Source organism: Lingula anatina, chromosome 2 (assembly GCF_051362555.1).
Source record: "Lingula anatina isolate TDL-2025a chromosome 2, LinAna3.0, whole genome shotgun sequence".
Classification (NCBI taxonomy): Eukaryota; Metazoa; Brachiopoda; class Lingulata; order Lingulida; family Lingulidae; genus Lingula; species Lingula anatina.
The window spans coordinates 13,226,369-14,313,630 of record NC_141768.1 but is presented as its reverse complement, the minus strand read 5'-3'; the positions used below and the strand labels follow the sequence as shown (position 1 = coordinate 14,313,630).

Genomic DNA, 1,087,262 nt, shown 5'->3' with positions numbered 1-1,087,262 from the left:
ACATGAATATGTAAAGATTTTTCGATTCAATTCCTACTTCAAACCTATACTCATGTGTTAAGTAGGATGAACTGACATTAGTCATCAACCTGTTTTTCATTTCAAAGTCAAGCGATGGTCTCCTTTTACAAATACACTTTATTGAAAAAGTTTTGAGACGAAACTTCCTTCCAATTGCTTAGATTTTTGCCATGCTCCTGTAATCAGAGCAAAAAAAGTAAATAAATAAAATAAAATAAATTAAAATAGATAAATAAAATAAATAAATAAATAAAATAAATAAAAAATGGCTGGATACATTGGATTGCATTTAATCAAACTTGACATTTGAAATGGCTAAAACCAAAAAGTATTTTCGTAAAAACTGTTTTATAGTAAAAGTTAAATTTGAAGCATTTAAACAAATCGGTATACTTTCTTTTGGTGGGAAGAGACGGTAGTGTTCGATAATTGGAGAGTATTAACCAATAACAAAAGTAAAAAAAGTGAAGGAGAAAGATCGATAGAGCGAGCTGGAAAAAATTCTCACCTACTGCAATACATATCAAATCATTCCAACACTGCATTTCATCTGGCGCACTGTGTGGTATGTGTTTGTGTGAAATCAAAAATTGAGGATATTTGCTCAACCTATGACAATTTGAAAGCTCTCTCTCTCTTTCTCTCTCTTTCTCTCTCTCTCTCTCTCTCTCTCTCAATACGTACACGGTGTGTTGGAACGCCCCCCTCGAAAAAATAAATGAATAAATAAATAAAAAATAAAAAGAATTGCAAAACTTCCTAGATTTCCATAGTGCATATAAGTGGGAATTTTGTATAAAAATAAAAATAAACAAATAAATAATAAAGATCACACACAAATTTTCTTAAAAAGGCATGCAAAAATGACTCAAGTAAGGTGTCCCTTGAAGGGATTGCGTCATTTTAACATTACATTTGCACAAACAATTTTAAGGAATTTTTTTCTCAACTTCTTAACATAGAATGAATAACACATTAAAAGTTCAGTCTGGAACTTTTAGAATATATTTATAAAACCTACACATATATTCGCCAAGTAAATCAGTTGTGAAGAGCGGGTGTGGGCTCATGCGCAAGTTCGCATTACATGACATGCTCTGTTTTTTATCACCAAGCCATGCTGAAAATTCCATTTTACCACCGCTTGCATTGATGTGTAATTATGTAGATCGAAGGATGTCCCGTGTAAACCAATTTTCTACTTTTATTATGCATCCAAATTAAATCTTATTGGAGGACAAGTGGCATAAAATCAAATAACTACTAATTGAATTGGTTGAACTTTGATATTATGGATATTTTATGGAGGTCCGCCAGGGAACGAGAGTGAATCGCAGTCAAGCCTCAGACACGACAACACCACGGTTAAGATCGAGTGCAGTTTGAACGTGTGTTGGAATCTTGAGATCGACGTTTTTCGACGCACTACGTAAAAGCAAGGTAAATGAGACCATTTGATAACTATTTTATTTTGTGTAGACATTGTTTCTTTTAACGTATATTGTTGATATATTTAAGCTATCGGTATTTTGCCCTTCCTTGATTGTGAGCAAATGACAGAAAAAGAGGTGGGTTACTGCTACTTTGTCATTTTTTAATCTCACTTTTGTCATCGGTACAACTGTGCAACGTTCTACAGAAACTTTTAATATGTGAACTTGGAAATCAATTGCTTAAGTTTTATTGGCAGTGATGAAGGCTGTCAACATTTTTAATGAATATGCATGAAATTATCTGCAAAATTGATTCTTTTTTTATTTTTTATTAAAGAATGGTTACATGGACTGTTCTTAACCAAGGCATAGATACAAAATGTTTTTTATTTCATTCCATTTAGCGGACACTGAGATAATTATTTTTCGATAAAATATCGGATTTGGAATAATATAATGCGTGCTTTAAAGGGAATGCCATAACAAATATTCATGAAGTCGCTGTTACCAGGCGTAAATGAGTGAAAATGAGTATGAACACTTCAAAGATACATAATGTGCCGCGATTCTTCAGATTTCAGTTTCAGAGATTTCCAGACATACAGAGCACCTATCAATGCCATATATGTTGCATTGTGTAGTTGAGTTATTAAAAAGGACAACAACCGACTTAATCGTAAAAAAATACGTGAAATTAGCCCTTTATAAAATGGATTCCAACGCTTCAAACCAACTGTTAGCCAAGCTTATATGGGGAGAAATTGCATAAAGTTGTTAACTGCCTTCCTCTATCTTTCGCAAAGGTGAAACTACAATTTCACATAAATACAACTATTTGTCACAGACTTTATACTTTGACGTGAATAAATGATTGGTTTATTCATGTTATTAAGCATGCCAGATGAGATGTATATTTTAGAAGATAAAACCACAAAAGCAAGGTGTTTCGCTAACTTAAATAATTATAAAACAACAAAGAACATTTCTTGTTTACGTCATATTAAAGTGCCCCAGGATTATTTGAAGGGGGGGGGGGGGGGGGGGGTCCGGAACGCCAGGGTTCGAATGCGAAGCCAACCATCGCCCCTTTGGTGTGGGGTTCGGGGTCTGCTCAAGTAGCAGGCCCCAAAAAATTTTTGGTATTTTGGAGAGCAAACAAAAATTCTAGTTTCAAGAGGGGAATATTGGTGTGATATATTTTTCAGAAACCGAAGGGGGGGGGGGGGGGGGGGGCAGGACCCCCTGAACCCCCCTCTTAATCCGCCACTGTTATCATTAATTTCACTTTGACACATTGTTATAAGAACAATTGATTCCAATACGTGGAAATGCTAAAAACCATTCAGCTAGAATAACTAGTTGTCAATCGTAAAAGGGAAATAAGGTGTTCAGTGCATTTAAGAGTATCTTTTAAGACCCATTGAAAGCAGTTCATATTCTGATTGCGATGTAGCTAGTTTCCAGGTTTTTCCTCAACCTTATGCTTGCTAAAATCCGTGCCAAATGCTTTTTCTCTTCTGTGCCTCCAAAAACATTAGAATCGTTTCCGAACAAGTTTAAACAAAATGACAATACTACGAAATAATTACGTAAACATTCTTACTGTCACTGTTCATGAACTTCTAAGAACGTAAGTTTGGGGTCTGACACTGGTGCCTTTAACCTTATATTTGCATTCAGTAACAGATATAAGTCGCACCGATAGCATATACACATAGATGTATAGAGTCTATGCATACATGAATTGGAAACCTGAAATTAGACCTGTCTACGACTGTCGTGCTAAACACCACACAGGTAGAAACTGACTTGATTACTTCCCGTTTTCCCTTTTTCTTAAGAGCAAAAACGAAAAAAAAAAACTTAACGGTCTTTCTATTTGAGTTGAAAATTGAGTCGATCAATAAATAAAAATTCAACAAACTTTAGCCCATGTTGCTGCATACGTCATGTTAAGTAGCTTGCCTCATCCCGTATGATAGAGAATACCAGTTACGTGGCAAACAACACTATTACCAACCGCATTATTAGCCGTGCTACGTACATCACGTACATCGCAAACCGACTTTATATTCATTAAACCTAATCCCTTATCGTTGCTCGATGCGCGTATTCTTTTAGAAAGATTAAGCCAATACTAATTTAATTTGCGCCCTAATTGAGTTACAAATGCTTTTAATGCACATTAAATGCACATCCTTGTGATTCATAAATAGGTAACGATGTCAGACTGGCAAATGTTAGGAAGTGTGATCAATTCAGGAACCTGTAACCTCTGCAAATGAAGTCTTGCGATTTTATTAGAGAAACACACTAGTTTCTAACATTACTCATGAAAATATCGCGAAACAGTGAGGAAGTTTTCGGAATTAATATGTTGAAACAAACCTAAGAAGTGACCCGTCTGAACTGGTTTACCCTAGGGAAAAGCTTGTGGTCTTGTTACATTTATTTTCTTTCGTATAGTAGAGAAACAGAAAGAAGAGTTTGATATTACATCAACGACAACAATCACAAAAATTATACTTCTACTACTAATAAGAATAATAATAATAATGCTTACAATAAATCTAGATGGACGGAAAGAGCAAAAAGCTTGCACAGCGTATAGGCCCAAACGCAAATCAATTAGCCATACGTTCTAAAGATTTGATAATTAGCACAGTAGTATCTTACAAGTGCACAGACAGGCTTAACACAATGGAAACGAACGAGAAGTTATGCGCAAACGCACACACTTGCGCACACGAACATAAAACGCATGTACACAGTGTTTTGACCAACTCTCTCTCTCTATATATATTCTTACCTGTAATGGCGCTAAATTACAGATGATAATATGTATTGTGAATGACTATGTATGATGTTTAAATATGGTTACCACAGGACAGTATTCGGATGTGGTGCCGCGGCAAAAAAGAACTTTAACTGAACTGTAAATTGTCTCCACCAGCGGATGGCTTGCCTCGTTTTCCACTTAAGTTCAAATCTCCCGAGAGAAATTGTTTGGCTGCAAAAGCCTTTGTCACAGTATCACGGTGGACACAGTGAGAAAAAACTTCATGTTCCATTTTCGATACATTCACATCAGAATTCGATTAGTTCTTGATTCAATTTACACGACATCATTAGTTTCTCTAATCTATTCAGCGCTGTATAATGCAATTACTCCATGTTCCTCTTTGACAAATTAAACCCTTAGCGAATTCAAACCGAAAAAAATACGCCCCAGGCGCAATAATACAGTCTTATGCGTTTTTCATTTATGCTCTTAATCTACGGAAAATTACATTTTAAAACACTACTATCTTTATTATGGCGCGATAAAAATTATGTTTCCAAGTCCACAAGGGAATCCAGTCCCATTAGAAGCACTTTTGTGCAGATAGCATGATTACTTAGACTTAGTGTTTTGTGATGAGATTGTCTGTCTGGCTGTCTGTCCGTCTGTCTGTCTTTACTTCGATGGAGAAAATCGATTAAGCAGGCTTTGTCTCTGTACGCGATTTTTCCGTTCAGCAGATAAAAATCAAACAGAAAGGTTCGTTTTTGCCATCTGTTTTGTCTCAGTCCGGTTAGACCATTTCAGCACAAGATTGCACAGATAAAAATTCAGCAGAATCATGTTTCCAATCAATGCGTCCAACAAATATTAGTATTATTGCAATTATGAAAATTATTTCAATTCTTTGTTATTATTGTTATTATTTTTACACTTTTCACTTTCAGTTGCCCAGCAGAATGTACTGCTTTCATTACCCCCCGAGCAGTCTACCGCCTATACACCCTGCGGCGCGTCCCCTGGGACTGGACTATACGCATTGCCCTCCAAATCCATGTAAGTATCTTAATACTCGCTTGGTAGGATGATAAACTTCTTTTCTACAAGATGTCATCAGTTTTGAATTTTTATACATAAGTACAAGGTTAGATATGATGTTAGGCTTCAAAAGAGGTAAGATAATAGTAATTCGTATGCTTATTGGAGAGCCAAACAAATGATTCAATGGGTCTTTTTTCTAAAAAAATCTCTAAACCAGCAGAATACGTGGGAAGAACTAAACCAAAAGAGAGTAATGGAGTAAAGATCGTCTCTTACTGGCACAGCAAAAACGAAAACTGCCAATACAGAAATTTCCCAAAGAGAGAAGAAAAAATATGAACAAAACGTTACGTGAAAGAGTACACAGAAAATACATTTTCGAACACAGCTTTTTTTTGAGCATCCAGAATATAACAAAACAAGTTACAAATGTTCAAATTTCGCCAATTTTCAGACGGCACATTCGGGATTCACCCAGATCTACATGACGACACTTTTGCCAGACGGAAGCAGCGACGAAATAGAACTACGTTTACTCTCCAACAGGTAGGCGAGAGAGAGAGAGAGAGAGAGAGAGATGGGTCTCATTGATATCACTGTTTGATAGAATTTCAAACGCTATCACATCTGCTAGAAAACCAGAAACTTGGATCAGATAAATGACTTAAAGCGACAAATGTGTTTTTTTTTTACAAAACAAAAATGAAAAAGATGGACCAACTTGAAATTGTATTTATCATTTTCAGCTAGAAGAACTAGAAAAGGCGTTTGCGCAGACTCACTATCCTGATGTTTTCACGCGGGAGGATTTGGCCATGAGAATAAACCTAACTGAAGCTCGAGTACAGGTACCTCTTCTTTGTACTTTGGGGTCATTTTTTATCTAAAGATACTTGAAACGAGATATAGAAATAAACATAATTTCTTACTGAAGCACAAAAAATATCCTCAGTCAGTTTACCTTTCAGTTCAGGTATACTCTCTATAATATTGTCTAAATATTTTGCATAGCCTTAGAGTTTTTCGCGTAAATTTCAAAGGGCGGTTTATTCTTTTGTAAAAAATATAACTTTTGCATAAAAAAGTTAAAATGGTGTTTGTTGCATAGTCGAATGTAATTATAAGTGCCACCCCAACTAGTTCAAACAGTTCATTTTCCCTATGTAACCGGTAGCAATTTCATGCCTCTACAGGACAAATTGAAAAGTAATAAGTTCAATATTTGAAGGAACCACCTTGTCATTTGCTCACAGACGGGTCGCTTCACTTCCCGAACAAATTAATCACCGTTGTGTAACACGTTGATGCGCATAAACGGATTATTCCGCTGATCGTTGTTAAATTATACGGTTGCGTTGTCATTTTAAATCTTACGATTGTTCTTAGCTGAAAAACAATAGCAGAGTCTTCCTTGCTCTCTGTCCGCACTTAGTTGAACAGTGTTGACTTTATCTACATTACACCAACTGATTGCGCCCGAAAAGCTTTTTACGACACCGTGCGTTGGAGGGAGTTACGGCAGGGTGCCGTAGGTGGTAGACCTTGGTGACCGTGATCGCGTGTTTTTCGTCGCCGTCAGAACTGTGATTAATATTGACAAAGCGGGTGTTTAATGGAATTTTTTGTCGGATCACTTTTAATGCAAACTTTGCTCTATGTTGAAATTTAGAAGAAATGACGTTGTGTTACATATGTCCGCTTTTAAAACTGAAAATGAAAGTCAATTCGACATTTGCACGGAAATATACATTTTTCATTTTACAACAGTGTGGATGTTAATTTTAATTTCTATTAAAATAGAAGTTGTTAGAGATAGTACCTACAGGACGGTGGAAGGTTTTTCTGAATCCTTGTATTCATTGTGTCGTCGAACCTTGCCATGCAGAAAAAATACAATAAAATTTCGAAATTGCTCATCCCACCGTTTGAATTTTTAGGCATCTTTTTACAGGTGTGGTTTCAAAATCGAAGAGCAAAATGGCGGAAGACGGAGCGATATCAGCAACAAAACAGTGCCGCGCCGACACAAGGGTCCGGTGAGGGCGATTCTCATCAAGGACAAGCGAGACCACAGAACACTTCATCTACTGAGAACGATATTCCTCATAAACAAACAGATTCAACGACCAAACCTTTGTCTGTGGCCGAAGAAGAAGACGTGATTGAAGAGGCTCTTTCGCCAGACGCCGGTGACTACCAGAAAATATCGCCCAAGGATCCGGGCAACGCTGAATCGAAAGAACAGCGTCTTATCGAATCTGAGAGCGACAACAATAGCGAACTCAGCCAGACAGATAACGAATGCAAGCCTGAAATATTCAACAAGGGAAAGAACAATCATTCTAAGCATCTTGAACACAATATGATGCCATTGCCAGATGGATTAAAGAGAGAAATGCCGCCACAGCCATACATGATGAACCCTTTGTTGCAATTATCACCCCCTGGTTTACATAACGGAGCAACACTGGCGGCGCGCCTGGAGCAGCTTGCAGCAGCCAGCAGACCCCGCCCCTACCACTTCCCTCCTCCTTTCCACGTGTAAGTTGAAAACCGCCCCGGATGTTTTCTGACAGAATCCAAAATAGGTGTAAAATAGTGTCGTGTAGTAATGCTCAAGCTTAATAGGATCCGGGTCCTAAAAAAAGTGGTATAATGTAGAACTTGCATTGATTGATTATATTTACATTATTGATGAAGAAATCGTCTGTTTTTTAAGGAACCCGTTCCAGTCTTGCTTCAACCCCACCCTTGTGGGCAGGCCGCTATTCCAGCTTCCTCCCCCTGTAACGCCTGCAGCACAGGCTGCGCCCCCAGCACACCAGGGAGTGAAAGGTAAGAGTCGACAGATAGTAGAAGTATTAATATTTAATGACAATAAAACGCATAGCAAAAACTTTTCGTCTGAAATGATTGCAGAGAACCCAAAATACATGCTTCCGAAACACCACACGCCATTTCAGCAAAGCATATTTAAGAAGGTATTTTCAATATTCGTAATTTGAGTCCATTCACGAACATTCACGCAATTATGATTTTATAGATACAAAGTTATTCACATAATATCTGATGCTTTTTCATCAAATAAAATCTCGTCAGGAATACTTGTCAAAGGCGTTGACATAAACGCAAATCTTTAGACACATAGATGCTCCAGTAACGAAACCGTAATATAAGGGAAGGATGAAAATAACTTTTCAGAACATTTCCTTACATCTCTATTTAATTTGGGGAAGTCTCGAGCTCAATCCCTCCTTGGCCCGCCACTGTGGCATCGTTTAAAATAGTATACTAGAGCAACGGTACGTGCAAATTTGAACGTTGATATCTTGCCTTGCCTTCTGCTGTAGGCGTACATGGTTTCTGCACCTGCTGTCCACCCCGTGCTTCTTCTTGTAGTAACATCCTGGTCAACCACGAACACAGGAGCTCCAGCGTGGCAGAACTACGGCGCAAGGCTCGCGAGCATTCCCACGCTCTGGCCTTGGAGGCAGTGAACGGTGGTGGCGGTGGAGCAGGAGGAAGCAGTGGCGGAACCGCTGGAGAGACTGCAGTTGGAGGAGCCGATAGGGCAGAGCTTTTCCTGCGGCTCAAATAAGCAGCCAAAAGGTGTAGAAAGTTGATACTTCATGTGAACCTTATTGGGCAAGCAATGGGCACTCAATTTTTTGGGCAAGCTATCGGCACTCCTAATTGGTGAAAATTAGATAAAAAAGTGTAGCGTTTGGCTGCTTTTATCAAATTACTTTCTCTGTGACATCCCCAGTATTATTCATCTGGAGACAAACATCGTTCTCGAACAACCAAATGTTTGAAGGTTTACATCAAAATTATTTTCTTTAAAATCATCGCTTGTATTTACAAGTTTTTATACATCTGTAACTTGAAGGACAATCTTCTGTAAGACCCGTATTACAAGGCATTTATCTACCCTTACGTGAATGCAATGCTTCCAATGTTTTCTGGCAAATGCTCGTACTTTAATCATTTTGGTTGTACATATATACCATTCAGTATTCGTTCAATAAAGAACTGTATCTGGCAGCCAGAGAGTGGCATAAGTGCTTTCATCTATTTCGTAAAAAGTGTATTCTAATATTTCCCCGATATGTTCTTATTTTACTGATTGTATAAAATTACTATTGTGCAACTATAATGATGAAGAAGGTTTGGCCAGGTTTTATATTTTCGCGTGTTTCAAGAAATTTGTCATCGGATTTTCTAGGTTTATAAAGTGAGGAATAAGAGCTTTTAGAAGTAATTTTCATTTTGTCCGTAATGCACAGAACAAAAATCCCCTAAGGTCCACGAAATTTCATGAATTGCAAAAAAGAAAGAAATGACTGTACAATATCAAATAGGAGGTAATCAAATTATTATTCAATGATGAATGAATTATTCTTAATAATTATCCGTTAAGGCCGATAATAATCGAGATAAGGCAATTACAAGGAGCGATGTGCGAGATATGATAATTGAATTATAAGCAGGGTAAATGGAACGTACGAGTTTCAAAACTCAAGGAGGCATGCAGATCTTCATATTTATAATCTTAACGTGTTCTATTTAATAACAAATAATAACCCATATATCTATTTCACGAACTGTTGCCATTAGTGTTCTAGTTTGTACTTCCAAAAAGGAAAGAAATTAAATAAAGTTCAGTACATGATTGATTCCGTGATGACAGCAGAGTGCATATGACTTCTGAAACCTTTCTTGAAATTCAAAGGTTCAATCACCTGTCTCCAAAAAAAAAAAAAAAAAAAAAAAAAAAAAAAAAAGAATAGTAATACTAATATTTTGGATATCACATAATTCACATGCCAAGTAAATTAAGAACCGTTCCAACAAACTATTTCAAAACAATGAAAGATAAAGAACCCAAATTAGAAAACTAACCGAGCTGGTCAAATAACATGTCGGCCATGTATTCTCCTCAAATGCAGATGTAGGTATATCTCGGATTAAACCTAGAATATAAGCTTACTCTTCCCTTCTATATATAAAACCGACCGCTTATTTTTATGCATCTGAAACTTCCATCGGTGCCAGTCAGTGCCAGCCTTCTGCAGCTTTACCATAATCTTTCCCATTATGCCATTGTGTCGTGATCCAAGGACAATTATTGATACAATGAACCGATAATGTTCATTTTGACTTGTGCAAATTCTCCTTACTCCATTAGGGGTCCGTTGACGAGATTACGTGGACCCTTGATCGAATTTGCTATGATTGATATTACGATATAATATTATTCCGTCCTACTCACACTTTTTTCACGCACCGGTACATTACGGGAAAGTAATCTCTTTAGGTCTTCGTCTGATCCGATTGAAAATTTATCTAAGCTGTTGATCAGGGGGAGGGATGTCCAATATTGCAATTTTTCATTGTACATGGGGTATAAGTAATTTGAAAATCGTTGTAAATCTTATTTGCCCTTCATCCTAAATCTAACCACGGCAGACCCAAGACATCAAAAATCAATTTTTATTCAATTCCACCAAGTTATGTACATTTTGACTTCTTAAATTTAACTTACACAGGCACTCCTAATCGAATCGAGTGGAATATATCTTTTGGATTAGACATTAATAGACTCAGAGGCTTGCTAAATTGTATTTTTATGCATTTGACCCACGTAATTGTGTCAATTTACCGAGCGATATTTTCAATTTCTCAATCATTAGCATGACCCTGTATACGCCAACCCAAACACAATTGAACAGGAAATATGGGAAATTACAATGGAATGGCAGTGAAATAGAAATTTATAACATTTTCATCACAACTGCTTGGCCAGAATTCGGACTGATCGCATCCAATCACGGTCATAAACCAATCAAAGATCGTCAACGATTTTCAAGCCTTGAATCACCGAGAAATTTGCGATATTGTGGTACTACTCATCGCTATCATTTGTTAATTTTATGTCCGATATTCTTTGACTAAACATGACTAATTCATAGGAGTATTATTAAATGTAAATAATTATGGATCTTCTGGTTGGAAAAAAATTGTGCAGTAAATAGGAAATCCGTGCACATTTTTCCTCAAATTTATAGAGAGCTCAGCATTTTGGGACGAAGATATCAATCTCTACAAGAAAAATAATTCAAAACAAAACTAAGTGAATATTCCTCGGTCCTGTTGATAGCAATAAAACTATAAAAGAATTGCGGCTTCATCGCAGCCAGCATTATTTATCATTATTTAGACTTCTGTATCTTTATAATACATGACATTATAAGATTTTGTAGTCGATTAGACGATTTGAACATAAATTACTTGAGTACGTTCAACGGTATCTCTTTTGCGGCCTGCGACGGCATTTTAGATGGACATGGAAAGGGATCTAAGGTCTTTCGAACATGCAGTTTTCATCACTTTTCCCATGAGAAAACAATAGAAAATAAATTTCGAGATATTTAACAAAATATAGTTCAAACCATACGAGTACAAAGGGAACACGTCGCCACTTGACCGTTACCTAATATATACAGTGTCGACATCGAGATGCACCATCGTCTTTGCTCTTCTCATATGCCGTACTTTAATACATAGTTCAACATATCACAAAACTGAATATCACCAATTTATTATGTAATTAATCATCTGGCTAGAGCGGAAGATATATTTCTGGTTCAGTTTGATTAAATTATTTACAACTGCCTTCAATCTCAGTTATCTAATTAAATAGAATAAAGTAGAAATAATTAAGATAATAAGACAAATGACTTCTTGACAATGATCCCCATGCCAAGCTTCAGAGAACATACATAATCTCATTCCAAGGTAATCTTATTGGCTTCTTAGCTTAACCTTAGGACTGAGAACTATATATATATATATATATATATATATATATATATATATATATATATATATATATATATATAAGTTCCGGCTGCAGAGCAGGGATTCCCAAGGTCTCTAAAAATCGAGCCCCCCCCCCCCAATAACTCCCTGTCAACTTCTGTGTAGTTCTTGACCTACCATTGGTTAGTTAACTAAAACTGGCGTTTTAGATCTGTCAAAGTTACAGGTATTTTGAGAATCTTTGAAATAACCAAGCACCTTTTGTATCAATTGTATTCAGGCTTGCTATCTGTAAAATCATTTTCAATCTCTCGGATATACTGGACTGTCGGAAGCCCAATAGAGTTCTCAGGAACATACTAAATGATGTTGTTAAAATGATTATCATAATACAAGTGGAACCGACCGTAATTTGCTTAATAAGCCTAAGTAAAATTGATTCATCCTAAAGTTCGATTTGATACGCTACAATTTAATTCTACTGGGGGACTCTTCCTTAGAAGGCTGAGATATTAATACTACATGCTGGCATGAAATTATATTTCTTCTTCAAGTTGCTGTCACTGTGGAGTGCATACCATTACTTCTATTAAGTACATCTCTTTCCAAAAAATAAGGATAAAATAGAATTAGCAAGAAAAAATTTTGACTATAGTAATGCAAGCGATTATCCCATCTAAATTAAGAACTAAAGAGCATTGACAAGTTTTAGTCACTTTTAATCGTTTAAACTGCTTATTCACCAGACCTAGGGGTGGGGATAAAAAATAATAAATGGGGATAAAAAAGTAATATCAAGACTTAAAAAACTCTTCTTCAATCTCTAGACTAACTGGGGTAAAAATAAAACAAATACTGGCAATGTTCCATTTAGTTTTACTGTCTATTTGTGTTGACATTAACTCTTCGATAATCATACTTCCATCAGAAAGTGAAAATGACTTTACAAACATTTCCATTTTAACAGGTATGCGCTTATGGACACTGTTGCAATATTATTTTATATTGTATTCATTTAATCTAGAAAAAAATATGAACACATAATGGTTGGTCTCCAATTGTATGCATGGCTAAATTTTGTTACAAAATATTCCATTTTTCCAGATATAAAAAGTAGGAAAGGTTGAGTAAAAATAATAACAAGTTTGCCATATCAATCATATAATAAGTCTCCATATCAATCAAAGTAGCAGAACGGCATAACTGCCTAGAAATTGATCAGGTTTACATTTAGCCATCATAAATACGTTGTAGTTTAGAATTCGGCCTCCGAGTGTGGTTCAGGCGGGATTTGTACCCCATGTATTCAAAGAAAGTCTTGCACTCGGACAGTTCTCCGCACAGCATTTGAATAACCTTCTTTAAAGTGAAACCAAACATCCCCATCCAAGATGTTCTTCTTTTTGGCATTTTCTGGTGATGCTGAAATGTAAATACATAAAAGTGAAAGACATGTAATCACAGTAAGAATCTTCAAAGACATACAATATATTGAGAAAAGTATGATGTAGAAAGCAGTTTTAGGGTTTTCAATTTCTTTTTATTGGCACTGAAAGTGAAATTTGTTAGTGTCTATCTCCATTATGAAAGTGCCTCAAAAATTGAAACTCAGAACTCAAATACGGATTCAAGGATAACATTTCTGTGAATGATTTAAGATATGGTACACCATGGTGATGAAAGCAATCCTTAGTAAGGAAAGGAAAATTATTGAAATTAACAAGATTTTTTTGCCATAGTGTGCCTTTAATTGTGTATGACAGCATTTGAAAATACCACTGATAATGCAGTTCAAATCTACCAGATTTAATTCTATAGAGAACGGTATGTTAAAACAGAAGGGAAGTCTCAATGCTCCTTAAGCCGAATATCCTGAAGTCATTAATCTAAATAAAAACTCACATGACAAGATATCTACTCCATAAGTTATGCAAGATTAATTCAGCAACCATGTTGTAAGTAAAACCGTATTACTGTCATTTTTGTTGATAAATAGTAAAATAACATCTTACCGTTCTCTTTTTTTCTTTTTGTTTGGATTACTCTTCCAAAAAAGTCCACAGCAGGCTGAAATGAGACAACGACTTTAATGACCTTCTGTCCAGATCTTTATTTGTTACATATAAATTTTACATATGTACTTTTTAATCTAGACTGTGCTGTCTTGTCTTTTTTTTTTTTTTTTTAAACAAGAAGATTTCCAGCTTAAAGGGCTATATTAACATTCATGTGAAACCCATGGGGGCTTTCTGAAACTTTGGCATACCGTATAATAACTGCTCATTAAATCTTTAAAAATAAATAATATTAAATAACATTTATTTAACTTTCACACACACCTAATGCATGCCAGCACATCTTCAACTTTTGACTTCATTCAAGTATGTGTGAATAGAATACTTCCACAGTCCCTCAGCTTTACACCCAAATAAACCTTATCATAATATTTCCCAAAGTACTGTTGGGTGTGGGCCATGAAAGCATTGGTATCTTTATGAGTAACTAATTTTTTCAATCTTCAATAAAATGAATTTCTGTAGTGGGTAAGGTATGTGATATAAGAAATTTATAACTGTAATTTTTAACTCATTAAAAATGGGCATGTTCATAGAAACATGCACCATAAATAAATGAATAAATATATTAAAACTAACAATAATAATAATAAAGTCAATGTAGACCTACAACCTTAGCAGAATTAAGAGAAGTTACTTTTTAATTATTTTCTGCCCATTCTGACAAAAACTTTTCTGAGCACCAAAGCTTCCCAACTCTACTTTCCGGCTCCTACAAGGTAACTTCCTTAAAGTCACAGAGAATTGTACTCTGTATCAGTCTTAACTTGGGAGATGTGACTGGGTTTGACACCTAATTATAGACAGAAACTAATTAAGTTGGAGAAGATTTCAGTGAAAATTCATTTACACCTAACCAATTCTGGGACTTTCTAATGGTCCATTTGTGATGCATTGAGATGCTTCTATGTCGGGAGCATGCCGAAGATTCAAAAGGTCAAATGACAATGGGAATAAAGGCAAATCAATTTAATCTCCAACGTCACATTATCGAAAGGGCAGTCTGAATAATGCATGGGGATGCTCAGCTGAGAGAGAGCAATGCCAACCCCCCAGTTCAGCTAGGTCTGGTTTGCCGGCTATTTTTATTTTATGTAGTAGGCCCCACTGAAGATAGCCGCTCCTACACCTGCTTCACATTCCTCAACATACTAACCACCTGCCTTCACTTCTTTGTAAATTGTTCATAATACCCAGTTTCCATCATATGTCAGGTCTTCAAAAGATAACATTAAAATATAATTTTTCCTACAAAACATCTAAGGTACTTTCTCCACTGTTGCTAATTCAAAAGTCTAGGATTGAAAAAAGTAGAGCGAGAGAACAACTTCACTTACATGTTACACAGTATATGCCACAAACAATCTTTTCTATTGTTCTCTGGTTACTTTAAGATTGAAATAATTCACTTATTTTATGAGGGTATCAGTACTTTAAAATTGAAGAAAAGCTTCACTGAGATCTTCAGGGTGTATTTGAGTGCCATGAGGCTAACACAGCTTCAACTTCCTAAATTATGCATTCTAATTGAATTACTAAATGGTATCATATATATTATGCACTCAAATTAAGACCAAACCATTTACTTTGAACAGAAAACCAAATTACTTCCCGTGTTTTGGGATCATGGGACCTCATCATGTACTCAGCATCCCTCCTCTGCCTACGAGATAATGCCATTTTAGCTAACTCCAAATGGATTCTAAGTGAAAAAATTACGACTCTGATCTGATTATGCAGATTGTTATAATGACAATAACATAATTACAAAGGCCAAAGTGACAAAACATGTTCCCCCGAGAGAAGGGAAAGTTGTGCAGACTGTTGTAAGGAGCTGGAGTTAAGCAATTCTGTTTAAAATCAAGTGGAATTAAGCTGTTAACCACTAGGAGCGTGAGGCTCCCATAGAACAGCACTTAGACTAATAATCTCTGAGCCGTGCCTGCCATATTAATGATCCTGGACTGTTCACCACACTTCTAGCTGTCACAGCCATCCACAGTGCCTGTTCTCTGCTAACTAGAAGGTTTCTTTTAAGAATCATACATACTACCACACACATATGCCAAAGGCAACCCCTAAATAGATATCTCATGAAATAAAAAGCAATAGGGGCAGAGAATGCTGAAAATAAAAATGAAAGACTACTCTACCCTGTTTCTTTCTTTTTTTTTTTCTTTTTAAACTTTATTCTGGCTTTACAAATAAATAAACAAAAAATAACTACATAATACAAAAAATACAGAGGCACTTAACTGAAATACTCCTTACTTACACACACACACTCTCTTGCTTGTAAGTGTAAGATACAAAAATACAATATAATATGGGGATACATTAGCTCATTACTTACAGATGTTATGGCCTTGCATTTCATACCCACATTTACAGACAAATCTGATGACAATTCAATACATAAGCACTTAACATATAGATGTAGTAGAGCTTTTTTTTTCACTGTTAGGCCACACTTTTTTATTTTTATGGATGACATCCTCTGGGTACCCCAAAATCGGTGCGAGAGGGCGAAAAAAAAAAAAAAAAAAAAAAAAAAAAAAAAAAAAAAACAAACAGTCCAAAAAAAAAAAAAAAAAAATAATACTGCTTAAGTAAAGGAATGCTGTCAGTACACAGCTGGAAACACATTTTACCACAGAAACACGTATCAAACTAACAATATGTCTTTATCCATGCTCTCAAAATATTAAAGCATTGTGAATACTTCGTAGAAATGTAAAAAAAAGTCATGAATAGATATACTTCTTATTACAAAATCTTTTAAGGTTATTCCATGCATTTTGTTGGTATAGCAATCAATAAAACAAATATCAAACAAACAGTGTGTCTTTATTTGTATTCTCAGAATATTAAAGCATTTTGAACACTTTACAGAAATGTTTAAAAAATGATGCAAAGATATGCTTATTACTACCAAATCTATTAAAGGTCATTTCGAACGATGCCTTTTTGTCTACTTCGACTCACACGGCCAAACTGTCAGGTGGCCTGTCCGACCTTCAGCCCACCAAATACCTCGACGCCCTTGTCGACCCTTTTTTCGCTACAGAAAACCTGGTAGCCTATGTGCTGCTTAGTACAGAATGTCACTGAAATTTTTCGGGCGATAATCGCTGGCAGCCGCCAGCCTTTCGCACAATTGTAAAATGGTGATATCTCCATGCCCAATATCAATGGCATACCAATCCAAAATGATGGCACCCGTTCTCTTTATGACTTTAATTGTCGTGTAATTTGAAAGTAATCCTAGAGATGAATTTGACGGCAAAGCGGCCACATTTCCACATGGCGATAATACGCATGCGCAGAAAGCTCATTTCCTGGCAAATTCAATAACAACGTTTACAACAACCGACTTCCTTAGGGGCTGGGGGGGGGGGGGGGATTTTTTTCTTTTTTCGGAGAACGGGCGAAAATCGGTGCGAGCGCAGGATGTCATCCATAAAAATAAAAAAGTGTGGCCTTATGTTACTTTCATATCTAGGAAAGCTCCTTTCCCAGTTCCTTTACATTTCAAATAAGGACTAACAAGTTTCTACAGATTGTTCCATAAAAAACAGGGAAATCCTTCCAATGTAGGTAAATTCCCATCCTTGTTGAAGCCCAATGTTTAAGTACCCATGTAATACCACTGGCACCCTTATCATAATATTGCATATATTTTATTAGGTTATTTCCAAGTATTATGCCTTACCAATAGCAGCTCCCAGACATTCTGTCAAAATGATAATAATCTATACTATATTTAGTTGAAATGCCATCAAATAATATGATTCTGTGTGTAAGTAAAAACATTGCCATTTAGTACCCATTATTACCAAAAAGAGATAAATAAACATGCACCCATTTACACTTCAACCATATGTCCACAATATCCCATTAAAATGCTACACAAATACACACTTTAATCCATCTACTACCTCCATATCACACTTTACTAACCCCATTATGAAACTGCCTACATACCCAGTACAAAAGTATTTTAAAACTACTAACACAATCATAGTAAAATTCTGACACAGGGTCTACCATAGTGCCTTCACATGCAAATGTACTCACACACCAATTTTTAAAAGCCCTCATCAATATTTCAATACATTTTTCATGCTATGCCAACCACCCTTCATATTTCAAGCCAAGCTATATGCAGACTACAAATGAGTTCCCACGTTATCTTACCTTATTCCTTTGTGCATTCTAGAAAGGTACAAATTTTTTGACGAAAGAAAATAGAAGCATGTATCAAATGTAAAGCTATATCAAAATAAAACGTTGGGTATGTCTTATTTGAAGCTTATTCATGAAAAGTGTAATGTGTGAAAATCACAGTTGCGTCAAATGAAACTGACAAAAAATTTTGTCTCTGGGCTTGTACTGAAAATTCAGTGTTATATCTTTTGTTGCATTATGTGGGTTAACACCCACTAGCTAGTTATAAACAATCATCCAAATACCATACATCACAACCTAGTAGTAAATTTTCAGCATCTTCCTTTGAAGCGTGCATTTTTTTTCAATGCATCCACCTAAAAGTTTGAACATGTGTGTTTCCTTACCAGTAAACCTAAAGCTTTCTTGTCTATACTCCATTGGTATCAAGTGACCAATTTTACCAAATTTGATAGTGGTAAATTTTCAGCATTATCCATATTTATGCAGTTCATCATTGGTTCTCTTTTCCCTACAGAGATATCATAACAATATCAACAATCTTCAGGATCAAGTAGAAATACAATTTGGACAAAAATTAGGAGCGTTTAATGGGTTCAGCTATTGATACTCTGGTGAAAATCGCCCAAATGGATATTTTCAGAAAATCCACTTATTGCAGCAGCATAAGTGCGAAAGTCAATTTGTGAACACTTCATCTCATTACGATTTCATTACATCAAGTCCGCATTCAACCACCTCATCACCACTCACATGTACTTGTAAACAGGAAACAGAATAAAATGTACACGAAAAAAATATAGCCATAAATTCAAAATGATGATGATGAAGGAATGATTGGATTTATTGCTCTGAAAATGATTGGACTCAGTCTAGCTAGAAGTTGCATAACAGGTTAGGTCAAATTTAAGCTTTGTAAACAGTGCTTGAGCCATAAAATAAATGGACAAATTTAGAATTCCCATTTTAAAAATATGGAATTTAAGGGCTTTACATATGCATTCAACCCAAAATAGGTGACATCAAACTTGTGATACTAAAAAGGACAAAAATGCCATTCAGCTGTCCATGAGATGCTTAGTTTTATCCCACTTTGTGTGAAGTATTATAATCTTTCCAGTCAATATTAGACCTATGGATTCGAATTGAATTTCTATCCATAACTGCAATTACAGATTCCACACATTTTCAAAGTAATTACATATGGATGGACATATAAACATATTTTAAAACACTTTATAACTTATTATACTTAAAAGATCTCTATTGCCATGTTCACTCCTCCTTTACCATCACCACGCACAACATTCACAAGCAAATAAATTTTACATTGATGGGGAGTCTGAAATTGTCTAAATATTATCATAAAAATTAAAACAGCAAAGTAAGTTAAGATGGTACCCAGATCATAGTTCATGTTACACAGTTTATCATTTGTAAAAAAAATTTTCTGCATTTTACGTAATATCGACAGCCCTTTTAGAGGATGACAATTGGACATGAACAAAAAAAGAGAAAATAAATAAATGTGGAACTGACAAATAAATATCTCCCTGTGTAACATTTTTTGTTACTTCCAAATTAATGATAGCACATTCACAAACAAAATACAAATATAGCACTAATGCTATAACAATTCTTAAGCCCTGTTGTGAATGAAAACAGTTGAAGAACAAAATATTGCATGGAGGCCTGAAGGGGTAAAGAACAAAAGCTTTTAAGTCCAAGAGAACATAAATTGTGATCCTATGTAGATTATCAATTACAACGAATACCATTGTAAAAGAATTGACATTGCAAAAAAAGAGAGACTTTGCAAAAATGGTCTTAGAAACAAGAAAGTCTCTCTCTAGAAATAAATAAATAAATAAATAAATAAATAAATAAATAAATAAATAAAAGGGCAGCAGAGGTCTATGAGCTTAGACTAAACTGCAGCAATCGAGAGCCTAAACAGTGCATCAAGTTGACCAATCAACAAACTCATCTGAAAAACCCACGAGCATTTTGTGCTCTATCCAAATTTTATATTTTAGTAATCCTAAATAACCTAAGAATAATACTACTGGATGAATAACATAAAAATTCACTTTGATACTAAATCACCTTGTTTTCGAATAATTCTGATTACAAGGTTCTGACAAACTGAAGAGCAGGGAAATATTCACAGGATTAACAAGAAAAAATACAATGAAAATCCCCCTAGTCCACATATTCTATGGAAATGTAGAATATTCCAGCAGGAAATGTGGTACGAAAAGATTGCCCTCACCCAAACTGACCAGTCTATCAATAAAAGTAGCCCCTGAAGACAAACTGCGTGAATGCCTCTTTACTGCTCCACTAGTAAATTCTTTGAACCACATGCTAAGTCAAGGAATATCACCCAGAAAATCTCATCAAAGTGATTAGTTTTACTGATGAAACTCAACAGCATCTCTATCTAAATGCACAAGAAAATTTGCCTCATGAATTTGTCAAAGAGCAAAAGGTCCAAGAAATGTCACCAATTATTTACTTAATCACCACAACTGAAGTGACAAAACTGAACACCAATCTTGACACTCATCACACTCTTAGACTAGAAATGTTTAAAAGATCGAGTTACGACTTTCTATTATTTCCGGTCCTCCAGTGACAGTTGTATAGCAATATCCCGCACTGAGAGCCTGATTATCAACAGACTTCCACAGACTTCATACAAAATATGACTGACACCCAGCGTAATTTCTTTCACTCTTCTCTGTGGGGATGTGTTACAAAATCAGCAGTGCTGCTGTCAGTCTCTTGCATGGACAAAACATCATAATAGAATTGCTATTCTAATGAAGGCATCAAATTTACAAGCATTGTCAAGAAAAATGCAATTACCGTCAATTAATACACTATACCAAGCTTCAATAAATGAAAAATTGCATACAATCCAATTTTGTCCTTCTCTTGATTTCAATTAATGTTGAGATTTTAAATGAAGTTAAAGGCTAACTTAATATTGGACTGACATGTGAGGAATAGTGCATTTGAAGTCAGCTCTACGTGCTGAACCCTGAATGCAAACAAGTTGGGATGCAATCTTAAGGTCCATCCACATTACACTTGTTTAAAAATGTCTTATTTCGAATTTAATTTGCTCATACTCCTGTCAGGCATTTGTCATATCATATTCCAGAGATTCCACAGCTTGGTTTCACAGTCAATTTTCATAAATTGCAATCAACTTCTCCACCACTAAGGTCGACCACCTGTAGTAGACTTCAAATGGTAAATCGTCACCACTAAGTGTGAACTTGACTGCAGTGTGAACAGGGCTACAGAATAAAGCCTTTTTGCCTAGCACTACCAGCGAGTAAAAGGTGAGAATTATGGATATTACTATACTTTGTGGCTTTAATAATTCACTTAATGTTCACTCCAGATATTGGCACAGACAACATAAAAGCTGCTCGGCTATCAAATATTGATGGAAAGGTCTGCAGGTTACTGGCAATATCATATAATTCTACTGATCACAAGCCACCTGGTTTATTATACCACCAAAAAAAAAAAAAATAATAAAAAAAAAGGAACTACTGGCAAAGCAGAGAATGTACTTGAGGTGACAAGGCTGAAACAGACAGTGCATTAAGACAATATAAATGCGCACATTAAAATATTTTGAACTAGAAAGATATCAAAATGTTGAAAAATAAAAAAATAGATTAAAAGGACACACGCACACACACGTGTATAACAATTTTAAACAGTACATAAGAAAGCTGATCATCATTATTTCAGACAATGGCAGTGAGCCCACCTTTTCCTCCACCTCCCTGATTGGCTTGGCCTCCAGCTTCTGCAGGTGGTTAGGTACAGCAGGGTTGGCTGACTTCTTTGTTACTGGAACTACAGGCTGCCTCTCAGCTCTACAGTGATGACAAAATCATGTATGCACGTGCATGTTTGCATGCACATGTTATAGCAGATGAAAAAGAGTGCATTTGCTTCTTACATGTAGTAGTATTATTGGGCAAGAGCTTTCAATTTTTTTTTTTTTTTGAGACTCAAAATGCTGAAAGAACTATTATTTCATGTTTGTCAAATTGTGAAATTGTTAAATTATGATTTATTATAATTCATCTACAATATATAAATTATATAAATACATAAAATAGTTATAAAAATGAGTTAAGATGGAGAAAATATGTGTAAATAATGAAATTTAAATATGTGGGGGTGGGAGCAGTGAACCCAGACTAAAGTGCCTGCCTACACACCTTTCAAGTACTGCCTCACTTCTTCTCATCTTCTCCAACTCAATCTGAAAGAAAAAGGTCCCCACACATATTTTAATGTGGACAGAGAATAGTACCACTAAAATAATTTTAATTTTTTTTTTCAATCACACATCACATATAAAGTTATTTTTCTCTTCTATACTTAAAATCATAGTTACCACTTTGGAAAGATTGAAGGTCATGTGTTAATTACAGCCCAAACAGTATTTTTTTTCTTATTATTTCTTAATATCAAAAGGAACTGCACTTCCTGGATAAATGTTTAAATCAAGTTAAGACTCAATTCATTTACCCCTTATAAATTTAATATCTGACCAGAATTACAACTTGCATGATGAAGTGGGTCAGTCTGATTAGCTTTCACACATTAAAAACTTCACAGCTCACCTCCCTGGCTATCAGCTGTTTAGCTGCATAGGTTAACTGTCTTTCAGGCTTCAACCCTGTGAAGTGAACCACTTCATCTAAACTCCTTGAAGATGAACAAATAAATCAAAGATAAAATATTAAATGCTATCATGCTCTGCTCATCTTATGCTCAATCAAGTGAGTCACTGTCTTGTACAGAACAAAATGTGTCGAATTTTCAATTCCAAGGATGTAGACACTTACTGGTAATTGACAAAAGTGACAACAAATGATGTTATGATCACACATGCACATACACCCACACATACCCAGAAAATCACATTCCTTATATAATTAACTCACTGGCTGCTATCCTAAGTACAATAATTTTAAAGTTCAGTTAGCAGTCTAAGTACAATAATTTTAAAGTTCAGTTAGCAGTCTTTTAACTCAGTTTTATTCATGCAAATTTTCATTTTATTATCATTATAATTTTTTTTTTTTTAACATTCTATGTACAACTTCAACCCACTGGGTTGCAATCTTAATAAATTATTATAAATATATTATTATTATTATTATAAAAGTACACAAATACATTACAAACTAGTGAAAGCTCTGAGAGGTGCTTGATAAGTGTGCAATCTGGCCATGAAAGACTTGAACTGGGGTTTATCCTTTTATGTGAACATTCATACACTTCACAAGGCCACACACTATCGTCCCTTGTCACTTGGTGTACTTGCTTGCAATGCCAAGAAATTAAGTCTTGGGTTAGTTTCACAACATGAACTCAGTAATTTGGTAAACCCCATTATGTCTAAAGGGGACCAGCTAGAGCAATTTTCTTATGTTTGGGAATAGATGAGAAAGCAAACATAAATTATTAAGGCGCTTAAAGGGATAATAACTCTTCTTTCAGCCAAAAAAATGAATTTTCCTGGAGTAAACAACAATTTTCCCATACTTACCAATGGTTAATAAATCCATTTTTACATTCAAAGTTAGTCCCTGGTTTTTTTCTAAAAAGTTTGGCTTTTTGTTAAAATCTCTTAAGAGATTTTAACAGAGTATAGCCATCAATGGAGGTCAGGTGGTTTAAAGACTAGCTCAAATATAAGAATTTATAGCAATAACTGCTGTTTTTATGGTAAAACAGAATATATTATATTTCTATGAGTTATTCACAATGTTTTTATTGTGAAATATAGATCTCATACGAAGAGTTATTATCCCTTTTATTTAAACAGCTTTTTTGTCACAGCTCTAATGCTACTGTGTCCATTTCGCAAAATTTGACCAATCTTTGCTTTTTTTTTGACAAATTACACAAATACAGAGAAATGTTCATTATTACTAAATGACAGAGTGCTGGAAATGTTACATACACAGCATAAGTAAAAACCACACCCTTGCATAATTGCTATGGACTTATCGACTACCCCATACAAAACCATTAAAATTGAAAAAGTATGGGATTTTCAAATGCTGTTTGAAAACTGTTCATAATATCTTTATGTTACTTACGGATCAAGAACGTATGTGTATTGTCCTTCTGGTGTCCTTTCCTGGCGATACGTCATGTTATAAGCAATCATGATCTGAATCAGGTGGTTCATATCCGCCTTCTCCCTGGCACTGTAAAGCTGTGTGTTCACCTGAAACCATCGCGTACAGAACAACAGTTCCAGATCATTCTGTTTCCACAGAATAACTTCAATATACATACAAGTTAGAACAACTGTGAAAATACAAATCCAAAATTATAATATGGTAATATTGCATTGTAAGATTTATTCAAATTTTAATACTGAAAATTCAGATAGTGTTCTCAAGGTCCAGCAACTCAGCAGGAGTCGTATTCTCTTACTCTTTTGAAGTATTCCAAAAGATATTTCACCACAATTATATCCCAGTCCAACCTTTTCGAATTTTCTAAATCTTGTTTTTTCAGTTAGAATGAAACTTACTAGGATTTTTTTTCTATACACAATGGATGTCTGATGTGTGAATCTTACAAATACAAGCCTTAATTACATTTTAAGAGATAAAATTTTATAAAAATAACAATAATTTAAAAACCTGCCAAAATATGATAAAACCTACAGGTCTCAGTGTGGGTGTAATGATGCCCAGCAGAGATGGCAGAACCTCCAGCACAATTATGGGGATGTTCAAATTTTTCCTCACAGAGGGCGCCATCTCATTCATCATGGCATTCACCAGGTTTTCTGACTTGGCCAACTTAGTGGTGCACTGAAAATACATAGTTCATAGGTATAAGCTAGAAGTGTTTTCAGTTTCAGGCAAATAATAATTATCCAAATGCTGCAAGACTTTTTAATTTTCCAATTTGGCATTCCACAATTATTTCTGACAAGAATACAAAGAGACGTCCCCCTTTTCAAATGCAGCATTTAAGAACCTAATGGTATATATTTTTGAAGTATATACTTTGTTTTAGCCAAATAATGTAATATTCAACAAATCAATAAACAAGGCAGCAAAGCTGTCAAATGTACAGACAAAAAGCAGGAAATAACAAAATAGGCTACTGTCAATTCTGATGTAAAAGTACATTATGTTAAACTGCAAATTCAACATCAAATTTTAATTATGCTCAACAGGTAATACCAATGTAAGTAAAATGTGTAACAAGCATAAGGCTTCAGGCCCATGGGAGTTCAAGTTCACACTTTGAAAATGTAAAACTTTCAGAAAAAGAAGTCAATTAGACTGCTTTTCCAACTCGAGCTGCATTTTAGTCCTGTGTTTCTTTTTTAAAAGTTTGACAATCATAAGTAATATGGTTTTCCCATGATGGTCATCATGGCAGCAATACCCAAAATTGTGTTTTCTTCTATTTTGATGCAATATTTCATAATGCTTAACAGCATAAAGAATAACAATTTTAATAATAAAATATATGTATCGTGGATTTTCAGAAAATGTGACTAGCATGGGTCTTCAAGCCCAAGGCGGTTCTAAGTCACACCTTGAAATTGCCAATATGTGAAAAATTAAATTTTCACAAAAAACTGATTAACTGCCAGAAAAATTTACCAAATAGACTGCACTGCCTAATGAAACTGTATTTTAGTCCCATGTTTCTTTCCTGTAAGTTTGAGAACAGTAAGTGACATGGTTTTCCTTAAATGGTCATCAAGGGAGCAGTGTCCAAAATAGGGGTTTCTTCAAATTTTGATGCAATATTACATAATGTTTAACAGGATAATAACCATCAATTTTTAATAATTAAATATTAGTTTCATGGATATTCAGAAAATGTGACTAGCAAAGGTCTTCAGGCCCATGGAACTTCAAAGTCACAGCTTGAAAATGCCAAAATGTAGACAAGACAGCACTGTCCTGAAATGCATTTTTTTCCATTTTTAACAATTTTTTAACATATAACAAAATTAACACTTTATTGCCATTTTTATATGATCAACTAAGAAAATTGATGAGATGGGAAAAATATCAATAGAACAGTGTTTAATGTCCAATTTCCTCCATTCTGAGTTTCTGAACATTGTGAATGAATGAATGAATCTGACAAACTGCAATGATAAGAGTTTATTTCCATTTTTGAAACTCTATTATACAATACATGATAACAAGCTTACCATCATTTTTACATAATCAACTAACAATGTTGTAAAGATGCAGGAAATGTTAAACAAAGACTTTTACGTATCTTATTAGTTAAATAATGAGACTGTAAACATGCCTAAGAATTGAATCTGAGGAAATGTGAAACAAGACAGTACTGTTATGAAATGGGTTTATTAACATTTTTAAGGCCACACTTTTTTATTTTTATGGATGACATCCTCTGGGGACCCCAAAATCGGTGCGAGCGGGCGAAAAAAAAAAAAAAAAACAGTCCAAAAAAAATAAAACTGCTTAAGAAAAGTTATGTTTTCAGTACACAGCTGGAAACACTAATTTACCACAGAAACACGTATCAAACTAACAACATGTCTTTATCCATGCTCTCAAAATATTAAAGCATTGTGAATAGGGCCTACTTCGTAGAAAGGAAAAAAGTCATGAATATATATATGCTGCATATAACCAAATCTATTTAAGGTTATTTCATGCATTCTGTTGGTATAGCAATCAATAAAACAAATATAAAATAAACAGCGTGTCTTTATTTGTACTCTCAGAAAATTTAAGCATTGTGAACACTTCACAGAATTGTTAAAAAATGAAGCAAAGATAGGCCTATGCTTCCTACTACCAAATCTAAAAAAGGTAATTTCGGTCGATGCCATTTTGTCTACTTCGACTCACACGTAGCAGCCAACTATTGGGTGGCCTGTCCGACCTTCAGTCCACCAAATACCATGACGCTCTTGTCGACCCTTTTTTCGCTACAAAAAAAATCCCTGGTAAGCCTATGTGCTGCTTTGGACAGAATGTCACTGAATTTTTCCGGGCGATGATCGCTGGCCGCGGCCAGCCTTTCGTATAATTGTAAAAAGGTGATATCTCCATGTCCAATATCAATGGCAAACCAATCCAAAACGACGGCCCCCGTTCTCTTTATTACTTTAATTGTCGTGTATTTTGAAATTAATGCTAGAGATGAATTTGACGGCAAAGCGGCCACATTTCCACGTGGTGATAATACGCATGCGCAGAAAGCTCATTTTCCGCACTCGGAACTACTCAGATGTCTCTGCAGTCGACAATGACAGCATGGAGCTTGCGGAATTAGCCGAGGATTGCCGATTGCATTTTCCGGCAAATTCAATAACGATGTTTGCGACAACCGACTTCCTTGGGGGGGGTGGGGGGGGGGGATTTTTTTTTTTTTTTTGGAGAACGGACGAAAATCGGTGCGCGCGCAGGATGTCATCCATAAAATTAAAAAAGTGTGGCCTAACATAAAACAAAATTAAGTTTACTGCCATTTTTATATGATCAACTAAGAAAGTTGATGAGATGTGAAAAATATCAATATAACAGTGTCAAATGTCCAATTTCCTCCATTCTGAGTTTCTGAACATAATGAATGATTGAATCTTACAAACTGCAATGATATGAGTTTATTTCCATTTTTGACACTTTATTACACAATACACGATAACAAGTTTACCATCATTTTTACATAATCAACTAACAATGTTGTAAAGATGCAGGAAATGTCAAACAAACACTTTTACGTATCTTATTAATTAAATAATGAGACTGTTAACATGCCTAAGAATGGAATCTGAAGAAATGTGAAAAAACAGCATAACTTATAAAATAATGGCCCGATTATGCTGATTTTCGAACTTGACCTGCGTTTCAGTAAGATTGATTACTCCTGTGAGTTTCATGACAACAGGCCTATCGGTTTTCTTTGAAATGTGTTAACAGTGTTGCATATATGCTGAAAAGTGAAAAAACAGCATAAATTCTACAATAATGGCCCTATCATGCTGATTTTCAAACTTGACCTGCGTTTTATGAATATTCATCAGCTCTGTAAATATAAAGCCAAAAAGTAAAACTGTCTTCCACTTATGGTGTTAACGCTGAAAGTGCACGGCGACGGCGACATCGACGGCGATGACAGATGCAGGTGATGGCAATATGTACAGACACATCTGTGTCTGTACATAAAAATGATGAAGAAAAATAACAAAACTTTTTATACTTCCTTTTGCCCAATCTTCCACAGTATTTCATTAAATTAAACGTGTGTACGAGCCTAGAAATGTCCCTAAACCTTCCCTCAGACTGACTATGTGAGGGATATCCCCAAACTTAACCTCATACTGACAGTATGAGGGATATCCCCAAACTTTATTTCATACTGACCATGTGGGGGATATTCCTAAACCTTACCTCATATTGACTGTGTGGATAAGACAACTTGGGGTATGATGTGGAAGCAAACAGCAGGTGGAAGACCACAGGAAGGTATGGCAGGTAGCGCATCATTATATAGAGCTGAGAGTGAGCTATCTGCTGGTTCACCAGGTCTGTATAGCACAGCCATTCACTGGCCAGGGTCAACTATAATATGTGAGTTAACATGTACTTAGTACATATAGACAACAACAGATCATTTTTACAAATTTGCTGGCTATGATTCATTAAAATGCAGGTAATTATAATATATAAAATAACAATCAAATACATACGTAATTTTTTTTGTAAAATGGTCACTGACAACTGTCATTGGTCACTTTAAACACAGGCCTGACAAAAATATAATTCATGAAATACACTTATCAAAAATTCTTACCAATATATAAAAAGGCACCCCGATTAATCTTTTATAGATAAAATCCTACAATATCACATGCCTTACCCCATCAAATCTTGGGTCCTTAATTTTCATCTCTAAATAATTTTCAAAGATTCCCTGGGTTACTTTTTCATGGTCTCCTGCTGCTATGGCAACCTCATAGATGTGTTGAAACCTGTACGAACAAGACGAATTGAAGATTTTCTCAGGAATTAATGGAGGATAAAATTACCTTTGTTGAAGTGCTTGGTACAATTCCACAACAAATGAAATTAAGTTTATATGTCAAATGTGCTTTTTTTTCTTACTTTTTCCACAAAACTCACTGCATGTTAAATTTCCCAAAGTTATTGTTTTCTAAATGTACTTTCAATATCCTGGCTTACCTTCCTGATGTGGATGTATTGTTCTGTGCTAAGAGATCTTGCATTTCTTGAACACTTCCACGCTCATGGGGATTGACAAATCTTTTCCTAAAAATGAATTAATACCACCAGTTTTATACTGGATGAAAGGTATTCTAATGAATGTTTTTTGTTTGTTTGTTTCAACCTGAAATGTTTCAATTGCAGATGCAAAGTATACAAAAAAATGATCAACCTATGCAACGTACATTTAGTTTTGGCTGTATCAAACTGTTTGTTATTGAATTAATAAGTGAAATAATAAGTGATATCAAATGTTCCACCTTTTAGGTTTAGGCATTTGAAATATATCCTGCCAAACAGAGAAGAGACTTTTGTGAGCATCCTTCTGTCCTACACTCAATGACTGGACACTGGACATGGTCAGTTCCTTCTTCTGCCTCTGGACGAACTGAACACATGGAAAGACATGAGTTGAATTGCAGTTCCTTATTTTTTGATATACAAAGTAAATAAATGTGAGGGAAAAAAATGAAGTCATGTAATCAGGATTAGAATCAAGTCAAAAACATCAATATGTTTTTCTTGAGAGAGAGAGAGAGAGAGAGAGAGAGAGAAAGGGAGGGGAGAAAGAGAGACGTAATTATGCAATTTAATCAAGGTGAAACATGACCTGGCAACATTACACATCAACAGTAAGATACCTTGTGGACATTACTTAATTCTTCATACATCAAACATGATGTCATGTCACCTGTGCTGTGTTCTCATGATTATGTCAGATTGCCGGATGACTGGGTCACTTAAACACTTTACACATACCTGTGTCATGTTAGGAGCTATAAGATATCACATTACCTGTACAATGCTCCGACAAGAAATTTTACAAAACCTCAGAGAATGCATTTAAGGCCAATATCAGCTAATCAATAACATTTGCTTGTAATGTTATCTTGGTGAAAAGATTTGACACCTTTTACATGACAATTTGACCTTTTTCAACGCCACACCATGGCATACTTTGACAGGGAGACATCCAGCATTCAAAGGTGTTATATAAGTGTACATGTAAGTATGGGTTTAGCATTAGATGTGAAAAAAAGGTCTCTGTTCACTCTAATACCACCTGCAGGGTGTTATGATGAAAGAATGACTAACCTGGGTGGAAATGATATTGTACAAAATGTGCTGTGAATGGTTGTGTCCAAAACAGAACTAACTCAGACAGCGAGTTGACCAACTTACATCACCATGTGACCGGATTACCTGGGTAACCTCATCTTGTCTAAAAAGTTCAGATCCCCACCTTAAATCAAACTGGTCATCTGTTCATGTCAGTTAAGATGTTTTTGATTTTGGGTTTAACTTAGTCTAGTTGTGTACTCAGCCAATTTGACAGCCATATACCTGCAGCGTGTTCAGACAAGATCTGATGTCATTATTTGACAGCCACATACCTGCAGCGTGTTCAGACAGGATCTGATGTCATTATTGGTCTTCTCACACAGCTGGAGCAAGGCAGACATGTCTGTACGGATTTTATTCATTCTACTAATCTGAAAGAGAACACACTGCAAATGTAGTTATTTCATTTGTTTGTTCTACACCAAGCTAAGATATGCTTAAATTGGACAAAGACTAAATAAATATCATGTTTATAAATGTCTGTAACCATAATCATTGTAGTTTATTGGTGACAGTGCAGAAAAAGCCAATTAAAAACTTCTCAGAGCTTCTTTAAATAAAAATTACAAAATCACTAGTTACCTTTTTTATAATCCACCTAATATAATTCTAATTTATTTTCAATTCCATAACAATGAACAGATATCAAACACTAATCAGTGTGGTCAAAAATCATCAATTTTTTTAAAAACACATGTGTAAAAGGGGGGGGGGGGGGGGGGGGGGGGATCAATACATTACCAGCAAGCAGACTCAGACTCAACATACCTCTAGTAATCTAGAAGCCAGCTGGGCAGAGGCAGTGGGAGGGAAGTGTAAAACCAGGGCATTTTGTCGTAATGTCCTCAGAGCAGGCACATACCTGAAACAAACATATTGTTACTCTTAAACGATGCATCAGACAGGTAGAAAAGAAAGGTGTATTGATATTTCAGTGGCACTACTGTTATAGGTTAAGAAAAATTGGAATTCTAGGTAATACATATTTTTCAAGACAAAATGCCATTTATTATACCAAAATCAAACAAAGCACAAGTATCTAGATTCAATCCACATTTCTTCATAAGAATTGTGTCATGAAGAATAATAGAAAGACTTACAAATCATTACAAACACAGATAACAGGTCTTAACAGAATCCGTTCACTCTTCTTTTTCTTCTTGGTGACCTTTTCTTCACCTTTGATGAATGACATCAAAATATTGATAGATTGCTAAAATAAAAAATAATAATAATAACAAAATTAAATATATATTAAGGGGAAAATGAATAAATAAAAATAAATAATAAAATTAAAGGTGTTTGAAAGTCACTAATACTAACAACTGATTACAAAGCATAATTTCCAGCCAATATCACATTAGCATTTGTAAATATTTAACACTGTTAAAAACTACTCTGGATGACCAAGGACAGAACTAAAATTGTTGTTTAGAAGTGAAGTCCTGGCTAGCATGTGATTTTTTTTAAAAGTAAGATGAATCCATACACCTGTTCCACAAAAGATCTATAAAAAATTCTAAACTTTTAGACTAAATTTTAGTCTACTAAAGAAATATAAGCAGTAGGCGAATTAAATGAAATATTGTGCCTGTTTAATCAGGAGAAAGACGGCTAATTTATGTTTTTCTTACAGAAGGAGCACCATCAATCTCATCAATGACCAGACAGTTCGGCCTTGGGTCTGCTCCCATTACTGCTTTCATTTGGGTGGCAGATTCTATCTTATTCTTAAATAATTCCGGAGATCGGTCATCACTGCAATATACAAGAAATACAAGATGCTAAGATGATCATAACTTATTATTAGAGCAAACTTGCACACTTAAGCATTCAAAAACTTTTTTCTGTTCTCCATTTTGCTTATGACTGAAAATTAAATCTCAACCAAACCAGAGTGAAGTGATCCATGCTTCCGTCATTAGTTTTAAGCTAACAGTTTTTTCCTCATATTCAAAAGGATCACACCTGTCTGATAGTCAAAAATTAATCTCTGATACTGAAGAAAAGTCAGTTCACTAAACTGTCCATTGGCCAAAGAGATTTAGACCTCATTCTCATAAAGACACCACTGGTCTATGTGGATCGACCCAACTCTGTGTGGACATTGCTAAGTTCAATCAGCTTAACTGAATGGAATGCCTCCTTTTGTTTTCAATGTACTCGTATAATCACCAGCTTTTCTGTTTTCTACTTAATGCCAGAAGGTGCGTTAATCTGTTAAGCTGATCGCTCTCAGTGAGAATTCCCACAGAGTTCATCGACACAGACCCATAATGTTTAAGGTAATGAGCCCTTAGTCAGAAATATGGGGTCAACCCGTCTTACCTGGCATTCATCTCAACTACATTATACCCAGCATGGCTTGCAATTACATGGGCCAAAGTGGTCTTACCGAGACCTGGGGGACCACACAGCAAAGCTATCTGAAATTTAACAAATTATTCACCATTATAAAAATTCAACACATATAATAGAGTTATTCTTAAAATCACATACTGATCATTTTAAAAAACACCCATGACTTATGACTTTGGCATCTGCCAATAATATTGCAAGGCCAACAATCACATTAGAGACAGTTTTTACCAGTGACTTAAATAGTTTAAAAAAAAAAAAAAAAAAATGAAAATATTTCATATTTCTTCCAATTTAAATTCTCTTATCTGAAAATACCTTCTGTATTGGCCTTCCTAGTTTGTCCAAATCCTCTGTCACTTCCTCGTGCTTTTTAAAGTTCTTTTTCTTGACATCTTTTTTGCTCTTTTCTTCTTGCTTTGCTTTAGGAACTTTCTTCTCCTTTCCAAACACAACATGGTCCCACAACTTCAGCCAGTGCAGCAATGTTCTGTTAGTGCTCTGCAAAATGGAAATAAAATAAAAGATTCTGAATTAAGGATAAAAAGTGTATATGCATACTGCAATTTGCTTGCTTGCATGTGTGTGTGTGAGGAAAAAAAAATGCAACAACTCGGAAGTGCTAGTAATTTTTCAACTCCACCCTGAAAGTATTTCTGGAGTCTATATAAAGATTTAGAGGGGTTTCTCAGGCACCAGCAGTTACTGAAATATATCATTTTTAATCCCATTCCCTGTCTACCAAGGTTCAACCAAAATTCATCAAATAACAATGTCAATGAGAAAAAGCACACGAGAAAAAATATACACAGATTGAAATTAAAATGATAATTACCAGCTTTAAAGAAAATCTTATACGTATACATCTATAAACACCAACAGGTGTTCCCATTAAAGTTGAAATAAGTGCACATCGTTTCTCAAAAGAGTGGGTACCTCATCACTCAAGAGCTGTGTATATTGACGGGGTCTGTATTGTTCTACCCACAGCTCATGCTTCATATCTCCATCACTTTCCACTTCTTTATCAAGCATGTCATGGCTTTCAGGCAAATCACTTGTTAACTCATCATCCAAACCAAGATCTGTGTCAAATGCCCTGTAAAAAATAATATGATAATACTGCACACATTTTTAAAGTGAAGATGGCCACTAAATTAAACCTGTATCTAGATATAAAACAGATATATACAAATATCTGTTCATCATTCTAACCAAAAAACATCCAAAGTTTTAAAACAATTACCAACCTGTTAAGCTGATTAGTCAGTCTTATTGATTCTTCAATTACTCTGTTTCTCCTCTGAAATGATAATTTCCATAAAAATCATTAAAAAACATCTGGAAGTTTAAAGTCTGACAATAAAATAATTCATAATTAATACATGTAATCAACAAAAATTCAATCTCATGTTTAAAAATAAAGATTAAGCAATAAAAAAATATACATTGAATAAAAAAAGTTAATGGTGTCCTGTTCTACCTCTTGTTCCACTTGATCCTTCAGTGCTTCAAAGGACATTCCCAGCAAGTGTGAACTGGTCGCAGAAAAAGCTGCATCCTCCTGATACAAAATAAAATTGTGTGGACCTTAAATTTGGAAAATGCAACCAACCACTGACCACATAAATATCTGGATTTCCCAACCACACAAACTCTAATCTACATCATTTTTGCATCTTTAATCTCAATGTTATGAAAATGTATAACAACCATAACCAAATATTGCCTGATAGACCTCACTGGCATTCAGCTTAATAAACTTTATACTTTACTATTCCATCAGAATATATACCTCTTTTGTCAATATACTATCTTCTTTCACTTTCATGTAGGCTCTTGTTCCATCAACCCCTGTTACAGATATAAAATTCCCAGCAGGAATTCTTCTGAACACTCTGGGACGGTCGTAATCATAACCTAAAACAATATGATGTGTGCATTTTTTAATCTACTTAATCCTCCGGCATCCAATAACCAAATACCAGAAAAAAAATCCTATTATTTCAAATGTTTTATTTTTCCATCTTCTTTATTTTATACACTTTGCTTTACCACCATACACCCTAATATGCATGGGCAAAAGTTGTAAAAACTGCAAATCCTGAAAATGTAGCTTACAATTTTGCATTGCATTAAGACCCCATTTCCAGAGATTAGATCGATCTACTTTAGATCGACCTAACTCCCTGGGGGTTCATGCTAAATAGCTGTCAGCTGAGCGGACACGAAAGTTAATTACCCCCTTACAGCTTGTAGTAGGCGGGACGGACATTTAAGCCGGATTATCTGACAGTAATCTAGTGAGACTCCCCGCGGGGATAGATCGATCTAAAAGCTCTGGGAATACAGCCTAAGACTATATGAAAATAAATCAAAATGTTAAGTTCTACAGAGAACGGTTCAATTAAATGCCTGTTGGTTTACTTACTATTAAGCACTCGGGTTTGGTAAGCATCCCTGCTGTTTGTTGGCTCTGCCAAGATACTGGTTGTAGTTTTGTTTCTTTGGGCTAAGATGCGTTTCTCCAAAACAAGGGTTGGAGATGGAGGGGGCGTGATTTCAAAATCATCTAAACCTGGTTCGGGTCGATTTTTGGGTATGGAAAGCGATTTTTGAGGGGATAATTTGACTCTCTTTCTTTGTGGAGCTGTAATCAAAAGGTTATAATACAGCATGATAATTATTGATGCAGTTGCAATTTTTTTTATTTTGCACTAACAAAAATTGACAAAACAAACTCGAATCTATCTCAGTTTATCCAATGATGATTTCATAGTTAATGTACTTTCAGTAACAAAATTTCATTCCAGTGGCATATAAAACTTTTTACCTTTTATATTCCAATTTTTCAGTCCTTTGAGAATCGTATTCTTATTTTGTTACTACTTCCACAGAGAATAGATAAGACAATAATCACAGAAATGAAAAGATTTTTTGTAAGAGAAAATTACTACCAAAGATCTCTTGGCTAAATGAAACTCAATCTCTTATAAAGCCTCAGACTAACCTATCTTGGGCAAAGCCTCCTCAACATCACCATCAGAATCTGACAAATCACCAAAGACATCCTTTTCTCTCTTTTTCCTTTTGTTGGACAGATCTGAAACAAAAAGTTATGATTGTGATTTTTACATTACTTTTAGCCTTTTTCTTTTTCCAGTTATAGTGATTTTAACCAGATCGATGAAGAATTTGCAGGTATAAAAAAACGTACTTTCCAAGTTTGCTGAATTAATAATTTAGCAAGAGTTTTTTTAAAGCATTTGACTTATATTTTATATACAAGTATAAGCATGGAAATTTTTCATGAACTTGCAAATGCACTATAGGTTGATATGTACTGGGTATATGTAACAGGCAGGGCAAAATCATTGCAGGCTTAGGGGTCTTCTAAAATATGGATATTGCAAAGCCCTGCCTAGATTGTGCAGGCCCAAAATATTGTAAGAAAAGCTCAAAAAGTCAGCTGACAACTTAAAATTATGAACATATCAGAGTGGTGTGTTAGAAGTTATCCCTTGTCAATAAATGCACAAATTTGGAAATAGCCTGTAAAACTGCTCACTACTGGGTACAGATACTGTAGGGTGTTAGGCCAGAATTAGCTGTCAAGTTTGGCCATGACTGGACATAACACATGCCTGTATTTTCACTTGGACTGTCCAAAGGTGTCAGTATGCTGTCATTGAGGTCCACTGGGTCTTTGCCAGTTCCTTTAGATGGAGTGAAAGCCAGACTTCTTTTTGACTTAGGATATGGTTCATAATCTGTAAATGATATGATGCATTTTTCTCGATCACACAGTGTTGCTTAATATACTAAAATATATTTCTTCATAATATTTCAGTCATATCACCTACCAGAAATTCCAAACTTAAAAATGTATGAAGTCGCCACATGCAAGTATCAAAGTAAACGTACGTTAGTACTACTACTAGTAGTAACACTAGAAGGAAGCTAACAGTTAAACTACGTGAATTAACATTGAAATGAATACTTTATTACTTACAAACAATGCTGCACTTTATTCCCTACATTTGGCGACATTCTAACATGGGAAACTATGTGTTAGCATTGTTACATATGGCAGTTGAGGTAATTACATGTACGCACCGTCCATCTCATTCATCATTTCCAGTTCGTCAGCAAACATGGCTTCAAAATCCTCCTCCATGTTTTTGTTTTTGCGTCTGAAATGCGTTATTGCAGATTTATGTTGAAAAAGAGCACAGAATCATTACTAATCACCACATCAGGAAAACGTACTTGTATGTTTTCAGGTTAGTGTTTGGTAGTCGCCATCACGGAATTTCCCGCGTATTTCCCCATGACGAGCTTATTGGTTTCGATCTCATAAAGGCTCAGATAAGTAATTGTATCACTTGTGAATCTGTGAGTACATTATTTTTATAAATCTCAAAGAAAAACAGATAAATATTAGATATGTCTTTACAAACTTAAGTTTATTTTTGTGATGGGCTTTTCCTGTCTTCAAAGAGCACAAAACCGGCTAGTGGCGACGCCAATCTGTCAGTCAACCTGAATGCAAGACGGACACGTAAAATCAAGTCTCAACAAAAGCATCTTGTTCCGTGTTAATGAGCAAAAACAAAGTTGATACATATTCATCACTTATCTGAGATAGTCTAGGCTCATAAAAAGTGTTGTTTTTCAAAGAAAAAAATTTAAATTTGCATTATTTTGCTGCTTATTAAAAGAAACATAATGTTATTAAAAATAATGAGAATTTTAAAGAATTAGACTTAAATACATATATAGGTGTTTGAGTCAAGCTTCAAGAAACCTCCAGAACTTTTTCAAGCTTAACATGTGCGCACATTTTTCACCAAAAGACGGAAGGGTGGGCTTATACTGTAGGTCTTACTCATTAAATATGATGAATAGAAAAAACAAATGTTTTTTCTACGTTGTTTTGGAAACTTGATATAAACAAAATAAGTCAACAATCCATTTTTCAGCTCAAATTACTATTATTGCATGATAGATTATTTTTATTCCATTGTTGATTCCAGCATTCACACATGTAGGTCTTGTAATTTGCACTGAAGCACAAAATTTATGGTGAAATATGTTTTTGCCTTCACAAACAAGATATTAACTGAAATCAAATTTAAATCTTAAGTGGACAAAAGGAGTGAAACCCATTCATGTCTATATTTGCATATTGCTAGGCAAATATTTCCAGATTTCTGAAACACTAGACTTTTATTTTGATATAAAAACTATAAAATATGTTAGCTCCCCCAACTGGACATCCAGATGTTTATTTCTAGGCCTAGCTGGCATTTTCAAAGGGGGTATGGGGGGGGGGGGGGGTGTGTGTGTGACTATTTCAGAAAAAGTGGATCTTTTAAAATGAAACCTTCATTTACCTTGATCAATTGTTACTCAGAGCAGACCTTTTCCCAGCAAAAAGGGTGGTTTTTCCAACTCCCGACCCCCAGCTATGGCCTTAATCTTGTTCTACTGAACACCTTGAGAAGGATAACTTTCTTTTGCTTAGTTCTGCTTGAAACACATATTTCTGTACCATCCTATTCATGCGACTTTTGTTTAACAAAAACTTCATCCAAAATTTTTCACTGCAGCTGCACTGTATGTCAAATATGGTAACAGTCACTGGGCTACTGAAGTAATAAAACTGACTGATGCAATGAAGTAGTATATAAGAATATTGATTAATACCTGCTGCAGACAGATGTAAAGAATTTCAAGAACTGTTTCTGCATGTATAATGACCAGATCTTTCATGCAGATATATTTGGCTGAAATGTAGTGAGAGGAAAGTTTACAGAACAAAGATAATTTTGAGTAATGATTAAGATAATCAGGGTTTCACTTATTAATGCTAATTGTGAAATATTCATTATTTTAATTCATTTGTTGTTGATATCATTATTTATTTTGAGCATTTAAAGGAGGGGAGGGGTGCATTAATTTTACTGGTTGATGCTAACCTCTTCAACTTCTTCAACTTGTGTTCATCACACTTTGATATCTACACAAAGGATTTACCTGTACATCATACCACCATTGCTATACATTAATATATTTATAGCAATGATTAAGTTTAACCTAAGGCATGATGAACCTGGGCGAATTCCCTAGGGCACTCGCCTGGACACCTCTTTAACTTATCATCAGTGGCTGGTATGCTATACTTCTCACCTAGCTGCCTTGTAATTATTGGGCACCTGCCTACAACTGTTAATCTGCCAGCAGTGTGGGTGCACACCTCTTTCCAGGGTCTTCTAAAGGATTTTTTTTATTACCTGTGTGAATTTTTTTTTGGTTTGGGGAAAGGGGTAGTTAGGTCTCTTTTACATTTTTAAGCACCTAAAGACATCACTTATTCAAGACACTCATTTTACTTTATGCTGTAAATACTCATTTGGACAGGAATGTCTCAAGTTTTGTCAGCGTGTAGAAACATTACTGTTCAATGAAAGTTAGTATTTTTAAAACCTGTGAACTAATTTCAAGAATGTGTCATACAGTTTTGCAGCCCCTTATTGCTTAAAGATGAAGTACTGAAGTTCTTTTGAATCCTTTAATCCCCAATATAATTTATCAGTGACAAGGTTCTCTCATTTTAACAACAGTTCAGCAGCAGGTGGGCTTCAAGAGCTGTTTTAAGGCCCTACCTGTGTGAGCCCTCTTTCATGATATGTCCTAACATAATCTTTAAATCATTTTAATAATATGAACTACATGTATTTATCAGTAGTTTATCCATGGAGGGCTCTTTCCTGGGGTGATGTAATTCTATTTTTACCTGCATATAAATGTTTTTTAACTTGATTCCTGGCGTGCCCTGCAGTCCCTAAATGTTTCGAAGGCACAGGATTTAAAAACCTGTTATCAAACTTTCAATTCTCACTATCGTTCCGTAATTATGACACATCATTCATCTGAATTTGCTTTGGGGCAGGGTTTTGTATCATTTTTATTTATATCTGGCTTTTGGTTTGGAGGTTTTAGAAGTTATGCTTTCAGTAGTTACATTACCAGCAATGATGATGTAAAGCTTTAGTTTATGATACAAAATAATAATGGGCTTTACAATAAACTTAAACGAGTCTGTGGTCAATACAATTCATTACATGAGAGCTCTGTGAAGTTCAAGTAACCAGAATGATATTCAAAAATCCTTTTAGCACTGTAATCCCATCCTCAATATATATCATTACATTCAAGTCCATTCATGTGAAAACCAAATAAAAGACAAAAAAGTGGTTTTAATTTACTCAATCATTTATTTTTCCCGTTTAAAACATAGTGCAAAACGACATGCTGTGAGAAGTGGCCCCTATCTGTAAAAATCAAGAACCGTCAAAAAAGATTGGGGTTGACTTCCCTGTTCTTATTTCCAGTACAAGGAAAAACGAAACATGGACACATTCAAGAAAGAGAGACAGCAACAAAAAATGTTTACAGAAAAATCCTTGACCTTAATTATTTCATTAACCAGTAATGTTTTTGAAGTAGTAAATGTCTTCTTTATTTCCCCCCCACTCTGGCTCACAGTCATGTTGAATTGCATTTCTATACAAAAATAGATCTAAAAATATCTCTGAATTTTATATTATTTTGATAAAACAGCCTAGCATACAGAATTACAATTAATTAACCAGTGCATAGTATCTCCTGGTGAAATCTAGTAGAGCATAGCCATATTTCTCTTAGTTATCCATGTTGATGTTGTCATTACAATAAGATGATGCTGCAAACTAGTATAGTGATTTGATTAAAAAGAAGGAAATGTGAAGGGTGTTAAAGTTAGACTGATCTTAAACGAGATGGGTAATGACCTGTAGTTCTTTTCTACATTTGGAAATGCTATCTTAAAGGGACGCTATGCTCCAGTTCAGACTCCACCTGTGTGGGAACAACGCCTTCATTTAATCCTTAATCGATACATCAGTAACTGTAACCAAATCACAGCCTGCACTACTAAGTGTCTCTATCAGCAACACAGGATCATAAAATGCATGCCTGGCTACCTCAAATGAATGTCCTACTACTAAGCACATCTTGGGTGGAGTCTCATATTTTTACACGCTTCCCAAAACAGAGGATAACTAAACATATCACTGTAAGGGAGGAACTAGAGGATCAGAGAGGCGATACCGCCTCTGGATATTGTACCACCAGCTGGAGTAAGCACATTCGTAAGGACACCCCCCCAAAAAAAATAATAAAAAAAAATTGGACACCACCACCAGTCTTGTGCTTGACAAGCTCTATAAAATGCAATAAACAAGAGTTCTCAAAATATGCACAAAAAAAAAAAAAAAAAAAAAAAAAAAATCAAAAAAACATAACAGTTAAAATGGTCCAATCAAGGAGATGTTCAAATTGACCTATATTTTCCTAACACTGATCACTCCTGTGATTTTCTAGACAATAGGCCTATTGGTTTTCCTTGAAATGCATTATCAGTATTGCATATACCGGTATGCTGACAAAAGAGAAAACCTAGGGACAACACTGAGCAGATCTCTGCTAGTTTTGAAGATATGAAGGGCACGAAAATATGCAGAGTTCAGTTTGTGGTAAAAAGGTAGGTCAAAGGTCAATTTCAAGGCCACAGTATATGACTTCCTATAAAGGTTCAATAGTAGCTATGGGCATTTCTTTACCAATGTTGGAGATATGAAGGCCAGGAAACATGCAAAGTGCAGTTCAACATAAATAGTAGGTCAAAGGTCAATTTCAAGGTCACAGTAAGATTGCCAGTTTATGACTTTTTATTCAAGTTCAATAGTAACTTTGGACCTATCTCTGCCAGTTTTCGAGATATAAGGGATAGAAAATTTGCAAAGTTCAGTTCATGTTGAAAAGTAGGTCAAAGGTCAATTTCAAGGTCACAATAAGAATGCCAGTATATGACTTCCTATTCATGTTTAACAGTAACTATGGGTGTATCTCTGCCAGTTTTGGAGATATAAGGGCTGGAAAATTTGCAAAGTTCAGTTCATGGTGAAAAGTAGGTCAAATGTCAATTTAAAGGTCACAGTTAGATTAACAGTATATAACTTCCTATTCAAGTTCAATAGTAACTATGGGCGTATCTTTGCCAGTTTTGGAGATATAAAGATCAGAAAACTTCAAAGTGCAGTTCATCATGAAATGTAGGTCAAAGGTCAATTTCAAGGTCACAGTTAGATTACCAGTATATGACTTCTTACTCAAGTTCAATAGTAACTATGGGCATATCTCTGCTAATTTTGGAATATTTATCATTTTCCCCACTGAATATTGCAATGTTGTAATTTTTGATATAGCGCAATGCCTAAACCATATCGAAAACAAAAAAATGGACACCACCTCCAGTATTGCACTTGACAAGTTCTACAAAATGCGATGAACAAAAGGTTTCTGGCATTTACCATTCCAGAATAAAAACAAGTTTTCAGTTTCGGGATCTAATGGCTGCTTCTCCCGTGAAAATGCACCGATTGACCCCAAACTCCCAAAGATGAAAGGAGTCCCCAATTGTAACCCCTCACTGTAACAGGAGAGCTTAGATCTGTGTAGTTTCCAAAAAATAGCACAAACAAATATTTTTTTGCAGAAAATTCCCATTTTTTAGAAAATTTTGGCTTGTTTGACCTTGAAAAAAAGGTCAAAAGTCAAATCCAAGGGCATATTTGAAATCTCCACATATGAGTTTCGGTCAGACTTCTGTAGTAATTTTTCCCATAATTCCTTTGGTTTGGGAGATATTTAGCCTTGAATTTTCAAAAATTTTGACAAGGGTGCGTTTCAACAAGTGTCACGCCCAGGCCAATGCACCGACAGAGATAAAAAAAACAGGGTGTTCAAGTTGAGATTATATGTGACCTAAATCCAAGAGATGGGGACACAGGTCCTGGCGGTCTAGGAGGAGAAGCGGTAACGGACTTGTTTCCGTAAAGGAAAGGACTTGTTGTAAAGGACTTGTTTCCGGCGCCCGACTGCGGAGCCGCAGGAGCCGGCGGAGCTGTACGAGACGGGTCGGGACTAAAACCATGAGTACCGCCAGCGTATACGCTGGTGGTACTAATTATGCAAGTGTCTACGACTTGCTGGGCAATTTTCTCTACTTATCACACAATCGCGTCAAGTGCATTATAAGCACTTGGGGATAATAGCTAATAAATTAAGTACAATGCTTGTGCTAATAAATTAAGTGTACAAAAATTACTCTTGACTCCAGTCAACACTGCTACATAAAGCTAAATATACTTGAGGAAAAAATGTTCAATTGCAGATTGATTTTAAATTCTTTCTACTAGGACCAGATATCCACACAATCTTGATTTGTGCTACAAAACTGGCAAAAGGAGCTCTTATTTTCCTTAAAACAATTCCTATATTCAAATGTATGTCTACTGAACCAAAAATCTGGTTTTCCAATATTCAGATCAAACCATAAAGCTATTTATCAACCACATAATATGAAATGCATTTCATGAATTCAGTGGTAATTTAGATCAATGTTTTATCATGGACTTAATCTTAGTTCTTTTAGGAGTCTTCTTACATGGGAGTCTACTACATATTGGCAATAAGTAATATATATATGCTGGCTGCAATGAAATCTGTACAAATACTGCAGACAGTTCTACATACACCACATCATGGAAAGTTTAGAGACGTCCCAATATCACAGAATGCTTACTTCCATAATGCCTTTTCTGACACTCAACGCACCCTATGAGGGTGTAGTGCTAGCATCATTGTAACAAGATGGATTTGTCAGGTGAAAAGAATTTCACCTCTAAGGTGTTCAATGTCAAACCATTTTTTCTTTTGAAATTGAAATAAAAATTCACCAACAAACAAAACTCCTATAAACTTAACAAGAAATCTGAATGAAATTCTTGACTACAAACAAAACAAATCTCCAATAAACTTATCAAGAAAACTGAAAAAAATTCTTGACAAAGCTAGCAAAACAAAAATATCCCTTAAAAGGAACAAACTCTTGTCCTATCAGTTATCACTGTTCTCTACAATTGGACACAATATTGTTCTTCTTTCTTTAAACTGTTTAAGAAAAAAAAGGAAAAAAATTAGAAAAAAAAAAGAAAACAAGGCAGCAAAGCTGTCAAATGTACAGACAAAGAACAGAAAATAAAGATGCAAATAAGTGAAAAATTAAATTTTCACAAAAAACTGTTAAATTGCCAGAAAAATTTACCAAACAGACTGCGTTGCCTATTGAAGCTGTATGTTAGACCCATGTTTCTTTCCTGTAAGTTTGAGAACAGTAAGTGACATGATTTCCCTTAAATGGTCAGCATAGGAGCAGTGCCCAAAATAGGGGTTTCTTCAAATTTTGATGCAACTTTACATAATGTTTAACAGCATAATGACAATCAAATGTTATTAATAAAATATTAGTAACATGGACATTCAGAAAATGTGACAAGCAAAAGTCTTCAAGATCATGGAACTTTAAAGTCTTTTAAGTTGAAAATGCCAATATGTGAAAAATTAAATTTTCACAAAAAACTGTTTAACTGCCAAAAAAAAAAAAAATAAAAAAAAAAAAATAAATAAATAAATAAATAAAAATACCAAACAGACTGCATTGCCTACTGAAGCTGTATTTTAGTCCCATGTTTCTTTCCTGTAAGTTTGAGAACAGTAAGTGACATGATTTTCCTTAAATGGTCATCATGGAAGCAGTGCCCAAAATAGGGGTTTCTTCAAATTTTGATGCAATATTACATAATGTTTAACAGCTTATCACAGATATTCAGAAAATGTGACTAGCAAAGGTCTTTAGGCCCATGGAACTTCAAAGTCACACCTTGAAAATGCCAAAATGTAAACAAGACAGCACTGTTCTGAAATGGGTTTATTTCCATTTTTAACACTTTTTTAACATAAAACAAAATAAACATTTTACTGCCATTTTTATATGACCAACTAAGAAAATTGATGAGATGGGAAAAGTATCAATAGAACAGTGTTAGATGTCCAACTTCCTCCATTCTGAGATTCTGAACATAGTGGATGAATGCATCTGACAAACTGCAATGATATGAGTTTATTTCCATTTTTGACACTTTATTACACAATACATGATAACAAGTTTACCATGTTTTTTACATAATCAACTAACAATGTTGTAAAAATGCAGGAAATATCAAACAAACACTTTTAGGCATCTTATTAGTTAAATAATGAGACTGTTAACATGCCTAATAATTGAATCTGAGGAAATGTGAAAAAAAAACAGTATAACTTCTAAAATAATGGCCCGATTATGCTGATTTTCGAACTCAACCTGCGTTTTAGTAAGATTGACCACTCCTGTGAGTATAATGACAATTGGCCAATCCGTTTTTCTTATATTGTGTTATCAGTGTTGCATTTATATTGAAAAAAGTGAAAAAACAGCATAAATTCCCTAAAAGTGACCCGATCATGCTGATTTTCGAACTTGACCTGCGTATTATGAATATTCATCAGTTCTGTAAGTTTCAAGTCAAAAGGTAAAATGGTTTTCCACTTATCGTGTTATCGGTGCTGCATATATGCTGAAAAAAGTGAAAAAACAGCATAAATTCCCTAAAAGTGACCCGATCATGCTGATTTTCGAACTTGACCTGCGTATTATGAATATTCATCAGTTCTGTAAGTTTCAAGTCAAAAGGTAAAATGGTTTTCCACTTATCGTGTTATCGGTGCTGCATATATGCTGAAAAAAGTGAAAAAACAGCATAAATTCCCTAAAAGTGACCCGATCATGCTGATTTTCGAACTTGACCTGCGTATTATGAATATTCATCAGTTCTGCAAGTTTCAAGTCAAAAGGTAAAATGGTTTTCCACTTATCGTGTTATCGGTAAAAGTGCACGGCGACGGCGACGGCGACGACGGCAACGACGGCGACGGCGACGACAGACGCAGATGATGGCTATATGTACAGACACATCTGTGTCTGTACATAAAAAAGAAGAAAACAGACGTCTTAAATAAGTATATATGATATATTAAGTCAACATTGTAGTGTCTAACAGTTAAAATCATTATTTTTACAATATAATTATTATATGAATGGAAATCACAAGAATAATACAGGTTACATGGTGACATTTGAATCAATTGCTGCAATTCATCAACCCTGTATATGTAATAAGGTTACAGATATGTAGATCCATAAACATCTCTTTAATATAGCGGTGCATTTGTGTGTAACACACATGCAATAAATAGTGCAGACATATGCAACATTAATATACAAATGTTAATATATACATCACTTAATTTACATACATGTCAGATAATATAAATCTATATACAATATAGGAAGTTAAAATGTCTGACAACCTTTTCAATAGGTCAGATATACTTTAACATGGCAGTGTCCTTATAAAAAAGGCAGTTCGCAGCGTTTGGTCTTAGGCATGATACTTTTGTTCAGGTGGTCTGCTATATTGATTACTATATTCACCTGTTCTGGGACCCGGCTGGAAAGTGGTGAACTTGGGATTGGGATAATGATAATGCACCCGTGGATCCTCCACTTCCTCTTCATTATCATCATCATCATCATCACTATCGTAAGCATAGGCCTTAGCAGTTTCATCTGTCTTTGGTGACTTGGGAACTCTAATCTGGGAAGGGCTGCTGGCAGAACCTAAGTTGTTCAGGTAGCCGTTGAGAAGCTGCTCATGAAAATCGTGATCTCCCTCCTCGAAACTTTCATCATTGGCATCGATTTCTGATTCCATTTGGTCATGGCTGCCATAGCGACGGTGATGTCGACCTGGATGGTGAACATCCTGGCTTCCCATATTCAGGTCAACTTCACTGTCTGCAGGATTGACCTCCATGTCGCTGTCAATCATAGGGCTGCCTCGCTGTTCAATGTAGTCGTCAATCTCAAGAGGAAGGCCTGTTCCAGTTTTGTTACCATGGAGACGACCTGTGGGGTCAGGAGATTCAGCATCATCCTCACTACCGCTACTGTGGTGCATACGTTGTTGCAGTGACTCAGTCTTGGAGTTTTGCGAAGGAGAGTTGCTCTTCAGTTCTTGGTGTTCTGGCGGTTTTGCGTGAACAGTTGCAGTCACTAAAGGGTGAATAGGCATATTCTGGTGGACAGTATATTTGCGCATACTGTTGGGAGTTTCTGACACGGCAGGCAGCCGACCTCGCTGTTGTCTCTCCAAGCTGTCCTGCGGCTCGGCAACAGTTGCTGGAGGTTTGCGGCCATCGGGTTCATCTCCGAGCGGGTTCGTGCAGCCATGGGCTATCAAAGGAGAACTCTCTTGGTTGTTAGGGTCGAGAGCTCCAGGCTGGTTTGTCTGTAAATTGATATAAGGAAGACTTTAATCTGAGATCAATAAGGAGTTGTAAATATTTGAGAAAGTTAAATACCAAACATTGTTTCACGCATGGAATTTATACATTTATTCCCAAATTTGTTGGAACATTCAGTGACCTCAACCTAGGTTGATTTGCTAAAAACACCCAAGAAAATACTGAGTCTCTCCAAATGTTAGGAGTCAAAATAAACCATAGGTCTTTGAGTGGGCTAGCATATACAATCTGAATATCACTGTAAACACACCCTGGTCAACAGTAAGAAAACCTGGTCTGTACTGGGATTGTGCTAAGAATTAATCAGCAAGCCACAGGTTTTAAAACATTTAATTCCTTTCTTCCCAGACATAAATGATTACATTCATGTCTGTAAGGGTGCCAACTACTTGTCTTTTCTTCATCTACACTCCATGGAAAAAGGATGGCTTTGGAGCTTTAGGTCTCTCTGCTGTTACTCCTTTTAATAAACATACCCAGTTTTTGGGAGTAAACATGCCATTCTCACCCTGTTAATTTTAACAAAATAGTCTAGTGGTGAGGAGAAATGAGCAGCAGTCCTATGAATGGGTACAAATAAAAACCAATCCTTCAGGAAATTGATAAGATCTAAACTGGAACTGCCTGTACAACTGACAAGATAACATAAAATCTTATTAAATTGACATGGGGAGTGGCAACTGAAGAATTTTAACAAAAGATGGTGAACCAAGTGCAGCAAAGGTCCTGACCGATTCTTGTCCAATTTCCAAGCTGTTTCTAGAGTCTGTGAAGAATTTTCTTCCAAATTTTAGTTTCTGCCATGTTAATTTTGTGCACCTGAACTTGGTGTCTGGGACTCTTAACGGGGATGTCAATCAGTACATACTGGTGCCTGGTGGCAACTGTGTGTGAAGGTGCACAGCTCGCAGAGATTTCTACAGTATAAACATACCCCCTAGGTAGCAACGCCAGATAGCCTAGGATAATTTTATCGATTAAAGTATTAAAGGAAAAGCCAGCAATAGTTACATGAAACAAAATGTCTGCATATATCACTTTCTAATCAGTGTATTTTTTAACAAAGACGCATCAGCGCATTTAGCAAAATGTCAATCAGATGAAATGTCCCTCTGTCTGAATTCCAGCTGTGAAAACAGATATCTACCAGAGAAAACACCACACACAACTTATTTTGGGTCTTCAATCATCACTATTACAGTAAGAGACTTCAACAGTTAGAAGGTTACAACACCAGCTTCAAAAGGCCACATTGGATCCAAAAACAGTGCTTGCAGCGTTTGATACAAAATTAAATTTTCCAAAGGGAAAAATTTTTTGGCAATTTTTTTGGAAGTACTGGCTGAGACATTATACAAACAGTAGCAATGAAGGGGGGTAAAAGCTTTGAAATATCATCTCCAGATTTCAGAAATTAAACTTGTTTTTGCACGCCTTGAAAAATTGTTTGAAGCAAATTTTTACTCTTTTATCAAATTATTTACCATAATTTCTTAAGGATTTAGGAAGACCTTTACATAACATCACTGTTGGCACAGTTGGTTACCTACTGAGAAAAATCTCAGGCAGTGAGATCCTTACAAGCAGTAGCATAAAAAGAACATGAAAGAATCTAAAGAAGCGTAAAAAAAACTTCAGATAATCTCTTTGGAAGAGAGAAAAACGCCATGAATAACAGAAGGCAATTTCCAGTCAGAAGATTTTTGAATAATTTCCCAAGACAAGTTGCACAATAGTCATGGTAATACACTGAGGGGTAAATGAAGTCCTCACACATGAAAAACTAAGGTTACATCTTTGTGTCAACATTCATTGCAAGGTTATACAGAAATCTCCTCTGGAAATGATCTACCAAATTTCTCCATTTCTATCAATTCGTTACCACATGCAAGGTTGACAAACAACAGATTAATGGGAAGGCATCAGACAAAAGAATTCAGCAAAGTGCAGTTTAAAATTCAGAAAGTACATTTTCCAAACAAGTTTCTTTATTCAGTCACAGCAATTGAACAAGGAAGACATGACAAAACTGTACCATCTTTGCAGAAAGAAACACCTTGATACAATTTCAGCCATCTGACTCATCCTAAAACCACATCAAGGGTATTAGAGCTAGGGAACTGCACTCGGCTCCAAAACAAATCAATTACCAATCATTTAACAGCTCATTAGCTGGCTTAGAAAACCACCCTGGGTCTTCTATATTGGATTGGATATTTATCAACTGCAAAAGTACTGAAAATTCAGCCAGATTGTCTAAATAAATTAACTTTAACTGTCAGTCTGTAATCTGTCCATTTTGGATGGTCCAGTACCTTAAACAATTTACCCAGATCCAAGCACCAATGGAAAGTTCTCTAAACGAGGCAAGAGTTTGAAGCAATTTGGTGATGTTATACTGTACTACTATAAACACATTAACTGTTCGTTTATCTTCTTATGTTGTGTGTTCATTTGTGATCTGATTACTGGTAACTTTCATTTGGTACATTTAACATGGAGCCAATGGGTCATCTTTGATCAGTAGACCTTTAGGTGCACTCCGCTAACATAGCTTGACATTTGCACAGTGCTCTGAAAGCTCCATCTTGTATACTTGTTGCAGACCATGGAGGGTAGAAAAAAAACTAGAATGTGCTGCAATGTTCGGTGAGAACAAAAAAGTCAAGAACTTGTGGGTAATAATGATCCTAACTTGCTGCAATGAAGTGAGGGGAAACCTGTAATTTAGAAAGCAAAAAACCTAAAACTAGTAATAATGAGGAAACTTAGAGCTTGCTGCAAAGAAAGGGGGAGAGATGCCAAACTACAAATTTCTGTCGTGGTTTTTCACTCAATTAACTTTTTACTTGTTTTATGTAAGGGGGGAAGAGGAAATGAGCTTAACTATTGCACTCAACCATATGCCCCTGTCCTTCTATGCTGAGTATGCAGTTATTTCCTGCTTTAGCACTTCTAATCACCCCACAAGGGTAGGTAAACCAACAGACAGGTGTCTGATGAACATGTTAACAGCCACTACCTGACAAGCAGAGGCACCACTCAACTGGTCTTCCTCATAACATGTATCCCAGGGGTTCTCATGTTATGTAAAATGGAGTAGGGTTGAATATACAAACAAGCAATGGCAGCAGGCGGAGGCAACGCTCAACTGACATTCATCAAGATTGTCTCAAATATGACATGAAAACTCCCACTTTATTATGTAAAAATTCTGTAGGTTGAAGATAAGAACAGGCAATCTCAGCAGACCAAGGCACTGTTCAACAGTACTTTTCCAATGATACATATCAAAGAAACAGAAGGCACTTAGATCTTCATTTAAATTAGATGTCTGTGGCAGTTCCATTGTTCAAGAGTGTATATACATCTACATGAATAGTGATAATAACTAAAAAAATTAGTTAATATTATTTTTTTTCTGCTGTTGTAAATTTTACTTTGTAGGGATAAGCATATTCATGAAGTAACATATATACTTACATTGGTCATTCTGGTCAGCCAGATGTCCTGCCCATGGTCATCCTGCCCTGCGGCCCCACCTTTAAAATACATTGCTGCAAACTGGGACTTCTTACGGCGGTGGTGCCTGCAGAAGAATGGCAAAAAAAAAAAAAAAAAAAAAACAATTAAATAAACAGAAAGTATGATTATCCTGAATAAAGTAACCAAACACAATAAGATCTCCCACAAGACTTCAAGGTGCTGAAGTAATTTTCAAAATAGATCAATATTCGAGAGACTTTTTCACCTTTTACATCAGAAACTGCTTTTCTATGATTCGTGTAATTATTTTTTCATAGAACAGAGGGTATTTACTCTTACCTTCTCTGGAGTATGATCACAACCACGGCTGCTACTGCTATCAGTACAACAAGAGTTCCGCATGCAACAACTATGGAAGTTTCTGTGGCCCAAGCACCTACAATTATAATAAAAAAAATACATAATTCAAATTAATTAAATTTTTGTGTGAATAAATACAAAATTCCTTTATTTTTTTATCTTATACACAAAACATTTGCAAATTTTGAAAAAAATTCTCAAAACTAAAAGATGCAGTCTTTAAAACGCCTGCTTTTAAGTTCATTGAAAACCACAGATTCTCTCTCAACCACCAAAGAACCAAGTTTCAAGGTCAATACCCTTGCAATGTGGTGTTGCCTGGATCAACTGCATCAGGTTTGGAGAGACATTTTGTAAAACTTCCCCTGTGAAACGGAAAACATTAAGCCCAAATAGCTGCAATTAGGTCTGTGCACTTCTGGTGCCCTGCCGCTTTCAGGTCAAAAAAATAATACATTCTAATTTGAAGCCACAGAAACATGAAATGGGCTACAACTAGTTGTAAAATGACCTAGAAGTACCCTTTGCTCTGTGTTGTATATCTGGCATAATTACTTTGTGTACAGACTATAAACACACCACATTACATGAGTGAAACATTTCAAATGGGATCTTTGATGTTTCAAAGACAATGAAACCAATCTTGAAAAGTACAATGAGAGCAATATATTGAGTACACTTATCATATTTTGCATAGCATCATGCAGCAAAGTATACAGTATAGGTGTGCATTTAGCACCCATTTCATGATGTACATATGGCAAAAGTATCTAATGGAGACAGTGGTGGCTTATCTGTTTTTTTTTTACAAATTTGGTAACTCAAATTGTAACCTTTCAGTTTCATCCTTGCAACAGAAAAATATTTCCTTCGTGCAAATAATTCCCTATTCAAAAGTGTAAGTGTCAAGTATACGTTAAGTATTCTGGTCTTTTTGGAATGCAAAAAAAGTTGTTTTTCTGAAGAGATCCTTCCAAAAGAAAAAAAAAGTCCAAAGTCAACAGCAACAAAGTGCCATACAGAAAAAAAATTTTCTCAAACTATTCCTCTTCCCCATTCAATTTGTGAAAAATTTCTTTTTGGACTTTTTCATGCAAAATCCCATCAAGAAATCTAGACTGTTTATAGAGTCAAACGTTCTGGATCACAACATGACTGACAGAAATGTTTCCATAAACCCTGGGCCACCTCTGTTACCATCTATACTTGAGCATACACACTGGAACAGTGGCTCCCCTGCAGTGTGAGTGAGGCAGGAGCCTACACATTTGCACATGGATAATATTGTAAAACAACCCATCTCCATTCCTTGAAACATACACTGCAGTATACTGGGCCTTTAAACTGTGTAACATACTGCTTTTAGACCACAGGGACGGCTGCAGGAGGACTTTGTATTTGATATCACTGGGACAGTTGGTGTAAATAAACTACAGGCTGCCTTTTCAAATGATGTACATTTAAGAAGCTCTGGTGCCAAATACAGTGCAAGATTTAGTCTATGCGCTGTAAACAAACAACAGCTGAGAGTTTTCTTTTGCCACAGTCCACTTTTACCTATCTGTTTTATAGGTATTTAAAACTCAATAAGGCTATTCACACTAGCAAGTAAACCGCAGTTGACTCAACTCCAATTGAATCACGCTTGAATAAGCATGCACATAACTGATCTCATTAGAAACAGAATAATATTTTGTTTTTGGCACTCTCCTCCAACATTTTTGTATTTCGCTCACAGACCATATGCAGAGCAGGACTTGATAGCCTCCACAGGCCAAAATACTCCTTTACTGCAGCCCATTATTAAATGCTAGATATATATGTATAAGTACAATCAGTGTCAGCACCATCAGAATTTCCCGCGAAATTAATTGCCTGCTTGTGTGCATGGGTTTCAAATTTGACAGCGAATCAAAGTTAACTCCGATTTAACCCTAGTCCTTATCTGGGGTTATTTGGAATGCGGTGAGGGGTATGTTGTGTGTTCACATTAGAAAAGTAAAACCCCAATAGGACCTCGATTAGGCCTTAACTGCGGTCGAAACTGCCAGTGTGAATAGGGTAAATAGCCTTTTTTTTTTTTTTTGGTAAAATGCATCAAATTAAAAAGCAGCCGAAAATACCATTTAAACTGTGTATATGACTAAGTGCAATATCCACTTTCAATGAAAGAAACAACTCAAAATAGAAGAAAAAATTGCATTCCAAGAGTGATGGGGATTCCCTGGTACAGGAAGCATGCAATGTATCTGTAATAATAAATTCATTGTAAATAAAAAGAAGACCAGTAAAATAAACCATGCAAAAAATAAAATTAAATAAAGAAAATTATAATAATAAAATAAATAAAAGTTATACACTACTAAAATGGCTTATCTATATAAAGAAAGAAAACAGAGAATGGGACTAAAATATGGGGGGAGGGTTGGCAAGACAAGTAAAAGATTGGAGTTGAATCCCTTCTTAAAATAATATTGTTATGATGTATGTCATAGATAGATAGTCCAATATTCCAATGGAGTTCAAATTTCTTTTGACAAATGTTTCAAAAATTTTGCACTGAAAGATCCTTTGGAATACTGACACTTTGTTTTGGTGGGGAGAAAGAAAGTATTCTATACTGCATGAACTAAGCAAATAAATATTAAAATTGAAAAGAAAATCATAGTACAGAGCATAATTTGATCATATGGTGGTTGTGTTGGGAAAGCATGCAAGTGGTGCCATCTACAAATATGTCATGCTGTATGGATACATACTCTTGGTCACGACTGACCCTGTCCCTGGAACTGATAGTTCGCACCGCTTTCCAGCGAAAACTTGTGGGCACCTATTGAAATTTAACAAAATAAATGGAAAGTTTAGCAACTACTCAATACTGTTCAACACACACAAACAGAAGAAGCATAAGGTCGTATTAGCAGCAGCAGCAGTTGGTTAGCTGGTTGGTCTGGGGAAAAAACATCATAAAAGACTATCATTATCACTATGCGAAAACAATGATCTTAAAGCAAGACATGTACTGGCATTAAGCCTTAATCATAATATCTATGACCTCACATATTGCAGGTATTCATTACAGTTTTATTCCTTTTTATGTCTCTTTATAAAATTTAAAGGCAAATAATCATTCTAATTGAGGATATGAAAATGAGTTGACATATGCACTTAGCACATGCATGTTAGTTTTTTTCTACTACATATATATCAGGGGACAGGGATAACAAGGAAAGTGCACTGGACAATACTAATAATTCTCAAACTACTCCATAATTATCATTAATAAAGAAACTTCAAAAGAAAAGGGTGCACTGGGGTAACAAAATAGGGGTCTTAATCTTAAAAAGTACCTCAAACTGACGTTAAAAAAAATAATAATAAAAAGGATTGCACGAAAATTCCTTATGAACCAAAATAAAATAATTCCCAAAATAAAAAACAGAAATAAAGTTGACTCTCCATGCAAACTGAGCAAGCTGATGTCTTCTGGCTTATGAGTGCATGAGGGGGAAGGAATAACTTGAAAACTACATGCAATAATGATTAGTCACCAATAATTTTCAAAATCATACAATAAACCAAAAGATAAACAAATAATAACAAAATAAACATTAATACCACAAAACCATGCCATGCTTTAAGATCTTTGGTAATGCTAGTGAAAATGAATGTGCACAGATGACAACGACTATGTTTGTTTTTATACATACTCGATGGCTGAGAATAAACTGGTTTTCCAGCTGTGTGATGGTAAGTTTCGCATCGTTTGCCCTTCCAATTGATAGGGCACCTATAACAACAGACACCAAGTAGAAAATCTTAGTGCAGTCCAACTATTATTATAAACCCAATACCAATGTTATAATCATTGTTAAGATTAGTCGAAATTGTACATGAAACTTGCAGTGTTATCTGCACAACAGTAGTAAGTTAGTTACATGCACAATATATATGAATATTTGTGTACTAAGTTAAATTTAATCTGTACTATTATGTACTAATATGCATTTTAATTTTAAATACAACACCACTCCACCTAGTAGCAATCGTTCACATCAGATGAATTATCTTCTTAGCTAGTCCATTTCTAGAGACAAGGTTATTCCTCATCATTACCAATATAAATTAATTCACATTGTCAGTAAGCTATAAATCACTACAGCTACATGCTATAACTGTTTGCATCATTATTATAGGCTGGTGGAGCAATGTAAGCAATCAAGAACCCCCCTCCCACCCCACTTTTTTCCTGTTCTTATGCTATGGACATCTAGGCCTGAGATGTAGACTGAATATGCCAGACGTATAGTTGCAAAGCACACAAGCAAGGGAACTTTTGAAATGCTTTTCACATTACAAACCTATCAGCTCATCGGACTGTTGATTGATTTGATTCTAACGCTGACAAACAGTCATCAGAATATGCTTAGGTTATTGCTATCTGAACACCAAAGCAACAAACTTCCTTATTTTTCACCACTAATTTCAGTTAAGTTTTTTTATCCTTCATGCCCCATTAACAACCCTGGGTGTCAGAGTACCTGTGGTGACTTGAAACTTTTAACAGCACAGGCTTCCCTTCACCAGAGAGCACTCAGATTCATGTTGCCACTGGTTCTCTGACATGCAGGGTGCATCCAACATGCACTCCTCAACTATCTCTGTCATTCACACCACCTGCTCAGCTCAGCATGCTGCCAAGCTCACAGGGTTAGTGCCTAATTAAGATAAATCTTCATCCACTCTATGCTCTATGATATCAATCTTATAATTTGGCCACATATTCAAAGAAAAGTTTGAGTGCTTGTGTGTGTGTGTGTATGCATGCAAGCAGCCTACACTTTATAAACAGAAATTTTATGAAAAAATATCGGTCCATCTCTAAATCTTCAAATATTTAATTTGTCAGTATTCAGCAGTTTCTACATTACTCTTTTTTTTTTACATCAAAAATAGTGAATTGGTATTCATGTGCAATTTACAAAAGTTACGGACTACATGTAAATTTAACACATAGGGTTGATAACTGTAATCCAATGTTATTTACTATTTTCACAAGTGTGTATTTTGTGAAGGAGATACTTACATACAATGCCACTCATTGGGTTGTATAGGGAGAATAAAGCATGTTCCTCCATTAAAACAATATTTTTGTGCTTCCACTGATGGACAATTTCTAATATGTTGAGATGGCGTTGTAGTGCCTGTAAAAAGAGAGAAGAAATTCTGTCAAAATAAATGAAAAAGAGTTAAATAAAATGCTGCTTCGTCTAGTTGGAACCCTTGATAAAAAGAAAAAATAAAATGAGCAAGACATTGTAAACATGCTAAGAGGTAACAACTTCTAGCATTCTTTTCTTTCTCTCTCTCTCTCTCTTTTTTTTTTTTTGCTATGGGGACTACAACTATTCCTTTGACTTTCTACTCTTTTTGTTCTGTACAAAAGTATCTAGTTTTGGCTTTTGACGTCAAACAGTCATGTTTCATATTATCTGTTATCTGTACACTGGAGCATCAAAGACCAGACTAGCTTCAAGTTAAAACAGACAGGCTATACATTACTCAGCCACCAGTCTGTTAGATTAATCCAACCTCAAAGAAGACATTCTTTAAATTACATCCTTCAAAAGTAAAAATTTTTTTAGTAAATTCTAAACTTCTAAGGCATTTACTTTTATCCCCAAAACACCCCTTCTCCATACACATGCCTATTGTTTGTAACATGATATAAAATGAAGAATGGAAAACAGAAAACATTGCAGGAGAAATAGATTCGGAGTGTGCCACCAACAAATTCGCCTCTAAAGTCATTCAGTCCCCACAGAACTTCCTGTCAAACGTGTGATCAGCAGTTAGTGAACAGGAACTCTCCATTTGTTACTCGAAGCAGGAGTTCCCTGGTTCAAAAGGTGGCAGGAAAAATTGACTGGGAACTTCTTCCTACTACCTAACAAGCACCAGTTGCTTTCACAACCGATTAAAACTATCGTTCATTTGACTTTAACTTTTCTGGATCTCAATCTGCTTGTCCTCACAGCAGCAACTGTTGACTGACCCCATCTAGGCAAGATGCTAACAAGCACACAGGCACTGAAAGAGTCTTTCAAACTTGGAAGTTTTTTTATATTCACCCATTTGGAAGCTTTAACACAGATTTCTCCTGATGACCCCCACTCTGTGCCAAAAAAGAGTGGAGACATTTTGAAATGAAAACAATTCCCTTTTTTTCTCTTCCCCACCAAAAAACCTTATAGTGATACCAATTTAATCTTAATCTTAAGGAGATTTTTTGCAATTTTATAGAAAAATACTATCAATGGTACAAATCTCTTAAGGTATATAATTCTCATTTAAACAATGGCTGTACACTCTTTGAAATTTGCCTGCCCATTCACAAAATAGTGGACTTTGGGGAGATTTGGGAGCCACTGGAATACACTTTAAGAGGATACCACCAGTAAAGCCTCTATCCTACTTGCTCTTGTCTGCAATTTCCTGTTCTATGTTTCCCAGGTTTAGGTAAAAGAAGGAAGTGTCTTCCATAGGGTATTTGCTGAATTAGGTAGTGAAATGTCAACTGTTGCATACACACAACAACCAGTGCCTGGGGAGTTCCGTCAAAAAAAAAAAAAAAAAAAAAAAAAACTTACTGAAACCCAAAGACACTGAAATTATAATGGATTACCATCAGTAGCCATTACATTATGATCAAGGCTAAATCAGATTCATAATTTGGTTCTACTTGGATACACATTTTCTACCAAATACAGAAATGCAATTTATAAATATTTTCCCAGGTCTTATTTGCATATAAAGTCATTAACAATCTAGCACTGCATCATGAAATAAAGAAAAACTGAAAAGCATTTTCTTCTTAACAGCCAACTTTAGTGAGATGCACTGAAGTCATCAACTGAAAATCACTGTAGTAAAAAATCATGCACTTCAGGTATGTATGTACTCCTCCTAGGAGGAGACCCTGCTATGGTGTTAATCTGGAGATTTTGATTTTATCTAACAAGAAAACAAGAGAAAGGACACATTTTTAAAATCTTTATAAGACACAAACAAAATGTGAAGACAACATGACACCAACACCCCAATTATCAACATCAAAGTGGCAAATAATAACAACAAGAAAGAAAGAAAAGTATGCCCCTTTAATCAACTCCTTTCTGCTGTATTCTCCCCAGTTTATTCAAGCAGCATAATCATCACTCCGATAGCCATGTTCCTACATCATCATGTTGCAGGCTAGGTGACATCAAAGACAAGATCAAGGCGGAGGTGTTATTATCATGTCAGTGTAGAGACAGGTCAGGGCTCTGCCCACTGGCTATGTCTAAACCAGTCTGCTGCTGTGGTCCAGGTCACTGGACATGTAACACGACACCTTACACATTATACACAACTTTCTTTCAACTTAAAAATTATGATCATGATACATTCTTCAGAAATCACGACTGCCAAAAATAAAATTTATTTTCATGAAAATGAATCAATAATAACAATAGTAAGTTTTTAAAATAATATTAACAATATTTCAATAAATTAATTTTTTGGGCAAAAAATCCTTCATTTTGTCAATGAAAAAATTGGATTAAACCTTTGTAAGAGATGTCAAGTGCAAAAATAACATGTACCTGGTGACCCTTCAGAAACCACACAGGTCACCAGCGAGCTGCTCAAAGGCTGGGAGGATGAGAATATGTCAAACATAGTCAACATCACCAGTTACAACTAGACTGAAGATTTTACTACGAGCTGCCTGTAGTCTGTGCAGTTATTTTCTTACTTTTGGACTTATTTCAAAGACAGAATTTAGAAATAACCTCCTAGTCAAGTCTCCCTCTTATCACAAATTGTATTCGTCTTGGTTTCATAAAAATCTTTAATTCATCTGTAAATCTTTTCCAAGGCCCACTTACCCACAGGAAATTGGGTATTCAAAATGTGAGTATATTTTTAAATGTAAAAATGATTCCATTTCTTTGCGTGTTCACTGCTGATTATCACCTAATTATAAAGCATTTAACATTTAAGAAAGAGAAACTTTATCTGGCAATCTATCTCTGTCAAGACATGAGGAACAGCAGGGCAAGCAAGCTGCAACGCTCTGGTTGACTTAGCATCATCTTTCAATAGCATACCTATCCTGCAACCCTTCAAGAACACGATACTCTGCCTAAAGGGTCCAGCCTTCTTTAATGAGCTATGAAATTGCCTGACAGTCTGCTTTCTATTCTGGTCTATTCTTTCACTATAAAATATCGCATGTTCTAAGGGAATCAAGTGATAATTCGCAACCCCCTGAGGAAATTGAGTTCTTCCGACCACTGTTTTACAGTCAGCATCCTGTTCAACAGTACAGTCCTGTTCACACTGAATATGCTGATTTCAGTCGGCCAGTCATGCACTGCTGGGTTGCCCAGGGCAGAGCCAAGGTTGTCTAGGACAAACCTGCAAAGTCCCGCTGCAGCAAAAAGGAATCGAACCAATTGGTCACATTCCTACAAACGCAACATGCTGGAAAATTACTTGTAATTACTGCTGCATGAGCAGACTGTTTTTTTATTTGTTATGCCCCAACAATTGTATTTGTTTTATAAAACTTTTTTTTTTGTTTCCACTGGAGGCATCTTTTACGGGTGTGACGGCTGCTCTTGTCGTAATCTTATCCACAATGCTGACTGATATTATTTTAATTGGTTATTCTTATGGTTGGAATGCCAATTACTGAAATGCCAGCAGTGATTTTTGTTTTTCACCATGAAAAAATTGCATTCCATGGAAGATGTGAAAACAAGTATGCTATCTAATAAAGAACTAGTAGAATTATGATATGTTTCTTATAAAATTCTCATAAATTTAGACACAAAGCCTTACTTATAATAACCAATCAAAATCATCACCCACACCGATGAGAACTTAAAAAAAAATAAATAAAATAAACATGCTTCACCCTAAGGAAATTGTAACATAATCATAAGGAGGAGTTTCTTATTTCACTCTTCTTCCAGGACATGCTACAATGAAGTACATGATCATTGAGCAACAACTGTAAAGGTATAATGGGTGGTCAGTGGAGGAGGATTTCATGCAAGACCAGTTTGACCAATATGGACCTAAGCGTCAGCATAAGATACCTGAAAAACAGGTGGCCAGTGGGCAAAATATGCCTCCTGGCATATTAAGGATCAATCTTGGACTCACTTCAGAAGAATTCTGGAGAAACTTAAACCCCAAATCTGTATCAGCAATGATGTTTACTGGAAATTCAGGAATGGAAAGCATCTACTGAATTATAATAACTGTACTTATGTGTTTGTGCTCTCACCTGGAAGCAGTGCTGAAGGGGAGCCTGATGGATTACCCCGGATTGAGGAAGGTTCTGCTGATATGTTGAAACTCCTCGTCCTTGTCCCCACTATGCTCTTGGCTTCACAAGTATAGACTCCAGAATAAGCGCCTTTAAAGCTTCGTATCCTCAGTATCTGAGTGAATTTTACTTTTGTTTTGCTGTGAAGATAACATAAAAAAGGAATTTAAAAAGACAGATATAATTGGTAAAAGTAAAATGTTACAAAACAAGAAACCAAAGCCCAGCAAGTAGTCTTTTTGCTTTCCCTTGGGTTACCTGAAAAGCCTGCTAAAACACATTGCAAATCCCTCTCCTTTTCTGTATTGTGATAGTTAGTTGTAAGGTATTACTCATGCCATGGGTATAATTTATTGTACAAGGTAAAATATCAACTAAAAAGACGAGAAATGAAAAATAATAACAGAAAGTAAAAATGCATGCATGTAATACAAAGAAAAGTGTCTGTGAAAGAGAAAATCAAATATACCATTCTGTGCCAAATAAATGGTGAATATTATAAGTAAAATGCATGCCAAAAAGAATAACAGTGAAGACAAGACAGACATGTGGACTTACTCTATGGCAGCAGCACCACCATTATCAATGCTATCAACTTTTTCATCATCCTCAAATTCAAACTCATAACTAGAGTCTGAAGTTTCCGAGTTCTTGGATGTATCATTCGATTTCAAAACCAAGGTCAAATTCCTACAAAGGAAAGGGGATTGGAAGATAGGAACAAAAACTACATGATCAACTAAATGATAGATAGAGGAAGTGCTAGTTGTTACACAAACTTAGGCAATATAAATAATTCTAGTTGGGTGTGAAAAGTGGGACAACTAAAAGCTAATGAGTAGTAAAAGAACAGAAAATCTTCTGTTTCTATCTATACATGAGATTTCATGCTTAAGCATCAAAATTCTACTAGAGATGCTAATAATGCCAAATATTAAACCAATATTTCAGTATCATTTCTCATACAATTCTATAGATCTGACATGTACACTTATTTGTATGGAAGCTTTTAAGGGAACCAGGCCATGGGAACGGACAGCTCCTTTATCCCTATTTTTCCAATTTGGACAATGGTGCTCCATGCTCTGCCTTTACTGTCAAACAGGGACATTAGATCATGAAATATGTAGCATTCTTTGAAATAACAAAGCCTTCCACGTCAGCCTTTCTCTTCCTTTTTGACCTTTTTCCTTTGGAGTAGGGAGAGAATGGGTGGGATGGAGGCCCGGAAATTGAAAGAGAACATACATAAGGGATGGGTTCACTGGTTTATGATAGTAATAAGGTGTAGGAAATGTGACAAGGCCATCACTGGAAAGTTTGAAAACAGGGCAATAAAGCAAAAAACCATGCATACATTTAAGCAAACATTGGGAAAGGCATGTTAGTAAGGTGAAGTCCAGCAATCAATCAATCAATCTGCTTTGGGGGAACAAGCAACACTGAAGCCTCAAGCATCAATCAACAGTAAATTGAACAAGCACTATCACAAATGAAATTCAAAGAAGTAAAAAAGCTATGGATTTCAGAGAATGCTCTCTACATCCCCAATCAATTTTTTCCTCAAATTTCCTTGCACACCCTTTGCCTGGTGGGTCTGAATGGGACCGCAATGTCACATTTTCTCCGGATAGCCCCCTATTAACTATATGCCTGACTTCTCAAAGTTTTAATAAAACAAAAATAAATGACCGCCAGGGTCATTTTCTTTGAACAACTACGCACTAGTAACTTATGATGCATGTACCTAGATAACTTGCACTGGTCAATGGATAATTTTTAAAAAGTTGTTATTTGAACTGTTTCATTCAAATGATGCCTGTTTCCAATAAACTATGAGGTAAAAGTCTGATGAGCTTAACTGAACTAAAATAAAAGGTGGCAGGCATGACTCATTTTCATGACTCTCAATTCTGAGTTACCTGTGGATTTCTCTAAAAATAAAAAAAAGATACTGAGGGAAAGTTCCCACAATTTCAAAAGGGCACATAAAATTTGTTCTCGAAAGTGCATATCAGATGCTATATCTCCTTGAATTACTTATACCGTAGATCACTTACAGGCCAATCTCAAAGAAGGGGATAAGCAGGAATCAAAATTCATGCCTATAAAGCACACCACTGTGTATCTACGTAAAGAAACTCATGGGATTTCAGGATAAAACCTAGCCAAAAAAGATATGATTTTTAATTAAGTTGGTGCAAGCTCCACACGTAGCTGCTACCATGCCGAGCTAACTACATCGCTCTGTAATGCCTGACAGTGCAAGATTTCCTGAAGGCAGAAGTCGAGGCACTTTTAACCATTACAGTCAATTTTAGCATAAGCAACTGATTGAAGATTTGTTATTTCTTGTTTAGCTTACTACATTTAAAGTGTTTTCAATGTAGTTAAGGAGTGAGATGGGGGTGCGCGTTAGAAGCAGCTGTATGGATGTGTGTGTGCAATGTGTGTGTCATTCTGTGGCCAAGGAAAGACTTGGAAAAATGTGGAAGACAAGTGTTGAGGTGTTGTTGGTCAACCAAACATTTTTTTCCTCGAAGCACTTTATCAAAATGCACAGCTACAATTCCTCTACTTGATTTGAGTGCATTTAAAGTTTTATACCATTTCTTTACTGATATAACTTACCGTTTATTCTGTACTTTTAGTCCTTTTTTATTACGTATGACCTCTCCATCCTTGTACCATGTTATTTCAGGCAATGGTCTGCCTCTCACTTGGCAACGAATTTGAACACGGTCTCCCTCTGCTGCTCTTACATCCCTTATCTTTTTTATCACAGGCATTTTGGCTAAAAGATAAAAATAAAAAAATTGAATATATATCTATTTGTAAAAAGTTAAAAACATTTATTCTTGAATTATCACAGTAATCTGCTTTTTTTATCATGAATATATCATAGTCATTTGCTTCTACAGACAACATTTCAAAATAATTCATTCAGACATTGCTTTTACAAAACTTCAAATTAAGAAGGTATACAAGTTCCAAATTAGTTTTTCAGTCTCTTGACCCTGTTTATCAGTTCAGGGTGAATGAAAAACGTTTGGTTGAATTTACTTAACATATCAGATAACTCTGCATTATTTGTATTATAAACTGTACAAACACTATTGTTATGGCAAATGGCTGTTTGAGTGCAAAAATGCAAGAGGCAGCGCATGAATGAATGCCCCACATTTGTCACCTCTAAGGGGTCTGACAGGAAAACAGACAAAATTTTGAAATAAAACAGTTAAAAAAACTCTGTATTATGCTAAGCTAATCACCTAATATTGACTTAATATCCATATTTTTATATGCCATATGTTAATTAAACTTGTCCTCAAGCTATAAACCCCAAGAGCAAGCAAATTCCATACATGCTTTGAGATGGTGCTGGGTGTGGTAAAAGCCCCATTCCACACTTCTTTCTTTGCTTTAATATTAAATCCACAAAGTCAGCAAACACAAAAAGAGTACATGTTCATTGCATGGGTCAGTAATATGGCACAGTCACATGGGCTCAACCTTGTTCGCAGTTTTCCAAGATACACTTCCTTTTCTAATTGAAAAACTTTCACCCAGCAATATATACAAATAGCTCTATGAATTCTCTGTGTTCATAATTTTTTCTTTTTTTTGTGATACAATGCATCTTACTTAAACAAATCCATTAAGATCAACTATTAACACATTTTATTTAAGTTAAAGTGCAACATAAGGGCCATCTCCCCTCCCACACCCACCTCATCATTTCCTCAATTAGTAACAGCAGAGATTAATCTCCCCTGAGATATATTTAGATTCAAAATCAACATGTATCAAATTCATCTCTCCACTAGACTTAACACAGACGGCCTTAATGTGTTTGCCCATATTTCTATGAAATCTTTGTTTTCGGGGTAAATCACCCACCCTGAGAATAATGAAAGAAGGTAATTAGGACCTTTCCTGGTCCAGTCAGGTCAGAATACACACATTTTACTGGCCAGTGTTTTGTTTCACAACAGACTGTTTTCTTTATAAATACCCTACACCCTAGCCAGCCTGAGCCTAGCTAAGAATCGGCCTTGCCAGGCAAATAAAAGATCTATAACCTACTGCCCGCCTGCCCTGGCCAAGCATACCCTACAGGAAAATAGTGGAGTAAAATGATTTACTAGAATACACAGAAAGACCTAACTCACTGCATGGAATCTGGTAAGAATCTACCACTTAATTACCAATAAGATGCCCCAGGAAGATTCATTATTCAGTTTGAATTATGCCACACTTCGCTCTTAATGGGTAGTTTGTCACTTGGGATAATGGGTGAAAAAATAATTCTTCTCAGACAACTCAAGAATCTCCTTTACCCATCTCTCACTCTCCATTACAGTTAAGCTGTGGGTTCATGTGTGGGTCTTCTCATAAGGGACAGTTACAGCACTATAATCAACATTCTTGCCTGTCATTACTCTTCCACTCAAGTCAGCAGGTATGAAGCTGATGTAACTATGTCAAACTGATCACCAAGTTGAGATCTCTTACAGCATGTGAGATAGGGGGGAGGCATCTCACTCAATTTAGCTATTCCATCATCACCTGCATGCTGTGTACTGTGTCTAATCCAGGCAGGTGCCTAATCAGAGGGCAGGAACTGGAGTGGTAATACTACATCTCTCTCACCTGAGCCCTGTTTTACGATGCCATGACCACGGCGGAAAATTGGCAAAACCGATGAAAAATAGAGGGAAGCGAAGGATTAAAAAAAAAAAAAAAAGGTTGATGAGTTATGTAAATATTTACTGACAAAAGTGATCAGGAGTACTGGATTCAATTTTGGGCAACTTATCGATACTGGCAACACACTTCCAACTCATGACTGCTTCATAATGAAACTATGCAACCTCCTTTGCTCTTCTCCTGTATCATACCAGTTACCAGAGGCAAAGATTTCATCATGAAAAAACCAATTATTTCAGCATTCAACAAAAAAACATTAGACATGATCAAATATTTCAAAGAAAATCATGCAAGTTATTGTTCCGCTCAAACATCAAAAAGTTCAATGAATTTAGCATCCAGCAAAAAGCAGTTAACATGATCAATGATTGAAAATTTCAAAGAAAAATCATACAAGTAATTGTTGAACCCGCCAGCCAATGACTGGCTGCATGCGTACAGTTGACTCACACTACACCCATACTAGGAAACGAACAACCGTGATTTCTTTTCCATTTGTAAAACAAACATCACCTGGGGTGTTTGCACTGATGTTACAATCCCACTCCTTCACAGCTCCGATTAAAACATACCGCATGCACAGAAAAAACATATGGCCTTTATAGTTTTCCACTAAATTAATTAATAAAACAAAGGGCTTAAATAAACAAACCCAGAACTAATTAAGGTCATCACACAAGAGCAGAGCCCTTCACTTCACTTATGTCTGTGATAATATTTTCTCACATTCAGTAACAACCGGGCTCTGTTCCCGGGGCTCAGGTTTTTCCATCGAAAAAATTAGCAACATGCTTTCCTATAATCAGTTACTGATGGTAAGCCAAATGTGTGAGAACAGTGCCAAAACAAATGGCTTGTTTGAAGAAGTATATGTTATGTTCCAATGACATAGGCTTTGTCGATCAATAAATCAGTCTGAACTGAGAGAACAATATGAAAGAGAGATGACAAACAGCTTCCAACATTATTCACATTCATTCATTTGGGGGAAAGAATTAGTTACATTTGCCACACACACAATTTTATTCTTCACAAAACTTTGCCATCTTGGGTTTGACCTGTGTGCAGTGCTATTTTTTTTTCTACAGGTGTTAAAATATATCTTTCTGGAGTTTACCACACACACTCACAACTTGTTTCATGTCTTCTGAAGTGCTTTTTGCTTTGCCTCTAAACTGCGTACACTACTCTTACTTATTGCAAAATATCCTTATCTCTAGTTTTTCAATAAAAGGGGATACCTACATATCCGGAACAGTGCCCTAACCTACATTGCTTTGATAAAAGGCAACTGGACAGACTGCTTATCTGAGCGTGGGATGACACACAATATGAAATTGTGGGCCCCATTCACCTTTTATTGTTGTAACATCACGTATGTTAAAGAGGTTTTGAATAAAAAGTAGGGTGTTGCCCCTAGCCACAATCACTCCTCTCTGCCATAACTACTATCTCCAATCCAAGATAGAGGTGCTAACCTGGTTCCTTCAAGGTATCACGAAAAATCACAAAACAACATCGGAAGTCATTAATTCATCCACATGTCAATTTGTCATTTGTATAAACATCACCTTTTCAAGAATCAAATTCCAGCGTATATGTCATAACTGATTAAGTATGTAAAGGTGGGAGGGGTTATCAAGCTGCGACTACTATCTCAAGGTGAGAAATGTACACTATCTCAAGAACTGGGGGTTTATCTTTAAGCCTTATCAAACCGCTTAATAGGAAGCAGTCTGTGGCAGGGAAAAGATGGGAAAATATACAGTTCCCATTATAAATTCCAATTTTTTTTGGTACCTGGTGCTGCAGTAAAACCTTTCCCTTTTATCTTCTATGTAGTATTGATGGAGCCCACCTTCAAGCAAACAGCAATATCAGCCTGAGATTAAACTGTAAGCGTAGGTGTAATGTTTTCTCAATAAATCTGATACACAAGCAAAGGGGGAGCAAGACAATTCCTGTGGCTAAAACACTTTCTAATACAGGGAACAAGGTGTCTGTGCTTAATCCTAAATAGTCTGAGGCTTATCGAACCATTTGAGAGGCTTCAGGTTAAATAACATGATTCATTAAACCAAAGTGCTCAGGACATTAAATCTGAAGGCCCCAGATGAACTTAACTGCTCTGTTTTGGTGGCGGTACTCTAATGGAAATAACTACACTTGACTGACAATTTTTATCTGCAATATATGTGCTGTGTGGGCCAGTTTATTATTTTTTCTCTCTACTGAGTAGATTTTCTCAGTGTTTTTGTGTCTAGTCCAGGCTATGGTCTCCCCGCTTGCATGATGATTATCTACTCTGTGTGATCGTCTAATGCACGTCCTGAGACCACACTAGGAAAATTCCCAGTGGGATTCAAACTGCATTAAAAGCCAGACATCTTTTTTTATCTCTCACCACCATCTCATTTCTCCATAGAAATGGGAAATTTCAAAAGCTCAAACTGAGCCTGAAGAGCATCAAAACTAAAACCCTTTCCTCAAAAATCCAATTGAAGAAAAATAATTGCTTCTCCGTGCAAAGATGGATATTTCTAAAGGACATAATGTGTCTGCATGGGAAAAATCAATGCATCACCATCAGCCTGCCTAGTGGTCCAGAGCACACAGCATACAGATGGAGAAGCTGCTGCTTCTTCGCTTAGAACCCACCGACAAACTGCACTTTCTATTAACCATTTTACCCAGGCTAAAATAAACAAATCTGTCAGAGAAGTAAGAGCAAAGATCACCTTTGAGTGAAATTGATCATGGACAATAAACTCTTCTCACGTCATCAACTCATCACCAAATCCAGTCCCACTTAAGAGAACATATTCAAATTACAGTAGTCAAAACATACACAGAGGCAGCAGTAGCAGTGCCTGGATTGCTTCCAAAGTATAAGTAAACCTCAAGGTATACTTTGAATACTGACTTTTATAAACCTTTTAATCTGGTAAAAGCATACACTGTTTTTCAATTTGGGAACTAAGTCCTTAGAAGCATTTTGGTCATATGATATTGTGATATAAGCAATAGTAATGTATGTGTAATGTAGGTTTCTGGTGTACTTTTATAATGATGTAAATTGTCCTTCAATGTCAATTATTTTGCTTGGGATTGATATATAAGCTTAAGCAATGCTTGGATGTTTCTTTCTTTCTCTTTTTGTGGATTCCCAACTTAAGTTAATAAATATATATTTTTAATGATATCCAAATGTAAGGAATTCATCTAATAAATTTCATATTCCCAATAGCACACCTGAGACATAGGTCATTACATTGTAAATTGATTCTGTACTATTGCACAATAATTAAATAAGACACTGAACTTGAAATTAAAGCAGAAAATTAGTTGCTTAATGTTGTAATGAATGCATAACTATTCTAAAATTTTTTCCATGATGTTGTGAAGATAATACAGGTACATTCTGTCCATTTTCTCCAGTACTTTGGTGTACTAAAACTAGTCAGACCTTTAACCTACCCACTATCAAAAGTCATGTGGCATTTCAGCAGTGGGCATGATAACCTTTCTCTTATTGGGTATGCAAGAGTTTCTGATCACTGCACTGCAACCAGAAACTGAGTAACCAACAGTGATAAACTCTATGTCTTATCTTTAACATTTTCTCACTCACACTGCCATCTTATCCAAACTTGGTTTCCTATGTAGAAACGCAGAAAGCAGTCATTATCTAACACAGGGAAGCTTTGAATAGAATTGATTATACCTCAGCTTAGCAAGACAACACATATGCAATTATTGTAAAATATTTGCAAAAAACATCTGCTTCTTTCATAAAATATGCAAATTCCTTCATAAATAATTTAAAATTTCATTTTTGTATATAAATAGAGGCCAATAAATCATAGTGTTTGAAAATGTCATTCAAATTGCTCATCATAAAAAACGAAGAAAAAGAATTCCTCCCTAAAGCATGTTGGTATGCTTGTGGAATTTTAATTCTGAAAGTTCTGCCATGCATATCACTTACACAGGTGAAATAATGAATCACTGAATGACAAAATTTACTCTCCCAATTATTTTGGAACTTAAGTACTTTTTAAAAAATGCGCAGTCGGAAGTATTGTATTGTCTCTAGCCTTAGATATCTTTTGTTTACCTGGAGACATCACATGCCTGTGGTGACATACTACCTGAAATATTTAGAACACCCCCTTTACACAGGTGAGTCGACATTTTTGTCTCCCGTTCTCCGTCAAGACCCAATTCAGGAAGGAATTAATTCCTTTGCTGAAATAGGCTCTAAGGACAAACACACTCCACCCTGAAAAAAGCCACAGGATTACATATCAAGTACTTACCACATCTTTTACATAAAATTCCTTTGGCTTCTTTAATAGTTCTATTGCTAGCTCTTTCCGCTAGTCCAGAGACTTCTAATGTGGAATTTAAAAATACAATATATTTCTCCCCTTGCCTCACATCACCAATGCATAGCAAAGGGTTCTTGGGCCCAAACGGCCCCACTGTCACTGACTGTATTCTCTTTTGGTTATGTATCCTCCCCTTGAGCTGTTCTGTCACTGAGAATGTTGCATTGTACAAGGAGTCCTCTCCAACTGGAGAAAGTGTCTCTACCCTCCCCACGAATACATATTTCGCGAAAAACGCTCGTGAAGCTACATCAGTATAATCTGTCCTACAAGCCTTGCTCAATAATATCTGTGTGCAGAATATTAGTCCAAGTGCAATGTATTGTAATAGCGGCGTCCACGCCATCTCTGTACGCTTCCAGCTCTGTTCACTTACTCGACTGCCAGCATCGACCCGGCTCACATGGTTTTCTATGTCTGGAGTTGAGACGGTGGGAAATCCTCAAGCATGGGATGGTACTCCGTGACGTCATGCGCATCACAATCTGCGCATATTCGGAAATGCCGGTCTTAATAAACTGATGCATTAATAAAAGACCTATGCTTTCACGCCTCCTGGTTGTCTATCCAACGGCAATTTTAGAATAAGAAATACATATTTAAGCATGAATAGAATACGGATAAAGCCTGTGTATTATTTTAATTTTAATTTTCAATAAATTTATGGTATAATAACTTATTCTTAGATTTCATAAGTAACGAATCTTTTTGTAAATTTTATATTCCTAAAATAACCATTACTAGACTAATATTCACCTGTTATTTTGGACCTTTTTTTAAGCGGTAACTTGTTTTAAGAAATTAGTCACTGTTTTTTCAACTGGTGACGGTCAGCGTTCAACCCTTCTAATTTTGTATATCCTCAGCATCAATCATTTTCTTCCTACAAGGAAGTATTGTAACATTATAAAACCATAGTGCTTGGAAGAAGTGGGCTATTATTAAACAAAGATGCAAGAAGGCGAAAATGAAAACAACTAGTTTAAAATTCGGAAATTTTCATTTGTAGTCTGTTGCTGTTTTTAGCGGGATATCCTGATTTTGGCAGTGGCACTCTAGATCTGGAAAACGCCTTGCTTCAGACGTGAATCGTCATCAGTAGAATATACGAAAAGAAACCACAACACTTTTACCCCGTTAATTAATCGATTTTGGGACTAGGGGCAGGATAGACAAGAAACTCAGAAAATGATGATAACAATACCAACATTATTAATAATAATTATATATTAAAAATAAAAGAAATTGCATGGATAATTTAGGGTAAAAATAATAGAATAAGTCACTATATATAAAAATGCTGATTGAAAATGCCAATGAAAAAAATCACATCAATGACATCACAGCTAATTTAATCTTCAAGAACATCATTAAAAATCAAGTCAGGACCTACACGTTTGCGGAAATCAAATAACAAGCAAGTCATTGCTTCATAGCCATGAGAAAATGCAGATAGTGAGATCATCCGTTAAATAAATAGGGTGGATCCTTACTCTGAATTATAATAAAGAAAAAAAAAAAAGACATCCCTTTTGAGTATCGATACAAAAGCCTTTAATCGTCAGCCGGTGCGCAGCGCACATCTGTCGCAAATAAATAGATTTGTACTGGGGTGTTGTGACTTGTTGCTATGAGTAATTGTTGTAGCGTTTCACTTGCCACGTGCGTTTCAGACTACAGGTCTGTGTCCAATAAACCACCGGCCACACGAGCCTTGAAAAATCAAAAGCAATTCTACACGTAGCTGTGGTAAAATCAAACGCAATTTCTGCGCGGCCCTGGATCTTGGGAGAAGGTTTTCGTTAATGCTACAATAGTTCGAACGTAGGCAGGGGGCTCTCTTTCAATTGTTTTGTTTTCGCTTATACAATGTTCTTCATATGTGCACCTATCCGAGAAGTCACACCGTTCTGTCCAGGGAAAGAAAACTGAGCACCGGTGGTATTTCAAAGAAAAGTGAAATGAGTGCCATACTCTTTAGTGTACAGAAGCAGACTATCTCACGTTACCAATTCATTTGTTGTAGCAATAGGCAAGGGCAATGAGTTAACTTTAATTTTTTAGGAAAATATTCCAAATCTAAATAAAGGTGTATATATAGAGTAGTAAAAGTAGAAACAGTCATTGTTTTTTCTCTCAGAAAGTTAATACGGCGCACAATACAGAAGGCTTGTGTAGTAGGAAAGAGAGTCAAACTCCATTAAAACACTGGTTGTAAGGAACACGATTTTCCACGCATTTATTCTAATATGATAGAATTTCTTTAAAACTAGTTCTCCCTTAGCCGCAGAACTGTGGCGAATATGACTTAATTTTGACGTCATTTATAGTATTCAACTTGTTTATAGGAGTCGCGATGCAAAGTGACAAGGTAACTCCTATTTAGTGAAGTTCTACATCCAACAGCTAGTTCTCCCGGACCTCAATTAATTCCGAAGAGAACTATGTACTTTGCAGGTTTTCGTTCGATTCAGTACAACCTCACCCTTTCCTGTCCAATGACTCCCCCTTTTTCTCTTTCTGTGAGTCTTTTTTCGCACCCCCCCCCCCCCACTCCCGTCAGCAAAAAGCAACAGCATCACCCTCTTATCGAACTGTGTTCGACGATTTCCGTTCTCTGAGAAGATTTGGTTTTTGGTTAATGCACCCCTCCAATAAGGCTTCTTAGTCAATTTCTCTTAGAAATGTGCTCTTTGTGAATAAGCTAATTGCGTTTTTATATCTGCCTAACATATAACTGAACTTATTAATTGATTTGGAAGGTCAGATTATGCTAAGGCTTTTTAGTTCCCACTCCTTGCCAATAATTTCTACAACATTGAACAAAATTTCCAATTGAAACCTGTTGCAAAGAAGCCTTATTTGGCTCTTAATTTGTTATCCAATTTGAAACGCAAACAGTGTTAAGAATGGAGGAAGTACATCAAAACCGAATGAAAAGCTGAACTGTAAAATGTTGGGAAGGGGGAGTTACATAATAATGATAGCGTTTTATAAACCACCTTTGTTAACTGAGTTTATCTCAACTATTTAAGACATTACATTCGAAAGATGCTGGGTCTGAGGTGTTGTTTTCAAGTGCTTCTCCCTTCAACCAGTGTTTTCAATTTTTTTTCCATTATCGATTTAACCTTCTGTGGATAACTTATCCATTGTTCCCAATTGCGGTTGCTTTCTTGTTGTTTTGGTCAGCGGTTGGTAACGCGCAAAAGGCGGACAAGTTACAATTTTCCCAGACGCACACATCTATGGACTAGTAAAAGCGAAAAGGTTACGTCAAAATGAATCATCTTTTTGTAACATGGTGCGAAATTTATGGAAGATGAGCCGCCACCCTGAGAATAAACCACAACTACGTAACCGCTCTTGCAAAAATGAACCCGAGAAATCGAGTAGAAATTATTTTGAGAATTTAAACGATAAATCCAGATCAAGTTAAAAAAACCATGCCGAGATCCCAGACTACGTTTCTTTGAGAAATTTTCTGATAAATGCTTCTCAGTTTTATCAGGTCGTGCCCGGAATAACGTCAATGGATTATAATTCAACGGCTGCAAGAAAATTATGTTGCAAAATATCATAGGCGTTATCAAAAAAACTGCATGTCATACGGTGAGTAAATATGATAGCCTCGTATCTTTTAAGACCCGAGGAAATGTCGAGTTATAAAATCTGATGTAAATGGATTGATATCGCTGATCTGTAGACGGTTTTATTTTTCCTCTGACATACAGATGCTGAGCTGAAACGACCGGCAACCGTTTTATCTTAATAGTTGACATATTTCTCAGTCGACATTCGTATGTTGCAATTTCAGCAAACTAAAATACTATTGCAGGACCCTTATTAACGACAGACGAGCCTGCTGGATATTAGCAAAACTCAGACAAAACCGAACCATCCCCTTACCATAGTATAGAAACTACAAACACGAAATTCAATTCAAAACCGTGCCTGTTGCAATTAAAGTGTAAATTGAAGCTACCATTATTTTTTGTATAATTCAATGCTAAACATGCTCACTGGGGTGAGTGATGGTTAAATTATAGTCATCAGACTGTTTCTTTCGGCCGTGCGCCACAAACATTAGCCATTACAAGTAAAACCCTGGGGTTAAAACGATATTATTCGGTGTGGGAATGTGCATTGGTAGACGAAAGCTTCCCGGTGCATTGCAACTTTTGAGTAGTTACTAGTTTATCAGAATATCTTAGAAAGTGCAATAAAATTTCTGTGGTTATTCCAGGACTGGGAATTATTTTGCCCTTATTGACATAAATATTTACATGTTACAAAATGCTGATACACACTTAGATGCTTTTCGCGTTTTATGCAGTAACGACGTGGTGCTTTTTCTAACAAATAAAAAGCAACAAAGTTGTGTGTGTGGTCGCATGCACGTGCGTGTGTACATGTCTAATGTACATGTAGCATGCGCACGTGCGTCGCATGAGAGAGAGAGAGTGAGAGAGAAGGGAAGGGAAGGGTACACCCAAAAAACGCCCTGAAATGCGTACAGAAAATGGTTAATTGTGGTCTTAGGATTGAAACTGACAATTTCATTTGTACAGCAAACGTGGACGCCGGAGCTTTAAGGACGCCGTTTAAGGATACAATTTACTCTCTTAACCATGAAAGCAGAAGAGCTCAGTAAATCGATACAAACGAAGAACTTGAAAAGTTAACGTTACTAATTCGATTTTGTAAAGCGACGTGAATAATTGCATAAAAACTGGGTTCTCCTTACAACTGTCAATGCAAACCAAATATTCTATTTCACAGAGAAATTATGTTCACTGTGCCCTGAATCGTGAGAAATAATGAAACAGCAGATGAAATGACTGGTGTGTGTGTGTGTGTGTATGTCTGTGTGTGTGTGTGTCTGTGTGTGTGTGTGTGTGTGTGTGTGAGAGAGAGAGAGAGAGAGAGAGAGAGAGAGGTAGAGTGGCATTATCACTGATAGAATTGATGAGTTACACTATCATAAGTAAAACACAGATGTGAAAATCGACGCAAACCCACAAAGCGATATATACCTAATATACAGAGAAGACATATTGATGAGATAAAGCAGATGCAAACAGAAAAAACAAGAAAATCGGCCAAGTCATCAGCGAGAATCGACCGTCTCTCACACTACATCACCCCTTCTTTTCAATACAAATGTACATGGCGTGACAATTTTGACAGCACACAATAGACAAGTGTGCTATTAACTGTTTATGTCTGTCTATGAGGTGCCAGTTAACAAAAAAACTTTAACTCTACATATTTACTCGGTAATTACCAATTGCACAACAGACCCCGAGCCGACACTTGTCAAATCACGCGATACATGCGTTTTACACACGCGACCGCTTTTAGTTGACCGTTGCAAAACGACCACACGTATATATATCATATGGCCTACAACAAGGGATACAGGGAGAGGAAGACATGAAAGCAGTCAGGCAGAGGAAAGGCAAAGAGGCAGCAGACAGACAACTGTTATGGTGAAACAGGGGTGCGGGGAGAGGGGGGTGTTTGGTAGTCCTGTTCATAGATGTAGAAAAACCACGCAAACACCTGACGCGTTTCCGCAATAGAAGTTATCTCTCGGGAAAAACATTATTTTGGTTTGCCACCTGTACGACGATGTAGACCACTACTACACGACTGTCTGGTTTATTTCAGTATTATTTTTATATCGCAAATCAATCTTTCATGATTATATCACTTGCCATGATTTAACTTTTTCCGTCTTAAAAGATAGCGGTGATCTTGGAAACTAAACCGCGATCCTCTGATTTATTTCTTTTTCATCTTTTATATCTCACTTTGCAAAAATATTTTTGTCACACATGGTTAAACCAAAGGTGTCTCAATGAATTCTTAACTGTAAACTCATTCAAAATAATTGAGTGGTTAGACATTATCCAACCAGAAACTGATTTTCTTCTAAAGATATATGTAGCAACAGACGACATTGATCACACGATTAATTCATAGGATGATGTTCTCGGACTAATCCGAAAAACATGGCTCTAAGATCAGCCCAAAGTCATGGCAACCATAACTACATTCCTTTATGACAGCGTAGATGAAAAATTATAATCGGATTATATTTACGTGCCCTTTCCTTGTGCCCTGCCCTTGTTCTACCCTAATAGATTCACCAGTTGTGAAAATGTCACTCTTATTTTTATTAGCGAAAGCCTTGGTAACTTGTTGTGTAGTCCCTTCTAGTTTGCTAGTGCTATCGCATCGTGACAAAAAGCAATAAAGAACCTAATGGACTTGCGGTTACTCCGGTTACAGCAAGTTAAAGCAGGTACGAATTCATTGACAAAATATATCATCAACCCAGCTATGGATGACTTGACTGAAATCAAGCAAGGAAATCAAATAACGTTCTCTTTTTCCTGTTGCATGTTCTTGTTTCTTTTTGTGGTCTGCAAGTTGACAGCAAGAGCAAACAGTGCATAACTTCACATCCCAACTTAATCTTGGACAGGAATTTTCTTGAAATACGGATGCCAGTAAAATACGATCTGTGTTAAACCATTACTTCTGCCGGCGTTCAATGTTGTTGATATTCATAGATTCGCACTTCTTCGACCCTTTACTGTAAGACGGCATATCAAAAAAAATTCTATTGCCAAGTTGCGCTACATCCATTTCAAAGGTCTTGAACTTGTTTTTAAATGTAGCAAAATAAAACCAAACCGTTCGCAATTGCTGCAAAAAGATACCTTTTACGAAATCCGATGAACTTCGAAAAAAGTCTTCAATTGCTAGATAGAATGAAAAAAATTTTGAAAGGCTGCGAAACCTTTTTTTTTGCGTGAAGGCCAGTTTTTCTTTCGCACTTTTTTGTAATGAAATTTAAGTTTTTAAAACAAGCGTTTAAAATGAACCGGTAATTCATTTGTGAAATAACATTTAGCCAAAGGGCAAAATAATTATACCATTATACCTTCCAAACTCTTTAAATTCACAACAATCAAGTTTAGGGCGATGAGTGCCCGCCCTCGGCTACCACAAGGAACTAATTTCACGAGACAACGTGGTCAATATTTTAAGGCTGATTCACAACCGTCGAAGAACAGCCAACTTAATTAAACTTTTTTTGTTATGTATGCTTGAAATATACACCTACTATAAAATTGGGTGTTTATAATGGGACGTAAAAAGTTCGAGTATACGCCTACCGTAAAAAATCTTGGCATTTATTATTGGAACAAACAGATGTCGCAAGGCATTATTAATAAGCTTATGCGACAATCGTGATAATAATATTTATAAGAAGCTAAATTTACCATTTATATCTATTTTATGCTCTGTATTCTAGAAGCATAAATTGGTAGCTGGGCGATCTGCATTAAATCACTTATAGTTGAAAAGGTCAATGTTATCTACGACAGACTTGCAAAAAAAGTTCTTTTTTCCTTACGAGGTGTTACTACACGCGGCCGCGCACGTACTGTGGTAAGACTAGAAACAATCTGTGTATTTTAGAAACGAATATAATCTGGGGTAAAAGAATCGCACGTTTAACTGAAGTTTTAGTGCATCTAGGGAGGCGCACCTTTGTTGATGTTACCTGTCAGGATAAAGTGCAAAACACCGAGATCGGTACAGCTGACACCCCGAATACGTCGTAAATAAGGTAGTCATTTACATCAAATCAAGGGAGCAGAGAAGACAAAAGACGAAATCTTTTTTACAATTCCTATTGAGAATATTGCGTGCCTATCAAGTATTTGTGAGCATTAACGCGTTTATAATGATAACGATATTAGGAAAAACACATTTTGGCATTCTTACTTACGTATTTCATTGATAAAAAGTAATAACCTTAAGTTAAATAATTTATACTGTCTTTACGACATACGGACATTTGCTCCGAAAAACAAAATCAGCAGAGGGTTTTATATAACATTCGTTTTCTGTCCGAACAACCTCCCACCTTTCCAGAAGCATCTCAGAAAAAAAGTAACAGGCACGTTAACATTTAAATCTACAGTAAATATCTATCCTCTCTGACTCATTGGTACGCGCAAGTGGTCACTATTTTTCAGGTCAAGTTGCTCTCACAAAAACAACATCATATTACTGAAGTGCAAATAAAGTCGGACAAATCACTCTGATACCAGATAAAATTTATTTCCCCTATTTTACAGTCATCAAAAAAGCAATCTGATCTTGGATAATAAACAATTCTTACACTACTTAACGGACCCCACTACCATCGATTAAAAAATTAAGATTGCTAATGAAAGGCAATTTCAAAAAAAGTTTGTTATAAGAATAATTTCTTTGTGTTTCACAATGAGAAACATACACATCATTATCATCTTATTCTTTGGAAAATGCTTTAAAGATATTTTCTTCATTTAAAGAAAAGACATTTACAAATAGTTGGGATAAATAATGTTACCCAGACGTTCTCCTGAGCTTCAATTGCGAGTTAAAGACGGAAAAATTAAAACTTACACGAGTAAACAGATCTCCACACGGGAACAACTCCTCTTAAGTCATAACTTATGTTTGCTTATCTTAAGAGGGTCTGGTTTTTACTTAAGTGTAAGACACCAGGAAAAATTTACATGAAAACTGACGATAAAAAAAGTCCATTGCATAATATACCTTGGTGTTAATTCCACTTCCCTGTTGATAGGGCTCAAGGGAAATTTGTAACAGATATCAGTTTGACCGGTGGAACCCACAGCAACCTTTACATAGGTGCATAATACAAGGTGCAGGACGTACTTAGACTGTAGTAAATAACAATAGGCAGTTTACGTCCAATTTTATAAAATGTATCCACCATTTACAATGTGCACACCTACAGTATGAGTTAATCATATCACTTACTTTTTATTACAATATTCATTTATAATTCTATTATTCTACATAAATATATTTTGAGAACAGATACTACTTAAATACAATAAAATTCCTTAAGCCTTCAAGACAGGGTCTATCAATGCCTGTAATGACTTAAATAAACATTCAATGGCTAATCAAATAAATGAAAACAATAAATCAACATGCAATATTCATTTGAAATAGCATTTTTCTATTTAAAAAAAAACTGAAGCCAAACAAGAAAGTCTAAAATAAAACTCCACAAAGGAGAAAATGAAATACACATTGACAGAATTTTCAAGTGCATTTATAGGAATTAATGGTACAGAACCTGCTATACAATAAGGAAAAATAATAAAACACAACTATCATCAGTCTTGTTCATCAGCTTCCATCACCTCCTCTTTTGCTCCGTTTTCCTCCCCATTTTCCTGAGTTTCCTGGGTCTCCTCTGGAGGGGGAGTCTCAGGTAACTCAACAGCATTATCTTCCTGGTTCTGTGTGGGGGATGTTGAATTGATGTTGCTGGTTTTAGGATATTTGTCATGGCTAGGGGAACCAGATTTCGACCTTCCTCTCTTCTTCACTGGGCTCCTAGACCTACTGAAAGTACAAAACCCCAATGTTTGTATGAAATATTTTCAATCACTTAAATAAAAACGCTTAATTCAGAAAAGTGTAGACAGTTTTCAAAATGTTCAAAGCACAGTCTTTAGCATGAATTGCTGCTGTTCTTGGAAATCATTGTTTTCAATGTGTGTAAATAATAGTGAAATCCTGTTTATGTTACAAAGAAAGACTCTTTTAGAAATGAAACCATCTAAATCTTAGAAATAAGCACGGATTCATAAGTAGAGTCTACTTTTTCTTTCTTATTATCAAATTATGTTTGGAAGCCTTGTGCCGGAAGCTCAGTTATCAAGCTACATTCAAGAAATACAAGCCAAGCATGAGATGTGATAAAAACAAAAACTGAAGCTTTGAAATGTTGATTCTGTTTCAATCATTTCTACCACTACACAAAACTTACACTGAATGAACTGAAAATGGTAACACATTTACTCAAAATCTTATACCTTTAGATCTTCACAAAAATGTGAAAAAAAAAAAAAAAAAAAAAAAAAAAAAAAAAACCTGGTGAACCTATCATCAGTAAATATATAATAAAAATACACACTTCCTCCAATTTTAGATGATCAATCACACACACATATATATATATATATATATATATATATATATATATATATATATATATATATATATATATATATATATATATATATATATATATATACAAAAAAGATGCAGATCACAAGAAAACATGACATTCTTAGTACACTTTAGTGCACCAGAGGATATCGAAGGGATTAGCGCAAAGAGGAAGCAAGCTTAGTATCATCCCACAGATAAACAAGATGAAGTAAACAACAGGAGCTCTAGTCAATTACTATATAATCTGACTGATCTGGGAGAATGAGTCAATGAGGCCTTGTTGGTGTTGTCAGTACAAGTCCTGCATCATAATGTGTTTTATTTACAAATATGATTACAGGTAAATGCTGAGACAGTTAATGCAATAATGTTCTAGGTATGGAATGGATTAATGTTGTTTATTCAAAGTGATATGTTTTTACTTATTGCAAATAAGTGTCCTTAATTTAACAGTATGTCAGCATAGATGATTTATTAAGGTTTGACTTGAAGAAAAATAAAGTGGCCAAAATGATTAATAAAACAAATCTGATCCTTACACCTCACAAGATTAATAGATTTTGTGCAATTTGCAGATGAGTAATTTTACAAACATTATTTAACAGAAAAGTGAATCACCTTTGAACTAGATCCATGCTTTAAGCTGTCTATAATTAGTTCAAATTTTGGGATCATTATGAGTAGTAATACTGACTATCCTTACTAGTTCTATTACAATGTTAAACATTTTTATCAACCTGTAAATTAACAATTTTACTCGTTTGTTTGACTGTACCAAAATTGATGATAAGGGCTGATGGAGTAGAGGGAGAAAGAAAAATATTAGCAGTAGCTGTAATGTCTTTCAATCCCAACCAACATTGTTAAGAAAACAATGTCAGTCACAATATGATCACTGCTGTAATAACATGGAAATTTTTGCTCCATAGCCAAATATCACAGGAGTCTAAACATGACATGTATATTATTCTTTGACTCAAAAAGGTCTTCAGTCAGTCAGACAGAGAAAACTACCAAATAGTATCTTATTTTGGATGCTTCTCCTTATATAGGGAAATAAAAAGATGTTATTGGCTGAGGACAGAGATTTCCACCATTCCATATGAAACAGAGGTCTTAAATTTTGGTGATGAGTATCACATATTTATCCTGCTGTGAAAATGCAGTACAATGGACAATCAAATGTCAAGACAGGCAAAATTATTGCCATATCTGTTTTGGAAAACCACACAGTAACATTAATGCAGGATTTGGATTTGCAATCAATGCAGGATTTGGTGACAGTACTCATAAAGGAATTAAATAGCTTAAGAAGTGACCAATAAATGATTTAACAAACAAACAAAGGAATAAATGATTGAACATTTCTGCATTAAAGTTCCACTATCATTTTCAAGATTTCACCAACCATTCTATAAGGTCAACATTTTTTTATCATTCTCATGATCACAATGAATAAGCCAAACTCTACCATCTTTTTAAAAAATCACATGCATCTATTCTTTAACAACCAGTCTCTGCTCGACCCCCTTGTCACATCTCTCATTAAACTGTAATAACTGTCAAAGAGAATTACCATGGTGCATTACATAAATTCATGCTTGCTACTTGTTTCAAGCATTAATGACTTCCATGTGTCAAGTCTTATGTACTGGGATTGGTTGCAACAGGACTTCTCTCAATCAACTTTTGACTTCATTATTTTTTTGTGCACTTTCACGCATTATTCATGTAAAATAAACTGGAGAGTATAAAATGGTTAAGAGAAAAAAAATCAACTGTCTGACATTGAAAAAAAAATTACAAATTTTTTTTGTTGGATGAACTTCTTAGGTTAAATAAGAAAAAAAAATTATGGCTTGCAGTATGGAGGAAATGTCCAGATAAATACACCTCTGCCGTTATGTAAATTGCCTCAATATTCAAAACATTATAAAAACAGTTAAAGAAGAATATACTTAAGTAAAGAAGCCTCTTAAACTGACAACAAAATAGATTTAAAAAAGAAAATAAAATCAGATAAAAATATATTACTGAAAAACTGTAACAGGGAAAGATAATACAACTAAAACTTCATTGTGAAGTAATGGCTACCAAATCATACCATTATGGGCATCTTTCCTTTACTTTCGAACCCAAAAACACTATTTTTCTTGTCTTTTCTAAGGCTATAGCAATAATGGCTGTGCTAGCTGTGACTACCCTCCCAACAGCAGCAAACTTTCCCAAAGGATGCAGTTATATCAATGTGCTTGGTATAACCACTACATGGCATCAACAAAGACTGAAGCAACATCCACTGTGCTAGCTGTTCTAATTACATTGTGTTCACTTCAACCACAAGTGCATTCAATCATATTGCTAATTTTCCTAAAATTTTTTATCAATTTAAATTTACCCTAACTACCTAGATGAATGTCTTAAGAATTTAGATGATAAAAAGTGGACTTAGAACACTATCATATACTTTGTGCTTCTAAAGCCATGCACAAAAATGAATGAGACATTCAATTGTTCAGCACATATAAACGTTAACACATGACATAAAGAATCAACTACCAGTAACAACAGCAATATAAGTGGTTCTTTTCAAACTTACTTTACTGGGTGCTGAAGGAGGAAACATTAAAACAACTTGAATTAAATTAAAAACTGATTATACCAAGAATGGCATGTAAGAATTATACCATGGGAAAGGCACTGATAATATGAGTAGATATACAAATCTATGTACAGTGAGCTGCATGTGAAGTTATAAAATAAGATAGAAAGCTGCATGCAGTGCACATGCTGGGACAGGTACCTTCTACTCGCCTTGTCTGACTTCTCACTGCCATGGGAGTGACTCCTGAAGACAAGCAAATGTTATGAAGACAATCATAAAATGACTTATTGTAAACAAAAACAAATAATTAAAGAGCAACTCTGTCTGTCTTCACTGATGTCTAAATTTGATTTCACTGATGTCTAAATTTGATACACCAGTAAGATCTTACTTAAGGTAATCAATTTTACCACAATGCTACCCACATTTTTTAAAACTTAATTGTTTATAATTTCCATTGGTATTTTATGTGCTCCTGATGCAATCTGTTATAATAATTCTGCCAAAGCTATAAATCAAATTTTTGCTTTAATGACACCCAATGTTTTAAAAGAAAAACACAAATCAGCTTAAAACTAATTTCTCTACCAACCTTGACTTCCTGTCCCTGGAATCCTTCACATTATCCTTGTCCCTTGACTTGCTTTTTTCTTTTGAACCATCCCTCTCTTTGGATCTCTCCTTTTCTCGAGACCTTTCCTTAGAGCTACGTTCCTTGGAGCCCTTGGAGCTGTCTTTGGACTTGGCTTTTGGGGACCGGTCTTTTGAGCGGGAGCGATTTTTATGGTCTTTTTCCTTGGATGCAGATCTTGAACGGCTCCTCTTTTCATTAGACTTACTGCGTGACCTTTAAAAAAAAATTAAGCAGTAATACAGAAAAACCATAAATCATACGACAGCAACTTTTAAGCTATCAATTTGAAAAAAAGAATTGTTTAATTTTACCTTGACCTGCTCCTTCTTCTGTCACGGGATCTGCTCCTCCTAGACCTATCTCTAGAACGAGACCTTGATCTGGATCTAGAAAAATAAAACAAAAACAAAAAGAGTTAATCCCTTGCAACATAGCACCTCCAACTTCATATCTACTTTCTTCTTGTTGTAAGACACAGCAATGCAATTCCATGCTTGAAATTGCCTTGCCTCTCACAAAAAATGTAATGGAGGCTCTGACAAGGGAGATGTGTTCAATGGAAAAGAGTCGACTAAATTTTGGTGCAACCTCAACACCTTTCTACTTTAAAATGTCATCATCAACACATCTCACTTGCATGTTCCTCTACTAATGGTGCTCATATGTTCCTGGGGCTATTGTGCAGTTTTTACCTTTCATTGAGAAGGGTAACTAAGCATCAGGTCATCCTAAAAGAAATCAACACTGGGTTAGTTTGGAGATTGAAAAAAAAAAGACTTCATGGCTTCATTTTAAACAACATTAGACCAACTGATTTTTGAATTTAATGACTACAGCAATACACCATGCATTTTAGTCAGATCTGTATTTGATCCAAGTCAAACAAGTGTTAGCTGAAAGCTACTTGTTAAAAGGAAGAACAACATCTATGTGATAGTTTTTCTTAAATCTTTTGGTAAAAGACTTTGAAAAATCTGACTATAATCCATGTCTGTTGCAAGCTACCACACAATATCCAATTAAAGTTATGTGGAACATAAAATACCAATTACCTACTCCCTCTCTTATGCCCCTGATTCTACATTGCTGCAGAGTAAGACCTCACATTAAGTAGATGGAGAAGTAGTAGTAGCAGTGTGCAAGAGAAGCAGCTTGCAGCAGATTTGCTCGGTACATTGACAAGTTGACAACCTGCAATTTTCAACTTTGTGGGCTGGGCACGCTGGCTTGGTATTTAAGCCAATCTGGGATTGGTTCTAATTGAAGCCTGTGAGTGACTGAGGTTTGCAGTAGGAGCTAGGATGGATGTTGCCGCAGAGGGGTCGGGGGCCTATGACTGAGTAGTACACGAATGAAGTAGTAGTAGTAGTGCCCGCTGATCGCAATTGGTGATTCACAATGCGTCACCCAACATGTAGTTCCCTTAACCGAGTAGACCCCGCCAACACTCAAAGTGTGGCTTAGGCTGATGGAGGCAGTAGTAGCTATGATTAAGTAGCTCAAATGCATCGCTCCCTGAACAAATGACAGGTTATACAATCTATTAATAATACAAACAGAGACAATTATGGTAAATTTCTTTCAAAAAGTTTTCAGTAAACAACGTATTCAAAAAGTTTTTAGTAAACATTGTATTCAAAAAGATTTCATGTAGTATATGGAATTTTTGTCCTTCTTTCTAACTTTTTTAATCTTGGCTACTTAGTAATAAAAGTTACTCAAAATCACTGGTGAAATAAAACTGAAAATATCTGGAATAGAAACAGCTATAAATTTAATAGCTAAATAATGTCCTACAAATAACCAAAACAGTATACTATTGGACATGACCAGACCTTCCTTGATGGAATAATAGATAGTGCTTAACTTTGTTAGTCAGCTAAAGAAAGAATACTTTTAAATTTACTCTGTCTTACATAATCAATTTTACCAAAAATAGAGAACACGAGATGGGATAATTTGCTTTTGGCACAATATCTTTGCTTGCTTTAATTCTAGAAAATCAAAATGTAGTCACAATTATCTGGAATATTCTAAAAGGTATTCTAGATATATAAACACTACTTGAGAAGTACCCAAGGTTTGAAAGCTATTAACAGTATTTTTCAATACTGTACAAAGCTAGACTAAATAAATGAATACAATGTTGTTACCATTTTCTCAAAAATGATGTTGTTCATCACTGTCAATTTGGCATGCAAACTGTATTGTCTCAGCAAGTGGTTATTGACAATGAATTCATTGAAACTGATAATTTGCTGTTGACCATAATCCCTTGGAACATAAAATCAATAAGACCAGCAAGTCTCCTCTTTATATCACCCATAGAAATGTGCAGATATTAACCTAATGACTGACAGGCTAAAATTACTATCAACTAGTGTAACACTTGTCTGGAATCGACACTGTGGTAGATTTAACTGCAAGCAATTGTAGCACAACATAATCAATAAGTCTGCTCTCTCTCAAATGGTTTTTCTTGCCTTATATTTCAATAAGTGTAAAAAGGCTACATGGGGGCTATGTTTACAATGATTTTACCTTTAAATGTAACAGTTATCTTTAAATGTAACAGTAAACTTACATCCCCACTGTATTATTAATTCATACCCTGACCATTAGTAACCTATCAAATAACCTATTAAAAACAGCTGCATATTGGTTACTATATAAACACAGCCACCTGCAGACCACCATAATATATCATTCAGTGTCAAGATGTACAGGGCTGCTGTGTGCAAATGAAATTTTGTTGCTCATTGCATACTACTAGATAATATAGTGAAATGACCCTTTGTTCTGTTAAATACTGTACTAGCCATGTAACATTCTTTTCAAGTTCAGAAGATAAAACCACAAACTACATTCATAAATAAAAAAATATTAACAACACCATGAATAAGTTATACAATATTATAGATTTATAGTATGTATGTTATACAACATTTTAATACAGTAGCTATTACAGATCATATGCTTCAAATAAAAAATTCTTTAAATTTCTATTACAAATTCACTTTAGTTTTCTGAGCAAATTCCCCTTAACATTATTTTTTATACCGCCCAGCAGTCTCTTACTGAACCTACTTTATCTCAATGCTTACCTACTACTGCTGGCTCTTCTCCTGTCAAATTTACATTCACGTGCAAAATGACCAGGTTCTCCACATGCATAACATCTGGAGTTCCCAGAGCTGCCACGTCCTGGTGGAGGGGGGCCTCTGCGACCACGTCGAGATGCTGTACGTGCATGTTCTACACGTACACGTCTTCCACAGACAGTACTGAAAAGATAAAGCTCACACTCTAATGGTTCATTATAGAATTTACATAATCATAAGACTCATTATGAGTGATTTTATATATGAAATTTGGCCTTTATTTTTTACCTGCGTGGATAAATAAAAAGCCACGGTGAGTCCAGTACTTATTTATGAGTCTTACCGTCCATCTAACTCTTTCACTGCTCTTTCAGCATCTTCAGGGTATTTGTAGACCATGAAAGCAAAGCCAGGAGGATTTCTGTAACACAGAGGGTCATTATACAGTATATTTCTTACATATGACATCTTTTAACCTAAACAAAATAAGCCATTGAATAAAAAGGGTAAATATGTTTGGTTCAGTATTTAGAATAAATGATTGAGGTGCACATGACATTAAGGACAGATAATGGAAGTCAAGTGGCTTCAAAAATATTGTAAAGAAAAATTTTCAATACAAAATGTTTGTATAAATTGCATACTGATGTTACTATATGGTCCATTTGCTTTTGTCTTCTTTATAAAAATTAATTGTTCGAAAACTTTTTTTTTCATAGTATTGTGGTCTAGAGTGACCAAATGTCTATTTAATGTTTTAAACGGACCTAGTTAACAAACATGCCTTGTCTAGATGGTTTCTCAAACATCAAAGTCGACCAGAAAATGAATTCTTGAGGACCCAAATATACATAACCAAAACTTAATGAAGTATAAAATGCCCTAAAATACTTTTTTTTTTATTCTCCCACCCACCAAATACGACTCAGAAGACTACTCCCCCCCCACTTTACACAGAATGGAACACAAAGCAAATGTATAACATTAAATTGATAAATATATAAATATATAAACTGGTTATGAAATAAATGGTTTTAATATTTAACAAGGCAGCAAAGCTGTCAAATGTACAGACAAAATAACAGAAAAAAGGATGCAAAAGAGGTCATTTTGCCAATTTTGATGCAATAATAAACAAGCCCGTGGAACTTCAAAGTCACACTTTGAAAATGCCAATATGTGAAACCGTTTAACTGGCAGTAAGAATTACCAAACAGACTGCATTGCCTACTGAAGCTGTATTTTAGTCCCATGTTTCTTTCCTGTAAGTTTGAGAACAGTAAGTGACATGGTTTTTCTTAAATGGTCATCATGGGAGCAGTGCCCAAAATAGTTTTTTTTTAATTTTGATGCAATATTACATAATGTTTAACAGCATAATGACCATCAATTTTAATAATAAAATATTAGTATCATGGATATTCAGAAAATGTGACTAGCAAAGGTCTTCAGGCCCATGGAACTTCAAAGAACAACTTGAAAATGCCAAAATGTAAACAAAGACAGCACTGTTCTGAAATGTTTTTTTTTTTTTTTCATTTTTAACAATTTTTTAACATAAAACAAAATAAACAGTTTACTGCAATTTTTATATGATCAACTAAGAAAATTGATGAGATGGGAAAAATATCAATAGAATAGTGTTAAATGTCCAATTTCCTCCATTCTGAGATTCTGAACATAGTGAATGATTGAATCTCACAAACTGCAATGATATGAGTTTATTTCCATTTTTGACACTTTATTACACAATACACGATAACAAGTTTATCATCATTTTTACAAAATCAACTTACAATGTTGTAAAGATGCAGGAAATGTCAAACAAACACTTTTATGTATCTTATTAGTAAAACAATAAGACTGTTAACATGCCTAAGAATTTAATCTGAGGAAATGTGAAAAAACAGCATAACTTCTAAAATAATGGCCCGATTATGCTGATTTTCGAACTCAACCTGCATTTTAGTAAGATTGACCACTCCTGTGAGTTTAATGACAATTGGCCTATCTGTTTTTCTTATATTGTGTTTACAGTGTTGCATATATGCTGAAAAATGAAAAAACAGCATAACTACTAAAATAGTGGCCCGATCATGCCGATTTTCGAACTTGACCTGCGTTTTAGTAAGATAGATTACTCCTGTGAATTTCATGACAACAGGCCTATCGGTTTTCCTTGAATTGTGTTTACAGTGTTGCATATATGCTGAAAAGTGAAAAAAAAGCATAACTTCTACAATAATGGCCCGATCATGCTGATTTTCGAACTTGACCTGCGTTTTATGAATATTCATCAGCTCTGTAAATATAAAGCCCAAAAGTAAAACTGCCTTCCACTTATCGTGTTTACAATGAAAGTGCACGGCATCGGCGACGGCAATGACGGCGACGACAGACGCAGGTGATGGCAATATGTACAGACGCATCTATATATATATTTACTGGACTGTTTGAGAACAGTAAGTGACATGGTTTTTCTTAAATGGTCATCATGGGAGCAGTGCCCAAAATAGGTTTTTTCAAATTTTGATGCAATATTACATAATGTTTAACAGCATAATGACCATCAATTTTTAATAATAAAATATTAGTATCATGGATATTCAGAAAATGTGACTAGCAAAGGTCTTCAGGCCCATGGAACTTCAGAGTCACAACTTGAAAATGCCAAAATGTAAACAAGACAGCACTGTTCTGAAATGTTTTTTTTTTCCATTTTTAACAATTTTTAACATAAAACAAAATTAACAGTTTACTGCCATTTTTATATGATCAAATAAGAAAATTGATGAGATGGGAAAAATATCAATAAAGCAGTGTTAAATGTCCAATTTCTTCCATTCTGAGATTCTGAACATAGTGAATGATTGAATCTGACAAACTGCAATGATATGAGTTTATTTCCATTTTTGACACTTTATTACACAATACACGATAACAAGTTTACCATCATTTTTACAAAATCAACTAACAATGTTGTAAAGATGCAGGAAATGTCAAACAAAAACTTTTACGTATCTTATTAGTTTAATAATGAGACTGTTAACATGCCTAAGAATTGAATCTGAGGAAATGTGAAAAATATGCTGAAAAGTGAAAAAACAGCATAACTTCTACAATAATGGCCCGATCATGCTGATTTTCGAACTTGACCTGCGTTTTATGAATATTCATCAGCTCTGTAAATATAAAGCCAAAAAGTAAAACTGCCTTCCACTTATCGTGTTTACAAGGAAAGTGCACGGCGACGGCATCGGCATCGGCATCGCCATCGGCATCGGCATCGGCGACGACAGACGCAGGTGATGGCAATATGTACAGACACATCTGTGTCTGTACATAAAAATGTAAAGAACAGCATGAGCTGTGGTTTGGTGAGAGAATGTTCTGTATGAACTGAACAATATTCTTTTAGGTTCAAGATCGATGCCGCCAAGGTCAGTTTTAGCTTCATCATGGTAAGACGCCGGTCGATGGAGTTTTTATTTTGCAATTAACAGTTCATAATCAAGTCTTACCGTGCAACCCAAACATCTAAAAGTGGTCCATAGTATTCAAAGTCTTTTTCTAGCTCATACTTTCCTACCCTGCTGCCCAGATCACCTACAAATATCCTGTAGCCGCCGTATGTTCTATCGTATAAAGCCATTGCAAGCAAATGGCTACCTCAAGTTAACGCGAGATGTGTACAGCTGGTGCGAGATTTCCTGGTTGAGATCGAAGTGGTGCTTTTTATCAGTCTGCGCTTATTATTACTTCAGATGTGCTTGGTCAGAGCGCTTTCCTTATGTCACTCAATAAAAAAAAGAGCATGGAAATACTTTTCAAATTATTATCATTAGTTTTAAGTCTTTGCACCTCCTAAATAGCCCCACAGGAATTATTGACCTAGTTTTAAAGACCTTTCTCATGTCATGACCTATCTTCAGACAGAGAGAACATGGCAAGTTACAGATGGGTTTTCCGGACATTTCTTCTTTCGTTTCTGGTCATTCTGTTGGTAATCATCGTTGTGGGATTTCAGGTAAATGATTCTTGCACGTGTGTAGATTTAAGTACTTTACAGCCATTTGTTTGATATTTTATTGGTTATAACATAGTAGAAATTTTCAGTAAAATTAGTGACTGTCGGGTTGATGGTCGGTAGAAGCACGTTACACGTACAGGTTAAAACTGAATCCAAATTGGTGTGTCGCTGGGCCTGCACTTAAGTAAAACGTGACGGGTGGGGAAGTGGAATAAGAAATCTAGTCTATCACTAAACAAATTTAGTAGTGCCTCCCTGAACGAGTTGACAGAGACCGACTGCCCCAATACTTAATTTTTGGGATAAATGAGTAAAAAAAAAAAAAAAAAAAAAAAAAAAAAAGCTACATCGTACTGCTATCGTATAGCTACATCCGAACGGTTCTGATTTATAGCGTGCATAATTTTCAAACAGGTTTTCGAAAATTTTATTGGCTTTTTCTGACAAATCTCAGTACTAGTAGATATGATTCAAACAAAATACTGGGGTACAATTTACATGATGTTCGTTGGCAAAATAGTCAAAATAGGTGCATCTCAGATATGTATTCTACTGATAACTGCCAAGTAAAATGAAAATAAGTTCAAAATCTTTTCTTAAAGAATACCAAAATAAGCCCTTGAAGTCCAAAACACAATTTGAAAGAAAGGATGAGATATAATTTTGATGACATTTTTTTCTGTGTGAAACTGGCTATTATACACTTGCTTATTTGGCGTGCATAACATGAAAAGAATTTTCATGCTGCCACCTAGTTTTTTACTTCTCCATTATTTTAAGATTCATTTATATTTATTGAAATATATTTTGAAAACTTTGCTGCACAAAATCAAAATTTGTTGCATTTCATGATTAAAATTGTATTTGCTGCTTTTCATTCTTGTTAGTTATAATGCATCTTTTGGCTTGATACATGCATGTAGTCATGGTGAGACAGTGCTGACAGTAAACCTTTAGCCATTTTGTGAAAGATGCAAGTTTGTTGGTTGCTCGGCGAGTGCTCTATGCACCTTATGGATGATTTGTTAAGGAAAGTCATATTGTAATGTTATGATAATGATATTTTTCCTTTGGATTATTTCAGATGTTTAAATCTGCAGAAGACGATTTGTATTCAGATATGTATGATAGAGCTTTACAAGGTATGGTGATATACAACAGAAATTAGTAACATAAAAGGAATCTACCTGCATGGATGATAAGTTTCAAAGGCTGGTGTAATTTTTTATCTACTTGTTGAAGTAATAAAAAGAGTCATTTTTGGCTCTGATATTGTGTTTGCGATAATTTACCATTTTTTTCTGTTTCAGATGATGAAATGCAGCAGGTAGTATTAAAATCTGATAAAAATGGGGATCCCCATGTGAAACCTGTCTTTCAAGACAATATTAATGTTCCTGTGTTAGTGTGGTGGACACCTTTCACTGGGGAGAAAGGAAGGGTAAAGTCATGTGGGGATGTCAAGTGTTTCTTTACGGTGAACAGAACATACAAAGATCACCCAAGAGCAAAAGTAAGTATTTGTTTGTTGCATTTAGATTACGGATTGATTAATTAATTTTTATTCATTTTTTCTATGTTAGCTGGCCAATATATATTATATTTTTTTGACACATTTTCTTTTTTCATTTAAGATTATTGACTATTTGTTCATTCGTGGAAATGTAGTTGGAATTTTCAAAGATCAATGTTTTATTATATATAGTTAATTTGATCTCATACATTTCAAAGACAATTTAATAACTCAATTCTGTAGACTCCCCCCCCCCCCAAAAAAAAAATAAATAAATAAATAAAATAAATAAATAAAGTAGTCGCTGATAGAAAGAAAGCAAATTTTCATTGGTTTACACTGCACTTTCAAAGATATCCTATCTTCGCAACAAAAGCTATTTTTCCTCTGGGAGCAATTTTCTCCTACTCATTGATCATTGCCCGCCCCATCCCCACCCCTCCATGTTGTTGAGGCTGGAATTGGGAAAGTTTTGTGGCTTTGCAGGATATATATCATTATATGTAGACATGGAAAATATGATTATAGGCCATCTTCAAACCCATATAGTATGCCTTTGATAGATTGATATGTATTATAAAATATTTTATTTTTTAGGTTTTCATGTTCTATGGCACAGATATATCACCTCCAGATCTTCCCATACCTAGACAACCACACCATGAGTGGGCATTGCTACATGAGGAATCTCCCAAAAATGAATATCTTTTCTCACATGCTGACATTATGACCCTGTTTAACCATACATGCACATTTAAAAGAGAGTCTGACTATCCTACCACTACTTTGTATCTAAAAGGAATTGAAGAGTTAGAGTCCACTGAATATTTAGTCCCCATAAAGGAGAAAAACAATCTCCTTAGTCAACAGGCACCTGTGGCTTTTGTACATAGTGACTGTGGCACTCCGTCAGATAGAGAGAAATTCACAGAAAGACTTATGAAGTTTATTCCCGTGGATTCCATGGGCAAGTGCTTGCACAACAAAGATTTACCAAAAGAGTAAGTTTTTTTTTTCTGCAAATCTTTTTTGTTGAAAGAATGTTTAATCTGACATCTTTGTCACAAATATACAAAGTATACTTGTTTATTCATTCTATTACAGATGACAATAATATGAATTGATCTTATCAAATGTGGTTGGATTCTGCATAAGGATGGAAGTACTGCTATCTCAAGCATACCATAATGGCATGAAATATTTATATTATTCCCATGTATATCGGCTTCTTTGGTAATAATAACAACTATATCCTAAATGATGTTCAGAATTGCATGCATTCTTTCTTAATCATGCAAAAAAGTCTATCCATTCAGTGAAATTGGGTTCACTTGGTGATATTGAAAGGGGTAATGTAGATGTGTCATGCAAGGACCTCATCACTTCAAATAATTGCCTTTCCTTCTTATCACGAAGATTTGGATTGTGATAAGGTGTGAAAATTGAATGAATAAAGTATGTGTTGTGTAGAAATGTTTGTTAGAGCTTCATATTTGAAATATTTTATAGCTTTTTATATGTTGATTAAATCTAGAATATTTTGTCTTTATTTCAACAAGTGATGCCAGCAGTACTGTATTTTTGGTCAATTGTTACATTTGTACTTGGGGTTTTTAAGAATTTTAACCCCAAACGCTAATTGTTGTGTCTTGTTTTAGACTTTCAGATCCATTGAAAGGAATGTCTCATAAAGACTTCTACAAGATAATGGCTGGTTACAAATTTACTATGGCATTTGAAAATGGAGTATGTGATGATTATGTCACTGAAAAATTTTGGAGACCATTGCAACTAGGATCTGTACCCATTGTGTTTGGGTCACCAAAAATTAAGGTAGATTATGTGATGATAAGTGTTGCATTGCTTAGTGCAGAAGTAAAAAGACATTTTTGCAGTACATCTTTTTTTGTATCTTAATTCTTAGACACCTGATATCCATATTTTATAACTGATAATTATACTCTGCAGATTGACGCTGGTAAATGTTTGAAGCTTGTAAAGGGAAAATGCTTTATGATGCTTATTAAAATGGAAATTTGAAACTTTGATACCCCCCCCCCCCAAAAAAAAAAAAAAAAAGATGATGTCACTATCATTTGCATGCATGTGATTTTTTGATTTTTCAGAAAGTAATTTTTATAAACATTTTCTTTCATCATTATAAATCAAAAACCCATCTGCAATGGAGAAAACTTTTGAACTTTAAGTGTCCAGAGATTGAACGTTGATATCTATATTTCAAACCTTTGATGTCTTTACTTTAAAGCTTTGAATGATATTTTTGTTGACAATCACAGGTATAATTTTTTCAGGTGTAACCAACAAGTGTATTTTTCATGAACAGTTTTCCATTACTGAACATTTATACTTGTGATTTTATAAATGTAGTGAAGGTATATTATATTTCCAGGACTTGATGCCATCAAACCATTCAATTATCGATATCAGGAACTACAAAACCATCAAAGAACTTGCAGATCACTTGAATTTTCTCAACAATAATGATGATGAGTACCAAAAGTATTTACAATTTAAAAAACCAGGTGGGGTTACAAATACCTATTTGAAGGAAATAATGGAAAGGAGAGAATGGGGCATTGATAATGACTGGCAAAGAGGTAATTTTATAGATGGTTTTGAATGTCATGTGTGCAGACGTCTCCATGAAAATGAGCGATTAATAAGGGATGGTAAGAAGCCCCGAACTCACATAGCCACTGTAGATCATTATGGTTGCCCTAAACCAAAGCGTTTCAAAGCTGATGGAAGCACAGAAAGAGTTGAGGATGATTGGTGGGCACAGGAGTGGATCTCAACCAAATATCAGGCTAAAGCAATCAGATATTATATTGACAGAGGACTAAATTTCACTCAGGATGAATTCTTAAAAATGGCTGCTGATTTAAGTGACTTAGAACATAGATGAGACAGTTTGAAGGAAAGTATTACAATTGTAATATAAACATGTTTAAAAGTTCTCTTGACAGCTTGGCCTTACAAATTTTATTCAGTTGGTATTTGATTGAAGAGTTCCAAGTGTTCAGTTCATTTTTTCATGTGTTTAGGATCTCAGAACTTCTTGTGAACATTCTACAAGGAAAAAATAATTTAAAATGCGATCTACACTTGTTTTCTAGTCACATTTATATTAGTGGTAACAAAGGTAACCACGTTAAGTTAAATTAATTTTTTAAGTCAAAAATTCTCTTACCAAAACAGAATTCTATTGCCTAATACTTTATCTGGTTATTTCTATAGGGTGTGTCAAGGTCAAACCAATTCTGAAACATAAAAATTGATGTCGCTTTTAATTGTAGTAATTAAGCAGTTGCCAGCCCACCTCCACACTATTTATTGAGGAAGAGCCACTGATTATTGGAGAGTGAATTCTTGCTGACCTGCTTCTGCTTCTGCAACTAGTGTCAATCAAAATGTTACATAGTTGGTTTAACCTTGTGCATTAACTGCCAGGGACAGATATGCTTCCAAAGGTGGTCCCAGAAGTCCATTTTCTCTTTTCTGACATGGAATAGTGTATCCATAGTCTGCCCCATACACCTTTAAAGCCCACATAACTGTTTTCTGTACATAAAATAGTATTGAAAGGAGGGTGAGGCAAACTGTTAGATATCCTGGGACCACAAAGTTGTCTTAAACATACATAAACTATCTGAATTATATTCAACTGTAGTTGGACAAAAAAGTTTAACTTACAGTTACATTGGAAACAAAACTGTGGCAGATCATTCACATATAAATATATAATTTCAAAGTTGTTATGCCTTACATTTCAGGCCTTCCCAACTACCAGACTCGGCACCTACGGGTCCAGAATAAACCAGTATATCTGACCACACTACCCGTTTTCAAGGTGTGTGTCAGATCGCATAAAAGAGTATCATACCCTATCACAAATTCTGTAAGCCTACCTGTCATCCGGGTATCGCGCCTCGTTTTCGTCAAGTAGGAGTCGTATGAATACAACAGACGACTCCCTCAATCAGGGGGTGGAAACGCGCGACTTATATGATTAAGACGAGCCTAGCCGTCAGTACCGGTTATTGTTTTGTGACCTTGAGGAGCAATTAGGTTTGGTCGTTGCGGCACGCATGAACAGTAGTTGAACTACCACACCTGGGTCTTTTGTTTTTGACAACTGTTCACTCGTCATCGAGGCGCTTGTTCAAGACAACAGGCTGATATCTACTAGTACTACCACAATACTTAAGTTTTCTGTCCGTGCGTACAAACCCCGAAAAAGGACAGCCTCGCTGACAAGAACAATGAACGTTTCTCACCCCTCTCTAGGATTACCCCTGCCCTCAATCTTGTCTATCCCGGTAGTCATGAAAATATTTAACCCCCGACAGAATATGCTTCTGCTATCAAAATTAGGTCTACTTTTCTAAATTAATATATAAGTTTGCAAATTCTTATTTACAAAACATCATTGGCTATGTCCGAACCTAAATTTTATGTGAAAAATTGCGGTACTGTCAGATTTTAGCATAAACAGAGAAAATTGCAGCAGTGCATGAATCTAGAAGAGATGCACTACTTTCCAACCCCGCTTAGGATCATTGCTATCACATCGCGCACCAGGCAAAATCGGTGTGGTGGCTGATACTCTGTAATGCGATCTGACACACACCTTGAAAACGGGTAGTGTGGTCTGATAAACCGGTTTATACTGGACCCGTAGGTGCCGAGTCTGGTAGTTGGGAAGGCCTGCATTTGTTGAATATAGAATTAAGTTCCATGACCAACCACTGTGTAATTAGTTCATTTGTTTAAAATTATTACTCAAAGATACAAAATTATAAGACATTCACATATTTCATACATGACATTTCATGTGTTTAAGTGATTATTTACAGACTCCAGATATAAATAATATACATCAATACAAATGGTAACAATCTTACAGATTTAACCAAAGATAAATCTATCATTATGACAAACTGGCATGTTTTTTAGAGAGTTCCTCATCAAGGTAGTTCACTTGCAGAGATCAACTGAAGTATGTGTTTAAGTGATGTTTAATTTGACGGCATTTCCATCAATAGCTGCACATACAATGGATGGCTCCAAAGGGTGCATGCAAAAAAAGCCAACGAAGTATCTGAAACCAATCATACTTCATACATTACATAATATTTTACTTCTTAATGACATTAAAAAAGAAGGCACAATCATGCATTTCTCTATTAGAAACTTATTATTCTTGCAGTGATGTGGTGATGACTAGATCTTTAAATTTTCAATTGACAAAAATTATCAAACTGTCAGAAATTACTGCAAATCACTGCAAGTCATATTTATATTCTTCTTTACATTCCTGATGTATTCCATCATTACTTTATTTTTATATTAGGCACAGATTCATAAATGTTAGAAGTAAAACCGTGTATACAGAAGTGGTTGACATTTTCATGATATAATACTTTACATATTAAGCAGACCAAGTTCATTCACTGTGTTTTTTAAAGTCATTTAGCTACTGATCAGTGAAAACTATGATATATTAGGGTTTAATTTTCTGTTTTTGAATTTAAATTAGATTTTTAGTCAATTTTTTTTTAAACTTGCCTGATACAAAATGGCATTACATTCTAGTCATATTCCCACTATGGTGTAAGTTGTTACAATTCTCAGAATTTGAGATCTGAACTTATACCAGCATTTTATTACACATATAGCAGCAATTTTCTCTTTATCAGAAATGTATTCGTAAATCCAAAGTTCCTCTCTTGAGGAAATTGATGCTGTTTTGTGCTTTATATTCAGGTGCTATGCAATTTTTAAAAAATCTATTTTCATTATTGATAGATGTATTACAATAAAGTTTCATAAATGTTATTAAAATTTGTTCATTTTTCATTACTCAAGTTGTTTAAAACTGAAAAATACTTGGGAAAAATTTATGTGGTTGTATCCAGATGGTATAATATCGCCTGCATTCCAAATGATCTACACAAAACTAAATATCACATTTATACTAAGTAAATAATATATGATTACATCGGATGCAAAAAGTGATACAGAAATAAAGGATTGCACGTACAGCAACTGATGATGAAGAAAAATGTGGAATTAGAAATTTGGTAATATAAAATATACATTCCTGCAGAAGAATAATGGTCTTGTTCAGCCACGATTATCCATTAAAGCAAAGTGCAAAACTTTGACTTTTTAGATTCCTTGTCCTTTTCTTTTATCAAAAGGCCACTGAAATTTGTTATGGAAGTCTCACTTGCTTGGGTACGGTTTGGCATTTTTCTTGTTTTTTGATCCTGAAGACCAGCTGGCACTGGAGCTCGAATGGGAGACATCTAAAATGCGTAAAAATCTGAACTGAAGTTGCAAGCTCTCTGCTGATATAATAAACATCTAAGCTGTTGTGATTTTCCAAATAATATAAAATATGATTTTACGCTCAAATCTGTTCTCATTTGTTCAACCTTTGAATAACATTAGAGCATTACTAATATTACCCTCTTACCCTTATTATTTCTGGCAGGGTAGATAGTGACACCCTTTTAATAGTGTTTTTTCTTCTTTCAGTGGGATAAATATGGGTCAGTCTGCCCCGTGTTGGGGGTAATGGTTTGGGGTGGATTGGTAAAATACTATTGGCTGAAAAAAAAATTAATCAAAAATGATACTTAAAATAAACATACATTTATTTTATTGTCATCTATGTAGTATTATGTATGAGATTGCAAAATATTGTGTTGTTACACTAGAAATGGTTGCCAAAGAATACCGATTACTGATATCAGATATCTACAAAGTCAGGGATACTCTAAGATATTTATTTTGGAATTTCTAAATGAAGAGTTCAATTTTGAAATGTTATTAAATTATAACCTCAATCAAAATGCAGTTAACATTTTGAGTGGAAGCCTATGTTAGTATCCACAGGCCACTTGATTGTGGCTCGACAGGCTCCCAAAAAGCCATAAAGCAACCAACTCCCTGCATCTTTTGCATAAGAAGAGGGGTAGGTTTTACCATGCTTTGACAGCCTTTTAGTGAGTGCACTCTCTAGCTTAGATAAATACATAAATAGGTATCAATGGTGGGGAGGGTGGGGGAAGAAAATTCTTGGAATGGTGGTTTCTAAGGTTAAAACTGAAATACAGGTGTCCACCCAAGTGCTTAATTAGCTTTGTAAAGCAGAGCATTAGGATGAGGTTATATTGTTGCAGCACATCAAATTTATAAGGTTCTATCAAAATCCCTTTAAAATTATTGTAGCTACAACAAGGATTTGTTTGCAATGTATTAACTTAAAATTCATTTCTGATGTTATTTGAATTCAAGTTTTCACCACATCCAATCCAACATGTTATGAGACAGATCAGGTCAAGTAGGCATTTTTCTACAAATACAACATGTAGAAGTAAAAAAATACTAAAATGTGGAGTACGGTTGCAAAGTTGGAAAAATGTATTTATTTAATGGCAATAAATGTATATACCAGTATTTCTAATAGTTGAGTTCATATCTATAAGGAAGAACAAAAAAAAAAAAAAAAAGTCATTTAACAAATGTGTTGGACATATATATTGATGTGGACAGCACCTGGTAATTAAAATATACACACACTTTCAATACATCAAAATTACTCACCCATGTGAAGGCTTATTTGACTCTGACATTTGACATCACTAACTGGGCTGTTATGAAGACACAAGACTGGCAAAAATCTTTCGTTATCCAGGCGAACAATGATGCGCCTGGCAACACTATTTATCATTAAGTCCACCACAAGGTGATGCATGTCGAACAAAGTGATTAAGCAGCCATGGATGATGCTCCATAAACGTAATGTGCAGTCAAGCGAACCTTGATAGTAAAAAAAAAAAAATGCTATATAATACTTTGAAAAATACACAATCAAATATATTTTAAAATAGACAAGTGCTTGAAACACTTTCATTTGAGTATAATATTGGTATACATAATGAAAAAAATCTGTAAGACTATCCTACAAAATAACTTTCAAAAGAATAAAACTGAAGAATATTAAAAGGTCAACAGATCTACCTGACAAAGCTGATCCTCCATCTTCAGTCACCTTGACTGCTGTCACTGCCTGAGTATGGCCCTCCAGTTTGTACTCCACCTCTCCAGTTGGCATACCCCACACCAAGACACTCCTATCCTCAGACCCCGACACTATGTGAATACTGCCAGTTGTCATGGCCACACACAACACAGCACTTGTATGCTCCACAAGGACCTGTACATAAATACACATGCCCCAGTCCAATCACTCATACAATGAAATGGCATAAGATGTGACAGTTTACTTATCTTTAAAAATACACCATAAATGCTGATAATAATCTCTACTTTTGCAAAATTACTATCTGTTTTCCATAAAACCAACTCTAAAACATTTTTTCTCCTTCCCCCCTCCCAAGTTCCTGTGTAACTTACTTTAAGTGACTTCTTTACAAGATATGATAATGACTTGATCTTTTAAATGGGGAAAATTGTCAATACAGGTATTTCAGACACATGATTTTGTAATCTCTCTCTCTCTATTGCATTTGTGGTGCTTTTACTGTTTAGAATAGAACTTTTCAGTTTTGTAGTTACCACTCTAAGAATGCTCTAATTTTACCAATCCATGACTTGGAAAAATAAATTATCTGTAAAATTCACAATTCCCCCACTTAAAATATTGAGACATTACAGTGCTACCCATCTCATGTAAATTTCAGATACCCAAATAATCTTAGGCTGAGGGGTCTGCATGGTTATTTTATGGGCATTGCTAGCTCTCAAGGAAAATTGCAAGTACAGCACCTGTGTTCTGCACTTGGCCTTGGGAATGGTACAATGATCTTTTTTTACTTCAATTTACATTAAAAGATTTTTCTTAAATAATAAGCTAAAATGGCTTTGTCTGTTTTTATTTACACAGGCAAGTATGTGCACACTCACCACTCCCACATGCCATCATTGGCATATAAATTGTATCTTATATGCTCCCACCCCCAAAACACATCTGAAAACATACTGGGTCAAATCTGCATGTAAAGTGCATGTATTATAATCACTGAATGTAATTGATACCTCCTAGAACAACTTTGTTAGAGGAAAATTAAAGGTCACCATTTAGACACTTGTTTTTATTTTCAGTTACCTGAGTAAGTTTCCCACTTTTAGCCTCCCATATTTTTAAGGAATGATCTGTGGACCCTGTGACCATGTGCTCAGAATCAGCAGAAAATGTGACACAAGTTATTTTGTCATTGTGATGAAGAGTTTGGATATGTTTCCCATCTTCAACAGACCATAAACGAAGACTAAATTGAAATGAAGAATGTTAAGTTAAAAAAGGCAACCAAAGATTTACAGAGTAGAAGAATAAGCACCCAAGGTAGACTTTTAGAAATAGTTAACTTAAAAGAATATAATCTTGTAAACATAAACTTCTTCAATTAAAAAAAAACATTGATAGTAGTTACAATAAAATAATTTTAAATAATTTAGAAATCAAATAATTGGGATATCAAATAACTTCAAACACCAAAAAATATGCACATTTACATGCATTTGGCACACACGTAATTCCATGACCTATCATTCTGAATGCATGCCTTAATTATAACCATGTATACAATAACCTGTTTTTCAATTATGATACTGCTTGTTACAATGAACAAAGCAATTGACATGAAACAACTTTGATACTTCCATCCTTTAAATAAAAGGCCAACCAGGTAATATGATTTGCAGTAACTGTATTTTTTTAATATCCACTCCAATTTATCTCTTGCGGGCACAAAAGAGACAGAAATGGACATAATATTCTACTGACCTATGGCTTCCATTCCCAGATATGGCCAGTTTACCACTGGGTGACACAATCAGCAGTAAGTTGGGGGCTCTATACACAAACAGTGTCTCCCCTGTATCTGCCTTCCAGATGTGGATAGTATCATTGGCAGCTGTAGTCAGTACCCTAATGTTGTCTGGTAGTATGGTTGCATTGACTGCTGGTGATTGGTGCTCCTATAAAGATCAAAATATAGAATTCTTATATTTGCCTTTTCAATAAACAAAATATCATTTTGGGAAATATGGCCATTTTTTAATTGAAATTTTGTACAAATTTGTTGAGTTATTAACACACTTGTACCTTGTATATCACAACTGGGATTGCCAGGGTTTTGTTCCACACTCTGAAGGTCCCATCTTTTGAACCAGACAAAGCAAAGGCATCATTCACAGAGAGGGCTACACATGACACACTAGCCTCATGTCCCTTTAGTGTCTCCATGTATTCACTCAGTTCCAAATTCCATAATATACAGGTACAATCCCTGGAACCTATATCATAATTATAAAGCTATAAATTGACTTTATTTCTAAACATGATGATAAAAATTTCATATACAAATTAGTGCCAGAAACGATTTTTGAAAACAGAATAGGGCATGTTGACTTACCAATAAATTGCTGCTATAATATCAAAGGGAACAAGTATGCATAAATTGTAAAAATATTCTATTAGAATTTTTTGCAGAGAACATGTAAATTCCACGCTTTACAAAAACAATATCAAACTTTATATAATCTTAGTTTTAGTACTCTTGAACATGGCCTACCCTATAAACAAGATTTGCTGTTATGTCATATCATCTTTGTATAAAGAAAATATTAGAAGAGATGTCACTATAGCTATCACAAGAAAAAATAAAAAAAGATATCATGTGATAGCTCTGGTGTGACTGTTTTTGATAATCCAAAGCTTTTGGTAGAGAATTCTGCCAACTGGACAAAATACTACGTTTTCTGACCTTAAAAAATGAAACCCATCAAAGATGTATCATTACCATTAGGCACACAGATACATGTTTTATTAGTTTGTTAACGTTGGATAATTCCATGAACTATCCAAATTGCAAACACAATCATTCAATTTAATAACTGTCTACCTGTAATAGCTGTCTTTCCATCAGGTGACATTGCCATACAAGTTATGGCTGCACTGTGGTTTTTGTTGCCCCCAGGGCTGCTGTCACTCTTTAAAAAATTCCATACACTAATGGTATTCTGTAAAAGAATCAATAATTTCTGCTGCTTGCCTGTTAATTTATTTTATAATAAAGTCAGAAAAAGTACTGGAAGTCAATTTAATGATATGACATTATTATTATCAATGAATGATTATATATAAAGAAAAACAGCAAAAACAACCTACGTTTGATGCTTACATGACATTAATCAAAATATTTTGGCAATGATGATACTAATTAACAACCTATAGTTCTAAGTGTTGAAGAAAATCTACCAGGCTCTAGATCATAAAGATTGCTTCTTGGCAATGTGTAGTTGATAAATCAATTTCTAAATCAAACTAGAGGATCAGAGAGGCGATACCGCCTCCGAATATTGTACCACCAGCTGGAGCAAGCGCATTCGTATAGACCCCCACATACACAAAATAAGGGACACAGCCACCAGTCTTTTGCTTGACAAGCTGTAAAAATGCAATCAACAAGAATTTTCAAAATATGCAAAAAATATATATATAACTTAAAATGGTACAATCAAAGTTAAGTTCATCAAAAGGTAGGTCAAAGGTCAATTTCACAGTAAGATTGCCAGTATATGACTTCCTATTCAAGTTCAATAGTAACTATGGACCTATCTCTGCCAGGTTAGGAGTTAAAAGAGAAAGAAATTAGCAGAGTTCAGTTCATGGTGAAAAGTTGGTCAAAGGTCAATTTTAAGGTCACATTAAGATTGCCAGTATATGACTTCCTATTCAACTTCAATAGTAACTATAGACCTATCTCATCCAGTTTTGGAGATAAAAGGGAAGCAAAATTTGTAAAGTTCAGTTCATGGTGAAAAGTAGGTCAAAGGTCAATTTTAAGGTCACATTAAGATTGCCAGTATATGGCTTCCTATTCAACTTCAATAGTAACTGTGGACCTATCTCTGCCAGTTTTGGAGATAAAAGGGAAGCAAAATTTGCAAAGTTCAGTTCATGATGAAAATTGGGTCAAAGGTCAATTTCAAGGTCACATATAGATTGCCAGTGTATGACTTCCTATTCTAGTTCAATAGTAACTATGGACCTATCTCTGCCAGTTTTGGATATGCAAGGGGATGCAAAATTTGCAAAGTTCAGTTCATGGTGAAAAGTAGGTCAAAGGTCAATTTCAAGGTCACATTTAGATTGCCAGTGTATGACTTCCTATTCAAGTTCAATAGTAACTATGGACCTATCTCTGCCAGATTTGGAGATAAAAGGGCAGCAAAATTTGCAAAGTTCAGTTCATGGTGAAAAGTAGGTCAAAGGTCAATTTCAAGGTCACATTTAGATTGCCAGTGTATGACTTCCTATTCAAGTTCAATAGTAACTATGGACCTATCTCTTCCAGATTTGGAGATAAAAGGGCAGCAAAATTTGCAAAGTTCAGTTCATGGTGAAAAGTAGGTCAAAGGTCAATTTCAAGGTCACATTTAGATTGCCAGTGTATAACTTCCTATTCAACTTCAATAGTAACTATGGACCTATCTCTGCCAGTTTTGTCCAAATTTTATCCAGAATTGTGCAAAAGATGATAAAAGCATGAAATTTTCCACGATGAATGACCATTGGGTGTTTGCCAACCCCCCGAATCCAAAATAGATGAACACCCAATGGTCACTCATCGCGGAAAGTGTCATGCTTTTATCATCTATTGCACAATTCTGGATAAAATTTGGACTTAGCCACCTGACTATACCGAACTGCACATTTTGCTTTCAACACCAATATGTACTTTTTGATAGCGTAACTCGAAAACCGTTTGGAATACAAAAAAACGGAGACCACTTCCAGTGTTGGGCTTTACATGCTCTACAAAATGCAAAAAAGAATGGGTCTCTAGCATTAACGGTTCCCGAATTAGAGACAGTTTTCAGTTTCGGCATCTTATGGCCGCTACTCTCGTGAAAATGCACCGATTGACCCCAAATTCACGGAGATGAAAGATGACCCCAAGGGTAACACTTTCCAATAATATTATTGGTTAAGTCTGTCTGGTTTCTGAATAACAGCACAAATTTTTTTTTTTCGTAAAAAAATTCATTTTTTTGAAAATTTTAGCCTGTTTGACCTTGAAAGAAAGGTCAAAGGTCAAATCCAAGGGCATATTTGAAATCTACACATATGACTTTTGGAAAGCCATCTGTAGAAAATTTTTCCATAATTCCTTCCGTAGGGTAGATAATTAGCATTTAATTTTGCCATTTTTGGACAAGGGTGTATTTCAATGAGTGCCATACCTAGACCCCAGCACCGACAAAGCCCAAATTTTACGTGGAACGAGTTGAGATTATAGGTGACTTAAATCCAAGAGATGGGTATGGCAGGCCTTACCGTCTAGGAGGAGAAGCGGTAACGGTGAGATGGCGGCGGAGCCAGAGGAGCCGGCGGAACATGCGGGTCGGGACTAAAACCATGTGTACCGCCAGCGCCTACGCTGGTGGTACAATTAGTGTTTTAACTAATTGAAATTAGTTGGAGTACAGCTGTTTTACAAGGGGTAGGTTAACAAAAACAAGCTGCTGAGCTTTAGATAATTGTGTTAATATTCCAGTATGATGGCAAGCTTAAAAGTCAAGAGTTACCCTAAGCATCAGATCTGATGAGCTGCCTCGCTTCAGATCTGAAACTGGTCATGATCAACTTTAAAGTGGAAGTTCAATACCTTATCAATTTCAAAATCGAAATCCTACCTTAGAAGCTGTGACAATAAAGAACTCATCTTGTGTCACTTTCACACAGGAGACTGGTCCCGTGGTGAGGTAATGCTCATGTAGCAGCTCTCTGGTCCTCAGGTTGTACACTAGCAGGTGACAGTTCTTACATCCCACCACCACATGTTGACTGTCCTTTGACACGCACAGACTTGACACCTTTATACATGCATAAATTTGAACAGATCTTACCATGTATACAATGTAACCTCAGCATGATGTAACTATACATTTATAGTCTTTGGCTGTATCAGCCTCATATTGACCTCAGCCAAAGTCTAAAATGAGAATGATGTTACAACAGTTGATGTTATCTTGGAGGACGCTGACATATTTTTATAAATATCAAATAATAAAACAATTTCAGACTGGTGTCAATAATTGCAAAATATATCCTCTGTTAATTGAAGGTTAAAAACAGTATACCGATTTTATTGCTATATTTAAATGTAGATATAAAAAAATAATTTCCCGAGGTCTACAAAACAACATATCAACCTAACCCAATTATATAATATCTAACTGGAAAACACATATTTGGAACATATAATGGCCATTTCATTCTGTGTTCAGATTCTTAAGTTTTATGAAAGAGAACATGATTCTGTACCAGAGGTAGTTTGGGAAAAGGGGTGTGGGGGCGGTGGTGGGAGTGGCAAGGATATACTAGTATCCTTCTAAAGCCTGGACAAATCTTTTCCGAAATAAAATGGCAGCTAGGTTTAATTTTTAAAGAATCCTGGAACTGCTTCCATGTAATATGACAGAAAAAACATATTAGCAGAAGTCTGACAAAAACAAATATAGTACATTGTAACTAAAATATATTCATTTTATGTAAAATAACTATTAAATGCAACTGAGTGAGTGTAGAAAATTAAATAACAGCATACTTCCACTCTGTGAAGATCCAGATTATGGACAATTGTTCCTGTTGTGAATGATCTCACTTCAATGATTCCATCCTCCAAACCTGAATAGAGTATCTATGAGTTAGTCATTTGGAGTGTATTAATTACAAAATCCCCCCAAACCAAACCAATACCAGGGCCATTATATTTCTCCAGCTACTCACTTGCTGTGCACATTTCTTGACTTGTGAGCTGAGATAATATTGGTTTCTTTTACATTTTACTATGACTCCAGTGAGAACTTTTGAACAACTACAAAATCACCCTGCCTGTTTTTGGCAGACATGCATTACCCCAAGGCTCAAACCAACATTTAGAGAAAATGTAGGTAAGAAAATGCAAAAATTAAATAATATCAAGGCTATAGGGCTAGTAGGCATAAAAATACATAATCATGCATAAGATATATCTGAACCATGTGAGAGTGAAAAGAAAGATAATGTGTAATTAAAATATAAATATTCTCACCCATAAGAAGGAAAATACTGTCCACTGATATATCCATAGTTATGACTGGGGAATCCAAGTCAACCACAGAGTTCAGTAGAGTCATGTCATCCATACTCCACATCTTTACTGTTTTGTCCAATGAAGCTGTAAAATACATGTAAATGTATATATCTAAATTTAATAAGGCTTATTGATTTTTCATAATAAAACTCGTGTTTCAGAACTGCTGTGGGCCTGCTTCATCTTTTTCAAAATTTCTTGCATGCCCACTTGCCACTTCGTTTACATATCAACTCACCTGTCACTAGTATAGTATCATTGGCATTCAGACATACACAGCTGACAGGACCAGCATGGTGACACTTGGCAAAGAGCATGGTGCCATCTATCAGTGAAATTACATGCACTGCAAAGTCCCTGCCACCAGTTACCAGGATGTCATCCCTGGTGTTCAAAGCCAGGCACAGCACTGTATCGTCATGAGGTCTGCAGTAGACACATGGAAAAAGTTTTACAAAACCAATGATTCAATGAAAGAGTAACACATATTGGTTTTTATTTATTCACAATTTGTTACTTGCACTTGAATCCAAGGGTATAGGTACTGCATGGTGCGTGTAGTACTGGCAATGAACAGCCAATGGTTTAATTTTACATCAATTCTACATCATACCTAAGCTCATACATTGTAACTGTGAAAGATGTAATGGAATATCATGCAACTCAAAGTTACAAATCACATCAAGATAAAATGAGCTACACAATAAAATGTTTTAGGTTACAAACCTGTAAGTATCTGTACAGTCTCCAGTGGCTATATCCCAAATATGTACATTGCAATCTTGACTGCCACTAACCAGAAACTTGTTGTCATGTGATAAACACAGACAAGTGACCAACTTGGAATGTCCTGGAAATATATACAACTATGACGACTGTAAACAATGTACAAAATTAAGTCTTCAAGAGATTTTTCCCTTACTTTGAACATCATATAGATGCATTAAAATCAAAAATGAATTAAAATATTTACATCATCAAAACTTGCCTTCAAAACTCATAATCTTCTTTTTTGAAGCCAAATGCCTCATTTGAATACTGTACGTAGTTGTAGTATAGAAGACATGCTGTCCACTATTGACGATGGCAACCAGCTCTGCTCCCTCTGGACAGTCCACCTCAGTGACCAGAGGTGACCTTGGGTCAACTAGCCAAGGGGTCAATGGGACCAAAATAGGCAGGTCAAAGTTGTCACACCACTGCATACATTGCATTATAAGGTTGGAAGTATGGCATGTGTACACATCTGAAAATCAAATGGCATATTTTATCTAGACAGCAAAGCTGGCAAATTTACACACACATACAGCAAATAACACTGCAGCAATATTTATAAAAAGTAATAATAATAATAATACTTAAAGTAAATGAAAAAAATATGTCAGTTATAGGGACTGATGTTTTGGATAGCAAGAGCAACAGTGACGGTGACAGCAATGCCACAGACAGACACATGCAGTAATCAAAATAAATACAGACACAAAACCTGAAAGTTTGAAAGATGTGAAAGAGTACCTGTCATGTGTGAAAAAAGGGTGAAAACAAATGGCGGGTTAAATCATCACCTACAGTACCTTTGATTTTTCTCAGTCTTCCTATCAGTTCACTAGGCATCTGTAAGAAATCTTTGCTGAGTGTTTCAGAAGCCTTTGTGAAGCTTCTCCACACCAGGTAGAGTTCAGGGTCCAAGACATGACACTGTGAGTACTGCAGTTCATTGATGAGGCAGTGGACCCCCATTAGGTGTAGCTTTGCCATCAAGTATTCAAAGTTGCAAAATGTGTGCTCCTTAAATTGATCAACATCTCCTAAAATACAATAAAATATAAATCCTGAAATTAAATTACAGGTTGCAAGATGGAGTACACACAGACCCTTATAAGGTGTTTAATTACATTTTGCAAGATGCAATAAAATGGGATTATTTTCATAATAGCCATGTTTTCAAATACAAAACAAAAAAATTTGAAAAAAAGAAGTGTTTTTATTTGACAACCATTAATTGCTCTATCTCCATTTCAACATATCATAACACATTAAATGAAAATTCTTTTTACACTTGATAAGAAATTTATTTTTGGAATTTTATCAACATACCTGAGAAAAGGAGGTGGATCCATAATCCATTTAGTTTCCTGGTGTTATACTGGGACTCATTAAACACCAAAGGTTGGTGGGAGGTCATTCTGTTCCCCCTGTCCTCAAAGTGGACACCTCTGGCAGTGGACAACAGTGGTCTCTCTTGATCACTGGTGTCCATAAATGACATTGCCAGATTGCAATGAGTCTGCCTGATTACCTCCATTTTCTTGAGATATCTCTCCTTGATGATATCTGCATACACAGAATGCTTCCAGATGAACAAGCTCTTGTTTTCCATCTGGTGTCTGGATAAGTAGGGCTCTAAGAATTTGAAAAAAATGTCTTGTTAAGATTGAAGTTAAAACAAACTTTAAGCCCATTGACAAAATGACAGAGTATAAAGCATAATTTCATTAAAGACATAATGTTTTGGGAAGATTCAAATTGCAGACATATATCCTATTGTATTGGGTTATAAAAATTATAACAATATTTAAGCTTTTTCACACACTTTATTACTAAACTTACACCCTATAAGTTTTAATCAGGTATTTATCTGGAATATGTTAATTGATTTAAAGATACTTGACTTACCAAGCTGAAATCTGATGGCTGTCCATAACAAGTGAGGAAACCTAAGAATTGTTGGAGTATCCTGAGGAAAACACCAGAAAAGCACCTCATCGTTACAAGACAAAATGTCCAACAACTGTACCTCTGTTAGCCCATTAACAGACAGTGTGATATGTGTCACGATGCTCTGTATCACAGAAAGACTATATACTTCTTCCAGCCTATCAAGTGTTGAAGTGAAGTTGGTATGCAGGGTGCTTGCCTTTCCCACACTATTTACAAAATAAATGGATGATGTTTTGTGCTTTTCTGCTTCACAAAGAGTCCATGCGTGGAGAGGGTTTCCAGACTGGAAAAGGACCTTCTGCAAACTTTTCTTTCTTTCAGGAGACAAACACATTGAACAATTTGAGAACTGGTCCTTTATCAAACATGACATGTCCTGTTCAAGTAGCATAGGAACAGTAAGCAATGGCACCTTCACACAAAACTTCCTTTCAAGTTGGCTGATATGGGAGGGTTTGGGGCTGTTGCTTTCAGAGGTGTATGACATTATGACATGCACTCTGTGAGGAAGAAGGAAAAGAAGCCAGTCAATACTGATACTGGACAAAGGATTATCAGGTGTGAGCAAATCAATCCCATCTAATAATATGAGCCACTGTTTATGTCCCTGTGATAATGTCTGAAGCAAATAATGATAGCATTCCAAGAGACCCTGGAAATCATATCCTTCTAGCTTAAGATTCTTTTGGACCAGGTGCTGCAACTGAAGACATATACTGAGTAACAAAGCCTTTGGGGTAGAAGAGCAAAGAGTGAGTCCAACGGACCTCATCACACACAAGACATCAGTGCTGCAAATATCTTGTAAAATGCTTGGTATTCTGGCTAGAATTGAGCTTTTCCCACAACCCACAGGCCCTCTGATAAAAATTGGGTAATGCTCCTCCCTTGCCCCTTTTGAAAGTGACTCCTGTATCTGACTCAACACATCCTGACAGCCATAGAGTTTACCTCCACTTTTCTTCAAGAAAAACTGTGTGTGGACAAGGACTTTTTGATACAGTTTCATTTTCTTTGAGCAAAATGGATTTCCAGTGATCAAGAATGACCTGGTTGGCAAATGCTCAAATATGGCATTTTCCACCATATCAGTAACCGCTGTACCAAAGTTCAAGAGATAGTCAGAATGTTCTGGATTGGCAGAATTCAATCCTATTTTGTTCCATGGGAGATTAACCCTGTATCGATTTTTCTTACTGAGTGTGTTTTCTATGACTGTCCACAAGCTGCTGAGTCTCTTTTGAAAGTCTTGATCAGTTTCACTGTTCAGCAGACCTATATCAGAAAACTGAGAGGCAGCTTCATCATCTCCATTAATATCTGAAAAATAATTTCTCAAATGCTTTAGGTTTGAACATTCTTTTTTTTTTGCTTTAAATATGCAACTGAAGTTTTATGTGTTTTAATAATAAAAGAAGTACTTTTTAAAATTGTATCTGCAAAATATACTTTGGGGAAATTATTATTATATCGATATCATTTTAACAGAGAAACCTAGCTGACAGCACAATTAACCAACCTTCCATGAGCCTCACTACAGACATGCATCTTTTGGGAGACAGTTCAAATGCTCTTCTAACAAGCTGATCTACACCTACAATGGTATTTGGCCAGTCATTTAGAACAATATAGCCTTTGCACCTTTCTCATTCATTACCTAATTTTCACACAAGTATATGGTGTCTTTTTTTGTATTGCAGCCCTGTACCATGTAAAACACTTATAGCTATTTATATATATATTTCATGTAAAACATTGAAAGCTACTATATGAAGGCTGAGAAGATAATAAGGACACTATGTATGTTTAAGATAAACATATCTTTAATATTTTATTGTCTTTAAGGTCTGCATTTGGGAACACAAAAGCCTTCGCATAATATAAAATATGTCTATGGGAGATTTTCATACACGTGATGAGTCACTTTAAGTATAGTTATTTGCCTTATGTTACAATTTATCATTGGACAAATGCACAATTTGTAATGTGTAAATTAGAGTCTTGGTTCAGGCTGACTACTTGCCTCCTGTGTAGTATTCACTCAGATCTTTACTCTGAGGACCCTCAGCAGATGCAACCTCTAGTGATGTCTGTAGGATTTCCTGGAGTTCCTTGAATGTCTCCAACCAGTCTAACTGATCACGCTCTCTCAAGCCCTGCATTTCTGGATTTCTAAAAGGGGTGAATTAGGTGCACATTATAAATTTTCAATCTCTCAATTTGCTTTACTTTAAAAAGTTAGAAAATGTTAAGAAAAGTTAGACATCCATGCTGCTATAAAAATAAATTGAATACTATGTGTGTGTCATATAGATTTCCAATGTTAAAATAATTGCTTGTTAGACAATTTCTTTTCACTTGGATGTTCCCTAATATTTTTGAATTCCATCAACCTGGTGTCTGTGATTTTTGTTGTAACCACTAATTCAAATTAAAATAATATATAAAGAAAAGTGTTGCATTACCTGCAATCATAATACTTGAGCTTCTCCCTTGGATCTTTCAATCTGTACACTGTAGGCCTTAGTACATCATCCTTTATATACCATGAATTGAGCAAGCACATATCTATGAAAAGTAATGCATTATTAATATAATCACTGACTGGGCCTTGGTCAATATCACTTTTCTAAGATCTGAAAAAACAAATGACCAAAAGCAAATAACATGCTTTATCAGACCTCACATCCCAGAATATAAGATTGCATACTAAGCTTATTATATAATAATTTGACATGTTGCTTTAAAAGTAAAGAAGCCAAAATTTAAATTCATATTAGAATATCAATATCAATAAATGTAGATTTTTATATCAATATAGATGCCATTTTGGGCCTGAAAATAACCTTTGAATTAAATTAATACATATTGAAGATAAAATCACATACTCATACAAATAGAAACAAAACCACTAGTCAAAGGTGAACATTTTGCCGCAAAAGTTAACAATTCACTTTTGAGTTGTGTCAAAGGTAAAAATAAATTTGAGAGACTTGAGAGATTTTTAATCATGCACAAAGTTATGGTTTTGTAACTTTTAGATGACTGTAGTACAATTATGAATTACAATTATATATAAAAACCAAACTTGCAAACAAGATTAACTTCCTTATATGTACACTGAAAAGACCTTTTAACGACATTTTGGACTTGAGTGTGACAAATTAAAATTTACAAAATAATAATAATAATAATAACATAACAATCATAATACCTTTTCCAGCTTCACATGCTTTGGCAGAGATAATATCAAAATCTTCTGCTTTAATATATGCAGGTAGTGGCGTTGGACCATATTTGTTTCCAGTTAAACACTGAAAGCATAATTGTAAAAACTACATTTAAGATGAAATGCAGAGTGAACCACATTTTGCATTCTTGAACTAATTTTGTATAAATATAAAAAATGTGAAAAAAATAATGTCATTTCAATAACTATATACAATTAACATAGAAATACATAATCAAAATAATTTTATTGCTGACTTCAATTCAGAACATTTGTGATTTCATTGTAAGTATGTTTCTTTAAACTTTAAATTCAGATAAAAAATACCAAAAAGAAAGGTCCTTGTGATATTCTATGACAGTCTTCTAGCTCCAACATGCAGAGATCAAACAGAGATCTGTCATAGCTGGGGTCCACATAAGTGCCATGCAGGGGGTCAACCAGTTCTACATCCAAGCCATGCTGGGAACAGTACTGCTGCAGCTCTGGTAAAACTATTTCCCACAAAATGCACCTTTCCAACTGAAAGTCTGAAGTAAAAAAAAAAAAAAAAAAAAAAAAAAAAAAAAAAAAAAAAAAACAAGCATGAATATTTGCAGTAAATTGTAAATGAGTGAAGCACAGCAAAATCAATACAAAATTGATACAAATAGTGTTTCAAACCAAAACTGATACTTGCTTTAAAATTTTAGCAAATTGGCAGCCAAATAATTTGTCTGGTTATAAATCATTCATGCCCCTTAAAACGTGCCATGCAGTACATAACCAAAGATTTTTTAAACCTCAGATAAAATTTCAAAATGCTCCATCTTTTATAATTTTTGTATATATACCTGTAATCTGTATGAAAGAACAAAGTTAGGCTGAGAGAAAATAAAGTTTGTTTTGTTGTCAAAACATCGGTACATGTTTTGAATGTAGTAAAGGGGCATTGCTAAATCAGAATGTTGGAATTGCTACATATATAGTCTCTCCTGCATGCTACTATTTTGTGAAATACATAATCTTTCTTTAGATTATGTACATTGTACCTTGCTACCAAGATGACGTGCTCATTTACTACAGTTTTCTGTTTTAACAATACCATGATGTAAATGCCAAAAGTCAATGGAAATAAATTTAGCATGAATACACTCACACAACTGTATTCTTGGAACAAAACCAAATGTGCTACAGAGATTATAATAAAGCCATCTGATCTTCACACTTCAAACAAGAATCTCAAAAGAGATGTTCTTGCATAATCTAACAAACGTTTCTATCATGACATAAACCTAGATTGACAAACCACATGGCATATGGCATCTCTTATCTCTAAGTCACTCTATCTACATTGTCTAAGTGCTGATCATTTTTAAAGTCCTCAGGTAGAGGCCACAGTAATATCTGTAACTTCATTCCTTGAAGAAGGTGACATTCCCTGAAGAAGAGTTATTTGAACTCTAATATTTTCTCAAGTCACCCTGAGAAATCATCATTTGAAAAAACTATTATTATTACTGTAACTGGGAGTATGGCATCTGGTGATATTCTTTACTGGATTTGCTTAATTGTAATTCTGGCATGCAAAATGTGAACCTGCTTACTTGAACATTAAAGCATATAATGACATACCTGTTATTTATAGGCCTATTAATAAAGGACAAACCTTTCTAATAAAAAACATTTAAATCAATAAAAATAAGACCTACATATTTTCTTGTCTATAATTAACAAGCAAGAAAATGACATGCTGAATTAAGAATGAATGAAATTTTTAATATTCACTAAACATACAGTGATCGGTTACATACCAGATTGGGTGCAGCAAATAAATATTTTGACTGCTCCAGAAGACTGAGAAGGTAAATCCACCAGCTGACCTTCCAGTGTCTTTGTAATAACATCTTCTTCGTGATCTGTCAACATTTCCTTTGTTTGATCAGTTCAATTTTGGTGTTTTCACTTTTTTAAACAATTTGATCTGTGATCTGCAAATGCATTTAATGAGAGTCTACTCAATAGGTTTAACCTTAAACCCATGTGTGCTTTGGTTGAATATCAATTGTAGAATATTAATTCTATTTATTTTTTCTGCTATTCTTCATCCCAGAACTTTTGAATACAAATTTAACAAAGAATAAGGAAATTCTACAAGTTTTGGTTATTCTGTCCAATTTTCTCTGACTGACATCTCCTATGTCCACAAAAAAGCAATTTACTTATAGCACCCTCCTGTTGATTGTCAAGCTTTGGTCTGCTGTACTTCATTTCTACTTACATTGCAAAATCTGTCTGCGCAACACAGTGAGCTTCATCATCTCTTATTCAACCTTTATATTAACACCTTTTCCCACACTAGTGTACTACAACTAGAGTCCCCTTTATACCTGGAATCTTCTATCCAATGTATTTCACCATGGCAACAGAGCAATACCAGTTTTAACTCAATAATATATAGATCCAATAAGAGAGACAGCTTGAAATAAATGAGGAACATTAAATCAACTGCCATTGGAAAGGTTTATACAGTGTATGGTCTAGAGAGAGTCTGTGACTGTGTAAGTCATTTTTCAAAAGGATTTCTGATACCACCAGCTGTTATGCTGCATGACACCTTTTAAACAATGATATTTCCTAAATGACAATATGCCAAAGCACTGCTTAATGAATTGCTGACGACTTGGATTCATGTACTAGCTAAACATTTCTCTAAAAACAATAATTTATTGGTTTTATATGCATGCCACATATACTGGTACTCTGTGATCTGGCATTTCTACCTAATTAATGAGAAAAACGGAATAAAGCTTTTTACATCAATTACTGCAACCATGGCAACAGCAATGACATGGACAGACATAGAGATCGGATTATGTACAGACACATACAGTGTCTGTATATAAAATTATATTATTTAAAAGGAAATCATATATGAATCATTTGATTAATATATTAAAAAAAAAAAAAAACAACCAATTACGGTATTAGAACTGGATCAAAGCTCTTCCTAACATTGAATTTTATAAAAACTGCAAATTTCTGGTGACCTTTGAGCAATTATGAGAGTTGTCAATTTTTATTTTCTTTTTAAAAATAGGTCTCAAGGGCATGGGCTATTGTGATGGTCAGGTGAAATTGATAATGATACAATATTAGGCTTTTCAAGAAGAATGTGCATTTTAACTGAAATATGCAAATTAAACCTATAAAAAAGAATCTTATTAACTTACGTGATTAATCAAGACCACACATTTAGAAAAAGGTAAAGAGCTTGTTTTTAGTTTTTTTTTTCTTCATTTTCATTACTTTTATTTAATTTGCATTCAGGTTTCTAATACTGGCAATTAATAAATGCCATTAAAACAAGATTTCAATCATGACATGTATGAAATTGTACTACATTACTGTCACTTGAACTGTGTTCATGTGAAAGCTCCCCGGCCAACACTGGTTGGGATGATACAGCACATTCTATTCTAGCAACACCAGAATGTTCAATAATAGTTGGAAAAACTGGTGAGCCAAATGTCTTTGTGCATAAAAAAATTGATATGTACAAAATCAATATTCCCCAATATGCCAAGAAACTTATTCATTAGAACCTATGGTCTAATTAACCTATATAGGTATGTAGTGGTTTCATCCATTTCTGATATCACCCAGTAATAAATCTTGTCAATGATAGCAAATATTGTATCACATTTCCTGATTTTCCTTGTACCTGTAGTAATTTTCTATGGCCATATATGTGCAGGTCAATATATAAAATGCAAAAGTAAAAGGCTTTATATTGCACATGAATGTGGATGCTGAAATCATAAAAAAAAATCTATTCATACTCTTACAAATAATATGAAATACATAAATAGAGATTCTGTTCACATGAATAAGTTTCTTTCATTTACATATACTCACCTGTGTTCATGCATTGTATGCATTTGTCATTTTTTGTTCTAAGACTTCCTTAACCAAGTTATATTGTATGAAAAATTTTTTCAACTCTGCTATTAAAAAATCTATAATTGGAAAACTAATTAATCAATAAATAAAGCAAAATAACACGTAACTTTGGTTTTGAAAATGTTCACTTGTGTTGTATTCAAAACTAGACTTGTTCAAACTTACCAGTGCTATAGAAAGAGGCCTTAACTGTCAAGTTTTTTCAGATACATGACATGCATTGTAGGTATTTTCTCCCAAATATAAGTCAGAAGCATCAAATCATATCTCTTTTGAAACTTGAGCAAAAATCCTCATCCCGTGAGCAGTCTGTAACTGTAATAAAAAAAAGTCGCTAGCTAGCCGTGTTCAAATCTGAAAAGCAAAACATTCTGATATATATAAATATCCCGTGATTACAAAGGGCAACAACAGATGTTAATAATAATAATAATAATAATAATAATAATAATAATAATAATAATAATAAAAAGTAAAGATGCGGAGGAAGGATATGAAACGTACAGGGAATTGTTGCAAATGGCTAAATATGGCATTTGTAAATTGCAAAACGAAACCAGCGGTTAAAGATTGGGTGCATGATCACGTGAGTAAACAAAAGCATGTGACACTTCGTCAGGCTGTTATCACCGGGATTCCGTTTCGTTAGATCTGCCAGTACAGCGCCGTTCAAAACAGAAGAAGGTAAGCGTTTCTATACATAGTTATTTATATTTTAATTTTATTCGCGATGAAATAGTTACTGCTATTTTCATACCGATTGTCACGCTCAGCTTTTTTTTTTTTGTCTCTAAGGGGTCTATGGCGATTTTATGAAATTTTACTTTTTTTGTTTTTTTGTTTATTTAGACTAGTATGGCACTCTGGAGTTGTTTGTGTGGTTTTAAGTTAGATTTACCCGGTTTATTAACCAATCAAGGTAACAGTCCAGCGTGGTCATTATCTGTATTAGTATGAAGCTATAGTATGGGATGTATGTCACAAAGATCGTGAAATTCAATGCCTTCACGTATACTTCCGGGTTTAGTTTTTTGTCCTTGTTCCTTATATATTATAAACTTAAATGTTCCTGCTTTTGGTAAATGCGTGGTAGATGATTTGTGAATTAAGGTACTTCTCTGTTAGTCCACAAGAACAAAACCATATGTTACATTTGAATATTTTACTGAACATTTGACTTCGACTCGAGTTTGAGGCTGTTGCGTAATTTTCTCACATTGCCAGGTATATAGTAATGGGTATATCAGCAAAGAGCGTCCCTGTGTACATCAAATATATAATCAATAAGGAGTCAATCGTTTTACCGTTTTACAATGAAAAATATCAATCTTTGTCATGCAATGAAATTACAGGAAGTTTGCAATAACCAATAAAGCAAGGTTAACCTTACAGCTGTTATAGCTACTTTTTTCATAGAATTTTGATGTGTGGTAACAATCTTATATTGTTTTATAGTATTGTAATACTTGAAATTTATATCAGCAGTATAATATACACTAGCTTTTCAAAGAGTCATTTTAGGAAAGTGATAATAAGTTTGATATGGATTGCTTTATATGTAAAATTGAAAATTTCATATGACATAACATTCGTTATTTACAGTAAAAGTAATTTGTCAAAATGGCAAATTATGGTGCCCCAGGTGGTGCCTATCCACCATATCAACAGCAACCACCTGCTGGCTACCCACCTGGTCCATACCCACAGCAGCCTGGAGGTGGGTACCCTCCTGGTCCATACCCACCACAACAACCACCACCACCACCAGGTGCTTACCAGCCAGGGCCCTACCAGCCACCACCTGCTGGGTGGAACCAAGGTCCACCACCTGGTGCTTACCCGCAAGGATACCAACAACAACCAACTAGTGTGTAAGCATTTACCTTGTTATGGCTTAAAGAACTTCATGAAAGTTTTATATATATAATTATTTTGACTTGTGGGTGAGGGGAGGATTGACATTTTGAATTGGGTGCATCTGGATTATCTAAGGCCCCTCAGTCTATAAGGTGTCCCTCAATATTGTTTCAAACCATTTCCAAAATTTTAAGTGTAATTAATGTTTTTAGATTTTGTTTAAATAAGTCTAAATTAATAAACGTTGAAGACCACTAACCACACTAAATGTGGCAGAGTCATCAGTAAAAACTCTATGACCTTTAAGAACAATTTAAACCTTCTAACCAACCGAAAGGCCTACATAGCTAGTAATAAGGCTAATTTGACCTTGACGTTTTTGAAGAAATGGCTTAACGTCTGAGAAGTACTCACTAGGACTCTCCTAGCTTTCCTAAGATAGTAACAGCCAAGGTCTCAAGAGAGAAGTCGTCAATTTGACTGCTCCTATTGGCTGGCCAACTCAGGCAAAAAAAAAAAGACCTACCATAAAAACTTGAAAATTTCGTCACTTAAAAATGAATTGATATTTTAAAATGCATTAATCTGACATGACAATATTAGGTGAAAAACTTTTTGAAATTATCAAGAGGCCCATTTTCAAGTTTGACAAAATTTTCCAAGTAAAAAAATTATGTTGGCAGAGAATCATCCTCCAACAAAATTTTCAAGACCCATTAAGTTTTTACTGTAGTCTAAGTGTTGAAATCGTTGCATAGTGGCAAGGAATATGATGTTCGCTGACCCAAAAGCAATTTATTTTGGGACATTTGGGGTTTATACCACTCCAAATATTTAACACTCGCAAATTACTTATGAAATAAAACTTGCTGAACTCATGTGCCATGTTGAAAAATAGGACAAGTAACTGATTACCAGAGAGTCCACTTCCATTTGGTTATGCTGCTCTATTGTTCTTGCTTTTACTGCATATTACTTGGTTAAGAGGCTCACATATATGTTATATTTAAAGAAATACTCATGGAATCAGTTTTCAGTTTTCAAAAATCCTAGTTATAAAAAATGTATTTGCATTTGTATTCCACTTCATCTAGAAAAATGTTCTCAGCAACATTATAAAGCAAAATTTGCCAGTCAATCGCTGAAGCCATTGAACTCCATCATAAGTAGTGAGAAGCAATAATAGCAAATTAAACAATGCCAGTTTGAAGGAAGTCTTACCAGTGACATCTGGTAGTTTACCACCTGTTGGGGACTGATTGTTCCTCATATTTTTCCAGGGTGTACGTGGATGATCACCACCATAAGCGGCGGGATGATGCAGAGGACTGTTGCCTGTGTGCCTGCTTAGCCTGTCTCTGGACTTGTCTCTGTTGTTGTTGTCTGGAGGCAATGAACTAGTGGGATCAGAAACAAATGAAAAATATTCATGTTACAAAGGGATGGATTATGTGGAATATGTAAATGAATGATTATGGAATATATAAATGAATGATATTCAAACTTCACAGTAGCCTGTTCTAGTTTGTCCATTCCAGAATACAAACAATGCAGGTTTATTTGTAAGTAACTCACATATAAATATAACAATTATCTACATTTAGCAAGTGCCTTAAAATCTGCATATTTAAAGATGTTGAGTGCAATATTAGAAAAGCAATCACTTTCATGTAACAGACTATGAAAAGGAAAAGATATTTATCATTATGTATTTTAAAAAGGCATTTCTACAATTTTTGTGCATTTTCACAACTAAAGTAGACAGCCCCTACTGTTCATAATTACCTTTGGTATATTTTGCATCACCCATGGTTATATTAGTGCACTTTAGGTAGCAGTGTTGGCTCCTTTCACTAAATATATACTCATTCCTATACCTGCAGATGCAGATTGTGCGTATTTTGGTGCTTGCGTTTTTTCACTAAAAATCATGACAACCGGACTAGTTGAAGCAAGGACTGATAATATGAAAATGTAAATAGCGCTGTCTACAATTACTATTTTTAGGCTAGAAAATTATTCAGGATAGCTACTTCATTAAAAAGTGTTTATTATTATTATATATGTTTTTTATATATTTTTATTCATGGTATTGTTACAATTATGTTGATGTAAACAGATGTATATTTTCTTTAATGGTTGAGAAAATGAAAACAAAATGCACTTAATTCTTATTGTCCACTTCTTTATTTAAATGAAAAAGAAAGTAGAAAAGGCCTGTATGTTTACATTTTTTTAATAAAATGAGATTCGACATGAAATGACCCCTCTGGAAAAGGAAAAGAAAAACCTTGTATTGAGGGAAAGTTGTCCATGTTTCACAATAAAATTGCATACAATAGTTGGGTCTATAAAGACTATTCAATATATAGGTTATTCATCTTATCTGATACCTGCTGATAGAAGAAGTTAGAATGTGCACAGGTGCACATACTCTCATAAGACATGCTTCACACTAACATAATATCATTTGCAGTCTTATAAGTCAAATGCAAATAGCAATATATGACATGACACTAGTATCAAAGACTTCTTGTGGGGAAAACGTGAAAGAAATGTTATTGGGCAATTGATAAACTGAGATGCCTTTGGGAATCACTACATTTTCCTCAGTGGTATTAATTCCACAAGCAACACAGTTTTTGACCTCAAACTAGATAGCAGAACTGAGAAATCTCTTCTCACTTATAAAGAAAATGTAAAAGTGTACGAGTATTCTATATCAAGACACTAAAATGTATGATGTCTGTTAAGCAGACAAGTTTTTTTCCATATACTCTGCTGACAATTATAAAATATACCACCCATTTGGGCAAATTCAAAAACAGCAGCTTTTAATGAAGAAGTTCAACATTTCAGATAAATTAATAAGCACTTAGTAAAAATGTGGATCAAAAGTTGTAAATTAAATAATCTTTATAGATCAAGTTGCAAAAGAAACCCTATTCTTTAAGGCGTATATCCAAGATCTGTACTTCACATAAAGCAATACCACCTCGAAAGCAAGTAAAACCATTATTTGCACTTTCTCTCCCCCCCCCCCCCCCCCCCACCAAATATAAATAAATGAAAAAAAAATAGTAACTGTTAAGGGGTTTAGTTATTCAACAATTTCTATTATCATCATCAAAGAAAAAGATACAAGAATCTCTTTTACAGCTGACAAAAGACCCTATATTTAAATACTGAATGTAAACATGTCATTCAGAGCAATGAATAATTTAAAATGAATTTCAGATATTACGTCCATAATGAAAACAAACAGTCAAAATTTCGGATATTTAAAAACAATTCTTAGCACCATGTTGGTTTAGAACTTCAGGTAGAGTGGTGGTTATTTTTGCTGTATCTTCATACACATAAAAATATGAAAAGTCACTTATTACCCAACACTATAATGTTTTTTAATTAAAAGCATTCAACAAATCATGAAATTAAAGTTTTGGGGATGAACTAATTTGCTACGCAGTATTTTTCAATCTTTGGAAGTTATTATTGATCATAAACTGGAAATTTATGCAGTTATTCATACTGTTTGAATTCAGAAAGTTATTATGGTAGACCCTACTTCATATTCTGTACATTGTCAACATGAATATCTGACCCCAAGTTCAAGTTCCTTTCACTGCAAATCCATTCTGAAATTGCACTCTTCTGTGGCAGTTGGTTTCACTTCCTTCTACAATTCGTTTATGGTGTTTTGATCTGCTGTCCTGCACTTCATTTCCATTGTCATTGAGATTGCCTTTGTTGCCATGGTGCCTTGCCTGGTTGCCATGGTGCCTTAGACTACTGTCCTTAAATATGCCTACTGATGGTGAAACCTTCCCTTCATTTTTGCCACTACAAACAGACCACTGCTGTTGTCCTTGTGTTTTGCTACATGTAACAATTTTGCGTTGGACACCATTTTGAAGTTGTGCAGCGTTACTACTTTCTTTTTTACTTTGTGGAGAAGAGTGTGACATTGGAGAGCTGAATCCACTATCCCCCTGTGTGGAATTTGGACTACAATTCAAATGTCCAGTATTTTTATGGTTTCTGAGAGCCATATCTACGTCATGGTTTCTGTTTCTCAGATTCCCATTGCCCATAAATTTCTGAGAGGTCCTGTGGTCACCATGTGCATTTTCTCTCCCCAATTGTAAATTAACTAATTCCTGTCTAATGTGACAATCCTTGGATTCTTCATTTTTTCTATTTGATTGATGTTGAGAATTTGTGATGCTTTTTCTCAATTGTTGATCTTTATCTGCTTCACTAGGTGGAATAACTTGCAGTCCAATACAATTCACACCATTGTCCTTTGAGGTTGTATGGCCAGTACGTTTATGCGGCAGATAACCCAAATATTTAGCTTTCATTTCGTGATTATGAAATTGTGGAGCACTCTCAGTAACATATTGTCCAACTTGGTCCACCTCTTCATCAGAAGACCACATAACTTGATCATCTTCTTCCAATGTGTCTCCTGTCAAAGCTCGTGGGGTGTACCGTACAGGGAACCTTCCAGGCAAATCTGCAAGATTCCTATCATAATTCTTCATGTGTGGCCCTGAATTTTCTCCCCTATATTTTACACTAGGTGGTACTGCCCTGGTGGGGCACTCCTTCACTGTGCTACATTTTTCAAGATCACTGCCACTTTCAGATTCAGTTTCACTTTGTTTGAGGCCCATGCCCCAAGACTGCTGATACATCAGATGAGGATTTCTGAACTTGTAGGCATTGGAAGTATCTGGGTTTTCTTCATCTGTGCTGGAATATCTACCCAGTTCTTCTTTCCTCATATGTGGTGATGCTTTGTGGTCATATGATTTCTCTCTATGATTTCTATGCTTAGATTTGCTCAATGTTTGTCTCTTTCTGACTAAAGACTCGCGTGATTTATTCAACATATGTGAAGTCTTACTGCATTTTTTATGTCTTCTTTGGTGTTTTGATCTTGTAACATGTCTCTGATTGCCTTCTAGATTGGAAGGATTTTCATTAAGGGCTTCTTGTTTTGTTGGTAAACCATTTTCATTATTCCTGAGATTTCTATGATCTAAGGACATACTTCTATCACACTGGGGTCGACTGTTTGGGGGTTGCCCCTTGTGATGATGTTGATCCAGGTCTTTAATTGCACTCTGAAAGTGGTGCCAGGTGTGGGCTTTGGGTATCAGAGAAGACTGGTGCACATTCTTAGAGTTCTCTGTAACTTGACTTTTAATGCCATGATGCCATGTTTTGTTCCTCATATCATATTGCTCTCTTGGGTGTTTTCCCACATACTGGTGCTCTGTCTTATAGCTGTCATTATGCTCTTTCCTATGGTTTTCCATGTAATGTTGTCGAGCCTTATGGTTGTCTTGGTTGTAGTGCTCTCTGTTGTTGCTCCCATTTTTATGCTGTTGGTACCATTGCCACTCAGGTGGAGGAAATTGGGCAGAAAATGTGGCATGTTCAACCTCTTTGGAGGACTCTGGTTTCTTCTGCTTGCATTTATTCCACAACTTTGTGAGAAAGGATGGTTTATCTGCTAAAGAAGACAAAAACAAAAACAATTTGTCAATTCAAAATTCAACAGATCATTGCAGACTAAAATGTGATGCATGGATCTCAAAATTTTAAGATGCTACAGCAAAATGTGCAATCACCTACTATCTTCTTTCTAAGCTTCAAATTACTTCTTTTTAAAATTTTATTCAACAAATTAAAAAATTAAAATCAGGATAAATTGATAGATTATCAAACACTTTACAAGACCACGTTTTTAAATACAAAAATGATTCTGAAAATTACATTTTGTATGAATTATTCATGCAGATATTTTTTACAATAAAACAGCAAGACACTGATACCACTAATGTAATTTTCCAAAATAAATTACCTTGTTTTTCTTTGTCCTTCTCATTATTTAAGAAGTTCACATTTTCATTCATTTCCTTAAACAAAGTCTGTGCTTTATCCTCTTTGTATCTTAGAGAGAGAGTTCGACTAAAATTTTCTTTATCAGCCGCAGTGTTCAATCTACTTTGTTTCTCTCTCATAGACTGGCTTCTCTCTAATTTCCTCAGGTGTCGTACCTCCTTCTCAAAATTGGTCTGACATGACTTAGTTTTCACTTGAACTTTACTTGGAGTGGTGACTATAGGGAGAATCATGGTTTGCATGGGAGACATGGAACAAAGAAGTGGAGATAACTTGGCCAGCTCGTTTTCTGTTACTCCTGTTCCAATGTGTGCCATTGGTTCTTGTACAGTGATATTGAGAGGAACATCATACATGTCGGGAGTTACAACAAAGTAGCCAGTGCCTGGAAATATAATAATTTCAGTTTTTTAGTTCACTGCATTCAAATTTAATAACATTTCAATATTTTCACAAGTAAAGATGAAATGAGAATATTGGAATGTAAATTAGACATTGTCATTTTTTGAAGCAAGCAGATATATGATGAAAAAGAAGACTTTTTACAGAAACATAGTGGTTTTTCATCTGTGATGCATATTCACAAGATATTTTTGCACTAATGGAATCTTGCCTCAGGCTACAATTCAGGGGGTAATTAATGAAAAAAAAAATTAAAATTTTGATTTTATTTACCATCTAGATGGACCTTAATTAAAAGCCTAAATAAAGATGATCTAGTACTCAAAGTTGAAGTGAAATATCTTTTTTTTTTATCTTACACAAATGTTGTTTTAAAAGCATTTATCAAAACATTCCCCAAAGCATCTTCTCTCAAATATCACCTATTCATAGAGGTGTTATTTCACACAGTCATGATTTCTTGGAAACAGAACAAAAAAAAATCCATTCAAATTGGGAGCATTGTTTGCATTTTGTCATGCTATGGCTGATCTGCTGTGGCAGACAAATGGACCATTCAGAATGAGAAGAGCCAAGTGATAGCTAGGCCACGACCTAAATTAGGCGGACCTCCATGAAAGGAAAACTGCTTAATCCTGTAATGGTCTCTCTGCCTCTTAAACGCCTCTCCACGTGTCCTGCAGGGGCACAGTAATTAAATCTCGGGTCAATTCAACCGGTCTAGGGACGACACGTGGGGAGCCGTATGAGAGGCGGAGAGATCATTACGGGATTAAGCAGCCTTCCTTTCATGTAGGTCCATCATATTTAGGTCATGGCCTAGCTTGCACTCGGCTCTTCTCATTCTGAATGGGGCCAAAGGCAGCACTAGTTGGTGGGACACAGCAAACTGAATGTGTTAGTTGAGACAAAAATGAAGGCCTTAACACAATCTCCTCCACTGACTGCATGTCAACTTGTCAAGAGCATCGCATTACATTCAAAGCTGGGACAGCAGCTGATTTATGTCCTCCTCTCACTAAGCCACAGCTGCTTCTCAAATCTTAACCATTTATGGGACAAAGTCAACCGCTGAGGCCAAGAAGACTAATTTCATGCCAAACAACTTTCCTTTTGTTTTTTAATCAGTGTGATTTTCAGCAAAAATATGTCCTACTGTTTCTACAACATTCCACACAATGACATAATAAGTATCAAGACCTAAAATGCACATTTGTCTTGGAGTAATGAAAAGAATTGAGTGTGAAAGTTTATTGTGTCAATGGAGATTCATAATCCAATTATCACCTACTTCACCAGTTGATAATCCTGATGTAAAAATATGGTGTAAAAATCAATATTTTTATCAGCACTAAAAAACTAAGTTCATATGTCTCCATTACACAACTAACTTTGTATCAAAACCAAAAATTGAAACAACTTCCATTTACCCCCCAAATTCAACTTGTTAAATATTTCAAAATCACCGCCAAGACAAATAATCAAACAATATCAATATATACCATAGATGAAAAGGAAAAGTCCACAAGATGTACTCTGTCCTCTACCCTGTGGTAAAAAAAAAGTTTTTTTTAACAGCACCTGTGCTTTGACCTATACTTATAAATATTACCTGCAGTGTGAACTCCCTTTGCATTACAGACTGTCCTCCATGACACCTGCCAGGACCATATAAAAGTTAAACCCAATGGAACTTGGTCACACCAGGGAGTTGTCAGTGTAGTTTTACATCGCAGAGAGGGAATTACAGACTTACAGAGCTAGCTCCAATTAAGCCAACCACAACCAAAAAGGCTCTAGATAATTAAGGCAATTATGGAACAAAATACTTTTATAAGCTGTCTAATATTACGCCTGTGATTAATCAGATACTAGATAATCTGGTCAATAACTGAACAAAACATGTCATAGTCCTAGTATGACTACTATCTAGTGTCAACATGAGAATATTTGCCCACTCCAAATTTGTCCATACCATGTAATTATACAACAGATGCTTGTATGGGATATACTTTGTCTGTGACAGATCTCCTAAACTGTTGTTACATGATGATTAATGAGTATTATCTTAGGGAAAATACACTATACCTGTTACAGGTATGTTTAATTAACAATATAATCAACTATGCCACAAAATAAGATTGTTAGCAGAGTCACCCTAAAGAAATATATGACCAGAGCAATAGCATTTCTTTAGAAGGCAAACAGAGAAATCAATATGATATTTCAGTCAATTTTCAACAAAAACACAGAAAGTAACCAAAATGGCATCTCAGTCATATTTCAAGTATTACAATATTAGGCAGCAGGTGATGTCCAAATGCTCATTTTAACTTTACTTTAAATGAAATGCTCTTAGGACAATCTCTCTCTCTTTCTCTCTCTCTCTGATAATGCACAGAAAACAATGTGCGTGACAATTCATTAATTTAAGCAAGTAAATCAGCAGACTACATTCCAACATATTTTAGGTTAAAATACCACTCAAGCAATTTTGCTTCAGTATGCATATACACAAGCAACCTACGTGCCATTTCAGTAATTCTGCTGCAAATATCAGCTGGCAATGTTCCAACATATATATTTCACTTTAAAGGAAGCACATCTTTCTATCACTGCCACATCACTGAGTCACAAATGAACATCTGCCATGAACTAATCTGCAAAATTAACCTTCAAATCCCAGGCTATGTTTTCTTTATTAAACTCAAACTGATAGCCCCCACTAGAGAGTATTTTCCGAGCTAAATTGGGAGACGTCATGTAAATTATCCAAACTAGCTCCATATGAGGCCACTATTTTCTGAATAAATCAGTACTGACCTAACCAAATCATTCTTGCAGTTGACAGAATAAAAATTGCCAAAAATAATGAAGAAAGGAAATAGTAAGTTATCAGAAATTAAATCTAAAATGCATGCAACCATTGAGTATAAACTTGAGGCACCTTTCATTTCTTAGTGATTTTTTTCTTCTTTTTAATTTTTTAGGGGAGGGGGGGGGGTTCTAATAAAATTAAAAATATATAAAAAAATATCAAAGTAGTGAACTGTGCCTGTAAAATTTATCTAATTAGCAACCACGAAGTAAGAAGTAATAGAAACAAAAAGAAATATAGGTACAGACAAAATTTTCTCAGTCCCTGTCTCAAATTAACTAAAACCCTAAGGTGTGCACATGCTCAACAACATGAAATTTCGAAAAAAATAACCAGACAACAGGCTTTAACCTCAGGCACACAAACTGTTTGATAACTAAAAACAACCATTTCGATAATGAAAAACTGTTTAAATGCATAACACAGTCTCCAGAACAAGCAAAAAGCTGATGATGTTAATGTAGTGTTGTGTGCAAGTGATAATAGACAAATGAACATATGTGTTCACTTTTCTCCCTTTATTCTGGACAAGTCTCATTAGTGGTGAACACAAGTTGTGGAGTGTACAAATTAAGTTTGTTTCAATAAGAGAAGGTGAAAGAGTCAACTGGACGTCAACGAGGTGTAGGTTCAGATGTAGATCTTAGTCTCAAGAATGAAATTATGGAGGAGCCACAAGTTCAAAAGGCACAAGAAATATCAGCACACACTAATGTCCCTCTGAGAACAGTCAACAGATCTTAACTCATCTAAACTACCAATTTTCACAGTATTTCTAGATGCAGCGCAGCTTTTTTTTTTTTCATACAGCAACACAGACAAGAGACATAAAGCACCAGATTTCAATTTCAACCACTATACTACGTACCTGTGTGGAGCAGTTTCTTTTCCTTGATCAAGACACCCAGAGTGTCATATATGATGCCATTGGAGGGAAGCTCAACCCCGCTGTATGTGTCCTGCAGCTTACCCAAGATATTGCTCATGTCTGCTAACTCCTGAAATCAGAAATTACTCTCAGGTTTATCAGTCATTAAAGGGATAATAACTCTTCGTGTGAGATCTATATTTCACAATAAAAACATTGTGAACAACTCATAGAAATATAATATATTCTGTTGTACCACAAAAATGGCAGTTATAGCTATTATTCAATTTCTGATATCTGAGCTTGTCATAAGACCACGTGACCTCCATTGATGGCTATACTGTTATAATCTCTTAAGAGAAAAACAAACTTTTTAGAAAAAAAAACAGGGACTAACTTTGAATGGATTCATTAACCATTGGTAAGTATGGGAATATTGTTGTTTACTACAGGAAAATTCTTTGTTTTTTTGGCCAAAACGAAGAGTTATTATCCCTTTAATTCCTCTGTTCAAATAAAAACAAAGTTATCCTACTTTTAGTTTAATTGCCAGAATTAAAAAAATGTTATTTTACATGGAAGCTAAACTTAGTTCTTTCATTTGTAAATACATAACATAAAAATACCATAATAAAAGAGATATTATGGTCAATTTTAACTATCCTTCTATGCAAGTGCGATTTAAAGTCCATGGTATTATTTTAACCTTCAGTTTAACAAGCTTTATATGCCATCCCTCCAGTCTCATGTTTGCTTTAAATAAGATTTTTACCAAGTTTACATATATAACATCAATGTCAAACAAATCAAACTGAGTGTCATGCATGTTGAAAATCTCTTAGTGATGATACATTTAGGTCAAAATCAGTTTGGAATTTAAGAAGAGTGAATTCAGTGCAAAATGCATTCATACTTGTTATGTGGTACATTTACATCAGAAAGGGATTAAGGTAACACCTGTTACAAACCATACTACCCTAAATTCTTTGTTCCATAGCCCAATTCTTGAAAACTTTTTTTAATGGGCAGTTCTGACAAAGATAAAACAGACTTGGTTTCTGAATCTACTTAAGATGACTAGCAGACAATGCAGTACACTTTCCATACTAGTATATATATATTGTCACATATAAAATGTATTAACTAACAAAGTTTGCATTCTTAAAATCTACTCTTATCAATTAGATTGATTGCAGTTAGTCAAGAGGCAGTGGCAACACCTTGTGGTTGATTTGCATGAAGTAATACAATCAACTTCTCTTGGCTTTGTTTATAGGGTCTTAGTGATGTAAGTCTTACCTTGTTAGCATTCAAGTCTGCCACAGCAGCACAGAGGGCCTCAGGTAGAGGTGTGAAGTGGGTCTGGGAGATGGTCTGCATCTCTATACCTGGGATCTCACCTGAGATAAAGGGAGAATAACTGATGATTAAGAGCAAATACAGTTTATGTATGCTGGTTGGCATTATTAAAAACAAACTTTGAAGGTTTAATTTCAACATACTGTGCAACAGCCACATAATATAAAATATCAGAAAAATTATTTCAGTATTTCAGTTTGACGAATAAGTTCTTTCAAATGATATGAAATATGCTCATTTTGACAAGATTATTAAATATTAGAAGAAAAGCAAATTAAAAAGATTGAGAAAAAAGGGATTAAAATAACTCCACCTGAATGGTCAGATAGCCAACAAAATACACTGACCTATGTGGTATATAAAGACTGCTTTAATGTAATATGACCACTGCTCTCATGTTACACATGAAACCAGTAGATTGCACTCTTTAAACTCAAACATGATGTTAAAGAAATTTTAGAATCTGTAGGTGGACTTGTTAATAAAAAGTGTTTGTAGCATCTACCTACTAACTCGGTAATCTTTTAACATGCATTGGGCAACAAGAACATTTTAAGATTTTAAATGTCCATGACATGTTGCATAATGGATATGTACTACTTTCCCAATTTGCTTTTCTGTGAAACAAATAATAATGATAATCATATTTTACATATAAAAAAAAATAACAAAATGATCTCACGGTCTGTTTGTAGTGGAATGGGTCAAATCAAATTAGTATCTTTAATCTCAATGATTTCCAACAACAGAAAGCCAAAGTATTCCCTTTGTTGTCCCACTCATCATTAACTAAGATATACCTGTCTTTAGATTGGGTTCTAGCCTGCTGAGATAGACAGGCTGACCTATCTCCACTGGAAACAGGCTCTCAATGTTCATAAAACTCAAGTATATGTGAGAGTTTCTTTCACGCCCATTAACACATCAAAGGATCTCATGTTTGCCATGCATGGTTTATTCTAATTTGGTATTACAAGCAATTATGTCTCAACATCCCTGTACATTACTGGTGTCTATCCTGAGGACATTTTGAAAAGATATGCACTATGTTCCACACCTTTTTCCACACTATTGTAACCATCTGGAGGCATTTTCCTAATTACCACAGGGCAGCATGATAAGCCTGTTAAAACCACATGCATACAGACATTTTGTGAAATAAAAAAACTCTAACATTTTCTTTACATAATCAATGTCTGCCTTCATAAACTCTGTGGTACCAGTGTTATCAAGATTTAATTGTGGTAATTTTATAGATCACCTGTAAGATAAGTTGTATGACAAGTCATCTGACAAGAGGGATGTGCTGCTACTAAATAGATGATAACAGGTAAGGGGCATGTATTACAAGTATTCTCTCATATTTGGGTAGAGATGACAAGATACTTGGTCAACTGTGTATATTATACCAGAAAAGTACTATTTTAAGCAAAATCGCAAGTAGCCACAATGCACTCTATTACACCATTAATTTGTGCATAAAACTCAACTGCTTTCATCAATCTTCTACTGCTAATCAGATGTCCACTCTGTGGTCTTAAAATATTCAGGTGAAGTCCTTAGTGCCCAATCAATTTCTTCTCAAGTTTGTTTAATCACAACGAAAAGGCAACTTCAAGCTTTACTGGCATAGCCAGTGCAATATTCAATTTACATTCCTCTTTATGAAGAAGCTAAAGACTTCGTTTTCTTTTAATTCCAAGCAGCTATAAAAACTGCACTGAGCTATGTGCATTGAAAGAAAGAGATTCAGAGCATGGAAGGCATGATCCATAAAATTGAATGCTTCAAGTTTAGAATGGATAATATACTGCTAGGACCATAAATGAACATCACTAGCACCCCTCCACCCAGATAAAGTCAGCAGTGGATTTCACTCTGATAAGAAATTGTGAGATTTTCACTATACAAGACCACCAATTCTGTCTATATATGTAAGAGTATCAGATTTATGTTTACACTGCATACTACCCATACATCATCTATTGGCTGTAATACTACTCTTTATAAACAACATTAAATAGCAGGATTTCTAGTTTGGTAATCAATACTGAAACTATGATGAAAACTTAATAATTCATACCAGTTTAAAGGTGCTGAAACACGCATAGATACTCCCTCTTTTCAAGTGGTTGGGGGGACACTTCTAACTGACCCTGGTAATCGATGAATAAGCAGGAAATACGAGTTTATTTCTTTTTAAATAAAGCTGTGGTGGTAATCAAAGACTTGATTAGATTTGTACAGGTTCACCTCGGCATTGTATTGCTGAGCCAAAATTTATATTGCAAACATAATGAGAAAGGCTTAAATGCAAGGTGACAATCTATTGTGTGCTTGTGGCTGCAGGGACTCGTGGCAGCTTAGAAACTGCATAACAATTTGGCCAAGCTGTTTTCTCACCTAGTTTCTATAAACTTATATGACATCACTTGTCTTATCCACACATCTACTTGTGCATACTTCTCACAGTCTTAAAATAATAGAAAACATAAACCTGGTTCATTATTAAAGAGACCATAAGCAGTGAACAGCTGTTATGAATAGTGCGATAATTATAACATAGGTCTCCTGGATGCTGGGCTAAATCAGCAAAAACTGTCCGTAAATTTGTAAGGTAAATTAAGTATAGGTTTCATTTTAAGTTAGAAGTGATAAAGAATCCATATACAAAATATCAACTGATAAAAGAAAACTGAAACTAAGCAGATGCACTCTGCATTTTTTATATTCCCAATACCAATTCAACTCTTCTTTTCTACAGGAATTGAAAAGGCATCCATTACCAGACTTGTGTTGTATGCTTTACATTTCAGCAACTAAAAGGAAGAAAGGTCAAATGCAAGGGAATTCATTCTCCAAGAACACTTACAGTCACAGCATATAAGCTGAGATTCAAAATGCTCTTCACTGAAAGTGTATGGGTGGGGTAGACAGAGAGTGATAAAGATCTATTACATAACTGGCCAAACCACTCTTCATCAACCTCCAGACATCCTTATTATGCAAACATATGATTTAACAATATGGTCTACCTGTATGAGAAAGTTCTATCACTGACCAGATTTCTGTGAATAGTTTCTTTGGTAAAACAGACCATACATTTAAATGAAATTGAGTAAATAAAAAAAAAGAATTATTGGTAAATGAAATAACGCAATTTTATATTGCAAATGTAATATCAAGCTTCCTGCAAACATGACATTGTGTGACCCAGTTACCAGCATAGAGAACCTTTGAAAGGATTTTTTTATCAGAAGTTTAGACAGGTATGTATGCAGAGTAGTGTTTCGTATAGGATCAACAACTCTTTTCAACTTACAGTACAGAGTGATAACAATTTGGGCATCAGTGGGCTATTCACAGTGCATTCAATTGAACAACTTTATATGTCAAGCAGGACAAACAATCCTTATTTCAGTTATTTTAAACCTAACTAATTTGATAAGTGTAAGACAGTGCAAATATATTATCTAAAGGATTATAATTCTTATGGAGGAAGGCAGTAATGGTATTCAGTAAGTAATTAGTGATCAGTTACCTACAGCCTAAAATGTGCTTTTAATGTTTCAACGAGTTATTACAGTCAAGGTCTAGTAGTTATGCAAAAGCATTTCTCAAATAAAAAACATAGGTTGCATCTGGGTACATCTACATTGACAGTGGTATGTCTTCCAGTAGTGTGTGTGTGCGTTTGTGTGTGTGTTTGTGTGATGGGGGGTACGTATAATAAATTCTGGAAACATTGTGCAATGTAAAGATGATTGCACCCCTCATAAGGACACAATCTAACAAAGCATCAAGAAATATATATACATACCTAGTCCAACAAGAGCAAATCCCTGGGGTGGCTTCAACAACCTTCGAGACCAAGCTACACTGAGACCTTCCAGATCAACATCTTTTCCACCCACAAGCAGAACGTGTGGCTGAAGTATGCCTATATAACGTAAGCTTCCAACAACCTCTCCAAGTTGAGGATTCCAGTAACAACTGCTGTTTTTGTGTTGAAAATCTTCAAATATCCCAATACCGCTTTCTTTGCGCCTGGTTTTCTCCTCCGACCCTAGGTCGCTGATCGTGATGCTGGTAGAGCCCGCAGCCGAAGCAGAAGTCTGCGAAGAAGTTGACGAACTCGTTTCGTTTAGTGACGAGACTGATACTTCTTTTAAAATAAGAGCAAAACACTTGGAAGTAATCCTGACATTCTTGGAACTCTTTTTCTCCTCTCTGTGAGGCTTCGACGACATTTTGACTGGCGATTTCAGGCTACATTTCAGAACAGCACCACAGCATTGCACCCGCTCTGAACTCAAACTCACTCCTGCTGTCTCTCGCCGATTCTCGTCATGTGCAGCTTGACGTACCTGTTATAATGAAGGTGATTGCGCGAAGCCAACAAGCGTCACAACTAACACAATGAGATCTCTATCGCGGACCCCAAAGTACTCAAAGTACATGCATGTTTTTCTGAATTAACGCATTTTATGATAGATGTTTGTGTATATGCAAATCTTTAAAAAAATCTCACCAATGAAATTCTAAAATTTTGCTAATTCGAACTAAATATACTTTATTTCATCTCAATAAATGAGTAAATAAAAAGAATGAAAGAGAAGGAAAAATGCCGTTTGCGGGGGCCATAAAATAGCGTAGCCTATGTAACATGTAGCAAACCACAGATTGATATAAATGCTGAATTGTTGGGTACAACTACCATAAACGGATCAAAGTATTTTAAAACCCCATTAATCGTCCCCTGCATTTAGCATAATTACTGTAATTGCTGTAAAGCTTTTCGTGTTATTTTTCAGCAAGTAATCTATAGCTTCTTTTGAAATTGTTATTGTCCATTTACTGATTATGCATCCACCTTCCAACATTATATCATCCCTTACAATTTTGTAATCCATACGTTATCATCTTCAATTTCTAAATTAAACATAGCGAAAACAGCCAGTGGAGCAGATAGTATGAGAAATTGTCAAAAGATGGCGACTGTGCATACAAAATTGCGGAAGAACATTTATGCGATACTAAGCGACGACGACTGAAGGAGGGAAATTAAAATGGAATCGAAGCAAGCAGAAAACATCGAGAAGACTGCAGTTATAACCACTGGTTCATTTTATAGCAAGAAGTCAATTTCACAAGGAGTAAAATCCAGGTACCTGATAACATGTAGTGAGTCAGAATCGTAAGCACGTAACGCTATGATACCCCGTAGTCAAACATATGAATGCCTCAGACACAGTTTTCGGCCTTACCTTACCTTAGGGTACTTTCCCTTAAGTAGCTCGTAAGACCGACACATCGGCCCTACTCTAGTCCTAGGTCAATTAAACTAGTCTCAGAGAAGATGCACAGCAAGCCTGGGTCTCACACAAGTTTAACTAACTTTATTGAAATTATAAATTATAATTCATAAGTCTGTCGTTACTTCTGTCTGTCAGAATTCAGCTCTTTCTCTCTCTCTGTATATATATCAAAATCGTCAATAGGAGCATGGGATTCATGCACACACTCTCCAATTCTATCCATTCTAAATCAGTTATTTGCAGAGTGTAGGATTGGGAATGGTTAAAATCATGGTCTTTTACCTTTGTTGATCCATCCTCCATATTTGACCCTTTTGTGACAGAAAAAATTAGATGACCATCAGTGAAAACTTAAAAATTTTGACTGTCTGTCGGAAGACCCAGAAGACCGCTCCTGTCTGCCCTGATCTGACAGGCATTTATTTCTATTTTAGACAGAAATGGGCACAGAAACTTGAGAAACACGAAGAAGAAATTCGGAAGTTGACAATACCAAGTCCTTATAAAATAAGGTAATATATATTGAAGCACAGTGATATAAACAGAAAGGTTACCATTTCTTGATGATGATTATTATCATCATAGTATTCTATAGAAATTATCCACGATAGTCTAAAGGTAGTCTAAAACAAGACTGTCTGTATTGCATGTGATCATTCAAGACTGAAAAACAGACAAGAATCCATGTGTGGTGGTGATAACCTTTTAGCAACAAGGATGAAGACTATGTGCTGGAAATGTCATCTTAGAGATCAGTGGTAACACGCAAAACATGGTGAAAATATACTATTGTGCAAAAGACTATAAGTTGATAAAGGAAAGAACCAGAAAAAACCCATGGATTAATTTTGTCAGCTTACTAGTATAGTAATACATGTGTATGTTGTCACACAGCACTTTCTAGTCTTGTCATTATTTCTCACCCCTCTCTCCTCTAAATTCCACGAAATCTTGTTCGATATTATGCTGAGCCTTGAGACTTTGGGCTATTTTAATAACCATATTTTTAATTAGCCTTTCTCTATGGGGACAGAATAAACTTGAACCATGGTAGCAAATCTCATCTCATATTCAACAGCATTTTTTCTACTTATTACACCATGCAGTTGATAAATGGGGTCATGGCATCATGATTTGCCATATACAGTAAGAGTTTTGTTTGCTGCTACACATTACCCAGTGCTGTTTTATTAGTGTGTGAAGATAATGATTTTTATAACTGTTAACTGACAACTTCCAGTTTAAAGGGACCACCTTCACAATGGACTGTGTTCTTCTCACAGAAAGATGCCTTTCAGTTTGCTAAGAGGGATCCACAGGTAAGTATTGGTTAACAAACCAAGTTGAACAAATGAGGAATTCTATAAATGAAGTTAATTTACTGTTGTTAGTGCTGATCAAGATTCATCTGTCTCAGTAACTGTCACATACAATACAAGGTACTGGTATTGCTGAACAAAGAATTTTTACTTTCATGCTGTAATGGTACACATGTTCATTTTACCCAATATCTTAAAAAAGAATTTAAAAAATGTGTTGAGAATTGTTGTATCAGATATTACATGATATAATTATGCATCATCGTATTTGTTTGGGTATGCTTAATTTATTAATTGCAGGATCTTCATGTTTTTGCCTATGAAAGTGAGCTTTTAAATCATGGAGCACAAGGAAAAAGAATGTATTTGACAGCAAGCTATCACCATTTCTGGCACTATTACAGGTGAATATATTGATAAAACTTTATTATGATTGAACTTGCTTCCTTTTTTTTTTTCTCAAGCTGAAAGAATAGGAATAGTTTGCTCTTTTTACTTTAAAAGATAAGTGGTAATTGTTAACACCTGGGTTTATTTATTTATTTATTATTATTATTATTATTATTATTATTATTATTATTATTATTATTGTTAAATAAGACTATTCAATTTTGTAGGCAGCTGCCAGAATCAAAGAGGCTGCACTACGAGATCATACCTGAAGGTTTGTCTATTTTTATGCAGGCTTGTAGCCAGCAGTTTTAAAGGGGGATTCTTATTGGGGAATAATGGACCTTTTTCCTTTTTAGTTGACCCAAATTGAGAAATGGCACAGAATGTATCAGTAGAACATTTTTTATTCAGAGTAGACATTTTCCTGCTCTAAGGGTGGTTCTTTAGAACCCTTTATGCTAAGAATGGGCCTATAATGGATTGCTTGATTGATTGCCTATTCTCATGATGTCTCACTTTGTACACTTCATTTTTCAGTGTGACTTTAAGGGAGTATTGCATGTAATTGGACTTTTTTTTTGTTTTCCTATGTTATAAATATGAGCACCGCTTACCTCAGATCAGTCTTATTTGTAATATTTTAGGAGCAGTGTGTAAGCTGTACTTTGATTTGGAATTCAACAAAAGGTTGAATCCTTCAAAGGATGGAGATGTAATGGTGGACAGCTTTATCAAGGTAGAATGAGAATTTTAAAGTACCATTTTAGGACACTGACTCAATTTGTAAAAGATACTTAAAACATCACCACATTCTTTGCATACAGACTTTTAAATCTGTTCCCGAAGAAAGTATTTATTTTTGTAAAAAAATCAGATATTGACAGATACTAGGGCCAGGGGTACATGTAGATTTAGAACATTAACTTATACTATCTCAACTGATTGTCTCATTATCTTTATAGTAATTAATAGGAGGAATGATGGAAATACAAGAGTTCCTTCTTAAAAAAGTTCATTAGTCCGGTAGTTATACATGGATTGTGGAATTAATCATTCCACAGTTTTTAGTTTTCAGCTAAATATTTTCTTACCATCTAATTTACGGTTCTACTCATGAGCCTTCCCTAGGACTAACTGGTCGTGCACTGATGTTGTAACGCTGAGTTGTAATCATTGACCAATTAACCTATCAGTGTCCCTCTTGGCCCTCCAGACCACTTACTGGTATATTTAGATATTCTGTATGTATAATATTAACTATCAAGGATAGTATACTTTTATATCTTTCATATAATTTCGTTTACTTGTGTTTCCTTTCAGTTTGTGTGCTTTCATTTGGACACTATGTTTGGTGTATACTGTGACAGAAGTATGGTGCTTGATCTAGATGCCAGGTGATACCATGTTGAATGTATTGTATATGAAGAACTTTAGACTTTTGCCTGGGATAAACTTGAATTTTGAGTAACATATACATAAAGTACATATAAATATATATACAGCAGCCATGTTTGACTTACCATTATAATGCAAAGAAATTATTTTTAAAGAACATATGATTTTATTTAATATTATAAAATGTTTTTTTAAAGAAACATATTGTAAAATAAAAGTTTTATCAGATTTGCTTTTAAATCTGTGAAGTACTGGTATATTCTTATATTGTAGCTTATTGTAACATAAATCTTTTCTTTTTTCAGCACCACAGAAAAGTTCAGCTCCCATTTGATTTTCCAACTCCCAGGTGCTGTCTTCAGAAATAATGTCCATGCAGGTGCTAATTCTTTCTTTATTTCTGTCTTCTTCTTTTTTTTTTACAAAGTTTTATGTACATATTCAATGTTTTGTATGATTTCACATGTCCTTTCTTGATATTGAATTCTTAAATTATTTAAGGTTAAATAATTAAACACCAAGAAGTAATTAAAGAAGCATATATTCAAAATATATGTATCTGATGTATTTGTTGTTGCTTTATTATACAGATCTTAAAAGGTAGAAATTGTTGAATGTTATCAAATTTTTATCAAAACATTATATAAAGTTAAAAATTTTGTTGTGGATTGATTTTTCTGTAACCATGGGCTGAATATTGAGCTGCAAATGTTTACTGAAAACTGTGCATTAAGAGATTTTACTTTATAAGGTGTTTTTTTTTTTATTATTCAAGGGCATTTTGTGCGTAAAATTTGTAAGAAGTTAATAGACATGTGTGCAGAAAGCAATGAAAAACAGTCATATATGATCAGTGATGCTCCTAAGACAACAACTGACTTATACCAAAATACGCAAGACGGTGATCAAACTAATGCTGGTCATTCAGAGATAAAAGAAGTTTACAAAAAGCAAAAAATGGATCCACTGGTTTCATGTGATGGTCATACAATAAGTTCATATATTGCTGTTGGGGGGAGTGAATATTCTGTAAAGTATCCTGGAAAGGTGTCACACCGGGCTCCAAGTGACAGCTCAATACCTGGGAAGTCTACAGATCTTACAGTTGATGACATTAACTTACCTGGAAAACCAGCAGATGTCATCTGTGATAACAGGTTATTACCAAGAAAATCTCCTCAGAAAGGGTTAGAGAGAACCAAAGAAAGCAGTCTCTCAACAATTTTTAATGATGATGAAAGATGTGTTGAAGCTGCTTCAAGTCATTTGCACAGTGAATGTTCTGTACAGGACTCTAAAAAACTTGGCATATGTAAAGAGGAATTGTTCAATTTACTGGTGCTGGATAAACATGAAAACAGAGTTTTGTTTTGTGATTTGGGTAAGTATTTTATCTATAAATGACAAACTGCATTTTTTGCAGTTCAGACTAGTATAAAAAAATAAAAAGAAAATTTGAATCTTCGGTTAAGAGCAATATTTTTCTCTATCTTGAGTGTAACTCCAGTATTTATGTAGCAATTTTCTTTAAAAATTGTAAATCATAGTTGGCTAAAATTAAATTTTCCCAGTTAACATATTTCATATCTTTGCCATGAGATGAAATGTGCCAGTGTACATTTTATTTGAAAATGCTTTGTATCCATACTTTGCAAGTTTTAAACATTCCATTATAGCAAAATGATATAATTTAAAACCAGTCATGGCAAAATGACTAGGTTGTTTAGGTTGTTTTTATTAAGTCACCATCTTTTACCACAAGTATCAGACACAAGTATCAGATTTTTTTCTGAATTTTTAAACTTATTCCTTGTATTTGTTATTTTAGCTGTTTACACTAAGAACAGGAACTTCAGGCTGTATCTTTCCAGTAAATATATGAAGAACAACCCTCTGAAGATTTCTAAAAGAAATCAGTACAAGCCTCATCTTGCAAACAGTGATGTGCCATCATATGAATTGTTCTTGGATTCACTGATAAACAATGTTGGGTAACCAATGTTCCTCTGCTTTGTGCTTCAGTTATGAATGAAGCTTTTTGTTAACTTTTTAAAGTTAAAATATAAACATTGCAACAGTACCAGTAAATAGTGATGTGATCGTTTGAATTACTGTGATGTAAAGGAGTTAGTAAAGACTCACAAATATCTCAGTCCACCAGAAATAATGAGTTTTTTTAATTATTATTTTATTTCTGTGTTACTGTATATGTGTTACAGTTTTGTTGGAAAAATGTTTTTTTTTTTCTCTTTTTTTAAGGTTTTCCAACCAGGTAAAAATCCTCAACTGTGAGGATACTGCTTGCCCAGTATCACGATCCAGGCAAAGAGAGCCAAGTGCAGATTACAAAGGTTTGTAAACAAGGTTAAAAAATCTTAGTTGTCACAATAATTACAGATTCTGTCATTATTTCAAAATTATATTTATCCAAGATTTACTATTTTCTGTTATCCATATAAACATGCTTTCTTACTTTAACCAAACTGGCATTTTGGAATTGTCAAATTGCTTGACTTCTATCACTTTTAATTGTTTTGGGAAATGTAAGTAGATTTGTTTTAGATCTTATGAATTATGGCTATATGTTGTTGTAAATGTAGCATGATTTTTGTTTAAAACACAAGACAGGCCCGTAGCCAGGGGGGGTTCGGGGGGTTCGAAAGAACTGCCCCCTTTGCTGGGAAAAGGTCCACTCTGGGCAAAATTTGATCTAGGCAATGAAGTTTTTATGGAAACAGGTCCACTTTTTCAGAAAAAGAACCCCCCTTTTGAAATTGCTGGCTACGGGCCTGCAAGGCCTTACTAACTCCTTTACATCAAGTAATTCTTAAGTAGAAAAGTTTTTTTAATCACCAATAGGTAAAAATTAAATTAAATGCATTTTTTAGTCCAAAATTATGTGCAAGAGTGTAATTTTGGGGATCTACTTATTCCAACCGTCTTATTATATTTTCCTAATATTGATGTGCAAATAATAAAACTTGTTGTGTGCATAACTGAATTACAACTGCAGTAGTCTTTACTTTTGAGAGAAAAGCTTAAGTGACAAAGGCACTGTTGCACTCTTTTTTCTTTTTATTTGTTTGCTACAAAGTAAGGACATGAATATGCCACAAAACTGTATTTTGCAGTCCCTCTGTGAACATACGTCATATCAAGAAATTTTTCATTTGCATCACAGTTACAGACAGCAGTAACTAAACAGAGCCAAAAAAAAAAGAAAATAGCTTCTGCGTTCTGACTTCAACATCCTTTATGTCTCAAAGTCATAATATTTGATTTGTAACCAATGTATTCAGTTTGAAAAACAGGATAAAGCCTTGTTCAGCCATCAGTTCTCAGAATATGTAGGAAGTTAGATTATCTCAGTGGGTGTCAATATCCAGTGCAATCACACTCAATGCCTTTAGTGACATAGTAACTAGATCAATAGGGAATAGATGTGTGCGTCATTGCACCAAAGAGAGAAATCCTATGGGGCTTGTATTCTTACCTCAAACAATACCTGCTTCAGGTATTGACATAGAAAGAACACGTACAAATTGACAAGGTGGGACTGTTTGAATTTTTTAGTTAATTTTTCATTTGACTGCTCATGAACTGGTTTGTATACACTTAATGGATACATGTTCAAACATGGTATAAGAGGGCTGTTAATGCAAGAAAAGATATGACTAAAAGACCAAGTAACATGCACTGATTCTGTACCTTCACCAGGGCTTTAATACCCAGGGACATTCATAGTTCATTCAGTTCACAAAAGGTATAAACCATGAATATTTTTATCTGAAAAAAGTTATTTTTAGTAATTATTCAGTTAACTGTACCATAAACTGATATGAATAAAAATATTATAAACTGTGACTAAATCTGTGGAGCACCTTTTCACATTGAGCAGGGCCACCTATACTGGAACACCGTGGTCTCTTGTAGCAGCTTTAATCCTTTTGGCAAAAAGAGAACTGGTTATACACAGTTGTGAAATGTTCAGAAATGTACTTCATAACTATCAGATCAATATTTTTGTTTCAGGTCTGGAATCTGTGGAAGGTTACAGTCATTCACCTTATCCAGAAGTTGATAATTTCATAAGCAATAATGTGATAAAGAGAGATGGGCTGCAAGGCTACATCAGGCGCTGGGCCTACTTCTCTCAAGGAGAAACATTGACTTATGATATAGGGAAGTATAGATGGTGTGATAATGTACAGAGACAACATAGGAGCAATAACATCATGTAAGTCTGTCTGGTAGATCCAAGGGTGATTGGGGGGGGGGCAGCTGCAGAAAATTTTGACAAGCTGAGAAAAATGTAGCAAAGAGCAGTTATCAGTGTACCTTTATAAACAAGACCATTTATTATCAGATTAAAAGATGTTTTTAAAAATATGTGGCAATGTGATGTTCTTCCCGCCATTGTCAATAACTGCATGGTTTTGGTGACTTTACCTGCAGTGGTAACTGAGTTACCCTTCAAACCCATTGCTGTCTACACCTATGAGGCTAATTGGTAAAAAAAAAACCTTCTAGGCATTTCAACAGGTAAAAAACACCTTAGCACAATAACAGCCATACCTTATAATGATTAGTTAATCAGCATTAAAAAATATATTGGACATTTGGTACCACTAAATTCACACATTCTGGAAAAATCTGGTCCACATGAAATTTTACTGGCCACAAGCATCGGACTAGTGGCTAACATCACAGACTGGTAAAATTGTCCCATTTTCAAATTTTTTTTTGCTGGTGATAAAAAATGTATGCACTCAGAAGGCAGTCCTTGTTTCTGAACTTTTACATTAAGTATTGTGTTTGTGTATCAAATAAATGATTATTTTACATTTTATTATTGGTACATGTATACTTAATTTTTTCAGGATCATTGCTGATCTTAAAAAGGGAGTTTATTATCAGAAATGTCATGATCCAGAGTGCAGGGCACTAAACTATAGATCTCAAAGTAAGTTGGTAAATAGATTCAGAATGTCTGCCTATGTAATGGATTGATATCTCTTCATCCTAATATAATCAAATATTTGAAAAAAAAAGCACCCTTTGATTTATCATATTGCCTCTTTTGGCATTATTTGAAATATTAAACAATATATTGCAACAGACAGTCTGATCAAAATTAAAGGCTTACATTGCTTTGAATTTACCCTTCTATGTTAGAGTATAAAAATATAGTGAAAAATTGCATATTAAAGAACCAAATTATAGCAATTCTAGCTGATTGCAATTGATAGGGGGACATTTAGAATTTGTACTAACATAATGAAGTGGTCAATTACACTTGGCTTACTACTTTTCTGTAGTGCATGGGCAATTTGATAGAAAAATTGGGGGACCAGGCCACTGGTACCATTGTTATCAAATTTTAAGTGGGCTATGCAAGAAGATAGGGACCATGGCACCAACAAAGCTACCTCCTGTCCAACTCCCCAGTACATCTTCCTCTCATCCACCTCATATGCTTTAAAATATGCTTTATTTCTTGTCAAAGAAAAACCTTTTTGTAGATATTTATGAAGGCAGCAGCTACTATATTATCTTCATTCAAAATGTGTTTATTTATTTATTTATTTATTCTCAAAGTGGTTGTTTATCAGAACTAGCTTTAATATCTGAAATATGTTGAAAATTTTTCCCACAGGTGTTATCTTCAACTGAAATTGCACCTCATTATGCCAGAACTGTCATTTATGATTTTTTTGCCCCTTTGTTAGCATATATTTACTTTTCAGTGTTTTCTTTACCTTGGTGAGTGACAAGTTCAGTCCCCTACCTTTCTTTCGATAATAAACCCATTTTGCTTTAGGCATTGGAATATCTTTAAGATATCCTTTATGACAGAAAATTGCTTCTCTTTTGTTTGTAGATTTTTCCTTACCACACGAGGTCCTCCCAGCAGCACTTTTTCAAGACACACTAGATGGGGATGAGGTTGATGACATAGAACTTTTTAAAGCTGGAATTGAGGCAGAGGAGTCATATTATGCAAATCCAAATGCATGTGACGTGGTGGCTAAGCAAAAGAAAAATGAACTGGCACCTTATTTTGAAAATATACATTTTGGTAATACCCTTGCAAATTCATTTGATCCTCAGTGTTATGAGTTATCAGATGCTGAACTTATGCTGGCAGAAATGTCTCATTCAAGGCTGAATAAAGAAAATACTGGTAGTATAAACACACTTACAGATAATAGGCAATTACTAGATTTTGGTGAGGAAGTTAGTGATTCTGATATGTTGAGTGCTCTTGACTCTTAATGATCATAAATCACTCAAATGCTATTTAATTTTTTACTGGTAAATATGGCAGAGTAATTACGAAATTATTACAATAAACTTTATATTTATACATTTTTTTATGAAAAAGTTCTTGAAATTTTATCAGGAAATTTTATCATACCCTGTAAATTAGTATTATCAGTGGGGCGGGGTACTTACAAAAGAAAAGAACTGGAGGTTCAAGTACCTGTCTAGTGTACAAAGGATAAAGAAATAATTAGATTCCACATGCAAGATATTCAGAAAACGGTGAACTCGGAACATACCTACTAGTAGGAAGATGTCAAATACCAAGTGATCAACAAAGTGCTAGTGGTATCATTAACTTTAAGGACTGATGTGTGTGGGCTCAATGTTAACAAAAGGGTATAAAAGGCAACATGGGACTTTTTCTGGAAACTGGCTTGGTGAAACAGAAAGAGGTTAAGTAAATGTGTTGATTTTTTTTCACTTTGATAGTTTATTTTTGAAATTGTTTTTAGCCCGGCTCAATAGCCTTACCCCATTTATTTAATAAATCTAGCAATTTTTTCTTCTTTCGGATGTAGTATAAGCAAGGTGTGATACGTAAAGGATCTTATCACCTGCATTCTTTTTTAATTAACTGCCCTTACATGTCTGAAATAATCTCTTGATTGGAGGAATTATCACCTATCAAATATTCATTTTTTTTGTCATAATTGTTATTATTATTTATTTATTTTGTCAGAAATATTAAATGGTTTGAACCCTATTCCAAAGCTATCAATCTATTCAACTGAAAATGAATTATAAGCTTCAGGAGACTGGTCCAGTTGTGTCAGTGTTTACCTAAGAGTAATTGACAGGAAATGGCCAAGGTAGGAAGTTGCAGTAAATTGTAATACCACACTGGGGTTACAGTTTAATCACCTTTTGCAGAGGAGAGCCTATTGTTTGCCTTAGGTCTGCTTAAATTTACTTGATGTTATAAGATCTGGCAGCAACAATAAGAGTTATATGCAGTTTGTTGTCGGAAGATTATACTTTTTTGCATCAGCGTATCTTGACGGCATGTTTAATCTGAAATAAAAACTGTACTCGAATAACAAGTCTTGTGTGTCTGGCGTCATAATACAATATCTTGACTTTTGTTGTTATTAAATGTACCTTGAAACAACATTGAACTTATTTACTGATTTTGGGGAAAAAATCCAATAGTGATCTCATCAGGTCACTTTTTCAACATAAAAAAACATTACACAATAGCAGAACAGGGAATTATATCGGATATATATATATCCGATATAATTCCCTGAGCAGAACAAGACTGATCTTTAATAACATTTTCACAATTACAGCATACTTAAAATACACCGAAAAGTTGCTGGCCTTACTTTAAAAAAGTTCTAAAAAATGAGCGGTGATTGTGGGTGGGGTCTTGTTGTTTTCGTTTGTGCTTTTGCACTTTTTTTAATGGACAACAGTCTACATTTTGAGATCATCGCATAAGTGGTCAAGATCTCGTGTTTCAAGTTGAACACGATATCACAGTTCGTGTTCCCTGTCCGCTATCCAATGTCAATAATGAAAAGGAAACGGAGGATCGCGTGTAATATTTACCAGCGCTGGCCGTCATCGCACTCTGGTCACCGAGTTGCGGTTTCGCAGACTACTTGCAGCAGTTTAGCACATCAAGGAGTGGACACAGAAGTAAGAGCAATACAATAGAAATCGCATGTCGAGGAGCTACCATTATGTGCTGCAATTTCACCTCTCGAGCTACCGCTCTCTTTGTACGTCTTGCTGGGCTCAGAATTGTCGTGATTGTCCTGTGAAAGAAAAGCGAACGTTTATATAATACAGCTCCATGCTGGTTAATGTCGATTTATAGAAAAGAATAGGAAGTGTTATCTAAAATCCTATGGTGGCAAAGACTCTTATAAATGATTTTCTATGATTTTCAGATTTAATCATTAAAGATTTATTTGCGTATTGTCACGTCATGTGATCACAAATTTCACAAATATTAAAACGCTTTTCACTGATCACGCCACCATTGTACATCGAGAAAGAAGTTATGGCTTATTCAAATCAAATTTCAAATTGCTATTTCTTTATGGTAGGCACAGTACGTCTCTTTCTTGAAAGCTGCATGTGGTATACAAAATCTTAACATATTTTCAGACGTTTAGGCCTTCACTTCTAGACGCTGGGAATCAATCCGTTGAATAAACGTAATTTCATTTTCAAAACTGTTTTTGTGTGAGAAAAAATTGAAAAAAAAAAGCATCAAATTACTTAAACAAACAACAGTTCTCAAACTGGAATCTTTACGTGTCCAAGTTGCATTATTGCATATGCATTTTTGGGCGATAACGTCCGCTTTTATGCACTTAAAATACTGGTGCCAATCAGCAGTAACACGCACGGGGTTATTTTAGTGTCTTCTTTCAGAGGTATTTCGGTCGAAATGCAGTGGTTTTATGGTCTCAGAGTATCGGACAGTAGCATCGGGTGACATCATTGTAAACGTGTTAACACGTTGTGCATCGTGAAATACGGACAGTCGACACGCACTTTGTGATGTTTGCAATCATGCTGTCAATGGAAATTTTCCTAACCGCGCGCATCACGCATGTGACAAAAAAAGTAGGCCTACCGAGTTTCTGCAAGCGAATGCTCCAAAGATTGTCGAGGCCAAACGCTGTATTTCTCTGGTTGAAATTTTACTTGCTAGTAATATATTTCACTTTTCATTTTTGTGATTTTATGACCTTAATAATGAAACCATCGTTATGAAAGTTTGAAATAGGCCTATGCTTTAGTGACGGGGTGACCACACTAATTTTTCACTATTGATTGGTGAGTTTGCACATATTCCTCTAAAATGAGTTTTCATAATTACGTGTTTTAATTGTCAAAAACTTCAATGCTGTGGGGCGTATTTCAGTGGCGGATTTAGGGGGCGTTGGGGGGGCGCTGCCCCCCTCAATTTCTGAAAAAATAAGTCACACCAATGGTCCCCTCTTGAAATTAAAATTTTGACTAGCTGGATCATAGTTCTAAACTGTACCAAATGGCACCGTTCGCCCTCTAAAATACCAAAATTATTCAGGGCCCCGAACCCCACGCCAAGGGGGTGGGGGTGGGGTGAATTATAAAGTCCAAATTATTTGAAGGGGGGGGGGTCGACCCCCCCTTCAAATAATTTGGACTTTATAATTGCATGGGGAGACTTAATTTTTTATTCCTTTGACAAAAAATACATATAAAACAAATATGATGTATACAATAGGTAATTAATGTCAAAATAAGCCGTCCCTACTAATTTTTCTATTACGTAAGGACATGCCGCTTATGTACATTATGGTGCACCAGTCCGCTCGTAGCAGACAGTTTTCAGAAATATGTCATCGATTCATGCGCGACCTTCGGGCACCTGTGAGGATCTATTTCCGGTAAAAAGTTCTTTGACTAAATTACTTCATTTAATACTTATCTGAACTGGTTAATGTAATTATTAACTGCTCACAACATTAAGAGGTTATATGTTGATTAAATACAAGGAAACTTAATGCAGTAATTTTCTGATTTATTATTGCATTGTTTGTGTACAGACGACAAGAACCGCGTAGGAACGCTGCATACTGGACTGTACTAAGGTCTAGTAACAACACGACAGAATGCCATGGCGGAGGCAGTTTCCGAGCTCGTCGGAAGAATGAAAGAGTCACAGCCGTCCTCATACGAGCCGGATGCGGAGAGCTGCGGCTCACCATCTCAGGGAGACCTAGACGAAGCGTTGGACCGAGACTCGGATGTCTACGAAGAGCGGTTTCGCGTTGATCGGCGCAAGTTGGAGTACATGCTCCAAAGTAAGTTTCCAACTTCTGAGTAAACTTGGTTTGATTGCACTAAGTGCAAGTTTGAACGTGATACTCATGTCACAGTTACCCCTGCATGGATAAAACACAGAAGTTTATTGAAGGTTTTGATTGCTTTACTGTGGTCTAGATACACTGTAAAAGAGTAACCGAATGATTATGACAACCGCTGGTACACTGAACGAGGGCAATGAGCCGATGCCCGCTGTGATTGAGAGAGCATGACAAAATTCAGGATGTGTCAATACATTTGCAACTTACTCAACATAGACACTCCACTTAATTTTGTATTGGGCACTTGGCCTGACCTGGCTTTTGAGGGCTTCATATATCATTTTGGTCTATCTGTAAAGTTTTAAACAGTTGTATTGCCCAAAGCTATAAATTTAGTTTAGTGCTTTTTTGTTTAAAAAATAACCCATTACAACAAAAAATTAATTTTGCAATTATTTATTATTTATTAATATCATTAGGCATACTGGTTTGCTTATACTGAAATCAGAAAGATAAATTCAAGATATTGTTATGAGTATTTTGATTGGTTTTCACTTCAGGTAACTTAATTGTTATGTCTAATGCAATTTAAAAAGTGCTCCCTGCACTACTCCCTATTCTTCTCAGCTCAACGTCACCCCAGACTGACTTAAATTGGCATAGGAAAACTTACATTGGACACTGGTCTTATTAGACAAGCTTTTTTTTATTTTCATTGTTTGTTATGTAGCATGTCTCAGAAGAAACAGTGGTAAATATTTCCACAATATATTGAGACTAATTTAAATGAACTTTTATGAATTTGGTATATCACTTCATTTTTTCCACAAGGAAAATGAGTTTTAGTGATAAGAAGGTAGATAACATTTATAGTATGAGGCTCGGGTTTCTAAGGTATATTTTCTTCATGTGATTGATCTACTTTTTGCTGGTCACTTAAGACGTTTAACTTGTATGTTATTACTGTTTATCAGTGATAGTCATCATTTATCATGATGTATACTGCAATTAGAGGGTAAAAATACTTGTCTAAATGAAATAGGATTGAGTTGACTGTGGTGAGAATATTTCTTAAAATTATTGAAATATGGTCATTGTAAAGAATGTTTTAGTAATTTATTTAGAGAAAAGTGACATGTTTTTCCATGTATATTCATTGAATAGGACGTGAGTACATGAGCTCACATTGAATTGGGCACGATTACCTGTGTAATGAAGAAATGAAGAAATAAAGTGTAAAAGACTTATTTTACAGTTACTCTTGGAATTGTTAAGTCATTAAGTCACCATAACTCACCATGTAATTCCCACCAACCTTTGCATTCTCTACCTTTACTATGCAGCGGTCATGCAGAAATCAGGTAGCCAGCTATAATTGAAAATCCCTGCCCATGTTTGACAGGCAGTACAATAGGCAGAAAGGGTCAGGTCTGTTGACACATGGTGAAAAAGCATGGGGCAGAAAATTGTTATTGTAGGGTCCCAACAGAACTCATAGAATATATCAAGCAGACTATCTTTAAAAAAATAGTTCCAGAGTTTTATACTAAGGTGGTAATTAAGCTAAATGGCACCAGCTCAGTTTCAATTTTAGGAATTGCTCCTGACATTCAATAAGTTAACTATTCTTTGAATAAACATATTTGATTTCCTTCAGTTTGCTTGTTACAGGTGGCTGGGTTTTGTGCAAAATGAATACAGTATTTTTTGTAATGATTACCAAAGATTTCAGACACACTAGTACCTAGAACTTGACTTTCTCTTTTTATTCCCATATTTCCATTAAAGCTAGACATGTCAGTTTTGGGAATTTTTATTTTCTTAGGTTTGAGGGAGTAATGGTATCCATATTCCACTGTCCTGTGGCACAGAGAACACTCATGGATGCTTACGTTAGACCACTTGTTTGCAAAGTTGTATAAGACTGTGTGTGGTATGAGGTGGCCCAGAGTAGGAGGCATGTTTTCACAGTGGATTGAATTATCTCACCTGTAAACTTCTAGATTTGTAAGATTCCATTGTTTCAGGTAGTATTTGCATGAACCAGAAAGACTACCTAATGCTAAGAAGGAAGTTTTACCAGATAAGTTATTGCAGTTTTAAGGCCTTATTTTACAATCTGTATGGATGCAAATTTAAAAAGTTTTTTTTCATTGTTAAATTTGTTATGCACTTCAATGTGGTTTTCATTGTCCCAAGAAAAGTATTGTTTTAGGAAAAGCAAATTAAACACCCATGTATCATTTAATAGCTCAGAAGCCAGACAGAGCGTGCCGTTTTAGCCCATAGTATATAGCTATCCTATATAAATAATGTAAACAATCAAGAGCTTTGAAAATGTGTGCAAGTTTGACTTATATTAGAATTGAGAACTAATTCATGTGATTGGCAATTGGACATAGTCAGGAACATTTGAAGTACCTAGTGGGTTTCCATTTTGAAACTGACACAAGGATTTTGAGCCTAATACGGCTGCTGCTCTCACATTCAGGAGACTCACATCAAACAACTAAGATTTAGAACTGAATGAGATAATCAATGGCACCAATTGATTCAAATATATTGACCCATGTGGGTGAAAATGGTTCCAACAGCCAGTTTGTCAGATATTTTATATACCTATATGTAAATATTGTTCATTATGACTGTAGACTATGTCCCTAGATTGTGATTTTTTAGACCCAATTCAGATTCACACGTAGTACTAGCTAGGTCGGTATAACTCTGCGAGGATTCTTTTTTAAGTGCAATAAGTTGAATAAACTTAATTGTCTGACATGCCTCTTGAGCAGCTAGGGGGTAATTGACTATCGTGTGCTGATTAAGCTGATGCACCCTTACAGTGGGGTGGGGTGGTGTCTCCATTTCAAATAAAATCATAAGGAACAAAAGTAGGGGATCAAAACTGATTCATGCCAGTTTACAATTCATGTCTGTGTATCAAACCCAAATCATAGATTAAAGCTGGTCTGCAGATCTAGTGAATAGATCTTTTCTAGTAAACAATTTTTAGGTCAATTGAGCGAGTGGTTGAATCTTATTTAAAGCTGTATGAAAGATTAATATCTAGTGGTTGATTCAGTTATTGGTAAAAAATGGCTATTATATACCATGTATATTGATGCTTTCACAACGACATGGGAATGTGTAAACAGCATGATTGATATTTATTACAATCCTTAACTGCTAAGTTAAGGTATTGTACGAAAATTGTGTCTGGAAAAGTGTGTTTTCTCCCCTTTATAAAGCTTGTGAATGGAAATCTATTCTTTTTTCTTGATAAATGTACAACTGCTGTCCCGAGGAATTTGCCATGAAAAACAAGAAAACATGCCATTTTGTTAACTTAAAAAGATAAAAAAATTGTCAAGGTTTAATTGTAACATTAATAGTGTTTGTGAAAGACTAAGACACATATATCATGCCAAAGATTTTGACCACATTTAGTTTTGTAAATTGTGTATATAATTTGATAATGTAACATTATTGAAGCAGGGTTGGCCTAGAAGAAGTACATCACAGCAGGGTTTGGATATAAACCTTCTAGTAATGTGCCAATAGTTCTTGAGAAATTTGATGGTTAAACTGAAAGAAGGATTAGTTTAAAGGGCACCGAGCTGTGAGAATGAGAAGCCTCACTGGGGTGTGGGGAGGCATTGAGTGTAAGAAAACCATGCCTGTTAACTTGGATCATATTCTTCAACCTTTTAAAACTACAGCTCTTGATTTGAGATGTTATTTTTTGGCTCAAACACTCATTAAGTGTGTCAAAGTCTTGACACCAAACCCTAGCCTAGTCGGTTGCAAGTAATTTGTGGATTTCTCCTCGGGACATTCTACATCTGATTTCAATTTAGACTAGGAATATTGGGTATAAATTTGTGGAGCTTGCATGTCTGGTGATGAATATTTAGGTAGCACCTATGTCACCTAAGATAAATAGTTAAGCAAGTATTTTCATTGTAAATATAGAAAGGTGGGGCTGCTGTTGAGCTTTAAATATCTTAAGGTTATTTGTTAAACAAGAGGTGAACTTTTTATTTCCAAATGGATTTTGATACTTAAGGATACTTTAGGTTTGAAAACTCCTCGGTATTTCTGTAAAAATGTGACAGTATAATGTCTGATAGGATTTATGTTGAAAAGTTTTGTAGAAGTGGACATACTTGTGCATAGAAATAAATACAACACTCATCTCCATTTCCCCCTGCTGGGCTAAGAATGGTCAAGAATGCCATTAAGAAAGTATCATGTGGCCTTAACCAACAAACACTGTCACTGCAAGGTCCTTCTGGCCATGTTAGAAACTAAACAAATACATCAAGGGTCTGCTTCTGTCTGGGTATCAGGGCAAACAGATTCTACATTTATCTGACAGAAAAGGAATAGAATTTTGTCTGGTTGCAATAATTTTTCTAATGATTCACTGTGAGATGCTGATGCCTTAATACAGTCAGTGGTTTGGTGCTTTTGTATCAGTATTTGAAATATTATGTCATAACAATTCAATGCAAAAGTATCACTGCCTTCAGATAAATGTCCGTAAAATGTTTTAAGTGCTTTTCTCCAATAAGAACTGCTGCTCAAGCTGTTTTAACTGCATTATTTCCTTTTGGAAAAAAAGCTAAGGATTAAAAAATATACTTGGCCTATCCTAAGATTTTTACTCTCCAGGAGACCCCATGAGAACATACCAGGTGCAATATATTTAACCAAGATACTTGGTATGGAGCAAATATCGAAGCAATTTAAAAAATATCTCCAATTTTATCAAAACTGCACGCTGGTCTTATCTGAGCATGCAGATCCATTCTCCCTTTTAAATAAAATCTTATGCTTACTCATATTGAATGGTCTTTTTAAAATAACCACGTCTGAGTTATAAAAATATAGTCAATCATGCAACTGAATAATACATGTGTATACATTGTTGAAACACTTGTTTGACAATAGAATTGGAATAGATTCAGATCATTCTAAACAGTTGTTGGATTGATCTGAATGATCAATTTTAGAGGTCAAGCAAAACACAGGTGTGCAGAAAGCATACTGTTAAGCCTTCAAAAATAATGTTTAATCAAATGTTAGATGATGCATCGTATATACATAAGCACAATAAAATGTAGCTAGTTGACGTCACCTATCAGGACACAAGGCAAAGGCAGCACACAGGACAGGGATAAGAAGCTGGGGCACCTGGTACAAATACATATTGTGCTTTATGTTAACATTCAATGCACAGTGAACCTCTTCAAACAAAACAGATAGCTGGCCCTCGCTGTGGACATGTTTACTTTTCCAACCTTTGCCCATGTCTTTATTGGTCTCCATTCAGCTATGTGTGGTTTTGGAATTAAAGTACACCTTAGCCTTTGTCACTTTTGTTTGTGGGATTGTCCTTTCAATTGGTTGGAAACAAGTCTTTCCCAGTTTTATCAGACTAGGTCATATTTTAATATTCACATTGAAGTCTAGTATGATGTTAAAGTGAAGGTGTGTCAAAGAATTACAGAAAAAGGTTATAACTTTACAATAATTACATGCGTTCACTTAAATATTGTTACACAGGGCCTTCTATTGTAAGTTGAAATTACAGATTGCTAAAAACGTGAGTTCTTATGATTGAGCGAGCTTCACTTGCAGATTAATCTCTGCTGAAATATGAGCTCAACATAACTGGAGAACACTTACATAGTTTCAGACAGTATATAACCACTTATGACTCCAAGGTGGGCAAAACACTGTTAAATAACTTAGCCATGATTTTAAATGCAGGGCTATTTGTTCATCTGATGTCCAGAATTGGAATATTTACACTCCTTTGTGCCAGACTGGCTGCCACTGTATATGGAAAACATGGCCTTTCTCATGCCATGAGCCCCCTTATCACCTCCACATTTTCACTGACCTTTGATATTTTAGAAACTTTTTGGTAGATTTATTTCTGACATAAAAACAATATGTAATAAGTATGAAATATGGTTTAATCAAAGGAGAAGGCGAGACTGCCCAAATCAGGAACAGAGTCAGGGATGGCATATGTACCACACCCTTGTTAAGATGTACTCATTATTCTGGAGGTATATATCTGAAGACAAGTTCAAGTGTCATATTGGCTGCTTCAGGGCGTTCTTGCTCAGTATTTCCTTTTCTAATTTCCTTCTCACTTGCTTGATCCTGCATGGTATGATGGCTTGTGCTCCAATCCTCACACCTTCATACTGTGATACTAAGGTATGAAAACATTTTCACCAAGGGCTATCTGCTACATCTAGAATATGCATTTCTCTTCTTGTCATGAATGATTTTAAAACAACTGAATGATTTAAAGCCACAAAATGTACCCCTTATCTCTATCAGCTGGTGGTGATTATTCCCCCTGTTGTTTGTCCTTGGTCTCTAAGGTCAAGTCAAAAATAATATAAAATTCTGTTCATCTTATTGATAGAGATTGTGAAAATTTCTCTTCCAAACCGTGACTTTCTGTAATTATTTTTATGTAGTATAGTTTGGGGGACAATTCACTAACATGTTCATTGACTGGGCTTAAGCACTGTCAATAGGTCACATAAAAAATGACACCTTCCATCCCATTGATAAGTCTTTACAACATATGGGATCAATAGAAAAAAAGAACAGAATTGCAGTGTTCAGTTCGAATTATTTTGATCTTTGTTTAACTTCATGTGTTTTGTTTTGTTTAAGCTGCTGCTGATGGAATGGGGGAAGGAGCAGAACAGTTTTTCCAACGGGTAAGTAACTATTGCCTGCAAGTTTTAAGTGATGCTCATAACATTGGTTAAACTGTTATCAATGGCAGAGCAGATTGCACATAACAGAACACTTCCCAGATCAGAGAAAAAGAAAACGAACATAATTTTTAGCAAAAAAACAGATGTAAATTTTCTTGTGTATATATGTGAAAATAGACTGTTGACAGACCCTAAAATACAAACGAATGCTTAACTGAAGAGTGATGCACATACAGGTTGAATGCAGAGTGAAATGCTTAGGGCCTAACATACAATATTTTGTTAGAAATAATGTCAAGAATTTTGCATGTTCAAGTTATTTTATAAGCATAACTGTAAGTGTTATTTCTTTTAGAGAAGTGTTTAATTGGTAGAACTTTGCCCCCAACAAAAAATATTGATTGGCTATAAGTGCTTGTAAAGTTGTCAATAATGCAATAGATTTTGGAGCAAAAAATCAATACAACCGAAGAATTTGTTTATGTGGTAGGGGTGCCGTTGTGTATATTCTATGACAATTAATAACTTTAGCAAGTATCATTACAGAAGGATTTGCCTGTTTTTACACTGAATTAGGCTAAGGAGTTACGTGTTAACTTAACCAATGATTATGAAGTCAGAATAAAGTTGAATGTATCTCTTTTATAACCTTAGATTATCAACATATGAACTTATTTAGCATCATTATTTGGTAAGCTGCGCTGAAATTGTTTATTACATTTGCCTATTTCAATGTACATAGAAAGAATTTTAGATTGTCAAAATGCCCCAAAAGGGCATACAAAGTTGATAAGTTGTTTAGTAAACAGGGCCAGCAGATAAAATTTGTTTTTGCTTTTGGTTGTTTAACATTTGATGCATATGATGCATAACATAATAGCAAATGTTTAATTTGGGAAGTAATGTCAAATCCATAGTGTAGAAGATTTTAGAATATAAACAGGGCTGATTGCAAATTTCCACACTTACCAAACTAATGCCCAATGCATTTTTTCATTTGATAAAAATCGGGTGCGAAGAAAATTGGTTTAGGTGTGCTGGTTAACCAACTTCTCAAATTTGTCTGGCCTTATACTAACTTTTGACATCCTTTCAGTTTACTCGTATACACGCAGTGCTTTGTGTCTTATACGTATTGTCCGTTGGACATCAGATGCTGTAATAGAGTCCTCTGTTTGGTGTTCTTTATGTCTGTTATTTTAAAAGTAGACCCATTTTCAGTGAACAAGTGTGCTCATTTGATTTTAGAATAGTCATTTGATATGTCAAGACTTTTGTACTTATTTGAAAAATTGAAAATGGAGGTTCAGGGGTTTTGTTCTTTGCACCAAGATGTGTAAGGTACTAGCACAGATAAGAAAGAAAATGTCAAACTCTTTGATGGATAGGGATACAGAATAGTTTCTTTTATTCTCTCTGATGCCTTTTAAAGCAACAGGTATAGGATATACAATTCAATATCATAGTTGGATTTTATTATCAGTAAATTTGGAATTTTTTGGTTATGAAAAAATGAAGTTACATGACATAAGCATTATTCATGATTATCAAATAAGTGAAATGCCTTCTAATTAATGACAATATGTTTTTATTCAGGTTATGGAGGAAACAAATACAGAAATTACATGGCCATCAAAACTGAAAATTGGAGCAAAATCAAAGAAAGGTAACTTTTTTGTATATCTCCAGTAAATTTAACAGTTTATTATCTCCTTTAAAAAAATCCTAAATATCTCTGCTACTTTAGTTAAAAGGAAAAAGTAGTTTTGTGGTGTTCATTCTTTTGGCTAATTAATTGCAGACTTTCAGATTTGCCACTTACACAGTGAAGGAGTTGCCTCCCTTAGAAGTGGGTCACAGAGGTCATCCTGATTTTTAAAAAAAATTTTTGCGCAGAGAAAAGTGTGCAGCTGCAGCAGCTTATTAGCAAAATGCAGTTATTATATTGGCCAAACAAGATAGCCACATGTCCTTTTACAAACATGCCCATGTGCAAGTATTTTAAAAGGGGAAAAGAGTTTAAAATAACTTATATCTTAATGATCACATGTGGTCAGTTTACAAGTTTAATGCTACAATTAATTTTAGAACTATTCACAGTCATCGGATAACATTTAACATGTCTCAAGACACAAAATATTTGAACTAGCACTGTTGGCTTCAGTTTGTAAGGGATATTATTCTGGTTCATCTGATATTTTTATCAAGTATAAACAAAGCATCATGCAGACTACCCTCTTAACAAGTTCTATCAAGTCTAGGCAGACAACATGCTCAACATAGGTACTAAAAAGAGAACCTAAAGCATGATGCAAAACATTCCATTAACAAGTTATATCAAGTATAAGTAGACAATATGATCAACAAATGTTACAACCAGTATAGCAATATTCTTGGTGAAAGCTAGATTATTCATCTGTGACAGTGTTTGTGATAAAAGGTCATGAATAACTGATTTGGAAATAGATATTGACTCATCAATTGCCATATTACCAATCCGGAAATGATAAATTATTGAAAAGGGTCAAAAAAGAAAAACAAACACATATACTTGGGCCTGAATTAAGTTGGGAGAGAGTCAATATTTGATGAATATCTCACTTCCTTCCCAACAATTGTTTTCAGCTTTACATAAAAAGTATTGAGCATGCACTGGGAGGCTTGGAGACCTTTAAAAAAGGAAGAAAGAATAAGTAAGATGATGAAGTATATAAGCAAACATTTTTAACTTGGTGATAAAATGAGTACATAACTGTATGTGTGTGTGTGTGTGTCTGTGTTTTAAAGGGTGGTCAGCTTGGGCCTTCTGTTTAAATCCTACTTCTCGAAGACTGCATTCCCACAGATTTAGATTGATCCATCTGGATCAACCTAACTCCCTGGGGATTCACGCTAAATTGCTGTCAGCCAAGCATACACGAAAGTTGATTACCCCCTTACAGCTTTAAGTAGGCGGGACAGACATTTAAGCTGGCTAACCTGACAGCAATCTAGTGAGACTCCCCACAGGGATAGATTGATCTAAAAATCTGTGGGAATGCAGTCTAAATACACATTTCAGGACTGCACCTTTGAAGTACTTGTATTTTGACAGCGCCCCTATCTCAAAACCTTGAGATGTGAAAACAAAATTAGAAATATTTTAAAACAAACAACCTGGTTTACAGTTTACAAAAGGTCTGCTGTTATATGTTCTCTCATATCAAGAAATGAAATATTACCATTGCAATTTGTCTGCAAAAGTTGTTATTGCAATTTCACTGCAAGATGCATACAGACTGGTTAAAAGGTCATGTAAAATCAAAACAAATGATATATTACATATATGACAAACTTGAGGACCTAATTAAATATTTAGTAAGGATATTGTATATAATTTATATGCCTACAAACTGCCCTCGTTGTTGGCTATCAAAACTCTCTCTGGATTTTGGGAATTATCTCACTCTGTCCATTATTGCAGTCTACCCAACTTCCTCACTTAATAATACTTTCAAAGGCCCAAATCACTGGAGCATTATCATAGTTTTAGAAGAAAAAATAATATTACAGTATATAACAATTAAAACAATAATTAGCCTGGCTTTTGTAAACAGCCAGAATGTCCTAGAAAGGGCCACTGACAAAGAGGAGGGGGGAGTTTTCACTTGGGATTAGCCCAGCCTTTATTAAGATGCAATGCAGTGAGTTAATTGGGGTCCCATGACAAAGCATCTGAATTGACTGCTGGTTTGGTGACAATGGACTGGATCTACTCACTCAGATGTTCCTGTGATTGGATGTTATGGAGGATTGTGCATTGTTATGATAATAGCCGAGTGGAAATGTTTGGGATAGTTCACTCATAGCTCAGAGCTGACCTCTACACAGACACTGCAGCACAGAGGATGAGACCAGTTCACCATTCTGCTGCCAAGAAGAACAAGGAGGGGCCACTCTGATGCTGTATATGTTTTAGCTGATTTTACAAAGTTTTTACCTGACTGACAAGACGAGGAGGAGGAGAAATCTGTATAAATTTAGTGAGTGAAGTGACTAGCAAAGTGACTGAGGTGCAAGGAAGGTGGTGAACATGATGGACACAATGACTCCATGGCCTCAAGGGCCAGCAACTTTACCATACCAAATGTTTTCCAGCCAGCCACCTCCACTACAGTCTAATGTACCAGACAATTTTGTCACAAACCACCCAGAGATGCAACAGACTGACCACATTGCAAACAACTTTTTTGGACATGGGGTACCAAGCTTTCTTCAAATGAGACACAATACTCCCAAGAGTGACCACCCCAATTACAGACCTATAAGGTCCCGCTCTCCTAAGCCAAGTATGTGACAAAATGAGAATCAAGAAAAAGATTGATATAACTTAATATTTAGTTAATGCCTGAATCTGAGAAAAAGAGAATACTTCTTGAATAAGAGAGAGGTTGTTTGACAGTGTGAAAATTCACACCTAGTTTTAGCAATATTTGCATCTACATTTAAGTTGAAATAATCTTGGTGCTATCACATTTGGATTCACTCAAGACTCACATTAAACAGAAAAAAAGAGCAGGAACAGACATATGCACAAATAAAACTCAGTATTGATGCACAAAACAAAGCAGATGTAGCTCTGCTATAAACAGATGATAGCAAACTTGTGTTAGGTAGGGATGGGTATATTCACACCGCTGAGGTATTTATGTGAATTTTCTATTGTACATAGATATACAAATCAAATTACTTTGTTGCTTACTTCATAAGAATTGTGTAGGTCTATGTCATCTGTGATTCCAGAACTAAAATGTTTGATTTTTTTATTTGCAACAATACATAACAGCAGTTTTTACTTGTTACAAATCATTTAAGAGAAGTTTGTAGTTATAAAGTGTTTTATTGCATAATATTGCTTCCAAACAGCACTAAAGAACCAGCAGTATTGTATCATTATTTTACTGATAAGAGGCTATTGCTTTTTTATCAGTATTTTCAGAACACGGAGAAAGGAGGTAGTTTTATTGAGTACATTCCCATGTTGTCATATGATAAGAGACTACCTGTTTGAATGATACAAGATGTCATTAATTTCTGTATTTTTCGGTTAGATCTGTTTGGGTGATATTAGGTATAATTAATTACTATATTTTTCTCTTCAGATCCTCACATCAAAGTGGCAGGTGAACCAGATGATGTAAGGAATGCCAAGGACAGGATTATGTGTGTGCTGGACACAAAGGTGAGATGAGGAAAAAAATTAATAGAACTATATTGATCCTCAGTATAGTGTTCATGTGTGCATGTGCATGCATGCTTCTTTCAGTTCAAGTAGACAGATACTGAGATTTTTAAAATGTCCAGAAAGTCTGAATATTGGCTTATGATTCCCTCTTTTTCACCTAAGCTTGTGTTTTCAACCAAAGGATCAGAAAGATCCAAAAACTGAATTTTGATTTTGTAAGAAAAGATGTCTGAAAAAGTTTTTTATAGAAATATTCCAACTGAGGTTGCTATGAGGCATAGATGCGATATATGTAGGTTGAAAACCCATTTTTTTTAAATTCCCGGAAGCCCCACCTAGCCAACAAAATATCACAGAACAATGGCATGAGTTGTAGATAATCTGTCATGTACATTCTTAACTTTGAAGCTTGTCAGTGAAGCATAGAAAGATTAATATGTTCATGCTGTGATCATTATTGCTATTTCTGGATATGGATTGAATAATTTCCTTACTGTAATGATTGATAGAATGTTGGTTTTCTAGAAAGGCATGTTACAAGTTCGAAGTCCCTTTAATTGAAACCTCTTTGTATCAGTTCTGATTTTATCATCAAATCTTTCAGTCCTTTTGTACATTTTTTTTTTTGCAATTTTTATCTTGAATAGTAGGTGCAACATACTTAGTCACATTTTGATTGCTCTCTCAATATTTTCCCTTTATTCCCCATGTTTACTTCACTTATATTTAAGTGTCAAATCTACATGACGGATACATGTTGGATTTCAATGAGTATCATATTGTGTAATGGGGGTAGTTAAAAATATTTGGTATTTCAATTTTAGAGTAATCGTGTAACCTTGAAAATGGATGTGTCACACACAGACCATTCCCATGTGATAGGTAAGGGAGGTAATAACATCAAGAGGGTAATGCAACAGACAGGATGCCACATACATTTCCCAGACTCTAACAGAGGGAGCACAACAGAGAAGAGCAACCAGGTAGGAAAACAATGCCATGTGGTAGCAATCATACAAAACACAGAAGCAAGTACAAGCCATTTCTATTATTTACATCCCCTTTCTTTACAATATATCAACATACTGGTTTATGAACTTTAAACTAACATGAACAAAAGTGATTATGAAAATTTAACAAGCATGTCAATAAATGCAATGGCCATCATCTCTCTAGAGAATTGCAACAAGGAAGTGTAATATCTGCTGTAGAAATTGATTTATATTTTCCTCACTTTGCGAAAATACCCCCCCCCCCCCCCCCCCCTTATCATCCTCGGCATTAGAACCACCCTAGTTGTATTTGGTATATTGCCAGTGTATTCTCATCCTAACCTTTTGTTATCTCATGTTTATGCCATGATTATGACTATTGTGGTCAGCTCCAAATTCTTCAGCTATTGATAAAAAGTGTTAAACCAGTAAGTGGTGAGGGCCAGAACCTTGGATCAAAGAATAAACCTTTTACAACATGGGTCACAGTCAAGGTCCTGGGTTTGAAGAAAGTAAGAGGATCAAGTGTCCCAGCTTGCAAATTTGCTAACCATGAAGAATTTAATCTTTCCATCACCATATCACATATGTGATATTTAATTACTCCAAAAAGGGTTAAGGTCTGGAAGTGGAGTGTATGGGAGTGTTAATAATATTGATTCATTGGTATATGATCAGGCATACCCTGATTTTTTGATAAGAACAGTATGTTGTATATTGCACTAATAGTTTTGTAGGCTTTAAAAATGATTTGTTGTCAGGCGCCATTTGCTTATCCCACTTGTTGGACAAACCACAAAGATTCAAGTCCTTTGAGTGAGGTGGAAGTGGTTTTAATTTATTTGGTAAAAAGTACCTTTTTACAAAAAAAAAAGGTCTACATCTTTGCTATTTAACAAATAGTTTTATAATTCCTTTATACCTGTTACACATTGTTTATAATCACATCCTCTTGAAAATGGAGTGTGGAAAATTCTTTATGTAAAAAAAAATGTCAGAGGAATGTCACTTAAAATAAAGTTCTTGTTGTTTGAATCCAACTCCCCTCTTGACTGGAGATAGTCTTACATCAATGTGGTGCATGCCTCATGAGGAATATGACGCAAAAACTCCCATAACTTCTTCTACAAATGTCACACATTTTTTATTGGGCTTCGAAAATATTCTTTTTAAAGATTGAAGTGCATCAGACCCTTGTACACAAGGAATGTGCAAGAGTGATTCTTAGATGATTCATTTTTTTTTTTTTGCTCATTGCAAATTTTGTTTCAGTGAACTGTAAAACTAGTATTTTAAATAATTTACTGCCGAAACCTTTTGCGTTTTGTTTTGTGTGAAACGGCCTGTCATTAACCATGTATAATATTTGATAAAGCACACATTCTGAAAACTATTCTCAACAATTGGCACTATTTATACCTGTTATATCAAGTGCATTTTAGTTGGTATGAGATGTGATGCAAGAGGGGTTCTGTTTATTCATGACTTCCAATACTGCCTGTCAGATTTTATTATTTACAATTTTCATCTGTATTTCAAAGTCTTAATTTATATATTTTAGGTGTCTATAGCTGGCCAGCCTACTGGTGTGGAGAGTGCTAGAGCACACATTAGAGTAGGTCTTATCTAAACCTCTCTGCCTCAGAATACATTATTTACACTTAAATGTTAATATATCATCAAATAAGTAAGTGTAATAAGTAAATCATATGAGAGACTGAACCACTATTTGGATAAGGGGTTTTAGTTGGAATTGTCCAAATTGCTTTTTTGATGTAGTGATTGTTCTGATAAATGGTCATTGATTGATTTATTTTATGTTTGCAATGAAACCGTTTCAGGAACTACTGCCATTAGCATTTTCCTTTGAACTGCCAATAACAGGGGTCCTCCAGCCAGTGCCAGATACATCTTCACCACCAATACAAAACATAATGCAGCAACACAATGTCACAGTGACATTTAAACAGAGGCCCAGGATGTATGTGACCACAGTCATAGTACGAGGAACAGTTAGTAATGCAAAAGCTGTCACCATGGCAACCAAAGCTGTCATGGAGCATTTGGCTGGAAATTCAGGGGTAATTGAAAGTTTTCTGCAACAAAGTGAGTTTGATTAAAGCAAGCCATTTATAAAATGGTAAAACATATATGTCATACTTGGATATGTTTCGAGGAAGAAAATTGGTACAAAGATTTGCATCATTCGCTGCTAGAATGTAGCTTTAACAATAATAATTTTCATCTTTAAGACCAACATCCCTATCAGTACACAACTGGAGATTGCTCCCCAGCACCACCTGTTCATGATTGGAAGAGGTGGCATGAATGTAAAACATATCATGCAGAGGACTGGAGCAAGCATCCATTTCCCAGATCCCAACAATGTGACACCACAGCGTAAAGGCACAGTGTATATAACAGGGGGAATTGAGAGTGTATTCTTAGCCAGGCAACAGTTAATAGTAAGCAAAATTTTATTTTGATTTTGTTCGTGTAACAGAATCACCAATAGCTCTAAATTTAGGTTTCTCAATCATTGTTTGCAAGAAAATACAATATAGTGGAAATAATGTTTCAGTATATCATGATTGAACAAGAATTTATTTTACAATATTGGAATCTGCCCATTTCAGCAATGCTTACCACTGGTGCTTATGTTTGATATGAAAGCTGACGTGGAAGTCGGTCAAGGTAAGAAAACTGTTTTAATTTTTGCTTGATAAATCTTGAATGACAAAGTGAGTGTAAAAAGTTCTATTTACTGGAAAAAAAAAAAAAAATATATATATATATATATATATATATATATATATTATTTGCAATGGTATATTCCTTTTGAAGTTAGTTTCTTCCATTTTTTTGCAGCCAAAATAGCATATCTTATGGAGCAGCTGGATGTTTTTATCAGTATCAAGCCAAAACCAAAACAACCATCTAAGGTAAATTTTTTCTTATCATTCTAAAAGTGACACTATACTTTGACCTTATATCTGTGAATTTTCACTCTGACAAAACAAGATTTTGATCAATGACATCACCACCAAATTTAGTATTGACCAATAGCATCATTGAAGGTTTTTTGACCAATCGGAGAAAAGGAAGCATTTTATCAATTAAATGACAAGAAAGAAGGATGACGACCAAGTTGCTACTTATGATGTTCTCTTGGAGGATATTGATATATAGGTATTAACTTATAAAATTTTGCTTTTAATGACTGTTTTATATTCCTCAACCCAGGTCTGTTATTGTATATTAAATATCATGTCATTTTTGTACAAATAAATTTGATACCTGTTTTTCCATTGTAAAAAAGAAGCAACCACAGAATTACTTTTGTTACCCATTTATTATAATGCTATATTCAAGTAAATGTGTGCCTTCTTACTTTTAGAATCAAGGATCAGATATTCAGACTAGCCCATTTGTCCTAATGTCTTTTTTTTTTTTACTTTTTGCATGACCTTTTTGCCTTTTTTGTTGCAAAATCACTTTTTATTTCCTGCAGTAGGAAATTTCAGGTAGTCTTCCATTTCCCTTCTCAGCTTCTTTGCATGAAAGAAACAGCTGCCGGATTTGTTGCTCCATACTCAGTCTCTCTCATTATCTTGTTTTTCAAACCACTCTGCATTTGTTACATAAGAAGGCTGCAACAGGGTTGTTCCCTTGGGGTGATTGCTGCTGATGACACAACATTAAGAAACATAAGTTACAGTTGATCTTGCACCTGCCTCGAAAGGTCAAACTGTTTTTTGGCATAGATTTTGTTATTTGAGTAAACAATAAGGTCTTGAATTTTATCTCCCTCATGCTGAAAAAAGCATTGTACTCAGCAGTACCTTAACCTTTGTGGTCATATTCTGACTGTTTTGCTCAAACTTCATTGCCCTTACCTCAAATGCCAGCTTTAAATAACATGTTCACTGCCAGCTAGCACATTAAGTGCATAGATCAGAGAGGGAATGTGCTTTTGTTTCAAATGCAGTGTCTGATGATATTTTAACCACGTTCAAAGCCGGGCTCACACATGAAGCAAGTTCATAATTTAAATTTCAAATATCATGTTAGATAAGACAACTTCAAATCAGAAGTAGGTCTTACTTGTCTGATCAGTTGCTTAGTTAATGGAAAGACCTTGTCTTCATTTTTCCGTAACCTGGAATTTAATATCTGTATCTTGATCAAAATTGTCTTAGTTCTAAAATGGCTATATAATATCAGAGAGGAAAAAGTTTTGAACTCTGGTAAGGTTTTTTAATTCAACAAGGCTCATAAAATTGATATTAAATTCATTTTAGATTATTTTTCCGGAAAAGCCTCACACATGCTATACAATATAAATTGATACTGCTATGTTCCCTGAAAATTTAGAAAAAGGAAAAAATCTGCTTCATTTAAAATTAAATGGATATTTTCTTTCATTGTAGTCTGTGATTGTGAAGAGTATTGAGCGCAATGCACTGAACATGTATGAGGCACGCCGTGTGTTGCTTGGGTTGGACAGAGATGATCAGTCTCTACCTCCATCCATACATGAAGCCACCCATGACATTTCTCCCACCACCAATAGCTTGGGCCTAGCTGGATTAGGTGAGGTTAATTTTATGTGGTTTTGAAATTGCTAATCCACCAGAAAGTTCATGTAACATTATGAAATATTAATGAAGAAATATGAAGGTGATGATTTTTTTTTTTTTTTTTTTTTTTTTTTTTTTTACTCAAAATAGTACTTACATTATGTTGTTGAAGCAGTTCTTCTTTGTTGCTTATCTCAAGGATCTCTTGACTTCTTCGTTAAATTTAAATGTAGGAAAACTGGAGCTTTGGCTTGTCAAAATTTAATCTTTCTTAATGTTCATACTAGATTTCCCATCTTAATTTCTTTTTTAATGTTTATGCTAGAGTTCCTATTTACACTATCTAATATTTCAGGCATGCTTGGTCAGAACACGCTGAGTATTAATACTTTGCCCAACCCTGTGTATGTTATCAATGGCCAGAACTGCCAGAGACACCAATCAACTAGTAGTGAAACCAGTGGAAGTCCTGGATCAACAAGCCCAAATAACTGGCTTACATCGCATAGTAAGAAACATTTTACAATGCCAATATGTGAAGTTAATATTAAGTTATTTTAGTCCTTTTTTCCTTTTCTGCTTTTACCTTTTTTTGCAATTTAGTCAGATATTGTATTAATATTCTGATTGGGGGTTTTAAATATCACCATTTTATTCTACAGGTATGCAAGGCCCTCCAATGCTGCTGCAGGTGAACAATGTTGGAAACTTCCCACCTATCACAGCCACTTACAATCTGCTTACCCAGTGCAATGGGCTCAAAGACCTAAACCAAAACAGTGCATTTATTAGGGTACCAACACCTGAGAAAGGTGTGTACTAACCATCAACACTGCAAAAATTCATAATTTTGCAAACACCATTAACGCATTCAAACATTGTGTTAATCGTTTACTTGGCCAGCATAATAAGGTGTTATAAATTACATACAAGATCAGTGGATGGTAGGAATAAAAATCAATTGTTTTCATTTTATGATGGTGTATTTAACATATAATGACAATTAATGGAATATTTGGTATATGCCTAAATATTGTAGCCATTTCGACAGCCAGCAGTAACCCCAGCAGTGCCACCAGTCCATCTGACAGCCCTAGGGACAGCCCTATTGATCTCATTAATAAAAATCCAGGATCACCCCAAGGGAGTGAAAGTAAGTTTTGAGCAGATTTTAAGTTTAGAGGTTAAACATTGAATTTGTCAAAAGAAATCATTTGGCTGAATTTATAACATGTATAAAGCAATGTTTTGGGTAATTTGAATTTGTAAGATGAACAAAGCATGAGATGATAGCTTTAAGTAAAGGAAGTTTTTTTCTGTAGTTCAAAAACAAAAAATACTTTTCCAGAGAAGTGAACATATTACCTGTTTGTAATTTATCCATTCTTTTTTTTTTTCAGGCCATGAAGTAGTGACAGTTAAATCAGGCAATGGGTATATGAATGTGGTTGTGCCAAAGCAAGCTTCTCCCAGTAACAGTGGGTCAGGTTCTGACCTTCTGGGTCTTAACCAGCCTCCTGGATCTACAGTTAATACACTGTCACCTGCTCAGCAGCAGATACTTCTGCTGGAAGGCAACATGAGGAGTATGGCATTTCAGTAAGTGGTGTTTTTGTGGAATATATATTATACTTGAGAGGAAAGTACAGCAAATTTCATCAAGTAGATTGTTTATAAAAATTCAATGAGAAAATGTCCTGGTATTTTTCAAATTTATTATTATTTATATATGTATTTCTCCTTCAGAAATGGAGACAGATCCTCGGAGTCTGGTACAGAGTCTGATGGTTCTGACCCACTGGCTCCAGGAAGTAATCGACCTTCCCCTGGCAACAGCATGAACAGCAACACAAACTCCTTATTTTCAAACAATGCATATCCATTTGATTATGAGAGGAAGAAACTTCTGGCAACCAAAGGTATGTTTTCTAACTTAAAATTGAAATTAAATTTTGAGGCTGTTGTATTATCCATACCTCCATTCCCAGAATCCAGTCATCCACACAAACATTTATATTTCCTCATTCAGTGAACATTTTTATACTCCCCTACTATCCCCTACATGTACGTAGAGGAGCTGGGAATAGGTATACCAGATTTTTTTTATTTATTTATCTGTGAATGCAATCTTGTCTAGTTAACTATGCATTTTTTATTCACTTCAAAAGGGATTTTGCTTACAGAAATACAAAAAGAGACAACCAGTATTCTTTGTTGCTTTCTTTCTTGTTGTGAATGGAACTATGAAAGTTTGTGGCACACTGTGATGGAGGAGACATAAATGAATTAGTTCCTTTTTTCATTTATTTACATTTTTTAAAATTAATTTGTTCCTTTTTTCATTTATTTACATTTTTTAAAATGAATTTGATTATTAGTGGACATTTTCTGCCCCTCCAATTCTCCCTGCAGTATTTAAAAATGTTATATTAATGTTGTTCTGTTAATCATTTTGTAACGTGCAGATGAAGTTGATACTAAGTAAGTTATAAGTTTACTATTTTCTCACTCACTCTAGCTATGCAAAAGAAACCAGAAGGTGAATCCAGAATCCCAACAGACTATTGGGCAGGTCTTGGCTTCTCAAAATCTATGCCAGATTCTGCTATTAGGGATAAGATGAACTTCAGTAACAACACTTACAAAGGACCAACTATGCCCACTACTTATGAGGTAATTATTATTTTTAAGTTTCAATGCTATTCTTCCCAATCAAATGACTACTGTAATGTAATTCTATAGCAAAGGGACATGTATATTATTATATAACACAAAATTAATGAAAAATTGGTTTCAGTTGGTTCCTTATGCTTTTCAACATTAAACTGTTCAAATTGAAATTCATTGTGTAAAGAAGAGAATTTGTAAAGATGGAGCAGTATTTTGATATGTTACGACTCTTTGTGTTTAGTCTGCTAATGATGAGGATGAGGATGAAAATGTGAGTAATCGGATGTTGTGCTTTTTGATAATAATAATTTTTTTTAAATTTTCAAATTTTTGTCAGATGTGTTATTTTATGTGTTCATGTTTTTACATAATAAATGTATATAGTTGCATTATGCTTGCATATTTTTTTCTTTTATTTATAGTAGTAGCAGTTGTAGCTGCAGCAGAACAAAAAAAAAATGAATAAGCATATTCCACTCAGATAACATATTTGATTAAACGAGTCTTTATTTTAGTCCACACTTGGTGAGGAAGATGATGGAATTGATAGAGATCCATGGAGAGACTCGACCAAGAACAAACCCCTGTGTCCAGCCCCTGGGGATTTTCCGAGTCCAAGGAAGAAGCAACGTAAGTTAAAATTGGCTTGGTGTCTAAATGTACTGTAATCATAAAAAGAATTTTTACTACAGACCGAAAATGGTGCTGTGCAAAAGTTTCAGGTTATAAGTAGTTATAGTTATGTTAAAGTAATTGATTAGATTTTGCGGCTCACTTCCTTGGTTATAAAACAAAAACCTAATTTAGGTTCACCTGATCACCATGTGGCAATGACAAGATAATTTTAAAACAGTATTCATATAAGGATTTTGCTATTTAACTATTTATAGCAGAGTTCAAGTTGGATCTTGGCAATCATGTAGACAGTTCAGCCCACTTGAGAAACAGTAGCTCCTCTTGGCCACCAAAGACGGACTTGGCAGAGCTATTCAGCAGACTAGGGCTTGGGAAATATACAGACTTGTTTCAACAACAAGAGGTCAGTATGAACCAGTGGTTAAATATTTATTGAATACAATGTGCATATACTATGTGCATATCACAATGCTAGAAAAACCTGTGATTTGGATCAGTTCTTTGAAAGTTCCTGTACATCTTTCCTTTGTAGTAGCAGTGACATTAGTTTTTTAGTGATAATTTTTATAGTACAATAGTTTTCTGTATAAAACATCCGATCTGGAAATGCTTAAAGAATCCTTACAACATATATATATATATAAAACCTGTACTTTAAATTGAATTTCACAAGCAGCTGGTTAGTCATGTTGAGTTTGATTTCTTCCAGATTGACTTTGCTACATTCCTGACCCTGACTGACCAGGACTTAAAAGAACTGGGAATTACCACCTTTGGTGCAAGAAGAAAGATGCTTTTGGCTATAGCAGGTAGGTGCAACAGTTAGTTGAGATCAGTCCTTAGTAGTCCACTTAGATAAAATAGGTTATGTTTTGAAACATAATACTGTTTTTTTCTCATTATAAAAAGGATGCAATATTTTATTTAATGGAACTTCTTCCCATTTACCTTGGGTCAAAGTAGTTAAATTTCTGATCCCATTTTCACAAAATAATAATAATAATTTGTCAGTCCCAGTGGCTACCATGGTCAGGTGCACACATCTTACCCTATAGGAACAATGGTACAGCACTCACTTGGAAACATGTATACATCCTTAGCAAGGGAACTAAGTTTTGTTTTTCTGTGAAACCAGGACCTGGTCTAAAAAGCAATTTTCAGGCTATAGTTCTATCGTGGACCTAACAGGGTCAGTCCATCTCCATGGGGTTTCTCGCTAAATTGCTTTCGGCTTAAGTGGCTTTGATGTCTGGGATGCCTACTAAAGCTGCTGAATGATAGTTAATTACTGCCTATCAGCTTTAGTAGGCGTGACAGACATCTAAGGTGCTTAAGTTAATTGCAATTAAGTGAGAATCCCTTTGGAGATAGTTTGATACAAAGTTAGACTATGATAGGGTATGGGAATGGTCTCCAAGATGTGAATAGTACTTCTGTTCTTTCATTTCTTCGATATGAGTATTTTGAATTGAATGTTTTGAATCTTATGAAATTCAGTTCAGTTTTGTTGATAAAACAATTTTCACAAGGCAGCTTTTATTGAATTTTCTTATTCCTGTATTTGTATGCATGCTTTTAAAATCTACAGTAGTAACAACCCGTAAAAATTCATGAAATGTAAGAATGTTTGGTGTCAATTTCATTATCCAGATCTCAACAAAAGAAAAAGTTTCTCTGCCACTCCTGGTTCCAACAACCCATTCCGAGATACTGGGTCTTTTATTCGGCGACATGACTTGGCCACACAGAGCGGCCGCTGGTAGCTTGGTCAGCTGACCTTAGTGGAGGACGCTGGTGGAGGGGAGCTAACACACCAAAGATTGCACCTCGACAAAAATCATGGAGAAAAAGTGGACCTTAAAAAAAAAAAAAGATTAAGACATCAAATTTTCTAGTCAGATGACATTTTGTCAGATTTCACATTGCAATATCTTGGAATTAAAGTATGTTTTAACAGGAAGTGTGGTCCGGGCTTTTTGGCTTGGTAGGTAAGTCTCACAAAATACAAGTGAGGGCATCACATAGCAATGTAAGTTCGTAATATGCATATATTTTAGATTCCAGCCATAGTCATTAACATATTGATCATAGTAGAATCAGAACATATGATAGTATTTCTAATGTAAACATGGTGTGATCAAGTTGTGGCGACTGTTTTATAATGGACTATGTCATAAATTGTTGCCTTTGTGTTTGAAGTGACCGAATTCATGTTTAAATTGTGTTTTAAATCTGTTGCTTAATTGGTAGCATGTGAAAACAATCGATTAGACAGTGGAACTGTTTTAATCTTAGTTTCTTTAATAGTTGCAGAATGCTTTTATTCAAGTGTTTTTGGTTAGTAGATGTGAAGGAAAATTTAATGTTCAGTAATTTGAGTTGATTATACTAATGCTGTGCTCTTGAAATGATACAACAATTAAAAGAAGAATCTGCTTTCTAGAAAGGTATATATTTCTTTTTTAAGATTTCTTACTTGTTGTTCGACTATTTTCTTTATATTTTCCGTCCAACATAAAGACCAATAGTTTAAGGGACTTTAGATTAATCTCTGTTTTAATAATCAAGGGCTCATACTTAAAATTCACTAAAATGAAGCAGATTGTAATCACCAAAGAATATTTATGAATGTATACACTACATAGTATTAACATAAAAAGCACTTATTTTTTAAATGACTATTATAACTCACTTTGTATAAAATACTTTATAGAAGTGTTGTAATTGTATTTGAGTTGTATGTGTTCACCTGAAAGGTCCACTTTGTGTGTAACCATGGAAAAGATAAGACAATCATGTAGCCAATAATTGTGGAGAGGGGTTTGAAACCTTTGGAATCCAAAGATAATGTATCCATGGTTTGGTCACACACTCCTCAGATTGGCTTAAATGTTTTTATTGTTTTATTGAGTGGAGCAATGGGAACAAGGGATCTTTTTTTCACTGTCCATGCAGGCTAATACATATGATCATTGAATCTGTGATTTTAGTCTTGGGTAGTGAAAATGTAGATTCTACCTCAGCTTCAAATTGCAAAACCATGCAAATGTACAGTTTAGACTTACCAATCTTAAGAGATTTAATTGACATATTTGTTATCATATCTATTTTTGCAAAGATAATTATGGTCTCATATAATAAGAAACTTAAAAAATATGAGCAAGTTTTATTTAATGAATTTTAGTTACAGCTTTTATATTTTGTAGTTCAAGCTGCATAGCTGCTTGTTTTTTATACTGTATGTAGTAGGTTTAGATATAGGTCTTCATGCACAGGCATATGTCCAAGTAAAGATTACTGGATTTTTGTCTTGCTATATTTGCTTTTATTCTGCAGATAATTATGAGTAATCAAACTTGCTTCAGTAGAAGTATTTTTTCAGTTAAATCTAGTCAAAATATTGTCTCAGAAGAACCAATCTTTAAGTACAACTATCAAAACCACTCGTTTCAAGTAGAATGGAATCCAGATTTGTAATATTTTGGAGCATTGTGGACTTTATTAATATTGTAGAAGTTCACTGATTGATCTTTTCTAATCAAAAACTGTGTGGTGCATTTCAAACTGTCTCTGTTATGTGCAATTAAGGAATTGTTGAAAAAATTGATTTGCATTATGATTTGACAGCTCTTTTCTACACCTAACTTATGGAATCTAAAGAAACCAACCATTTCAGACAATATTATATAGAGGTCCACTATTATGCATTAAAAGTCTGCAAAAATATTGTTTGTATCAGCCTATTCACTCTTGATGATGTTATTCAAATTTCTTGGAATATATAGATGTTTCCTTCAAAAGGGTGGTTTGTGTTTCCCAAAAAAGGTGAAATTTGCACCCAGAAATTTGAAGAGTGATGATCAGAAAATATACAGTCTCATAGTGTATGTTTTAAAAAAATTTAAAAACAATGCTGACCACTCCAATAAGCTGTTATACAGCATTCTATGCCTCAAACTATGTCTGCCATGCCATATACATTATAAAGGGTTTGGTTAGTACATATAAAGGCCTTCATTTAGTAAAATAGCTTTTTACCAGTTTCATTTAACTGAAATACTTAAATTCACCACCCCACAAGCTTCCGCACTAGGGTTTGAACTACAATCTGGTGCCATGAGACCGTAATTATGATGTTCCATTAAAAGAAGGAAATATTTTGCCTCTTTACTGTAAGCCTTCCAAGAAAAATTTCCTGGCACCACTCACTATGGTGATTAAATTGGCATTAAAGTGATGTTGATAGCTGTTCAGGTGAGGGACATCCGTTAGAAAATGATATTAGTTTTCACCTTAAATTAGTGCTGTTAGGCCATCAGGTCAAATGAGCCAATTTGCCCCAATTTTTTTCTTTTATGTGTCAGAATTACCCGTTTCTTCCTGCTTAATCTAAGCAGATAAAGAAAAAATCCCAAAGTAATGAACCTGGTTGAGAGGAAGATACTTGAATATTACATGCAAGATCTTGCAATCAACAGAATTCCAAGTTTATCACCAAATCCACCAATACTTTCTTTTTACACTGGATTTCACTCTTAAACACATTTTTTGCAAGTACAAACTGAAATGACAAAACAAATGAAGTTGTTATACTTGAGAAACAAGTTTATTTTTAAGTACTTCCTTCATGCTTAATTCATACATTAAAATATACTTAACCACACACTTCATGGGTATTTTCTTCTTTGCTCAATTCATTATGGTTGAAAAAATCTAGCGAAGGTTTATAAGCAGATTAATGTGCTTATAAAAAGTTTAAGAACTAGTAAATGTGATGACACGAATGGAAAATGAACGACATTGCTGACAGAAATCTGTACTAAAATGCTGAAATCAACTTCCTAATACTAGAAATGGAATGATGCAGCCACTAGTGACAATGCTACAATGACAATGATGTGATGATGGCTATCTGACATGGGTGTTTTAATGAATGAATGAATGCACTATGGCTAATCTAAAATAAACAAGTAATGGCCCCACATTGTGAAGTGGGATGGATAAAATCATTTCACTCTGAGACAAACCATGCAGTCTTCCTGCTATCTTATCACACCCCTCTCTTTCGTTAACCATAGTAATAATATAATACTTTATCTTTTAAAGTAAATTTCTGATCCCCTGGATGAAATCAAGCAGATGAATGAAATAATAACAATGAAATGTGACACAGTTCTACATATGTACAAATTCCACAAAATTTTGCCTGTTTGCAACAGCAGGAGATCCTAATCAGGTTGATGGACTGTACATGTACACTTGTTCTTGCAACTCCCACGTAGAATACTCAAGCTATATTCACAATGAAAAAATCTCATCTATTTTCAGTTATACTTATTAATAAACCAGTAATAATCCCAGAATAGACCTCATGGGAACAAATGCACTCTTTAAAGTAACACTTGTTAATTAATTGATGGTCAAGGGGTCCACTGCTGGGAGGGCACCCAACTTATCACAAGGGAGAAATGAGATCTTAGCTGGTATAACTTTTTCAAAGTGAATATAACTTAATTACTATAACACAAACCTGTGTCTGGCTGTGTATGTTCAACATACAAACAAAATACTTAAAATAATAACAATACTTCTGCTGTGTATTGGCTTCTCAGATTCATCAGTCAGAACAAAAGAACAAATTGACCACAGAATGCCCATACCACTGATACATGGTAATGTATATTCCTAGAACAACAGGATTGCTTCAACTAGAACAATCCTTCAGGGAAGGAGTCAGATTTACCTCCCAGGCACAAAAAATAGGAATTCCATCCTTATACCTCTAATGTCAGCCTTTACTTGCTCTCTACACTGTAATTCAGTGTCATTTTATTCACTTTGTATCTCTGGCCATCACACTATCCCATTTCCTTGGCACATAACATCTTACATGATCCCCCAGTTTCAAGGTCAAAACATATCTGCCGATGCCCTTATGAATCCGTTGTTTTTTTTTCTTAAAAAAAATATGAGGGTGTCCAATCCTTACAAACATATCTACTACCAACATCATACATGAGTCACTTCACATCCTTCCCATTCGTTGTCTGTGTCAGTATCTGAGAGGTTCTCATCTAAAACTTCATTGTCACTGCTACTATGAAAAGCTACAGATTCCATGGCTGCTTCTGCCATCCTGTTCTCTCCCAGTGGATCATCTATTTGGTCAGCATCTTCCGGTGATGTAAAATACAGTTTTAACTGTAAAAGAAAATGTACAGTAAAATGATCTAATATCTAAAAAGAAAATCAAAGAAACAAAAAAGTATTTCTTATTCTATTTGTAACTTTTTTTTTTAATTTACCAATACCATTCTACAATGCTAACAATTTTATGGACTTAACAGTTCTTAGGACACCATTTTGTGTTCAAGAAATTGTCTGCAGGATAATCTACTAGTCAGGATAATTGGATAAAAGTTTATCTTTAATGAACTGATTGAAGTTCAAGACTTATCTCAATTCCAGGAACAAACTAATGCATAGTGGTCCTGCTCACCTTGAAACAATGTCACACATACCGACATCTTAACCAAAGAAATTCAATAGAAAGATATTTAAGCAATCTTCACTTTAAAAACAGATGCCCGTTAAAAATTAAAAAAAATAAAATCAATAAATATATTTACTTTTGACAGGGATTAAACCAATTAAACTGCCAATGTTCTCTCAAATAACATGACCATAACTTGCCTTAAAGTTTGGACTGAAGATTTTGTGTGACTTGTCCTTATTGGCTTTGTCTATTTCATCTTTAGCAAACTCTGCAGTAAGATAAGATGCTGGTCCTGGTGCTGTGACTGTGGTATTAGGCCCACACCACTGCTGTGAACTTGTACTGGACCCCTGCTGCGACCCTGACCCAATGGAACCTTGGGAACCATAGTTACACCCAAACTGACCATTGCCATTACTTTGGACCACTTCCTCACGATCCTCCACAAAGAATGTGTTGAACCATAAATGGAACATTTTTTCCTAAAGAGAGAATAATAAGAAAGATGTAGCATCTGGCATCTGCTATTACAAATATATAGCAAAAAACATTCTGAACAAACATCCACACCTTTTTGAATATATAAGGGACCAAATAGATATTACTGCCCAATTCAACTTCTACACAGTTTGTAGTGCAATGAATTTTTTAAAACCCAAAAGGTGCTTTCTTAATGGCTTAAACATATCTGTCTAATGCACTTCAAAAAATTCTGACTAATAATTTTACTGGTATTTTACACACTGAATACAGTCTGAATTTAACACATTTTACCTTCTTTATCATTTTTGGTTTATTAAAATATTCTATTTTGACATCTCCGCACACAGGAATTGGTGGAAAGATTTCCATTTCAAAATACTGCTGGCCCTTTTTGATTGTATCATACACTCTTGATGTATATATCTTCACCTTTAACTGACTAACAACAAAGAATGGAGCTGAAAATAAAATGTGCAAATGCAAATATATCCAATACTTCCTTAGCCATAATCTAACAGAGAACACTTTTCTTTCCTTTTTAAAGAAATCAATTCTAGGTAATTTTTTTCAGTGAAGTTGTATTATAACCTGTAATCAAATTCAGCCAATCTTTAGATAATTGAATTCAAACTGCACGAGAATGCTCATCAAAGTGAATGGCAGTCATTATCCAAATAATAATTCTAATGAAGTCAATGTTGACTATACATTAAATCTCAAATAAATTAAGTCTCAACATTGCTCTTAGGGAATTGATTTTCACTGCACCAGTCTAGGTTTCCTCTTTATTTCACATTTAGCTAATCACTGATATAGCAAGTTCAGTGCTGGTTTTATCAAGCAGTTCAACAGGTTTCGATTTCCGTCTCAAAAGAAAAGAACAAATAAATACTTTTTTTTCAAAAATAATATAAAAATAAATGAAAAAGGGGAATTGAAATGTCAGGTGAAATGATCATTCCTACTATTAAAAAGGGTTTTATCAAAAAAACTTTTGAGTAATTTCATCTTTCACTTAAATGCCTTAAATGCACATCTATATTGAAGATGAGGAAACCCACACTGACAGCATGGTGCAATTTGATGATGAACTTAATCAGTCTAGATAGCATATTCCAAAAGGTCTATGCAAATAATCATGAATGACAATTTCCTTTTCTTCTATATCAACAAATTAGTTTTTAGTTGAAATTTCATATACAAAACTTAAATGCATTCATCACTTGGAATCACTGACTAAATACCCACAAGATCTATTTCATACTTACTACAAGTGCCTCCATTAAAATTGGGAATTGTTTCAAATCTAATTTTCCGTAATAATAGAGTGACTGGTTTGTAGTGGAGACCCCTTCGCACCAAATTTCCGTAATACTCTACATATCTCCGTTGGCTTGGAATCGTTACCCCCTAAAAAATCAACAATAGAGAGACATTGAAGAATATTTAGGTACATCAATAATAAAAACCAGTCAATTATATCTGGAAATAAAACATCAAAATTGCAAAACCTTCATTGTAAGTAAAGCAAGCCATTTCATAAAAGCTAAATGTGCATGAGTCTTATCATAATTGTAACTTGACCTTATAACCACACATCAATATAGTGCCCCTTCCATTCAATCTGATTTCCCAATACCTGCAAATGGTGAAATGCTAAGTATCTCAAGTTGAGCTAAAATTGCATGACAGCCAAGCAGAATTGCAATATGACTGATCAATACATTCTTCCACAGAGCAGCAGAGCTCAGGAAAGACAAATGAATAGAAAGGGAGTAGATACAAAGGCTACCTTGTACATATAAACTACGTACTAAATAATAAAGACTGACTGAGAAAAAAGTAGCCAAGTCAGGTTAAGGACAGGCTTTTCTCTTCCATGTTTTACAATAGATAGTTATCAAAAGACATCATCATATCCCTAAAAATTCCACTTAATGTATCTTAGACACCTGTCTTTCTTTTGTTTTTTTTTCTCAAATCAACTAAAGGAGCTGACTTGAAAAAAAAATTCAATTAACGAACTGTACAGACCTCTTCAACAATCTTCTAGCACTTATCAACCATCAGACTTTTGATAACTTTTAGATATATGTATTATATCCTATAAATTAATTTTTTTTATGTCCACTATTTTTCTTTCTGTGGTTTTGCATATTGTGTTAGGAAAATATGAACACAACACCCTGATAAGAAGTAATTGTTGGCACAAAACAACCCAGACTCACAATACTTGCCTCTTGGTCTGCCTTATTGATAAATCAAGAACACTGTACCCAAATGCAGTTTTTAATTCTATTGAAAAGACAAATTAAATTGTTATTCCTTTCCCATGTAAGTCCACAAATATTATATTTGATTTTGATGGTTTTTGTTCAATCAGTGCCTCTATTGTTGTAAACATGCTTTATTTCTGTCATTCAATGGTTATAATTTTTTTTAAATTACTGTTTAACCTTTAAACCTTTTTTAAATACTTGGTTATTTACCATCCTCTCCCAAGATATGTAGTCTTTTGGAACAGAAACAATCCCAAATCAACATTCATAATGCACTGTCCTACCTTACTATAATATGCTGTAAAGTTAAAAACAAAATATACCCATAATAAACAGGTCAATATCAATATCAATATCTACCTTTTCATCCCTGGTCCTTGCCTGTCCATAAAATTTCAAGGCATCACCTACACTGTCAAACTTCCCTCTGTGTAATAGGTAAGCACAGATCATAACACCCGTTCTACCCTGCAATTGAAATACCCAGTACTTCCTCTTAAAACATTTCAATTTGGTAGACATTTTAGAAGTCTTTGCAACTGAACAGACTTGATCTTGGTCAAAATTCATGGGCCCTAATTTAAGACGTAGCAAAATACACTTTCATTACACATTCTCTATTTTTTACATAGTTTTAACAAAGTGCTTTGTATGAGTTGCAATAAAGAAGACAACTATGTTATTTGCCCCACTTTTACTGTTCAACAATGATCTATTTTAAAATGTCTATAAACCCAAATCAAAATACTTTGTGCAGTAATGAATAACAAAAAGATAAAAAAAATTCAATTTTCACCTTCAACCAAGCTGAACAATAAACTACTGTAACATTCCACAATAACCCTGATAATATTAAATTTCCACTATAAATTCTCTGAAGTCTCACCTTCCCAGCTTTACAATGAATTGCTGTAACATTTCTGTCATCCTGTGATAACCAAGCATCCACATCTTCACAAAAGGGTCTTATCAGCTCTAGATTGGGTGGGTTGTGGTCTTCAAATGGAAATGTAGCCACCCGCTGGTGGAACTTGGAGGGGTCATAATTTCTTTCAGAACAACTTAAAGAATAAAAAGTAATTATGAAATACATTTTAGAATGTTATATATGCTACTGAGTATACAGCTGAACTAGCAAGGCTTGGCCATGATCACCTCTCAGAATCATCAAATGCATATCAACATATCCATAATACTGATGCCACATGACAATAACAAATATGAAGAACTAAAATGAAGACTTATGAAGTTATTAATTCAAGCATTACAGTTTTCAATACCACTGCAAAATGAGAGCCTAACAACTGAATAGCCTGGCTATCACATAACAGTATCACAGTATAACAGAATCCTATTCACTCAACATAGCCAGTTAAGGGAGTAAAATCCAACTTAGAAATTACATGCAAGGATCAGTCAAACTGGCACGATACAGAAAACTGTACCACTCAACGTAAATAGGGCCTTGGGCTCTGCCTCTCCTCCAAACAACAAATATTTTGCTTGATAATAATAAGTCTAAAGAGCTTCACAAAGAGAAGCACTTCACTACTTCTCTAATTTTTAAAGCTATGTATAGGGTTCAGGGTAAGTAAGATAAGTAAAATAAAAAAATAAGCTTACAGGTTGTATACTTTATAGTGTCCTTTGTGCTTCTGTTCAAGAAATCTGAAATGATAGAACTAAGATATGTTATCAAGAAAATACACAGAAAGTAACCTGTTATTAGAAGCCAAAACCTCAATTAATTACTTAAAGGAATTAAAAGTTTCACCATACTGCAATCTAGTCGCTCACTAAACGGTAAGCGTTCATTCTTATACATCTAAATAAAATGCACATGTATAAGGGCTCGACAACAGTGGTAGCCAGTCCTACCAGGTGCCAAAATTAAATGTCCAGCCCTATTTATTTAAATCAATTCTTTACTTCACATACAGTACTTCAATTTGTTGGTTTCTTACCTGACAACATCATCAATGTTATTTCTGTACACTCCTTCTAACCTTTCTGCAGGAAATCCCATGGCAATTATATTTGGACAGATATCTGAAGTCCACTATTAAGGACAACTTGGAAGTGATAATGAATAAATAAAATAATAATAATAAAACAAAAGCAAATTAACAGTTTTGAATTTATTCCAAGGTGACTTCTCAATACTACTGCTGCTCTAAAGGGGAAAGCACAGTATTTACATAAAACAAACCAAAGAACAGAAAGCAAGTCATTACTAGAAAGTTCCAATTAAGAAATTCTTTGCATTCAAATAATATGTATCTTTAATATGAAGTTTTTAATAGAAAATGAGAGAAAATCAAAAAGCATTTCAAATTCTTCTGTCTGATTAAATGCAAAGTGGACTTGTATGCTACTTGCTCAGATATTTGAACAGCAGCTAATAAATTTCCGTCTGGGTTTGATGGAGGAAGGCAGCACCAAACACTCAACTGAACTAATCAGGGTAGTCAACCTAGTCTCAAACACTGTCACATATAATTTGTGAAGTCTGCTTGCAACTTGCAATCTACAGGTCAGTATCTATTTGATTGCATGTTTAAAGGGTCCACTTAGTGCAACACAGTTAAGCTGCCCTCAGCTCACCTTTTAGGTTTGCCAGTAAATGCATGCTTAAGAAGTGTTAATAATCATATTCTGCTCACTAAGAGAGCCTTTGAGATGTCTCCTCAGGAAACTGAGATTGTCCATATAGTAAATGCTTATACCCAGAGTATTAATGTCTTCACAAACCTAAAATGCAAAGCTGGAATGAAACACTTTCACCAGTAATCTCTTAGAAATTATTGGTGAAAGTGTTTAATTCCAGCTTTGCATTTTTAGGTTTGGCATTTTTAGAAAAGCTGATTAATTGATCTTTTCTGCAAGTTGCTCTCTACTTTTTTCATATCAGGATAAATGTCTCAACTACTACCAGAAATATATTATCCCAAATTTTCAAAACACTGTGAATTTTATCTACCTATATTGATACTCCAACAACAACCTCTCAGACAGATGCCCCCACTGCTTTGAATTTTGATTGCAAACTGTATATAATAAATCTGCTCAAGATTGCTTATAAATTCAGACACAACTTGTTCAAAAAGTTGTTAAAATGATCTGGAAGAAATTGAATATTGCCACACTTTCATTAAAGTGCAATTACTCAAGAGCATTTGTACGAGTTAGAAAGAAGCCCAAATTCAAGAAACTGCAAAATGCTTATATTTACAGCAATTGCCTATTTGCCATTTTGGGCTATTTATTTTGTACTGAATGCCATGTGTCTCTTACAGAAGAAGGCAATACTATGTGGTACAACAAAGGATAATTTTGTTGAATCACATAATTGGTAATTCTTACGAAAATAAAACTGTACTAAGGACCATTTAGTTGAATCATATAACTGATACTTCTTAAATATTAAATCTGAGGATTGATGCAATTTTTCTATCCACCCATCATATGTCATGTTAGAAACTGGGATATGGTAGAGCCGATGTTTCAACAAATAAAAATACTGACAGTACCTGCCAGTAAAACGCTCATGAATTAGGTTCTAAGACCGCGTTCACAACGAGTTGAGCCATGGCTCTACAAATCCATGAACTAAATATGGCGGACGTACATGAAAGAAAAACTGTCTAATCTTTTAATAGTCTCTCCGCCTCTCACATGCCTCCCCACTTGTCGTCCCTGCGGGGGTACAGCCATTAAATCTTGGCTCCATTGGGACGACACATGGGGAGGCGTATGAGAGGCGGAGAGACTATTAAAAGATTAGGCGGTTTTCCTTTCATGTACATCCGCCATATTTAATTCATGGCTTTGTAGAGCCATGGCTCAACTCGATGTGAATGCGGTCTAACACTACAACACTGTCTTAATTGAAAAAATGGCCTTCATATTTAGGTTATTGCAATGACAAAGAAGTCCCTTTATATGACTAAGAAACCTTATTAATAAACATAACCATTTTCTAGGTAGTGAAATTCTGAAATTCTCTGGGTTTTACAAATAATCAATTAAAAGTAAAATGCAGATTAAGACAATAGGATACAAAAGCTCTTATAGATAAAAGGATTAAGTATGTGAACTGAGACTTTGCTAGACACATTCATAACTATTAATCACAAATAAAGACACATCCATACATTTCAAATTCATAAAAATGACAAAATGTGATAGTCCTGCCTTTTCTTTGTCATGATACTTGGGTCATGTGTACAATAACTAATTGGTTATCTATCTAGTTATCATCCTGATAATCATGATAATCAGCATATGCAAGGCTTATGAAATGATACTAAAACCGAGTTCAAAGGGGTCAAATGTCCCATGACCTGAGGTTCTAAATTCCTTATGCACTATAGATTTCAGTTAATCATTTTCATTATTTGAACTGATCAATAGGCAATAAAAAAGCAACCTGAAAGTACAAAAGAATAAAATAAGGAATGACAACAAAAAACAACTAAAACCTATGGCCACAGGGCATTTTCAATTGCAGCACCCATTTTATGGAATGAACTACCCCTCACACATTCGGACTACTGATAGTGTTGAGGGTTAAAAAAAAAGACTTGAAAACCTCCTTATTTGCACAGTACTTCAATTAAAATTTAATACTTGAAATTTTATATTTTCTCATTTTATCAGAAAATGTTTTATTGTTTAGACTATAACTATTATAACCAGTATTAATCATTTTAATTGTTTTAATCACCTCAGCTTTTATTATTTATATTATTACTTATAATTCTGATAATTTTATTAGTAAACAGCACAGAGATGGAAGTGTAGTGCATTTTTTAAGAAATAAATATTATTATCATTATTAATATATCTACTTAAAACCATACAATACGGTTAATACTATATTTATAAACATTGCAACCTCTCCTGTTGTCAATGAGTTATTAGAAGCATATAAACTGTAAAACAACTGCAGCTCTTCAACTTTCACCAAATACAAAGGCTAACCCCATTAAAAACACAACTACTTAATCTTTTCTTCTTTAGCTGTATCATACCCTACTCATTCACAATTTCAAATTACACTACATTTTTTGTCATAAATGAAAGGCTATGCATTCATGTAACATATCTTTTTCCTAAAATTATGCAATACAAAATTTGTTCTTGTGTACATAATTCGCAACACTACTCAGCTCAATCCTAGAACTTGATTTTTTTATCTATTTTTACCATGAGCATCATTTTGGCCTAATATTTTCTGTCCTTCACACTCCTGCCAACTTTTTCTGATATTAACTTAGTGTTCTAGAACTGGGTTTTTTTGGTATTTAATAAGTATGCTAGTTCAATCAGATTTTCTTTTATTTACCAAAGACACACTCAGTTTCAAATGTCATACAAGCTGGGTCAGCTCAACTCTGCTGCAAATTTTTGGTAAAATGCAATCAGTAGTATCTGCTTAATCTGCATCTAATAGTTAATTACCCTTTAGTTGCCTGAGCAGGCATATCAGAATTAGCTGTTTCCAAAATTTAGCTGATTCCACTGATTGCACTTTAGCAACAATCCACTCGCAGAGTTAGACCAACTTAGCTAGTGCAATGTGTGAATCTGAATGTGGTTCTGTGCTAAAACCATAGTGGAAATCTACACTGCAAGTTGAAAACTGTCCAAAATTGAAACTGTCATCCATAACCTGATTGATGTATATGGGGATTTGATAGTACCAATTAATCAAATGATACTGTGATAATAAGAGAACAGATTTAAATATCTATCACAATCAACAGCAACATTTGTTGGCTTTTCAGTAATATGCAAAGCTACAGATAAGGAGAAAAATGAGAACTTCAGAAATGCAACCTTTTCAGGAACTTAAATTATTTTCAACTAAATTTACCTATATCTTTCACACTTGAGCACAATTGTGATTATAAAAATAATCATTTCAAAGTGCTTGGGGCTTATAATATTCTAGGGAACAATGCAATGGACTTTTCATCAAAGGTGCAAATGCCTATTTGCTTCATATAATGTTATGACAATTATTTGAGGATGTTGGTGTAACGACATATCCTAATCATCATGCCAAGTACAACTGATCAAGAGACAAGATCCTGCAAAACCACCGTTCATACAATTTGGATTTCCTATTGTGATTATGATTTTATAGCATTTGACTATTGTTACTGTCCTGATGGGACTTTAATATTACTGTGGATTGTCACTATTGGCTTTGGCTCTTCTCTGGCATACGAGAAAAACCACAATTAGGTCAGCATGACAACAAATGAAACGGTGTAAATACAGCGACTAACAACAGTTAGTTTACCGTGTTTACATGAAAGAGCAAAGGATACACGTTAAGTCTAGGTCGAAACCATCGTCCTGATATCTTCTCTTCTTCTTACTCACTAATCCCTTGATGCGATTTGCCATGTTGGTGCTCATATCTGCAGATTTGTTGGTGAAGTTTTCAGTTCGCCGACGATCCTGTCGGCTTTCAACTGGGTTGCTAGTTAGCGATTCGGCCTCTTCTTCTACGGTTTCTTGTTGGCAGTAGCATTGGCCCATAAAGCATTCTCCTAAAGTTAAATGTGGATTATTTCTTATTTGTAAGTGAAGAACTGGTCTTTTTGGCGTCCTTGCTCAAGGTACGAAACCCACAGGATCCATGATGGCGTCTTCCTGGTGGATGGATACACAAAGCACGTGCTAGGAAATAGTTCCTTGAAAATTTATCTTAAAACGAGCTAATGAAGAAATGTATTTCGAAATTGAAGAATGAAATATCCCCATCACGTTAAAATGTTTAAGTGGATATATTTTGATTGTTTGATGTTTTTCTTTTCAAATAAAGCCGATTAACTCTTAGTTGACCCAGTTTTTAGAGGCCTAGTTTATCGAAGGTCAATCTTGGAAATATATATTCAGTGCTACCTTTGATCAAGGTGGACTACAGCTTTAGTGAGCATTACTTAATGCAATAAAGTAGTATGATGAAGTGGCTAAATAAAAGTTAATAAATTATGTTGCTAAGAGAGAATGAAACTTAATAACTTTCCATTATAACCTACAGGATATTGAAATTTACGTCATCAACATGGCGTCTTCCAGTGCTATCGCATCCGATGGTGGACTGCTCTCAAAACTGTTATCATTCATAGAACATTTTAAACCACGAGGGTTATTAATAAGCAAGGCCGGGGAACCAGGATATGCGCTGGCACATCCCGAAGAAGTGAAAATCATCCAAGGACTACAGAGACACGAACTTATTGCCAAATTAATACACAGTCTAATTGGCGTTTCTGTGACACTGATCGCCACATATTTTACTGTAAAATGGTTGAAAAACGTATTAGATCCAACAAGTTCGGATAAGGAAAAGGCTCTCCAGAAAGTAAGATTTAATAAGTCATTACAAGGATGATGAAACAGAAAAGTTCAGATTGCAATGGTGGTCATGATCGATAAACTATATACATGAGTATACATACTATAGCAAGTTAATTGTAAAGCCACGCAGCGGGGTCATCTCTTTATTTCCTTCCATATCGTTACTTACCCGCATTATCAGGAGCGGATCCAGGATTATTTGAACTGGGGGTCCCGTTTTCTTTTTAGAATAACAGGCTTCGGATGTGAAGCCATGCACCCATGTTGTGGGGTTCGGTGTTTTGGAGGGCAAACAATGCCATTTGGTGGAGTTTAAGACTGCATTCCCACAGATTTAGATAGATCCATCTGGATCGACCTAACTCCCTTGGGGGTCATGCTAAATTGCTGTCAGCAGAGCACACACAGGAGTTAATTACTCCTTTACAGCTTTTAGTAGGCGGGACAGACATTTAAACAGGCTAAGCTGACAGTAATCTAGTGAGACTCCCCACGGGGATAGATCAATCTAAAATCTGGGAATGCAGTCTTAAGCTGTCATTCAGCTTTTTAAAATTCTGATATCAGAAGGGGGAGTAGAGATGTGGGGAGGTATAAGGATGTAACCCACAGGGTGCCATAGCAATAGTTTGAAGGTTCATTGGTCCGAATGTTCACTTTAGAACCTTTGAACCAATTAAAGAACTGATGAAAATGTTACCATTTTTCGGACCAATGAACCTTTGGACTATCAAGATGCCCCCACCCACACAGCCTTGGTTGTCTTAATTGGAACAATGTAATTTTCTTCTTAGTTTTCATCAATGATTCTTATGAAAGTTATTCTGTGTCTGTCTGTGACCGTGCAATTATTGAAATGGTTAAAAATTGAAGCTGCATTCACATGAAAAATCAATTTTCTAAAAATCTAAAAATCTATTTGCGGTATCTTGTGATCAGGGTCTTTGCCCTGAATACCCCACGGCGTAATTACTGGCAGCACGAGTGAGTTACTTCCAAAGCAGTAATTAATTCTCAGTTGCGCTCGGAGGAGATTCTCATACCTTCTCATATATTTTTTCCACCGGGCACCCTTATACATATCAAAAGAATATCTTTTCATGTTTTGCTTTAAAAACTTGCAGGACTGATTCATAGGACTAATATACAGATCAATTACAAAAATTAGCTCGATTGGTTTAGTTTTGGCCTTGTTTTCAATAGTCTTTGATGGCCCACTTTTCAAGCCAACTAAGGGTGCATTCCCAGAGATTAAGATCGATCCAGAGATTTAGATTTAGATTGACCTAACTCCCTGCAGGTTCACGCTAAATTGCAGTCAGCCGAGCGTGCACGACAGTTAATTAACCCCTTACAGCTTTTAGTAGGCGGGACAGACGCTTAAGTCGGCTAAGCTGACAGTAATCTAGTGAGACTCCCCACAGGGAAAGATCGATCTAAAATCTGTGGGAATGGGGTCTAAGACCTTGGTTAATGCTTTAATTTTGATGTTCAGACTGCCAGTCCTAAATTTGGATACTAACAAATATCTTTCTATAACTTGTGAAGGTGTGATTTGTTATTTTAAATACATGTTCATGCCATTGTACTTAAAAGTAAAATGTGTTGTAATGGTCACTTGGAAAAAAAGAGGTCAAGGGAACTTGCATAAAAATCTTTACAATTGTAACTGTCATTTACAGTTATTGTCATTGATCATTGAATTGTCACATAATTAAATTTGTTACCAGGCAAAAGATCTTATGAAGAAAATTGGAGTGAAGGAAACAGTGGTAAGTTGGCTTTGTGCCTTTGAATTAGTTAGTGTCCATAGAATAACTAAGTTAATGTGCACTTTTAGTGGTCACAAGTGCTTTGCATCAGTTGGGTCAATTTTAGAACTGTGCTATGCATGAAAAAAAAAAACAGAATTGATTTTAAAATGATAATTTAATTTAACAAAAACCATTTTGGTGCAAAGTAAAAGAGTTTTCTAAATTTGCACTTCTGAAGGGAAATTTGAAATTTAAGATTTTATGACATAAAAAGTATCATGCTCATTTTATCCATCCAGTTTGTGCATGTTCAAAAGGTATATATATTATTTTATGTTTAAATGACAAAAACCCCTCCTGTGACAGTTAAGGGTTTTGTGTAGATAATTATTGATATTTAAGATGGAACTTTGAATTGAATTTTCGGTTGTAAAATCCTCAAGGCATACGCCTTAAAAGCTTATGGGGGGTGGGGGGGATTTATTTAAGTGAACTACTGAGTCATAAATCCTACATGAAGCTGAAAAGAACTGGCATCTCATAATTTATCAACTTAAACGTGCATGGTTTATGGTTACAAAAAGTAACGTACACAGAGCAGAATCTTTAAAACTTTAAGAGTAAAATCTTTAAATCATTTCATGAATTGTGCACATCTTTTATTTTTATTTCATACTGATTCACTGTTTAATTACATTTTCAGAAGTTAACAGATTATGAATTATGTGTGGCTGCCAACCTTGTGGATTTGTGCAGCATTGAGATGGACTGGACAGATATTGGTGGTCTTCAAGAAGTAAAAGAAGATATTAGAGAAACAGTGATTTTCCCTTTCAAGAGACATGATTTGGTGATGGGGTCTAGTTTACTGAGAGCTCCAAAGGGTGAGCTTTGTATTGTTTTTTTTTTCTCTACTTTAAACTTGTATATCTTTTGAAAAAAGTATTTGAAATTAATTAATTATTTGCCTTTAAATTAATAATTGTAATGTATGACCAGTCTAGATGGGTTGGTACTACTCCTGTCAGGTCACTGGAAATGTAGGATATACAAGTTTAATAAGATCTTGAAACAAGTTGGAATTCTTTGTTCAGTCATCAGCTATGATAAGCTGGAAAAGAATCAGTAACCCCTTAATGTGATGCGTGTCATCACATTAATGTTCTGTTGTGTCAATATCTGGAATCAATTAAATATCCCTCTTGTTCATTTGCCACAACTGGTATATTTATACCGTAGGTTTAAAATCCATACTTTTCTTTGTTTCTGCTGATGTTGCACCAAATGACCCAAAAGTATAGCAGGAGTTTTACAGTTTAATTAAGTGTGGGTATTAAGTTGAAAATGAATTTGTAGAATATCTTAAGACTTTCCTTCAACTGGTCACTGACAAGTTCTTTTTCTTCTGGGGCTTGAGCTGAAATTTACTTAAAATTTCTCTTGAATACATTAGTCGGTGTTAACTGGGAGAGGAAGAAGGCATATTAACTGCGGAAATGTCTCTTTGTCCTATGCTTGGGACCAGCAGATGATAATTGATGTTGGACATGCTAAACAGCTTTGTGTACACTGAAAATAAAAACAGCACCAGTATATTATATCTAAAATAAGAACACAAAAGAATTTTCAGTCACATTTAAGATACAAAGGAATAATGGCAATTAGTCATATCATAATTTTTTGTAATGGTCTTCTCTAAATACTAATTGTAAACTAGAAAAAAATGTATGACACAAGAATATCATGTACATGTAGTATAGAAAATATGAATTATTTAAGCATATGTCCAGTTTTGTGATGCAGCATTCTACAGGCATATTTTAATATGTTAAAACATTGATGATAAGTCAATCCTTCTCCACGCAGCCCTTCTTTCTAACACATGTTCTGTGAATGTACATTTTTGTTTATTTTTTTTTTGATAATATGAAGCCATCTGACTCCTACTGTATAACATATAACCTTTTTTTAATTATAATAATAGTAAGGCTGTAACCATGCTTTTTTTCACTCGAGGTATGAGGAGGGGGACGACTAAAGGGCCTTGCAACCCTTCTTGTATATAGAACCTTGTTGGTCATGAACATGGAGTAATAATAAATGTAAATGTTTTTCCTTTTTTCATTGGTGTAATTTAGGTGTGCTGCTGTACGGGCCTCCAGGATGTGGGAAGACTATGGTTGCCAAAGCAATGGCTAAAGAAGCAGGTAGAATCAACAATACTAGTATTAGTACTAATTTATCTTGAACAGTGACTGACTTGTAAATGTAGAGCATGTCTACTTGTAGGTAAGAGGTACATGTATACTATAATCTCAGGCCTTAGAGCGCATTCTCAACGAATTAAGCCAGGCTTTACAAAGCCGGTGACCTAAAAATGGTGGACGTACATGAAAGAAAAACCGCCTAATCTTTTAATAGTCTCTCCGCCTCCCCACACGTCGTCCCTGCGGGGTACATTAATTAAATCGCGTCTCCGTTCGCCATGCGGAAGCTACCTGAGAAATATTAAGTGCGCATGCTCATCAGTTAAGCTCGTGGTGAAGAAAGCATGGCGGCTGAAGGCGATCGAAGAAAAAAAGCTCTTCTGTTCTATTATCTTTGAAAACAGAGACGAAAAAGGAATAATTTGGCCCGTAGAGCAGCAATGAATCCACTATCTACGGAGATAATATCACCAGAGATATTCACGGAAATATTAATGTTCGGAGCCGAGATTTAATTACTGTACCCCGCAGGGACGACGTGTGGGGAGGCGTGTGAGAGGCGGAGAGACTATTAAAAGATTAGGCGGTTTTTCTTTCATGTACGTCCGCCATTTTTAGGTCACCGGCTTTGTAAAGCCTGGCTTAATTCGTTGAGAATGCGCTCTTAGAAACATAATTGCTCATTGTGATTTCGAGCCGTGGGTTAGTGATCGCCAACACCAAATAAAGACATGAACCGCAATTTCATGGTGCAAAGGTTTTAATATTTGTCGCAAGCATTGGATTCAGATTCAAGCATCGTACTAGCTGGGTCGGTTCAACTCTGCAAGGGATTCTTGCTAAAGTGCAATTATTGGGATCAGCTTAATTGTCTGACACCCCTCCTGAAGCATCTTGGAGGGAGGGTAATTAACTATTGGGTGCTGATTAAGATGGTTCCACTGATTGCACTTAAGCAGGAATGGAGAGTTGGACCATACCCAGCAAGTACGATGTGCGAATCTGAATGCGCCTTTTATCACAGTTCAATAAACTTACATATATAGGGATTTGAAAACAGTGGTGTTGGCATGCATAAGCACTGAAAGGTAACTTTTCTCTCTATTTTTTTTTCTTCATTGAATTATTTGGATGAATTATTTTTAGAATTCAGCTGGTTATATACGGACACAGATGTGTCTGTACAAATAACAAGAAAACCTTTTTACCTTTTGTATTCGAACTTATAGAACTGATGAATATTAAAAAAATACAATTCAAGTTCAAAAATCAGCCTGATCAGACGATTTTTCAAAAAGTAATGCTGTTTTTTTTTTCACTATTTTCTGCATATTTTATCTATCATTATACAAATAAAATGAAAACCCTTACAAGAATGATTGACATACAGCTCATTGATTGGATTATTTTTCTTTCTTGTCGGCTGTACATTTAACAGCTTTGCTGCCTTTTTTTTTTTTTTTGTACCATTTTCAACACATTTCACGAAAAGTTTACATACATGAAGACCTTAGCCTTTCATTCATTGTATAACGCACATATTGAACTGATGAACAACTTCTATTTGGGACCTGGTAAGTTTTTCCAAAAAGTAGTATACTTACAGCTTACTGTTTTAAAATCCTGTGTGATGTTAATAAAAATGTTTTAGCTAAACTGGTTTTTATCTGTCAACAAACTTTTAAGAAGATGTTTTCTTAGTCGGGGGTTTTGTCTAGTGAAAACAGTCTTCTTAGTAGTTGCTTCTAGGTATTTTTTTATGAAGAGAACCCATTGACCCAGTTCATCTGCTTATTTACACTGCACCTAGAAATTGATATTTCTAAGAAAAGCAATATGTCTCCAAGCATGGACCTATAATGATATACAGAATTATTCAATTAAAAAACAAGATCAGAGCACAGGACTTCCATAGCTTCTCCAATAAATGTCACCATGTCATCAAACTATAAAAAATCTCAAGCTGCATTGATTCTTGAGGTCAGCTATGCATGCAAACTCAATACTTCTTTTTCAGTGATGCAGGCCTTGGTTCTAATAATAGTCTGTGATCCCAAGGAGGTTTAGTTTATTCAAGAGATTATTGATTTTGAACAAAAAATCCTGACCATGAAAGTGTGATGGAAATTGTATGTTTCTGACTGTTGTAATTATTCAGCTTATTATCCAAATGAAAATTTAGCCCTTATTAGAAATATTCAAACATACTTTTTCATGATGATTAATTTAAACTAAGAAAAGTATGTACTATTTAAAATATTGGAATAAGCCATGCACAGTGTGTGTGTGTGTGTGTGTGTGTGTGTGTGTGTGTGTGTGTGTGTGTGTACCTGTAATGATATACAGAATTAATTATATATATCATGTAAGTGTGTTTCATTTAGGGATTACTCTTTAAATTTCCCAGGTGCAAGATTCATAAACCTCCAGATCACATCTCTGCTTGATAAATGGTATGGAGAATCACAGAAGCGTGCAGAAGCAGTGTTTTCTCTGGTAATTTGAGCATTGTCTGAATGTACATAACAAAGATTTGTGTGAGCATTGATTCTTTTTAATTCCCCAAATTTTCAACTATAAAGGAAACTTTTGTTGGTTTGTTAATCATTTGAAATCTAAGAATTTATGCATTTTACAGAAATATTGTGAAAATATTACAAGTCTGAAATATTCAATATTTAAATTTATTCATGTTTTTGTGTTTATCATTTGTTTTTCAGGCAGTCAAGATTCAACCAACCATCATTTTCATTGATGAAATAGGTATGCTTGTCTAGTATCTAAAAAAGCAGAAATATGTGATTTTATGTATAATACTGTAACAGTGCTCTAGTAGTTTTAAGTATATCAAATTACTTTCTGGTAGTTTTCTAGGCCATCTTCAGGTCATTCCAATGAACCAACCCACCGTTTCCCAAAAATTGTGTCATCTAGTAGTCTGGAAAGCATAGGCCTTCTTTTGATGCCAATTTTAATCTGTTAATCCTTGCAAATGACAGCTTGTTAATGAACCATTGTTAATAAGGTAAAATATCAATTTTGAACCATTGTAAGCCCATTTTAAAATTTCAGATGCATTTCTGAGGTCAAGAAACTCGAGTGATCATGAAGCTACAGCTCTAATGAAAACCCAGTTTATGACATTATGGGATGGCTTGGTGACAGACCCTAACTGTAGGGTGATGATTATTGGTGCCACAAACAGAGCCTCAGACGTAGATCCTGCAATATTGAGGAGAATGCCCAGCATGTTTCATATTGCAAAACCTGTATGTAATATATTATCAATATGCATGATAAAATGTTATATCTATTTTCTACACTCAGAATGACAGTATGAGCTTTAATAATTGAAATGAATGTTTTATTTGAAGTCCCACTTTAATGAAAATGTTATTAGGTGTATGTTTTGTTTAAGGGTCAAAACCAGAGGAAGCATATTCTGGAAATCATATTGGCAGATGAAGAGGTAGGTGTATAAAACATTACCTGTGGATTCCCTTGTTTTTAAGGCCTCTGGTATTTCTGCTAGCATATGCATGTACATTTTTATGCCTGTACTTTGGTGACAAAAGTCGGGGATCATGTTATCCTGCCTGCCTGTCTGTCAGTTCATCCATTTATTTGTACATTTGTATCATCACTAAATGCAGGCGTTGAGTAGATTGCAAAAGAGCTGGTGATAATACAAGTACATTGGAAACAAGAGAAGGCATTTTAATCTGACTTCATTCATCTCGAGTCCAGTGGAGTTGGTGAACACTAGCTGATATGATAGATTCATTTACCCACCCTAAATGATAATAAAATGGAGAGAGATTTTTTTTTATTTCAAGAATGTTGTATATGTTTACTTCTTGTTTCAGTTGGACCCTAGTGTAGACCTTACTGAAGTTGCCAAGCTTACCAATGGCTTCTCTGGAAGTGACCTACGAGAACTCTGCAGGAATGCTGCTCTATACAGGATTAAAGAATACATACAGGAAGAAATTAGAAGAGACGGAATGGACAGTACCAGGTATGCTTTCCAGGATAAAGGATGCTGCATATGTTGGTAATTTTATGATAGGCTCGTAGCTCGACAGCAGCATCATTTTTCTGTGGATTGAATTTGGATTGTTTTATACTTTGACTTATCAAGATACTTGTGCTTGTCTTACTTTTGAAATATTTAGGTCTGTACGTTGTCAGACTTGAGTGTTTGTAGTTGGCCTCCTTAGATCCTAGATTATAAATATAACATAATATTTCAAAATATATAAAAGAGAAAAACTTTGAAAAACTTACTTGTGTAACTGTAACCAGAAAGTTAGAATTTTTTTATTTTAGCACCTTCCCAGATGAAAACGGTTCACCTAGTCTTCGTAGGATCAGTATGGCAGATATAGAAAAATCACTGGAAAAGATGACAAACTGCACTCATATTCATGGATTCCAACAGACAAACTTTCACTTAGATTAAGATCAACTGGTAAATGTCTTTTTCTTACATGATGCTGTAATAGGCATTGTTCCCAAAAAATTGTCTTCCTGAGTTTCTGTCATATTTATGTATGCTGAAAGCTAAATTATAATTGTAAATGTAAATACCACAAAATCTCTAATATCCAACCATGTTGATCTGCTGCGTTGTCAACTACACAAAATTGACAAAATTGAAAAAGAAAACTGAATGTTGTTTACGTGTTTAAGTAAAAGCTGCGAGAACTCTGCAGAAATGCTGCTCTATATAGGATTAAAGACTACATACAGGAAAAAATTGGAAGAGATGGAATGGATAGTACCAGGTATGCTTTCCAGGATGTATACATGTTGCCATCACCTGAGTCTGTCTGTGTTTCCAGAGCAGATGTCAAAGCCATATTCATTTCTTGTTTTTTCCCAAATGTTGCTGTTTTTGTTTCAAGCTCACTAGGATTATTCACTTGCCAAAAAAAAAATATTTCATCATTTTTGAAAATGGACATGCTCTTCTTGTTTTTTAGACTTTTTCCCTGATAAAATTTTTAACTTGATGGTTCAAAGTGCAAATAAATTTACATATCTGTTTTTACTGCACCAGCATATACTGAGAAAAATGTACAGTTTGACAGATATATGTGAACATATACAATAAACCGAAATGAGTGTACACAACGCCTCTAGACTAGTCACTATTGATATGTTAATATGTCTAGGGGAGTATGCTCATGGATGTTAAAATGTTTACTCCCCTATGCTGATTTTGTTTCCATTGTTCATGATAGAAATTTCTTTAATATGAGAAATGTTTGAGACCTATTTTTTAAAATTTAATTCCTTGAGGTTTGTAAAGAATTGAGGGAAGTCAACATTTTGGTCCCTGGCATAGCAACAGTAATATTTTTGTTTTGACCAAATTTCAGTTTTGTTCTAGCCAAATCAATTTTTTTAGCCAAACAAGTTTTTTAGTCAAATCATAAAATATACTTTCAGGCTTAAAACTCGAAATTATTTTCATCTAAACTATATTTTTGTTATAATATTGATGCAAACAATATCAATTTGTAAAAAAACTTGTTATATAACAACCTCAAGAAATGTTTGCATGCTGTAATTCAGGAAATTTGGTACACCAGTTAGTTCTTTTAATGGTGATATCTGCTTTTTGATTAAAGTTGAAAGTTGCTAATTCATTAAAAAAACATCAAAATCCAAAGTCTTCAAACAAATTTGAACCCAACTTATGCATAGATGACAGACTGCGTGGGATAATTGATTTTCAGTAGATGTGGTTTATTTTTATATTTTGAAAGTTATGAGAATTTTCTGCATTAAAAGAATTACGAATAAGCCAGGTTCTTGAAAGTCACGATAAAGACCATGTTTCAACTAATACCATTTGTTTCATATCTGTATATTAATTTTCAGATAAGTTAAAAAAAAAAAAAGACGCGATCCATGCACTGGGAAAGCGTTCTAAATCCTACCATGTGTGTCCTTAATAATTGTAATGATATTGCATTACATTTGTGAAAAAAGAAAGAATTCATAAAAAATGTACATTAAGATTAAGTAATGATGATGAAAGTATTCACATTTTTTATTTAAAAAAAATAGAATACCGGTAGTTACTGTTAGAAAATACAAAATGCACATCTAAACTGGTCTCGATTTTCATTTTAGTAAGATATTAAAATCATATCTTAAATGGAGAAAAATGCTGCTTTGGCATTGGACGTACATTACTTCGGTACTTCATGCATATCAAGTTAGAGAGTAGTAGTTATGTATTTATCCTGAAACGTTCATTGTCAGAAAATCTAACATTCACTGTGTGAAAAAAAACTAGTTAGAAGAGATACAGTTAAAGGACAATGTTCATGTAAAAATCCATTTCTCGAATTTTGAAGATACAGCACTCAATCTATACACTAGAGGTATGTTTTAATCGATCCCCGCCATTCAAAAATTTTAAAAACAATCTATTAGTAGAAAAAAAAGCGTTTTAGTAAACCTCACCTCAATATGCAAAAATGAAGCAACAGATCTGGGTCACGTGGTACTGTGACGACAATCACGATAAAGGTCTATGAGACTCAACTGAGCTGCATGGTGCATAAAGACGGAGAAGTTAAGGAAAGTTGTGTTGAACGGAGTTGAGGAATTTTCGTTATGCCTCGGTGTGTTGCCGTGGGATTCACCAAAATTGCAGCTCTCGTTGACAATCTTTCTTTGTCTGTGACGGTCTTCCGTGACTTACTAACTTCGGTGACAATAGTTGCGATGCTCTAGATCATGGTCACCTCAAGTGGTTTAGATCATATCAAGAGCTGGTAGTCTTTCAGATTAACTGTCATCAGTTGGCAAACTTACTGATTGCTGATGCAATTTAAATGCATTGTAGTTGACCAAAAGCTCGTTTACAACAAACCTGTTAATTATGCACCGCTGCTATTCCCAAGCCAGGTAATAACAGGTATGAAACTCGTCTTGGTGGGCTTTCATATTTTTCAATATATCTCATTTATTTCATGGGGTTATTTTATTGGTATTTGTAAATGACGTTAAATATCAATACTTAAACAATTAAGTTCAAACACTGTCGCGAACATTAATAAAAGAAATTGCTCTCAGGGTATCTTGAAGCTTCCGTGGAAGAAAAAGTGTTGAGGAAAAACAGGAAAAAGAGCGTTATATTAAAGAAAAAATGGGAACTGCTATAATAAAATGGTGCGTTATCCTAATTCGTTTATGCTTTGAGGATTTGTTTCTGAAGATTATTTCATCTGAAATATTAAATAATTTAAAAGATTGATTATTTTATAACTTGAAACGCAAATTCTGCGTCAGTACGCAATTTTTTTTTTTTTTTTTTTTTTGCAAATTTGTAAGCTTATAACACCGTGCTATAAAGATCTACTCAAGAAAAAAATTTGCTTGGGTAAAATTGAGTACGGAATGAACTGGAGACACTTGGCTTGTCATTAAGTTTACACGAAAATATGTCAGGTAACTTTATACTGTCTTTGAAAGAGTAAAGATTGAAAGATAATTTTAGACAAACTTTGACGGGGGAAATACCTACAAAGAGTAATGGGCTATTTCGCCAACATCTTGTTGAAAATTTAACACTGCAATTCTATTCAAATAAGCTAAGGAACTAATTGCCAAATTAATACTCTCATCACATAACAGGGGGGTAACCAGACCTCCAAAAATTGTACGCACATATTTAAAAAGATTACAAGCACATACAACAAAATGTAGACTTACGCAAAACATGAAGGACAGCGTAATCACAGCAAATGTACCTCATATAGTAGCTTAATTTCCATTAATAATAAAATCATCATTTAAGTCAAAAATATTCTTGCGATTTAATAACTATTTTAATTTACCCAGAACGGTATATTTATTTTAAAGGCGGTTAACTGAAATATAGTTTTATGATTTGTTTGTGAAAATTGCCCATGTCACCCTGTTAGTTTGGAGGTCTAAGCTGGATCAAGTCCGTGTTAAAATTCCTATGAAGTTGTGCAGGAAAAATTCTTCCTTTCTTTCTCTAGCTCCTCGATAAACCTGGTGTTCAGATTTTATCTAGTACCCCCAGGTCTACGGGAGCTGCGCTTTGTAACTAACGCACAGGTAGATTTTTACCTGAGATAACTGGAGTAAAGCTTAGATAGAGAGTGCGTTCGATACAAGCAAGACAAATTGAATGCCATTTAACCCTCTAATTAAGAGGTAAAGGAAGTTCCAGTTAGATGGATGATTAAGATAGGACTTGTAAAGGTAACGGGCATTGTTTACCTCAGTTTAATAAAAGTATGCAAGACGGAGTGTCAGCGGTTTAATAAAATAAATTGAATTTCACAAATAACATGGACCTCATATGCAATAATCAACATTTCCCTTAACTCATTCAAATGCAGTGTTTTATACAACTTGGGATAACCATAATGAAATGCTTGTTAAAGAAATGACTAGACGGGAAATGGTTTTACACAGCTTCACGAGGATTTAGACCCCTCGGGTAAGAGATTTGAATGAGTATAAACTTTTATCAGAAGCCAGAGAAGTCATCTTACAGGTAGACAATGCAGCTCAGTTTGACAGCTAAGCACGCTCTGTTCTCCAGTGGCTCGATTGTCGTCATTGGACCACGTGACCACGTAGCTCATTAACTCCCAGGCCGAGCAAATAGGACGTTTTTTAAAGCCAAAAATTTACAAAATGAGCTTTTAATTTGTGTATTTGGATAAAGATATCGTTAGTTGGGCATGTTTTCTGAAGAATATGTTCCGTTCAGGCCATTCTGACGGCATGAAGCAAACCCTTTAAAATTACTATTGAACTTGATGGGAAATCGTATACTTTTCTGCTCACATTTATCGGCAATCAGATACCTAAATTGATTTTTTGACTAGTGAAAAAAATGTATGTGAAGTCTTCTTCTCTACAATATTTTAATCCGTTCAATTAATTGGAAAAAATATATAAGTATTAATTGAAACATGCAATTTTATTTACAATTTCCTATTTATATCAATTTTTATGTCAGAGAAAGAAAGTCATTAGGACATATGTTCCTAGTATAAATCGGATCAGAAAAACAGGCCCAATCCGGAGTTACATTCTCAGCCGTGGGCATTCTTTGGTATCTGTTGTCACATGGACGTTAAATCCTAGTAACGTATATTCCTAGGACATCCATCCCTAAAAACGCGAGACCTAGGACTTGCATTAAATACCGTTCGTAGATATCCATATTTCACAATAAATACAGTGTAAACAACTGATATCGGGCAGATGAGGCTCGTCAGCTTGGGAGAGCAGCTCATCTAGGGGAGGCAAACCCTGATTTCAAACCCGGGAAGGTGGTGTTCGATAGCCTTTGATAGACAATCCACCAAGGACCGTCATGGCAGCAGGTGACGGATGCAGGGCAGCCGGAAGGACTTCAGAACTGGTCGACTTTCTCGCGGTGTCAGGCAGAGGATAGCACCAAGGGTACAATGGCTGAGACCTCCGCCCGTGTGACGGGCACTGCGCTTGTGGAAAGTAATGGCAACCTACCGTAAGTATTTCTGCTTTGCATATCATGACTAAACACACAAATCCGAAACGAATGAACGACGTGAAGGGGTGCTCTGCACCTAGTAGGGCACCGTCGTCCGGTAGGGAGTCCCATGCCTTGGATGGGACTGGAGACGATGAAACAACTGATACAAATATAATAAATTCTATTTTACCACCCAAATGGCAGCTAACGCAATTATTATGGATTTTGTTCTTGCCGTCGTTCACGTGACCTCCATAGTTGGCTACACTCTGTAAAAATCTCTTAAGAGAATATTAAAAAAAAAAAACTTTTTAGAAAAAAAAACGGGGACTAACTTTGAATGTGGGAATGGATTCATTCACCTCTGGTTAGTATGGAAAGATTGTCCTTTACCCCAGGAAAATCCATTTTTGGCCAAAATGAACAGTTGTTATCCTTTTAATATTACCAGTCCAGTCGGACTTGTGTAAAAGGACTACCATTCCGTTCATATAGGAGTACTGCCACGAAAGAAAAGCATTTATAAAGATTGAAATGAAATTGTCTGAAATGTAATCGATATTTCACTTGAATGTGCGCTTCAGAGAGAGAGAGAGGGAGAGCGAGAGCTTGATAAAGTATGTATGCTATTTTGGGGGGAGGGGGGCGAGCATATTCATATTGTGAAAATTATATTGTATTAGAAAATGAAAAAGGCAGATGTGCAATATACCATCGAGCTATATAGTCTTTCTTTCATGATATTTAGCATCCATGTACATCGTTTTGTTGAGGCCTACAAGTAGGGCCTATTCACCTTTGGCTCAGAAAATTGAATAGATAGGCCTCTCTTGTCAAATTTGGAATGCGTTGTCTAAATAGTTCGACTCGCACTTCTTTGCTAAAAGCCGTTTTGTGAACGCTTTAAGTCGGTGTGTTTGTTGAGACAGTTTATTTCCGTTACATCAGTTGTGTTAAATGAAATACCTCAAGTATGCAGCATGACAGTATTTGCGGCAGATATGATAGTTACAGAAGTTTTCCATTATTTCGTTATTTTCATTATTAGCCTGAAGTATATAAATAGATGTTTTAACATAATATTAAAATATGAAAATGTTTTAATGCGGTCGTATAAGTTGTCATATTGCACGTTGGCTGTTTAATGATGGACCTATAGGCTAGTAGCTGAAATAAGCAACATCAATTTTTGTGGTTTGAATTTGTTTTTTAATATCCTTTAGCTTTACAAAATACAAATTCCCGCCTTTATTTTGGAGTGTAAGTGAACATCTATGATGACCTTATGGTTTATAATTGTTCCCTATACGCCCTTAACTACATTTCCAAAATATTGCAAAATATAAAACAAAGAAAACGGCTTGTTTGAAAAACTCAAATATGTAACGGTAAGAATTTATCATTTTTTTACTTTAGCACCTAAACAGATGAGAATAGTACACCTGACCCTGTATGATCATTATGGAAGATGTAGAAAAAGATGACAGACTGTACTCATATTCCTGGAATTCAGCAGACTGTCTTTCATTTAGATTAAGGAAATATTCTCGAAAACTAATAAAATGTCTCTTCGATAGATACCCCTGTAATTGATATGGTTTCAAATATAACGGCATTCTAGAGTTTCTGGCATATTATTTGGGCTGTGAAATATAATAGAATTGTAAATGCTTGAAAGGACCAATAGTTTTATGAGAAAAGTGTGACGTTGTTTTCAAGCTGAAGTTTTCTGTCAAACAGGTGATACTTTTGATAGACGGCCATCAACGTATTGCACAAATACTTTTAACAAATTTGTACGATTATTTTCCTCTCTTATGCATCGTCTTTAAACTTAAGTTAACTCGCTAATGTTCCAAAGCCACATTTGCACATAAATAGACAGGCGTAGAAGCTAGAGCGTGAAATTGTAACTCCTTGAGCATGACGCAAAAGCAGAAAGCCGTCGTTCTCACCTTTGAGTCTAGTGTATCAAGAATAGAAATGTAGCTTAATGAATTAGCATATCCTGAATATAAGGTAAATTATGCATTCTTGTACAATTGTTTATTGTATAAAGTATTGTGAAAAGTTTAAATAAATAATTATACCACACACTTTCGGTTTCACCAGTTAGCTTTTACCATTTCAATATGGCAAATAATTTTCCTTGCAAATACAATTGCTAAGACTTGTATAGACACGAGTCCTATAGTAACACCAATAACAATCCAGGAATTTTCGTTTATCAATTCGTCAATCTTAACCATGCACCCCTCCGTCAAAATCATGGTAAGATTGCGAACCAGTTTGTTCTTGGTCATCACGCCACATAAATAGTTTGGCAGCTCTGTGGTCTGGGCACGGCAGCAACTATGCGGGACACTGCATGCAAATATGCCAGGAGAAGTGCAATTGAAGTACCTGTGAAAAGATAACTGGATTAGCACTATGAAGTATTTTTATTAGTGAGTCTCAACGTTATAAATGCAGATTATGTTTGCGACTCGAAGGCTGACTTTGTACTTATATCGTTTGGTTTACATACCCGTTTGTGATATGAAAACATAAAGCAGAATCTAGCTGTAATTTGTAAGTATACCCCCCTGGTAAAAAAAAAAGTGTCACCCCTACCACATTTGGGTACATTGCTACAGGGGTACCCATAGATTTAGGCTTCGTTCACATGCAATGTCTATTTTCTAAATTCTATTTTCTATTTGCGGCATGTCTTATGATCACGGTCTGTGCACTGAATATCCCGCCGCGTAATTACTGGCAGCGCGAGCCAGTTACTATAAGTTACTATAAGTAACTGGCTCGCGCTGCCAGTAATTAGAAAATAGACATTGCATGTGAACGAAGCCCAAATTTTAGATCATCGTACACATTGGAGATGTGAGTAATAAAATATTAACCTACATGTACCTAGCATGGCCACTGAAAAGCCCCCACACCAATTTTATTTTTAATGTGCGGTTCCTAAATGAGAGGGAAACACAGAAGGTTGTTTTTGTTTTGTTCCATGAGAGCCACACACAGGGTTAGTCAACGTCATTACCAAACAGGCACACGGGTAAGATTGCCTGGGAAAGACCAATCGAAGGAACACCCAGAGAAGAGAGAATGATAACACGCCTTCCTTGCAGAAAACGTTTCATGACATTTAGGAACTTGACTGCAATCTTTACCAAGAATAGGACAAACCATATTTTAAAGTTGTCGTCAGAAGACGTCTGCACAGTCGGCGTTATTTTGGCAGGGTTGCCGAATCCCTAGATCAGAACCTCAGTGAGAACGAGTGGGATATCCCCGAAATGGATAACTGAGGGATAGCCCTACAAACAATAATTATCTCATACTTTCTTTGCACCGTATGTGGAACGCCATCACTCCGCAAACGTAACAAAACTTTTTTACTTCACTCACAGACGCGGCGGGTGCATGCTCCAATTATGAAGATACTGTACAAAACACTTTGATTAGCTTTTTTATTGGTTGTACAATCAGTAAAATTCTGTTTAAAAATCCTTTCAGAAGTTGAATAGAAAACATTTTATAACATGATTTTCTGCATCACTTTACGCATTACATTAGGGGTGGCAATAATTTTGCTAGGGAGAAAAATATCAATACATGTGACCATGAAACCGAAACCTTCGTTCCCAGAATTTAATGAAAGGAGATTTGGTAAATATGTATCTATAAAATATGCATAACCATATCCTTTAGGCATTTTTGCCTCGTAAGAATGGTTTTGTATATTCCTGTCAAGGCACTACCCTCCCCGTTTAGTGTGTAAAATTGTATCAAACAGCAGCGCTACTCTTCAGCTGAAAGGAACCCGCTGCGACAAACTCGGGGCTTATTATATTAAAATGAACAGATTTTGATTTAAGATTTCCCCCACCCCGTGCAAGTAAAATCCCTTGCCTAGAGCATGATTCGATTAGTTTTCGATAAATAGTGATGACATAATTTCTGAAACACAGACAACATTTAAAGGAAATATTTCGTTATTAATTTTGTTTATAGACATCTACGCATTAACGGAAACAAAATCTCAGACATAAAAGGTAGTGGTGACATTATTATACACCCAAATTCCTGTACATGCATGTTTTTTTAAGTGGAACGCACAAATTCTTAATTAAAAATGTACTAACTCATTGATTTCCCAGTCAGCGAACCCATTAACTCCACAGCATTGAAGGTCTTTCTGCACCGAATCCAGTATCAAGGACCAGTCTGGGTCGTCCATATACTGCTTCACCCCGATGCAGAGACTTTTTTCTACATGCTCTGATATAGCGTCTTTATAAAATACGAGAACAAACGACAGAACTGCTTCCAAGACAAGAATGATTGCCAAAGAATATGCAAACATCTTCAGCATGCATTCGTTTTCCCTTAAAGAACCCACACATCCGAAGAAGGAGATGGTAAACATAAATGCTCCCACAATAAGTGGAACCAGGAAAGGGTCCATGTTTAATTCAGTGGCTATGGCAACCTTTTCGGCGACTTTAAAACTTATTGCCCACAGGGATGTTCCGCTTAGAGTACCTCCTACAAGCCAAAATAACACGTTGAAAAAAAACATGGAATATTTTACGAAACCGTTGACTCTGTTTTCGCGGTAAGGTTGGTTATGTCTTCGATTAAACGTTCTGTCAAGATGCTGAACTCTCGTTCTTTTCCATGACTTCATGATGACAAAATTCCTGGTCTGCGTTATTCATAAGCCGGTGACAACTTGAAGGACGCAGTTAATGTAATTTGTGCTCTTTCGATACTGCCTTCAGCGCCGAAATATGTTGCGATTTCCTACAGCTTAACTACATACGATTTTTTCTCCGAAAAAGTTTCCGCAACAGCTCCCTTATTCAAACTGCGTTGTTATTCATATTTCAATGATATCACTAAGTTATCTACAGTTTGTCCTACATAGTCCAGCGCGAAATAATGTTCATTAATCGTCTAATTTGTACAACTCGACAAGTGCATACTTTAAAGTTTAATCCGTCTGTTTACATTTCTAGCACGACTTCACTTTCAGCTAAGCACTGTAAAATACTGTTGCAGTCGAGGTAAATGCCAATCTAGTCTTGAAAATGCGTCAGTATTTAACGTAACTTGTAAGAACATAAACATGTTCTATATGCTTGCATATCCAATCATCCAATGTGGGTTTGCATATCCAATCATCCAATGTGGGTTTGTGATCTATATGAAGTAATCGACATTGACAATATCCCTTTACAAAAATTTCAATGAAAAAAATAATTTAGCTGAGTCAGCTCCTCTATTTTCTAATGTTAGAGACAAATCTGTCAAGTGAAATTTCATTGAATCATAAAAGACAAAAGTGAATATTTCGATGCGTTTTTTCCCCACAAGACACATACGATTTTTGTTGGGTTTTTCTAGATGGGTAACACGTAAGTGTGTAATAGATTTAAATAAAGCATTGCCAGCGTACATTTATACGTACATACATACATGTTTCCAATTATAACCTTCCAATGTCATGAAAACCCTGAAACGTCTGAACCAGGTAAAAGAATTAGAAGTAAAGACGATTTTGGCGTCTTTGACGCTATAATTTCTACAAAATAGCATTTTAACGTAATTAATTAATAGACAAAAAAACGCTTTCTTTATAATACGTTTATTATTATCATTGAAGAATTTCAAAATAAATTTGTTGAAACATATGTGTGAGATAATACACTGTCACCCCAGCGATATATAAAAATAGGGTGCTCCCGTTTCTTCACTCGCTTTCGAGTTTCGAGAACAGTCGGTCAAAATCACCCTGAGCTTCAGAGAGAACTTGATACAAAACGCAAGAATAGCAATTAATGCATTCACATCAAAAGTGATATGTGAAGTTATTGAAAAAACATTTCCAAATCCTGTAATAACTTAGACTGAATTAATGATTGCATATATAGTTATAGTACAGTCGCGGTTCGGTGTAAGAAATCGGCTCACTGATGTTCCATTTCTTTTGAAAAATTGCACTATACTTATGTAGCGCCACTTTCCTGTAACCCAAGTCGTATTTTATAGATTTAATTCGTTTATGCTGTAATTCTATATCAGTGCACACCGCAATCTTATAACCAGCTTTTCTTAGACGAAACATGAAATCTCTGTGTTCATTTACCAATAGGTTATTATTCCAACCTCCAATCTCACGAATGTTTTTAGTCCTGGCAAGGAAAAGGTTTAAAACATAGTCTACTGCATAACAGGATGGAAAGGAAGGCACTTCTTCATATGCCATATTCATATACTCACATGGTTGTAAACTAGATCCAGTACTACTGGGATGTATTCTTAAAACACAAATGAAAGGCCCGTTATTTGCCAAAGTGCCTGCTACGAGTGTCAGATCAGTTCTATCCAAAATATCTACCATCTTTGTGATGTTTGTTTGATTAGTTATGATAAAATCGTCATCAAGAAGAAGAAAGTATTCAGATTTCACATCTTTAAGGCCTGTGTTCCTGCCTTTGGCAAGTCCAGCATTTCCAGGTAGTTTGATATACTTCACTAAACCATGAGAATTGTCCATAAATTCCCGCCAAAGTCGGTGCATGCTTTTTACTTGTTCAGGAGAAGGAAGAGTGATGTTAAAGTGGTCGTCAACAACAATGACTTTCACCCCTGGGTAAAAACTGTGTAATGATTCTATAAGCCGCATAACACTTGTTAACCTCTGGATTGTTTTCACAACTACCGTCACCTTTTCAGCCACTCTTTTGTCCGCTGCAGTATCACATGATAGGATCTTGACAGGAGACCTCTTGTCATTTAGTTCACATCCTCGAGCTAAGCAGTCTTTCACATGAGTATAGTTATACCCAACAATTTGAAACCCATGTCCATGTTTCGTGTAGTTTGAAGCTGATCCACATTCCTTACTATTCTTACCTGATCCTATTTGCTTTAGACTCATGGAATCTCCCCCATGCTCACTGTGCTTATTGCTTTCCGTTTTGCTATGATGATCACTTTCGTTTTCGCCGTAAAAAATTATCTCCTGTATATGTTCAGTACGTGCAGTTACATTACGTAATTGCCAGCTGTTATCTTAAAAATAAAACAAAGGCTATTATATTGAAAGACACTGCTCCTAATTTTTTTTTTTTTTTTTTTTTTTTTTTTTTTTTTTTTTTTTTTTTGCACTTTTAAAAATTTCTGTTGCATTCACAACACTGAGAGCCAAGCCTTTGAGAGTGACGTAATAAAGTATTATCAGAGGTTGTTTGGTATTTTGGACAGAAATCACACAAAAAAAAAAAAAAAAAAAAAAAATAGCAAGCATGATTCTAAACGATAAGTTAGAGAAAATGTGATATGGGTAGTACATAATGATGTGTAATATAACGAATAGCATCATCTTAATATAATATGTGTTTGTGTCCTGCTGACTCTGTATAAGATCAATAGTCACACTAAGGTTTGGCTTTCAGTGTTATTTTCAGGTGCAGCTATAATGCGTGCTACATGTATTCATCTTAAGTAGGCCCTAAGTTTATGTAATGAAGTACAGATGGCAACTTACAGTAAACCCAAGCCATAAGTTAAGTGAGTGGATACCCTTACGAAACTTAGACCCTAGCCGTAATTTAAGTGAATGCATGCCATTACGAAAGTTATTTTTGTCATTCTATTTCAATACATTTGAGTGAAGAGGGATGTTTTCTCTCATGGTGATAAAAGCAATATAAATCTAAAACAAGTTCAAAGGTGTCTTCATTACATAATTTAGGTGAATTGTTGCTTGAACTAATTTTAAGATAGCAATATTCTTCAGTAACAATAAAAAACAGAAAAACAGAATGAAATCTAATGCCATTTCCTACAGCACTCTTTAATATTCCCGATAGAAAACTGGGTCGATTTTCTATAGGACTAAACATAGAGACGGAAGTTTAGCATATCAAAAGTTAATGCTAAATTTTTGCTTGAGCTCTTGCATTTAAAAATGACCAGACGTATCTCATGAAATACAAGTTAATCAGCTTAAATTAAGTAGGTCATAAAGATATTGAATGAAATACTGAGCAATCAGGTTGATAAAATACTGAGCAATCAGATTGTTGGGTTATTTATAATTAAAATATATCCCAAACAAACACACGCAAAACCCTGGTCTCTATGTAATAAGGTTCCCCAAAGGAAATTCTGTGTGAGCTTATACGAAATCATACAGGAGATTGACAATCTAGAGAAGTCGATTTTGTCAGCCAGGGACTTGCAAAGTGTGTAAATGGTGGCGGTGTTACGTAACTTAATGAAGCGGCGTTATGCAAAAAATGCAATTAAGAATTTATATCTGAGACCAGATTTAGCCACCTGTCTTCTAAATCCGGGTACACCAGAACGAAGTGTATACTGATGGCGTGTCCAACATTTGTTTGAGGAAATTTGCCACTTTAATAGACCGAAATGTCGAGCCCTGGAATGGGCCTTCCTGTAGACCTTTTTTTTACAAAAATGAATTCCTTATGACCAGAGAACAAAATTAGCTTAGTTGCTACTTCCTAGACATTAAGCATTTTTCATTATGACTTCCAATTTATGAGGGAAATAGAAAAGCACAAATAACTCGACAGGTATACGTTTTTGTAAAATAGTTTCATCATGAATAACAACCTTCAAACTATATCGTTGCAGCTTTTATGGAACACTATGATCAGAAAAAACTGACCCCAATTATAGAAGATTCGTATGATCTTCCCATATATACATACCGAAGACTTTACTGTCATCTCCTTTAGTTCGTATGTAAGTAGGTTTATACCGATACTTGAGTGAAAAGTCAAGTAAAAGAAGACTTCCCGCCATCACGAAGAAAGCCAAACCAAGACGGCAAATCGTACACTTCTTCGACATGATGTCCTTTTTAGTTGTATAAATAGAACACCCGAATTACAAATTCATGCAGCGTATACTAAATTGCAGTGATGCTGGTCTAGCACGAATTAAATGTTTAAATAATGTAAACGAGTTGTAAATGGGCACCATCCGAGCGAGCCCAAAACCTCGCGATTTAGCGTTAACTCAGTGGGGGATTTGGTTGATAGAGGGGTCAACATCATGACAGGCCAGACATTTATCAGTGGGGAATGCCGGTCTTGATACAATTTCCGAAAAAAAAAGTTTAGAGGTGGTTGGTTCATATCCGACATGTACATATCCTGGTAGTTATTTTTTTTAATCAAAATAACACGATTCATGGCTTGACCGTTGATTTATATGTTAAACATTAGCTCTTTAATACTTATTGAAGACAAATGGACATAATAAAAGTTGAAAACCACTAAAAGTAACCTGAGGACACAAGAGCAACGTAATCTTAGCCGTCATTTCCCCTATAAAGATGTCTTCAATTAATACTTTAGACAATCAGGGAACTCCGGGGTTATGTCTACATGTACCCTCACCCCCAGTACTCACATCGATGTGACCTCACACCGATAGATCCCCGCATCGTTGCATCCCATCTTAAATAACGTACCGTGTACGCACACCTTCTCTTCCCCACCTCAATACTCCCCTCAATCAGGTTTCAATAATTAATATTTGAAATATTAATTTGTTTTAAAATAAATTGAGAAACCTGAATGAATACGTGATGGGAATAAAATTATTTTCCTTAATCACCAAGGTATATGCTGTCCAAAACTGTTGCAAAAATAATGATATATATCCTTGCTTTTATAATTGCAAGTGAAATTCACAAGCCTCTCTCTCCATTACTCAAAATTGAGAAGCTAAGGTAAAGAATAGGTAAAATGAGTTCATAGATCGTTATTTCGTCGCCTGAACGAACTTTACAGATAAAATGTATAACATACATGTAGGTGTATCTTGTATTGCACACAAACACAAGGTATTAAGATCCCAACTTATCACCTCGACCAGCAGATGTCTTTCTTCACAATACCATATCCTTTTTCTGCGTAAAGCTATATTGTGATAGCGCCTGTAAAATGTTATCTCGAAACAAACCAGATGAAATTAGAGTATGGGATATTTTGATTAGATTAATAAACAATATATAAAAATTGTGAAAAAAAAGTAAAACGCCATGACTCCACTGATTATTTTCCTTTACCGTGGTAGGTGACATTTCTCACGAGTGCAAAATCACCGAGCTGTGAGCAATTTACCTTAATTCATCTTTAACTGAAATCTAAAAGTACAACGTTGTCATGTCATGTAGCCTTGCTTGAATCTACTGAGTTATCAATGCATGTATGATTGAAATAAAATTTGGGTTCATATATGCGGATAGGTTCACTGATGTTCCATTTCATTTGAAAGAGTGCCTTGAATTTTTCACCCTGTATTTGTCTATATGTGTGGTAATCTGGTGTAGAAAATGGCTTATGTTTAAAATATATATCTGTACAAACTGCAAGTTTATAACCAGCTTTTCTCAGACGAAACATGAAATCCCTGTGTTCTGCAACCAGCAAGTCTTCATCCCAACCTCCAATACTACGAATGGCTTCAGTCCTGGCAAGGAAAAGGTTTAAAACATAGTCTACTGCATAACAATATGGGAAGGAAGGAATTTCTTCGTACGCCATGTTCAGATATTCGCATGGCTGTAAATGTGATGTTAAGTTTCCTGGATGTATTCTTAATACAGAAACGAAAGGCGGGTGGTTTTTTAGAGTACCTGCTACAAGTGTCAGATCAGTGCTATCTAAGATGCCCACCATCTTTGAAATTGTTGTTTGATTGGTTATGATAAAATCATCATCAAGAAGAAGAAAATATTCAGATTTCACCTCTTTAAGACCTGTGTTTCTACCTTTGGATATCCCTGCATTTCCATTCAGAGTCATATAAGTGACCAAGCCATTGCATTTCTTCAAAAACCTATTCCAAAGTTCTTCCGTGTTTTCAGTGGTATTATTCATAAAATGATCATCTATTACAATTACTTTAACTCCAGGGAAAAAATAATGTAGGGATTCTATAAGTCGTTTTACCAGGGTTAACCTCCTTATCGTTTTCACGACGACTGTCACTTTTTCACTGATTTTTTTGTCAGATGTTGCTTTACATCCAATGATATTTACAGGAGATCGTTTGTTGTTAAGTTCACAAGCGGGTGCAATACAATTATCTACTTGAGTGTGGTTATATCCAGCAATCTGCAATCGCCTTCCCGGTGGAGTGTATCGGTAGGCTGCCGTGCACAATTCTAAATTCAGGTCTTTATTTTTGATCGGCGCATCTACTCGGTTGGCTTTGCTGTCGTTTTGATAATTGCTTTCGTTTAAGTTGTAAGTAAACGAAGTCTCTCCTCTCTCTTTGTTTTCGGCTTTATAAGGTGTCTGCTGGTTGTAGTCATAAGATAGCAACGCAGTGCTCTTTCTACCAATGTTTTTCAGACCTGAAACAAAGCTACAATATTAACATACTTTTTTTGTTATTCTTTTAATGCATATGTGATAAAAACAGAAACAATGCATTTCTCATAAACCATTTCTGTTGTATATTCAGATTTTGTGGACATGGCCAGTAATATACATGCAATGTTATTGTTTGCTCTGTGTCTGTTTTAAAAAGATTCTTTCATCTAATTTTCATTTCTTTGTCCCCTTTTCAAATTACGGCACCACCCATCGTCGACATAAACAACAACACATTATGAAGGCTGCGAGCTAATGGTATGCTGTATTTCTTATTATTTGGCACTAGTTTTTTAAGGTAACATAAAGTAAGATACACCGCAAACATTTAAATGATGCGAGACTTCAATGATGCGAGGATCTCCGAGTAGATAAACCGCTGCTTTTTTCTTATCAAAGATGGACTTACCTGACACTGTCCTTTGCCAGCTGTTGAATTGTTTATACGAATCACCCATGTTTGTTATCACTAAAAGACATACGATCAAAGCGAAGAAAAAGCCAACTAAGCGAAGGTGGCAGTTTTTAAATTTTCTCAACATTTTTCTAGTTTCCCCTTATAGGTTTCATGCGGAGACGAGACTGGGCTATATAGCTTAAGGACACGTTGAAGATACATTACACCACCGGACCTCGAATTGGACAATTTTACACTCGACAAATATGTTGAAATAATGATGACTAATTTTCATTAATAGAACTATTTAACACATTTTATTCGTTTGGGCCTAGGATCCAAGATGTCTCGTATCATAGATTGGGCGAATAAAACGCGTCATGTGGCATGATATTTGCAAAACAGTGACATTGCATCCGTAGCCAAGTCCTCGCCGCTCGTTCTAAAACCGGTTTGGGTGCTCTGACTTATTCTGATTTGGTTCCACGAGGCCAAAAGTGTCGTACTGAGCCAACTACTCCCGGTGTAACGTGATAAAGAGTCCCCCATGAGTCCGCTTCCCATTCATTGGTAAGCCTATATACAGCATTGGTCAAAAAGGTTGTCCCACCCCCATTTCCATGTACTTTTATTTACAAATGATCACCTCATAGCTGTGAACTGTTAGAAATAGTGCTTTTTATCACGGATACCTTGTCTAACATGATTAATGGTTAAAAAAATACAAAATAGTGGTGAAAATATACATATTTTATACTATTTAGTAAAATTTATAAGAGGTACCCCCTCAAATCGACTGTTTCACTGTGACTTCTAAAGATGTAAATAAATGACTATAAATTTGAAAAGACGCCATCAAATGTCACAAAATTCACACACAATTAGCATTAGGGTGTGCTCGTTAAAGATCACGTGCCTAACAGCGTGTGCGTCTACCGCGTACTGCAATTATCTCCTGTAGACGGCGCGACAAGCCTTCAACATGGGTAACAATTCTGTTATGTGGGATATTGTCCCATTCATCCTAAAGAGCGTGGCGGAATTGGTCAAGATTATTTAGGAATTGGTTCTCCTCTGCAATGCACATTCCAATTTATGCCACAGGTGCTCAGTATTTATGCCACAGGTGCTCAAAGACGGTTGTCCCATCCTCAGAGCCCTGTGTTTCTGCAACAAATCATTTGCCAGACGAGAGCTGTGAGCAAGTGCGTCGTCACAATGAAGCCAGTAGTATCCCTGAAGTCACCTCTTGCAAATGGAGTGAGATTTCTGTTGAGAATGTTACATCAAAATGCCCCTGTTACGTTTTGTTCCAAAAGGAACAATGTACTAATACCATGGGCTTGGAATGTTCTCCAAATGCGGATTGATCTAACACCTTAGGCGATATTATCCTGCACACACCCTTCCAAGAGGCATTTTTTAACATGTCTATGGACCCTCTTTGACCATCGATGGGATACAAGAAATAATTTGATTCTGCATCAAAATCAACTTCCTTCCAGTGATGGATGGCCAGGTTCAGGTGCCTGTGGGATCACTGAACGTAGCATTCTCAGCTGATATCTCATTCCATCTTCAAGAACTGACTTTGGGGTTAACTTCAGGCTTTATCATGATTGCACACTTGCTCACACCTCTCGCCTGGCAACTGTTTGATGAAGAAACATAGTGGTCTAAGGATGGAACCACATTCTTTGAGCCCTGATATCAAACTTACTAATCAACTGTGACATGTATTGGAGTGTGCAATGCAAAGGAGAACCAACCCCATAAAAACGTGGACCAACTCCCCCAACTTGTATAAGAAGAATGGGACAATATCCCACAAAACAGAATTGTAACCCGTGTTGAAGGCTTGTCGCGCCGTCTACAGGAAAAAATTGCAGTACGCGGTAGACGCACACGCTGTTAGGCACGTGATCTTTAATGAGCACACCCTAATGCTAATTGTGTGTGAATTTGGTGACATTCGATGGCGTCTTTTTAATTTTATAGTCATTTATTTACATCTTTAGAAGTCACAGTGAAACAGTCGATTTGAGGGGGTACCTCTTATAAATTTTACTAAATGGTATAAAATATGTATATTTTCACCACTATTTTGTATTTTTTAAACCATTAATGATGTTAGACACGGTATACGTAATAAAAAACACTATTTCTAACAATTAACAGCTGTTAGGTGATCATTTGTAAATAAAAGTACATGGAAATGGGGGTGGGACAACCTTTTTGACCAATGCTGTGTATATATATATATATATATATATATATATATATATATATATATATATATATATATATATATATATATATTCTGTTACATAAACGTATTCATTTGTTTTATCTTATTTAATTTTGTGGAGAGTATCTAATGCTTTTAGCGCTTTGCCTCCATTTCTTTCGAATAAACATTGTTAAGAAAATTGGTAAGCCACGCCCTATATTTTGATCCACTAAAGTAACCATTGCAATTAAATGGAGGGCAGACTTTCTTGTAACACGGACCCTCAGTTTCGTTACACCGGTCCTCTAACCTCAGCTAGGTAAAAAAATCCAACTTAAGGTGCTTATACTTGTCCCGGCACTGACTACTCTATCAACAGAAAAAAAGGTAACAGACAAAAGTGAGGACCCTTTTTTTAAGAGATAACAGAAAAAAGATATTGAAAAGAAAAAATTCCACGTGCTGACTCAAGCTAAAGCAACTGCACGATGGCGACCACGAGTAAAACAATAATAAGTTTCTGTGGCACAGCGGGCGAGACCTAGACAGGGTTCCCATACTTAGATCGATCCATCTGGATCGACCTAACTCCCTTGGGGTTCATGCTAAATTGCTATCAGCTCAAGAGGCTTAAATGTCTGTCACGCCTACCGAATCAGCTAGGGGTAAAGATAATTACCCCCTATCAGTTTTATTAGGCGTGACAGATGTTTAAGCCGGTCAGTCTGACAGCAATTTAGTGAGACTCCCCAGGCAGATAGATCGATCCAAATATCTGTGGGAATGGTCCCCTAGATAACAATCAGTTCGGGCTCCCGGAAACAATCCAAACAGCTAATCTGAGACAATGGGAGATGGTTTACCCAAACACTGTTGTCTTAAAAAGATGATTCCAGTTCTTTCCTTTTCTTTGTCCCAAGTTTGTTCAGAGCAAATGGGAAAAGAATAATTTTCTCCTTGGTGATCCTTGGTGAGACATAGTAAATTGTGCTTATTGCGCTCTTTGTTGGCATTATGGATAAAAAGAGGGTGGTGTAAATGTGCCTTCTTTAATTTGGGGAAAGTTCACACATCATGACCAAATATGTACGGAAAAAAACAGAACCCATCAAATTTTTATTAAATCCTATTATGTCCATCAAATTTCAATAAACTTGCAGGACTTCAACTTCATGTGCATGAACATTTCCCAAGTTTATACTGCATATAGTAAGGTACACCGCAAACACATTTAAATTAAAATGGGACTTCAATGATGCGAGGATCTCCGAGTAGATTAAGTTAACCACTTCTTTTTTTCTTATCAACAGCACATGCTGAAGTTTATGTCCAGCTAATTTGTTGAAATTCGATGGACCTTTGTAGGATTTCATAAAAAATTATGGGTTTCGATTTTTTGGGTGACCCTGTATTAGAGCACACATCACCGGGTAACATAACGTTTAAAATGAAAATTATGAATTAGAAAACCCCTATTCTATATACCGATTACTCTGTAACCCCGTGCACTGTATAGGTGTACCAAATGATCGTCTTTGCATTAAACTTGTGAAGCCATGCTTTATTTTTATTATTTTTATTTTTATTATAACTGATTAAATAAACGATATAAGTTTTCCTTGCATTTTGAATATTCTACTTTTTTATTGATTGCAACGAGCAATTACTGAATCCATTGTCTTCCGGATGCATTTTAGTATTTTTATGTGAATTATGGTGACAGGTCTAGTGGCAATTAGTTTCTGTTATCCCTAATAAGTCCGAATAATGCAAAAACATACCAGTAAATTACTGATTTCAAGTTTTTTTTTTTTTGTACAAGATTGGAATGATACACTTGAAATTTTGCCTTTTAAATTTGATGTTTTAAACATTACAAAGGATGGGCCAAGCTTTACTCAAATTGCAATTATAACAAATTCTACATTTACATTATAGATTTTTCAGTGGTTTAAAAATCACGTCTAGATTATAAATTTGATATATACTGTAAGCCATAAAAAGCTTAGAAGTAAAATTACACAATCTAATGAAATCGTCAAATATCCTTCTTAAGAAGTTATAGAAAAAAATTGATTATCATTGAAATATACTTTTATGATTTAAACTACAGTTAAAGCACTACAGGTATGATTAAAGTAAAACATTGGTTCATAAAGGGCGATGCCCTCACTGATATTCCATTTCATTTGAAAGAGTGCCTTGAATTTTTCACCCTGTGTATATCTATATGTGGGGTAACCCGGTGTGGAAATAGGCTTATGTTCTAAATATATATCCGTACAAACTGCAAGTTTATAACCAGCTTTTCTCAGACGAAACATGAAATCCCTGTGTTCTGCAACCAGCAAGTCTTCATCCCAACCTCCAATACTACGAATGGCTTCAGTCCTGGCAAGGAAAAGGTTTAAAACATAGTCTACTGCATAACAATATGGGAAGGAAGGAATTTCTTCATATGCCATATTCATATACTCGCACGGTTGTAAAATCGATGCGTTACTCCCCGGATGTATTCTTAAAACACAAACAAAAGGCGGATTATGTGCCAAAGTACCTGCTACGAGTGTCAGATCAGTTCTATCCAAAATATCTACCATCTTCGAGATGTTTGTTTGGCTAGTTACCACGAAATCATCATCAAGAAGAAGAAAGTATTCAGATGTCACCTCTTTAAGGCCTGTGTTTCTTCCTTTGGCAAGGCCAGCATTTCCAGGTAGTTTGATATACTTCACTAAACCATGAGACTTGTTCATAAATACCCGCCAAAGTCGGTGCATGCTTTTTACTTGTTCAGGAGAAGGAAGAGTGATGTTAAAGTGGTCGTCAACAACAATGACTTTCACCCCTGGGTAAAAACTGTGTAATGATTCTATAAGCCGCATAACACTTGTTAACCTCTGGATTGTTTTCACAACTACCGTCACCTTTTCAGCCACTCTTTTGTCCGCTGCAGTATCACACGATAGAATCATGACAGGAGACCTCTTGTCATTTAGTTCACATCCTCGAGCTAAGCAGTCTTTCACATGAGTATAGTTATACCCAACAATTTGCAACCGACGTCCTTGGTTTTTGTTTCTTGAATCTGATCCATATTCCTTACTTTTCAAACATGTTCCAATTTGCTTTTGACTCAAGGAATCACTCCCATGCTCACTTTGTTTATCGCTTTCGGTTTTGTTATGAAGGTTGCTTTTGTTTTTGTCGCGAAAAAACTTTGCTTGTATGTATTCATCCTGGTCAGTTATATTATGTATGTACTGCTCGCTGTATTCTGAAAGGAAAGAAAAACACAATGTACCTTTAGACATTAGAGAATATTACGTAACCATTTCATGTTTACCGTAGGACAATGATCATCTTTGCACCTTACCTTCTGGTGAATTAATTGTACCACCAGCATTAGCGCTGGCGGTACACATGGTTTTAGTCCCGTCCGGATCGTTCCGCCGGCTCCGCCGGCTCCTGCGGCTCCGCCGGACGGCTACCGTTACCGCTTCTCCTCCTAGACGGTAAGGGCCCCCGTACCCATCTCTTGGATTTAGGTCACCTATAATCTCAACTCGTTCCACGTAAAATTTGGGCTTTGTCGGTATTAGGGTCTAGGTGTGGCACTCATTGCAATGCACCCTTGTCTAAAAATGGCAAAATTAAATGCTAATTATCTACCCTACGGATGGAATTATGGGAAAAATTTCTACAGACGGCTTTCCAAAAGTCATATGTGTAGATTTCAAATATGCCCTTGGATTTGACCTTTGACCTTTATTTCAAGGTCAAACGGGCCAAAATTTTCAAAAAAATTAATTTTTTTACAAAAAAAAATTATTTGCCCTGTTATTCAGACACCACACAGACTTAAACAATAATATTATTGGAAGTTGTTACCCTTCAGGTCAGCTTTCATCTCTGTGAATTTGGGGTCAATCGGTGCATTTTCACAGGAGTAGCGGCCATAAGATACCGAAACTGAAACCTGTCTCTAATTCGGGAACCGTTAACGCTAGAGACCCATTCTTTTTTGCATTTTGTAGAGCATGTAAAGCCCAATACCGGAGGTGGTCTCCGTTTTTTGTATTCCATACGGTTTTCGAGTTACGCTGTTTCAAAAAGTACATATTGGTGGTGAAAGCAAAATGTGCAGTACGGTAATGGATAATAAATTTTGAACTCCAGAAAAAAAATAAATAAGGCTTGGCAAAGCAGACAACTTGTGGTCAAAAATGACATTATTTCATCAAATTTGAACTTCTGGAACTTCAGAGCACCTCCCATTTCAAGAATTTTGACCAAAATGACCTTTTTTTTTATTTTAATTAATTTTTTTTCTGTAGGAAATTTATGGCACATTATGGTAACTCCAAAATTATAACATTTAGTCCCTTATATCTCCAAAACTGGCAGAGATAGGTCCATAGTTACTATTGCAGTTGAAAAGGAAGTCATATACTGGCAATCTTACTGTGACCTTGAAATTGACCTTTGACCTACTTTTCACCATGAACTGAACTTTGCAAATTTTGCTTCCCTTTTATCTCCAAAACTGGCAGAGATGGCAATTTACTGTGACCTTGAAATTGACCTTTGACCTACCTTACGATGAATTCACTTTGATTGTACCATTGTAAGTTATATATATTTTTTGCATATTTTGAAAATTCTTGTTGATTGCATTTTTACAGCTTGTCAAGCACAAGACTGGTGGCTGTGTCCCTTACTTTGTGTATGTGGGGGTCTATAGAAATGCGCTTGCTCAAGCTGGTGGTACAATATTCGGAGGCGGTATCGCCTCTCTGATCCTCTAGTTACAATGATATTCAAACCTTGGGTTGACGATGTCAGCTACAAAAGCTCGTTTAAAAAATCATTATGTTACACAGACGATAAGAATTAATTCGTCACACTTGTCATTGGTCGATTGTTATTAGTGCGAGTCTTATCTGCAGACCGTTTGATTTAGCTTTGTTCGCTATGGGCAGCAAACTTCTTCCGCTCACTTTTTTGCCTATTATTGTAATGCAATCCGGGCTTTCAGAAGACCTCCAGCCAGATAACATTGGACTACAATTTGGTCAATTTCAGAATTGCCAAAATTAATCAACAGCTGTCCACTTATATGTAAATATTTTTCTAAATCAGACCAATGTTCGGACAAAAGCGTTTTTTTTTTTTTGTGAAAAAGGCCCCATACAAACGATTTTCCACAGAGAGTTTAAATGGCTACCATTTAAATCCCATTCAAATCCCATGTACGACCCATGACTTCTACAACTTTTCACGACGATGTACATTTTTAACATCTTCTTAAATTGATTGCGAAATAAAACCCGTAGCATATAAATGATTTCTAATGTTGTTTTAACAAAAAAGTGCTTATGAGACCATTTGACTAATAATATCAACAATGTGAATGAGTCAATACGGCAGGTCAGTTATCAATCATCAAAAACCTGCGAAGTGAATTAATGAGGCCCGCATCTCATAAATTAGTTATACAAAAATACTGTACTTCATATCTGCGACCAGTTTTAGCCATCTTCATTCAGGCGTTATTCTGTTAATAGGCATCGACCGAAATGACCTTTAATAGATTTGGTAGTATTAAGCATATCTTTGCATGATTTTTTAACATTTCCGTGAAGAGTTCATAATGCTTTTATATTCTGAGAGCACAAATAAAGACACACTATTTGTTAATATTTTTTTTGATTGGTATACCAACAAAATGCATAAAATAACCTTAAATAGATTTGGTAATATGCAGCATATCTATTCATGACTTCTTTTTACCTTTCTACGAAGTATTCACAATGCTCTAATATTTTGAGAGCATGGATAAAGACATATTGTTAGTTTGATAAGTGTTTCTGTGGTAAATTTGCGTTTCCAGCTGTGTACTGACAGCATTCCTTTACTTAAGCATTCTTTTTTTTTTTTTGGGACTGTTTTTTTTTCGCCCTCTCGCACCGATTTCGACTTGGATTATGTGATAATTGGCGTTTATTGGGCCTGGTATATAAAGCTCACGTATAGTCAATAAAAAACTACCCCTGTGTCCTCGGATGTAACATCATGCCACGCATGATGGATGAAGGCCGAGGGCATGCTCCAGACTAGACTTGGATACAGGGTAGTGGCGCATTTAATGTGGTATTCCACCCACTGCCAGATGTTTGCTTGGACTGTCACTGGAACAGTAGATGATAGAGCTTGTCCAGGTGGAGAGAGAGGATAACTACACCAAGATATGCACGTCGGCATCGCTTACGAAGGGCTCGGGGAACGAACAGCTCAGCAGTACATTGATGAGTTCTTAGGGGCTCATGCCATATCGTTCCTGCAATAGTACCGAAATGTTACCATATTCCAATTGTTGGAAGTTTCAGTGCGTGCCACCGGTATCTCTCCAGGCTAAGGCTTTGAATCAGGCGGATGTCTTTTAGTGGCCAGCATATTCCTTGGAGCTGTGTCCAATTGAATTATGTTTTCTGGGAACATAATGTCAGGCAGGTCGTCCAGAGGAATCTTACCGCAAACAGACACCAGCCCGAGCAAATATACATGTACCAGGAGGCGTGGATCCATATTCCATAAGAGTAATCAGAATATTAGTCCACATTATGCGAGAGATGCACACCCATTGTGTACTATTTGTACAATTCTGACTTTTTCTATTATTTTCCCTGCTTTATACTATAGTGTCAGCGTAGTGTTTCCCAAAAATGACAATACGGAAAGAAACCAATAAGAATTAAATAAGGTAAGTGGAGACTGAATAGATAAAAGGAAATAAATAAACGAGGGGTCATAAGCCTCGGTCACAAACGGAATTTCAGGATCGTACGTCCCCTGCGATTTTTGGGTGTTGCGGGGCCGCTTTCCTGCTTTCTGTGTACGTGGCACGCACTCACCACTAACGAAGGGAATGCAACGCACGGCGAAAGCAGTGCCCTTTGCGTCAGTTTTGCTTCACTCTTGCCTCACACGTTTGTGGTGACGTATTGACGGCGTACGTCAGTTTTGCTTCCTGTTCTCCTCTCCTTTCTTCTTTCTCGTCCTTTTTTTCTTGCCATTTGGAGGCATATTAGAAACTAAATTGAGCAAAAATTTGAAAATTTTGAAAATTGTTGTACACGTTACACAGTCGACGTTCATTGTAAAGACACGAGCGAACACCAGGCGTGGGGGTGACGCACGTGCGACGCACTCCCAAAGCGCTCTCGACTTTGTTCGTGAGGGCGTGCGCCTTACTCAACACGCAAAGGGCACTTCCTCCTTCATTGCTTGCGACGTGCGTCTTGCACAACGCGCGTCTCTCTTGCTAACTCCGGGCGAAAGCAGCAAGTTACGCTCGCTGTTGGCAGGCTATTCGTAGAATATTTTGGACATGTCCAACATCCTCCGTGCGTGTTTACGGGCTGTCTGCGAACTCGAAGTTGCGTAAAGCCTAGATCCCAACTACGTTTTGGACGCACGGTTTTTTAAGTTCCTTGCGTCCGGCTAGGACGTAGCGGCTGTTGATCATGTCGAAAAGTTTCTACGTGCTGTTTGCGTCCTCCAAAAGTCGCACGATGGACGTGCTCCTCACGCGCGAACTCCCACGTTTTCCCCATTTTTTTGGCCGTAGACCACACTCAGCAGCCCGTACGTTCGGTTGGGACCTAGGCTTAAGAAGGACCTGCGTGGGACGTGAGATTCTGCACAAAATTTGGACGCAAACAGCCCCAGGGGCGGATTTAGGCCGTCTTCTGGGTCTTCTGGAAGACGGTCAGATTTTAAAGTTTACATTGACGGGTATGTAATATTTTCTGTCGGAAGACGGTCAAAAATTGAGGACGAATTAACAAAGATAAATTGGAAGACTGTCAGAAAATATCTCTGGATCCGCCCCTGAGCCCGTAAGAGTCCGTGCGGCCGGTTTTGACCGAGGCTTTAGGTCAGGACGTTTCCTTAACTCTGATATGTGTTATAGTTTATAATAAATGTATAAATGATTTTATGCACGTTTTAAAAGACAAATTAGAATATACAGTTTGAATTATCATCTTATGATTTTTTGTTGTTAGTTTATGTGTGTGTGTGTGTGTGTGTGTGTGTGTGTGTGTTTTTGTAATATCCTTGTACATGCATTTCACGAACATATAGGCCTAATGCTTTCATGCGCTTTGCCTCTGTTTCTTGTAAATAAACTTTGTTTAAAGTAAAAAAATCATCCGATCACGTTACCTATTGGCTACGTCGGTAGAGCATACTTGCCCTGATGTGGACTATTTGCATGTACCAAGTATTTATGTGATGTCCGTACATACCCGTTAGCATTTTACTCACTCCCATACCGACAGCCTGCATACCGAGGACTTTTGAATCCATCCCCATAGTTTCTTTGTAAGTAGGTTTATATCGGTTTTTCCATGAAAAGTTAAGCAAGAGGACAATTTCGATCATCACGAAGAATGTCATACCAAGACGACAAATAGCAGTTTTCCTCGATACCATGATCTCTGTTATTGCTTATGTGGGCCTACCCGACGTGTAGAATTTCCGTGCTGCTGGTTTTTAATAATACATAGAATTTTTTAGTTTAGAATGTATGTCTCGATTAAAAAAAACTTTCTCATTTGTCAAATACGAAAAGAGGAATGTATAGTCAGGTGTGTCACTACCGATTAACCAACTACCGTATCCGTAGCATTGTTGAATTACGTAGTTTGTGCTAATTTTATTGGATAGTTTCTTTCAGATTCTCCTAGTATGACTATGACAGAGCTTGGCTCTGCAGAAAATGTCTCCATATTTTGGTAACGCCTGGACAGATTTTGAAATTTTGGTATACAACTGGCACCAACCTTGCTATACGGGCCCCTTCTATTCCTATCTTATTTGAATTGCCGCCCTTTTTATCATTAATTTACTCAGAGAATAGCACATTTTTCACTATAAGTTTTAGGCTTCGTTCACATGCAATGTCTATTTTCTAAATTCTATTTTCTATTTGCGGTATGTCTTATGATCACGGTCTGTGGCCTGAATATCCCGCCGCGTAATTACTGGCAGCGCGAGCCAGTTACTATAAGTTACTATAAGTAACTGGCTCGCGCTGCCAGTAATTACGCGGCGGGATATTCAGGGCACAGACCGTGATCATAAGATAGCGCAAATAGAAAATAGAAATTAGAAAATAGACATTGCATGTGAACGAAGCCTTAAACTGTGTCTTCGATCGCCATGATCTAAATAATTCTATTCGTTTGACCTGGGCGAATGAGTTAACATTAATTACCTTTTGTTGAAACGTACACCGATAGGCCTACTACAGTTTTAATGAAGCACATAGAAAACTGGTTACCAGTACGTATTTTCTTTGTTTGTTATGCTCAAGGATAATCAACACACAGCAAACACATTTAACGCTAAAAAGGATTTCAGTTATCGAATATGAAGAAAGCACCGTTTAGGTAATAGGGGGATAGGTCTTACCGAATGGTTCCCTTTGGTGTGGCCGCAGAAAGCAATACCTGTTACTAAAAAGTTACCATGTGCCCACATTTTCACTTTTACCTCAAAACGCAATTTAGCTTAAAAGTGCTTCAATGTTTTGCCCCCAGTGAGTTTTTTTTCTTCGCAACACTATCTGTTGCAATGTTTTACCTCCAATGAGTTAAGAGTCACTAATATTCAATATGCCTATTCCGTAAAGTCACCGAACATTGTTCACCAAACTAAGGGATTTCCATTGGAATAGGCCTAAAGTATTCAACTTGAAACCATACGCGCGTTTGTGCAACGAGTAGGGGAGACCGGGGCTTTGTTAAATAATTACCAGTTAAAGATTGAATTTGTAGGGCCTAAGTCTTTTTGGGAAAAAAATTATTATTCGTTTTTCATTCATTAAAAACCTGCTTTATACCATATTTTGTTTCACTAATAGATATTTTGTTTTCTTACAACTAAACACATAGGCCTACCTGTAGGCCTACAACGTAACGTAAAAAAACCTCAATAGGCCTATCTGCCTCATTTGAACTACTTATTCATCAATGACTCTCAAATATCAATTTAATAAAATACAAATTCGTAAAAAAGAATTTTACGGCGTTTACATGGGATACAGTACTTACCGCATTTTCGTAAGGGGGCCAACTAGCCCCAACCCTGGGGCCAACCGTGAAAAAAAGGCCTAGCCTAAAGGCTTTTTTGGCAGTGTTGGTTAGGCCTATATATAGCGACTTAACTTTGCACTTGATTAAAGAAAATTAGCCTTTTTTCTTTAGATCTACCGTTCTCCCGTTCTTGCAACCACACAAGAAGACCCCCCTGTTTATTTTTGTGGCCGCTGAAGCAAAGCCCATATGTTTGATAAATGCATTGAATCTTTTTTGTGACTTTGAACAGCGTCACTTCGGGGGCACTTCGCTCAAGGTTGTACCAGTTTACAGGCCATTGGTGACTGTCTGGAGTTACTGGAGTTACTTCTTAGGACTTCATGACACAGGGACTCTTTGAAAGGGCTGTTTCACTTGGAGTTTAAAATCAAATTAATATTGTATCGCTCATACTTTTTAGAAACCCCTGATAGAGCCTATCATTTAGGCCTAAATGTATCACGCAAATTACATTTAACCTTAGAGCTCAATAAACTATCATCAAAGGCACTCCAAAAGCTAATATACCTATCGAGAATTTTTTTAAATATTGTCAAGCTGGTCTTTTACAGAGTATTGCCCTCGTAATACGTTCCAGTTTGAGTTAAACGTTCTTTAGTTTTAGGAGGCTAGTTATAAACACTTCCGGCGAGACAACGTGCTAGGTGTTCTAAACAGACCAAGGTTGTGGTACAATAATTTCTTTTATCTGTCATCTTGGGCGTTCAGAATTTAAAAAAAAAAACATGGCAGAATTCGTTCAGCAAAGTATAGAAGAGATGCTCCCGGAGTTAGAGCAAATGGAAAGGGTTAAGTTATTCTCTAAAGCCGAAGCGAAGTAAGTAAAAGTGCCCTAAGGCTTAGCTTAGTCGATGCTGTTGTACGGTACCCCCCCCCCCCCCCCCCCCACACACACACACACACACACTTTGATCAAAATCATTTGATTTAGAAAAACAGTGAAGATCAAAAAGTTATGTGGTGGGTTGGGATGCTGCAAAAGTGCAATCTAAGTCATTGTAAACTGGTATGGCTTACACTGTTCCACACTTGCAGGTGGGGCATCAAATCGGTGTTTGTAAGAAGATTAAAATGTTTTTATGGTGGGGAGGTATGCTGCAGAGGTACATTTTAAGTCAGTTAACTGTTATGGCTAACTCTGCAATATACTTTCTGCTAGCAAGTCTACTCATATGTAAGGGACCATTCCCATAGATATTTGGGTCATCTATCTCCCTGGGGAGACTCACTAAATTGCTATCAACTTAACGGACTTAAATGTCTGTGACGCCTAGTAAAACTGTTAGGGGGTAATTATCTTTACCCCCTAACTGTTTCGGTAGACGTGACAAGTTGATAGCAATTTAGTGAGATTCCCCAGGGAGGTAGACGATCCAGGTGGATCAATGTAGGCATGGGAACCCAGTCTAAGAAACGTTTGTAGTTAAGGATTTGCATGTATTCCTATTTGGAATTTTCCTGCCAAATTAAATTTTCCTTGAAAAAAAGTAATTTTCTCCAATTCGCAAATCATTGCTTGCCCATCCTGTACTTGAATTTTAATGTTTTATGCCATTTAAATTACATGATTTGGTTCTAAATTTTTAATGTTTAGACAGCCATGTCTTCCTGCACATTTGAGAAAAATTATTGACAATAGGTGCTTTTATTTTTGAAGGTATTATCATTTCAAAGGTCTAACTTCACTCACCTACAGGCGGAGTTAGCATTTTCTTTATCATCAGAAATGCCATTCTTTGTTTTCACTAATAAAGACTGCAACCTGAACTTTAGTTTTGCTTGTAGCAATGCTGTTTCTTTAAAATTCAGTTTCTATCACTGACAATATACTGTATATAACCTACATACTTATGGAACTTTTTTTATTCTGCTGCAGATTAATTTTAAAGAAAAGAACTGCATATGAATACAAACTCAGAAGAAGAACTAAAAGAAAGGAAGATTATTTGCAATATATTCAGGTATGAAAACTGTAGACAGCAGAATGAAATAGTTGTAAAATGATATTTTATGCATGCTAAGTTTTATGAACATTTGAATGTGAAAAGTGAAACAGAAGAGTAAATTAACTAATGCCAGTACTTGTAGCAAACTGTGTTATAAGAATCTGTGTTATATAAATCCATACATTCCCAATGAAACTATTGTTCTAGGTAGAGCGATCCAATTCTGCAGATACTCGGATTAATAGATTAACACACTTTCTCTTGTTTCCAATGTACATGTGTAATCACCAGCTTTTCTGTATTCTACTAAATCCCAGGATGAGGCATGTTAAATTGTTCATCTGATTGCATTCAGCAAGAGTCCCCATGGAGTTAGATCGATCTACCTTGCACAATAATTTTATTGAAAATGAGCCCTAAAGAAAGAGGCATGAGCCAAGTATGGGATTATAAAAATGAGGCAAGGTCCAAATATGAACTAATATTATAGAGATTCATAAAAAATTTTTTTTCTTTGTTTCAGTATGAGATCCATCTGCTGTCACTTGTTAGGAAGAGAAGAGAAGTAATTTTTTTTTGTCGTTTTTTTTTTTTTTTTGCTTGTACAGTTAAACAGCTGTTTGCATGTGGTAGATTTTGCAAAAGCATGGCATGGCGAAATGTTACATGGCTTTGCTTAAAGGGATAAAAACTCTTCGTTTCGGCCAAAAAATGAATTTTCCTGGAGTAAACAACAATTTTCTTATACTTACCAATGGTTAATGAATCCATTTTTACATTCAAAGTTAGTCCCTGGTTTTTTTCTAAAAAGTTTGGTTTTTTGTTAAAATCTCTTAAGAGATTTCAACAGAGTATACCCAGCAATGGAGGTCACATGGTCTAAAGTCAAGCTCAGATATCAGAATAATAGCTATAACTGCCGTTTTTGTGGTAAAACAGAATATATTATATTTCTATGAGTTGTTTACAATGTTTTTATAGTGAAATATATATTTCATACGAAGAGTTATTATTCCTTTAAACCATTGAGTACCTGAAGAAGGCAAACAAGTTGAAAGCTCAGACATTGTACCAAACACAGTAGATTTTTATAGATACATTTAAATGTTACTGAATATGTATTTCTTATGGTTTGTCAGAAAGATTGTGATTCTTATTTGCTATGTAAGTGCAAGAAATGTGTAAATTCAATTTATATGTATAAAATTGTTATAATAGTGTTTATATATTTGTTCCCAGAGAACTGGTTACATGTTTAAAAGAGAAGAGATTGATGTGTCCATAATACAAAGAATACATCGATTATTTAGGGTATGTTGACAAGACTCCTGGTATAAGAGCTACACTGCTTGCAAATACATTCTTTATCTTAGTCTACACTTCTAAAATAAAATGCCTAAGGGTGGATAAATGCACGAGTACATTTTAATTGAAGCAGTACTGGCACTTAAAAGAATATTGTGTCTATAGTCCCATATTTCATGTTGTAAACTGACTATGCAACATACATAACATGTAGTTATATTACTTTATTTGTCTTCCAGTTGGCTATTTATAGGTTTCAGGTAAGCTTTTTTTGCATTAATTCAAAGTTTACAGAAGTTACACACTACTAACATTCTTGGTACATACGTATGACAGTTGCCATTTATCCAGACCAGAGAGTCATGGTAAACCTTCAGTAATACATAAGGTGTTATAGAAAATTCTAGATATTTATTTTAGCAAAATATCTTGCAGTTTTTGTGTAAGTTTAACTCTTTTGGTGCATTTTGGTAGTAAATAGCCATATTCACAGTAGTCCACGGGTCAAATATGGTGGACCCACTTGAATACTTTCCCACAGGGAATCTTTTCAGTGTCTATCAGCGGATTAGACAGCAAACTTTTTAATCGGTCTCCATATTTGTCCCGTGGACTAGTTAGTCTGCTGTTCTGAATGGAGCCAATGATCTACAAACTTACATTTAAAAGTACAGCTTTTTATACTGATTTATTATTTGGTGGTGGAAAGCTTCATACTAGACCAGAATATGTGCAAAAATCTGTGACGAGCAGGATTAACTTTTCATCGATAAGGTTGAAACTCAAAGCACAGGTTATATCAGCAACACAAAGTGGTTCACAAAACACTGTTTTGCACTACACTAATTTGACAGAATTTGAGAGAAATCAACTAAAAATATCTGTGAATATATTTTATCAAATTGTATTTGTTACTGCACTGCACTTGCTAGTTTGGTGTTATTTCTGATCTCACTCCTCCAAATCCCACACAATCTCATTCAATTTTATATATTTTATGTATTATTTTAGGTTAATTCATATGATTCACATTTTTGTTTTGTTGTTGAACCTACAGTTGTTAAATGGTTCATATTTTTTTACTACCTATTCTAGGATGATTTAAAGTTATGGTTATCGCACATTGCCTTTAGCAAGAAAAGGGTAAGTTGAATTGGATGGGTTTTAGAAATGCATTTTGTAGTCTGTAATATCAGTGTGTGAAACAGGAAAAATGATAAAGATCAGTTCATTGGTCCACAACAGTTTGTAATCATACTTTGATAAAACATAAATTATTATATTATAGTTTAAAGACAATGTGGGTTATATATTTTATATCAATTTATAAAGACTGTTTTTCTTGATAATTGTTAGATGAATTGAAAACCTTGCTGAAATCTTTAAATTACATTTGTAGTGAAAAATGCAGAAATTTGAAATCGTGTGAGCAGGCTTATAATGTGTTAGATGATTACAAATATAAACTATTATAATTTTATCTGGAAAACGCAATTAGATATTTTGATTTTTAAAATAATGACTTAATTGATGATGACATGAGACATGAAGGAAAATGTATCAAAACTTTCACATCAGACTCAGTAATTATAAATTGTCTGTTGACAAAACTCTTTTGTGTACTCTTTTTTTAGCATGAGAAGTCTTCTGTTAGCAAGATTTTCACCAGAATGCTCCAAGTCCATAACAAGAACCCAGGTACTATTGATATATTTATTTCATTCAGCATAATTTGACAACCAGCACAGTTAAAGCTTATCATCACAATTTTACTTTGACTTTTTGAATTGGGAATATTCAACAACAAATATTTAAGAGCATTTTAGTAAACAAAAAAGTCCAAATGGTTTCTGTTGATTTGGTCATGATCTTTCATACATGTTTTAGAGATATTTCAAAATTGATGCTGTATGTCTGAGAGCCCTATTATAAAACTAAATTTTAACCTATGGTTTGTAATAGAGCTTTGGGTTATGGCAGCCAAGTGGGAGTTTGAAGACAATAAATCAACAGATAATGCCAGGAATCTACTCCAGAGAGGACTGAGATTTAACCCAACTTCACAAGTATTGTGGCTAGAGGTACATGTTTTTTCACTTAACCATTAAAAAATTATTATCTAATCCAAATAGCATAAAACGTTAAAAGAATATGACAGCTGGCATGAGCTTCTTGTTGATAAAGACTTACTAGGTTATGAGAGACATTTTATTGATAGTATTGAATTGTACTGGGTGTTTCCTTGATATTAAACAGTTTACATTTCACTGTCCACATATATATTGCTAGTTCTGTGATTGGTGTATTGAAAAGTTTATGTTAAATGGAGTTACAAATAAAATTATTTTTATTTCAGTACTATAGGATGGAGCTGCTGTACGCTGATAAAGTGAGTATACTTCTTTGTATGTGATTTTATTAGAGAATATAATTGGTAAATGTTGGTTTAAAAAAACAGTTGAAGTAGGCTATCGTATTGAGCAAATTATTTTTATAAAATATATAAATTGCTTAATGTTTTTTTTTTTTAATTTTTTTTATATAACAAGTTTTAAAAAATTTTTTGTGAAACTTTTGTTTTTCAGGTTAAGAAAAGGTTAAAGATTCTTGGAACCAGTCTTGATGAGGTACACACAACTTGCATAAAAAATGCAAGACCCAATTTGGTTAAAAACTGTAAATTGGTTTGCTTCCACCACCAGGGCAAAGGATATTTGAAAAGTTTTAATTGTCTGCGAAACTAACTTGATTCACATATCAAGTATGTAGTATGTAGCTCATTGTTGTTAGGTCTTTGAGAAAGACTATAATTTATCTGTGTAACAGAAGTGTGAATGTGATTACAAGGGGAAGGGATGGGCAGAACCACCTTATTTTTAACACATATCTCTCCAGGAGTTTTTTGGTGAGTTTACTGATTACTGATTATGATTTACTTATGAAGGTGAAAGTGGTTATTTTTGTACATTTTGAACAAAAAGTGATAAGTAGTTCAACCAGAAAATTCAAGAATGCAGATCGCTTTTTGCAAGTGCCAATCAAAGTTAGGCATAGAAACTTGACATATTTGTTTTTTAAATTGCCTTCAACAAAGGCGTAAGGGTGCAGATGAGGGTGGGGGATTATTCACAAATAGTGATAAATTCAGTTTAACTTATATCTCTAGTATGTTACATTTTTCTGTTAAGTCTGGCAAAAAGTACTAGTCTTTATGGGCACTAATGCTGTCATACAGAAGTGTTGCACCATCAGTTATGTCATTAAATAATTCTTATCTGACAGGGAAATGAGACATCAGATGCAGTATTGCAAAACAAAATATCTCCTGTGGTATACAAGAATGCTTTGGAAATATGTTCAGGTAAGAGTAAATGCCTTGAAGGGTATAAAGAAGGGTATAAAGATTGGTTACATAGCTCAAAGTTGAGTTCACAATCTATCTTACAAAAGGCTTTTTTATGCAAAAAAAGATCAGGTCAGCTGTTCAACATAGATTGTCTCAATTTTGTAAATGTCCCCATTTCTACCTCTGGGTTAAAAACAGTTGTCTCAGATGATTGAAAATTGGTGCTACTGTTAATCATTTTCAACTTTGTAGTCAGTTTAAATAGTTATTATTATATCTTGTGATTATTTGGCTCTGTTTGCATGAATATGTGTGGATTTACAGATAAAACTTGACTGTTTTCTTTCTTTTTTTTTGTTTTTAAGATGTGAAGTTCCATTTGTCATTCCTAGAAATAAGCAAGTTGTTCAGTTTCACAGAGGACCATCAAAAGGAAATACTGCATGAGTAAGTTTGCCATATTCCTAATGCTCCACATGATTTACGATCAAATTTTACCATAATTATTTACAATAAAATAAATTTATGTAAGAAAATTTGACTCAAGCTGGTGTCCTTTTTTAGTTTAATTGAGCTTCATGGAGACAAAGAGCTGACATGGGATGCATTGGCAAGACAGAATATCAAGCCATTAGTTGACGGCAGCTCAAAAAAGGAACAAACAGGTATGGAAGAATAGCATTATACCAAGCTTTTGCTATATTGATGCAAGAAATTAAGGTATTAATATTGATGATCAGTAAGGTGAGAGCTATTTGTCAAGAATGATTATCCCGCATACAAACAACTAATAGTTAGTTATACAAGGGGTGAAATAATTCATCTAAGACACAGTTTAACACATTCAATCGTTACTCTGTCATCAAGCATATAAAAAGACAGATAGACTATTACCTCCCCTGTATACTGTTTAGATTCCAGATCAGCAGGTCCTATTACTTCTACCAAAAATACCAATTTTTTGTTATGCAGCCAGTGTACTTTTAGATGTCTTTTTTTTTGAGAAAATTCTTTTCAAAAACACTGGCCCTTGGTTTATTTGCACAGCCACACACTTAGCTGAGAGACATGACTTAAGAATGTACAAGCTTCAAGTGACCTTGCCATTTTCTCATTTGGTCACACAATCTTGCACTACAAAATTAGAAAAGATGGTGTCCCCAATGAATGTTTTCCTGATGTGTAATATCAAGTTTCAGTTTTATGTTATAATAATGGGTATGACGGTTTTTCTTAAAATCATCTGAAATCTATAGTGTATGCATTACTAAGAATTAGGAAGGCACTTCATGAATTTTAGAAAGAGGTATAATGTAAAAATGGTGCTTAGTATGTTTTCATTCAACATGATGAGTCCATTTTTAGTTCCATGGATTTAAACTCAGATCAGGTAATACTTTTTGAAAAAATGTCATTGAAAAAAAGTTTATTTACTATGTATCATTAAAATGTTAATTTTTTCTTTTTTGATAAAGAAATTGTCACTACAATATTTTTTTTGAAATAGAATAAATTTTATTTTAGTTTTTAGAAAAATTCATTGTAGCCATTGATAAGTATTGTGGAAAATGATCTCTTTTCTACATTTTTCGACAATTTTAAAATCTCTTTGTTACTTCAATATTTTTAAATAAAATACCGGTCCCAGTGAATATGTGATTTCATTGATTAAATTCTTAATATTTATATATCTTTCATTGTGTAGGAATACATTGCTTATACTTAAAAACAATAATATTTGAAATAAAAGCTTATTTTCTTGGTCAAATTTTAGCTGCAATGGAAAGGATGGAAGCAGATTGTTTTGCAGTTTATGAAGAAGCAACACAGAGGCTAACCACAAGTGAGTTCTTTTGCATTGTGATTGCTGTGACTATTTTGGTTGTGCAGGACTTTTCACAGTGTTGCTTTAGTTGTGTTTAGTTTGTTTCCTTATTATTATTATCAGGTATCTTCTTTGCTCATTGTACTTCAGATATTCTGGACTATAATTTTACCCTGTGTAGACTTTTACTGCCAAATTGAATTTCTTCCTCAAAGAAAAAACCTACTCACAAATCATCGCTTGACTCATTCCTACACTTGGATTCAATGTTCTGTACCATTTCAAATTCAATAATTTAGTTCTAAATGACTGTCCAGTCATTAAGAGCACCATGTGTTCTGTATATTGCAGAAGAAAAAAGCAGCATCAGTTACTTTTATTTCAAGGGGCCTGATTTGGGAAAGATGAGGAGCTGTTCAGAAAATGTAGACATTGAAAATATGACTTTTCAAATGCAGATAGGATACATCTATAGTTTCTGTTGACATTATGTACTACACCAGTGATAGGGGCTAAACAAAGATCAATAAATTAAGTAAAATATCTTAATTTAATTTTTCTTGGCAACCATTTGTTAGTAATTTGGCAGAAAAACAGATTCTTCGCTGTAATGTTGATTTAAGGTCGTCATCACTTGGCAGCGTTAGCAACACGTAAGTGGCATTTAGGAATAGAAAGCTAGGAAGTAGAAAGCTAAGCACTTAGTCATCTACAACTGTTTGTAGGGTTAGTCCAGGGCAAATGGCAGAGTGTCATTGCACCAATCTCACTAAGAGTAGGGTAGGTGGGAAGTGGGGTGGGGGTGGGGGGGGTGTGTGACTCAGGCTGCCTAGAGTGACTAATATGCTTATTGCAATCAGGCTGTGTACTTTCTAGAGTTAGTCTGAAAACCGCTTTGTCTTGTGCTGGATGTGTCTTAAGAATTTTTTTTTCATTTATTTTAATCTAACTTTTGATATTTATCCTTTATTTTCGAAAAAAAAAAAAAACTTCTTGAAACCAAAATTATATTGTACAGAGTTGTTTTTTACTTTTTGAAATTATTAATGAAGCTTAAACAATGAAAATTTAAAAAAAAGATGATGTCTATAGATCAAATAAATTTTATTTTAATTTTTAGAAAAATTCATTGTAGCCGTTGATCAGTATTGTAGAAAAGATCCCTTTTCTACATTTTTCGACTATTTTAAAATCCCTTGTGTGTTTCTGTTGTTGTTGCTTTGTGTATTTTAAAAACATATTTTGTCGAAAACTGTGTTTGAGCAGCAGCATATGAAGTTTCTATCTTTACCCATGTCACGGTTGTTTACTGTAATTTGATAGCCAGCATATCTGTCTCTCAGCTTACGCCCAATTAGCAGGGAAGAAAATGTCAGGTATTTTCTCCTGATTCATGTAAGCTAAGAACCATGGGAAAGAAGTTGGCACTCCCTCATACAGAGTCCATATATTTGTGAGATCAGAATTGTGATTTAAAAGTGATGTATTTAATATCTAACCTTAATTCAAAAATCTAAAATTTACTAAAAAACAAAATACAAGTAAAATATATTTTAAATGGATGGAGTAATAATAATTTGTTTATTAAAGAAGTGTGTTTTTAAAATAATTTTTTCCAATGATCATAAGGACACAATTGGTATAGGTCTAGATAAACAAAATGCTTTTTTAAGTTTTTTTATTAATAATAATTTATCATAGAAAGTCAGTTTAACTGTATTACAATATGATCTGCCTACTATGACAGAGTTACAATTCTTCACCAACATTACAACTAAGACTAGAATTTGTAACATGGCACATGCTTGGGTCCACATTTTGTAATAACATAAATAATATGATTGATTTGCAATAAAAAGTGTTTATATACAACTAATTTAAGTGAATTCAAATGAGCATATTTATCATAGTGGTCTCTTTCTGTCATGGGTTTGCTACTGAAAAAGCAATTGACTGTGAAGGAAATATAGACACATGTCACACACAGCATCCTTATTGATGACTTCTATTAACATAAATCCAGCAAATCCAGCAGATTTTTTATACATCTTGGCTTACTTTCTAGTGTACATTCTGACAAGTTTATTTTGTACCTAATTATATTAAGCTTTAGAGGAAAATGACAAATCTACTGTCATTGTAATTGAGGCAAATTCATGTCATTTATCATCCTCTGATGTGGATAGCAGACACTTGGCTGGCTGTGTGCAATTACCATCAGAAAATGGGTCTTTCTGACATATCTGAGCACTTACTGTGCATTACTTTTTCTTTTATAAAAATGTATATCCCATCAAGATTAGAACTTTTAAGCCAATTGACTAAACATTGACTTACTGGTGTGCACCTGGTATACAATCTTAACTAAATTATCATTAATTTAGCTAGTACAAGGGTATTTTTACCAATATGTAGCAGTGTCCATTCAACCTTTTTACTTCTCTTTTTGTCAATAATAAAACAATGTGTTAAGCACAATATCTTCATGTTGCAGCACATTATCAATACATCGCTTATTGTGTGTGATATTGAAAAATGACTGAAAGCAGCCTTTTTGTCAGACTCTTTATGAAATACACTTTTAGTTTTATTACTAATATGGGCATTTTATGCCTCATTCAAATTTGACCCATTTGCCTCATTCAAAGAAAGTATTTTTTGTTCAGCCAGTCTTGTTCCTAATTGATTAAACCCTAAATTTCTGTATGGATTTTTAAAACTTTGGACTTGACAAAATTCAAGTTGACCCAGTTCATGGTATTGAGGCTGTATTAGCCTCTAGCTCCTTGATAATCAGAAATTACTCCAAACTTTTCTGCCTCCCAGTTTTTGCTGTTCTCCTGTGAATTCAGTATTGCTGTTCAATTAACCCCCCTCCTGTGAATCCAGTCATACTATCTATCAGCTTTCTTCAATCCCGTGTGATTCATGAATTGCTGCTTGAGGAGACTTCTTTTGATGAAACAATAAATCGAAACTGTCAGAATTCTCTGAAGCATATAAATTGATAGCTTGATTGTATTTAATTTCCTCATCTATTGCTACAACTGCTGCATTGGCTTGATTGTCTGCCCTTTCAGCATCCATACTGTCCCTATCATCTAGAGGAGAGATGGGCCTGTCCACAGGGACACCTTTGCGTATAGTATCCAGTGCTGCTTGGTAGAGCACATGGTTTTCCTCACTATTATCATCTGTCTCTATGGGTTCATCCACTGGGATGGAGTGTTCCCTGCTGGTCACAGTGTTAATAAAATAAGTTTGATTCACATAGCTGGGACTTGTCGCTGTCGTTACACTTGAAGATGCTGTGTTGTGACTCATCGATTTATCATTAATTCCCTGCTGCTGCTGCTTCTGCTGTCTCTTGGTTGATTCTGTGATGAGGGTTATGTAGGCATCCCGTGAGGAGCAGGAGATACAGTCTGTGTGGTCAACTGCTTTAAAATCATATCTTGGTCCCAGGTTTGAAGACCTTGGTAGAGATTGAACAGACAGACTGCTTATAGTGGCAGTGTTCTCTGCACTCCATGTTTGGATGCCTACTTTGTGACATGCTTGTGGTAGTTTTTCTTTCAGTTTGTCTCCAAATTTGCACTTAAACCAACAGATGAGAAAGCCTATGAAGAGAAGCACTGTCAGGATGGCAGGAGCCAAAACTCCAACATAAAAGAGTTGCAGGTTGATGTATGTCATGGTTATCCGCTCTCAGTTCAGATTATCCACTATAATCTTGGTCTTGGCATGTCTCGTTGCAAAATCTGAAAGAAAGATAGGAAGACCATAAATTCTGTTTGCATAGATATCAGAAATAACCTGACTATTCAAGTTTGTATTGAAGAGAAGTATATGTTTCCATGCTTTTGTATGTGTTTGTATGCAAGTTTGGGTGCATCAATGTATTTGTAACTGTATGTGTTTATGTGTGTACCTCTGGGACGTGACAGTATTTGCCCAAAACTGCTTCCATTGCTACTTGGTCCTATATTATATTAGCAGTTGAATGAGAAATACCCCAGGCAGACATGTAGCCAACTGCCCTTTAAGCTACTGCTGCCCCTTGCTACATCTGAAAAACATTTACAAGGAAAACATTGGTCCTTGTATGCCCTGGCTAGCTGTGATGAGATTAAACAAAAAATATAAATGGCAGGGCTTTAGTATCATGCTCAGTACGAGAGTTGTGAGAATGAGAAAATAAGTGGTGGCTATGATATAAATAAGCAGTGATTGAGACCAAGTTATATTTGTGGTATCTAGAAAACCACATAAAAGAAGAGAGGTGTATTTTTCTTTTCCTGTTTTTTAGCTAGAAAGGACATTCCCACCTAGAAATGTACATAATTCATGTTAAAGCACAGTTGACCTGAAATATAAAAAAAGGAATGCTACATGAAGAAAACCAAATAGCAAGTGGATTTTTTATTTGTTGAACATTTCTGTTTTAAATACCACCTGTCATTTGGTTCTATAGGTACATGTGATGGCCATTTGAAAGAAATTGTGGGATTGTCTTCTATACTAGAAACTGACAGCATAGTGTTGTTTTTTCTTTTGTGATAATTTTTTTCAAACATGCAGTCCTAAAAGATGTCCAGTTTACTGTTTTGACTTTACTGCCCTTATAAACTGGGCTTTCTTTGGTAATACTACTTTATATCCTTTCATTTAGGCAAGCTTCTGTTGGCATAAATTGTAGGATAAATAAGTACCATATGAAGACTTCAGTTGGAGATAACATTGAAACAGCATTGAATCTTCTACTATTATACCCAACTAATAATACCAAACACACCTACAGGCCACAAATGTGGGGTTTTAAAGCTGAATAATTGGATATAGTATGGCCACCACTAACAGGGAAACATTTGAAAATGAAAGTCTCCAAGCCATTTGCACTAAATTAAAATACTGTTCATTGGCTTTTGTTAGCAATGCTAAATTGTTTTCTGTTGGACATAAATAAGCCCATTCCCTTATTAAGTCGACTGGTTTGATATTATCTGTTCTAGATTGGCATCTTCACTAGTATATGGGCAATAAGTCCTGTACTGTACCAACTATGGGCTGGCATTGAGGCAGACCTTTGTTTTGTTGTCTTGAAACGATTTCTTGCCTTCTTGCTTTTTAAACCAACATCATTACTGTCATTATGATTTTCATCTCCAGTTTGTGAATAAGTAATATAAGGTTTTGTGTTGCATTTATTTTCAGTTCAAGACCTGTATTTTTACAGTCATTATATATTCTTTTACTATTATTTAACAAAATTAGCATTGTTTGTTGGTGTTTCCTTTCCAGTTTCTTTCTGTTAAAACATTTGAAAGAAATCTTACGTCGCAGAAGAAAATAAAGGTATATGTTCTATATTTATTCATCACAAAGCTTTGCCATGGGCATATTTTGTATTTTGCCTATGGAATAAATCCCAGACCTTAAAAATTTTTTTTATTTCAAAGCAAATAATTCACATGCATCCTATGTGATATTGATTAGGTTAGCAAGTGATTTGTATTTTTTCCAACCAGCTCTCACCTGCAATGTGTTGTCTCGCTTCTATCTGTCTTTATTGTATAACTGAATTGTGGTAATGACTGAATTAAGGATAGCAGTAGATGGGTTGTTTATCTAGTTTATTCAGATATCTAGAGAGTGCACCTGAATGTACAGAGAACAATACCTAATACAGCTCTGACCATGGAATAAAGGCAAATTTTCAGATTAGAGGGAATCATTAAAGAGCAGTAATGTTTGCAATATTTTCCACTTGAAAACCCATAACTGTCATTTCAGTTCCATAGAAATTTCATATCTTTGCACTGGCAAAATCTTTTGTGTGCTGGTTCGTTAATATGCTTTGAAGTAATGCACTATGGGGATTAAGTTTCCTCATAATCTCTTCATATTCTTAACTCAGACTGAAAAATGTTTATTAATATCTAACTATTGATTACAATGCTTAATAGGGTCTTCTTAATATTCCCTAATTAATATGCATGACCCTATGACCCAATTTCAAAGCGAGGCTAGGTGGGCAAATAAAGCGATGGAAGCCACATGCTCTACACGGGATTTATCTATTATGCCAGAAATAAGCTTTGGATTTGTAGAGTCATATGTTCGTCGACATGTTGCTAGCTTGGGAGAGAAGAATTTGAACAAAGGGTTCAAATATTTCAGCGAACAGTACGTGCACAACATCAAACGTGAGTAATCTTTTTCAGCTTGCTTGTAAAAGTTTATCAGTTCACTGAATTCGAACTTGTCTGTAGTTAAACACTAGATCGATCTGCTGAAAATTCTTCGGTATATTGTCTCGTTTTTTTTACTGCCCTCTTTGTACCCCTTTTTTACTCATTGGATAGTACATTGTTCGGGTATTTTTCATTCTTTTTTCCCGATCGTGTGACTTTTGTTGCACATTCGGATTGATAGTGCTACTTATGCACGCCATGGCGGACGTTTGATACTGACTTATAAATGGTAATGTAAGCGTTATTTTAGAGCATTTTCCAACCAAGTTAAAATGTTTTTTAATCGAGAGAAGACAGGAATGAGTTCCTATTTTCATTTAACTGTTATATTTGTGTATCATATACATCTTCACACACGTAAACCTACTAGTAAGCGTATTTTCCCCGAAGTTTGGTACACTTATAAGTAATACCTCAGCATATTATCTGCCAACTACATACTGCCACGATATTTAAGATTAGTTTTTGAACCATTACAATGTCAGTTTTTTCCCCACTTTCAGTCTTTTCCACCACCGAAGGATGCAGAGTAACTGCAGGGTGTCACAGGTCAATGAAAAAGAGTGAATCCCCCCATACTATGGAAATTTATCTACAGAATTTACCCCTTGATGTCACTTTTGCCAAGTGCACATGTCCAATTGGTCTGAGCAAGTCTTGTGGACATGTAACAGCAACTCTTTATCAATTGGCTCATTATTCATCTTTAAAATTATCAGCAGTGCCAACTGATATAGTAAAAACATCAATGAGACAGACCTGGCATGAACCAAGGGGTCAGAAAATCAGAGGGGCTGAAGTCAGTTGTTTAGAGTTCAGAGGATACAACAGACTTGATCCCAAGAAGGAAACGTCTACCATAAAGTCAACCCTCAGTAATCCAGTTAGGACAAAGTTGCCAAGTATAGTTGATATCAAAGACAAACTGAGAGATGAACATGCAGATTTTCTTTTACTGTCTGTAATTCCCGATATTACTCTTCCCTCTGTCCCCACTAAATATGGTAGCAAGATTAAAGGAAGTGTGATCAGTTACCAGCAAAAACAACATTCTGACTATATTTTGAATTTATATGATACTGAAGATTTTCCTTCCTTGCCCTGCAATGATCACATGGTAAATGTATATGCAGCAGTGATGGACAAAGAAAAATCAGCCAAGTTGGGGACCCTTGCAGTGTCTAAGGAGGAAGCTTCTGTCATTGAGGAGGAAACACGGTTACAGTCAACTGACCCTAAATGGCACAATGTGCGACGTGAACGTATTACTGCATCCAAGGCTGGAGAAGTAATTACTAGAAGAAAAGACTTTGAAAAATTGGCAGAGAGGTGGAAGTCTGGTCGGACTGTAGTAACTTCAGCCATGAAACATGGGATTGCATCTGAGTGCCTTGCTGCCCAGGCTTATGTGGACAAACTGGACCAAAATGTGAATTTATATCCATGTGGGATAGTTGTTAGTCCCACTGCTTCATGGTTGGCAGCATCCCCAGACAGAAAAGTGTACCGCCCCAACAGAACACCTCCCTTTGGGCTTCTGGAAATCAAGTGCCCAGTAACTGGATCAGTTTTAGAGTTGGATTATCTAAAGAAAAATGAGGCAGGTATTTTGCTCCTAAAAAAGCGTCACAATTACTACAGGCAGGTAGTTATGCAATTGGCCTGCACAGGACTTGAATGGTGTGATTTTTTTGTATGGACAGAAAATGACAGTCACCTAGAGACCATTTATTTTGATCAAGTTGAATGGCAGGAGATGAAAGACAAACTAGACATGTTTTTCTTTAATTATTTACTTTGAAAAATACAGTGGACTTTCATTTTTTGAGCTTTCAAACAGACAGATATATACATAGCTGAGCAATTGATTATATATGTAAATTAAAGTTAAAATTGAGCAATACTGATTGTTATGATACATAATAAAGAAAGGTATCCATTGAGCAAAACTCTATAAATTATACATATGAAAACATTTGTGATGAATTGCATATAACATAAATATTTTTGTATGACTGTAACTAGACATGTTTTTCTTTAATTATTTACTTTGAAAAATACAGTGGACTTTCATTTTTTGAGTTTTTAAACGGACAGAGATATACATAGCTGAGCAATTGATAATATATGTAAATTAAAGTTAAAATTGAGCAATACTGATTGTCATGATACATAATAAAGAAAAGTATCCATTGAGCAAAACTCTATAAATTATACATATGAAAACATTTGTGATGAATTGCATATAACATAAATATTTTTGTATGACTGTAAGTACTGTGTGAATATCAAATAAAATTTAGAAAATTTTCACCTGAAGAGAAATTTACATTACATTTCATTAACTTTAATTAACGGTCCTCTCCACAAAGTAAGCAAACATGCTACCGTCCATAACTGATTGATACTGCCGGCTGTAGATATAGGAATCACACTATCAAACAAGTGGTGTTCTTTTGTCCTTCTAATTGCCCTCTCAACATGAATTCTTAAACTTGCAATTTCCTGTGTGTGTGCTATTTGGTCAAGGGTAAATTGGGAGTTGAATCGAAATGGTGGAATGTTCAGAGACACCTTTTTTTCTTTAAGCTGGCTGCCAATTGTGAAACCTTTATCAGCCATTACACTGTCTCCTTCTTCTAAAAGATCTATTATCCCACTTAATCTAGTGATCTCTGTGTCAGAGGTGCAACCAGTGAACAAAGAGGAAATGAAGGTTATAGCACCATTTGGGGCAATGCCAATGAGACCTTTAAATGTACTATGACTCTTGTAACTTGAGTAAGTTTTACTACTTAACACAAGAGATGAAGGTGTTTGTATTTTAATTTCTGTGCAATCTAATATAACCCTTGTTTTGGGATATTTATCTTTGAATACCTGGGGCATACTGTTATCAACTTGCCCCCTAGATGGCCAAATAGGGATGCTTCCCAAAACAAAATACAACAAGTTGGCCCATGTAATAATTTTTCGGCTAACAGTGCTTATATGGCACTTGAATCTGATGGCCAAATCCTGCTCATAGAGCCCAGCTTTTAGTCGACACAAGAACATGAAGAGTTCATCAATCAAAAGCATATTTCGTGGACGACCCCTCAAACTGGTTCTTTCTGAGGCTGCATAATATGCACTCTGCATGTTGTCTGCTGCTGGTTTAACAAATTCAAACAACAATCTAAACGTAGAACAAATAAAACCTGTGTAAAATAACATAATAGTATCATCCGAACCAAATCGTTCAACCCCAAATGTCTCCAAAGATAGCTGCTGTTTCAGTTTATTATTTTCCTCTTTTAAGCTTGCCTTTTCTTGATTTTGCTCAGAAATTTTCTCTTCCAGCTCTCTGATTCGCTTGACTAGCTCATCATCTTGTTCTTCAGATGGTGTGGTATCATCATCAGCAGAATGATCCTCTACTGGTGCATCATATTCTATCCTGCATAAAACAAAAATTGGGTAAAAATAAATGAATATATACCATCCAGCAACCTCAGGAAAATAGATTTTATTTAAAAATTAAAGGCAAAATTATAATAATATTTTTAAATATAACATTTTAACATTTTTAGCTTAGCTACTTCTATCACTATTATGCTAACATCAAAAATATAAATAAAGGAATGAATAAAAGAAAATGCTAACACCAATATAAATGCAATTTTTCTAATTTTTTTGTGATGAAATCATTCATGTTTGTCTATACTATACATGATACATATACGTTTTTGTGGCTCTGTTTATAAACAAACCAGATACTAAATAAGATGCTAATAATCTGCAAAATTAAAGAAGGAAAACAAACAATACTACATAAATGGATAAAAGGGCTTACCCTTCTGTGTCCCCATCCTGTTTGCGTCTTTTGGAAGGAAGTGAAGCGACAGGGGGTCTCTCCTTAGGTGGTGCTCTGCCCGCTTGCTTTGACCAAGCAAAAATTGAGGGAATGGCAGTTGAATTCAACACTTTTCTGACTGGAGACCACTTAAAATCCTCAGGTAAGAAGTGGCTTGAGCAAACTTTTGTACTTGGGGTGATCTGATGATAAATAAAATTATTTCCATTAATAAATAAGCCAAACACGGTGGAAATCTAACGACGACAGAGAACACATACGGCCGCACAAAATATTTACGCAGACTTCTAATTATGTCATAAGTAGTTATTTATCGAGTATATATACCCCTAGACATATCTAAGAACGAAATTCGTACTTAGTTAAACAGACTCGTTACTACCCTTGCAGTCGTTTGACCGCTTATAATGTCCTAGCCATCGGAGGAATTATGTCAATATTTGCATTTGAAAACATTGTAAACACTAACCTGAAACAGCGTACCCTCGTCTCTCCTTATTCTCACTATCCAAATTTTCCTTCGCTCTGGGTCTTCTGGAAACTTGTGAAATGATAACTCTGGATGATAACGTTTGTCATTTGTGCACAACGGCACACAACAGTGGTCTTTACCTCCCGGCATTCTACAGGACTGCCTTCTAGCTTCGTTGCTAAGAATTCGTTTGCCTTTTTAGCCTCGTTTTCGTAAATTGGGTCAAATCATGCATAATTTTTGAGAAGCGCGTATACGTTGAATAATGGTAATTGGTTTTGTAATTCACTATAGAAGACGTAATATGACAACCATAGCAGAGGGTTTTACTACTCTCTTTTTGAAGTACATTGTAATTTTTAACTTAAATGAATCGGTTTTGCGAAACCCCAAATTGCTGTGATTTAGTAGCGAGCTGCTCTTAGTTGCAAGGAAATAAATATAAGATGTGGCTCTATGTTATTCTCACCCGTTAATCAAAAGCAGAATTGCTACATAAGCTTTCATACATGCATTTAAATTATGTTCAGCCAGATTATATCAGGAAACGGTTAGAAATAGGTGATAAGAGCCATACCATATGTTATTTTAGGAAAAATCCAGTAGGCTTACCTGGCATCAACTTTCGGTGAACTACTTCTAATGAGATTTGATTGTGTTGGCATGTTGTTTGAAATAATAGGAAGAGAGCAGATTGGAAGTGGTTAGAAAAATTCAGAACTCTTGGAGAAAAAGCAAAGAAAAGGAAGGGGCAGTTCCTTAAAGAGGAGGAGGGTGTATATATTCTTATTTCTTAAGTCCGGGTAGCCTCATTTTCCCAAGAAATGATTACGTAAAATGATGTTGGTCCACTAAGTAACAGATACTGTGACAGTCAGACACAAACAGTGATAATAATACAGTTAACTGTGTCTTGGTAGAACACTTACTAGTTTACAAAGATACCGACCATGTGCCGACATGCTCAAAGACTTGGGGATTAAAGGACCCATGCAAACAATCATTGAGTAAGTTGAGGTAAAAGTATGTATTATTTATTGTGTCTGGCTCAGGGAGCACTAAAGCAGAGTATTACAATGCCAGCATGTTCACTATTGTGGAATGCCTTATGTCAGCAACTGTAATTAATTCACAACACCTTGTAGGTTTTTGGACTTCCGGCTCAGGTATCTCCATTCTTGGGGTTGGCTCTTTATCAGAGTACAATTTGCTAACATAAACTTTCTCTTAAAAAAACACTCACTTTTTGACATACCTCAGCATTGGATTGAATGGCTTTGATTATGGAGATTCTCAGCTTTTCTAGTGAAGTGAATAAGAATGAGTGTTTGTGGTAAACTGAAAGATATACTCTTTGGTCATTTTGTCCTGGAAGTGATGACCTGTCTATATTACATGATTTTATATCTCACTGACTGTTTTGTTGGCGTAGTGAACCATAACTTTGAAGCAGAGAAAAGGTGATAAGAAGGAATTTTCCCACCCATATAGTTGTTGACACCATAGTTTTGTGGTCAAGGATGACCGGACAGAAAGTTGTTTTTTTTTTATAAACTTATCCCACCCCACACAAACAGATCTTTAAATTGATATATTTTTAACATTAGCTTTTTTTGCAGTGAAGTCATCATTATCTACCCATGAAAAAAATTTCCTCAATACTTAAAAACATTTTGACGATTGTAGAAGTCTTTTTTTTTTCTTTGAGAGGGCATTCTTTTGATCGTTCCACTGTGTTTTAAGATATGATGCTTTTGGTATTTTCAAGATGAAATTCAAGTCTGTCAGTAAAAAGAATGTTAATGAAAATTCAAACCTAAACTCTAAAGTCAGTTATTGCGAAAGCTATAAAAATGTCGAACTGAAGGAATTACACATGGAAAGTCTTTGTTTTGCCAACCAGAATATTTTGAGACTATAAAAAACTATATTTGACCCAGCATGCCCCAGGTTGACCATAAATTATCAAAACATTGAAAACATCCATCAACAGACTTCACTTGGGAGAAAGTATAGGGGAAAATATCTATCACTAGTGTCTGGACATGTGGCTCAACAGCATTCTTTGATTGACACTTTTCTGAATTACATTAAATAAATCTATAATAGCACCAAATGCACCAAATTCCAAACATTCTAATGAAGGCTGACAGCTTCCTGTGGCAGAACAAGTAAATTAGCAGTAGTTGTATTATAACTAATGGGATTTCAGGCAGTTTGAGAATTTAGCCAACTATCGATGAAAACACAAAAACTTGATTGTGGTTATTTAGAGAAAGGAATAACAGGATTAGATCATAATTCACTATGCTTTGAATTATAAATGTCTGTATTTTAAACAAATATCCAAAGTATCTGCTTGGAAAAAAAAAAGATAAAAATAATTTTCAACTACCCTAACCTTAAAGTACATTACCTTTCTTGTCTGGGCGTCAGTCAAACATATTGGTCTTTCCCTTAGTATAAGAGTGCCTATCCTTCATAGGTCTTTATACAGTAAAACTTTATGCTATACACATATCTATATGCATAGGAAGAAAGGTGTGCTCATTCCGTCTTGTCCCACAAATACATTGTATGGTACTAAAGCCCATTGGTTGAGAGCCATCCCACTGTTTCCGCATGGTAACAATACTTGGCCATACACTCGCCACATATCTTGTCTTATCATTTTAGCTGGATGAGTGAACCAACATGTAGAAGGGGCCTGGTTGGAGAATGCTTGGACGATTATGAACAAATTGGTTGAATTGAGTGCGATTATAGTTAAACAAGTATTGTAGTGACTTTCACAGGCATTGTAGCATATATTTTGTGGGTATTTTGTCGGAAGTTGAATGAAAGAGATTGGAAGAAATACAACTGAGTGAAAGCTGAATCATTATAATGTAAACATTATAGAAAAATGGATAGCACTTTTTTGCCTGTGTTTGTGGTAAATAGCCATCTGTGTGTTCTGACCATAAGATTCCAACCCCTGTTCCCTTCATAAAAGATTTTAAGACCAATAGATTCCTCACTGAAATAGCCTAAAATTGAACTGCATGATTATCATGTTAACTGGATTTACACGCGTTTTTCTTCTTATCCAAGAAGACATAAAGGCGTTGATATTAACTCTTATGTAAGGTAATGATACATGTAACCTAAAAGGTTTTTTGATTACCATTTTTTAGATTATCAGTAATATTTCTAAGTGGGACTCAATCCTATCTGTGCTTAAATCAATGTTAGACCAGACTTCTTGATGTATAGCTGCTACACTATAGTGTGTATCTAACGCACCACACTTTCTATAAGAAATACCCTTTTACTTGTGTTTTAAGCTCACTCAGAACATTTCACTTGTGGTCATGGTTAGAAAAATTGAGATTATCAGTAAAACCAGTCAATCATTAAGGAACCAACTTGATGTCTGCTTGTGAAATGAGCAATGAACTGAGGTATAGCAAAGATCACAGCTGAATATGAGAGAAATACATACAGCCTAATAGTTCTGTTATACATGTTATTTGCATAAGTAGTCATTGTTAGATATATATATTGCCCAACTGGTAAGGAATCCAATATTCTTGGCAACCTATACATGGAACAGCAGATATACATATTATGTGACATATATAGAAAAAACATACCTGTAAACGTCCGTTTCAAAGAAACCTCATATAAATCGTTCCCCTATATGAAATCAGACTGAACGTGAGAACTCTCCATTTGTGACGGCACCAATCATAAAATGAGGCATAAAACAGAGTGGTGGCATGTAGAAGTTACCTCTGGCGACCACCTGTATGGTATGTGACATAGTGAGTGGGCTCCATCAAGTGATGTGATAATTACAACATGTTAATAACTGACTTCCCCCGCTCCCACTACTTAACCTTTTATGAGGTAGAAAATTGCCCAAATTTATGTAGGTGATCAGTCCATTGTGGAATTTTTATGACGTTTCTGGTAAATTGTTCAATGATGCTCATTACACATAAATTACAAGGTCAGTTTCTGTAATTTGAGACTATTTGTGTGGTTAGTATAATTTATATTTTGTGATATGTTAGAATTTGACAAAGCACAATGGTTATTCATCTTCAAAAGTTGTTTTAGCCTGTGCTAGAGCATTGCTCAGTTTTTTAAGCACATTGGCGAAAATTATAAAAAAAATAATGAACAGTCAAAATGCCATACCTGTGCACAAATCTCTGTCCAGCATTTACAGTTCCAAAAGTTCAGCTCATTTCAGTTCATGTTGATCTCTCTGACAGCCTGGCTAAATGGATTAACTATTACCTACATGGTGAAGAATTCTTGTCGGTGATGAAGTTTCAAACTCCTTTGTTTTCCAAACGTTCCAAAGAAAATACCAATGATTGCTGAATTGGACTCTCCCAAGAGAGGGGAGTTGGGTTAATCATCTAATATTAATTACTCAAAGACTATTGACTCAGGTGGGGATTCACTTGTCCATTCAAATTAATGCCATTGACTGTCTGTAATCCATTCATGTGAGTGTTTTCTTAACCTACCAACATGATTAAGATCAACTTCCCTGTTTGACAGATTCACATCTTGATTTCCCCAAACTCATCAGAGTGCTGGGGACTAACTGGAGTGGAAGGAAATTCAATATTGACATATTGGAACCAATCCACATGGCTTTACCAGGCTTATTGTCTTAATGCTGGGCTCTGACCTCCCAGTGAAAAGGGTCCTCTGATTGTGTGTGCCGCCAGAGAGGGGCTACTCCCAGCGGGGAAACAAGGGGGTATTAAAATGGTGTGAAAATTGCATATTGATTAATCCATGATTCAAAAAAAAAAATTGTCTGCCCCAGTGAGCTTGGCATTATAATCCTGTGTTTTCCTTTGGAGATTAGGAATGAACAGAGATGGAATTTGAGAACATAATTAAGGTTTGATCTCCTGCTAAAGATAACATAAACTAATCAATCATTCATAAGATGTAAATACCTATCCTTCAGCCCTCCAGATTGACTTAAATATGTACAGAGCTAACTGGTTTTAACAGGATAACTTACCTCTACTTGTTTCACAATATTTCCTCAAAGTCTTAAAATGATTAATAGGATAAATATCTATCATATATGGTATAGGATTGAGCAAAAAATGTTCCACAGCTAGTTTGCCTGAAGTGATCACTCAATAAACTCTCTGTCACTTCCTTTCACACACTGTCTCCCAAGTGGCTATCATGATCTGAATGGGTGTCAGAATTCCATCCATGTGACAAATTGGGCAATTTTGGATAGTGGACAGTTTGTTGGTCTGTAGGTATGAAGGGAATGAGTCCAAAGTGCTACATAAAACAGGTGCTACACTGGCCACTGTCCACCAGACTACTTGAGAACAGAGGTTTTTTTGTCTGGTCACATATCAACAACGTGTACACTACAAAACGGGTTGCTTGACTGCACCCTTGATATGGATATGGTTTTGAAAGATGGTCACTCTGCTGTCTTATGCTGAATTTTAGATATTTCTGCTATGTGTATGGAATTTATGTTGATTTTAGAGGAAAATGAGACTGCCAGCTCTGTGTAACATCATATGAGACTAGAAAACCTACAATAATTGGATTACTTTTCATTAATAAGGGTGAAATTCCGTGTGCCTGTAAAACCATCTTCATAAACAATACATAAGTGACAAGGAAAGCATGGTGAATTTGTTCTGTTGTGTAAAAGACTGAAATTCTATAGAACTTAAAAGAAAACAACCAGAAAAATATCTATGGAGAAATTATGTCAGTTTTTATTTGTTCCTGTCCTGCACTTGCTAGTCTGCCACTATTTCTAATTCTACTCTCCTACATGTCCTGCAAGATCTAACATGATTTTAAGCTACCATAAGGGCTTATCCCATTGAAACTATAGGTCCATGTAGATTGATCTATTAAACTGATTGCATTCAGCGAGAGTCTCTGCAGAGTTGGATCGATTTACGTAGACCAATATTTTCAGTGGGAATGAGCCCTTAGTGAGGAGACTTTGGGCTATCTTGGATGATTCCCATTTTATATCACCAAAACATTCTTGAACTTTTTAGCAGACCAGTATTTCATGTATTGAAAATCGGGCTTAAACTGAAAAAAAGCCAAGTTTTAACAAGCACTGTAGACTGAAAGGGTGGCAAAGTTGGCTCTGTTTCAGCAATATGTTCAAGTTCATCTTTATGGCAAGTTTATAATGGGTGTGTACATGCACTTTGGATCCCTGAAACTCTGGGTAAAAAGTGCCAAAGCAAGAGGCTAAGGCTGAGAGTTTCCAGGTCACTCAGGTATTTGGTAATGACATGTAGTTTTGTGTGGATACATGATCATTTGAGAATAGGTAAATGGATTGAAATGACAGTGTATATACTTGTTTGGAGTGTTCGGTGTAACTTTTGTCAGAAGTAATCTGATAAGTCAACCAGTTCAAAATTCCAGACTGTTGGTTTTGTTTGCTCTGGATTTATATAAGGTGTAATTTTGTAGCCCAGAGAATACATGCACTGGACAGTGACACTGGGACCAAATATCCCCTGGCTATTGTGTGGGACATGATAAGTTGGCAGTATTCTGGAAAGGGTAGCTACAGTCCTCTATAAATAATGGAATGTATATATATGTGTCCATATAAATAGAATAATAAACATGTTTTTTTTTTTGAAAAATAAAAAGGGAGAAAGTAAATATACCTGTTTTGATGGTCATTATTTGAATTTTTGGCAGAGGGCATTATAGAGACAATAAAAGGGCTTACTAGTATAAGCTTTACATGATTTGAGGAGCACTCTGCATTTCAAAGATAATAAAAACTGTCTTTTATAGAAGCATAGTTGTAATTCCCATTCTGACAAACTGGGAGAACTATAAACCATAAACAGAAGCAATGACAATCATCCACTTACCAGTATTGCAGTATTGTAACATTGGCACAGTGATAGATAACACTAACAAGAATACAGTGAGACTGATATCTGTAATTAGTGGAGAGCTGTTACCTCATTAGGTGGGATTTCAATGATATCTTAAGGGTGCTGCCAACACTGGAGGATTGATTCAAGGAATGTTATCTTGCCATTACATGATTTAATTTACTTGGGTGAATTGAATCAATAGACAGTGGTGCTTTGTACACATGGTAGTTAATCAGAAGATTCTGTTTTACAAAAGGTCATTATATTCCTGCCATTTAAATTATCTTTCATCTGTAGTTTTGCTTCTCTGATCACTAGATTTTGCATAGTTTTTGCATATATCTTACTTCATAGTGCTTTTGTTCTAATGTGCTTTATACAATACACCCTTGAGTGTCTTTGGAAATACCCATATTTCCCAAAGATTTCAAAGCTGAACTCGATTCCTGTCCCAGTCTGTGTTCAAAAATATGTGAGGTTTAAATATTGTCATCTTCAGTAGAGCAAATCAAACAGTAAGCAAACAACCTATAGAATGGTATTTGATGGATGCTCCCTTTTTACCTTTAAGATTTGACAGGTTTGAAGGTAATGTTGCATGAAGGATGAATTTCCCTAGTGTGGAAGGAGCAGCCGTGTCAAAGTTTTCATCAATCTTCTTCTTAAGTTACATTTTGTCACAGCACACAGGACACATTCTTGACATATCTGTCCTCTACAGACAGGCAGATATATTGTGCATGTGATTCAAATATTGTTTATTAAAGATGAAAGCTGTCGCTGGAACTGTGTTTTGAACTCAACATAAAGAATTCTTTTCAACCTACTTCTGGGGTTTTGTTATGAGTAACTGTGTGATCAGATTGAAATAATTTTTCTTTGGTCATTTATCAACACTTGTCAATCCATTATCACATGATTCCTACTGGAGGCAATAGATGTAATTTTTTTCAAACAGTGGTGGTTCAGCTTCATTTGAAAGCAGTGTACATATGTAAGGATAACTCAAATAATATTGGAAATAAAGCCCAAGATAGGACTCTCAAGGTTTGATTCCATAGCTAGGTTTCTCAAGAATTAAAACTTTTTGGACAATAATTTTATGGTGATTGGTTAAAGAGAGACTTTAATCCCTATCCTTTCTCAAGAAGTGGCAATGCTTTTATGTTTAGGACTAGAATGAAAGATGCTTGATTGTTCAGTACATCCTCTCTCTCCTTCGTATGTTGAATCTGTGTTATGATGCTATAACAGTATCTCTTATAATCCTTTTTTTCCTAAATTTTGTCTTACCCTGTAGGATCTGTCACTCTACAAGTTAGGTTACCTAGTACATGTACATGTGGAATTCTAAGTGAGAACAGCATCTACAGTGTATGAGCCTTAAATTAATGATTACGTACACTGCTTATCATTCAGATAAACCATTTCATGGATCTTCAGTATTTCCAATTAGTTTCATGAAGTATCGAGAATTCTTGTTAGTATCTTACCTTATGTCAGTCTGGTTTGATGTTGATCTCTCCTCTGCTATTTTGCCTGTGTGCAGTGTGCTCCTTTATGTACAGTGCAGTGTGCACCTATAATTATTCCTCAAGCTAAATCACTGTGCTACTGTTGCCTGTGTTTTAAAGTTTACGTGGTTGGAAGAGAACCTAATAGTAAGCAGCCTGTTATCATGATTCGGCATCACATTCCAGGACTGCATTTACCCATTTATCACTCCCTATCATACCTTGCCATGTGATGTAGTATACTGCCCTATTATTGGCACTCTGGACATACTATCTGTAGAGCCATCAAAGAGGAGATTGTTTAGGGAGGACAGGTTGGTGGACAATGGTCAGCTGGGTTGAGGAGATGTTTTGTGTTGACCCTAAGGGGTGTGGTTTTCATTAGGAGACTTTCTTATATTCTTTCCTGTCATTTGATGGAGATGTTTAGACTTCAGACAACTGGACACTTTTGGGGATTTTTTTTTTTTTTTTTTTGGGGGGGGGGGGGGGGGGTAGATAAAGACATCTTATTGAAACCATGAAGATCATAATTTTTGTTGATACTTGAATGAAAACTGATTACAGACTAACAATTACTTATTGTTACTTTTTTCTTGTTTCATGAAGACTTGATTTTTGTGAATGAAATTCAAAAGATGCAATTAGATCCAACGCTAGTCCTGTTTGATTAATAAATGTCAACGTTATTTAATTTGGATTTGTTTATTGCAGAAACAATGTGGAACCTATATATTACAGCATGTTTAGAAAGATTGAGGATGAAGGGATCTGAAAAATTAACCCAGATGGTAAGTTATGTTCCACCAGTTAGCATACCTTTTAATATATTGTCATTTTCTTCTCATTTCCCATTATTTCACCTTAGAGTCCATAACATTTTTCAGCATTTAAAAACACTACACTTTTTTGCTACAAGTGTCAAAGAAAATAAAGATAATAAGGTGAAATTTGAAGTATTTTTCCTTTTCATGATATATGAGTAAAATGATCTAGTTTCATGGAGCAAAAATGGTGTGGAAAGACTTTTTTGAGTGACAATTTTGATTTTTTTTCCCCCTCATTATACTCTATAAAGGAATTTTAGTATTTAATAGCGTGTTAATGTAACTCCTTGTCACATTTGGGTGCCAGATAAATGTTAAAGTTATCATTGGTTCTGATGGTCAGGTTACAGACTGCAAAATATGGAACTTCGTGATTTGATCAAATGTGCTTTCGTGTTAAAAAATGTCTCTCGTCGTCTCAGTGTATGTCCACAGAACTGTGTTAGTAATGAGAAAACACTGATGGGGCAGATTGAGATTTAAAGTAAAGTTGTGGTCATGTAGACTTACCTGTGGATAAAACCATCAAAGCCAAACCTTTTTTTGCTGCAGAGAGAAGCACTCTTCAAGTCCACACTTAAGTCTGCAAGGGTCCACGCAGAGTGACAGTTAGCATTCCACAAATGGGAGTGTTTGTACAACACACAACAAAACCTAATCATTTCTTGCTTTGACTTCTTTATTTCCAACTGCTTGCCGATGTTTACAATTTAATCAATGGTAACACGACTAAAGTGAAGTCACCATTATAACTGGTTGCCCTCTACATTGTGGCTCCTAAAAAGGGTTTATATGGAAGTATGTTTATTTTATGTGCATATATTTGTTTGCTTATGTTTACAGCGGCTGGCCAGGTGTTGTGGTGCATTTCAATGTGCACAGAAGGTGGGCCTACTGTCAGAGAACATGTTTGAAGAATGGGTAGGTCCTGATTTAGAAGTTCACCGAACCAGAAAGGCAGTGTGCCAAGCTAGAAAATTGATCTTTTTCATCATACCTTTTAAGTAAATACAATCAGTGCATAAAGCATTCCATTGGCAATCATGCTTTCTTAATATTTCCTATTGTTATCAATTTAATTTCTGATTGAGAATATTTTCCTTACTAAGTAAGACTGCGCCATATGTGATAGCTAATAAGGCCTTATTTATTGGTCCATGTACCAAGAAAAAAATTACATTGTTTTTCACATTGATCATATAGCAATAGGTGAAAATGCTTCGGAATCAAAATTGTATGGACAATTAATTCATGTGGGAATATATGCTTGTTTTATGGGTGTCAAGAGCTACATTTTCTCATTGCATTTAGCAGTTTATGTATGACAGATTGCAACACACTTTCATCAAAACAGACTTTTGCTCAGAAACATTGCATATATACATACTCTTACAGTAGCTGGCAACTCTCTTGGGGCAGAAATTTTAACAGCAGTTGATTTTTCTCCCTGTAGTGATGTTTAGTCTCTCCTCTTTTACATGGCCTTGTTTATAATTACTCCTGTTTGAAACTCCTTGTCCACATGCATGTTTGACCTCTCTCCCTGAGGGGCACACTTCTGAAGTTTCTGCCCCACTGGGTTACACTTGAATGGAAGTAATTGAATGCCTTAGAACATGTTACCAGTACATGTGAAAATTGCTGTTGCAAAAGTGGAATGTCTTAATGTTCAGTTTTTTTTTTTTTTACTGTTTATTTTTCAGTAATCTAGGTCATTTGGCTGTTGTACAAAGAGATTTCTTAATGAATAAAGCTTTTGGTAAATCAAAGATGACTCATTGTAGATTGATACCATTATTTTGTAAACAGTGGAATTGATATACCTAAAAATGACCAAAAATTTGAGGGTAATGATTTAGGTTCTAAGGGATCAGGTTAATGATTATTTTTTAAGTGGAAAATGTCTCTGCTACTAAAATGCAAATTGACAATTGCCTGGCAAACAGTGGCACACTTTCAAACTTAATTTAAGCCTAAAACAGAGAGTAATATAATGACAATATATAGTGGAACATTTACATAGTACTTTCCTAAATATTTTTTTTTACCTTTCACTGACAATTTTTTTTTATAATTTGTTTTCCACAATTCACTCATTAGAATTCTCTTTATCTGCCTTTTATAATTTTGAATTTTTATGCCCAGGTTGAGTTATTAACCAGTACTGCCCAGATCAGCCAGGCTTTGGAGGTGATTTCTCAGGCCACCAGCTTGTATCCCAGGTGTGTCAAACTGTGGATGTGCCACCTAAACCTTGCCATCACTACAACTGAGGACAATCATCAACTCCATAACTTATTTCAGAAGGCACTTAGTTCTGTTGATGATCAGGTAAAGAGATAATTATTGTGAGGAGTAACCAAGAATAAATTTTTAGAATATAGTAACTGGTATGTCCTGATGTTGGTTTAGGAGAAAATTTGAAGATAAAAAAAGATTAAAATTGCTCACTAAAACTAAGATAAAATGTATTTAACTTAGTCTGGAAATGGTTCTCCTTATTGATCTATTTGAAAAGATTTACTTTGAACATAACACTCTGAAATAATAATTTTTTGGGTTTCCTCTCTGACATTGTCCAAATTCTAAGTGCATGTGCTTTTATTTGTATTATATTAAGTTGCATTTCTGTGTTTTTATTTGTCAAATTGAATCTTATTTTAAAATGTATCTTGCAGGATGCCTTACCAATTTGGAATATGTTCTTCCAGTGGGGAGTTGCAGTGAAAATGGACAAAATGGATGATGTTTTGCAGGTATTTTAAAACCTTATTTTCTTGTTTCTTTTTTACCTATATCATCAGTTGCAGAATAACTAATTATTAAAAGAAATATTTTTTGTCTTGTTGTGTGGGAATGGTAACTGCATCCTCTCTTATATGTAGTTTTAATGTTACTGTAACTGTAAACATATCACAAAGGCAGACTTAATTTTTATTAGGCTATACCTGTAAATTTTGGAACTCGGATATTACTTTAATATATAACAGGTGCCATATTGAAGATATTGTTTTTTAAAATTATTTAATTTAATTTCATTATTCATATTGATTGTTTCTAGAATGGTATAAATATGTGCAAGTCCAGAGATGTAGTGGTATCACTAAAGGTGCTGTACTTAGAGTGGGCAGCACTTCATGACGGCGTACACAAGGCAAAAGCAGTGTATAAGAGGTAGGTTACATTATGCATAACTTCAATATCAGAACACCCTTCAATATCTGACCATGTATGGAAAATTATGAAAACGTTAAATTTCCCTGTTGAAAAGCAGTTTTTTTATAGTTAAAACAATAATTAAGTTGGTAAAATATCATTTTTCTTTGCACAGCATATTAGTTTTGTTGAGAGGTTGAGGTAATTGTGGTAGAGGTGACATAAATGCAGTGGATCAACGTAAATTCCCAGTCATGCAATTTTGGCCTGTGTATATTCTCACATTTTTTTTCAAGATTTTCTCACAGTATTTTAATATTTCAGTTTATCCAAAGCTCAACCAGTTTCATTAAGCTTCTACAGAAAGTATATAGAAGTAATTAGCTCTCAGGTATGTTCTTTTTTTTTTTTTTTTTTCAATTTCAGTCATTTTCTCCTATTACTCTATTGGCATATTGCTCCGTCTTATGTTGCCTATTTGAAGTAATTACTATTACAAAATAAATGTAATATCTATACCAGTGCAGGATGAACTTTATAATTGAAAGCTCAGTGTTTCCTTTTTTTAATTTCAGTCAGCCTTCAAGATGAAAACTTTACGCAGTGTTTATGAAGATGCACTACGAGAATATGGCACACATAACACAGGCAAGTTGACGTTTCAGTATTTGTTAAATATTTAAAACTTTAATCAGAATGTTTAAACAAGAAAATTATTGTAGTTTTTCTCATGTCTTATTTACTGTAGTTTTGGAGTTTTTTTAATTTCAAAGTGTAAATTTAGTAAAAGTAGATATAACGGGGAATACTTCAATTTGGCATCATTTTGATAAGGGCTAAATGCACTGTTGCTTCAATGTGCAAAACTTGTTAAACAACTGGAAATTATATGAAATTTTCCAGATCTGTGGTTAGATTACATAAGTCTAGAACTGAACCACTGCAAGGGAGAGCCTGAGAATGCTAGCAAGTTGCACTGGAGAGCTATGAAGACACTTGATGGGCAGTTGACAGAAAAATTCATTGCTCAATACACGTTACTGCAGACTGGACATGCATAAGGAATTTTATATTGGATATCACTGAAAACTATCAGATTTATACTACAGATAAAATCAATACACAAATGAAAGATTTAGTATTTATACAGCAGCTAACAAAACGTTATGAATAATATAACTGAACTACTACGTAGTGCATGAGAGTATTTTTAGGTCCATATACAAGTTGCAGTGGTAAGACTAGTATGAAGGTGTTGTTGCCAGTATGAGGTTTTTAGAAAACTGTGTTTTGAAATTGGTGAAAATAATTGCAAAATTTGAATTCACTTTGAAAAATTAATAGTCAGAGAAGGAAGGAGACGCGGATCAGATAAGAATAAAGAGTGAGAAGCTATAGGAATCAGAAGTTCACTTCTTTACATTATTTTAAATGAAAACTTTATTCGTCACTATTTCAAATGACAGTAGATTCTTACTGACTAATGGAAACAAACTTCTCAGTCTATAACATGTCTGGTTGTTAATGATCATGTTTTTGCCTTTCCTCTCTTCAGGTAAAGGAAGGTACAGGCCTCCTGTGTCTGTCTTCTGTGAACTTTTTATTTTAAATCCAAATCATTTATCTCAAAGTATTAGCAAGATTTTCCAAATTACCTTCCTATTGCACATTTCTTGAAATCCCTAAGTAACCAAATACTATCTAATAAAAAATTTACTGATAAATAACTTACACTTCTATTAAATAATAAAACCTTTGCAGGCAAGTCCACAAACTTTTTCAAAAATTTGGAAAATCTCTTCAGGTAATTCTTGGCTTTTTAATACAGCAACAGTTCAGTAGAATCTATCATACTTCACAGCAATCATGTCTGCATGAAAAGTGGGAGCTTGCTCTGGAATCCACCTTTTCCTTGCACAACATTTTAACAACTTTCTGGCTCAAATGACACAAGATTCCACTTTTTCCTTGAACATCAGATCTCTCCGTATCATCATGGCGACACAACTGAGCCAGCTACGACTTGTGGGCATCTCTCCAACAATTTCCCACTCATCTTTATCCACGTTGTAACACTCAATGGTATCATGGTATCTGAAATATGAAGTAAATCAAGTTAACAAAAAGGCAATAAAATTATCATAAACCATGCTGAGTGTTGGTATTTGTAGGAATCAGTAGGGTGTCAATTGTATTGGTATTTTTATCTACTTGTCTAATGTAGGGTTGTCTTTGCATGTGCCTTGAAAATGAAGGAAAAGTATAAGTCGCCTTTGCTTTGCAACCAAATCTTATCCAGAAATCTTCTTTTCTTACTGTACTGTAAATCCCCTTGTCTTTCAGCATTCTACTTAATGGACCGAACTTTCAGATCAATATTTAGTCTTTTACAGTACATTTGTTCTCACCTGTCCCAACCCTCCTCTCCTCCACACACGTAAATCTTGCCGTCCACCACAGCGACACCTGGACGATAGCGTCTTTCATGCATGGAGGCTCTCAGGGTCCACTGGTTGGTGCTGGGGTTGTAACATTCCACTTTGTTTGTATTCTCTGTAGATGCATGCCACCCACCTAAGAAATATCAATACAAACAAAAACTTATAGCAGGGAAACATGCAAATCTATTTATAAGCACTAGTTATTTCAGTGCATGCATGTATATAAATCTGTAAAACCTATATTAAAACACAGGATAACACAGCTTTTTATACATCAAACTTTTTTTTTTTACTTTTCATGATTGGGTTACAAATTTCCTGATGTGTGTGTTTTAATGTTACATGTATGTTTGAATACTTATCCCACTCAAACTCAAATTACATTTTCAAAATAGCAGCAGTATTAAACACGAGAAGCAGTGTATAGATTAGAATTACTAGTACTTCAAAAATAGAAATTATCAAAATGATTTACATTTACCTATAACATACATGGATCCTCCCAGCACACAGGCAGCTGAGCCTGACCTTGCTATTAGCATTGGTGCTAACTCTGTCCACTGGTTAGTTCTAGGGTTATAGCACTGTACTAGATCTATACCATCCCCATCTTCCAATACTGCTCCACCTAGAAACAGGCAGAGTAAGTTTTAAGTAAATCATCTCTTCTTGTGGTCTATGTTGAAAAAGTGAACTTTATACATAGTAAATTCCAAAAAAATTCAGAAATTACCAAAACTAACATATTTTGGTATAAAAGACATATGTCAAGCTGATTTTAGAAAATTTTGGTTGAAGATTCTTGGTAATATTTTTCTTTGTTATTAAACAGATTGATACACGTATTTCTATATCACAAATACACACCATGCAGATAATCAGAATATAGACACAGTGTATGTATAATATAATGAGACTCAAATGTTTATTCCGTAGTAGGATTTCATGCATAAATTTCACTCTATAAAGAATACTGCTGAGTTATAATAATATCTGAGGGATATCAATGGTGACAGGCTTAAATGTGAAATAAATTCTCTTCACAGTCAAAAAGACCTCCATCATACTTACCAGTCACAAACAGTAGGCTGTCATGTGCCACAACTGCAGGACTCGTGACTGAGATTTTCATGGGAGCCACAAAAGACCAACTATTGGAGAAAGGATTGTACCTCTCGACCGTATCAAGTCGTGCTGTTCCTTCCCAGCCACCCACAGCATATATGAATCCATCCAACATGGCAAGACCTGGCAACATTGATTATTCAATTTTGAAAAGTGAAGATACTGACTTGCCCTAGGTTTATTTCACCCAACCAAATCACATTTAGGTTGTGAGTCTCTTTAATACAAGATTTTTTCAGCTTAGTTAATCCTGGCTTTTTTTCTCTGAAACAGATTTCGCTGATTATTAAAAAATGTTTTCTATATTGTGCCTAATACCTAATTCTGAGCGTGGCATATTCATAGGTGTCATCTCTAGCCAGTTATCAAAGCAGGCATCATATCTCCACATACTTCTGCTAGCCGAGCCATCAGGGAACTCGCCTCCTGCCATATAAAGTTGGTTGCTCCCTAGAAAATCATTGCAATAAATCAATAAATCATCCAAATAATCAACAAGTTAGTAAAAGGGTGTAAGTGCATGCTTTCTTTTTTAGGATTGTGGAGGACTTTTGTGTATTTAACCTACTTAGTCATCCCTTCGTAGCATACAATTTAATTAAAAGTTGATTTCAACAGTGCTTTTTTTTTTAAATATAATTAAACCTACCTGAAACCACCAGGCCATGTTTACTGACAGCAAATGGCAAACATGCCAATGTTTTCCATGCATGTGTCTCTGGATCAAAACTTTCCACACTTCTCAGGACAACCTTGTCATCTTCCCCTCCCACAGCTATGATTACCTCAATATAGCCTGGAACATTTTATATCATGTCTTATAACTGTTCATGATGTCATGAGTGATTACCATTATCAACAGCCTTACTAAATATTTGTCACTGATAACATGAGAACTCCAAATATGCTTTTAAATAAATGGCATGAGCAAACATTCTGTTATACTTTAAAGAGAATGTAGTGTAAAGCATATTGAGTAAATATACAAACAACTCTTTACTACTGCCACTGCACTTACCAGATGCCTTCCTGTGTCTTGTTCTTGGACTTCTGAGTTCAGGTCTTCTGTCCTCCAACAGCTGATATGTTTTAGCTTCTTCCACTAACTTGAGGCACTTCTCAGACCCACGCACCACTGGGTGTTTCTCTACGCAGTCATGAAGAAAATATGGACTAACTAAGGGCAAACGAACATGTTCCAATACAGAAGGAAAGTCTGACTGACGTCCATTAATATCATACTCCAACCATCTAATCACAGCATTGAATACAATTTCTTCATTGTCTACATTTAATGTGTCATCAGATATAAACTCTGTTAGCTTGGTTTTAGTTAGATTGAGTATTTCTTCATGTTGACATACTTCTGGGAAGTGTTTCAGTGTGTACTGTTTAGCTTTTTCTTGCAGGCTCTCACAAGCATGTGTCTCAGCAAAACAATTGATGCCTATGCAATTTGATTCATCCATGTGTTGTTCCATGAACATGCAGCAAGCATCACGCACAGGGAGAACTTGTAACAAGTTGGCTGCTGACAGCAAAGACTGCACATTGTCTTTTGTGATGAGGATTTCAGCAGTGTAGGCATAGTTTATCAGAAGTTCAATCATGCCACAGTCCACCCCATTTATACATACTTTCTCTTGTCTGCTTTCTGCCATTTCAGTTGAAAACATAGCCTTGAAGTATGGACTAAAAGAAGCCAGAACAATCTTATGGCTAGCAAATTCCTCTCCATCAACACATATATGAACATCACAAAAATCTCCTGATAATCTCAGATTGTTCAGTCCTGTCAACAACTGTAATGGGTAAGAAGACTCCACAAAGAGGAATTCATCAACATCAGTGAGATCAGTACTTAGATCTAGAACTGTCAGTGCTGCCCCCTCTGAGCTGGCCACAGACTCTGTGCTACTGTTCCGTTGGTGAGGCCTCACTGGCAAGGAGCAGAGTCTCTGTCGCTGTAGATTGGCTGAACGTGGCATGTCGTTAGCTTATTTTTTTGCTGCATCTGACACTCTTACAGTAAAAAGGTTATTTTAGAATTAACATATTATGTATGATATCAAACAGAAATTTATGTACCTCAATGAGAATTAAATTACTTTTTAGCTATTATAATAGTTTTAACATTTATGCAGTGTAGTGATGGACAATGGCAACACGTTAATGCAACAGTTTTTGTTCAACCTGAATTATAAAAAACTTATTACATCCATTAAAAGAAAGAGAGCAACGGTAGTATGCACGCTATTGAGTAGCACGAAATTAATGCGTTTAGCACTCCCATTGACGTTTCTTATTTGAACTGTCAATTTTAGAGTTGCTAAACGCATGGATTTTGAGCTAGTTGTAAAATAGGGGAGGGAGGGGGAGGGAAGGGGGAGAGAGAGACCACACAAAACCTATATGCATACCTCTTCATACTGTGGACCGTGGAAACGCCTACAGACAACACACTGAGAGCTGTTTATTTCTTCAATAAGCTTGCTGTGCGTTTCCGTACTCCATACATTGGAGATCTAGATTGCTACAAAATCCTCAACTACCGCAACATAAGAGAATTAAAACTAACCAGCAGTGTACTGTACGCGGATATCAGGTTGGGTACATGTAGGGATGAGAGGAATTATATCTTCTTACTTTCATTAACATTTTCTACGTGTCACTGACGCTCAGTTTGCTGTATTCACTATGCTTTTAAACCATCACCTTGCTTCCCTTTGTAAAACCATTTACAGCAGTACTGTAATAAGTCCCTAGATATATCAACATTATTTCCAATTCACAATTCCATAAAAATGTCAGTGCATCTGAAACTGCTGCGGGCATAAGTGTTATTAAAAAAATCATACTTGGTAAAATTCTCAAAAAGTTGCACAATCAGTTTAAGAATCTGATTTTTCTTCACTGAAATTAAAAAGACAAAAGGTACATTTATATATTCTTAAAGGTGCCTATCATGATATTTTTCCTTGGGGGAGGGGGGGGGACCATACTTCAAATAATCTTCCTGGGTAAACAGTAATTTTCTCCAACTAACCTTTCATCCTTGGGACTTGACATTTGCCATAACTCTAGGAAAATTTAAAAGTCCTTCACCAACGTTTCTTTTTCAAAGTCCACCATCACTGTGAACACCCACTTCTGGATTGTGCACAATTCCAAATGGGGTAAAAATAGTTGAGAAATGGTGAGATTTGCCAAATGATAAATTATTTTGGAAGCAGTAATTCATGACACACATCTGTTCAAAATGACCAAAAAGTACTATTTGTCCTAAATAAAGTTCAACAATAAGTGGTTTTAGGAAAAAATGTGTGTTAAAAAAAATCTTTGTTCCTAGTAAGATTTTTCGTTGACTAATATCTATCTTTAAAGTACAAAATATAGTATTACTCAAAATCAAGTCAATTTTATTGATTACACTAAGACTGGAAGAAAATGTTATTTAAATCACTTCAATATTAATCAAAACATTTCTTCAAGTTCTGCTCTGATACTGTTTTATCCATTTCATATAAGCTTTTGCCAACTGTTGCTGCCATGAGTTATCTGGCTCGCTATCTATTATCAGTTCAATTTTTGTAATCTCACTTTTGAGAATACCAGAATCATCAATCTTCAATTTTTTTGCACATTTTGATGACTGTGGTACCAAACAGTGATCCATCACATTCACTGTTTGATAATCATATGGTATGAGTAAGTCTTCTCCTTCAGTTGAACTGGAAGTGTCAATAACTGCATCGGATTTGCTTATGTTCTGTAAATTATACATTGCATGGATGATAAATCTCCTATGGTACCATAGGGCTTCATGGCCAGGGTAGACAGATATCAATTCTGATATAAAATCTAGTTCTTGTTGCAAAATGCTGGATGTCTGTTCTGCGTTACTCAATAGAAACTGTCTATAGTGGAATCCACTGTGATCTGATACATGCATAGAGACATAACTTCTGGTGTTTTCATATTCAGCCATTATGAATTGCTTGTTACAGTTAAAGAGGTTGATTATGACCCATATTCTGTGACTCCATGCATTGTAGTTATTTGCATATTTTTCAGCTGCCATGGTACACACCCTCATCTCTTCATTAATCAAAGCTTTCAGCTCCTCTGTGGATAATTTCATAACCCTAGGTATGATGTGGCTAACACGTAAAGACGGATTTCCAGACTGATTTGGTTCAATTTGACTATTATCAACAATGTCAGCACCAAAACAGGAAAGACTTAGTATCCATTTTCTGTGTGCAAATGTCTCAGGACTTTTAGGGTGTTTGCTTAGTACAAGTGCACTCAGTTTTAGTTCTTCATAGACAGAAACATGTTTCTCCTGCAATAATTCTTTTCTTATGTTCCAGATACTGTAACATTCTGGGTTGATGAGAATAACAGCCCTGCTAAGTCTTAACAACTCTGGGGGCTCAAGAATGTTTCTGGCTGCATCAACTGACCTAAAAAACAAGATATGATAATAAACAAGTATATCTTAAACAGAATCTGCAAAAATAAGCATATATGGGGATTAACAAGAATAAAGATCAGCACGTTTCCAGGATGTGCACAATTCAAACTACAGTGTGTCATGATAGTCTTTTATAGTTAAGCTTGCTTAAGAAAAAATGATTTTCTTCAACCAAAATTGAAATAACTGAATCAAATGCATTGGAGACTGCACAATCATATGTAATTAAAAGTGCTTTTAAAAGTGATAGGGGAAGCATACCCATTATTAATTAAAAAGCAAAAATTTGTTAACTGTTTCTTTTCAAATATGGTTGACAGGTAGGTGGCAAGGTTGGTCAGGAAGTGATTAAGTTTACTTCAAATAATTGCATTTAGGTCCCTTTAAAAACCAATTTTTAGCTAAGTTTCATTAACTAAAAGCTGTTACCGTACATATTTTGAAATAAAATACTGGTATGTCGGAGTGACACAAGCATGCACTACGTGGGGAGAGTGAACAGGGCAAGCAGAGTTCAATTTGTCTTATATGGCAGATGACACTCTCAGACATGTTCCAATGTGAGTGACACCACTGGCAAACAACATATACTTGTACCTTGTACTGTGCAAGAGGTGACATCCACTGGCATGGGACCTCCATTTCATCAGTTTTCCATAGCAATAAATGTACACCAACCTAGCACTCCACAGCTCCATTCCCAGTGCTAATTCTGCTACGATAATTGGACTTCGGTTGGATTCTGGTTCTTTGACGGGCAAAATATCAAACTCTGAAATATCTGGATGGCGACGAAATGCTGCATCTAAATCCGACAAAACTCGGATAGCCCTGTTCTCTGTTTCCGAGTTTTCCATAGTTTTTTAATCGTTAAAATCCCTTCATATTGTATAGATATGACCATGTGGCATAGTAAGCTATTAACGTTTACCTTTAAAAACCTTTTGTTCAAGCGAAAATTACTTTCCTCGTCCGGTATAGAAATAATTGGGTCAAATCGCTGGGCTACAGAAGCATTACCGGAAGTGTTGCTAAACTCGAAAATATTTTACTAAATAGGGAAACACAGTTACTTATGAATAAAAAAACAAAGTTTCGTTATATTATTTCTTTGAAAATATCAAACTGATTAAAAACTAAAAAAATTGTATATTACTTTGACACCATGCAAACACAAATGTATCTGTATGTAAAAAACGCCTAAGTTGTTGTAATCAGCAGAGTGGCGCAGTGGAAGCGTGCGGGGCCCATAACCCCGAGGTCCTAGGATCGAAACCTAGCTCTGCTAGACGAATCATTTTTTCTCCACTCTTAAAATTTCTTTTCGTTTGTTTCAATAATCAGTGTTCTACTTCACTTTTGTTATTGAACTAAATTGTTGTTTTAATTTTTACAAAATTAAGATGATTAATCCATTTTATTACATTACAACACTTACGTATGTTAATTAATACGTAATAGCACTTTAACGTATGTTTTTTTTTTTTTTTTTTATCAAAACGAATAGAAAAAAAACTGCATCTTTCTCGAAAGTCGCCTTTAACCCTGACAGGAAAAAGCAAAAGAAAAGAACGTAAAAGTGAATCGTCATGAACAGGATTCGAACCTGTGCGGGCAGAGCCCATTTGATTTCGAGTCAAACGCCTTAACCACTCGGCCATCATGACTGTTCCCGCCAAAAATGGGTCAAAACGATGTATAAGAAACGTGGATCATATTTGTCATCCATATCCTTACCTGACAAATCAAATTGTTACTCATTTTGAGTGTAGACTGAAGAAAATTATCTATGTTATAAATATCAAATAGTCGTGTTTTTGTATGTACATATGTCCTGCAAAACTATTTTCTCGTCTCTGACTTGAAAAACCTTATATTTCTTGATGACAATTGTAGGCCTACACGAAATTACAGGCACAGACCTTGGGGTCTATTCCCACAACTTTAGATCGATCTATCACCGCGGGGAGTCTCACTAGATTACTGCCAGATAATCCCCCTTAAGTGTCCGTCCCCGCCTACTACAAGCTGTAAGGGGTAATTAACTTTCGTGTCCGCCCGGCTGACAGCTATTTAGCGTGAACCCCCAGGGAGTTAGGTCGATCTAAAGTAGGTCGATCTAATCTATGGAAATGGGGTGTTGGACATAATAACGAATCATAATTTTGTCCATGTATAGACAAGGGTGCATTCCCATAGATTTTAGATCGATCTATCCCCGTGGGGAGTCTCACTAGATTACTGTCAGATAATCCGGCTTAGGCCTATATGTCCGTCCCGCCTACTACAAGCTGTAATTAGGGGGGTAATTAACTTTCGTGCCCGCTCAGCTGACAGGTATTTAGCGTGAACCCCCAGGGAGTTAGGTCGATCTAGTTGAATCGATCTAATCTCTGGGAATGGGGTGAATCGTGACTGGTCAGTCATTTAGAACTAAATTATTTTCTTAAAACGTAACGTGACAGTCCCTTTCCCATTCATTTGTACAGGTAGCTCACCATAGAATTTGACCCGCTTAAAGTCAGGCTAATCCTTACTACCTTCTACCACTGTAGCCTACCAGGGTGGCAGATTATGTAGGGAAAAATGGGAAAATCCGAAAATCAGATAGTAAAATGACCGTCTATATTTATCTAAAGACATTTCTGTGAATATCCTGTGAAAAATCAATCTGTAGCCCTGGTAGAGGGTAAACCCTTACCATTATAATTAAAAGGAGGGTGGAATATTTGTTACACGGGCCTTCTTTTTCGTTTCACCTGACCGAAGAGAACCTGTGGCGGAAATTGTTCATTTGAAAAAAAAAGTCAGCAGAAGATTATGCTATTTGGACGTCAATCAAAACTGTTTAGGAAAGTAAGCAAAATGTTCAGTAAATTGCCATTTTTTATACATGTTATAGACACCGGCCACAGTATTGACTGGAATTCAACCAAGATCCTTAAATCTGGAATCCGAGTCATCTGACTTCCCACTTACGAAGAGGCTATCAACATCAGCCGTCACCAGCCACAATGAATAGGGCCGGGGGGGGGGGGGGGGGGGGGGGGGGGGGGGTCGATCTACCTGACATTTATAAGAGAGTCCCGGCCGCTATAACAACATTTACTCACATCAGTCTAATGAAGGCCTACGTCCAGGTCGGCCGTAAGCTTACGGTATGAAAGTTTTTCGGCTTGTGTTTGATAGTTTAAACTTCATTTATGTTTAGGAAAGCTGCTACGATACTTGGCCACAGGATAGCTAGGTCTACGTCTGCATGGCATGCACAGCAAAATCCCAAATGATAATCTAGAATACGAGCCTGTCCGTCGCCATCTAACTTCAGATGTCTCAGTTTCCAGACAGATGTAAAAGATAATATACAGAATAACCCTCATGAAAACCTTTTTGAAAAGGCCTACCTTTAGATCCAAGTAAGAAATTATGTAAGAAAAGCCCATTCAGCTAAATTTTTCACTTGAACAGTTTACCCTAAAAATTATTTTAATAGCATTTATATATAAAATTCGACGAAGGAGTTTTTAATACAGCTAAAAAAAAGTTAAAAAGGAATTAAAAAGGAATTAAAAGATTGTCAAGACTAACCCGCTGCTTATCTTGTTGTTCACGTTTCAACAACAGTGTAATAAAACTTGAAAACAATGTAAACCGAAAGTTTTTTCAATAAGTAGAATATTCATCATTTAAAATTAAAAATTACAGCCTTGTGTTTGATTTTTAAACCTGTCCTGTACGAAAATTATCCGAATGGTTGCTACATTAAGGCGTATAGGCCTGTAAAGACAACTCTTCAGGCTTATTATAAACGCATTTCTATTTTTTCCTGGTCGCAGCTTCACCAGTAGTAGATTTTGATAAATACAAAAGGTAAGACAAAGTTCCTCTCGATATTAAAAAGAAAACAACTGTTTGCTATGGCTATGGATTTTCCCATATACCAATGCCAATGGTTAAAGGGATAATAACTCTTCGTTTCGGCCAAAAAATGAATTTTCCTGGAGTGAACGACAATTTTCCCATACTTACCAATGGTTAATGAATCCATTTTTACATTCAAAGTTAGTCCCTGGGTTTTTTCTAAAAAGTTTGGTTTTTTGTTAAAATCTCTTAAGAGATTTTAACATAGTATAGCCATCAATGGAGGTCACGTGGTCTAAAGACAAGCTCAGATATCAGAATAATAGCTATAACTGCCGTTTTTGTGGTAAAACAGAATATATTATATTTCTATGAGTTATTCACAATGTTTTTATTGTGAAATATAGATCTCATACGAAGAGTTATTATCCCTTTAATGAATCCATTCCGACATTAAAAGTTAGCCCGTTTTTTTTCTAAGATTTTTTTTTTTTTTTAATTACGATTTTTAAAAAATGATCTCCTGAGAGGTTATTACAGATGTATAACCATTTATGAAGGTCCTTGAGGTCTGATGGCAAACACAGATTCCAGAATGAGTGTTTTGGTGGTAAAATGGAATTTATTATATTTCCATGAGACGTTTACAATGTTTTCATTGTAAAATATTAATATTATACGAACAGTTTTTATCCCTTTAAGTAAATGTATGTCATATCAATTATGTATGCATTTTTCTTCAATCAGTGTCAGTAATCGGAATTTATCTTATTTTAGAATGTTACGCCTACGAGTGCAGAACAGTAGCCTGTAAAAATGCCTTCTAGCGGTCACAACCACACCGTAACTAATGGTAATCTGCAAATGAAACTTAACACCTCCTCCCACCTAAGAAATTAAAGAAACAACAAACTCCTCAAAAATGCAGGTTACATTGATGGCATCAGTACAGCTTAGTGCCCCAAGCTTCAAAACTAGCTTAAAGAAATTTGTTACACAATGAAGGTTGTGCAGTTGAACAAGAGTACGTATCTTGGGCGTGCCATAGAAATAGGTTAAAACTTTTGATAACAAACTATGTATCGGAATTCTAAATAAACATTCTTTTGGTGCACGCTCACTAAGCGTGGAACTTGTGCCTATTGCTGACGAGTTATTTAACTGTGAAAATAAATATACCTAGCATAAAAGCTTGATTGACGCTGGGAAGCGGGGTCACAAAGAAGGCGGAGCAGGGAGGAGATTTCACAGTTTGCTTAAGTAAAACCCTTTGAAGATGGCCGCCTAGTGTTGGGTGGCTCGGACCCAAGGCGGCGTACTTACAAATAAGATAAATTTTATCGTGTTAATGTAACGACTGTCCGCGCAGTGATACCTCGGCGCGTCTCGCTGAGGCTCTTTAACAGGCGCGTTGATCGGAGGGTCGATTCGAAGGAATGTGCAAGGCTGAAGGAGGGTATTATTCACCTGATTAACTCAACTCGTTTGAACTTCTCCGCCTTCAAGTGTTCTAATCCGTATAATCCAATATCAGTATGCCTCTTGTGCGTCCCTCCTGCAGGGACCTCCCTGGATGGCCGAGGTTTAAGATTGCATTTTAATCACTGGCCCTTATTTAATCAATAAGTCTTCCCTCGGCTTCAAAGTCTCGATGGTGATTGATGTCCTGGCCTACCTGACACACTTGGCATGCTGAAATGCATAAGTTTGTTGAACAGCCCGCTCACTAAGCTGGTTGCACACCTGACGGAGCACACTCGGCTCTGTTTACATGCGAAAACATCTATGCATGACAAATAACATTCTCTACTATTTGTACTCATGGTAGCCTGAAGAACGGTGGAATGGTCAGCACCCTGACGAATCCACTGTAACATTCCTGTCCGAAAGCTAAATGCTATTTTGAAATATTTGAAATTTGACCCCCAAAATTTTAAAGGAAAGATTATCAATGGAGCGGGAAGTTCTTCCATGAATGGCCGTAATTCCATTGCACTAGATTTTAGTGGTTCGAGTACCTTCACTCAAAGCGCTCACTACCTTTGATCAAGCATATTGATTTCAGCTAAAAGCTGCAGTAAATAATTATCGATAGGGGACCGTAAACAAATTGGAGTCCAACTGCAAATAGCGGTCTTTAAAAAACGACATGGCCACTAAAGTTGTTGAGTAGAGATATGGTGTGCTTTCCGCCTTTCTTCCTTCTTTTTTAACGCCTCATGCTGGGGCGGCGCGACTTATCTCAACTCAATTGGAGTTACCTAACAAGTAAATGAACGTAAGGCCCGATACCGTCCACAAAGCAGACTCTTTTAACACAAAGCCTTAATTTAGCACCCTCCTGATCATGTGATCTGATCCTCCAATCCCAGCTTTAAAGGGTCGGCGTCGGTCCTTTGATCTCGTAAATCCAATTATTTGTGTATATAAATTCCCTACGAGGTGATTAGTTGCCCACCCTTGCCAGCCCCTCTAATAACATTGGCATAATCAGCTCTATTATAAACGGCAACAACCCCTCGCCAGGAAGCATATGGACATAAAGGATTTAATTCTCCTTTAGTGCACCCGACAGCGTGAGACTATTGGTTGGCGGTATACATCAAAATAACTCCTAGAGCTCCGATTGGCTGGCGGCATCTTCAGATCTCCGTGATAACGCTTGAAGTGTTACTGCTTATTGAAAGAACTCTTGCAGATATTAGCCATTCTGCCGAAGAAGTTTGTGTGCTTGGTAGTGTAAGACCCAAGAGAAGATCTAGACCTAGTACTCAGACTGGATAGAGAAATGGCGCAGCCCGCGGTGTTACACCAAGTCCATGCTCCGTCGCCGTATATCCACCGTCCTTTACAGGTACGTACATACAACCATGTAATATTAAGTCTAAGTGACCTCCGTTGAGCCAAGCAGTGCAACTGTTGATATCAACCAATTTCAGCCATGAAATAGTACTGTTTCAATTGGGATAACAACAATGTAAATGCGTGATTTTATTTTTCCTGCCAGTACGACGCACAGAACAATATCATGTGTACTAAAGAACCTAGTATACAACCTCTCTAATGTGTTAGGGTTTACTAAGCATGACAACTGTAAAATGCAAAATCTGACCAAAATAATGGCCACGGAACGTCTGAGACACGCCACAACGCCTAAACCTTAAAATGTGGACCCATTGCATGACTTCCTTATGCCATTACATAATCCAGAAGTTGCAAGGTGTTTGTTTGCGTTTAATCTACGAGGTATGCACCAGCAGAGTTCTCTGTATTCGCTCGTCCTAACCACACGTGCTCTGGCGGTCTTTGATCTTTTTGCTTTGATGTGATCCCAACAAACCCACGGTTTTCGTTTGAAGAAAACTGTAGGGCAAACTCGGAACTGAAATATTCTGCATGAACGTGAATGATAATTTTTATAAATTTTGTATAACACATATTGGTTAGATTATTTGTTTTGATAATTTTTTTATCCACATTAGGGTTTTTATTTTTGGGTGCGTGATAAACGCAACAGACTGGATGGTAAAGAATATTTGAAGGGAGGGGGCTTTTGAACATCAAGCAGTTTTAGATGGCTTAAAAAAGTATATACGTATTTTACATCATATTCCTACTGTTAATTTTCCAACCGTAAACCTGTGGACAGGGAATGAAAAGGTCTGATATACCATGATGCATTTGTAAATGAAAAACTATGTAGAAAATTAATTTGAAATGCATATGCGATATTGTTAGATTTTTACCTTCTTTTTTGTGGCATTCGGTCATTGCTTTTTTGTAATGATGAAATGCAGTCGTTTAAGTTTCTGTATTTTCAATATTTGCTGGATGAACATTAAACATTACAATAGAAAATGGATTTTTTTATTGAGTTGACTGTAAAAACAAGTGAATTTTTATCTTCAGCAAATTTGAAATGTCTTAGAGTTATATAGATGTTCTTGTTTTAAAATTTTTATTTGCATTTAATTAAATATTGTTTGATGTATGTATTTAAACTTGAGTTATCTATTAAATTATTGCAAAAATAAATATATAACCTTTAAGAGCTTCAGTTATTTTGAATTAATTTCATCTTTTCAGGACCACCCGTTTGGGCAGATAGGTTTGACAGTGGAACCTCACAAATCGACAGCTCCTCTAGCCATGTTAGCGGCCCAGTGTGGGCGCATAGGCCACGATATCCCCCGCCCACAGAACCCTCACATGTACACGTTGAATGTTCACCCAGGCTGGTCTTCTCAACAAGGGCGTGGTCATAGCAGTGGCCAGCAGCAAACGGGACTGTCAGATATCGCAGGTTTTAACCATGGATTCGATGCGGTGTCTACGTATAACGCTATGGCTTCTTACAATAGAGACTTGGCGTGTGCCACAAGAGGCACGGATCAGAGGCTGTCGCATTTGACGTTAGATTTTCTACACCACTCAACGGGCCATTCCCCGCCGAATCGGCACCATATGTCCCCGCATCCTCACCCCCATCATCCTCACCACCATCACCATCACCATCAAATGCAAGTGCAACACAGTGTATCTGCCAGCTTGATGTCTGCCGGTGCTTTACCTGTACCAGCCTCGGTTAATTACTCCTCGAATATCACCCCACCTTTGACGACGTCCGTGCCGATCATGTTGGACACAGCCTCTCAGCTGCCCAAACAGCTCTCTCCGCCGCCGGCAACCGAGGCCGAGGCTCACTGGTGGAGCATTCAACAAAACCAGCCTGCACGTACAAAAGTGACTGTTCCACATGGTCCTCTGTCGCCAAGCTATGGTATCCCACCTCACATTATCTTTGGCCAGGCATCACCCACTGAATTGGCGTATCAGTCTTCCTTTCCAGGCCTTCTTGGCATACAGAAACCCACAACTAGGCGTTGTCGACGATGCCGTTGCCCAAATTGTCAAAATGCAAGCAGCTCTTCTGATCCCCAGAAACGCAAGATGCACGTGTGTCACATTCAGGGATGTGGGAAGGAGTACGGGAAAACGTCCCACTTAAAAGCACACTTACGGTGGCACGCCGGTGAACGCCCGTTTGTCTGTAACTGGTTATTTTGCGGGAAAAGTTTCACTCGTTCAGACGAGTTACAGCGTCACTTACGCACGCACACGGGAGAAAAACGATTTGCGTGTCACGAGTGCGGGAAACGATTCATGCGCAGTGACCATTTAAGTAAACACGTGAAAACGCACGAAAGCAAGAAACTGAAACAGAATGATGACTCTGTCACTGATCTGGACAGTAATAGTGGAGACAGTGTGAACGTTGAACAAGAATCGGACGATGAATTAGAACATGTAGAAGTAGAAAACTGAAAATTGAAACTATTTAAATTAGTATTTTTGGAAGTCAATTGACGCCAGCCGAACGCATCCCACCGACTTCAAAGAAATGCTCAAATCAATAAATGCCAAATACCATTGCTCAAATGTTGCTATACTTTTTTCAAAGAATTCTACGAGAACGTTGTCATATTCAAGTTTGTGATCTTTCAGGAAGTATTTTTTTATTTGTTTCGACTGACGCACCACTTCAAACAAAGTTATTTAAGTACAAAAATGTTGCTGTGTTTCTACATGCCAAGTGTAATTTGAATATCACTAACTACTTTTGTTTTATTTTAATTTACTGTACAGATGCTGTCAGCACATTAATCTTCTATTAAAATTGCTTATACTCACTGAATTGTTGTTTATTTTATTTTCGAAGATAATCATGCATTCGAAAGTGTTTTATTTATTTGAGAAACCAAAAATTTGTGGAAAATAATACGTGTCTCCGTGAAACTTGAATCTTTTTTCGTAGGTTTGTTCCCGATGGTTAAGTTCATATATAAACCAGCATTGCTCGGTGTGTTTCAACCACATAGACGACAATCATGGTTTCTTTGATGTTTTGATGAACACAATAAGTTAGCGTGCCTATATATTGGAGAGTGGTAGAATAAGATAAACACACGTTTTTTTAACCTGCCTTTAGCTTAACAAGCGTGTGCATATTGCCAAACACATGTAACAAATCTAAACAGAAATAACAATGGTGAATTGAAAATCCTTGTTCATAACAAACGCTGGAGAAAAAGTATTTTTACAGCCTTTTTGCATTGCCTTTGAACCCGAACGAGTGATCTATAGCTATGCTTTGATACTCGATCCAGCTCTAAAGAGCTCCCACATAGCTGCTTCGTTTGAAGATAGGAGAGTTGATAGTTGTGCCAGGCTCTGGCGGATGACTTTCAGAGCTGCAACCTTTTGTAGTGCAAAAACGTATAAATTATGGTATTTTTCTATGATTACAAATCGGAGCTTTTGAGTAAACATTGAACTTGACATGAATTGGTGCCGCCTCTAAGGAGTGAGCTCTTCTGAGCCTGTTCACACCTTTTCTCTTCATTTTGATGGCAAAGGCTGAGGAGTAATTATTGGGGATGTGTTATTTTCATTAAAACTTTTCACCGTTCAAGTATTTCTAATATCATCGGCCAAACAAATGCTTTAAGATAAAAATTTGCCTTCTTCTGGGTTTATGATTCCACGTGTTTTCAAAGGAAGTGGGTAGTAATCAGCAAAAGGATGACCGTGCTTGTAAAGTAAACCCCATCCACTAACGCCGATAACCTTTTTAGCAAGATAACAACAAGAAGAAAACGCTTTATATCGTAGAAAGTTATCTCCGACAAGTTGGTAGTATGAATAATTTCATTATTTCTCTTCAAAAATGCACTGGCCTTTGATAGCAATCCATCTTTACATTGGATTTAATTATTTCTTCTCAGATGCGAGATGCCAAGGATACCCGATGCTGATTAAACGGTCGGGGATAGTCCCACGTACTGGCAAGTGTCGGCACCTTTGATGAGGAATCGACCGAACAGCAGGGAAGTCGAAGGAGATCTCGGTTTTTCTTCTCACCTGGCGTTTGATAGAAAAAAATTGCACCGGTGCAGAGCTAAGCTATTCAACTTTTATCAACAGGATTTAATAAGTTTTTATGCTTAAGGATATCATGTCGTATACTTCATATCATTGATTTTAGAAGCTTTTGGGGATTTAATGTAATTTGCGTTCTGCCTTAGTCAAAGAGTTTTGGGTGAATAAAGAAATGTGTGAAAAGATTACTGCGGGCTTTGGTGTAGATAAACGTATTAGCCTAGTTGTACTTTTTTCTCAAGTAGAGCAAAATGAAAACTCCGTTTGCATATTGCCGTCGGTTTGATAAAAAGCTTATTTTTGATCAAATGATTTAATAAGACCTTCATACGCGTTGCAATTAACCAGTAGATATGGAATTATGTTGTGAGTTATAATCATTACAGGACAAGTCGATATTAAAACGGTCCGTTGGTCTTATGCTTATGTACCACAAAATTCACACCAATACCACAAACGTTTATGGAAGCAACTCGTTAGGTGACAAAAGATGTATTTTCATTTCAATTACATTTAAGCGTTTGGAAACTATCAAAACGAGTTGTTTTATTGGGATGAAGGTACCTTAATAGTATACTTTTGGAACGTTTAATGTTTTTGATAAAAGGGATATGGCAGATACCTTACAAAGTGAAGTAAACAAGCATTGCTGAATTTTTGGAATGTTTGCGATTAATATAATGAGGTGGCATAATTTGGGAAGTGCATCAATATATTTGCATTTCCATTTATTACAAATATTTCAACGATGAAAAAAAACTCTGGTATACTAACTTAGCACTGTATTAAAGGGTACCAGCCTTATGGCCTTGTAAAAATTTGCGATGATTTTAGCATAACAGGGGGCATAATTTGGTATGTGTATATATGTGTACTTCCACTTATTTCTAATTTTTCGAAGATGAAAAATATTTGAGCAGATGTGTCCAGAAGCTACTAAAAACTTGACATTTTATTAAATAGCGCCAAACTTATTGTTATTATAATAATTATTAAGAAAATTAATCATTATTATTTTTATTGAGATTAAACCCGAAGATATACGAAATCGATAATTGAAACTGAGAAGCTTATTCATAAATGACCCGAGTTGACAACTCTGAAACTGTTAAGTAATAACCGTCGAGTTTTTCGCTTTTACCGTGCCTTTGTTTTTACAATTCTAAGTGAAAAGTTTTGTGGTAACGTGTTATAATTTTTTAAAAAATAAGAATTAGCAAAAATCGGCAAAAGCGACCGAGGTTTGGGAAGTGCTTGCTTTTGTACTCAGTAGGAAGTTAGAAAATAATACTGAAGATATTTCTAATACGTTTTTTCATAACATAATGAAATAACAGGTCGTGTTGTCAAGTTTATATGCTTAATAAGACACCGTTCCTCAAATACCAAATGACTAAATGTGACCCTAGTGTAAGTCTGTTTGACCATTTCTGGAATGTTATACTGCTGGAAAAAACTGAAAACAATATCTTGCCAGAATGGAGTAAAATTATATTGACAAAATCATAAAATGAAAATCAACAGAAACCAAGTCAATTTTTGATGGATAGTACTGACTAGGACCTGAGATAGAAATAGCGAGACTTGAAATTTTTAGTTCAAACCGTGGTACAATGTGATATCCACCCTATTTCTCTTGATATTCCAAATACAGTGTAGGTATATTTCTAGTTTTTTTAACGCGATAACTTATTAATGATACTGCAGTCAATGACGCCAATGTACATGTGTTTAAGGGTTTTTAGTTGAGGAGGAGAAGAGATTTCTTTACCTGATTTGTACGGTGGTATCTCTTAATAAATGACAGAGCAAGATTTTAGGTTAAGATCCCTGGTGCAAGAATGCTATAGATAAAAACAGCGACTTTTGATCCTTTTGATTAATGTATGGATGAGGCCTTTTTCTGTTTGTACAGGTATACATTTTTTTTTCAGTTTTTAAATCATAAATGGGATATTGAGATAAACTCTATTTATAGTCGACGAATATAAATAGAGTAATCATAACGTGATAAAATTCGGACGCAAAATTAGCAAGGGGCGAGAAACTAATCCCGAGTTACCCCATGAATATTATTAAACAGCCTTCCCTTTATTTTAAACAAAACACAAGAAAAGTTAGTTGAATCAAAGCAATTTAGATTAAATTCTAATGCCAAAGACCGTAATTTTATACTTTTATTATTGCTCGCACTTTTGTGCAAATGGCAAAACACACAAAATCAACAGTCGAATAGGTTACTTAAGCGATTGCTGTGGCGGAGATGTGCTGACAAGCACCGTCATCTCTGGCACATTTGAATGAGCATTTTTCTGTCAAAACTGAAGTCTGCATGCCGAGAACGCCTGCGAGAGGCCAACGACGATGATAAGAAAAAAAATTCGGTCGAAGTATGCATTTCTGTGAGATACAGAGTGAAATATGTAATACTATCTTTTCCTTACATTGTTATTTAAAATTTTAGTTGATCGGGCCATATGGCCAATCTATTTCAGGTTGGTGATAGTAATAAGAAAAAAGCACCAAGGATCCACAAATTCATTTACATAATGAGATCGTTTGGTTTGGTTGATTTTATCATTTTCCTAGAATTGTAAGTGATTTCAAGAATGACGACTGAAAATTTACTCCATACTGTGTACAAATAGAGTAAGGAGAGAACGGGAGCCAAAACAACTTCAACTGACGAGACATGATGTACAATAGAATGTGTTAAAATAGTAAGCCATTTTCAATTTCCCAAGGCACATTTGACAATGATATATTTCAAGGAAATCTCAATACAAGAACAGATTTCCTCTTATTTTTCAACTCTTAAAATCCTGCATTTTCCCAGTGCAATTTCAACAATTTTGCTGCCGGTATGTTGAAACATGGCTGTCTTTTCTTACTTTTTCTCTTGTAATTCTACCTGCATTAAATACATCACAGAGAAAATGAATCTTTCATATATGCTTTTTGATTTGAAGGGACTACATATAATTATAAATATCATGAAAATTTTATATTCTAAATCAATGTTATTATGGTATACGATACACCAAAGATGTAATTTAGAATACTTTAAGTATGAAATAATGAGCGATGTCACTTTCATTGAGTTTAGCCGCAACATGTTTTGTATCAAAATTTTATTCTTTTTGTTAATCTTCTTGTGATCCGCGGTTGTGCTATGCTGACTATGGTGCGTTTAACTTTACGCTTACAAAGCTCAAAGCTCCTTCCAGGGCCGTTATAACCGAAAAATAGTATCGCACTTTCTTAAGAAGCACGTTTTCCTTGCGGCATATTGTAGGTACTTATTTCTTTTTTATAGCATTCAATTATTTTGCAAAATTGTAACGCATGATATTAAACCACGGGGTACCTGTAAAGATTTTCAAATATTCATCGCCTCTTTTTTCTTTAAAGAGTATTTGTTTTTCCTGCAGCATATTGCTTATTTCGTTTTTATAACGTTCAATTATTCTGTCGATTAAAACCACATGGAATAAAGCCAAAAGCAGAACTTGTGTTTTGGGACTATTTCTCCCTCTCTCGTGGGCATTTTTGTTTTGACGTGCGGACCTACATGACCGGTGGGAAACAAAGTGGAAGATTTTATGTTATTCGTCATATAACGTATGGCGTCGGTAGGGGTGTGTCTCTTACCTCTAGGGGTTTATTTGCCGTTTCACCTGATCTTTAAAAATTCCATGGTAGAGGTAAGACCAAAATAGAGACACGCTGACCGTAACAGTCAGTGACGTTCATGACACAAAAGAAACTTTTTTCGTAGATGAATGAAAGATGTGAGTTAAAGACGGAACAGTGAATAAAAAAATGCGGTGAATTCTTTCCAATAACTTCTCATTATATATAAAATTGATGAAGCAAAAGGGGAAATTAAGACTGAATGAATGTGCGTGAGAGAAAGCCACGCCGATGAATAAGTTCTCTCAACGTAAAATTAAACACATTAACAGATCTTGGGCTTGTGGTAATGTTATGTAACAATTCTATACATTTCCCATTTATATTCATAGTGGCCTGGATTTCGTTGCAGTGCGAACACGCGTGAACGGAAGGGTAAAAAAATTACAAAACTGGACCAAAACGAGTAACAAGCGTGCGAAAATTTAAACCTATTATGTAGCGTTTAGGCGTAATGCCTGTGCTATTACGCAAACCAAATCGCTTGATGCTGCCGCCACCTTTTGTTACAGGTTCAACCCATACACGAAGGGGCTTTATCTGTTGGAACGTCCCCAAATTAACTGCTCTGAGTTTCGACAATAACAACACAATTTAAAGGAAACCGAATCTACCTGCCCTTGCGCCTTGTGAAAGATTGGCTTAATGACTTGGGCTATAGTTATGCAGACAAAGTACAGTGGGGATGGATTGTCAATATCCACCTTGATTGGTCTTTACCGAGGACATCTGAGCCGGCAAAATCGCGTCGTTTCGGTGATTTTCTTTCTCTTAGAAAAAAAAATGTAGAGAGGGAGGGGAGGGGTGTGGAGTGGGTCTGGGTGAATTTTGTGGTACATGTGCGTATGTGGGCAAACTTAAAACTTTCCATAAATATTTTATTTAAAGTCATTAAGTTATTTCTTTGCTTATTTTGCCTGAGAACATCTTCCCCGACAAATCACCTTAGCTATCCTGGCCACACAGCGAGCATATTACGTCCTCCAAACATACCATTTTCCATCATTATCTGAACAAAACAGCGGCGTCATCATTATTTCATGTTTAACTTTCAAGCAAAAGCATTATTCACTACTAAAGTAACGAGTCAATAAATATTGGATTAAGGACTTGCACTGTATCTATCCAACTGAAAACTGTGCAGTTTGTTGAAAAATCAAGTGGCCTTAATGTCAGGAAATAATGGCAGTGCGCCATATGTAACCTAGGACTCAATAAGCGTTTGCCGGTCCAAATCAAAACCGACCAAGTCCTGTACAGTACACATTCATCTTAATCGCCGTTGTTCGTTGGAAAATGTTTTTCAACTGCTTACCAAGCTAGACAGGGTGTCGAAATAATCTTGCTCAAAAATTCCGATCTCAAATAAAATTTGATTTAATATAACATGCCTGGCCTGTCTGACATCTAGGTTACTTAATTTCAGCGGGTCTGACTAATTCTGTAACGTCATTTACCTATTTGGAAAATTCCGTTTATTTCAGATTTTAATAATGCTTTGAAATAAATAGTAATATTGGACCACTGTAAAAGCAGGACGGCTTTTCTCTGAGGAGCCGTTTGTTTATCATTTTGTTCAAAGTAATTTTTGGGGAAAAATACCTGCAGCTTGGTATCAATTCCTCAAATAAGCGCAGAAATAGCATTATTCCAATAACGAAGTTCACTGAAATACCAGTACGTCATCGAATAAAATGAAAGACAATATTTATACTTTGCATTCAGTATGCTGAAAATCAGCTCTTGAAACAAGTCTCACGGGTTTCCTCTGTGGGATTGCTTGTAGATTTTCATAATTTTGTAAAAGAGAGAAATTTGAGACACAAGACACCTAAAATTAAGAATGAAATAACAAAAAGTAATATGATATCCTAAGTTGGCACCCATTTATCTTTTAAATCAGACTACAGGCTTCTCATTATAGATGAGTATGTATTTTTCACAATCTCTTAAGAAAACAAATAAGATTGACAAAATCATCCGCAAATGAGGTACCATAAAGAAAAAAAGGGTATGCAAAACAAAAAATGTAAGATATTCAATCGTGGTGGTTTGGATAAATACTTCAGTCAAGCCTTGTCCAGAAAGTGAAATTAACACAAAATATATACGTGTGTAACAGGCATAACTCAGCATGGCACCGGTTGCGTGAAAATCGACACTTACGCAGCTTTCAAGACGTTCTCACGTCACATTTGCCACGGGGAAAGTGGTTAAATAAGCCAGTCAACTTATATTCTCAGCCTCCGAACAAAGACATTACATAGGTGATGATCTTTCCTCACATTCATCATTAGTCATGAATGTGCAACAGCAGCGTCAAGCTTGTATCTGCGTCTTTCCTTTCGTGGTGTTGTCATTACTGTTACGAGAGCGAAAATACGGGGAGATGACACATTCCCCTATGGGCATTGCGCCTTCTCATCAATCATAGCGGTGACACACTTGTGCGAAGTCCTGTTGTAGTATTCTGGCGCTGTGTAGACCCCAGGCAAGGGAAAGGAGACCACTAATTACCTTAATTGGTATTGATCTAAACAAGATAACATGTTTTATCAGAAGAAAAACTGTTCATTTGATCCCCTTATTAACACTTGCTTAATCACAGCCACAGATCATACTTATATCTGTGTCAGTTCTGCAAGGTAGCTAGCTGAATTATCCAGTTCACCATCTTTTAGAAGAGTTTACGCGTAACTAATTCTTCGAACAAAACCCTGCATGACTTCAAGAACATAACTGAACACAAAGCCTAAAAAGAACTTCTCTTTTTTTAATTAATTAGTATTGAAGGCAACATTTGGTCTTCATCACTTCGCAGTCGCGTGTCAGTGCACGAATTACACCTTTTCCTACACTTGAAATAAAGAATGTCTGACAAAATGACACGTTCGCTTGTGGCTGATATATATCCCACTAAACCTTTAGCAAAATTAGACCAGATTAACTGAAATAAACTTCGTTTGTAACAAAAGGATAAAATCAACTGGAAATAAAAATTCGCAGAAGGCATGTTTGGCAAAAGTAAATTGAAAAAAATGTTGGTTCTTGAATTGACATAGTTTAGCCGCAAGGAGTGGCGGTTTAGAAATTTCGAAGGAAAATGCGGTCTAGCTTCAAGCATAGAGATAATTTTAGTGAGAAGAATGCGCCATGTTAGTTTGTAAGAGACCTCCCTCTAGGACATACAAGTGGTATAAAATTGAACCATAATGACAGTTGCGCTAATTTTTACCTGGCGATGTTACCGGTTTCCTCGTCGCTTTATCTTACGTAATTGTGGAAGAGACTTTTGTTAAGACAGATACTATCTCAAAGGGGATCGCTTTACAAATGATGGACGTAAGAAATCGACAAGAAACCTACCCCGAGGATGCAAGCTAGTAAGGGGGTTCAAATTAAGTCCGGACAATTGAACATCCGCATAAGCATAGTCAGCAGCCGAGAAAGGGTCAAGCTTGAGCGAAGGTGCTGCTATAAATCTTTGGACAGAACCTAAACAACATTTTACTGCCAGTGGCTGACTGAGGCGCCATGTTGATCGGAATAGGGCACATTTGCGATGTTGTTTAAAAACTGTCGACTGTCATAACATACAACGTCCCTCCAGTTGACCTAAAATAGCCTTAATTACCCCTCCTCCTCAACAAGTCACGGACGGAAGGAAACGAACAACAAGGAGAGATATATCATCCCACGGCCAGCAAAGCGTAAAAGAAGATAGCACCCAGATAGAAAAAGTGCTGGTTTATCAGTATGCAAACTGCTGTCATGAGCCAGGTAAGAAAACGTTTATTTTAACATATTCCTGATCCAAGTGATACATTTTAATTTGTCAAGTGATTTCTCACTAACTTATAGAGCTCGCACACGAGAGGAGGGGGGGCTCCGCGTCAGTATCACCACCTGTATCTTTATCTCCAAGTCTATTTCCTCTGCCAAGACGAGATCGGTACTAGGGTTTTTAGGTGCCCCAGCGAAGCAATTTTAGATTTATACCACAGCGACATACCGCTATCCACCCAGCCAAGTAGAGTCAACAACAACTCCATCTAGACACAGGCAACGCTTCTGACACCTCCTGAAAGGTTATCATTGAATATCGTAGCACGCTCGGGCGTCGGCAAGGTGCGTAACTAAATCTTAAAACATTCTCATTTTATTCACATTTATCACAGAGTTGGCGGTATCCACAGCTCGTTTTTTTCAAAGTTCAGGTAAAGGACAATAGTTGTCTGAGGTCCCCTGGTTCTCATGGACACGTACTTTGGAGGCGTCCTGCTAGGCTACCAGTGATGGTCTCACCTGTCTTCACGTAGACACCTCTGCTGCTCGTATTCACTTTGCGATTAACGCTGTTCACTTGTCGTCGCTTTTCATTGTCTCTCCTCTCTTCAGAGGTAACTCGATAACGGTATATTTAGAAATGTGAAAGCGATCTTAATTAATCTACTATATGGACAATACTGATGACAAACGACGAGTGATAGGTTTATATCAGTGTTGTAGCCTTTTTATGATAAATTAACGGTAAGGTAGGTAAATTAGGAAAGTTACCTTCTAAGAAAAATATTTCACGATGCACACATGGCCTATTTTCGTTTTTGGTTAGAATTATGTACTAAAAACTTCTTTTAAAATTAAATAGTTTAATTTGTATTTCAAAAAGCACGGTCCATGATGAGATAGTAACCCCAAGTTGTCAACTTGGCTGACTAGACGGTCTCCAGAAAGTCCAGAGTAATTGGTCGTAAATGTCAACTACGACGTGTGGCTGACAAACAATCCGCGAGGTGTACAGTGCATAACACATGCCCCCAAGTTCCGTGTTACTTTCATCCCGTCACCTTTGTCTCGCTAATGTGCAAAAAGTACGTGTGTCATTTGTCATTTCTTTGCTGTAAATGGGTATAAATATAGAGTATCGGAAAAAATAAACTGAATCGGTGCACCGAAAGAAAACCGCCGTAACCCGGATTTTGTCATTCAGTGAGTTTATTATCGTGTTCTTCCCACCCCTTAATAACACATTGTTTAAACGGTGGGACGAACCACCACAGTTCGGAGAACATCAATTGTTCCATAAAAAATCGATTATAATCATGGTTAGAAAGTAAATGACAACTATTTTGTTCAAATATATTTTGGAGTTCTATTCTGTCAGTACGTGCGTTTTAAAAATTTGGACTTGACAAAAAGGGTGAAAAAAGAAGGAATTCAAATTAAATAATTACATTTTCACGTAGATTTTGAGGTAAGATAGAGGCAATTCCGTCTGCTGCAAAGATGTGAGAAGAATTCAAAAGAAGATGCAGCAAAAGATAATGACCACAGCGAAAAGTTAAAATTTTCGAGAGACCTAAATTGTCCTTATCGCCTTAAGATGGCGCCAGCTGATAAAGAGACGTAATTATATGGTGATGAAGAGACCCATTTGTTCCTGCAATTAGCCAAATTGGACCAGAGTGCCTGAGATACTGACAATTTTAAGATTGAACTATCTCCTTTAAGCAAATGTATTTGAACTGATGAGCGAGTCATCCTTTAGTTGATTTTAATACAGCAATTTGAAAACTGAGCTATCTTCAACTGGTAAAATGCTTTGAATTAATGAATCTGTTTTGGGCATTGACATCTTATGCGGCTCTTTTAAGATTGAGTCATCTCATTTTAGTGGAATAATTGAACTATGTTCAAGAGCAATCTGCGTCGAAAAAAGTTGATAACTGGTGTTATTTTGTAAACATGTACATTTTTTCCAACACTCGTCTCAGAAAGTTTTATGAGGGTGTAAACCGTTAACGTACTCATAATGCCTTTCGCAATTCAGTTTAAACAATATGTCAACAAATAACGTGCGGTTGAATGTACATTTAATTTAGCATGATATTGCCATTTCAATAGATTAATGCCCATTATGATTTAAGTAAATTCATATACGAATGACATATTTTTGTCATGAAATATTTGCACATGACGGTAATAATTCAGCGTATTATTGTAATAATTTTATTCTGTGTATCAATATACAGAAACAAAAAAAGAGTACATTGCCACTTAATTTTTCCTCTTCAAATTTATTTTTATTAGACACGTTATAAAAACGTGAATGAAAATTAGTGAGAAAAAAATCATAAAATTTGTATTTGTTCCAGATTTGTTCCAGAGAATCTAATACTTTGTTAACCCGAGTTGCTTCATATATAAAATCTAGTCCACAGTTCAACTCCCGGCTTCCCAATGTAAACTCCATGGGTCAAAATAATAGTGCGTTAATTTTCAAGAAGCACACTGAGGTTAACTTTGATGTGGCACTCTTCACGACAGTTATTTTGACCGGGCCAGTTCTTTTTATTTTCACCCCTTAATATATAGCTCGTCTGTCAGGTCCATTTTGCCAAATCACGCTTTAATTTACCCGGCATTTCCTCAAAGTTTGAACACATCCATGATCCGCTTAATCAAACTTTTATTTCCCAGACGTGTCATTTGCAGGTCTCTTTCGAGTAATGTTTTTTCGAAAATTTCCATTATATTCTCTTTAGGGTATCATAAATCATCATTCGATATAATAGAATTATCACGGAAAATAAACGTTAACATCGAATGCCGCTTTATACGTTTAATTATCGGAATAATCGTCTCGAGACTTTTAATAAAGTGGGATTAGGGTTGATGTCTTCATATAAGAATAGGATCAATGTTTGTCTATCAGTCTGTCATGATTTTTTTTTTTTTTTTTTGGGGGGGGGGGCATAGATGACCATTCGATTGTGAAATGTGATCCACTGTGAGGCTGTGTATTTGAGGAATTTTTTAAACTGACACGTTCTCCGTTTTATTATATCAAAATATTAAAAAATGTAATTCAGACAAAAATCAAAAGACAAAACCCTTTGCTTTGCCAACCAGTACATGAGGATAAAATTGTATTGCTTTGGAAGCAATTGGATAAAGAAGGCAGCCTAATGAGCAATATACATTTAGATAAATTTGCAGTTAATGAACCAGATTGTGTGGCTCTCATTAACGTATCCACACCCCCTCGGTAACATTGTTCATCCGGACAGCAGTGGGCCAATTATATTACGTCATTTCTTTCTCGCGGGCAAGCACTCGTTATGATGAAGAGGGTTTAGAAAATGACACTTGTCTGTGTTGAAGTGGGTGTCACTTTCAGTGTCATCATTTTATGAAAGAGTTTTTTTTACGACAGAGAAAGTAGTATTAAGGTGATCAATTTTTTATATGAAAATATAGGTAGAATCAAGTATGTTAAATAAAAGAATAAGGCTTCAGGTAAAATTGGGCTTGACTGTCAAGGAATGATTTATACTTTCGGTGGTAGATAAAAACATGCTGATCTCTGGGTAAGATAATGTAATTTCAAATCTCTTTGTCAGGTAATGTTTAAATCAAGAAATGTGTTCTTGCATTTTTTCGCAGCTGCAAGATTTATTTTAATAGTTTCTAATGAAAGTCGTCCGGGAGATACATGTTTGTGATGCACCGTGAGTGTAGTATGACATGTTGCAAAAACGCTATACACAGTGATAATGAAGTTAATCCTTTTGTCATTGTAGTATCGGATTAACGGATCGGCAAGTCACAATATTTCTCGCTCGTAGGTATTTTCCAATCAATTAGCTAACTAATGACCATTTAATGTGCCTGTTTGATGAAGAGAGCCGTTGATTAATGATGAGATTAAGAACACAGGCATCTGCGGGCTTGCAGTCTGAAGAAGAACTAGTAGTATATTTTATTATGGCAAAATTTATAGAATTAGAGTAAGCAATTTTTTGGAAAATTAGAACAAATACGCAGTATACTGAAATATTTTTAATCTAGATGAAATCCTATATGAGAGTAGGTGACAAATCTCGGATTGACTCTATCGCTATTAGATAAATTCTATTTGAAAATAATATACACCAAATTATGCACTTGCTTGTCATGTTGGGTGAATAAAAGACAACCCAAATTAAAAAATTAATTGTTCTGAAATTTTCTATTTTGATACAACGAAATTTCAAGTAATATTATTTCTTGAAATAGCATCTGGTTCATTAAGGTTTTTGACTCAATTGTATAAATAACAGCCACGTGGCACTAGATAAAAATGTCAGTCTAAATACGCAATGCTGATATTAAATGCTTTTTTCTTTCTCTTGGGTGACGGCTTTCTTCTGGATTTCTGTAGCTTTTAACAAATTGCTTCTAACATTTTAATTTAATATGTTACAGCATTCCATACCATTTTAAATCGCATTTGGACATTTTGATTAGGTTGTGTGAAATCAAAAAGAATCTTGACCGGATTTACAATACTCTGTTTGCACCCCAAAGTCACACCATCATTGGGTACTGTCTCTGCAGAGGAAGTGCATCGTGGCCAGAGCGTCACAGAAGGCGAATGTAATGACCATGTTTCACAAGTATGGGGAGATGCATTTTCGGTACGTGTCGGGACGTGTATCATGGTCGAAACAGAGACTGAGGGAAGAAGAAATGTGTGCAGAAGTTAAACAGATCGATTGGTTGTTCAAAGAGGTTACAGGTGAAACGCTTTATCTCGGCAGTGCGTTTTTACAAAAAAATTCAAAAAAGATTCCAAAAAAGTTCTTGAATCAAAGGCAATACCACGAATTAGTATAAAGTTCAATATGATTGAATAACATTGAATAATTTCCGAGTTTTCAAAATCAAATTTTCGGTGCGTTTTTCACATTTCATCCACCATTCGATAAACCGCGAGGATGATTCCTATAATTTTTCTCTCCTCACTCTCTCTGAAATGTTCCTTTTGAATGAAGGTTAAAATGTCTAACCTAAATTCTAGAGATACAAATAACTGCAACAAATGCTGCACTCGATGTATGGTTCTTTAGAAAAGTCTTTTATATTTGTTAACTAAACAAACACGACCCGTCAACCGCGCTTTTTTAACCAAAGCTGTGAAAACCATACACCATGTAGTCTGTTCCTAATTGATCAGGGTTCGAATTTCGTGGCCCTGGCCATTTTCAGTAAACCAGTAAGGGGATTAACTTGTCGCGTTAGATCGGGTCTAATCACATTTCGAATCATCTTGCCTTGTCAATTCATGTTTAACACAATATTAAGTTTTGAACAATTGTCCACCAATCTTCCCGTTTATATTCGCATTCAAGCACATTCTCGGTCATTCTTCCAGCTGCTTTGTTGTATTCAACACAACACTCGGTAATTTTTGTCGAAGAAAAAACCCATATCTAGAATCCTCCTTAGGGCGAGGAATTACATTACAAACTAATGAAAATTACAGAAGATTGCCCCTAACTAGCGACCATTAAAATGAAATTGAAAACAGTAGTGATTATGCATCGATCGAGCAATACAGCGAGGGCACAAAAGGAGCCAGCATGTGAGAGGGAAGACTGTGGAGTTTCGCCAGGTGATCGGAAGAGGCATTGTGCACACTGATATACAATAAGGAAAGCGCGCTTCATTTTCTTCATCCCTTTGATCCTTCATCTGATGTTCAGAATAGGTGTCCGGTAAACAATCTCAACCAAGTGGCCGACTGATTCTCTCCTATTTGGTTTCAATCAACGATTTCATCAACTGAAAATTATTTTCTGGGTGCGTTTAAATTGCGTGGTGCACATTTTAATCTGTTGATTGATTCATGTTCAATCAAAGCTGTATCTAAATAATTAACTACTACATTCTTGTTTGCGGGATGACGCTGATGGCAGAGTGGCAACAAAGTCACGCGTGTCATAAGCCATAAAATACTTGATAATTTAATGTCTTCATTAAACCAACTGCATGCTGTAACAGACGTTGTGAACATTAACGGTTATCAGAGACTCTAACTTGGTCATTTAAAAACGGTGTTGTAGCATTAATTACTTTTCTCCATAATTTATTGTATTTTAGACTTTTGTAAAGAATGTATTTATAGCAATAACATGATAGCAAAAAACTTGAAGCAAGTGTAGTGAAACAGTGCATTTTTTGCTGATGGCTTACTTAACAAACGATCTGCTGGTTGGGCAATTATTAATTTACATTATCTATAAATCTATTTTTGCAGTACTCAAATGATGATAATATGGGACCCACGTAAAAGTATGTTGTTACCTTGATTTATTGTGGGTTTTGCTAGAACGATTCATAACTAGCATGTATGAAGCGTTCAGTCATTATTTATATATATCGGGAAAAGGAAAATATAAGGCACAAACTAGTCTTTATCATAAACTAAAGGAACAGTATTTATTATTCAACATTTAGCCGCTTGTTAATGGGTTCCTTACCGCCTTGGCACTTGTTACCTTTTATCTTGCAGTGTTTCGTCCTAAATAATTTACCTTTTTATTTATGTCTTTGTCATTTCAAAGCCGCCCATTTTATTAACGAAATGCTAGTTTGCTACTTCTATCTTTTCATTGTCTCATTCGTTTTTGTTGAAAAAATACGCCGATAACCACTCCCAATATTATCTCCTATATCGCGCGAAAATGTATTGTGCTGAAAACTAAATGCTTTAACTGGCACGAAAACAACTCTTATGAAATTAAAGAGATGAAATAAGAAATAGAGGTTGATTCTGGGTCCATCGCCTGACGTTTGTACACATTATTACGACCGCGTGCACACATATTAGTGTTTTCGTGCTGAGAACGTCTTTTCTTTATGTTTTTATGAATTTGGTCAACCAGCTGCATGATTAAAGAACGAAACGCATTACCTAAATTTACAGACCAAGAGGGAAAATACTGATAACTAGAACAAAACGGAAGATGTAACATTTTAATGAAATTTTCAAAGCCCTGGACGATCAGGTGTTTTTAACCGCACGCATATTTTCTCTTTTTTCTGTCTTGACATGGCTAGTGCGGCTTATCTCAACAACAAATCCTCTCAGATTTACAATGTAATTTGGCGAAGATTAAAGTGCCGCTAGCCATTGAGAATCTACTGCGAACACCTGAAGAGTGCTCGGGTTGACGGGGAAGCCGTCTTTGACGGTGGTGCGTTCTTTGTGGCCTCGCAGTCAGTGGAAGTGCACGGCTTTGTTGAGCTCCCAGCAGGCCGCTTCTCATACATAGACAATGCTTTTCAGCAAATTCACAAATTCCCTGCGCTAGTGGTTCATTACGAGCATTATTTGTGCAGCCAATCGTGGTCTACCCAAAACTTTTTTCTCTAATATTGAGCGAATTTTCTTCCAACTTCATGACAACCAGTCGAGCGACAATGAGCTTCTGTTATTTAAGGTTTTGCAGGAAGTCGGTGATTCGCTGCACAGCGCGTTTGTCTCGACTGAAATCCTGTAAGGTAGCGGCAATTCATCATTAAAAGACTATTTATAATTTCAAAAAAAAAAGTTTCATTTCTGTTATCAATTTTGAAAGTAGCTTGCGAAGAGGATAGGTTTATTACTGGCATTTTTTAACTTTAAAGATGATTTTGAAAAATTGTTTGCTTGAGTTGCGGGGACATCGATTTTTCGAGTGCATTTTCCAAATTGGAGGCGCTGAAGTCACGACCCTGTTGTGGGTTTTTGCCTGATGAGTTATGAGTCTTTATTATTGCAAAGATGAGCTCTCGTGACGCGCTTTTTACTTAATGAGTTTATTGGCAATGCTTGCGGCATAATCACGGGTAATTGCACCAAAACTTTTGCTGCAGCAACCGAGTCAAGTGGCAATCAGTGATGGCTGACTGCAACTGGCGAAAACCATCAGTTAAGTGCAATAAACAGAGGTTTGATTTTTAACAATCTATCCTCACTCTGTGCATTCTTTTTTCACCGAGGTTAGTCTATTATTGTCTAGAGATGTGCAGCTTAATCTGTATAGCATTTTTTGTGTTTCTTGAAAACGACTATTATTGAGTCTGTACACTGCAGTCGCGTAGTTTTTCTTCCATTCCTTTTGTTATTATTGATAATCATAGACTAAATGTATAATTATTAGAATTGAGGCAGGTGCTTCTTAAATGTTTTATTCCTATGATAGAACTTAAACTCGTGGGCGAATTACACGCTTGGGTCCCACGTTCCCACCCTCTCCCTCCTTGGGGCCGGCTAGCAACGCCCTTGCTGCGTCATTAGGCCGGACGGGGCGGGGGAGTGGTGTAACATAGGGGTTCCCCCCAAGGTCACATACTTGTTAGTGGAGGAAATGGTGGCAAAATTATCCATAGCCTTGAAGTAAATTAAAGTTAAGTGATCCGGTTGTATGTTGCATCATTCGATTATGATAAACTTACCCTTGACGACTCCCTCTATTGACTGCCGGAGAAAATTAGAGGGTAGTCAATGTCCAACAGTTGTAAGAAGCTGATTAACTTCGACTAAGGGAGTTTGATAGTTCCCGTGGTTAAGTGCCCAGCTGTCACGCTGGACGTTGTGATTTACGGTCGCTGGAGGGGACCCCCGAAGACTGGGTATTATTCAAGTGATCAGGTACTTTCTTAGTGCAAAAATTATGGCGTGATAAATGGTTTGGTCATTATTTAGACCATAGTGTTGAAAGTTTTCAACTGGGAAATTATTGCAGGGCGACGTAAGATATGTATCAGCGTGTTGCATGTAGGAACATATTGTGGTGGAATAATAATAATAATAATAATAATAATAATAATAATAATAATAATAATGTTTTTTTTTCATTACTCACTGTAACACAAAAAAAGACTATGAGCTAACAATAGTACATTATACAAGTTTTGTTTATTTGCAGAAGTGATGACAAGACATCGCTAAAGCTAAGCAGTTCCATAACATAAAATGATGTTTTTGTAATATAGTGGAGATAGTAAACAGTTGTTTAAAAATAGTGTAAATATCAATAAGTATAGATCTAGACTGTTCCATATTTGTCCACTTTACTTTGAAATTTAACTTAAACAGAATCTTAAGAAAACTGCAGCTTTTTTTTTTAAATTTTTTAACTGCAAAAGAAAAAGAACGGAAAAGAAGAAAAAGGCAAATGGAATAAAAAATATATTTAAGTTTCAAAATAGTTAATTTGTTAATAATCCAGTAATTATTCTAAGTTGTTTGCGGTTCAGATAATTGCACTACGGAATTCGTGGTTTTATAGCAGTTTTTATTTAGATGGGTAACGCAAAAATAATTGCGTTCACTTTCTGTGGTTTTTTAATTTCTCTGTTCTATGTTAAATTATTTTCGAAGCAGCGACAGTGTGGTTATAGCCATCATGCCAAGCGAAAAGTACAAAGAAGTTATCTGAACTTTTCGGACTTTCAGGTAATCGTTCTGCGATGTCAATGGGTGAAGAAAAACTTATATTTACTGATGCATTCGAAAAGAATCCTTTAACAAAAACTCACATTATCTTACAAAGATTTACGAATATTACCACTATCATGATAACATGTTGACAACACCCCTCCAAAAATTCCAACCAATCATTGTCGAGTTTTTTGCAGATGAGTTGAACTCCTTCGAAGCGAGAGGTTGTTTTGTATATCAACAAATGGGTCAGGGGTGTCATGTGAGCAATCAATCATCGGTGGATGTGTCAGTGGCCCAACCTCATTAAGTAACGGCGGCAGATCAAAATAAAGGTCTCGACATACAATGGCCCCGGCAGTGGGCGTGTCTAAGCGTTTACGATCTACACCTTGTTGTATAGAGTAACATCAACGATTGAGTTGCAGAGCAACCGACGTGAAAATCGGCCAGCCTTCATAACTATCCCGGATCATGGCGGCAGGCATTCTAGGGGTAGGTAGTACCGAGAGAAGTTAGTTTATAGTTAGCCGGTCAGGGCCAACCTCCTCTCCGCCTCTGTGCACTTCAAGCTTTAGAAGGAGATAACCTTTGGGACGGCCAGCTATTCTTATTGAGTCAGATAGGGCTAACCACAGGACAGAATTATTCAACATCTTGGTTTTGTGATTTTTTTTCTGCTGCTGCGAGATCAACAAAAACGCCTATTTGGTTTCTCAATGTGACGGGCATTTCAGTAGAATGATGCTCCCAGTTTATAACTACGCAGTAAGTACCAATATGTTAAGGGTGAATATTTCATTACATATATCGGTTGAATGCATAAGGCAGCCTAAAACTTTTCTCCCTAATGAAACTGAATCAGTTTTTTTTAATCGCGGAAAATGACTTTTAATGACTATTCTATAAAAACGTCTCTGTTAACATTTGACAATATTTTCACTCCAAACCAATTGCCTTTCATCGTGCTCACCTCTGTTGCGTAATTAAGAGCTCTTAGTGCATAATTGTTTATCTACTGATTTACTTGTTCTGTGACTATACCAGTCCTGTTTTACCTGTTTGCTGAGCAATTACTTACTTAAACAGACACACACTATCACTATCGTCTCTTCAAGTTATTCGCTAATATTTTCGCATTTCTTTGACTTTGCTGGAATAGGAGACAATGTCTCGTGCATGACTTAACGTGTAAAACATGGATTAAATGTGTGCGTCGATTAAAATCCCACGGTAACTAAACCCAAGGTTTTGATTTTTTTTCAATATGCAGGCATTCTTGCAATTACATGTGACTTTTGGAGGTATTTCAGTGCTATATTATACATGAAAGGACGTAATGATATATATTTATTAATATTTTTATCATTTAGTGAAGGTGGCATCCTAATGTTATGTACGCTGAACGCGTGCACCGAAATTTGATGTTTTTTTATTTCTCGGTGACGCTTTTGTTTTAATTATTTGAGACTCTGATCTTGTGGTAGCTTAATGGGGTATGCCATATAATTTTTCCAGCCCCCTCATTTGACGGCCAATTAAGAGGCATAAAAACGGGGTCTGCCAGTGATGTCTGTCATCGATGATATCCCAGCAAATTACGGGAGATAGCGTTATCAACAATAATTTATATTCTGATGACACCATGTTTATGCATGATTCCATTTTTATCGTGTATTATCATACAGCACTGAAAAAAATTTAAAATTAAATCCGTCTAATATACTCGTTGAACAAGAGGTATAAACAAAGGGGGGGAATGAAAAAGTGATTTTTAACTCCTTAAAAGAAATACTGCTTTTATATATGAAAATCGTATTATCACTAGGAAAAAAGAAAATAGCACTTGAGAATCTGAAATATCTGTAGAATATTTATGAGGTAAATTTCATGTAGTAATATAAGGAATATTTAAACAGAATGGAACAATTGCTTGGGCTGCATTGAGATAAAATATTACATTTAATTTATTAGTGCAATGAATCATATTCTGGACGGGGCATTTATCAAATTCAGGTTACTTAAGAAAAGAAATATCGTTTTTTTTTAGGAGGTTAAATACTAATTTTTTTTCAGTCACTGTTGTAGAGATCAAAATGCATTTTCAACGAAACATTTTGGTTCAGAATTGCGCCATTTTAACGTACTAACACAGTATTTTATTAACATCATCACTACCTAAACATGCTAAAATCTCGTGGTAACAATTGGCATGCCCTTTATTTCACCTTTAGATAAAGATCGCTGTAATGAGTTAAAATTCTTGCCCTCATTTGGTTTGCAGAACATTCTCTTTGTTACAGTCGGGGAAAAATAATTGCATACAACAAGCAAAAATCAAAGCACGGTGAACTATTTGTATCATTATTTTTTTTGCCTCAGTCGAGTAATTCCTATTTTGCTTTTGCCACTGCTTTTGTGCTAGTCACACCCCGACTTAATGACCGAAAAGTATTGGTGAATGATTGGGAAAGACTTTCGTATTGGATTTGATTTATACTCACGGGGAAGAAAGGTTTAATTTACCCGTGCAGGTTCTCTCAGCGAAGGGCGGTTGTGTCTATTTGTTGTTCATTTACTGCTTTATCACACGCAGAGGGCTTTTTACCCTGAAGCTTCATCAAATCTAAAATTAGCAGCTGTACTCTTAACTGACTAATAATATGAAGAATTGCCAAGAGTAGAACCTTTCTTAATATCCCCCTATTCTTCTCAATTTTGTAAATATTCCTCTTAGTGGTAAGCTCTGTTTCTCCTTATTATTCCATCGACCTACTTGAGATTGACTTATGTTGAAAGGGTTTTGTGATGTTCATTAGTGAACAGCAGGTTACATGTTAGAGTGACGTTAAACGCGGTTGGAGGCTGCTTTGGTCTTGATTTACGTGCTGTCCTAGTCCGCGGTTTGGTCATTGGTCAGTTATCGTTCTTCTTTGAAAATGAACGGCCATTTGAATAAACTGGTAAGGGTGACGCAGTACGTTGCTTCATGGTATAATTATTCATCTTTTGCGTAACTTTTGCTACATCTGTGAATATGTATATTTGAGTGAACACCTATCTTGCATAAATTAAAAGTAAGAAAATTATCTTTCCTAAGTTTTGAGTTCCATTACCTGTGACCATGGTGCTATATCAAATAACCGAAGAGATTTCGTGAGCTTTCCGATAAAATTTCCCCAAAGAATTAACTCCAACTTGAATGTACAAGGGCTATGTCTTGAATATTTATCTTTGTCTACTTGGAAAGTATTCGCCAGTACTTTTGCTACGGGATGTAGGTTAAATTAAAACTTGGATATATATTTGCTTTTAAACAGCTTTAAAATATAAAAGCAAGGGCATTTACTCAACGGCCAAAAATCATCCAAATATAAGCTCTCATGTCAAAAATTAATTTATTTTCAGCTGATGCAATTGGCATGCCAAAAGTCTATTTTTTAATATACGGATTTAAATTATGATAGCTGGATTGTTTGAGTGTATTATGAATGGTGAAATTGACATTGTAAAATACTCATTTATTTTATTGAAAGCTATCATGCCCACATAATGCTGAAGGAAGGGGATTGTCAACAAGGTAATTCCCGCTAACTTGATTGTGGCATGTTATCAGCTATAAAGTTACGTCCTGTGAGTTAACCAAAGATAATAAAGACATCATCATCATGTTTCCAGACATAGATAGATAATAACAACACTATTTTTGATTCACTTCAATCGTTCTCCGGAGACAAAAGACAGATAAGAAGTTATAACAATGGTACAAGAGAACAAGGGGGTTTGGGAATCGATTTTCACGGAATGTCGATTTCAAGATGGGAGATTTGCGTGGAACTTCATCGTTTAGTGATGATTCAAGGCATAGAGTGGGTGACGTGCTTGATGCGGAAGTGGACAAAATAAAGTTGTCTTAGGAAAATTGCAGGACGACACGGAAAATTATCGGAACTTGACGAGTATATAGTGTGAGCAAATACGACGTCTGTCAACATGACACATGAACGGGCGGATGCCTTAGCAGAAACAGAAAAAAAGAAGAGTGAAAATATGGGTAGTCCTGTAATAAATAATACCGAGAGCTGCAATAGATATAAAAATATTATTCAAATCTTCCCCCTATCAATGGGCATCGGTTAATTTTTCATGCATTTTGTAAAGATGATATGACATGAGTGAAAGTGAATTATGCATACATAATGCGGTTCTCACACTCCAACATTCCTCTTCTTTTCACCAGCTGACAAGCATTTCTTTATGACCATGTAGAATTCTATTATTTTGGATTCAGACGCAGAGGATGGCGTCTGACTGTCGGAGCGCAATATTCTCGAGAGATGCCGGAGGATATGTCAATTCTTAATCTATGCATTTTTTTCTCAAACGCAATCTGGTGATATTTTAATTAACATGCTCTATTTCGTTTTTATATGCTATTAATTAGAATCTGTATTTATGCCATCGTCGTCTCTGATAAAGTTGCATCTGTCCGCATAACATAAACCCCCGCAATAAACTTTTTTAATATCTAAGCCGGTTTTGTGTAGTAGAGTGCAGCTGAATACTGATTCCATGAGTAAGACAGGGGCACAATCCATCCACCTGGATTGAACATTGGAAGTCATTTACTCAAGTCAAGTTAATGAAGTGGAAGGGGTATGGGATTAGGACAGTTTGAACTCAGTGTGGCTCTTGTAGAAATATTGAAAAACCCGCAGTTTCAAACATGGGAACGCCGCGACTGATGGGACTGGGTCCTTTGTCACCGTACAAGCTTTGCGGAGCCGAGCAAAACTGCTAAGCGTTCTCGGCACATGCGAAATGACCGAGGGAGAATCTGCGAGCGACCCACCGAGAGGGAATACTTAAATTCTCTCAGGCGACTGCACTTAAAGCCCTTTCTCTTCCCTATTCATCTTAGTGCTCACCTGACGATAGCCCGTTTTTAACGCGGATTTGCATTACTATCCTCATCTGTCTGTCATCAAACCTTAAGTGGATGAAAACACAAAACATTAACATAATTATCAATATTAATTTGCATTCGACGTGTCGCAATGCATTCTGCCTCTTAAGGGATCTTCTATCAGAACCGTATTCAAATTCGTCGAAGGAACAACTAACGACACTGGAACTGGGGAGTGGGATTAACAAAAGTTAAAGTTTGTTTTGCAAAATGTTTGACTTGTTCGACGGTGGATTAACAATAGCGATTCCGCAGATAAGTGTAGATGATAGTAGCACGAAATCGGTAAGTTCACGGAGGGTTAAGTACTTTAATAAACACGTATTTTTTGAATGAGTCTTTTTGATTACAGTAATCATGAACTCTTCTCAATGACATAGGGCGACATTCGGTGCGATTAAAGAGCGATCTTAGACTGTGCTTTTCTTCTGATTTATACCAACGGCAGTGGGTACCTACAGGTTTTGTGCAGTACAATATAAAATTCCCCATACTTTTCAGCGTCGGGAAACCGCCACGTTCTCTTCACAAAGTTCAGTGTGAAAGAGGCAGGCTCTTTGGGTTCTGGAGCGTAAAGTATTTGTTTAGAGAGGTGGAAAGTGGGCCGGGTGGGGAGGGGCCGGGATGTTAAAAGAAGTAAAGCCTGAGACGGACTCGAGTGTATCAAGAGACGCAAGACACGTGACATTAATTACTTATGTACTGTAGACAACGTTAGTGAGTGAGGGACTTTTTAAAAAGTAGAAGATACGGTGGCCGCCTCTGCAATTAAGTCTGCACAGGATACAAGTCTATGCGGGCCGCCAGGCGCCAGACTGGCTCGGTCTTCTGTGTTCTTTACAGGTTGATTAGAAAGAGAGAGAAAAAAAAGCATGTTTCCTTGACAACTCTGCGAATGGATTTTTTTCAATGACTTGTATCACACAGAACGCTCATGGTTTTAAACCGAACAAAAAAAAAGACCAGAGAAACACCTTAACAAAGGCTCAATGTTTAGAACTGCAGAAAAAAAAATTAAGCTGCTCCTTTGAAAAATAAGTACCACCTCGAGTTCTTGAGGCTGGTTTGTTGTGAGTAATCACAGCGAACATCAGAACATGTACACGCGTCATGGTATTATTAACTGTAGCAGTCCGGGCAAAGGTGATAGCTTACTACCACATTTTACAAATCTAATTGGGTGTAATTAGTGCTTGTTTTCTGTGGGGGCTACTTATAAAGAAGCACGATTATTATTTTAACTGTCAAAAGCGTCGATGAACATCGTTGTATGGCGGTAAACTGAAGAGGTAGAAGACATTGACATACTGGGTTTGTGTCGTGTGTTTACTATTGTGTTAAATCGCGTTTTTTTTTCTTTTGTATGTTTTTTATGCAGAGCATCGAAAACGGGATCCTCATCTTCACAGTTACAGCTACAGCTACAGCTATCTCTCTCTCTCTTTTTCTCTCTCTCTCTCTCTCTCTCTCTCTCTCTGTTACTTTTACATGACAAAGGGCACGTGCGGAATTATGCTATTTGAGGCATACTTTCTGATCTGCAGACTTCCCTACTGAGCATCAAGAAACTTTCTCAAAATTGAAAGTGATCATTAAAGAAATTTTCAAAGCAACCCAAACAGCTTAAATTGAACCGAAATATCGAGTGAAATTTTGATAGGAATGCACAACGGGGAACATTATATTGGTAGGCGTAATTAAGCAGAAAATGTAACAGAGAAATTGTTGGTATTAAAAAAAGGGGGGAAAACGATTGCTGGAGATATAGAATCATAGCAGTGATTGTGATTTTAATATTATTTAATTGTTTCTGGTGGTGAAGTAGGCTACTATCCTCAGATCACGTTGAGTCTGCGGTGGGTAAAAGTTGAATGCTATACACCAGTGTTTAAACTGCTGCACCACTGTGCAGAACTTCGTAAAAGTGAGTTATAGCTGTGCGCGACGCGCCAATAGTTCTGGCCAAGTCGGTCCGAGTTTTTTGAGGTCCGGAAGCAATTAAATTATCTACCTCTTCAATCTGAAGAGCTTCCTTATTGGGCTGGAGTGGATGTCAATTGATGTTTAGTTAGTATTTGATTTGTACTGTTATAAATAGAGACAAAAAAGAGCGTAACGTTATATTTGAGTTTTCTTGATGTGGTGAGAAAAGTATGGAACTGTTTCTTTTTTTTTTGAATCTGAAAGACCCGTTTTGATTTCCTGCTTAATGCACACCTAGAACCATTTGTGCATATTCATTTTTGGTTTATTCATTATTGTTTTTTTTTTTTTGTATTATAAGGTGTTAATTAAATATAATCTTTTTTCTAATTTTTGCTGTTTTTTATCTTTACAGGATCATCACCCTTTTGGCGGTACACCGCTAGCAATGCTGGCCGCACAGTGTAACAAGATAAGCAACAAAAGCCCGCCACCGCTAGCGGACGCTGCAGTAGGGAAAGGCTTCCATCCCTGGAAAAAGACTTCACCTCCGACCTCCCCCACGTCAGCCGGCCAATCACTCTCACTGGGCTCTCCACAGCGCGTGACTGCCCTCAGCGCTTCGATGACAACCAGTAGTTTGAATTACCCGCGGACCTCGGTCACGACGGCCGGTCCCACGTCTTACTCTAGTGAATTGTTGTACCCTAGCATGACAACTTCAACGGGGCAGACAGACTCTAATTCGGCAATCATACAAAAAGTCCACGCAGATAACGCCGCCATGAGCAATTCAGGGTTTTCAGGTATGTACTCTCGCATGCCTGTCTCTAGTCATCCCTACGAGTCGTGGCCGTTCAACACTTCACATCCGTCTATCCCAAAGCACCCTGACGTCGGCAGCGGCGTCGCTTCTACGTCTCCGTGGTGGGACGTTCACTCTACCCCGACCAGCTGGTTCTCAGAGGCCCCCGGGGCCACGGGTGCTCTTCACACAGCGATCTCAAACACTAACTATCCCTCCTCGGATTACGCTTTAGGTCCCTTCAGCTCAAATCCTGCCCCGTTCTTGTCGTCTGGACAACACCTTTTACAGGACACTTACAAGTCGATGTTGCCGTCACAGAATGACCTGTCCAGCTCCACCATGGCCAGTTCGTTTCTCCCGCGTCCTAGCTTGAGCGGGATGCCTAGTCCGCGCTCTCAGCGCAGGTACTCAGGGCGAGCGACATGTGATTGTCCGAACTGCCAAGAGGCAGAGCGCCTGGGTCCTGCGGGGGCTCACTTGAAGAAAAACATCCACAGTTGCCATATTCCTGGATGCGGAAAGGTGTACGGTAAAACCTCACATTTGAAGGCGCATCTGAGATGGCACACGGGAGAGCGGCCATTTGTATGTAACTGGCTGTTCTGTGGTAAGCGATTTACTCGCTCAGACGAACTTCAACGCCATCTGAGGACTCACACAGGCGAGAAACGTTTTGCTTGTCCCGTATGTAACAAGCGGTTTATGCGTAGTGATCATCTTGCGAAACACGTTAAGACGCACAGTGAAAAGAAAGAGGGGGAAGATAGTGAAAATAGCCAAGACGTCAGTTCACCCGGGGGACAGAATAACGCTAACCCGAGCGTCTCCCCACAACAACCAACGTCCAACTCCAGCAGTCAAGGAGCGACAACATCCGAAGTAAAAGTTGAAATGAAAAACTCATTATAATTTATGAACAATTTAATGACATTTAAAAGACTGTCAGTATAAAAAGACACGACTCTTATAATTATTATTGTTCATAATCGCAGCATTATTAAACGACAAGCTTTAGTAAGTTCGTACTGTGGCTTTATAAATATTATTAGACAAAAGATTTGTGCAATTTTGACTAAACAGTACTTTTTCAAAATGCCAATAATCTGTTTGAATATGATATCTACACCCGACAAACAACAATTACACATGACAAACAAAATGTTCCTTTTATCGTGATAGAGATACAATTAAATGCACTAAGTGCATTAATTACAGACTTAGCAAAATGATTTACTCATTATAGACATAATCGTATTGTGCACTTGTCATAGAGACTTGTTAGATGTATTAGAGTTTCGTTTTGGAAACCGTTTTGTTTAATTTTATTATCTACATTTTGAAGTTTTGATATTCATCTTGTGTATTTTTATTATACATTTTGATATTTTGGTGCAATTGGAGTAACTTTAGTTTTAAAAAAATCGCACGACTGATGTACCGCTCAAATTTCCGATTTGTTTATTTCAAAACGCATACTTAAATCAGATATTGAAAACCGATGTTTTGGTGTTGTTTCTGGATTAGAAGATTTCAATAAATCGCATTAATAAATTCTTACGTATTTGATGGCATAAATTAATTTTTCTTTAATTTTAGTTTTTCTCAATGTGAGGATTTATCCGAAAATTTTGAACTACATTAATTGAAGATCCAAGGATTCTCGGCTATGCAGAAAATCCCTTGTGCAGAATGTGGTTAGATTATTATATATGTTATGATTTGTTCATTTTTATTTGCCTTTAATTTTTTTCCGCTTATTTGAAACCGAACAGATTGAATATTTTATTTATTATGACTGAAAAAGATGTACGAGCTTTTTAATGTAAAGAATAAGAAAGTATAAAAACGACAGGGCAATTATTTTTCATGATTTAACCGTGTTTAGATGTGCTTTTGTGAACCTCACTGAAAATTATATCTTGGAATATATTTAGGTGTTTTGTGTGTATATATATATTGTATTTAGCAAGTGCTTTAATAGGACTTAATATGTACACGAGGAGGAAAAAACTGATATTTTAGGTTCATGAACACGTTTAAAGCGTGTTGAATCTCTGGAGTTTTTCTGAATGGAGGTAATGCTGTCATATGTTGGGCAATATTAGTGTAGCTTTAGTTCTTTGGAGAAAAGAGGCATTAAAATGTTAATAAACATCTTTTCACGGAAAATTTAACTGCGTCGCATTGGCTGATTACACGTCTTTATCACATATTGAAAACCATGTCGTGTTAGTGATAATGCAAGAGCATATATTATGATCAAGATTAAATATGGATTATCGTCCCAACAAACAGGCGTGCATCCAAGAGTGAGTGTGCACGTATTATCCTGTCATTTCCCAAGAATAATGTCCCGTCTTTGACAACAATAACATCCAGCCGCCCCTATGTATCGATTCTAGGACAACTTGACGACCCAAGAGCACTTCAACGCAAATGCGGATGGCACCCCCATGCTCGGGAAAGGTACCAGCATTTATATAAAATGAGATCTGATGACTGTGCACAGACCACACAAGAAATTTAGGATATATTATTGAAGCTTACTGGTGTTTTATACAACGCAGGGAAAGCAAGCAAAAACCTCTTGTTTGTTTGTGTAGGATTCAAAAATGTTTATCAGAAACGCAAGATGTAGAAAATATTAAATGAAAATTTGCCAAACGATTTCGTGTTGAATATAACGTTACATGGGATAAGTAATGCTTGTGATCTTGGGTTTGCAAATAATAATTCTGTTTACTTCGGTATTTAAATGACATGGAAAGCTAAAGGTCGATTTTTTTTTTTTTTGGGGGGGGGGGGTATATTAATAATATAATGTGTATGAGCAATGGGAAACAAGCTATTTTGTTTTGCTTGGTTAGGAAAACAGCTTTGTCGACAGATATATTCCATATAGTGGAAACTCCAGGCTGTTGGATTTCAAAAATAAAATGCAAAAGCTATGCATAATGCTGAAATCTATGGCGTGCATCCCAGCTTTATTTTAATATAACTTAACAGTAAGATCATGCCAAGTTGTCTAGGGTCTAGGTTGTCCCCGACTGGGAGACAAGTTAAGTAGTTTAATATCTGATAACATTATTTCACACCGTGAGAAAACGGCAATTTTACGGATGCCACCGTAGTTGCTACGCATATCATTTCCAGTGAGCGATACTAAGTGGTGGCAGTTTTATTGGTAACTACGAAAACAAAAGTATGCAGCAGGACTCCTCTTGTTGTACAGGGACATGCATTAACATCATATTTCACTGATGCTTACTTTGGTCGTCTGCCTCGACTTTAGTTGATTTCTTTGAAGTCACAGAACTTGGCTGAGATAACGTTTTAAATATAGCGGATATGTTATATGAATATAAACAAATGCTTTGAGCAGAGAAGCTGCCACGACTACCTCTTTTGCTCTGCCTTTTCCCTTTGAAATAATTTCGCTTTCACATTCTTTAAATCTCTGGGTTTGTGATTGAGCGTTAAATTACCGATAGTAATTAAATCAGTCTATACGCATCCTCAGCCGTCTAGCACTTAAGTTACACATCGGTACAAGGTGTAATGATTATGGAGCGGATACCAAGGCACACAGAAGTGAAGGGTTTTCTTTCCTGTTGATGTAACTGAAATTTGAGAAAATATTTGTTATTTGGCATAAAAAGTCCGAGATGACGGTTTACATGGTGCGCGGCCGACTCTTTGGCACCTCTCTCCTCTTTTTTTCACCACGAACATGGTGGTAAGGGATGATAAGTGGCCCGATAAATCATCGGAGACTCTAGCCCGGGCAAAAGAGATCTAAGATCGAAGGCATTGCTTAGTCTCAGGCAGAATTTCCTTATAGATGTAAGCAATTCCGTTCCTACATCTTGTAGATGATTTTGATGAGACCATAAAAGACTAAATATTTTGCCGACAAATTTGCGAGGGCTGCCATCCAATAAAGTTGGAGCAATGACAGGTCGAATCGAGAAATATGCAAAGACGGGATTGCGGAGTCTACAGTGGAATTTTGGGTTGTTATTTCCGTGAAAAGAACTGTTATTGATCTAAAAAACGAGTCAGCCGTATGCGTGACATTGATTTAAATTGTCCAGTAAAATTATTCAGTAACCGTACTTTAAGCAGGCTAATATAAGAAGCTTTGGATTCTTCATTCCAACATCAAACGCTTGCCTCTGTGCCAAAGCACAGTGAATGCTATCACCACTGTAAAATAGAAACAGACAGCCTCTCCAGTGAAGTTTAACTCAATAAAAACAAAATACGACTTGTATCTAATCCTTTTCTCTCTCCTGTCTAAAAATAAGACAATCTCCCCTTGATTTTTAGTCATCACGTCGTTCTGAAGGCTGCTTGACTTTGTCCCCAGGCAAGTCGTGTTATCTTCAGTCCTCATCTTGCAGCAACCTGTCGCACGAGGACACCGGCTCCAGAGTCGCCATTTTGGTCCAAAAATCTGTCGACATCTTTGGGAAGAGTAGAAAATTTATATCTCTAAGGTTAAAGGTGCAGTGATCATTCCTCTGTTACATTTTTTAAAAAAGCAAACCGTCTCAGTCACGGTGTCTTTTTTGCAACAAAGCAGCCTGGCCCCCATTGTAGAGAATAATTTATTGCTAAAGATCACAATTACCCAATTATAAGAACCATTAGAAGGAGAGCAAAGCGCGATCTAAGAGAAAAAACTGGTAAGACAGAATTGAAATATAGATTTTGAGTAAATACATTTGCCCAAGCTATTTAAAAAAAATAGGACTAAATTTTAAAATATTTATGCTGAAATAGATCAATCATAAAATGTTTTAACGTGAAACTCTCCTGAAGTACGTTTTAAGTTTCTCGTCATTGATATATATATATATATATATATATATATATATATATATATATATATATATATATATATATACGTAATCGTCACTCTGACAACTGTCTGTCGTGATGATAGCAGGTTACTCTCAAATTACGCGTGACACGCCCAAGCCACTTACGTGACCGCGTCTTGACAGCCCACTTCGACTTCCATTTTTCAAATCCCTTCAGCACAGTAATGTTATTTGTTTGAAATCTGAGATACTTATGCTCATATCGTTGTCGGCATTTCAGTATACCTCGTTTTGCTGAATTTCATTGAAATCCATTTTTCTTTACATCTGCAACCTTCTTTTTTTATCCTAACTATGAACAAAGTGTTTTCATTCGTTGTATATAAGATATACATAATAGCCTCTGTGAGAGGATCTGAATGCGTGAAATAATTGATTTAAATTTGAATCAAGAACGTGAAACTATTTGGAATCTTTAAGAAGATATTCAATAGTAAACTGTAGCATAAATAATCTTAAATAAAATTGCAAGGAAAATAATCTCGGTTCCAGGAAAGTCAAATAATTCAAAAATTGAACAGTGGTCGAGCAGGTTAATTTTGAATCAGGTTTTTGTTTACCTTGAACGATTGGCAGCATTACTTTCAACAAGATATTCATTTTCATTTTATTTTCTGTCCGTTCATGCTCATTTTTGTGTTTACTAAACTGGAGCACTCAAGATATCTACGAGAGGGGGATATTTGATTAAAACATTTTCTGAAACCTTGCAAATTATTCAATTCTTACATCTGAGGATATTTTTTCGAAAATGTTCTTACTTCAGATTTGGGTTACTCAGTGGCCCATGAATGACCGTGTTGCTCAAATTATGCCTATCACCACTAAATACTCGACACTAGATGAAGATGAAGTCTTATCAAAGTTATTCGTTGGTGTGTACCTCTCCTCCTCAGACTTTTTTCTTCAAATTAAAAATAGGAGCAAGTAGATTATAAAAATCATCGCAATTGCTCCTTTAAAGTCCCATGACAGCAAAATGCTTAATTTATGACTTGCAGTCTTGATTTTATCAGCATTTCATCAAATACAAGGATCCCTATCGTCTCCTGATCCCTCAAGTCTGCTTGGTCGGCAGGTGACGTGAAAGACAGAGAGAAAGACCCATCGTGTAAAGCACAGACACAAACGCTTTCTGTACCGAATCAAATAAGCGCAGTGGTATAATAGGGCGCAAATGAAACCCCAAAACGTTGCTGCCACAGACTTCACGGCTCAGGTTAAGGTGTTGTTGTGATAGATAATGATTTCAAAAATAGCTACCTTTAGCGTTAATTTGAATAAGCGGTGCCACAACAAAAGTTCTGCAAAAAGAAACCCCGTTAAATTGTTATTGGGTATACCCAGATTAATTCTGTTTAAGTAAGGAAGACCAAACGTATCGTATCCAGAAAACGATTTATCTTAATTTATGGTAGAGAGGTTGACACGAAAGAAACCCCTATTGACAGAGGTATGGAAGAGGCAAGGATCCGCAGGATCAGATAGTTCAAACGCACCGCGATAACTGAGCAGGCATTGTTCGCTGGCCAGATTTAATCAGCACATGGATAGCCCGGCTGATCAGCAAACAGTTCGTATTTTTGCTGAGATTTTTTTCCAGTTGACACCCTTAAATCCAGCATCTGCTCAACCCTTTTTTTCAAGATTTTTATATGTTTCGCATACCTTCTTTATCTTTTATATACTATACACGCTAATTTTGAACCCTTCTCTTCATTTGCAGTACACAAAACCGTGATTCACTCACAACGCGATACATTAAAATAAAACCCTCTAGCATCTCAAAATGAGAGTTTCGCGTCAATTTAGTTTTCTTTCATTTAAATTTGATTTCTTCTGATGAATACTTGCCCCCAACAAAGATCAAAAGGTCCGCCTGGCTCGTTACTTTCCTGTGGAGGCCAAATTAAAGTGGTTTGGGAGGGGTAGAACGCCTTCTCCCAACTCAATCACAAATAATTAGACAAACAATAGCTGCTTACACAAAGTTAGCCTTTCACACTTGCCCCGCGTTTGATAAGTAGGCGATAAACGAATCATTACACACCAACCAAAAAGCAGCACCAACGAAGCATAATAATTGGACCGGTAACGTTGTTTTCTAATTAGTGCAGAAATATCTGCACGCTTCTATTTTGCTTTTTATTTGCGTTAAATATGCCATTAAAAGAAAACAGGAGTTTCCATAAAGGTTCGCGCAATTTGGACATTCTAAGCGCATCGACATTAACAGTAATAAATACTTTCTTCTTCGGCATTCTTATTTTTCTCTTTGGCCGAAAAGTCTCTATATAGCTGTAGATTTTAGAGTTACACCAATTCGTTTAGAAAAACGACTAACTTTTTTCTTTAGAATGAACAGTAAACTTTAACAACATACTGTGTACATGCCATTTAACTGATTAGCTACATTAAGTTAAGACCGGCAATTTTACATACCTGCATGATCAAAATATATACTAGGAAGAAAAAGAACGGAGGTGAAATTAAAAACATTATTTGAAAGACATCTCTGATTATGAATAATTCGATATTTTCGTAGTTATAATATTCTATTCAATATAATTGAAGTATTTCTGATTTTTTATGGTACCACAAAACGTATATCTATATCCTTTTTAATAAAATATTCTTATATTAAATCTTAAATAGATTTCCAGTAAATCATCTCCTTAGACCGCAACCAGATTTCTGTTGATCATGCAGGTAATTTACAGTTACACTTAATTACACGGTCCGTGTCTGCTCTCCAAGCCTATCGTTGAGGTGTCGGGAAAATTCCAACGATGAGATACGACTCTGATTAAAACTCCAAGACTCGTGCTAGAAGTAATGACAACACCACCCGATCAATACAACGCAAGGTAGGCGCCAAAAGTATCAAATTTGAATTTCATCACCGTCGTTTATCACTCATTGTAATACGCGCTTGGCACGAAACTGAACCATTTAATATGTACGATGACTTTCCGACTACCACTTTCCCACGAAGTGACAGCTCGGTAATTGATGCGGAGGAATTTTTGACAACTCAATCATATTCAGAAATGAATTTCGGATTTAACTCCTTAGGTAGATATCTCGTATCACGCATTGCAGGTGAAATGAATATATTTATCTTTTAAATATTATCATTATCCAATGGTACATTTTGTACTTCATTGAAAATCAACAAAATTTACAAATTCTACAACAGTTAAATTATCTCATAGGCCTTAATTAAAAAACTAGAATGATCTGTTTGACTGGCCAAAAGCTGATTATGAAGTATTTTTTTACAATGTTCAGATATTTATGGACCGAGTTAGTGGTTAAGATTTACCTCAAACAAGCAAATAAGGAGAGTTTTATGGTTATCAAAGTAAAAAAAAATTATATATATACCCGTCCCTGTCCGCAAGTAGTTAAGTACAACCAATCTCAAAATACATGGTAAATGGCAGAGTGCGTATACAATTTTACTTTGGCTCTTATAACTTTAAGTTTAACCTAATCACAGTAGACCCGATTCTTGTTAATTACCTACTAACAGATGATAACACCAAGACAGATTTGTTGAAATCATTAACTGGGTCTCTTTATTACGTCTCAATTTTTGAACCTATTTTATATACGGCTTGCATTATCAATTTTAAACTCATGGTCCACATTAAAATATATATGTAAAACCAACACTTTTTTGTGCAACAGGCCTTGCAACATATGTATATGCCTCAACCTCAAACAATTTTAGTTTGTGACCTCTGAATCTTGTATCAAAAGAGGTAAAAAGACAGGCATAGAAGAGCAACAGGAAGTCTATCATACGGCTAGTTTAACACCATTAACAATTTTTGTATAAGTTTCTTAATTTGAATCTTCCTTTTAAATATACCTTATAGGTGCGTTTTCGTTTTTTATACTAACGATATAAAAATTTGTCTAAATAGATGTCAGAAATTAATAGTTTTACAAGCCGCATAACAGTAAAATGAGCAACTTGCAAAAAATCGCTCTCCAAGTAAGAAACAAATACAATAGACATAGAGAAAAATGAGTCTAATATTGTATGCAACGATTGGAATAAAAATAAAAGGCATTTATATTTATGCAGTTATCTGAGCAGTATGGTGGCTATGAAGGTTGGAAAGAGAGAGGTAACGTGCTTTGTGTTTCGTAACTACTGGTACCACCATGAGCTATAACGCGTCTTTATAAAGACATTCAATGTCATTTGATACAAAAACATTCACACTGGCGAATAATTTCACAGCTGTGATTTTAATATTTTATTCAATCTTTTTGATGAATACTTGTTTGATCATTATTCACGGTGTATTTTATGCTTGAATGTATGCAGCTGGTTGTAACAATGGTGCACACACAGCCGCAATACTTCCAAGGGAACAGGACGTAAATGATTCAATGACGACCGATCATAAAGGATATTTTATCTTTTTAATGTCATATTAAGTACGTGAAATCTGAAGAACGAAAAAATTACCTAAGATACATAAATTATTCAGTAAATCCTTATGTGGCGGTAAATAAACTAATGCATGACTTAAACAGCCCCTAGGTAAAAACCGTATACAGGAAACTTTATAGAGGGAATATACCAGTATTTTCTTCTACTTGCAATGTCATGATTTCGGAGATAAATGCCACCCGTTAAAATTCTATCTATAATAAACGTGTAAATGAATATCTGTTGCTCAACATGCCACGCCACAAGCAGGCCATATATGAAGTACACTTTTCTTTTTGTAAATATCCGTTTAATAACTACAAAGTCCAATATTGGTGCGGTATGAGTTAATGCGCCCTCCGAAAACCAGAACGTGTCTTTCCGTTGGTTACAATGACCAAAAACGTTTCAAATTGCGAATGACAAGAAACATTATGTAGTATTAAAAATACTACGTGCTACTGGTGTTCTCTATCAGTGCCCCACCTTTATCTTTGACAGCCTTATTTCTACATGGAAACATAGACTTCAGTTACTGTAACAGGTGAGAGGTGCAATTTATCTGGATGGAAAGAGGGGCGATTGTCAATCGCGTTATTGAATTATTCAATGTTTAACTGAATTATATAAAGGATGGGTGGGAGATTTCTGGCCACAGAAATAATAAATATCACATCCAAATTATAGTAATAGATCTGCAGTAAAAAATCCATATCTGTTTATGGGAAATGGGAGGAATGGATATAGACTAAAATGATTTATTCTTCTTTATTTCAGCCAAATAAAAAACGAGAAATTACAGAAATAAAACTGCTCCAAAACAAATCAACACTGTAGTGTTCCCCCGAACTACTGATATGAAGGACTTTGAAAAACGGTAGATTGTTAATAGCACAAATAGTATTGTTCAAGTTGTTCACAGTTTCAGCAGGAATTAAATTGCAATCGACAGGAAACCCTTATTTGTCTTCATTAGCAATGTTTTTTACCCAAATGGTGCATTTGTCTTCATATAAAGCTGATTGTGCCTCTTAGCACCGGACCAAAGTCATATTAAAGATGAATGATGATGTAGTTTAAATTAAATTGATAGAACTGTTCCCTTTGTAAAGAATTTTATGAACTTTCTGTAAATTCTTTTCAAAGAAATCAGATACTAGACTGGATAAGTGCGCTGAAATGTGAAATGCCAGTGATGGCCGGGTTATCATTTTAGGTAAAATGTATTTCAAGTGAAAAATAGTTTATCTGAACTTGGAAAAAAAGAAGCATAACACTTTGGCTAATATAAATAATAATAATAATATAATAATAGCACTTTCGGTGTTCTTTATTCACTTTTGAATAACAGAAAGCTAGTTCTGTTTCTGAAACTGGTGACAAAGGTATGGAAGAGTTCTTAATGAGAAAAAGAGAACGAATGAATGGTATTTTGTTGTCTGTGAAAGAAAAATTAAAGAAAAATAAAGAAAGAAAACAATACCACAACAAATACCTCATAAGAGAATTACCTTGAAATGACGTGACTTTATATGTCCCGAGTCGACATACTGGGATCTGTTTATCCTAATTTTTCTGGTCAAGGATAACAGTCGTAATCATCCGCCAGTGTGTTTTGTAGTTTGGCTTTGTTTCTATTTGCCCGTCGATGCATATAAAATTGTGTGGGATTGACTTTACGTCGTCACATTGTTTATAATAATCGAAAAGTTTAATTCATTTTATTGCAACGAACCTCAGCAAGCTGTAAACTGGTTGCTGTTCCTCTTTTCGACTAGTGCTTCCCACAGAAGACTACCCTCTAGCAGTGCCACAGATTGATTTTTCACTAGATATTCATAGATAATTTTTCTGGCTAAATATGGTCAATCTTCTAACTGGCTGGTGGAAAATGTGCCTATAATATCTGCCGCTCTGGAAGAGGGTAACAGAAGACTGTTTTGACTTCGAGTAAGGCTTGTCTTTGTTTGTTGCGTCACTCTCTTAGCGCAGGTTACTATTTCATCTATTCCTTGTTCATTTTTTTAAAATGATTAACATAATTTAAACAATTCCTTTTTTTAGTACACGTTAGCAGTAAAAGAAATTTTCACCACAAAATTTATGGATTATTTATCGAAATAAGAACACAAAATTGTCTGACAGACTTTTTTTCGTGTTTTAATTTAGTTCAATAAACTTAACAAGCGCCAAACAGCGTTATAGAAGGGGAAAATGTCCGCACAAGTAAGACGTGTGACTTATCTGAAGTTGAAAAAAAGAGAACCATATGCTTTATGAAGAAAATTATAGTAATTTTCGCCCGCATATACCTGCGGAGTAAAAGTCATCTTTACAGAAAATTGAGGTAATTTAACATAATTCTTTTATAACTTAAAAATCATAACTTTCCTGTTTGCTTCGATTGAAAGTGGAATCTCAGCAAAACATGTCGTTTGGAAAAGATGCTATTTTTATGTGTCCGTATACTTAAGTGAGCAATTTACAATCCTCTTCAATTTAATATAGCGGTAACAAACCGATTTAGATTACAATCTGTGAGTTTGCATTAGGCTTATATTTATCCAACAGAAATTATCCATTATGAACTAATATCAAGGCAATAGGAATTCTTAATTTAACCACAAATACTACAGACCTTTCAATGTTTCATTTACCTCTTTAACCAGCAAAAAGCGAACTGTGAACCGTAACGACGGATCATGTATTTGTTTCATAAAAGCCCGCTAGAGGTCAGCGCGGATCGGTGCGTCTCTGTATGTCAGCCATAAGAGGTCCCCGAAGTTCAAAAGAAGGCGTCAGACACGGCCAGAGAAAAGAGAGCCGCGGAGCTGTTTTTTAGATGAAAAAAGAAGCCTTTGGGCGTAGCATAGTTGTCATATATGTCATTCGGCCCGCCTTATTTTCTAAGCCTCAGTTACTTTTATGGGGATACTTAAAGTGAGAAATTAATACATTTGAAAATAGACATGTTTTACCAACTAATCAACCCGCGATCTTTCTTCTCGTACATAAGTTTACTCACCCAAATAAGGTCTTAGTTGAAGTGAAATATGACTTAATAACATCTCATTTGCTGCTTTGCGTAATATGTTATTAGAGGTTAGGGGCAGGGATCTTATTTCGCAGTATTATCTATATATTACTAAAAGAGATGGGAATTTGTTGTTACATTGATAGTATTAGGGGTCTATTTTGGTTTTTCCTTTCCTTTTTTTTTTTCCTTTTTATTTATATAATATTACGATAGCCAAATTGGACATGACAGAAGGCCTATATTATCAACCTTAAAGAAATAATAAAATCATTGCAATAAAAGTGACACGTACTCCTGCTGCGAGAAAAGACAAAAGACAAAATACCGTGTGTTGCTGTCCATTGGAAGGCACCAGGTTATTAGCATTATGTTATTCACAGAGAGATAGAATTACATTGCCCCGCAGTGAAATCACTTCTAAAGGTGTGTTCTACAACGATGCCGCGGTCTGCACTGATTGTGTTAGATGTACTCTGAACAGCTGTCACAACGTTGCACCACTTACAGGTTCAACAGGCATTTCCTCGTGTTTGAGGATCTGTGATGCACTTCTAAAGTCTCGATTTTCAGTTTAGTAGATCAGAATTCTAAAGTTGTCTTTACCAGCAGCGTTTAAATACTTTTCCGATCTTAAACTTTGCACACGGATTTGCTGTTTTATCATTTCCAATTATTTTTTCAAACATCTGTCTGAATACTGTTGTTTGAAAAATGAAAACAAAAACAACACCCGTTTGCAAAGGGTATTCTTGCCTCTGCAGGGGGATAATATTAGACAGTCAGGACCTTGTAACGATTTCTGATGTAAAAAGCGTTCGCATAACTTCTGCATAAGTACAGTCCTTTCAAATATATTCATAACACTGCTAATACGGACAGAGGGTTGTTAAATATGTATGCAAGCATCTCAAGTTACGGCTTTAGGTACGCTGCAAATAGCCAGTATCGCTTAACTCCCTATACTGTCAGACAAAAAAGGACTGCTTTGAAACAACAGTGAATGAAGTAGAGCCTTTTAAACCACGGATATCTCAGTGACCATTAATAAAAAATCAATACAATCGAAACAGAAGATGCCTTAGAAAGACTAGATTACATAACTGGAGTCGATATGTTGGCTTGTCCAACATTTTTAAAAATCGTTAACGTTTTGTTTTCAGTGGCTATCATGGGTGGAGATAAAGTTGAAACTGGTTTTGAAAATGGTTTCTGATTTGGTTTCATTAAACCATTTATTGTTAAATATTTTTCCTATCTCAGCTTTTCAATTAGCACTTTCAAGGGACGAATTTGTCGCGACTTGTCGGATTGTAAACGAGATTCGATTTCCGATTACTGCCACGCATCGATTTAGAAAAGCTCAAACCAGGGGGTATTACATAACCGGTAAAAAAAATCGATCAAGTTCCTTCTTTTTATGCAGTCAGTTTTTAATAAGATGAATAAAATGGGCTAAACTTTGTAACCGTCTTCATATGGAATAATACAATTCACTTGGATGAAACCTACCGATATTTTAAAGGCTGAATTTTTTCATTTCATTAAATTGAAATGTAGGCTGTATCGTTTACCTGGAAATGTGAGATTTCAATCAGTATGTCAAATTATAGTACAGTATCGCGTTCCATAGTACCTAAGTTGTTTCACGCAGCCACTTGGGAGTTCGCAGACAAATAAGCTTAGTCGTATGAAACCCTTCGTCTTAGATAACTAATTAAAAGTGCCTCTCATCAATACTGGTTACCGGTGATGTATCGGAATCAGAGCTTAATGGGTAGCTACCAACGTGATACCGAATCAATAAACAGTTAGATAGTCTTAATACCTGCCTGAAGCTGATATCACCCTGTTTAAAAATGCATGCCGTACAAATAGAAGAATGGTCTATGGATTCATGTCTGTCCAATAACAGCGCATTGTAGTAAAGGCTTACATTTCTCCAAAAATCAATCGTTTAGGCGGTTATGCAATATCTGCCATTATCTCACGTCAATAACCTGTTCTTTCACCTATCTGTTATTCATGACAATGGATTATTGATAAAACCCTCAGGCTGAGAGGCATTGGTTGTCGTCCCAGACTTTAGGATCAGATCGTGAGACACAGAGCAAAACGAAGGCTGGTTCTCGGCCTGAGCACCGCAAAATAAAATGTGCGCCAAAACTGGCGGACTTCAGGCATCCAAGATGGGATCTCCATTTTGTGCCATTGTTGCCATCCTGCTACTGGTGAGTTTTTAATATTTACATAGATAATGAACATATAGTAAAATTGGAGCAACATTTTGTATTTATCATACGTCGAGAACGGCTGTTTGAAAGGATTATCAACCTCCATCATTAGAAATCTTCATGAATTGTTTTGCAAAAATCTTTCTATCACAAAAGTTTGGATGCCATATACCCTTAGAGTTTTAAATGAATAATTTTTTATTTTGCATTCTAGGTGTGCGTAAGGCAGAGTGAAGGCTTTGTCACCAGAGCAGGTAATTCAAGTTCTTCGGTTTTTATTTTAATATTCGAAAAATGACATTAAATTAAATAATCCATTCATTTCGTCGTTATATGTGATTATAATTTGGCATAAGGCCTGTTAACACTTTTTAAGACCATGACTGAGAACGAATATTCGTATGTAAGGATTGTTGCTCTACTACGTCTGTCACGACTATTTGAACGACGTACGATGCGATTTTCATTCAAACCCCTGCATCCTTAAAATCAATATTATTCTTAATGTTATCAAAATGCATTTAAATAATGGTCATTATTGTATGAATCACATTTCTTGACTACCTGTTGCAATTCCATCTATCCAGAAAATATAACATTTGATTTAAAACAGATATTTGGTTTTCAGCTGTCTGGTAGATGACTTTTTATACAGTGTATCAATTGTCGCTTTTTTTTTTTAACGCGCTTTGATATGGTTCCCATTTGAGTGCACTAAGTTATATAGACTTCTTTGAAACTATATTGTGCATATAGTTTTTTTTTTACTGGCAATCGTGAGGTACTTTGTATTTAACGCGTTTCTTACCAGAAGCGATTTTTGACTCAAAACAAGTAAAAAACACGAAAAATAAAAAATAGAAATTAAAAAAGCCTTACTCTGATACATGGCATATCAGTTTTCTTACTCTTGCAAATATTCTTAAATGCACATTTGAAAAAAGTTTGCATAAACACGCAAAGGCAGGTGTCGTTTTTATACAGACATGCTAAAAGAATACTTTGAGACTGTCCCGATATCATATTTTTTATGTCTACATATCCTGCATAGCTTGTTATCTTTCTCAATGCAGACTTTCAAAAACGATAAAAGCCCCCAAATACTTCGAATAAAAGTACCAGACATTGATAGTTCCTTCTGGAATGTACAGGAGGACATTGCGGTCTAAACATTATGGGAAACATTTAAACGAAATTATTAACTTTTAAACGGCATAAAATATCGATTCCAAGCAATGAATTGTGAGTAAGGGCAAATAACTTTTTTTGGCAGGGAAATCCCGGATAAGATACTTTTAAACAAACAGCATCTATTTTGTGACCGACTGTCGGTGTTATTTTCTAAAAAGTTTTATGCTCATTGCTTCACAGGCGTTATCCAAGTAAAAAGATTAGAAAGGAATGAATTAATTATTATATTTCGAATGCTTTAAAGACCTACTTAACACAACATATTTTTAAGAGATAGAATTATAGTTTTTGTCGCGTATTTCGCAGAAATAAGTCGATCTGGAGCTTTCGAACGTTTATTCACCCCCTCTCTTTTTCATACAATTTCACAAGTATTTATACTCCATTTCTCCGTACAGATCATGCGTTTACTTGTTTTCTTTCCATTGTCTTTGCGTGATTACAAGGATTTTTCCATTTTCATGTTGCAAACTACCATTAAACATTTCCTTATTAGGTAATGTTTAAGGAACTTGTTTTCAATTTAAAATATTTTTGAATTCCTCATGCTTGGACCATATCCATCCTTAGATTGCATGTGTTTCACAAGTGTCAGAATCTTGCAAATCTATTAAGAAATTAACCAATCAAAGCGAACTATATGTGACTTTGACATGATCCATCTTTTCCTACTACATAAATTCTACACTTGTTGACTCTTAAACGCCCAATAACTCCCTATGTTTTTTTTACTCATTGATTCCGTTTTAATTATTATTTGCAATTAGTGAAAGTGTAAGCCTTTTACTTTACGACATTAAGTCAAATTCAATGGATTTTGGATGTAATGATTAACATTACTCTCTCTGACATATTGGCTGTTATATTGTAACGCGTTGTATGAGAAACTTTCATATTTGTTGGCAGAAACGTTAATAGTTTTGAAAGTATTAGATAATTATTTTTTAAAGTTTATGTTATTTTATGTTTTAAATCAAGACATATCGTAGAAATCGTAGTTGAGGTCTCAGCTATTCACCTAATAGCAAGTGGCATTTCATGACTGCTTTCTAAAATGTAATTGCCAAGTGGAATTTGCAATCTTATTAAGAGACGACATATAATATTTTATCACTGATTTCATAATCAACAGGCAATATGAAGGAATGAAAAATGAAGGAGTAAGGTTTAAGACCGCAAATCCAATATCGATTATGGTTCAATACTTTTGATTATGAAATAATAGATATTGATGTTTTCGTCCGCTACAGCGTGACGAATTCCAAATATCAAAGATCTACTTCACGGACAAGTTAACACAGGAAACAATGCGCTGTTGTTAACACAACAAAACAAAATGTTATTACATAAGAAATAACCAATACTGAATTACAATGAAATTCGTTGAACTTCTCAACCGTTCTTACCCTTGCGAATATTTCACCGCAGCAATGACAGGTTAATCCCTGGCGGCATTATGACAATTTGCAAAACTGGACATGTCAGCCGATTATATATTCTTTGTTCCTTTGCATATATGTATCGGCTGATGTTTTGGCCACACCTAAATGATTGATTTTTCTGGTTTTCATGCATTTTAGTGGGGTAGATATGCGTACGTTGAAAGATATATTTCCAATACTGATAGTTTGAGTTGTATTAACATGTATTTCCCTTTGTGCAGTACATGTAGTCTAAGACTGCATTCCCACAAATTTTAGATCGATCTATCCCCGCGGGGAGTCTCACTAGATTGCTGTCAGATTAGCCGGCTTAAATGTCTGTCCCGCCTACTAAAAGCTGTAAGGGGGTAATTAACTTTCGTGCGCGCTTAGCGTGAACCCCCAGGGAGTTAGGTCGCTCCAGATGGATCGATCTAAAATTGTGGGAATGCAGTCTAAGGGGTGAAGTGAGGCTTTCCACGGGCTTCAAATTATACATTTGTTTAACAGGGATGGCCATGGCAATTAACAATCGATTAGGATATCAGTGCACATTAATGGTGTTTAAATAGCACTTTTCTTCCTCTTATAGATTTTTCTCCTTTTACACAAGTTATAAACAAAATGTGATAAATTCTTTAGGGTTGTATGTAAGATATCATGAAATGTAAAATACTATAAAAGTCACAGGTAGATTATATTTTATGATATAACTAACATATCCGGCTTTTGTAAACATTTACCTATGCTACAAATACAGTACATTTAAGAATACTGTACATGTATGGAAAGATCTCAGTATTCCTCATACACTGAAGCACGTTATTTAACTTTATTTATTTAACTTTAAAGTGAAGTGGACGTCGGGCACATTGCCGCTTTTCTGTTGTGATAGTGTATGATACCAAGCGTTTTACTCAGTTCTTCTACATTTTAGACTATGTTGGCTGCTTTCCTGAGGTACTTCATGATAGAGAATTCCGTGTCCATGCAGGAACTTACGACCCGTCCGCCATGATCGTCGATATCTGTAAATACAGGTGTGAAGAGGACCATTATGGGTAGGTTATGCGAATGTCTCACGGAATATCAAACATTATAAGAAGATAATTTCTGATATCAAAATTCAGTGTTCTGTTTAGACTACATCCTTCCAGTTTCTTGTCTGAACATAAATATTAGCAATGTAATAATGTTATTGTTTGTATAAAAAATGGCGATTTTGAGTGTATGATGATTTCTTGGAAATATTTATCAATCTTTAATACTATAAAATAGCTTGACACACTGTTGTGTTTCATATTTCTTCTTTCCCTTTCTTTTTTATCTTCCATTTTTCAGATAAGATCATTTAGCCAATAGTTGGATATATTTCAACCCCTCAGCACACCTCATGCTATACGAAACTTAATTCCATGACGATATAATTTTATTCTAGTTATGCCGGATTGCTCAGGGGAAAATACTGCTACTGCTCTGACTCGTACGGGCGCCATGGCCCTGCTGACGAGAACAGCTGTGTCAACGCGTGTTCGGGTAACAATACGGAGAACTGTGGCGGCCAGCTCCATCACGCCGTGTACAGGCTGGATAACCCTCTGGGGTATCTCTCCTTATCAGCGCCCGGTAAGTACGGCCGTGAACAGCCTTTTAAACATCATATATACAATTGATTCATTCATTAACTGGAGCAGGTGGCAATAAGATTTTTATACAACGCACAGTTAATATTCTGTTGCGGCGCATACTAACTTGGCCTTCCAGTTCAAACGGGATATTGTTGCATATTTTTATGCAGCAGAATATGCAGAAAAACATACTGCTACATTTCTTCCTGCATGTTACGTAATTTTGTGGCTTTGTAATCTTTTTTTAAATGCCATATCAATGAAAATGTTAACCCTACATTAGCGTTTGCATTACAATTTATCACATTTTTCTGTGTCAATAGCTGTTTTGGAATGTAAGTGCCATGTCCTAATTTTGATGTTGTGTATTGTGTTGTCGTATTTCTAGAGTTAATACGTAAATGCATTTTTAGTCTGTAAGATTGTTGTTTCGGGACTGGAATAGTAGGCCCCCTACCTGACGGGTGTACCCTTAAAAAATGGGCCGGGTTCTTCTTTTTTTATCAAACATCTGTCAACGGTCTCTCACAGTTGTCAAATTTGTAGACGAAGATTAAACAGACAGGCATCCAGTCGACATATTGTTGAGTTTGTCAATTTGCAGTATGTTTCATGAAACAAAACAGACTAAGACGTAGTCGTAGGCCTTTCAAATTTTAAAGAAAAAGTATAATAATAATATCTGACTATCATTCTAATATTATCGATATTTTCCTATTTACTGCCTATCCACAGTATATGTAGATTAACAGTAACTATTTTCCGTTTTCATTAGTATTGGGGCATGCCCAGGAAACGTACAACATAAGTGTCACGAACCAGTATAATGCCAGTGTTGACTATACCTTAAGTGTATTAGCTGATGCATCGTCCACGAGATATATTCACTCCAACGTTCGGGAAATTCACCAAAGTGAATTGTACTTTGACGCTGGTGACATCGTCAGTTCTGTGAAAAGCACCCACTTCTTCACAGGAGAGGAGGTTTTGACATCCGCTGTGACCAAGGTAAGGCGTTATCACTGTCATCATTATTGTTTTTTATTATTATTCTTTTTATCATTCAACATTAGAGTATTTGTGTATGTTATGTGAAGTTTGATGTTGTTTGGGTGCGGGTTGAAAAAAAAGGCATCTGCATCTCTCTGCATGGATTCTCCAGTACAACGTTTCACGTACGTTATTGTTCCGACGTCTCTTCCTCGTTTACGTTTTATTGTAGCTTAAACTGTTCAACTTCCGTGCATTAGATGGTACCTCTACCTCGGAGAAGTGGTATCGATTGAAACGCTCTAATGTTTTTTGCACTCAAATTGAGCAAAACATAAACAGTATATGTCACGGGCGACTGAGCAAACGATGCATGCAATTCAGTAATGAGCCTACATGTCTTGTTTTCATTTCAAGCCATTAGATGTAAGTAGTAATAAAAAAAACCCATGACAATTAACAAAAAGGATTTGCCCTGATAGGACCCTCTAACTATGTATGTTATTTTTTGTAATATGCGTTATAATATTTATTTTACTACATTAAAAAGAAAAAAATGTTTATTTTGGTTGGCATAACAAGTATATACACAAGATTCAAAAGGTACATGTAAAAGTTTATTTGAATACACTGAACAGCGTTTTTATTGAATTAAGGAGAACAAAAAAAGACTCAATGATGAGCATTTTTATTGATCCAAAAAGAGAGATGACATTGTTCATTGATGATATGAACTGGGTAGTATTACGGTAAAACTATATCGTTTGCACGTGAATCGACTGTTGTAGTGGCTTATTTATAAATACTTAAACGTTGTATGGGATACTTATTTATTTCTCTAAAGCCCCAGTCCTTTATTCTTAAACGGTTGCCTTGGTTTACACAAGCAAATCAGTAATGCAGTCGGCCGTAAACAATTTGTTTATAGCGGGCCTTTAATAGCAACAACCATAACTTCACAATATTTTTTCCGATACAAAACTAAACATTGGAATACTATTCTCCTCGAGTACTTTTCATTTTCAAGTGAAAATTGAACATCTTTTTGATTCAAAACTATTTTTCTGTTCATCTTTGAAAATCAGAAAATTTACCGATGAAAATGCGTCATAAGATATTTTTCTACAAAAGATCGCATTTAACAAGGCAGTTTTCTTCTGCTTAGTTATGTTATAGAATAAAAGTATCATGTATATTTACTTAAACACAGGTAAGACACAGGTAAGATAAAACGTGTTTATATTTGTGCTAAATATGCAATAATGTCTATGCATTCGGTGTTAAATAAGAAACCTTGTCTATTACTGTTATATAAACATCACAATTTATGCTTTTACTGTTTTATATGTATAACATTTCTCTTCATTTGGCTAGAGCCGAATAAATTTCTTGAAAAAATTTTAATACGCCCTTTGCAAATTGGACTCACATAAAAGCACCATCATTTCCAGTGGAAATATGAAAAATATGACTGCATTGTTGACGGAGAATGTTGAACAAAAACTTTCGAATGTTAAAGTAAATTTGGCATGTAGTGTTTTTTTAGACAGTTGCAAAAAGTGTCTTTAATTCTTTAACAATGGCTTTCCAGCTGCGAGCGCTTACCTATGTATTTGCAATTAAAGAGAATCCCTGATTTATGACTGGAAGTTAAAATACCTTTAAAAATTGATCTGTCTCAGCGAATAAGAGTTTGAAAAAAATAATATTTCTTAAGATTGTTTTAACGATCTTGTTTTAACAATTAAAAAAATATTTTAAGGATAAATATATTTTGCTATTTCCAGGTATATATGCCCGTCCAAAAGTTGAATCTAACGTGTCCTTCCGTGGCAACACAGAACAAACCCTTTTTCTGCAAGATGACCGTGCAAGAGGGAACCAACATGGCTGCAGATGTTAGCGTCATCGGTTCAGGCAACCGAGTTACGTTTCAGATGCCAGGTAATCATGAAATGTGTTGTTTATTTTGATTACAACCGAAAAACAATATCAATCTGGCTGTCAAATTATTAATCAGTTGAGAACTCTTTACACAACATCGCCCATTGTATAATTCTGTTGCATTTTTTAAACTATAGATACCTCCATCTACACCGTTGGGCACATGGGTGGGACTGCAGGATCTCAAACCACGCATCATAGCAAGATTTACATCTTGCAGAACCAGATATTCAAACATGAAGGTTTATTGAAGACCGTGCAATACGATGCTATAGCAACAGGGACAATTATCTTTCAGGTATTGAATTATAGATGTTGTTATCGATAAAGATAATAAACACCATTCAGTGCTCTTGCGGTTTTCAATGTTGCTTTGGTATAACATACAGCGTATAAATCGAAATAGCTAAGTTATCCCACACACCATAAAGTCGGATTATCAAAAATCGTTCTTAAACAAAACTGTATTCATTATTAACGTTTTGATCATTTGTCATTTTCATTAGTTAGTTGTCACCACAAAAAAGGCGCAACTTAATGCGTGTGACACGCACAAGCACTTTTCGCCGGCAATTTTGCTAATATTGAACACTAGAAAGGTGTTGAATTGACGCTTGCCTTTGCTTATACATTGCAACGAAAAAATATAAACGCTGATATTATATTATTTTATATTTTCGAGGGCTTTTTCATTGTTTTAAATCAGCACAAAGATAGATGCATTTGAATAATTAGATGCAGGAAAAAACTCATTTTTGGTATTTGGATAATTATAAATGGTTACAATAACCCTAAGCCTCTTTAAATTAATTAAATGAGATCGCTGAAATGAGATAAAGGAAATCCTACTGATATTCTTCCAGGTATATCGTCCTGTGTGCTCGTCTGGCAGCACTTTCTGCATGAAGTCATACAATTGTATCGGATCGACGGCGGTCTGCCAGGATCAGACTGACCGATGGGCAATAACTTGTGCAAGTGACCAGTACTTCAGTTTTCCTGGCCGCACTTGCCGTGATAGGGCTACTAATGCCCGGATAGACTGGTACTTCGCCAGCGACTGGAATGCTATGCCTGTGCAGACATTGGAACTTGTAGGGGAATACACACACGTTATAAGCTCCACTGGTTTGGGTTTCGCTGTGCTTGACTCCAGCGCCATTGAAGTCCAGCCGGGAGATGTATTTGCTTTCTATATGGAAAATACCATTACCATCAAGCATGCAGATTCTACCGTTGCTGAAGAAACCTACTCCGATGTCGGCAATAACTGGGGCAATCGCGTGCCCGGCGAGTACCAGATCCCCGGTTCTTTTTCAGGATCAAACACCAAGCACATGGTCAAGGCGTTCGTCGTGCGCACGGTGACAACCTCGTTTGAGTACACATTTTATAACGCAGGCAACGTTACCTTGGAAGCGATCGTGAGTAACCAAAATATGCTGCCTGGGGATCAAAACTACAGAGCAATCAATGATTCCGTCGGAATAGAAGTTCAAGCTGTGATAGCGAATCTTACTTTCAACTTTGTTTCACATGGTAAGGCTAGCCATAGATACTTTTGTAGAATCAAAAAGACAGTAGAAATCGAATGAGAAATGAAGCTTATTAAGGAATGTAACAAGATTGATGCAGCTTGGAATCCAATGCACGGTCATCCGTCTAAATTCTGAATTATAAATTAAGCATAATGAGAGTATCGCGTTCATTATCAATTATGGCTCGTCTGAATACAATCTAAAGATGTCTAAATAAAGTTTACAACGAAGTCGTACAAATGTTCAATCAGGATATGTTATTAAAAAAAAAAAGAAACATCATATTTATTAATTCTCCGATCAACCGGTAAGTTTTATGAAATATCCCTAGTATTTAAACAATATATCCAACCAACAAACATACTTTTCAATTTCAGTTGCTACTAATGCATCGGTCAGTTTTGATATTCCGGCCCATCCGGGCAGTAAGGTGACGTACAGCTGGCAGTTTGGAGATGGACACACCGAAGAAGTATATCAAACACGCACCATGAGTCACACTTACGTCAGCGATGGCGTCTATGGGATCACTCTCTTTGCCTGGAATGACGTCAGCAACATGACTACCTATGTAAGAAATAATAATTCCGTTCAACATTCTTCTTTTATCGAAAGGCTGTAAATATGTAAATTCAAAGTTAACTGTTTATCACAGACAACAGGATGTGATAAAATAATTTCGAAAGTATTGAATTTGAGGACATTGCTAATTTTCTCTTGTATTGAATTCGCATCCATGTTTATCTATTATATGTCGACTTAATGCTACGTGTTTATCCCATGCTAGGGATGGATTTCCATTCAAGACACAATTTTAGATCTGGTATTTGAAGCTGGCCAAGTCGTCACAGTCCAGTCCTATCCAACTTTGGTAACATGGACCATAGCATACGGTATGTCAAATAAGTTATTCATCTTGGCCTCCAAATTCTGTCTAAGGATGGATTTGTATAAGAAAACTGCACATTTTGCTATTAAGAACTTAATAATCGTTTCTGGTATTTTCCCTCCGTTACGTCATTTCTTTTCTTTGTACCTCCTGAAAATCAAAGGTGACCCATTTTAACTACCTCTTTCACTTGGTAGAAATAGAAATGACAAAAATGCATATAAAAAGAGGCTACTATTATAAAGGTAAAAATACAGTGGCATGAGTCTGTTGACTGCATTAACGAATATACCCCAATTTTTCCAAGATTCATTTTAGTATATTTTACATTATTTACTTATATTTTTGTTCTGAGCTCGTAAATGTCAAAGTGCTCATTTCACCTATTACGGCAACATTCGACCCATTTACAAAGATTTAACTCAACGCAGTATAACATAGCATTGAGTTCAATTCTTGTTCCGCATTTTCCAGGTACCAATGTGACCTATGACATTGTGTTCAGCGATGGTAATACATACCAGCTATTGCATGATGCACCCCCAGACATAGGCGTGGACGGACTCCATTTAGGTACTATATTATATTGTATATATTTTCAAGTATGGTTATTGGGGCCAAAAGCAGGTATTGCATAAATCATTGTTCTTAACAGAGGCTGATAACAAGAAATATGTAATTACAATCTTTTGCTTTATGCTTTACTGTTTGTTGTTTTATTAAAATATAGAACAGAAAATTATACCCGTCACGTTTTTTGGGAGGTGACTTGCTTCTCCTTGGTCTGAGGACAAGGCAAATATTACACGGTTGTTTGTTTGCATGTAGGTTTGTCAGGGGCGCTAAACCACACATTTGGTGATATCGGCAATTACTCCGTGCACCTCACGGCCAGCAACGCCATCAGCAGTCAGTCAGCCATGCTGTACCTCCCAATACAAATCCCCATACTAGACCTTTACATCGAACCCCCAAACCCCATCCCGTACGATACAGAAGTCACAATTGTTGTCACCACAACCAATGGAACCAATGCCGTATACGAATCAACGTTCGACGGGTATCCTACCAGAAATTTATCTATGACTCTCCGAACAAAGACCATGACCGGAGTGAGACAGGTTCCCTGCACGTTTACAACCGCTGACCCCTACTCCGTTACTGTCTACCAGAATGGATCATACCCTGACGTAAATGAAACTGCAGCAGGTGGTTACTATGGCGGAATTATGAATGAAACTGCAGCAGGTGGTTACGGATATACAAATGTGAATGGATCTGATGATGGTTATTTTTACCATAATGGAACTGATGGCAGTTATGGGTACCATAATGGAACTGATGGCAATTATGGATACCATAACGATTCTTCGGCTGAGGGTGCTGCCGGCGGTGATTATCCAGGCACAACAAGTATTCCTATGTGTGATGAGTTATACGAGTACGAGGTCCCTGATGGCCACGCCATTGATGGTTTTGTACATATCATACCAGATGATTACTATCGAACCATCGGTAACTACACCCTCGTCGTGTCTGGTAGCAATCTTGTTAACTTTGCAAACGCAAGTGCCGTCTTATGGGTAGATTACCTGATAGAGAACTATACGGTTGAGGTGGAAGAGTTCTACATAACCCCCGGGAGGGAAATCAACTTCACCCACGCTGTTTACCGTGCCTCTCGATTCAACCTTACCGCGGACTACGCTGACGGTTTCCAACATAATTTGTATCGTGGCGTCATGTTAGAGCCCGAGAACATAGTTTTACGACACGCCTGGGCTACTGCAGATAACTATACGGTCAACTTGACCATGGTTAACCCAGTGGACAATCAGACCATCCAGTATGAAATTATCGTCCAGAATGCAGTAGAAGGACTGACCTTAGTAACAAATTCTCCGGTGGCTCTCTATCCCAACTCTGTGTCTGTTGGACTATTTGAAATCCATTATGACGGTGTACCTCTGCTGGGAACAGATATGTTTGCATCGTACACATTCGGCGACAGAAGCAATATTACACGATATGTCATCGTCAACGAAACTACGCCGCATCCCACCACCCACAACTACTCTGTATACGGCACGTACCCCATCACACTGAATGTCTCCAACTATGTCAGTTTTATGGAATTTAGCACCAATTTGGTTGTGGATCAGGCAATTCTGAATATGACCATTGAACCCGACCCTCAGTTCGTACAGATAAACACACTGTGTATGGTTACCGTAACGGTTGCCTGGGGAACTCGATTAAACCTGACATGGGACTTTGGAGACGGCACCCCAACATACACCACGGACTACAAAACCAACGAAACGAACACCGAATTTCATAATTACACTACAGCCGGCAATTTCTACATTACCATCACTGCTATGAACTCTGTCGGTACACTTATAAAAACAATTACAGACCCCATTATTATTCAGTTTCCAGTTACAGGGTTCATGTTAACTGGACGTAAACAGTCTCTAATAGAACCGCCAGAGTGGCTGGTAGTGGTACCTTTCAAATTCTACCATGAACGAGCGATCCCATTACCATCTAACGCGTCTTATTACATAGACTACGGGGATGGTACTCAGAGTGTGACCCGACCTCTACCCGACCACGGAGACCCCGCCCTGGACGACGGTGACTATGAACACATGTTTTCATTTGATCATGGATACAGCACCGGCAATGTGTATACGGTCACAGTAGTGGTGTTCAACCTTGCTGACAATGTAACGTTCACATACGATGTCGATGTCTTCGAAAGTATTACCAACTTGAGCAAAGCGGTATTTGCCATTGAGGAAGACAACAACGGTACCATTATCTTAAAGGCTAAGGGCGTTGGACCGGGTTCCATTTATTATCCTTTAGAAAAATTAGTCTATTTAGACGTCTCGATGAATAGAGGATCTCACGTCACCTACCACTGGGAGTTTGGAGATGGTTTTGTTCAAACTGTCTACAATGAGCCATATATCAAATACCTTTATAATGAACCCGGCACCTACACCATCAAGCTTAACGCTTCCAACCCCCTGAATAACGTTGTCATTGAAAAGACTATAATAGTTCAGAGGAGTTGCATCGATACTGAAATATGGGTGGAAGAGCCAGCTCCTAGGAATACCACCTTCAACTTCCAGATCTACCCAGGTACCATAGGCTCCGATGCTTGCTACTTCATTAACTTTAAGGACCCCATGTCAGACGAAAACTATTTGGCGTTTTTGGGAAACCAAGCTGAATGCGAGCAGACTTATCCAAACAGCTGGGCCTTACAGCCACGTCGGTTCGTTCCTTACGCCGCTTCAGATCTTGAGGCCATGCGCGCCCCGGGTCAAAGGTTGTCTTTGACGTTTCCGCACGTGTTCCAAACCCCAGGCGTCTGGAACGTCACCATGATTGCCCACAATAAAGTCTCCCGCAGCGAGTCATACTGGGTGTCCGGGGTGACTCGTGGGTTCTGTAAATGGCCATCGGTCAGTCTCGCACCCATGACCTGCGTCCCGCCAAACTGTGATACAAAATTTCCAACTGTCCGCACGCACAAAAGATCCGAAGATCTCTATATGGAAGCCGATGTCGCCATAAATTGCTCGTCTACAAAGATTTATCATTTCACTTGGAACGTTTACACAGTGGATGAAGAAACCATGCAGGAAACCTCCTTCGACGACCTAGGCGACACCGTGTTGTATTCGCCAACTGAGCTAAGTACGTTGGTACTTAGGAAACGTCTGTTGCCTTACGGCCTATACAAATTTAGGCTCAATGTATCCATGGATGGCGAGATTGGAATAGAGAATGTCACCACCATCATGGTGCGAATTGTGAAGTCTGATTTAGTGGCAAAGATTGCAGGCGGTAAGTGATTTTTTTTCAATATTTCGTTGATATTTCACCGAGCATTGTCTCTAATAGAACCGCCAGAGTGGGAGGCATTGAGTCCTTTTGTTCAAATTGAAATTATTTTGCATGTAAATTGTACATCTTTTAAATGATATCTCGACTCTGTTCTTGTCGCAAGATGCCCTCATTTGTGGTTACAGCGTTGATATATTTACCGCCTTTACCTTAAAACTACTATCAACTTACGTTTGAAATGTTTCGTTTTCTATATCTAAGTAGCTTGAACTTCATTGTTTTATTATAGGATCATTCGTACGCAGAAAATGGGGTATTAACATCACCATTGACGCAATTGACGGTACCTATGACCCGGATGTTGGGGAGTCGGACAAATCGAATTTCACGTTCCGTTGGTTCTGTCGACGTCTCTGTGAAACGTGGCCCGAGTACAACGACAACTTCTCAATGATTTTGGCTCCGTTTACGTCGAACTGTACCTACGACACGTTGAATGGTGCCGACGAAGGGGGTTGTTTCAAGTATGATGGCGTTGAGTCTGCTGGTAAGGAACGCTTACCGTTTCGGTGGAATATGTTTTTCATAAGAACAATTTGATATGCATCACCAAAAACGAAAATTTTCGCAAAAACAGAAGGTGAATGTTCACCATTATATGTGATCGAAAAAGGTGGCAGATTGTTGCTTAATCCAAGCGGCGTTGATAATTCTACCTTCGCCAGTTTCACATGTTTTTGCTATTTTACATGCTTTACAATTTACGTTTGAGCTTACGTTTCACCTCTTGATAATAAACAATTACATCAGAAAAAAATCGAAAGTTAAATTTTGTTTCAAAAATACATAAATATGGTTCCCAGGTGAATTAAACGCAACAACTGGTGTTGAGATATTTGACACGACGAACTGGTACGAGTTGGACGTGGTGGAAATGATGGTGGTAGTGACCAAAGATGACCGTATGCAAGTTATGAGACAGGCCATCAACGTGACACTCGGAGATCCCCCAGAGATTGAACTTAGGTGTGTATATAACATTTATAACATTTTGTATTGGACTGAATATACAATGGTGACACGGGAGTCTTGGCCATGCCATGAGTTATCGATCAGCCAACTTGACAACAGCCTCTTTGCCTTGCTATTAGTCAGTCAAATGCGTTATTTTGTCTTTGACCCCATTCCCATAGATATTTAGATCGACCTATCTCCCTGGGGAGTCTCACTAGATTGGTGTCATCTTAACCGGCTTAAATGTCTGTGCCGCCTACTAAAAGCTGAATGGGGGTAATTAACTGTCGTGCGCGCTCGGCTGACAGCAATTTAGCGTGAACCCCCAGGGAGTTAGGTCGATCCAGATGGAAATGCAGTCTTTGTCTTGAATCCCACTACCCTCCTCCGGAAAATTGTCGACTGGAATTAAAAGGAAGAAGGAACTTGTAAACTGAATAGCTCGAGAACTGTATGTAGTGCTGTGAATCTACTTCACTACAATTTTCCACGACTTGTGGAAAAAACGTGTCCAATTATCTGTATCTTTATTTCAGCTGTGTGTCAAACTGCAAAGCCAAGGTGAACCCTCTGTATCCGTTCACTGTCAAGTCCAAAATCTTGAAAGCTGGTCTTGCGCAGTATTCTTATATGTAAGTACCACAATGTGCACCTAGCGTCGTTACCAAAAACATCTTTGAAATACATCTACATCTTACTTTATTAAAGACACATTGGGCCTTTCATAGTCATAGGTTAAAAAAGATTTTCCTGGTGGTATTATTGTTTTAATAGTCATAAAGCCATCCTTACGAGATTAAAAGAGTGACGTGATAGATAAGTGTGTGCACTTAACTCTCTAAATAAACAGTATTATTATTATTGTTATTATTGTTATACGTCATGCATTTAAAATTGTTCATTATTTCACACCTTTTTATTACAGCTGGGACATCGTGAAGGCTTCTCCTGGAGTCGATCCATATACTGTTCCTCCATGGGACCCCAATGTATGGCAGAGGTATGCCAAGGGAACAGGACGGGAAACGGCAGACATTTTCCTGGACACTGGAATCTTCACTGCGGCGGATGTCGGCATGCGGCTGTTCATGCGTTGTCGGGCCTGGAGAACTGGCAGAGCGGACAATTATGGTAATGGAAGTTTTCCATGATGTTAATAGCTGCAAGACCAACAGTGAACTGTTCAAATATGTTAAAATAATATGATAATAAATTAAATGATAATAAATATTTCATAATAATATGATAAAAATATAATATTTTAAGATATTTAGTTTTAGGTGATGTAAACTAGCGCTCAAAGCGATTGCCGAATATAGACATTTTGAAATGACAAAACAATAACGGTTTCATTTGATTGATATTTCTTTTATCTATTCAGGTGAATCTTCCCTTGAGTTCATCATTAACGAGCCCCCTGTCCCTGGTAACTGTTCAGTTTCTCCCTTCAATGGCACGGCCCTGGAAACCACCTTCAACACCTTCTGCGCGGACGAGTTTCAGGACGATGATAAGCCTTTCGGATACAAAGTGGGATATCGCATTTTCCCAGACGATGACTGGAGCTGGATCTATGAAGGTGAATGACATAAATATCGATGTTTCAAGGTAAAGAATGAGCAGATGTTCAAAGTCATTGGTATATTATAGTTTGACTAAATGGTTTGTAAAGCTTAGGGGAGACCGGCGCTAGTTGAACCCCGGGGTAAGTTGGTCCCCCATCAATTTATGAAAAAGTAAAATGGTAAAAGAATTGATCACATCATTTTGTAAAGTGACCGTATCCAATAGTGCTAAGAAAGCGTCGGTAGTGAGTCTTAATGAAACTAGAAAAGCACTCAGAGAGCGCAGACCTTTGCCAAGGCAGCAAAGTCTCCATCCAATGCTGTTTCACCCCTAAATTTTCGATATTTTTGATTATTGATTATTGATCCGGATTACCACCAAAAATTAATCATATGTTCCTTGGCTCACTTCTGACAGTTTCTGCAAATTTCATCAAAATCGGTCCATAACTTTTTGAGTTATGTTGATGACAGACAGAGAGAAAGACAGACAAACAGGGGTGAAAACATAACCTCCTTGGCGGAGGTAATAATTTAGCATCTTAAGGTAACTTTATTAAAGAGACTTGATGGGGGGCCAACTTACCCCGGGGTCCAACTAGCCCCGGTCTCCCCTACACTTCAACAGTTCTGCTATTGAAATGGGGATTGACACACATTTTATAATTATGGTAAAAATGTTTTCAATCTTATCAGTTATTCGTTGATGACCTATAACCTAAAGCGTTGTCAGGATTATAGTTAGAGAAAGAAGCAATGTCTTATTCTGATCTGATAGTTTAAAGTTTTTTACACTATTTTGATATACAATTACAGGCAGCACTTACACCATGCGAAAGGCCGCCTATCTGCCGCAAGGAAATTCGGATAAGAACTACGAAATTGAAGTCAAGGTTCAAGCCATCGATGCCATCGGTTCGGCCGCTGAAGTGATCTCTACTGCAGTCGTAAGTTAAAATGCATAAGAACTCTTCTTTAATTCATTATCGTATTTCAATGACGATAATGCTTCGTATTTACTCTTATAACAAACTTTGCTATTATTACTGTAAGAAAAGGCAACCAGAATGTATTTGATTTAAAGCTAATGGTGGAACATGTCATACATTTTATTATAGTAACATTTTGAAGAATTATAATTGATTTCAAAAGGCAATATCATGGTATATGAAGCAAGATGTAAACAGCATCATGCACAGAAAAAAGCAATATAGAAAAACATGTTCCTATATTCCCAGGTGTACCCTCCCTCTGCTGAGACCATGGCAGCTATGATGGGTAATATGACGGGGCCGGATGGATACATTCAGCAACTGGCCAGGATGGGAGACGCGCGTGAAATGATGCAGACACTTGGCGTACTTGTGGCCTATATGAACATAAATAATATGTATTCTGTTGATGCTGCTTTAGCTGAACGTAAGTTTTAATGCATTCAATAAAAGTGAAAACAGCAAAGCGACTCTTAGATGTAAAATAAAATAGTTCAGAAGGAAATAGTGTTCAAATAATGTAATACCAGTTAACTGAAAAGAGGATTCAAAATTAGAAAAAATGTCTCGAAAAGAAGTTGTTTCGTGTAATATCTTGCCTTGTCCCTTTCCTCTTTTCTATCACTGCCAAATCATAAACAAATATTTAACGCTTTTATCAAAAATTTTATACAGAATTCAACGAAACTGAAATCGCCCTGGCGCTGCTTAACGCTATTGCCGACGCCGACCTGACCGACAGCGAACGCACCCAGAAGGATACTCTGACGGCCAGGATGGATGCTCTGAGATCAGAAAACGCTTCTGCGTACCAGACATGGTTTGACCAGAGAGTACAGGTTAGTGATATCACGTAGTTGTCAAATTTTAAGTAAATACTACACCACAACACAAACCATATGTTGGACGGATTGAAAGCCAGACAGACAAACTCAGTCGCATGGCATCGAGCCCTTTGCGAAGCCACTATTATAATTATTTCATAATTTCATCATAATGATTTTTGAACAGGTTGACTTTATTTTTATAAATTAACAAAACATAAAAAGTGTTTGATGCTAAATTCAGTGATTATTTATGAACCGTTACTATTTTCAGATCCGTCAAGAAATCTGTCAAGCGTTGTCACTTATGAACTTTGTAAGCTTGTCAACAGGCCGTCTCATTGTGTCTGGATTGAGAGACATGGTCAAATTGCCCAATGAAGTTAATGCCTTGGCCGTGGTAAGGTTTATATTTCATAAGAGTGAATACGCGTGTCTGTTAAGGGTCAGTAATGAGAGGGATTTCCGCTACAATGTGCAGGCCCATCTCACGCAAGCACATTCATGATTTCAAGATGCTGCAAAATAAGATTATAAAAGTCACAGAAGTCAAGTCTCTTTAAGGCTGCTCGATTGCTCTTATATCAGTTGTAGGCCTACATGTACATGTATATTATAAATGTGAGGAAATTACAATCCTTCGTTTTACTTTCAAAATTTAGGAAGCCATTGGTACAGTGGCACAAAAAGTGTGGGATTTGCTGGACGCCAATAAAGATGCTATGGAAGGGCCAGATCTAACTGCGAACGCCAAACTTCTGATAGAAATTATTGGTAAGCCACTAAAATACGAAAATATAAAACACGTGCGCTGTGTACCTCACAGACAGAAATGGGTACTTTATAATTAATTCAAAGCTACAAGAACGGCAATCCCAGTAATTAAAATTGTAGAATAAAACACATCGTTAATTTCCCTACAGGTCGAACTCTAGATGCCATTAATGCTATTAATGAAGCTGGAAACCTAGAGGCGGTAAGTTTCCATATTCATCAGATTTTTCTATTTTTTCCTATTTTGTCTTTTTTTTATAGTCAAAGGTAGAAAGAAATCTATCATCTTAGAGGCAATACAACACTATTATTAAGTCAATATACGTCACTTGACTAGGAGTTCTTTCAAAAGTTGAAAATAAAAGGAAAACATGAGTCTGTCACAAATGCAAGTGTATATCTTGCAATATATATCTAAGAATTACCGTATCTTTTTTCTTCACATTTTCTTCAGGATCTGGAAGAGATTTTGAGGGCAACAAGGGTAAGTTGTACTTGTCTATCAACCTCCTATTAAGAAATTATGACTTATTCTCATGGTTTTTCCCATTGACTCGTCACGTCACTGTCGAAAACGAATATTTTTTTAGTGTCGTCTTACACTATTCAATAATGACAAGAATACGCCTGTATCATGGTGGATCACCAATCCTGAAATACTTTACAGTAATCAGCCTTTCATAAGATATCCCTTGGGTCATTCAAGGGATATCTATATAAAGGCATAGTATACCTTAGTTGGGTATAGTTAAATTAATAGAAGGGACAATGACTCCGATCTATTTTGTTGAAGGCTGTTTATTCAGTTCTCGTAATGTCCAGGATCAGATACAAATTCTCGTGTCTAGAGCTAAGACCCAACTGAAAGCCAATGTATGTGGGTACTCGGTTCGTATATCATTTTCAGTTTTCTTGTTTGAAAAAGACAAAATGTCAGGGTTATCAGTGAACTCCGGGTACCTTCGTCTTGGGACTTCAACACCCTTAATAGATAATAAATTGGACTCGCACTGCGTGTTAATCCATGTATATTACAGCCTGTCTATTCTGTTCAGTATATGCTTGTCAATAGGCATACTTGAATGCGTATAAAGGCATGGCAAAAGCAGTAAGAAACAATGAAAAGTTTATGTAAACAAACGAAGCAGAATTAACATTTCTGTTACCAACAGCTGTGCCTTTTCTGTCATCGTCTGGAGACGTATTGTTTAGATATCTACTGAGACTGTTTGGAAAGTCAGTAAACATTCCGTCGACACCGAGATTTACAAAAGTATCGAACTCCACATACGGGTCTTGTTCATAGTCCCATGCCAGATACTGGTCTTCGTTTCTAAATGTCCAGGCGTGAACTTTCATGCCTAATTCATGACTCCTGTTAATCAGATTTGTGGCGTTTCCGAGAAAGTTTTTGTAACCATTATCTGCATTCCAAGACGGAATGATCAAATCTTTCCAGGGACCAACTCAGTAACAAAATTTTGACCATTCCTCTAGCTGCTTGTCTGTTGGCATTGAGGTCCAGAATAACATAACCAGAGGGCAGTTTGTTTTATTGACAAGCAAACGCAAACTTTCTTCCTCGAATGACTGTATAAAACAAGGGTCTGTCTTCCGATAGTAGTTATTTCTTTTCAATTCCTGAGCTAGCAGATCCTCAAACGTTGTTCCGTTCATTATATCCAGAGAATTCACCCACCTTGAGTGCTTTATTTCAATATGCAATCCAACTGGTCGGTTGGCAGATTTAGCAACTTGTATAAAATCCTCCATCGAGGCTATTGAATAAATTCCATCACTAGAGTGACTCCTGAAATGTAAAGTCTGGACTTGCTTAATCGTTTTAAGTTCATCCAACGTGAAATCAACGCTAAACCAGTCGGTGATATACTTTTCCTCTCCTTGGACATAATATGTTCGAACGCGGTCGGCAAATTGCGGCAATAACATCACATTTGTAGACTTATTAAACCAACTTTCATGTAAGCACACAATCTGAAGATCTTTGGTAATACAGGCGTCGCATTCGATGACATCGGCGCCTTGGGTGACAGCAAGTTCATACGCGGCCAGTGTATGCTCGGGCAACATGCCAGAACTACCCCGATGGGCGATGTTTAACGGCCGTTTTGTAGGAAGGCTAACTCCATGATCAATTTTGCTGAAAAGTGCAAACCGTAGGTACACAAGGAAAATTGCACACACACGCGTAAACATCTTCACGCTGTTGGAGGTAGCTTATGGTAGATCTTTTTAAACCGAGGTGCGCATGACTTTAGGGCGGTGACGAGACTGAAGCAATGGAGGTTCACGAAACCGGCTGACAAGACATTACTGAGTCACATCATTCTTCGCCATTCGTCAGTCAGTCGTCACCCCAGCAAGTATGTGCAACAAGTATGTGCAACAGTGAGAATGAAGAAGCTGGTGATTAAATAAACAGTATAGCCTATGTGTCACTCTATACTCGGCTACCATTGGTCGACAGCTTTTTTCAGGCTATGCTATTGTGTTACCTAAATTCCGTTTGGATGTGATTATTTCTGCGCTGTTTCACATGACCGTTATTTGACCCATTGCTTGTGCTTCTGTGTGTAACAAAGTTTTTTTGTAAAATCATTTCCCTATAATTATTATTTGTGTTATACTCATGGTGTGGATATAGATATGGTGTGGATAAAGATGGACATCGTCTAGTGCTGTGGGAGATGTTGCTTATTGTCTAGTGATGTGCTGGAATATCGTCAGTTACAGCTGTTTTAATGGTTTTATTCTAAGAAGAGAAGAAAATATCACGTTTTTTTTTCACAAATTGCCGTACTTAATCGCGTTTCATTAGGATGAATTAAGGTTGCATGTACGCGGCTGTGAATGTGAACAGAGAATGCTCACGGGTGTGAATTTATAATGTAACATAATTCTTTTAATATTTTTAATATTTCTGTAAATATTTCTTTTAATTTTTGTGTACATACTTTATAATGGGAATGTCGGGACGCCATCCTTATTTTTGGGGTGCATATGTAACCGGTGGACAAGTTGTCACATATCGAGTTCCGCTTATCTTGGCACGTGGGTCGTGGGAAATATATATTCCCTGTGACGTGTCTTTCTTGTCATTCATCAGTCAGTCGTAACTCATCAACTGTATAACATACGTGCAAATGTACTTCAACAGTAAGAATAAAGAAGCTGGTAATTGAATTACAGTATAACCTATGTGTCGTTCTGTGCTCGGCTACATTTAGTTCTAGCACAAGTATTGTCATAACCACAGCAGCGTATCTATTTGCAAAAGATACTAAAACTACAGGCAAAACTTCTGACAAATAACAATGTTTAACTAATAAGTTTTATAAGTACATGTTATGCTGCCACATATTAACTGCATCTACGTAAAGACTCATTTTGCCCTCTGGTCTTTTTTTTTTACCGTGAGATTATTTTCTGGTCCTGCACCTGTGAATGTCCAGTGAATGTCCAGATAACAACTCTTGGCTGGATTTGTTATCATCTGACAATATTGCTCGGTGAATAAAATCTGCGAATCACAGGTTTTCATTGAAGTCTTGTGCCAGTTATTATTCGATTTTCACACATACACACACACACACACACACATTCATGTAGTCAAGAATACGATCAAAGGCCATTTTTAAATTTTCGAAAAATATGACAAAATTAGAAAAACCAAAGGTGAGCTTAGATTAAATAAACCTTATGTGGACAGATAAATAAAGTATGAATGAAAAAATGGAAAGAGAAATCCGATAATAATAATACCCTTATTATATTAGTTCTTGGTCATTTAGCTACAATAAAATTTCAGTATGATACTCAGCGTAGAGAGAAAAACTCTCAGTTTGAAAGAGTTATTGATGGTGGCACTGTTAACTAAAGAAAATTCGCTTCCACAGTTTAAATATCTTTTCAATGTAGCGGGGAAATCGGTAAAAAGTCCGTCTACACCGAGTTCTATAAACTTTTCGTACTCTGCGTAGGGATCTTGACCATAATTCCACGGAAGGAACTCATCTTCGTTGCGGAATGTGAAAGGATGGACTTTTAACCCAAATGAATGCGCCTTTTCAATGAAATCCGTGCTGTTCTTGATGTAATTCTTATCCCCATTTCTGGAGGTCCAAGACGGCACAATTAGCGTCTTCCATGGTCCCACGCCGTAGCATATCCTAGAAAACCTTTCGAATTCTTCGTTATTAGGTGAATATTTGACCAGCATAACAAGAGGCAATTTAGTTTTTGTAGCAAAAATTTCCAAACTTTTTTCGCTAAAAGATTGCAGAAAGCATGGGTCTGTTGCCTCCGTATAGCCATACTTTTGTACTTCTTTTACAACCAAATCCTCAAATGTCGTATTGTTCATGATTGGAAGAGTTGCAGTCCACGTTGGTGCCTTGGTTTCGACATAAATACCCACAATTCTTTCCGCAGTCTTTGCAACTTGCAAGAAGTCGTCGAACGATGCAATTTGAAAACGCCCATTGTAATTCTGATCTCTGTATTTGCGGTACTGTCTTTTTCTCAATTTTTTCAGTTCATCCAGAGTAAAATCCACCGAAAAATAATCAGTTTTGACAATGGTGACATTATTGGCCTCATCAAAAATTGAATATGTTTTGACTCTCTCGGCAAATTGTGTAAAATTTGCAACATCGGTTGAGGCGTTAAGCCACGGCTCGTGTAGACAGACAAGCTGTAAGTCTTTGGTGACACACAGGTCACATTCAATGACGTCTGCGCCTTGTCTGACGGCCAGTTCGTACGCTTCCACAGTGTGTTCGGGACGCATACCTGAGCTTCCCCTGTGTGCAATCACTAGAGGCCGGTCTGTTGGTAGACTGACCCCATGGTTCAACTTTGGTTCCCTCGCCATTACCAAATAAAAACACAGGGGGAAATACAGGAACTGCCTAAGTGAACCCATGTCGATACCACTTGTAGATTAGTAGGCCTATAAGTGAGGCTGTATACATATGTACTCTTAGTATGTGTGCATAGAATCCGTTAGGCCATAAGGACAAGAAGTACACTTATTCCAGAGCACCAATCTGTGATAAGAATTTAGAAGTGTTTGATTAGGAGCAACCGAGGGTCGTCCTCTTAGCGATTAAGGTATCTGGATGGCTGACGATTAACTGTTTCAACTTGGTATCACAGAACAAGTCAAATCTGTTTCGTGAAGTTTTGATGTTGATTTTTTGATAAATATGGTTTGCACTTCATGCTTACGAAGTTTGAGTTTTCAAATATACAGGAGAATTCTTCAGTAATTCAATGTTTTTGTAAAGCATTAAGCAGGTTAGGGGATAATCGCTGAAAGTAAAATAATAATCTACATTCATTCTGAAAAATATAGTCCTTCCATAAATCATGAATTGCAAACCATATTACTTAAAATAATTCTAGCAAATCATCCATGTAATCTTCTTTTCAATAACCTGTCTTGGCTATCATACACTTTATTATACTTCAGACCAATCTCGTCACTATGACGAAATACATCGGTCAAGGCGTGATGGACAAAAAAGTGGTGGGCGAACCCACAACAACCATCTCCACGACTAAAATGCAGGTCAGCACTCAGTTGGAATACCCTGATAAGCTCGATAAAGGTGAGTGTGTCGATAGCCCCTTTTTTTCCTCGCCGCCAACGTAAAAAGATTGTGTTGATATGACCCTTTATCCAAAATCCTCTTCACTAACAGTGCTGTACATTCCTGTTCGTCAGTGTGACCGTCATCCTCAACTTTGATTTATTACTGTTATTTCAAGTGTAAAGTTTCGGATCACTCTTGCCTAGCTCACCGCTATCTTTCCCCTTGCGATGACCCTTAATTTGGAAATAAGTTTGTTTCTTTTTTTCCTAATACATTTTAGTAAAATTGCATTATACAGAGATATGTGAGAACTTTAAATGGTGAAAAGAGGCGGGCAATTAGTTTTGGTAATTTTGTATTTGCAATTCGTGAAATATTTGCTAAGTATTTCTGCATCTCTCTTACACAGCAACTCTTGGTGCCGGCAGCAGTGGTGATATCAACATGCCGGGTATGGACAGCCTCATAGGAACCGGAAACGATACTACGTCCTCACTTAAATACATGGTAATTACTGGATACACTTTTTTCACGCAAAGTGTTCAAATACATGTCCATTTCAATTTTAAGAATCACAAAAATTGCTGTTTTTCATTTCCCACAGTGTCATTGGACAGATGTTTGATTGCGGCTGCTTAGAATGATGGAAAACACAATCGCTCAGAAGATAATTGAAATTTTCTTTTTCACTGCGATAGGTAGCGGCGATGAAGAGCAACCCGTATGCTGGGGCCAATGCCACCAACACGAGCGGTAGCGCCGACGACGTGGTTGAAGACCTCACACCGAACTCACCGGTTATATCTCTGGATTTCAAAAATGAAACGGGCAAGTCAATTTAAGTTAAATAATATATTTCTGTCATCCCAACCTATGTGGAATTAATAACTCTCTGAAAGTGTTGGTTGGAAATATCGGCGTTTTATAAGATATGTAAAGGGCGCTCGTGCACACCCACGAACGGACACACATAATGGCTTCATTCGATATCAATACAAAGAAAACAATGTACACTTTTTTGCTTATATTCGAATAGACACAACCAGATCACTATTGAATTACGCAGTATTTATAACGCTAGGCACATTTTGTATTTTAAAACTTAGGAGGTGAAATGAAAGTTCAAGACTTGGACGATCCCTTTAATATCTACATCAACCGAGATGCCAGCAAAGTCCAACTGACAGAGGTTCACAACTTCACCACAGCCTGGGATGAAAAGATGGTGATACATAAGATCATCCTTCCTGGAAACATCGGTCTTAGCATCAAGGTTTGGGACTGGTCACCGGTGCCACCACAGAACGTCAGCAACTCAACTGACGACTTGACCACCACCGAGTTCCCAGAGACCACGACTTTCGACATGGAAACCACAACGTTTGACTTCAATGCGACGAACTCAACGGAGGAGCTTGCCGGTTTCGATAATACCACTTTCATGGTATTTGTAGGCATTGGGCGGTTGCCAACTGTTGAAGTCCATGATTTTAATTGCACCCTGCCCATGGATTTCAGCGATCTTGATGTTAATGACACCACTCATCCGAGGAATAAGTATGGTCTCCCGGACCCTAGTGTCTGCTTCATGTCGAACGCGTTTCTAAACAGGTAATATGATCATTTACAAATGCAACACTACGTTACTTTTATCATTAGCTAAGACTTTATATTCATATATCAAATTTTTGTTCATTTTATGATCTAATGGTTGATAATGGATAAAGTAATGGGGCAATGGAGTCACTTCCTACGTAATGGATCGCGGTTCGCGAGCTGCCAATTACATAATATTATGTTGGATTACGCAAAGCTTAAAGCTTAACTCTGTAGATCATAAAAGGTGGGGATTACTTCCCGCCAATAAATTGAGTATCATAAATTTTGATACTAGGTAAGTGTTGAGAAATGAAAACAGAAGCATGTGAGTTGAATGTAAACGGGGGACAGGGTTGGGTGGGAAAGTGAATAAACGAAGGTAGTAACTTACCCTTGATCGGTATTGATGTTATTTGGTGTTGACTTCTACTTACGCGCTTGTCTTATTTGTCCGTGTGGCTGAGCTGTAAGCCAAAGAGTGTCTTCAGGAATGTGCACAAGATGCGTGGTCTCTGTCTTCCTCCGCACGTGATTCAAACCCGCGGCGCGATTGGCTAATAGTGCCATAAGGTTAAGTGGATGACGTAATGTTATTTACAGAGGCAGCTGTAGGAAGCGACTCGGGTAAAATCTTAGCTTGATAAATTAGATTATGGGCATGCAATAATCTTTATTTATCATTAGCTAAGACTTTATATTCATATATCAAATTTTTGTTCATTTTATGATCTAATGGTTGATAATGGATAAAGTAATGGGGCAATGGAGTCACTTCCTACGTAATGGATCGCGGTTCGCGAGCTGCCAATTACATAATATTATGTTGGATTACGCAAAGCTTAAAGCTTAACTCTGTAGATCATAAAAGGTGGGGATTACTTCCCGCCATAGAAAACTTATCGTAAAACCGAATGGTGAAGCTCGGTAAGTTTTCTGCCCCACCCAAAAATTTGTATAATGTGTAAAACTTGTAAGAAACAGGCTGAGAGTATCTTGTAAAATACAAATATGATTTAATGTCTATCAAAATGGAATACAGAATTACTATATAAATTATACAATTCAAAGATCTCCACTGTCTAAGACCTCTGGACCGAGGACCATGGAGGCATTTGGAAGCTGACCCATCAAGGTGATGGGAATATATCTATCAAATATGAATACTGAATCTCTATCCTAACTATGTAATTTTCTAGAACTTAAAAATCCCCACGAACCAAGACCCCTGGACCGAGGATCATGGAGGATTTTTTGGCATTTACACATCTAATTAGTAAGCAATCTGCATGACAGTGATTGTTCATGCTCAGTTTGTCTACGCTCCCGGACTAGTGAATCCAAGGCAAGAACGGTTAAGTGACAATTAATCCTTAATACTGACATTCTATAATATACATTATTCTATTGTTGAATACAATGGTCATGTGCATAAAATATTGGTGCCCAGATTTTGTGTATGGTCTCTGCTTAGTATATTGAATGAAAACATGATCTGGTTAAGTGGCACTTCCAGCCGCTATTGGTCTTAGCATATTGCAAGAAGACGTGACCTGATTAATTGACACTTCCAGTCGCTAGTGCCATAGCATATTGGAAGAAAATATGAACTGATTAATAGACACTTCTAGTCGCTAGTGCTAAGAATCTTAAATAATATAAAATTCATAAAATAGTTAAAACCGGAGGTATTTCATATATGTATCGGATCTCCATCTGCTTAGGAGTTTGATTCGAGTTTCCGACATGCTGCTACTTGCTGCAAGCGTAGCACCGCCAATGCGAAAGCTATGGCTTTTAATATTCAGGTGGGAGAGGTTAGCTGTCTTCACACCGTTGTCCAAGCATTTAATGAAATCCTGGGAGCGAACTGGGGATCCTTCAGCGTGAACGAAGAATTTATTGTCTATTGCTTGTGCTAGGGCGTAGGGATACATATTCAGAGACCCATCTCACAGGACATACCTTAGGCATCCTCTTGCGAATTATCACCGTGTGATTTGAGTTCTGACCTGCATGTTTATAAGAAGGGAGATATAAGGTGATGGCACCTTCAGACTGATTCATCTTAACATTGCCCAGTTGAAGATGGTGGTCAGTTTCACTAGATACAACTTCACTTATCCCTAAGAGTCCAAAGAATGCAAGCGTAAACATGGCAGCCATTAAGTGTACTTTGTAGGCTGACTGCATACCGACGGTGAGGATCTGTATCAACATAAGTAGGATTGACAAAGTAACTGGGGACCTTGTGTCGCATGAGGGGTTTTTCTTCTCCGGGCCCCGAATTGTTTGTTTCACTATGAAAGCAGATGTTGAGTCCGAGATGCTTGCCATCTTGTATTTATAGCTTAACGCAGGGAGGTGTGTCCTGGTAAATGATGGCTTGTATCATTCACTTAGATAATGTACAAATAGGGTCGTCGCTGTTGGATCTGAAGGGAATGTTCTCAGGCCATTTTTTTTTTTTTTTTTTTTTTTTTTAATATATATAATAGATATAAATTCAATAAAAAGGTTCAATTTTGTTGTAAGTTCTCCTGGTGTTTGGACGTAGGGTGAGGATCTGCCAGTGGTTGCAGTCTTCTGAAGGCCTGTAAATTAGGCCGAGATAGGGCATTAGCAGCACAATTGTCCACGCCGGGTATGTGGGTGGCTCAAAAAATTTTTTGTTCTTTAAACAATGTAGAATAAGTTTTTTCAGTAGTAACATAATGGAATGATCCTTCGAGGTGCAATTGTTTAGAATGTAAATCAAGGCTTCATTGTTTGAAAAAATGGTTACTTTTTTGTTTTTCAAGTAATCTTCCCAAACAAAAAAGGGGGCAGACCTCCGGATGAGTCTGTGAAAATGAAAGCTACTGGGAACAAAGACCAATGATCATTATAGAGAAAGCTACGCCCATTTAAAGTTAGGAGGAATATATGCCACGTAGAAAGGTCCGCACGGGCTTCATTGTTGAGACGGATTTTGTAGTGGGGTTGGGTTGTCCCAACATTGAGATTGATAAGCCGCCTTAAAAAGGGGCCCTCCCGACCGGGATAATAAAGCAGCAAAAATCTTTAAGGCCGATGGTCGATAGGAGATCATGCAGTGCTATTTTCCTTTTGGATATGGACTAGTTCTAGGTAGTTTTTGATTTTTCCCAGGGGGCAAGCGTGCCTCCTGCAGTGAGGTGTCCAGTTCTATACCGGCAAAGGATATTACAATAGCTGGGGAATTATTATTATTATTATTATTATTTTTTTTTTTTTTTTTTTTTTTTGTCTGATTGTGCTCCTATCAGCTGACAAAGATCTATGAAATGGTCAAGACGTTTTAGACATTCTTGTTTGGTTGGGGACAGGATGAGGAAATCATCCAGCAAGTATAGGATATCAGGTATCCGACACTTGTTTTTAGCTATCCATTCTATGGCCGAACTAAAGGTTTTCGAATTTTTAACAACAAGAGCGTAAGCCCATGGGTAATTTTTTGTCAAAATAGTACTGTGATTTTAAGGAGAAACCCATTAGAAACAAAAGTCTTTGTAATGTGAGAATTCTAAATGGTTCTGGATGTTTGCTTTAGCCAGGTAGGCATCTTTTCCTATGGATTTAGCCAGTTGAATAGCATCAGAGGCATTGGCATACGAAACGTTGCCGATTTGTCCTTAATGCCATCGTTGACGGAGTAGTGTTTCGGGGAGGAAAGATTATGTATGAAACAGAGCTTTCCTGGGGTCTTTTTGGGGACAACATAAATTGGGGACGTGACGAAGAATGGGGGGTGGGGGTGTGGAGAATTAGCTCACAATACGTGCTGCTTCAATTTCTGTGCCAAATTTATTTTTTTTTTTTTTTTTTTTTTAAACCCTTCCACCAGATAATAAGAAATGTGGGGGTTATAGCCTGCAAGTAAGTTTTCTAAGATTTGATACTTAACAGGTGTCGTAATATTGTCGACAATGGGAAAGGAGGATTCGTTGATTGTTATTATGACTTGCATAGGATTATGTTAGCCTTTTGTTAAATTTGGGTCTGAGAATGGGGGTTTTGGAGCTTGTAAATTGGAAGTTGTTTCTCCTTTGGTAGGGTGAGGGGTTTCTGGGAGCTGAGCGGCAGGGGGTGGTCTGCCACAAAGTAGGCATTTGTGTTTGAATCTGCACCTGTAGTAGGAACAATATTGCCTCTGTTAAAATTTTTGAACGTTTCTTGTGACTGGGGACGAAAGACTCTATTTTTATGGAGCCCAAAGAATGGCCATAAGTTACTGGGTCCTCCTCTTCCCATTTTATCATCTCACTGGTCTTTTGAGTCTGAACTTTTCATTATGCGCTTTCCAGCTCACCACTTTGCTGGGGAAGAGGGATATGACTCTGTGAGTGTATATGGAAAGGGGGGGGTATGGCCTGTGAAGGAAAAAAATTTTGTAGATAATTTGCAGTGAAAGTTTTGCCATGCCTGGCATCATTATAGCGGTGATAAGTCATTTGACTCGGGGCGGGGGAGAAAGTCATAGTAAATTGACCTCCCTAATAACTTCCGGCTAGGGGAAGGTAAGCATCTGGTTTATCATTATTGCTCGGGATTGCATCAGGGGGAAGGAGATCTTTTTAATTGATATAATCATCATCTCAAATTTTGTCTCAATTTTGAGTTGACGTGGTAATCTATATTAGTTCTTGGAATTTGCTTCTCTAAAATGAAGAAAGGAAGTATAGACTCCATATGGCAGAGGTGAGAGGGATAGAAGAGCCCTGCCAGCTCAAAAGAGGAAAGCATAAGGAAGTGTATTAACAGAAATAAATGATTAATTGATAATCTGGTTCAATGAGATGTACGGAACAGCGTATGCGAATGCTAGCCATTCAGTTTTACAAATTGCAGAATCTATTTTTAGGCCAATTGCTAGTTAAAGGTACCCGTAGCAATGTATAGTGCTTGTTATCGTAATATTAATTCATTATTGAAAAAGTTGCAAATAATGTATAATATGTTGGCAAGTTAACTTGCTGTAGGTGCACAAGTATGTGATAGAGGCGGACAAGTATATGTCCAGGTATAAAAAATTAAGGCATAAGCAATTGTAAGCAAACAAGATAATAACTATTGTCTACATATGTCATGTAGCTGTGCCATCCTTTAAGCTGGTTGAATGCGGCCACGCATTGCGGCCCAAGACTATGTTGGTGCAACATAGGTAAGAGTAAAGCGACTACGTGCTGCAGTCTTTTGTACAGCCATTTTTTGCACTTGGCTTAGGTAAGAGTAAAGCGGCTACGTGCTGCAGCCTTTTGTACAGCCTTTTTTGCATTTGGCTTAATGCAGCCACGCATTGTGGCCCCAAAATACAGTAAATAAGAGTAAAGCGGCTACGTGCTACAGCCTTTTGTACAAATAAGAGAAAGCGGCCTTGTGATGGGCCCATTGGCAGAAATCAATGGCGAAGTAAATGTATGTGAATGTAACTATAAAACAAGTATCAATCAAGCTATAGCGTGTTTGCATTTGGTGTAATGCGGCCACGCGTTGTGGCCCCAAAATACAGTAAATTAGAGTAAAGCGGCTACGTGCTACAGCCTTTTGTACAAATAAGAGAAAGCGGCCTTGTGATGGGCCCATTGGCAGAAATCAATGGCGAAGTAAATGTATGTGAATGTAACTATAAAACAAGTATCAATCAAGCTATAGCGTGTTTGCGATTTGGTGTAATGCGGCCACGCGTTGTGGCCCCAAAATACAGTAAATTAGAGTAAAGCGGCTACGTGCTACATCCATTTGTACAAATAAGAGAAAGCGGCCTTATGATGGGCCCATTGGCAGAAATCAATGGCGAAGTAAATGTATATGAATGTAACTATAAATGAAGTAAACGTATGTGAATGTAACTATAAATCAAGTATAAATCAAGCTATAGCATGTTTGCATTTGGCTTAAAGCGGCCATGCGTTTTGGCCCGATCTGTATTTATGCAGTTTAAGTAATAGAAAAGCGGCAACATGCTGTAGCCTCGGAAAGATCATCATAGCATACGAGTGCCTAACTCATTCATGTGTACCCCTTCTTGACGGATTGTTCTCCCATTGTTCGGTGGCACCCACATGCCGAAGAAAGTGGACCTTAGCCTGTCCCTGTAAGGTCTTATTCAGTTGCCTGACACATTCGTAATAACTGTCCTGGTCAGCTTTCGTTGGGAGATATCCGCAGCTGGGCGCAGATCGAAATAGGAGCTGTCCCAGAAAATCACAGCATCTGGATTTAAGTCCTGAATGCATAGGTTGAGTGATACTATCTTGCTTGTAATTTGTTGCGCATCGAAGGGGGGGCGGGGGGCTCGCACATAATTTCCACCCAATTGAAGGAGGTTCTAGGAGGTCATTCTGGGAAGTCATCACTGGACAGAAAATGGCCCAATCGGGCTCCACTTTTTCCATAGCCATTGAACACTAAACCCTCCTGGATGGGGGTTGAGATTTGGAGGGGCTTCCTGTTCTAATCCTCTAATAAGACTGCGACCAGTTATCATAATTTCCATATTAAGGAAACTTAAAGGCATGCAACTATCTGAAACATAATAAATTAGGGTAAAGGCAAGGCATTACCAGCCCCTAATAAAGCTTATGGTATTAAGAATCTAGCAATATAGAGATAAAAAAAAGGGGGGGGGGGTGAGCAGATGTGATCCCTCAACGTTAGTTAACATTAGTTAATAGTGAACTTTTTACAATTGTTATAATTATACACTGTAATAAATATTCTTAAAACACTGTATAAGTAGTAATCCATAGTGCTGTATAACTATTTATTTATCCATCTATTTGTAGTATAGAGGGCTAACAAATGTAACTGTCATATTTAATGCTCGAATAAATTATTATTATTATTAATAATCCTAGATCTGGATGTATAAAATTTTTGCTTCTCCCAGGGTGTCGAGGCATCAAAGCATATATCTGACCACCCGGCATGTGCAAGCAATTAATGATTACGTAAGCGTATCCGGAGGCGCCATGTTGTCCGGTACAGGATGCAGCCGAACAAAAGTGGATGTTTTCCCACGACTCACGGTGGTAGGAGAAGATAGGGAATTGCATATACTACCATTAAACGCATAATTCATTCGTAACTGTCTGTACGAGTAACACCTAACCATAAGAATCTTATTGTGTCAATTAGTCGATATCAACTAACAATTTAGGAGTCCGCCATTTTGACTCGCTTCGATGCGTAGAACGTACAGAAACTGGCCATTTTATCGGAAGTTATAACTAATCGGGTCGTTTTCTTTGTTTCCTAAGCAAAGTTTACCGTTAAAGAAATAGAAAAGTACTTAGCTGTACCTATTACCAAGGGTGTGTAACAGGAAACAAATACATATGAACCAGCGAAACTCGTGCTACTCATGTTATTCGTGTTGTAGCTAATAAGCGCCGTGTGACGACGTAAAGCTCGTGAAAGAGCGTAAAGTGAATAAACGAAGGTAGTAACTTACCCTTGATCGGTATTGATGTTATTTGGTGTTGACTTCTACTTACGCGCTTGTCTTATTTGTCCGTGTGGCTGAGCTGTAAGCCAAAGAGTGTCTTCAGGAATGTGCACAAGATGCGTGGTCTCTGTCTTCCTCCGCACGTGATTCAAACCCGCGGCGCGATTGGCTAATAGTGCCATAAGGTTAAGTGGATGACGTAATGTTATTTACAGAGGCAGCTGTAGGAAGCGACTCGGGTAAAATCTTAGCTTGATAAATTAGATTATGGGCATGCAATAATCTTTATATATCATTGGTGTCTGGACAGTAATAGTTTTTGTGTGTGACAGGTTTGCTCACAAAATATTTCATTTGATTTCAAACATAAGATACTGTTTTCGAAGATGTTTTAAAGTAAGCATGGGAGATTGAAAGTTATTGTATATACATTTAATTTATTGAAAAAAATGGATTTTCACATTTACCCTTTTCCTACTGTTCAGTCTAGTTCTATGTGAAGTAATTTATTCTTAACTACATTGCAGAACCACCAAAACAACGTTCTACATTGGGATTAAGGCAATGGGTGCAAACGGGACAAATGCTACCACAGTAACTGTGGCTCCAGGTAAAATTCTCAGGAGGCCTATTCGTTTCACGCCAACTTCCTGTACAATGTTTATTTGAACACTATTGCCATTTTAAGAACCGTAGACAATTCAGAAAAATATTTTTACTTCGTTTGTTTGAATATTTACACTATCATTCATGCATTTTGCTTTTTTTTTTCATTGTTGTAGCTGCGGACGCTACAGGTGGTTCCACCGACACTGCAGTAGATACGTACACACCTGTTGGCTATGCTCTGCAGACCTACGCCTCGTCGTGTAGTTTCTGGGATGAAGAGAATGAAGTCTGGTCTTACGATGGTTGTGAGGTAGGAATATAGATGTTTATCGCCTACGCTCATCTTAACTGCTGCAATTGTACGACTGTTGAGCTTTATCGAAACAACATCGTATACCTGATTTTGGTTTTTGTACAGTGGTGAGCCAGCATTTTTCTGATTATTTTAAAAGCATATATTTTCTTTTTACCGTTGTGGAGGCCCATTCTGGACAAACATTTCCATAAAACATAAGGTATCATAAGGGAGATAAAGTATGAGAACATAAACCAGCCTAACAAGGAGACAGGGGAGAACAACATGTACATTGAATCTAAACGCAAAGTTATTAATGGTTACTGAGACAAAATTGTCTCATTAAAAAAGGCCTGTGCTAGGGTAAAACTAGAGCTAGGCGCATCAGAAAGACTGTATCCTGAAATAGACGTCTTTGCACCTTATATCCCGGTATTAATACAGTTCTATGTCTCCAACAGGTGGGCGAGCTAACCACGCCCTACAGTACCCAGTGTCTGTGCAATCACTTGACAGCGTTCGGTGGAGGAATGGTCGTGCCCATGAATACGATCAATTTTGCCGATTCCGCTTTTAATAAACTTGATGAAAACCCAGCTGTATTCTCTACCATGGTGGCCATTACGTGCCTCTACTTCATTCTATGTATCTGGGCAAGGAAAGCGGATAAAATTGACGAGATGAAGGTAAGTTTGTATTTCATTGTGTAACAGGTTAGCTTATTCGTATTTACAAAATATTATATTTTAACTTAAAATTTCCCAAAAACTGCCTGGATAAAAAAACACACCTCACACAAAATCTAAACTGTGCGCCTGTCTGTTTCATCGTGTTGGTTGGTCGGTTGTCCGAGCATTCGTTTCTTCCTTCTTTGTTTAGCCTTGTGCATTACTTCATCAAATCAGTTCATGTACATGCATTTATCCATGCCTATAGGCTGGCACCACCCCACTGCCAGACAACGATCCTCGCCATAAGTACCTGTACGAGATCCTAGTGTATACTGGCAGTCGGAAAGGGGGCGGCACCACGGCTCAGGTCAGCATGGTCTTCACGGGAGACGAGGATGAGACTGAACCACGGCTGTTCTGGGATCCTAAGCGACCTGTGTTTGAGCGCGGTGGTGTGGATTCCTTCTTGATGGCATGTCCGCGCCCTCTAGGATCCCTGTCACTGGCTAGGTGAGACTTTTATCACAGAGAGGGGACTGGGGAGAGGGATCTTATTTTTTTATATAGAATCTTTTGCGTGCACGGAGTCGAGCACGGATTACCTAATGCTTCCTTTATTTTATTGTGCATTAATTATAGCACTGTAACATCTGTGTTTAGTTTGGTAGATATACATATATGTATTTTGTCTATTCTTTACATTTTTCTAAGATGTTTTTTTTTATTATTATTTTTTATAGAGTGTGGCATGATAACTCCGGTAAAAGCCCAGGCTGGGCGTTCAGCAGGATACAGGTGACAGACATACAGACTGGAGCCAAGTACTTCTTCATTTGTGACAGATGGCTAGCAGTGGAGGAAGACGACGGCCTGGTAAGACTACAGAAATAATTTTCATTGAAATTACTCATTGTGCATAAAATTAAGTAACCTGACCCATTACTTGACCTTTCCGTTCCAAATAAACAAAATTTATGTGACTGCACTTGAGACGCTTTTTTTTTGTAAATATGTTTTAAATATTTTGCGGTGTAAAAAGAATTTAAGTTACTGTATTTGCATAAAAACTGCTTCAAAATCCACTTCTGATTTATGGTAAAAATAATGAATTTTGGATTTGTTTAAACAATTATATGTGACTACAGTTGTTTGCGCGTTATTTTTCAGATCGACCGCGTTGTTCCACTTGCCGGTAAGGAGGAACTGACCCAATTCAATCATTTGTTCTGGTCGCAAACCAAGAAGAATCTGTATGATGGCCACATCTGGTTTTCCATCTTCACACGCCCACGCAGGAGTCACTTTACAAGAGTCCAGCGTCTCACCTGCGTGCTTTCGCTCCTTTTCTGCACCATGTTGTCCAACATAATGTTCTACAAAGCAGACAGTCAGTCCACACCACAGGTCTACAAACTCGGGCCTCTTCAATTCACGCTGGAAGGCATTATAACAGGAGTCATAGCCAGTTTGATAGTTTTCCCCATTAACTTATTGATCGTCCAGCTGTTCAGATTGTCCAGACCAAAGCCAAAGAAGCCTATTACGTCAACGTACGGAAATGATACCAAAACGGGCGACGAAACCTTGAGTGACGAATTAGAAAAGCAGAAACAGTTCCTGGAAACGGGTGACCATTCTAAACGCCTGCTCATGACCCCGACACCAAAATCATCAGTGGGCGTCAGTTACATCGGTTCGGACAAAGGCACACCGGCTGTCAAAAATGCGACCAAAGAGGAGGACAAGTCCAAGAAGAAGAAGAAAAAGAAGGGAATACGCTTCCCCTGGTGGTCTATCTACATTGCGTACTCTGTCAGTTTCTGCAGCGTTGTTCTGTCAGTGTACTTCTGTACAGAGTTTGCTGGGGCCATGGGGGCAACGAAAGCTGAGCAGTGGCTAGGGTCTTTTATGATCTCTTGCATGGAATCCGTGTTCCTAACACAGCCAATAAAGGTAATGGTGTTTTAGGAATAACTTACAGCATATATTCAAGTAACAGTCGTGCCATTCAGTCTTATTCAAACGTTAATTAAATACCGGTATTTATTATGTCAGTGACATTACCTACGCCACGTTTCGTAGTTATGTTCAGAGGCTTACTTAGCCGTCGCACATAATATCATGATATTCTATGCTAGAGGCCAGCTGAGTAATGTTGTACATGCTCTACATAAATTTTCACAGTCCAGAAAAGCGAATAGAAATAGCAAGAGGCATATCTGTGATTATCTATTGAAATATAATACTGTGACTCTGGTAAACGGCAATAACATGATTAAATTAATGGTAAAAGTTTATAGGGATAAATTGGATCAAAATCTTTCATTCACATGTTACACCTTCCACGCGATTTGACAACCTGACTGAACTGCATCTTAACTTATTATGTATATATTTGTTACGCTAGATCTTTGGGTTGGCTGTATTCTATGCTCTGGTCATCAAGTCCCCGGATGTAGACGAAGAGGGCGACGAAGACCGAGACAATAACCTAAAACCCGATGAAGAATATCTGCACGAAGACCAAATGACCGGCGCCGCCAAACCCATGAAGCCTTCGTTGGCACCAGAACCCCCAGATGAAGAGTATATACGAGCAGCCAGAGAAAAGAGGTGAGGCATCGTCAAGTAATAAGTTTTTTTAAAATAATTTTATTTATACAGTGTGTAACGCGTCTTTCTGTGCAATTTTGGAAATTACTTTTTTGTGATGAGGTTTTTTTTTCGTTTTGGGTGTTTGAACATAATGTACTTGGATAGAAATATTCATGCGGTATATTACTTATTTTGCCTGTAGGATCTCTAATGACTTTGACATTTACTCTTTTTCATGAAAAAAAAACAAGTTATAATTTTCATAAAGTTTTTTACATTGATTAATGAAACTTTTATTTTGTATTTCAGATTTAAAGAAATCAAGACACAAGCAGTAATCCGAGAAATTCTCATCTACTTTGTCTTCACGTACTTACTATTCATGGTTGGGTATGGTAACAGAGATCCATGGTCGTTCCATTTTTATGAAAACGTTGAAAACATGATCTCCAAAGGATCTTTCCTAGATACAGATAGTCCACCACAGTTTGATTCGGTAACTATTTTTGTCTGATTCATGGTAGTCAAACATTGTGCAATTGTATTTTCATCGTTATTCAAATTGTATTTGAAACGTTTGACTGCCTTTTTTATCACAATGCGATCTTATATATTTATTTCTTAATTAATTTCAGTAATAATCGTTGATTCCTAGCATTTTTCATCATTTTTATGAGACTACTGCTAGACTAGATTTTCTTGATCATGACAGCAGGGCAGTAATACTGTATTCATTCCTTACACATTCACAGATCCTGAAGAGCGAGGACTTTTGGTCCTGGGCTGAACAAACTCTAGTCCCGGCCATATATGGTATACCTTTCTACGACGGTCAGGATTACACTTGGCAGAACGGATTCCTAGCGGACCAGCAGACGTACCGTGTAGGCGCTCCGAGATTACGTCTTCTGAAAACTAAGCCAAGTAAGTACAATATTTTATTTTCCCCCTCTATCCTGCGTTATACATTTTTCTAATTCAGCCCAGCACCCTATTTTCGATTAAAGTTACATCGTACCGTATTTTTCCAGCAATACACAGTTGAATATGTAAGTCAAATGTTGATTGGTGTTTGTGATATCATTACATTTAGATACGAAAATAATGTTGATGTATTATAATATGGGAGCTTTCTATTAATCGCACCCTTTCGTTTGCCGAAACAGTATTTCCATATAACAGACCACCGTTCGGTGTCACTTTTAAGTGGAATACTGTATATCATCATTTAGCTGCTGGGAGTGCATATACTTTTTCACAATCCAATATTTTCGGATTCGTTTATAGAAATGTGTATGCCGCCTATCTACAAGTACGTCCGCGAGTGTCGTCCCGATTACAGTATGTTTGGAGAAGACGAAGAGAGCTATGGCATTGGATGGCAAGTTATTAATACGTCAGGTAAATTGTAATATTTAATTGTATTTGCTATCAAGAAAGAAAAATATTTTGATGAGTATTGGGCCCAACAGTGACCCTTTAAGAAGAGCAACATTATTACCGGACGCCAGCAGGAATGATTGAAAGGTTAACCTCACATCAAGTTAACACTAAGTAATATTTCAAAAAATTTCACATTAACTTTGGATATCCAACCAACGAATACCATTGTTTTGAAAGAGCATTCCTATCAACTGTAGTCATTATTTTAAATCTGCAGACCCCAACTCCCAGCCGGATGCACACTGGACTTACCGTACAAGTTCCGAAACCGACGGCTACCCAATAATTGGTCGTATATCCACCTATGGGGGCGGAGGTTACGTGGCTGAGCTAGGAACGGATAGTGCAACCGCTCTGTCTGTGATACAAGAACTCAAGGATAATCTGTGGATAGACCGGTACACCCGCGGCGTGATTGTGGAATTTGTGATGTGGAATCCTAACATTAACTTGTTTGCCATATCGTACTCCGTCGTTGAGTTTCCTCAGTCTGGAGGTAAGTGGCATTAATGATACGTTTTGGCACTTAAGTAAATCTGAAGTCATGGAGTACATGAATATATTTTATTAAACATACTGCATTAAGCATTTTTTAAGTAAAATAAAACATAAAATCATTTTATCGATTGAACTTGTTAGTTTTAATGTTGTTTTAGTCTAAATGAGAAAATAAACGTATTACATTTAGGCAGGACTAGGTTTGGGTGTGACTGATCAACTTATAAATCGCCCTAAACTTCCCTCACAGGTATCTAATGTTCACAGTGATATTAAAAGTGGACCTTTGCCACGGAGAACCTAAATTTACCATTCTCCATTGGTCGATACAATTTATCATTTTTAGTGGATGAGAAAAAATGACGAAAAGCAAAGATTGGTTTGGAATGAAAATGATTTAAAAAATTGAGCTGGCGGAGACTAAAAACTGAGTTCTTTAACCTTCCTTACACTCAGGTGCCTGGCCGTCTTACAAGGTGAACGTGATGCGGCTGGACCGCTACGTGGGAACCTATATGTTCATGGTCTTGGGTGCGGAGATCTTGGTCGCTGCATTTATTATTTTCTTTTTGGTCAAGATGATAAGAGATATAAGGAGAGAGGGATTCAAAATTTATATCAAGGTTAGTAGCGGGGTTTAATTCTGTGTGGATTTTTCTTATTTTATATGTGTACTTATAGAGAAAGGTTTTACTATAGCTGGAACGCATCGTGTTGTAAATGGCAGTAGGTTGAAAAAGTGGGTGTGTATTAGCTCATCTACATGTAGGAAACAAAATAATTTAAGTTTAAGAAAAAGCAAAACATGTATTTTATAAAAGTGCTTGAGGTTGTCATATGGTCAACATCATATACATGAAGAATTACCCCGAAAATACATTAATTTGACGATTTTTGCCTTTTGCAGGAGTTCTGGAACGCCGTTGAATTCTTCATTCTCATTGTGTCAATTGGAGCAATTGTGATGTACTTTTACCGTCTACTTATTTCCAAAATGGTTTCCTCAGAATTCAGTGAGGACCCCCATCAATTTGTCAATTTTCAATACGCTGCCTATTGGGATGAGGTGAGGAAGAATTTTGCCCCACCCCCATTTTCTATTATAAAATATCTTTGTGATATATTTTGTCATATAGCCTCAGTCATCTTTTGCGATTCTAAATGCTATTGCGATATTAAGATTTCACCTAACAGACAGACAGCCGTGCGTTATGAAAAAAAAGTAATTTTATTCCATTTTCTTATTTTAAGTACAGTCTTATTATTCTATTATGAATCCATTTCTTAAATGCCCATTTAAAACACTAAATACTTGACTATTTTTCAGTGTTACACAATCCTCATGGGTATCATGGTTTTTGTCTACACCGTCAAGTTTTTGAAGTTAATGAGATTTAACCGTCGAATGTCTGTGATTGGCAGAACCCTAAAAGAGGCAGGCAAACCCATGTTTGTGTACCTTATGGCCTTCTTCATCATTTTCCTTGCTTACGGCCAATTTGCTTACATCCTGTTTGGAAGAGTACTACTCAACTACAGCACATTTATTACAACGTTGGAGACTCTGTTTTCCATGATGTTGAGTAAGTATTTGTGTTCTTTTATATTTGTCTTTTGTCGCGTATACGTTATGGTTTGTTGTTGTCTTTTTTTTTCTTTCAAGATTACCTCTTTTTAGACGAGCAGGTATTTTATGTAACGTTTGAAGAATGGACATTTTTTGCATAAAGACTTGAATCATCTTACTCTCAAATCAACGTGAGATTGGTTAACTCAATCAACCTTTTAACTCTTGCAGACAAGTTTGATTTCTACGAAATCGACGCAGTGAGTCCCTTCTTTGCGCGAATCATGTTTATCACCTTCATGGTTCTCGTGTCGTTCATCGTCGTAAACTTGTTCCTAACCTTGATCATGGATGCCTTTGCCTACGTCAGCTACATGACCTCCAAGGAGAAAAATGAGCTTGAAGTTGTGGAATACATGGTGAACGCGGTCAAAGGAATGTTTGGCATTAGCACAGGGAAGAAACCGGAGCCTTATGTGCCCAGCAAGTTCCAATATCAAGGTGTGTAATGCACTTGTTCTGTACTTTATATATGTATCGCTGGTTGTTGTGATTCAGAGCAATGCGATAGATGTCTATGTAAATTGTGTTAGTTTAACTTGGTTGTGCCAATTGTTGGAATCCTGTAAGCGCGGCAACGGTCTTTTCTCTTTATTCCCCTCTTGTTGAAATTTATTTTATTTCGCCATATGTCTACATTTAAATTCTGGTTATTTCCTCCCTCTCAACAATCTACACATTTGAAGTCATAAAGAATTCGAAGTGTGTACATACTTGTATTCAACTTCAAAACACAGATCACCTTCGTGTATTCTTGCGCAGAAATGCCCCTTGGGTACGAAAATGCCAAAAGAAAAGCAATAGATGGAAATTATGCCTAGAGTCTACAGTCTACTTTTATTTCTCTGTTGTTGAATCAAGACTTCATTTGTTTTCCAGACGGCGGAGAAGGCACGGTTGAGGATCTAGATCAAAAGATAGAAAGCATGATCGGAAAGCTGGAAAATTATTTGGACATCCAGGCCACAGACAAGAGGGTTATGAAAGAGATGGAAGCGATGAAACCTGCCAAACGGAAAATTCTTATGGCTTAAACCTACGTCTGTGAAATGATATTTACCTGAAATGCCTTGAACCATGTAGATTATATTGGACTCTCTGAAGAAATGTGTGTGATTTTAACTTATTAAAATTTTTAAGTGGAAACTGTTCTATAAACTCAAGGTTAAATGTGTTAAAATTTATAGTTGTGTCATACTCAAATTTAAAAACATCCATTGCTATGATACGAGGCCACACAGGCCACTCCTTTCTTGAACCTCATTTAAGCGATCTCATTAATCAATATCTCAGAGACTTTGATATTGGAATCAATTAAGTGTTTGATTAATTATTCAAAAATAATCTATTTTTCTCATCGATTGATGTAGTGAAATACAATGCATACCGATATGCGACAAACAATTAATTATCAAAAAGCCGTTGGAGGAGGTTACCAAATACTAATCATACAAAAAAAACTCTTGTCTTATCGATTTTATGAAACTTCTATGTGACAAATGCTGCTCAGTTATTGGTAATTGCGTGTGAAGTTGACATTTGGTTTATTTGAATTTTCTCTAAATCGAAATGCTACCTTCAAATACAATAGATTTAAGTTTATAGAGCATGCTTTTACATATTCTTGAAACTTTTCGCTTTGATCCATTATCCAGTGACAGTCTTTGTCAAAAAACATACTATGGCCTCAGGGTTTATTAAAGGTTATGTGACAGGTATTCTAAATTACTTTGCAATTTTTTTAAATCTAAAAACATTAATGACGAAGGAATTACACTGCATTGGTGGATTATTTCCTGAAAAAACCAAGTATAAGGATGAAGGGGGAGAGAGGGCGCGACAATAGATACGAAAAGAGAGGTTGGCTTATATTGTGCGCAATTACAATAAGTCAAGTACGGATGTTAGCCATCATTAAAGGGACAATCATCTCTCCTTATTTTTATAATTGTCTTTCTTCGTTTATGAACACTGTTGAACTGGTTGATATTTTGATCGCTTCTGGACATAGCTTGCACTGTCAGTTGTCTTCTTTTCATCATGTGAGTTTTAACATTAACCGGCACCTAACTTCTTAAGTGTGAAATCTATCATGCAATAAAGTGTTTCGCAAAGCAATCATGTTTTAGTCATCTTTTCAAGACTGTGTGTATCTGTGTGTGACCGAGTTCATGCGGGTTTGCACGCGCGCTTGTATGTGTATGCGTACGTGTGTATGCGTGAATGCGTGCGTGCTTCTGAGAAAAATAAGGGCAGCAAAAAAAGGAAGAGATAGCTAGAGAGAAAAAGACGGCGATGCTTTGTTCAAACATGTTCAAATCAATGACCGATTCCACAGAATATAGTAATGAAGTTATTTTAGTAATGGGCGGATGTTCTGGGTTATAAACACACCGATGCAAGTTCGAATGTGATTCAACTTAGCTTTATGTGGAAAGCTTAAGATGCGCTTTGCCATTTGAAAAATCAATCCTTTAATTTTGAGCATCTATATACATCGTACAAGAAGTACAATTATTAAAAAAAGGTCTTGAGGGTCAGCCTTGACAACCGATGGCAGAGTTCTCCTCAGAGAAGGTTTTATTTTTTTATCACTATCAGATGTGTTGTCCATTTGTTCCATCGAAGATGTCTTCCTGGAAATTATAAAGAAAAAGGGCCTATATATATACATTTAAGGAAACAATTCACACTTTAAATAAATTTCAAATTTATCATTAAGGGTTCTTGCTAGTAGAGAATTTATTGCGGGCAACTCCCCTTAGCTGGTAATGAGTATGTATTCCAACACACGTATTAAACATGTTTAGTCTCCCAGAAGATGAGACACGCAAAAAGACAATTGTAGTGATTTTATACTGAAACTTGTTCAAAAAATAAAAATAATCGATCACTGCTATGCCAGGTCAGTGAAAGACAAAGAAAGTGATCAGCATTCACATGCATTGTTCAAAAATAATAAGACCATTAAACGTGAAGTATTACTAATGATTATCAATAATAAATGGCATTTTCTTATCATACGGAAGCAAAAAAAAAAAAAATAATAATAATAACGCTAACTCGGCAGATAATGCTTTCTTTTTTACCCACGTCAATATTTTGCATCGACTACTTTTCACTTCCCTGGCGTCCACGCTAATAATTTTTATCATTTTGATTGAAATTGCGGATAACTGACATTGATTACCTTTCCTTACGCAACTGGAAATCAATTGTTGTCATTTCACTTCGACAAAACATGTTTTGGTTGATCGATTTAGACGTTTAACCAATAATAGGAACGCTGCGTGTGAGGATATTTTTTTCATAGCGGCTTTGGATGAGAGCCCATTTACAGCCTACGAAATACATTTGACATGATATGTCCATGGACATGAACAAAAACCTGAAGTGATTATATCTAACCAATCAGAAAAAAATAGCTATTCGTTTTAGACTTTAAACAAAAAGAGTTTGTTCCTGTTTGTACATAAAAATTACATGAGCTCCACTTCATAAACAGACGAATAATCAATAAAATTGATTAAACTTTCACTGCCCTGGCGAGGTGAGGTAAAAAGTGAAACGGTATCCAGAAATATTGATTTTTGTTTTATTCCATAGAATTATTTTGTATTGACGACGTTACGGTGCAATCCTTCGTACAAAGAGGTGGAAACTCAAAAATCAATATAATTTTTTGCCCTAATGCAAATGAACGGCATCGCCCTTTTTAGATTTTCTACCTTCAGTTGGCTAACCTTGGCGAATACAGACTCCCAGTTGACAACTTCGTCGACGCCACACCGCCGGCAGAATGGGAAGGCCAGAGGGAGCGTGGATTTTTGGGTTCCTTCTAATAGTGGTAAGTGCTTATTTATCAAAAAAGAAAAAAGAAAACAAAAAAATTCGAACATGTCTTATGTAGAGAATTTAGAGCAAGAAAATTCATTATCGGTCTTGAACCGCATAGCGTTTCATATTGGGGTAGGTGAACCCAAACTTCATTTCCACGAAAATTCTGCTATCCAGTGTTCTTTTTTTATCTTATACAAGTATAATACTTCAGGACTATAAAATTTCAATTTTAGAATACAACTACGTTTACTTTAAGTTGTTTTTATTATCTATTTACACTCAATTCAAAAAGAAAGAGGCGTGATCTTTTTCTCACCGCTAAACAGCCAATACGTTACACGACCCTAGGACCCATTAAAATAACTGCTAGTTTGATGGGTTCAAGCATGAACCAATGCAAGTAACGAAGAGTCGTGAAACAAATTTGTCAAAGCAAAACGTTTTTCTCCTAGAAAATTAAATTATTTTTGGTTCCTACAAGTAAAAAATCTTTTTATTACCTTTTATTACTTATATTCCTTTTTTATTTTGCCTCTGTCATCAACCGAACAAATATGAATTAAAAATGTTTAATAAGTAGTTAGATATTCCGACAGGTTATCGGTCTTACGTTTACTTGGCTAATTAAGACTTCATTATGATTTCTGTCACGATAAATAGTTCAACTGCATCTACTTGGTATGTCGCCAGTTACTTAATATCGACAAAGTAATACCTCACAAAGATTTCAATATTTATCAAACAAAGATTAATTGAATAACTTAAATAGATAGGTTTAAAGATAAGCAAATATGTTGATTATTACCAAAAACAAATGTCCTGGTATTTTTAGTCAAAATTGATTAATTTGTTATTTTGATTCAGTTAAAAGTCATGTGTTGTCTAAGGAAAGAGCGATGCTGCAACGTTATGATATAATTTTTCTTGGTTTGTTTTGAAATATGGCATCATACACTGTAAGGTTGCTGGTTTAGCTCAAACGCAAACAGACGAGACGGCGTACGTAAAAAGTGACTAAAAAATTAAAAATCCCTCCATAGAAATAAAAAAATGAAGTGCCTCTTTGTTCTATAAATACAAAGAATATGTTTTTGGCACATTCTTTTTTTTTATCATTTTTATTTTCACTTGTATTCAATTTATTTCATTTATCTTAATTCGTCTGTCTATTTATTCATTTTTCTTGATTGTTACATTTCATTTACCCTTTTTAGTTTGAATGTCTTTCATTTTACTTCGTTTTTCTTATCTATTCATTACTATGATTATAAACGACAATTTTGTTATGCGGTGCATGTCCACTGAGAAATCCTTGTTTTCACTTCTGTTGTAAATTCAATTTTTCGAATGCATCTATGTCCTCCGTTTGCACCTTGTAGTCCTTATTCATGCCTTCGCATGGAGTTGAATGTTCTTATTTCCAAGATTTGGACTTGACCGCTGTTTATTCCTGTTTACCGATTTAAGCCTAGGGTTCATTTGCCACGGGTGCCGTACGATGAAAACGCACATGATTTTCTGTGCGATTTTTTTTTTTTTTTTTTTTTGACATGTAAGTGTTTCAGCGTGCTACAGAAAGCTGTAAAATTTCGAACGATTCCTTGCGGCCACCAACTGCCCCCGCTCGAAAAAGGACAAACGGGCACTTTACAAAATATATCGGATACTAGCGCTCGGCAAACGTAACTTAAGCCTCGGTCACAACCGGCCGTACGGGCTCTTACGGCCTGTTTGCGTCCAAATTTTTCGCAGAATCTCACGTGCCGCGCAAGTTCTTCTTGCGAAATTTGGAATTTGCAGACAGTCCGTAAGCACGTACGGAGGATGTTGGACATGTCCAAATGATTCTACGAATAATCTGCGAACAGCGAGGCCGCAAACTTAACTTGCTCCACTCGCAAGGAGTTCGCGAGAAGTATGCAAGTGAGTCGTGCGAGGTCCAAGACGCACGTCGTAAACAATGAAAGAGCAAGTGTCCTTTGCGTGTTGAGTACGACGCACGCCCTCACAGCTAACGAACAAAGTCGAAAGGACGGCGGAAGTGCGTCGCCCCCGCACCAACAGTATAAAAAGGCGTTCTCACCATGCACGCTCGTGTCTCGACAAATAACGTCGCTTGTGCCTCGTGTACAACGTTTCAAAAATATCGAAAATTACGAAAAACTCGTGCGTCCGGTTGTGACCGAGACTTAAGGCTTCACACGGGCATTCGCTATTTTATGGCACGTAAAAGGCGGCTCCGTTGGGGCGGGGCGACACAGTGGGTCACATGCTTACCCCTCAGTTTCGGAGGTACTCCTTTCTCCAATTTTTTTTTTTTTTTTTTTTTTTTTTTTTGCATCGCTGTGCTTTATTTACATCAATAAAATGGCGAAGAGAGGCAAAATATTCGCATCATTCCCTCTCCCTCCCCCCGTATTAAAATTCTAGGCCCGCTAGTGTACAGACGGACTTACGTCGTCAGTCGGGACACCCTGCATCAAAACTCAAACCAAGTATATTTACATCATAGCCTAGCAGTAAACATGACATAATGGATCTATGTTTGATGTGTGGTGTTTTCTTCCACTTGTAAAATGTGTTGCGTTGTGTGTCCCAGGCAATCCTCGTGGGAATATCGATGATCAACGGTTGCTTTGTTGTTAAAGTAGATGTTCTTATTTCGCACGGTTTTTGTCACTGTTTCTCTTGAGATATCTCATAATATAAGCGATAAAAGAACCATTCATCCGGCAAACTGATGAAAATTCAAAAGTTCACTTCGCACTGTGAGGGCTTTGTTTTCCTTTTTAAAATATAAAAAATAATACAATAGCGTAAACAGTCGGCCAGACCGTGTTGCCGGCTGACAATTATACTCATGGAAGGGAAGGGAAGGAAAGATTTGTTTAAAACATTTTTATGATTTGACACAAAGCCTTCTGTTGTTTGGCGAAGAAAAATACACAGCCTGGATCCGTGACAATACTATTCTACCTACATGTAAACATACACACACTGGACAATACAAGTGTCACCCCCTGAATCAGAGTAATCAAAGTTATAATGCCTGGTCTACTTATAATGTGACTAATGAGTATAAAACCGCAGTACCATGGAATTGTATTGTTGGTCTTTTTGTGAAATTGATGTAAATAAAATGATACCAGGAGCATATCATTCCACAGTCATTTGTCTCCCCCAAAGTATTGGTTCAGTAGGGGTGACACTTCTATTGTCCAGTGTGTGTGTGTATGTAAACAAAAATCCAGCTTGCCCTATACTATCTTTTTCATATAACACTGTATTGTTATCAGATTTATCCACAACTCTACATCTGATTCAATGATGAAAGGATTTAAACACAAACCAAATCTCCTCAAACTCACAAATTTCAATAACAAATAACCTTCAGGTTAAAGTTTGGCAAGAAATGCTGATACAAGAATGGTGGATATATTTCGGTCTCATCTAATGCAATTTGGGTCTTGATTCTCCCACCCAACACATTCACCCCGCCACGGCGACATTTTATGTTGTAACTTGTATACAGTTTCATATCGCACTCTATATTTTCAGGTACTGTGGGATGCCGCCAGTTCAACAAGTAAGTGATTTCAAAATATTTTACAATCTTTCCAGGAGTGATTAAACGGAATTGGTTTAATAACTAAGGATCTAAACAAGTCTTGATAACAGGCGTTTGTTTTCCTTTCGCCTGTTTTAAAAAGCTTACGGTCACGTTCTTGTCAAAAAGCGGTTTGGATTCGATAAAAAAAAAAGGAACGGGAAAAATATAGGATAAAGGAAACATTCTTATTTTTTTCACTTACTTTTCTTAAATCAATTCAAACAGCTATTTGACAAGAATGCACATACAATTAAGAGGACGTGTTACATGAATTTTTCTGTCAATAGGAGCATACAGTCAGTCTCTCTCTCTCTCTCTCTCTCTCTCTCTCTCTCGCTGCCAGGTACATATTTTTATGAATGATTCCAGCTTTGCTTGGTTGCTACCCCCGAGATGTCAAATCAAGCGAATTTAAGGTTGTCATAGGACACTCGCCCTCCAAAAACGCAATGACGACGAAACTTTGCCAAGTGCAATGTGAAGAAGCTGGATTTCTGTAAGTATAGGCCTCCTTATGTTCTGGTTAACGGTAAATGTCTACACAAAAAAAGTGCAAGAAGATAAACAGCATTTCTAAACCTGTGAGGTATTTCTATCATAAGTACCTCCAAAAACTTGAAAAACTTTTTAAAAAAGCAACAGACAAATGGCATTTGATATATAAATCCGTTTTCACTGAGACATATAATACCGAATTACAAACGCTGCATTTTCAGAATTATCCATGCGCGCAAGTTATACCAAAACAAATAAATAAAAGAAAAAAATAAATAATTGACAAAAATCAAAAATAAAAACAAAAATAAAAAAAAGAAACTATGGATATTCAGCTGAGATTTCGAGTGGATGAATTGGGAGGAGGGTAACTTCCTCTGTCTCAGCCGATAGCCTAGAAGGGGAAGCCGCGTACCATCGTAAGAAGGTTTTCTCAAACCGACTGGAAAAAAAAAGCTCGTGAAAATCGTAAGCAGCACACTCGAAAAAGCTTTCTTTCTCCAAACACGACTGCGCCTCGAAAAGCGAAAATCATTCGTTAATTCTACCGCACACGAGTTTTCTACGCCTATTTTATACAGTGGCAGCTTTAGGGGGGTGTTGGGGAGGTCCTGATCCCCCCTCCTTCGATTTCTGAAAAAAAAAATCACACCTATGGTCCCCTTTTGAAATTAGAATTTTGCCTAGCTGAATCATAGTTCTAATCAGTATCAAATGGCACCGTTCACCCTCTAAAATACCAATAATTTTCGGGGCCCACTGACCCCACGCCAAGAAGGGGGGGGGGGCAGAGTCGGCTTCGCATCCGCGGCCTGTCATTCGTTAAAACCTGTCCCTGGATCTGCCCCTGTTATATCTGTCCTAGCACAGCCTACTTGAGTCCGAATAATTTAACAGCCTCGGGCATACTGTGCTAAAAACCAGTAGGCCTACATATCAGAATCGTCAATAGGAGTGCTAACGCATGGATTTTCGTGTTACTCCACTCCCTCACTACCACCCACCGCGGCCCTTCCATAAAAACCAATCCGCCCCGTCGAATGCATTGGTTGAAGATTTGGTAGGCCTACTTTTGCTCTCAATATCTCATGTTATCTGTTCATATGTTGAATGTGTTTGCAATATCAGAGCCGTTCATTTGTAGAAATGCAAAAAAGGCAACTTTGCAACCCTTGTCATCCTACCTAACCCCCTGCCACCCAGGGTCCGTCTTTTTGAAGGTGCAATTTGATTGGTCAAACCGGGGGCGTCTCGATAAACCAAGGCATTTTACCGCCATATATCAATAGCTGCTAGAAGCTTAGTCTGCTTGATAACTCATATAATATTATACTTTGACACTTGATCTTTAGCTATGCAGGACTATGGAACGGCAAGATGTGCTCCTGTTCCAACAGCTATGGCGGATCAGGACCAGCAGTTTCAGCGTCGTGTGATGTGCCCTGCGTCGGAGACAGCAGCGAAATGTGCGGAGGGTCGGTCGGAACACCGACGTACTTGTCCGTGTACAACAGTTCCGTATCTGTTAAGCTTGTTACTATCGCTAACTTGCCTGGTAAGTATTTTTTTCTTGTGTTTTATACTGGTTATACATTCGTTATTGATATTTTGGAACCCGCCTATATCTCCATCCCCAGAAATGCACTGCATGACGTCACGCCTAACCCACTGCGCATGCGTGCATTTTTAATGAGTTGCTAGATTGCCATAGGAAAATGAATGGGTTCGCGATTCGTCGGTAATTCGTGAGAATTGACAAACTAACGGCCTGATGCCGATAGACAGAAACGCTGTGCTATGCTTCAAGCAACTCCTGACCAAAAATCGCTAGGGTTTTTAAAAAAATTCTGTTGTACACACGTACTAAGAAGTTTGCCGTATATTGCCTAGCCTGCCCTCAGCAAAACGCAAATATTTTCAGTAATACAGTAGGACACATACTGTCAGGATTTAGGTGTGATTTGAAACGTCATGGATTTTTTGGCACGTCCGCGTCACGAAATAGCGCCAAAAAAGCGGCGCGATGAAAAATGCGTACGTCTGAAATAAATAAACTGTGCGAAAAAACTACAGTGAATTGACTTTCCATATTTTAGAGACTAAACGAAGAGTTATCCGTCTATTGAAAAACTGTAAGCTTTTGTCAATGCACTGTACAGAGTTACAATTATTTCTCTCCGAATCAAGAAAACTGAAAATTTTACGTGTCCGAAAATGCTTTTGTATAGCGAGGGACTATATTGCGAGGAAATTGTTTCCAAATACGAAATTGGCTTAAAATTAATAAAATGGTCGAATATATATCCAGGTTTTCGATTTTGAAGGGAATTTCCCGCACACTCTCTGGTTAAGAAGTCTCGACAGAAAATCCGAAAAGTTGTGAAAAAACAGAGCAAAATTTCTCCCCTGAGGCACCTCCGATAAGAGTGCACATCTCATTCATTTCCCGAACTTAAAATTACGTTTATTCATCCAAAAAAGTTAGTGACTAACCTCAATTTTCACGCAAAGCAATGATGTTCCATAACTTGCTACGACAGTATTTTTTTGACCTTGAACTGTGGAAGTTCAAAAAAGTCATGTGATACAAATCATGTGACGCGCAGATTTGGGTGCTAAAATGCACCTTTATAGACCCATATTAAGTCAAATATAAGTTTAAGAAACAGAATAAACATTTCTTTAATCAAAGACCAAAAACTTAATACAAATTTAGTAAATTTACCGAAATCCCGCCCACTAAACGAGAGGTGAACTGAGGTGCTTTCCAACGAAACCCCGCAATTTACCACGAGGCAGGGACAGGTGAAGTAGGTTGTGCGGCAAGTTATGATTTTTATCCTTGCTGAAATATGGAACCCACATATTTATAGCATGTCAGAGACTCATTATCAGGTACGTATGCAAATTATTTAGATTTTAAAATATATATAAATGTTTTTTATTACGAGAAATGTGCTAGTTTCGCTCCACTACATACTGTACATAATCAAACACATTTGTTATACATTGTATCTTGTAGATTTGTTGTTAAAATGTGCACCGTGTGACCGACGCAGGCTCATTCAGAGTAATCTAACTCCGACTACAGTTCAGTTTAATAATAACTTTTGATCTAGTGTTATTTAGAATACTAATATTACATAACGACATATGTGCCTTAATTAGTACGTACGTGTACTGTAGCTGTATAACGTAGCATTGCGAGCACCTGTCATGTGAAGCATAGATAATGTGCTTGAGAGTTGTATATATTGATTGAATTATGAATACATCACCTTTTATTTGTAATAATTAGCAATAGATCAGGGGAGTATTTGGCAAGATTTAACATTTCCCTTGTCTTTTTTTCAGGCTGATAAAAATCTAAAAACTTTCTAACATTGATGTAAGGAAAAGGATGTTTGGATATACATGTAGAATGGTAAAAGTATTTATGTACTATGAGCTTTTTTCATGATCAGTTAACACTCATTTTTAGTATAAAGGTCCATTTGAAAGTGTAGGGTTTATTTTATAAATCATTGAAAATTTCAAAATCAATGACTTGCTAGCACAGGTATAAAAATGAAAGTTGAGACATTTATACACCATACTCGCTTACTGTTGAAGTTGTAGATTTTTTACTTAAGTTAAAATGAAGTAGATCTATTGGAGAATGTCATATGGTTCTAAGAGCAACAGTAATAAAGGTTTAAAATATAATCCATTTTCTGTTTTCTGTATGAAAAAAGATAAAGCCAGTGTCTATTATTTTATTATGTGAGTTCCTAGACTTGTGTTAGTTAAGTACCACTTGGACATATCTTCCGACCCTCACTCATTGTTAGTCAATTTTTTTTTTATGTTAAATTGACCTATATATTGAAAAGGGGTGTAAACAGATTGTTTTTACTTTTAGTTGCATGGAATTGTAAATTCTGAATTTATTCTGATTTTCTTTTCCAGATAAAAGAAGAACAGTTTTTTCAGATATTACAGAATCTCTGCCAGGCTTTGAAGTGCCCTGAAAAGTGATCACGATGATATGCCGCAGCATTATCATGCATTCCTATTAGTCATATTAAAAAAACTGTCACCAAGCCCTTAGTGAAAATTGGTTATCAAAGTATTCTTTGGCAGCACTTACATTTTTTGAAACATAAAAAATTGAATTTTTAAAAAGAAATATGACTTTGGTGGTATTTCTTTAAGATAATTGGATGGCAGTGTTGCAAACAAGTGTTATTATGGACACATTTTTTCTAATTGGACTCCCAGGAGCCAGGCTGCTTTTCACATTCAAACAAGAATTTAAAAAGAAAAAAAATGTCAGAATAGTAAAAGAGGTATTTTGAATATATTTACAGTCCACATCCATTTATATCCAGTATATAATGCCTGGTGTTCACAAATACAGGTAGAGCCCTTTTAGGAAGCAAGTTACATACAGTGTATTCCCATATTTTAATATTAGATATCAAATACGAGCATATGAAACTGTTTTGAATAAAGACATAAATTGTCCTTGGTGATCAGCATATTTTTCTCTTATTTTAAGTCTTAAAAGGATAGCTAATGTATTTTGAGATAATGCATTTGAAGATGGAACATGTATGAAAATTTCTTCAGCAAAAAAAAAAAAAAAAAAAAAAAAAAAAAATATAGGAAAGTCATTAAGTTCAACCTAGTGCAATGAAAGTGGAAATTTTATATTAATTTTGGAAATTTTTATTTATGTATTTTTTACATTTTTACACACTTTGTGAATTCTTACTAGCGCCCATGCATATGGACTTCCTGTGCATGTATACTTGTACCATTGTTTTGAAAATAAAATTATATCCTGTTGTTTTTTTACCCTCTATTTTTTATTGAATATAAAAGAGGTAACTGTTCATATCAGCCCAAAATGGATTCTCCTGGAGTAAATGACAATTTCCCCCTTCTTACCAATAGTTACTGGGGTACTGAATCAGTTTTGACATTCAAAATTAGTCTGTACTGTAATTTTTTAATTTATTTTAATATTTCAAAAGATTATTACAGAGTACAGCCACCATGTGATTAGATGGCAAGAACAGTTTCCAAAATAATTGCGAAAACTACCATTTTGGTGGTAAAATGGAATATATATTGTATTAATTCCTATGGGTTCTTTACACTATTTATTCTTAAATGTGAATCTCATAAAAACAGTTGTTAACCCTTTATAATATTCATTTAAGAAACGATGAATTTGTCTGTGCAAAATAAAGAAAAACAACTTTGTTTTATTTTAAACTTAAGTTTTGGACTCAGAAATGTTCAATTACCCACATAATTTCATAAGTAACATTGAAACATATGCAAGGTACATGTACCGGTAGTAGGGCATAGAAAAAGAAGGTGCAACAATATTAAATTTACAAGTTAGATATAAAACTGACACGCATTGTTTGACTATCGATTGAAAACTGTAATAATATCCAAAATAACCGGTGATAATCGCCAAAATAAAGTACATCTGCAAATGTAAACAAACGCCGAGTTGGGCCCGTCTTGGGTCATGGATGACGCAAAAACCTGGATTTTGCACGATTTTTGGTACAAAAAATTCTGCAACAATTTTTTCCAAAGATGGATTTTAATGATTTTGTATACATACAATATTGATTAAAAGATACGTTATCTCTTATCCGGAATTTCCCGCACACTCTCTAGTTGAGGAATAGTGGCCAAAGTTACGGTGTTGCCAAGGTCAAAATTTACCGCTCAGTGCGACTTTGACGAACGCAAGCTCGCTCTAAACTACATAATTTCAATAGAAGTGTACATGAATATGAAGTCTATATACCCAACAATCATAATATCGTATTAGACTTGCTAAGTGTGCATTTATTTAGAGTATATAGCTATTCTTCGACCAAGTTAAAATTTTTACAAAATTTGAGCCCGACGTTACGTCCTGGCGCGAGAAAACGACGTTATATCACTCCGCATCGACAGTATGTGTCCTACTGATAGTGATTTTAGACGGTAAATTCACTCAGAAACAAAGGCAAATTAATTCGTTGCCGATAGCACCAGCAGATAGCAGCACCATACAGAGTCTGATGAAAAACTTTCATGGCAATTGAAGATTTTTTACCACTGTACAATGGAGTCCAAAAAGAGCACTTGCCACAAATGTACAACTGCCCAGTGCAAGGCCAAGAATTCAATCAGTATTTTCAATCATATTATCAGATTCTACATAAATTGACTGACCATATCACTACTCAGTATTTAAATAATCTCTTAATCCAAAATTCCTATCGTCATTTAATAATTATGGAAAATTCTTCTTTCAGATTGCTATTTATTTAAATTTTTAATGCTGCAACTGTTCCAAAATAATCTTGTAGTAAAGGAAAAATGCAAATAAGAAGTGGAAGACCAATTTTACCCACATTATTCAATTATTTGAATATAAAAAGAATAAGATCACGATTTAACAAATTAAAATAATCTTTCATGAACTCTTTCACGAATAACATATTAAACAAAAATAAAAGTTATAAATCAGTGGTAATGGCTTATACTGGAATATATGACATCTGCACATCATCAGCACCTGACTTGGCACAGTATAGTTACTACTTGGATACAGAGTTTGATTTAATAATGTAACAATAAGAACAATATTATAATATTATAATATTATAATAATAAACTTCTCTGCACATATCAGACGCTTGTTACCATGAACTAACACTACTTGACAATGGGCTGAGCACTTATCACAGAGTCTGTGTGCGATGACATTCTTGTGCTGTGATTGGTTAGTTGAGTCACGTGAAGCCCTACTGTTGCGCCCTCGCGTATCGCGTGAACGCTGCACATTTCTGGCCATGCGGAACAACCACATCGCAGTAGGCCTACTACACATACAGATAATAGTATAGCACGAAAATTCATACGTTAGCACTCCTATTGACGATTGTGATATTCTCACATCTGATATCAGAATCGTCAATAGGAGTGCTAACGCATGAATTTTCGTGCTAATAATAGTAGAGCAACCATTTGCCAAGTGGTTCATCTCAGTGATAGCATCTACTGGTGTAAAACGTTTTACAGTTAATCAATATCATTGATGAAAAGAAACTGTCATGAGTATATTAAATCTAGGAAATGCCTTTCAGTCCTTTATTATTTTAGATTCCACTACTACCAGAACATGTAAAAGCTATTATATAAAAAGGCCAAGAGAATCCAAATACCAGTACATGTAGTATTTCAATTTATATTAGGACCTCTCAGCCTGGGACAGGAGCTCAAACCAGGGGAATGGGGTCAGTACCATCATTTTATTGAAAAATTACAGATAATATTATAAGACAAGCTTTCACATTTTTTCTTCAAGCCATGGTGGAGAGAGGGGTCTCAGTGGCCATTGAACTGAACAACACAGCTGGTGCTGTAGTAGATTATGTAGTGGAAGTTAGTGATGACTGCAACTCCTCGCCCCACTTTCTCAATGACACTGTAGGGGGAATTGTCAACCATGTGTTCTGCAGGCAAGGATCTTCTAAGGTCCTGGTACAAGCATATGATGATTATGGCAAGACTGCCGTGGCCACCAAAAAAGTGACGGTAAGAATTAATTTATTCAGTATATTTGTAATTTTTATTTTTTATTTGTTTTATATATATTCATATCCATTTTCAAATGGTTTTACTTTTAGTAACATTAATTGAGTCAGGTTTACAAAAAACTGAATGGTTTATCAGATTAAGCAATTAAGATATTAAACTTTTTTCTTCCTATGATGCATTTTGTTACAAACCTTCATCAAAGGACCTTGATCACGTAACTGCCACATCACTATGAGCTCATAGGTAGAAAAAAAAAAACATTAAGTAATTTAAAAAGAAAGTTACTTTTTATCATAATTACACTCGAACAACAATGAAAACAAAGTACAAATCCTCTTAAATGTATAAATTTACCTTCTAGCTAAATTGCCCATAGCCATTTAGGCTTTAAAATGCCTTTGAAAAATAATTGGTGTCACTTCAAATAGAGCCATTTTGGTGTAATGTAATGTAATGCTCCACTTTTTAAGCAATTAAATTATCTGAGATGGTATAGGCTGCAAAATATATGTCTTGTCAAAAGTTTGTTTGCCATAATTGGATTTCATATGACTTTGATTGTATTGATTCAGAAGCCAATTACTTGGAGATCATTCTGCTTCTTCCCTAGGTTCACACCCCTGTGTCAGGCACAAATATCAGCTGCCCTCTTCATGTGGCCCAGGGAGAAGAGTTCAATGTGACATTTGACGTGCCATTTGGTACCAACATGGATGTGGCCCTGAATATGGATGATGGCAATGCCCCTCTAGAGTTCCACATTCAAGGTATGGTGCCTTTGAAAGCTAACATTCTCAAATGCATTTTTATCTCTTTAATGTGCAACCATAGGTCATAGGCTTTCTAGCTTTACCATAAGATTTACCCTTCATTAAGTTGATAATGCACATGACTACAGCAGAGCTACATGTATATCTTGTAAAAGTTTAAGCAGGTTTTAACAAGGAACTTTGCACTGTGCATCTTTCGTTAAGTTTCATAATAAGATTAGGAAAGAAAATAATTTCTTTGGAGGCAAAAAAAGGATGGAAGAAGACACTTTTATATATGGTTTCCAGATGCTGCAGAAGTAAAGGTTGGCTTAGTTGACATACCAGCTGCTGCTACAAGTCAGTCAGCAGCTAAAATTTACTTTCAAAAGAACTACATCTTTAAGACCCATGGCTACATAACCAGATGGAAATATAACAGCATCGCAAATGGAGATGTGTACTTCCAGGTAAGTCTTTAATGTAAATGGGAAAATGACAGGCATTTGTGTGGATATTTATGATGAATCAAATTAATTTTGGCTCTGGTTTTGATAGTTCAAATGCCATTTGGTAACCAGTGAGAACATGTTGAGCTAAATTGTCATCAAAACGGTTTTCATAGCAGACTTAAAAATGTCCATTTTTTACAGGTCTTCAGGCCCACATGCACTTCTGGAAACAAATTTTGCTTACGGTCATACACGTGTATCAGTGAAACTGCCAACTGCAATGCAGAGACCAGTATTTGGCGCAGACAGTGCACAGCCAAGTTTGACCTTCACAAGAGAGCCTGTCCCTCTGACGCAGAGCCTCTAGTGCCCGTCAGACCTGCAGCTTGGAGCGGACTCACGACATTTGATTTTGTTGCCGAAACGCAGATCACTGTTTCTCAGCAAGGAGTGCAGACATTCAGCCTACCCAAGGACGAATACATCGCCGTCCAACCTGGAGATGTCATTGCAGTTTACCAGCCCAGCGCAGTCACCATTGCTATCTCAGATTCCTCAGTGGGTGTCATTCAGAGATTCCATAATAGTGGGACTGGGTTCGGCACGCGTACAACAGGCGGTTACACTCTGTCAGGGTCAGAGGCTTCAGAAACATTTTACCACCATGTCCAAGCTGTTGTGACAAGGAATGTTACAGGGAGGCGTTCTCATTCTTATTCCGATGCCAATCTTTCCAAGAATGTCTCCCTCACTGTGAGAAACCGTCACACTGGGGCTAATGCAACTCAGGAGACAGTATCTTGTCTAATTGATGTGCAGGCTAAAGTGGCCAATGTCTGTATGGTGTTCAACGAATCAGGTAATTAGATATGTTAAATATTTTGTTTTCTTTTATCATTATTGATTTCAATATTTAGAATGTTATTGTATGTTTTAAAAGTCATTTTGTATTTGGGGAACATTGCACAACTTGCGCTTGGCCAAGAACAGAAAAAGTCTTAGATTTCAGTTAGTTGTAATCTTTTAATATACCCAGTAAACAAAAATTCAGATGTCTAATATTGGTAAATTAACACTGTGTATTTAATAAAATAAAGTGTTGATGACATTTGGCTGCTGTAATTTCAGAACCTACTAATGGGGTGGTGAGATTGTCCATTCCACCTCATCCAGGCAACAAGGTGTATTATGAATGGCACTTTGGTGATGATTCGTACAATGTCACCTATAATGTGCGCGAGATGACCCATGTTTGGACCACAGCAGGAGTGTACAATGTCACCATGTATGCTTACAATGACATTAGCTCTGCATCATGTCAGGTAAGATAAATCTGAAGTTGTTGAATAATTTTCAGGTATATACAATATCAAAGTTTATGTTCAATTTGGCATTGCTTGTGCACATTGCAATGCTAGAAAATAAACAGTGATAACTTATTTTATCCATCATTGTTTTCAGCAAGAAATCATCATTCAAGACACCATTGAAAATTTAACACTTACATCACAACAAGTAGCTTCAGTTCTGACACAGCCATCAAAGGTGACATTTGAGATTGCTCAGGGTATGTCCTTTTCACTGCATGTTATAAATCCAAGAGAGATCGTGGTCTATTAAAACCTTCTTTGTTATAATTCATTCATGTACAGAATGATAGTAAATCAATATCATTGCATTGTCATTGCACTGGTCTTCTGAAAGCACAGCTTTAAAATACATCCATTTTTCAGGCTTTCAGTATATGCATTTCAGCTCTTTTAACCAAATAACCGTACTATCTGTTTTGATGATTTAATTGATTTCATTGCTCGTTTTATGATTTTATTTCAATGATTTTGTATAGGCACCAATGTGACTTGGGACTTTGTGATGAGTGATGGCGCCACAGTCCAGTTGCTTCATGATGAGACCAACAATGCTGTTGTGGCAGAAAACCTGGGTAGTGTTATATCATGTGTCACATACTCTTTCTCACTGAACAAATTTTTGCATCAGCTATCCTTTTGTTCTGTTTTAATCACCCCAGTATAATTATTTTGTTGTTTTTTTATTTGTTTTACATGCTGTAAATCAAAAATGTGACTCTGCTTTTGTTAATCACTGGATTATTTTGTATCATTGTCGTTGTGTAACAATGTAAACTGTCATTTGAGTCTTGCTATACTGTACACTTATTTAGCTTATTTAAGGAGAATATCTAAAATTTCTTACTTTCAAAATATGCCCACATTGGTTAATTGTTTTGTCTTTTATGTACAGGATTGAGTGGTTTTTTGAACCACACCTTCCAAGAGATTGGCAACTACTCAGTCACTGTGACAGCCAGCAATCTCATCAACTCAGCTGAGGCAACTGTCTTCATCCCGATACAGTGTGTCATAGCTGGCATGGCCATTACCCCGCCCCTACCCGTTCTGTACATGAGTGAAACAATCATCCAGATCCACACGGCAAATGGCAGCAACGCAGAGTTTAATTCTACATTCAATGGAAACAGCAGCAGGAATTTCTCAATGGCAGATGCATGTACGGGAGGGGTCATTCTTGAAGAGATTCCATGCTCGACAACAACTCCTTTGCCAACCACTCCGATGCCAGCAAACACTGTAGGTGATATGAATTCCACAACAGGTTTTTTCAGTACAACAACTGATGATTTGACTTTGAATTACACAATGGATGCAAACTTCACAACAACGACAACAACAATGGGAACAACCACTGCCCAAGTTTGCACCCGTGAAGTCATTGTCCCCAACTGCTGCCCCATGGTTGGCTATGTCCACATCATCCCAGAGGACTACGAGGAACAAATTGGCTGCTATGATGTCACTGTCACAGCAACCAACCTGGTGACACCAGCATACACTGTTAACGCAACCGTTTGCATTGACTATGGGATTGAGGACTTGAATGTAGTATCCAGTGAGTTCTGCGTCACCCCCAACACACAGGTGTGCTTCAACTACACTGTGACCCGTGCCTCCACAGTCAGCAATACCATCGACTATCAAGATGGGACAATTTTTGAAGATTTCCATCCTGTCATCTCCAACGACACCGTGCTGACCTACTGCCATTCATGGTCCAATATTGGTACATATGTGGTCAACTTCACAGCAGTTAACCCAGTCGACAGACAAGAGAGACTGGTGACGGTGAAAATTGAACATGCTGTTGAGGACTTCTCCTTGGATTCCAACGCCCCAGTTGCAGTCTGGCCAAATGGTACCTGTGATGCTTTCTTCACCATTGCCTTTGGTGGAAATGTACCAGTTGCTACAGATGCCTATTATGAGTATGAAATCCCATACCATGTGATGGAGACCAGTGGCAATGGAACTGTCACTAGTGTTGCAATTAGTGCCGTGAGTAGCAGTGGTAATGACAGCAGCAGTGGAAACACCACCTCTGCACCAGCCACCATAGAACCCACATTCCTACATAGGCATAAAACATACTTGAATATCAGTACCTCCTCTCCAGTCACTGACCATGATACTTGCCTCAGTTTTGGCACATATAATGTCACCCTGAACATCTCCAACTGTGTCAGCTATGATATCCTAGCCACAACTTTGGTAGTAGATGAACCCATCCTTGGTCTGGCCATTACAGCAGATCCTTATTTTGTTGTCATAAACACCAATTCCTACATCTGTGTTGAAGTCACTTGGGGAAGTAGACTCAATGTCACACTGGACTATGGCGACGGAACACCTTTGGAGATTTTTGAATACAATAGAACAGCTCCCAACTGCTTCCTGCACAAATACACCAGTGGTGGTAACTTCACCCTAAATGCCACAGCAGTGAACTCTTTAAGTAGTGCCCGTGTTTCGGCCCCTTCACCAATCATCGTCCAGGTTCCTGTGGACGGGTTCAAGCTGACTGGTCCTTCAATGGGCATGGTGCTGGAACCAGAGTGGATGATTGAGATTGAATATCATTTGCTCCATGAAAACGGTGTGCTCTTGCCCTCAGATGCATTCTATAACATTTCCTTTGGTGACGGCAACAGCACCGAAGTCAGACCTCTGGAAGTTTCAACTAATATGACTGGAAACCTCACTGATTATTCATTCTTCATTTCCTTTTCCCACAAATATTATCGTGGTGACAGGTACACAGTGTCAGTTGAGATTTTTAACTTGGCCAGCAAGGGGATCTACCCCTTTGTGATTGATATCTATGAGAAGATTACCAATCTCCAGTGGGAGGTGTACTCATTTGAGACAGTCAATAGTATAGATGTATACTCCATTGGATTTGGTCCACAACAAGACTACTTTCCTCTGGAGAAGTACGTGTACATGAATGCCAGCACTACAAAAGGGGGCGGCTCAGTGAACTATACATGGAACCTGGGGGACGGTAGCGGTACGCAGACAAAATTTGGCGATCCAACCTTTGCCTACCTGTTCCTCAACCCTGGCACCTACAATGTTACCCTGAATGCATCTAATCCCCTCAGTTGGGCAGCTGTGTCTAAGGTGATAACTCTTCAGAAGAGTGCTAAAGCCAACCCTGGTATTGTCTTAGAAGGTGTAAGCTCTGCAGCAAGGAACACTACTTTCCTGTATCAAGTGGTTTTCGGGGGTGCATCTATTCCTACAGATGCTTGCTACTTCTTTGACTTCAAGGATTCACTTAGTGACGGAGGACGTTACGCTTTCCTTGGGGACCAGAGTCAGTGTCAGTCTAGCCACAGTGCACTATGGGCCTCTTATTCATCACGCTTCACAGATGCCTCGTCCACACAACTGGAAGACCTGAAGAATGCAAATCCTACTGTGGCCTTTTCCATCTCAGTGGAGAACATCTTTCAGACCACTGGAGTATTCAACCTTTCCCTTCAGATCGACAATATTGTGTCTAGGGTGGATTTATTTAAAGTGACTGGAGTGACCAGAGGACCTTGCCAGTGGCCACAGGTCAGCTTTGATCTCATGAAATGTCAAGTGGACTGTGATAACTTCATGCCTAATACCAAAAGGCATTACAAGTCTGAAAAACTAGACGTAGAAGCCTCAGTGAAAATCAACTGCAGCTCTACCAAGATAAGTCACTACACATGGACTGTGCATAAACTGGACTGTGAAACACTAGTAGAGGAGCTGTACCCTCTGCCAGACTTGACCCTGTACTCTAGTGAGCAACCCCTCCCGACTCTTACTATTCCACCCAATACCCTGCCATATGGCTGCTATAAATTTACACTTAATGTGTCTATGGATGGAGAGATTGGCATTGAGAATGTGACCTCTACTTATGTTCGGATTGTGAAGTCACCATTGCATTGTGGCTTTGCTGCAGGTTAGTTTAATATTAAAGAGGTGTCTGAAAAAGATTATGTTGAATTATCATTTGTGTTAATGATTAAATATGAAAGTGTCACTTACAAACAAGTCAAAGGAAAACTACCACCTTTATAATATCTCCTTGCCCAGAACTAACTATAAAAACATTATTCATTTAATTTTTTACTTTGCATAGGCCAATTTTCTAGAAGAAAATGGGGAACCAACTTCACAATTGATGCGCTTACCAATTCATATGACCCCGATGTTGGCCAAGGGAATCAGACTGGTATAACCTACAAATGGCTCTGCCGCCGTGCCTGTGAGGAGCTACCTAAGTATAATGCAAATTATACACAACAAACAGAACCAAGTTCCTCCACCTGTGATGATATTGAAACGGGTGCTGATCCAGGAGGCTGCTTCAAGTTCGACATGATTGACACACCAGGTACAGTTCACAATCCCCCTTTTCATGTGTGAAAATATGAATGGGATACATTTTTAATCAAGTAAAATTCTGCATTTCATTTCAGAATGTAGTTCAGGCATCATATTTGCTTGTGGAGCTGTGAATTTCTTTTTTTGGCATCATGCAGTTTATATTTACCATATGGCCTGTTGTATAGGGACAAAGCTCTTTGTCAGTTGTTAAGTTTTAAATTCATTATCTGATGATTTACTGCTCTGCAATGTATCATTCTACAATATGCTGTTTAACAAGTGTAACTATTTTTGTCTAAGGTATTATGGACAATTGGACCACTGGAGAAATCATCTTCAGCTCAGACCAAACGTATGAGTTGAAAGTTATAGAACTCACAGTGGTTGTTCAGAAAGATGACAGGGTTTGTGTGGTAACTCATGGGATTAACGTCACCATGGGAGATCCTCCAGATATTGATATCGTGTAAGTTTTTTCCCTCTTCTTTATATTTAATAAACATAAATTTTTATTTTCTGAGGTTATTTAATTCCATATGATACATTTGGAAATGTTTTCTGGTGCTGCTAAGCTGTCTATCATATTGCAACCTAGATCTCCTTAATTATAATGAACCCCTTGTCATCACCTTGTGACTTGGTTACCTTAACCTACTTCTAACAAGTCAGATTCTTTTAGCATGAACATCTGTGAACATTTTTTCTCAACCGTTTTAAGGTGTAAGGCCAATTGTGCTGAAAAACTGAACCCCAAGGAAGCTTTCACCACTGAAGTTTCCATTAAAGCAAGGAGGAGAGGCCAGGCATATGAATATCAGTAAGTCATTAATTTTCAAGTATTGTTATTTAAGTTTGAAGTGATACTTTTAATATGGTACTTTATCAAAAAAGCCAAGATATTGGCCTTCATTGGCAAATGAATTAGGCACTAAGGTTTTTTTCCAGTAGGCAAAATGAAAAGGCAAAGTATGCTGTAGCAAGTTTGCAGGAGTTTGCAAGGAAAAATTTATCTGTGCAAATTTACAGCCATTTTGCAGCAAATTTGCTGCAATTTTTCAAGAAGGAATTACAATTTGCAGCAATATTGCAGCAACTGGTGTTGATAGAAATTAAATTAAGCTCAGAAATCAATCATTTTTGACCAAGGTGTCATTTGACATGAAATTTTGCCTTAAAAAATATTTGGGATAAACAAAATATATACAGGTGAATCAAGAGTTTCCTGATGCCATTGTTTTCATGGCTTTATAGATGGGAGTTGATGCAGATTTGTACAATAGGCCAAAATCCCTACACAACCCCCTACTTGGCCCATGATCAGTGGACAGGAGCAGTTCAGGGAACTGGAATCACCACATCTGGACTATATCTGGACAACACCCTCTTCCAGGAGACTGACCGCTGCATATATCATCTGATTGCTAAAGCATGGCGTCCAGGCCAGTCTGATAACTATGGTAGGTATCAGGTTAAAAGCCATGATTAGAACTTTAGCATATTTACTGTTACATCCATCTAACAGAATTTTCTCTCGTGAAGTATTATTTTATCCTTGTGCATTGCAACAAAGCAATGACCAATGACAAAAGTGGATCATTTGGCTTTGAAAGCAGCTGTGGTTGACTTTGAAGAGGTGCGTGTACATTTTTGGTCCAACTAGCACTTATTAAAATATATTTATCACTATTTCCTGCTGATAATTTACAATGTCTCTATTATTTTTAGGTGAAAATCGGAGAACTTTTACCATTAACGAACCTCCAAGAGCAGGTAACTGCACAGTTGCGCCGTCCAATGGCTCAGCACTGGAAACCAAGTACAATGTGGAGTGCTTCGAGGACTTCTTGGATGATGACTTGCCATTGGGCTACAAGCTGTTCTACAGAATCACGTCAGCTGATGAATGGTCCATGGTTGATGAAGGTTGGTTAGGCAAAAGGCATGCAGTGACTTGTGAACTTAGAAGCAGGCAAAGGAACACAAATTGCTATAGTTACTGAGACTGCTTTTTAACGTAGGTCTAGAAGGCATAGTCCTTTTTCTTAATTTCTGACAGGTGTCATTTAGACACACGTGGATGGGAATTGAATTATGTTAATCCTTTTTGTCAATTATTATATATTTTTATATGAATAACGAAATATTTTTCAGGACCCAATCCTTTTCTGAGAGAAGATGCATATTTGCCACAAGGGAACTCGGAGAACTCTTTCATTCTTCAGCTGAAGCTTGAAGCCACTGATGCCATAAAGGGTGTAGTTTCCATAGAGATGACGACAACAGTGAGTCTAAGACCCCATTCCCATAGATTTTACTTCAATCTATCCCTGTGGGGAGTCTCACTAGATTACTGTCAGCTTAGCTGGCTTAAGCGTCTGTCCCACCTACAAAAAGCTGTAAGGGGATAATTAACTATTGTGCGCGCTCGGCTGACTGCAATTTAGCGTGAACCCCCAGGGAGTTAGGTTGATCTAAATCTAAATCTCTGGATCGATCTAAATCTCTGGGAATGCACCCTAAGAATTTCTTTTATAATGACTGAAAATAAATTTAATTTAATGAAATACTGTTGAAATAGAAATGATGGAAATATCAAATATGAATGATTTTGAGATGAGACAAACAGATAATTTGGGACTGGTGATACAATGTATCAGTGCTGATTAATAATTGTACCACCAGCGTTAGCGCTGGCGGTACACATGGTTTCGATCCGGTCTGGATCAGTCCGCCGGCTCCGCCGGACGGCTACCGTTACCGCTTCTCCTCCTAGACGGTAAGGGCCCCCCGTACCCATCTCTTGGATTTAGGTCACCTATAATCTCAACTCGTTCCACGTAAAATTTGGGCTTTGTCCGTATTGGGGTCTGGGTGTGGCACTCATTGCAATGCACCCTTGTCCAAAAATGGCAAAATTAAATGCTAATTATCTACCCTACGGAAGGGGTTATGGGAAATATTTCTACAGACGGCTTTCCAAAAGTCATATGTGTAGATTTCAAATATGCCCTTGGATTTGACCTTTGACCTTTACTTCAAGGTCAAACGGGCCAAAATTTTCAAAAAAATAAAATTTTTTACGAAAATTTTTTTTTGCCCTGTTATTCAGACACCACACAGACTTAACCAATAATATTATTGTACCACCAGCGTTAGCGCTGGCGGTACACATGGTTTCGGTCCCGTCCGGATCGTTCCGCCGGCTCCGCCGGACGGCTACCGTTACCGCTTCTTCTCCTCCTAGACGGTAAGGGCCCCCGTACCCATCTCATGGATTTAGGTCACCTATAATCTCAACTCGTTCCACGTAAAATTTGGGCTTTGTCGGTATTGGGGTCTGGGTGTGGCACTCATTGCAATGCACCCTTGTCTAAAAATGGCAAAATTAAATGCTAATTATCTACCCTACGGAAGGAGTTATGGGAAAAATTTCTATAGACGGCTTTCCAAAAGTCATATGTGTAGATTTCAAATATACCCTTGGATTTGACCTTTGACCTTTACTTCAAGGTCAAATGGGCCAAAATTTTCAAAAAAATTAAATTTTTTACGAAAAAAATTTTTTTTGCCCTGTTATTCAGACACCACACAGACTTAACCAATAATATTATTGGAAGGTGTTACCCTTCAGGTCATCTTTCATCTCCATGAATTTGGGGTCAATCGGTGCATTTTCACGGGAGTAGCGGCCATAAGATACCGAAACTGAAAACTGTCTCTAATTCGGGAACCGTTAATGCTAGAGACCCATTCTTTTTTGCATTTTGTAGAGCATGTAAAGCCCAACACTGGAGGTGGTCTCGGTTTTTTTGTATTCCATACGGTTTTCGAGTTACGCTGTATCAAAAAGTACATATTGGTGGTAAAAGCAAAATGTGCAGTACGGTAATGGATAATAAATTTTGAACTCTGGAAAAATAAAACATAAGGCTTGGCAAAGCAGACAACTTGTGTTCAAAAATGACATTATTTCATCAAATTTGAACTTCTGAAACTTCAGAGCACCTCCTATTTCAAGAATTTTGACCTAAATGACATTTTCTTTATTTTAATTAATTTTTTCTGTACGAAATTTAAGGCACATTATGGTAACTCCAAAATTATAACATTTAGTCCCTTATATCTCCAAAACTGGCAGAGATAGGTCCATAGTTACTATTGAAGTTGAATAGGAAGTCATATACTGGCAATCTTACTATGACCTTGAAAGTGACCTTTGACCTACTTTTCACCATGAACTGAACTTTGCAAATTTTTCTTCCCTTTTATCTCCAAAACTGGCAGAGATAGGTCCATAGTTACTATTGAACTTGAATAGGAAGTCATATACTGGCAATCTAAATGTGACCTTAAAATTGACCTTTGACCTACTTTTCACCATAAACTGAACTTTGCAAAATTTGCTTCCCTTTTATCTCCAAAACTGGCAGAGATAGGTCCATAGTTACTATTGAACTTGAATAGGAAGTCATATACTGGCAATCTAAATGTGACCTTGAAATTGACCTTTGACCTACTTTACACCATGAACTGAATTTTGCAAATTTTGCTTTCCTTTTATCTCCAAAACTGGCTGAGATAGGTCCGTAGTTACTATTGAACTTGAATAGGAAGTCATATACTGGCAATCTAAATGTGACCTCAAAATTGACCTTTGACCTACTTTTCACCATAAACTGAACTTTGCAAATTTTGCTTCCCTTTTATCTCCAAAACTGTCAGAGATAGGTCCATAGTTACTATTGAACTTGAATAGGAAGTCATATACTGGCAATCTAAATGTGACCTTGAAATTGACCTTTGACCTACTTTTCACCATGAACTGAATTTTGCAAATTTTGCTTCCCTTTTATCTCCAAAACTGGCTGAGATAGGTCCATAGTTACTATTGAACTTGAATAGGAAGTCATATACTGGCAATCTAAATGTGACCTTGAAATTGACCTTTGACCTACTTTTCACCATGAACTGAACTTTGCAAATTTTTCTTCTCTTTTATCTCCAAAACTGGCAGAGATAGGTCCATAGTTACTATTGAACTTGAATAGGAAGTCATATACTGGCAATCTAAATGTGACCTTAAAATTGACCTTTGACCTACTTTTCACCATAAACTGAACTTTGCAAAATTTGCTTCCCTTTTATCTCCAAAACTGGCAGAGATAGGTCCATAGTTACTATTGAACTTGAATAGGAAGTCATATACTGGCAATCTAAATGTGACCTTAAAATTGACCTTTGACCTACTTTACACCATGAACTGAATTTTGCAAATTTTGCTTTCCTTTTATCTCCAAAACTGGCTGAGATAGGTCCGTAGTTACTATTGAACTTGAATAGGAAGTCATATACTGGCAATCTAAATGTGACCTCAAAATTGACCTTTGACCTACTTTTCACCATAAACTGAACTTTGCAAATTTTGCTTCCCTTTTATCTCCAAAACTGGCAGAGATAGGTCCATAGTTACTATTGAACTTGAATAGGAAGTCATATACTGGCAATCTAAATGTGACCTTGAAATTGACCTTTGACCTACTTTTCACCATGAACTGAATTTTGCAAATTTTGCTTCCCTTTTATCTCCAAAACTGGCTGAGATAGGTCCATAGTTACTATTGAACTTGAATAGGAAGTCATATACTGGCAATCTAAATGTGACCTTGAAATTGACCTTTGAACTACTTTTCACCATGAACTGAACTTTGCAAATTTTGCTTTCCTTTTATCTCCAAAACTGGCAGAGATAGGTCCATAGTTACTATTGAACTTGAAAAGGAAGTCATATACTGGCAATCTAAATGTGACCTTAAAATTGACCTTTGACCTACTTTACACCATAAACTGAATTTTGCAAATTTTGCTTTCCTTTTATCTCCAAAACTGGCTGAGATAGGTCCGTAGTTACTATTGAACTTGAATAGGAAGTCATATACTGGCATTATAAATGTGACATTAAAATTGACCTTTGTCCTACTTTTCACCATAAACTGAACTTTGCAAATTTTGCTTCCCTTTTATCTCCAAAACTGGCAGAGATAGGTCCATAGTTACTATTGAACTTGAATAGAAAGTCATATACTGGCAATCTAAATGTGACCTTGAAATTGACCTTTGACCTACTTTTTATCATGAACTGAACTCTGCTAATTTCTTTCTCTTTTAACTTCAAACTTGACAGAGATAGGTCCATAGTTACTCTTGAACTTGAATAGGAAGTCATATACTGGCAATTTACTGTGACCTTGAAATTGACCCTTGACCTACCTTACGAAGAACTTAAATTTGATTGTACCATATATATTTTTTGCAAAAGTTTAAAAATTCTTGTTGATTGCATTTTTACAGCTTGTCAAGCACAAAACTGGTGGCTATGTCCCTTATTTTGTGTATGTGGGGGTCTATACGAATGCGCTTGCTCCAGCTGGTGGTACAATATTCGGAGGCGGTATCGCCTCTCTGATCCTCTAGTTGGAAAGTGTTACCCTTCAGGTCATCTTTCATCTCCGTGAATTTGGGGTCAATCGGTGCATTTTCACGGGAGTAGCGGCCATAAGATGCCGAAACTGAAAACTGTCTCTAATTCGGGGACCGTTAATGCTAGAGACCCATTCTTTTTTGCATTTTGTAGAGCATGTAAAGCCCAACACTGGAGGTGGTCTCTTTTTTTTTTGTATTCCAAACGGTTTTCGAGTTACGCTATCAAAAAGTACATATTGGTGGTGAAAGCAAAATGTGCAGTACGGTATAGTGAGGCGGCTAAGCCAAAAAATTGTGCAATAGATGATAAAAGCATGAAACTTTCCATGATGAATGACCATTGGGTGTTTGTCTCTTTTGGATCGGGGGCAACTCCAAAATTCATTAGTACTCGGATGAGCGGCTTTCTTAAATATTCATCGTGGAAAGTTTCATGCTTTTATCATCTTTTGCACAATTCTGGATATAATTTGGACTTAACCGCCTGACTAGTAATGGATAATAAATTTTGAACTATGGAAAAATAAAACATAAGGCTTGGCAAAGCAGACAACTTGTGGTCATAATTGACATTATTTCATCAAATTTGAACTTTTGGAACTTCAGAGTACCTCCCATTTCAAGAATTTTGACCAAAATGACCTTTTCTTTATTTTAATTAATTTTTTCTGTAGGAAATTTATGGCACATTATGGGAACTCCAAAATTATAAAATTTAGTCCCTTATATCTCCAAAACTGGCAGAGATAGGTCCATAGTTACTATTGAACTTGAATAGGAAGTCATACACTGGCAATCTAAATGTGACCTTGAAATTGACCTTTGACCTACTTTTCACCATGAACTGAACTTTGCAAATTTTGCTTCCCTTTCATATCCAAAACTGGCAGAGATAGGTCCATAGTTACTATTGAACTTGGATAGGAAGTCATATTCTGGCAATCTTAATGTGACCTTGAAATTGACCTTTGACCTACTTTTCACCATGAACTGAACTTTGCAAAATTTGCTGCCCTTTTATCTCCAAAACTGGCAGAGATAGGTCCATAGTTACTATTGAACTTGAATAGGAAGTCATATACTGGCAATCTTAATGTGACCTTGAAATTGACCTTTGACCTATTTTTCACCATGGACTGAACTTTGCAAAATTTGCTTCCCTTTCATATCCAAAACTGGCAGAGATAGGTCCAATGTTACTATTGAACTTGAATAGGAAGTCATATACTGGCAATCCAAATGTGACCTTGAAATTGACCTTTGACCTACTTTTCACCATGAACTGAACTTTGCAAAATTTGCTTCCCTTTCATATCCAAAACTGGCAGAGATAGGTCCAAAGTTACTATTGAACTTGAATAGGAAGTCATACACTGGCAATCTTAAAGTGACCTTGAAATTGACCTTTGACCTACTTTTCACCATGAACTGAACTTTGCAAATTTTTTTTCCATTTTATCTCTAAAACTGGCAGACAAAAAAGACAACTTTCAAATTGCTAGCGAAAGTTCATTCCCAATGTGAAAGAGATGAGGACGCGATTTTCATATTTGAGTCTTCGTTGGCCAAAGAGCAAGGAAGAACAGTGGGGGATCGTTGCAATCGTATATTCATTCAATGGCTTTTGTTTGCGAAAGATCGTCAGCTAGTGAGACAGCCCCTCCCCCTTCTTTTTCCTTCCCATACGAATGCTCTTACTCCAGCTGGTGGTACAATACCAGGCGGTATCGCCTCTCTGATCCTCTAGTTATATAACTGCACTTATGTAAGATGATATAATGCTAATAAAAAGATGCAATTTTACTGAATAGTCAAATTGGCAACTTAATAGTTGAATAGTTGGGTAAAACTAAAATTGTGATGGAGTGAGACCATCATAAGAAAATGGATTAATACCACTTAATGTTGTTTATTTCAAGGTGAACCCTCCAGCAGCAGAAGTCATGGCATCCATGATGGGGAACATGACTGGTCCGGAGGGGTATATCTCAACTCTCAGCAACAGTGGGGATATACGTGGCATGATGCAAACACTGGTGGTCCTGATCATGTACATGAATGTCAATAACCAGTATGAAGGGCGGACTGAATTAATGGATTGTAAGTATTATTATTATTATTATTATTATTATTATTATTATTATTATTATTATTTGGTTTGGGAGCTTTCATTTTTGAATTGGAAATGATATTTTTCATTCATATGACTATGTAGACTGAAAAGATTTTTTTTTATTTTTAACTGGTAAATTCTGGAAAATAAGCTTTAAAAAGTTATAGCATTTGTACCAGTTTCTTTATGAATTCTGTCAGTGATTTCCAAAGCAATTCAAGTGTCAAGTGGAAAATATTACCAGTTTTATAGAGTTTGTATAATTTTTCCTGTTGAAAGAATTTTAATTTTAAAGCGTGTGTGCAGGGTAAAATGAATTTGAAGTACATTTACACTTTGGGCAATTTTTTAGGGCAGTTAAGTTACAAAGAGCACTTTCCCAATTTACAAGTGCCTCAAAACCTTATTTTCAACTCCTGGAGATTTTTCTTTTTTTTTTCACAGCAATCCAGGCCACCAATGCTACCCTCAGTGAGCTGCTGCTGGTGCCTGAGGCAGACCGCACAGATGCACAAAATGGAGAAATCACCACCCACCAAAATAGCCTTTCCAGTCTTCAACTCGAATATAACACTGGATACAATGCTTGGCTAGTACTAAGGACACAGGTATAAGCAGCTGCTAACTTAATTTCTTTCATCCCATATGCCATTCTTTTAATCAAGAAAAGACTTGAAACACACACCATCTATGTACATCTATAAGGAGCATGGGATTGACTGCTATTTAATAAGCATTGCAGGTTACAGATTAGGTCAAATAAAGATTTCAACTTGATTATTGCTCTGGAGAAAGATATGTCAGATACACGCACGCACGCGCGCGCGCGCGCGCACACACACACACACACACACACACACACACACACACACACACACACTTTTTGCTTTAATTTTATATTTCCAGTGGAGAAAAGAAAGGTAAAAGAAAAACTGAAAAAAATACAGTCATGCAATTCTCATAAAATATTCTTATTCAGATATTGATAAGTCAGAAACTCCCAATCACAATTTAGATCAGTTTTTAATGAGATTTTTCCCAGGCAAACTGATTGTTTTTATCTCAAAGCTATCACTAGATATTTTTTGTTTAACATATTTTGGCAATCTCAACATAAATTTGCATTGTACATCTCTCTTTAACTCCTGAGCAATCCATGAAATAATGATATATATTGATTTTTGTTCCAGATCCGTACTGAAATTTGTCAAGTTATAGGGGATCTGACTGTGACCAGTTTATCTATCACTCGTCTTGTTATATCTGGAGTGGCAAGCATAGTTCAGATTACTAATGAGATTACCTATGATGCTGTGGTAAGTAATTTCCATACACCTAAGATACCCCAGTCCATGTCTGACCTATGAGATCCTAGTATAACCAAATGCTGTTGAAGCACCTTGAAACTTTACTGCTACACATGCAATAGAATTTTATGATACAAAATTTGTTTTAAAGACTCATTTATGTAATCAAGGATGGTTACTTTGAATTTTATTTTCATTACTTTCTAGGCCAGTATTACAACATTCACTGAATCTGCATATCAAGTACTGTATGATAACAAAGATGACATGGAGCCCTCTGTATTGATGCCCAATTGCCAGATGATCCAAGAGATTATTGGTTTGTTGATTTTATTTTATTTGATCTTATGAAAGACTGGTGTAATTTCTAATGTTACAGTCACTGTAATGGTTTGCTTACTTTTTTGAATTATTGTTCAGGATATGTCAAATGTTTAAAGATTAACCTTGGCTATTAGGCAGAAATCTTTTGTTTATACATATGTAGTTTGACATAATTTTTTTTCATTTCCACATAATATATACCTATGTTCTTAATGGAACTGTACAGCTTGCCAAAGACAATCTTACAAATACAAATATGTGCAAAATGGTAATTTTGTTTTCATTATTTAAGGATCCTTGACAGTGGTACTAAAAACTCTTGGGAAGGTAAGAAGTAAAGCTTTTTTTGCGAAGTTTCAATGCCTGTAATACGCTGATTTTATATTTTAATTACTATCTGTCAATTAAAATTGTAAGTCATGTAACAAATTTAATTTAGCATATGTATTATACATGATCATAAAAATGATCAGGGTTAATTTAATTGGATTAATGAGTCATATATTTAGATGCATGTGTATTTGGCAGGGTTGTACAGGCTTAAATTTAGTTCAGTACCTTGGAGTTCAGTTGTGGTCTTGAAAAGTACTTAAAATTGCTATAAGGGAATTTTATTTTGTCATTTTTGTCCTTGAAAAGTACTTGAATTTGATCACTATAAGCAGTTGTCAAAAATTATTTCAAATCTTTTTTAATTTTCAACTTGAATATGGACAATTTGCAAAAGGTAAAGACATTTTCTACCTTTGACACCCCTTTCCCATTGTTGCGCAATGGCACAACCAGATGTTGATGCAAAGTTGAGTTGTAGCTGTCAATAAAATATGAAAATTGGTTTCCCATTTGCTTCACATATATTTATGGAATAATTACACTGTATTAAATTAGATAATAAAAAATTATCAGCTTCAGCTGTGCCTCAGTCAACATTACTTTTCAGAGGTCAGTAAAGCAACAAATTGTCCTCAGCCAAAGTCAGTGATTATATAACATATTTTGACATTTTTTCAATCTACTGAAAAGAAATTTTTGTTTTTCTAGAGTGGTGATGTTCTGCAAAGTGATATCAATGCCCTGAATACCGTAAGTTGAAGATTTTGTTTTTATTATTGCAAATATGTACTTACATTTATAAACATACTGGTCAATAGATCTTAGAAGATTTTCCTGATATCACCTTATTGAAGTGATACCTGGGATGACAGCACATGGGTGGAGTATGCCTGTGCCTTGTATCTATATCTTTTTGTAGGCTCGTTCTGGTGTGGAATATTGAAATATTGAACTAATTTAAGCAAACTTTTTACTGAGTCGGGTTGCTTCTTTGCATTAAAACGGAGAAAATGATGTTTGCACAACCCTTGATGACATGTAACTGATGGTTTCAGTGATATTTATAATTAAGTAATTTATGATGAGTAAAAATAAAATATTTTCTCTACCTGTGTGCAGACACATGCACACAAGTATGTCAGTGTATAAAAGATATGATCATCTTTTGTAATTATGTTATCTGCAGAGACTGTTTGCTGTAATGGACGATGTGACTGATCTGCTGGCCAGTGTCATGGTTACCAGTCAGCCTCCAATCACAGTGAACTCGTCCAGCATGAATACCAATATCACCAGGATATATCCAGAAGACATGAGTGAGTTTACATTTTAGTAAACACTTGAATTTTAGATTGTCTCTTGAGAAAACAAGGAGTACTTAGTTTACATGTATGCTATATTTTGTCATGTTTGTTTATGAATTGATTTGAATAAGTAGACAATCATTTTTATTCTTTCATTTATTATCAGATTCACAGTCTGCTGGTAACACAAAAATCAACTTTCCACCTGCCTCAAACTTCCTTGGAACTGGCAATGAGACTTCCTCCACTCTCTCCATTAAGGTAATTTTGAGTAAAACTGCAACACAGAGCTTTGAAAATGATTTAAGAAAGAATTGCCCCCACCACCATGTAAAATGTATTTCTTATATAGATCACATTATCTTATGCTGCTCCGCATTTGCACTCACATTGTGCAACATAAAATCTCTGCATTTGTGTCTGTATATTCTACCAGTTTGAATCAAATGATTGTGTTTGTTTTTATGATGCTCAGCAGTCAGGACCAACAATAAGATATCTTGAAATATATGTGACTTTTTGGACTTGTCTTATGCTTTTGTCAAATTACCTGGAAGATTTCCTGATAATTGATGCATAGGTATATGAGGGTAGGGAATACCCCCCCCCTCCCCCCCCCCCCTTAATCACCAATCACCAAGAATTAAAACAGCTCAATCACCAATAACGAAGATATATTCGGGTCAATCACCAAGAATTCCTGAATCACGTTTCACGCAGAATATTGGGCTCAAATAAAGCATCATGCTAAAAAATAAGGCCAATCATGTGGAACGCAGAAGGTATTCCCTACCCATATATTTCCAGTTGCTACTCTGGCCATACCAAGCACATGCGCAATACCATGTTGATGTTACACAATGATCACATTAAGTCTGTGTATTTTCAGATGACAAGCATGACATCCAATCCATTTAGTAGCAATAGCAGCAACTCCTCAAGTGCCCCAACAGCTCCTACCACTGGACTGGTTGCTTTGTCCATGACTGATGATGCTGGAAGCACAATTAATGCTACAAAATTGGATGTACCAGTCGTCCTAGTGATCATAGTGGAAAATCCACAAATGCCAGAGGTTTCCACAAATTATACAACCCCAACTAGCAAGAAGTTTGTCGTTCACAAAGTGTCATCTCCGGCTTATGCAGCTGCCATTATTTTATGCACCTACTGGGACCCTCCACCTCCCCCAAGTAATGAAACTGACGATACTTCAATTTCCAACACTACCGCCACCAACTCCTCATCCTCATCCACAAACTCTTCATCCTCAGCAACCCTTCGTAGACTCCTCTCCGTATCAAATTCCTCCTTGGACTCTAATAGTACCACATTGAATGAAACTTTGGAGACCCCTGCCAATTATTCCTACATGGTCTATGTTGGAGTGAACAGACGTCCCACAGAAGAGGACCATGATTTCAACTGCTCTGTGCCCAGGACTGAAGATGATATTGGGGACCTGAATGACACCAGTAACAGATACTACTACGGGATCCCTCCAGATCCATGGACGTGTTATATTCCTGGCAGCTGGATTAACCAGTAAGATTTTGAATAAAACTACTACATTGAGCTTCAGAAATACTATACCATATAAATGTGATTTAATGGTTGTGTTTATTTTTAAAATTATCCTGAAATATGAATGTTACAGTTGATGGTCTTAGTTTTGCTGAAGCTTTTCTGGATTCCAAAGTTAAATTGTATTTCAAATATGCCATAAGACATACGTGAAGCTTTATTTTTTTGTCAGACACATAAGGATATTTTTTACTACAAAGTATGTTTAAACTGTAAATATTTTTGTTTTATTAGGTCTGAACCATATACTCTGTACTGGGGAGTTCGGTTGAATATTGACAACACCAGTGAATTATGGAATGGTAAGTGATATCAGAATTAAATGTGATACCTCTTTGGCAATTTTTTTTTTATCAAACTTTTTTTCCGTTCAAATAATTAGCTGTATAAATTTCAGTTATTTTTTAGGTTTTATACACTTAGTCTGTAGTAAGTACATCATCGCGTCTATTGTGTTGTTTTTTACAATCTGAAATACATTATGTAACCTATAAATTTGAAAATGCTAATAGCTGCATCACGTATTCAGTTAGATGTCTTTGAATCATGGTCCATGTTTATCAAATCTCAAATATGATTTCAGAAAATTTGACAGAAACGGGTGTTGGATATCAAACGTCTACTTTTTTTGCCACTTGCGTTTATTGGAGTGATGTGAAGGAAGCTTTTGTGTCTGATGGCTGTGAAGTAAGTCTTATGAATTAAAAACCAAATGATATTAAGTAGATTGTAATATTAGTATTCAATTCTGTCACACTATATTTGTATGGAACTGTCTTTAATTATGTTATATTTAGGCGTACTTTATATAAATAAGCCAGTTGACAATGACCAAAAAATGTATGATATATTTATCTGTAATGTGCTGCTATATGTATCTGTTACAGTTATCTAATAGCTAGTCTGAAGGTTTGAACAAGATTTTGAACAACTGAATGAAAAACAAAGGAAATCATTTTTAGTTTGACTATGAGGCAGTTTGTTAGAAAGTGGGTTTCTTGCTTAAGTTTAAGTTTATTGATTACCACCATGATATTTGATATATGAAAACCTTGTTCTAATTTTGTTCTTCTTTTTAATAAAGGTTGGTCCATTAACCACAGTGGACTCTATTCAGTGTATCTGTTACCATCTAAGTGACCCAGCTGAAGATGAAAGTGCCACATCAGATACCACATCGTCAGGTGGCACCTCGTCAGGTGGCACCTCTGTGGCAGCAACACCTAAGAAGGCAGCCTCAAAGGTGTGGTTCAACTTTCATGTGGCAGTGATATATACCTTGTCTTCACTGCTACTTGCTGCGCTAGTGACAGCTGCACAATTAAATTTTATCAAGTATTGCTAAAATTAATACTATTCTGCTGTCGCAAAATACTTTCTAGATTTATTGTAAGATTATGCAACAAATAAACTTTAAATAATTTTATAAAAGTGACTCAAAGTGGGCTTTATTGTGAAAAATTCAGCATGATTTTAGTTAAATAGTATGCAGAATCAATCTGTATAATTATATAATTTGTTTCAGCTGTGGTTTCATGTATTTCTAACCACCATTATTTTCTTTCAGAGTTGGTTTGGTGGAGGTTTCTCCATCCCTATGAACACTATTGACTTCACAGACTCTGCCTTCAATAAGTTGGACGAGAACCCCATTATCTTTGCCACCATGATTGGCATTGTGTGCTTCTATATGGTGATGTGCATTTGGGCAAGAAAACAAGATAAGATTGATGAACTTAAGGTATGAGTGTCATAGTTAAAATTAGATTTATATTTTTCTGAGTACCAAGTTGATCTTTGGATTTTGGATTTTGCTCATCCATATTTAAAAGAGTATTACACCAAATTAAGTAATATACCTGCCTGAAATAATTCATGTAAAATCCAAAAAATGAAATAATCCCTGGACATGCTATGTACACAAAAATAGTGTATTAACTTGCAGTTTGAGAGAAGCAGTAATAATTGTCAAGTGGCATAGACGTCACAGCGTGTTTAAAGTATGCGTTATCTTCTGGGAATAATATCAACTTTCGGATAGATAGAAAAGAAAAAAAAACAAGATGCTACTGTACTCCACCTCTCAATCGGTGTTACTCATATTTTTTATAGGCAGGGACGTCACCTCTGCCAGATAATGATCCACGTCACAAGTACCTGTATGAACTGCTGGTGTACACAGGAGGAAGGAGTGGAGGCGGCACCACCGCTAAAGTCAGCATGGTCTTTACAGGAGATGAGGATGAGACTGAGCCACGCCTGATTGATGATGACAGGAGAAGAGTGTTTGAACGTGGAGGTGTGGATTGTTTCCTGATGGCATGTCCACGCCCACTTGGGCAACTGGCACATATCAGGTATGACTTAAAACAGTACTAGAGTCATACAGTCCATTTTAAATTGCCAGTAGAGTGCTGGACATTTTTAAAATGTGTCTTTAATTCAGCATTGCTTTTATTATGTTCTTATGTTCCACAGGAAACTGGTAAGAGTGAAAATGTTTTTTATCTGACTGAACTTGCAACTTTGATAACAGTTTGACTTGGGTGTGGCAACTTTTATAACAGTTTGACTTGATATAAAACAGGGTGTGGCAACTTTGATAACAGTTTGACTTGATATAATACAGGGTGTGGCAACTTTTATAACAGTTTGACTTGATATAATACAGGGTGTGGCATGACAACTCTGGCAAGAGTCCATCGTGGTTCTTCAGCAGGCTTCAGGTGACAGATCTTCAGACCAAACAAAAGTTCTTCTTCATTTGTGATCGCTGGTTTGCTGTTGAAGAAGATGATGGCCTGGTGAGTACATAAATTACATTTTTTCTTACTGTATTGTAACAATGGTTTTGGATACATGAGTGGTATTTTGTTAAAAGGTAGTGCAAGAAAATTGTTTTAATGTCTATGAAAATATGAGTACACATCAAGTGAATAAAGATACAGAAAACAGAATGAATGACAATATGCCATGATATATCTCCATGAATATTGTGGAACATTTATTTTAAAAGATTGGATTTCATTATTTGGCTTGAAAAGTTACATAGCATTAATTGTTATTTTCCAGATTGATCGTGTTATTCCACTTGCTGGCAAAGAAGAACTGACCCAATTCAATCATTTGTTCTGGACACAAACCAAGAAGAATCTGTATGATGGCCACATCTGGTTTTCCATCTTCACACGCCCACGCAGGAGCAAATTCACTCGTGTTCAGCGCTTGTCCTGTGTGTTGTCACTCTTGTTTACCACCATGTTGTCCAACATCATGTTCTACAAGGCTGACAGTAATACAACACCACAGACCTACAAAGTGGGACCCTTCAGTTTTACACTAGAAGGTATCATCACAGGAATCATTGCCAGTTTAATTGTGTTCCCCATCAACTTACTGATTGTCCAACTTTTCCGACTCTCCAAGGAGAAGCCGAAGAAGAGCATCACTGAATCCGAATGGCGCCCACCAACGGCAAACATCAACTCGGCATTAGATCGAGAACTAGAACATCAGAAGGAGTTTTTGGAAACTGGTGATCATCAGCATCGACTTCTAATGACAGGAACTCCAGAGCCAACACTCCTCAGCTACAACAGAATGCCAGACGCTGCACCACAGAGACCAGTTACACCAAAAGAGGATGAAAAATCAGACAAGAAAAAAGACAAGAAAAAGAAGAAAACTGCTTTCCGCTTCCCATGGTGGGGCATCTACATTGGTTATGTTGTTTGCTTCATTAGTGTGGTTGTCTCTATTTATTTCACTACAGAGTTTGGTGGTCCCTTTGGGGCAGAGAAGTCTGCGGAATGGATGGCATCTTTCTTCATCTCACTCCTAGAGTCTGTGTGCTTCACCCAGCCAATTAAGGTATGTAGATTTTGAGATTTGTTTGTTCTGCCTAATTACTAATTTAGGGCGTATTCCCAGACATTTAAATCGATCTATCCCCATGGGGAGTCTCACTAGATAACTGTCAGATAATCCGGCTTAAATGTCCGTCCCGCCTACTACAAGCTGTAAGGTGGTAATTAACTTTTGTGCCCACTTGGCTGACAGCTATTTAGCGTGAACCCCCAGGGAGTTAAGTCAATCTAGTTTGGACCGATCTAATCTCTGGGAACGGGGTCTTATTTGTAGGCTTAATGTCATGAAATAGAACAACATGGACATTTTGGATCTTTTCTTTATGTTGTCAGTATCTTTTCTTTAAAGGTATAATTTTCATTTTTTTTACCCAAAATGTTTACAAGATGAACAGCATTTTCATCATTAGTAGGATATTTGAACCATTTATGTTATCACTTTTTTTTTTGCTATCATTTGTCATTCAATTCCTAGGTGTTCATTCTGGCAGTATTCTATGCCTTGATCATTAAAAACCCTGATACTGAGGATGATGCTGGTCCTGAAGAGGGTCTGAAGAGCAACGAGGAATATCTGCACAAGAACTTCACTGATAAGGATGTTGCCAAGGGACTGGCTCCTGCCAAGGCCAAGTATGCACCAGAACCGCCAGATGAAGAGTATTTAAAGTCGGCAAGAGAACAGCGCTTCAAGGAGATGGCCATGATGCAAATTATCCGGGAGATTTTGGTGTACTTGTTTTTCCTGTACATGTTGTTTACTGTGAGCTATGGCAACAGGGATCCTTGGTCGTACTTCTATTACTCAAATGTGGAGGAGGTCTTCTCCAAGGGATCTCATCAGCCTGATGGATTTGCCCTCGGCTCGGTAAACCTTAATTCAGTGTCTTAATTATTAACAAGTGTAGTGATTTTTACAATTTATAAAAAAAACAGTGGAAGTTATTTCTCAAAGAAAAAGTTTTTTCATAATTGCACATTTTGTAGTCACTTTTATAAAGTTGTTTTGAAGCGAAAAATGATTTTTGACGAATTCATATTACTGTTTTATTTTAATTAATAACTATTTTTGCATGCATTTATTTCTTTACTTTCAGGTACGCACTCAAGGTGATGTATGGAAGTACATCAACCAGACTGTCATACCAGGAATCTTCTCTGAGAAGTTTTATGATGGACAAGACCAGAGTTTCCTCACTGGCTTTTTGGCAGACTACCAGTCTTATCGTGTTGGTGCACCTCGCTTGCGTCTGGTCCGAACCAAACCTGGTAAGTGCTTGTGTTACTTAAAAACATATTGTTGATTTGTTGTCCAAATGGAATGGTGGTCAAATTGGCTTATAAATTGTTGAGCACAAATTAATGTTTTGTCTCAGCCTAGTATCCTCTGTATAGAAGTGATAAGAAATCATTATTTTATGCATCCTGTGGGTTTTTACATGTTTTGCTGGAAACAAATATGCATGACAATTGGTTAACATTGTTGTGGTGTACTTTGTTTGATATCATAGAATTGTTTTATGATATATGGTGATGCTCTAATGTGGTCTGTTATGGACATGATTTTTTTTTCAGGAAAATGTGCTTATCCCATTAGTAAAATGTTGAAGGAGTGTCGTGAAAGTTACAGCATGTTTGGTGAAGATGAGGACAGCTACCAGAAGGGTTGGAAACCACTCAATACCTCTGGTACACCCATATTTATCACTCTTTTTATTTTGCAAGTTTTACGTAAGAGCCAAATTCAAAGAGAATATCTAATATCTTCTAGCCTTTTAATTGTCAAATTTATTATAAAATTTCTGAATATTTGTATATTTAACCAACTAGATATATTTGCATTCCCAGATCCAACTATGCAAGCAGATAACTATTGGCGTTTCCGGGATAGTGGTGAGACAGATGGCTACCCAGTGTTTGGGCTCCTCACCATGTATGGTGGAGGAGGGTATGTGGCAGAGCTAGGAACCTCTATGGAGTCTGCCAGAACAGCCATCAAAGAACTGTATGATAACCGCTGGGTAGACAGATATGCCAGAGCTCTGTTTGTGGAGTTTGTTGTGTGGAATCCCAATGTCAACCTTTTTGCTATTTCCTCAATTGCCATCGAGTTCCCAGAGAGTGGAGGTGAGCATATTTATTGTGAACTTTCTGTTTTAAATGTTTTTTTTTTCCATTTAGTTGGCATGTACTTTTTTCAGCAACAAGAAAATGAAAATTAAAGTCAAATAATTCAGTCTTTGTAACAATTTTAAAGAGCTTTGAAGTGATAGTTATTAATTCACAAATATTTTAATAACAGTTGAATCCACAGCTGTAGAGATGTTACCCCTAGATTTAGTGAAGTGTCTTTATATTTGAAAGCTTCACTAATTAAGCATTTTTTCAATTCAGCTGGATAGGCACTTCATGATTCCTTCATGATTCCTAAAGTCTTGAGTTTGATGTACACTCACACATACGCACACGTCAAATATATATGTAAGACCATATGGTGCTTATTTTGCCATTTATTCTTTTATGTCTTTTTGAATTCAGGTGCCTGGCCTTTCTACAAGGTGCAGATTCTCCGTCTTGACCGTTACTATGGCACGTACATGTTTGTAGTGATGGCTTGTGAGCTGATCACTATAATTTTTATCATCTATTTCCTGGTCAGGGAGATCAGACTTATCAAGCAAGAAAGGAGAGAATATTTCAAGGTGAGTACTGGACTTAAATGTTGCTAAAAGGAGGTAGATATGCTGATGTTATCCTAGCATTCATTTGCTTCAGTGATGTGTATACATATATGTTGAACAGTGGAAACCAGCTGACTTTTTTTTTTGCATAAAATAACTGATTTGGTTTTGAATATTACTCGGTTGAGTGAAGCAGAGAGAGAGTCTGGAATCAATTTTCAGAAGAGCATATCTCCGTATCTATTAGTACTATCGACCTCTGCCAGAGATGTTTCTGCTTTTGTTGGTTTGTTAGCTAACAGGCTAATTGAAAAAGTTATGGACAGAATTTGATAACTTTCTCAGAAAAGGTCAGAAATGGACTTAAGTTTTGGTGATTAAATTGATAAATAAAATGAAGTGAGGTTTTCATGATATATTATGTATATAGGGTTTCATTTTAATACAGTATATTATGTAAGAAGGTGTGCGTGTGTGTGTTAAAAAACCATAGTACATATATGTACGCTCTTAGTATAGAAATATTTAAAGAAATACTATATTTTTTGTATATGTATGTATGCTATATGATGTTTATATATATATATATATATATATATATATAAGGTGAAATTTTATAAATTAATAAATTTTTCAGAAAAAATGATGAGAATTGAGCTGCCTCGGCAGAAATCTGCACTCTACTCAAGTGCTTTTGTAAATATTGTTATAATGTAAACAGTGGGTATCACTCTAAAGTTATAAATCTCCTTTCATGTGTAATCATGATTTTTTTTTTCAGAAATTCTGGAATGTTGTTGAGTTCACAGTGGTTGTATGTCTGGTGTTGGCTATAGTGATGTGCATGTACCGCCTGCTCATTGGAAACTTCACATCTTCAGAGTTCAAGAAGAATAAACACAAATTTGTCAACTTCCAGTATGTTGGCTACTGGGATGAGGTAAGGGATAAAAAATACTTTACTAAGACTTAATGCATTAGCTTCATACATTAGCTTATCTATTACCCACACTTAAATATTGTGACCTTGTTCCCTTTTTTTCAGGCAAATCATGGCTTGATTTAAAATTGATGTGCATTTTTGAAAAATAGTCATTCTATATTAAGACGTCTTTTTCTTTCAGATGTATGGCTACTTCCTGGCCATCCTGGTGTTCCTAGCAGTTCTGAAGTCTATGCGTCTGCTGCGGTTCAACAAACGAATGTCCATCATCGGTGTCACTTTGAAAGAGGCTGGCAAACCCATGATTACATTTGGCATTGTGTTTTTTGTACTTTTCTTTGCCTATGCCCAGCTCATGTACAACATATTTGGTCACATGCTTTTGGACTACAGCACTTTCATCACGTGCTGTGAAACCATGTTCTCCATGATGTTGAGTAAGTATGGCCACAAAGTGGCAGCACTGGCATACCAGGTTTAATATATATATATATATATATATATATATATATATATATATATATATATATATATATATATATATATATATATATATATATATATATATTAGCACTTCTGTAGATGAAGAAAAGTTCTGAAAAAAGACAATATGCAAAATAGGCTTTTTTTATTATATGACTGTGTGTTTCTGCAATACTTGAATATGTTCACTCCTCTTGGCTAACTTTACTTTTATTAAACTATAGACCCACAAAATGAAAGTTTTGATCCAACAGTCTTGACCAATTGAAGAACAGACCTCATTTCTTGAAATATGGCTATTGTTCTATATTCATTACTGGGTAGCAATACTGATTTGTCGGAATGTTTAGGTGGCAGAAAAACTCTATACTTTTTTCAAGCAACCTGATGACTGAAGATACTTGTAATTATCATTTTTAACAATTGAAATCTTATTTTTCAGACAAATTTGACTTCTACCAGATTGACGAAATCAACCCCTTCTTTGCTCGGATAGTGTTCGTCTCTTTCATGGTGATAGTGTCATTCATCATGGTGAACCTGTTCTTGACGCTGATCATGGAGGCGTTTGCCTGGGCCAAGTTTGACCTCAGCAAACAGAAGAATGATTATGAGATTGTCGACTTCATGGTGTCCAGATTTAAAGGACTATTTGGCATGTCAACCCAGAAGAAACCAGAGCCTTACGTGCCATCCCAGTTCCAGTATGTTGGAGGTAAGAGTTGTGTCATAAATAGTTCTATTTGTGTTATTAAGGTTTTGTATAGAGTTTGGGTGTAGAATGGTAAGTATGCTGTTAGTATATTTGTAAAGTTGCATGTCTCGTCTTTGCACATTGGTGCAATGTTTGTTACCGTAATGGAATATTTCTTATGCATTCCTTTAGTTATTTATTTAGTTCTTTAAATATTTATTTCATTTTTTATTTTATGTTTATCTGTCTTTTTAGTTAATCATTTTTGCAGGGAGGGTGCAAATTTTCTTTTTATTTGAAAAAAAAAACGTAAAAAGTTGATTTAGTGTAAATTATTGAAAAACAGGAATTACAGAAGAGATCACACCTTGTTTCTTTTGAAAAATTTCAATCATCAAAGGTTTCATAAGTTAGAGTCGATTTTCTATATTTAAATCATGACCATTAAGCTGTTTCAACCATGTCATTGTAAAGTGAAAACAATGAGAAATTCATAAAACATGGACAGTGAAAAACTGGTCTAGAGAACTTCACAGTTTAGAATATAATAAGATTTTCACTTCCTGACAAGATGTGTCCACACTTTACAATCATTAGGTGATGAAGGCAATTGTGAAGACCTTGGCAACAAGATTGACTCCATGATTGGTCGTCTGGAAACATACCTCAATTTGAAAGCAGATGACAAAGAAATGATGAAGGAAATGAAGAACACAACTGCGAAGAACAAGAAGAGAATCCTGATGTCATAAGATCTCACCTTCAAAGATTTTAGGCACAAAACCTTATTTCATGCCATTTTACATACATAACAGGCTTTACAAAATTGATATGGAAACTCACGTGTGACCCAGCCTTGTTTAGAATCGTTATTAAGATTACCATATTTTTGGGAATACATATTTGGAAAACATCACCCAATGCTGAACTATGCAACGTTGAAGGACAATGGAATATAAGAAACAAAGTTTATTTCTAATTTCATATTTTCATGATGTGGTTTCTGTCATTTTAAGTAGATTTACTTAAACTTTGAAAATGGTATAATTATAATTACTCTTTCAGTGACTAAAAAAATAATTTAATGTTTTTAAGCATACTTTTTCAAAGATGCAAGACTTCAAGGTAAAGACAAAAGTGACTTAAGAGCAAAGGATTCTTTATTTATTAATTGCAATGCGACAAAGGCTTTCACAAAGCCTGACAGAGTCAATTGAAAAACTCACTACTTGATTTGACTTCTCCCTTTGAAGTGTGCCTTTTAGAATTTTAAGTTTTGAACCAACTGAAATGCCAAGGCAAAGTTGCTAATTTTTATTCAGTGCTGATACAGGTATGTGTGAAGATTTGGAAATCGGAGGAACATCCCTGAATAAGTGTAGCATATTTCCATGTAGGTACACTTGAATAAATCTGTTTCTTGAGCATTCAGTTTACTTATTTCAGTGTCAATATCAGATTGTCAGTTGTTATATTATCCTATAAAGTGTTCACAATTTCACGTTCAGTTTGAAACATTTCTAATAAGTAAACTATGTGATACATATTGAGATAGAAAAATCTCAATGTGTATCACATGGTTTATGTATTAGATATCAATTATCCTATCAAAACGTACAAAATATGCTTGTTCATCTTGCAAGTGGTATTTGTGATAACTTTTCTGATAACCAATACATCTGCTGACCAGATAAACTATTTCCATGTTTCTTTCATCCAGTAAAAGTAACCGGCCTCCGTTAATTCATTCTTGATTTTTTCCGTGGTTTCTTTGCTGTATGATTTCAGTGGGAGTCGTGGAGGTCCCATGTCCAGACCGCTGCTCACGTTCATCACTGCCTTACTGGCTGCAAACCCGCCGCCTGGAACAACGCAATATCAGCTCGAAGAGAGCATATTAAATTTGACTTTGACGAAAGAGTGGTTAAATAAAAAACCTTTTTGGCAAAAATGATACAGGTTTTGATTAAATCAAAGATGTAAAATATGCATTTTTTCAAAGGCGGATTTGACATTACAATAAAATAGGGAGAGACTGGATGGATTCGTCCGATACCATTACGCGTTGTCCAGTGTTCATGTCAAAAACGGTTATCGTAAGCACAGTAAGGAGTGGTCAAAAGCGTTTTAGGCCGAGATTGCTCTGTACATTTAGACGAAAAGCTTGACCCACTTCAGTTTAAGATAAATCTACAATAGTCCAATTGAATAAAGCGAGAATTGTTGGTACACTTCAAGTCTTGGTCTAAAAGATTAAGTCAATTTTTGGCTTAAGTTCTTTAAGGAAACAGGACCCAACTGGAACTTTGGGGTGCCTAGCCGTGGCTGTATGTAAGGAGATCGCTAGTAGGCCTACATGTAATTCATAACGCTTTATACAACTTTACAACTTTTTAATAAAACTGAACAACTTCATACCGGTATTTCATCAAAAATTACCACAAAATTAATTACCCTTTGGCAAAAACATTTTGGTATGAATAAATTATGTGATTGTAATCCTAATAAAATGTTTATTTGTCGAGTACCTGTACTTACCATATTTTGCTTTGATCTTGGAAACTTGCAAGCAACGGTACTGGAATTTGAATACATATTGGCTTATATTCCTTCATAACCTTGGTATATGTTAATAAATGCATCTGGATAATTAACAAAAAACTTACAATGGTCAAACTTACAACTTAAAGTTTTGATCCAATTTGACGGTAAGAAACTATTTATATTACAATAAAACTTTACGCGGAACTTCATGTAAGATTGTCAAGTGCATTTTCAAAACTTCTATATAACTTTCATAATTTTGGCTCTTTTAACTATTCCAAATTCATTACAATATACTGGAGTCAGTCCTGCCACGTTAAGATATATTGAGTATGAGTAACAATAGTGAAAAATGCATTAATTTATTACCCTCTACCAAGGCCACAGGTTGATTTTTCACTAGATATTCACAGTTGCGTCTCTGGCTAATTCACAATACAAAAAATCTGCGGCCCTGGTAGAGGGTATTATTATACTATGTGATTAACTAACAAGGGTGGCAATGGAAGTACAAATTCTAAATAATATTTGATAAGACTGGTTGGGGTGATACCTGTTCCTTTTTAGCAGCATCCATATCTCCTTTCTTGAATGCCTTGATCATACGGTGGAACATAGGAGCCACAAAGGAATTCATGATTGGAATATCCACACCAAAGGCTAACCCAGCCAAAAATTGCTACAGAAAGTATAAATGGTGTTCAAGCGTGTATGGTGGATAAGAGAATAATTAACGGGATATAAAACAGGCCCGGGGGGGGGGGGGGGGGGGGGGGGGGGTCGGGGGTTCAAAAGAATCACCCTTTTTGCTAAGAAAAGGACCACTCTGGGTTAATTTCATCTAGGTAAACTAAGGTTTCATGACAAAAGGTCCACATTTTCAGAAAAAAAACCTTTTGCAATTGCTAGCTACGGGCCTGTCAACATACTTCTGTGTTCAGCTTAATGGATACATATCTACCATATTTTTTTAATTTTGTCATAAAATTGAAAAGAAGAGCAATGTGGGTTGATTAGAGATGACGCTGATGAGGTAAATCGAGAGAGTAAACGGAAAAGACTCAGATGTATTTCAGTTGTATTTATCTATAATTATATGTTATTAATGCAAAAAAGAAGGAACCTGCAATGGCCCCATTAATTCGTGTGTGAGATATGAAAGTAATAATTTGCCTTCACCTCATCACTTCCCATCATAATTTGCATCTTGGTCCCTTGAATCTCTGTCAAACAGTCCGCAATGCCCTGTAAACTTCTCGAGGAAACCTTTGCTCCTTTAAGAGTCGGGATGGCTGGGGCGGCTAGGCGCAAAAACTTCGCATTGTTCACTGAAAACAGGGCATATAATGTAAATTTTTAACGTAGACCGAGCAAAAAGGACCTGGTTTGGTCATTCACGCCTGGTAATTTCCTTTTTCCACTGAACTAGTCATTAGTGTTAATGAAAACGCAAACTACAACTTTCGAAAAAAAGTGGTACAAAAAATCATAAATTATTTTTGAGTAACTTACGGTTGACTCCTGTCATGAAGTCAATGTCATAGTAGTAGAAAGGTAACTTAGGTGCAGCAGCCGCCACCTCCTTCATATACGCCACAAGATCCTCTGAATCAAGAATAAAAGGATATTTTTTTAAATAAAAGATCAAAGCCAATATCTGCCCCAAAATGGAACTCCAGAATATATTTAAGGCAAAGTGTCAGCCAAACAACATTAAGGTAAATTTAACAACAACACTTCAATTCTCGCATACATCTCTGATGTATATTCTAACCAGTAGCTTGTCAGTTTTGCACGAAATTAAGTTTAACAGAAAATTACCTTCTGTGGCTGGCTTATAATAGAGCGAGGCCATACTAGCAATTGCATCAGCACCTGCTGCTTGGGCGTGTTGAGACTAAAAGTATGACATTACTTCTCTCAGTCTCATCTTTTTTATCTATTCAATAATACATGTACAAATACTAGCCAGAACTTAAAAACAGGCTTAGAAGTGGTTGTTTTATTTTATTCTTATCAAACAATTCTAGAGGATAATGCCAAAAAAATTTCCTCACCAGTGCTTGACAGTCTTTTATATTGAGAGCGCCAACGTGTGCTATGATCGTCATTCTACAAAAGTTAAATGCAAATATTTCATAATGATGGAGTTGATGATAGTTAATGTAATACTGCCAAGAGATAAGTTGAATCTTTCATTAGAATAAAATTATCAATCGTTTTGCTTTGCTTAATATATAAAAGTATTTTTTTGTCATTAAGTGTCACCGAAAAACAATTAAACTATGTAACGCCAGCACAGGTTCTCAATCACTTGCCTGTTTTTGACGGCTTTTACCCAAGCTTCAAGTGTTTGTTTTCTCTCCTCAACAGTAAGAGAGAGTCCCTCTCCTGTGGATCCATTCACTGCAAACAGTATATGTATATATTTTCAAACATGCTTAAATGTTAAAGGGCAATAGAATAGTTAGCTCTACAAGAGACAGACATGAGTAATAACATCGTCAGTATAAAAACCACGTATACAAGATTCAAATATTGATTTCCGACTCTTTTTGTTCCTGAAAGACTTTGGTGGCAAATCCATCAAATCAGCACTCGTGGCCACGTATAATCACACTTTTGACACTTCCTTGATCCTGTCTCCCCAGAGAGAAAAATGCGTTTTGATGGATTTGGGATCAAAGACACATTGGACAAAAGTGGGGGAACATCGATTTTCTTAGCTTTGCCTAAGTACCTCTGATTCCAACACGCTTTCCCTCTTTACTGCTATTTAAAATTTCCTAAATAAACTTTATAGATGAAATAGGTGTTTTCACACACACACACACACACACACACACACACACACACACCATATCTGATATTATCATCTAAGTTTTCAACCCACACAAATACTTACCAAAAACTGCAGAAATTTCCATGCTCACTAGATAATCGGCATAGGACTGAAACATTTCAAAGTTTATGTCCCTGAAATTATTAACATATCATTTTACCTATTCGTTTTCTTTTCTGTTATTATTATTATTATTATTATTATTATTATTATTATTATTATTATTATTATTATTATTATTATTTCGATCAACGCAAAAACATATCAGTGCAGAATGTTAGGCTACATCTCCATCATATGTCACGCGATTCCATGGTTGCGTTTAAAAAAACAGCGGGTAAGGTTTTTACAGTAGTATTTCAAGTATTCATCACATTTACATGTAGCAACATGGTTCGTTTCTCACAGAAGCTGAAACAGCAGTAGCAGCTGAAACTGTATACATACCCGTTGCCTTTGAATGGTGTAAAGGGAGCGGTCACAAGCCCTTCAACCTTAAAACTGTCCATACTTCACTTGGTAGTTAATTCACCTGCAAGTTTTCATGAAATGAAGTGAAGAAGTGCCGTGGTCAAGAGTATAGAATGGAGGCCACTTTTGCACACAGTAAACTCATTCCAATTTTCTTCAAAAACGAGACAAAAATGTATAGGCGTTACTCAAAATATTGAATATCGTGGCTTAAACTGAATTGAATGCATATCTGAAAATGTATGAGTGGCTACACACATCATTTGATCACAAAACCCTGCATTACCCTCTTATCTAGATATACGGAATCTTAGATAAATATTAAACTTTAAAAAGACGTAGTGTCCATTTTAATCAAATATTAAGGGTTCATAAGGCGATAATACACCATCTGGATTGATATTCATGTAGATCGAGTTCAGCAAGGGCGAAGTAATTTTTAAAATCCTTTTCAACTTTTTCACGTTTTAAACATTTTTCTGCTGGTAATTATGCTAACAAAGATAAGAAACAAAAATAATTTTCTATATAAAGTTCCATACATTCCAACTCGAAAAATAACAAACATCCATCTTAATTATATGCCTCTCTCTCTCTCTCTCTCTCTCTCTCTCTCTCTCTCTCCTAGAAAAATAGATTGACATTCAACACGTTAGGGCAATGTTCTATAATTGAATAACACAGGTCTACACTTCTTATCGCTTGTCTAAAAAGCTAAAACATAGAATTGTTCTCTTGGTATTTGAATTATTGCTCCTTCCCTGTATAAATAGATCAGATAAACTCCCAAGAGACGTACGACCCACTAGGCATGATATATTCACGGTAATTTAAACATTATTACTCATTAGATGCGCAAGGCAATGTAAATCACAAGGGTTCCCTGTCTCTCTCTCTCTCTCTCTATCTCTCTCTCTCTCTCTCTTTGAGCGCAATCAGAACAGATGGTGCGCGGACTAACTGATCCAGGACCTAAATATGGCAGATCCCAATTAAAAGTAAGCCACCTAATCTTCTGATGGTCTCTCCGTCTCTACACGCACCATTAAACGGATGGGGCATTCAGAACAAGTTGATCCGCGAACTAAATATGGCCAACTTACTTAAAAGCAGCGCCGACTAATTCTCTGAATGCTTCCCCGTCTCCACAAGCGCCGTCGTTGCACTGGCTTTGCAATTAAACCTCGGAGCCGCGATTCAATCAGTTTAATGGCGCGTGTGGAGACGGGGTGACCATCAGAGGATTAAGCGGCACAGTTGGGATCGGCCATATTTAGTCGGCGGATCAGTTACTCCGTGGATCATCTGTTCTAAATGCACGCTCTCTCTCTCCTTGCCTCTTTTGCTGTTGATGGGATGGAGGGGCACAGGTCTTTTCATTTGCCTCGCAGTTTTGCACATTAAAATGTCTCTTACAAGGTGCAGGAAACCAACCCCTATTCCCTCAATCCTGGGACAAGTGAAAAATACTGTAGACCTCGAGTGCCTTGCTGCAGAGCAAATGCAAATGCTATATAAAAAGGCAGTTAGACTTACTCGGATATTTTATAGAAATTATGTTGCTGAGATGAGAAGGAAAGACACAAAAAGATGGGACAAATCTCAAAATACCAATGTGCCTCTGCATCAAAATTGTATCTTTGCTCTTTAAATGAGCTATTGGAGATCCACATATTCCAATCGAATCCCCGATGCTATCTCTGTCACGACTCATGATTTACTGGAAAATCAACTAGCGTAAAGATCCATGACAGCATGCATTAGGTGAATTGGACACCAGTTATAACAGATAAAATGGGCTTAAATGTACAGTGATTTTGTGCCGTGAATCAGAGAGAAAAAAAGAGGCGAAAAGATAAGAAGATGGGTATGCGAGCGGTTCGCAGACTGCTCAAATCTTCCATAGCTTTTCAATTAGGTCTTCTGTGTTTTGTTGTGGCGTTAACTGTGGTGGTGACATGCTGGCTCATGCAGACCCCGGGGTTTAGGATGACCACGCCCGAGGTAAAGGTGGTCGTGTTCGAGGAACATCATGAAGGTGAGAGAAATCTATCTACGGAGCATTGCATGCTTTTTACTATCTTACTGCCGTTTTTAGAAAATATGGTTTAGGTTTTGTAATAAAGGCATCTCATTGATAAAGGAAATATTGATTTTTGTACAGGTTTTAAGTGAATATACTTATTGATAAGCGGACGTAGAGGGGTGCGAGGGGGAGCGAGTGAGAGCGTGCACCTCCCCCTTACTTAGTGCAGAATTGTTCGCCTACCATCATCTACTGAAATCTACTGAAATCCACAGAACCATATTTTAAAATTGAATTAAAAAAAAGAACACAAGACATATAATTGTGGGAAGAGGATGATTCCCGGATATCCTGGATTTACTTGTGCATACAATAAATAAATAAATAAATAAATAAATAAATAAATAAATAAATAAAAGACATAGCATGAATATGTATGTTTAATTCTATTAAACGAGCAATAAAGAGAGAAAGAATGATGGAAATCATAAAGACTGTAACAATTTGGCGTTTTCACGTAATAAGCATATTTATGAATCACAGGACTACAGCTATTGGTTTCCATGTTCCTGTAGACAATACAACACTGAATCATATTTCTTCTGGCATTTCTCTTAATTTCCGTTTCAGTAAAAAGCTCGTATGGTCCGTCAGAGTGTGACATCCGGCCACGTATACTAAATTAATTATATGAAAAGACTTAAAAGAAAGTATCTTATCAATTATTGGTTTTTCGAGTTATCAGGAAACTGTATTTTACCAATCATTAGTGCGATTATTTGGATCTCGCTGTGTGGCTTTTTTTTCTCTCTCCACGATTTATTAGGTAGATGAATAAGGTCACTGCCCTGTTGAACGCATGTAAACCAATTTTACAGTAACGATAGGGAAATCAGAAAAATATCTAATAGTCTGATCTGCAATAAATGAAATTTTGAAGTGTGTTTAAAGGTATCTGTCCAAACGGTGGTTCTGGCAACTGGGCTTAACTAAACGATAAATGCTGTAGAAATTGACAGTAAAGGCAGCGGGGGTGGCTTTGAACACCATCTCATGAATTTCTTCATCGATTTCCTCGAGCTCGTAAGTACTAATCCACAGCGCATAACATACACGTTACCGAGGTATATGACGGTTCAATCTGGCTACTGATTCAAAACGAAGGTTACACAAGGGTATTTAAACAACCATCGAGGCTGATATATGTCCTTCAGATGAGGTACTCAGTGAACCGTGGGCATACTTAGGACTGGGGTTCTATATTAAAATTAACCGACTTATGAATTAAAGCGCCCCGGTGCCATATTTAACATTTCAATCTTACTTAAAGATATAGCGGGGTAACTGTGGTTTTTGTAAATACAAATATATCTTATTCGTTATCCGAGTTCCAGTTTTAGTGGCTTTTATTGCATCCGTTCTTTTTTCCATAATCAAAATGAAATATAGGTCTCCCTGGATTAATGAAAAACTCTTAAACACAATTGATCCCATGACAATCAATGTCTAAAATTAGTATGATGTGTGACTATAAATAATCTAAAACGAGGAACGCAAACAGGTGAAAAATAGTGTTAAAGATGTACATGTATTTCCAAATAGTGTATTGTAATGTCCAGTTTGATATGAACAGCAATCCTACTGTTCTTAAGGTGCACCTGCACATGCGCGTATACAGTAGAAAAAAGTCAAATTAGTTGTCTTCATACAAAATCGTTTAAAATAAGGATTAATAGCCTTTTTGAGAAAAAGGAGGGCTTTTCTTAACATGGAAAATACGCTGGAAAACCAATAGTTGATAAGATAATTTCTTTTAAGTTTAGTCCTGTTTCATTTTATCAATAAAGAAGTGTTGAACTGCGGTGAGGAACAAGTTAACCGATCCTTTAAAATGCAAGGTGAAAGAACATGATAATACAAAACTCAGATATACGGTGGCTGTTTTTCAGTATTGCGTTACTGGTTTGCCGAAGCTGAAGCGGGTAGCTTTCCGCAGTCTGGAAATACATTGGTGAGTGTTGAAAGGTTATTTTAAGCTGTATAGATGTATATCTTATAATTATATGCACACTTCTTCAAGTTTTGTAAAACTGCCCATTGTACGTCCGTTCAATTTGTATAAAAAAATTTGTGTGAGGTACCTAAATCCATTCTGTAAATTACTAGAAGGACATGCATTTAGATTGTATATACAGGTATTATAACATGTGTGCTTGCCACGTTTTCATATTCTAAGTCTACTAAAATAGATTGAGCGCACATAAAGTTTCAGGTATATTAATCTGTCTGTGTGTGTGTGTGTGTGTGTGTGTGTGTGTGTGTGTGTGTGTGCGTGGGAGTGGTAGCTTAATCTGCCTAACTAACACGAATAAGCCTACCAAAATGCTTCCGATGTTACATGTATCAAGAATGACAACGATAGATATCCTTACTTAATAGACGCAGCTTGGCAGGAAGAGAACGAAGACGATATGTTTCCACTCTGTCACTGTCATTATACCGTGGCACTTTGTAATATGAAAATGTAATGGTTTCGAATTATATCTCTTATCTACCTGATTCATACTTGGAAATGACCTGATACATTTATCACAAATTTCTTTCAAGGAAACAATAGATCGACTCCTTGATAGTCACGTTCTGTTTTAATTCACGAACATACTTCACTTAACTTTATACAGTGACACGGAAAATATAAGGTGTGGCTGCAGTGTTAAAGATTACAGAATTTCGAAGAATATTGGACAAAAAAACATCTATGCAGTGTGCACTTCATTGAACTTCAGAACCATTTGCATTTATCTTGTTCATGAACTGAAAGGTGAACTAAATCAAATGGACAAAAACGGGGGAGGACGGCACACTATTTTTTTTATTTATTTATTTATGTATTCTTTGTCACAAGGAAGAGCGATTTTTTGTCGTCGTCGTAATTTTAAATGTATTTTGCCTGGTTAGTTAAATATAAAAATATTTCAACATCATTTAGACTCTCTTGCATGTTCTTTGACCTGTGTGATCATTTCCCCTCCAGATTCACATAGACGGTCACAGCGATGAGGCTCCGCCCGACTATTACGACGAGTACCCATTCTTTCGGTGGCCTAAAACCCCCAAAGAACTCGTTTATATGCTGCAGAAAAATGATGTGTTTGTCGTAGTAAGTGCTAGTCAACTTTTTTCCTTAAAAAGTATTAATGATTGTATATTAAAAGCCTTATTTTTCTTTAAGTTAACTAGCTGTTGGTTGATCGGTGTGCAGTCGGCCTGTAAGTTTGTTAGTCGTTCACTGAACTGTTTATTTCTCAGACAGGTGATTAGCATTATAGCTTTATTAAACATGTGTGATATTACTGTTATTATATGATGTTGTTCTCAAACAAACACTGTAGCCTATATTGAAAACGTGGTGGTCATTTTGGATATAACCGGACATACCTCTACCTTCCAGGAGGCTGTGATGTCGGGTCTTTTCAACCGGTTTGTGTGGGTATGGCCATCATGGGATCGTCAGAACCACTCTGGCCTCTACAGAAGAACCGTTACCGAGATCGGCTGGTTCGTTCCTAATACAGACGAAGCTAGTACTGCAAAAGTTTTCTGTCAATGCCAGGTAAATTTTTTCTTTCAAAAAAGTCAAACAGCGCGTAGTTCCGAAGAGGAGTGTTGGTCCCCGTAATGGCGCGTGCTCTTATATGTTTCACCCTCTGTGCATGTATATACTGTTGGTCTACTCGTTTGAAAATGTCTCAAAATCATACCTGATGTCTAAATCCCCTGAGAAGCTACTTATCTTTAATAATTCAGACAATGAAATGTTTAACCCCCTCAAATAAAGGTACCTGATGTCAACATTTTCCTGCGATACCTGTATGTCAGGAAGAATATTAAGTGAATTATGATTTGTTTTGAACTAAGTTTACTGAAATTCATATATGCAATATCTGTCTTTAAACTTTTCAGCCGGACGATACAAACAGAAGAGTTTGTTTTTACTTCAACGAGGAAGTCGCCTATCTGAGTGGAGGAACTGATGTCGTGGAGTTGGACCCAGGCCGGTGCAAAGTGGAGACGTCCTATATCTCTGAGGATGTCATGGACCAAGTGTTTATTGAAAAGTTTACAAAAGAAAACTGGATAGATAAATCGGAGACGATCATTTTGGATATTGACGAGGATTATTTTGGATGTGAGAGCGGAGCCGATCCTCTGTTGCAAACAAAGATAAATTGGAAATTGGTGGAACTTCTTGACACGCTTCTTTCTATGACGTTTTGCCCAATGAATACAGACGATGAGCGCGTCTCTGACTTATTTTTAACAAAAATCATTGAAACAATAATGAGAAACTGCGAAGACAGTGATAGTCAAAATAGCTTTTGCAATTCAAAGCTAAAACTGAATGCGACCTTCTCTCAAGTGGGGAAGTACTTTAATTCATTCTTCCGGGAGCGAAGTGCTATTTTTTGTTCGCAGTTAAAATCGTCATCACGAACGCGGGTGAAGAAGATAGTAAAACTGTTGTTAGTTATGACCTACGATCAGCTCAAAACATTAACCGATATTGGGTTTTGTATGACCACCACTCCGAAATCTTTAAGTGGCGAACTGTACAAAAACGTCCCTTTTCAGGTTTGCCACGGGTTTAACACACCCAATGAATCCATCGTAACTTTCCATTCTCCCACCGAAGATGAAATAGAAACAAGAAGCGAACTAATGCAGAGTATCATCTCTCGTTTGAGCACTCCACGACTTATTTCTATTTGTAGATCGTTCCGTGATGGCTACGTTCCAAAGAAACATTTTCGTCACATTGAAAACAATGTTTTAAACGCTGTGAAAAACGCTTTTCAAGAGGCAAAATTGACTTTTCATTATGACCCTGGGTTACTTGGTGGACAGAGGGGGTGGGAGGCAAGACACGAGTACAGAAAGGCGCGCTCGACTTTTCAAAGTTGACCACTCAGCCTATTCAGGAAATTATTTTAGAAAATTATAATATATCGCTGATAGATAATAGAAAAACAATCGTCGAATTATGAATAATAAGCGTCTTCACAGAATATTTTGTATTCGTCCTTTTGTTTTAAAATTTAATTTAATTTCGCTATCAACATTAATTTAAGGGCTTCGGCTGAATATTCCTGTGGGCCTTCTGCATGGATAATAAATAGTCTCCTTGTAACCAGAACATGCGTGTGAATATTAATACAACTCACTGATGTGCTTTTGCCATGTGCCGTAAACATATAGTGGATATGATTACATGGCAACAATTTTTTGTTTGTTTTTTATGTAGGCACGGCTTAGCACTTACAAATCTTCGGATATGTTTTGAAAGAAGATAAGACTAAGGATTAAGAACCCTTTTGATAGTTCCTTTTCTTTGTCTTGTCCGAATTATCCTTTAACACTTGCTGGATCAGACATTCAGTTAGAAAATAAATTGTCAAATCAATAAGATAAACTTTGCTATAGACACTCATGTGCCGTGTAGAAAAGACACGATTCATACGAATCGGTTGAGAAAATGAAGATCGAATGATAGGCTTTTATGTTATTTTTTCGGGAAAATAAATGTTGCGTCTTTTTTTAGGTTCTGCTATTTGAAGTTTTAAGTGGGGATATGGAATACACCATTTTGCCCTTTTTTCATGTTAATGGGCCTGGTTTGCTTTAGATCATAAAGTGAATACATATACAATACAGTTCCTATGTGTTTTATTTTAATTTGGCTCCTATCACCAAGACACCGTTGTGTGTCAGTCTATATAAACTTAATTTACTAAAATTTTTGTTTGTTCAAAGAAACTTAAAGAGCGCCGACCGAGTCTCGAATCTGGATGTGCATGTGCAAAACGCAAATGAATTTGACAACCAGATCAGTCATCCAGTCATGTTTTACACAAATAATTTTTAATCTATTACTGTACTTACAAACTAAGATCTAATAAACGGAATATTAGATCTTAGTTACAAATTTGGCAACGTTTCCTTATAGGTTTCAGCTGGTCTTCTAGAAATACATTCCAACTTTATCTATAAGTCGTTATTCTATGTCGCCTGGCTTTCAGATTACAAGTTACACTGAAGCAAAGTCTCACTGTGTGTTTGATATATTTTTTCGCTCAGGCAGCATCATGATGCATATTGCATGATATTATTTAAACCCCCTTTACACAGGACGGCGTTCTTTCTGTGTCCTTTGTGCGACCATGAAACTGGCATCGCTGTGGTCGTAGAAAGGAGCCACAAGCATCGCTTTGGTTCAAAATGAATGCTCAGTGATCGGCCAGTTGTCGGCACGTAAAATTATTTATTATTATTTTTTTTTTACTCTCAAACAGGGCCGTACTGCGGGGCGCAAAAAGGACGCCGTCCAGTGTAAAGGGGGCTTAATAACAAGATGGGTCTACAATGCCCTTGTATTCTATTATCTTATGTACATAGGCCTTATGACCTACATGAACAAAATGTAGGTCTGTTTGGATTAAACATGTGTTCAAAGTGCGTTACAGTTCTGAAACAAGTTCTACGACATGTCTGTTTTATATGCGGGAGGACATGCTGGCTTTACATACATGTAGGCTGGCACATTTAGATCCCATGACTGTCAACGTTTGTGTCAGGAATCATCATCATTTTGTTTCTCCAGTTGGAATATCCACTGAAGAAACAATGCTCACACTCCTTTAAAAGCACATAACAAGTGGGGCGACCCATGAGAAACCATCTATGCCCTAGCTACTCATTTTAATTTAAGTGAGAATTTAAAACTAAGAGCTTACCTGACAGCAATCGCAAATGCCCTCTGTCTGGGAGAATGGAGACCTGAGCTGTGCTCTTCAGCCTTGACATACAGGGGAGGTGCTTTGATAAGAATTCTGGAAGTAACGCATTTAGTCTACGGACTAGATGGGACGTGCACCAAAATAAATATGTTGCGCTGTGTGTGTTTTTGCGTGTGTGCATGTTCAGTTCAGTGCATCGGATGTATATGCTAAATACAATACAAAACATGATTTCACATTCTCTATTTTAGGCGTATTAAAAAAAATAACCTCGTTGTTGTAGCTATATTTACAGCAGGCTTGTAAAGGTCAAAAGTATTTTTTCGGGTTCTCTCTCCTACAAGCATATTGAATAGATAGAATTTATTACTCAACTTCACTGTTTGAATTTCTTCTTTTAAAAATATAGGCCCCCCTATACTTTTGAAATACAAAAAAAAAAAAAAAAAAAAAAAAAAAAAAAAAACTTCTATTTTTGAAATATGCATCTTCTTCTCTTTTAAATTATTTACCCCTTTTTAATCAAGTAGGTGAAAAACGATAAAAGATTAGAGACCCATTTCCATCTATTTAAATGAACCAATAGAGGGTCCTATAGTGGCGAATTAAGGGTTTTGCCGAAGATTTTGAATCATTATGTCTATATTACAAAACAGGCCTACATAAAAGAACACTCGGCCTTCCTGGATTAACAAACACTTCGCGTGCTACATATAATCGTTCGTGTTTCATAATAGTCAGCATATATTCTCCTAGCTAAAAAAAAAAGTGTCACCTCTAATGCAATGATTCTGTAGTAAATCATGTCAAGAACCAATGTTCTTTATTCAACTTCTAAGAGTTTTTTCACAAAAATTTAGTGATTTTACAACCAATGCATAAGCTAGCCATATTAAAAATCAAAGCCACGTTGTTTGTATTTTGTACAGTATCCTCTGGATTGACGGACGCACCTGACTCGATTGAAAACACCTGATGGGTGTATGTACAGAAGGTGGTTAGTTTGATTCTCTACCAATAGATGGCGCGTAGAATGTTGCTCGCACCTGCGCACTACATTTGTTACATTACTACTTCCGTTACCGGCGAAAGTCAACACATGCAACGTGGTTGGCCAATCCTGTGGCGCGTTGGGCGTATAGGTTGTCCGAAGTCGCCTTTTCTGAAATCCCTGAGGTCCAGACAACGTCTTCTCTGCACGCAGATAATTAGAATGTCTTCTTTTACAACAGTAGAATGTGGGGCCCCGAACTCCCTTGAGTACAGGATGTTCTTCAGTGAGTAAATTTGAGATTTAAATCGGGTCACTCTTGCTCTGTTGTTCAGTGACAGTGCCACTGATGTCAGTGATGATTCTCTTTGAAGATCATTCTTGGTATCAATCTGTCAATTTCATTTCTGATTGACATCATCTACTTGTTTATTGATATTTTGTTGTTGTTAAAATGAATGTTGACAATAAAACAAGTGTTTAGCACTGAGTTCAGTATTCAAACGTTTTTGAAACAGGGTCCCCGATCCCCGATACAGTGCTAGCGCTGTGTTGCTGTTGTGTTAGATTTATGACTCTATATCCGTATTGGTTAGATGTACATGTAACAAGCAGTCCATTGTCATCGATAAGTACTAGTTCACAAGTTCCTGACTTTTGAACATTAAATCAGCTAGAATTTTCAACTTGTATACATTGTTTAAAGCATCATCAGCAGAAATTAATGGTAAGAACAGCAAGTGCATCCGCCATGGATTTATTCCAGTTAGTGATGGACACTGTCACTTCAATGACTGATTTTTGTTTTGTATTTACTTTTTTTTAAATGCCTCAGTGTTAAATGAATATGACTGCATTTTTTTTTCAAATAGACTGTTTACATGTATATATTATTAGGAGATAGCTGAGGCGATTCTAGTTCCAGTTAGTATGATGTAAATGCACAGGGATAGATTGTTTGCCCTAAGTATGCATCCAGAGTTATGAAAGGACTATCCACTTTCTTCTGTGATAAAACACTCAATTTTTTAAGGGGCAGGGACAGTTTAACAGTCATTCTGGTCATTTATAACCAGGCTAAAATATCTTATGTCCACCTAGCTAATGTGCATTAACTCCATGGAGACTCTCACTTAATGCAGGCTGACATAACTCATGCAGAATGGTCTCAAAGACTTAAAAATCAACTCCAACACTGGAATCTTATTATGGCTAGGAAAACGATATAAACTTTGCAAAATATCTTCCTTCATTTTGATATTGTCCTCTTTATTATATTTTGGTAGAATATCACAATATATTTTCTGTTTCACTTGTAGACATTGCATCTTTTTTCAACTGGTCTTTTCTTTGTCTCCATGTGCCATCAGACATGACATGCTAGTTGCTAGTACAGGGCTGTGGTTTTTATAAGTTATAAGGGTGACAGTTAAACAATTATCAATTGTTGTCTTTAAATTATAATCAGATATCTTCTAATTCCTGATGCCAAAGTTCAGTATCTACAGTTTTATAGTGAGGACAGGTACAGTAGCTGGGACAGTTGCTGTATGATAAGCATATCTCCTGCTATTTTTAAGTGCGATTGTCACAGAATGTTTTTTGATGATTAACTTTCATATTAAGCCAATTCTCAGTAAAAAGATTAATATTAAATTAGCGACTGGCATTACATTGTATTTTTCTAGCTCATATCAAATTCCCATGAAGTGCACCTGATATTATCTGGTTAAATAGATTAAAAAGTTATCAGACAAGTACACAATTGCATAACGTCAGGTCTGTGAAAATATTTACTGGCACGCTGTCCCATTTCTTTAATCCTGTAACAATATAATTTTCATTTCAACATTGTAATTTTAAGGTTTCAACCTGGTTAGTTTGTTGCCATATTAATAATGGATAGTCAAATAAAAGATTAGAGATAAAAGGAAAAAGTAAGCAAATAAGTAGAAATAAAGACAGGATGTTAAGGGTTTATTTTTAGTCATGTTTAAGGCCGGTGATAGTAAAAGGACCAAAGTCATAGAAACAAAGCCCTGGGCTTATAAGTTTTTATAAAAAATTAAAACAAACTTCCCAAAAGGCCAATTAAAGACGGGGATTAAGTACAGTGTCCAACGGATGACGCTCTGGCGCCAATTTGAGGGGAAAAATGCCGTTTTCGGTATTGGGATTTTCTCTATAACCAAGACAGCTATTCAAGTGATTCAAAAGGCCTCATAAAGCTGGGTGAAAGCACTTCAGCGCGGTACCAGGGAATTGTCTTAAACTATTTACTTTTGATTTTATCATCTTTTACGTTAAATTACCCCATATTTCAATGGCTTATTCACTTCAAAAGGCGATATCTTTCAAACAAACAATTTTCTCTTAAACCCCTGATATCATGCTGTAGTCCACATTCCTAACAACAATAGGTGCAACTTTTGTAACGATCGGTTGCTCAGATAGTGAGATATACTTGGCAGCGATTCACTTATCTCGTCAATATAGAAAGCTGTTAAAACAGCCAAAAACGTTCACAGGTTGGTTAACAGGGCTTATTAGTCAAATGCTTAGCTGGCAAATTTACCTGTTATCGGTTATACGATCAGCTGGAACCATTGCTTATTGTCATCTAAAAATATTTTGTTTGGGTGCTTTGAAGGGGCAGAAAATCGTGCTTTTGTTACATTTTCCGACCACTCGTTAGGCATGTAAGCGTGCCGCCATTTTGATTGACAGCTCTGGAGAGGGCCCTAGCCTTGTGATGCCCAGTAGGGTGTCAAGGATATGTAGAAGGAAGCGCTAACAAAGGCGATTACGTTTAACCGCAATTAAGAGGTGTGAAGTTGCATTTGAACGTTTCAATGGCTCTTCCTCGGCAATCGAGTAATTTTACCTGAGAGATTCCTTCTTTGTTATCGGCAAAGTGATCAGATAAAACTGTGTCGAGAGCAAGTGTCCGTCACTTGTGTTGATACGAGTTTTTTGACGGGTAACGCTGCAGGATTATTTTGCACGGCACTTGGTAGTCGTCAGATCAACGGAAAAATCCAGTGATTACTTCAGAGCGGTCTCGCTCAAAATGCCAGCTAAGATAAAGGGGAGACGCTCAGCTGCACAAGATTCAGCGGTAAAAGTGGCTGAGAGAAGGCTTTTGAATAAATATTTTATTTTTACACACATGACACTTAGACCCTATTTGCTTTTTACCTGCTAGCCTTGACTATTCTCGGGGTCTTTTTGTGATTTTCATTTTTGGACACTTGAACTCTTTCTTCCCGCTTGATCAGTGATTTTGAAATTGTTTTTCTCCAAATATCGCAAAATGCAAAGCCGCTAACATGCGTTTTTATTTTTATTGTTTTAATCATGCTGTCAACCTTTGCTTGGATTTCTCTTGTTTGGCCATTCAAATCACAATTTTTCGCGTGTCTCTCAAGCTCCATGATATCATATCTTGGAGAATAAAATTTTATTTTGTCAACATTAGATTTACCTTTTGCAAACGGCGACCAACAATCATTTCCGGTTTCGTAACGTGTCGCAGATACGCTCGACGATATATATCGCAAAAATTAAAGGCTAGGCTAAAAGTATCCTTTTTTAGCTTTTTTTTTATTTATGTTTTTATCGATTTTTCTTTCATTTGTCAATTAATTTAGACGTTTCGATTAACTCTTTCACCCATTTATTAGGTATACAGAAATCAGTCATCCGACTGAACAAATAGGGCCGGTTTTCCCCAACCGCCACGCATAGGCCTTACTCTCAAAATTTTCCTTCTTTCCTCTGGAAAGGGACTTTTAACACGAACTTTTCTCTTCCCCATAGTGTACTAGCTAGACTTCTTCGCTGCTAAGCTGATGTAAGACTTATGACCTATTACCGCACACGTAATCGGCTTATAACTCATTAACTGTGCTCTGACCCCCTCATGGCAACGGCCCTTAGTAACAGAGGCGTGGCTTAGTTGTCAGCCTGACTGGGGCGCGTGCCGGTTGAAAAACTCATCAAAAGACGCATTTTGCGATGCAAATTCATAAAAATTATTACATCCAACGTTAGATACTTTTTTGATTAATATAAACACACAAAAAACTCAAAAACACGATTTTAAGCGTATTTAACCCTATCACCGACCTTAAATCTTCCATGCGGCCAGTATCTTAGGACACATCAGTTATTGTTGCCTAGTTTGCAGGTTGACAGAATCAGTAATTTAATGATGATACAATTAGAATGTTTGTTATTTTATAGTCTGCCATAGAAGTCTAAATATTGCCTCATTGAATAGGTAAAGAAAATGGCAATTCAGGGCTATGAAGGAAGCTCATTGTTCTTTTCCTTTTAACTTCAAGTGTACCTAATTTTTGGGATTAGACTTTCTTAGATTTCCATATGAATAAAAATAATATTTGGAAGTTAGGATCAAATGACCAAAAAACCTCAATAATATATGGGGGGCAAAAGTGACAAACTGTACTTGGATGTGAACAATAATATTTTGTTGTCATTTCTGCTTATATTACCACAATACTCCAAAACTTTTACATTTGCAACTCTTATAATCGATTTATTTATTAATAAACCTTTTTATATCTTTGCCAGTAGACCGTTTGTTGCAGAAGTGTAGAAAGTATCAGTACTAAGTAATGATTTTTTTCAATGATGTAACAGTTTGTTCCTCCATCAGCCCACCAATTATGTAATAGATAGACCCCAAGTCAGCGGAGATTATGTGGCAAGGTGTATTTAGACCATGGTCCATTAGTGGGTTATAATGCATTCATGCGAGACGTGCGGTTATGTGAGTTACACCACATCTGAGTCTTTTGTTTTTCACTTCCACCGTGGTCTAAAGTACATCACATATCAGTGACAGCATTCTGTATTGTATATCAATGATAGTGTTCTCTGAATTGATATGACAAAACACATGTTGTCCTTTAATTCAGTTAATGTTTAATAAGCTGTCACGCCCACCTAAGTTCATGTCTTACTTTCATTGTGTCTGTCACCTGTTTTCTATGCATCAGCTTGACCAGGTATATAATGTATGCAGATTACAGGCATGTTCACAGCTGTGCTAACTTAAAAACAGTTATAGACTAAGTGACCTCATCGGAAGACCACATAAGCTAAGGGCACCTGTAGCAGTAGCTACTTGGAATATTTAATGATAAGAAAATAATAATGCACACATAATAATAGTTTCATATATTTGTGCAGAATGGCATCAGAGTGATTATAGAGTGATTAAAATGTTTTTTTGTAAAATATTTTTTAAATCTTGGCAATTATTTGTTTGGAACTGATTTCTGAACTGATATCCCAAGTGTATCAGTAGCCCAGAATGCCAGGAGTTACCTTCTACATGTATGAGTGCCTTCTTAAAAGTACCCCAAACATGTTCTTTAATATGGAAGTAAATCATTCTATAGTGGTTGTATAAGTGACCACATCTAGATCATTGTGAACAGCAACTAATACTGAACAGTGGGCACTATGACGTAGTTAATAGACATTGATTAACAAAAGGCCAGTGATTTGCCTGCTGTGGGCAAACAACATTGGGCAGAAATACAGTGCAGTTTTATATGTGAATAAACAGCAATGTGTACCAAGGTGTTGTGATAGAGCATGCAGCACTTACTTCTCCACATTGTTGGCAGAGTATTTATTTCTATTAGGGCTGGTTGTTTGATGTTCATTGAAAAAGTTCTAATCCAATTTCTAGTAATAAAACATGCCCCATTTTTGTGGAATCCACCAAAGACAGCCTGAAGGAAGTCCAGCATTATAGCAAAATATTGATCTCTTTAATAATACATGGTTATTCATATTATATTATAATAGGTGTTAAAAGGCAACATAGTTGTCAATGGAAATCCCACCAGAAGACAGGAGCCTGCCAGAGACTTGAGGTGCATAAGCACCAGAAAAATTGTCTTGCCTAGTGTTCTAACATGACTTGAGGATATTGTCACCCTTTGCCCAAAACTCCTTATTTACTGCCTTACATACATTCTTTTGGGTAATAGATAAATCTTCAGTGTTCAGTGACTAAATAAATAATCATTTACCAGGCCCGTAGCCAAGGGGGGGGGGGGGGGGGGGGGGGTTCGAAAGAACTGCTCTTTTTGCTGGGAAAAGGTACACTCTGGGTAAAATTTGATCTAGGTACATGAATTTTTTATAGAAAAGGGTCCACTTTTTCAGAAAAAGAACCCCCCCTTTTGAAATTGCTGGCTACAGGCCTGATTTACACGTCATACGAAGGGTGATGTCATAATTGCGATTTTGGGGTAAAAACTGAAAAATTGGTTTCTCAAATTTCTCCCTTACCTGAGCACCCACAATCACCATTTCTACGTCGATTTAATGGCACATTTAGTACTACAGAATCCTGCCAGCAATTTTTCTTAAAATGTTTAGTTCAGATTTTATTGTTAAAAAAGCAAAATAATGCCTTTGTTTACTGAAAATCTGTAATTACGGTCTCACAACTCCATAACTAAAACATTTGAACCAAAATGACTCTATGGGATTGTAGCCCATACACTCATGGTCAACTCTGCCACTTTTCGTGATGAAATCTTGTTTAAGGATGAAGTTATGCCCCATACCAATTGCTATCTCTCCTCAAAATGGGTGTTAAATTGACAATTAAAGCTTTGAGTTGCCTATGCTTATGCATTGTAACAATAAATATAAACGCCAATATTTTATATTTTCGAGGGGTTTTTTTATTGTCTTAAATCAGCACAAAGACAGATGCATTATTGCATAATTAGATGCAGGGAAAACCTCATTTTCCGTATCTGGATGATAATAAAGGGTTACAACATCCTTAATGATATGCTTGGATGTCTATCATAGTTTCAGTATTATTTTCAGCCTTGAATATCACTCTCAAAATAGTGGTATTAAGTGGTGAGTGTAAGAAATATATTCATGTATTGAGTCAGTAAGGATACAGAGGAAAAAATTAATTGCTGTTATTGTAATTGGAAGTGAAACAAGTAAGCTATTCAAATCTGTTCTATTCTGATTCAGAGGGCCCCCAGGGTTTGATCTCCCCATTCCATGATATTCCGCTGTACGGTAATGCAGAGAAGACAGTGTTTAACATGGTGGTGGAGGTTCCAAGATGGACGAATGCCAAGATGGAGGTACGTGTGTGTGTGTGTGTGCATGTGAATGTGCACGTATGCATGGTTAATCTGTGTGCGTGCTTTATATATTGGTCTATTCATCCATTGGATTTGTGCTGTATTCATGATGTTCTGTTTTCAGGCATGTCTGTGAGTGTGCGTGTGTGAGAAGTGAGGACAAAGGGGTCACAGGAGACTTGAGTAAAGATGGAAGTATGTTTTGTGTGTCAACAATTATAGATCAAGGTCAACTTTGCCTAAGATAAGCTTGTTCATTGGATATGGTATGAAGGCTACGCTGTGACTAGTTACCATTTGCTACTGCTATACTTTGAAAAATGATAATTTGATTGTGAGCATTTAAGAGACATTCACACTATGATGTTAAATCAATACGGCTTATGGCCCAGTGCTCAGATTTTGTACAAATCTGCTGTTCTTGATTGACCAAATGCACTATTGACCTGCAACATTAATCATTGTTACTTGTATTAGATGGTTAATAGAATACAGTCTGTCATTTTACAAATCATACAGCTGATAGGAATAACAATATTTTCACCCATTGTGTTTGAATTGACTCTCACTGTGTTTGTAGTTAATACATTTGGCATATAACCTCCAAAATTTTCTTAAATATAATTTACTAGTGCCTGCTTTTCAACTGACATATGTGCAACTATTAATTTACATCACTTGTTTTATTATCTAAACTGGTATTACATGTGTATATATCTTAATGCTTGTGAATTATTAATTAGGTGATGTAAAATATTTAATCACTTCTGTGCTATTGTTTCAGATTGCCACAAAGGAGAAGTTGAATCCAATTAAGCAAGATGTGAAGAAAGGCAAGCTTCGTTATGTGAAGAACTGTTTTCCACATCATGGTTATATATGGAATTATGGCGCCTTGCCACAGGTGATATAAAAATCAATGGAATTGTTGTAACTAATTCTTTATCAGTTTATATTTCAACCAATCGTAGCAGGAAAATGAGTGGATTTTAATGTTTCAGAAAGGAAGTTGACAAAAGAGGATGACATAGGAGTCAGGGCTTGTCTAAATATTTAATAGACTTTATTGTGAAACTATAAATTTTTAAGGTATTGATATACAATATTACATGATTTTTCAATTCAGACCTGGGAGCATCCTGCACATGTGGATGAGAACACAAAGTGCAAAGGTGACAATGATCCCATAGATGTGTGTGAAATTGGATACAAGGTGAGATGAGTGTTGATTTTGAAATGTTAGGACACTATGTGTGAGTTATAAATTGAATACACAATGTTAGATATGAACAATGAATTGATGATAGTTATGTAGCCTTTTAATCATAATGAAATCTATTGGAAAAAAATTTGGGAGAGAGTTGGAAACCTGACTGATCTACATTCATTTGGGTTTAGACAACCAGTCATCCTGCCATAATTTGGACAGCCTGTGTGACAAGATGACTGCCTATCTTAAGACTGGACAGCATATAAAAATTTGTAGTAGCCCTCCCATCTATTACTATTTTTGTTACTCGTTGTTTGAATATAAATTGCCTATATAAAGGCCCCTGACAAAAATGTTTAGTGTACCCCCAATACCACATACAAGTTTGTATGTGAAGGAAAAGTCCAGGCAAAACACCTGGGCCTAGTTTCATAAAGGACGTTTAGCACTGACCAGTGTTTAAGTCTAACCAGTGGATAAATTCTCCTAACACCCTTTAACTAAACGACAGTTGAAATTGTGTTTCATAAACAGTGTTTAAACAGCCAGTTCGTTAAATGACCTTTAAATATTTTATCCAGTTAAGCACTAAACAATTAACTAACCGGCTGTTTAAACGCTGTTTATGAAACACAATTTTAACCATCTTTTAGTTAATGGGTGTTAGGAGAATGTATCCACTGGTTAGGCTTATACACTGGTTAGTGCTAATTAAATAAACGATCCTTTATGAAACTTGGCCCTGATTTGCATTGCTCTGCTTTTCACTTCTGAATTTATTCAATACTCCGTTTGATTGTCATCATATGATTATGTGTGATAAATTTATTAAAAATTTAATTACTTTAACACCCAACCAGCCTGCTTTATCAATTCCATAATTTCTGAATTAGTGGAATGAAGTTTGTTGACTTGATGTTTTTTTTTTTTTTTTTTTTTTTTTTTTTTTTTTTTTTTTTTTTCAGGTCCACAAAAGAGGGGCAGTGGTGCAAGTGAAGGTCTTAGGCACATTTGCTCTGATTGATGAAGGTATTTGAATATTTCATTGGCTATTTTGCTAGTTCATCTTTCTAATACCTTTTACTTGTTTAAGACTAATTTACAGATCCAACATTTTCTTTGCTGCTTGCCAAAATAATTTCTATTATTTCTGTCTGCAACATTTAAGTATTTTCAACTGTTATAGTACCTCACAAGCACCCTCCCTCCATCTCTTACTCCCCCCCCCTTCTAGGGGCTCCAGCTAATAAGCACATTGTGAACTTTTTTGCTATTTTTCAGGAGAGACTGATTGGAAGTTGATGGCAATTGATGTGAATGACCCACTTGCCGACAAGTTGAATGGTGATTGTTTTGTCCAATGTGATTTCTTTGTCTGCTACAACGTAACAGAATTAATATTCGACAAACTTTTTTTAAACAAGTTGGAAATCAATGACATGTGTACTGTACACCTTAACTTTACAAAGCATGACATTAAAATATTATCACAGTCTTATCTTGAATGTCACACATCCAAAATGCATATTGATTGTTGACAAATGGTGTCTTGTCTTCTTTTACAGATATAAATGATGTTGAAACTCACTTGCCAGGACTACTTAAGGTTTGTAACTTTGCATTTATTTAAAATAAATCTCTCTGTTTCTATCAGTAATATTAACGTTGGTTTTTGTGTAGTTATTATTTTCTAGTTGTTTTGTTACTATTTTGTAAGTGGTAGTTGTCATATTACACTGTGGTGTGAGGAAATCATTTCTTAATGTTGCTTTTCTTGCTGTTGTAACCCCAGTCTTTGTTTTATAGGCTACCACTGAATGGTTTAGAATTTACAAAATCCCTGATGGAAAACCAGAGAACCAGTTTGCATTCAATGGAGCAGCCAAGAACAAAGTATGAAACAATCAAAGTACTGAAAAATTAGATTTCACAGAAAATATTTCTTGCCAAAATTCAGAAAAGGATTTAGAAATTTAAATCAATTTCAATGACTGTAAAAGATTTGCACAATATGACAATTTATGCAACAACATATTTAAACTTGTTTCTCAGAGTTAAAAATTCTATGTATCAAGTAACAGCTTTTTAAGAAAAGATCTTACATAAGTTCAGTATGAACACATAATGTCAGTGATGCAAATTTAGAATGCAGTAGATATGTCAAAATGTTATCAGCATGCCTTGACTTTATTTTCTAGGAGTTTGCCTTAAAGGTTATAGAAGACACAAATAAACATTGGAAGGAAATGGTAGCCAAACAGACAGATTCAGGGGAACTGACTTGGTAAGTGTTCCTATTTAAAAGATTGGGGTAGGTTTTCAAATGTATGTTACTTTTTCCATGAGAAGCCATAATCAAGTTCTGATTTTGTATTTCACGTTAACAATGTGGTTGTGCTATAAACATATGTAGCCATAAGGCATCCCTTCCAAAAACAATTATAATAAACACACACACAGTCAAATAAATAACAAAAGAGATTTTTTGAAACGTTGCAGTGCTGTGCTCCTGAAAATGTCAGCAAGGGTTAAATGGTGAAATGATTTCTTACTACATGCATTTATTCTAGTGAAAATACAACTGTTGCCGGAAGTCCGTTTCTTATGACACAAGATGCTGCAAACAAAGTACTGGAGGCAGTAAGTAAAAATAATTCACCACTTTCTACAGCAGACAGTTATTTATGCCAAACAGTTTGTGGATTTGTTTTTAAATAGCCTTGCTTTTAATTGATTGGTGATATTTTAAAGATTAATAGATTTTGTGTACTCTTTTTGTTAAGTTTCAATAAAATGCTAAATAAAATGAATCCAGAACAGAAATTAATTGAATTATTATTATTATGATTTTGTAGTGCCCTCCTCAGCAGCCAGCTCAGCCTATTTCTCCTGAAGGTAAGGTGACCAATTTCATGTAAAGTAAAGATCATTAGGTGGAATGATGAATATTTAAGGAATTTTCTACATATCCATAGAAATAAACACCTCATTTTAATTAACTTTCTCATTTGTTAAAATATGACTTTGGGTTCAGGTGCATCAGTTTTGAAGTTATGTTCACACAAATGAATTACATATAAACTTTCTATTATTTAACTACTTTTTATTTCATGGACTTCATGTGTGTGCACACACACACATACACATTTGTATGGATTCTAAGTCTGATAGTAGTATGCTGCTATATTTAATAATGTCCTTTCTTCTTTTCAGTCGACAAGTGGCACTTTGTGAAATTGTGAAGGTGCGCAGAGACGGCCAAATTGTAGACTTTTGTGAAAGTAGATTGAAATGATTTTGAATAGGCAGCATCTGGATATTTTAATGAAAAAGTCAATTTTGTGTACAACTACTGCTGACAACATTCAGTGGCTGAAAAAAAGTTTGGTGATTTTGAAGTATTAACCTTTTTTAGTTTTGGGTCTGTTCTCTTTTGCTCTCTGTTTGGATTCTCCTTGTGCACAAAATCACTTTCAGTACATCTCTTTAACTTACATAATAGGAAGTCTTAAGTTTAAGTATCACTGGGGTGAAGTAAAGATTATCTGACAATTTAGGACCTCTGTCACTGACTTGTGAAAACTGATGTCTTTTCTATACCAGGCTGTTGTATTGAGTGCTGTAACAATTTGGTCGTCTGTCATGAAAAGCTGTTGTATACACGACAACAGGAAACTATGATTGGATTTTGTGATCTCCAAATGCCAAGCATGGATTCGGTATTTGGACAAAAACTTTATTTTTGCCTACATATTTCTGTATTCATGTGACAGACATAATTATAAATTAATCAGGTCATTCTATTATTAAAATCAACTTTAAATTGTGTCTCGTTTGAAATTAAGGATAATCCAGTGTAGATGTTTAGCATAATTAACAATTTGGAGGTAAATTATGTTGGTAAGAGTATCTATACTCTGAAATACGGGGGTGTATCTTATACCAAATGATGAAATAGAATGTGCTTGAAAATTGGGGCTCTTAGATTGCTGTTGTGAATAAACTCGTTACTTAAAAGCACTTTTATTTTTGTTATTTTTTTATTTATTTGTAAATTGTTGACAAATGAAATGCTGCTCGTAATGGAGCAAGCTCTAGCTAAGAGATCGTGGTTAAAAGTCGAGAATTACCCCTCTTAAAAGTTGCCGAACTTGCGGTGGCTCTCATATATTTAGCATGCCGGGAGAATTAATGTTGAACCCTCGCTGTCAAGTTGAGGAAATCTTTATTTAAAGAACGTGTACCAAAGTCAGGTACGATGCTTGGAAGCACTACTGTATCACAATTTGATTATCTTGAACATACGCAAGGTAGGGTTAGTGGGGACACATATTGATCTGATATCATCCTTAAAAAAAGGAACGATTTTACATTTTGAAATAAGCTAATCCTGAAATCTCTAAAATTTTGAGAAGTGCCAGTCTTGAAAAAGAATCCCGTATTAACTTGCAAAACAAGCCAGACGACCGCACATTTAGTGACCAGTATTCAAATAGATTCATATCTACAAATTCCATATGTGCGCAATGTTGCCAAGCAGTAGGCCTATTATTTGTACCAAGGAATGTGTGACGCGAGGGCGGTATCAGCTAAATAGCATTTCCAAGATCAATTATGAGTACAGTCTTTTACCATTTTTTTATCTCTGAACTTTATTTTACATGACGTCATACAAGACTGGAAAACGTGCGCATGAGGTGCGGTTAACTTCAGCGCCGGAAATGTCGTCTAAGAAAACAATTACTGATACAAGAAATAAGATGCAAAACATGCTGACTTCGTACTTTTTTGCGATAGACAAATTTGATGTTTGGAAGTTAGGGGAAAAACAATCACAAAAATTCATAAATTCTAGTTAGTCTGATCTCACTCTCCTCCTAATCCCAAGATATCTGCCATGCATGTAAATTTGCGAGACTTTGGCCTATCTTGGATGATTTCCACGAATCTTGATGTATGGATTCCTGTAATAATTCCTGCAATATCCTCTCGAGACATTTGCTTAAGATCAAAAGAAAATGGAAATTTTTTTAAATCCACGATCAAATCCCCTGAAATGTCTATTTGAAAAAATGAAATATAGGGGAGACCGGGGCACGTTCGGCCCCTTTTCCTTTGATCGGTTGTAGTTCAGCTGTTTGACGACGAATCTCAATGATGTGTTTTGAGTAGATAGACTGCTAAATTTCCTTTTTTTATACATTGGTCAAATGTAAAGAAGACCTTGCGTTTTTAAGAAATTTAACATGAAATAAATTTCCAACACGTGGCCGAACGTGCCCCGGCCTGGGGCACGTTCGGCCTCTCGATGGAGCACGTTCGGCCTGCAAATTCAAATACTTTCCTACCGATTTCTTTTATTTCCATTTCACATGAATACCTTAAAAATATGTGTTTTGGTGCTAAACAGTGACGATATACTTGAAATAAATAATATAGTTAGGTTTTAGAAAGATATGTAGGCCTAATTGAAATTGTTTGTTTGGTACATGTTTGTCCTGGAACTACATATATTGAACTTCTATTTTTTAATGCATAGGTCTTTATACTTCTCATGTATATCAATTACAGAATATGAAGGAACCAACCTACGCCAGTTTTGAAACCCCACATTTAATCCAACGGGAAAACTTTCTAATATTTGAAACCCAACAAAGCATTCAAACGCAAAACATCAACTTTAATCACAAAGAACATATTAACATACACAATTTGTTTGAAATAATGTCACATTAAGGAAATATTAAAAAAAAAACTAGATAACAACTCCAGTGATCTTTAAACAATGTTAATATTTCCGGCCAGATGCCATAGTGTTTCTCTGGAAAATATAAGTTAATGATATGTACATGTATTAAATATTTGAATTAAAAGCTTCATGCGTGGTTGAAAAAACGCGACAATTAAAATGTGAAGATACAAGCTTAAGTTTTAACCCCATTAATGGCGCTGAAATGTTAGCATATAACAAACTTTTTGGGCTTAAAAATAATAATTTTTAGATCAAGTCTTTCGCCAAAGCCACGGGGCACGTTCGGCCCCAGGCCGAACGTACACAACCCAGGGGCCGAATGTGCCCCACCTTGAGGGGCCGAACTTGCCCCAAGCCTGCATTCCGAATGTATGTTACCATAGCAACATAATTAAGAAGACGACAGTGTGGTGCCATACCTCATTTAAATTGGCTTCCTATATGCTCTTATATTATAATGCATTGGTGACAGTAAGTCAACTAATTAATGCTAAAGTAGACCCAAATTAAAAAAACCCGTAAAAAATTTAACACGTGAAAAATAAGTTTTTCAATCATATCTTCCGAACGGAGTGCACCACAGAAGCCTTATTTTTGTAGGACCTGATAAATAGATCAAGTGACACGTAAAGGGGTCGCTGCTGGACCAAAAGTGTTAATTGTGGAAAATACGAGTGAAAGCCGAACGTGCCCCGGGGCCGAACGTGCCCCGGTCTCCCCTACTGTACGTGTACATGCCACACAAGTCCTCTAATACGTCAGACAACGTAGATCTCCCACCTTTACTGTAGACCTTATTAGTTTTTAATTGCGATTTTCAAAGAATTTTCTAAATGCACAAGCGACGTTTATTTTCAGATACTGAATATTCCTTCATTTTTATTGAGGGGCGTGTTTCCATCGTCGTTTCGTCAACACGGTTCTCTTTCATACCAGAATTATTATCGTAATGAAAATAAGTTATTCTATTAAAATAGAAATATTTAATTTTGCAAAATCAGTTTTACAACCGATGGCATATGGAAATTACTTGTAAATGAGTCAAAGAATTCAAATAAATTAATCAAACACTTGAAAAAGGCACTTTTATTATTGTAGAATTGAGATATATTTTGGGCAACAATTAAGAGTGTGCGTTTTAGTTACTATCTAAAAATGGTAAATTGAAATAAAAGTTATATTAGCATATATACTAATATTATCTATCTCGCAGAAATTTGCTCTTAGCACACTTGCAGGATTGATATTTATTGTGGCGTATTTATTATTATTATTATTATTATTATTGTGTTGATTTTCAAATCATGAAGGCTTGTAAAAAATAAAGAGTAGGCCTTTAGTATAAAACGTTGTAAATGACCCTCTATTTTCTACAGAAGAAATTTGAGAAACTTTGAACAGTGTTTGATTTTTATTGCAGTAGTAATTTCAAACAGTTTTTATACAGCTCTTATCTATTTGCGGTGTTTTCTGAGACTGCAATATGTAACACTACAATCATTTGAATCAAATAGAAATAACCAAATCTGAAAACTTCTGGAATTTCAAGTTTATAGTAAATAATTTGTAAAATATTTCTTTCCCATAATAATAGCTGTAGAGATTTTTTGAGGGATGGAACTCATATCGTAGAAAAAACGATAGCTTTGCCATTGGTTTTGATAAGCAATTCTCATCTAACACATCGAAGTCCATATTTCGTATTTTGTATGGCGCAGCGTGCTTCGCTTCAAACCAAAAATAACTTCATAACAAGGACAATTATGTTAATGGTTGATATTGTTTAAAATCCATTTTAGCTTAGACGCAATTATCAATAATAAATTGCCAAAGCTCTTACAAATTTATTACTTGCGAAAAAAACGCCAAGTATATTGGTCTGCTCGTTTTAATTTCTGCTATATCACGTTCTGTAAATTTGTAATTATGTATTTACATGATGATGAACAGAAAAACAACTAAACACGTTAGTAACTTAATATAATCAGATCTTTGATTGTTTTATTACAGAGACAGTCTGTACAGGCAATAAAAATATTGAAAATTCTGCCAAGGCAACAGGACTTTTTTCTCTCTAACCACTGCTAATGATATGCTTCGACGAGGTTTACGACGCACTAACTCTAGCTATACACATACTAGAGACATCACAGAAAAATATCATTATTACCCTTTTGATGCAAACTAAGAGGTGGAGAAAAAATTCCAAAAATTAAAAAAAGCGCCGCTAAGGCACTTCTACTTTGTATTCACAATAAAAATGCAGAAGCTGAAAATAGTTTTTTTTTTTTTACTAAAAATCATTTTATAGCTGAAAATTTGCTTTACCAAAGGCACTAGTAATCTAGCTGTGCAAGTGTCCTGTGATACCATCACAGAAGTGTATGCTTTATCAAATCCGTATCAAATTAATTTAAGCCACCAATAATTACTAAAATACATCTTCTAAAACACTGACATTCATTGTTCCATGAAGCAGTTAACCAAGAAAAGTTAAAAATCTAAATGTTGACCATTTAAAATGCAGTTCTGATTATAAAACATTGCTGATTATTAAAAAAGTAACTCTAAAAACCTTCTTAATCATCAATTTGTTTCTCAGACTGTAAAGATACTTGTATAATTTCATTCCATATACAACAAATAAAACAACAATAAAAGATGTCTAACATCTTAATTTGATTATCATTTCAATGAACTCTGCATAAAGTAACCATTCATCTCCATAATCTGCACACAGCAGGTTTCAAGGCAAACATACTGCTTAATTAGCACCTATATTTCTAAACAGAAATGTGACAAGATAAAGAGTTGGTGGTAGCATGCTTTACTACAAAAATTATTTTGAAATTCATTGACAAAATTGCTTTGTCTATTATCTCAGCAACAGTGAACAAGTTTGATGCTATTTTACTTCTCTGAAGACAGCAAACTTTCAAATAATGATATTTACAATGCTTTTATACAAAATGATAAATTTCTCCTTAAAATGTACAACTGTTTAAAAGAATTTGTCTAGGGTACTTAACTTTTACTTCTAGCTTCAATAAATTTTATGACACATGCATAAATAATTTTACACTGATTGAGTAGGAAAAGATTCTTTCTTAAAAGAATACATTTTATATTACACTGTACAACAATAATAAATCTAAATTTCTGCATGACAAGTTGCACATCTTTGGTGTGGAACCAAAACCACAGAGGACCAAACTGAAGAACTTTTAAACATAGGCACCTGAGATCAACTTGAAAATACAACTGTCGGTGCATTCATGTTTTACACTGGTTACAAATAAAAAGTAATTTTTTTACCATCTTTTTCATCAAAAATGAAAAAAAAAGTATATATCGATGACAATTTAGTGAAAAGAATGATAACTTTTTTTCAAATTCGTTAAACCCATTGGCAAAAATAAATGTTCCACTATGAGCCAAGCAACTGTTCAATTTCCAGGGCAACTTGCCAGTCTAGTCTGCAAAAAGTTCAAATCTATGTTCCCAGATGGAACTAACTGCAAAACCCCCAACACATACAGGTGCTCCTACAAGATGGGATAACACATCAGTTTTCTTTTTTTTCATTCCGGCATTTCATTCTGGAATCCAGTAAACCTGACAAACAGTATTTTTCACCACAGTGAATATGAAAATTCCGTTTCATCATAAATGTTACATATCCCAAATTTTCATTTTTCCTTGTGGTTCTTCGGGCCTCTGTGGAATAATATTGATTCACCTGTACACGGAACAAGAGATTCTTTCAGATGCATCTGTGTTTCACTCTGACTGACCTCAGTCTCCAGGCCAAAGTGATAAATACAACACTCCACCATGTTCCACATGATGATCAAGTCTGTGAGCACAGCTCACATGATGTCCATGCTGTAGTAAATGTACGTAATACGCATGTAAGTGTTATGTGGCTATGGCTTCACTCGTTGACGAAGAAGTGGAGGAGGAAGGAACTTGTGGAGTTGTAGTACTTGGCAGGGCATCTTGGTGATGATGGTGGTGGGACACTAGGGTGTTTGTACTAGAGCATTCATTGTCTCCACTGTTGTGTTTTAAAATCTCCTGGTCACTGTCTGAGTTATTGTCTGAGTGATGTCCATACTGATCTGGACTGTTGGTATTCTCTGGATCATTTGTGGAGTCCACGTGAGGCACGCTTCCTGCTTGATCCTCTGCATCACTAGCATTCTCATCATCATCATCATCTTCATCTTCATCATCTCCCATCAGGAAGCGGATGCACTTCTTCTTTCGGCTGTAATTAAACAATAAGTATTAAGTGATATTATATGCATGTACAGCCTGCCTTATGCCTTCCATTCACAAGGCGCCAAAGCACAACATACCCAGTTTCTCTGCAGTGGTATTTAAAAAACATATGTTAGTGTTGTACAACTAAAAGAAAAACTGATTCATTTATGAAACCACATCAACTTTCTCATTTACTTGCCTGTTTCTCAGTATCCAGTCTTGTGAAAATAGAATGCACATTGTAAAAAGAAATACATGTAATAAGAACTTCTCAATAGTGAAGAAAAAGATCACCATTTTAAAATGAAGAGAGCATTGCCCATGCCTTGCACGTGGCAAAATTGAAGAAAGTAGTACAAAACCCATTTTAAAATAAGAATATAATAATGATAATTCAACTAGTATGTACAAGGATATAATATGTACATATTATGAAACTTAGCATTAAAATAATCTAATCTCACTCTTCACCATGCACCGTAAGTCCACACTATGTTGTGTGTCATCCCCCTAAAATACTGTTGCAAAATTAAATAAAGTAAGAGATCTACAGCCAAGCTCTACTGGCCTGTGTCCCAATTAGTGACAACTTAACACCATGCAAAGTAGAGGAAAAACAAGCACCAGCAGCAACTATGGATTGGCGACGACCAATACGGGGCAAGTATTTTTTTTTCTTTTTTATGAGTTAGTAGATACAGAAGGGCTTCCTGTAGTTATGAAGTTTTTTTTATCCATTCTGAAATAAAATTTGGTAACAGAGAAGGCTTCACAGCCCCAAGAACACATGATGAAGGTCTACTTTGTATATGGATATGCAGTTGGTTGGTATGAATGCCACGGAAAGCAAGTAATAAATAAAAATTAAATTAAAAAAATAAACAAATGTAAAAAATCATACATTTTGCAGCTGTCATGCAAATACTCGAGTACAACATGTCAAATATGACATCCAAAAATACAATCAAATCAAAGTCACAACTACTTGTAGTACTAAAGTACGTTCCTGTAATTGCGGCTGCATTCATGACACAAAATGCATACATAATATTCGCCCACTGCAAGGCAGCCTCCATCATGCTGGGCCAGACCTGTGCATGCAAGAAAGAAGAGATCAAACACCTCCAACTTAAAATAACGGACACAAGCACCATTTGGTAATAATAATAATAATAATAATACAGTAAGATATGGTGGAGCTGACATGCAGCATGCTGTGGAACCATTCGCTATACCTGACTATAAGATATGTCAGTGGTCGAAGGATTGCTCGCATCTGAGACCTGAGTTGGACATTGTTCGCTCTCTTTGTCATGCACATCTCTGAAACGAGAAGGCTATTGCAGAAAAGTCGAAGTTGATTGAGTGATTGATTGATTGATTGACTGATGATTTGGAAGTTGTAGTAGTAGTTGTTGTTTATTAGTCATGTTGTCAATCCACGTTGTTGTCAAGTACCGATTGATTTCCTCTCATTTTTTTTTTTTGCCTACTACACAGAAAAGAGGATAACACGAGAGCCACCACACAATTTGCCTGTCTGGTGACAGTTAAAACATGAAGATGAAGTTTAGAGGCATGGTGGGATCAGAGGGGCCACAAGCATGACTGACATGATCCAGTTTGTGAATACAGCATGACAAACAGGCCTGCATGGTCTGGGCAGCCATCATGGAGTCCCCTAGCACTGTCCACCAATCACAGCACAGATATGGCAACTGTCAGTGTATTTCTATATTTCCACTTTAATAAGTAAATTTATGTTTTTGGAAGAAATTTATTTTGCTTTTGCAAAAAATAAACAAATGAATAATACGAAAATAAATAAGTCTCATTCAAGTTATCTTTCAAAGATTGGAAGTGGATACTGAAAAGGTGTTTTATCAATTCAGTACATGGGAAATGAGAAGCACAACAATCATTCCACTTAATAAACAGAGATGTACATAAGAGTGTGGGTGGTGGACAGAGCTCGGAAGTGCCGTCATTGCAACTTTTCTGCATCAGCCTCCGCTACCAGACTGGCATGCAGAGCCAGGGCACTTACCGGCATGGCTTGCACCACTGATGCTGCTGGTCCACTCCAAACCGCGCCCTGCACTTCTTTGGGTTATTGCAATCTGAAATGCATGTCATAAGAATGTTTTTTTTTTTTTACTTGCTCTAGGCCTCATGCTAAAAAAGGCAATTCAGCCAGCCCAGGCCTGAACTAGTATATAAACCCCTGAAACACTACCTACGAGACCAGCAATAAACCATTACTTTTTTTAAAATAAAGAATCCACAGAACATGCAAACTTCAATTTATTTACAACATAGGGTAATATCTCATGCATGTGAAAAGGGGAAAGGGGGGGGGAGCAATGTTGTGCCACACATTCTTGTTATCCTGTGCCAGCTACAACCCAATCTCTATCCCCCTCTCAAGGTCCTTCAAGAGCATGAACCCCAATTCCATCACCTTTACCCTATGATTGAACACCAGTTAGCCCAATAAGATAAATATGGAATAATACCGGACTGTTACTGAATTAATATCTGGTCAGTTTAACAACACCTTACCTTTTTCTCCCTGACATTCCTGACGTTTCCTCTTTTTCCTTTTCGTGTGGCAGGCGTAGTTATCTCGTGCTGACCAGCCAGGGTACAGCTGCATGTGCAGCTCCTTCTCTTTGCGGGCCATTTCATAGTATTTTTGCTGTTCAGATCTATCAAGTGCATGCCACTGGAAGAAAAGAGACATAAATGTTCAAGAAAAAATTCTAAATCAGACAGCTATCAAGTAATTTTGTAGCTCAGATCTATCCAATCTATGCCACCAGAGGGGTGAAATATTGAAAGGAAAAGTGGATTAGTAACCACTGCTATACTTATGATAACAATTCAGTGGATATAAATAATCTGCACATGACAAGGTAAACATCTTCCCCATTCAATAAATGTTAGCTTTGTCACTGTTGCTCTTCAATAGTAAATAATTTTTTCATCTTTTTTTTAAAATAAAGTTGCATCTGTTCCCCCCCCCCCCCTTTCCTCATGCCCATAAATCTTGCATGTTTTCCATGACAAAAGATAAAAGATCACTGTAAGGTTGTAGGGTCTCTGCAATGTCAAAAGGCAACATACAAAGTAACAAAGGTGAATCAAATCTATTAACTGAACATCTAGTATTTCACGTTAATCTTCCAAAGTGGTTTTTTCACCATACACAGATGCCAAATGTAAGGTCATCATGGATATTGCCATGCATGTGAGTGTCTTCCTTGTCACACAAAGAATACTAGGGCCATATGATCCCTTCACCGAACGACTTTCAAATCGATCATTTATCACACAATCATAACAGAAGATCATCACAAAGTAATCACTTAAAATTACAGAACAGACTTTCATCTTCGGATGAGTTATTTCCCCCCTTGTAAAAAAATATATATATATCAGCTTATGCGTCACCTACCTTTCTACCTAAAATTTGATTAATTGCTGCAGATTCTTTTAATGTGCACTCTGCCACTACTTTGGCCCTCTGTTCTTTCATGAAAAGCATAAATGCATTGAGAGGTTTTTTGATATGTGGTTTCTTCTTTTCTTGGGCTTCGTTTGCATCTGGACTGCTCTTGCCTTGCTCATGTAAGCTCTGGTGCCTGAAACACAACAGCAGAAAACTAAGTTACCAGATCTGACTCCTGGGTCAACATCAAGACTTTGGTGAAGATTACTCAATTTTGATTCTAATAGATTTTGTTTAAGCCTCCTTAGCTTTACTTAAGCCTCTGTTACTTTATAACAAGCACTCTGTGGATGGGTGGGGTGTATGTTAACCTTTTACTTTAATCTTTTTTTCCGTATCTTAATTTGGTTTTCATAAGTGTTTATTAGTTATTTTTGCAGGAAAACACCCTACAAAAAGATTAGTCACCACTGACTCTAAAAATGTAGAAAACCTATTATCAAAAGGAAAAAAATAAGAAAACTAGATTATTTTACAATGCACAATGTCTTGCTTATGGTTTAAAACAAAATTCTTCAAAACAAGATCACTTTGAATTCAAGGAGCCCAAGGTCAAGCATAATTGGTAAGTAGCTCTGTGGCACAGCTACAGCATTTTTCTGTGTGACACTCAGTGAAAGAGACTTATCATTTTACATACTGAACTCTATACCCAATAGCAAACAGTAATTGGTGATAGGAATTCATCAAGTGGGGAAAACTGCTTTATTTTTTCATAAATTTGAAAAGAATTTAAGAGGATTCTTAACAAGACATTACTTACCTTAGATAAACAAAACATAAATAAAACTGAACACCTACTGGTAAAAAAAACCCTTTTGCTTGCTTGCTCTAAAGATTGGACTGCTAAATTCAACAGTATTCCTATATTTTCCCCTTCATACATATCATCCTCTGAATATACTTTAGAAACCAAAGAGACTTTTGACACCTCCTCATCAACTACCCGAAAGCAACATGTTATTAAATTCATGGAATGATATGGACCAAAGAGAAGCATACGAAATTCCACCTTTCAAAAGGCCATCATAAATAACACCCTGTGAACTGTTTGAACTACATAAATGCAAATAAGGTGGTTTATTTCTTTCAGGTAATTAAGTGAGAAGTGATAATCGCCTGTCTTTAGTTCTCCAGTTCCATACAACATCAATATCTACCACCCCAGCAAAGCATTCATTTTCCCTTATTGCTTTAGCTTTGACGAAAAAAAGATTAATAGTTGTGCAGTTGGCAGCAGGAATTATTAATGAAATTTCCTCCCTAATGACAGCAGCACCCAAAACATTAAACTGATGACACTGGTACAAAACCCATCTGCCAAAGCCCAAGACAGCATAGATTCATGAGGGCACTGCAGAATGGGCATTGAAACAAGATAAATGTAATGATATGAGGCTCATTTGCATGTTATCTGATCAGTGGGTTCTCCGACAGGTGTAATGACCAAGAGACATGACTGGGGGGATTGTAGTGAAAACTAGACCACCAACACAATATTCAGAATATTTCAGCTGTGGAGATAATGATGATGTGGCTATAATCACTCGGTCCGCCTTTCCAATGTGAAATGAATGATATTACACGTGTGCCTGAATTTTTTTGCATTTATTGCTTTCTCTCAACTAGAATCACCATCATTATCATAAGATTGGTTTTCTGCTTCCTGTCAACATAAATGGTTTGACACCCATCATTCTATCTAATACCTGCCTGTATCTTTCTGCAGCAGTTTTGGTATAGCCAGCATTGGTTCATCACCTGTACGTGACACTCCATTTAACAACAATGCTACATGACAATGTGTTCTACTGTCTGTAGCCATCTTGAGAGGGAAATGACAATGAAAAGTTCATAAACTTATCAGCTATTACAAATACATCATCAGTGTATTTTTCTCCAATGAATTACACTGTGCAGTATCAGCCTACTGGGGTATCAACCAGAGCTTGTTTAGTGTGAGTATGGGAAATGAAGAGGGATTGGAGCAGGCATTCCCAGATCTCAACTTTAAGCAGATGGAAGAATTACTGAACCCAGCACCTGTGCTGGCTATGTCAAACACACATATACTGGGCCAAGAAACGTCAGCACACCCTCATGCCAAACAGCAAAAATATATTCGTCAAAATCCCAGAGTCAATTTATTCCCAACTAAAGGCCATTAGAGTGCTTATATTTTAAAATATATGTACAAATGTAAAATATTTCTCATTAATCTCAAGTGCCATATCAGATGAAAGCTGTGTTTTTAGCTTGTCTTTGTTGAATTACAAAAAAGCAAGCAAAACAGGTTAATTGACAGCATAATGTTAAACACCTCCCCTATGATTTAAATTACCAATGGCTGAAAAGTCTTCATTTTAATAACTTGCCCTTTCTTACTGAACCCGTATATTTCTAATTCTGTTTTTTTTTCTAGACAAAAAGGACACAATGAAAAGAAAAACAGATCCAGGCACTATCTCTTCATCTTACCTGATGTATTATGAATTATACAGATCAATACTGGGAACCAAAACATCATCTATCTATTTAAAAAAAAATTCAGGTATACAAATAGTACCAATTAGAGGAAAACACACATGGAAATGAGGCAGATATTTCTTACCTGTGGTTCTCTTGTGATTGTGATTGTGGTGGGTGCTCCTGTTTTGGTCCCGTAGTAAGGAGGGGCGGAGGTGTTAAACCTGGGTGGAACCCAGGGTGGGGCGGCATGAAGCCTGGATGTGTAAATCTTGAGAAAGTCCCTGCAGTACTGAGTGATGGCGGGTAATGGCCACCAAAGGCTGCTGTGGTGATGGGATAGCCTGGAGGGCTCCTAAGACAACAAGAGAACATTTTATTTCTTTATTTCTTTTGGGAGTGATCCCATCTTTTGTGAGAATAGACATTTTTAAGCAAAATGATATGCCTCTATGGCTAGAATTTTTCTGTTTTCAAATAAGAATTCTTAGAACATAAAAGAATAACATACGGAGAGAGAGAGAGAGAGAGAGAGAGAGAGAGAGAGAGAGAATGCTGTTGTTAGAATGAACAACTTAGAAAACCACACATTGGAGTTCATTTATGAAATGGAAACCTTTGCCACACTGTTTTGTCACAAATTTCAATAAAAATAAACTTCTGTTGCTATGACTTTCCTTCTCCCATATTGCCCATATTTTTATTTTATTTATGTAAAAAAAGTATATATTAACCTTACCGATACAAAACTGACAAATTGACTGAACATTATCCAGTTCATGCTGGTATATTATATCTGGTGGAAGAGAGGACTCAGTGTTTTGTCTGTCACCTGATGTTCCTCTTTGTTCTTTCTTAGCTGCATGTGTGCATTACTATGCAGGTGTGGAAATGATTTGTGATGTAAATGACTTGTGCCTCCTCTCTTTTGTTTTCAGATTTAAAACTATTAACCTCATTATATTCAAGATAAGCTTCAGACAGTAACAGAGAAATTAACACGACAAATTTGTGTAATTACATAGAATTAGTAACATTAATCAGTTCTTGAAAGTCTTTTCTCAGGGGTATAAAACTCATCTTTTTGAAGCAGGGTTTTCAGTGAGAAGCCTTCTCACTTTACTAACTTACGATCCCACTTCCCTGTTAAGTCCCAAAATTGCCATGTAAAAACTTTTTTCTGCAAATAATGTATTATTCCTAAAGTGGATATCAACACACAGTGCTTACAAATAAAGGTGTGTTGTCAGAAACAAGTTCTCCTCTTCATATCCCTCCAGGGATTTGCAGTGCTTTGTTCACGTTGGGGCTCAACACGTGTTTAACATGGCAAACATACACCACTTCTAACAACCAGCCTCCTGCTTTTTTAAACTCTTTTCTGCAGAAGATGTGTGGCCAAGTTTTCATTGTTACTTTACAAATCCTTGCTAGAAGAAGTTAAAATGTTCACCTCATTCTAGTGTTAAAAATTTAGCTTGTTTTGGCATTTGTTTGTACTTCCAATAGGATTTTGCATTTGAACTTTACACAGCAGTAGAGGTCTGCTGCATCTAATGCAGACCAGTTGCGTAAAAAATGAAAAAGAACACGGCCGCCTTGCGGTACCATGTACTCTGAATTGCGGCCAGAAGAACACGTGTAATCTAGGTCTGTTTTAGGTTGGGCAGCCCGGCAAGGACACAGCCAAAGGTCAATTGAATTGCAAACTGTGTATTTAACATTTGCTGTCAAAAGTTCCTTGCCTTAGAGGAAAAACAACATCACCAGTAAAATTCTTCTACTTGCTATTTTGTCCCCCCACAGCAAATTAAACTCGAAAATATTCCACATGACATGTTGCACAAAACATGTATTCCCTCAATCTATTTAAATATATTCCTTGGTTAAGCTATTTGTTCTATTCATATCATTGCATGTTTACTTCCGTAACTTGGACATTTATGTGCTGGTAAACATAAAACGTGTACATGCAATACATAAATAAATGATCTTTTCATAACCTCCCAAAAAAAAATTACTTTATTGATATTCTTCATACATGCAAGTCTTATCTAGGAAGAGTCAAAAAATTATTATCATACCATTACGCATTTGGGTGCACACATACATACATACATACATACATACATACATACATACATACGCACACACACACAAACTTTCAAACATGATCATATTGAACACAAGCATTCTATTTTCATGTCTTATAAAATCTGCTTATATACAGATCTAAAATACATGACATCCTTAGCAGCACCACTAGGATCTTGCCACTTCTCTTGATAAATATACTTTATTATATGACATCATGTTATTGTGCTTTAATTTTAAAAAACATGACAGGGCAAACTCTTACCATTGCACTTGAGATATATCTGGCCTATAGAGTGGGAACTGCCCTGGTGGTGGGGGGAGTGCATACATAGGATGCCTTGGCAAACCTGGAACAATCAAAAATTGTACAAATATCATATATGGCCTATGCATATCTTAGGAAACCATGACTGCCATTTAAATTACAGTAAATTAATAATATATTCATATTATGGTTGGGATTTATCAATTTATTATTACATTTATGTTTTTGGGGTAATATGAGTCACATTTTATTATTCACGCAAAAAATATGTTGAGTTAGAAATGATTAACAAAAAAAAAAATTAGAACACATCAAAATGCGTGTCTTAATATCAGCAATATACGTAAAACCATAATTAAGACCTTCAATTACCCAAGTAAATAGGTTACAAAAACCAATAGGAAGCCAAATTACTTTACATGTAGTTAAACTGTCATTGTAGTTATCAAAAATTGACACTAAGGTTAATTACATTTCCAAATTGTCACTCGTTTCAAAATGATGAGCTTTCCACGCAACACCAGTTATAACTGTCATTTCATATTAACAATCTCAGTTCAATGTAAATTTCATGAACCATAATAGAAATGATATAAAAATCCAAAATGTGTGCTGTGAAGGTTGGGATTTAAATAAAGACAACATACAAAATGAGCAGCTGAGAACCACATATACCAAAGTATCATGTCTGGTATTACATACAAAGGGTTAGTATTGAATTCATTTTTTCCAGGCTGTCAAATACAAGTAGTGGCATTCAATAGTTCGACAGGTAGCAAAATCAATGATTCTTTCACTTGAATAATTGATTTTATTGATGGTTGCACCTGTAAATGCAGAGCTACTGATTTCACTGACAGTTCAACATGCAATTTTGAGTAACATATAATGTATTTCAAACACCATTTTTATTTATAACACCACCATTAAGGCTTGACAAAAAAAGAAGTGTTCGCATCATAAATCCCAAAGGGCACTTGGATTTGTGGTGTTAGAAAGGAAAAACAAAAGAGGAGACCGACATATGCCAAAACATTGATATTTGCCAAAAAAAATGTATGCGGAACACCTCTATATAGTCAAACCTGAACACAATACAGAAGGTTTTCCCCTGAATAGTAGGTGTGCTTCAAAAGCCAGTCTGTCAGTGATATTGCCTGTCAAAATGCCAGCAGCCAGGATTTATGGCTTCTCTCAAGCCATAATGATTCCTTGACTATTATTGAAAGCTGCAAACTAGGCCAATACATTATGTGCAGACTGTATGCAGACTAGTGTACAACTCCTTTCTCCCAATGAATTATACCCTTTTTGTTTGCTGAACATTAAAAGGGCCCATAAATCCAATAACATCATATCATTTCCTCTGAGGTGATGGTCAATAATCCAGGCAAAGAGATGAATATTTTACATCAACAAGTATGTGTATTTTCAGCAAATAAATCACCTCAAATTGATAACAGACATATTTGAGTCTGCAGGGAGACATTTTCATTGTAATTTTTTGTGATGTGAAACAGGCTACTACAGTAAATGTTGACACTCGATTCACACCTAGATCTGTCATGTATTACATCACTGTTAAAACATACATATGTGGCAGGAAAGTTGATCAACTGCCACCCAGTGAAGACGGGTAATGATTTCACTAGTCTCAGTTGTCTGCTTTTTTTTTCTCTTTCTCTCTCTAGGGCATGTCGTGACAGAGAGACAAAATATCAAAATGTGCCATAATATTACCATCACTTGACAGCTTTCACTTCTAAGTGAGGCAATGGCACAGAAATGTTTTACATCTTACCTCAAAATATCCTTAGCATTCGCAACAAATCTATCACGATGATTTCTTTTGAAAAGTTCTTAGTGACAGTTAAATAGCTTGGGAAATATAATTTTCTGGAGAGTGGTCAGCTTAATCTATTAACTATGTCCACTGACACCTCCTACCATGTTGACAGTCGCAGTTTACTGCCCTATTCCAATTAGAGGTTTTCTATCAGCAATTATCCCTGAGCCTGGTAATTCCAGGTTCTCACCTTGTCACTATAATTTTTTTCTTAAAACCTGTCACTGTCCATTCTTATGGTATCATTTCATTGGTCACAATTTGAACTTTAACAGTCAGTTATCATGTACTTTTGGTCACGAACCAAAGTGCATTTTTTTTTAAATCACAAATTAATGTTTTTTAATCTCAGTATTTACCCAGCTGTATTCATTATAAACCCACCATTTAACCAACTAACAAAATATGCATAATGGGCAGTTTACAATTTCAATGATACATCCATTCGCAAAATTTTCCAGTTTCAAAGCATTACACACGTGGCACTATAAGCAAGCTTAACCATCAAGCACGGTTAGTACTTACCTGTTTTAGGGTCTATTGAGACAGGTGAGTAGCCTAGGTGAGCTGGTGGTGGGGTGGAAAATGGGTGGTCATTGCTGTACACCATGAGAGGCCCCAGGGCACCAGCATGGTGGGACTGCACCATGGGCATTTTACTGCTAGCCTGAAATTAACACAAAGGAAGCAGGTGAATTTAAACATCTGCTTATTCAAAACTGTATCAATTTAAAGTGGCAATAGTTTGCATATAGATAGATGCATATATAAAAATTAAGAACTGAATATTATTCTTCATACGTAGTGCAGATTATTGATTAGACTAAAAGAAAAAATATTGGAGACATATAAATAGTTAAAGCAATAATAACTCTTCCTTTCAGATTCAAAAATCCGCATGAAATACATTGTAAACAACGCAGAGAAATATATTCTATTGTATTTTACCACTAAAACGGCCGTTATTGTAGGAAAACTAAAATCTGTGCTTGTCAATAGGGCTTTCGATCCCTTTTTTCCGGTCGACAAGTGCATTCGTTGCTAATGACGTAATGGTGTCACGCGGATTCTCGCGTTCATTCGAGACCAAAATAACATGGCGGGAAACCCTCAGACGTAAGTTGCGAGTTTTTGTATAGTGCGTCGGATAACGAAAAGCCCAGAATGGCACACATTGTGGATATAAATGCATTTTTAACAAAAAGACGAATATATCTCACGAGTCTTATATAGTGTTGTTGTTGTCTGCATTTCCCACGGTTTTAAGTAGGTCACCAGTGACTTTGCAATGTCAGAGAGAGCTTCGTCAGTTAAAATCTCTTAAGAGATTTTAACAAAAAACCGTACGTTTAGGAAAAAAACCCTGGATTAACTTTGAATGCAGGAATGGGGTCGTTGGCCATTGGTAAGTACGGGAAAATTGCCGTTTTTTCCAGGAAAATTAAATTTTTGGCCAAAACGAAGAGTTATTATGACTTTAATAGTAAGACAAAAAATAAATATGCTGAAGAACTACACATTAGTTCATTTGGCAGCATACTCTAAACCTTCTACGTAATGAAAGGACATCAAAGTAATATGATTAACTCAATACATTATATTTTTTAAGGCCATTAAAACAGGCCTGCCTTAAACAACATTAAATACAAAACTCTGTGTAAGAATCCCCCTTCACCACAGCTATAATATATCAAACTCATCTTGGCACTTAACACTGATCATTGTCTTGTTAACAATTCCTCTGGCAGATAATAATCAATTATCGATCATCTTTCACAGGCAGGGTGTTTTGAGAATTAATCTAACTAGACTGTAGCTAAATAAAAAACACAGGCTGACAGAACAACAAGAAAATCATTTAAGAAATCTCAGTAGTGATCAGATAATCAAGTCAGTCTATCAGTGATTATAGGCATTAGTAATGTGGAGACTGCCTCAACATTGGGAAGGGGGAAAAAGATCAAAAGCACCGCTGAAGGCAAGTGACCTTTTGTTTCCCTGACCTGCAAGTCTTCACTGGTCCCCAAGCTTCTAGGCTTGGGCCGAAAGACTCAATGCAATATCCACTCACCATATTTCTACAAGTGTTGGGAGGGCTGAATAAAATCTATTTAAGATTAAGTGATTAATACAGACATGGCAAAATTTACTGCCTCCATACTTATTCCATAAAATCAATTATACTAGTTTAAATGATTTAATTAGTCTATGTTTAAATGATGTAATTGATTGAAGTGTTGTTGAAGTGGTAGCTTCAACAGCATTTTTTGCTGAGGTAAAATAGATGTTAAATGTTTCAGTTCAGACAAAGGTTTTTGTTTATTAAAATTAATGCTGATATTTTTTTTTTTTGCAAAAAATGAAAACAAAAACTCTATACGGTTAACTAGCAAAAAAAAAAAAAAAAAAAAAAAAAAAAAAAAGGAGTAGGTTTCTTAATGGTTTGTCTGCCTTTTTAAAAAGTACATCATTTTCCAGGTCTAAATGGGAAGTGAAAGGCAGTCCCCCCTCCTGCCATACGCATGTACCAAACCCATACACTAGTAAACAAACTAGAGCAACATGTTAAGCATGAAGCTTCCAATGTAATATGATCCTTGCCTAGTGCTTCTATTGGTTTAACTAGGCTGGCGCGGTGCCTTTGATGTCTAGAAATACACAGTAATCATCTGGCCATGACAAAAGAAAAAAGATGTGTAAAACACTGCACTGCTATACAACCCAATTGAAAAAGCATGACCACCATTCTAATAAACCCTAAAACTGAGTGTCTACACAGACAAAGAAATACAAAAGAAACAAGACCAGTCAGGCTGTACAGAGAGAAGACATATCCCAACTTTATTTTAGACAGGACATTTGGGCATAAGGTGCCTGGTCGACATATATGGCAGTCAATCCAGTCTATATTATGATATATTTTATGCACTGACAGCCTCATATCTGTATTGGCTAGCATGTCAGAGGCAGTTTCATGGTGAACAACTTCATTACTTTCCCCATCCCTATAAGCCACACATTGTGTGTGAGTGTTAAGGGGAAACGGAGGTCTTGCCAAGGAAGGGCGGGTACCAACATAAACAATACTGATGTCTTATCTTACTCCGCTAGACCAGGACAACTTCCACAATAAGAAGTCAAAATAGGAAGGGAAAAAATGTATGCTTAAACATAATCTGTCTAGTAATAAACATCATTACTACATACAAAAAGAACATTATCCATTCTTGGGGCCTAATGGAGATGTAATGCACCCCCCTCCCCATAAAAGAACCCCTCCTGTTATCATTGTATCATTCTTTGTACCTGCCTCAAAGTTCCTCTATAAGGATTGAAAACCACAGCCCTATATCAGATACTACTACCCGCGTATACAGCCATCTATCAGATGATATGATAAAGATGGAAGACTTCATCTACTCATGAATGTACAAGTTCATATTTCACAGATTTACAACTTTCTATTGTTGGATGGTGATATAAATTAGTCTTGCCTACGTTAAATGTGGCAATATAAGCAGTAGCCTTCCCTGAAACCACCTCCATCTCAGGCAAGGAATACGAAACATTTCCTTGCCTATATGCAACATTCAAAACTGATCAATTTCAAATATCACACCTTACCCATATCAGAAGAAGAGGACAAACTATTCATCAAATACATTTTGTATCTGGATCAGCTCTGTGCATCTAAACAATATAATCTAACATTCACCTCCTAAAAATCTCCAGACTATGACATTAAATGCCTAAAAAAATGAGTTCTACCAAAAATAATTTATTGGTGAAAATTCATTGGACAACGAGAAGATTCCATGTTTCACAAAAGACATTGTCAGAGTTCTTTGTCACAATATTATAAGAGATGCAGTTGGAGAGATGACAATCAAAGATTACACCAGTTTTCTTCAAAATTAATTAGCTGTCTACAACAACAATAGAATGTCAACTCTGCAATCCAACTAATTTCTGGAGAAAAATTAATTGCAAAAAGTAAGGATTTTTCTGACACGTAATCGTAAGGTTGCATATGCTGAATTTTGTGACAGGGAAAAACAAAATAACATTCTGTTTCCCCTAGGTACAATCAGTCTTCATGTTCATTTGCTGATGAATTTAAAAACAACCCGCATCTACCCTTATCATATAACAAACTAACGTAATGTAGGAAAACATGATAATAACCTGTTTGGTATTTTTAAGATGGTCTTGGCAATGGAGGTCTTCTATTAAGATATGTATATTGACATCAGATGAATTCCATCTTTTATACTTCTTAATCACTTTTTTAAGTTTACCAATTCACAATGCTGATTGTTGTTTAAAGATGGTCACTTGTCAAGACCTAGAAGAAGTCATTATGATATACTATCATTACTTGCGATTGACTTTTATATATTTTTTATTTAATTATTACCCTTGCCACTTACTCTCCCCCTCCCCCCATAAAAATGAAACATTTATTTCTGATAATTTGTGTCATAAATTGATAACTTTATTACCTTACATTTTGGGCCCTATGAATAGTTGGTTTTCACGAAAATGACATGAGATCACTCCCTGCAAATTTTCAGCAACTGGAAGAATATTAGGCCCCTATTCACAGTGAGCATGACATGTAACTGTATTGAAATACTTTTTTCTTTGTATCGTGGTAGTTTACTGTTATATTATGTGGTTTATTTCATGTATTTTTCAGATACATCAACCAGTCTAGACAAAAGACTTCTTCGCACCCCTCCCCTTACTTCCTTCGTGATTCCTTCACAATACAAGATCTATGGAAGGCTCTGTCATACCCCTGTAAAAATTTTCCAAACTGAAATTATCTCATAAAACACCATCTATGACCAACAAAATAACACAATTCTTTTTTTCTTTTTTCGCTATAATAAGTATAAAAATTCTCACATAACTATACTCTGCAGCTAGGGCAATAACTGCTGCAGAATGATTGATAGAATGAAAACTCTGTTGTTCCTTTTGTCAGCCAAATCAAACTGTCAGCCATGATGTGACCTCTGCTTTTTAACACTGATGCATTCAATCCAATTTTCCTTTCAACATGACAACTGATGACTAGGCAAGCTTCTATGGGAGTAAAAAAAAGCCTTTCTTAAATCAAAATAGAACAGCATCTCAATTATTTAATGAATTTAAGCGGAACATTTTCTTGTGAGCAGTCAAGTTATTGTAAGAATGAGACAAGTACGACCAGCACTATTAATGTCACTGGATCGTCCCTCAATTGAAAAAGTTTGTCTATGTAAATGGGGTCACGACCATTCTTAAAAGAGAGACAAATAATCTTTAACACAGGTAAAATATGACTAAGACAATATAAACATCTCTAAGAGTCACCTTAATCTAAAATAAATGAACAAAACAAAGATGCCAAAATACCTTGGAACCGAAAAGGTATTCCCATCAAAATCTCTAATCTCTCTACTTGTCAAAGAGGGACTTTGCTGTATGTTATGTAGTAAAAAATAAATATCAATTCATTGGATAAAAACAGTAGTTCAAGCATTAATTGATGGCAGAGTGTCAAAATAGAGCTGGATCTTGAGTAAACATGAATACACAAGAAAAATGTCTAATCACAAAAGCATTTCCACACATATTCCAAATAACTGTCTGGCAAACAAAAATTATTTGGGTGGAGTAAAGGTAGTCCATTTTAATCCTTTCTACTACGCCCCCACTTTCCCCCTCCCCTTACTTACTGTAGACCCATATAGCTCCTAATACCTGTTGCTACTTTTCAGTATTATTTCAATTATGACCAATTATGAAAATATTTCCACAGAGGTGTTTGTTATTGTTGTTCTTCAGAGGCCTATTGATTAAACAAACAGGACCCCCTCCTCTGCAGGTGCAGGACCATTGAAATCAGCCCTTAAAACTACACTGGTAATCAATAACTTACACTACTTTCATAGGACTTCAACAAGTGGAAAACTTATCAAAACAATGGCTGACACGGCTAAAATGCAAAGCCCCACATATGCCAATGAGTTGACATTTAACTCAAACACAGCATGCATTTGTTGTTTATCATATTCTCAACAATCTTTTTTTTTTTTCACTATTGAATTTGTTTGTTGTCAAATAAACAGATTTTGAAAACATGACTTCAAATGGAATGTGTCATCATTTACAAGTAGTATTTTTTTCAAGGAGCATTGATGGTATACTACTTTACCATCCTGGTAGCCAATGGCTAGCACTTTCTATGCCACATCTGTAATTTAAAATGTTATGAATTAGGTAAAATTGAAAGCAATAAACCAGTCTCTGTTTGAAGGCTGTTTGACAGTTTGTACAAAATATTACATTGGAGAAAAATAACTTTAAAACTTTAATTTTTAATGAAGAAGAAAAAAAATAACTTCTCACCTATCAAGAGTCTAGTCTCTTCCTGAGTGTTAAGCAGAGAGGCTCTTCATACCATACACTTTGATCAGATAGCTTGTCTTTCGCGCTACAAATCCCATGTATTCAGCGCCCTTGGGCAGTGAGGCTCACAGGAAACAGAATGATGGAAAAAATGTCTACACCAGCTAAGTGCTGGCTATAGTTTCAAGGCTATCAAGAGTTCGATGTTCACCAACCTGTCCTCTGTCAATTTCCCCTTCTGGAAGTTCATTCTCTACTTAATCAGCGGACATACCCTCTCTTAATCACTACAGATTGGAACACCGCTATCCATCAAAATTGAATATGTTCTCAAATTTCTTTTTTTTTTTTTTTAATAAATTGATTGATCTTGGTTTTCTTTGGTGTGTCAAATTATTACATTATAATATAAAGTAGGAAAAAGTGCAGAAGCAATGGTGTCTCTTTGATGAAACAATGATGCTCGTACATCACTAGATAAAATAAATTTCAAAAGAATGAAAAAAAGGGACCAAGATAATATCAAACCAAATTTTTTATTTGCCGTTCAAAGCAGAGCTACCAAGCTGGATAACTAGAGCAAAAACCACAAATAAATCCACAGCTAGGATGGCTGTTAGGGTTCAAACACATGTTCCATTTTTCATTTCTTCTCTTATTTATAATGAGTTTCACATGGGTCTTTGCTGTTCAGAATGCTGACTAATTCTGTACCTATGAACTACATAGAATGTGAAGAACATTGGGCCCTATCAATCACTCAAAACCTGCCACAAATAGAATATAGAATAAAAAAAAACTTAGCCAAAGCTGCTATTACTTGAGTTGAGGCAAAACAAGAACCCCCTTCCAACCTTTTGAATCATGACTACATTTTATTCATTTTTATTTTCTTCTGGTTGTCCTCATATTTTAAACAATGAAAGGGCAACATGATCTAGCTGAAATGATGAACTGAGAGAGAGAGTTTTTTAGACAAATTACGAAAATTAAGATATGTAGAGTGCTGAATCACTTTTCATGCATTTTTGCATCATGTCACATGCAATTGTCAGCTAAATGAGCTCCAAATAACAAAAACTTTTATGAAGGGAAGTCCCATCCCCTTTAAGCTGCAAGGACTTTAAGAGCACAAAGATGCTAGTTACTGCTAATCTTACCCCATACATGACAGCTATTTACATGGAAACATTAGATACTTATCATCCAGTTTCAGCAATTATCACTGTGTTGAAAATGCCTGTATCTACACCGTTAGGTGTGAACTTTTATATCTACTAAGAGACAGGTGTTTGAGGGAAAAAACAGACTGGGCAAAATAACCACTTTAATGTAATTTCTATTACACTGCTTATTATATTCACAAGAATATCATTCAGAATTTATCTGAATCGTAATTTATGAATTTTGCACCAGAAAAAAAATTATTGCTCCCAGCATTTCCAATTAGTTACACAACTAGAGAAGCAATTCCCTAGGTCTTTTAGCACATATTTTCTTTTCCGCCTCTACAATACAATCTTTTTTCTCATCCTTGAATAGCACGTGATAAGTCAATTGACACAGTGTTTTGTATCTGGTGCCTTGCACACTTGATCCTCAACAAGGTATCATTGATGGCAACACTGTGAACAAATACTTCAGCTCCAAGTGGGGTGGGGGTTAAGTAACAAAGAGTTGCTCACAGCTCAGGTGCACAGAAAAACTGTTTCTCAATGCTTGAGAAGCACTGAGTTTGACAACTTCAATTCATTTTCACCTATTCACTCAAAGTCTTTTTTGTGTGAAAAGTAGAGAGAAGATTTTGGTTCGAAGTTGCAAAATTCGTATTTATCTGTGAAGTGTCTTGCACAGCATACAGTACATCTGTTGATAAGCTTTCAAATTGAGAAGTCAATTGGTTTTTGCATTAATCTGGACAAAATCATTTTATCTTACTTTTCATTAATAAAGCTCAACTTTATAACATAAGACATCAGCTGGGACATTGCTTTTAGTGGAGGTGGGATTGGGGTTGATAGGAGAAGACATTTTTACTTAATTTTCACCGGAACCACCAACACTTTTGACACAGTGTCTTTACCCTTGTCTTAAACCTTGTTGCTAGCCCAGTTCATATTAAACACACCATCACCACCACAGCCAATGTGTAAAGCTAGGCAGCCCCACAGTGCCAAATCTACCTGGCCCTTCACAGCTGTTAAGTGGGCCTTCCATCATCCTGATGACACTTCATTCTTTCTGTAACAATGAGTTATCACTGAAGGGCAGTCACAGACATTCACATCAGAGGATTACTCATACAAAATTATACACTGCTGAACAGTTATTTGTTACCTTTTACTTTCCCTAGGCTATAGGGAGATCAATCCATCAAAGTCATTGCCTACAAAGTCATCCTTTTCCTCTTTGCCTATGCAATTTTAAAATGTTTTTTTTTTTTTTTATTTCATTCTCAGACTATGGTGAAATGTATGGACAACTGCCTTCCTGACGTGGTCATGATTTTTTTTCCTTAGCTGATAATCTAAAAGTGACACAGCAAGGAATAGCCATTGCACTTAACTACTGCTGCCACTTGAAAGGGCAGTTATGTAACTCAGGGCAAGTGTGAACAGCCTACATGTACCTTGGATGACCCACCTAATTAAGTGTCTTAGGTGAATTTAATTTTTGAGGCACTGAAGGTCAACAGGTGCTTGTCCTTGCATAAATTTCAACCATATTCTACAATTAACACAGGTCCTCGGAAAGGCATCTACATATTTTTTCTCATTGTCTATTTATTCATAAAAGAAAGGAAGGGTGGAAGATCACTGCCACATTATTAATTTATGTCTTTTTTGCCTTATCAAAGGCCATCTCCCACTAATCCTCACTGAATGGGCTCCATGCAGGCAAGGTAGACCCCTTTTATCTAAACATGGGCAGGTTATGTACACAGACACATGCCAAAATGTCAATCATTCTCTGTCTCAATTGATGCCAACAGCTCAGCCAGCCCCAATGGTGGCCCAGATTCCAAGGATACAGTGGTGCACAAAAGAACCGCACTCCAAGCACAAAAGAAATGGACATGCCCATCATTTTCATAGCTGGCTGGGGACCACATTGCTTTACTTCATTAACTACCATACTGTCTACACTAAGTTAAAGGATGTAAATGCCAGCATAGCAGGAGCATGTATTATTATATGCTGAACTACAATCCTGTGATGGATTTTTAATATGTACAGTTTAACATGGAGCTTTGTTGTGAACCAGACAACCTTAGGGGGAATAAAATTTAACTGACAACTTGCACTTTGCTCTGAGGAAAAGAAAACTTGTCGCAAATAAGTAACCATAAAAATGACAAATACTCAGGTTACAGATTTTGTATCTTTTAACACTCTTCACTTGCCTCGTGGTCAAGAATATTAACTGAAAACTGGCAATGTTCTTTTGTTTAAATTTTTTCAGGTGTCTTAAAAAGTTCCAGATTTCACATAGAAAATGGCAAGTCCATTGTCGTCATCTATATTCTTTCAAAACAAGATTTCCCAGACATAACAAAGCATAACAATAACAAGGTGACTTTTCAGACATTATTTGGAAGGGCTTTGGGGATTCAAAGAACTTGTTTGAACAAGAGATTTTGCTGCTACAGTCTCAACCTTTTTTCATGTAAGCCAACAGGTTTCACGTCAATCACTCAAAAAAAAAAATCCATAGCAACAAATGTTATAGTCTTTAACAAATTGCTCCACAAAATGTTCCCTTTTTTATGTTCTTTAAATTAGCAATTATATATTGTTACATTTTTCCACTGAGATATATACAGCGTATTTTAATGACAATTTTAAGAAGTTACAAATAAATTTGACGTTAAATGTAAAACTCTGCAATGTGACTAGGAGTAAAAATGAAAATGGCTCCACTGAAAAAAAAAAAATACTTTCACGCATACTTTCTTTAATGAATAGTCTGCATTATTAAAACAAAACTAAGGATTTGCAGAAATGATTGCTGAAGCAATATTGCCAGTATCCATTGTGAGTCTCAGATAGTTCTATTGAATTACTGCCAGGTAGATATTGGGTTGTCTCATTTCAATACAATTATTCTTCAGGATGATAATAGATCTTCAAGCAATTTGGGCTATTTCTCTGTGTTATTTCGCTTTCTGATCATTTTCATTATTGCCTCTGGGTGTAAACCCTACTTGTCAGTTCAATATTCCAACCAGGGTAGGGAGACCCTAGAGTTAAGCCCTAGAAGAAACAAACTAGCGTTGCACAAGATTATTTCGCAACAAAATTAAAGGGCTTCCAGGTCTACCAGAGGCTTTATTCCGATTGCTAAATACAAACCAAGAGTGAAAAGAGGGAGCATCTGCATTTGTCAGGGTTAAAATGTCACATAATTATGATTGACATTTCAAATGTTTCTTTAACCAGTCCAGCTGCAAACAAGATTCTGGCAAAATAGACTCAATTTCCTGTTTCAAAACTACTAAACTTCAACTGGGGGTCTGCTGAAATAAAATTAATGTATCCCTCAGAATATTTTGCTGCCTCTAACATACTGGGGTATTGTTTTCGCAAAGCCTCAACCTTGAAGCTAACCAGCATATGCCACATCCCTTTGTTTCACTCCTCGGTAAATAGTGGTATTTGCACAGAGCTTTCTGTGGAGTGTACATATATATTACACAGGGGTAAGTTTCAGTGCAATATATCTGACTAATCTTAATACTGGACCCAATCTGTTGTTATCATAAATCAAACACTGCATTAATCGCCTCAGCTTGGTCACTAGTATGTAGCCGTATCAAAATATGCAGTTAATCCAGAAAATTAAGGCTTCATCTTTTCTGTCATCTTTTATATAATATGTTACTTGAAACTGTTAACAAATCACCCAGTAGGTCAGTTAAAAAAAGATTAAAACCTGGAGGTATACGGTCTGTTTTTCTTTCTTTCGCCTGGGAGGATAAGAAACCAGAAATATAATAGATCCGCCTGTATAGAAATTTGCTTGCCAACAATAACGGGGCAATTATATGCTATTCAAGCCTACCTATTTCAACAGATCTGCTCGCCTTTGTTAGCCTGTGAAAATAATCTTGTATTTGAAAAATGAGATGACTAAAATGGAAGGACCAGTACTTACCAAACTTGTAGCACCATTTGGATAGGGATAAGGGGTAACCACATAACCTATGGGTGTAGGGTGATAGGGATCAATAAGTGACACTCCTGTGTGTTTTATACCTTGAAATTAAAAAATAAAAATTCAAATGAATTTCTATTAGGGAATTAAGACAAACTAAGTTTTGCTTTGCCATGAAAAATATATCATATACCTATTCATTTAAATGTTTCAAGAAATATTGACAGGGAACATTTCTGCTTACAACTCAATGTGTCTAGATACCAATGCCATAATCTGTCAAAATACAAATGAAACTTTGCAACTGTCAAGTTTTAACTTTACTAAATATTTAATCTCTGTGTTCTGTGCTCTAAATCATTAAGTGTTACATGCATAAAAAACTTACATACGTTCTTTATTTATTTCATAAATTAACTTTTTGCATTAACTTTTTAGAATTTTAAAACACCTTACCGTTGTGTTCTGGTGGAGGCCCTTCCTTTACGTTTCTTGAATAGTTTTCTGATGGAATGGTTGAACTCTTGCCCTGGAAAACAGTATAATAATAAGATACCTGCTCTACTTCTGGCTGACTAGTCAAATTTAAACCATAGCAGCCTCAAAGTTCATCCGAACGCAAGAAATATATCTATCATCATTTCGAAAATACCACCATACCTCTTCTGTCTCAGTGACTAATCCGAGTTTATCTTCGGACAAGTTTTCGGACGATGGTTCGCCCTCTTCTCCCTCATCTTTGTACACTTTTACTTCGTCCGAGGAAGCTAAGTCATCTCCGCCGCTAGAACTAACATGCGGCATGGCCAAGAGTTTTTACTACAACACTAAATTTTTGAGCCAGTTCACACTTCTTTCGGTACTTCCTTTGAAGTCCGCCATGAAAGTCGGTAATGATTAATGGCACTAACTAGGGCACCTTACAAAGGCCGTAAAGGGGTCGCTGATGTCGTTCAAAACTAGCCAATCAGAGCCCGAGAAAGACAGAGGCATTAAAGGTGTATAAATTCCTTCGGTTTAAGTAGTTGACACACGGAGAGCGTCTTGTTCATTCACTCATTATTTCAGCGCATTTTATTACAATTACCCCTGCATTAAATCATACTTCTATATTGACAATCAATGATTAACTTTCACGGAAATCAAAAGCATACATTCTGTTTTTAAACAATTGCATCTAGTAAAAAATATTTATTAGTTTTTGGAATTTTTTTTTCTATCTAAAACAAAAATTAATTCCGTGAACCAAAATTTTGTAAACGAAATTTATACAAACTTGACAGTTATTTTTTAATACGAATAAGGAAATTTCAGTAAATGTAGAATAACCGGTATTCGTTTTTGTGTCCCCGCAATTATGTAAAAGAATTGTTAGCAGGTTCCATGGTATTTGAAAAAAAAAGTGCACACAAGCACACACACGGCAGTGGTTACAAATCATCAGTGTGTGTGTGTTTGTGTGTGTGTGTGTGTAAACAGAAAACCATAGCGTTTGAATGGAACCTGAATAAATTTATATCCAAGAAATAAATAAGAAAAAGGTATTCATGTCTCCTATATAAAGAACATACGTGAAACAACCAAACGGCAGGGGTAAATATAGTATTTCAAAAGCACCGTTTATAATTTTTTTTTTAAGAAACACAAGTTGTGTATTAGCTATAAATGTTTTAGTAAATTTACACAGACTATATATTAACACATTGTCATCCCAGATGCAAGAGGATGCTCCCCTGACTTATTCTTCAATATTCACTTCATTCTTCCACCTCAATGTTAAAATACAAAAGGAATGTGGCCATTGCAAACAAACACAGTGCGAATGTTTTCCGAGGGCATTTAAGCGAGTCTTTGATCTCGCCGCCATCCTGTTTCTTCGCGGCTTCTGCCGTGCAGAAAGCTAGCTATTTACCACGCTCAGCTTTTTTTCTATAGACATTTCATTCTCTTAAAATCCGAGCCTGAGAGCCCAGGAGATTAATTCCAATCACAAACGTGCAGAAGCAGCATTTAAATTATGGATATGATTTTGCTCTTGCTCTAACAGCGGAAGAGCGTATATAGTGACAATCCACATTTTGGCGGCTCCCTTTGATCTCTGGCGGCTCCCTTTGTAGTACCATATATGGATATCATTAATCGCGACCTGGGTTATTAAACAACAGCGACCTCTGGAGGGAGACAACACCTGAATTTTTCACGAGGAGCATCCTTGCAATTTGTACCTCTTTAGAATCGTAACAATTATGTTCGACACGTGGTAATTACATCGTGTTGGATGAATAGACAAATTAAATGTAGGAAGAAAATGAGCGTTTAACTTTAAATTGCACGCTTGAGATGAACCCAGATAAACGTCCTATCTAAAAATCTTCCGGAAAGTAGTTTACCAAATCATTCTTTCACAGCAACGAACCCTTTCACCCAACCTTGTGTACGAAGAGGACTACATGCTGACCTTAGCAACACCTGTGAAGTACGGACTTAAACCAACCCGGAGAGTAATTCACAAAATATGCCTAAAATCATTTCCAGTTTAAAAACAAACTCTCAAGTAAGAAAGCAAAACGTGAGAACTGTAAGATATCACATTTGTCGGGCATTCTTGGAATTACTCAAATTAATCCATTTATTTCACCAATTTTCATATTAATCTTTTTATTTCATTATAGGAAGATAAATTATATATATATTTTATGTCCTAGTTTCATTTAATCGTGACATCGCAACACTTTTTCACCGTCGTGGAAAAGTCTCAAACTTGCAGCAGAGATACCATTATCCTTTGAAATGGCATGTTACTCGTTTTTTGTTATTCGTTTTTTTTACTTCTGTAACCATCTAATGCTTTTTATTTAAACTGCTATATTGACTGTCCTTTTCTGCATATGTATAATTTTATTAAGAAAGAGAGAGAGAAAGAGAGAAATGACTTTCGTTACCGAAAAAAATGTCTGTCCCCATTTTACTGTCGATGATAGATTGATAATGATGATAGATTGTAAAATCGTTCTTTACAGTGAATGATAAAAATGAAAAACTACACAAATTCTCCGGAACGCTTTTTCCATAGATGGGATAAACAGAAATCGTGTTCAATAAACTATTTTAAATGCTTGGTATATATGTATACCCTGTATATACCAGTATATATAGATTATTGAAAGGTTTGGTAATTTCGTTTTAATGTACATATATATAAAACGGAAAGAAAATGTCTTATGAACAAAAAACAAAAGTGTGAAAAATGAAAACAAAAAAAAAAAAAAACTGCCCCGGGTTGTATAATTTCACTTGCCACCTCCCTTAGTATCTTGAAGATCTCATCTTATTCTCGTATGAGATAATTGGTCTTGTAGATACGTGTTGGAAACCCCCCGATGAGCACGCTTAGTACTCTCTTCTCGGAAATTGATTTGAAAAATTTCACCTGTGTTTGGACTGCCCCAGGCCTGCATTCATGGGTGTGAAGAAATAACGTTTACCACACTTTTCACCATAATTATGCGGGTCCATTGTTCCATTTTAGATATAACATTTGTTTTGTATTTTTGTACAATAATACGATGCCAACGAACACTTGGGTATGAAGCGTCTTCGTGCACAGTTGAGATTAGAAATGGATTCTCTAACGCAATTGTCTTCATATGCTAGCTTTCATCTACTGTTTCAGGGTTTTTGTAATTATTTCAGTTGTCTTTTTAATAAAAAAGTTTATTTTTATAGACTGGACAATATTCTGAAAATTGGATATCTGCAAGGCTTTTAATGTAATGCTAGCATCACGTTTTTCAACTTTAAAAAAGTATATTTATTCAATGCGTCTTTATTACGGTCATGTTACAGTGGTCGTATTTTCCATAAAAATCCTATTTGTATTGAAAGTTTTAACAAAATGCATTTTTCAGTTGCAATGCAGATTTTTCTCGGCGTCATTTTGTTCTCAAGATGATGACTATTTGAAAACTTAGCGGTAAACTAACAGCGCTTTATTGATTGCTTTCCTTAAGTTGTAGACGACCTTCCAAATGCTTATAATTCAAGATCAACTGTATACAGCTTATTTTTTTTTCACTGTACAAACAGGATTTATGAGAATAAAATTATATGCTCATGAACTGAAAATATAGATAATAATTAAAAATAACTAAAGAATAAATCAGTTTTAGTTTTAATTGAATATCGATTTGTTTATGTAATCAGGCCTGTAGGTCATAGTCGCTTCAAAGCCCAAGTTTAGATTGCACTTGTGAATTGATGAGCAGGTTTGTTTGAAACATTGCATATCTATGTCTGCCTTTGTCATGATTGTATGTAATCTTCTTACCTGTATGACCAAGTGCACCTGTAAAATGTTCATAGGTGTAACACGCCTTCAACATGCATTTTAAGTGAACACCATTTCCCAGCTAACATTTCTTCAATGTTGATCATATTGCAAATTGTCTTATATAGGATTTTTCATATTTTGCCATGCAAAATTATTCCACATGTAAGACCAGAAAAGGCTTTTTAACACATAAAACAACAGAATAAATACAGCAAATGTAAACTGATAATGCTGATTTTCGAAAGCAAACTGCCTCTTTACCAAGCAAGTCAACTCAGTTATTTTAAAGTAAAACCCAAATAAGGTTTTTCAGTTATGGAGCGAACATCACCAAAAGTGTGCAAAAAACGAATAATTACCATAAATGTAAACAGATCATGCCGATTTTCTAAAGCAGTCAGCATCTTAACCAAGCAAAGCAACTCAGTAGCAAAACCAAAATATGATTTGGGAAATATGGGGTGAATGTCAACAAAATTGTGAAAAAAAAAAAAAATACCGTAAAATAAATGTAAACCGATCATGCCAATTTTCAAAAGCAACCTACCTCTTTACCAAGCAAAGCAACTCAGTAAATTTAGAGTAAAACCAAAATATGGTTTTGAAGTTACGGGGAGATGTCACTAAAATTGTGAAAAAAGAAACAATTATTACCATAAAAGTAATTATGCCAATTTTCGAAAGCAACCTGCAAAGCAACTCAGTAAATTTTGAGTAAAACCAAAATATGGTTTGGCTGTTATGGGGCTAATGTCACCAACCAAAATTGTGCAAAATAAAAAACAGAATAATTACCGTAAATGAAAACCGATCATGCAGGTTTTCAAAAGTAACCTCTTTCTTTGCCAAACAAAGCCACTCAGTAAATTTAAAGTAATACAGTTTGGAAGTTAAGGGGCAAACGTCATGTGTCATACAGCGACAGCAATGGCAACAGTGATGACAGTAGCGGGGACAGACAGACCAATCAGAATATATACAGACACTTACGGTGTCTGTATATAAAGTTTTAATACATAAAATACAAAAAATGAAACATTTATTTCACTTCTCTTATGATCCTATGACAATAACCATAAAAACTTAACAGACACCCTAAACACCATGGGAATGGATGTATAAATCAGTTTAAAACATCCATATAATGTTAGAAGACATACATATACACCAGTGCACTTTTATACATGTATGTGGGCCTGCCACCATACTTAACCCTTAATAGTGTTGAAATATTTAAATAAAAAAAACTAAGCTAATGAACAAAGTGTGTACTGGTAGAACACTGATGGCACCAACATCATACAATGTAAAAATTGGAGTCAATCATATACATGTACCAGCATTTTTCTTTTCATTGTTTGCAAATCATTTCTTTGTTGTATCTATTTCAACAGGAAGTTTAAAGTGAAAAAACATTTTGTTCGTTGCACTTTTCAAATATTAGAAGTATATATTTTCAACATCACATTTCATACATTCTACTGTACTTGTATAATAATGTTTACATTAAAATTATTGAAATAAATTTCTTGATCTAGTTAGCAAATAATAACTTTTTCATTTTAACTCCACAAAGTGAGATTCTTCTTGGAACTTGAAGAATAATTTAAACTTGCAACACTAAAATTGCACAACATTTAATTTCACAATACCTGAAATGCCCTAAAAGTAGTTGCTTTTGCATTTATTTGTTTGTAATTAAATTTTAAATTTTCTATCCTTGATAACTTCTATACCTTTTTGCACTTTTTCAAGAATATATTCGCAGGAACATTTGCACTTTTTTCAAGAAAATTTTCTTATGAAATAGAAGAAACAGTAGGATGGTTTATAGGACCTACAGACCATCCTTGATACAACATATCCTGCTCATTAATCTGCCTTCCTCCGTTTGTCACTGCCTTGTAATCTTAGGAAATGAGCTTGTACTTTTCTAGTGTATATCCTTGCACATATTCATGGATAAATTTAAATACCTGGATATGCCTATAAATTGCAAACGATCTCTTGAACCGTTTTCAAGTAAAATTGTAAACCCCTAACACATTTCCCCTTTATTCCAATTGATGTCATGTCATGTACAGCCCTCATTTCCAATTTATGTCATGAACAACATGAGTGAAAGCACACTGTCCTATATAGATAATTGAATTCAGAAGAATTTCATAGATCATGATATCTGCAATGTTTCATATAAGGGTCCCTTTCATTTTTCTGTGCAACACTAATATGATTAACAGCACATTTCTTCATGTCAATTTAATACTGTCACTTCTTGGCAGCAAAGTATATTCCTACTATAATAACAATCAATATAATAATTCCAACAACCACTAGGACTGCTCTGTTTTGAATAATTCTGAAAAGAAGAAATAGAAATATTTAAATTAATATAATTAGAGTATTTAAAATAATTAGTATAAGGAATTGTTTAAAAGTTATTAGTCATATGCATTTATAAATGCAGTTCAAATCTTTAAATAAATACAGTATGATGGAGTTGTTGTTAACTCTGCTTAATTCTAATATATATATATATATATATATATATATATATATATATATATATATATATATATATATATATATATATGAATAATTATGTGCTTTTGGCAATCAGTCAGTTTTGCCATATCTATTTGAATAATTTATCTATGTGTGCATGTTTGGGTATACATGTTAGTCTCACCTTCTCATCATCCCTGATAATATCCTTGAGCTTTTTCCTAGAGCAGCATCAGTTTCACGTAACTGAAAACATAGTGAGAAAAGACAAATTCTCTATTCAATAAAAAGATTTTGAAGAAGATCATTTGCAATGCAAGCTACGAAGTGCCCTGATATTTAAAGTGCCAAAACTAAGAACAGCAAGGGCCTCAAGAACTTAAATTCAGTGGACATTGTACCTTTTAAGTTATTTTATGATTTTACCAAACGGATAAAAAAAATTAATTCTAATGCAGTTCTTGAAAATGTATTTTAGAAAATATTTTAATATCAAATATGGAATTTCTTAAAATTACCATTTTTAATATCATAAATGTACCATCCAACTTTTGGTTGCAAATAAATATTATTTTTACTTTCACATAAGTAAATAAATAAACTAGAGGATCAGAGAGGCGATACCGCCTCCGAATATTGTACCACCAGCTGGAGCAAGCGCATTCGTATAGACCCCCACATACACAAAATAAGAGACACAGCCACCAGTCTTATGCTTGACAAGCTATACAAGGCAGCAAAGCTGTCAAATGTACAGACAAAAAACAGGAAATAATTATGCACAAAATAGGCTACTGTCAATTCTGATGCAAAAGTACATTATGTTAAACTGCAAATTCAACATCAAATTTTAATTATGCTCAACAGGTAATACCAATGTAAGTAAAATGTGTAACAAGCATAAGGCTTCAGGCCCATGGGAGTTCAAGTTCACACTTTGAAAATGTATAACTTCCAGAAAAAGAAGCCAATTAGACTACTTTTCCAACTCAGGCTGCATTTTAGTCCTGTATTTCTTTTTTGAAAGTTTGGCAATTATAAGTAACATGGTTTTCCCATAATGGTCATCATGGCAGCAGCACCCAAAATTGTGTTTTCTTCTATTCTGATGCAATATTACATAATGGTTAACAGCCTAATGACCGTCAATTTTTAATAATAAAATATACGTATCATGGATTTTCAGAAAATGTGACTAGCATGGGTCTTCAAGCCCGTGGAACTTCAAACTCACACCTTGAAAATGCCAATATGTGAAAAATTAAATTTTCACAAAAAAACTGTTTAACTGGCAGTAAGAATTACCAAGCAGCCAAAAAGTAAAACTGCCTTCCACTTATCGTGTTTATAATGAAAGTGCACAGCGCCGGCGACAGCGACGACAGGCGTAGGTGATGGCAATATGTACAGACACATCTGTACATATTTACTGTACTGTTTGAGAACAGTAAGTGACATGGTTTTTCTTAAATGGTCATCATGGGAGCAATGCCCAAAATAGGTTTTTTTCAAATTTTGATGCAATATTACATAATGTTTAACAGCATAATGACCATCAATTTTTAATAATAAAATATTAGTATCATGGATATTCAGAAACTGTGACTAGCAAAGGTCTTCAGGCCCATGGAACTTCAAAGTCACAACTTGAAAATGCCAAAATGTAAACAAGACAGCACTGTTCTGAAATGTTTTATTTCCATTTTTAACAATTTTTAACATAAAACAAAATTAACAGTTTACTGCCATTTTTATATGATCAACTAAGAAAATTGATGAGATGGGAAAAATATCAATAGAGCAGTGTTAAATGTCCAATTTCTTCCATTCTGAGATTCTGAACATAGTGAATGATTGAACCTGACAAACTGCAATGATATGAGTTTATTTCCATTTTTGAAACTTTATTACACAATACATGATAACAAGTTTACCATCATTTTTACAAAATCAACTAACAATGTTGTAAAGATGCAGGAAATGTCAAACAAACACTTTTACGTATCTTATTAATTAAATAATGAAACTGTTAACATGTCTAAGAATTGAATCTGAGGAAATGTGAAAAAACAGCATAACTTCTAAAATAATGGCCCCATTATGCTGATTTTCGAACTTGACCTGCGTTTTAGTAAGATTGATTACTAATGTGAGTTTCATGACAACAGGCCTATGGGTTTTCCTTGAAATGTGTTAACAATGTTGCATATATGCTAAAAAGTGAAAAAACAGCATAACTACTAAAATAGTGGCCCGATCATGCCGATTTTCGAACTTGACCTGCGTTTTAGTAAGATTGATTACTCCTGTGAGTTTCATGACAACAGGCCTATCGGTTTTCCTTAAAATGTGTTAACAGGGTTGCATATATGCTGAAAAGTGAAAAAACAGCATAACTTCTACAATAATGGCCCGATCATGCTGATTTTCGAACTTGACCTGTGTTTTATGAATATTCATCAGCTCTGTAAATATAAAGCCAAAAAGTAAAACTGCCCTCCACTTATCGTGTTAACAAGGAAAGTGCACGGCGCCGGCATCGGCGACGGCATCGGCGACGGCATCGGCGACGCCATCGGCATCGGCGACGACGGCGACGACAGACGCAGGTGATGGCAATATGTACAGACACATCTGTGTCTGTACATAAAAAATGCAATCAACAAGAATTTTCAAAATACGCAAAAAATATATATAACTTAAAATGGTACAATCAAAATTAAGTTCATCGTAAGGTAGGTCAAAGGTCAATTTCAAGGTCACAGTAAATTGCCAGTATATGACTTCCTATTCAACTTCAATAGTAACTATGGACCTATCTCTGCCAGGTTTGGAGTTAAAAGAGAAAGAAATTAGCAGAGTTCAGTTCATGATTATAAGTAGGTCAAAGGTCAATTTCAAGGTCACACTTAGATTGCCAGTATATGACTTCCTATTCAAGTTCAATAGTAACTATGGACCTATCTCTGCCAGTTTTGGAAATAAAAGGGAACCAAAATTTGCAAAGTTCAATTCATGATAAAAAGTAGGTCAAAGGTCAATTTCAAGGTCACATTTAGATTGCCAGTATATGACTTCCTATTCAAGTTCAAAAGTAACTATGGACCTATCTCTGCCAGTTTTGGAGATAAAAGGGAACCAAAATTTGCAAAGTTCAACTCATGGTGAAAAGTAGGTCAAAGGTCAATTTCAAAGTCACATTTAGATTGCCAGTATATGACTTCCTATTCAACTTCAATAGTAACTATGGATCTATCTCTGCCAGTTTTGGAGATATAAGGGACTAAATGTTATAATTTTGGAGTTACCATAATGTGCCATAAATTTCCTACGGAAAAAATTAATAAAAATAAAGAAAAGGTCATTTTGGTCAAAATTCTTGAAATGGGAGGTGCTCTGAAGTTCCAGATGTTCTAATTTGATGAAATAATGTCATTTTTGACCACAAGTTGTCTGCTTTGCCAAGCCTTATTCCGGAGTTCAAAATTTATTATCCATTACTGTACTGCACATTTTGCTTTAACCACCAATATGTACTTTTTGATACAGCGTAACTTTGGAGATAAAAGGGAAGCAAAATTTGCAAAGTTCAGTTCATGGTGAAAAGTAGGCCAAAGGTCAATTTTAGAGTCACATTTAGATTGCCAGTATATGACTTCCTATTCAACTTCAATAGTAACTATGGACCTATCTCTGCCAGTTTTGGAGATAAAAGGGAAGCAAAATTTGCAAAGTTCAGTTCATGGTGAAAAGTAGGTCAAAGGTCAATTTCAAGGTCACAGTAAGATTGCCAGTACATGACTTCCTATTCAACTTCAATAGTAACTATGGACTTATCTCTGCCAGTTTTGGAGATATAAGGGACTAAATGTTATAATTTTGGAGTTACCATAATGTGCCATAAATTTCCTATGGAAAAAATTAATTAAAATAAAGAAAAGGTCATTTTGGTAAAAATTCTTGAAATGGGAGGTGCTCTGAATTTCCAGATGTTCAAATTTGATGAAATAATGTCATTTTCGACCACAAGTTGCCTGCTTTGCCAAGCCTTATGTTTTATTTTTCCGGAGTTCAAAATTTATTATCCATTACCGTTCAGCACATTTTGCTTTAACCACCAAAATGTACTTTTTGATACAGCGTAACTTTGGAGATAAAAGGGAAGCAAAATTTGCAAAGTTCAGTTCATGATGAAAAGTAGGTCAAAGGTCAATTTCAAGGTCACAGAAAGATTGCCAGTATATGACTTCCTATTCAAGTTCAATAGTAACTATGGACCTATCTCTGCCAGTTTTGGAGATAAAAGGGAACCAAAATTTGCAAAGTTCAATTCATGATAAAAAGTAGGTCAAAGGTCAATTTCAAGGTCACATTTAGATTGCCAGTATATGACTTCCTATTCAACTTCAATAGAAACTATGGACCTATCTCTGCCAGGTTTGGAGTTAAAAGAGAAAGAAATTAGCAGAGTTCAGTTCATGGTGAAAAGTAGATCAAAGGTCAATTTTAAGGTCACATTTAGATTGCCAGTATATGACTTCCTATTCAACTTCAATAGTGACTATGGACCTATCTCTGCTAGTTTTGGAGATAAAAGGGAAGCAAAATTTCCAAAGTTCAGTTCATGGTGAAAAGTAGGTCAAAGGTCAATTTCAAGGTCACATTTAGATTGCCAGTATATGACTTCATATTCGAGTTCAATAGAAACTATGGACCTATCTCTGCCAGTTTTGGAGATAAAAGGGAGGCAAAATTTGCAAAGTTCAGTTCATGGTGAAAAGTAGGTCAAAGGTCAATTTTAAGATCACATTTAGATTGCCAGTATATGACTTCCTATTCAACTTCAATAGTAACTATGGACCTATCTCTGCCAGTTTTGGAGATAAAAGGGTAGCAAAATTTGCAAAGTTCAATTTATGGTGAAAAGTAGGTCAAAGGTCAATTTCAAGGTCACAGTAAGATTGCCAGTATATGACTTCCTATTCAACTTCAATAGTAACTATGGACCTATCTCTGCCAGTTTTGGAGATATAAGGGACTAAATGTTATAATTTCGGAGTTACCTTAATGTGCCATAAATTTCCTACAGAAAAAATTAATTAAAATAAAGAAAAGGTCATTTTGGTAAAAATTCTTGAAATGGGAGGTGCTCTGAAGTTCCAGAAGTTCAAATTTGATGAAATAATGTCATTTTTGACCACAAGTTGTCTGCTTTGCCAAGCCTTATGTTTTATTTTTCCAGAGTTCAAAATTTATTATCCATTACCGTACTGCACATTTTGCTTTCACCACCAATATGTACTTTTTGATACAGCGTAACTCGAAAACCGTATGGAATACAAAAAAACGGAGACCACCTCCAGTGTTGGGCTTTACATACTCTACAAAATGCAAGAAAGAATGGGTCTCTAGCATTAACGGTTCCCGAATTAGAGACAGTTTTCAGTTTCGGTATCTTATGGCCGCTACACCCGTGAAAATGCACCGATTGACCCCAAATTCACACAGATGAAAGATGACCTGAAGGGTAACATTTTCCAATAATATTATTGGTTAAGTCTGTGTGGTGTCTGAATAACAGCGCAAATAATTTTTTTTTCGTAAAAAAATTCATTTTTTTGAAAATTTTTGCCCGTTTGACCTTGAAATAAAGGTCAAAGGTCAAATCCAAGGGCATATTTGAAATCTACACATATGACTTTTGGAAAGCCGTCTGTAGAAATTTTTCCCATAATTCCTTCCGTAGGGTAGATAATTAGCATTTAATTTTGCCATTTTTGGACAAGGGTGCATTGCAATGAGTGCCACACCTAGACCCCAATACCGACAAAGCCCAAATTTTACGTGGAACGAGTTGAGATTATAGGTGACCTAAATCCAAGAGATGGGTATGGGGGCCCTTACCGTCTAGGAGGAGAAGCGGTAACGGTAACATGGCGGCGGAGCCGGCGGGGCCGGCGGAGCCGGCGGAGCCGCAGGAGCCGGCGGAGCCGGCGGAACGGACCGGACGGGACTAAAACCATGTGTACCGCCAGCGCTAACGCTGGTGGTACAATAATAGTAATTGAAAATAAATTTACCAAATTTATCAATTTTTTCCCTTTGACTCTTATACTATTTCTTTTGAAATGTATATTACAATATCATCAGGATAACCAATTATTATATATTTAGTGTGTCAGTACTAAAAAATAGTAGAGTTATTGCTGATCATGTTATCAAAATTACAAGAACAATGGGATTTTATAATTTAAAAAAATCTGGATAATCATTTGACAACTGATTTTAAGTCTTACTCTTTCTCTTGATCTTTGTATGGTTTGTCGTTGAGAATGAAGATCATCTAACACAGCAGCACCTATCTGTTCTGGAAAGTAATTGAAAGTAATAATATTTCTTTCCATCTCTCTCTTCTTTTATATTTTAATTAAAAAATAGACCATTTATAAGTAAATGTGTTATCAACTGTAATAAAAATTCATTCTAGTTTATCATATAAACCAAATAAATAGGGGCACCAGTATATGCAGGAATGAGTTAATTAGCATACTGAAAATTCTTTACAATACAAATTCACAATACAAATGTAAAGTATTTGATTATGCAATCAAAATCATAAGAAAAAATATCAATTAACTAAGGTCTTCAATGTCTATTTGAAATCAATGTGAATTTATATGATTAATTTGTTAAAATCCATATTTGACTGATTTCAAATTTTAGTCAAAATGTTAGGTGTGGGATGGTACAATGTTTCTGATAAAGGAGGAAAAAAGAAACTTCTGTGGACTAAGTTTAGTTAAATATTCTCCAGAAAACTTACAGGGATAACAACTATTTGTTTTGGCCAAAAAAAAAAAACAATTTTCCTGGGGTAAATGATGATTTTCCCATATATTTGGTACAAATGGTTCATGAATCCATTCCAACATTCAAAGTAAGTATTTTTGTAATTATCTCTTAAGACATTATTAAATAGGTTTAGCCATCTATAAAGGTCCACATGGTCTGATGGCCAGCCCAGGTTCCATAAAAATTGCGATAATTGTTGTTTTGGTGGTAAAATGGAATGTGTTATATTTCTATGGGTTTTTTACAATGTTGCTACTGTGAAATAAGAATCATACACAAACAATTGTTATCCCTTTAATACTACCAATGGTACCTTCAGATCTCTGACATTGCAGCAGTAAAGAAGGGGGGTTATCAGTATGAAGTACACCTCTACCTTCTGAAACTACAAAAAAAAAAAAAAAAAAAAAAAAAGAAATCCACTTACCTGTTTCTAAAACTGTTTGATAACCATGTTCTAATCTTTTACTGGACCTCTCTAACCTTTCTGTATTATCAAGCAACCTAGTTCTCTGGAATAAGAAAGTGTAATATTAATCTTGCAGAGGTCCTAAATAACCAAGGCAGCATTTCATGAATTTAAAATGAAAACTGCGAGAAATTTTCCACTTAAAACAAATGGTCATTTGAGACAGTGAGCAATAAAAACAGTTTTGGACAAGATTATTAACAAGTTAAGCATTCAACTTCAGTAGTATAAGTACTTAGGCAATTTGGTACCACAACTCATATGGTAAGAACAAAATTACTGTTTATGTCAAAGCTTATTTAATTCATACCTCAAAACAAGTACCTACTACTACATTGTCACTTAATCTGGATTAAAAAGAATTACCTGGTCTTCTGAATTCTGTGTTTCATCCCCAAGAAGTTCTTCTCTAGCATGGACATGATCACTAAATGCTATTTTCGATTTTTTCTTAAAAGAGATTGAAAATCCTAGTTAGTGACTAAATGACACAATAACACATTTAAACCAACCTAATGTTTTTAAAAGATACAAACTGCACATCATTTAATCACCATAGAGTGTAATTGGAACAGATGATTCACAGACTAACTGATCTGCCAACTAAATATGGCTGACCCCACTTAAAAAGCGACGCAAAAAATTCCCTGATGGTCTCCTTACCTCCATACATGCCATTAAACAGATAAAATCTTGGCTCCAAGTTTAACTGCTAGGCCTCTGCAGCGATGTCATATGTGGAGGCTGGGAGACCTTTTTTAGTGGCATCACTTTTTAATGGGATAGGCCATATTTAGTCGGCAGATCAGTTAGTCTGCAGATCATCTGTTCTGAATTTGCTCATAAAGATGTGAATAAATGTATGTGAAAATTTGTAGAACTTTTCTGACTTATTCTATAACATATCAGTGACCTCTCCTGATCCAGCTGTCCCCCTTCTACATATGTATAGTCAGCTTATTCCAACAAATACTACCTTTAGTGTGAATCACTCTCGGACCAACCAACACCCTATACCCTGTGGGCATTCAGCCTGATAACACATAGCTGTTTTTTTCTTATTATTATTTTGTTATTATTATCTTATTATTATTTTGATTCTCAGCACCAAAGACATTTACTGAATGTCATTTACCAGGTTTTTTTCAAGCTGGGTTAATTCTGATTTATAGCTCTTCAGTCGAATTTGGTACTTTTGCCTTTCTGTTACAGGCAAGCTACGAACTTCCAAATCCATCTGTTCTAGCTGAAAGGAAAAAAAAAACACATCTGGTGTAAGTTAGCAAGTGAGAAGCAAAACAAAACATGGAGAGGATTTCTCAAAACAATCATAAACAAGTAGTATGTACTTATTCATTCCTCATAAGTAGATTTACAGTATTACTACTAGGTGAGGGCAGGCATATGATACCTTAATTGTCTTCCACTTAAAATGTGTTTACAATTTTGACTTGAGCAGGCTCATTTTATCAAAACATAAAATTTGTATTTATATTAACTGACACAAAAATACAATACAGGCAAACCACAGAACTTACCAATTCTCTGGTTTCATCCATGAGCTTTTCCACATTTTCAATAATTGTCACCTTTTCTTCTACAATAAAAAATTAACTCTACAGATAATTGCAGTGCCTAGATAGTATAAGTTATCATACAAAATGTTATAACTTAAACTAACTATGGATTCATTATGAAGTTATGTTGTGTTGTTGTTTTATACAAAATAGTGTAAGGGCAACAACGCAAAAGTCACAACAAAACAACACACAAAACTCACAAAACATACTGTATTTCACAACCCCAAAACACACAAGCGCAAACCTACAACATTTTGCGTGTATTGTGAATTTTGTGTTGTGAATTTCGTGTGTACTGTTGTGGCCCATACTACATGTAGGTACATGCTTCCTTATTTTCAACCTCAGCCTATTTATTAAGCTATTTACTTATTTAATGTGGTTTTACAATCCAAGACATGCATGTTCTACAGTAGAAATGACCCCCCCTCCTTTTCAATGATCTTGAGAGAGAGAGAAAGAGAAAGAGAGAGAATTTCTAAACTTGGGTGCTATATCACTTTTAACTATCATTTAGCAATTCTGTCAAAAAGTTAGTGACACTGACAAAACACATTTTGTGCGTTTCTTGACAGTCCGAGGTGGATACCCCCTGCATATAGATGTAAATTGTCACTGAAAAGCAAGTTCAAGCCGCCTGAAAAATCAAATTGGTAAGTGATAACTTACTACCAGAAACATTTGGGATTTTCCCAATCTTTGAGGTTATATCTGCTGTTAAACTTCCAAACTGCTGCTCATATGATTCCATCAAAGAATCCATGTTGATCAATGAGCTATCCCAGCATGCAATGCACCGTATATACTTCCTCTTTAATAGTCGCCATCAAGGTGAGGGTATGAGCTTGTAACAAGCAAATAAAAATCCCCGTTCATCAGCCTAATTTACTCGTTGGTGATAGAGCATGAAACGTTTTAAGGAAAGAATATATCTTTCAGCCTAATTTCTAAAGAGTTTGAACACTCTTTTATCTCCCCTTCGTTTTTATTTAGCAAAATGGTGCAGCGACTCACATACAGACGTCGCCTGTCCTACAACACAAGGTCTAACCAGAGAAAGATGTAAGTACATTGCATTTATGGTCTCCTGCTCAAACTTATTAGGCTTAGATACAAAACTATGTTAGATCTAGGATCGTGGGAATGAGCGACAATGTGGCAGAAAATAAGACATCGTAGCCGATGGGACTGGACCTTCTGCAGTGACACTGATCGTGTGAAGAACTAGAATTAACAGAGTAAAACTAAAAAGATCATGATATCCCAGTCAGAAGAGCCGGTTGTTAAACATGTGTAGTTCAGAAATAAGTAGATGCAGTAATTCTGCTCGTCTATCCATTGTAACTCAATATTGTTAAATTATGTATTAAAGGTCGTAAAACGACAGCAGCATTCTGTTGACCCCCAGTAATAATATGTCCAAACGATACAACTTTCTCTTGTAAATTTAAATTATTTATTGAAACTGACAATAACATTGGTATTATGTGTGCAGTAGTTATCAGTGACTTTCACAATAATATTTGTCAACATTAACACTAATTATAATATTTATTTCTTTTTCTTTTTTTATAGCTCCAAGACACCGGGTAAGTCATTTTCATGCTAAACATATCTTTTGAGTTATAATTGTAAATAATATATATTACATTTTATTGTTTCTTTAAATCTTACAATTTAGAATTTCATACATTTTAAGAGCAGTAGTTTCTGATCAACTTTCATTTCCTGTTATTCAAAAATTTCACCTGGTTTATTAATGTTTCTAGGTGGTAAACTGGTATACCTTTACAAAAAGAAGCCTGGTACTATTCCAAAATGTGGTGATTGCAAAGTCAAACTACACGGGGTAGGTAATTACTGTTGCACAAGCCAAAATGTGTTTGATATTTTAGGGTAAGGCACTCCTGCACTTACTGAACAGTTTTGAAGTTATGGCTTGGGTAGTTGTCTGTGTTTGCATTTTCTACGTGACTGGTGTTTATTTTATTGAAACATTTTCTAATGCTGATGTGAAAAGATTTTTAGTACATTTTTGACAGAAATGCATTATTTTCATGGCAATATTTGCAAAAGTGGGTATTTGAAGGGAGTTTGATTTTAGGTATAATTATGACCAAGGATATCATAGTATTAATAACATGGTCTTGTTTGAGTCATTTTCTGATGTCTTGGAAAATAAATTGGTAGCTTGTATAACTGCATCCAAAGCATACATTTACTTCAGCATGAAAAGTACACTGTAAAGTCTGCATAAATTGGACATTTTGAGACTGGGAAATTTGTACAATGATTTGAATTTGGCAATATATACAAGTCCCAGATATTACCAAAGAAATATTCTTTCCAAGAGATAAATAAGATATATGCTAATTTGAGTAAAGCAACTAGAAATTATGCAGAGTATACTGTAACATAAATAATAATGTAGCCTGAATATTTGATCATTATTTCCAGATCACCCCTGCACGCCCCCTGAAACTGATGGCCATGTCCAAACGTCTGAAACATGTCACCAGAACATATGGTGGATCTAGATGCCACAAGTGTGTGAGAAGCAGGTATAGTTTCAGATATAAAATATCTCTTTGAAAATTAAGCTGTCCTAGATAACTCCAATGTAAATATGACAGCATTGACTATGACATTTTAAAGCAGAAACTGTGACTTCAATCTTTTAAGAAAAAAAAATGGAAGCGAATAATGTATGAGATTGCAATGTTTGTTATTTTCTTCATTTCAGGATAGTTCGTGCTTTCTTAATTGAAGAACAGAAGATTGTTGTTCGTGTTCTCAAGGCCCAGCAGGCTGCTAAGAAGTGACATTTTGTAAAATAACAAGGGGGATGAATAAATAACTGATTATTTGTACACAGAATCAACGTGTTGTCTTGAAACCTTCAATCTTTATTAAGTGTCAACTTGCATGCCAGCTGAAGATATTATGGAAAATTTGTGGAACCAAATCAGAGAAAATTGCTAAAATCTGCAACATGTATTTAATGAACATGAAAAAAAAGCTGGCAACAATTGCTATACAGGCCTTGTGCATTTGCACCCTCACAACCTTTCATGTAGATTTTGAAGTGGGCCATGAACATGGTTCTCATTCAGTGTATCTGAAAATGTGCCTTTGATGATTTGCTTTAATAGATTGCCAACCTTGTATCTTCCAGTCAGTGTTCTATAAATGTTAATGACATTTGTTATAGGTTTTCTTACCTTTTATAGTCCCACCACTTGCCTTAACCCCCTGCATCAATTATAGTTTTACATTTACTATTCGTATGCCTCCGCTATTTCCATAAAGTGTAAGAAACTACAGAGACATTCTGACAGTGAAGGTTTGTTTCCAGTTAACTGAAGTTTGGATTGATTTTGGTGTGAAAAGAAAGAAACCCAACAAAAAAGTGAATAGATCAACAGGGTTGTCATTCAAGTGAATTTAACTGTGATTGCAAAATATGAAAGTAATTTGTGAGAGCAGTGTAGATGATCATTTGCTAATCTGGAACAAGGGAACTTGATATATTTTTCTGTTTGGTATTTTTGAGTGCTGAACTTGACTGTGGTGGCCAGGATCTCCACTCTTCCTCCTCTCTTTTTTTTTTTTCAAAAGGGTGTGATTTCTTTAATTGTGGTTTGTTGATCCTTAAAGATACTGCTTCATATGGGAAAAAGGGAATTGTTTCAATTGGGAGCAGCATTTAGTTTTATAAACAGTGATACATTATGATTATCTAAAAAGTTATGCTCTTACGAGAGCTTCTCTGCAGACACTGTATGGAAAGAAATGTGTTTGAGATAATTCCCTGCATTTGGTGAAAGAAGTATGTAAGGGACTAGAGAATAAAGGGGTGGTATACACAGACATCTCGGGATCTTGCAAAAGGTGAGAGGGTAAATAATCCGCTCATTGCATCCTAAAGAAACTTGGTTGAAGCAAACCCTCAGAACCCTCTCTACTCCCCCCCCCCCCCCCCCTTCAAGAAATCCATTTCGTCGGTTGAGGGAACAATTAACACATTGTAGCAGATCGGCTAAACTCACCTAACACATTCGACAAAATACGACTACGCAAAATTTTGGTACGTGACGGTCTCGAGCTGTCACGGGCTGAGATGTATCTCATTTTGAATTTTGATTTTAAAAATATCTGCGTGAAGCACTATCATATTCAACAATCACGAAAAATATATAAATCAAATTATAAACTTATTAGTGTTTGTCTAGTCTACCATCATAAACAAGATAGAGAAATTTGACAACTCGAGTCCAAGACGAGCTGAGACTGCTTTGCCGGCAGACCAAACAAGATGGCTGACAAGGGAAAGCACGCCGTTATTTCCTCTTCGACAAATTTATCAGAACTGAGCGTTACAGAGCTCCGAAAAGAACTAGAAAAAAGAAAGCTCCCCAAGGGTGGAACCAAGGCAAAGTTGATCCAAAGATTGAGTGAGGTATGATTGATGTTATGTCGCCAGAAGGTTGATTGTTAATTTCTTTGTTCGGCATACTAGTAGCTTAGTGGGGGTGCCTTGGCGGATCTATTCAAGTGGCTTATTCACAGATAAATTCACACAGATTAAAATAAATACAAATGCTTTGATTTTGATGCGGAGGAAATTAATTTTGGAATGTTTTTATTCCTTGGCTTCTTTAACTTCTTAAAGTTGATGACAATTATATTGACAATTAAGTATAACCTGATATCTCAGATGAAGATCTAGGCTCCTCGATCCTAACTAAACATTTTATAACTGATCATTTTTCTCCAATAAATCGTGTTGACCAGATTTGGTATTATCTGAAAATGATGAATATCGTCTTACTCGACCTTTGCATGTATGCAAAGTTATAACTGCATAAGTTGATAACAAATTTTCAAGTCATTAACTTTCATGGGCAAAGAGCTCAAGTAATGCTTCTGTTTGAGCAACTTTTAGTTGGGTAGATCTTTTGCAGGAGGGAATGTCTTCCTGTCCTAATTTCTATTGTCATATTTAAAATGTTTTTGCAATTTATTTTCTCTTTAACACAGCATGAACTCTTTGTAGGTTTTGAAAACTGAGGAAGAAAACATTACAGAAGATGCCTCAGCTGCAGAAGAGGTGTCTGAAGAGCAGCTGCTAGGAGAGGATAAAGCTGGAGGTGATATGTCACCAGTCACAGATGACGTGCTGAATGAATCTGATCATGAGGGAGAGAAAGAAACAGAAGCTAAGGATTCAGCTAAAGGAGAGCCAGCGAAAGAGGAAGATGAAAAAATGGATACTACCGAAAATGTAAGTCTTTTCATGAAGTTAATGTTTATGGATGAAAACTATCTCTACTGTTGACCATAGATTGCTTTTTATTTAAATGATAAGTGGTCATTTGGTATAAAATGCCTACAAGAAGAATTTCATTGTCGGGTACATTTCAAGTTGGCCCCAAACATAGGAACTAGGGGTTGGGAGGTAATATGAGGTGATGTCAGCCAGTCAACTGTTTGTATCAGTGTCTATATAATTGACTCAGTCCTGGTTTATTGGTTCAACTGGTTAAGGATATTGTCACCCTTCGCCCCAAACTCCTTATTTACTGCCTTACATACATTCTTTTGGGTAATAGATAAATCTTGAGTGTTCAGTGACTAAATTAATCATTTACACATATGTCATCTTACAGGTGACATCATAATGGCGATTTTGGGATAAAAACTGAAAAATTGGTTTATAAAATTTCTACTTTACCCAAGCACTCACGATCCCCATATCAATGACAATTTAATGGAACCATTTAGTACTCCAAAATCCTGCCAGCGATTTTTATTTACAGTCTTTGTTCAGATTTTATGGTTGAAAAAATAAAATAATGCCTTTGTTTAATGAAAATCTGTAATTAGGGGCTAATAACTCCATAACAAAAACATTTAAGCCAACATGACGACACAGTATTGTAGCCCATACACTATTGGTCAACTCTGCCGATTTTCAAGATAAAATGTTGTTCAGGGATGAAGTTATGCCCCATATCAATTGCTATCTCACCTGAAAATAGAAAGGTTTTTAATTTGCTTTGAGTTGCCTATGTTTATACATTGCAACAAGAAATATAAACACCAATATTTTATATTTTTGAGGGTTTTTTATTGTTTTAAATCAGCACAAAGATAGACACATTATTGAATAATTAGATGCAAGAAAAACCTCATTGCTTGTATTTGGATGATAATAAAGAGTTACAATATCCTTAAGGAAATTATCCAATTTGGTCTAAAACTAATTTACAGCACACTCTTAGTTTTTCTGTTGCTGGCTTTGAGTGAATGATCACAAAAAAGTTACATTCTCTGCCCTCCTAAGTGAATGTTATGAGGGGCACTAATCAAATAGTAATTACAGACATTGCTGTATATGTGAATTTATGATTAATTCCAGTATTTTATGACATTAAACTTGTAGGGAACAAAAGAGGCTGAAGAAAAAGGATCCGATGAAGTGCCAACAGAAAAAGAAAAAGCTGAGACAGAAAAGGCCAATTCTGCTAAAAAGGCAGCAGATCAGAAGAAAGAAAAAGATGAGGAAAAACCAGGTATTCATATTGTACTTTGCAGTTTTTTAATTCTTCAATTTTTTAAATATTTGATACAGTTGATGATTTGAATATATTTTTCTGAAATGCTATTTTTGCTTTGAAATTAATCAAAGCATTTCATCGATGGCCTTATTATATGGTACTTCCAGTGTGGTTAGCAGTTTATCATAATAAATTTTTATAGGCAAGAGATTCTGAAAAAAACTTAATCCATATGGTATCAATATGTAACATAAGTATGGATTTGGTACTTATTTATTTGTATGATATACTTATTTACCTTGAATTGTATTGTATTTATATTATCAGTTCTACAAATTTGCTTATTATTTCAGATATAGTGACTCCAACAAGGAGGACAATGAATTTAGGTAAAACTATTAATAAAACTCACTGATGTCACTGCTTGTGGTGTGTCTTGTCAATATTTTGTCTTTTTGTGGGACTTTGTGGCTGTTCAAGTCTTACTAGCTGTGAAAAGCCCTAGAATTAAAAAGTATTTATCATGCCCATTTCCCATTCTGGAACTGTTCACTGAGGGTGACTGTCAACTTCTTAACTTAAAGAGTTTTTCTTGTTTCCATAATTCTTTTTTTTTTTTGGTAACATTTTATATTAAAGATTTTTCTTGTTTCTGGATTTTTTTATGTGTTGGTTCTTCTTTGTATCTTATTACCATTACTGATGTTTAGGTGTGTATGCATTTGTGTATATATATATATATGCAACATTTTCATAACCTAGATCTGCGTGAACATCGCCGAATGTGCACTGTCCTGGTAGGCCCAGTGCTGATTGAGGAAATGGCTAAGCCAGAAGTGTTATCACTGATGAAGGATGCACAACTCTCTGTGAACAGGTTCTACAAAATAGACGGAAAAGATTTAGGGTAAATTTTATTGATAACTCACTTGCATTGTTGATTGGTTTATACTGATGTCAGGATGGAGTATTTTATAATAGAAATGCCAATAATAGCAGAAACATTTACGAGTGGCCATGATTACAATATCATCATGGTCTTTTTTCCACTCTGAGAATGATTATAAAGTATATGATTAAGATATGAGGACTACAGTATTTAAATGAAATATTTTATAAACAGTAATTTTATCACATATTTAAAGTCTTAAATGTTGGCCAGAGCCTTTAGAAAACTTGGGGTCTCCATTAAGAATAGAAAATACTTAAAAAAGCTTATTACGATTTCTTAATGTCAGGGTTATTGAGTGCATATACAAATCCTTTGCGGAGGCAGCAGAATATGTAGAGAAGTTCAGTGAGTTGAGTTGGGATGAAGATACCTGTGAGGTTCAGCATGCTGCAGAACATACCACCGGGAACCCAAAAGACCCTTTCCATGATATTCCTTGGCCTAATGGTAGGTATCAACTCTTTATGCCATTTTCAGATTGACATGCAGGACAGAACATCAATTATAGGGACTTGGAGTATAGAGAGCATCATGACTGCCTTTGTGTCTTTAAAGATGCAATGCTTTCACACAAAGTCTTATTAAAGATCCATAAAATATGCTTACTTCACTAAGTTCAGAGATGATATATAGAAATTAATTAGGTGCTTTTCAAAAATGTCTTTTGTGAACATTAAGGAGTTTTGTGGCATTGTTTTTTATACTTGATAATCGATATTATGTGATACAACTTATTGCAACAATGTAAATATGAGTACTTGGATTTTGCGCATTTCATTATATTAATTTGTAAATAGTTATATCTTTTGCTGTTCAATCTAGATTGATGCTTTTGCTATTTCCAGCATTTGTCAACAAGCACCTGCAGCCTTTGACTAAGTTGAAAGCCAACCAAATGCAGCTGCATGGTAAGTACTGTAATTTGAGGCATTAGTATTTTGCTGATGTTGAAAGAAAGGCTACATCGCTAAAAAAAGACAAATATTTGCAAGGAGACACCAGTTGTACATTATTGTGTTCTTTTTTTACCCATGAAAATTATGCACCTCTTCTCAGTAGTAAAAACAGATGAAACTTTTTTAACACCCCTTCTTAGTTTTTTCCCCCTTTAATGTCGACTGGACACCGTAAGGACAGAATGCTTTGGAAGACCAAAGAAATTTAGTTGACAACTTGTTAACTTGGCACCCTGTTGAATTGGGACAGTTTTCCAGTGATTGGTTTGCTGTTGTTTCTAACATTGAAGATATGATCAGTGTAAAACATCAGCACTCACTCTGCATGTTATTTTGCAAATGACTAATCACCTTTAGCTTGATATGTCAGCTCTTTGACTTTAAAATGAGATTTGTGTAGTTTCATTATGTGAAACACATTTTTACCTATTTATTTATATTTTGAATCAGTTGATGAGAAAATTATAGAACTAAACAATAGAAAAATCTTGTTTGTTTTGATCATGATGTTTTTATTTGATTATATAATTGTTGAATGAACAGATTTTCTGCTGGATTTTATTATCGTCATTTCCATATCAGTATGAGGTACACAGTATGTGACCAAAGATGAAACTTATGCAAGCTTCATCAAGGATTATTTTACCAATTGTGAACTAATGAATATCTAGGTTTCACTTCAGCTGTTTGCCCTAAGCTGACATGGTAATTCACAGCTTGTATAAGTAGATTATACAAGAAACATACAAAGACCCATGCCAGAAATATACAGGCATGTTGCTGTATGGTGATCTAGATCAGAAAAAGAATGGCTGTTTTCAGTAGAAAAAAAAAAGAATACTCTACCACTGAAACTGGTTGAGATAAGATCGTCCTGTATAAGCTTCCTAAAGACTGAAATCTGAAGCCTGTTGAGGTAAACGCTTATCAAGTGAGGGTAGTCATGTTTTTTATTATGCCTGTGTAAACCCTCAAGAAAGCACACTTCCAACAATGCCTTGGGTAAGCTTTTGGGTACAAACCAATTGCTATTCATTGTATTGTTAGGAAAAGCAACTCTGTTTGGAGTTTACCCATGTTTACCTCTTGAGGTAGAAGCAACAACTTTTATAAAGTCAGCCTAGTCTCACATGATCTGTATAAATTATGTTTACAGGCAATCCTGGGAATTCAACAGCCAAAATGTAAAACAAGGTAGCCAGGCTGAATGGCCTTATTAGCTGTTAGCTGAAAGGTCATTGTCAATAATTGTCTCTGAGCTACCATGTGATTTCTTACAGATGTTAGTATGAAACTTACGCCTCAGATGATTTATGTTCACGACAGCCCATTGGATAGTACAGAAGAGCAGGTGCGAGAAGCATTCAGCAATGTATTGCAGGTCATCATACCTGTAGACAACAAAGGAACACAGAAAGGGTAATTAAAAGAAATATACAGCAAGTCTGTACCACTTTGTGTGAGTACAGATCCTGTGAGAGCAAATAAATTCATTGTTTAGGCACCTGAATTCATTGACCATATTTGGTTTCCAAGCCATTGGTTCGGATGTTGGAATTCTGTGGTTGTGGCCTTGGCCAAAGAATTCCTAAACTTGAGAGCATTGACCAATGTCTCTCTGACATTGTGTAATGTTGGGCTTTGACTACTAAGCATGCCCATGGGACTGAAAGGTGTTGTAAGTATGACAGTCACTGTAAGTTAACAAAAGTTGGTCTTGCATGTCACACCAAAAGTAGTGGACATTTTAAAAGCAGACTTTTTAGGTATTTGACCAAGCTAGCAGTTTGACTCGATTTGAGATTGTGAAAATTCTTTGAACTGCACATGACTAAGTTTTGTCAGCACCACAATGGACACTTGTAAACCTGATTAATAATGGCCAAGGAAATCACAACATAAGCTGCAAAAGCTCCAGAAGATAAGGAGTACTCCTGCAGCTAGTGATAAAGGGTCTATAGGAAACCATTCTGGTATATGGAAAATAATTGCCACAAATGTGTTGCATTATACTTTCTCAATAAACACTTGTCTGAGGTACAAAATTATATTCCCTGCAGTTAATTTTATTTTCTTAATGTGTGCAAAGTGATTATGTTGCATGTTTCCATATTATTATTATATAGATCTATACAAGTATGCAAAGCAATTTAACCCATCATTTGTGAAAACCCTGCAGTACAGATACAAGTACATGTTTCATGATCTGTTGGGTAAAAACAAAAATAGTTTCAATTGTCTAGTTAAAGCTAAAACATGAAGAATAAAGTTGTATGTAAGTATGGTGATGGTAAGTAAATATTTTGTTTCATCTTAACAGGTACCTGTATATGGCATTTGATTCTGAGGCCGAGGCGCAGTGCGTGTTAGAAGATGAGGGTATGGGAAAAAAGTACAAGATAAATGGAAAAGATGTCACAGTCCATGGTGTTGAAAGTAAGAATGTTGTGTTATTTGGGTTGTGTCTCTGCTAAATAGTATTCACTACTGCAAGGTGGTCAAAACAATGGGGGGGGGGGGGGGGGGGGGGGGGGGGGGGGGGGGGTAACAAACTGCCATTTGTTTATGAAAATGGAAAAATGGATGGATTGGTAAATGTACATGCAAATATCATAGCCTGAATCCTGAGAGTAATGCAAATGGAATGGATTAAAGTTTGAAATTAGAAGTGAATTCTAGAACTTTAATTATAGAATTGGGTGAAAAGCCCTACTATGTATTCACATTTAATTTGTGCATGTTATGTATGCTTTGAGATGCCCTTTTCCTTAGTGAAAATTTACTTGAGTTTCAACTGAAATTTGATTTTGTCTGAAAGTATTTTACACCTTTTATTGTTAGTTGACCCTAAGATGAAGAAGCCATTTAATGCCAAGGCCTCCAAGAATCGAGATCCAACAACAGAAAAGGAGAAAATGGCCAAGCAGATACAAGGACAGTCCAAGGTGGGTGGTGCCCCCTCATAAAGTCAAATCATAGCTCTGAAATGTCTCTACAGGTTCAGTTGTTAAAGCCAGTGAAAGATTATATGCCCTGGATGGGGGCGTCTCGATAGCCCAAAGTGTCACTGGTCTGAAGGTTCATTGGTCCGAAAAATGGTAACATTTTCATCGGTTTTTTAATCAAGGGTTCATTGGTCCGAAGGTTCTATAGTGAACATTAGGAGCAATGAACCTTCAGACTATTGAACCCTTGGACCACTGCTACGCCCCCCCCACCCCCACCCCCACACCTGGACACAGACATAATACTAAACTGAAAATAAAAAAATCATATGAGAAAGTGCATGATATGTTTAAGGGGCATTCACCTTCTTGGATATACATTGTATAAAAGTTAAGATTATTATGAAATTGTTAAAGCACTTAAATTTTTTCCTCAAAAATGTTACATTTTTACTATTACAGTCAATTCAAAAATTGAAATTTGAGTTGGAACAACTGAAAGGAACTCCAAGGGGAAAGATGATGCAACGTCGACAACAACTAGAACAGCAGTTTCAGTCTCCGAGAACACAGCAACAGCAGCGTAAAGGTTTTCAGATGCAAGGTCGTCAAAACAACTGGCAAGAAGTGAAGAGTCCTGGAACCATGGGGCAGAGACCAATGGGACAAAAACCAATGGGACAAAGGCCAATGGCACAAAGACCAATGGCACAAAGACCAATGGGGCAAAGACCAATGGGACAGAGGGATGAACAAAGGCCTAATCGTTTTAATCCCCAAAGAGCACCTGTGCAGTCTCTCATGCACAACATGCCTCCTGATACTGGGCCTGGGCCAGCTGGTGGAGAATCTGGAAATGTAGCTGCCAATATCTTGGTGGGCCTCAGTAGAATGTTGAAGTGAGTTTTTTTCTCTCCTTTAAATGTTTTAGCCATTGTTGAAAGTTGATTATATTCATTGGTGTGCAGTAAAAAAGTACAACTCTCGTGATGTGAAAATTTGGAGTGAAATAAATGTCATTATGTCAAATTAGGTGCATAGCATTTATGGCACACATCTCAGAAATAATTTGTATAATTTATGCTTCTAAACAACACGTTAGGACCTCATAAATGAACCAATAAATTGTTCAAGTTAACTCCTGTTAGAGTTGCATTTTTTTAGTACTCTCATGTGGTAATTTTCTTTTCAGTCAACAGATGCAGAACCAAGGCAGAAGTGGTAGAAATATGGGTGATGGAATGGGTGGAGGAATGGGAAATGAAATGGATGGTAGAATGAACAGGTCCAGTGGAATGGGAAGTGGCATGGGAAGTGGTGCAGGCGGAAGAATGGGTGGCAGAATGGACAGTGGTATGGGTGGCAGAATGGACAGTGGTATGGGTGGCAGAATGGACAGTGGTATGGGTGGCAGAATGGACAGTGGTATGGGTGGTGGAATGGGAGGAGGGATGAGAGAGGGCATGGGCAATGGGGTGGGAAGCATGGGCAGTGGAATGGGAGGGAGAATGGGCAGTGGAATGGGAGGCAGAATGGGCAGTGGTATGGGAGGAGGAATTGGCAGTGGCATGGGAGGAGGAATGGGCAGTGGATTGGGAGGAGGCATGGGTAGTGGTATGGGAGGAGGGCTTGGTAGTGGTATGAGAGGGGGAATGGGCAGTAGCATGGGAGGAGGAATGGGCAGTGGCATGGGAGGAGGAATGGGCAGTGGCATGGGAGGAGGAATGGGCAGTGGCATGGGAGGCAGAATGGGTGGAGGCATGGGAAGTGGAATGGGAGGCGAATTTGGCTCTGGTGGAAGAGCTGGAGCTGGAGGCGGCAGAGATGATTATGGTGTTCAAAGTGACTATAATAAATTTGATGTAAGTAAAACAATAATTTTGTATTATTTTTTATGTCTGTCCCAGCAAGCAGGAAATAATTTTTCATAGAAGAGTGATTTTTTTTCCAAAATGTCAAAAATGTATACTATAAATTACCACCATGGATGTCTTTGTGGAGAAATTGAAATGTTAATTATAGAAACTAAGACTGTAATGTCATTTTAAAGAAATGATGGAACCTTTTAATGCAGTATCCACTAATTTCAGCAGACTCATAATGATGATTTAGCATTGTCCAAGTGAAAATTTTAAACATTGAAAATATCACATCATTATTGGATTATTTTCCAGTCTTATCATGGCGGTTACTATGACAACTCTGTAGATGATCCCTACATGCCTGGAGATAACAACTGGAACAGAAAACGCCAAGGTCAAGGTGAGGTGTTGTTTTACTTAACCCCCAGCTTATTGCATGCAAGAAAGTGAGGAGTCTGAGAAATCGGGTTACCATGTGCACACATATAACGGCATTATTGATCATCCAGATTAACCACTCGGAAGAAGCAAATTGTGTAGGCATATGAATTGTTGTTTGATTTTTAGAATAATCAAACATTATTTCTTCATAACTTGCACCAGGGCATTTTATTGCAATAAAATATATGCATACAGGTAGTTGTTTATATTAAAAATTAAATTTTGTATTCACAATTTAAATTTTTTTCAGGCTTTATGCATGGGAAGAATAAGAGAAGGAGATAAAGTACTTAGATACTATGCAATGAAGAAGTGAAGGACTGTAATCATATTATGTACACTGTGTTTCCATGAAAAAGAGGGAGATAATTTGAAATAAGACAAAGAATCATGGAGTTGTAGAAACCTCCAACAAATTTAACTGGTCTGTATGTGGATTCATAGGACAAAGAATCATAAGGAAAGTTGTAGAGACCTCTAACATTTGTGACTGCTCTGCACGTGCATTCCACCACATATTACTTATTTTAACATTTTGAAGCCTGTACCTTACTTTTACAGAATAACAATTTGTAATTTCTTTCAAGCCTGCGCGTTCAAAATATAGGTTAGTGTGAAAGTGTAAATATTTTATGGGATATGGAGAGAAGTTGAGGGATATTCGAAAGTTCAAGTGTTCATTGTCTAATGTAGAAAATAAACCTTTTTAAACTAAAATGCTGTTCCAGTTTTGTTTTATTTTCAACACGGAAGAACTAGTTTTCCCCAAAAATATGAAGAAAAGACACCCTGATGTTAATTTCTAGCAGTACGTTTTCTCCTTTAATACTCGAATATTATCTTCATTAGACTTGTTTATCTGTTGCCGTATATGCATTGACTTAAAAAAAATAGCGGAAGTATAAAATTACACCTTTTTGTTAAATGTCATTTTCAAGCCTGGCCTTCGTCATGATGGTGAAACCACAGGTCGCCCACTTCTTTCCCGCAAGTGGAGTTCAATACGAGCTGCAGTCATACTATAATGAACAGCCTGTAGTTTGAAAAAACTGCTATTGACGTGTTCCAAAAATGAATTGGGAGAAGCTCTTACGGGGAAAATACTTGGTATTTTGTCATATGATTGCGCCTACAATACCATGTATGTACGTTTAGAACGAGTTACCTCTTATTTATCCACAAAAATGTTCAATTTTGTGAAAACGAGAACCGGTCTGACCGCTTGGGCACAGTTATGCTCTCTGTCCGCATGTATAGACGTAAAACGAATATCTTTATAAACAAAACGAAGGTTCTTCCAAAGATTCTGTCCATCATTTTGTCAGTGAATTTCTGTACTGTACATTTCCATACGTGTAGAAATCGTGATTCGTCTTAGCTCAGCGCTTTGACCTTTGGACAACAGCTGTTTTAAAGGGTTGCCTTCATTTGTATAAACCCATTTTGTGTTAGAATTCATATTCATTGCTTACCCCATAAACTCGAATTACTTGGCAACATTTAGATCGTAGAAACCAGTAGTTTATTGGATGTATAGTAATATGGAGTAATTACTTATTTACTCATATCTTTGTGGCGCAAATTTTCGTAGAAAATATTTCACGTGCAGGCACAAACATGCCATGGTCGGTAGGACGAAATTCCGATACATCTGTCAGTAAATCCCATATGATGAAGGTTGATTAAAAAGATGAAAAGGACGTACCACGGAACCAAAGCCAATATAATTGCCTTCATTGATAAAGTGCAATTTCTTGGCAAAGGCTGTTTTTTTTTTTTTTTTTAGCGTGTCAATAACCTGCCAAAGAGACCAACTCCAACTGATGTCCAGGTTTAAGTGCATGTGATTGCTGCCTGGGGATAACTGCGTCGATATTGAAGAGTATTTAGTTTTATCCTTATTGATAATTGGCTCATTTTGTAAATCATTCAAACATCATACTGCCGAATGGCTTTCCAGGCAGACGCTCCGTTTTCAAGGACAAATGTGTTTGAACGCAGGCCCTGGAAGTAATTTCAACACTAAGACGAGAATATAAAGTTGTTACATGTGAAACTAATCAGAATATTTAGATTTATCAAATAAATTCTATTATGATAACATTTAGCCTTAGAATATTGCAAATATGTTGTTAGAAAAGGAGTGATTCTACAGTGTAATGAGTCCTGCCCAAGTTAGACGAAACACTAAATTCTGTGAAACTAATGAAGATGTCTGGGATAAAAATTTGGAGCGGTTCTTAGCGATATTAGTTAAACATTAACATTTTGTAATTTTGCTTCTTAATGTTGCCAATTTTTATTGCTCCCCTAGCCAGGACCAAATGCGCAGTCAAATGAGGCCTAACCTATACACATGGTTGATATTAATAGGTATTAATGCAACCAGTGTAAATAACGTTCCAGGAATACGGAAAGTGAACGGTCGTAAATCGTATTTTGATGGAATTAACTTGTCCATTTGATTCTTTCTTGATGATTGTAAGTCGGTTTTGACGTACAAGATAGAGAAAAAATGCGCATTGAACATCTACCGAAATCATTTAGGTGTCTAGGTATTCTGAATAATGCTCATCAAAATTATGCTGCTGTTTTCAACCTATTTCAATTATAAATCTGGCAAAATGAACCTTTGCCTTCAATACCTGAGATTAAAAGCTGAAACATGAAGAAAACACGAGTCGTTTTCCTTGGAAAAAAAACAAAGAGGACCATACAATCTGAATTCAATGTGATTTTGTCAACAAAGTCTTGACAGTTTTTATTTTTGCTTACGTTGTTAGGTAATGACTAACTTGGATACGACGTAAACAATAATCTGAGATTACCACGTACATATGTGACACCAGTGTCAGATTTCGAGTCTGGAACTGCCCGTCATGAAACAGATTCGTTGTTTGGCAATCGATGCTAAACGCGACAGAAGTTAACTACAGCAAGATTGATAATTCTCTAAAGGTTATACGAGAAGACACTTAAGTCATTTATTTTATGTGCCAGTATTTCTAGGACAGTTGTCTGTGGAACCTGGAGATACGAAAAGGGAGACCTTTTTGCGAAGTATCGAATTTTGCATTGATTGCAACTCCCTAAACCTAATTTTCCCCCGCTTGAGGCTGACTTTACCAGTAATTCACGATTGCAACTAGCTGCTCCTCAATAATGGAAACTACTGGTCATCTGTCACACGGGTCAGGTCCTTCTTTAGTTTCGAAAGTACTACCCACTTTGTTAGGCTACTTTCAATTGAGGATAAGCAATATTGATTCTAACACACTGAGAAAGCCCTTCATTGTCAAAAACCAAGGAAAAAGATCTCCAACATTTCAGTTTACTATTTTTCTTCATGGTAAAGTCCACAGTTTTACTTTTATTACGCAGTGAAAAAGTCTTGGGTACTGGCCTGTTGTAAATAAACTTAAGTTTTCAAGTACGAACAATTTTTTTCTGCCTAGAATACATAACAAGGAGAGTGATGAGAGCAGAGGCATTTGATGCCTTGCCATGATAAGTGCATGTAAACATCAACATTATGCTTTCAATTGCGATTGTACCAAATCCTTGACGTCAAACAATGGCTTGGATGCTTAAGCCCGTGGTCTTGTCAGAGTAGAGAAGTCATTTCATAAGACGACATTAAATAAATGACGTGCATCTCAACATTAATACCCAGAAAGACGTCATCGTATAAGGTGATATTATATTCGATTTTGTCTCCCCAACATCTTGCATTTGAAAACGTCATAAAATTTGGATACGTGACGGGAAAGGCACGTAAGGATAATGTGATCAAGATAAAACTTCGTCATCTTTAGGGGTTATTTTGTTTGTACCTAAATATGTTTTAATAATCTTACACATGATACGTCCCGCTTATGTTCATGATTATCATTATCACTTTAATCTGGTCATATTGACAGGGACATTATATCGGACAGTATTGTTGCATCTCATTTCGTATTTAAACGAAATGTTGTTCTCCAACATAAATACATGTGTACGTAGATAACAAAATAAAAGTCTAAGCACTGAATGAATTAACATAGCTATGAGAGTAAATTACATTGGGGTTATTGTGATTTGTCTTATAAATATGTGTATAGAAAGGTGTAGTAAATGCCAGGCGTATTTCTTATACACTGTTGGCCATAATGGTCGCCACACACACCTAAAATTAGGGGTCTTAATGGTGCTTTTGGTTTTTAAGCTATATAATTTGTTAGAGAAAATGTCGCCTTACTGGAGAACAGTTGTACCATAAAAAAATAATAATAATAAAAATACGATTCCATCGGAGGCGGTTCTGTTCATCCATGGGGCGCATCTTGTTTCACTGATGTCACTCATTTGGTTCTTCTGGATGAAAACGTCAACGCCGTGGCGTGAGAGGATATCTTACAGAGTCGTTTGATCCCATTTACACGTGCAATGTTCCAAAACAGCTTCTACCTGCAGCATGGCAATGTTACTCCACAGAGTCGCTTCGTGAGGGATTTTATCAACCAAAACAACATTCTGCTCATGGCCCAACCCGCTAGAAAGCCTATATGAAACCCACGGAACATCTTAATCAGGGACGTATTTGGAAGAGCAGCATGTAAGAGAAAGCTACGTTCTGCCAATTTAGGCAAGCTTTGGTCCAATAGTGGAACAGAATCCCCCAGCAAGCGCTGGTGACACTGATGAACAACATTCTCCGTCGTATTGTGCACCCTCATCGTGCACGTGGAGGTCACACCCGCTATTGATATCAATACTTGTACCAAACATATTAAGAAATGTGTGTGGAATTTTGAAATTGATTGTAACCTCTCATTTAGAATTGTCAGAGTTGTATAATCTGTATTCATAAGAGAACATACGAGCTAATTTACATCGGCGATATTGGAAAATCCATGTAATTTTCCAGGAAATGTACAATGCAAACGTGTTTGTTGTTTCTTTGCAGATCTAGTTATGAAAGATTTCGTATCTGCAAAGATACAACTGTGTAAAGGAATAGTGCAGGTTCACTGTTGTTTTATATTTCCCACGTTGGCATATGGCAGAGTACAATTCGAAAGAACGACGCTATGATGTTTAGTTTATGTTGGCTGGAACTTCCTTCAGTTTTTTTTTAACCGAGAAGTTTATACACCTAACTAAAACTAACATTTTCGTATTGATTACAGATTCACCAAAAGCATGTTTCAGAGGAACCTTAGAGGTCTGGTACAGATCAAAATATTGTGAAATAGATAAACATCCTCCCTAGCCGATTGCTGTTTGATAAGTTGCTTAAAACGATGTCATTTGCTTCACTACTTATGAATGTGTGTTGAATCCGTTTGTTGTGAAAGGGATTTTATCGTCGCAAAATCGCATTTAGGGCAAATACAAAATTCAGTACGGCTGTAATATGACAGGCGCCTGACCGCATATTTTATACACCTGACTGAAACTGTTCCGTTTACTTCCTTTTGGCCAAATTAGATAGAAAGATTTGTCTTTTTAAGTACGATGATGTCTGTCATTTAAGCGACACATGCGTCTGTTGAGATTAATCAATAAATGCCTAAACACATTATACTTGAAAGCTGAATCCGATATCCATTATTCTAGATGTGGTACGCTCACACGTTGTGGTTTCATATGTCTTCTGGATGGTATAAATTTACATTCGCAACGCAGCAGAATCTAATGGTACACAGCGTCAGAAAAATATGTACGGCTATTGTTGGTTTCCAAATGCGTTATCAGATAACACTTCTTTTTTCTCCCTTTCTTTCTAGTTGAAAATTATTTGATAGAGAGATAAATTGAGCATCTGGAACATCGAATGTTTTATTCTTATCTTCCTCTTCTTTTGTGATTTAATCTGCCTTGACAGATATTCCAAAAAGGGTCTATTTATTTACGTTTATAATATACAGTTGCGATTTTTTTTAAAAAGGGGTTATTGGTATGCACAGCTACACAGTTCGTGAGAATGACGGATGGTCAACACACCCAAACTAATGTAGTTTTTTTTACACCTTCACGGGTCTTTTTTTTATATAATACACAGGACTGACATTGCCCCTGGTTCTGAATTAACGAAGACTACGCAACAAAATTTTTCATCAGCTGCGATATGTAGAAACTGTTTACAATAATAGCTTCTTAAAACAGATAAATAATATTTTATTGGAGTCACTAAAGTAACAATTCTCAAGACGTTGTTTGAAGAAACCATACTTGTAAACTACGAAGTTCTCTTTTAGTGGTATATGTAGAAATATAGCAGGTTGCCAACGGTTCTGTCAAATCAGAGGTGGAAACGCAACTGGTTCAGCAGTTCGAAACTCTTTTAACCCCCCCCCCCACCACCCCCACCCCCACCACCACCACCACCACCAAAAAATAAAAAAAGAAAGAAATATAGCACTTCGGTTAAATAAACAATGAGAATTATCACATACAACTTTGGTCGGTGGCCAGAAGAAATGAATTAAATTATTTTACTTTTTGGACTCACCAATTTGCATGTCGCAACAAACACCTATGGTTCAATTGCTTATTCTTTGAATTTACCCACAGTCTTCAAATATTGCATTTGGATGAACTGCTCTTTTCCTGATGAAGGATTATTTCTTTCAGAAGACACATAATGAAAATTGGTAGACCATCGTTGCTCAGCTGAGATTTTTCATTAAAGCAAACTATTATTAGGAATCCTAGGTGTGGAATACTTTTCACAAATTGCAAGTTGTGGTGGTTCAGGTGTGGATGGCTGATTCAATAGTCCGTCTATCGCTTACATTCTTAACAAAAACGTAATTAAGCAATGATGACTGGCATTTCAGAGCTCGCTGTGGAGAACTTATCGATAGTAGTCACACGGCTCCACAGCGAAAGCAGAATTACCCTACGCACGCAATATGTATGTTCCGGCTTCAGAATTCTCATTTCTCATAATGAAAATGATTATTCACACCGGATTCACTGCTTTCATTTTCACTTCTCCTTAAATGCAATAATTCTCGCTAAGGTTATGATCTCATTTCATATCTCTGTTTTTTGAGACAAGAATACAGGCTATTTATATGGAAACATTTGCGACAACATAAGTTGCCATGGATTATTTCCCTAAGTTATTGGCAGGAAGCACAGTGTATTTTAGTTGAAGGACAATGAAGTTGTGACCATTAGCCCCATGGTACTCCCACGAAGATGTAAAACATATAAATGTTTTCTCCAGTCCTACGCTTAAAAGGGGGTTACGTAAAATTCGTTTTTAGAAATACGACACCGCAGACGATGACTTCATGTTTACATGTTTACAAGCCACAAATCGTGCAGAAGTACTTCTTTGAGAGTAGGCAGTCATTTCTGTAAATTCAATTACATTTTTGGTTCATTTTGGTTTCACCCCAAGAACCACTAACACTAGAAATCCTGTCATTGTTCTTTCTCAGGAAATAAAAGCCGTGCGTCACGTAAGGTTAAAATTTCATTTCAAAGACAATTCACGCCCAACGTTTGCGTGTTTAAAACAACGTAAAGCACTACCTAGAAACAGTAAAATTCACCTTAGCTTTATGCTTTTGACATTATTAGGTATATCTCATCATCTTTTCTCGTGTAATCTATGCATCGATTTTAAGGAGATATAGGCATAAATCTACGTCAAGACTCGATTGTATCGTGTGCTGGTGCCTCCCACGTATACGTATGTTACACAAGGACTAAAAACCAATATTAGTCATATCAGAACAATTTATTTCCGTATATTAAGACATAAAATATCGGTTGAAAAGTGAAATAAAGACAAGTGATATAATATGGGTAAAAACAACACTTCATAAATGCCAATATTGAAATGTTAAAAGTTATTTACAGCAGATATTCCGTTTTCCCAAAACTGGGGCTCTCACAAAAAGATAAAACTCAACTTAGTAACGTCGTCAATAAGTTACATGAAGTGACAAGGGTAGTTGATTGTCGCTGGTCATTGCACTGCACTTATTCATTTATTTTTAAAAGGGCGCAAGATGACCCTCGACAGTCTAATACATCTCTCGTGTCTAAATAAAAAGTGTCCCTTTCTATGGCTAAAGGTTATGCCAGGGAATGCAATGCTATCCACAACAACACCCAGTTCTACGTACTGTACTTGAAAGGTTGAACGTGCTGGAAAATAATAGGCCCCAGTTTAGAAAAAAATCCTGTATTAACTCACAAGCCCCCAAGGTCTACGTTAGTAAAGACCTTCCCGAGAAAAGACACATCTCCTTTTACGTGGGTGCAAATAAATGAGTGCCAACAAATTTGTGGCGGGGAATAACATGTGATGGACAATTATCTTTCTCTACGTGATTATCAAAGCTAAAAAACGTGCTTCGCCGAGTGCTAGTTAGCCTAAAGGACGTTCTGTCATTGCCTTATCTATGCCGATAAGACTTGACCTCGCAACAGCTGTCTAGTAAACAGTATATTCTGAGAAAGGATGTGCAATATTTGATTAAATCATCATATGCTATAACAGATACAAAATTTTACCCCTACATACTTTCCCATTTAATCCAGGAATGTTTTGCCAAAACAGAAACAGTCACAGGGAATTTAATTGAAATCCCCTATATAAATTCTCTACAATAACTTATTGCCATTGCCAACTAGAACAACCAAGAAATGTTAATTTGGTTAAGTGGACAAACTGAGCATACTCAAATGGCATGTAACCATAGAGATAAGTCACAAGATTTATGTTACTCTTGTTCTTTGTCTCCTACAAAGCAGCAGTTGCCAGAGGTTACGAAGTCTAATTCTCTTTCCATTGTTTTGTGACTCTTCACTTTTGTCATGTTCAAATTGTAATTCTTTATCAGACATAACATGCAGATGTCTCTGAATGGCATCTCCTAAAATTTGTACATCAAAGTCAGCTCCGTATATGTCCCATGTTAATCCATCATCATCGTAAGTAACATCCCGAACCTTAGCCAATTTCTGTTCATTTTGCTTTTCCGTATCACCGGTGTGGAGGCCAGATTCTTGGAATTCACCACCATCAGTCTGCATTCTGCGATGTTCAATTTTCCCAAGGGAGCAACAATTTGCCAATTTATTTTCCAGTAGAAGTTCTATTTGATCTGTATGTCCCATGATGTCTTCAGTACTTGTGGCGTTGGAACATCCGGCTGAACATCCCTGAGAATCGCCTTCGATTTTACATGGAGCAGAATGGGTCGAAAGCTGCTTGAACAGACTTTCACGCCTTTCGTCCAAAGATTGGGTTCGTTTGTACTGAAGGGAGGGTTTTCTGTACACTTGTAAGATGGCTCTTAGGTCTTCGTTCGAACACACCACTCCTGATTCAATGTCTTTTTGTTTGAGGTTTGGGACTGCAGAAAAAGAGTAATGTTGCCTGCAATTGTGACCTCGTATTGAAATTCCCTTCCCTCCTTTGGTAGAGCTAAATTCCCGACTAACTAAATCATATCCTTCCTGATCTTCATCCGTTTTCTGTGCGGAACGTTCATCAAGACACGCGCTTAACATGCGCTGCCGTCTGTCCTCAAAAATGGCGGCAGACGTGGGTCCATCACTCGAATGTAAAATATGTCTTTCGATTCTCTCTTTAACTTTGCTCAGAAGAAAAGAGGGTGCACTTTGCGTCCTGTCTCTTTCTTTTTCAAGCTTTTTTGCAATGGCTTCTCGTAGAGTTATGATCTCAGCAGGCACGGTTCGACTGCGTTCTTCAGAAAATCGCCGGCGTCTTGAGGCACGTTCGGCCTCCCTGTTTTGAAGCAAACAACCGACATCCGAGTCCTCATCAATCTCTGCCAGTTCAGAGTTAGTGTCTGTGTCGGTATCGATAGAAGAGGACAGGCCAGAATCCTGTATCAGAGGCTGTTTATGCACATTTAGACATTTTTCTCTCAAGATGTTTTCCTCCTCTTCTTCCAAACCAACTGCTGGAGAGGTATGGCGCCTTGCATAATGGTACAGAAGGCGTTTTCGACGTGCTGAATCTGAGTACATGGTTGCTGCAGCAAGTATCTTCGTTAAAACAGTTTGTCTACTTAGCAAGTATCTTTCAGCCTGTGTACTTGTTGCTCTTCTAAATGTTTATGAATGACTTGCCCTCACTCCTTATCAAACGTATGGTTTTTACCTGAAAAAGAAATAAGAACATCAATATTTACTGCTGCTTGCTAGATCTAATATAGCTTTCCAAAATAAGCAAAGGTTAAAAGAAAACAGGTGATGATTCTTATTTCACGAGTAATTCAAAGCCAAATGGTTGCCAGGTGCAATGAAGTGATTAACGCTTTTTTCGTATGAAGGATACACTAATGGGGGGAAGTTGTCATAACAAGCGTTTCTAAAATAACCCCCTTTCTTGCAATTCCATTGAGTCTGTCAAATCGCTAGTCCTATCTATTACAGTCTTCGTAAGTAACAGCAAAGTTCCCGAAAGACAGAAAAATAGCAGATAAAATCTGCATTATTCATGTGAATATAGTTTTTAAAGTAACAGCATATGTTATTGATCAAAATTCAGGTTTCTAGATCTGTATTGCGCTAAACCATGCGAACTGTAAAACTTGGTGTCGTTAACAAAACACCATATTGATGCTGAAGTGTTTACTGTCACCTGGTAGCTGAGCCTTCGCTGCTTGTACAGGAGCCACTTTGATCATGCGTCGTTTCATGCGTTAATGAAAACGACAACGAACAGCTACAAATAAAAATCCTGTTTCCAATAATTTTCAAGTCAGCACCTCAGCGTTTTGTTTAAATACTGTTGCTTTGTTCTCTCTGTCTTGGTTAAAACATGCTGTGTGGAGCAGCGCAAATCAAATGAGCGTTGGCCAAACTTGATAAAAACCCAATCAACGGGCACTGTCTCTACGAAAAATAATGGACATCCCACCGCGGCACTTTCTTCATATAGATCTACCTCATATCCTCAAAATGCTAAACTGCCTTAAGATAGAATACAGCGGGTGCTTGAAATTGATGTAACATCACACATCACCTGTTACCTGTCACATGTACATCATTCATATGCCTTTTGTTTTGCCATTGTCTGGACAGAATTGCCTTTTATAATAGTTGCGATCTATTATAACGAAATTATATGTAGGTGTAAGTTACGCATTTTATTTATGAGTTACTTATTGGATTCTATTCTTAATTACGTAGGAGCAGTCTACGAACATGTGGTAAACATACGTTTTTCACCATCGGTTTCCACCCAAGTTTTCATGCAAAGTTCACATAATTAGGAGTGAGTAGTACTAATAGAATATTACCGAATGATGCACAATATAATCGAACATGGTATATGCTCATCAACTACTCGTTGCAATATGCTCGATCATGTTCTCTTACTAGCAATATGTGTACGATGTACAATAGAAAATGTATATTGTTACAAGGAACATGTGTACGATCTACAATAGAAAGGGTAGATTTACGCATATTATTATTAGGGCCGACAACACAAATCGTTTTTAACGGGCCATGCTGGCCACATTTTTAAAAGGCAGCTAGCCTTTGTATACCTGCGTTTTCCATACCAAATTCAATGATCTCATCCCCACAATATTTCCCTACCTGGTTCTGAGGAGAAAAGCTGGTGAGAGGCATCCACACTTCAGGTGTGAAGGAGTTTTGACAGCACTAATATTGCTCGCAGAGCATGATTAACTACAGTGGTTCTTCCTTGTCTCGTATTCTGTGTCGTCTTCAACACATATTATGATGATGCTGCGTTGACGTTGTGCTATACCTAAACTGCACTGCAAGTTGTCCTAACTCAGCTTTTTAAACTCCGCTAAATCAAAATAAAACAATTCATGTTTACCTAGGCCAACCTCCTGTCAGATTCCATGCCCTTCTTTACGTGCTTTGGCTGCACAGACTGCAGACGCATCACGCTTATACACATTGGTTTTTTGCGTCATTGAAACCTATTTCATGCCATGTCGTTCGGGGCATTGCACTGTTAACTGACATCAATTTCCGATTGACGCGAGGAAATAATACCATATCGTTGTTCTTTTGCACATCAAGAACCTTTAGTGAACCTGTACAACTGACAGATGTGGGATAATGCGACCTTGACTCCCACTTACACATCTCTTCGTTAAGAATCTACAAAACTGCTGGTTTTCACGCAAATCGACCCATACTCTTACACATTCAAATCTAGAGAACATTGTAAGTCATATTTATTGCTCCCATTAGCATAACATAAAAGGTACCTAATTGGAAACGCGATATGTTCCCATGAATGTTTGAATTTAAATTATCCACCTGGAACTGCTTTTACGGATTATTAAAGATATTGTTAGGTCTACTCACAAATATACATACATCTCAGACCTGTATCAATTGTTGATATTGACCAAACAAACAATGGGACTTATTTTTGTTCCTTGTGTCTATTGTATTTTTTATTTGTCAAATGTGATTAATGGAAAACCATTTACGGCGTTGGTAACAATGCTAAAAGTAGTGTCCTCCTGTGGAAGTCGTTTTTTGATTGACGAGGTTGGCCAAATTCTCCGAACGCTGGCATTAAATAAGATTAAATGACATGCCTTTTGGCATATAGACGAAGCAGCAAGACATTCAAGTGCAAAAAAAGTAACAAAGGCCGAAGCCGCTTCGCTACTAGAAAATCTACTCACCTCCAATGGATTATCTTGAAATGAGACCAATATTAATTGACTGCTTTCGACTTTATAATCGGTGCTAAATGCATTAAACAAAGATTTTTCTTTCGCTTCATACTATCTGCCTTATGTCGTATTACGCACTGCGATTTTTTACCATTTCTGAAACTACATTTTTGAATGACATTTAATTTCCGTAAGAGAACCGCTTATACAAGCAATCTATACGTCATAAGTCTCTCCAACCATACAAAAGCTAAAAAAAAGTATGCACGAAAGGATGCCTTGGTTATACCTTTGATAAAATACATTACTCTAACAAACTGCTTATAATAGGCCCTAATTTTAAGAGATTTCTGAATAAGCTACATGTATATGTCCCTATTATAATTTTTTTCATTTGCAAGTGCATATCATCACTCCTTCAGACGTGTAAATGAAAACACTAACCGATGGTGATAGATTTTACCCTTCGATATCAACCAAAACCAGCCCTTGAGGCCAAGCTTGGATATAGTTGGTTGCCGGTCTTCTCTTTATTAACGTCATAATACAATGTGCCATTCCTTTCCCTTTTCTTCATACTTCAAGTGCACTTTGTTATCAACGATGAGGTATAGTACATCATATCTCTGTTCATAAATCAACTGATAATGATAATGGTGGTCTTCATTTACGACGGAAACACGTTGTACCACAATGATATCTACCTTCTGGCTTTTTCCCCCTAAAACGTTGTTTTGTTTCAAAACTGCTTGTTGTCATGAATGTCAGTTTATTTAAGGTCATATGAGGCAAATAATCTGTCTCAAAGGTTTAATGTTATGTGATTGATAACCATATACACTGCTTCACTATGTCACATTTACTAAATTAAACCGGATTTGCGAAAAAGCACATTGAATAACATCGGCCGCGGAGGCCAATACTGTCGAAAAAAGGTAATGAGCTGATCATTCACATGATCACCCAGTGAACACGTTTGGATACAATACTGTGACTACGGAGCTTGTATTTTTGCATTGTAGAATTAGAGAATAGAAAAGAAAACGCAAAATCCTTTTCATGGAGTACTTGAAGCACTGATCAGCAAATGCCGGACACCGTTTCCTGGTATTGTTATCATCTCTGCAACTCAACTAATATCTTTTGCTGTCAAATTTATTACACTCAGAATATATAAAAAGTTAGTTTTGCCAAGCCCACAGTGCAGAGTTAACAGAAAAAGCAATGGTCAACAAGAAGTAATCCGTCAACTAAACAAACTCATAGCTCATGATGTCGATTTTCTCTGGTAAAAAGGCAACCTCAGAAAACTTAAAAACAAACCACTGAAACCACCATTTTAGCTTTTTGTCAAATAAATCACCTTCCCACTATCATGGATTTTTTTTGCAATGATATATTTACTTAAAGTATAAATATAGTAGCCTACCTTGCAACATTCGCCTTCGCCTTGCAGGCTGATGACTCCTCGACTGCAATGGCTATATTACAGCCTACTCTTTAAATACCGTCCCTTTATAGCGTCAGAAAACGTGTTATCGATTCATTGGCAAATAATCTCCAGCCTGTACAATTTAAAAAGGTCCTAGATTGCTGATCTGATTTCCCATGCCTGGGACCTTCTTAGAAATTTGGCTCTCTGAAATTAATTCAATCTCTAAATGGTCTCGAGGGTGTATCGTGACGAAGGTTCGTGACCCCTGGCTAATTTTCTCTTGTCTGGGACATGGGTCCACCCTGTCCTAGGAAATGCCTAGATATTATGCAATAATCTACGGTGTGAGAATTCCAATAAATCCTATTAAATTGACGATTCCCGGGAATGCCTAATGAAAACAAATCTCATTAACAAGGAGGTCATTAAATAACGTGTGGCAAATTTATTTGAGCACTCGCTTATATCTCTGATAGAGCATTGAGGAAGTGCAGATTTGTAGCAATTGAGAAATTTCCAAGAGAGATGATTTCTTATTGAAATGCAACAACCTCCACAAATTATTTTAATTGTAGTCATCAGAAGATTTTTTTGTATTTGGAAAATGGAGTGGAAAGATAAGTACTTGAATATCTTGGGCGGTAATGGTTTATCTGAGTGCAGAAGCGCTCTCAACATCCCCCTTTAACGACATTATCCATGCATTAACACACTGTGTGGCAATACCGTAGGCAGTGAAATAATACCGAACATCGTTACCCATTAGTCCTGTTATGGGAATATAAGGACATTTATGCCATTCCTATTTATACAGCTTATTATCAGTACTTTTTACTGCGCGGGATAACGACCATTGTGAATCATACTATCTAAAATAGAACGTTATTTATTTATTTTTTCTTGTTTTAAGTTTACGAAGTAATTTTTTCTGCCATTGTTTCCCTTTTTGATGTTTAATTTTCATACAATTTTTTATACTTACCTCTCCGTTCAAAAAAAAAAAAAAAAAAAAAAAAAAATCGGCTGTAAAATAAGAATATCCTAATTAAAAGGGGTTTCATCAGGAACTGGCATGTAGAACTGGTGCAAAGAGGTTAATTATGAATCTAATGACGTAAGTCAATCGAAAGTAGTCTGATTAAAAAGGTCGCTTATCTCAAAACCATACATAATTGATCCGCTACACTGATTGACTAAAAGCTAAATAACGGCAAACCGCAAGGAACCGAATGCGAAGAGTAAAACGTCCTTAGAGATAAATATGGTATTTCCACTATCAAAATACAACTTGATATTTTTCTGTCCAAGATTCCGTGTTTGTGGTCAATACAGAATGAAATCCATTGTCTGAGACTAGACTACTATTTCGAGAAATTAGAAGTAAATGCGATGTATATCAATACACGTAATTTGTGGAGTTCTCTTTCTCTGAAATATCGTGCTATCGAAAATTATTAAATGTTTCACAATCAAACCTGAGCGACAGCCTAATAGCACTGGTCAAAATATATTTTATACACATGGACGGTATGTTGTTATGGATATGCAGGCTTTAACATCTAATATTTAAGATCCTCAATCCTGTAATTACTTTATTCCCATTCCTTCCCTGTGGATTCGACTTCGCGCTGACGAGTTTATCAGCATTAACAGATGGTTCGCCACTCCGCACAATCATTAACATTAATATGCTCAAAAGAGGATTTCCAGGGTTCTCGAGCACCCACAAGTTTCCCTTTGGTTTTTTCCTCGTTCCTTGGTTGTCATGCTTTATTAATTCATTTTCGTGCAAGATGAAGTATAGAACTCAAATCTGATCAGATTTAATGCGAGTGTGCCCTTGCTCCTGGGGCATCAAAAACTAATTTATTTCTCTACCTGAAATGAAATTATTAGACGTCTATAGCTGCAAGTACAACACGCTTCACCACAAAATGTGATCGCAGAGCCAGGCCTTATAAAAGGATTAGGCGTTTACTAACACTGCCTGCAGATCTTTTAGCACTAACGCCCACATTAACCACCAAACCCACATAATAACCAACACACTGTACAATTATTTAGCACCAACAAAGCGATACCTAGCACTTACATTCATCCGCTCTGGTAGTGCTGGTTAATCTGTGGGTTTGGTGGTTAATTTGGGTGTTGGTGCTAAAAGATCGCTTAATCCGTTTATAAGACTGACAACAAATTTCGATTCACTCAATTTTTTTGTAACAAAATATGACTAATAGCCATTTAATGACTAAAAAACATGCCACATTTTTAACTATTTGTTTCTAACAGTGTACATTTTTATGAATACATCACTGTAATTCTAATAATGGATACTACTATCACAACAGTCACTACCACTGTGAAATAGTTTTATTAATAAATGAACCGATTTAATTTCCATTCTTTTATAATGGGGATCACCAAAGACAAAATGATGGATCAATGTCAAAATTGAATAACATATTCCTTCTTCAGAACTTAAGTTTTCTGCTCAGATAAAGGTAGATAGAAAATACTCTTACAATTGAAGTGCACTCAACAGTTCATTATCCTTAGACCCTATTTTTATACATAAAATATATGTATTATGACTGTCTTTTTCTGCCACCCACTGCTTAACCACAGTGGGATTCCAAATGGACAGCAGTTTTTATGTCATTCAGATAATTAAAAACGATACGCCCATGAGTCCCGTCAGACAAAATTGACCGTTGTCAGCCAACAGTTTGCAAGATAACAGCTTATCAATAAAGTGTTTCATTCCAATACATGCAAATGCATTTATGCTTTTCTGCTTTGTCCTTTTCCTACCAACAGCTGGTTAGTTGATCTGTCATGTCAATAAATACACTGCATTCAGTCTTTATTAAAAGCAAATTAGCCATTGCCTGTGTTGGCTTGAATGATGACTATAAAAAATACATGATCATGTTTTTATCTTTCAAATGTTCTAGCATTAGCTATAAACCTGTGCAATTTTCTTACTTCTCACTATTGCTGGCAACAATCTCTGCAATATTTCTGCCTTGTTCACCATTTATCTAAACTAACAGTGAGCCAATGATAACATTTGGAAAAGATGTTAGCATCCAGTGTAGGTCACCAAGTACTAATTGCACAGTTATCTTTTTTTGAAGCCATATTTCTTTCTCTCATAAAACAAATCTGTCTTTGCACTACCAAGGTTGACAATCTTTGGGCATCCATCTCTCTGAAATCAGAAAAAAAATTAATGAATAAAATGAAAGGATACAATGTTACATTTTTTACCAGTCATTGAAAAATAGTCCATCATCTTAAAAATAGCCCATACTTGGAGAAAAACCTTGTTAACTGCCATAGGAGACACTTTCCCTTAAGCAATCAGCCAAAGCCTAAGTGTGAATCTCAAAAAGAAAGTCAAATGTTGTAATTAGCCAACAAGCTTACTCCGAAAACCCGAGAAAGAAAAATGATTGATCACATCTTGACATGAGTAAAATATCAGTTCTGTCCAAAGTGCTTACGTCTTTCTCCATAATTGTGCATTCCTTGCAGTAGTATGCATCTGACACTCCTGGTCCCCCACAGATCACACACCTTCCCTGGTAAGAGCCATAGTTGCACTCATCACAGATTCGTACCAGTGTACAAGGACGCACATAGGAGTCACATATGACACATTTACCATCACCTGAAAGAAGAAATTTTATGTAGTTACATCATATTATGTCATTTCATTACTTTCACTCATAATTTAGAATAAAGATGCAATAGAGAATGAAAGACAATGTATGTAACAAGACAATTCATTACAACAACTATACAAAACCAATACAGTACAGTGTCGTTGATTAATTAGTTACTACATTACAAAAACTACAACACAAAACCAATACTGTACAGTGCCAATGGCTTACACATTAAAGAAATTAAAAGCACAGATTCACTTCTCAACATCACACTGCACATGTCATTTCTATTTATCACAGAATTAGAAGGTACAAAACAATATTTGTAAATAACCAGGCATGATCGTACTACCATGTTAAGTTTTGCACCAGCCACCAACTGCTACTAATAATTTATACTGCTTATTGAAATGTAATGTTTTGATTCTAAAAACCAGCTGCAGATGGGAGGGGGGGGGGACTAGTTTGACCCTAGTATTTACCCTATTTTATTTATTTATTTTTTGACATTTTGAATGGATGTTTAACACTTCAAATGGAAAATTTAGAAAAAAAAAAAACTGAGATTCCATTTTGTATGTTTTTCCCCCTACATGTGAGGTATATTTAGGCAAAAAATTAGAATTAAAAAAAAAAAGTCACAGAATAATATTAATAATAAGTGTTAGGGACGGACATGAAATGAACATAAATTTTTATTCTTTCAACTTTAAAATCAAAAGTCAGTTCTGCTTGTTGATGAATATTGTATTATTTTACTTTCTAAATATATAAAAGTTTTAATTTGTGTAAAAATGGGCTTGTAGAAACAGGGGGGTGCCAGGAGTGTTATACACCCTGAAGTAGCCATTATGTAATAAAATAATGATATGAAATGAACAGCTGTTGAAATAAGTTTTTGTAATTGATATGCAACATGTTGGTATATCTTGGTCAGTTAAGAAGATAGCCATGTTTCTCCCTCACCCCTTGTCTTCATGCTTTAAGTTAGTGGAAAAACTGAAGACTACATAGAAGCCAAAACAAAAGAAACAGGAAAAATGTTATAGTAAGAGAAATGATGCTCAAATATATTTATAAAAATGCATGGTTACTAGGATAATATGGAATAATTCCTCTTTACAACTTGTCATGAACTTTATATGTTTATTTCATTCAAATTCTGCAAGACAGCAACTATTTTATTGAGAACACAAAATTATATTTCAATTTTCTTCTTTCACAATACATATCAATCATAGCACTATTCTAAGCATTGACGAAACAACCACGTAAAACTGCAATAAATCAATGGGAAAGGTTATCAAAAAGTCTGCAAGCAATTTAGCAGGAAAAATCAATACTTACATTTCTCGCACAGCCGCCCAATGGCTAGAAATGAAAGAGAAGAATAATTAGTAAAAAATGTTTTACGTCAATATATAAATCAATTGATATGGAATTTTAATTTCCTCCCTCTCCTTACGTTCATCATTATAAAGACAATTTCCAAGTGACAAATTACTAGGCAACAGTGACATTTCAGATAAATGATGATGATAACAAGTGGCAGTCAACCAATATGAAAATAAGTTGAGAGTTATTTTTTCACTGAATCATGCACTTATACTTTTAAATGCAACAAATGAAAATAAAATTTGGAATACGTAAAAAAACCAAAACAGCTGGAGGGTAAAAATGTAAAGAAAAAAATCAGTTGAACAATGATGACAATAACAAGTGTCAGTCAACCAATATGAAAATAAGTCAGTTTTTTTTTCATTGAATCATGCTTTGATACTAAATAACAACAAATAAAAATAAATTTTGGAATACATAAAAAACCAATGAAGTAAACAAAAAAGTAAAATAAAAGAAGTAAATAAAAAAGTTTCTTATATTACTGCTTTCTATAAAAATGAAAAAATCACAAACATGAGCCCGGAATTAGAGGCTAAATTACTTTAAAATCCAATATCTGGAGGGCACCTTAGTATTTAAAGCAAAGTCAATGAATGTAGCCCTTTTTTTTTGCAATGAAGCTCTTCTTGCAAGTTATTTACTGTCGATATTACATAAAAAATTACCAGATCAGTGAATATGACAATATGTGTAGTGTCAAGGTCATTTTAAAAAAGTGTGCACTAGTACTACCAGATATTCTGAACTCTATTTTTATGACAATGAAAACAACCTGAATGTTTTTCGTAATATGCAGGAAAAATTCTAAAATGTCAGTTCCTATAACAGACACTCAACTTACAAAATTTACGGTCCCTGAAGTATATATCAAATCCAGGGTTGCAGATGTTTATGTTTTAGTTTAATAACGTTTCCATTGCATTATTTAATATGCTCTTTCATGATAATATCACTTAGTCTCCTGTTGAGTCATTTAGAAAACTACATTGTTCACAGTTGTCACTATAGAAGTTTGTTACTCTCTCTCTGAAGTTACACAATCCAAGATGAAAGCAGCAGTAGACAATTCTCAAGCTGTTGATAAAGCAAGTCAGAATTGATATGAAACAAGTCCTGAATATGGTGTTATGGTTTATTGTGTACATTATGTTCTTGCTTCAACACCATTTAGATTTATGTTATTATCTCATGACTGCTAAATTGTCTATAAAGACAAGGCCATTTTGACAGATCTGCTCAGATCATATTGTATTTCAATAGCACACTTTGGCTATTGTGTCTGCTGTGTCGTTTTTAAGCATTAGAGCAACAACAAAAAATATGAACTAGTGCCTTTTGTGCAGTCCATGGTAAAAATTTTGTTGAGCCTAGATCTGAAAATAAAGGGGCCTCTTTTATAAGTGCCAGTGATACTATCATTCCAGAATTTTATGCATTTATACAATATCCATATCTGATGAACTAATATATGAAATTCAATGACCAATAACTATGCAATAGACCACAGTTGGAAATATCATGATTGGTTTGGATAACATTTTCATAGAGCAGGAATGGAATTTACAACATGATACTGAACCACACCCCATATTAATGCATTGCACTTTCATGTCATGATGTTGATATTTTAAAGTGATGGTTCTAATTGTCAATGATAATAATAAAATAATATTTCTTGTATGGTGCATTCCATTTAAATTTCAATAACCTTCCAAGTTAAGAGCTAAATATTACAAATTGCTTATGAAAATCCTAAAATTCTGAACCTAAGGGTTACCAGTGAGGGGGTTGTTCTGAATGCGCTTTTCTTTAATGGCATTTTGTTCTGGGTGCGCTCCAAAAAATTTCATTGTTATATGTCTTTGAGATCAATTTTAGTTCAATTTTCTTCAATAATTTACATGATACAGTTATGACTTATCATTTCAGAATTCAATTACCTTAATAAAGCATTCCAGGCAAACAACCAATAAGCCATTAAGTCATCAGGGATGAGACTGCCATTTAGTGAAAAAGTCTGAAAAATGGCGTGGGGCCCTTTGCATCGACCTCAGAAATATTTTTGTCTCCTATATTTATTTTAGATTTAATTAACACCGGCATGGTAAAGGCTGGAGCCAAGTATTAAAAGTTAAGCATTGTCACAATTTGTGGCTTATATGAAAGTTCTTCACGTAGAGAGAAATAATTTTAAAACATTGCAAAATATTTGATGCAATAAACCCAGTAAAAAGACTCGCCTAACTGAACCATTAGGAAACTGTTTACTTGAAGCACAGTAAAAAAGGAGGTTTTGAATTGAAGTTCTATGGGATTATTGATTTTTGGTGAGAATGCTTGTTTATGATATGTGACTGACAGTTTCAGGGCACCCTATAAATTATGAAGAAGCCTGCAAGGGGTGCCATTAAAAATTGACAAAGGTTAGTTTGAAGGTAGGCATTGAGATCTTGTAATCTCTATGTGTGGATACTTGGCAAAGGAAAACTACAGTAGTGGCCCACAAATAAACCCTGAAATGCAGAGTTGTTAATAAGGATTCTCCAATTCTCCAGGACAAGTGAATGATGTTTATTTGTTCATTTATCAATTTATTATGGTGGTGGCGGTGAGAGTTGAATCCATTTTCTTTGCGAGCAAGTACAGTACAAATTAGCCTGGGATGAGTGATGATATCAAAATTGTCTTCTTGTCTTGCCTGGATCGTGACTAATCTTCTGGTAAAGATATGAAAATTGCCTTCTCTTCTTTCAGCTCTGTCAGGTGCAGTACGTATTAAGGTTTTATAATTTAACGGTAAGTTTGCTCAGACTTTGTTATACAGTACATGTTTTGTATCCAATGCAGACCCTCTTGTCACTGCTGCGTTTGGCATGTATAACAAAGTCTGAAAGTTAACAGAAACATTTAAATGTGTTTTATAAGCTTTAAGTAGTAGTTAGTCGTGATTGCAGTACAGGGTGCACTACAAAGTAATTATATTCAAAAGAGAATCATCATACAAGCTGGGTAAGGCAAAATTACTTGATGATATTTCGTAGGATGTATATTTTGTAGGCCATCCTGTCAAGCCAAGCCATCATTTTTTCAAAAAATTTGTAAGCCGCCCAGCAGTCTTTGATAATATAAGCCATCGGGTGATGCCAGCAGCCGTCTAAGTGATGGCTAGACAGATCGCTGGGAAAAACCTTGTTTCAATGTTTTATAAACATATAATCATTATCATCAAGAATGGTTGGATCGGAACCGACCTGCCGTGGCCCTCACAAAAAGCTCTATGAACCGATCTCCCCCTCTTACAAAAACCTCTCCACTGGTCACAGTTTTGTGCCATTCTATCTGCTTGAACCATGGATCCACAGAGGTCCATTAGATCATAGCTGTATTGCATTTTATATCTCTCACATCTTCAAATCTGTATGCTGTTCCCATAAGTAATGATTTTTCCATTTGTTGGTGTCTCAGAATGTGTCCCATGAAGGTAAGCTTTCTCTCTGTGAGGGAGTCAAGCAGTCTTTTTTCTGAATCCTCTCAGCACTTTATCATTCATAGATTTTGTAACAAAGTTGATTCTAAGAACACCATAATAGCACCATAATACAAAACGTTCATATAGCTTTGTTAATACTTTTTAAAAGTACTGTACACTTTTACAATATTCCCAAAGTGACATTTTCTACATCTACTTATCCTGCAAAGCTACTAATCTATCCTAATTCAGATATTAAAAACCATAAATCTCTCGATTTAAGGTACCTTACTGCGAAGGTTCCTTTTGAAATGTCAAGAAGACTTGGCACTGTCAATGATTGGACAGTCATTGAAAACTGTGCAGGGGCAGATCAAGCTATGATTTGTGAGTAGTGAAAATTGTGTTTTCCCCGAAGAAATTAATTTTAGCGGGTAATTCCCAAAAAACTAATAGAGTACATTTGAATATTTATCTAATGTTGTATAAAATGGATTACTGATATCTACTGCATTTTGTTGTTTGTTAGCTATGCAACAGCCACGTTTAATTTTGTCTTTTTGCCTTACATGCTAGGTACTTACTTAACGCACGCACATGTAGCACGTAAGCCAGTAATGAGAAAGGCTGAAACTAGAATTTTGAAAGCTTAGGCAACGTTTAATCTACGTCTTTCGCCAAGAACAATGACTTGATGAACACCGGGCTGTATTACATCGTTACATAGCCACTTAACATACATATTTCAAAAAAAGAATATAAACATAACAATACAACCTCTTAACCTTAAGTACTTACCTACGCCTGGCTGTTTTCGGCAAAAAATTAAATCTGGGTGATGTTTCGCCATTTTCCACGCTTTCTGTGTTTCCGGTTTAGTCTATATTTGGAGTGTATCGTACACAAATAAGAAAATATTATATTTCGTTTCAGAAGTATTTGTATGTTTGAGGGAAAAATTATCTTAATTTACCTCTCAAAAATTTTTATATATGATTCTGTCAAAATTTATTGTGTTTGTTGGTGGAATGAGTTTTGTTTTTCATGTAGTGTTCCACTTTTCATTCTTTAATTCAAAATGGCAGCGGCCAGTGAGAAGACCGACGGTCTTGAGCACGAAGAGGAAACAAGTAAATCTTCCACATTTAAAGAGCTGGTGAGGTTGTATAAAAAAAAACGTGTAGTCATATCTCAGGTCATGTTACACTGTACATGGTTAATGCGTTCATAGTAAAACATGGTGATTATATTCCATTTTCGCTGTCAACATGTAGCTTTTCCATGACCAGCCGTGGGTCCTACTAAACATAGAAATGGATAGAAATGGGTAGAAATGGACAGAAATGGACCGATATAGACCTCTAGGTAGGCATAGCAAACCTCTCTAGGGTTGTATTTGAGTTCTACATAGTAAAAATAAACTTACTTCTGCACCAGAAAGAAGTTTTATTGACTTTTCTGCCAAGACACCAGCGGAGGTTGAAATCAGGTCAAAGTCGCCTTTGTATGTATTCATAACATTTTCAAAATAATTTCAACCTTTAATTGAACTTCAAAATTCTATTTCAAATACTCGCCTTATTGAACAAATTCCGTTTTAATTATTTTATTTGAGTCTTTGCTGTGCTTGTGAAAGTTGTTTAGTGGAGCAACCAGTGCTCCCAAGCACAGCCTCGTTGTGGAATTCACCTTGAAAATGGCGACCTTGACCTGATTTTATCCTCTACTGGTGTCACGGCAGAAAAGTCAATAAAACTTCTTTCTGGTGCAGAAGTAAGTTTATTTTTACTATGTACAATTCAAATACAATCCTAGAGAGGTTTGCTATGCCTACCTAGAGGTCTATATCGGTCCATTTCTGTCCATTTCTATCCATTTCTACCCATTTCTATCCATTTCTATGTTTAGTAGGACCGCCAGCCGTAACACAAAGTTGTTTCTGCTCGTCTGCCAATTACACCCAAATGCATGAAACTTCATTCTAAGACAGCCATAGCAGGAAAATTCTTGCAATAACACTCTAGTTTTAAACCATTTGATATGCACTGTAGTACAGTACTGTATGTACGAACACTTAAATATTTAGCAAATAATAAAGTTTTATGAAAAAAGACAGTTTTTCCAGTCTTTCTCAGTAGTCAATTGCTGAATGAATGTGAAATTTGGTCACATGAAGAAGATATATTATCGTATGTGATTGTACATATGGTTTGATAATTATGCCTGATGCATAATGTAGACTCACAACTTTCACTCACTTTGAACTCAATCTTGCACAGCACCCATCTTGGACACTAATATTTAGATAAATTAGATATTACTGTTTATGATCAGGCACATTAGGAGCCATTTGATGATTTGTTAGTAACCTCTCACATGCGATGTTAAGTCATAACTTGACTCCAGTTGTGCAATACACATTTTGGACACTTACATTTAAATCGTTGTTTTTTAAAAAATGGATGCAGCTGCAGGACATAAAACTTAAGGCATGTCAAATTCACCAAACAATTTAACTCAAGTACAAATTTCATGCTAAATGGATAATTCTAACCGCATTTTAAAACAATCATGAATTGCCCACTTATGTGTATCATGTGAATGTGTCCATTTTAGCTGCCTTTTTGCCATGCATAGATTTTTAGTCAACCACTCCTAACTGATTATATGGATTGATTGGAATCATTAAACTCAACAAGATAAATCTAACATATTTCTAGCTAAGAGACTAGAAAATACATATTTGTTCTCTTGATGGTTATTTTTTTATTATTCAAAAAGCAATATGCACAGCATAAAATTGCAAAACAGCAACAGCAGCAGTGAACACAGTGTAATAAATGAAACAAGGAATATGTGTGCACACATTGTTTTTTTTTTTTTTTTGGCAGATTTTTCATCCCAAATCTTACTTTTCCAGTGAAATTTAACAATAAGTTTTATGTGAAAACTATGTTTCAGAATAATTCACCAGTTGTAATCAAAATGTAATGTGTATTGTACAGCAGTTCACAACCCCCTCCATGTGCACATTGCCAATGTAATTCAATATATGGAAATGGTTATATGACCAACAAAGTGGCACTTGGCCAACATACTACAATTTTTAATATCAGAAAAATTGGAATTTTTAAGTAAGATTGGCTTTGTGTACATCAAAAGACTTCTTGGTTATCATTGGCATCTTCAGTAATATGAAATATAAAGCATACAATCTAGTAAGTTCTTATGCATGGCCTATTTATTAGCCCAATTGATATTTTGTAGAATTTAGAGCCTAACAATCACCAGAGATAGTCTGGTGGACATGGTTTTCATATTGAAGCATGGTGTTTTGTTCTCGTGCTACTGAATACACATTCATAGGTCTATCAAGAGAGTGACATCACACCATAGGCTCTGATTAAATGGTATTTATAGCTCATGATTGGCTTGCATGTTTGGGCGCTTATAAAAAAGGCTAGAAATTGCATTATATGCTGATTTATAATTGTAATGAATCTATTTTAAATCACACTTCTATGGACAAAATAAACCTTCAGGAGTTCTAAAATGAACCCTACACCTGTGAATAAATTCACTTTAAGGCTCTGTTCTCACAACTTTTAGATCGATCTATCACCGCGGGGAGTCTCACTAGATTACTGTCAGATAATCCCCCTTAAGTGTCCGTCCCCGCCTACTACAAGCTTTAAGGGGTAATTAACTTTCGTGTCCGCCCGGCTGACAGCTATTTAGCGTGAACCCCCAGGGAGTTAGGTCGATCCAATGTAGGTCGATCTAATCTATGAGAATGGGGTGTTAGTTGCATTGTTATGGGTGGTTATTGGCAATTTTGTTTGAACATTCTTGGTAATACATTTGTATCAATTCATCATGTAAGCTAGGTGTATTCAACTGACAAATGTTTTGGTTGTTGCCAAGACAAAGCTCCCATTTCTATCCAGAAAGCTACCTCATTTTGGCATCCAACAGATGAAACTTTTTGTGAGTGGGTTGGTGCCAAAATGAGGCAACTGTGTTACATGGTTCCATATATGTTAATTGTAATGAACAATGTATATACCAGGTTTTTTTTTTAAACAATCAAATTGCAGATTTTTTGTTTATCAATAGTATTTCATATTTTGCAGGGTGTGTGTGATGTGCTTTGTGAAGCCTGTGAACAGCTGAAATGGAAGGAACCATCGAAAATTCAGAAGGAGGCTATTCCAGTTGCACTTACAGGTATGTTTATTGACAATAAATGAACACAATGTAAATTGCTTGTTAACTCTGAGTTTTACCATTATGTTTCAGCTTAAATTTATCACTGCAACAGTTTCTAAGACATATTAGACTATTGACAATGAGGCCATTTTAATCATATGCATGTATTTAATTTGTTTTTGTTTGGTAACAAAATTGATTCCAGAAATTTTGCTGACATTTGCATGTCTGTTGTAAACTGTGACATAAGATACTTTGATCAAAGCTGAAACATTTGCAGAGCCTTGGTCAAATTACTTACATGATGTTTTTTTTCAAGGCAAGGATATCATTGGCCTGGCAGAAACTGGTTCAGGAAAAACTGGTGCTTTTGCATTGCCAATTTTGCAAAAATTATTGGAGAATCCTCAGAGGTTATTTGGACTCATACTCACGCCTACAAGAGAATTGGCATTTCAAATCTCAGAGCAGTTTGAAGCACTGGGGTCGTCAATAGGTGTCAAGTGTGGTAAGCTCTGTCTTCATGAATTTGTTTGACATCCTGTTTCAAACTTATGTTGTTATTATTGATATTTTTCATGATAATTTCTACTTTAAAATTTGGAGACTCACCCTTTTCGTGTTATATAAAGCTATATTTTGTAATAATAATTATTATTATTTGCAGCTGTGATAGTTGGTGGCATTGACAACATGTCGCAGGCCCTGATGCTGGCTAAAAAACCTCACATCATCATAGGTGAGTGTAGAAAATTGACATTTTTCTTTTATAGGAAACATTGGTTTATGGTAATGATAAATTATTATTTCATTAAAAGTGGGCTTTTGTATAAAAATGCACTTATTTGTCAAAATTAAAAATAATTTGATGAAAATCATTGCAGCTACTCCAGGAAGACTGGTGGACCATTTAGAAAATACGAAAGGGTTCAATTTGAGAGCTTTGAAATTTTTGGTAAGTATTAAAAATGAATGCATTTGACCTGAATATTCTTCATACAAACAATTTAGAGTTCCTTTTAGACATAAAGATCTAAAGATTTTCAGGTCACTAAAAGGTGATATAATGTACTTCATTTTTATTGGATAAATTAAATTTGGATTTTGTCCATATTTTCGTATTTGTTTCGGATGAACACTTTAAAAACCTTATGAATACCAAAACAATAATAATAATAATAATAAAAATAAAAACATTTAATACTTTAGGTTATGGATGAAGCTGATAGAATATTGAATATGGATTTTGAACAGGAGGTAACACAATTCTGCTTTTAAAAGGAAAATGTAACTAGAAATGTAAATTTATAATGTATATGTAATGAAACATTTTAATTCTTTGCTGTGAAACTTGAATTTGACCTATTTTTCACAAAATTTTGAAGAATCATTTAGAATTATTGAATTACACTGGGGTAGTTTGGTTACACTGAAGAATACGTGTAATAATACTCTGTGATGTTTTATGTGTTGTTTTGTAGGTTGATAAAATTCTGAAAGTAATTCCTAGAGAAAGAACAACCTATCTGTACTCAGCCACAATGACTAAGAAGGTGCAAAAACTTCAGAGAGCATCTTTGCAAAATCCAGTGAAAGTGGAAGTATCTAGTAAATATCAAACAGTGGAAAAATTACAACAATTTTACATTTTTATTCCTGTCAAAGTCAAGGTAGGTTTCAAAGCCCCCCCCCCCTCCCCCCAAAGTTTCAATTTATTCTACCAAGATTGTTATAGCAACCATGCATTAATTATTTGTTGTTTTTCTTCATTATGATTTAATTATTTGGTATATTCAGTATTGATCTTGCATTTTTTGTGGGGTGGGGAGGGGGGGGGTTGACGGATGAATTATGGACTTTTAACACATCCTGTAAAATTGATGAAAGGTTGCTTAATCTGTGGATCAGATTTTTCACCAAATTCACATAGAGATTAAAAAGTAAGATACCTGAAATTAATGATACTTAAATGTAGAACACTTCAGACTGTTTTTCAGATATTTATTTCCCTATGTGTGTATCTTGGGTTTTACAAAACATGACAGAATTCCCATTGTTTACTATATCCCTGACAATGTGTTATAAAATTAACTTCTTCTAATACTTGCAGACATACTCAGTATCTTGTCTGTAGTTTGAAGGTGCCATGTACCTTATACTTTGTATATGCAGGATGTGTACTTGGTTTACATTCTGAATGAGATGGCTGGAAATTCATTCATGGTTTTCTGCAGTACATGTGCTAACACACAACGAGTTGCTCTGATGTTAAGGAACCTGGGACTCGATGCAATCCCACTCCATGGTCAGATGACACAGGTTAGTGCTCTTTTGGGTGGCAAAAGGAATAATTTATTCAAAAAATATATTAGGAAAAAACAATGTTATGGTTACATTATTATGAGAAACTTCATAGATATTAGAGAAAGTGAATTGGTATTGAGGTTTGAAAATGGATGCTAAGAATCATTGTCCAAAAATATTTAATCCACATCTATATTAAATATAAATTATTTAATGCTCAAATACCAAATATCAAATATTAATGGTACTTTTTAACATTTTAGCCATATATATATATTTCATATGACACTTCTTTGTATGCTTTTTAGTCTCATAACTTCGCTTATATTCCAGTTCAAAAGGCTTGGTGCCTTAAACAAGTTCAAGTCAAAAAGTAGATCCATTCTAATAGCAACAGATGTAGCAAGCAGGTATTCAAAACATTCTTTAAGCAGAAGATAAATGGGATCTTTTACAGTATTTTAATGATGTGTGAAATTTTATTTAGGAACTTCTTTGGCGCTTTTACTAAGAATTAAACTTCACCTGAAAAGGAATGTTGTTAAGCCTAAACAGATTTTCATTTCAAAAAAAAAAAAGATGTCAGAAACAAATTTTTTAACTTTCAACAACATTCATTTGATTTCAAAATTTGGCGATAGACTAACTATGGATAACATTTGCACATGAACTGCATATATATATATAAAGAGATATTGTCATTTAGAATTTTGTTGATGGGTTTCTGTTTTTCATTTCAGGGGACTAGACATACCACATGTTGATGTAGTCCTGAACTTTGATATTCCCACACACTCAAAAGACTACATTCACAGGGTTGGGAGAACTGCCAGAGCAGGGCGAGCAGGCAAGGCTATCACATTTGTGACACAGTAAGTGATATTAAGTTCATCTAAAGGTGAAGGTCAAATAAATGTTGAAAAACAGACAACTAAAACTAAAAATTTTAACTATTGAAAATGGGAGAGTTTTTAATTTTTCTAAAAAAATGTTTTGAAAAGCTACAAGTTATGTATGTATGGGAACATTTTAATGAAAACTTCATGTATAGTACCACTAGAAATTTTCATAATATTTCATGACATTTTTATAATATTTCATGAATCATAATTAATGTCTCATATTTCACAACCTGACTATTTACCACTGGTTTAAAACTTTTCTAGGTATGATGTTGAACTCTACCAAAGGATAGAACACTTGATTGGCAAGCAGCTGGACCTCTACAAGACTGAGGAGGAGGAAGTTATGGTGCTGATGGAGAGAGTCAGTGAGGCTCAAAGACATGCTAAAATGGTAAGATATCTGCTGCATGAAAGGAAAAAAGACCTGGGAAAGATACAACCATTGGTGTAGAGTTTCTGTGTTGAAAATTTGCATTTTGAAATCTGTAAAAAAAAAGTTCTTCCTAATGTGCTTTAAATGTAAACATGAAGAGAGTTGATTCAGAAAGGGTTTGCAAATATTAAACTACGAAGAACACTGTCCTTGTTTTGTTCAGTGGGTTGAAAATGAATTTAAACTTTCTGTTTTTATTTCAGGAAATGTCTGAAATGGAAAATAAGAAAAAGCGTGGCAAAACAATGGACAATGATGATTCTGAAGAAGCAACAGGAGTCAGAAAGAAAATGAAAACAAAAAGAAAACACTGATTTTGATGATGCAAATTTTAAATAGGAAAAAGAAGTGAAATTTGAGAATATGCAAAAACATGTTTTTAGTATCACAGACTGCTTCATTTTTTTTTCTTAATTTGGAAAAAGGGATCACCATTCTGTCAACAATTTATGGATATGATGCAGAACAGATATTTACACAGCTGAATGTGCTAGAATTCAGTATGCTCTGACAAATTGTTAAAATACCAAACTAGGCATATATGACATTTATTTGTAAATATGTTGCACCCATTTCAGTAGAGGTTTTATAGCGTCTGAAACTGTATTAATTATTTATATGTGCAGGAGGGGTGGGACTAATGAGGTGAGGAAATTAGTTTAATTCAATTTAATTAAGCTAATCTTTATCCATCAGTTAACAATGGAAATTTATTCAAAGTTTACTGAATAAATTGAAGTATTCCATGCTATTTTGCCATTTAGTTACTTTTATTCTTATGGAATTATTACTTTTGTTTTATCAAAAAATACTGGAATAAGAGGGTGATATGTTTTTCAAGAGGTTTATTTAGAAACCCTCCAGTATAATGCTGTTTTTGTGTACAATATTGTGATGCCTGCCAAAGCTGAGGTGAATAAATGAACATTATTTTGCACTTGACACCATCCGTGTCCTCCACATCGATATCCTCCTAATAAAAAGGAAAGTCTCATTGGGTTGAATTATTATGAGTGTAACTGAAACGGACAAAGTGCAAGATCTCAAACATGTTTTTTCACTACATAAATGAATTATTGTTGTATACATCTAAGTACTAGCCACTGCATGTAATACTTATGATCTTTTTAACAGAAAAATACCTTGATTTCACAACATTCTCATTTGATTGTACAAAAAGACTTTTTTTTTCAGAAGTGACAGTGATTGTCTACACCCCAGACTACATTTTTTTTTTGTTTGTAGGAAAGAGTGAACTGATTTACTTTTAAGGGAAGTTTTTTTTTTAATTTTATTTTTAAAAAACCCATTTAAAAAAGAGTCCTATAACAACAAAAAGGTTTACAACCTGCTGTAACCAGAACATACATTATACATAACAAGTGATGAGACTAAGATAATTAATTCATCTTTTCTGTTATTTCCAACTCGTGAAATTAACAGAAAACTGGTATGATATGGTAGTTATCATGATCTTGATTTTCAGATGAATATAGAGGAAATTTCTTCCCTGTGTAATTTCCATAGTTTAGCTCAACTTTCATTTCCTAGTGGATGCAACCTCACAGGATGCTGGAATCCTATAAATAGTCAGTCCAGCATTTCACTGATAATAAACAAGTACATATACTGTGAATTTTTAGAAACAAGTAGATAAACTGTGAATTTTTACAATGGATTTATACTAAAATAATTAAAATCTAAGTAAATGTGAAAGCCTTTAATTCCCTTTCGAGTATAAATGCATAAAATGTTTTAGATGGTACTTTTCATAAAGTTCTTTCTCTAAGCATGTAACAGTTCAAAGTAAGTGTTTAAAGAAACTATTTTTCGCTTAAACTAGGAGGTCACTTAAACTCGTAGGATTAAACTAGTGTCTAAAATACAGTCACAGGTAAGGAGCCACAGGTTAACAACCACTGAAGGCTGTCTTGTTAATTTTAACCAATGACGACCTTTGTTTACTAAAGTACCCGTTCCAGTAAGTACTTCCTGTCTGCCACATTGATTGAACTCTTTGGCGAATTTGGAAAATGGGCAATGCAGATACCAAATTAAACTTCAGGAAGGCTGTAATTCAGTTAACAACCAAGACTCAGGTGAGATAAAACGATTCATGAGTTTTAAATGTCCAGGAAATTCTGTTCACATATGTACAAGAGGGTCAAATATTCTTTGAACATTCGTTTATCGAACGCTAAAAATCAGCACACGAAGTTCCGCAGTTTATGATAAATTATGCTAAAATATCATAAGTATTTAAGTGATAAAGAAATATGCTAGTACCAGCAATAGGTTTGATTAGCGATTATTGATTGAGTCACGGTCAACACGTTCTGTTCACACTGACATTTGCCCAGCTATCCCTGCTGGTCAAATAAAGCTGATAGATACTATTGTGACATAGTAACGTCAGTTATTTTCAGATGATGGTGTGGTTTTCAGTTAATGTTACATTTTGAAGTTGAATCAATTTTATTGAATAGTAGTTGTAGCAAATCTGGTCTAGGCATAATTCTCATACTAGTGCTTTTTTGTTGTTATAAAGGCCATACCACATATACAGTTAAAAGTCATATATGTCAGTCATATATGTGTGGTCCAGTCCCTTCCAAGAGTGTGTTGGACCCAGATTGGCTGCACAAGTGGAAGCATAGCATATCACTACAGTGATTACAGGCATTTCACACATTTGTTTGGAAAGATTGAATTATAATGTGTTTTTGAGAACTTTTATGATGTATCTGTGAAAATTAATGTACATTTTAAAGATCTGAGGTTTAATAGTTTAAGCTAAAACTTGTTTGACTGCTTTTTACTTTAAGAAAAGATTTATTTACATAATTTACTTTGTTTCTGTGGCAAGTGTGTTGTCTCAAGATTTAAAATTATTTTTGTTTGCATTTGATTTGGATATTTTATATTTTGGAAGTTAAAGGGATAAGAACACTTCATATGAAATCCATATTTCCCAATAAATACATTGTAAACAACTCATAGAAATATAATTCATTCTATTTCACCACCATTAACGCAATTATTTTGGAATCTGTGCTTGGCCTCAGACCACGTGACAGGTGGCTACCCTCTGTAATAATCTCTTAGGAAACCAAACTTTTTAGAAAAAAAACAGGGACTAACTTTGGGTGTCAGAACAGATTCTCTAACCACTGGTGGGTATGGAAAAATTACCCCAAGAAAATCCGTTTTTTTTTTTTTTTTTTTTTTTTTTTTGCCAAAATGAACGGTTGTTATTTTCAAGTGTATGCCATAAAATGTTAATATTATTTTGCCATTTATATTGTAGCCAGTAGAGGCCAATGATGAAGCCTTTTGGAGCCAGTTCTGGTCTGATAGTGTAACTTGTATCCAAGATGTCTTCACTCTGATACCAGCATTAGAAATAAGAGCTTTAAGGGAAGAAAATCCATCAAATTTAGCCACATTGTGTTACAAGGCTGTAGAGAAGATAGTACAAGCTACGGAAACCTCATGCCGCTCTTATAAAGATCAACAGATAGGTATGCTTTGAGTACTTGTATAGATGTTTTGCAATTGTGCACTATTTCTTGTTCTTCTCTTAATGCCAGTGATTTGACCTAATATCACTTTGCTGCCTTTGTTGTCAAAGGTCACTGCCATCAGTGATCAGTAGGCATGCTCTTCAGAATTCTACAAATTATTATTTTTTTTTACTGCAGGGCATATTTGCATATTTTTGTGGTAAGATAAGTAAAGTATTGTATTCTTTTCTTTTAATTGCAGTTACCTTGAGTTATGGCCACCAAATTAAAATCCACATATAGTTTCTTATTTGTTGTTTTTACTTTTACTAACTAGGTGCATAAATGCCTCCTTTTTTGGGGGGGAGGGGGGGGTTGGGGGGGGTGGAGCATTTTTTTAAAATTTGACGACAGGTAAAGAAGGACAGAAGTGAGCAAAATGAAATTGTTATATGACTTCCTATCTGCTCTTACTAAAAAGAGGTTCATTCAGTTTTATGATAAATCAATTCATGAAAACCATTTTATTTAATTTTTGTCTTTTCTTTACCATATTTTCCAACCTTGATCCAGACATTGACCTAATGCGTACCCTCTAATATCAAGGGCTTCTTAAATAGTAGGTATGAGCCCCTGTGGGAAAAAATTCAATCTGGTATAATAAAACTACCCACCCCTACCCGCCCCTTAAATGGTGGCTCAGCAGCAGAAAAGAATACCTAACTGCAGGGTGGAATGTTATTATTCAGGTGGGCATCTAGACAGTGGGCATGCTTGACATATTATGTAATACAGGCAGGATGTGCATTACTCAGCACCTAGTGTGAAATCACCCCCACTGACAATTACATAGTACAGTGTTCCTGTTGATTACCTGGAATAGCACAGGGTGCAATGCAATTTTTTTTGTAACAGACTACTAGTGCACCCTGTGGTCAGAGAGGATATTTGTGGGAGACTAGTAAACAGCCAAAGAAGAAAATACAAACATTACTATTATAACAGTGTGGACTGTGACTGACAGAAACATAAGTTTTTCACATATTTTCTCATATTTTCCTATAAATATGTCATAGGCATTTGAACATGGTTGTTATCACATTGTGCTGTTTACATTTTCTCTGCTGAGTTTCTCTGTAAGAAATGTTTCTGAAAATGACTTGGAGATTTATTCTCAGAAAGATGTCCTCGAAACGGTGTGGATATAAATTAATATTGTTTACCCGTTTCTGAATTAATTCTTGGATATTTACGCAAAGTGATAAGAAGGAGATCAATACATTAGCTTCAACACCTCATTTAAGGAAGAATTAGTTTACTTATTTGAACATGACGTCAGTTAATCATGCAATCTCAATTATCACTTCTTTTATGTAAGTGAAGTTGGAGCCAACATATTAACCCTGTTTTAAGGAAAATCCAGGGGTCTCCTATGTGATGAGTTTTGGCTTAGCTAGCTTATTTCAATAACAAATGTTGCTTTGATATGCAATTATCTTGTTTTTACCCTGGCTGTGTTTTACACCCCATTTCCATAGATTAGATCGACCTACTTTAGATCGACCTAACTCCCTGGGGGTTCACGCTAAATAGCTGTCAGCCGGGCGGACACGAAAGTTAATTACCCCCTTACAGCTTGTAGTAGGCGGGACGGACATTTAAGTCAGATTATCTGAAAGTAATCTAGTGAGACTCCCCGCGGGGATAGATCGATCTAAAATCTATGGGAATAGAGAATTACATGTTCCATATTAAATTAGAAGTTCGAAACTGGTCATGATAAGCCAGTGTGATAATGACATGATTATGAAGTTATAAAAGGAAATTTTTCTTAAATCATTGTGTATGAGTCTGTGCTTTCGTTCAGAGAAATTCAGGTATACTTGTACCATTAATTACTTTATGCTGAATAATTTACACCAGAAGAGGTGTTTGGTGGGGACTGCAGTCTATGCATATCGCATTTTATGGACAGTTCTGTTGCCAAATGTAATTGAATTTTCTGTTAGAAACTTGAAATAATTTGCAATGCAGATACTGCTCAGAACATTCTGTTGTCGGCTTCTCAGTATCTTACTCTTGTTCTTGTTTCATATAATTTAAGTCCTGAATTGTGTACGTCTGCTCTCCCGAATACTGCCGTACATATTTGAGGATCCAGACTGGCGAGGGTTCTTCTGGTCTACACTGCCAGGTCAGACAGAAGATGCAGCAGAGGTGAGGCCTTGGTTAAGTGTCTGTGCAGCAATTTTTTTTGCTCAGCCAAATCACAATTTTTTCATTACTTTTTCCTGCATATGCTAAAAATTTGACTAAAACAAATCAAGTCAACCCAATTTTGTTAAGCCAATTTAAATCAGTTTTAGCATTTGGCTAAATTGGTGAGTGTTAGTGCTACCCCAGCTATTTTTCTAAAATATATTATCAAATACTTCAGTAATGTATTTAAAGGGAAATGAATTGGTGAAATAATTTTAATCATAGTCCCATTTATCAATTAATTCAAAGAATAAGTTTTTTGGGGGGAGGGGGGTTGGTGATAAAAAATCTAGCCTGTAGCAGTCTGTGCCATAAACTAATATTGCAGAAACATTTCAACCGTTTCTCTTGGCTGTGATGCATCATTAGTGGGGCCAGTAGTCTTCACATGATTATATAAGACTGCATTCACACAGATTTAGATCCCTGGGGGTTCATGCTAAATTGCTGTCAACCGAGCGCGCATGGAAGTTAATTACCCCCTTACAGCTTTTAGTAGGCAGAACAGACATTTAAGACTCCGTTCACATGCAAAATCTATTTTCTAAAAATCTGTTTTCTATTCGCGGTATCTTGTGATCACTCCGAGCGCAGCTGAGAATTAATTACAGCTTTGGAAGTAACTGGCTCGCGCTACCAGTAATTACGCCGCGGGGTATTCAGGGCACAGACTGTGATCACAAGATACCGCGAATAGAAAATAGATTTTTAGAAAATAAATTTGGATGTGAACGGTCCCTAAGCCGGCTAAGCTGACAGTAATTTAGTGAGACTTTCAATTTGAAATAGCTTAAAAGTTATGTGTCATAATTATAGATATTGCATTTCTATCTGCAGCAAGATGTTAATCTTATAATTTGTCAATTTTACAGGCAGAAGGCAGTCTGCCATTAGCACAGTCACTTATCAATGCTTTGTGTGTAAGTATACTTTCCAGTGAGACTCAGTGCAAAGTAACTTTTACTGATAGCATATTATGATATGAACATTATATAAATTGTGGTAATTATATGTGGTAGTTAATGCTATTTATCTTCATAACTAATGTGGTGTGCAGTTTTGTTTTAATAGCAGTGGTCAAACAGGTCTTGTCATCAGTAGTGAAAAGAGTGTGTTAAGATGATCTTTGTATCTTTCAGGATCTGCTGTTTTGCCCAGAGTTCACAGTCACTTCTAGTAAGAAATCTGGACCTGTAAGTTGAATATTTGTCATCATCTTTTTTCACTGAAATGCTTAAAAGACTGCTTACTTCAGTTGGTTTTAAAAATTTTAACATCTTGACGGCATTGATATGTGGTTTTACAAATGATGATATTTCCAAATTCAGAAGACCTACATCAATTTACATCTTATTGACAGGATAACCCTGAAGATCTACAGTCCATAGACAGCTGTGAGTATATCTGGGAGGCTGGTGTAGGATTTGCCCACTCCCCAGCACACAATGCTCAGCATGACTACCACAGGACAGAGATTCTCAAATTGTTGCTGACATGTTTCTCTGAGAGCATGTACTTGCCTCCAGTGGCTGAGGCCCATGCTCAGCCCAACCAGTGGATTGCTTATTTCACTTCTACAGAAAATAGGTGAGAAACAGAATATTGGTAAAGGGCATAATAAAGGGAATTGATTGATCTCTAGATATTTACACATAGGGAGCTCATACAGTCAAAGTTGATTTAAGAAAATATTTCAAACACCTTAAAGTGATTTGCACATGGATTTTTGTGTTGAATTTATCAGAGATTGATTTTTTGTCTTTTTTGATGACAACACAAGCTTTTTAGGTGACTACATTGCTTTCCTGTGGAATATCAGTACTGCAAAATGTTCCAAAAATATATTAAAGATTATCAGATAGTTTTGATTCACCTATCATGAAATCATAAGATATTCTTACAAAATATTATTTCCAGACATGCCCTGCCATTGTTTACATCTCTCCTCAACATCACTGCATCCTATGACCCCGTGGGCTATGGTGTTCCATACAATCACTTGATGTTCACAGACTCCAGAGAACCCCTGGTAGAGGTCTCCCTGCAGGTGCTCTGTGTCACTTTGGAGCATGAATTGAACAGGGAGCTTGCTCCAGCAGATGGAACTATAGTCACTGCCGGCACTCCTATGGACCCTGATGTTAACTGTGATGTAAGTAAATAAAATGGCTGTTTCATTCCTGAAGTTGGTATCAGTTTGAATTATTAAAATATTAAAACACTTCTACCTCATGTTTGATAATGGGAGTTTGCTGGCTAATTAGTGATGGAAAAACGTGAAAGTTGTCCATTTTCTAACCTAATGCTTGAAATGTTGTGATATGTTAGAGAGAAATTTAAGCCAGGGTGTTAATATATGTATAAAGGTATACAGTATTTCTTATTGTTATCAAGACGTATTGTCATCATGTTTTTATGTACAGACACAGATGTGTCTGTACATATTGCCATCACCTGTGTCTGTCGTCGCCGTCGCCGTCGTTGCCGTCGCCGGCGCTGTGCACTTTCCTTGTAAACACGATAAGTGGAAGGCAGTTTTACTTTTTGGCTTTATATTTACAGAGCTGATGAATATTCATAAAACGCAGGTCAAGTTCGAAAATCAGCATGATCGGGCCATTATTGTAGAAATTATGCTGTTTTTTTCACTTTTCAGCATGTTTGCAACACTGTAAACACATTTCAAGGAAAACCGATAGGCCTGTTGTCATGAAACTCACAGGAGTAATCGATCTTACTAAAACGCAGGTCAAGTTCGAAAATCGGCATGATCGGGCCACTATTTTAGTAGTTATGCTTTTTTTTTCACTTTTCAGCATATATGCAACACTGTAAACACAATATAAGAAAAACAGACAGGCCAATTGTCATTAAACTCACAGGAGTGATCAATCCTGCTAAAACGCAGGTTGAGTTAAAAAATCAGCATAATCGGGCCATTATTTTAGAAGTTATGCTGTTTTTTCACATTTCCTCAGATTCAATTCTTAGGCATGTTAACAGTTTCATTATTTAATTAATAAGATACGTGAAAGTGTTTGTTTGACATTTCCTGCATCTTAACAACATTGTTAGTTGATGTTGTTAAAATGATGGTAAACTTGTTATCGTGTATTGTGTAATAAAGTTTCAAAAATGGAAATAAACTCATATCATTGCAGTTTGTCAGATTCAATCATTCACTATGTTCAGAATCTCAGAATGGAAGAAATTGGACATTTAACACTGCTCTATTGATATTTTTCCCATCTCATCAATTTTCTTAGTTGATCATATAAAAATGGCAGTACACTGTTGATTTTGTTTTATGTTAAAAATTGTTAAAAATGGGAAAAAAACATTTCAGAACAGTGCGGTCTTGCTTACATTTTGGCATTTTCAAGTTGTGACTTTGAAGTTCCATGGGCCTGAAGACCTTTGCTAGTCACATTTTCTGAATATCCATGATACTAATATTTTATTTTTAAAAATTGATGGTCATTATGCTGTTAAACATTATGTAATATTGCATCAAAATTTGAAAAAAAACTATTTTGGGCACTGCTCCCATGATGACCATTTAAGAAAAACCATGTGACTTACTGTTCTCAAATAGTACAGTAAATATGTACAGATGTGTCTGTACATATTGCCATCACCTACGTCTGTCATCGCAGTTGCTGTCGCCGGCGCTGTGCACTTTCATTGTATGTGGGATAAGTGGAAGGCAGTTTTACTTTTTGGCTGTTTGGTAATTCTTACTGCCAGTTAACAGTTTTTTTGTGAAAATTTAATTTTTCACATATTGGCATTTTCAAGGTGTGATTTTGAAGTTCCACGGGCTTGAAGACCCATGCTAGTCACATTTTCTGAAAATCCATGATACATATGTTTTATTATTAAAAATTGACGGTCATTATGCTGTTAACCATTATGTAATATTGCATCAGAATAGAAGAAAACACAATTTTGGGTGCTGCTGCCATGATGACCATTATGGGAAAACCGTGTTACTTATAATTGCCATACTTTCAAAAAAGAAAAACAGGACTAAAATGCAGCCTGAGTTGGAAAAGCAGTCTAATTGGCTTCTTTTTCTGGAAGTTATACATTTTCAAAGTGTGAACTTGAACTCCCATGGGCCTGAAGCCTTATGCTTGTTACACATTTTACTTACATTGGTATTACCTGTTGAGCATAATTAAAATTTGATGTTGAATTTGCAGTTTAACATAATGTACTTTTGCATCAGAATTGACAGTAGCCTATTTTGTGCATATTTATTTCCTGTTTTTTGTCTGTACATATGACAGCTTTGCTGCCTTGTTTTTTCTTCTAAATTCAGTCTGGTGGCTCTGACAACCTGTTTGTCAATTATATGTCCAGAGTACACAGGGAAGAGGTAAATATTTTTTCTCTTCTGGTTTCAACCATATGCCATTTAATCAACCAACCAAAAAAATGCAGCTAAAAAATAGTAAATATTTTTTTGTATTCTTCGTTGATACGTAAAGTAGTATGTTGATTTTAAGATTTTATTTATGCTAACAAGTTTAACTTTGATATAACCGTTATTGTAGGATTTCCTGTTCATACTGAAAGGCATCACAAGGCTGCTGAACAATCCCCTAATGCAGACCTACCTCCCTGGGTCCTGTAAAAGGGTACAGTTCCATCAAGAACTGCTGGTGCTGTTTTGGAAAATGTGTGACATTAATAAGGTATACATAGACAAATAAGATAATAAACAGCAATATTAATATGTTATCAATTTTGGTATATTCACAGGTCAATGGGTGTTGGTAGACCTGTGAACAATTTCCACTCTGGTATAAGTAATTGGCAGAATGACCTAGGTATAACTGTCTACCAACACCCAATGATTTGTGACTATTCAGACTGACGATGCTCTAGAGACAAAAGCAAGCGTTGCTGTCTGGCATAGCCTCGAGTTCCAAAGTAAATGATCAACATCACTATAAACCATTCCTAATATTTATATGGTACATTTCATGATTTTTTTTTACTTAACCTACATAATGATAAGACTGATAATATATACATGAGATGTAAGATATTTCTTACTTTGAACTTCTGTGGTTTTGTCTCTGATATGACTATGTAAGTGCACTAAATATTTTTCCAAAAATATTTCAGAAATTCATGTTTTACGTACTGAAAAGCAGTGATGTTCTGGATGTCCTGGTTCCTATACTGTATTATCTCAATGATGCCAGGGCAGATCAGTGTAAGGCTTATACTTAGTTTGTTTTCTGAAATATAATATTGTATTTGTTCTTTTATGGTATGGATATTTCAATGTTTTATGTGAAATATTTAAGTACATTTTGGAGTAAACTGTTGCCTGTTGCTGTTTATGAATTATTGAATTAGAAGTAGATCATGTGTTGTTTGCATCTGATTGCATACACTATGTCATATAATCATTGTAAACTGTTAAGTGATGAGTTAAATTTATGGTATGGAATTTTGTTGAATAAATTTTTGACATTGGTAAACATTTCTAATGTTTGAAATGTGATGGTCTGTTGACCATATTGTCTTCTCATTTCAGCCCGAGTTGGGTTGATGCACATTGGTGTATTCATTCTGCTTCTGTTGAGTGGGGAGAGAAACTTTGGTGTGAGGCTTAACAAACCCTACACAGTGCGTGTACCCATGGATATCCCCGTGTTCACTGGAGCACACGCAGACTTACTTATTATTGTGAGTATAGCAACAAAATTCAAGAACAGTGTCTTATGTCCCATGGCAAAATGAGATAGGTTATAATTTTAATGGTGAATTTGAAGTAATGGTGAAGTTCAAAAACTATCACTTACTCTGCTCATTGATTGCAAGTGAACAGTGGTTATCACTTATGAAAATACAATTAGTTTTAAAAAAAGTGTTCTTAACATTTTATTACATTTACTTTATTCAGAAGAGAAGTTATTTACAGAATAATTGCATATGATAAAAAACAGGATAGGAACTGAAAATGATATACTTTATATTATATTATATTATATTATATTATATTATATTATATTATATTATATTATATTATATTATATTATATTATATTATATTATATTATATTATATTATATTATATTATATTATATTATATTATATTATATTATATTATATTATATTATATTATATTATATTATATTATATTATATTACAGGTTTTTCACAAAATCATTACAAGTGGACACCAGAGACTTCAGCCCCTGTTTGACTGTCTTATGACTATTATTGTCAATGGTAAACAGACTAATTTCCAATTTAATTACTTATTCAGCAAATTGCAAACATTTAATGATATAAATATAGCTCCCAATGCTTTGATAGTAGAAATTTACTGAAATATTATAGTTATATGGCAACCATACAAAGTCAATTTCCAAAGAGATCATGTTTTAAAAATGTCTGTTTTATATATGTTTAATTTTACTCTGTTTTTAGTGTCACCATACTTGAAGACCTTATCAATGGTGGCTAGCACAAAACTTTTGCATTTACTTGAGGTATGGTCTGTTAAAAAATTGCATTTCCTGTTTAATATTTACCTGTCTAATGGTATACGCATTCATCTAAACCATTTATTTCTATAACTTTCATGGATTAATAAATAGATTAACGGCATCGTGAGTTTGAATGTTAAAACTAGTTGTTTGGATGTTTTAGTCTGCCATTAGTTCCACTCATTTGTTTGTCAAATTTTCAGGCATTCAGCACTCCATGGTTCTTATATGCTAGCCCCACCAATCACCACTTGGTGTTCTTTTTGTTGGAAGTTTTCAATAATATAATTCAGTATCAGTTCGATGGTGAGTCATGATTAAGTGTAAAATAATGATTTGGTATCATGATCATTTCATATTGAATGCTATTTAGGATTATATGTTCCTAGTCTTTGAAGATTGATAACAACTGAATTTTATACTGAAATAAGTAGGGGTGAAGTTGAAAGTGTCAGGTTCCATTCTCAATGCTTTAGAGTGATTAGTTTGAGAAGATTTACTGTTTTTCATTTTTTCAAAGCTCTGAAGGATGATAAGCATGATGTCTTTCCAGGAAATTCCAGCCTAGTTTACACTATAATAAGAAAGAGGAATGTATTCCACCAACTGGCAAACCTCCCCACAGATCACTCTGCCATTGCTAAAGCTCTTAGCAAACGGGGCAAGAAGTTCTCCCCGCAATCTACCCCAGACACTCCACCCGAGCCTCAGACAATGGAAGGTGCTTTACCAGCAACAGAAGCCGAGCCTGGAACCCTGAAGGCTACCTTAGCAGCATATCCAGGTATTCTGTTGAATTTTGTAAAATTTCAAACCAGATATACTGTTTAATCAAAATGGTGTTTTACAATCTAATTCGAAGATAGGTCCCCCCCCCCCCCCTCCTTAAAATGTTATTTTGCCAGTAAGTGACAAACTATGAACATGAAGTTTTACGCTTTTGTAATAAAGGCAGACATTTAAGAAGTCAAAACCATTTTTAAAAAAGCCCTGCTCAATGCACATTAAAAAGCAAAAACAAACAAAGCAAAATGAACATGTTGCAGCCCATGAAATAACAGACTTTTGTGTCCACAGGGGTAGATAATATGACTGAGAGAAGGCCTCCACAGACGCCAGGTTCATCACCCACTCATGAAGCTGCTGCGGAAAAGCCAACACTCAAGGAACTGGCAGGTAATAAGTGTGTTTAAGTGGTGTTATGTATGTTCTTTTAATTTCTTTTGGCACTGCTGGAGTCTGTCATATTTTGTATGAAAGTAAAATTACTTTGAGAATCAAATGAGAATGTAAATGAGAACTACGTCAAATTGATATGGTTAGTTTGATTTAAAAAAAAAAGATTAAAGATTTGATGCACATTTCCCCTTACAAGTTTTCTCTCAGTCAAAAACTTATTGCTCTTCATCAAAACCTCTCTGAATTTTTTTATCATAATATACATATCTGATGAAAATATGTTACTGTTAGTATTTTATTTTATTTTATTTATTTACTTGTTCAATTTTTGCATGCGATTCAGGAAGTGGAGATGTAAACAACGACAAGCCTAAGGCTGATTCTGTGGCAGAAGTTCATGAAGAGCAGAAAGGGAAGTCTGAGAAGGTGAAAAATTTGGTAGGTTGGGTTTGGGTTGATAAGATAAGGGTGTTTATTTTTCTTTTTATGTACAGACACAGATGTGTCTGTACATATTGCCATCACCTGCGTCTGTCGTCGCCGTCGTCGCCGTCGCCGATGCCGATGCCGGCGCCGTGCACTTTCCTTGTTAACACGATAAGTGGAGGGCAGTTTTACTTTTTGGCTTTATATTTACAGAGCTGATGAATATTCATAAAACGCAGGTCAAGTTCGAAAATCAGCATGATCTGGCCATTATTGTAGAAGTTATGCTGTTTTTTCACTTTTCAGCATATATGCAACCCTGTTAACACATTTTAAGGAAAACCGATAGGCCTGTTGTCATGAAACTCACAGGAGTAATCAATCTTACTAAAACGCAGGCCAAGTTCGAAAATCGGCATGATCGGGCCACTATTTTAGTAGTTATGCTGTTTTTTCACTTTTTAGCATATATGCAACACTGTAAACACAATATAAGAAAAAACAGATAGACCAATTGTCATTAAACTCACAGGAGTGGTCAATCTTACTAAAATGCAGGTTGAGTTTGAAAATTAGTATAATCGGGCCATTGTTTTAGAAGTCGTGCTGTTTTTTCACATTTCCTCAAATTCAATTCTTAGGCATGTTAACAGTCTTATTATTTAATTAATAAGACACATAGAAGTGTTTGTTTGACATTTCCTGCATCTTTACAACATTGTTAGTTGATTATGTAGAAATGATGGTAAACTTGTTATCGTGTATTGTGTAATAAAGTGTCAAAAATGGAAATAAACTCATATCAGTCAGATTCAATCATTTACTATGTTCAGAATGTCAGAATGGAGGAAATTGGACATTTGACACAGTTCTATTGATATTTGTCCCATCTCATCAATTTTCTTAGTTGATCATATAAAAATGGCAGTAAACTGTTTATTTCATCTTATATTAAAAAAGTGTTAAAAATGGAAATAAACCCATTTCAGCACAGTGCTGTCTAGTTTACATTTTGGCATATTCAAGGTGTCACTTTGAAGTTCCATGGGCATGAAGACCTTTGCTAGTCACATTTTCTGAATATACATGATATTATTAAAAATTGATGATCATTATGCTGTTAAACATAATGTAATATTGCATCAAAATTTGAAAATAAACCTATTTTGGGCACTGCTCCCATGATGACCATTTAAGGAAAACCATGTCATTTACTGTTCTCAAACTTACAGAAAGAAACATGGGACTTAAATACAGCTTCAGTAGGCAATGCAATCTGTTTGGTAATTCTTTCTGTCGGTTAAACAGATTTTTTGTGAAAGTTTAATTTTTCACATATTGGCATTTTCAAGGTGTGACTTTGAAGTTCCACAGGCTTGAAGACCCATGCTAGTCACATTTTCTGAAAATCCATGATACCTTTATTTTATTATTAAAAATTGATTGTCATTATGCTGTTAACCATTATGTAATATTGCATCAGAATAGAAGAACTCACAATTTTGGGTGCTGCTGCCATGAAAACCATTATGGGAAAACCATCTTACTTATGATTGCCAAACTTTCAAAAAAGAAATACAGGACTAAAATGCAGCCTGAGAAAAGCAGTCAAATTGACTTCTTTTTCTGGAAGTTATACATTTTCAGAGTGTGAACTTGAACTCCTATGGGGCTGAAGCCTTATGCTTGTTACACATTTTACTTACATTGGAATTACCTGTTGAGCATAATTAAAATTTGATGTTGAATTTGCAGTTTAACATAGTGTACTTTTGCATCAGAATTGACTGTACCCTATTTTGTTTTTTTCCTTCTTTTTTGTCTGTACATTTGACAGCTTTGCTGCCTTGTTGTAATTTTATATTTAGAGTTAAATTTACATTAGATTTATATTTAAATATATTTAGATTTATATTTTAATTAAATATGAGGAAGATATCGATAATCTTCAATGCTTTTTGTTTTTTTTTTCCATAATTGAATTAGAATTGTATTTCTCAGCATTCACCTCCTGGCAGCCCTACCTCTTCTATTGCCTCTGGGGCCTCTGACAAGGCAGTAGCCAGGATGCAGAGGTCCAGCTCTGTTGGTAGCTCTGGCGGGTCCTGGGTGCCTTCTCCAGAATGGGTAGGTGGATAATGTAGATTTAACAACCGTGGTATATCATATATATATATATATATCTGCTGCAGAAGTGAAATATGAAGAAATGTTAAGATGTGAGGATGTTTATGCGTTGTGGGTTTTTACTATCAGTGTAACACTTGTTCATTATTTTATTTCCAGCTGAGCTTTCAGTTTAGTATTATTGTGCGAAATTTTCTGGGATTACTGAAATAACAGTATGTCACCTATTTGATAGACAGACAGAGCTAAATCAACGTGGCTCTTATGTAATTTTGAGAAAAATTGAACATTTGGGTAAAATGGTGTCTTTAAATGTTGATTAAATACACCAGAGCCAAAAAAATCCAAAATAAAAAAGGACCTTTTTAAATTTCTGGTGGCACAGAAAGAAAGCAGAAAATGTCAGTTCAAATGTATTATCACATGAAATGTGAAACAAAACATTAGTATTTCTTTAAGTTATGCTATTCAAAACTATACAGTGGCATTTGGTCAGGTATTGTGCAAAAATTTGACATGCCAACTCACTTGAATGCATAATTTAATAGGTGGACCACATGGGATTATTTGCATGTCTTTTTCTAGTCTTTTCATAGTTCTGTTATTCCATTTATACTTTCAGGTGCACACATGGAAGCAAAAGCTTCCATTGCAGACCATCATGAGACTTCTTCAAGTGTTAGTGCCACAAGTAGAAAAGATATGTATTGACAAGTAAGTAGCTGTTAACAAAAAAAAAAAAAAAAAAAGAAAAAAAAAAAAAAAAAGAAAAATAAGACACACTGAGGCTGTATGTGTAGGTTTTTAAATAGATTGTCACTATTTTTGCAGAAATGTTTAACCAAATAGAGAAAAGCTAACTGTGTAAAGGTTAGTCATCAATCAGTTTAACAAATATTAGTTATATTTGCCATTCTTTTCTGTCAGAAATGTAAGACTTAGGCCCCCAAACATTAAGCTATTGTAATATGCTGTATTGAGTTGTTTATATATTTTTGTTATAGGGGTCTAACTGATGAGAGTGAAATCCTCAAGTTTCTCCAGCATGGTACCCTGGTGGGTCTGCTGCCTGTGCCCCATCCTATACTGATCAGGAAGTACCAGCCAAACAGTGGTACTACCATGTGGTTCCGTACTTATATGTGGGGAGTCATATACCTCAGGTATGTACATGTAGCACACTCACTGAAATTCAGAGTTGTGATTCCTTAGTGTGTCAATGGAAAAACGTTGAATGATTTTGATAGTAGTACATTCATTTGCAAGTCATTATCTCAGGAATTTGTTAAATATTAAGATTTTCCAAAGAAAAAATCATAATCTGACTGAGCCTTACTTGGACTGTTTGTTATACACACTGTACACAGCTATTGGTAAAAAAAAAAAAAGATTAATGTTACCTTGTATATAAGTGCCTCAAAGTTGGCCACATTAAAAAGTAAAAAAATTGAGTGCACTGGAAATGGAGAATAAGGTTGGTCAGTGGTCTTTGTTTATGAACTTTTTTTTCCTTTTCAGAAATGTGGATCCTCCTATTTGGTATGACACAGATGTGAAGCTATTTGAAATACAGAGGGTTTAGTAAATTCACACATAGGTTGAGAAAAAGTGGCGGTAACAACAATGAAAAAGGTGTTCAAAAATTCTTCAAGATGGGGATTTTTTTCTCTTCTTTCTTTGTGGGTAAAATTTTAGGGTGAAGCAGCACTTGACATTTGTTATTTTTCTTATGTTATAAAAATGAAATATAAGTAAACAGAGATAAGGCCACAGAGATCTAATATTGTCATCATCTTGTGTTCAATAATCAATCATATGTATTAGTAAAAAGGCCGTTAAAAATATATATAGGAGATTTTATTTGTACATGTTGCTATATGGAGAATGCACTATTTTAGAGAATGGGTTAAATTGTTTGGAGCCCTTTATGGTAGGATCATTTTTGTTGTTTCTCAACGTGCTTTAAATGAGCACAAGCACACTTGGAGATCTTGGATGTAATTTTATTGAATCTAGGTCGATGTTTGCATGGATTGTTCACACTACAATCCTCAATATTTGTAAGTGCTTATAACAGGCACATATGTGACAGCACAGTAAAATAGTTCTTATGCTTTACTTGGTGCCATTGTGAAGACATTCCATATCTCTGTAGGTAGTTGATCCAAAAGTACTTTAGTAATGAGAAGTGTTTGAAACTGATGATTGTAATGCCTTTTCTGTTGATATAAGATTACATTCCTGTTAATTCAACCCATATAGTAGTGAACATAGCAAGGGCTATTTGTTAGTTACATTTTTCTTTTTGTTATTTTACGAGTGGTAAAAGTTAGTACCATAGGCTTTTAATGTGTTACAGGGTGCTCAGGATGTCTACAGCTGCTGAGAATATAGAAAGGACATTGAATCTCCAGATCGTTTCAAAATTTTGTACCTTTGATTATTTCAAAATATAAGTAAGGTGTCAGTTTGCATCAAAGGATATTCAGTGTTGAAATTTACTAACTTTAGCAGAGTACGTGTGAAATTTAATGTGTAAGATTACCTACTGAATCTATTAATTGAAGATTGAACAGTTTAAATTCTTAGCGTGTATAAAGTGCACATTTTATTACAGTCAAGATTTAATTTTTTTAAAGAAAAAGTTAAAAGGTGATTTAATGCACCATTATTTTCCTGTCAAGGATTTTTTGGAATATTAAGCATACAGATTACATTAGAGGCACATTTTTATGTACAGACACAGATGTGTCTGTACATATTGCCATCACCTGCGTCTGTCGTCGCCGTTCCTGTCGCCGTCGATGTCGTCGTCGCCGTCGCCGTGCACTTTCATCGTTAACACGATAAGTGGAAGACAGTTTTACTTTTTGGCTTTATATTTACAGAGCTGATAAATATTCATAAAACGCAGGTCAAGTTCGAAAATCAGCATGTTTGGGCCATTATTGTAGAAGTTATGCTGTTTTTTCACTTTTTAACATATATGCAACACTGTTAACACATTTCAAGGAAAACCGATAGGCCTGTTGTCATGAAACTCACAGGAGTAATCAATCTCACTAAAACGCAGGTCAAGTTCGAAAATCAGCATTATCGGGCCATTATTTTAGAAGTTATGCTGTTTTTTCACATTTCCTCAGATTCAATTCTTAGGCATGTTAACAGTCTCATTATTTAACTAATAAGATACGTAAAGGTGTTTGTTTCACATTTCCTGCATCTGTACAACATTGTTATTTGATTGTGTAAAAATGATGGTAAACTTGTTATCGTGTATTGTGTAATAGAGTTTCAAATATGGAAATAAACTCGTATCATTGCAGTCTGTCAGATTCAATCATTCACGATGTTCAGATGGAGGAAATTGGACATTTAACACTGTTGTATTGATACTTTCCCCATCTCATCAATTTTCTTAGTTAATCATATAAAAATGGCAGTAAACTGTTAATTTTGTTTCATGTTAAAAAATTGTTAAAAATGGAAAAAAAAAACATTTCAGAACAGTGCTGTCTTGTTTACTTTTTGGCATTTTCAAGATGTGACTTTGAAGTTCCATGGTCCTGAAGACCTTTGCTAGTCACATTTTCTGAATATCCATGATACCAATATTTTATTATTAAAAATTGATGGTCATTATGCTGTTAAACATTATGTAACGTTGCATCAAAATTTGAAGAAACCCCTATTTTGGACACTGCTCCCATGTCACTTTCAAACTTAGGGAAAGAAACATGGGACTTAAATTAAGCTTCAGTGGGCAATGCAGTCTATTTGGTAAATTTTTCTGGCAGTTAAACAGTTTTTTTGTGAAAATTTAATTTTTCACATATTGGCATTTTCAAGGTGCGACTTAGAACCTCCACGGGCTTGAAGACCCATGCTAGTCACATTTTCTGAAAATCCATGATACGTGTATTTTATTATTAAAAACTGATGGTCTTTATGCTGTTAAGCATTATGTAATATTGCATCAAAATAGAAGAAAACACAATTTTGGGTGCTGCTGCCATGATGACCATTATGGGTAAACCATGTTACTTATGACTGTCAAACTTTCAAAAAAGAAACACAGGACTAAATTGCAGCCAAGTTGGAAAAGCAGTCTAATTTGCTTCTTTTTATTGTAGTAATACATTTTAGTGAAATATTCATATTTATCGTGTTGCCATTCATTGTGGGACTCGGAGCTCTCATGGACATAAAGCCGAATGGTAACCAAATTTTCTACATGTCCATGCTATTTATAGTCAATAATCAAAAATTGGTGATAATTATTCTGTAATTTATTATGTAATGTTACATCAAAATTGACAAAAATGCACTGCTACAATAAACATTATGAAAAGAAACTGTGTTACTTATTATTATTTTTTTTAACTTACAAGTTTGATTTTTAGGATTGGCATGCAGTTCAAATTAGAAAGCCAGCTCAATTGGGTTATCATTTATAATTGAATTTATGCAATTTTGTGTAAAATTTTCATTTTTCTCATTCTGGCACTTTCAAAGTGTGAACTCTCATGGGCCTGAAGCCTTATGCTTGTTTCATATTTTATTTACATTGGTGTTACCTGTTGAGCATAATTAAATTTTGATGTTGAATTTGCAGTTAAGCATAATGTACTTTTGTATCAGAATTGACAGCAGCCTATTTTGTGCATTGTTATTTTCAGCTTTTTGTCTGTACATTTGACAGCTTTGCTGCCTTGTATTACAGTAAAGATATATATATATATATATATTTCTTCTTAAGAAAAAGTTTGATTTAATGTACATTTTTCCTGTCATGGAGTCTTTGGAATATTAAGCTTACAAATTAAATTAGACAGTGCCAAGATATGTTGGCAAAATGATTTTAAGTGCAATAAATGATAATTGACGTTGTGCATTGTATCAAATAAATTACTGGATGTTTTGTTGGCATTTGTTCACCATTTTATTTGAATGTTAAAATGTATAAATAAATCACAGTGACACAAAAGGAAAAATCAATTGTATAAATGTGACCATTTATTTAAAATAAGCCAAAGGATTACACAAAACAAATGGGTACAGTAACAGAGATGCCAACAAAGTGGGAAATGCAGAAAAAAAAACTTTAGGGAAAGGAGATTAACAACATATTTGTTATATCTAAGATAAGCACTTACTATTGAGAAATATGCCATTGAAAATTCACCACATCAAAAGGCAAAATAAAAATGCTTACATGGTGATCTTTATTCTTGTTTTAAACAGTAAATCACTTGAGCTTTGTTGCAAATGTTTCCTGGGTCCTAAAGTCTATGGTCCCAACATTCTAAGCCTTGTAGTTGACAGCCTAGAGTAACTAAAACAATTTTTATTTCTTTTGATGATTACAGCCATCACTGATTATATCATGTTACAAATACAAATTGAAGTGGCTAAAATAATCTCTATAATTGCTGCACACTACTAACCCGTATGACATAAAGCAATGTTCTAGCTTCAAGGTGCCACTATACAAATATATAATTCAAGCGTACAGAAGTTCTGTACAGTAAGATTGTACATTGATTACAAAAATCTAATATGTAGAGTTAGAAACCTTATTTCTAAAAACAAAAAAATCTTACCATTTAAATCCACACTATACTATGTACATTGTGCAATGAAAATGATATCACAGTCAACATGCTAATGCATAAAATAGGCTTAACATGCAAAACAAAATGAGTGACTAGTTAAGCTTTTGCAAAGTTGGATAAACTGAACTCATTGTAACACTTAGCAAAGATTATCATATTTGCAATTTGCAAACTAAAAAATCGATATGGCTGACAAAAATCAGTCAGTCATGTTATTTCTTCCCTAATAATTGTTTCCTCTGCTGTTCCAAAAGCCCCTCCAGGTGGTCTGCTCTCTTCACTGCTGCTTGGTACTGCTGTCTTAGCTGATTTACTGTTTCTTCCTTCTTTGCTATGGCTTGTTTTACTCTATAATTACAGAACATATTTAAATGAATACCTTTGCCATTATGATTTGTTAAAGTTTATCAGTTAAAAAAAATTATATCAATTCTATGATTATCAAGTTTAGTATGCACATATATATAATATGTCACAAATTTAAAATGTTTATTAACTATGAGCTAGTTCAATTTAAATCTTGCAAGTTTATGTTTCTAATAAAAACTAATGATTAAATTGTAGGCTAATGACAAATGGTGTCACTTTCAGTTTTTATCCCTGAAAAACGGCTGAAATCATAAAATGTTTTAAACCACTAATATATCAAATAATGCTTCACAATATACCTTTTATGAACTTCTTCCATTTCTTCATCTTTGGCTTTGTGGATCTGTTCAATCTCCTCTTTGGATTTCTCAAGTTCAATCCTGTGACGAGATTTCATTTCTGCCATTTCCTGTTTCAAACGTTTGCACTCTTCTTCCGTAGCAACAATTCTGTCAGCAAATTCCTGCCTGACAATATCAGTCACTTGTCCTCTCTCACTGCTTAACTTCTCATACAGCTTTTTGGCATCAGCTATTTCACGGTCTTTTTGTCTCAGCTGAACTTTAAATCTTTCATTTTCACCTTCATATTCTGTGAGCCTTGCCTGGGAACAACAAAAGGGAAGTATGAACAATACACATCAAAGAGGGAAAAAACAACCAATTGTAAAATTGTAATCCATTTTTCAGAGAAAAAAAGTTTCCAATACCAATACTCTGCACAGTCTTCAATTCTGTCCTTTTTCAGCCCAAACATATTTCACTGGTAACATCAACAAAGAAACCATATACTAGCCCTTCACAGAAACCAATCTTAAACACTCTTTAAAAAAGCTTCCAAACCTTCATTTCGTTGTATTTCTCCATGGCTTGTCTTTCCGATCTATCCAATTCTTGGATTTCTCCTTCGTACTTGTCTCGGATTCTCCTGATATTTGATATCAATAGAACTTGTTTACATTTTACATTCTAACTTGGATCAAGGTGCTAATTTAATCTTATTCAATGGATAATGGTGGCAAGATAGGATCTGTACTTCATATTCTGTTTTAAAACATCCTACATCCATTACAAAATCCTGATTTCGCAAATCAAACATTTTTATATATTGGAAACATTCAATCAATTAGTCTATGACAATTTTGGTAAAAAAATATTCTTACTTTATCCTATTTTCAGCTGCTCTCTCACATTCTTCCCTTGATGAAGATGCATCTTCTTCTAGCCTTTGTATGACCAGTTCAATCTCTTTGTCCCTTTCTCGTCTTACTTGCTCCTTTAATTCTCTTTCTTTTTGAATCAGCCAAGTCTCTTGCTTTTTCTTGTAGTTTTCTTCCCATGCATCTTTTTCTAATTTTACTTTCTCTTTCATGTCCCTAATTTCTGCCTATTTTCAAAAGGTTCAAAATAAAGGGGTTGTATTGAATTATTGGTATACATATAGAGATTTGTATTAAATAAAACAAAATATCAGAAAATTAACAAACAGCAACAAATACTTTTATATTCAGTGCTATATCTCCATTACTTCATAATGATTCAGAACATTAATTTTAGTAACACCCTCCCCCTAGTTAAAAAAAATTCTACAGAATAACACAAATATAAAATGAAATATCACACTGTTCTCAATACTTACTTCATGCCTGCGTTCCTGCTCTTCCCTAGCTGTGTCATACTCAGATCTCATGGCTTCCACTGCATTCTGATGGCTCTCTTCAAGCTGGCGCTGAAGCTTATCCATCTCAGTACGCTGACGAGCAGCTTGCTGTGCAATACGTTCTTTTTCTTCAGCAATTTCTTGATAGAGTCTACGCCTCTGTTGTTGGTATGCCTCTTCTTCTTGCTGTAGCTGCTTTTCATATCTTAAACATGATTACATTTGTTTTCAATTTATGAGATACTAAGTTGCAATACCAGTGATTCTGTCTTTGCAACCTGGTCTTACTTTGTCAGGTCGATTTCTTAAGGTCTATTTAAATTCTAAAGTTGTGAAAAATAGTGAATTGCACTGAGAATTCTAATATTGAAGTTCATATCTGAACTATTGCTAAAAAGCTGTAGAGCTTTATTTTGCTACCATATCATACAAAGCCAAATGTACATTCAAGCAAATTCTTTTATTGTTCAGTTACCTGTCTCTTGCCAACTCTCTTTCTCTCTGACAAGCCATGTCTTTCTCCCTTTCCAGTTGCTCACGGAGTTCCTCATTCATCCTAACATAACGTCCTCCAGCTCTCTCATCTGCATTCAACAACTCTGCTTCATGAATCTGCTTCAGCTTCTTCATTTCCTGCTTGTGTTTTGCTATCAACCTCTGGATTTCAGGTTCCAAACCTTTGACCGTCATTTCCTGAAAGAACACACACACATTTTGAAAACAACTTAATCATGCCACTGCCCCAACAAGCCCTTCATGTACCCTATTCATTCACAAGTGAACAGCATTTCTTCTCTTCAGGTAGACTGTGGGAAAATATTCACATTTATGTTACAAGGAAGGTAATATTTTTAGGAATGAGGAAAAATTCTTATGTTAATGAATACCTTAATTTTCTTGGTCTTCTCATCAATCCACTTTTCCCTCCTAATTTTTTCAGCTGCTGATGTCATCTCTTTCACTTTGTCCATCTCAATCTGATGACTGAAAGATAGTTTTAATGTTTAATTTATTCTTTTTCAAGGAACTATACATTTCATACCCTAATTCATGGTGGTCATAATGAAAAATTCCTGAAATCTCCATACAAATACTTATACAAAGGATAAAAACACTTCCAGTAATAATGCTTACTTTTCTTCAAGGCTCTTTATTTTGTCAGTGTATTTCTTCACCATAGTCTTCACATCTTTATCAAGCTGCTCACATCTCTCTCCAAGAACCTTCTTGTCATCAATTAGCTGAATCAATATAAAATATTAAATACAATTTTTTTATTCCTTTTAAATGACCTATATGAATACTAAACTTTAAATTTAAACAAAAAATAAATAAATGACGCACCCAATCAAAACAGATATTAAATATCTGACTTATGAACTTCAACCCCTTGGAAATGATGGTATTAAAAGGGGCTTACCTGATCAATAAATGATAAATGTCTCTTAATGGCCTCTTCATATTCTTCCTTCTGTACAAATAATCTCTTTTTCATTTCTTTTTCTGTCTCTTTCGCATGTCTAACAGTCAGCTCACGCTGCTGATTCTGAACAAGAAAAAAAAAAAGACCAGTATTACAAATCCCTAACTTATTCTACAAAACACTTAAGATAAATATCAAACATTACATTTGCTTAGTTTAACAATACACTTCTTTTTCCACATTAATTTTTTTTTTTCAAACCAGTTAACTGGTCAAAAATTAAAATTTCAATATATTAGTTTTTCAGGGCAAATAAACTCTCTATTACGGTGTGTTAAATTCAACTATAGCATCAGTCAAGTTAAAAAAAATTTTTTTTTAATAAAATAAAATAAAATAAAATAAAATAAAATAAAATAAAATAAAATAAAATAAAATAAAATAAAATAAAATAAAATAAAATAAAATTAAAATTATGGGGAGGCAAAGTTAACTTTTTATAAAAACAGTATCCAGTAGTGGCACAGCAACAAAGAAATCATACCAATGCCTTTTGCAGCATAGCCACTGTACGTTTCTTCTCCTCTAGTTCAAGCTTCTGTGCTAACACTGTGTTGGTGACCTCAGCAGCTGCGGCAGACGCATGTTCCATCTGTACTATCTCATCTGCTGAGGGCACCAGCATTGGTGGCAACTCAAACACCTCCGCTGTGTGGCGGTTAACATCCTAGAAAATAATGCAAAGAGAGCAATAAATAAGGAATTTGAAGTCTCTAAAGGTAAGTATTTTACAAATAATGGCATATTTTATTTCTTAACTTTTTTAACAATGCAAGTAACTTATATTAATATGGCACTTCACATTTGCATTTCAGGTCAATGTCTATAAGCAATATCAATTTGTCATAATCTCATTTTCTAAGCAAAACCTTGGCAAATAATTCAAATGCATTCCAGAAGTGAATAAAACATTCCAGCTTTTCAATATGCTCAGGGTTTTTTATTACCTCTTGATTTATGTGGTCAATTTCAGACAACCTCTCTGCAGTATCAACATCATCTAGGAAAGAGAGTATACTTCTCAATTTGTCTTCTGTCATAGTTCCACTTTTCTTCACATTGTCCCTGGCATTCAGCTTTTCCAACTTATCAGAGGTCAAGTAGCTTTCATCTTCACTACCTCCTGAGTGTTTTTCATTGCTTTCTGCTGGAAATCAAATAGAAGAATGAGAATTAATCATAAAGAAGACCTGAAATCTTAGCACCATGGTATCATATGTTACTTGACTTGTAATAAAAACTCTCGATATATCAATGCAAAATGGATATTGTGTTTAAATGATATTCTTGTTCAAGTTCTTCGCCCTGTGGTCATGCCAATTTAAACTGTCTTCATGAATGAGCTGAAATTTATATACACATTAAAACTTCTGCTCTGAATCTTATATATTCCACACATATTAACACACCCCAGGCCTTCTTTTCATTCTTTGGTGATGGGAATTTATCTTCAGCTTCTAATTCTTTCAGAGTTTCTAAGAGATCATCAAGAGTTGTCTTAGTTGCTGCCTGACTAACTGTCCTTGCTGTAGCCCCTTGTACCTCTCCACCCTCAGCCTCCTCTCTGGTGACTTCAGTTCTATCAGTAGGTTGTGATTCTACTTCATTGTTCAGAGGCCCATTATCCTGAAAAAGGGGAATTGGATTTCTCATATCATATCCAAAATCATATTTGGACTTCTGACAAGTACCTGTAAATATACTTAATATTCAACCAGCAATGCTGATTGTTTCAAAATTCATACCAAAGAAGATATGTGGTGTAGATGTCAATGTGGAAAAGGTACAAATGGTTTCCTTTGCCAAGTGCATCACCTTACCTGGAATATTTCCTCAACTTTTCTATTGAAACTTTCTGGTGTTTTAAGTGGTGGATCAGAGTCACTGTCTTCTGCTGTCTTATTGTCCAATTTCTTTGATCTGGCTGGTCTCTTTTTAACATTTGATCTTGAATTCTTGCCAACCTTTCCACTGGCCTGAAACATGTATAGAATAAGTCTTCAACAATAGCAAAAAGCAACAAGGCAGCAAAGCTGTCAAATGTACAGACAAAAAGCAGACAATAACAATACACAAAATAGGCTACTGTCAATTCTGATGCAAAAGTACATTATGCTTAACTGCAAATTCAACATCAAATTTTAATTATGCTCAACAGGTAATACCAATGTAAGTGAAATGTGTAACAAGCGTAAGGCTTCAGGCCCATGGAAGTTTAAGTTCACACTTTGAAAATGCCAGAATGAGAAAAATGAAAATTTCACATAAAACTGCTTAAATTCAATAATTAATGATAACCCATTTGAGGTGGCTTTCTTATTTGAACTGCATGCCAATCCTACAAATCATACTTGTAAGTTGAAAATAATAATAAGTAATACAGTCTCTTTTCATAATGTTTGTAGTAGCAGTGCAAAAAGATTTTTGTCAATTTTGATGTAACATTACATAATAAATTACAGAATAATTATCACCAATTTTTGATTATTGACTATAAATAGCATGGGCATGTAAAAAATTTGATTACCATTTGGCTTTATGGCCATGGGAGCTTCGAGTCCCACAATAAATATGCCAACATGATAAAAGTGAATATTTTACTAAAATGTATAACTTCCAGAAAAAGAAGCCAATTAGACTGCTTTTCCAACTCAGGCTGCATTTTAGTCTTTAGTTTCTTTTTTGAAAGTTTGACAATCATAAGTAACATGGTTTTCCCATAATGGTCATCATGGCAGCAGCACCCAAAATTGTGTTTTCTTCTATTTTAATGCAATATTACATAATGCTTAACAGCAGAATGACCCTCAGTTTTTAATATTAAAGATCTGTATCATGGATTTTCAGAAAATGTGATTAGCATGGGTCTTCAAGCTCGTGGAGGTTCTTAAGTCACACCTTGAAAATGCCAATAGATAAAAATTAAATTTTCACAAAAAAAAAAAAAAAAAAAAAAAAAAAAAAACAGTTTAAAAGCCAGAAAAATTTACCAAACAGACTGCATTGTCCACTGAAGCTTTATTCATGTCCCATGTTTCTATCCTGTAAGTTTGAGAACAGTAATGACAGGTTTTCCTTAAATGGTCATCATGGGAGCAGTGCCAAAAATAGGGGTTTCTTCAAATTTTGATGCAATATTACATAATGTTTAACAGGATAATAACCATCAATTTTTAATAATAAAATATTAGTATCATGGATATTCAGAAAATGTGCCTAGCAAAGGTCTTTAGGCCCAAGGAACTTCAAAGTCATACCTTCAAAATGCCAAAATGTAGACAAGACAGCACTGTCCTGAAATGTGTTTTTTTCATTTTTAACAATTTTTTAACATATAACAAAATTAACAATTTACTGCCATTTTTATATGATCAACTTAGAAAATTGATGAGATGGGAAAAATATCAATAGAACAGTGTTTAATGTCCAATTTCCTCCATTCTGAGTTTCTGAACATAGTGAATGAATGAATCTGACAAACTGCAATGATATGAGTTTTTTTTCCATTTTTGAAACTCTATTTTACAATACATGATGACAAGTTTACCATCATTTTTACATAATCAACTAACAATGTTGTAAAGATGCAGGAAATGTCAAACAAACACGAATCTAATTAGTTAAATAATGAGACTGTTAACATGCCTAAGAATTGAATCTGAGGAAATGTGAAAAAACAGCATAACTTATAAAATAATGGCCCGATTATGCTGATTTTCGAACTTGACCTGCATCTTAGTAAGACTGATTACTCCTGTGAGTTTCATGATAACAGGTCTATCGGTTTTCCTTGAAATGTGTTAACAGTGTTGCATATATGCTGAAAAGTGAAAAAACAGCATAACTACTAAAATAGTGGCCCGATCATGCCGATTTTCGAACTTGATCTGTGTTTTAGTAAGATTGATTATTCCTGTGAGTTTCATGACAACAGGCCTATCGGTTTTCCTTGAAATGTGTTAACAGTGTTGCATATATGCTAAAAAGTGAAAAAACAGCATAAATTCTTCAATAATGGCCCGATCATGCTGATTTTCGAACTTGACCTGCGTTTTATGAATATTAGTCAGCTCTGTTAATATAAAACCCAAAAGTAAAACTGTCTTCCACTTATGGTGTTAACGCTGACAGTGCACGGCGACGGCGACATGATCGGCGACGGCGACGACAGACGCAGGTGATGGCAATATGTACAGACACATCTGTGTCTGTACATAAAAAATAAAAATAAAATAAAATTAATAAAACAATATTTCACCTTATTAAAGTTTTTCCATATATATATATATATATATATATATATATATATATATATATATATATATATATATATATATATATATATATATATATATTACTAGATACATACATGTATATGCTGTATATATAAGGCCCTTTGCTTGAATCACACACTAGTATGCTACATATTTCAAAGTGATGACAATGAATAATGACAATCACCTCTAAATTTGCTAGTTCTTCTTCCGCAATCTGTTTGTTTTCTAATCTTTTTTCCTCTCTCTTTTTTTGGAGTTCCTAAAAATAGACAGGCACATGTATTTAAAACTAGAAACATTACAATATTTTAAATGTCAATGCAATCAGTATCAGGAGGAGATACAGTTTCCAAAACAGCAAAAAATAAAAAATAAAAAAATTAATTCCTGTACCTGTATAGCCTGTTGTCTTGCTTGGCGTGCCCGTTCTTCTCTCCTTTTCTTTTGTTCTTCTTCAGCTCTTTCCTTTGCTGCAAGTTCTTTTTGTTCTCTGTCCTTTTGCTCTTCTCTCTGCTGTTTTTTCTGCTGCAATAGTCTTTTCATTGCTGCCTCCCCAGCTCTGCTGACTTCCACAGAACTTCCTCTTTTCCTCCTTGAGCACTGACGTCTGTACCATCTCTGAATCTTTGTTGCAGACATATTAACAGTCTTAATATAATCCTCAGCAATGTTCCTTCCAACAGGAGTACTGGGACTCCTTTTCACTTGATTCACCGGAGTTTTGTGTTTTATGTTCTGAAAGGAGTTCTCCATATCACTAAATGAAGTCTTTGCCACTGAGGTCATGGGAGGAGATTTCATATTATTTGCAATGCTATTGGCATTCAGATTAAGAGATTTCGGTGGGGATTTTGGTCTCTGACTATTCAGCCTTGCAGAGTCAGCTGTCTGTTCATCCACTTCATCTGCAGTGACCACAGATTCAAGTTCCAAAGCCTGAGGCTTCCTTGTTGATTCAACAGACTGCCTGGTCACCACTGACCCTCCTGATCGTCTAAACCATTCATCTGCAGTGTGGTCCGTCCTATGGGTGACTTCTGGAACTGCATCACTGTCTACTGTCATTGAGCTCCGGGCACTGACAGGATGGAATATACTGTGTGGACGTCTACTGTTGGTCTCAGATCTGTCAGTTAACTGTGAATTCACTGTACTTGTACTTCTAGCACTGACAGGTAATGGGCTGTTTTTGGGGAGCTGGAAAATCAAACAAATTATTAGGAAAATTGAAATAACTCCTATTCAACCATCATAAAAATTACCAAGTTGTAGATCTTGCATTGAATAACAAGATAATAAGTGGCTTTTGGATATCCCCCCCCCTCCCCCCACTGTAAACTTCTATGAACTATTGAGTAGGGCTTAGGGCTTAGCTTTTAACATTTTATATTTCACTGAACACATTTATCAATGATAAAATATTTCGGTTACTGCCTCCTGCAAAATCCAAAGAGCAAAACAAAACAAACATTAACATTTACAAGAGGCATTTCACCTACTCACCAAATCATTGTGCACTGCTTTTATGGCCCCTGTAGGTTTCACTGCCTTGCTGCTGGCCTGTTTTATCTTGGGTTGGGCATTCTCAAAGAGAGCTAAGAACTCATCTCTGAAACAAAAGAGATCCAATATAAATGGAAACAACTCAACTCATGCTATGGCAGGTTGCTTCTTAAGCATTCACATTTTTACTTGCGAAAATTTTTTGCAAGTCTACTGCTTTGGTCGTTTGTGCTTTTATGAGTTTGTGGTTAATTTCTGTACGGCAATAGAGGCCACAATTTTACAGATTTTCATCTCAAAACTTTCTGTTGATAGATGACAAACCCAGAATAAACTGATTTGATTTTTAATGCAACAAGGGGTCTGTTGATTCTTAATTCTTTTTACACTGTAATATCCGCTATCTCCTCCTATACCATTAGAGTGAGGAAATTCCAGTACTGATAGAATTATAATTAGGGATCCTTATGGGCACTTTGGATTTTGTAGTTCTGTATCTGTAGTTGGGCTGTCCCTGGAGGGGAGGGGGATTCTTATTTCTTTTTTACATTGTAATATCTGGTATTTCATCCTATACTTCGAAGTCTTTGCTCTGTGAGCAATTTTATTTATATTTGCCTTATTAACCATTATAAATTTTAAGCATTTGTGGTTGTTTGGAATAACTGATTCTTTGCTAAACAGAAAATAATGTGGCAATAACTAAAAATTACCTACCCTGATGAAAGTCTAGGCTTTAGCTTCCTCGGTGTTTTTTCTGTACTAGACTTATCATCACTTCTTTGACTTAAAGGTGCATTAAAGCTGCTACCTGGAAAATATGAATACAGCGGTCTTTTAACACAACAATTTAAATCTGCTTGTTCAGCTATCTGTTAACCAGGTATATAAATATGAATAAAAAAAATGCTGATAATGTTCCAAATATTCAATGACTTAAATTATCGCTTTCAAAGATAACAGATCATATTGCATAATTAACATTAATATTAATATTTCTAAGAAACAATAATAATAATAATAATAATTCCTGGCTTTACCTCTTGCATGTTTCTTCTTGGCCCCTCCAGACAAACTGCTTCCACTGCTGCCCAATCCATTAGCTAAACTCTGACAATGGTAAAAGTATGTGTAATTTCCACACATTTCTGATAATCTTGCAAATAACAGTCTGTGCCAAAAACTTTTTAGACTACTAGCCCTTTGGGCTAGCAGACTCTCAAACTTTACTAGTCGAACCAAAAAACACTAGCCCAATTTCAATAATTCATTTAAAAAGTTTAAGCAGATATTGTTAAGAGTTGTGGTACTATACTATACTTTCTTATAAACCTTATTATAGAAGTAGAGCAAGTGAATAACAAAGTCAATCAGGTTAATTTCCAGTTGATGGGGTGGTAAAATTAAGTAAAAATATATTTAATTCTTTTAATATTGAAAAAAATTTTTTTTTATTTGTAATGCTGAATATAGTTACCCTTACTTTTCATATTTTTATAATACCTTTTTTCCATTTTTTATAAGAAACTTTTTTGTTTATTCAGGACTTTTCTTTTTATTGACAATGGCTCTTTTCTGACAATTTATTTCCAAATTACATCGGTATAATGCCACTTCTAATTTAAAATACATAGGTGATGTAAGGGTCATTAAACAAACCGTCTTATAATTTTTTGGGTTACAATTCTTTTGGTTATATATTTGTAAAAACAACTTTTCAATTCATTACCAGGACAAAGCATGGAGGGGTAGCCATGGCATAAACTGAACTATCCCACATAGAATAGCTCATAGGGTATTTATGTAACTGCCAGGGTCTTATTGTTTTTAAAAGGCAATAAGCAAAGGAAAATGTATTTACTTATGGATATTAAAATTATAAATAAAAAATATAAACAAAAAAGGAAATAGAATACTCCACCCCTCAGTCTGCTAGGTGGTCCTAACCCAAATGTTCTATGAGATAACGCATACATTACACTTACGGAGACAGTGTTGTTTTGACAAAGAACCTGTTGCTAGTACCAAGGAATTCTGGACTGATCCAGTTTCTTGATTGACAGCAATTTGTAGTCATGACAACAAACTAGTCAAATAAAAAGATGCCAACACGCTGATCAGACAGACTGCTGCTACAAATAACTACAGACTGGCGACTTATATTTTTGAAATCTTACTAAGTGTTAAATAGGTTCAAAATTACAACTAGCCCGTTCGGGCTAGTGTTTTATAAAATTTCAACTTTTTTACTAGCCCGGTGCCACTTTAGGTGGGCAATTGCCTCGGGCTAGTGCTTAACGTCGCAGACTGATTTAATATTAGATATATTTCTGAGTAAAAAAAAAAAGCATCTCTATACTTTTACAAAAAAATGTAATAAATACACTTACTGCTGAGGTTTTCTCCCTTGCACCAGAAGCTGAGCAGGGTCTTTTTCCACCCAAAGCAGATGATGGTCTTCGGCTAGAGGAGAGGGCAGAAATCTGAGACCCAGTCAAGCTCAGATCAAGATCATCTGAATACTTTTTAGATGTCATAGCAAAAGGTCACATCCTGAGGAAAATCAAGAAGCTGGGGTAAGATATCATTGTTATGGGTGAAATGGTAAGGAATATCAATGGAATATGCCACAAATGGGATGATTAAATCAAGATATTATGGAATTTTGAAAAAAATTAGTTCATTCCATTTTGACTTTGACAACGTTTGAAATTCTAAAATAGCCTTCATAAAAGCAAATTATTCATTTTGCAATACTCTTAGCAAAGGGGCTACCAAATGCATTTGCCTTGTTGTCTTAGCTTTTCTGGACAAGGTCAGTGATATGAAGAGGGCAAAATATGCAAAATATTGAAAAAGCAAGAATGCAAGTTTCAGGTTCTCATCTCTTTCCAGGCATTTGTTTAAAAAGCAGGTGATTGTCAGGTTAAGTATTTCACTACAACATTATCTCTAATGCTAATTGAGACACTTACCCTATTCATAACATTTTAAGACTCTTATAATCTGTGGATACTCCTTACTTTGGTAATAAATCCAGGAATACAGATACTGTAGAAGGATTTGAACGACAAACATTGAAGTTTATGACCTGCGTACTGAGACCAAGTATCCCATAATTCCGCACTTCATTGAATTTTCCCATACATTAGAACTTCTATTTCACTATTTTCGGAGAGCTTAGACTAGTTATTCCATTAAAAAATAAGAAACACACGGTTGTGCTTTGATAATTGATAACGCTTGAAACTATTCCTGAAATTCAATTATTTTAACGATAATTTGACCTAGAAAGATGTATGGAGAACAGATCTCTTAGCACATGCGCAATTCAGTCTCAGAAAAGGCAGCCATCTTGTTTGAAACAAAGATAGTACAGAGTTGGAAAATTTTCGTACGAGTATACAACTTGTGTATACAGTTATAGCCTCCCAAGTGCATTCATAGCATGGTTCAGACGTGTGTCTCCTTGCACTCGTAGGAATGGCAGATAGGAGGAAGTTACAAGGTGAGGAATTTGATTCCTTAATATGGTGTGACCCAGTTTTTTGGTGGGTTTCATTTTTGTGCATGAGATTATGAACTGCTGATGAGTGTGTATTCCGAACAGCACCCTTGCTGCTCCTGTTATTTGTTCGATTCGTATTTGACAATGTTTCGATGTTGTTTACTAGAAACACACCCAAACAATAGTATTTTGGCAAAGGTAATTTCAATGGCAGTGACATCTGTCCTGTTTGACACTTGTCCAGAAAAAATCGCGACATCCTGCCAGGAATGATGGAGTGGAATCATTTCACCTAGTTTTTATGAATGTGAATATATTATACATTTGGTAAATAGACATATCCTTATGAGTGGTCATTTTTATGCAGATTACTCTTTGCAGTACCTGTGTGTTATTTGTTACTTGTGCTGTGTACTAAAGATAGCAAAGGGGATTCCCATGTTCTCTTTACATAATTTGTCCTTATTGGGGAAACTAAACATTTGATCACTTGCAAACAGTCACATTTAATTTAAAATAGTGTTGCTACTGCACATTTTGTAATTATTTAAAGCAGCAAGGAGGATTGGGTGTTTTACATTTTATTATTGGTTTGTTGTACAGTGCCCTTATATGGCTATTTTTAAGACTGTTGATAAGGAAGACGTTTGTTCTTATGTATCGAGAACTGTTGTAATTTTTTCTTTCATTTTGAAATGGACACACTTTGAAGTAAAGAATGTAGATGGGTTTGCTAAAATCAGTACTTCCAATCCTTTGTTATTAAACACTAAGATATTCATCTGTGAATTTTATAAATAGTAACACCATTTTGTGTGTTGGATATTTATGTTAAATAAGTTTATTATCCATACATTTTGTAAATTTAAATTTTACTTTAGAATTTAATAGTTATTATAAGTTTTATTTAAATATTTTTTACTTCATTTATTTATATATTTTTTTTTGGGGGGGGGGTTGCTCAGCTAGGTCCTTCATGCTACTTTTTCAAATATATATAGAATTTTATATATTTGAGAAATATATTAAGTTTTAAAGTCTAATCAATTCAACCAAAATAGTAATGTTTACCAACTTACAATCTTTCAAGTTATTAAAAAAAAATGATCCTGTAATATCTTCACTGTACTTAACCAAGAGTCAAACCTTAAAAACTGCTAAACCCATGTAATCACAGATGGAAAGTTCTTTGATACACATCAAGTTTGGTATAAATTCACCTTATTAGTGCAATATAAAACACTTGTGTATCTTTTGATCTTTTTGTACGTACATAAAAATAGATTTGATTCAGATGGAAGTAATCATCCCTCCTCGAAGCTGTTTTCAAGACTGGTTAAGAGCTTGCCAGAATCTGATTAATCAATGTATTTATTGTTATGTGCTATATAAGTGGGCTATTGGTATAGGTGACAGAAAACATGTCAGGCTCTCATAGGAACTACAGCAAGTGATCGCTCCTTGTAATTAAGGTTTGCAGCGCTTACATTGGGTTTCTGTTTTAAAATCTGCAAGTTTTCTTTTTAGTTAATTGAAATGGTATGGTGAGCTTGATTTTTTCCCCATTTCAGCGGAGATTGACAGGTGCTTAAAAAAAGTTCAAGAAGGTGTAGAAACATTTGAAGATATTTGGCAAAAGGTGGGTATGTGGGTTGGTGTCTGTGAGAATTTCCTTTAATGTTATGAATTGTGATTTAAAATCTATATTAAGCATTAAAGCTCGTAAAATATATTCATCTATTTTATTATTATAATTTTCACCATGCAGGTTCAAAATGCAACAAATACAAACCAAAAAGAAAAGTATGAAGCAGATCTCAAGAAGGAGATCAAAAAATTACAGGTAAGAACAAAGCTAGTTCAAACTGCTGATATTGAGAGTTTTCAATTGCATAGATTGATGATTCTAGTGTGCCAGCATTAAGTTGGGTAACAGTGTTTTACATGGTCCTTAATTGGAGAGGTGATTGTTAAATGCCCAATATATTTAGGAAATCTTCCTAAAATTTTTTTGATTTTGATAGTCCTTAATGGCTGTATACTAGTATAAAAATGTAAAAAAAAAAAAAAAAAGATCATTGTGGATATAGGGAATGAGATAATCATTGGCTTTTTCCTTGCTTTGGATAAAATTGGTCTGATTATATGCAAATACCTATTTATAACGTCCCTTTTATAACTCAAGTCTTCATTATTTTGTTGTAAGGTTTGAATAAGTTGTGCTTATTATGGTACGTAATATATTAAATAAGGTTGCCTGACTTTAAGAATGGAACTGCTTGTACTTGGCTTGCATAGTGTTTGCATGACATAAGAACTGTTAGTAGATCTGCAAAAGTATATAATAAGGATGATTTTATTATTGTCAAAAGAACAGTTTAAGGTTGATGCTTGCATGTTCAATGAACAGATTTCTTGTAATTATTATGTTAAAGTGGGTTTTTTGTGAGGGTCAATTTGCTTCTACTTTCAGCGGTTGCGAGACCAAATCAAAACATGGCTTGCATCAAACGACATCAAAGACAAAAGGTCTTTGCAAGAAAACAGAAAGCTCATTGAAACAGTAAGTTTTCATGTTTTATTGGTTGTACTAAATATTTTTTTTATTTACATAATGCATTCCAATTGTACTTCTTTCATGTTATTCATCTTCTTTGTACCCAATCTTTCTTTTATAGAAGTTGAGCAATTATATTTCAACTTCAATTGACTGTTAATGTATTTTCAGCAAATGGAAAGGTTTAAGGTAGTAGAACGAGAAACAAAAACCAAAGCATACTCAAAAGAAGGCCTTGGTGCTGCTGCCAAACTAGATCCTGCTCAGAAAGAAAAAGATGAGGTGGTGCAGTGGATACAGGTCATTATAAAATATTTATTATTATTATTATTATGATATTGAGCTTAATTTCCCATATAAGGATTGCAAGTAATCATATTCCGTTATTGTAATGGTTTTGGACAGGATTGGCACATCAACATGTCTAGAATACTGATGACAAAACTTGAATTATTTGTTTTCTTCTCTCATTGCAGGTGGCGCTAGAAAATTTAAATATTCAAATAGATCAGTTTGAATGTGAAACAGAATCTATTCAAGCTGGTTCAAAAAAGAAGAAAGGCATTGACAGGGATGTGAGTATACTGGCCAGTTTGAATGATTTCCTGAATTTAATTGTGGTGTCTTGAATCTTCTGAAGGAAAGATTCATGGGACTTGTTATGGTAGTATGTTTTCTTTTAAGTCTGTCTGAAGGCATATTGTATCCTTTTTAAAGTTTAGAATCATTAGCCCTTACTCAAACATTGTGTATTAGTATGAAGTGAGACACAATGAATGCAGCAATGTTGTATATGGTCCCTTTACATGAAGAAGGATAGGGTAAATACAGTCTTTAAGTTAAAGAGCTGTAAATCTGTAATGTTTTTAAGTGTTTGCACTTACCCATGAATTCAAATTATGCTTTAGTCTTTATGTTGTTACAGAGAGGGGAAAAATTAGAAGAACTAAAAATGTGGTTAGAAAAACACAGATCACATGTGCAAAGCTTGGAGACAATTATGAGGATGTTGGACAATGATGCCTTAGAACTTGATCAGGTATATGTGTGTTGAGTGAAGGTGGAAAAATGTTGCATTGTCTGGTGTGATTCAATAAATTTTTTTAAACACATTTATTAGTTTATTAGAATTATAAATAGAATACACATATGGAGATGGCAATAAGTGTTTTTAAAATATTTAATTCAGTAATTTGAAATGACTTAATATTGCATTCCTTTTGCTATATTTTTATATTTTCATTACTTTTACTTGTATGATTTGGTAACTCTGATTTTTACAAATAATTACAGATAAAAGCTATAAGGGAAGATGTGGAATATTATATAAACACTAACCAAGAGCCAGACTTTGAAGAAAATGAATTTATTTATGATGATCTAGATCTTGATGACTTAGGTGAGTGGAAGGAACAGTATAAATGCTTATCTCATCTTGTCAAATAGTAGAATGTTCATAAGTTCATAGGGATAGTTACCTATAAAACAGAGTGTAAAGCAACACCAGCAAATTAGTTTAGAGAATGTGAGCAGATGAAAAAAATATTGTTTTCTATTTCAAAATTCAGTGTAGATAAGTACTAGTTAGCTTATCTTCGGTTTAGTGTGTACATACATTAACTTATGTAAATGGAAAGTGAAAATGGCAGAGAGTTCATGAAAAAATCCATGTGAAATAGTAAATGTAAAATGAAAATTGCAGAGATTTCATGAAAAAATCCATGTGAAATAAAAGTGAAAAAAAAAGTTTGCAAAGCCTCAATAATATGGAAATTTTTATTTTCTTATTTAATGTCTGTATATAGGCCAGTCTTGCTGTCTTATTTTTAATTTGCACAGCTTTAGTTGATTTAAAATTCCTCAATTTCATGTATGGGGGAGTGAGGCAGTCGATAATATTGACATATTTTGACTTTCAATTTCAGCTGGACAGCAAGTATTAGCAACATCGCCAAGTGAAGATGATGCCCTAAGTAACATCACAGCAGGGACCCCAACATCTACAAACTCCAGTTCTCCGTCACCTAGTCCAAGCTTGTCAAATCATTCCAAGGTGGACAAGGCAGAAGATGATAGAAAGAGGCACAAATCACAGACAGAGGAGGTAACTGAAACGACATGAAGGATTGGAGTTACATTATATTATTTGTTGTTTTTTTTTTTAATTTTCTTATTTGACTTTTATTATTATTATTATTATTATTGTGTTTTTATTACTCTTTTTACTGGTACAAAGACAAACGTTGTTAGCTTGATATTTGAAGAAATAACAAATTTGATTTTGCCTTAAATCCTCCTATAAAATTTTCTTCCAGAACTTGAGCAACCAGCGGGTAATAATAAATAGCAATCCTCCTACAACGCCAAATAACAGGTTATTGATCACACCCACAAAGCAACCTCCAACAAGGTAAGTTGTCTAACTTATTATTAAGATGTTGCTCTACTTAATGAGATAAGTATCTGATCTAGGAGCTGCTTTATGCTTAAAAATGAATAAATAACACTAAACAATCTGAATTGTTTTAATATTCTATTTATATGTTTATATATATTTATTATATTCTTTATTTCAGTGTGATGACAACCCAAAAGATTAAAAAGTTTTGAAAAAGCATTTCCAATTTTCAGGCACTTTGAATTTAAGTGCAATATGAAAAAATATTTCAGTTTTTTCACCTTCATGCTTCTATTCCAGTCCCACAGAAGGAGTGCATCATGGAAGTGCAAGCATGAATCATACAGTTTCGTCCACACCCAACTCTGGGCCACTATTCAATGCAGCTGCAAATTCACAACAAAACTCTATGCCAGGTAGATGTTTATATAGTTAAGTTAAAAACTGAAACACATTATACCTGTCCTTACCACAATATAACTTTATTTTTGGATGCTTGGGTCATTTCATACCTAGCATTTATTTATGGTAAATTGAGCCTTCACTGGTTATTTTGTTTCATTGTGAACATATTTTGCCTCCTTGTACAGTAATAATCGGAAACTTATTACCAGAGACTCTCTCTATTTGGATTTTACTAATGACAGATGTTTTGACCAATTTTACTTCAGGTATGCCCTTACCACAGAGACCAAGCAGTGCTATGCCTCACATGACACAGGGGAATTTGCAGATACATGGACAGTCCAGTTACATTTTCAACCAGATGAATCAGTTGCCTGGTAAGAGCCTTATTGCAATGCACAGATAAAAGTTGGTCTTATGATGTGCATGTTTGATACATTTTGGAGATTTTATGCCATGTGTATGTGTAATGAACAATCCAAAGAATTTTGGAAAGATTAAAAACATTTTGTTCAGCCTTTTAACCAAATTTTATCACAATGAAAAGGCTACCCTTTCAATACACCATTTAAATATAAGATATCTTATTCCTCATTTTTGAGCCTCATTATTCTTGATCATGTAATTCTTTCAGATGGGAAACCTAATGGCAACTCTATGGATCATCCACAGCAGCAGGTGGCCACCAGCATAGCAAACATGAACAACATCTTACCGAATAGCATAGCGCCAGCTTCATCTTCTCACCCGCCTGTCTCACTCAGTAGTAGTTCTATGGAAAGTCCTCTTATACCTCCAGCCCCATCACCTGTCACAGCATCTATGAATTTGTTCAACTCTGGCCACTTAGCCAACTCATTGCCAGGCAGTGGCTCCAGCAATAGCAGTAGTATCAAGCCAGAGATGATGAATGGGCCAATGAGTGCTAATGGTGCTTTACCTAAGGTACACTACAGATTAAGTGAATTTGTTGAACTAGTGCTAGTGTATTTTTTCCTGTTTAGTAATTAGAACCATTGAGCCCTAAGAGGCATGCTCTGATCTGCCGTTTTTTTACTAAATGTACCTGTTAGAGTTTTTGTGGTTGACTTATGCCTCTCTCTTTTTGGAAGTCAGGCTGATTTATCATTTTGTTTTGGAGAATTATACCACTACTATTCTTGGCCTTAAAAAAGTTAAAAGTATTAGTAGTGTGTGGTGAATCAACTATAAGAACCATAGAACATCCTGATAGCTCTATTGGTAGGACCAACAAAACTTTTAGGACAGGGTTAAATGGGGGAAGGGTATGGTATCACAGAACTCTCTGCCTGGTTCAGGAAATGAACTCCCAGTCAGCTACTGTTTTCAAACATATACAAACAAATTAAATCATTGTCTGTGTATGTGTTTTTGGGTTTGGGGTGGAAGGTGATTGGATTAAACAATGGATTAAACAGTGAGATATATGTAAATTTGTTGTTCTGACATAACAATGGCATTTTAACTCAAACTGCAACTTTTAACCCTTACCCCAAAAAATCCCCATTGAAATTATTCACAAAAAAAAAAAATAATAATAATAATAATGAATATGTTATACACAACCTTGGGTGATTTGATAATTATTGGGATTGCCAAGTTAAAAGCAGAGAGCAAGCCAAGCTTCTTTCATATTTAGTCTGTGATATGATAATGTGTTTATCTTCAAGCGTGATTTTAATAGCTCTGCAACAGTTTGCCACAATTCTGGTATGTACATGTTTTTCATGCACCTCAGCCTAATGAGGCTAGTTGTAGGAACTATAACAATAGGTTGGAAATATCATCATCATGACAGATATTTTTCCTAGCATAGATTCTTGATATCACTTATATCCAAGCATGATGCACAGATTACTGAATTTTATAAATATGCATTCTATGATGAAAGATGCCTAAATTGGCACCTGGTCTGCCCAAAACTTAGATGTATGTTATTGCAACTATATGGCCATGGCATTTGCCTTCTGTGCAATCTATCCGGTGGTTTCTTTTCTTATGTTCATTGTTTGCTTTGCATCCTGACCAAAAGGTCGATGTGGCAGGTAGCATTGGTAATCATTATTTTGCTCTCTTTTCTTGGATGCAAAGTGATAGTTAGTTCCTGTTTTGATCTTAAGGACTTTGTTATTAACATAGTTTCATATTCATTAAGCTTATTCTTTATTTCAGTATGATGCCTTGTCCTCATTAAAATCCATGGCGCAGCAGGCAGTGGTCAGTGCAGGATTACCAGTATCGCAGACAGTCACATCACAGCCTAGCTCAGGTAAACAGGAACTGAATGCAGATGTGTGCGCGTGTGTGTGGGGGCGTATTTGGTGAATGATTAGTGATACTGGAAGAAAAATTGGCATTCAGTGCAACTTCTTGTGCTGAATCTTGGAATTGTGAGGGAAATGAAGTGTATGTGACTGTAAGAGACTTGAATGTAGATTTGTTATGAAACCACCACATAAATATAATGTAAGATTAAATTCATGGAACCATTTTTATTCCGAATTTTTATTTTATTTTATCAGATGAGGTGTTAAGAAGTATAGAAATTTTACCCATTTTTTGCAGCAGATTCAAAGGTTGAATGCAAAGTTGTCCTGGATGCCCATTGTTTGAAGGCATTCATAAAATTTTTACATTTTTGCATTATTTGTAAGATTTAAGAAACACTTTGTTTCATTCTTGTACTCTACACCAACAAAGAGTAAACATTTCATACTGCAGAAAATATTTATTGTACTCTGATCTGTATCAGTGACAGAGAGCAGTAGCTTACACCAGCCACCACCAGCCCCGACAGCCCCATCACCACAAGATTCCCTACTGCAGCATCAGCAGCAGCAACAACAACAACAACAGCAGCAGCAGCAACAACAACAACAGACACAGCTACCGCAGCAGCAACCCCAGATACAGCCTTCTTCAACGACAACTATTCATCTGAACCCATTATTAGGAGTGGCGCCTTTAGGGCCTCAGCCCCTTCAAAAAGAACATTTATATCAGCTCGCAATGCTAGAGGCTGGATTTCATCACCTGCCACACCCCTCAGATTCTGAGAGACAAAGGTAATGCATAGTATGATATTAGATTGAAAGTGATGCTACTGACATCTGATAATGTGAAAAATGCTATGTAAAAATTAAAAAAAAAACAAAAAAAAAAAAAACGATGTATAAGATAGGATTGTTGTTTGTTCTCTTTCTGTAAATAATAATATATTAAAATAATAATATATTAAAATGATTCTGAAGTTGTATAAGAATTTCACTGAGAAGCTGGTGATATAGATAAAAATGGTGTTTTGTTGAGTACCTGTTTATCTAATGAAATATCTGTTTTCCAGGCATTATCTCCCAAGGAACCCATGTCCGACCCCTACACACTACCCCCAGACCCCACCCCCACACTCAGACACCGTGGAGTTCTTCCAAAGGCTTTCCACTGAGACACTCTTTTTCATCTTCTATTACATGGAGGTAAGGACTGTTTTATGTTCACTTACTGCATTATTATCATTATTATTTTTATTCAGATTAACATTTACCAAAATACATCTGTAAAAAGGCTTGTAAACATATTATTTAATTCTAAGATTTTTCGTGAATAGCCTAATAACATAACTTCAGCTAAGGCATTATTATTTATGTAAGTGGATTTAATAATTTCCCTCGCAATTTTTAGTTTGAAGTTAATTAATTAATTTTACTTTGATTTGTTTGTTTTTGCCAGGGCACCAAAGCACAGTACTTAGCTGCCAAGGCATTGAAAAAGCAATCCTGGAGGTTCCATACAAAGTACATGATGTGGTTCCAGCGACACGAGGAACCCAAAACTATCACTGATGAATTTGAGCAGGTACAATTATTTTTATATTATCTGTTCAGTTTCATTGCCAAATTTAATTATCCATACCCATTACAGGATTTTTCCCCTTTCTTTTTTGGTTCTGTGTGGTAATGAAGGATTTGTCTGAACTAATTGAAATAATAACAAGAGAATGGTGCATTTTTAAACCTTCATTTTCTCCAAATGACACGGTAAATGGTCCCCGTTTTTCACACCAACAACTATACTGGATTTTGTCTAGGTCCACCATATTGGTACCAAACTTTAATTTTCACATTAGATTGTAGTGAAATAAACATTGAATAAAATCTTAAATGATTTAATTGAAAAATATCTTCCCACATGCATACTCACAAGCTTTGTTCTCCTTTCAGGGCACATACATTTACTTTGATTATGAAAAATGGGGCCAAAGGAAGAAGGAAGGGTTTACGTTTGAATACCGGTACCTTGAAGACAGGGATTTAAACTGATGATCTCCAACTTAATAATAATAATGATATCTCCTTTACTGTTGTCCTAAAATGTGTAAACTGATAACAGCAAGGTCCACCTATGACAATGGTGTGTTGGGAACAAGGACTCAGAAAACACAGTTATAGGATAACTACAGTTTTGTCAATCTCAGTTAATTTTGTAGCACAGCATCTTACTTGTGTCCTGACACACGGATGCATTTTTAAATAACAGGAAAGCATTGAATACATAATTTCCACAAAGCCAATAATTCTGACATAAATATTGACATTGTGAGAAGTATGGGAATAACAGCTCTACGTTGTCATGTGGGTTTTTTCCTAGAAGAGAAACCATTGCTGTCTGCAAGTCTTTGCTCCTGTGGATAATAATTCACAGTATTTGGAGTTGAAGAATTTTCATATTGATGAGAAAAAATCATTGAGACGTAGCATAGTGATGCAATTGATCAATTCTTGGTTTTTAGTATTGTACATCTGTATACTTGTACACTTTGACCTTATTTTTGTACAGGCCATCAGAACTACATGTGTATATATGCCTCAACATCACTCGTTGTGGGTACTGGGTTACCACACGCGTTTGGTGGAAATATTTGCTGTAAATATGAGGATCACATGTGGTGATCATGAGATAAGCTAAGGAAGATAAATAAGAAAAAACTTGCTGAAAAAAGAAATAAAATAAAGCAATTTCTTGTGATATGTTGTATTTAAAAATATTTCCTGACTTAGTTTTCCTCTTTAGTTTTGTGCTTTCATTTTCTAATAATTCTGTGCAAACTCCTTACAAGTAGAGAAAAATTGAAAATCGCATCGCTATTTAAATGTGGGAGAAATACGACGTGCGGCTCTATCCGTCGTATGCGCTATCATTACCAGCATATGTTTTTGTCCCTAAAAAAGTGATTTGCCGCACCTAAGAAAATCCTGTCATGTCCTTTACCTGTAATCCATCCACCCCTCGGCATTGTTTCTTATTACTTACAAGTAGGTATTACATTCGGGTTCTGCTCCTCCTAAACTTACAGTGCACTCTGATTGTTCACCTAAACGTTGTAGCTCGACGGATTGAGTTCTTTGGTGAACAGGACTGTTTGTTGTGATGTCTTTATCTTCGTTGTGTCTGTTTGTCTCTGACTGGATGTCCCCACAGCCCATACCTACAGTTTGGTCGTCTGTTAGAATAGGCTCTCTAAGCACGGTGCATCCCATGCTTGTGCTGGACTGCGTTTCACTGTCCGACTCCTGATTTAAGTTACTTTTTTCAGTTGGTTCATTATTAAAACCCAAAGGAAAATTCACTCCGTGCGTTGTATTAACATCGTTATCAAGATTAAACGACCCCTTTTCTTGTGAGGCCAAAATGTCTGGTAGATTTGAAATACTTAAATCGGTGTCCCTGACTATTATTTCGATGGTTGGTAGTTGTTCTTTATCGACCATACCCCTTTCATGATTTGTTTCACAATCTTTTGCAGTCACTTCGGGGGTATATCCTTCATCAGGGTCACCTTTTCCTGGGGGCCTTTTGTGAGCTTCTTCAGTGTTTTGTCTTTTACTGAAACTTTCGTGCCTATCCTCGATAAAATTAACTGATTTTCCGTCTCCATTTTTCGACTTCTCACTCCCTGTGCGGAGACAATTTTGGATCTTGTCCACTTCGATTTCCGTGTTGTTGATCTTTTCCGCTTTGATATTAACTATCTTTTCCAGACGTTTACCTTCATTGTCAATTGGGATTTTGTTAGTTTGTTTACTGTTGTTTCTCTCAAGAGGTTGTTCCTGGAGAATTATATCACCCGAGCCCAACATTTCTTGCACCTCGGATCCATCTGTCGATAGTTTATAGGCCGACGCTCTTGCTCTGTTTAAATCATGAAGCAAGTAGTAAGGTCGGTATTTTATCAAAAGAACATGTACGACGTAAGCTACCAGCATTATCACTAAAGTAATCAGTGAAGCAAATGCGGGAATAACCGCTGCCAAATCTGCATCGGGCTGAGGCAGAGACCCACCTAGGAGCGCTTTGGCGAGAGCACCGTCCTGCATAGCAGTCGCAATAGCGACCGTTTTAACCTGTAAGAATTTTCTTTGACACACCCACCCCGTCAGCCCGCCTGCCAGCGCACCGCTTACCAACATCAATACAGCACATCCAAATAATTTCCAACTCAGAAAACGGAAAATGTACAAATTGTCATAAACTTGGAATCCTATTATTATCACACAGACGGTCAAACTTATGGGGTTAAGTGCTTTTAGAACCCTTTGCCGTACCGCTGGACGTCCATGCTGTAAGAGTCCCCCTAGGACTAAAGGAATGGTAACTAGCACCAAGGGTAGCAGCAAGAAAGTAAAGGAGAGGTTGGCGTACGTGATGTCGCCTCCAAGGTAGTCTTTGAATATAAACACCAACAATGGCAGTGTGCCTGGAAGAGAATTGTCATTCATATTTATGAAATGTTTTTGGATTATTTAACATTTATTACTATAGAATTAATGAAGATTTTTTATCTGCACATCTTTTCAATTCTAATATAAGAATATGAACTAATTTCGCAAATAATGACAAAAAGAATACATGAATGTGTCTTGAATATATTTTGATTAAAAAGACTTCTTAGAAAATGGATTGATATTAGTCAGGTTTCTCGTGAGCAGGAAAACTGGCATCTTTGATCTTACCAAACGTCAACAGCGTATTGATGATAATCAAAATGACACTGAGCTCCACAATCGTGTCTTGAAGCAAACTGGCCACGTTAACTAGAACGCCCCCAGGGGACAGGCCATAAAGAAGTAGGCCTTGGCTCCAGTCAAGGGGCAGCAGGAACACATTCATAAAGGCGAAAGCAAACTGCAAAACACGAATCGCAGTACCAAATATATAATGCATCACGTCTCATAGTTTGGTTTCAATACCATTTCATGTTCTTATTGGGAAAATAAGACACCACTACTGTAAAACCTTTGATATTGAAATTTTTAAGCAGAAAATTTTGCAATAAAAATGTGATTTAACATTCCTATGACACAAAATTGTTACATCTTTATATTTTACTTGAAAGTTGATCACGAAGCATTTTGGTACGGCTTATATTGCCATGATTCTCCTATGCAGTAGCGTTTTACAGTGTAGCGCCCCTCGTCGAAAACAAGCTTAAGGAAACGTATTCATTAAAGATAAACAAAAGCTCGCTTACCACTGGCATGTAGACGCATTGGCAAAAAACTCCAATGCCAATATCAATAGGTCTGCGAAGTAGTTCTTTCACACAGTCCCACTGGACAATGCAACCCATCAGAAACGTGAGCAACGCCAGCAAAGCTTTTTGTATCCAAAACAAAATGTCTTGAACAAGCGTCCTCTCTCTCACAACTGTGATGTTGCAATCCGAGGGTGATACGAATGGGTGAACCTTACTCCCGTTTACTGTTGTAAAACGCAATTTTAGTAATGTTCTTCCAATTTCAGTTGCCGTAAAAGAAAGATCAAAACTTCTGCGGTACAATTTCAGTGTTGCTGAAATTGTTTCGTTGCTGTTGTTATATAGGCCAGCTATTTGTCCCGTTTGGCCGAGGCTGATACTTTCGGCACTTACTTTTATGACATCTTTCTTCGTGAGTACTACTGTCATGTTGAGATCTATAAATAAGTTACTGTACGTTACATTTAGTATACCCTGCTTTCCATAAAGTATTTCTTGGGAGGCGACGGCTACGACAAAAAAGTTTCTTTTTCCGTGGAATCCCGTAGCCAAACCCAACGCAGTGAAGAAAAGTGAAGCTGTTGTAATGACAGCCTGCATGTCGCGTCCTTCAGTGGTGTAATAAAATAGAATTCAAGCTTACTGTCCACACAGAAGGGTGTCTATTTTCAATTTATGTTATACAAAAGCCAGTGTTGCTTTACTCCCCGGGATGACGATCTCAGTTGATCCATTAGATATTGCCTTTCATCTAAGTAGTGAAACAGGCGAGTCCTCAAATGCAATAATCTTAAGTCTACCCAAAATCCAAAATCACGTAGTGCGTGTTGCTCAGAGAAAACTGGCGGGGAAGTTTGGTGAAATCCATCAAAACAACGCCATTACAGAACATAAAAATTTCCTCAAACATCCACCACACTTCGGGCCTATCAGATAACACCTTTTTGATCTTCACGTTGAAGTTTATCGAAATTACGCGACTCAGATAACACAATTTCTCTGCGTGTTTCTCTTCTGGTAATTCCAGAGTTTATACATGCTGTATCGTTTATAAAAACCTCAGGATAAGGTCACCTCTATAAGTAGGCTATATTTCAATTTAAACATATGTAGATTAAATTTAATAAAAAAAAAAAAAGAAATAATTAAGGGCATGGGATGATAAATAAATACAGGAGCTTACTCCTACATGATATTTATGCAAATGGATACAACCAAGTGGAAGGTATTACCTGACCACTTGGAAATAAACACAATCAAGATGTGACATAATCCTTGGAAATACATACGCGCCTAGGCTATCTTCTCTAGCACAATTTTCTGTGGTAATACTATTAATCGAAAGCTCTGCGCAAACGCTTTTGCCAAGAAACTCTTAGTCTATATATACGTGTAGTGAATGAGTATTTGTTTTTGAGAAAGACGCTATGTTTGAGATCATTAAACTTGCACACTGAATGGGGCTTGTCTCTCCTTATCAAAATATCTGAAAGAGCCTCTTGTTATACCCGCCATCTATTAAAAAGAAACAAGAAATAGATTGCGGAAGTAAAGCAACACGGAAGTGTTATTTCCAGGGTTAATAGTCACTCGAGTGGTCGATTCAGTCTCGAAAAAAAGATGGAATTTGGTGATGATCTACACGAAGAAGGTTATTTAGAAAAACAGGGGAAATTGGTGAGAGATTTCATAGTTTTCATGTTATTGTTATTGATTATGAAGCTCTGCTTGTGCTACGTATAATATGCTAGTACAACACTCAACAGCAGTAACTTATGCATATTGTAACCTATAAGGTACTTTTTCTTTTAAAACTAAATTTGCTGCCACGAACAAAACAGGGTTCTTTTTTATAATCTTTATTTCGACTCAACACATCTAAGTATCAGGTAAAAGAGCTCTGCCCTCTGGCTGATAGCCCACACAGTAACAGCTAACTGCTTTTTCGCTTGACCAACTGCTCCGTCTTACACTATCCACCTCTAACTCTTAACTCTAAACAAGCATGAACGGCGCAGAGCGCCTGTATTTTCTCAGGGGCTTCCCCCAAAGATGTTCTGTCTGCAAGAAAAAAAATGTCCCTGGACAGAACAACTACGATTGCATTGCAAACTAAGCACGTGGTTTGACCACAACAGAAAGGACCGTTAATTGTTACCTGTTAGAACTGCTGTTTCACAATCAGGGGTACAAAATAGGGGTCACATTGAGAGAAAAATGAACTTTGATGCATTTGTTCAATTTTGTAACAGATAAAAAGAATAACATCTTAACTATGACATCCAACATTTTTAGAACACAATATTAAATATTTTTTGTGTTACGTTCAAATTAACAGACCGCCTCTTAGGCTATGATTTGGGGGTACAGACACTACGCATTCAAGTAACTGATGCTTTTTTAACTGAAATATCATATTGTTTACCAGTTATTTTTGCCAACATTCTAAAAATATCAATATAAAGATATAACAACAGTACTTTATCCAAAAAGATACAAGTACATGTATTAATCAAAATGTTTTTTGGAGAAACACCACAGCACCTTTTTCAGTGGATGCTGGCACTTGGTTGTATGTCATGCAGTTTTACTTTCATTCACCAGACTTTAAACTTTTTCTTTCTGTTGCTTGGTCTTTTTATTTATTTATTTATTTATTTATTTATTTATTTATTTATTTATTTATTTATTTATTTATTTATTTATTTTTGTTTCAGTCTTTATTCTTGCTTTTCGAGTCTGTTCTTTTTCATCTCTAGTTAATTTGCACCTCTTGCTCTACTGTTTTCAGGATTGTTGGGTTTCTGCTTCTCCTTGACTCTCTGTCGGTATGCCCTAATTTCTTCTCTCTTCTATAGTCTTTCTTGCTGGGCCAGCCTTGGTTGATTCTTCATTTTTTTTTTTGCTTCTCTGCTATGTTACGTGCATTCAACATCTTCCTTACGTGCTTCAGCATGACTATTAGCTCTTTGACGTTTTTTTTTTTTTTTCAAATTATTTTTGCTGACAGTAAAAATTTCAGGTTTCCCTTTTCTTTTCCTATTTTGGCTTTTGTTCATTGTCATCCATGTTTGATACTTCATCCACTGAGAGTATTATAAATATACCTCTGTTAATTATGCATGTATGGTAGTGTCTGTACCCTCTCAAAATATATCATATATATTAATCCATAGAATAGTAATCCATATACAATTTTTTATTTTGCAATTAGCTATATTTGGCAATATATTGGAAGCAATATTGTTCATTTTGAATGCAAAGAGTAGCATCTTTACTGATATTATTATTATTTTTTTTTAGCCAGTTATCCAATTGTTAATGTATAACTTGGGGGTTCGGACACTATAGTAGGGGTACAGACACTACATTTGGCACCAAATTCTTGCATATTGTTTCATAATAAGAGGTAATGTGCTATTTTTTTCCTGAAAAATAAATGTCAGTGTGGACATACATAAAATAATAAAATCAGACAGAATATCCTGTGATTCCTAAATAAAACAGATGTGGGGGGGGGGGGGGGGGGGGGGAGGGTACGGACACTACAAAAATTAGGAGACACCAAGGGGCTCATGATTATAAATACCATAGCATTATTAATAATGGTCACATATGCACAACTCCTTTATTATGTTTAAGTCATAACATGGTAAATTCATCTTATCATCACGTAGGTGATTTCAAAGTAATATTTGGCCTTATCAAAATATGTTTTTCATTGCATTAACAAAAATAAGTAAAATGTGTACAAAAGCCTGTTTCAGCAAAATGGTTAAAATAAATTTTTTCTCAGAACATTTCTTTGGAAGAACCTGCTAGAAGAGAAGACATTTGTTGTGGGAATTATATACCAGTATCATATTCACCATAAATCATTGACATAAAGAGCTAGTGCATCATATTTATGTCCTTAATTGCAAATGACCCATCGTAACAGCTAAAAATAGGTACTTTTTGAACACATAATTGGCTATATTTTTGTAAATTGTAGTCTAATTATCATAATTCTTTTTTTATTTTACTCCTATGAACAGTGTCTTTGATATCAGTCTATCAGCAATCTCTAATCATATATTGCTAATTTATCAGACACTTGTAACATTAACCACATTTAATTGTTCACCCTGATTGTGAAACAGCCGTGTTGCTAAAATGAAACACGGCTCTGTTACTCAAAAGCATTGTGTATTGCGAATAGCGATATCACATAGAGGCTACAATGTTTTATATGGGGCAAGTATGGGCGAGTTATGGAATCGAGACACTTGCACTCGGTCGAGTTACGGGGCCCAGGGCTGCTGGTCAGAGGTCAACTGAGCTGTTAACAAAGAGAGGTTAAAATGTACATGTGGAATTTCTTCAATATAGTTTTAAAAGTTTTAATAATTGGTTTTAATATCACACATTAAAATCAAAAGGTAACTCATACTTTCTGTTATTTGCATTGGTAGTTATGCTATCTAGCATGGAAGTTGAATACAATTGATTAATATCGATTCTATGAAAATGCAACAAGTACTTTTTTACAGAAATTTTCCTGGAAAAAGTATTGGTTTGTTCTGAGGAGAGATAAACTGCACTATTACAAAGATCCACAAAACAGGGTAAGTAATAAGGATCTATATTTTCTAGAAGTTGTCTTGCAGAAGACTTTAGTTAGATTCATTGAAAAATTGAAACTAAAATGATTTTAGTATTTAAATATCCATGTTTTGAAGAGAGATGCAGATGTCTAAAATTTCATTCAACTGTAAAAAAACTTTTTGAAATAAGAATAAAGAGGTATTGAGTGCATTGGCACATGTTGTGACTTAAATGACTTTAAGAACATCTAAAATATATTTTGAACTAATTTTATTCTTGTACAGAATGATGCACATGCTGGTCTTATTGATGTGTGTAGAGCACAGTCTGTGAGGAGGTGCTTCCAAGTACACCATGGGCATGCTTTTGAAATTGTTACAAAAAACAGGATGCACTTGCTGGTATGTTATAGCAATATCATAATGTTCTGTATACAAGTATAATGATGCTCTGTTTACAATAACAGCTGTATACATGATATCTACACTACTGTACATAGTATTAAAAACTTGTGCCTGAGTGTTGTATAGCCAGTATGTCTTGCCCTTGTAAACATGTTTATGTGCATATCATCAGTGATGATGATTCATTTGTAATTATAACCAAAAGGTTTAAATTTCACATTTAAATTGTAAATGCAATAGAATGTCAAAAGACACATCAGAATAAAATAACATGAATAATATAATTGAAAGTCAGTTCAGAAAAACTACAGCTACCAAAGAAGTCTGTGTTTGACTTTTTTAACTTAAAAGTGAGAGATAATATGTTATTTAAATTTCTTTATTTATTTATCTAAAATCTCTACTAACATACCCAGTAGTTAATTACTATGTTTTAATCACTAGTCTGCAGACACAGCAAAGGCATGTGATGTTTGGGTGAAAAAACTTCAGCAAGCTATGCAGTATGAAAGACGTAACAGTGTACGCCTTAGTCAAGCTCATTTGGAGCCACAACCATCATTGTAAGTATTTTTATTTGGTTCACAAGTTTTTGTAAACTGCAATGTTTTTAGATATATTGGGCCATGTATGAGAAGTAGATTTATTGTAAAACTCTATGCTAAAATTGTATAATTTTTAGCCAAAAACTTCACTGTCACACACTTCGACAATTTTACATTTCATTCAGTAAAGGAAATTGGAGCAGCCATATAGTATACTGAGAATTCTGTATATGCTGATGCTCAAAAGTTCAGCAACCCTTTTTCTGTTTAACAATTTGCCTAAAAAACCAAATCTTTGATTGGTCTTAGATTAGAGAAAATTTTGTACATCAGCTTTACATGTCTTTTGTTGTTACCTGGTGCTACTAGGCCTTGACTTGTGGTTACTATTCATTGATCAACTGAGTCGAATCTGTACAGGGAGTGACACTTACAAAAAGAAAGAAGCTTTAGGCTTGCTATATGAAGCTCACATTTTGGGTGGCTTTATATGCAAATTTCTGAAAGTCTTTTCCAAAAATAGCAAGATAACATACTGATATAGATTGTTTATGAAGCACTTCGAACATTTTACTTATTAAGTCAATCTCATAATTTTCTGAATAGAATGTGTAACTTTTTTGAAATTTTTATAAATGAGAGAAAATGACACAGTCCCACTGACATTTCAAATAAAGGTTATGAAGAATTGCAGGAGTTGCATCAGAGCATCAGCATATCTGTTTGATCTTTAATACAATGCATATTTGGTTCTATAACATATTTTGTTATGATTTTATAGTTCCGAGATAAGTGATGATGAGAATGAGCAACCTCCAGATTCTTATGAAACAGTTCCTAATTCGGCCACCAGTGACTACGAAGTATTTAACGACAGTAACAATTCTTCTGCTACAAGTGACAGAAATACAGAAACGCCCAAAAGTCCACCTGTCATCACTTCACATTCCCCAGGTGTTGCCCCACCTGTTCCAAAGCAGAGGACAAAATCTTTAAAATCTCCCGGGCCGGTCAGTCCAGCCCCGCCGGTTAGTCCAGCCCCGGCATTGTTGTCTGCAGAGGGTGAATACTATCAAGTGGAAGAATCATCCACAAGGACAAAGATGAAGAAGGGTAATGGAGAAGATTTATCTGCTGGGGCTTATGAAATAGTTGGTGCTTATGAATCCATTGGGGAACTTGCTGAGAAGAAGCAGGAAGTTAGTCAACAACACAAACAAGAGGAGGAAGAAGAAGAACTGTATGCTACTTGTGAAGACCCAGTAATCCCCAGTCCAGCCACTGATGAAGACATTCCAAAAGAAACGCCTCCATATGCCAAAGTAAACAAGAAAATGACTGGTGAATCAGTCAGTGAAAGTCCACAGACAGTGAATAAGGATGCTGAGAGCACTGCACAGATTAACAGTATGGTGAACGACACAGGGAATGATGCAGTGCAGGAGGTTAGCAATAAGAAGCAACAAAAGCTACAGAAACAGGAATCATCAGATGAGTTTAAATGGATGAATTTTGACTTTCCACCCATTCCAGAAGATCCACATCCAATCGTTGAATATGCTGAGTCTTTTAAAGAGTTGTCATACTATCTGCAAAACAACTTCAAGAAATCTGAAGGTTCAGTGTCACTTAGGAAGAGTGAGAAAGGAGGTGTTTCAGTTCAGAAAATGAGAAATTCTCTCAGTGATGAGGAAGATGAGCAGCTTGCTCCTTGATTTGTACTTGTGTATTATTCAAACTTTTTCCCCATGAAGATGTAAAAACAATTTTGTTTTATTGTAGTTGGTTATGGGAGGAATATGCATTTACCACCATCTTAATTACATTTTGAGCTTTTTGATTCTTTTTCATTTGTTCTTTTTTCATTACACTTGTTCTGTTGTTGTTATTATTACTTTTTTCTGCCCCCTTTGTCATTTTTGTTATCTGCAGTATAGAATACTGAAAGGGGTGGCTGTTCAGCAATTGTTGCATTTATATTGTATAAAGATGCATTTTAGATTTCATTGTGCAGATACATTTATATTGCCCAGATTGTAAAACTGTAAATGAATATGACAAATATCTTTCTATTCTTTGTCTCACCTTTCAGCATTTTGTAACCATGGCTCTTCACTGTTTATATTGTTATCACAGATTTCTTTGTATATTAATCAGTTTAAAAATGCATTTCATTGCCATAGTGAGTCTTTGAACTTCTACAGTATCCAGATTGTTACATTTCTATTTGTGCATAATTTTGACATTCTTTACTTGTATTAAGTAGAGATGGTTGACCCTTTTGCTTGCCAACATGTATTCCACCTTCTGACAACTGATAATTAGTCATTTCATACACGTATGTGTGTGTGTGCTGGATATTGTGTTTTTATGTTATGAACTCCAATTTCAAATCTTGCCAGTATGCACTTTATATTTGAAACATTTTTTTTCAAACAGAAAATCCATTCCAGAAATACTGGTCTGAAATCAGAACTGTTGGAGTTTTAAAAGTAAACTTTTAGAAATTTACCAAACTTCTTTGATTCTTAGAAAGAGTGAAGAAGCCTGAATCATTGATTTGATGCATTTTTTAAGATTTCATTCAAACTGGCACTTCTTCCATGAAAAGTGTTAAACAATGTGACACTAACAAATGAGTATTTGATTTGAAATAAAAGTTTTATTACACTTTTTATTCAAAATTTTAATAATATAAATCATTTTCGTATATTCATTGTGCCTGGTTCAATTTTCAAATTTACTTTTAGACTAATCAAATAACCAAAGATGGAGAATTTTTTATATTATGTATTCTGATCAAAAACATTGTTGAAAGCCTGCTAGATTATATTAAATGTCTAAATACTGAAAACTAGTTTAGCAGTCTTTGAACCAGTGTAACATGAAAATCTGACTCCCAGAGTCAAAATTTCGTAATGAAAATCCAACTCGCCCATGAAATTTTGACACCCCCCCCCCACACACAAAACTTTATCTTATTTTATTTGAGAATATGACTTTTATCTTGTAGTATGCATAATGGAGGATACATTGGCACTTCTTGTTAGTGAAAATTCTCAAGGGAAAATAAAAATATGTATTTTACCACCCAAAGACTCCCCTATAAAAAAGCTATTTCTTAGCTATTTATTTGATATTTGGTGATCATTTCAACATCTTTCCTTTAGTTTATTTTATGGAAATACAATGAAAATATTTGAAAATTTGATGGTAAAATATAGGGTGGAAAAATGAAAAAAAAAATAATCACAAAAAATCTTCATTTTCATACCCATAGAATTTGGCATGAAGAAAAGGCCCTATTTTATATTTAGTCACCATTCCATTATTTTCCACATAGTTTGCATTGTGATGTATATTTTGTTAGTATTTGAAAGTTTGGGGGGAAGCTTTTGGGGAAAATTGATAATTTTTAAAATATCAAATAAATAGCATTTCATACGGGGGTCATTGGGTGATAAAATACACATTTTTAATTTTCTTATTTTCTCATAAGCATTTTCACCTGCAAACTAACAAAAAGTGGCAATGTATCCTCCATCATGCATAGTACAACTCAAAAGTCATACCAAAATAAAATAAGATATATGAAGTTTTGTGGGGGAGTCAAAATTTCATTAGGGGAGTCGACTTTTCATAATAAAATTCTGACTGGGGAGTCGCCTTTTAGGGGAGTCAGATTTTCATGGTACACTGATATAAAGTAAACTGATCATTAAAATTAAGCCCATATATATATATATGTATGTGTATACAAATATATAAATATACCAGAGTTATACACACAATCAATTTTACTTTAATTTTACTTTTTTGAAATGAATGCATTACAGTACAATGAATATGTTACATTAATTTTTTTATCTCGCAAAAAGCACCTGTTTATTAAACAGCAAGTGGTGCGCTATGGTCTGTTCATACAAAGCTCATTATACAAACATATTGCACTGACGACATGTTCACAAAGAAATCCTTACAGACAACTGGTTGAAATAAACTTTATCCTAAATGAGCTTCACTTATCATTTAACAGAAAGTTAAAAATGTACTTTCTGACTTTTGTTTACTGAAAATCTAAAACAAAAATACTGGCATATCAAAATCCTGTGGCAAAACTGGAAAACTATAGCACATGCTGCATCATTTTCAATCATAACATATTACTGATTATTAGGCATCAGATTTACTGCTTCTCGAAATAAATAGTAATGCATGATAACATTTTCACTCAACTCACATTATATCTAATGAGATAAAACTGATTGTCAAAATGTATCTGTGCTATATGAACAGACACAGATTATCACAGCCAATAATATAGATCATGTGATATGAGTATTTCCAAGACATTTAGTACTTCTTCCTCAGGGTAAAAACCTTATGCCTATTAATGAAGGTATATGCTGTGAATAATCAGATGCATTACAGCTAAAACTGGCTTTTTCTAAAATGTTAACCTGCCTCGTTTTTTCTTTTAATCACAAAAGCAAATGTACAAAGAGGCAGCAAATCTTTCATTAACATAAAATAGAATAACTGAGATCATTTACATTCAGAATTATTGACAGTTCTGCTGTAAATCAAGGCAAATAGACATACTTTGTATATTTTGTTCATTGTTTATTTCTTTGTAGATGCTGCTGATCTAAAACTAATTATAAATGAAATAGAATTTTGTCTAGCACTTCAGACAAGGCAGTCTGTTTCCAACTCATAGCCTGACAATGTATTGCCCCATTTATACATGAATATGCTACCGCTAAAAACTCCAACTGATACAGTTACACCCACAAGGTATGACAACACATATTTCACAACACTAAAAAAGAGCCATACAAAAGCCTCACTTGAAAACAACTGGCTCCGAATACCATCATGAAGAAAAACAATAGCCCTGATAAAAAAGGCACCCAGTACACATTCTGAAATCATTATAATGACATAGTTATTAACTTCAATAGGTAGTCTATCAGTGAAAATCCTCATTCTAGCTTTACCAACAGAGCCAACACATATGTTGGGGTTTTGACCTCATGTCTGGCTGCTTCTATTTGATCCTATTTGGACATATTGTTAATGTTCCACCAATGGCCAATTACTTACCAGCTTATCTCCATACATTTCACACAGTTTTGTTAAATAATATTGACAGATCCCTATCTGTCCTGGTATATGCAAAAAGAAAGGCTTGGAAACATCCCACTTAAACAATCTTGTTATTAATATGATCATGATTCTGATTACAAAAGCTACCTACATGTGCAACAAAATAGACAAGCGATACATTAAAATGCTTACTCATATCTAACATGATAAAGATCTGTAACCAAACTACAGAATTATATATTTCTATCATAGATATGTATTTTTTAACCCCCCCCCCCCCCCCCCCCTCATTTATGTGACTAGAGCCTCAACAACATGGAAATCATAATCAGAAACCTTGCTTGCTAATATAAGCAATATCATTTAAGTAGACTCATTTTGATTGGGCCAATACTAAGTGAGACTGGCAACAACATTTTGATTTTGGAGATCATTTTCATATTCCACAAAGTCATCAAGCAAGCTAGGCCAAGCTTCAGACTCGTCATAGTTGCTCAGGTCACTGCCTACTTGCTCTGTGAAGTGTAAAAACATGTCCCAGGTGTCTCGTGGGATGCCACGTATACCCTCATGTTTTTCCAGGAAATGTAGCCAAGGCTCAAGTAATGGGGGTGCATTTTGAGTAAAAACAATTTTCCACATCTGAATGGCTACTTCTGTAGAGAGAGTTCTTTGCCCTGGTTCAACAGTCAAAGTGAACTTGTAGGCCCAGCGATAGAGCTCCTTAAATGACTGTTTGTTTTGAACTTCATTAAGTAAGTGAGGGAGCTTTCCTTGTATTCCTTTGACACTGTCCACACGCATACTCTTGCAGCCAGAGACAAACTCACTGCGTGAGAATCGTCCCATCATTTCAGCATTGCACTTCCAAGCAAAGAGCAACACAGAAAAGTCCTCAGGTTTCAACCCTAGGTCGTCACAAAACTTCAATATGCCATCCTCTGTCATAGCTTCAGGTTCATTTCTATATTGATCAAATAAGGCATTGATTTTTCCATCTGAGCACTCTAATGAGAGCCTCTTAGTGTCATTATTGTTTTGAGATTTGCGAATTGGGGGCAACCTAGGATAAGAAGCAAACACTTTGCTTCCTGAGAGTTGTTGAGAGCTTCCTGAAGAATGGATGGACATTTCTGACTGTTGTCTACTGGAGTTTTGTGCAGAATTAGTCTTTGTAGTCACTAATTCCCTCTGTAGATGTGTCTCTCTGTCTCTTGTAGGATTTGAAGAGTCCTCCTTGCCAGAAAGACATTGACCCATAGTGAATACAGAACACCAGGGTTCTTAACGGACTTACAGACGATTACCACCTGTGCTTCTGCTGTGTCAATTCCGAGTTTCTTCACTCCAGTTCAGTTTAGTACAGTTAAAAGCTGAATCCAGTCTCAATGCAGTAAAGGTTGTCTTTAAATGCCGATACCAAGCTATCTGTCAGATTTCCTTGTTGCTCTTAAAAAAAAATTAAAAAAATAAATAAATAAACAAATATATCAATGTTGCACACAGAAATCATAATACTGCCACATATACATGAACATCTCAAACAACATCAACAAAATAACAAAATATCACTGTTTGTTGGCCTCAGCTCTGATACTTACAAAATCACCTTGAAAATGTACTGAGCATCTATGTATGAGTCACCATGTATCGAAGAAAAGGACAATAAACCTGGTAACTGGCAAATAATGAAGAGTTTTTGTGGAAACAAAGAAATATAAATCAGTAAAATACCAAGGGAAGTTAATAATAAGAAAAACACACTGGAAATTTCTTAGGTATATGGATGATGGATGACCTCTTTCATGTTATAACAGGTATGCAATCCAGGTGTTGTTGAAATGTGTATGTATGTGTGTTCATGAAAGTATATCAAAGCACTGCCATTACATCCATATTACCTGTGTAAAAATTACAATAATGAATCAACATCGTATCTCAATATATTGACCTATAATACAAATAGGGATTAGAAACAACAGCAATGACAAAATGAAACTAAGGGAACTGAGCAGGGGAACTGAGCAGGGGAACTAGGGGAACTGAGATATTGCTGCCAGATATTGTACCACAAGTGAGATTAAACTCATTCAAGTCCAATGATAGCTATGGATGTAGACTGTTTTAGTTGTGAAGAAACAGTGGCTGGTTAATATGCGAAGTGCATTTTAAAGTAGGGCAAAGGTCAAATTTAAGGCTATATAAAGTTTCTAATAAATGTTTGTTATTGAAGTTTAATAGTGTCTTTGGGCATATATCTGCTAGTTTTGGAGATACAATTAAGGGCTAGAAAAAAATGCAAAGAACATTTCATAGCAAAAAGTAGGTTACAGGTCAAATTCATGGTCACATTAGGATTCCCAGTATACGATTTCCTATTCAAGTTCAATAGCACCTACAGGTGTATCTTTCCCAGTTTTGGAGATATAAGAGCTAGAAAATTTGCAATGTGCATTATATAATGAAAAGTAGGTCAAATGTCAAATATAAAGTCACATTATAAGTATTGCCAATATATGATTTTCTACTCTAGATCAAGAGCAACAATGGACTTTTATCTGCTAATTTTGGAGTATTTCACGTTTTATTTTTTAAAATCTTCACTATGGAGCTTTGCAACATTGTACTTTATTCAAAAAGTGCAATCCCTAAACTGTATGGAGACAAAAAAAAAAAAAACACTTCCCAGCTTGCACTTGTCAAGCTCTACAAAATGCAATGAACAAAAGGTATCTAGCTTTTATGGTTCCATAATAAAGAAAGTTTTCAGTTTTCAGTTTCTCTAATGGCTGCTTCTTCCATGAAAATGCAATAACTGATCCCAAACTCACGAATATGAATGGAGACCCAAAGTGCAGCTGAAAATCAGAACAAATAAATATTTTTTTACATAACTTTTAATTCTTACAAAATTTTGGCCCATTTGACCTTAAAATATAGGTCAAAGGTCAAATCCAAGGTCATATTTGAAATCTCCACGTGTTTTTTGGTCAGACTTCTATGGTAATTTTTTCTCATATTTCCTTCAGTTTGGGAGATATTTGGTATTAATTTTCAAAAATTTTGACAAGAGACAGGTTGGGATTAAAACCATGAGTACCGCCAGACCTGACACGGGTGGTACTAATAAAGAAATAAAAATAATCAAAAGAAAGACTGAAAAATAGAAAGGCAAATGATAACTCCATATGACAAAATTACCTAATAATACACTTACCAGTACTAGGTCACAAAATCAACACGAAAATTGTAAAATGTAGAAGTCTACCTGGCACTAGCCCATTGGTACTGAATAAGTGTTAATATCTGCATCTGATGTATGTTACACTTCAGTTCAGGTGATAATATTCACACATGAAAACAAGGAAGACTGTTTTAACCTACCTTTACATTGGTGACTCACACCAGTTTGACTTCACCATTACACAGGAGAGACAGCTTGGCCATTCAATCCCTGGAAGAACAGAAACCAAGAGAAAATTCAATTCACACTAAGATATAATCATATTAATCCCTGTATCATCCTACTCAGTGCTGCCTTTCCCATCTGTCATAGAAGCCAGCTTTGGCTATCCATCAGATGAGAGAGCATGGCTGACATTGTTGTGTGACACAGCTCTTTGCTACTTGTACATGTAAATGCAACCACTAAATTATGATAATGACTTGCCCCATGGTAATGACTTTAAACAAAGAAGAATAGCCAAGCTGTGGTCTTTACTGTCACAAGACATTTATCTTCCTTGTAATTTGATGGATATAAAATCTGTCTTTATACCACCAACAAAGTAGTGCGATATAGTATCTATAAGGAAGAGATTCATTTCAAAAGGAAAGATGTAAGAAGTCATACCTTGTGTCACCTTCTAATTTTTTGCTTAGCACATCCTGTCAAGTATATATATTGCTAAATCTATACAATGCCTCAAATGAACAACAGAATGCTTCCACAATTCTTGGAATTTGAGATCTGACAGATATATTGACATTTCTCAGAAAGAAAAGCTATAACATTACTCCACTTACCAGGAGGCCATGCTGTGCAATATAATAACCTTACCTGTTAACCAGGAATTAGATAAGAGTATTATACATGTCAGCTTGAGGTATATTACCATCCCAAGCTGGATTGGCCAACCTGTGTAGGAGTAATAAGGCAGAAAATGAACACCTAAGTCTTACCAGAAAAAAAAAAGAGGATAAGATCATAAACAACCATGCCTAAACTATAAGTAAAATATGCTACTATTGTTCCTACTTCTGTTTTTATGGTTACTTTGAATACTTAAATTTCTTTCAAGATGTGTGAAACAGGTTTTTTCCCCCCTTACCATGGAAAAAAGGAAAGTCGATAATATCCCTATTATCTTTACCTATTTCTATAACAGGTGGTATAGCATGGGATCATTTCACAAAGCAATTAGAAGACACTGATTTTAAATCTGTAGTTCTTATCTTAATTTAACAGGATATCCTAGAATATAGGATCAATGGTACAAGTGCACATGTTCATTGATTGGTTCTGGTGTTGGATCAATGAGGAATTCAGTATTCATGTGGTCTGTTACATAAATGGGTTTACATATTACTAATTTCATTGTGTCACCAACCACGGCCAATGTTAAATAGTTTATGTACTACAACATAGCAGTCACTCGTTTAATGAACTTCTCCAAATTCTTTAATATTCCTCTCTCTCTCTCTCTCTCTCTCTCTCTCTCTCTGTTTTCATGTTCACATGAGGGTATGGCACCAGGCACAGGGAGAATTGGGAGTACTTAATAAATAACCCTTTATCAAATTAAAAAGTTAGTCATATAGAGTTAGGAAATAACGTCTTGTATGAGACATATCTGTATTTTAACCATTCCAGCCTTGTATTAAATTCACCTGAAAACTAGTACAATGCATCTACACTTCAAACAGGAAACCTTTTCTATTTTTTCTTTCTGTACAAAATTAAACCCAAACAAAGAAAAAACAACACAACTAATGTAAAACAAATGACTGAAGCAAAATTATTCACCATAAGGACGTCTCATTTAAGCTTGTAACCAGAAAAGGAGGTCTCATTTAAGCTTGTAACCAGAAATTTACAGGCCACTGAATAATACACGGTCTAATAATGCTGATTTTGCCTGACACTGTGGTTGACTATGCATGATGGAAAGAGAGCAGTATGTTATACAGTGTTAATATGTCTGAACTTGGATCAGACGTGAGGCGATGGCAAAGCAATGAAGCTCACATTCTTATTTAAATGACTCTAAGCTAAGTTTACAAAGAAAATTTGGCAGAGTGTTAAGGCTCATTCTAGTAGAAATTTATGAATACAGCAATGACTCCATCATTTCAACCTGGAAAATTGTGAATTTTACAGATACTGTATTTTTTTTTAGTAATACATTCTTAAAATTAGAACATAATAGTTTTATTCTATAAAGTAAAAGCACCAAAATGCTACATAGAATTTTTTTAATGATTCCAAAATTATGTATCTGAACAACTGATAAATTTTTTCCATTACCGCACATGTCAGCCAAAGGCTAGAGAAAAAAAAGAGAATCCTGCCCAAAAACATAATTGTCTAACCTAAGAGAATTAATAAATGCCTGCAAACAATTTCTAGAATGGGATGACAATCCGTTTCTAATCTACATTTTACTACTTTTACTACATTTTACTACTTTACTACTTTTTTTACTTTAGAACATTTTAGAAAGAGTAAGTGACATTGACATATCTTTATTTTGTTTTTTAGCTATGTCAGATTCACCAATGAAAATATATATTCAAGAAGAACTTGCATTAAATATGTTAACTTAAATCTTGAATCAGACAACACATGTTTGAAATGCAGGGCCCGTATGTATACAAATAAGGCTGAACTCGAACAAAATATGTCCTAGATTCAGGACATCAAACAGCATAAGATATAAGTTAATTCTATCTGCATCGCAATATTGAAAATTGGACTAAAATTTATTTGTGAAGCCAATCCTGCTTATCCACTGCTCCATATCTACGGTGTCCTACACAATGATGAACATTCCTGTTGTATCCAAACCATTTTTACAGATTTACTGTTGTTTTCTTCCAGTCTTATGATTTTCCCCACAACACATGGATAAATCCTACAACACTACCAATATATTTTCTGTTTTGTCACATCTGTCCATTCATTGGTAGCAAAGTGGGGAAAACTATTATTAGTACATGGGGAAACACAAAACATATCGATAGTGTTGGGGGATTTATCAGAGGGTTTTGTGGATAATTGTAAGACTGGAGAAAAACAGTGGTACATCTGTAAAAATCATATGGAAACAACAGTATTATTCATAACCCAGTGTGGAAGTAAGGGAGCCCTGTTATCTAATCTTTGATTAAATTCAAATATTTCTGGACCAAAAAAGATCCATCAAAAATATCTGTACAGAATTTTTTTCCGTGACAATATATATAATCATTACCAGGCTCACATTACTTTCTTCATTTTCCATGTGATTTTTTTCAGTTCTAACATGATAGCTGTCATTCTGATGATTGCACAGGCATTGTTTGGAGATAACAGTGGAATAAGAATTAAGACAATGTAAGAATTTAAGTCCTAATATTTTCACTTCATGTCCTGTATGCTTAAAATGGCCATCCTCTGCCTTTTCTGACAAGGAAACAAGCAATGTTCTAGTTATCTTTATGAATTCAAAAGACTATGTCATCAATATGATCACTTGATGACATAGTTGGGGAATTATGTGAGCAGGAGATTGCTGAAGTTATACACAGAACTGGCAGTGCACTGTTTCTAAAGTGGATAATTAACGGAGAAAATGAGCCTGCCAAGCATCACTATTTATAACTGGCTCTCCCAAAATATCAATGGCTTATCATTGTGCTTTACTATCTATCAAAACTGTGTAATTACTAAACAGATCTCCATAGGAAGCAAATCCAAATGCTCTACAGTTCCACCCACCAACAAAATGACACAACTTAAAGTGGGATAACTATTCACATGCAATGGTGTCCCCTTTCCTTTTATTTCAAAATGAAACATAAGAAAGAAAACCAATATTATAAGCTTACAACAATGAACTTATAGGTTTTTTTCATACAAATCATCATGGCAACCATCAACATGAAGCATGGTAACCATCAACATGACATGCTGTTTTCCCAGAAAACAATTGCATGTTTAGAGATATGGCAGATATACAAGTGACAGTGTTAGAAAAGAATTAATCTAATCCCACATACTTTTTTTCAACTGACTTATGGCTAACCAAAAACCATTTCAGTAACAATATGTTCATTATTTCACAAATTGTGTCAAAAGCACACTTTGGATACAGCAAAAGCAATATTTTATATATACTCATCTATTTAAAAACAGCAAGTTAATCAGATACTGTTTGTGTGCATGCATGTGTATGTATGTTACTCAGACATTTTTTGATGCACTTCTGTATGAATTTGTTAAGAGGTTCTCATACAATGGTATGAAATGGCATGGGGCACCATGTTAGAGCAGGTTTCAGCAATATTCCTTAAGGGGCCCGCACACGGTGAGCATTCGGCGCGCGCCACTTGCGCTGCGCCAGATGCTCGTGCTCCTCAGCTCCCCGCAAACGATGCGCTCTTTGCTCAGCAGAGATGCCTCCCGGCCTGCCCCTAGCGGACGCACTGTGAACTGTGGGATCATGTGTTTAAGGAAACATTACATATTGTTGTTTTTTCTGATAGTAATGGATAATGGTGACCACGTTAATCAATCAGACTAACTATAACTGTGTACATTTTTGTTGACTTCGCTGGGGGCTGCCATTTTTGTTTGTTTCCGGCTACTGGCACATGCGCATTGTTAGCATGGCGTGAGCAATCGGCGCTTGCACCCCGCACACGGTGAGACATTTGTCTCAAGAGACCAAAAAAATCAAACACGTGAGAAATTTTGCTCAGCCGCGCGTGAGGCAAAAATCTCACCAAAATACCCCCGCACACGATGAGAAAACGGCGCAGCGCAAGTGGCGCGCGACAAATGCTCACCGTGTGCGGGCCCCTTTACTTAACAAAATCAATATAAAAATAGGGAAAGAGGACCTAATTGCCCAAAGAACAAGGGGATTGAACTCCCAAGATAGAAGTACATCAAGTTCACTGCTAACCCTCACATTTTGGGAGTACTGGCAACCAGGTGATCCATGGCCTAACTAGTCTGTAGATCTTTAAAGCATGCTGGGATTTAATTGCTCTGCCCCTGCTGGGAAGACACTTAGGAGGCAGGGAATCCATTACGTCAGGCCTACCCAACTACCAGACGCAGCACAGAAGGATCCCGAATTCACCGTAGATCAGATCCGATCATGCTATCAGTTTTCAAAGTATGCATCAGGACAGCTTGTAGTATCAGACGTGGCACCCTCTTTCCTGGTACAAGTGTCTGATCTGATACCTTGAAGCGTGTGCTGATACACACCTTAAAAACTGGTAGCATGATCTAATCTACCGTGAACTTTAGATCCTTCCGTGCCACACCTCTGCCCTGGTAGTTGGGTAGGTGTATTACATTATTGTTAGGGGATTATGCGGCTTGCTTTCAAGTGCATGCCATATTTGGCTCAACAGGCTCTGAATGCTCCCTTAACACTTTGAACCAAGTAACAACATATCTTGGCCTTTTTCATCCCATATGTGCCCATAAAATGTAGCACAGGTGCTGTGCTTACTTATACCCCAAAACGGTCAATTTTCGTGTGTATTGAAAGGCTTAAAAATCTAACTGAGACCCTTCAGATTCTGTATGAATAGCACACACGCACGTATGCATGCTAATCTTTCTGAGACCGTCATGCCAAATCATTTTTTCCTTGAGAAAAAATTTAAAAGCAACTTTTTTGTTTCTCAGGTTACACAGTTTCTCATATCTGAATTGGGAATATTAGGTTGCTTTGAAGGATATGTACACAAAGAAAATATGATTTGGGGTCATTTTAAAACGCGTATGCTGTACCTTTCATAAAATATTTTTAAAAAATGCTTTAAATGCTTGGCCAAGCTTTTAAAGCATATTTTTATGCGTACATAACTTTGAAAACTCCTGTACTAAACGACACTTCCTGTTGCCTTCCTTTTTAATTTCGACATGAAATCGATCTCGGATACTTCCAGTTTACATGTCTACGCTTACAGCTTTTTTCATACTGTACCACTGGCATTACCAATGCGTATCTAGTACATGAATCTAATTCTACACCTCAACAAGGATAAATTTATGCAAGTTTTTCAAAATAATAAGGTATATTTATATCGAACCTTGTATACTGTATGCATATGTGTAACTTCCTCGATCGGGAAAAGACGGTGTTTTGGTCAGCTGTTTTCCTTTCGCTTTGTTCCTCTCGCAAAATGGTTGTTCGCCTCCGCTCTTGCGCTAGGTGTCAGAAGGAAACAAGACAAGCCCATAAAAAAAATACAAAAAACCTTTACCATTTTGTATCATTCAGCACTTTCCTAGTTTTTATTTATTATAATGTAAAACAGTAGCTTCAAGATATTTTGAAACCTGGCGGTGTTTGCTTCATTTAAAATATTCATATAAAAACATGAGTTTCCTTTGTAGCATTGCAGTGGCGGATTCCTAGAGAGGGGGGGGGTCAGAGGGATCCCTTCGGTTTCTAAAACAAATCACACTAATATTCCCCTCTTGGAGTTAGAATTTTGACCAGCTGTTTTATAGTACTAAACCGCGCAAAATGTCACCGTTTGCCCTCCAAAATTCTCAGGGTCTACTATAATTGACTTCATATTTTCACTCTTTGTTGGGGGGGGGGGGGGGGGGGGGGGGGGGGGGGGGGGGGGGGGGGCTGCTGCTTTCTGCAGACAGGTCATTTACCAAAATTATTGTCAAAAAAAAAAATAATAATAATAATAAAATTTAAGATGCATATACATTACCTGTGCATATTCTTCTCAAGAGCCATCATGCTGGACAGGTCTACTGGTTTGATTGGAACATTATCTAAAAATCATTTATATGTAACGTACACTTTTGTATGATCATCATAAATTTAGTTTATTCTATACATGTAGCATTTCTTTAATCATTTAAAAAATTTTTGTACAGTTAATTCCAAAAGCTATAGGGTCAGGGAGTATCATCACATATTATGAGATGCCATGCATGCAAAAAGCAAATTTATTGCCTCTAAACTAAAGTTGAAATTAAGCTGCATTAAAACGATAATTTTATTTTATAAAATAATGCCAAACGCCATACAAATTGACCATATTTTATTGCTGGTGCAAGGCCATTTTGCTCAGTTCCTAATACTTGACAAAAATTGACATAATAGAATTTTGAATTTATATCTACTCCAGAAAATAACTTTTAAGCTTTTAAACCTTGTACATGCACAAAATACTGACTTCACTAAACGTAACCAATCTGACAACTGAATGCTGGAATAATGATTTGACATTCTGTCATTTTACAGCTTGCTGCCGAGGGGTTTGCAGAAATACTACAAAAATTAAAAAAAATTGCAGAATTCTGATGTACAGTAGAACTCGCATATCACACAGTATAATAAAGTGGACACACATCTAGAATGACAACACTGAATCTGCAAGTCATGGTCCTGTCTAGTGACAAAGAATTGTTAGAGCATATGACAGACTTCACATGTAACTGACAATTATAACAAGTCCTTATCAGCATGTAATATGCCAGGTTTACTGAACCAAGCAAATTAAAAAAAAACATTTGTTCTTATTTCACTTCCTTGGGAAGAAAGATTTTACTGGTGCAGTTGTCATTTAAAAAACTTATTTTTCCCAGCTGGGAGTACTTTCAGATAAGAACTGTTCCACTACAACTTGAATTTGTTAAAAGCATCATTTCATGGAATTAAAAAGATTCTGTCTGTGCCTAGAGTTAGATATCTTACAGACACTTGGCCTAAAACACTATCTTTTTTAAAAGTAGAAGTGCTCTCTATTGTGAAACATTTCCATCATCTTTACTGTCATCCTTCTCAGCAACTTTCTCTGCCTCTGCTTCTTCATTAATTGTTTCATAAGTAGGTTGAGGTTTGACATCTGCATCTAAAGTCTCACGCTGAGAGTCTGTCAACTTAGCCATAGCTGCATAAAAATCTGAGAAGTCCACATAGGGTTCGATTCTCCCATCTTCATCTAACTCAATAGTGTGGTGGATGCTCCTGTTTCGATAAGAATTGAACAGTCCCTGATCTCCACTTTGAGTGGAATCATTGCTGCTGGTATATGTACTGGTATATGCACTAGAGCGAGTGCTCTGAAAGGTCCCAGACATCACAGTGTTAGTATTTGTACCAGATAATGTCTTATTCAAAGCACCCAAGGGGGCTCCAACCTGGAAAAGTGCCTTGGCAACAAATATGGGTTTTGTCTGTAATCCTCCAGGGGTGGCCTCAATATTGTTATTATTACTAGGGAATACTGATGGGGACTCATTACTACGTGCCTGATTGTATGGGCCTGAAAGTGGAAGATGCAATCCCCCTGATGTAGGACTGCTCAGAGCATTGGGCAACGGGTGGTTGAAATTCCTCACCAGCAATGTCATGTCATCTCTCTTTTGACACAACTGTTTGACATCATTTGATGCTGTCATGAAAGAGTCATGATGGATACGAACAATACGATCGATAACAGCCTGAGCAACTCCATTCAGAGTCGACTGGACTGAAAACTCTGAAGCCACCATTGATGCAATATCTGCATTAACATGCTGTGTGCCTGTTGCATCGACCAGCGTATTGTACACTCCATCTGTCATAAGTATGAGGAAACTGCAGGATTCATCTAACTGGATAGAACATACCTCCGGTTCTGTTATCACTGGCTCTGACACTGCAGGGCTAAAACATAATTAAAATGGTTAGCAACTTAGCACTTAATATCTATCAGTATGTACAGTATATTTATTTCATCATCTGAGTGTCATGAATGCTGATGCCAATACTTATTATAATTTTTTAATGTTTCAATTGTATTTAAATTTTTTCTCTTAGTTCAGAAGAAGGATCAACATGAAAAAAAAAACATATTTGGGGGAGGAAATAAATAATTTTTCACAATAAGCAGGATATACAAGTGTTTTATGATATAGTCTCCTCTACCATGAAATATACATTATAAAATTTTCATTTTGTGCTTGACTGACAGATAAAGCAAATAATAACAGCAATGCATCTATATAAAACAAGAAACAAATTTATCTGGCATTGCATTAATTTTGCTTGATCTCAAACAATTTGTTTCTTGCCATTCATGCACTTCCAGCTGCTCAATTGGGGGGGGGGGGGGGGGGGGGGGGGTAATAAAGTGCAAATTCATCTGAAAAAATATTTATAAAAATAATAATTGATAACTAAGTACCTTAAGATTTCAATATCTTTGTAACCACCCTTTACACTGTAATCACCAATACACCTGGTGTACACTTCATGATTGCCAAGTTTTCTACTGTGACAAAGCTTCTCAGGGTCAAGTCCTAGCTGGGTCAGCCTCTGGATCTCATCTTCGTTAGCTAGAGTGTGGTCATTGGTCAGCTGGGTGACCCTCAACATTCCTTCTGGGCTCCTTTTACAAACTAGTGCTCTGGAGTTTCCTGTAACAGTTATTGAAAACTACAAATAATTTTCCTGTTGTGATCCGAGTCCTCATTTTCATCTGATATTTCTTGGGCTTCATATTCAATTAATCAAGATTGCAAATAAAAGAAAATGCTTTATTGTTGAAGAATGCAGTCCAATTCCTGTCTTACAATGAACTGTTTTTCAGAAAAAATAACATTGATTGTAAGTCATAGATAAAATGTTATATGCTCACATTTTGTAGAATAAATGCAGAGTAAAATACCTAAAAAGTACCCAGCTTTCATCATGAAATATCTATCATTGATGTTACCCTTAAACAATCCCACTCCCAAGGTTATACTTCCATATTATATAATACTTACCTACATTGGCCACAGAGAGTTTACTATCTCTAATCAATGCAATAGTTGCTGTGGTTCCTCCTGCTATCTCCATATCAAGTCTCTGTAGCTGGTCTACCAAGTCGGGAAACTGCCTAGCTGCATCATATCCACTAATACCCTGTAATATAGTGTAGTACTAATAAAACTATGCACCAACTTTTTAAAAATCAATATAAACCACAGCTGGTTTTAAATTCTTGGAATGGTTTTGTTTTGTTTCCGCTACTATTTAACTTAAAGGCACCATCTACCAACAGATACAAATGTGATGAGAAATAGACCGAAATCAAAAACCATAGACAGAATATTCTTTTCAAAGGTATTCTTTAATTTAATCTCTGGGTGATTATAGCCTACCTCAGGTAGCTGCTGGTGGACATGAATCCTTTGAACAAGAAAATCTTCTATAGACTCAAAAAAACCTTTTTCCACTGCATTGAAAGCCTAAAAACAAAAAATAAAAACCTTTTCTTTCAGAACAATTTGTATCTATGTACACACAAAGTGTAGTACAGTATGTGGCAAGGGAATGCATCAAAACATACATTGTACTTTGGCTACAGGCCATAGATCTTACTAGACAACAAATACCTAAATTACCTAAAATTGCCAAATTTGGTTGTCCTGAATCAATGTTATTAGTAATGGACCAAGCTTGACCAACAGGGTTTCCTAGAGTGGGGTTTGTTTTTATTGACTACAACCCCTCCCCCAACCCCCCTAAATCTGCCACTGCGTCTGATCCATCAAGTTCAAAATGCTGACCAAGTTCAAAATGCTTACTATATCCAATTAGAGTTTCATTTGTCAACAGCTATGGAAAAAAATGAACTGAAATTTAAAATTAAGCAAATATTGACTGGCAAATGAACTTGTATTTGCTAATTGAAAACAATTAATAAAACTTAATGTGACTGCTCAACAATGACCAACTAGCTTAACAGCCCTTCATCAACAAACTGTTATTATAAAATAGTGAAGTTGATCTATATTGATTATTTTCAACATATGAATCCACTGTTGTCTGATGACAAGGTTTGATAACTACAACATCATTTGCCAAACGCCAGTGTGGGGAACACAATGAGACTTCAACAAACCTGCTGCAAAACTTCTTTAATCCCTTCATCAGTTGATTTCCCGTTAAGCTGTCCCAGTAGCAGCTCTGCTGGCATTCTCTGTGCAGCAAAATTGGAGGCCCTGGCGCCATCATGGCCATCAAACAATCCATACAGGTATACATCATCAACCCTGTGGAATATAGTACACTGAGTATCTATTTTGATCTGACAAAACATTAATAGATCATGATGCCTGTCAAGTATATACTAAATACATTTCACTATATTGTCAAGTCTAACTTGAGAGCAAAAAAATATCAGTACTGCAGTACCTTGTTTTATCAAATAAACCATACATATCTAAGGCTAGAAGCCAATAAAATGATATTGAGATTTAATACATTATTTTAAAAGTCACAAGGAACTTTCCAATGTTAAATAAAAAAAATTCTTGTGACATCATTCTGGATCCAATCCAGATGAAATACATTTTTGTGAGTACAGGCCCCCACCCTATATACAGTATGGGTGTTGAATTACAAAACAATCAATGAACAAATGTTGGAGATATGATTTTTGAAATTTCGCACATTGTTATCCTATGTGTTTTTTTTATAATTTCAGGATTTCTTATTCAAAATAAGATCCTGATCATCACCAAAATTTGGTCAGATCTGGCTACTAGAACAATAATTATCTCTAAAAAATGAGAACAATAAATTCATTATTGGGAGCCAGAGAGTGCTAACTAAAGGATCCCAAAACAATTTCCTTGTTGAATGAATTGTAATCAATGGCCACCTGAAATGGAAACTTCTATCCTCAAACTCATGCTCCTCTCTTCGGAAGCCGTCTTCCCTGTAGATCTGGTTGGTGGAAAAACCAACTCCTGACAAGTAACATACTGGGAGGTCATCTGTCCAACTTGTAGGCTGGTCCTGTAGGAAAATAAACTAAATGCTATGAGACGCAGAATGATAGTGTACAATGGAGTGATTTATATAATAGTGCACATAAAAATAAATGGTTGTTAAAGAAAGTAACAGCGAAGTGCACTGTCTACTTTAGTTTCGGTTCTATAGCACTCGTGACGAGAATATTCACGTCGCGGGACCCATTTTAGTTAGAGCACAGACAACAAAATAATTCGACATTAAGCAGTTGGGTATGTACAAACCTGCAGCCCAACTCTAGGCGGTGTTGTCCTCTCGTGAGATGGCATGTCAAATGGTACACAGACTTGCTCGTAAATAGCTAGAAATTCACATTGTTTTGAGAAGTATTTTTGTTTTCATTAAAGCGACATTTCCGGAAACTACCTATTGCGCAAACTCCAAAGTTCCAGCTGTAAACTTCCGGCATGAAGGTGATGCACGTGAAAACGTTCTCACCCTGGAAAAAACAGTAGTGATAGCTGTAAGTATATGAACTGAACATGAAGAATGGATGAGCTGCTTGAGCTGCGACCCAGGCAAGCAGTGCATGTCTAAATGCACATCTCTTCTTGTCATTTTTACAAAAGTTAATTTTCACCCCCCCCCCTTTTTTTTTGGGGGGGGGGGGGGGTACACCTGTACGTCAATTGTTTTCCCCGCGCGTTTACAATTATAAAATTCATAACAATACAAATTCATAATAATATCATTCCAGAGACGATAGCTTTAATGGCTCATCGAAAGGAAGTGCTGTCTTTGTATAGAAGAATCCTACAACTAGCAAGAACTTGGGAATCTGTGACAGCTGATCCAAAGACAACAGCAGATGAGAAACAATTTATCAAAGATGAGGCAAAACAATTATTTCGCAAAAACAAATTTGTATGTTATACATCAGCCTTTGTATCTTATAGATAAAAACTACGATAATGTAAAAGGTTTGGACTGAGTTATATAATCCTGACAGCACTGGATTAATTCCAATTTTCTGTATTTAGCATTTCAATTTACATTTTATTTTACTGAGCAGTGCAATGTTGGAGAGGATGCCTTCATAGTGCATGCATGATATGTAAATTGCACATACTTGAAATTAAAGATCTTTTCTGCCAAATTTAGCTCATACCTGCTATATGTCAGACTATAGTAAAATAGTTACCATCAGAAAGTAAATTGTATTGGCAGAAGAAATTATGGGGCATAGCATTGAACATACTTGTCAGTGGCATTTATCAAAATAAATATGAAAAAAGGCATTGATTATCATATTTATCAAAATAAATATGATAATCAATGCCTTTTTTTTTTGTCACGCCAATAGTTTCCAAAAGTTAAATTAATATGAGAATATACAGGGAAATTATCCTTTTGTGAGGTGCTTTTCTTTATGTAACAACTATATTAGTCAGTTTCATGGAACTTGAATTTCTTTACAGATATCAGATGAAAAAGAAATTAAAGACTGCATGAAGGAAGCAGAGACAAGAATAGAAATGGGTTTGTCAAAATATCATTTATAATAATTACTGTTGATTATATGTGTAATATGTTTGGTTCATACATTTAACAGGACATGTTCATGCATTTAGCAGTACTTTTAGTCTTTTTATCACTTACATGAGTTTTGACATTTAATTACATTCAGGCACACTTGATTATAAAAAATGTTATGCTAATACAATTCCACAAATCTTTTATTAAATATAGCACTAGTCGCAAATGGCTTCTACAGCAGATCAATAGAAAAAGTGGAGCTTTCCACTGTCAGATTTTCTAACTTAAATTGGAGATCTGATTTTTTTCTTGGCAGTTTTTTGGCTGAAAAGACCCAGTCATTAGGCCACCAAGCCATTTCTTCTTACTTTTTTCTGTCAACCAAAACTTATGAAGCCAGATTTCCTATTATTTGATATGCTAAAGATATGAAACATGTTTCTGAATCAAGAGAAAAAAATTTCAGCCCAGTGATAAGACCACCTAACTTAAAGAAAAAATTCCTTTCATTTCCCTGATATATGTACTTTTTTCAATATATTTTGCTTTCCCCAACTCTGTGAGATGACTGTAAAGCCTTAGTAAGCTTCAGATCTGTTATAAAAAGCATGTTTGCAGTCAGTGATAAAGATACTATATGTTGTGCTGTACAAATTACTTTATCATTAGTAATTGATTAGCTTCTTTTTTCTTTCAGCATTGCATTATAAAATCCCTTATGCAAGAATGGTATGTACATGTAAGAACACAATGCTTGTCAGGCAAATTATGCATCCTCATCAAAAACAATATAATTTCATAGTCTGCAGATATTTCTCTTGTGTCAGTATCTGTTTCATTATTTGCACATTAAATTTAAAAACGAATATTGAAGAAACCAAGAACAGATTTAATCAGTAGGTAATGTCATTAAGATTATCATCTATGGGTCGTTTTGTATTTTGCTCATAATTTGAAAATTTTTGATTTTTCATTTCCCAAATTAAAGTAGAAATCCTGTTTTTTAGGTGAATTTTCCCCAGCATTCTGTATTGCCTCCTGGTCCTGGAAGAAAGAAAGGGAAATTGGATAAAAAACTTATTCAGCAGTCTAAACCAATTTATGTTAAATCCTTAGATCCAGATGAAAGCTAGCAGTGTTTAATAAGGGTTTTCTTTTCAACGTGGAAAGCCTTGAGTAAGAGTGCTTCCATATTTATATTGTATTTATTATACGAGGCATTGATAAAGACTCTTAAAGAATGAAGAATGAGCCTACAGTGTGATGTGTGTACTTTCATTATTTTGCCCAAGGAGGTGATATATGAGAAACTTGTGACAAGAAAAATTGGAAAATGTTTTCATGTTTGAGTTCTGAAACCAGCATGCCATAAGCTAGGTATTATATAAGTCAATGTAACAGTTTTGTTGTACTAAGTAATATGCCAGTTTGCATCACATCTGGCAGGATCTCTGTTACGAAATGCAAAAAAGTGCTTATGAATTTTTTTCATCTAAGGACCTTTTTTTGTGTGTGTGTGTGTGTGGGGGGGGGGGGTGCAATTAAATATTTACTGTATGTACCGTATTCTGTGCGAAGAACATGAAAAGATGTAACTTAAGTAATCCAGTATTTTATTTGCAGAACTTAAATCCTCATTTGTATCTAAAAAGATATTACATTTGCATTCTCATGAAGTTTTGATGTACTCCATGCATATGGATGCAGGATAAAGTAATGTTGCTTTTATGGCATCTGAACACCGGGAGCACCATCTGGTGGCAATATGACCCACATGTACTGATATTCTTTGATCATTTTTTGAATTGAATGAGGAGCATTGCAACTGTTATTTTGATTCTGTTTCTCAATCATAACAATTAGCCTGGATTTTTGTAGATGAGTCACCAGGTGTTCTGTATCGTAATGAAATGTTAAAACTCACTGAATTATAAATCAGACATGAGCCTAGGTTTCCAAAAAAAATAAAATAATAAATAAATAAATAAATAAACAAATAAAAAACCTCTGAACATTTATCATGGTACCCACCCCCCAGATTTTATTGCAGATCTTGATGAATCTCAGGAACCATCAGAATTGAATTAAAATATGCGGAATTCCGAGTTTCCACAGAAAAAGCTCATGTCTGATAAATGACATGTACATAGTGTTAGTACATAGTATTAAATAAAACACAATAACAGCATTAGAAAGTTGTAAGCATCCTTTATTTCTTTTCTCAGGTGCTTGCTGGGGAAGTTACAAAGTTGGCAACAATTGAAGTGTATGTACAAAATACCAAGCAAAACTACATAACTGTAAACTATGCCTATATAGATTTGAACTAAATTATCAACAGTGTGGCTCCCCAAAGAAATCTATGCTTATTGTTCACACTTGTAATCTGTCTGTATTCATACTATAGCAATATATTTCCTTCTATAATGCATAAATATAAGTCAAGCTGAAAAAGAAGAATGAACAAAACCAAATATAGATGAAAACCTACATTTTTAAATGTACAAAATAATACAGAACTTATTTAACATTACCAAGACTGGTATTTCACTAAAACAAGCATTAAAACTTTATTGAAGTTTTTTAAGTAGAATTTTTTTTTTGTTGAATCATAAAAAGCTAGTAGAAACTTGGCTGCATTCAAAGCCATAATGTGAGCATCATACCACGGAAATCTTCCAGGGACTTGGCTGCCACTGCTGTAAATAAACCCAGTGTAGCTTTGGTCCAGTTTGTCCAGGGCTTCACAACACAACACAAAAAAAAAAAAAAAAAAAGTCTAAAGTCATCTTTTGAAGTAGTTAGAGTCAACCTGGTAAGCATTGGTTCCACTTGCATGAAACTTGCTTTTGGTAAAATAATTAGATGGTGTATAAACTATATGAAACTCTGGTCAACTGGATAATTCTGAGCCAATTCTGGTTTATTTTCGGTGACAGCTAAGACTATTGCACATAATCAACCAATGCAGTACAGTGGCAATAATACATACAGACTTAGTATTAAGTACTCTTCAACAATGTTCACATACAAGGACACTTATTGTAATGGTAAGGAAAAAAAAGTAATAAAATAGAAAATGAGTTACAATTCTGATGGGACTTGCCCAGTCAAAAACGTTGTTCTTACTGTGCATGGCCCAGCCCATTCTATTTAGCGTACCCTCAACATTAAACTTATACAAAATACACACATAACAGAAAAATGTCATGTCATAATTCATAGTTAGTCTTAATCATCTACAGGTCTGCAACATACTTTGTATGATCAGAGGTTTATCTTTGGGACAAGGCCACCTAGTGGAGGCACAGTGTACTACCTACATGCAATATGCTGCATGTTATGATAATCTCATTTATAAATGTGCTTACAAGGGCGGCATCACTTTTGTCTGACAACCAAAATCTAATACGTTTTTTATTATTTGATCCCTTGTTTGTTGGTCAATGTGTTAGTCTACCAACAAGAAACCACACCCTTGTAATTGTCCCACTCCAATTTGGAAGACTGGTCTGCACCACCATCACTATGCAATACACTCTACAGATGGTTTCTCTACTAAGATCTGATCTACAAAACATTTTTGGAATGAACACTGGAATATGTAAGCAGGCAGAGTCGTGGCACCATATCTTAAGGTACATTTATATACAAGTACAAAATAGTACCCTCTTCCCAGCAATTGCAATATCACTCGGTCCCCACAAAAATAATGGACGTAAAAGGTGTGTTACACACTTTATAAAATTGATCTAACTAGCATTGCATCATTTCCACTAGGTTACTTGTGGTTCATATTTGAGTGAGAGCATTGCAAGATCAGATAATCATGTTGAGAAGGTTATTTTAAGAAATGGTGTCAAAGACTTCATTTGCCTTTGATAAAGAAGTTGGCTTGAAATATGGACCCCAAACCACCCAGATTATTTGCAATGGTCCAATGGCATGACTTGTAATTAAATGGTTAAGCAGTTATCAGTCAAGTGATATTCCATGCAGTGCAAACATGTATCACTGTTACTCAGTATGTTCAAGTAGTTTACTGAGTAAAACATATGCACTGGTTGGAACTTCACTTTACTTAAATTACCTCCTATTCCTAACTATGAACTACAACATATACAAATAATAATAAATACCAAATGCACTGGATAAGTTACAAACATGAACTATATAATAATATCTTAGTTTGATGATATAATTGAGAAAATATACAATGACAAGAAGCTTTCAAAGCTGTATTTTTGTTTTTTTTTAATAGTAATCTATATCTTTCTTCCCCTCCTGCAGATATATATTCTCATACAAGTATTTTTTAAAAATGATATACAGAAGAAAAAAAGAAAGGATGACGATGATGCAGATAAGTTTGGAATGTTGGTCAGACTTGAAGTGAGGAGTCTGACCTGCAGGGGAGTGGGAAGACCATGAAAAATGGCAAAAAGGAAAGTACACTTGGACTACAGGTATCATTTTTGAAACAAAAAAAATCTATTTCTGATAATTAAGCTAAGTGTGACTATACAGCAATTAAAACAGGAACAGAGGCTTAGCACCAGTGGTGGCATGCAAATTTGCTGCTGAGCTATGGGTTCCACAATTCAGTACATACAAAAAATTTACTGAGAATATTATTTAGTTCCAAGAAATATGCCCTTAAGGGTTTTTTAAAACACTCAAATCAGTAATTAAATTAAACCACCAGTATCTGGTTAAGAAATTAAATAAGTTTGTTTCAGTAATACAAAGGTTTTTACAGTACTGATTTTTTTTCTATTTGGAACGAGGTATCGACATTCTTTATTTTGCAAAGAAAGGCACATGCTGTAAAACTGAAACTCCTGGAAAGTCTGCAGCAAGAAAGGAATGCACACGCCCACACATCTGCCAAGTTATTGGCAGTCATTAAAAAGAAAATGAACAGACAGTTGCAGTTGCCACAGCAACAACAATAATAAACAAGCAATATTATATATAAATTATTCATTAACACTTAATTTGTCAGATTTTAATTGATAAACTTTTCACACCTTTCAACTTTTCTTTTTTTGAAAAAATGCTATATATATATTTATATTTAACACTTGAAACAGAAAACAAAAAAGTCTTACTCTTACATAGCTTATTCTGCTAATAACTCTGACCATAGCTTTGCAATGGGTCCATCAAAATCCTGTATTTTATCAATTAGGTCATAATATTAACATCATTTAGTTTCATCTTTTCTAGTTGGTCCATACCTGTCTTATCCATAACAAAGAAAATGGCTATATCTTCTATCAGCACCATATAATAATGTACACATTAACATCTTAAACAGTCCACCTTCTATTTGTAATACTAGGACTGCAAGCTGTAAGAGTAATAATGAAAATCGACTTTCTACATATAAGGGTTTGTTCCACCCTATTTTAATGTGTGCCTGATGAGGTGGCACTTTCTACCAACCGATCCCAATTCATGCCACTCTCAAGTCCTGTGGGAGTTTGGAAATCAGATTCATCTAAGTTAAACAATTCCATAACATCTTGGGGTTTTGGTGTAAGAATAGGGTCAGAAGGGAAAGCCACTGGTGCAGTGGCACTGAGTGGTGTCAGTCCCGTGTTTGGCATTATCACATCCAACCAATCAGACACGTCCATATTCATGGACTCTTCTGCATTGTCATTAAGTCCCAATGCAGCCAAGTTTGGTTCTGAACCATGAAAACTTGACCCTGATCCTTGGCCGCATTCTGCACTGGATGGAACATTAAGCAAACCATGCTGATCACACTGGTCTGTTTTAGGGTCTAAGCTCCTAAAGCCATCTGGCAACTCAAGAGACACTAAATCTGTGTCCGCACCATCCCAGTCCATTGATGGAAGGTCAAAATGGTCACTAAATTCACTGACCAAGTCCCCAGTGTTAATGGCATCAGGTATAGGCCCTGGTGAGGAAGAAATGGATGTGATATTCAATGGCGGTGGGGCCTTCTTGCCACTTCCATTGCCTCCAGGAGAATGCACCATTTTGACTGGTGACCCCCCAATTGTCACTGTTGTTGGAGATGTTATTGCCGGTGATGACGTTGTAGTTGTGATGTTGTTATTATTGGTAATGCTGGTACTGGGAATAGCCACCATGAAGGCTGGAGTCTGTGCGGTGACTACGATTGCACTGGAGGGTACTGTTGTTGCTACTGTGGAACCAGCAGTTGCCACGGTTCCCGTCTGAGCAAAAGAGCTGATTGCTGGCATGCTGATGGAGTGACCCAGGGCTTGAGTTTTAGGGGTTGGAGGAGGCTCTTGAGCAGCATCTGGGGGGAGTTCTATCAGAAAAATAAAAAAAATAAAATAATAATGAGAAGAAAAAACAATGGTAGAAATAATTGCAAAAACATTAGCAAAAAATATATATAGGACACACTGGATTAAAAAATTGATGTATTAAAGTTTGTCGTTAGCTTCAGCTGTATATCTTTTGCATCAATCTTAAACATAATTCCAATAACTAAGTATTTAAGTCTTCCTTAGTTATCTTATGTATTCAAAAGGAAAATCTTAATCCATGGATCAATCCTAGCTGAATCAGATAAGACTTGCTGTTTTTACCTCCAGATCTGATAAGTATTTCTAGCACATCATCCATCTGTTGACTCTGAGTCTTGGTAGCAGCAACAGCTGTTGGGGCAGGACTGGCTGCAGTGCTGTTGCTATTTCCACCATCCACATTAATAGGTGATCCCTGGAATATACAAAATTGTTCAGTTCGATCCAAAAACCAAATGATTTTTGATTGGCTCAAGCCATATGAACTTTTGTTCCAGCAAAATTTTCAGACAGACATTTCTGAATTGGCATCACCAAGATATTTGCAAAAGTTTAACATTTTTTTGATTACTTTTCTTTTACCATTGGTGAATTTTCATGTGCAAGTGTACACATGGTCTTGGTTAAAGCAAAAATAATGGCAAATGATGCAGGTCTCCGTTTTTATGGAGAGACATGACATTTACAACTAATGTAGTTGCCATGGTATCAGACCAAGCCATTATCACTGCACTTAGGTATTATCAGCACAAATGGGCCTCGGTAAATACCAGAACTGCTTAAGGGATAAACAAAATGAAATTATGAATAATCTTACAATGAAAAACATGTTGGCTCCTTCAAAAATGACTGTAAAGAATGTTACCTGTCTGTTTTTGACAGCATCATCATATTTTGGTGGCTCTCGAAGAGGAATTAGGAATGGTCCTGATAATGTCTTGCTGGCAGGGGTTTTGTTGAAACCACTATTGGTTGGTGAATTAGGCACAGATGATGCTCTAAGAAAAAATATGAATAACTTTTACTCAATTTCATTTACTTCATATATGAAATGAACAAAACTGTTGAAGTAAAATCTCTCAACTTTCAAAACAAAGCCCCCATTATTTCTTCCTCAGAATTTGTATTCTATATTGTGTGAAACAAGGCATCAGGATTTTCTCTACAGAGACAATGAGAAATAGTTTCTCTCTTCTTTAAACATATTTCAAAAACCTGGGACATTGTAGCAGAATGCAGTGTGTAAATACTAAGGTCATGCTGGGAGACAAAATGTACTCCTTGCTGTTGTTTTTCTTGTGAATTTCTCCCACGATAAGCTGTCAGCAAGTAGTTTTGATACCTGGAGTCAATTTATTAGAAACATTCTTTTTTAATGCTTTATCTGATACTCCTACTAAAATTAGCTTTATGTGTAAAAGACAGGAACCTTCTAATTGCGAGGATTTTGACAAAAAAATGATCAAGTTAAATTCAATGGTGGTATTATTAAAACAAGATGTAAATGTAAAACAACAGAGCTCTGCAATAACACCTGAGGTGATTTGAGGACTTCAATTTAAAGAAACACTCCATAGCCATCTTTAAAGGGGGAAAAGTGAAATTTCTAGTTATCAACATGTTAACATGTTTTTCTTTATCAGCATGAAGTATTTTCTTAAATTTCCCAAAATCGAAATAGATACATAGGTATAATGAGGCTATCTGAGAAATAGGAAACGCATCTCCAGAATATAATAATGACCCTGTACACCTGCTCCAAAATTACCTGACACCTAGTCCATCTAGCCAACATTAGCCCAAATACCTGAGCTTGCCTAACTATTGCTATTTCATTTTCCAAGGCACTTTATTTAAGACTTCAACCGCAAGCCTTGGATGTCCGACAGGTTTTAAACTGGTTCTTGGCTGTTGAGATTGTGGCTTGGGGCCCCAAGTACAAACAGAATAGACAGACTACGTGTAGAGAAAAACAGGCCTTGGAAGAATGCTTCAGCATACCAAACAAGACTAATGTCTAGCATGAACCTCAGAGTAACAGGTGTGTAAGATAACATAAATAATGAAGGACTATCTTTAATATGCAATTCTCAATCTTTTTTGATGGATGTGAGCGAGGCCTCTTTTCACATCATACAAGCTTGTGGAGATTTTTATAGACTTGGTGCTTGGCAACATTGTGTTAACAACACTTAGGATACTTGCCTAAAGAACCTGGTACTGGATTTACCCCTAAATCAGGTCTTTTCAACTTAACACTTGTATACATAGCATCTTTAGTTTACTACCATGCCAGTATACTAGCTAATTCAAAATAGCCACAAACAAGTAGGGAACACAGCCAAGAGCAAAATAATTATTTATTGGCACTGATACAAAGTTGGCCAAACCCATAAGCAATGCAAATGTACAGTAGTAAAAGTTCAGTATGGGCTAATTGTATAGACATACATACCTGTTCTGACTCAATCCATTGACTGGAACAGTTGTAGTAGCAGCACTGGTGCCAAGTTTGCCCACAACATTGATATTCATAGCATCCACAGGTTTGGAAGTGAAGACCAGCTGCTGACCATTGAGTCCAGTTGTAGCAAATAGTACCTTGTGTTGTCCCATGTTCAGGCTATCATGTAGAGACTGAGGCTGAATGAAGGTTACATTTGGTTTAGCCACTACTGCAGGACTGCTTGTACTGGACGAGATTGTGATACTTGGAACCACTTGGGTTTGGCTTGTATTGGCTTGTGTGACAATAGGTGGTGCTACAGTTTGTGTCAAAGCTGCACTACTACCACCACTGCTGCTGGTAGCATTCAACAGGGACTGTTGCTGCTGTAGCTGCTGAACAAGCAGTGTCTGCTGCTCGTGTTGCTGCTGAAGCAGCCTCAGCTGAGATTCTTGCAGTTTTCTTTGCAACTCTTCAATTGTCTTTTGCTGCTTTGCAACAAGTTCCTCTGTGGTGGCTGTCACACTGGACAGATTAGACACATTTGAGGTGTTTGACACACTACTGTAACAGCTAACTTGGGAATCAATAGATGGTGGGCCATTGAAACTCATGTTCAGGTCCACATCCATGGACTCCTGTGGTGCCACAGATGGTGGACGGGAAGCATCTATGGCCATTGGAATCGAGCTCTGACTGGCACTTGTAAGACTGTTCTTTTTCATGGGTATCCCCCAGGTAAATGCTGTTGGTGATGTAATGGACATGTCTAGGTCATCTGGAGACATGGGCGTGGCCACTGACTGGTTCAGTTCAGACAGTTTGTCAGGGGAGATAGGCGGAGAGGACATAGACACATTGCCTGCCTCATCAGCACTGTTAGGGATCTTCTGTGGTTGTGGCTGCGTTTGGGGTTCCTGCTTGATCACCAGCTTAGGGGGAAGTTTGGACTGTTGTGAGTTAGTGCTAGCACTCAATGTTGTACCAGCAGACTGTACACCAGTGGTAGAATTCTCATTCCATGCACTGAGAATGGAATCTACATAGGGCTTTAAGCGTTCTATTAAGTGTGGCTTGGACCCAGACACCGGTAGATTTCTCTTTTTCAACTCTGCCTTCAGATCAGCCACTTTCAAATCTTCCAGCGTTTTAGGTTTAGGTTGCTCTGATGATTGCTGTGTTGAATGGTGTGGACTAGCCTGTTGTGGTTTTGTCTGTTGAATGGGTTGAGACGATTGCTGTTTCTGTGATTGATGCTGCTGCTGATGCAACTGCTGTTTTAACTGCTGAATTTGCTGCTGTTGCTGCTTTTGTTTTTGCTGTTGTTGCTGTTGCTGCTGCTGCTGAAGAGCTACTTGGTTATGTATTTGAGGTGGAGATTGCAGAGGCAGCTGTTGAGGAGATGGCTGGTGAACTTGAATCTGAAGTTGTTGCTGAGGTTGCTGCTGCTGCTGTTGTTGTTGTGGAGATGGTGGTGGAGGTTGTGGAGATTGTATTGAAGCCACCTGCTGTTGCTGCTGCTGTTGTTGTTGTTGTTGTTGTTGTTGTTGTTGAGATTGTTGCACAGATTGTGTTGTTCCACTTGCTGTCACTGCTGCAGGTGTGTTATTCAGTGTCACTGTACCTGTCTGTGTTGCTGCCTGGTTAGCTGGAGACCCCTCCGCAGCACCACCGGCCTGTTTAGCAGGCATCAGCATCATGTTCCTCTGCTGGAACTCAAGTTGCCACTGCAAGAACAACTGCTGCTGTTGTAGAAGAATGTGATAAGGAGTTTCTGCATTGCTGCTGTTCTGCTGGTTTTGTTGCACCTTGGATGCATTTGGTGGACCTTTATATTCATGGAATTTGATTACCTTTGATTTGGTGGCTGGTTTTGGTTTGGCTTTATTTTTCCTGTTCTTTGAGCTCCCACTGGAATTATAATTGGACTTGGAGGAGGAGTTAGAGGAAGATGAGACACCTGCTTGGGTGACTGTGTTGTTAATTGGAACAAATGACTCAGAGGTGATAGGAGGTCCATTGAAGGTAAAGCTTCCACTGCTGTTCTGGATCTTCTGCATGAAGGACCCCAGTTCTGGTGGTGATGGAACAGACGAGGAACCCCCAATTGAGGCCTGTGTGTTTGTATCAGAGTCATCAGCCGTGGACGGTGATGGAACCCCCTCACTGTTACTGTTATCGTCCTCTCCAAATACAAATAGATTTGAGTCATCAGTGCCAACTGATTCACAGGTCTTATGGAAAGATATGGAGCCATCTGGAAATAAGAAAGCGAATGAATCAAATTTGTTATATCCAGGCAAAAAAAAAAAAATCCAAAAAATTTTGATTCACTATAGAATTACAGTAGATTTTAAGATCAAAGCACTCTGAAAATAAGGTATACTCCTGGATTTGTAAGCACCACTCCAGAAAATGTATCCCCGATACCTCCCTAAGCGTGTTCCTATATCTCTGAATACCCTGGTTACATGCTGTTAAAACAAGGAACACATAACTTTCATGTAGAGACCTACCAGAAACTATAACAAATATACAGGGTGTATAAGAATTTATGTCAATAACTTTTTTTTTTTTTTTTTTTGATAAATGACTAAGAAACAGGATCTTGAGCAAATTCAGTCTGCCATTTTATCTAATAATATACCATGTGCAAGTATCAACTTTTCACATGTAAATGATAAAAATGATTTGCCATGATATTTTCAGTTATGTTTTTCCCACCCTGTAATCGATAAGCAAGGGCTACAAGGACTTCCTGGAGTCACTGAAAATACAGACTTAACTTCACATGGAGAGATACAGAAAATGATTAGAAGTAATGCAAAGAACAAATCCACACCTTTGATTTTATTGATAAAACCACCCTCTGCTGGCAGGATGTTGTCTTCCACCAGTTCCAGAGGACCTGGGCGATGAGATAATTTTTCATTCAACTCATCAGCAACTCTTGCTCGCTTCAGCTGCCGCTGTTTTTCATGCAGTGATGGATCAGCTTTGCTGTCTGTATGAAACAGAACAAGAAACAAAAATAAGCACTTGGGTCATCTTACTTGTTTCTTCTTGTTTCATATGTTCTAAAAAACTTATCAAGAGTAAGATCAAAATGCAGATGTGCTTGCACTAATTGCATTAAAATAAATGTGAGCCATTGATGTGAGTAGTGTTAAATGGATAAGTAACATTAATTATAGAGTGCTTAGAAGTCTATGCTGTGGAAGTTTACCTGGAAGATCAGTCTCAACACCCACCTATCCTCCTACAGAGGTAGACACCATGCCTAACATAAAATATTACTGATGTTTAACCTTTTCTTGCATATTAACCTAGCTGTAAATAACAGGATTGCTGTCCATTATATCATCTCATCCAGGTCAAAAAAATGATCAGATCAGTTGTTAATTGTGTGGAGGTGGTATGTGGGGGAGAGGCTAAAATCTGTTTCTCAGCCAAAAAATAATGTGACCTGTGAAGTTGCTAAAAATACTTTTTAGTGTTTCATTTTTTGCAAATTCTTTCAGCAAGTAAACAACCAGTCATATTGTCAAAAGAAACAGTCTTATTCAAAATTAATGTAGAATGACTAAACACACCCCAAAATTGCATTCAAGCACTCCCCCATATTCGCTATGTAAATTTGGAATCACAAATGCTTTAAATCACATTTTGCTGATGAACCGAGAGTGTTGCCAAATTCTGAAGATGTTGGACTTCTAAGACAATCCTTCTAGAACTCGGAAGTGAAGAAATAAAGAAAGCCGATTCCTGACAGTAATATGACTTTGTACTGGCCAACTGCTGTGGGGTTAAATGTAGAGTCAGCTGCAAAAGAACATTGCCAAGGACAACAGGCTCTTGGGCAGGCTCTTGTGTCTAGAGTACTACGCAGCATCAGACAAAATGAGATGGAGTTCGCCTCAGATCTGAAGTTTGTTGTAATTAGTGGTCAAATGTGAAAGCGTCTGTGCTTAAATGATATCAAGGTACACAAGCTAGACCCCTCGATTTTTTTCTTGTGTGAAAAAATCTTAGCTAAGTGTTGCTTCTTCTTGGTTGCTCCCTTCATACCCCAAATTTTACCAACATTAAATGAACATGAGCAAATTTGTTTTCTATTCCAATGAAAACAAACATGTTTTGTCTTAAGATTCTTAAAATGTATCATAGGAGAAATCACAATAATCTGATCAACTTCTCAGGAGTTACCCTAAGTAGGAACAAATTTTCACTTCCCATAACACGCTAATCTTCCCTTAAGTCCTAAGCAGGGACTTTTCTGATCATTTCACATTAAGCCACTCTCCAGAGAGAAAGAGAGAGTGAGACAACAGCTGATGTCTTAATTACTAAAAAGCTTAATGAATTACTGTTAATTCCTGCCTGGTCACTCAGGGAAACCTATGATAGGGGGAGAACTCCGCTGTTCTATCCAAACAAACACCTGACCACAGCTTCCCTTTCACCTGCCAACAAACAACACACCTTGCAGTTGTTTTCTCTTTCACCTCCTCCTGTCTTCACCATTATACTCATTCAAGGCCCTTCTGTGTTGTATTTTTGTTCTTGCTTCAGGATTCCTTGAGAGTTAATGGTGAAATAGCAGGGGCAGAGATGAAATAGTCCCAGGCAGGCATGCTGTCCAAACACTAATCTCACTGCTGGCTGACGACAGCATTTCTTAATTAAAAGAAGGGAAGAGGGAACATACAGGTAGATTCTACAATAGGGAAGATATTACTGAATTTATATGTGATAACAAGATTTCCTTTTTTATGTATGGCAAATACCTACCCAGTGTCTTTAGGCTCACATACGCACAAAATAACCCAAATCTTTTTTATTCTTTATGATAAAGAAATGAAAATACCTTTCTGTCAGTGAAAATATATTATTCATCTGCCACTAAAACATAAAAATCCAGCGAGGTCAAACTCAAGAGGCAATACAAGAATTTGAAGTGAGTCAGATCATCACTTTTGATATGGTACACTGACAGTGGTGCACGTTGAATTATGTGCAGGTAAAAAAGATAAGAGCATTTTCACTTCTTCAGCCACACACCAAGTACAGGGCACACCAAGATATTTGAAATACATTTTAACCAATTCTAAATGTCTTATTCATGGAGATATTTTTCGCATGAGGCAACTTTCAATTTCCCAATATTAGAAAGTGTGCATGCGCACAAGTGTATGTGCTTTTGTGCTTTAACCTTACAATTCATGAATATTGTGAAATCTGGTTTTGCTTCTACCTTAGATAAAGCATTAACCTCAGTTTGGTTAGGCTTTTGAACAGACCTACGCCATTGCAAGGACAATTTCCCTGGTACATTTAGGAGCCCATTATGTACTATTTTTCTTCTGCTTAACAGAAGTAGCAGTAGTTAAGCAGGTGAAACACTCATTAATATTTACAGAACTTCAGTTTTCATGGTAGGCAGTACTTGCTCTGTATTTTCTTAAACTGGATAAGTAGCCTGAAACCACTCTGAATTTTTTACTCCACAATTGCCCTGTCTGTGGTCAACTTTAGATACACTTTATCATGGTACAAGGTTGGCTACTACTAAAAGTCCACCTATTGCAGTGATACTTTACCTGTGGCAGCTTCTATCACTGAATTTGTTTACTATGTAGTAGCTATAATGTTTTGCCTTTTTATGAATGTAGGTTGTATGCAAAACTCACCTTCTAAAATATGGTGGTCAACCAGAGACTGTCTGTCTGGACGATTCTGGATTTTGTGTCTGATCAAGTCTCCTGTCTGTAAAACAATATTCAGAACATGTAAGTTAACAGTTACTGAACATTTTTTGAAGGATTAACCTTTTCATCCTGTGTGTAAAAAATTTTCTGTAAAAAATGTGACATGCATTATGGCATCTCTTCGTGGGTGTTATTCATGTTAAAATAATAGCAAAGTACATGAATCCAATACAAAGCAATCTACTGGCAAATGGCACAAAGAAAGAAGTCCAGGAACATGACTTGGTGTTACAGTGATGCATTCTTGCACATGGCTGTCAGCTGATGTGGAGGAAAACCTACCGCAAACTCAGTTTACTTTCAGTCCATTCATGTCCATAAACTTCCATGTCATTATAAATACACAAGTCTGTCCCGCATGCTTAAGTGCTTTACTGCCTACTGTTCTTGTCAATGTACAATCATCAACATAGGCCAATGTGCTGATTACATGAACAGTTATCTAAACAAACAAAATCCCTATCAATTCTTTTCTCCTTTCTTTATCCTTTTTTTTTTTTTTTTTTAATTTGAGTTTCCCTTAGCTCTTACAAGATATTTCCCATAAATTTACAAAATTAGTGTTAAATAAACGTCCCAATTCCCTTTCTGTACTTGTCTGATGTCAGTGGTGATGTCACTTAAGACCTATTCCTGGCAAGCAGACAAGTACTCCCCAAGTTAATATCAACAATGTAAATTGATTATACCTCTGTGCTGATTGCAATTAACAACAAATTTACACCACAGACCAATCTGACCAAAAGTCAAAACATTTAAGACTGATAATGTGGGTAAATGTGCTTCAATGGGAATTTTCAATCTAAAATCCATTTGTTAATTTTCCTCTGTGGTACCATGATTACCATGTTTACAATACGTTTTCCTGCTGTTTTCTTAATATTCTTGGTAATTTTCATTCCAGTTTGGAGTCACTACATACAACATCTGAAGATATTCAACGGGAATAAGGAAAATTTTGCACTAAAAATCAATATTGGCACACATAAAATACACGATCCTTCCACCAAAATAAAAAGTATCTAAAAATTACTGGGATAAAACATGGCACTAGAGCAGAGATGTAATAAAATTTTTGTCTGAAAATTCAGTTGGGATTATGTGATCCCCAAAAATAGCATTAACCTTTCATTTAGTGTGCCAATGAAGAAAGATGAAGGGATGTGCTCATTTTTTTGGAAACTAGCCCAGTGTCCTAGGAGAGACATTACACAATAAATCATCATTAACAGGACTACAAAATAGGAAAAAGACAAGACAGATTTCTCTGAACTGTACTCCATGCCACAAGCATAAAGCTTGGTTTAAGGTGGGACTGTTCATTGATTCCTGTGAATGGAATTGGACTTTCAAGATATTGGCCATTAATTTCATGTTCACATTTCATTATCTTTTTTATTTCTATTGTTGGTGCCAAAGAGAGGAACATGCACAGTAAAAAAAATAAATTTTTGAATTTCCTTTTTATCTTTCACCTGAGAAAAGACACCAACTGCCTTTCTTTGGCACTACCGACAAACAAACAGCTGAAACCCCCTCAGACATTCAAAAATAAGAATGACATCTTTTTTTTCCCCCTTTTTTCATTTTTAAAAAAGTCACCTTAAAAAAAACTGTTATTTTTAATGTTTGCCCTGGGCTGAAGTACCTGGTTTAATTAGAATGAACAGCCAGCAAGGAAGACCAGATGGCTCACGACAATTTGGAGCCCTATACATCACCCCATGCTTGCGTCACACTCTGTTCAAATCGTTTGCTTTTAGTGATAATGAGCTCGTAGTGGAGCTTGCTGTAAGAAGACACACAAGAGCTCTTCTGCTTCTAATGGGGAAAGAATTTGATATTAAACTTGAATTAAATGCCACAGCCTGGAGTGTAAATTTAGCCATAATTGAAACTCTCGGAGTCTGTTGTTTCTGATCATCTCTTCCTAACAAATTCAACATTTTGACATGTGCCTGGTCCTCTTCCTGTTTCTAAGTACAACACAGATATATTATGATTTGAGGAGCATTTAATTCCTTCAGTCACAAATGCCATGCAGAGGGGTTATGGCACATACTGAGATAATGTCTTTTGTTGGAGGTAAAAAAGATGATAAATTCCACAATATCACTCGAATGATGAGCACTTTGGAGAATTAGTTTAGGCACAAATCACTTTGGGTCCTATTTGTGGGCTTGTGTTTTTCATGCTGTTTTCACAACATGTTGAATGATCCATTTTAGTCACTCGTTTCATTTGGGTGGTATTCTTTATTCAATTTAACAATAATCTAAAGTCAAATTAGAAACAGTACCTTGCCTGGAACAAAGCCTGGCATCCATGTGGGATGCTCCCAGTCACTGTCAGACTTGTAATTGGGAAAGCCTTTTCCAAAGCACAAACCTTGCTTTTTAGGCATCTCAACTATTCACCCATCTTTTATACCATTCCTGGTTTTACATACAAGATGCAAGGTATTTACTTTTTTGACACACAAAGTTTAAATTTTTTCCCAATCTTTGTTTAGGTCTAGGCTCTGTCTATGTTGCCATCTGCCTTCACAGCAGATAAAACTACAGTTAGCGTAGATCTCAAAGTAAAAGTAGCGAGTATCATACGCCAGTTTACTTTGCATTCCTCCTAACATTTTAAATTTTCAAGTCAACTTGGGTAAACACCGGTAATCAGTTCTGGTGCCAAGTCAAGTTAATGGAGACCATGCAGGAGAAATTAAAGCAAATCACAGAAGAAGACAAGGTGATGTGCCAGAAGATTACTGAGAACAGAAGAGATAGCAAACTCTCACAGTGGCCCCCAGGTGGTGACTTCACTCAGGTGGGAGGGTGGACTATTTTCCCTTGGGACTGTTACATCTGACCTCACTCAGTCAACAATGAGGGGAGAATGGATGACTTGGGGGGGGGGGGGTTAAACAGTGTTTTATCCCCATGATGGTAAAAATAATCCATAGACAAATGGATTACAACTTCAACTATTTTTTTAACAAATTGCTATTTATTAATCCTTAAATTTAATTCCTGAGATAATTCTTAAGCAAAAGTAATCTTGATATAGAACCCCAGACGGGGGGCAAACCAATTGGACAGTGTTTAAATAAAATGTTGATGTGTCTTACCCTTGCTCTCTCTAACTGTTTCTGTTGGTGGGCAAATGCTGGCGGTGTTTTCAGTGCTAGAAAAAAAGGAAATGTGTTAATGAAAAGTAATTGAAAAAAGTCACCATAATACTTCTTAACAACTTGTGATTAATCAAATTACCTTTGAACAGTTTTATAAAGCAAATTCAAAAACTACAACAAGGAAAACATTTGTGTTATAAAACAAATCTTTTTTCAATGTGTTCTGCTTTATGACTTTCATTAGATTGTAAAGCTATTTTATAAGCAATTCCAAACCCCAAATCACATCTCCTGGTAAGTTTCATTAATTGATTCAAGGCAGACATAGGCCTAACCTGTCAAGTCAATTCACACTTCCTGCTTGAAAGGATTAAATAGCATTTAAAGAAAAAAATTAAAATGGGACACAGATGCCTTGGAAATTTAGATTATCAACTTTTCAACCAGGGGCGACAGACATATATTCATAAAGCACCATATCCTCCATCAATAACATTGGTGACCAGGGGAGAATAAACGGTCAGTGGAGCAAAGAAAGCCTGCTGAAAGACTTTTACAATGGTCAAACCCTCTGTTCATATAATTATACATGATGTTTGCCCCAACATGAACATTAATACCAACGACAAGACTGATGACTACAACCAAACAGTATCGATTCCTTTGGTCATGTTGCCAAATTTTCAAAAACTAATGTGCTACAAATGAATGTGCCATAATAATCTCTCTACCAGCCAGCCTGATATGGTAGGCCAGTAGATTGGATGAGACAACATGTCAACTGTCATCAGATCTTTATTGATCACTTTGCCGCAACATTTGATTTTCAAAAGACTCTTTAAAAACTTGTGTTAATGTGTCTGCAGTTTTTTTATTGGGTGTCTTTTTTGGTCTCTCCCTGTGTTGAAGTACCTTTATGTCCAGGCCACACGTCACTGGTGATTCTGGTTGAGAAGGAAGAGTTTTTCCAACAAAAGTTTGCACACCCCAAAGTAAATGTGGCGAGACTAATACAAGAGGTGCAAAATGCAGCAATCCCCCTTTAATGGCAACAGACCAGAAATTTGTACCAAAATACTTTCTTCCACATCTGCAAAACCTCTGGCTTCATAATTCTGCTGGGTTGATAAAGAACACAGTTTCTCCATTTAACATGGTCAATTTACAAAGACAGCCCTTGGTTTCAGCCTCAGCGTCAACAACATAAACACAGATTAATTCTGGGGAAGCAGAAGTGTGGCTGTGCTGTACAGCGATGAAATGGCTGACTTGCTCCCATTATACAAACATGGTGCTAGCCCCCCCCCCCCTTCCCTCCTTTCTAGTATCACCAACCAGACATGCCCCAAGTGTGGAGAGTCGTGTGCCAGGCATCACACCAAAGTCTCCCCCTCCTGCCACGTTTACTAAACAAGATCCGTTGGTTGGCTTGTGCCTATGACTCTCTGTCTTGTCAGCAGCGCAAGCCTTTGTGATTTATTACTCAACTTTGCTGCAACATCTGTTGTTCTCTGCCTGTGAGGGAAAAGCAGGGAGAGCAGACAGAGTGCAATTTTACTGGTAATTTGCTTCAACAAATGAATAAATCCTATTAAATGAAACAATCTAAGCTTTTCACTGATATGATAGTAAATCTTGTCTTTGTATGAAAACATGACTAGCAGCTCATCACTGCTCCAATCAAAGAATTCATATCTATTGCTTTACACAGTGTTGAGCGATTCCGTGTAAAATGGTGCCACTTCAGGTGAGACTATCTACATCCCTCCTGATTGCAGCATTCTGACATCAATAACTACAACATGATGATAAAATGGTGTGAAACATGCGGATGCTAGTGCCTTATCTTCGAGAATTACCTCAAGGGCCAGAGAGGCAGATCAGAATGGACATCCCACTTTGTTATTTACCACCTTCCAAATGATTGATAATGGCACAGGCTGTTCTGGACCAATTGTTCACCTGGTAACCAAGGCTAGCAGCATACTTACCCGACCACCGGGAATGCAGGAACCAGGACAGAAAATTTGCGCGAAAGAGAATGCCAGGCAATGTAAACTTATACATAATGTCAAGATTCTATTGCAGCTCAAAGTATGACATTGAATAACTGATGATTTTTGATTTCCTATTTTTTTTTTCTCAAAGGCTATGGGATATGATATATGTATCAAGTATACATTTCAAGATGTTAGAATACAGGAAGACAGAGTACCCTATAATACAAGAAGAAAAACTCTGGGGAGTTTTTGGTATTTTTATTGTTAAGTTTATTTGGTACAAAGCTGAGAGCTTCCTTCGTAACTCATTACTTCAGTATCCTAAACCCAAGTCTACATGACAAAATGTCAAGAAAGTCAGAAAGAAAAAAGAATTTTGAAAGACGTGTTTTTATAGGCAATGTGTTTTTACATGCTGTTGGTTACATGGCGTCAGTCACATTACCTGAGCTGCCCGCTAAAGCACATTCTTTTAAAGGTGCAGTCTCAAATGGAATTTCTCTTCTGAATATTCCCAAAGTCACTGGGTCAATATTTGACCATTTAGTCTTCCATAATTCTAAATCTGAATCAAACAGTTTTATCTAATGGGGTATAATTGGCCAAGAGCATGGCAGATCACTAGGGAAATCACATTATAAGTGTGTGAACAATTTGTTGATATCCCAGTATAAACTTATGGCCTATTTCCTAATGTCTATTGGAGATTCCAATAAGACTGAGGTTTATACAGTTTGATCAGGCCAAATAAACAGTGGTAAACTGGCCATGCCGCTGGACACTCATCCTCAGACTTTGTGGCAAGAAACCATGGAGTCAGCACACACGCATACACTCACATACATACACATTCAAACACAACCATGCCAGGGGCCGGTTTCACAAAGCAGTAGTTAGTTAGAACAACTAACTACTGAACTACCTCGCTAACGAGCTAACTTAGCGATTTTCGAGGGGTGTTTCACGAAGCAGTAGTTAACTCATCGCTAAGTTCAGTCGTAAAGTTCGGTCGTTAGTTCTCTCGTTACTCACCGTAGTCTCGAAACCGTCTGCCGGAAGTGGAACTCTCGCGTAAAAGTGTCACGAAAGCACTAACTCTCCAATTTTTGGTGGCTGGAAATGCATAAGAACGTCTGCTTTGAGGTCGTCGTAAAGAATTTCCACCACCTTTTTGCCGCTCTTTTTGTCACAGCTAGGCACAACCTCTCGTAAATTGCATCATCGTGTGTATATTCTAATAGATTCTGCCTTTCATGAAAACGCCGTAGTCTACGTTGCCGTCTGGCGGTACGGATAGCAAGAAAGGTAGCCGCCATATTGGATACAAAGACAAACGACAGACAACGGTAACTAAGCAACCTTTTTATTTCACTCATTACGCATGCGCACGATGAAACTCTAGAGTTAGCGACTGCTCTGACCAGTCGTTAAATATCCAAGGTAACAACGAGACAATAAAGAGCGAGAGAACTAGCGACTGCTTCGTGAAACGGCACTATAACTAGCGAGAGGCTAACTACCGATCGCTAACTAACTACTGCTTTGTGAAACCGGCCCCAGATTGCTTGTGGTTTTGTTTGTGTGGAGTTGGGATTACAACATGTTCAGATCATTGAGATAGCCTGTTGCCTGCCCACTTGGCTTCTGAAAACTTTCAAATTTACTATACTATACTACTACCACTGCCAAAACTACTACTACTACTACTACACTGCTTCTGCCATGCAGAACAGTTGCAGTTCTGGGAGAGATTCATTCACAGAACATGTTGTTGTCCACCCTGCCTGCTCTGGCCACCCTGTCTTTCCATTAAATGATTAATGCTTTCTCTATGTGTGAACTGTGCCTGTACATCCAACTGTATCCCAGGCCAGTGATACTGGACACCGCAACACTGCTCCCACCACCGCTCACTTTTATTCCCTTAATTTGTTCCCCAAAGTCTGAAGTTTACTAAAGCGAATCCAAAACACTGTCCAGCTGAAAACAATAAAGTTTCAGTGAAGAAAGAATATGGCAGAGCTGGTCAGTTGGTGCATCAAAATGCAGTCCTAGTTTAATTTAATTCAACAACACAACACTAAAAACCCAGAGCTGCCACAGAAACACTTAAAACTACAAGACACCAACAGTTAATACTGTAAATTGAATTTGGCCATCTTTGGCTGCTGCTTATTGGGGATCTGGCACAAAGTTTGATGACATCCTGTCCAAAGTTGAACTTATATTGATTCTACCAAAATGACTTCATTTTTCTTACATAACAAAGTTCATGGTCAGTCCCAAATCCTTTCATATTTCTTTTCTCTTTCTGGTGATATTATTGGCAAAGTTGGTCTATTCAAAGGGCTTGACTGAGTAAACAAATTATTAGAAATCATCTGTTTGTGCCTTGGTTATCTCTTATCAGTCCTGACTATGGATAGCCAATACTGGGCAATGGTCAGTGGCCCCAGTATGCAATGATAGTCATACTTCACAGAGACTGCAGATGGCACAAAAATCACAAGCCCGTGGAATTATTCAATGGCCACCATGAAAATGGCTTTTGCTTCCTGGCCAGAAATCTAATGGTATTCATCTGCATCTTAAGCCTAGGTTCCCAAAGAGATCATTCTGACAATGGCAAGAAGGAACCAGCATGCACTGTCTTGTGACCAACCCCCAGCAGAACATACATGTAGCTGTGAACTAACTATCATGTCAGGGTTTAATTAGATTACAGCCAATGTTTTTCCTACTTCCATACTACACCCACTTCTGCAAGATGATTCCAGCAATGGAGAGAGATCCACCTCCTTGCTGGCATTCCTGTGATTCAAACACACGGGTCAGTCACTCGATCTCAAGTATCCCCCAGATCTACATTATTTTATTGATGAAGATGACCAATGCTTCCTTCCCACTGCTGTGCTAGGTTAAGATGGGACACTGTGTGGAGGGACAAGGCAGCAGCTGATTAGCAGTGGTGATAATCCCAATCTTACATCATATTATGTCTCCACTGATTGCAGTCCAGAGAGCATCTGTGTTCCCATAATGAAAATTTTCTGAAGGGAAGCAGTCTGTTCTCATGAAAGTTAATTGGGGTCAGACTTTTCAGAGTCTGAAGGAGATATGCTTGGTGATATCTAAATTAGTGTCTTTCTCTGCCCCTTTTCTTGCTAGGCATAAAATGAAAATGGCATATGGGCAAGACTTCAGATTACACAAAAGGAATGAAACAAAATGGTTTGGATATTTTTTGTACAGATTTCACTGAAAGTATATGCAAAAAAAAACAACACAGTCAAGTAGACTGAAATGAGCCAAAATGGCAAGTGTACTCAAATCGGGCAAACTGTTTTACATGTTATACTTACAGGGATAAATTCCTTGTTCTACTAGTTCACTGATTGGTCTTCTAAGCATCAATTTCCTCTTCAGAGCTAAAATTAAAAAAGACAAAGATCAGAACAATAATACCAATCAACTGTTGAATCAAGTGTTCCATTCAGTTGAAAACCATGTACCTCTTGACTATTGTGTGATACATAGTGATAGAATGAGAAGAAAGTGCTCCAAGGATAGTAACTAATTACTGTTCCTAGAGCTATTGTTCTCCTCAGTTACAAATTTTGTTAAGAGACCAAAACAAGTTGACAAATCCATTCCTTCTTTCTTTACATGTGGTTTTCATTCACTCACCCTAAAAAACAAGCATAGGAATTTTATGTAAAAACATCTACTACTTCTTTCTGAACATCTGTCCTTCATCCACTCATCCCAATGACCCTCCTCAATCAGTATGATAACTGTCCTTCTCTTCACCCTGTATCTGTATCGAGATACTTAACACAAGCATCATAGCACAAGAAAAGCCTATATATTCCATACTTCTAAAAGATTTTGGCACAGGCCTTTTCTTTTACAATTACATTTGACTTTGCCACATCCAAGTGCAGTATTAATTGGAACAAGGGGCATCTGGTGACACCTCTGTAGCAGTTAAATGGGCTGATTTATTAACCACAAGAGTTAATTCAACCTTTTAGGCTTAGAGGATAACACTCAGTCTAAACAGGAAACTAAGCTTGCCTGGCCCTCGGCATAGTGTTATGATGTCAATCTCTCCTCTACTTTGTTAAAAAAAAGACATCTGATAACAAATCTTGTCATTTAACTTTTTAAACACTGGCACTCGCAGATCACATTAAGATAATTTGACCATGAGTGTCAAACATGACCACTCCATTTTTATTGGATAATGTAGGCGCATGCGAACATGAAGCCTTTAAATACCACTAAGACAATTAAATGAGCAGTCTTTGTAGAATTCATATTAGGTGAGCAACTGCAGTCAATTTTCCACAGCTCTTATACAATTAAATACTTCAGTGGACATAAATTTTTTTTAAAAACTTAAAGGTTCTCAAGAAGCCTTTTTTTTTTTTTTTTTTTTTTGAGGGGGGGTGGAGCATTCATTTGCACATGTGTGCACATTAGTATATAAAACTGAATATCGTAACTGTTTTTTCTGGGTATACATTTAGTCAATTATACACAATACATTCAGTTTCTCATTCGACTGATACCACAACATTAAAATAATGATTTCTACAACCCATATGGACCTAGTTAAATTCTGGTTTTGATTTCAAAGTTGTCATCAAGGTAATTCATCCATAAAAAAACCAAGGGAAATAAAAAAAAAAAAAGAAAAAAAAGTGCTTCTAAAAAGTTTGGGCAAGAAATGGAGAAAACATCCTTTTCAATGCTTCACTTGTATAATGCTGCGAAATAAACCCAGATAAAATGACATCAGTGTTATGGGTGCTTAGGTAACATACCTAACCTTTTCAGATGGGGCACATCCTGCTTCAATGCAATTTCCAATGCCAGTAAACCTTTCTCATTAAAATTCAGAATGTGTGACTAAGGTAGAGGCATTTGTTACCTCTACAGGAACTGACAGATTTATACATCACTATCACACTCAGCACTTCCATACAACACTCCAGAGAAATAGAGGAAGTCTAATAATGACCATTATGTTTAGGAGAAACTAGCATCATAACCATCATTATTATCATACTATTCAAACATCTAAGTCAAATATTTTGAAACCATTTCTACTATGATTATTAGAGAATGGCAATTTGAGCAGCATAATCATTACAATATTATGAATATCATGTAGTGTTATTAGTAAATAAATAGACTAGAATTATGTTATAATGCATAATGGCATCCAGGAAAACATTAAACCAAAACATAAACAGACAACAAAAGCTTTAAAATTGAAGTACTCACTCTCTTTATTCTTATCCATAGACTGTTGCAGGGAATATTCCTCTAAGGAGTTTTGAGGGCTTGTTGGAGATTGCTGCTGTTGTTGCTGCGTTGTTTGCTGTTGATTTTGTTGCATTTGCTGTCGTTCCTTCTCCTTCTGTTCATGCTCCATCCTGCAGTCTTTGCAATAGAATTTATGAATGTACTGGATAGCTTCAGTGTCTATACGGGCTCCTCCATAAAAAGGGGACCAGGGCACATTGGAAGAATCTGTAACAATACAGTTGTACAAAGGGTTCATTAACTCACTGAGTTTTGCAAGCTCAGCTTCCACGGCCGTTGCAGCCATGACTGTGTTCCAATGCAATCTCTCCTCTTCCTTCCTTTACTCTTCACATAAATGACTGTAGTGTCAGGCAGCCAGCTATAAAAACAGCAGCAAGGAAGATTAGTTTATAATCAGGAGTGAGGCTACATAAATAATTAGTGCCACATGTTGGATCCCTCAGCCACACGCCAAACAGATAGAATCACCAGTCAGAAACCAGCATGCTCGGCATTATTGTCAGGTAAGATTTGACTTTCACCCAATCACAGTTCACGGTAACTGCCTGGCACACTTGGGGGCGGAGCTAATGGAGAATCAGAACTGACCAATGACCAAACTTTTAAACAACACTGCAGGACATCTGGTCCGCAAGGAAATTAGCAAGTTAGTAAAAAGTTGTTTTTCTCTTCACAATCTCGACAAAATCTCCTGAAAACTGCTGCGGGTTGAAGTAATCAGGCGACAGAAATGCAGTTCCCTATCCTGTATAATTGCATGCATACAGCGAAGTGTGCTTTGTGTCAGCTTGACTTGAGCCGGAGAGTGCCAGGCACGTGCTGGAAAAGAATTGTGGTTTCCAAAGAGTCAAAGACTGCTGATACATGTCCCAGCAAAGCGCCCGAGTTCAGTTCTATACATCAGTCACACATTTTCTTAGAGTCTACACATCTTATATATATATATATATATATATATATATATATATATATATATATATATATATATATATATATATATATATATATATATATATATATATATATGTAAATGACAATAAATTCAGTTGGGATTTGGTATCCAATTCAAGTGGCACAAAAAAAAGGAAAGCTATTATATAAATCCCAACTGAATTTATTGTCATTTACATTTTATTGTATTTATATTATATTGTGTGTTGGATCATAGACTTAATCTGGGATTTGTTTTAAAGAAATTGAGCCAGTTACACAAAAAAAAAAATCTGGCTACAATGAACAAAATCAAAGCAATGGCCTTATCTAAAAATATCTAATCAAACTGTGCAACACCCGCTTCGGCTTATCTGAAGTGTACCGCCAGTTTCAGGGGTAGGCCACACCCATTTATGACATAAGCACCAATTTTTTATTTGACATCAATAGAGCAAGCGCTTTCCCTTCATGTTTAAAAATGAGATAAAATTTAAGAAAGAAAATTTATATCATAACACGTCCCCTAAAAATTCCTACATCCACAAATTAAATCACCACCCCATAAATATAGTTGTCCTGATGAAATTTTTGAGGATGAACAAGCAATAAATACATATTATAAGATACGTTTGACAAGTACCTGCCCATTTTTCCACAGCCACATGCTCATTTATTATTAAGTTTAGGACAGGCTTATTACCTGTCAACAGAAAACAATAAATACCCATAGAGAATACTTTAGGATTCACAATATGACAGCGAACAGGTGCTGTTGATTACAAAGCACCTTGCCCTGTTAACCCAGACAGCACTGGGCACCGCTGGGAGCAAATCCTAACTACTTGCGGGGGATTTCACTGGATGTAGTTTACATAGTTAAGTCATTTCTTAAAATTTTCTTTATGCCTTACACCCAGAAAGTGGGACAGTTAATGGCAAAGAACTTGAAATCACCTCTGGCCTTTTGGAGTTCTACCTTCACCCAGAAGATGTAACTTCTGGATACATTTTAAATGACATTAAACCTTATCTTTAAAAGTATTGAAAAACTATTGGATTGAAATAGCTCCTAATTGATGTCCAGTGTGGCATGCTTTGTTCAAGTAGCATTTTATTGGTTGGTTTAAGCCCTTTTGCATTAATAGCTGGTTAGGCTGTCAATCTGAGTTTCAGGGCTAATTACTTCACTGATCATGACCAGAACCTTCACCTCAGATGACCAATAGTCGAGACTGGACTATGGTCAAGAATGGACACTGGTCAAGACTTCAAGTGGAAAAAGGCTCCCAAGGCACACAGTGCATGCTGCTTTTTCTGAAGGTGGAAAGTTAACACCAAGGAACTGTTCACTTACTCCATACCAAGTGGCAATAAGAAGAAAATCAAATTCCAGATGTCTTCTACCATCCATCTTGACAATGCTGAGTGAACCACAGCCAAATTGTGCAACCCAGAAAACAGGATTATGTTATTTAAGTTCCACTACAGTATACCTAGAACATACTACACATTTCTTGGTAGGAACTTCAGATTTTTGTTACATCAATGGAATTTACAAAAAACATCTTGCATTTAAAATCTTGTTGGTAGGTTAATTCAGCTATGTTGCTTAAAAAAGGGGTCTTTCAGATAAGTGAAGAAATAAAGCACATTGAAAATGTGTTGTCATGCATTGAGGACACAGTTAAGAAGAAAAAAGAAACTTACGGGCACATGGAAGATAAAAGGGAAATTTTCTACAAAAAAAAAAAAAAAAAAAAAAAAAAAAAAAAAAAAAAAAAACAACAACAACAATGATCATTTTGAACCTCTTCCATCCATAAAAGATGTTCTCATGCTTTTACATTTTGTTGGCAAATAAGAGTTTCCAGATTCATTGATTGTACTCATGCAATAAATGAACACTTATAGCACAGAAAGGGCAAGACTTCTCGGATGAAAAAAAAAATGCTCTGCTTTTATTGTGAAGCAGACCTCAAAAACTTTTCATTTAATATTTATCTTCTAAACAGATTTGTGTAAGTATGCATTTGTAATTAATTAGAGTACAGAAGTTACAGGGATATATATTAATATATTTGCTATATAACTGTTTTTATTGAAAAGACAATCACCCTTCCAAAAGAAAAAAAAGAAAGAAAAAAACCATTTTCAAAGGTAAAAAAAAAAGATTGTTGGGACATCCTTTTAACTATCAGCAAATGGTTACCAAGGATAAACCTGGGGGGTCTGTTTAGTCCAATTTAGCTGACCTTACTTTCCAATTTCAGTTCAAATTGGTTCCACTAAAGAAAGCTGACCTACAATCAATAGATAATTCAGTCCAACATCTCATTCTCCTGTCTGTCTTCGTGACCTGTCAATTGAATTCATTTCTAACACCGTCAGTCATATGCTCGACTTCACAACCAATAGATGGGAAATCATTGGAATCTTTGATCTCTGTAACCTTTTTGTTTGCTTATTCTAATTTCTTCAGTAAGTGTTAAGCCAGCAACTCTACTGTCTACCTGTTGAATTTGAAAATAGCCCAATAAAGCAAATCCTGCCATGCAGTGCTATGATAATAGAAATGATAAAACAGTTGACAAAAGTGAAACAGTGTTTTGAAGTTGTCTCTGAGCAAAAGATTAGATCTAAAGTAAAGATCTGTAATCATAAAGCAAAGATCTGAACCCATGTTGCCATTGGTAATTGGTAGCAAACACAATCTGAATCTCTTCCAGGGACTGGGCCTATTTCACCAAAAACCCAACCCTAGCATAATTACTAAAACAAGAACATCCTTATCCATGGCATTAAGCAACACATAGTGCCTACAAAACATGGATAAGCATGTGTTCTTGAGGAAATCCATCAGCCAACATACTCTGTCAATCACTGTCCAAAGTTCAGAGTACTCCTCTGAGGAACACAGGACTGTCAGATTGACTTATGCAAGCAGAATAACAGCCAGCAATTATTGCTCTATTTGTAGATTCAACAAAATTCATAGACCTCCAGTCTTGCAATCTGCCTGTGTGTTTGTTGCTTTGGAGGCGCAGGACTATTCGGCACATGACATGCTAAACTTTCTCCGCACACAAATGCCACACCAAACCGCAAAGTCAATACTTTCTAACAAAAAGGGAAATGGGTAAATATCAAAATTCATACATGTTATGTAATTCAACGGAAGTATCAAGCAATTTCCCTTGTTATGGTATGGTTTTCATTTTATGAATCCCAAGTCTCACAGGGATTAAAAAATTTAAACTGTTATTTTTTTCCAGAAATATGCCACACTGACAGCATACCAAGTTCAAACAATCTTTACGAACATAAAAAAAATTCTGTAACAAAAGACATGTTTATTTTGTTTCAAGTGTTGAAAGGAATTATCGTCCCTTTGTACTATTAGGGTCATTCAAGTTTGCTAGTTTTTTTTCTTATTCACATTACATAAACTTGTAATTTTTTCCAGTTGTGCATGTACGGAGAGACGCCTTGCAAACACTTGTATCCAAACCATTTCTCATGATATTTTGTACTGTACACCCCCTTGGGGCAAGCATTTTATCTAATAACCTGCTAGAAAAATCTGTTAAAGATCTCTATTGAGTGTTTTAAGAGATCACAAAATCAAGATGTATGAAAGATAAATGACACTCTTCTACAAGCACCACAAGCGTTGTTACACTGTCAAAAATCGAAATCAAATATATGATTCACCCTAAATCCTGAAAATACTTCTTGCAAAAACTTCAGATGAAATCCAAAGGGTAAATTAGTGAAGTCAAAAAAAAAAACTTGGAAATTAAACTAGCACTTCAATGACCCTTCTGACTTCCACTGGGTTTCACACACATACTCCAGACACATGCTTGGAAACCATTGCTTGTCACAGAGATCAACAGCAAAGTTAGAATAACATGGAGGATGCTTTGAATTGTCTGCAGCAACTGCTCCAGTGTACAAAACTATGGCCACAAAGGGGTCCAGTTGTCTGCCACATGGTGGGGCACACATGGGGAGCCATTGTTTGCAACATGGGTACAGAACTCATGCAAACATTATACAACCAAATGGAAGAATGATAACAATGCAAGATGACCACAACCAGAGACAGAGTTTCAAATTGCCAACATCTTGTAGGCCTTGGACCGACTGGTTCTGCGCATTTTTCTGGGGCTTTAAACAAAGCTGCAAATACTGACTAGATAGGTCATTTTATTGTATTCTGGAAAATGACAATATTGCATCACTGGTGATCATCTCTATTATGTTAAAGGTCACTGCAATGGCCACTTATTCTATTTCCATCTCACCACTAGCTCCGCGCTGCATCTGGTGGGTCTCCCTGCTGCAGAATATATATAGAATATAAAGGCCCATCAAGCAGGCTGGGTTGATGTATCAGTACCAAGTGGCAAACGACAGGTGCCCAACTTAAAAGATGGCATGTAACTTCCGCTGTAAAAGCTAAATCAGACGGAGATCTGAACAGAATAACCCAAGATAATGAAATTATGAATGTTCTGCATACAGTCAGGGGTTCCATGGAGAAGAGTACAGATTTCAACAAAAGATAAGAATGGCTGGGTTGTTTTCTCACAATAGCAAAAACAAAAATATGGTTAAAGATACTGGATTCTAGTTTTACCAATAGAATATCTTAATCCAGAATCAATTGTGTGTCCAAAATCATCCCTGTAAAACTGCTATTAGGTGACTGCAAAAAGTCTGCTTTGGGTAATAGAAACATCATAGCTACACTGGTGATAAGTGGTCTTTAAGTATTGTTTATTTATTCTTGGCATTGAATGGCAATGAAACATTCTACATTTTACATTCTTTCCCCTTTTCTGTGGTGGTTTCCTACACCAAAACAAAAGTGTCTATTTTCAGAAGAGGTATTTTGCTATGTAGCCAAGTTTAATGTTTATAGAAGGTATCTAACTGATAGAAAAATCTGTCTTTTGATGATTATATAAATAACACTAAGAAATGTGAATATCAATGATTTTTAACTTATAAAGTACTTATTTCCTTCAATTCATCCCACAGGTGTTCAATCCATTGGCAATTGCAACATGCTGCAAGCAATTTCCCACTGGTGTTGTCATTTCCCTTTATCTATAGCTTTCTCGTATCACTATGCATAACATTATCAGAATCAAAGTAATTTATTCTGTATTATTTAATTAATTTGCTTTAAAGGAACCATCAAATATGCAACTTTCATAAAATAAATCCTATTTTATGTCAATTCCTGATCACATGGTCACTGTGCAGCAAGAGATTAGCTTCAGTCTTGAACAAAACATCAACAGCATCTCTTTATATTATAGGTGTTCTTAATAAGACAACCGGGCATAAAATGCAACAATCAGCTACACCTTAATGTTTTGAATCTGTCAGTGTAATAAATATTTCTATTATATGAATCTTTACATCTGAAAAGATTTTGCTACACGTAGCAAGCACAGAAACAACCTGTTCCTGGACTGAGCAGATGAAGCAGAAGCTAGTGGTAGACACATCTTGCCACAGACTACCTACCTACCTACAGGTAGGCTCTGTCTGCACTCCATCAGCTCTCACACCCACTATTTGCTCATATGTAAAGGTTAGGCTGCTTGCAAGGAAACTCCATCTCTTTTAAGAATCTATAGCATAAGGTTTATTAACAGACATAAATGCCCTGACAGCCTGTTTGTTTGTTGTTAACCGGCCATACCTGTGCTTACACCCGAGCTGTCCTGTACCATTGACCATGCTCATGGAAATGCAAAATATTGATATATATAAAATGTTTGATAGATCAAAGCCTATAACTTTTTGCAATATGTTTTCACCTCTAGGGAAAAAAATCCTGAAGACAGAAACGAGAAAAATGCAACTGATAACAACAAGTACAATAAAAAAGTTAGATTACTAACTTACGACTTGTTCTTTTCCTATGAACCACTATGCACATTCCCTTAAATAATTATTGCATTCCATCATCATTAACATGTGACCGAGATGTAAATATCATATAAGAATTTTAAGAAGTTCACAAACTAAAGCACATTAAATAAATAAATAAATAAATAAATAAATAAATAAATAAATAAATAAATAAATATATGAATGTACGAAAGACATCTTTTGTAAAGAGCAGTGACCCTGCCCAACTGACTCCTTCCCTCATCAAGATCTGTGTATAGATCAAAATGAAAGGTCTGACATGCTCCATTCCCCACAAATAACTCTTCTAGATTAGTCTCAGGTAGTGTAAAGACCATTGGGGGGTTGACCCAATCCTAAGAATTACCTATTCAGCTATCTGAATCTGTTCCACTTTGGCTGCAGCCCGTACCTATGTTGATGTGGCCAGACTACAGATCACCTGTGGATGCTTCTGCGCCAGGTGTTATCTTTTTTTAATAAATGTAAGTGATGTGTTACTTGTTTGCATGTGATTTATCCAGTACTTATTTTAAAAAAACACGACCTAAAATCAAGCAAACGTACCTATATTCAATCACAAAGCAGTTCACATCATTTACACAAATGATGCATTTGATTTTGTTTTGATTTATCATTACTGTAAATGAAATAATTTTAATGTTAAAAAATAAATTAAAAAAAAATAAATCAAAAATATTACAGTATGATTAAATCACATCCATGTTGAATTACAAGATACCTATGGTATAGGGCAGGCCAAGCTTGCCGCTGCACAAATGCTGCATACATCCCAGAGCTACCAGAGAAGTTGATCATTTTTTGATAACTCTTCTCGACAGATAATTAGAAGGCTGATCTGTACAAAAAAAGGGGGTTAAGGATGCATCTGAGGGTACTTTCTATTTTTACTGCTGATACTAGGCACAAGATAAGCACTGAAGATAAGTGAGAGAACAAGCCAGACAACAACTAGAAGAACAGAAATTACATCTGATACAATAGACAACAAACTGCATTAATAAATGTGATCTCCCTTACACTCCTGCCCAGGGGCATTCACCTAGGGCAAATTCCAGGTGTGAAATTAAAAATAAAAAACTTACAGGTAGGTGTTCTGCTGTATAGGAGATGTAGCATAGACCACAGGAAATAGAGAAAAAATTAATAACAAAAACCAAAACTGATTATTTTAATGTTTTTTTTTTTTTACATTTAAAAGGAGTTATATGTGCCAACATGACTGGTAATATGTTTATTTACTAAATGTAACTGGTAATATGTTTATTTACCAAACCTTCCAAGGGTCTTGCCATAACTTCTTATGTTTGCTACCTGTACCTTTAACTGAACAGGTGAATAAGCCACTTGACCAGCTTGTAAGAAACCAAATAATCTGATTCCACACACCTCAACTTTATCTGAAAGTCAGAAGCTTTTCCTTAGTATATAGTCAACACTTGAGCATTGAATAAGTTTAAAGATAACCATTCACAAAAACACTTTCAGAAAATGTTCAGCTGTGCATCTATGTACCAAAGTTCCTAGAAGAAATTGTTTACTATATTATTACAATATAAAATACGGCATATGCTAGGATTGTTTGCATTTAAAATGCCTTCACTTTTTTTTTTTTTTTTTTTTTTTTTTTGCTCTTGCAATGGTATGATGACTATGTGTTTGTACTTCGTATAGTACCTTTATGCTTGCATCATTTTTCATTAATAAATATTCAAAAAATTTTTTTGAGAAATACTAAACAGCCAAATCTCAACCTTCCAACAGAAATAAAATGGATACCCAACCTTCAGCTCCTTCATTCTCCAAGCTATCTGTTTGATAAAAAAACATTCCAACTGATCACAATATACCACCTGAAGGATTAATTCTACAATGTTCAACTGAATCTCAAGGTATACAACACCCCTGACGAGAGGGAAAACACTGGTGGCCTTTTTTACAACTCCATACCTGCGTATGGCCGTTTCATAACAGAACTTGTGAAAGTGATGAACCTGCTAATTCAACGCTAGGTAAACTACGTGGCCGAGTTCTGAAAATAAAAGGTACCATCTTGGAAAATATTAATCTAGATGCTCCACTGCAACTCAAAAGTTTATTAAACTTTGCCACATTATGACAAGTGAAAACAATTTACATCTTGACCAACCCCTGGTCATTAACAGGCACGTGGGCAAATATAATAAAACATGCCAAGACTAATTGAGCTTGCGCCTTTTGCCCTTGCTGCATGCTATGAAATATTTTTGAATTATTAGATTTTGGAGATAAGCAAAAGCATATCTCCTCTGACAGGTTTCCATTTTTTCTGTAACCACAAAGAATTGCACAACATTCATTGAGCAATGAAAGAAGTAAATGTTAAATTTGTGATAACCAATTGAATTTTGGATAGAGGAACCATTCCGACTTTGTAAATGATAATAACTAATGGAATTCTAGTTTGGCTAAGATGTTATTCAGTAAATTTCTCAATGACTTTGGAACCCTGCTGGCATGTACTTGGCGGTTTTGATTGACATTTTCATCAAGAGAAATCTTATTTCATATCAAAAAGCCGAATTTCAATTTCCATCTTCCAGATGGTATGCCAAACAGACCTCAGAAGCCTGAAATGAACAGTATTTTCAAATTCCACGACCCTCAACAAAGTTCCTTGCAGATCATTAAGAAAATGGGAAGTGCAAATTTACCTTGACATCTGTTAGACCAAGGAACGGATGGTTAGGAGGGGACGACTTTTAAATGTAGCTCTAAGACAAAACTTTTTTTCTAGCCATTAAAATTTACTTGTGGAATCAATTCTAGGTGTGAAAAAAACTTGTAGACTGTTTTCTCTGCTCAGCCAACACCCAAACTGGGACCAACTGCAGCCTACTGATAGATGGGTTCAAGGAGACCCCTGTATTGCCTTAGCTTACACATGGTTAAGCAATTTCAAGTTACCTCAAATTTTTAAAGTAAATTAAATCAGTGGAAGATTGCCTTTTAAGATACCATCAGGAGAGACCAGAGTTTAAAAACAGCTTGCCTTGTCTTCTGTTTACAGGCTGGATGACTAGAAGCAAAGGGAGTGAGACTAAATAAAGAGCACTTCAAAATGGACCCAATATAGAACTCCATAAAAAAATACCCCACCAAGGAATGAAAAAGAGGTGAAAGTTAGCTGGAAAAGAAATAGAGCCCATCAATAATAAAGAAACAGTAAGATTCTCCACACAAGAATGGGCAATATCTGTTCCTCCGCTCTCCTTTCCCTTAATGTAACATTTATCATTGTGAACCTGATGTCATGGCATCTTTCACTTTGATGTGGCAATTTCAACAAAATTCATTGCTTGGTTTCACAAATGCGCGTGGAATAAAGAGTAAACCACATGCACATTTCTTCACTTGGGTTTTTAATGGCTCTTTTAGAGTGCACAGGAAATCTCCGTCCTTTGCCATCACATTCATCTTGCATCTGAATAGGTTCAAAATAAAACTTTGAAAAACCCTTTGAAAATCCTGAGATGAACTAATCAAATTGTCCAAGTACTGGTACATGCTAGTAATGAAATTGAGGAATCGCTGAAAGTCAACATTGCAATCAGAATGACAAAAAGAAAGATCTAATGACTTCTTGGATTTTCAAAAATATTAAAAAGTTGATTGTTTCTGAAATTTTCAACAGGAGCCCTTGTAATTCTGGAGAAAAACAAAGTTTCAAGCTCATGCTGAAGCATTTAAAACTTAAATATCCATTACACAGCTCCTAACCCATGAAAATGGTAAAATATGGGCCATCTGATGGAAGCTTTCATCCCGCAGCATATGTTTTGTCACTATTTCTAATGTCTTTGCTTAGTCTCCTACCAGGACATGAAAAACCAATAACCTGGTGAGCGGATGTGAATGTCAAAGCTTAGTCAAGTGTGTGCACGTGCCTTTCACCAATCACAGGCCAGCCCTGGCAACTGGCTACATTAAGAAGAGCAGATTATGAATAGGCTAACAGGAATGTGCTTTTGCATGTTAATAGGTCTGAGGAATAATGTCTGGTTGAATGTTCCCCAAGTAGTGGGTAACCTGGAGCGTGGCTGGCGCACGCCTGCCGTCTGTCCTGCAGCTGATCATGTGACACCACACTGGCGCTCAATGCAACAAATCAGACATTGCTGATAAACATTACAAGCCAGTTGCTAACCTGCTGACAAACATACTAGGCTTGTAAGACCTATAAGAATGTGCTTACTTTTTTACTTTTGGGTCTCTTTCTTCCTATTATTTTTTCTTTCTTTTCTGAGAGAGAAACTCTGTTCACTAGAGATGTTCAATCAGGCAAAGAAAAATTAAAACCTTGCAGCACCACCAAGTGTTTGGAGATGATTGTCCTCACAACATGGAAATCTTTTTAAGAGGTTTCTACCACATTAGATTTCAAATTGAAAAATCTTTAAAATTAGAACACTTCAAAAGCAAAGAGAATAAAAGACGTATCTCTTTCATTGAAAGAGTACGAAAGAACAAGATAAGATGCAACAGTGGGCAAGGGTGCCTCACAGTGATTCATTAGCACACGGCATTGAGGGATGAGCCAAAAAACCTGCTTTTCATTTTGAAAGACCACAACCAGAGATCTGCGTAGGAGTGTTTATGATCAAACTGGCAAAATTATTTACAATTTAGTTGTGTAAAGGTATTCTGATCTGCTGCTGTGGTTCTATCTGCTTTTTATTTTCTCTGCTGTAGGAGTTTTACTGAAAGTGACGGTGGTGTGATTGCAAGTCTTTTCAGTAATTCAACACTGCCATGTATTTCATTGCAGCCTTTGATCCATATAGGCCTTAAGCACTAAGGTTTGTTTTCTGGCTGAGAGAAGAAAGGCAGCAAGAGTTGCTAGTGATTAAACTTAAACAGCTTGACTTCATAGCCAATTTCATTCGGATGTTCCAAGTTCCATGTTCCATGACAGTGAAGGGGAAGAGATGGCAATTGCTGGCCTATTCCCTGCTTATTGTCAACTTCCTAGGTGATAAATAAATACTCTGGCAAGCTCCACGTGCCAATGCTGCAAACATTTGTACTCATCCAGCCTAAACCAGGTGACTTCTAAATATTTACATCCCCAGAGTCAACTCTCTAAACTTTTTTTTCACTAAAAGTTCAACACTCCCACAGCACATTTCCTTGTTTCAGAATGCATTATAGCAGCACTGGCAAATGATGGATCTGGTTTTCATTAGAAAAGAAAGGACAGTGATCAAAAGTAATTTCTGACATTTCCTGGAAAAGAGTAAGCTCCTATTAGTAGCACACTGCTGTTTCATTCATTGAGAACAAACATTCTAGTCCAAAGGCTGAAATGAATACAAATTTGGTCAAGACATTGAAAAATTTAAAACTTCAAAAGCAAGGATGTTGTTTGCAAACTCTTTCATGATAAATGCCAGCATATGGGATACAAGAGTTGAACAACTTCTGCAATGAGCTCCATTCAGTTTACAAGGGGAGAGAAGGACTCAAAACACTCATGGTTTTAAAGAGGGGAATTTGTTGATCAAAGCTAAACAACCATGATCAAACTACAAACCAGGCATCTGGGTAAAGATGGTGGACACCAATGCCTTTATAATGACAGCAAATAGAAACGAACACTTAATCAGTGGGTGTGGCCCATATTCTAGCATAGGCTGGCTGTAAAGAAAAAGTAAACAGACAAAACAAAATTCTACATGTTTAAGATCTGCCATCATTTTCATTAACAAAAACTCAAATGTTAAGAAAGACAAGAGGCAAAAACAACTAGGTTGAAGTTATTCAGCAATGTATGTCTGTTCTGTATCTTCACCAACAACTGAAAAACAAGGGAAATAAAAAAAGGAAAGACCCATAATATGTACCCAAGTAACTTTCAGACCATTAAAAATATTTCTGTTGACATCTCCTCAAGTGATGTGAAATTTCCCTCCTCATTCCACCCCTTTTCATGAGTGAATGGCTAAAACATAGCAGAAGATCTGCGTGTTCAACAGCTGCTCACAGCAGGCCCATGGTCCCCTAGACATTCATTCTGTCCAACACATTGCCCAATCACAGCACAGACGCCAGCCACAGATTCCAAGATGGCTCTTTATAGATACACTGTGGAATGCAGTGGGAGGTTGATGTAACACTGTTCAATGGAGTAAAAAAAGAAAAGATATTAGCCGACAGTAAAAAGACAACACTGCACATAATCTTAAATACTCATTTTAGTATCATATGCATAATTTTTTTTCATTCAAACAAAAAGAGGAGTGTTTAAGTCACCTATTTGTTCCACACTTGGGCCTGTCCATTTAAAAGTACTGCAAAGTGCAATTTAAATTTGAGCAAAATTGAAAGTCAACAGCTCTAGAGGCAATTCTAACCCTGCCCAATAGAGGATGTAATGTAATGGCGATGTTTTTTTTCTTCAGCAACCAAAGTGATTATACTTGCTGAAAATATACCTTTGAGGCACAGCAAACTGATGGTGCAGAACACCATCAGCCATTAAGTCCAATTAAATACCCTCCACTCAAAATGACAATACCGTACAAAAACAACAACCCTTCTCCCTACTTGAACAGCCTAGCTACTACAAACGACTGCATTTCAAAATTCCTATCTTTCATAGCTATATACCAGCACATCATCTGAAGTCGTCACTCCACTGCCAAAAAAACATGGCATTAAAAGTATTTTTGTCAGCGCTGGACTGCAGGCTCTCTGCGTGCCTACTAAATAATGTGTTTTTATGCCTATGTATCTTGCCACTTAGTTGGCTCCCTGGGCAGACTGGCAAACACAAACATCTGAAAGGTGTTGAGGAAACAATTGCACTACAACAAAGCTTGCAGGACTTTTCAGGGTTAAATCTTGTCATCCTATTAAAAACTTGACAAAAATGTCTTCTGTTGTAATTGATTTTTGCCAGTTAAGTTTTGGTTCCATATTGCATTGCCTCTTACCATGAGAGACACAAAGTTTACGCAAGTTTGCACCTTTGTATCAGTCTGCTTCTTCTCATATACATTACATACAGAAAACTATACAACATACTAAATGGCAGTGGCTATTGTAACAGTAGCATGAAGCATATTTGGAATAACTTCTTCCAGGGGTAACATCTACACATTATGGTTGATTTCTGCTATAGAAACAATTGAAGAAATATTGTCAATCACAACATTAGGAGATTAAAACAATATCTGTCTGGGTACGCGTGCCTTGCCTCTCTGCCATGCCACCCACATGGTCTAAAGATAATACATTGCACACTTGGACAATACAAATAGCTACAAGCTCCACTTTTGCTCTTGACTGCTATTTTCAACAAACAGAACCAATGTCCAAGAGAATGACTACTCTTTTTTCCCTCAACATTACAGCGCCATTTGCCTGAAATAATTCTTCCTAAGAGCCTTTTAGTGTCCTGTTATTTTTAGGTTTACATTACAATGTTCCCTGTTGTATTTTGATTAAACGGGTACCTTTGCAGGTTTACCTAAGCTAACAAAAGCAACAAAAGAAATGGGCTTCATGCCTCTTCTGGTAAACTAAGTTAAAAGTCAAACTTTTTTGAAAGTGTAGGTGTTGTTGCTGAGAAAATAACAAATGTCAATGAAATCCATTCATTTCTGGTGATCTGTTTTCAATAAAAGACCACCAGAGTTTTCTATCTAAAGCTGCATTCCTAGAGAGGATGAGCAACGTAAGCAGGGCATGGGCAGGAAAAAACGTCTCTTGTTTATTGTTTCTGAGAGGCATTCTAGGGATCATCCTAGTGCCTATCTTTAGCTCCATTAAAATTTCTGACTCTATGAGACCATATGGAAATCCCATATAAATGTCAGGAAAATTTATGTTGGCAGTAAATTTTCATAGAAGTTGATTCTTCTACGATAGCCAGAGGAGAAAAATTGAATTTGCTGCAAACTTATTTTTTTCCTTCTTAGAAGTCCTCCCTTCTAGTGGAGTGATTAAAATCAAGTGCACTGAAAACAGAACAGAAAGAAATGTAAATTCAACAACAGGGCCACTAATTTCCAGCCAGTTTTATTTTCCAACTCTACCATGGGGGTTGTGCTTCGGTGCCTTCAATGTTTTGTAATTCGAGGATCAAATGTTTTTCCTTCAGCACCAGTTTCTAGATGAACTCCCCATTATTTCAATTTTCGCTGCTCCGTGTGAGGGACAAACGATACAAGGAAGAACTTCGTAGGTCCCACAGTGACAGTCCATTAAAAGCACTTGAACAACATATTATCTTTTAAAATCAACATAAAAACCTGCTAAAGAATTACAAATGTTGTGATATCCATCCTAATGTCTAAGATCATTTCCCTGCTCAGCATATCATACTGGTGACATACAGACAACAAAATGAACCCAGGAACCCATTGAACTGCCATTACAACCCAGACCTGTGACCCTTACAGATATCATCGAGCCCCTAGTGTTATTATCAAGCAAAAATCTAGGCAAAAACAAAATATTGTCTTTGAGGTACTTTTGTTTAAAAGGGAATTAAGAATAAAAGGTCAAAACATAAAAAGGATTTAAAATGTTTACTAATAGGAAAATTTGAAATTGGTCACAAAATATGCCAACTTCTCTTGCTTTGGCACAAACTTTTAAAAATCTTCTATGCATGTATCAGATGGACACAAAAATGTGCTTTCAATTTCAAATTTTCATCATTTCAACAAATATTTTCAAAGTTGGCCGAAAAGAACAAAAACGAAAGCAGGCTGGGATTGCAATGGCTTTACTCAAAGAATAGGCCACATGCAAACAAAGTGAGATTCTGCATTGCAACTTTATTACGCAGCTCCTCACAATGTTACTTCAAACTGAATCACGGCCAATGCTAAATGGAATCTTTCTTCACCCTTTCTTCCAGTAGAGTTACAACTAAAACAAATCTGCTGCCAAAAATGAAGTTTCCACATATTTCAGTGTAGTCCCTAAACCCTCTAGAACCAAAAGAGCATCTTGTCAGGCTGAATGGAGCTTGGAGAACTCCCAAGAGAGTTGTTGACATGGTACTGTGAGGGCCTAATCCATCTCCAGGCTTAAGAGCAGTGTCATCTTTACAATACTGGAAGAGGAAAGCAGGGACTGGGTAAGTGTCTGTCTGTTAGAGCATTGCATCCACATTGACATAAGCAAGTGGTGAGAGAGAGGGTACTTTAGCTAAGGGACTGGTAAAGATAAACCCATGAAGTGTACAAGTTTAAGGATACACACCTTGGGGAACCTGACGTTATAACATGGCCCCAACCAAGGAGAGGATAAAAATAAAACATGGCAGCAGATAAAAAGCTGTAGGTTGTTTGTATAATTACTCGCTGTTAATCCACTGTTTGGCCATGTCGCAGTGAGCCATGAAAAAAGCTCAAGTGGTAAGCTTCCCAAGTACCCTTCCAAACTAAGGGGTAAAGTGATGCATAAACTGTGCTACTAAAGCTAAAAGCTCCATTGATAACTTGCCTCTATATAGAACCCCCCAAAAATTAATTAAAAACCCATCTCAGAGCAATAGAACAATTATAAATATAAAGGATAACAGTAAGAATGCCTTTTTAAAAAGGTATAATAATAATAATAATAATAATAATAATAATAATAATAATAATAATAATAATAATAATAATATACTCAATAAATAAGACTTGCTTTGGTCCTAGCAGGCAGAAATTAAAGAAACTGACTATAGAATTCCATACATAAATATAATTTGAAGAGGAAAATAAACCTTCTAACCTTTTCAATATTAATGGCACTGGAGGATTTAGCCAACATTCAACTGATATATATACTTATCCAATCAATCTTTCCATCAAATAATAATAAGAAAGCTGAATACAACCAAAGTTAGTGTAAAGTCCTTTTCAAACTTAAAAAAAATCATTGTAAAATAACACGCCCAATGCCAATATATTGAATTTAATCTAATTTGCTTTAAAACCAGCCCAGGGTCAAGAAGGCTGACCCGAAGGAAGGAAGAGCTAACTAATACAACAGTATAATGTCTTTAAAGGAAACTCAAACCACAGCCAAACTGACCAGTGATCAACACTCTATACAGTGGACAATACTTTAGTGACTAGAGTCAGATAAAAAGGCATGCATAACACAGGAATCTTCACCTTTGAAGTGTTCTCTTAGCAAGCAAAAGGTTGGACAGGAAAACAGGATCAAAAAGTCACAGTCTAGGGGGAGAAAATTCACTTTCTTTTAAAATTTGAAGATTCCAATTAGACAATTCATTTGATAGCGATCACAATCTACAAAATAAATTTATAAAATCATTTGCACTTTCGACAAACGCCCAGAAAATAGTGACCAATGGTCAGCGTTGAATTATCCCCTTGCTGTGTAGTGGTCAAGTCGACCAAGAGTACAACCAAGAGGGCAACTCAGGGGAATGGTACTCACTCAATGGTTTTTCCATAACACTTAAGAGGCGTGCCCCATGCCCTTTTGTACCACAACTTTTTCTACTATATGTTTACGTGGCTCTTCACCAAGCTGACCACTTTACTCTAACCTTGCCCTGGATTCTTAATAGTTCAATCTGAGGATCAAAAGAACTTTTTACATGTACAAATAGCTACCTTAATTAACCTGCCAGTCTGACCTACAGATGGTACATCATTATATACATGGGTGAACAACAATACTTATACATACAAGACAAAGTCATACATGGATAATGTTTTGGCAACAATTTTCTTTAACAAATAATGTGCTGTTCCACTTGAAGCCAAATGAGAATTCATTTCATATAAGGTATAGCTCTTTTCCTAAAATTATTGTAAGACCCTTTCCATGGGCAAATGTGAAAACTTGAGCTAAAAGTACTTTTAAATTCATGTTTATGTTTCATGTTTATGTATTATGTTAAATTCATGTTCTTATTCATGTTTTCTCTTCTTTGACAGTTAACAAACATTCTCCAGATTGTGCTAATTCTGCTTTACATCACTTATTGTTCATATGTTCATAAATAATGCCAATGGAGGCAATGTGACAAGTGCATTACAAATAGCAGGTTTATATAACTTTGCCTCACTGGCCTCATCTAATTGTTTTTGCTGTGTAAACATAAACTGACAAAGTGATCAGACTTAGTTAAGTGCATCTATCAAAACTCATAAAAATATCCAGTCAACAGGAGATCCTAGTGCACAACATTCCTTTCCCATTTCTGTCACAGGGGCCTTTATTGGAGGTTGCTTTCACATTCCTGGCTTGTCACTGCGCCTGCTGGGACTGTCACCCCTCTTTAACTAGCAACGATAATGAGAGAGTACGGCATTTAGACAAACCTTTGATCTCAAAACAAAAGATTTTTTTAACTCTGAAGAAATTCTCTGTGACCATTATGATGGGATTTGTTCACAGCAACTGGATCAATTTTATAGATTTAAAAAATAAAAATCAAGGTGAAGATTGTTAATGATGCAGGTATCACTGGTTATCCCTCAAATACTTCTTTAAAATCATAATTGGCATTAGTGCAGTCATCTCCAGTTGTACTTGACATGTCTTCTCCACAGGAAGACTTGCAAGTGTCACTAAGCCCTGCTTGAGTCCACTACAATTCTACCCATGCAAATGTACACATTGACATGCTTGCCCAAATTAACCTTAGTGACAAAAATTTGCTCCACTAGCCATTGGAGGTTTGGCTATAGAAACCCAAAAATGATAGGTCAGGCAAAAGAATCTGGATCCCAAAGTTTAACGAGAGAAACAAAAAGAACAGGAATTGACCATAGCATCCCTACAACCAGAGGGCAACCAGAATAAACATCAACACACACAAACCCTCGCAACAAAATCTCTTCCATAAAGAGCATAACAAGAACCATAGGCAAAACAAAATTACCACAGACCCCTCCCCCCCCCCTTGAATACCAACAGCATGTATGACAAAAAGGATCTTGTAACAAATGGCTTCATCACAGAAGCACCCAAGACCAGTAACACAGCAATAGGGACCCTTAGGCCAACAGCTCACCAACAGATATTCAACGGGGACATTCCTAACAATAATGTAACATCATGTCAATAACAACCCAGTGGCTATAACAGAAATACGAAGACCAACAGTGTTACAGGATCATCATGAATAGCAACTTTCCATGACAATACCATTAGACCCAAAAACTTCACAAAAAGGAACTAAGGAACAACAATTTATAAGAACCCTTGAACCAGTGACTTCACAACAAGAACAATAGGGGCAAATACTAACTGACAAAAGTCTTAAAACCGACAATTCCCAAAAATAAATAATCCACCATTAAACATACTAGGTCTATATATATATATATATATATATATATATATATATATATATATATATATATATATATCTGCAAATTAAAATTTTCTAATATAATATATGCCAGACGTGTATGCAGGTTGAATAAGCATGTATAATAATGTATGTTGATACCACGGACAAAATAGCAACAGCAAACAAATGCCTCAGCAGGTGAGATGTAGCCCAGTTCTGTAAACAGTATAACCCAGACGAATCAATCACAGCCTACAGAGAAACATGCTCAGCAACATGTTTCCTGCAAAAAACACAAGGCAAATGACCACAAATAACAGGCCTCCAGCATACTGTAATACATTCAAAGATGTTGTCAATTGCCACCAATTGTGACACATACAAGGTATCAGCTGGTTCTAAGAAAAGAAGCAGTGCAGGTGACAGTGAGGTAGTGTCTCTGGCAGTCAATATATTTTGACTCATGCTGACAGGCAATGTCAGTGTCAATGTCAATCTAGTCAGGCTCTCCAGTTTCATTTTATATTTCAATGATACTTTAATTAAAGTGCTTTTTTTACTGAAAAAGAGCACAGTGGTGTTCATTAATAACATCAGTGACAAAAAATGTTTTCGTTCCACATAATAAGAGATAAAAGTCACAAAAGGCAATTAGTATTTTCTTTATGCCTACCATGACAAAAGGAATGCATCATACCCCCTATCAAATGACACTTTATTTTTTCATTTCAAATGATATATTCCTTTTCTTTTCCAAAATTTTCTGACCCATAACAGCTTTAATGATCAACACACTTCCAAATCTTTATGACACTATATGGCAAAAGCTTTGACCTAGGACAGTGAAAATGGGTTAATTTATAGCCACATACGCCTAGGTTTACAAGGTCATCAAGTTCTGAAAGGCTTTTATCTCCAATATCTCCAAAACTGTTTCGTAGGTTTTTTTAAAAACCATCCAGCTTATCTGTCTGCTTGTCCAATAATATGGTTGAGCTCCTCTTCCGTGCACATTATGTAGGTGAAATGAGACCTCTTCAGTCCTTGGGAGAAATAAACAGACCACTTCTGTACAAGTCCCCCTTCACCATGTCGGCTTTGATCTTCGCCAGATTCTTCATACCTTTAGACATGTCTTCATTACCTAATATTAGTTTAGACAAATTTCAACAGTAAACATTTAGATATCAGTGCACCAATGTTAAAAACCTTCAAATATTTCAGACTGCCTTCAGGTAAACTGACACCCATATCAATTACTACCACATCCACATACTATTTTCTTTTCCAATCAGACAGCATTGTTTTTTATCGTTATTTTTTTAAAGACGTGCATAAGTTACTTTTAACAATCAAAAGATAACAACTCTTCTTCAATAAAAATATTTCTATTTCATACATAAATAGAAGATTCTCTGCTGCGTCTTCTACCCAAATGTATATGACAAGAAGAGGATTTTACTAAAACAAAATTTGCTGAAATGAAATTCCTCAACTGGTTCACCTCTTAATGTTTTGGATGAAATAAATATTTAGGTACAGCCCACATCATATATTTCTATCTAGAATTGAGGCCATTTGGAAAATTCCAGTCTGCTGATATGTCTGCTGCTTCTGTTTACATTATACACTGCACATAATTCTTATTATCTGTCACTTAGACCGGCTAAAATTGAATTTCCTGGTGGGAGAGAACGTCATTACAAAAATTCTTCATTATCACATCTTGCCTACAAAGTGAATACAGCATGTTTAAAACATTTAAGTGCCATTTATAGATGTTCACATGAAAATGAAAGCTGGAAGCAATGGAACAATCATAGGTGATGTAAAGATAATGTTCATGGTCATTCAAACTAAGACTTCTGAGAACTTGATAAACATCTTCAAGAACCCCTCTACCAATCAGAAAGAACATTAAATCTGATAATCTTAACATACACATAAGAGAAAAACATAATATACAACAAGATTTTTTCAGAACAAAGTCTTCTCAAGTAAGATTAAAGAGTTTTCTTCTTGGAAAAAAAACTAATGTACTCTCAACAAATCCCACAATCTTGAGGTACTAAAATGACTTAGACCTTTAAACACAGACATAAAGATAAAATGAAGGGAAGACCCAGTGTTTTCCCCCACTTACCAGTGGTGGGAGCTGTGGCGGAAAGGCTGGGAACCAATAGGCATGCCATGGCAATGTGGTGCCAATGACCAACCCAGTGAAAAGCTCTAAGTTCCAGAACATGATTCAGATACATACACAGGTAACTTAAACAGGTTCAAGGGGAAAACAAATATGCTGCTGGTAAAAGGTGAGACTTGAAATGGAGACAGAGTCTTGCTGGAGTTTCTGAAACAGAACAGTACAAGAATAAACTTGAGGGTGAAAACTTGCCAACTCTGGTACCTTTGCTAATTCTGATCAATTGCTCTCCTATAAGTGCTTTCTTCTTTTCAAAGCACAACCACTTTTTCCACCATCTCATTTTTATTTTATGTAATTGCTGAATACTTAGACAAGTAATCAGCAATTACATTGTAGTGATTCATAGCAAATATACAGGTAAAAATAATTCCATGCACTGCTCTACAGTTCAGTTCAATCCTTGCCTTTATATCATCATTTCTAATACTTGGTAGGTATAAGATGGATCACCACCACCTTCATTGTCCGTCATCTGTATGAGAGCCCTATAAGCAGGCAATATAATCCATCGCCCTCTTCACATTGTCAGTAAAACACTACAAATACAGGAACTATGGAATTTCATCAAAAACAAAACAAATCCCCTTTATTTTCCATTAGGATCTAAATGGCTTGTTCTGTTTATGTTGAGGTATCAGTGGCACTGCTATCAGTTGTCTTAATGTGTCAACACCGGCACAGAATGACCAGCAATGTTATCTGTGCGTCTTAAACTTGTCAGCAGAGCCCTAAACTTGTCATCACAACATACATTAAACTGAGAAAATGCTGCTTTAAATGTGCTATCCCGTTTCTCACATTGGAACAGAGAGATAAGCTACCAGTACTACTACATTTATCCTACTCCAATGTAGGAAGCAGCACCCAGAAAGAAAAGGGAAAGCAATGAATGGACAGACAAGTCAAAAGGAAAAAGCTAAATATTTAGTAATCAATTTGATATTTGTTCCTACCAGTCATTACTAATAATCAAAGCATTCGGTCTTGATGAGTACACAAGTCTGGACAAAACAGCCTTTCAAAAACACATAAAATAGGTACCTTTATAGAAAGTTTAAGGGGAAGAGATTAAACTAATTCTTCAGAATACCCCTATGGAAAGTCATGAGGATAAGGAAGGAGGTGAGGGAGATTACACCTGGAAATGTTGTATTACAGCACAGGAAAAGACACAGAGGTGGCACACCTTATAAAAACATCCTTTTAACCTTTAACACCTCAACCTTGCTAGTTCAGGCTTTAGTAGCGACCCAGCAAAGACAGCATGGTTGCAACAAGCAGCTATTGGAGTACCCCCGTGGGGGCAGAGGGTGATGACTGAAGACTTGTTTCCACATGAAACAGTTCAAACCAGGATGGACTTACAGAAGAGATTAAGTTAAAGTATACAGACAAGTGCAAAAAAATCAATTCCAATCCAGCCACATGACATATATTGAACATCATACAATAATGTTCAAAACAGTTGGCTCCAAATGATCCGGAAATGATGTTTTCCTCCTAATTCTGTAAACAACACAGCGATGCAGTATTAATATCTGTAACAATGTGTGTAAGCTTGTTAGGAAGCACACGCACAACACCTGTCCGTAATCAACAGGTATTTTTATTACCCAGAGCTTATGTAACAAAAATAGCCCACACTCGAACACGGCTGTCCAATTAACACATTGCCAGCAGCAGCCAAATGTTAATAAACCAACCAGACTTTATGAAGGTGAAATAATATGGGCTCTTCATTATCCAAAACAAAAGGATGTTTTCTTCATCAGAACATGTTTTGATTATGTAAATGCTTTAGTACATCTGAGCCTTGCAGGGAAGAAAAGGCTTCCTTGTATCTGGGCATGTACATGTTTGTCTTGTTTATGGTATGAAACACTTAATTTTCCATTAAATTCCACTCTCTTCATAAACTAACTGAAATGTTATCAGTTCACCCTCTTTTTCTGCACCTATCACAAGAAACTACTTATTAACTTATTAACAATAAGATGATTTTCTGACATTATCAAGAGCAACCAAATCATACTACGGTTCAGTAATAGAAAGATCAGTATGCTTGCTGCCTTTTTTCCTCGAAATATTCCTCAGCACATTGCAAAAACAAAAACAAACAAAAAATACCAAAAAAAATGCCCAAGACTGTCTGCTGTATCTTATCTGATACCATAAACATGCAAAATATTCCCACAGTGGGCTGGGCATTCATCAGTTCTGACACATAGGATTAAACAAGGAGGCACTTTTGTTATGTTGACATTAAAGAATGTTCATTTTCATTTGTCTTCCAAAATTCCAGATTGTACCACTTAGCCCATAACTATGTACTTACACAAGATTTTTTTTTTTTTTTTTTTTTTTTTTTTTTTTTTTTGCAATCATTTAGCAGTTTTGAGCAAAATCTATGACAAGCCAAACAAATCATATTAGTAACAGAGCCTTGCCACTGCCTGATGAAAAGCATTTGTAGGTGCAAACAAGTTTTTCAAAATCCAAAATATTCTTCAGGTGCCCCCCCCCCCCCCCCCCCCCCCCCCATATACCATATAATAGCTATATCTTTACCTAGTCCTTCTAAGAAACCAGTCTCCATATCTGATAACCTGTGGTTTTCCATTGTTTTCATGACAGGAAATCCGCAACAATGTGCCAATAGGCACATCAATACCTCTCAATTAGTTCAGAACATGTTATGGGGCAAATTCATCTTTATTTCCTGTGTTTTCATCATATTTACTTAATTTGTTGTTTTTTTCCCTGTTTATATTATTTTCCCTTTTATTACTTTTTCTCTCTATTTGGTTTTTCATTTTCAAGTCAAAAATGCATTAAATCTGGCAAAGGCATCAACACCAACATTCACCACTTATTGCAACAATCTAGAAAAGTGTATTAATAGAGACAAGAGAAATGCAGACAACTGGGTGTTTGGTGTATAGCTCAAAAAACACTGCTGGGTCTACAATACCAGTCACAAGACACCAAGTGCAAACTGTTTGTCAGCAAGAGGACATGGGCATTAAGGAGCAAGCCTTACTGATTCAGCATTACACAATGGCTGCTCCTATCACCCTGGTGTTCCATTACAGACCTTCCAAACTTTTAATGAATGGCACTTGTTTCACATGTGCCTTATTCATCCATCATTTCCTACCAGAGAAAACTTTAATGATTTCAGACACCAATTTATCCTGCCTCTTTTACACTAAATAAGCCCTGGTGCCAAAAAAAACTTTTTAAAACTTTTTTTTGGTGTGACCTGGAGACGGGATTTGGAACATAAATCAGTGGTAACAGTGCATCCCAGCTACGTGACCATATCTCACACAGAGACGAACAGGCCGTTACATTGTGACTACATTCTGATACAAGAAGGTGGGCGAAAAGTTTTACCACATGTTTTACCTTTTAATTGACAAAGACACTTCTATTTCAACATCATGCCAAATTCTGCCAGAGACCCAAGTTATAATTCTGATGAAGTGCGTCACATGGTGACATTATGCACTACACTCTTCCTATAAAAACCCCAACCCATCACACACCCTTCTCAACTTAACCAAGCAGAATAGTTCAAAACAGTTCCGAATAATTATAACTGCAGGGTATGCTCTGTGCAGTTGACATAATAATCAATGCAAAAAAAAAAAAAAAAAATCACCCAAAAAGTCTTTCGAGCTATCAAATGGATAAGAAAGTCTGCTGATAATGAGGTAGATTGGGTGCTTGTTGTCTGCGCATCACACATCATCTCCATAGTCTACATCATTCAAAATCATAGATGCAATCACCCAGAGGTTGGTTAAAGTGGAATTAAACACAAATAGAGGAGTAGAGGCAAGAAATTAAAGGTACATTAGTGAGCAGCAGGTAGAGGCCAGAGCTATACTAAACCAACAGGTGGACTGGCAACCCAGGAATGTTACTACTCTAGATTATCACCATTCTATATCCTTGACAGAGGCTGAGAGGTGCAAATTTGGCTTTATTGGACACCGGTCAGTCTTTGGTCAACTGTCTGATCTGACTACGCCATCAAACTGGCCATGGGACATATTGTAATTCCATGGTAGAGCACTGTCATAGTACCCCTGGGTTAATACTGCCCAACTGGGAGCCAACTTTCAGCTTGTCTTAAATAAACAAACTTAGCAAATTGGAAAGCAGGGATGTTATTACAACATCGGAAAGATAGAGGTGAAATTGAAAATCGCCTTTTGTCTGACGGTGTACAAGTTGCACTTTGCATTTACAGTTTTTCTTGGGCAGGTGCTATCGTATTTCACCATCTATGGTTTACATTACTTCATTTGTCAGTTAAACACATTTTACAATGAGCTCTATTGTGTTTTATTCTCAAAACTAGTGAAACAATCGTGAAAAATGTGTTAAAATATCCAAAAATGCATTAAGGTAATGTTGTACCATAATTAACGCTACTGCCTCCCTATGGATAAGAAGCCACAGCAATCAAGCCAGCCTTACTAAATCTCACTCTGCTTTATTTATGCAGCCAAAGAAGTCTTCTTTCAATAAATCTATAACCACCTTCGCACATATACAATGTGAAAAGGGCAGTTTCCTCATTAAGTGTATATTCTGGGGTTTTAGATAAGAAAACTGGCATTCTCTTTATTCTGCAAGAATCACAGTTACTGACAACAATTTTTACACATTTAAACAAGAAAGGGCTCCAAACAATAAAAACAAAATACGCATTTCGTCAAATATGGATATGGTTCCATATGAATAAAATTGAGAAGTATTAAAAGAATTAAGTCCTAGTAAACATTTCACTGAACCTCGGGAGTCTCTGACACCCCAGTAAAATCATCCTCCCCCTCCCCAAGCCATCTTCAGTCTACTTCACTCCTCCCTTTTTGTCACAGCTCTCCATAAATCTCCGCCATCTCCCCACCCAACCCCTGGTGGACACATTACAGCAATGGCCAATAGTGGTCACGTGGAGAAGTGTGCCACTGATTACAAATCTTGTCTGTATGCTACTGGTGGCTTCCTCAAGTGTGCCCTTGATTAAGGAATGTTTGAATTTCAATCCAGCCACTGTCAAAGCACTACTGTTTTGAAGTGCATCAATCTATCAGCTATCACTGGCAGGTGCTGAGGGTTCCTGTCTGTTTACTTTGCACTCATATCTAGCTATAGATCTATAATTTCGCTGAATCCATAACCAACACAGCCTTGGGTTTCAGATAAGGTTTGGAAGAGCCCTGGAACATGGGTGCCTTATATAAAAATCCAAATCCAATTCATTCAAACAATTTGCCCAATTCAATTTTCCACCCAGGTATGGCCCTCGGGATTTTGGGATGAGGTCTGGGAACATGACTTACCTTAACAGATATCTAAATCATTCAAGCAATATTGAAACTTAGAATGAATCTCGTGAATAATGACAGAGCTGAGGTACTGCACAGAGGAACATATTTGCACAAAAAACAAATAACGTTTTAAATCTTAATCCTCTAATTAAGGCTGTAGTATTGCAAGTATACAGTATTTTCAACCCCAATGTTAGCTGAGAACCCTGGGCATTTTTATACCTAAAATATTTTGCCCCTTTAATACACAATGACACGATTATATAAACATATATAATGTAGTTTTTGTCAGTAGATATCACTTAAAATGGTTTATCAACATTTGCCAGTTAGAAACTGATTTTGTTGAAAACAATTTTAATTACAATCAACTATAATAATAATGATCTTGTAAAGTGGAAAAAAAGGGGGGGGAATGCACTCATCAAACCTCCTTGGTTATCTAACAATAACAAGCTAGGCTGTCAATCTCTGGACAGGCTATCAGCTGGTCAGAAGTTCTGAAACTACATTCAGCCACTGACCCAAAGAGTGGAGAACAGAAAGGCAGTGACCCCTGGAAATACCCAGGGTTCAACTGCCAATCAATTCGCCCAATTTATTAGACGCCCAGGAATAATTTCCACTATGTTTTAAAATGTGTGACATTAGAGACAAATAAGTTTGTATATCAAATTCATAAAAAATTATATACTAAGGCCACACTTTTTTATTTTTATGGATGACATCCTGCGCGCGCACTGATTTTCGTCCGTTCTCAAAAAAAAAAAAAAAAATCCCCCCCCCCCCCAAGGAAGTCGGTTGTCGCAAACGTCGTTATTGAATTTGCCGGAAAATGCAATCGGCAATCCTCGGCTAATTCCGCAAGCTCCATACTGTCACTGTCGACTGCGGAGACATCCGAGTAGTTCCGAGTGCGGAAAATGAGCTTTCTGCGCATGCGTATTATCACCACGTGGAAATATGGCGGCTTTGCCGTCAAATTCATCTCTAGCATTAATTTCAAAATACACGACAATTAAAGTCATAAAGAGAACGGGGGCCGTCGTTTTGGATTGGTTTGCCATTGATGTTGGACATGAATATATCACCCTTTTACAATTATACGAAAGGCTGGCCGCGCCCGGAAAATTTCAGTAACATTCTGTCCAAAGCAGCACATAGGCCTACCAGGTTTTTTTGTAGCGAAAAAAGGGTCGACAAGAGCGTCGTGGTATTTGGTGGACTGAAGGTCGGACAGGCCGCCCGATAGTTGGTTGCTACGTGTGAGTCGAAGTAGACAAAATGGCATCGACCGAAATTACTTTTTTAGCTTTGGTAGTAGGAAGCATAGGCCTATCTTTGCTTCATTTTTTTAACAATTCTGTGAAGTGTTTACACTGCTTTAATTTTCTGAGAGTAGGCCTACAAATAAAGACACGCTGTTTATTTGATATTTGTTTTATTGATTGCTATACCAACAGAATGCATGAAATAACCTTAAATAGATTTGGTAATATGCAGCATATATATTCATGACTTTTTACCTTTCTACGAAGTAGGCCCTATTCACAATGCTTTAATATTTTGAGAGCATGGATAAAGACATGTTGTTAGTTTGATACGTGTTTCTGTGGTAAATTAGTGTTTCCAGCTGTGTACTGAAAACATAACATTTCTTAAGCATTTTTTTTTTTTTTTGGACCGTTTTTTTTTTTTTTTCGCCCGCTCGCACCGACTTTGGGGTCCCCAGAGGATGTCATCCATAAAAATAAAAAAGTGTGGCCTAATGAGAAAATGTTATTTTTATTAAATTTTTTACACATTCACCTCATCATTAATGTATTCAAATCCTTCAAAACAATTTTGTCAAAACTTTCATGTAAAAATTAATAAAGTATTATTTATATATTTTTAACCATGATTATCTAATCAGTCTTTGCTATATTCCATTTCATCAGCAAATTGAAAGAGATCAATAAAGTGAAACAAGCACCACACCCACCAGTTCTTAAAATAACACCCAACTCTGAAGCCAAGTGATGTAACTCTCAATACTGAAAACAAAAGAAAGTGAAGGGAGAGGGACAAAGCTCCTGCAGTCAGAAGTAAAGTTATGATATTTAGCCAAAAAACAAGCCATGAATGTGTGCAGTAAGGTTAGACTAAGACGCAGAATGTGTGTGGCAGGATACAAACAAAAAAGGGGAGTAGGACACTGAACTTTTACTGTACACGACTGGTTGTTGGCCCCGATGCTGTTGGCAACACACCCAGTCTGACTTTTCACCTGTCCCCAGCATGAAGATGTGCTGTCAGAGGATGTAACTAATAAAGCAATGTCAAAAATTAGGCATTATCTCAAGAGGTGCCATGCATGCCTGCATGTCTGTACACTCTTATCACAACTTTCTCTTATCTGTTCCAACTGTTTGATGGCACTCTAAGTGTTTGTTCTATATTTGGAGACGCAAGGATTCACAGAAATTGAGTTTTTTTGTATGATAACTGAAGTGCTGTACTTTCCCATCATCCCTGTTCTTTGATGTTGAACTAAACACCTATTCTCTTCCCAGCAGTTGGTCAGTATTTGGTTCCTTTTTTGCAAGATGTCAATAACAAGTTCTTTTTTTTTTCTTTTCAATTACATGCTCGGCAAAGATATTGGCATAGAATGTCAGCTCATCTGTAATTTTTTATACTGTAACTGTGTCCTTTTGATTATATCATTGCTATCAACAAGACACTCATTTCCCTCCCATCTCAAAAATCAGTGTTCCAAAGGAATGCTTTAGACTTATGGGTCAGGGAGCAAGATCTTTTTGGCTGGGCCTTCAATTTTTTAACTTTATCGCACCAGTTTTTAAAGCATCACATAATATCACAACTTTTTCAATTTTATTATAAACAGTCTCCAAAACATATGACAGCTTGACTGTAAAAACTTCCAGGATTCTCCTGCTGACAAAGACAACATTTGGCTGCAATATCATTGGTCAGTACTGGTCAGCACTGGTCAGTACTGGTCAGCAGTGATGGTATTACATCCCCGCCAAGTGCAAGTGCCAGGTACCAAACAACCCCAACATTTTTGCATACTTTTGCACACCTACAGCTTTATTTTCAGAGATGAAATGGAAGCGAGTTGACCATGGTCATACACAAGAATGTGAACACCTACTCCTAACAGATTCTTGGCTGTGTCTTATCTTATAGGCTGGGCTCATACTGAAGCTTGTTTATCCGCTTCCAAATGTTACAAAACAAATTTTGTCTCACATAATTGAAAAATATTGCATTATCTTCTAAAAGTGTTTATTCATCTAAAAATGATGTGGCTGAACTCTTTGTTATTATGTTAGATAGGGAGCTTGGATGGTATCTAAGACAAGAGTCACGCAAAGCAAAGATGAGCCCTCACTTGTCTAGACACTGAAATTACTTTTTCCGAAAACCAATTTGGTTTTTTTCTTCTTAAGGAGATTAACATGCATGTAATACCAGTGTTCGTAGATGGAGGTAATTACACCACATCCCTGAAATAGTCCACTGCAAAAATACATGCCTTTGCTTCTTTGAATACTCAAGGTGCAACATTCTACAGATATGCCATAGATCTATAGTAGATAACAGAACTATATTTGTTTCCAAACTACCTGACCACTCACAGTAAGAATGACCACTGTGTCAAATAATTTAAGACGTTACATGAGAATTGAACGACAAGGAATTAAAGCGCTATTTCTAAATCCATCAAATAAGATACGTTTTTCAATATGTATCTTATTTCTAAATCCATCAAATAAGATACATATTGAAAAACGGGAGAACTTTAGCATCAGAAATTGAGTGAAAATCAATAATGTGCACCATTCCAAAATGACAATGCAATGCGATTAATTGTGCATGAACTTCTGCTCCAACTGCCTTAAAACATACATCTCTTAGAAAACTTCTCCTTTTCTGCTGTTTCAAACATCCGCGGCCACTGCAAATTGCCTTGCCTGTTGAATGCATATTTTTAATCACTACAAGTGAAAGATGAAAGGTAAAATGGCAACTCCAGAGTTACAATCCGTAAAGAAAAACAACCATTTCTATTTTATGAGTTAAAACTGCTGCCATCAAGAACTACTATATGCATTAGTTCAATAATGCATGGAGCCAGTTCAACTTGAAGACAGGTGTATTGTCAATGAAGATGAAGATTATGCCCACTTGAATATGTACCCAAACTTTACATCATACAAAAACAAAAGGTGTACGGAAAACTATGACAGTCACAATAGATGACTACAATTTTTCTTTTCAGATTCTAGCTATTGCAGTAGGGATAAGTGAACCCATTGTCATCTAAAAAAGTCCCTGTCTAAATCTTATGGTTATTTGTTTCTGAGCATTGTTTTAATGGTGGCTGAGGAGAAATACTGCCTGGTTAGCAATTCCACCTTCATGTACTCAAACTAAATGATGTACAAAAAAATAGATGTGCATAAACAACTTCTGTCCATGTTATTTTAATTTCCTACCATTTGATTCATACACAGGATGCTTTAACTTTATTTCTTGCATAACAAAACTTTAATCTCAAACCACAAATCTTTTCACCAATGCAAAAAGGAGCCATAATTCAGATTCAATTATTGATATACAGTATGCACTAAATTCCACTCAGTGCGTAACAAAAGTCCAGTTTTGCACCAAAACAAATGTGTTACATTCAAATCCTGCCCTTATATCTGAGCCCCCCCCCTCCCCCCTCCAAATGGGTTAACAAAATGGTGGCTTATGGAGAATCATTTTAGAATTCCTGGCAAAAACAGACCATTCACTGGCCATATATCTCTGACCCAGGGACAGGGAATACTGCTGTGGTGGTTATCATATCCTCAGGTGGGGCCTCGTGTAATCTAATACATATCCCCTGAGATGGACATTTAATGTTATGCTCAGCCAGGTGAAAAACCACACCTTAGACATCCCATGACCCTTCACCATGATAATAAACACAGGAAGTCCTGTAAATTCGGAGTGATCTCGATTCATATCTGCCCCCCAAAGTAATAAAATGTTCACAGAGTTTACCAGTAATATTTCTAGTCAACTATCTGACTGAGCAGCCTGTCGCTATCATATGCACTGTGATAACATGCCTTTTTTTTATTAATGGCAGTTCACAGTTTGAAACAGGTGCTGGTAGACATGGTTTCTACTCACAAAGACAAAGCTGGTCTCAGTTTAGATCAAAGTGCTGATTTGTGTGCATTCTTACCCTGGAGGTGGTATATAAGAGAAATAAATCAAAAAAATCTTAGGAATATGAGTACATACACATATGTAAATATCTATAACAAACTATTTATGTATATTGGTGAAAGATGTGAGGATTTATTAATAAAGTCATACATAAAGCCAATGCCCCAAATCAATCAGGTCATCAGCAGACTGGATGAAGCAATATAGAAGGATTTTCCACACAATTCGGACCAGGTTGCAAAATAGAACAGTTGCAAAATCACTCATAACTAATCGAGAAATAACACTCCAAATAGCTGACCTATACAACAATTGCCTGCCATTTATCCAGGTTCTCAGTTTGAAACCTACTACTTTTGACTCGGTAGGAATTTTTAAGTTCTAATGTCACTGCAAATACTAATGTCACTGCCAGGCTAGACAGGGGTCCTGTAAACAGCAAAAATCACATAATTACAATTAACGATGCTTATCCAGTTTTAATCATGTCTCCGGTGACAAAATTTGTTGTATCAAACCCAAAAGAATCAAACAGAAGTTGACCAGTAATGTGAATTTTGAAGAAAATTCTGAGATTCCTATACTGCAATCTAAGCATCTACATCTAGTTGCTTATTTTGACAGGTAAGAACAAACTAATGATTGAGGAAATGACAACTTCATGCACAAGAAACCATTAATTTGTCACTGGTTATTGAATCAATATACAAATGGGGTTTGAAAGGGTATTGGGAAACAAGAAACACCTTCATACTGAGTCAGGTAAAAATGATCTTGGATTCCAATGAAATAAGTAAAAGGTACAGTGGGCGTCAGTGCTACCCCTCTCCCTGGATGACAAATTGCAGATACACAAACAAGCTCTTGGTTACTTAAGGGACAGTGAGGGTACTGAGAAATCAGAAACACTGCCTCCTGAATTCTGCAGAGGCAGGCAAATTCTGAAAAAGTACCAACAGGTAGTTGCCTCTGGTGCTGATGCCACTCTACACCTCCACACTGAAATGCAGGTAGTAGGACTGCAGCCAAGGTAGCCAGCACAAGGTGCAATAACAGTTTGGCCTTTATGCAATAGATTTCCCCCTGGCACCCACGAGCTGGTCTATGAATGGCCCCCATTTGTAGCTCAGAGTTCACCTTGAGGACAGAAGGCATAAGACTGAATACATAGCCAACAAAATGCATTACAAACAAAAACTTCTTTTAAGATGGCGTTCCATTCAGAAGTATATAAGCTAAAAATATTTAAAGATAAAACACAAACAAACCAGCACACCTTAAATTAAATTTTAAAAATAAGAGCTACAGGGTTTGACATTGCACACTTAATAATTATGATAAGCCTGTTACTTCTAAAGGTCTCGTCACTTATTCCAATTAATACAACTTCTAATGGACTTTCCAGAAGCTCATTTCCAAAAGATGTGTGGGCTTTAAGTACATAACTTCTGAAAAGAACATCTCTTGACACTAAAAAAAAACATCCAATTATCAGGAAATTAAACAGCATTACAGGTTCTTCATTACGTGTAAGCAAAAGACTACTGTGCTCTTTGAACCATGGCAGTAAGGAAAAGCAACCTGTCCCTACAATGTGATGGAATCATTTCTCACACTATCCACCATTTGCTTGCACTTGCCTTAAAATAACTACATGAGCCAGCAATTTGATGACCTTGAACACCAGTTAAGCCTTCTATATCTACTTTTAATAGATGATAACCTTGCATCAAGATTCTAGATATCTTTATAGGGTTAATCCTTTGATGTTTCAATTGCAATCTTTAAAAAATACTGAAATATTCCCATTAAGCTGCAAATAATTTCTTTCATCTTCCAAGCGGACTAAAAAAGCTTGATATAACTAATTTTTATATACTGTTGAAAAATGGCTTTTTACAGTCATATTGGGTCAGTTAATTACTTTGAAAGCCAGAAATTTCATGCCTTTTTACTTATAAAGTGTAAAAGCCTTTTGTTCAAATAAGTCCATAAATAAATAAATAATGAAGGAATAAATAAATTATGAAGGAAATTGCATGCTTGAGAGATCAAATTTTTCACTGATTTGAAAGTTGTCCCAAACTGTCACATAGAATGGACATAAATTAGACAAAAATGTCACATATGATTCGATTACAATTGCAAAAACATTTTGGTTGGTTTATTTCCACAAACAGTATTAGTAGAGTTTCCAGTCCAAAATAACATAGCTGAGCAATTTCAAGACATTTACTTGTTAGCACATTCGTTTTTCAAATTTTTTTTACATGTAACTTTTTTTCAAAAGTAAATTTTTCCATCAAGATGGTCTATCTACCGTCACAGGCCAGGTGTTCAAAACAGTTGGTTCAGGTGAAAAACTTGTAGCAAAACACAGTCTACGTTTCTTTGGTTTCTTCCTTCTGGTCTAAAAACAGTTACAAAATCCAACAATTTACTGGTTAGACACACATTTGCACCTGAAAATCCTGGTGAAAAAAGATTGATAAACAAACAATGTTTTATGATGTAGAAATGAATAAACTAGGTTGGTGTTTTTACTTTTGTCCCACAGTTTGTGAACATCAAAAACAGACTGCTTTGGCTTTGCTCACCTGGACTGTATCTGGAGAAAAAAATGCTTTGTGGTGAAAAAAAAAAAACAGTGTATTTCTTTTATCTACTTGCCCACATAAACTCAGCAACACAAGCAAAACAAGCTTCCCTTTTTCCAAAAGGAGTTTGATATTTCAAAAATTAGTTTTACTTAAACATTTCTATAAACGTAAATCAACATTAGGTGATAGAAGATTCATATTCCCTTTTTTGAAATATTTTTTCCATTTCATCTTACAAAATATTATTTGGATCCCTACAAAAAAATTTCCCATGTAGAAAATTTATTTTACTAAAAGGTCTTTTTTTTTTTTAGGTTATGCACCAACAAGTTGCATTTCTTTTCAAACTTTATCAGTATTTGTGAAAATCAGCTACATTGTGCTAGTTGTGACATATGAACACAATTCTTAGCACAGCACATTTTTCTGTGACACATAAACACAATTCTATGCACAACACATTCACTACAAGCACAATCGGTTGGCATAAAAATCACAACCACTCATTAGATTATGTCTGCAGCACATTTCTAGAGATTGTGGAATGTCAAAAAAAGAGTATAGATAACCAAGGACTACCTTATTAAATACATTTTAGCTGACGAAGCATTTAACCTATTACATCTAATCTGTGTCACTGTAGCACAGAAGATTAAATCCTCTTACACATCAATTATTCTCTAACCTTGAAGAGTAAATTACCTTAAACAAGTAAAGATGCTTACAAACCCTTATTGGTAATATCAGTAACATTCATTCATTAAAGAACACATCACACAGCAGATCTTAGTGGATCTCATTAACTAAACCCCTGTTAAGAAAATGGCACAGACCCACACAAAACCTCCCCTGGTGCCTACAGGGGGTAATTGACATCTAGTAAGGAAAAGGTCAACACTAATGAACGTGTATTTAAACCCTGCATCCCGACATACTTAGGTTTCTCATTCATTGGTTGTTAAAGAAGCAATGTTCATTTTCAAGAAAAATAAGGTTTGAAGTAACTTAGACTTTTTCCAGATCAATTTGAGCAAATAAAAGAACTTAATGACCACTTATGCAAATTTTGTCTCCAGAGGTAATCTTTTTTCGAGTTCTAACAAATTTAATCTTTTTCGGCTAATAACTGCCAGTATTGTTTTCCAAAAGTTTTTTTTTTCTCAAAAACAAATAATAAAGTTACAAATTGCATAAAGAAACAATTCTACAGTAAAATATTCATTATTTATCCTCTAAAAGTACTTTGAAAGAAATCCAAATTAGACCAAGATCAGTACTTACCTTGCCACGGCTCAACTAATCTAGACATCTGGAAAGCTGAAGCCATGGTGGAAAACATGGAACTGAAGATGTATTATGATCAAGAATCAACTGTCATCTTAGTTTTGTTATCTCTAGTCATCAATGCAAACTCTACCCAATGACTCAAGTCCAACAAAACATTTCATTTGATTGTCTTCTGTCAAATTCTTCTGTCATCATTCTCTGTACAACAGGAACATTGCAAGCTGGTAACAGACAAACCACAGGCTCTGCACAACTCTGACACAGCTTAAAATACTTTGACTTGATGCAGAAATAAGGAGATCAGGATCAGTTCTTGCCAGACAGAGCTTGTATATCTTAATGCCACAAAACTGATAGCTAACTATCTCTGGAAACTTTAAATTTGAATCTAATCAGTTTAGGCTCTCTGCAAAAGCTCAGGCAGTTGTTTGGTCAGGAATGTAAATAAGTATTTCCCTCAAGTTTACACAATCAAATTAAAGTCATATTTGGTAACAGGAATGCTACATTAACACAGGATTCTCCACCGATGCTTCACACCTACGGCTAAATCTGAACAGACTGCCATAGACAAAACAGCGTCTAAGTTCAGTGGTACTGTAGGCTGTTATCTCTGTGGTCTGAAATGTCCATTTGGTCCTCTAGTCCAGCCCACTATCTTACTGCGAGCATACAGCAAGGCCAGCGTGTTGTGTCAGCAAGACGCAGCTGTCCCCTCAGACCGATTGCACAACTAGGTGTGAATTAACAGCGAATGCTCCACAACCATCTCAGCAAGTACCAACAGGATGCTTGCCCTACAACACAAGACTCTCCGAGCCTGTGTTTAATAATGATGGAATCAAAACAAACCAGACCCCGTGGCCACAAATTTGTAACATGTTTGAAAATGAATGAGGTAAATCACTAATCCAAATCATTTTGGTCTGTGAGTTTGGTCCTTTTTCAATCCATATCGAGGGCCTGTGAGTTTCATTGCACCCATGAAGTCCTTTCACTTCGTTTAAAGAATATTTAAAACAGGGATTTTTTACACCATGACAATGACAAGGGACAATGATGACTCTTTCCGTCCATGTGTTTCAATTCTGATCTTAAACATTATTCCTTTTATAATGATGATGTATGGGGCCTATGAAAAAATACTCTTACTTCTCTGCAACAGATGCCGTTTGTTCCAGTCACCGAGTGCCTGACTGCCAATTGACCAGAAAATGCCATTGAAAAATTGAGTACTTAAAAATGTTTCAGTGATAACTTTAGTCAATGCTATCAACAGTAAATAAACCAGCATGCCCCTTTCCTCATTTTCAAGTTCACTGACAAGTTAAGCAGGACTGCCATGGGCCGAGAGTTTAGAGAGAGAAAAAAAATCAAGAAAGTGTCTTATGTAACTCCAAAGAATACTACAATAATTCACTGATAAAAAGAGATAAGGTGAGAGTCCTTGGCCCCAGAACCTCTCAATGGCAGACATAAAGTGGTATGTGACAGATCACATTTTTTTTTGTTCTAAGAACCGATGTCTGTTAGTTGCTCACATGACAGTGAACTATGCGAGACAGGAGAGCAGAAGAAGTACAAAATCCAGAACAAGGCAGAAGGCACAAAACTTATCACAATAAAATTCTTTCAATGGTGAGAAGATAACCATGTAGTCTGTCTGGAAACTCTGTTTAGAACTGAATTGATTATGACAAAAAAGTCATGAAAACTACAAGACTAAAATGTACTGTTTCTTTTTTTTTCCAATAAAACTGAGGTACAGAAATCAGAACACTCTTTCACCTTTCTTGGAATGCTCAGGCCTCCAGTTCAAGCTAATTAAATTGAATCACGATAGCTAAAAACTCCTACATCAGCCAACTTGGTAACCCACAAACTTTCAATAAATTACCTGCAATTTCATGTAACACGCTCTGACAAGATGGATACCTGACAATTTACTTTTTTTCTTGGTCAACTTTGCATGTCTCAGGCAACATGTCGCAATCGCAGCGACTAACAGTATGAAATGCATTAAGAACAATAAGGCAATTTTCTTTATAGAGTGGCGACAGCTGAATTGCAGACTTTTCCAATCATAGAAATCTCATTGTAGGAATTACAAAGTTTGTATATCTAATGGTATCCACAAACTTCAAAGCATTGTGTTTTTAGAGTTTAACAAGCCAAATGCATCTTAACACAATACAACAACCTGTTGGCTAATGCAATGTCAATGAATGGACACAACCATTTACACCAGTACACACACGGTTAAAATCATTCCAATTCCCTCATTTTCAAGTTGCTGTTGTGTTTATCTAAAAACCTCTCCAAAAGGAAATTTAATTTCATCAAACATGCAGAAAGTATTTGTGGCGCTTTTTTTGTTTCTTGCTGTTTTTCTTCATTAGTCTTGTGAAGAAAAATCAAAGAATTTGGCTATTGTTTTCTGGGTCAACCTGCATGCCTGCGGCAGATACACAACAACAGTTGTTCATACAACAGTTGAAGCTCTTTAAAATACTTGATGCATACTCAAAATAGTGAGGAAATCTGCTTAGAAAAATTTACTTTGGCAGGAATCGTTTCTAATTCGCTAAACTATCTCCTTCTCAGGTCAGAAGTTTTTTCTCACAGTTTATCAAATCTGGTAAATAAAATAAAGAAAATTTCTTATAACATTTACTTAATGAGCAGCCATGACATCACCTAACCAAGTTTACATCAACGGCCAACAGCCCGTTTTTAAAATGTGAGAAAACAAAAATTCTTAAATAAACAGGGCAAACACCTGGGGTTTTTTTTAACTTTTTTTTTATCATTAAGCAACCCACAACATTATCAGATTCATTTTTTAAAATCTTTTTTAAATCTGGCCTGTCCTTGAAATATTGAACTATTTACCTGTAATAGACTCTGTTCATTATGCTTTACTGAATATTTTCAACTGTTTCTATACTAAAGTTACAATTATAATAAATGACAAAACTAGAATATATATATATATATATATATATATATATATATATATTTTTTTTTTTTTTTTTTTTTTTTTTTCTTAATGGAAAATGATCCATTAAAAAATTTAACTTATTGTTTAACCATCACCTTTCAATACTTCAACCTACAAAATCAAATATATCAATGTGTATATCAACATGTCAAAGACAAGAGAATTAGTAATAAAGCTCAAACCTGAATACATCATCACAAAGAGCACATGTAATCATAAACCTAGATTACAAATCACAGTGTTAACAGGCATATTGATATAAAAGTCATAAAAACTTGATAAACTCCACTGTGCACAGCCCTATATCTAAATGACATGTCTTTGTTGTTGACTTTGAAGATAAGTCAATCACAGAGGGCATTGTGCTTCTTAGAGACCAAAACCAATGGTTTCCATCTGTATTCAAAAGCTGAAACAGACCAAATATAAATGTGTGTGACGTAAATACAAGTTTCAGAGTCCTTTGGTCCTCGAGAATGACTCTGGGGGGGTTGGGGGGATACTATGAAGTTGGTTTTAACCTCAACTTCATATAACCTTGGACAGAAACAAAATTAATACCTAGTTTTCTGATTTTTAAACCAAGTTAGGACAAGAATAAAACCCTTAATTCTGAAATCAATAGGATTAAATAAATCTTCGCAGTTCCTGAGGTTCATATATGTGATCTAATCGTCCATAGTACATCCATGTTTTCCTGTCTCTCAAACAATACTCCTCGACTTACAATCACTTCCTCAATATCAACACAATGTTTTGTTGGTTATTAATATTCTTCAAAGGGTCATCATGTACCATGTGGTAAAAAAACTGACAGAAAAGGCAACCAACAGAATAAAAAAGAGACCGTTGGTTTTGTTCTACCTAGTATTACTGTGACATTTAACATCCTATGTGATTCCTGGTCAGTATGAGACACGTGTTCACACATGTAGTGAACAACACATGGACAAGATTTATTAAGTACAATGGCATTTACAATATATATAATGTAAAACATGATATACTTTGGCAAAAAAAAAATCAAGGTACACATGGACATTTTCAATGATCTGCTGTAAAAAAAAAAAACATGGGACACATGGCATTTTCAATGCTGTTATCTTAATCTGAGACATTTCATTATCAAAGGTTTTATCTGTAATAAAGAAGTTTGACTGAAAAGGAACATATGAGATATTAACATGTATATATTTACATATGAATTATCACTAGATACTTCTTACTTACTAAAATATATACAACAGCAATACCAGGTATACAAAAGTTAATCAAGACAATACATGAAGAAAAGTGAAAAACTATTCATTTAATATTTAAGATGAATGCCCATGCATCTTAACTTTAAAAAAAATGTCCAATTTCTAGAAATAGCATTCAATCTTAAACACTATTTTGTATAAGAAGGTTTCTCCCAACGTACCACTGGTCCGGTTCTCGCCTCCTGTGCTTTGGAGTCTTAGAGGACCACTTGATTGATCGGGTGCTAAAAAAGAAAAAAAAAAACTTCAAAAATGTTATTTTATGTCTCTGTATGTTAATCCATGATTGTAAATTGATTGAATTATCATATATGAAGAAAAGAATCCCACCCATAGAGTGTCTGCCAAAATAATGTTTATCATGTTTATCACTTATATCTTACTGCAGGCGATATTATGACACCATGGTACATATGTATGTATATATATATATATATATCAAAAACCATATCCCTGTGCCAAAATGTGTAACTGAAGGCATACAAATTACAAACTTGTTCCAAATACACCTGGACATTTTTGTAACCCACTGGTTGCTTTATATCTTTCTTAAAAGTGCATTTACTGTTAAACTTACCCAAAATAATATCCTAAAATCTAAAATTTTGAAAAGTGGTAAATTGTACTTAAATTTAGTGCTATTGAATAAAAATCCTACACACTATTTATGATAATTCAATACAAATTCTACACCTTACTTAAATTTTGTATTTCATAAAAAATGACACTGTCACAAAGCAGAAGTTTTGCCAGGTTTCACAAAGTTGAATATAGCAAAGCAGTATTTAGCTAACTCAAAACTGTCCTGTCATATCTGATAGTTTTCAATCTATATGTCATATCATAATTCAAACTGACCAGAGAGATTAAAAGCATAAATATCATGAATTAAGAAGTCACATTACAGAACTCCCCTTCTCCACTATAACCAATCTTGACTACCAAGCATTTACCTTGCCACAAAGCAAAGGAATCCATTTTGTCCATTTTGATGTTTAGATGCTCTGCAATCTGTCAATGAATATGTGCCTGTTTACAAAAATGGCAGTTTTACAGTCTTGTTATATTTTTTTACTATGATTATATGTCCATAGCATTTGTCATCATCCAAGTTTTTTTCCCCACATGTCAAAATGTGCATGTACAATGTGGCTCACACATCAAGTGATGTTATTGTTGACTTCAGTAGTATCCAAAGTACAAGCTGTTGTTCCATGACAAACTACACATCAACCACTTGTTGATCAGATCCACACAATGAATGACAACTCTGGGTGTGGGAAGGCTGGAAACAGTTGCTGTCAGCCATGCCAGGAAAAACCAGCGGTCACTGCTAAAGATCATATGACTACTACTATACTGTCCATCAAAGAAGATAGTGATCAATTCAATTTAAAATCACCAAAACAGTCTAGGCATCAAAAGAGAAGAAATCAATCTAGCTGGCACGTGAGAGTTTGTGCTCTTAAAGCAGAATTGGAGATTGTTTGAAAATGATTCCAATTTGTAAGATGGAAGGTCTGATAGAAGCTTTCCCATCAGCTCGTCATCATCAAACCAGCTTCTAAGGAATTATTTAAGACAAGTTCAATACGAAAAGAATGTCCATAACAGGGATTTCCCATGGTTCCAAAAACTACAAATTCTGGATAAGGTGTTTTACTCATCATGTACCTGTGGCGACAATAAAAAATGTTTTATTGACCCCAGGCGAGATACTACATGTACATAGACTTGAATAACTTCACATAACTCAATTGCCTCATATCAAAAGAACAGTGGGGAGAAACAGAACATTACAACAACATGTTTTGATACTACGCTAATACATCTTTGCCAAGAATTCCGTCCCTGTGTCAAGTGAAAACAAACTCCTGATTTTACACACCAGGCAAAAATAAACTTATCACTTTAAATATGTGCTGGAAACAATTGGAAAACTTTATGTATTTCAACTCCACTCAGCTCAGTATATCTAAGACAAGAGACGTCCTCTGCTACTCCTCTGCTACTGCATGTGGACAGGCTAATTTAATATTTTTCTTTTGCTGAGGAAAAAAAGAAAGAAAAGGCCTACTAGTATATACATAAGGGGTAAATTATTGTGCATAATACTTCATGAAATAGATTTTGGACATGTTTCAAATACATTTCCCTTCATGCTTAATGTCAATACTGTATTAATTTATTCAAAATACCCCAATTACACCTGCAGGGTCTTTCTTTGAACATGTTATGCCAATTGCACCATTTCAAAGCCATCTTTCCAATTTTGCAGTTTTAAGTTTAAATGTCTCAGATATTGCAAATTTAAATCAGATAATGGTTACCGATCACAAAGCTCCTTTTATATCTTTACACACAAAAAATGCCACTTTTGCCTCTGAAAAGTACAGCTACTGAAGCCAGTAAATACAACACATTATGACATATCAACATGTCAATTTTCTCATTTTTCTGCCTTTGCTTAAATTTGAATAGGTATACATCTTTGTTTTATTGACAAAATTACAATCATTTGCAGTATCTAGTATGTTATGTTGTAACATAATAAAAAAAGCAACATGTACAGATGCCAATCCATTAGGAGAGACTACTACTGGGATGGGGATGGGGATGGAAGGGAGGATCCCCAATATTGGTAGGACTCCATCACTCTGCCTATTCCTTGGTGGAATACAATCAGCAGCTAAAGAAATTGGTCCTCCCACCCATGTTGAAGGGCTATAAATGTCTGTAACTAGACCTTTAGCCTTTTCTCTGGTAAAAGTGGTCAATTTCGAAGGATGTCCTATTTAGTCAAACTTACTCAACTGCCACCTACCACCAAATGAAAAAAAAAGAGATCTTCACTGTAGCTAACAATTGATCATTTTCTTTTCAATGTATTCCAAGTCAAACGAGGATGAATTAACAATTCTACTTCTTGTTTTTCAAGGAATAAAAAGAGATCTAAGCAAATTTTTTAACATTTAACATGCAGTAAAATCATACTAATCCCACTGCTTTCTTTTATATTCAACAGCACTATCTTCTATAGTTGGTTAGCCAACTTTCCTTCCTTTGAATGGACTTCATAAGATATTTCAGCTGATAAAAGTCCCTTTTTTTCATCAACTCTTGGACATAAACAGATTACAGCATCACGCCTCCACAGAGAAAAGGGTGATGTGTCAACTAGAACCACAAGTGTGTCCAACTGAGATCTAAACAAACTTCAAACAGTCCTCAGCTTTCAACAATACGCAGTGACATTTGGTGAGATGTGGTGCTTGTTTGCTGGCAAAATCACGACCGTTTTATCTTTGAATGCGTAACATTTTCCTCTAATTTCTTTCATATTCTTTTTGCAAACGGACAAAACACTATTAGTGAGGTTGTGCTGCTTCACACCGAACAATGAAGGCTTAGTTATATGTTCCAGGAAATAAAATTAGACTACAATTTGTGCAGGGTTATTTGTTTGCTTTGATTTGCCAAATGCAATAACTTTCAAATTTATCACAGCACATAACACAAAACTTTGAAGAAGCCAGAAAAAGAGCCCCGAATATCTTATTTATAGTACTTTTTTAAATATTTTTTGAAGTATTAACTATCCTGACAGAAAATTAGAGGTTCTGGATAAATCAAATTTCTATGCTTTTCTAAGAAGAATCCAATAAAAATTCAACTCCTCAGTTATTGTGATTCTAACCTCCTACTGTACAGTGAACTATATATAGATGACATCCAAAAAAATCATTATCTTTAAAAGGGTGCAGTGTGAAATATTTGCAGCACTTACTGAAATATTACTTTTGCTCTTGAGTCACCTTTTTTTCTCTTTCAAAAAAGCCACTAGAAGCTATTTAACATTCAAATTTCCAATATTTTATAACATTCAAATTATATATGCAAGTATAAGATGTCTACATAATTTTAAAAATTACAAAAAACATATCTTTTTAATCCGTAAACTACAAGCAAGGTTTTAGCCAGCGAGTTGTTCAGCCGCCTTTTGGACAACTTATTTTATGGCTGGACAGCATGTTAAAATTCTGTGACACAAGACAAACATACCCCAATAGTAATAAAAAAATCTGCCTTCTATTTTGGTGAAGTAAGTATGATATAACTAAATCAATATCATTTTCTAGTTACATGCCGAATTCAATTAATGTAATGACATTAGGCCTAATAAACCAGACACTTCCTTGGGACATCTTGTATCAACTAATGCTTTATACTAAACCAGGTATCTACTTCCTAATACTGTCTTACTTTATCTATACACCAAATCACTTACCAACACCACATTTCAGACAGGCCCATTGTGCTTTTTTCCTTGGGGAATACCATGTCTTGATACCTTTTTGTAACTTAATCAATTTCCCCATTCTCTAAGTGTGTCTGGCCTACAGGGGCAGTAGAATATCATGTCATTTCTGTGTTGAATAATAATATACGGCTATGAGTACAGTAAAAAAAAATCACCAAACCCTTTATGTCAAGATAAGAGGTTCTAAACAAATCTCAATAGGATGTGGTTTCCTATATGTATAGGAGTGTCGCACAGTGCATGTTGCATCTAGTCAAACCCTGGATGAACCACAACAAAGGCAGACCTGAGGTTTATATCCAATCCTCAATGAAACCTTTATAAATAACTCCCATTATGAATTCCATTATGCAAATATATCTAAAAATGATTCCAATTTACATGCTTAAAGGGGGCCATTCTTATCTGGGTCAAGCAAAAAGCAGGCAGAATATCCAAACTTTAGACTATTTTTGCTACCAGCTCTTAAGTACACCTTTCCTCTATACACAAGCCACAATTTACAAGCAACAGACACATCTATTGCCAATCCCCAAGACAAGATACTAGTATCCACTCATACAGTACCCATCTCACTTATGAATTAAATTTCCAAAAATGTCCAGTAAAAGTCAATCTGGCAGGAATGTCAGCATGGCTAATAAATGTCATTCCCACCAATGGAGTATACAAATTATCACAGACATGTGCTTTGTCCCAGGCTATCTATATGACAGTACAAATACATTACAACGGGAGGTCTCCACCCAGATACAACTATACTGAATACAACTGAAAGACGGGCATGTTCATGCAATGCTGTTATTTATTAACAAGGTTTGTAAAACAATCCATTTCAAAAAATGCCAGTTTAACTGCAATGAAGTTTATCTGTACAAAGTTTATCTTTATCTCTATACTTCCCTATAGATACCGAACTATAACAATTCATTTTTAGCTAATACTGAATCATAATTCCAGAATCAATGATAACTCGACACAAACTACTTTATTGGAAATGCTCAAATAAACCTTTCTGCTGGATCCAGCCAACGTTGTGTGAATATGCATCTGTACCTGGGATCCTGGAAACATGATTGCATCAGAGAAGACGCTGATCAACCTCCTGGGTTGTGTTTCTCACAATCTCAAGTTTCAGAATGCTGCTTCTAAAAACACATTCCTAATGGACAAACAGTTCTACTTATTGAATTCTCTATATACTGCTTATTTTCTTAATATAACTTGTTAAAGACCAATGACCTTTTAATAATAATTTATTTTTCAAAGTCCAAATACAATATTTTTCTTAACCAAAAAAAGCCTATTAGTACCAGAGCATGTACATGTATGGCAGACAAAAGCAAATGCAGACATACATACTCTCTAGTAGACATAAACATAAACACATTGCAATATTGTATGAATAAAAAAGAAATCATACAGGATATTTTGAAGCTTAACTGGGATAACTTGATAAGCTGACATTAAAATAAAATGACATACTATTATAGTTGTTTAATGGGATTAATGTATAAAACAATAAAAATGAAATACAGAATGTGTCAAAGGAGGAGGGGGGGGGCAAATTAACATGTACTAGTTAAGAAACCATCACAACAACAACGAGGTCAAGGCAAGGCAAACAATAATCATTATTCCAGGAAATAATGCTATTTCTGCAAAATTCTGAGAGTTCAGACAGACAGTATTGATTTGTCAAGTCAGTGAGCTAAAAGCATAGACCATGAAGCAAACTGGAAAATATCCATGATCAGGGCATGGAGAGATGACACTAACACTGGAGCTACTTTTAGTAAATGCTTTATATATTTAGCCCACTCTATTACATCATATACATATATACAATTATCTGATTAATTGATAAATGATGTGTATCATCTATATCTGTTACAGTAGATAATGAAAAAATCACCATAGTAAAATGCTATTTCTAACTTGAGCTATTGATTTATTTATGGTCTCTACCACTTTGGCCTTATTCAAAGGGACAAAGTGTACATTTTTAACACATATTTTTACTGTAAGTACATAAAACACACCCAGACTTAGGGTGTCTGCAACACAACCCAATTTATCTGGTCAGGATTTTATTGTTCCATGCTTCTGCTCCAGTAAGCCAACAAGAAGTGATTTGTTGAGCTATTTGTATGCAATCAAGACAGTTTTAATGTTGCTAAACCCTTGTTAATAGTTTGGTTCATCAGAATGATGTTAATTGAGAGAATTCCCAACAGTAGTAGTAGTAGTAGTAGTAGTAGTAGTAGTAGTAGTAGTAGTAGTAGTAGTAGTTGTAGTAGTAGTAGTAGTAGTAATGAAATTTGTTGAACATTTTATTTAAAAAGCAAAATACAACATATCCATGTCTGTTTACACTTCCTGATTGCTAAATGCCCAATGGTGGCTTCCCAAGACAAGCTGATATTCTCCTGTTGCTCTGATCTTGAATTAAATTGTATCAAAGTTAATCTGTAAATATTATGTCAAGTAAGAAATTTCATTTGTTTGGCCTAATTTCCAGACATGATCCTAGGTTTCAAAAAAAAAAACCTCTGGACATTATCATGGGATCCAACACCTAACCTTCGGAACCATAGGAATTGAATTAAAAAATGTAGAATTCTGCTTTTCTGTGGAAAAAGGTAATGTCTGATTTAATAGTCCATTAAAGATCATTCATGACCATAGGATGTCATATTTTGTAACAATGATAACATGGTCAAGTGTTATATGTAAAGATGCAGAAGTATTAAGGTTTTTGAGTTGTCTATGTTCCATTTTTTATGCATCATGATTGTTTGGGGGCCCTGAAAAGTGCAATAATTTTTTAAGAATTTTGACCAAAATAAACAGTGACAATTGTTAATAACCCAATTCTCAAATCAACTGTATTACCTCAGTCTATTAACCTGCCTATGAATAAACTGTATGAGCAGATGTTCCTCTGACTAACAGATCTGCGGACAAATTGTGACCGACCAACTTAAAAGCAATACAGCTACTCCCATGATGGAGGCCCCGCCTCCACATCAGGGAATTAAATGATTTGCTCTTAAACGGGGTCAGACATATTTATTTGGCAGATCAGTTGGTCTGCAGATCATGTGTTCTGAATGTGCTCTATGTAGTTTTAAGGCAAGAACCAGTCTTCACTGTACATCTAAATATCAGCTCCTCAGAACTACACTTTATGCATACCGCCAAGTGCACATGTACACAGCAGGATGAAAAAACTTGCTTATACCTAAAATACTTATATTACCAGTAAATAAGAGCCAAGTTATACCTGTGCATTGGTAGTATTTTTAGAAGAAAGATGAAGATCTAGACTTGTACTGGATGAAATGGGTCACCTTAGAGTTATCTTAACCAAGATCCCATCAAATTGTATTATCTTTGAAAAAAGAGCAATTTTCTCCTTCCCGTGAATCATTGCTCAACATCCCTGCACTTGGATCCTATCTTTTATTTTATTTTACATTTCCTAATATAGAATCTTAACCAAGATCCCACCAAATTGTATTATCTTTGAAAAAAGAGCAATTTTCTCCTTCTCGTGAATCATTGCTCAACATCCCTGCACTTGGATCCTATCTTTTATTTTATTTTACATTTCCTAATAAAGAATTTAAGTCTAAATGACTGGCCAGTCACTTCGGGTTCATGTAGGGGCTACTGTAGACACCATTGGGTGTATGTAATTTGATTCAACTATGTGGGGACTTTCAATGAGTGCAATCAGCTTAACTGAATGACATGCTTCCTTGACTCATATAATAATCAGCTTGTCTGTATTCTACTCAATGCCAAGAGAAGGCATGTTAATCTGTTCAACTGACTGCATTCAGCAAAAGTCCCCACAGAGCTGGATTGATCTACATACTAGTAGTCTGCAGACCGTTGGTATTTATGGGAATGCGCCCTGAGACTGACATGTCACCCAGTGGGTTTCAGAAAAAATATTGACATCAAGTACTATTACTTAAGGATTTTCATCGTTTTAAAAAATTGCTTTTTAAAGATGCATGTTTAGCTAGTACTTATGTCAAATCATATTTTACCATGTGGATTTTATTTGCTGTTTAAGGAACTAGTGCTAATAATTTATATATGTTACAGGGCATTTACCTTAGTGTCTTAGAGGTCTGAACTGGAAAAGATAAATAGCTCTGCCAGATATATGGAAAGAGAAAATATAACTGTGGGACACATGACCAAACTTCATGTATGCATGATATATCCATGTGATATTACATTTTATACTTTCACAGACATGGTTTACTTACTGCCAGTATAGATAATGTAGATTAATACCCCTTTGCCTCCCAACGGTAATGTGGTTACAAGATTATGTAACAGTCAACAAACAGGACACGTCTGATGAGTCTGGATAATTGAATTACGAGTACCAAGTCTGTATAAAACATTGATGCAAATCACTGTCAGGTTAGCACAAGAGAGTTAAAAAACCGTCAAACACGCAACATTCAAGTAAAACGTCTCTCAGTCGATTTGTTAAATGTTCATGATACAGGTAAGCCAAGGTAAAAATAGGATCATCTTGCAAAAGGGTGTCAATTTCCCCTACCTCCAAATCAGGAAATAGGTGCCCTTGTTGACAGACGTCTATTGCAATTTGCCTAACCCGAACGTTAAGAGTTTCTAATATATAAAATAAAACAGCTGTCTCTCTATTGCACGTGTTATGTATCAATAAAGTCGGATTCTACAAACCTGAAATTTACTTGACTGCTTAGCAATGAATCAGTCGTCGTGGGTAAATAGTGCAGCCATCATCGATACCCGGATGATTCAGATTGAAATGACGTCAACGTGAGAACCGTAAGGAAAATTCATATGAAAAGTTGGCAAAATGATAAAGTTTACGTAAATCTATCTTAAAACTAACTTATCCGTATACAGATAGAACTTTTCTTTTCATTTAAAATTTTATTAGCTAATACATTCATCCATAAAACGTGCCTAAATCTGGATTTTAGACAGGAAGCACTTACGCAAGAATCAGTGTTTCTTCCGTCTATGCAGGAAGATGGCCGCCACCAGACAGAACTGTTGGCAGTAGAAGATAAAAACATCGAATATAAAGGCCATGGTAAGATTATTTTTCATACCAACTGAATTGGTGACTTGTTTTGATGTGGTTTGGTGTTCTGGTCGCCCTGCAATATATTTGAATGTTGTCTATTAATGTGAAAACATGCTTCAAACCACGAGCTTCCTGTTGCAGTTTTGTTATTGCCACTCAAGTTTTAATAACAGCCTTGCTTTGTCGGTAGAAAGTAACAATGTGTTCGGATGATCCAGTTACACAGTGTGCTTTAATGAATACTAGCAGGCCCAACAGAGTTATTCAGAAACTCGTGTGTACAGTAACGTATCTATTTTATAAGGTAGAAATATTAATTTAGTACCGCGATTTTGATTCCTTTTTTACCGACGTTAATGCTAGTAGTACTTTTGAAATGAAACCACTCATAGGTGTTGTAGGTGGCATTAAAATCTACATTATCTGTCATAATATGTGATATTCTTTTTGTTTTGTTGGGCTTTTGACATTCAGTTGTGATTCAGCATAATAATTTCTTACATTTCACTGTATATTTCCTTCTGAATGACTGTCATGATTTTATAATAAGATTATAGAGTTACATCCTGCTACATAGTTATATTAAAAATTACAATCCAAATAAGCTAATATTTAGAATACTAGTGAAAGGGCAGAAACATGATGATGTTTGCATTCTTGAGAATTTGAACTCTGCCAGAAAAGAATCTTTTTTTTTTTTTTTTTTTTTTTTTTTTTTTTTTTTTTTTTTTGGGGGGGGGGGGGCATAAAAATTCATTATCACTGCCTGTCTTGATTAATGGTTATACATTTAAATATTTTTATTTTCTCATTTTGCCTGAAAATGCATCAATTTAAGAATGAGATTTACGCAATATTTAATTTGACAAATCCAATTATTCAAAGTTTTTTGAACCTTTGTTACAGCAAATGATGAAATATGGATAGCTAATGGTGATTCTAGGGCATGTACATTGAATTAGACTAATGTATGCAACGGTTAAGATAACACTTCAGATAATAATTCTTTGTTCTATTCTTCATCTGATATTCTTAGTACCAGTGGGCTCTTTGTCTGTAATTTCTTAAGTAAGGAAGAAGTTAAACAGAAGTCCTACAACATGAATTTGGGGCTCTACACAGGAGACAAAGCAAAAGCATTAGAACGGGCCAGTGTGACAGCATTAATGCACTGCATTGTGATCATATGTGACCAATTTTGTGCTAGAAGAGTTTTTTTTTTTTCTTTTTTTTTTTTTTTTTTAGGAGAAAGATATATAACAAGTTTATGATCTTAATGGTGCTATCAGTTTGTTGAAATTGGTTTATTATGCCACACTGAAAGCAGTATTATTGATTGAGTGCATTCTGTTCTGAATTCCCTGAAATGTTCTAGTCTGCATGATGTCTAGGGTTTTATTACTTTCACTGTGGGACATGGAAAGGTCAGACACCAATCTCATCTATTATTTATTAAGACAACATATTGTCATGTTCTTGTTATGACAGATTGAGAGGTGATTATTACTCATGATCAGCAAAACACAATTATAGATCCTGTGAAACATAAGAATGAAAGACAATTTCACCTCCATATTTCTTGTGGAAAAGATATTACGTTAGTCCAAATGAGCACCTGTTCAACCTGAATGTGCTGATACCCACAATACGACCTAGTTCTCCATTAAATTATATTTTTGTTAAATGTACCATCTTTTAAAAATATTTCAGGTAAACCAAATGAAGGTTTCAGAAAAGTGTTCAAGATTTTTTTTCTTCTTTTAATGTCTTCCAAGTAAACCACAAAATTTGATATAAATAGACAAAATGATTTGAAAGTTATAAAAGATGATGTTAAGTATATTCAACTTTTTTTTACTCAGAGTGAAACTCAGCGGAAGAGCCCCTCTTCCCAAGAACCCTCTAGTCCAGTACCCCAAGGAGAACGGAGTGATGGCCAAGGAACAGACAACAAAATGAGTAAAAGAAGTAGTATGAAGCAGATGAAAAAGAAGCCAGAAGACTTTCTGTTTGGAAAGGTCATAGGAGAGGGATCTTATTCAACAGTGAGTCAGTCATTCCTATGCCCAGAACCCCTTGACATTTCATGCTGAGTGAACTTTAACTTTTTTTAATAGTAATGTTTTGGTTGCATGAATCACAGAAATTTAATTAACTGGCACCTGTACCAATTCTGTGGTTTACCTGTGTATGTCAGACCTAACATTTTGGTATTAGGTCATTAGGAAGCAGTTTCAATTCGGTGCTGTTAAATGCTAAAATTGACATTAACCCTCCATTTCCTGAATGTGATTTTTTTAACGGGACTTTCACTGTTTCGTCAGATTCTTTGTCCTTAATTTTGAAATTTTGGCTTTGAAAATTACACTATATACCATTTAGGTTAATTGGCAGTCAAAGTGTACAATGTTACTCACACTAAGCCCTTTTCTAATTTAGGTATTTTTGGTTAAAGAAGTAAGCACAGGAAAAGAATACGCAAGTATGTTTTTTTTTTATTTATTTATATAATAAGCTTTAAGCATGGTAAAAGTGGCAGAATTCTTCAATGATGACTTGGTAACACTAAAGGGATAATATTTAAATCACTTTATTTTATTTGCATTCATCATCATCATTGCTCTTCGTCCCGCGTGGGACATAAGGCCACTTTTATTTGCATTACTGAAGATTAAAATGTTGTTCATTGTATTAGATTTTCTCTCTCAATTTCGACATGAATTTAAGAAAAAAAAACTTGTTTTCCGTTAAAATATTTTTATGTTCAGGAAACTTTTAAGTTATCACATTCCATCCGTTAGTTTAAATTAACATCTACAGAAATACTTATCCTCTCAAAGTAAAGATAATTTTATGGATTACCTGGAATAATTTAACTTGATTTGTGTATTTAATTTCATTTTTAGTGAAAGTACTTGAAAAACGTTTCATCATCAAAGAGCATAAAACGGAATATGTTCACAGAGAGAAGGAAGTATTTGCTATGATAAACCACCCATTTTTTGTAAGGATGTACTTCACATTTCAAGACATGGATAGGTTATGTATCCTTATAATATCAAGAACATTATGCAAATCCCATGGTTGTGGTAATACTCATTCTGTCATTATAGAAAATAGCTGTAACATTTGTTGTAAATAATTGTAAATGTCAAAAAGGTAGAACTTTTTTATGTATAGGAAATTTCTTCTTCTTTTTTTTTTTTTTAAATTTTCCTTCTTGCCTCGAAGGTCTTATCATACTTGTCAGTGGTGGTTATATAAACAGTACTTGAAATATGACTCTGTCATCAGAAACTGTCACTAGACTCATCCTTCAAAAATTGACACGCGTAATGTCAACAAAAAAAATGAAAGTAAGCAAATTTTTGCTATTTCACACTTCATGTTTTGCGTGGATACCCAATTTGGCATGTCAGTTGAAGCACCTAAAATATTTTTTTCTTATTTATTATATAATTTATTATTAGTAATTGTATACAATATTTGACTAAGGACTGTTGTGTAACCTTAACAGTGTGTGTAGACTTTTGTTTGAGTTATGCAAGAAGAGGAGAATTGTTTGAATATCTGAATAAAATGGGTTCTTTTAGTCTGGAACAGACTCGCTTTTATACAGCAGAAATTGTATCAGCATTAGAACACTTACATGGAAAAGGGATTATCCATAGGTAAGTAGAAAGCATTTATTGAAGTAGTCACATGATTCTCTTGAGATTTACAGTCAGTTATGGGATATATGTTTAACATTGTGTTGATGAAATAAAATGAATAAGTTGACAAATTAGATGGGGTAGAGGGCAAAAGGTGTTGGTATATATACTATCAATTTCTTGCAAATTTTTATTTCAGAGATTTGAAGCCTGAAAACATTCTGTTTGGTGACAACATGCACATACAAATAACAGATTTTGGCTCAGCTAAAATTATAAAAAGAGAGGTTCAAAACAACACAAATGAAGGTAAGGAATTTGAAAATAATTGTATAAGATTCATATCCAAGATCAAACTAATATTAATAGTTTTTGGGCCTGTTATGATTAACATCATTGTGATGTTATGTTGTCACTTAATTCATTTAGTGAAAATTTGAACTTTATTCTAGCAGCTAAAACTAAAAGATGCTGTTGTTATCATCATTATGTGTAAACAAAGTATTTTGAAAAAAAGAAAAAGCTGGATAATGATAATATCGAAACTAAGACTTTTAAGAAAAATTGCTGGCAGGGTTTCTGAGTACTAAATGGTGTCATTAAATTTGTGTTAAAACCATGTTCGTGGGTTCTCAGGTAAAGGAGAAATTAGAGAAACCAAATTTTCAATTTTTACCCCAAAATTGCAGTTATGACATCACCCGTAAGATGACATCTGTGTCAATGTTAATTAATTAAGTCACTGAACACTGAAGATTTATTTTTTTATCTAAAAGAATGTATGTTAGGCAGTACATAAGGAGATTTTGGAAAACACTAACAGTATCCTTAATATCTGAGTGGATCGATTGTTCACCTGTTACCATTCTTGTTTTAGACTCTAATGCTGGAAGGCGGCGTAATTCATTTGTAGGAACAGCTCAGTATGTTTCTCCAGAAGTGCTCACTAGTAAGACAACGTATTGCAGGTAAGTGTAGCTGGACTAGAAGAAACTATAATATTTAATAAAGTTATTTTTTAGTAAGAAGAAGGTGTATTAGAGCTGATAATGCTGTGCCTTTTCTATTCATATGCTAAAATAACTGATCGACTGATGAAAGATGCACAACAGTCCTTATCAATCAGAGCAATAGTTACAGTGAATAATTAACTTGCACACTTTATGCTTAAATTTGAATTAAAATGAATTTCTGTCAGCTTTTTGTGTGTATTTATAAAAACTTGATTATAAACTCTCTCTTCTTATAGCTCGGACTTATGGGCTTTGGGTTGTATAATATACCAATTATTAGGTGGATTGACACCATTTAGAGGAAGGTCAGTATATACACACACCTCTTTCATATTGGAATGAATATATAATCTTTGATGGTAATGAAATGCTAAGTTTATGGATGAATGCGATATTACATATGTGCTCTTCCGATTAAAAAATATTGGGTTTAGGAAATTATTAAGGTAACTGAAATGATTTTTAACTTTTATTCTGTTTTCACTGGTTTTAATTAAGTGTTTCATTCTTAGTTAAAATGTTTTCTGTTGGTGACTTGATTTGTCCATCATATTTAAAATGCTTCTTTTATCTTTCAGACATGAATACGAAATTTTCCAGAAAATTGTGAAAGTTGATTATGCCTTTCCTGAAGGATTTGATCCAGATGCTAGAGATCTTGTGGACAAGCTAATAGTAAGTACAATTGTAAAATTGAATACTGCATTATTGGAAAAGGTCCACTTCATTCTACTTCAAAGCTCCTTTGCCATAGATTACATAAGTAATTTTTAGGTTGCTGTTGTTTTTTCTTAAGAACTTAATTTGTGATTGCATTAATGTTACTTGTAGGCTTAAAGGGTATGCTACTTTACTTCTATTTGAGCCCTTGCTTTTCTGATATTAATTTACATATTTCTATAGCAACTGGATCCCACAAAGCGTATTGGCTGTGAGGAAGAAGGTGGTTATGGACCATTGAAGACCCATTCATTTCTCAAAGGCATAAAATGGGATGATTTGATCAATCAGAAACCCCCTTTAGAACCCCTAAACAAAAACAGAGACAATGACAATCTGTACAAGGATCTCAAGGTTGGTTAGCTTGCCATTTTCTACACAGTAATTATAATGACTATAGATTTGGGCTGTGTTCAGATTAAAAGTTATCCGTCCCGCAGGATCAATCTATATCTGTGAAGATTCTCACTTAAATGCACTCAGTATGATCAGCTTAATTGTCTGGCCACTTTATGTGCAATACTCTTTTAAGAATTATAATTCCTTGCAATAAGATGTAATAAAAGTTGTTTTTGTGTTATTTGTAGCCTGGTTATGATGAAATGCACATCAGTCAGCTGTTATGCAAGGTAGAAGTGGATGACAAGACAGACTGCATGCATGAGGAGAGCTTTGACAACATGTAAGTAACTTTTTAAGATTTGTAAACTGTCTTCGAATTAATGTTCTGAATCAAAGTCACACATGTTTGCAGGTATATATATGTAGCAATGGGGAACAAAATGCAGTTTTGAATTTAGTGAAGGGTAGTTAATATGTTGGCTGTTAAACTTTGAAATAGTTGTTTTGTAATGTATATTTCTGATGTTGAAATAAATATAACACTTTTGTAAGCAGTCAGGTGTTGGACAGAATAAAGCCACTTAATATGAATTTGACTTACTTTTAGGATGACAGAACAAGAGCATAGTGAACTGATAGAAAAACAGAAGCGGGAAAACATCTACCATAAGTTTGTAGAAAATCACTTAGTACTGAAACAAGGCTTGGTGGATAAAAAAAGGGTAGGCATGATTCAAGAATGTTTTCAGGAAATAATCCTGTACCAAATGCATATGTGTGTGCTCTTTTTGGAATACGACCATAACTTGGATATTCTTTAAATTTTCAAATGACCAGAACATTTAATTACCCAAAACTTTGTTAGTCTTTGGGAGTATATGACATATAGATTATTTATGTACACTGTAAAGAGAATACAGGAGTTTTGATAAAGATTAACCGTCTTAAATGTTTGGTAATCTTTTTAGGGTTTGTTCTCTAGAAGAAGGATGATGTTGCTAACAGAGGGGCCACACCTTTACTATGTGGATCCAGTTAATATGGTTCTTAAGGGACAGATACCATGGTCCAGAGAACTGAGACCAGAGGCTAAAAATTTCCACATTTTCTATGTTCATACTGTGAGCATCATGTTCTTACATTTTATGCCTTTGATTTGATGTATATGAGGCTGAAATAAGACAACTTTGCACATTTGTTGTTTATTTAAGGTTACAAACTTGCAGTGTATAACATTCAAGTGAGCTTTCATTATACAATGCATAAAAAATGCTCAAATGCATCTTTACTCAAATATTTTTATTTTCTGATTTTAGCCAAAAAGAACATACTATTTAGATGACCCAGATGGCTATGCTCTAGAGTGGGTGAAATCAATACAGGAAGTGTGGGATAGGTATTTTGGGACCCCTAAAGTTGTCAAGAAATGAGCCTCAAGAATACAGTGCAAGGAAAAGAGCAAAAAGAATTGGCCCAGGACGTCACATTTTTAGTCTTAAACACATGGAATGGACATCCCTGAAGTATTTCCTGGAATACATTTTCTTTCAGAGTCCTCTGTGTACAAAGATACGTTCCCAAGGATGTAGCTACTGGAATATATGTTTAAGTATAGGAGCTAGAAGGGCCAATTGTTTAAATCAATCCAAAACCTTGGGAAACCCAGGATGCTATCTGGTAGAATTCAAGAAGGCTAGGTAGCACCTAGCTTGTGACTTTCAGTGGTGTGTGTATCAAAAATAAGCCCACATGCACTGGTTGCATTTAGATGTAAGAAATCATTCAGTAGGCAAATGCTTGCAGTTATCATAGTACCCATATGGATGACAAACGTCCTGTTTTGTATTCTTGTTAGGTATATGTAAGATGTGCATACACAGACATGAACAGATATACATATTTATATAATAGTGGTAAAAGCAGTTTATTCAGCTTCTTGTCCTGTGGTTATGCCTTCTCCGGTTCTCTCAGTAAACTAGTGCTGCTTGGTAGATATTCAGAATGTGGAAGTTTTTGTATTGGCAGGACAAAATTGCCGATATGGTTTTGATGTATCTGGTTATGTATTTTGTGGTATTAACTGAAAAATTGGTATAACCATTATAACTCATTTTTCAAAAAGATGCGTATACATGATATATATTGGAGTTGTTAACTGTGTTGGTTACTCAGAGCTAGCATTATTCCTCGTGTATGTATTGTGCTTGTATAAGATGAGAAAGTAGTCAGCATTATCTAGACCTATTTTATAGAGTTAACTGTTGCAATTACATTACGTCTCTGCTATTGGATTGATTGAAGCACTTTGGAAAAAATATGTAGGCAAAAAAATGGAGAGTGGATCTGAAATCTGTTAATGGTCATAGCAGCCACAGCTGGGTTGTGAAGGATCAGTATTATAGCATATGTGTTTCTTTAGTGGGAGAATAGGAAATGTATTTGGAGCTGTGCTTTCACTGAGGTAGAGAGAAAAACGATGCATTAACATGGTACAGAACAATGTTTGCAATCTGCTTAAACCAGTTTTTTATTTATTAGGGATCTCAGCAGAAAAAAAATGCATCTGAAGATTGGTATCGGAAAAAACAATTATGGTGCATGGTGACAACAAATAAATCTGGGATATTATTTGGTGCCCCTTTCACTGAATAAGAGAAAATGCTTGAACCTCTTTAGAATTGTGTACTTGAAATATCTGTGTAGGTGCAGTCTAAGGTTTGAAAGCAACTTGTCTGTGAACAGTGTTCAAAAGAATTTTATTGATCTAGTCATTTTTATTTGTACAGATGTACTGACACAGTAAGGGGACTAGTGTAAATTATTGTACTTGTACATGAAACTAAATATAAACAATTGAATAAAAGATTACACTATTGAAGTATAGTTACCATGTGTCATTTTTTTTACTCTGTTCTATGCTTCATAAATATCCTTTGATCTGTTCTGCCATCCAGTGTTAGCCGACTAAGCCCAAGAACTTTAGACTAAGTGAAACAGGCCTTTGCTTTGAAACCAGTCATGCCTAGGGCACCAACAAAATTCACAACTGCACTAAATCACAACTACTTGTGGGGTACAAAAATTTCACCCTTTTCCATGTGGCTTTCAAGATGTGAAGGCCCTCTGGAAATTTACTGTTTCTTAAGAAAATAGGCAAGATGGTCCAATACCTCTAGTTTTCTGTGAGGCCTATGTAATTTTCCAGGGAAGTGAAAGCAGCCAGCTGGTATTGTTAACACCGTCTTTCCTAAGATGCGAACCTCAAACTTCATGCAGCCTCCAAAGGGGTTGTATGTCATGTTGTAGAATATGGTGCACCATGTACCAATACCAGGCATGCCTTGGCAAAGGGGTGGGGGATTGTGAGCTGAAAAGATAAACAATGGAATTGAATATATGTTTATTTATTCAATCGTTATTTCCATTTGATGGCTGAAGTATTCATTAAGACAAGGCTTATTGAGCAAAACTATGGATGTTTTACATTTACAAAGTTTGAGAGAATACCATTTTCAGGCAGTTTAAATGCATTGATGTTAATAGAACTGTTCATTTGATTTTCTGTTGTGCACTGTCAGCATAAAAGAGCAAGCAAAGCAATGCTTCAAATATTTGTGTTGCAAAAAGATACAAATAATAATAAGTAGACCATAAATGTAAGGTGCATATTCTTACCATCCACTGTCTGGTTAAGGAGAACTTTGTCGTTGATGGTAACAACAACGTTTAAGGTCTGGAAGGGACATTTGCAGGTAAAGATAAATTTAGATCAGTTTCATTGTACTGGGTCTACATTTAAAGTAAGAAACAACACATTCTAATATTCCAAGTGCAGATTTAATCAATAGTACCCGACTTTAAGAAATATAAAATTTTTCTTTAATCTCCCCCAGACAAAAACTTACATCATTTTTCGTATCCAAGGTGAAATTGGCGCAAACTGAACATGAAAAGATGGAATTGTTTTAGATAACATTTTTAATTCAACAAATATTTGTCACATGCAAATTTACTATCAAATACAATGGTAGAGATATGGTAGAAACGTTTTACATATAAATTGCTAAATGGCTTTACATGGTGTTCTCACTATGCACATCCTTCCAGGTGATTATTTTTTAAACTTGTAATTTTCTTATACCCGACAATCACTCACCAGTATCGTTGATCTGCAATGGCTTAAACACCGCTTGGACACAGCAACCACACTTGTTTCCTGAGCAGCTACATCCAGTGCCATTACTGGATTTGGTCATCACATCCTCTGTCCTCAGCGTGTGGTAACCAAACCGTTCGTTACCATTATCGGACGTTAGCACATGGTAACCAGATCGTTCAATGCTATTATCAAACTCCCGCATGACCCCCCTAAATACTGATCCCGGTTGCTGTCGGACCTGGTGCATAAGAAAATAATTTCGACCGCCTTCCTTAGTGTGAGAACGCAGAGGATCCACTCGTTGCACAGGACGCATGTAGCGCTGTATGATTTGTGGGTGCAGGTGGTTTCCCGGGAAGTAAAAACAACCAGCTGGAACTCTGAGTAGTGTTTGTGTTAGGAATCGTAACTCGTATCTCAGGCATCCCCCTAAGTGCCCTGGCTCGTAACTCATGTTATAGAATATAGTGCACCACGTTGCCACGCCAGGTAGACCCGCGCACAGAGGCGGTGGGTTGACGGCTGAAAGCAAAACCAGTTAAATTTAACTATTGTTCTAATTGGTTTTTCTAACGAATAAGTACATTTAATGAATTAAACTTTCAGGTGATGTATGTATACATTTGGATTCTCTTATTTTACAGAACAGTATCTCTCTCTCTCTCTCCCTCTCTCTCTCTCTCACACACACACACACACCGCGTTTTGTACCATATCTGTACTCACAGGGTTAAGTCCTTACCAGATATAGTTTCATTAAGTAGGACCGACTTGTCAACGGCAAATACCACGTTAAGTTCCTTGAGAAAATAATGAAAGTAATTTTTGCATGTATTCATTATCATTTCAATATCATATAATTATGTATCTCATATAGTTCGAGATATATTATTTTATCTATAAAAATCGGATATGTTATCCACAAAATGGGTAGCCTGTTACTTGCAATGTTACCCACATATGTTATCTATGTGTGATATGTTGTCCACGAATAAAAAAATATAATAACGTAATTATTGTACATAATACTTACGTCTGTCACTTCATCCCATGTGAAGTTGAGACATGCTGAAAAGAAAAGAAAATTCACAGATCAAGTTTTATCCCACAGATACAGGGCCTCGGATACGAAGCCGAGCCTCGGTTCCCTTGACGTGGGGTTCGAGGCCCGCTCAAGGAGGGAGGGAGCATAAAAAACAAAAATGTATAATTGAGTAAAGCAATAGCGGCGACGTTACACTTCTTGCTGATAATTCTGCCGAGAAGATAGCACTTTATGGTCAAAAGACAGTGCATGTCGTCATGCCGGGTTAGCTATTGACTCCATTCAACTTTAATATTGTGGTGTAGCTGGTAAAGGATAGAAATCAACGACCATCCCCACCTAAGCATCATTTTAAGGACTTTTAAGTAAACAGAAGGTAGTATTACTGACGACGCAGTTTTCGGGGCCCACTCAAGGGCCCCCAAAATTATGGAGTTTTGGAGGGCCAACGGTGCCATTTGGTACGGTTTAGAACTATGATTCAGCTAGTCAAAATTCTAATTTTGAGAGGAGAATATTAGTTGGATTTTTATTTTCAGAAACCGAAGGGGGCGGGGGGCAGGAATCCCCTGCCCCCCCCCCCCCCCTTCCTAAATTTGCAGTTGACAAAATAAAACATACTGTAGCTTAGAAACCAACCTTTGGCCCCGATCAAATTTTCTCATAAATAAACGGATCAATGTTTTGCAACATGGAACACCGTTTTCCATGACGCAGGATTACATGCTTAGATAATAGACTACTGTATCCTTGGATGATAGGCCCAAACTGTAAATACAAAATCAAGATTTTGAGTTGTTTGATAAGGAATTCAGGACATTTCGGTTGAAATTTTACTTCGATAAAGTTTTGAAAAAAATGCATTCCTCTACCTGGCTAAGGCCACCAAACAAATGGCAAATCGAGGAGGGTTCTTCAACGTTTAACATTAAGTTGACCATTTGAAAAGCAGTAAGCCATAGTTACCTGTACTGTCAATAGCAAGTGGCGGGAAGACAATCTCGGCACAGCATCCACACCTTGAAGCCAAACACTGGCATCCATTTTCTCGGATAAGTACCGCGTCGTGGGCAAACTGTCGTTGCAGCTCTTCCAGTGAAATGTCTACAGCTGGAAGAAATGGTTTTACAGGCAAAGTCGAAAGTTATAGGCGCAAAATATCCGACAGATGGATTCTGATTTTGTGTGATCTCTACTGTCAACTTAGCCTGATTAGTTCAATCAAAATACCGTCTCTAAATGCGTGTTCTACATTATTACCACACCATAAGTAGGCTCATCATTGCCTCATCTCAATTTTTTCTTCTTTATTAAAATTTTAATATTAAGTTTGAATGTTCTAAAGGTGCCATATTCCAGTTAAATGATAGTCATCAATTACAAAATATGCTTTATTTTAGTACTAGAAAGCTCTTTATTCCTTTGATTATTTTACCAAAAAAACGTAATTCTGAAAGTGTTTCAGACCGACTTTTATACATTTAACGATGAATGTTCTTTTTTGACGCACAAAATCAAATGACATTTTTAGCATTATAGATTGGGGAGGGGGCAAAATGATTTTCATTTCGCCTGAGAATGAAAAAGAAAGTCGTTTTCTCTTCTTTTGATATAAAAAGTCAATAGAAAGTCGTTTCATGAAGAAATTAAGACCACTTTATTATTCTTATCCATGCTCCAAGTTTTATAATAAAAAAAAACTGCGGAAGGGTCGAGAAAGCATTATTGAATTTTACATGCCATGCTCTAATCTTTAGCCGACTGATGCAGAAATACTATTAGGCTGTCATGTTAACAATTTACCTACCATGATCGGTTCTAGGTGAGCTACTGCCAGCTGCCCTACACCAACATACGTCTATGAGTAGTAGGCCTAATATACAAATAACAATACACGACGTTAATTGCATGGTACTGAGATTAATATTGGCCCTTTTTTGTTGGGTCGTGGTCCTCCTGGCACAGCGATTTGACACAATGGTTTACTACGCATCAGCTTCTATTTATATATTGTTAGAGAGATTGAACTTTATCCTTATTGACTGTTTAAATGATGTTAAGTATTGTGTCAATAACAATGTCAGGTAAATTGGACATTGATAATACACATTTCAGATCGTGAATTAAGTTAATGGCTGATTGCATGTTTATTAATGGTGCTGTATCTAGTTCACGGTCACATCTATAAGGACATTGATAACAGACATTTCAATGCGTGGTTTGATTTAACAGGAGATATCTTTTAATATAACCTTGGACAAATATATTTGGGACCACGAGATGGCACCATGTGATCTCAAGACGAACGGAGTATCTGTCTTTCTAGCACGGGGCTCAGTCTAAGTGTTTTGGAATTTATAACCAGGTACAAAGTTTAAAACGATGTTTTCAACAACATAAATAAATAATAAGCTATGGACTTCTTCAGCCATGAAAGTACGTACGTGCAAAACATCATATTACGGCCCGTCAATTTTTCAAACGAGTAAGGCGCCTCGACTAGTTTTTATATTTTCCTTTGTTAAAATGTAAAAAAAAAACGTTTATTTTATTTATCTATTTATTTTTGTACCAACTGTACAACAATTTGTCTTCCTAATTATTTTCCGTTATTGATACGCAAAAAAAAAAAAAAAAAAAAAAAAAAAATACAAGGGACTTGAAATTCCTTTCTTATTTTATTATCATTTCACATATATCAAATAAAACACTGTATTACTGGATGAATTTTAACTTCCATCAGTTTTATCAAGTTTTCTTTCTTTTACATTCCCTCAAAATACTAAAATGAGTTATTTAATATTCAATTTAATAAATAAATACGTTTGATTCATGTCCCAATGTCCTGATCTTTTGTACTTTGCATTGCACATGTGAGCAAGTGAAGACTCTCCCCTCACCTCCTTTCCACTTTCAACTGTGCTGAGCTTTATCTTAAACCCCTGCCTATTCGCTTACTACTTACAATTTGAAACTATTCTTGAGGTTGTACTGATGTAGCAGATTACAAACTGCATAATCTTATGCAATCATATATATATATATATATATATATATATATATATATATATATATATATATATATATATAAAATTGCTTGTATCCCTGCAAGAGCTGACTTCAGGGTTACTTCTGTGAAGGTGAGCTGCGCCGCCTACAGGACACCATTGCAGTACGCGGTATAGCCGCTCGCTATTAAGACACGTGTCCTTAAGCGAGCACATCCTAATACTAATTAGGTACATACTGAACGTGCAAAACAACTGTAGTACATACTGTAGATAATTTCTCAAACCCAACATCATCTTTGGCTATATTCAACCCCACTTTACTTTGTGGAATGTAGGAGGCCGAGTTTATTTTTTAAATATTATCCAATATATCAGGAAATCATTGTTACAAATGTGTATCACAACTTTGTGCGCCTGTTCCTTGTATCAGTGCGCCATTGCCCTTTTCAGAGAAGCGCTCTCCCTCAATTAATGTGGTGTCCAAGGGCGGCCAGGTTTCATTATGTCGTAGCTCCAGTTCCAAGCGTTGGTGCTTCAGCTTTGGCCTAGACATTTTTGGTCTTAGTTTTTGATACAGTAAATCTTGTATCAAAAATGTCTGAAAAAAAAAAAAAAAAAAAATATATATATATATATATATATATATATATATATATATATATATATATATGTTTAATGGACTTCAGCTGGGTAGTAGACGTACTATAAGCTCCGTAAGATTTTATGTGTATTTAATGTAAATTTGATTTATTGGAGCAGATTGAAAACTTGCTTTACGTACTCATATGCATGTAGAGCCGCACATTGCTAAAACTGTTGAAGTAGAGATGGCCACTATTATTTTTTCAGTGTTTTTGTCATCTAAGTATATTTAATCCAGAATAAGATAAAACGAACTTGACGTTATTTTAGAATATTTTTTGTATTGATATAGTGAAATAAATGCCACCTCCTTGTGCCATTGGCGTTATATTTTTCTAATAGGGATCACGACAGCGTCTGTCTCGTTCTTACCTCACAAGATAGGCTGACAAAAACATTGATAAAGAAACTAGCGTAGAGTAGCAGACAAAATCCATAAGACGGGAAATCAATGTGCTGAAATGAGAATATACAATAAATTATATTCTCTATTTTAACAACCGAAGCATGGTCATTTTTTTTAAAAACCAAATGGAATCATTGTCACGAAATAAGAAAAAAATTAGAAAGAAAAAAAATTCACGCAAAAAAGATAAGGTAAAAGTCATATAGAAATGATAACCAAAATTTAAAAAAGAAAATAATGAAAAAAAAGTAGCTGGTTTTATAAAAACAAAAGACCACACAACACTCTCAAAAATAGTAACAAAATCTTTTAATATATAGTCAGGACAGAAAAAGCAACCGATTTTATACTCACATCAAAAAGACCGGTGAAAAGGTTATATTTCCCGCCGTGCCATAACCAAATGATAGAAGTCAAAATAAAGCCAGCCAACAAACACAGAACGAACAGAACTAAAACAGAACGCAAATAAAATGCTTATCCATTTGAATCGCAGCTCAGGGGCCCTAAAATATCCTACATGTCTTTTTCTTCATAAGTTTGGGATTCAAATTTGAGATAGACCAACAAGGCATTTAAAACTTCCTTTGACACAGAACGATGGACATTTTTCGGTGCCGTGGAAACGGATTTTTTCATTTGAAATACTGCATATGGATTTTTTATTCTTTGTTGGTTTTACATGTACAACGTACGTGGATTTCATGAAATCCCAACATTGCCCTACTCAAAATGGCTACGGACATTTCTTCTTTTAAGAATATTAAAAAATATTTTTCAACGATGACTATTGATAAAAGTTGTCATGGACCAATAAACTTTGATGAATTATCTGACAGGCTTTAAGTGAATGGTTTTGGTTATTTTAAGTCTAAATGTAACGAAGCTTGACAGTTAAGTTACACGTAGCTTACAGTTGGTGAACATATGTTTGCGGTAGGGCGCGCCTTGTGAGAACGTAATGGCGGAGTTGATGATGCAGAGGCAGCCCATACAAAACATCATGGTATTCTCGTATCCTTTCAAATCCCAAACAAAACGCTGATCATCCCATTCCCATTTCAAATACCTAGAACAGGAATCTATGTATTACACATTTGTTCGACTCCTGTCTTTTAAAATCTTTGGATATTTGGATAAAAGACAGCAATATTGGTGAGACAATGAGAAAAATGTCTTTTGCAAATTTAAAATATTTTAATCTATTTCTCTAAATATCTTTAAAATTTGACTGTTATCAAACTATGTACAAAAGAAACATTGCACTCTCCAATATGGAAATTTCCTTAAAATGTTCAGAAGTACAAAGACATTTCTAATTAATATCAAAATACGACGAATGTCTCTAGGTTGTCTATTCTAATAATCTATCTACCATGGCTCAGCCTGCATAAGCAGCCAACAGAAAGTGAGAAAGCAACACTGAATAATTAAGAAGGAACCGATGGACAGTAAGGGAACGGTGGCCATCAGTTTTGAGGGTGGCGGCCGCTTTACAAGCACCGGATAGGCGCCTACGTTACCATCTGAAAAGATATATGTCAGGCACATGTATTATGATACTGTTGTATTATCAACGCGTGTGTGTTGTATCAACGCGTGTATGAAAGAGAAAGAGATCTAGAGAGATAATGAGAGATCTGTAAAATTATATTGTATTTCTTGTTGACTCTCTTTGAACTTTATGGATGCATCTAACACAGCACATAGTAGAACATCATAGATATTATTCTAACACAAAAAATACTCACAGAAAAGGGTAATGATCACAAGAAGTCCCAAGTCGATGTACAAAAACTGAGGGTCGTTAAGGCCGTTAAATATCTGGAAATTAAATTTGAAGTATAAGGCCTACTGTTTCAGTGTACGGTGGGTGCTATTATTATTATTATTATTATTATTATTATTATTATTATTATTATTATTATTATTATAGCATTTACATTTACACTACTTGAGGTGGATAAAATAGGACAATAAAGGTTTTAAGGATTACTTACATAATACAAAAAGAGTATCATAACTAACTCTATAATGGCGCTACAAAGCAAGTGCTTAAACAGACCAAATGACGTCACCAAAGCTGTGCGACCCTCCCTAGAAGTATGTTAAAAAGCATTAGGTTATAAAAAAGCAATACACCTGTTTCCACAGAAGTATAAACTGTCAATCCAAGTAATTCTGAATCTCTGGCAAATGAAATTAGTTGCAGACAGTGAGCTATAATTAATCTAATGTATTTAAATAATTAATTTACAGCATGGTGTGTTGTTTAAAGGAAATGGAACCTACAGAAATTTTCAAAGATAAATGTGAAGAGTTTCATGTCTTACCTCATGAGTTTTTGGACACACATGATGTTAGTTTCCTGAGATGTGAATGGAGAGGCAACGCTGGCCTCGGCAACACTCAGGGAAATTCCTGCGTGTGCCGTTTTCAGTGCACCGCAGTCGTTAGCTCCGTCACCACACATACCAACATAATACCTACAAAAAAAGGACTATCCTTAGACGCATGCAGTGTACAGGTAAAAGAACAGAGATGAAAAAGTGTCCTCAATCAAAACATAATTGAGGTTATACATAATATGTTAAATATCTTATGGAGACGAGAGGCTTTTTGAACAGTTAGTGATTATTCACCCAATCAAAAGGTGCTATGTAAAAACCCAACAGAAAGACGATAATAAGAACTAGGACGCAATATTGCGTCCTAGATAATAAGTTACAACTGGAATCCCTTAAATCATAAAGAAAAGTTTTTTTTTTTCAAAACAGTTTCCGGAATTAAGTATTGAGAGTTGTTTATGCAATAGTGACTGCTTACTCCATATCTTGTAGGTCCGTGATCAGGTGCGTCTTCTGTTCTGGAAGCATACGCGCAAACACCGTCCCTCTGCGAACAATCTGAAGCAGACGACAGTAATGAAGCATCTCCATCAATAACGAATTAAAATCATTACGAAGATATGTACAAAAATTGAATATAACATTTATAATAGCGTTTTTTCTTTTCATTTTAATCTACTGTATTTTCTTTTATTCTTTAATTTTTGTCCCAGACTCATTTTCCCAAATGGCAGCATGTTTTATATATTTATAACATAAAGCTAATTATGCTTACATTTGGAATGAGCTCTGGTTTATAACGGCGGATTAGTCCAAACGACTTCCCATCTATAGCCAAATGGTACATCTTCTCCTCTATGTCAATACGCATCTCCTGGAAGAACAGTGGTCTTTCATTCAATATTTTATATTGCGGTGTACATTTGAAAATATTTGCCTGGATATTAAGCAAATGTGTCAGGAATATAATAAAACTGGAAAGATGTCGTTTGCAAAGTCAAAAAGTTTCAGAATAAAACACGTCATTGTCTGTTAAAGATTAGTCTCAGGTAGATTAGTTCTGTTTTTGCGTGTGGCATCATTACCCCCCCCCCCTCCCCCAAAAAGAATTAAACTAACACTAGTGCCATTATATTCACCTCTGATGGATGGTCTGGATCGATTTCTCTAGTATATTGTATCTCTAATGTGGCTGCGTCGGGCACGGTCCGCAGACTGTATTCCAACGGGTTACCTTTGTGGAATGCTTTGGCTGTAATTCGGATCACCATTTCGCGGGGTTTTATCATATCACAGTCCCTCGCCACTTTCAACGCCGTCAAGATATTATCACCTTGAACACAAAATAATAGTAGAAAGATATTTTATCTAGGTTCAGTTTCCTACGGCGATACATTGAAAATATATTAGCGTGAATTTGTTTCCGCTGCCGTTATCCTTGATTATATACAGATTATCTAAGCACGTTGATCGATGTTTCACTTTTTCTTCAATATCTTCCAGCAGACTTGACAGCTGGAAAAACTGGATTACAGAGTTCCCAACAGTTTTCTCTTACATCATTTCTCATCCTTGGTTTACGCTCGACTATGGTTAATAATGCAGTTCTTTCTCTGCTTCTATTTCAAGTTTCCGTTTAGTTACAAAAGAGCACTTTCTACTTTATTTCTTTGCCCTCTGTAGCATTTAAAGTCTAAAGTAATGCATCGTTTTTTCTTGTAACCCTAATATATATCTATCTTAGACGATTTTACATTTTTGATTTGAATTTAGATTACCACCGGATATATTAATGTTGCCAACTTATTTTTTGCCATATTACGAGTATGAAGAACCTGCTCAACACACATAAGGAAAAAGCTATTTATTCTGATTCAGCTTAAGACCCTGCTCTCGAGACTCCCTAATCAGGCCCAAACATAATAAAATACTGTTGGTACCAGACGTTTGTTTTATCAATTTTTAATAGATAATCGATATGTATAGCACCAAGACTGAAGTTGCTGAGATAAAGAACAACCTTCCAATAATCTCACCTGTGACCATTACTGTTCTGATGTTGGCTGAGTGCAATATTTTCATTGCGGGTATAGTTTCTGGTTTCAGCTTATTTTCCATTATCAGCAGGCCTAGAAACTCCAGATCACATTCTACTTTATTTCTGAAATAAAAAGTAGAGCCAAGGTTATTTACATGTCAAGTGTTGTTTAAAATATTTCAGCTTATTTTCCATTATCAGCAGGCCTAGAAACTCCAGATCACATTCTACTTTATTTCTGAAATAAAAAGTAGAGCCAAGGTTATTTACATGTCAAGTGTTGTTTAAAAAATAATTGTTTGAGATATTAAGTGTACAAATGGTAATTGTACATGTACACGTAGTTAAAGCGAGTTGTCAATAATCAATATTATTTGGGACGGGATCGGAGGGGGGGGGGAGGGGCAGTCATTATAAACACACTGCTTAAAACACAACCAAATGGCGTTCCCATGAAATATTATTTTTTGATATATCATATATTTATTATTATTATTATTAATTTTATTATTATTATTATAATTATTATTATTATTTATTAATTTTTTTTTTTTTTTTTTTTTGCTATTGCCCCGACACTCGCCTGCTTAAGTTTTGTGTGTCATCCCAAGTGATGCTAGGATCTAGCTTTTTGGTTGCCAAGGCAATGACACGGTATCCATCTCTGGTGTACACCTCCAAGATGTCTTGCCAGTCTTCTGGAACTTTACAAGATTATACGATAAAAGTGCGTGTTTCACAGCTTCATTGCAGTGTAATCGCTATTGTGTTTTGTCTTTGTTGCTGTAGTGATGACGGAGAAGTATGCAGCATACCAGGTGACAATAGTGTCCGAAGTAGCAGTGAACATAGATGTATCAATTAAGGAGGTAATTTTAAAAATGCCATTTGAAATACCTTAAGTAGGTTGCTGAAATTCTACTAAATAACATTAAACCCCTAAAATCTATAAAATAATGCTTTACAGTTGCATTGCTGCAACAATAGACGCATTTGGAAGGATCATATTAACAGGCAATAAAAGAGAAATGGCCTTTTAAAATAGCCATTTTAAGAGTTCATAAATCCCGTTAAAAGTCAATTTTTAGCCTGAAATCTTATAAGTACATCTGCCTTACCGGTCTCTGGTTTACTGATACTGGTGATCTTTTCAGGAGACCCTTTAACGTAAACTTCGAGTTCCGAACTATCTTCTGATTTCGTTATGACGCTCATTCTTTGAAGTCCCGAGGCGAACGTGTATTGGCGTATAACGGCCACTTCTCCGCCCTTGAAAACATACAAGAAGAAAACTTAGAAGACGATACACAAACGACGCTGTGGTGAGTTTTGTTATCTTTAATGTTATTAAATTTCAGATACATTGCTATTATTATGTTACGGAAATTCAATTTTTCACAGTCTTAGAAATTAAAAAAAAATCCACCAAGTTTCTAGCGTTTTGAAACAAAAATTAATTGAAATGAGGGCATGAACAAGTTAATATAATAAATGAATGTCAAAAGAAAAAAAAAACGTTTGGAAACTTGCATCTTTTTCACAAACATATTTACCTTGCCTGATTGAACGATGGCCATAGGTGTCTTCTCAAATTTCGTCTCGTATGGCATTAACGTGCTGGGATCCTTGAGTATCTTGAAAATGAGCGATAGATGGAAGGAATGTAACACAAGAACAATTACAGTACTAGTTTTAGTGAAAATATAATTGTCATCAAAAATATCAATGACAATACGATCGTTTTTAATAACCAAGATCTAGTTGGCCCTACGGAACAAAAATGACAAAGATAACAAACGCATCTTATTTTTCAGTTTTCTGAAGAGTTTTCTGAAGTGAAATATATATATATAGTACATGTATTTGCCGGTACGGTAACATACATTTTAGAGCTATTCTGTTATATAAATAGGAATGAAAAGTAATAATAATGGAGTTATTATCTAATTCATCGACCTTAACCCTCTAATTCTTTATATCATAAAAAGGCAATACTTAAAGGATGCTTGTACATAAATGAGCACAGTAGAATTGCTGGAGAGAAGCAGCACAGTTATAATTTACCCATCCTGTCGCTTCAAACATCTTTACATCCAATGGATATCCGTCAGGTTTGCCGTCTATGATGTGTAGGGAATGGCACGTCGCCATGCATGTAAGACACGAACCAGTGGGGAGGTTTTCCGATCCAAGACTTTCTTTGAGGAACCTGAACAAAAAGTATATTGTATGTTTACCTTTTTGTGTGTGTGTTTGGGGGAGGGGGGGGGGGGGGGGCAAGTGCCTAAGATAACAATTGTTCTGTCCGTTCCATAGACAATGGTTGGTTAGGTATACATACATTTTCCTGCATCACATTTTCTTTCAAAAATATATATTTATATATATTAAACGCGGAAAACCTACAGATAAATGTATCGCATATGCATAATGGGGTCGCTTGTGAACTTTAATAAGAAAATATAGGAAATGCTCGCACCTTCCATTTTCTGCCCTTCGCAGTCCGTGGAGATCCAATCCATCATTTGTGAGGGTACCAGTCTAGTGGAAAATGCATAAAAATATATCATAAAATCAAAAAAATGCATAATAAATGAATTAACAAAAAGAAAATATATCTTCTGTAAATAGACGATGTAAAACAAGAGCGCACTATTTGCTCCTTAATTTCTTCTTTGTCTAAACTGTAAACCGGTTTGAATGACACAGTGCGATCTGTGACACTAGTACCTGTTATAGTAGAGGATTATTTTTATTAAATAAACGTATAAAAGCTCAATTTAACTTACTTTGTCAAAACATACGACATTCAGTGCGCCAGTAAAGTTAATAAATCTCGAACTCATGCAGAAGATTTTGGCTTTCTCCAGCCGTTTCTGCGCTAACACATTTCCGATCGTGATGGCTGCCGGCAGAGCGGGAGGCACACAAAATGTTGTAATGTTTAAAAGGGTGATAGCCATGTCTTCATATATCTGAAACAAGTATAAAAACAAAGAATGCCAATAGTTACGTCATGATTCCGAGAAAAGTTAAAATATTTTTAAAGGGGTTCATTGCAAGGATTGAGTAAAATAAATGGTTAAACGATCATTTATGAACATAAATACAAGCTCACTGAAACGAATTTAAGAGGAAACAAACACGAAAAGCTTACCTCATGGTATAAGTATGTGAAAACTACGAATCCAAGTCCCACGAAAGCTGAAATATATCACAAAATGTTAAATCTCATTTTTCATTTTCATTTTGCGAGAATATAACCAAGTCTTACACATGTAAATACATGATTTACATGACTAACTGTAGAATAAAGTGAAAAAGTCATACCTATGATAAGAGCTACCCCGATGAACTTAAGGCCGTCTCTGTGCAATTTAAGGTCTAGTGGCTGAGGGAAAAGTATAGATCGCACTAACTCTCCTTTTGCAGTGGCAAATCCTGAAAATATTCACGTTTAAGAATAAGTTTAGGAATAAGTTATTCAAAGCAATTTTATGTGCGTTCGCGCGCTCGTGCGTGTGTGTGTGTTTGTGTGTGTGTGAGAGAGAGAGAGAGAGAGAGACTATATATGCCTTGGCTGTTACATATTTTAGAGTTCTAGGACTGTATTTCGTTCTACTTAAGTATATCATTGTTATTACAATATTTGAAGGCTAACACCCAGATTACATAACTTAACAATTGTGTAGTTCTCTATACGAAAAAACTATCAGTATCACATCTAAATGTATTCAATAATGCTTATCATGCACTTATTCATGTAGTTAGGACTGCTTCATCGTCATGTGCATACTTCTATATAATCATGATAACAATAAGTCTATTAGCAAAGGATTAAAGGTAATCTAATTGAGATTTTTCCGTAAAACGAATTTTAACAGGAATTTTTTTATCCCTCACGAATCATTGCTCCACACGAATCATTGCTCCACATTGCTCCCTGAACTTTAAACTGATGTTTATACCATTTTCAATTTTATAACTGAGTTCATGGTCATTAAAACGATACACCAGTTATTATTTTTCATTTCAGAAGGAAATATAGACATCAGGCACCTTTATTTCTGTTTTTTTTTTTTTTTTTAAGGTCTGAATTTGGAAAGATAACGAAGCTTCGCATAACATGAAAACAAGAAATATGACTTTGGAAAAATTTTTAACGTGTACAGTACACCTTAAATGAAAAATAAATATCAGCTTTTACCAACCTGTTCTTACCACCACGGCTTTCACGGATTCCTGATTCATGCTCCTCGCTTGAATCACCTCCGTCCCACAGAACAACGTGTGTCGTTTGTGGGTGAGAGGGGTGTACATCTCAGTGTGGACATTTGGTACCGAGGTCTTTGTGATAGGTATGCTCTCTCCTGCGGACCAAGTGAACACAACACAAATAATTTCAATGCAATTTGCTGCAACTAACACAATGTGGAGTCCCGTGTGTGGTAAAGAACAATGTCTTAATCGTTGAAATCACCAACGGCCAACATAAAGTGTTTTATTTACTATTTATCCAGTCCTATTTTGAGGTAAGCAAAGTAAGTTTATGAAAAGTTATTCGCAAAATTGAGAAGGGGGAATATATTTGGTCTCACAAGTATTATGTGTTTATTTGGTGTTCACATGTAAAAAAAAGTGCTATAATATAACTGAAAAAAAAAATTGAATTTAACAGATGCTTTTTTTTAAATATAAGACTTATGGTGTCATAGGATATTGTTCGAATCTATTACACTGTATATTCGTCCCGCAAACGAAAAATAATGTACGCAATCAGCATAGTTTTGAAGCATTTTATTTTATAATAAAATATAAATATTTGATTCATTTCAAGTAATTTCAACTACAAAATCTTCATGAAAAGTCTATAATAACGTTTTATCACAGCAGTGCAAATAGTCATTCAAACGCAGTTTAGCACAGTAATCTAAAATTGTACCTAATGTTAACAGGATGAACGTGGTATACATGTAGTTTAAGTGATGTTAACAATAATGGCATGCAAAATTTCATTTTTCTGTAAATACTAGCATATCACATCTAAAAGTGAAATACATATACTAATTTGGATCTGAAAATCCACTTCATAATCTGATTTTTAGTTATTTTCCTTCACTTCTTAAATATGAGCTTGTATCATTGACATCTTTAACAATCGCAAAGGAAATTCACGTGGACAAGGTCATCTGAGTCAAAAGCTAAAGATTCTCATATGTAGTCATTTTACCACCATGTGGTGGCATTACGGCGATGAAAACTTTCTGAACGTGTCTCGTCCCTAGTGTGAGGTCGTTGAACCCCAAAAACGTCACCTGTGTCATCATGCGACCCGTAATAACCAAGCGAACTGTACGATCTTGCTGACCGACTTGTTCTTTGCTGTTTGATAATCCGCGCCACGCGTTTTCCGCGATGAGGCTCGTATATTTGCTCTGCTTCGGGTTTTATCCTCGGCACAGGGCGTGCAGATGGGGTAAGATGGCCATACTCATGGATAAGTCTTTCCATTCGTCCGCCTTTACTAATTCTGGCAATACCAGTGGCCTCTTCGGTGACTTTTCTTGGATGGATTGGATAGTCGTTGGGATACGGCACCTTCTGCTGGGGATCGTTCCCCAAAACAACGTTCATTCGCCCGCCTTTGCTCAGATTAGCAATATCTGCTGCCTCTGACTTCACAACTCTAGGATGGATGGGGTGTTTCTGTGGGAGGGACAGGTGCTGGGAGTTTTTCCCAATGTATCCTTGCATTCGACCCCCCTTCCCTAAGTTAGCGATTTCCTCTGCTTCCGGTTTAACGGCTCTAGCATGAAGTGGATAATCCGTTGGTTGGGAGCGAGACGAGCGCTTTGTGCCCTTTCCTAGCAGTTTTTCCATTCTTTTGCCTTTACTAAGATCGGCAATTTCCTGGGCTTCGGGCTTAACAACCCTGGGCTGTATAGGGTAATCTGTCGGTTGAGACAAATGCTTAGAGCCTTTGCCCAAAAGCATACTCATGCGTCCACCCTTACTAAGATCAGCAATTTCTTGTGCTTCGGGTTTAACAATGCGTGGGTGAATTTCATAGTCTGCAGGATAGGAGTAATTCACTCCGTCTAGAACGCTACTACCCTTGGAATGCGTGTCAAGAGCGCTCGTTGTTTTATTGCGCTTGTCAAAACTTTCTTTTCGCGTTTCATCTCTGCTGTGAGGCCGTGTTCCCCAAATTTCGTCAACTAATTCATCATCCTTCGTTGCACTTGTTTGCTGCCTCGCAGTGTCCCGGGTGGCCAAATCGGGTGAAATATTATTTGTGCTGATATTTCTCTTGTTGAAACTCTCAGTTTTGAGGTCACCGTGGGTTTTAGTGCGAGGGGCCCAGGCGTATCGTCTGCTGGATACCTGGCTAGGTGTCTCGTCGTCATCCTCTAGGTACTGAGTCCTTGCTTGCGCATCATACTTGCTTGGTATTATGGCACCCTTAGAACTCGCATTACGGCGAGCATATGTCTCTTCTTTACGTTGATACGCAATGGAGGAAGAATCGTCTGCAGCTTGTCCGTATTCGATGGCTGGTCGTCTGCGTGGGGTCACGCGACAAAATAAAAGCGGTGACACATTGCTGGTTGTAGCATTACGTTTGTAATACGTTTCCTGGATTTGTGCCTCCCTTGATTTTGGAGGAGCAGTCCAAACTTCGTCTGCTACTGGCGACATCTTACGATTTTCTTCTTTATTAAGTTAGGCGTGGGTAGAAATTCACCATCTGCAAAATAAATTAGGCGAAATATGAAAACAGTAAAATAAAATAATATATAGATTTACTTAAAAAAAAATAATAAAAAACTAAATCAAACTGTGTTAAGTTTTCGAACTTTTGAAGTGCCATAAACCGGTAGGTACTACAGCTAGCTAGTGCGCCTATAGGCTAGATTGCATGCTCGCTTTTCTTTGATTAATAATGAATTCAATAACGCTTACAGTACTGAGTAACAAGTACGGTATGTCAGCGTCACTATGTTTATGTACTGCTTGTTTTAGCAATACGCTAAATAAATCGAGAAGCACAGGCTATCGATACCCATTCAATACGTATGTTTAAATTAAACATGCCTCACAAAAGAATCGACGAGGTCAAACTGATTATGAAGCAAGTAAAGTCAAGCTTCGAAATTCGACATCTGACCCAGACGTTTTAGCTCCGCTTTAATATAAAGACTATAGACTTTGATTACTTCAGAAGTGTGTGCCCTACATTCTGTTATTAAAGTGATTAGAAAACCCTCTGGTATTTTAAACGTAGTAACGTTATATATAAGCTTCAAAAAGGACCTAATCACAATTCTAATAGGACTAGGCTGTTCTCAAATGCAATATGGACTAATTAGATTTACATGAGATTCTACAGGGAATGGATCTACTTGGTTTACCACAAGTCTTACACTAGAATTGCTTAATTAATCGATTGACAACCTATTGATGGTATACTTAATTTATCCTAAGAGCGTAGGCCTATAGGAATTTCTTTGTAAATATTCGATAGTCTAATACACAAACATCCGTTCCATATATCAGTTTTACCCAAAGAGGACTTCTTTCAAATGAAGGAACATGCATTGCAGTGTAGCTGTCTTAAGGTAGCCAAGCAGTGAGGTATATACCATGTGTACACTACATGTTACGCCGGTATCAGTGGCCTCTCTATAATTAGGCCTAATGCAAAAAGCAGTCTCAAAGAATGGCCCTACTGCATAAAATTTCTACGATGTTCATGGAAGTCAAAAAAAGAATTTAAAAGAGTATACTTACCTGTTAATTTTAGTCATACACACACTTGTTTATATTCTGGCTTTAAGTACTGCGTCTGATATGAGACGGACAGGTTCGTCAGCTGGTGCATGATATGTCACTCATAAAGCTACCGCTAGGTGACCACTTAGCAACAATGTCAAGAGAAGACCAATCAATGTAAATATAGCGCTTTACCACTATTGAAACGTTCGTTGATAAAACACGCATTGCATATAGAACCTATCGTTGACTTTAATCGCAGTCAATTACATTATTAACAAAATATGAAGGCACACTGTAGTATTCAAGATTTTGCAGAGAGGAGCGAAATGTCAGCTTGGAACGTCGAAGGACCCCTTGTTGGACACTATTTCACGTTGTTTTCTCAGTGCCAAATTTATTTGATGAGATTAAGCGTACTGTACATTGCACGTACGGATATTTTTTTCTGTCACACATTTATTTATTCTTTTTAAAGACAGAATGGGTTGGCTGGGTGGGCGTATAAAGATTCATGTGTGTGGGGTGTGTGTGCTTGTGGGGAGGGGGCATGCAACACGGCCCTGTGCCCACACTGAATTCTCCATAGTTCGAAGTCGATTTTCATCTAAGTTTTACACTTTGAACTCTGCCCTTTAGTACTGATATGAAGGATTTAAAATTAAGCCATAGTAGTTCTAGCTACATTTTTTATCGCTTGGCCTACGTAGGTCTACTAGTATATTGTGGCTTACTATTGCATGTCGTTGAAATGGTAAAAAAGAAATTCAAAAATTTCATCATTTTGCCCATGTGTCAACCAATAATAGTATAATCGGGTGTCTACACCAATACCTGTAAGCATGCTTTCGTTCACCACACAGTTGCCATTAACAAGGACCGCATCACACTCCAACTTGGTGTGATGATCTGGAATTATGATGACGTCACCTGGCACTAGATCATCCGAATCAATCACTTCCGTAACTGAAATGAGATCGTTAAAAAAGCTATTGCACTGCTTTAATTTTCTTATTTTAACTGCATTTTGACGAGGGTGATGGGGAGATTGACAGAACAGGGATTTTTAATTTAGTAGTTCTTATGAAATGAACGCTGTTTTTTACATTAATGTTCACTTACACACAGGTAAATTAGTGATGTGGCTGAAAACTTTTGAAAATAGTTTTTACAGAGAAGAAAAAGGGACACGAAACGAAAAATAAAGCGTTCAAGCAATAAAGAAAAAACAGTTTCCATGCGAGGGACAATTTACCGATACAAATATCTTTACTTATATCTTTAGCTTATATGAAGTCATAAGGCCTCTACAGAGAGGAAAGGTAGGAAAAGCAAACATTTTTGGATAGATTTAGAAAATGAAAACGGTGATCATTTTATCAATAGGCGTAAAAACGTCTCTCCATTAACAATGCAAATATAGCATTATATTTCAGACATATGAAGGCTTTAATTTACAATTATATTGTCTACCGTGCATGAAAAAAAAATAAATAAGTAGGCCTACACAAGCATTTACCTCAACATTCGATTCAAAGTAAAACCACTACCAGCTACTGCACTTTACACTTTACTTTTGCTGCCCAAGAAGATAGCTCCACGGATAAGTTATCAAATGTTCAAATTGCCATTTCAAATTGCTCGTGATTTTTTTAGGGCGATGAGCCCCCAATATTCACACTTTTTTTGTAGCTTTTGCTTGAGTACTCCTTTAAATTTTCCAAAAGCTTACTAGAAACGACCAAGCTGAATTATAAGTAAAGGCGTGCTCAAAGAAGATCGAGCTCATGCATTATCTATCACGAGAAGAACTAATATTGTACCTGTGTGATACAATTGCACGTTCAAAATCTTGAAAATAACATGCTGTTAGTCTAAAAGAGAACAGAGATATGCGCTATGCCAATTTTGTACTAGTGATATCGGCAGTTTCGGGAAATGGCACAAAAGGGGATTCTATGCAGACATTTAAAAAGCTCCAACCAAATATATACAAGAAAGTCGTTTCCCTCCGATTTTCTTTATGTCTCCCCAAGTGTAGATTCTACAGAACATGCTATAATACAAGCTTTTCATAGGTTAGGACAAGGCTCAAGCTCCAAGCAAATTTAGATGGGTTTTAACCAAAAGTCAACTCACGCACGTCCTCTCGCGAGCCAACAGTATGGCTGTTCTCCGCTGCAAGAGACAAACAGCGCTAATGAACGAAGCAACGGCATTTTAAACAAGGTATGACACATACTGCCTATGTACGAACACAAAAGGCACAGCATCTTGAACTGAGACGTACAATGTACTAAGGTCTTAGCTAAATACTTACAAGCTCCGCGTTGAACAGTGACTTTTGAGCCAGAGACCACCTTCTTTTTTAATTCAACACTGGACTGAAATCAATAGTAAACCCTAAATTAACCCATAATTGTGCAAGTTTGGATGGCACATGTACAACGAGCATAACGCAAGTGACTTCGAATGTTTACAAGCATTAATTTACTTTAAAATAGATACTAATTTATATAAAAATCTCATTGTGTTCTGTTTTACTATTTCATGTTATTTGAGTAGGAATTTTAAAAGCTTTTGTGAGCACCAGTCTAATTTTAATCTCTCTCTCTCTCTCTCTCTCTCTCTCTCACACACACACACACACACACACACACACACACACACACACATCTGTGTGTATTTCATAGTTACCCTTCTGGTTTCATAGACTGACAAAGCAATGGATATCGTAGATAGTACCATGATACAGCCACAATACAGAAAATACAACTGAACCATCCACACAGTCACACTGTACACTTGGAAGATATAGAACGGGTTCAGGGCCTAAAGGAGAATAAAGGTATTTTAATTTGTAGCTAAGAGATTGATATAGAAAATCAACTTTTTTTCTATGTTACCACAAAACATCTCTGCATTTGACTGCCATTTTTTTTTTGTTTTTGTTTTTTTTTTTGTTTTCCCACATCCCATAGAAAATTGAGTCAAGGCACGTGTTCAGCGTATATCCATTCAATAAAACATTTTTTTGATATTCTTAATTCACTGCTTTTTATTTGAGATATTACTTAATGGAATTTGCGAAACCCAAAAAGCAGTACAGCAAAAGTAGTACAGTAATTTTATCTTTTTAAGATAACTTGCAGCTCTATAGTAACCTCATTGAAAAACAGGTCCAGATAAGACCTGACTTGGATGACTATACAGTTGGTGCCATACAAAACACGCTGACTTGTCTGCTCTGATCTCGGCATGCCGTGCGAGATCTTGTGGAAATGGGCGCATTCTTTGCCTTTTTCCAGGCCTCTGCAAGTAAGAATGTGTATGTCAATAACACGAAAAATATAATTTGATGTAATTCAACGTTTTTGTCAGTTTTATTTTCGGTTATATAGGTCATAGGAACGTTCGCTACATACACTTTGTTTGCAAGTAGCCTACATGTTAGATTAATATCATCTAATTTCTTAACTAAAACCTAAAAAGACGATGGACAAAGAAACTAAGGTGGGCCAAGGATCCAACATCCTAGGATGGGTTTAATTATTGGTGAATTAATGCACCCCGACAAAAAACGCCATACATATACATACACAAGTCGAGAAAATGTTGCATTTTCCCAAATGTAACGAACTTCTTTATGTACAAAATATCTCAGTGAGACAATCCGGTATATCTCCTCAGTCTGGGATGATCTTCTCTCATAATTGGTGCTGATGACGTCTTCTACAAATAGTTGCTTGTATTGATCCTATGGTTAACGAAATAATAATTTCTATTAGTGATGGGATTGATTTTCACATTGGTAACAATGAATCCCAGGTCCCAGAGTTTGGGCAATCTTTGGTAGGTCTGACAAGCAACTCAAAAGAATGAACCGCACCGAGATGGGAAAATCTCGGGAGAGTTTTCCTTATAAAAAAAAGGGAAGTAGGCCTACTAGTATCACGCGTTCAGGTAAGTTTGATCTTTGACAACGCTTCTCATGATTGTTTTTTAAAACAATTAAAAGAAGCAGTCGTGTGTGTCCGCAATAATAAAGCTATTAAAAGAGATAATTTTATTTAAATGTATTTGGGGGTGTTTAGTTTTAACTTAAAAGCACTTGAAAGAGGAATGTTTAAAAAAACTTGTTTACGGATTAAACTTAGTAATTTGAAAGCTATTAAAAAGGTGTTAAAATATAGGTGTAAAAGACGCTCTTAGTGGTCAATTTTTGTAAAAAGCACTCTTGAAATTATAAAATTGACATTCCCAGGTCCACCCCCTCCCCCGGATAAATGACGCTTAAAAACGTGCTGTTTTTCCAGTAGCTTCGGGCGTATTTTTAAGCATTACTCACTAAAATGGCCCAACCAAGATAATGATCCAATTTTTTGTTTTTGTTTGACTTCAATATTTATCTTTTTTTTTTTTTTTTTTTTTGAAAGTAAATTCAAATGACCAAGAAGCAACCGTGTGTGTCTGCAATCTTTTGTTGAATTGGCTACCGAATAAATTCAATTGTTGGCCTCTTTGCAACTCCCAAAATGAAAACATGTGCAATATTTGTTTGGATATTTATTATTCATGCTAAAATATAACCTAATTTTAATTTAGTCAACATCATTTAATTCTATATAATAACCTTACACTATTCCTTACTAGAGGGACCTTTCAATAAAAGTGGCCGTCAACGGCCAAATTTCGAACACCATATTTGTGTTTGTCCTTTACTTATACTTTCGCTTGAGTTAATGAAGAGACATAAAAATGTGTAGGCCCTACTACAACTTCTTACAGCATCATATTCTAAAATATAATGTACAAATCATACAAGGGTAACAATGTAAAAGAGGGACATTAATTCGTTACTGAAAACCTTATATTTGTCTATTTGATTCAATAATTTGACCAGTGAGATTAATAGCCCCACTTACTTTGATTAAAACTTTGGTGGCTTCTTTTAACTCACAGGGACTGTGTGTCACCTTCAGCCTCCAATCTGACCTCCAATATATGAAGAGCAAAAGAATGCCACCGGTGAGAGGCGTAAGGAGTATGGTCAGCAGCAGCCGGACCTTGTCTGGTTTGTATGCTGTGACGATCTGTAAAGCAGAAAAAGTTTTTGAATGTTTGAAAATAAAGCTAGAAACCACAATAGCTCTTCTTATAATAAGTACATGTAGTGGCAAGCAAAATGGAAGTGCTAAGAAGTCAGAGGCAATAGTTCATCAAGGCTGAGGAAAGTATTCAAAATATTTTGAGGATCTTTTTTTTATTTGCTAAAATTGTTTTTGAGAGCTGAGTGCAATTAAAAATAGGAAGATAAGAGCCCCTTTCTCTCTAAGACACTGACAATAGTAAAATAAATGAAAATTACCGAGTTTTCTTCATCCTCTTCATTTTCTATAACTGTAGACATGTTATTGTCTACCAAACTTGTACAGGAGGTTGAGCTTTTCATGATGTCTAGTTGGCTGAACTGAGCTTTCGGTTCTTCAAATTGTGTATATCTCCTGCACAGTTGAGTTCTCAGAAAGCAAAACAACTTTTCGTATTTATCTACCGAAGTATAAAAATGCTGCGATTGAGATAAATAATAATGAAGATGCAATGTGAGTTTAGCTATACAAATGGGTGTGTCGATTGTTTATGTAACTTCCTGGCTTTGTGTCATCCGTATGCTACAGCGCATTCCAACTGAATCACACTCTCGGCGTTTTGGCAGACGGCTTCCATATTTCGCTCTAACGGGTTGAATGTATCATGGTGCCTAAAAAAGATAATATCAATTTGAAAATGAAGTTGAGATTTCTTTTATTTGAATAAATGAGTAAGTAAACGATTTTGGAACTTAAGTATTAGTGGTAGGTATGTTGTTGACTTTTGACAATAATTTTGGTAATAATGTGGCAAGGGGGCTCCAACGAATAAACTATTGTTGATCCTTTTTTGTATAAAAAAAGGCAACTATGATTTACCCTTTATTATATTATTTTATCAGGAGCATTTTGCACGTGTATTCTGATAATTTTTACAATAATAATAATGAAAATAAGGAAAACCTACAGCAGCAAAAACCAACAAAAATCTTTTACTGTTTCTGTCGCTTTTACAACCTTCTTATAACTTAAACCTGCTATACATGTACATTAACACTATATACATAGGCGGTTATCTACTACGTCTTAAAATGTAGGTATCTAGCTACATGTACAACCATGTTTGGCTGTGCACCTATACTACACAATTGTTTTACTCTTGGCTTACACAACTTTTAGCTTGCCTCTTTGCAACCCTACACATTGAAACATGTGCACTATTTGTTTGGAAATTATATATTAACTCTAGATTTTTCATGCGGAAGCATTACGTAAATATCATTACTCAACATTATTCGATGTTTATCACAAAGCTTCTCTTATCAGAGGGACCTTCGATGAGTGCGGCCGTCATCGGCCAAATTTCGAACATCATACTTGAGTTTGTCCTATTCTTTTAATTGGTATGTCATATTATTTAAGTCCTTTTAGATCACGGAGACATAAATGTATATAATGAATTTACTGATAAACTTGATCGTATGATTTACAGTATCTTACCCCTAACGCCACCCATCCTTTGTGATATATATATATATATATATATATATATATATAGAGAGAGAGAGAGAGAGAGAGAGAGAGAGAGAGACCCCTTTATTAAAAATTTTTCACCAAAGAATCTTTAGAATAAAACAAACCTCACTTTGTTTGCTTATCGGTGCATTTTGTGTTGCAGTATACATATTTCTATATTAAAACATGTTATTTAGCTTTTCTATAATAATTGATCATATTTTAATATAAAAATGTCTACCGCCAGTCTGTCTTTAGTCTGTATCCAGTTATTTCCCATTTTTCATCTGTCGAAAAATTCGGTTTAGACATAGTTGGTTATTTCATTCGCTAGCCGAGATATATGCTGAGAACTTGTACTTATTCTAATCAGAAGCTGTACCTATTTAGGCACGTGCCAAATGCATGACTTGGAATGCTAACAGGACGCTTTTATCTCAGATGGTTCTTGGGACGTATTTTCATTATCAGACTGTGCCAGTTTACGATGGCACACGTGACTATGATTGTCTTAAAGGTCGACCAGGCATTCACTGATACAAAATGTAGGGGGGAGCTTTCGGGCAAACGCTGACTACCCACGGGCAGTAAGATTTTTTTATTAAAAAGATTGAGGCCTTTGACGATAATATCATAAATAGTAAAAAGCTATATAAATTTCAGCTCAAACTATGACCTGTTCACTTATTGTTATTTGAATAATTTGACTGAAGGTGAAGTATTCATCAAAGCCTTCAATTAATTATTAATGACAATACACGAAACTCATAGTAACTTAAATGATCTTGTAAAAGACGTTAATTATTATCTATTTTGATTACACGTCTTATGACAAGCTGGAAACCGTATTGTCATCAGTAATTGTCTGCTATCATTTAATTCCTGTCCTACATGCACGTACACAATATATGCTTGTTTCATTGTAAGATATGAAAACAACACGTAAATTCCGGAAACTTTGCTTTTCTAGTAGAATTTTTCACTTAAAGAAGGTGCGGATGCATATTATAAATAACATTTTAAGTGCTTTTGAAGGTTTGTGAAACTCGTTTTCTTGAAGTATACCAGCTATCAATATACATACTTCCTGTCGTGTAATATGCATGTAGGTTTGCTCGAGCCTGTCAAACATTAAAATCATCTCTGTTTATTAAAACTCACGACGTGAAAAATGACAACATTTTTTAATATATGTAGCCCAAATAACGGGATAGGATAGGATAAGATAAGAGTAGATCATTCCTGACGGTTCAAGACCTTTAATCATATAAAAATGTAACAAATACATGTATACGTGCACGGGCCTGCAAAAAACCATACCGTTTCTGTTATTACTATTGTTAGAAGGGTGGAGTTAATGCTAACTATATTCAAACTAAATATAAATAAAAGTTATGCATTCCTTAACGTAACTTGATAGCACCACTATTATTATTAAATAAGGTAAGATTTGTGGCATTTCTAGGATAGAGAAAACATTTAACGCTGAAAAATGCTACCACAATGAGAACCTGATTTTAAAGTTTAATGATACTTTCAATACCCCATCATCTTAGTTTTTTTATTATTTCGCCTTTTGCCTATAAATACCATGTCGGCAGTGACATACTGTAACTTTTTCACCTTAAATGTCATGTCATTTCATTCAGTATTTGTTTTTGATAAGCAGAATTCTGATACACACGTCGGATAATACAGTTTCAGTCGTATTTGAAATACATATTTAAATTCTTCGCCTCAATCTGAATGTAAACCTAAATCTAAATAGGAACCTACCAGAAGATGAAGCGCACTGACCTGTATCGCCTTGCATAGTCTAAATCTAATATAACATTCCATGAAGACGAATAACACTGTAACTCACCGGTCGTTGATCATGTTGTTCACTGTCCCCAGGTTTTGTAGGAGTGCACGGCAGTTACTTCCCCACCTCGTCTTTATGTCTTTAACTGTTTACTTTTCTTATCTATACACCTGATACGTCACATGGGAAGCAGGTTGATAAATCAAACCAGTGTCTCCATGGTCTGACATAAAGTTATTTTGGCAGGTTGATTTCCATTGGTCCATAAAACTCGTTCTAGTTTTTAACCTAATTAAGATGATAGTGCGGGACTAATTATCTTGTACACTCACTAGAATAAACCTGGTATTTATTTTTAGTATTTACTCTTGTAGCCGCGCTGCTACATGAGGTGATCATGATGTTGTTTTCAGATATTTCAATTTATTAAACCTTTGAGCCCTACGGCTCATCAGAATATAAAACAGTGACAATAAGAAGTTATAATCATCTACCATTACTACAGCAACTACTACTGATACAAAAAATAATAATAATGATAATAATAATTCATCGGACTGACATTAATCTTAGTTCCGATGCACATTTCAGGTATTTTCCTAAGTTGTTTAATTGCGATACATTGTTAAGTGATAGTAATTTAATTAATTTAAAGACACTTGGCTTTGTATAATAAAATTTCTCAATATCTTTCTGCCTCATCGTGTTGTAGTGAGGGCATTTAAGGATAAAGATATAGTTAAACTCAAAGTCAGATTGCAAGGATTGATATATATAGAAATATGTAGCCTTGACACCGATACCACAGATTTTTATCACAACAAAAGATAAAAATGGAGAAAAAAGTGTGGGACTTCTTTCATATATCAATTTATTAAATATCGTTACATGGCACATATTTTTGCAAATAACTTGATATCAAACCCATCGCTGATCAATAATGTGATTTTTACTCGTCTTTTAATCTGATACATTGCTGTGCAACATCATGAATCTTCCATTTTTCAGCAGAAATGGTACGAATGGATCTCATGACCGTCGGGTTTCGAGGTGTGTGTGTGTGTGTGTGGTATTTATCAGTCTGTTCTAACAATCATATGGCAGTGTCTCGACATGTTTACCTGTGTGGGATTATTTTTAACTTTTCCGTTTTATCCGACATCAGTTTAACAGTTAACCGATTTACGAACTGACATGCCATCTGTTATTACCATAGCCACAGTGTGTAGGAGGAGATACCAGTGGGATGAGATCATTTAGTGAATTCCAGACAAAATTCGAATGTAAAAAAATCTTCTCCGCTGATACACCAGGTACTTAGAATGAATCAGTCTCAACAAAACAGTCTGGTAGTGTTCAGCTGCTGGTATCTTACTGTGCTTTCTCTTTTATTGACAAAAACCATTGCCCCCACCGCTGCCAATACAAAGCCAACGGCAACCACAGCAAATGTGATCCCCAGCGTGGAAGGCCAAGTTATCACATTAGTCTTGTCCCATGCTAAAACGGAAGAGAATCAATTAATGTAGATTTCACTGTATTTATTCCTTGTGCCTATGGGTAATACGGCTAATTATTATATTAACATCTATCCCGAAGTTCAGGGTGATTAATTACGTGATATTTGTCTCTCTTTCCTATTTAGACAATACGACGTCGTCATAATTAAATATAGAGAATAAAACGAGCAATGCTACTCTTAAATCTATGGTGGTAGTGGCATTTTGTAATCAGAAATCCTGGTTGAGTCAATTCACATCACAAAAAGGCTTTCTACAAAAAGTTCAAATGTCATAAGTCTTCACTATCAGCATTAATGCTGTCTGCAATGTTGTTGCACTTGAACAAAACAACTTCATCGATTATTACGGCAACTGATGTAACTTCATACAAAGAATGAGCCCATATATAAACTCTGCATACTTCCGTACGATAAATATCGTTATAAATTTGAAGCAAAATATCGCAATTGTGTTTTACTCATTCATATCGCCCAATATATTAAATAAAAGCCAAAACACCCAAGGGCAGGTCTGCATTATAAGCAGGTCGGTCACAGATCCCATTGATTAACTGTAACATTTAATGCTTTCACAGATTCTTTAAGTTGGTTATTGGTGAGCTGACAGTAATGGCACTTACGCATGTGACACTTTACTTCGTCTGATTGATCTCCGCAATCGTCGAATTCATCGCAACGATCGACCAACAAAACACATCTTCCATTGCCGCACTGAAAGTAATCCCTTTCACATGACTCCACTGAAAATAAGCAAACACTAGATAAATCATATATTTGTATATTATGTCTATAAATGCATTAAATTTAAGGGGGCGTTTTTCAGATGAACAAGTTGTATTTGAAAAAGGCAAATAAAGACCTGCCGGCGTCAGTGGTAAGTTTTATAAAATCTTGCACGTTATAATTTTTTTCACTTAAGATTCACACCTAGATTTAAAAAATAATAATTCAGGGCAGGGTGCCTTATTAGGAGAAAAAGCTGACTCTATTCCACACCGGACATCATGAACATGCTGAATAAGCATTGTGAATATATATATATATATATATATATATATATATCTCGGCTACAGTCCTTCACTATTTTGGCATTAGATATAATCTAAAAAACTTTGAATAAAGAACAACAGTGGTTGTAACGCAATTATTGGATCTCAATATGTCATAGTCACGGTTTGAATTGTCATGGGGCATGAGATTTAGACGGAGTTGAACAACAAACAATCGCTCTAATAAGAACTACGCGGAAATGTGAGATTAATGCAAGAATCGATTTCAAAATAATCAGGGAACAGACAGTGTCTGTCTGTCTGTGCATCACGTTCTATATTTTTGTGGTTTTATGATACCGAATAAAGAGAATCCTGGACCTGATTATGGACTTCTTTTATTTATTTATTTATTTGTTTATTTTTTATTTATTATATTTTGTGTGTGTGTGTGTGTGGGGGGGGATTTTAAAGTGATAATCGTTCATACATGTAAGCATACATAGCCTGTATACCACAGGAGGAACATTACCAAAAATTACCCTTAATACAGTATATACAATATAGTTTCAGATAGTGGGACTAAATCTGGGCTAAATAAAGTTCAAGTCAGATCAAGACTCCTGTCAGTAACTGATCAAAAATAAGCATTGAATATCAGGTTAAATATCTGGGCATGTAATCATAAAACCATGACTACTATATACACATGATTATAATAAAGAGGGTTACATGTTATTCATAGATTTATATTTCTAAAACGCGTGTTTTACCAAAACCGTAATGGCATAATGGCGTCTTGGGTTTCAATGCAATTTGGATTTAATGGAGCGCTAGTACTGATCAATACAGCCCTTTAACTATTTAATAACTATAAAAATGGGTAAAAAAACTGTATTTGACATTTTTTATGTGTGATCCAACAGAGGGTTTAAGAGCCCAATAAAGTTTTGGGACAGGTGAGACTGGTAACTCAACTTGCTGAGGTCTTATCTCTAATCTACATAGCAATTAAAATTCTCTATAACCATAAATTCAGAATATATATGAGTGTGTGTGTGTGTGTGTGTGACAGTGTGTGTGTGTGTGTGTTTGTGTGTGTGTGTGTGTGTTTAAACATGATTCCTCTGTGTTGACCACAGATATAACAAGTAAAAATAAGTGCTACAAAATAGATAACGCTTCTTACTTTAAAAAAATATTATATCTCTTCTCAAAAACACAATAACAAACCTCACCTGTACTTTCATTCAAGTGTGGGGTGGTTTCTGTCAAATTCGAAGTGGAAGGTAAGCTAGAGACTGGAAAGAAGACCGTACTGTTCTCTGAGGTGATGTTGGTTGTCGGCAAGGTGTCATTGCCTGATCTCATGATGTCGTTGTCTAAGAAATAATATTTCTAGCTATTTAATTTAATTAAAAAATTCGTTTCAGCAAAGCAAATTTAAATACCAAAATTACAGGTTTTGAGTTGTAAATAAAGCATATATACGTGTGCCATTAGTTGTTGACCTTGCTCATGAATATTTAAGTACGTCTCGATACTTACCTCATTTTATCAATTGCCTCTAGGTCATAAACTTTTTAATGTGCTTAATGCAATTAAATATTACCAATTTTTTTATAAAGAGTAATTGTTATGTTTATGTTACTACGTCTTGAAGCAAACCTAAGGCACATTTGGCAACCGTCCGAATCAGGTGGCGTCATATGAAACCTCAATCATGGCAATATATTGCCAAAATGAGCAAGATATTTGCCCAAGTATCTAATACTTACCTTTTGTAGAATTGGTTAGCGTCGCGGAACACAGCTCCTCGTGTAAAACAGTAAAAATGACAGTACACAAAGACAGAACGTAAAGGACTGTGACGTCCATTTTTACCACTCTCATTCGTTTTTCGCTTCATGCCGATCGATAATAATTTCCAAAATGGCCTCAACCCTGAATTGTCAAGAGAGTTTTACAACATATAGAATGAACTACTTGATATGCTTACTGCACAGAATATAGATGAAGTAGTTAAGCGTTATGTCGATAAATACACCACTCGTCTCATTATCTGAAGTCATAAAAGTATAAGGTGAAGTTTACAAACCCATGTCGGCTATGTACATGTACATTTATGTTATAGGCACACGAAAACGCATGCGATAATTTATAAGTGAAAATCCATGATTGGAAACTAAGGGGGTGAAAACAGAGGAATCTGTGAAGGAGGAAAGACAGGAGTAGGGGTAGGGGTAATGAAATTCACCTCTCTTCAGAACAGAGATAAAACAGTGTTCGATTTCATGACATATCATGAGGCGAGGAGAAAATTAAAGAGTGTAAGATAATAATATTTAGAAAAAATTGTCATGATTATTGTAAGGGCCCACTGCAACTTATATTTATTTATTTATTTATTTATTTATAAGTTTGTTTGTTTTTGTTTCTTTATTTCTTTATGCGTTGCATTCCTGACTACCCTGTAATCCACCAACCTATATAGAACCCATTTCTCATGTACCCACTGATCTTATTTAAGACAGGCCCCTTTGCCAGATGATAGTCATCCGTCTTCTGTACCGCATCACGGTGGCTTCTTGCCCAAGATTACTGCAATCAACGAAATGAACCATCTGTCCACCGTTTATAAAATGTGTTAGAGAAGAGGCTGTGCACGTCTCACAACGCTTTGGTTAATGGGACTATATTGTGTACACTCGTAAACCCCACTCGGTTTCCAATTATCATATCGCTTGATATGAGCATATTTACAGAATTTACAAAAAAACTGCTTACAAAGAGCATGGATACCCAGAGCTAACTTTCTCCGTCGATTCTATGAATTAAGTTTTCCGCTGTCGATTGCTATTGTAAGTCGTCCTTTTTATGCTTATAACAACTCCAATATATCTGTTTATTTTGAGTATCATAAGGTAAGGAGCGCTTATTAGAAGAAATAAAAATAAAAAGATCCGAGTTTTTTATACACTCAGCCGTAGTTGCGTTTTATTCATTCTGTATATATTTATTATGGAAAAGGTATTTTTCTAAACCAAATTATTCAACCTTAGTATTTAGAAAAAGGATTGGTTTCTGCACGAATAAGTGATAATAATCAACTTACTTAACTCTATCATCGTAGAAATAACTGTTAGGAGATCCGCCTGCAAGCGTTTGTAAATTTGTGTGTGTGACCGGTCATTTAATACGAATCAAACCAAGATATATATTTAAAGGTGAGCGTAACTTATTGAAAGATGGGCACTTTTACAAAAGTTCAATTTTATTTTCAGAATATTGAGATCGTATCAGCAACTGCGACATTTAGTATTTTACGCAGTTATTAAGACCCAAGAGTCCAAAATTTAATAGGCAATATGAACTTTTTTTTCCAAATTGAAATGGTCATTCTTTCGGGTAAAATTCTAAAAACTGGTGCGAATTTTTTTCACCACCACGTCGTGTTATTTCTTCTGTGGAAACTTTCAGAACGCGTATCATCTCTACTTTTTGGACGCTTGTTTGAACTGAACGGATCTTCATAATCATCTCTGGTGTTAAGTTTTTCCAGATCAAGACGCAGGTTGTTCATCGAGCTATCCGACCTGGCCGAGCGCCCTGTCCGCTGTTGCTTGATAATTCGCGCCATTCGTTTTCCACGGTGGGGTTCGTAAGCCTGCCTGGCCTCGGGTTTGATCCTTTGCACGCGCCTGGTTGGTGGTCCCAGCTTCCCGTAGGAACCAAGCAGCATAGCCACTGGCTTTCCGCGATGCCCTTCAGCGATGTCTTCTGCCTCTGGTTTTATTCGTGGCACGGGCCTTGGTGAAGGGGTCAGGTGACCGTATTCGTGAATGAGCCTCTTCATACGCTTCCCTTTGCTTAGTTCTGCTATCTCTCTAGCTTCTGGTTTGACAACACGAGGATGAATGGGGTAGTCCTTGGGGTATGATAGGTGCTCAGATTTGGTTCCGATGTAATCTTCCATTCGCCCACCTTTACTCATGGTTGCAATTTTTTCGCCTTGTGGTCGTACTACTCGCGGCTGAATAGGGTAATCTGCAGGGTAGGAATAGTTCATCGTAGACGCCCCAAGTTTCGTGTCCAAATCCCCAGTCGTGTGACTTCTCCTGTGGGCCTCTTGACTGCTGCGTGGTCGTTCTCTGGTGTACTCATGATAGTCCTCGGTCTCACGCTGTCGTGATGTCTGCCGGGTGGCCAGTTGGGGCGATATGTTACTAGTACTTATCCCTCTTTTTTTAAAACTTTCGTACAACTTCTCATCTCGGGTTTTAGTACGAGGGGTCCACGCCCACCGCTCACTGGATTCCTGACTTGGGGTCTCTTCCACATAATCATGATCTTCGAGGTACATGGTGTCTGGAGGCTCTTCAAAGCTGCTGTGCAATCCCTTAGGGTGTATTGCATTTGTGCTAGCATTGCGACGAATGTATGTATCCACCTTTTTTTCTTGTCGACTCTGAGGTCTTACGTCCCAGTCGTCTTTGCTGTAGCTTCCACTGAATGTTTTCGTTTTATCGTAGTACGTGTGGATGCCTGGTTCTTTGCGCGGAGTAACGCGACATTCCAAGTATGGTGACACGTTTGAGGTTGATGCGTTTCTCTTGAAGTACGGGTTTGAGTGGTCAAGGTGGTCATCTCGGACCTTGGACCGGACTGCCCAAGCTTCCGCCCCTGCTGGTGGCATTCTGAGGAACGAATGTCACTTTACCACTGATGGATTTAACTACAATATATAAAAATGGACTCCGATTACCAACATCGCTTAAACTTGTAAGTAAACAGGTTTATTTTGATGATAGAGGACCCAAATCTGTTATAGTGAATGACTATTTATTTCAAAACCAATGCTCACAAACAAAACCACCAAAGAACGACGTATGTACGCTACTCTTGACAAAATGTCTATAATCAATTTTATTTCGATGGAAGAGGGTCATACTAGGCACAATTATTCCGTTTCGATGTATAATTCAATATTACGATTAAAACAAACGCCCTAACAACAACAATTGGAAATCGATGCCAAATCAAAGTTTGTGTCAACAAATGCGGACTGACCTATGAAAGAGATTTTACTTTGAGAGATATTTTGTTAATCTCAAATTTACTGATACCTATCTTGTCTTTAACCCAACAGATTCAAAATGTAGCTATTAAAGTACACAACCTATATTCGATCAAATTGATAAGGCCCACAGTATCAATAAAGATAAGATGAAGCTATCAAAAAAATGATAATAAATAAATAAATAAATAAATAAATAAATAAATAAATAAACATGTGCACCTTTTAGTTTTAATTTTCATGCCGAATATGGCACAACTAGTGATTCACGTTAGTTTTCATCATTAAGATTATTTCTGAATTCGTCAAATAGTTTGAAGTGCGGTTTTGGACATGCATGCAGTTATAAAGCGTTTTAAAACGTCTTTTAGCTGATTTTTATAAAAAAAATGTCTTCGATCTATGATTTGACTAACTTCAAATGAAATTATAAGAAAAAAGACCTTAAGCAACTGGCTGCCAGACACTTACCCGGGCACCTCCTTCGCGTGTCCTCCACTTCACAGACAAATAACTTATGGAACTTTGTAACCTAGCAGTCACTAGAGGTCTCTCCTCTTGACAACAATCAAGACAAGCTCACTCTTGGATTTTCTTTGGCGAGTATGATTCTCAAAGATGATGATGACTTTTTTGTGTATCAATAAATGATATTATCGCTTGTTGAGGAATCTTCATTATTGGTTGATATGAAGTAAAAAATATCAGTGCTGCTGACTGCAGTTGTTTAGCTGGTTTACATAAAATGAATTAACTGCAAGGTGGATCTAAAAAGTGAAATAGCCCTAGCTGTCCGGTGTTGATAATGCACACGGTCTAGAAATTAAGACTGTGAGGAACGAAAGAATAAGGACAAATAAATATTCTCTTTGTTAATATTGTGTCTATCCCGGAAAACAAACTCTTTCTCGGAAATGTAAATTTAAAAAGCAATGTGTTTATCCGTACACAAAATTACGTCCTGTGCCTCACTTGAACATATGGATATTGATTACTTTTTGGTTTTAGGCTTGGCGAATTTTCAATTATTTTCAACTCCAAGAAAAGCGTTTGATAGAAAAAAAATTGCATTAGATAATCTCCATGTTAAAGTACACCTGATGCAATTTGAAAATCAGTACGTTGTGAATTACTAGTACGTCGATATTGCTGTCAATAACCAAGCTGCAGATATGTAGATAGATCAACAGACTGATTGAGGTTAAGCGGTTATGCCATGCACCGCCACAACAATTCCCAAATGACACATAGCTGTAAAATCTGAGCAACTTCAACTAATACGACAACATCACTCAAAGCGGGCAGTAAGAAAACCGAGGAAAAAATAACTGTTTCTCACATTGATGCTTACTCATGATTTATTTCGCGTCGAAGATAATGAAAATAGGTACAAATTGCATTGCGACAGATCTGCAGGTGTAAAATGACATATTGATTCCAATTCTCACGCAGATAGGGACCATAAATTGTATAATCTTGACTCTGGGGTCTACTTAAGTTATTTGCGTGCAACGTACCGTGAATCTTTTAATCAATTAAGCCCTTTATGGATTAAAAGGGCAATTTTTCAAGATAAAAAAGGACATTATGAAAATGAGTGATTACCGCCTCCAAGTTCAGGCAACTTGCCTTGAAGATTACGTTTAACTTATCATTATTGCCTTGTTAAGATTAAGCTTGATGATATGTTTCTTATAAGCAGGCTCTAACCAAGCTGCATGATACTCGATGTATCTCAATGTGTCAGTCTCATTGTTTTTAGCATCTTTTAAACCACGATTTATGTCAGACGGAAAATATCAATTTTTGCAAGAACCAATTTTCAAGCTTTCAAGCGATTGAACTTGGGAGTGTGGGTGGGAACGTAAGCGCTATGCCTGGATACGCCTTATTGCTTTCGCAACTGACAACAAAATGATCTTTCTTCAGGAAAACTTCTTGGTGAGGGACACAGGTGAAAATCGCGTTTCTTTTCGCTAATATATTTTCAAAAATTGGAACTCATATGTATGTGTATCTCATTATGACGTATTCATGGTCTAAACATATTTCTACGCTCAACCGTATGATGACTTGAATACTTATAAATTGAGGGTAATCTATTATAAAGTTTTATTGTGTTTGTTGGTATTCGTGTTCATGGCTCTCGTTGTGTGTGCATAGTTTAAGAGCCTTCTGTCATTCAAGCAACACACACCATACCTTTAAGACTATCGTGCTTTTTTATGAAAAATATAATTGCGTCCTTTTTATTCGCATCTTTTACGACAGGTAACAGACAACGCCTAGAGAAAATGGTGAGGACCCTGATATATGATTTATCTGTTTTCGAACGTGAGAGTGCTCAATTTTGCCCATGTTATTTGGCGGAAATTTTCACAAAACTTTATCTCGTTCCAAAGGGTGTCTGTCTTTGTTCAATATACTTACTAAGGTGTTCATAGTGCTGCAGATTTGTTGGGGTTAACACGCGTAAAAGATATGTGATCAATAGTCTTGTTGGCTCTACATGGACATCGTTCGTAATTGTTTTGTTATCTGAGCTCTTTTCGTGATGTGCTATGGTGTTTCTTGGTTATTTTTTTCTGTTTGTAGTATAAGGAAATGTCAAAGAGTCGATAGTGGGGGAAATGAACTGAAAACTAACTGAATCTGATACCTTTGGGTGGTTTTGAGGTGATGGCATCGTTTGCCTTTTCTGTATTTCTGAATTTACATCTAATAGTAATGAAAGTTGACGGCATACGTATTTTGCAAAAGTTGATTAAAGATAAGAAAAAACCAGTGCATAATGATATTTCATCCCTATCCTGTTTGGTTATGGTAGCTATACATATCTTATTATTGTATCAATAAAGTCATCAAAGCATTGTGTGTAGATCGCTTAATGGTCCACATTTATTTTACAGTTTAGGAAAAGATTGCATTTCACCAACACCAAACGCAAACGAGTATTAAAAGGCACAACTGTTAGAAGGAAACTATGAGAATTTACTGTCTTTCGTTACTGACAATACACTATTATCTTCTTCGTCCTTCGTAGATGCGTCTACTTCTGTTGTTCAATGTTTACAAATGATCAATAATTTATCCGGGATTCCCAAGACATAAGCTATCAGTGAGTTATGTCAGCCTTGGTGATCTTTACAACCTTTTGCTTTTAATATTGAAAGACCGTGTATGATTATTTGAGATTAAAACATTTCCTTGTATGTAAGCCTCTCATGATTTTTTTATATGTGAATGTTTTGTTACACGTATATCTTATCTTGTTTTCCATTTTTTTCGTCTTAGAAATAATTAGGAATTCCATAATAAATGGTCCAGTTGCACGAGTCGTTGCTTACCACAAATCCGCACTGCCATTTGAAGATTAAAATAATGTAAGTAATTTCTTTGCTTCCCTTTTAGAGACGGGGGATAATTATGCTAGACCTACAGAAGGTATTATGCCAACGAATGACAGATCAATGTCAAAAGCAATTAAGCTCCAAAGTCTTGTCAATAGCTTCTTAGAAAACACCCTTTTGTTGTGATTTTCATCTCGTTTCACCAACCTCCCCCGCCTTTTCACGACTTTATTTCACTTTAGAGTTTAAATCAAAAATAGGGATTTGGCCGGAAAACGGGGAACAAAACATCGACATAGACACCTTCAGCTGAAAGCAAAACAACAAAAGCGACATCTGTTGATTTTGGCCTGTGCGATAACGATTATTAGCATACGGAAACCTAGAAACTATAGTTCTTGGTTTACTGAACAAGATCTTTCTTTATTCCTGCTTGTACAATTTAACTGATATTGTTGCTTGTCTTTCAATCAGGTTGACTAAATCGATAGAACGAATCTGAGATATAACAATAATACCCTTCGCAAATACACGCAATTACATTTAGATGTCCTCTCAAACGTTTGTATTAAAGCCACAAGTTGATGTCATCTGACAATGTTAGTAAAGCACTCTTTAAATCAATGCTGCCATAATGCTTTACTACTTAATATCTATATAAACACTACTGCCGTGCATATGGACCCGATCTTCGGTAAGATAATCGATGTGCGAGTAACACTTTTGCATAGTGGCGATGGGTTTGTTTGGGTGCGGAGTGACCGGTTTCAAAAAGACCCCAATGATCACTGCCTGTAGGTATAATTCAATAAGTAAACACAAACGTCACAAGAGAATAAGTTCATCGACCCGCTTTCGTTGACGCCTACAGCCCGTCGTCATTCCCAAAACACACAAAGTCGCAATCAAAGTCGCATCAACTATAGTTGTCGTCCGGAACTTATTAGTGACAACGTTAATGCCATTGGAGAGAAAATTAACGACCGAACGTGAGTGTTTCCAGCTTTAACGAGATGCTTTCTCTCATACACACACACATACACACACACACAAACAGACGCTTTTGTTTTTAGAAAAGCTGTCTGTTAATCTTCCCTCTTTAAAACACCATGCAGACTTTACACAGCGCACTGCACGTGGTAAATGTTTAGAGGCTATTTAATTTGAAAATCTAGATTAATCTTTGGTGTGAACCAGAGAAAGTGATACTATGCAAAGTAGCGGGAGCGTGCAGAGCACAGTGTATCCGGGACTATTTCTTTTTGCAGATATTAAATCGTTCGTCGTTTGAGGTGTGCAACACGGTCGGCCTGCTAGATTGGCTCATCTCCTTTACTTGCTTGCGACATTGTTCAGGGGACGTCAGCAACGGTAAGTTGTCTGTTCTGTCATCATTGCGAGGTACATGTACCTGTTGGTGAAGGAGTAATATCACTACAATTAGCATCTTTGCGTTTTGCAGTTGGTTAACCTCTTTCAATCCCAGCGCGAATTTTTACATTTGCTCTTGTGTGCATTCTAAATCCTCTATAAAATTACAATGTTCACTTTAATATTACCGGATTTTCGGGCTCATTACCTAGAAACTGTGTTCCCCACAAAAATAAAATTCCCCGTATAAATACAATGTTAACGGAAAGTGGTAACCAATGGAAGACACGGAAGATACTGAAACACAATGCAACTTCATTTACCTGATTTTACTGTCTTTAAAAATCTTTAATGGACTTATCTTTATTACGTTAATTGACACATCCTCAAATTGTAAGCAGTTATATAAAGTAAAAAGTTATGTATGACTGTATATATTTCATTTCTACAGGTGAGATATTACTCTTCACGTTTCTCAGACAATTTGTATTCATGACATGTTTAAAGTCAATTGGGTTTTGCCCACTTCCAACTTTAATAGCGTATTTCAAAACACACCATGCAATTCCTAGAAACGTGACTTGTTTACTCTAAAAATTCAATGCTCAGACTGAACATGGTTAGAAACAATTTTCCGAGCAATGATAGAAATTTCAGTCTAACGCGACATTGAGACAGAGAGCCAAAAATGGTATAGGGAAGAAGCCAGTGGTAATTCTAATTGTAATAAAATAAACTCTAATTGGGTATTCTCTACACATGCCAACGGTTGTTTCAAAGCTCTACAGTAGATATATTCTTTCTGTCAAAATCATTACAAAGGTTTTTTATTGATTGTAAGAAGATGGCTAGTACAGTGATGTTAATATTTTTCATCCAAAGTGATCCAGTTTCGGTCAATGTATGGTTGGTGCTTCGACAAAAAATATACGCATCAATACATTAAACTCTGCCTAAAAGTTGGTAAAAGGCAGTGTAAATAGTACCATAATTAGAATCTTTCGAAAATTTGGTGTGACGTACATTTTTGTACAATATACAGTATACGAAGTGGGTTGACGTTGAATGTTGACAGTTTAAGTGATGTATCTAAGAGGAAAGATGCGTAGGAAGACTGGTTTGTTAAAAGAAACACATTTATGTAGCCAAATGTTAACAAGCACAACGAAGCTCTGTTTTTGCTCCAAAGTAAATAAGAAAAGTCCATATGATTGATAATTGTCATTTATTAATGACGAAGCTAATAAAATACGTAGTTACAAAACTGGGGAGATAATATAACATCTCCCCAACTATATAAGTGCCATAATATAAAATTAATAAAGTGTAATAAGTGTAACCAAATTAATGAAGAAAATTATAAGTAATAACAACAGCTTAAGGAGCAAAAAGTTGGCACAAATAAAAATAAAAAAGGCCAAATTATAAGAAATAACAACAGCTGTAAGAGCCAAAGGCTGGCATAAATGAAAATCAAAGGCTTCAACAAATGCAAAAAAAAAAAAATATATATATATATATATAAAGACAACACAAGGCAGGTGACAGGGGATGGCGGAGGGTGTAAAATTAAAATAAAGAAACGCAAGAAATTATAATACTGTGAAGCTGCTGAAATTGCGTGTACATATCATCGCAGCTAAAAGGCTGAATGACTTCTCGCTAATGCAGCTCGCAAGAAGTAGTTTCCTAAAACTCATATAAAATTAACTGTGTGCCTAGATACACAGCAGCTAAGACAATTTGACCCTGGACATCTGTTATCACCTTGCCTTGGTCAACTACTTAAGATCAAAATGTGCAGACACAAGACCTAAACCCAGACTACTTCCTATAAACAAAGCGTAGATGGATTACCAACAAAGCTATTACCACCACTAAAAACAAACCATTTCCTACATAAATACAATTAATTATCTTAATTGTAGTTTCATGCTTGTATTTAATATTCTTGTTTTCCCTTAGATTAAAAAGGTACACAGCAGTTATATACAACAGGTGCACGTTGACTAAACTTTGATACACATTGGGATCTTTATGCACATATAAGTACTCTCGGTTTCGCTGAGAGAAGTTGAAAAAGTTTGACGTGTGATTTAAGACAGTTATGAAATGGAAGAAAAAATAACGATATGTGTGCGTCACTTTGCTTCCCTTGCGACTCATTCATTCAGGAGTACATAAAACCACGCAAAGGAAATGTCAAATGCAGCCGTCCTGTCGATTTGCTACTTGCCCGTAGGTTTAACAACTTACCAAATCTCTCCTATGTGTATACCACAAACCCCTGTTATTTCAGTGAAATTATTGTCAACGTAATTTCATGCAGTGGAATTTGATGTTTTAACCCAATCCTTTGACGTAATGGAGGGACTAAATGCTTGTTTGCGTGCAGCCTTGTTTCCAGCAGGCAAATTTAATTAAATTCAGAAACGAAGTCGCAAAAATTAACTGGTAATGATGTTCTTCGACATCTGGAGAATTATTTTTTATCAAGTCGTGTAGCCTAAAGGAACTTTCTTTGAATAGATCTAAATATGCGTGGACGTGCATTTAAAAAGTCACGCAAATGATTTCACTGAATAAGGCTAAGTTTTTACAGCACAACTTTCATAGATTAAAAAAAGAATCCAAAAATTCATGATCAACTCAGTTTCTTTAGAATTCGTGTCACAACACATACCCACTGTGTTTCGATAGCAATTACAAGCATCTCTCTGGTTGGTATAACCAGAAATGTGTAATCACCCTTACAATCGATAATAATCTAAGTGATGTTCTTCACGTGATTGTAGAAGGAAATCACCGATGAAGACAGATAGTCTCAAAGGTGCTGTTTATCACATGACACGAAATTCTTCCTCGAGGCAGAGCAATTGGATTGTCCCAAGAGGCCTGTCCATCCTCTATATACTGACAATGTTAACAACTTAAATGTTGTTTAAGGTTTTTTTCGAGTGCTCTTGAAATCCGTTATTGTTTCTTGTGGTTTTTTTGTGTACTAACAGTATCATCGTCAAATTAAGTGTTGCGAAGGACAGCATCAAAGGGTCCATTGCCCATTTTTGTGCTTTAAAAAATTCCCGGAGTCCTCTTGAACATGCAACAAATACCTTATAGGTATGGTAGCACCAACGTGAATGACTGTGTTTGTTGTTATTTATTAGATATAACCTCTTATTTTACGCCATTGTACGACAGAGATTGTTAAGCTTGTCGTTCTTATATAAGAGGGCCTCGAAGAAGCAGGAGACGTATCACAGCACCGTAATTGTTATGCCTTCACAAAGTTGCAAAGTGCTTCACAAGGATTTTCTGTTCGCTACATAAAGGTCTTAGAGCGTTCAAAAACATCTTAACGCGAAATTCCTCGTTGTAATGAAAGGTTTATCTTGAAAGCTTCACTCTGTAAGGTAACTTAATCACCTGGTACGCTTCATGTACTGCTTATCCGTCATTGATAAGACATATTAGCCATGTGCATGGACGAAAGAGCCATTAAGTTCTGGTTTGATACATTAAGTGCTCTCTTGAATATCTACCCTGAAATGAATAGGTGCTTCAATCTGAATTTACACATGTTAAGTTCCATGTAGTTATCTGAACAATTTTATCAATTCGGAAACTTTGGTTGCCGGGATATTTAAACTGCTGTAACTATGCAATGTCTTTGAAGTGTTTTTTATCCAATAATAGTCTGTTACTATCCTTTATTCGCGGTATACTATGTAATAGTAGATTGCATCAGAATCGTTCCCAACATAAGATTTTAACACCTCAAAGGATAACTATTTTGATTCAGGGAAATTTTTTCATAATACTGCCTCATGTTATAACATTTGGCACGACATTGATTGAATAGTTTTATGCTATTTTTATGGATATAAAAATATATCTATCATAATTCATTTTTAAAAACAACTCAGAAAATATCTATTAAAAAATGAAATTTTACATTCTCCTAGTTCATGGTATAAGCTTTGGTCAAAATATATGTAAGTTTGACCCACCAACTTTCATTCCATCCTTGTGGCTCTCACTACAAAAAAAAAAAAAAAAAAAAAAATGCGCAATGCCGAAATAAGTGTTTTGTTCTCCCTTGGGTGTGAACTTTAAACATGGCTAGCACAGTTTGTTCACATTTCAAACAGAACGGGGTAACATTCTATATCAGTAAGGCCAATTATGAACATTTTTAACGATTTTTGTTTGAGTTCACTAAAATATGTATACGACAGATATAATTCGATAGCTTACGAGTTCTTTTAAAATATTAAATATTAAATTCAGAGAGTTTTTCACCTGCCCTATGTTTGTTCTATTAGCCAAGATGCTGTCCAGTCGATCCGAATTGGTCTACACAACAAACAGAAAAAAATCGATGATTAAATTAACGTAGAATATTTTTCATGATACTGCTTGCTTTTATATCATAATTTAGGTTTTATTATATTCACTTTGCAGCCTCTCACTGTTAAGGCTGGAAAACATTGTTAAACCTATGTTCAAATATTTTCTCCGTGCAATTCCTATAAAAATTGGAAACAGGTCTCATTATTCTTATATCACATTAAATTATGTTTACCCTTTTATTATTTAATAGCATAATTGGAGATAATGAGGCGCCATAGTATGGTTTTATTACTAAGATGATTAATACCTTTCTGAAGTACATTGTTTCTACGCAATATCCCATTACTGAAGCATGTCAAACTCGACCTAAAACAGTCACAAAATTGAAGCAAACTACCGAGTAACGTAAAAGAGGGGTTCAAAAGCGTCGGCATAGTTCATTGTAACAATGTACATGTAACAATTCAAACTATTGTCTTGTTTGCAACGTTAATTTACATGCGGTTCCGGAGTCTCTCGACCCCTAAATCGCCTGGATATTAGAGGTAGCTTCAGAGATTTCGGAAGGCTACCTCTTGTTGTCTTCAAGCTGTATTTGGGCTGAAGCTTGTGTCGTTTATTTTTGTGACATGATCATGAAATTATTGGTGTAAAAAAGGTAATTTTTCTTGTGTAATCATGTTCACAACATTGATGTAGTAAGATGTGATAGTAGTTTAATCCAGGTTTGGTGGCTTCTGCCACCATGCGACACAAAAGACGTCAATTTCTAACAGTACTACCCTGACATACCGAAAAAAAAAAAATAGATGCAAACTACGCGCGGACGGTAGCCAAGCGTAAAGATTCGCTGGTTGGTTGACGTGCTGATTTGTGCAGAGCAGGAAACCCCTTTAAATGAAGCCGGAATAATTCATCTGATCGACAATTTAAACCCAACATCAAACGGCCAATTGTATCTGCGAAAGAATATGACAAGGTATTAACGATAGGTTACATACCCAAACGGTGTAACAGCTGAAAGATCAGTGTGAACTTGTAATTTAGGATCGCACGATATATGCGTGTCTAGGTCTGAGAGGCGTGGGCTTTGAAATGCGTGACTAATATGGAACTCATTAGGCCGGTTCTAACAGATAATTCTCTCATCTGGTACAAAGCAAGATACCCCTGTGAAATTTGCAACACTGAGACTTAGGTATGATGCTCTCCCTATACCTACTTGTACAAGATAAGGAAGAAAACGAAGGCATGTGATGTAGTGCTATAAAGATAACAATGAATTATCCCCTTTCATAATTGGCATTAAAATGGGATATCCTAAAGAGAACTGTCGGTTAAAGAGTGTTATGACTGATGTTAGAAAAAACAAACTTTCCTTTCGTGCTCAATCCGTAAGCTGACAGGATGGCGCGATACTAATCGTGTATTAAACGGCAAAATGCACGTTCTATAAATAGACGATTCCTTCAGAAAAACTCGTTACAAATACCGATATTTATCAAGGGGGTCGAACACGCAAATTCCAAGAAACCCTAACAGGATTCGCGTCAGTGCTGGCGTGGCTAGTGTGAAATTTAACTGTCGATTACAAGGCAGTAATATATTATTGGATATTGTATATGATATATGGCCTAGCTATATGCCCACTGTATGACTGTGGAATGGAGGAAAAACTAGTATAAATCATGCAGATTTTCGAAATGTAAACTTGACCTAAACTTGACCTATAGATTGTTATCGTTAGCATGTACCACTGATGCAAGTGTTTCAGATTGTTTAAGCCGACGTCGGAGGTTAGGGTTTTTTTACGTTGTGTATTCGGAGCGGCCTACATGTATGTCAAAGAGCATGTACCACTGTCCTTAGTTATTTGTGAATTGTTCATATGACAGGATAAAAGTGATAACTGGTAGTAGAAGTATTAGCGCTGCATTTATTTCAGAGATGATGGGATATGTTTAATATATAAATTATGCGAGCAGAGCAAATTTCTCTCCAGCGTATACAAATATGCTTCAAAGATGGTTGACAAATGAAATATACACAAAAAACTAAAAACGTTAGTATACAGTTCGGCAATTTAACACCATCATCAAGTATAATTTTATTTTGAAGAAGTCTGTACATTTTGTTGGCTGACTTGCATGCTTCCTTGGCAGTTCTCTTGTCCTCCTAGAAAGCAAAGGTCACACTAGGTTGTTGGTCTCTGGATAAGGACGAGAAGGACACATAATGTGGTAGTTTTAGATGACTTAATATTATCTCCTCATTGGCACAAATCGCACTGTGTACTGCGACAAACACCACAAGAAGATGCCTGTTTCACTGTAATGGTTTTTCTGAGTAGAGGCAATCATCGTGCAAGTCGTGGGTAGGTACCATCGGGGATGAGAAAGAAGTAAGTTTTCTAACACGCATTGGCGTCTGTATCGAGTGGGTTCTCTCACACTGGAATTTACGGAGAATGAAGCTGGGAATAAGGGCCAGTTTTGAAGTCCTTTTCAGCTGAATTGATATTACCCTTAATCATGATCACCAGGCAGCAACATTAGAGCTAAGCACTGTATTGACCCTTGTAGATCTTTCCAAGATGACACAGAATTAAACCTAAACCGAATATTCTTTACATGCAGGTTGGTCCATATTAAAATGTTCGCAATATATTCGTTTGTTAATCCATTAGATAATTGATCGGTTGATTTCAGTCTTCTATAAGCTTATTTGTTTAAACTTCTTCATTTACGTATTTTATTTCATATTTCATTGCACACACCTATTATATTTATACTCAATTTTGTCTGTCTCTATCTAAAAGAATACTGTAATACAGGGAAGAATAATACATTCTTATGTACTTAACGGTGTAGACAATCAACCGTTGTCAATCTGACATTGAGACTCAAGCAGTACCACGTATTAGTCTAATGGATATTGTCAATGGCTTAGTAAACTTATTTGAACTGATACCGGATCCAAGCTGGTGACTGGGTCTTAAATTGTGAAATATTTTGATTTCGCCTTATCTCCTCTTCGCCAATCTAACTTTATATGTGTATTCGTGGCGCTGGAACCGGTTTGTATGAAAAAGAACACATATAAAAGCCAGTACTTTTGTTTGGCAATTATATCACTTTGCTGACCTGGTCTTCATGTTTAGAATAGGCTGTAAGGAGAACGATTGTGCATCATTTTCAAATGACTTTTTTTCTGATTAAGTAAAGTAATATAAATAATGCTTATCTTCATTTCAAGTTTCGCATGGCGTTTAACATGGTATAAGAGATACAGGATTCTCGGATTGCTGTGATCTATTCTAAAGAGAGGGCCCCATTCCTAATAGTCGATAATTTCACGAAATTCATTATGGGAAAGGTTGAACTTTAATGTCAGTATTGTCGTCTTGATGCAATGTCTTGATGCAAATAGCGAGAGTTAAATTCGTTTGTCTAAAATTTGGGGCGAGCTGTACTCAGCACGTGCTTGGCAAACAAATATCAACGGACTTTAAGGTAGAAGAGCATTCGATTTTGCCATTAACGAGTAAGCGACTGTATCTGTTGGCGGCTATACTGCAGCATATGATTCTCTTGTGGTTACACAAATTGTTCCCAAGAAGTGTTCCATCACTGTAGTTATCCAAGAACTTCAAAATAAAGCATTTGCCAAGAAGCATACACCTGCAAACTGACAATAGCTTGCACGTATTTACTTGTCTGTTTTCTGGGGAAATAGATGAATTGTAATGATTGTCTAGCGGTGTTCAACCAACCATCCACTCAATAACATGCATATGTGAAACGATTCAGCTGCTGTGAGATCTTATCAAAAAGAAATCACTTGGTCGGTGCATAAAATTAATGTTTATCCTTTTGGGAGCTAAATGATTTTGTACACCGTTTAATTACACACTTAATAAAGATTGGACTTAATAGCAAGGTTATCTCATGGTAAAAAGCTCTCTGCTTGAAAAGTAAGTCATTTGTCACTAGGATATAAACATACAGTTAGTAAACAAAAATTGCTACCAGGCAATTAATTTCTACTGTGTGCATCTCAAGACGAATTGGTTCATCTATACTGATGTAGGTGGTCGCTGTAGTATGCAACGCTGGAATTTCTTGTTAGCAAAAGTTATGAAGATTATAACAAATTCTAGCCCAAAAGGGCTAACTTTTTATTTAAAAAATCTAATGAAAGATTGATAAAGACAATTTTGATGAGCAATCATTTCCGTTGCTGTGGATCACGCCGTGTTAAGAGCTCAGACAACCAAACAAAAGAAATCACGATGCGGATATGAGTGTTCTTCTTGTTTTCGAAGTTACGCACTGGAAAACAGGTAAAAGTTGAGTCATCCATTAGATAGTGGAGATAATACTTTTGACAATCCTTTCAAATTAACGAACAAATACAACGTGATAAGGCGTTGAATGTGCAAAAATAGATAATGGTATTCTACCATCTGTGTCGCTCTTACATGCCCTCCTTAATTCCATTCCTAGGAAGAACCCTCGTTTTTTTTCACGGCAAAAACAAAAACGGGAAATATGTGTCGATTATTGAAAACAACTATACCTCTGTTCGTGATAAATACAATGGATATAGAGCATCCACTCGTAAGTTAATGACAACCAGACACAGCATGTGAAATACGGAAAGCATTCGAATACACGTAATTGTGCTGACGTTTATTACAAATTGTCAGTAAACAGCTTATTTTCAGAGCTCGGCACTCGTACCCCAAGGGGTACTCAACTAAGTATTAAGGTTGTATCTGTCTCCAAGAATTAATCCTACCGGCTTCTTGTGCTCTATGGATGCCGCATATTACACGGCATTAATAAAACAATTTTTAACAATAGGCAAGTCGGAGGGGTGTCGCCATTAATCCATTAACACGTCTCCAAGGAGGTGCTCAGTTAGCACGCGAAACACGGTTTTGTGTATTCGGAAGGTTGGAATTGATGAAATGACATATATGAATAGACGTTTGTTGTCTTAGCTCGTCTATCTCACCGCTTTTGATGACACGGTAAAATATAAATAATATTGTTTACCATGCAGTTTAATTAGCGATACCAGACCTTGCACAAGGACGCCAAGGGGTTCTAACTGTGATCTGCCGAGCAAACGGAAGTCTACCTCCAGGCTCTGTCTTTTGCGATGTTTGGTTTTGTTAATAAGACAAACACTGTTTCAAATAGCTAAATGAATATTGCAGTTTTGAGCTAATATTTAGATTTTGATTAATCCGTCATTGCTATTCTCCAAATAATTTTTAACAAACATTATAGCTGCATCATTGGTAATGGAAAGATGAGTTGATAAATAAATTGATGAATGCACAGGTTAACAAGTGACTGCGAGTTCTTCGTTTTACATTGAAACATTCTGCTTATTCAAAGTTTACTTGAATGAAGTACGCGTACTTTAAATTTGTCTTTCATAATTTTTAGAAATCTCCATGCGTAATACATGTATGAGCACTACCAACAGGTAAATCGAATAAACAATTTTTCATTCATGCAATCATACATTTTGGTTTATCCACCATTGGACATTTTTTCATTGAACATTGATACAAACATTTGTTTTAACAATTCAGCAGCAAGCTGTTCCATCCGTACATAAAAGTGTCCACGTTGAGAGAGGTTTTACTGTGGTACAGACCCATGACATATCAATAAATGCAAAGGGCAATAGGGCTTCGCCAATGTTGTACTAAGACCCAAACTGGTCAAATGCAGTTGTGATACGTCTGCATGTTTATGACTTTAATGAAGAGGCAATGATTTCCACACAAAACTTGAATAACTGCTGACTGTGTCACCGACTAAACATGCGATGCTACGCCTACATTGGTACATTTACATTACTCTGCTATAATACTTAAGCTTTGAAGTAAATTTGTTGGCAAGCAATTTCTGAGATTTGCTACTTTTCGTTTTCGAAATAATCGGAAGTCTATTAGGTACAGAATTAACCCCACTGCTGTATTCATTTTTCTTCATTATTGGCAGACCAATCCTGTGGAAAAGTACAGATTACAGATAGTAATACGTCATTTTATTTCGCACGTGATGCCCGAGTGCGTGCTAAGATACTGACGTTGTGCCACAAAGTGCCCACAAACGAGAAAACAAGATAACTAGCGAGAAGGGCTTCGTATATATAGGGAGACGTGGACTTCAAAAGAAATGATATTCCTGTCATACAGTTGGACAATTGGAAGCATGGCGCAGAAGGGATTGTTAGTTTAACTGATGTTTTCACCCACTATAGCAGGGAAGGAGTCGAGCTACGTGTGGATAATTTTCAACGAAACAGAGAAAAGACTATCTATAACGGCAACATACGCGTCCATCCATCATTTTGAAGACTTACAAAGAAGAAACACTTCAACTTTACTCAGGTAGACTATAACTTTTTCCCATTTTTCCACGAAAATTATCTTATTTTTAATTTTGTTGGTTTTGCTCTGGTTGTTTGGCAGTCAGTTTTTTTTTTTTTTTTTTTTTGCATTCAGATGCAGGAGGGGAACAACGTAGATAGGGAATATTTACGGTTCATTCAAGTTCATTGATTAGGAAATCAACCATGAAGTAGGAAATTCATCTAACGGGAATAAAACAGCAACGTTCTGTGACATTAAGATACACCGTTCTTTTACTGTTCGAGTTTGTCCATATCATGTATGCAAAAGAGAAAAAGTTCTAATTGACAATATCCGGACCTTTGAAATCAATTTGGCGTTTTCCCTTATTTTCCTGCTGGCATAGCATCAAGTATCTCAATGAAAATGAGAAGACAAAAGTTGAGAAGCTTGTTAAGACAAAGACATGAAAAGAAAGACAATTCACTGAGTTTTGATGAATTTCGTAGCCATAGCTTTAGAATTCATTTTAGAAATACATTTGTAAATCAAAATTTCCCCAAAACAAACAAATCACATTTCTTATCATACACTGTAGTTATCATCTTTCTAAATTTATCGTTAATCGTTTAACTTGAAATGAACGCAGTCATATTGTTATTCATTTCTTTTATCTTTAACGCAGTGGCGTGATAGTAGTTTTTTGCTTTGTTGATCTACAAAGATACACGCAACCTAAACGCACAAAGAAATTGAGACAGTAAGATTACCCGTTTTAAGTCGAGAAAAGTAAAAAGTTAAACCTTGAAAACCTTGAAACAAACCTTGAAACAAATAACCTTCAATTGAAAAAAATTCAGACCCTTTCACATTGTTTTTTAATTCAAATTTCGTTAGTGATAAGAATTAATACTTTGAGTGAACAAGAAAATTTAAAATTTAGATTAACATGCTACCGTGGGTTTCATGACAGAGAATTCAGGCCCGTAGCCAGCAATTTCAAAAGGGGGGTTCGTTTTCTGAAAAAGTGGACCTTTTTCCATAAAAACATCATGTACCTAGATCAAATTTTACCCAGAGTGGACCTTTTCCCAGCAAAAGGGGCGGTTCTTTCGAACCCCCCGAACCCCCCCTGGCTACGGGCCTGGAATTGCTCACATTTCGGACCAGGATACCTGTGTTAATAATTCTCTTGAAAAACCTTCGTTGATTGATTGAAAAATCCTATGGGCAAAATGGGTAAAATCGCTCGCTGCTCTCCTCACCTTTTGGGCAAGAGTCTTCTCAGATGGATGTCCCATATCCACTGTTGTACAGTGTTGTAAACGTGATCAGAACTAGAGTAAGCATGAGTGCGCATGCCTCAATGTCAGTTTCCTTCGAAGGCTCAGAATGCACAGGTTTCTATTATATGCTATTTTCTTTCATGTTCTATTCTTTATAAGCTATTGAAACGAGTGATGTACCCTAAAATATTATGAGATATACTGAAACCAACGTTTTGTTTCAAAAACTTGCGTTTTACAGAAGAACTTGAAAATATTATGTTTTTGCTTCGTATGATTGAAAAGCTTTATTTTAATGAATGTTAATGATAAGTTCCCGTTTCTGTAGTGATCTAAATATCAAAAATGTAAAACTAGGAAAAAGGGATAGCGGAGATAATAAGAGCTCAATGAGAAAAATGACCAAAAATGCCAGGCACGACAATTCATAACTATTGCCTTTGAGCCCCATATTTTTTCCTGAGAGAAGCCTCTTCAAAGATCAGTGAATCAATTACACCAGTCACCGTGGGACCCGCTATCGCACTCCATGTTGGCTTGGGGAAATTAAATCGTCTTGAACGTGAAATAAAATGCTCTGGACTTCTAGGAAAAAGTCCAGTTAGTCATTAGCGCCTCAGCACGTTTTAGAGGGGGCGTAAAATAATCTTTCCCGAAAAAAATTTTAAAAAATGATAATAAATCAGCTCAAACCCCATCCGTGAAGGCTTGGTTCATATCATGTCAAATGAAATGGGTATATTACTGGAGGGTATAGCCGTTTAATGTATTTAGATATGATTTATCTTGACGTATGCAAGGTGGGTGTGAAGTACCACCGGTTGGGGAATATTATACAAATATATAACTCGTTAAAATCAGACGTCAAGAAACCCGTTCAAGCCGAAGTAAACATGTTCTCTTTTCGTTAAGAAGCGGACTGTTGCTCTTATGGTGGGCGTTTTTTCTTCCTTTCTTTTTTTTTTTTTCCTTTTTTTAAGGAGGGGGGTGGGATAAAATGTGATTGATGTAGGAAGTGTCTATCCTATATGATACGATGTCGTGTGAAATGATATATTGGAAAACAACACAAAAAATCACGTTGTATGTGTAAAATACACAGAGACCACACATTATAGTAGGAAATCGATAGCTTTTAATTTAAGTTCTGTTAACATTAATATTTGGACACCTGAAAGTAAATTTGGGCAGATACAATCCAATTTAAAAGGCATTGATTAAAGTGCAAAATCCACGGATCATTTACGGTGATCTTACTCGTCTTTTAACAAATTTTTTCAGTAGTATTGTTGTTAACTATCTCATAATATGATCTTATCGAGCACATTGGAGAAAAATGCATAACTGTTGATGTATTTAGATATTATCAGTTTTTTATTCATAATGTAATTTATGGACACGTTTCTTCAGTCCGCTTGAACTAAACGTGCTGTACAGAAATTATGTCACTTATTTACTCGAGTCGCATAAGGAATATTAAAGACATGCAACAAGGTTAATGTATATTTGAGAAAATCTTAATACTCTTCTTCTCGTTTTGTTCGAGTTTCCTGGCAAAGCAGATAGATTGGGTCACTATAAATCAATGTCTCACAATTCCATATGAGGGTTTTCACCTATTTTCAAAAATTTGGTTTCAACCCGTTACTGCCTATTAAGAGATCTTGAAACGAAAACCAGGATTTCACTCTGACTAAAACAATGACTAAAATCGTGGGTGTATCTGGTATGTACTAATACGGCAAAATATTGCATATGCATATGATTGCGTACATTTGCCCTTCAAGTCTGCTCTTAAATTAGCTTAAGAAGTCATCCTTTCATCCATCCTCGTGTAATGACAGCACGTGTATTACTAATGTACGCTGAATTATTTATCAACGCACGGCAGCTTTGCCATCTGAATAAACAGAAATAGTCGAAGACAGGCGCCGTCAGCAACTTTGCATCATTAACGTAAAGTCATTATCTTCTGCGAAGACAATATCAACTTGTGATGCAACAGGGCTTATTGGCATTCCATTGTGCAACTCAATCCCAGGCCCCATGGTTTTCATTGAGTTTCCATTGGGAATTTAACTCTTTACAAGCTTCCTTACACGGTTCTACTTGCCTATTGAGAGGAAGTGAAACCATCATTCGGTCTCGAGTTACCCATCAGCATAGCGAGCTCGGGCCAATGTGTCACTTTTGCAGCAATCTATGTTATTATGTTTTGCGTTAAATGCACCACGTGCTATTAGAACAGTTGATTTAGATCTTTTATGTTGTGCATAACGTGCATTATATTGCTTAAGTATGGAGGATTTACCTTTTTATGTTTTGTTAAGCCCAAAAACTTACTTGAAGACCCAATAAGGTAAACATTTGTTACGCTCATTGATTCTCAAGAGCAATACAGAATCTGTTCTTTAGATCTATTTCTACTACGTAGATCACATTCACTGGTAATGGTCATTCGCGTAGATCTTCCGGTAGCAATGAATGGTTATTTAAATTCTGTTTCCGATACAGTTTTGTAGAGGCAACGCTCGCATTTGCATGGTTTTAGCGTCCTCCGTTGCCAACAATACAAATTTTTTCTTGAACTCTGACCATGGAATGATTGTTGTTTTCTTCAGAGTCAATGCCTTGGCTTTTTAAAAACATTCTCTTGTACTTACACCATTAAAGCATAAAGACTGAAAGCAAAGATCCCTACTGTTATATGATAAAGAGTTTACTTGCCCATTTACTTACATGTCAACAAAACATAAGCAAAAATAAGATACAGATAAGCCTTATGATTTCTGAAAGCTATAAAACCTCACTAACAAAGTCGTGCCCTAAACTGGTTTAATGCTTGATAAATTCTTTGTGTGGACAGACAGCTATCCCTTTTTAGTTTTCATATAGAGTTACATGTTTCCATATTGGTACCATGGGTATATAGAATGCACTCCTACTAGAATGCCAATTCTGTCTCCTTAAAATGCCTTTTAGTCTTCCTCTGTTATCTGTTTCTAGTGAATATTCAGCCTTTGGTTCTTACCTTTGTTGATATTTAAAACGATATCCATATACTTGGTGGATTGCATAGTTTGCAGATGCTGTGTTGTGAAAACTAGCTTACAGGTTACAGGTGGTTTAATCTTTTATTATTATTTTGAAAAATAAAAGCTGATTTTCCACCAGATAGCGTAGTACATTCAGTCGTGTCGTTGGGACGATCTCTGAATTGGCCTAGTAAACATAAAGAGGACATGTTAAATGTCAGTTAGTTATATAATCTTGGATCCAAAAAGATGCAGTTCTGGAGTTACTGTTTTAATTGGGTTTACTTTGGACAATGTATTCTTATGAACACAGAAGACTAAGATTTTTTTAATCTGCAACCTATAGACTCACTTGGGCGCTCCGAAAGATGTTTTAACTGTGATGTAAAAAAAACAAACTTTAAATGCCGTCATAAACATAGTTGTTATTTGGGTTTTGACCTGTTTCGTGAACCAGAAAAGAACTACGAAGTTTCTCCAGAGAAATCAAAACAGTTATCAAATTTTCAGTTGTGGAACTGACTAATGAGTTATTATTTGCATGCATTAGTTTTGCGATATAGCCTCTACCTACTGATACATGCCTTCTGATAAATGGCATCGCAGGAAAATATCTTACACACGTTCTTAATTTGAAAGATGTTTTAGCTGTGATGTTGTTATGCACATATCCATGATGTCCACAGATAGAAATGTTGGAGAAAACCCAAAACCAATTTTCAAACATGATTTTTTCAAAAATCTATTGATCCTCCGTCCGCTTCATCAACTCAAAAGGAGCAAAAATTCTATCAGTATTTATTCCAATTCACTGATCCATATCGCCCAGGTGAAATCAATTGCCAATTACTGTTCTGTAGCGACACTTGCCGACAGAAATCTAAATCATGTAAGTGATTTGATTAACTGGTATTATATCCATCTGTCTAAATATAAAAGGTAATTTGTCTTCCACGGTTGGTTTGGTTCGTTGTCAGGAACAAAGCTGTTTGCCTTCTTATATTGAAATGGCACAGCATCGATTGGATTTACAGGTAGTGATACTTTTTTGTTTCGTTTCATTAAATGCACACAGTACTCGAGGCTTAACATTCAGTTTCCCAATAATACCACATGAAAGAAAACCGTTGAAGTGAATTTGTGGAGAGTCGTTGACTGTTCAGCGAAATCCGTGTGAATAGCAAATAAGATATGTATTTTGTATCATAATAGGAAATCGGATGTAAGCCGCACGTATAAAATGATACATAGATAGTGAATCTGTGTAAACTTGTTCTAATTTTATATAAATCGATTTAAGTCGACGACTGTCCTTTGGGGGCGTTACAACAATGTTTAAGTGTGTCGATCGCAGATTATCAGTAGTTAGAGAGATATTGTGAAACCTACATCTTAGCCTTTATGATCTTTGAAAAGACATATCAAAACGGTCAAACGGGATGGCATATTATTTAATCGGAAATTGAAACCAGCAAAAAGAGGCAAACATACCAGTCATACCCTATTTTGACTAATTGTCACGAACTGAAGGTCATAAAAACAATAAACTTAGAGTAGTAAGTGCATTGAACTTGCTTTATCTCAAATGAGCGGAGTTACCATCTATTCGGTTCTACCTCGTGTTTGAATGAACACCACATTTATTGATATTTATAAGGATATATGTCCTTGGAGGATATGATTAAAAGTACAGGCTTATAGAGATCTGGATCCAAAAAAAATAAATGAATGATAACGTGTTATATAAAGCACATCGTGGTTTGCTCAAAATACTTGTGCGCGCTCTACATACTAACCATTTCTTTTCCTTTTTTTTAAATAAATATTTGGCCACTGAAGATAGCGACACTTTTTTTCTGAATAACTTCTAACGCGCCGGTTATTCATACGCTTACTCTTCAAGTAAGGTGTGCACTGTGCAGCCAAGGAAACAACTTTTGTCGTGTTTATTGAATCACTGTTGCACATTTTGCGTGAAAATCCTATCAAGGCACGCAAATACCAGATTGTTTTACAAGTGCCACTGACTAATTTACGCCATGTGCAGGCTAACAAAACACTAAGATGAAACTGCAGTGTTATAAGTGAACGGCAAGTTTACGTTTCATTTACCTATTTCACCTATGAGCAAGTGTAATGTAGAAGTGTAATGCAATTGGGAAAAAGACCTGGATTACTTTGTGCTTGAAAGCAATTATCAGGAGCGGATCGAGGCTGTCTTTTGGGTCTTCCGGAGGACGGTCAGATTTTCAAGTTTACCTTGATGGGTATCTAATTTCAAAAATGGAAGAGGGATCAACAAAGATAATTTGGAAGACTGTCAGAAAATATCTCTGGATCCGCCCCTGATAATACGTAGCCTCTTGCAAGTGAAGCAGGAACCTCGAGACTTTGTCAGTCCAATATTAAGGCAAAGGGAAAACAATTTAAACGTTCAGTTATATCACTGCAATTACATTTATGTGCTCTATGTATTTCCAATTTTGTTTTTCAAAAACTATGTATCAGAGTCACTTAATTACTATATCTTCCCTTATAATGGTTTAATATGTGGACTATTTAAACAGAAAGGAGAGTCTTTCTGAATGCATAATCTTCCAGTCACAAAGATATGTATGTATAGAAGAAAGTATTTTTCAATTAAACTGAGGGTATATTCATGACCACTAACCCCGTCATTTAGCCCCCCCTTAACGAAACACTGGTTTTTAATACTCTACGGGTACCAGCAAATGTGTGTGTGTGTGTGTGTGTGTGTGTGTGTGTGTGTGTGTACTGCAGTAAGTAATGTTGATCATTCTTGTGAGTAAGCGTGTGACCCTGCTGATACGATCAGTTTATCAGTGATAAATGAAGACGAACAGGGAATAGCTCCAATAATTCATTTAATAGCGCGTCACATTAACCGGTATGAAATTACTTCCGGCAAACGTGATATCTCCGATAGTAGAACGTCCGAGAAAGAGATAAAACCATCTCTGCTGGGCACACTTCCATTAAGTACCGTATCTTTTGCTCTGTTGATCAGATTTACAATGCGTATGTGTAGGAATCGGAGGAATCGTGTCATTCATTTAAACACTGCGTGCATGTGCTGATAACAAAACCTTGCTTGGCAAAGCACTGTAAAAACGTAACCAAGTTGAAATTATGCTGTCGACAACCTTTTAAAATCGGTTCTTCTATCCCAATTCCTTGAAGACTTAACTCGAATCTTAAATCTATGAAAAAAAAGGCATGTGTTAGCGTTTATAATTCCATTTTTGTATATCCGATCTATCATACATCTTGTCACAAGGAGCCTCTGTACGTTATCTCGTAGGTCAATTATTGCGTGATTTTCTCATCACATATCTAGTTCAAGTGCTCCAGAAATGATTTACCGATACAGCTAATCAATTTTAATGTTTACGCACTCATCTTCCTTTGTGTAGAAGTTAAATCTCTTTGTCGCTACAAGTTTGCTATCAAAGTAGGAACAGTGCTCTAAACAGTGCTTTGCCGTTGTGGATAACAAAGTTACCGAGTACGATCCATTAAAGGTTTAAAAAAATTACCAACAGTTCAAATGATATTACTTAAGATTGTTGTATCTGTCTTGTCCCAAAATTACCAAAAGTACCTTGTGGGAATACATACATCTACATTTTTAGCATATTTGCATACAAACCTTCAAACAAACAAACTTACAAATTGTCGGACATTTTACTATTCCTTTAACAGCTGTTTCAGAAAAGAACAAAGCCCAATTAACCTTTGTATCCATACATCTATTCCACATCATTTCATCAACGTACATTCGATGCTAAATGGTAACAAGTGTTCATCTAGAAGCATAAACGGGATTTATAAGCTATTGGTAATGCAAGATGTCTCTTTCAGATAATTTGTTTTTCGGCTTGCAATTTTAAATCTACAAAATACATCGCTTTATAATCTTTATATCACTGTTAAATTATGAAAATGTTCCGTGCAGCGAAAAGTGTTTTCTTATTTCATAATGTGTGAGAAGACAAAGCCCGTGCGTCAATTTGTGACCTTCGCAATGGCGAGTTAAGACAAATGGCTTTTCTTAATACCATTGCCAATCCTCAATCCCTCGCATTTTTGTCGCGTTGGAAAATACGCTTTCTTAATTTGCATTGCATTCAGGAAATTTTCTAATTTTTAAAAGGTTGTATGGGCAGTCTTAATCTTTACCTCATTTCAAAGATCCATTTTCTATTGAGCTCAATAGGCTGGATAATAAAGTTAACCAACGGTAGATAAGTGGACGAAACAAACTATATTTATTGTTCAGATAAAAACTGAAAAGTAACACAAAATGTTTAAGGATCAGATTTCGCGACAAATAGATTTTTTGTCTTTTATGCCAGTTTTGTTCGTTGTTCAAATATGCATAATGCAGCTCATATCAATAATTCATTAAAACGTCGTTGATACTGCATGGAAAAAGAGTTGCATTTTGATTTAAGAGAGATATCCTAAAACAATTTGCATTTGTTCAGATTACACAATGTTCATTATATGCCCATTGCTGCGGGGGCAGGGGAATTCGGCGGAAGTTTTATATGTTACGTTCGTTTCACTAACTATAAATTGGATGTAATCTAGTGGAAGTGGAATCATATTCCACTAAAAAGCGACCGTCGTCAAATCGTCTAATGCCTGTGGTTTTAAATAATCATAGCGACAATAAAAAGGATGTAAGTTTCCCGTCTAAAGCAAGTGCTGAACCGAGAACAGAGCAGTTTAGAAGCCGCACAATATTCCTTCCTGCCAACGTGACACATTGACGACAGGTGTTGACGAAGGTGAAAAGACCAAATCAACACGTTTTGTCTCTAATTAATCAGGCGATAAGCCGATCTGTTGTAGTTTGCACGAATTCTTTTCATTGTATTATTTTTTCGTCTTAATAGGTGAGCGAACACAGAAAGCGCTCCTTCGATGTTCACGATTGCAATGCACAAGGGTATCCTAACGTTCCTTGTCTTTGTTGGGCTGGTTTCTCTTCTGGACGCCTTTCCTGCGGCACTACAGAGAGACGCAAGAGCTGGATTCAGAAGTCACGATCCAGGTTACGGACATAATTTCGGTAAAAGGAAAGCGTGGTTAGAAACGATGCGGAATAGACTGTTAAACACAAGAGAGAGCGAAAGGTAAGATTAACAGATGTACACAAAAGGGACATTTCAGCAGATTGTATTGAATGTTCATTTTGGATAGCCTGTGGTTATGTCAGTTACATCCTTTTAAGTATCTAAATCACATTCATACGCAAACCGCAAGTAATGTATGTAACAGCTCATTCTGTATAGGCTTGGACATAATAACGATATTTTAATTTTGGTATAAGCAAAGTGGAAATGGGTATTTTTAAAACATGGAACTCGACGGAGTGATAGTTTGAAAATATTTGGGCCCTGGAAATTAATTTTAATGTTAAATACTCTGCGTCAAAACCTTGCAGTCTGTCTTTTTTAACTAGACTATACTTCGGTATTTGTACAACGACAGTTAACTTACGAGTCAATCAACTTCATCCAAAAAAAGATACCTAATGCAGCTTTTATTAGTGCGATGTAAAAAACCTTATTTTAATTCAGCTGTTGTAAGTTGTAAACTGCCCAAACAAAAGGCCTATACAAAGTACAATGTTGAAAAACGTTTTGTTTTCATCTTATTTAGGGCCTATTTTCTACTTTCGATATAAAGATGGATACTTTATGCACTATCGCTTTCGAAGAGTAAATACATCATAAACGATCATGTTGAATACGATCAAGTGGATCTAAGGAAATTGGAATTACGATCAATTTGCCCCATATGCTACGACGTGAGTGAGCTGCCTACTCTTCCATCTGCTCTACTAGATTTTACAGCTGTTTTATTAAGGCGTATTATGGAATACTAATTTGATAACCGTATTTAATCATTCATATATATATGAACCATATATATATGGTTGCCATGTATTACTTACGGAAGAAGCGCGATGACCTGCAATACCCAAAACTTAGGGGGTAGTTTGCACGAAATAATTCATGAAACCGGTTGTATTTATACCATTTTAGTCATTCACTTATAGGCCATTTGCACATGCACCTCACTCGTCCATACAAAACGAATGATGTATCCATGCATATTTTCCAAATAATATTTTTAAAATTTATTTGGAAGGTATCTATTAACTCACTACTGTCACCGTTATCATCATAAGGCTGAGTGTATGGTCTCGAATTCCTATTTGTTTTAATCAGTTGTGTTTGAATGAGCACCCAGAAATCTTGAAGTCTGTGCTTGCTCCTATACATGTACGTGTTTTGGATGAGATGGGAGTGGTCACGACACACTGCCCGTCTCAGCCCTCACATCTCATGTGGGATATCAATTTACATGGCATTGAAATCAGGACACATTGTGTTAGGAGTGCAGCGAAAGCATACTGGTATTAAAGCCCACTCTCTGGCCACAATGTGCGCTAGTAGTCTGTTAGAAAAGTGTTGTATCACACCTATACATTTTAATTTTGTATACTATTTTAGAGGCCCCTGATATAAGAGGGTAGTAAAGGCAATGCTGACCCGACTTTTTTTACAGACCCCATTGATTTTACCATCTGCCATGCATTCATTTCATTTTAATTTCTTTGTATGTTTGAATAAAACGCCCAAGCTGCACTATTGAAATATCTGTGTAAATATATGTAACACGTTACATATTTGTAACACGTAACGGCAAATAGTGCTGCTCTGTATTGGTTGATTGTATGTTGTGCACGTATGAGTACATAAACGTTACCATGCACTTTTGCTTGTCGTGATCTTTAAAACCATGAGTAAATCCATATATACTATTATGCTTTTGATAAATTGATGGTATTTATTTCAGCCCCTTAATGACCAACGAAGAATTAGCAGATTTACTCAACGAATCTTCACAGATCGCAGATGTTTTTGTAGATAGAATAGTAGACACAAACCGTAAGTAGTCGCCGAAAGTGAATAAATGGTAAATGGCTATAGAGGTAAATAAGTAAGAAGTAAAATATTTAATCATAAACGATTCATTACCACCTTTTTTATAAAAAATTAAGGGCATAAATGAACACAGGGATCTCGGTGATCAACAAGCTACTAACATAACAAGTCTACCTATGCGTGTTTTCTTCCGTCTGCTTTGCAGGGTGAAAACTTGGCGCGTAACACGCGTCATCATTTTGGCGTGTGGGTTAGTTAAAAGAAAATTACACTGTAATTGAATATAAGCGACCCCCCCCCCCCCAAATGTTACTGAAATTTTCATGTATCATGGGAGTAAGAATCATCTGACATGGTAGACATTTCTTTTCATTAAATGTCATTTGGGTCTATCTCTACTTTCAGGTGACGGAGTAGTGACGCGACAAGAGTTGCGATCGAAGCACCTGATAAGTCAGCTGTGAAAAAAAAGCAACCGCCGGAAATTAATTGCGGATCTGAACTAAATTGCTTTATTTTTATACTCTCATTGGACGACAGACGCTGCTGGATAGAAAAGAACATATTCGGGGAACTGGGTTAAAAGCGTAGAACATGAGCCGGATGAACTTTGTTTGTTTTCACCATTTAATCTATATGAGGAAACCAGAGTAATTCAGAGTGTAAAGTACACATTTGTAGTTGTTTACGACAAAGATTTTATGTTTAGATGTGCCATTAAAATTTGAGCAATTATTCACCATTTAGCTTTTTTTGTGATTACTTTCTGTTGTTATTTAAAGAAAGAACTGATTTATCTTGGTAGATCGAAATTAAACAGGCTGATTGTACATGTATTAAGGTTTAATGATGATGCCGAGTTGTGTGAATTCTTTTTGGTCATTCTTTATGTGATAGTTTTAAGTTTTCTGACTTCTATATGTAGACCATGGTTTTTATTAGATATTGATTACGGTAAGGTCATAAAACGTTATGCATCATGATCAGCGTGGCTTGTTTGTTAGTATGTTTTAAACATGTAGACCTAGTACAGAAACATGCTTTCATGTTCTAGACATGTATGGGAGGAAAATAACCCAACAAAAATATTCTCTTTATTGAATCAGTACAAATGGCCCATTAAAAATGTCAAGAGCAACACATTTGCAAAACAAAATACAACCGTAAGTATCATCTCAGTGTTTAAAATATTTTCTGATAAATATGATAATAAACTGATCACAATTAGAGATGTTAAGTACGTACTTTCCATCAGAAAAAGGAAAGAGAAGAAGTAATTTCAAACCAACTAAATTGGAAATCTTGAATTTTTTTCATTATAATTTAGTCATATGATCTTTTTGAAATACATATTAATACGTAGATGGCAAACAATACTAGTCAGCACAAATTTACAAGTATTAACTATTGGTTGATAATTAGCTAATCAACCCTATCTGTTATATAACGGATAATGTTCTTTAGATTTAAGTAGACGACTGTCACGTCCAATTCTACTCCATTTTCAAATAAAAGTTGTTCAATGCTTTTGTCATTTTTTCGATTCTAATAGCGTTGTTGTCAATATGCTCTAAGACTTAATATGCAACTAGAATAAAAGCAGTGTGAGAAGCAACCAGTGAACTCAACTATCCCAAACGTATGAAATGATATATTGATAAGAGCTACAGTGTTGCTTACATCACTTTCACTGGATTCCATACACCTACTGTCTAAAACGTAACACGCTCATTGTCCATGTAATTATTGACCCATTTCAAACTCTTATCGAAAAAAAAGCATTCACGCTTTAAAGGTATTTGTAACTACAAATGTATTTCATTCCTCTTTGTTCTCATAAAAGACAAATCGTTTGGGCGGTAGACATGTGTATCATATCCGAACTGACTGACAACAATCCTCTTCATACCAAAAGCAAGAACCAGAACGCCCTCAGGCCAAGTGTAGTGTGCAGACTTTGATACAGATGAAAAGAAACTCGGTAACTATCACTATTCCCGACATCCTTCCATTTTGCAGCGCTCCTGATTCCAGTGACACAACGGGGAATCGGTTTTCTGCGTGGACCAACGTGAATCTACAAAAACAATAGCAATGACAGAAAGAATAACGAGGCACTGCTTTTTCTAACAATCTGCATACAATAAGGTGCAAATTGTTCAAAAAATAATCAAAACCCAGTAGTAACGAAAAGGGTGTAGAAGTCTTATGGTCATAACTGGCTCTCACTACAAAAAACCAAACCAGTTACTTGGAAACTTCTGACCACTGCTGTTATGGCTGTGTGCTTAGTCAAGCGAGTAGTATCCATTGTAGTAGTGGTACATATATTAATACCACTGTTAGAATTATATGACAAACTAGCAAAGCACTGAGAGAGCGCAGACCTCCGCCAAGACAGCAAAGTCTGCATCCAATGCTGTTTCAACCCTAAATTTTTCGATATTTTTGATGATTGATTATTGATTGATTATTGATCCGGATCACCACCAAAAGCTTATCATCTGTTCCTTGGCCCACTTCTGACAGTTCCTGAAAATTTCATCAAAATCGGTCCATAACTTAGTTTTTTTCTTATTGATTATTGATTGATTATTGATCCGGATCACCACCAAACACTAATCATCTCTTCCTTGGCCCACTTCTGACAGTTCCTCAAAATTTCATCAAAATCGGTTCATAAATTTTTGAGTTATGTTGATGACAGACTAACAAACAGACAGACGAACAGGGGTGAAAACATAACCTCCATGACGGAGGTAATTAAATAGAAACCCTTAACACAGGGTGACAACTCGGAATTATCGTTTGCCCGATTTATATTGATTCATACATCGTCATTACTTTATAGTACGCGTAAATTGTACTAGTACATGTATGTACTCAGCCTTCCACATGTATCATTAGTTGTCTTATATAGAGATGAGTTATATATTTTATGTCGACTGCCGCTCTCCCTAATTTCACAAAGATCCTATGCGCAGGAAAGCGGACATTATGGAAAGCTCAGTTTGCGCAATATACAACACAAAACACAGATAAAGGGCAAATATCATATACCGCGAATAAAAATGTAGGGTAAATACGTAATAAACCACTTTGTGTTAGACCCTTCTGACAAAATGACTTCGACAACTTCTGATAATCAGGATAATGACAAGACAAACGTGGAACAATTAAAAGAGGGAACATTTACCACAAGGGATCTTCCAATAATGGAATTCTGGCCTCTGAGTCATCTGGGTTAGTAATTTCCTTTCTTTTGCGTTCCCATTTTCATCGCATAAAATGTCATCAAGTCTGGAAAAATAGGCTTACCACGCAGAAACCCATCATGCTGTCTTGTTACAGAATTTGTGGACGTGTCGATGGTAAAGTCCACCAGTAGACGTATGTAAAGCCTCTCTTCTGGTCCTCAAATCAGAGGCTCTGTTCTGGTCCTACACCTGTAAATGTCCATCATGACGTGTTCTAACGTGTTCCCCAAACGTGTCCTTGGCTGACTCTATTATGGTCTCCAATATTTGAGGTTTAAAACTTTGAGAGGCTACCAAAAAACGTACGTAAACTGAATGTTGGAAAGAAATGCATTTCAATTATTTAAATTGTATTATATTTGCTATAATATATTCTCAGATTTTTAAAAGAACACAAAAGTTTTGCTGCGTGACTACCTTTAGGATGCTTAATACTACTACAATGGTTATGGCGTTCTCTGCTTCTTGTTTTCAAGACAGTTACATTCGTGGGTGATTGTGTGCATGTGTGTGTGTGGGGGGGGGGGGGTACTCACTCACTCACTCGTTCTTTATTCCGTTTCAAGTTAGTATAAGCTCTTATTTTCATATGGACGCGTTTATTCCCGTGAATTTCCTAAATGTCCACTGGACTGTCAAGAACTATAGTGATTCAGAGCTTATATAGGCACAGTATAATGGATTTTTACTGCATACGTTTTATAAATCTATTAATACTGCAATTTATGTAAAGAGTTCCATATGAAGGATAGTCTAGCTACTTTATTCATTTACGCATTTTGTTTCAGAATTTTTTTTTTTCAATTTTCAGGATTTAGGGTTGAGGTATGGTCACTATAAAAATACCAAAATGTAGGCGTTTTGTGCAAGTAGTAGAAATGGATTATATTATTTTCCAATCAGCGGATCTAAAATAAACAAAGTTTATTAATAAACGCGCAATATATTCGTAATTATAGCCTGTTTGACTGCATTTAAACTAAGACGCAAGTGAAGATAATGTGTGTTTGATTGACGGGGCTGGTTTAGAGATGAGCTGCATACCTTGTTGGTATTTATACCTAGGCTTTCACAAGCTATATATCCCATATCATTCGGATAATGTTCAAATGATGTTTTGCTACTGGATGACAACTTACATGTAGCATCCCAATTGTATTGCTTTAGGAGCGTACAGTGAAGGGAATATCATGAAATCCCAGTGATCTGACCAAAGACATTGTGGCGAGTTGAGGGACTAATGGTAGAGGACTGATCCAGTATAACTACGTAGTATAAGTAGTAAATAATGCACTGTCCACGAGCCCGATATCACGATAGCAGGCCGAGCGCCAGCGAGGCATGCTATCGTGGATATCGGGCGAGGGGGTAACACTGTACGCTCCTAAAGCAGCGCCAATACTAATTAGAGCTTTTAAGCAGATTGTTGGAAGATTGTGTTAATTCGTTACATCTAAGCTTTGTCAGGGATTGATTTTTGGTTAGGGTTATGGTTTATGTTTAGTTTAGTTTATTTCACAAATTAAAAAAAAAGTCAAGTTGAACCTTTCTACTGATATACTTTATCATGGCTCGGTAAAGAAGATATATACCCCCCCCCCTGCCCACACTTATTTCAACCTGTAAGATTGGAAATTCGGTAGTCTGGCTCGGGCAATAAAATCTTACTATCTTCACATCTGGTTTCTATCAAGCGCGTTCAGGGCTTCACGTCTGGGCGCTCTTTTCATCTTTCAGTTCTTCCACATTAATCAAGATACGGAGTATCAATTACAAGTGCCCGGGGAGGGGGGGGAAGAGGGAGCATGAAGTGAATAAATAATTATAAGTAGTATCCTTGCGACACAAAGTTACTCTGCAATTTATATCTTTCCATTTATGCTGTGAAATAATAGCCAGGTAGTCCGTTGATCTCGCGAATCGACCAAATGACCGTTAGATGAGTTGCTTAACTGCAAGTAATTAATCCCCTCCCCTCCCCCGAACGTCATACTGGCAGGTTTCCAAATGAAGACTATACCGCAGAAAAAGTTTGGGGCCCAAAAGAGAGTCAGCCAAGGACACGTTTGGGGAACACGTTAGAACACGTCATGATGGACATTTACAGGTGTAGGACCAGAACAGAGCCTCTGGTAAACAGTTTAGAACCAAGGGACCGAACTTGATTTGAGGACCAGAAGAGAGGCTTTACAGACGTACAGGCGCCCCCCAGTGACCCCTTATTCGTGGATGTGGACAGCGTGAACATGACCGTGACGGGCGTGAAACCCTTCCAGGTCAAACAGAATATCCACACCATCGTCGATAGACTGTAAATAGAACTTAAAAATAAAATGAAAAGTTGTCGCAGAGAATTTGAAGGCACTTTATTTTCGCGTTTGCTCTTACCTTCTGCTTAAGACTTTAATCACGATGTTGGGCGTGTGGCATTCTCTCTGACTGGGAAGGATGCAAAGATTTTTTTATTTGTTTAGTGGTGTCGCGCTTCTTCCTAAGGACGACTCTCGAATGTGTTGATGTTGTGACGATTGCTCGCGTGTAGTAACACCTACAACAGTCCATTCCGCATTTGCATTGTTTCTTCCATTTAGATTTGCTAGGCGCTGATCTGCGTTCATGTTACCATCCGTGGAGTTGCTGTTGTCATTTGGATGGTGATGGTTCCTATAATTTATTATTATCCTTGGTACTCTCGGGGGACAAGGCATTGGGATCCTGCCGAGCTGAACACGCGATTACACGATCAAGGTGATGATTGTAATGTAAGCCGTGATTCATCGTGTGAGTCCTGTGGCACCGTGACAAGCTATGGACTGCCCGCCATAGTGTGGTTATATATTGTGCGCCTTTATGGCGTCTAGATCGTCAATCTCTGTCATTTCGTCTGAAAAAAATAATGCACACCTCAGCTACATGTTGCTGACTATTGAAGGAAGGGTGCATATACCAAAGACTCCCATGGATGAAAAGTACACTCCTCTTTTATTTATTATCGTACTGATTTAAGAATCCTTTATAGGCATCGGTAAATGACCTTCGCCAATTTAAAAATTAAGATGAGGGTCATCCGGGATAGCCTAAAATGAGGCTGTCGGCACTATGTGACGTCACACCAGACTAGGAAACGTGCGAAAATCTGCGTGAGGTGGTGTAAATAAAAAATGCACAGTGTGAGATTTTTCCTCAAAAATCTCATATTTAACAAAATTTCCAGGGGTAAAAGGTATTTTCCTCCGACCAAATAGCCTTTCAACCCTCTTTTTTGACACTGGCCAATACCGTAACTTTAATTTTGTATACTGTTAATTTTTTGATACCCCTGATATCAGAAGGTAGTAACTCTGTAACGGGGAAAGGAAAAAATTCTTAGCCCATGCTCAAGCACGGGATTCTCACATTTCAGCAATGCCATTGAGCACATTTTTCGCACCGACTTCGGGTTGGGGGCAAGATAATTGGTGGGGGCAAAGTCCGCCAGGAAGTGGTAAATTTGACTTTTTTGTTGTTTTGTTTGTTTCGCTTCTTTGTTTATGAGATTCACCTAATAAGGTAAGATTAAAAAGTATTGCCTGACTTCAGGTTAGTTCAACGTGTGAAGTTAACGCGTGTTATTTAACTATTAAGCGACAACAGTGAAACTTCGTCTTTGAAGGCATACGAAAGTGACACATAAAACATGCTAATTGTGTTCTGATATAAGAGGAAATAATTTAAGAGGAAACAACAAGAAAAAATACTGGATATTGCTGTGTATATATTCATTTCACCACAAGCATTATTTTCTTTTTTTTCACTTTATCTACTACATGTTTAAAAACGCTACTGTTTATCTGCATAAATAAAATCTATTTGAGCAGCTGATACATTATGTGACGAGCTGTAAGGTATGCATCCTCAGGACCTGCCTAAACCTGACTGGTAACTTATAATGTAAAAATCATAACAAGTAACAAATATTGATTGCGTTCACACCTCTGATTATGAATACCATGAAAGTAATTTAAGCTCTGGGTTTAATACTTGTGTGTTGCTTCTTTCCCTTTTTGATTGTGCACCTCTCCACAAACAAAAGGCTGAGTTCGAAGAATCAAATTAACACATTAGCGCTAGGGTGTTTAAGCGTTTTTTGCCAGTAATGTTTTCCTTCTTATAGAAATCGACTGATGAAGCGTGATAGCCCGCAAGTCGCACATGCATTCAGCAATATTCACCAGGACCGGAGATCACAGAGCATAATTCGAAATTGGTTTTATTATTACATGCTCACAAATAATGACACAGTGAGTTAATGATTTAACTGTCATTGCTTGATATCACCACGATTAAGAAGCCGTTGAGTTTCATAAATAATTATTCAAACTAGTCATTACGGAGAATGAATTTAATCTTTTTAATTTCTTACATAAGCAAGTTGAGGTCAGGGGAATATGCATTTTACTTTCATTTCATTTAGGTCATATAATTAATTACACACTTACCTATGGTTATTGAGTTCATACCACCGCACGTGTCCACTGACCAAAATAGCCAGATGCGTCGCATACACGCACGCCACACATGGATCCGTGATACACCTTGAATGGGTCTTTTTTACTTGACATCCACCGTACTGCTAAACATAAGTCAGATGAATGACTTTTCTATATAAGTCTGTCCGACTTATATAGAAAAGTAAATGTTTAGGGTCATTCATCTAACTTACGTTTAGCAGTACGGTGGATGTCAAGTAAAAAGACCCATTCAAGGTGTATCACGGATCCATGTGTGGCGTGCGTGTATGCGACGCACTACTCGTCAGCAAGGTGTCCAAATTGTTACATCCACTTATGTTTTGCATACACCTCTCTAACACGTGGTGCATACACGCGTATTTGTTGTATGTCTAGAAGACAAACTTCACGTTACGGTACAGTGTCGTATCTAAGGCTGCATTCCCACAGATTTAGATCGATCCATCTGGATCGACCTAACTCCCTGGGGGTTCACGCTAAATTGCCGTCAGCCGAGCGCGCACGGAAGTTAATTACCCCCTTCCATATTTTAGTAGGCGGGACAGACATTTAAGCCGACTAAGCCGACAGTAATCTAGTGAGACTCCCCACGGGGAACGGGAGTAAAGACGTTTTTTCTAACAACACGGTAAGGTAACAATTTATCTTAATGCATTTGGGAGAGAGAATAATTGTAGAAATAATCGGAGCATGATATGAAAACGTGTCACGGATTTTAAGGGTGAAAAATCGTGCTTAATTTGCAGACAATTTGTTTTGAAATATATGCTGCATCGACCACCGGGGCAACAAAGAGCGTCAAGGGAAAAGAATTCCCGGGAGGCTATTAATCGTTGTCATGGGGAAGTTTTGCAAGTATGCAATCTGTTATGCCCATATCTAAGTATTTTTGGGTGTTTTATAGTATGTGCTGCAATTATAACGATGTTTTAGAGTCTTTGAAGGACCTTGTGAAAACCAGGAAGTAGTTCGCAACTGACAACTGAACCGTACCGATCCACGACTGCTATACAAAGATGTATAATTTTTAATATTGTGACAATTTTTTGACGTTTATATGTCCATCTGACATGAAATTCCACATATATGGTCACACTAATTCACCTATTACACCGGGGTAGGCACTAATCAGTGACAAATGCCAACACAAAGGTGACCTTCTGACAGATTTTGAGATTTATTTACTGAAAAACAATAGCAGCAGTCTGAAAATGGGAGAGTTAAATATCTTTTTGTTGATGTATGCAGATGATACGGTTTTGTTTTCTGAGTCACCCTCTGATTTGCAAAATATGGTAGACAACCTTATTCAGGATGGGGTGGGGTTAACAGTGTATGTTAGTAAAACTAAAATTTTGATTTAAAAAAACGGGGAAAATTCGTGAAAATGAATCGTGGTACTATAAGGGAATGAAAATTGAGACAGCTAATAGTTTTCCTTATCTAGGGTTACTTTTAAGTTCTAATGGAAAGTTTCTTACCACACAGAAAGCTATAGCAGATCAGGGAAGAAAAGCAATGTTTGCAATAAGAAATATCAGTAGAGACTCATTCTTTAATGTAGAAACTGAACTTTTTCTCTTTGAGACCTATTTGTTACCAATCCTAAATTACGGAAGTGAGGTCTGAGGGTTCCATAATTTATCAGACATTGAAAAAGTACATTTGCAATATTGTAAAGCGACCTTGGGGTCAGTACCAAAGTCGTGTCGGCTGCTGTCTATAACGAATTAGGGCGATTGCGATTGAAATACCATAGGATGGTCAAAATAGTGAGGTATTGAACTAGGCTATTAAGAACACAAAATTGTATTTTAAGGGGGTCTATGATAACCTTCTTCTTTCGTGTAATGAGTTCGATAACTGGGCAACTAAGGTAAAAAGCATGTTAACACATCTCGGACTATCAGATGTCTGGGAGGATCAAAGTGTACCAGATGAATCTTATTTTCTAAAAGACTTTGAAACACGTTAAAGGGACAACTTAATTCAAGAAATTCGTGTAATAATACAAAAATCATTTAAATGTTTACTAAATAGACACTTGACAGATATTTTCGACCTACAAGGCTATCTAGGAGAAATCGCTCCTTTAAAACTAGACAAATTATATGTAAGTTTAGAATATCAGATCATAAACTCATGAGTGGAGATACCACAGTGTTCCGAAAGAAGATAGAAAATGTACACTATGTGACCGAAATGATATAGAGGATGAGTTTCGTTTTGTCTTTATCTGCCCATATTATAGTGACTTGAGAAACAAATATATTAAAAAATATTACTGGCAGAAGCCCTCGGGTTTTAAATTAATACTGTTACTTGGAAGTCATAACCTAACAGAAAATAGAAATCTCAGGAAATATTTTTATTAGTGGCCTGCAAGCGCAGGGAAAGATTTAAAAATTATACTTGACGTATTGGCATTGTATTATCTTCATTCTCATTTATTTACTTTAAAATTATTGTGATTAACATTATTATGCTGTAAATTGTTGTACCGTACCTATGACAAGAATGTCACGGTAAATAAACTACTACTACTACATTTAAACCAAAATGACGGCACGGGATTGTAGCCTATGCTCTCCTGGTCAACTCTTCGTGATAAGGTCTTCGAGATTGTTCCAAGTGCGCCAATCACGACTGGTATCACTGACACTTTCGATGCCCTGTGAATTCTCTAAATTTCATATGCTAGGTCCTGATATCTGCTCACCTTTTCTGCCTCAGTCCTGATGATAATTGGTCTAATTATAAATTGTAACGTGTCATAGTCCCTCATGACAGAAGGTCCGCCTCCCATTCATTTGTACAGGTGAGCCTCTCCCTAGATTTTGACCCACTTAGGTCAGACTAACCCAAACCATTATAACTATATGGAGAGAGGACTTTCTGTTACACGGACCCTCAGTTTAGTTACACCGGCGTAGCGGTCTCAACCTAAGACTTCCCACTATGTAAATGACCTGGACTCTTCCCCTGATCTATTGTCAAACGGCTAAGAATAGTCTTCAATGCCCCATCCGATATGTACGAAACGTAAACCATTCAACATTCACACACTTGGTCACAACGTTGCTGTTCATGTTAGTTTCACGCCGATTTAATTTATAGTTCTGGCATTTTACCGCGACAGAGATAATTTGTATTGTCTTTATAAAGTGCTTTTAAAAAGAGCCAAAGAACACGTGACGCCAGGACAGCCGTCCCTTTTCACTGTGTCAGATGATGCAATCACTAAATTATAATGACACACAAAAATGGGCATGATATGATACAAGCAGGAACCTGAACACTGTACAGTGTTCACACATCTAGGATCCAAGGTAGAGCTAGCTTTGCACAGTAGGAGAAGCGGCTAAACATCTGAAATCGACCGTGCATTTTCACAATAAAGAAACTGACTTTCATCACTAAAATGACCACCCCAAAGGCATTTGACAACACAGCATATGAAAAATCTTCTGAAGACGACAATTTTCCAGATAAACCTGCAGATATCATTCAAGAGCCGGAAATTCAGCGAGAAATCGAGGAAGCAAAAAGTTCAGGTATGATTAAATCAATTTTTTTGTTTGTGTTTGGTTTTTATTGGCGTAGCTGTATGATGTAAGACAATATTCATGGAAAGTGCAATACCGGTAAACCCAAGGTTCTAGATTTCCGTATTGCCAGCTCGATCTTGATTTCATATATAACCCGTATCAGCAATACGAAACTCTAGCCACCAGCGGCAAACTGTGGGCGTTCTTCTTCAAAATTTTGCCTGGGGCGCTTCCATATTTGGAAGTCACAAGTCTTGAACGTCACAGCTGTATCCGCCTGAGAGCTCCATCTTTGGAAGTCATAAGTCTCGTACGTCATAGGTTTGGCCGCCTGGAGCTGACTTTCCCGCCTTGCGCTGACGTTATCTCGTGCAGACGAGACAAGAAGCAAAGTGGCTGATACGGAATTTGAAGTTTATAGTTTATAGTTTATAGTGATATCGAGCAAACAGTGTAGCTGACAAACTTGGCACAGGGCAAGCACGTGTATCGTGTTTATATCTTCAGGAGCAAATGTTCTTTGATAAGCAAAAAATACAAAAACATTGGATGTATCTATTTCTTTTAGAAGAATGTTATTTATTTTTCTCTTTACATCTTAAATACAGTAAATGAAATTAAATAAAGCAGAATTAAATCTGTTTTACGTTTCATTTTGGTTTAATGACATTCAACTGCAAATTCACTGCGGAGCAGTTCTTTTTGATTGACGGAAATCGTACACTGCCGCTGTTCGTCAGAGCTAATAAAAGCGACTCCATCACAAGGTATATTTTTATATTTAACAAGCTAGCTTTTACTGTGCACTGACACATATATACCGGTAGTGTAAAGCTGTCTGTAAGCTTTTCTTTTCGATTGAAATAAATCTATGACGTGAGAGTAAATATTATATATGCACTGTCAGTACAGTGATTTGGTACACATTTTAGAGCCACAGCACATTTCACAATGACAAAGCACTTAAGCCTAAAATTTGGTCTAAACGATCAGAAACAAGTGGTCTTATTACTAGTTGATTTGTCTGCAGTCTTTGACATAATAAACCGCGAGATTTTATTCAAAAGACTGAAAAATCGTTTTGGTATAGATGGCATTGCATTGGCATGGTTCAAATCATACCTGACTGAGCGTGAACAATCAGTCTCGATAGGCACATACAAATCACCGTCAACACCACTAGCTTGTGGCGTACCACTCTGTACTCGTATCGGCCCCATCCTGTTCACTCTTTACACGTCACCAGTTGAATACATTGTCTCTAAGTACGGTTTCAACCGCTCTATGCAGATGACTCGTAATTTTTTATTGTTTGCGACAGGCCATCAGATGTGATACCATGTATCCAGAAATGTATAACTCAGTTGAGTCAATTCACTTGTTTTCAATAATGGCAAAACAGAAGTAGTTCACTTTATCTCTCGTTTTTCTAGAGATGCGGAAAATGAGAATTATTAGAAATCGGCATCAGCATGGTCACGGTAAAAGACAATGTTAAGAACCTAGAAGTAATTTTGCTGCAGAGCTGCTTTCTATTGTCTTAAAAAAATCTCCAAATTATTCCATATCCTTGACAAAGGTTAAATGGAGAGGCTTGTCCATGCCTTCAAAACTGCCCATCTTGACTACGGAAACAGTCTACTGTATGGTCTTCCTACCTACCAAATTGAAAAGTGTTTAAGTGTTTATATTACCTTATGCAAGGCGTGTCTCCAACGAGAGTTCCCGCAGGATCGAATCGGTCTACAGATGGTGTATAAGTGCTTTAATCGACGCCATGGTCGATTATGACCTGAGATGTGCTCCTTAAATTGAGGATGCGACATTGGGGCCTCAATCTTACAGTCTCGCATCGTTAATTAAATAACTTTATTATAAATATATTAACATATTATTGATTAATTAAATTAATATTGAATCTTAATCGTTCTGTCCACGCATTTAATTATCAAAATGATCTTTTTTTTTTTGGTGGTTGGTCAATAAAAACGAACAACTCTTGGGGCGAATGTGTTAGTTGTGGGGCCCCAGAAAACTATTCAAAACAATATAAGGAGAGCTAAACGTAATTTTTCCAGAGCCAAAATGCATCTTCAAGTTATTAGCACTAACAGGCTCCACATTGGCATTCATCCTAATAGGAGGCATCTTCTTCAATAGTGGCGTCCTATACGTGACATTTTTGGAACATTTCGGAGCTGACAGAGGAGTCACCGCTTGGGCTGGGTCTGTTCAGTTGGCGATGGTGTTCGGAGCAGGTAAGTGTTTAGATGAGCCCAGACTTTGTGCGTACATCTATACCTACAGGTACGTGCATGCATGAGGTCTGAAGTGGTGTCTTCGAAACATAATGGTAGTCTGCTAGGCACCGTCGACCATTTCCATTACATATATCCCATATACTGATCCTGGTACTTCCGGCTAACACTAGCCAGATTGTTCATCATATGGGACCCCGTGTGGCAGGAATGGTAATCCGGGGTCCCATGTGATAAATGGAGGTAAGGGTTAGTCAGAGTATTGGGGTTAATATATGGGACGAATGTAATGTGTGAATGAGGAACGTTCCATGGTTCCCAACGAACTAACATCCCCGTCACAATGGGTTTTCCTACCTAACCACTAACATTCCTGCCACACCGAAGTCGGCCATTCACTGCAGCATATCCCGATAACTGTAAATCATTATTTGTTTTTGGCAATCCTTGTTCGGCTTGGTTACACAATACATGTAACTCGATAAAAGAGAATGCTTTTCGTTTTTTAAATAATTAAATAAAATGAATATTTGTACGTGTATAACCGACCTTTTTTTTTTTACAAAATCAAAACTCTAAATTTTACTTTTAAAATATAACGATCCAAGTGTTGGGGGGAATCTTGCAAACAAATAGGCCCTATAGAACCTTCGAACCTATGAACCCTTGATTAAAAAAACGATGAAAATGTTACGGTACCATTTTTCGGACCAATAAGCCTTCGGAGACGCCCGCCTCCAGGGGAATATCTCACCAAAATTAATAACCCTCCAACCCCGCTGGCGGGTTTCATAAGATAAGACTAATGGTTTCTCAACAACCGGTCTTCCCAGTGATCCCTTGCGGCAACTTCCGGTCTCCCATACTTAGGCTACCAATGGTTAATGAATCCATTCCCACATTCAAAGTTAGAGCCTGTTTTTTTCTAAAAAGTTTGGTTTTCTGTAATACTCAACCAATTGCAATACTGGCGATTTTGTGAATTTCGGAATTAATAAAAGTACACCTAGTTAGAAAAAACTGTTTTGTTAAATTTATAATTTTTTCTAAAACATTTCTAATTACAGGACCTGCTGCTGCAGCATTGGCCAATCGCTTCAATTGCTATGTGGCGGTCATTTCAGGTGGACTGCTTGCTACACTGGGGCTCATCATCAGCTCATTTGCTACCGATATATATTTCCTTATTAGTAGCTACGGGTTCATGACAGGTTCGTTTAAACAAACTATATTAAAGCAACTCAGCTACATTTATTGCTTCACTGCCCTGTGTTAACTTACTTCTGATGAAAAAAAAAAAAGGAATATGTATAAAGAAGCAGGCGGTTTACATTATTTATCACGAGATGTTAAAAAGCAAATCGAAAATGCAAATTCTATTGTTCTTGCGCATGAGTAAGGCCTAAATGTTCACTCAAAGATGTACTTATCCTGGGTTAAATAATACTAATAAGTCACAGTTGGATCTTGCAGGTATTGGTCTGGGACTGGTTTATGCCCCAGCTGTTATGCTGATGGGCAAAGTATTCACTACAAGAAGGGGACTAGCAGTAGGAATTGTGGTCTCGGGTATGAGTAGCGGCTGGCTGTCCTATCCCTTCATCATGAGAAGTCTGTTAGATAATTACGGTTGGCAAATATGCTTACGTGTTCTAGCAGCCATGACTTTTGTTATCTGCATCTGTGGTGTGTGCATGATACCGGCCGAAAGAAAAACATCCAACACTACCAAACGCGGTCTGGACATTAAAATTATTCGAAATCCCAACCTCCTCCTCCTATGTCTTGCCATGATGGCATACTTATTTGGACTGTCGGTTGTGTCTGTTCATGTCCCAGCTTTTGGAGAAACGTTGGGGTTTTCTGTTCAACAGGGGTCGATGTTAGCCACAATTATGGGAGCAACGTCTCTTTTGGGACGCATCTTTTTCGGCGCCATTGCAGACGTGAAGAAGTGTAACATTTTGGTGGCTAATGCAATAGCAGCTACGTGTACAGGGATTCCTATAATGCTGTATATAACGTCTAATTCTTATGCGATGTTGGCATCTTTTGTTGGGACTTATGGGTTTTTCAGTGCATCTTTTCCGACGTACGTGCCTCTCTTGGTATTAGAGTTTGTTGGCACTGACAAGATGGTGTCTGGAAAAGGAATTGCCATGTTTTTTGGAATGTTTGGAGTTCTCTTGGGGGGACCAACAGCAGGTAATGTAGGCTTTTGTGTGAATATATAATACATGAATAATTAACCCAAATTTTATTTGGTCTCAGATGAAATCAGATTATTAAAGACTGGCAGAGCTACGTAATCTAACATTTAGTTAAAATACACAAAGCTATAAACTTTTCTGATCAATTCATTATTGAGAGCATCATGACCATATTTAAGATTCTCCAACCATTCTCTGATGAACGTTTGATAAAATCTATTATAAGTACAGGCAGCAGAAGAAACCCGTGTGTTTCCTTGGACCATGCAATCACATTTAATTCTTAACTTTATTTCTTCCAGGGTGGCTTTTTGACGCAACCCAAAGCTATGGTCCATCATTCTTCTTTGGTGGGTCCATTACCCTTCTGGGGGCTGTCTTTTCAGTAGTTCTTTGGATTCTTCGAGCTTGTCGCACAAATACTAATACGGACGCAGAAAAACAAGACGAGAGCCACAGAGATGAAATAAACTAAATAAAATTGAATCAAAACACAAGAAAGACAAGTGTCAAAGATGGGCGTGAAAAAAATGTTTCAAAGGCTGAGCTTGCTTTACATTTGGCATAGCAAACTTGAAACACCTAAAATGAATCAACATTTGTATGTGTTTAGATGAGCAAAAGACATCAAGAATATGTAAAAAATGGGTAGACAAGGAATTGGCTGACATTGAATAAAACAAAACGGAAGTATCACAATTTCTGGGAAGACTAATAATCCAGTGCTGCATGTCAGTCTACTAAGGAATGAGAATATATGGAAACGCAAAGTTCAAAATCGTCAGTGCTAAATAAAAGCATCTATTTACGCGTTAAAAATTATAATAATGAAAGAATTAATACTATTTCAATAGTTATAGTTATTTTATAGTTATAGTTAGAAAATTATATCGGATATAATTCCCTGGTTTAAGTTTGCAGGGGTACTTTTGTAGGATAGTGAGAGATGTAAAAGATTTTAAAGGACTGGACTAATGTTATAATGAGTGAAAGTACAATTCAAACAGAAATACCCGTGCTAGTTTCACTCTGTTCCACTTCACGATGTTGGGCGTGTGGCATTCTCTCTGAATGGGAACGGTGCAAAGATTTATTTATTTATTTATTTAGTGCCAGTGGTGTCGCGTTTCTTCCTAGGGACGACTCTCGAATGTGTTGAGTTGTGACGATTGCTCGCGTGTAGTAACACCTACAGCAGTCCATTCCGCATTTGTATAGTTTCTTCCATTTAGATGTGCTAGGCGCTGGTCTACGTTCAATTTGATCTCAAAACTAAATTCTTAATTAATTTATTTATTGTATTATTTTATTATTTTACTCTGTATATTGCTCCAAAAGGAAAATGATTTCCGATTTTTATAATTGGCTAAATAAACTCTTATCTTATCTTATCTTATCTTATCTTATCTTACCATCCGTGGAGTTGCTGTTGTCATTTTGATGGTGATGGTTCCTATAATTTATTATAATGCTTGGTACTTTCGGAGGACAAGGCATTTGGATAATGCAGAGCTGAAGATGCGATTGCACGATCAAGGTGATGATTGTAATGGTATAGTATAGTATAGTTTATTGCCGAATCAACTTGACATAGGCATATAACCATAAAAAGTATAACATTTGTGGTAGGTGGAGGTGGCAACCACTGTTGACATATTGAAGTACCTAAAAAAGTGGTGGATGGACAGACTTATATATCTTAAAAAAAAAAAAATTGCAGTGTGACTTTTCTTTATGAGGCTAGTATTATATGGTAATTATATAGTATACCAATAAACAAATATTGTTGGATCAACTCAAAAACTTATAGTGTCCTCTCTAAGCTTAGAGGCAGCACACAGGAATCTAGCTAAATTTCTTAGGTCAGTAACATTATGTGTACTTAATAACTGTACTAGTTTGAAAGTAGATGGCCTTCGCCAGTAATACTGTTTGATATAAACTCTTCTGAAGTCAGAGTACAATTTACATATCAAAATAAAATGATACTCATCTTCCACAACATTATCATTTGAACAATACTGACAAATTCTTTGGTTAATGTAAGTCGTGATTCATCGCGTGAGTCCAGTGGCACCGTGACAAGCTATTGACTGCCCGCCATAGTGTGGTTATACAGTATATGGTGCTTCTTTATGTCGTCTAGATCGTCAATCTCTGTCATTTCGACTGAAAAAAAATAATGGACACCTCAGTCATAGTAGCTACATGTTGCTGACTATTGAAGGAAGGGTGCATATACCAAACACTCCTGTGGATGCAAAGTACGCTTCTCTTTTATTTATTATCATACTGATATAAGAGTCCTTAATAGGCATCAGTAAATGATCTACGCCAATTTAAAAATTAAAATGAGGGTCATCCGGGATAGCCTAAAATGAGGCTGTCGGCACTATGTGACGTCACACCAGACTAGGAAACGTGCGAAAATGCGTGAGGTGAGGTAAATAAAAAATGCACAGTGTGAGATTTTTCCTTAAAAATCTCATACTTAACAAATTTTCCAGGGGTAAAAGGTATTTTCCTCTGACAAAATAGCCTTTCATATCCCTCTTTCTTGACACTGGCCAATACCGGAACTTTAATTTTGTACACTATTTTAGATACCCCTGATATTAGAAGGTAGTAACTCTGTACCAATATGGGGAAAAGAAAAAATTATAAGCCCAAGCTCAATCATGGGATTCTCAAATTCTGCAATACCCTTGAGCACAATTTTCGCACCGACTTCGGGTTGCGCGCATTTCAGAGCTGGCAAGATGATTGGTGGGCGGCAAAGTTCGCCAGGAGGTGGTAAATTTGACTTTTTTGTTGTTGTTTTGTTTGTGTTGCTACATTGTTTATGAGATTTACCTTATTAGGTAAGATCAAAGAGTATTGCTTGTTTTCAGATTAGTTCAACGTGTGTTACTTGTTTTCAGGTTAGTTTACGCGTGTTATTTTAACGATTAAACGACAAGAGTGAAACTTTGTCTTTGAAGGCATACGAAGTTGGCACATAAAACCACGCTCGGCTGTCACCTTGATTGGATAGTAAACGGTAGTCGTAAAATCGCTAAATGATATTAAAATCGGGTACATAAACTTAAAAACCACCTAGGACATCAATCAAACCGTAAATCAAAGTGCATCAATCAAACCGTAAATCAAAATTCCACCTCTGATGTTTATATCGGTCCTCTTTAACCTACTATTACGAAAAAGAAGCTATGCCATTGGACAATGCGACCTCTGCGGTTACGTCATTTCCTGAATTGGATTGTAGAGAGGACCGATAACATCAGAGGTGGAATTTTGATTTACGGTTTGATTGATGCACGGAATTTACAAACGAGCGACGGGATGATGTAGCCTGCAGTATTAGCGGTAAGCGTGCCAAGTTTTAGGCCGCTCCGATGCCCGGCAGTATTTTATTTCGATTATTATGTTTAAGTTGGCTGAGTTTTGTTTCAGAAACTCATTCTATTTTATTGCCTCTATGGAGGTATATGGGGACTTTACGACATTCGTTTTGAAGGCTTTAACCACTTGTTATAGTTTATTTTTGCATTGTATTGGATTAATGTGGCAGTCTAAGGTTGTCCTAGGTGGTTTTCAAGTTTATGCACCCGGTTTTAATATCATTTAGCGATTTTACGACAACCGTTTACTATCTAATCAAGGTGACAGCCGAGCGTGCATAAAACATACTAAATGTGTTCTGATATGCAATAGAGTGTAATTGGACAAAATTTAAGATTTAAGAAAATATAATTTAAGAGGAAACAAGTAGAAAAAATACGTGGATATTGTTGTGCATATATATTCATTTCACCACAAACATAATTTTCTTTTTTTTTACTTTATCTACTACAGGTACATGTATAACAACGCTACTGTTTATCTGCTTAAACAAAATTTATTTGAGCAGCTGATACATAGTATGAAGAGCTGGAGGGTCTGCGTCCTGCCTAAACCTGACTGGTAGCTTATAATGTTTTGGTTTACGACTTTATCGCCGTCGAAGAATCATAAGAAGTAACAAATATTGATTGCGTTCACACCTCTGATTATGAATACCATGAAAGTAATTTAAGCTCTGGGTTTAATACTTGTGTGTTGCTTCTCTCCCTTTTGATTATGCACCTGTCCACAAACAAAAGGCTGAGTTCGAAGAATCAAATTAACACATTAGTGCTAGGGTGTTTAAGCGTTTTTCGCCAATAATGTTTTCCTTCTTATAGAAATCGACTGTTGAAGCGTGATAACCCGCAAGTCGCACATGCATTCAGAAATATTCACCAGGACAGGCTATCAACGAGCATAATTCGAAATTGGTTTTATTATTACATACAAATTGTGAATGTCACAGTGAGTCTGTGATTTAACTGTCATTGCTTGATACTGTAGCACCACTATTAAGAAGCCGTTGAGTTTCAAAAATACTTATTCAAACTAGTCATTACGGAGAATGAATTTAACCTTTTTTATCATAAAAACGTCTTACATAAGCAAGTTGAGGTCAGGGGAATATGCATTTTACTTTCATTTCATTTAGGTCATATAACTACCCACTTACCCATGGTTTTTGAGTTCATACCACCGCACATGCTCACTGACCAAAATTGAAATGACCAGATGCGTCGCATACCCGCGCGCCACGCATGAATCCGTGATACACCTTGAAGGGTATTTCTTACATGACATCCACCATACTGCTGAGCATAAGTCAGATCAATGACACTAAACGTTTACTATTCCATATCGTAAGTCGGACACACTACTCGTCGGCAAGGTGTCAAAATTGTTACATCCGCTTGTGTTTTGCATACACCTCTCTAACACGTGGTGCATATACACGTATTTAGAAAAGCGAGGAATTTCGACAACACAAAATGTATTAAAGTCACCAGCAGACGATGGTACTTTGTCTTGACCTCGATCCTGATTTAATGACGCCATTTATTACTCCAAAACCCTGTCAGCGATTTATCTTAAAAGTCTTAGTTCAGAAATTATCGTTGATATAAAAGCAAAATAATGCCTTTGTTTCATGACATTCTGTAATTAGGGGCTTATAACTCCATAACAAAAACATTTAAACCAAAATGACGGCACTTGATTGTAGCCTTGTTGTTGTTGTTATTATTATTATTATGTTGTGTCTTGTTTACTTATAAGGCCTAGTCCTGGGGAGGAGGGACCCACAAAACACTTAACAGCAACGATAAATATGAATAACTATTATGCTGGAACGAACATTTAGCAACTGACCGGCCTAGCGGCCTCAACCGACCTTTCACTAGGTAAATGAAATGGATGGACTGGTCACCTGATTTATTTTCTAACGGCTAAGAATAGTCTTCAATGGTCCATCCCATATGCACGAGACGTTAACCATTCAACATTCACTCACTTGGTCACAACGTTGCTGTTCATGTTAATTTCACGCCGATTTAATTTAAAGTTCTGACATTTTACCGCGGCAGAGATAATTTGTATTGTCTTTATAAAGTGCTTTTATAAAGAGCCAAAGAACACGTGACGTCAGGACAGCTGTCCCTTTTCACTGTGCCAGATGATGTAATCACTAAATTATACTGACACACACAGTCAACTAATGGGCATGATATGATAGAAACAGGAACTTACGCACTGTCCAGTGTTCACACAACTAGGATCCACGGTAGAGCTAGCTTTACACAGTAGGAGAAGCAGCTAAACATCTGAAGTTGACCGTGCATTTTCACAATATAAAGGGACTGACTTTCATCACTAAGATGACCACCCCAAAGGCATTTGACAACCCAGCATATGAAAAATCTTCTGAAGACGACAATTTTCCAGATAAACCTGCAGATATAATTCAAAAGCCGGAAATTCAGCGAGAAATCGAGGAAGCAAAAAGTTCAGGTATGATTAAATAATTATTCTGTTTGTGTTTGTTTTTTATTGATGTAGTTGTATGATGTAAGAGAATATTCATGAAAAGTACAATACCAGTAGTGTAACACTGTCTGTAGGCTTTCCTCGATTGAAATGCATCTGTGACGTTAGAGTAAACATTATGCAGTGTCAGTACAGTGATTTGGTACAAATTTAAGAGCGACAGCACATTTCACAATGACAAAGCACTTAAGCCCAAAATTTGGTCTAAATTATTTTAGACAGCTGTGGAACACGGTTAAAAAGTTGTAATGGAAAAACGCTGTGAATATAATATAATATAATATAATATAATATAATATAATATAATATAAATAGTAGATGTTTTCAATCCATGGTAATTACAACCACATAACGTTTCCATTTTCATCGGAATTACTGTGTTAATTATACAAACGGCGCATCTAACCGGATAGTCTTGAAAAATATAATAAGGGTTCGTTATTACTCTTTGAGATTCATGCAGGCACTGGTCGTCGGCATTATGCTGGAATGATATCTAATACATAAGAGTGACCGATTGTTATCTTACGCTCTACCATATATCATTTACTGTAATGGAGCTTACATACAGTGGCGGCCGTGACACAAAAGCCAATTATCTAATTATCCTGCCTCCACCCAAGAAGTTGTAACTTCTTGCTCCACCAAAGTGAATAGACCTTTTGCAGCTACATGTAGATGAATAAAAGTTGACTTCTTTTGTTTCATGAAGAGCTTGTTCTGCAGCGTTCTTTTGGTAACGTCTTTTCCGCTTTTTTGGAAGTTTACGCACCGCTTATTACAACTTTTTAAAAATGATAAAAATACCGAAAATTAGAGAAGAAATATTAATTTTAAGTGTTTAAATGATAAATAAATAAATAAATAAATAAAGAAATAAATGTCAGAGCAATGGTTGTAAGTTTTAATGATTGAAATCAGTTCTTTTAAACGACCAAAAGTGTTTGACTACCCTCTACCAGGGCCACAGATTGATTTTTCACTAGATATTCTCAGATATGTCTCTGGTTAAATTCACGGTTATTCTCTGAACTGTGACCGTGTAATGAAATCTCAAGGATGATTACATGGCTGGTAACTGTTTGCATAACTACTCAGGCACTGCCACTTAACAAGTTCCTGCCAAGTCCCCATGACAGCCATCAAGAGAGGTTAATTGCTCTTCAAAGCCTCGCCAATTATCTGCTCTATTTCGCGTAAAGCTCAGCGCCGATTGCTTTATCTGGCTTAGACCCCATTCCCAGAGATTAGATAGATCCAAACTAGATCGACCTAACTCCCTGGGGGTTCACGCTAAATAGCTGTCAGCCGAGCGGGCACGAAAGTTAATTACCCCCTTACAGCTTGTAGTAGGCGGGACGAACATTTAAGCAGGATTATCTGACAGTAATCTAGTGAGACTCCCCACGGGGATAGATCGATCTAAAATCTATGGGAATGCGCCCTTAAAGCACGAGTAATTAACCCTGTGCATTGGTGCGTGGAACGCATTTGTGGATGACGTGACTTTACGCGAAATAAAGCACGACGCGGCCTATAAATTGTCTATTGACGGGAGAGTGCTTTAAGAATAACTTGTTCCCTCAGGGCGTTCCTTCAAACAACGTGACTTATTTCAGCAGGCGGACAAGACAAAACAAGACAGGCTGCATAAAGAGCGTTAATAACATTAGCGCGAAGGCCAGCTCCCACTCCGCTCCTGTAGAGCGGGCACAATGTGATAGGGTCTATTCCCACACCTTTAGATCGATCTATCACCGCGGGGAGTCTCACCAGACTACCGTCAGATAATCCCCCTTAAATGTCCGTCCCCGCCCACTACAAGCCGTAAGGGGCAATTAACTTTCGTGTCCGCCCGGCTGACAGCTATTCAGCGCGAACCAAAGTAGGTCGATCTAATCTATGGAAATGGGGTGATAGATACAATACGAGTCGCCGAGCTGTACGTGAAATATTACGAGTGTATTGGCGAGCCGCAGGCGAGACAATACACGAGTAATTTTCACGTACAGCTCGGCGACGAGTGTTGTATCTGGCTTAAACCACGGCCTCTGATTGGCTACTACACCAGTAGTGCAAGAGACCGTGGAACGCACTCGTACATGACGTGCTTGTATGTCGAATACAGCACGGCCGAGTCTTTTGTTCTACGCGCTAGCCGTGGTTTAAGCCATCTTAAGGCGTGCAGATTTAACTGCTTCCAACTGGACCAAAGTCAGATGATCGCCTCAGAGAAACTTTCCTCATAAGGTTCCTTCCGTGGTATTTGGTCCGCAGATTCCTACCCACAAAATTTTTAATGTCCTTCCTAAACAGCAAAAAATACCACGGAATGCACCCTGCGGCCCTGTTAGAGGGTAGCCTTTGACTGTGCTATCCAATGTATGCAAGCGGCTTACATGGGAAGAGGAAGAACAATTCACCGATTCTTTGAATGACTGTAAGAGAGCGCTTGTGAGTACTGCTCAACAAACAACCCAGCACCTTCAAAAAAGTCAAGGTCACCGGCAATAGAGGCTGAGATAGATTGTTTTGCAATGACAAAGTGATATATGCTTGTTAATGACGTCTAAGGAAAAATTTGCACATTTAGTGCTCTTATCAGACGTTTGAAAATAACTATTATTTCAGTATCTATAAAACAACTGAGACAAATAACACTCACAATTATGGGAGTGGTTTGAAACGAATAGACTACTCCTCTTGTTTCCAACGTTATCGTATAACCGTACAATCACAGATTTTCTGTATATTATACAAAGAGGAGTGTCTTTCATTTAAGTTGATTGCACTAAACAAGAGTTCCCGCAGGATAGGATCGGTCTACATAGACTGACGGTGTATATATATATAGGAATGGGGGCTAATAGTGCTTTAAACGACGCCATGGGCGATTATGACGTGAGATGTGCTCTGTCAATTGAGGATGCGACATTGGGGCCTAAATCTTACCTTCTTGCATCGTTAATTAAATAACTTAATTATAAATATATTAACATATGATTGATTAATTAAATTAATATTGAATCTTAATCGTTCTGTCCACGCATTTAATTATCAAAATGATCTTTTTTTGTGTGTGGTTGGTCAATAAAAATGAACCCCTCCAGAAAATCCTGGATCCGCCCCTGATCCGACTTGTAATTTTTGCCCTTCTGTTCGACAAAAACCTACAAGATGTTCGCCTTGGGGTGAGTGTGTTAGTTGTGGAACACCAGAAAACCATTCTAAACAATATAAGGAGAGCTTTACGTAATTATTTCCAGAGCCAAAAAGCATCCTCAAGATATTAGCACTAACAGGCTCCACATTGGCATTCATCCTAGCTGGAGGCATCTTCTACAATAGTGGTATCCTCTATGTGACATTTTTGGAACATTTCGGAGCTGACAGAGGAGTTACCGCTTGGGCTGGGTCTGTTCAGTTGGCGATGGTGTTCGGAGCAGGTAAGTGTCTTCCAAACAAATAGGCCTATAGAACCTTCGAACCAATGAACCCTTGATTAAATAACCGATGAAAATGTTACCATTTTCTGACCAATGAACCTTCGGACTATTGAGACGCCCGCCTCCAGGGGAATTTTTCTCCAAAATTAATAACCATCCAGCCCCGCTAGAGGGTTTATGAGATAAGACTAATGGTTTCTCAACATCCGGTCTACAAGTGATCCCTTTCGGCGACTTCCGGTCTCCCGGAGGCAGTTCTGCCGAGTTCGGGTGGAAAGACCATCGAACTAATATGCCTTATTTGTGTTAAAGTTAACACTTACTTATATATCGATGTTAGTATGATGTTTGCTTGGAAAATGAACCCTCAGTGTCTCTACACAGTATCATTTTTACAACAAGAACGTCCTTTATCTCTGTGGCAATTGCAAATATACAAATGAATTATTCAGTCCCAATGTTATGAAAAACCTTCTAAAATCCTGTTTGTTAAGATATAAGTATTTGGCTGATTAAATCTTTTCACTGGACATTCAAAGTATCAAAAATAACACTAACAAAAATGTAAAAAAATCTTAAGTAAGGTAAAACTTATATCTTTCTGGTCTTGTTGCAGTGGTGGCATATGGTTGGTGGGAGGGTTCTTTTAAGATTTGAAATAAGTTCGTCATATAGTTCTCCGCCATTTTATGAAGATATCTGACAGAATGCTCAGAGTGTACATTTGTGAGAACTATGACTAAAATAATCGGTTGAATGAACATTCAACCAATTGCAACACTGGCGACATTGTGAATTTCGGAATTAATAAAAGTAAACCCAGTTGGATAAAAACTGTTTTGTTAAATTTATAATCTTTCTAACATTTCTGATTACAGGGCCTGGTGCCGCAGCATTGGCCAATCGCTTCAGTTGCTATGTGGCGGTCATTTCAGGTGGACTGCTTGCTACTCTCGGGCTCATCATCAGCTCATTTGCTACCGATATATATTTCCTCATTAGCAGCTACGGGTTCATGACAGGTTCGTTTAAACAAACTATATTTAAGCAACTCAGCTACCTGTATTGCTTCCTTGTCCTATGTTTACTTCTTATCTGGTGAAAAAATGTATAAAGAGGCTGGCGATGTACATTATTTATCACGAGATGTTAAAACGCTACATAGATGTTTTGACATAAACGTCTGTTCAATTCAATGTCAATTAAAAATGCATATTCTATTGTTCTTGCGCATTTGTAAGGCCTAAATATTCACTCGAAGATATACTTATCCTGGGTTTAATACTACTAATATATCATCGTTGGATCTTGCAGGTATAGGTCTGGGACTGGTTTATGCCCCAGCGGTCATGCTGATGGGCAAAGTATTCACTACAAGAAAGGGACTAGCAATAGGAATTGTGGTCTCGGGTATGAGTAGCGGCTGGTTGTCCTATCCCTTCATCATGAGAATTCTCTTAGATAATTACGGTTGGCAAATATGCTTACGTGTTCTGGCAGCCATGACTTTTGTTATCTGCATCTGTGGTGTGTGCATGATACCGGCCGAAAGAAAAACACCCCCCAATACGAAACGCGGTCTGAACGTAAAAATTATTCGAAATCCCAGCTTCCTCCTCTTATGTGTTGCCATGATGGCATACTTATTTGGACTCTCAGTTGTGTCTGTCCATGTCCCAGCTTTGGGAGAAACGTTAGGTTTTTCTGTTCGACAGGGGTCGATGTTAGCCACAATTATGGGAGCAACGTCTCTTTTGGGACGCATCTTTTTCGGCGCCATTGCAGACGTGAAGAAGTGTAACATTTTGGTGGCGAATGCAATAGCAGCTACGTGTACAGGGATTCCTATAATGCTGTATATAACGTCTAATTCTTATGCGATGTTGGCATCTTTTGTTGGGACCTATGGGTTTTTCAGTGCATCTTTTCCGACGTACGTGCCTCTCTTGGTATTAGAGTTTGTTGGCATTGACAAGATGGTGTCTGGAAAAGGAATTGCCATGTTTTTTGGAATGTTTGGAGTTCTCTTGGGGGGACCAACAGCAGGTACTGTATGATTTTGTTTGAATATATATTATACATGAAAAATTAACCTAATTTTTATTTGGTCCCAGATGAAATCAGATCATTAAAGACTGGCATATCTATGTAACCTAGCATTTTAATTAAAATAGACAAAGTTGTATGTGAATGACTAAACATTTTTGGTAAACTTTTCTGATCAATTCATTGTTGAGAGCATCATGATCAAATTCGCTTTCATATTTAAGATTCTCTAACCATGCTTTGTATGACCTCTCTCTGATGAACGTTTGATAAATCTATTATAAGTACAGGCAGCAGAAGAAATCCGTGTGTTTCCTTGGACCATACAATTATATTTAATTCTTAACTTTATTTCTTCCAGGGTGGCTTTTCGACGCAACCCAAAGCTATGGTCCGTCTTTCTACTTTGGTGGGTCCATGACCCTTCTGGGGGCTGTCTTTTCAGTAGTTCTTTGGATTGTTCGAGCTTGTTGCACAAATACTAATACGGACGCAGAAAAACAAGAAGAGAGTCACAGAGATGAAATAAACTGAATAAAAATTTGATGCAAAACACAATAAAGACAAAAGTGGACGTGAAAAATGTTTTCAAAGGCTGAGCTTGGTTTACATTTCGCATAGCAAAATTCACACATCTAAAAAGAATGAACATTTGCATGTGTTTAGATGAGCTAAAAACAACAAGAATACAGAAACAATGGGTAGACAAGAAATGTGCTGACATTGAACAAAACAAAATGGAAGTATCACAATTTCTGGGAAGATTGTTTAATTATTCAGTGCTGCATGTCCGTCTACTAAAGAATGAGAATATATGGAGACATGAAGTTCAAAATGATTCCGTGCTAGATAAGAACTTATATATTTACGCGTTTAAAATTATAATAATGAAAAAATAATAATATTATTTCTAGAACAAGTTTTTAATAGTAATAGTTAGAATAAGTTTTCTTTGTCATTGCATTGCCTTAATGAGAATAAATGTTTTTTTTAACTCGTATACTATTCTATTGCCTTTATTGTGAACGAAGTTGGACCTTCAGTAAGATACTTTTCACAGCACAATAAGGATAGACAGCCTTTATCACATATTTCGAAATAAAGAAACCTCATTGATGACAAGATTGATGGTGAAACACGTTAGACTTCCGCGGAAATTGTTTATAGGAAAACCTCATTAGTTTCAGGACTAGAGGCAGTGTCTTGAGCTCTGCAGTACAGTTATGGGGATCAAGTAACCATTGCCCATTCACGCTTTTTAGCCTGGACTTTTAAATAGTTATTTCGACAAGGTTGTTGACCAGCAAAGCGAGGAAAAATGGAAAGGATTTTTACTGAGCCTCTTTTGCCGGTAAATGCTCCAGTCCTTAATTTCGTTTTTTTTACGCATTCAAATTTTATAATACAGTATATTACCACCATTGTCACTAATGCATTTAGACTGGTGGTCTTAGCATCTATGGCCTTCCTACAATTGTAGTTGTACAATAGAACAATTGACTAAATCGCATTTTGGTAATAAATCTGTGTAAATCCACAGGAAAGAATTAGCTGTTGATTGAAGAAAAATCACAACCTTACTATTGTACATATCCTGCATTCGAAGTACACCTACTGAATGTAGCTTTGTTCTGCTCTATAATTTATATTTCTCTAATCGAGCACAGACTTTCGATAGCACAGTAATAGTACAAGACCAATGATCCATTCTGTTTTATAAGCCTTGACCAAGACAATCTCCTGCTTCCATTTGCTTCGCCAAACTGGTCGATATGGCTATGGTGGAAAAACAACAAGTTTTTTTTTCGAGTATTCTGATCAACTTCTTTATATGTACGGTACAAATTTCTACACCCCCTGTATAGAAGCCATAATTCTAACACCTTTTATCCTTAAGGTAAAGTTTACGGAAAGATAATTTTGCTACCCCCCCCTGCCCTCCGAACACGCCATACATCTCGACCAACGGGGTAGAACGAAAACATACTGTATTCCATCAAGGTTGAAACACAGAAACGGAGCTCACCCTATTCAGGTAAAAGAAAAAGGCGATGAAAAGTACAGTTTACATTGAATAGAAGCCATAATTTTAACACCTTTTAACCTAAAGTTTAAGTTTACAGAAAGATAATTTTGCATGCTTTACCTCTGTCAATGTTCTAAAAAAGCTTCAAGCCGTAGTTGTCAATGTCATTTAAATATTTAGCCAGACATGACTGGTTGCAATACTTTAAAAGTCATAACTAATCTTCCGTCACGTAAACAATGTGGATGAATCTAAAGCAAGACGGAAAATAGTTTATCAGTCAAATACGTCCACGTGTGGAAGACATCGCTAGATAAATAAAAAAACGCTCAGGTGTTACCACCGTCATTCAGATATCTAAAGAGCAAAATAACCCAGCAATCTAAAGAATTTTTGATACTCTGATTGGTCTTCTGATTTGGATTTACTTCTTAAACTAATGGGGTTTTGTACAGATTAAAAGTACGCTGATGTTTCTCCTTGGAAACAGTGCGAGCGATCTAAGATGGTAAATGCTTTCAATGACCAACGGTTATTTTATGAACATCGATGAAGCGCATCTTTAACAGGAAACGATTTTCGTTATATATCATTCCTGATGCCAGTCGTTCGATGATAGTTAACGTAGAATGCTTTTGAAAAGGGCAGATATCTTTATCATCGGTTCTTGGTGATTTTCAAAGACCCGTAGGTAGTATGTATTGGCGTATTAATCAATTGTCACCGTGAAAAAAAAACTGATGCCAATCTGCCAATAAAACTGGCTTTCAGACTGCCATTGGTCGATGTCCGTTAAAATTCAGTATCATAAGACCTGCGTGTCTGACAAAAAGCCGGCGATAACTTGAAGCAGCAGTTCAAATGAAAAACGATAATTGCACTCGGTGCGCACGCTCAGTGTTACGTGAAAATGAAGATCTGGGTGAAAATTAATAATGATACTCCGTAACCTAGATGCATCATTATTCGAGACTCGAATGCAGATATAAACTTGAAGAGCTCGCAGGCAGAAAGCAGAAGAGGTGTGGGAATGACGACGTTGTGACTGCGCCTGGGATGATTGCACCTACTTGGTTTCACAATATAGAAAAACATTTATCATTTTCTCACTTTTGTCATTAGCAGTAAATAGAAACTGTTCAGTTTATACCGTACCGCGCTTTAAAACAGTTGGACTCAAAATCAAACCAAAGGAATGGATAACGAGTTTTGGCAAAATCAAACAGAAATGCCGTACCTTAATGGAACAGGCATTGAGACAAACATCACAAAATTTGAAGCCGCATCCCGTTGGGAGAATGCCGTCTTCGTAACGGTAGCCGTCTTGTTCTCAGTCATTGCTGCTATTGGATTTGTGGGCAACTCGCTGGTTCTGGTGGTTCTTCTCAACAACAGACCAATGCGAACTACAACCAATATTCTTATTGCGAACTTAGCCGTGGCAGACCTGTGCTTTATAGTTTTTTGTGTACCTTTTACGGCCACAATGTACATTCTAGACTATTGGCCTTTTGGAAGATTTTGGTGCCGGTTCGTCTACTACCTGATATATGTAAGCGCCTGGGCAAGTATTTACACCCTGGTTATAATGGCGGTTGACAGGTTTTTTACATTAGTACTTGTGTTCCATTCGCTAACATTAAAGACTCGGCGAAACACTGTCATACTACTAGTTATAATATGGGTAGTGCTTTGCCTTGTCAATCTACCTGCCTACTATGAACACGACCAACATGTATACTCGTTTGGTAACGATATACGGATCAAGTGTTTGGATTACAACCTAATGTTCGATATTGAAAAGGCCAGACTATTTTATTTTTTCTTTTTTGCTTTTGGCTATGCCCTACCACTGGTCACAATTGTCGCGATGTATACAGTGATCGTTTATCGTTTGTACTGGCACAGATGCCCAGAAAGAGCCAGGACAGCCGAAATAAGCAAGGCAAAGAGACGTCTTACACGTGTTGCCATCATAGTCACCGCGGTTTTTGCGCTGTGTTGGCTTCCCATACAGGTTGCCTTTCTGCTCCGATTGCAATGGGCAATTCCAGATGAAAGTCTGAAGTCTTTCTTGTATTTCCAACTTTTTGCAACATGCCTGGCCTATACGAACAGTTGTATCAACCCTATCTTGTATGCTTTCGTTTATGCCAACTTCAGAAAAGGGTTCTACAGGGTTATTTTCTGCAAGAAAGGGCATGAGTTGGGGATGGACTCAAACAGCAGGCGTTCTACGGGAAGAAGTCGCTTTGGTGATGAGATGCATCCACTAAGGGATATGTCTGAGGTCACTACAATTGAAGGTGTGCATATCTGAACATTTAATCTATGAACTGATTTTATGTGAACACAGAATACATGGACTATGTGAACTTAATGTTTAGCTCAGTGGTTATTCATTGCCAGAAAACGGTTCAAGACACCGAAACTCTAAGTCCAACGAAATGAAACAACGTTGGCCTTGTATATTTTTTGTATTTCTTACTTACTCGTTATAGGTAACGTCGAAAAATTTTAGAAATACGGGGAAAAGGATTGTAAGTTGTATTTTCTCATAATTCATAATTTTTCTATCGAAATTATGAAATCTGTTTCTTACATTCTTAATATATGTAGATGATTCGGCATTGACCATGTTATTGGCGTGACTTGTCAATTTATTTTCTCAATTGACATTTATGACAGCGATGGAGGTGTGAAAAAGCCTATCACGCTTCGAGTAATCTTGCAATATTGTCCATTAGTTATATACGGGAAATAGTTCTCTGACTGATTGTGACATTTTATCAGGAAAAACATGCTGCCTGGATTTTGAGTTAGACACTTTAAGTGGCAAATCGTCTGGCATATATCCATTCTCTAAATGACTTTGGCGCGTTCAGGTAGACAGCTTGCCAATACATAGTGTTTGCAGTTCATAAAATACCTAATCATCTTGAAATAAAGTAATAGAAAAGATACGACTTCTCTTAAAGATCAAAGAGATGTCAGTTTTTTATCTTGATGATTAAGCTTCTTGAATTTCATGATGCAACAGAAGTTTAGTTCAAATATTGGTTCATGTTTAAAAACAAGTCATTCGTTTCTCCTCGGTGTCATTAATATGAAATGACAGCTGACAATGAAATGGCGTTCCTTAAGTGGTGGACATGTTGGTGAATTAACGAAGTTAAGATGTTTAAGGATGTAAATAATATTTAACATGAATAGGTGTGCCTTTAAATATTTAATGTTATCTTTATTATCATCGTGAGTGAACTGATATTTATCACACATGATTGGCACGTGCCGCTGGAAAATATATATATATATATATATTTTTTTTTTTCCTGGAAAATATGTATATTTTGCAACTGTAATTTGTATTGCTAGTCATGTTCTATATATTCAGTTTACCTTCAATGCATTTACCCTTGTACAAATGTGGAAATAAAGTATGTAAATTCAAATGTATTCGTAAACATGAACTGGAAATGTAAATGCAATATATAAATGAAGACACGATTGTCAGTGATCATCTGATTTTGAAAAATGGGCAGTTGTGATCTTTTATCCATGAAATAGTCATCTGGCCTCCAGTAGAATCACAAAAGTAAAGATTCAAAGATATCTTGGGAATTTTCTGTTTGATTAATGCGGATTAAATGCCTAGAGGACTATTATGTTTGGTTTTTAACAGAATGACAAATATGTGTATATAAAATGGTGGCGACGGTACCCAACTTAAGTTAAAAAGAAAATCTGCAACAAATCCCAAAAATACCACAAAAATTGTTCTGATAGATGAGTTGATAAGAACAAAGTGTGTTTGAAAAATGGGAGAAAAATAGAGTCATTTTATAAGCAATAGCTGTCTTCGAATTCGGCGTTTGCCACAAGAACAATAACAAAAACAAAAAGAAAATTGCGGATCAAGGCACTAAACGCTTTGATATTATACTACATATTTACACTTGTTGACGAAAATGAAACTAGGACATTTGTTTAAGTGTCACAGTCTCGGCGTGCACGATTTGTCATTGCAGCCCGTGTGACACGAATGGTAGTCCACCAGGAACCGTAGTGCGTTTCCCATTATTTTTTACAGGTAGCAAGCGTCCCATGTGCAAATCCCAATATTACGGCTGACCGTGACTTGTAGTAATCATAGGGGACTTCGGACTTCCATTTCTAAGACTACCATTCCTGTCACACCGGCCTATTAATCTCTCTACTTTGGAAAGTTCTTTGTTAAATGTTTGAATAAAAACCAAACGCCTGAAATCATGAAGTTCATACGACAAAACAATTTTGTGGAATAAAACTTCCGTCATTCAACATTCCTGGGTAGGGTGAGATCTGATTTGAGGCAATGTGATGTTGCTAAGATGCGCTGGAAGGAATGAACATAACCACAGTTAACAATGTAATAAAAGATGATGCGAGTTACAGGATTTGCATTGTTATCATTATAATGAATTAATCATTCTAACATCTGTTTCGGCATAAGACTTTTCCGTAAAAATTGGATTTTTTAATATCTACACAGAGATTCTTTTCCTTGAATTTCTAGTTAGTAGTAACCCCCTTCTCCTACAAAGTAAACACTCCCGTATAAGAAAAGAAAATACATTGAATGCAAGACTTGAACTCAGAAAAAAGTGGGTGGGTGGGGTTGGGGGGGGGGGGGAGGTCACGTTGTCTTGTCTATTTTGAACCATTTACAGTAATCTGGGTGCGTGTTGGCTGTTTGGGTGCGTGTTAGCTGAACTCATCGCAAATAGTTTATTCTTTAAAAAATCCCAAAACAAATATGACTCCAAAGATACATGCAGATAATATTTATATATGCTCTCCTCGTGCCAAATAACGACAAATACTATCTACCGATATACTCACATACATGTATACATCTATATTCATCCTGTTACTCATCCCATATGATGTCATTATTGTGACGTTCTTATTGTGTCTGATACTTGCTCTTAGAAGTTTGAAAATGGGGGGAATTAATTTGCATTAAGTCCATTTTTGGTACAGTTAACTGCTTGGTGACCTATTAGCTGCAGAAATATCAGACAACCAAGATGCGTTGTCTTCTATCCTATAGGCCTACTGCTTTGTCACAGTAATAAAAACGGACCTAAGCCGGGAACGTTTTAATGAAATTTTTGTGCAATAACGCGAGGATTTAGTTAGAGAATTTCCGTGGGAAAATATAAAAGGAATGCTGTCTGATGTAAAATTGACTATTTGACAAGTGTTACATCCTCACGAAATCTATTCAACAAACAGCAAGAACTCGTCTTAGATAAAGTTCATCGTTTATTGTTGTAATACTTTTAATCACACCAGGAGTACATTTGATATATTGTCTTTATAGCAAACGGTTATAAACAAAATACTAACGCTTCTAAGGAAAATGATCTAGGTATACAAATCAGTGCCCTTTATATAGTTTGTAGTTTTGGCAACCATGTTTTTGGCAGAGTTTTTAATAGTTAGTACACCCGTCTTGCTTAATATTCATCAAGTACTTCGTTCTTAAACCTTGTTGTTCCAACCGGGACCTAAGCTGGTTAGTCAAGTCGTCTGGCAAACCAGCTTTGTCACGTGAGAGCAGCCACAGGATATCTGGAAAGACAAGGAAGCGCCTTGATTTTAAGGCCATCTGTTACATAGGCTGTGATAAGCATGTGTTAAAGATTCAACCACGCCGCACAGTACATATTTTGCTTTTTGAGAATTGTTTCATTGCTAGGGCATTTGTGCGTCTGTTTTCATAACATTATCCAGACATTAGCACATCGGGCGGGAAAAAAAACACCGAAGGTCAATATTGCAAAACGATTCAAAAATATTTATCGGAAATTAGCATATTGTCATTGAATGATATAACATAGTAGCACATAACATAGTGCAAAATTAATAGTTTATTGGAGCCACATGTATCATGTCAAGCATACTGCCTTATCCAAACTTCTCTCTCTCTCTCTCTCTCTCTCTCTCTCTCACACACACACACACACACACACACACTACATACCTGCATGCAAGAAGCCTCCAAAGTCGACACATGAGTACACTACAGAGAAGGTATTGTAATCAGTATCCAAAACCCAATAATTAGGTTTGCCAGTGCTGGGGGCTCCTGCAAAAAGGACACACATTTGTCTTTTATGCAAGAATATATATATATATATATCATATCTGGTCTATCTATTTAATGCTTGACACGACAGTAACAGCGGCGGTGGGTCCAGATGATGGGTAAAGGGAAAACCCTGCTTGAAAGAAAGCATCATCTAGCAAATTCTGTTCGTGCCACCCTCCTTGCATTAAGGAGATCCCAGTTTCATAAATAATTTATCGGTAGATTATGATTAATAATATTTGAGTTATATTTGAATACTGGTTCTATTTGGAATTGAACTGAGATATAGAAGTTATGCTAAAAAATGTACCTCCAAAATTAACAATGATTTTAGCTGGTTCATCTGGGTCCGGGGCGAACGCGTCTCCTATAGCCTCAGTACTTTTCCCACTGGAAAGAATTTAAAACTTTGAAATATGAACTTTGTCTTTGTTGTTGTTTAAATAACAATGTAAAAAACAACAGACGTACTTTGTCTGATAAAGAAAACTGGCGTGGGATAAACACTTTTTTTTTTAATTTGTTAAAGCTTTTTTTTGCATCTTGGTGAAGAGCACAGAGTACAGAGTCAGGCAACGTTTCCAGACCACTTGTCAAGCTAAAGGAAACACGTTGAGAGCAAAAATTATCGGGTTTATGGCAGAAATGACGTCTATCGATAATTAAGAATGTTTTTAATATACACGACTTTCGTGGTATGTATTACCACTTCTTTGCAATATGCGCATTGATATTATTGCTACTTATTTTGGCCGTATTATTTGTAAAGTGATAAGAAAAACACAGTAATCAACATATACGAAAAAAGAAAAATCAAATATTGTCTGAAACCTACCTCCATTTCTTGGTCCCAGTGTTGTTAACGAGGATATGCCCGTCATCTTTCAAAGTATATTCGGCACGTCCGCATTTCAGACCAAATTCAAAGACGGCAAAGTATCGCTGGTATTCATACCAAACCCCAACATACTGAAATAACAACATTGGTGCACTACTAATATTATGATTAGATAAGGCAAAGACATAAGAGTTCGTTACAAAAAATATTGACGTAAACGAGTCGCTGTTTAGTATACTGGTACAATGTAAAATGTGTGTGTGTGCGTGTGCGTGCGTGCGTACATGTGTGTATGTATGTGTGTGTAAAAGAGAGGGAGGGGAGAGAGACAGAGTGTGTGTGTTTGTAAGTGTGTGCGCGTGTGTGTGTAAAAGTGGGGGGGGGGGGACAGTCATGTTCACAAGAACACCCACTAAATTCACATTTCATAATCTTTTATACATACATAAGATTAAGTCTGTGTAATTTTAAGGTAATTTGAAATTCAACCACCAGCGTCTATTTTCTATTCTGTCGTGACTGCTATTCAAAGACTTCTTGATTTGAAAATCTCATTTATAATGCAGAGGTTGTACCCTCGCGTGCTTCCTTTAATGCCCCGTAACCACACCAGTAGGCTTTGGGGCCATTCAGAACAGAAGATCCGAGTATCAACTGGTCCAAGGATCAAATATGACGGAGCCTATATGAAAGTCTTAATGGTCTCTCCACCTCTCACACACCTCCCCACACGTCTGGTCGAATGGAGCCGAGATTTAATTACTGTGCGGACGCCATCCATAAAATTAAACCAGTGTGGCCAACAGTGTATTTTTGGGTTTTGTACTGGATAAAAGGATAGTCGTTAAGTACAAATATTATTGAAGACGCCAGCAAAATTTGTTAATCGCATTTTTTCGTGCCAAAGTCCACTGTGCAAACAAAACAGCACATAACAGGTAACACTACCTTGGGTTTGAACCGACTTATTCTTCACATTTCGTGCTTGCTGCGCTCGTCTGTTCAGATAATTATAGAGTTTATTTAGCTTTAAGCAGTTTTAACAACACGTTTCACAAACCCCACCAACTATTTACACAAAATAATTATCAATGTCGCTTTTTTACAGTATTATTTTAAAGTATCGTAGCCTGTATAAAGCTCCAAAATCCTATGTATTTGTCTACTTCACATCCACGCGTAAATAACATCCGTATCCCGATATCTTACCTGATCAACATCAAAATTTTGCTTCACTGGAGGAGCGGGGCATTTTCCAAATCCTGGGATCTGCGCTAGGACACATGTCACCGTACTGAATATAAACACTACAAAGTATGTGGACCGCATCCTAGAGAATAGACAACTTTCTAAATTTACTGACACTTTGCTTCTTGAAGTTGCTTTGTGGGAGCGCCGTTCGTCACTTCAATTTTTTGAGTATCTTAACTTTTGGCCCACTTATTCCTGTCTTCTTTGCTTATGGCTGGCAGGTTCCTGTTGGGTTCTCTTCTCTGTGCTAAATTACTCGTCGCCTGCCACAATTACCCTTGCCAATATAGCTTACAATATACCAGAACTTCTTGTTTTTATGGGCTGAGCGTTGTGTAAGTGTTTGGGATAAGGTGAATCAGATCATCCGGTTACGCTCGTGACTTGTGCCGAGTACTATTAATCTTTAATGCGTACCGCAAACATGACCCATGAAGTTTAGTCATCAGACCGATTTTGTCAAGTGACCGGTGTCCGTCCTCGTAATGGTCATTTAAACAGGTGATTAAAACTTAGATCAGCCCTTTAGTCACCCCTCTACGGAATTTTAAAAAAAATCAAAACCTGACCTTATACATTAAGAAAGAAACTCAGGTCTACAGAAGCCTACTTCACGTTCACAAAAATACAAAAAAATGCGCATTTCAATGTAGACCCTGAACTGATTATATCAAAAATATTAAAACATAGGAAGGCAATATTCTAAACAGTCTAAATCAGCATTGGTTGATTTAAAATACAAATTACAATGTTATTCAATTGTCGCTTTGATTTAATGGCTTTTTTTACGATATTTAAAATGCATGCTGAGTGTAGTATTCATTTCACGTATCGTGCCCCCTCGTCTGTTTGTCGTACCCACTGCATAACACAGTCAAGCATCAGTTAAACAAAACGTGCCAGAGAAGCACGTGGCGCTCCACGCGATGAGTGTTTATTGGAAACGGCAGTAATGTCAATTATTTTTTCCAAGGCACACGAAATAATATCAGATTAGTACTGGATGCCAAATATATCTGTTTGGCGGGTAACATCCATTTCTTCGACCGACGAAGTCTGTTGGGTGCGAGAAATCTCAATACGCTTGCTTAAGCTCTTTGTCTTAACCTCTTTGTAGTTATTCAATGAAAAAATCATTTCCTGGCTGTGCCCGGTAGACTAATTACACCTGCAATGCCCTTCGGGGAAAATCTGGGTTCTACTTGACCATCTTTTACGACAGTGCTTAGATATATTGAGAGGCAAAGGTCACAATTGCTTTCCAATAATTTTTTACTTTGAACGCCATCCGGTGCAGTTACGATCACGGAATCATCTTAATTAATCGTGTATATAAAGAAAATTATGATTCAATAAAAATATATACATAAAGGGCTAAAGGTAGGGTTTATATGTATATGTAAAGGCCTGTAGTTGTAAAACAAAGGAGCATTAGTTATATGAGGTGCTATATCCTTCTTAAAGTCTGAATTGGAAATATAGCAAGTAGCTTTGCAGGATATATTCGTATAGACATAGAAAATATGATTTTAGGAAATTTCCAAATACTTATAGTATTCCTTTGTGTTATATAATGAAAATGATTCTTATTCTCAATGGTAACAGAGATATCAAGTGTATCTTGGGTGGCAAATGGCTGACGACAGTGGCGAGGTATATAGGCTACAGGAATACCACCGATTTATTTAAAAAAAAAGCGTTTGTAAATGCCCCGGATTCACATTTTTATGTTTAAATAAACAACAAAACTACCCATTCCAATTTCAGACATTTACAAAAACGATAAAACCCCTCCAAAAAGCAGTTGATGAGAATATTTCCTCCTAAAATGCCAGGAAGTGTATGCCGGTGTGTAACGAAACTGAGGGACCGTGTGACAGAAAGTCCGTCATCCATTTGGTTATAATGGGTCAAAATCCAGGCTTACCTGTACAACTTAATGGGAAGCGGACTGTCTATCATGGGGGACTCTCTGCCACGTTACACCGGACCAAATGAAACATGATTCGTTTAAAACTGGAGGATCTAAAATTTCAAATCTTAAGTGCAGGGGTGGGTCGAACATTAGTTCTTGAGCAGGATTTTTTCCTGGGGTAAAATTAGATTTTGCGTAAAAATCCCATAAAGCATACCTTTAATGTCAGCTTAGAGAATCTTTACCAAAAATTGGGAAAGGTGTGTGGTCTAAATCGCCGTCAACTTTACTACACTGCCAAACTAATAGGTTTATTGATTACAAACGACACTATGTACATGTATTTATCGAATCCAAGTGCAGGGAAGGGTTGCTTTTTATCTCGAAAGAAATCAGATTTCGCACGAAATCACGCATAAAATGCTTTTTAAAATTTCCCTATAGATATAACTCATGCAGCATTTGAATTTTATATATAAAAAAGGCATTTTTTAAATCTAACACGAGTTTATACCTAGAGGTTCCCTTTAGGAGGCACCAAAAAGGTTAAATGGAAGAAGGAATCGATGCTGTTTAGGCCCTATGCATTTCAATGCAGAGGGTCCCATTGGGTTTTTTCCTTACTCGTAAAAGAAAAGCCACTTTTAATTTCCCGAGATGTGTGACACGTTCATTTTATTTAGTGCCATTCGTGAACCACCCAATTCCCGTGCCTCTGACCTTTTGTAACGAAGTCGACGTGATCATTATACCCGGTGATTCGTGATTTTCATTATTATTAGTGATATATGAATGAAGTTTTATTTTCTGTGATTTGTGAATAAAGTTTTATTTTCTGTGATTTGTGAATTGTTGATTTTATTTCCCGCGAACTGTGATCACTATTCCCCACCCCACCCCAAATATTGGGCCCTCAGTGTAGCCTACCCCGGTACTTCTCGGCTAGGCGGCGGTAAGGCCTTACTGAGGATGACATTCCTCGATGTCTTTCCGTCGGACATTTTCCACACACTCCCATGCTCAAACAGTCAGGAGTGAGAATACTGGCTGGAATATGCCTCTGGGAGCGAATTTTTTTGTCTGTCGACTAAATTGCCGTTTCCCAAATTGCTATGAATTTGGGTGAAGCTCATTGTAAATAGACCGAGATAATGTCGGGCTTAATATTATTTGTCAGAGAAAATAGGTTTAGAACTACTTTGTAAATTGTAGTTGGTTAGTCAAATGTCCATTTCAGATAGATTTTGCTGGCATTATCTAAATCTGAAATACCCCTCCCAGCCATTCAGTTAATGACGTCACGTCCTATTTTCATGGACCATATATGTAGGTCAAGGTTACTAAGTAAAGTCAGCGCATTCTTTGCTTTCGGCCATTGACGTGCTGGAGCAGGTGTGCAACAATAAAGATCATTTGAAGCCAACAAACAGGGAAATAATATGTCACTGGGTCAGTATAAGCAAAATTTACCGTTTATCCTGAAGAAAGTCAATTATTGTAGATATCAACCCGCTGAAATAAAGAAGAGAGAAATGCAGGCCAATCCGCCATTTTACCTCCCCCTTCCCGTCCTCCCCCTCATCCTCAGTAATAACCTAACTAAGTGTGTAAAATATTGTTCTATCTTCCTGTAAGGATGTCATTTTTCTTTTTTAAGGGAACATCATCCTTTGTCGCAGTATCCTTTTTATCTGCCTGGACTAGTATGAAGTTAATTTACTCATTGCGTTATCAACATAATGATGAATGTAAAGAAAGCAGATTTGTGACATTTCCATGACCAGTAGTTACTAATGATCAATGCAATGTGCTAACAATTCAAGTCAGAGAAAGCTTACTTCTTTTATTGATGTAGAAGGCGACTTCACTATACAGAGACTCTCAGAGATGCTTGTCGCTGTGATGCCAAATAAATGAAAATCAGAATCAAGATATAATTTTGTGGATAACATTCTGCCCCACACTACTAGTGACTGAGGAGGGGGGTCTGGGTGATAGGTAACCATCATTCCAATGTGGATGTGGGCAGAATGTAAAAAAAGTGTATATACAGTGTCGGCAGATCACTTTGAGAAATGTGTGTTAAAGCTGTACGTAAAGGTTGTCCTGGTTTAAAAGTCGTGGACAGGTAGATATTTTGTAGGCTGGTTTTAAGTTCATATATGCATGTAAACAAAAATCATTATTTGTCTTTTTATTTTTAGGTGAGACCAAATGGGTTTTTCTTTGGTCAGTTTTTACATTGACTTTAGTGACAAGATGGAGCCAAGAGCAGAAAAAAAATACCATGCCAAAGTTTATGATACAGAGTAAATGGCAGCAATGCCAGCAAGCTGGGATCATGAAGAATTTAAGTGTAGAACCATGCCAATATAAACTGGTTCTTATAGTTACACTGGTGGACAGTAACAAGGTGCAAGGCATATAGATAGTTTTGAATCTAGGGTCAATCTACAAGATATTTCTGAAATTCTGAAATAAATGAATAACAAGAGTTGTTGACTATATTTGGTAATCAGGTTTTGAATTTTATCACAAGTAGTTGTTTTTTTGTTATTTAATTTCATTTGTTATTTCAGATATCTCCTGAACCAGAGTATGTTAAAGTGACCAATGTTGAAGATAACACAACTGGAGAGGTCTTGCAGCTGTATAACCCATTGGTTTTGAAAATATATCTGGAAGAAGTCACATTAATATATCCACTGAGGTATCTGTATGTAAGTATATGTGATGGTGATGTGGGTTAATAATTCAGCCATCTATTTTTTATAAAAGAAAACCGATACTGCATGTATATCTAGAATTAAGTTTAATTTAAAATTACCTTGTACTTTAGCATCAGTGCTATAACTTGGGTAACAAGCAGTATCTGAGAACCTTTTCTTCAAATTCTGATTATTTACAGAGTGTGAACAACAAAGCATATGAAGTAATTCTACAGAAGGACAATACAGAGGAATATAGTGGATGTGATAATTCCACATGTGGGCATTCCTATCATAAGGGAAAACTGGTTTTACACAGTCAGGTGATGAGAATATGAAATAATTCAGCAAAAAGCATAGTTCTGAGATTGACTGACAAATCTTATTTTACCCAACAATTCTGGGATATTTATAAAAATTGGAAGATCTCCAAAATTGTTTTCTGAATTTTATAGAGTACTTAAATACCGCACAATATTACCAGTGTACTCATATATTTTAGTATCTGCTTTAGTGTCTGATTTTTAGTGCCATTCACTTATCTATCAATTTACAGACATTTTTTTTTCAGATTTAAATCAGAAAACAAATTTTAGGTTGTAAGTTTTACACCTTAATTGGCCCACAATTGCAATCATGAAGCCAGTGTTCCATTTTTTTTTTTTTTTCATTTTTCCAACAACCCCAAATCTTGTCTAAATTATAGGTGGTTAAAAACCTTCATATCTGGTACTTTCTCAGGGGTTTTGCTGTCATTGTAACGAGAGCACTAGTCGTTACCATCCCAGAGGAGGTCAGGATTGCAAAGAATTGAAAGATCACCCTGATCAGGGGAACCATAGATGTTCCAGTGCTCATTGCTTGAAGTTTGATCCACTCTGGTAAGCTAAGTTGATGTAGGCTTTGGTGGGCCTTGGATTTATTCCTTTGCTCTGCTAAAACTGGGTTTAATTATCAAAACAATGAAGTTTGTTTTAACAGGCCTAGGGTATCTGAAAAACTGATTCACTGTTTGCTTTTGAATATTCTACAGTTGTTTGGAATCGGGTGAACACATTTGACATTTTGCTCCCTGGTTTTCAAATAACAATATACTTTCTTTTGACTCTATCTACCCTACCCAATATTACCATTCATTTGACTTTCATAAATCTTACCTTATATAACCTATGAAGGTACAGTGTGAACAGCCTTGGGCAACCTCGTCTTCACCAAGGGTTCTCTGTCCAGGTATTCCAACAGGTGGATAAAGCTGATTCAAACAGGAGATGGTCTGAAATAACCACTGGACATCCACTTCATGTCAGCACGGAGAAGACAGTTGATATGGCTGGAAATAAGGTATCTTTATGACTAAGATATCATGGTGGCAATATAGGAAATCTTGCCAAAGAATAGGTTTATTTTCTGGATCAAAAAAAAAATGACATGGTATAGGTTAGTGTTTTATGGCAATAATGAAGAGGTCATTGGTTTGATTTTTTTTTGTCTGTATACCTCAAATCTTTTTAAATTGAAATATAATGAAAATGATATAGAAAGGCAGACTGTATATTATTAACTTTAAAAATTATATGAATATTTTCAACAGGTAATGGTTGCCTATAGGGAACTCTTTAGTCTCTCAAGCCTTGTGGTTGACAATGAACATCCTTTGGACCGAGAAAATAAGCTATTACTGGTTCCTCAGCCACACCCAAATATTACCAAGGAAAACTTGCCTCCACAGTTACAGGTACCACACAGTTTGCTGCACAAATAATAGAGAAGGAATACTCTGTTAATACACATTCAGCTGTTGTATATATTCTCTTCTTAATACTTCAGAGGTGAGAAATCTTCATGAGCTTAATTTGCATGTTCATGTTTCTCTATGGGCTTGCATGTATATATTTCTCCCTGGGCTTGCACGTACATATTTCAAAACTAATCTTATTGACCATGTTACCTGTTGTGCATGATTAAAATTTATTGTTAATTGACTGTCATACTTGTTAAAGGCTTCAGCATTTTCATGTACAGAGTCGGTATCTGTACATTGAGCCACAAACAGAGTGCTCCATTTTCTTGAACTAGTTCCAGTGTCTTATCTTTCATTGAAATTTGTTTCAGACAATTGAACATAGCATTCTGCTCGTGAATCAAACCCTCATTGAACGTGAAGGGACCCACTGTGATAGAATTGGAGTGTCATACACAGCCTTCCAAAAACAGACAAAGAGATGCGCTCAGCCAGCTCAGAGGTACCTGTCTTTTCCAGATATTAACAACCAAAACAGTACATCTGGTCATACCGTGCATTTTTTTCCAGAATATGGTAATTGCTTGGCAACATAGTGATATTAACATGGTTTGCACATGTTAATTAGGATATAGTACATTGATCATGCCTAGAAAAAGTGTTTGCTGTAGATAAGATATGATTTATTGCTGTGAGTCATTTGATCACATTTTCAATTTTCTGATTTCTCTCTCTGTCTCTTTTTCTATCTTTCCTGTCTTCTTCTTTCCATCCAGTTGTTTGAACAATCAGCCCATGGATCTATGGTTACATGATGAGGTGAAAATATACAGTCCTGTTTGTTATTTTTATCTGTTGATTTTGGATATACCTGTAGCATTGGTTCATTAATCATATTTTTTCTTTAAGGTAAAGTTAATATTATGGTTTTGTTTCATGTAATGTTGGTTTAATGAAACACTGCAGTTGTAGTTGATTTCACAGGATCTCAGTATTTGTAAACATTCACAACAGTTTGTTTAGATTTCAAGAAAAAAAGAAAGAAAAATGAAACACATCTAAACCTTATAACTTTGTCTGAACTTTGCAGGAAAAACGCCTGTCAGGACAGAAGGGAAAATATTGGCTGTCAAACTTTGCTTCCTTGGCCAATGATCCATTTGTACGCAATACTACCACAGGAGAACAATGGTTAAGATTTAAGCATGAAGGAAACCACAGAGTGGTAGTACAGATGGAAATTAATGCTGACAGGTTGAATGTGGTGAAGGGGGAGTAAGTAGGATATTTTTCTGCAACTAACAATGGATGCCAGTGTGTGTGTGTGTGTGTGTGTGTGTGTGTGTGTGTGCTTGTTAATGCACAAGCCTTTATCATATGAGTTCAAGCTACTAAAATTACATTCACATAATCCAGTTAAAAGCATTTCAATTTTGGTAGGTGCAAACTTAGGTGGATTTATGTTTATTTCACAATAATAATTTGGTACTTATTATTTGCAGAATCTATGTGTTATTGAAACACCACAGTACACACCTTCTTTTGAAGTTATTTTCTTTTTTAGGTTGCTTCTTCAGATTGTCAAAGTAGTGATTGTAAATAGCAAGAGTTCCACTACAATTAAGACAGATGTATTTAACAGAGGAATAGTTTCAACACGTTGCAGTATTAAACTGGTCAATTGCAGCTTGAGCAAGAAAACGATAAAGGCAGCAACAGTGGGGCCTCGCCAGCTTCACTCATTTCACTATTCAGGAAAGTTGACCAAACATTCTGAAGCGAAAGAGTGCCAAGGTAATAATAACTTGAAGACTTATCTAACACAATTAAGTTTTGCAAAAGCTAATGTTGTCTTTGTTTTATAAATTATCTGGTAGAACCACACACAAGTTTGTATCTGCATGTCTATGCTTTTTATAGTTTGGGTGAAAAGTTGTATGCCAGGTAGAGGTAATTAAGTCATCATCATTTTTTTTAATCTCGGGGTGAAAAAAATTAGTGAAGCAAGTTTTTTTTTTCTAATTTGATCCTGCATGGGTCACAGGCAACCTTGAGGTTTCAGTCTTTTATTTTCATGTCCAAGAGAGAAAAAAAAACAGCAGAGGCTATCTATATGAACCAGCTGATCTTGATCTGTGTCACATTCAGCTTATCAAACACACACTAGTGGGCTTGATTTGGTCTTAAAGTGCAATTTAAGTTCACAAATAGTCTTACATGATCTTAAACCATGAGTAAGACTATTTCTGGTCTAACAGCCAATTAAGTTGTCTCCTCTTACGCATTCTCCTATTGTGAGCAGAGGCATCCTCTATTGTGAGGGGAGGTATCCCCCATTGTGAGGAAACTGCTTGACCACTTTAGTAGATGTTAGATCATTTTTGATCTTAAAAGCAGATTCAGTCCATTTTAAGACTACTGCTGATCGTGTAAGATCACTTGTGTTCTTAAATTGCACTTAAAGACCAAATCCAGCCCACTAGTGACATCGGCTTAATTAAATGTATCTATATGTTTGTGACTCGTTTTCCCCACTGGAAAAACTGGAAGGTCTATGCAGTAAATACCTCACTTGCTCTACATAATAAGGGACTGGTTAATGGCTGTCACCTTCGAAGAAAATTTGCTGACCAATAATATTTATTTCATGCTCATCAAGGGGGGCTTGGATGCTGTAATAGTTATGTCTTAGCAAAAATCAACATCTAATTTCAATCAGTTGAATAAATTTGCACAGATAAAATAGTATTCTGTTATTCTGTATAAGAATTTGACATTTTGTTTATTGGTATCCTATTGTTTCAGTTGTAGTTGTTGGCCATAAGCATGCAGTTGTTGCTCAGAGAACCATCAAAATGAAGAAAGGCAGCAGATGTGTCTGTCTTGCCAACTGTCAGTGTAAGGTAAAGACTTTTTTGGTCAAAAATTTAACCCAATAACTGAACTTTTCATTTTTTTGTTTATCAGACATGATCTTTTTTTTTTTATTAGAATCATGGAATTACAAGATTGTTTTTATGTTTTGATGAAGCCTAAGGCAGGCCTTGTATTCCTGGCAGATATGTTTTGTTCCACTCTGAATGTTCAGATATATTTTAATCCAGACTAATGTCTGAATCTTTTATTTTTAGGGCAGTAAGTAATATGTTGATATGTGTACAAAAAGATTGATATGAGACCATTATTTTAAAGTTTTATACATCAAGAATCCTCAGAGTTGGAGTATGTCCAATTTGACTGAATGTGTAAATAAGTAATAAGGCTTAATCGTTTATCTTTTGTGTGATAAGAATGTATAAATTTGGTATTTATGTATGTACTACAAAGAAACTGGTGATCTTATGTAAATGGAATCTTTTCCAGTGCATGTCGGAAAGTTTGGTTTGTGAGCCTCTTTCTGAAGCAGACTACCACATGGCAGGGTTCACAGGCCCTGTGCCTAGGAGACAGCACTTATACAGGCAGTTGCCATTTGGAGCCAAAACAACCATCAACACTGTGTTGGCTGTGGTCATTGCTCTTCTCAGTTTAGGTATACCTTTATTGTTTGATTATTGTACCAGTGCGTATAAAATAAGTACATAACTTTTAATGGACAAGAAAAAAGTGATATTTTGAATTCATTTTCATACTGTTCAAGTAAATTACTTTTGTCTCATTTTAAGGAATCCTTAAAGCATGGGTTGGTATAATGGTGTCTAGAAGGGTGGCTGCTTTTGGACTGTGCCTGTTCACAAGGAATGTACAAAAACTGAATGCCTATTATGAGCAAGAGTTGCAAGAAATAGCTGTGGAATATAACCAGTTTGGAGAGCCTGTCAATCCTTTGACGTATGTCACAACTTTTTTTTCTTCCTTTACTTTTGAAGAGCAACATGTTTTAAGTTAGACAAGATGAACAAGTATGAAGGCATTGGTGATCAATTTCATAATGTATTTTAACTTATAATGGGAATTCTTTATACACATTATCTCTATAGTAGGACTTTTTTTATGTAGATTTTTTCTGTCTAGTTCATTTATATATTTATATATATTGGCAAAGATATAACATCAGTTCTTCATTTGTTTATTATTATGCTAGTTTACTTACACTTTCAACTTTTAATGGCTCTCATATACTAGGGGTATATATAATTTTTTTCTTTTTTCTTTTATCAGGAAAAAACCTGTGAGCAAGATGAGTTTGACCACAGAGCTATTCTTAAATATGATTTTCTTCCTATACCTGCCATTTGTTTGGGTACACTGGCTCTTCATCAAGTGTGTGTCAGTACAAAGAAGGCCAGCAGCAGGTGACAAACTCCCTAATTCACCTGACAGTGATCCAAGCACAGGTGCTGAGAGTGCTGATCGTGGACCTCTCTCAAGGCAGAGCCTAGATCGACACTTTACGCTACAGCAGTTCAGGAAGCAAAAAGTTAAGTTAAAGGTACTTAATTGATAGTTGTCTTCTGTACCATGTTTGTAACTGCTTTTAATTTTGTTTGGCCTATAAGAATAAATTATAAAGACTAAGTTTATAATCCTTACTTATTTTAAGCTATAATAATGTTTTTAGGACGAAATCAGTAGCCCAATTGTTTATCACATTATGAAACCTAAACCTACACCTGAAATGGTTTGAAATGGGCAAATTTGTCAGTAAAGACAATTACCCGTTTTCTTATTATTGTTGAGGATAATTGAAATTTAAAGAGAAACCTGTTACTACTGTCATTGTTTTATTTGATCCAGAAAGGGCTCAATTGTGGCATACTGTTAGAAAATGAGAACAATAACAACTCAGCAGATGTATGTTCAAATGAAGGTTAGTGTCTGCATTTTTGTTTCATGATAATGTGGATCCTTTTTAGTCTCTTATAATCAAAAGTATGGGGTTTGAGTACTTTCATAAAATGATGCATGGGTATATTTCAAAATACTTTTGTTTAATATGAATTCTACAATTTTGTCAAAATAAATATTTTAGGTGTGTTCATCTCAACCCCCAGGGATCAGCTTGATTCAAGAAATATAAAAAGTAAGATGCAGAAATGGTACATCACATACTTAAAAAACTTCTAGTTAAAATGCTGATGATCGATAAGAAAAAGAGAAAACAGTTGTGATTTAATAAAACAAAAGATGTATGGAGCATATGATTATATTTATGAAAATTATTCAATTCTTATGCATTTATGCTTCTCTTGTAGAATTTTGAGCCTCCTACAAAAGCTTTCTTCCTGTTCCTGTTCTGGCCTCTCCTCTCTAGTTGGTATCAATTTGTTCTATGTCTTATTACCATGACATTAAATTATTTCCAATTTTATAGGGCGTAGGCGTGCAAAGAAGAGTTCAGAGAAAGAAGATAACACTGGGAAAAATCTAGTTGATTTGTACACATTGCCAGGACAGCTTATTTATTACAATTTCACCAAAGCTAAAATGAAACCAAAGGTATACTGCTTAACAGAGCATCTTATAATGCAGACAATATGGGGAGATCTCTCACTCAATAAGTAAAAGCTGTTTTTATAATTGGGGGTTTCTAAATAATTTGCTTTCCAAATACATAAAATGAAATCCAAATAATGTAGTTGATATTTGAAACATTTCCTTTGAAAGATTAAAGATACATACGAAGTCAATTTTTTGCCACAAATGCCAACCAAATGCCAGCATATAGTTTCAAGTAGTATAAGTAAGAGAATTACCTGAAGGCATTGTTTAATTTTACCTGAAAAAAGATATTTGAACAGATTTTTCTGCTAGCATTCTAAGCTGTATATCAATGGGGCAAAAAAATAGGTCATGAAAGTAAGTTAAATTTTTGACCAAAAAAGTTAAAGAAAGGAGCAGTCTGAAGCTTTTTTATGGCTGATTGGGTGATTTATCCCTTGGCATGTCAAATTTATTTGAGTTGTATAAGAAACTAGTAGAAGTGGTTTTTATGTGTTACTGGGAATCTACGCTCCACTGGTGCTTGATTCATATGTACCTTTAAAAACACCATATAATATTGTTCTTAAAGTTATGAGCAGTAGATAATTAACAGTTTCGTTTGCTTTATTTTATGAGGCTCCTTCGAAGTCAACATGATGCACAGTATTTCAACTATCTAATTTTTTAGAATTCTGGTGCAAAATTTTCTCTCTGTGGTACTCTGGAGAAATTTGGAGAAGAGTATGTGTTTGATGTTGGAGACCATAATGTACAGGTATACAAACTTGTATGTTTTTGACAAATTACCATGTTATATTGCATGTGTGTGAGTTTAATAGGTAGGGAGAAAGGGGGGATTCAAATAATTTAATAAAGTACTAGTACAATCTAGTAATTACAAAAAAAAAAAAAAAAAAAAAAAAAAAAAAAAAAAAAAAGGGGGGGGGGGGGAGAGGAGGGCATTCAAACATTTTAATAAAGTATCTAGTAATATCTAGTACAATCTGGTAATTATATCAAGTAAAGAATTAGGGAAAGGGGGTATTCAAATATGTTAATACAATACTAATGCAATCTAGTAATAACTAAAAATAAATAACTGGTATAAGATGTGTACTTTATCCTTCTGTTTAAAAGGTCATTGAACAAAAAGAACATTTTATTGTTACTTTGATTTAAAAATCGCCATTTACTGTAGGTTGTGGAAGTTGTTAAGGGAAAAAAGAAAATTCTCCATTCTCTACGTCTCATAGATGCAGACTACTTCAAGAGGACAATAAAGTTAACAGAAGTGGCAAAGCACATCAGCAACAGACCTTTATATCCTTGTTTGAATATACAGGATTTATAGACTTACATTCAAAAGATCAAATGAAAGATAAATTAAGGAACATTAATATGCAATAAGCAACATTTTTTTTATTTCTCAATGATAATGTTAAAAAATTTCCTATTGCTTGTATTGATATTTCTGAGGTACTTGTAACTTTTCATTGTATAGTGCACATGGTAGTATAGAAAGGGGGAAAAAAATGGAAGACAAAGTCTCTATTGCTTTTACTTTTTGAGTCATTTGTTTGAGCACAGTGCAGGTGTTCACAAATTGGTAGTGATTATTGAATTTTCTTTATTTTGCAAAAGGCATCATTAAACTAACTTTCAGCATTACTTGTAATTACTGTGTTACTAGTTTGTTGGCTGAGTAACCAGCAAAATGGTTTTAACTTCAAACTGCTGGGACTAGAGTCTACCTCTGTCTAACTTTGTCAGAGTGCGCTCTACTTAAAATAAAATCATCTGACTGGATTGAAAACCAGTAATTTTGTTCATTCTTAGGGCTTTAGTTTATTTTAAACTTAATTTCCTAAACAGTAAGTACATGTGCATTTTACATTAATAAATGCTTGATTTATAAATGTATAATTCTCTAAGAAAGAAAAACTGTGTGGGTCTTGTAATCTTGAATAAACAATTTTCTAAATGCCTTGTATCAGAGCTACAGCTGGTGCACCCTTGCTTGAAAAAGTAATCTTATTCAAAACAAAATGTTCTTGAAATTTTTGGTTTTCTTTTTATCAAGAGCTTGTAAAATATGTGGGTATTACCTCCAATATTTTTGTGACTGTCAGTCACCATCATCAGGGAGTAAATGAATGAAAATCCAGGTCAATTGCCCCTAATCACTGGCCTTGTGTTGTAACTGTTATATCCCACCCCCCAACCCCCGGGGCTCCTCTGCATCCCTCTGGAGCACCGTGAGGTAGATAGCTGGTAGATCATACCCCCCCCCATATCTGTTCGGGTCTGGTTGTTTGGTCCTCATGTGTACAGCTTCTGTTATTTTTCTTTGGAATGTCCAGTTTTCCCTGTCTATCACTTTCAGGCTGTCAAAATCAATGTGGTGACCTGGATGTTTGCAGGTATGTTCTCCAAGGGCTGATTTCCAGTTGTTTTTGGCCACTGAGTCTTTGTGTTCTTTCATTCTTGTGGCTAATGGTCTTCCTGTCTCGCCAATGTATTCTCCTTGACAGGTTCCACATTTGACTGAATATGTCACCCCACATTGCTCTCACATTGCCAGGTGAAATGACCATAGTCATTTACTCCCTGATGATGGTGACTGACAGTCACAGAAATATTGGAGGTAATACCCACATATTTTACAAGCTCTTGATAAAAAGAAAAACAATAATTTGAATTGATACATACAGAGCTAATGAAACTGTTCTCTCAAAATGTTCCTGAATGTGACAAATTTCAGCCAAAAGAATGGACCAAATCCCATGCCAATGAATTCATTTAGCCTTTATTTTTTAATAAACTAACAGGAAATTAAGCTTAAAATTCTGGGCATCGGATAAATGAATTACCTGCTGCCAAATAATAGTGCCCAATTTTGTATTAGATATTTTAAGGAACAAGTCAAAGTAAAAAAAAACTAAAACAAGTAACTATATAACCCTTGCATTTGGGATAAGAGCAGAAATTGTGAGCAATACCGTGAACATACGGAGTAGATGTGGGAGGCGCCCCTTTGTTTTTCCCGGAAGTGAGTGAAAGTACGTACTAGAAAATCAAATGAATAATTTAGTCTACCGAAATGAAGTGAACATTTCTTGACAAACCAATGCAAATCAAGCAGTTGAAACAACGCTCTTAAAAGTGTTTGTGGCATTCATAAAACTTGGTCATAGAATTCTATTTCAAGACAGGATTGTTAAATTGGCATCGTGTCTAAAATGCATTCGTTTCCCTTATGTTCGTCTAAATGTATTCGATTCTTTGTTCTTTATGATTCCGATGACCTCATTGGGAAGAGCTGACGATTGGAAACATGGCGGAGCTGCAGTTTGAAGCTCCACTCGCAAAGTTCGAAAGCGACGAGTGGAATGAATTCAATGACTTTCAAACCGCTTCAGATCTTGAAAACTCAAATAAAACAACAGGAAGTGTGGACAATCGGATAGAACGAGAATCGGTGGACAATTTTAATGAAACTTTATCAGGATCTTTAGAAGATCTGGTGAACTCTTTTGATGAAAAGATTACCAAATGTTTCAAAAATTATGACGAGAAGGTAGAAAAATTCGCCCCAGTACAGATTCGAAGCCAAGAAGAAATAATGAATGATTGTCAGTAAGTATATAGGTCAAGCTTTGCTCACTCTTGATTTATCCACTGATTTCACTGTTGTCTTTCTCTCTATCACCGTCTTACTTCACCTTAATTTTAAGAAAATGTCAATCGATTCAAGGACGATTCAGTTGTAAAATGTCACCAGTCTGCGACGTTAACCATTGACCCGACTGCCAGTGCCAGTAAAAATCGGACCGGACCCGTGAAATTCAGAAAAACGGTCAGTTACTTCGTCTTGACTGGGCCAGTACCGACAGTAGCTTTTTTTCGGCTGTAACATGTAGATCTACTCCAATTTGTTTTTTGAACATTCAGGCTAAATGCTGTAGTCTTTTTCAAAATAAACTTATGAAAATCCCATGTTTTTGTTCTTATTTGTAACAGGAAGCCTGGTAATTGAAGTTTTCTTTTTTTTTTTTTTAATTGGATTTTGACCAGTGAAGTTTGGTTAGGGCCAGTAGATTTTCAGACCCTGGTGGCCCGGATGGCCTGTAAGATGAAAAGTATTGGGCACAGACTGTGTCTTCCAAAACAGCCTCTGAAAAATGTGCTGATATGAAAGACTTTTGGTTGATATACAGTGCATATGGTAATGCCAATGGAAAATATGTACTATACTTGGTAAATACATGGAAAATGTACATGTTCATATATATATACAGAACTGAATGTAAAGGAAACCAGAATACGAGCATATAAATGTTCACATTTCTATCATCTAAAAAATTCCAGTATAATTTGTGAAAGACAATCGTTTGAAGCATTCGTGGTATTATCGTACAGAAAAGACAATTTGACACCACATTCAAAATAGTATTAATGAGATGTAATATTATTATTACAATTGCAATAATAATAAATTTATACTTTTTACAATTATAAAATGTCAAATTAAAATGATGTAAAATTATATTTTTTACAAGTGTGTGTACATGGGTTTTATTATTTTATAAATGTTAATTTTGTGAATTAATTCAACACAGTATGCATAGGTGATGGAAAGGACACCTTAATCTTTTTTTTTATTACTTCATGATTACTTAATATATTGACTTATTTTGTTGAGAACATGCAGTTTGGTTAAGGCATAAATACATTTTAGGCTTAGGAAGGAGTTCCAAGGAATGAACTCTCCAAGGAATTGCTGCAAAACAATACCATCTTTCTCTATGTTCAGGTCAATCTATCTCTTTTTGCCATATTGCAGTATAATAGCATTTCGTAGATGGGAATATATTATAATTATAAATCTTCATTACAAAACAAAAACATATTTAAGACTATTGATTGCATTCCAAGTGCAGTTTATCTTCTATCAGCTTTGATATTTCTTAATTCATTTGTTTAAAAAAGGTGGTCTTTGCACTGCTGCCTGCAATTTTCATAACACTTGGGAATTAGTCATCTGATTTACATAATGATATATCTGGCAGGCCACCATGGCAAAAAGACTGCTGAACTTTAGACTGTGTATGATGAAGTAAGTGTAATTTTTGCACTAAACAGAACCTTTCTGCAATACAGATAAGATCAATGCTAAAATAATTTTTTGCACACATGAAGCAAACAGTTATTTCTGTCTTGTGGAATTCACTGTTACAAATGCATTTTCCATGACATGGCTTTGGGTTGACTGTCAATTTAACCAGTAATTGTTTGTTAACAAAACAGTTGAAGTGTTCTAATATCTAAAAGGCATGCTCCTATATGTATTATTGATTTCTACAGTGGGAGTTCTTATATGCATAGTGATGCCAGCTTTAAGCAGAACATCAGTATTGATCTGTAGTGGTAGCACTGTATAGATCAAACCACTCCCTCCTGCTGATGTAGTGAAGCTTTTATCAAATTTCTGTGTTTACAGAGTATTCTCCTGCTGACTTTTTCAGTGTATTGATGATTGACAATAAAGTGCTTAACTTTTTGAGTTAGTCCATTTTTGCCTATTTACTTGCGATCTCTTTAGGCAAATGCAAGCTCTAGATTGACCTCTGGTTTTAACTACTGTATGAGATGGTAAAGATTGAAATTAAATGTGGAACTCGATAACCAAATACGGTCATAATAATTTACATATGACATAATTAAAATTGGTCTTCACTTAGGCTTCGTTCACATGCAATGTCTATTTTCTATTTTCTATTTTCGGTATGTCTTATGATCACGGTCTGTGCACTGAATATCCCGCCGCGTAATTACTGGCAGCGCGAGCCAGTTACTTATAGTAACTTATAGTAACTGGCTCGCGCTGCCAGTAATTACGCCGCGGGATATTCAGTGCACAGACCGTGATCATAAGACATACCGAAAATAGAAAATAGAAAATAGAAAATAGACATTGCATGTGAACGAAGCCTTACATTTGAAAATTGTCTTGTAATTAAATGATCCATGGAAAATTGCCTAGAAATTATGTTAAATTCTGCCGTATGTTTTTCCCATTACATCCCCAACGGTAAATGACATATTACTATAATGTATTTTTTTATGAACATGCTAAGTTGTTGTATCATAGAAGAGATATTATGTAGGCCTACATCTGAGAACTATTTTTTACTTCGTAACTTTTAGGTAATTAAACAATGGAAATAGTGTAATCAAGAGAGGATGGAAAACATAAGGGGTATGTGTTATTTTTTATGATTAGTATTAATTTTTTTGTTATATTTCTTTTTACAGAATGTGGTGGACCATCACAGGAAATTTTGGGAACATTCTACCAATTGATTGGTCCAAAACATACACACGGCAGCTGCACACCAAGGCTTTAAAACTGGATGAAAAAAGGGTACAATCTTGAATCATAATAGTACTGACTTATGGTTTAAGGGGATATGTATGTTTGGCATAAATAGACAAATGATATGATGCAATAGAATTCGGATTATTTTAACCAGATTAATGTCTGTGTAAAAATTCATGTATTGATATCATATTCAGATATTCCTTTCAGTCTGTATTAATTGGTATACTCTTTGATAGGTATAGGCTGTAAATATATGATTAAAACATCTTTTTCCAAGATCAGATTTGACAGATAAAAAAAACTTTCTATGATATTATAATTCGTTTCTTTATCATACCTGATGAATTCCCTTCTCTTTGGTCAATAATAATTACTTTTTAGTCTCAGTAACTCTTTCTGTCTTAACAAGTGTGTAGGGATGAGGGGTATACTGGCCTCCAATAAAAGTAACCTCACAGGCAGACTTCTGTGGAACTGTTATCTCTGATTTTAGGACTGTGACTCTCCTGACTTGGATCTCTCAGAAGATGAAGAGTTACAACATGACTTTGACTTGCATTCCCTCATTGTCTCCAGTCTCCAACAGGAGCCAATGTTCACTGCAGCTGAAGTGATCAAGGAAATAGAGGACATGATGTTGGTAAGTTACACTATGAATTCCCAGTCTTTCTAACTTTCCGTGTTATTGGTGCTGTAAGAGCAAAACTGACCTCGATAAGGATCATAAAATTATATAGTTGTGAGTTACAGATGTCAGTTGAACTGTCATGAGAATTGACATTGAAATATTAGTTTACAAGAGGTTTTGAAAAATAAATGCTAGGCACAGTTTTCAATGAGATGACTTTTGATGGGGATAACATGGAGCAATTGGACTACCTTGTCTGGTGTAAAGATTATATATTTCATTAAAACTAAATGCACAGTTTATTGAAATAGATTGGTACTGTTATTATTATTATTATTATTATTATTATTATTATTATTATTATTATTATTATTATTGTCAGTATTATCTATGGTGAAAGAGAGTTGACAATTTTTGTTGGAACTTGGAAAACTTAATTGCTCAATATTACATTAATTATTTTTGTTTAAGATGTGAATTTGCATTTATGATGGATTAGACTTATTAACATCCCCACGAGAAGAACTTTACCCAGGGACATACAAATGTTGACAATACATTATTATGGAAAGTGACATTTAAAGCATACTCTTAAACACAATTAAAAGCAACTAATTTGTTTTAGTAGAACTGGCATCCAATAACTGATTGGCAGTTTGTCTTGAAGGCTGTGTCTTAGACTATTCAAGGATAGTGATTGTCTTGCCATTGATTAGATTTGTTGAACCTTAAACTGATTTAGAGCTGTCTTCCCTATTTTTCCATTGAAGACTGAGATAACACTATAGTTTCAGATTGGTTTTTGGATTTCTGTTTTAGTCACTATGCATTTGACAGTTGCTATTAACCTCATTGGGGATAGACTGTAACACATATCAATCTAATTTGTCTCTCCTCTGCATTCAAATGTTTTCCCCAGGAATAAAGATGAAGAGAGATATCTTCAGGTCAAAGGCAGTGATAAATTGGTGTTCATGTCCTTATTATAATATCTTTTGTCGTGTTTTTTAATGCTTTTTACTTAATCTTCAATACCATTAACTTATGATAAAATATTTACTCCAGTGCTTCTTTAAATCATTTTTAAAAATTTGTTCAGCCCAAATAGAATTATTTGACATGCCCATTATGAGCACCTATGTGTGATCTTATACTACTTACAGTTAAAGTTTCATATTAAGTGAGCATAGATTTATAAACCACTTCTTCTAGTTACTTATCTGACTTAAATAAAGTCAACATGCCAAGTCATAAACCAAATTAATCCCCTGGCCCCCATTTCACAAAAAATCTTAAATCCCTAGTCGACTAGCTCAAGCTAGGTGACCTAGCTAGGTCGACTACGCTGCAGTCGACTAAGAGTGTTTCACAAAGAATCTAACGTCTTAGCTTGGCGTGCTTACCATAGTCGACGCGCACGAGAAACTCTTCAAGAAAAGGAGGTGTAAAATTTCAAAAGTTTCACAAGACATGACGTTTCATGGCCTCTTTCGGCCGAGAACGATCGTTTATCAACAATAAAAGTCAGCCAAAACACAAACAAAGTTTGTTTTTGAACTATATTGATTAGTTTAACTTCAATACAACTTCAAAGTAACAGTTAAACATTAGCTTGTCGTGGAACACTGCTGACGGACGTCTAGCGGTCAAAGACAAAAATAAATGCGATCGGCAGGGTAAAGTGGCATTTTATTTTTTATTTCAATATTCCATAAATATCAGTGCTATTCAAGGATATTATAACACAATATCTTGAAGGAGGTATGTTCTTTCCAAATTTTTGTTTTTTATGCTCTCATTTACCGAGTTTTAGTTGAGCTTGCCGACTTAAGTCTCCTCCCGAGGAGGCTAGACATCGTCGACTAGCAGCTAAGAAAAAAACGACGTAAGCGACCTTTTAGATTCTTTGTGAAATGGGACTTAGTGACGTAATGACTTAATTACGTTGGTAACCAAGCTCTTAGTCGAATGAAGTTTTTTTGTGAAACGGGGGCCTGTTCAGCCAAAAGTAGCTTTTAGACCACACCATCTACAAATTGTTGGTTGAAATAAACATGTATCTGTCCCTCCAGTTTGTAAAAGTCCACTAAATGTTATAGTACTGCTTCCGCATTGCATTATCATCACTCTCACTCCCATGTATGGATGTATAGCTGAGCATGCAATTGTACACTTATTCAAAAGAGACTGCTTAGGGATATTTAAAGCACAGAAAGAAAGCAGAAAATGTCTGTTCAAATATCATTTTTTGGGAAATTAAGTTATACTATTTGAAATTTTATGGTGGCTTTTGGTTGGGTTTCGTGGATTTGACTTAAAATCTAAATGCATTTTTAATTTTGTCATGGTTTAAGGGAATACTGGTATAATGTCCATTTTGATCAATCTTCTCTATGGTTTACAGCCTACCATGGCTTTTGATATTTGATTCACTATAACTTCACCAGTATGTTTGGGAATATAACCACATCTGTTAGTTTTGGAAGCTGTTGTATGATCATTCTAAGAGCAGGATATTCGACCATCAATGTTTTATCTTGTTACGAGTGAGTAGATTCCCAGTGGATGCACTGCAGTGATTCGCTGTTTCACTTTATAGCTTTGAGCTCAATAAGACAATGTCTGCATTCTATCATTTAAATCCTTATACAGTCAATACTGTCAGTTTAGAAATTTTCTCAAAGTCTTTACTAAAGTTGCAATGTATTCTTTTAAAAGAATTAAGCATTACTTAACCATGGTGTGAACAACTGTTGTATCTAGTATTTAAAAATATCAAATCTGTTGTCTGTTTCACATTTTCCCTTGCCTGAGTCAATTGTATTGATTTTCCCAATTATATTCTAAGAAATTGCTAGAGAATCACTTTAGTTGGCTCTCGGGTGTAAGGTAGAGATATTAAATATATCCAGATATTAATCTCTTTCTGCTTGTTTATCTGTAGGTTTTTAATCTTCTTGGAAACAAATTTCATGACAGAAGCTTATTTGAACAGATGATTTTTGCATTGATTGAAACACCCTGTAATCATTGAATCAAAATGAACAGTTAGTGTAGTTTACATGTAAATGCACAGATTGTACACTTTTTTATCCAATTTTTTAGGTGTAATTAGTGATGTGTTTATATATGTTCAGGGGAAATAATAGAAATGAGAACAGCATCTATGCTTAGATGACCCATTCCATGTCCTTTAGTGGCCATTTTTTTCTTATATAAAAAACCAATGACCTTTTCCATTGATCAAACACCTCAGTTAAGCTTTGTAAATAGCTACAGGTTCAGAATCACTTTACTATCTTAAACTTCAGTGGGTGGCTTGAATACCTTATGCAATTTTCCACAATGAACTCTGACACAAAGAAAAAGCTAACCCACTGAAAAATTCATGAAGCTTTATCAAAGATGAATTAATATGTTATGTTCATTATCTCAATATGACCCAACCCAAGCCTAGCAGGCAATTAACTTTTAGTTAAAATATGTTTGCTTTCTCAATGAGATTATATTTTATAATGTATTTTGCCAAGGACCCTATAAGTAAACATTTTACTCTTAATATAGATGGTTATATGGATAATAATTACATGGAAAGCAGCTAAATAAAAAGACAAGGTACAAGTGTAAATTGTTTAATAAATTATCTTGCATTAGTCAACCTGACATATCCATATTCTAGAACCAATGGCATTTTATGTACAGTGTTAGCTGAGTCCCACACGAAGTTCAATATTATTTCCCAGCTAATAGTTGCTAAATGGAGAGTTGTTTAATGGAGGTGTATTACCACACTGATTGATTGTTTAGGTAATACCTCTGCAATTAAAATATCCACCATGTAAAGACAAAATAAGTTTAGGTATTAACATTTTTATAAAAATATTAACTTGAAGCTTAGGCACTATAAGACTGATTTTTCTTGACAGCATTTGTATTTTAATGTAAATTAAATGTATAAATATACATTTGCAGTATATACATATAAATATCTGCTAGATATTTTCATATTGAAGAGATTGTGATAAGAAATGGTACAATTATGATAAATAATATTTTTTTTCTATTATTTTAGGAAGGGGAAGACTCTGGAGCTGCACTGACACCTTCAGATGTGGACATGTTGTCACCCATGTCATCAGAACTATTGCATTTCAAAACAAATCCTGATGGAACTACAGAAAATGTGGAAGATAGTAAGTATTTTTATTGTTCGAAATAGTTTGGTTATGCGGTACTTATGCCAGAAATCAGTTCATGTAAGCTGCTGTTGAGGATAGGAGTTGTGAGCTGACCGTGCCTGAATACTAGTTTTGTTTTTACATATATATCTAGAGTAGCTGAAAATATACTGATAATGCATATAGGGTGGGCAAAAAATGCCTAATTACAAATGTTCAAATAAAATCACTTATCAATTATTTGCCAGTATATTAGGACATGCCAAAATTCTCAAACTTGATCCGCTTTTGATTTTAAAAGGGGAAGTATATATTGAGAACCTTGTGCAGACACAAATCGATAGCCTGAGCATAAAGATAATGGCCAATGATGATGGATGTCTTGTGGTGAATCATTCGCATAATTGTTATTTAATCACTTTCAATGAACTATTCATTTTATGTTACTTTACATGCAATATGGTGCGTAGCATTGAAGAGAAACAAATAAGGCCTTTGAGTCCTGAAGCACATCTTGTAGTGAAGGTTGCACTGTATTTTTTTGTCAGAGCAGTATATGTGATAAAAGTCTTTTTAGCACAACATTTCTGCTGATTTGTTTAAGCAAGAATATGATATGTACTTTATTTGTGTCAATCACCATATCATAAATTTTATCACTCCTGTCCTCAGTGCTAAATGTTTTATATTCTCCATAGACAGAGAGTCGTATTGATTAGCCCATGTAGACCTCCAAATTAATCTATTCCATGTCTGCTTCATAAAAAGCATATAATTGTAGACCTACACAGTGTAAATGAATGCATATGGGAAGACATTTCTTTGACATTTTGATTAAGCTCTAATGCAAGCCACTGCTAGTTGTGTTGCTGCATAGAACAAAAATCAATTCTTTGTGAACTTTAAAACCCCTTGGGTTGTAAATTCAGGACTTAAAAGTTTCATTGTTAAGACATCTGTCTTCCTTTGTCACTGATGATAAGATTTAGGGGTCTGTTGAGGTTTAATTTATGTCCATCAACAGCAGTTTATATACTAATACATGCATCAGATCTGGGAGTTGTGGTTCAATTTTAATGAAGCACAGTTCTTACAGATTTTGTGTTGGAGCGTTTGTTAGAATATTTGATATGATATTGGCAGTGTATGAAATGAAATTCACCATGTGAGGTCCTCTTCATTATGGTACAAAATGTAGCTATTTGCTACAGGAAATTAAAGGAATTTTCCCATATGATGTTATTAAATTGAATACTAGGCGGTAACAGGTTTTCTGTGTCAGTTTGCTGAGAGAAAAATAGGAATGCTGATAATTTTCTTTCCATCATATGCAGTATGTGTGAAGTAATATCTATATATATTTACATATACTAACATTGTTTTTTTTTTCTTTATTTTCTTTTTCTGCTGCAGAGCATCCAGGTAAATGTATACCTTACACATTATTACTCCACCTTTTTTTTTTTTGCTGTGAAATGCTATATGTAAATGTTGTGGGTTGTGTGTTAAATGGATCGTGCAGTCTACTGGGTATTAAAGTGAAACATTCAAACTATTTTTAAAGACAAGCCATATTCTGGGAAATTAATCTAGAATGTTAAAAGAAATGTTTATGGTTTTGCTTTTATAATATACAGTGTATTTTGAGGGGCATTCTGAATCTTATTAACTGAAAATAGTAGAACTGATTTCACCAGAATGCTTTGAAGCAGTGTGATCTTTTGGCATCAGGTCAAACTATTTGGTTCTGGGTGTGCCTTTAGTGAATCACACTGTCTAGTTAAGTATAGGTTGGAGAAGAAACAAACTAGTAAATTGTTTTGCAAATTTATATAAGTGCAAATGTGAAGTACACTTTGTCTGGTTCAATATGCAATTTGTATTGCAATATCTGCAATTGTCTCTTACAACCTGAATATTATCTCTTTAGACTCAGTCATGTGCATGACTTTTCTCTTTTCAGCCTATTAGTGTCTGTTTGAACCCCAATATTGCAGAAAAAGTCTTTGCCATATCCACACACAACTTCTTTGCCATGCCATTTGATTAATGGGACCTTGCCATACCAACGTTACTTTCAGCTCTATCCTAGTTGTTTCCAACCTTTCATTGATTGAAATATTACCCCATGGCTCTCAAGATAGAACTAGCATTCATATGAAATATCAGTCAAATCAATCAATTGAGAGGTGACTTGAGTTAACTTTAATTCAATTTGTAATATTGATTGATTTTTGTATGATAAAGTGTTTTGCATTTTCTGCAGGAAATTTAGTTAAGCTGGGACTTGTCCAAAATGCTCAGTTGTCTATAAATAAACCCCAACTGTTCTAATATGGTGTGCTTGCTTTGCTTTCCAGTTCCTAGTGAGACAGCGCCACCTCCTAGTGTTCAGAATGAAGGTGCAAAACTTGTGAAATATTAATGGCTATTTCATGGTCTCAGTTTGTTTCATAGTAGTGTTATCTAGTATACTTAAAATATCCCAGTTTTGAAAATATGAGGAAGACATTTGAAAAGAAAACTATTTTTTGAAAACTTTATAACGAGTCATTTTTCAGAACTGTAGAACTCCAGAGTTAGTTTTATGTGAAATAAACTCACAGAGACCATGACATAGTAATGACTTGAGGTGTTGGGTGGGTGACTAGTCTGGTGAAAATGTAGAATGCTGAGTAATGCATTGAAAATTGATGGTGAAAGCTTTTAACTTTGACTTGAGAGTGGATTGGATTTACAAATATTGCTTCCAGAGTAGAAAAAGATCTTTGTGTCTTTTTTTATGTGAAGAAAAGTTTTTCTATTAATTTTGTGTGTTGAGTGGTGAAAGGGAACACTTTGGTGGCTGGCTTATGCTCTGTTTGGAAGAAGACATTGAAGATTAATGCTAAAGAAAAAGGAAATAGACTAATGTTGGTATAGTTTGCCAACCTGATCATCACATTATAGATATGTTGACTGTTAAAGGCAATGTTTCAGGTATCATTAAGGTTCTGATATTTAAACCTGTCCATGTTTTTGAAATGTGAATGAGCTTTAGACATAATTTTGTTTAGTATGTTATAGATAGTATTTAATAGGTGATGGTTATTTTAGTTATGATGGTACTTGGTGCTGTTTATATAAGCAAAGGTTTGTATATCTATGTCATTGAAAGTATCTGATATGTTGATTGTCAGGTTTATGAAATGGTTTTCCAATTTTATTTCTGTAATGGATATACTGAAGAGTGATATTTTTATTGTTTTACTTTTTCATCACCTACCACAGGAATGTTAATGTTATCAGTAACTAGTATTTTACTTGTAGTGTTTGGATTTCTTTCTTTAAGCCTCATCACTTTTAGAAACCTTACATTTTTCTTTAAAAAATTAACAATATCCATCTGGCATTCAGGAATGATATTCCATGTAAAGCATAATTTATGTGTGTGCTACACATTTTGTTTCTTACAGGATTGAAGAATTTATCCCTTGGTGCTTTGAACGAGCTGTATGAAGAACTAGAGTGTGCAGTCAAAACTTACTCCGAAACTCTGATAAATGAGCTTGCACTAAGAGATGAGCTTGAATATGAAAAGGAGCTGAAAAACACCTTCATTTCACTGGTCTTGAATGTTCAGAGAAAGAAGAAAGACTCCCAGACAGAAAAAAAGAAAAATGCCAACAGTATGAAAAAGGTGAAGGGAAATAATGAGGCCGAACCAGGCGCGGTAAGCAACCGTGATCTGTCGACGCTTTAGCCCTTTTTTCTTTTGCTTGCACTGCGTTATTATTTTGATGTTGATTATATAAGATTGCACCTATATTTCAGAGAAGTACCTAATTGCAGCTTAAATCAGATGTCACATCTAAAAATGTGTTTCATCATGATTGAAATGAGAAATGAAAACTATTTTTTAAAATGTAATGAGGGATAAGCTGTTTAAATTTATATCCATGCTTATCACAAGAGAAATTTGACATCAAACAAAAAATACAAACAACAGAAAAAGAAAGAAAGGAAAAAATGGTGCAATATTTATACTTTAATTTTTATTTGATGGAACTTACTTTTTGAATAAATGATTATACTATGTTTCGTTTTTTATTTAACGGAAATCATTTGAGGTAAAACAAGTCTTGCACTATAGAAGACAAAAAAAAGTGAAAGAATCTGCACGAGGTGGAATTAACTTCTCAGTGATAATGTGAAACTCCATGCAGTGAGAATGTCATCTTAAAAAGTAGTACAAAGGTGACATACAAAATGTGTGTGTTGTTGTTCAATAGACTGTTAATGGACAAAAAATAAGAGAAGAGAATCAGAAAATTTTCTGCAGATAAATTCTGTAAGCTTTTCTTCATTGCTGCACTGCACTCATTAGTCTGCCATTATTTCTGACATTAATCTCCACCAAATTCAGTCAAATCTTGCTTGATTGTGTGCCAAGTTGCAAGACTTTGGGTTATCTCAGATATTACCTGTTCAGGACCTGTTTCTCCATGTTTTCTCTTGCTTTAGTGTTGCCAATAAAACCACCCATTTGGTTTTCACTTGCACATATTACTTGACCTGGATACATGCAGGTAAAAGGACTCATTTCCATGTATATATATATGAGTAATTAATTATTTTAAATCACCATGTGTTTCAGTACTTGACGACCATTGTCCCTTACCATGCAGGAATGGGAACACCCACCAATGAACAACTCCAAATCTACATAAAATGTAAATGGACTCTTTATTTGGTTATTATCTAATTTGAAGCTATAATTATATACCCTAAATTTACCTCTGTCAAGTAAGGAAAATTTTATATTCTACCAAAACGTGTGATAATTGCTTTAGTGCTGGCAAATTAGATTGTGTAGTTTCAAATGCACTCCAGAGAACCACTAAAAGTAGACTTGGGCTTCGTTCAGATGGAAAGTCTATTTTCTAAAAATCTATTTTCTATTCGCGGTATCTTATGATCATGGTCTGTGCCCTGAATATCCTGCGGCGTAATTACTGGCAGCGCGAGCCAGTTTCTTACAGTAACTTATAGTAACTGGCTTGCGCTGATAGTAATTACGCTGCGGGATATTCAGGGCACAGACCATGATCACAAGATATACCGCTAATAGAAAATAGATTTTTAGAAAATAGACTTTCCATGTGAACGAAGCCTTACTTATAAAACCCATTTTAAAATGCCACGTGTGTAATTTCAGTACTACAAGCTATCTTAGAAGATGGTCCTGCAGTTCCAGGCCTACTGACAGATTACATACTTAAAGGTAAATGACATAAACCTAAGAATGTAAAGGGCATGTTGCATGCTTAAAGACAAATTAAATTATTACCCTTGCTTAAAAATTGTATTTTACTCAATGTTTATGTATTAGAAATTAATGCTAACTAAAACTTGGTATACGCCACTAAGAAAAAAAGTGGCCTCAAAAGTGTACAATCGAAAAGCATTTCTAAACTCTGTTTCAAAAGCATTTAACATGAGATTTTTTCTTTTTTTTTTTACACTTTAATTTGGTATATGATACCTTTTGAGAGTTAAAGTACTCTTTGTTGTAAAAATTTATTCTGGTCTAACTGCAAAGACCAGTTTTAGTTACAACTGCAGCGATTGTAAAATTGATTTTAAGTGACTCTTTGACTCAGAAATTAATGTATCTTTTTAGTCCTATGTCCAACCTAGAAATGGACAGATCAAGATCCAAGATGCTGGCAGTGAGAACAACTCCAAGATTACAAAGGACCTGTGTGGCAGACCTCAAAATGATATCATGGCTTTTACTTATCTGTAGTTCTTAGTGTAATACATGTCTGCCTTTTGTATCATATCATGTTAAACTTGTCATGGCCATTGGAACTGTGGAGATATTAAAACTGATTAAAATAAGTGGTGGACTGCAACTTTAGTGCCAAACATCCAAATGTACTGAATAATTGCCAGTTTTTAACTCCACTGATCTAAACTTGCAGAAAATAAAGCTTGTTTTGATATTCCAATTGTCTTTATGATACAGGCTATTAAGTTTTTCAAGCAAATTCCATTGTAGATTAAATATAAACCAGTAGTAGTTGGGAAAATGTTTCCAATGAAATAGTAGCCCATATGTATCAAATCCAGTATTTGATGCCAGAGTCATATTCTCTGTATTTTGTGTTCTCTTACTCATTTCAGGATTCTAGCTGATGTTGTCACTTTTATAATAAATTTAAGAGCTGTAGGCTTATGTTTTATATACACACTTTAGATCATCCGACATTTTATCTGCCAAATTTTTATTGGCTCCTTGATGGACATTTGATTTTTTATTGACATTGTATGATAACAGTACTTTTAAAAACTATATATCAACCAGCCTGTTCTTTGTTGATTTGCTGTTTAAAGTATTTGTATTTGATATCAAGTAGTATTTATGACAGGGCTCATGTGCATAGCTGTAGCATTATGATATTGTGATGGTAGTACCAGATTTAATTAGGACCTTTTTGTACATATTTGAGCTTTTTACAGTTGCAAAAACTGCTTTTATATACCTACACAAATGTGTTCATTGTAAAATGTATGTAATGTTTATGTGAATTTTAAGTGTTCTGTGATTTTTTGCTTTGGAGATCATATGTTGTTTTTCTCTATAAACCCAAACCACTATGGCACAAAATACTTACATAATATTTAATTGTTTGTAAATACTCAGTGTGAGACTCAGCTTGGATTAGTGTATTTGATCAAATCATTGGAAACTATGGTACATAGCACAGGAGACGTGAATATTTCAGAGTTGTACAAGGTTAAAACTGTGGAAGAGGTCAAGTAACTTATAACTTTGCTTTAAAAGAACAGCCTGGAGGTAAATGAAGCTGGTGCTCCAAGATAAGCATGGAAATATATAAACAAATACTTGGATCAATACAAAATGGTGTGAAAGTGATCTTTTCATCAATGATATTACCCATGCTACCAGTTCTTATGCCAGAAGTCGAAATCAAGATAGAACGATTGGAACTGGGAGTGATTTAATGTAACCAATGTGGTCAGTTAGATAAGATGTATTTCAAGTGCAATATGTTTGGTGTACTCAGTGCTAATTAACTTAATAAAAGTGTTGTCAAAAATGAAAAAATGAAAAATTTTCAAATAATACTGCAGAGTTTGAAAGCCATCATGGGCATCCATACATGCATTATATTAATGCAAAAATCTGCTAGCACTACCATTTTAATGTTATTCATTCAGAGCCTAACTTGTTCCACTGTTGGACAATGACCTAAGTATGCTTCTAGTGTATTCTGTCTGGGGCTTCAGGCTTCCAATTGTGTTCTTCCAGCACTCATTTAACTCATCCCTCCATCTCTTCATCTCTTACAAGGCTTCCCAGGTTTATTATGTCCACATCTTGTCAACATTGTTGCCTTTCTGTCATGCTTGATTCTATATTGAGATGCCCTGTCCATTTCCATTTAATTTCTTTAATTATAGAGACCATTCCCAAAATAGATCGATCTATCTCCCATGGGAGTCTCACCAAATTGTTGTCAACTTGGCTGGCTTAAATGTCTGTCATGCCTAGTAAAGCAGTTAGGGGGTGATTATCTTTACCCTAGCTGATTCGGTAGGCGTGACAGACATTTAAGCCTCTTGAGCTGATAGCAATTTAGCGTGAACCCCCAGGGAGTTAGGTCGATCCAGGTGGATCGATCTAAGTATGGGAACCCAGTCCTAAGTAGCACATACTTCACTTTGATCTGTTCTCTTATCCATTTTATCTTCATGATCTTCCCATCTCTTAGCCTGATGTCAACATACTTCTTTCCGTCTTTCTCTGTGCTGCTTGTATCGTTTGTTCTATGGATGCATTCATTGCCCATGTCTCAGAACCATAGGTGATAGCTGGCAATGTATTGAACACTTTTCATGCAGGAGGAAAGTAGCACGAAATCCGTACGTTTGCACTCCTATTCTGCCTATTGACGATATGGCAGCGTTCATATCAAAATCGACAATAGGAGTGCTTACGCATGGATTTTGTGCTAGTAGGGAGGGTAGTCTTGAACATGGTCTTGTGTGAATGCCTCTCATCCTGCATTTATTTTTTTAGTCTAAATTTAGACTCTCCAGTGTTTTGTTAATTGAAGCTGAATCTTTGCCCAAGATAAACATACTCTCCTGTTTCTATCACCCGTTCTATCTCCTTGTTGTGAAAAGGATTGATACTAACGGTAATATTTAGCACTTTGAAGAGTATTTAATATACATTTCCAAATAAGATGTGCTGTTAATCTTGAAAAGGGTGCCAAAAGAACGCGTGACATGACCAATCGTTCTTCTTAAAAGCAATCGTGCCGCAATTTGGGAATGTGCTTCATCTCAACAAGCACACTGAAATCGCCTTGTGCTACAGTCACATGGCTGTCAAGATTGTCACCAGATGGCAGCTCAAAGGACGTTGAAAGGTTTTATTTCTGAAAAAAATGAAAACCATAAGAAGGCGTTGATATGAACTATGAAAGACCGTTTTCTAAAGGTTTTCGGAATAAATAAGATACAAATTTTATGTGCAAAGATGCAAGGAAAGCGAAAACCTGCTGCGTAACAGTCCTGTCTCAGCTTGGGAACCCCTTTCCTCACGTGATGCGAACCCCGTAGCAGGAGCCATTTTTGTGAGAGGTTTGAGTGAGACAGTGATACAGGTAAACTTTCTTTCGAAATATTATATTCTGTGAAGCAACTACCAGAATGATAACATCTACCATGTTGTTTCATCAGAGCTTAAAGTTCCAGATTTTTATGAATACGGGACACATTATTTGTTGCACAGGAAGAAAACAATGCTTTAAAGCCGCTTAGTTTGGACGAAATTTTGGCGGATGCGAAAACCACGCTCTCTGAACGATAAATGTGAAAAAGATGTTGAGGTTATTTTATCATGTTCGTCTTTGTAAATGCGTATGCAGTCTTATTTTTAGATAAGTCATGGCTGGTTCTTAATTTCGTCTACGTGTTTTTAGAGAAGTTCGGTTTTCAATAAGATTCATGCGCTAAACTTAATTAAATGATTCCAAATCATCTATTTTTGAATGTTAAAACCGGGGCCGTAGCGATAGTCCGAAGGTTCATTGGTCCGAATGTTCACTATAGAACCTTCGGACCAATGAACCTTTGATTAAAAAATCGATGAAAATGTTACCACTTTTCGGACCAATGAACCTTCGGACTATCGAGACGCCCCCGTTAAAACCTATATTGTTAGTCAACAAAAAGAGTTAAATGGTTCTTTTTAAATCATGAAAATAGAAAAGGTGGGGATTACTATTTAAAATTAATTGTCTGGTGTTATGATGAGCTAATCTTTCGGGTCTGAAATATTTCTGAGGAAGACCAATCCCAACTTAACTGAGCACCAGATATGACATTAGGTTGAGATTTAGAAAGGCTATTTATTCTTAAGAATGTTGAGATAAAGAGACAATGTGTAGGGTAGTACGCTTCTTAAATAAATGTTGTATATTTTAGTTTTGTCATTTTAGAAAAATGGGCACCAGAGTGTACATAGGACGTCTATCTTACAATGCTAGAGAAAGAGATGTGGAGAGGTTTTTTAAAGGATATGGAAGAATACGAGATGTAATGCTGAAAAATGGTTATGGATTTGTGGTTAGTATTTTTCTATTTATAACATCCAATCACATAACTCAGCCTACCCTTATATATTCAGTAGAATGTCTTGCTGATTTTTTGTATTTTTAGAGAAATGAGTTTTTGAGAGAAATGAGTTGTTCTAAAGTTAATGTAAATTTTGAGATGGTACCTATATTGTCAGTTTCTACCCTTATATATTCAGTAAAATGTCTTGCTGATTTTTTGTATTTTTAGAGAAATGAGTTTTTGAGAGAAATGAGTTGTTCTAAAGTTAATGTAAATTTTGAGATGGTACCTATATTGTCAGTTTCTTTTTTAATTTTTTTTTTAGGAATTCGACGATTACAGAGATGCTGATGATGCAGTTTATGAACTCAACGGAAAAGATTTGTGTGGTGAAAGGTAACTAGCAACAAGCAGAAGTTTTTGTCATGTTGAGTTGGATATTATTTCTTACAGCTGGTAATTTAAGTGATTATTGTTATAATAAGTACTACAGTAAGTTAGATTGAAACATGTTTGAGCTTTATTACAGATTTTCAGAATGTAATGCCTACTAAGAAAAGGTTTGGATGTGTGCTGTGGAAGATGGAGACTTCAGGGTTTTTCTCCTTTTCTGCCCAAACCTGGATGTTGCATTATCATTTATGTCAAGTATCCGATTTGAGGGAGAATGCAGTTAAGAAATTTGCAAGGAGCAAGACACTTTGTGGACTCTTTGTTAAAGATAAAACAGTATCAATGTTAAACAGACCTAGAAAAAAATCTGAATAGAAATAAGTCCTGTAAACAGATGAGGTTGGAAAATGGTGCCTTTTGTCAACAGATGTAAGTAAACTGTCAGCTACCTAGCACCTGGTATGTAAAATGGGGTGTTGTTATGCAGTTTGTTTTTTTCTAGGGTAATTGTTGAGCATGCACGCGGGCCAATGCGCCGTGGGGGTGGCAGTGGAGGTGGGGGTGGACGAGATGGAGGATATCGATCAAGGAGACCCAGTTGGATTGACAAGTAAGGGTTTTGGTTATCTTGGATGAATTGTTCATGCTAGATCTTTGTTGTTGAATTCCAGAGTGATGCTTGAGCATGCTAGAGGCGTCCCAAGAGGTGAGGATTTGAGGCGTTCTCGAGACCGTGGCTATCAAATGCCTTCACGTCGCAGTAGAGGAAGTGGAGGCCGTGACAAGTAAGCCAAAGTAGAATGCATGGTGTCAGCATCAAGCTGGGTCATTGATGACAGGAATGTGACCTGACAAGACATTGTTTGCATGCCCAAATGAATCTTCCATTGTAGTATCCAGGCCAGGAGAATGGGGAAGGCAAAAAACACCTCATTAAGGCATTTCCAGCTTTGATCAGAAGCCCAATTTTGGAATTTTTTTCTTTCTCACATGCAAAGTTTTAAGCCATAAATTGGCGTTTTATTAAATTTTTACATAAGAAATCGGGAGTATATCATGCAAATTTTTGCTTTCAGTTCTTCGCATGGTAACTCCCGGAACCAGTCTAACAGGTGAGTTTTACTACAAAAATATGCCTTTCACAGAAATCGAATTTGAAAAGGGGGAATTTTTTTTTCCAAAAATTATCCTGGCCTGGAAAATCTACATGATATTTAATGACAGCAGTGATTCATTTTGGGCTTTGTGACCATGTGTTGTTATGATTGTTCCTGTTCATGACAGACACATTTTCAACTGTTAAACGCGTGCTCTCCACCACCAAATTGTGTAGTTAGTGCAAAATCATTTTGGAAGTTTTCTAAAAAAACAAAAAACACTGCTTTAGCAATATTAATAGAGGTCATGTTAAAAATGTGACTAAATGAATGAGAACTGTAGGAGAAAGGGCATTTACAATGTCATTTACTGATGTAATTATTAAATTGGAAAAGTACAAAATATTTATTGTTGCAAGGATGAGAAAATGCAGATAAGAAAGTATCTGGTGTAATGATGAGCTAATCTTTCGGGTCTGAATGATAGTGAGGAAGACTTATCCCAACTTAACTGAACATCAGAAATTTAAAGGGGTTAATTTTGTACATGTCTCAATGGAAGGTTGAGGTATGTTTTTAGTTTGTATTTAAAGCATAACATGTTGTTTTCACATCTGCTTTATCAGGTATGGACCTCCAACAAGAACCGAGTACAGGTTGGTGGTGGAAAACCTGTCCTCAAGGGTCAGCTGGCAGGTAAACCAAGTTTCTGTTTTGTAATATACTGTATTTCATCAGCACCAGTTAGTATCAGACAGTCTGTTTTGCAGCTTCCTTTTTAAGAGAAAATTTGACATGACATTTTTTTGGGAAAAAATGGGGTAGAACTGTTAAAGCAAGAGCACAGTCTTGCATGTCTGTCAAAAGTGATGTTTTTGATTTTGGACTTTCTGTATGTTGAAACCTCTGCTAAGGAAGCACTAAAACTAGTCTGTAATCTTTTCAACAGTGGGTGAAGAATTTCTATTAAAAATACAGATCTCTTGTCTGTTGACTAATTCAGAAATTTCTTCATCTGCATAATATTGCTTCTGCTTTGCTAACATTAAGTCAATTAAAATTCGGTGTTGTGGTCAAATAAAGGGGGGGGGGGAGCAAAATGATTAAATATTATTTGGGTTTCACTTGCTTGGCCAAGGCATAAAGCTATGCAAATTGTAGAGGGGGTAAAGATTTTTCACGCATGCATATTTTAGCTTAGTTATTCTTCGCGCTTGGCTCTTTCTCTCATGATACCTGACTGGTGCTGCCTTGTTGTTACATTGTTAAACGTATGTTATCTTCATTTCCTTAAGCTGGACTTGCGAATCAGGTGAGGCTTGATGAGGTGTCTGGCAGAAGTTATCTCAATATGGGTCTATCAATCCACCACCCTTCCACCCACTGTTTGTGGTCAGTTTATTCAGCTGAGGTGCTATTCTACTCCATACTGGGTCCCCATCCGCTCACTGGCTGACGGGCATGTGTGAAAAAAAGAAAGCTCTAAGGGTTCACACTTCCTCCTGGAGGAGCTCTCCTTGTATCCAAGCTCTAAGGCTGGCTGTAAGGCTGCTGAGAAAATAAAGCACTTGCCTGTCCGGCTCAACTTTCGTCATTGGAAAGTTGAGTCTGCTAGGTTCAGGGCATCACAATCTTCAATGTGATTGAGGTCAAACAAATTAAAACCGAAGGTCCCAGTGATGATGTGATCTCTTCCTATTTTGGGCTGGCATCTCTAGCAAAAAGGAGGCTCTTTGAAAGAAAGTGTAGATGAGCATCCAGTAGACGAGAAAGAGGGATTGTGAAAAGGTGGACCATCCTCTGTCAGGTCTTGCTCACTGGGTGCACTCATACCACTAAACCTTTCCAAACCATATGGGGCACTTTTCTTGGGCCATGATGCCAAAAGTTTCAGTTCAAAAGGAGAGGTAAAGTCAATGATAATTTTGAGCAAAATTTAAAAATCTTATCCTATGTTGAATGAATACGTTGGTCAGCAAGGAGCTGTGATAACTTTTGACTGGAAGTCACTGTAATTTTTAAATAAGTGGGTGGGGTGTATTATCTGCAAGGTGCTCCGATGGAAGATGACAGTGATGTGTAGGTGTCACTTAAAATATTTTGCTCTGTTTGCTATTCTAGTTGATTATTAAGTATATTTAAAATTTCTTACCGTGGGATCTTCTACTTTAAGGACCTTAAAGACTACATGAGACAGGCTGGAGAAGTTACTTATGCAGATGCGCATAAGCAGAGGAAAAATGAAGGGTATGTTGGTTTTAAATCTTGTGGTGTTCAAGTTACTACATGTTTAATATAATAATTAATTCATTTAAATCTCAACCCCAAGGTTAGTTACACAATGTTTAAATATTGTATTTGTAATAAAATGGAATGCTAAGATATTAAATGTTTACAAAAACTTTAAAAAAAACTCCAAAAGGAACTTAAAATTTAAAAAAATGCTGGTTTGTAAAACATTTCTGAAAAATTGTTATAAATACGCAGTTCCAAAGGGCTATCTCTCTCTTTCATGGAATAAATTACCAACTTAACATTGCTGAATTTTGAAGGAAAACCTTTCTCATTTTGCTATCATAGATTTAGTATCAAGTTTACAATCCTGCAAGGCATTATGGTAACTTAAACTAGGATGATTGATTCTTGGAACTCTCGCAATAAATTTTGTATGTATCAAAAATACATGTAAAATTGGATAAATATTATAATTAAAGAAATGCCACCTTTTATTGCTTATTTTTGCTATGAAAAATTATTCTTTCAGGGTTGTGGAGTTTGCTACCTATTCAGACTTGAAGAATGCTCTTGACAAACTTGATGACACAGATTTGAATGGCAGGCGCATAAAGCTTGTAGAAGATAAGTCTAGGAGTAGTAGGAGGAGAAGGTAACAATTGCATTAAAATTACATAAAAAGCAAGTGTGGATTCCTAGTAATGCATATATTATATAAACCACCATACTAGTTTGACAGTAGTTTCTTGTAAGACTAAAAGAAAGTCGACATGCCAAGTTATTAGCTAAATATGTTTTTACATTTTAGTTTTGTTGCTTTGTTTCTGTTAAGTTTGTATATTTACCCACTTTGGTGTAAAGTTGAATGCAACAACAACCCTGTTAATGTTTTAAATTATATTTTGGAACTAATTTGCCCCCATGAGTTTGATGGAAGGATATTTAAGGTAGTCTTTGGAACGATGCACATCTTTTATTTAAACAGTTGTATTAACTTTTTAGAAACCTTGATTAATTCCAGTCATTCTAACAGTAGGTCGAGGTCACGCTCACACAGTCGAAGCAGAAGCCGTTCCAAGTCCAGATCCAGGTCCCGCTCCAGGTCGAGATCCCCACGCAGTAAGAGCCGAAGCAAAAGCCGCAGCAGGTCCAGATCCCCTCGTAGCCGTTCCCGCAGTGCCAGCCACGCTAAGTCGGCATCCAGGAGTAAATCAAAGTCGCCACCCCCTCAAGAAAATGGTGAAAAATCTCCTGCTGGGGATGACTAAGGTCGTGATCTATCTGCGGCACAAATCTTGGAACTCTTTGAAAATATACAATTTGCACCTATTCTTTTGACAACAATGTCCAATTTGGTGGCAAGAGGTGACTGAACAGATTACACTATTTTATTTTGGGGGCATTAGTATTTTTTATGTCGAGCGCCGAATCTGGTGTTTAACAACTATCTTCACGAAAAATGTGTATATGACATTCTCAATAGTATGCTAATTCAAGATTTGAGCAATAACAGAGGTTTAAATGTAAGAATGGCTCAGAACTGAAGGATTTTATTTCTTTTATTTGTTTGTAGAGAAAATGAAGCCCTGTGTAAGTGGTTTTTGTTTTCGTTTTGTACATTATATATAGATGACAGTCGAAGTTGAGGTGGGAGGTTATGATAAAAGTACAGCACGATTAAAAAAAATAACTGTAAAATGTTGTAATTATGTAGTATCATTGTAATGAGAGTTATAATTTTGTCAAAAATAAACGATGTACTGAAATGATGTATTCTTTATAGGGTCCAACACAAAGTATTATGGTTTGCGTTTTGCCCTCGATTTCCCTTAGTACTTTTTGCATGAAATGTTAAGAAAAAAAAAAAGTGTTGAATTAACATTTTTGAAAAAAGTGCACACACTGCGTCAAATGTGGGCGCCCTTGTGATTTTCGATTTGTAGACACCGTGAAACTACGTATGAAAATGTTCTGTTCAGTGTATTGAATCCCTCTTCAACATTGTTTCTCCCACACCCGCTTTTTAATGCGCCAGTTGATAGATATGGAAACCTTGTTCCTTAAAGTTTGAGAATCTGTACATAAATTTTCCATAGATGGAGGAAAGTTCCTGTATTTCATGCACTGTTCGCGATTGATGGTGTAAGAGGTGAGGAAGCCTATTAAGGCCCTGTTGTCAGAAGTTGCATTCAATCTGTTCGTGGGTTGAATGCTTATTGTTTTTGAAAGGCCGTTTAATTTTCAATATATGTGATTGATAATATTGGAAACCTTGATGAACAGAATTTTTGTTTGTGAAAATTTACGTCAGGAAACTCGAAGAGAGTCGCCAAGATACTCGACACGAGGTATAACAGAATTACATGATAACAATTTAATGAACTTTATTGATATAAACCATAATTATCAAACTCTAGACAACTACAATTGCATTAATAAAGTACGATTATGTGAAGTAATGACTATTAACAGAAACAAAAAATAATGTCATGTAAGAAAAACTAACTGAAAACAAACGTAACTGTCAAAGATGATTAATCTATCAGTCTGTGCCTTAAGTTCTCAGTCAACAGGCTACCAGGACTAGTACGCCGGAGAAAATTTTAAACTCATGGCTGAATCTACAAATATTTTGTCAGGGTAAATTGCGCCGGTGACTAAACATCTCAAGCTGACACACAGTTTTTAAAAAGTTTTATTCACTCCACAAAAATTAACTTAAAATATAGGCCAGTTATACTCATTGCGCCTGAACTTTTGTGTTCAAACAACTTAAATTAACGCGCAAATTGGATAGAATAATTTAAGTCACAGAAAACTACATATGTGCTTTCCTGAAATTCGAAGAGAAGCTGGACTAAACTATTTAATTCGCCTAAGACCTGAATACAAGATTGACTATCTTTACATACCGAGCGCACCGAATACGGTTAATCGGGATTTTAAAAAGATATTAGTAATGGACTTGTTACTCAGAATGTAAAGGTAGGTGTTCATGGTAAACCCGAGGTATGACCAACTTTGCACTAGTGGGTAAAGTGTACAAAATGCATTTTCAGATATTTCAGGTGCAAGAATCATCACGAGACACAACGGTAGAAAGGAAACAACAATTGTTGAACTATATAAGCAAGCTTTTATCACAGCACTTACGTGAGGTGCTCTTCTAATTTGCCTGGGTGGCACGTTATTGCACGCAGGAGTACGACTCGTGCTAACAGATTCATGCTTACTGATTTCAGTACACGTGTTTTCTTGCATTGTTTCAGTCGCATCCAAGGACATCTTTCTCGATGACTTTCTGCTGTTTTCTGCTGTTTGGTCATCGAACAAATGGGGCTTTGGCGGCGACGGCGCCATGTGACTGAGCGATTGTGTTCGATTAAGCCTACGTTGTCGACGCAAGTTGAAACCCGTGTTTCTCTGTAATAACAAAGGAGGTAAACGTCTGCTGACGCCTAACCTAACCTTATCATCTGGTATACAGCTACCGGTGATCACTGTTTCAGGTTCTCTTGGGATTACTTGAGAAGAAGTACATCTTGGGACTACTTCAGCCTTTCTTGTAAACAAAACAGAGGAGGAAGTACTCCTTGAGATTACTTCAGGCTCTATTGGACACAGCAAAGAGGCGGAAGTATTTCTTGATATAATTTGAGGTTGTTTTGGTAACAGAAAAGAGGAGGGAGTACTTCTTGGGATTACTTCAAGCTCTCTTGGAAAAAGAAAAGTGGAGGGGCTGCTTTTTGATATTACTTCGGACTCTCTTTGAAACAGAAAGGAGGGGGGAGCACTCCTTGAGATAGCTTCAGGCTCTCTTGGAAACAGAAAAGAGGAGGAAGAACTTCTTGATATTAATTCAGGTTCTCTTGGAAAAAGAAAAGAGGGAGGGGTGCTTCTTGATATTACTTCAGGCTCTCTTGGAAAAAGAAAAGAGGAGGGGGTGCTTCTTGGGGCATTTTCCGTGTGTTGACGAACAGAAGGAAATGAGACGAATATCGGAGCGTTTGTCGAAGTCTCTAATAAGGGTTGACTTCTTATAGATGCCTTTGCCGTTTCCGCTTGCAAATTTTGCGTGGACCTTCCGCGTAAATCGTGTAGCTGTCGAAAAGACGGCCTTTGGTTGACTGTCAAGCTTTTGCTGATGGCGTGCAAACCAGTAGAACTCATGCTGGAGGCCTCTTCGTGATATCGATGGTTGGTGACTAGTACTTCTGTCGTTTTGGTAATATAGGAACCAAATGCTGTGACCTCTTTGGGCGACGTAACCGATGTATTTATAAGCTGAATGGGTGTCACGTCGTCTTTTCCCAGAGAATCCAATTTGATGGTTGATTGAGATCTCCTAATCATTACGGATTTTTCGCTGATGGTGCTGGATTTAAATGCACTAGTACCATCGCCAAAACATTCATAGTTGCCACTGTTTACATGTGATCCATAATGCAGTGGAAAAGGCATTATCTTGTTGCGTGTTAGGCACTGAAGACCCCGTTTTCTGGTGGGTATGCCAGATGCGTCCGTTGGGGACATTTTTGAGGCATTCGTGTGGAGGCCGATGGCTCCCAAAGTGTGTTTACTCCTGCTAAACTGTGATCTCAGTTTTCTTCGAGGATTTTTTGAGACGTCCATTTCTGAGCTTTGATGCGTCACCCAAACAGGGTTAAGGGTAGGTTTATCAGTTAACCGCCTTTTCTTAATGTAGTGAATGATAGCACAATAAGATGCGATCGTTATTAGAACCACTAATACGAATAGTACCGTGAAGACGCACGTTATGTTGGGCTGGGAAATGTAAATGAGACGGTACATTGTGATTGAGCACGGGTCGCCATGATAATCATCTTTGGGGCTCTCTCCATGTAAAGATGCCATCACCGTCCAATACGTGCCCATGCATATGCCACTCAACCATCCCCCACATGAACCGAACGTGCTGAAACTTTGAAGCCGCTCCTTGTCTTTGTTTGTCCTGCTTTTGACGAATAAGGCGGAATGAACGGCGATCAGCGCCGTTGTGATGAGCATAGTCGTTCTGCTTGTCACTTCTAAGAACAACTTGATGAACCACCACGTCGGTAAACATATACCTAGGAACCGTGATAGGATTGCGTCTGCGCCCTCCATTACCGCTAGCATGGTGCATGGTAGAAGGCCTGCTAAAACCAAGTTGAACGGAAGAAAATATCCTTTGAGGTACCTTCTTTTTAAAAAGCCTTTAAATAAGCAATGAGCGTGACTGGTCCCACCCAAGGTTACACACACGAACAACAGAGGAATCACGTACAGAGACATATCTGTTGAAGCCATGTTTCAACTAGCGCGTGTTTTTCTTTAGTAAAACGTTTTTATGATTCGATAATTTGCGTCACCAGTAGATACCCCAGGTGGTTTGCGTTTCATTGGTAATTCATATCAGCCAGACGTCACAGCGATTCAGAAAATCGGAAGTTTCACAGCCTATGTGCTAATGACAATTGCTGCTACCTGCAGTGACTAACCACATTTTCTCATATTTTCACACACCATAATTTAAAACCGTTTAAACGGTCACCTGTAACAACCGGCTTGAGGAGACTTAATAATAAATAATGTTTTCGTAACAGTTTATTGGAGTCTCAATGTGTATCCATGGAATTTTACGAACTTCCTTACATGGAAATACATTCGTGCTCCTAAGTTTCAACAACAGTTTCTTCAAACAACATAGTTGTCATAGTCATTACCCTTTCCAATTATTATATCAACCAATTGGACGCCTTTATTCGGAAATATGTCTTCAATACCATGGTCACTTTCTGAGAAGTGCAGACACCCTAGCTTCTCAGGTCGAGAATACTATAACACTTTTGTGACACCTGTAGCCTCATTTTATTGGAAGAAAGCCACGAGATATTGGAATATATATATAAAACTATTAGGCCTATTGCAACTTTGAATATGTATAACACAACTGATAAAATTATTTGCTGGGCATTCGCACTTATATAGTCAAATGTCATTTTCCTTGCTTTCAATACACAACTTTTCCTAGATAGTGTTAGCCCGGGCCCGATGTGACAGGAATGGTAGTCTGTTTGTTATGCCCCTATTTCACACAGACCACGAATCCCACGAATGGCCATGAATTGACAAATTTCAGGATTCGTGGTTGAATTGTAATCAGTTCGTGAAGTTCTGAACAGATTCGTATATAATCGTTGTCAGTTCTTGCACTTCTTGATCAATCGGGAATTCGTGGCAAAAATTTTGAGCTGTTCAAAATTTTGGCCACGAACTCCCGATTCCAAAAAATCGTAGTTAATTTCTGGACAATATTCGTGCGATTCCAGCACCTGTATCGTAACTAAATCGTAGAGCGTGTCGAACTAGACCAGAAAATTGGCAAAATCTCACGAATCCTCAATAATCCTGAAATTTGTCAATTCCTGGCGATTCGTGGGATTCGTGGTCTGTGTGAAATAGGGACATTAGGAACTATTATATTGTCCGCTCCCCATTACACTGTACAGGTGACATTCGTCGTTTTACTAGCCCAATACTCCGACTAACCCTAACCTGTATTCATCATATCTGACCCCGGACGTCCATTCTTAGGACTTATGACCGGTGTAACGTGAAAGAGAGTCCCCCATAACAGAGAGTCTGATTCCCATTCATTTGTACAGGTGAGCCTCGACCTAGATTTTGACCCTCTTAGGTCAAACAAACCATAACTATAAGAAGGGCGGACTTTCTGTTACACGGACCCTCAGTTTCGTTACACCGGCATCGTTTGGATTCCGCAGCCTGCTTATTCACAGTTACATAAGGGAAGTCATCTGAAAGTGTCTGTACCTGCTTTTAATCCCCTTGGATGCCTACGTGTGGAAAAATATTTCTTTTATAGATGATTTATGGCTGCTCGGGTCTCTGGTCCTTATCCTTTTTTAGATTTGTTCCATACCTATGTCCTCCGTATTAGCTATAAGGCCCTACATTTAAGACTGAAATCTGTATTGTTTTTTTGTTTTTTTTTTTTTCTAGTTTAATGAGAGCTTGAGCAACAGATTTGAACACAAACACAATGAGACCTTTACTCCTTCGATTTGAGCATAATTTACTTTCAGTGTCTACTTTTAAATTTTGTGAAACATAGTTTTGGCTCCCCAAAACGTTGCCGATACGTCAATTATCCACGCCTATGTTTTTATTTATTTATTTATTTATTTATTTATTTTTGTGCCAGCATAATGACAACACTTATTTCTATTTTATCTCAACGAATAAGAAAAAAATCTTAACGTATCAAGTCCCCTTGAGCATCTCACTGAAGATGGAGTCATGTCCTGCTGATTTTTAGGTCTATGTTTTCAGCTTTTAGAATCCAGAATTTGGTCAAGAATTTCAATGTAACGTTCATGGTTCATGTTTTAGTTTCTCAACACCAGTTCACCAATTCCATAGAGGCCAATGCAACCCCAAACCATTATTGAAGTGGACTGTCTAGTGAGGAAAAGCATATTCTGTGACATGTGAGAACTGGATGATGTTCTTCATATACTCATTTGTCCACCCAAGGAGTTACAACAACTCCTTGGTCCACCCAAGGTTCAAGGTGAAGATGAACTCATCAGAAAAAACAAAATGGCGCTAATTCTGACCTATTGTCCAACTAGGAAACCGTACGGATGCCCTTGTGTCCAAGCAATTGTTCTTGCAGCACGTCACTTCTTCGTCTGTGTACTAAAGTGAAAAGTTTTTTTCATCTGGGAACCCTGTTGTGAATTTCTGAAGTAAATACGGACTTTCCTTGAACATCCTTTTGCTAATCTCAACCTGCCAATTTCACCGCCGCTGTAAAGCTAATTTGCTACACGGTTCAAATCCCCTTAGCCTTTACAGAAAAAGAAACGCGTGTCGTTTCTCGCCCTAGTCTTCTTTAGGTGGCCACTTCGTGGACTGTGGTATCACCAGTGTCCCTTTACTTCTGCAAACCCCGTATACAGTATGACAAGACGCACCATATCTGACGGCTATGTGGGGGACATACACATTCGTACCCTCCTCCTCAGAAATACAATACTACAATGCTACTGTCCTATACAGTGGGACATTGGTCTAGATGAGGGGTTGTCTGTGTTTCATAGAAAAGTTTTGTTCTCCTGAGGCAGTTTTTTTTCTTAAACGTGCAAGTTTACTGTCCACTGTCTTTCTAATTTTCTGTATATGGATATTCCATGATAGATCATCACAAATAGTAACTCTTAGTAGTTTTTCAGAGTTCACATGGTGAATCAGTTTCCATTAAAAGTCGGTTGTGGTTTCTTACCGTTTTCAGATAAACTCGTGTTCCCTTTTGCCTCGTAGTAATAAGCATACATTTGACATTGGCATTTTGCTGTACTATTTCCCCAATTTTTCCATGTTTTAAGGATAACCCCTCCCTGCCAGATTTGTGAACCTAACCCGCCACTTTTCAAAATCTTAAACCCATCCCTGAAAAACCTGTTAGATGAAAGCCTTTGTAGTTTGATTAATGTAAAGTGTAGGTAGAGGGGATATAACAGTTATACCAGCGGATAAATAAAAAAATAAAATAATCTACCCATAATGCTAATCAACAGCTGCCTAAACTTTTCTGTATAAGAATTAGATCCCAATCTTCAGAATCCATTAAAATGCATGTGGAGGGCACATGCATTTTAATGGATTATGAAGATTGGGATCTAATTATTTTTACAGAAAAGTTTAGACAGCTGTTGATAAGCATTATTTAATTGAGCACCAGGTATGAAAAAAAAAATGGAAAAAGAAAAGGAGAAAAATACAACTCCACATATAATACAAAACAATCCTGATTAATTGAGAATCAACAATATTTAGTGTATTCAAAGAATAATTCGACATAAACAAATCAAGATTCCTTTGTCAATAGCTATAGAAAAATGAACTGAGATGTGCCATCCAATATTTTATCTGCTGACAGGCAGACTTCAGGCAAATGAGCTCGAGGACACATTCCATTTAATATTGAGAAAAATATGGATAAAGTAGTTTGGGTATTCTATGAATATAATAAAAGAATACATGTGAAAAATATTAATTATTAAGTTTTAATTTAACAAGTCAATGAAAATAAATACATTTTAAAAGAAATCTACTCTTACAAAAATGAGATGATTCTTTATTTCCAACACCTAATGAAAAGTAAAAAGCCATACATGTAATTATTTGATGTTTTCGTAATTTCTTGTTCTAAATGAGCACCTTCTAATATAAAGGTTAAGTATCTTAAAGGTGGACTGCAGGGGGTGAAATTGGGTACGGTATTCCTTAGTTCCTTGTCTTCTTTATATTTCGTTTTATTTTTCATCAACCTTCAACATCTCAATTTCAGTTTCTTCTAACAACATAGCTGCCAGAGTTATTACCTTTCTAATTTTTATATCAACCAATTAGACGCCTTCATTCGGAAATTTAGTTACAAGTATCAAAATCACTTTCTGAGAAGTACAGAAAGGATACAGTAAGTGAGAGCCTGTTAAAAACAGTTGCCATTGTATGGATCTTTGATGGTTTACACCTAAAATGGGCAGACAGTTGTCTACTAGCCAGACATCTGTTAGCATGCTCCTATATAATTGTCTTATCAACTTAATCATTTTCTTTGCTTTGAATATGTTGGAACGCAGTCTGTAATTAACACCATTTACCTCTAAATTAGCAAGTAGCAAACGTTTGAATGGGCTATTTAAGTTGTTTTTATTCTCTGTAAAGCAAGACCGGACATAGCCATCGATCCCAGGTAGCTGTCAAAGCTGCTGGAGGCTCCCGGGTCACAACTAGGAATAAAGGTGACTTGAAAAACATTAGACTCATTCTAAATTCCTGGATAAATGCCGCAGTGGATGAAGTTCCATAAATTCTACTGTGATACACAGCTGGGTGGCAAAAGGATCTACACTTACCGCTTCTTCTGCAAAGATTGCTCCACAGACGATTTCTGTTAGAACAAAAATGAAATAATATAGCACAGCTTGCAGTGGCGGATTTTCTCGGTTTCTGAAAAATATATCGCACCAATATTCCCTTCTTGAAATTAGAATTTTGACTAACTAAATTATAGTTCTAAACCGTACAAAAGGGCACTGTTTGCTCTCCAAAACACACACACACACACACACACACACACACACACACACACACACACAAAAAAAAAAAAAAAAAAAAATCCAGGGTCCTTCAGCAGGCCCCGAACCCCACACCAAGGGGGCGATGGTCGACTTCGCATCTGAGGCCTGTCGTTCCGGACCCCCCCCCCCCCCCCTTTCAAATAATCCTGGATCAGCTCCTGATAACGTATGTATCATGTTAATAATTTTTACAAATCGTTTGAAGACAACTTCCCTCGCGCTTTACTGTCCCATTTCTATTTTATTGTAACCTTTTATGCAGTAAAAATGGGTGTTGGCTGACCAGAAGTTGGAGGCAGCTAACAGTTATCAAAAACATAGGTAACATATGTATCGATGGATATTAAAATCGGTATATGGCAATGTAACAAAGAGGGATGTGTTACGTAGAAACAATGCATGCATGACGCCGCACGCACTCACATAGTTGCGCCGACGGACAGCTAAAAACGTAAACAACAACAACAACATTCTACGCGCAATTTGGTAACGTATGTATCAGTAACGTATAGAAGTATATATACAGATTTGACATTTAATATGGAATATTTCAGTTTCGAAGGTATGCCTAGGTAAAAATCCGTTCTTTTTTCAAAAAACTCCGATCTCATATAAGATTTGTAAATGGAGAATTGTGTAGTCAGGTGTGTCGCTACCAATTAACTGACTTCCATGTCTGTTGCGCTGCTACATTATGTAATATGCAGTGATTTAATCGGGTAGTGTTCCTTTAGGCTGGTGAGGGCTTGGCTTAGGCAAAGCTTGGTTCTGTCAAAAAAGTATCCGTATCTCGGCAACTATTGCATAGAAGAATTTGAAATTTTGCATGCAAGCGGTCAGTTTTGCAGTGCGTAAAATGAGCTAAGTAGTGCTTTACAAATTTGTTAATTTGTGGCAGATTGGCGCAAAAAAGATTATAGCGCCAAACGGAACGGTCCGCACAGTTTTATAGAGTAATGCCTAGACTGATGTACCTACACAGATGTCACACCCAATGCATCGAAATCATACCTCCAGGGTACAGGACGCACTGTCTTTCAGGATATGCTGCTGCAACTAAACAAAAGCCACCCAGTCTGTTCAGAACGAGGGGTAAATTGCCACCAAAATGCGTTTTTCAAGGCCCTTAACGAACACCAAACTGGTTTTAGCAGGTTAGAATACCAGAGGTACCCACTGTGAACAGCAAAACATCGTTTTCTGTTTCTCTAATGAATTGGGGGCCAAGACCGTTTCTGCGTAGAACACTGAAACCATGTGGCTTTCTTTATTGAGGTCAGATTTCACCTGTACCGCCCAACTAGTCAAAACAGAGTTTACAGACATCCAGAAGAGGCCTACGACGAAGCATGTGCCGCGCCTTAAGTGACACAGGTCATTGACAGCGTCAGTATTTGGAGTGGATACCACATTGGTGCCAAAACACCAATGGTAGTCACTGACGAAAACCTGAACCAGATCAAATAAAGGAATAATCTGGGAACCACTTGACTATCATTTGATAGGGGGCACCTTAGGAACAATTTTAGGTTGCACGGTGAGATTGCCGGTTTACACAGAGCACTTTTAATAGCAGATAACTTACAGAACCAAGGGAATTAGCAGCTACTCTGGTCATCAAAATCGCCACATTTGAACCGCATAGACAATATGTGGGTAAGTCATTACTCGCCGAATCAACTGTCTACATGCCCTACATCAAAACTGGACCAAATTGGACAATTTTGGAGTGATGCCTGGAATATTATTCCAGATTGAGCTCTTAAAACCTATCCCAAGGAATGCCTTGCCGCTTGAGAGCGCTGGTAACAGACAGAAGAGGCCAGGCGTAACAGCGACCGTTACTATGACTAGACATTGACATGAGGGTCTTTTGTGGAGCGTGTAACTCTTTTACAGACGATAATTTGGAAAATATGGAGATCCAAAATATCTCTTTTAATGGATGACACAGAATAGGCAATGCATTTCTGTTTGCTTCAATGTCGGATACAACCAATGAGCTGATGTCACCATGACATCAAAGAGATCATTTAAAGTTATTAAACCACGATTTTAATCCTTATTTTCAGTTATCAGTCAGCAAAATAGGAAAAAAAAAACTATGAAAGATGACTTAGAAAAAATATTCCATATTAAATGTCAAGTCTGTATTTTGACACACCTTTGAAGATCTACATTACAGTTGTAAAAAACAATCCGAGCTTTCGGCCCTGGGCCTTCTTCAGGGATTCCTATCAGTAACGTATGTATCGATACATACGTTACCGATATAGAAGTATATATATTTATGCATCTTTGAAGATCTACATTTAAGTTGTAATTTACAATCCGAGCTTTCGGCCCCTGAGCCTTCTTCGGGGATTATGAACAAAAAACAACTTAAATGTCGATCTTCAAAGATGCACAAATATATATACTTCTATATCCATTAAGATCTATGCGGTGAATTACAAATGTATCATGAATCATACGTTACTGATACATACGTTACCAAATTGCGCGTTGATTGTTGTTGTTTACGTTGTTGTGTCGGCGCAACTATGTGAGTGCGTGAGACGTCATGTATGCGCGCACGTACCGGTATGTTTCTGCTTTGCACATTCCTCTTTGTTACATTGTCATAACGAGTTTGATAGCCATCGATATATACAGTACGTTAGAAATGGGACGGAAGTTGTCTTCAAAGGATTTGGATGCATCATGTGAACAATTTTTACAAATCCTTTGAAGACAACTTCCGTCTTTTGTCCCGTTTCTATTTTATTGTAACGTAATGTGCAGTAAAAAATTAGGTGTTGGCTGACCAGAAGTTGGAGGCAGCTACCAGTTATTAAAAACATAGGTAACGTACGTATCGATGGATATCAAACTCGGTATGACAATGTAACAAAGACGTATCGGTAACGCAGTGGCGGATTTAGAGGGGGGGGGGGTCAGAGGGAGTCAACACCACCCCCCCCCTTCGATTTCTGAAAAATATATCGCACCAATATTCCCCTCTTGAAATTAGACTTTTGACTAACTAAATTATAGTTCTAAAATGAAGAAAAGGGCAGTGTTTGGTCTCCAAAACACCTCTCCTTCAGCAGGCCCCGAAACCCACATGGCAAGGGGGCGATAGTCGGCACTTAAACAGTCGGCAATTAAACTCGAGACTAAATGTGACATCTTTGGTACCACATCATGCCTAAGATTTCTATTACACTATTTAAATATGAATTTAAACATATAGGCCTACCATTTGAGTAAAAATAACTATCACTTAAGCAATATTGGATTTTCCAGAAAAAAGGAGTGACAGTAGGCCTATAGTTGGTAGTATTTTGGGGTTCTGGGGTGAAGCCCACCGACCTCCTTGAATATATATATATATATATATATACATTACAACACATCCTGGATTCTAGTAGGCCTACTAAAATTCACTCAAATAGGCCTAATTAATGTAGGCCCCCTATCACATTTTATTTCCCTGTAGGCCTACCTATGATTCTATATGATGTGATAATTAAGTATCAAATGAATTTTTTTCCAAAATGGATACTTTCAGGTGTGCACTCTTCTGAGTTTAGACTTTGCACGATTGGATATCAGAAGTCCAGTGCTGTGGGTTGATATCGTTGTTTTCGTTACACACTTACTGCGACGCGTCGCGGGTGAGCTAATGACCGGCCTATATCGACTCTTGATAGGGACGACTGGGCGCTTCTGTTACAAAGTTCCTGCGACACGTAGGCGAGCTAACAACAAACCCATATCAACGTGCAACGAATCACCTTACTGCGACACGACGGGCCTATATCAATTACAAATGGGACGAGGCGGTCGGCATTACAGAGCGTTGACAGCGTTCCTACTTTTGCAGTTGACGCCGGCCAGCCAACTCCGGGTCGATCTCGATTTTGTTTCCTTTATTCACTTGCAAGTAATCTAGATGAAAGCAATAATTAAGCTTCTAAATAGATAGACATGCGCCACTAATTATTTCTAAACAGCTACGATGTGTTGTCCTCTTACAACACTAATATTCCAATAAATAAAACACTTTATTTACCCAGAATTTCAATTCTGTTCTGTAGGAGTTATTCACCGAGAAAATGTGCAACTGTGTATTCGCCGAATTTAAAAAGATTACATAATCGTAATATTATTAGTCACTCGATTTTTTTTTTTTTTTTTTTTTTTTGCTTGTTTAGTCAATTTGGAGACAAAATAATTAATTAATGAGTTGTGATTTGGCTAAGCGAATAATACAAAATTTTTTAGTGCTCTGCTATAACAAGGAGTAATTGTTGTAACTCCTTGGCTATAATAACTCCAAAAACCTGTAAACAAGCCAGGCAATCAACCAATCTAGAACAAAATATATAACCCTAAACATACTATATAAACTCCTTTAGCCTCAGTGGGCACCAACCCACTGAAGGCATAGTCTAACCATGGAAGTTTCCATTGGTCTAACTAAACCCGCTCAAACAGTGGGATCTTTCACAATTGTAAAATAGGACACATATGGATAGGTGGCGGCACATTCTGTGTTGACGTGTGCTTGAAGAAAGATGGCAGCCCGCATGAAAGGGCTGCTGTTAACTATGTTTTTAGCTTCACTTCACTTATCTCAATCCCAAAAAATATCTAATCTTCGCTTGTGTGCTGATCCTAACTGCGAAGGTGAGTGTACTAAGTTGAGTGACTGGATTGAACCTTTTAGTTTGTCTAAAGCAGTAAAACTTATAGCATCGGTGAGTGACTTTGGTGGTAACTGCTACAGTCCAGTGGGTTCTCGGAGCTCAACACGTTCATTTTACTGTTAATTTTACTGTGTCCCAAGAAGCCCGGACACCCAATCTAAGAAGCGATGCAAGAAGGAAACTGTTGTTAGTCGTAATACTCTAAATGCACTCACACCTCTTTCATAACTAAACCAGAGTGAATGAGTTAATTTGCATCGGGTGAATAGTCAGGTTTTCCTTTAACACGTACCCCACCGTAATATAAATCTTTGATGTAACGATACTGTGGGTTAGTTACAGAGCATTTCTTCTGCAAATATAGATAAAATTGCTTCTGATACTCAGTATGAATTGCTTGGTCCTCCTGTGTGTGAGCTTGGGTAAATTGTGGGTTATTTCACTTAAAAAGAGTATGAACGCATCCTTAAAGCTTTGCAGCATAGCACCTAGGAAGAAGGCCATGCTGCAGGAGGTGCTTGCCTTTTTACTGGGAACCCTATTTTCTTGTACCACCCTAGTCTGGATACCCACACCTGATATTATCCCAAGATACCTACAACAGTGGCCAACAGATTCTCCCTTCCCTACTAATTTTCTTTGCAAAAATGAGTTCTGTGCAGAAAAAATCTCCTCTCCCCCCCCCAAAAAAAACCCCCAAAAAACAGAGGTCTATTGAATTAAGTAGTTAGAGTGAAGAAGAAATAAAGTTCTTCCAATTTTCCCCAAGATTGAGCTCCCCCGCCCCCCCCCCCCCCCCAAAAAAAAAATTAAAGATTAGTAGTAATAATAATAATGACTCTATATTCTGAAGTTTTTTAGTAGACTCCCCGTTTTCCTTAAGGCAAAATTCCAAAACTACCCTTGTGAAGTCGTGTCCCATGGTGTTATAATATTGGCCAGGAACAAAACTTAAAAATTCTTCTAGAAAGAAGACCCCCAACCATGAAATATCTCAGTTTCCCACAGTTTTAACTTACTAGTACTAGATCAGAGGTGAAACAAAAGTGGTCATGATACAGCACAGAATGACTGGTGTAGTACAAAACTTGTTTAACCAATAGTAGAAAAGTGAGAAAACTCAGAAAGTGCAAATAGAATTTAAGAATGCAGTAGATTACATTACTTATGAATCTTTGCCAAAAGTCTTCTGACCCACTGGCTTTTCTAGTCTTCTGTGTCTAATATTGAAAAGTGAAGTGAAACAAACATTTTAGGTATTGCTGCATTATTTTTCAAAACTTTAAACTTCCCAATAACCAATCTCCTGGCATCTTGGTTAATTTAGTCAACAAATATACAGTATCTGGTAAAAATTATCCTGTACAATGTTGTTGTGTGAAAACACTTTAAAAGCAGTTTTTAAAAGTTTGTATTAAAAAGGTTTATGGCTGATGTTTACAGCTGAAAGTTTGTATTAAAAGGTTTACTACCTGAGCAAATAAAAGCATAGAGTTGCAATGTAAAAAATTAAAAAGGTTATGAGCTGGATAGAAACCCTTTTATGATAGACACTGCCATATTTTTTAACCTCTCAAGATAAATAGATTGAATAGGAGTAAGATTTGTCCTAATAATGCCACTTGCCATCTCATGCAAGACTTGCAATTTTTTATTATGTACAGACACAGATGTGTCTGTACATATAGCCATCATCTGCGTCTGTCGTTGCCGTCGCTGTCGTCGCCGTCGTCGCCGTGCACTTTTACCGATAACACAATAAGTGGAAAACCATTTTACCTTTTGACTTGAAACTTGCAGAACTGATGAATATTCATAATACGCAGGTCAAGTTCGAAAATCAGCATGATCGGGTCACTTTTAGGGAATTTATGCTGTTTTTTCACTTTTTTCAGCATATATGCAGCACCGATAACGCGATAAGTGGAAAACCATTTTACCTTTTGACTTGAAACTTACAGAACTGATGAATATTCATAATACGCAGGTCAAGTACGAAAATCAGCATGATCGGGTCACTTTTAGGGAATTTATGCTGTTTTTTTCACTATTTTCAATATAAATGCAACACTGATAACACAATATAAGAAAAACGGATTGGCCAATTGTAATTATACTCACAGGAGTGGTCAATCTTACTAAAACGCAGGTTGAGTTCGAAAATAAGCATAATCGGGCCATTACTTAAGAAGTTATACTGTTTTTTCACATTTCCTCAGATTCAATTATTAGGCATGTTAACAGTCTCATTATTTAACTAATAAGATGCCTAAAAGTGTTTGTTTGATATTTCCTGCATCTTTACAACATTGTCAGTTGATTATGTAAAAAACATGGTAAACTTGTTGTCATGTATTGTGTAATAAAGTGTCAAAAATGGAAATAAACTCATATCATTGCAGTTTGTCAGATTCAATCATCCACTATGTTCAGAATCTCAGAATGGAGGAAATTGGACATTTAACACTGTTCTATTGATACTTTTTCCATCTCATCAATTTTCTTAGTTGGTCATATAAAAATGGCAGTAAAATGTTTATTTTGTTTTATGTTAAAAAAGTGTTAAAAATGGAAATAAACCCATTTCAGAACAGTGCTGTCTTGTTTACATTTTGGCATTATCAAGGCGTGACTTTGAAGTTCCATGGGCCTGAAGACCTTTGCTAGTCACATTTTCTGAATATCTGTGATACAAATATTTTATAATTAAAAATTGATGGTCATTAAGCTGTTAAACTTATGTAATATTGCATCAAAATTTGAAGAAACCCCCATTTTGGGCACTGCATCCATGATGACCATTTAAGGAAAATCATGTCACTTACTGTTCTCAAACTTACAGGATAGAAACATGGGACTGAAATACAGCTTCAGTAGGCAATGCAGTCTGTTTTTTTTTTTTTTTTTTTTTTTTTTGGCAGTTAAACAGTTTTTTGTGAAAATTTAATTTTTCACATATTGGCATTTTCAAGGTGTGACTTTAAAGTTCCATGATCTTGAAGACTTTTGCTTGTCACATTTTCTGAATGTCCATGTTACTAATATTTTATTAATAACATTTGATTGTCATTATGCTGTTAAACATTATGTAATGTTGCATCAAAATTTGAAGAAACCCCTATTTTGGGCACTGCTCCTATGATGACCATTTAAGGGAAATCATGTCACTTACTGTTCTCAAACTTACAGGAAAGAAACATGGGTCTAACATACAGCTTCAATAGGCAACGCAGTCTGTTTGGTAAATTTTTCTGGCAATTTAACTGTTTTTTGTGAAAATTTAATTTTTCACTTATTTGCATCTTTATTTTGTGTTCTTTGTCTGTACATTTGACAGCTTTGCTGCCTTGTTGTAGGATATACTCTTATTTTTCTTCTACATTTATGATATTGAATGAATTTTGTATATCCTTTCATCTTAATTGTGAAAAAAAAAAAAAAAGGATGGACAGAGAACATTACAGGAAATTGCTTATGGATACCTTTGTTGACATTGAATTATTTATACAGTTTATAGCTTCTAAACACTTGAGTGTAAGCTCAAGGATGTGCTTGATGTCTAAAGCTGTTGCAATATCTTGTAATTTACTACAAGTAAATAAATACAGAAAATAAGACCAGGATGGCATAAAAGATGTTGGGAGGCCCCATCTTTAATACATTAGTAAGTCCTGTTTTACCATACACAAAATTCCCTTTTTCTCTTATTTTTTTATGAAGAGACATCATGTCCAGAAATTCAGCCATCACCTGCCTCTATTATCATCATTAGAATTGCCAGCTTCAGTCTTATCCAGTTAACATAAGTTATTATTCTCAAAGTAACATTTGACAGCTTTGCTGCCTTGTTAATCCTTCATTTACTATTTCCTTTCTTTCTGGAGGGATGCTGCATATATATATATATATATATATATATATATATATATATATATATATATATATATATATATATATATATATATATATATATATATATATATATCTTGATACCTTGGATACATCTGCCACTGAATAGGCACTGATTATGATGGGAGTTAATTATCTACCACCATTTTCATATCACCTTTTGCTCCCTGGTGGCATTTTGTAAATGAGTCTTTCTCATTAACTTATTTATAAACGTGCTTGGCAAAACAGGAAAGTAAAATTACACAGCATACACACATCATTCTTATGGATTATTCATCACTTAAAATTGTATTGATTTGTTGGGTTTCAAAAATGATGAAAAAAACTTGGACTGTTAGTGTTATCTGTATCATCTCAAAAAGCATATTTTTCATTGGTTTGCAGGTACTATTTCTCTTGCACGTAATTTGTGATGAAAATTGTGAAAAAACTTACACTGTTATCTATATCAACTCAAAAAGCACATACTATTCATTGATTTGCAGGTACTATTTCTCTTGTACGTACATTAAGAAAACATAATCCTAAAGAGCCAGGATTGCTGTCATTCCAACCCAACCATGTCGTCAGAGTAACTAGTAAATCTGCTGGAAATAGGCCTGAATTCTGGGGTGGAGAGGTAATCATTACAGAAATTATTTCATTTCGTGGCAATTTTGGAGTCTCCAGACATTTTTGTACAGTGTAAATGTAATGTTATACCTGTGAGATCTTACCTGTGTATTTTGACTTTGACAGTTGTCTCTTTTTTTTTTTTTTTCAATAAACATTTTGTCAGTATGATTGAGCATTGCTGATAGAATACAGACATTTCAATTAATGCTTTTCTTCTTCTGCAAGATGTTTAAAATGTCAGTGACTTGGCATTAACATAACAAAAAAAAAAAAAAAAGAATTGAAAACTTACTCAATTTCAGATCAATGGAAAGTTTGGTTACTTCCCTCGTTCCTTTGTAACAGAATATAAAGTTTATGTACACAATCCAGAGCATGTGGTTCATACTGAGGTAAGGTCCTGTCGTTCACATTATCTCGCTCTTTTTTTTAAATTAATATATATATATATATATATATATATATATATATATATATATATATATATATATATATATATATATATATATATATACTTATGGCCTTTTGAGATAAGGTTTTAATACTGCAGACTTAACCAAAGGATAATATAACTAATTATGTAATAATTATAATTTTTAAGGTAGTAACTGATACAAACTGTATCTAAAGGCACTTTTAAGTACACATTGCTTTAACAGGAGCAGCAGCCACCTCAAATAAATGAAGCACCCCCAGTGGAACCTGATCAGTTGTCAGACCAGCCTTCTACCGGAGCTGACCAACTTCAAACAAGTGACCCACAGCACTCTATACATACTGGACATGACCATGCTAAACAACAACAGCAGCATCAACAACAACAACAACTAAATGAAGGACATGAACATCACAGTGGTCATCAGCAGCAGGCAGAACAAGGGACTGTTGATGATATTGTAGCTGCAGAAACACAACGTAGGCGTCAGGAGGCAGAATTGGTGAGACAGCAGTTGTTGCATCAACAAGAACAGAAAAATCAACAGCAGCAAAGTAACTCAGACTTAGATCCAGGAAATGCACAACAGCAACAGGATCCAGTGGAGCAACAGCAGCAACATCAACCAGTACAGCAACAGGATCCAGTGCAACAGCAGCAACATCAACCAGTACAGCAACAGGATCCAGTGCAACAACAACAACAACATCAACAAACAGTGCAGCAACAGCAGGAGGATACAGTACAACAGCAGCAGCATCAACCAGTTCAGCAACAGGAACATCAACAGGACCCAGCACAGCAACAGGAACAATTCCAGCAGCAGCAAAAACTTCAACAAGATTCATTGCATCAACATCAAGATCCATCACATCACCAGCATGAGCAACAACATGATCCATTGCATCAACAACAACAGCAGCACACGCAGCAGGATCAACAGCAGGACCCACTGCAGCAACAACAGCAGCAAGGTAACAAAGAGCAGCAGCAACAAAATGAGGATGATGAAGAACAATATGATAGTGACACAGAATATGATGATGAGGAAGAAGATGGAGAGGATGAGGATGAGGAAATGAGAGAAGAAAATCAAAATGGTAATGAAGAATATGATACAGAATTACCTGAAACAGAGCCAGGTAATTATAATCTAAATAGTTTTTAAATGTCTAATATTTTCATGTAAAACCCCACAAATCTGATTTTTCTTTCCATGCTTATTACAAATATATATTTTTTCTTTGAAAAAGTATAAGAATGAAAAAGCAAATATCAGTTTTACTGATCTTGAGTCAGAATTATTATTCATATAATTTGCTCAAAGACACTTAATAAAATAGTAAATATATTGGTAAGTAATAGGTAGTTAATATCCCCATAAGTTACAATTATTATTGATAAGAATTTTTGTCTGTATGTTTGTATGTGTGTGTATAAGAGCACACATACTTCAGTGTGTGTAATATTCAGAAATGTTGCCTTTCGTCTATCCAAGCTATTTTTAAAAATTATTTTAGACACAACCACCCCTTCAGGTGATGTAAGAGAGGAACCTGGAGAGCCAGAGGAGACTCATTCTGACACTCATCAGACTGAACAACAGGTTTGTTGTAGCAGTGTGCCCAATATATAAGATTTTATGGATCATTAGTTTATTGCCAAATAAAGATCAATTAGAGGGTGTTGAGAAGCAATGCTGAGGGTAGAGGTAATACTGTTAACTGGGTTGTTTCAAAGGAAGTGCAGTCATTTTGTCTCCTTCACATCACATAACCATGACTGTTACCTGGAATAAATTGCACAGAAAGTGGACAGATGGCTATCTTCATCAGAATTTTTTTGATACATTTGTAGAAAAGTGATTATGTTTTATACCATTACTTATTTCACAATTTCTTTTAAATGTTCTAACATGGTGGTTGTAGAAATTTGTAACTTTCCTTTATGAAATTTTACATTCTTTAACACTATCTTAAGCCACTGCTTTTATTAACATTTTTATGTACAGACACAGATGTGTCTGTACATATTGCCATCACCTGCGTCTGTCGTCGCCGTCGCCGATCATGTCGCCGTCGCTGTCGCCGTCGCCGTGCACTTTCAGCATTAACACCATAAGTGGAAGACAGTTTTACTTTTTGGCTTTATATTTACAGCGCTGACTAATATTCATAAAACGCAGGTCAAGTTCGAAAATCAGCATGATCGGGCCATTATTGTAGAATTTATGCTGTTTTTTCACTTTTTAGCATATATGCAACACTGTTAACACATTTCAAGGAAAACCGATAGGCCTGTTGTCATGAAACTCACAGGAAAAATCGATCTTACTAAAACGCAGGTCAAGTTCGAAAATCGGCATGATCGGGCCACTATTTTAGTAGTTATGCTGTTTTTTCACTTTTCAGCATATATGCAACACTGTTAACACATTTCAAGGAAAACCGATAGGCCTGTTGTCATGAAACTCACAGGAGTAATCAGTCTTACTAAAACGCAGATCAAGTTCGAAAATCGGCATGATCGGGCCACTATTTTAGCAGTTATGCTGTTTTTTCACTTTTCAGCATATATGCAACACTGTAAACACAATATAAGAAAAACAGATGGGCCAATTGTCATGAAAGTCACAGGAGTGGTCAATTTTACTAAAATGCAGGTTGAGTTTGTAAATCAGCATAATCGTGCCATTATTTTAGAAGGTATGCTGTTTTTTCACATTTCCTCAGATTCAATTTTTAGGCATGTTAACAGTCTCATTATTAAACTAATAAGATACGTGAAAGTGTTTGTTTGACATTTCCTGCATCTTTACAACATTGTTAGTTGATTTTGTAAAAATGATGGTAAACATGTTATCGTGTTTTGTGTAATAAAGTTTCAAAAATGGAAATAAACTCATATCATTGCAATTTGTCAGATTCAATCATTCACTATGTTCAGAATCTCAGAATGGAAGAAATTGGACATTTAACACTGCTCTATTGATACTTTTCTCATCTCATCAATTTTCTTAGTTGATCATATAAAAATGGCAGTAAACTGTTAATTTTATGTTAAAAATTGTTAGAAATGGGAAAAAAAACATTTCAGAACAGTGCTGTCTTGTTTACATTTTGGCATTTTCAAGTAGTGACTTTGAAGTTCCATGGGCCTGAAGACCTTTGCTAGTCACATTTTCTGAATATCCATGATACTAATATTTTATTATTAAAAGTTGATGGTCATTATGCTGTTAAACATTATGTAATATTGCATCAAAATTTGAAAAAAACCTATTTTGGGCACTGCTCCCATGATTACCTTTTAAGAAAAACCATGTCACTTACTGTTCTCAAACTTACAGGAAAGAAACATGGGACTAAAATACAGCTTCAGTAGGCAATGCAATATGCCAGATAAACAGTTTTTTTGTGAAAATTTAATTTTTCACATATTGGCATTTTCAAGGTGTGACTTTGAAGTTCCACAGGCTTGAAGACCCAGGCTAGTCACATTTTCTGAAAATCCATGATACATATATTTTGTTATTAAAAATTGATTGTCATTATGCTGTTAACCATTATGTAATACTGCATCAGAATAGAAGAAAACACAATTTTGGGTGCTGCTGCCATGATGACCATTATGGGAAAACCATGTTACTTATGATTGCCAAACTTTCAAAAAAGAAATACAGGACTAAAATGCAGCCTGAGTTGGAAAAGCAGTCTAATTGACTTCTTTTTCTGGAAGTTTTACATTTTCAAAGTGTGAACTTGAACTCCCATGGGCCTGAAGCCTTATGCTTGTTTCACATTTTACTTACATTGGTATTACCTGTTGAGCATAATTAAAATTTGATGTTGAATTTGCAGTTTAACATAATGTACTTTTGCATCAGAATTGACAGTAGCCTATTTTGTTATTTCCTGCTTTTTGTCTGTACATTTGACAGCTTTGCTGCCTTGTTATCCTAGCTTCTGCTAAAACAAGAAATATGAACAAATATCTGTGGGATGTGGTGACGTTTTAATCTATTACACTAAGCAGGTTGTAAAAATGCTGCCACAGTATGACCTAGGGTTCTATACTACCAAGTTGAATTTTAAATTTGATTGCCATTGTTTTTTCTTCTTTGAGGGAAATCATTCACATTTTAAACGATATCTGAGGTGCCGTGATGTAATATGATGTTTTCTTGACATGCTAAGTAATTTTCTTGTGTTGGTAGAAGCAGTGTGACACTTTCTTTTTTATGTTTTGAGTGGCTTTATGTTTATATCTCCCCTCCAGCCTGAAGCTAAAGGGCTATGGAGCTCACTTACATCAATGTTCTCTTCAGAGGAAAAGGTAAACACTTGAACAGTCTAAACCTGCATGCTTTCACACTTCCTAACTTGAGCTCATGCTTTTAGTATAAAATATTCATGTGGTGTTTGGGTATGAATGAACATATTGATGTGATATAATTTTTTTCACATAGAGAAATTGTTTTTATCTTATTAATAAATAGACTTTATGGTTTACTGGCTAACACTTGGAGATGAACAACACTTGAATTCATATCTACAAATGAATATCACACTGTATTCTCATGGCAGAAAATACAAAGTGAAAACTAAGTTTGAGATTATTGAATTATCTCAGTAATTCAATAATCTCATAATTATTGAGTTATCTTAAAAACAGTTTAGTGTTTCATGTGTTTTAATACAGTTTGAAGAAAGAGATCATTTAAATGGAAGGCTTATATCAATAATTTTGTTATTTTCCTAGAAACAAGATGAAGTGCGAGAGACTCAAGATTCAGCAACAGGTAGTTCAAAATTTAAGAAACTTTTTATCTGCCAATTGCACATTTGTAATCAATGGCATTGAATCAGGGCCAGTTTGACACTGAAAAAATGAAGAAAGTAGAGAGGGAAAGTTTATTCATGCAGTTTGAATTTAAGAATAACTAGATGTTCCCATTAGAGGAACGTGAGTACTCTCCTCACTGCCAAAATTTTATAAAGATGTACCTATGGATGATCTGTTACACTTTTAAAGATAATGACCATGACCCTGATGAAGCATTAGAACGCCTTAGAGAAAAGCACTTGCAACATGGAGAAACAGTGGAAGAAGAATATGCAGAAGAGCATGTAGACCGTAAGTTAACATATTTTAACCAAACAAGTTTAAAGATTCTAGTGACTATGTTGTATGTTAAATCTCATGTAAAGATGTACCTGCCTTCACTTTGAGTAGGCCTACAAAGTATAGACCTTATGTTTAGTTTAGGGGCCTGACATAAATTGCATATGCCTTTGCCTGCACTTTGGCAGAAATACCCTTATTTGTAAATAAACAAAATATTCAAGTAAATCACATTTTCTCTTTTTAATGTGGTTATTGATATTGTTTACCTTGATCAATAATTATGTAATTTCTAAATTAATGTAAACTAGTGGGAAATATTTGCTTCCTTAGATTTGAATGCAATACTGGAAGAGAAAACCAAAGAACCGGAAATTCATAAAGGTTCACAAGAGAGTGAGAAAGGTATGTGTCTTAGAGTTTGTTTAATGCCAGTAACATGCAGTAATTTAATTAAACAGTTTTTATCTTTAGTTTGTCAGTAAATAAAAAACATAAAAATTAAATTCTTATAAATGTGCATTAAAAAACCAAATTTAGAAAGCACATCTTTTAAAAAAGCTTTTGTGCCCTTTTTAGAACCTGTACCAGCAATGGAAGAAACCAAAGAGACAGGTGGTCAAGAATCAGATACCCAGCCTGACAGTACAGCCACTAAGAGTGAGCCTGCGGAAGAAAACAGTGTGCATGATACTGAATCCCCTGAGCAAACAGAACCAGATGACACCCCCACTATTACTGTATCCACTATCACTGGAGATGCATTGGTTGTGGATGACTCTTCTGCCACACCTACAACACAAATTATTGTAGAGCAACCAGTTGTTGCTACAACACCCACAGTTGAAGTACTGCAGCCTCAGGAACAACAAGAAAAGCAGCAACAGCAAGAACAGCAGCAGAGAAAACAACAGCAAGAAAAGCAGAGTGAGGAACCAAATCAACAACAACAACAGCAGGAGCAGCAACAACAACAGCAACAACACCAGGAGAAGCCCATAGTTACAGAAACAACCCCCATTGTTACACCACCAACACAAGAGGAGAACACTGCCACTGTCCCCCCAGCAGGAGATGCACAACCAATCATACCTCCACCAACTTTACAAGATGGTGAACAGAAACCAAACCAGGACAAAGAACCTCAAGAAGCAATAGACAACACAGGAGCAAAAGATAATCAGAGAGAAGACAAATCATCTCAACAGGATCAACAACCACTTGAACAGGTCCAACCATCTCAAGGCAGTACGCCGCCTCCAAAAGGTCATTTACCTGAAGAAGGCCAACAGCCTGGAGCAAGTCAACAACATCAAGCAAGCCATCAACCTGAAGTTCAGCCACTTGATGGGAGTCACCAACCTCAAGAGGATCTACCTTATGAGGAAGAAAGTGAGACTGAGGAGGAAGCCAGCATTTCTGAGTCTTCAGACAAGTCTGAGCCCTCATCAGTTGAAGAAACAACACCTGCCCCACCAGAGGCATCTCCCTCAGTGCCAGACATTGATGCAGATCAGAAAATACCAGACAAAGCTGGTCCTTTGGAAATAGAGAGGACAGAAGAAGAAAAACAGATAGATATAAAGGATTCAGCTGGTAAAATAGTTGAAGGCACACCTGACCCTAACAAAGGATTTCCTGATCCCACCAAAGAATTTTCTGAAGGTCAAAAGGCAGGTGAGTCTCAAGACAATACACCATCACCCCCAGAAGATGTAGCTGAAGGTATGAAACTGGATGACTCTGGAGCGGATAAGGCGGATATTGAAAAAGAGAAAGACAAGCCAAAACCTGAAATGACAAAGGAAGAAGATAAGGAAATAATTAAGGAAGGAATTCTTGGAACTTCTGCTGATGTGTCATCTACTACAACGGAGCAGGACTCAACAACCATCATTGATGGGACCACCATGGAATTGATAGATGGAACACCCATACCAATGGACCCTGATGACCTTTATTTTGCTGATGGTCCATCAAGTCCAAGCTTTACTGAGGCAGTGTCATCCATCAGCATCCAGCCAGTAGAAGAGACAACTGAAAGTGGTAACACTGCACAGGCAGATTTTGCATCAAACAGTATTCAGGTTGAGCCATCTGTATCGCCTCAGGAAGCCATATCTTCTGTAGAACCCCGTGAAAGTAGTGAAGTTGAGGGTAGTCAATCTGAGTTGACAGCTACTTCACCACAGCAAACACAGGGGATGACTTCCCAAGCAACAGTCCTGCATACAACGAGTGGAGATGCTAAAGCAAGTATCATAGACACTCTGAGAGAAACTCCGCCTGAAGGTATCAAGGATACTGCTAAGAAAGAGGAAAAAGATGAGAAAGATAGCACATTACAGGAAACTATTACAAATAAACCGGACACCATTACTACTGTGCCTTCTGTGGATGATGAGATACCAATGCCACCAGTTGAAGCAGTCACACCACCTACTGTTATGATACAAGATGGCACCAGTGGTGCTGGAACCCAGGGAGGAGGTGCAGACCCCCTGGGGATGGGAAGCACCCCTGCCATTGACATTCCATCAAAGAAGAATGACTCTGATGGCCCAACAGCCCCACCTCCCAACCAACCATATCTGGGGGACTTGGTCAAAGAGGAGTACAGGAGTGATGCAGACTTCCTGAACAGAAAACCATTGAATCATAATATTAAGTCGGACACCAGCACTAAAGCAGCACCAATGGGTGGTGATGGAAATGTGCAGGGGACGGACAGTTTGCCTAGGTCTCTACAAGGTGAAGATCAGGCTGGGGCTGCCCCTGAAAAAGAAAGTCTACACAAGCCTCCAACTGGTATTAAAGCTTTAGTATTTGTTGTGATGGCTACCAGTGAACCATTCATGCAGCTTTTGGTGGATTTGGTGAGTGTGTTATTTGTTTGGTTAAAGATTTTACATAATGTAACTTCATATTTTGTTCTGTTTTAATGTGTTTAAGGATGATTTGAAGAATAATTCAAATTAGACAATTTTGGATTCCATTTTGGTATAAAGCAGCTACTACATTTATTTTCAGTGCTGCACTGTCAGACCAATCTTTCTGGACTGTGATCCTTTTATTTTCATTCTTTTCATACTATAGCTGCCAGATCCAATGAAGGAAACCATTGCTGAGGACGTAGTGGGTCTTCCCCCTACCACCACCATGTTTGCGACATTGGTCACTATTGTCCTATCCATATTTTGGTCTTGTTTGGCTTGCTCTGGGAAGGTAAACAACACCATTATATATATATATGTATCCTTAATATTCTCAACCTAAACAAAAGTAATGCTTTATTGGTTTTGAAAGAGGTTATATATTTTGGTGACCTTACAGATATGAATGCTTTGTTAAACTTCAACTAAAGTAGTTATTAATAATGTATTGTTTTATCTATTTTTAGTCCAAAAGGAGAAAGGAGTTTGACTATATGGGTAAGTAAAACAACCTGTTAAATATTTTTGGTGCTGAACATGAATTTAAAAGAAAGGGTTAGATTTTTTTTCACATTTTGTTATTGTAGCTGATACCTGTGTGGTATTTGCTGTAGCTATATTTAAAATATGGTTAATAGGTCTTAGCACTGTATAATAACAGTGAAATACAAATCCCCCTAATTGCAGCTCTCACTTAATCCCAGTCTTTGCCTTTATATTATGTGTGAAGAAGAGTGATTTGAACTTTTCCTGTGTCAAATGATACTTGTATTATTTTTCAGCCAAGTATCGGGGGTTGGAAGAAAAGCTTTACATAACTACTAAAGAAAAAGAAAACCTAGAAGAAAGTCTCTCAGAAGCAGAAAAGAAGGTATCTTGATTAATTATATTTCATGTAAAAGGAAATGAGTCAGTAGGAAATTTTAATTAACAGTTTTACAAATGAATTAGTTTCCAAAGATCCCTTGATTATGCTTATTGTAATTGGTAACCAGATCAACTTTGAGAATGTGGAAATGATTATTTCTGTTTTAGCCAATCCTGGCTGATCAACACATTTTGATGAATCAAAGGGGTTTTTAAGGTTGGAGGAAACAACTCCACATTTCCTTGGAATTCCCATTTCATTGGAAATTTTGATTAACAGTTAGAATGTTGTTTTCGTAAAACTGCAGTTTCTGACAGATTCCCTAATTGGTGTTTTTTTACAGGCGCACAGGCGACCTTAAATAACGTGCACTTTTTCTGTTGTGCACCACTGATTATGTTGTTTTTGTAAAACTGCAGTGTCTGAATTTTCAGTCGGTGTTTGAAATAGGGGCACTAAGGTGACCTTGAATTATCTGCACCTGTTCTGCTGTACTACACTGATTATGTTGCTTTTGTTCAACAGATTTGAGGAAAATTGAAAAGAAAAAATTTAGCTTTAAAATTCTTGTTTGGAGAGTGGGTGTTGCACATTTAATGTCATAGATCATATAGATTATTAATGAATGCAAATTACTATTTTGCATGAAAAAACAACACATTTACCTATTTGTACCAATCCACTTGCAGTTAACTGAGAAAGAAAGTTTAGTCAATATTGTAGCAGAAAGTGGTGACAGTCTTCAAGCAGAACTCAACATGGTGCAGGTAGGCTTGCTTTTTGGTTTAATGGTATACCACAAGTGAAATACTTGTGATTCTACATTGAATGCCAGGAATAATAATCATATGTAAAAAAAAAAAAAAAAGAAAGAAACACGCAGGTGAAGCAGGCGACTTCCTCTTCTGCAAAGGCAATCATAAAAATGTTCAACAACTATTATTACTGATTTTAGGACAAGAAAGCTATGTAATAATTGTGATTTGTTTTAGGAGAAAAAGGCAATGATAGAATCTCAGCTGAATGTTCTCCAGGAGCAAGTTGAGCAACTCAACCTAACTGTGGAACAGCAGCAACTGGACATTGACTCAAAACAACAGGAGGTGAGACAAGCAGCAACAAAGGGCTTGTATTTTGGGACACGGTAGATTTGTCATTGATTTTAATATTATTTTTATTGATTTGTGCATGTTAATAAATGATAATGAATAATGATGATAATAAACAGTGCAATACAAAGTTTCTTTTCCTTTATTTTCAGAACGCTGTGCTAAACAATCAGATAACACAGACAGGAGAACATGTCACAGCCCTGGAGCACAAGTTAAATGAAGTGAGTTATTCTGAGGTTCAGGTAAAGTTTTCTCTTTTATATATTTGTTTTCAGTGAATGCCAGAAACATTATGAGTTTGGTATGTATGTTTGAAATCATATTACTTGCTTGATTAAAATATTTTGATAAAAAAACATTATTTGTGTTTCTGCACATTTTGCTCCAGATGTGTCCTTTTTCATAATACTGAAAGACCTTAACCATTATAATCTTAATGATTTTCATAAAACACTTGTATGTTAAGAAACAGCTGACTTTTTACTTATCTCCAAAGACTGTTTTGAAAACAGAACCTGTTTTCTGTGTTATAGGATTTACATACCATTGATTTGTTTTGAGCTATGAATGACTCTTAATGTGATTTTTTTCAACAGCTTCAAGATTCTCTTAGTCAACAGGAAAGTATGGCCACAGCATATAAAAACCAAGTGCAATTACTTACAGAGGAAAATAATCAGCTTAAGGAAAGCAAGAGCCAGGTAATTGAAATGTTGCCAATAAGAGTATAAGCTTTAAACGAAAATATTGATATTGAAAGAATTTTTGAAGTTTAGTATAAGGTTATGAATATTTTCCATCTTATTTTCAAATTTTTGAAGTAAACCACATGTCACATGTCATGGCTGTGTAAATTGTGAATGTTTTACATATCATGTGGTGAAAGTTTCATAATTATGAATGCCAATTGTTTTTGTTTGCAGTTGCAAGAAGAAGTTGAAGGATGGAATGAAAGGTATTTGTGTATTTTCTTAAAAGAGGCCTGAATTTCAAAGACAACATAACTAAATTGCAAGAAGAATGAACTGAAGTTACTTTTGTGCCAAATATTTAAGTATCATGTATGAAAACTATAGAAAATACTTCTACATGGTATGTTTTTTGTTTTTATAGAGTAAAAGACTTGACAGATCAAGTATCACTTCTTCAAAAGGAACAGAAAGAACTACAAGAGAATGTTGCATATAAGGACAATGAATTGGAGGTAAGTCTTTTTCCTTGTGTAACACACATATGTGATGTATACATTTATAACTTTTTGCTGTATTTTATTTACATATTATATATAAAAAGACAAAAGCACTCAAGTACAACAAATGTATGTGTGTGTCTTTATAAAACTTATTGTTGTGCAATCAGAGTATTAATGAAATCATCAAATCATCTCGTTCTTGTAACATTCTTTGTACCTTTGATTTATTGTAAAAGTAAAAATTATAGGTTTGTACTTAAGATTCTGCATTGATCCTCTACCAGGTGCTCAGAGATTGCTTTATGCAAATGAAATCATTGGAGAAGGAGAGAGAAGAGAGAGGACATGAAGAGGAGGATGCAGGAGAAGGCAAGTCCATTTGTTTGTGTGCTTTTCCTGGGATTCCTTTCTAGTAGGATGCAGACGCTTTGTACTTTAACGTCAAGACCATGGATAAAACTGAACCCCTGTGTTCTGTTGATAGATTTGTAAAGCCAAAGTTATAGAGTTACCACCATTGAGTATTAACAATCCATGGTAAATATTTCTGTTTTCAGAATTAGGTTTTTTATTATAATGGTAGACTGGTATTTAGTTTGAGTAAGTGTAAAATATAATATTTCAAAAAGAAATGGGAAAATAATGACTGTCCTCTTAATAAAATTAATGAACTTACACCAGTTTCATTATATTTTAGGACATGAAGATTTGCAGGACAAGATACAAGCTATGATGGATGTGTCTAGAGTAAGTAGGTTGTAGGACAATTTTTTATTATGAGACTTTTTATGTAGCAGCAATGTATTTAGCTCAGTGAATTTATGATTTTGATTGAAAAGTAGATTTTCATTTGAAGGCACTTGGTCCTTTCCATGCTGAATGGAAATTTAATTTTTGATTTAATATCATTCAATAATTATTTGCAGCATTTGGTGTAACAGTTTGTATTTGATGTCTAGCTTAACCTATGGCCTTTACATTATATTGTTAAATTGCTGAGATGTTACATTCAGGCATGTAGACAATTTGCTGCAAGAATTACAGGAGTTTTCATACTAATTAATTGTACATTTTGCCTGACTTTGGTTTGTGTATTCTGATTTGAAAAATCTTCTTTCTTGTGGTCATTGTATTTTGATGGAAAATGTGTCCTTTTTTAAACATAGGTGAGGGCGCAGTTGCAAGCAGTTAGAGAGGATAGAGATAGTATAGAAAATCAGTTAAAAATTGAAAAAGACAGTAGGAAACAATTGGAAGGTACAGGAATAATAGATTGTTTATGTACATCTATTTCAACATTATTTTACATTATTGTCAGTATTTTGAGCTTTAAAAATATTACAGGTAAATGAACACATCTTCAGAATAATAAATGCTGCCTAAAAAAGTGTTATGCTTTGAGAACATGGATCGCTTTTCTTGTATGTTCATTTTAGAGAGCTAATGAAGTTTCATCTCATTTTAACCACTTACATTAAGTTTTGAATTTGATTGCTATCGAATGTTAACCACCATATTATAAATCACCATCTCCTCATTTTTCTATTCCATTTTTATTTAAGATAAAATTGAATCTATGCAAGTTCAGATGGAGAAGTTAAGGGAAGGGCATTACAAAGCAGACCAACAAGGGAAAGAAGCACAGCACAAACTTGATGTATTATCCAATTATTTTAAGGAGAAAGAGATGCAACTTACAAAGTAAGTTTGTCTATAATGACATCTACCACCTACCTTCAGTTTCATTTACACATTTTATTTTAAAGACTATTACTCATTGCAATACATTACTTTGAATCGTTTTTTGTTTTCAAAATGAGTTTACATGATCAGAATTTAATCCAGTAATGAGTACATCACATGTAGACATTAGTGGTTGGTACTGTACTAGGTTTACAACGTAAAAAAAAATATACATAGAAGCAAGAATACCAAGTTTGGCATTGGTTTAAAGTCAAATACCTGTGTTATAATTTCAGTTTTCATTAATTTCCATACAATCATTTACAAGTGGACATTAAAGATTTTTGAGCCATATAATTGTTTTAGAATGGAAACCCGTTTGATAAAACCTTTATGTTTTTAGAGAGTTGGGTGAGCAGGAGGCCCTCAAAAAGCAAAGTCTGTCTCAGTTGGCCAGCGCTGGAGAAAAAACTGAAGCTTTTGAAAGAGAAAGTGCAGTATATAGGTTTGTAAGATATTCAGACTGTTTTATACAAATGAAGTGGTAACTGTTACAAAATCTTTTAGAACATTTGTGGTGCTGTGTTAATTGTAAAGTGTATACAATATGGATTGGAGAACTAAATGAATTGTGAAAAGGGGGGAAAACAAAGATTTAGTGAAAAGTAAAAGGAAAAAAAGATTGTTATGCCAAGCTTATTAAAAAATACATTATGGCATAAATGACAATAAAGGTTATTTTATTATATAGACAACAGATAAAAGATCTTCAAGCAGAAATAGAAAATGTGGAAAGGAACTTCAGACAACAGGTATTTGAAAATAGCATAGAAGTATTATATTTATTGTGGATAATGAACCATGTAAAACATCCATAAATACTTAAAAGTTCAAAAAATAAAAAAAAAATTTAGGTACTTGGTGTTTTTGGGCTTGTGGTTGTGTGGGTGGGGGGATGTAGCTGCATACCGATGGTTTTGTTGGAACTGGTGGGTAGAAAGGTAGAATTTTAAACTATTTTCAGTTATGTTCTTTGTCACGTTTAGTAAATTGTGTGAACTGTTGACTTTCAGATAGCGCAAAATGAGAAAAAGGCCCATGAAAACTGGGTAAGTAATTTGTTAAATTAGCGGTTGGTAAAAAGCACTGATTAATGATTTACAAATATACTTTTAAAACGGAACCTATCATGTTAGAATTAATGTTTGGTTTTGTACCAGAATTGTATATAACTTTAAAATGTTATACTTTTGCAGTTTATTGATACTTATTTAACATTATTTTCTTAGAAAAATATTTATTTATTTCACCCTAGCTTGCAGCAAGAAAAGCAGAAAGAGAACTCCAACAAGCCAAATTTGAGGCAACACAGTACAGGCAAAAGTGAGTAGATTAGATGTTTTATCTAAAGAAATGTGTTGGTATAGATAGGTCAAATTGAAAATGGAAATGGTATTTACTTTATGCTGTATTGTTTGAATATGTTCTGAACTGTGATTCATTACAGGCTTACAGACTTGGAACATAAGCAAGAAGAAACTATGAAAGGGTTGATGAGGCCCTTGGCTCTTTCACCAGGTATTTGTGATTAACTAATGTTTGATAGAGCAAACTATTTTACAAGGTTCTTTTCTGGTTTCATTACACAACAAATTTACTAATGCAATTATTTGATGGGTAATGTAATATTCTTTCCAAAAAAATAATGGTAATAATAAATACATAAAGAAAGATTGAAAGAATGCAGAATACCACTCACTGAAGATTTATGATGGGGAAATAGAAAAACAAGTTGATGACATCATCACAATGATGCTTTCCACAGATTCCATTGTAAACTGCATGAATATGCAAGCCAAAGTTCAACTTGTCATTTTGGATTGTTTCTATTTAGATGGACCAGTTGGGCCTCCTCCCCCTCCTCATCCTGGTCTGGACAGGCCCTCCCCTGTGTACAGGTGAGGTAGTAGTAGAAACCCATGTACTTTATGTATTATACATTTTTAAAAATTTGGTAGGCTAGTATTGAGTCAATACAAACCTGCTCTATTTTTTTACAGTCTCTGTTTTTTCTACAGCCTACAGGATTGTGACTGCAATGAATGTATGCATTCAGTTTTACAAAGCATTTCACATTTGAAAAAAAAATGGTGAACAGTGCAGTAAATGAGCAGCTATTGGTAACACATGTTGGTTTATCTTTTTTTCAGAGATGATGGTGTACGGGACTCTCCTCATATGATTCCACCCCCACCAGTGGAGAGAAGGCCTCTCTTTCCACCAGGACCTATGGGGCCATTACCACCCCCACGTATGCCCCCACCCCCTCCATTTGATCATAGACCCCCACTCCCACCAATGGACAGAAGGTCACCACCTTATGACAGACGGCCTCCTCCTGACAGGAGGTCACCTTTAGATCATCGATCACCTCCGCCATTTGACAGGGCACAGTCACCTCCCTACGACCACAGATCTCCAGCACCAATGGATCGCAGATCCCCACCTCCATTTGATAGGCGTCCACATTTAGATAGAAGATCACCCCCACCATTTAGGGACATGCCACCCCCACCCCCACACCTCAGAGGACCTCCCCCACCTCTGGGGCGTGACATGCCACCCCCACCATTTGGTCCACCTCCTATGGGACCTTATGGACCTCGCCCCCCTCCTCCGCCAGGAGATAGATATGAAGGCTCTAGGTCAACATCAAGACAAAGTAAGTATAGAGGGTTTGTTTCCATCAAACTTAAAGAAAATTTGGAGGATCCACTTTTTGGGGTTACTGAATAATGTTCAATGAAATATTGTAATTAAGGGCTCATAACTCCCTTACAAAAATATTTCAATCAAAATGATGGCACAGTCCGTACTCATGCCAATTTTTATGATAAAATCTTGTTCAAGGATTAAATTAAGCCCCATAGTGATTTGTATCTCCCCTCAAAACAGAAAGCTGTTAAATTGATCATAAACATTCCGAGGTGCTTATGCTAATGGTAAGCAACAGGAAATATAAACCTTGATATATTAATATTTTTGGGGGAGATTTCATTTTGTTTTTAATCAGCAAAATGGTAGATGCATTGTTGAAGAATTTTGGTGTTTTGATGATCATAAACCGAGTTTGTAACCTTAATATGATATCAACATTGTGCTGTTATTCAGTTGAATTACTAGTATTGTTTATGAAACAAAGAATTGATGTTAACTGTCAAAATTGATATGGTTCTGTTGCATGAAGAAATGTTCTTTTTCAATTTCAGGTATGCATAGAACATCTACTCCTACAGATTAATGTGTGCCATATGATGGAAAGATTTTGGACTATTACTAGGAAATTCATATGTATATACAGTCATTTTAGTGATGAACATCTTCAAAAAGACCAAGAGTGCAGTCTACAAAAGGATTAAGTCAGACATGAATATATCAGTAATTATTACAGTCTGCCAAAATTTGTTAATTGTCATATTGAAAAGGCAACTTGCAATCCATGGTCTCTTCCACTTATAATTGAAATAAAGGTGATGTTATAATTGAAATAAAGGTGATTTAGGCCTAACCTTATGTTTTCTAATTGAAAAGTCAGATTTCAAATATGGCTTGAAATCATATTCAATTTGGAACATGATGCCATTCGTCTTCAACTTGAAGGCAATGGTTATGATTTAAAACAATGTAAATAAGCTTGTTAGTATCATTCATTTGCAGGCACTGTGATGTCTTTATATTGATATTTGTAAATATTCAAAAAACATTCAATTTGATGTGTTTGAAGAGTTGCAAGTATGAATTTATATTTTGTTGTGCTTGAACAATGCAAATGCTTGTGTTTTCTTATCATGGTGCTATTATGACATGAAAGGAGAAGATGCAATTGTTCATAAGTTTTGCGTTTTGAAATTTATGATTAAGGTTCGAATTAGACATTGTATTTCTCAAATGAAACTAGTTATTTATTTTGTATCACATTCTCATTATACAAAATAAAATTTTATTTCAATCAGACTTTTTGATTTGTTTTCATATGGTGATTTTTTTACAAAGACCATTTTTCAAAACATTTATTAGCCAAGTATACTTATATGAAAATTTTTTATCTCAGCAGTTACCACTTTAAACTTTGCCCAACTGTTGTTTGTTGTTTATAGTTATTTATGTCTGATATTACAGTTGCATTTCAGTGTAAACGACAGTTTTGTTAAGGTTAGTTGTTTCTAAAAGAATGTTAAAGAGACTTCATATTTTAACTCGGTTCATTTGCTATCCCAGGTTTGGTCTTGCAGACAAAAAAATGAAAAAACTGCTTTACCTATAAATTGCAGAATTGTAGATTTTTTATGTTTGCAACAGTTTTTCCTTGACTTGATGTTTTGCACATAACCTGACTGAATTTAAGAACTGTAGCCCACCCTACTTCAAGTTTATCTTCTACATGCAGCTCATTGCACTGGAGATTGCAGTGTTTTTTGCAATCAGACTCCAATGAGTCACATGGAACAAGAACAAACTTGTGTATCTTAATAGAATTGTGCTTTACAGAAACTCCCGATTTGTTTTTGTGAGAGGCAGTAACATGACAGTTTCCTGCACGGTAAAATAAATTAAATGCCAGGCAGTCTTGATAAGAGAAGTACTATATTATTGCACTGGTATTTTGGACTTTCCACATTTTACATTTTTAAGTATCTTTTGACAACAAATTAAAGCCCTGCAGTTTTGTTATCTTTTAGAAGCACTAACTGCTCGAGTATTCTGCTCTTAATCATATCTTAATCATATGGACATAGCTTTTCCTTTTTTCCTTTGAGCACAAAACCTTTAGAATGCCTGGATGTGTTTAAGGCCTGTTATAACTATTGAAGCCATCAACTTTAAAAAAAAAGAAAACACTTGATATTGTTTTACGTTTTGAAACACAAAGGATGGGACTCCCCCTTAAATAAATTTAAAAAAAATCAACTGACCATAAAATTTATGCTCATTAAACATTATTGGAAATAAATTTAAAAAAATTGTATTCTGACCCTGTTTAAATATAGTCGACACTCGTTAACCAAGTAATCAATTTTGTTTAGCACTGAGGTGTGCCCAGTGTGTCGGGGTGCAGAAATGATATACATGGCAGTCCTGACCCTCCCCCCCCCCCTCCTTTTGGAAAAAATCACATTTATATTCCCCTCTTGGAATTAGAAGTAGCTGGTTTGAAATTTGTAACCGTTCCAAATTGCAGCATTTGCCCTCTTTAACCCAAAAATAATTTGGGCCCTTCAGCGGGCCCCAAACCCCACCACAAGGGGGTCGAGGGTCGGCTTCTTATCCGGGGCCTGTCATTTCTAAAAAAAAAAAAAAAAAAAAAAATCGGACCCCCCCCCCTCAAATAATCCTGCATGGTCTGCTAACAACTTTTATTGTGCACCCTTAAAGCGTACGTTTGAAAATATCATTTTGCAGAAAGGTTTTTTAACCAAAAATTATGTTTTGAATGTCACGCTTTAACGGCGCTCGGGAGTAAAAAGATTATCGGTGCGGGGACGTAATAGATGCGTTAACAAAGCGACCCAACCCTGCACTAAAACGAAAGTTGTTCAAATGGCAGCAACCCCTGATTCTTTGACAACTTATACCATCGGTCAGAAATGAAGTTAATGTCCTGCACAGTCTGATCAAGATGCCCGATTGTAGGACCAAGGGTGTAGGGCTTGTCGATAGGCAAACACACGTGAGCCCATCCTCCTTTCGAATTCCAGCCGTGCGTGACCTTGTTGGCCTCATTCCCCGATGACGTCAGAATAAAATATGGCGGATGAATGTTTTGGTTTTGACTTGACTGCCAAGAATTATAAAATAGTTGTATTAACGCATTAATTGTTGCTTGGAAAGCGTAAAGACTGTTCTAAAATGCCTTGGTACTTTCCCTGGTCAGACGCGATCAAGAAAAGGGCCTGTAGATACCTTCTACAGCGTTACATGGGACATTTTCTTCAAGAAAAAGTGTCACTCGAACAGCTGACTGTCGATTTATACAATGGAACTGGCACCATAAAGGGTTTAAGCCTAGATGTGAAGGTATATGTTTTGAAAAATAATACAGCATGGGAGTTTTTGGAACGTTGATTGATTATCACTTAAATATTTTCTTTATTAGGATATGCTCATCTAGATTCAACGTATGTACATCTCATAACACTAATTATTTGTTGCTTTTTCCTTTAACGTTTAAAGCATAATTGACAGAGCATTTATTCCAGGGCATTTATAATGAATTCAGGTTATGTTTGTACTTAAGAGATACGTAATAGTTTGATATATACTTGGTTTTGGCATTACTACATTAGATTCGTTCTGATTCATTATCCTGTTGTCCTCTCTGTTTCAAGTAAACAAAACAGAATGACTCATGTTGACAGGTAGCTCAAATAATCAGCTTCCAGGTTTTTTTTTAATATATGAAATATTCTTTGGCATGGTTAAGTCTGAAAAATATGGGTCATGTTAGGAATGAAAATGATTACCCCCCCCCTTCCCTCCTGCATCTTCATGGAGATTACACTGCTGAGTAGCCATCAGTTTTTCCACTTATTGTCGAGTATTTCCTGGTTAATCATCTCTACTAGATCATTACAGTTTTAAATCCTGCTACCAGTTACACAATGTGAAGCATATGCCTGTCTCTTGTGTGCATATTATGACATTATTTAAGAAGTAGTTCATTTGTAGATAAATGTGCTTTGTCTTTTCTTATACATCTGGGGAAATATAGCTGGCTTTGATTCAAAGTTACTTTGACCTTTATATCAGTAACTGAATCAAACTTTATAGAAGTCTGCAGACTATTGCTACTTCACATGTTGCAAACAATCTATTTTATAATAATTATTGAGAATAGATAGTGTTTTGTGGAGAAAGTGACTTTCATATATATATCCAAAGTCAAAATTTTAATATTAAAAAGGGAATATTTCATTCTAAGCTAGCTATCAACATGTATATACTAGTTTTTTTTGGTCTTGGTTGATGGGGCAAATGTATGACATATCTGAATCTGTTATGGCAATAATTTGCTTTCGAAGGACTGGGTTGGGATCATTTTAATGCATGTGATATGAAAAAGAAATATATGCCTGATAATGATTGTTAAAAATGTTTTCTTTTGTTTGCCTGAAAAATATATTCTACCTTTAATGTTTTAATTTCTACTGTTGGTGCTTGTGTTGTGCATTTGGTGTTTTGTAATGTTCATATTGATGGCTTTTGTATCTAGGCCCTGAATGAGACTCTAGATGGAGTGAACATGCCTTTTGAGATTGTGGATGGCTATGTTGGGGAGATAACAGTGTCCATTCCATGGAAGAGCCTGACCAGTGACAGCACCTGTGTGGAGGTTGACAGTTTGGAACTTACTCTCCAGCCAAAACAGAGAAATGATGGTCAGTGTTGTTTTATCATTTATGTTACTATGATTAAAATTTTGTCATTATGAAATGATAATACTTAATTATGGTATGACAGTGTCAAAAAGTTAAACTGAATGTTTCAAAAATGCCTCTGCTTTGGGATACATTACCTCTTAGCTCAAAGAGGGTGGAATGAGACGCTTTCTGTTACCTAATTACCAGTTGGAAGTTTGGTATGGATTTCTAATTAAACCCAAAAAAAATTTTTTTTTTTTTTTTGAAAAATGCACTTTATATATTTTCACAAATTAAAACCATAGTTTTCTTAAATCATAATAGAATAAAGTTTCATTCTTAGAGTTTGATCTCTTCTTTTTCAGAGGTGCACTTGGACAGTATGTTCATGAGTATGACCAGCAGTATCCAGCTGGCTCAGGAGATGTTACAAGAGGGGCACACAGAGGGGGAGCAAGCAGCAGAGACTGCTCAGCCATTTGAGGGGTTGGAGATGTTTGCTCAAACTATAGAGTCAGGTTAGCAAAAGTCATTTCCATGGGTTTGATTTCACTGTGAAAACCTGTCAAGTTTATGAAAATGAAGTCTATTGATTTGGCAGGGTGTAGTATTTTAGTGTTTGGTAATTCTTAAAAGAAAATGGTAGTTGACATTTGTATTATAGATTGTCATTAAGTACACATGAATGTAGCTGATTGATGTGCAATTGTAGACTTAAAGTAAAATAGTATCGAAATTTTTGTTTACAGTTCTTTGTAGGGTAAAGTTGAATTTCACAGACACCACAGTCAGACTTGAACATTTACCTGCTGAGGCCAAGTGTGGAATTGCTTTGGAAATAAGAATAAATAGGTTTGTAGCAATGGAAACACATATTATGCACACAGGAGCTGTGAAACACAGCTGCTACCACCACAACAAGTGAATATATTTAGTAAACAGCTGTGCAGTATTAACCCTCAGCTACCCAACTTTCAAGAGCAACAGGCTTGCTTTGCTCACTGAAGGTGGTGCATATTATTTTATTATTTTAATTACTCACATATTTTATCTAAAATTTTTTAAAATTATCTTAAATGCATTTCTATATATCAGGGACAGAAATTATTTTTTGTTTCATTTACCCAATGTAATTATTTAAGCAATGCTGACTTTCATCAATGAGATTAACTACCCATTATGTTAATTTGCTATAAATGAAAAAAAAATTATTTCCTTTTAACATACGCTAATTATGTTTATGAATATCATCAGGATCGAGTATTTTGATGAGTCTGCTACTGATCAAGGCAGTCCAGTAGATGATCCCATGCAGCATGATGTGTATAAACCAGCAGCCATTGCACACAAGAACTTCCATATCACAGGAATGACTTTCTTTTGCGATGAATTTGCCAAGACATTTTCTAGAAGCAATTCCATGGACTCTCAACCTTATAGCTTCCAGGTATAGTTGAATGTGTTGATAACATGGTTGTTTATTAATCTCAAATTATATAAAAGCCATGCTTAAAGTTCCATTAATATTATTGTAATGGTAACCTTTCATCAACACTCTATTTTTTAAATGATATAGATAAAGGTTTTTCCTGCAAACCAGTGATTGCAGTTTTGGTCATACCATGTTTATAATTGAAGTACAAATGTAAACTAAAAAATAGAATTGTCCTGAAATTATACCCACAAGAACAATTAATTACATATGTTTTATCTTCTTTTCCTTTAGTCTGCCGACACAGAACTGAACCTTTCCTCCACATCCTCTATCATAACCAGGCAACCCCAAAGAGCCTCTATTAACACCCTGTTGGGGCCCCATGAGAAAGCGCCCACTTCAGAACCCCTTCAGATTGCTGCATGTCAGGGGAAACAGAATGTGAAAATACGGATTAAACAGAATGACAGTATACCAGGACCAAGGGTAGGTATACGTGTCATTTGTAAATGTAAATGATTGTACCACCAGCGTAGGCGCTGGCGGTACCCATGGTTTTAGTCCCGACCCGTATGTTCCGCCGGCTCCTGCGGCTCCTGCGGCTCCGCCGCCAAGTCACCGTTACCGCTTCTCCTCCTAGACGGTAAGGGCCCCTGTACCCATCTCTTGGATTTAGGTCACCTATAATCTCAACTCGTTCCACGTAAAATTTGGGCTTTGTCGGTATTGGGGTCTAGGTGTGGCACTCATTGCAATGCACCCTTGTCTAAAAATGGCAAAATTAAATGCTAATTATCTACCCTACGGAGGGGGTAATGGGAAAAATTTCTACAGACAGCTTTCCAAACGTCATATGTGTAGATTTCAAATATGCCCTTGGATTTGACCTTTGACCTTTATTTCAAGGTCAAACGGGCCAAAATTTTCAAAAAAATGAAATTTTTTACGAAAAAAATTTTTTTTGCCCTGTTATTCAGACACCACATAGACTTTACCAATGATATTATTGGAAAGTGTTACCCTTCGGGTCATCTTTCATCTCCGTGAATTTGGGGTCAATCGGTGCATTTTCACGGGAGTAGCGGCCATAAAGTACCTAAACTGAAAACTGTCTCTAATTTGGGAACCGTTAATGCTAGAGACCCATTCTTTTTTGCATTTTGTAGAGCATGTAAAGCCCAACACTGGGTGTGGTCTCCGTTTTTTTGTATTCCATACGGTTTTCAAGTTACGCTATATAAAAAAGTACATATTGGTGGTGAAAGCAAAATGTGCAGTACGGTAATGGATAATAAATTTTGAACTCTGGAAAAATAATACAAAAGGCTTGGCAAAGCAGACAACTTGTGGTCAAAAATGACATTATTTCATCAAATTTGAACTTCTGGAACTTCAGAGCACCTCTTATTTTAAGAATTTTGACCAAAGTGATGTTTTCTTTATTTTAATTAATTTTTTTCTGTAGGAAATTTATGGCACATTATGGTAACTCCAAAATTATAACAATTAGTCCCTTATATCTCCAAAACTGGCAGAGATAGGTCCATAGTTACTATTGAAGTTGAATAGGAAGTCATATACTGGCAATCCAAATGTGACCTTGAAATTGACCTTTGACCTACTTTTCACCATGAACTGAACTTTGCAAATTTTGCTTCCCTTTTATCTCCAAAACTGGCAGAGATAAGTCCATAGTTACTATTGAAGTTGAATGGGAAGTCATATACTGGCAATCTAAATGTGACCTTAAAATTGACCTTTGACCTACTTTTCACCATGAACTGAACTTTGCAAATTTTGCTTCCCTTTTATCTCCAAAACTGGCAGAGATAGGTCCATAGTTTCTATTGAACTTGAATGGGAAGTCATATACTGGCAATCTAAATGTGACCTTAAAATTGACCTTTGACCTACTTTTCACCATGAACTGGACTTTGCAAATTTTGCTTCCCTTTTATCTCCAAAACTGGCAGAGATAGGTCCATAGTTACTATTGAAGTTGAATGGGAAGTCATATACTGGCAATCTAAATGTGACCTTAAAATTTACCTTTGACCTACTTTTCACCATGAACTGGACTTTGCAAATTTTGCTTCCCTTTTATCTCCAAAACTGGCAGACATAGGTCCATAGTTACTATTGAACTTGAATAGGAAGTCATATACTGGCAATCTAAATGTGACCTTAAAATTGACCTTTGACCTACTTTTCACTATGAACTGAACTTTGCAAATTTTGCTTCCCTTTTATCTCTAAAGTTACGCTGTATCAAAAAATACATATTGGTGGTGAAAGCAAAATGTGCAGTACGGTAATGGATAATAAATTTTGAACTCCGGAAAAATAATACATTAGGCTTGGCAAAGCAGACAACTTGTGGTCAAAAATGACATTATTTCATGAAATTTGAACACCTGGAACTTCAGAGCATCTCCCATTCCAAAAATTTTGACCAAAATGACCTTTTCTTTATTTTAATTAATTTTTTTCTGTAGGAAATTTATGGCACATTATGGTAACTCCAAAATTATAACATTTAGTCCCTTTTATCTGCAAAACTGGCAGAGATAGGTCCATAGTTACTATTGAACTTGAATAGAAAGTCATATACTGGCAATCTTACTGTGACCTTGAAATTGACATTTGACCTATTTTTCACCATGAACTGAACTTTGCAAATTTTGCTTCCCTTTTATCTCCAAAACTGGCAGAGATAGGTCCATAGTTACTACTGAAATTGAATAGGAAGTCATATACTGGCAATCTAAGTGTGACCTTGAAATTGACCTTTGATCTACTTATTATCATGAACTGAACTCTGCTAATTTCTTTCTCTTTTAACTCCAAACCTGGCAGAGATAGGTCCATAGTTACTATTGAACTTGAGTAGGAAGTCATATACTGGCAATTTACTGTGACCTTGAAAATGAGCTTTCACCTACCTTACAATGAACTTAAATTTGATTGTACCATTTTTAGTTTCATATATTTTTTGCATATATTGAAAATTCTTGTTGATTGCATGTTTACAGCTTGTCAAGCACAAGACTGGGGGCTGTGTCCCTTATTTTGTGTATGTGGGGGTCTATACGAATGCGCTAGCTCCAGCTGGTGGTACAATATTCGGAGGCGGTATCGCCTCTCTGATCCTCTAGTTTGAATTGCATTTGTCTGATAATTTTTTTTTAGCAAATGTGAAAATAATTTAACCTTTTTTTTTGGTAAATGTGCACCAATGTTTAATAAAATGCACACAGAAGGAACTTTTTCTGAAAAAGTTCAGAAAATCAGGACTAGTTATGTTGATTTAATTCATCATGGAGACTAGGAGTAGATTGTTTCACAAACATCCTCATTCCTTTTGTAGTTTGAACTGGACTGCCAGCTTGGCCCGTTGAATGTATTCCTTTCTCCGAGACAGCTCCATATGTTACTGTTGATGGCAGAAACTCTTTCAGCTCCAGGTTAGTCCAAATGTTAAAAATCACAATTTCTATTGCTCAGAGAGTAATTTCAAGATTTTTGTAAACATTTGAATGAAACAAAGATTAAAACATTTCTTCTCATGATTGATATTATCTTATTTAGTCAAGTACTTTATTTTCATTTTTGATAAAAACCAGATATTTGAAGTGTGTTATAATATTACACTCAGTGGATACCTTGAAAGAAAATGTTCTATAGTAATAAACATGCCACAACTGTGACTTTTGTTTCAAAATGTACCCAAATGCATAGCTACTGTTGTAACTTTACAGTTGTACCTGTTTGAGAAATGCTTAGTTAAACATACTGTTTATCAGTGCTATGTGAACTTGCTGAGTATGAAAAATTTTTGAAAACATATAATGCATTTTTTGTGCATAAAAATAACTTTGCAGGATCCTGTGATAGTGATGAGAAAGGCCACAGTGGAAACTTGAACAAACCCATGAACCAGACAGATTTCCAGAGAGTGGAACAAGACTTACAGAGACAGATGCAGCAAGATAGAATGCAGAGAGGTCAGGAAAGAACCAGGCAGCCATCTTGGAGAGATGATGATGAAAGCATGACTACACATTCACTAGGTAATTAAAACAACAAATGTTCACCTATAAAATGTAGGGAGTTTCTCTTTGTCACAGTATTGTCAGTGTTTGAAGTATATCTCTGCCACTGTTATGCGAAGAAAATTTGTCATCACCTTGCAGGCTGTCAAACAGTTACTACTAAATGCAGACACTGGTGTGTGACTGAGCATTCTGTGACATGCTCATCTATCATCTTTGCCACGATTTCTATCAATCCATTGTAACAGTTGGGGAATCTTATTTCAGATGACTCTAGAGATGATCTATACTTCTCCCTGGGTCAAAGCAATGTTGGTATTGGCTCCATGCAATCCTCCTACACCAGTTCATACAGTACAAAGACCGCTTCGTCTGTTTCTACAGGTAATGTCTTGAATGTTGGTTTAGAAAGAATTGCAGCACGGAATTGGCCAAAGCAAAAGTGTTTTGTTGTTGCAGTGCTACCATAGTTAGCAATGATTAGGAATATTTAATGCGTAGATGTGGATATCTCATTGTAGTAAACAACTTTTGATCTGGTTCATTTTTTGATGAAAATTACCAGTATTTGACACCTAACTTTTTAAATTGATGAGTGCATGTGTACATGTAGAATATAATGAGTAAAAGAAAATGTAAAATGCCAGCTTAACGTAAATACATTTGTGGACATTCTTCCAGGTACTTACAGATACACCGGGGGCAGTTATGTAAGCAATACCAAGACAGAAACTCCATTCACAAGTACTTTGTCAAAGGAGCTAAAGCAAAAGACAAAACCTGCTAAGGGAAAAGGTAGGTAACTTTCAATATCTTGTTCTCGTTGCAGGGGAATGTACAGTTTACATTATCAAAAGGAAAGGATGAAAAGGGTATACAAACAGAATATTTTAACATCTATGTTTCATTAATTAATTAATAAAGAATTCAAACTTGTGAAAGTTTTTCTTATTGCTTGATTTCTTCTTTTAATCGTGTCAGATCCAGTGCAGAAGCTTCTGGAGGAACCAGGGGTGGAGCTGAATGTCTTCAAAGTCAAAATGAGTTTTCTGTCCCTGACCCTCCTTCATGAAGACCCCCAAACTTCTCCAGGGGACGTAATGGATGAACCAGAGAAATCAGCTACTGAAAAGCTGAAAGAAATGGGGGAGAGGTACTTCCAGGGCATTAAGACTGTGAACCCCAGTGGTATGACCCCCATAGATTTGGTTAAAATCAGGGAAAGGATTTCAGAAATTTGCCCATATGATCACATAGGGTAAGTGATATGTTTAAATTGGTAAAGCCAAAAATTTTGTGCTGTTGATATATGTTTTTGTAGTATGATTTTGAGTTGTGGTCTACTATGAAAAATGTACTTTAAAAAAGCCCAGTTTGTTATTGTTGTGTACACCAATTTGATCAAGACTAAATAGTAAGCTTTCTTAACTATCACAATATGTGTGGATGCTCAGTCCATAGCAGTTGACTTTTAACACTTTGATTTTCCTTTTTACACTTTAATTTTGAAAGGTGCCTTGGGAAACCCTTGACTCTTCACTGTCAGCAGAAATCCTTGAACAGCAAGAGTTCTTTGTCTCTGGATATTTCACTGGGCATCATGGAGGTTGTGGAGTGCCTGTTTGATAGGAGAACCAGCTCAGGGACATCTAGTTTCCTGTCACATGTGACCAAGGCCCCAATCTATAGTGAGGTTTGTATTCACAGTTGACACACTGTAACATATTACTTTTTGCATATCACACCTTTTTGGTGAAGGCAGTGGCCTAGTGTTGTTCTTTTTATTATTATTATTATTATTTATTATTATTATTATTTTTTTTTTTTTTTGAAATGAAAAAAAAAATGAAGTCATCAAATTACTGAAATGAGAAAGGTATATGATAAAGAAAAGCTCTTAATAGATTTGCGGTGATTCATGAGACCAATGATTTTGAAATGCATTAGTTTGGAATCAGAATGTCTAGTGTATGGAATTGAGTTACCTGTAGAGCAGTATGGTTTTGTAGCCTTGGGCAATACAGACTTTGGCACATAAAAGGCAGCAAAACCAAGTACGCTACAGGGTTTTATGTTTTTTTTGTAATGTATCACTGCAGTTACTTGTTGGCAGGCCCCCATCCTTTGAAAGCCATAAAACATGGAGTTTACTACTTTTTAATACAGTAGTATATGAATCAATAAAACAGTCATCAGAGGATATTGTTTATCACCATACAGTTTGGTAAGCTAAGATAGTGAGTGGTGTGCCTTATAGGTATGTCACACCAAAGCAAAAAAAAAGGAGCATGTTTGATACATTGTTTCATGCAAAGATATGGAGAAAACTATTCACTCTTTCTTTAACTGGAGTCATTCTTCTGGAATTTCACAGCCCTAAAGTTACCTGTAGTGGAGATCACATGGGGCTATTGCAACTTCCAATTCTATTATGTGCTGAGTCAGCCTTTCTATAAATTTAGTCTTACACACCCCTCCATATTTTTTTTCCATTTTGTTTTAGCCTAAAAATAACTGTTATCTCTAAATTGTCATTGTTTTGGCCAAGTATTTTAAGACATGACCCTAGATACCCCAACACTCTTCTCTTACAGCAGTAAAAAATTATGATATAACTAATCATTTGTTTGTCTAAAGAACACTCTCCCATTAACCTAAAGATACAGGCTGAACATGGACATTACACCTACAACAACACTTTATTTCCTGTGTTAGCTTGCAGTGACAGTGATATTTAGGGAAATTATTGGATGTTAATAGTGTTGCTGGGTAGAATGGTTATGATGGCTAACCTTGCCAGAACTGGATTAGCCTCATCATCATGTCATTTCCATCATACTTGAGCTTTGGAAGACTAAATGATTGGCAATTTATTGAGGGCTAGATAAATATAGAAAATGATGTTTTTTTAGTTGTGGTTTTGTTAATGTTCAAAACATACAAGTAATATATAAAAAGTATTTTTTGTCATTTTTTTATTATGATAAAATAAATCTTGTCTCTCAATTAATTAGTATAACTAATTTGTATTTTTTAAGTTGTGTTTAAAGAACAGATAAATGAATAGTATTCAGAAATGATTTATATACAAAATCTACAATAATTTGCACTTATCTCAAGTACAAAGCATTAAATTAGATATAGCCTATTTCACAGTACACATCAGCAGGATCTGATGGACTGTCAGGTATACAGTCTTTAGGGTTTAAGTATCCATCTTCTGGTTTAGGAGGCAAAGGCATTTTTTTATATCGTTCATTAGCAGCACTCCATCTTTCAGCCGAATTCACTTCATTTTCAATGCTTGCAGCTTTTTCATCACTTAGTTTTTCACTTGTAGATGGGAAGGCTGTTGCACCTTCAATTTCTGAATTTTTATCAGCTGCTAAGTCAGCCTTTCCATTAAACTTAGTCTCACATACCCCACTATTTGCTTTTGCAGCACCATTGAGATTTTTCTTTTTGGTGTAACGTTTTGAGTCATAGCTTGTTGTAGGTAGGGTATTGCTTGGTAACCCTTTTGATGGTTTTGCATAGTATGGTTCTGTTGTTAACTTTCGTCTTCTGATCACTACTACAACTACAGCCACAGCTATAACTGCTACTACCACAAGAATAACGCCAATGATCACTCCAGCTAAAGTACCAGCAGAAATGGGACCAGGGGGATGTGATTGGTTGGAATTATTAGCAGGTGCTGGAACTGCGTTTGTCGATGCATTAAAGCAGTTCTCGGGTCTTTTATCCATTTCTCTGTTGTCCAAAAGAATAATGATACATATGCGGTAGCTAGTGCCAGCCTGTAGTCTCCTCATCTCATATACTGTCACAGTATAGTGGAGGGGGTCTGACAGTGTTGTGTGATTCATTTCTTGTGTGAAGTAGTCATATTGTATCTGGTATCCTGTTATGTCATGATCGTGGTCAGGATTCCACCAGAATTTCAAGGAGGATGTTGTAGCATTAAGGAGCCTGATCTCTAGGTAATGGGTGCCATGTGTTGGAACTACAGAACTCTGTGGAGTGCTGCTTATGGCGGGGATTGTTCCTGATGAAGAATGTTCTGTTGGTGGGGACCTGGTGGTGGGAGATGACAACTCACTTATTGAAACTAATGATGATGATAATGTTGTTGCTGTTTTTACTGGGGTTCTACTGGTGTTCTGGGGTGTTACTGTAAATGATGATGAAGTGTACTGTTGTAGAGTAGTTGTTCTGTTGACAGTGTTTGGTGTAGAATTCACTGCATGTGTTGTTGGTGATGTACTTCTAGTTCTTGGACTTGTGGTGCTAGGTATAGTTGTAGTAGTAGTAGTAGAAGTCGTAGTAGAAGTCATAGTTGTAGTAGAAGTAGTAGTTGTTGTTGGAGTTGTCGTAGTTGTGCTTGTTGTTGTAGTATATGGAATACAAGACCGAGGGATAGGCTGTCTAACGCATGTAAAGTTCTCCCAAGGAATCATTCTGAAAAGTTTTCCTTGAACATCCTCAGGCTGGTCACAACGCCAGTCAATTAGCACCTGCTGTAAGAAAGGTGTGAATGTCCTGTTAACCCATTCTTTTAACCATTGCAGTCTACAGTCACACTGCAGGGGGTTACCTCCCAGTGTCACCTCCTCCAGAAAATGGAATTCATTAAAAGTGCATCTGTCCATAGACACTATATTGTTATTATTAAGGAGAAGCCTACGTAGCGTACTTTGAAGGCCATATAGGGTGGCCTGGGCCAGAGTATACATACTATTGTGACATAGTTTTAAAGTATTGAGGTGGGTGAAATTTTCAAAGAAATAGTTTGGAATGATGGTGACCTGATTGTGACAGAGATTAAGTGTCCTGAGTTTTGTGAGAGGCTTTAGACTGAGCCAAGCTGTAGAACTGAATCCAACATTGTCAATACTGAGAACTTTCAGATTTTTCTCTAATCCATTGAAAGTATGAGGATTGAATAGCCCCACTAGCTGCTGATTGTCCAGATAAAGCTCTTCAAGTGAATTGAAGGATAGGAATGTTTCATTTGCAATGTAGCGTAACCTATTTTCTGCTAAAATGAGAGATTTTAGTCTTGTATGAAGTCCATTGAATGTATATGGGGTAATTGCACGTAGCTGGTTGCCAAGTATGTTAAGATACTCCAATCTTGTAAGATTTGTGAACAGTCCATTTTGAATGGTCTGAATCTGGTTATTTGCAAGATTGAGACTTTTGAGTTTATATAACTTTGATATTGCAGGGAGTTGAAGCTCCATCAAGATGTTGAGATGTAGGGAAAGTTTTTCCAAGTTGACCTCCAGTCCCCTGAATGCATTCAAATGGAGAATCTGCAGTGCATTATGGGATAGATCTAGGTCTACCAATGCTGTAAGACCTTGAAAAGAATCTGTATTAATTGACCGAATGATATTCCCGGAGAGATCAAGAATTTTGAGGTTTTTCAACAGTGATAGCCCACTTGTTGGCACTTCTGTGATGTTGTTATTTATCAAATGAAGCTCCTCTAAAGTGTTGTTTATAACACTGAAAGTATTGCTTGATATTTGTCTTACAGCACATGACTCTAAGTAAAGCTGTCGTAGATTTGTCAGTTCATGAAATAATGCATCTGGTAATACTGGCATTGTAAATCCTTTCAGATAAAGATATTCCAATTTAGTTAAACTTGTTATGGCTTCCATGTTTATATGAACTTGTGTTCCTTCACGAACCTCTAAAATGAGCTCAGTTAGGGAAGACTCCAGCCCAATAAAGGTGTTATTGTCAAGGTACTCAATTGGATTGCTGCTGAGGTCCAATCTTTGGATAGAAAGTCCTTGAAACATCCCTGGTGTTAAAAGATGAATGTTGTTATGAGCCAAGGTAAGCTCATAGAATGTGACATTGCTCGGTGTTATTTCTGGCAAAGCTGTAAGTTTGTAGTATCTGCAGTTAATTACAGCTCCATTTTCTCCTCTTTCACATCCACAAGGAGGAGGAAGGGGGCACAGTTGACTGTCAGTTAAGGATATTGCTGTTAAAGTCAGACAGAGAGACAGAATAGCTTTTGCACTTGTCGTTGTTGGTTTTTGTTTGTGTTTGGGTATCTGAAAATAAGAACAAATAACTGGTCAGGAGATGACGTAGATATACAGAGAGTGACATATATTGTACACCATTTCCCAGTCTCAAATTGTTTTAATTGAATAGGATGGTTGTTTGTTGTCAAACCAACTTGTCCTACATTCCATGAACAAGGACAGATTTGTCGCATAAAGTCTGAATGTTCAAGATGTTTTTATTGCTTTCAGCATAATTTTTAGGTCAAAATGTGTTTTGCATAATTTTTCTGAAACAGATTTACACAGCTGAAATTCTGCTTTTTTCATTTATATAATGAAGTCCATAGGCAAATGGATGTGTCTTTAATACTCAAAAGAGTCAATAATTTTTTATGTGGGGAAATGGTAGTTAAATGCTTCAGATTCTTTGAAGTACACTGATGACATTGTTATGGTAATTTTTCACTGGTCTGGTTACTCATGCTGCATATAAATGTGGGAGATATAAAAATACATTATATCAAGTATGCAGCACTTTGTTGGAAAAGAACTATGGAGAAGTCATTGTTTAAGTCCACTGGTCTTATAAAAACATCATTTTTAATTTGGCAGGTTGGAGGGAGGTGGATAAAGTTGTCATTGTTAAGACACATTGAAAATGTATAGATAATGACAGAATTGAAGCTTTTATGAGGCTGTGAGTGTTTACCTGTTACAGATGTTCCAAGTATAGCTATAAACTTCATTTGCCCAGACTTACCAAATTCCATAGGAAAACTTAAAGGTCATTTGTATACTACTAATGTACAAGTTTGTGGGCCTACAAGATGCATATATATAAGTGAATTGTGATCAAGGGCAAACATAATGAGAGGTACTGACCTGGCAAAAAAATGCCTTAAATTTTGATGGTGTTTTGTTGTGAAATTGAAAAATTGATTGGAGAGTGCCATTTGAATGCTCACTACATGTACATACCAAATTACTTTTTTGGTACCTTTGATAAAGTCATCTCAAAAAGTAATTCCGATTAAGCTTGCACCTGTAAACATGTCCCCATATAACTGTAGTACATTACAACTTACCAATCCATTCTACTGAAAATAATTACATTTGAGGTTAAATGCTGAGATTTACTTACCATTTTGAAAGTATCTCAGTCCTGAATTTTGAAATATTATGCTTTTTGCTGATCCTCACACTGATAAGTGCATCAGTAGCTTAATCACAGATGACATGGAATGAACTGACTAATCTATTACACCTGTGTATCTGTGATATTCTGTTTTACCTGTATAGCCCCACCTACCTTCTATATAAGGAAGGTGTCACATCCGCCAAATCTTTATTTGGCAAGTCATGTGACCAAGTTTTAACCATAATAGGAATATGAGTGACAGGAAAGTGGTTTGACTCCTTAGTAATGGACACCTTTGACAGCTTTAGTCACCTTTGTATGAAGGCTACCTTTTATTTGCCGAAATTTAATATGCACTGGCTGAATGCTTCAGAGCAAGTATTTCGCCACAGATCCCTTGCAACAATGGAGATTACAACAATGGCTTGCATTCCTTAGGTTGAGGTAGAATACAAAGTACAGATTCATATAGAATAATGCTAATATGTACCTTGCTCTCAGTTTTTTGTTAACACCTTGTTATCAAAATTATTTTTCCCTGATTTATTTATTGTCATTATTTTGGAAGAATGTGCCAAATTTCCTGTTGAATTAATACAGAATATTACATCATCATGAAGCATATCTGTAATGTGTTCCATTTACTGGTGCTTGGACCTATTATAGTTTACATTTGCAGTATGTTTGTGACCTACAGCATTCTCTAGCCCAAAGGGTTTGGTTTATGTTTAAAATTGATAAACACCAAACTCTCCTGATAGAAATGAGATTATATTTTTCTGATGTAGAGAGAAAAAGAACAGTGGTTGAATTGTCTTTCAACAGATTATTTTGTGTATCCCAATGTTACAGTATCAAAGTTTAAAATTAAGTTTAATAGTGATATTTTAACTTATGTCTTGGAAGCATGAGTGCAAGGGCAACAGTTAAAACCCTTTTATGGCTTTATTGCCATAAATTGAAATAACATTTATATTGTAATTTATGATATCTATCATATTGCACAGTGCTCTACAAAGCTATTTTTCATTTTTCTTTAGTTGCTCATATTTCATGAAGAAGGTGGTCATCAGAGCAGCAAATTAGGACAGATGTACACAAGTGTCTACAGCACACCTTGTTTTAAGATGAAAATACAGTCCTTGGAAAAACCCTGTCAGGTAGAAAAAATGCATTTCATTTTTTGTTTTCCTTTATTTATTGTTTCTTTAACATTTAAATCTTACTCCTAAGATATAAATTAAATCAATATTTTTCTGTACAAATGGCTCATGCGATTGTATGAATTGTGCATAGCATATAGCCCACTTTTTGGGTTCCTCTTTTCACACTTTACCAGAGGCTCAGTTCATCTTATTTGCTGTTATAAGGAATGGTGTATATTTTTAATGAAGTAGTAGACTTCACCAGTATCTGTAGGGTTCATATTCTGTAAGGTTTTGTATTACTTTGGTCATTAAGCAGTTTTTTCAGTTATAGACACGGCACAGACTGTCATTGACAATTAATAAATGTGCACATAAAACAACAATTTATCTTCCCATTTTTTCATTGCAGTCTTCACGTAGACAGTCATCCCACTCATTCAGCCCAGGTACTGAGGTCCACATAGAGCTAGGACAGGTCATTTCAGAGGTGGACATCAGTATAGTGGACAGGTTGAATGCACTCCTAAATCCTCTGCCTTTAGAACCCCAGGACACTGGAACCCAGATGTACTCCATTCAAAGCAGTATTAATACAGTGAGTGGAACTGGAATATATTTACTTTAACCAAGTGCAGTTGTGACTAAATTGTTGATAAGCTGGAAATTTTTATTTAAACTTTACATATTTCTCATTTTCTCCTGCCAATGCAAGTTAAAGACAACAGCTTATCTGGAGTAAAACAATATATAAATATTTTGTCAAATGTATTTTAACTGTTAATTATTGTGCAAAATTTTTTAATGAAGTCGCCGTGTAAAATTCTAAATATTAGGAACTTTTGTTTGATCTAGAAAACTAGTTATTTATTTATTTATTTATTTATTTCCTTTTGATGATTGACTTTCAGACACGCCAAATGATGTACAATCAGGCTATGGATGAGAATGTTGCTGCATCAGGTAGTAAAGTAGATCTTCATGTCACAAGTGATTGTGCCACAATCAACCTTAGGTGAGTATGAAACAATAATGAAGTATTTTGATATAAGTCATCTGATTGCATATTCAGTTGTGTTCAATATTGGATGAAAGTTGCAGTTTCAGGTTTTCAGTCTATCCAATCTGTAAATAATTACATAAGAACTTATTTTAAACCTGAATATGATACACCAAGTGTTTCCTGGATATATTTCTAGTTTACTGTTATAGGTGTTCTTGTTGATCATTATTAAGAGAAATGTAGGACACTTAAAGGTTATTTGATATTCCTTAGGTTTCCAATCCCTGATCTACGTCAGAGCAGTGAGAAGTACCCATGGTGGCTTCAACGTCTTCATAAGGAAGTTCTCACTGTGAAGCTTCAGAAAGCAGCATTCCATACAGTGTTGGACAAGGCCCTACCCACCTCTGAGTATGAGCTGACATGTGAAGAAGTCCATGGTATAAATAAAACATTTACACTTTCTTTATAGTTCATAGTAGGTTAATTAAGATTGAATTGATGTGATATTAGAATTAGTTTATTTAGTTTATTATTGTTATTAATTTGGATCATCTGTAAAACATTAATAGAAGTCTTCGTGCAGAAGTTCAATTCTTGCCTGAATTTTTATTAGATTTGCAAGAAGTACCTTAATACCAATGTTAAAAATCAGCATATATATATATATATCATTCTCTTAAAATGTCAATGTTCCAAAGGTTCTCATCATTTATATATGATAAGTTGTTAAATTACTTTTCTTTCCAGGTTTGTTTCAAGAATCTTCTGACAAAGCTCCAGTGTCTTTCCTGTATGCCAAACACAGTGGTGACCAAGACAGAGACATGAGATTAGACTGGCCTAGGTACAGTATCATAATTGTTGTAAAAGTAGTAGCATTTTATACTTATGTGTACTATATATACATACATTTTGGTAATAAAACACAATAAACAATTGATTGGAATCAAGTTGTAAAGATAGTGATCATATAATATAAGCTGGCTTATGGCATGAGTTGCAGTTGAACTATATGCGAGGAAAAAGTAGACCACACTGCTTGAGTTGGAGTAAAAAGGCTGATTTATTATTAAGTTACTTATTCTTTTATAATGCACATTGTTATATAAAATTGGTCTCTTATTATTAAATAATATTCAAACCAAACAGTAAGTGAAAGCAATTGATTTTAATAAATGGTAAAACAGAAACTGCTTATGAGTGGGATATCAGGAAAACAGATGCTCTGTTATGTGACAACCTATTTCTTACTTATTTTCAATTTGAAAAAGTGAGGAGATTATAAGAAAAAAGATGGAAAATTATGTAAAACCATTTTCATTTCTAACTTTTAGTTTAAAAATGGATATAATTGAAACAGAATTTTATTGCATTTATGCAGGATATGCACATAACTTACAAATACAAACTTAAATAAATTGACTATGTATTTTAAAAACTTTTCTAGGCTGCTAATCAGAATCAACCACAAGGTGCATTCCGTTCTTGAAGAGGTCCAAGGCATGGAGGCCAGTATGGTGGAGGACCATTATGATTCCCTCAATGGTGCCTGTGGCTTTGCCAAGGCTGAGCCAACCCCCTTCTCTGCCAAGAAGGTCATGTATGAGAGTGAAGAGGTACGTATAACTTGGTCCTCCTCCATCATGAAAGTTTCTCTAAAGCCCATTTGTTAACATTTCCAATCCTTGTAAATGTTGTGGTTGACCAGTGACAGTTTTTTTTTTTTTTTTTTTTTTTGATCTGATTCATCAAAAACATTTTTCATTTTCAGTCAAAAGTATGTTTTGCATGCAAAAGTTAATAGAACTAGAAAGATACAACCTATAGGAGGGATAGAATAGGGCTGTAGTATTGTATATTGGTATTTTTTGTAATAATGAAATAATCTCTGGGGTATGTGCTACTGAAAGTAGTTGGTGTGAAACTTTAGGATAGTGCTGTTCTATGAAGTTACTTTGTTATTTGATGTCTTGCATGATGTCTATGTCTGCTTATTTCAAAATAATGTTTCTGCATTTTATATTCTTATAAACAAAAGTAAGTTAAGTTGTCATATTGCCTTGTTAAATGAATAATATTATGAGCCACTCTCCCATTTTCTCCATTAGTTTGAGAAACAAGATGAGCATTGTGAGAACAATGATGCAAAGGGAAAGCATCATGATTTTGTAGATACCAAATCACACACCCTCCCAGAAGAGGTAATCGTGGCCTTGGCTCTGTGACTTGCTGCTTAATTTGCAACTGGCATTGGCATCTTTGACATCCAGCTTAATATTTCTCCTTGCTTTCAGGGAATTATATCAAAGTTCAATTCTCAGTATGATCCTGATTTTTGCACCAATCCTTTTAAAATATAGATAAATTAGTTTTACTCAAATCAAACGAAGTATGTTCTTTGAATCTCTTTTCTCTTTAAGAATTCCCACTGTCAACATATACCCACTGTCTATTATTGCTTCTTTTCAGAATACACTCTTCCTAATGACAGCTTTGCAACATATGAAATGATAATCAAATAAGATTTGATTTTGACAATACAAAATTAGCTTTGTTTTCAGAATGCACCAATAACAATTTGTTATGATTATAGGAGATATCAAGCAAGCCAACTGATTTTAAATGATTTGATGACCCTTTCCTTTTGTCACTTCATTAGTATTGCACGTATAAAAGCTTTAATATATAGAACCCAAGCCCCTGCAAGTACGAACATATTTAACTATATTTTTTTTTACTATATCATTTCCTCATTGTTTATTTTGATATATTGTTATCAGGATTAATTTAATAAATATTGTACACCATCTACAGGCATTAATGCATGACTCCTTTATTGCATGTATTTCAGACTTGAATGTTTTGGATTGTGTGACATAATCTTAGATTTTTTGGTTGATTTGAGAATTTTAAAAGTTATATATATATATATATGGTTAATTTTGAATGTTAACATATTAATTAATTTTTTTCAGATGGTAATGCCAGGGGATGCTGCAGAGATGAAGCATTTCCGTGACAAGGTTGTCAGCAATGTGGAAATGGAGGTAGAACTGACCGTGCCTCAGGTCAGCATTATTCTGCCAGACAAGAACTTCTTTGAGCTGCTGTACAACAGGTTAGTGTTTTTTCCTCAGACTTGGAGGGATATACCTAATAATGAATACTTTTAGAAAAATTGGAAGACATAGTTTTAAATTGTTAAAATACAAATTAGTTTGAATAATGTCTCTTTACAAAATATCTTAAAACTGAATTGCATTTTGCTTGAAATGTGACTAAAGCTTTATGGATATAAGGTGTTAACTTAACACAACCTTATTTTAAAAAAATGGTAATTCATCAAAAAATCTTTTATTCCATAGGCTTAACAGTGACCTGTTGCTATGGGAACCACTAGCACCACCAACATGGAAGCCACCAGATATTTATGGAGGTCACTCTTGTCAACAAAGTGTAGGCCTTAACCTGGCTGACCACCTGCTGAACCAGATGACTGGGGACAAGTTCATTATGTGCAAGTCTGCTGCTGTCAATGGTAAGCTGCCTGAGTTATTTGGGGAAAGGCGTGTTTGTGTGTGTGTTGGGGGGGGGGGGGTATACCAGACTGAATGAAGCGTAAATACAATGTAAATGTAAGTGTGTTACTGATTTTATGAGGAGGTCATAGGAGGGTGTAAAGCAAATAAATGAGCAGAGACATTTGCAAGTCTGTGTTCTCTTTGACTTCAAAAGTTACGTCAACCACCAGTTTAAAAATTATTTTTTTGCATTTTCCCAAATTTTCCAAAGGCAGTTATGATTGACAATTTCATTTTTCCTTAGATTTAATGACGTCTTTTTGTAATTAAAAAAATCTCTGTAGGATGAATTTTATGACCTGTTTTCTTCATAAAACATGTCTTTGAGATTTGATATTTTCCCAGATTCTGACTCTGACTCTGAAGAAAGTGGGACATTTTACTCTGTGACAGATCCAAAAGTAAGACAGAGAAGAAAACAGCTCCAAGAGCAGAAGAAACTTCCCAGCAAGATTTGCTTCACACTTAACATATCTAAGGGCAGGTTAACTGCCTGTGTACCCATCAAGGTAAGTATTGCCTTGGTTTGTAGTTTACTTACACCAATTTAAAATTTAAAAATTGTGCCTAAGAATAATGATTGATCTTTTACTTCAAAGTTAAGTTCACTTTGCTTTAAGTATTTTTGTTTGCTATTATTAAGGAGTGTGAATTTATTAAAAAAAAAAAAAAAAAAACATGCCTAGCATTTTATTTTTCAGAAAGAAGATGCCAGCATCTGTCCTGAGAAGCATGGTCAGCTACTGTTGGACATAGAGGATGGGTCAGTGTTTGCAGTGACCAACTATAATGGTGACCCCTCCCTTAGATACCTGTATGTTACCTCCAATAGGGCAGAGGTCTATCATAATGGTATGTGCGTTAAGAATAACTCAATAGCCTGGGGCCAAGCCATTAGAAGTTTATTCGGTGAATGAAGTTTTCTCCAAATTTTACTTATTAAAATATTTCTCTACTGTTATTAAGGATGTTTTTAGTTCAGTATTATCAAAAATCCAAAATATGTGGTAACTTGTGGCTTTACTATAGAAACAGTTGTATGAATTTTATACCATGTTACATAAGGATCCCTGGCTGAATGAATCCATTTGCCTGTAAATTAATAAGTAAGTTCTATATATGAACACATCTGATTGTTTATCTCCAGGCTGCACTGACATCCCCAGGGAATGGCCACCAGCAGATGAACTCTCCCTTGACAAGGTAGTCCCCCAGCATCTCCACCCCACTATCTACCCCACAGAGAATGGGGCAGCCTGCACCACCATGGCTGGCCAAGTGGGCAAAGGAAAGGACAGTATAGACATGCTGTCTGTAGCTGTTAAGATTAACAAGGTGGCATCACAAAAGGTAGAGTACAAAATTTTTTTAAAGTAAGAAGTATGGCTTATATCATTTTTTAACCCTTTGGTCAATTGTAATTTCAGTCTAGACTAGCCAAACAGATATATTGTACATTAAATTTCTTCTAAGATGTTGGTAAGAATGAAGTACTCAATTGCTGCATTATAGAAATGTTCCACAAGGGAGGTAAAATCTCAAACTGTCTGTGCTGTATCCAGTGCTGCAGTACTTTGATCCCTGTTCCAGAATTTTCTGGTAGCTCTTGAGGTCAAGGGTGGAACCTTACAACACCGGATGGCCCCTACAGGTCAGGGGTGGTTTGGACAGATATTGGATTTTCTGGATGTGAAGGACTACCCTGTGCTTGGGTATACATTACCCACCATTGTCACAGAGCTTCATGTGTATCTACGAGGATGTGCAATTGATTACAGGTACAGCTTTGGTGCATAGCACAGTAATGTATACTTCTGGTGTCTGATTCTTAGAAGTGTGGCATCCCACCAGGAATTATACTGACAGCTACTGTAACGCAGACTATTCATTACAATACAAAAAATTACATGTGCTGCAATGCATTGAGTTACTTTGCTGTATTTATAAAGCTTTTTTCTGTGGAATCAGTAATCAATATGTGTTGAGAATATTAAGTTATTGTACAGGTTTAAGAAGATAAGGCAAGGAACCTTGTGATGTTCAATTTTGAAGAAATGATTATATGATACAAATGAGTAGAAATGTTTTCAAGGGGTATACTTTATAGTTTCCAAATTCATTGTTATTTTTCAGGCCTCTGTACTTGCCATATCGTGCCATGGTGACAGTTGAATCCTTCAGTGTTTCCAGCAACATTATAGCTGATTCTTGCATGTCTTTACTTAGGTACATCTATAATACTTTTTAAACCCTAAATGGTAAATGTTTGGATAAGTGTTTGGTATTCTTAGAAGAATGATGCAAAGCAACCTGTGTGTTATCTTCCTGATTTTAAATAGGAGCATATCGTTCATGCTTCATTAAATTACCGGTCAGGAATTGTATTAAAGATGACAAAATTGTTAGTATTTTTTGTTGATGACGAGTAAGTATTTGTATAAGACGATAATTGTTTAACACTGTTTAACATGTTAGGTTTCTGGTTGATGATGCAGCCTTATATTTATCGGACAAGTGCAATGCCAATAGAGTTGATCTGAAGAAAAGTAAGTTGACTCGTACTATGATGATTTGTAGAAGTAAAGGTTGTGTATTCATTACAAGTGGCCCTCCTTTAATTTGTTTGTTGTGTGTGTATATGTGTGTGTGTTCACAAGCAACTACATTGTAATCACAAGATTAGAGGTAAAATTTTAGTTTCAGTGTTTGACATGCTAGAAATGTTACAGAATTTATGTGTATAATTGTTTCTGAAGTCTTTCTTAATGTGTTCTTTAATCCTGTCCAGATTATGTCTGTGTCTTGGACCTTGGAAACTTTGAGCTGGCTCTACGCACAACTGCTGGAAAAGATTTGGTAAGGATTTCTTACCATTTAGTCTTAATTTTAGTTCAGACAATAAATATAATTACACATGTTAAACTTATATTAAAGAATTATCCATATTTTATTTAATTTTCAGTTGATATTCACAGCCATATTCCCCAATCCAGTACCAGCTGAATAAGAAATTAAGGCAAAATTAATAAAGGAGAAATTCTGAATTTTTAGAAAATACATTATTCTGTGTTAAAAACTTTAAAGAAGAGAACATTTTGGAATCCACCTGTTCCATTTGTCTCTCCATTCTTCCAGAGGTACCCCAAGACTGACCTCAGGGCTTCCTGTAACAAGCTGCACATACGCAGCTGTTCAGACAGCTTCAGGGCACTGCTGAAAATGATCTCATACCTCAGTGAGGATGGGGATCTGGTGCTGGACAGTGCTGATATGGCTCAGGAGGAGGCAGCTGATGGACATTCGGTCAGTTATGGGATGCAAATAAAGATAATTGATGGAATTAATGATTTGTCATTACATCCTGGTGTTACAAAATTGAAATCTATAGAATAAGCTGAAAAAGTATACACATGATCAATTTGAATGAGGTAAAGATAGAATTATAATGGGTAATTCAAGGCACTCTTTCTGCAACAGTTTTAACTCATGGGAATTTGAGGTATGTGTGAGTGTAAATGTTACTTGGATAGAATTGTATCTATATCTATCACATTTAATAGTGGAATGTAAAATATCCTCCTGCATGCATGACATTTTCTTTACAGAGTACTGCTCAACTTCAACCTATGTCCCAGTTGAGTCAGTCTCACCTTGAGAAGATGAACACAATGATGGCAGATGCAATGCAGGAATCCCAGAGTTCTAGAGTTGATATGGAATCCAGTGTAGGTGAGTACCATATTATGCCATATTAATTCCACATAATATAATAGAACCTGACTTGTGATTAATTTAAATTAAAGTAAATGGTGCTAGAGAGGCACTTACAGTAATGTGGAAGTTAAGTAGTAAGAACTAATTTTGTCTGCTTTGTTCATAGAGAGGGGAGGACAGTTTATGAATAAACATGGAGTTCCTACAAAAAAATGTTAAACAGGGAAAATTATTTATGATTTATCAATTTTACAGAGAGTGGAGCTTCTAGTCAAGAAACCACCAAAACACAAACTGTATTCTTTGTGCCAAAAAAGCGTGATGGTTCCCCGTCACCTCCAAGACAGATAACTGCAATCATGGATGAAAGTGGAGATTCTTACATGAGCAGCAATGGTAGCTCACAGGTTGTTGGGGAAGTCTCTCCCGATGATTATGAAAATGATATTGATGATGAAGAATTCTGTATCATAGATGAACCTGGCTTGGGAATAATGGTGAGTAATAATACTAATTACATGTTTGATAAAATTATTGCAAATGAGTTATTGATGAGTTCTGTCTGTCATAAAAAAAGAGAGAACAAGGTTTGTTTTATGTAAGGATTTCAGTTGCAGTACTATTGGAAGTTCCTATCCTGTAGACCTTTTCACTGTCTTTAATTGTACCACCAGCGTTAGCGCTGGCGGTACACATGGTTTCGGTCCCGTCCGGATCGTTCCGCCGGCTCCGCCGGACGGCTACCGTTACCGCTTCTCCTCCTAGACGGTAAGGGCCCCCGTACCCATCTCTTGGATTTAGGTCACCTATAATCTCCACTCGTTCCACGTAAAATTTGGGCTTTGTCGGTATTGGGGTCTGGGTGTGGCACTCATTGCAATGCACCCTTGTCCAAAAATGGCAAAATTAAATGCTAATTATCTACCCTACGGAAGGGGTTATGGGAAAAATTTCTACAGACGGCTTTCCAAAAGTCATATGTGTAGATTTCAAATATGCCCTTGGATTTGACCTTTGACCTTTACTTCAAGGTCAAACGGGCCAAAATTTTCAAAAAAATAAAATTTTTTGTGAAAAAATTTTTTTTGCACTGTTATTCAGACACCACACAGACTTAACCAATAATATTATTGGAAAGTGTTACCCTTCAGGTCATCTTTCATCTCCGTGAATTTGGGGTCAATCGGTGCATTTTCACAGGAGTAGCGGCCATAAGATGCCGAAACTGAAAACTGTCTCTAATTTGGGGACTGTTAATGCTAGAGACCCATTCTTTTTTGCATTCTGTAGAGCATGTAAAGCCCAACACTGGAAGTGGTCTCCGTTTTTTTGTATTCCAAACAGTTTTCGAGTTACGCTATCAAAAAGTACATATTGGTGGTGAAAGCAAAATGTGCAGTACGGTATAGTGAGGCGGCTAAGCCAAAAAATTGTGCAATAGATGATAAAAGCATGAAACTTTCCACGATGAATGACCATTGGGTGTTTGTCTATTTCGGATCAGGGGGCAACTCCAAAATTCATTAGTACTCGGATGAGCGGCTTTCTTAAATATTCATAGTGGAAAGTTTCATGCTTTTATCATCTTTTGCACAATTCTGGATATAATTTGGACTTAACCGCCTGACTAGTAATGGATAATAAATTTTGAACTCTGGAAAAATAAAAAAACATAAGGCTTGTCAAAGCAGACAACTTGTGGTCATAATTGACATTATTTCATCAAATTTGAACTTTTGGAACTTCAGAGTACCTCCCATTTCAAGAATTTTGACCAAAATGACCTTTTCTTTATTTTAATTAATTTTTTCTGTAGGAAATTCATGGCACATTATGGGAACTCCAAAATTATAACATTTAGTCCCTTATATCTCCAAAACTGGCAGAGATAGGTCCATAGTTACTATTGAGCTTGAATGGGAAGTCATATACTGGCAATCTAAATGTGACCTTGAAATTGACCTTTGACCTACTTTTCACCATGAACTGAACTTTTCAAATTTTGCTGCCCTTTTATCTCCAAAACTGGCAGAGATAGGTCCATAGTTACAATTGAACTGGAATAGGAAGTCATACACTGGCAATCTAAATGTGACCTTGAAATTGACCTTTGACCTACTTTTCACCATGAACTGAACTTTGCAAAATTTGCTTCCCTTTCATATCCAAAACTGGCAGAGATAGGTCCATAGTTACTATTGAACTTGAATAGGAAATCATACACTGGCAATCTTAATGTGACCTTGAAATTAACCTTTGACCTACTTTTCACCATGAACTGAACTTTGCAAATTTTGCTTCCCTTTCATATCCAAAACTGGCAGAGATAGGTCCATAGTTACTATTGAACTTGGATAGGAAGTCATATACTGGCAATCTTAGTGTGACCTTGTTGACCTTTGACCTACTTTTCACCATGAACTGAACTTTGCAAATTTTGCTTCCCTTTCATCTTCAAAACTGGCAGAGATAGATCCATAGTTACTATTGAACTTGGATAGGAAGTCATATACTGACAATCTAAATGTGACCTTCAAATTGACCTTTGACCTACTTTTCACCATGGACTGAAGTTTGCAAATTTTGCTTCCCTTTTATCTCCAAAACTGGCAGAGATAGGTCCATAGTTACTATTGAACTTTGATAGGAAGTCATATACTGGCAATCTAAATATGACATTGAAATTGACCTTTGACCTACTTTTCACCATGGGCTGAACTTTGCAAATTTTGCTTCCCTTTTATCTCCAAAACTGGCAGAGATAGGTCCATAGATACTATTAAACTTGAATAGGAAGTCATATATTGGCAATCTAAATGTGACCTTGAAATTGACCTTTGACCTACTTTTCACCATAAACTGAACTTTGCAAATGTTTTTCCATTTTATCTCTAAAACTGGCAGACAAAAAGACAACTTTCAAATTGTTAGCGAAAGTTCATTCCCAATGTGAAAGAGATGAGGACGCGATTTTCATATTTGAGTCTTCGTTGGCCAAAGAGCAAGGAAGAACGTAATTTTCGTATCCTCAGTGGGGGATCGTTGCAATCGTATATTCAATCAATGGCTTTTGTTTGCGAAAATCGTCAACTAGTGAGACAACCCCTCCCCCTTCTTTTTCCTTCCCATACGAATGCTCTTACTCCAGCTGGTGGTACAATACCAGGAGGCGGTATCGCCTCTCTGATCCTCTAGTTTAACTACAAATTTATGTACAAAAGCATAGCAAAGTCTTTTGAATTGCAGATCTTTTGTTAAATTGAAATATGTGAAGAAAGGTCACAACTTGGTGGTCCAGTACATCTCCGGTACAAGATAAACTGACATGATAGAGCAATAAGTCTTTTCACATGTCCCCTTTTCTTTTAGCCCAAAGATGGGAAACCAGCTATCAGGGTTTTCACATCAGAGCCACTGAAGATAGTGGACAACCACTTCCACAGACCACTGGGCAAGACTGACCAACTGAAGGCCCCTGACCACTTCCCAAATGCTGTCTACAGATACACTCTCAAAGAACTGTCTCTGGTGTGGTACATGTATGGGGGCAGGGACTTTGGAGACCATGATAAAGGTGTGTGTGCATGCAGCTGGCAAATGTGTTTATTGTTTAATCAGACAAATAAATAGTATAATGCAGACAAATAACATGGTTGTATTCTCTCTCTTTCTCTCTCACAGGAGAAAAGGTTCACAGGTCTTCCTCCTCATCATCATCATTAGGTAAAGCTGGTAAACCAGGCAAAGCTAACTGGCACTCACAAGGAGGGCCAGGCAGAGATAGCCAAGTGCTGATGGAATTACAGATGAACAAGGTATTTGTAAATCTCTCTCTCTCTCTCTCTCTCTCTCACTCATGCACCCACAGTTACAGATATATAGGCATACAAACTCACACATACTCAAAAAGATTCATTCACTCATGTATACATCTTTGTTTACAAATAGATATTAGATGATACACACCTGGACATATTTGCCTTCCAGATTCGCTTACAGCACGAGGTGTATCCAGAAAACACAAGAGAAGCATCTCGGCAGATACTCATCATAAACCAAGTAGAGATACGGGACCGACTGGCATCCTCTCAGATAAATAAGTTCCTGTACCAGTACACATCTGAGGCAACACCAAGACAGACACATGCTAATATGGTAAACATTTTAATGCTTTGTACATGTTGATCATCAGCTTTTATATATTCTTTCATTTCAGTTGGTCATCAAATTTGTGATGCTTTTCTTAGGTAAAATTTATTTATTTATTTATTTATTTATTTATTATTAAAATTAATTATTATTTATTTATTGAAAAGAGCTTCCATTTGTGTTTTTAATTCATAATTTTAATCTAGTTCTTATGTAAGATTGATAAAGAGTATTTAAGCATCAACTTACATGCTGGAGATAGTTCCATATTAAATTTTGTGTTTTTTAGGTATTTCTCAAAGCAATGCATATCAGACCTGATTTGACTGTGCTAAGCCAGAAAGAGTGTTCACTGAGAGTGTCACTTTTGCCTTTGAGGCTGAACATAGATCAGGTTGGTGGGACGATTGTGGGAAGTAGGAGTTCAGAAATTCTTGTATTATGTATTATATGTATAAATGGTTAACAATGTTTACAAACTTCTCACCTTGTATCCAGAAATTCTCAAATGATTTGTAAATTTGATTTTAATTGGAGGAATGCATTTCTATTCATCTTGGACTGTCTCTTCTCTTTTAGGATGCCTTGATCTTCCTGAGAACATACATCAACGAAATATGTGATATACAGCCCAGCCCAGCAGAGACTGCCCCAGGATTCACAGACAGCTCCAGCAGCCATTCCTCTACTTCTTCTCCTGGAGCAGATCTGCCTATGTCCAGCCCTGGTAAGGGAGCGTCCAGCCAGACTGGTCAGCAGCCTGTTATGGGTATGGCTATGGATGACTCACAAGAGATGACCAGTTCTGATGCCCAGGAGTTAATGGTTGTGTTTGATGAATTGAAGGAGGAAGCAGGAGAGAAGGAGACTTCCTCTGGGGCTGCTGGTCAGCCTGTTTATTTCAAGTAAGAAAATCATAAATTGAATTGAGTGAATAATGTACAACAATAATAATAATAATAATACTCAGCCTTGCATTAGCAGTGTCAGAAAGACATCTTTTATTTTAGGTTAATAAAATTAATTTTTATCATGGGTTTTTTTTTTTTTTTTTTTTTTCAGTTTCAGGATAATGAATATTACAACTATAAATTTTGCTTTTGACAATTTGAAAGGGGACTGTGTTACAATTTATTTCCAGGAACTTCATATTCTCCCCTGATGTTCCAATAAGGCTAGACTACCATGGCAAAAGACTGGACATGGCTCATGGCCGCTTGGCTGGACTGCTGGCCGGACTGGCACAGCTTAACTGCTCAGAACTCAAGCTGAAGAGGCTCAATCATAAAGCAGGGTAGAATACATTTATTGAAGCATCTTTGATAGATGCACATGATTTTAATGCTAAATTAATGAATAATTTACGATTTAATTAATGGGTTAAAGTACATTGTTTGAGTCCCTGTTGAATTGTCAAATTATATGTAATATGTCAAAGTGATGCTGTAGTGAATACTTAGTTTTAAATATGTGAATGAGATATATGTTTGAGAATCTTGATTACTTCATGCTGCTTGATTTTACAATGCCAAGTTTTGATGTCAGTTTTCTGAGACATGAGTAAGTCTACATTTTAATTCCATTTACACTTGACTATGGTTAATCTGAATATTGCATTTAAAAATTTTTTTTTTTTTTATTTCAAAAGCTGTCTCTAAAATGTTTGTATTAAAGTTACTGACAGTTCAACTTTTATTTCAGCCATCTTGGTGCAGAACGTGTTGCAGCTTATGCCCTGAAAGAATGGCTGCAGGATATCAAAACCAACCAATTGCCTAGCATTCTTGGGGGTGTTGGTCCAATGCATACTTTGGTTCAGTTGGGTAAGTCGTACATGAAGATTTTTAAAGTAAAAAAAGTAAGGATTTTTTCACATTTGTCAATTGATAAGTATTACATTCAAAATTTTAGATGTTAAAAAATGCTTTCGGCATATCAGCAAAATTGGAGATCATACAGAGAGGCTTATTATGATAAGAGATGGCAATTAAAATCTTTCAAACTCCTATACATGTTTTGAAGTAGTGATTCAATTTGAAGGAAAAAAATTAACTTGACATTTAGCATTTAGGGAAAAGTATTGAAATATTAAGGAAAAATGTTTATATGGAGTTATTTACAAAAAAAGGTCACCATTACTTAAAAGATCTGTTGAGAAAAGTTGAATCAACTTGGAGCTAGTTAAAACATCTTTTGCAGTAACTGAAATACTCCATGAGATAAAAAATTGCGAAAAGTTGACTGAAATTCTTATTTGTGTTATACTCATTTGCACCTATTTCAAGACTAGGTCAATGCGGGCTCTCTTTTTAAGTTGCCATTTTACATTTGTTCTATATTTTCAGTACAAGGAATTAGGGACCTGTTTTGGCTGCCATATGAGCAGTATCAGAAAGATGGCAGGATAGTACGTGGTCTGCAGCGAGGGGCCAGTTCCTTTGGGACATCCACAGCTATGGCAGCTCTAGATTTGACAAACAGACTTGTGCAATCTGTACAGGCAAGTCACAAGACATGCTTTTAGATATTAAATTTACCAACTCATGTAATATGCTGACGCCTGTAGGAATGCACAGACTAAAAATTTTAATTTAAAAGTATCTCTGAAGTGGATGGAAGGTTATTGATTTAATGCACAATGAGCAATGTAAGCACTGAGAACATAGTCTGATTATGAACCTCACTCTAGTTAATAATTTGTGGTTACCCCAGTCTGTCAAGTCTGATAATTCCAAAAACTTTCATGACATTTTCAGTATGTAGCAGAATTAACTTATGTGATGGTGTCCCCTGTGCCCAGCATACGCCAGGGTCAAGTGCTGCGTCCACGCAAACCTCTCCAGCCTGCTGACCTCAGGCAAGGCGTGTCCAATGCTGCCATGGTGTTTAAAGAGGTGATCTTTGGTTCTCAACATAAGTCTTATCTTAGCCAAACATAGCTTGATACACAAATGAGTTTTTTATTTTAAATTTTGAAAACCTGACAATAACAATAACATTTACAATTTATTCACATTTTGTTTTCTTTAAACAAGTCCAATCTTTAGAGTATATGTGGCAGTCTTGATATATGATAAAAAGCCAAAATTTCATTACCCACCTATCTACACAACATACTTCTAGTTCAGAAGTTCACTCCCCCATTCAATTCAAACATGTTAAGTATGTACTTTCTATACTCCAGGGTTTCACTGAGACAGCAACAAATATAATCCGTGCAGCATCAGAGGAACATGACAACTATGGCTACACTGGTGCCGTAGGTGGTGTCTTGCGCCAGATTCCAGGCACAGTGGTGCAACCGGTGATCATTACAGCTGAGGCCACTTCCAACATTTTAGGTGGGATGAGGAACCAGCTGGTGCCTGATGGTAGAAGGGAAGCTAGTGATAAGTGGAGGGCTGCTGAAGATGACTGAAGTGTTTTTTTTTTCTTTATTGCACTGTGTGAGGTTTGCTTATTTCAGCAATGTCATTTAATTTTTTTTTTCAAACTTGCTGAATCTAATGAATTGTTTTTTTTTATTTTATTTTTTATTTTTTATTTTTTTGTCAACATTTATAAGAGAGATTATTTCCTGTTCAAATATACATGTCACAGAAAAATTATTGACATAAGTTTTTATCTAGAAATACTTAGCTGGAAATGAAAATGTATTTGGTCTTATCTTTTCAATTTATTATGTTAAATTTATATCTTAGACATTCAAATTCCCTGAATCAGATCTAAGGTTTTTAGAAAGTTGAATTTATAGATACAGTGATGTTACTAGATCTGCATCTAGATCCACAGTCATGTGGTGTTGGAATGAATCCCATCAATCAATTTATACAACATTAAATCTAAGAAAAAGAATATTGAAAAGATAGTTGATTTGTCTCCTTTGATGGTATCATAAATAAAACCAGTACATTGCTTTGTGTTGAATTATACTACACATCATTCATTAGGTTATATGTGGAAAACAATTCATCTTATCATAATTGTGATATTTCATTCTAAATCTGACCACTTTCATTATTTTCAGGTTAAGTGTTCTTATTCATAAATTTGTTAAAACTGAAAATGAGTGATAATAAGACCACATTTGAAATTTTCAAATGTTTAGATAATTTGTATCCAGAGCACTGATGAGACTTTTTCGGACTTTTGTTGGAATTCTGACTTTTTCAGGGCCATTTGGGTCATTCTTGTGAATTTTGTACCCTGGACACCTGGCCAATTTTCCTGCTTTTTCAGTGAGGACTGGTCTTATCCCTGCAGAGGGTAGTTATTGCATTACATTTCAGTAGAGTGATATTAATGTGTTAAATGAAAAAAAGACATTTGTAATATTGGCAAACTACTTGTTAGCTTTGAAAACAACCATGACAAAAAAGTTTATATATGACTATATTGGTGCATCTCTTAGAATCCAGAATGAGAGGTACCAGTAAAATTTTAGATTTATTTAACTGCTCTTTTTTACATATCTGTTTGAAGTCTGTTATTTTATTGTGCAATTTAATGAAAATAAAAACAAATTTGCATGTGTGAAAAAGTTGTAAGTGTGCATATTTAAAGATATAGGGAAGTGAGATATCAAACAAAATAATAGTTTTCTTTTATGTATGAGAGAAAAGTGATAATGTATATAACACTGTGTAGTCATACTATTTAAGAAGTGAATAGTTTTTGTTACATTAAAATATAGTAATACTTAATATATTTTCATCCCAGAGTGACTTTTGCTGATAAATAAAAAAAAGCTTAAGGGCACTTGCCCCTCATTGTAATTGCTATCTCTTACAAGTCAAAAATGTCTTGGTGCTTATACATACTTAGGTATCCCATTGACAGTGACTATGGATGTTGTAAGGTGTATGTGATGGTAGACTTTTCACATCAACTTTGTCAAACCAGTTTTGATTCAGTTTAAGGTGTGTTGTTAGTGAACTAAACCTGTCTGTCTGGCTCCAACTGACCAATTCACCCCAGCATTCATTTAGACTGAAGATTATTATTATTATTATTATTTGCAGATTATATCAGCTGATAGATACTGTCAATTAACTAATTCCTAAGTGGTTAAACTTTCTTTGCAATATATAACTTAAGTTGTCTCTAACTTATCATATCAGAAGCAAGCTGTATGGTTAGGTTCATGTGTGATTGTGCTTGCGTGGAGAGAACTAGCCTATCTATAAAATTGTACTGCATATGTACAGCTTTTTAATTTGTTGTCAGGTTTTTATTAATTGCTTGCAACAAGTAAAACCAGTGAAATAGCATTTGCAAGGAAAAGTGACAATTTAAAGCCTTAAATAAAATTGCCTAAAATTTAAAATATTAAGCTGCTTTGTTATATTATAATAGATGTTGTTTGGTTCTTGTTTTTTGAAAGGTGACAAAGGCGAAATCAGTTTGTCCTATAAGATAAAAGGAGATGCTATTTGAAAAATATATGGAAAAATCTGACATTAAAGGATAACAACTGTTCATGAGTTATCCATAATTCACAATAAATGCATTGTAAACAGCTCATAGAAATATAATTAATTCCATTTTACCACCAAAAATGGTGGTTAACACAATTATTCTGGAATTTGTGCTTGCCATCACATCATGTGACCTCCATGGATGGCTACACTGTAAGAATCTCTTAAGAGAATATTACAGAAAACCAAACTTTTTGACAAAAAAAAGAGACTAACTTTGAATGTGGGAATGGATCCATAAACCATTGGTAAGTGTGGAAAATTGTCCTTTACCCCAGGAAAATCCATTTTTTGGCCAAAATGAACAGTTGTTATCCCTTTAAGTAAATGAAGTATTGTTCGCTTTTGATAATTATGAATCATGGAACGGTGAACCCAGACCACGAGCGTCAGATAGAGGACGCTGGAAGCACCCCTCTACTGTCAGCATTAAAAATGAATTTCCAATGCCCTCTGAAACACGGGGTGGAAAAATCTAAGTTTGTGCTATGAGTAGTAATTTGAGCGTTAGTGAGCAACAACAACGATCGCACAATGCATTTTTACTTTTGGATAAGCACAGGTTGGTAGAGATGTGGAAAAGAAATTAATTTTTGCAAACTGCATGCAAAATACGGAAAATAGCCATTCATGCGCTAAGTTCAAGTAATTGGGGCCTACATAAGGAAATAAAAAACGCTTTACGTGAGACATTTTAAATTCCGTTTTTTTTTCCTACTGCTATTTGTTTGCGATTTCATAAAAAAAAAGACCCAACTATCCCAAAGCACCGAAAGCAGACGAAATTATTTGACTTTCGCAGCTGCCCCACATTGCACGAGCATATTTCAGTTGTGTCCGTACATCTGTGATGAGGGGTGGCGTCAGTTCATGTCAGATAAACATGCTTGCAAGTAGCACGAAAATTCATGTGTTAGCACTCCTATTGACGATTCTGATATGTACTGTCTGTGTTAGACCAGACAGTACATATCAGAATCGTCAATAGGAGTGCTAACACATGAATTTTCGTGCTAGCTTGCAAGAGGCGCGTCAACAAGAACATTTGAGGCTTTCTTGTCTTGGACTAACATTTAATTCTAAATTAAGGCCTAGGGTAGGCCTTACGCATAGTTTGGCCTATGCACAGTTATTTACTTCCTTGGCTTATGATACCATGGGGGAGGGGGGTCATTTTTTTGGTGTTCCCGTTATCGTTACCTATAGGCCTATCTCATCCTCACTCACCCACAACACCTTAAATTAGGGAAAAAGTAATTTTAGGGACCCGGTATTTACACTAAGATTTTAAAAATTATGTTTCATTTATGGCATTTTTACCAGCGGGGAGTATTGATGTGGGCTTCAATAAATTAATAGCCTATCAGCCGGTAGGCCTATAACTTAATTATAGGTCAACTTGCCCGACTTTCTGTAATTGGTCCATCTTTGGATTAGGAGACCGCATTTATTTATAATCAACGACCACGCCCTCTGACACAAATAAAAAAATTCGGTTTTAAATGCAAACATTAGGCTAAGTTTTGACCCTCTTCAACTTGTAAACAAGTAGGCCTACAGGTAGGCTATAAGTAGGCCTACTAGACACGATTTCGACGGTAAAACAATGTTGAAGAATACAGATACGTCTGTTTTTCTAATTTATTGAGAATAGAATTATAATAAGTTTAAACATTATTCGCTTTGTCCCAACCGCTATTGTGAACGTTGAGCTTTGTTGTAAACGCTGGTGTTTGGGCTACTAGGTCTATTTTAGGATTCCTTTGCAGTACGTTCAGCAACATCTGCCACGTGCCCGCAATGCACAATGGGTAATGGTAGACCACGTGACGGCTTGGAATAGAACAAAAAGATGGCGGACCGCTGAGGGAGTCCGCATTATATTACAAATAACGCTGGAAATACAGACATTCAGAAAAGCACAGTGGAAAAGACGGGTTATCCGATTGTTCAAGGATGGCGCAGTATCATTGCAATTACTGCCAGACAAACATTTTGGACGTCCGAGTACGCTGTGCGGAGTGCGATGATTTTGACCTTTGTCTGCAGGCAAGTGTGGTGACGTCATGTCTGAAGCATAACTAAAATGCCGGTTGAAGAACGGCAGTTTAATAGTGTAATGATGTACGACATGTACTCCACAACCAAGTATATTCCTACCCATGTATTATAATGTTCATTCTCTCTTGTAATTTACAGTGCTTTTCTTGCGGCGCTGAGGTTGGAATCCACAGAAAAGACCACAAATACCAAGTAATAGTAAGTAGACAAAGCTTTCATAGAGGGCGCCAGGTGACTGTAAACATCCAGGGCACTTCCTGTTACAGATTTGTCTCCAATTTAACAGTCGGAGAAATGTTAGCGGGGGATAATGCTGTTTAAGTTTTAAAATTTTAAAGTTTTGGCTTTGAGACCATAACTCCACATTTCTTTTCTCTGCTGATCGAAATATGGTGGGATTTTGTGTCGGGTTTTAATGGAAAAATTGGTCGTCATGCCCTCCCCCCCCCATTGCCTCAGTTTTGTGTCCTACATGCTGGGTCCTCTTACTGCATGTAAGGTCTCAATTCACCCAGGGTTTCAAGCTCTAGTTGCTAAAAATATCCACATCCTGACAAAACTGTGTCATCTGTTGCACATTGTAAAAATACATTTCGCGTTAAAATTGTATTTGTGTCTGTTCAGGCACCAGCTTTATAGTCTTGATCTTAGTATTCCAGTTTGAAATGTGCTGATTCTACTGTTGATGATTGATAACAGTTGATGATCATGTGATATTGTAAACAAACGACTCTCTTAAAGAATTAATTTTTAAAAAGTTTATAAGTAAATCATAGCTTTAGGAAAGAAACCGATCAATTTTGCTTTATTACATTTGGTACAATTGGAACATTTTGAGAAATGCTTTAATGTATATCATATATTTTTAGGACAATGGTAGCTTTTCAGTTTTTACACCTGAGACACAAAAGTGGACAGCTGTAAATGAGTCAGTGCTTTTAGATGGTGTGGAACACTTTGGATTTGGAAACTGGTAGGTTAAGTGAAATAAGGGGTCATTTTACCCTGATGTAAAGCATGATTTAGTTCATTCACTTAACTCCCATAAAAGTAAATCTCACCTTTCAAGCTGCATTAAGTATATCCCAGATAGAGAATTGGAAAAAATAGTAGGAAATCTTATTGTAAGAGTCTACATAATTTCTTGTAACTGATGGGACGTATATACATATTGATTAATTTAACTCATTGTTAAGAATAGTATAAATTGCATCAGTACAGCTGAGCATACACAGTAACACTTGTAGCATGTGGCAAGTCTTATTGACTGATGAGAAGCAATGATTCAATATTTTTTGTAAGGGGTAGTTCTTGCATTATTTTGTAGATGCCTAAAGATGGCAAATAATTTTTAGAGCCATAAAAATAATGAATTGGTTGAATATCTTAGAAAATTTAAAACTTAACATTTATCAAAGTATTGCAATTTTATGAACATATGCATGTTGACATAAACCAAGACTTAAAATGAAAAATATTTTTAAATAATTCCAATAAGAAAAACAAAGTAGAATGAAATGCTCATGTTTCAGTGATTGGGAATTTGAATATATGAATATATGAATTTAATTTTATCACAGCAATATTGACTGGAAATATCCAGGCCCATCGTCAGGTATCTGCCTAGAATTCAACTTAGACTTAACATCTGCTTTCAGGGAAGACATAGCTGAACAAGTTGGCCACAGTACACCAGAGGGTAAGACTTTGTTTGAATTTGAATGTGGGCCAAACATAAGTCATTGTTTCTGTCATACAATTGTGATTGTGTTTTGTTAAATTCAAGCAATAAGCAATAAGTGTATTCATTATAGTGTGTTGAGATTAAATTCGATGTCTACATGATGGAATGGATTTAATTTCAGAATGCTGTGAACATTATTTTACATTTTATGTAAAGGGAAATATAGGCAAAGGTAAGACCAAAATCTTTTTACATTATGTTGCTCAGATATATAATATTTCCAATAATTTCCTTTAAAAACTTTGTACTTATTTTATTTAGAATCAGATATTCCGTGGAAAGTATTATTTCATCAGTAGGAACATTTAGAATCTAACTTCATTAGATGAAAATAAACCCTGTGCTTCGTTTGGAAGTCCTCTTTTAGACCTGAATCATTAATCATTGAATCATTAGAAATAATGTTTATATAAAAAAACTGTGACTTCAAAAAAAAAAGTCTCTTCTTTCCAGCCACTCTTCCAAATGAAAATACCACAAAAATAACTGACCACACTGGTCCAGATAGTGGGCCTTTATCACCAAGTCTTACTACACCTCTTCCAAGTGTTGATATTCCTCAAAATGAACAGCAAGAGCTGGGGTACATGCCTCTTAGGGATGATTTTGAAAGGGTGAGTCTTGTGGAGGGAATTATTGTTAGTAGTGTACATATTAGCTGTGTAAATGTATTTTATTAAGTGTTTCTTTGGAGCACAAACTTGTCATCATAATATATAATGTAATGTATGTACATTGAACTGAACCAATACATCCAAAAATGTCTGTCAGTAAATAACAGGTAATGGAGCAATTATATGTGGAATAATTATATGTGTATATTCATTTTCAATGTAGGAATATGACAATGATGCAGAGACATTAGTCAGCAACCTCAGTTTAAATTATGATGATGAAGATGTTGATAATAGTAAGTGAAGTGATTATTTGATGAAAAGAAGTTTATTTAAGTTGGTGAGATTTGTGCATTGCTAAAAAGAATAGGAGTTTTTAGTAAGTTTAGGTTTTAATGATGACAGGCACTTTTGATTTTGAAATATTTACAAAACGGGTATTTTTCATAGTTGTCACAATAGCATCATCATATGGAGTGCCCACAGGTCTTAAGGATATTGTCACCCTTAGCCCAGAACTCCTTATTTACTGCCTTACATGCATTCTTTTGGGTGATAAATAAATCGTCAGTGTTCACTGACAAAATTAATTAGCATTTATACATATGTCATCTTACAGGTGAGGTCATAATTGTGATTTGGGGGTAAAAAACTGAAAAATCGGTTTCTCAAATTTCTCTTTTACCTGAGCTCTCACGATCACCATTTCAACGCCAATTTAATGACACCATTTAGTACTCCAAAACCCTGCCAGCAATTTTTCTTAAAATTCTTAGTTCAGATTTTTATCGTTGATAAAGTAAAATAATGCCTTTGTTTAATGAAAATCTGTAACAAATACAGTTAAACCGAAATGACAGCACGGGATCGTTGCCTATACACTCCCTGTCAACTGTTCCAATTTTTGTGATAAAATCTTATTCAGGGATGAAGTTACGCCCCATACAGATTGCTATCTCACCTCAAAATAGAAAGGTGTTAAATTGACAGTTAAAGTTTTGGGTTGCCTATTCTTAAACATTGCAGTGAAAAAATATAAACGCCAACATTTTATATTTTCGAGTTTTTTTTATTGTTTTAAATCGGCACAAAGATAGATGCATTATTGAATAATTAGATGCAGAAAAAAAAAAAATTTTTGGTATCTGGATGAAAGGGTAACAATATCCTTAAGATGTTACTCCTCATCACTGAAAGGTGACTAAAATACAAAATCTTAGAACCATGAACAATCTTATAGAAAAAAACTAGGAATTGTTTTCTGGTTTATTTAATTGCATATTTCATTACCAAATTAAATGGAGTACTCGTTTTATTTCAGATTTTAAATTGTCACAAGTAAGCATGTACAGGGAAAGATTAAAAGAAAGAATGAGAAGGAAAAGGATAGCAAGAGAATATGGACTCATAACAACACAAGCTGCATTAACTTCCAAACAAAAATCTCAGACTAAGGAAAAGAAAAAATATTCAAAAGAGGACAGAGAGTTCAGGGACAAAATGAGAATATTTGCTCAATTCCATACATCAGTGGAACATGAACAGTTTTTTGAAAATTTAAAAAGTAAGTATAGAAAATGTGGAAACAAAAGAAAAATGAGGTATATGCCTCTTTATAAAAACCAAAATAAGAAGAGGAACAGAAATGATTTCTTATCCTTTGGAAAGCTTTGTGAATCGTCATCCAAGTTTAGTTTTCAATTCCATTAAAGGGAAACTTGGTTCAGCATTTCTCACAGGACTGTAGTAAGTAGGTAGAAAGTGCTCAGGGGTTACCTGATGATATAAGGTAAGATATTAATGCATTGTTTAATGGAGATCTCTCTTTGGTACCAAGACTGCTTAAGTGAAACTTATAATTGTAAATGATGTTTAGTACTAACAAATCAAGATACGCAACAAGATTTTTTTCTACAATATCATTATTGATTACAAATAAAAATCCATTGTTAATGTGTTATTTTTGCTATTTTTTCTTGCAGAAGAAAAACAAATTAAATCTAGAATAAAAGAGCTGATGAGGTATAGGAAGAATGGCATTACTAAGTTATCAGGTGGGTGTTGACTCTAACCTTACCCTGTCACAAGGAAAGTAAAATAGTTTTTATGTCAGAAAGTTTGGTTGACACAGTTACATATATCTCTATGAAACAGTATATCTGTACTGTGCAGACTTTAAGTAGTTGTGTGGTTCATTAGTTATACAAGTATGGAAGGAAAGTCTCGTTTTCTTATGTAGAATGTGAAGAGTTTGATGAAGAGAGGTATAGAAGAGAAAAGAAAAAGGAAAATAAGAAGAAAATGGCAAGTACATGAAATTTTATATGTTGATAGTTATTATATATTTGATAGGACCAAGGAAGAGATTTTTCTGACTTTTGGGGTGCCAAAAATGTCATTGGCCTGGGCAGTTTCTTCCTTAAATGTCGCTCTTCCCTGAAGGATTTTATTTGATATTTCCTTGTAGCATTGCATACTCATCATATAAAATGTGAATACATTGCATTTTCCATGATAGACACACCCTTTTTATTCTTTTATCCCTTTTTAGAGCAGCTCAAACACGCCAAAGCGAACATCAATGGTTTCAAAAAAGGCAGAGTAAGTACACTTAAACTTAATATGTACTGTGAAATATTCTAGATACTATATGTGGTATGAATATATTTTAGATCTTAATACAAAGTAAAGCTGGTAGTTATTCAAATAAATAAATAAATAAACAGTTTTATTAGTCTACCCCATTGACAAATATTGTGTAAGCCTGATTTATTTTTTATTTGCAGGGAAAATCTCGGTTTACTCCTAAACGTGGAAAGAGGTGACGTAGGTTTGTATGGTTTACTTCTTATATGAAAATGCATCCTTTTTCTAAGTAATCTGTTATGATGAAGAAATCTCTAGGCAAGTCTGTGGTATTATAAACAAAATGATAATGACAATTCATGACAAAGCTAGTAAGTTTTTATAAATGTTAAAAATAGCTAAAAGCACACAGATATTTGGAAAATAATTAAATCTTCATAAATTTTTATAAAGCCTCTAGGTGTAGATTATTTAGTGTTACTTCCCAGGTAGAAAGTGTTCAATACAGGATCTCTAATTTTTACATCTAGGTAAACTAGAAGGGGAGACAAAATCTGCAGACATCTCCGTGATGCCTGGTTATGAACTGCTCACAGAGAGGGAAATGAAAGTAAGTGAAATATTATGTCACTCCTCTAATTAAAATAAAGTTTCCTGTGTTAAATGTTGCAGTTGTTGCATAAAAGACTTTGTTCATGAACATGTATAATATTTCCAAGTTTAAAGATGTATGATGTAGCAGTGATCTAGTACCACTCGATATTTAATGTTTGAAAGCTCAGAATCTTTGAGGAGGAATGAAGTGTTCATCTGTGACCTTTAAAATAAGTAGTAAAATATAGCCTTCTTGTTACAATGCTAAATTGTGTGATTGACCAAAAACAAATATATTTTCTGACTGTCTTGTACATTTAGGAATTTTTTCATAGGCCATTGGTTATTGAATTTAATTACAGACACTTAAAAGTATCTCAAGAGGTCATATGATAAAATAAAAAAAAAGAAATTAAATCATTCTCCTTTGCATTTATTAATGCTGCATATAATTTCCTTAAATTAACATAATATTTGGCAATGTTTCACTTGATACTTCCTGGTATTCAAACATATTGGCCTGTACGTTTTAAGATGCATTTGAAGTCAAATTTTGCTATGAAACCCCACCAAATGCCATTATATTGTTTCAAATAGCATATTTTTCCCAAGGGCATCGTTTCATCTCTCTAAGAAACTAGTAGAAGTGGTTTACTTGAGTTCTAGGGAATTCATGCTCGTCTCAAATGTCACTGTTAAAGTTTTGGTGCCTTGTTATTTTGCCATTGTTTGTGATATGTTTGTTTTAACAGTTTTGCTGCCTTGTTATATTGCCACTGTTTATGATTTTTTTTAGCTGTGCAATTCCATTGGTATGAAACCAGGCAATTATGTCACAATCAAAACCTGCATTATAAAGGTAAGTGAAGTGTTGGTAGTTTGTAGAGGGAAATTTAAGTTTGATATTATATTGATTTAATATTTTCATCAAAACTTCCCTCTTTAGATAAACATGCAAGACATGCAAGACTGGAGTGAAATGATATGGTTCAAGATATTTGGAATATTTTCTAAAATTTTTAAAATTCCATCTGATTGATATTTGTATCAATATTTTAACTTGTTTAGGACTACTTGCAAAGGAGGCAAGGAGTCCCAGTGAAGATTCGCTATCCTAGTGGCTTTGACAAAACACACAGGCGAAAAATCATGAACTTTTTATCCCATAGTGGATGGATTGGAATTGAACACCTTCAACAGATTGCGTGATTATGTGAGGACATGTGTGCCAATGAGTGTTTGACACAACACGGATGAATGCTGAGAAGATGCAAGATAATTTTTCCTGAAGAGTTCTCAGGTGTTCCTCAGATATTTTATGGATGGAGGCTTAGATACCATTTAAAACCTCGTTTCTTTTCACACTTCATTCCATTTGACATTAAATTATGCAGTCATTCAGAATTGAGGAGGAACACATTGTAAGTTTGTGAAGTATTTATAAATATATTGCACGTGTGTAAGCTAGAATACATGTTGTGTACGATATAAGGGATTGGTTGGCACCATGTCCTTAAAACGATTATTTTATCATATCTTTTACCATTCTCGTGTCGATTAAGTAGTGTATTTAATGCGACGACCAATTAACCAAAGTATGACTATAAAGACGGATATTTCAAGTCTCTCATTTTACCCTCCAGATTATTGTCATCATAGTGTTTGATTCCCAATTACTATCATTAACAGGGCTATAATTAAGAATGCCTTTGGAAAATTAACTCATCATTTACACTTGAGCAAAAACAATTATCTCTTAGTTGAATGGAAATAGTTGTTTTCATTCTATTGAGAATGCATGGAGTATGGTGCACATACAAAATATTTGTTTCACTTTGCTTGTATATTTATCTCTGGTGTATATATGGGTTTGACCAGAGCATGAAATATTTCAAGAAATCATTGAATGTTTTCAATTGCATTGTAACTACCTGAATCAGGTGCTTTCCTCTGGGCTTCTTTGACCATAAACGTTCTTTTGTAGATGTATACTTTTTTAAAAAGCTGAATAAAGAAAATGGTATGTACGGAACCAGATTATGCTATGTTTGATATAATAGATTGAGAACCTCTCAGTATGGTGAACAGCATTAGATTTGAAAAAGGACAAGGACATATTCATCAGTATTAACATACATAAGTAGATTGAAGCACTCAGTAGAAGGTTCCATTATGAAAAACAAAAAGTCAAAGGATTTTTAAAAAAATATGCTTATTAAGCAATAAATGGACTGGCCCTTTGCATAGGCATTGAAATGTACAGTTCTTCTTTTGTTCTTATAATAGAGCTAATCATCTGCGTGTGCAATTATAGTTGCATACCTTAGTTTTTAGCATAGCCTTCTGAGCGTGCAGGGATTTAATGTGAGCTATAAGTTTGTACTTAACTCACATCTTTCATTAGTTCATTCAGTTCACAAGCAACACAGATATTGTGTTGTGTATTAAACATGCAACATGTTAGAGGAGTGACACAAGATAATGTAGTTTGTGTTCACAGTACTTAGATTTTTTTAAAACCAGGAGTTTATAATTTTAGTACTACAATCTGTCGAAACAAAACCTAATTTATTGCAATATTTATAATTTATTGTGGACAGATTGTTTATTTCAGTCATTTTTTATACATAGTGCAATGTTACTTGTACTTTCTGTAAAGTAGACATGAGAAATGTCAAATAAAGAATTAAAATTACCTTATTGTTAATTTTAATCCAGTCTTAGACAACCTAGAGTACTTGAGTGTTATTGGCCTATTGGTGCTGTGTTCATAAGGATATGCTGCATGTAGAACGTGTTATAGAGATGGGAACTTTTGGTAAACCGCCAACATGAAAACATTGAGGAATCTAGATTCAATTTTTGTTATATTTTAATATGTAAGACTGTTTTACATATGTTCATATTTATAATTGCAATAAATCTCAGAATTTTTCTTAAAAATAATTGCAGAAGCAAAATTGAATTAAAAGTATTCTAATTTTTTCTCTATTAAATAATGGCACTGCATTGAAACATTAGTTGTTAGATTGTAATTAGTCAGTGATCACCCTCTGGTAGGTTCTCTCTCATTCATAAAGACAAATATATCATAAACATGCCACATGTTCAGGAACGTAGTAGTTATTTAGTAAGCAATTGGACATCTTGAAGGCTTAAAAAAGTAATAGTACTTTCCCATAATGACATAGTAGATGTGATTTTCATTATCACATTTCTTTATTCTTTTCTTCTTGGGAACAATGCTTAAACGTTAAATTTTGAGTTAGCAATTTCTGCAAATAACTGACTGAAAAGTTTTTAAATTATAGCAAGCTACTTAGCAAGAAAAGCGGCTTTACAAGTAACATTTATTTAATTCAGCTGAAAAGAAAAAATTATGGCTAAGGTCATACTTCATGTGAAACACTGAACAGAACAGCCAAGGACTGGTTTATCTGGTTAAGTAAATACGGTACTTTTGTAAATGGTAATGTAAAAACATTTGGCAATTGCTAGAGACTTAGTAGTACACATCCTTTCATCTGTATATAAAAGACAACTGTCATTGCCCTTTTACTACGAAATACTAAAACACACAGAACTATCACATTCATTTCATACTAAATTGCAACTAAGCATTCTGTACCCAATTAGTATCACTTGTCTGAAAAACAGCTTTACAAAAGTGTAAAATACAAATTGCTTACATAAAACAAGCACCTTTGAAGCTCATTTCAATTGCAAATTGGAATGGACAGAAACAATTGCATGCATACTTGTAAGTTTCCTAATTTGAACCCCTCAAAAGCTAATGCTGCCATTTGTAATTTCCAAGTTAGCCAAAAAGCTACCTTTATTAATCATAAACAACTTGGGCTTCATATCATCTTACAATTTAATAACTTTGTTATTTTCTTCATAATTCAAGGTAAATTATAAATTTTGTCATTGCCCATTTATAATTTTATCAAATTGAAAAATATACGTTGGGAATGCTACTCTTCAATGGCATAGGCACTACTAAACGCTGCTGATAAGGCTCTTCTTTTTATCAGTCAAAAAATAAATACTCCATAGCTTTTTGACCGTGAAAAAATACTGAATGTAAAGCGTATGTCTTAGTTTACATTATTTCATAGATAAATCTATGATTATTGTCAACCATTATAGTTGTTCAATGGCATCCCTAAACCTGTGGCTATCTATGAACTATTGAAACACAAGACTGTTGCATGCATTTTTCCAAAAAAGTTCACTATACATGATCATACTGATTGACCCTAACAAAGTAAGACAAATAGGTACATTAGAAATTAAACAAGTTAAAATTTTCATGCGAAATAAGGCGAAAAACCATACATTTGCGCACATGATGTTCTACAATGTATATTTGAAGGCAAAATGTGCCACACTTAGCTGTAATTGGGATCATCAGAAAAAATGCATGACATCGTCTGAAATTCACAGGAGAATGAGGCACTGATATTGAGATTGGAATCTTAGTCTAGTCTTAATTGGATATCCAAGCTACAGGTGACCTCAAGTGCACTAGAAACTAGACCTGTCCAGTACTTGGTTCAACTGGTTGAGAATATGTGGGTTTTACTGCTTTTAAGCACATAAAAATTGGACAGTGTCTGCACATCTAGCTAGTTTGCAAAAACAGTTTTTTCTTGATTAATCAAATAATCTGGCAACATCAAAATACTTTCCCAAAATTTTCCATGCTGTTCACCTGTCCCAACAAATCCGGCTTTCATATCTGCAAATTGTCATAAGTCATCTGGCTGGTTTCAAAAATTTCAACCATTCTTTGAGGAAATGGCCAACCAAATGACTGCTGGATGACTCATTGGGAAAATCAATGATTCAGGATCTAATTACTCCTCGGTGGGGGGGACTTCATAAGATTCAAACATATCATCCCTTTCAATGATTTCATCATCCTGAGGTAGGTCTTTCCCCAGCTCCTCAGTCATAAGAATGTAGTTCTTCATAGAATTTGGCACAGGAAGGTCATCTATCTTACTAAAAGGACGCACACCCAACGCTTTCCGAATGGCACCGCGGCAGAGATCCTTGAGCGGCCTTGCCTCTGTCATGGCATCCCTGAGGATCTGCACCATTTCTTCGTTGACTCTTTGGTTAAACATGCTGTTGGGTCCGAAGCCTATGGTCAAAACATCATGGACGGCATGGATGAGGTTGTATGGCAACTGATGATAGCATTGGAGCAGGAGTTTCATCAGTCTCACGTCCTGAAACTTGCAGATCACAAAGATGGGTTGGAGTTCAGCATGGGGGTGACGGTCACGGTGTTGAATACAACACTTCATGATTACATAAGAGATATTCTCACAGGCTCTGAGATTGCAGCCCCACCATAAAAGCAGGCGGAGGATACGGAAGTTCCCTTCTTCTACAGCCACTTGGACAGGGGTGATTCCACTGCCATTGACCTATAAGAGAATTTACAATTAATCTAAAGCTGGAGAGGATTTCATCTGAAGTTTTTGAAAGTACAGCTGCTACAATCATCACCATACAGCCACTGCAGTAACTATACTCTTGACCAATTTGTTTGAAAACAACAAAGACCAAATGAGTTATATTTGCCATAAAAATATTTTCAGCATTTTTATTTAAAACCCTTAAATTAATACGATGATATCAAACTAAGTTGTCCATTTACTAAACAATGTTACACTCTGTGGCTTACATTGTCAATGTTACATCCTGCCTCCAGTAGAGTAGTGGTCATCTTCTCATACCCTCTCTTCACTGCATTGTGAAGTGGAGTGAACACATAACCTGCGTCTTTATCACAGCCTGGGTGATGAAGTAACTGCACAGCTATCCTAGCATTACCTCTGTCCACAGCCTCCCCCAGTGCAGTGGTGCCTTCATTGTTCACCAGATTTACATCAGCACCTGGAGATAAGAACATGTTATGCAAGCCATTAATAGGTGTGTTGAAGAAGTTTCATGAGCTGTGTAATTTCAATAGAATTGTGGAAGCTCTTTTGTAAGAATGTCAGTTTATTTCCCAAGCAAGTGACAAAGGAACAACTACAATGATATTCTAATTCAATAGTTGCAGTACTCCTGCTATTTCTCCCTCTCTATCTCTCTCTGTGGCAAAAATGAAGTAAAATTAGTACAACCTAGATTAAAATTGCTCAGAGTTTACAACAGATGGCTTGTGAAATGCTAAAATAAAAACGTAAGCAAAACCTTTTTTGTATGAAAGCTTACTGGCCAAATCCTTAAACATTTTCTATGTTATAGAAAAAAATCTGTATGAATACTCATTAGTCAATCCTTTAAAATATAGTCAGTTTTATCCTTATTTGAAAAGCTGTTTTAAAATAATTTTTTTTTGTATTTTGTTTTTTAAGGTTGTATTATTATCTATAGCGTTTCCTTTTACTATTTATGGGCTCATCTATCTCAGAAAAACAATTTACCTGCATCCAGAAGAGCCTGGAAAGCCTCTTTGTAATCCAGTCTGGCAGCAGCAAACAGAGGGGATTCCCTATGTTCACTCTCCTGGATATTCAGAGAACTCCCAGCTGCCAGTAAAGCCTCAATGATCTGAAACAAGGTGATGTCGTAGATAATAATTTATTCAGGTACAAAAAAGTTTTAAATCCAAATCTTTTTTTCTTGTTAAAGTTTGAAGAAATTCTAAAACTTCAGTCCTTCCCCCCGAACATAATATCAGGCATCATATAAAAAATATCTGAAATATGTTTAAGCTCAACTTGTGCAGCACCATTATCACTCCCTCACCCTACTACTGGTGATGGAATATTACCTTGTTATCTCAATGCAACAATTCAACTACCTTTTCAAACATGGCTTTCCCTTTGCCTGCTCCTGCCTCATTTACAATCCATTGTTAAACATTTTTAAAATCAATTATTTTTAAAATAAATTAAATTAAAAATATCAATAAAACTCAAAAAGAAATGCCAAAGTTACCTTGATGTCTGCCCTGTGAGAGATAGCTGTATACAGAGGTAGCATGTTCCTGTTGTTGGTGACATTCACACTGCAGCCTGGCAGGTAAACAATACAAATGTAGGTAAATATTGTTGCATTCAACGTAATAAGGCAACAGATGGCAAACTTTTTTCCTCAAATACAAAAAAAAAGATTGCACAAAATACCTTTCATTGGCACAGATGTACTTAAATTTCTAAGACAAAAAGCAAAAGACAGAATGGTTGCTCTTAAATATTGGTATTATAAATTTCTTCCAACATCAATAACTTCAGGGATGAGCCATTGGAAAAAGTCTGAAATTATGGCATGGGGGCCCTCTGCACTGATCTCAAAAATTATATTTTTGGCTCCCAAAAAGTCTGAAATCTGCAGATGCTCAAAAAAAATCTGTAACTTTATAAATAAAAAAATCAAATTTCTTTCATTTGCATAATGACAAATAGATTTGGTTGATATGTGAAAATAGTAAAACGGGTCCCTTCACATGCCATCAAACAAATATCACCCACATGAATAAATGTTACCTGCTTGAATAAATGTCTTCACCAGTTCACAACTGTTTCCAGACACTGCAGCATGCATCACAGAATCTCCGAGGTCTGTTACCAAATTTACATCTGCTTTCCGTTGTAACAGTTTGAAACACAGATCTATAAATGTAAACAAGGCAGCAAAGCTGTCAAATGTACAGACAAAAACACAAAATAAAAATGCAGAAAATGGTTCATTTTGTCAATTTTGATGCCTACAATAGCACTGTCAATCAACGCTGAAATTTAATCATGCACAACAGGTGACATCGTCAATAACAGGAGCTGATCCAGAGATATTTTCTGACAGTATTCCAAATTATCTTTGTTGATCCATCCTACATTTTTGATGGTCTTCCAACAGAAAAAAGAGATGCCCATCAATGTGAACTTTAAAATCTGAAAGACCCAGAAGATGGCCTCAATCCAACCCTGCAATAAGATTACAGTTTCAGGACCAAATTCACATAATGAAAATCCCAATATCTAAATAATGATGACAGTGCATAAAATAATATTACATAATGTTTAAAGACATAAAAACCAATGCAACTGCTTATGTGGAAATACAGAAAATGTGAAGAGCTTCAGGTGGATGGGAGCTGAAAATGCCAGTGTTTGAAAAAAAAAAATTAAAAAGAAAACACAAAAATATCCCATTAAAGCTGCTATTCAAACTTTTAATCTTGCTGTAATAACATGATATGAATAACCCCAATGTGTTTGAGGATAATAAGACACTGTTATTCATCTATTTTTTTGTTTTGTTTTGTTAACTTATTTGCAATATTAAACAACATTTACCTGCATAATTATCATAGATTCCTAATTATGTGACACAGTTAAGAGAGCTTAACCTATGGGACTTTACTGGGAAGTCTCAGCGTGTGTTTTATGTAATCTTATTTAATGGGCACTTGGAAATCAATTAGGCAAATGATTTTATAGCTCTGAATTTAGCTTGTGACTATCCCAAGGGGCAATTACCACCATCCATACACAGTAGCCCCATATAGCACTCTATAGAGCTACATTGCTTCCAAAACAGAAAACAATCACACTGATTTTCCAACACAAACTGCACATCAGTCTTACGAAACTTTTCAGTAAGTTTGAGTATCATAAGTAACATGGTTTTTCCTTAATGGTCATTCGGCAGCCATTTCCAAAATTAGGGTTTTCTTCAACTTTTATGCAATATAACATAATGACCATTAATTTTTACGGTAAAATCTTGAAAATTTCGTCGTTCTTGAAAATTTCGTCGGCAGACGATTTTCCGTCGAGGTAATTTTTTTCCCTTTGAAAACTTCGTCGACCTTAAAAATGAGGTACTCGATAATTTTTGAAAAGTTCGTCGCCAAATATGGCTGCGTTGTCCAGCTCAAACATGAAGGTAATGCGTCAGTTGATTCAAGACAATGATACGATCAGGATATCATTGCCGATAACACTCTCAATGGGAGATAGGAACAATAGTGCGCCCCTGCGAGCGGTTACTCACAATATAGGTGGTTAAGATGTGAATTCCCGTTCTTAATTGCGGGAACGTCGGCCTTTTGTCTCATTTCTATTACCTGGCTCAAGGTGCGTTATCAAGCCGGCAAATAGAAGTCACAGGCCGCGGCTTTGTCATTCGTAACGCCGTTATTGTTATCGGCGGCTGTCCTAAATAAGGAAGACACAATGAAAAAATCAAGATATTATCTCGAAGGGAAATGTACCCGTCACTTCTATTCATGTCCATGTTCAATTTAGGACCATTTTACGATTACCTGGCTCGTACATGGAGATCGTTCGCAATGCGAATGGGACAAGATGGCAATTTTCATATCTTCAGCGGAGAATCTTTCGCGTAATATCGTCAACAGATCGTTCGTGATCCAAACGAGATGAGAAGATAATTTTCATATTTGTAGCCGACTCCGTTCGCGTAAGATCATCAGCAGGATATCGTTTGCAATTCGAGAGAGACGAAAAGGCAATCTTCATATCTTCACCGGGAGATCGTTCGCGATGTAAGCGAGAATAAAATGCACTTTTCATATTAGTTCAAGGGAACTTCGTTCGTGAAAGATCGTCAGCAGGAGATCATTATTTTAACCCCCCTCCCCCTTTGAATTTTATAAATAACATATATTTTTCATTTTATCTTTAACCCCCCCTTCTCCCGCTCACGGCATATATGCAGCGGAGAATCGTTCGCGTAATATCGTCAGAGGGAGATCGTTCGCGATCCGAGCGAGACGAAAAGGCAATTTTCATTTCATCATCGGGAGATCGTTCGCGATGTTAACAAGAATGAAATGCAATTTTCAAATTAGCTCAAGGAACATAGTTTGCAAAAGATCGTCAGCGGGAGATCATTATTCTAACCCTTCCCTTTGAATTTTATAAATAATATAAATTTTTCATTTTATCTTTAACCCCCCCTTCCCCGCTCACGGCATATCTTCGGCGGAGAATCGTTCGTGTAAGATGATCATCGCCAGATCGTTTGCGATGTAAGCAAGAATGAAATGCAATTTTTATGTTTTTTCAAGGGATTTAGGGAACTTCGTTCGCGGAAGATCGTCAGCGGGAGATCATTATTTAACTCCCCCCCCCCCCAAACACACACACATTTTGGATTAAAAAAAACATTTTCATTTTATCTTTAATCAGCCCCTCCCCCGCTCACGATATATCTTCGGCGGAGAATCGTTCGCGTAATATCCTCAGGACTTTGTTCGCGTAAGATCATATCAGAGGGAGATCGTTCGCGATCCTAGCTTGACGTAAAGGCATTTTTCACGTCGGGAGATTGTTCGCGATGTAAGCAATAATAAAATGCAGTTTTCATATTAGTTCAAGGAACTTAGTTTGCGAACGATCGTCAGCGGGAGATCATTATTTAACCCCCCTCCCCCTTTGAATATTATAAATAATATATATTTTAAATTTTATCTTTAACTCCCCTTCCCCGCTCACGGCATAGGCCCTACATGTATCTTCGGCGAAGAATCGTTTGCGCAATATCCACAGGACTTTGTTCGCGTAAGATCGTCAGAGGGAGATCGTTCGCGATGTAAGCAATAATAAAATGCAGTTTTCATATTAGTTCAAGGAACTTAAATTGCGGAAGATCGTCAGCGGGAGCAATTATTTTAACTCCCTGTAATTTTTTTTAGGAAGTTACAGATGATAATTTTAGAAGGCCTAACACTCAATCCTGGGAAAAGTCCTACCTGCAACAAACGTTGCCAACTGCGTATTTTTTTTAAATCCAGGTTATGATGCAAGGAGGCAATTAGGCTTATCTTGATCCTTCTCCTCTATCAGGAGGTATGTTTCTTACCGGGTACAGTAAGTTAAATATAACTTAATCGAGATGCAGTAATAAATAGATTATTATTTACCACCAGAAAACGACTTAGGAAGTAGTAATAAATATCCCACAATATATGAGGATCAAAGATAACAGCCGCTAAGGATAAAAGCCCAAAGGCCGGATTTTTGAAAATTTCGTCATACCCAGGAGTCGGGGAGAGGTAATTTTGAAAAATTAGTCGGATTTACACAATTAAAAATATTAATTAATTTTTAAGTGACGAAATTTTCAAGACTTTACCGTAATAATAAAATAAAAGTATCATGGATTTACAGAAAATGTGACATGGAAATGTCTTCAAGGCCATGGAAGTTCAGAGACACACTTTCAAAATGCTAAAATGTAAACAAAAGATAACTGTATTGAATTGATTTTCTTTCCATTTTCAACATTTTTTTTTCATATAACAAAATAATCAATTTACTGTCATTTTTAAATGAACAACTAAGAAAATTGCTGTCATAGGAAAAATATCAATAGAACAATTTTAAATGTCCATTTTGCTCCATTCTGAGATTCTGAACATGGTGAATGATTGAATCTGACAAACTGTAAAGATATGAGTTTATTATTATTTCCATTTTTGACACTTTGTTATATAATACACAATAACAGGTTAACCATCTTTTTTATATAATCAACTAACAATATTGTTAAGATGCAGGAAATGTCAAAAGAACACCTTTACATATTTAATTAGTTCACAGAGGAGATTCTTAACATGCCTAAGAATTAAATCAAAGGAAAAAAAAACACTTATATACAAAAAAAGGCATAACTTCACCAAAACTGAACCATTTTCAAACTCCATCTGTATTTCAGTAAGACTGATCTCCCCTGTAAATTTCAAGACAATTGGCCAATTGATTTTTCTTGAAATGCGTTAGCGGTATTGCATACATGCTGAAAAAAGTGAAAAAAACAGCATAACTTCCATAAAATTGGTCCGATCACGCTGATTTTCAAACTTTGCCTATGTAATATGAATATTCATCAGTTCTGTAAGTTTCAAGCCAAAAGGTAAAACAGTTTTTCACTTATCGTGTATCAGTGTTGCATATATGCTAAAAAATGAAAAAATAGCATAACTTCCATAAAAATGACCCGATAAAGCTGATTTTCAAACTTGACCTGCATATTATAAATATTCATCAGTTCTGTAAGTTTCAAGCCAAAAGGTAAAATGGTTTTCCACTTATCGTGTTATCGGTGCTGCATATGCTGAAAAAAGTGAAAAAACAGCATAAATTCCCTAAAAATGACCCAATCATGCTGATTTTCGAACTTGACCTGCGTATTATGAATATTCATCAGTTCTGTAAGTTTCAAGCCAAAAGGTTAAATGGTTTTCCACTTATCGTGTTATCGGATCTGCATATATGCTGAAAAAAGTGAAAAAACAGCATTAATTCCCTAAAAATGACCCAATCATGCTGATTTTCGAACTTGACCTGCGTATTAAGAATTTTCATCAGTTCTGCAAGTTTCAAGCCAAAGGGTAAAATGGTTTTCCACTTATTGTGTTATCGGTGCTGCATATATGCTGAAAAAGTGAAAAAACAAGTAATTTTTTAAAAAATGGCCAGATCATGCTGATTTTCGAACTTGACCTGCATATTATGAATATTTATCAGTTCTGTAGGTTTAAAGCTACAAGGCAGCAATTGTTGATTATTATTATTGTCCTCTTTGGCCCACTTCTGACAGTTCCTGAAAATTTCAGCAAAATCGGTACATAACTTTTTGAGTTATGTTGATGACAGACAAACAGGGGTGAAAATATAACCTCCTTGGCAGAGGTAAATATAATTCCAAAGAAACTGCTATTCAAACTTTTAATCTTTGAGTTTGATATATATATATATATATACAATCATAAGTAACACGGTTTTCCCATAATGGTCATCATGGCAGCAGCACCAAAAATTGTGTTTTCTTCTATTTTGATGCAACATTACATAATGCTTAACAGCAAAATGACCATCAATTTTTAATAATAAAATATACATGTCATGGATTTTCAGAAAATGTGACTAGTATGGGTCTTCAAGCCTGTGGAGGTTCTAAGTTGCACCTTGAAATTGCCAATAAGTGAAAAATTAAATTTTCACAAAAAACTGCCAGAGAAATTTACCAAACAGCATGCATTGCCTACTGAGGCTGTATGTTAGACCCATGTTTCTTTCTTGTAAGTTTGAGAACAGCAAGTGACATGTTTTCCCTTAAATGGTCATCATAGGAGCAGTGCCCTAAATAGGGGTTTCTTCAAATTTTGATGCAACGTTACATAATGTTTAACAGCATAATAACCATCAAATGTTATTAATAAAATATTAGTAACATGGACATTCAGAAAACATGACAAGCAAAGGTCTTCAGGCCCATGGAACTTCAAAGTCACATCTTGAAAATGCCAAAATGTAAACAAGACAGCACTGTCCTGAAATGGGTTTATTTCCATTTTTAACACTTTTTTAACATAAAACAAAATAAACATTTTACTGCCATTTTTATATGACCAACTAAGAAAATTGATGAGATGGGAAAAGTATCAATAGAACAGTGTTAAATGTCCAATTTCCTCCATTCTGAGATTCTGAACATAGTGGATGATTGAATCTGACAAACTGCAATGATATGAGTTTATTTTCATTTTTGACACTTTATTACACAATACATGATAACAAGTTTACCATGTTTTTTTACATAATCAACTAACAATGTTGTAAAGATGTAGGAAATATCAAACAAACACTTTTACGCATCTAATTAGTTCAATAATGAGACTGTTAACATGCCTAATAATTGAATCTGAGGAAATGTGAAAAAACAGTATAAGTTCTAAAATAATGGCCCGATTATGCTGATTTTTGAACTCAACCTGCGTTTTAGTAAGATTGACCACTCCTGTGAATATAATGCCAATTGGCCAATCCATTTTTCTTATATTGTGTTATCAGTGTTGCATTTATATTGAAAAGTGAAAAAACAGCATAAATTCCCTAAAAATGGCCCAATCATGCTGATTTTCGAACTTGACCTGCGTATTAAGAATTTTCATCAGTTCTGTAAGTTTCAAGCCAAAAGGTAAAATGGTTTTCCACTTACTGTGTTATCGGTGCTGCATATATGCTGAAAAAGTGAAAAAACAGCATAAATTCCCTAAAAATGGCCCAATCATGCCGATTTTCGAACTTGACCTGCATATTATGAATATTCATCAGTTCTGTAAGTTTCAAGTCAAAAGGTACAATGGTTTTCCACTTATCGTGTTATCGGTGCTGCATATATGTTGAAAAAAGTGAAAAAACAGCATAAATTCCCTAAGAGTGACCCGATCATGCTGATTTTCGAACTTGACCTGCGTATTATGAATATTCATCAGTTCTGCAAGTTTCAAATCAAAAGGCAAAATGGTTTTCCACTTATCGTGTTATCGGTAAAAGTGCACGGCGACGGCGACGACGGCGACGACGGCGACGGCGACGACAGACGCAGATGATGGCTATATGTACAGACACATCTGTGTCTGTACATAAAAAAGAAAGAAAAAAATCACTACATCAGGTCTTCATAGCTAGGAACAATATTTGCCATCTGGGCTGACTCAGTATCACTTTTGCTACAGAGAAACAGCTGAACTTTCAGAAATGATATAAACATAAATCCAATGCAAGAAGACAAAAGTTAATTATATTCATTTGATAATAAAATATTTTTGTCATCAATCAAAAATTTTGCTGTGATAGTGAAACCAGGAAATAAGTGCTTCAAAACCCAAATCAAGATCTTGCTCACAGTCTGTATTTAACCATGTATTTACCAATCCCATGTCTTTATGGCCACATTTCCAAATATTTGTTAACGCAAGCCCACTACTTACCTACATCTCCAGCTAAAGCACTTTGATATAGGGGAGTCCAGCCCTGGCCATCTTGAGCATTGATATTACAGCCAGCATCCAGCAAGAGCTCCACAGTAGCACCATCCGTACCAAAATACTGAGTGGCTGAAAGTGGAGAAGTAATATCTTGGTTACTGTGAAGAAATTGGGTGACATACTTAATAGAATCTGACATATATACTATTTGAAAAACACATTTCAAATGTTTTCAAATCAGCCTGGTGCATTAGCAAGATTTGCAATTTACTGGAAAGAATTACAACTGATAAATTATTGCATGGCTTGAATATCTTTATTTATGAATTTTATCTTTTAATTTGCTCGATGCATGAAGATTTAAGTGGAAAGCACCATACAAGAATAAATTATTTTTATTATAATGGGTTAACAGTTACAATAATTGAGAGGTGGTCAGCATTCCTCTTTTTTACTATGAAATGTTTATTCATTTTCTACTTGAAGTTTGGCCTTCCAAGTTGATATATTAGACAACACTAGGAAGATGTGAAACATTGTGGGGCAGTGCTATCCACATTTGATTGCCAAAACCTGTACTAGTAACTGGAGGGGGAATGGGGTTCCTGAATTTCACTTTTTACCAACATTGAGAAAAGAAAGTCTCATTCTTCTCTGATTACATACTATAGGCATGCTTGCTTCCTTTTTATTTAACTTAATATCAAACATTATCTGAAAATGTTCAACAATGCCGTCATTTGCAATTTACCTTTAAAAATAATAATTTTCATTTTAAGACTTAAAATTACATTAAATCACATTCCTTCAATTAATGCATTTAATCATGTCCTCAGAAAGCATACATATCTTCAGAGGATACTTCACAGGACAGATAAGAGCCTTTTTTTAAAACATGTACAGAAAGTAAAAGGTTTCAGAGCACCCAGTTAAAATTTCATCAAAAATTCTGCTCTCACCCTGTCTCACTGCAGCATGAATAGGAGCTTGTTTATAGACATCAGCCAAGTCTACATCACAGCCAGCTTGTACTAGAGCATCAGATACTGCATATTGATTGTTACGGACAGCAACTAAAATAAACAAGGCAGCAAAGCTGTCAAATGTACAGACAAAAAACAGAAAATAAAGATGCAAAAAAGGTCATTTTGTCAATTTTGATGCAATAATAAATAATGCTTATAATAGCACTGTCAGTCAACACTGAATTTTAATCTTGCACAACAGGTAACATGGTCAATAACAGGAGCGGACCCAGAGATATTTTCTGACAGTATTACAAAGTATCTATGTTGATCCATCCTCCATTTTGATGGTCTTCCAACAGAAAAAAATAGATACCAGTCAATATAAACTTAATAACCTGACTGTCTTCCGGAAGACCCAGAAGATGGTCTCAATCCACCCCTTCAATAAGATTACAGTTTCAGGACCATGAGAGTTCAAATTCACATTATGAAAGTCTCAATATTTGAAAAATGATGACAGTGCATAAAATAATATTACATAATGTTTAAAGACATAAAAAACAACACAACTGCTTATGTAGAAATACAGAAAATGTGCAGAGCACCAGGCAGATGAGAGTTAAAAGTCACAAATGCAAGTGTTTGAGAAAAAATTATAAAGGAAAACAACAAAACTAGAAAAGCACTTTGAGAGTGCAGACCTCTGCCAAGGCAGCAATTGTTGATTATTATTGATAATTGTTTGATTATTGATCCGGACCACCACCAAAAATTAATCATTGTCCTCTTTGGCCAACTTCCGACAGTTCCTGAAAATTCCTGCAAAATCGGTCCATAACTTTTTGTGTTATGTGGATGACAGACAAACAGGGGTGAAAATGTAACCTCCTTGGCAGAGCTTGAGGTAAATATTATTCCAATGAAGATGCTATTCAAACTTTTAATCTTCCAGTTTGATATATATATATATATATTTAAAACTTATTTGCAATATTAAACAAAATTTACCTGCATAATTATCACTACTTCCTTATTATTAATCTAGCAGAGAGCTTTGCCTTTGGGAGTTTACAGGGAAATATTAACAAGTGTGCTTTACGTAATCTCATTTAATGGCCTATTAAGGCAAATGACTTTATAACTCTGAAATTAATCTAGTGATACCCAAGGGTAATTTACAGACTGACCCACTCAAAGGTCTTCAGGCCCATAGTCACACCTTAAGAAAAGCACAAAACCATAATGCCCAAAATAGGAGACTACCAATCCTGATGCAATAATACATTATGTTCAACTGCACAGTCAACATCAACTAACAGGTAACACAGACGAAAGTAAAAGCATAAGGCTTCAGGCCCATCAGAGTTCAAGTTTATACTTAGAAAGTGCCAGAATGAGAAAAATGAAAATTTCACAAGAAATGCATAAATACAAAAAAAATGATAATCCAATAGAGCTGGTTTTCTCATATGAGCTGAAGGCCAATCCTAAAAATCGTACTTGTAAGTTTAAATTATAATAATGAGGACAGTTTTCTTTTCATAATGTTTGCAGTAGCAGTTGTTGTCAATTTTGATGTAACATTACATAATAAATTATAGAATAATTATCACCAATTTTTGTTTATTGACTATAAATAGGATGGACATGTAGAAAATATGATTACCATTTGGCTTCATGTCCATGGGAGCTCCGAGTCCCACAATGAATATGCTAAAAAGAAATGAATATTACACTAAAATGTATAACTTCCAGAAAAGAAGCCAATTAGACTGCTTTTCTAACTCAGGCTGCATTTTAGTCCTGTGTTTCTTTTTTTAAAGTTTGACAGTCATAAGTAACACGGTTTTCCCATAATGGTCATCAAGGCAGCAGCACCAAAAATTGTGTTTTCTTCTATTTTGATGCAACATTACATAATGCTTAACAGCATAATGACCATCGGTTTTTAATAATAAAATATAAGTGTCATGGATTTTCAGAAAATGTGACTAGCTTGGGCCTTCAAGCCCGTGGAGGTTCTAAGTCACACCTTGGAAATGCCAATATGTTAAAAATTAAATTTTCACAAAAAACTGTTTAATTGCCAGAAAAATTTACCAAACAGACTGCATTGCCTACTAAAGCTGTATTTTAGACCCATGTTTCTTTCCTGTAAGTTTGAGAACAGCAATTGACATGATTTTCCTTAAATGGTCATCATGGGAGTAGTGCCCAAAATAGGGGTTTCTTCAAATTTTGATGCAACATTACATCATGTTTAACAGCATAATGACCATCAATTTTTAATTATAAAATATTAGTATCACGGATATTCAGGAAATGTGACTAGCAAAGGTCTTCAGGATCATGGAACTTCAAAGTCACACATTGAAAATGCCAATATGTGAAAAATTAAATTTTCACAAAAAACTGTTTAATTGCCAGAAAAATTTACCAAACAGACTGCATTGCCTACTAAAGCTGTATTTTAGTCCCATGTTTCTTTCCTGTAAGTTTGAGAACAGTAAGTGACATGATTTTCCTTAAATGGTCATCATGGGAGCAGTGCCCAAAATAGGGGTTTCTTCAAATTTTGATGCAACATTACATAATGTTTAACAGCATAATGACCATCAATTTTTAATTATAAAATATTAGTATCATGGTTATTCAGAAAATGTGACTAGCAAAAGTCTTCAGGCCCATGGAACTTCAAAGTCACATATTGAAAATGCCAAAATGTAAACAAGACAGCACTGTTCTGAAATGGGTTTATTTCCATTTTTAACACTTTTTAACATAAAACAAAATAAACATTTTACTGCCATTTTTATATGACCAATGAAGAAAATTGATGAGATGGGAAAAGTATCAATAGAACAGTGTTAAATGTCCAACTTCCTCCATTCTGAGATTCTGAACATAGTGGATGAATGCATCTGACAAACTGCAATGATATGAGTTTATTTCCATTTTTGACACTTTATTACACAATACATGATAACAAGTTTACCATCATTTTTACAAAATCAACTAACAATGTTGTAAAGATGCAGGAAATGCCAAACAAACACATTTACATATCTTATTAGTTCAATAATGAGACTGTTAACATGCCTAAGAATTGAATGTGAGGAAATGTGAAAAAACAGCATAACTTCTAAAATAATGGACTGATTATGCTGATTTTCAAACTCAACCTGCGTTTTAGTAAGATTGGCCCCTTCTGTGAGTATAATGACAATTGGCCAATCTGTTTTTCTTATATTGTGTTATCAGTGTTGCATATATACTGAAAAAAGTGAAAAAACAGCATAAATACCCTATGAGTGACCCGATCGTGCTGATTTTTGAACTTGACCTGCGTATTATGAATATTCATCAGTTCTGTAAGTTTCAAGCCAAAGGGTTAAACGGTATTTCACTTATCGTGTTAGCAGTGTTGCAAAAATGCTGAAAAAAGTGAAAAAACAGCGTAACTTCCCTAAAAATGACCCGATCATGCTGATTTTCGGACTTGACCTGCGTATTATGAATATTCATCAGTTTCATAAGTTTCAAGCCAAAAGGTGAAACCGTTTTCCACTTATCGTGTTATCGGTGTTGCATATATGCTGAAAATAGGGAAAAAACAGTGTAATTTCCCTAAAAATGACCCGATCATGCTGATTTTCGAACTTGACCTGCATATTATGAATATTCATCAGTTCTGTAAGTTTCAAGCCAAAAGCAAAAACGGTTTTCCACTTATCGTGTTATCGGTAAAAGTGCACGACGGCGACGACGGCGACGACGACAGACGCAGATGATGGCTATATGTACAGACACATCTGTGTCTGTACATAAAAAGATTTATTCAACATTTGGCTTGGGAAACCTGGTACATTGCTAAAGTACAGAAACACTTCATACTTTTTGATTACCTAATTTTTGATTCAAACAAAATTCTGACATATGTCAATGTTCTAAGGGAACCTCCCTTATATCATAATGGAGACATGGTACTTTTTTGCTTATTTTCGCTTGTTTGATTTCTGATCCACACAAAACAGTGACAGTGTTACACAAAATCACAAGTCAGACCTTTTGAATGAAAAGAAACAATTTTGATAACTTCTAAGCACATTTAAAGGGATAACAAATCTTCACATGAAATTCAAAATTCCACAATAAATACATTGAAAACAACTCACAGAAATATAATAAATTGCATTTTACCACCAAAATGGCTGTTATCACACAATAATGCTGAAATCTTTGTTTGCCATCAGACCACAAGGACCTTCTTAAATAGCTACCCTCCATAAGAAAACACTTTTAAAAAAACAATCAACTAACTTTGAATGTCGGCATGAATTCATTTATCATTAGTAAGTAGTATGGGAACATCCTTGTTTACCCAACGAAAATTAGTTTTATGGCACTTTTCCTGCAAAAATGAAGACTTCTTATCCCTTTAATTACATTCCTCTAATAAAAAATTAACAGACACTTATTATATAGTTCCAGAGGATCCATGGCATGTCAATCATGCCAGACCATATCTATCAACATTACAAGACTCACATAGAAGAGGCGTCTCTTTCTTGGCTGTCAAAACATCTAAATTTGCACCTCCTAGAATAAGTTCCTCCACAACTTTCACATGTCCTGCAACTGCTGCCTCATGGAGAGCTGAGCATTTGTATTTGTCCAGTAAATTTGTTTCACACCCTAGAACAAAGTTTATTTACAATATTTGTTTTCCATGTTGAGATACACTGTATTGTAAGTTTGTAACCACGTGGCTTCGTAAGTCTTGTTTTACACAAATCTCTGCACCAAGTTCTCACAGACCAAAAGTTATGTCTTTCAATTTTGCTAGATAAATATCAAAGTAAAGTATGGTTGAAAAACTTGCAATTATATAATAAATTATAAGGAACAATCTAAACCCCAATCTAGCCTCTGCTGGCAACAAGTTATGTAACTATCTATCCTTTACAAATTACAATACTTAACCAAGCGAAGAATGACCAACATGTACCTGCTTTAATCAACATCTTCACAACCTCGCTGTACCCTTTGGAAGCAGCTATTATGAGTGGAGTTTTCTTTTCATTATCAGCCTGGTTGAGATCGCATCCTCCCCTGATCAGGACATCTGTGACAGGAATATGTCCCATACGAGCAGCAGTGAACAGAGGGGACTGTGACCTGTTGTTCAGGCGTAGCAAATTACAGTTGGCTTTGACGAGCAGTTTTGCAATACCAGCAAATCCTTTGAAAGCACACGTGTTGATAGGGGTAGCACCATCATTGTTGGCCGTGTCCACATCAGCATTATTGTTGATCAGCAGCTTGGCTATGTTATCATACCCTTTCCAACATACCATATTGAGGAGTGTATTGCCATCTGCATTGTGATGGTTGACATCAGCTCCATGGCTTATCAGAAGTTTACAAGACTCCAAGTGACCACTGAGTACTGCCACTTGTAAAAGAGTCTGGCTTCTGTATTGGAAGTTCACATCCACGTCTTCAGTTAATAGTTTCCGGATCTCTGATATATCATTTTTTGCCACTGCATCTTGGAGAAGGCGGATGACTCGACGTTTAGCACGTTTTTCAATGTGGTCCCCTGGAACATACTCTTAACATGTAATACACAAGTATGTAGTAAAACAGACTTTTTTCTTGCAATACTTCATAAAGACCATTCCACAATAAAATGAAAACAAAATAAAAGAATGAAAGAGAATTTAATTCAGGAAAAAGTTTGTTCAAAATTGCTGCCACTAGAAATCAAATTGTTTCTGAAGGTCAATTATAAGCAGTCCTGCAGTCCTTTCTTTAGCAAGATGTCCACATAAAATATCTGTACAAGCGGGATATACATATTTCTATCTCTGGGGTTAGACTCCATTAGGGACATCAGGTCCACACTTGCCTTGCATGTAAAGCTTCTACTGAATTACTTATACACACAAAATTCAAAATGATAAACAATGCAACTGTGAATTGAAAGTATACTTCAGTTAACATTAACAAAATGACATGATTTTACTGTCTGCATGGGAATTGGGTGGCAGGATTACTCATGCGCCATTAACATTAGGATTATTACATTAGATCGTCTAGAACTTGGAAGTGGAAGGCAAAGTAAGAGCAGCACCCTATGAAATCGCTATTTTACTACATAGTTATTTCTCAAGGGTGTCACACATAGACTAAGAGTAAGGTTTTTATGTAAAACTACCACACCTGAGGCCCAGTTTAGAACCTTATTACTAGTACCTCTTTCTCTATTCCTGTGTAATGGACTTGCCATGGCCCGGGGAATGGCCTTCACCTGACCTTGCTCAATCAAGAGAACCTCAAATTGAAGTTGAGATGATTCTGCAAGGGAAAACTGTTAAATTTGAGATGTAATCAAAATATAGACATTTTCATTCTACGCAATTTAGCGTGTAATTAAATTTTGTGCGACACTTTTATCATTATTAGCGCTAACCATTCTACTTCTATGCGTTAACTTAGTAGAGCAGCTACCACAATCTGCTCAATCACATTATGTTAATGTAATTACGAGAATGATTTGCACTTTGGTTGGGGACTTGCACTGTTGCAGCTAACACAACCAAAAGCTGCATTCAGAACCACTAAAAAGCTTGCCGTCTAATCCGCTAATAGACACTGAATAGATTCCCCGTGAGGAAGTAGGCTTACTCAAGTGGGTCGGCCATATTTGAGCCTCGGACTATTTAGTCCACTGTTCTGAATGCGGCCAAAGTATTTTCAAACTGGGTTTCTATTCAGCAGTTACCTAGCTTTGTCATCAAACTTTCTAATTGTTCAATGTTCAAATTGGTGTTTAGTTCGTGCATTCATCATTCATCTATTTGTAGTAAGCCGGTCAGTTGATAACCATAAAATGTATAATTAAACTACAATATTACAACATTAACAATTTTACAAAAATATATATTTTTTTACATAAAAGTTTGAAAAATCTGCCATAAATTATATTATTTGTAATTTGACCAGAACATTGATTGATTTTAAAAAATCATTTGAGTGGAAAAAATTGCAGTGTTAACCAAGAAACAGGCAATGGCAAAACACCCTAAGGATATTGTAACCCTTTATTATCATCCAGATAACGAAAATTTGGTTTTTCCTGCATCTAATTATTCAATAATGCATCTATCTTTGTGCTGATTTAAAAAAATGAAAAACCCTCAAAAATATAAAATATCTGAGTATATAGGCCCTATATATATTTGCAATGTATAAGCATAGGCAACTCAAAGCTTTAATCTTTAATTTAACACCTTTTATTTTGAGGCAAAATAACAATCGGTGACTTCATTCCTGAACAAGTTTTTATCACGAAAATGGCAGAGTTGACCAGAAGTGTATAGGCTACAATCCCGTGCCGTCATTTGGTTTAAATATTTTTGTTATGGAGTTATGAGCCCTTAATTACAGATTTCCATCAAACAAAGGCATTATTTTGCGTTATCAATTGCATTGCTTGCAGGGTTTTGGAGTACTGCTAAATGGTGTCATTAAATCGGCGTTGAAACAGTGATCGTGGGTGCTGAGGTAAAAGAGAAATTTGAGAAACCGATTTTTCAGTTTTTAACCCCAAATCACAATTATGTAAGATGAAATGTGTACATGTTAATTAAGTTGGTCACTGTACATTGAAGTTTTATTTATCACTCAAAAGAATGTATGTAAGGCAGCAAATAAGGAGTTTGGGGCGAAGGGTGACAATATCCTTAATTGTCTGACTATTCAGGATACAAGGCAGTACACGCGTGTTTTATAGTTGCAGTATGGGTGCCCTGTGGTATATTTTGCATGCATATACTTCTCATACATTATTTTCTACATGCTTGTATATCATTGGATGTTACAAATCTCTCAACTTGGAGACAAATTTAACTCAACCAATAGCTGACAACTTGTGCACTGCATGCAGTTGTGCAGTTGACTGCTGTGAGTAGCCTGTGACGAATGAAAAAGTTCTTCTATTGGATAATTAAACCGAAAATAGTGATGACAAATATTCACAAATGTTAGGTAGATCTTGCAGGGTGTAAGGTAAAAGCATATCACAAGGCACAGCTTCACTTGATAGCTAAGGTGTGTCAAGACCAGCGCAATTTCTGTAAATTACAGCAAAAACTAGCTAGGAGATTGCAGAGAAAACCATGCTAGATAGTTATAACAGGACGTATCTGGAATCTTTTGAAAATTTTTCTCTCATCAATGAGTCAGGGTTCCAGACTGAAGCTCTACAGAACAACACAGAAACTTTGTCATTTAAAAGGGTCCCAGTTTCACTCCGTGTTGTTATTCTCACACTGAAGGGAATCTTTGTCATTTTGGGAGCCGTTGGCAACACATCCATTGTCGCAGCCATACTGCAAATCCCAAAGTTCCACAAGACTGCCTACTACATCCTCATCTGCAGTCTCACCTTCAACAACTCCATGGTATCCTTCCTGGAGACATTTCCACAATTTCTGGCATTTACGATCCCATACTTGGACATAGGACAGAGACTCTGTACCTTCTCCTTCTACGTCAAGCTGCCCCTGCTCACGGTGTCTGCTTTGCTGTTGGCTCTTATTGGATTTCAGCGCTGTATCGTTATTTCCAGCAAACCAGGCAATGCAGTGGCGAGTAAATTAAAATCATCAAAATGTATAGGGGGACTAATTGCTTTGGCGTGGTTGCTACCCATGCTTTTCATAATTAAAACATCTTTTGTGTGCAGGCGCAAGGTTATACGTTATAACCCAGAAAGCTTGTTATGTATGTATGATATAAAGAAGAAACACTGTAATTCAATGGCTTTCTTTATGGTCTTATATGTGGCAGCATCGCTCATCATGTTGGCTTGCGATGGCGTTATCATCTATAAGATGAAAAAATTGAAGGAAAAAATTGCTCCAGCGCAGAATCCTACCCCAGAGAATTTGCCATCGCAGCAGCAGCAGTCGTATCTCGCTAAAACCGAACTACAGCTAACCAAGACTATGTTTCTCTTGATGCTGAACAACTTTGTCTGCAACCTTACTCCAGGTATTGTGCTGAACCTCATACCCATAGGCCCAGAAGCACATATTGTAGCTTCGTTACTTTTCCAGCTCTCACGCACAATGGATGCCATCATACTGTATGGCAAAAACACGGCACTCAGAAAAGCAATTCAAACCATGTATAAATCTTGTTTCTGCAGAGCATTACCGACTTAATTTTAACATTAAAATGAGCCTGATAGGTAGTGATGAAGACCACTAGCAATCTGAATTTTTTTGTGATGAAATCAAGTTTAATCAAAATGTTACTAACTGATTAACGTGTATCAATGTTTAGATTCAATGTGTCATTTTTAAATATTAAAATATTTACGTCACATTTAACTAAACGTGGATATTGTACTTATTTTCTCTTTTTACGTTTCATTTATTTCATCGTCTTTTTATATTAATGAAAAATAGGATCTGTGCAGAACCTGTAAAACATGCTGGAGATGGAAGCTGGCAATTTTGGACGCAAAAAGTAACTGTAGAACATTTAAATGTTTAAAAAATATATGTATTATGCCACATATTAATTAACATTCTTTATTGAATCACTGGTAATAATTCAAAGATTTCCGGTAGCGCTTCATTAGTCTGGCTTATATGTCCAATTCCCGTTTAGCACCAGAATAATTTACTGAAAAACAAGCAACAAGTCCAGTGCAGCGTCTAATAATTGGTCCATCATTAACGGTTCTGAAGACTTACGTAAGCCATCAGTTCTCCGGATTTATTTGAAGGTCAACTGTAGAATAGTAATACATGTAGTGTAAACGATCTCAAATTACATTTTCCCGATAGGTTTCTAAATGACTTTAATTTATGATTTAAATAATAGAAATTTGTTGTTTATCGAATTAAGATCCCCTCATATGCGCTTCAGTTGAGGATAATCAATTTAAATTAAAATTAGGATTCAAATTCATCAAATTAAAAGACATTTGTACATTTAGTACTTGTTTTTGAAACTATCCGGAACTTTTTGAGCATGCACAAGTTAAAAATTTGGATCACTGGTCCAGTTTAAATTAAATTGTACAATTTGTTAGTAAAACTGTTATGCTTATTTCAATTTCTAATTGCAAAGAGAATAATTATATTAATTAGTGGGGTGTCCTTGAATGGCCAAATTTCAAAAATCATTGCACTATGCTTGTTTTCTTACTTCATATGTTTGACAGATTGTGACAGTGATAATTTAGATTGTAGAGACATTATTATTATTCTCAGATATTTTGATATCACTATAATAACATATAATAACATATAACACTGATTTCAAGTTACACAAGTGTGCGTTACACATTTTTTTCTGTCAGTATGTACAGACTGATCGCTACGCCTGGAAATAAACTTAAAAAGTGACTTACGAAATCCAAAATCCATCTCCCACAGAGTGGTCAGGTAAAATACGCTATCTAGAGCGACTGTGCAGCTATAATTTATTCTCCTATTATCTTACTAAAACGCCGTAATTTTGACCACGATGCTGTTTTTCGTCCCAAGCCAACTGTACTGTCCGTTATCTTGCAACTTGGGCCGCTCACGTAAAGGTACAGTAGGGCAATATCGCTAACTGTATGAGCCTGAAAATAGCTCAAGCGAAATAGCTTACTTGTCGAAATTCATGCGCCCCCCCCCCAAAAAAAAAAAAAAAAAAAAAAAAAAAAAAAAAAAAAAAAAAAACTGACGACCAATTTTAAGATCGAAATTTACGAGCTGTTTGAAATTCACGGTATCTTTCCGTTACTTGCTGTATATTCCATATGTGAAACAAACATAGCAGCAGTAAAATGATGTTTTTACTTATTGATCGCTGGGACTGGTGCATGTACAGCGGCCAAGGGCCCATCAATCTGACAAAGTGTTTCAAATGTCTGAGACATGGGCGACCGCCGGTTGGTGTCAAGAAATACTCTTCTGACGATGCACTGGCTGATGTCTCAGTGTTGTACAACACCCAAGGAGTTTCCTGTATTCGTTATCAAACATCGTAACCACTAAGGTTGGGCAACCATTTTTTTCTGCATTTTCGTACAGGTATTCACTATTAGCTCTTTTCAAACTAATTTTTCCGTTTGGATTTCAACTATTTCAATTTTTTCAATTATTTTATTATTATAATATTAAAAATAATTATTATTATGAAATGCATGTATATAACTGAGTCAGGATTGGGAAGACTGTCAGAGAAGGTACCTGTAATCACTTTTGATACAGGCAAAATCACTAAACATTATGCTTTGAAAGTGATGTATGTAATACTCTTAGAGCAGAAATATTTTTTATCTTATTTTATTAATTAATTAATTTTTTTTTTTTTGGGGGGGGGGGGGCAACAACAAAGATATTGCGTTTCCTGTACCAATTATTTTTTGGCAAAATAAACAAATCAATCATCTTTTCACAACTAATTATACACTATAATTAACTGTGAAACTATCTTCAATAAACAGTACAGTAGGCCTACAGGAAGCTTGCTGACGTCCGTAAAACCACAAATATGGCAAACCTTAATATTGCTATGATTACTAACAGGCTATGCAAATGGTTTTTGAGCTTTGTATTTGGTCATGTGTCATTAACAGAACACCAGATATGTTTGAAAGAAAATTACCAGCACAATTGAAATTATGCATTATGGCCATGACAAGGAATTTTATGCATAAGTTAAGAAATATGCATGTGCCATGCACATAAATGCGTTTTGCCAATTTACCCTCTGTAAACCATGTAAGGGTACTGCCAAGGTTAGGCCAAAACTCTTCATATGCTTTACAAACAATTTCTGGGATAATAGATAAAACTTCAGAGTTCACTGACTTAATTCCTTAGCATTTACACAAATGTCATCATCAGTGCGATTTTGGGATAAAAACTGCAAAATCGTTGTCTCAAATTTCTCCTTGCCACATGCACCCACAAACACCGTTCTAATGCCAATTTAATGACAGCAGTTGGTACTTCTAAACCATGCCAAGTCTGGATTCAGATTTTATCGATTTTATCTGAAAACAATGCCTTTGTTTAATGAAGTTTCTGGTATACGATCTTGCTCAGGGATGGAGTTACGCCCCATACTGATTGCTATCTCACCTCAAAATAGAGGGGTGTTAAATTGATGATAAATGCTTCAAGTTGCCTATTCTTATGCTTAGCAACGAGAAATACTGGTATAAAGGCCCATATTTTATTATTTTAAAGGGATTTTTAATGTTAAAAAAGATAAATGCATTACTGAATAACAAAATGCACCAAAAATTCATTTTTGTCATTTTTAAGATCAACCCTGTCAGTACCCTTAATACTACCGGTATGCTCTAGCATTTAAATTATGTGGACTTTCATCACAGATACAGCCACAAGGCATGCCAGCTTTACTATTTTATCTAAAAAAAATGCAATTGTTTTGCTTTCTCCTGATTAGTATATCATTTTTAAAAAAATTATATTTCAGAATTACTTTAAATAAGGATATTTCACATTGCAACATTTTGGATTACTAGCTTATACTTCAAATGACACTGCACTCTTAGAAAAGTATCATTCAGGGTGAAGTAATTACAGCACTTAAAGACGTTTCTTTGACTTAATAACTTAACAAGTGTGGAAAGGTATCAAAAATTTTAACCAGAGCAAACCCCAGCTTGCCACTTTTGGGGTTATCCCTTTGGCCACATTCAGAACAGCGGACTAACTACTCCACGGGTTAAATATCTCTGACCCACAGGGAAACTATTCAGTGTCTATTAACTATTTAGTGTCTATTAGCGGATTAGACGGCAAGCTTTTTGACTGTTAACATGCCTAAGAATTGAATCTGAGGAAAAACCATCACTTATATACATAAAAAAGCATAACTTCATCAAAAACCCATCAAGCTTATTTTTTAACTTGATCTGTATATTAGTCCTATGAATCAGTCTTACAAGTTTTAAAGCAAACTATGACATGGTTTTCATGTTATCTGTATAATGGTGGATTAAATATGCTGAAAAAGTGAAAAAATTAAAGCATAACTTTTGTAAAAATGGTCTTATCAAACTGATTTTTGAACTCAACCTGTATTTTGGTAAGATTGATCACTCACGGGAGTTTTAAGACAATAGGCCTATCTGTTTTGCTTGAAATGTGTTATATGTGTTGCATATAAGCTGAAAAAAGCAAAAAAAAAAAAAGCATAACTTTTGAAAAAATGGCTAAATCATGCTGGTATTTTAACTCCACCTGTATTTTATGAATATTCATCAGTTCCATAAGTTTGAAGACAAAAGATAAAATGTTTTTCCACCTTTTGTGTTATCACTGAAATGGTGATGACAGCCACACCAAACATAGGTGACGGCTATATGTACAGATACATCTGTGTTTGTATATAAAAAAGGAATGCAATTTTTATATATGCTTCACACAGTCCACAATTGTTCTGGTCACTGTACAGTGACATAAGACCATCTCAGTCCTTCAGTGGAGTATGTACTGTTATGCTTGAGTATAATTCCAGACAATGACTAGCTTTAATATCTAGACATCTCATCTAAATTTAAATTTGGACAGAAGTCTTGCACCAGTGGAAGAATGGAGAAGGATGCCTCAGGTCTGCATTTCAGGTCTCATACAGTCCATGAGAAGGTTACTAGCCTGGATGTACTGCAGCCCGGGGAGGGCACTGAACAATATACTACCCTTTAGGTAACATTATTGTATGAAAAAGTATATTAAAACCATAGATATAACAGTACTTGCATTTCTTTTTTAGGTGAGTATATAAAATCACTGTACATCCCTTCTGCTTGGTCCTGTAACTTTGAGAATAGGTATCAAAGAAATCAGAAAAAAAACAGGTAAAATGTATGTGTACATCAATCAATGTTTGTGGACTTCAGATTCTGCAGAGAAATGTCTACAAATTGAGAAGAGCCATCTGCCATACATGTTTTGTGAATGCATTTTTTTTCTTTGAGATGGGTTCCTTTAAACAAAATTCTGCACACCAACCTAACTACAAAGCTAGGATGACGGACGTACAGAAATTTGTTGACTAGCACTGTGACCACAACTGACAGACAATAATATAAACCTCTCATGATAACAGGCAGCCTTGCATGTCATTTTCCTTCATTTCATGCATCCCACATAATCGCATACCTAATTATTTAAGGATTAACCAGATCTGTGTGGTCTTAATGTAACTAACATGAAACACTTCTTTTACACATAAAAACAAAGGAAAAACACAAGTTCTGACTCAACAGTGAATGCTGCTGCCATTGAAGATCTAGTGTGCAGACCAGAAATTGATGATGGATCATGTCCTCCATCTTACATCTTATTTTGGATCCTAGGTTTCGGGAACTATAATGGCTGCATCTCCTGTGAAAATGCTCTGATTGGCCCCAAACTCATGCAGATTAAAATAAACCCCAAGAGTAACCTCTCACCATATAATACCAAAGTTATGTCTATGCAATTTCTGAAAACCATCAACAGCAAACACTTTTTAACAGAAAATGTTAACAAAATTTTGGCCCATGAGACCTTGAATATAATAAATGTAGGTCAAATTTAAAATCTTCACGACTTTCTACCAAACTTCTTTAATAACTTTGCCTATATCTCCTTCAATTTGGAGAAATTTGGCATTTAATTTTTTTAAAAATTGACAAGGGTGCATTGCGACAAACTTAACAACTATGCAAGGTCTAAGTCAGACAGGGGAAATGCAATGAAATCTGATATTTGTATCGGTGGTGTCAACATCAATCCATCTAGCTATGTGAAAGATTTAGGTGTCACTTTTGATCAGTATGCAACTATGGATAGACGGATCTCTGAAATTTGCAAATCGGCATCATACTCACTTTGGCGAATTAGTAAGATACGTGACTTACTGGACAAAACTTCAACTGAAAAACTAGTCCATGCTTTCATTACTTCTAAGCTTGATTATTGCAACAGTCTCTTATATGGTTTAGGCAAAAATCATCTGAACAAACTTCAATTAATTCAAAATTCTGCAGCTAGGCTGGTAACTAAAATGGGATGGAATAGCCGAGAGCATATAACACCTGTTTTGATGGAACTTCACTGGCTTCCAGTAAGAGAGAGAATTTTATTTAAAATTTTATGTGTCATTTTTAAAGCAGTCACCGAGAATAAACCACTTTATATCTCAGAACTTATGAAGCAACATCAGCATGGAAGAGTTACCAGGTCTTCAACTTTTAGTCATTTACTTTTAGAACACAGTGTCTTAGAGAAAAAAGCTGGTAAATTTTACGGTGAAAGGGCATTTATGATATATGCACCCAAAGTTTGGAACACTTTACCCTCTGAAATACGAGCAGCAGGTGACATAGATACTTTTAAAAAGCTTTTGAAAACTCATATTTTTAGAATAGCCTATCAGTAGCTATCATATAGTTAATTTTAGTTTTTAATAAGGTGTACTGTAATTTTATGATTAATTTTAAATGTTGTCACTTTAGGTTCTTATCATTTTAGAATATGAATAATTGGTTCTTTAAATTAGTTCTTAGTCCTTTAAAATTGTAATGTGTTCTTATATTAGTATTGTGTTATTTAGCTCTTTTAAGTGAATGTTGTAAGGCGCATTGAGATTTTTAATGGAATGCGCCATAGAAAAATAAATTATTATTATTATTATTATGCAAATAAACTGATCATGTATTTCCATGTAGTGACAGAGCCCAAAATCAAGGGGATTTAAACTGAGGTTACATGTGATGTAATTTCAAGAGATGAGGATACAGGTCCTTGTAATCTATATGAGATGCAAAATACTTTCAAGTAGACAGGGGCTGGTCTCAACAGAAACTATGGTGCCATCCTCTCTGTTGTAGCAGTATACATGCCTTTCTAAAGGCAGTAGGGGGGAGGGTATCCCTTAAAAAGAGACTATCTTCATCTGGATGGCTTAATTCCCTGATGAAGATGCTCTGACAGACAATAAAATATTGGAGGTAAATTTCAATATTTAGCTGTTGATTGAAGAAAAAAATTACTTTATCTTTACAGGGAATTATATTGATATAATTTTGATCCTTATAACATAACACAGTTCATAAAATTCTTCTCTGGCATTCCAATGTAAGCTTTGAAATTCTTAGGCTTCACTGATTGGTATCTTCAATCTTAACATTATGAATAAAAAAAACACATTTGGAAATGGTAAAGCTTTATTAATTTATCGTATGCTACTATAAACCTCTCATGATAACAGGCAGCCTTGCATGTCATTTTCCTTCATTTCATGCATCCCACATAATCACATACCTAATTATTTAAGGATTAACCAGATCTGTGTGGTCTTAATGTGACTAACATGAAACACTTCTTTTACACATAAAAACAAAGGAGAAACACCATACCCAGAAAAAAGATTACGCAAAATGCAAGAGCTCAACAAACATGTAAGCTAATACCTAAAAACTGCGTCTGTCACAAGTTCTGACTCAACAGTGAATGCTGCTGCCATTGAAGATCTAGTGTGCAGACCAGAAATTGATGATGGATCATGTCCTCCATCTTACATCTTATTTTGGATCCTAGGTTTCGAGAACTATAATGGCTGCATCTCCTGTGAAAATGCTCTGATTGGCCCCAAACTCATGCAGATTAAAATAAACCCCAAGAGTAACCTCTCACCATATAATACCAAAGTTATGTCTATGCAATTTCTGAAAACCATCAACAGCAAACACTTTTTAACAGAAAATGTTAACAAAATTTTGGCCCATGAGACCTTGAATATAATAAATGTAGGTCAAATTTAAAATCTTCACATGACTTTCTACCAAACTTCTTTAATAACTTTGCCTATATCTCCTTCAATTTGGAGAAATTTGGCATTTAATTTTTTTAAAAATTGACAAGGGTGCATTGCGACAAACTTAACAACTATGCAAATAAACTGATCATGTATTTCCATGTAGTGACAGAGCCCAAAATCAAGGGGATTTAAACTGAGGTTACATGTGATGTAATTTCAAGAGATGAGGACACAGGTCCTTGTAATCTATATGAGATGCAATATACTGTCAAGTAGACAGGGGCTGGTCTCAACAGAAACTATGGTGCCATCCTCTTTGTTGTAGCAGTATACATGCCTTTCTAAAGGCAGTAGAGGGGAGGGTATCCCTTAAAAAGAGACTATCTTCATCTGGATGGCTTAATTCCCTAATGAAGATGCTCTGAGAGACAATAAAATATTGGAGGTAAATAATTTCAATATTTAGCTGTTGATTGAAGAAAAAAAATACTTTATCCTTACAGGGAATTATATTGATATAATTTTGATCCTTATAACATAACACAGTTCATAGAATTCTTCTCTGGCATTCCAATGTAAGCTTTGAAATTCTTAAGCTTCACTGATTGGTATCTTCAATTTTAACATTATGAATAAAAAGAAAACACATTTGGAAATGGTAAAGCTTTATTAATTTATCGTATGCTACTACAACAAGATCAATTAATGAAGACCAAAAAGAAATGTAAAATATTATATAATGCAGCTATAATACTTCAGTAAAAAAAATACTTGTTATATGAAGTACACTTTATATATCACAATATTTTTAACAAAAGAACTTGTCTAAATTCACAAAAAATTAACCTGGAATGTTAGTGGCATTACAGCTACAAGTTTAAAGCCTCAATTTTGATTAATTCTTTATAAAATTTATTAAAATATACCTCTAAAATACATGGAAAACAAACAGGCATGTAACAAAAGGAAGCTAAAAAGTAAAGATTTACACACATATCTTACTTGTTCTGTGAAAAATGTATCTGTTCATGTATATCATATATGTTTCACAGACAAAATTATACCACAAAAATATCACAACATGTTGAAATTTATCTTAGTTACAGACATACTAGTCTTATTTTTTGGCATACATGTCAAATATAATACACATTATTAGTCAGAACAAGTAAGTTTTTCAAAAAGTAATACTATTTTTTATAAAATTCTTGATTAAATACAGAGAATATTGCTTTATAAAAACACTAGACTAATTGATTATATTTTTAGATATTTTTATATAAAAATGTGAAATTCTTGGGAAAATTAAATCCATCTTCAAATTAATAAGTTTGATTTTTAAAACCATGTGCCTAGTAGAAAATTTGTTTTCTAATAATCTGTTTGGAAGCCCTGTGATTTTAATTATAAAATAGGATATTGTTTAGCAATCAAAATTCATTGATGTCTGTAGAGGCATATCCAAATTTTACTGGATAATTCAAAATAAAAACATAAGCAGAATCTCTTGCACTGAGCATTCAATTGGCTCCCAGCTTTCCTAATTTTATTAAAAGAAGGTTGCACCAATGTACAGTCATGAAAAAGAACTGTTATTACTTTATGGTATTGTCATAAAAAACTCAGACTTGAGCAGAAATCCTTGATATTCTTTTTTTTCCTTGACCTCTCTAAGTTTCGTGCTGAGTTTCATCACCTGAGGGTGGTGTTTGCATAGGAGCCACATCAGTGATAGGTGGCGCCAGCATAGGCTCGTCCCCAATCTTAATCGTGACACTCCCAGGTCTAGGCTTCCCATGAATAATCTGTACATCATCTCCTGTGCCAGGCTTGATTGTCACAGTGTGGTCTTCTTCCTTTATATCCACCTGACTAGTGTAGGACTTGGGTGAGGAACTGGAAGACACTGAAGGTTGGGAGGCAGGCTCAGCATTAAGAACAGACAAGAGGCCTTCTTCAAGTTGACTGGTTGATGTACTTTGATCTTCACCTTTGAAAGAGCCCATGGCTTTACCCTGAGGACGGTCATATTCCTCATTGGTTCTTAATGCAACATAAGAGGGATTACTGATACCAAGTTGGTCTCCAAACAGAGAGTCGTCATCAAATTCACTTGCCTAAAATAAATCATCAGAAAATTAACATGTTGTTAGTGTAACTTATTTATTGGTTTGAAGACAGGCACTGTTTTCCTTGATAATTAAAAAGTTCAGCTAACTTTTACAGCTTATACCTGGTCTTGCAATTTTCTGCATCTTCAATTGTCAATAATTAATTTGCCCATGTACATGCACCTCCCAAGTTGTCTGTATGATACTTATATAAACTATTTAGAATTACCTGCAGCACTATGATAACCAAATATTTATCCTTGATTGTGCCATATGAAAAAAAGTATAACCTTGGAATCAAGGGAAACAATACTGTAGCAACAGTTTTTATACGTGCAAACATTTCCAGTCACTTCCACATATACCACTTACCTTGAAGACAGAAGGTGTTCTTCCAACCCCAGAAATAGATTCATAGTAATGCAAGTTACTCCTGTAATCCTTGTCTTGTTGGTACATTGGTCGTGTAGGATCATGTCTGTCAGACCCAGGGACACTGGCACTCCTGGTGTAGGGGTAGTCTCCCATGACAGTAGTGTGTCCATTGAAGTCTTTACGATGTAAGTTGTCATACTTGGCGGGTTTCCTGTATAATCATATTTAAACTTAGTTTATGGCAGTAATTTTCCCTCAAACAACGGGTATTGAAATTCCTCTTTAAAACAATTCTAAACATGCAAAGTGTATTCAATCAGCATACACATTTACACTTCAGAAAGAAACACATATTGTACAAAAAGATGTGACCTATATGGGAAGGTAACTTACTTTTTTCTGTTTCTCCCGACAACAACAACAATGAGGGCGATCAGCAGTATCAGAGCCACTACACTCACTACTATGACAGCAATTAAAGTCACAGGAACACCTGAACACAGAGCATCATCATATAGTTTAACATTATGTTTTTATAAATATCTAAATAAGTGTCTGTTCTTTCATCTTTATTTTTCCATCACATGGTAACAAAATGTAAGTTTTAGTTGTTATTGTTGTTTTTCAAATAACACAATTACATCTAATTTACCATAGAGGTTTAACATCCTATAACAGATATGTCAGACAAGTAAGGTTATGTATTTTATCTTACCTTCTGGTGGATTAGTGGTCACTGGAGTCACTGTAGTTGGTACCCGAGTTGTAAGTTCTGACAAAAAGAAGAAGTAATTATAAGTAAACCCACATCATAATAAAGGAATTCAGCTTCAGTAAATTAAGGTCACTTACATCAAACATTAAGCATGAGGACTTTAGGTAATCAAACCCACCCTTTTGTTTGATTCTAAAAATTGAAATACACTGAAAATACAAGCAGTAATGAAATTCGTTTTTCAAATTAAAGAAAATATTTTTGTGCTAAGATAAAATTGCTGGTTAACTAAACAAGTGGGTAACTAAAGAAATCCTCATAGCAGCATGACTCTAACAGAATAAACTTTAGATAGAGAATTCATTCTAGAAACAGTAGCAGGTGGTGGAATCAAATTTCCTCCAATTATGGGTACTGTACCTGGTGGTCTCTCATTTACATAGACATACTGATTGTCAACAGATAGCGTCTCCAGTGTCCCCCCTTGCACGGCCTCATTGAGTGTGTTTTCAAGTGCAACCGTTATATTATTCATGTTTGCTTGTGGTACTCTGACAATGACTTGTGAATCAACAATGATACTTCCAGGACTGAAAAAGAGGGAAAATTGGATAATCATATTGCAGTGTATACTTTTTCCTTTTCGAACTCCAAATAATTGAATATCGGTCTGAAAAAATATCAATGCAAAGCTTATTCAATTGATTATTAATCTAATTGTAAATGGGGATGACTAGAACATATTTTTCAAATTTTTTTATTGCAAAACAAAATCCTCTAAAGAGCAATGTGTAAATAAAAATATTGCAACTGAAAAAAAAAGAGTGCACTGCTTTCTAAAAATTATGTAATTATACACAGAACTCATAAAAAAGAAGAAAATGCAGCAACTTTATTAAAATCATCATGTACACAATTTGCACTTACTAAAATCCTAAGATTATCACTTTTTGGAATCCAGTTATGTTAGAAAACAATCTTGTCATCTGAAACAGATTAAAGCATAGGACATGTTGAAGAAAGTTTTCATTGCATTGGCTACTCAATAATAATAATAATATTATTAATAATTATAATAATAATGAAAAAATGCATCTAGCATGATAAAGGCAAAATGACAGTAAGTTTAATCTACGAACAGAGTATTCACAACTGTCCAAAAACTAGTTACATAATATTTCTTTAAAAAATATAAAAGTAATCATATAGCTATGAATGTATCACATAACTTACAATGTTTACTATTTGCACAGCCAGATTTTTAAAATCTTCAGACTGGGGGTCAGCCAAGGTAGCTGTATAGTTCTTATTTGTCACCTTAATGTACACTTCAACTGACACGTTTGTAGGAGCAACTACAAAACAAAATTAATCCAAATCAAATAAAAAATTAATGCACATGTTATATTTCATTGTAAACTAACTACACATTACTGGGTGAGGAATGAGTATTTTCATTTGCTGCCAGATAAAAAAAATCTTTAGAATTTTAACATTTTTCCAATATTAGCAATCCATTCCCCATGCTATATATTTAATACCAATTAATTTGACCATAGCTTATGTAGCAAATATCTGAATACAATGCACAATACTATTAGTAAGCCAATGTCAATACCAACAGAATGGCTATCTGTAAGTACACATTAATCCAGAATGAGAACAAGTTAAAAAAGAACTACATACCAGTGGAAGTTGTAAAAGATGGCGTAGTTTCTTGAGTGCTACCACTAGTTTCTGCAGTTGCTGTGGTAACTGTGGTACTGTCAGTTCCTGGAGTTGTTATGGTAACTGTGGTACTGTCAGTTCCTGGAGTTGTTGTGGTAACTGTGGTTCTATCAGTTGCTGTGGTTGGTGTGGAAACTGTGGTGCCATCAGTTGCCGAGGCAGGTATGGTCATGGTTGACACAGTGCCTGGAGCCTCTGTGCTCGCAGTTTCTGTAGTTGCACTTTCTGTGGTTGTTGGCAATTCAGGTGTTGTTGCTATCACACGGCACTGGTCCATATCTGTTGCTCCAGTGAAGTTTGTGGTGGTTCCAACAGGGCACACCTGACATGTGATGCTGACAGATACATTCTTGTATGTTCCCATAGGACAAGCTTCACATGTTCCATTTACTGACAAATCAGTGCCAGGGGGACAGGCTGCAAAAACAAATTGTATTTTAGTCCTATCAAGGTAAATGTTATTATTTTGAAGTAGTTGGAAAACTTTCTCTTTCTCAGGACTGGACTTTAAAATAATGTATTCTCTAAGAATTTCAGCAAAAATTGCATATGTATCTAATCATTCACATATATACCTATACATAGGGAGGCCTCGTGTGCCCCTATCTGCTGTGTGGTAGTTCCACTATAACAAACTCTACAGAACTTCTGGTTGACCTTGTCCTGGTAGAAGCCAATAGGACACTTGACACAACTGTCCTGAGACTCCTCATAGTAACTGCCTGCTGGACACGATTCTGCAGAGATAATAGAGGACATATCAGTTTTAGAGTAAATAACATACATAATTCTTACACAATGACTTATCTGTTGACAGGTGGCTAGGCCTGTGTGAAAAAGGGTTATGTATTATGTCAAAAAATAATACTATAGACTGAACCTTCAAGAAATCGATAAAAAGGGGCTAAAGCTCTTAAATTTTGTCCTTAGGTTGAATATCATTTTTAAAAAAATTGAGTAAATTTTAAACAAACAGTTGCATTTGAAATAGAATGCTTCAAATTTGGTGCAAACTGTAACACTAATGCTTTCAAGATCTTGACGAAAGTGTACTGTATAAATTGAAGACATTGTGAACAAGCAAGTATATGCCCTGTTTGATACTTTGTATCCGTCACTTCATTGCACTTGACAATGCAGACTGTTTGCATTAGGCATGCTGGGGAAAAAACAACAACAAAGTACTTCCAGTTTTCATCAATTTCGTGAAAGTGTCAATTTTTTGAAGGGTGGGTCTATATACATTCAGAACTATATCTATTACTTGGTATTTATCCATTATATTCTCATTCAAATGGCCTGAAAATGAATGTTTGTTTCTTACATCCCAGCCTGCAGCTGTTCTGCTCTTTCAATCTTTTTATATCAGTGCAACACACTGACATCTGCAGTGCCAATGATTTTTTACAAACCAAAATGACACGCTCCGTTCAATTTCACCTACCATGCATTTCAGTGTGAATTAATCTAGATATCATGTAAATGGAATCACTTACTGTAACAGTCAGTTTCGTTCACAGACTGGACATTCTCTGTGACATTATATTCCACTGGACACTGTGTGCAGTCCAGCTGGCCTGTTTCATTACTGTATGATCCAACTGGACAAGGCAAACACTGGGCAACTCCAGTAGTATTCTCATAATACATTCCAACTGGGCAGTCAACTAGAGGGAAATAAAACATATGTTTAAAATCTTTTAAAAAGCCATGCATTGGGTAAGAACCAGGCATCTGAAAAATTGAAATTTAAACCTTTTAAAATTGATCAATAAGTGGTTCCTGTTACAGTAGTTTCTCATCATACAGGATTACGCAGTGGCATACAGTCTGAACCACAATAATACCAAGACTGAAATTCACAGCAGCCCTTTAACTTACCACAATCATTGCCATCCAAGGTTGATCCTTCTGGACAGAGCAAGATGCCATCCACTATGATAGTAGAAGAATCAGCTACCACTGTAGTGTTGTCTACATCATATGTCAACAAGCCATATTTGACATCACGTGTGAAAGCACTCACAATAGATTCACTGCAAAAAAATTAGTGCAATAATTTAAATCATTGATAAAATGTTCTTAAGATCCTTAACTGTTTTACCAAAAAATCTTAAATGCGTAATCCGCTTAGATAGGTGACTTACCAAAGTTGACTACTCTGCAGCCGACTATTAGTGTATTATAAAGAATCTAAAATTCTAGCTAAGTTGACCTTTTAGATTTTTTGTATCATTAGAAACAAAGATTTAAGCCAGAAAACAGTCGTTTATTAATGTGAAACTGGGGACTCAGCTGATTTTCATAACTGTTTAATTCACCTTTGTTCAGTTTCATTGTCTGCATCTGTGTCATTTGGAGCAGCTGTTAAGTCATATGTCACTTCATAGAAACTGTCATTCTGGGCTTGTCTCTTAAGACGAGCTGATCCTCTACCACAATTCACATTAACATTGAACTGACAGCCATATTTGCCACGGCCACAGTCTGTAGTGTATTTGTGGTCTGAAACACCATATTTGAAATTCAGATACATTTAAGAAAAACCTTTTTTTATGTATACAATCAACTACACTTTGTTTCATAAATATTTGAATTTTCATGTCATAATAAAGTGCTCCATGGGAACAAAGTATTCAATTTAAGTCAACCAATTACCAACCAATTCAAAAGATCAGAGAGCTTCCAAATTTGGAAAATAGTTATCCACTGATATGAAATCAATGATTCTTACATTTCAACCTGCGTTTACAGCCTTTCTTGAAAGATTCCATCACATCCACCTTTTCTTTGTTAGTACAATCAGCAGAAGATTTCCTCTTGTGTTTGGCTCTTCCCTTTATCCGGCAATTGGGTTTCTTATAAGCTGCAAGAATATTCAACTGTTTAAAAATGATCAAATACTTCATAGAACAATTTTGATAAATTAATGAAATATTTTTTATAAAACAGATTATGATGATTATAGAAACTTGTTGTATATATCATTACAATAGAATGACCTGAGTAGATATCTTATAAGAGCTCTTATCTGAGATTAAAAAATGTTTCCAAAACATTTCAAATATGAACTTGATGCATTGTCTCTTTAAACAAAAAAGTTCTGTTTGGTTTTTACAATTTTTCTTTTTACAGCACATTTGTGATTACTTACATGTCAAGTGTGAACTTAAAACTACATGGAAAAACTTACGAGAACATGCTGGAACCCTGAAAGGAGCCCCACGTTTCTTCTTGTAGGACCATGATCCATCTTCTCCACATGTGTAGTACTTCGCTGGTTTGTCTGCTTTATTGAATTTATAGCCTTTGTTACACTTCAGTTTACACTTATAGTAATCTCCATATTTCTTATGGTTATGGCCCTTTTTCTTGTGCTTTTTCCTTGCAGTGCATTCTTTGTAGCCATTTTTAGGAGCTGGGAATGGCTCACAGTATGAAGCTAAAACAAAATACATGATATCAAAACAATGTTCAGTATATGTTATAACTATTGGTATGAACAACTGAAATGTTCTACTGAGATGAAAAGTTCAGGATATCTGAATGGAGGACAAGGGGACAGTCAACCCTTCTTTTAACAAAATATTTCAAACTACCAAAGAGAGTCCTGTTCTTGACTTACTATTAGATCAAGTTATATTAATGCCACCACATTCCCTCTGTTAAATTTCACCTGAAAATCAATACTTACTTGTCACAACCACCATGAAGGAACAAGAAGCACAGTTGTTCTCTGCATCACAGGCAGTGTACTGTATAGCATACCTGCCCCAAGACAGTGAAGCACCTAAATCAAAATAATATAATTGAATCAATCATTGAACCAGTAAGTCCCCTGTCAATATTTTTGACACACAATGCCTCTCTTTACTCAGATTTACAATTATGTACCAATACAATTGAATGGGGAAAAAACTGAAATGTGTCACAATATAAAGAAGTGTTACCTCTTCTGTATGGTCTGTCAATCTTGACAACCCCAACATTATCAGTGAACCTTGGCTCTTCCCAATTAACTTGTGCTCTACCATATCCTTTATACACAATTGTTTGGTCAATGGGGCAGTAGGTGACCACTGGTGGGTCTCGGTCTGAAAAAAAAATTGAAAATCAATAAAATGGCAATGACCAAAATAATTATTTTTTAAAACTGGAATATCCAACAGGAAAAGTGACGCTTAAATTTAACCTATGGGGTCATAACTAATGTATTTTGAATTTTTTAGTTTTTTGCTTTACAAGTAAATCCAAAATTACTGATTAAACATTTACAAGCATACCCTCTGCTGAAAGTTCATTTCTTATTTATTCATTTACCTATTGGTGTTTTACACGAAGCACCTCTGAACCCAGGGGGGCAGACCAGTGTTCCTCCTATAGAGGGCACCAGTATTTCTACAGCATTACAGAAGTATCCAAACTGTCCGAGATAACTCCAGGGTAGCATAGCACCAGTGCCCTGCAGGACACTAAATGTATTTCCCCACATTGCTATCCTTGAGGCCAGAAGACTTGTGGAAAACACATTCACTTGACTAAGGATTCCTGCTCCTCGAGCACCAAATGCCATCTTGATGGACATGCTGAATGCAAGAACACTTGAGCATTACATATATATTACAGCAAGAAGGCGCATGTACATAACATATTTATGCAAGTTATAAAATTCAAAACTGAAATTCAAGGTTTATCTTAAATGTATGACCACTTACCTTGTTGATATGACGCTACTAACTCCATATCCAGTGCCAGACTGTACTAGCTGACCATTAAGATAGACTGACCAGGCCCCTGAAGTACTTGACCATGTTGCACATTGATGGAACCATGCTCCAGTGCTGACTGCTGTGTCCACTTCTTGTACTGTTCCTGTGATGTTCAGGTATGTCTTACTGCTGTCAAACAACAGGATTGGCTCACTGAAATATTGAAATTGTAGCCGATCAATTTTATTCAATTTTACTGATTGCTATTCGCTGCAGCTGCATCCAAAGGCAAAAATAACCTACTGATAGTATTACCATTCCAAATTATCAGCAACAATATGTATGTATGGAGGGGGGATACAAATAAGTATCAATATTTGCATTTGGATGGTAAGGTGTAAGACCCAAAAACATTTATCCCTATTCTAGAAATTGGAGAAAAATGACATCAACCACTTTATTTAAAACTTTGTTTCTTTATATCAAAATCTAAACCAAGCAGTCCTGGTGTTAGGCTGATGCAATTATTTTCGTCAAATGTTTTCAAATAAATTACATCTGTCAGACCTTAATAAGCAACATTAACTTTGATTTTGCAAACTTTCTTCCCTTAATGCCATCATAACAAACAGAACATTCATTGATTGCAGGGACAACTTACCCATTTCCATACAATTCAAAATGTGGTCTATCAACTGTGTCACTAAGATAACGCACCCATAGACAGACGGACAGTTCTGTCATTGTACTTATTGCTATGCCTTGGGCACTACATGCAGCAGTCCCTTGGAAAAGTATATCAAAGTCTGAAGAACTCTCTGAAAGTAAAACCACACTTAAAATAAATCACACTAAAATAAATCAATGATATGAATAATACCCTAAACTGTTGTTTGTTTCATTATCTTCTATAAATTAAAATCCAGATAACACAAAGGCTCTAAAAAGAGGAAATACTAAAGAGATCCAGAATCTATCCATTTTCAAAGTTATATATCACTTAATTAAAATACTCATTCAAAACAATTGGAAAAAACATTCTGCTGGATCCCCAGTCTTAGTAATTATAATGATTCCAAAATAATGCACAACTTTTTTAAACACTACACCAACACAAACTAAGCATCTGTAGTTTTTACCGAATGAAAAAATAGTACCAGCTTACATTAATCTTTTGTAAATCATGATGAAACATTCCATTATATATTATATCCTCACTACATCTAATATAACAAATAACACTTATTAATAGCATCCAGTTAATAAAATTACCTTTTTCACAGACTAAGCCATAGGTCCCAGGGGGACATCTACAAGTGGCACCATTTTCTTTCACACTGTTCACACATGTTGCATTCTTTGGGCATGGGTTGAGAACTGAACAGTAGTCTACTATATCTGCACAAGTCTTGCCAGTGTAGCTTGTTGGACAGACACAGGCAAAGTCACTGACTTTGTCAATGCACTCAGCCCCTTTCTGGCAAGGGTTTGGAGAGCAGTCATCTATGTTGATCTTGCAGTCTTTGCCAGTAAATCCTGAAAAAATATCAATTCTTACATTAAAATAAAGACTATAAATGAATATTATGAGTAAGAACACTGCAGATTTTTTGGCACAAGCAGTCATTTATATGAAATAAATATTAAGATTTTGTTTTGCGCCACAAATTTGCAAAGCAAACTTCTGTCTGTGAAACATGAAGATTAATTATTTTATGCTAAATCTGTACTAAAACAAAGCATAGTCTTTTTGTTTTAATGATTTGGCTGGTTTCTGTATATACATACCTGCTGCACAGGAGCAACTGTACCCATCCACCAAGTCTGTGCAGAACCCTCCGTTCTCACATGGACCAGACAAACACTCATTTATGTTGATTTGACAACGATTGCCTGTGAATCCATCTGGACAACTATAAAAATATACAACTAATTTGGTTAAATTTACAATCAAATGATGTTGAAAATCATTAATAATGTTAAATTTTTTCTTACATCTTCATCAGGGATGAGACTGTCACTTAGCAAAAAAGCCAGGGGTCCAGGAGGCCCTCTGCATCCAAATCAAAATTGATATTAATTTTTTGGTTTCCAAAAAGTCAGAAATCCACTGATAGACAGAAAAATTTCTTTACTGCTTCATACAGATAAATCACAACCTGACATCTTTTACCCAAAAGACATACAACGCTAAACCTCTTTCAACACGTACCAATACCCTTCTGTTGCATTACAAACGTCCACTGCTCCATACAGGACACATACCTGCAGAAAAACTCATTTATGCCATCATCGCAGCTTCCACCATTTAAGCAAGTGTCAGATGCACAATCTTGGATGTTACTTTCACAAAGTTGTCCTGTCCATCCGCTGTTACAAGTACAGGTGAAGCCATTGAGGACACTGGTACAGTTAGCCCCATTTAAGCATGAGCCCTTATCACAGTTATCAATTATGTCCTGAAATGTTCATGTCAAGTCAATGTGATTAGCAGGCTATATCAAAACTGCAGACAATGATCATCTGAGCTAACAGGTTTCAAGCTGTACATATAAGCAGCATGTAGCTTTTTCAATTTTTTTGAAAAAATAAAAAGTTAATTACTGGAAATATTTAGGTATATTTTTAAAAACAGATTGTCAAGGGAGTTAGAAACATCAAATCAAACTTTGAACATTTCGAAAAACTTACTGAACAGTTCTTTCCAGTGTAACCCCTGTCACAATCACAATAATAGCCCCTCAGCTGGTCTATACATTTCCCATTGACACAAGGGTCTGGACTGCAGTCATCAATATTTGTCCCACAATCTTTTCCTGATAAACAATTATTATTATTATTATTATTATTATTATTATTATTATTATTATTATTATATGAATAAGTTTTGTTGACAGTCAAGATGAGACACCCACCAATCACCATACCATATTACTATAAAAGAAATCAAAAGTTAGATACATTTGTTTTACTTGGTCACAATAAACAATGACTTGTTTTGGTTACAAAGACTCACCAGTCCATCCAGGAGAACACAAGCAAGTGTAGGTATCAATTCCATTCACACAGGATCCTCTGCTGTTGCAGGGTTCATCTAGACAATAGTTTATCTTGTTTTCGCATAAGCGGCCTTCATAACCTAAGATGTACAGATTGAAAGACTTAAAGACTTAGAAGTGATGAAATGAATCGATGCCATGTAAAAGAGTACTGTTTTCGCCTCATCTTATGCAAGAGGTAACTCAAGTTACCCCCCCCTCCTTACTGCATGCTCTTGCTGTACAGTAGAATAAAAAAGTTTGCCTTTCTAATATAAGAATTCACGTGAAACTTTTCTTAACAACATGCAAATTTCTTCTGACATGTTTAAGTCACAGAGAATGGTCAGCCACTATCTCTTCTGTACATACTGGATAACTATATTTCCATTATTAAGATATAACGTGACTTACTGACAGAAGAGGTCCAACTAAGAAGTAATCCTTTTGAACCAATTTCTGTCTCATTTTAACCAAATTATCTACACTACACTACATCTGGTAACAGTAATAACTTATTAAAATGCTACCTGGCATGACAGAAAAAATATAAACTTTAATAACCCCCCCCCCCCAAAAAAAAAATTCAACTAAAATCTTAAAATGAACTTACCAGGACTGCATTTACAACTGAAATCATTCAATTCATCCATGCAGGTTGCGTTGTTCTGGCACTTGTTAGGGTCACATTCATCAATGTTTACTTCACAGTTACGTCCTGTAAATCCAGGCTGTGAACAGAGTTCATAAGGGTCAGTTTACTTCCAGTTAATACTGAAAATCATTCTTATTACAATAGCAATCTTTTCTTTTATAATCATTAAAATCAATCTGCCCATTTAAGTCAATCACAAGAAATATTAAAAGAAGTGCTGAGACTTCAATCTCCACATTGTGTGATCTGAGTGGGTCACTGAATTACTACTGTTATCCAAAGCAGATATACACCACACTATAACTACCTTGCAATCACATTGATAGTTATTTGTCAGATCTTTGCAGGCTGCTAAATTCATGCATGGGTTACTGCTACACTCATCTTCTTCCAGCTCACAATACTGTCCAGCAAACCCTGGCAAAATGAAGCAGAAGAATCATAGTTTTGATTATAGTTTAAAGACTTGATCTCTAATATGAATAAGGCAATGTTTGTATTGCCCTTATATGTAAATATGCTATAGGATGACTTTGTACAAATATAATTTGAAAAAAATACACCTTTGTGGATAATCATAACATAATGAGTAAAGTTTTAACCCCACTGTTTTCTCACCCCTTACCTGGAGGACAACTGCAAATAATGTCATTGATAGCATCAGTACAGTTTCCATCATTTTGGCAGCTCATGGTCAGGCAGTCATCTATTGAAATTGTGCACTGTGGACCCTGGAATCCTGTTCCCTGGTAAACAAAGTAAAAATAACACTTAGCATCCCTCATGATGTTACTGCGCAATAGTTATATTATTGAGTGAGTGTGCACCCCTGAAAGGAGGAGTAATTAATGACGATGAATTGACATGGAACTTAGAACCAGGAGTAAACAAAGTACAATTTCTGTATTTTTCATTTATATTGTACTTTTTTGTAATTTGTTTATTGCTGATAGGTATTGATCAGTTTTATTTCTCAGTGTCTTTTAGATTAAAATGACACTTAGAAGAGCATCAAAAGCAGACAAAATACAAGAATTTAACTATCAACAATATAAATTTACATAAAAGGTAGTTTTATGAAGAACTGCTTGATATAATAGTGGACAGCATCATTGATGGACGAAATTGTTTGTATTTGCATACATATCCTGTTCTAAATAATTCAGGTTATATTGGTTATATTGGAAATCATAGTGTTTACATCACATACCTCACATACACACTCATAGGTGTTTTCTGCATTGAAACACTGCCCATTGTTAGCACAGGGACGACTCTGACAGTAGTCAACAGGACTTTCACACCTAGAACAACCATTATAACTCATAATAATAGTGGACAAATCAATAATCAGATAGAAGTTACATATGGTAATGTATCTTTATAATATCAAAAAGTAAAAACCGTAGAAACCATAGAATGCATTTTTCCTTCTATCACAAGCTGCATAATTATTCACCAAAAAATATAAAACCAGAAAATTAAAATTGTTTTCAATTTTTTTCTAAGGAAGAATGTTTTGATAACATGTACCTTGCTCCAGTATATCCTTGGAAGCACGCACAGTCGTATGACAGGAAGCCATCTGTACATTCACCAAACATGCATGGATTGGAGGCACACTCATCTATGGGAACCTCACAGAACCTGCCAGTATAACCTAGAAAGACAAATATTACTGTTTAACATTAAGAAATTTGCTTTAAAATGAAATATATACAATAAACTTAAGAGAAATGAAGTATTTCAATACACCATCAGAACTGGACATGATTCAAACCCATAATGACAATGTTTGAATTTAATTGTTCATGTTTCTCTCTCTCTCTCTCTCTCTCTCTCTCTCTCTCTCTCTCTCTCTCTCTCTCTCTCTCACACACACACACACACACGTGTGTGCATCCACTGATCTTTAATACATATACACTGACATATACTAACCTGGTGGACATGTGCACATGTAAGATCCAATTCCATCCACACAAGTTGCATTGTTTTGACAGTTGTTAGATGAACATTCATCAATGTTAGTCTCACAGTTTTTACCTATAATGACAAAATTAAAAAAAAATTAATAATGAAGTAGTATGGGTCTCTCTCCCTTTTTCTGCAAACACAAAAGAAAACAGAAAAGTGAACAAAGCTTAAAATGTATCTTGTGAATATTCCTAAAGCCAGAACCAACAACCACTAACCTGTGAATCCTAAAGAGCAAAGGCAGGTGTAATATCTACTAAAACTGTTACAAGTACCATCATTCTGACATTTGCTGGGAGCACACTGATCAATAACTGGAAATGAAAAAGATTTTTTATTATTCTTCACGGATAATATATTTTAAAAATATGCATTTTATAAATATTTGTGTCACTTTTTAAAACTAATGACTTTGCAATTTCATTAGAATGATATCACAAAGTCATTAGTTTTAAAAATCATACTGGGAGCTATACAAATGAAAAACACTTAACTTTTTTATGATAACTTAATGATATACGCTTTTACAAACACCAAACAAAATAAAAGAAAGATACTGCAAGTAACATATTCACAGGGGTTTAACCATTAAATTTCAAGATATCATACCTTTGCAATCACTGGATTTATTACTCCCCATGGAGACAGTAGCCAGTTGTTCTGAGCACTCCTGACACACAGTGGAACCAAACAAATCAGCAAAGGTATGTCTTGGACAAGGAATGCAAGGAACCAGGCCTGAACTGCTGAATGTTCCAGGGTTACATACAGCTAAAAATTAAGGGAGTTAAACACAAGATTAGAAAAAAAATTATTTTCAAAATATGTTACTAGATTTATCATACCTGACCAAATCCAAGATAAAAACATATTTCCAAGATATATTACTAGATTCTAAACAAACCTTGTGTGTTTAGCTGATTGCTTAAAACAGTATACAAATGCTATATAGAGGCTAGACTAATTCAAAAGAATGTCCATGTGGCACAATTGCATTAGGGCATCTCAACTAAACACAAACCTTTACACTCCTTTTCTGACACTGCCCCAGCAAACTGCGTGGTGGTTCCTGGATTGCACATTATGCAATCATTAGACCCAGTGTTAGGCTGGTAAGAACCTATTTCACACCTACTGCAAGGCTGTAGCGCATTCTTTGAGAATTCCCCTTGTCCACAATAAGCTAGAAAAAAATTAACACATTTTCAGTATTCAGTATACCAACATAGATATCAACTTATCTTGCCAATGCAGCACTTAAAAACAGTCCTTAAAAATCATTAATCTGTATCACTTAGTTATACATGTAACATAAGGCTAAAAAATTAAAAATAATGTACAAAACAATCTGGATAGCCACACATATATTTCAAATGCCTACACGGTCAGTAAGGTCAAATACCTATACAGTCAGTAAGGTTCTTGGCTCCATCATATCGAGTTGAGGTTCCTGAAGGACAAACTGTACAGTTGGTCTGTCCAAACTGGTCCTGGTAGGTACCTCTGGGACACTTCATACAGGTGCCATTGAAGGCATAGAAACCTGCTGAGCATTCAGCTGCAAGAGATCATGATATAATCAAGGCTGTGTGTCCTGAAGTCTCGAGGTTTTTACCCTTCAGATTTTTTTGAAATCCAAATTGTTTGTTGAAAGTCATAGAGGGTGAATAAGTAGCATGAAAGTGTTTTTGATCATGGTTTAGATACTTTTCTCTAAATGTCCAATGTTGATTTTACTCCAAGCAGTGTATATGAACACTCAATTGTCAGAATTTGTCAAAATTACATTTCATGTTTCCAAAGCAATAAAATTCAAATTTGACACCATACAAACACTTTCGATAATAAATCTTTTAAAATTAATAAATATCAATATCTGTGCTTCTGAAATATATAACTTGTTTTCAAATAGCTAGTTCACAGCTGTGCATTGAAAACTGATAGGTTTATAATTATGCATTTAACATTTAAAGCATACCAGCATATAAACATACCACAGAAAGAGCTCCCATTCTTCACTGTGACAACCTGGCCCATGGGACAAGAGTAGCCTTTTGTAATATTGGGAACACCGTCCAGGTTCAGGTCATTGCAGCCAGATGTAGTAACATTGATGACGGTCAAGGCAGTAGTGGACAAGAGGGCATTACTGATGAGTTCTGCACACTGCTCTGTCTGACTGGCCTGAATATCTGCCGTGGGGTCAATGAAGGACAGGTCTATGGAGGTGTCCAGTCGCAGCTGTAACAGCAATAAAAAATATAAGAAAGAAAGAAATTAAAGAGTATTCTATCAAAATAATGAAATTATCCTAAATATAGTATTTTTTTGGTAATATGTATAATATTACTGAAAAGAATAAGTATTTTGTTCACATTAGTAAATGGGTTATTCAGACAAGCAACTTTTCATTATTTCAGATGTATATGTAGCTAATTAACAGTAAGTTTGGATTATGTATATGTACCATAATTCCTTCCCATTTATTTTTTGCTAGCTTTTGCCCCACTGTTGAAGGCTCTCGTCAACTTCTATTGTGTTCATAAATTGTCTTTCCTTACCCCATTTGTGAGTGCACTGGATCCTAAAGATTTTGAAGTCTTGTTCAGTTCTCCAAAGCCACTACAACTGGTTAGAGCCAGCTGGGTCAAGGCTTCTATCACACTTGCCTCATATGTGGGAGTGCACCCTGCTAGAGAGGGCACAGTAAAATCCAGAGTAATTTGGATGGTAAACTCTGGGAGGTTTAGGACTGGAATGGAATGGAAAATAGCATTTAAAATGATAATTTCATATGAAACAGAGAGGTACAGTTGTGTGTGTGTGTGTGTGTGTGTGTGTGTGTGTGTGTGTGTGTGTGTAAGCATGCATGCAGACATGCGAGAGTGCCCGCATGCAGTGCACATTCAAAGAGAAGCACTAGATTGCCAGCAAAACTACTACAGTGGAAAATGTTTATATATAGAACATAGAACATCAATAAATAAAAGCAATTAATCCAAATTGCAGCCACCACAATTTGCACATATTCCAACAATGTTATCAACTCACATGAACAGTCTGGTAAGAATGGACTAGGAGACCAGAGTCCTCCAGAGGTGCACTGACTAGGTTCTGGATCCTCCACAGCCAGAGAGTATCTCGGTCCCTCACACAATATAGTACACAACAAAGCATCCAGGCCGCTGGGCAATTTGTCACTAACACAGCTCTTGTTTCCATTCTGAGGTGGTATTAGGGTCCAGTCTGGGCATCCAGCAGCTGAAAAATCAATGTTGGACATCCATGCAGTTATGTTCATATTTATGAATTTGGATATATCTTGGTGCAACTCTGCTTGAAAACAGTGAAATTGACCATATGGGAACTTTTTTCTATAAAATTTTTCATTCTGATTTTCCTGTGGATAAATTTCTTATAAACAATCAACCAAAACTTTCATTTAATCTCTTTAAATTAAAAAGCTCTGTGGAGTTATTTTATATAAAAGCACTTCAATGTTACATCAATTTCAAATTAATGCAACTAACTAATCTAAAAATTACTTATAATCACTTTGCTATTTCTTGAAGAACTCAGAAACTTCAAATAAATCTTACGTTCTATCAGGAAGATAAAAGTGCAGGATGCATTGTTGCCTGCTGCATCTATGGCTGTCACAGTGACTGTCATTGGTTCCCCAACAATAACCATGGTTCCATTGGGTGGATCATATACTACACTGGCTATTCCACTGTAGTCCCTTATCTGGACGGTGTCCAGGGGGTAGGAGGCAGGGACTTGCTGGACATCAGTGGTCACATTCACTATGACCGGGTTGGCTGGACAGTACATTACGGGTGGGTGGATGTCTATAGGCAAAAAAAAAATAATAATAAATTTATAAGGAATCATTTTTGAAAGTAATAGTGTCAAAAACAATTATGTTTGCTTGTTTAGATGTAAACTGTGAATAATCAACTGATGTTATTAGTATTGCTTACCTATAAGCACAACATTGACAGTACAGTTGACTGCATTGCCTGATGGATCTTCAGCAGTATATGTCACAGTCATATTCTGGAAGAATGGATTACATTAATAATTATGCCTTTTAAACATATCCATCATAGAGTTAGTATTGAGTCTACGTTTTATCTTAACTTAAAAGAATATTACAATATACATATCTTGAAGGTTTATGCTTTATGTGGCTTCAGAAGGCATTTCAAATCCTCATGAGAAAATAGCATGTAAATAGAAGAAGGAAAGTACTTCCATCAATTAAAATATAGAACAAACTGGATTAAGATTTAAATTCCATTCTCATTTTAATCTATTTTGTTTTTTTCCATTTTACTTTCATAAAACTGAATACACACTAAGCCTCCTCCACTAATCTATCATGATAGTCAAGGCTAGCAGACTTACTTTCTTGAACATGTAAGGTGATATTACTCTTGGTGGCAATGACGTGATTGAGACAAGACCAGAATTATCTTCTGCTTGGGGCATGTCAAAGGCAACCTCCTCAGGACCATTCACTCCCAAAGTAATATTTATGTTCTCTGGGCATACTGTGAACACTGGTGGCTTGACATCTTTAAAAAATATTAGAAAATGTTTGTCACTGATCTTTGAACTTGGAGTTAAGACAAAGACAAATTAACTGAGAATCGTGCCTCCATAGAAAATTGTCAAATTGTATTAGGACTGTCATGATTAAAATAATAGTCATATGCATGCCAACTGCTTTCAATGTAAAATAACTTTGCACATCCAAAGGATAAACCACTGCATAATATTTACAGTGGTTTTTACCCCGGAGTCTTTAAATTCTGATCCAATTCAGTGGTCAGTAATTAAGTTTCACATTTACTTTAATTATATATTAATTTTTACCTTGACAGGTTGGAAGCGTGTCATTCCACACTAAGACTAATGGCTGGACAGTCACAGTGCTATTGTCTCCAATTACCACATCACTTGTTCCATTGCCATCTGTTGTCACATTGATAGTGATATTTCCAACATTTTGACTACTCAATAAAGGCTGAGTTATACTCCTCTTCTTTCTTCCTGATCCAACTAAAATGCAACACTGTGTTTAGCTCATTTGTTCATTATGATAATTTAATGATTTTTTACATAACTAAACAAATACAATTTCCTTTTATTTACCGGGTTGTGATTTCTATACGAATTAATTAATTAATTAATATCAGGGAAATTTCATTACCTGGGCAGATTTTACAGGTAATTGGGCACCTATGTTTGACAAGAATCCCTTCAACCAGTTCTTCCTCACAGATTCCAGCAAGGGCAGAGCAAAGGCTCAGACTATCATTGCTATATGTGTTGCAGTCAACTAAAAAGAAACAATTTATAAATCAATGGATAAATGAACATGATTCCACATAAAAACACAAATTCCCCAACAATTACATTCAGGCCTCTGGCTCACAACACTGACACAAAATTTCAGTTTAAAGGAGTTATTTGTTTAGAAACAAATCACATAAAACTTACCAGTACATTTTCTTATTTATTTTTTGTTACATTTACTGTTATAGTAACTATAATACAGATATGGTAAACATATTCAATGAATAAATGATGTAAAGTAGAATACATGACAGTACAAAATATTTATATGAGTGATAAAATTTTTTCATGACACATTCTATTAAAATCTAAATGTGAATTACAAAATATGTAAAATTATTACAGAATGACACTGGCAATAAAACACACACGCACACATAATCATAACAACTTATTTTTTCATAGTAATAGTGTCAGAAATCCTTTGCTCTTTGTTACTTACACTGGTCACATGTTTGCCCAATATAGTATTTGGAGCAAGAACATGAGCAGGAGTCATAGCTAAAAGTTCCCTCATTCTGACAAGTTAAAACCTGTTCACAAGTGGCTGAAAAAGGATAAATACAATATTATTACTGAATAATTAAATATTTATCAGGAACTAAGATCTTACACAAAAAATCTAAAGAAGCTACTATGATGTCATATAAATATTCTCAGATGTATTTCAAATGTGGTCCTTTGTCTTATCCTTGACAAAAGTTCAGTATCTCCAATACAATATATACTGCACATGGCATTTGTAAACGCTATCAGACATTGATGCAAAACCATTACATAAGTCAACAATTTATTCACTCTAAAATATTATCTATTTTAAATCAACTTGACCAAAATTTTCATGTTACATAATTTGGAAATAAGGGGGGACTCTCCCACTTCTTAAACATTTTATTTTAAATCTAGCAACTCCTCTTCCACAAAGAGGAAAATTACTATTTGTGTTATTATTTCCACTAAACGTGATCCAAATGTTTTCTGATATGATTGATCCCTTATCTTACCATTTTCACAGCGCAGACCTTTATATGCCACTGAGCACTGGCATGTGCAAGTGGTGTAGTTCATTGGTTGCCCATTCTTACAGGTAAATCCACCACACAAAGCTGAAAATACCGAACAAGAACATTAAGCTATAAAGTATACTGTACTGCTACTGAAATTTAGTATGAGGGAGGTTTGTGGTATTCCTTCTCCCCTTCCACTTTTGCATTTAGTGTTATGGTAAGTGATTAAGATAAATTATAATTCTCCTCTGTGTCAACAGATGTGTGTGTGTGTGTGTGTGTGTGTGTGTGTGTGTGTGTATGAGAGAGAGAGAGAGAGAGAGAGAGAGAGAGAGAGAGAGAGAGAGAGAGAGAGAGAGAGAGAAATCACTCACCACAGGACAAGTTTTTGGCTTGGCAGTAAGGCTGTGTGGCTTTAAGTAAGAAAGAATTACGAATGGTTACAGCCAATTTCAGTGCATATTTAACATTTCAAGACAGTTTCCCCTCCCCATGTGTACCACTGTCCTGTTTTTTGCTAAATATATTATATAATGACAAGTGTTTGAAATGAAAAAGAAATTACAAAAGCCATTCTTAAACAAAACAATAACTTATCAATATGTTAAATATATTTTGTCAATGACCAGTTATTTTTGACATTTACACATAAAAAATATATCGATACAGCCCTAAGTACATACCACACAGATTGTCAGCAACTAAGCAGCTTTCTCTGTTATCATCATCTGTATTACATGCTGAGCAAGGTGTACCATTCTTGAATGGCATTTCATTGTAGACTCCACCCACAGCAGGTGCAGGGGGGCTATTGAAATATAATGTATTTCACCCTGTGACTGTATTGATTGTATTTTTACAAATAATAAAAATTAATCAATTTCATCAATTATTTTGATACATACTGTTATCTGTCCAAGTGACTTAAATCTCAAGAGAAGTATGAAATATTTACAGTCATACTTCTTGCACAATGATTCAGTGAAAAAAATCACTGAAAAAGACTACAGGTGGTATGGTTAACATAACTATAATTTTTCAGGAATTTATAAGCTAATTATGTCAATTATGCTTACCCTGGTGCATATGCACAAACAGCTTGATGGACACCATTGAGACAGTTACGCAGTGCACAGCCCATTCTTGAAGCTTTACTCCACACAAGCTAAAAAAAGTTATACACATATCTGTTCAGTTATACAAAATACACCACCAAAATTAAAAAAAAGTAGTTTTTCAGAAGTTAAAATCTTAAGTTCACTGCTATTTTCCCTTTACTCACACCTAAAAACAGCATTTGGCCCTAGAAAAATCTTGTAAAACTTCATAAAGTGATATCCTATTTCAATTACTTCCCTGTTTTTCAAAAATTGACCTGCAGAAATAGCAACATGTCCTAACTAATTAGGAACTTTATCAAAAACCTCCTCCAAGATAAATAAATAAGAGAAATTTTGAATTCTTTCAAAATCTTACCTTGTATGGATCTTCCTTGCATGGTGTAACTTCACACTGTGGTTGTGTCGATATCCAGTCCTCATACAATGCTAAGATGCCTTCAACAAGAGTTTGGTTGCTGATATCAAGTGTGATAAGCCCTATGGGTTCTCCTTGTTCTGTGATGACAGAGGCCACAGCAGACATATTACACATTGCTACCAGCCGTGCTGCAACACGGTCAGCTAGATAGTCGCCCCAAACCTGAAGATGATATTTAATCCTATATTCCTGCTTCTAAAACTTTTCATTAGTAAGGGATACAAAATGAGTGTACCAAATAACAACATTGTTTTTCAAAAGTGTATTTTACATTCAAGTAAATGCTACAGGTATATATATAGGATTAACAGTGTACAACTAGGTATGGAAGGTACTAACACATACATGTACTAACCAGTAATATGCTATCATAATTACAGTAAACCTTGCCATTTTGTTCTCAAAGTAATATGTAGTATAATTAACAATGAACTGAATTTCTAAAAGATAATTATTTTAAAAAAAGTAGAAACTCACTGACTCAGCTTTTTTTCTTTTATAGATTACAGGAACACATATGTATTCAAATATATTACAAACAAAGCAGTTGTGTATTCTCAATAAAACTCATTGACTCTGTATCTTTTACCTGTATCTTTTACATATACCCATATTACAAAGTACTCACCAATGTTCTCATGTCTGCTGCCTGCATCAGAGTAGCCACAGTTGACCTATTTGCATTGTGTATTGAAACTAAAGCTTCTGCTTCCTGGCTGCTGATTTCTATTGGTGCTGTTGTGGGAATCGGTGCAGTAATCACAGGAACTGTTGGCAGGACACTCACTGAAAAGGTATTAATTATTCCATTCTTAGGTTTTCATGACTTATATTCAAAGTGTACCACACTTAATTTTGGACAAGATTTTTAGACACACAAACACCCTACCAAGTACCAAGGAGGGGGATAAAATTACAACTGCTATGCAATGCCAATCTGATCCTTCTACCTTTAATTCAGCACCTCCTCCATTAGAAGAATTGAAAGGGTGCCACTGCACCACTTAAAGCAGTCTTGTAACATTTTATGAACAACTAAGATGGCTACCACAACAATTATTTTTGGAATAGCAGGCATCTAGATGATCTAGGTGACACAGATATAACTTGACTTCCTAGAAGGGTACAGTGGCATTAAGAGATCATTTAAGAGAGGTACATGTACCACTGAAGGGGTTTTGCTCATTCCTAAAGATTCAACTGAACATCAATCATGCACTTACAGAAAGTACACTGGAAAGGTACCATGCTGAAAACATAGCCTTGTGGGCATGTCCATTTCATCCCAGCATCTGAGAGGTAGCCAGGACTCAGCTGGATGCCTGGACAATCTACAGTGTCCTGGGTAAAGAGGTACAGGGAAGCTGGGCTGACAGAAGTTACAGAGGTAAGAAGATCAGATATGGTTCTCCCACAAGTTTCCAGTGCCATACTTATGGAGGTTGCAGTCACCACAGTTTCTGCATAGAAGTAAGCCTGTAACAAATCAACATCAAGTTATACAATATAAGGGAACATTCCCATAAAACTATCATACTAGCTGGATCAATCTAATTCTGCAGGGATTCTTGCTAAATTGCATTCTGTGTAATCAGCTTAATTGTCTGACTATTGTTATTTACCCCCTAGCAGTTTGAGTAGGTGTACCAGACATTTAATCCACTTACAGTACTTTGGCAAGCAGGCTCCGTAGAGTTAGATTGATCCAGCTAGTATGATGGGCTTACAGAAATGCAGTCTAAGGTGCAAATAAGAAGTGCATGTACAGGTACATTAAGAGAAGAGATGGGCATTTTTAAACTTTATCTTACTCAATCACCTATAACTTGGCATATAGATGTAACTAAAATAAATAATAATTAAATAATGTATAATGTATAAAAATTAATGTTAACTCAATTGTTTACTCAATGTACCTCTGTGGTGTTTGATGCATTGACCAGTATTTCCCCAGTATTCTTTAGTTGAACACCTGGTATTCCACCACACTCAGGCAGAAGGGCAAATATGGAAGCAGTCTCTGGATATGTGTCATCCAGTATGGCTCTAATACTCTGTGTGAAGGTGTCACGGCAAGCATATGGAAGGATTGGTTGAGAGGCATTGTTGCTCCCCATTGTACCATTGAAGGACAGGAGGAAGGATGGTATGGCTGGAGCTAAAACAAAGATTACAGAATACAATAGACTTAGAGATTCCATGTTTTAAACTATCCATGCACTTTTGTTTGTTACATGACAGTTAGAATGTGTAAAAATACTTAAATTTTAATTAAAAAAAATATATAACAATTCTAAAACTGTTAGATTGCTATAGAATTTTTTTTTTTCGGGTGTAAAAATACTGTCTAGTTAATTTTAACCTTAAAATATATGGTTCTTTCAAAATCAGATGTGCTACTACTATTACTCACCTATAACTGTTACATTTGCTGAGTACGTCACTGTCCCAAATACATTGGAAGAGGTGCAGACGTAAGTGCCAACTGCATTTTCATCAGCAGACAGAATGGTGAGGGTAGCGTTGCTAAACTTCAACACAATGTTTTCAGATGATTCAATGATTTCACCAGAGGTGGAGCCCTAGAAAAAGGTGAGTCTCATTAATTTAGTCATCAGAATTAAAACCAAATAACAATTTTGAAATATATATTATATTTGAATAACATTCATCATAATGTGCAGTTACTGTCATTTTCTTTTTATTACAAGACAAGAATGTTTCTCCTATCTAGTTTATTGCTGTTACCCAAGCTCACCAGTACTTGCAATAACGTCATACACAGAAATGATTATTCTAAGTTGGAACACCCTAATATTTAAATGAAATTATTCTCTTCAGAATTAGATATTGAAACTAGGCAATGAGTTGGCACAAAAAACTGCACCTATTTCATTTTGAGTGGTTGCAAAAAGGCCAAATGGTTTGATTTGTTACTGATGAAGCATTTCTCTTACCTTATACCATAACACAGAATCTCCATTACCATAGCAACTGAGGGTCACATTATCTCCATAAGCAACATGGGAATCTTGGGGTGTGGACCATAATACAGGTAAGGCTGAATAATAATAATAATAATAATAATAATAATAATGCAAGCATTACCATATTAAAAAACTGTCACATTAAAAATGTATCATTTATTTTGTTAAAAAATCAAATTTGGTTTCATCTGTAAAGGCTACATCACCAAGATTACTTTTGTCCATAGCTTCATCATTAAATAAACAAAACTGCCATTTTCTCTTAACATAAATGATGTTCATATGACCCTATAAATCATGTACCTCCAGTATACACATCCACTGTTGCTGTATCTCTAACCCCTGCTGAGTCATTAACTGAGCATATATAGGAACCAGCATCAGCAGTGCTGATGTTCATTATCATCAAACCTCTGCTGCTGTTGACCATGTACTTGTCTCCTAAAATATCCAGATAAAATATAAGGCTAAAATAAAAAGAAGCCATGCAGTCTCCCTTCTCCGTCACTTTTCTTTAAAGATTAGCAAGGAGGATATGTGCATATTGCACCATATTGTATTACTGTACAGTGACTAAGGGAGATAGCCGTTTGCCCAAGATCTGTCTTCTTTATCATTTTTTTGTTATGTAATTTTATATAATTTTCTGTAGCATAATTTTATAAAAGTAAAATGTTTAATCAAAATTATACACAAGAATAACATCTTTTCCCCAAAAAATAACTTTACCTTCTGTCAAAACAATTGCACTGTCTTTAGTAAACTGCATTCCAAGTGGAGGTGTCCACAGTCCAACAGCTCTACATTGGATAGTGTCATCAGAATTTACCACCAAATACTGTGGACTTGGAGCATCAACGTATGGTCCTAGAAGTATGAAAGCCATGTTGTACATAACAGTGATACACAGACATGGTCAGTGAGTAACAACATCTTCTCACATCATTCTGATGAAGGGCTATGTCCAGGGTGGCCATAACTCAAGATATGAAAATATTTCAATTTGTGTTTTATATATCCTCCAACTCTCAAGATAATGAACATTTTTGCACAAATTACTGTTTAGTGATCTAAGAAACCTTCAATTCTGATAAATGATGTAATATTCTTACCTGTGCACGTAAAGCCATTGCCTGTGTAAGGTGACCTACAGAAGCAGTTTCTGGTTCCTTCCCTGACAGAGCACTCTGCATTACTGTCACACTGAACTGAAGTATCTGTAATTACTGCAGTTCCATTAACCTTTTCACAATTCCATTGCATGGAGCAATTGACTGACATCCATTTTTCTCCCAGCTAAAAACACAAGGTATTCATTACAAAGAATGTTCAGGAAAAAAAATTAAACTATTTGTAAATTGAGGTCAATTTGAACAAGACAGCACTGTTCTGAAATGGGTTTATTTCCATTTTTAACACTTTTTTAACATAAAACAAAATAAACATTTTACTGCCATTTTATATGACCAACTAAGAAAATTGATGAGATGGGAAAAGTATCAATAGAACAGTGTTAAATGTCCAATTTCCTCCATTCTGAGATTCTGAACATAGTAGATGATTGAATCTGACAAACTGCAATGATATGAGTTTATTTCCATTTTTGACACTTTGTTACACAATACATGATAACAAGTTTACCATGTTTTTTACATAATCAACTAACAATGTTGTAAAGATGCAGGAAATATCAAACAAACACTTTTAGGCATCTTATTAGTTAAATTATGAGACTGTTAACATGCCTAATAATTGAATCTGAGGAAATGTGAAAAACAGTATAACTTCTAAAATAATGGCCCGATTATGCTGATTTTCGAACTCAACCTGCGTTTTAGTAAGATTGACCACTCCTGTGAGTATAATTACAATTGGCCAATCCGTTTTTCTTATATTGTGTTATCAGTGTTGTATTTATATTGAAAATAGTGAAAAAACAGCATAAATTCCCTAAAAATGGCCCAATCATGCTGATTTTCGAACTTGACCTGCGTATTATGAATATTCATCAGTTCTGTAAGTTTCAAGTCAAAAGGTAAAATGGTTTTCCACTTATCGTGTTATCGGTGCTGCATATATGCTGAAAAAAGTGAAAAAACAGCATAAATTCCCTAAAAGTGACCCGATCATGCTGATTTTCGAACTTGACCTGTGTATTATGAATATTCATCAGTTCTGTAAGTTTCAAGTCAAAAGGTAAAATGGTTTTCCACTTATCGTGTTATCGGTGCTGCATATATGCTGAAAAAAGTGAAAAAACAGCATAAATTCCCTAAAAGTGACCCGATCATGCTGATTTTCTAACTTGACCTGCGTATTATGAATATTCATCAGTTCTGCAAGTTTCAAGTCAAAAGGTAAAATGGTTTTCCACTTATCGTGTTATCAGTAAAAGTGCACGGCGACGACGACGGCGACGACGACAGACGCAGATGATGGCTATATGTACAGACACATCTGTGTCTGTACATAAAAAAAAAGCCAGGGAGTAAAACAACAACTACTCTGGGACTAATACATAGATGCTTTAGAAATAGAGACCATAGCTAATCAATTCTGACCAAGCAGTCAGCAATTAAAATCCTACAAATAACAAGTTACAAATCTTGTGTGGGTGCCCCTGAATGTGTGTGCTGGTGTATGTATTTGTACATGTACATACCTGGTGGTAGTTGCCCCAAGAATCCACACATCCACAATGAGACTTTGGTATACACTTTGTCCCACTCAGAAGATATCCTGGTTTACACATGCAACCTGCCACATTTGCCTTCTTGCATGTCAGTGGGGCAACAGGATTAGCACATGCAGCAGGGCAGGCAGAGGTGCTGGATCTGAACACTTCATCTTCACCACAGGATGGTTCTTCAACAAAAAACATTTTTTTGTCTAGTTAGCAAATAAGTTCTGTTTTAACTATTTTGCTTTTATTTATATCTAAAGATTCAATTGCAACACTACATGAATACATATGTGAAAGAATTAGATTGACATTTCTTACCTTGTTTTCACAACATGTATAAAGAATTTTATATCAGGCAAAGTTTACTTAGCTATTTTACAATTAAGAAATAAGAAAAAACTGAAAATATCAATTAATTTATATACATACCACATTGTGCTAAAGTCCAATATTGTTCTCCATAAGTTGTTCTTGGACACTGAGCTGCCAACACCTTCAAACTCCTACAAGCAGCCGCTTTAGCAGTTTCAGAATCACCATTTCTCAGAGCTTTACAAACGTCTTTGGTGCAGGCATAGTACATTTGGTCCACATCCACTTTTCCACTCATTACACAGCTTGCAAATGCTGCACTACGATTGTTCTTGATTAAACCACAGAATTTCGTTGTTGCTGCAAGCTGCATTTCATTTTCAGAGCACTGGAAATCTGCTGTTTCTTGTGCACAACTAATTTGAAATGTTACAATAAGTAAATTATACATCAACATATTAAATTTATACTTATTGTACTGGCACACATAATTCACAAACACTGATAAATTTATTTTTGTTACCTTTGAATCTTTGAAAATCATAATTAATTCAAATTATTACATATGCCAGATGAAAAGGTGCTGATATGGTGCTGAAGTGAAGGCCCATAAATGCTAAATTCAAATACAAAAGCATTCAGTATTTGTGAACAGTTACCTACCTTTGTGACAACATATAGCTTTTGCTAACCATGGAATAGATTTCTTCTTTCGTCAGGTTCCTGTTTGAAGTGACAGCACTTCCATTCCTCAGGTACAAATCATCTTCTTTCAGGCCATTGAAGTTGCCACATAATCCAGTCAACTTTTCACTAAACCTTACAGTGGGCAAGGAAATGGAAACCTTGCCAAGTTGCTTATTAAAACCCATTACCAAAATCAAGGAGTCACCAGTAGAGTTCTGCCACAAAGATTCAACATAAATTGTATTCTGGGGACCCATGTATACATTATGTCTGTCATTTTCTCTCTGTAGGCTAAATGGTACTGTCCTAGTTATTCCACCCACCTACAAGTAAAAACTGAGCTAGGAGCTGTTCTTATACAGTAATATAATAACTACAGAAACTTAAGGTTTTCATATAACCTGCTGACTAACTGTATTATAATTTTCTTTGAAATTTTACTTCCCATTACTCTATTCATAAACTATCATGATATATCATACCAAGAAAAGTTAAAATTTCTCAACAAAGAATATGGTAATTACTTGATCTTTTTAATTATCAAACTTTTAGATACATATCGTAATTCTATAATCACAAAATGATGTTTCTATAAAACATTTGTGGTGCTTTTACTGCATAGAACAGAACTATAAGTAGCCTGCTTTTTCATTTTGTTGCTTACACTCAAAACGAATGTTGTAATGTTAAGAACTTATGACTAAAAATACAGTATCTGTAAAATTCACAATTTTCACCCATTAAAAAGATTGAGTAATTACCATATCAAATCATCAAAGACACAACTTTCGTACCTGAACAGTGTAGTCTTTATGGATTTTGACATTTGGCAATCCAGTAAACTCCACCTCAACCCTCTCAATAGGGGCAATATCCAGGCCCTTGTCTTCCGACTCATATGTCACAAAAATGTTGACTGGGTAGTCCGTATTAGACAGGGGAAGGACAAAATTGTAAGTGCAATTGCCTCTGAAGCTCATAAAGGTCTGGTCAAAGGTTATGAGATGTGGATCTCCATAAGCCATACATGTTGATCCAGCTGAAAATAAAAACAGAAAAAGGCGTACATGTACATCATCCTATGCTATTTTAGCTAATTTTGTCTGGTATCTAGAATAAGAGGAAAATACAGCAAATTTTTTCATATGGTAAAATATGTAAATAAAAGTGATCAATGCTGCTCTTTAGTTAAAGGTTCATATAATTTGAAAACATTTCACATGACTGAGGTAAGAATCTTTTATCATCAATGCAAACATACTTCAGAACAACCTTACATCTACATGCACTATTAAATAGCCACTATAGAATATCTAAATATGCGCACAATTTGATAATTTATTGTTTAATTAATGATTTTTATTTTTTCTTATTTCAAGTTGACTAATTAATATTCCTTTTCTCAAAGAAACTAGTGAGACTCTTTCCAACCTGTACACATGTCACCACTACCAATGTCGTCTTCTGCAGCACAATAACATCCTCGGATTCCATCCACAACTCTGCACTCAGACTGTGAGTTACAGCTGGCATTGTTTGCCACAATAGAAGGTTGTCCCATCCTCAGTTCACATCCATGCCATGTTGAGCAGTCTTCTGACATCCAGTATTCATTCAACTAGAGTTTAGAAATCCAGGAAAAGTTAATACTTATTAAAAATAAAGATTATTGATGCAAAAAGAAAACAAGTTCTGTGTTGATGTCCTCATTATTCTATCTTACGGTGAAGCATAAATAAGTTAAAAACAAGTATCAAAAAGACCTTTATTTTGTATTATATAAGTAATAAGTCAAAACCTTTAAAAGGCTCTACCATCAACAGGTGTTTGCTTGTAAATATCAAACTAACATGTGACTCATGGACATGACCAAGTCAAGTATTATAAGTTTACAATTCCATGCTAACTACTCCTAATTCACAGCAGTGCCTTTAGAATAAAAGCTTTATAGAAAATAATGACTGGAGAAAGCAACACAGTAACGACCAACTTGCCATGCTTTCCATGAACTAGTAATAACAAAGTAAAAGAGAAAAAGCAGGCACTTTCCCAACTACACGTAGTAAACAAGGACTCAACTTAATCCTAAAATACCTCATGATAGTTCCCAAAGCTGTCAGTGCATCCACATTCACTCTCAGGCACACAACGATAGCCACTTCGAATGTACCCATTTTCACAGGCACAGCCCTCTGTTGGTAGTGAGGTGCAGTCCCCAGCAGCATTTGGACTGTGACATGTGGCTGGACAGGAGGTGGTACTAGTTGAGTATACTTCATTTGGACCACAGGATAAGCCTAAAGAAAACATCACCAGTTGATGAAATTAATAAATTTTACAGTTTGTGTCTAATAACAATACAGATGGTCTGCATGTATCTTGTACCCTTAAAGCTACGAAATAAATGTCATTGAAATAATATGTAGGGAATAACTGGATCATGCCAGGTTTCATCCTTAACCTACATTTTTGGACAGTGTCACTTAGTAATCACCATAAGTTGGAAGCAGAAAAAATTAAAAAAAAGAACAAATCCATACTCACTGCAATTTGAGACACTCCTCCATGCTTCAGTGTAGCCATATCTTCTACACTCGCTTGCAAATGTCTCCAGGACTTTACAGGCCATCTGCTTGGCTCTGCCTGTGTTGTTTACACCAAGTTCAGCACACACATCAGCCTGGCAGAGACTGTACATGCCTTCTATATCAATGTTAGCATTGTGGATGCATTCAGAGAACACGCTACTGCTATCTCTCAACAGTCCACAGTATTCGGTTGTTTTTGCCATGTCTAACTGATCCACTGTGCATGTAATGTTGGGAACAGGCTCAGCTTCACCAAAATGACTGAAACAATAGAGCACACATGCTATTAACCAAATAACTTATATGTCCCCTCCTCTTCCCTCCCTCAGTGTAAATAAATTTTATCAAATTGAATGGAATTTTCTCATGATGAAACAAAAGTGATAATTTGTTATTATGGTTAAGTACATGTATCATGAAAATCATGACCAGTTAGCATGACATGAGTCAAGTAATTTACCTGAACTGCAGGTCAAGAATGCGATAACTGTTGCCTATCTGTGCATACACATTTTGTATATTTTCACCAACATTGCTGACATCAGTTCCATTGGCCAGCCTCAAATCATTGGTCTTATCTCCATCAAAATTTCCACATATGCCACAGGTTCCTGAAGCATATTTTCTTGGTACCATGACCTTAAGCATTTGGTCACCATCGTAAGTAACCATAAACCCAGCTGTAGTGACCAGCTGTATCTGACCCTGTGAGTTGTAGGTGATGTTAACACCTGTACCTGGTATGGTGTAAGGTAGAGCTAATACAAGTTCACTGTTCACCTGTGAGAAAAAAGAAAGAGCAAGACATCTTATATACTACAAAAACATTCCATTATGTCAGAAGTAGCATTCCCTACATGATGGATAATTGACAATGAATATCTCCCGAATTATCTTTAAAGTTGAAAATAATGCATTTGGATTAGTTACCTGTGTTTGTATTAAAATGACAGTGATCTATAATTCTACCCATTCTTTTGGTACATGTATGTGTGCACGCATAAATGTGCCCATGTGTAAATGCCTATTTATAGGCATGAGGGTAGGGTATTTTGGAGAAAAAGATCGACTGGAAAACTATTTTTCTTCTACTCTTAATCCACGCAGCTAGTTCAAATACAGTAACACTCACACTCAGTTGAACACTGAAAGAACTTTCCCATTAAATCAATTACCTTAACAGACTTTCCAATGCCAAACACGATGGTGTTATTGTCAACTGAAGTTTCTACAATGATTTTATACTCCATTCTGCTTATTCCAACAATAGTCTCCGTTCTCGTGGCAACTTGGAATCTATTCATGTCTGAGGAGACTCCACACAAACTGATGAACTGGTACTTAGCAGTCCCTTGGAAAGAAATGATTTGGCCATCCAGGGTCATGTAGTTGATTCCACTAAAGGCAGTGCAAACCCCAGGTTGTTCTGTATATCAAAAAAGAACAAAAAAAAAAAAAGAATTTAATATATGATTTATAAAATGACATGCATAATCGGAATTTTGATATCAATAAGCAATATCTTTTTTGAAAACCTATATTGACCTATCTATAGTTGGACACAGGTAAAAATCTTAAAATTGTAACAAACATGAGCCACCTTTGTCAATTTGTTGTCAGTTGAACTAATCAAATGCTTGTAATAACTGAAAGTAATGAATTTGTATTGGTCTTACTTACATGTATATCAGACATGAGCCTGGGTTAAAAAAAAACCTCCGATAATTTATCGTGGGACCCAAGCTCATGTCTGTTATATACAGAATTATGACTTTTCATTACTTATATAATAATACTTACCTTCCACTGGTGGCACAGTTGGAGGAGGTCGTGTTGTAGCTATCTCTGTGATATTTGTCACTAAAAGAAAAGGAAATATGTAAGGTTTAGCAACTGTCATTGTTATCAAAATGTTATCAATTTCAGATACATTATCAATAAAACAATCATCTTGGTATAAAAAAAAGAACAAAAACATCCATTCTGTTATATATGAATTAATTCAAATATAACAATAAAAAATCTTACATTACTCATTTTTCAGAAAATGCAACAAAATTGCAATTTTGTAACAATGAATGTGTACCAATCTGAAAAAGAGGAGTATGTGCCACTTCAACCTTGTGAAACCATTTCCATTGTGTGTGAAATAGTTGAAAGCCTGGATTTACACCTAAGGTGGCCATGCCACTGCAACTGCTGTATGAGTGTCTCTAATGCAAATCTTATACAGTAATTCAGGATTTCCAAATAACAGCACTCAAAATGTGTAGATCTGTTGTTCAAAATGCAATCAATAAAAGAACGTATGCAGTCAGTGGAAGTCACCATTTAAAAAAGTGCAAGTTGGAAACCCTGAAATCCTGAACCCTGAAAATCTGCCATGATCATGTGTAAAAATATAGAACCATGAGCCCTAAGTTTACCTCTTGTAACTCCTCAGTTTATCTTACTGTGCTTATTTTTTCAGAGATGGTACATTTCTATCACAGATTGCTACCACTTGCGTGTTCAAGCAATTCCACTGATGTATTTTTACCCTGTCTGCTTATTTAATTCCAATGTATATCAATCACCTGCTGTCATCTATAGACCTTACTACACCCAGTTAAGAAAGCAACCACCACCAAATAAATTCTGGCAACAATTAATAGTAAACTAAAAAAGTATACACGACACCTAAAAAAGTGATGAGTGCATATAATCATTTAAACCCTGTTACCAGCACCACTGCCAGTTGTTACAATTGTTACATCTGTTGATTGTGCCATCTTTATGTGGATCCAATATGTTTTAAAGACATCATTCCTGAGAGTGTGGCAAAATAAAAGGGCTGAACATTTACTAACCTGTTGGTGGAATACTCGTACCAGTATAGATATGTGTAGTAGGTAATGGTGTTTTATTACTCAGTTGATCTAAAGGTTACAAAGTTTAAGGTTGACTTTTAAAAATGTACTTCAACTTCAATGACCATGCACTGATGTGTCTAAACTTACATTATCTAAACTGTGACCTTTTAGTGATTAAATACAAGTCAAATCAACAAAATTATCATTGAATCATATATTAGCTGATTAGCATTCAAGAAAGCATCTAGGCCTCTACTCAAACAAAAATAAATACAAAAATACATGTACTTGCATGCAACTATAAGACTGCTTTTATAGTATACATGTACAAGCTTACCATATGGGCATTCCAATGCTGACTCAATGAAGTTGTGCCCAGCTGGGCACATCCACATTTTACCACCTTCATGGAGACTTGGTGGATTCAGCTCTATACCAACACACTCATTGCTGTCATTTACTTTGATGAATTTGGCCACAGGGCTGATGGGAAGAGTCAAAATGGTGGATAAGGCAAAGCCACAGGTTTCCATCTGTCTTGTGGGCTTAGGAGAGCGCAATACAATTTCTCCACTGAAATATGCCTGAAATGAAGGTATTATATTTGAATTGTTGTAAGTGATATTTTTCATGTTTCATTATTTTGAGCCTATGAAACAATAATAAGCTTTCTATAAAAGTTACATTAAACATTATTTAACATAAAAAAATACTCGTAAGCAAGCCAAAACGCAGAATTAAGTGCCATTTCAAATTACTTTGCACTGATATTAAAAAATAACACATAAATGAATCTTACAACGAATCTTATAAAACACAATTCAATAAATAATAATTATTTTTCACCTCAGTAACATTGTTGCTCAAATCCACATTTCCCATTTCTAATGTCAAGTTGACCAAGTTGCTGCATTGTGGCATCTTCTCTACCACCCCAATGGAGGCCTGAAGTGTACTGGTAAAGAGTTCATAGATATGAGAGATGTAGTAGTTCATACAATCTGTGGGCAGTACAGCATGGCTATTGTTCTGACTTGTGAATGTTCCATTCAGAAGGATCTTGTAGTATGGTGCAACTGGAGCTGAAAATAAAAATTGTACCATTTATAGTAATCACACCCTTTTAATTATAAAAAGTTACTTTACTGATCTCTTACTTCGCATGACTTTGAAGACGCACTGTCAGCTTGTGTGCCAGAAAAATGAGATAAAATTTATCTAAATTATATCAACCTACACAATTTCTTATTTATTTTGCATAACACACCTGTTAATAAAATTTATCAGCAATGCACCTGGTTCTAAAACAGTTGAATTGGACTTCATAATGCCCTTGCTATAAGAGAGTTTATAATACTGACAATTACTCCTAGGTATCTCAGTACATTTACCATTTAAGTGCACATAAGGTAATCGGGAAACATCACTTACCAATCACTGTCAAAGTGGCCTGGGACCTGATAGTACCATAGGAATTCCTTGCCACACATATGTACATGTCATCATCTTCTGCTGCTGCAGCCAGAATGGTCAGTGCATGGCCATTAGAACTAAGGCTGTACTTGGAGCTGGCAGTGAGTGGACTCTCCACCATTCCCTAGATAATATGTCAAATTTGGTCAGTGTCATACCCAGTTAGATGCCAAGGAAATTTGTCTTTGCTTTGAAATTTTGCATGGACTACTTGCCTTTGCTAAAGAATGGACTGTTTGCTATCAAAGAGTTCAGAAACTGAACTTAAGCAATTTGAAAACAGAGCTAAAGTGTTTGAATTTACTACTTAAAATACATACATATATATATTTATATTAAACATTATATTAATCTGAAAAAAGTTCCTATTGTGACTATTTCCTGAATCACATACCTTGTACCACATAATAGTTGATATTCCCTCTCCAAAGCAAGTCAATGTTACATTGTCCCCCTCAGCCACAGCTCCACTAGTGGGTGGACCCCATACTTCAGGCAAACCTAAATATTCACAAAAAATGCATGTCATTTTCAAAAATTGTTTCCCTCATCCTATCAATTAAAGGGACTGTAAAAAGGGCCTATATATTGCTTTTGTCCTTGTCCTTGCTAATAAATCTTATGGGGTTGAAGCAGTATAAAAAAGGGTTTGAGGCAAAAATACCAGTACCAAAAAATAACTTCAAACTCTATCTTCTGACTAATGTCTATCCAGCTTGCCTCTCTAAAATATTCCATGAATGTAAGTGTTAAGCATTTCTATAATATCTTATATGTGAAGTACTTTACAGTGCATTATCCATGCAAACAGGAGACTAGCATGCGTTTTTGCATCACACTAACTGTATGTGTGCATGCGAATAGACTATAATACTGTCACTATTAGGTGGGAAGAGCCATCTGCAAAATTAGTTTTTTAAAGAAATATTGTACTTATATTGAGATAATGTTAATAAAAGTCACAGATATTCTTGGTTCCTTTGAAAGATCAGGTTATTTCAGGAATAAACTTTTTAACAAACACTATCTTTTAATTACCATACCTCCAATCTTAACCTGTATTTCTGTATCTGCTGTAAAGTTTCCTTCTGATGCAGCACACCTGTATAACCCACTGTCTTTGTCTGTGCTGTTCTTGATAATCAGACCAGTTGTTCCAATTTCATACTTGTTTCCTTTAAAAATTATTTAGAAAAAACACTGCTTTCTAATTTCATTAATGATAACTGATAATCATATCATTTATTTCACAAAGAAAGCATTTTCAAAAATCTAAGTTGGAATATATTCCATAATCTGCATACCTTTTTTCGATCACGAAGATGAAATAGACTAGCACGTCCAGACATTAATAAAATACTGAATCTCTGGATCCTTTTAATCTTTACCTGGCATAACACTGATCCATTCCATTCTGTCAGTCTTATAGATGCTCCAAGATGCTATCACTGTTTCAGACCAGTTCCCAGTCCTTTGACATGCCACCAGGACATGACCACCACGGCTAAAGTACTGAGTTTCTTCAGCTGTCACATTAGGGGCTAAAAAGAATTGGGCAGAAATGATATTTTCAGTGACACGGAGGTAAATTTTGCAGAAACCAAAATATTAGACCACTTCAGCTAGGCCTTAACTTTTTTAACCTAAATAATCTCAATATAATATGAATATTTTTAACATACAATGCATGTGATATAATTAGCGACAGGATTCCTTGTTTGGTTTCCAGGCTTTGATCTGACAAAAAGACTTTTAAATGTAGTTTACTTGTACAAAAATACAGAAAAATTAAAAATTAAAAAAGAACTACTATTAAGGCTTTGAAAATGTAGAACCTTCTATTAAAACAATAGTATTTAACTGATTCACACTTACTAACATATCTTTCATAAGATTAACCTTTGATACAAAATTAAAACAAAGACAACTCTTACCAATACAGTAGTATCCATCTCCACTGTACGGTGGTGGGCAGATACACTTACGTGCAAAGTCCACCATACCACATTTACCATTGGGATGGCAAGGCCTCCTGTCACCCGTAACTATCACAGATTCCACATCTACCTTTTTGCACTGATATTGTATTGCACAGTCTGATGATAACCAGCTTTGTCCCAGCTTGTGAAGGAAAAATTAAATCTTAAACAATAGAGAATGTTTCAAGTCTTACAAGTATGATTGTTGTAGAATAATTCTGTGTTTATATGTGATGTAAAAAGTAATTTTCTGTAAGTTTTTATCACACTGACAAAGAATACTAATTTTTGCAAGTAGAATTTTTGATTCACACTAGCTGCTATGATTATAAACTCACAGCATAATAGTTTCCTTCATCATCTGAACATCCACATTGGTCTTCGGGGACACAGGTGGCACCACTGAGTAAATAGCCTTCTTTGCATTGGCACCTTTCCACCGTTGCCTTGCTACAATTTTCTGGAGCTCTGGGATTAATGCAAGTTGCAGGACAAGACGAAGATGTGCTGTCATATTCTTCATTTGCTTGACATAGAAGAGCTATAAAGATAAGAAAAAAGTCTCTTTCATACACCAAGTTTGTTTTGTGTATAAAGAAATGAATAGTATTTTAGCATAAATAAATATTGAACATTTAGGAATTTTTAAATATTTTGTTTTAACATCACTTGTTTGTTAAAGTCATCTGTGACTCACAACCAGGTTTTTAATTGAAACCATGGACACTTCAAGACTAACTTACGGCAATTAGCTGCCTGTCTCCATGTAACTTGGAATCTATTGGAGGAGCAAAGGCTTGCAAAACTATCAAGATGGTTGCAAGCTTTTACTTTAGCAAGAGCCCCGCTGTGTTGAAGTCCTCCACAAACGTCAGACACGCATGCCTGGTAGATACGAGCAGTTTGCAAATATCCACTATTTATACACTGGGAGAAGACACTTGTTGTGTCGTTTATCAGTCCACAGTATTCAGAAGAAGTGACATTGATAAGCTGTTCTGCTGTACAAGTACCTGGTGGTATAGGATTTCCAGGTCTACAACTGTAATGAATAGAAAAAAAGTCTTTAAAAAGGAACAGATCTTTGATACAAGAACTATAAACAGGCACCATTGGATTGTTGAAAAATGTACATTCTTCATCTAACACTTTGTCATCTTATACTTTTGAGAAAAAAGGGAGACTATATTTTTTCCATTCTCAAAATCACAAACACCAATTCTACATATCAAATTGGAGACTACAATGCTAATGATACAAATTAATTTTAAAAATTAATGTTTTCACTAACCCTGCAGCTCCACCAGACACTTCATAGCTTCCAGCAACTAAAGCCCATATTTCACTAGGACTTCTTCCACTACTGATATTTGTTCCATTTCTCAGCAGCAAGTCATCCATTTTATCTCCATTGAAGTTCCCACATAGTCCACAAACTCTGTTTCTGTATCCAGCTGGTACGCGGATAGCAGCACTGTTTCCATTGAACATCACTTCAAAAGCAGGACCACTAGACAATCTCACCTGGCCTCTTGTCAAGAGTTCAATCTTCACTTTTTCATCTGCAATCATCCTGGGTAGATAGTTGATTTTCAATCCATCAACCTTTATAAAAACAAGATAATTATGTAAATATATTACCTAGTGAATTTTAGTGATGTTAATCACTTACTTTGGAACAAAGACTTATATGGCACACTACATTATGCTCTTGTCACAACAGTATCATCAGGCTGGCGTCCCTTATCTCTATTTAGGGTTGGGGCCTGTTGTCTGATGTGTTATGCTTCTTTAACTGTCCTCCTGGTCCATTGTTTCTCTCCAGCTAATAGTTCACAGGCTGATATACACCCAAAGACCTGTGGGGATTCAGCCTGATGATGCTCTTGGGATATGAGCAAAACAGCTGTTTTTAATAACTCTTTCTTCCCAAGTAAGTGATTAACATCACTAAAAATTGTTATTTCATACAACTTCTTGGAACCATGAACAATCTTACTGATAATATATAAAGATTATCAAAAACTTTTTGTCATTTTTTATTTAATTATTATTACTATCATTTTCATTTAAAAATAAAATTTCAAAAAAAAAATCTGAAAAAATTATACTTGATTCCTTGACATACACCACCACTAGGTTAATCATTTTGCAACAAAATACCAATGCTGTTATTTGTTACCTTGTGTCTAGCTTGATATCAAAATATACCATACAAATGACTATATCAGATCAACAAAGGAAATTGATATCCTCCCCCCCCCCCCAAAAAAAAAAAAAAAAAAAAAAAAAAAGCTAACTCACCCACACCATTTCACCCGGCCCCAGTGTAACAACATGATTGTAAATGTTCACTTCTACACCAAGTCCTAATGGTCCATTGTTCTGAAGCACTGTAAACCTCATCTGTTCTGCAGTCAAGTTACCACATGAACTAGCCAGCATGTATTTGCAAGTGCCATTAAATTGGTACGCTTCCTCATCAAATGTCACAAAGTTGGTCAGACTTGAGATACATGAACCAGTTTCTGTGAAAATACATACCACAAAACTGCAATTAATCTCTTGTGTGAGCAGTGATAATGACAGTAAATAACAGTTGTAACAGAGCAAATAATATTGCTGAAAGTGAACTCATCTGGTGCAAAGTTATCTATTAGTTTAACAATAATTACATTTATAATCCCCATGAATCAATACTATGAAATGTTAAGTATTTCACTCACCTATACAACTGTAACCATCTCCTTCATAGGGTGGAGTGCAATAACAGCCTCGTTTGCCATTCAACAATGTACACTGTGCATTTGCATCACAACTTGAGCGATTTGTGGTCTTGATAAAGGATGTACCATTCTCATGCACACATGCATAATGTGTCAAGCAGTCAGTTGAGAGCCAGCTTTCTCCCAGCTGAAATTCAAAATTAATAATTCCAAATTTCAGCTTGACCATGTCAAGTGTTCCCTGTTTATATTTTAAAGGAAATAGTAGAGTGAGCTTAAGGTGTTTAAATCAAACAAAACTCCTCTAGTTATACATTCACAAGGCCTACACTCATAGAATGCATTCTTTCTCCATACAATTCATTGAGGGAGGGTTGAGGGGGGGGGGAACTATGTATTTGTGTGTATATAATAGTAAAAAATATTTCTAACATTGCATAAAATCATTAATCTGGTTATCAACTGATAACAGGAAAAGGGTTAGCTAAAATCCCACAACTGAAAATTGCATTTTTTCCCCAAACTAAAAATACAGCATCACCTGCTTGACACTACACTTAAACTACATATTTTGGGCCATTTTTAATTTTTCTAATAGAAAAAGATAACTGATACATAATTCCAAATATTTTGATCATTTTTCCCTTTATCCCCTTAAAAATTCCAATGATATTGGCCAAACTGAGTGTAGCACCTCATAGTAATTTCCTTCAGCATCTGAACATCCACACTGGTCAGCAGCCACACAGGTGTCACCACTGAGTAAATAGCCCTCTTTGCATTCACAGTCTTCCACTGGGATTCCTTCACATTCATCAGGAGCATTGGGATTTTGACATGTAGCAGGACAGGCAGATGCAGTTGGGTTGAACTCCTGATTACTGCCACAACTCAGGGCTATAAACAGAACAAAACATGCATTTGCCAATGACCAAGGTTTAATTTCAAAACAGTTTGTAATATTGCATAACAAGAAAACTATTTTTTCAAATTACGTATCCTACATTGTCCCCATCATACATGTATGGTACATGAAACAAATTTGATGTCCAAAAACTATTGAGAACTTCACAATGGCCCATTCAAATTTGACCACCTTTTTCATTTTTTTAGAACAAGAAAAAAAGAAGAAAATACATACGGCAATTAGTAGCAGCTCTCCATGTCACAGCTTGATCTGCTGCAGCACATTGATCTGCCATATTTGACAGAGCTTCACAAGCTGCTTCCTTGGCTGAAGATTCATCAACATAGATCAGCTCGTGACACACATCAAACCGGCAGTCAGCATATAACTGAGCAACATCCACAACACCACTTTCAACACAGGATGAGAAAACATTATCACTCTTGTTCATAATGCCACAGTGACCATCATTGTCTACTATAGCATTTTGACTACCTACGCACTCAACCCAGTCATCAGGACTGCCTGCCTGGCACCTAGTTTCAAAAGGAAAGAAGTTTTGATATTAACGTAATTACAAAATAAAACATTTTATAATTTGCTGAAAAATTACTATATATTACTATATTTAGAATGAGTTATGGAACATTTTTCACATTTCAGTTCCTGCATAATCTTTACAATCATTAACAGTAGATCAAGTCAGACTTACCCAACTGTTGATGGATCTGGAACCAAATAGCTATTACCAATTTGTGGATAGATGTCCCTCTTCCTGCCACCACTAACATCTGTTCCATCTGCCAGACGAAGGTCATCTGTTTTATCTCCATTGTAGTTGCCACAAATACCACACATCTGGTTCATGTATTCAGCAGGTACCCTTACAGAAGCTTTCGTGTTGCCATCAAATATCACATTCAGTCCAAAGGTGGTCCTCACCCTCACACGTTTTTTGCTCAATCTTCTTATGCGTACCTTTCCTCCTTCAATATTTAACACACGAGGGAGACTCTGCATTTCCCCATCAACCTACAATCAGGAATATTATGTGCAATCACTGGTCAGAAAATACAATCACAATCACCCACACAAGTAAATAACAGGCTATTATCCAGATAAATAACAAAGAGCTATATCTGCATTTGTTGGAGCAATTCAGAAAACAAGACAGATTAAAAGACAAATTTTGAGTTATATGGGACAAAGCTACATCCATTAATCATGAAATTTACTTACTAAAACCACTCTCCTTTTCTTAAGAGTGATGACATGATTGCCAACAGTCACTTCAATATTGCGTGTGAAAGAAACTTTCTTGCTTCGTCCACGGTGTTCTTGTTGGACAGTTACTCTAAAGTTGGTCAGATTTGAACCACTTGCAAGACAGCTCTTTGCTGCATCGTATCTACAAGTCCCTTGGAAGTCAATCTTCACTCCATCAAAGGTTCGGTAATGAGGGTCACCATAGATCCAGCAGGTTTTTGTGGCTATGAAAGAGAAGCAATATGGTTTTATCACTCTTCTGAAATACATTACCTGAAAAGTCTCAATCATAAAACAAATCTCAATGGAACATAGCCAACAGGTAGTTATTCTAAATTAACATTTAGTTAATTAGTACTTATAACCTACCTCTACAAGTGTAACCATCTCCTCTGTAAGGCCAATTACAATAACATCCCCGTATTCCATTTTTCAGCTTGCATCTGGCATTTACATCACAACTGGGTAAATGAGTATCTCTAATGAAAGATGTACCATTTTCTCGCACACATTCGTGTTTCACTGTGCAGTTTTCAGAAATCCATGAATGGCCAAGCTAAATGTAAAATTTAATGTCATGGCAAATCATATTTGAACTCATGAATGTCTGTTTCAAACAATATGCATGTGACAAAGGTACAATCTGTAAATACACATACAATTAATTTTCCTACATTTTAATATTAAAATAAGAATAAATATATTACAATAAACAATATCTGAGTCAGCAGGATAAAATGTGTACCATGTAATAAATTCCCTGTCCATCTGTACAGCCACACTGGTCCTCAGGTACACAGGTGTCACCACTCAATACATAGCCATCTTTACACTTGCAGTCCTCCACTGTGCCAGCCACTGTACATTTGTCTGCTGGAGTATTGCAGGTTGCAGGGCAGGCTGGGGCCACGGGGTCATACACCTCATCCTTACCACAAATCGGATCTGGAAAAGAAACAAGTATACTTTTTTTGTCAACCAACGTTACCATGATATTGGCCATTGGTCACAAAGGAATAAGGCAAATTTACAAAAGCTGAGGCAATGGAGCCATCCTGCCAACTGATGGTACCCTTTGGTTCCTTTATTCAGATAATGGTCTTTAAGTTGTCAAATTGATAAAAGGAAAACACTATCTTATATTTATTTGGAAAAAAAACGGTGCTCTGTAGATGATTGAATGGTTTCGCAAAAATGCATTCATGCACTGGCCTCTCTACCATGCTTCTTAAATGTATTTTTATAGGAAAGTAAGTCAAAAATATGTTTTTGGTATAATAAATACTTTTCACACTTACAGCAATTAGCAGCATTTCTCCACTTGACATAAATGCCATATTCTGCACAGCGTGAGGCAAACCCTTCTAAGCGCTCGCAGGCAGTTGCCTTTGCTGCAGAGATCCCATATGCAAATGATTCACAAACATCAAATTCACAACTGAACTTGATCTCTTCAATGTCTAAATTCCCACTGTTGATACACTGTCTAAAAACACTGCTTGTGTCGTTTATCAGGCCACAGTAATTGGTTGAAGATACTAGCTCCCTTTGTGAATCTGTACATTCTATCCAGTCATCTTCTGAGCCTTTCTTGCACCTGTAATGTTTTCATTTTGATGATAAAACTTGGGATATAAACCCCTTGTAATGTAAGACATTATTTGCAGATCTTGTTAGGCAAAGCCAAAAGACAACTTACAATAAAGTGAAACATAAATTTAAAACTTTAATTACTTCAAACTCTATATTAAATTAAACAATGGCCTGTTTACTGCAGCCATATGTAAGTAGACCTGGTTTTCACAGCAAAATTCAATGAAGTTTTTTAGTCTGCTAGTATTTCAAACTGAGCGGCACAGTGCACAATCAAACATACCCTGGAATACCAGCTCCTGGGATTTCATAGCTGTTACCAACTAGTGCATAAGCCTCTTTTCTCTTTCTGTCATTAACATTAGTTCCATTTGCAAGAAGGAAGTCATCGGCTTTATTTCCATTAAAGTTGCCACAAATCCCACACATAAGGTTCTGGTATTGTCCAGGAATTTGGACTTCCACTTTGCTTCTCCCATTGTATTCAATTTTCATCCCAAAGTCTGTTACAAGATGAACGGTTTTCCTTTTAATCTTGATTAATGACACCCTTCCACTGGCCAAGGTTGCTGGTAGTTGGACCCTCTTATCATTGATCTAAAATAATTTTGTGCTATCATAAAAACTGTATAAATGGCAGCTTCATTTATCAAAACATATAAGTGCCATATTAAAATCCCCCCTGCCATAAAAAATGAAATTGTCAGATGACAACTTAGTTTTTTCTTTCTTTTGCAAAGATTTTAGAAAAAAAATACAAAACAAAAGTTTTCAAACAAAATTTACAGCTATACAAAAGATACATTGTGCTTACACCTTATCAATATTTAACACACAACCATGGAACATTTAACTTCTCGTCACATAATGAACATACTTATATTTATACTCATTAATATCAAAATAGCTACCATAAAAACCACTTTGAAAATTATAACATCTACTCACAAAGATCCTTCCTTTCTTTTCAAACCGGATTACATTCCCAAAGACTTCTATTTCCACTTGACGTAACCAAGACACCTTTTTACCCCTACGATGTTCATTTTCCACAGAGACCAAGAAGTCAGTGAGATTTGCTTGTGAGGCACCACAGCTTTTAGCCAAATTGTATTTACAGGTGCCTTGGAAGTGTATGATCTGTTTATCAAATGTTTTATAATGTGGATCTCCATAACCAATGCAAGTTCCAATAACTGAAAAAAATGCAGAACCTTAAATCGTAACTTCATCTATGTAAAATTATAATGGATTTGATATCTCAGATGTCTTAAATGTCCATTATGATTGTTCAACTTGTATCATTCAATGAAAAAACATCTCAAATATTTTTTACTTTTCTGAGGGAATGAACATATGATATCTTTTAGTACAAATTACCACCTAAAGTGGTGCTGATTTTGGCCAAGTCATAGAGCATTTAGCAAAATATGTGTGCCATCCTTAGTTTTTCACAAGAATCCCTATATCACATACCAGCTTTTGTTTCACAGAATGTTCCCGTGTATGCTGCAGGGCAGCGGCACCGAAAACCATCTTGCAACTCAATGCAGTCTCCTCCATTTTGACAAGTAACTCCAGGACAATAATCAATATCTAATAGAAATCGTAGACATTGTAAACATTTATTTGCCTCTGACAATTTGATAGACTTAAAATTCTACTGTTGGCATCGGATTTCAAATCTTACTCATTTGTGAACTGTTAAAACAAGATAATATGATTAACCATTTACATAAAATGGTGACATAACTATTTGAAAAAGTATACATCTAGTAATCTGACTTTGTATAAATAACGTCACTATACATTTAACATTTTGCCGATATCTCACCTATTTCACAGAAAGTTCCAGAGAATCCTATGGGGCATATGCATTCAGCTGTATTGTTAGCAGGCACACACTTCAGAGTGCCACCATTTTCACAAACCACTCCATAACACTGATCAACATCTATAGAAAGCATAAGGAACATGGTTCTCATTGCTTATCATAGTTATCATAATACCAAACAATATGTTAAGTGTACAATTAATTATAAAGAAATTTATCACATCCATTAAAGATTTGCTTTTGCCACATCTTCTATACTAAATGTCAAACTTTTTTTTAAGATAGCATATTGAATATAAAACCAGTATTATGAAACAAAATACTGATAAAATATGCCCATAAAAGTGTACAAAAGAGAAAAATGATCTTAAACATTCATTTCTTACCTTGCCATGTATTATTTGTCACTGAAAAAAAAGGAATAAAAAAGTTGTATTCTATATAATGTTTACATACAGTTTGGATTATTTTGTTATTTAACACACATTTTACATTTTTTAAATATTAAAATTGTCTTAACTTAGAAATTTGGGATGTTATCTATCCTTTTTGTAAGTTTAAGCTGTGAATGTACATAGTGAGTAGAAACAAACAGGCAAGAAATATATTTCTTTTGTATAAATACCATCACAAACATCCACCGCCACTAGTTTTCTGACTTCTTCCAGTAAATTATAGTTATTGACATCAAACACACGAGATGCATTTCCAGCAATCACTCTCAGTTCGTCCCTGTCTACTCCACCTCCAACGCCAATTGAAAACAGGGTGACCTTATTTTGTTGAACTAAGCGAGCTGCTGCCTTTGTGGCTCCACTGTTAGTGGACTTTCCATCCGTAATTACAATTCCTACTCTTGGCACATCTGGACGGCCATCTCTTTGAATGATCTGATTCAGCAATTTCAGAGCAAGATCAGTGTATGTTTTGCCCTTGTAGTAGAAGATGTTACGTATAGCTTCCTGCAGCTGTGTGTTATCTGTGAATTGACCCAGACTGACTTCAACTTTTGCATTATTAGAGAAACTTATAACCCCGACTTGTATGTGTTCTGGTCCAATCTGCCAGTAGTTTACAATGCTAGCCATGAAACCAAGTCCAGTTGCGAAGTTCTCACTGCCAACACTTCCAGAGGCATCAAAGAGGAAAACAATATCTGCTTTTCTCACCAAGCATTCTAGAATAAAAAAATAAACATTTATTCAAAAAAGTTAATAAAAGAATAAATACTGAAATCTGATAATAAAAAGATTTTTTTCTGTTTTATCTTCCAGAGGACAGCAGGAAATCAGTATCTGACAAATGAACAATCATTTTAAAACATTCAATTGGGATAACTTATGGAATTTTAAAGGATGTTTTTTCCTATCCAGAGAGTTTCAGCACATCCTAATCATTATAATCAAAAAAAAAAAAAAAAAGCAATACAGTCAACTTAATAATTAACACCTGTTTTACATGCAAAGACAGATATTCACAAACATCGAAAATATAAATACAAACTTCAAATCATATCCAAGCTTTTCAAATTTGTACGATAAAAATGTTAACTTCTGTAAATAACTGAAAATGCTGCTTGCTAATTACCTATTGGCTCACTAAAGCAACATGTTCCCCTGTTTCCACAGGAAAAGGAAGTGTTTGTTGTGCCATCACAGTTACCAGTGTTCCTTAAACATACACCTTTTTCATATTCACAGATTCTCTGTTCACAGTATTCCCCATCATAGCCATTTGAGCAGTTGCAGTAAAAACCATTCAATCTATCTTCACATTGTCCTCCATTCTGGCAGATGACATTAATACAGTCATCTATGTCTAAAATGCAAACAACAAAGAATCATCAAGGAGACAATTCATACAAACTCCCACAGTAATACAGCAAAAGTGACATTCTATATTTTCATAACAACCCTCAATACAGAAACGTTCAAAACAATATTACATTCATTGATCTTAAACAATCTTCAACTCGCATGTCTATTAAATGTTTGTACTCTGAAATGAAATCTAATACAACTGAATGTCTTTCTTTACCTGTTTCACAGTAGGTACCAGTATAGCCAACAGGACAGGAGCAACTGACATTTCCTGTTTGAGGATCACAGCCCAACAATGTTCCTCCATTATCACAAGATGCTCCAAGACATTTGTCTATGTCTAAAATGAAGAGAAAATTATCATGTGAATTGTCCTAGGAAATTCATAATTTAAATATCATTTACTAACATTTATCTTTTAAATTCATATCATGTTACATAGATTTCACTAACTAAACTCATAAAAATATCTATAACAACATTGTTTTCATCTCGTTTGCTTACCCCTTGGACTGTCTTCAGTCACTGAAAAGAGAAAGATAAAATTCTTAATATACACATGTAACATAATTGTTGATTTTCATTTTTATCACACAAGCAAATCAAAAGATGTTCTACATTCCTTAAAATTAAAGATTAATTCTTTTTAAAATCATTATCACATTTTCATATAATCTTAATTAAATTTGTTAAGTTCTAAATGTTTGGCTGCATGTGACCATGTACATACCATTGCAAACATCCACTGCAATAACCTTCCTAACCTCTTCTAACAGGCTGTAGTTACCAACACTGAACACACGTTTTCTATTGCCAGCAATTGCCTCTAATTCTTTACCATCTATGCCTTTGCCTACACCAATGCTAAATAGAGTTACATTGCTTTGTTGAACAAGACGTGCTGCTTGGATGGTTTTCCCTTTGTGGTTGGACTTTCCATCAGTGACCAAGATACCAATTTTTGGAACACCAGAACGTCCTTGTGAAAACACAGACAGTAAGTCATTCAAGGCCAGGTAGGTAGCAGTGCCACCCCTTGTATACTCAATGGCTCTGATTTGTTTCTGGAGAAGAGAGTTGTCTGACACTTGTTGAAGTCCAATAATCACTCTGGACTGGGATGCAAACCGAATCACACCAACATTTAGCCCATTGGGACCAAGGTTCCAGTAGCTTATAATGCTGGCAATGAACTTCAGACCAGTTTCAAAATTGCTCTCCCCTACACTGCCTGATGCATCAACAACAAACATGACATCTGCTCTTGTCACTAGGCACTCTGAAAAACAAAAGATATATTTGTAAGTAAATTATACTACATATTTGTGTTGAACCAAATAACAATGATCATCCTTCAAATTTTCTTGATTTAGGTACAAATTTATTCCAAAAGATTTCATCTTCAATTTCGTCTTATATTAGAGAAATGGTTATGTAGTTTAATGGATAAAATAACCACATGCAGCTCAATATTTGTAGCAAGGAGAAAAAGGTAATTAATGTGTCATTTGTCAAAATTTGATTTCTGTCATTAAAATTCAAATAAACATGTATTTTTGCCTAAATAAATGTTATGACTATATCTGCCTGTTAAGTAATTCACTCTTGATTTAACATAATACGACTATTCTCCAACATTGTTTAATTCTTTCAAAAGTTGGATCCAAGTGGAAAATTAAGCATCACTTCTTATGTGAGGTAGATATTTACAAAAATAAAACATTATTTTGTTTCTATATAATACAAACAAGGTCATACAAGAGTCCCATTAATGGGAGAGCATGTGCACACTAATGTATACCTTCACTTTTTTTTTTTTTTTTTTTTTTTTTTTTTTTTTTTTTTTGTCGAGACATGTGACAGGACGTGTGGCCAGACAGCTGCAAGTTTCTATGAATATATCACAACTGATAAGCTGGATAATAAACCAAAAGTTAAAAAAACAGAGCACGGTCACAAAGTCTTTAGACGCAAAGGCAAAAGAAAGACGCAAAGGCAAAAGACGAATTAAATTCTGACTCAGAATAATCTAAAAATACCAAAACTGGTGCAACCAGGAGTAGCAGTGCTGATAATGCCAGTGTGCTGGTACAAGCCACAAGTGTGGACAGAAAAACAAGTACCATTTTAGAACTGAAAGCAGGCTCAAATGAGAATATGCAAAAGGGTTTTTATAAACAATTGAAGGATTTGAAAAACGAAGCAAGTTATCATATGAAACATTCTGATTATCTTTCTCATGACTATTATGGTGAGCATTGTGATGAGTCAATTTATGAAGCTCATGAAATGGACCACATGGCAAAAGAAGAAGAATATTAAACCTGAAACATTTGAATAGAATTATTAAGTACCATAAATTTAAAATGAATACTTTAAAGACAGTCTTAAATCTGTTATGTCATAAAGAATACATGGCACATATAGACATAGCTAAGAGATGCATACTTTGTGTTTAAAATTTACCTATTGGCTCAATAAAGCAACATGTTCCCCTTTCTCCACAGTAAAATGTTGTATTAGTTGTGCCTTCACAGTTGCTGCTTTTCCCTACACAAAATCCACTTTCTTCTTCACAGACTCTTTGTTCACAGAATTCTCCACCATATCCATTAGAACAGTTGCAGTAAAATCCATTCAATCTATCTTCACATTGTCCTCCATTCTGGCAGGTGACATTCATACAGTCATCTATGTCTAAAATTGCAAACAACAAAAAAAACCATCAATTAACAAAGGCTTTCAAATCCAAAGAAGATAAGATGCCACCCACAACAAACAAGCAAAAACAAACATATAGAGACAACATTACAAGAAACATCACAGATAGACAAGGAGATAATTCATACAAACTCTTTCAGTAATACAACAAAAGTGACATTATATATCCATTAGAACCCTCTAAAACAGAAACTTTCAAAACAATATTATATTCATTTATCTCAGAACAATCTGCAACTTGCATGTCTAGCAAATATTTGTACTCTGAAATGATATCTAATACAACTGAATGTCTTTCTTTACCTGTTTCACAGTAGGTACCAGTATAGCCAACAGGACAGAAGCAACTAACATTTCCTGTCTGAGGCTCACAGCCCAACAATGTTCCTCCATTATCACAAGATGCTCCAAGACATTTGTCTATGTCTAAAATGAAGAAAAATTATCCCACAAAATCAACTTTCAATAGTCCTTTGAAAATTCAATATTTCAAAAAACATTAGAGTTACATTCATCTTAAAATTCATTTCACAGCATTTAGATCCCACTAACTTGCACTGTAAAATATCATCTTTTTTCATTTCAATAATATTAATGTGCATCTAAAGATTCCATGTTGTACTTACCTGTTGCACTGTCTTCAGTCACTAAAAAGAGAAAGATAAAACCTCAATATAACACATTTGATACATTTGCAGAATCTCATTCAAACAATACATCATTTATAAATCAATTAATTAATAATATCAATTTGTTCAGAATTTAAGCTTTGTTCTTTAAAGAACATTGTACCATATATGGACAACAATTACTAAATCTCATTCCCATAGAAACCCTAAATATTGGTTTACTTTACATGTGGCCATGTACTTACCATTGCAAACATCCACTGCAATAACCTTCCTAACCTCTTCTAACAGGCTGTAGTTACCAACACTGAACACACGTTTTCTATTGCCAGCAATTGCCTCTAATTCATTACCATCTATGCCCTTGCCCACACCAATGCTAAATAGAGTTACACTGCTTTGTTGAACAAGACGTGCTGCTTGGATGGTTTTCCCTTTGTGGTTGGACTTTCCATCAGTGACCAAGATACCAACTTTTGGAACACCAGAACGTCCTTGTGAAAACACAGACAGTAAGTCATTCAAGGCCAGGTAGGTAGCAGTGCCACCCCTTGTATACTCAATGGCTCTGATTTGTTTCTGGAGAAGAGAGTTGTCTGACACTTGTTGAAGTCCAATAATCACTCTGGACTGGGATGCAAACCGAATCACACCAACATTTAGCCCATTGGGACCAAGGTTCCAGTAGCTTATAATGCTGGCAATGAACTTCAGACCAGTTTCAAAATTGCTCTCCCCTACACTGCCTGATGCATCAACAACAAACATGACATCTGCTCTTGTCACTAGGCACTCTGAAAAAAAGATACATTTGTTAGTGAATTACATGTCGTTTTGAACTTAATACAAAACATCATCCTTCAAATTTTCTTGATTTAGGTACAAGTTTATTCCAAAAAGTTCCATCTTCAATTTCATCTTATATTGGACAAATGGTTATGTAGTTCAATGGATAAAGTAACCACATGCAACTCAATATTTGTAGCACTGATTAAAAAATTATGAATGTGCCAATTGTCAAAATTTTACATGCCTGTCATTATCCTTCAAATAAACATTAATTTTTGCAAAAATAAATGAAATGACTAAGTAATTAACTCAAAGTTAAACATCTCCAAACAATGTTTTATTTTTCAAATGTTGGAATATAGGAGAAATTTAGTATTACTTATCATAAAAAACAATATGAGGTAGACTGCCAAATATGAAAATATTATAGGTAATAAGCTTTGGAGTCAAAAAGCTTAGTAAATAATAACTACCAGGATAAAGTCAATGTTGTAACAGTACTTAAAGTCCTACTACTGACAATTTAAAAGAACAAAGATGATTTATTCAACAAACATATAATTCACAAAAAATAAATGAAAATTTAATTTTACCTATTGGCTCAATAAAGCAACATGTTCCCCTTTCTCCACAGTAAAATGTTGTATTAGTTGTGCCTTCACAGTTGCTGCTTTTCCCTACACAAAATCCACTTTCTTCTTCACAGACTCTTTGTTCACAGAATTCTCCACCATATCCATTAGAACAGTTGCAGTAAAATCCATTCAATCTATCTTCACATTGTCCTCCGTTCTGGCAGGTGACATTCATACAGTCATCTATGTCTAAAATTGCAAACAACAAAAAAATCATCAATTGACAAAGGCTTTCAAATCCAGAGAAGATCAGTTGCAACCCCATAAAAAACATAAATAAACAAACATTTAGAGGCAACATTACAAGAAACATCACAGATAGGCAAGGAGACAATTCATACAAACTCCCAAAGTAATACAGCAAAAGTGACATTATATATCCATTAGAACCCTCTAAAACAGAAACTTTCAAAACAATATTATATTCATTCATCTTAGAACAATCTTCAACTTGCATGTTTAGCAGATTTTTGTACGAAATGAAATCTAATACAACTGAATGTCTTTCTTTACCTGTTTCACAGTAGGTACCAGTATAGCCAACAGGACAGGAGCAACTGACATTTCCTGTCTGAGGATCACAGCCCAACAATGTTCCTCCATTATCACAAGATGCTCCAAGACATTTGTCTATGTCTAAAATGAAGAAAAATTATCCCTTAAAAGCAACTGTCAATAGTTCTTGGAAATTCAATATTTCAGATTACATTTAGACTGCATTCCCACAGATTTAGAATGATCCATCTGGATCGACCTAACTCCCTGGGGGTTCCCATTTAATTGCTGTCCACCAAGCGCGCACGAAAGTTAATTACCCCCTTACAGCTTTTATTAGGCAGGACAGACATTTAAGCCGGCTAATCTGACAACAATCTAGTGAGACTCCCCATGGGGATAGATCGATCTATCATCTGTGGGAATGGCCTCTTAGTAATATTCATCTTCAAATCCATTTCATAGCATTCACATTCCACTAACTTAACTAATAACATATCTATAACAACATTGTTTCCATATAGTTTGCACTGTAAAATATCATGTTCTTTTTTCATTTCAACAAAATTTTAATTAAAATGTGCTTAATTTTAATCAAAATTAAAATGTGCATCTAAATATTCCATGATGTACTTACCTGTTGCGCTGTCTTCAGTCACTGAAAAGAGAAAGATAAAACCCTCAATATAAAACATTTGATATATTTGCAGAATCTCATTCAAACAATACAGCACTTGTAATTCAATTATATCAATTTGTTCAGAATTTAAGATTTGTCCTTTAAAAACATTGTACCATGCACAGACAACAATATCTCATTCCCATAGAAACCCTAAATATTGGGCTACTTTACATGTGGCCATGTACTTACCATTGCAAACATCCACTGCAATAACCTTCCTAACCTCTTCTAACAAGCTGTAGTTACCAACACTGAACACACGTTTTCTATTGCCAGCAATTGCCTCTAATTCATTACCATCTATACCCTTGCCTACACCAATGCCAAATAGAGTTACATTGCTTTGTTGAACAAGACGAGCTGCTTGGATGGTTTTCCCTTTGTGGTTGGACTTTCCATCAGTGACCAAGATACCAATTTTTGGAACACCAGAACGTCCTTGTGAAAACACAGACAGCAAGTCATTCAAGGCCAGGTAGGTAGCAGTGCCACCCCTTGTATACTCAATGGCTCTGATTTGTTTCTGGAGAAGAGAGTTGTCTGACACTTGTTGAAGTCCAATAATCACTCTGGACTGGGATGCAAACCGAATCACACCAACATTTAGTCCATTGGGACCAAGGCTCCAGTAGCTTATAATGCTGGCAATGAACTTCAGACCAGTTTCAAAATTGCTCTCCCCTACACTGCCTGATGCATCAACAACAAACATGACATCTGCTCTTTCCACTAGGCACTCTGAAATATGTATGAAAATGTATTAAACTACAAACAGTATTAGTTTTAAATATTTAATATTGACAAAACTCCCAGAAATTATTTTGGGCTAGAAAAATATAAAATACATTTTATTATTTTTAAACAATATGACATACATATTAAAATGGGACAAAAAGATATATAGCTTACCAGAAAAAATAAACACATGCAACACAATTTGGTAGTAACAATAAAAAGTTAATCATGTGCCACCCGTCAAAATTTTGTATATCTATAAGTATCTTTCTGATAAACATTGTTATAAATATAATGAAAGCAATGACTACGTCGGGCTGTGAAGTAATTCACCAATCACGCAATGCACTATCTACATATCAACATTGTTTTCTTTTTTAAAAGTTGGACCAAAATTAAACTTACCCATAGTACAATGCACTATCTATCTTCATCTCAACATATTTTAATTTTTTCAAAGTATGAGCAAAACTAAAATATATAGGTAAATGATGAGATTTTACCTATTGGCTGAATAAAGCAACATGTTCCCCTTTCTCCACAGTAAAATGTTGTATTAGTTGTGCCTTCACAGTTGCTGCTTTTCCCTACACAAAATCCACTTTCTTCTTCACAGACTCTTTGTTCACAGAATTCTCCACCATACCCATTAGAACAGTTGCAGAGAAATCCATCAGATCTTGATACACACTGCCCTCCATTTTGACATGTAATGTTCTGACAGTATTCACCTTAAATACATTGAACATCAGACTTAATAAAATATAATCCTAATGTCATAATTTCCCCTATGTTTAATACTTAACTTCTTTTATCCCTCATTTTTGTTTCCAGTTAATCACAAACAAGCACATAATAATGCAGTAATACATGTAACCCACAAATCATACATTAAACTGGTTGCGCATGTTAAGATAAAAATTATAATAGTTCCTGATATATAAGTTAAATATCATCTCTATATGCTTCTCTTACTGATACAAGAATATCCATCTCCAACAAATGGTGGCCTGCAGACACATTTAGGTGTGAAATCTACCATCATACACTCAGCATTAGGGTCACATGCTCGGTGGTCAACAAACAGCACTGAAGTTTTGCCATTTTTCATACACCGAGTCCAAATTCTACAGTCCTTAGACAGCCAACTTTGTCCAAGCTAAAAACAAAAGCAGCTACAATCATAATATATTATACGTTTCATTTAAACTCTCCTATGCAATTTTAGTTAGTGTGTAGTTTTTTTTTTTTCAGGTGGATAAATTTTCATTTCATTAGCAATTTACATGTAATGATGTATTGTTTTTCAATTTCCAGCTTATTCTATTTTATGACAAATAAGAATTTCTTAAAAACTTCAAATATGCATTTTTATTCTTCTAAGATATTTAAATTCAACATTTTGTCAGAAATAGGTCCATTTTGGATAAAATGTTATCTAAGTACACATAAGTTTCATGGTAAAAGGTCCACTTTTTCAGAAAAAGAACCTTCCTTTTCAATTTGCTGACTACAGGCCTGAAAATACAACTTCATTTTGAAAGCCATGCTCACAGCATAATAGTTTCCCTCATCATCTGAGCAACCGCACTGGTCTTCAGGAACACAGGTAGCGCCACTGAGTAAATAGCCTTCTTTGCATCGGCACCTTTCCACAGTTGCTTCATTACATTTTTCCGGAGCTTGGGGATTTTGGCAAGTTGCCGGACAAGCTGAAGATGTGCTGTCGTATTCTTCATTTGCTTGACATGTCAAGGCTGTTAAAAAATTTCATTTCTATTAAGATGTGCATCACACTGCATTGTAAGCATTGCCCTGTTTTCTTTAACCTTCATACAATTCATTTTTTATTGGTTAAAAGTTTTACTTTCATTTCCAATTCAAGTAGTGACATCCAACATAAACAGTGTGATATCTAATGGTTTTGGTGTGAACAACAGTCACAACTTATTTATTTATTTATCAATTATTATTATTATTTTTTTTTAATTTATTATTATTATTTTTTTTTTTTTTGCAGCTATAATACTTTTTATGAAAAAATAAATATTTCTACATTTATCTGACCACCTTATTTGTGCATCTATTGGAATACTTCCTTTTATGAATATGTATTACTGTTTATGGTCATGTGGCTAAAACAAACTTACGGCAGTTAGCAGCCTGTCTCCATATAACTGGGAATTTATTAGATGAGCAAAGGCTTGCAAAGCTATCAAGGTGGTTGCAAGCTTTCACTTTAGCAAGAGCCACACTGTTCTTAAGTCCTCCACAAACGTCAGACACACATGCCTGGTAGATGCGCACTGTTTGCAAATATCCACTATTTATACACTCGGAGAAAACACTTGTTGTGTCGTTTATCAGTCCACAGTATTCAGAAGAAGTGACATTGATAAGCTGTTCTGCTGTACAAGTACCTGGTGGTATAGGATTTCCAGGTCTACAACTGCAATGAATAGGAAAAAAAAGCCATTGCAATGAAACATGTACAAATATAAAATGATAAAATATAAAAATTAACTTTGTTTAGTTTCTGTAACAACTTCAGTATCAATATGAACAAGTTCTGCATCACACCAGAGTAAATCAATTTTGTACATAAAAAGTACTCACCACAATCACATTTTTCAATGTAAATTGAAGGCTAATCTTACTAATGAAAGTTTTCACTAACCCTGCAGCTCCACCAGACACTTCATAGCTTCCAGCAACTAAAGCCCAAATATCACTAGGACTTCTTCCCCTACTGATATCTGTTCCATTTCTCAGCAGCAGATCATCCATTTTATCTCCATTGAAGTTCCCACATAGTCCACAAACTCTGTTTCTGTATTCAGCTGGTACACGAACAGCAGCACTGTTTCCATTGAATATCACTTCAAAACCACCATCAGTGAACACTCTCAATTGCTCTTTTGTCAAGAGCTGAATACTGACTTTATCATTAGCAACTACCCTGGGTAAGTTGATTTTCACTCTATCAACCTTTCAGAAAATTAAAATGGATCTCATATTAAATTTTATAATGAATTGTTCTTTATATATATATATATATAAAAACGGTATTATGAAATTCTACAAAATTAAAGGGATAATAACTCTTCGTATGAGATCTATATTTCATAATAAAAACCTTGTGAATAACTCATAGAAATATAATATATTCTGTTTTACCACACAAACAGCAGTTATAGCTTTTATTCTGATATTTGAACTTGTCTTTAGACCACGTGACCTCCATTGATGTCTATACTCTGTTAAAATCTCTTAAGAGATTTTAACAAAAAACCAAACTTTTAAGAAAAAAACCAGGGACTAACTTTGAATGTAAAAATGGATTCATTAACCATTGGTAAGTATGGGAAAATTGTTGTTTACTCCAGGAAAATTCATTTTTTGGCCGAAACGAAGAGTTATTATTGCTTTAAAGATAAATTTCAATATGATTCTAAAATTTAATTTAAAAAAATCATGTTTGTTTGTTATGGGATAAAGCTTTTCTGGTATACTGAACAGTTTATTCACTGCACAAACTCAATTTAAATAATAAAATATACACTACCACTTGTACATAGTAATCAAAAGAAATGCACTTACCAGTATTAATCCTCTTTCCCCCAATGTTAATGTATGATTATAAATGTTTACTTCTATGGCAAGTCCTAATGGTCCATTGTTCTGAAACACTGTAAACCTCATCTGTTCTGCTGTCAAGTTACCACATGTACCAGCCAGCAAGTATTTGCAAGTACCATTAAATTGGTAAGCTTCCTCATCAAAAGTCACAAAGTTAGTTAGACTTGAGATACACGAACCAGTTTCTAAAAAACAAGTGAAATCATTATGAAATAATCTACTCTTTATTTTAATAACTCATTCTAAATACATACTAATTAGGTCCATTTTACTTTTTTTAAATTTCCTAAAAGCAAAAAAAAAAGAATTGCTCGTTCAAATGGAACCTTACCAACATCAGTCTAGCAACCTAAAAAATAAAACTAAAGCCTCGATCACAACCGGATGCACAAATTTTAGGATCGTATGTCCCCTGCGATTTTTGGCTGTTGTGGAGGCTGTAGAGGTCGTAGAGGTAATGAAAAGTCTGCCTTGCGAGTCGCGGGTCACATGAGATATCCTTTCAGGCAGGGACGCTAATTGCAAGGAGCGATGGTCATAAAAATTGTACTCATTTCTTGAGTTTGTCTTGCTGCCTGTGCATGTGGCACACACTCACCACTTACGAAGGGAATGCAACGCATGGCGAAAGTAGTGCCCTTTTGCGTCAGTTTTGCTACACACTTGCCTCACACGTTTGTGGTAACATACTGATGGAGTACATCAGTTTTGTTTCCTGTTCTCCTCTTCTTTCTTCTTCCTCCTCCCTTTCTTCTACTATGTAAGCTCCCTTCTCTTCCCTTTTGGAGGCATATTAGAAACCAAATTGAGAAAAAAATTTGAAAATTTTGAAAATTGTTGTACACATTACACAGTCGACGTTCATTGTAAAGATACAAGCGTGCATCATGTGCTACCTTTTATACACCGATATGGGGCTGACGCACATGCCACGCATTCCCAGTGTGCTCTCGACTTTGTTCATTAGTTGTGAGGGCATGCGCCTTACTCAACACGCAAAGGGCACTTGCTCCTTCATTGCTTGCGACATACGTCTTGCACAACGCACGTCTCTCTTGCTAACTCCGTGCGACGGGAGCAAGTTGCACTTGCGGCCCCGCTGTTCGCAGGCTATTTGTAGAATCTTTTGGACATGTCCAACATCCTTCGTACATGCTAACGGGCTGTCTGCAAACTCGAAAATGCGTAAGAAGGTCTTGCGTGGGATGTGAGATTCAACGTAAAATTTGGATGCAAACAGCCCATAAGAGCACATACGACCGGTTGTGACCGAGGCTTAAGCACTAGATTTATCTGTTCTCACATGCAAAACATAAACAGACTAAGTTTTATATGCCAGTGTTTATACTTTCCTATAATTTTGTGTCAACTTTTTTAAAGAAACCTACCAATACAACTGTAACCATCTCCTGTGTAGGGTGGGGTACACTGACATCCACGAATACCATTTAATAGTTTACACTCAGCATTTGGATGGCAGCTAGGGCGACTTGTTTCTTTGATAAATGCTTTCCTGTTTTCATTGACACATTCATAATGCTTCAAGCAATCCCCTGACAGCCAGCTTGCTCCTAACTAAAATTAATCAATACCTTCATGTTAATATAAAACAGATAAAAAGTAAATATTGATAAATTTGATGATAATGTCAAGATATTAAGGGGTGTAAAATACAACAGTTGACAAAAAACATTCAATATCGAGTGAAATAAATTGCATACAATGTTTATTACATAGTATCAAACCATTATAGAATCAAAATGAAACATACTTCCCAACAGACATGTAAACATGCTAATCTTTGCTGTAAGTAATACATTATTTAATCTTTCCACCCCTCCATTCCTTAAAAATTCCAATGATATTGACCAAACTGAGTGTAGCACCTCATAGTAATTTCCTTCAGCATCTGAACATCCACACTGGTCAGCAGCCACACAGGTGTCACCACTGAGTAAATAGCCCTCTTTGCATTCACAGTCTTCCACTGGGATTCCTTCACATTCATCAGGAGCATTGGGATTTTGACACGTAGCAGGACAGGCAGATGCAGTTGGGTTGAACTCCTGATTAGGGCCACAACTCAGGGCTATAAACAGAACAAACATGCATTTGCCAATGACCAAGGTTTAATTTCAAAACACTTTCAATTATTTAAGGTAACAGATATTGTATAACAAGGAAAGTTATTTTTCAAATTATCTTAAATTGTCCCCATCATACAAGACACAAATTTGATGTCCAAAAACAATTAAGAACTTGATAATGGCCAATACAAATTTGACCACTTTTTTCATTTTTGAGAAACAAGAAAAAAAAACACATAAAATGCACATACGGCAATTAGTAGCAGCTCTCCATGTCACAGCTTGATCTGCTGCAGCACACTGATCTGCCATATTTGACAGAGCTTCACAAGCTGCTTCCTTGGCTGAAGATTCATCAACATAGATCAGCTCGTGACACACATCAAACCGGCAGTCAGAATATAACTGAGCAACATCCACAACACCACTTTCAACACAGGATGAGAAAACGTTATCACTCTTGTTCATCGTGCCACAGTGACCATCATTGTCTACTATGGCATTTTGACTACCTACACACTCAACCCAGTCATCAGGGCTGCCTGCCTGACACCTAGTTTCAAAAGGAAAGAAGTCCTGATAACATGCTTTGCAACAAATCAAAAAGATATTTCTGTCACACAATACAATGTTTTTTATTTCCAGAAAAAAGTTGTCAATGATTCAATGTCTTATGGGAAGCTGTAGAAAAAATTTGATATTCCAATCCCTGCATAATCTTTACAACATTCAACAGTAGACCCAGTCAGACTTACCCAATTGTTGATGGATCTGGCACCAAATAGCTATTACCAATTTGTGCAAAGATGTCCCTCTTCCTGCCACCACTAACATCTGTTCCATCTGCCAGACGAAGGTCATCTGTTTTATCTCCATTGTAGTTGCCACAAATACCACACATTTGGTTCATGTATTCAGCAGGTACCCTTACAGAAGCTTTTGTGTTGCCATCAAATATCACATTCAGTCCAAAGGTGGTCCTCACCCTCACACGTTTTTTGCTCAATCTTCTTATGTGTATCTTTCCTCCATCTATATTTAACACACGAGGGAGACTCTCCTTTTGGCCATCAACCTACAATCAGGATTATAATCTGCAATCACAAGTCAGAAAGAAAAAAAAAATCACAATTTCTCACACAAGTGAATAACAGGCCCTTGCCCAGGTAACTAAGAGCTACATCTTCATTTATGTGAGGCAGGTAAAAAAACATAAATAATTCAAAGATGAATTTACTAGATTTAAAGAACAAAACCATGTTGATTAACCTGAATATATATAAACACTTACTAAAACCACTCTCCTCTTCTTTAGAGTGATCACATGATTGCCAACAGTCACTTCAATATTGCGTGTGAAAGAGACTTTCTTGCTTCGTCCACGGTGTTCTTGTTGGACAGTTACTCTAAAGTTGGTCAGATTTGAACCACTTGCAAGACAGCTCTTTGCTGCATCGTATCTACAAGTCCCTTGGAAGTTGATCTTCACTCCATCAAAGGTTTTGTAATGAGGGTCACCATAAATCCAGCAGGTTTTTGTGGCTATGAAAGAAATGAAGATGGATATGGAAATCCATGACTGCTCTATTTCTATGGATTAATCCTCCTTTAAAACTTAGGTGTTAATTTTACCTATCTCATAACTCTGACTGCTTTCATCAATTCAAATATATCAGAACACTAAAAAGGAGTAAACCAAATCACAAAAGACAGGCATTCCACCTTTAAAGCAAAAAAGTAACTCTGCTTTCAAGTTATTGTGGTAAACACAAAGAATTACCAACTGCCATGGTACAATAACCTACACTGATGACACAGACAAACACTGATGGTAGTTGGTAGAGAACCTGGAATAATAATGTCTTTAAATGGAAAATCATAAACCATATTGATGGATTCTACCTCCACAAGTGTAACCATCTCCTCTGAATGGCCATTTGCAGTAGCATCCTCGAATGCCGTTCTTCAGTTTACATCTGGCTTGTGTGTGACATTCTGGTAACACGGTGACTTTCAAAATAGACCTTCCATTTTCCCTCACACATTCATGCTTCAGGGAGCAATTTTCACTCAACCAAGAATGACCAAGCTAAATAAAAGGAAAAATATAATGAAATTTCACAAACTCTTACTGAAAGAAAAACTGAATATGGCTAGCAATTTAAAATGATCTTCAATTTAATGACATTCATATCATATGTAATCTTTGTTTATATACACTATTGTAGAATTGACTTCCTTTATCTTCAAAATAAACCTACAGACTTCAGATGTAAAATATGAATATGATCAGCTTTCACTTTGAACACTTCTTACAAAAAAATTTACACTAGCTGACATATTACATGGGATAATGTACGTGTAATGACAATGCCAAAATTGATCCATCAGTTTGCTAAAACATGCACTAATATTGGCCAAACTGTGTGTAGCACCTCATAGTAATTTCCTTCAGCATCTGAACATCCACACTGGTCAGCAGCCACACAGGTGTCACCACTGAGTAAATAGCCTTCTCTGCATTCACAATCTTCCACTGGGATTCCTTCACATTCATCAGGAGCATTGGGACTTTGACATGTAGCTGGACAGGCAGATGCAGTTGGGTTGAACTCCTGATTAGTGCCACAACTCAGGGCTATAAACGGAACAACCATGCATTTGCCAATGACCAAGGTTTAATTTCAAAACACTTTCAATTATTCAAGGTACAGTTGTAACAGATATTGCATAACAAGAAAACTATTCTTCAAATTCTCCTAAATTGTCCCCATCATACATGACACAAAATTGATTTCAAAAACAATTGAAAACTTGATAATGGCCCAAACAAATTTGACAACCCTTTTGATTATTGAGTACAAGAAAAAAAAAGAAAATACATACGGCAATTAGTAGCAGCTCTCCATGTCACAGCTTGATCTGCTGCAGCACACTGATCTGCCATATTTGACAGCGCTTCACAAGCTGCTTCCTTGGCTGAAGATTCATCAACATAGATCAGCTCGTGACACACATCAAACCGGCAGTCAGAATATAACTGTGCAACATCCACAACACCACTTTCAACACAGGATGAGAAAACGTTATCACTCTTGTTCATCGTGCCACAGTGACCATCATTGTCTACTATGGCATTTTGACCCCCTACGCACTCAACCCAGTCATCAGGGCTGCCTGCCTGGCACCTGGTTTCAAAAGGAATAAGTCCTGATAACGTACTTTGCAACAAATCAAAAAGATATTTCTGTCAAACAATGCAATATTTTGTGATTTCTAGAAAAATCTTGTCAATGATTCAATGTCTTATGGGAAGCTGTAAAAAAAAATTGATATTTCAGCTGCTGCACAATCTATACAATAGTCAGACTTACCCAATTGTTGATGGATCTGGCACCAAATAGCTATTACCAATCTGTGCAAAGATGTCCCTCTTCCTGCCACCACTAACATCTGTCCCATCTGCCAGACGAAGGTCATCTGTTTTATCTCCATTGTAGTTGCCACAAATACCACACATTTGGTTCATGTATTCAGCAGGTACCCTTACAGAAGCTTTTGTGTTGCCATCAAATATCACATTCAGTCCAAAGGTGGTCCTCACCCTCACACGTTTTTTGCTCAATCTTCTTATGCGTATCTTCCCTCCTTCTATATTTAACACACGAGGGAGACTCTCCTTTTGGCCATCAACCTACAATCAGGATTATAATCTGCAATCACAGGTCAGAAAGAAAAAAAAACAATCACAATTTCTCACACAAGTAAATAACAGGCCCTTGCCCAGGTAAGTTACTAAGAGCTACATCTTCATATATGTGAGGCAGGTAAAAAAACATGAATGATTCAAAGATGAATTTACTAGATTTAAAGAACAAAACCATGTTGATTAACCTGAATATATATGAACACTTACTAAAACCACTCTCCTCTTCTTTAGAGTGATCACATGATTGCCAACAGTCACTTCAATATTGCGTGTGAAAGAGACTTTCTTGCTTCGTCCACGGTGTTCTTGTTGGACAGTTACTCTAAAGTTGGTCAGATTTGAACCACTTGCAAGACAGCTCTTTGCTGCATCGTATCTACAAGTCCCTTGGAAGTTGATCTTCACTCCATCAAAGGTTTTGTAATGAGGGTCACCATAGATCCAGCAGGTTTTTGTGGCTATGAAAGAAATGAAGATGGATATGGAAATCCATGACTGCTTTATTTCTATGGATTAATCCTCCTTTAAAACTGTGTTAATTTTACCTATCTCATAACTCTGACTGCTTTCATCAATTCAAATATATCAGAGCACTAAAAAGGAGTAAACCAAATTGCAAAAGACAGGCATTCCACCTTTAAAGCAAACAAGGCAGCAAAGCTGTCAAATGTACAGACAAAAAACAGAAAATAAAGATGCAAAAAAGGTCATTTTGTCAATTTTGATGCAATAACAAATAATGCTTATAATAGCACTGTCAGTCAACACTGAATTTTAATCTTGCACAACAGGTAACATGGTCAATAACAGGAGCAGACCCATAGATATTTTCTGACAGTATTACAAAGTATCTATGTTGATCCATCCTCCATTTGGATGGTCTTCCAACAGAAAAAAATAGACACCAGTCAATATAAACTTAATAACCTGACTGTCTTCCGGAAGACCCAGAAGATGGTCTCAATCCACCCCTTCAATAAGATTACAGTTTCAGGACCATGAGAGTTCAAATTCACATTATGAAAGTCTCAATATTTGAAAAATGATGACAGTGCATAAAATAATATTACATAATGTTTAAAGACAAAAAACAATACAACTGCTTATGTAGAAATACAGAAAATGTGCAGAGCCCCAGGCAGATGAGAGTTAAAAGTCACAAATGCAAGTGTTTGAGAAAAAATTATAAAGGAAAACAACAAAACTAGAAAAGCACTTTGAGAGTGCAGACCTCTGCCAAGGCAGCAATTGTTGATTATTATTGATAATTGATTGATTATTGATCCGGACCACCACCAAAAATTAATCATTGTCCTCTTTGGCCCACTTCCGACAGTTCCTGAAAATTTCTGCAAAATCGGTCCATAACTTTTTTGTGTTATGTGGATGACAGACAAACAGGGGTGAAAATATAACCTCCTTGGCAGAGCTTGAGGTAAATATAATTCCAATGAAGATGCTATTCAAACTTTTAATCTTCCAGTTTGATATATATATATATATATATATATATATATATATATATATATATATATATATATATATATATATATATATAAAACTTATTTGCAATATTAAACAAAATTTACCTGCATAATTATCACTGCTTCCTTATTATTAATCTAGCAGAGAGCTTTACCTTTGGGAGTTTACAGGGAAATATCAACAAGTGTGCTTTACGTAATCTCATTTAATGGCCTATTAAAGCAAATGACTTTATAACTCTGAAATTAATCTAGTGATACCCAAGGGTAATTTACAGACTGACCCACTCAAAGGTCTTCAGGCCCATAAGTCACACCTTAAGAAAAGCACAAAACCATAATGCCCAAAATAGGAGACTACCAATCCTGATGCAATAATACATTATGTTTAACTGCACAGTCAACATCAACTTATGCACAACAGGTAACACAGACGAAAGTAAAAGCATAAGGCTCCAGGCCCATCAGAGTTCAAGTTTATACTTAGAAAGTGCCAGAATGAGAAAAATGAAAATTTCACAAAAAATGTATAAATACAATAAACATGATAATCCAATAGAGCTGGTTTTCTCATGAGCTGAAGGCCAATCCTAAAAATCGTACTTGTAAGTTTAAAATTATAATAAGTGGCACAGTTTTCTTTTCATAATGTTTGCAGTAGCAGTGCAAAAAGATTGTTGTCAATTTTGATGTAACATTACATAATAAATTAGAGAATAATTATCACCAATTTTTGTTTATTGACTATAAATAGGATGGACATGTAGAAAATATGATTACCATTTGGCTTCATGTCCATGGGAGCTCCGAGTCCCACAATGAATATGCCAAAAAGATAATGAATATTACACTAAAATGTATAACTTCCAGAAAAAGAAGCCAATTAGACTGCTTTTCTAACTCAGGCTGCATTTTAGTTCAGTGTTTCTTTTTTGAAAGTTTGACAGTCATAAGTAACACGGTGTTCCCATAATGGTCATCAAGGCAGCAGCACCAAAAATTGTGTTTTCTTCTATTTTGATGCAACATTACATAATGCTTAACAGCATAATGACCATCGATTTTTAATAATAAAATATAAGTGTCATGGATTTTCACAAAATGTGACTAGCATGGGTCTTCAAGCCCGTGGAGGTTCTAAGTCACACCTTGGAAATGCCAATATGTGAAAAATTAAATTTTCACAAAAAACTGTTTAATTGCCAGAAAAATTTACCAAACAGACTGCATTGCCTACTGAAGCTGTATTTTAGTCCCATGTTTCTTTCCTGTAAGTTTGAGAACAGTAAGTGACATGATTTTCCTTAAATGGTCATCATGGGAGCAGTGCCCAAAATAGGGGTTTCTTCAAATTTTGATGCAATATTACATAATGTTTTACAGCATAATGACCATCAATTTTTAATTATAAAATATTAGTATCATGGTTATTCAGAAAACGTGACAAGCAAGTCTTCAGGCCCATGAAACTTCAAAGTCACATATTGAAAATGCCAAAATGTAAACAAGACAGCACTGTTCTGAAATGGGTTTATTTCCATTTTTAACACTTTTTTAACATAAAACAAAATTAACAGTTTACTGCCATTTTTATATGACCAATGAAGAAAATTGATGAGATGGGAAAAGTATCAATAGAACAGTGTTAAATGTTCAACTTCCTCCATTCTGAGATTCTGAACATAGTGGATGAATGCATCTGACAAACTGCAATGATATGAGTTTATTTCCATTTTTGACACTTTATTACACACATGATAACAAGTTTACCATCATTTTTAAAAAATCAACTAACAATGTTGTAAAGATGCAGGAAATGTCAAACAAACACTTTTACGTATCTTATTAGTTCAATAATGAGACTGTTAACATGCCTAAGAATTGAATGTGAGGAAATGTGAAAAAACAGCATAACTTCTAAAATAATGGACTGATTATGCTGATTTTCAAACTCAACCTGCGTTTTAGTAAGATTGGCCCCTCCTGTGAGTATAATGACAATTGGCCAATCTGTTTTTCTTATATTGTGTTATCAGTGTTGCATATATACTGAAAAAAGTGAAAAAACAGCATAAATTCCCTACAAGTGACCCAATCGTGCTGATTTTCGAACTTGACCTGCGTATTATGAATATTTATCAGTTCTGTAAGTTTCAAGCCAAAAGGTAAAATGGTTTTCCACTTATTGTGTTATCGGTGCTGCACATATGCTGAAAAAAGAGAAAAAATAGCCTAAATTCACTAAAAATAACCCAATCACGCTGATTTTCGAACTTGACCTCCGTATTATGTATATTCATCAGTTCTGTAAGTTTCAAGCCAAAAGGTAAAATGGTTTTCCACTTATCGTGTTATCGGTGCTGCATATATGCTGAAAAAAGTGAAAAAACAGCATAAATTCCATATAAGTGACCCGATCATGCTGATTTTCGAACTCGACCTGCGTATTAAGAATATTCATCAGTTCTGTAAGTTTCATACAAAAAGAAAAAACGGTTTTCCACTTATCATGTTATCGGTAAAAGTGCACGGCGACGACGGCAACGACGGCGACGACAGACGCAGATGACGGCTATATGTACAGACACATCTGTGTCTGTACATAAAAAGTAACTCTGCTTTCAAGTTATTGTGGTAAACACAAAGAATTACCAACTGCCATGGTACAATAACCTACACTGATGACACAGACAAACACTGATGGTAGTTGGTAGAGAACCTGGAATAATAATGTCTTTAAATGGAAAAACATAAACCACATTGATGGATTTTACCTCCACAAGTGTAACCATCTCCTCTGAATGGCCATTTGCAGAAGCATCCTCGAATGCCATTCTTCAGTTTACATCTGGCTTGTGTGTGACATGCTGGTAACACAGTGACTTTCAAGATAGACCTTCCATTTTCCCTCACACATTCATGCTTCAGGGAGCAATTTTCACTCAACCAAGAATGACCAAGCTAAATAAAAGGTAAAATATAATGAAATTTCACAAATTCTTACTGAAAGAAAAACTGAATATGGCTAGCAATTTAAAATGATCTTCAATTTAATGACTTTCATATCATATGTAATCTTTGTTTATATACACTATTGTAGAATTGACTTCCTTTATCTTCAAAATAAACCTACAGACTTCAGATGTAAAATATGAATATGATCAGCTTTCACTCTGGTCACTTCTTACAAAAAAAATTACACTAGCTGACATATTACATGGGATAATGTACGTGTAATGACAATGCCAAAATTGATCCATCAGTTTGCTAAAACATGCACTAATATTGGCCAAACTGAGTGTAGCACCTCATAGTAATTTCCTTCAGCATCTGAACATCCACACTGGTCAGCAGCCACACAGGTGTCACCACTGAGTAAATAGCCTTCTTTGCATTCACAGTCTTCCACTGGGATTCCTTCACATTCATCAGGAGCATTGGGATTTTGACATGTAGCAGGACAGGCAGATGCAGTTGGGTTAAACTCCTGATTACTGCCACAACTCAGGGCTATAAACGGAACAAACATGCATTTGCCAATGACCAAGGTTTAATTTCAAAACACTTTCAATTATTCAAGGTAACAGATATTGCATAACAAGAAAACTATTTTTCATATTCTCCTAAATTGTTCCCATCATACAAGACACAAACTTCATGTCCAAAAACAATTGAGAACTTGATAATGGCCAATACAAATTTGACCATCTTTTTAATTTTTTTAGAACAAGAGAAACACATAAAATGCACATACGGCAATTAGTAGCAGCTCTCCATGTCACAGCTTGATCTGCTGCAGCACACTGATCTGCCATATTTGACAGAGCTTCACAAGCTGCTTCCTTGGCTGAAGATTCATCAACATAGATCAGCTCGTGACACACATCAAACCGGCAGTCAGAATATAACTGTGCAACATCCACAACACCACTTTCAACACAGGATGAGAAAACATTATCACTCTTGTTCATCGTGCCACAGTGACCATCATTGTCTACTATGGCATTTTGACCACCTACGCACTCAACCCAGTCATCAGGGCTGCCTGCCTGGCACCTAGTTTCAAAAGAAAATAAGTCCTGATTACGTACTTTGCAACAAATCAAAAAGATATTTCTGTCAAACAATGCAATATTTTGTGATTTCTAGAAAAATCTTGTCAATGATTCAATGTCTTATGGGAAGCTGTAAAAAAAAATTGATATTTCAGCTGCTGCACAATCTATACAATAATCAACAGTAGACCAGGTCAGACTTACCCAATTGTTGATGGATCTGGCACCAAATAGCTATTACCAATCTGTGCAAAGATGTCCCTCTTCCTGCCACCACTAACATCTGTTCCATCTGCCAGACGAAGGTCATCTGTTTTATCTCCATTGTAGTTGCCACAAATACCACACATTTGGTTCATGTATTCAGCAGGTACCCTTACAGAAGCTTTCGTGTTGCCATCAAATATCACATTCAGTCCAAAGGTGGTCCTCACCCTCACACGTTTTTTGCTCAATCTTCTTATGCGTATCTTGCCTCCTTCTATATTTAACACACGAGGGAGACTCTCCTTTTGGCCGTCAACCTACAATCAAGATTATTTTGGGCAATCACAGGTCAGAAAGAAAAAACAATCACAATTTCTCACACAAGTAAATAACAAGCTTTTGCCCAGATAAGTAACTAAAAGCTATATCTTCATTTAAGTGAGAGAAAGTCAGAAAACATGGCAAATTCAAAGATGAATTTAATACATTTAAAGAAAAAATTCATTTTCATTAACCATGGAATAAACACTTACTAAAACCACTCTCCTCTTCTTTAGAGTGATCACATGATTGCCAACAGTCACTTCAATATTGCGTGTGAAAGAGACTTTCTTGCTTCGTCCACGGTGTTCTTGTTGGACAGTTACTCTAAAGTTGGTCAGATTTGAACCACTTGCAAGACAGCTCTTTGCTGCATCGTATCTACAAGTTCCTTGGAAGTTGATCTTCACTCCATCAAAGGTTCGGTAATGAGGATCACCATAGATCCAGCAGGTTTTTGTGGCTATGAAAAAAATGAAAATGGATATGGAAATCCATGACTGCTCTATTTCTAAGTTAACCCTTCTTTAAAACTAAGGTGTTAATTTTACTTGTCTCATAATTCTTCCTGCTTTTATCTATTCAAGTATATCAGAACACTTGTAACAAGTAAAAAATTACAAAAGAAAGGCATTCCCCATTTAAAGCAAAATAGTAACTCTGCTTTTAAGTTATTGTGGTAAATACAAAGGACCAACTGCCATGGCATTACAACTTACACTGATGACTTGGAATAATAATGTCTTTAAATGGAAATTTTAAACCACATTGATGGATTTTACCTCCACAAGTGTAACCATCTCCTCTAAATGGCCATTTGCAGTAGCATCCTCGAATCCCATTTTTTAGTGTACATCTGGCTTGTGTGTGACATTCTGGTAACACAGTGACTTTCAAGATAGACCTTCCATTCTCTCTCACACATTCATGCTTCAGGGAGCAATTTTGACTCAACCAAGATTGACCAAGCTAAATAAAAGAAAAAAACTAATAAAATTTCACAAACTGTTACTGAAAGAAAAACTGAATATGGCTAGCAATTTTAAATAATCATCAACATAATGACATTCATACAATCTACGTTTATATGCACATGTATAACTGACTGCCTTTATCTCCAAAATAAACCTAAAGACTTCACACGTAAAATATGAATATGATCAGCTTTCAATCTGATCACTTTTTACATAAAAATCTTAACTAGTTGACATATTATGTGACATAATTTACATGTAATGACACAGCCTTAATTGATCCATCAGTTTGAAAAAAATGCAATAATATTCATATGATTCCAATGATATTCAAATTCAACATTTTGACAAAAATAACTTCGCTTGGAAAGCCATACTCACAGCATAATAGTTTCCCCTATCATCTGAGCAACCACACTGGTCTTCAGGAACACAGGTGGCGCCACTCAGTAAATAGCCTTCTTTGCATCGGCACCTTTCCACAGTTGCTTCATTACATTTTTCTGGAGCCTGGGGATTTTTGCAAGTTGCCGGACAAGCTGAAGATGTGCTGTCATATTCTTCATTTGCTTGACATGTCAGAGCTGTTAAAAATTTTCATATTTATAAAGATGTGCATCATATTGCCTTGTAAGCATTGCCATGTTTTCTTTAACCTTCACACAATTTATTTTTTATTGGTTAAAAGTTTTCCTTTTGTTTCCAATTCAAGTAGTGACATTCATCATAAACATTGTAATATCTAATAGTTTTGGTGTAAACAACAGTCGCAACTTTATTCTCAGCTATAATACTTTTATTAATAAATTAATATTTCTACAATTATCTCACCACCTTATTTGTGCATCTATTTTATAGAATACTTCGTTTTATGAATACTTATTTCTGTTTGTGGTCAGGTTGCCAAAACAAACTTACGGCAGTTAGCAGCCCTTCTCCATATTACTGGGAATTTATTAGATGAGCAAAGGCTTGCAAAGCTATCAAGGTGGTTGCAAGCTTTCACTTTAGCAAGAGCCACACTGTTCCTAAGTCCTCCACAAACGTCAGACACACATGCCTGGTAGATACGAGCTGTTTCCAAATATCCACTATTTATACACTGGGAGAAAACACTTGTAGTGTCATTTATCAGTCCACAGTATTCAGAAGAAGTGACACTGATAAGCTGTTCTGCTGTACAAGTACCTGGTGGTATAGGATTTCCAGGTCTACAACTGTAATGAATAGGAAAAAAGCCATTGCAATGGAACAGATCTATGACACAACAAATATAAATTGATAAAATATTATAAAAATTAACATTGTTCAGTTTCTGTAACAACTTCAGTATCAATATTAACATGTTCTGCATCACACCAGAGTGAATCATTTTTTTACATAAAAAGTATTCACCACAATCACAGTGATTGGGAAGGTTCAAACCACCCATGGGACAATGGCCCCTCCTGGGTCACCCTTAATGGGCCATTTTGCATATCAATGGGCCATTGATTGACATTTATGGGCCATTTTTAAACATGACAAATATATTTGAAATATCTGTATCAATATTTTTGGGAATGATATGATAAAGTTTTGCAGTTAAACTTTGTTAATATATTTATTTAGTTAAGACTTTTATTTGTCTTTTTCAATAAAACCATTACAATGCCTTCTTTGCTGAACTTATTTGAAGACTAAATGAAAAAACAAAATGATCAGAAAACATGAAATACTCATTAGTAATTGGTTTTTATTTGATGAAACCATCAGCAAGAGGTAAACAATCTAGATCTCTGAAAACCTTGATTTCTCAAAACTGAGAAAATGTAAATGAAATTGTCCGCACATACTGTCTAGTACTTATTAATCAGTCTTCAGGCCTACCCAACTACCAGACTCAGCACCTAAGGATCCTGAATTAACCGGTATATCGGACCACACTACCCGTTTTCAAGGTGTGTGTCAGATCGCATTTCGGAGTATCATACCCCAGAAAAAATTTTGTAGCACGACTGCAGGCTCATCCACGCTCGGCTGAATAACCTTAAACTGTACTCTTACTTTAGAGTACTCTATTTTATTGTCTCTATGGGGATATATGGGGACTTAACGACATTCGGTTTGAATGTTTTAACCACTTTTGATAGGGCTTTTTTGCATTGTATTAGATTAATGTGGCAGTCTAAGGTGCATCTAGGTGGCTTTCAAATTTATGCACCCGGTTTTAAAATCATATAGCGATTTTACGACAATCGTTTACTATCCAATCAAGGTGACAGCCGAGCATGCCAGGGCTCATCCTGTCGGTGTTCTGGCTGATACTCCGAAATGCGATCTGACACACACCTTGAAAACGGGTAGTGTGGTCCGATGTATCGGTTAATTCAGGATCCTTAGGTGCCGAGTCTGGTAGTTGGTTAGGCCTGGTCTTACTGAAAAGAGATTTCCTTACTTAATGAAGTAATCTCTTTTTCCTGCGCCACACATTCAGTGCATCCTCATAACTTATCTTACTCCCAGGAATCTTAACTCTTAGCAGGTGATTCGCAGAACATTTTCGTTTGGGTGCTGTCGTATTGGAGCTAGGGCCATAGTTGAAGCCATCGGGGTTTGAAACCTCGTGCGACCTGAGAGTGAGAGGTGCTAGCACTAGCAGTAACACTACTGTCAGTGTCACTACTACTCGTCAAGGAGCGCTGCTCTCAAAAGTTGGTACATTTTATTCCCCCGTCTCCTTTGAGACTTTTTCCTGAACGTTAGACGGACCCTTAGACGAAGCGGTTGAAGTACATAAACTAACAAATGTAGGCTGGTCTGGCGAGTTTTTAAAAATCTTTTTCAGCAGCATTTCTCTTTTCACTTCATCAAAGTGCTGCTTGAAAAAATCTCATGTGCTTTCAGAACGAAAAGCAAGGTTACTTCTAATTGGATAAACATGACCTATAAACTGATTGGCCAATAAGATATTAGCTTTTATTTCATTAGCATATCTATTGGGACGATGAGCTAATTGCTCTCGCCAAACTTCGGCGATTGCGTTCGATAGCTTTCGAATTCTTTCCTGAGACGTCTTCAGGTATGAGAGGAAAATAACGCTAATCAGTTGACGAATAGTTTATTGACGAGTAGACTCTTTTTAAAAATGCGAGGCATAACAAAATCACGCACATTTTTGGCGCACAAACAGGGCTTTTTATGCGCCCAGTTATAATTCTATGCACGTATGGTGCAATGGCGCGTTCCTTCCCAATCACTGCAATCACATTTTTCAATGTAAATTGAAGGCTAATGTTACTAATGAAAGTTTTCACTAACCCTGCGGCTCCACCAGACACTTCATAGCTTCCAGCAACTAAAGCCCAAATATCACTAGGACTTCTTCCCCTACTGATATCTGTTCCATTTCTCAGCAGCAGATCATCCATTTTATCTCCATTGAAGTTCCCACAAAGTCCACAAACTCTGTTTCTGTATTCAGCTGGTACACGAACAGCAGCACTGTTTCCATTGAATATCACTTCAAAACCACCATCAGTGGACACTCTCAATTGCTCTTTTGTCAAGAGCTGAATACTGACTTTATCATTGGCAACTACCCTGGGTAAGTTGATTTTCACTCCATCAACCTTTCAGAAAATTAAAATGGATCTCATATATATATATATATATATATATATATATATATATATATATATATATATATATATATATATATATATATATATATATATATATATATATATATATAAATAAGGTGAATGATTGAATCTGAAACTGTAAAGAGAGGAGTTTATTTCCATTTTTGACACTTTATTACACAATACACAATAACAGGTTTACCATCATTTTTATATAATCAACTAACAATATTGTTAAGATGCAGAAAATGTCAAAAGAACACCTTGACCTGCATATTATGAATATTCATCAGTTCTGTAAGTTTTAAGCCAAAAGGTAAAACGGTTTTTCACTTAGTGTGTTATCGGTGTTGCATATATGCTGAAAAAAATGAAAAAATAGCATAACTTCCATAAAAATGGCCAGATCATGGTGATTTTCGAACTTAACCTGTGTAATATAAATATTCATCAGTTCTGTAAGTTTCAAGCCAAAAGTGAAACGGTATTTTACTTATCGTGTTATCGGTGAAAGTGCACGGCGACGACGACGACAGTGACGACAGAGGCAGGTGACGGCTATGTACAGACACATCTGTTTTATATCTGTACATAAAAATCATGGTTGTTTGTTATGGGATAAAGCTTTTCTGGTATACTGAACAGTTTATTCACTGCACAAACTCAATTCAAATAATAAAATTTACACTACCAGTTGTACGGAGCAATCAAATGAAATGCACTTACCAGTATTAATCCTCTTTTCCCCAGTGTTAATGTATGATTATAAATGTTTACTTCTATGGCAAGTCCTAATGGTCCATTGTTCTGAAGCACTGTAAACCTCATCTGTTCTGCTGTCAAGTTACCACATGTACCAGCCAGCAAGTATTTGCAAGTACCATTAAATTGGTAAGCTTCCTCATCAAAAGTCACAAAGTTGGTTAGACTTGAGATACACGAACCAGTTTCTACAAACAAGTGAAATCATTATGAAATAATCTACTCTTTATTTTAATCACTCATTCTAAATACATACTAATTAGGTCCATTTAACTTTTTTTAAATTTCCTAAAAGCAAAAAAAAGAATTGCTCGTTCAAATGGAACTTTACCAACATCAGTCTAGCAACCTAAAAAATAAAACTAAGCACTTGATTTATCTGCTCTCACATGCAAAACTTAAACAGACTAAGTTTTATGTATCAGTGTTCATACTTCCTTATAATTTTGTGTCAACTCTTTTAAAGAAACATACCAATACAACTATAACCATCTCCTGTATAGGGTGGGGTACACTGACATCCTCGAATATCATTTAATAGTTTACACTCGGCATTTGGATGGCAGCTAGGGCGACTTGTTTCTTTGATAGATGCTGTCCTGTTTTCATTGAGACATTCATAATGCTTTAAGCAATCCCCTGACAGCCAGCTTGCTCCTAACTAAAATAAACCAATACCTTCATGTTAATATAAAACAGATAAAAGGTAAATACTGATAAATTTGATGGTGATGTCAAGATATTATGGGGTGTAAAATACAACAGTTGACAAAAAAACATTCAATACTGAGTGAAATAAAGTGCATACAATGTTATTTACCTAGTATCAGACCATTATAAAATCAAAATGAAACATACTTCCCAACAGACATGTAAACATGCTAATCTTTGCTGTAAGTAATACATTATTTAATCTTTCCACCCCTCCATTCCTTAAAAATTCCAATGATATTGACCAAACTGTGTGTAGCACCTCATAGTAATTTCCTTCAGCATCTGAACATCCACACTGGTCAGCAGCCACACAGGTGTCACCACTGAGTAAATAGCCCTCTTTGCATTCACAGTCTTCCACTGGGATTCCTTCACATTCATCAGGAGCATTGGGATTTTGACACGTAGCAGGACAGGCAGATGCAGTTGGGTTAAACTCCTGATTAGTGCCACAACTCAGGGCTATAAACGGAACAAACATGCATTTGCCAATGACCAAGGTTCAATTTCAAAACACTTTCAATTATTCAAGGTAACAGATATTGTAAAACAAGAAAACTATTTTTAAAATTCTTCTAAATTGCCCCCATCATACATGACACAAATTTGATCTTCAAAATAAATTGAGAACTTGATGATGGCCAATACAAATTTGACCACCTTTTTCATTTTTTTAGAACAAGAAAATACAAGAAAGTACATACGGCAATTTGTAGCAGCTCTCCATGTCACAGCTTGATCTGCTGCAGCACACTGATCTGCCATATTTGACAGAGCTTCACAAGCTGCTTCCTTGGCTGAAGATTCATCAACATAGATCAGCTCGTGACACACATCAAACCGGCAGTCAGCATATAACTGAGCAACATCCACAACACCACTTTCAACACAGGATGAGAAAACACTATCACTCTTGTTCATTGTACCACAGTGACCATCATTGTCTACTATGGCATTTTGACTACCTAGGCACTCAACCCAGTCATCAGGGCTGCCTGCCTGACACCTAGTTTCAAAAGGACAGAAGTCTTGATAACATGCAACAAATCAAAAAGATATTTCTGTCAAACATAACAATATTTTGTAATTTCCAGAAAAATGTATTCAATGATGCAATGTCTAATTGGAAGGTGTAGAAAAAATTTAGATTCCAGTCCTTGCACAATCTTTGCAAAAATCAACAGTAGACCAGGTCAGACTTACCCAATTGTTGACGGATCTGGCACCAAATAGCTATTACCAATTTGTGCAAAGATGTCCCTCTTCCTACCACCACTAACATCTGTTCCATCTGCCAGACGAAGGTCATCTGTTTTATCTCCATTGCAGTTACCACAAATACCACACATCTGGTTCATGTATTCAGCAGGTACCCTTACAGAAGCTTTCGTGTTGCCATCAAATATCACATTCAGTCCAAAGGTGGTCCTCACCCTCACACGTTTTTTGCTCAATCTTCTTATGCGTATCTTTCCTCCATCTATATTTAACACACGAGGGAGACTCTCCTTTTGGCCATCGACCTACAATCAGGATTATAATGTGCAATCACAGGTCAGAAAAAAGGGAAGTTTGGCATAGACAAACAATGTTTTATGGCGAGGATGAACTTCATTGATTTCATGGGTCGTTGCAAACTTTCATTAGCTGAGGAAAGGGCATCAGGAATTACTAGGTTATCAACTATATCCTCATTTAAGTGAAGCAAGTCAGAAAAGATGACAAATTAAAAGATGAATTTAATACATTTAAAGAGAAAATTTATATTCAATAACTATGGAATGAACACTTACTAAAACCACTCTCCTCTTCTTTAGAGTGATCATATGATTGCCAACAGTCACTTCAATATTGCGCGTGAAAGAAACTTTCTTGCTTCGTCCACGGTGTTCTTGTTGGACAGTTACTCTAAAGTTGGTCAGATTTGAACCACTTGCAAGACAGCTCTTTGCTGCATCGTATCTACAAGTCCCTTGGAAGTTGATCTTCACTCCATCAAAGGTTTTGTAATGAGGGTCACCATAGATCCAGCAGGTTTTTGTAGCTATGAAAGAGAAGCAATATGGTTTTATCCCTCTTTTGAAGTGCATTACCTGAAAGGTCTCAATCATAAAAACAATCTCACATAAATATAGCCAACAGGTCATTATTCTATATAAACAGTCCCATGTGCACAAAATATTCACCTACCTCCACAACTATAACCATCTCCTCTGTAAGGCCATTTACAATAACATCCTCTTTTTCCATTTTTCAGCTTACATCTGGCATTTACATCACAACTGGGTAGGTGAGTTTCTCTAATGAAAGATGTACCATTTTCTCTGACACATTCATGCTTGGTGGTGCAACTGTTAGACACCCAAGATTGTCCAAGCTGAAATATCAAAAAAGTAAAATTCATCTTAACATTATTTAATCATAATTGTTTTTAGGATATTTAATGCATTATTTTTCTTTCTTTCACTGACTAGATACACACTAACAGAAAATAAATATTTTGGGGTCTATTTATTCACAAAAATCATTTCATAAGTTTGATGAAAAATATCTAAAAATCCTGTAGATTACCTCCATTTCTGAGACATAATAGCCACTTTATTCAACTAGAACAATCTCTTATTTCAGAAAAATTTCTTGTGTAGAGCCAAATTTAGTGTTTCATTAAAACTGCAAAGAAATTAAAATTGACATTTTTGGTCTACAAACCTTATGATACCGTCCCTGTCCATCTGTACAGCCACACTGGTTTTCAGGTACACAGGTGTCACCACTCAATACATAGCCATCTTTACACCTGCAGTCCTCCACTGTGCCAGCCACTGTACACTTGTCTGCTGGAGTATTGCAGGTTGCAGGGCAGGCTGGGGCCACGGGGTCATACACCTCATCCTTACCACAAATCAGGGCTGAAAGTTCCAATTAATTTTAGAATATATACTCAAGGATGCTTTCAGAGTAGAAGTGATATATTTACTGTTTTTCATTAGGATTGAGTTTTGATGCATTTTGTATTGTATATATTTTGTGTATGTATTGTATATATGTATTGTATATGTTTTGAACATTATCACTATAGCAGTGGTGTACGTGGTAATGGATCTTTTTTATTGGGGGAATTGTGAATTTCACAGATGCTATGTTTTTTAAGTCATCAATTCTTAAAATTGCAACATTCCTGTAGTGTGGGCAACAAAACTGAAAAGCAGGCTACACACTGTATGGAAAATACTATAAAAGAACCAAATCCAAATATAGACCAGTGTACTGTCAGATCAAATGTGAGTGTAAAATCAGCATGCAAATAATAAGCATGCTAATACTTACGACAATTGGCTGCAGTTCTCCATTGTATGTAGAAGCCAACATCTGCACAACGTTTTGCAAAGCCCTCCAGGCGTTCACAGGCAGTCTCTTTGGGGAAGGAGTTAAACTGAAATGCTGCACAAACATCAAATTGACAGCTAAACTTTATTTCTTCAATATCCAAGTCGCCGCTTTTGATGCATTCCCGAAATACATTGTTTGTGTCATTGATCAGGCCACAGTATGTGTTCGTTGTCACTAGTGCTTTTTGAGAGTCAGAGCATTCTATCCAATCATCCTCTTCCCCTTTCTTGCACCTGTAAAATATTTATTATCAAAGAATAAAAAGAAAAATTTGTCTCTATTGTTCTGATGTCATCATGGTTAAAATCATAACTGCAGCTAGTTTCTTAATATTGAAAATGTCACATTATTTTCATTGAATGGCAAAGAAAAAGTTTTGATTCTAAATGAACAGCATTCTACTCAAAACATTGATAAAATAAAATATAATGAAAATGTGAATGTCAAGGAGGTGTTTATTCAAATGATATTCCAGTTTCTGTTGAATATTTTTTGTCCCTAAATGATTAAGTGTGGTTGTTAAATCTTAAACCAGTTAGTTATGCTTACGGCAGATACACTAAATAAATGAACATATTGAAGTCATAACCACAGTGACATAACTAGCACATGTGCCACAAGTAACATTATGCCATTGTAACCGATTGGAATATCATTTGAATAAACACCACCTGAATGGACATATCCTATGAAACTCAGAGTTGAGGTTTAGACATGTCTTAGGTTTAATTTTTTAAAATCACACACACACACACACACACACACACACACACACACAATGCTGACATACCCTGGGATACCAGCTCCTGGGATCTCATAGCTGTTACCAATTAGAGCATATGCCTCTTTCCTATCTCTGTTACTGACATCAGTTCCATTTGCCATAACGAGATCATCCGTTTTGTTTCCATTAAAGTTGCCACAGATACCACACATACGGTTTTGGTATTGTCTTGGCACCCGGACCTGCACTCTATTATTGCCATCATACTTCAGCTCCAAGCCAAAGTCAGTAGACAACCTTATAGTTTTTCGTTTAATGAAAATCATGGAAATGCTTCCATTTGCCAAAGATATTGGGAGTTCCACTCTTTCATCGTTGATCTGGAAATAGTGTTTCACAAAAGAAATGTAACATATTCTGGCAATAGACTACAGACATCTTAGCTTTAGTAATTTTTTATTCAATGTGCATAATTGTTTGGTTAATTTCATTCCTAACTTTTTTCCATATCATTTCCATTTATTATATTGCCACCAAATTCAAAGACTTTTTATGGTGTTCCAATTTTACATTTCAATATTTAATAAAAGCAGTCCCTGATTCAATATGGGAATCTTTTGCAGATGTCAAACTGCACATCTATTTCTCAAATTACACAGTTAAAGTTGCTGATGTTGTACTTACATAGACTTTTCTTCTTTTTTCTAAGCGGATAATATTCCCATAGACCTCAACACCAACTTTTCTCAACCAAGACACCTTCTTATTACCCTTACGGTGTTCATTTTCCACAGACACCAAGAATTCAGTGAGATTTGCTTGTGAGGCACCACAGCTTTGAGCCATAGTGTATTTACAGGTGCCTTGAAAGTGTATGATCCGTTTATCAAATGTTCTGTAATGTGGATCTCCATACCCAATGCATCTTCCAGTGCCTAAAGTATAAAGGACAAATAGATGTTTTCCTATTAAGATTAGAGCACAGAATTGGGCTTGATGGAAAATACAAAAATGCTTGACACTGTTCCTGTAGGAAAGGACTTCTAGTAGGATAAGCAAGTATCATGTCTTTACATACCTGGGGGTCTTGTAGGTGAAGTGGTAGGACTTAAAGTAGAGACCATAGTACTAGCAGCCGTAGATAAAGTAATGGGAGTATCAGCAGTGGTTGGTTTTGAGGTGACTTCCATAGTTGTACTGGCAGAGGTCATTTTTGCAGATGTACCAGCACTGGTTGCCTCTGTACTTGCAGTTGTTTCTGTTGTCCCTGAATCATTTAGTAAAGGGCTGTTCATTAGTGAGAGTAGGTGTGTAATCCTTATGCTTAGTCATATTCTAATAAAAATTCTAATTTTAAAATGTCTTTTGATTTGAAACAAATGTTATGGCTTTTTAGAAATCAATAAAAGACAAAATTTAAAATTGGCAGTTTTTCTCATTTTTATATCAAATATATGTTTTTTCTTATAAAGTTAAAAGCACAGAATTGAGTTTGAAGGAATATATGCAAATGTTGGACACTGCTTCTTTAGGAAAAGACCTCTATGAACACTGGTAAAAGGATAAGCAAGTATTTTCTCTTTTTATACCTGGAGGTCTTGTAGGTCCAGTAGTAGGACTAAAAGTAGACCCCTCAGTACTAGATAAAGTAATGGGAGTATCAGCAGTGGTTGGTTTTGAGGTGACTTCCATAGTAGTACTGACAGAGGTCATTTCTGCAGATGTCCCAGCACTGGTTGCCTCTGTGCTTACAGGTGCTTCTGTTATCCCTGAATCAATTAGTAAATTGCTGCTCATTTGTGTAATCCTTAGGTTTTGGAACTTGTTTTTTGAAAAAATAATAATAATAATTTCTTTCATCTTAAAGGAACTCTTAAAAACTTTTGAGAAATCAATAAAAAAATAATAATAATTTCTTTCATCTTAAAGGAACTCTTAAAACTTTTGAGAAATCAATCAAAGTTTGAGAAAATCTATGATGGCAGTATTTCTCAGAAAATACCTTGGGTTGTTAAAGATGTCATTTCTGCAGTTGTTGCTTCTACTGTTGTGGGCATACTTGTAGTTGTTTCTTCAGGTTGCAGGTCACAAAATACAGGTTTAGGATCTACAAATATTCCATCATATTAAAATTACAATCATGTATATTAACAACTGAAAGTAGCAGCTGATTTTAAAACTAATACCATTTTACTATCAAATAGCATGTAAATAGTAATGCAAACAGCACAATAAACTAGAAAAAAGTTGCATTTCATGGTGAAACAGTAGGTTAAATGCCAAGTTGAAGACCCAATATATGCTTTTCTATTCAAGTTCAATATATAGTTACTATGGGTGTATCTCTGCTAGTTTTGGAGATATAAGGGCTAGAAAATTTGCAAACTGCACTTCATGGCAAAAAGTAGGTTGTAGGTCAAATTCAAGGTCACATTTAGATTCCCAATATATGATTTCCTATTCAAGTTCAATAGCAACTATGGATGTATCCTTCCTTGTTTTGGAGATACACTAAAACCATTAGTTCCACCAGGGCTCACAATGGTGGTACAAATTAATGCATGGAAAACAATATAATAAGACAAGGTTCTTAATTTATAAAAAGAACTACATTAAAACTATCCAACCTTTTTTCATAAATTAAGTGGTAGTTGATAAACACCCAAGATTGTGATGACCACAGTTTACCACAAAATACAATTTGGAGACTTGATTTAGAGTGCATTCATGCAGAACAGTGGTCTAACAGATCCATAGATCAAATATAGCCATCGGACTTGAATGTTTGTTGCGTAATCCCTGTGTGGAATCTATTCAGTGTCTAAACGAGAAATACCCAGCAAGCTTTTTTGTGGGTTGTCATGTTTGATCCTGTTGAATCTGTTAATCCACTATTCTGAGTGCACTCTTATATTGGCTTTCAGGCCATTGCCCTTACCCGAGATAATATAGCCTGGCCTAGTGCACTGAAATCTTACTGAAGAACCAAGGCCAAAGTAGCTCCCATTGTATATCAAAGTCCCATATTCTGGTGTGCCTGGGTTTGGGCAGCCCTCAGCTGAAAACAAATTTACATGTAGTAAGAGTTGATTAAATATCATAATCACATAAAAGCCAGGCAAGAGATGCCTAAAACCACAAAACGACAGAGAATCCAGCTGCAGATGAACTCCGCACGATCCAGAATACATTGGCAGAAATCAAAAATGAGATGATACGTAAATCTAACGTTATGGAATTTCTGTCACAGCTTAAGCTCAAAATAAAACAGGAACTAAAAGATGAATTTAAGAAAGAGTTGGAGCAAGATCTTAGGGCCAAGTTGACGCGTTGTGCCTAGAGACAGAATCACTGCGTGAAAAACTAACTAAACAGGCCTCTGAAATCAGAAAGTTAACCAAGAAGCTGGAGGAAAATAGCTGCCAGACAAGAGCTGCCATACAAATGGCGAACCATAATCAGCAATACTCACAAAAGAACAATATAAAATTTCTAAACTGGACAGAGAAACCCAAGGAAAACCTAAGGGCTGACCTCTGCAAGATTTTCAAGGAGAAGGTCAATGTAGATATTAACCCATCATCAATTTTAGATATTCATCGGATCCCATTACCTTTAATGAAAAATGCATCCTTTTCGGCTATCCAACAAACCCAAACAGCCCAATTAATTTTGTTATTCTTTGTACGAAATTTTATATTTACAAAAGTTTCAAAAAGGAATGTATGCGTCTTTCTTCACTCATAAATTACATAAAGGATCAATTTTATAATAGAAAGATATAATGCATTAAAAAAGCTAAATTTAACAAACTTTGATAAAAATGGGAAAATTGGTCAGACATGTTTGAATTTAATTAGCTTCAGCAAAATAATATATTGCATTTTTTTCTTGTTTAATAATCTATTGCAGTTTTGGTTGAATACATTGTGGTATCGATCTTTATTATTAATATTATTATTATTATTATTATTACACCTATTGTTCACGAGATTATAATCTTATATTCGTGTGTGTGAGAGAGAGTGTGTGTGTAAGAGGAGAGTGAGTCTGCATTTACCATATTTGGGTACATGTACATTCTTATACTGAAATTATTCAATAAAAATAAAAAATGAATAAATAAATATAAATAATAAAATAAAATTGTTTTTTTCTGTTCACATCCGAAGGGTAATTTATGCCTCCTATGTTAATGTAAGTTATGGATATCATTGAAAGTTCCTACCAGGATGTTCCTACCAGGATATTCCTAAAACATATACATTACTGTGAAATAAAGAACTTGTATTTGTAATATGATACGACAATGTACTTGTAATATGATACTGCACTTACGAAGACATTTAGCAGATGTAAAGTTCCATCGTCCATTAGCCAGACAGTAGGCCTCGGATGCTCCTATCAATTTCAGTCCTGGACTGCAGGAAAAGTGAGCTACAGACCCAAAGGTAGTTCCAAGACTTGTGGAATATCCAGAGCTAACATTTGGTGGAGGGCCACAATCAACAACTGAAAGCATATATAATCTTATTATGTGTGCTGTTTCTCTCTACATGTATTACTGAACACCTCAAATATTTTTATTAAAAGAAGAACATTTTTCCTTTGAAATGCTTTAAACAACGATCTTTTGTTTTATGGATCAATAATATATGCAAAAATTTGGGAAGACATTAATATCATTAATTTAAACACTATAAAATACTAACTTTGACAATCTGGTGTTTGACCAGTCCAGTTGTAAAAAGTCTGGTTGTTCAATAATTCAAATTTAACACAAAGTCTTATGCGATTCCCAGTCAGCTTGTACCCTTCTTGGCAACTATAGTTTGCCTGGCTGCCAAAGTAGTCCTCATTTGACAGAGAGACCATTCCATTAGCAGGAGCCTTGATCATACCACAACGAACCCCTAAAAAATATAGTACATTGATCATTTCCAATTCAAAACTGTATCAAAATTACCATACCATTGTATACATAAAAGCCTTCTGTTTCACAAAGAAATTCGACACTGGCTTAATGTTAAGATATGATACAACCAAATATTAAGTAGAAGAAACAGAACTTTTTACCATAAAGTTCTTCAGTTTTAATGCAGACCAGCAGTGGATGCAAGCAGTATGAATATTCACTAGAAACTAAATTGGAACACTTACTAGAACACCTGCTAGTGTTGGAAGACCAGCTTCCATTGGACAAGCACTGAATGGTATCTGGTCCCTCAAGGAAGTATCCCGTCTTGCATGTGATCTGTACCTCTGCTGGGTAGTCATATGAACCATCAGAATTAATGGCGAAACTGCTAAATAATGCACTGCCTTCTCTAATGTTGACCAAAGGTGGACATCTCATTGCTGTGAGTGAACAAAAAAATAATATAATATAATATAACACGACAAGGGCTTAAATCTCATTTATTAACCTCCCATAATGAACTATGGCTGGTCTCATAGATTCAACATGTAGTCATTATACAACAAGACATATACAACTGTTAAAATTGATAGCAATTTTTAAAATCCCCCTGATAGATCCCAGACAGCCTCAGTAATCTGGCCCACGTCTGGCCCAGATCTGGCAACGTCTGGCAATATCTGGGCCAGATTTTGCCAGACACTTGCCAGATCTGGGCCAAGTCTGGCAAAGTCTGGCATTTATGCTACATTTTGCCAGACACTTGCCAGATCTGGGCCAAGTCTGGCAAACTCTGGCATTTATGCCACATTTTGCCAGATGCTGCCCAGACTTGGGCCAGATATGGTACTTTCATTTTCAATTTTTATTTTCTATTTATTTATTTTTTATTGACCAGTGAGCTGAATGCATTGAACTGACGTCATTTGATAAATTTTGATTTAATTTATCTCTCTCTCTTTTTTTCAAAGTCCCCTCATAAGTGTGCTATTTGTTTAATTTGACTTGAAATTTGAATGAATTCACTGTTCTAAAACTTTTTTGAACTACTCGTTCCGCTGTTGTAAGATTCCGCTTTTTATGCTAAGCCGGTCAAGGACCCGGATGTAGCGTTTCTTAGAGTTATGGATATGAAAAAAGCACAAGCGTATCAAACTGATACAATTTGTTGAGTGATTTGATTCGTGATGCGATTTATTTCGAAGGCATCAACACTGGCGACGAAGATTAACACTAGTGCACAACTGTGAGCCAACGTTCTTTGAAAAAATGGAGGAAAAATGTGAAATTACGAAATTCGAACCGTACAGAAGTCCGGAGACATTAGGGTCACGCTCGACGCGATGGCTAGACAGTTTTAAACTCTTCGCTGAAGGAAAAGATTGATCTTTTCAAAACCAACGGACGGCATGAATAATGAACAAAAATAGAAAATTAAAAATACATGACAGAGGAGACGCGCGCTTATGTTGTATTCAGCAGGGACAGGTGTACAAGACGGGTTAGAAACATGAATATACATTAGACAGTTAACGCTTTGAATGAAATTGGAACACCAGAAACTGTGAGTATGATGAAACCGAAGTCATTTGACAAACCAAGCCAGTCTAAACATTACGAGTTTAGACATGAAAAACGAAGTAGAAACTCCCTGACTGAGAAAACATGGAACGTTGGATCACTTTGCAAAAGTCTGCAAAACTGAAACTATTATTCATGTAAATGACAGCTTTGAACATGATAATCCAGGAGTGCATATACATTTGGTGTGGGAACCAATGCAATATACACAGAAGACATGGAGGAAATAGAGGCGGTGTTAATCTCAGTGTATTACCAGATTCAGGTGCATATTGTAATATCATTGATGAAAATACATGGAGAATGCTGAAATCCAAGAAAAATAAATGTGGCTCTTGTGGAGGACTAGAAAACAAACAGTATTATTCATACACGTCTGAGAAACCTTTAAAAGTGAAGGGAACATTTGAATGTGACGTAAAGGAAGAGACCAGTAGTAGTGAAAGGACATGGGATTTGATATGAGTTGATAAGTTTTGAGAATTTTCAGTGTGGTTTAAGGAATAAAAGTTGGAGTTCATATGCTATTCTGCAAATGTTTGAAAGGACATTTTAAAGACTGAACTGTCAATAAACATGTTTTGAAAGGACCGTTTCTCTCCAAGAAAGGAAGCGATGTTGTGTTTTGACTTGACATTTGAATGAACTGTTGTTAACTTGGTAGAGCTACTTGTTCCATATTGTTGATTCCTTTAATATTTATAAGCTTGTCAAGATGTATCATTTCTTAGTGTTATGGATTTGAAAAAAGCGCAAACATTGCAAACTGGTTCAATTCATTGAGTGATTTGATTCATGATGTGATTTAATTCAAAAGCATTGATACTGGGGTTTGTTTTTGTGCACATGTAATTCTCTTTTAATTGTACATCTATATCTGTGCTGGAGTATACATATTTTTTTTTTCAGAATTTACATGTATGTACAGTACTGTAGCCAGCATGCAAGTTGAATTGAAACAGTTACTGCATGGTTATTTATAATTTTGTTATAACTCACCATCATCTAAAAAAAACAATGTTTTTTCATTCATTATTCAAGATTTATTCATTACAAAACTATATTCATTAGTGATTATTATTATTAATGATATGTTTGAATTAGTTTAAAAATGACAATGTGTGCAAAAATATTTCCCCCTCAAACCCCTCCCCCATGTACATGCATGATTAATTACAATTTTTGTAATTTTTGTCTGGGATGTGTGTGTGTGTGGGGGATGTGTGTGTGTGTGTGTGTGTGTGTGTGTGTGTGTGTGTGTGTGTGTGTGTGTGTGTGTGTGTGTGTGTGTGTGTGTGTGTGTGTGTGTGTGTGTGTGAACAAGCACACATTTCATATCAGAACTATATAAGTTTTTTGAAAGCAAGAATGATTGCAGAACTTCTAATTTTTTGACATAATTTGTACTCATCTCAATGTCAAACTATAAGTAACACTTACGTATACAAGATTTATCCACCATCCTTTCAACTGTGGCATTTCCCACCATGGCACTAGTCTCATTGCCAAGGTACAAGTTGTATCCTTCCATGCAGGAACAATAGTAACTACCATTGGTGTTATGACAGGATTGTTCACACCCTCCATTGTTCACCAGACATTCATCCACATCTTTGAATAACAACAATAAAAGTAATTCACAATAACATTTTAAAAAGTTCACATAATCCAAAGTTTAGCAGTTAGCACATCTTTGAATAACAACAATAAAAGTAATTCACAATAACATTTTAAAAAGTTCACATAGTCCAAAGTTTAGCAGATAGGAAGATTTTTAAAATTGACACACTAAAAAGGAGAGAAAGCTGTGAAAGATACAATTCACCCACTGTTTCAATCATACCTACTCAAAAGGGTAAAAAATCTAAATATTACATGACACCTTAAGTTTTTCAAGTCAACATAACAGTGGCTTTCCATGTTTCATTAACATTTTTACAAAATACATACGAAAAGATGAAGAACTTATTAATCGATAATCATATCAGAAAAATTTAAAAAATTTTTAATACTTTTCTGACTACTTACCAATACAGTTGAAAATAGTCCCATTAGGACGTGCATACCCTGGCAAACAGGAGCAAGCGTATGATCCAGGAAGATTAACACACCTACTGACACTGGGGTCACAAACACCTTCCATAGCTGTGCACTCATCCAAGTCTAAAAGAAGTTCAAAACACTGTGGCAATTCGACATAATATTTTCAACACTTTGAAGATATGATGATGTTATCATCAAGCAAGTTTCAACATCAATAGGCATTATTTCCGACTGTGTATTGTATTTAAATATAGCTATTGACAGACGAAAACATGAATTATATTACAAACATATCCCAGCAGAATACAAATACTTAAAATTAAATGTCAAAATATCAGTGAATATCTGAAAAAATTTACACATTTTTGTGTAAATGAAAAAAAAAATCATCATATTTGTAACATGTAATACACACATCACAACAATATTGTTATAATGTAACAGCACTGATGAAACCCACCAAAAATATATATATATTTATACACTTTACCTGTACAGTTAGGCATGGGATCCCAGGTTCCATCGATATAACATGTTACACTGACATTCCGAAGCCCATTTTCAGCCACAAAGCCAGGTTCACACTGAGCTAACACAGTTTGATTCCTAACATAGGGTCCTGGGGTTATAATGCTTCCACTGGCAAATGGCAAAGGTGGTGCGCATGGTAATGCTAAAAATACAGTTAGAAATGATAAGGTGCAACTGAACAAAAACAAAAATGTGTTTTGTCTGAAAAACATTAAAATGTGTTTTGACCTAAAAATTCTTAACTAAATGTACATGCATGTTTGAAGTTAATATACAGTTACATCTATGTAAAAATCCAACTGGTCACAGAATATGTCACTCAAATTACCCAAATTGGCATGAGCAGTGTAAACTTGTTACCATTAAAAATCTTTGCTTGTTAAATTCTTTGGTTTGGTTACAACCACAGGTTTTATTTCCACCTTACTAAAATTTTGTTTTTTTTTGCCTTTTTTATTATTTTATTTAGCAGTGCTACTTCGATACTTTCAAATAACCTTGTTGTTTTGATACTACTAAAAACAAATTACCTTCAATTTTTGGAATATTTATAAAGTATCCTTCAGCAGAACACATAGCAATTGGCGCACCAACCACTCTATATCCCTCATCAGCCGCAATGATAATCACTATCCCAAACTTGTATTCTGGCTTGGTATTGACAATTCTACCATTCTTGATCACAGGCTCTGGGCAGGAAGATACTGTCAGATGAAGGGAGAAAATAAGAAAATAATACACATTATAAATCATTAGAGCAAAAATGATAATTAACCTAAGATTTAACATTTAGGAAATACTTGTTCTTAGCCCCTGTTAATATTTTTATTACTAGTAAAAGTATATAAATTTTATGTAAAACAGAATCCAAACAACTATATTTCACCATGGATTTTTTTTCAAATTTTCGATTATAATTTTATAATTTCATTTTACTTCTGCTGGTACCCTTTTGGTTTCTTTTGACACAGAATAAAAATCAATCAGCAAACATAAATTATGATATAAATCAAAAAATCTTTTAAAAACTACCCCTTACGTTTACAAGTTGGTGCAGGTTCCCAGCCATTTTCAGTGCACTTAATGGTGGCCATCCCCTCCATAGCATTTCCAGTATTACAGATATAAGTGACATTGGATCCATACAATGGTTTCCCATTGATGTACTGTGCATCAAAGACCCTGCCACGGTCTATGCCTGGTGCAGATCCACAACTGATTTCTAATACAAAATAAATAAACAAGCTTGAAAAATATACATCAGAAATTACATTTAAATAAAGTCAACTACTGAAAACTCATTTTATATTGTCTTATATCTTTATCAATTAAAATTCAAATAATAAACTGTTGAATAAAATATTAAGTATTTTATTAGGAATACAGTATGCAGTCTCCCTACTCAAAATTAACCATCACAAATTTTGCAACTATCTGACAGTCAAATGCCTTTAAAATAAAAATCAGCAAGAAGTCTGAACCTTATAGAACTGGTGCCAGAAATAACTCATTTGCAGAATAGAATACTGACAGGAGAAGAAGGTTAAATTTACAACTTAAAATATCACTCAGCTGTGCTGCAGATAAAAACAGCACCTTTACGAGGGAGTGGTTCACCCATGCTCACCTGTGCATTCTGGAGGCGGGTTACTCCACTCTCCTCCACTAAGACAGGTTCTGGTCGTTGGTCCAGTGAGGTTATAACCAGCCATACATGAATAGGTGATCACACTACAGTAGTGTGGAGAATCACTACTGATCATGCTGTTATTTGGTAATGGGTACAAACTTGGGCAATCTTAAAAAAAGATAACACATAGACTTGTGACCCAAGTGAACTACTAAAATTTCAAATATACTGACATTTCTAGCTGAACTTTCAAGAAATATCTTATCAGTAAAGCCTCTACAGATACTTATATTTGTACATAATCATGACTGTAAATTATGTGGAAATCATAAAATGGTTGCATTCTGATTAAAATGTACTATTCTTCACTTACCAATTGAAAATGAAGCATTGAAGCCTCTGTAGTCATTAAAATCACTGTCAGTTTTGAATGTCATGTAGAAGATTCCATTTTGAGACCTCAGGGGTGGTGGAAGGATGCCCCCAGAAAAATTACCAAATGGAAATCTACCATCTGTGCTGTTGTAAACCTATAAAATTATTTTACAAGATATAAATATATGACAGTGAAATATGAATGATATTATTCATAATAATTATTGACAAGTCAGTGAGCAATTTTTGATGTTACACTTAGAAATATATCTTATAAGGTTGAAGGTTTTTTGAATATGCATACCCATCTCTTTTCTAAGTGGCTGAAGAGGCTGAAAAGCTTATTACACTTTAAAATGTAATCAACTACCTACACAAATAAATTCAAAATTACCTGCAATAATTATTTTGTTTTCTTATCTAAAAGTACCTAATTTTCTTCCATGGCAAAGGAAAGAGGAGTAGCATTATTTTTACAGGGAGAAATTAAGAACAATATCTTACTGTCACAACATCATAATCTAGCTCTGTATCTAGCACACTAAAACACATGGTAAGAGGTGTTTCATCTGGGTTCCTGATTCTCCATGTGCAATCTAGCAGCGATGGGTAGCTAGTTGTACCATAATCTGGTGACTCCACTATTCCACTGCTTGCCTCTATTTCAGCCGAACAACCTAAGAAAGTTAATAAAGTATAAGAATTTTTTAATAAATGACATCAAATCATATATTTGAAAAAAATAACTACTTTTATGTCTCCTCATTAAGTATAAGAATTTTTAAATAAATAACATCTGAGCACATTTTTGAAAAAATAACTACTTTTTATCATTACCAATCTATACATTCAGCTAAATTGTTTTATTTCAAAGATGAATATCAACAATCAACAATATATCACACTTATACACATTTTTAAATGGGTATTGTATTGCACAATCATCTTACTACATACCAGCCCTGTAGGAAGCATTAAACCCTTTCCCACTGCCATACGCATCAGAGAAGAAGGTCACAAGCAGATGACTGGAACTAGACACCAATGGCTTGGGAAGAGCACTTCCTACAAATTTGCCCACAAGAGATGAGTCTCTTGTATTTCCATCCAAAACTTGCACTGAATCCCCAGAAGTCAGGTTGAAATCTTTGAACTGAAGTGATTACATATGTCTATTATAATGACAAAAATTATGATTTTCTTACTGCATATTTTCTCACATTTCTTTTGAACTCTGTATAATGGCACTAACAACTGAGTTTATATAAAAAAAAAGATGTATGCATGTTCTCTACTTAAATTTTACAGTAAACATTCTTCTTTGTTCAATATTTTTTTTATATAAACTGTACATAACTAAAAACTTACCTCAAGAGTCAGTGTCTCTGCAGGGAATAAGGAAGATATATTGTACAGACAGTCCATGCCAACAGGATAACCATCTGGATACTCTGGGGATGTAAAGTACTGCCACTCCCTAGTAGCCACTAAGTCCTGGTCACAGTTCGGAGCAGGGACTGCAGTGTGAAGCAAAAATCTTTAATTTGCATAAAAGGATATATTTCATGTGTAACTTTTTATACTTTTTAATACAATCCTGGATTTCACTTGCTACAAAGTGCAATTGTATCAGCTGCACTAGATTAAAAGATGCAAAAATATTAGATTTTAAGAACTTTGAAAGGGCATGTATATATTGTGCACCCTCTCGATCTCTATTTGCAATAGTACAGGGATGACAAAAAATTTAAAACTGATTCTAGTTCCCTCAGTTATTTATAGTGTGAGTGCTTGCGTGCATGTGTGTGTGAGCAGTATATAGATGGTTGTTGGAACAGAGACAGAAACCTTTCACTGTCCATACCTTCACGGCAGGAACAAACATTATCTACCTGCTTTCCATGAACATGCAAATCCTGGGCGCACTGCCTCCTCATCTGATGTGAACTTCAGAGTTACAATATTACTGGCAATCTCTACTGAATTTCTTGATACATTTTTGCCACTGAGCTTAGTGTGAAGGTTGATATCACTTGAGGGATTGCCACTGTGAATGAACAGGAAGTCATAATTGTCCTCAGTGTCAAATGCAAGGATCTGAAATTGAATCCAAAGAAATCAGAGAATCATACACAATTTTTATACTGTATCAACATCAAGAAATACATGTACATCGTGTAGAAATATAGGGTTGCATTTGAGTATGCACTTCTAGAGTGGGTACAACATCCACCTTTATACTCCATTACATTTATCTTTCCATATCAAATATTGTAAAAAGACACCCTGTCGCTCTTTTTATGTAAGACTTAAACATATAGTATTACATGCAGTTTTGATTTCCTAAACAATAGGTTGATCCAAATAAACACATCTCTTACATCAATCTGTATTCTGTATCCAACCTCCACTTCTATCACCCACTCACAGCTGGCAGAGTTTGGGTATGTGTCACCAGATTCAGGGAAGCTGATATTTCCAGAAGTTCCTTTCTCATAGCCACCGCACGACACTAAAAATTGCAAAATCTTTTGACATAATGTAAAAATACACACACCTAAGTGCTTAAAACTAGCCTTCGGTTTCTCAGATTTTTGTAGCATGGCTAACTAATTGTTCACTTAAGACATTAACTGTCATGAAAAATAGTCTTTGATGAACCTGATAGAGAAAGGCAGAAATAAAGTCATTTCAAGCAATATCTTTAAAACTCCTTTTTCATATTCTTTTTAAATCTTTTGTCTCAAATTGTCATTTAGAAAACTTTATAATCAAAGCTTACATTCTTAGTGCTGTCATTCTTGGATGTAAATTAAAGCTAACGAGGTCGAGAATTTTGCAGACTGAAGACAATTTATTTTACTACCTGTACAGTTCAATTCATCAGCCCCTGAACTGCACTGCTGAATGCCATCACACACTTGTTTTGCAGGAATACATCCAGTGCCATTGCAGTGAAATTCTCCTGGCTGGCATGCTGCCGTCTCACAGACAAAATAATTCAGTTCAATGCAGCTAACAAAGCCATGCTACAAATAAAAAGAAACATACCATCAAGACAAATGCTTCTTTCTTTGTCCTTTTTTTCTTAATTAATTAATTTTTTATTAATTCTCTCTCTCTCTCTCTCTCTTTTTTTTTTTTTTTTTTTTTTTTTTTTTTTTTTTTTTTTTTGATTTGCCAACATTTAGCTATGTGAAAACATTATCTATTGGGCAAATTAATGGTTTCACCTCAGCAGGTGTCCCTGGTTCACTCTGCACTAAGGCATCAGTACAATACTTCAGGGGCTCATCTGTGGCTTCATCCACCTGGACATCTGCAGAAAATATCATAAAAATATGAATAAGCTCAAGTTTCAGCTAAGCATTAAAAACATAAACTTTATCATAATATTAGAAAAGAAATCAAACATTCCATGTCAAGCAGTTTTAACTAACATTTTAAACGTGGTTATGGTGGAATTCCCTTATTCACTTTGCAGTTGGTTTGAATAAAGAGGACACAACAGAGATCATGATGTTTATTCTTCAAAGGCCCTGCACCCAATCAAGAGACAAAAGGAAGTGGCACTGGTTACAATGGGTAATGTAACTTAGGACAATTGCCAAACTTACCTGCGGGATCTAAAGGTTGCCCAGCCCTCCATGACACCTTGTCTGTACATGTGTCAGCCCCAGTGTCCGCATCTGCACACAAAGACCAATCTGGAAAAGGAAATAACCATGAAAAATATAATGTAAAAACAAGTAAGATTGCACTTAGATAAATAAAGGATACACACCTAATCAAGCGGCATAGCTAGCCAATATTTTCTCTCTCTCCTTTACTCTCTATTTCCTTTAAATATCTCAACTGACTCTTTGAAGTTTAAAATTGCCCTTTAGGCCTCCAATAAATAAAACATATGAAAGGAAAAACATAAAAAAACTAATCAAATGTCACAGACAAAAAACACATTTTCACTTCAATTATACTATTGGTTTTACTGAAAAGTTGGCATTTACCAATCCAATATGAAACTGGTGCAGAGTCATTGATGGTATTCTTTACTAAGACATCTAGTTGCACAGTAGTACTTTGGTCATCCAACACACCAAGGAGAACGCTGCCATAGCTTTAAAAAATTTAAAACAAGCCTTTTAATTTCCAGTAACCACAAATGTATAATAATATTTTTTTCTTATAAGTACTGCTCCACATGGGTCTCAGCACTGTGTAAGATAAAAAAAATTAATAAAGAATAAATATCACAAGCAGAGTTCAGAAGAAAAAGTTGGTAACTATATAAACTGAATAAGAAAACTTTGTAAGTCAATTTATGAAAATTATAAATTTTCAATTATTCTTAGATACTGGATCCACATGCTGTTATATGAATAATATATATCAATCTATATTTTTTCTCAATTTTGCTGTAAGTTAATATAAAAAGTTGTTATACCTTGTTCTTGTTTAGGACAAAAAAACTCGAGTTGCAATGAGAGATGGCTAAATAGATAAAATCCAAAAACTTCCTGGTCATCATACAAAGGACCATTTACATTTTCAAAAGGCAATCTGTAGCTGGAAACTACCTCTTATCTATGTTATATACTATGTTATGTATTTTTGAAAATAAAACATTACCATGGTAACAAACAACACATTTACTTATTATTCAAAAAAGTTAACAAATGTGCATCAGATATTGACAATTTATGTGTTACGTAAAGAAAAAAAAGCATTCCACCCAACCTAAACCAGTCTTCATTGTCAAAGCAAACAATGTCAAACCTCCTACTAGTATATGAAAACCATTAAAAGAGCAGAGTATAATCTACTGGTAACTTCATACTGGTTTTCTATTTTTGACTGCAATAAAAAATTGCCTCCAATGTTTAAATTTTGTTAAAAAACAGAGCATAACATCTTTGAGCCTGATTTTCTTTTCATAAAAGCAAAAATATCATGTTTCCCATCACCAAACTTTTGAAAGAACACAGTTGGCACACATTCAATCAAAGGGCTAAATACCCTGGTACATTTTTTTAGGTAATCTTTACAAGATTTTTTCACCAAAATACTTATATTTGATGTTAAATTCCTTTAATTTAATGGCTAGCCAGTCATTTAGAGCAACATATGCCTTCCCGATACTCAAAATACTCGAACTAAGCACTGTTTTCACTTCAAGGCACAAAAAAATGAAGCACTGTTTTGTATCATGGTCTTATATCATGGGATTCATATATTACACAATTTCATTTTATACCTCACTTGCAGTTGCAAGATGGCATTGCTACCACCTTGGACTGAGAAAGGAAGCAGTGACAAAAGCTATGCTTCAGATAAACTTTTATTTAAGGAACTTAATCATTTTTAAGGTCTGATTTGGGAAAATTTAAGAAGCTTTGCAGGATAAAAATATGGACACTGTCTAATGCACATGGGATACCTTTAATTTGATGGATGCATTTTCAACTAAGCACTTTTAAAAACTATAAGAATGCCAAATTTCTATTTATATCCTTGTAAATGAGAAAATTATAATAACCAGTTACATATAGAAACTTCACTGTCTGTTTTTTTTTTTTTTTTTTTTTTTTTTTTTTATCAGAAATACCCAGTCCTTATCCTGTCTGAAAAAAGTCAATAATCAATCCAAAATTCACATATAACATGTTTATAAGCTTGTCTTACCTCTGGCAAGTTTCTTTTGCTGTGTTCTCTGTGACTTTGCTGCTAAACACTTTAAAACACTTCTCTCGTATAAAAACAAAACCTGCAAGAATATTAAGCAGTCAATACATAACAGGAGCAAATATGCAATACTTATTTTCTGAAGGGGCAGCTAACTAGTGTATTAAAAGCACTCCAAACACCACTCACTAATCACATATACACCCCATTTAGAATAAATATATGTCACAGACTATGTTTGTACAAGTCTTTTTCTGGCATGATTAATTAAACGTATCCTGTTTACATTGTTTTTAAGTATTATGTACAGCCAGATTATGATGTAATAATTCAAGCTTCATGGAATAACAAAGAATCTGAGACAGGGCTTTGCAAAGGATTGGAGGTACAGGCTGTCCAAAATTACCACCACAAAAATTTAAGGGTGTCAAAGTATACCTAAAGCCATCATATTTCCAAAAAAATCCATAAGCTGTCCAGCCGTCTTCAAAATATACTGTAGGCTGTCCAGTGATGCTGAAGACTGTCCAAATGACGGCTGGACAGTTCACTGGGAAAAACCTAGATCTGAGAACTTTTCTTAACGCATCTCACATAAAAAATAAAAATAAATAAATTTTAGCTAAAATAATTGCTCACCATCTGGACACTGCCATTGTGCACTGTAGGATTCTGGCAGTGTATATCCCTGCAACTTAAACAGCAATGGATCTTGTCCTGGGGGTGTCTGTGCAGTTTCCTGAGAAGCCTATAAGGAAAAATAGTGGAATCACTAATAAAATTAATTAGTTACAAAACCCATTAATCACATTTATTTTATGTACTTCATGGTTTTCTAATTAAAGTGAAACAGAAAAAATACTTCTTCTAAAAATATATATCTCAGGCCTATAGCCAGCAATTTCAAAGGATTTTCTTTTTATTCTAAAAGGCGGACATTTTGGTCCCTTTAGTTAACCTAACTTGAGAGTTGGCACAGAACCTACATCAAAATTTAATTCAGAGTGCACATTGGAAAAAAGCTTTTAAGCAACATCTCTTTATAATAGTAAAAGATGGTATTCTAATTGATGACTTAAAGCAATAATAACTCTTCCTTTGAGATTCAAAATTCCGCAAGAAATATATTCTATTGCATTTTACCACTAAAACGGCTGTTGTTGTAGTAGAACTAAAATCTGTGCTTGTCAATAGGGCTTTCGATGCCTTTCTTCCCGGTCATCAAGGCATCTGTTGCCAATGACATTAGGGTGTCACGCGGATTCTCGCGTTCATTCGAGACCAAAATAACATAGCGCCAAATGCGTTGATGCAATCTGCAGACGTAAGTTGCGAGTTTTTTTACAGTGCATCGGATAGCGAAAAGCCCAGAATTGCACACATTGTAGATATTAATGCATTTTGAGCAATAAGACGAATATATCTTATGAATCTCATATTATTGTTATATAGTGTTGACGTTGTCTGCTTTTCCCACGGTTTTAAGTAGGTCACCAGAAAATATCGCTCGATATCGCATGACTATGCAATGTCAGAGAGGGCTCCGTCAGTTAAAATCTCTTAAGAGATTTTAACAAAAAACCAAACATTTAGGAAAAAACCTGGACTAACTTGGAATGCAGGAATGGGGTCGTTGACCATTGGTTAGTACGGGAAAATTGCTGTTTAATCCAGGAAAATCCAATTTTTGGCCAAAACGAAGAGTTATTCTGACCTTAATTTGACTTTAATTGACTCTTAACTTTTATTATTTTTTAACGGTCTTATATTTCATTTTTATAACCTGCGACAGCATTATAGTTTCCATTTTATGTATTTTATTATACACTCATGCACTTAAGCATATATGCATGCACAAACACACAAACAATGGCTGCATAAGCTTTTTTTTTTTTTTCCTTCTATAAGAGTGGTTCTTAAGAAACACCTGAACCCGTCCTGTCTACGCAGGCCTCATCTCTCTCCTGAAAATATTTATTCTTTGTACATGCAAAAGCAGGGGGTGAGGGAGGGGCCAGATGAACATACAACAAATAAGTTAAATGTTGCACATCCCCAACCTATATTATATTACCTAAATTAGTTTCTCTAAAACAGTGAGACCATCTGACTACTGAACACGTAATCAATACTACAATATAGGGTGGTAGGCCGGCAACGTACGTTGTCTTCAAAATGCAGACCTTTCTCTTTGTCTCACTCTAGATTTTCATCAGTGTTTTGTAACAAGAGTCTAGGATCCATAAAAGGAATATCGCATAAACGGTGGAAGTCTAAAAGCCATTAATAACACTTTGTTCCTGAATGTAAACAAATCGGCTCTTTAAAGCTGCAGGCAGTACAGCGATTTACCCAGCAAATTTTTCAGCTCAGACGGTCAGCTCCTGCTGATAAAATTCCATGATCTTGTAACATTAAGTTTCTGAAAATTTGCTAATTGTCTAAGAACAATATACTCAAATCACCCGTGTTTACCTTTGACTTATGTTACAAATCCACATGGACGGTCTGGGTGGAATGTAACCTACAAATGTCCCGGGAAGCCTCGCTTTCATTTCGAAACTAGGTCATTATTCTCAAACATGATTGGATGAAGAATGACTGAAAGCAATTGCATGTTAAATTTCGATTCCATTACGGGTATTATTTTAAACACAATAGTTAGGGGTGGATAAAGGAATTCCTTGAGGGAGGGCGGTACAATTCAACACGTGGACGGAAATATTCGAATTTAGCATTAAATAAATCAGGGAATTATATCGGATATTCCGATATATCCGATATAATTCCCTGAATAAATATATCTCAAAATCGAACGCAGATGCAGCTTATAAAACCCATACATGTCGAAATTAAACAAAATCTTTTTCGCTACCAATTTTGTGTTGAAAAAGGTGACAGTAACCCTAACCAACCTTTTGAAAAACATTTGAATCGTATATTTATCTGTGTTGAGTAAAAGATTCCTATGTTGGACACCCTAGTCGACTGTATAACAACTGTATTCAATTGTTAAAACTATAACAAGAATAACCTTGACATAAAATTCTAACAAAAGGAAGTATATTTCATGTATTTTACTTTTCTTGGTAATTTTAATCATCAAAAAGCGCCAAGCGCAGCGTAGACTTCCAAAGCAGAGGTAAGTTTACGACTACGATTTTATCAATGCAAGCAAGAAAATACTCGTCTATAAACACCTTCAATGCTCACGATTTACCGTTGCAAGGTATAAGCATAGGCAACTCAAAGCTTTAATCGTCAATTTAACACATTTCTCTTTTGAGGTGAGATAGCAATCGGTATGGGGCATAACTTCATTCCTGAACAAAATTTTATCACAAAAATTGGCGGGGTTGACCACGAGTGTATTGACTACAATCCCGTGCCGTCATTGTGGTTATATTTTGTTTTTGTTATGGAGTTATGAGCCCCTATTTACAAATTTTCGTTAAACAAAGGCAATTTTTTGCTTTAACAACGATAAAATCTGAACTAAGACTTTAAGAAAAATCGCTGGCAGGGTTTTGGAGTACTTAAATGGTTTTGGAGTATTAAATCGGCGTTGGAACAGTGATCGTGGGTGCTCAGGTAAAAGAGAAATTTGAGAAACCGTTTTTCAGTTTTTACTTCAACATCGCAATTATGACGTTACCCGTAAGCTGACACATGTGTAAATGTTGATTACTTTAGTCACTGAACACTGACGATTTATCTATTCTCCAAAACAATGTATGTAAGACAGTAAATCAGGAGTTTTGGGCGAAAGGTGACAAAATGTGAATTTATTTTGGGTACAAAAGCACTCCATAGCGATTTGCAACCTCCTCCATGTGCGCATTACCAATATAGGCCTATTTCATCGAATTCCAAGATTTTTTAAAACAATGAGCTAGATTTTACAGGCTTATCAAATGTGTCAGATGACCTCGAATCCGAGCTACCCGATACGACCATTTACGGAATAGTGCTTTTATTGCATGCAGATGATACTGTTCTCCTTGAGGACTCAAAAGAAAATTTGTAATATCAACTTGATTGCTTCTCAACCTACTGTCAACCTGTGAAAATTGGAAAACAACTCGCTTGGTAGCTTAGACGATCTTAGAGGAGAGATAATAGGCAAAGATTCGCCTAGTTCATTAGGACGATCAACTACTATTAGTCTAATTACCTTAGGTAGACGCAGGTTAATTAGACAACTGACATTTGTGTCACGGGATGCCACTGCATGCAAGCTCCAAGCAAGTTTACCAAAGAGATGAATAGATCTCTATTCATCTCTTTGATTTTAAAAATGTAATAGCTAGGGTAGGGCTTCTCTCCTACGTGAGATAACAATCGCAATTGGTCACTCCCATTTAGGAGATCTGTCAGATAGCAATCGGATGTGATGCCGACGACCAGTACCTGAATGAGTCACACAGAGTAGCGAACCCTAACGAAGAATTTGAGAAATAAACATACCCGACTTTTATCGAGGGGTTCGATTTATGTCTACTAAAACGTGTACTTTATATTTTGAAAATTCAGTCAGGGAAGGAGTTCGACCGAACTCTCTGACCCTCCTAAATCTGCCACTCAAAACAAGGTAATCAATTTTTAAAATACTGCGTACTAAGAATCGATGCGATAATATTTCACAATAAAAGAAACTTCCTGAATTAAAATCCCTTTCATTTGGTCCAACAGCTTTTTGAAACAAAAACTTGCATCAAAATTTTTCATACATACAATTTACATGCACGTACACACAAAAAATGCCTAAATCATATACTTATAGTATAACACGCAGAGGGCTTTGGTTTTGAAGAGTGGGTAATATTTGTTGTGTGATTTATGGCAAATTTAAACATAATGTCATATGTAATTCTTCTCCCTTTTGTGATATTATTACTTATCTTGACTTTTAAAAACTTCTTACTCCTGTTCCTATATATAATTCTTCCTACTCCTACTCGCTAACCTACCCTGTTATATGATATCCTACAAGTAGCTTCGTCTCATTGTCGGCATCGTGCATGGTTTTCGAACTCGAGGCAGTACCGAATGCGCTACCGACGAGGACATGTGGAAGATGGCATGGTTTGGTATAGGCCTATTTGCCTGAACTCTTAAGCTTCAGTCTTTAATATTTAAAACACATGTAATATAAAGACAAAAAGATAAAAAACTAGAGATCAGCAGCTCCTCCGTCGGTATTTTAATTACCTGGGTATCTTTGTTTCAAATTGAGACTGGAAGGATGCAAATTATACACATAGGATGCGTTCATATTTAAACTACCGTACTTTGGACTCCACAGGGACTCTCGCTGAATGCAATCCGATTAAAATATTTTAACACCCATGACTCCCTGACGTTGAGCAGAATATAGTGATTATACGAGTACATAAGAAACGAGTAGGCGTGCTAATCTGGTAATCTGATTGCATTCAGAGAGAGTCCCCGCTGAGTTCGAACTACCTAGTGCGAAAGTTTCATTGTGAACGGACCCTTAAACCTTTGAACCGGAGAGGAAAATGTGTAATGAATTTTTAGAGCAATGGACATTTGAATTAATTAATTGTTGGGTAAAAGCGACATTTTCAATGAGGGATAAAAACTATAGACAACAATGATGGGTCCAAGAATGGGAAATCGTAAACTCCCATGGTTCAAGGGAGAACGGACCTTTTAATAAAAGACTGTTGTAGGCCCCCTATTTGGTGTTTGGTTTGCGACACGTCTTAAACATTATAATGCCATGCACGATATTAAAAAAAGAATTTTTCCATACAATCTAATATATATATTTATGTTCACTGGTACAGTTGTATCAGAGCAGGAAAATAGGGTTACCAAAATGCAATGACTCCAAATCCATAGGCTATTACATTTTCTTAATGACACGAGGATGAACTTCTGTGTAAGGTATAAAAGGCAATACTCACTTTTGTGTGAGAATTCTCTGGTTGCTGCGTAACTTTTGTTGGAAAATATCAAACAACACATGCTTATATCATTTTACGTAACGCTCGTTGATGCTTTAGTGAATATGATTTATTAGGATACCTGTATCTTGTTCTAAAAGCCTATAGGGTGGATTAAACTGCTGCGTTTTTATATCTGTTACTTACCTGACAAATACATTATAAATACCCGAAATTAAGAAAGAGGAAAAGGGGTGACGGTTTACAATATTCATCAAGAAAACAAGACGTTTGACATAAACTAAGATAAATGAGGAAAGTGAAATTGCAAAGAAATAGAGAAAAGTGGTTTAGTATAAACAAGTTTAAGTAAAACACAAAATGAAATATAATATAATACGCGTAAACAGGGTGAAAACACATAAATATGGGCCCTGTAGGTAAATGCCAAACAAAGGGAAGCTAGAAAAAGGAGTGGGAAAATACAGTAAAGGGATAATATATATATTGTAGGCGATAAACCCAGCAGGTGGAGACAGGCACGGAAACGATAAACGTGTGGGAGCCAATGTAGGAGGCGTTGAAAGAGTTATAACTCCACATTTCTATTTCAAGACAAAAGTTTAAACTGTATACCTTGAAAAGTTTCATCTAGTTTGTTGGTGTGAACATGATGCGGGAGAAAGCTATTTAAATCAGAGCACGGAGGCAAATGTTTACTGTCGTATGTTTGAGAAATCATTTGTAACGAGTTTCACTTGATGGCTTCTTATAACATAGTGATTTGGTGATTGGTGAATGAAAGTTCTCGAAGAGTGTTGGTAATTAAAAGCATTAAATCATCTAACAATACAAAAAAATGCAAAATTACGCCTTTTTATGCCATTTCATTTTTCCATTGACGAGTACTTTCAAGAGCAAAGACATTGCATCTCAACCGTATTCCCTCGCAAGAACTGATCCACGTTACATAAAGCATATGCTTATATGCACCCACGTCACGTAGGAAGGAAAACAATATATTTAAGTAAAAATGTTTCAAGCCTTTCGCAAATAATTCTGATTGTGCTGTACGGACAAACCAGCACACTGGAATAATCCTTAAGTCAGCCACGCCTATGTTCTCAATAACGGGACAACCTGCCACTTTCAACGAAAATAATAGAGTTTTATACCTGTATAGGTTTCAGATTAAAAGAAATTTGCTTGAGATGTTTTTATTGACGAATTATTACATCTAACATAACATCTATTTTGCAATTGATCAGGACAAACGGGCCACTTCACAGACATAAACAGGTCTTCTTTTAAATTTTCTCCAACTGAATGCAATTGTGTTAACGGAATTGGGATAGCATGTTTGCTGCAATTTGCGTATACACAAACGGATAATGGTTTGATCAAATGTTCTCCTTTATATTTTCTACAAACGTCATACTGTCTGACAGTGTCAGGAGTATCTGCTGCTATAGGCCTTACTACTTCATTGACGCACAGATTTCTCTCGTTTGCAAGCAATGGGTAATGTCTGTGTGTGGCGGTGGGGGGGGGGGGGGGAGGTAGGGAGTGTGCTAGAGGTATTGCTCTTTCCCGTATGTTCCAATAAGACCGTAATCCCGTCTCTCGTCATACATAGTAAGCCTCTACTCTCTACCAGGGCGACAGATTGATTTTTCACAGATATTCACAGATATAATAGGTTTCCAGATAAATAGACAGTCAATTTGGTCTGATGTCGATTCAGCAAAAAATGTCCACAATGATTACTGAGACCCTGGTAGAGGGTAATAAGCCTCCGTGCATGACCTCGACTTTCTTTAATAGAACGATGTTTAAATGGTGTAAACAAGCCTATTTAAGGTGCTTTATACCGCGTTTACTCACCTAAATGAATTTTCCTTGAAAAAAAAGCAATTTTTTCTACATGTACTCACAAATCATTGCTTGACCCGGCTATGCAGTTAGATTGTAGAGTATGTAGGGATAGAAAATACCTTTAAGTAATGTAAAAGTTATCAATCAATAAAGTGTCTTATTTTGATACCAATAATTCGACCTATACATTTAATCAGTAAAAATATATAGCTTGAAAATCAATAGTGAGGTGCTATTGCGAATGGAAATTGATCACGCAAAGTGGGCCACACCCCCGATGCGGGACCATGTTTACTTTTGCATAGGTAATGAATTGCACCACGTAAGCTTTCTAAAAAGCAAATAGCTTTAGTCTACAGACTGACCGAGAAGTAAACCCCGCTACTGTAAGGCCTACCAGTAATAAATATAACGATAGGAAACAGCTGTATCCCGGGTATAGGCCTACTATATTGTTTTGCATTTTTTTCCTATTGTGAAAGCTTTCGCTATATCTTAAATGCTGAAACATAACAATGGGCCTTTTTTCGTAATAGGTCGAACAAATGCTTTCTTTCAAGCTTGTTACAATGTGCATGGTAGAATGTGATATACGGGATCATAAGAAGCGTTGAGGTACAAGTAACATAAACCGTCACACTTAATTAACTAACTACTTTATGACCCCCTCTCTCTTTCACTCTCTCTCTCTGTTTCTCGTGTGTGTGTGTGTGTGTGTCTGTGTGTGTGTGTGTGTGCGTGTCTGTGTACGTACTTTTTTGTAAACAATACTCACCACTAAACTGCTTGTCAGCAAAATGATAATGGCCCAGAAACCGCTCTTCATAGTTTGGGCTAATTCCTTAATCTTAGTTTATCATCCATGAAAAGTGGAAAGAACAGTCGCCCTTTCGATGACGCACTGTCGCAGAGTTGAAAATACAACTCTTGCTGAAAACAGCGCCGAAGTGAACTGAATCCCCGAATTGAGTAGAAATCAGCCCAGCTTCGTATCCTTTATCCTACTGATCCACCTATAACCCTTCTCTTGGTGACAAATCAAAAGGCGTCGCTGCTGAATTGGTTGTCATCCTAAGGTCAACCGGGGGTCCAAGTTGAAAAACGCCTCCGCCTAAAGAGCAAACCCGGTTGTGCTATACCCTCTTAACACAGTGTATTTGTAGTACTCTTTAATATGTAGACTTACTACTCTTGGGATTACCACACTATTTTAAAATGTTTTTGACTGGAAAGTTTGTCTAATGGGTTTGCAAACAGCGGGTAAGCAAACAGAGGACTTGAACGAGATAAATCCCAGATCGAAAAATTCGATCTGTTTTTTGTTGAAAAAAAGTTGAGCCACGCCCAAGAAATGTAAACATCGACAGAAGCCAGTCAGGTACAAGGCTCGCACAAAACTAACCTAACATGCATTTGATGTTATTTCACCTGGCTCTTATGACAAAGAAATCCGATGACATTTCCCAAGATTCACCAGAAATGTAACTTATTGTGATCCCCAAGTTAACACAATCAGACTTTTTTGAAACCATTACTATACTTTTTTGTAATAAATCTACATTTTTCTTTGTGGTTAAGGTTGTTGATTGTTTTGAAAGGAACATAAATACTAAAGGAGTCCTACTTTTTACAACAATGGGTACCTTTTTACGCTTGGAGTCACAGTAAAGGCGCATAGGAACCGCGTATTACATACAAACGTCAATGTTACGAACCACTGTATTAGCGTTAAGGGATTGTGCGTGATAGAATTTATTGTCTCTCATATGTGTGCTATACATGAAACAAAATTCAGCTATACGTTATACGTTTTAATAAATATAATTTACACTGGTTTCTCCTCCTTAAATCGGCACTGGCATGAAATACTTGTACAAGGAACAAACGACGTTTTTCCTTTAATTTTCCTACCTGCACTCTTTTTTTTATGCGACAGAGACATATCGATATTTGATATTTTCATATGACAAAGGGTCGCATTCTACCAACACACTATGCCAGGGCACTGGGTTTTCTGCGAACCCCGTGTAGTTTTTATTTCTTTTGTAAATGACGCTGAAGCATTTCTAATCTTTTAAAGGAATGGGGAAAAGATGTGTACTTAAAGCGGCCCCATAGAAAAAATGTCGCTATTCACTTCTTTCCACTTTGGGATAACACGACACGATTTAAGGTAAATAGGTATCGGTGCAAACAACAATATATAGCTTCTTACATTTATTTCAATGGCGATATTCCAGTGTCACAAAATTACAGTTGTAAATTAGGATAATAGTTATATACATGGTACTGCTGTGTCGCAGCGCAACAATTATAAGAATATTCAAATTTATACACGTTTGTTGTTTATGATACTAACACTGCCATAAATGCACTATTAAGAAAAATAGAAACTTATAAGACCATGCTCAACTGTAATATTAAGGATACTTTCTTGAAAAATTGGATAAAAAGTTTACATCAGTTTATTACACGCCTGATCCAGGGCGTACTCTGCTTTAAAATTTTTAATTCATATGGCGTATACATTGGACCTGTAAGAGGCAACCATAAATAGTAATAGACTAATAATAAAGTGTAAAACACTTGTTGAGTCTATAAAATAAGTTTATGTTGCCTAATTCCTTTATTATTTTATAGAAAATATAAAATATCTGTACAAAAAACAAATTCACAACCATGAAAGAGGTCTAGTCTAGGCAGTATGACATTACACTTTAAACAAGCAAGCATCAATATCAGCACTCTCAAATCTCTGAGATTTTCCACACTTACGAATCTGTCAAAAAGCAGTGATAGTCCTCAAGTTTTGAAGTTGTCTGATACATACTTAATGAATTTGACCCTTACTCAGTATCTGTTGCACTATTCCAACATGTAATAGCTGTCTACATTATATCTGTAGAGAAAGGAAACATCTAAAAGTCATTATGGATGATGAACCATAGATAGCCAACTTGTCTTATGTTGGACCACTGCTTTAATTAAATAATATCATTGCAAATAGATCAATTATTCTTTATCCATTTATTTATTAATTTATTGTGTGGACCTTCTCTTACACTTATCATGTTCTCTCGCAGCACATTTATTTTAATTTGCTAAAACACAATTCAAGTGAAAATATTAATGTTAACATCCATTCTTACACATCAATATATACAAGTGCCATATTTATTACTAAATATAAAAACATCTTATTTACAAAAATTAATCTTTGAATAAAATCAAATTCATACAGCAGATGCTTTTAGAGATATAAAAGATACCTATTATCTATATTAAACTAATATGATATGAAAACTTCATTTGAGGAACCTAAAGTGCCAATGCCAAGCTTTTTTCATATACATTTACAAATCAGTTCATACAAACCTTAATTTTTGTGCAAATATTTTGATCCTTTTTTAAGAGGTTTTGCTTTTCACTATTGGACCACCACTTAACATAATACTACTAAAAAGTAAAAACATTTTTAAAAAGTTGGTAGCACTGTTCATGTTTCATTGGAAAAAAATTTAGCACAATATATTTGTCAAATTCTGGTAAAAGTGTAAGCTCTTGTACATATCAAAAGCTAAAAGGGTTGGTATAAAAGTATTTTATAGAAATCTGGCGTTTCCTTCAGTTTCTGCACTTGGCAAACCCAGAATCAATCAAGTTTTCTGTAAAATTTAAACCCATGTAGCATTTGACAGAATAGTACTTGGTACCATAAAACTGCATAAAAGTACACTGAACAGAATGTTTATGACTTCAAATCTTCTAGAATTAAAATTGCATCAGACAGAGGTACTCCATTTTATAAAGAAAATTACAAGATGTTTATTGATTAAGACAATTAAAACAAACAAGGGTGCAGCACTGATTTTTTAAAAAATGTACAAAATGTTTTGTTTTTAATTACAGACACCAATAAGAATTTGCCCCTGTGTGCATTTCTTTATAAGTAAACATATTCTATATTACTCTGTGAGTAAGGGCATGTTGAAAGAACTGACAGGGTTTATAATACAAAATTATTATCTCTTACTTTAGGTTTAATAATATGTATAAGGCAGACCACAAGTCAGCAAGGTAAATGTGATAAACACAAGTGTGAAGCACATATGGATATCACATGCACCTTGATGAGAAACTGGTGTATGTATCCGACTTACACTATGGGAGATGTTGTAACTCGAGTGATGTGTGTATATGCCAGATATGACAGGTTCGGATCATTATTTTCAACATTTTTGTTTTCTTGTCTTTTGTTCTTGACATCTGCCATGGTAAAATCTTCATTAATAATCATTCATTTTTACATCCTTACTAAAAACCAATGTAGCTATGGCTCTATGGATTGCTTTTTCATGGACTCAAGATATAAGCAACACCATGTGGTGCAAATAATATAATTATTACAAGTGAAGGAGGAGCCCAGTGAGCATCACAAGGATGGTGGTTATACAAGAGGCATATATCCAAGCTGTACTGGAGACAGCGCCTCTTAGCAAATCTGCTGGATCATCTATTAGTACTTTATCTATGATATGAATTACGCCATTTGTAGTCTCTATGTCTGGTTCAATAACACGTGCTTCTGCACCCTTGAAAAGGACTTTAATTTCTGGAAAATTAGAGTGTAAATGAACAACATTATTCAAATATTTAAGAAAATATTTGTTTCTATTAGCCAAAAACAGTTGTCAGGCTGCTGGATAATAAATTATATATAAATAATATTATAATAAATTCTATTCAGCCAAAAGCCAACATTTCAAATAATCAGCTCATCTTTACTATAGATATATTTTTATAAAGAAGACCCATCCAAGATTTGAATATAGCTTGAAATAATCTAACCTAAAGATTTTCTGTTTGAATTCTTTATTTCGTACTTACCACAGGAAGTAAGTGAGGTACATTGTCCAAGTTTTTTGACAGTGATTTTCCCAATGTCACTTGAACCCAAAACAGTGTTTAATTCAACATTGACACCAGTCTGCAGTTGTGAGCTGTCGCTGTATATCACCTGTCCCTTCACCATGTGCCTTTGAAGAACCTGTGAGATTTAAATAGTCATACATCCTATAATATCCATATTTCACAATAAATGCATTGTAAACAATTCATAGAAATATAATAAATTCTATTTTACCACTAAAACGGCAGTTAATGCAATTATTCTGGAATTTGTGCTTGCCATCACATATGTGACCTCCACAGCTTACTTTACTCTGTAATAATCTCTCAAGATAATATTACAAAAAACAAACTTTTAAGAAAAAAACCAGGGACTAATTTTGAATGTTGGAATGGATTCATTAATCATTAGTAAGGCCACACTTTTTTATTTTTATGGATGACATCCTCTGGGGACCCCAAAATCGGTGCGAGCGGGCGAAAAAAAAAAAAAACAGTCCAAAAAAAAAAAAAAAACTGCTTAAGAAAAGTTATGTTTTCAGTACACAGCTAGAAACACTAATTTACCACAGAAACACGTATCAAACTAACAACATGTCTTTATCCATGCTCTCAAAATATTAAAGCATTTTGAATAGGGACTACTTCGTAGAAAGGTAAAAAGTCATGAATATAGGCCTATAGGCCCTATATGCTGCATATTACCAAATCTATTTAAGGTTTTTTCATGCATTCTGTTGGTATAGCAATCAATTAAACAAATATCAAATAAACAGCGTGTCTTTATTTGTACTCTCAGAAAATTTAGGAATTGTGAACACTTCACAGAATTGTTAAAAAATGAAGCAAAGATAGGCCTATGCTTCCTACTACCAAATCTAAAAAAGGTAATTTCGGTCGATGCCATTTTGTCTACTTCGACTCACACGTAGCAGCCAACTATCGGGTGGCCTGTCCGACCTTCAGTCCACCAAATACCACGACGCTCTTGTCGACCCTTTTTTTCCCTACAAAAAAAACCCCTGGTAAGCCTATGTGCTGCTTTGGACAGAATGTCACTGAAATTTTCCGGGCGATGATCGCTGGCCGCGGCCAGCCTTTCGTATAATTGTATAAAGGTGATATCTCCATGTCCAATATCAATGGCAAACCAATCCAAAACGACGGCCCCCGTTCTCTTTATGACTTTAATTGTCGTGTATTTTAAAATTAATGCTAGAGATGAATTTGACGGCAAAGCGGCCATATTTCCATGTGGTGATAATACGCATGCGCAGAAAGCTCATTTTCCGCACTCGGAACTACTCGGATGTCTCCGCAGTCGACAATGACAGCATGGAGCTTGCGGAATTAGCCGAGGATTGCCGATTGCATTTTCCGGCAAATTCAATAACGACATTTGCGACAACCGACTTCCTTGGGGGGGGGGGGGGGGGGGGGATTTTTTTTTTTTTTTTTTTTTTGGAGAACGGACGAAAATCGGTGCGCGCGCAGGATGTCATCCATAAAATTAAAAAAGTGTGGCCTTAAAGTGTGGGAAAATTGTCATTTACCCCAGGAAAATTCATTTTTTGGCCAAAATGAACAGTTGTTATCCCTTTAACTTTCAGAAATAAAAAAGTATAGCTTAAGTTTCTGAGCAGAGAGAGAGAGAGAGAAAGAGTCAAAGTTGAACTTACCCAAACTAGGTTTTGTCTATAGTTTATTTTGTCAATAAGACTTTTTCCTGTGCCTTGGTTGTACAGTGTTTCCCAGGCTATATTACTTGGTACAAACATAGTGTATTTACTGGTCCGTTCACTTAAATCTGTGAGTAAGTCTGTGTGAGTTTGAGCTGTGATAAGGACAGAGTTCATATACCTAAAAAAATAATTACATAAATAGGAAACTTAAAAACAAAAAACATGAAATTTGATATTTGATTAACTTAAAGACAGTTTCTGTAACAAACATTATGACTTTAAAGTTTTAAAATGATTTTAATTTTATCAAAATAATAGAATTTGAAATCAATTTGAAATTATTAGTCATGGTAAATTAATTTCAGTTGGAAAAGTGCAAATTTTGCAAATAATATGACAAACTGTTTTAAATACCGTTTTTGATTTATGAATTAGTTGAAGATCAGATTATTTCCTTAAACATTTTTACACCAGTAATTTGCCCCTTTGCCTATTTACAATTTAGGAGATTTATTCTTAAAAGATTGCTCAATTTAAGAAGAGGCAATATATTCTTTGAAAAAAAAAGATTTTGTCCTAATTTTGCACAAATAGCAGTGTACCTACCCAAGAGCATCATTACTATCTAGTTCTTGTTTCAGATTTTTAGTAGCAATCCCCATGACATTGTCTATGTAATGAATGATACCATTGGTGACACCCACATCAGGTTCAATGATTTTTGCCTTGATGCGCTCTCCAATGACAAAGGTGCCTGGAAAAATTATGATAATTTTAAAAACTGACAAGATGTTCCTGAGATAGGTTGCGAAATAAGATAAACAGATAGATTAAAAACAATCTCAGTAATAGTTTGTAGTTGAATGGGAATAAGATTTGCGTGGTTACTCTTATTTATCCCAATCCATGGAATGTGTGGAAGTTTGGGCCATGCCAATATATCAGCACAGCAAAAGACCCAGAATCAGGACTCAATGTTCTTGCAAAAAGGATAAAGCTTTGGGATATACCCTGATCAATTTATATTCATATGGTTAACTGTATGCCCCCCCCCCCTGAACTTTGTAATAAATTGCTGACAGGGATCTATTGGTGTAAGGATATTTTTGTATTACTTAGGGTTCTCTCATTATAAGAATGAAAGCATTGATGCTTGCAGGAATGCACCAATAGCTAACCAAGCAAATGATCATTATGTCATTTTTATTGAATATCACAAATTGTCTTAAGAAATGGCATGTTGAATTATAATGTTTTTTATCTATTTAAAATTAATCTTCTACATATTTTAACCTAAAATCTCAAACATATCTCATTATGATTAACTTTTAAAGACACAAAACATGTTGAACATATCATTTTTGGGTGGTTTATTAAAAGATAGATGGACCAATTTTTCTCTTTATTTTTCTCCTTTACCCTGGTCATGGACTACACTGATTCCATAAAATTCCATATCATGTTTGGATTTTGGGTGTAGTCAATGATACTGACTATTATTCTTGAATGATTATCCTGAATAAAGTTCACATATGGAATGCCCCTTTTCAGTCTGTATTAAAGCACATGTATGAAACATCATACTATTGTTTGCACTTAAGACTCATATATCATTTTATTCTGACACTTATCAATTTAGTTCAGTGACAGCCATGTTGTCACAAAAAGAGCTAATCTTTTTTACTACACTGTACTGGGCAAGCTATTTACATTTTTGTAACACAACAAGGGGCTATAGCTTACCACATTGGCTGAATGGTCATTCATATTGTTATGTCTTCAGTTTATTATTTTTTTAAAGTTCAATAAAGACACCCAAAACTTGTTTACAATGCTTCCCCAATATGTTCCTGACAACCCTTGAAAATAATATGCATATCTCAGACTTCAGTGTCTCCTATGGTGACAGACAAGGAAAACTACTATCTCCAAACACACACACACACACATATATATCTCCTCATCTGACATATATCTGCTTTCCTGCAGGCAGCGTGAAATAGTTTGTCATTGGGGACAATAGAAATGCCACAGTTCCCAAGGACACAGTCTATAGCCATTTTACAATACTGATACAAATCATACCTGTGGGGTTTTTCACCTGTTTTAGAGGGTCTTATTATGACTATTCACACACAAAACAGCAGCAACATTTTTTACATAATGTATAAAGCTGTGCATGATATACAGGGGCAGGTCCAGAGATATTTTCTGACAGTCTTCCAAATTTTCTTTGTTAATCCATTCTCCATTTTTGACCATCTTCCAACAGAGAAAATTGGATGCCCCTCAATGAAAACTGACCATCTTCCAGAAGATTTCATCCGTCTGACCCTGTTATGGATGTCACAATATTATATGTGAGTGACATTACATTACCTTTAGCTACTGTTATTTGCTCTCACCATGCAGGTGGCGCTCAGTGCAGCTGATCTTTTTTAAGCATTTATCAAATAACTAAAAGCAACTCTACATATAAATATTGCATCATTTACACCATTAAATGGTGGAATCATACATGTCAAAAACTGAATGATTTCACCATCTCATATTAAAATGAACCAGTTAGAGGAAAAGATAAATATATCACAAATAAAGACATGACAAGCAGAATAACTCACAAAACTTGTCCCTACAATTAAGAATTGATACATTTAGTGAATATACAATATGATCCAACCAGCATTTAAAATAAATAATACTGAATGTCATCTCAGAATATGCTGACACTACACCCTCCATCTATTCGAAAATCACTGAATGTAGCTCTTGACTTGTCTGAATTTAGAAATCCAGTATTATCTTGCAAAGAATAATTAATACACATACAGATAATTGAGCAGAGAAACTAAATGCCATTCAATCTTAATAAAATGATGACTTATGGCCATTTTCCCAAAAAGTAATCATTGCCCTTCAAACTTTTATCCAAACATTCACTGCATATCCCATGCACTCAGAAAACTTTTAGAACCTGTTTTGAAATTCTAATTTCTATTATTACCACTATGAGTGAAATTCACCCATCTTCCTCTCTATGAAGAGAATGCCCCAAAACTTATAATATGTATACAGATTATAATGTTGACAATGGTTTGGGATATGGTGTAATTTGGTACCTTAAGAAGTGAAAAAAGTGTTGAGATTTCCAAGACTTCATTTTTTTTGATAGATATTATTCTTAGGGTGCAATCAAAACAAATTGATCCACACACCAACTGAAAGCAATGCTGCATAGTCCCCTATTGACTTTCTGCCTCCCACACAACTACCCCTGCAGAGGCACAGCAATTAAATCTGGGCTCCACTTCGATCAGGGCACAATTCGTCTTATGCTGATGTTTGCCCTATTCCCTATGCCTGTTCCTTACACCTATAAACTTCTGGCTGGCACTGGACATTTTCATTTAAACTGCTTTTTTTAATAACATGTTTATAAAACCTGTCTATGACAAAAAGACTTAATTAAGCTGTACTCATGCTAGACCTTATCATAACAGTGATAGGTCAATGGATTATAAAATTAATCATTTAACAGACAGTTTTTGGCTCAATATTTTCATACCATCTAATTTTCGACTCTACTCAAGAGCCTTCCTCAGGACAAAATGGTCATGTGCTGATGTTCTAAAGCTGAGTTGTAAACTGTCTGTGGAATGATTAATTTAACAATCCATGTATAACTACCAGACTAATGAGCTTTTTAAAGAGTGATAGGTCAATGGAAAAGTGGACCATTGAGTTTAAACTGTATGACTTACCATTGTTGCCTTTGACGAACCGCAATTTCTTTGAATTCACAGAATTCAATACTGTAGTATTTGTCAGATCCTTAAAGGCCACCTGTTGTCTAACAATGTGCAATTTTAGAATCTGAAAAGAATTAAACAATAATACCAGTTTTATACAAGTACAGTGCACAAAAACAATTGTTTTTATCATTGCAATGTAACCACTATACAAAATCTAGGGATAGGCACGCACACTAAACTTCACCAACAAGGAGAGATAATTTACTCTAAGATATTGAATTATTCAGCCAATAAATATAAAATAAAATATACAATATCGGGAATAAGTTGCCCTGTAAAAGTGTTGTTGTGTTAAAAACTTAAAATGTAGTAAAGGCTGGCTGACCAAACTGGAAATTACTTGTTACTTTTACAATTTATTGTTTTTCATAAGCACTACACTCCTACGTACACTAGTCTAGTATGCACAGATATAAGACTGACTATAAACAAGACTAAATGGCATTTGGTTTAAAACTGTTAGGAAATCTCAGGTGAAAAAATGAAATTACTACAAAGATACAAAAAAACGTACAAATAAATATTTTAAACAATAACTTTTACTAAAAGTGTGTAATTTCACCATTAATTCATTGACAAAAACAATTCCAATATTTTGATGGGGTAGGCCCAACTTGTCTCACATCTGGGATTGTGTTATACATGTAGTGAACAGTTCTCAATAAACTGTTACTTTAGTTTATACCACAGCTGGTGCTTCAAACAAAAGAACAATTGCACTTGTATTTGGCTTAAAGATTGCCTAGTATATTTTCGTATGCTTTGGTGTGTTCATCCTATTGTTTGAAGCGCCAGCCACGGTATAAGTCAGTTACAACTACAACTACTTGTGGTCCACTGTATGTGACATATAAGAGCAAATTACATTTTGACTCAACATAATTATGCATTTGTATGTCACATACAGTGGATGACTTGTGTTGTAACTAGTATATAACTGATGAAATCCCAAGTGTGGGACAAAAGCTATCAAAGGTACACTTTCATTTATAGTGTAGAAACAGAACAATTTTTTCATTTCATCATCATGAATTCCAATCTCTAAATATCAATAATAACCACCAAAGACTTACAATGTCCAGAAGAGTGACATTGGCCTTGAGGTTAACAGCTGTATCAACCAACTGGAAAGCAGAGTCCACTGGTGCAAACAAGGTCAGTTCCTCACCCTCTCTCTCCAATAATGCCTGGACACCTGTTCCAGACTGACCACCTCCTGGGAGGCTGATCACTGCTTGGGCCAACTGCCTGAGGGTGTGAATTGAAAGTGTTATTACCTTAAAATTACTTCACTACTTTGTCATGGCATGTATCATTATATATATATATATATATATATATATATATATATATATATATATATATATATATATATATCAATTTATTTTCCCAATTCACACATGTACAATCTATTTGAATATACCCATGTTTGTCCACAGTTTTCTAAAGCTCAAATCTTATGACATACTAAACTTCTTTTAACTGCTTGGTCGAAATGCAAATGTGTCCTGCTGAGAATGCACAACAACCACATTCATCCCAACAATGCATGCTTTATAAACATGTAGGGAGCCTTTCTCAGAAAATTTCTGATAGAACTGGGCTTGGCTAACTGGGTGGAATTATTTTTTTATATACCTATAAAATTCCTCTTCCCTAGAGAATAAACTCATTACAGTAAAATTCCCAAACTTCTGGAAAAACTGACATATCACAACAGTGAATTATGTTTATGGAGGATAAAAAAACACAACTTACTGGAGTTTACGTTCCTGACTGATATGAGCGTATATGTTAAAGTATGTGAAGTTTAGAATGTGGTCAACCATATGGAAAACCCCATTATCTACTGTGATATCTGGCAGGACCACACGGCCACCAATATTATTACTCTTGATAAACACTGAAAATAATAAGAAAATATTAGTAACTAGAAAAGCACTCCGAGAGCGCAGACCTCCGCCAAGGCAGCAATTTTTTTATTATTATTGATTATTGATTGATTATTGATCCGGATCACCACCAAAAACTAATCATCTGTTCCTTGGCCCACTTCTGACAATTCCTGAAAATTTCATCAAAATCGGTCCATAACTTTTCGAGTTATGTTTATGACAGACAAACAAACAAACAGGGGTGAAAACATATCCTCCTTTGCGGATGTAACTAAAACAATACAAAACAATTTTTTCTATAAATATAAAATATTTTTTTATAAATCAAGATTTCAAGTACACTTATTATGGTCATATAGTTTGATTACATTTGACTGTAGTAAAGTTTACATTTTTTAACAGATTCTCAACATTCTTAAAAGACAAATGAACCTTAATAATTCTGAAATTAGAAATAGAATTTTAAAAATATTAAGATCTAGCAGAAGCTGCATAATTAAACTTAGGTCAAACAGAAAAAAACCCCACTACGATAACAGAATTTATTTAATCAGACGAGATTCAATGTCATAATTACCATCATTTGCTATAGTGCGCCCCACAATTCTTCCCTCTACAGCTTGGACTCCATCATCTCCCATACTGTCCACTATGCTGCTGAAGTAGACTTTATTTGGAATAACATGGGATGCAACAACCTAAAACAGTATCAATTCACTTGTGTATTCAAATAGCATATTATTTCTGAAGTTTAACAAAATATATTGTGCAAGTATTGTGGGACATGCTGCCCTTCTATGCAGCTGCTTTTTCCACTGGTGGCCACATTTTCTTCTTTTACCACTCAAAAAAACTAATGCACTGGTTTCAAGCCCCTTTTCTATTATTGTCATTTTTTAATAAATCCTAACCATTATCTATTTGGTATGATTTCTATATATGTTTATGAGCCAAACGTATGACTTACTTGTTCTAGTTTGGTTGTATCTGCCATGAGTTCATCCCATTTGGCTGTTGGAATTGTGCTGAGGGCTTCATTGGTGGGTACAAAGACTGTCAATTGCTCCAGGTCAGTCAGTTGGTCCCTGAGACCCCCTGGCCCCCTGGTTGGAAGGGCATTCATCATCTCTTGGAATTTTCTGGTTTTGAAAACACAAGAATAATGTCAAAAAACATGAAACTGCACACTTCTTCCAAATCAAAAGCACATTTTTCTCAAAAGAGTAAAATGCCATGCTTTCCCTACATAACTTACATTCTTTACTATGTAATGTCAATATTGTTATTTTTTCTTACCATGCTCAGTAATATCTATATACAAATCTATCTATTCTAAATATATGATGCAGGGTTTATGAATACAACAACTTAATACTAACTTAAAGGAAGTTGAGAGTGTTACTTTACAAAAACAATTTTGGTGTAACCCAAGTTTCCATGCATTACCGATGATGAAGTATGTTGTATATATATTTGTGTATTCATTCTTCTGTATTTGTAAGTGCTTTTTGAAATAAATAATTAAATACATATATAATTGAACTTGAACCTGGAACTCAGAAATGTCACTCACAGTACTCCCATATTAATGACTTCTTGTGACTCCGGTTGGGAAATGTACCCAGACATGGATTTTGTGCTACCCATGGGAAAAAGATATTCATCGATGATGTGAAGGTAGCCATTTTCTGCATCTGTATTTGGCTGGATAATTTTAGCTTGATTCACAAAATATCCACCTTGTTGCTAAATGGGGTTTTAAAAAAGAAGAAAAGAAGTAAATTAATTAATCAAATAAGATAAATTTTCCGCATAAACACCCAAATTTATAAATTTCTTGGTAACATCAAGTAGATGTTTGGTTTCAATAAAATATTCAATTTTCAACTGTGGAAACCCTTTTTTTATGTAATGTTATTATAGGTCTGTCCTAAGCAAATCAAAATTTGTCAATTAAAGACTTAACAAATTAACATTTTCTCATTCTTAAATAAATTGAATGACTTTTTTAATCTTTTTTATATTAAAAAGTAATATAATGTTTACTACATAAAATGATATGTCATACAGATAATTTACTCACATTTCCATTTGATTGAACCATGTTGAAGAAAACTTTTGCTTTGTTGCTCTCCATTGTCTCCTTATACCTTAAGTTTGCCATCTCAGTTGTGTGGATTTTAGCTTCTTTTACTAATATGTAAAAAAAAGAGTTAATCAGTTTCAAGTGGATCAGTGTAACTGCGTATACTAAGAGCATATTCAGAACAACAGACTAACAGTTCTGCAGGTCAAATATGGCAACCCACTCAAATGCTTGCTGATTAATTCCCAATTAGACACTGAATAGATTCCCCATTGGGATAACACAACAAGCATTCAAGTTGGTCAGCCATATTTGATCTGTAGATCTGTTATTCCACTGTTCTGAATGTGCTCTTAGAATGCATATTACTTTCAACAACAAAATTTACTTTATTTTGGAACTTAATATACTTCCCAAGTCAGTCTGCTCTAATGACTCTTGCTCTAATATGACTTTTGAATAAAGATTTCATCATTTTAGATACACTGTATAAATGTGTGTATACAAATTAGCAGAATACAAGTTAGAATATTACCTGATAAATGATTCATTACTAAAAAAGATGGCCATATACTTTGTTTTTACTTTGAATTGTTCCAGGAGGGCTTTGAAGATCCACAAAGAGATAGTTGTATCATCACTTTTGAAGACTTGGTATCACACAGAAAGAAAAATATCAGAGGCACATGCTGTTTTTATCAAGTATTTGAAAAGGTAAATTTTGTAAGTATGTTAATGTAAAATGACTTTGCAACAGTCTTTAAAATACTTATTTGTAATATTCATCCAAAGGTCTAACAAAAATATGTTTTTACCTTTTTTTTGGGGGGGGGGGGCAGAAAAATTAGCAACAGAATACTATAGCTAAAAATTCATGAAATTTGCCATAGATAAACTTATTAATAGTTTTTAGGCTTGGACAAAATTATCTGCTGGTCGCAATAATTGCCTGACCATGATCATGAGAGGGGTGTCACCTTGTGATGATTGAGAAAACACGGTTTTGTTCAAGAGAAGTAATGGATACAGAATTGTGATGTTTAATAAATGATCAAAATTATGCAATTACTGAAGATTAAGTACAAGCAGAGTATAAGTACCTTAATGTTAACCTCAGCATTAGTAAAACATATTTTTACACAGGCCAACTTGGGCAATTGATATCTGTGCTTATTGGCCCATCTTTATATATACTAACCTAAAAATGTTCAAAGGCAAAATATTGACTCTGCTTCAATATGTTTCTTTTTATCAATATAAATAATATACTTTTTGTAACCATTTCTGTAAAATAAGAAATATGTACCACTTTTGTAAATTTTTTTTAGTCATTTGGATTGGTAAGATTCAGCTTTTACTGGGCCTGATGACAACCTGTTTAGTAGGAGAGGGGGGTAGAGAGCCAGTGATTATTTTAAAACCTAAATTTTATGAAAGAAGTGAAAAATGAATATTTACTCACTTATATGATATCTCAGAAATTTATCCAAGCTTTCTGCATTATTGACATCCCGTAGGTTATTTTGGACTATTTCAGGTAATTTGTCCCATGCAGCATCTGTTGGAGCAAACACGGTGTATTTCCGTTCTGGCACCCCATTCAGGTAGTTGTCTAGAAGTAGCGACCTGGATGTTTCCAGCAATTCCTTGAACTGCAAAAGTATAGAAGTTTGGAAATTAACAACAAGTAAGTGAAGAACATCAAACAACACATTTAGCAGTCTAAAGCATTGATATACCAGGTATTTACAAGTAGTGGAAACCCTGTCAAGTAGCCAGCTTTAAGATCAATTGCAGGCTGAAAAATGTTATAATTGAAGGAGATAAATGCATTTTAATTGTTTTATTCACCTTTGCTTTTATTATTTATATAACTACTTGTAATTCTGATAATTTTGTTTGTAAACAGCACTGAGACGGTAGTGTAGTGTGGTTTTTAAGAAATAAATATTATTATTATTATTATTATTATTATTATTATATAGGCGTAAATGGGAGTATGAAGGTTTGTGGTTAACTGGGATGGAGGAGATGAATATTTATATTCATATTCTCGTACAATCTACAGAGCTTTCTATTCATATTACAGATATAAAACAAAACATTTATTGAATTTAAAAATCAATATAATTGAAAAAAAGATTAAATACAAATGCCAATTATGCTAATAAATTACCAGCCTACTTTTTCACTGGTTCTAATCTTTGAGCTTTATAGCTCATTTTTCTGAAACATCATTGTCCAGAGAGATGCTACTTGTTAGATGTGGAAATAAGTTTAAATGCCTTAAATCACCTGGGGTGCATGTATATGCAAGACCATGATAGATAGATCTCCTTGTTGTTTACATCTGCAGACCACTTGTAATATGGTCAATTTTATGGCCCTGACTACCACATGCATATGTAAATCAATGACCATAAATGTGCCCCTCATGCAGGGTGTAGGGTATTCAAGGATCAGTGAGCTCAAGTCTCCTACAATCTGTGACATCATATACTTAAGATGCTATAAAACTGGTGTTCATGTTCTGAATTTGCTATAAAACTCTTCACTTACTCACTAGGTACACAAGGCTTGAATCTGAATTAGATAAATAACACAACTGTGGATGAGAACAGACTTGGTATTATGCCGATATGAACAATGTGGGGAATTATTTTACAATTTCATCAACAGACAGAATGTGTACTTTAACATGTAGAATTGAATTGTAAATGTGACCTTGTCTTTTTTATGCAAGAAAAGATTATTGTTCAAACTCATACGTTGCAAATGATGGACAACCTGAAACATTTTTACTCCTCGTGGCAGATAAAATGTGTTGTAAATAATATCACTTTTTTACTGTCTTTAAAAAGCACTTCTTTACCTTAAAATTTTGTCTATGGAAAAGTGTGATGTGTTCTGGAAAGTAACAAATTAGAACAATCAGTTGGCCTGAAGAATTAAATTAATATGATGCTTCCAACTGTGACCTCAATCGCACCTTCCCATTAAAACAACCAAAATATGACCGATTTAATATTTTAGATAGCTTTTGGTCATCAAATCAAGAAACGATATCTGTGGAAACGTTATTTTTCACCATAATGCACTGAATTTGTAGACAGAAAGAAAAAAAAGACAGTGGAATCCACTGCCTAAGTGAGTAGTGATGTGAGTCACAATGAAGCCGCCATCTTGAATCACCTGCATTCCACAGCTATTTACAGGTGGTTGATAGTTTTTGACTTACCCTTCTTAATCTCTGGTCGTTTTCAATCCTTTGCTTTAACTTATTTTGGCATTCTATCATTCCTGGACCTAATATGAGCAATCCAAGCAAGATTAGGCACCTAAAAGACGCCATCTTCGGAACAGGTAGGAGGCCTACACACACAGGTAAAAGTTTAAAGAACACCTTAACACAGCCGTTAAGCAGGCCGAGCGCGGTTTCCAACAGGTCTAAATTGATTTATCAGTCAGAAGATATTGGAGTGTGTTTTTACCAAGTCTTATCCTAACACTTCTGCCTTCTTTTGTATCTTGTGATGTTAAGTCTGAATGATGTGGTTTTTAAAAAGATTGTTAGAAATATATAATTTACATTTCAATGTGTTAATAAATCATTGTTTGATTAAGACCTTTACGTGAACCAGCAAAAGCATGTCAGGTGAATGGAATGTGTAAACACCTACTCAGCACTGTATACGAGTCTTCCGAGTAAATTATAAATGAAAAGAGATTGTCGAGAGAATGACTAGACAAATAGATAGAAACTTCATAACTTTCTAGCTGGTCCAACCACGACGCTATTTTATTTATTAGTATGTTTTAGGGTATCCTTGGACATTCCTTTTTATGTCCAAGGGGTATCTTATCCGGGGTTTCCTCGAAAAATTTTTTTTTGACCTAACGAAAAAGCATCGATAGACCCGTCCCTGCAATGTGCCAGAGGCCCCTCAAACGCTTAGTGATTTTGCAACAGTGACATTCGCCTCTAGTAAAGAGTATCCTTGCACTTGTGTTTTATCTTTTATCTTTTATTCCATTTCTAGTTTAGATAAAACGATTGTCAAGTCACTTGACCGTGTCTTCCTCTTCATTCCAGATCGACATCAAATGCTGTTATTAGAGGGATTTTAGGGTCGTTCTGTATGATGTCTAGACATAGAATAAGACTGGAAAGGCCTGGAAACATTTTCAAAATTTTAAAATGTGGTATTTGAGTATCAGTTATTGACGCGTACTATTACAGTCTATTCCTCATCCTGCACGACTCGATTTCTGATGAAAGTGCACTAGACAACTGGGAGGTGCTTATCTAATGTGGGCTATTAAAATGGTCTTAATAAAATGTAATGTGAAATCAAATTATTGCGCTTTCCAAATATTTATTGCAATAAATACACACTGAGTAATGATATACACTATTCCAATATACTATATATCATAGATCTCAAAAATAAACAAGCATAAAATAAACTTTAAGCCATTAAAACACACAATTTATGTACACTGAAAATATATCGTCTGTTTTAAGTCAGATCAATTTATTAAATAAAATGTTTATAGTTATTATTATGTGCAGTATTTTCCATGTGTCATATCAATGAGGTAATCCGCCCATTAGTACTTTTAAATCTGAGACAGAAAAGCAAAGGAATTCCCATCCCCCTACCCATGGAGCCGGTCATTTGCTCCAAAATATATTTGATGGGGAAAATCTTATTTCAAAGTCAAGACTTTAATACACAAAAATTATCTTAAGCATTTTATAACTAGAAAAAATTGTCATTTACGTTCACCTCTCGTATTTTTGACGTAAATGTTCCTCTTTTGATACACCTCCGTCTCTTCAACGGTTTTGGGTACTGTTTCCTCATTAAGAGTGAGTGCGGCGTAGGAGCGATATTGTGGCCGTTTGGGCGGAGGGTCTCGGAGAAGCTGGTACCCTTCCTTGTTCATGCTGGGTGGATCCGGGTGGACCGCGTTGGAAAGGAGGTCCCGGCTTTTTCGCCTCTTATTCCTAGGTGCGGTAAGTCGCTTCTTCCCTAATGAACGCCTTGGAGCCGGGCGTGGAGGTAATGTGGCTGCCCGAACGGTTGGTGAATAGATATTCTGGTAAATTTCGTCGTCACGTTCACCGTCGTCAAATTGGCCTCGGATTGCGGGTACCACAGCGGTTCCGTTTTGTCGCGGCTTGGGAGCAATGGCGGGTTTCTCCTGTGTCTTTTTTGGGTGTTGTCCACTGGATTCCTGCTGCACGAGAATAAACTCCTCTATTTCACCAGTGCGCTTCGACGACTGTGAGCTCACCATGCTTGCTGTTAACTTCCTACTACAGTGACAATCTGGCTTCAGAAGCGCCGTCAGCCCGTTGGTACTTTGCAGCGGACACGTCCCTTCCCTTGCGTTGGCCATCGGCATCAGGTTAAATGATACACGACTAGTTTCACGTGGACGTTCCATGACATTCAGGCTTGTATTTTCTTTTTCTGTACCTGGCATCAAAGATTTTCGTTTCACGGTTCTGAAAGTTAAATAAACATGAGAGATTTCGTCCAAAGTGATACACTGATCAGCTTTGTTCGGATTTCCATTTTCTCCTCCCGTCTTCTCGTTATGCACGGTAAATTCTTCGCAAAATCGGTCTTGGTTTGTAACGTAAGAGTACGGGCAAGCCGCTGTGTCATCATAGGAATTTGATTCGAAATCATCCAAAAGGCTCGTTTCAGTAAAAGCTGTCTCTTCTTCTTCCTGCTCTTTAAAAATGTCCCCTTGGTCTCTTTGAGGAGTACGCACGCTATGGTGAGCACGACGCTTTTTACTTCGACGTTTCGGTCCACTTAAATTATACCTCTCCTGCTCTCTCCCCTGCTCGGTCACCCGCCAAGTCTCTAACTCAGTCTCCCGCTGCATCCTGTTCAACGATTTTTGCCTTTCACGTTGTTCCCGGTGACGTTTACGGCAATCGGCACACCTGATGATGAATACGCTGCCCAGTATAGACAATATCACCGAGCCGGTGGCAACCGGGATAAGTATGCGATAATCTACTGCCCAGCTACATGGGTTTGGTGTCAGCGTGGCAAATGCGCTGTTCGCGTTGGATGCTGGAGGAGTCAGTGTTGGTGCCATGGAAAGGCCTGATTGTCGAGGGAGTTCACTGTAACTGTATTTGTTGTCACCGGTGTTAGTTTTAGTCTGAGCTGCAGAAGACGGTTTCTCTAAAATCAAAATTATTGGCGTGAAATAAAGCTGGTAACAAGCAATCGAATTTTAGCAGTATAAGCATGGAGCGCCATCTTTTTTAAATACTTTTCCTCTTCATGCCTTTCGGAAAGGACTGAAGCAGGTCCACACTCTAAACGTAAGACGGAAATGAATACAGCTCACCTTCACTGCACCAACATCCTGTCAATAAACAGTAAAAAACCAACCACACTGTATTCGCGAAGAGGGATATCGCTGAAGTAAAAAGCCTCATGCTCCTGCCTGTCTCTACGCCTACATCTCTCCAGAAAAAATGGACCGACTGTCTTTTAGCGGTCGCTGACTAATCCACAAGTCTGAATTATATTCATACGGTGTTCTTTCATTTCAGATTGTTAGTAAATACACTATGAATAAAATCTGGGGTTTCCCTTGGCTAGGTCCCAATTTTCTTTTTGAAGTGAAATTGAAAGTAATGTTGCACAAGATTCAAGTTTTCAATAAGATAAGAAATGTCTATTCTAGAAAAGTAAACAACAATGTTTGTCTATTTTTTTACTACGTGTGTGATATGTAAAGTGAAAGTACTATGAGTCACTCGACACTGGGGGGTTACCCACCAAATGTTTGTTTCTATTTTGGACGCGAAAACATTCTATGTGATGGACGAAAAAGATCAGTATTTTTTAAATGATGTCACTGATGTCAAATTAGGAGAGACGTATATTTTGTTACTCATACTTAAAAATATTTTTGTGACTATGAACAGAATAGGTAATATTGTGTGTTTTTTATCTCAACACTGTGCCACACTTACATTTTCTTTGTTGTGCTAGGTAAACTCTTTCTTAATCAGTTGTTATCGAAAACGTTTTCTTTCAAAATGAAACCCTTTGCCCCCTATTCGTCTGTATAGGTAAATTGATGCAGTATCATGGCGCACTCCATGATATTCAGACTTGTATTTTCTTTTTCTGTGCCTGGCATCAAAGATGTTCTTTTAATGGTTTTGAAAGTAAGACGAAAGGGAGAGATTTTTCAAAAGTTATACACTGAGCAGGTTGTTTGGATATCCAAGAAAACACAGTGTAGATCCCCACACAATGAAAGGTATCCCATAATGCCGCCTGCTTTGCTAACACAATGACATTTGAACCCACTGACGTGAGACATAATACATGTAGGTCTACTTATGAAAGAGCTTTTGCGAAAACTGCGACCGCTTTTTTATATGTAAACAATCAAAAAGAGAAACGATTTTCACACACGGGCACCTTCACACACGACACAGATAAATTTTTTGTTTTCTTATGTTTTTCTTCTTATTGTTTTCTTGTAAAATATTTATCTTCTCATGCTCTAAGAATGAATGTTGATTCATTGCATACTGACTTTGATAAGTGCAATTATTTCTTATTTTGAGTAAAAAGAAACTCCCATTTAAACAGATAAACAAACTGAAAACCACTTTATATCAGCTGTTTCCTTGGCAAGTTGTAATTGAAATCCAAGAAAAACTAAATCAATTTACTAAAAAATTTATTATCAACACTCATTTTGTACACGTAACATTGACAGCAGCATTAATATATGAAAGAAGGAAACCACATATTTTATAAATAAGTTCCTTTGAGGATATTTAAAATATAACATTTACACTTTCATCTATCCTAAATACTGATATAACTATATCATTGATTTAAATGCAAGAAAGGGGACGTATCCAGGGGGTTTAAGCTGAGGGCACGCAGCCCACCCCTTAAACTCCCATGACATGTTTCAGCAATTAAATATGAGCAAAACGACGCGATCCCTGTCCGCCCCTGCGCACCACTCCCCCCCCCCCCAAGAGCCCCTTTAAATAAATTCAGGGGCCCATCATAGGGATTGTTCGTGATGGTTCGCTTTTCCTTTTTTTTTTTGAAGAGTATACAAATGTAACTCTGGATTATGTAAATTGTAGTCCGTGCGATTATCACTGTCTCAAGCATCTTAAAATAAATACTTTTCTTCTTCTGCTTAGAATTTAAATTATAGTTATAATTGTTAATATATTCTATGCCCGAATCATACAGATATAGGGTATCATTGTGGTGTCACGTTTTATCATTTCCCTTTCAGCAGCTTCGACGGTCTTGGGGCTGGATGGGGAGGGCGTACAGGAGGCGACTGTGGAACGTTCACGTAGATTCCGGGGCTTCCGCATTTAGGGCCCGTGCTCTTCTCGCGCTCTTTGGGAGTATGGATGCCCTGGCGAAGTAAAGTGCGTAAGTCGGTGCTCGCTCTGACGCCGGTAGCAGGTGGAGGGGGCTGTGAAGGCACAGCATCTTTACAGATTAGTAATTCAGGATCAACCCAGAAAGAGCACTCGCGGACAATGCTTGTTGCAGAGAGACGGAAGTCTTCTCCGCTCATATCAAAGTAGTCCTGCGAGTCCGTTTCATCTTGGTCAACTAGGAACTCAGAAGAACGCTTTCTGGCGTAGAAGGGTTTTGGTTCACCCACAGGAAGACTTATATCTCGTTTAGCAATATTACTGGTGTTTCTTGCGGGTTTAGGGTGTTTTTCCTGGTCGGTCTCCCTTTCTGTACCCTGATCCTCTTCAGCGGGCATAAGACCGTCCTTTTGCATATTGTCATCGTCATTATTCGGATCTTCTGCAGACCGTGTTTTGGACATGCCCTTTCTTATAGCTATAACAACTACGCAAATAATGAGAAATACTCCAGCAAAGACGCCTGAAACTATAAACCGCAAGACGTAAGTTACGTACCCGTCATTGGACATAACCATAGACTCGCTGGATGGGGACTTGGGACATATCGTGTCTGGGATTGCGATTTTAATGATGATCGGTCGTTTAAAATCCGACGCAAACAGGCTGCATCCATGTTCAGTCGACATGAATGCGAGTCGGAGCACAACGAAGTCTTCCAGGTTTGCGATCGTTTCTATCTGCTCTGAAGAATTTGTTAGTTTCGTAACTTTGATGGTGTTGTCGGACAAATCGTAAGCAAAAAGATAACCACCGTATTGTGAAAGCGCCACTGGATAATTTGGAGAGGTCATATTAGTAGAGTTGGTGTAAAGAATGACAGGCTGAACAATGTACACATCTTCAACCGGTCGCAACAAACCTTGTGTCGTTTCATACACAGCATATTTTGTCGGTTTAAGCTCGGCTATCGCAAACGCAATAACACCCAGGACAGGCTGCCCAGTATTGTCATTAACAAGCAGTGTTTCCACTTGTTTCTCATTTATGTCCAGCCTTCGAACAGTTTTATTATCTAGTAGGTATAATGCATGTTCAGAAAACGAGTAGGTCATGTACTCGATATCACCGAAGGATGCTGCCGACAGGGGGCCATCATCGGGCGCAGTCCCTCCCTTTGTCCTTCTCTCACCAGCAAAGCTCGATATCTCACAGTCTTTCTCAGATACGCCGTCAATTTTACGTATAATGTTATCATCAGTGATGTACACAACAGACGGATCCCTTGTAACGGTCAAGTCAATCGGCCTTTGGAGTTTCGCCTCTGTGCATGGACCGTTCAAAAACCCTTTCTTACCAGACCCCCCGAGCACAGTCGTGGCTCTCTTCAAGTCGAGGTCCCAGTACAGAACGGCGGAGTTCCCGGTGTCCACCACGTACAGGCGGTTTAAAGCAGAGGAGACGGAGATACCACTGGGTCGAGACCATGATGACGACCATATTTGTTCCGGTTCTGTGGGAAAATAAAAGAGATATTAGAAACCTGCAAATGATTGATGAAAAGCCTTGCCTGTTCTTGTTTGATGCTAGGCGCTACGAGACAGGCCTACGTGTTGAATATGGAATACCCACAGACAGAAATTTACCCTTTTTCAGGAATGTACTAGTAGGAGCATGATTATGAATCAGTTAAAAATTGTCTAAGAAATGCAAATTGTTAGTAAAGTGCAAAACGAATTAGAGAAAGTGAGAGAAATGACCTACCTTTGGTATCAATTATGGCAGCTGCCATTAAAGGCATCGACAAAATTATGGGTATCCACCGTGACATATCGCCCAACTTTTTGCGATTGTTCCGAAATGCCATCTTAAATTTCATATCCAACGCGTCTGCATCTTAAATAATAATCTCTTGGCTATTTATAGACTTTAAGTAATTTTCCAACCCCAGGTAAAGAAATATCGAAAGTGAAACAAATTACTCAGACATGGCCAAATAATACTGTTTCATAAAATAAACAGTGGTCTGGTGTATATACAAATACAAGTATACACAAAAATTTCCCCTCCTCAAGTTTTAAATGACTCGAAATAAATGATGTCAAATGTTAAAACCTTAAAGTTGTTTTAATTACGTCTAACTCTTTTTTGGATTTGTGCAAATGTTGACGTTGGAACGAAAATAAAAACCTTCTATTTATTTACTAAATGATTCACCGCCTGTTTTTTGTACACCGTATTTTACTTTGAAAAGTGAAACTAATTGCACGAAGTACGTTGTTAAAATATAAATATGAACTTGATCCCCCTATGCGTTCGAAGACTTGACACGGTCAGATAGATTAGATTCATTTATAGGAAGTTCAAAAACTGGCGGGCGAGAGAGAGAGAGATTGAGAGAGAGAGAGAGGGGGGGATACCAGGGCCGGAGGCTGCAGGAGGGAGGGGGCAGGGTAACAGGTGCTTCAGCCTCCATGGATTTTTGAAAAAAAAATAGACCTTGATAAAATGTTAGCCTTTTCCTCTCTCTCATTTCATCAGATGTCTCTTGCCTGTCTTTCAGTTAGTGGTACAAATAACCTGCTCGCAGGTGTCGTCATGTTCCTAGGCCTTCAACAGCTCCCCCCAAGCATTTGCCTTGGCCAACGACTCTGAATATTGGTCATGGGTTCCATAAAAGTCTGCTAATGTATATTTAGTCTCATTTCAAAAGCGACAGCTGTAGTGTTTTTTATCTACCAAAGTTCCCGCAGGGAATTCCCCTCATCTTATTCTTAACCTCTGTGATTGCACGGACAATCCAGGCTGATTGCGGCATGAGAGCAGCCTGTGCACATTCGATATTATTCTAATGAATGTGTTAGAGAAAACACCAATAAAATAGGAAAATCCTTTGTCTTATTCAGTCCGTCGTATTATCAACAGACTAGGCAAATACCTAGGCATTTACATTCTAAACACTCTAGTCTCCACACTGAAGAAGGATAATATTTGGTAAGCGTTTATTGTTGTCTCCTCAGTCGGGCATATAGGTCTGTGTTTGTTCTCTTTTTATGTATAGGTTCATTGAAAGTAAGCGTATAAAAAGGGTTATTGTCATAAACCTATATGCACAGTGAGCGACGTGGCAACTGAATATCGACCAGTTCAATCAAGGTCGTTGTTGCTCTCTACCCGCCATATTTTTTTTCTCATGTTGTAATATAGGTACAGTAAGTTATTGTTTTTTAACGTTGAAGACACGGCGTCCTTGCTTGGCATTTTTCTTAGAGTAAATACGGCACGTGTCAGAGACAGAGATAGAGCACTCGGTGAGCCATGCCACTCTACCCTGTGTCACCAATGTGTCATACGTCTTTTAAATCGACAATTGAGTGCCATATACCTGCAGTATCATTTATATGATAATAAAAGGATTGGTTATAAATTTAGGTATAAGCAAAGTACGATCTGCAATATAAGTTAAGCCTGATGTAATGCTGAGGTAGTCATGCAAGCAGCGTTGCTGACACTTGCATTTTGGAACATTTCCAAATCCTACATATGTCCAGTGGCCTGGTAATGTCGACAACTGGGATGTCAAGACGTATAGATTAACCCATGAGTCATTACTGTGTGCAATGTCACAGAGTACTGTCACCGTGCGCTCTGTGCTGTAGTTAGAGTGGCCTAGAGGCTGGAATATGAGCATTGTACAAAGATAGTCATCACTTTTTCAGTGACAATTTTACCGAGCTGAGTCACGCTAGGGCATGCTTAATTTAAGTAAGTAAATATAGTCTAAAGGAAATATGGTGCACTCATATGTATTATATCTATATTGCATTTAAAGATTTCCGTGCGTTCAAGAAGCCCACTGTTCAGAGTTAAAAATAAGCTTTATTGGAAATAATGACAATCAGAGACAATGCAAAGATTTTAGACATTTTGGTATGGGATGGTTTAACAAGTTATTTTCTGTCTCCAAAATCTTATGTGCAGCTCCATTTCAACTCGGCGTAAGGTTATTAATGTTTTTATATACTATGCTTTAATTAACTCATAGCGGATAACCGCAAACAATAAAGAACAGCAGGCCGTTCTACATTTTCAGGTAATATTGATCCGAGTAGCCCCTGAAATTTCCGTGGACAGCCTCCTATTGTACGTCACCCTCTTTTGTTTTGCGGGTTACTGGCCACATATAAACGTCTGATCTTTGTACTCTTTGTCGAATTACAGCTCCTCGCGCCAGCAGCTGCAGTGCAACTCATAAGCATGTGACAGGGAAAGCTCCCATTTATCCCGATTCATAGTGTTTAGGAGTTTGGGCGAGGTATAGACAGGGATAGCTCAAGAACTCTGACTCAAAGCAGAGGTGAGTACTAAGTTCATAAGTAATGACTTCATCTTCTCATCCTTCTCAGGCATGTCAGTTTATTTTACGGGCGCATTTGCTGTGTAGACCTTTGATCAAACTAAGACCCTTGTAGCGCAGGGTTTAATATGACTATCCATTGCTGTATATTTGAATTTAAGGTAATTATGCTAACAGGAATAATGCTGCCCACAAGCTGTCGACCTGAGATTTTTTGCTGTAAATTGGTATATCGAAATAATCTGGTTTATTGTTGTTAGACATGTGCTACATGCACAAGATACCGAGGATATTGCCAGCTGAGAGTTCTACATGACGTCACAAGAGGTTATAAATGGAAAATTGGGTCGGTCTCTTAACTTTCAGTGCTGGTTAATTTTTTTTTGTCTCCGTGTCTTAGGGGTTTATGGTTATATTTTAACCGCACAGCAATTTCCTCTGCTATTCATACTAGTTTCAGTAGAAGCAACAAGACTGCAAATTGGTGGCTCTTTAAATCATTTAGAATGATTAATTTCTCGCCCAATGTTGTACAGTTGCTGTTTCCTGAAATTCCTCAAAGTGATATAATCATTTAGAGCAGTTAGATTGTTTCATATTCACTCTTAACCCATGTTAACGTTCTTTGTACTAACGCTAAGGGAATATAATCACATTCAACCAGAAACAAAAACGTGTCTCTGATTGATAAAATGCAAAGGCGGTCTGTATTGCAGTTATTTCATCAGCTGAGCCAGCACCTTCGTGTCAGAGCTTGTCAGTTCGCTTACAAGAAATGACTGAAACTGTAACTTAAGCTGACAACTTGATCATAAGTAATCGTAATTTTAGAGTCGAAATCTCAGTGACTCATGGCGTGAACACTCATATTGCATCTTGCTGCCAGGTGCTTACAATGTAATCGAATTTTAATATCTGGCTTCTTGGTCTCTTAGAATGAAGTTCTAAATGAAGCTTATCCTGTTTTGTCCTTATTTTTCTGCATCCATATGTAAATTTGTAGGGCAACCTCTAAGGTTTTAGCCGTGACTATTTACTCACTATAATAAAAAGTCATTATATTTTACGCACACATATTTAAGTAGATACTCAAACTGAAAAAAATGTGATCTGTTTAGTTATTAATATAAAATATATAATGCAAATTGTCTTTCTTTTCATCTCCTCCCTATCTATATATGACATTCAATTCCAGTAAAAAACTCTCTTTATGACACCACATCAGATTGATACCTAAGGTTCTTTGGGTGATCCCTCACCGTACTAATGAGTCTCTTGAATACACAGGGCCTCGTTTTTTTTCTAATTTTAGCAAGGTTAACGAGAATTAGATAGTCTGTCGTGTAATGTTGCTTGTGTTTATTTTAGAGGAACAAGAGAATTGGGAAGAAAGATCAAAAGTTTTTTTATCCTATTTTATCCTGTGCTGACCGCTGGCATGGGTCATTTGAGATGTAATATACCTGCATTTGCATCGTAGAAAAACAGTCAAGTAGTTAATGAGTTGCTAACTGACAAACAGACATCCATCATACCTGACGAATATGGGTTTTCCCTTTGTTCAAACACCCAATAGTCCTTGTCTGAATATCGTTGTAACACTCGTTTTAAATAATAGTACAAGATAAAAAGAGGGAAGTCGTTTCTTATTTCTTTTTCTTATTTTTCTCCCTTTTCTTCTTTTTCTAAATTTTTTCGTCAGGAAGATCACAAAATCGGCCTTGAGGTAGAAAAAATATATATATATATAAATTATAAATGGAGTTTTGTATCCATCAAGTTAGCTAGGATTCCTATCTATCTTAGACATCACGTATATTGTTATCTTCCTGAAACGGCCACTCCACACTTCACACTGGTAACCAAAGACTTATGCATGCATGACCACGTGTCATCTTAACAAGTAATTTTGATTATTGCAAGAGCAGGTCGCTATAGAAGACAGAAATTGGAGTCGCACATGATGAAACTGGTGACGGAAATTAGATGTGATACTAAGTGAATATATCAAAAACTAGTCATGCTGCACATGTGTTTCTTCGGAATTACGTTTTTGCCACGAGCCTGTTAATCTTCTGATCATACTTAAAGAGCTTTATGCTCATATAACAGACTGCTTTTATAATAAACTATTTGGCTAAATTTGCAGATGCGGTTTATACTTTGTCGAGCAAATACATTTATTTCGCTGTTTTTTACTTAAAGAAAGAGAATTTTACTGTAGACGAGATTAAAATGACATGGTACATTCTATTTTCATTTATTTGTTTTCTCAAAAATCATATCGACTTGACCGTAAAACAAGATATGAAAAAAAGATGGGCTTTAACTTTGAACAATGTGTTTTACGTATTGATCCACATGCTGATATGTACGGGCACATAGTGTATAAAACTAGAATAAATCACTATAAAATACTGATGTAACGAGGCGGTAGAGACACCACAAGTAACGCCCATAGTTCATCACTGCGAGCTATAGAGTGGACATACTGTATACGGGTATCACGTCTTTAAAATCACATTCGACGGAAATGTTTACATGTACAGTGTATTGCTTGCCATTATATTTCTTTCTTTTCGATTTTATTTCAAGCATTCCTCATTCTCAAGTTTCATATTCAGTCACTTGGTGAAAAAGCAATTATATATTTTTGGGGAGGTACTTGCGTCACTATATTTAAGTAGTGTATCTTAGCACATGTGGCAGTTTTCATATTAAAGTATTATAAAACGTCCAAACAAATGTTTTGTACAGAGCATATTAACACTGTATATCATATTCAACATGTTACATATCAGGCCAATATGTATGTAATTATGCACTGGCCTTATTACGACGGGTATCTGATACAAATCGAGTAAATGATAACTTAAATATATCACGAGGGCATCGGTTTGGATTCATCCCAAAATCTGATCGATATTGGTCCTTGTGCCTAGGTCAACATAGAACATCCTGAAAATATGTTTATTTTTAATTAGGGCTTCAAGTACAATTTCATTCCACAAATCGCCGCACCAAATCAAATATAAACTTATTTCGGTGATTGTACAAATATATCATAATAACCATATGGCTAATATATACTAGAAGATGTGTTAATATTTTGACAATAAAAAATCAGTAATGTTACAACAGCGATGAGTGTGAACAAGGGGCTTGAAATGTTTTCTGATTGTCTTTACCAAGAACTGATGTAACAGCTGTTCATATTGAGAATACGCATGTCCCGGAGTCCCGTATATTACGGGATGCTTGTTCTTCGATTTTATTTCAGGATAAATTTCTTTGTTTTTGGTAGACTGCAAAGAGTCACGTAAATTGTACAGCAGTTATTTGTGCCCTTACGAGAACTGATATAAGAGAAAATGGCACTTAAGGAAGTAAAATGATCAAATGGATTATTCCGTTAAGAAGACTTGTGTTTCCAGCGTGCTTCTTGACTGAAATGATATTGTGAACATTGCCTAATTTACAACGCTGGCCCTTAACAATTCGAACTGGTAGCATATACATATGGCAGGTCAACTTTTTAAAGTATTAAAGTACAAAGAAAATAAATGAAAGGAAAATAAAAGAAAGGGAGGTTGTGACACACACACACGCACACATGCACGCACGCATGCACACACGCACACACATCTGCAATAAAGAGAGAGAGATCATTAAATCCCAAAAGTGACTCATAAACACAGACGCACATGCGCACGCACGGTCGAGAGAGAGAGAGAGAGAGATAGGGAGAGAGGGATCATAAAATCCCAGAAGTAGGGCACAGTACTATAGGGCTCCTTACGAAAGAAAAAAATCAATTAATACAGGGAAGTCAACTGATTTTGATTAGGTACTAATTATCATGCACACCACATGGAAACCGCAGCCCTGGCCACAATATTCTGTTATCGAGCGTTGCCGCCAAAACTGTTCAGCAAAAGAAACCACGTTTCTCCCCATGAAGTAAGATATGCTCATAAATCAATGAATTAATCGATTTTCAAGCCTAACATGACTGTGGACATGTAAATACATTATTTATGCAGCGGCGGGCTTTCTGCCTTCATTGAGCTTGTGCTGTGAAACTCGCGATGCTTACGGTAGCGGATGTAAAATATTGGTTTACTGGAAACCACATGAATATTAACTAATAGGCCTAATTGATGTGCGTTATTAATTATCAATATAGTTCTCACAAGTGTTTTATGGTTTTGTGAAGCATATTCACGGTGAGTAAACACTTCTAAATTTATTTTTAATGCGTTAGTTGCTTATCGAACAGGGTCTGCAGAAGATTATCGTTTGAAAAGAAATATATGCATCTAAAGCGACCAATGACAGTATTTCATGTCAGTCTTGCAGACAACGTATGCGTCATACAGTGTGTACTGTGACACGAACAACTAAGTAGGCTTTACAGATTTATGTAAGTGATCCCGATCTCTTTTCTTAAACGATCGGAAAGAAATATCCTGCGACCGTTTTGTGCAGAATTTGCAAAAGTTTACAGCATTTAGTGCTAAATACGACTATTTCCCCTCCTCCTTCTCTGTGTATACAAAGTGCAACTTGTTTTTATCGAGTTACAAATTGATCTACAGTCCCGCATTTTATTTTGTCCAAACCGACCTCGTCATGAGACAACAAACATGTTACGTTTGTACATCCACGCTGGGATTGATTCAGAAGTGTGTGCAAATATCTGGAAGCAAGGGGTAAACCTGCCATAAAATATTTGTATCCAGTATCTAGGTTTGAGAGGAAGTGATGCGTTACATAAGTATAAATTTAGCCGAGGAACATGCAGGCTGAAAAAATGGTGCACTTTAGGATAAATTATCTGAAAATCAACCCCATTTACAGAGCAGAAACAGTTGCCCGATTATTTTACCGCTTTGACGGGAAAGTTCAACCAACCCAGATTCTAAATTGTCTAAATTGCATAGCGTTTTTTTTTCACACTTAAATGTTGTGTAGATTAGTGGGCACGTGTGTATTTGCAATTTCAGCTACAGATGCTCTTCCGAGATGTGACCCTTTTTATATAAAAGTACCACGCAGGTCATTGCGAGGTGTCTTTTATGTTTTTATTTTATGTAAAGCGAACAGGGGCAGGTGTCATCTATTCATAGATCAATTGGGAAAATTGCTCATATGGCGGGATGGAATTCTATATACGCTATACGCCAAAGCTAAAGCGACACAACACAATAAAAGAGTGCAAATATATAGAACTGTGCCGTAAATGTTCATCCGGGCAACCCAACTGGCGAAAGCAGCTTGACTGACAACAGAACGAAGTCGACTTGATCGAGGCTACTCCAGGGTTTTTTTAGCTCCTTTCTGAATGGGTACTCAGTTCTAATTCTCTGCTGTTTCGTTTCTGACGGAGAAAACAGCCTGATGATGATCATACGCCCTGTATTCTAAGGTAAGGACAGGACTGAATGCTCATTATAAGTGCTTGATGGATTTCTCATCACACAACATATGTACATTTACATGTACGTTTATATATCGGGTATCTGGCGAGGTTTTAATACAGTGCTGTTGTTACACCAAGTTAAGAAGTTCGTACTACAGGAACGTCATCGGCATGCAAGGTACGTGCTACAAGTTATGATGGATCTTATGTTCATCTTATTCAAAATCTATAATCTCCGCAATATTTTTTTCGTAAAGAAACATTTTTTTTTCTTTGTAGGGACATTTGTAGATTGCATTTAATCATTTCTTAATATCTACAATAGTAGTAGAACAGGTGTTGATGAAAATTTAGAGAAGTGTAACGGTTCAAACCTTATGTGGAATATTGGAATGCCCATATCTTAGATTTATATCAGACTTAGAAGTCGGTTCACAGCAAAAAAAAAGCTCAGTACATATTTCATTGTTGAAATACCCCGACCATCGAAACTCCTATTTCACAAATACCAAGACTTGAAAACAGCTGTTATAAAAGGCTGTATGGACCTGATTCTTAAGAGTCGGGGCGAGTGGAGGGGGGGGGTCAGTCTTTTTGGGTAACACTGTGTATTGCATAATATATGCCTCTATTTATTTATCGGAATTTTGACCACCTGAAGCTCAAGAAAAACGAACCACCACTGAATCTAAGAAATCCCTATGGCCCACCTGTGGTAACTTTGTTTTAAACCGCAGAAAGCTGCACGAAACCAGTCAAAGTACAGCCAAACAGCGTTGAAAACGGGAGAGAGATTTTAATATGGAAAACTGAAGAAATTTTTATGCCGGGGTTAAAGTCCACCACATGTTAATCTCGTGACCTGAAGGGAAAGGCCTCCCATGCCATTTGGGTGCTTTGACAATAATGTCTCATCGTCACAAGTAGGATTTATACCACCGCAATTACAACTCAAAGGTCGCCTTTACGAGTGGGCAGACTGTGCATGTGCCTATGCATTTAGTAGATTTATATTAGGGCCGTAAATAACAGAGGCATCATATCAGTGAGGTGGCAAGTGAACAGTACATCAAATAAAATTCCTGTAGCAGGATTTTTTATGCATGTTTCATTATTCATTGTCTCTGTTTAACCGGAAAATTCAGTTAGGGAACAATTGAAAGGCGTTAGTTACTGAGTAAAACTATCTGCTTTTGTCATTCCTGTAACATGAAACTAGTTAAACTTGTGATGTTTATCTTAAATTATTATTTTTTTATTTATTAATTATTTAAATATATCACATTTGGATCAGTCGATCATTTTGACGATTTCAGGATGTGTGTGTGTGCGTGTGCGTGTGCGTGTGTTTTAGTGTTTGTTCATGGTTGGAAATTATAGTAAATAAGGGGAGTTTTTTGGCTAGTGACGTACATTTGTGGAGAAATGAAGCTAAGGTCGTGTCAGCAGCAGAAAAATGTAATGCGGATATCATTATTGCTTATAAAAGCCCAGCACTGTCCCACAATGAACAGTTCTCCCATCCATGTGGGCATCATCACTGAAGCATTAAAAAAACATGCTATTTGATTCACACTGAGTAAACTTGAGTACGCACAGCTTTAAATAGGTACATGTTGGTAGTAATCACAAAAAACATGTAATTGATGAAACAAATCTCAACATCAGGCAAAAAAGTCTGGAATAAATGAAGTACTGTAAGCAACTTTAAGTATATAAACAGACGGCGACATCTCTCATAATTGGTATTTATGAAGCAAGGTCTGTCAAAGAGCAAATATAAAATCCACAGAAAGATCCGGAAACAAAGAGGATCAGGAAGTGTTATCTCGTGTGCACATCGTGTAAAAAAGACTTACAAAAATCTATGAAGCAATTCTCATCAACCAGCAAGCAAATGATAGAAAATATTAAAAAGATTCACGGAAGCCCAAGTCGAACGAACGAAGCGAAAAAAGTGAAAAACGTCAGCTTCTGTAGTTAATTAACAATCGAACAGCAGGCGAGTAAAAAGCACGCAGCAAGAATAAATTTGTTCTACATCGTGGAACACTATTTCGTGAAATTATTTAAACAATGTGTCAGGTTTGAGAAAACTTCAATGGATTAACCCTATCGTTTAACCATTTGTAGATAGTAAAATCAGTAGTTTTCATTAGCGCATCAGTGGAACGACTCCAAATACAAGCTGTGAGCCCAATACATGGTTCGCCCGTGTAGCTTTCACCAAGTTTGCGTGTTGTTAAAGACTTATAAATCATTAGAATGGAATCATATATGTCGATGTTGTCTGGCTTTCAGCGACCAATGTTTAGCTTGGGGGAAGCTATTGATTTTCAGCACTACTCAGTACTGGGGATGCCTGGTGTTGCTATATACATCTGGTTTTAGTGAAAACACTGGAGAGAGCTTTTAAGAGTTTTTAATGGTGGTTTTTGGAAGTGTGCACGTACGTCATGCCCCGTCATGAACTGCAGTCGACCAGTAAACAACTTACTTCATATGTAGCAAAAATTGCAAACTAGAAACTTCTACACATTAACTAGCAGTTGCAACTTTCACGTGTGTTGTTGTTGTAGACTTACTTGCCTTTTATGTTGCATAATTATTGTTCATATGTTGATGTAAAACAAACACGCCGTGTCAAAAATCTACAGATTCCGCCATTGTTTGCCTGTACGATAAACAGCCATAATGTCAAAATCCTGGTTAATATGTTGCGAGCTGTATCTCTGCCTCTGATTAGCTTCTCTTCCTTTCCCTCGGTAAGGTCGGTACCTCGCAAAGGTCTAATCAAGTCAATCAAGACAAGTCTTAATTATATTCAACGTCTTGTATTGAATACTGTAGGGCGCTACAGCTGTGGCCGTCTTGCAGACATGATGTAACTATAAATTTACCCAAATAAAGAAAAGAAAGCTGTTAAATATTGTCTGATTCACCTTCCTGTGGCAAAGGGCTATATCTCCTCTTACCGCCAAGCTTGTCTTAAACCTTCAGACGTGATGTATATGTACGTTTGTGCTACCATCTGATATAAGGGGCTGCTAAATATTATACTTTATTTTTATTTTAGTATCAGCGATGCAACAATTTTGTAACAGACTACTTGCGCTCCCTGTGGTCAAACAGTACATGCTCTTTTGTTATTCTTTTGTTCTCTCATTCACTTACGAAATCTGTAATCTTTTACCTATACCTTGAAAAGGCTCTCAAAGGTTTAAAAAAACAAGGGTTTGGAAGCAACTGGCGTCTTGTGTTCACAAAACCTTCATCAGGTTTCAATACTTCATTTGGTAATTTCCTCATAAAAAGCGGAATTAGCAAAAGTGGTAATGAGAAGACTGATTGCGTGTTCTTGGTGGTAAACAACTTCTTGTAACACGAATATCTGTATCAGCGCAGCTGTCAATCGATACAAAGCTAACGAGGCCTGTTTTCTTTTTTTTTTTACTGTAATACATCATATGGAATTTTTTTTTAAAAAAATGTAAAATACCCATCGTTAACAACGATTGTTTCCTCTTGTAATGAAGTTTAAATGCAACTGCTTAGTTATGCAAACACCTTGACAGCTATACTAAGCTGATTGGACTTTAGGAAATAAGGAGATCATCATTATGACTTTTCTGCAAATGTCATGGCATGACAAGAAACATTGCTTCTCAAAACCTCACTGCAAGTGAATAACAAAAAAATGATATTCGTGCTTCGAATACCTTTCAATACCTTTACTGTGCCTGGCATGCTTATTTTTCCATTTTCATCAAATGACACGTCTCTCCTGGCGGAACTCTAAGCACTAATTTGGATTTACCACCTGATACAGTCCTTTGATCTAAATCTAATTTTGTTACTTCATTGCAATAACACGATAGGTTACGTTGACTTCAACCAGTGACAACAGGCTGGCGAAGAACTCCTGCTACTTGATCAGATTTTTGAGACGCAATTTATCTCTAATACCTCCCTGGGAGAAGGATCGTTGTTAGCTCTTTACTAATCTTTAATCAACACTTGCATTCTCTTTCAATCTCAACAGGTGCGCAAAATCCATCTTACGTAAGGCTAAGCTGTCTTTAATCTGATTGCTTCTTCGTTTCAGATCTTAGCCACGATGAGCGACAGCATGTCGACAGGAGAGCAAGATGAGCCGGACCAAGCTATGGCTCTGGCCAGCGAGAGTCGGGGAGATCGTCAAGAAGCATCAGATTTTGCACACCAAAACGCTCGCCGTCTTCTTATGTCTCCCACTGAGGAAAGAACGGATGATCGTGCTATTAGTGAATCGTTAAGACGCGATTTAAGGCGATGTTCACCCAGGAGTAGTCAGACTACGTCGAGTATAGATTTGCGACAGCTCCCTGCCGAAAACGACTTGCGAAACGGGAGAAGAGTTGGTACTGAAAATTTGCCTAGGCGTCCTTCGTATTCACTGGGTAATGTCAGTGAGCTACAGAGATCTTCGACCAGGCCAAGTTGTGCAATAGAATTAACCCAGCGCACTTCAACCCCTGTTGCCAAAAACGGCACCACACCTTCAGATCAAAAGCAGGTATCTGCCCCCGTGTCTGTCTGTGATACTAACCGCAAACGTCTGTCTTTACGAGGTTTGTTACTCGAAGAATCAAAAGAACACTCAAAATCTCAGGTCCAACTTCACTCTCGAGGCCCACGTGGCCTCGGATTCGCGTCAAACAATCCCGCCAATTTTCGAAACGAAACTGGCCGAGACAACTCACGACGAGCCTTTTCCATACCCAACGTCTCCAATCTCAGGTATGCGCACGTCCGGTCGTCCTCCGGGAGCCATAATGATCTCAACAGGGATTCCGGTTATGAAAACTCTGACAATGATAGAGAAATGTCCACGCCATCTGACAATAACAGTGTCGACACGGTCAGTATGAATGAAACCGTGAACGAAGAACTTAAGGAGCCCTTGTGGAAAGAGCACAAGGTTGATCATCAACAGCAAAACGGACACCTAAATGGCCACGCCCAGTTTTGTGAAGAGAAAGATTTCTCTAAAGGAGATATAGAAAGAGGCAGCGAAGACGGTGGGGATGTCAACAGTTGTGAAAATGCGTCGGCAGCAGAACTTCGTAACAGGAGGAAAGAACACAAAGAAAAGAAAAGAAAGGACGAACTGGAAGAAAAATTAAGACGCGAACGAGAGAGACCTCCCCTGTGGTATTGTCGTTTGTTGGTGAAGCACCCAAGGGCCTCTTTCTGTGAGTAGTTTAGTAGTAGTATATTGCATTTTATTGGCTGTGGTATTTACAGTACTTGGGTGAAAATTGAATATGCAATAAGCTTAAATTTGAAACTAAAAAAAAAAAAATAAGCAAAATGCAGATTTCATCTTTTGTCCTTAACTTGTAATTTCTGAAGGAATGATATCGCCGTGTTTGTTTAGAACAGGGACTAACCTCTTATAGTGTGCGTGTGTGTGTGTCTTAGTGTTTGTAGCTTGAGTGTGTGTGACAGGGAAACTGTCTGGGCCCAGCCACCCAAGAGTGCAGCATGTCACTTTAATCCAGAGAAGATGTATTCAAGCTATCTCATGTATTAAAACAGGACACACAATTTGGACACGCCTTACATAGTGAATTCATGCAACACGTTCATAAGTAGGGAAACTAAATGGTCTTGTAAATTAGAACCTATGATTAATTTTCCTTGTCTATCTTTTCAGTTTCCACTCTAGGCTGCCACGCCCTCTTTGTGATCGTGACCCTGATATTGTACTCCGCAGGCTATGACATCTTCCCGACGGAGTTCAATCGATTTCCTATGATCTTAAATAATGATGTAACCCGCCTGAGAGAGCTCTCGTGGATACATCGTAACAATGAAACGGACATCGGGAAAGGGCACCAAATCAACCGCTTCTCCCGAGAGAGCCTTATACTGTTCCGAAACCGCAGCGTCCATTTCGACAAATTGTCGCTGTACTATGAAGTGGAAGAAGACAAGAACATTTTTCGGAAGGAGATCTTTGAAGATATGAAGCGCCTAGAAGACGAGATCTACAACCTGACGAATTACCAAGATAAGTTCTGCCAACTGGATCTTCGGAACAACTGTGTGAAACCGATGTCCATTTTGCGTTACTTTGATGGAACTTATCAACACTTGCACCCAACTTTCTACGACCCCGACTTTGAAAATATCCACAAGGTCCTGTTTACCGCAGCTCATCATAATCAAACGAAGACGGCATTTCAGTTCTTCATGAGCGCCGACTCCTCGATAGACGCGAAAGGAGCATTTGCCTCATTAACACGCTCCAGTTTCCCGTTAGGTTGGCCGTTGCCTGGCAACGATTCTGATGATGAGAAAACTTCGCGTGTCCAAGATTTTCTAGTCAAAGACGTCAAACCAAAATTGGTTGAATTTGTGAAGGACAAACCAAATGGCGTAGATCTCATTTACTATGCTCTTATGCTATTTGCTCATGACGTACTAGATCAAGTTGTCTATGATTTAATTTTGGCCGTCGGTAGCTTATGCTTCATATTTGGGTTCATCTGGTTTCAGACCAGGTCATTCTGGGTGACCAGTTGGGCCGTTCTAAGCATTGTCACTGGGTTCTGTTGTGCAAATCTTATATACCGAATCGTCTTAGATTTTAGATATTTTGGGTTTTTCCACATTTTGGCAATTTTCATCATTCTTGGCATAGGCGCAGATGATATATTTGTCTTTTACGATAACTGGAGAGCGACAGGGAAGGTGAAGTATCCAAGCCTGTCACATCGGCTTTCTGATTGTTACCGAAGGGCGGCGGGAACCATGCTTGTGACGTCATGCACCACGATGATTGCCTTCTTCGCCAGTGCCGTATCTCCGATTTTGCCGGTGAAAACATTCGGACTATTTTCTGGACTATTAGTGCTTGTTAACTATTTGTCCGTCATAACCTTCTTTCCAGCTGTGGTGATAGTGCACCATCTCTACTTTAAGGGAAACAAAGCTTGTTGTTGCTGCGCGCCGAAGTCGAGCGAGGCGAAAACGCATTTAGTCAGTAGGCAGTCCAGTACTTCTACTAACCCACAGCAAGAAAAGAAAAAGAAAAATGTGATCATCAGATTTCTCAGCGGCAAATATTTCAAGTTTATTACTCACCCGTTCTGGAAATTTTGGATCCTGTTGTGCTTCGCGGCGATCTTGGGTGTATTCATTTACTACGCCAAAGAGCTGAGTCCAGACGAGGAAGAGGTATGTGAACTACAGTCTTGTAATAGGCTAATTGGATTGTAAACAAGTTTATGTGTTAATATATAATTGTTGAGAACAGTTACTTGTAATACACAAATTGATGTCTGCAAAGAATACCATTTCAGTAATACCGTTTTAATTAGCAGGATTGGTTTTCAGTTTGTATCTGTCAATTTGCTTCTTTCCTTCAAGCATCTAACCACTTATAAGTCCATTTGTAAGATTAAATATGAATGAATGTAAACATCCAATTTTTGCATTTCGTCAGCTTAAAGAAATCAAAATCATTCAAAATTTCCAGTTGCCGATCTACAAGCCGTCTAACAACTATGGCAAGGCACAGAACCGCCGCCTTCACGCATTCAAACCAAGCGAAGAAGATCAATACGTCACAGTGTATTTGGTGTGGGGGTTGAAAGAGCGAGACGTTAGTGGCTGTCACCAGTCAGACTTCAGGTGTACAGGGAAACAGGTCTGGGATGATATGTTCGGACTCAATTCCCCACCGGCACAAATAGCTATGAAGGTGAGGCAACTTGACAATTTTTATTTCTCGACATGAAAACCATACCCAATTTTCCCAACCTCAAGGCATTCAGTTCTGTATACATTCCAGCACGCACTGTCAGGTTTGACATAGTTCCATTGAGTGGAAAGTTGCATTATATTCAGGTTAACTAACAGCATGTCATGCCTCGTGTATTAGAATTAATGCATAAGTAATATGTTATTAGAATTCAAATCTGACCATTACTGTGATAACTGTATTGTTATTTATCTATTGGCGTGATGTTTGATATTAAAACTATTTTTGCAGCGGGCGTAAATGCTGATTTTACAAATTTCAGAATTTGTGTACCCGACTGAAAACCTTGACAGATGACGAGAGAGATGAATTAAAAGTCCGATTGGATCTTGTTACCAAGAAACCACAGATCGCTTGTTTCATGGATAATCTTGAGGCGTTTGTTAAGGTACGAAATGACTTTTTTTATCTGTCATACAGTTCAATGACACGCGAGTTAGTATTTCACATGATGTTCACTACTTCAAAACAATTGAGGGAGGGGAGTCTCTCATTTGAACCAAACTGCCAAACTGTCTTTTCTGGTTAAAAACAGTCAAAGTAGTATAGTGGGTTGGTTTCCATGCAGCTTTACTGGAACTGTGCCTGTATCTACTAATAATTCTGTTATCACTGGGTCGAATAACTGTTCTATTTTTGGCAGCACTTCTTGATGCTGTTTGGATGGACTTCTCATTTGCGATTTCTGCTTACTATGTTTGATAAATATGCAATATGCATGAAACCCCTGTTTACCTCACACATAAACACTGTAATAGTCAGATATACCCATTTGCACTTAATGCACCCAACAAACTGAGTCATAAACAACCCTGTCTATTTTCTTTATCACAAAACGCATACCCTGATCCTAACAATAACATAATCAGCAGTCTACGTGATGAACAGGGTACAAAGTGCATTTTTTATGTTCCCTTCCAGAAAGAAGAGCTCAAAGATCGGAACCGCAGCAAATACACGAAAAGAAATGTCAGCTATGAGTACCCTCTGACCGAGACTAATACAAAACAGTTTATGGAGAGCCACCCACTTATCTATAACTTAGCCGAAATCAAGCGAACTTTTTATCGATATTTTGAGGTAATACTAAGCAACTCTTCAAATTTTCGTTTTTTTTTTATGATACAGACTAGACTTAAACCTTGGTTCATCAGTCATACTATGTAAGATGGAATAAAGGTTTATAAAAGGTCTAGTGCAAAATTCCCTAGAAGCACACAGGAATAAAAGAAAATTTTAAGTTACACTAAAATAAAATGAGCTGATATTGTAAATATTATGAATCTAAAAGATGACAAATATTAACTGGAATTCCAAAAAACTAAGCACGGTTATTTTGTTAACATGTCCGTCATGTTTCTTCCAGATCTTTGTCTCTTATTGGTTGAGCGACGGGTACCGTATGACGCATACTGAAGACTTCAGCAATTACAACAAACTGATAGGTGAATGGAAAGAAGATGGTTACACCACTCCTGTTAGGATGGTCACAGGTAATGACATTGCTTACCAGGTGGCTGTATACGTATCAGCTAAAGCTCACGTCTGTTCAACATCGCTCATTTAGTTCACTTTTGTTCCCAAACTCATGTTTTTGGGAAGAATCCATTTCTACTTTTGATTCTGTTTGCGATTCACGCATTGGCAAAAAAACAGTTTCCCTTTTCTATTTGATATAAAAAATCATTGTTTCTATTTATTATTTTTAACTTAATTCTATTACATAATTCCCGACTGTGACCAATTTGTAGCAAATGCAAACGTTCTTGTTTACAAAATGATTTCATTTGCATTTAGTTAATATAATCTCCACCAATTGTTACCATCTGAATTATCCCAAAATCTACGGTGCATTCGTAATACATTTATGGCAGTCCTTTTCCCTTTCTCATTTCTTTTTAGGAGCCTATTATGGAACGAAACTGAAATTCATAGCCATCGAGGTGAATACCACATTAAATGCGCATGCGTTGGGATATGCTACGGGCCTGCCCATTATGGAGAGATGGGAGGACTTTATGAAGGAAGAGGTGGGTTGAAATAACTGACTTTTAATGTTAAATCGGGTAAACAGATGTGCTGAAAATGTGTAATCAATAGCAAATTTTATTGAAAATTTACACATTTGAGACTTGGTCTTACTGATGCTGTAGAATCGTACTGGGAATCTTTTAATGTCATTAAAGTAACAAAGTTGCGAAGAAATTGTAAGGAAAATTGGTTTAAGCTTGCCAAAGTATACAATGGTTATCTGTGTTCTGCAAAAGTAATTTTTATCGTTTGTCGATTTCAGCTGGCTAAAATGCCTCCAGAATTACAAGGCGGATTTCAAGTAACCGAGAATACGTGGCACTGGCTGAAGGTCCAGCAGAATCTGGCAAGCACGGCTCTCATGGGAATAGTCATTGGTATCTCTCTTTCCTTCCCAATCTTGGTATTCGCCACACAGAATATCATTATGGGGTTCTTGGCAACTCTTACTATGGGTATGGTGACGGTGTGTGTGGTAGGAGTCATTCCAATGGTGGGCTGGAAACTAGGGGTAAGTAGGGTATCTATATATCAAAACAGATACTGATTAACAGGGCTTTCTACACGTAAAAAGCTAATCACATTTATCACCAGTTTTAATAAGCCTTGGGTGAAACGTTTATAAAATGTCTATGAAATGTTATGTGGTATTTTAAGTAGCTCTTGTGGCACTGAATGCAATGCAGATAGTGCTTAAATTGAAGGCTCTTTTGAATTTTAGGTATTGACATCCTTGAATCTCTGTCTCGTGGTTGGTCTGGCGGTGGACTACGTTGTGCACCTTGCAGAGGGCTATCACCTGTCTCCACACAGAGACCGTCTTGGGCGCGTGCGCGACATGTTAGATCACGTGGGCATTTCCGTCCTATCAGGTGCCACCACCACTTTGGGAGCGTCCATCTTCATGATGTTTGCCGAAATTCAGTTCTACGTCCAATTTGGGATTTTCATTTTTTCAGTAATTGGATTTTCTATTCTGTTTTCTTTGTTGTTTTTTACCACTCTTTTGGCCATCGCTGGTCCACAAGGTGATACCGGTTCCCTCGCCCCTCTGGTGACTTTCTTTACACATCTTCACATTGGGAGAGACAAAGAAGACAAAGAGTGTGACAAATGCCAAGGTATGGGTTTCATCAAAAAGATGAAACTTGACGACTACCAGCAAGAGGAAGCAAAACCTTATATGGGGAGGGACAGCTCTAGGGTAACCATTAAACTCGCAATATTTGGCAATGACAACAAAGAAAAAGAGGAAGAGGAGGAGGAGGTCGCAAATATCACGAACGGTTCAGAAAGCTCTAAATTTTTGCATCTTCATGACATTCCCGAACATCGACAAAGCCCAATATTAGCCCTTCAACCGGGTGACGGGAACAACTAGTCGGAATCAGCTGACAGATCTTCATCATTCGTTTTGTTATTGGACTTCTTTTCACTCTACGAAAGAAACCATTCCAATGCTGTGTTATCACACAAAAGATAGCCATTACACCCTGATAATGTAGGCCTATGTCTGTAGGCTGCAAAGTCTGGAGGAGGGTTACATGCATGTTAATTACACAGTCATTTATATGTGGTATCAAAACAAGAGTTAAAATCGTACTGCACGCACGCACACAAACGCACACATGCACACACACACACCAATTATCAGTTATAAAACATTTTGTAAAAAAAAGATCCGTGTAGGAGATTATTATATTGTTGACTTATTGATAAAGAGGGCCAAATCAGAGCAGCTGTAATTTATAAAATATTTCATTAGTTTTCATTTTATATTTTTCTGTGCATCAAATTCTTGTCCTCCCTCCTCCCAAAGTAACCCAGATGAAAATTGCAAAGTATGCTCAGTATTCTCTAAGAAATTTGCATCCCCGTGCGTTTGGTTAGTAAGGAGTAGACTCACAGCTGTGAAGGTATAAACCCAAGCAAACTGAGGTCAATAGTAATGATGGTTGCTTGTGCTCGACTAGATTACTATAACTCGCTCTCAAGTGAGGGATCAATGATTTTGCAGAGGGTTTTATATTTTTTTCAGTCCGAATGGTGAATACTTAAAAGGCCAACAGCTATTTCTGTGGGTAAGATTTCCAATACATTTTGCATTAAGGGAATGCGTAATTTCCTACGAGAGATGCACCGGTTTTGTGTATGTGTGTCTGTGAGTGGATGTTCAGACAAGATGTGTGTCGCTGTATAGACGTGTTTTGGTGACGCTGTTTTAACATTTTCAGTAAGCTGGTAAAGATTGCGGTTTGAATTTTATTAGCTGGTAAAGCATTATTTAGTGTTACTCCTTATGTTATTTACTCGTGCGACTTGTATCGATCTGAAGATTTTTAAGAGGGCATAATGTTGGGAATTTGAAGTGTCATTGAAAACTCAGCTCTGTATTTTAATACTGGTGAAGTTTGCATAGATACAGTATGTCGCACGCCAACCTAGCATTAGATCTAAGAAACCCGAGTCACACTCTTTATGACATTACATTTAATTTCAACTTATGAGATTAAAAATTTACCTCATCAGGGATTTACGCCGACACGACCATGCAAGACGAACGATAGGCTTATGTTGGAATTATCAAAGGAGATTTATTAAATACTGTTAAACAAATGAAAACTATGTTAGTCTGTCAAAATATGTGGAAGCATTGTTAAGTAGGACGTTTATATGAATGTATTTCATGAACTGTATTATTAAATTTTGTTTACAGTTTTTTCTCAGCCTCAGTATTATCCGAGTGTCCTACCACACTCTTCGAAGTACAATCATATTCGCTGGTACATTTCCTTAGTTATAATATAATGAAGCATCTTGTTGTTGTGCTAATATATATATATGGATACTGTTAGGTATGATCGTTGCACTACTGCACGACGCGGAAGACGGAAGCTTAGAAGTAGGGAGTAACATCACGAAGCGGTTTATAATTAACCGAAGAAATTGTGATAAAATTGGCGTAAACTCACAAAAGTCATAATAAGCAATGCAAAGCAGCAAAGATTTTTTGTCTCGGTGATTTTCACACTTTTAATGTAGTGTGTGTACATGTATATTATACGGAAAAGAAGTTCATTGTAAGGACATTTAATTTATTAAGACCTCTTTATTATTAGCGTATCTGTTGTCAGTTTTGATGTGAGCAGAGATTACACATCTGAGGAGATATTTTCTTCCCGAGAATTGTGTTACTTTTTTTTTTGGACATTTTTGTTCAATTTTATTTTATGCTATTTGATTGATGTGTGACCTGAAGGTGCATCCTGCCACTATTTTGAATTTAAAAAAATAGTTGAACTGAAAGATTAGATCGCAATTTAGGATGTTCTTTCTAACAATATCTTGTTGGAGTTCTTGTACTCTACAAGTTGGAACAATATTACAACATTATTACAACGTCTGGTTTTTGAAATCACTTGAATTTTCAACAGCCCTAGAGTATTTAAAAAATTAGTAATCTGGTGATGGGCTGGTGGTATTAGAAAATTAAAAAAGATAAGGAGTGAAATAAAGCAAGTAGTCTGAAATAGGCTATGCTACTTACACGTTCCCTTCGTTAAGCCATGTAATTGGGGGCAAAATTGTTGTGTTGATACTTATATTAATGTCTCTTCTTGCATTGTAATGTGAATGGAGTCAAGTGAATGGAGTCGAAGTTTGTCAGCACGCCTGTTCTTATTCTTTCTATTTATTCTATATATTCCAATAAAAATAACAGTATAAAAAATCGGCGTTTTTTGTGTTTTGATGCCACAATATACACGAGCACAGTCTTGAAATCATTGTCATAGTATGTGGTCGAACTCGAGTTGTACTTTGGACATGCAAATAGTGATACATCTAATTATCCCAACTGCGATGTGAAGAATTCCAGCGGAGATCGAGCACTCCTAGTTCTTTGGCATCCACTGTTAAAAGCAATTTTAATCCAACTTGAATGTTTCACGACATTTACTGAACTAGAAGCATGACTTAAAAAAACATAAGTGTTGCACTCGTTAAGAAAAGACCTTTGGCACGTGATTTAACTCCTCTTCCTGCAGTTACAGTTCTACAAACATCTCTCTCTCATTACCTACGTGATATAATTGATACATGTTGGCTAGATTTTAAAATGGGAACCTAAATGCAATGAAGGCAAATCATGTTGGAAACGATATACAGAGTAGGAAAGGGACAATCTAGATATTATTAATTCATTTATTTATTTATTTATTCACATGTTTATTCAAATTGTCAAACACTACCGTTTATTTATTTGTTTATCAAATCTCTGAACGAACTATGTGAACACATATGAAAAAATGCATACACCAAATGGTTGTTAGAACAATGGCTGAAATATAGCAATGTACTTAATCTTTCAGCACATCAGACTATTGCACTGTGAATGGTTGCAACGGGCCCCGAACCCCACGCCAAGGGGGTCGAGAGCAGGCTTCGTAGCCTGTTATTCCTTTAAAAAAAACCCGGACCCTCCCCCTTTCAAATAATCCTGGACCCGCCCCTGGGTTGTGAATGTCGATATAAATGCTACTCGAATGTGCTAGAGAAGACAAGACCGTGATACAAGCTGTCTCACACTAGATTATGAAAAGTATCATAAAAAGGACGTTGTTTAAAATGACATTAGCTACTGATATGCTGACAGAAAAGGCTCTAAAATTATATCCGCTGTTTTAACGAAATATCAATCGACATGATATGTGTTTACCATCTTGATCCCGGTCTTTTGCTCACTGACGGACATGCAAGTAGAAATGATTAAAGCAGTAAGCCAAAGAAGAACATATATCTGTTCAGTTTTAAAGGGAACTACCTTTACTTGGTTTAATTTGCTTATGTTCGGGAAGTGCCAGAACTTTTTAAAAGTAGCTTTTCGTTTAACTTGTTTTCTACAATAACAAAAAAAAAAAAAAAAAAAAAAAAAAAACATCAGCATGAGCCTGGTGAAACAATTTGTGATTTTTTGGGTCCTTATTCTATCAATAACATGGAAGGGTCCAAGCCAGATGAAAGAGACATATCCAATGTATGATTGCTTCAAATAGACATTGTGCTCAGGCGGTGGCAAGACCGTTTGGACAAGTTCGTGGTGATGATTTTGTTTTCACTGTTTCAATACCTGTCCACTGTCATTGCCACTGTTTAAATACCTGGCTGGATACATGTAGTAGTAGTTGATAAGATTAAGAACCTTAATGTTACCGAGCAGAATTTGTAGTCACTAAGGCGACCGTATGTAGTTAAAAAAAATCTCAATCAACATAATCCATACCGCGTTATAGAAAAAAAAAAGAAATAGGAAAAGGAAATGGAGGTTTTCTGACAATTTATTATAATCCATTATTGCAGCACTGTGTACATGTGCTGCCCATTATGTGGAAAATCAAGAAAAAAGGCGGGGGATGAAAAAACTTGAAAAAGGACAGTAAAATGATATATCATAAGGATCAAGAGAAAAATTTCACGACACAATACAGGGGATTTTCTACCGCAAAGCATTCCGTTTCATGTTAAACAACTTTCAATAACTAAAATTTCAGTCCTCATAAGGATATGTCTAAATATTAAACTTTTAAAAATATATATTTTATACAACTGAACTGACCGGTGTAAAATCCACTGTCATATACATGTATTCAGTATAGATATTCATTATGCAGAGCTACATGTATATCAATATTTCAATAAAATATCTTCAAACCCCGTTCCTTGTCTTTTCGTACATTATATATAATATATCTATACATAATATAAAATATAATTAAGTGTTTAGTTCGTTCATTATTTTTACAAAAGGATTACAAGGATTTTCACATATTTTGACACATTTCTCACGTAAGAGAAGGAAAGTAGGTTTATGGCATATATAGGTACAATGGTGTCTGGCAATAAATATGAAATGTCCGTCGTTCTGCAAAGGACGTGAACAGCTGTTGAGGAGTTGAATAAACTACAACCTCTCCAATAAAAAAGATAAATAAAAATTATAAAACTTTACTTCGTCGGTGGGATAATAATACCTCCCAAATGGAGAAGGCATATATTTTATAAAAAATTTAACACTATTTGAATATACATTTAAACGATTATTGCCCCAAGGTCTGAAATAACATTAATTGTCTCTTCATTTTATTCAGTGCAGTTGTTGTGGAATCACAGAAGTAGCCATCAGTTTATCATACAAACAGACCTGGTGGAATCACAGAAGTAGCCATCAGTTTATCATACAAACAGACCTGCACCGAACAATTTTGCTATCTTCTTAACTATAGCACTCGTACATTTGTGCTCCATGCAAATACAAGATTACACATCTATTTCTTTGTTTAAAGGGGTAGGTTATGCACCCATGGGGCGAGTAATATGATCTAATCACAATATCGTGATCTTAATACATTAGTATAAAATATCTCTTAAAAGAAAAAAATATCTATTTATTGATAGTATTTTGTTTGTTTGTTCCGGTAAGAAGTGTAAACAACTTGACTAATGTACACTTGATAATATCACATTAGAATAAAATATCTCTTAAAAGAAAAAAATCTAAGTTATTGATACTATTTTGTTTGTTTGTCCTGGTAAGAAGTGTAAACAACTCCTCGACAAATGTATACTTGATATTGTCTTACTGGCCGTGTGGTTTGATTATGGCTTATTTTTACACAGATTGCTAATTACAGTTACAGACAAAGTATGCGCCTGTAATTTAACTCCAGTCCCTCATAGAGGGCACGATATCCCAGACTGGCGGTCTATCTACTTCAACACTCACTGGACATTAAGATACTATTTACACGACTTTAACCCGTTTCTTTCTAACGCCCTGGGTTCACATGCATTAATGTGCATTTCACTCGTGCATGCATGAGGTGGGTTTTCTTGCCTCTAGATATCTGTTATCACGTCTTTTTTCTCATCATCACTGGCTGTTTGCCTCATGCGATACCATGGAATGAACATTATTAATCCACTAAGAATCAACGATGTGCCCCCAAAATAAAAAGACGGCTGGTAGTTGTGTAGTCCGTCGTACAGCCAACCTGGAAAAAATAAATTTAAATAATCTTCAAAGGAATTTCATATTTTTTTTATGTGTGTGTTTCCAAAACAGTAAAAATGCGGTTACCACTCTCCCTACAATAAAACTCTATGTTTTGCTTGTGGACATCAATATGTTCAACTGAGGAGCGGGAGGAATAGTTATAATGAGAGTACTGTTTGTGCGTTTCTAGCGCTTGACAATTCATTGCAATACTTGTAAAATCTTATCCTAATTATCATTGACGTTTTGGCAACTAATCGATATTCGTACAAACACTTTTCCTTTCCAAAATACATGTAAAATACAGTAGATTCGGTATTTCAATTATAATATACGGGAAATAGTGACTTCTATTTCAGCAGTAGCTGACTGTTTTTTTTTTTTTCAATCTTTGAGTGAATAGAACCGTTAATTTTACAAGGAGAAGATAGAATATATATATAATGGTAGGGCCTTCTAAATACTGACCCGCAATTGGTGCACCGAGCATTGTCCCAAATCCTCCAAAATTCATAACCACACCGTATCCCACGGTGAGCCTCCTTTTCCCCAATATGGCTATGATAACATCAGGCAACAAAGTTCCAAATGCAGAATAACCAAGTCCATATATAACAGAACAGATTACCAAAAGAATGAAGTGGCGACTGATTGGGAAGAACAGAGTTGCCAGGCCGGCAATTCCGTAAGAAAGTGCGTAGTTCAAGGTGGGACTGCATTTAACACAACTAACGCTGACGATGACCCCCTGTAGTACTCGCCCGATTGTGTTAGAGATGCCGATGACTACGAGGAGAAATGCGCCTTGCTTGTGTGAGAAGTCCAAAACATCTGCGACATGCGGAAGGTGGACCATCACAACAGATAAGCCTACGCAGAATAAGAAGTTATTGATGCAGAGAAGGACGTAACTGAAACTCAAGAATATCGTAAAGTCAATAATTTTTGGCTTTGGGGTAGTGTCCTCCGTTGCCACTACTGGGATGTCCTGGTATCTAGGCGGGAGCTCATGAAGGACAGCACCGATACTCATTGTTTGGAGAAGAAACCCAGACTGAATCAGGAGAGATCCTCTCCAGCCGTATGTCTCGACGAGATACTCTATTATGTACGGCTGAGTCATCATACCGGCTCCTATCCCTGCTATGCTGATGCCCATGGCCAAACTTCGGCGGCGTTCAAAACTCAACCCAACGATGAATACCGACGCAAAGCAATTTATTCCGAAACCGAAGCCTAAAAAGAAAATCATATATATCTACAAAACTTGGTTTTAAGATGCTAATGTTCTTATCTAAAGAAACCCAATAAAGCATTTTTACGTATTGTTGTGAGTAGACCTAACGTGTGTGAAATGTTTTGCAATATCATTTTCTGACGTTTATCATGTCCCTGTTCTTATTTCTCAGGGTGATGGTAGGGCGATATGAGACCTAAAAATGTACAAGTACTCTAACACGAAAATTCATGCGTAGACAGTCCGACAGATATTCACGTTTTTTGATGTGCAAAAATGATTTTGTTATAAGTGTATTATTATTTAATTAAAGTCTGTCTTTCGGCCAACTCAGTTGAAAATGTCCATTAGCGCAACTGGATGTCCAATTTGATATAATATACATGTTTTTTTGGACTGGCATGTGTGTAATCCATGAGTGCATTTAAGAACAGATGATCCGCGGACTAAATGATCTGCATACTAAATTAGTCCGAGCCCACTATGCCCCCATGCGTCCGATCGAACGGAGGAGACTGTGCCCCTGCAGGGACGACGCGTGGGGAGGCGCGCGAGAGACGGAGAGACCATCACAGGATTAAGCGGTCTTCCTTTCATGTAGTGTCCGTCGTATTTGATCCTTGGATCAGTTGATACTCGGACCTTCTGTTCTGAATGGCCTCTAACTAGTCCGAGGGTTAAATATGGCGACCCAATACAAAGCTTGCCGTCTAATCCTCTAATAGACACTGAATAGAAATCCCGTGGGGAAGTATTCAAGTGGGTCGGCATATTTAGCCCTCGGACTAGTCAGTCCACTGTTCTGAATGTCCTCCATGTGTGAATGTGCATAGAGCATAATGTGCATACTGGTAGCAACAGTGCTACAAACATTATTGATTATTGATAAAGCTTCTTAAGTTATATAATAGCTTGACGGTAAATGATGGGAGATGTCCGTTGTTATCTCAACAACATAAACGGTATAAATTACTCAAAGTAAATTGATTAAATGATTTGCAAAAGGAATCACATAATCGCTATGTGACAGGGTTTTCGGAGAGGTCACCCGCTCCAAGTGACATTAGCTGTTGTGCGCCGAGACTGTATGAAATGACAATGTCAGATTTCATGTCTGTTCATTTGATTAGTTAAAAAGATAAGAACTGTTCATTTGACCAAAAAATTAATTTTCTTGGGGTAAACAACAATTTCCCCATACTTACCAATGGTTAATGAATCCATTTTTACATTCAAAGTTAGTACCTGTTTTTTTTTCTAAAAAGTTTATTTGTGTGTTTGTAATAATCTCTTAAGAGATTATTACAGAGTATAGCCACCTATGGAGGTCACGTGGTCCGCTGACAAGCACAGATTTCTAGATCTCATACGAAGAGTTGTTATCCCTTTAACCATTTATAAAAATTGTATCTCGGTGCTGTGGTTAATTTTGTCTCTACGGACATTTTCAGCATAGGGTTAACTTCCGCGGTGGGTGTCTTGTTTCGCACAAAAGAAACTCAAACATGAAAGAATCTGAAAGGAACTCATCGGGTGATGCCAAAGTAGTTTATAATAATTTTCCCTTAAGGTCGACACGAAAATAAGCGTAAAATTGCCCTGTTGTGTTGATGCATTCATGTCACATCTTCAGATTTAGATAAACTTTTTTTCTGTATCACAGTTATGGTATGAAGATATGTAGGACACCGTCCTAGGTGACACTAACATGTGCAATGCAGTAATACCACATGCAGTCCTCTCCACTTTATGCTTGCTGTTATGCTTTCTGCGTTTTCATTAGTAGTAAAGCATATTGGTGACTGCCCTTTTCATGAAATAGGAAAAAAACACAATGCAACGGGTGGGGGGGGGGGGGGGGGGGATGGTAAAGAGATTCTCCTATCGCCCGTTGTTATTGTTGCCTTTCTTTTATGTCCTTCTTAAAAATCTGTTGACCACAGTGCAGGTTCATACAATGGACGCGTTGGTAAAAATAAACTGTTATTAAAAAACTAAATCACAGAAGGTATTCAATTTCTTTCCTGTGACCTTGCAATACCTTTATTTTTCATTTTAAGAACCAAACAACTAATCTAGCATCACGGTGCAATTTAGTGTATCATTAAATTGTTGGTCATTATAAAGTTCACTAAAGGGTCTGTGTCCTCTTGCCAGTGGCATGAAGCAATAAAAAGATCCCCAAGGATCATTCATAACAACTTTTCAACTTTTTTGACTTTGACAATTAGAAAAATACCCACCCTCAAAGATCCAAAAAGATTGCACTACTTCTTAAGAAATTAAGTAGAAAAGCAAAATGTATTCATCATTGTAGGCATACGGGGTGAACTTAACTGACTGTCACGCAATGGTGACGCGTAAACAACATTACTAAGCTGGATGTATGCCATTTAATTTTTTTGTGGGTGGGGTTAAGATTTAAACCTCAATGTAAAAAGAAATAGTTTCGAGACAAACATCAAGGACAAACATAGCTGGTTTGTCGTCAGCGTCGAATCTGTCTCAGTAGGAATCCATTGCCTGCAACATTTAATCTGTGTGGTTATCATTACATGATCTCTGACTGGTTTCTCAAAAGACGAGCGATTTAAGTTTGTACAGACGCGAATCTACCTATTCAAATCCAGCGAAGAGCTTATTCCCATTCACTTGCCTCTTACGTCTATCTTACTTAAATGTCTAGCGGCTGCCCGTCGACAATATTGCACTAAAAGCAGTGAGCGACATTTCTTTTGTACACTGCAAGAATTTCGCTTTATCTGACCAACCATAGGCACAATAGACCTCTCCGTGAATCATTTTCAAGATAATCTAAGCGATGATTAAATACAATTCAATCTCCGTACGCAATGGGTATAGATTAAATGTCGCATTTTGGTGCCACATATTTTTGTCGGTTGCTTACGAAGGGCTTAACCATCTCTGCCTTAAAAAAGATTTCTGTATTTAAGAAAGAAACTTATAACATACTACTCCATAAAGTACACTATATAAGGGATAAATCCATCAAAATTAATTTTTCTCGGTAAAAAGCAAATTCTCCTATTTACGAATTGTTCGACCCGTACCTACACTTGGATTAGATTTTTTATACCATTTTAATTCATCGTTTAGTAGTAAGTGATTGACCAGTCGTTTAGAACGCCATGTCTATCTGTATTTAAAAAAATCGACATCAGGTACTTTTATTTGAGGGGTTGTATAGTTTTTAATGTCTAAGCTTGAAAAGATGAGTCGCTTTGTAAACATAGAAACATGATTTTGGGAAAGATCTATACCTGTGATTATTCCAAAACTGACATACAAGTACATCAGACTTGTGGCAAAAACGCTGAGAAATAGACCCACGGCAGCGATAGCGCCTCCGAGCATGGCCGTCACCCGGCAACCGAAACGATCCACGATGACGCTGCATACTGGACCTGCAAATAAAACGCCACCTTTATAATTTGAATTTTTAAAATTTTTGTCTACAATAGTTTACAGTTCGCTATTTCTGTAATATTGTCTTATTGTAGGTGATGAACAAATTCTAGGAATATAGTGTAGAGTAGTTAGGCCTAATGGTGTTACGGACTATGAAAAATATTGTTATGTATGACATGTGAAATTTAGTATTGGATTTATGTTCAATTCCATCTCAATTTATCTGCGTTTTGTTTCACTCTTTTCTGTAGATTCAAGTGCATCTGCACTCCAGCAGTGCATGTAGTTCTCAAGGCATAGGTTGGATTTACCCTTGAATCTTGTCAGCAGACAGACAGACACACACACACACACACACACACACACACATATGCCAAGCATAATATACCGTGTAGATCAGCATACTTTCAAGTCTGAGTTTTTCGCGACCCCCAGTGGGCTCTCAGACATACCCTGGACTAATCACATTGCGTTAATATGTTGAAGAGTGGCTCAGCAGCAACCTCGTTATCAGCCCATATACTTTCTCAGGTGAAAGATTACGGCGGTCATTTACAGGTACACGAAGAGTTTTTTAATGCCCGCCATTCCAACCTTATAATATCCTCGTCTCAAGGTAACGAAGTTCTTGGGCTTGATAGAGTGTGAACTGGAGAGAGGGGGAGAGACGTCATTTTCATTCCTCACACTCTGAACTGATATAAAGGCACTGATTCAATCACTCCCTAGCGCTCTTCCCGACATCCGACTTGCATGGACGTGTCCATTTATTTTTGTATGTAGCTTAGAAAAAGAGCACAGTGACAACAATAACAATAAAACACATGCACATACAACTTTTACCAAGAGGTTTGCACTCTCAAGCCAAAGGTACGTTGATTAAATAGATAATTCTGGCACTTTGTCCCATAAACGCACAGTGCACTTAAACTGATATATATGTATAGTAATGCATAGCAACTTCATACTTGGCTTTCTTCGTCCAAAATGTACATAATGTAGCCTACCCATAAAATGTAGCACTCGTTCTGAGCTTACTTATGCCCCAGTTCTATTAATGTGCATTGGACGGCTAACCAAATGTCGCTAAAATCGGGACATAACTACTGTAAGCTCAGCAGATATGCTATATTTTATGGGCGCGTTTGCAACGAATATGTTAACTTGAAACGATGCGCGACCACAAGAACAAATGGTGGTTCGCGCATAAGTCTGGCATCCTACCAAGACATTCATGTTACTCATCTGATTATAGATCGCCTTTGTAATCACCTAATGAACATAAGTGCAAAGACTGCCTATACTCGTCTCCAAGGCAAAATTTAGGCGGCCTTCGAAATACAGCCGTACCTTTTCACGTCGTGACCTTCAGTTTAGAGCATTGGTTATATTGGTTTTGTCAAAGCATTCCCACTGTTGGTCACAAAATTCATAACTACATTGTGATATTGATAATGATGGACCTTTTTGAAACTTTGTTATGTGTAATGGGCAATCAAAAAGTACATAGCTAAAATTCTGCCGTGGGCATGACATGTGCACGTCACATAGGGCCTAATACGCATGCGTAAAATTCTAAACACAAAAGATCCACTTTCAGAAAGATCCACGTTAAAAATGGCCAACCAATAAAAGAATAATTAATCCTGTTCGAAGACATCCTTCGTGAATAGATTGAATAAATAAAAATGGCAATATCTGCAAATGGTTATTTGTTCAGTCGATATTTGCCAAACAGTATGTGTAATGTACAGGTGCCCTCTAGAATCATATAATTCGAAGATATATTATTAATCTCCTTTTTTGAGTTCAAACATAAAAGTTCTCTGCAACAAATAAAATAATTTGTGAATACTTGGAATATGATGACACACCAATTTAAAATTTGTATTTTGTTTATTCTGAATCAGTTGGGCTGGTGTAGTATTTCGCCTAATATTTTGGCTCAGGAGGGGCGCAATATATTTTGGTTTGTGATACACTCCCTTTACCTGTTAATAACAGCATGCCATAATTGAGGGATCCAACCCATGCTGTATCTCCCACACTTTGCTTGAAGATCTCTAAGAACTCTTCAAAGTAAACGCCCATGGATGCTGACAGCCCATGGACGAAAAAATGCGACATAAATGCTGCGATCACAATCAAGCATTGTCTTATTGTTCGCTCTCTAGTCCCCATATATTGAGTGTACTGAGGAAGGTTTTTTAGTTCAGATTTCTGTTCAGAAAAGACAAGGCTTGGATCGGATGCCAGGAACAGTTTTTCCTTTTCAACCCCGTTCTTTGCAGGTGGTGTGCGAGGGTCGCAGATTATCGGTGCTGAGCTGTGTAGTGGAATCGCCTTTGTTGAGGACTCCATGGTGCCACTCGGGTGTGGTGAATGTATCCTAGAGTACCAAACAACACATCTTTATAGACATTGCGGCCAGGAAATTTGGAAAGGATAATTAACGTAAGCGGGAAAAGCTTATGGAAATTTCCTAATCGGTTCGATCAGGTTATCCAGGGCCTTCTTCCCAGTCTGTTCCCCGAATAGATGCAAAAAATTGGCCTTTACTGAGAGCGTTACAACGGGTCTGGGACCCTTCCAAATTTCCTTGTCCTGCATTAATGCCATACCTAAACGCAAATACGATAGCAAGCTATACCTAATGCACCCATTCTAGTTACCTTTTTGTATGTGAGTATAAAAGTAGTGCATAGCTTTATATACTGAATAATCAACATAAAACACACCGCTAACATTGTATCTGAAATAATTCAAGGTTCCGTGAACTACGATAGTTCCCAGAACTGGTCAAGGATGCTTCCAGGTATATGTCAAAGTATAAATCATTGAGCTAGCCAACAGGTCTCTTCTGTACACTTGAGATTATACAGATAGCACACACCAGTCACGTGTACCAGAAAGCAGCTAATACAGGTGCCTGTAAAACAGGTGATTATCATTCATGCTCTTCGCATATACCTGGTAGATGTCTGTAGAATAAGGTTGGAATCATACCGCTGCAGAAAAAAAATGAACTGGAAAAAAGATACGGCCAAGTGGCATGATGATGCTCGTGATACACACAATTCCAGATCTCTCTCTGATATCATACACTATCCCCAATCGGTGCTCCCCATTTCCAGCCACCTGCATTAATTCACTCTCATTATTTTATATACATTTAAATACACAGTGCACGCCATACTTTCTGGTAACTCAATACAAACAAAAATACAGGATAAAATAGCGTAGCTTGCATGCTGGTAACCTGGTAATATTGGCTGCAACATAAGTTTTGCACAATTACAATGTGTCGCCTTTAATGTAATATCTTTTATAATGTCTTGTTGAGCAATTACCTATGGTTTAACTCTATAAGATAGATATGAGCAGTTAATATTGTAGAGAAAACACACTGTCCACAAGGTGGAAACTTACAGTGTGTAACGCCCGCAACGGCACTTGCAGAGACAACAAGGACAGACGCTGGCGACGGCTATATGTACACTCACATCAGTGTTTGCACATAAAATATTTTTCATAGAGCCCTGATATATATATATATATATATATATATATATATATATATATTATATATATATTAAAAACAGAAAAATATGGCTTGTTTTTGAGGTTACGGTTTAAACTGCACTTAACTCCGAATAGAAAATAGATACTCAACAATAAGAGGAGTTAACAATTCTTTGCGCAGTGTCTACGGCGTTCTTTGTGTCAGAAGTGGCGTAAAATTAGCCTCAGGCCGCACGCATAAGTTCAGACATAAACTAGTACGCATAAACAGATACTGTTCATAGGAACATTAGCAGGTCTGATCTTCACCTGTAAATTGATGCCCATCAGCTCAAATTTATACAATGGCAACCAGTGGACTGTCCGAGGCTATTTTTGAAATTCATTAAACCTTATATATTGCCAAATGGGATCCATTGGGCGGCATTCTCTGATGCTGTAAAATTGCGTTTTGGGCGCAGACAGTATTATCCTTTTGCTTTTTTGATGTGGGTTTATCGACAAATATATGCAAGAATACTGAGTGCAGTCCACTCTTACCTGTCAACAACAAAAATAACCAAAACTATTTTTTTCGAAAAAAAGCACCTTCTTATATAAATAATTAAAATGTTATATATGGGCATCATGTTCTAAGAAAATCGTTTTTCATGTGATATGTTACGTATGGTTTACCTTTGAAATTTGCAAACAATTCACTGTCCTGTTAATTTATAACATTTGCGGTCAGCACAGACAGGTTTTATTTTGCTTTTGTTAAATTATTATGAGATGTTGCGATAAGCGATGTCAGCTTTGAAATAGCACTACTTACCCCGGGTACGGCAAGCGCAGAGTGTGGCGCACGCTTAATGGTGTGCTGGCCTAAAGGAAGCCAAATCCCATGTCCAGATCTTGTTCTACCTGGACCAAACTGGTTAGAACTAGATTTGGTAGTCGTATATTCACCCCTGAATGAACAGGGCTCATCATTGCTATTTACTGCCATTAATATACAAATAGGACAAGGCTGTCAGCGCTACGTCACGACTATTGTAAGAAATGAGGCAATATCGGTAAATCGTGTAAGGTGTATTTAGAAACTGTTTCATGATCATTGTTTTTATTAACTTCAGCTTGACACTGCTGGAACAGTTCTATGACCGTAGTAGGCTGCACATTTACCTGAATCATAGCCATTTATCACGTGCCAGTTTTACGTGAACTAGAAAGTAAATCGGTGTACACTGCGCCATTTGTTACATCTGCCTCAAACCAGTTTGTTTCGTAGCAAGGGCAAGCAGGCATTAAATAGTCATAAGCAGCCGAATGCTTTTTATGAATTATTTTGAACAAAGTGTTTTAATGTTGTATACGTATATTGCAGAAGGCACTTGTCGTCCACGCCATAATAAAATATTTTGCAAAAAAAAAAAAAAAAAAAAAAAAGGTCAGGAGTGTTAGGATACAAACTAACAAGATCACTTGCATAGAACTAGCACGGCTGAATCGGATGAAAAAGTTACAGTACAGTGGTGCCAATAAGTGCTCACTTCCTTTTTCCCTTGTGTTGTAACGGTCCACAATGAGCCATACTGAGCGGTACTTAATGCCCCGTTTTTTTCTGGGTATTTCAGCAACTAGGTGTGGCTTTGCACATCTCATTGCTAGTCTGATGCACGCTGTTATCAAAGCACCCGTGTGCGATAGCGTGGTAGCTAAGGGAACATAACTGCCGTCTTTCTTTTTGTTTACAGGTTTCAAGCAAGCGGTTTGTAGAAACAATAACAGGCTGTAAACCTTGCATTTTACCATTATTTACTGTAACTTCAAGTGAACATATCTGTGTGTATTATATTGGAAATGGAGCAAATAAATTATTGAAAGCTATTCATCGAGTAGCACGTGATGACCTTGAACCATTGACATGATATTGCTGAAACCCGCAGTGATGAAATGCAGGACGTGTTCCATCAACTTAATTAGACATCAACTTGGTAGCACGGCGGGCAGCTCATTAATCTGTAGTACATGTATATATGTATCGGGGTAAGCTGGTCATTCTGCCAACCGTTGTGTATCGCCGAGTTCACCGGCCATTAACTCTCTCTTTCCTGTTGTTTTGAAAACGTATTTTGGTAATTATTGTGCCTGTGACTCAATTGTAACTTAATGTGAGATGTCAGATAACTTAAGACAACTAGACTATTGAATTTGATTTCCCTACACTTGCATGTGATCGACTTTCTGTAAAATCAAATGGATGAGGTTTTAAACTGCACTGCTTGACAAGTGATAATATCACATATTTTCTTTTTTTTCTGGACTTTATTACAAGTCTTAGTTTGATCTGAATTGATTTCGCGACGGGTGCCAGAGAATCTTTTCTCTATATTGTTTCAAATCCTTCTCAGTCGTTTTGAATTCAAGTGACCTTTACCATAAAAATGCCACCAAAACACGGGCTTGTGTTGGTATCGCTATGACCATTGTATTCATATTAACCTACATGTAAATAACCAACAGGGGTTATGCCCATGGCCGCCAATATGGTTCTAATTACCCTAAGAGAAGGCGGCGAAGGAGGCTACGGGTCGAGTATCCTCTCCTCGTCTCTTTCACGAAATAAGTTTGTACTTTTTCATAGACCTGTCTCACAGTCATGTATATTTTGTGTGGTGTAAGTTATTATAGCAGCAAGATGTTTGAAAGTATCTTTATCTTCAATGTTTCTCCCTCTGATCTCAGTAGGGCTAGATTCTTTTTTATTTAGCCTCAACACCTTGGTTTTGTCTGTGTTAATTTGAAGACCTGTGTTTTCAGCATGTCCTTTTTTCCTGCATGTGCTGGTTCTTACTAGTACTAGATAAAATGTAGGAGGGCATTATCATCAGCATAATTCAAGTCCTCAAGCAGGGTGATAAAGTTCCTTCTTCTTCTTCCGCTGGTTGTTTTCCTCATGATCCAACCCACAGCAACAATGAAAAAGAACCCTGGCATTACACAGCCTTGTCGAATTACAGTTTTGACCAAGAACCACTGTGTTGACTGTCCGTTGTTGATGGCACGGCTACTGCTTCCACTGTACACCTCTTTGATGATATCAATGAAAAGATTAGGGATTCCCTAAGACAGGACCTTCCAGAGCTTCTCCCTGTTAACGCTATCGAAAGCCTTACGGAAGTTGATAAAGTTAATGTACAGCGGCGATTGGCACTCAATACATTGTTTGACAATATTTCGCGATATAAAAATCTGTTCAGCTGTCCCGTGCCCTTTTCTATATGCTGCTTGTTCATATCTCAGTTTTTCTTCTACTCCTTTCCAAACCCTCTCTTTAATAACTCCGCAGAAGACTTTTCCAGGTATGGAGAGCAGTGATATTCTTTGTCAGGTGTGTCAGTACCAATTAATTGACTGTCTTGTCTGTAACACGTCTGCATTATGTAATGTGCGATAATTTCATTGGGCTGATCCTAGAATGGCTTTTGGAGAGCATGCATTGTACTGTAGTAGTTCTGTTAAGAAACTCTCTATATTTCGGTTATGCCTGCATAGATGATTTTGAAAATAACCAGTTTAACGGTCGGGTGAATTCAGCGAAACAGTGTGTCACAGCATTGCTGTTATGCACCAGACAGGTTATTGTGTAGCAAGGAACGATCGGCACAATCTTTCAGAGGTATGTCTAGACTGGTGTACCTCCGCAGAAGCGATGTCTAGGGCATCCACAACTTACCACCAGGAAACAGGATCCATTGTTCTTACGGTTTTGCTGCCGTAACTAAACAAAGGCAACCTGTTCGCTTCACAATTGCCATCGAGAGCGATTTTAACTAAGGGCCCTTTGCGAACACTAGACTGGTTTTAGCAGGTTACTACACTATAAGACTTCTGAAGAAGTCGCTGTGAACAGCACAACATTGCCGACTGTTTTTCTAATGAGTTGGGCAGCATAAACGGTGGAGCGGACAACATTGGAAATCATGCGGCTCTCACTTTTGAGGTCAGATTTCATCTGTACCGCCAAGGTGGGTCAAATGTGAATTCACAGAAATCCGAAGAGGCCAACGATGAAGCGTGTGTTGCTCCTAGAGTGACTGACGGGGATGACAGCATCAGTATTTCGAGTGGAATTCACATTGGTGCCAAAACACCAATAGTAGTCATCGATGG

The 1,087,262-nt window shown here is 35.8% G+C and overlaps 69 protein-coding genes, 4 long non-coding RNA genes, 2 other non-coding genes and 1 pseudogene across 141 annotated transcripts; 36 read left to right on the top strand and 40 right to left on the bottom strand.

The window, feature by feature from the left end:
* Positions 1 to 5,706: 5,706 nt before the first annotated feature.
* LOC106162665 (uncharacterized) lies at positions 5,707 to 9,301 on the top strand. The gene is made up of 5 exons (XM_013540016.2): positions 5,707 to 5,823; positions 6,024 to 6,125; positions 7,229 to 7,818; positions 7,997 to 8,112; positions 8,628 to 9,301. Exons 1-5 carry the CDS (start codon positions 5,707 to 5,709, stop codon positions 8,873 to 8,875), a joined length of 1,173 nt encoding a protein of 390 aa, XP_013395470.2. The 3' UTR covers positions 8,876 to 9,301.
* Positions 9,302 to 12,959: 3,658 nt separating this feature from the next.
* LOC106162664 (chromosome transmission fidelity protein 18 homolog) lies at positions 12,960 to 37,483 on the bottom strand. 2 transcript variants are annotated; one of them, XM_087005091.1, is made up of 26 exons: positions 37,259 to 37,483; positions 36,787 to 36,912; positions 36,153 to 36,245; positions 35,574 to 35,792; positions 34,938 to 35,062; positions 34,626 to 34,706; positions 34,393 to 34,445; positions 34,079 to 34,241; positions 33,461 to 33,643; positions 33,113 to 33,210; positions 32,419 to 32,542; positions 31,885 to 31,997; positions 31,553 to 31,646; positions 31,057 to 31,155; positions 29,923 to 30,050; positions 29,621 to 29,707; positions 29,298 to 29,409; positions 28,829 to 28,999; positions 25,091 to 25,240; positions 24,512 to 24,642; positions 23,024 to 23,108; positions 22,616 to 22,659; positions 22,156 to 22,264; positions 18,372 to 18,389; positions 14,112 to 14,166; positions 12,960 to 13,521 (listed from the first exon to the last, which is right to left on the bottom strand). In XM_087005091.1, exons 1-26 carry the CDS (start codon positions 37,317 to 37,319, stop codon positions 13,406 to 13,408), a joined length of 2,838 nt encoding a protein of 945 aa, XP_086861217.1. In that variant the 5' UTR covers positions 37,320 to 37,483; the 3' UTR covers positions 12,960 to 13,405. The 2 variants fall into 2 exon arrangements, with proteins under 2 accessions (XP_086861217.1, XP_086861218.1); XM_087005092.1 differs by lacking the exon at positions 18,372 to 18,389.
* An 8,632-nt stretch (positions 37,484 to 46,115) lies between these two features.
* On the bottom strand, positions 46,116 to 70,293 carry LOC106162712 (uncharacterized). 3 transcript variants are annotated; one of them, XM_013540088.2, is made up of 9 exons: positions 69,746 to 70,293; positions 63,348 to 63,510; positions 61,275 to 61,406; positions 60,675 to 60,856; positions 56,424 to 56,541; positions 55,048 to 55,127; positions 51,317 to 51,413; positions 50,975 to 51,080; positions 46,116 to 47,475 (listed from the first exon to the last, which is right to left on the bottom strand). In XM_013540088.2, exons 1-9 carry the CDS (start codon positions 70,161 to 70,163, stop codon positions 46,567 to 46,569), a joined length of 2,205 nt encoding a protein of 734 aa, XP_013395542.2. In that variant the 5' UTR covers positions 70,164 to 70,293; the 3' UTR covers positions 46,116 to 46,566. The 3 variants fall into 3 exon arrangements, with proteins under 3 accessions (XP_013395542.2, XP_013395543.2, XP_013395544.2); XM_013540089.2 differs by lacking the exon at positions 55,048 to 55,127 and adding an exon at positions 54,097 to 54,167 and having other exon boundaries at positions 69,746 to 70,292; XM_013540090.2 differs by lacking the exon at positions 61,275 to 61,406 and having other exon boundaries at positions 69,746 to 70,292.
* Positions 70,294 to 77,941: 7,648 nt separating this feature from the next.
* Positions 77,942 to 89,938, bottom strand: LOC106162700 (uncharacterized). Of its 2 annotated transcripts, none has more exons than XM_087006593.1 (7): positions 89,744 to 89,931; positions 86,566 to 86,643; positions 86,226 to 86,405; positions 83,433 to 83,507; positions 83,080 to 83,334; positions 82,686 to 82,730; positions 77,942 to 79,270 (listed from the first exon to the last, which is right to left on the bottom strand). In XM_087006593.1, exons 1-7 carry the CDS (start codon positions 89,872 to 89,874, stop codon positions 79,039 to 79,041), a joined length of 996 nt encoding a protein of 331 aa, XP_086862719.1. In that variant the 5' UTR covers positions 89,875 to 89,931; the 3' UTR covers positions 77,942 to 79,038. The 2 variants fall into 2 exon arrangements, with proteins under 2 accessions (XP_086862719.1, XP_086862720.1); XM_087006594.1 differs by having other exon boundaries at positions 79,103 to 79,270; positions 82,697 to 82,730; positions 89,744 to 89,938.
* Positions 89,939 to 90,089: 151 nt separating this feature from the next.
* Positions 90,090 to 94,888, top strand: LOC106162699 (GDP-fucose protein O-fucosyltransferase 3). Its single transcript, XM_013540062.2, has 6 exons — positions 90,090 to 90,249; positions 91,337 to 91,394; positions 91,563 to 91,765; positions 92,363 to 92,766; positions 93,424 to 93,598; positions 94,176 to 94,888. Exons 1-6 carry the CDS (start codon positions 90,166 to 90,168, stop codon positions 94,689 to 94,691), a joined length of 1,440 nt encoding a protein of 479 aa, XP_013395516.2. The 5' UTR covers positions 90,090 to 90,165; the 3' UTR covers positions 94,692 to 94,888.
* A 1,708-nt stretch (positions 94,889 to 96,596) lies between these two features.
* On the bottom strand, positions 96,597 to 115,783 carry LOC106162698 (NACHT domain- and WD repeat-containing protein 1-like). 2 transcript variants are annotated; one of them, XM_013540061.2, is made up of 23 exons: positions 114,706 to 115,767; positions 113,240 to 113,442; positions 112,898 to 112,997; positions 112,149 to 112,251; positions 111,707 to 111,855; positions 111,203 to 111,277; positions 109,639 to 111,003; positions 109,060 to 109,365; positions 108,537 to 108,770; positions 107,951 to 108,208; positions 107,689 to 107,812; positions 107,201 to 107,388; positions 106,921 to 107,046; positions 106,435 to 106,514; positions 105,521 to 105,700; positions 102,724 to 102,841; positions 101,925 to 102,115; positions 101,604 to 101,797; positions 100,926 to 101,088; positions 99,818 to 100,013; positions 99,401 to 99,616; positions 98,268 to 98,401; positions 96,597 to 98,097 (listed from the first exon to the last, which is right to left on the bottom strand). In XM_013540061.2, exons 1-23 carry the CDS (start codon positions 114,818 to 114,820, stop codon positions 97,930 to 97,932), a joined length of 4,986 nt encoding a protein of 1,661 aa, XP_013395515.2. In that variant the 5' UTR covers positions 114,821 to 115,767; the 3' UTR covers positions 96,597 to 97,929. The 2 variants fall into 2 exon arrangements, 1 of the variants encoding a protein (XP_013395515.2); XR_015333216.1 differs by lacking the exons at positions 96,597 to 98,097; positions 98,268 to 98,401; positions 100,926 to 101,088 and having other exon boundaries at positions 99,446 to 99,616; positions 114,706 to 115,783.
* A 1,612-nt stretch (positions 115,784 to 117,395) lies between these two features.
* Positions 117,396 to 121,052, top strand: LOC106162717 (uncharacterized). 3 transcript variants are annotated; one of them, XM_013540108.2, is made up of 3 exons: positions 117,396 to 117,538; positions 118,457 to 118,725; positions 119,992 to 121,052. In XM_013540108.2, exons 2-3 carry the CDS (start codon positions 118,475 to 118,477, stop codon positions 120,110 to 120,112), a joined length of 372 nt encoding a protein of 123 aa, XP_013395562.1. In that variant the 5' UTR covers positions 117,396 to 117,538; positions 118,457 to 118,474; the 3' UTR covers positions 120,113 to 121,052. The 3 variants fall into 3 exon arrangements, with proteins under 3 accessions (XP_013395562.1, XP_086862723.1, XP_086862722.1); XM_087006597.1 differs by lacking the exon at positions 117,396 to 117,538 and adding an exon at positions 117,752 to 117,773; XM_087006596.1 differs by lacking the exon at positions 117,396 to 117,538 and adding an exon at positions 117,905 to 118,078.
* LOC106162715 (uncharacterized) lies at positions 120,880 to 134,497 on the bottom strand. 2 transcript variants are annotated; one of them, XM_013540106.3, is made up of 5 exons: positions 133,955 to 134,497; positions 130,075 to 130,175; positions 128,776 to 128,905; positions 124,587 to 125,012; positions 120,880 to 124,232 (listed from the first exon to the last, which is right to left on the bottom strand). In XM_013540106.3, the coding sequence occupies exons 1-5, from the start codon at positions 134,382 to 134,384 to the stop codon at positions 122,323 to 122,325; spliced, it is 2,997 nt and encodes a 998-aa protein (XP_013395560.2). In that variant the 5' UTR covers positions 134,385 to 134,497; the 3' UTR covers positions 120,880 to 122,322. The 2 variants fall into 2 exon arrangements, with proteins under 2 accessions (XP_013395560.2, XP_013395558.2); XM_013540104.3 differs by having other exon boundaries at positions 120,880 to 124,235; positions 133,955 to 134,496.
* LOC106166308 (DNA-directed primase/polymerase protein-like) lies at positions 131,384 to 144,926 on the top strand. 2 transcript variants are annotated; one of them, XM_087006592.1, is made up of 15 exons: positions 131,384 to 131,464; positions 135,082 to 135,301; positions 135,887 to 135,964; positions 136,693 to 136,771; positions 137,072 to 137,175; positions 137,389 to 137,435; positions 137,809 to 137,900; positions 138,485 to 138,558; positions 138,865 to 138,938; positions 139,335 to 139,940; positions 140,388 to 140,550; positions 140,819 to 140,910; positions 142,592 to 142,796; positions 143,440 to 143,522; positions 144,441 to 144,926. In XM_087006592.1, the coding sequence occupies exons 2-15, from the start codon at positions 135,204 to 135,206 to the stop codon at positions 144,833 to 144,835; spliced, it is 2,190 nt and encodes a 729-aa protein (XP_086862718.1). In that variant the 5' UTR covers positions 131,384 to 131,464; positions 135,082 to 135,203; the 3' UTR covers positions 144,836 to 144,926. The 2 variants fall into 2 exon arrangements, with proteins under 2 accessions (XP_086862718.1, XP_086862717.1); XM_087006591.1 differs by lacking the exon at positions 131,384 to 131,464 and adding an exon at positions 132,830 to 133,403.
* A 3,562-nt stretch (positions 144,927 to 148,488) lies between these two features.
* Positions 148,489 to 173,275, top strand: LOC106162680 (protein bicaudal C homolog 1). Of its 4 annotated transcripts, none has more exons than XM_087006882.1 (21): positions 148,489 to 148,692; positions 155,401 to 155,447; positions 157,044 to 157,113; positions 160,589 to 160,668; positions 161,496 to 161,654; positions 163,225 to 163,278; positions 163,505 to 163,744; positions 163,916 to 164,128; positions 164,300 to 164,357; positions 164,532 to 164,605; positions 166,094 to 166,256; positions 166,599 to 166,751; positions 166,906 to 167,055; positions 167,295 to 167,396; positions 167,644 to 167,842; positions 167,990 to 168,162; positions 168,762 to 168,916; positions 169,429 to 169,543; positions 169,804 to 169,952; positions 170,259 to 170,358; positions 171,200 to 173,275. In XM_087006882.1, exons 1-21 carry the CDS (start codon positions 148,506 to 148,508, stop codon positions 171,310 to 171,312), a joined length of 2,754 nt encoding a protein of 917 aa, XP_086863008.1. In that variant the 5' UTR covers positions 148,489 to 148,505; the 3' UTR covers positions 171,313 to 173,275. The 4 variants fall into 4 exon arrangements, with proteins under 4 accessions (XP_086863008.1, XP_023931361.1, XP_013395486.1 ...); XM_024075593.2 differs by having other exon boundaries at positions 167,283 to 167,396; positions 169,807 to 169,952; XM_013540032.3 differs by having other exon boundaries at positions 167,283 to 167,396.
* Positions 173,276 to 174,133: 858 nt separating this feature from the next.
* Positions 174,134 to 185,497, bottom strand: LOC106162681 (phosphatidylinositol 3,4,5-trisphosphate 3-phosphatase and dual-specificity protein phosphatase PTEN). 2 transcript variants are annotated; one of them, XM_013540034.2, is made up of 9 exons: positions 185,146 to 185,496; positions 180,772 to 180,856; positions 180,431 to 180,475; positions 179,694 to 179,868; positions 179,168 to 179,275; positions 177,797 to 177,938; positions 176,820 to 176,986; positions 176,243 to 176,527; positions 174,134 to 175,750 (listed from the first exon to the last, which is right to left on the bottom strand). In XM_013540034.2, the coding sequence occupies exons 1-9, from the start codon at positions 185,357 to 185,359 to the stop codon at positions 175,559 to 175,561; spliced, it is 1,413 nt and encodes a 470-aa protein (XP_013395488.2). In that variant the 5' UTR covers positions 185,360 to 185,496; the 3' UTR covers positions 174,134 to 175,558. The 2 variants fall into 2 exon arrangements, with proteins under 2 accessions (XP_013395488.2, XP_086863009.1); XM_087006883.1 differs by lacking the exon at positions 179,168 to 179,275 and having other exon boundaries at positions 185,146 to 185,497.
* Positions 185,498 to 185,687: 190 nt separating this feature from the next.
* On the top strand, positions 185,688 to 195,281 carry LOC106162683 (outer mitochondrial transmembrane helix translocase). The gene is made up of 10 exons (XM_013540036.3): positions 185,688 to 186,188; positions 187,915 to 187,956; positions 188,642 to 188,822; positions 190,077 to 190,145; positions 192,553 to 192,641; positions 192,866 to 192,908; positions 193,218 to 193,414; positions 193,564 to 193,614; positions 194,012 to 194,163; positions 194,475 to 195,281. Exons 1-10 carry the CDS (start codon positions 185,889 to 185,891, stop codon positions 194,605 to 194,607), a joined length of 1,257 nt encoding a protein of 418 aa, XP_013395490.2. The 5' UTR covers positions 185,688 to 185,888; the 3' UTR covers positions 194,608 to 195,281.
* A 5,587-nt stretch (positions 195,282 to 200,868) lies between these two features.
* On the bottom strand, positions 200,869 to 204,966 carry LOC106162684 (tetraspanin-14). The gene is made up of 2 exons (XM_013540037.3): positions 203,814 to 204,966; positions 200,869 to 202,071 (listed from the first exon to the last, which is right to left on the bottom strand). Exons 1-2 carry the CDS (start codon positions 204,356 to 204,358, stop codon positions 201,774 to 201,776), a joined length of 843 nt encoding a protein of 280 aa, XP_013395491.1. The 5' UTR covers positions 204,359 to 204,966; the 3' UTR covers positions 200,869 to 201,773.
* A 342-nt stretch (positions 204,967 to 205,308) lies between these two features.
* Positions 205,309 to 208,719, bottom strand: LOC106162682 (uncharacterized). Its single transcript, XM_013540035.2, has 2 exons — positions 208,416 to 208,719; positions 205,309 to 206,748 (listed from the first exon to the last, which is right to left on the bottom strand). The coding sequence occupies exons 1-2, from the start codon at positions 208,555 to 208,557 to the stop codon at positions 205,586 to 205,588; spliced, it is 1,305 nt and encodes a 434-aa protein (XP_013395489.2). The 5' UTR covers positions 208,558 to 208,719; the 3' UTR covers positions 205,309 to 205,585.
* A 1,672-nt stretch (positions 208,720 to 210,391) lies between these two features.
* Positions 210,392 to 217,546, bottom strand: LOC106162678 (beta-1,4 N-acetylgalactosaminyltransferase 1). Of its 4 annotated transcripts, none has more exons than XM_087006713.1 (3): positions 217,098 to 217,546; positions 216,391 to 216,998; positions 210,392 to 211,075 (listed from the first exon to the last, which is right to left on the bottom strand). In XM_087006713.1, the coding sequence occupies exons 1-3, from the start codon at positions 217,144 to 217,146 to the stop codon at positions 211,070 to 211,072; spliced, it is 663 nt and encodes a 220-aa protein (XP_086862839.1). In that variant the 5' UTR covers positions 217,147 to 217,546; the 3' UTR covers positions 210,392 to 211,069. The 4 variants fall into 4 exon arrangements, with proteins under 4 accessions (XP_086862839.1, XP_086862837.1, XP_013395483.2 ...); XM_013540029.3 differs by lacking the exon at positions 210,392 to 211,075 and adding an exon at positions 215,868 to 216,112 and having other exon boundaries at positions 216,279 to 216,998; positions 217,098 to 217,527; XM_087006712.1 differs by lacking the exon at positions 210,392 to 211,075 and adding an exon at positions 215,954 to 216,112 and having other exon boundaries at positions 217,098 to 217,537.
* A 6,948-nt stretch (positions 217,547 to 224,494) lies between these two features.
* On the top strand, positions 224,495 to 256,706 carry LOC106162704 (U3 small nucleolar RNA-associated protein 6 homolog). Its single transcript, XM_013540071.2, has 22 exons — positions 224,495 to 224,704; positions 225,764 to 225,848; positions 226,357 to 226,398; positions 227,073 to 227,144; positions 227,378 to 227,398; positions 228,234 to 228,281; positions 228,773 to 228,836; positions 229,101 to 229,219; positions 229,495 to 229,527; positions 229,724 to 229,765; positions 230,421 to 230,499; positions 230,850 to 230,931; positions 231,049 to 231,149; positions 232,259 to 232,327; positions 252,037 to 252,113; positions 252,993 to 253,070; positions 254,295 to 254,480; positions 254,828 to 254,905; positions 255,211 to 255,323; positions 255,630 to 255,696; positions 255,881 to 255,953; positions 256,209 to 256,706. Exons 1-22 carry the CDS (start codon positions 224,613 to 224,615, stop codon positions 256,364 to 256,366), a joined length of 1,779 nt encoding a protein of 592 aa, XP_013395525.2. The 5' UTR covers positions 224,495 to 224,612; the 3' UTR covers positions 256,367 to 256,706.
* Positions 233,971 to 252,814, bottom strand: LOC106162705 (uncharacterized). 5 transcript variants are annotated; one of them, XM_013540076.2, is made up of 2 exons: positions 252,660 to 252,814; positions 233,971 to 236,070 (listed from the first exon to the last, which is right to left on the bottom strand). In XM_013540076.2, the coding sequence occupies exon 2, from the start codon at positions 236,003 to 236,005 to the stop codon at positions 235,211 to 235,213; it is 795 nt and encodes a 264-aa protein (XP_013395530.1). In that variant the 5' UTR covers positions 236,006 to 236,070; positions 252,660 to 252,814; the 3' UTR covers positions 233,971 to 235,210. The 5 variants fall into 5 exon arrangements, with proteins under 5 accessions (XP_013395530.1, XP_013395526.1, XP_013395528.1 ...); XM_013540072.2 differs by lacking the exon at positions 252,660 to 252,814 and adding an exon at positions 251,302 to 251,614; XM_013540074.3 differs by lacking the exon at positions 252,660 to 252,814 and adding an exon at positions 247,077 to 247,561.
* On the top strand, positions 238,274 to 240,876 carry LOC106156821 (uncharacterized). The gene is made up of 2 exons (XM_087003644.1): positions 238,274 to 238,515; positions 239,067 to 240,876. The coding sequence occupies exons 1-2, from the start codon at positions 238,302 to 238,304 to the stop codon at positions 240,362 to 240,364; spliced, it is 1,512 nt and encodes a 503-aa protein (XP_086859770.1). The 5' UTR covers positions 238,274 to 238,301; the 3' UTR covers positions 240,365 to 240,876.
* LOC106156822 (uncharacterized) lies at positions 240,879 to 243,134 on the bottom strand. The gene is made up of 3 exons (XM_013532252.2): positions 242,889 to 243,134; positions 242,399 to 242,601; positions 240,879 to 242,002 (listed from the first exon to the last, which is right to left on the bottom strand). The coding sequence occupies exons 1-3, from the start codon at positions 243,039 to 243,041 to the stop codon at positions 240,895 to 240,897; spliced, it is 1,464 nt and encodes a 487-aa protein (XP_013387706.1). The 5' UTR covers positions 243,042 to 243,134; the 3' UTR covers positions 240,879 to 240,894.
* A 21-nt stretch (positions 256,707 to 256,727) lies between the features above and the next one.
* LOC106162703 (kelch-like protein 24) lies at positions 256,728 to 262,090 on the bottom strand. The gene is made up of 8 exons (XM_013540070.2): positions 261,292 to 262,090; positions 259,890 to 260,893; positions 259,521 to 259,667; positions 259,190 to 259,321; positions 258,818 to 258,994; positions 258,228 to 258,374; positions 257,714 to 257,879; positions 256,728 to 257,399 (listed from the first exon to the last, which is right to left on the bottom strand). Exons 2-8 carry the CDS (start codon positions 260,857 to 260,859, stop codon positions 257,246 to 257,248), a joined length of 1,893 nt encoding a protein of 630 aa, XP_013395524.1. The 5' UTR covers positions 260,860 to 260,893; positions 261,292 to 262,090; the 3' UTR covers positions 256,728 to 257,245.
* Positions 262,091 to 262,273: 183 nt separating this feature from the next.
* Positions 262,274 to 264,377, bottom strand: LOC106162675 (protein prenyltransferase alpha subunit repeat-containing protein 1). Its single transcript, XM_013540026.2, has 2 exons — positions 263,946 to 264,377; positions 262,274 to 263,337 (listed from the first exon to the last, which is right to left on the bottom strand). The coding sequence occupies exons 1-2, from the start codon at positions 264,203 to 264,205 to the stop codon at positions 262,359 to 262,361; spliced, it is 1,239 nt and encodes a 412-aa protein (XP_013395480.1). The 5' UTR covers positions 264,206 to 264,377; the 3' UTR covers positions 262,274 to 262,358.
* A 187-nt stretch (positions 264,378 to 264,564) lies between these two features.
* Positions 264,565 to 264,636, top strand: Trnam-cau (transfer RNA methionine (anticodon CAU)). Its single transcript has one exon. It is a non-coding gene; the product is annotated as a tRNA-Met (tRNA).
* Positions 264,637 to 264,933: 297 nt separating this feature from the next.
* On the bottom strand, positions 264,934 to 265,015 carry Trnas-cga (transfer RNA serine (anticodon CGA)). The gene has a single exon. It is a non-coding gene; the product is annotated as a tRNA-Ser (tRNA).
* A 4,857-nt stretch (positions 265,016 to 269,872) lies between these two features.
* Positions 269,873 to 272,904, top strand: LOC106162657 (uncharacterized). Its single transcript, XM_013540005.2, has 2 exons — positions 269,873 to 270,063; positions 271,296 to 272,904. The coding sequence occupies exons 1-2, from the start codon at positions 269,998 to 270,000 to the stop codon at positions 272,532 to 272,534; spliced, it is 1,305 nt and encodes a 434-aa protein (XP_013395459.2). The 5' UTR covers positions 269,873 to 269,997; the 3' UTR covers positions 272,535 to 272,904.
* Positions 272,905 to 281,127: 8,223 nt separating this feature from the next.
* Positions 281,128 to 300,960, top strand: LOC106162701 (transcription factor Sp9). Of its 5 annotated transcripts, none has more exons than XM_013540068.2 (2): positions 281,128 to 281,621; positions 298,398 to 300,960. In XM_013540068.2, exons 1-2 carry the CDS (start codon positions 281,598 to 281,600, stop codon positions 299,697 to 299,699), a joined length of 1,326 nt encoding a protein of 441 aa, XP_013395522.1. In that variant the 5' UTR covers positions 281,128 to 281,597; the 3' UTR covers positions 299,700 to 300,960. The 5 variants fall into 5 exon arrangements, with proteins under 5 accessions (XP_013395522.1, XP_023931357.1, XP_013395523.1 ...); XM_024075589.2 differs by lacking the exon at positions 281,128 to 281,621 and adding an exon at positions 281,767 to 281,969; XM_013540069.3 differs by lacking the exon at positions 281,128 to 281,621 and adding an exon at positions 291,364 to 291,588.
* LOC147763413 (uncharacterized) lies at positions 281,976 to 287,817 on the top strand. Its single transcript, XR_015332723.1, has 2 exons — positions 281,976 to 282,712; positions 283,088 to 287,817. It is a non-coding gene; the product is annotated as an uncharacterized LOC147763413 (long non-coding RNA).
* Positions 300,961 to 306,354: 5,394 nt separating the features above from the next.
* Positions 306,355 to 356,569, top strand: LOC106155657 (polycystin-1). 3 transcript variants are annotated; one of them, XM_087003833.1, is made up of 45 exons: positions 306,361 to 306,543; positions 313,216 to 313,391; positions 313,609 to 313,648; positions 316,944 to 317,067; positions 317,445 to 317,632; positions 318,410 to 318,642; positions 320,412 to 320,568; positions 320,706 to 320,866; positions 321,432 to 322,107; positions 322,484 to 322,677; positions 322,894 to 322,999; positions 323,470 to 323,568; positions 323,824 to 326,862; positions 327,152 to 327,409; positions 327,726 to 327,888; positions 328,413 to 328,508; positions 328,802 to 329,007; positions 329,258 to 329,455; positions 330,258 to 330,388; positions 330,680 to 330,860; positions 331,109 to 331,272; positions 331,532 to 331,657; positions 331,920 to 332,031; positions 332,181 to 332,233; positions 332,486 to 332,515; positions 337,526 to 337,664; positions 338,059 to 338,156; positions 338,348 to 338,477; positions 338,756 to 339,260; positions 347,241 to 347,323; positions 347,496 to 347,632; positions 348,079 to 348,303; positions 348,554 to 348,798; positions 349,029 to 349,161; positions 349,456 to 350,241; positions 350,696 to 350,901; positions 351,193 to 351,379; positions 351,636 to 351,807; positions 352,171 to 352,284; positions 352,544 to 352,822; positions 353,281 to 353,447; positions 353,732 to 353,890; positions 354,152 to 354,407; positions 354,623 to 354,892; positions 355,331 to 356,569. In XM_087003833.1, the coding sequence occupies exons 2-45, from the start codon at positions 313,314 to 313,316 to the stop codon at positions 355,483 to 355,485; spliced, it is 11,259 nt and encodes a 3,752-aa protein (XP_086859959.1). In that variant the 5' UTR covers positions 306,361 to 306,543; positions 313,216 to 313,313; the 3' UTR covers positions 355,486 to 356,569. The 3 variants fall into 3 exon arrangements, with proteins under 3 accessions (XP_086859961.1, XP_086859959.1, XP_086859960.1); XM_087003834.1 differs by lacking the exon at positions 306,361 to 306,543 and having other exon boundaries at positions 311,876 to 313,391; XM_087003835.1 differs by lacking the exons at positions 352,171 to 352,284; positions 352,544 to 352,822; positions 353,281 to 353,447; ... (2 more) ...; positions 354,623 to 354,892; positions 355,331 to 356,569 and having other exon boundaries at positions 306,355 to 306,543; positions 351,193 to 351,273; positions 351,636 to 351,801.
* LOC147763412 (uncharacterized) lies at positions 322,349 to 337,565 on the bottom strand. Of its 2 annotated transcripts, none has more exons than XM_087003836.1 (3): positions 330,269 to 337,565; positions 328,789 to 329,447; positions 322,349 to 328,278 (listed from the first exon to the last, which is right to left on the bottom strand). In XM_087003836.1, the coding sequence occupies exon 1, from the start codon at positions 336,974 to 336,976 to the stop codon at positions 335,840 to 335,842; it is 1,137 nt and encodes a 378-aa protein (XP_086859962.1). In that variant the 5' UTR covers positions 336,977 to 337,565; the 3' UTR covers positions 322,349 to 328,278; positions 328,789 to 329,447; positions 330,269 to 335,839. The 2 variants fall into 2 exon arrangements, with proteins under 2 accessions (XP_086859962.1, XP_086859963.1); XM_087003837.1 differs by having other exon boundaries at positions 322,349 to 322,673.
* On the bottom strand, positions 342,684 to 347,004 carry LOC147763411 (uncharacterized). Its single transcript, XR_015332763.1, has 2 exons — positions 346,720 to 347,004; positions 342,684 to 345,791 (listed from the first exon to the last, which is right to left on the bottom strand). It is a non-coding gene; the product is annotated as an uncharacterized LOC147763411 (long non-coding RNA).
* Positions 356,570 to 358,175: 1,606 nt separating the features above from the next.
* On the top strand, positions 358,176 to 400,486 carry LOC106155635 (uncharacterized). The gene is made up of 43 exons (XM_013530551.2): positions 358,176 to 358,298; positions 361,850 to 361,877; positions 362,271 to 362,397; positions 363,749 to 363,951; positions 369,763 to 369,992; positions 370,606 to 370,762; positions 371,054 to 371,214; positions 371,398 to 372,055; positions 372,325 to 372,518; positions 372,658 to 372,763; positions 373,043 to 373,138; positions 373,459 to 376,515; positions 376,696 to 376,950; positions 377,244 to 377,409; positions 377,662 to 377,760; positions 378,195 to 378,400; positions 378,669 to 378,866; positions 379,095 to 379,225; positions 385,343 to 385,523; positions 385,981 to 386,144; positions 386,727 to 386,852; positions 387,051 to 387,162; positions 387,460 to 387,494; positions 388,209 to 388,250; positions 388,687 to 388,816; positions 388,971 to 389,065; positions 389,694 to 390,349; positions 390,623 to 390,690; positions 390,972 to 391,075; positions 391,473 to 391,631; positions 391,956 to 392,129; positions 392,501 to 392,745; positions 393,060 to 393,192; positions 393,461 to 394,258; positions 394,730 to 395,122; positions 395,352 to 395,523; positions 395,830 to 395,943; positions 396,103 to 396,381; positions 396,793 to 396,956; positions 397,717 to 397,875; positions 398,060 to 398,315; positions 398,804 to 399,076; positions 399,653 to 400,486. Exons 1-43 carry the CDS (start codon positions 358,251 to 358,253, stop codon positions 399,805 to 399,807), a joined length of 11,307 nt encoding a protein of 3,768 aa, XP_013386005.2. The 5' UTR covers positions 358,176 to 358,250; the 3' UTR covers positions 399,808 to 400,486.
* LOC106179057 (uncharacterized) lies at positions 364,329 to 367,235 on the top strand. 2 transcript variants are annotated; one of them, XR_015333126.1, is made up of 3 exons: positions 364,343 to 365,291; positions 365,751 to 365,820; positions 366,345 to 367,235. It is a non-coding gene; the product is annotated as an uncharacterized LOC106179057 (long non-coding RNA). The 2 variants fall into 2 exon arrangements; XR_015333127.1 differs by lacking the exon at positions 365,751 to 365,820 and having other exon boundaries at positions 364,329 to 365,291.
* Positions 400,355 to 413,882, bottom strand: LOC106155637 (N-acetylneuraminate lyase). Of its 3 annotated transcripts, none has more exons than XM_013530554.2 (11): positions 413,730 to 413,882; positions 404,889 to 404,973; positions 404,505 to 404,575; positions 403,918 to 404,005; positions 403,657 to 403,711; positions 403,421 to 403,496; positions 403,112 to 403,204; positions 402,779 to 402,927; positions 402,153 to 402,278; positions 401,594 to 401,633; positions 400,355 to 400,917 (listed from the first exon to the last, which is right to left on the bottom strand). In XM_013530554.2, the coding sequence occupies exons 2-11, from the start codon at positions 404,948 to 404,950 to the stop codon at positions 400,751 to 400,753; spliced, it is 927 nt and encodes a 308-aa protein (XP_013386008.1). In that variant the 5' UTR covers positions 404,951 to 404,973; positions 413,730 to 413,882; the 3' UTR covers positions 400,355 to 400,750. The 3 variants fall into 3 exon arrangements, with proteins under 3 accessions (XP_013386008.1, XP_086860548.1, XP_013386009.1); XM_087004422.1 differs by having other exon boundaries at positions 404,505 to 404,550; positions 413,730 to 413,877; XM_013530555.2 differs by lacking the exon at positions 402,153 to 402,278.
* On the top strand, positions 406,722 to 412,536 carry LOC106155636 (UPF0489 protein C5orf22 homolog). Its single transcript, XM_013530553.2, has 5 exons — positions 406,722 to 406,950; positions 408,888 to 408,949; positions 409,973 to 410,098; positions 410,390 to 410,551; positions 410,902 to 412,536. Exons 1-5 carry the CDS (start codon positions 406,776 to 406,778, stop codon positions 411,898 to 411,900), a joined length of 1,524 nt encoding a protein of 507 aa, XP_013386007.2. The 5' UTR covers positions 406,722 to 406,775; the 3' UTR covers positions 411,901 to 412,536.
* A 908-nt stretch (positions 413,883 to 414,790) lies between the features above and the next one.
* LOC106155654 (uncharacterized) lies at positions 414,791 to 427,113 on the top strand. The gene is made up of 12 exons (XM_013530582.2): positions 414,791 to 415,009; positions 421,768 to 421,883; positions 422,668 to 422,787; positions 423,010 to 423,096; positions 424,059 to 424,122; positions 424,375 to 424,437; positions 424,659 to 424,699; positions 424,900 to 424,986; positions 425,292 to 425,377; positions 425,664 to 425,733; positions 425,949 to 425,988; positions 426,307 to 427,113. Exons 1-12 carry the CDS (start codon positions 414,832 to 414,834, stop codon positions 426,333 to 426,335), a joined length of 981 nt encoding a protein of 326 aa, XP_013386036.2. The 5' UTR covers positions 414,791 to 414,831; the 3' UTR covers positions 426,336 to 427,113.
* A 3,703-nt stretch (positions 427,114 to 430,816) lies between these two features.
* LOC106155607 (transcription factor 7-like 2) lies at positions 430,817 to 455,767 on the bottom strand. 4 transcript variants are annotated; one of them, XM_013530509.2, is made up of 12 exons: positions 455,510 to 455,767; positions 455,306 to 455,378; positions 454,850 to 454,950; positions 443,822 to 443,963; positions 441,448 to 441,532; positions 439,234 to 439,443; positions 436,569 to 436,755; positions 435,674 to 435,836; positions 435,159 to 435,231; positions 434,347 to 434,434; positions 433,311 to 433,329; positions 432,948 to 433,115 (listed from the first exon to the last, which is right to left on the bottom strand). In XM_013530509.2, the coding sequence occupies exons 1-11, from the start codon at positions 455,651 to 455,653 to the stop codon at positions 433,318 to 433,320; spliced, it is 1,278 nt and encodes a 425-aa protein (XP_013385963.1). In that variant the 5' UTR covers positions 455,654 to 455,767; the 3' UTR covers positions 432,948 to 433,115; positions 433,311 to 433,317. The 4 variants fall into 4 exon arrangements, with proteins under 4 accessions (XP_013385961.1, XP_013385962.1, XP_013385964.1 ...); XM_013530508.2 differs by lacking the exon at positions 433,311 to 433,329 and having other exon boundaries at positions 432,902 to 433,115; XM_013530510.2 differs by lacking the exon at positions 434,347 to 434,434 and having other exon boundaries at positions 432,902 to 433,115.
* Positions 455,768 to 460,201: 4,434 nt separating this feature from the next.
* LOC106155608 (vesicle transport through interaction with t-SNAREs homolog 1A) lies at positions 460,202 to 471,583 on the bottom strand. Its single transcript, XM_013530511.2, has 8 exons — positions 471,255 to 471,583; positions 470,544 to 470,602; positions 470,141 to 470,251; positions 469,372 to 469,455; positions 468,964 to 469,048; positions 467,981 to 468,051; positions 461,869 to 461,930; positions 460,202 to 461,538 (listed from the first exon to the last, which is right to left on the bottom strand). Exons 1-8 carry the CDS (start codon positions 471,346 to 471,348, stop codon positions 461,448 to 461,450), a joined length of 657 nt encoding a protein of 218 aa, XP_013385965.1. The 5' UTR covers positions 471,349 to 471,583; the 3' UTR covers positions 460,202 to 461,447.
* Positions 471,364 to 473,462, top strand: LOC106155610 (large ribosomal subunit protein eL34). Its single transcript, XM_013530513.2, has 6 exons — positions 471,364 to 471,416; positions 471,579 to 471,647; positions 472,161 to 472,174; positions 472,355 to 472,434; positions 473,043 to 473,146; positions 473,329 to 473,462. The coding sequence occupies exons 2-6, from the start codon at positions 471,583 to 471,585 to the stop codon at positions 473,405 to 473,407; spliced, it is 342 nt and encodes a 113-aa protein (XP_013385967.1). The 5' UTR covers positions 471,364 to 471,416; positions 471,579 to 471,582; the 3' UTR covers positions 473,408 to 473,462.
* A 1,394-nt stretch (positions 473,463 to 474,856) lies between these two features.
* Positions 474,857 to 485,018, top strand: LOC106155631 (uncharacterized). Its single transcript, XM_013530542.2, has 14 exons — positions 474,857 to 475,044; positions 475,642 to 475,869; positions 477,031 to 477,160; positions 477,499 to 477,534; positions 477,908 to 478,052; positions 478,384 to 478,544; positions 478,943 to 479,005; positions 480,334 to 480,472; positions 481,374 to 481,489; positions 481,895 to 481,998; positions 482,461 to 482,897; positions 483,191 to 483,860; positions 484,173 to 484,260; positions 484,552 to 485,018. Exons 1-14 carry the CDS (start codon positions 474,901 to 474,903, stop codon positions 484,584 to 484,586), a joined length of 2,496 nt encoding a protein of 831 aa, XP_013385996.2. The 5' UTR covers positions 474,857 to 474,900; the 3' UTR covers positions 484,587 to 485,018.
* A 7,002-nt stretch (positions 485,019 to 492,020) lies between these two features.
* On the bottom strand, positions 492,021 to 498,603 carry LOC106155568 (uncharacterized). Of its 3 annotated transcripts, XM_087003094.1 has the most exons (3): positions 498,387 to 498,603; positions 495,888 to 496,107; positions 492,021 to 494,439 (listed from the first exon to the last, which is right to left on the bottom strand). In XM_087003094.1, the coding sequence occupies exon 3, from the start codon at positions 494,304 to 494,306 to the stop codon at positions 493,026 to 493,028; it is 1,281 nt and encodes a 426-aa protein (XP_086859220.1). In that variant the 5' UTR covers positions 494,307 to 494,439; positions 495,888 to 496,107; positions 498,387 to 498,603; the 3' UTR covers positions 492,021 to 493,025. The 3 variants fall into 3 exon arrangements, with proteins under 3 accessions (XP_086859220.1, XP_013385904.2, XP_013385905.2); XM_013530450.2 differs by lacking the exon at positions 495,888 to 496,107; XM_013530451.2 differs by lacking the exon at positions 498,387 to 498,603 and having other exon boundaries at positions 495,888 to 496,197.
* A 2,141-nt stretch (positions 498,604 to 500,744) lies between these two features.
* LOC106155652 (PHD finger-like domain-containing protein 5A) lies at positions 500,745 to 507,843 on the bottom strand. Its single transcript, XM_013530580.2, has 4 exons — positions 507,732 to 507,843; positions 503,411 to 503,434; positions 501,899 to 502,065; positions 500,745 to 501,603 (listed from the first exon to the last, which is right to left on the bottom strand). Exons 1-4 carry the CDS (start codon positions 507,781 to 507,783, stop codon positions 501,514 to 501,516), a joined length of 333 nt encoding a protein of 110 aa, XP_013386034.1. The 5' UTR covers positions 507,784 to 507,843; the 3' UTR covers positions 500,745 to 501,513.
* Positions 507,844 to 507,981: 138 nt separating this feature from the next.
* On the top strand, positions 507,982 to 515,535 carry LOC106155602 (putative ATP-dependent RNA helicase DDX47). The gene is made up of 12 exons (XM_013530498.2): positions 507,982 to 508,089; positions 511,067 to 511,160; positions 511,462 to 511,650; positions 511,810 to 511,881; positions 512,027 to 512,097; positions 512,352 to 512,399; positions 512,624 to 512,812; positions 513,315 to 513,461; positions 513,780 to 513,856; positions 514,187 to 514,318; positions 514,613 to 514,742; positions 514,988 to 515,535. Exons 1-12 carry the CDS (start codon positions 508,012 to 508,014, stop codon positions 515,096 to 515,098), a joined length of 1,338 nt encoding a protein of 445 aa, XP_013385952.2. The 5' UTR covers positions 507,982 to 508,011; the 3' UTR covers positions 515,099 to 515,535.
* Positions 515,536 to 516,702: 1,167 nt separating this feature from the next.
* Positions 516,703 to 535,709, top strand: LOC106155600 (protein HID1). 2 transcript variants are annotated; one of them, XM_087003533.1, is made up of 21 exons: positions 516,703 to 516,883; positions 518,092 to 518,305; positions 520,392 to 520,504; positions 521,419 to 521,466; positions 521,686 to 521,739; positions 521,907 to 522,133; positions 522,464 to 522,698; positions 524,871 to 524,927; positions 525,106 to 525,246; positions 525,683 to 525,773; positions 526,101 to 526,252; positions 526,718 to 526,796; positions 526,998 to 527,059; positions 527,260 to 527,362; positions 527,610 to 527,840; positions 528,134 to 528,232; positions 528,579 to 528,661; positions 530,663 to 530,788; positions 531,411 to 531,502; positions 531,793 to 531,951; positions 532,307 to 535,709. In XM_087003533.1, the coding sequence occupies exons 1-21, from the start codon at positions 516,818 to 516,820 to the stop codon at positions 532,368 to 532,370; spliced, it is 2,496 nt and encodes an 831-aa protein (XP_086859659.1). In that variant the 5' UTR covers positions 516,703 to 516,817; the 3' UTR covers positions 532,371 to 535,709. The 2 variants fall into 2 exon arrangements, with proteins under 2 accessions (XP_086859659.1, XP_013385949.2); XM_013530495.2 differs by having other exon boundaries at positions 528,579 to 528,673.
* A 73-nt stretch (positions 535,710 to 535,782) lies between these two features.
* On the bottom strand, positions 535,783 to 548,824 carry LOC106155593 (centrosomal protein of 131 kDa-like). Of its 3 annotated transcripts, none has more exons than XM_087003530.1 (20): positions 548,670 to 548,824; positions 548,085 to 548,247; positions 546,735 to 546,804; positions 546,412 to 546,505; positions 545,695 to 545,800; positions 544,585 to 545,388; positions 544,376 to 544,450; positions 541,735 to 541,890; positions 541,324 to 541,540; positions 540,862 to 541,061; positions 540,399 to 540,581; positions 539,852 to 539,977; positions 539,566 to 539,672; positions 539,319 to 539,415; positions 538,907 to 539,124; positions 538,411 to 538,636; positions 537,935 to 538,158; positions 537,615 to 537,699; positions 537,072 to 537,376; positions 535,783 to 536,751 (listed from the first exon to the last, which is right to left on the bottom strand). In XM_087003530.1, the coding sequence occupies exons 2-20, from the start codon at positions 548,229 to 548,231 to the stop codon at positions 536,616 to 536,618; spliced, it is 3,576 nt and encodes a 1,191-aa protein (XP_086859656.1). In that variant the 5' UTR covers positions 548,232 to 548,247; positions 548,670 to 548,824; the 3' UTR covers positions 535,783 to 536,615. The 3 variants fall into 3 exon arrangements, with proteins under 3 accessions (XP_086859656.1, XP_086859658.1, XP_086859657.1); XM_087003532.1 differs by having other exon boundaries at positions 540,862 to 541,058; XM_087003531.1 differs by having other exon boundaries at positions 548,718 to 548,792.
* A 185-nt stretch (positions 548,825 to 549,009) lies between these two features.
* On the top strand, positions 549,010 to 559,608 carry LOC106155601 (CCR4-NOT transcription complex subunit 3). Its single transcript, XM_013530497.2, has 18 exons — positions 549,010 to 549,202; positions 550,774 to 550,841; positions 550,971 to 551,045; positions 551,676 to 551,765; positions 551,931 to 552,059; positions 552,236 to 552,334; positions 552,685 to 552,798; positions 553,053 to 553,158; positions 553,685 to 553,863; positions 554,075 to 554,169; positions 554,458 to 554,573; positions 554,829 to 554,939; positions 555,197 to 555,507; positions 556,756 to 556,852; positions 557,336 to 557,648; positions 557,927 to 558,059; positions 558,313 to 558,438; positions 558,804 to 559,608. Exons 1-18 carry the CDS (start codon positions 549,178 to 549,180, stop codon positions 558,900 to 558,902), a joined length of 2,286 nt encoding a protein of 761 aa, XP_013385951.1. The 5' UTR covers positions 549,010 to 549,177; the 3' UTR covers positions 558,903 to 559,608.
* Positions 559,609 to 559,709: 101 nt separating this feature from the next.
* Positions 559,710 to 561,848, bottom strand: LOC106155592 (uncharacterized). Its single transcript, XM_087003534.1, has 2 exons — positions 561,594 to 561,848; positions 559,710 to 561,337 (listed from the first exon to the last, which is right to left on the bottom strand). Exons 1-2 carry the CDS (start codon positions 561,802 to 561,804, stop codon positions 559,890 to 559,892), a joined length of 1,659 nt encoding a protein of 552 aa, XP_086859660.1. The 5' UTR covers positions 561,805 to 561,848; the 3' UTR covers positions 559,710 to 559,889.
* A 1,760-nt stretch (positions 561,849 to 563,608) lies between these two features.
* Positions 563,609 to 570,330, top strand: LOC106155623 (uncharacterized). Its single transcript, XM_013530530.2, has 5 exons — positions 563,609 to 563,794; positions 566,650 to 566,724; positions 566,989 to 567,105; positions 567,553 to 567,671; positions 568,435 to 570,330. Exons 1-5 carry the CDS (start codon positions 563,738 to 563,740, stop codon positions 569,366 to 569,368), a joined length of 1,302 nt encoding a protein of 433 aa, XP_013385984.2. The 5' UTR covers positions 563,609 to 563,737; the 3' UTR covers positions 569,369 to 570,330.
* On the bottom strand, positions 570,296 to 582,195 carry LOC106155624 (DCN1-like protein 3). 2 transcript variants are annotated; one of them, XM_013530531.2, is made up of 3 exons: positions 582,078 to 582,195; positions 576,147 to 576,216; positions 570,296 to 574,211 (listed from the first exon to the last, which is right to left on the bottom strand). In XM_013530531.2, exon 3 carries the CDS (start codon positions 574,020 to 574,022, stop codon positions 573,156 to 573,158), a length of 867 nt encoding a protein of 288 aa, XP_013385985.1. In that variant the 5' UTR covers positions 574,023 to 574,211; positions 576,147 to 576,216; positions 582,078 to 582,195; the 3' UTR covers positions 570,296 to 573,155. The 2 variants fall into 2 exon arrangements, with proteins under 2 accessions (XP_013385985.1, XP_013385986.1); XM_013530532.2 differs by lacking the exons at positions 576,147 to 576,216; positions 582,078 to 582,195 and adding an exon at positions 575,980 to 576,080.
* Positions 582,196 to 583,040: 845 nt separating this feature from the next.
* On the bottom strand, positions 583,041 to 588,187 carry LOC106155643 (TGF-beta-activated kinase 1 and MAP3K7-binding protein 1). Its single transcript, XM_013530568.2, has 7 exons — positions 588,028 to 588,187; positions 587,652 to 587,788; positions 586,890 to 587,040; positions 586,147 to 586,233; positions 585,769 to 585,907; positions 585,186 to 585,417; positions 583,041 to 584,665 (listed from the first exon to the last, which is right to left on the bottom strand). Exons 1-7 carry the CDS (start codon positions 588,070 to 588,072, stop codon positions 583,759 to 583,761), a joined length of 1,698 nt encoding a protein of 565 aa, XP_013386022.2. The 5' UTR covers positions 588,073 to 588,187; the 3' UTR covers positions 583,041 to 583,758.
* LOC106155644 (LYR motif containing protein 1) lies at positions 588,144 to 591,467 on the top strand. 2 transcript variants are annotated; one of them, XM_087005090.1, is made up of 5 exons: positions 588,144 to 588,266; positions 588,501 to 588,637; positions 589,222 to 589,282; positions 589,977 to 590,008; positions 590,287 to 591,467. In XM_087005090.1, the coding sequence occupies exons 2-5, from the start codon at positions 588,515 to 588,517 to the stop codon at positions 590,410 to 590,412; spliced, it is 342 nt and encodes a 113-aa protein (XP_086861216.1). In that variant the 5' UTR covers positions 588,144 to 588,266; positions 588,501 to 588,514; the 3' UTR covers positions 590,413 to 591,467. The 2 variants fall into 2 exon arrangements, with proteins under 2 accessions (XP_086861216.1, XP_013386023.2); XM_013530569.2 differs by having other exon boundaries at positions 588,501 to 588,667.
* Positions 591,468 to 591,471: 4 nt separating this feature from the next.
* LOC106155604 (uncharacterized) lies at positions 591,472 to 663,548 on the bottom strand. Of its 4 annotated transcripts, none has more exons than XM_013530504.2 (11): positions 663,458 to 663,548; positions 654,564 to 654,626; positions 614,221 to 614,469; positions 612,291 to 612,356; positions 606,926 to 606,981; positions 603,727 to 603,802; positions 600,879 to 601,040; positions 598,046 to 600,293; positions 596,456 to 596,588; positions 595,873 to 596,005; positions 591,472 to 595,589 (listed from the first exon to the last, which is right to left on the bottom strand). In XM_013530504.2, the coding sequence occupies exons 3-11, from the start codon at positions 614,369 to 614,371 to the stop codon at positions 594,691 to 594,693; spliced, it is 3,924 nt and encodes a 1,307-aa protein (XP_013385958.2). In that variant the 5' UTR covers positions 614,372 to 614,469; positions 654,564 to 654,626; positions 663,458 to 663,548; the 3' UTR covers positions 591,472 to 594,690. The 4 variants fall into 4 exon arrangements, with proteins under 4 accessions (XP_013385958.2, XP_013385954.2, XP_013385956.2 ...); XM_013530500.2 differs by lacking the exon at positions 663,458 to 663,548 and adding an exon at positions 658,691 to 658,976; XM_013530502.2 differs by lacking the exons at positions 600,879 to 601,040; positions 663,458 to 663,548 and adding an exon at positions 658,691 to 658,979.
* A 156-nt stretch (positions 663,549 to 663,704) lies between these two features.
* Positions 663,705 to 672,441, top strand: LOC106155605 (3-phosphoinositide-dependent protein kinase 1). Its single transcript, XM_013530505.2, has 14 exons — positions 663,705 to 663,836; positions 665,693 to 665,875; positions 666,270 to 666,312; positions 666,737 to 666,874; positions 667,357 to 667,501; positions 667,683 to 667,792; positions 668,361 to 668,451; positions 668,733 to 668,801; positions 669,075 to 669,171; positions 669,400 to 669,570; positions 669,804 to 669,898; positions 670,166 to 670,280; positions 670,527 to 670,679; positions 670,875 to 672,441. The coding sequence occupies exons 1-14, from the start codon at positions 663,834 to 663,836 to the stop codon at positions 670,986 to 670,988; spliced, it is 1,527 nt and encodes a 508-aa protein (XP_013385959.1). The 5' UTR covers positions 663,705 to 663,833; the 3' UTR covers positions 670,989 to 672,441.
* Positions 672,298 to 676,751, bottom strand: LOC106155606 (uncharacterized). The gene is made up of 8 exons (XM_013530506.2): positions 676,570 to 676,751; positions 675,729 to 675,872; positions 674,751 to 674,785; positions 674,460 to 674,517; positions 673,715 to 674,239; positions 673,464 to 673,498; positions 673,234 to 673,291; positions 672,298 to 672,925 (listed from the first exon to the last, which is right to left on the bottom strand). Exons 1-8 carry the CDS (start codon positions 676,670 to 676,672, stop codon positions 672,690 to 672,692), a joined length of 1,194 nt encoding a protein of 397 aa, XP_013385960.2. The 5' UTR covers positions 676,673 to 676,751; the 3' UTR covers positions 672,298 to 672,689.
* Positions 676,752 to 677,421: 670 nt separating this feature from the next.
* LOC106155655 (polyamine-transporting ATPase 13A3) lies at positions 677,422 to 699,601 on the bottom strand. Of its 5 annotated transcripts, none has more exons than XM_087005085.1 (30): positions 699,450 to 699,601; positions 696,349 to 696,741; positions 695,906 to 696,073; positions 694,580 to 694,737; positions 694,145 to 694,292; positions 693,678 to 693,812; positions 693,301 to 693,364; positions 693,120 to 693,158; positions 691,815 to 691,946; positions 687,419 to 687,577; positions 686,538 to 686,648; positions 686,365 to 686,411; positions 685,997 to 686,182; positions 685,687 to 685,748; positions 685,272 to 685,416; positions 684,761 to 684,841; positions 684,326 to 684,476; positions 683,791 to 683,911; positions 683,206 to 683,330; positions 682,309 to 682,502; positions 681,945 to 682,043; positions 681,648 to 681,727; positions 681,155 to 681,307; positions 680,822 to 680,918; positions 680,573 to 680,645; positions 680,197 to 680,347; positions 679,736 to 679,890; positions 679,176 to 679,273; positions 678,788 to 678,871; positions 677,422 to 678,371 (listed from the first exon to the last, which is right to left on the bottom strand). In XM_087005085.1, the coding sequence occupies exons 2-30, from the start codon at positions 696,430 to 696,432 to the stop codon at positions 678,159 to 678,161; spliced, it is 3,513 nt and encodes a 1,170-aa protein (XP_086861211.1). In that variant the 5' UTR covers positions 696,433 to 696,741; positions 699,450 to 699,601; the 3' UTR covers positions 677,422 to 678,158. The 5 variants fall into 5 exon arrangements, 4 of the variants coding, with proteins under 4 accessions (XP_086861211.1, XP_086861212.1, XP_086861213.1 ...); XM_087005086.1 differs by having other exon boundaries at positions 699,383 to 699,537; XM_087005087.1 differs by lacking the exon at positions 693,120 to 693,158.
* On the bottom strand, positions 687,923 to 691,781 carry LOC106155656 (uncharacterized). Its single transcript, XM_013530587.3, has 2 exons — positions 690,999 to 691,781; positions 687,923 to 689,955 (listed from the first exon to the last, which is right to left on the bottom strand). The coding sequence occupies exon 2, from the start codon at positions 689,904 to 689,906 to the stop codon at positions 688,434 to 688,436; it is 1,473 nt and encodes a 490-aa protein (XP_013386041.2). The 5' UTR covers positions 689,907 to 689,955; positions 690,999 to 691,781; the 3' UTR covers positions 687,923 to 688,433.
* A 322-nt stretch (positions 699,602 to 699,923) lies between the features above and the next one.
* LOC106155591 (uncharacterized) lies at positions 699,924 to 703,838 on the bottom strand. Its single transcript, XM_013530486.2, has 4 exons — positions 703,679 to 703,838; positions 703,139 to 703,282; positions 701,532 to 701,651; positions 699,924 to 700,889 (listed from the first exon to the last, which is right to left on the bottom strand). Exons 1-4 carry the CDS (start codon positions 703,791 to 703,793, stop codon positions 700,723 to 700,725), a joined length of 546 nt encoding a protein of 181 aa, XP_013385940.2. The 5' UTR covers positions 703,794 to 703,838; the 3' UTR covers positions 699,924 to 700,722.
* Positions 703,839 to 704,862: 1,024 nt separating this feature from the next.
* On the bottom strand, positions 704,863 to 707,505 carry LOC106155590 (uncharacterized). The gene is made up of 2 exons (XM_013530484.2): positions 707,449 to 707,505; positions 704,863 to 706,635 (listed from the first exon to the last, which is right to left on the bottom strand). Exon 2 carries the CDS (start codon positions 706,594 to 706,596, stop codon positions 705,340 to 705,342), a length of 1,257 nt encoding a protein of 418 aa, XP_013385938.2. The 5' UTR covers positions 706,597 to 706,635; positions 707,449 to 707,505; the 3' UTR covers positions 704,863 to 705,339.
* A 3,702-nt stretch (positions 707,506 to 711,207) lies between these two features.
* Positions 711,208 to 735,280, top strand: LOC106155573 (uncharacterized). 4 transcript variants are annotated; one of them, XM_087006122.1, is made up of 5 exons: positions 711,208 to 711,316; positions 711,596 to 711,698; positions 731,671 to 731,910; positions 733,643 to 733,734; positions 734,137 to 735,280. In XM_087006122.1, exons 3-5 carry the CDS (start codon positions 731,699 to 731,701, stop codon positions 734,193 to 734,195), a joined length of 363 nt encoding a protein of 120 aa, XP_086862248.1. In that variant the 5' UTR covers positions 711,208 to 711,316; positions 711,596 to 711,698; positions 731,671 to 731,698; the 3' UTR covers positions 734,196 to 735,280. The 4 variants fall into 4 exon arrangements, with proteins under 4 accessions (XP_086862248.1, XP_013385921.1, XP_013385922.1 ...); XM_013530467.3 differs by lacking the exons at positions 711,208 to 711,316; positions 711,596 to 711,698 and adding an exon at positions 722,203 to 722,466; XM_013530468.3 differs by lacking the exons at positions 711,208 to 711,316; positions 711,596 to 711,698 and adding an exon at positions 731,295 to 731,562.
* Positions 734,793 to 737,124, bottom strand: LOC112041610 (uncharacterized). Its single transcript, XR_015333124.1, has 2 exons — positions 737,050 to 737,124; positions 734,793 to 735,808 (listed from the first exon to the last, which is right to left on the bottom strand). It is a non-coding gene; the product is annotated as an uncharacterized LOC112041610 (long non-coding RNA).
* Positions 737,125 to 744,380: 7,256 nt separating this feature from the next.
* Positions 744,381 to 750,906, top strand: LOC106155589 (monocarboxylate transporter 12-like). The gene is made up of 5 exons (XM_087006502.1): positions 744,381 to 745,053; positions 747,126 to 747,305; positions 748,373 to 748,516; positions 748,779 to 749,510; positions 749,818 to 750,906. Exons 1-5 carry the CDS (start codon positions 744,921 to 744,923, stop codon positions 749,988 to 749,990), a joined length of 1,362 nt encoding a protein of 453 aa, XP_086862628.1. The 5' UTR covers positions 744,381 to 744,920; the 3' UTR covers positions 749,991 to 750,906.
* Positions 750,907 to 754,778: 3,872 nt separating this feature from the next.
* Positions 754,779 to 761,935, top strand: LOC106155647 (monocarboxylate transporter 12). Its single transcript, XM_013530575.2, has 5 exons — positions 754,779 to 755,407; positions 758,710 to 758,889; positions 759,768 to 759,911; positions 760,204 to 760,935; positions 761,297 to 761,935. Exons 1-5 carry the CDS (start codon positions 755,275 to 755,277, stop codon positions 761,467 to 761,469), a joined length of 1,362 nt encoding a protein of 453 aa, XP_013386029.2. The 5' UTR covers positions 754,779 to 755,274; the 3' UTR covers positions 761,470 to 761,935.
* A 927-nt stretch (positions 761,936 to 762,862) lies between these two features.
* On the top strand, positions 762,863 to 766,465 carry LOC106155588 (allatostatin-A receptor pseudogene; annotated as a pseudogene).
* Positions 766,466 to 768,255: 1,790 nt separating this feature from the next.
* On the bottom strand, positions 768,256 to 771,580 carry LOC106155574 (apolipoprotein D). Its single transcript, XM_013530470.3, has 5 exons — positions 771,145 to 771,580; positions 769,933 to 770,066; positions 769,408 to 769,487; positions 768,990 to 769,094; positions 768,256 to 768,577 (listed from the first exon to the last, which is right to left on the bottom strand). Exons 1-5 carry the CDS (start codon positions 771,262 to 771,264, stop codon positions 768,438 to 768,440), a joined length of 579 nt encoding a protein of 192 aa, XP_013385924.2. The 5' UTR covers positions 771,265 to 771,580; the 3' UTR covers positions 768,256 to 768,437.
* Positions 771,581 to 774,389: 2,809 nt separating this feature from the next.
* On the top strand, positions 774,390 to 784,649 carry LOC106155596 (hapless 2). Its single transcript, XM_087003611.1, has 20 exons — positions 774,390 to 774,550; positions 775,306 to 775,514; positions 775,681 to 775,821; positions 776,010 to 776,132; positions 776,551 to 776,690; positions 776,985 to 777,150; positions 777,401 to 777,544; positions 777,922 to 778,052; positions 778,327 to 778,369; positions 778,641 to 778,825; positions 779,115 to 779,344; positions 780,356 to 780,453; positions 780,914 to 781,082; positions 781,216 to 781,381; positions 781,712 to 781,982; positions 782,288 to 782,360; positions 782,523 to 782,573; positions 782,865 to 782,989; positions 783,663 to 783,749; positions 784,173 to 784,649. The coding sequence occupies exons 1-20, from the start codon at positions 774,541 to 774,543 to the stop codon at positions 784,323 to 784,325; spliced, it is 2,715 nt and encodes a 904-aa protein (XP_086859737.1). The 5' UTR covers positions 774,390 to 774,540; the 3' UTR covers positions 784,326 to 784,649.
* Positions 784,650 to 785,311: 662 nt separating this feature from the next.
* Positions 785,312 to 801,276, top strand: LOC106155632 (fasciculation and elongation protein zeta-2). Of its 4 annotated transcripts, none has more exons than XM_087003614.1 (9): positions 785,312 to 785,394; positions 789,290 to 789,398; positions 789,850 to 789,996; positions 794,057 to 794,177; positions 796,523 to 796,564; positions 797,618 to 797,874; positions 798,799 to 798,874; positions 799,360 to 799,425; positions 799,825 to 801,276. In XM_087003614.1, exons 1-9 carry the CDS (start codon positions 785,327 to 785,329, stop codon positions 799,839 to 799,841), a joined length of 903 nt encoding a protein of 300 aa, XP_086859740.1. In that variant the 5' UTR covers positions 785,312 to 785,326; the 3' UTR covers positions 799,842 to 801,276. The 4 variants fall into 4 exon arrangements, with proteins under 4 accessions (XP_086859740.1, XP_013385999.1, XP_013386002.1 ...); XM_013530545.2 differs by lacking the exon at positions 785,312 to 785,394 and adding an exon at positions 786,169 to 786,610; XM_087003613.1 differs by lacking the exon at positions 785,312 to 785,394 and adding an exon at positions 786,203 to 786,610 and having other exon boundaries at positions 797,618 to 797,841.
* A 1,377-nt stretch (positions 801,277 to 802,653) lies between these two features.
* On the top strand, positions 802,654 to 809,292 carry LOC106155630 (serine/arginine-rich splicing factor 6). 6 transcript variants are annotated; one of them, XM_013530538.2, is made up of 9 exons: positions 802,654 to 802,843; positions 803,681 to 803,807; positions 804,124 to 804,194; positions 804,863 to 804,976; positions 805,268 to 805,303; positions 805,915 to 805,984; positions 807,462 to 807,535; positions 808,053 to 808,175; positions 808,545 to 809,292. In XM_013530538.2, exons 2-9 carry the CDS (start codon positions 803,685 to 803,687, stop codon positions 808,789 to 808,791), a joined length of 858 nt encoding a protein of 285 aa, XP_013385992.1. In that variant the 5' UTR covers positions 802,654 to 802,843; positions 803,681 to 803,684; the 3' UTR covers positions 808,792 to 809,292. The 6 variants fall into 6 exon arrangements, with proteins under 6 accessions (XP_013385992.1, XP_086859742.1, XP_086859745.1 ...); XM_087003616.1 differs by lacking the exons at positions 802,654 to 802,843; positions 804,863 to 804,976 and adding exons at positions 802,876 to 803,068; positions 804,694 to 804,801; XM_087003615.1 differs by lacking the exon at positions 802,654 to 802,843 and adding an exon at positions 802,879 to 803,068.
* A 12,900-nt stretch (positions 809,293 to 822,192) lies between these two features.
* Positions 822,193 to 844,281, top strand: LOC106155611 (uncharacterized). Of its 2 annotated transcripts, XM_013530514.2 has the most exons (31): positions 822,193 to 822,372; positions 826,790 to 826,923; positions 827,222 to 827,311; positions 827,579 to 828,497; positions 828,876 to 828,961; positions 831,634 to 831,690; positions 832,117 to 832,156; positions 832,390 to 832,491; positions 832,813 to 832,884; positions 833,059 to 835,355; positions 835,576 to 835,704; positions 835,880 to 835,910; positions 836,195 to 836,283; positions 836,970 to 837,047; positions 837,273 to 837,383; positions 837,542 to 837,613; positions 837,989 to 838,093; positions 838,316 to 838,347; positions 838,506 to 838,596; positions 838,869 to 838,953; positions 839,282 to 839,331; positions 839,751 to 839,841; positions 840,147 to 840,285; positions 840,671 to 840,772; positions 841,019 to 841,079; positions 841,341 to 841,376; positions 841,583 to 841,650; positions 841,775 to 841,845; positions 842,162 to 842,225; positions 842,478 to 842,989; positions 843,537 to 844,281. In XM_013530514.2, the coding sequence occupies exons 1-31, from the start codon at positions 822,261 to 822,263 to the stop codon at positions 843,566 to 843,568; spliced, it is 5,958 nt and encodes a 1,985-aa protein (XP_013385968.2). In that variant the 5' UTR covers positions 822,193 to 822,260; the 3' UTR covers positions 843,569 to 844,281. The 2 variants fall into 2 exon arrangements, with proteins under 2 accessions (XP_013385968.2, XP_013385969.2); XM_013530515.2 differs by lacking the exon at positions 831,634 to 831,690.
* Positions 844,282 to 846,055: 1,774 nt separating this feature from the next.
* On the top strand, positions 846,056 to 879,265 carry LOC106155585 (autophagy-related protein 2 homolog B-like). Of its 4 annotated transcripts, XM_087004544.1 has the most exons (41): positions 846,056 to 846,342; positions 847,538 to 847,703; positions 848,051 to 848,203; positions 848,435 to 848,537; positions 848,940 to 849,132; positions 849,412 to 849,606; positions 852,488 to 852,584; positions 853,002 to 853,190; positions 853,440 to 853,556; positions 853,854 to 853,967; positions 854,154 to 854,430; positions 854,685 to 854,865; positions 861,383 to 861,502; positions 861,900 to 862,085; positions 862,399 to 862,502; positions 862,764 to 862,930; positions 863,241 to 863,337; positions 863,941 to 864,109; positions 864,602 to 864,694; positions 865,469 to 865,611; positions 865,859 to 866,031; positions 866,420 to 866,583; positions 866,776 to 866,926; positions 867,222 to 867,424; positions 867,665 to 867,852; positions 868,208 to 868,300; positions 868,550 to 868,620; positions 868,863 to 868,930; positions 869,210 to 869,377; positions 869,680 to 869,803; positions 870,044 to 870,285; positions 873,158 to 873,362; positions 873,470 to 873,603; positions 873,776 to 873,943; positions 874,227 to 874,331; positions 874,517 to 874,842; positions 875,079 to 875,231; positions 875,639 to 875,760; positions 876,283 to 876,437; positions 876,694 to 876,831; positions 877,122 to 879,265. In XM_087004544.1, exons 1-41 carry the CDS (start codon positions 846,175 to 846,177, stop codon positions 877,353 to 877,355), a joined length of 6,417 nt encoding a protein of 2,138 aa, XP_086860670.1. In that variant the 5' UTR covers positions 846,056 to 846,174; the 3' UTR covers positions 877,356 to 879,265. The 4 variants fall into 4 exon arrangements, with proteins under 4 accessions (XP_086860670.1, XP_086860667.1, XP_086860669.1 ...); XM_087004541.1 differs by lacking the exons at positions 876,694 to 876,831; positions 877,122 to 879,265 and having other exon boundaries at positions 873,512 to 873,603; positions 876,283 to 876,652; XM_087004543.1 differs by lacking the exons at positions 874,227 to 874,331; positions 876,694 to 876,831; positions 877,122 to 879,265 and having other exon boundaries at positions 876,283 to 876,652.
* Positions 856,237 to 860,506, bottom strand: LOC106155612 (uncharacterized). The gene is made up of 2 exons (XM_013530516.2): positions 860,346 to 860,506; positions 856,237 to 859,249 (listed from the first exon to the last, which is right to left on the bottom strand). The coding sequence occupies exons 1-2, from the start codon at positions 860,346 to 860,348 to the stop codon at positions 856,307 to 856,309; spliced, it is 2,946 nt and encodes a 981-aa protein (XP_013385970.2). The 5' UTR covers positions 860,349 to 860,506; the 3' UTR covers positions 856,237 to 856,306.
* A 1,967-nt stretch (positions 879,266 to 881,232) lies between the features above and the next one.
* LOC106155626 (transcriptional adapter 2-beta) lies at positions 881,233 to 889,708 on the top strand. The gene is made up of 15 exons (XM_013530533.3): positions 881,233 to 881,463; positions 881,614 to 881,673; positions 882,345 to 882,448; positions 883,134 to 883,174; positions 883,341 to 883,391; positions 883,673 to 883,833; positions 884,057 to 884,129; positions 885,155 to 885,397; positions 885,816 to 885,887; positions 886,073 to 886,137; positions 886,385 to 886,434; positions 886,620 to 886,663; positions 886,950 to 887,029; positions 887,810 to 887,872; positions 888,082 to 889,708. Exons 1-15 carry the CDS (start codon positions 881,371 to 881,373, stop codon positions 888,220 to 888,222), a joined length of 1,341 nt encoding a protein of 446 aa, XP_013385987.1. The 5' UTR covers positions 881,233 to 881,370; the 3' UTR covers positions 888,223 to 889,708.
* A 505-nt stretch (positions 889,709 to 890,213) lies between these two features.
* LOC112041245 (uncharacterized) lies at positions 890,214 to 909,168 on the bottom strand. The gene is made up of 10 exons (XM_024076426.2): positions 909,010 to 909,168; positions 907,760 to 908,353; positions 907,300 to 907,446; positions 902,743 to 902,856; positions 901,787 to 901,912; positions 894,528 to 894,653; positions 893,980 to 894,056; positions 893,463 to 893,589; positions 892,715 to 892,926; positions 890,214 to 892,454 (listed from the first exon to the last, which is right to left on the bottom strand). Exons 1-10 carry the CDS (start codon positions 909,041 to 909,043, stop codon positions 891,876 to 891,878), a joined length of 2,136 nt encoding a protein of 711 aa, XP_023932194.2. The 5' UTR covers positions 909,044 to 909,168; the 3' UTR covers positions 890,214 to 891,875.
* Positions 909,169 to 920,253: 11,085 nt separating this feature from the next.
* Positions 920,254 to 1,026,721, bottom strand: LOC106155583 (uncharacterized). 2 transcript variants are annotated; one of them, XM_087004879.1, is made up of 166 exons: positions 1,026,228 to 1,026,721; positions 1,018,305 to 1,018,413; positions 1,017,666 to 1,017,747; positions 1,015,991 to 1,016,100; positions 1,015,601 to 1,015,690; positions 1,015,217 to 1,015,302; positions 1,014,850 to 1,015,012; positions 1,014,365 to 1,014,495; positions 1,013,876 to 1,014,080; positions 1,013,352 to 1,013,500; positions 1,012,941 to 1,013,136; positions 1,012,488 to 1,012,660; positions 1,011,982 to 1,012,138; positions 1,011,606 to 1,011,776; positions 1,011,018 to 1,011,200; positions 1,010,509 to 1,010,682; positions 1,009,938 to 1,010,120; positions 1,009,433 to 1,009,567; positions 1,008,845 to 1,009,015; positions 1,006,066 to 1,006,263; positions 1,005,618 to 1,005,818; positions 1,005,244 to 1,005,417; positions 1,003,844 to 1,003,963; positions 1,002,908 to 1,003,012; positions 1,002,495 to 1,002,674; positions 1,001,984 to 1,002,172; positions 1,001,590 to 1,001,840; positions 1,000,972 to 1,001,285; positions 1,000,119 to 1,000,414; positions 999,501 to 999,700; positions 998,982 to 999,168; positions 998,585 to 998,835; positions 997,995 to 998,314; positions 997,496 to 997,797; positions 997,051 to 997,253; positions 996,552 to 996,738; positions 996,042 to 996,265; positions 994,993 to 995,303; positions 992,611 to 992,909; positions 992,074 to 992,276; positions 991,501 to 991,687; positions 990,931 to 991,181; positions 990,395 to 990,714; positions 989,890 to 990,191; positions 989,443 to 989,645; positions 988,910 to 989,096; positions 984,859 to 985,109; positions 984,317 to 984,636; positions 983,829 to 984,130; positions 983,378 to 983,580; positions 982,845 to 983,031; positions 982,234 to 982,484; positions 981,698 to 982,017; positions 981,194 to 981,495; positions 980,742 to 980,944; positions 980,244 to 980,430; positions 978,817 to 979,040; positions 977,894 to 978,204; positions 977,367 to 977,665; positions 976,771 to 976,973; positions 976,192 to 976,375; positions 975,720 to 975,947; positions 974,671 to 975,219; positions 974,437 to 974,457; positions 973,818 to 973,940; positions 973,263 to 973,493; positions 972,126 to 972,674; positions 971,878 to 971,898; positions 971,555 to 971,677; positions 970,997 to 971,227; positions 969,261 to 969,809; positions 969,035 to 969,055; positions 968,748 to 968,870; positions 968,298 to 968,528; positions 967,336 to 967,887; positions 967,097 to 967,117; positions 966,711 to 966,830; positions 966,353 to 966,472; positions 965,825 to 966,072; positions 965,160 to 965,473; positions 964,582 to 964,880; positions 964,029 to 964,228; positions 963,653 to 963,839; positions 963,257 to 963,507; positions 962,730 to 963,049; positions 962,252 to 962,553; positions 961,805 to 962,007; positions 961,111 to 961,297; positions 960,689 to 960,912; positions 959,676 to 959,989; positions 959,128 to 959,426; positions 958,723 to 958,925; positions 958,340 to 958,526; positions 957,794 to 957,946; positions 957,449 to 957,580; positions 956,800 to 956,906; positions 956,364 to 956,529; positions 955,779 to 956,014; positions 955,270 to 955,516; positions 954,930 to 954,998; positions 953,881 to 953,940; positions 953,256 to 953,506; positions 952,541 to 952,860; positions 952,037 to 952,341; positions 951,587 to 951,789; positions 950,924 to 951,110; positions 950,287 to 950,531; positions 949,469 to 949,815; positions 948,923 to 949,221; positions 948,473 to 948,675; positions 946,923 to 947,106; positions 946,540 to 946,677; positions 946,114 to 946,251; positions 945,781 to 945,884; positions 945,237 to 945,405; positions 944,740 to 944,981; positions 944,047 to 944,299; positions 943,452 to 943,609; positions 942,761 to 942,985; positions 942,361 to 942,449; positions 941,968 to 942,092; positions 941,659 to 941,697; positions 941,282 to 941,383; positions 940,720 to 940,824; positions 940,132 to 940,260; positions 939,795 to 939,980; positions 939,324 to 939,493; positions 938,897 to 938,972; positions 938,513 to 938,764; positions 937,965 to 938,174; positions 937,475 to 937,665; positions 936,908 to 937,154; positions 936,316 to 936,471; positions 935,935 to 936,096; positions 935,523 to 935,684; positions 935,132 to 935,227; positions 934,878 to 934,982; positions 934,470 to 934,596; positions 934,147 to 934,240; positions 933,562 to 933,682; positions 933,244 to 933,353; positions 932,895 to 933,012; positions 932,260 to 932,382; positions 931,935 to 932,059; positions 931,509 to 931,702; positions 931,032 to 931,156; positions 930,516 to 930,779; positions 929,905 to 930,061; positions 929,250 to 929,456; positions 928,855 to 929,120; positions 928,485 to 928,628; positions 928,229 to 928,324; positions 927,728 to 927,976; positions 927,269 to 927,400; positions 926,856 to 927,039; positions 926,416 to 926,570; positions 926,031 to 926,201; positions 925,110 to 925,271; positions 924,493 to 924,951; positions 924,040 to 924,161; positions 923,734 to 923,792; positions 923,227 to 923,396; positions 922,807 to 922,863; positions 922,485 to 922,584; positions 922,089 to 922,302; positions 920,254 to 921,722 (listed from the first exon to the last, which is right to left on the bottom strand). In XM_087004879.1, the coding sequence occupies exons 1-166, from the start codon at positions 1,026,276 to 1,026,278 to the stop codon at positions 921,276 to 921,278; spliced, it is 32,877 nt and encodes a 10,958-aa protein (XP_086861005.1). In that variant the 5' UTR covers positions 1,026,279 to 1,026,721; the 3' UTR covers positions 920,254 to 921,275. The 2 variants fall into 2 exon arrangements, with proteins under 2 accessions (XP_086861005.1, XP_086861006.1); XM_087004880.1 differs by lacking the exon at positions 954,930 to 954,998.
* A 933-nt stretch (positions 1,026,722 to 1,027,654) lies between these two features.
* Positions 1,027,655 to 1,043,272, bottom strand: LOC106155629 (periostin). The gene is made up of 13 exons (XM_013530537.2): positions 1,043,074 to 1,043,272; positions 1,041,298 to 1,041,487; positions 1,039,833 to 1,039,942; positions 1,039,323 to 1,039,495; positions 1,038,717 to 1,038,888; positions 1,038,327 to 1,038,447; positions 1,037,613 to 1,037,757; positions 1,036,928 to 1,037,102; positions 1,035,804 to 1,035,915; positions 1,032,649 to 1,032,796; positions 1,032,040 to 1,032,220; positions 1,030,340 to 1,030,499; positions 1,027,655 to 1,030,064 (listed from the first exon to the last, which is right to left on the bottom strand). The coding sequence occupies exons 1-13, from the start codon at positions 1,043,185 to 1,043,187 to the stop codon at positions 1,029,856 to 1,029,858; spliced, it is 2,010 nt and encodes a 669-aa protein (XP_013385991.2). The 5' UTR covers positions 1,043,188 to 1,043,272; the 3' UTR covers positions 1,027,655 to 1,029,855.
* Positions 1,043,273 to 1,044,202: 930 nt separating this feature from the next.
* Positions 1,044,203 to 1,046,617, bottom strand: LOC106155628 (uncharacterized). Its single transcript, XM_013530536.2, has 2 exons — positions 1,046,217 to 1,046,617; positions 1,044,203 to 1,046,047 (listed from the first exon to the last, which is right to left on the bottom strand). Exons 1-2 carry the CDS (start codon positions 1,046,305 to 1,046,307, stop codon positions 1,044,612 to 1,044,614), a joined length of 1,527 nt encoding a protein of 508 aa, XP_013385990.2. The 5' UTR covers positions 1,046,308 to 1,046,617; the 3' UTR covers positions 1,044,203 to 1,044,611.
* Positions 1,046,618 to 1,047,561: 944 nt separating this feature from the next.
* On the bottom strand, positions 1,047,562 to 1,050,263 carry LOC106155627 (uncharacterized). The gene is made up of 2 exons (XM_013530534.2): positions 1,050,013 to 1,050,263; positions 1,047,562 to 1,049,761 (listed from the first exon to the last, which is right to left on the bottom strand). The coding sequence occupies exons 1-2, from the start codon at positions 1,050,125 to 1,050,127 to the stop codon at positions 1,048,140 to 1,048,142; spliced, it is 1,737 nt and encodes a 578-aa protein (XP_013385988.2). The 5' UTR covers positions 1,050,128 to 1,050,263; the 3' UTR covers positions 1,047,562 to 1,048,139.
* Positions 1,050,264 to 1,051,094: 831 nt separating this feature from the next.
* LOC106155638 (uncharacterized) lies at positions 1,051,095 to 1,070,583 on the top strand. Of its 3 annotated transcripts, XM_087004881.1 has the most exons (12): positions 1,051,159 to 1,051,242; positions 1,051,968 to 1,052,013; positions 1,052,470 to 1,052,605; positions 1,062,133 to 1,063,261; positions 1,063,726 to 1,065,251; positions 1,065,553 to 1,065,777; positions 1,066,100 to 1,066,225; positions 1,066,759 to 1,066,917; positions 1,067,204 to 1,067,330; positions 1,067,740 to 1,067,867; positions 1,068,131 to 1,068,379; positions 1,068,590 to 1,070,583. In XM_087004881.1, exons 4-12 carry the CDS (start codon positions 1,062,145 to 1,062,147, stop codon positions 1,069,247 to 1,069,249), a joined length of 4,317 nt encoding a protein of 1,438 aa, XP_086861007.1. In that variant the 5' UTR covers positions 1,051,159 to 1,051,242; positions 1,051,968 to 1,052,013; positions 1,052,470 to 1,052,605; positions 1,062,133 to 1,062,144; the 3' UTR covers positions 1,069,250 to 1,070,583. The 3 variants fall into 3 exon arrangements, with proteins under 3 accessions (XP_013386010.2, XP_086861007.1, XP_013386013.2); XM_013530556.2 differs by lacking the exon at positions 1,051,968 to 1,052,013 and having other exon boundaries at positions 1,051,095 to 1,051,242; XM_013530559.2 differs by lacking the exons at positions 1,051,159 to 1,051,242; positions 1,051,968 to 1,052,013; positions 1,052,470 to 1,052,605 and adding an exon at positions 1,057,854 to 1,058,033.
* A 2,605-nt stretch (positions 1,070,584 to 1,073,188) lies between these two features.
* On the bottom strand, positions 1,073,189 to 1,084,068 carry LOC106155640 (monocarboxylate transporter 13). Of its 2 annotated transcripts, XM_087004883.1 has the most exons (5): positions 1,083,922 to 1,084,068; positions 1,081,577 to 1,081,974; positions 1,079,438 to 1,079,581; positions 1,075,388 to 1,076,155; positions 1,073,189 to 1,074,917 (listed from the first exon to the last, which is right to left on the bottom strand). In XM_087004883.1, exons 2-5 carry the CDS (start codon positions 1,081,944 to 1,081,946, stop codon positions 1,074,763 to 1,074,765), a joined length of 1,437 nt encoding a protein of 478 aa, XP_086861009.1. In that variant the 5' UTR covers positions 1,081,947 to 1,081,974; positions 1,083,922 to 1,084,068; the 3' UTR covers positions 1,073,189 to 1,074,762. The 2 variants fall into 2 exon arrangements, with proteins under 2 accessions (XP_086861009.1, XP_086861010.1); XM_087004884.1 differs by lacking the exon at positions 1,079,438 to 1,079,581.
* Positions 1,084,069 to 1,087,262: the final 3,194 nt, after the last annotated feature.

What these genes read in the sequence shown, in the direction of transcription:
- LOC106155626 (XM_013530533.3), top strand. Translation starts at nt 881,371, where the DNA reads ATGGCGCAGTATCATTGCAATTACTGCCAGACAAACATTTTGGACGTC. An exon ending in AAAGGGAAATATAGGCAAAG is followed by an intron (nt 883,392 to 883,672) that starts GTAAGACCAAAA and finishes TCTTCTTTCCAG; the next exon opens with CCACTCTTCCAAATGAAAAT. An exon ending in TCAAAACCTGCATTATAAAG is followed by an intron (nt 887,873 to 888,081) that starts GTAAGTGAAGTG and finishes TAACTTGTTTAG; the next exon opens with GACTACTTGCAAAGGAGGCA.
- LOC106155574 (XM_013530470.3), bottom strand. Translation starts at nt 771,264, where the DNA reads ATGCGGTCCACATACTTTGTAGTGTTTATATTCAGTACGGTGACATGT. An exon ending in AAAATTTTGATGTTGATCAG is followed by an intron (nt 770,067 to 771,144) that starts GTAAGATATCGG and finishes TTGTTATTTCAG; the next exon opens with TATGTTGGGGTTTGGTATGA. An exon ending in TGGAGGCTTCTTGCATGCAG is followed by an intron (nt 768,578 to 768,989) that starts GTATGTAGTGTG and finishes TTGTCTTTCCAG; the next exon opens with ATATCCTGTGGCTGCTCTCA.
- LOC106155657 (XM_087003833.1), top strand. Translation starts at nt 313,314, where the DNA reads ATGTGCGCCAAAACTGGCGGACTTCAGGCATCCAAGATGGGATCTCCA. An exon ending in TGTGAAGAGGACCATTATGG is followed by an intron (nt 317,068 to 317,444) that starts GTAGGTTATGCG and finishes ATTTTATTCTAG; the next exon opens with TTATGCCGGATTGCTCAGGG. An exon ending in TGGCAGAGCGGACAATTATG is followed by an intron (nt 329,008 to 329,257) that starts GTAATGGAAGTT and finishes TTATCTATTCAG; the next exon opens with GTGAATCTTCCCTTGAGTTC.
- LOC106166308 (XM_087006592.1), top strand. Translation starts at nt 135,204, where the DNA reads ATGGAATCGAAGCAAGCAGAAAACATCGAGAAGACTGCAGTTATAACC. An exon ending in TCACAAGGAGTAAAATCCAG is followed by an intron (nt 135,302 to 135,886) that starts GTACCTGATAAC and finishes TTTCTATTTTAG; the next exon opens with ACAGAAATGGGCACAGAAAC. An exon ending in CAGAAATAATGTCCATGCAG is followed by an intron (nt 138,939 to 139,334) that starts GTGCTAATTCTT and finishes TTATTATTCAAG; the next exon opens with GGCATTTTGTGCGTAAAATT.
- LOC106162704 (XM_013540071.2), top strand. Translation starts at nt 224,613, where the DNA reads ATGGCAGAATTCGTTCAGCAAAGTATAGAAGAGATGCTCCCGGAGTTA. An exon ending in AGCTGCTGTACGCTGATAAA is followed by an intron (nt 229,528 to 229,723) that starts GTGAGTATACTT and finishes TTTGTTTTTCAG; the next exon opens with GTTAAGAAAAGGTTAAAGAT. An exon ending in TTGGAACCAGTCTTGATGAG is followed by an intron (nt 229,766 to 230,420) that starts GTACACACAACT and finishes CTTATCTGACAG; the next exon opens with GGAAATGAGACATCAGATGC.
- LOC106155583 (XM_087004879.1), bottom strand. Translation starts at nt 1,026,278, where the DNA reads ATGAAGAGCGGTTTCTGGGCCATTATCATTTTGCTGACAAGCAGTTTA. An exon ending in GACATCTTTAACAACCCAAG is followed by an intron (nt 1,002,675 to 1,002,907) that starts GTATTTTCTGAG and finishes TAATTGATTCAG; the next exon opens with GGATAACAGAAGCACCTGTA. An exon ending in GTGTCTGGTGGAGCTGCAGG is followed by an intron (nt 977,666 to 977,893) that starts GTTAGTGAAAAC and finishes TATTCATTGCAG; the next exon opens with TTGTAGACCTGGAAATCCTA.
- LOC106155600 (XM_013530495.2), top strand. Translation starts at nt 516,818, where the DNA reads ATGGGCAATGCAGATACCAAATTAAACTTCAGGAAGGCTGTAATTCAG. An exon ending in GAAAAGATATGTATTGACAA is followed by an intron (nt 531,503 to 531,792) that starts GTAAGTAGCTGT and finishes TTTTTGTTATAG; the next exon opens with GGGTCTAACTGATGAGAGTG. An exon ending in TGGGGAGTCATATACCTCAG is followed by an intron (nt 531,952 to 532,306) that starts GTATGTACATGT and finishes TTTCCTTTTCAG; the next exon opens with AAATGTGGATCCTCCTATTT.
- LOC106162675 (XM_013540026.2), bottom strand. Translation starts at nt 264,205, where the DNA reads ATGGAAAACTCGGAAACAGAGAACAGGGCTATCCGAGTTTTGTCGGAT. An exon ending in CACCTCTTGCACAGTACAAG is followed by an intron (nt 263,338 to 263,945) that starts GTACAAGTATAT and finishes CTTGTTTTTTAG; the next exon opens with GTCAGTTGATGCAGCCAGAA.
- LOC106155607 (XM_013530507.2), bottom strand. Translation starts at nt 455,653, where the DNA reads ATGCCGCATGTTAGTTCTAGCGGCGGAGATGACTTAGCTTCCTCGGAC. An exon ending in CTCAATAGACCCTAAAACAG is followed by an intron (nt 441,533 to 443,821) that starts GTAAGTACTAAC and finishes TGATTGTTCCAG; the next exon opens with GTTTGCCAAGGCATCCTATG. An exon ending in ATCAAATTTTAGGTAGAAAG is followed by an intron (nt 435,837 to 436,568) that starts GTAGGTGACGCA and finishes CTTTTCTTCCAG; the next exon opens with TGGCATGCACTTGATAGATC.
- LOC106162699 (XM_013540062.2), top strand. Translation starts at nt 90,166, where the DNA reads ATGGCAAGTTACAGATGGGTTTTCCGGACATTTCTTCTTTCGTTTCTG. An exon ending in TCATCGTTGTGGGATTTCAG is followed by an intron (nt 90,250 to 91,336) that starts GTAAATGATTCT and finishes GGATTATTTCAG; the next exon opens with ATGTTTAAATCTGCAGAAGA. An exon ending in TTGGGTCACCAAAAATTAAG is followed by an intron (nt 93,599 to 94,175) that starts GTAGATTATGTG and finishes TTATATTTCCAG; the next exon opens with GACTTGATGCCATCAAACCA.
- LOC106155631 (XM_013530542.2), top strand. Translation starts at nt 474,901, where the DNA reads ATGGCTGACAAGGGAAAGCACGCCGTTATTTCCTCTTCGACAAATTTA. An exon ending in TGATCCAAAGATTGAGTGAG is followed by an intron (nt 475,045 to 475,641) that starts GTATGATTGATG and finishes AACTCTTTGTAG; the next exon opens with GTTTTGAAAACTGAGGAAGA. An exon ending in TGATATTCCTTGGCCTAATG is followed by an intron (nt 478,545 to 478,942) that starts GTAGGTATCAAC and finishes TGCTATTTCCAG; the next exon opens with CATTTGTCAACAAGCACCTG.
- LOC106162657 (XM_013540005.2), top strand. Translation starts at nt 269,998, where the DNA reads ATGGCGCAGCCCGCGGTGTTACACCAAGTCCATGCTCCGTCGCCGTAT. An exon ending in ATATCCACCGTCCTTTACAG is followed by an intron (nt 270,064 to 271,295) that starts GTACGTACATAC and finishes TCATCTTTTCAG; the next exon opens with GACCACCCGTTTGGGCAGAT.
- LOC106162712 (XM_013540088.2), bottom strand. Translation starts at nt 70,163, where the DNA reads ATGGCGTGGACGCCGCTATTACAATACATTGCACTTGGACTAATATTC. An exon ending in GGTGGTGCTGCTGCCATAGA is followed by an intron (nt 60,857 to 61,274) that starts GTAAGTCCACAT and finishes TTATCTTCACAG; the next exon opens with CAAAACAAAAGTAAAATTCA. An exon ending in CCCAATGAGTGGCATTGTAT is followed by an intron (nt 55,128 to 56,423) that starts GTAAGTATCTCC and finishes CTGTTGTTATAG; the next exon opens with GTGCCCTATCAATTGGAAGG.
- LOC106155629 (XM_013530537.2), bottom strand. Translation starts at nt 1,043,187, where the DNA reads ATGGCGTCTTTTAGGTGCCTAATCTTGCTTGGATTGCTCATATTAGGT. An exon ending in AGTCAGGAACGTAAACTCCA is followed by an intron (nt 1,037,103 to 1,037,612) that starts GTAAGTTGTGTT and finishes TCACACCCTCAG; the next exon opens with GCAGTTGGCCCAAGCAGTGA. An exon ending in ATGTCACTCTTCTGGACATT is followed by an intron (nt 1,035,916 to 1,036,927) that starts GTAAGTCTTTGG and finishes AATTCTTTTCAG; the next exon opens with ATTCTAAAATTGCACATTGT.
- LOC106155608 (XM_013530511.2), bottom strand. Translation starts at nt 471,348, where the DNA reads ATGGATTCTTTGATGGAATCATATGAGCAGCAGTTTGGAAGTTTAACA. An exon ending in TACAAAGATCAAGAGAAAGA is followed by an intron (nt 461,931 to 467,980) that starts GTAAGACTTAAA and finishes CTATGTTTTCAG; the next exon opens with TTACGTGAAACTGATGCTGC. An exon ending in TTATCAGGGATGATGAGAAG is followed by an intron (nt 461,539 to 461,868) that starts GTGAGACTAACA and finishes TCTTCTTTTCAG; the next exon opens with AATTATTCAAAACAGAGCAG.
- LOC106155601 (XM_013530497.2), top strand. Translation starts at nt 549,178, where the DNA reads ATGGCAGATAGGAGGAAGTTACAAG. An exon ending in ACAAAGCAACCTCCAACAAG is followed by an intron (nt 554,170 to 554,457) that starts GTAAGTTGTCTA and finishes CTTCTATTCCAG; the next exon opens with TCCCACAGAAGGAGTGCATC. An exon ending in CTAATGGTGCTTTACCTAAG is followed by an intron (nt 555,508 to 556,755) that starts GTACACTACAGA and finishes TCTTTATTTCAG; the next exon opens with TATGATGCCTTGTCCTCATT.
- LOC106162701 (XM_013540066.2), top strand. Translation starts at nt 296,270, where the DNA reads ATGTTTGACTTGTTCGACGGTGGATTAACAATAGCGATTCCGCAGATA. An exon ending in ATGATAGTAGCACGAAATCG is followed by an intron (nt 296,345 to 298,397) that starts GTAAGTTCACGG and finishes TTATCTTTACAG; the next exon opens with GATCATCACCCTTTTGGCGG.
- LOC106155627 (XM_013530534.2), bottom strand. Translation starts at nt 1,050,127, where the DNA reads ATGAAATTTAAGATGGCATTTCGGAACAATCGCAAAAAGTTGGGCGAT. An exon ending in TGCCATAATTGATACCAAAG is followed by an intron (nt 1,049,762 to 1,050,012) that starts GTAGGTCATTTC and finishes ATTTTCCCACAG; the next exon opens with AACCGGAACAAATATGGTCG.
- LOC106155589 (XM_087006502.1), top strand. Translation starts at nt 744,921, where the DNA reads ATGACCACCCCAAAGGCATTTGACAACACAGCATATGAAAAATCTTCT. An exon ending in CGAGGAAGCAAAAAGTTCAG is followed by an intron (nt 745,054 to 747,125) that starts GTATGATTAAAT and finishes TAATTTTTCCAG; the next exon opens with AGCCAAAATGCATCTTCAAG. An exon ending in GGCGATGGTGTTCGGAGCAG is followed by an intron (nt 747,306 to 748,372) that starts GTAAGTGTTTAG and finishes TTCTAATTACAG; the next exon opens with GACCTGCTGCTGCAGCATTG.
- LOC106162683 (XM_013540036.3), top strand. Translation starts at nt 185,889, where the DNA reads ATGGCGTCTTCCAGTGCTATCGCATCCGATGGTGGACTGCTCTCAAAA. An exon ending in TTTACTGAGAGCTCCAAAGG is followed by an intron (nt 188,823 to 190,076) that starts GTGAGCTTTGTA and finishes GGTGTAATTTAG; the next exon opens with GTGTGCTGCTGTACGGGCCT. An exon ending in CATTTTCATTGATGAAATAG is followed by an intron (nt 192,909 to 193,217) that starts GTATGCTTGTCT and finishes TTAAAATTTCAG; the next exon opens with ATGCATTTCTGAGGTCAAGA.
- LOC106155605 (XM_013530505.2), top strand. An exon ending in GAGAGGGATCTTATTCAACA is followed by an intron (nt 665,876 to 666,269) that starts GTGAGTCAGTCA and finishes TTTCTAATTTAG; the next exon opens with GTATTTTTGGTTAAAGAAGT. An exon ending in ATCTGTACAAGGATCTCAAG is followed by an intron (nt 669,571 to 669,803) that starts GTTGGTTAGCTT and finishes TGTTATTTGTAG; the next exon opens with CCTGGTTATGATGAAATGCA.
- LOC106156821 (XM_087003644.1), top strand. Translation starts at nt 238,302, where the DNA reads ATGCATGACCCTATGACCCAATTTCAAAGCGAGGCTAGGTGGGCAAAT. An exon ending in GTACGTGCACAACATCAAAC is followed by an intron (nt 238,516 to 239,066) that starts GTGAGTAATCTT and finishes CCCCACTTTCAG; the next exon opens with TCTTTTCCACCACCGAAGGA.
- LOC106162717 (XM_013540108.2), top strand. Translation starts at nt 118,475, where the DNA reads ATGGCAAATTATGGTGCCCCAGGTGGTGCCTATCCACCATATCAACAG. An exon ending in CAACAACAACCAACTAGTGT is followed by an intron (nt 118,726 to 119,991) that starts GTAAGCATTTAC and finishes ATATTTTTCCAG; the next exon opens with GGTGTACGTGGATGATCACC.
- LOC106162681 (XM_013540034.2), bottom strand. Translation starts at nt 185,359, where the DNA reads ATGGGCCAATGCTACTGCCAACAAGAAACCGTAGAAGAAGAGGCCGAA. An exon ending in TTTCGACCTAGACTTAACGT is followed by an intron (nt 180,857 to 185,145) that starts GTATCCTTTGCT and finishes AGTGGACTTCAG; the next exon opens with ATATCTGTCCAAATATAATT. An exon ending in TTCATTGTAAAGCTGGGAAG is followed by an intron (nt 179,276 to 179,693) that starts GTGAGACTTCAG and finishes TTTCAATTGCAG; the next exon opens with GGTAGAACGGGTGTTATGAT.
- LOC106155640 (XM_087004883.1), bottom strand. Translation starts at nt 1,081,946, where the DNA reads ATGGAGTCCTCAACAAAGGCGATTCCACTACACAGCTCAGCACCGATA. An exon ending in TGGCATGCTGTTATTAACAG is followed by an intron (nt 1,079,582 to 1,081,576) that starts GTAAAGGGAGTG and finishes TTTTATTTGCAG; the next exon opens with GTCCAGTATGCAGCGTCATC. An exon ending in CAGTTTTGGAATAATCACAG is followed by an intron (nt 1,076,156 to 1,079,437) that starts GTATAGATCTTT and finishes TTTTCTTTTTAG; the next exon opens with GCTTCGGTTTCGGAATAAAT.
- LOC106162700 (XM_087006593.1), bottom strand. Translation starts at nt 89,874, where the DNA reads ATGGCTTTATACGATAGAACATACGGCGGCTACAGGATATTTGTAGGT. An exon ending in GTGAAAGAGTTAGATGGACG is followed by an intron (nt 86,406 to 86,565) that starts GTAAGACTCATA and finishes TTATCTTTTCAG; the next exon opens with TACTGTCTGTGGAAGACGTG. An exon ending in AGAAGAGCCAGCAGTAGTAG is followed by an intron (nt 83,508 to 86,225) that starts GTAAGCATTGAG and finishes TTATTTTTCTAG; the next exon opens with ATCCAGATCAAGGTCTCGTT.
- LOC106162698 (XM_013540061.2), bottom strand. Translation starts at nt 114,820, where the DNA reads ATGTTGACAGATCACGAAGAAGATGTTATTACAAAGACACTGGAAGGT. An exon ending in TATTTGCTGCACCCAATCTG is followed by an intron (nt 113,443 to 114,705) that starts GTATGTAACCGA and finishes TTTTTACTTCAG; the next exon opens with ACTTTCAGTTGGAAAGGTGC. An exon ending in AGCATGTGAAGCTGGAAAAG is followed by an intron (nt 112,252 to 112,897) that starts GTATTATGATTG and finishes TACTTTTCATAG; the next exon opens with ATATGTGCTTGCTCAATTCA.
- LOC106155591 (XM_013530486.2), bottom strand. Translation starts at nt 703,793, where the DNA reads ATGAGAGTGGTAAAAATGGACGTCACAGTCCTTTACGTTCTGTCTTTG. An exon ending in GCTAACCAATTCTACAAAAG is followed by an intron (nt 703,283 to 703,678) that starts GTAAGTATTAGA and finishes ATTATTTCTTAG; the next exon opens with ACAACGACATCATGAGATCA. An exon ending in ACACTTGAATGAAAGTACAG is followed by an intron (nt 701,652 to 703,138) that starts GTGAGGTTTGTT and finishes GCTTATTTTCAG; the next exon opens with TGGAGTCATGTGAAAGGGAT.
- LOC106155592 (XM_087003534.1), bottom strand. Translation starts at nt 561,804, where the DNA reads ATGCATTATATATTTGGTACTGCGATTCGTGTTTTGCAGTTTGCTTTC. An exon ending in CAATACGCTGTTGACGTTTG is followed by an intron (nt 561,338 to 561,593) that starts GTAAGATCAAAG and finishes ATTCTCTTCCAG; the next exon opens with GCACACTGCCATTGTTGGTG.
- LOC106162684 (XM_013540037.3), bottom strand. Translation starts at nt 204,358, where the DNA reads ATGAAGTCATGGAAAAGAACGAGAGTTCAGCATCTTGACAGAACGTTT. An exon ending in GCTGACTGGGAAATCAATGA is followed by an intron (nt 202,072 to 203,813) that starts GTTAGTACATTT and finishes ATCTTTTCACAG; the next exon opens with GTACTTCAATTGCACTTCTC.
- LOC106162715 (XM_013540104.3), bottom strand. Translation starts at nt 134,384, where the DNA reads ATGTCGTCGAAGCCTCACAGAGAGGAGAAAAAGAGTTCCAAGAATGTC. An exon ending in ATTTGCTCTTGTTGGACTAG is followed by an intron (nt 130,176 to 133,954) that starts GTATGTATATAT and finishes CCTTTATCTCAG; the next exon opens with GTGAGATCCCAGGTATAGAG. An exon ending in CAGACTTGAATGCTAACAAG is followed by an intron (nt 128,906 to 130,074) that starts GTAAGACTTACA and finishes TTCTGATTTCAG; the next exon opens with GAGTTAGCAGACATGAGCAA.
- LOC106155606 (XM_013530506.2), bottom strand. Translation starts at nt 676,672, where the DNA reads ATGCAATTAACGTCGTGTATTGTTATTTGTATATTAGGCCTACTACTC. An exon ending in ACTTGCTATTGACAGTACAG is followed by an intron (nt 674,786 to 675,728) that starts GTAACTATGGCT and finishes TTTTCTTTTCAG; the next exon opens with CATGTCTCAACTTCACATGG. An exon ending in ATTGCAGATCAACGATACTG is followed by an intron (nt 673,499 to 673,714) that starts GTGAGTGATTGT and finishes TTTCATGTTCAG; the next exon opens with TTTGCGCCAATTTCACCTTG.
- LOC106155624 (XM_013530531.2), bottom strand. Translation starts at nt 574,022, where the DNA reads ATGGGTCAATGTCTTTCTGGCAAGGAGGACTCTTCAAATCCTACAAGA.
- LOC106155655 (XM_087005085.1), bottom strand. Translation starts at nt 696,432, where the DNA reads ATGAAAAGCTCAACCTCCTGTACAAGTTTGGTAGACAATAACATGTCT. An exon ending in AAGAGGATGAAGAAAACTCG is followed by an intron (nt 696,074 to 696,348) that starts GTAATTTTCATT and finishes TCTGCTTTACAG; the next exon opens with ATCGTCACAGCATACAAACC. An exon ending in ATGTCGTATGTTTTGACAAA is followed by an intron (nt 685,749 to 685,996) that starts GTAAGTTAAATT and finishes ATTTTCCACTAG; the next exon opens with ACTGGTACCCTCACAAATGA.
- LOC106155628 (XM_013530536.2), bottom strand. Translation starts at nt 1,046,307, where the DNA reads ATGAGGCTTTTTACTTCAGCGATATCCCTCTTCGCGAATACAGTGTGG. An exon ending in AGGATGTTGGTGCAGTGAAG is followed by an intron (nt 1,046,048 to 1,046,216) that starts GTGAGCTGTATT and finishes TTTTGATTTTAG; the next exon opens with AGAAACCGTCTTCTGCAGCT.
- LOC112041245 (XM_024076426.2), bottom strand. Translation starts at nt 909,043, where the DNA reads ATGGCAAGTCCATTACACAGGAATAGAGAAAGAG. An exon ending in TGCTTTAGCTGGAGATGTAG is followed by an intron (nt 894,654 to 901,786) that starts GTAAGTAGTGGG and finishes TTACATTTATAG; the next exon opens with ATCTGTGTTTCAAACTGTTA. An exon ending in GAAGACATTTATTCAAGCAG is followed by an intron (nt 894,057 to 894,527) that starts GTAACATTTATT and finishes TTTACCTGCCAG; the next exon opens with GCTGCAGTGTGAATGTCACC.
- LOC106155652 (XM_013530580.2), bottom strand. Translation starts at nt 507,783, where the DNA reads ATGGCGAAACATCACCCAGATTTAATTTTTTGCCGAAAACAGCCAGGC. An exon ending in CCGAAAACAGCCAGGCGTAG is followed by an intron (nt 503,435 to 507,731) that starts GTAAGTACTTAA and finishes TTTCATTTCTAG; the next exon opens with CCATTGGGCGGCTGTGCGAG. An exon ending in TGGGCGGCTGTGCGAGAAAT is followed by an intron (nt 502,066 to 503,410) that starts GTAAGTATTGAT and finishes TTCTTCTTTCAG; the next exon opens with GTGATGGTAAATGTGTCATA.
- LOC106155632 (XM_013530545.2), top strand. Translation starts at nt 786,309, where the DNA reads ATGGCGGAGCTGCAGTTTGAAGCTCCACTCGCAAAGTTCGAAAGCGAC. An exon ending in GAAATAATGAATGATTGTCA is followed by an intron (nt 786,611 to 789,289) that starts GTAAGTATATAG and finishes TTCTTTTTACAG; the next exon opens with AATGTGGTGGACCATCACAG. An exon ending in TCCTAGTGTTCAGAATGAAG is followed by an intron (nt 796,565 to 797,617) that starts GTGCAAAACTTG and finishes TGTTTCTTACAG; the next exon opens with GATTGAAGAATTTATCCCTT.
- LOC147763412 (XM_087003836.1), bottom strand. Translation starts at nt 336,976, where the DNA reads ATGGGTTCACTTAGGCAGTTCCTGTATTTCCCCCTGTGTTTTTATTTG.
- LOC106155568 (XM_087003094.1), bottom strand. Translation starts at nt 494,306, where the DNA reads ATGTACTCAGATTCAGCACGTCGAAAACGCCTTCTGTACCATTATGCA.
- LOC106155573 (XM_087006122.1), top strand. Translation starts at nt 731,699, where the DNA reads ATGTTCACGATTGCAATGCACAAGGGTATCCTAACGTTCCTTGTCTTT. An exon ending in AACACAAGAGAGAGCGAAAG is followed by an intron (nt 731,911 to 733,642) that starts GTAAGATTAACA and finishes TATTTATTTCAG; the next exon opens with CCCCTTAATGACCAACGAAG. An exon ending in TAGAATAGTAGACACAAACC is followed by an intron (nt 733,735 to 734,136) that starts GTAAGTAGTCGC and finishes CTCTACTTTCAG; the next exon opens with GTGACGGAGTAGTGACGCGA.
- LOC106155636 (XM_013530553.2), top strand. Translation starts at nt 406,776, where the DNA reads ATGGGTATGCGAGCGGTTCGCAGACTGCTCAAATCTTCCATAGCTTTT. An exon ending in GTTCGAGGAACATCATGAAG is followed by an intron (nt 406,951 to 408,887) that starts GTGAGAGAAATC and finishes GCTGTTTTTCAG; the next exon opens with TATTGCGTTACTGGTTTGCC. An exon ending in CGCAGTCTGGAAATACATTG is followed by an intron (nt 408,950 to 409,972) that starts GTGAGTGTTGAA and finishes TTTCCCCTCCAG; the next exon opens with ATTCACATAGACGGTCACAG.
- LOC106155590 (XM_013530484.2), bottom strand. Translation starts at nt 706,596, where the DNA reads ATGCCACCAGCAGGGGCGGAAGCTTGGGCAGTCCGGTCCAAGGTCCGA.
- LOC106155611 (XM_013530514.2), top strand. Translation starts at nt 822,261, where the DNA reads ATGGCAGCCCGCATGAAAGGGCTGCTGTTAACTATGTTTTTAGCTTCA. An exon ending in CTGAATTCTGGGGTGGAGAG is followed by an intron (nt 826,924 to 827,221) that starts GTAATCATTACA and finishes ACTCAATTTCAG; the next exon opens with ATCAATGGAAAGTTTGGTTA. An exon ending in GCCCTTGGCTCTTTCACCAG is followed by an intron (nt 841,846 to 842,161) that starts GTATTTGTGATT and finishes GTTTCTATTTAG; the next exon opens with ATGGACCAGTTGGGCCTCCT.
- LOC106155637 (XM_013530554.2), bottom strand. Translation starts at nt 404,950, where the DNA reads ATGGACAGTTTTAAGGTTGAAGGGCTTGTGACCGCTCCCTTTACACCA. An exon ending in TTATAAGCCAGCCACAGAAG is followed by an intron (nt 403,205 to 403,420) that starts GTAATTTTCTGT and finishes TTCTTGATTCAG; the next exon opens with AGGATCTTGTGGCGTATATG. An exon ending in CAAGATCAAAGCAAAATATG is followed by an intron (nt 400,918 to 401,593) that starts GTAAGTACAGGT and finishes GCGTTGTTCCAG; the next exon opens with GCGGCGGGTTTGCAGCCAGT.
- LOC106156822 (XM_013532252.2), bottom strand. Translation starts at nt 243,041, where the DNA reads ATGCCGGGAGGTAAAGACCACTGTTGTGTGCCGTTGTGCACAAATGAC. An exon ending in ACGAGGGTACGCTGTTTCAG is followed by an intron (nt 242,602 to 242,888) that starts GTTAGTGTTTAC and finishes ATTTATCATCAG; the next exon opens with ATCACCCCAAGTACAAAAGT. An exon ending in CAGGATGGGGACACAGAAGG is followed by an intron (nt 242,003 to 242,398) that starts GTAAGCCCTTTT and finishes TGTTTTATGCAG; the next exon opens with GATAGAATATGATGCACCAG.
- LOC106155638 (XM_013530556.2), top strand. Translation starts at nt 1,062,145, where the DNA reads ATGAGCGACAGCATGTCGACAGGAGAGCAAGATGAGCCGGACCAAGCT. An exon ending in GCACCCAAGGGCCTCTTTCT is followed by an intron (nt 1,063,262 to 1,063,725) that starts GTGAGTAGTTTA and finishes CTATCTTTTCAG; the next exon opens with TTTCCACTCTAGGCTGCCAC. An exon ending in AGGACTTTATGAAGGAAGAG is followed by an intron (nt 1,067,868 to 1,068,130) that starts GTGGGTTGAAAT and finishes TGTCGATTTCAG; the next exon opens with CTGGCTAAAATGCCTCCAGA.
- LOC106155602 (XM_013530498.2), top strand. Translation starts at nt 508,012, where the DNA reads ATGGCAGCGGCCAGTGAGAAGACCGACGGTCTTGAGCACGAAGAGGAA. An exon ending in TATTCCAGTTGCACTTACAG is followed by an intron (nt 511,161 to 511,461) that starts GTATGTTTATTG and finishes TTTTTTTTCAAG; the next exon opens with GCAAGGATATCATTGGCCTG. An exon ending in GTCAATAGGTGTCAAGTGTG is followed by an intron (nt 511,651 to 511,809) that starts GTAAGCTCTGTC and finishes TATTATTTGCAG; the next exon opens with CTGTGATAGTTGGTGGCATT.
- LOC106155656 (XM_013530587.3), bottom strand. Translation starts at nt 689,906, where the DNA reads ATGTCGCCAGTAGCAGACGAAGTTTGGACTGCTCCTCCAAAATCAAGG.
- LOC106155604 (XM_013530500.2), bottom strand. Translation starts at nt 658,781, where the DNA reads ATGGGGAAATTGATTAAGTTACAAAAAGGTATCAAGACATGGTATTCC. An exon ending in TGACCACCATATTTTAGAAG is followed by an intron (nt 601,041 to 603,726) that starts GTGAGTTTTGCA and finishes TGTTTCATACAG; the next exon opens with ACAGCAAAGCTGATCCATCA. An exon ending in AATACTTATCAGATCTGGAG is followed by an intron (nt 595,590 to 595,872) that starts GTAAAAACAGCA and finishes TTTTTCTGATAG; the next exon opens with AACTCCCCCCAGATGCTGCT.
- LOC106162703 (XM_013540070.2), bottom strand. Translation starts at nt 260,859, where the DNA reads ATGCCACGTTCAGCCAATCTACAGCGACAGAGACTCTGCTCCTTGCCA. An exon ending in ACATGGCCTGGTGGTTTCAG is followed by an intron (nt 259,322 to 259,520) that starts GTAGGTTTAATT and finishes ATGATTTTCTAG; the next exon opens with GGAGCAACCAACTTTATATG. An exon ending in TATGCCACGCTCAGAATTAG is followed by an intron (nt 258,995 to 259,189) that starts GTATTAGGCACA and finishes CAATGTTGCCAG; the next exon opens with GTCTTGCCATGTTGGATGGA.
- LOC106155654 (XM_013530582.2), top strand. Translation starts at nt 414,832, where the DNA reads ATGCAACGTGGTTGGCCAATCCTGTGGCGCGTTGGGCGTATAGGTTGT. An exon ending in ACTTGCCGACAAGTTGAATG is followed by an intron (nt 424,438 to 424,658) that starts GTGATTGTTTTG and finishes CTTCTTTTACAG; the next exon opens with ATATAAATGATGTTGAAACT. An exon ending in ATGGAGCAGCCAAGAACAAA is followed by an intron (nt 424,987 to 425,291) that starts GTATGAAACAAT and finishes TTTATTTTCTAG; the next exon opens with GAGTTTGCCTTAAAGGTTAT.
- LOC106155593 (XM_087003530.1), bottom strand. Translation starts at nt 548,231, where the DNA reads ATGACATCTAAAAAGTATTCAGATGATCTTGATCTGAGCTTGACTGGG. An exon ending in AAGAACTAGCAAATTTAGAG is followed by an intron (nt 541,891 to 544,375) that starts GTGATTGTCATT and finishes TACATGTTTCAG; the next exon opens with GCCAGTGGAAAGGTTGGCAA. An exon ending in AGAAGACCAAGAAAATTAAG is followed by an intron (nt 539,125 to 539,318) that starts GTATTCATTAAC and finishes GTGTTCTTTCAG; the next exon opens with GAAATGACGGTCAAAGGTTT.
- LOC106162682 (XM_013540035.2), bottom strand. Translation starts at nt 208,557, where the DNA reads ATGTCGAAGAAGTGTACGATTTGCCGTCTTGGTTTGGCTTTCTTCGTG. An exon ending in AGATGACAGTAAAGTCTTCG is followed by an intron (nt 206,749 to 208,415) that starts GTATGTATATAT and finishes TTTATTTTTAAG; the next exon opens with ATAACAGCTGGCAATTACGT.
- LOC106155643 (XM_013530568.2), bottom strand. Translation starts at nt 588,072, where the DNA reads ATGCCATCTCACGAGAGGACAACACCGCCTAGAGTTGGGCTGCAG. An exon ending in GATAGAAGTTTCCATTTCAG is followed by an intron (nt 587,041 to 587,651) that starts GTGGCCATTGAT and finishes TATATTCCACAG; the next exon opens with GGTTGATGATGTATACCTGT. An exon ending in AAAGATATTGAAATCTTAAG is followed by an intron (nt 584,666 to 585,185) that starts GTACTTAGTTAT and finishes ATTATGTTTTAG; the next exon opens with CCCTGCAGTGTCAGAGCCAG.
- LOC106155623 (XM_013530530.2), top strand. Translation starts at nt 563,738, where the DNA reads ATGGAATTTGGTGATGATCTACACGAAGAAGGTTATTTAGAAAAACAG. An exon ending in ACAAAGATCCACAAAACAGG is followed by an intron (nt 566,725 to 566,988) that starts GTAAGTAATAAG and finishes ATTCTTGTACAG; the next exon opens with AATGATGCACATGCTGGTCT. An exon ending in TTGGAGCCACAACCATCATT is followed by an intron (nt 567,672 to 568,434) that starts GTAAGTATTTTT and finishes ATGATTTTATAG; the next exon opens with TTCCGAGATAAGTGATGATG.
- LOC106162664 (XM_087005091.1), bottom strand. Translation starts at nt 37,319, where the DNA reads ATGGAGGAGGATTTTGAAGCCATGTTTGCTGACGAACTGGAAATGATG. An exon ending in GGAGGCTTTGCCCAAGATAG is followed by an intron (nt 35,793 to 36,152) that starts GTTAGTCTGAGG and finishes TTTTGATTACAG; the next exon opens with CTCCACAAAGAAAGAGAGTC. An exon ending in TACACATACGTTCTTGATCC is followed by an intron (nt 23,109 to 24,511) that starts GTAAGTAACATA and finishes TTCATCTTCAAG; the next exon opens with GAGTTTAGATGAAGTGGTTC.
- LOC106155635 (XM_013530551.2), top strand. Translation starts at nt 358,251, where the DNA reads ATGGGAAGGCCAGAGGGAGCGTGGATTTTTGGGTTCCTTCTAATAGTG. An exon ending in ATGGTCCATGGTTGATGAAG is followed by an intron (nt 378,867 to 379,094) that starts GTTGGTTAGGCA and finishes AATATTTTTCAG; the next exon opens with GACCCAATCCTTTTCTGAGA. An exon ending in GATATATCCAGAAGACATGA is followed by an intron (nt 388,817 to 388,970) that starts GTGAGTTTACAT and finishes ATTTATTATCAG; the next exon opens with ATTCACAGTCTGCTGGTAAC.
- LOC106155585 (XM_087004544.1), top strand. Translation starts at nt 846,175, where the DNA reads ATGCCTTGGTACTTTCCCTGGTCAGACGCGATCAAGAAAAGGGCCTGT. An exon ending in GCCAAAACAGAGAAATGATG is followed by an intron (nt 847,704 to 848,050) that starts GTCAGTGTTGTT and finishes CTTCTTTTTCAG; the next exon opens with AGGTGCACTTGGACAGTATG. An exon ending in ACAAGGTGGCATCACAAAAG is followed by an intron (nt 867,425 to 867,664) that starts GTAGAGTACAAA and finishes TCCCTGTTCCAG; the next exon opens with AATTTTCTGGTAGCTCTTGA.
- LOC106155630 (XM_087003615.1), top strand. An exon ending in AAAATGGTTATGGATTTGTG is followed by an intron (nt 803,808 to 804,123) that starts GTTAGTATTTTT and finishes TTTTTTTTTTAG; the next exon opens with GAATTCGACGATTACAGAGA. An exon ending in CCTCAAGGGTCAGCTGGCAG is followed by an intron (nt 805,985 to 807,461) that starts GTAAACCAAGTT and finishes TTCTACTTTAAG; the next exon opens with GACCTTAAAGACTACATGAG.
- LOC106155610 (XM_013530513.2), top strand. Translation starts at nt 471,583, where the DNA reads ATGGTGCAGCGACTCACATACAGACGTCGCCTGTCCTACAACACAAGG. An exon ending in GCAAAGTCAAACTACACGGG is followed by an intron (nt 472,435 to 473,042) that starts GTAGGTAATTAC and finishes CATTATTTCCAG; the next exon opens with ATCACCCCTGCACGCCCCCT. An exon ending in CACAAGTGTGTGAGAAGCAG is followed by an intron (nt 473,147 to 473,328) that starts GTATAGTTTCAG and finishes TCTTCATTTCAG; the next exon opens with GATAGTTCGTGCTTTCTTAA.
- LOC106162665 (XM_013540016.2), top strand. Translation starts at nt 5,707, where the DNA reads ATGTTCAAATTTCGCCAATTTTCAGACGGCACATTCGGGATTCACCCA. An exon ending in CTACGTTTACTCTCCAACAG is followed by an intron (nt 5,824 to 6,023) that starts GTAGGCGAGAGA and finishes TATCATTTTCAG; the next exon opens with CTAGAAGAACTAGAAAAGGC. An exon ending in AGCACACCAGGGAGTGAAAG is followed by an intron (nt 8,113 to 8,627) that starts GTAAGAGTCGAC and finishes CTTCTGCTGTAG; the next exon opens with GCGTACATGGTTTCTGCACC.
- LOC106155644 (XM_013530569.2), top strand. Translation starts at nt 588,515, where the DNA reads ATGGCTCATCGAAAGGAAGTGCTGTCTTTGTATAGAAGAATCCTACAA. An exon ending in AGAGACAAGAATAGAAATGG is followed by an intron (nt 589,283 to 589,976) that starts GTTTGTCAAAAT and finishes TTTTTCTTTCAG; the next exon opens with CATTGCATTATAAAATCCCT. An exon ending in AAATCCCTTATGCAAGAATG is followed by an intron (nt 590,009 to 590,286) that starts GTATGTACATGT and finishes CCTGTTTTTTAG; the next exon opens with GTGAATTTTCCCCAGCATTC.
- LOC106162678 (XM_087006711.1), bottom strand. Translation starts at nt 217,146, where the DNA reads ATGTGTACCGCCAGCGCTAATGCTGGTGGTACAATTAATTCACCAGAA. An exon ending in TACAATTAATTCACCAGAAG is followed by an intron (nt 216,999 to 217,097) that starts GTAAGGTGCAAA and finishes CTTTCCTTTCAG; the next exon opens with AATACAGCGAGCAGTACATA.
- LOC106162680 (XM_013540032.3), top strand. Translation starts at nt 148,506, where the DNA reads ATGGCGGAGGCAGTTTCCGAGCTCGTCGGAAGAATGAAAGAGTCACAG. An exon ending in ATTTGGCTGGAAATTCAGGG is followed by an intron (nt 163,745 to 163,915) that starts GTAATTGAAAGT and finishes TTCATCTTTAAG; the next exon opens with ACCAACATCCCTATCAGTAC. An exon ending in ATCACCCCAAGGGAGTGAAA is followed by an intron (nt 167,397 to 167,643) that starts GTAAGTTTTGAG and finishes TTTTTTTTTCAG; the next exon opens with GCCATGAAGTAGTGACAGTT.
- LOC106162705 (XM_013540076.2), bottom strand. Translation starts at nt 236,005, where the DNA reads ATGACATACATCAACCTGCAACTCTTTTATGTTGGAGTTTTGGCTCCT.
- LOC106155596 (XM_087003611.1), top strand. An exon ending in TTGAAGTTTGATCCACTCTG is followed by an intron (nt 776,691 to 776,984) that starts GTAAGCTAAGTT and finishes TAACCTATGAAG; the next exon opens with GTACAGTGTGAACAGCCTTG. An exon ending in ATCTATGGTTACATGATGAG is followed by an intron (nt 778,370 to 778,640) that starts GTGAAAATATAC and finishes TGAACTTTGCAG; the next exon opens with GAAAAACGCCTGTCAGGACA.
- LOC106155647 (XM_013530575.2), top strand. Translation starts at nt 755,275, where the DNA reads ATGACCACCCCAAAGGCATTTGACAACCCAGCATATGAAAAATCTTCT. An exon ending in CGAGGAAGCAAAAAGTTCAG is followed by an intron (nt 755,408 to 758,709) that starts GTATGATTAAAT and finishes AATTATTTCCAG; the next exon opens with AGCCAAAAAGCATCCTCAAG. An exon ending in CAGCTACGGGTTCATGACAG is followed by an intron (nt 759,912 to 760,203) that starts GTTCGTTTAAAC and finishes TGGATCTTGCAG; the next exon opens with GTATAGGTCTGGGACTGGTT.